Source organism: Callithrix jacchus, chromosome 2 (genome assembly GCF_049354715.1).
Source record: "Callithrix jacchus isolate 240 chromosome 2, calJac240_pri, whole genome shotgun sequence".
NCBI lineage: Eukaryota > Metazoa > Chordata > Mammalia > Primates > Cebidae > Callithrix > Callithrix jacchus.
In genome coordinates this window covers 34,910,273-35,892,476 of record NC_133503.1, presented here as the reverse complement: position 1 = coordinate 35,892,476, position 982,204 = coordinate 34,910,273, and the positions used below count along the sequence as shown (strand labels likewise).

The following is a 982,204-nucleotide window of genomic DNA, read 5'->3' as shown; positions in this document are numbered from 1 at the left end:
GAGCTGAGAGAACATTCAAAGTCTGAGTTAGAGGTTTCAAATGTGTGACACCTGGGGAAGGAGGCTGGTGGGACACTTGACTGCTCCAGGAAGAGGTGTGATTTGTAAATCTTGTTGAGGTCTGAGGTGACAGGGAAGACCAGAAACGTGAGAGAGAGGGAGAGAAGATAATTAAAACAACTACAGAGATAGGATTATTTATAATGGTACAACAGAGGGAGTGAATTCAGAGATGGATCTGAGTTCTGCGATTACAAATAAGTTACGTATACATATCTCCCAACTGAAGCTGACCTAAGCTTCAACTGGGAGATATGTATATATAAAAACAAACTAAATGGAATGTACTGACAAAGGTACCTGAGTGCTCACCTTCCCCTCAGCTCTGCTTTTCTCTGTTGGCCTTGTTCGGCATCTCCTCCAAGAATGACAGGATGGCCACTTTGACTGTCATCTTAGCATCGTCAGTGAAAAGACACCTCCTCTTTCCTACTAATTTCAGTGAAAGCCCTAGAACTGAGCCTCATTGGCCTGGCTTGGGTTATGTACCCATCCTGAAACAGTGTCTGTGGCCAGGAGAATCATATGCTTGTAGGGCAGGCTGGGGTTGTTTGTCCAGCTTGGGAAGCACCTGCCTTCCTGCATCATATGGGCTGAGGGAGGGCAGGAGGGGCTCCTCATAAGAAAATCAGGGCACGTTTAGCTGAAGAAAAAGTAAAGAAAACTGGGCAGGCAAAAGCCTCGGGTCTCTGCTCCATTTATTTATTATGTGCTGATATTTACTCATATGAACATTTTGCTTTGTGCAAGTGAAAGGGTGCCCCATGAATGGCTTGTATCAAGTGAATGTACCCAGTCTTCATAAGAATGAAATTATAATGTATCACCTTTTGTAATTTTTCTACAACCGTTGTACACACCACAAGTAGGGGGATTGCACATGACTATTGAATTTGAGTTCAATAAAAGATATGTACCTCCTGAATTACACTTCCACACACAAGATAGGATACATTAACTTAATTACTTTTGGATTCAGTAACATAGGCCATTGCCTTGGGAATTTATTTTGTGTTATACCCAGGGAGAGAAACTGGGCATCATTTCTAAAGGCAGTCAATTTCCAATTATCCATGCTAATGGAAGAACGCAGCACGTGGAGACTCTAAATACAGTTTCTGTTTGGTTTAGGGCGTGGACATGAGTTTTTATTTTTCTACCTGAGTTATTTGTCTCACTTGGGCTTAGAAAATATTAAAAAGAGTTTGCATTATCTGTATCTGTACTTTCTTTCTTCTTTTTCCCTTGGTTTACAAAATATGAAGTATATTTATTTGGATTAAAAATTTTTTTTCATTTTGAACTAATTTTAGGCTTGCAAAATAGTTGCACAAATATATAGTTCCTTATATCCCTCATCCAGCTTAGCTTAATGTTAACATCAGATACATCATAGTACAAAGCCAGAAACTAACGTTACACTGTAAACTACAGACTTCATTTTAATTTCACCTATTTTGACCCTTTTCTGTTCCATAAGCCCACATTTAGTTGTTATTTCACTTTCGTCTCCTCCAATTTTTGACAGTTTCTCAGTTCTTCTTATTTTTTATGATCTTGATGCTTTTGCAGAATACTGATCAGTTATTTTGTGGAATGCCTCCAGTCTGGGTTTGTCTGATGTTTTCTCTTGCTTGGAATGAGGCATCTTTGGCAGGAACATCAAGGAAGTGTCCTCTGCATCGTATCAATAGGTTCACGATGTCAGCATGTCTTATTATTGGTGATTTTGACCTTCGTCCCTTGGGTAAGGTGGTTTCTCCATAATAAATTTACTATCCTTCCTTTTATAATTAACAAATATCTTGGGGGAAATACTTCGAGACCATGCAAGTCCTGTGTTTCTTCAAACTGTCACCTGATAATTTTACCATTCGTTGATGGGTCTTGTCTGCAACAATTACTATAGTGTTTGCCTAATGATGATTTTCTATTTCCCTTTTTCCTTTTACATTTATTAATTAGAATTCTACTGGTAAGGAAGAACTGTCCTTTCTTCCCTATTTATATGTTTATTTATTATATTCCTGTGGGTTCAATCCACCACTATCATTATTTTTTTCCCCCAATTTTTCTAGCTCTGACCATTAGAAGCTCCTTTAGTTTTGTTCAATAGACTTTACTTATTTAGAGTAGTTTTAGGTTAACTGCAAAGTTGAGCAGAAGGCATTGATATTTCCCACCTACTCCCTGGTCCCCCAACATGTATAGACTCCCCTATTATCGAGATCCTCTACCAGAGTGGTACATTTGTTACAACTGATGAATCTACATTGACATACCATCATCATCTAAAATCCATAGACATTATGTTTCAGTCAGTGCAGTATATTCAATGGGTCTGGACAAAGTCTAATGACATGTATCCATCATTATAGTATCATACAAAGTAGTCTCTCTGCCCTAAAATGCTCTGTGCTCCGCTTATTCATACCTCCATACCCACTATTTTCTGACCCCATTGATCTTTTTACTGTCTCTGTGGATTTGCCATTTGTAGGGTATCGTGTAGTTGAAATATCATGCAGTCTGTAACCTTTTCAGCCTGGCTTCTCTAAGTTAGTAATAAGTGTTTAAGTTTCCTCCATGTCTCTTTGTGGCTTGATAGTTCATTACTTTTCCGCACTGAATAATATTCCATTGTTTGGACATACCACAGTTTATTTATCTAGACCTTATTCTTTTGACAGTCCACATCCTTTTTGAGCATTTTCGAACTTTCTAGCACCACAAAGTGTTCCAGCTTTATCTCACATTTTTGCTGCTCTGGCACTGAAATCAATTACATTTCAAGGAACCTTGGTTCGTTTTACTGAACAGTGCTTAGAATAGACTAGTACTGTGAAACCAAGACCTAGGCACTATGTATGCTCATTGATACTGGGTTGAATTTGTTCTAGACCCTCTCCATAGAGCTAGGAAATATATGTATTGTACTAATCCTTACATTAATACCATCTATATTTCTTGCACTGTGGTTTGATGAAAGGAGTGGCTATTGTTGTAGAGATAAAAACTACATATGGTCCCAATAACATGGGTTCCCTTACCCTAAGGCTAATTTAGCTACTGCCACAGCTGAATGTTCCACCCGCCAGAAACAGAGACCATTGCTGAGCCCTGTGTATCAGACCTCTTCCAACTTGGAATGGGCAGTGTTTCATTCTGACTGGGACTGACACATATTCAGGGGCCAGATTTGCCTTTCCTGCTCACAGTGTCTCAGCCAGTATCACAGTGTGAGAGACCAAATTGGTGTCTGACGTACTGGCATGGAATACCACATTACATTGCCTTTTATGGGAAAGAAGTTATGGCAGAGAGCACATATCATGAGATCCACTGATCCTTGTAAAAACTGTACCATCCGAGCGCTGGTAGCCTGATTAAGGATTGAAACAACCTCTTGAAGGTATAGCTGAGGTACCAGTTTACAGGTAATATTATGCAAGGATGGGGCAACATCCTTTAGGCTGAATATGCACCTTAAACCAATAGATATTAGATGGTTCTGTGTCCCAGTAGACAGAATACACGAGTCAGAGAATCAAGGGGTAGAAGAAAGAGCACCCCTCATCCTCATACCCTTGCACCCTGGCAGCCGGCAACCAATGCCATGGGGAAACAAAAGACCAGTCCCTCAAGGGGCACCAAGATGTGTACAAACTCTGTTTCTGAGTTCCTTGGGGACAGGACGGAAGTGGCCTCTAGCAGAGACCACTTTGCTTGGCTTTCTTCCCCTGAACTCGTTTGCTTCCCCTGCTCTCCTTAGAGCATCTTTTCAATCAATCACTTCGCTTGGCTTTCTTCCCCTGAACTCGTTTGCTTCCCTTGCTCTCCTTAGAGCATCTTTTCAATCAATCACTTCCTCAAGAATCCTTGTCTCAGGCTCTGCTTCTAGAGAGTCAACCTAAGATAGTGCTGATTGGTCATTTTTACTCAATTAATATCATACTTTCCCAGCTCTTAAATATTGTCAAATAAGATTTCTAATGGCCGTATGATGTTCTATTATATGAATATTATGTGGTTGTTCCTGAGTTTTCACTATTATAAATAATTCAGAGAAGAACATAATTGTTGCTGAGCTTTTGTAAATATTCTTAATTATCTTTTTAAGTTAAATTCCTATGGGTGAAGTTACAAAGTCATGGTTCACAAATATTTTCTGGCTCTTAACATAGATATCAAGAACTTTGGCCTCCAAGTGGACTGTACCAGTTTATGAGTCCACAAAGAGAGCAACTTTTTTTTTCATTTTTGCCAACCCAGAGAATAATGATTTTTTAAAGTATTTGCAAATTTGATCAGTGACTGATTATCTTAATGCATTTTACTTTAGTTACTTGGCAGTTTGGTTATTTGTATTTCTTTGGTGAATTGTCTGTTCAAGACTTTTGCCCATTTTCTTATTGATGTATTTTCCTCATGAATTTCTTTCTTTCTTTCTTTTTTTTGAGACAGAGTCTCAAAAAAACAAACAAACAAACAAAAAAAACAAAACAGAGTCACTCTGTTGCCCAGGCAGGAGTGCAGTGGTGTGATTTCAGCTCACTTCAACCCCCATCTCCTTGGTTTAAGCAGTTCTCCTGCCTTAGTCTCCTGAGTAGCTGGGACTACAGGCATTGGCTATTTTTTTGCATTTTTAGTAGAGATGAGATTTTACTGTGTTGGCCAGGCTAGTCTCAAACTCCTGAACTCATGTGGTCTGCCTGCCTCGGCCTCCCAAAGTGTTGGGATTACAGGCATGAGTCACTGCACCTGGCCCCTCATTAATTTATTTGATCCTTTTCTGTAACTGATTGAAAGTACAGGGAACTTTCAACTATAGATGTAAAGGGCACCACACAGCTTTTCACAGAGTACAATGATGGGGTAGAGGTACCATGACCTGTCCCTTCATTTTATAAGAGAAGAAACTGAGTCCTAGGGGTATCCAGGAAAATCTGACATTGATTGAGCACAGGCCTCATGACTCCAACAGAGTTCTTGCTCCACCACCTTTGTCAGAAGTGAGGGCTAAGCGTTGACAGAATAACAGCCTCTATTCCCAATCCAACATTAATTGTGCACTTAGTGTGTGTCATCTTTGGTGCAAAGCACTCTATGTATATAACCTAATCTTCTCAAAACCCTAATAGATATGTGCTATTATGACTAACACTTTACAAACAAGGAAACTGAGTCACATAGAGGGTGAAAAACTTGTAGAGATCATCCATTCTAGGAACACTTTGGAAGAAGGAAAAGAACATTCTCCACGATTGTGCCCTAACATAGTCATGGCTTGTGCCTGGTGCGGTTCTTTTCCTCTTCCCTCCCCTCCTGCTAAAGTCATTCTGTGCACCCAATTCTGTAACTTGCTTTTCTTTCACTCTATGTTTCATGTTGCTTCGTGGATTTAATAGACATCATTTTAATGCCCTGCATAATATTCCTTTGTTGAGCAGATGCTAAATTATTGAATTTACTGCTCTCCCACTGAAGATGTTGGGAGAATTTCTGGGGACCCCCGTGGTCTCCCCTGCAGTTCTCCCTGGCTTGATAATTCCCTCTTCACTTCATGCCTTGAGTGAAATGATAAAAATTTAACTTGCAAATTGCCTAAGGATGTCTTTAATAGTTGGAGGCATCTGTAAATTATATGCAAATATGTGTGCAGCCAGGCGAATTCTTCCCAATGCTTTGACCTTAAGAAAAATCTAGTGGAGATGAGTGTGTAAGTGGTTAAAAATTTCTTCTTGGAGCCTCAGTTTCTCAGTCTATAAACTGAGTGTACTAACCTGCTTGTGTGAGCTGCATGTGTGAGATTTTAAGAAGAAATTGCGTAGTATAGAATTATAAAATGCCAGTACCATTCCTTCTGAAGTTATTCCAACAAAAGAAAAATAAGGACTCCTCCCTAACTCATTTTATGAGGCCAGCATCATCCTTATACCAAAACCTGGCAAAGACACAACAACAACAAAAAAAGAAAATTTCAGGCCAATATCCCTGATGAACATCATGTGAAAATCCTGAAAAAAATACTGGCAAACTGAATCCAGAGGCACATCAAAAAGCTTATTTATCATGATCAAGTTGGCTTCATCCCTGGGATGCAAGGCTGGTTCAACATACACAAATCAATAAATGTAAACCATCACATAAACAGAACCAATGACAAAAACCACATAATTATCTCAATAGATGCAGAAGAGGCCTTTGATAAAACTCAACACCTATTCATGCTAAAAACTCTCAATAAACTGGTATTGATGGAGCATATCTCAAAATAAGAGCTATTTGTGACAAACCCCCAGCCAATATCATACTGAATGGGCAAAAGCTGGAAGCATTCCCTTTAAAAACCAGCACAAGACAAGGATGGCCTCCCTCAACACTCCTATTCAACATGGTATTGGAAGTTCTGACTAGGGCAATCAGGAGAGAGAAAGAAATAAACAATATTCAAATAGGAAGACAGGAAGTCAAATTATCTCTGCAGATGACATGATTGTGTAGTTAGAAAACCTGATTGTCTCAGCCCAAAATCTCCTTAAGCTGATAAGTACCTTCAGCAAAGTCTCAGCATACAAAATCGATGTGCAAAAACCACAAGCATTTCTATACACCAATAATAGAGAGACAGCCAAATCATGAGTGAGCTTCCATTCACAATTGCTATAAAGAGAATGGAATACCTAGGAATATAACTTGCAAGGAATGTGAAGGTCCTCTTCAAGGAGAACTACAAACCATTGCTCAAGGAAATAAGAGAGGACACAAACAAATGGAAAGACATTCCATGCTCATGGTAAAGAATTAATATCATGAAAATGGCCATACTGCCCAAAGTAATTTATAGATTAAATGCTATCCCCATCAAGCTACCATTGACTTTCTTCACAGAATTAGAAAAAACTACTTCGGATTTCATACAGAACCAAAAAAGAGCCCAGTTAGCCAAGACAATCCTAAGCAAAAAGAATAAAGCTGGAAGTTTCATGATACCTGACTTCAAACTATACTACAAGACTACAGTAACCAAAACAGCATGATACTGGTACTAAAACAGATATATAGAGAAATGGAATAGGACAAAGGCCTCAGAAATAATGCCACACATCTACAACAATCGGATCTTTGACAAACCTGACAAAAACATGCAAGGGGGAAAAGATTTCCTATTTAATAAATTGTGTTGGGAAAACTGGCTAGCCATATGCAGAAAACTAAAACTGGACCCCTTCCTTACACCTTATGCAAAAATTAACTCAAGATGGATTAAAGACTTAAATATAAGACCTAAAACCATAAAAACCCTGGAAGAAAACCTAAGCAATACCATTTAGGACATAGGCATGGGCAAAGACTTCATGACTAAAACACTAAAAGCAATGGCAACAAAAGCCAAAATTGACAAATGGGACCTAATTAAAGAGCTTCTTCACAGCAAAAGAAATAATCATCAGAGTGAACAGGCAACCTACAGAATGGTTGAAAATTTTTGCAATGTATTCTCACAAAGGGCTAATATCCAGAATCTACAAAGAACTTAAAAAAAATTTACAAGAAAAAAACAGCCCCATCAAAAAATGGGCAAAGGATCTAAACAGACACTTCTCAAAAGAAGACATTTATGTGGCCAATAAACATATAATAAAAAGCTAATCATCACTGGTCATTATAAAAATGAAACTCAAAACCATAATGAGACACCATCTCATGCCAGTTAGAGTGGTGATCATTAAAAAGTCAGGAAACAATAGATGCTGGTAAGGCTGTGGAGAAATAGGAATGATTTTACACTGCTGGTGGGAGTGTAAATTCAACCATTATGGAAGACAGTGTGGCGATTCCTCAAAGATCTAGAACCAGAAATGCCATTTGACACAGCAATCCCATTACTGGGTATATATCCAAAAGATTATAAATCATTCTACTATAATGACACATGTACAGCTATGTTTATTGCAGCACTGTTCACAATAACAAAGACTTAAAACCAACCCAAATGCCAATTAATGATAGACTGGATAAAGAAAATATGGCACATAAATACCATGGAATAATATGCAGCCATAAAAAAGGATGAGTTTATGTCCTTTGCAGGGACATGGTTGAAGCTGGAAACCATCATTCTCAGCAAACTCCCAAGAACAGAAAACCCAGCACCACATGTTTTCACTTATAAGTGGAAGTTGCACAATGAGAACACATGGACACAGAAAAGGGAACATCACACACCAGGACCTGTTGGGGGTTGGGGGGGCTAGAGGAGGGATAGTGTTAGGAGAAATACCTGATATAGATTATGGGGTGATGGGTGCAGCAAACCACCATGGCACGTGTATACCTATGTAACATACCTGCACATTCTACACATGTATCTCAGAACCTGAAGTATAATAATAATGAAAAAGGAAGGAAATTGGTATTTCAAAGAGATATCTGCTCTCCCATGTTTATTGCAGCGCTATGCACAATGGCCAAGGTTTGGAAGCAACCTAAGTGTTCATCAACCCAAATGATAGACTGGATAAAGAAAATGTGGCACATATTCACTGTGGAATACTATGTAGCCATAAAAAATGATGAGTTCATGTCCTTTGCAGGGACATAGATGAAGCTGGAAATCATCATTCTCAGCACACTAACACAAGAACAGAAAACCAAACACCACATGTTCTCACTCATAAGTGGGAGTTGAATAATGAGGACACATGGACACAAGGAGAGGAACATCACACACTGGGGCCTGTTGCGGGGGGTGGGGAGCTAGGGGAGGAATAGCATTAGGAGAAATACCTAATGTAGATGATGGGTTCATGGGTGCAGCAAACCACCATGGCATGTTTATACCTGTGTAATGAACCTACACCTTCTGCACATGTACCCCAGAACTTAAAGTATATTAAAAAAAAATGACAGAACAGATTAAGTTTTATAAACATAAAGCAGGCACAAATAATCAACATCAGCAAAGAAAAACAACACTACAAGGTAAAGATATTATAAACAAATGTGTGCAAAAATTTAAAAGGCTGGATGAACTAGCCAAATCCTTAGAAAAACAAAAATTTCAAAACTGACAAAAGAAGAAATAGAAATGAGTGCTTCTATGACTATTAATAAAACTTAATCCATAATTAAAAATTTGCACCCCTGCACTCTATCACTCCATTACCAAAATCCAGACTCAGGTAGCTTATCAGGTGAATTTTACAAAACATTTAAGGAAGAAATAACATGATTTTAGGAAAACTCTCCCAGATTACTTTAAAAAAATACTTTCTACCTCATTTAATGATGCTAGAACAACTCATAGCTGTAAAATTTTTAAACAAAATATCAGTCAATCAAATACAGCAGCAAGCAAGAAGGATAGTACATTCTGATCACATTTATTCCAGGAATCCAAGGTTGATTTAACGTTTGGAATAGATCAATTTATTTTACAACATTCACAGGATAAAAAAATAAAATAATATGATTAGATTTATGGATAGAGTAAAAAAATTATTAAAATCCAACATCTACACATAATAAAAAGTTTTAGCAAAATAGAAATAGAAAGGAGCTGATGTGGTTTGGCTGTGTCCCCATCCAAATCTCATCTTGAGTTGTAACTGCCACAGTTCTGACATGTGTGGTAGGAACCTGGTGGGAGGTGATTAAATTATGGGGGTGGGTCTTTGCTGCTCTGTTCTTGTGATAGTGAATGGATCTCACAAGATCTGGTGGTTTTAAAAATTGGAGTTTCTCTCTACAAGCTCTCTTTTTGCCTGCTGCCACCCATGTAAGATGAGACTTGCTCCTCCTTGCCTTCCACCATGATTGTGAGGCTTCCCCAGTCACGTGGAACTGAGTTCTTAATTAAAACTCTTTCCTTTGTAAATTGCCCAGTCTCAGGTATGTCTTTATCAGCAGCATGAGAACAGACTAAAACAGGAGCTTTATAAATAACACAAGGTATTTATATTCTCACTGGTAAAATGTTGAAAACTTCTTCTCCAAGAATGAGAATGAGACAATTGTGCTTGCTATTACCTACATCAATTTTGTATTATACTAAAAGGTGTAGTTTATGTAATAGGGCAGGAAGAAATATAAATATATATGGATTGGAAAAGAAGTAGTAAAAATTTTCATTCTTTTGCAGTAGATATAATTTTGTACATAGAAATCTCAGAAGAATCCACAAAAAGAATTAATAAATAAATTAGCAAGATTGTTCCCCAACCTAGCAAGGCAGGCCAATATTCAAGTCCAGGAAATACAGAGAACACCACAAAGATATTCTGCAAGAAGAGCAACCCCAAGGCACATAATTGTCGGATTCACCAGGGATGAAATGAAGGAGAAAATGCTAAGGGCAGCCAGAGAGAAAGGTCAGGTCACCCACAAAGGGAAGCCCAACAGACTCACAGCAGATCTCTCGGCAGAAACCCTACAAGCCAGAAGAGAGTGGGGGCCAATATTCAACATCCTTAAAGAAAAGAACCTTCAACCCAGAATTTCATATCCAGCCAAACTGAGCTTCATAAGTGAAGGAAAAATAAAATCCTTTGTGAACAAGCAAGTACTTAAGAGATTTTGTCACCACCAGGCCTGCATTACGAGAGCTCCTGAAAGAGGCACTACACATAGAAAGGAACAACTAGTACCAGCCATTCCAAAAACATACCAAATGAAGAATCTGCATCAACTAACGGGCAAAACAGCCAGCTAGCATCAAAATGGCAGCATCAAATTCACACATAACAATATTAACCCTAAATATAAATGGGCTAAATGCACCAATCAAAAGACCCAGACTGGCAAATTGGATAAAAAGCCAAAACCCAACAGTGTGCTGTATCCAGGAAACCCATTTCACATGCAAGGATACACAAAGGCTCAAAATAAAGGGATGGAGGAAGATTTACCAAGCAAATGGTGAGCAAAAAAAAGCAGGAGTTGCAATTCTTCTCTCTGATAAAATAGACTTTAAAGCAACAAGATCAAAAGAGACAAAGAAGGACATTACCTAATGGTAAAAGGATTGATACAACAAGAAGAGCTAACGATCTTAAATATATATGGATCCAATACAGGAGCACCCAGATATATAAGGCAAGTTCTTAATGACTTACAAAGAGACTTAGACTCCCACACAATAATAGTGGGAGACTTTAACACTCCACTGTCAATATTAGATCAACCAGACAGAAAATTAACAAGGAAATCCAGGGCTTGAACTCAGACCTGGAACAAGCAAATCTGATAGACATGTACAGAACTCTCCACCCCAAATCCACAGAATATACATTCTTCTCAGCACTACATCACACCTAAAATTGACCACATAATTGGAAGTAAATCACTCCTCAGCAAATGCAAAACAACTGAAATCATAACAAACAGTCTCTCAGACCATAGTGCAATCAAGTTAGAACTCAGAATTCAGAAACGAACTCAGAATCACACAGCTTCATGGAAACTGAACAACTGGCTCTTGAATGTTGACTGGATAAACAATGAAATGAAGGCAGAAATAAAGAAGTTCTTCGAAACCAACGAGAATGAAGACACAACATACCAGAATCTCTGGGACACATTTAAAGCAGTCTCTAGAGGAAAATATATAGCAATAAGTGCCCACATGAGAAGAGTGGAGAGTTCCAAAATTGACACCCTATCATCAAAATTGAAAGAGCTAGAGGAGCAAGATAAAAAAACTCCAAACCTAGCAGAAGACAAGAAATAACTAAGATCAGAGCAGAACTGAAGGAGATAGAGATACAAAAAACCCTTCAAAAAATCAATAAATCCAAGAGCTGTTTTTTTGAAAAGATCAACAAAATAGACAGATAACTAGCCAGATTGATAAAAAAGAAAAGAGAGAATAACCAAATAGATGCAAAAAAAAATGATAAAGGGGAAATCACCACAGATTCCATGGAAATTCAAACCATCATCAGAGAATATTACAAACAACTCTATGCACATAAACTAGAAGAAATGGATAAATTCCTGGACACTTGTGTCCTTCCAAGCCTAAACCAGGAGGAAGCCGAAACTATGAATAGACCAATAACAAGGTCTGAAGTTGAGGCAGCAATTAAGAACCTACCACAAAAAAAAGCCCAGGTCCAGATGGGTTCACAGCCAAATTCTACCAGACACACAAAGAGGAGCTGGTACCATTCCTACTGAAACTATTCCAAATAATCCAAAAAGAGGGAATCCTTCCCAAATCAGGATGATATGAGACCAACATCATCCTGATACCAAAACCCGGCAGAGATCCAACAAGAAAAGAAATCTTCAGGCCAATATCCATGATGAGCATAGACGCAAAAATCTTCAATAAAATACTGGCAAGCTGATTGCAACAGCACATCAAAAAGCTTATCCACCATGATCAAGTAGGATTCATCCCGGGGATGCAAGTCTGGTTCAACATATGGAAGTCTATAAACGTAATTCACCACATAAACAGAACCAAAAACAACAACCACATGATTATCTCAATTGACCTAGAGAAGGCCTTTGACAAATTCAACAGCCCTTTATGCTAAAAATTCTCAATAAACTCGGTATCGATGGAACATATCTCAAAATAATAAAAGGTATTTATGACAAACCAACAGCCAATATCATAGTGAATGGGCAAAAACTGGAAGCATTCCCTTTGAAATCTGGCACTAGACAAGGAAGCCCTCTCTCACCACTCCTATTCAATATAGTACTGGAAGTTCTAGCCCGAGCAATCAAGCAAGAAAAAGAAATAAAGGGTATTCAAATAGGAAAGGAGGAAGTCAAATTGTCTCTATTTGCAGACAACATGATTGTATATTAAGAAGACACTACTGTCTCAGCCCAAAATTTCCTTAAACTGATAAGCAATTTCAGCAAAGTCTCAGGATACAAAATCAATGTGCAAAAATCACAAGCATTCCTCTACACCAATAACAGACTTAAAGAGAGCCAAATCAAGAACAAACTGCCATTCACAATTGCTATAAAGAGAATAAAATACCTAGGAATACAACCAACAAGGAATGTAAAGGACCTCTTCAAGGAGAACTACAAACCACTGCTTAACAAAATAAGGGAGGACACAAACCGATGGAGAAACATTCCATGTTCATAGTTAGGAAGAATCAATGTTGTGAAAATGGCCATACTGCCCAAAGTAATTTACAGATTCAACACTATCCCCATCAAGCTACCAATGACTTTCTTCACAGAACTGAAAAAAACAACCTTAAACTTTATATGGAACCAAAAGAGAGCCCACATAGCCATGTCAATTCCAAGCAAAAAGAACAAAGTGGGAGGCATCACACTACCAGACTCAAACTGTACTAGAAGACTACAGTAATCAAAACAGCATAGTACTGGTACCAAAACAGAGATATAGACCAATGGAACAGAACAGAGGCATTGGAGGCAACACAACATATCTACTACCATACCATCTTTGATAAACCTGACAAAAACATCAATGGGGAAAGGATTCCCTGTTTAATAAATGCTGTTGGGAAATCTGGCTAGCTATGTGCCGAAAGCAAAAACTGGACCCCTTCCTGATACCTTACACTAAAATTAACTCCAGATGGATTAAAGACTTAAACATAAGACCTGGCACCATAAAAACCCTAGAAGGAAATCTAGGCAAAACCATCCAGGACATAGGAGTAGGCAAGGACTTCATGAACAAAACACCAAAAGCATTGGCAACAAAAGCCAAAATAGACAAATGGGACCTAATCAAACTCCACAGCTTCTGCACAGCAAAAGAAACAGTCACTAGAGTGAATCGGCAACCAACAGAATGGGACAAAATTTTTGCAGTTTACCCATCTGACAAAGGGCTGATATCCAGAATTTACAAAGAATTAAAACAGATTTACAAGAAAAAAACAAGCAAGCCCATTCAAAAATGGGCAAAGGATATGAACAGACACTTTACAAAAGAAGACATACATGAGGCCAACAAACATTTGAAAAAATGCTCATCATCACTGGTCATTAGAGAAATGCAAATCAAAACTACATTGAGATACCATCTCACGCCAGTTAGAATGGCGATCATTAAAAAATCTGGAGAAGACAGATGTTGGAGAGGGTGTGGAGAAATAGGAACACTTTTACACTGCTGGTGGGAGTGTAAATTAGTTCAACCATTGTGGAAGACAGTGTGGCGATTCCTCAAGGACTTAGAAATAGAAATTCCATTTGACCCAGCAATCCCATTACTGGGTATATATCCAAAGGACTATAAATCGTTCTACCATAAGGACAGATGCACACGAATGTTCATTGCAGCAGTGTTTACAATAGCAAAGACCTGGAACCAACTCAAATGCCCATCAATGATAGACTGGACTGGGAAAATGTGGCACATATACACCATGGAATATTATGCAGCAATCAAAATGTCCTTTGTAGGGACATGGATGAATCTGGAGAACATCATTCTCAGCAAACTGACACAAGAACAGAAAATGAAATACTGCATGTTCTCACACATAGGCAGGTGATGAGCAATGAGAACACATGGACACAGGGAGGGGAGCACTACATAGTGGGATCTATTGGGGGGAGTAGGGGAGGGACAGTGGTGGGGGGAGCTGGGGAGGGATAGCATGGGAGAAATGCCAGATGTGGGTGAAGGGGAGGAAGGCAGCAAATCACACTGCCGTGTGTGTACCTATGCAACTATCTTGCATGTTCTGTACATGTACCCCCAAACCTAAAATGCAATAAAAAAAAAGAAAAGATTGTCATGTACAAGGTCTATATGCAAAAATGAATTGTATTTTTAAAATCAAGAAGAAAACAATTCAAAAATACAATTTAGAACAGTATCATTAAGATCGAAGCTTAGTTTATGCCCTGCCTCCTGAGGGTAGGCCAAACTTAGTGACATATTTAAAGAATAGAGAGAAAGGTAAAAACTGTAACTTCACAGTGAAGAAGAAATCTGACAAGCACCACCTTAACCACATGATGAAGGGTAACATCATCACTGATACCGTATGGTTAGCTTGTGCCCCCTAATATAGTGTAACTTTACCCCTGTATCATCTTTTAAATAAACCCATAATACCAGTCCAATAACGATGAAAACATCAGACAAATCCAGATTGGAGGACTTCTACAGGACACCTGGCCAGTAATCTTCAAGGCTGTAAACATCACAAAAACAAAGAAAGTGTAAAGAAAGACACAGAGTTCAGACGAAGGAGACACAACAACGAAGTGCAATGTGGTTTCTTGGATGTGCTCCTGTAACAGAAAGAGGTCATGTACTGAAAAAAGTAGTGAAATCCAAGTAAAGCCTGGTGTTTAGTTAATACTGATGCAAGAAAACGTGGTACATACACACAGTGGATAGTGAATAATGAGATCCTGTCATTTGCAACAACATGGGTGGAACTGGAGGTCATTATGTTAAGTGAAATAAAGGCACAGAAAGATAAAGTTTGTATGTTCTCATTCATTTGTGGGAACCAAAAATTAAAACAATGGAGTTCATGGACACAAATAATAGAATAATGGTTACCAGAGGCTGGGAACAGTGGTGGGGTGTGGGAGGTAAGTGGTGATGGTTAATGTACTTAGGATGAATAATGTTAGTATTTACTAGCACAGCAGAGTGATTACAGTCAACACTATTTTATTGTGCATTTTAAAATAACTAAAAGAGTATATAGAATGTTTGTAACAAAAATAAATCATAAATACTTGACTGATAAAAAATTATGAAATCCTATAAATTTAAGGGGTACAAGTACAGTTTTATCATATAGTGTTGAAGTCTGAGCTGTTAGTGTAACCATCACCTGATTAGTGTACCTTGTACCTATTAAGTAATTTCTAATCCCTTACATTCCTCCTCCTACCCTTCTAAATCTCTAGTGACTATTGTTCCACACTCTATGTCCATGTGTACACATTGTTTCGATCCCAACCATAAGTGAGAATACGGAGTTCTTGACTTTCTGTTTCTGAGTTGTTTCACTTAATATCATGGCTTCCATTTCCATTCATGTTGCTTCAAAAGACATGATTTTATTCTTTTTTATGGCTGTATAGTATTCTATTTGTGTGTGTGTGTGCACTCCACATTTTCTTTAATCATCTGTTGATGAACACTTAGGTTGATTCCATATCTTTGCTTGAATAGACATTTCTCCAAAGAAGGCCTATAAATGGCCAACAGATATATAAAAAGATGCTCAATGTCAGTAGTTATCAAGGAAATGCAAATGAAAATCACAAGGAGATATCATGCCACACCTGTCAAAATGGCTATTATAAAAAAACTTATCTTTTATAAGTGTTGGTGAGGATGTGGAGAAACTGAAGCCCCTGTACACTGTTGGTGGGAATGCAAAATGGTGTAGCCGCTATGGAAGACAGTATGGAAATTTCTCAGAAAACTAGAAATAGAACTACCATATGATCCAGCAATTCCACTTCTGAGTATTTATCCAAAAGAACTGAAATCAAGGCCTCAAAGAGATATTAGCCTTCCTATGTTAACTGAAGCATTATTCACAAAATGTGGAAACAACTTAAATGTTCATGGATAAGTAAATGGATAAAGAGAAGGTGGTATATACATACAGTGGATTATCCAGCAATTAAAAAGAAGAAAATCCTGCAATATGTGACAATATGAATGAACCTGGGGGATACTAAGTGAAATAAGCCAGACACAGAAGTTCAAATAATGCATGATTCTTCTTCTATGAGATATCTAAAATAGTCAAACTAATTGAAGCAGAGAGTGGAATGGTAGTTGCAAAGGGGCGGGTGGAAGAGGGAGTTGGAAGTTGCTAATCAACAGGTATAACATTTCAATGATGCAAGATGAATAAATTGTAGAAATCTGTACAACATTGTGCCTATAAATGACAACGTTTTAGTATTTTAACACTTAAAAATCCATTAAGGAATTATATCTCATGCTGAGTTTTTTTTTTTTTAAATTTTTTATTTCATTTTAGGTTTCGGGGTACATGTGCAGAACATGCAAGACAGTTGCATAGGTACACACATGGCAGTGTGTTTTGCTTCCTTTCTCCCCTTCACCCACATCTGGCATTTCTCCCCAGGCTATCCCTCCCCAGCTCCCCCTCCCGCTGGCCCTCCCTTTCTTCCCCAATAGTCCCCAGTGTTTAGTACTCCCCTCCCTGTGTCCATGTGTTCTCATTTTTCATCACCCACCTATGAGTGAGAATATGTGGTGTTTCATTTTCTGTTCTTGTGTCAGTTTGCTGAGAATGATGTTCTCCAGATTCATCCATGTCCCTACAAACGACACAAACTCATCATTTCTGATTGCTGGATAATATTCCATGGTGTATATATGCCACATTTTCCCAATCCAGTCTATCATCAATGGGCATTTGGGTTGATTCCAGGTCTTTGCTATTGTAAACAGTGCTGCAATGAACATTCGTGTGCATGTGTCCTTATAGTAGAACGATTTATAGTCCTTTGGATATATACCCAGTAATGGGATTGCTGGGTCAAATGGAATTTCTATTTCTAAGGCCTTGAGGAATCGCCACACTGTCTCCCACAATGGTTGAACTAATTTACACTCCCACCAACAGTGTAAAAGTGTTCCTTTTTCTCCACATCCTCTCCAGCATCTGTTGTCTCCAGATTTTTTAATGATCGCCATTCTAACTGGTGTGAGATGGTATCTCAATGCGGTTTTGATTTGCATCTCTCTGATGACCAGTGATGATGAGCATTTTTTCATATGATTGTTGGCCTCATACATGTCTTCTTTCGTAAAGTGTCTGTTCATATCCTTTGTCCAATTTTGAATGGGCTTGTTTTTTTTTTCCTGTAAATCTGTTTGAGTTCTTTGTAAATTCTGGATATCAGCCCTTTGTCAGATGGGTAAACTGCAAAAATTTTGTCCCATTCTGTTGGTTGCCTATTCACTCTAGTGACTGTTTCTTTTGCCGTGCAGAAGCTGTGGAGTTTGATTAGGTCCCATTTGTCTATTTTGGCTTTTGTTGCCAATGCTTTTGGTGTTTTGTTCATGAAGTCCTTGCCTACTCCTATGTCCTGGATAGTTTTGCCTAGATTTTCTTCTAGGGTTTTTATGGTGCCAGGTCTTATGTTTAAGTCTTTAATCCATCTGGAGTTAATTTTAGTGTAAGGTATCAGGAAGGGGTTTCTGCTTTCTGCACATGGCTAACCAGTTTTCCCAACACCATTTGTTAAACAGGGAATCATTTCCCCATTGCTTGTTTTTGTCAGGTTTATCAAAGATTGTATGGTTGTAGATAATGTTGTGTTGCCTCTGATGCCTCTGTTTTGTTCCATTGGTCTATATCTCTGTTTTGGTACCAGTACCATGCTGTTTTGATTACTGTAGCCTTGTAGTATAGTTTGAAATCCGGTAGTGTGATGCCACCCGCTGTGTTCTTTTTGCTTAGAATCGACTTGGCTATGCGGGCTCTTTTTTGGTTCCATATGAAGTTCATGGTGGTTTTTTCCAGTTCTGTGAAGAAAGTCAATGGTAGCTTGATGGGGATAGCATTGATTCTGTAAATTACTTTGGGCAGTATAGCCATTTTCACGATATTAATTCTTCCTAACCATGAACATGGAATGTTTCTCCATCTGTTTGTGTCCTCTCTGATTTCGTTGAGCAGTGGTTTGTAGTTTTCCTTGAAGAGGTCCCTTACGTTCCTTGTGAGTTGTATTCCTAGGTATTTTATTCTTTTTGTAGCAATTGTGAATGGCAGTTCGTTCTTGATTTGGCTTTCTTTAAATCTGTTATTGGTGTAGAGGAATGCTTGTGATTTTTGCACATTGATTTTATATCCTGAGACTTTGCTGAAGTTGCTTATCAGTTTCAGGATTTTTTGGGCTGAGGCGATGGGGTCTTCTAGGTATACTATCATGTCGTCTGCAAATAGAGACAATTTGGCTTCCACCTTTCCTATTTGAATACCCTTTATTTCTTTTTCTTGCCTGATTGCTCTGGCTAGAACTTCCAGTACTATATTGAATAGGAGTGGTGAGAGAGGGCATCCTTGTCTAGTGCCGGATTTCAAAGGAAATGCTTCCAGTTTTTGCCCATTCAGTATGATATTGGCTGTTGGTTTGTCATAAATAGCTTTTATTACTTTGAGATACATTCCACCGATACCGAGTTTATTGAGGGTTTTTAGCATAAAGGGCTGTTGAATTTTGTCGAATGCCTTCTCTGCATCAATTGAAATAATCATGTGGTTTTTGTTTTTGGTTCTGTTTATGTGGTGAATTACATTTATAGACTTGTGTATGTTGAACCAGCCTTGCCTCCCCGGGATGAATCCTACTTGATCATGGTGGATAAGCTCTTTGATATGCTGTTGCGATCGGCTTGCCAATATTTTATTGAAGATTTTTGCATCTATGTTCATCATGGATATTGGCCTGAAGTTTTCTTTTCTTGTTGGGTCTCTACCAGGTTTTGGTATCAGGATAATGATAGTCTCATAAAATGATTTGGGAAGGATTCCCTCTTTTTTTAGCATAAATGATATAATAATACTGATGCCTTTCTAGTGTTGTTCATTCCTGGGCACTTAAGCCAGTTCAGTTTAGTGTGCAGAAGCTTCCTGACCCACCGAATTCCATTTTGGAAATTTTGGTAGGCAATACTGCATGGAAGTATGGTTTTGGTTCAGGCTAGTTCAGTGGGTGGTTTTGGAACTCTGCTTGTGTTAGTTAATGCTGCAGTAAGATGGGGCTTCTTGGGGGGCACAGCAAATGAGTTGGGTTCCTTTTATTGTGTTTCCTGGGCCCTTCTGGCTGTGTATGACTCCTTCAGCTCCAGTTCTGCTCTCTGGTCTCCATCCCAGCTTGGAAGCTGCTTGGGTGCTCATTCCTTAAGGAACTCCATTTTGCTCCTAGTCTTGGGATCCTCGCTGAGCTGGAGCCTCTTTCAGCATCCTCGTCCTGTGGGACACAGCCACACTGTTGACTCAGCAGTCAGCATCCTCTATTCCCCAAGGCGTGAGCCTGCAGCATACCCACACTGTGTGGCCCTTCTAAAGGCAGCCTTCTGGCCCTGACCCTGAAAGGAAAGGAGGGCCCTGCCAGCCTGTTCCAGAGATTTGTAGTGTGTGTGGAGCCTGATGCCAACATGGGGATGCATTTCTCTTTGTAAATGACTACAAAGCTAATGAGAAAAAGAAAAAGAACCTGGATTGCTTTTCTGAGAAAGGAAAAGAAAATTGTCTTCGAGTCTCAGAGGGCTTGTTATTCAGCTAACAGAGATCAGGTGTCTACATATTTTCCATCAGATTATAAAGTGCATAAGGCTTGGACATCAAGGGAAATGCTGTGGGTTCCATGGGAGGTGGCAGCAGTGTGCCTGAGTGCTGCAGTGTGTCATAGCGGGAGCTTTGACGTCAGGTAGTGCCTGGCTCTTCTTCCACTTACTCAGAGTCATCTGGGACTCAGGCTTTTCTTTTTAACAGGGGGCTTATCATGGTGCCTATTTCATGGGGGACTGTCAGGAGGATTACATCAGATAACACACAGGACCACGGCGTCTAACGTGCCGTGAGTGCTCACATGTGTCAGCCCATGTTGTTAGTATTGTGGCCCTCATGATTTTTTCCTCTGTAGTCAGAACTTGGGCATCCTGTGCTCTGTTTCTGAGTAGGTGCTTTGCCATTAGACTTTTCTGGTGTTTGTTTTTATTTCGTTGTGAGGTATTCATTTGCTTAAAATCAATTCTTCCTAAGGTGTGTCATCACTGCACCATGGCTCTGCATGGGGGAAGAAAGCAAGAAGGTGTGCATGTGTGTGTGCGTGGATGGCTGTGAGAGATGCAGGGAGAAGGAGTGAGCCTGGCTCTGCTGAATACATGTAATCAATAGGTGAAATCGACGTGTTTGCAAAAGCTACAGACCCTGCTGTGTGAGCTGCTTTCAGTGATGTCAAGAAATGCGTCTATTTCATTACTCCTCTTCTTGGGATGAGGAATTATTCCAATATCACCTTCAAACCGCAGCAGAATAGCCTGGGAGTGGGAAGGTCACGTCATTCCCTCACTGTCCCTACTTTCTATCCAAGGGGGTTAAAATATTCAACATAAACCTTGGAGCTTCTTTGCTTCAAAGAAGGGAAGGAAACAAATGCACTATTGAGCTATGAGCATTTGTTAATTCAGTCAATATTTATTGTGGACTTAAGTCCCTGTTTTCAGCACTATGGGTTGAGCAGCAAATGAGACAGACCCAGACCTGGACCCCGCCTTTGTGCCGCTGAATGTCAGGTGGGAGAATGACATCAAGCAATTGTGCCCTGTGATGAGTGTGAAGTTGTAAGGGTCAGGGGTGCCTTTTCTGAGGACTTAGAGAAGATGTGGCCAGAAGGGTGGGTGGGGCTGTCCAGGAGAAGAGGGGACAGGGAGGAGAGCATCTTGGCAGAGGGAAGCCCTGCAGGAAAGGCTCTGAGTGGAGGGGACAGGGTGCGGATGGCCAGAGCAGGAGGGGCAGGAACGTCCAGGACAGAGGGAGCTAAAGCTCCTGGGCTTAGCAGGATGCACCGGGAGTCATGGTGCAGTGCCTGGTCTTTGTCCTGAGGACCCAGGAAGGGAAGTAAGTAGAGCAAAGTGATCACATTTACCCTGAGAGAGGACCACTCTGGCTCCTGTGTGGATAATGAATAACCATTGGTGAGCTGAGAGAGGGAGACCCTTATAAGGCCTCTGTGATGTGCAGGTGATACGTGGTGGGAAGTAGACTCTAGAGGTACAGCAGTGAGGAGCGGGCGGAGCTGAGGGGAGTGACAGGGAGATTGACAGATAAGTGAGTCACTGAAAGTGGGGGCTGAGAAGGAGGGCAGAGTGACACCAGGGTCTAGGTGGGGTGGGGAGTGGTTTCCCCAAGGTGGGGACACAGGAAAGAAGGTAGGTTTAACAGGGGGATGCAGCTCAAATGTTCAATTTTGGACACACTGAATTCGGAGCATACCAATGAGACAGCGAAATGGAGATGCATGTAGCAGGTAGATACATGAGTTTGCACTAAAAATAAATCTGGGCTGATGATAAGGTATTATAGGCACCTCTTTTATTGGATGGAGCCCTATGGGTGATTTGATTCTTGCCAGCATAGCATCATGAACAGGGGATGGGGGTACACCTAGAACTTTCTGCAAGTAGTTACATCTTTCTCTCTCTGTGACCTTCAGCAATTCACCTAGCCTTTCTGTGCTCCTCTAGCCTCAGCATAAAATGGTGATAGTTACGTCTGCTTCCGACTACCAGTAGCACATGTTTGAGGATCCATTAAACTGAAAATAAAACATGTGGGGCTCGTAGAAATAAGAACTATGTTAAAACAAGGAGTTATTATAGTTGTGCATAAGCCAATGAAAAGCAGAAATACAGCCCCAAGGCTCAGTATTGATTTTGGTCCTGGGTGCTTCCCGCAGCTGAATAAATCTGCCATTTCTCCCCCCGAGTGCTGGCGGAGCTGATGGCAGGTCTCCAGCTCCCAGCCTCCTTGCCCCCGCTCCAAGGTTATATTCTTCCTTGGCTCAGGCCAGATCCAGCACGCCCACAACTGCCTGTGCCCCTCTGGTCACCCTTCCATGCAGGGGATGGCTATGGGGAAGATTCCAGCTGTGAAGTTGGAGCATGGCTAACAGCAGATGCCCTCTGATTAAACTGGGGCCAGGTCCCCGAGGAAAGTGGAACTTGGATCTGCAGAACAAGGGATTTAAGGACAGAGGCAATGGCCCTAGACAAGGCTTTCATACTTTAGGAGGCATTAAGGGTTTATGGAACTTGCTTCATGTGTTGAAGCACTGGATAATATTTATTGAGTGCCCACTGAATGCCAGGTTCTGAGATTAGCCCGGGGGTACAGGAGTAAAAAAAGACAGTGTTTGCACTCTCAGAATTAATATTCAAATTGAGGAAGAGAGAGGTAATAAAGGAATAAAACACTCTTAAAGGAAGGACTCAGCAACCAGATACAACAAGAGAGAATATGGATGTGGCTGGGAGGGAAGTGTCTGTTTTAGAGGGTGTGGTCAGGGAAGGCATCAGTGAGATGGTGACGTTTGAGTGAGACCTGACAGCTATGAAGGAAGAGAGAGGGAAGAGCAGGGAGAGAAGAATGTGGGCAGGAGGCCTGGCTGGAAGGGAGGACCTGCGGGGCCTATGCTCGCTAAGTTTGCAGAACCATGAGAAGGAATGTGGCTGGAATCTAGGGAATGAAGGACAGAGGTAAGGGGCTAGATGGTGCAAAGCTTTGTGAGTCCTGGGAGGAAATGTGAATTTTTGTTTTGCTGTCATGGCAAGCTATTGAAAGGTTTTATGCAAGGAAGTGATTTCTATTTTAAAAAGATTGTTACATAGGTACAATGGAGTACTATTCAGCCATAAAAAGAATGAGATCCTGTCATTTGCAACAACATGGATGGAACTGGAGATGATGATGTCAAGTGAAATAAGCCAGTGGTGGAAAGACAGATGTCACATATTCTCAGGTGTTTGTGGGATCTAAAAATCTAAATAATTGAACTTATGGACACCGAGAGTAGAAGAATGGTTACCAGACGCTGGGAAGGGTAGCGGGGGGTTGCAGGGAAGGTGAGGGTGGTTAATGGATCAAAAAAAAAATAAAAAGAATGAATAAGACAGAGTATTTGGTAGTACAACAGGGTGACTATGGTCAATAGGTTAATTGCACATTTAAAAATAACCAGGCCGGGCGCAGTGGCTACACCTGTAATCCCAGCACTTTGGGAGGCCGAGATGGGCGGATCACGAGGTCAAGAGGTTAAGACCATCCTGGCCAGCATGGTGAAACCCCGTCTCTACTAAAAATACAAAAAATTAGCCAAGCATGATGGCGCATGCCTGTAGTCCCAGCTACTTGGGAGGCTGAGGTGGAAGAATCGCTTGAACCCAGGAAGCGGAGGTTGCAGTGAGCCGAGATTGCACCACTGCACTCCAGCCTGGTGACAGAGCAAGACTCCATCTCAAAAAAAAAAAAAATAATAATAACCGAAGGAATGTAATTGGATAGTTTCTAATACAAAGGATAAATGCTTGAGGAAATGGATACCCAATTCTACATGATGTGATGATTATGCATCAAACATCTCATACACCCTGTAAACACAAGCACCTACTATGTACCCACAAAAATTTTAAGAAGAGAAGTTTCTCTTAAAAAAAAGATTGTTCTCACCTTAGGGGATAATGAGTTGCAAGGGAAAGGAGGGAATCAAGAAGCACCGCAGTTCTTTGCGTAAGTGATGGTCTTGTGAACTCGGGAGTGTCCGTGGAAGTGGGTGGCTTCAGGGGGTGTTTGAAAGTGGAATGGACTCCCCTTGCTGATGGGTGGGAGGTGAGGGGCGAGGAGATGGACGAACTAGAGATGACTTGTGGGATTCTGGCTTAAGCTGCCATATGGTTGAGCATACATTCACTGTAACAGAGATGAACGGAGAACACAGATGCATGGAGGAAATCCAGACTTCTGTTTTGGCCTGGTCACAGGTCTGACATGTCTGTGGGGCACTGAGGAGAGATAAAGTATGAAGCTGGAGGTAGAGTCAGAAGTCATCAGAATTTCCAGGCTGGAAGTGTGCCTGGAGGATCTCAGCATAGGACTGGACTTGGGCACCTAGGGAAAGGTTTTGGGGGAAAGAGCAGAGGGCTGGATCTGAGCCCTGAGAAGCCCTGGAATATCAGCAGGAATGATGGTGGTGGGTGGGTGGTTGGGGCAGAAAAGCCAGCAGGGCTGGAGCCACAGGAGCCAAAGGAAACTGGAAACTCCCATGCTGGGGAGGATCGAGGGTACCCACTTGGTCTGGTGACCTGGAGGAGGCTGCTGATGGTGACAAGTCATTTCAGTTACTGAGGACGAAAGGCAGATTGGAGTGGGTTGAAGATTGAGTTGGAGGTGAGGAGGCAAAAGTGACATTTAGGGACAACTCCTTGGAGAAATTTTGCTGTCACACTGGGAAGATAAATGGGGAAGTGCTGCTTACTTGGGTTTCTATGAACATAAGAAACAGTCTCTTCATCGTTTCTAAACCTCTCTCCCACTCTGATGCACCCACCCACAGCATTCCATGATAAAATAAACCATGGATGATGCGCAGTCCCCAACATAGTAGCTGTGACTCCACTCCTTTTTCTCCCTTTTGAGAAAGTTTCTAGGAATGCAAATCAGTCAGAGTAAAGCTGGGATAACCACAGATCTGCTGACTTCCACACATTCAACTATTCCATGTAACCAAATTATTTGTAGCAGAACATACTATCGACCACACCTTACATTGTTGTTGGCATGCTGGCTGAGATGTGTTGTTGTTCCAGACATGGTTGGGTGGCATTCATTCATTAAATCATTCATTCATTTATCAACTACTTTTTGAGCATTAACAGCATGTCAAGAGCTTGTACTATGGGCACTGGGAGAAGTGGTGAACAAGACAAACACAGCCTCTGCCCTCAGAAGCTCCAGCCAGGTGGGGAGGCAGACATGGAGTAAGCGATGTCAAGTGAGCTTACAGCCAGAGAAGCACTGTGTTCTCAAAGACAACATCACTGCTGGTGCTGGCCTGGTCCACAGGCGTAGCAAGAGTCTCTCTGAAGAAGTCAGGATGAATAAGAAGAGAGAAGAACTAATGAGACTTATGCTGGGGCTGGGTGTGGACAGTAGCCCAGGCAGAAGTGAATGCCCAGGGATGGAGGAGAGTGAGGGGTGAGAGGCAGGGGCCAGACGGGCAGGGCCTGGGGGCTCCAGCCAGGAGATTGATGTTTATGAGGAAAACATTGTGAAGAATTTTGTGTTGAAGGGAGAGGGGTGATGGGATGGTCAGACTTTTTCTGCAAGAGCGCTCAGGTATCTGGGGAATGGGGTGTAGTTGGACAGAGAAAGGTGACAGGCCAGTGTCACCTGTATACAGGCAGGGGAAGGCATTAAGTCCCTTCCAGCCCTATTTTATCAAACCTTGCTGGGTATTTGGAAAGGGGCTGGGGGCTGGGGCAGGACCAGCCTATTGCTTCTCAGTGTCCTGTCCCTGTAGCCTGATCTGCTTTTCCTCTCTCCCCTCCCTCCCATCTAGGGGAACCCAACAGGTTAGTTGGGGCCGGTTCTCAAGGGCCAGGACAGGAGCAGACACCATGGGATACCCACAGGGTCAACATAGGGACACAGAATGGAGAACTAACAGCCACGGAAGCTAGAGGGGCCGTCTGAAGGGACTGACAGTGGTAAGCATGGAGTGCAGAGATGCAGGTGCGCGCATGACTTGGGATGGGCAGTGCAGAAATTCACTTATCCAGGGAATGGCAGGGCAGTGATTCTCAAACTTTGCTGCGCATAAAAAACGCCTGGGGAGCTCATTGAAAGTGCAGGCTTGGAGGCCTTCCTAAGGAATGCTGACTCAGCAAATGGGGCTGGCAGGGCAGGAATCTTCATTTTTAAGCAGCTTTTTCCTCTCTCCACGCAGGTCATTTTGATCTAGGTAACCCAACAGCCTTCCTTTCGAGAATGCCTCCATGCTGGCCCGAGTCTTGGCCTTATATCCTCAGTCCCCTCTTCTGCCTCGCACCAGCGTGAGCCTGAAAGCTGATTTCAGCCCTGCCTGAAGATGCGAATGACCACGTTCCGGGCTGGGGCGGCCGGGCTGTCGGGCAGGCAGCGCGCGGCCGCTAGGGGGCGCCAGAGCCCTGGCTCGTGCTCTCGGGCTCCTCCGCCCGCGGACGCCGCGCCCGAGCCAGCTAGCGAGGTAGCGAGCGTAGCACAGCGCTGCGGGCTCACAAAGCGGCCGGACGCGCAGCGGCGGCGGGTGGCAGGAGCACAGGGGCGCGAGCCGGAGATCAGCCTTCCCGGCGACCGTGCCGCGGGAGCTCGAGCAACTCGGACGCGGGGACCCGGGCCGGCCCCCAAGGTACGTGCCCAGTGGAACCCCGCGCCCCAACTTGGAGTAGTTGGGACGTCCCCGAGGCCGCCTGGGGGGCCGGCAGGGTCAGGGCCCGGGGTTGCCTCCGCGCCCCCCTCTTGCCGCCGAGGCCGCAGGGCGCGCGAGGGAGCCTTTCCCTTAGCTGTGGCCGGGGACCCCCAGCTGCAGGCAGCTTCCACCCCGCTTGCCGGAGCTCGGGTGCTGCTGGAGCCCTGTTCTCCTCTCCCCTGCTCCAAAGCCGGGTGCACCGTCCGTGAGAGTGCTGCGTGCGGACCCGGGCTCCCCGCTTCTGGGGAGGGGTACCAAGCCCCTGACAGGAGGGCGGCATCTGTGGGGCACTCGGAGAATAGGAGAGAAGGGTCCCTGTAGTTGGACGGCAGCCTCCGATTCGTGACGCAGCCTCCAGGTTCGTAGCTGAGTCCCCCATTCGTGAGAGGGGTCCCTGGGTCTAGACGCGCGACAGGCGCCTCAGGTGCGCGAGCGCTGGCCATCCCCGCCGCGGGGTCCCTGCCTCCTCGCTGGGCTGGGCTGGGGCGCTGGGACGCCCCGGTACGCGGGGCTCGCGGCCGCCCGCCCTCCCAGCTCACAGCCCCTCGCTCCCTGCCCCGCAGATGCCAGCGATCGCGGTGTTGGCTGCGGCCGCCGCGGCGTGGTGCTTCCTCCAAGTCGAGAGCCGGCACCTGGACGCCGGCCCCAACCACGGCAATTTCCTAGACAATGACCAGTGGCTGAGCACCGTCTCCCAGTACGACCGGGACAAGTACTGGAACCGCTTTCGAGACGTGAGTACCAGCGCCACCCGGCCCTGGATGGGGGGGCGCAGAGCCTCTCGGAGAGGGGACCACTGAAGCGGGGTTGGGGTGGGGGCAGGTGCGCATCTCCCGCGGGGGCTGGTCGGTCCCTGCTTACTGGGCACTGTCTTGCCTGAAAGGAACTTTAAAGAACTTCGAAGGCTCCATGCGCTTGCCTGGTACCTGTGGTCCAGGTGTGTGTATTTGTAGGGCTGGGGGGAGGTGACTGCACTAAAATACGGCACAGATCACCAGCAGCTGTGAAGAAAGGTTCCCTGCGCTTCCGACTTCTAACCGTGGTGGTAGACTTTGCTTAGCTCCCGAGAAGACCTCCGGGGGCAGCGGTGATTTGGACCATCTCTAGGATGTGTCAGGAGAGTTCCTGCTGGAGAGGTTAGGTCTGGGAGTCCCAGCTATCTATGGGGGAGTCAGGTGTTGCCTGTGTGTGTGTGGGGGGGGGGGGCGGTTTATGGCAATGGGCCTGATAAAATACAGGGGAGGTGGGGTGGTTTGACCCTCGGAGTATTGAAAGGAAACAGGAACAGCTAGCCCTGCAGTTGATCCCCTGCCCTGAAAGGGACCCGGGGTGGCAGAGCATTGCTCCTCCTAGGAAGTCCTGAGGGTGGAGAAAGCTGCTCCCGGACACCCAGAAGCACACTTGCGGCCGGTTTCTGCCTCAAGGCTGGCTGCTATTCCCCAGGTGTGCCTCAGGGATGTGGGGCAAGAGGCATCTGGTGCAGTCTTTCCAGCAGATGGCATCTCCTCTGTTCTGTGGGAGCGGCTCCTTCAAGGACTGCCCCAGCTGGCCAGGGCCATGCCCTTCCAGGGGACTTGGAAGTACCACATTTTAGGGTAGGGTGTTAGGAATTCCTGTTTCTGAGAAGCCTTAAATGTTGTAAAAGTGCCCAGGGAATGAGTAAAAAGAGAAAAGCTTTAATGTTCAAATGCAGTTTCTTTGTTTGTTTCTGACCAGTTTTAGGTGTTAAACTAATATTTTTAGCAGCATATATATATTTTTTTAAGTGGTAATTTGACCCATGCCACAGACCTTCTTGTTAATGTCGCAGGGCATAGTTTACAGAGACTTTGAGGTGGGGTATGTGTGGAGGTCAGCTTCCTCCACTGGACTTCTCTGAGTCCTGCTCCCAGTATCTGCAGGCCGAGGGGATTTGAGAAATTGAATGAATCCCAGATGTTTCTATGCACCTTCTAAAGAGCACCCTCTCCAGATCCTGATCCAGAAGAGATGCACTCAGAGCCTTGTGTGGGGGCTCATCACTCTCCTCTCTGTTCCTCCTTTTCCTCTTTCTAATTGCGGTTGGGCTGCTTTTCTTGGAAAGGGGATTTCAAACACATTCAGTGAATAGCCACAGTTATTTGGGGCCTTTTATCAAAACTGTAATTTCATTAAAATTTTTTAATTGGTACCTAGTAACTGTTGGGGTCTTACTTTGGCAGTAGATAGGCCCCCCACTCTCCTCCCCTACCCCAGTGAGACTCCTGCCACTCATTGCCCTGTTCCTGACCTGCTCCCTTAACTGTTCAGATCTGAAAATCCTGCATTGATGACCTTTGCCTATGACTGAAAAAGATGCCCAAACCACGAAAGATTCACCTGGGGCAGAGATAATTTTGCTTTTTGTTTTGTTTTTACCTTTCTATGGTTCCATTTTAGATAGAGTTGAGGAGCAGGGCAGATGCTCAACTCTGCTAGAGGCAGAAGAATCGAGCCAGGATTAGAAATGAAGGGCCACCTCTGCAGATGCCTTGGTGCTCCTGGCAGCTGGACCGGGATGAAAACACTTGCGCTTGTTGGGTCTTTGGGTTGTGGAGAGGTTTACTGTGCCTCCATGCTGTTCAAGATTTTGTAGTCTCAGTGTATTATAAGCATGATATTCTGGATTCCTGCTTAGCTTTAAATTTTTAAAAATTGGGCTTCTCTTCCTTTCTCATAATTCTTATGGATGATGGTGACATTTTTAGATCTTTGGATCAGTGTATTTCCTTACCTGACTGAGGATGAAGCTCACCCGAAGTGCTTGTTAAATCACAGCATCTAGGATCCTCCCCTGGAGAAGTACTCTTTAGATTTCTGGGGCGAGTGCTGGGAATCCACATTTTAAACAAACATACTAGGTTATTCTTATAATGTTTAGGAAATACTGCCTTTAGATAGTGTAAAAATGTCTAAGACACAGCAAAAAGAAAAGCTTTGATGTCCAACTGCACTATTTTCTTGTTTTTGTTTTTGGTGCAGTTTTAGATGTTAAACTAATGCTTTTAGCAGCATATATTTAAAAAATGATAATTTAATGCAGCATACCACTAAAACATCTAAAATGTTCAAAAAAATCTCCAACAGTTTCAAGCACCTCCCATTTTATATGCTTTATGGAGTCACCTGTCACTAATAGCGGCTCAGACATAATTTAATGTCATTAACCTCTTTAAAGTGTTGTGGAACTCAGGCCAGACACTCTTTTAGGGCAAGTCCTTGGAATAATCACAAAGCCTGAGCCTGGAAACAGGTAGTTAGAAGTTGCTTTCTGTAGAAACCTACTATTCAGTGAACAATCAATAAAGCCTCAGCTAGTCTTGCAGTTGCTCAGCCAGCCTGATCATTTTCATTGAGCTAAGCCTTGCTTGAGATTGACAAAGCCCCATTTCTTTAGTTGTTTTGTTGAAGCTACTGATAACTTTGAAAGGCTGTGTCCCACAATTATCGTTTTGATGATTGTCAGTTTTTGAATCTCATTGTGAAAGAAAACTTCTTGCCTTCCTTCTGACTTGTCTCTTTGTTGGACTTGGGAGGGGGGATATTCAGATGGGATTTTTGAACCTGGGAAACTGAAAGCTAAGGGCTATTGTTAGAGAGTTGATTGTAGCCCTTGGGTGGTGTTGCAGGGTCAACTTTGAAATGAATATGACAGTGGGGTGTGTGCTCCATCTCCCTTGACTGTTGGGTGTGCTGTGACATTGGAAGAGGGGACTTAGCAACGTCTACTTATCATTTTGGAAAGTGCCCTATTGCTCTAGGTGTGTAAATAGTTACTATCCCCTTATTTTTAGAAGTAAAGCTTTCAGAATAACTCCATGGCTTATTCCCTGGAGTTACAGATCCAGGAAAAATAGAACAACATTCAGATAATTGCCCTTAAATGTATTTGTGGTCTATTAGTTTCATCATTATTCTTTTATAAACACTAGCAATTGGGAAGTTTGGTCAGATAGAGACCTGGAATTTTGTACACATACAATGTTAAGGAGGCGATGAAGAGGCAGATGTTTGTATTAAGTTTTACAATAATTCTCCATCTTTAGCTGACATGCATTTAACTCCTTCATGGTTTGAGGTTGAGGACTCAAGATGCCACAACCATTCTCCTAATTTGTCTGAATCTGATTTGGCGTTGGCTTTCCATAACCATTACTGTAGGAAGTTTTCCTTTTTTCATCAGTACATTCATTCATTCCAACAAATATTTGTCTACCATCAGCTAGGCATTGGGTTATGAGTGAACAAGATAAGTAAATATAATCTCTTCTTTCATGTAACCTCTTGTTTGCTAGAGGAAATTCTTTAACTTATGCTGTCATAGACTTCTTATTCTGTTGTAACAATTTTTTTTTCTATTAACATAATGCAGTCTGGTTATAACTGAAAGATTAAAACATTGCAGAAATAGGTAATAGCTAACATTTTATGGAGCACTGGGTGTGCCAGACAGTGTTTAAAGTACTTTCCATATATTATCTCACTTAATATTCATACAATTCTATGAGAGAAGTACTTTTACTATCATCTCCTATTTTCTGGGAGGTTAAGTCTCTTGATAAAAATTACAGAGCTGAGATGTTGAGGAGCTGGGGCTGGAACCACGCCATCTGACTCTAGACTCACACTGTACCACAGCCAATCAGGAGCTGAGTGGATTTGGGGTGCAAGCCTCCGCTGATAGCACATTGCAACTTTTTCGTGCTTTATGAATGAGGGCAATCCATGAATAACCTTAGGTCAAGACAAAGTGGGATGGGAAGTCAGGTGGACATAGTTTATTGTTGGGGTCATGTCAGGGCTTATCGTCTCCTCATAATGAGATTCTGTTTTGATTAAAATAATATTGTTGCTTACACCAAACATGACATTTTCTTTCTTTTGCACACATGAAACTATCCCTGACATTTAACTTTAGGATAATTACCTTTAGCAGGCCCGAAGAATCAGAAGTGTTGCTTTGGCTGGCATTTATCTTACTGTGGAGTGACCTGAGTGTGTAATTCTAATAACAGCACAAGGACCAGCTTCTGTTCTTTTTCATTCTGGCGCATGCTCTGTGGGATTTGGTGGTCTCTGTAGCAGAACTGGGGTGGCAGTGAGCATCTGATCTGCTCATTTGATCTTAACATATCAGCTATAATGAGTTTCAAGGGCAAGTGGAGCCTATTGATAAAACAGTGGCTGGCCCAGTCAGTGGGACTGGTGACAAAAGAGGTGGTATGGCTTAGTGGATCAGTCATTAATCTGTCACCACGGAAACTCAGCCTGTAATCGAGAGTAGCAGAAAATCATTTTGATTAAACAGGTTCGAGGAGGCTTAAATGAGTTTGTGATCCTGACTCTCTTTAATGAACCCACTATCTTAAATCCCCTGTACTAGCTGACCATTGATAGAAATAATTATTTCACAGGATCATTATAAAGGGACAGTTTAAAAGCTGACAGGCCTGAGAGCCTTCTTGTCTTCTCTGTCCTTACCCTCAGTGTGCCCTTCCCAGAGAAAAGCTAGGTCTTCTTAGATGGCAGAACTCCTTGTCCCGGTTGACCTTTCCAGGCCTCTCATGGTACTTCAGTAGAACCGTATTGCTGGGAGGATAAGTGCTCTCCTATATTCTGATGAGGCCAGTTTCAAAACCAAGAAGTGACTCCAAATGGATAATGGACCGATAATACTTGCCTAGAGGAGTGGAACCTCATCATTCACTCAACCACTTCACGTTGCTTGAGGAGGCAAAGTAATGTTAGTAATTAAATGTTATATCATCATTTCTTATTGATTTACTCAGTATAATGTGTTTCAAGCCAAACACAGTATCTAAACACAAATACATTCAAGATGACTAATTTTACTTTTCCTGTGGTGGGGTGACTGCCTGTATTCCTTGGAAAATTCATAACACCCAGACTTATACTCGGCCTTCTCTCTCCAGGTGAGATAATTACAAACAAAATAAATTTCCCATAAGAGATTAAATAATTCACTTAAGGTAACAAGTATTTGTCCATCACATTTCATTCAGCATAAGATGCCTCCAATGGTAAGATGCATCATTTTAATGAACTGTCAAGGAAGAAGAGAGTGCCCAGTTGAAGAGTTTAATAGACCTCGGGGTAAAGCTGGAATTCCAAAGGGCTACACCCTCTGTGTGGAGGTAAACAAGAAACAAACTCACCCCGAAGGGAAGGGGCCACAGCAAGGCAACTTGCTTGTCTGTACCTTGCATTGGTGGATGGAGAGAAAAGATACGCTCTAAGCAACTGAGCAGGCTGGCACTCTCGCAGCTTTCTGGTCTAAATGCACACTACCGTTGTGCCTTCCCCCCAGAAAAAAACTTAGACACAGTTCATTTAACTTCAAGCAATCTGAGATTATTGTCTCTGAGCCTCTGACTTTTCATTTGTCAGGAAGTAATAATAATATTCTCTTGGTGAAACTCTAGATTGCAAGTGACGGAAATGTGGTCCAGTCTGGCTTAAATGGAAGAGAAAACGTATTCTAACTAAAAGTTAGAATAACTTGTGTGTAACTAAAAGTTCTAATAAGCCATGGTTTAATGTAAGGCTGGATCCAGGGGCTCAGGTTACGTGGTAGGACTAGGAGGGGTTTGTGTGTGTCTCATTCTGCCTTCCTGCTCCCCATCTTTGGGCTTTGTTTCTCCTATGTTGGTTTTGTGCTCAGGCTGTTTAGTTCCATGTAGTGGCTCATAGCAACTGCAAATCTGCATCATCATGGAGTTTTCATGTTCTCAGCAGTGCCAACAGAAGTCCCAGAACTGAGACTTGCCAGATTTCCCAGCATTAGGCACCCATTCCTCCACCAGTTACTTTGGCTAAGTTGGTAGAATATGCTGATTGTCCAGGCCTGGGTTATGTGCCCAGGGCTGGGGCCTAGGACTAGAGGGGCGGAGGAGGTTTCATTGGATCCCACTGTTGATGGATGGGAGAAGGGTAGTTTTTCAAGGGGAAATGGTTGCCTGATGGGCACATGCCAACAGATGTCCACTGTATTGACCAAGCTTATGGATTTAGCAATTTATGAAGAGTAAATTTAACCAATTTATGAAGAGTAAATTGGTTAATGCAGGTGAATGCTTAGCACAGTGTCTGGCATCATAAACAGCAAGTAGAGGCTATTCTTTTTATTTATTGTAACAACTCCTGTAGCACTTTAATGCAACATTCTTTGATTTATCATTGTATATATCTATATTTTAACTTGTTTAATAGTTGGATGCCTGCTGAAGAACCTGTCTTACCTCACACACAACAGGTGGCCAATAAGCATTTTGTTGGCTTGAATTGCCTCCTGAGCAAACCTCTTGGATGAACTTGAGGAAGGAAAGCTTTTAGGAGCATACGAGGCACATGTGTTTATAGTCTTTGAGAGGCAGAAATTCTGGGGGTCACACATATTGAAAAACTTTTTTTAGTCTAACTCCTATCTCTAAGCTGGGACCTCACCACTTTGTAATTCTTTTTAAGCTACACCATCGTATATAGCTTGGTGTCCTCGAGACCTTTACCACAGAGTCCCACTCAGAAAGCTGCTCATTGAATGTTGGAATGAATGAATGGTTGAGTGCACTGTCCCAGACCAGAACTTTCCACATTTCTGGCAAGTGGAGAGGGCTGTCATTGCAGAGTGAGTCATACTAGCTTTGAATGTGTATGTCTCACTCTATTAGTAATTGACAATGACGATGGATACTAACAAATGCAGTGCTGTTGAGAAGCAGAGGGAACCCAGCAGGGAAATGCAACCCCCCTTGCAATTCCAGCACAATCTCTGATTCTGTGAAAAGCTCATTGAGGCTGAGTCATGTCATGGTGTAAATGCCCACTCTCAACCTGAGATCACATTCCAGTCTTGCCAAAGCTAAGCTTAGGTCTTTGGCTAGAGTGTCAGTTTCCTCTTCTGTAAAACAGGAATGGTGATACTTGCATTGTGGGGCTTGTGGGGAGGACTGAGTAAGCATGTGGCACAAAATAGGTGCTTGTGATCTTTGAGTGGCTGGTATATCTATTTTAATTTATATGATCTATAGTCATTTAATTTAAGGGAGCTTACTTCTCTTCTGCCTTGTGAGTGTGAGTTGTTGGCACTCAGCTATAGATGCTGCTTTCTGTCTCTTAGAAACATGTTGGGGGAGTTTGTTCCATGATCCTGAGCCTCTCTTCACTGCATTTCTTGCCAGTCTGGAAGGCTGTGTGAGGTTCCATATGGCCCGTTCTTTATTATTTTCCAGTTGTAGCTCTTGGCACAGAAGACTTTGCCATCATATTTCATGTTCTTGCTGGAATCCCCTCCCCCAAACTGGCAACTCTCATCATGAAGTATCTGGGATGGGGTTTGTGTGCAACTGTGCCTGAAATCCGACTTATGTGAAGGATGCCCCTGGGAGCCCCATGATGCAACTAAGCACTACTTGGTGTCACATTAATGTTAAGCTCTGATCCAGTTGCCTCCAGCCCATCTCAAGAGGTAGAAACCTCATCTTGTCCTGCAGAGTGGTCCCAGGCAGGCTTTAGGAGCAGCAGGGGATGGAGTCCATTTTGAGACAAATGATCCAGCCTCTGTATTACCATGGTGTTCTCAGCACCCTCTGTACACCTGGTGCCCATAATTTGGTCTTGATTTTGCATCATGTTGGCATCACTATGCTTGGGGAAGTTCTTGCAGCGGCTAGCACATACTTCTTGGCATTCAGGTGGTCCCCAAGTGCCAGATTTGGCTTTAGAACCAAAGGAGAATACTAGTAGGATTGGTCAGACCTTTGATCTTTTCTCTCCAAAGACCCAGTTCTTCAGTTCCAGATCATTTACAGGTCATCAGAGAGCCTATTATTCACTACAGCCCAAGCAGGTTGGCTGTGGCTTAGGAGACACCCAGCAATAACAAATAGTTAATGTAGGTAGGGTAACTTGTTTGCACACAAGATGTTCTTCAAATGCCAGCTATGTGCCAGGCCTCTGCTAGGCGCTGGGTGAAGAAGATAGACAAGTTTATACCTTCACGGGGTTTATGGTCTAGTGTGGTAGACAAATAATCACAAAATAATCATTTAGGTTCCTTTGAGAAAAGCACTACAAGGCAGAGGCACTGATGCTCTCAGAACATGTCATGGGAAGGGGGAGGAGGAACTCATTAACCATTTTGGCTGGGGACTGCTTCCCTGGGAAGGGCATTGAAGCTGAGCCCTGCAGGAGGACGGCAGTGAACCAGGTGAGGAGAGGCTGTGGGGAGAGTGGGTTTGAGGATCTTGAAGTGGGAAAGACCTTGATGTGTTTCCATCAGATGTGTTTGCCCTAGGGTTCCCTGAAGTAGCAAGCTCTCTCCTAGTGTATTTAAAAGCACACTTCCACATTTTCAACTTAGCACACATTTGGGGGCAGAGGAATGAGTCAACCACAAAAAGTGAGGCACGCAGATGGCCCAGGTACTTGGGAGGATGGCCTGTTCTTTCCCCCAATCTTTGTGGCTCTCTGTGTCATCTTCTGCAGCCATCTCTAGTGTGTAAACATCCCTCACCCTGGTCTCTGCTCAATCCTCACTCCTCTGGTGTCCGTGGTCTGGAGTTTTTCCTTCCCTCTGTGGTCAAGTGTCCTGGGCTTTAGCACTCTGACAGTTCCCACTGCTGTTTAGAAATAAGAACATCATAGTGTTTCTTGGGCAGAATGGTGATCTGTGAACTTTATATTTTAAAAATGAGACTGGTATACATGAGGCTGCTCCTTCCCCTTTTCCTCTTATTCCACTGTTGCTTTGAGGCTAAAGATGAAAAGCAAGACTTTCAAGCTCAGGGATCAGCTTAGCGGCAGAGACCGACATGTATACAGTTACTTCAGCGCCACATGGGGAGTGCTGGATAGCATGTGCACCTTCTAGCCCTTGGGTCTGAGTCCGCCCAGCGTTTCTACGACAGACATGAGGATAATAGTTTATTTTTGGGGGAGTTGAAAGATGCATTCACAGACTGGTGTTGTGAATTATCAGGGATTCCTTTAGGAGGGTAATGCTAAGATCCAAGTTAACTTGATTGGATAGCTTTTCTCATGGTTTTATGAAAATATACTCCCCACACCCTCTTACTTGATCCTTTGAAACTAACTTTTCTGTGGGGCAATGGAGGAAGGAAGGACATATTACACAAGGATTTGTAATGCTTCCCAAACCCTTCCTGTGTGATCTGGGACACATCACACTACAGAGGGTACCATCCACATTCCCCAGCAGAATTATGAGGTGGGTGAGCAGTCATGTGAAGTCCATCGGTGCCTGTGATTGGAGCAGGGAAGCGGAACTTACTGCAGGTGTTCCAGGCAAGCTTTGTGCAAATAAAACACGGAGAAAACAAACGTGCAGAGAGCAGAGGCCTCCACTTTCTATTTCAGCTGTACTCATTCTGTCCCACTGTGCAGATAGAGCCACACTCTGACTCAGTTCTGAGACGCTTGACCAAGGCAACAAGAAAAGATACCCGGAGTGGTCTGTTAGAGTGGCATTCTCAGATTAACATCTTTACAGTCTTGTGAAATCACCGTCATGGTTTATTTAAAATGCAAATTTCATCCTCCTAGTCCAGAGCATAGTCTTTAGAAGGTCAAAGGTGGCACCCAGGAACCTGCATTTTAAATGAGCAGTCCAGGTGTTTTTTTTTTTTTTTTTTTTAGGCAGAGTCTTGCTCTGTTGCCTAGAGTGGATTGCAGTGGTGCGATCTCAGCTCACTGCAACCTCCGCCACCTGGGTTCCAGTACTTCTCTTGCTTCAGCCTCCTGAGTAGTTGAGACTACAGGCATATGCCACCACACCCAGCTAATTTTTGTATTTTTAGCAGAAATGGGGTTTTACCACATTGACCAAGCTGGTCTCAAACTCCTGACCTCTAGTGATCAACATCCCTTGGCCTCCCAGCGTGCTGGGATTACAGGCTTGATCCACTGTGCCCAGCCTAGTCTAGGTGATTCTGATGTAGGTAGTTCTCAGACTATAATATTAGGAAAATCCTAGAGAATTGTTGCTTATCCCAAATAGCCAACACCATTTAGCTGCAATGAATAATAATATTTTAGACAAAATGAGCATTTTCTTTTGAAGACTTACAATAAATTGATATGAGTGCAGTATTTTCCCCTTATGCCAACAGGGCTACCATTCACATCAGAAAAAAATGATCTTGTTTTCCAATGTGTGACTTTACATAGGTCTCAGCAACAACTATTGTCATGAGGTGTTCCTGGAATGGAGTAACATTTGGGTCTTGATTGGCTGCTAGGGCCTAGGAATGCTTGCACACTTGAGCACAGTAGAATTGATGTGGGACCTTCTACATGACAAAATTCCAGGGGATCACCTCAGCAGATCTGTCTCCAAAAGGCCCGATTCTAGCCAACTCTGTCCTGACTTTGTATCTTCTCTAACAGAACTGCTATGTTTTCTGCACAGATGAAATGAGGGAAATTGACTCTGGCATTAGCTTTAGTTTATAGTGAAAAGAGAATTGAAACTGAAGTGGTGTTAAGGGTATGTAACCAACAAGGAATGGTGGATGTAATAAAGACTGTTTACTTTTGGGCACTGAGATGCAGATACTGATAGTCGGAACCCCAGAGGGAGTCTGAGACATAGGGGCTGGACGGTGACATTGCCTGATATTCTTTTTGGTATAGTCAATTCTTTTCTTGATTGACCAGGCTTTTTTTTTTTTTTTATAAAGATCAGAAGGCACCCACCCCCCTCTCCCCCTCCCACCAAAGGACACATAAAAGTTTAGAAAATTTATGAGCATCAACCAGACTTGGCAGTTTTCCTCATTCTGAAGTCATTCTGTTCCTACTGAACAAACTTTCAAATGTTCTTTACCCCAGCTGGTTGAATTTCCTTTAATTAATGGTAAATTAATGGTACCTAAACTTGATTAAAAAAAATGTTGCCAAGAGGGAGAAATAGTTAAGTTTATTGGACAGAATTATATGTCTATTTGGGGTCTTTCCATTGTTAGGGGAACATGGGGAATTTCTGGGTCTTTCCATTGTCATTGGACATGATGATTCCCTTGTGACTTCTGTGTGTGTGGTTGGCTGGTATCAGTACTTTCATATGGCCAAGACCTCACTTCCCATCCGGGTCAGCCAGCCTGGTCGTGGCTCTGGACCTGGTCTGGAGCCTTTGTCCAGCCACCTGGAATGAGGCCTGCATCACTTCCAGTGAATAAAACAGTCAAATGCTATCCACAGTAAAGATAAAAATAATGTTGTATTCACTGTTGTTAGAGAAATCGTGAGATTTTTGCATGCCAGAATTGTTGATTTAAAAATTCCTGCTTCAGAAAGACCTTTTCATGTGTGTTTTGGAATATTTTGCTTCTTTCCATGGCCATCTGGTCCTAGATCTTTGCCTTTTTAGACCCTGTTGTACTGATTCAGTAGGTTTTGTTTGTTCATGCATTCATACCAAAGATACTTACTGACGAGGCTACCATGTACCAGGCACTGTGCTATCCACTTAGGACGCAGCAGAGGGGAAATAAACATTCCTGTCCCCCAAACAGGTTGCAGGCTTTCTATTTGAGACAGAGTGAAGAGAAAGAGGTGCTTGGGGGTCAGGGAATCCTGTTGAATATTTTTCTGCAAAGAAAAGGGCCTACTCTGCAAATGGCCTGGAGCAGTTCTGCCCAGCTGGGCCTCCAGAGGCCTCCATTGTTCTTCTTGTGATCCAGGGCCATATCTCTGAATCTTTCTGGTTGTCAGGTCACTTCAGCTTGCGTCAAGTCTTCCTGGCAAACACCTCTGTTATTTTGCCCACTTTTGTGGGTGCAGACACTGCCAATAGGCAAACAGGAAGGTGCTGGCCTGTACAATCAAGGTGGAGAGTTCAGACATGACAGAACTTGTGTGTGCATAAATGCTGAAGCGTGGTGAGTTTAGTCTTTTCAGGGCTCTTGGTCAAGGGCTGTAGTGCATGGAGAGGTAATTATGAAAAACACGCCCCGTCTTTAGCAGCCCTGGATTGGTAGGGAGTGTATTTCATTGGAGCACAGCATGCAGAGCTCAAAAGATGCACATTATAAATGTCACACTTGATGCAGTTCTCAAAGTGAACACACCCAAACAACCAGGCCAGGAGACAGAATATTACCAGCATCTTTGACGACCATCTCATTCTCCTAGCAGTCACTGATTTCTAACATCATAGATGTGTTTTGCCCATTTTCTTACTTGTATAAACGGAATGAGTATGTACTTTTAAATGTCTGGCTCCTTTTTTTGACATTAAATTTTTTATACTTTTCTGTGTGTGTGTGTGTGTTTATTTTCATTATGGTATAAATATTCCACTATTTATTTAGTTGTTCTATTGTTGAGGCGCAGTTAGTTTCCAGTTTTTGGTTATTACATAATAGCACTCTCTGAGGCATGCCTTTTGGTGAACCTACATACACATTTTTCTCAGGTACACACCTAGGTATGGGAATCCACTGGTCACCATAAGAAAGGTGAGTGTTTAACTTAAAGAGAAGCAGTTAACTAGTTTTCCAAACTGGTTCTGCCAATTAATCTTTCATTCATATATGAAGGTTCACTGGGAGCAACATTTTTTGTTTTACCGATTGAGAAATAAAAAACAGAAATCCTGTAATCTAACTCATACATCCAGTTCAACAAAACTGTGTCAGTTATGTGTCAGACATTTGCCTACCCTTATGAAAATTATGTTCCAGTTGAGGGAGGAAAGCAACACAGTTAAAGATACAATGGTTGGTTTTAAGTGCTGGGACAAAGATACCTTAGTATAGCGGGAATATAGAAAGGATACATTTATGCTCTAATGGTGGGTCTTCCATTATTCTTTTGACTTGATGTTGTTCTTTTCCCAATTTAAAGAAAAAGATACTTTAAAAAAAGAAGTTAGATGATACAGAAAAGTGGAATAAGTTACTTCCCTCTGAAATACACTCACATTGAACACTTTTTGGAAAGGGTCTATTTGCCTCCAGTAGACTTTTGAATACTAAAGTTTTTATTTTCGTGGTTGATATCATGCTGTTTATATGATTTGGGGCTGTCTTTTCTCATATAACAAAGCATAAATATTTTAGTGTGGTGCTGTTCTTTGTAAATAACATTTTAATGGTGTATTTGAGTCCAGTGAGCGTATATGCCACAGTATACCAAACTAAGGTATCTATCTGATGGGAGGCAACTGGCTGTTTCTTTTTTTTCCTTATTCTAAATAATTGTGTGATGATTATTTTTGGTCATACGAGTCTTTCTACATTTACAGCTATTTCCTTTTGATATATTTCCAGAAGTAGCAATGCTTGGCGTGCTGTCACGTGTATTTTAAAGGCTGTTCATGTATGTTATCACATGGTACTGATTCTACCCCTGGAACTGTAGAATATGTGTTTTACTGCAACCTTGCCAGCTATGGGTATCAGTGAATGTTGGTAAAGAAGAAGAATTTGGTGGAAACATGGCATGCCAGGTTATGTGCAGGTACTAAATCAGCACAGGTAAAGTGAGGCATTATCATCAGAGTCCCGATGGGAGGAAAGTTTTTCGGCTCCCACTTCAGTTTTGTCAGGGAAACAGGTGTGAGAGCTCACAGCTCACCCAGAGCCGGGAAACAGAAGCTGCTGCCCTTCCTCATGCTTGTGCCTGGCCTTGGGAATGCTTTGCAGAGCCTGTTCTCAGAAGAGCCCTTTGAACTGGTTGTGGGGATATTAACGAATCCCAGCCTTGTTCCTAATTAGGAGCAGGAGCAGATGCTCCAAGCTGGATTTTAAGTGAGATTGCTGCTGACCGATGCCCTGCTGCTGGTGCAATGTATGGATGTTTTAATGCCCTTGTGGTGGAGGAGGGAGAGATCATTAAAACCCAAGTCCATTCCCACCACAGCGGTAAAGTGGTTTTTCCTGTCGAATACAGACAAGGCTTGGGCCTACATCTCAGCCTTCATTTGTGTTCAAGACATCTACTTGATTTTCATTACCCAATATTTCCTCCCACCCCAGGCTTGTCTGGTGCACTCATCTCAGAGAGCAGGCAGGGGAGAAGGGCTTCCCCAGATGCTGTCTCAGCATCATGAATGAGACAGAAAACACAACAGTTCTCACAGTCTGTGTTAGCTCTTTGGGAGCTCTCTGCCAGCCTAGAGAAGTGATTCCCAGCCACAAGATTTTGCCCCTAGAAGGCTTTTGGCCCTGTCTGGAGACATTTTTGGTGTTATACTGGGTGGAGAGTGTGCTACTGGTATCTAGTGAGTAAAAGCCATGGGTGCTAAACAGCCTACAGTGAACCTCCCTCCAACCCCAAAATAATTGTCACTAGGGTCAAGGTTGAGAAATACTGGATTAGAGATATGGTTGCTCCTTTTATTATAATTTTTTAATATGAGATATGGCTGAGGGGATGAAGGGTAAGAGTGCTGTTCATTTGAGAAATACATGTGCCAGGTACTCTCCTAGGTTTTGGGACACAGTTCTGAACAAAACAGACAATGTTCCCTGCCCTTGTGGAGCTCACATTGTAGGGCATAGGGCTCTTCTCGGTTGTGACCTTTGACTTTTCCAGAACCAAGGGAAGGGAGGGCTGACTGAACAAATACATTACTTTTTATTTTTTGTCTTATTTTTTTGAGATGCAGTCTCGCTCTTGTTGCCCAGGCTGAAGAGCAATGGCGCGATCTTGCCTCACTGCAACCTCTGCCTCCCAGATTCCAGTGATCCTCCTGCCCCAGCCTCCAAGTAGCTGGGATTACAGGTGCCCACCCCTATGCCCAACTAATTTTTGTATTTTTAGTGGAGACGGAGTTTCACTGTGTTAGTCAGGCTGGTCTTGAACTCCTAACCTCAGGCGATCTGCCCGTCTTGGCCTCCCAAAGTGCTGGGATTACAGGTGTAAGCCACCAAGCCTGGCCTAAGTACATTACTTTGTATATCTCAAGGAAGTTTGATAGATTATTACATTCAATCAGGCATAATAAACACTTTGATTTTTATTATTTTTGCCAAGATAAATGGCCACTGGGAGATGTTGTTTATTTACCTATGCATGACAGTAAATTGGCTGCACCGTGAATCAGAGAGCCTGTTTGATTGTGTTACCCTGAGGAGTGGGAAATGCAGCATAACAATATTTCTGTTCCCCAAGAGAACTGAGAGTCTCCAGATAGGCAGGCCGAGTATTCTCCCCTAATTCTTGTTTCTCCGCACATTGTGGGTAGTATCCGTTATTTCCAACAAGATGAACTTTGTTCACAGCTTGTCTCTTTCTCATCTGCTGCATGGCAAATTTCAATGATCCATGCCCCTGAATAGCAGTGACAGCCAGCGTCACACAGCTGGGTATTAGGGAACATGTTCCTTACCCTGGTTCCCATTTGGTCAGTTTGACACACACCTGGATTGTGAACCCCTGCATTCCAGGCCTTGGTTCCTGTATTGTGGCATCTTGAAGCCTCTTTAGATGGTCAATATACATTCGAGGCTGTGCTGGGGGAGAATCTTCTCTTTCCCTGTATAATTCTAGTATCTGTGCCTTGGGGTGGGAAAGGGGACACGATCCATGACAAATGGATCAAGCCCACCAGCCTCTGAGAGGCTGTCTTTACTTCTGATCAAGTCATCTGTGAGTCCACATCAAGTCCGTAGGATAGTGGAGATGGAGAGGTAACCCCTCTGCTCTTTCTGGGTTTTTCTGTAGCTGCTGCTCATGGATGTGAAGTTTTAGTCCAGAATTATGGGGTGTACCATGTGGCCCATTCCCATGATTGGCAGAGAGAGTTCCCCTTGGCATTTTCTGCAGTTTCCCCTTCCTTCCCCCATTCTTTATTCTGTATCCCTCCGTAAGTCCTCCCAATTTCCATCCCTGACATCCAGCATGGGTTGCTATCTCTGTCCTGGCTGGTCACTTGCCAGGTGAAGAACAGATGTCTTAGGGATGAGTAGGAGTGTGGGAGAAAAGGTCTTTTGGGTCCAGTCTGAAAGGCCCCCTTCCCTTTAAATATTAACTTCCTGCCAATGTAACTCCTGAGCAATTCTTTTTTTTCCTTTTTTAACCTTTTTTCTTTTTTTACCTATGTGTCAATTGACAACTCCTGAGCAATTCTATGCTAAAGTGTATCTTTCTCCTTTCCCGCCTTGAGTTAAAGTCCAAAGTCCCACTGAGCTCTTTGGCATACTTTAGGTGGCCTGGAAGACAGAGAAGAAAACCTGTAATGTCACAGCCTGCTCCTTTATCACAGCTTGGCAGGACCCCATCCTTTGAGGTGCTCACACAGACCTGTTGCTGATGTTGCTGCTGTGTGACTTGTCATCCAACAAGGGACCTCAACACTCCAGCGAATCTTCTGGAGTAAATTTTTAAGATACTTAAGTTATAGTTGTAAAATTTTACTCTCTCCTCCATTCCCCTCCCCATTGCAGAGTTAGTGTTTATGCGAAATCTACATAAGACTGACCAGCAGAGTGGTTGAGCTTCTGCAGAAAGAACATGGATGTTGATTCATAGGCAAGAAATGCAGTTTGTGTTATACTGGACAAGGGAAGCAGATAATCATTTTCTTCCCATGTTTTTGATCAAGTAAAATTTTAACTTTGAAAGATGCTAGTTTGTTTTAATTACTAAATGCTTGTGTGGTAGGCATGGTGCCAGACTCTGGGGTGTGAAATTGAAGACTAAATCTTGGCTCTGAGGAGCTGAGGCTGTACTTGGATAAACAGGTAAATAATTATAATGCAAGGTGACATGAGGGTAAGCATAGGACACCAGGTGAGCCTCAGGGAGGGTCATACAGTCCCAGTGGAGAGGTCAGAGAGGCTTGCAGAGAGAAGGCATCTGCTCTGAATTGTAAAGTGCCTTTTGGAGAAGTATCAGAGGAAGAGGGCAAGGGGGAGAATGATGCAGAAGAATCTATCACCCACATAAACCCCAGAGGTGTACACAGCTAGGACTTTGCTTTAAGTCCCATTCACAGATGCACATCCAGCAGCAAAAGGAATTCAAGAGGAGTTTCAGTTTTTACTTCGAGGAAAAAATATTAAAGAATACTCAAAATCATAACCCAAAATGAAGGTTCTCAAAAGCTCTGTTCTCCCCTTCCTCCTTTCTCTTCCTTCTCATCTTCCTTTTCCTCTTTCCCCTTCTCATTCTTTTGGTCCCTCTGTGTGCTCAGCAGTCTCTTTTATGACAGCAGCATAAAACTCTCCTTCTTAGCCAGGAGGCACTTGCCTCTCCTGGTTAAACGTTTCCCACTTTCCCCTGGCTTCTTAGGTGCTCTTCTACCCTCCTGACTTCCAGGCTAGAAATAGATAAAAGTGCCCTCTTTAGAGGGCATGGGGTGGGTGATGTGGAGTGGGGAGAAGTTGGGGAAGCTTGACATCTTAATAAATCTCCTCCCTGTCACACTCATGGGTCATTTGGCCATTCAGTGCCCACCCTCTCAGTAATGATAGGTGGGCTCTAATCCACTTACTTCTCTTGGACACATTATTTTCAGACATTCTAATCTCTCTTTCCCAGCGGGTGTACCCTCTCTGTGCAGAGCAAAACAACTCTATGTCCAAAAGAAGCAGGAAGGCCACATAATAGGATTAGTATATCACAGTTGGTAGAGCCGATTAGAACTGATTGTCTTGGGGCAATATTGATTGTCTTTTGGAAATTATTTCAGTAATACGAGTGAATGAGAGAGAGAGAGAGAGAGAGAGAGAGAGAGAGAGAGAGTGTGTGTGTGTGTGTGTGTGAAGGAGAGCAGTGTGAACAGCTGCAGCTTTCTAAGACCAGTTGTAACACATGTCCTTGTTTACCAAACATGTATGGGCAGCCAGCGTATTGAAGAATTTCAATTTGGGAAATAAACATGAGGCAGTTTTGTTTATTTTTAATTGCTGCTTTCCCTTAATAACATCTTGGCAGATTGCATAGCTCTCTATCATGTTTAGCCTTAAAACTAAGTCCGGCTGAGTTTGCAACTTGCATCTTCTATCAGATTTGGGGTTTTCTCTTCCTCTTCCCCTGCACAGTTTTGACTTGTGGCTTGAGGAGTCCGAGTGGGGATGAATGTCTGATTGATTATTTTACCTTCTTCCCCTCAGGCTTGGCATCAAGGCATGCCCTCTAGAGGGCCAGGCAGGGAACTTGCTTACTATATAATTTCTTGATGCAGTGGTTTGAATCCAGGTCAACCTCTTCCTTTCTATCTTGCTTTTATCAGTTAATATGGCTTAAATTATGCTGTGGTCACCAATAACCAACTCCATGTGAACTCCTTTTGCTTAAAACAACAAAGATTTATTTCTTCTCATGCCACACATCTCATGGATTGGGAGGGGCTCTGACCTGCGTTGTCCCAGGACACCAGGCTGATGAAGCCTCCATCTCCATGCATTCACTGTACAGGAGGAAGAGTGTGCTGCAGGGCCTTGCATCAGCAATTCAGTGCCTCTTCTTAGAGGAGACACCATTTTGGAGAGCAAAGTAGGTCACATGCCCAGACCCCACATCAGTGGGGCAGTTAAGGGTGATGCTGTCTTGTGCCGAGGAGAAGGAGAAGCCACATGCTTGGCCAGTGGCATTAATAATGTTTCAAGGACATCCCTTTCTGGGGATCTATCCTGCAGTTTATGCTACTAAAGCCCTCTCACCTATAGGTGGTCCCCATTGATGGATATGCATGCAGTGGCTCCAGCTGAGCTGTTGATGATGCTCCCTAAACTCTCATTCCTTGCTCTACTAACCAATAGGGACAGTGACTTCCCTAATGCTGCCCCTTCTCTCAATTTGGTTAGACCTCTTGAATTCCCTTTTTTCTTCCCTTTAATTAGTAACAGGACAGATAAGCAAGTTTGCTGCCTGAGAAAATGCCCAAGTGGGGAAACAAATCTCTTCTTGCAGGTGCTCCAGTTTTTGAGCGGTTCTCCTATCTAATAACCCCTTAACTGGCACTGGACTGGGGAACGCACCTCAGTGGGAAAACCTGATGAACCTTGCATGTCCCCAAAGTCTGGTGACCACTGCCTTCTCCCTTTGATTTTCTTCTCATACAAACGGGGGAGCAGAGAGGGCTGGTATGGAGTAATGGTAGGGGTTAGTTATTTCTACCCCTTTTATAAAGCTGTCTAGGTAAAAATCATTCTTTCACATCTGGAAGCTCATCACCTGCTCCCCATCCCTATCTCCCTTATTATTTTTAGAATAGTAAGGAATTTGGTGCTGAACTTTGATCTTGGTCAAATTTGTGGTGAATTCAAAGTCTCACTTAAACAACACAGTGTGGATATAAGGGACCTAACTCTCTGCCTGGAAACACAGTAGTTTATTGATAAATAGGAAAACAATAATATATACCAATTTTAAAATACGCTAGATTTGTGGCTTAGCTTATTTTGGTGGAACTTCTACTGAATGCAGATTTCTTTTTCTGTTCAAATTTACTAGGAACTAGGGAGAAAGCTTGTTTCATTTCTGAAAACAAACATTTTATTGGGTCATTTAGTTTATGTTGCATTTGAAGTAAAAGCAGTGATTATTTCAAATCTGAATGTCTGACATGTGGGACTTGGATGTGATTTTTACTTTAAATTCAGTATTTTCTCCCCTTTTTGGGATACCAAAGCCAGACTTGTCTCCTGGAGACTTTGAATTTTGCCACAAGGGGTTGTGTCTCAGGCCCTCATGCTTGGTTATCTGATCTGTTGGTGGATGACTCCAGCTCACCAATCTTTGCTCTAGTGGAACTTAGATGCGATTTTTACTTTAAATCCAATAATTTCTCCCCTTTTTGGGATAAGAATGCCAGGCTTTTCTCCGGGAGACTCTGAATCTTGCCACAAGGGATTGTGTCTCAGGTCCTCATTCTTGGTTAACCGATCTGTTGGTGGATGACTCCAGCTCACTAATCTTTGCTCTAGCAATAATAGCAGCTGGTATTTATTATGACGTAGTCTGCGCCAGGTGCTATTCTAAGATGGCCTTGTCACCATCTTCTGTGTTTTTCCGTCCTCCTGTGCATGCGTATGCCCACACATGCACTGGACTTCTACCCAAGCCTTAGAGATAGCCCGTTTAATCTTCCTGGTTCTGCCAGAAGATCCCGTTACTTCCATTTTATACCCGAGGAATCTGAGACATAGGGTGAGGAGGTGACTTGCCCAAGTAGAAGAGCTAAGGAAAAGCAGCGGAGCTTCAAATCTGTGTTTGACCCCAAACCTGCATTCTTCGGCATGCTGCGTTGCTGAATGGAATCTACTTCACTCTGTTCATCGGCTTGGCAGCCAGCAGGTTGACAGAAACCGGGTCTTTTTCAGCTTCCTTACTTGAAGCCAAGTGTCCCTCTTTCCAGAGTCACCAGGATACGCTGATGTGTGGGCACTACTTTTGTCAGCTTTTTACAGTGGTCCTTACCTTCAGGTGCTGTCTGAGCTGACATGTGGAGCTTAGCAAGGGGCGCTCTGTTGAAATGAGGCTCCGTTTTCCCCCTCAAATGTCATCATTCCCTGGAGAGTAAGTGGGGAAGCGTCACAGTCCAGTGGACGAGCAGTCTAGCTGCTCGTAGGGGTTGTCGGCAGGTTGACAGGTTTGCTTTGACATATAGCCAGCAGGCTGGCCCCATCTGCCTCCCTGCAAGTTATACTGAGAAATGCTTCAGAAGCTAGAGGTGCAAGTTGGCTATACCCGAACTCTGAGTGGTCTGCAAGTATCTTCCTAACCTTGAAGCTAATAAGAAAGGGATCTGGATTGTGCGTCTCTGGAATTCTTGCAAGGGCCTTAACAATCCCACTTACAACAATAAATTTACTTCTTTAAAAAAAACCCATAAAATAAACCTCACTTTTTGAGAAAATTAATCATAAGAAAAAAAACCCTGTAATCCTGTCACCCCAAGATAGCCACATTGCTTTATGCATTTATATACCCACACATATGCAATTTTAAAGGAAATCATGTTGTGTATATGCCTTCTTCGTTTTAAAAATGCTACATAAACATCTTTCTGGATGACCATGTCTGCCTAGTATTTCTGTGGGCGGGTAGTTCAATAATTTATTTAAATAAGGCTTCTTAAAACATTTGGACTTTGTTCAGTTTTCCCCTATTATAACAATGTTATGATAAACATTTTCAGTGATTAAATCTTTGTTCATCTTTATTATTTCCTTGGGATCCATTTTTAGTAAAAGAATTGCTGAATTGCTGGGAAATAAGAATATGTAAGACTTTTTTTTTTTTTTTTTTGAGATGGAGTCTCATTCTGTTGACCAGGCTGGAGTGCAGTGCCACGATCTTGGCTCACTGCGACCTCCACCTCCCAGGTTCAAGTGATCCCTCCACCTCAGCCTCCCAAGTAGTTGGGATTTCAGGCACATGCCCCCATGTCTGGCTGATTTTTGTATTTTTAGTAGAGATGGGGTTTTATCATGTTGGCCAGGCTGGTATTGAACTTCTGACCTCAAGTGATCCACTCCCTTCAGCCTGCCAAAGTGCTGGGATTACAGGTGTGAGCCACCATGTCCAGCTAAAAATGTAAGACTTCTGATGTGTTTTGCTGAGCTGCACACCTGCTCTAACCCACTCAGTCTGAGAAAGTCATGTTTCACAATACCAAGAACATCACTGACACCCCTAGAAAATGTTAAGGTCCCCGCCCTCAAGATCTCAAAGTTCTTAGTTTTTTCACTGACGTATTCCTTCCACCTTCTAGATCTTTACTTTTCTCTTCTAAAACACAATGCTGACTTTTTAAAGTAGATATCTATGCATTCAAAATGTTTCAAAAAGGATATAGCAAATGTACTTGCTTCCACCTGTTTTTTATCTGTTTTGTTCTCTGCTTCTCTTTGCTACCTGCCACAGGTGACCACCTTTATTAATTTCTTACACATTCTTCCAGAAATTGTGTTGCATGTAAGCAACTGTGTAATTTGGGACCTACTGGAGAGTGGAGGGTGGGAAGAAGGAGAGGATCAGGAAAAATAACTATTGGGTACTAGGCTTAATACCTGGATGATGAAATAATTTGTACAACAAACCCCCATGACATGAGTTTACCTATGTAACAAACCTGTGCATGTACCCTTGAACTTAAACCCCTATAATTTGCACCTTTCCCAACATTTTACCCCAAGGTAGGAGCCTATACACACTGTTCTCTAGCTTGCCTTTTTAAACATAAAATATGATAAAGAAACTTTATGTATCTGGGTGCTCCTGTATTGGGTGCATACATATTTAGGATCGTTAGCTCTTCTTGTTTCATTGATCCTTTTACCATTATGTAATGCCCTTCTTTGTCTCTTTTGATCTTTGTTGGTTTAAAGGCTATTTTATCAGAAACTAGGATTGCAACTCCTGCTTTTTTTTTTTTTTTTTTTTTTTTTTGGTCTCTGTTGGCTTGGTAAATCCTCCTCCATCTCTTTATTTTGAGCCTATGTGTATCCTTGCATGTGAGATGGGTTTCCTGGATACAGCACACTGATGGTTTTTGACCTTTATCCAATTTGCCAGTCTGTCTTTTGATTGGGGCATTTAGCCCATTTACATTTAAGGTTAATATTGTTATGGGTGAATTTGATCCTGCCATTTTGATGCAAGCTGGTTGTTTTGCCCATTAGTTGATGCAGTTTCTTCATTGTGTCGATGCTCTTTACCATTTGGTATGTTTTTGGAGTAGCTGGTAGTGGTTGTTCCTTTCTATGTTTAGTGTTTCTTTCAGGAGCTCTTGTAAGGCAGGCCTGGCGGTGATGAAATCTCTCAGCAATTCCTTGTTTGTAAAGGATTTTATTTCTCCTTCAATTATGAAGCTCAGTTTGGCTGGATATGAAATTCTAGGTTGAAAGTGCTTTTCTTTAAGGATGTTGAATATTGGCCCCCACTCTCTTCTGGCTTGTAGGGTTTCTGCTGAGCAATCCGCTGAGTCTGATGGGATTCCCTTTGTGGGTAACCCAACCTTTCTTTCTGGCTGCCCTTAGCACTTTTTCCTTCATTTCAACCCTGGTGAATCTGACGATTATGTGCCTTGGGGTTGCTCTTCTTGAGGAATATCTTTATGGTGTTCTCTGTATTTCCTGGACTTGAATGTTGGCCTGCCTTGCTAGGTTGGGGAAATTCTCCTGGATAATATCCTGAAGAGTGTTTTTTAGCTTGAATTCATTCTCTCCATCACATTCAGGTATACCTATTAAATGTCAATTAGGTCTTTTCACAGAATCTCATATTTCTTGGAGAGAAATTTCTTTTCACTATTGTTTCTCTAATTTTGCCTTCTCATTTTACTCCATTGGGTTGATCTTCAATCTCTGATATTCTTTCTTCTGCTTGGTCGATTCGGCTATTGAAACTTGTGTATGCTTCATGAAGTTCTCATGTTATGTTCTTCTTAAGCTGTTCTCATTAGCATTTTGTCAAGCCTTTTTTCAAGGTTTAGTGCTTGAAAAGTTTATTTGCATTGGGTTAGAACATGTTCTTTTAGCTCAGAGAAGTTTGTTATTACCCACCTTCTGAAGCCATTTTCTGTCAATTAATCAGACTTGTTCTCCATGTAGCTTTGTTCCCTTGCTGGTGAGGAGTAGTGATCCCTTGGAGGAGGAGAGGCATTCTGATTTTGGGCATTTTCATCCTTTTTGTGCTTTTTGGGCATTTTCATCCTTTTTGTGCATTTTCTTCCCATCTTTGTGGATTTATCTGCCTGTGTTCTTTGTAGTTGGTGACTTTCGGATGGTGTCTTTGAGTGGATGTAATTTTTGTTGATGTTGAAGTTAATTTCTTTCTGTTTTTTAGTTTTCCTTCTAATAGTCAGGTCCCTCAGGTGTAGGACTGCTGGAGATCCACTTCAGACCCTGCTTGCCTGGGGATCACCTGTGGTGGCTGCAGAACACTAAGGGTTGCTGCCAGTTTCTTCTTCTGTTATCTTAGTCCCAGAGGGCTACCTGCCAGATGTCAGCCTGAGCTCTCCTTTATGAGGTGACTCTTTGGATATACAGGCATCAGGGAGCTGCTTGAAGAGTCTGTCCCTTATAGGAGCTCAAGCGCTGAGCTGTGAGCACCATTGTTCTATTCAGAGCTGCTGGGCAGGTACGTTTAAGTCTGCTGCAGTGGAACTCATAACCACCTTTTTCCCCAGGTGCTCGGTCCTGGTAAGATGGGGCTTTATTGATAAGTTCCTGATGTGCTGCTGCCTTTTTTCAGAGCTGCTCTGCCCAGCAAGGAGGTAGCCTAGTCACAGTCTGCCAGCAGAGACATTGCTGAGCTGCCATGGGCTCTGCCCAGTTGCTGGGTGAACTTCCTTGTGGTTTTATTTATAGAGGTATAGTTAGAACTGCCTTGGTAATGGCAGACTGCCTTAGTGATGGCAGACAGACTTGGTAATGGCAGATGCCCTTTCTCCAACAGAGCAGGACCCTCCTGGGTCCAGCTGTGCTTGCTGTGAAACACTGAGTCCAGAGTGTTTCAGATTGCTGGTCTTTGTAGGAGTGGGGCTCGCTGAATCAGATCACCTGGCTCCCTGTTTCAGCCCCCTTTTTTTCAGTTGAACAGGCAGCTCTGTCTTCCAGGTGTTTGAGGTGCCAGTTGAAATGGCCATCCAGATTTCTGTGACTTTTTGTGCAGAGACCTGCTGCGCTGGGTGAAACAGCTGTGCTGGGAACTCACAGTGCTTTTCAGCCTGGGAATGTCTTTGTCTTTGGGCAGTAATAACTCATTTGGAAATGTGGTGTTTACTCACCCTCTGTGTTTTTCTTGCTGGGAACTGCAATTCAGAGCTGTTCCTATTTGGCTGTCTTGGATCTGCCACAACATCTTCATCTTTTTTGTGTTTTAAACCCTTTAGGCCAGGTTTGGTGGCTCATACTATAATCCCAGCACTTTGGAAGGTTAAGGCAGGAGGATTATTTGAGGCCAGGTGTTCAAGACCAGCCTGGGCCACATAATGAGACCTCCATCTTTACAAAAAATAAAATTAACCAACATGGTGTGCCTGTAGTCCCAATTACTCATGAGGCTAAGGTGGCAGGATGGCTTGATCCCAGGAATTCAAGGCTGCAGTGAGCCATGGTTGTGCCACAGAGTGAGACCCAGCCTGGACCACAGAGTGAGACCCTGACTCAAAGAAAAAAAGACACTTTAGGTGATGCATTAACTAAGTATCTCATGTTTTCAGTAACAAAATTATCAGACCCAAGAAGTTTAGCATTAATATAATGATGCTATCAAGTCTGCCTTAACATTTCTTACTTTAGCCAGAATCTTGTTGAAAAACATTTCTCTTACTTTACAAAAGCATTATATGTAACTGTTTCTTTCTTTCATTCCAGGATCTGTGAGATATTGAATTTGGTTGTTATGTCACCTTTTATCTAGAAAAGAGAAGAGTACTGCTACCATTTTGGGGAAGGGAGGTCTTTGAGGACATGGCTATTTTTCAAAAGTTGAGGTGGTTGTCCTGTTGAATGTTAACCCATCTGTATTTGCCTGGTTGCCTCTTCATTATTTGACTGATCAGATGCTTTACCAGGAAGATCACAGCAGTGATCTTCTGTATTTTACTTCCTGCTGTATCACATAAGATGCCTAATGCCACTTTGTCTCACTGTTGGGGATGCTTAGTTTGATCACTCGGTTAAGGGAGTGTGCTGCCAGCTAGCTCAGTGTAAAGGCACCCTGTTTCCTTTGTATCCAATAAATAATCTATAAGTTGGAATTTTGAGAGCATGTGAATATCCTGTTCTTCACGGCCTTTTACCCAATGACTATAGCATCCATTAATGGTCCTTTCCTGTAGTATTACTCTGCAAAGTGATGATTTTCCAGTTCTACCTACATGTTTTCACTAGTATTTTTTGGTAAAGAAGAGCTTCATTGCTGTCCCACTTTGTTAGTAACACTGTGGACTCCTGGACTCTTTTTTCAGTTCAGTGTATTACCATTCAGCATGTTGTCGTGGACATCACTGCAGCTATTGATGCACTAATTGTCCCAGATTTGACCCTGGGAGCCCTTTCAAGCTTGCTTTTCTGTTCTTTTGAGCATTTGCTTACTTTCTGGCATAATGACGCTTATCTTGCATTTTCTGAGTCTTGAAATCAGATTTAAAGAATCCTGGTTCCTTAAAGAGGACTGGTATTTACAAACCAAGATCGGGGGGCTGGGTATGCATGCCACTTTTGGGACTTGTCAATACTTTTAGGCACGTTAAGTGCACAGAGGTAGGAATGATAGAAATTATGAGCTTGTATCGATAGTTTCAGTGTAAACCTAACACCATCTCATTAGACTTCATAAAATAGGCTCTTTATTTTTCCCACAGTGAGAACCCTGATTCCAAATAATATCAATACATTTACTTATTTATTGTATTCTACAATGTATACAGGAGTTTAGGAATTACAGTACTGATCATACAACAAACCTACAAAAGTTTAAGATTTCTTTATTTTTCCATAAGTTATTGGGGTATAGGTGGTATTTTGTTATATTAGTAACTTCTTTAGTGGTTGTGAGTTCCTGGTGCACCCATCACCTGTACAGTATGCACTGCACCATATATGTAGTCTCTTATCCCTCACCCCGCTTCTACTCTTCTCCACAAGTCCCCAAAGTCACATAGTATCATTCTTAGGCCTTTGTGTCCTCATAGCTTCGCTCCCACATATCAGTGAGAACATGGACTGTTTGGATTTCCATTCCTGAGTTACTTCAGTCAGAATGATAATCTCCAGTATCATCCAGTTCAATGCAAATGCTGTTCATTCCTTATAATGGCTGCATAGTATTCCATCATGTATATACACCACAGGTTCCTTGTCCACTCTTTGATTGATGGGCATTTAGCTTTATTAAAGTTGTGAAGTGAAGTTGTCCTAACAGTGTGAAGAAAATAATTCAGGTGCTGTAGACAGCCAGCCCTTTTTGTTCTTATGGTATATCCCTTTAAAGAGTTAAAGGAGTGGTGTTTTGAAAATTACTTGGACAAATTATTATTTTTACAGTGATTTTGTTTCCATGTTAATATACAATTAGGTCTGCTTATTACTGTTGGTATTCAACTTTAGGGTGTGCTTTGTTCATCACTTTAAAATTTATTTCTTGAAAATGTAAAACATTTATGTTCAAAATCAAAACTATATAGAGAGGAATAGAAATCTTACTCCCTGTTTACTGTCCTTCCCCCGAACCCCCATTCCTTCTACCCACTGTGAGAACCATTTCCAGTAGCTACTACTTTATTATTTGTTTCTTTCTACAAAAGCAAGGATGTATATTCATGTTTTTATTTCCTCTCTTCTCATATGTATATATGTATACATGTTTACTTTTGCACCTTGCTTTTTTCCACTTACCAATACATGGAAACAGCTTATAGCAGTTTATCAAGATCTTTCTGTTTCATATGGTGCAGAAATTTTCCCATTGTGTGGATTTGTAGTTGTTTGTTCAGCCAGTCTCCTATGGATGGACATTTAGGTTGTTTGAAGATTTTCTGGCATATTCATGAGGGTGAGTGAATAACCTGTGCATCTGTTGTTTCATATTTGCAGAAGTATGTATCTTTGGGGTAAATTCCTAGAAGGGGAATTGCTGGGTCATAGCAGAAGCATATGCAGGTTTGTCAGCAATTGCCAAATCCCTCTCCACAGGGCTGAACCATTTTGCACTTTAACCAGCAACATAGAACAGTGCTTGGCTCCCTACAGCTTTGCCAACAGAATATGTGATGAAGCGTTTGGACTTTTGCAAGCAGGATAGGTAAGAAATGGTATCACAGTGTGGTTTGAATTGGTATTTCTTTTATTATAAGTGAAGTAGAGCATCTTTTCAAATACTCTGTGTGGATATTTTATGAATTTTGCTCATTTTTCTGTTGGGTCCTAATTCTTTTTTTTTGAAATTTGCATAGTATTCCATTCTCTGAATGTATTTTGATTTATTTACCTTGTCTCCTATTGGTGAAAACTGGGGTCGTTTCCTATGTAATGCTGTTAAAAACAATACTGTAATGAACAATCTCAGGGAAGCCTCATTTCATTCATGTGCAGCTGTATCTGTAGGTGGAATTTCAGAAATGAATTTGCTTGGTTCAAGGGTATATGCATTAGTTATGTTAATGAATATTGCCAAATTACACTCCCCTTCCATGGGTGCCCCAGTTAACGCCCCTACCAACAGCACGTTAATGCCTATTTTCTCCTGACTGACTGAGTGATTGCCTTTTGAATTTTTGTCCTGATAGGAAAAACATGAGATCTCAGTGAAATGTTAGTTTGCAATGAGCATTTTTTTGTGTGTACTTAAGACATTATTTTAAGGGTTAAGCCTCCTTTTCCCTGGCAGAATCCATTCTTCCTGGATGAGGTGGTGATGGGGGAGTCAAAGAGAAGACAGTATGATGCAGATTGCTCCTGTCTGACCAGAAACTGCCTCTGGAGAATTGCAGCCACAGACTAAAGCACTCATGAAGTGTCCTTATTCCTGAGGTCCACTCCAAGTGTGTGAAGTGTTTGTTGGCAGCACTGAGCCAGGGCCCCTGATGTGTCCTCCCATGAATTCATGGCAGTGAGTCTTTGGCAAGCCACCCTCCAGATGAATTCATTAGTGGAGAGAGAGAGTGAATCTGGCACCACAATTTGTGACTTGAGGGATGTTTTCATCCCTCTTATTTCTGCTCACCCTTGTCAGTTGCTCTATTCTCCTCTCCTGCCCAATCTACCTGGGTGAAGTCACTCTGCCCTATTATTTTCCATGCCATCAGATCCCATGGATGTGTGATTACCTCTTCACTGATTGCAAGGCTGTGGAGTTTCTTGATCACCTTGTTCTCAGCCTCTTAATTCCCTGCTGAGAAGTGGAGGGAGTGATGGGGCCCATCCTGCTCTTGGGAAACACTCCTTTTCTGGCTGCTGAGACCTTGCCCTCCTAGGCATGGTGTGCTTTGCCGTGGGTCTGATCTACTGAAGGCTGGCCTCCAGGAGCCATCATTGTCTATGCTGGGCTTTCACATTAATTTCTAATAGTCACCAGAGTCCTGCAGTTTCCAGCAATGTTTATTAGCCACGCTATGGTGGAAAAGGTAGTGGTGATGGATCTTTTTCTTGATTCTGGCAAATACAGATGCACAAATAAGAATAGCAGCTACTATTGACTGAGAAATTACTATGGGCTGAGCACATTACTTGTATTCCATTTAACCTTTGCAGCAAGTGAATGAAATAGGTGCCATATCATCTCCGTTTTTACAGATAAGGAAGCTGCCCAAATATTCATAGCTATTGAGTAGCAAAGAAATAAAAAAGTAAAAATATACAAGTAATTTGACTTCGGGGAGTATTATGATTTGGTGGGGAGGGCAGCAAAATCTGCAAATCTAATTATATAAAAAATAAGTGTCATTTATTAAGCCTCTGTCATCTGAATAGATCAGCCCAGGATCACCCCATGTGGCTCTGGAGACTTCAGCTTGGGTAGAGAGTTGAACAGAGCTTAGTCCTGCACAGAGCAGGTGGAGCTGTTGATCAGTAATGCCAACATTTAGTGAGCATTTACAGCATGCCAAGTGCTGGGCTGAGGACTTTGTGCAATTAACTCATATTACTCTCAGAACAACCCTATGATAAAACGGTTTTACCCCAATTTACATTTACACACGAGAAGACAGGCTCTGAACATTAACCGTGTTGCCCAAGGTTGGATGACTGACCACTAGAGAGCTGGCTGATCTGCCTCCAGTTACTCATGCTCCTAGCTATCATGCGTCCCGTGAGGCTGGGGAAAGTGTGCCAGACCACTGGGCAGCTTCCTGCAGGCAGATTCTCCCTTTTAGTATTGGACAGAGGGAAGCTAGAATTTTTTTCTGTTTACTGTTTGGTGAACCCGCGACCAATGATTTTAAGAAAGCAGATTTCCTCTCTGGCTTTGGTGGGCTTGGTACCAAGGCAGTCTCCATGGACTGCAGAGTGCATGACTCTTGGGTGAGCCACCATACTAGACTTGGAGATGGCTGACCACTTGTCAGGGCATGCTGCGGTCTCGAGGGCACTGTGCCCAGCAGCCACACCTTCAGAAACCTTCTGGATGTCCCTGGGGCCTCTTCTACCTCTTCCTGGGTTTGGACTTCTTGCTAATACTATCATCACAGTGTGGGATCAGCCTCACCTCCCACACTGTGCCCATGGATAAGACAAACAGCATAGCTCTTATCTCAGAAGGCCAGTGCCAGGCTGGCTGACCCAGCTTGACTGACCTCTTTTCATAACAATACCTTACATTTCTCTTTAAATTTTTTTTGATCAATCAGCAAAAATTTAAAAGTATGTTCTCAGTGCCACAGGAAGACACAAAGACACTGCTCTTGTGGAACACGTTGTTTAGCTGAGGATGCCCTCATAAATCCATCCACAACAAACGGTCAACTACATTTCATTGTGGATGGATTCGAAATTGATAAGGCAGAGCCCAGGTGAGTGCCACGAACATCATGCAGGCATCTGTGCTCTGAATTGAGCAGGAGATTAGTGTGGTCTAGAGTCTTTCTAAGGGAGGTGGAGCTTCAAGGGTATGAGATAACTTATAGTAGCATAATGGAGTGAAGAGTATTCTAGGTCCTGGGAGGTTTTCACAGCCAGCCTCTGGGTCCCAGATGGGAATGTCAAGATTGAGCTGCTCTGAAAGCCCACTGTATAGCAGCATAGTCAGTAATGCAGCATGCCTGAATAGTGTCCACAGCCACCGCCCATGGAATAGCCTCTTTGGTGGGGGTAGACAATGGAGGGAAGGCATCTCTGTGCAGCAGCTTATCCATGTCACCAACCCATCCCCATGACAGAGGCCCATGACAAGGTGCTTCTGAGCCATCAGGAACATTAACTCAAGGTGGTTGGGATATGTATAGCACAGTCTTTCCAAAGTATGTTGCACTGAACCTTAATCCCATGAGAATAAATGATTCCCTAGAGAAGAACATATTTCCTTTAGATATGCACAGTACACATTAGTTTTTAAAGGGCTCTAACATGTTCTATAGTTAAAGAACCTATTTAACTTTTCAACCCATTGTTTCCCAAACTTACTGACTATAGGATCTCCCTACTTTTTTTGCATAACTCCTATTAATATTGATAAGAACCAGGGTTCGTGCCTTTAAAAAAAACTTTGGGAATGATAAGATAGTATATTTCTGAAAGATTTCCATGGTAATCTTAACTGTTAACACTCAACTGTTAAAACTTTTGTATTTAAAGGTTCCAGCTCTTGGATGACTGAATAGCAAAGTTGTTCCCGGCTGGTTCTGAACAGCTGACTACACATTCGTTTTTCCTCCTGAGTTAAAATGTTAAGTTCCTTGAGGGCAAGCAGTGAACTCTTAACATCCTTTGTATCAAGCCCACAGCTTTCTCAGCACTGGCTATGTAATAGCCACTCAATAATAACTTGTTAATTGATTGATTGAAGCCATTTGTTAAAGGCCAAAGAGTTAATTAGTTGATGTGGAATCCAGTTCTTTGAACTTCCAGCCAGAGGCTTGTTTTATCCACCCACAGACTCTAAATTTAGCACCCTCCAGCTTCCTGCAGTTTACCAAAACTATTTTAAAAGGTTAACTAACTCTTTTATTAAGTGGTTTTCTGCAGGCCCATCATTCCTGACTCCCTTTCTCCTATTATCATGGGTCTTAGCTGTGATGAGTGGGTAAGGGGACAGTTGTCCGCAGGTGCGTGTGTGTTGGGGAAACAGCCTTTCTTCCTCAGTTTTCTCTCACTACAGCTTCTTGACCCAGGAAAGCATGTAACTGTGATCATGCCTGCTTCCTTCTCCCTGTGGGTTTCACTTTGGGAATTCCATTCTCATACTGGTTCTGTGGGAAGTAGGGCTGAAGACGGGCAGTTCCCATAGCTGACTTTCAGCTGACACTCAATTTTTGAGCATAACAAAAATGTGTTACTCTCCCCGCAAACTTCCATTGCATTATTATTATGTATGTATTGGCTACTGACAGTGTACTTGGGGGTTTTGCAGAATCAGTAGAAAAGATGGTCCTTTGTCAATAGGATGACAGTGTCAGCCATTTGTCATAAGTCTATCAGCCCAGGTTAATGTGGATATAATGAGTGTCTGTTAATTTCTTTTCCTGTACAAATGTATCAGATTTCAGATGTATTGAAATGTGTCCTTCTATGGCTGATGCTTGAACCTACAGCTTGCTGGTAAACAGGAAAAGGCATTGGAATAATTCAGTTGGCTTGCAGGAAAAGTTCTTTATTTAAACACCCACTGGGCTGTGTCTGTTTCTGAGTCTATTCTTTAACCATGAGAATCAAAAGAAAAACGTCTTTGAGTGTGTCAGTCCACCTCTGCCATGTGTTGGCATTCCTCTGTGCAGCATTACTATGTAAAAATTAATTGAATTTAAAGAAATGGAATGAGGAGACTTCACTGTTCCAAGTGATTGTTTTGGTTAGCAGCAGTCCATTGGAGTGAGATCTGATTTTGGTTACAGACAGTGTGTCCTACTGTATAAAGCTGTTTTAATAGAAAAATTATTAAAATAATTCTAAGCCCTGAAGGCACTGGAGGTTTTAAAAGTATGGAGGATTTGAAACCAAAGTGGGTTTTATTAAAACTGTTTATCTGGATTGTTTGTGGCACTAACCTAAACCATGGAGGGCCAATTTGCCTGAATTACATTGTTGGATTTAATTTAGTTCAAAACAAGGGCCAGTTAGAAACGTTTCTATCTGATGTTGCTTAGGCACGTATCTGCCTCCACCCTTCCATTTGCTGAGCCCCTGCCATGTACAAAATATTTCAACCTTGCAGCCTTCATAAACTCTATTTCCTTTGTGTCTAAAATGCTGTCTCTTGGCCGGCTATGCCCTTTACCTGGTTAACTCTTCCTCATCCTTTCAGTGTCAGCCTAGGTCTCCTCCTTAGGGAAGCCTTATTTGAATCCCAAGCAGATCACATTCTTCCCACAATATTATCAGATGTAGTTTTTCTTCATTGCCCTTGTCATGCTTTAGGTCAATGATAATTTGTTTTCTTTAATATCTGTTTCCTCTGCTAGATTATATGCTTCATGAGAACAGAAGTGTGTCTGTTTTCTTTAATACGTTTTCAGGGCCCTTGTACAGTGCTTGGCACCAAGTAGGTACTCAAATAGTTGTTGAAAGAAGGAAAGAAAGAGTTGGAAGCTCATTGTGAAGATTTTGGCTTTTTGGATTGCAATAGGTACACCTCTCAGGAGGCCCTCAAATATTCTCACCTGGCATTCATGCCCTTGTGTAGTCCTCTCTCCTTGAGTATGGGCTGGACCTAGTGACTCATTTCTAGCCAGTAGAATATTGCAAAAGTATAGGATGTCACTTCTGAAATGAGGTTACAGAGAGAATGTGGAGAGCTTGTGTGCCCTCTCTTACTGCCTTCTTTGCCCGCCCTGATGGAGGCCAGAGGCCATACTGTAGGCTACCCTGCCAGAGACCTAGGCCATGTGTCAAGGAACAGAGGGAGGCTTCTGGTTGCCAGCCAACCAGTGAGGAACTGAGGCTCTCAGTCCAGTAGTCCCTGAGGACCTGAATCCCGCCAGCAACCATGTGAGTGGACTTTGAGGTGGCGCCTGCCTCCCTCCCTCCAAGCTTCCCATGAAGCCTTGGCAGATCCCTTGATTGCAGCCTGTGAGGAATCTTGAGGCAGAGGCACTGAGCAAACTGTGCCCAGATTCCTGACACAGAGAAACTGAGCTCATTAATGCTCACTATTTTAAGCCACTAAGCTTTGGGGTAATTTGTTATGAAGCCATAGATAACTCATACACAGATTTTTCTCTATTAGGTTATTAGCTATTAATGATGCTCATGGAAGCTTAATACATGCAATGTCTTGTGCTAAACTCTTAAGGTGCGCACTCTTTTCTATTCCTCACATTAACTCCGTGCAAGTTCCGTTATCTCCATTTTACAGATGAGAAAGATGAGTCTCGGAAGACCAAGACTCTTTTGTTGTCTACTTTTCTATTCTTTAGTGTGATTCTATATCTCTTGTCTCAGAATTGATTTTTGGCAACTTCTTGAGTACTGTGTGGTTGCATGATAATCACTTACCCAAATAGATTCATTTTGAATGATTGCCAAATAACCATGCATGTATAGATACAGATTGCAAAGAGAGATTGAGTAACTTATCTAAGGCCTTAGCAGAGCACTAGGTGTGTAATCCTGGAATCTGCTTTTACCTACCAATCTAAAGGTAGACTATGATCTAGAATGGCTTTGGGCTCCTTCTTCATCTAAATACCAGGGCTGTTGACTTTATGAGCTTCCAGGACTCAATGCAAATAAGTTGTCCAACCGTTCAGTCTGAAGGTTTGGGCAGTGGCTTAGCTTGGACCCTGTCTCTTTAAGGAGCTGAAATAAGCCCCTTTAGGACAGAACAGATCCAGCTGTTGTTTTATTTAGGCATGACTCTCTTAATACCCTATGAATTAGCATGCTTAGTGTGGAAACCCAGAAAGAAATTCTGGTCAGCCATTCTGCTTGTGTCCAAGAATAAAATCCAATCAGGAACACAAAAGATGGTGGCTTTTGGAATAAAATGAGCAGCATCCACTGTGATTACAGCTTGTTTTCAACTTCTGCAAGATGAAATTAAATCGAGTAATTGTTTGCACATTTAACCACATGACTCTGATTTGTCTGAGGCAGATTGTGGCATTGTGAATATTTAAACCAGTAATAAAGTCTTTAAGCTTATGTTCCATTTTATCTCATTTATGCGTGTAGATCTTAAAATCTAATGAACAGAATGTAAGATGTTTGGGGGAAGAGACAAATGTGTACGATCACTGTGGGTTTTGGTTATTAAGTTCCAAGACCTTGTGCTGTAATTTTGTATGCATTGTGATTCTGAGCCCTGGATTCTGGTATATATGTTCTTCCTTAGAAATCTTGGAAGACCAAGACTCTTTTGTTATCTATTTTTGTATTCTTTAGTGTGATTCTATATCTCTTGTCTCAGAATTGATTTTTGGCAACTTCTTGAGTACTGTGTGGTTGCATGATAATCACTTACCCAAATAGATTCGTTTTGAGTGATTGCCAAATAACCAGGCATGTATAGATACGGACTGCAAATAAGTATTGGGTGTGTAATGTGTCTTGAGTGTGTAACTCAAGACATTTCATATTGAGTATGAAATGTGTCTTGAGTGTGTAACTGCTTGAAATATTGCTTCAGATTAGACCTTGTATTCCAGAGACATGCCTGTGTATCTAGTAGCATGTGTATCTCTGACAGTTCAACAGAACTTTCCCAGGTCAACAGGAATCAAGTTGGGGCTCTCAGGAAGAGATGAGTTTACAATTTTTAGAAATTATAAGCTTATACATTAGTCTTAATGTCGTTATGAGAAGGAATTTGGATGGAACTTGGATTTTATATTCCAAGGCTTGACTTTGCCCATGGTGTTCAGCTGTCATATATTTTAATTTTTGTTAAAGCTATCATGATGTTGGCAGCTTTCTGATGCTGGAGTTGTTTTCTAACCTCAGTGAGATCACAAGCAGATTAAGTGTGTCTGCTTTGGTAGTCTCTTCAACAATCTAAATTTGGAGAAGTGTGTTCATTTATTTTGGTATCTTATGTCTTTCTCATGGAAGTATTTTATGAATATAACCAAAATTGATGGGCTTGGGTGCTTGTTGGTTACTTCTCATTCTGTCGCGAGTCCTGGATTCTGGTGTTACCTGGCACTCCCTTCCTCTCCTCTGGCTTCTATAGCATTGTTCTCTCAAGGTTTTCTGCTTGGTCTCTCTGATACCTCTGGCTATTTTTGTCTGGGTCCTATTTTTTTTCTCCCAACTTTTAAATATTGGTGATTCTCCAGCATTCTGTCCTCAGACCTCTTTTCAACTTACTAATCTCTCCTGAATAATTTAATTCACTAGGAATGTTTTTGCTACCACATATATACTCACACTGTAATACATGTCTTCAGTCCAAGTTGTTCTCCTAGGTTCAAGACACCACTTGTTCATCTGCCCAGCAACCTCTCCACTTGAATGGCCCCTTCACCTTTCCACGGCACAGTCAGCATGTGCAGACCTAAGTTCCTCTTTCTTCTAGACCTGCTCTCCTTCTCCTTGCTTCTCATTGTGGTGAGTGGCATTGCCCTTCATCCTGTAACCTAGACTGGCAGGCTATTGGTATCTACCACCCCACCCTACCCAGGCTTGTCCATTTGAGTCCTCAGTTGCTCTCAAATTCATCTTCACTGGCTCCTTGTCAGTCTCTTAATTTAGGCCCATTCCGTTTCTTGCCATACTGTCTTTTCCATATTCTTAAAAATTTGGGGTGTTGAACAATGAGAATACATGGATGCAGGAAGGGGAACATCACGCACTGAGGCCTATTGGGTTGGGGGACTAGGTGAGGGATAGCAGGGGGTCAGGGGTTAGGGAAGGTGTAGTATTAGGAGAAATACCTAATGTAGATGACAGGGTGATGGATGCAGCAAAACCACTGTGGCACATGTATGCCTATTAACAAACCTGCACATTCTGCACATGTACCCCAGAACTTAAAGTATAATAAAAAATTATAAATTTTTAAATTATGATTTTTAATTCTTTGGATACATGGTATATATATTTGTGGGGTGCATGAAATATTTTGATACAGGAATGCAGTGTGTAATCATATCACAAAAAATTGTGTATCCATCCCTTTGAGCCTTTGTTTGTTTGTTTTTTTTTTTTTGAGACAAGGTCTAGCTCTGTTGCTAAGGCTGGAGTGCAGTGGCATGATCATTGCTCACTGCAGTCTCAACCTTGTGGGCTCAAGTGATTCTCCTGCCTCAGCACCCCCTGTTGCCCCCCAGTAACTGGGACTACAGGTGTACACCATCACACCTGGCTAATTTTTGCATTTATTTTTTAAGAGATGGAGTTTTGCCATGTTTTCCAGGCTGGTCTCAAACTCCTGGGATCAAGTGATCTGCCCTCCTCGACCTCCCAAAGCGCTAGGATTACAGGCATGAGCCACTGTGCCTGGCCACCTCAAGCACTTATCCTTTGTGTTACAAATGATTCAGTTATACTCTTTCAGTTATTTTTTGAGATGGAATCTTGCTCTGTTGCCCAGGTTGGAGTGCAGTTGTGCCATTTTGGCTCACTGCAACCTCGGTCTCCTGGGTTCAAGTGATTCTCCTGTCTCAGTCTCCCAAGTAGCTGGGACTATAGGCACTTGCCACTGTGCCTGGCTAATTTTTGTATTTTTAGTAGAGATGGGGTTTCGCCATGTTGGCCAAGCTGGTCTCAACTCATGACCTCGTGATCCAGCTGCCTCAGCCTTTCAAAGTGCTGGGATTACAGGCGTGAGCCACTGTGCCCAGCCTCTTTTAGTTATTTTTAAATGTACAATTATTATTGATTATAGTCCCCCCATTATACTATCAAATACTAGGTCTTATTTATTCTTTCTAATTTTTTTTTTGGTACCCATTAACCATCCCTACGTTCTTCCTCCCAGTCCAATCCTATTCCCCTTCCCGTCCTCTGGTAACCATCCTGCAACTCTCTATCTCCATGAGTTCAGTTGTTTTGATTTTCGGATCCCACAAATAAGTGAGAACATGTGAAGTTTGTCTTTCTGTGCCTGGCTTATTTCACTTAACATCATGATCCCCAGTTCCATCCGTATTGATGCAAATGACAGACTCTCATTCTTTTTTATGGCTAAATAGGACTCCATTGTGTATATGTACCACATTTTCTTTCTCCATTCATCTGTTTTTGGCACTTAGGTTGCTTTCAAATCTTGGCTCTTATGAACAGTGCTGCAACACACATGTGGCTGTAGAATCTCTTTAAAGTACTGATTTCCTTTCTTTTGGACATATACCCAGTAGTGGAGGACATTATCTTTAAGCCACCTTCTATGTGGACCTTGCTTTGAGCTCCATATTTCTGAAACCTAAATCTGATCTTGTCACATGCTGGCTTAACATGCTTCAGTGGTGACTCCTCATTGTGCTCAGGACTAAGTCCAAATTTTTACTGTGGTCCATGAGGCCCCTGAATGATTTGGCTCCTGCTCAGCCCTTTAGCCTCATCCTTTGCCACTCCCTGAATGGTACTGAAACTGTCAGCACTTGTTGAAGCTGGAATGAGCTTGCTGTTCTCAGTGAAGCTCTCCCTGTTTCTTCTGGTGAACTTTTGGCTTTGTATTTGGCTCCTAACCTCTTTGTTCATCTCTCTGAGATACTATTCAGCATGCTGCATTCTGACATATGGATATGTTCCTCCCCATTCCTTTCTTTGCAGACTCTCTTAACCCTTAAAGAGCATTATATCTGAAATAAGATCAATTAATGATAATAGCTTACATTTATTAAGCCCCTGTTTAACATGCTAAACACCGTTCTAAGTGCTTTTCAGGTATTTTCTCATTTAACACTCACAGTAGCCCCATGACATCAATATCACTATAATCTTCATTTTTTTCAGATAAGGAAACCAGCACACAGGCAAGGTAACTTGCCCTGGGGCATCCAGGTGGGAAGTGGTGGAGCTGGGGTTCAAAGCCTGGCAGTCTGACCACGAACCTGCCCCTTAGCTGGTGCATAATCCAGCTGCCCAGTGTCTGTGGTTTGCAAAAGTTAGTCTGACCTGAGGAAGCCTTTCTCATCTCAGAGTATGAGCCATGGCCTTGTCTGTGTCCAGCTGCAGTGAAACTTTGGGCTGAATGCCTGAGTGGATGGAAACTCCAGGCTCTGGCTGCTGCCGGAGGAACAACAGATGTGGTTCCTGCCTTTGGGGTCTTTCTGGATCCTGGCTGTCAAGGAGAAATGTGCATGCTAGAAATAGAAACAATGGAAAATTCTACCAGTGAAAAATTAGAGAAAATAAAGTGGTTATAAGGGTGTGAGGTTTGCCCAGATATGGCCTCCTGATGTCCCTGGCCCAGAAGGCTAAGCACAGGGGGCATCAGGACCGTCCCACTTCCTCTCGCTCAAGCCTTTTAGTGCCAGAAGGTACAGGCACAGGTTGGGCACTAACCTCTTCAGCAGAGTCAGAGGGTCACGGCTTGAGTCCTCATTAGGTGTTTTATCTGGGGCTCTGGATGAGTCTCCTTGTTGTCCAGAGCCTCAGTTTCTTCATCTGATGATGTTAACACTAGCTTCATGGGGAGTTTGAGGATCACAGGAGATGATGGGATGTGAAAGTGCTTTGTGAGTAATCAAATGCTACAGAAATGGTGGTGGTTTTTATTATTAGATCATAGAGAGGTTGGCTGGAAGATATTTCTGATTTATCTGAGTTTCAGTTATTGTCTCTCTATCTCATTAGTACCAGTAAGTGAGACTTGGCTGCATTTTGCTGTTTCTAGGTTAGGATAAAATTTTCTTAAAAGGCAGCTCTGCTTTTCATAAAGCCTCATTAGAGCCCAGAGACGGGGCAGAACAAAGACACAGGCCCCGGAGCACACTGTGACTTGCAGCCTAAGCTTTCCAGGAGACTCTCATTTCAATTACAGTGGAATGCCAGTGATCTTACCCCTGTCTCTCCTGCCCTAAAGTCCACAGTTGTGGGAGTTTTATTAGCAACACTGACAGCATTTCAAGGGGCTGCCCCCAAAAGCTGCTTCATTAATGAAGACATTTCTGGAAGTATCCTTTCTGGCTGACTGTGTGTTCAACTGGTTCCCCATGGCTTTTCCTCCATTTGATGCGAGCATACACGATACCCAGCTGCCAGTGTCTTGGATGCAGATGGTTTAAAAGAAAGTAGAAACTCTGAAGCTGCAGTCTCTTTCAGATCTGCCTTAGCATTGCATACCCTTAAACAGATTTTCTACCCAGGGAGGTAAAGTTTCATGGATCTCTTGAGACATGGCCTGATTAATTAATGATTCCATTTATTTAACGAAAATGTATTGAGTACCAATATGTGCAAGGCACATTTATAGATCCTGGAGAGACAGACTTGAGCAAGATGGAAGAGGTCGTTGCTCTCCTGAGTTTTACATTCTAATAGGGCCATGGACAACAAACCAGCCACGTTTGTGTATTAGAATTTCGGATGGAGCTCCGTGCAGAGAAGAAGACAGGACAGGGAGATGTGATATGTGTGATATGCCTCCTTGGGGGCACAAAAGTTAAATAAGAGCAGCCAGGAAGGCCTTGCAGAAAGTTGAGTAGAGGCAGCTGAGTTAAGACCTCAGGAGAGGCATTCTGGTTGAGGGAGCAGCAATGTAGAGGCCCGGAGGTGGAAATGAATGTGGTGTGTTTGAGGACTAAAAAGAAGGACGTCTGGAGTGCATTCAGTGGGCATAAGTGTGGGAGAACTGATAGGCAGAGCTCTGTTGATCATACAAGGCCTTGTAGATCAGTGTAAGGAATTGGATTGTATTTGATGTTAGAGATCACCTTCTCTTGTCATAAAATTCAAGTGCAACAAGCAGTAACTCAGAGTGGATTTGCTTGTAAAGTCTTTGCAACTCCATGTTACTTGCCTCTCTACTAGAGACAGTCACCATTGTCCTCTCTGTATGTCCAGTATTCACCCTGGAACCTGGCCTGCATCTGCTTGTTACTGGACCAACTTACTTCAACATCTGTAGAGTTGGGGTACAGGAAGAAGGCAGGGAGTGGCTGCTGAGCTCTACTCCTTGGCTCTTCTGTGTCCCCTCAGTGCATTAAACAGGCTGGTCCTTATCCTGTACCTTGACCTAGAAGACACTCTCTGGTGACCTCATATACTAAGGGCTTACTTACTGCCCTGCTGTGAGCATTGTTAAGCATACAGGGGTGGAGATTTTCAGAGGAGTCCTGGTCAGTAGTCCTTGCAGTTGGCAGGAGCAGATCTCCCAGACTTCTTGAGCCTCTCTCCATTTTCCAGCACAGGCCTTCCCCATGCTGACCATCTCACTGCCTGACTCATATTTGTCTTTCATATTGTCTTTATATGTACCTGTTTGGGTGCTTTAAAAACTAATTCAATTCAGTGAATTGAATCAATCCCCTTAGCTTGGATTTTAAGGCCCTTTACCATTTGGTACTACTTACTACCCCATCCTTCTTACTTGTACTTCTCCTACACAGATTCTCTCCTGTACCATACCATAGCCGCAATCTGTAAATACCACTGTCCTTTGTGCATCTGTGTATGCCAAGCGTCTTCTCCTAGCATACCTTTTCCATTATCCTAGCACTCCAGGAACACCTTCAATTTCCAGTTCCAAGCCTGCCTCTTTGGGCAGACTTCCTCAATTGCTTTAATTCATGAGGATATTTCATGTACCTTTGAATGGCTCTAGTGCTTACAGTCTTTGTCTGTAATGGCCTCACCATGTAGTTATTTTACCTTTTTATCTCCTCCAGTGTACTGTTGGCTCCTGGAGTGCAGGGCACTTGCTTTATTGATGGTGTCGATAAAAGCCTCAGGAATGGTGAGAATCTGTGAACAAGCTGGGAACCACATGCACCTCCTTCAGGTCAGGGTGGGAGTATATTCCCAATGAAATAGTCCAGAAAGATGGAGTAGCATTGCTTAAATTTCTCGGTGTTCTGGTCAGCTTTTCAGATAGTTTCCAAAAGAAGTCCCTTGCTGAAAGAATTCCCTGTGTCTCCAGCTGTGAGCAATGAATTAAAAAAAAAGAAAGCCTTACATTAGCCTCTCTCTCTGTGGAAACCAAGGACATCCTGCCCTTGTAACCACCTCTTTATTGATGGGAAAATTTCTCTAAGGCTTGGAGTTGGGAGTTGCCTATTTTTGTTGGAGGGGGAAGGTCAGCTCTGGAGATAGGTGAATGTGGCCACAGGGACTGTCTTGTTGCTTCTGGCATTGATTTGGTCAATGTTCTTTGTCTCAGACTTGAAGATGCTTCCCCTGCCCTTGAATTCAATAATAGGTCTTGTTTTTGGCTCTCAGGAGACTACACGACATGTATATCCACACTCATTCATTTTGATTAAGAGCGGACCCTATCTGGTTCAACATGTAGTCACCAACACACTCACTTGATATGGGATATTGGACTTGGGTTGCCTGCCTCACTGCCCCACCTGACCACATGGAATTGTGTGTAGAGCTTCATTGGGAAATGGCAAGATACAGCCAGACTCCAGACTTTCCTTCCCATGTGTATTCTCTGTTTCCTTGTTACATAACATTCCAGCTTAGCACAACCACATTGGTGGCCCATCTTTATGAGCTTAGAAGATGACAAAAACAGTTGCTTCTAGTATTTGTTTTGACATGAGTGTTCCTGCAGCATTTGATTTTAGCTGGGGGTCTAATCTGTATGTTATCATTTGATGCTCAAAATGCTTCCCTTGTGCCCACAGAGCACAGGTGTTTTCTTAAAGGGACAATGTGATACCCCCAAGAATGTTAGATGTTTTCTTGCCTTTATTTGCTAAAAAACAAAACAAAACAAAAAAATAAATGGAACTCTTACTCCAGGAGAAATTTAGTTGGAGCAAAATGAGATAATTAAAGAATAGTAATGTTTCTTAAATCTCATAGCACATGAGTTTTTAACCATATCTTACCATAAAAGCTTGACCGAAGGCCAAGATTCACTGACTTTCTCAGGAAGAGTGAATTATTTTGCAAAGTTAAGGCATCTAGGGTCTAAAGATGTTGCTCCAGGCAGTATTTAATACTTTCTATATTTTTAAAATTTGTTTCTCTTATTACAAAAGCAATAGTAACATATATTCATTGTAGAAAATTTAGAAAGTAGTGTCAACTCCTTTCTTTTTTCTAAGACTCTTCCAGGCTGGTCAAGAGAACCTGATTATGGAGCCAGTTACCTTGTGGTATCTTCAGGAGGGTTTGCTGGCCAGTCCACATGTCTTGATCATATGCCATGAGAAAGTGACACTGGTGTCTGTTTATGTGGATCCTTTGCCAGGTCCTGTCTCCCATAGCCTGTTCCCTCTGAAATGTGCTTCTCTGACTTAATCAAGAAGAGTTCAGCCTACATAGAAGGAGCACTCACTGGAATGATGATGCTGTGGTCCATAAAGAAACCATCTCTCTTTAAAAGACACCTCAAGATTCCTTTAAGTTCTTGCTTGTATTTCATAGCAGTGCACTGGCTGCCACTGTTTTCTTTATTTTTGATAACCACAGAACAGAATTGAGTCATTTCTGTGGGTTTTCTCATTTTGTGTCCTTTGGTTTATCCCCCATATGCAGCTCCCACTTTGTTTAAAACTGAAGGAGATTTATCTTGTTGGAGGAACAAATTCCTTTTTATTTCCCTCTGGGATAGTTAGACAAGCCAATATGTTCTTGTTGAAATAAAAGGAATGTAGTAATTCTGTGAGGGTAGGCTCAGTGCTTTTTAATCTGCATCCTGAATGCCTTTCACACTATTTGGCACATAGTAGGTACTCAAACAAGGTTAGTTGAATTACTGATTTAAAACACCAACACTGGCCGGGGCGGTGGCTCAAAGCTGGCTAATCCCAGCACTTTGGGAGGCCGAGGCGGGTGGATCACGAGGTCAACAGATCGAGACCATTCTGGTCAACATGGTGAAACCCCTCTACTAAAAATTACAAAAAATTAGCTGGGCATGGTGGCGCGTGCCTGTAATCCCAGCTACTCAGGAGGCCGAGGCAGGAGAATTGCCTGAACCCAGGGGGTGGAGGTTGCGGTGAGCCGAGATCGCGCCATTGCACTCCAGCCTGGGTAACAAGAGCGAAACTCCGTCTCAAAAAAAAAAAAAAAATAAAATAAAATAAAACACCGACACTGATTTAAAACTCCTAATTAGCTTATCTCATGGAAAGAGGGCTGTCACACTGCATATCTCTAGGGGAACCTGTCTGTGCAGCCTAATGGAGCAGCCTTGTCTATAAGTAATAGTCAATCCAGGGTATGAGATTTGAAAGGCTTCTTGATTCTTGGTATGGTTAAAACAAAATCTTGAAAAGTGACGTTGAGTCTGAAAGCTTCTCATGCTCTCCCACTGCCCCACACTGATAATATTCATCAGTCTCCTCAAACCTAGGAACATTGTATGCTGCTCAAACTCATTCTGCCTGGATAGACTTCATCTAAATTCTAATCCATGCCAGCACTGCTTCTACTTTATATCATTCTGGTCCAACCCATTCATGTCTATTTTCTCTTTGATCTTCCTCTGAAAAATTCATAAGGACCTCTGCAGGTATCTGCATATGTGTGGGTTTCTGCTCAAAACCTACTATATGTGAAACTCCTTCTTCTTGATAGTGAAGCCTCATCTAAGGTAGTGATTTTTCTATCTGATGAGTTGTTTTCCTATTTCAATTTATTCTCTACAGGATATCAAGCTAAACTGAGAGCCCCACACCGTTAAGTAGGATGACTATTGGAAAACATGAGTTGACCAAACAACTTGCAGACTTACTTCAGATTTACTGAATAGTTTCTTGAAACAAAGGTTAATATACCCACTAGCTGAGGTATAGTACTTGGTAGTGTGTGTTAACAATGAATTTCTTCTGTGAGTGTCAAGCTATCTTGTATTGAAGTAGCCTGTTTGGGATCATGATTATAGTCTCATAGATAAAATAAAATTTATACAAATTTCCCATTAATTCTAGGTGACTAGCTATTGTTTGGGTCCACCATGGTATCCATTACATTCTGGATATTCTCTACAGAGAATCATTTTTCTGATTGTGGGTTCTTTCCTTCATCATTCATTGTTGCCTCCTTGAGGACAAAGACTTTCTCCTTTCATATGCATTCCCAGTGGTGATAATTGTGACAGAATGTAATATCTTTCAGTAAGTGTTCATTTACTTAATAAATATATCAAAAATTCTAATTAAGCTGATGGGTCAAAAACACCCTTGGGTCATTGGATATAAAGATAAAATCTGGGATCAGGAGTTACCAAGATTCTTTAGCATTTAATATAGTTAGAGAATTCGAAGGTATAATGGGCACATTGCTTCTCAGTTTGCCAAAAGGAGAGGAGAAATCATTTGTAAGTATTAAAAGTATGTGCAAACAGCTCCATGAGTTATGATGCATGAGTTATTGGTTATGTTCATTTTGTAATAATATAGAATCCTATTTCTCCTCCTGTCAAAAGGAAAGCTGTGAGCACTGGATTGAGCAGGAATCTCCTGAGAAATAGGAGAAACAACTGGGGGCAGTGATAAGTAAACACCACGGACAGCTGCAGAAGTTTTTCAGATTCAGACTATGGCCCCTCATGTGAGCAGTCCAGCTTATTAAATTGGACTAGGAAAAGAAATTAGTCTCTGAATTCAGTTTCTCCTTCTCCTCCTCCTTTTTCTTCTTTCTACTTTCTCTTCCTCTGTTTTTCTTCTTCCTCCTCTTTTTAGAGATAGGGTATTACTCTGTTGCCCAAGCTGGAGCGCAGTGGCGTGATCATAGCTCACTGTAACCTTGGACCCTTGGGCTCAAGCAATCCTTACGCTTCAGCTCCTGTGTAGCTAGGTGAGTCCCACTATGCCCAGATAAAGTTTTCTATTTCTACTTTTTGCGGAGATGGGGTTTTCCTATGTTGCCCAGGCTGGCCTAGAACTTTTGGGCTCAAGCGATCCTCCCACCTTGACCTCTTAAAGTGCTGGGATTACAGATGTGAGCCACTGTGCCCAGGAAGTCTCTGCATCTTAAGCCATGAAGAAAACTGGTGGCTGGCAGGAAGGATTGATTCCATTTTAAGAGAAGATCCTCTGTCTCAGATCCCCAGGGATGCAAGTATTAGAGACAAGGAGCAACCTGTTGCTATAGGCCACATCAGCACAGATACCCATGGTAAATGGTCGCTGTTATTCCAGGCTATCTCAGGGCTATGACTTTGGCTGGGTGCTGTCTCTTTAGCATTGTCTTTATTTAGGCTCCAAGAAACAGCTATTCTTCTTGTACACCCTGTTAGGCCAGCCTGGGCCCTGTCTCCTAGGAGACATGCTTGATATTCTGAGAGCAACTATCTTAGTTTGATTCAGGCAGCCTGGTGTCTACAGTGTGCCCTGGAAACAAAACCATCTGTAAAGAAGGATCTTTTCTTCTTGATGAGTTACTGTGGGACTCTGGGCAAGTCTCTGCACCTCTTCTGGCCTCAAATAACTTTATTGTCCTTAAAATAAGGTGATATGTGTGAATAGACCCACATTCTTTGAGGAAACATGCTCCTGAAGATGGAAGTGAAGTAATATTATCACAGTGATAAATGGGTGCATTCTCTTATGTAAAGTACAAAGTCTTGTTATAGCCTCAAAACTTGGCCCCATTTCTCCACAATTCCTGGCTAAGCGAACTGATAACCCAAAGGTTTGAGAATTGAACACGTATCTGAAGAAGCTTAGCCTTTAAGACAATGGAGGTCTGGTTTGGTGATAAATTTAATTTGAAAAGAGAGACCATTTTCTCATGTATTATTTTCTCTTGGTAAGAAACAATGGAACAGATAGATAGATATGTGCTTCATATTCAAGTGTTCCAAATTATGCGTGACAGCTTTCCAAAAATTGGTATCTAAATACAACTCCCCTTTTGCATATATATGATTTGACAGCATTCTTGGTCTTGGATTGTATAAGGGCTGTCATTTATTGCTGTGATTCAGCAATTGTGATTAATTGTTCAAGGGCCTTCATTGTCCTTTGCCAAAACAAAATTAAGGGAAAACAACATTCTCATCATGCCAATCATGTAACTTTAATGTTTATTTATCCTTCCATAGAGGAATCAATATCTATTTTTGAATGAGAATACAAATGAATATGAGCCTCTCTCAAACATTGCTGGAATAAATCATTTTGAATTCTTCTAGGGGACTCACTTCATTACCTTAGCAAGTTATATCTTACTGTTCACCCCTCCCCTCCAGCCTCAGCAGATTTTGAGGGACTTGTATGGATTTATAGGGATGTGGCCTTTGCTTTAGGGTTTTTTGGTGATGTAAAAGAGATTTTAAATGCTCTTTCATATGGATGTTATTGAACCACCTTAAGCAGGAGCTCAGTGATCCTCTGAATGTGTTTCCCATTCTTCTAGATATTTTGGGGGGATCTTTGTGGTTGACTTATAACCCATCCTGTGATTGCCAGAGGTGATGTAGGGGTGGCTGTCCTTTTAAGTCTGGCTTCCTGTCTGTTGTTGAGCTCTCATTAACACTCATATAGGCCCACGTTTTGCTTGTTAGATGAGCCACCTTAAGTTGTATGAACTGGGCTACACTAACAGAGACAACAACAATTCTATTTTATACTGTGGAAATTTATCTTCACTTTTGTCACCAGTGCTATTCTTGAGTACAGTATATGGACTCTGAAATCTTGCTTTTCTTACTTTTTTTCCTGTTCCCAAGTAGTATCTGTCTTTTATTCTTGATAGTGACATCCTTGTACATCATAATGTTTGTCCTTAGGGAGCATGGCATTCATTTGCATTCACCCATGCACAAACAGCTAAATTTGGTTTGGAGAAGTGATACCCAGGGGATAAGGGGACTCCACTACAGTCATATTAGACCTCTAAGACCTTGATTTTCCATTTAATTTTCTGCACTCCCTGGACCCCCACAGAACAGGGCAATAAAAAACACACAATGACATCTTGATCCTGTCTCATTCTACCCGTTAAATTGCATCAATGTCGTGGTGTAGATACCTATGGAGCAGTGTGGTAGTATTTATCTCAGTAATGCTGCTTGGAACTGTCCGTGGTGCTGATTGTGTTAAGAAAACTATTCTTTTTTTTTTTTTTTTTTTTTTTTTTTTTTAATTTTTTATTGGATTATAGGTTTTGGGATACATGAGCAGAGCATGCAAGACAGTTGCGTAGGTACACACATGGCAGTGTGCTTTGCTTTTCTTCTCCCCTTCACCCACATTTGGCATTTCTCCCCAGGCTATCCCTCCCCACCTCCCCCTCCCACTGGCCCTCCCCTTTTCCCCCCAATAGACCCCAGTGTTTAGTACTCCCCTTTCTGTGTCCATGTGTTCTCATTTTTCATCACCCACCTATGAGTGAGAATATGCGGTGTTTCATTTTCTGTTCTTGTGTCAGTTTGCTGAGGATGATGTTTTCCAGATTCATCCATGTCCCTACAAACGACACGAACTCATCATTTCTGATTGCTGCATAATATTCCATGGTGTATATGTGCCACATTTTTCCAATCCAGTCTATTATCAATGGGCATTTGGGTTGATTCCAGGTCTTTGCTATTGTAAACAGTGCTGCAATGAACATTCGTGTACATGTGTCCTTATAGTAGAAGGATTTATAGTCTTTTGGATATATACCCAGTAATGGGATTGCTGGGTCAAATGGAATTTCTATTTCTAAGGCCTTGAGGAATCGCCACACTGTCTTCCACAATGGTTGAACTAATTTACACTCCCACCAACAGTGTAAAAGTGTTCCTTTTTCTCCACATCCTCTCCAGCATCTGTTGTCTCCAGATTTTTTAATGATCGCCATTCTAACTGGCGTGAGATGGTATCTCAATGTGGTTTTGATTTGCATCTCTCTGATGACCAGTGACGATGAGCATTTTTTCATATGATTGTTGGCCTCATATATGTCTTCTTTCGTAAAGTATCTGTTCATATCCTTTGCCCACTTTTGAATGGGCTTGTTTGTTTTTTTCCTGTACATCTGCTTGAGTTGTTTGTAAATTCTGGATATCAGCCCTTTGTCAGATGGGTAGACTGCGAAAATTTTTTCCCATTCTGTTGGTTGCCGATCCACTCTAGTGACTGTTTCTTTTGCCGTGCAGAAGCTGTGGAGTTTCATTAGGTCCCATTTGTCTATTTCGGCTTTTGTTGCCAATGCTCTTGGTGTTTTGTTCATGAAGTCCTTGCCTACTCCTATGTCCTGGATAGTTTTGCCTAGATTTCCTTCTAGGGTTTTTATGGTGCCAGGTCTTATGTTTAAGTCTTTAATCCATCTGGAGTTAATTTTAGTGTAAGGTGTCAGGAAGGGGTCCAGTTTCTGCTTTCTGCACATGGCTAGCCAGTTTTCCCAACACCATTTGTTAAACATGGAATCCTTGCCCCCTTGCTTGTTTTTGTCAGGTTTATCAAAGATTGTATAGTTGTATGTATGTTGTGTTGCCTCCGGTGCCTCTGTTTTGTTCCATTGGTCTATATCTCTGTTTTGGTACCAGTACCATGCTGTTTTGATTACTGTAGCCTTGTAGTATAGTTTGAAATTCGGTAGTGTGATGCCCCCCGCTGTGTTCTTTTTGCTTAGAATTGACTTGGCTATGCGGGCTCTCTTTTGGTTCCATATGAAGTTCATGGTGGTTTTTTCCAGTTCTGTGAAGAAAGTCAATGGTAGCTTGATGGGGATAGCGTTGATTCTGTAAATTACTTTGGGCAGTATAGCCATTTTCATGATATTAATTCTTCCTAACCATGAACATGGAATGTTTCTCCATCTGTTTGTGTCCTCTCTGATTTCGTTGAGCAGTGGTTTGTAGTTCTCCTTGAAGAGGTCCCTTACGTTCCTTGTGAGTTGTATTCCAAGGTATTTTATTCTTTTTGTAGCAATTGCGAATGGCAGTTCGCTCTTGATTTGGCTTTCTTTAAGTCTGTTATTGGTGTAGACGAATGCTTGTGATTTTTGCACATTGATTTTATATCCTGAGACTTTGCTGAAGTTGTTTATCAGTTTCAGGAGTTTTTGGGCTGAGGCAATGGGGTCTTCTAGGTATACTATCATGTCGTCTGCAAATAGAGACAATTTGGCTTCCACCTTTCCTATTTGAATACCCTTTATTTCTTTTTCTTGCCTGATTGCTCTGGCTAGAACTTCCAGTACTATATTGAATAGGAGTGGTGAGAGAGGGCATCCTTGTCTAGTGCCAGATTTCAAAGGGAATGCTTCCAGTTTTTGCCCATTCAGTATGATATTGGCTGTTGGTTTGTGATAAATAGCTTTTATTACTTTGAGATATGTTCCATCGATACCGAGTTTATTGAGGGTTTTTAGCATAAAGGGCTGTTGAATTTTGTCAAATGCCTTCTCTGCGTCAATTGAGATAATCATGTGGTTTTTATTTTTGGTTCTGTTTATGTGGTGAATTACGTTGATAGACTTGCGTATGTTGAACCAGCCTTGCATCCCTGGGATGAATCCTACTTGATCATGATGAATAAGTTTTTTGATTTGCTGTTGCAATCGGCTTGCCAATATTTTATTGAAGATTTTTGCATCTATGTTCATCATGGATATTGGCCTGAAGTTTTCTTTTCTCGTTGGGTCTCTGCCGGGTTTTGGTATCAGGATGATGTTGGTCTCATAAAATGATTTGGGAAGGATTCCCTCTTTTTGGATTGTTTGAAATAGTTTTAGAAGGAATGGTACCAGCTCCTCCTTGTGTGTCTGGTAGAATTCGGCTGTGAACCCATCTGGACCTGGGCTTTTTTTGTGAGGTAGGCTCTTAATTGCTGCCTCAACTTCAGACCTTGTTATTGGTCTATTCATAGTTTCAGCTTCCTCCTGGTTTAGGCTTGGGAGGACACAGGAGTCCAGGAATTTATCCATTTCTTCCAGGTTTACTAGTTTATGTGCATAGAGTTGTTTGTAATATTCTCTGATGATGGTTTGAATTTCTGTGGAATCTGTGGTGATTCCCCCTTTATCATTTTTTATTGCATCTATTTGGTTGTTCTCTCTTTTCTTTTTAATCAATCTGGCTAGTGGTCTGTCTATTTTGTTGATCTTTTCAAAAAACCAGCTCTTGGATTTATTGATTTTTTGAAGGGTTTTTCGTGTCTCAATCTCCTTCAGCTCAGCTCTGATCTTAGTAATTTCTTGTCTTCTGCTGGGTTTTGAGTTTTTTTGATCTTGCTCCTCTAGCTCTTTCAATTTTGACGATAGGGTGTCAATTTTGGATCTCTCCATTCTCCTCATATGGGCACTTATTGCTATATACTTTCCTCTAGAGACTGCTTTAAATGTGTCCCAGAGGTTCTGGCACGTTGTGTCTTCGTTCTCATTGGTTTCGAAGAACTTCTTTATTTCTGCCTTCATTTCGTTGTTTACCCAGTCAACATTCAAGAGCCAGTTGTTCAGTTTCCATGAAGCTGTGCGGTTCTGGGTCGGTTTCTGAATTCTGAGTTCTAACTTGATTGCACTATGGTCTGAGAGGCTGTTTGTTATGATTTCAGTTGTTTTGCATTTGTTGAGCAGTGCTTTACTTCCAATTATGTGGTCAATTTTAGAGTAGGTGTGATGTGGTGCTGAGAAGAATGTGTATTCTGTGGATTTGGGGTGGAGGGTTCTGTAAATGTCCACCAGGTTTGCTTGCTCCAGGTCTGAGTTCAAGCCCTGGGTATCCTTGTTGATTTTCTGTCTGGTTGATCTGTCTAGTATTGACAGTGGAGTGTTAAAGTCTCCCACTATTATTGTGTGGGAGTCTAAGTCCTTCTGTAAGTCATTAAGAACTTGCCTTATGTATCTGGGTGCTCCTGTGTTGGGTCCATATATGTTTAGGATCGTTAGCTCTTCTTGTTGTATCGATCCTTTTACCATTATGTAATGGCCTTCTTTGTCTCTTTTGATCTTTGTTGCTTTAAAGTCTATTTTATCAGAGATGAGAATTGCAACTCCTGCTGTTTTTTGCTTTCCATTAGCTTGGTACATCTTCCTCCATCCCTTTATTTTGAGCCTTTGTGTATCCTTGCATGTGAGATGGGTTTCCTGGATACAGCACACTGATGGGTTTTGGATTTTTATCCAATTTGCCAGTCTGTGTCTTTTGATTGGTGCATTTAGTCCATTTACATTTAGGGTTAATATTGTTATGTGTGAATTTGATACTGCCATTTTGATTCTAAGTGGCTGTTTTGCCTGTTAGTTGTTGTAGATTCTTCATTATGTTGAAGCTCTTTAGCATTCAGTGTGATTCTGGAATGGCTGGTACTGATTGATCCTTTCTATGTGTAGTGCCTCTTTTAGGAGCTCTTGTAAAGCAGGCCTGGTGGTGACAAAATCTCTGAGTACTTGCTTGTTCGCAAAGGATTTTATTCTTCCTTCACTTCTGAAGCTCAGTTTGGCTGGATATGAAATTCTGGGTTGAAAGTTCTTTTCTTTAAGAATGTTGAATATTGGCCCCCACTCTCTTCTGGCTTGTAGTGTTTCTGCCGAGAGATCTGCTGTGAGTCTGATGGGCTTCCCTTTGTGGGTGACCCGACCTTTCTCTCTGGCTGCCCTTAGTATTCTCTCCTTTATTTCAACCCTGTTGAATCTGACGATTATGTGCCTTGGGGTTGCTCTTCTTGCGGAATATCTTTGTGGTGTTCTCTGTATTTCCTGCAATTGAGTGTTGGCTTGTCTTGCTAGGTGGGGGAAATTTTCCTGGATGATGTCCTGAAGAGTATTTTCCAGCTGGGATTCATTCTCTTCGTCCCCTTCTGGTACACCTATCAAACGTAGGTTAGGTCTTTTCACATAGTCCCACATTTCTTGGAGACTTTGTTCATTCCTTTTTGCGCTTTTTTCTCTGATCTTGGTTTCTCGTTTTATTTCATTGAGTTGGTCTTCGACTTCAGATATTCTTTCTTCTGCTTGGTCAATTCGGCTATTGAAACTTGCGTTTGCTTCGCGAAGTTCCCGTATTGTGTTTTTCAGCTCCTTTAATTCATTCATATTCCTCTCTAAGGTATCCATTCTTGTTATCATTTCCTCGAATCTTTTTTCAAATCTTTTTTCAAGGTTCTTAGTTTCTTTGCATTGATTTATTACATGATCTTTTAGCTCACAAAAGTTTCTCATTATCCATCTTCTGAAGTCTAATTCCGTCATTTCATCACAGTCATTCTCCGTCCAGCTTTGTTCCCTTGCTGGTGAGGAGTTTTGGTCCTTTCTAGGAGGCGAGGTGTTCTGGTTTTGGGTGTTTTCCTCCTTTTTGCGCTGGTTTCTTCCCATCTTTGTGGATTTGTCCGCTGGTCGTCTGCGTAGTTGCTGACTTTTCGTTTGGGTCTCTGAGTGGACACCCAGAATGTTGATGATGAAGTATTTCTGTTACTTGGTTTTCCTTCTACCAGTCTAGCCCCTTCACTGTATGACTGTTGAGGTCCGCTCCAGACCCTGCTTGTCTGGGGTGCACCTCTAGTAGCCGTGGCACAGCGAGGGATGCTACCAGTTTCTTTTTCTGCTCTCTTTGTCCCAGGATGATGCCTGCCTAATGACAGTCTTTTGGATATAGAGGGGTCAGGGAGCTGCTTGAGGAGACAGTTTGTACTTTATAGGGGTTTAATTGCTGAGCTGTGCACTCTGTTGTTCATTCAGGGCTGTTAGGCTGCTATGTTTGATTCTGCTGCAACACAGCTCATTAAACAACCCTTTTTTTTTTCTCAAATGCTCTGTGTTGAGGGGTTTGGGCTTTATTTTTGGATGTCCGATCAGGTGTCCTGCCCAGCTCAAAGGCAGACTAGCCACTGTTTGGCTGCCGAGGCTCCGCCCTGCTGTTGTGTGATTCGCGCTGTTCCTACCGGCTCTGCTGTGGTCTCCGCCACGCCCTGCGGCGGAGTCTCTTCGTTGTAGCGTGTTGCCTCAGCAACGGCAGGCTGCGTCAGCAGTGGGCGTGTATCTCAGTAGGGACGGGTTGCCTCGGCAACGGCTGGCTGCGTCAGCAGTGGGCGTGTATCTCAGTTGGGGCGGGTTGCCTCGGCAACGGCTGGCTGCCTCAGCAGTGGGCGTGTATATCAGTTGGGGTAGGTTGCCTCCGTAGTGGTGGACGCCCCTCCCCCACAGAGCGTCTCGGACCGTCTGCCCGGGATAGTTTGAAATTGCGGTTTTGTTCGTCCCACTGGGTATCCCAAGCGATCTGTCCCTGCAATCCCCTGGGCTGGGCTACTGTGCAAGTCTCGTTCAGTCTCAAGTCCAGCCCTCTCAAGTCTCAGGTTGCCGGTTCAACAAGGCACCCGGACAAGCTCGCCCTGTGGGGATTGCTGGGTAGGGCCGGCCGGCCGCCGCCGCCCCGGCTGCCGGCTTCGCCAGGCAGACCTACTGCCTGGCGTCCCGTGTCTTTTTATACTTGGGAGTTTCCCCGTTCTGTGGGCAACAAAGATCAGTCTGGAAATGCAGCACTGACTCACCGTTTGCGAATTCAACGCGGGCTCCAATCCTGGGTTGTTCTCACAGTGCCATCTTGAGTCCCCTCTCGAAAACTATTCTTGAATAAGAGTGCAGCCTTGGATTGAATGAAACCTTTTGCTCCCTGAAATTAGAGCTGTAGATTCCCATGGCTGGGTTTTGCCATACTGAATGAAATAGAAAATTGGGGACAATTATTTCACTAGATTGAGCCAAAATAATGGTTTTAGCTTTTAGTGCCTTGATATTTTGGGCCCAAGTTTTCTTGGTTTTAGACACTGGAAGAATTTCTTACTACTGGGCTGTTTTTGGTAGATAAAACTCATGTTTTCATTTTTTTCTTTCCTGTAGCTACCCAGGAGTATCACAGAGAGCACACAGGGAATTGACAATTATTTTTAATGAGAGGTGTGTATGAAGCAGCTTCTTACTCTGAATTTCCTGTACTGCTTTTTAGTGGAATCAGGGAGTTTGAGATGTGCTTCTGGTAGTGTTTGCATTGACATTGAATTTCATAATCACTTTCTGGAAGGACCAAATGGGCTTTGGCTTTGAGTTTTATTTCAGAAGCATGCCTTATTTTTTTCTAAGCAAACCTGCTGGTTGTGACATTTGGGGAAAACACAGCTCTCTAATATTTGCCTTTGGTTTGAATGAGGTGAAGAACATGATAAAGTGGAAAAGGACTTAAAAGTCAAGTAACCATCATCTTCTCTTTTTCTAAAACTCAGATTCATGGACTTGAAGGTGTCCTGGATTCTTAGGGTGCTAGTGCCTTAGAAAATACTCAGGAAACAAGAGAGTGCTTTTTTTCTCCACCCAACTAGCTCTGCCACTTTGATTCTAGCACCAGGACCAAAAGCAATATTGAATTTAATGTATATTTCTTGAGAATTTACATCTGGGCTCTCATGGAGCTGATAGAGCAATGGAGAAAACAGACATAGGATAGCTAATTGCCCATATGCCAAGGGTGCCATGTAAGTAAACAGGGAAACTATACTTTTTGCATTTGAAATGCGAGTAATAAAAATACAAGTACCATTGTGAGTCAGAACTGTGTTTTGGGGATTTGTTGTTGTTGTTTATTTTCTCACTAAGAATTATTACATGAGGTATTAGATGAGACATGTCACCTATGCACATTATAATCTAAATTTTTAGAATGTCTGTTAGAGACATCCAAATTAAAAAGAAGAATTCTTTCAAAACTATTTTGTTATAAACCTTGAATCGGATTCACTTTTTTTCTTTTACTAAGTGTCAGTAGGTAATAGGCAATGCAAATGGGGAAAAAGATAACTGAATCATTTGGGATTCAGTAAGTCCCACTCTTTCAAAATAACGGCTTCATAATGACTTGGCAGAACACTCCATTTTCATATTTTCTTAGTCTGTGCAACAACAGGCCCTCAGAATTGGTATAAAATACATTTAATTGGCAAAAAGCTCATCCAATCATAATGCCATTTTGATAGAAAACACACGGCATGTGATGGCGAAGTTATACACCATGAATGTAAATAATTAAATTTTAGCTTGTTTCACAAAACATACTTTCAAGGTTTTCTATGTAGTTAGTGGTCTAAAATATGTAGTTGTTACACAGATTAAGAATCCCACATCCGAAATGTGAAACACTGTAAATACAAAACTTTTTGGCTATCCACTTGATGCTCAAAGGAAATGCTCATTGGGGCATTTTGGATTTTCAAATTTGAGACCTTCAACAAATGTCAGTATATAATGCATGTATTCCAAAATATAGAAAAGTCCACAATCTAAAAACTACTGGTCCCAAGCATTTTGGATAAGGGAAACTTAACCTCTAGGGTCCAAAATTACCCTAATTTGTGGAACTCATGAACATACATGCATACTTACTGAGCTAAAAAGTCATAGAACTGGCTGAAGGAAACAAATCTAAATGGGTGAAGCAAATCAATGGATTCTGCTGGCAGCATCTTATACAAGCCAGAATTAGTGTGCTGCAATAGGATTAAGATTTCAAGTGGAAGCATAAAATGTATGTGCAGGACCAAACATAGTCTGAATGGGCTAAATCCATTTTTTATTTCTACATAGATCAAGGGAATGAGATTTACTGCGATGATGCTTGTTAGATATTCAAATGAGAGCGGGATTTTTCTGCTGTTGCAGGGAAAGCACATTAGTTGGATTAGTGCAGATCTTTCATACTACTTGGAGGTAGATTTCAAGAGTCTGTTTATGCTTAATGTAATTCTTGTTTGTGTTTATTGTCACTAAAAAAAGGAAGTAAAAGAGGTGACAGATGTCCTGCAAAATTGAATACATTGTAAAACGCACTGTGATAGCATTGAGTTCATTCCTGCTAAGGCTGAAATGTGAGCTTGGGGCAACATTGAAACTGTATATTGTGACAAGTCACTTTGAAAAAAATTTTGTGTTGTGCAGGAGTGTTTGGTGATAAGCAGAGATGGAATGATCAAGCATATCTTCTGGCTTCAGGGAGCATGTGGTATAATAAGAATGATATATACCTCAGAAAGGGAAAACTCTTCTGTTTTAGACTAAGGATCAAGGAGGGAGAGGTGACCTAACCTGTGGCCTGTGGCTTACCTGAAAAGTTTAAGAGTCCTGGGTAGGGTGGGTCTGTTCCTAGACTGGGATTGGTATGGGGATTATTAGTGGCTTCAGAGCAACTGAGCTGCTACACTGGGTGAGACTGAGGGGTTTTGAGCAGGAGAATGCTATGATTGCTCTTGCCTTGGTGAAATTAACCTGACATGGGTGGGCAGGGAAGATGAGCTGTGGAGGAGGGGGCACTGGTTGGGAGGATATTTTAATAGTTTGGGTGAGAGAGAGAGGGGTGGAGCAGCCACAGTGAGAATGGATGGGATGACATGGATGCAGCATGGAAATAGAATTGGCAGCATCTAACAGCTTTCAGATGCAGAGGGCTGGTGAGGTGAGAGAGCCTATGACTTCAAGCCCAGGTAATAGGGAAGATAATGGTGCCATTGTCAGGAAAACAGGGAGAGCAGTTTTGAAAGAAGCTGAACGTTGTTGTGAAATTTGGAGCTGAGGGCTGTCTGCATAATTTTCAGAGCCCAGAAAAAAGTTAAATGTGAGGCTTCTTGTTTAAAAATTCCTAAGAATTTCAAGATGGCAATAGCAGAGTATGGCCCTTCTAAGCATGAACCCTGTGTGAATGCCCGGGATATACACCCATGGAATCAGCCCTGATTGAGCTGGAGGTGTTGAGATGCATGTGTACCCTACACCTTTCTTGGGGGAGACGCACTTGCCCCATTTTTGGAATGCTCAAGTAAAACCTCAGAGCAGATTTGCATGTACTGTTGCAGGATGCCACAGAGTGGTGACCAGGGCTGAAAAGGACAAGAATCACAGCAGTCTTTGAGTGGAACTGAACTGTCTCCCAGTGTTTTAGCACTTAGCATTATCAAAGGTGAGAAATTCCCTAGAACAGGTGTGGAGTCATGAGTCCTCTGATATTTGTCATCAATTGCAATTTGAGTGAAAACTATTAAAGTTGAGAAGCGTCCTTGGTCTTCTTGCCCTTCCCCACTCCATCATCTCACTCCTCCAAGGGTATAGCTTGAAGATTCCCTGAGCTTTTTTGCATCGAGGAAAGAAGATTATACACCTTTTGGGAGGTATCTACTGTGTTTTTTTGGACACATTCTTCTAGAGAGTTTTTATGAATGCCACATTGTTTAATTTAAAAGATAATTATTTTTTTCTTATTTACTTTTGTCTCTTTCTTTCTCTCTTTCCTTCCTTCCTTCCTTCTTCTTTCCTTCTCTCTCTCTCTCTCTCTCTCTCTCTCTCTCTCTCTCTCTCTCTTTCTCTCTTTCTTTCTCTCTCTCTCTTTCTTTTCTTTTCTTTCGACAGGGTCTCACTTTGTTGCCAAGGCCAGAGTGCAGTGGCTGTCATCATAGTTCACTGCAGCCTGGGCTCAAGTGATCCTTCTACCTCAGCCTCCTGAGTAGCTGGGACTACAGGCATCTGCCACTATACCAGGCTGTTTATTTTTATTTTTTCATGGAGATGGGGTTCCACTATGTTACCCAGGCTGGTCTGGAACTGCTGGGCTCAAGCCATCTTCCTGCCTTGGCATCCCTAAGTGCTGGGATTACAGGCATGAGATGCTGTGCCAGGGTCCTTGTTTAATCTTAGTCATGGGTTTTGCCCCCTTTTACAGATAAGGAAAGTGGGACTTAGAGAGGCAAGAGGCTCAAAATTTCACAGTTACCACTTGGCAGAGCCCATCTCTGTGATGCTGTCTCTCTTTGCTGGCCACGGAAACACAGACAATCAGAACGCTTAAGATTGAAAAAAACTGAGTCGTAGCTGAGCTAATGTTAAAACTACTTTCTGAGGAAACTAACTGGTTATTTTATTCAGTGCTGAGGGGAGAGAGGTGAGGTAGAGCAGAGAATGTTTTTGAGTCAAAATTGTGCAGGTGGTTCATGCTCCTGACACATGGCCCAGGAGTGCCTGTGTCTGTTCGAGGAGACTATCTGTCTTTTTGTCCCACTGGGCAGAAGGTATTGGGCCATTGGGTCAGTTGAGAAGAAATCATTTTCCGCTTTGTGACTGTGATCAGCCAGCAGGCTGGAAAGAGTGCCAGGGCAACTGGTCCTGCAACTGTCCCAGAGACTGAAGCCGAGCATGTCCTTCCTGGCTTCTTAGCGGTTCCAACGCCTTGAAGCAGGGCCTGAGGGTAAGGAGATCACTGGAAGGCTGTGGAAGAGAAGTGACACCTGAACGAAGAGTGCTGTCTCACTTTCCTGGCAGCCTGCTGACAACTCAGTGGAAATCAGGTGTCAGGCCACATCCTGCTGATGGGCAGATCTTCCTCCCTCAGGCAGAGCTTTTCTGATAGGGCCCTGCCTGACAGGAGGAGGGAAGTTGGGAGGGCACAAAGTAGAGCAGATGCCAAGTGCCAGATGTCTCTGTACAAAGTGTCTGCTAACTCTGAGAAAGATGCAACAACAGAGAATGTTTTGGAGTTTGAAATCGTCATTGAATTAATTAATTCTGAATTAATGATTCAAATTAATTGATGGGGAAAAATGTCCTTAATATGCTGCTGTTTGTATATGCAAGTTCAAGGAAATTTTACTGTAAAATTTAAAAAAATCTGATTGTCACTCATACATTCTTACCTAAATTTGAATTCCACTGCGTGGCTACACCTAATGAAAAGAAATCTCTGAGTCCTGGCCCCTGTATGTAGCCCAGGCACACAGGGGGTCAGGTGGCATCTGTAGGTGTTTGGGCATCTTTGGGGTTGCATTTCCTGGTGGAATTCTGTGTGATACTCCCTACCCTAAGAGACCCAAAGAAACTTCCAGGTTTCTAATCAAATGATATTTGGGAGAAGGATGGTGGACTGTAACCTGCTTTAAGATTATGTGCCCTGTGTAGTACAAATGTGAGGTGAGGCATGGTTCTTAATGACGTACCAATGAGTGCGTATGTATTTATTTTTCAATACCAATGCTCAATGCTTATTTCATGTTAGAGACTGAATGGTAGTATTATGGAAAGCCAGGCCTCAAGCCCCTGGGCTTTCGAATATAGCCGGATTATATCACCTACCTTGAGGTTGCTGGTGTTTTTGGCTGGCTTTATAGATGTGGTTTAAATTTATTTAGGAATTTTCTTGCAGGCATAGATTGAATCCTGGTAATTTCTCTTATAGGTACGATAATAGATTCACAGATGCCTGAACAGGTGAGTAGGGTGGTTTAGGAAGGTGTTCCCTACTTCTGGCTCTCAGACCCCTGCGTGGAGTGTTAGCTGTGGTGATGGTGGTGAGTCATTTATGGGGGGGTTTACTTCAAGTTGGTGAATCCATACAGTTGCCAAGCTTTGCCTATTATATGGGTGTGGTTGAGTGTAATATAATACCAATTTATTTCAAAACACCTCTGATTTGCCAGTAGCTTTTTGTCACAGTGTACTTATTTTAATTAAGATTTTTCTAGATATTTAGAGGAGTCTCCTCGGATAGAAACAGGACAATTTAGAGGAATCTCCTCGGATAGAAACAGGACAATTTAGAGGAATCTCCTCGGATAGAAACAGGACAAGTAAAGGATCCCTGCGGCTGGGTCATGGTCTCCTCTGTGTATTCAGTGGCATATATTATGTAGCACACAGGATGGTTCTTTAGTGTGGACACTCTTCTCTGCTGGTAAAGGCCTTTCTCAGCTGTTGCCTTCCTCCTCTCCACCTTATGCAAGAGGGGTAATAATTTATGTTAAGAAACAATGGAAAACATTAGGCTGACCTTTTGTTCAAAATAGATATTTATGCTTATGAGAATCATCACCACATCTGTATCCCATATTCATAGCAGCCTAACCACAACAGCCAAGAAGTGGAAGTAACCCAAAAGGGCACTGATGGATTCATGGGTAAAGAAAATGTGCTGTATACACACAAATGGAGTATTTTTCAGCTTTAAAAGCAAGGAAGTTCTCTCACGTGCTACAACATGGATGGATGTTGAAGACATAATGCTAAATAAAATAATCCAGCCACAGAAAAATAACTACAGTATGATTCCATTTTATGCAGTATCTAATGTAGTCAAACACATAGAAGCAGAAAGTAGGATGGTAGCTGCCAAGACCTGGGGGAAGAGGAAATCGGGTATTGTTTAATGAGTATAGGGTTTAAGTTTTGCAAGATGAAAAATTTCTGGAGATTGGTGGCACGACAATGTGAATATACTTAACAGTACTGAACTGTACAATGGTACATTTTATGTTATGTGTTTTTTTCTTTTTAAAAAATTTATATTTAAGTGTCAGATGTACATGTGCAGATTGTGCAGGTTTGTTACATAGGTATACACATGCCGTGGTGGTGGTTTGCTGCATCTATCGCCCCGTCACCTACATTAGGTATTTCTCTAATGCTATCGCTCCCCAATCCCCCCATCCCCTGCTATTCCTCCCCTAGTCCCCCGCCCCCCAGGCCCCGGTGTGTTCTGTTCCCCTCCCTGTGTCCGTGTGTTCTCATTGTTCAGCACCCACTTATGAGAAAGAACATGTGGTTGTTGGTTTTCTGTTCTTGTGTCAGTTTGCTGAGAATGACGGTTTCCAGTTTCATCCATGTCCCTGTTACGTGTTTTTAAAATCACAATAAAAAGAATCATCGTGTTTAAAGTTTCTAAGCCACGTTGACTTGTGCCCGCCTTGTCTTTTCCATGGCATTGGCACCTTCCCAATTTTTTCATACTGTGTATCTCACATACCTTCCTCCTGAGGGAATTCCTCAGAATCCAGGTTAGACTTGTTCTGGGATCTCTCACCTGTGGGATCCTGCTGAGACCAAAGGGAAGACTGCCTTTGCCTCTGGGCCCCTGCTGTGGTGAATGCCTACTCTTCACATCTCCTAGTATCTATGATCTGTTTCTTCCTGGCCCAACAGCTCTCTGGAGATCCAAATGCTGTGTCATTTTCTGCAGCTGCATTGATTAGTTGCATCATTAGTTTTGGCTTAATTGCAGTGACTCTGCTGCTAACGATTTATATAAGGTACAGCAGGAAAAAAGTCTTTGGGTGCTTCTATCTCCCCAAAAGATAAAATGTGATCATTTTTCCATATCATTCGAATTTTTATTGTTAACAAATGCCTGGCACTGTTTTTTGGTGTGATATTTAAGTCCAAAGGGATATTGTGGAAACTGCATATACATAATTTAATGTAGAGCATAGAATTTTAGTGCTGGAAGGGATTTCTGAGAGCTTTAATTTCAACTTCCTTTTTTTAAAGAGGAGGAATTTGGGGCCCTTATTAGGGAAGTGTTTAATGGCGAAGCTGGAATCAGGCTTAGGTCACAGTTTGTATTGTGTCCTCTATTTCTCAATGCATTCCCTTGGAATTTATAAAACTATATCCAGTGCCAGGGATTTGAACACCATTCATTTTAGAGCATAATATATTTATTAGCTTGAAGTCATTGTACATTCAGTCTGTCAGCAACGAGAAGTGGCTGGTACCTTGTATAAATTCTTCAGACCATATCTAAAGTCCTATATCAGTTACCTTTTCTTTACCCCAGAAATGTGCTTCTCATGCCATGTGCAAAAGTCAACTTTTGTACTTAATGCTTCCAAGGAGCTGGCTATTAGAGGATTGCTGGATTAAAACATTTTGAAAATGGGAGAATTCTTCTACAACATGACAAAAATCGTCCTTGAATTGACCTTCCTTGGGAAATAATGTTTCATTCACCTTTGACTCCCTCTTCACTTTCCTCATTTAAACTTGTGTGATACTCTTCAGGGACCTTGTACATTACTCCTTGTGAGATTATAAGCTTCCCAAGCCTCCCTGTCACCTCTGAGTGCTCAGAGGGACCACCCTTTTCCCCCTCAATCTGGCTGTATTGAATTTAAGTAGATCAATGATAGGGTTGAAGAAAAAGTATGATCACAAATAAAATGCAGCTTCCTAATGCAATGTGAATAGCATTTTGTAACCAGACAGAATGAATCCCACCTAGTTTCATGGGTAGGTGAAATTTGGTCTCAGTTCTGAAGGACAGAAAATTTGTGAAGCTAATTTTAGTATAGGGAAAATAGCATACCTAGGAAGAGGGGACTATAGAGAAGCGGGGTGGAGGAGGGCAGTGGACTTTCCTTTTGGAGTGTTTACTTGGCTCATGTGAGCCCTGCTGTTCTACGTCATTCTCCACCATTCTTAATAGTGGTTCCCTCCAGGCCATTCTGTCTGGAAGCATCCTGCTTCCATCCCAGATATCTACAGTTGACTGAACTAGTGACAGGCCCCTAACCCTAGATCAGAGCCTCTTTCTTGGGAATTTGGACTAGGAGCTGGGAGAGGCACTTGGTTAGCTGGGTTTGTGCCATGTGAGCTTGGGAGATGGGAGATGGACAACCTGGTACCTGCCAGGAGGCTGGAGAAGGGGACGAGAATAGTCAGCAGAGGGTGATTTTCCAGTCCTTAGGGCCTTGCCTGGTTGCAAGGCCTGGCTATAGCCCTGCCTGCACGCCCATGTCAATATTCCTATGGCTGCAGCATAGATTCTCTGGAGGTCCCCACTCTCCTCTGGGAAGAAGTGAGGATGACTCTATTACTTGCATCTATGAGTGTTAAGAATAAAGGAGCCTCAGGGAGCAGAACGAGTCCTGATTGTATCTCAGGAGTTTGTTGCCGAGGTTTGGTTTTGATCTCTTTGGAGGCCAGGTGGCTTGCTTGGTCCTAGTGTGCCTGGGTCAGTGTGTTCTCTCTGCTGTGACTCAGCACCTCCGGCCATTCTGAGCTTAGCACCTGAGAGAGGGGATCATTGGTTGGAAGCTTACATATATATTTGGTAAACCTGGGACACCTATACTGCACTCTGCACTTGACCCTGTTGTGACACCAGGCAGAGCCCATGTAATGCATGCTCAGGCCCTTGAGAGGGTGGGAGTGATGGACCCAAGGTGCTCCAGGGAGCAGGAAGACATCACAGGGAAGGTGATGTGGAGTTGGATGGAGGAATCTGCCTGGTGCACAGGGGGAGCATCTAGGCAGAGGTAGAGGGTGTGTCAGGTGGAGAAGAGCATGACACAGGGGATGCAGGGAGAGGTCCAGAGCAGATGGCATTTGAGACAGAAGGGGAAGTACAGTTGCACTCACAGGCAGAAACTAGGTCCGAAAGCATCTTGGGAGCCTGGCCGAGGCTCACGCTTCATAGGTAGGGTGATCGTACATCTCACTGTCAGGGACAGTCCCAGTTTATGCCTGTTATCCTGGTATAATGATGAACAGGGCCCCTCTTTTACTCTTAAAAGTACCTATGTTTGGTAAGAAATGATACTTTTAAATGATGGGACCCACTGAAGGATTTTAAACAACAGAGGGACAGGGTGAGATTTCAGGTTAGAGAGCTGATTCAGGAGGCTGGGGAGAGATGGAGGGGCAGGAACGTGACTGAAAGCCAGATTAGAGAGAAGGGCCTGAGCAAAGCAGTGGTAATACAATGGAAGAAGACAGTGGTCATGTGAAAGCTGGCAAGGAAGTACAGACCATGGCCCTTGGTGAACCCACAGCTGTATGGAGAGGGGGCTGGTGAAGGTAGCTGAATAAGAGCAGGCATTGGCAGGGGTGCACTTGAAGTTTGTTTTAGGTCTGTGGTTTAGGGTCATGGGGAAGCAGGACAAGGAGTCAAGTGTGGACCTGAAAGTAGTGGTCTGGGGCCCAGGAGAAAAGTGTGGCCTGGGACACCCATCTGGAAGTCATTTGGTTGTGAGTGAGAACTGGATCCATCAGTGTGGATGCTACTGTTCATGGGGAGTGGTGTCACGGAAGAAGAGAAGCATCGAACACTAAGCCTTTGTTTAGGGATACCAGTGTTTAAGAAAAAGGCAAGAAGAAATGAGTGCACAAAAAGGACACTGAGAAGGACTAAGGAGAGAGGGCATGGCAGGAATAGCTGTTATCATGGATTGGAGATCTGTGATTCACATACTATGCTGAGAACTCCAGGTCCTCACATTGTAAATCTGCAAGTCTTGCAGGTGCGTGGAATTAGCCATGACTTAGGGGCTCAGAGTTTAAATAACATGTCCAAGTTTAGCTGCTGAGCCAAAGTGGCAGACCTATTTTTTTTTTTTTTGTCAAAGCCCATGTTCTTTTCCACCCCATGGGGGATTGGTGGTGGTAGCAGAGATGGACGCTCCAGAGTCCAGAAAACCTCTTCCTTCAGGGGACCTCGGCAACTTGGGCAGATGTCAAATTGGAGGAACTTGACCATTACAGATACCAGTGAGAGGGAGGCCACTGGGCTTATTTCTCTGTTGGCCCCACTGAGCAGGTCACATTGACAGAGACCTGGACAAGAGGCTGTTTAAAATGGAACATGAAAAACAATGCCAGGGATTTAATTGCACCATGAATTGTGGCCAGAAAAGGAACCTAGCAACAAACTCATTTTCTGTTGGGCACAAGGCACAGAGGATCTACTATAATTATATCTGTTTTTTTTCCTTGTTGGCACATGCCTCCCTATTTATTATCTCCTTCCTTGAGTGCACATGATGGATCAGCTTTTGTCTAAGGTACTGATGTTTGCATTGCATAGCTGCATTGTGAAGAGTTTGCAGGGTCCTCAGTGTGAGTGTGGGCACACCCCTGAATCGACATTTATGGAGCACCTACTGTGTGTGCAAGGTAGTGTACCTGTGTGTTGTACATGCACCATCTTATTTCATTCTTGGCACAACCATATGAGTTAGGTAATATTATCTTCATTTTAGCAGTGCAGAAACAATACTAAGTTAGCAATTTGTACAAGATCTCGTGGCTAATAAATGGCAGATTGGAGATTTGAACCCAGTTCTCCCTGGACTTCCCAATTATTCTCTACATCTTCCTTCCTTTGCTCTGGACTAGTGTCTTATCCAAGTCAGAACCTTCTTGGCTTGCGTCTTTTTTTCCCCACTAAACTATGATTGCTCTTGAAGACTGTGCAGGGCTAGCATGACTGTTTAAAAAGTAACTGGTTGAATGACCCAAAACATTTCAAACAACCCATGAAGAAGCCTTAGTCTGCAGCTGGTCTAGCTGAGGTCTTGGGATTAGCTGAAGTCCCAGGAGGAGTGGATCAGGATCTGCAGAAATGAACACTCCAGGCCTGTCACTGACAGGCTTTGTTCTTTTTGCCTCTTTAGAAGTGGAAGGAAGCTATTTCGGAGACTAAGAAAATTGTGATGCTTTCAGACACCCTGTGACCTTTACGGGTGGCTCTGGGGCCCTTTCTTCTTGCAGGGACATGCTTTCCGGTTCTGTTGGGAGCTCTGCACCTGCCTATAGAGCTGGAGTGAGTGTTCTTTTAAAAGGCAATGTCTTAGTACATAGACAGAAACATCCCTTTTGTTTGAGACCTCTTGCTTATGGATTTTCTTTTGTTACCAGTGTGGGTCTGTGCTCTTTTGCTAATGAATTACCCAGGAGTCAATGGCCCATGCACAATGGATTGGTGTTGCCATCCATGCATCATAAGACACAGCTGACAGCCCTGTGTGGCTGGGACCCAAGGGTCAGAGCCTCTGGAGTGATTACAAAGCTCTGCCATTAGCCACTTTTCCTTTCCCTTTCTGTATGCCAGGCAGCCCTGCAAATACGCATTTGCTCGCTTGCCTGGTGTGAGCAGTGGTTTAAGCCTGGTGGGTGGCTAACATGGCTGATTTGATTTATCTTACTAAATAGTATGATTCGATAAAAGTTGGAATCATAGACTTAGAACCAAAAGCAACCTTGGTCCAGTGCCTTTATCCTGCAACTGAGAACACCGCAGCTGGAGAAAGGTGGTGATTTTCTTGGCTAGGTCTTGAGGAGATTCCAAGGTGACAGCTGAGGCAGTAGCCTCTGCCTTGAACCCTGGTGATTTTTCTCTGCTACCACTTCAGATGTCTCCATGGAAAATGCTTCCAAGGCTGTTCCCGTTGCCTAAGAGAATTGGAAAACAAGATTATAAAGAGATTGGAGAAACCTCATCAGTTTTCCAGTGGCTATTGGTGGGTTTCTTCTCGGCCACTCTGATGTTGAGTCTGATTGTGACTCATCTATTTCTATCCAGAATCACAGGAAGAGTTGTGATGAATCACCTGCAGACAAGTGAATGAGCATCAGTTGTCATATAAGAAAACTCCTTTACTCCTCAGGTTATTAGAGCTATTGCTGCCCTCCAACAGTCATGTAATAAGTGAAGCCTCCCAAGGCTGAATGGCAGCAATAAGTGCCTTATTTGCACCTAAGGATTTGCTTGTTCTCTCCGTAGGATCTGGGTCAATAGACATTATTTTCATAAGACCTTTATCTTTCTTTACTTACATTAGACAGGCTTTTTTTTTCTGGAACTTGCTTTTGAAGCAGTAGGCTTTGGGGAAAAAATAAAACTGGCAGATTATAAGAATAAAAGCTTAAATCAAATTTAGATATAAAAAATAAAATATAACTTCGAGGGAACCAAATCACGACACCATTTCCATTTATATCAACACTTCACCATAATGTGGTTAAGACTCAAAATTTGATTCTGAGTTCTGTGAGATGATTGCTCATAGCAAAGGTACAGTTATACCCACTGGATGGTGCTTACATTGGTGAGATCATTTAAAAAAGATCATGAACAGCAAGCAGCAGGGGTCAACCTTTGACATAATCAGATTTCATATGAGAGTCTGTTACATAATCATTCCTGTTGCTCTTGGCTTTGCTCTTTAATGAACACCCCTCCAAAGCTAGCTGTACATATTTTTTCCTACAGTTACATTCTTGGGTCATGCAAACTTATTTCTTCTCTCCCTTTCTCTCTTCTCCCTTTCTGTTTCTTTCTCTTTTCCTCTTTCCTTCATTTCTTCTCTATTTTCTAGGAGCTTTTCTCAAGTTTATCTTTCAACTCTTTGTTAAGATTTCCATCTGTAAATATGCACGAATATATGCATGTACCTTTCCAAGCCTTTTTTTCTTTTGTCTTTCCAGATGTTCTTTTGTCGTATTATTCCTATTTCAGGGGGACTATATCCTTTCTTATCTCCCTAAAAATATTCATGGTAATTACTTTAAAGATTTTTCCCCCTCCCTGCAGAGTCTTTTTTCCTCCAGGCTCCTTTCTCCTCTATTTTGATGTCCATTTTCCCCCTGAAAGGTTTTCCTCCAATGTCTGATAATACTCAGTTGGTTCATCTGTAAGAGGTACTACAAAGCTGTTTGGAGGCTTTGATGTGTGGGTGGGGCTAATCGACTGAGCTTCACAGTAGGGTGATCTGGCTGGGCTGTTTGAATAAGAATCAGTGTTGGTATCATTAGGTCTTTCCTTTTAGGCTTCTCAGACTCCTCAGAGAAGATGCTTATCGTTGCTCACCTGTAGAATGAAGGGCCAGCTGTTTTTACTGGGAGCCAGTGAGGATGAGAGAGTTGTGTTTGTGTGTGGTGGGGTGTGTGTCTTGGCATCCCCCTTTGTTTAATACTCCTACTTTAAATGAGGTACCCCAGCTTTAAACCTATGCCCTCAATTAACAGACCCTGTGATGTAACAGTTAATAAACTTCCTGTGTTTTGCCATGGTAGAGAAGGAGCAGGTAGCTCTGTTGTGCAGAGTGGCAGAGGAGGTCTAGGGGCCTGACAGCCTCTTGATCAGGATTGCATTCAATTTGTCTTACTTTAGCCCCCTCACCCCATACCTCTGGAGGAATCTATTAATAATAGCATGAGCTCCTCAGCCTTTTGAGACTCTCTGTTAAATGGATTGGTCCTTAGATCTCCCTTTGCTAGTTTACACTTTAGTGTCCTCAGGTCGGCGAGATTTTAATGAGTGAGAAAGCCCAGGTCAAGAGAAGAGAACTGGCTTGTCTGTCATCACAGAACTAGTTAGGGCAGAAGCTGGTGTAGAAACTGGGTTTTCGGACTCTTCATCCATCATTGAAACTATCCTGTGTACTTCACCACTATGTCACACACACAACCACACACAATCTCCTCATCCTCTATCTCTTCATTGCCCTTCCTCCCCCTCTCCATTTCATGTGACCGCCACACAAATCCTATGAGTTAGGCTTGATTATCTTGATTTTACAAATTAGGAAACTGAGACTCAGATGGTATAATTTGCTTGTGGCCAGAGTTATCTGGTGGTAGAGCCAGCGTTTGACTCCAAAGCACGTGCTCTTTTCTGCTGCATTGTAACCTCCTGTGTGTCATGTGTTGAGCTGCTGAGCCCTTCCTAAAGAAACCAAATGATCTGTAAACTTTACTTACTTTTATCACGGACTTTTACAGCTGACTTGACTTGAAAAACTTAAATAATGGCTATTTTCCTTGTGAATGGGGAGTCTGTCTAGTCTACCTCCTCCTGCTCTCTCTGCAATTCAGCAGTCTGCCTGTTAGTTCGTTTTGGCTGAGAAGAGATTCTACCTTCCTTTTTGAACCTATGGGTGGGAATTTGGACAGACAGGTCATCAGGTTCAGCTTGGTGGCTTTGTGGTGGGGGTGTGTGTCTATGTACACATGCAAATATCTCCAAATGAAATTTTAGAAATGAAGTTTTCTTACAAAGGTACACAGTGGTGGTAGATTGGTCAACACATTCTAAGAAGGAAACTAGCTGTGGACATTCCCTTCTGGGGCAGGACTGGGATCAAGGATTTGAGGATTTGCATTTCTCCTCTGGGTTATTTAGGAGGTATGACCAGGAGCTGCTAGCCTTGGGTTTTCTGTGTTCCCTGTAGTGTTCCCTCTGTTAGGCAAGGTGTCACCCTGGAGATTCCTCTCCCTCTCCCACATCCCATTCATCTTCAAGTCCTCTCATTTTATCTTTAATTATATTAAACCAAATATATCTTGAAGTCATCTACTGGCATCCATTTCCCCATCTCTGCTTGAGGGCAGACTGCCATCATCTCCTGCCTGGACCCGTGCAGGGGCCTCCAGTTGTTGATCCACCTCCCTGCTCCCTACTTTTTTCCTCACTGCCCCCTTACCTCTCTCTCTCTCCTTCTTGTCTCTTTAAAAAAGCTCACAATGTATTCAGCCTAAAAGAGAAAAATCTGACGTATGCTATAACATGGATGAACTTTGGGCCTTTATGCTGAGTGAAATCAGCCAGTCACAAACAGACAAATACTTAAGTTTTTGTCTTAACATAACATAAGTCATAACATAACATAAATCATAACATAAGTTATGATTCCACTTATATGAGATTAGTCAGAATCACAAAGACAGAGAGTAAGGTGGCAGTTGCCAGGGTCTGGCTTGGGAGACAGATTGGGGGTTCCTGTTTGTTGGATATAAATTTCAGTTTCTCAAGATGGAAAAGTTCTGGAGATTGGCTTCAGTGAATCAATTTATAACTACTGAATTGTAGACTTAGAAATGGTTACAATAGTTTACAGTAATCTGTACATTTCAAAATAGCAAGAAGAGAATAATTCAAATGTTTCTAGCATATGTAGACAAGTATGTAAGGTGATACCTATCTCAAGTGTGCTGATTTGATCTTTACAAATTATGTGAGTGTGTTTGAATGTGTTAAATTATCACCTGTATTTCATAACTTTGGACATCTATTCTGCATCAATTAAAAATTGTTTAAAAATGGCTAAGATAGGAAAGTTAATGTATATTTTACTACAGTTTTAAAAAAAAACTACAGGATTTTTTTTAGAGGTGATAAAAATGTTCTAAAATTCATTGTGTTGATAGTTGCACAACTTTACTAAAACCCATTGAACTGTGCACTTTAATTGGGTGAATTGTATGGTATACGGATGATAATCTCAATAAAATTATTAAAAAACTTAATCTCTTTTATTGCAAACCTGCTTTTTAATATCCATCAGGGCTGACCTCTGTTTCCCCTGTGCTCCTCTGCAGGGACTCAGAGATGGTTTTCACGAGGAGATATCTCTGTCTTGGCTCAGTTCCAAAGGCTAGTCAATTTGTCCCAAACTGAAGTTCCCTAGAAAGACTTTGGCTTGTTTGTATCCACCTCTTGGGCTGAGTTGGAGGACCAGGAATGGTGGGAGAGAGTGTACCATGGTGGCAGAACTGTCGGAGGTAGTTGTATTATTATTTTAAGATGATTTATTTATTCTTTGAAAATGCAAAATTGGCACTGAGCATGAAAGAACAATTGTGAGTCTGCGACATGGTCTAGCCCTCCAGTTCTGTACTGATACTAGGGCTTTTGGACCCATTTGTCATTCATTCAGGAAATGTTGACCCCTCTCTGTCACACCCTGAAGAGAGATAGGCATATCTTTCATGATGTGGTGTTGAAATTTAGGGGTACAATCTAAGACTTTCTTTGCCTGGTGTAGTTTACTTAGGAGTAAAAATGTATAAAACACACAGGAATAGCATAACAGGAAATGTTGCAGAATCCATATGAGGAAAATCACAAAAATTTACTGACTGCCATAAAAGAAGACTTCAATAAATGGAGATGTGTGCTGCCAGTTTCTCTCTGTGTGATAAAGATGTCAGTTCTTTCCAAAGTAATGTATCATTTCACCCGATTCCAATCAGCATCTCAGCTGGGGTTTTCTTTCTTTCTTTCTTTTTTTGGATTATGTCAAATTATTCTCAAATATGAATACGCTGGCTGGAATTGCTAAAAAATTTTTTGGAAATGATGCATAATATAGGAGATTTGCATTTCCAGATATAAAATGTACTCAAATGATGCTAATTAAGACCACGTGGTTATTGCAGGAACATGCCAGTGCGTGGAATGGAATAGTCTAGAAACAGAGCCTAATGTGAAAGAGGGTTTAGTGCATGATGGAGGAAAAGAATAAATTATTTAATATATCTAAATTAATTACTTAGAAAAAATAAGATTAGAGTCTTTCCTTACTCTATATACAAAATAAATTTTGGTTTGATGCAACAATTTTAATAATAAAAAGATGAAAAGTAGGAAAAATTGTGGGTAACTTCCATATTAGGGAAGTCAACAGAAACAAAATGTCACTGGAGGAAAATGACTCATCTCTCTATATGAAATTAATTTTTTTGAGATGGAGTCTCGCTTTGTCGGCCAGCCTGGAGTGCAGTGGCACAATTCCAATTCACTGCAACCTCTACCTCCCAGGTTCAAGCACTTCTCCCTGCCTCAGCCTCCCAAGTGGCTGGGATTACAGGTTTGTGCCACCACGCCTGGCTCATTTTTATATTTTTTATTGGAGGTGGGTTTTTTTCCATATTTCCCAGGCTGTCTTGAACTCCTGACCTCAGGTGATCTGCCTGCCTCGGCCTCCCAAAGTACTGAGATTACAGTCATGAGCCACCATGCTTGGCCAAAATTAATGTTTTAATAAGAAAAAAAAAAAAAAAAACCTCCCCCAAGAAATTAAAATTAAGATGCTGATAAAAAAAATCTTAGAAAAACACATGCAACAAAGCATTAATTATGTTAATATATAAAAACAACACTAGAAGCTTAGTGGGAAAATTGGCAAAGGAAGTAAGATGGCAATTAATAGAAGAAATACAAATAGGTAATAAATATGAAAAAACTCTTAAACCTTTCAATGCCTCCCACTTAAATAAATATATTTTATAGGATGGCTTATATGTGCTCCTTAAGAGAATCATGTTTTCAATGAACCCTTAATATCCTAAGGAAATGAGTTTAATATTAAGTGGAAACAACAGGAGACAAAATAGTATGTTAAAAATCTGTAAAACAAAGAGAAAGATACAGAAAAAAATTGGTAAGACATTCATTGAAAGTTTAGTAATACTTTTGGAAAGAAAAAAAAGAGTTTTAAATTTAAGCTATTCATTACACCATTGGTAGAAATGTAGATTGGCATAACTTTTAGATAAAGCAATTTGGCAGGTCTTATTAGGAACTTTAATGAGTCAATGAATGCTATCCGGGAGTTTATTTTTGAGAATTTCTCTTAAGGAATTAATTAGACATACAACCATAGGTTTGCCTATGTGAATGTAAGTCAGTTTATTGATGACAGTTTAAAAATTGGAAACAAGCTGTAAATCCAGTGAGAGGTTATTTAAAGAAATTACATTGAATGTACTTGATATAATGTTTAATGATAGTATAAAATGTAAGATTATAAATATAACATGTTCATATTGTGATAAAAATATGTAAGCTTAGAAAATACATCAGAAGGAGAGTAAAATGTTAATTGTGATCATACATGGTTAGAGGGGTTGTTGGAAATTTTAATTCTCTTTGTTTCTTTATATGTTTTCCATATTTTCTTCCTTGAGCATTTATTACTTTTATAATCAGAATCTTGTCTTCATGGAATACTTAGTATTTAAGCAAACAGTTCATTGATGTTTCAGGAATTATACAAATTCTCCAGGCTACTGATATTTAGCAGTTAACATTCTTAAGAAACGGAGAAGGGAAATCTTTTTCTCAACCACTTTTAAGGTTTATACCTACTTCCTTGAGATCTAATATAGTTTGAATGTGAGACCTGAAAGGTAATAGTAGGAGAGTTCTCATTTATCCTGCAGGTCTATCGAAGATCACTGGAATGGGGGATGCATTTTAGGAGTTGAAGTAAATTCTATTGTGAAGGACTGAAGATCAATATAGAAATGTCTTTTTTTTTCAAATGACAGCTGAGGAAGAAAGATAGATCATTACTCTCTGCCTATTTGGAGGCTCTTCACGAACTGCTTTTAAAAATCAGTGCTCAGTTCAGCAACTTTGCCATTTCTTCAGACGGCCAGTTTTGGTGGATCTATTTAATTAGATTTAAACATGGCATCTGTAGCCCCAGTAAATTCAAATAATTAAGCTTCATGATTTCTTGTGTGTTATAAATGTCACTAAAATTGCTGTTGTGGAACAGATTATTTCTTTGGTAATTGCAATTTTTGTCATGAATTGTTTCATCACTTATAGTGATTAGAACTTTGAAATAATTCCTTAAAATGGCACTCAGTTAAATACATGTTTTTTTTTTCCTTTGGATTGAGTCTCCTTGTCTGTTTTTTCCCCTCAAATATTTGTGCTAGTGTGCTTTCCTTCCATATAGGAAAGGATACAGATAAATGCTTTCAAAGTGTACAGTGCTCAGATTTAGAGTTGTCCTGGGAGGGTAGCCTCAGTGTTCCTTTGGAAGGGAAGCTCTATGCTAGTTGGTTGGATTCCATCTGGGAGTATGCATGATAAAGGTTTTTGGAAGGTTAGGACTGGCCTGTGGTGTCCATCAATAACCAAAGACCTTTTGAGATGTTTTCCTGTTTGCTATGGCTCCTCAGTCTCTTGGGAAGTAACCTAGACAATAGTGACATGGAAGAGGTGGTTTTGGAAGTCAGATGGGGCCTCTCTTTTCTGATTATCATTGCTAGACACTTGGAGGATTCTACAGGTCCTCCAAAATGCTGGTCAGTGATTGAATTGACAATTTTGAGAACTTGATGTGTGTTAAGAGTCCTAGATGCTGTGGATGCAAATACATCTTTATCTCCTGCCCTCCTCTGTGAAATAAAGATGCACCTTCACTGCCTGGTGACTGGCAATTGTCTTTTCTGTTCACCCTAATGCACAGTTCCCCCCAACCAAACAAGAAGCTCTGCTGTCTCTGCTCACTTTGCTGCTATTTCTACCTGGAATCATCTATAACACTCCTTCTGTTTCAGCAATAAAGGTTCCGATTTTTCAAGTCCAGCTCCATTTCCATCTCTTCTCTGGAACTTTTATCAGACCCCAAAGCCAGGTGCAGTGGCCCTGCTCTCAAGATTCTGCATTTGTCTCTAACTCCCTTCAAGGCAGGTGCTACATCTTACCTTGTAGTGTGGCTATTTGTTAACATCTTTTTGCCTTCCACAGGGCAGGAAACCATTTGACTTACCTTTGGTTTCCTAGAGAACAAAGTAAATATGCTTGTTGGCTGAATGGGTGAAGTGCCTTTTAGATATGTTGATCTAGGACAAATATGCAGTGGGGGCAAGCATTTCAGCACTTGACCCAGGGTTTTACTCAGCCAATGGTATTGTCTGACAACTTACTAACTTACTGAAAACTCAGTAAGATGATAATATCAGTATTAGGATCAGTAATGCCGGTCATTATTTTATTTCGTTTTCATTTTAAAAATTCAATACAATGTAACATAAAAATCACCATTTTAATCTGTGAACTTCTGTGGCTTTAAGTATATTCACACTGTAGTACAATCATCACCACTGTCTAGCTTCAGAATTTTTTTCATCTTGCATAATGGAAACACTGTTCTCCTTTCCTTCCAGCCCCAGGTAACCACCATTCTACTTGCTGTCTCTGTGAATAGTCTGACTACCCTAGGCGCCTCACAAAAGCCAGGCAGGAATATAACAGCATCTGTATTTGTGTGTCTGGCTTATTTTGCTTAGCATAATGTCTTCAGGGTTCATCCATGGTATGTCATATGTCAGAATTTCCTTTTTTAAGGCTGAATAATATTTCATTTTATTCTATGCTACACTTAAAATATCTTTTCACCGGTCAGTGGACACTTGGGTTGTTTCTACCTTTTGGTTATTGTGAATAATCCTTCCGTGAGCATGGATACAGATATGTTCCCTAGTCCCTGATTTCAGTTCTTTTGGGTATATATCCAGAAGTGGAATTGCTGAGTCATGTGGTAATTCTATATTTATCTTTTTGAGGAAACTCAGTGCCGTTTTTTCATAGCAGCTGCATCATTTTATGCTCCCACCAGTGGGGCACAATTTTTCCATATCCTCACTGACACTTGTTATTTTCTGGGTTTGTTTTTGTTTTATGTAATGACCATCCTAAGGGGTATGGAGTAGTATCTCATTGTGGTTTTGATTTGCATTTCCCTAATGATTATGGTTATTATCTTTTCATGTGCTTATTGGCTGTAGTTTATCATTTGAGTAGCTATTTAGCCAGACATTACACAAAAGCATTTTTTTTTTTTTTTTTTTTTTTTAAGATGGAGTTTCGCTCTTGTTACCCAGGCTGGAGTGCAAGGGTGCGATCTCGGCTCACCGCAACCTCCGCCTCCTGGGTTCAGGCAATTCTCCTGCCTTAGCCTCCTGAGAAGCTGGGATTACAGGCACGTGCCACCATGCCCAGCTAATTTTTGTATTTTCAGTAGAGACAGGGTTTCACCATGTTGACCAGGATGGTCTCGATCACTTGACCTCGTTATCCACCCGCCTCGGCCTCCCAAAGTGCTGGGATTACAGGCGTGAGCCACCGCGCCTGGCCCACAAAAACACTTTATGTGCACTGTCTTAGTTCATTTTTTGTTGCTGTAATAGAATACCCAAGACTGGGCAATTTATAAAGAAAAGAGGTTTATTTGGCTCATGGTTTTTCAGGTTGAGAAGTTTAATGGCATGGCCTTGGTTTCTGGTGAGAGCTTTTAACCTGCATCATAATATGGTGAGAAGGTCAAGGGGGAAATGGACACCTGCAAAGAAACAAAACCCAAGTGACATCCTGGCTTTATAACAATCTACTCTTGCAGGAACTAATTCATTTTCCTTGAGAAACAATCCAGTCTTGCCAGCGGAAGAACTTACTTAGTACATCAAGAATGGCACCAAGTAACCTGCCAGGGTGAGACCCTCAAGACCCAAACACTCCCACCAGATCCTGCCTCCCAACACCACTACATATGGGGATCAAATTCAACATGAGTTTTGGTGGAGACAAACCATATCCAAACCATAGCATGTGCCATCTCACTTATTTCTAACAGCAAACCTATGGAATAGGCAGCTATAATAGATTCATTTCATGGAAGATAGAAACAGAACTCTGAGCAGTTAAATAACTTGTCCAGACCCATGCAGCTAGTGAGTGACTGTGCTAGTACACAAATCCAAGTGTTTCCAGTTCAAAGACTAGGTTCTTAATCATCTCTTGAACCATGCATTTCAACACTGTTTGGCTGTAACAGAAAACCTCTCCTACACTGGTTTAAAGAATGAGGAGTTTGTTTTTCATACTGCTGCTGTCCTTGCCTCATCAGCTCAACAGCATCAGGGCTAACATCTGATTCTCTGGGTCTTTCGCTTATGGCTCCCTCATTGCTTCCTGTTTGTGGGATGGCTGGTATAGCTCGAAACATTATGTATATGGTGAAGATGGGGAGAAGAAATGAGGGCCAAATTAGCTGGGACTGTCTTTAGAAAAATTAAAGCAAAAGCTTTACTAGAAGCCTCTGAACAGATTCCTGCAGACATTGCTGTGGCTGGATCATCTGGTGACCCTTCAGTGTAAAGGAGGCAAGTGGGTGGCTGATGCTGCCATCTCTGTAGTGAAAGGGCAGCATGGGAAAAGGGGTTTGCAGTGGCTTTTGGGCAGCCACTCAGCAGTCAGTCATGGCATACATTTCTAAAGACATCCATGGTTTATTTTTTCCTAATTTGAATTCTAAAGCCAAAATGAGTGTGATTAAGTTCCTCTGCCACATTTTAACTGGAAACAAATTTTATGTCAAAATCTTCTCTGACCAAGGAAGGCATATACAAAGATAATGACAATACCAGGAGAGGTGGATAAAAGATTCAAGTCCAAATCACTTAGACTGTGAAGGACTATACAAATGTAGTTTTGCTAGACTGGGAGCTTCCTGGGGCAGAGACTGTGTCTCATCATTGCTGAATCTCCAGGGTCTAGCAAAGGGCCTGAAACATCAAGGGCAAAATAAATAGGTGATTACAGAATTGGCTGAAGCATCATTTTAATATACCAGTGGTAGAAAAGCTTCCAGGACACCCAGCTGTCCTGGATGAGGGAAGGAGAAGCTGTCTGTGAATTGCTGAGTATGAGTTGGGGTGATGGATAGTCTTTTTGCCCCCCCCACCCCCCCGTGAATAGAGCCTTTGGTATCTTCTATGATAATGCTATAGGTACGTTTAAATCAAAATTTAAATTCCAAGTAAATACACTGCTGGCAGAAATCAATTAGCCAGCAGTGCCATCTTTTAAAGATGTATCACCTGCCATGTGGCTCTGTGTGCTAGAGTGTTGAACACACCTCTGCGTAGTAAGATTAGTATCATGTGTTTATCATCCTCATCAAACACTGTTTACTAGCTGCCTGGGGGGAACTTCTCAATATGAAATGCTCTCCTACCTTCCTAAGTACTTGCTCTTCTGGCCTGGATTGAGGTGGACACACAGGAATTGAAGACACACTTCACAAGCTGTCCTAGAAACAACACATCTTTACAGAGACCACTAAGGCCAAGGTCCTACCCCAATCACAGTGTACACATTGCCTTGCTTAATTTATGCCACAGCTTTGAGTAGTTTAGTTTGAGTGGTCAGTCCATCCAGGACTTGAATAGAGATCTTTGGTCCCCACAGTTTAGGTTCTCTCCTCTCTGTTGGATTATAGATGAATTGATCTCTTGGGTCTAGAGTGATGTCAGTGTCAGTATGGATGGATTGATCTCTTGGGTATAGAGTGACTTCAGTGTCAGTATGGGCTAAGGATTGAACAATGGATTAAGAGTCCAGTGTTTGAGCCACAGCTCTGCCAAAGATGGCAAGGCTTTGGGAAATCCCCTTTCCTTTTCTAGGCCTCAGTTTATTCTTCTGTTATGTGGGCATGCTGAATGTGCTAAGCCAGATCATACTTACTGAGTGTCTACTACGATCTGGGGGATGCACTGGCACCAAGGCCGTTGTTTTCAGCAAGTTGAACTTGTTTCTGCCTTTTTGGAGCTTACATTCAGTAGATATAATGGCCATTAAATAAATACTTATCCAAGTAAGTATGAATTACAGTGGTGGTAAGTGCTGTAAAGGAAAGTATGATATAATGTATTATGTAATAAGAGACCTGATATGATGGGGGTGGGGGTGGGGGTGAGCTGGAAACACCTCACAGAAAAAGTTCTGCCTTAAACAGATGAAAGTACATAGGAGTTTTCTGTGGGATATGTGATCCCAAGGCGCAGAGTCATCAATGTATTCCCATAGACAGAGCAGGCTGAGAAAGTAAAATCCTGCTGCATTTCAGGAACTGAAAGGAGACCAATCTGTGGGAACAGAATGAGTGAATAGGAGAAAAGCAGAAAGACTGCGGAAGGGTAGGCAGGGCCCAGAACACCACAGAATCATGAAAACCACGTGGAGATTTTGGTATGTATCCAAAGAATAAAGGCAAGCCACTCAAGGTAGGACGAGAGTGCCATGATCAGATGTTAAGGCTGCAAAAGATCACTCTTCCTGTTGGATGAAAACAGGTTGGAGGAGAACAAGGGCACCTGGGTTGGAGGAAGTTCTATCAGTCTGTCCTCTATCAGAGCTGCTCCTGGTTTAGATGATGGCAACAATAGAGATGAAGAGAAACTGAAGGGCTTGAGAGAGATTCAGGAGGAAGAATGGATAGAATTTGGTGTTTTACCTTCAGGTGGAGGAATTAGGGAAAGGGAGGTGTTAAGATAACTCCCATAATTCTGGTTGTCTGTCTTTGGGGGATGGGTGGGCTAGGAGCCAGTGAGGAGAACCAGAAGGGGGCCCACAGTTTGGCAGCAGGACATTGAAGGAGGACTTGGGCCTAACTGGGATGAACTAGTACTTTAAAGCTTATCTGAGGGAGAACATAGTATTTCCATTCAGTGAGTAGACAGAGTCTACACATTTTCCAGGGAAAGATGCAGAATGAAAATGGTTGATAAGAACAGTGAAAGGAACTTAGATTCCATGAGGTCCAGCAAACCATGAGTAACCAGGAAGAGTCGAGGGAGTTGCCTTGAAGGACAGGTTGGGGACTGGCTCTCCCATGGCCATCTCTCCCGGTTGGTTGGTTGTCATTGCCTCTGAACTGGGCTCCCTGCCTTTCTGTATTCCCCACACACCTCTGCTAGTGATGTGACTGTGTCTCAGAAACCCCTTGCTTAAGAGGTTAAAAGCCTGAATAAAGGCTCTTTGTTGTATGAAGAACCGAACCTACTCTCTCAGCCTCTCTCCTACTACTGTCCTCTCCACTTTCTCCTTCCTTCACACATTCTAACTTGTTTTTTTTTTGAGACGGAGTTTCGCTCTTGTTACCCAGGCTGGAGTGCAATGGCGCGATCTCGGCTCACCGCAACCTCCGCCCCCTGGGTTCAGGCAATTCTCCTGTCTCAGCCTCCTGAGTAGCTGGGATTACAGGCACGCGCTACCATGCCCAGCTAATTTTTTGTAATTTTTAGTAGGGACGGGGTTTCACCATGTTGACCAGGATGGTCTCTATCTGTTGACCTCGTGATCCACCCGCCTCGGCCTCCCAAAGTGCTGGGATTACAGGCTTGAGCCACCGCACCCGGCCTCTAACTTGTTTTTAACCTGAGTGCAGCCAGGTTACAAAGAGATTGGTATGTCTACAGTGGCCCCAGGGAATGACTTGTGCTGGGTCATGGCTTGGCTTATCCATAGAAAGTCCGGAAGTGGACAGAAATGGAAAACTTCTGGGTTCTACAGTGCAGGTACAAGTAAAGAGAGGTTACTCCCGGCACAGCAGTACCTTTGAGCATGGAAACAGGACTTGGCCAGGATAACATGACTTGCTGAGTAGCCAAAGTATTGCCTTTTATGGTAGGACAAGTTGTTTTCGGGTTCTGACCTAGAGTGGAGTAGTAGGGAAATCAAGAGTTCTGAGGTCTTTAGCCTGGTAGGCATCTTACTCTATGGGGGATTCTGTGATCACTGAGCTCTGGATGCACCTTTGTGAGAAAACAAGGGAGACCGCAGAGAGCTCAGCCCTTGCCCATGTTTTTGGCTTTTTCCTAAACCTGCTTAGCTGCTTCTTACAGAGTAAATGAAGAAAACCGTGTTTTCATGGGGACCTTGGTGAGATATAAGAGCATAGCCCATGCTGCTTTTGGGCCCATGCATAAAAGTATCAACCACGCTTGGGGAGAAAGGCTTCTCTCCACTTCAGCAGTGAACACAGTGCTTTTAGTTAAGATAATACCAGCTGCTGTAGGAGAAATCCCAGCTGAGAGAAATCCCAGCACCTCAGCGGGTTAGTGGGAGGGCTTTGCTTCTTGGCATCATTCAGGGACCTAGGCTATTGGGGGCAGCTGCTCTCTCCAACATGAGTCCACTGGCAAATGGGGAAAGAGTATGGAGAAGGCACACCTACTTCTTAACTGTTGGACCTGGAAGTGACACACATTATTTCTAGTCACTCCATTAGCAACCATTAGTACCTAGATGCAGAGGGCTCTGGGAAATGAAGTTTTTGGCTTGGCACCTGCTTCCCAGCAATGCCTCTGCTCTGGAGGAGAATATGAATGGTTGGTGGGCCACTCACTCTCTGTGCCACACACAGCAATTGTGCACCTTATGGGAGTCCCTTGGAGTCTGTGACCCCTGGCAGAGATGTCAGCACTCTCAGGGTGTTGTGTGGGTAGGACTGAGCAATCGGGGTGCTGGACTGGGAAGCATTCTTTGTGAATTCTTGTTTTCACTTCTGGGGGCTCCCAGAAATAACTGGGTAGCACTCCGGTAGCAGGAGGTCTTACATCATGTTGAGACAGTCACCCATAGGTTAGGAAAAGGCCTACAGGTTGATGAGGTTTGAGGAAACTCAGGTCACATGTAATAAAAATTTTCCAGAGTTTTCCTAGGGGAGATGATCCACATTTCTTCCATAGAAATACCCTACAAATGTAGAAGAATAACTCACCAGGCTGCCATTGTTAGAAACGTCTTTTGAAAACATGCCGTTTGTCTTGACTTTTACCTAACACTCAAAGGCAAACTTCTCATCTGTGTTGGGCTCAGCATGAAGGGGCCTCCTTGTGTGGATGTCCGCCTCTTGATTGTAGATACTCCTGTCACAGATGAATATGTAAGCGGACATTCTGACTTATAAATCAGTCTTACCTTTGTTGCAGAAAGATATGAGTCAGTTCTTAAGCTCATCTACATCCGAAAATTGAGCATCAAGCTTGCTTTTCAGGTAACTTTTCAAAGCTCAGGCCTCAAGAGCCCTCATTTCTTTTGCTGATGTCAGTTGGTATCCAAAGAGCATACCATGTCTGAGTAGGAGTTCCTGAAAAGCTGTGCATTCATATTGGGTGTCCAGAATTCTCATTGCCTCTTTCTGCATTTGGGAGTAAGCAGTTGATAATCTTATTACAAAATGGACTGCAGTTGATATGTAAAAAAGTTATGTCATGGCATATATAGATTAAAAACAAACAACAGCAATGATGATAGGCAGCTAACAATTGATCACTTACTGTTGGCCAGGCATCTTAACTGGGCAGTACTTTATAAGCCAGGTGCTGTTGTCATGTCTATTTTATGGATGCAAAAACTATGGCAGTTCTTCAAAGATCATATTGTATACTTGAATTTTGGCCAAACCAGGGTTGGAGCCCAGCTCTTGGCTGTAGTACCTAATTTCTGGATAGACACTAACCTAGAATGAGTTGGTGTACTTCCGGCAACATTTTTTTCCCTGTAATGTACCCTTAACAACATAGAAGAGGTAATGTATACTCCAAAGAGGTTTGAGGGTTTTGGGAGTTTAACTGGAAGCATCTATAATAGTGGGAAATGTCTTTTTAAACATCTTAATAGATTTTGTAAATACGGCTTTCTATTTTATAATATAGTGTGACTCTTTTACCATGAAAAATGGTAACATTTTCATTTTAAATGAAAACATTTTCATTTTATCATTTCTAAATGTCCGTGTCAAACTGACACTTTAGAAAATATGCACCATGTTATTTTGTGGCTTGCTGCACTCTCTGGTGAAGTGCAGGACACCAATAGAGGTAAGCGGGTCCCAGCTTGAGAAGCTTTAATACATGGTTTGCTAAACTAGAGGTTATAGATGTGTGATCAGCATCCAGACACTGAGTGCAAACATGGATATTTGGAGAAGCTTTATTTCTCTGTAATGCTGTGTCATATTATGATTCAGCAACATTATTAGAGTTGTCATTTGCTTCAGAAAATACATGTGGTATTCTTCTTCTTCTTTTTTTTTTTGGAGATGAATTTGGCAGCAGGATTCCAGGTCACTCTCTTTTGGAGGGCAGTTGGGAGGATGTTTGCTGGGACACAGATGAAAAGCCACACATGGGAGCAGGAGGTAATGTTCAGTAGGATATATCTTTGTTGAATATTCTCCCCTGTCTCCAGCATCATAGTCTTTTTCCATACCAATGCTTTATGGGAATCTAGAAAATAAACAACTGGGGCAGATCAATAAGTACATTAGTAATAAATGTATCTCCACTAGGTAAGGCCATCCATTCTACTAAGCCCAATCTTAAGTGTTGGTTTAAAATATTAGCCTTGGGAAAGCATTTTAGAAATAGTCAGTAGAAACAAGGGACAGCCTTACATCTTTATAACTGTTGTTCATATTTATGAATATAGACAGACCCTTTGGTAGACTTTTAGAATGAAAACTTGTATTGGTAACAGGGAAGACTGCTTTTTAAAACAATTAGTTTATTGAGGAATAATTTATATGCAATAAACTGCATTTATTTAAAGTATACAGTTTGAGGTTTAACAAATGTATTCACACATGTAAATACCACCAACATCAAGACTTAGGACATTTTCGTTATCCAGAGTTTCCTCATGTCCCTTTAACACTCAGTCCCTCAGACCCAGGAGACCTCTAATCTACTTTGTCACTGTAGATAAATTTTATGTGTAAGTGGAATCATATAGTATGTAATCTTTAGTGTCTGGCTTCTTTCCCTTAGCACAGTCTTTTTTAGATTTGTCCATGTTCTTGTGTATATCAGTAATTCTATGTTGTTGCTGACTACTTTCCATTGTATAGATATAACTTGTTTACCCACTCACCTGTTGATGGATATCTGGATTCTTTCCAGCTTGATACTATTTTGAATAGGGTTGTCATGAGCATTCATGTACAAAGCTTTTGTTTGCCATGAGCATTCATGGCAATGAATGCTTTTAACTTCTCTTGGGTAAATAGGAGTGGAATTGCTGGGTCATATTTACAGATCAATGGAACAAAATAGAGTGTTCAGAAATAGACCCACACATATATAGGCAGCTGAATTTTTTGTTTGTTTTTAGAGATAAGGTCTTGCTCTGTCACCCAGGCTAGAGTGCAGTGGCATGATCATAGCTTGCTGCAGCCTCAAGCTCCTGGGATCAAGTGATCTTCCCACCTCAGCCTCCTGAGTATCAGGTGCTACAGGTGCATGCCACCATGCCTGGCTAATTAAACAAAAATTTTTAAGATGGGCCTTTGCTTCATTTCCTAGGCTGTTCCTTGGCTTAAAGCAATCCTCCTGCCTTGGCCTCCCAAAAGACTGGGATTATAGGCATGAGCCACTATGCCTGGCTTATTTTGTTTGTTTTTACAAAGATGTCAAGGTGTAAATCACTGGAGAAAAGAATAGATTTTTCAACAAATATTGCTGGAACAACCAGGTAACTGTATGAAAAAAAATGAATTTTCACGTATGCCTTACAAAATACACAAAAATAAACTTGAAATGGGTTATGCACATCTGAACATCAAAGTAAAATGTAAAACTATAAAACTTATAAAAGAAAAATCTTTATTACCTTGGAGTAGGCAAAGATTTGTTAGACAGGACTCCAAAAGCAGTACTCATATGAGGAAAAAACAACAACTGAACTTCATTAATATTAAGAACTTGTGCTCTTAGAAAGTCTTCATTAAGAAACTGAAAAGATGAGCACATGCTGGGAGAAAATATTTTATATACACACCTGTGCATATACACATGAATATGGATATGCATATTTATACAAAGAATTTATGCCCAAAATATATAAAGAAATATTACAACTTCATAATGAGAGGACAATCCAATAAGGAGATGGGCAAAATATTTGAGCAAAAACTTTACAAAAAGCGATCTATAACTGGTCAATGGGCACATAAAAAGATGTTCAAAATTGGTGCTTATCATGGAAATGCAAATTAAAATCACGAGAAGATACTATTTTACCTTCCTGATAGTGGCTCACATTTAAAAGTCTGGCAATACTTGGTGCTGGTGGGAATGTGGAACTCTCATTGATTGTTGCTGAGAGTGTAAAATGGTACACTTGCTTTGGAAAAGTTTATGGCAGTTTCTTATTAATACTATTTTTGATAGCCTTCTGATTTTTTTCTTAGTGAGTTACAGTTATATCCTCCACTGTATCTTTTATTTCTCCCAGTTTTATGGCTTTTTGGGGAGAGTGATAGGTTTTCTCAAGTCCTATTATTATCTTTGAGTAGGATTATATAAGGCTATCACTTTTGCTCCTCTGCTTAACTAAAGGTAATATCAAAGAAACTGATAGGTATATTTCAAAAGACAATTACTATAAGAAAAGCAGTTAATATATATAACTAATGTTGATTATGAGAACCCATGTAGTTACCATTTCTAGAGTTCTTTATATCGTTATATCTTTGTGTAGATCCATGTTTCCATCTGGTATAATATTTATTTGGCCTGAGGCATTTAATTTTTGTTTTGTCTTGTTTTTTCAGAGGGGCAGATCTGCTGGTGATGAATTCTCAAGGGTTTTGTATATGTCTGAAAAAGTCTTTATTGCAACTTTTGAAAGACCTTTTTGCTGGGTATAGCATTTTGTGTTGACAGATGTTTTTCCCCCCAGTACTTTAAAGATGTTGCTCTTCTGTCTTGCTGGTGTTGTTTTCAGCCAGATATTTGTTCCTTTTCTTTTCTCTTGTTCTCTGTATGTAACATGTGTATTTATCCTCTGGCTACTTTTAAGGTTTAATGACTTTTCCTCTTTGACTAATTTGGAGCAATTTGATATGAGCATTTGTATCCTTTTCTTCCTGTTTCCTATGCTTGAGATTCGTTGAGATTCTTGGAACAGTGGGTTTACAGTTTTTATCTGCTTAGGTTTCTGAAAACTAACAAGGCGACTTGAGCTTTTGGGATATCTAGGAAGATGTGATTCTCAGGATTGCCAAGGTTAATTAATTGAATTAATTTTCATTCAATTAAGTTAACAGGTAAGTAAGTGGATATAGATCAGGAAAAGTTTCTCTTTTTTCTCAGAAACCTTAAGTGGGCTTGCCACTAGACTCTGGGTTAAGAAAATAAGGACCTTAATTTTAATTTTTATTCACCTGGGCAATTGACCAGGTAGAGATTTCCCATTTGTGGCTTTTTGGCTTAGTGCTTATTGGAATCACGCTTCTGGAATATGGTGAAGAATTCCTCTGAACCAGGGAACTGCCTGGTTTTCCCATTGTGGGGAACTGAGCAGTTTTCATTATTCTTTACAATGGAGGGAGAGGTTCTTCCCTCTCCCTCCATTGTAAATAATAATGACAACTGGCTCCCATCTTGACCTCATCCTAGAGGACCCTTCCTACCATCTTTGGGTGCATATCCCTCAACCCTGGGCCTTTGTAGCTCATAGTATACTTCTTAGTATACTTCTTAGTCACTGGCCTTCATTAGTCAAACAGACATATGGCTTGTGTTCCTCCTCCTCCCTCACAAATCCTATTTAAACAGCCCAGAGAATTACCAGTAGCACTGACTCAGCTCACAAATATTTGTGTCCTCATAATAGGAAGGGATTGCCTTTTATGATTGGAATCTCAAACTATTTGGAGCCTTGTCTATTTGTCTCACCTTCCTCCCTAATTCAGGAACTATTTACAAATCTCTATTTACATATTTATCCTGAAATACGTTTTTCTCATCAGTTTTAAATTTAATCTTGCAAATGGCTGTATCCTTTAAGTAGGACTTAGAAATATTATCCTGTATCTCCTTTTCTGGCTTACTTACAACTGTGCTAATTCCTAAATTGGAATGCTTCCCTGGTCCTAATTGAATGTTCATTTGTGGATTCAGGCCAAATTCAGATTCAGGGAGGTCTTTGATGGAACATGCTTTGATCAGCAAAGATATAGCACCTGAGGGACAGGATGCAATATCCTCCAGTTAGTAAGGGGGGCGGGAACATACTTGGGATTATCTATGACTTTATTTAGCTTCAGAATATGCAGATGTTGAAGCTCTAGACCTTAGGTACTAAAATATAAAGTCTTGGAAAATATTTTTAATACCTTCCAGAAACACAGAGTGCTTATTTCAGGAATTACTGAAAATGTAAATCTCTGTTATTTTCTTTTCCCAGCGATGTAATTAATACGTGGAGACATGGTCACATCCCAATTTAGTAAAACTTCTCCAGCAATAAATCATGACCAGAAGGGTATTTTCAATGTTTTGCCACCAGCAAGTGAATGTCTTCCATTTAATATGGGGAAATGTAAACAGAGCAAGCATTCCTGTTTCTCCAGGCTTTAAAATCATTAATAAAGATGTCTTTCCTCCAGAAGAGAAGGGTAGTGAGCAGTCACATTTTTATTATTCTACTGAATAAGTGAATATACCCAGCACATAAATTAGCAAATACATTTTCTCCCTGCAGCACACGTTGACATTTTCCTGTAGATGGTTCAGTAGAAGGGGAAGCTCAAAAGGTGGTTAGTGACAAAGGACAAGCATGTCTGGTTGCTATCTTTTGCCCCTCAGAAACACTGGCCTGCTCACCGCTCTCACCCAGCCAGTGTACTTGTTGGGAGGGGAAGCTTTGTGACTATAGACACTGTAGTGAAGGATGGAGGAGGAATAGGAAGTAAGCAGAATCTGTCTGATCCCTAAGAATTATATTTTTGCTCATCTGCAATAAATTTGTTCATTTGGTTGTAAGCAGGACAAAGCATTTTTTTGTGTGTGTTTTCTTTCCATTTGGAATTCTTTACCAATTGCAGTTTGTCTATAGATGATATTTCCTTGAACCAATAGTTGGGAGACAGATTATTTGACCTGTAGATGCCCATATATTTGTTTCAGGAGAACAGGTGGGTGGAACGAGGGTAATCTCTGTTTAAAAAAAGTGGGTGCAGGGCTGAGTAAATTCAGATTCTTGTCATGCAATACCTTGTGATGGACAAACTAGTTGTTGATGGGAACAGTTTTGGGCTCAGTGTGACCAGTTTGGTATTTCTTGATTGTGAGTGAGAAATATTTAATCAGGTGTTTAGGACTGAAGTTTGTGTAGAGGCAGAAGCCTTCCAAATAGAGTTGTGACATCACATTATACCCTGATGTGACATAGGGCATGGTACTGCTTCCTCCAAAGGTTGTGGCTTCAGAGAAGCCAGGAGTGTAGCTCAGGTCTTGGTTTGAGGTTTGTGATTTATGCTCGGGTGGGATGGAGTTCATGCCAGGAGCTGTCAAGGAGTAGATGTGGCTGAGATCTTCCAGGAAGGCAGGACAAGATCAGCTGGAAACTACCCTAGTAAGTGAATAGAAATCCCATTCATGTATCCCCCTCAGCCATTAATTATCTGCTTATTATTGTTATTAAAACTGTTCAATATCAAAGTCAATTTTGAAATAAGAGAGGTTTGTAAAATCATAGATTATGGTGCATGTGTGTTTCTTTTGTTTTTGCTCACGGTTCAAAAAATTTTACTTGTCATCAGTGAAAGAGAATTAGTGTTTATGCATTTTTATATTTTCTTCCACTAGTTTATGTTTAGAATGCAGTATAATTCTGGGGGGAAAAAGTCTCAAAATAGACTAAGAGTCAATGAGAAGCAGATTATAGCTCTTCATTCAACAGAGTTGACTGAGGAGAAAAGAATTTTGAGCTACTGTCCTCATTTCTAAAATGAGGTAACAGTGGTATTTACATCATAGAGAACTAAACGAGGTTATGACTGTAAGTTTTTGATACAGCACCTCCAAAAATTACTTTTAAGATTTTATAAAAATAGCGTTAGATTCTACATGTTGTTTTTAAAGGTACCTTTTTTTTTTTTCCCTTAACACTAGATTTGGGACAGCCTTTTCTGTTAGAACATAGTGATATAGTCAGATAATCAGAGTACGCTTGGAGTCACATTTATCTTCCAAGTCTTCTGTTGAAGGAAATTTAGGTCCTCTGCACTTGTCTTCCCTCACAGTGCAGTAGAGAACATTCCTGCACATTTATTTTGCTTTATTTGTTTATTTTCTTTGAAGGATAACATCTCTGTCACTTGTGCCTGTGGCCTGTGAAGGGCAACATAGTCCCTGCCTTGGATCCCAGGCCCTGGTGAAGACTCCACTGAAGTTCCCAGGCTTCTCCTGAGGTGGGAATTGGAGTCGATACAGTTCTCTTTCTGTCTGAAGGACTGCTCCTCTTTCTGAGCTTCAGGGGCTCTGAGTGGGTCAACTTGATTCTTTCCATTTGGCCTAGGAATGATGTTTCCCAGACAGTGACCTTCACTTCCCTTGTGTCCCTCCCTAAACCAAAGTGGACAGCCATGTAGTTGTTTTCTCACTCACTGACATTTCAAGGTGACACATTTTACTTGGGAAACATCTGCCCATACTTAGCCATCTCCCATGAGTTGCCTTTTTTAGGCTTGTCAGCTGTAGAAGGGAAGTCCAGCTAATGTTTCACTGTGGCTCAACTGCTGTAGGGTTGCCAGATGTTCATTTTGGCATAAGGCACTCCAGCTGGCAGAAATTGGGTATCAACGAGAGGTCTATACCTGCCCCCTTGTCAGTGAGGTCCTGAGGTGGAATGGGCCTTCAGAGTGCAAACCTGTGCTCTGACAAACTAGAGATTTTGCCTGAGTGGAGTGGGGCTTGTGGGCCTGGAAAATGATTGTCTGGTGAGAGAAGTCATACATGAGGTCACTGTTGCACTGGGCTCATGTAGTTTATCTCCATGACAGGTAGTTCTTCCCTGCAACTCTGTGTATTGTGGGCAGATTGTTGATCTGGCATCAGAGGGCTCTAGATCAGAGTGCTGGAGTGTCTGTCTCCCCACATTCTTCTTTCTCCTTGGCTGCTATGATAGCCACACAGACCTTTTCTTCCCTGTAGAGGTGAGGGCTAGAAAGTGCAATGCAAAAGCATATTCAGCCTTTTCCTTTTCAAGGTCTAAATAGATTTTTAAAGTTTTTGGAGAGCATTGAAGCTGTGGAATGAGGTGGAATTTTGGTGTTTGGGAGAGCTATCATTACCCATTGCATTTATTTAACTTCCCAACTTTGCCATGCTCTCATTTGTAGGATGGGAGCCTCACAAGGCCCTGGTGAGATCAACAGACCCAGAAGTTGTCAGCCCCATTTTACAGAAGATAAAAGTGAGGCCCATGATGGGAGGTGGTGCATCTAAAAACATACAGCCAGGAAGCAGCGGAGTGGGAAGAAGCCTGGGGTCTCTTTGCTTCCGGTTCAGGATGTGTTCCAGAAAATCAATCACATTGATTACTCAGAGGGATTGTCTTCAAGTGCCAATAGTATTATGTCTTTACTGTTCTTGAAATCTTTTGGGACCCCTTGTTGACTTCAGAGTGACACCCAAACTCAACATGCCCGACAAGGTCCTTGGTGATTTGACTCTGCCTCTCTCTCCATCCTCATCACTTATGCTCTCCCCTTCTTCAAGTCTTTGCTGTAATCCTACAGAACACCCTCCATCGCGCCTCCTGTCTGTAACTGTGCTCGTCTCTCTGCCCATCCTCATTCTGTGGATTAATTAGGACCTATCCTATAGGCCTCAGCTCAGAGCTCCCTTTATATGGGAAGTCTTGGCTAGATCCCAGACTGGGTTAAATAGTCATCCATTCTAGCTGCTCACTGCACACCTTACTCCATTGTATTGTGATGGGATGGTGAGGGCAGGGAGTACACCTGTCCTTTTCTTCACTGTTTCTTCATTGGGGCCGAGTATAGTGCCCGGCCCATAGGAGGGTGTAAAGTAAAGACCTTCTGGCTGGAAGCCATCCTGCCACTGGTCCTGAGAAGCATGGGCATTTGTGACTTGATTCTGGAGTTTATCCAAAGCAGGACACTAGGAAATATACTTTCCTGAGGTCCTTAAACTTGATGTGCTTATCTGCAAGGCGTGGTGCTCTTCTCAAGGTGGCATTTCTGCCTTTTCTGTGGTTTGCATCCCCTTCTCCCTCCCACTGCATTGCTGCCCCTCTCTCCATTTGGGTCTCCTTACAGGGAAAGCAGGTTTCCTTTGTGTGTGGGATGTCTCTGACTCTGCGTTGGGTGGTGTCCATCAGAGAGTTGGCGTGGCACATTCCCCTCTGAACTAGAGCTCATGCTCACGTGTGAATCTTGCTTGTCTTCTCCTTGGGCTCGAGGCAGAGAGAGCTATCCAGTGGTGGGGAGCACAGTCTCTATTTAATACTTGTTGACTTCATTAAAATGCGGGGATGTCTTCTGGGCCAATTATCCAGTGGGCACAAAACGGAACTTGTTTGGAATAATGAAACCAATAACAGAACCGGACAGCCGTGATTCATATGGCCAATGAGATGGTTTTCAAAAAGCAGCCTTTCTCTGGCTTCCTGCAGTCAACCTACTCGTAACATCTTAAAAAGGCTGTTGTCACGATAGACCTACATCGTCTTCAGTTTTTGAAGGGCTGGTTCCCCTTAACATCTTGATCAGTTCTTCAAATTAATTTTCATCAGGAACAAGTTAAATGATACCTCGGATCCTTTTAAACACTAACAGGCACTGTGTTGGAGTGTCCAGATAAGGGAGAATAGATCAGCTGGAAGATGTTGTAATAAACCTGCACAGCATCTTGATTAAGTGCCTGTGAATCCCGAATATCAGGAGCATGAAAATAAGGGCATAAAATGGGAAGGCTTGCAAAGTTAATAAGGTCTGTGGTGTGATGATTTGGGAAGTGGTGAAGCTGAGGGAGAAAGAGAAGTTTTCAGGGCTTGAGACAGCTGGGGCCCAGGCCAGCTATGTGATAGCACTGGGAGGTGGCTCATGGTGGACTGTTCCCAGACCATTTCTGATATGCCTGGGCATCCCTTCCCGCCACCACAATGCTTATCCCTGGCCTGAAGCATAGGAGGTACCTGGTAAATGCTAAACCAAGCTAAACTTAATTTTCATTCAACTATAGGTTCCCCAAGGGCTAGACATCTATTTTTCTCAGCACCTTGTTGTGAGCCTAGCACTTAATAGCTGTCAGATGATGGAAGGAATGGAGTCCTGGTATCTATATCCTTCTAATCTAACAGAGAAACACAGGAACATCAAAACCAAAAAACAAAACGAAGTTTTTCAACCCAGACATTGTGGGCACAATAGCTAGTCTTCAATGGCAGCTGTCGTGTACCTCTTACCCATGTAATATTTGTCATGTGCCAAGTATTGCTAATTTATCATGTGTTAAAATGCTGCTAAGGCTAATTTTATTTAATCCTTATAGGTAACCATAGGCTGTAAGTACTATTATTATACCATTTTACAGAAAGTGATACACAGCTAGCACACAGCAGATTTGGGATGTGAGCCCAGGCTGTCTGACTCTAGGTCCTGTGCTCCGAGACGCTAGGCCAGACTTCCTCCTCCAGATTTCCTTTAGCCCAGTGCTCTTCAGCTCAATCCCATGGCAGCCTCCCTCGCCACCTGCATGCTGCCTGTGGATCTGCAATTCCACAAACATGGCTTTGGTTCAACTTACCTGCCTAAGGTTATAAAGCTATGTCTCCTATGAAGCATGTAACAAATGAGATTGGTACAGACATTTTCAGTGCTTCTAACAGTCTGCCTCCTTCCAGGCTTTTCCTCAAAGGGAAAATCCCTTTGAGGATGGAGAGGCAGGGACCCTGTCTGGGGCTTCCTGGATGGAGTTAAGAGTGGGTGGTCATGACACTTTGGAGATCATATGGGGGACTGGAGGTAGCCTGGATTCCTTCAGACTTGGAAGTTCTGTCCTTATTTCCCAGGAATCTGATAGGCTGTGCTCTAAAATGTGTGTTTGGGGAGGGGGTTTGGGAGGGAGATGGGATGACCTTTATGGAACATAAATTGAGCACTGGGTACAGTGCTGGGATCTGTCTTCCCACTCACCCAGTGAGGAAGGTGGAGTTATCCTCCCGTTTTATTTGGTTGAGGAAGTTGAGGCTCATGGAGGCTGAGAAGCATGGGCAAGGCCATGCAGCTAGTATGTGGTGGAGCTCGATGTTCCTGGTCTGTCTCATGATCTTCCGTTGACATCTTGTTTTGATTTTTAGGGGAATTGGCTTTTGATGGAGGCTGGTGACCTTTGCCGTGACATAAAATTAGAAAATGAGCTGCAGGTAACTTCAAGAGTTATGCAGTTAAAAAATAATAAAGTAAATGGGGTGCAGAGAGGATAAATGTGTCCCTTTCATGTTGGCCATAGCTAGGAGCTTAAGGTTGTTCCCTTTTCCCCTTAATTTGTCTCAAGATTGGGTTGGGATTAGAGGCAAAGATAAGCTCTTTATTCCTGAGAGGGAAGGTAAGGACTAGGTTTAAAGGGGACTTAGGAGGTATTGCGTGCTATCGGTGGCAGTGGCAAGGCAGGAATGATCACAGCAAAGGGCCAGGGTGTTTCTTCTTCAGCCTCAGTCTGCTGGGCATCATGGTTGAGCCTGTACAAGAGGAAATGTGTCCCTGTCTGTCTCTCTCCCCTCCACAGCCCCACCCGCTACTATCTGATAGTTAGACTGTACCACTTACCATTCATGGTGGGGTTGGGGGACACCTAGCCTCTTCCGCCTTCTGTAATGTATAGAGAGTGCCAGGGCCACAGCTCAGAATAACACAGCCAAGGTCTTTGTTCTCATGGGCCTTATGGTCTAGTAGAGCTGACGGACATTAAGCCAGAAGACAAATAAATCGTCTATTTTCAGGTAATGGTAAATGTTGTGAAGGAAATAAGTCAAGATGCAGTGAAAAAACATCTTCCAGGGAGATGAAATATCATCTACAAAGATCCCAGGTGGTGCAGAGCTTGGCCTGTTGCAGAGGCTGCAAGGAGCCCTTGTGCCTGGAGCCAAGTGAACAGTGGGGGTGGGGGTGGGAGTGGGAAGGAAGCCAGCAGGCATAGACCCTGCAGGGCCTTGTGGCTTGGAAGCAGGACTGGAATGTCATTCCAGGCACAGGGGAAAGCACTGATGGGTTTTAATCTAGGAAATGATGTGCCCTGACATAGGTTCCAGATGTTCTCCGTCTCTCTGGCTCTGTTTTCTCTGATGCTGATAGGTGCACAGTGGCTTTTGCTTTCTTACAGAGCAGAAAGACTTGAGGTTCTGTTTTGTGTTGTGGGGAGAATGAGATTCTTCTTTTTTTTTGAGTTGGAGTATCACTCTGTTGCCTAGGCTAGAGTGTAGTGGCACGATCTTAGCTCACTGCAACCTCCACCTCCCAGGTTAAAGCAGTTCTCTATCTCCTGAGTAGCTGGGATTACAGGCACCTGTCACCACACCTCGCTACTTTTTGTATTTTTAGTAGAGATGGGGTTTCACCATCTTGGCCAGGCTGGTCTTGAACTCCTGAGCTCATGATCCACCTGCCTTGGCCTCCCAAAGTGCTGGGAATACAGGCACGAATCACCGTGCCTGGCCAAGAATGAGATTCTTTATGTTAGCCTCGGTGATCAGAGTTCTCTCTGTGGTCTAGCCTGAATCACTGGCATTTTATGTTGGGGTTTGGACTCAAGAATGTAGTGCTTTGTACTGCTTTTCTCATATGTATGTACATGTACATGTATATACACACACACGTGTGTGTGTGTGTGTGTATCTTCCAGGGATATATATATATATATTTTTTTTTTTTTTTTTTTTTTACAGGGACCTTGAGGAAGGGAAAATGAGCTCAGGCAGGATTTATACATTCCTGGGTCACTACAGAATGCTACCATCGAATAGTTTCCTAACCTGATCACCACTCCCCCTTCTCAGGTACATCAGGCTAGCAAGTGACTGCAGGAATGCTGGGGTCCTGTGTCCCAGGAAGGTTTAATTTTTATCATAACATCTGCCCTCTGGGTTAAGCCTGTTAGTGCTCCTTTTTCTCTGCTTCTTGTCTCTTCCCAAGTTTCTCCCCAGTTGTGAAATGCAGCTTAAAGAGCATAGCGTTGTCACCTTTCCCTAGAGAAAAAAGATCAATTGCTCTAAAATTTCCCATTCTCCTTGGACAGCAGTGTTTTAAAGTGACAGCTATGGCGTTGAAGTAAAAATCTTATATCTATTTTTTCCAGACCATGAAATTATGTCCTGCTCCAGTACGTATTTCACTGATATAATTAAGCTCTTAATTTTCTCTGAGTTTATTTCAGTCATATTTTAGCAGCATCCCAGGATGCTGTTAATGCCTGACAGCGGTTAAGGGCAAGACCTTAGTTCAAGACCCAGCCTGGCCACTCACTCACTTTTTGGCCTAAGGCAGATTTCTTTTCCCCTCGAGCATCAGTGTCCTCAATGTAAAATTGTTATAATGGTAGAAGCTAATGGCAGTGAACATTCATATTAAAAGATTGAAGCACTTGCTTGAATAATTCATTGAGTCCTCTTATGGCAAATGCTATTATTATTTCCACTTTACAGGTGCAAACACTGGGGTGAGGTTCAGTCACTGACCAAATGCCACTCATCTAGAACATAGAAGAGCTGGGATCTAAAGCCGGAGTCTGTTCTTGGCCCCTCACTAAAGCTATCCGTAGAGCCTCCCTCTGAGGGTTGCTGTGAGACTTAAATGGAAAAATGTGTGCATTACACTTACTGTGGTGCCTGGCACATAGTCAGTGTTCTCTAGTTCTGAGGGGTTGCCCTCTTGGAAGACTTCTGAGTGGAAGGGCAGAAGCTTCAAATCCACATGGGCTTTCTGCTGATGGTGACAGTTCTTTGGCAGCCAGTGCTCAAGATGGACTGCATGTTAAGCCATTAGGTGTTGACAAGGTTAAGGCTCTCTGAAAATTGGTGTTCTGCCCAGTCGCCCAGGCCCACTGGCTGCCTTCAATATCGTGGGCACGTATCCACTCCTGCCTGGCTTTACTGCTCCTGTGGGAGTCCTCGCTCATTGATACATACCTCAGTCCCGGAATTAATCTCTTCCTTCTGATGACTTTGGCACCTACAGCGTTTGGCAGTGGCATCAAGCACTAGGGGCTGACACAACTTTTATGTGTCCCTAGGTGTGACCGTCCTGGTGAGAGGCTGCCCCTGTCTGCATGCCTGGCTCATGGGCTGCAAGTATGTATTAGTGGTGAGCCTCTGGAGGAGGCTGGGCTTCTTTAGCAGGGATCCTACAGCTTCTCATTTTGACTCCCTAGAAATTGGGGCATCCTCTCAGCTGGACTGTCACGGCAGCCTGGACAGCCACAGCTTGCCTGGGGACTCTGAATCAAGGAGTGACAGAGCCAGGCTGCTTTCTAGCCACAGTCTTCTGTTTTCTTTTTCCTCGTAGTTGGTGGGCCAAATAGGTAAACAGAGGAGAGTTGGAGACTCAGCCATTGGAGGAGGCCTGTGGGATGGTTCTGCTTGCCTGGTCTGAGTTCCCAGATGGTGTGGAGAAGATGTGATACTGATCCACAGCATGGCTCTGAGGGCCCTTGCTTCCTTTTCTGACCACAAAGAACCTCTCAAAGGAATGAAAGAATGTCCTCTCAAAGGAATGAAAATATTTGGCTAGACTGGGAAAGGAATTAGCCAACTTTTTAAATGGTTACCCTTGCCCTGTGCAATTTAGCAGTTGTCAGTGAGTTTGTTCTTGGTACTTCTCACTTATGTAGCTGGTGGCGATCTGGAGCTCATATAGATCTGGGAGAGAGAAACAGGAAGAGCCCTCTATGGCCCAATAGGGTCTGTCCGCTGGTCCTTGGCTCATTCATGGTGACAGAGCTGGGACGGCGAAGGGGCGTCTGGCATTCAGCCATGTGCTATGCACATGAGGACCCTTGTTTCTGTCTGGAAGAGAGGACACAGGAGGAATTGGCAGCCAGCTTTACCTCCTGCCTCGACACCTTTTCCCAGGAAGCGCACCCCAAGCTCTCTCCCTTCAGAGACTTAACAACTTGCAGTTCAGTTGATTTATGGGACTAAGATAAGCTCATTATGTGAGCTGTCAGTAATTATATGAATTGATGAGGGGATTCCCCTGTTCCTTCCCTTTGATGCTTGCAAAATCATTTCAGGTTGATTTCACTTTCTTGACCTAAACAGTGATGAATTTAGATGTTAGCTTCTTTTCGTTCAGAATAACTTCTGATATCTGCACCTATTGCATTGTAACAAACTTGTCTTAGGTGGGGTTTACAGGAAATTTCCTAGCACCATGAGTGACCAAAGGCTCCCTGCATATTTGATACGGTTGTATTGTCTTTATTTTCCTAATTGTTAAATGTTTATTGAGAGCATCACCTGGGAGGGCTTCAGTGTGCTGGCTCCTGGTATGAATGTTTGCTGTATTGGCAGCCAGATTCAAAGGAAATGATGGAGTGTTTTTTAAACATGAAAACTAATAAGCACCTGGAAACACAGCTCTGTGGTAGTGCTGATGCAGTATATCTCTTTATATACCAGTAGGCTAGTGTTTCAGTGATTCATAAAACTGATCAGCACACGAGAACCAGAGGTGACAAACCCATGGGTTAACTCTGGCTTGGATGTGTTTTGTTTGTCCTCCACAACCATATTTAAAATGTTATTTTGAATTAGTTGTTAACATTAAAAAAATTAGAAGATGACATCTAAAAGCATCTAAAAATCCATTCATCTGGATGGCCTGATTCTCTGGGAAAATCCTCAGACTTGAGCACACTGGCCCACGATCCCTTTTGGAGACAGTTGGCTGTCGTAGCAGCTGCCCCTTTCGGCAGTGCATGCATGCACTTGCCATCCAGCGTTTTTCTCTATTTCTACTTGACCTACTTTGTTTTTTAATTTATCAGTTTGGCCTCATAGACACATATGAATTAGTGACTCCCGGACCAACCAGTGAGTGTAGTTGTGCTCAATGAGTTATTGCCTGTCAACCCTGCCGCACCATCCTGGCCTGAGCTAATACCTCTGGTTGGGATTGGCACAGACATCTACCAGCGGGTTTGTCTGTCTCACCTTTGCGTCTTCCCTGCTCCTCCCAGCCCCAGTCTATGCTCAGCACATAAGTCAGACTGTGCCTTTGAAAATGTAAGTCAAAGCATATCACTCCTCTGCTCCAAAGCTTGCTGTGGGTCCCCATTTCTCTCAGAGGAAAAGCCAGAGTACCCATCCTGTTACCTTGGAACAGGTAACAAGGTAACAGGTGATGGGCCTCCTGTTGCCTCTCGAAGATGGTCTCCTCCTCTTCCTCCTCCTCCTCTCTGCCTCACTCACTCACTCTGTTCTGCTGTTCTTTGAATAAGCCAGACCTTAGGGCCTGTGCCTGTGCTACCTGGAATGCCCTCTAGATATCTGCAGGGCTGATTCTCTCACTTCGTTACCAATGGGGCGTCCCCTCACCATCCCATTGATTACTGCAACCTGCACATACCCTACCCCCTGCATTTCTCACACCCTCAGCCTGCAGTACAGTTTCATTTTTTTCATAGCATTTATTCCCTTATGACACATTAGATGCTTTCTCTATCATGCCTCTTATTTGCCACTTCTGTCTGCTAGAAGGTGAATTTGATGATGGCAGGAATTTTTGATTGTTTACCATTTTATCCCAAGCATCTTGAGGCACGCCTGGCCCAGAGTAGGCATTAATAAATGTCTGTTGTTGGATGTTTCTGTTTTCTGAGCACTTCCAGGTGCTTAACCCTTAGAATGATGGGAATTGGGGATTGTCTATTTGGGTACACACTCCCAGCAGGGGAGCTCAGCAGAGGTAGTGCAGCATGACTGCTCTCAGCTGGAGGTGTGAGGGCCAGAAATCATCTTCTCTAGTGGTCTCCTTGCTCTTCTATCTCTTTCTCTGTAAATGGGAGTTAAGGTGCCAGCGTATCTGTCAAACAAAGCAAGAAGGAAATGGAGAAGGAGGGAAAGAAGGTGAAGGGACAAGTGTAGGTGGTTCCAGTCCTGAAGTCATCAGCTCTGGACTGTAGGCCCATTTCTGAGCACCAGTTTTACCATCTCTGAGATGAGTCCTGTTGTTTCAGAGACTTCTCTGAGGTTTCTCACAACTCTGTAAGCTATTAGTAGTTTTACGAGGGTCCTGACCCACAGTGGCTGTATTTCACATTTAGCAGAAGAACTTTAAGTAGAATTACTTGTGCCTCTCATCTACACTGTGTTGGATCCATCATTTTTCCTAAATCAGTGCTATTAAAAACATACTTTTTCTTTTCAGATTTCATTAGAGACTCCATTCTGGGTTAAGGTGTTGCCCCCCGCCTCAATGAAGTATGACATGATTTCAAAGACCAGTTTTACTGGGCTGTGGTTTTAATATCCCCTCTGGGAAGACGGAGCAGGTTGAGATCTGATACCCTGGGGCTGCTTTTGCAACCCCAGCATTCACACTGACGTATGTTATTAATGGAGTTGTTTAGATTTTCACTGCCATTCCTAATTACTTATAGAGAATTAACTTCAGTTAAAGATGAAAAATATAGGCCAACTATTGCCTCGGCTAAGTGGCACAAAACACGCCTCATTCCCACTCCAGATGGTTGTCAATAAAAAATGACATTTAAAAATGCTGACTAACTTCAAGCCTGTGAAATGCTTTCTTCCATAATTCAAATTCATTTTTGGGAAGATGTGCAAGTCTATTTTCTTATAACTCCTATTTAACCTCTGATAAACTAGAGTATCTACAATGGTTGTACATTTTCCTAAAAGCTTTTCCAAGAGAAACTTAACAGCTTCTGCTGAAACAAATGAAAACTCCTCTGACTCAGGAGAACTGAAATAAATGGGCCTACTTTCTCTAAGACACAGCAGCTTTGCACTTGTAACCTGTCTTCCCTGGCTTTTCGGTGCTGGCCTGAAGGTGAAATCTTCATGAACAGTTGCGGCTCCTTGTTGCTCCTGGGGAGGGAGATAGAATGGCTCTGAGGTAACACTAATAAATGCATCATTTCCAAGTGCCCCTTTCTTCCCAGAGAAACGTGAGACTAAAATCTTGGTATCTTAGGCAAAATAGAAGCCTTTCTTGAGTAAAAACACCCTTAGCTTTCCCCTAAAAGAAAGAGGTGCAGGAGCTCAAGGAGAGGTGGGTGAGAGAGAGGGTGTGGGGAGTTAGTGCACATCACACATACAGGTACCATGAGCAGATTTTCCTTGGTGCAAACTCTGTGACCTTGAGAAAATTGTATAATTTCTTTGATCCTCCATTTCCCAATCTTTTTTTTTTTTTTTTTTTTTTGAGTCAGGATATTACTCTGTCATTTGGAGTGGAGTGCAGTGGTGAGATCATAGCTCAGTGTAAACTCAAACTCCTGGGCTCCAGTGATCCTCTTGCTCCATCCTCCCAAGTAGGTGCATGCCACCATGCCCAGTGAATTTTTTTAAACTTACTTTTTTTTTTTTTTTTTTTTTTTAAGAGATGAGGTCTTGCTATATTGCCTAGGCTGGTCTCTAACTCCTGGCCTTAACTGATATTCTTGCTTCAACCTCCCAAAGTGCTGGGATTACAGGCATAAGCCACCATGCCCAGCCATCATTTCCCAGCTTTAAGATGAGAATGTTAATAGTGCCTGCTGCCTAGGGTCAATCTGAGGACTAAATAGGATGATGCACATAAAAGTAGCACATGATAAGCACTTAGTCAATTTTAGCTTTTATTAGCAATCATTTTGCAAAGTATCCCCCTGCCCCTCACAAGACTCTTTCTTGTCCCTGTTGGAATGATGGAAAGACAAACTCCTTAAGCACTATTCCTTTTCCTCCAGCTGAAGTGTTTCCATGAGTGGGACCTGGTGTCCACCTCTCTTGATGACTAGTCCAGCATTATCCCACCTGCTGGAACCAGCAGGGATGACCCCTGGTTTCTAGCCTCTGGTTATGTTGGGTTTGGTACAAGGATGCTTGATAGCCCCTGCTGGAAGACAGGCCCTCTCTGTCCACTGACTTTGGCTCCAACAAAGGCGGAATATGGAGGAGTGGGCTGCAGTGGGGTTTCCAGTGTGTGCTCTGCTGGGTAAGTCTGAAAGTGGCTGCGGAAGAGCCACCCTCTGGGTAGTGACAACCATCCCTAATTTGTCTGTCTGTAGCTTGGCCTTTTCTTTTCTCTGATCCACACTTTTCCTCCTTGCCAGCTGTTCTTTGGACCATCTGTGTTTGGGTGTTCGCCTGTGCAGTACTGAGCTCCCTGGCTGGAAGAAGTGCTTAAGTCTTGTCAAGGGCCTTCTAAAGTTCTGAGTGCTGTGTGTGCTGAGGGCCATGCAAGGGCCATTTGATGGCCACTGTGCTGACCACACTGCCACTGTACTCCATAAAACCCTGAAGACTAGTTAGGCGGAGAGCTCTTCCACTTGGTCCCTCAAAGCAAAAGTAATACAGTATAATCCAAGGGTCCTGTTTTTTTTTCCTAGGAAATACAGTGTGTCTTGCAGATTTGCTGTGGTGACTGGGTGGGGTGAACAGGCAGAGACAAGACTTTCCTCAGGCCTAGGTGTGGGAAGGGACTCTACATAGCTTCCTGGAAGACTTCAATTGTGTCCTTATCTGCCTGTGTATGTTCCTGTACAGAGCTGGCCTGAGCCCTTTCTCTGTGAAGACTTCCTATAGTCTTTCTCTAAGTCATTTGCATTTGTCCTGGGGACCTGCAATGTCTGCATAGGCTGGCTTGGTACAGTCTCTGTTTGTGTTGACAGGCAACAAGAATCGGCCTGTATGAGGCTGTGCTTGGAACACTGTCCTCTTCCGCACCGTGGTCTGGTGATCACCCAAGCTGGCCAGAAGCTACAGTGACCACAGCCTTATGGTGCACAGGCTGCCTGCAGAGGGGCAAGAAGACGCCAGTCACCTTAAAGCCCATGATGAATCAGCTTATCTGCAGTTTGGTGGATGAGACCTGCTTTAGGGTGGAAAACGTTGAGATTAAAAAGCAATTCTGTGTATTTTCAGGAAATGTTGAGCTTAGAGATAGCAAGTCCAGAAAAGAAGTTAAATTCTCCCAGAGTTAACAAGCCTAGTGGTTTCTTTTTTCTCACAAACGTCTCCTCCTTTTCTCTTCCAGCACTGTGTCAAATTGTGGGGTTTGCCTGTGTGTGCAGGAGGGCTCTGAAGAGAGACTTTCTAAGTTCACTTACTAGTTCCTTAAAAAAAGAATTTTTGCAATTAAAAGCAATCTAAATTACATCAAGTTTTAAAAATATATAGTTTGAAAAGGTCAACTTTTAATCACTGCACAAAGCTTTCGTCTGCTGTTGGCGGGTCTTACTTTACAGTGCAAATGTCTGGCCTACGCTGGTCTTTGGGGTTGACCTGTACCACTCGGTTGGGAGCTGTGGTGGTGGTGGTGGTGGTGAACTCTGCAGGGAATGTTTTCAACGATTGAGACAAAGTCACAGTTTTTTTTTTTTTTTTTAATACTTAAAGAGGCAGTATGGTGATAATGATGATTGTTTCATGAGTATATGCTACCTGCAAGTTCACCAAGTCATATACGTTAAATACTGACAGCTTTTTAGATGGCAGTCATACCTGAATAACAATTATAACAACAACAACAAACAATAAAGGGGCAGTATGGCCCAGTAGTGAAGAAGCTATGCCCTGGGTATCTCCTGGGAGGTTTATTAGAATTAAATGAGCTCATGCCTGCAAAAGCTTGCCATGTGCCATGCCTAGTCCTCAGTGTTAGTTATTAAGGTTACAGGTTTCCTTGATGTTCCTGCTCCTGACATACTTCAGACCTTTTTCTGGCATTACTTTTGGCATCCTACATAGGTTACTGTGACTTGAAAAGTAGAGCTTTCAGGAAAAATAAAAGGCTTGTTAAAATATAACTGTGAAGTGCCTATCTTTGGGTGGCACGCATTGTCTCCTTGCCTTTCACTGCATGGGCTTTAGGATGGTTCATTTGTACACAGATGGTCCTCCCCCTTTCCTCTTTAGTTCTCCCTAGTCACTTGCAGTATCAGGTTTTTGGAAAATCCAGCTGGCATGGTGCATGCTGTACCTATTGGGTTGGTCTCTTTGCCCTGTTTGTGGGCTGCAGATTATGGTAGGTTGGTGCTTTCGGCATCCCCCATAAAGTATTTTTCATGCAGCTTGTTCATTTGCAGGAATAAACAAGTGCTGTAGTATTAGATTTTATCGATCGCTTAACTAGGAAGAAATTATGGAAATATTATCCATAAAATCACCATAAAACCCTGTTAATCTGCCAAATTTTCAAATTAGAGAATCAATTAGATTTGTGAGTATTTGTTTAGCTGTGGTCTCTGGGTGACTCCTGCTTTATTTACTCTTATAATTCCCCCAAAGATTTGTTTCTGTCTTCCTGAGAGAAGAATGTGTTCTGCATATCCTATCAGAAGCTGCTTGAAGGGATTGAGACAGAGAGATAAATTAAGCAAATATTTCAGATTTGTTACTATATTTTTGTGAGCCATATAAGTTAATGATCCAAGGCCAGATACATTGCTTAATGCCAGATACAATCACGTTACATTCTGCTTTTCCTGGGGAGGCTGAGGATGGATTGCAGTTCAGGTTTCTCTGGCCCATCTCCCAGGGTGTTGGGGATCTGCTGCATGCCACTTTATCTTGGAATGAACACTTAGTCTCAAGGCACCAATTATTTCAAAGGAACAAATTATTGTCATGGTGCCACCTCATTGCAACCCATCAGCTAACGAGCCTTCCTCACGAAGGTTTGCACATGCTCAGAAATGGCAGGCAGTCTGGCTGGCAGGCCTCATGGAAGTCGTATCAGCCAGTGGAATGGAATCAGGTGTTGGTGATATTGGCAGCCTCCTGTATAGTGTGGCTGGCTAGTTAGACAGTGTCCTGGGCAGTCTCTCCAGGGTACTGAGGATTGGCCCTACCATCACCATTCTAGTAGTTTATCTTCCTTCTTTAGGTTCTGATGATTCTCTTTTCTTTGGGAAATTTTCATTAAACATTCACTTGATAAATATTTACTGAGCATCAAGTATAAGTGGGGTGCAATGCTGGCCTCTGTGGACAGGAGGGTGGGTGTGTCCAAGAAGGCTTCCCGGGGGAATGATGTCTGAGCTGAGTCATCATGTCTGAATGTGTGAGAGCTAGCCGAAATGACTCAGGCCCCTTGCAGCCCTGATAGTCAGTATTAGTGTTATTCCCACTTGATGGAGAAGGACATGAATCTCAGAGAGGGTAAGTGACTTGCTCAAGGTCAAGAGCTAGTAAGTGAACTTAGGAAGTCTTTCTTCAGAGCCCACATGCTCAACCACTGTTCCTTAGTAGAGGGCAGACAGGCAAAATCCACAATTTGACCCAGTGTTGGCAAGGAAAAAGAGGAGCCATTTGTGAGGAGCAAGAGGAAAATGAATAAACCTGACCTCTAGGGCTGCCTCTATGAGAGGATGGGAGTTTGGGGTGAAGAGAAAGACAGACTTGTTCTCCATCCTTAAGGCTTTTAAGGAGTTTATGATCCAGTTAGAAAGATAAGGCTGGAATGCTCTGTTTGATAGAAATGGAAACTATGATCACATGTATAGCCCAAACATTGATCTCCAAGAGATGACAGCAAGTGATCTATAACCACTGTTATCCACACATAACCTGTGTAGGGGCCCAGTCCTCAAACATGAAGGAATAATGGGCGTGGCTCCACTCAATTCTTGGACCAGCCCTTGCTAGGTGGCATGCCACTGCTGTTCTAGACGGTCATCCTTGGAGCTCCCTGCCTCCCACTTCTGGAGGAGTTCTTTGGTAAAGCTCTGGCTTTGTGGCGGGATCATGGAGCAGGGTGTTGAGCTTTTGGACCAAGAATCTGGAAGCCTCAGTTCTCATCCTGCCTTGATTGCTCACTCACTGAGTGACCTTGGGCAACTTGCTCAACATCTATGGGCTCTGTTTTCTTCATCTGTCGAGTGAAAGTAATACCACAAGGTAAATAGGTATTGATGGTTGCAGAAGTCTTTTTAAGCATCCGAAGTATGAAATCAGAAGACTCTTTGGAGAGCAAGTTCTTAGTGTTACATTTTTTAGAAGGGGCAGTGAATTGGTTCAGCCACATGTCAAGGTCAGATAAGTCACTCGATCCACATGAGATTAATAAATGTACTACTTTGGACAACTACTTAATATCTCTGAGTTTCTTCCCCTGACTCTAAAATGAGGAGGCTGAGTTTTACCTTACAGGGTCATTAGGAAAATTAAATGAGATAGTGCATAAATGGCTCCGGAAGCAGAGAATGTTCATTACTTTCCCCTAATAACAACCTAGATGTGTGCTCATAGGTAGCTGCAGGTGTAGCAGGTGCACCGGGCAGGGGTCTCCAATCTCATATCTAATCCAGTGTCTCCCAGATTTGTGGGCACCAGAGTCTTGATTGCTGCCACATCATCAGACACCTGAATTTATGTTAAAATATTAAAAAAATCAATTCCCCTTTCCCCCTTAGTCTTAAAGAATAATCCATGTGAAGCCACAGGTTTAATTACCTTCACATAAATTGTTTAAATAAAAATATATGTGTATTTTCTAAATTCCTCAGTTGTGTCACACTTCGAAAAACACTGTGCTAGTCAAATGCCTTTGAGATACTTGTCATGCTTGCTGGTGGTGGTTTCTCTTACTTTTCATTAAATATTCAAGAAATTTGGGAGATAGGAAATTTGAGGAACAGAACTAGCTGACTTTCAGTGAGGATCCCCAATCCAGTTTGGTGTCTGGGTCCTGAGCCTTAAAAACTTCATCTCTCTCAAGATAGTGGAACACAAGGGTCTTAACTGAGGCAGTCCTTCAAAAAGCTGCAAAATATTGAGGAGTATTATTGGCTGCAAAGAAATGTAACTTATGTTGGAGAGATATTCAGAGTTATGAATGGGTGCCATTAGTATGCAGTTGTAGCCTTTCCTTTGGTATTGGGGCATTGGGATCTTTCTGGGAGGAAATTAAGTGAATGACCTCGGTTAGTTATTCCTATCTAGGCTTTTCTCAGAGGGTGAGTGCACATGCAGGATAGAATCCCACCCAGGATAAACAGCATGCTTTGGACTGGCCTGCTGGGCTTACCGCCTCACCTCTTATTCCTATAAGCTTCATGCCTTACAGGAACTGACTTGTATCTCTTCCAAGCTGCATTGCAGGAACATTATTTCTGCTCCATCAACCGCCTCACCTTACCATAGCCTTGCCTTCTCCTGTTTTTCAGTGCACACATAATGTAGCAGCTGCCTGCAGTTGGGCTGGTAGCTGGGTGATTATATTAGTTATTAAACACAGTCAGTTGGGAATGAGTCACCAGGCATCAAGTGGCAGATCTGGTGTGGATGAGATGTGGGGAGGATTCACAGGCCTGACAAAGTGTCCTTCCTCCTGTTGACCACTTTGTTCACTGCTGGAGACCAGCTCATCCCAGACCAGTGAAAATGTGTCCTGTTTGTCAAGACTGCACTTCTATTCTCTTCTGAAGAGAAATGTGGTTTTAATTCCAAAGACCAGGCGGAATGGCTTATGTTCATATGGCTGATAAATCATTTTAAAGAAAATTACTTTGGCACGCCTGACATTTGTATGAATTGCTGATGAATTAGAGGAATGTATCCAGATCACGTCAGAAATTTTTTACCCTTACAAAACATTGTGGTCTGCGGGAAACAAAATTCAATAAAGCTATAAAGCTGTCTGACCATCCTTCCAAGCTACAGAAATGCAGTGTTCTGGGAGCATGTCACTGGCATATACATGCCACATGCTGGGCAACCTACAAGGAAGAGAAAACCCCAGGGTAGAAATGAGGAGGTCTGGGTTTGGCCCCAGCTCTGCCCATTGGCCACCATGCACCACCAGGCAGAAGTCACTTAGTCTTGCTGGATCTCAGCTTTGCTGAGTTATTGACACCAATTCTGATCAAAGCTTTACCCATTCTCTGAGAAACATGTACATATCCAAAAAGCATTTTTTTCACACAGTGCCAGTGCTTGGTGGACTCTGTGAAGTATATCTATGAGTCTCAGGTTAAGGACCCCTAGACTTAATGAGCCTTACAAACTCTCTCTGCTCTAGAGACTATCTTAAAACCCTATTACACTTTGTGATACTTCTCTCATGTAAGAAACAAGAACTGGCTCTTGGAGCTGACTTTCTCATTCCTGTGGGTTCTGCCTCCTGGTTCAGCTCAGTGAACATTTATTGAGCACTTATTGCATGTAAGGCACTGATTCAGATGGGAGAGTTGCAAAGATGGATGAGATTGATACCCAGCCTTTGAAGGGTCTAGCCTGTGGGAGTCTGTTCGTGTGGTCGCCAGTGTTAATACTGATGAATGCTATAAGGCATGGTGGCAGCAACACTGGAGAGAAGGTCAAGGTTTGAGATCTGATTCCAGCCTTGTGATGAATTATAAAGCTGTCCTTTGTGATCCTAAACATCTCACTAAGTGCCTCAGTTCCTTCAAATGTACAATAATTTTAAGACTTTCTCTCTTTCAGAATTATAAAATTCAGAGATGCTAATGAATTAACTTTAAAAGTTGACATTAAATGCTATGGGACTGTGTAGTGTGTAGAGGGCTTAAATGATAACTCCTGTTATTAAGAGTTTTACAGTCAACTGGTGGAGACAAGATCCACCAGTAAACTGTACAACTCTTAGTATCAGGAATCTTTTTTTGTGGTTTTTTTTTTTGAGATGGAGTTTTGCTCTTGTTACCCAGGCTGGAGTGCAATGGCGCGATCTCGGCTCACTGCAACCTCCGCCTCCTGGGTTCAGGCAATTCTGCCTCAGCCTCCTGAGTAGCTGGGATTACAGGCACGTGCCACCATGCCCAGCTAATTTTTTGTATTTATAGTAGAGACGGGGTTTCACCATGTTTACCAGGATGGTCTCGATCTCTTGACCTCGTGGTCTACCCGCAGAAGATGTAAGAATGAATGACAGTGCACACCAAGGGTTCAGAGAAGGAAGCATTGCCTGGGGTTTGGCTGACTGAGGAAGCCTCTGCTTAGAATCCAGGGAATCTTCATTTTGAAATATTTATTACTTTACTCTTATTACTTTATTATATAAGTCATCCATGTTAACTGTAGATAAATAGAAAATACTTATTAAACCCTAAAACACAATTCATCATTTGAGCATGTGGAGATAATCACTTTTTACCATTTGGTGTAAACTCTCTAGATCTGTGGATGCATGTACTTGCATGGAAATTCATTCATTTAATAGTGTTTCTTATGAGTATAAAATGTTTCTGGCCTTGAGGTAGGCACTTGAGTTTATTATGGTAAACAAAGCAGATACAGTTTCTTAAGAACATTCTCTGCTAGGCTGGGAAACAACCTAGCATTAGATGAACAATTATTAGAAATATATAATTGCAGCTGTGTCACTGCCTATGAACATAAGCGCACACATATGGTTGGGACCATGTTATTGCTCTGCTGTCTATGATATTCCCTTTCTAACGCACTGTGAACTTTCCTTGATGTTACTTGATGCATATATCAGCTATCTGTTGCAAATCAACCAGCCACAGAAACACACAACAATAAGCACTTATGTCTGTAGTTAGCTGGAATTCACTCACCTTGGCTGGTCTCCTGGCATGGCTGTGCATCTACTGGCTGTCAGCTGATGCAGGATGGCCTCAGCTGGGGCAACTCCATGTGTCTCATCTCCTAGCAGCTAGCTCTGGCATGTTCTCATGGTGATGGCTGAGGAGCAGAAGCTGAAACACTATGTTTTTTCAAGCCTCTTCTTGTGTCCTCTTTTGACAAGTCACATGGATGGGCTCAATGGCAGAGTGTGAGACCACTGCAAGGTGACATGGCCAAGAATGTACATACAGTAAAGGGTTAAGAATTGGGGCCCTTAATGCAATTGATGTGTAATATACATCCTCATTGCCCTTCTTACTTGCTGCACAAAATTCTATCATGTACATAAAATGTGGGGAGTGGGGGAGGGGACTTTTAAGACACAGGGTATGTGTTGGCAAAGATGTGGAGAAAGCACTGGATATTGGGGCTGGGTCTGCCCATTTGCTATGAGTAGAGGAGGGTTGCTGGGCATCATGTGTTAGGAGAAAGAGGCTAGACTTTATCTTGTCAGTAATGGAGGATGACACAATAAGGGTGGGGCCTCAAAAAGTAAATTTAAGAATGATATTTGGCACACATTTGGGTGAACAGAGGCTGGATAAAGGGAACCAAGTCATTATGTATTGGAATAATTCAAGCATGGGCCTAGGGATGGAAGGAAATGGAAGTGAAGGGATAGACCAAAGCAGTCCGATTAATAATTGTAGCTTTCGTTAATTGAGTTCTTACTAAATGCTGGGCACTATGCCAAACTCATTGTGTTTACCTGTAATCCTCAGAACAGTACTTGTATTATCCCCTTTTACAGATAAGGAAACGGAGGCATAGTAGTTAAACAGCTTGTTTAAGGTCACACAGACACCTTGTCACAGCCTGGGTGTGAGCCCATGCCATCTGTCTCCAGAGTCCGAACCCTTCCCTGTAACTCCAGAGACCACCCCTGGGGGCAGCACATACCATCCAGGGAGATTTGCTAAGACTCGGTAATTCCTTATGGAAGAAAAGAGGAACAGAGATAAGTTATAGAAATAACTGAGCATTCTAGCCATAGGAGTTGTACTTTGGACAGAAGTAGGAAAGCTAGGTGAAAGTCAGGTTGTGGGCTGGTGTTGGGGATTGTAAAGTTGTTGAGGTTGGATATGCCTTGGGCAGTTGGATGTCTACAGACTGTGGGTGGAAGCAGTGGTAAAGCCATGGACTTGGGGGTTCTGGGAAACACAAAGAGAAGGGAGGGCTGGAAATGGAGCCTTGAGACCAGTGTACACATTGGAACAGAAAGTTGAGCCAGTGAAGGAGTGACCTGAAACGTAGGTGTAAATTGTAGATAGAGTTTAGTTTAGACTAAAGGAGAAGAGTTTCAAGATGGAGGAATGGTGTATGGTCAAGAGTGGGAAAAACCATGAGGAAGAAAACTGAGAAGAGTTCAAGGATTTGGCAGTGTGGAGGTCAGTGAAGGGGTTGGAGAGGGCAGTTTCGTGGAGCTGTGGCAGTAGAAGGCAGGTCGCATAGCTGCCTGGAGGGCAGTGTGTGGACGTCAGATTAGAGCCTATGCTCAGGGAGTTTGGCAGCTAAGCCCAGGACCTTTGTTGGGGATGGCAGGGCTAGGGGAGAAGGCTGTCCTGTGCCTTAGAGACTTGGAGCTCAAGAGGAGGCAGCTGGGGATGATTGAGGTTGCTTGAGAGAGGGGCCTGATTGCAGGAGCAGATCCCAGGAGGAATATATGAAAAATGCAGACAAGGAACCAGCTGAGGAGGAGGAGGAAGAGGAATTCACCCTGGAGGGAGGAGGGAGAGTTGTGAGGAAGGACCTGGGGAGACGCTCAGTGAATTGGAGGTTTGGTGGGGCTGGGAGAAAAGGATGAGCCCCATTCTGATGCGGGCAGTCGCCATTGCTGTACTGCAGTTACAGTTTCCTACACAGGAGCCAGAGGTTCTTCTGAAAATAAAACCACCTCTCTCTCGTGCCCTCAAGACAAAGTCTCTTCTTAAGGTGGCCTGTATTTCTGGGTTCCTGGCAGTTCTTTAGCCTCATCCAGCCATTCCCTCTCTCCGTACATTTGCCAGAGCACGTATGTTTATTGCAGCACTTTAACAATAGCAAAGACTTGGAACCAACCCAAATGCCCATCAGAGATAGACTGGATAAAGAAAATGTGGTACATATACATCATGGAATCCTATGGAGCCATAAAAAGAATGAGTTCATGTCCTTTGCATGGACATGGATGAAGCTGGAAACCATCATTCTCAGCCAACTAACATAGGAACAGAAAACCAAACACCACATGTTCTCACTTATAAGTGGGAGTTGGGCAATGAGAACACATGGACAGAGAGGGGAACATCACACATCAGGGCCTGTTGGGTAGTGCAATCAGGCCCCTCTCTCAAGCATCCTCAATCCTACAAGGGAAGGGAGGGCATTAGGACAAATACCTACTGCATGCAGGGCTTAAAACCTAGGTGATGGGTTGGTGGGTGCAGCAAACCACCGTGGCACATGTATACCTATGTAACAAACCTGCATGTTTTCCACATGTATCCCAGAACTTAAAGTATTAAAAAAAATACTTGCACCAGCTCTGTTCCATTTGCCACATCCCCTACCAGCTACTCCCTAACTGTAGGCCTTGGTTCAGACAGCTGACCTCTGGCTTCTTTCCTGAACTCTGCTGGAAAGTGCTGGCCCTGATGCCATGCCTTGCTGGCAGTAGGGGCTCAGAACAGATTTCCTGAAGGCAATTGAGGCGGGTCACGTTAAAACATAGAGGGAAACCTTTTTTGCCTCTGGTAGTTGAGAACATCTATGAAGGTAGGGATTTCTCTGGTGTTTCTCTCAACCTCTTTGTATGCTCACCAGGAGAACCACTGTGTAGTTTTCAAGCCTAAGCAGCTGTCCCCTGCCTTGCAGTCCCCTTTTCTCTTAGTCAAAGCAGAAATAGAATGGGCAAAGCAGACCTCACAAAGACCCTCTTCCTCAAGACAAATAGCTGGTGTTCCTATTAAAATGGTAATTTCCTTTATTTAAAAAGGCAGATGTGGTCAAATTAAGCTAATCTAATTTGCAATTTTTCATTAAAAATATATGAGTTAGGCTGGGAGGCTGTTCAGGTCCCAGGGGTCATTGCGTTAGCAGTCTCGGGAACAAATGTCCTTTATTTGCTTATAGATGCATACGGGCTTCCAGGCAAGCATGATTTCACCACATTGACTTCTCCATGACCTTCTTTCAGACCACAGGGGATTTCTGACTGCCAAATTGTCTTGTATTTTGCCCTTTTTATTAAATAGAAAATCCCCAAGTCCCACCAGGTTGCAGAGTCCCTTCTAGAGAGAAGAGGAGAAAGGGTCTCCTTTAGTAGGGAATATAGGACAAAGACATGGGAATTTTTATGTCACAGTAAGAAAGAACACGACGTTCTGCTTGAGCCCTGGTGGAGGTAGAGATCCTCTCCCACCCACATACGTTGATCAGAGTGAACAGGACACTGTGGGTAGAGGAGGATGGGGTGGTGGTATCCCTGCATGCTGAGTATGCCCTTGACATTCTCACATCACAGAATTAGTTGATACTGTTAGTAGCCTAGAATTTTTCCAATAAAATGCCATCAAGCATGTCTGACACCTGTATGTACCCATCCAAACCTTAAAGACACAACACAGCTAAGTTGCATGGAACCCAAGATGTTGTGGCCAACTGGTTTTTCTTCCACACTCTAGCCATGAGGGACTTGATTCAGATCTCTTCCTTAGCATCTTGGAGGCCTGGATGTGAGCACCAGCTCTGCCTCTTGCAGCTCTGTGGCTCTTGGTCTGTGAAATGGGGATGTCGCTATGCTGAAAACTGACCTGCAAGTGCTCCGTGGAAGCTCGGCACGTGGTGGTAGTCAGGAACAGTGGCTCTTGTCATCACCACCTGCTTTGGGATTGCTCATCACCTCATCAACTGTTGGGACCATGTGTTAAATCCACCAAGTCAGGGATCCCTCCTGCTTCTGGTTCACCTCAGCAATGACACCTTGAACCCCGATGAAGGATGTTTGGTGCAATGATGCTCTGTGCTGTCAAAAGCTTAGTACAAATCTTAGTCGTATTAGATAGCAGGGATTCAAACATTTGGGGTCCACAGAGACAGGCAGTGCCTAAGAGAGGGCAGGGCATGTAAGCTCCTGAGGGGACAGGACCAGGAAAAGGTGTTCTTGGAAGTCTAGAAAGCTCTTGACCCTTCTGGTAGTCTTGTGCAACACCAGAGCTTGTGAGGAATTGGAGATGTTTCTGTGCTATTTAAAGAGGGCTGTTATACTTGGAACTTATGTGTCTTATTTGGATTATCATTTGTAAGCCTGCGATAAAAACCATCTCCCAGGAAGTGTGTGGCAGTGTGCTTTATTTGTACCTCTTGCATCCTGCCTTGATTGGTCTTTGGAATGAGCCTTAGGTGTTTTGCTGTAGTTGGCTTATTTTCTTGCCTACCTAAATTATGCCAATTTGTGCAAAGTGCTGTATATGATGACAAGTGAATGGTCTGGCAAATTCTTTCTTCTGCAGCCCTTTTCTTGTCAGTGTCACAGCTGTGAGTGTTGGCAAGATCCTTCAGATAGATTTTCTTTTCCTCTTAAATGTTTGTCTAAAACTAATTTTGACTGTTTTGAAGAGGTTGCTGAGCAGTTTTGGTGTTCTGTAGAACAGAATCTGCAGCCCTGGCAGAGGCGCTGAAAGTTTCTCGTTCAGTGTGATGTGTGAATGCCACATCCAGAAACTGTGTCCACATCTTTGGAGAGCTGGAAGGTGACAGTGGCCATTCATGCCATTGAGCTGAACTGGAGGGCTGCCTCTGTGGCTGGGGCCCTCCATGCCATCATACCATGTGGACTTGAATGAGGGGTTGAAGTCCTTCAAGGGCAGGAAATGGTACAGGTCATCATAGACCCACCCACTCTAGACATCCGTCTGTATATCAAGAAAAATAGAGCATAGTCTTGTGACCTTGCTTTTGTTCTACAATGTCTTGTAAATTCAACATCAAAATTTCCCCCCACATACCCCTCACCCTAGAGATGCCATCAGAGAACACAAGAACTTGGCATAATATTTGAAAGAGTATCTGCATTCAGTGGGGTTTCTTGGTCTGCCATGTGCTTATATACTTTGTGTGGTTTCAGTTAGCATCTAGCACAATACTGTCACCCAGGAGATGAAACTCTCATTCACTCAGTAAATACTAGTTAAATGTGTGTGTGAACAGACTCTTCATATCTGTTGATTGGATTTCATATTATAAATATTTCCTCTGTGCCATCTGACAAATCATTTTGGTGTAACTGTTCCTATTTTTCCCTTTAAATGCACTTTTAATTGATCCTGGGTGGAACAGGTAGAACTTAGTTCAATAGCCTTTATGGGGATGGGAGACCTGGATTCTATTTTCAGCACTGTCTCTTCCTCTCTGTGTGACTTTTTCTCATTGTATGGAGACTGCATCTTACTCATTTGTGTATCCTTAAAAGCAGGGGTCACAAACTATATATAGCCCACCACCCTTTTTTTGTTAAGTAGACTTTGCTTTTTTTAAGCAGTTTTAAATTTACAGCAAAAATGAGAGGAAAGTACAGAGATTTCCTGTATAGCCCCTGCTGCAACACCTGCACTACCTCTGACCTATTATCAACATCCCTGCAAGTCACACATTTGTTGCAGTTGATAAACCTACATTGACACATCATTATCATCCAGAGACTATAGTTTACATTACTACAATTATTCTTGGTGTTGTGCATTTTATGGGTTTGGGCACATGGATACTGTCATGTATCTATCACTGTATTAATAGTATTCTACAGAATAGTTTCACTGCCCTAAAAATCCTCTGAGGTCATACAGTATTGTAAGCCTTTGCACACTGGCTTCTTTCATTTAGTAAAATGTATTTGAAGTTCCTCCATGTCTTTTCATGGCTTGATAGCTCATTTTGTTTTAGTGCTGGAAAATATCCCATTGTCTGAATATACCATAGTTTATTTATTCTGAAAGGTATCTTGGTTGCTTCCAAGTTTTGACAATTGTGAATAAAGCTGCTGTAAACATCCATGTGCTGGCTTTGTGTAGATATAAATTTTCAACTCCTTTGGAAAAATACCAAGGAAAGCACTTGTGCTAGATTGTATGGCAAGAGTGTGTTTGCTGTCACCAAACAAACCTTTGGTTTGGTTTCTTTGGTAGTATAAGAAACCACCAAATGGTCTTCCAAAGGGGCTGTACCCTTTTGCATTTCTACCAGCAATGAATGAGAGTTCTTATTGTCCTACATCCTTGTCAACATTTGGTGGTGTCAGTGTTCTGGATTTTGGCTGTTCTAATAGGTGTGTGGTCGGATTCATTGTTGTTTTAATTTGTATTGAGACAAATTTAATGTCATGATGTAAAGCATCTTTTCATAGGCTTATTTGCCACCTATATGTCTTCTTTTGTAAAGTGTCTGTTAAGGTCTTTGACCTTTCTTTGTTTTTTTAAAATCAAGTTGTTTGTTTTCTTATTGTTGAGTTTTAAGAGTTGTAAATTTTGGATTACAGTGCTTTGTCAGACATGTCTTTCACATATATTTTTTATGCAGTGTGTGGCTTTTCTTCTAATTTTCTTGACAATATCTTTTGCACAGCAGAAAATTTTAAGTTTAATGAGGTCCAGCTTATTGATTCTTTCTTTCATGGATTCTGTCTTTGGTGTCATATCTTAAAAGACATCATCAAGCTTTCTAGATTTTCTCCTGCATTATCTTCTAGGAGTTTTATAGTTTTGTATTTTACACTTGGGTTTGTGATCCATTCTTAGTTAATTTTTGTGAAGGTTATAAAATCTGTGATTTATTTTTTCTTTGCTCGTAGATCTCTAATTTTTCTAGCACTATTTGTTGAAAAGACTACCTTTTATCATTGCTTCCTTGTCAAAGGTCAGTTGACTATATCTGTGTGGGTCTTTTTCTGGGCTCTCTATTCTGCACTATCTTGATTATGGAAGCTTTATAGTAAGTCTCAAAGTTGCGTAATGTCAGTCCTGACTTTTTTCTTCAATATTGTGTTATCTATTCAGGGTCTTTGGCCTCTCCATATAAACTTTAGAGTCAGTATGTCAGGATCCACAAAATAACTTGTGGGAGTTTGATTAGGATTGCATTAAATCTCCAGTTGGGAAATACTGATATCTTAATAATATTGATTCTTCCTATCCATGAACATGGAATGTCTCTCAATTCTTTTTTTGTCATCAGAGTTTTGTAGTTTTCCTCACATAGATCTTGTACTTTTTTTAGATTTATACTTGAGTTTTTTATTTATTTGGGTGCTAATGTAAATGATATTGTGCTTTTAATTTCAAATTCCACTTGTTCACTGCTGGTAAATATGAAAGCAATTGACTTTTGTATATTAACCTTGTATCCTGCTACCTTGCTGTAATTCCCACCACCTGCTTTCGTAAATAAAATTGTTTTGGAGTACAGCCATTCTCATTTGTTTACATGTTGTCTGTGGCAGCTTTCGTGCAGAAGAGTTGAGTAGTTGCAACAGAGACCATATGGCCCAGAAGACTTAAAATGTTTACTATCTGGCCCTTGACAGAAAAAGTTTCTTATCCCTCCTCAAGAGCATTCAGAAGGTGTTTAGCAGATGGTAGGAACCTGGCAGAGTATGTGTTCATTGAATGCCTGAAGAATGGATGAATGAGTTGGTTTATTAATCTGCAGGTGGAGTGTTCACTCCTAGGAGATGTGGAGGAGGTAAGGTTGTGGGCTCAATCCCAGCACTACCTCTGAGGACCAGAGGTCTATACAGGAATGTGGATGGTGAAGCTGACACCGCTGTTGGACTGTGAGGAGTGGCTGTTGGTATTCAGTTATTTAGTTATTAGATGTTTATTAACAAAACAATTCCCAAGCACAATAATGAATCATTATTCTGGTTATGGAGCACATACTATTTGCTGGTTACTCTTTGGTGCTACATATGTGATATCTGAAGTGTTTTTAACATTCCTACATGGCTGGTCATTTTCCTGTTTTGCAGATGGTAATGGTAAGGCTTAAATATTGATTCACACATCTGACATCATATCATTAGAATGCAGCTGAGCCAGTTTCAAAGAATGGGTCTATCTGATGCAGAAGCATGTGCTCTTACCACTGAGACCACAGACCTTTATATGTACCACACACTCTTACTAGTACTGAGGAAGTGGATATCAACAAACAGGGTTCCTAATCTTAAGGTGATTGTGATCTAGAGTGGAAGCCTGAATTGTCTCAAAATTTTTTTGGAATGAGGTACTAGGAAGGCTTCCTGGAGAGGGAGATGAAGGTTATAACTGTGATAAAAGCAACATGTAAAGTTTATTATTTGCCATGTGCCTATACTGTGCAAAGTATGTTGCAGACATTATCTCTTGTAATCTAACTCGATGTAATTATGTGATAGATACTACAGGGGTGAATCATGCACACCCCGCCATCTGCAGTAGTTAGGTTCAAGTCATAATCCCTGGTACCTGTGAATGTGACTTTGTTTAGAAAGAGTCTTTGCAGATGTAGTTAAGTTGGAAATTTTGAGGTGATGTCATGCTAGGTTTAGGGTGGACATTAAATCCAATGATCAGTGTCCTTAAAAGGCATATTTGACACACAGAGGGGAAGGCCACATGCAGTTAGAGGGGGAGATATTGGAGTTTTACTGCCGCAAACAAGAAAGTCAGGCGCCACTAGAGACTGGAAGAGGCAAGAAAGCTCCCCTAGAAACTTCAGAGGGATTCTGCTGGGCACCTTGATTGTGAACCTCTGGCCTCCAGGAAACATACACACATGTATGTGTATATATGCTACCAAGGCTGTGTCAATTCATGGCGGCAGTCATAGAAAACAGTTATTACACTACCCAGGGAAGTTGCATTTGTTGTTCATGGTGGCATACCTGGTGAGTGGTAGAGCTTTGAATTGAAGCTAGAGCTTTGATAGGGTAGTCTATTTTAGACTGCTAGAGCAGGGTTTGGGTTCCAGGTATGGTGGAACCTGATTAACAAAATATCGTGGGCAGAGTCCCAGCGGGCAGCTCTGCCTGTCAATTCTAAGTGAGCATTTGTGCTTATTCCTCAGAGGCCTTGTTTCCCTGCCACAAGGGCAAGCACCCCTTTGCCTCCTGTATACAGAGGCCCAGGTGGAATCCCCATAGGGAGCTTGCTGGGCCATATGTCCATGCTTTGCTGACAGTCCTTGTGCCTGGAACAGAGCCCATGTGGTTTGTGCCAGCTGGGGACTCGGAGGGTAGCCTTGGAAAATGTGGCCTGGAGCTGGACTGGACATTTGAGGCACAGGGTGTGGACATAGCAGGAGGAAGAGGTGTTCATGCTTGGTCTAGCGGGTGGGGAAAACAGTGTGTGCCTTTTATGTTCCCTGAAAGAACAATGACCTTGGTTGGGCTGATGAGGAGGGAGCCAGTGCTGAGTTTTACCGGAAGCTTCATTTTAAATTGCAAATGATTCAGGACTCTTGGGGGTTGTGGGGTGGGGGTGGGTGGGAAAGAAGTGGAATAGACACCAATGCCTGAAAGAGTGAAAGCATGCCCTGAGAGCTGCAACTGTGGAAGGCCTGTCATAGATGCCTGTTGATGAGAGGGTGGTATGGGCCTACAGGGGCCTCACAGTTAACTGTTTGTTGGACTCCCTACTGTCAATCATTTCCATCTCAATCAGTAGATGCTTCTATTTGGCCAAAGCCTGTGGCACTGCCCTCTTTATTCTTAGACTGCCTTGGTTTCTCTCACTGCAGCTCCATCTTAACTAGCTGGAGGGAAGGAGAAAGTTATCCTGACTAGGTCACCTTGTAAGGCCAGCCTTTCACACAGGCTGGCTGCATTCTTGGGGGTGAGGATCATTATTAGAGAACTTCTAAAGTCTCCCACAAATCTGTTTCCATCTTGTCTTCTTAAGGAGTATAGGTAGTTGAAACTCAGCCAGCTGGTTAGCTTCGAGTGTAGTTGGAAAGACCAACTCATCAGGTCAGCAGTAGATACTAAGGGCCGGGTGGGTCAGGATGTGGGGAGGGGAAGGGCAAATGGAGCTGCCATTTGTTGAGCCCTGCCAAGTGCCAGGCAGTATGCTAAGATTTTAAGATATTTTCCCCCTGTTTTTCTTAAATATCACAGCAACTATTTGAAGTATATTTTCCTGTCTCATTTTCTATGTAGGAAAAAGCGTTTAAGGGCTTAACTCTTAAGCAATGAATTTAAGGACTCACAGTAAATAGCAGTGATGGGATTTGAACCTGGGGTCTTTCTGACTCCAAAGGCCATGCCCTTACCTACTGCTTCTGAGGCATGAGGGGCAGGTCAGGCAGGGTTCCCGGGAGGCTGCTTGGTGATGGCTGTTTTACATGGAGATTGTGGAAAGGGACTGGAAAAACAAAGAGGCCATCTTTTACTAATTTCATCATTTTAACCAGTCCTGGCCCAGCAACTAAGAAAACTTCTGAGACATTGTCACATCACATGCTTTCATTTTATGGTGAATATGTTTAAGCTATTCTCTCCCACTGGGTAATGCTAGCCACTCTCTCCTCCTGGGCATCTAATATGGTTTGGATTTGTGTCTCCTCTGAAATCTCATGTCAAATTGCAGGAGGAGCCTGGCTGGAGGTGATTGGCTTATAGGGGTAGATTTTCCCCATGCTGTTCTCATGATAGTGAAGGAGTTCTTATAAGATCTGATGGTTTAAAAGTGTGTGGTACTTCCTCCCTCACTCTCACTCCTCCTACCGTGTGAAAAAGGTCCTTGCTTCCCCTTTGTCTTCTGCCATGATTGTAAGTTTCCTGAGGCCTCCTAGTCATGCTTCCTGTTAAGCCTATAGAACTGTGAGTCAATTGGATCTCTTTTCTTCCTAAATTACCTAATCTCAGGGAGTTCTTTATATCAGTGTGAAAATGGACTAATACATAGAATTGGTACCAGGAGAGTGGGGCACTGCTATAAAGATACCTGAAAATGTGGAAATGACTTTGGAACTGGGCAGTGTGTAGAGGTTGGAAGAACTTGGTGGGCTCAGGAGATGTGGGAAAGTTTGGAACTTCCTGGAGACTTGTTGAATGGCTTTACCCAAAATGTGAACAATATGGACAATTATGTCCAGGCTGAGGTCGTCTCAGAAAAAGATGAGGAATCTATTGGGAACTGGAGCAAAGGTCACTCTTGCTATGGTTTAGTAAAGAGATTGGCAGCATTTTGCCCCTACCTTAGAGATCTATAGAACTTTTAACTTGAGAGAGATGATTTAGGGTATCTGGAGGAAGAAATTTCTAAGCAGCAACGCATTCAAGATATGACCTGGCTGTTTCTAAATGTATATGCTTGTATGTCTGAACAAAGAGATTATCTGAAACTGGAACTTATATTTAAAAGGGAAACAGAGCATGAAAGTTTGGAAAATTTGTGGCCCAGCCATGTGGTAGAAAAGAAAAACCCATTTTCTGGGGAGAAATTCAAGTCTGCTGCAGAAATTTGCATAAGTAAAGAAGAGCTGAATGTTAATAGTCAAGACAATGGGGAAAATGCCTCAAAGCCATTTCAGAGACCTTTGTGGCAGCCCCTCCCATTACAGGCCCAGAGGCCTAGGAGGAAAAAATGATTTTGTGGGCCCAGTCCAGGGCCCAGCTGCTCTGTGCAGCCTTGGGACATGGCTTCCTGTATCCCAGCCACTGCAGCTCTGGCCATGGCTAAAAGGGGCCATGGTACAGCTTGGACCATTGCTCCAGAGAGTGCAATTCCCAGGCATTGGTGACTTCCATGTGGTGTTGGGCCTGTGGGTGTGCAGAAGAGAAGAGTTGAGGTTTGAGAAGCTCTGTCTAGATTTCAGAGGATGTGTGGACATGACTGGATGTTTAGGCAGAAGTCTGCTGCAGGGGTGGAATCCTCATGGAGAATTTCTGCTATGGCAGTATAGAGGGTAAATGTAGGGTTGAAGCCCTCCCACAGAATCCCCACTGGAGTACTGCCTGATGGAGCTGTGAAAAGAGAGCCACTGTCTATCAGACCACAGAATAGTAGATTCGCCATAGTCCAGCTTGGTCCAGCTTGCACTGGACTCCTGGAAAAGCCATAGGCACTCAATGCCAGCTCATGAAAGCAGTTGTGGGGACTGTACCCTGTGGAGCTGCTTGAGGCCTTGGGAACCCACCCTTTGCATCAGTCTGGTCTGGATGTGAGACATGGAGTCAGAGGAGATTATTTTGGAGCTTTAAGATTTAATGACTTCCCTGCTGTGTTTTGGACTTGCATTGAGCCTGTAGCCCCTTTGTTTTGGCCAATTTCCCCCATTTGGAATGGGAGCATTTACCCAATGTCTGTACTCCCTTTGTATCTTGGAAGTACATAACTTGTATGTGATTTTACAGGCTCACAGTGGGAGGAACTTACTTTGTCTCAGATGAGACTTTGGACTTTTGAGTTAATCCTGGAATGAGTTAAGACTGGGGGACTATTGAGAGGGATAATTGTATTTTGTGTTGTGGCTTGGGTTGTATTTCAGGGCTCCCAGGGGAAATGAAGAGGCTCAAGAAAGGACATGAAAGTTTGAAGGGCCCAGGGATGGAATAATAAGGTTTGGATTTGTGTTTCTGCCCAGATCTTCTGTTGAATTGGAGGAGGGGTCAGGTGGGAGGTGACTGGATTGTGGGGGTGGGTTTCCTCCCTGCTGTTCTTGAAATAGTGAGTAAATACTCTGTCACTCTCTCTCCTGCCACCATGTGAAGAAGGCCCTTGTTTCCTTCACCTTCTGCTATGATTGTAAGTTTCCTGATGCTTCCTAGTCATGCTTCCTGTTAAGCCTATGGAACTGTGAGTCAATTAAACCTCTTTTCTTCATAAATCACCCAAAATCTCAGGTAATTCTTTATAGCAGTATGAAAATGGACTGATAGAGCATTCCTCTTCCTAAGCAAGAGCCTCTTTCAGATGCTCACATTCATACATTAGATACACACAGATCATTTTATTACCTCTGTCTCCTTATTGCATAGGAAAATGTACCCAGAAGCTATTGTGGTGACTATAGCAATAAAGCAATTACATTAATGAGTTTTCTGTTGAGTTATTCATTTTAGCTTTGGATGTTGTCTAACCTGTCACATTACCTTTCCCCCAGCCCCCACTATTTCTACTCCCACCTATGCGCTTAGTGACTCCTTTTGGTGGCAGGTGGATATATTATGCCAGAGATGGACTTCACACACACAGCATTTGCTTCACCAAGCTCTTGGTCTGGAGTTTATTTGGCGTGGGTCTTAGGGAGTTGCTATATGAATATCTTAGAGGGAAAAAAGGAGAATGATGAATGCTTGGAAAGCCCTTCCCTGACATTCTAATTCTTACCCACTAAGTGTTAAAGTGGTAATATTTAGTTTGATGATTCAGTCTGTGCAGGGGAATTGGTTTTAGTGCTATCACCACTGGGGCTCATGAATTGATCCACCGCTAAGGTCTGAATGACTTGAGAGATGAGTTTATTTGGACTTTGGAAAGAGAAGATAGTTTCAAGCCCCACTTACCCCACAGCTTCTGTTGTCACATCAGGCCCTGGCTGATGTGGTGGCACTGCCAAGCATGTCTTGGCTCATCAGAGCAAAATCTCACATTCAAGTCAGATGCTGATTTCATGTATGATTTATGGCTGTTAAGCCAAAGACATGAATAAAGTTTAAAATCATTGGCTTGTCTTGTGTGATTTTTAAGTAGCTCCCAAATCCCTCTGGTCAGCAATGGATGCTGCCTAGAAGCATTTGCAGTGTGCTTAGGTGTGGGGGAGTATTAAGAGACCTTGTCACTTGAGCAGTGTCTTTTTGAACATTAAACCTCCCTTTTTTGTTGGTTAAAGCCACAGGATGGCTCAGAAATGCATTCGCATATTACCAAGGATTTATTTTCCTTTCAGTAAAGATAAATCTGTTTATGTTTGATCTTTGTCATGTTTGAAGGAGATTAAAATAGAATCATTATGATGAAACTCTGTTCAAATGGTTAGTCTGTTGTTGCTGTGATGGAAAGCTAGAATAAGTTTTCATTCTGGTGGCTTCAAAACATGATCTTGACATTATCAGCCCTACTAGGGGCCAAGATGGGGGATGCTTTGGGGATTGTGGGGTGGGGGCAGGGAGGCAAGTGCTCTTTGGCCCACAGCCGTTTACGGCATCCCACTATCCCTGTAGACATGCCTTTGAGGTTAGATAGTGCTGGGAGAGTGTTTAGGTCTCTTTTAGGATCTTGGAGCAGAGGGTGGCTTGAGTTGCACTGCAGGGCTCCCAGGGGAGAGGAAGAAGCTCAAGATATTGTCTCGGTTGTATAAAAGGCAAGCCCCTCCACAGCCAACCCCATGGAACCCTGGAAAGTGGCTCAGGGTACAGCAGTGATTTCCTGGGTCTGGCTCCATGGACATCTCCAAGGCTAGCAGTTTGCCTTTCGGGTGCCTTTTTATTTGCCTCTGCTGCTGCTTTCTTCTCTCTGTCTAGCTACTGACGCATTCTTTAAGCCCCACTTCAAACTCCCCACAAGGGAATGGAGTTGGTACAAGTGATTCTGTTGCTGGCTAGTCTTAAACAGCCTTTGCCTCAGGTGGTCTGGCTGGTTTAGGCCAGGCATGTTTGCCTGGTACCAAACACGCTGACCTATGGCCATTGAACTCTGTCCAGCTGATTTGCTCAAAAAGAAAGCTGTCAGTGGGTAGCTGTTTGCACCATTGTAGGCTCCTCTCTGGCTCAGGTGGGGATTCCAACCTCGTTCCCATGGAGGGCCTTTGGGTTTGTTAGCATTTCTAGCTCAGAGACTGCAGCCATTTATGTGTGAGATAAGTTACTGCCATTTAACTTAAACTTCAAGGTGGTTTTTCACCATCAACAGGCCTTTTCACAGTTTACGGAGCTGGAGTGGCTATGCCTATCCTAGCTGTATCCCCAATGCCACTTCTTTCTTGACTCCTACTAGATCTGTTGTCTCCATTCTTCCTCTAGCTGTAGAGCTATGAGAACCCAAGCATCTAAGTCTCCCTCACATAGCAATTCACATGCAGAACAAAGTTAAGAAATGGAAGAGGAGAGGTGTGATCGTATTGCATTTTTGCCAGCTCTGTCTCCTGCTTCCCATTTAGGCTCACCTGATTTCTTTTAGAACCTGCCTGATTTTTCTTTAGAACAAGAAATTCCATTCAGGACTTATTTGATTAATTTGTTGATCTTGGAACTTGTCCATTGTAGAGAATGTCGAGGGGTTTCTTCTGAACACATTGTAAAAGAATCTGGAATCCTCCTACAGCTGGTGGTCACGCAGGAGCCTAAGAAGTGGTCCCCTCCCACGATTTATCTGTCAGCTTATTGAATTGCTTATGTCTTGCCTTCTTCCAAAAACTTAATTTTTTATTCCACAAGTAGTACATGTTCCTTGTAGATTAAAAAAAAATAACAGGAACAAATTGTTCCTTGATACTTGGGGTGGGGAGTAAGACATCACATGTTAAAATATTCTATTTTTCTTCTAATTTTTTTTTTTGAGAGATGGAGTCTCACTCTGTCACCAGGCTGGAGTGCAGAGGCGTGATCTGGGCTCACTGCAACCTCTACCAGTTTCAAGTGATTCTCCTGCCTCAGCCTCCTGAGTAGGTGGGACTACAGGTGCACAACACCATGCCCAGCTAATTTTTGTAATTTTAGTAGACAGGATTTTACCATGTTGGCCAGGATAGTCTCAATCTCTTGACCTCATGATCCTCCCATCTCAGCCTCCTAATGTGCTGGGATTACAGGCTAAAATATTTTTCTAAAGTTAAATCAACTTTAGGCATAACTCGCTGAGATAGATGAGAAGCCCAGTATCATGCATTCCTCAAGACTTCTTCCCTTGAGAGGGGTAATTTGTAAGACTCAGGAGGGAGAGGGGATGGTTAGGAGACTCTGCAGGCCCCAGCACTGAGTGTTCCTGTCTCAGAGGTACCTCCCTGTCCTTTCCCACACAGATTTCTACCCCATGCTGGCCCTGTATTACAGAGGCGTCAGGCTCTCCCAAGGGAGGCCCCATAAGCTCATCCCTGCCTTGTCCAGTAACCTTTGTGGGGCCATTTCCTGATTCAGTGCTTGAAGCACATACCTTCATCTCTCCTATTTGAAAATGCTGGTACAATTAATTTGCCTCATTAGACCAACAAACTGAAAACAAAAATTGGAGGAGGACTTATCCACTGCCTGTCAGTTCCTCCCCTCACATTTGGAAATCCGCAAATAATAATGTTTACTCCTTTGTAGAGCAAGGAGAGTCCAGACCTTAGGAAGTTCAAAGCTGGTCTTTCCTTCATGAGTTAGGAAGCAAGGTGCCATATTGCAGCAAAAACAGATGAGCAAGTGACACCAGTGAAATTCTTAATGTACTCTTTTAACATACTGGCACACAAAAAGAAGGCCCAAGTCACCCATTGTCCTTCTGTTCATACTTAACAGCTGTTAATACTGTGCTGTTGACCTTCTAATCTTTTTTTCTATGCATCTATATAGAGGTGTACCAGAAAGGTTGGAGACAGCTTGCAGACAGTCAGTATACAGCAGTATTTGAAGAAGAAACTGACATGAAGGGGGAAAAAAACCAAGGGCCTGAAACTAAGATAAGTTCAGGAGTTACTTTTCCCATAAGGCTTATTCTTTTCCCTCAGCTCCAGAAGGGATTTTTCATGTAAAAGAATCTTCCACAAGGAGCTAAAAAGTGAAACCTGTTTGTAGGGTGGATATAATTTCCCTTTTAAAAGCACCCCCTCTGCCCCCATCCCAGGGGAGCTCTGCAGCTGAGGACCTTGTAATTGCTGAACTGCATTTCGGATCGGAGTGCCATTGTGATCAAACCAAGTGACTCATTACTCCTTTGCCTCTTGCATCAAAACCACTCACACTGACAGCGAGCAAAGCCAATCACACTCAGCCTGTGATTCTTGGCAGGCCGACCTCCCTTTTAATAGGCAGGGTAGTGTGGGAGGGCGGGGCAGCTGGTGCTGGCTGCAGGAGGAGGGTGGTGGTAGGTAGCCAGAGGTGCCTGTGCTGCTCTCTTCTTGGAACCAGAAATACCCAGGGCTCTGGGTTGCTTTCTGGGAGTGTAACTGGGTGGGTCCATGGGCTTTTATTCTAGGCCTTGCCTGTCCCCAGACCTGGAAATAATTAGAGGCAAGTGTGCCTGGAGTTGTCTACTGTGTGGGGAAAGCCTGGTGGGCTGTTAGCTTCCTTTTATCATGTATGTCTATTTTATTTCATGTACTCGGTTGTTGAGATAGCCAGCGACAGTTTTATTGCATTCAGTGCTTTTGAGTTTCTCGTGGGGCCTTCTTAAAAGGCCCGATGCTCCTAGGCACAGAGGAAGGGAACATTCTTCTAAGCCCCTTTGAAGTGGCAGGCGTGGACTTTGTTCTCTGCAAACATTTTTCTGAGAATCAAGCTGTGGATCTCCCCAGCAGGGTGGACGGGGGTAGCTGGAGGTCACGCACAGCCTGTGCAGACTTGGAACACAGAGCTCCCGTTAGGCGGTTCCATGCTCAAGTATTCTATTGTTAATGTTGAATTTCTGTTTTAGAGTTAAAAAAGTTCTTATTTTTAGTTTTTTACAATGAGGAGATACAATTGCTTTCTTTCTTAAATGCATCTGGCCTCATTCTTACCTAAAAGTGGAATTCTGGATTAAATAATTTACTGAGATATTTTGGAGTTTTTATTATACATTTCTATTGAGGTATAAGACACATACAGAAAAAGTGCACAGATCTTAAGTGTACATCTCAGTACACATTTACCTCTACATACTCCTTTGTAACTTTATCCAGATGAAGAGAGAAAGCACTCCCAGCACTTTCAAAGGCCCCTTATGACCTTCCCAGGCAGTGCTCCCTTCCCAAGGGTAAACTATGCTTCTGACTTATCACCAAATACTCATTTTGCCTGTTTTTGAATTTGGTATAAAATGAATTCATGAATTCATCCAGTGTATGTTGTTCTGTATCTGCCGTCTTTCACTCATTATGTCTGTGAGGTTACCATGTTGATGTGTCTAGAAGTAATTGTTTGTCATTGCTGTGCTTTATCCCTTTGTTGATCAGACATTTTACTTCTTGATTTTTTTTTTAAAGCTTGTCTTATCAAAAGCCATCTTTTGATATTGGCCATCATTTATTTCAATGATTTTTTAAAAAATCAGCAGTGGGTCTTTCTTTTTTTCCAAAGGAAATGTCATATAGAGTCTGTTCATAGAAAACAGATAAAATGTGAACTGCTGAAACTGAAATGGGAGAGGATGGCTTGGAGCCCCTTCCTATGGGGATAAGAGAAAGGGGATTGCTATCCCTTGTCCCCATAGGATGGCCCTTAGGTGTTTAGCTTATTGGTTCAGACTTGGCTTCTGGAGTTGGACTGCCTGCCTAGTTTCTCCTTGCTGTACATTCTTAGACAAATTACTTAACCTCAATTCCCTTATCTGTGAAATGGAGATTTTAAAAAATAATACTGACATTGCGGGGTTATGGAAAGCATTAAGGAAAGTGGTGCAAGGAAAGCACTGCCCACTGTGTTCCACTCAGGAAGGGTGTCATAAACAGTGTGATGAGTGCTGCTGTCATCTTGGTAGTCAGTGTCATTCTCTGCAGAGCCCTAGCACTCCATGGGGCACCATCAGAAAGCCATGGATTCATGGCAGTAGCAGAATCACAGCCCTCACTGTCCCTCCAATCTGTGAAGATGTGACATGCCATGGCGTGTTGGCATGCCTCTGAGGCCCTCCTCCCTGCTAGTGTGGGAACCCATGGACAGCAGGTGCGTCACTCATCATGGGACTGGCAGAAAGCTGGCACTCTCCTGACTAGTGGAACTGGACCCCCCAAGCCCTACTTCTCAGACCCATTTTTCACTATGTACCTGGGCTTGGCGGGACTTCTGAGTCTGCTAAATAAAGACTGTCTGGGGCTTCATCTTTGTGGCAGGATATCCTTGTGGCATGAATCCAGAAAGAGGTTAGGATGTGAAGAATGGAGCCACTTTCAGGCTTTTATAATACCCTGGCTTCCAGCCAAATTGGACTTTTGGAGCCAGGCCCAGGCCCATGTGTTGCTGGAAGGATTAGATATTACTATTACTGTTGTAATAACAATAGGCGACAATTATTTAGTGCATGCAATCTCCATTGGATGTGTTATTTAATCTTTCTGACAGCCCTGTGAGATAGGTATACTTACATGTGTTGATCTGCCCACTGGGCATCTCCCCATTTTAACTAGAATTAAATTCCATGAATGAGAGATTTTATTTTATTTTCTTAACTGTTGTATCCCCAGAAGCTAAAACTGTGTGGGCTCAATAAATATTTGTAAAATGAATGAATAATTCTTTCTATTAAAGAAGAAGAATTTGGAGCTTGGACCAGTTAAATGACTCACCCAACATCACACTACTAGTAACAGGCCGAGCCAGGTCTCTTTGATCCTGAGCTCCTGCTGTGAACTGTCCTCCTGTACATGAGTTGGAGGAAAGGCCCTCCTGAAAGGATTGGTGAGAGAGAGGGATTTTACCTTGAGCTCAGTGTTTGTATGTCCTGTGATGATGAGCCCAGCGTGCTGCAGAATACACATGGGACGTGCCACCTGCCATTCAGGTGGGGTCATTCAGGACCCTCATCCACATGGGCCTAGGTCTTGGTTGCCCCCAGACAGCCTGGCAGGGCAGAGGACTTGGCGATGGGCTTCCATCTTGTTCCTTCACCAGGATTCTGCAGGTATTGGGCAGGTATTCCTGTCCTGGACCCTTCTACAGGGATGCTGCAGAGGAACTGATAAGGCAGGAGGTGAAACCCACCCTTGTCTGACAGAGGCCTTGGATCAGTCCTGTGCTTAGGGAAATGATCGTTCATGCTTGGGGATTTTCATCCCCCTTCTCTTTAAACTCTAGGTATTCCCAATGGGAAACTCCATGTTGATCTTGTTAATCTTATGGAGGCTTTTCAAGCCATTTTGATTTTTAAATGCACTTTTACTCACAGTACAGTTGGCAGCAGGTAATTACCATTAGGCCTGTCTTCGTTTGTTTTGTGCTGCTTTATCAGAATACTTGAGACTGGGTAATTTACAATGAATAGAAACTTAACGTGGTTCACAGTTCTGAGGAAGGGGAAGTCCAAGATCCAGGGGCCTAAATGTGGTGAGGGCCTTCCTGCTACATCATCACATGGTGGAAGGTGGAAGGGCAAGAGAGCATACACAGAGAGAACAAGAGATGGGATGCACAGCCTCAAGCCTTTTTAGAATTGGCATTAATCCATTCATAAGGGTGGACACATTCAAACCATAACAGTGTCCTCATACCACAAACTGTAGCTGCAAAGAGTTCCTGTATCCTATAAAACCTGCCTGGCTGACACAAAGGGACAGCCTAAGACAGGGGCTGTGCTGCTCTCACTGCTGGTCACAGTACCTGGCCACGCCTGTCAATGGCCACCATGTACTGCACTCTGGTTCCAGAACACAGTTCAGCCCTGGCCTGAGGACTCATGGCCATTTTCTGGTTATGCCTTCAGACTTTTGCCCTCTCCAGTGTCTCAATCATTCTGAAATACCCAGTGTGCTGCATAAGGTTTTCTGATTAAAAGAGACTCGCTTTTGAGTTTAAGGAGGCAAAATGAATAGTGCCACAAATTGAAAATCAGACTGACCGAGATTCAAGACCCAGCTCCCTCACATTCTGGCTGCAAGATGTTACTTACACTAAGTTCTGCTTCCCTCCGCTTAAACTGGTGAGGCCAGCACTTGCCTTGGAGGGCTACTGAGCATTAAATGAATACATGGGATATACTTAGCATAGTGCTAGGCATATGTAAGCAATCCAAAAGGTTAGCTATTTATAACTGGCTTCATGAAAACCTGATTTTTCACTCGATTGCAAGAGTCAAAGTAGCTTGGTAAGTAAGGAAGCCTCTGGGGATTCTACAAAGCAATTTGCAATGAGCATCCATCCTTCTAGGTAACAGGATTTACCAGGAACTGTATATACAACATTCCATTACCAATACAAATGAGGAGCCGAGGGGATGAGGATGACTTATAACACCAGAGAGCCCCAAATCATAAACAACCTCTTTGGAGGTTGATAAGTTTACCTCAAACTATAATCCAGATGTCTCCACACCCAAACTTTCTCCTCTTAGCTTAGGTTTCCACCCTGGATAAGGTGTTGATGACAGCAGCGGCAATGACGACCGTCCGAGACTTTGTTACTGCTTACTATACACCGAGTATCAAACTAAACACCATTCATCTATTCACCCATTTAACCCTCACAGAAACCCATGGAGGAGGAAGGGGCTGTTACTATCCTCAGGTGAGGTCAGCGCTATCCAACAAAAATATCACATCAACCCAAATATGAACCACGTATATAATTTGAATTTTCTAGCAGTCACACTAAAAAGCAAAAACAGGTAACATTAATGCTAATATTTTATTTAACCCAACATATCCAAAGTATCATTTCAACATGCCACCAATATTTTAAAATATTAATAATCTATCATCCTAAGATTTCAAAATCTTGGTGTTTTACACTCCCAGCACATCCCACTGTGGGCTAGCCCAATTTGAGATGCCGAGTACCCACATGAGCCTGGTGGTCACTGTACAGAACTGTGTAGGTCTAAAGAATGAGAAAACAGGAAGAAATTTGGTCGGTTCCCCACAGGGACGCAAGCAGTCTGTGTCCACAGCCAAGCTCTCAGCTACTATGCTCCTCAGCGTCTCACTTGCTGAATCCACTGAACCCCACACTCTGCCAACCAATACCCTCCCTGAGCAATAGAAGCTTGATCTTTCCATATGATTGACTACAAACCCCTTCCTGCATGCTGAGAGAAAGCGTAAGGAGACGCCTGCATTGTAACTTTTAAAGAAAAGATCTTGACGATACACCATGGCTAAAACTTGCTAAAAATTACCCCAGGGTGAGAAACAGCTAAGAGGAGACAAGCACTTTTTCAACAGCACCCAACTGATGTCAGAGGGTAATTCCAAAACTGTCACACACACAAAAGGGTCCAACACTGTTCCAGAAATTCCAAGAAAGGGTAAAGAGAGTGAGTGTTATAGAGATTAGATACAATTAGGTAAGGACTCCAATGTAAAATGCCAGAAAATGACAATGCTAAGCACAGAAAAATATGGAATAGAAGAGGAGACAATACATACTTAAGTGGGAATGGGTAAATACACACTTAACTGGAGACACAGCAAAGAAAGGATGAGCACCAAGAAAAAAAAAAAAGACCTGGAGGTGAGCAGCTACTCTCTTCCTGCATCTCATCTCATAAATCTTCAGTTCTTCATTCAAGAATGTAGAATGAATGGCCCATATACCAGATAGGCTTTCCCAAAACCCTGGGGAGGCAGAGATGCTTGACAAATGCATTAACTTTGCCAATGCTGCTTAAAGGAGGCAGGTGATAAAACGTTTCCAAAGCCACAGTGTTTTCCTGGAGAAATCTCAGTACAGCTAAAACTCTAATGACTGCATGTGTCAGAAAGGATCTTCTCTTTCATTTAGGCCTGATGTAAATTTGCTGGTGACTTTACTGTGTTAGCTAAATTCCAGGAAAGATACATGTCACTGGGTTGGGTGTTTCTGTTGCCTCGGGACACTGAATGGTGCATTCTTTAATGAGCAACTGTCACTCACTGGAGCAGTTGCCTTTCGGGGAGCCTTTCTCTTGAATAGAATAATTCTATTTAGTATCCCAGTTATTTCCTCTTTGACCCCCTTTCAGTCAAAATATGCAAGGTTTATTCCTCACCTCTTGACATCCAATGCCTGTTAGAGTCTTATTAGCATTTGTTCTCATTGATGTTCATTGCATTTTAAATGAGGCAGGGACGTGATTAAGAGGTGGAAAATCACCGGACTTGGTCGGCGTATGACTGTCTGATCGTGGCATGATGACCAGCTCAGCATTTAATCAGATCTCTTGTGTTTTCAGTTTGCTTTCATACCCCTGGAGGGAAAAAGTTCAATGCCAAGTCACGCTCTGGCTTGGCAGAGGTAGTCAGCAGGTGAGAAGGGTACAGAATCGGTTGGTCCTGAGTGTGCTGAGAGGCAGACTAGATCCTAGATAGAATTCATCTATCTACCAATCACCGTAGGCACTATCCTTGCATTGCTTGCTACAAGAAGAAGCAGGCTAGAAGGGCTTATTCTTATAAAGAGGTGTACCTGTGGGATCCCAGTAAATCATTGCACTAATCCTGTGGGGTTGGTGGTTGCTATGGATGAAATTGTGTCCCTCCAAAATTCCTATGTTGAAGCTCTAACCCCCAGAGTGATGGTATTTGGAGATGGGGCCTTCGGAAGGTGATTAGGTTTGGATGAGGTCATGAGGGTATGGCCTTCATGATGGGATTAGTGTCCTTATAAGCAGAGGCATCAGAGAGCTTGCCTCCTCTCTCTCTCTTGGCCATGTGAGGGTACAGCAAGGAGGCAGCCATCTGCAAGCCAGGAAGAGAGCCTTCACCAGGGAACTGAATTGGCCAGCACCTTGACCTCAGACTTTCAGCATCCAGAACTGTGAGAAGTAAATTCTGGTTGTTGAGGCCACCCACTCTAATGCATTTTGTTATGGAAATCTGAGCTAAGACAGTGGTCCTAATTCTATTTCACAACTTCGGGAAGCTTATATAAGTTCTCAGTCAGTTAGTGGCACACCCAGGTCAATCTGGGGGTAACAACTGGTTTCCCTGGCTCTTTTCGACCCCCATGTGGATATTGCCTGTTGGGGTTTTGCTTATATATGTTCTCCTCAGGAGACTCTCTTACAACTCTGTCATTGTCTCTGGGTTCCTCACAAAGTCATGTATAGAGCCAACATTGAATAGATACCAGCATAGTGAATGAATGAATATGACAGCCAGGGATGGAAACCAACCAAGGAAAGAGGTAGATAGATGGAGGAAGCCCCAAGTCACTCACCTTTTCCTTTCACTTATGTCTTGTATATGAGTTTGCATGAATAAGGTTCCCAGAGAAGCTTCCTCTGCTGTCAAGACACCCACCCTACCAACAAGGAGGGAGGGTCTCAAGCTGTTCTTTCTTACATGGGCCCAACTCAGCCTACTTGTCAGCTCTGACACCACCCTGGTGGGAGTCCGCACCTCTGCTTCCATCTGAGCACCAGGCCGGATGGGAAAGAAAGGGTTAAAGCCTGCAAGTATGAGTCTGTTGTACAGAGCAGCATCCAGGTCATTCCTTCAACACAAAAGGAATGAAATCCTGCTCACCTAGCTGCAGTTTGCAGCCCAAACCTCACTGCTCTGTGCAGAATAACACCGGGCGGGCATGAGGCCATTTTACTGAGATACAGCAAGATTGATAAGGGAGCAGAACACATGTTCCTCTGGAACACACAGTCCTGTGTGCAGTTGTGAAGGGAGACACAGGGGAGATGCAGAAGCAGTGAGGACAGGCCAGTGGGGAAGGGAGCGGGAGGCACAGGGCCAGCAGGGCTTCTAGCCCCAGGCAAAGGCCAACCCAAGACACTTCCTGGGAGGAAGAGTCGCATGGTGGTAAGGGTCCTAAACCTGGGCTGTGATGGGTTTCTAGCAGTCTGAAGATGTCCTGAAGCTGTGTGTGGAATGCTTCATGTATCCCCCTTGCACACCGTCCTCTAGCCTAGCTGGCTGTGTTTGGGACTGCATAGGGCCTTTGCCTGTGCTCTCCTTCCTGCCTGGATCAGCTTCTCCCATCGCTGCCTAGTTAGCTCCCACTCTGCCTCCAGGTCTCACTTCCTAGTGGAAACCTTTCCAGACCCCCAGAACAGGTCACAGGTGTCCATTGTTCCATCTCAGGACCCTGTGCTTCCTCTCTTTATGGCATGGTCCAGTTGTCATTGAACCTTAACTTGTAACCCTCCTCCCACATCTTTTGGCCACTTGGGTTATTGTGCTTCACTAAGTAAACTGGATTTCCCTGACTGTTTGTTAGGATGTTCATGCCTGGAAACAACTCTCCCAGCCCTGGCTCAACATCATCTGGTTCCAAAGCCATAATGAGCTGACCAGAGTCTTTGTGACTATTAGCTACAGACGTGTGAGTGGGAATGTGGTCGCATTAATTTGGGCTAGTGAGTGTGTCTTCTAGGATCAGGGTTTATCTCAACAGAAACTGCTTTGAAGAGAGGGTCATGTGATAATGAAACTGCCTTTTGCGGGTGGTTGGGTAGTGTAAGTGGGGAGAGAAAGCCTGGCGTGGAGAGCACATGGGGTGATATTTCCACTGCAGTTTCCTATCTAGAGGTGGACCCGTGCCCTCTTTGCCCCACCTTGGCTACAGCCCCTTTCCTGCATCCATAGCAATAGCTCCTCTGACTTTGGGGACAGTGATGAACTCTTTATGTTAGTTAGCATCTCAAGAACTTGGCACAGTTATTGGCAGGTAGTTGGTACCTAACTGGTGTTCGTTCCAACGTGAAAGAAGAGAAGAGGCATTGGGGGGGTGGTTTCCAAACTGTTTAGCCTGAGCTGCTTTGCTGGGATGTGTGGTTTTTATGGGTCAGCATGAAGGAGTGTGGGCAAAGAAAAATGGAACTAGAAGGAGCTTGACATGGGATAGCTGTGGGGAGTATAGATCACGAGTGTTGACACTTCTGTTCACTGCATGCCTGCTTTCGAATTTAATGTTCCTGAGGCATGTCTCAAATTGAGTTATTTATATACTTTTTAATTAAGTTGTAAACTTCTTAAAGGAAAGTGTCCCCCCAGGTGCCTTATCTGGGGTTTTGATCCCCTGGAGCTGCTCTAAAAATACTCAGTGACTTGGTTTCTGTAAACTTGAACTTCATAGTCTTCCGGCCACAGTACTCAACAGTGCTGCTGCTGCTTGCCGCAGGTTGACTGCAGGGGTGGGTGTGACTCTTCAGGGGTGTTGAAGGCTTACGGGGATTCCAGGCCAGGGATCCTCTTGTCAGTCATGCATTTTTTACCAGTTGTTGCCACCTGGCGATTGTCAGTGCTTCACTTCGAGTAGCAAAGGAAGGGCATCAGCTTAGGTGGGGAAGCCATTGATGGAGGCAAAGCAGAACTATAGGCGCTCTGTCCCCTGAATCCAGGGCTTATATGAAGCAAGTGTAATTCAGATACTTCACCTACTTTAGGATATGTGAACAGGTGAATTGACAAAACAAAAACACTGGAAGCACAGAATCACTGCCATTGACTCAGTTGTCACACTGCACCTTTCTCATCTCTGGCTCAGCAATTTAAGCAGTCTAAGGCCTTGTGTTAAAAAATTGCAGCCACAGTTATTTGTTATTCTCCTATTTTACTTGGTCTGTTGATACTTTTCTTGTTTTGCTGACAATGGCCACACTTAGCTGGAACATCCATCCCCCTTTCCCTCACCTTCTCTTGGAGCCATATTCTTTTCCCTCTGGTTCTGACTTTCACAAGGCTGGTGAGACTCCCTTGCCCCACCTGTTTTGACTAAACTCCTACTTCATCACTTATGTCTTGGCAAGACTTGAAGACCTTCCCATTCAAAGCAGTTAAGGTGTTCTGACAAGCAGTTGTTAGCGTCAAATGGCATTAACTTACTTCACCTGAATATAGTCCTACACCACAGGGGGTGGAGTAAGGCGGGACTCCAGCTTTGACCTCCTAGGTCAGTTTGGTGGAATTTAGCGCACAGGTGTTGGAGTCCAACAGGAGCCTGCTCTGTTACTTTTTGGTGGGGTGGTCGCAGGCAAGTTTGTTAACATCTGTGTCTTTTCTTGTCTGAAAAATAAAGATGATAACACCTGTCTCCTAGGGTTTTTGTGGAGATTAAACAAGATCTTCTATCTTTACATTAGTTTGCATGATGCTTGATACTGAGTGGTCAGTAAATGGTAGCAATTTGTGGTATTATCTAGTTTATAGATTTTGATAACACAGCTCCAAATTTTCTATTTAGAAAACATCAAAATTGTTTTGTTTCCTATGTGACATCCTGGATCTTAATAAAATTGAGGAGCGCTGTCTTATTGGAGCGCTGGGGGAGTATTCTTGGAGAAGATTCAGTGAAGTTCTTGACTAAAGTGCGGAAATCCCAGATTTTTGTCTGTTTGCTTGCTCACTGAACTTCAGGGTGAAGAGCTCTTCTGGGAGCCTATCCCCTGTCCCTGCCTCCCATGGCACTGGTTGGGAGCCCATGACATGCTCAGAGCCTTTGCTGCACCCTTTGGGGCAATTCGTGAGGATTTTCTTTTTTTTCCAGTGCTGCCAGAAGTTTTGGTGCTGTACTTTTGAGTGCCGTTGTGTGTAAGTGGTGCTACAGAATATTTAATAAGGTCAAACATAATACATGTTTGAAAACTGTGTAAGTTGAGTTAGGAAAACAGCTTTGATTGCATGAGTAATATTTAAAGTGCCGGTTAAAAATATAGTAACTTTTCTATCAATAAAAGAAAACCTTCTGAGCTCTGAAGAGATTTTTAAAACAAGATCCAGTGGCTCTTGCCTGTCTTGGTGAACGTTTTTCATTAAACAGATGATTCATATTATGAGAGCAGAATGATTAACATGAATTATGGGGAAATTATTCTAAGACTTGAGTGTCTGATTTATGAATGGATTAGGAGGCAGATTGCGTCACAATTTTTTTTAAAGAGATTTTTAGCTGACTAACCAAGACCCTCAACAAAAGAGGGTTCGCCTCAGTATTGGTGTTCCTTTGAGGGGCAATTTCTCAGGGTCCTTTATTTAAAGAGGGAAACCTACTTCTAGGGAAGAGTGGCTATCTGCTTCTGTTAGTTCTGGAGTAGACTCTAAAATTCGTCCCAAACCTGACTCAATTAGAAAGGCTCGAGAAAGCCAGAACTTCCTCTTGTGGGGCGAACCTTTGAATCCAGGCCATGTGCCAGAGAGCTGGGAAGAAACCAACTTAATTCACATTGGCTGGAGATTCCCGTGTGGGTGCACAGAATGGCTGGGGCTGTCCTCACTTGCTTACTGGCCATAGCACTGCTCTCAGGAAGGTCCGAGTGGAGACTCCTGGACTGAGAACTGCAGCCTGGGAGGAGAGGGGATGACTGAGCAGGGGGCAGCTGTGGAAAGCTGGGTGTTCTGCAGATGCATCCCACAAGCTTGGGTGAGTATCCTCACCAGAAGTATGACCTGAGGCCCTTTTGTGTGCCAGGGCACTTGGACATGAATTCTCCCTGTGATGAGCTCACGTTCCATCTGGGACAACAAACGATGAGCTGACTGTGTCCTACAGTGAGCACGAAGGAGCGGTTTGTATACAACTAAGTCACCTGATCCTAATAGCATCTCGTTGCGGAGGCACCATTATTAGCCCCATTTTACAAATGAGGAGCCTATAGTCCACACAGTAATAAGTGACAGAGCCTCAGCTAGGACACAGCTTTGCCTGATTCCAGGGCTTGGCTCTTAAATCCTGCTCTATCCTTGGTATAAATGGTAGCTAATGCTGTGGTGTCATAAGCACTGAGTATTGGGCACTGTCCCACAATATAGGCTCTGGGAGGGGCAGGTTCAGATTTTGCCCTTTTTATGCAGCACCACTGTAGGTGTTTGTCAGGGAAGTGGGTGTATTGCCTTTGTCTTAGGTAGGGCAGCTATAGATTGAGGCAAAGCAGAACTATAGGCCCTCCTATGTCCTAGATTCCGGTATCAACAGAGCTGTGGGACCCTCATGCAAAAAGATTCTGCAGCCTTGCGCTCATCTACCCCATCCAAAGGCTGTGTAAAAATGACTCCATTTTTCTTTGACTTTGTGCAGATTCTTCTATCAGGTCACTTAGGTTTCCACTGGCAGATAAATCACTCATAATTTGAATGTTAAGCCCCATGGTGCCTGGCACATGGCAGCTGCAAAAACCATCACCCAACATCTTTGTCTCTAGCTTTGAGGTTGATGAAACAGCCACAGTTGTGCAGGTGGTGATTAGGTATTAGGGAAAACTGCTTGCAAATCTTGGTATTTAACTTCTGTCCTTCTCCAGTGAGGCAGTCTCTGTCAGAAAGGCCAGCAAAGTGGAAGTGAACACCCCCATGTAATAGAGGTTAATAAGGTCAGAGTTTATTTAGAATTAGAAGCAGGAGATGAGTGGCTAGGGAAAATAAGCAGCAGAGCTAGGCTGGGGACAGGTGCAGGGCCCTGGGATCTCAGGCTGTCAGTGTAGAGATGGGTAAACAGAAGGTGCTCCTGTACCTCACTGCTCACTTTTACTGCCATCCAACCTACTTCCTGCAGAGAAGTGTCTCCCTGGATCATCTGAGCATGGATTTGTGCATCTCAAGCCTGTCCCCTGTGACTGGCTTGCTCAGGCAGGTTCTGCAGGACACCTGCACCTCGCTTCCAGTACTACACTTCTTTAATTGGGAGGTTCTTTGCAAAGTAAGTCCTATTTTCCTTTAACTGAGGTTATTTAAGAAAGTCTCCATTTCTCTTTATCTTCCTATATTTATTTTGCACCTGGTATGTGCCTGGTGCTGAGGATATGATGATGGATAAGACAAATGTAGTCCCTGCCCTCCAACCCCACATTGTCTCCTGACAGCTCTAGGACAGTAAGGATTCTTAACCTTTGCGTACAGGTGAGGTATCTGAGGCTTAGAGCAGGTTTGTCATTGACCCAAAGTGATGCATAGCTGTGAATGCAATCCAGGTCTGTCTGTCTTCAGGTTCTATGCTCTTAACCATGAAGCTGAACTGTGACTCAGTACAGTGAATTTCTGGTAGGGCTTCTCAGACTGCAGTTTGTGTCTTAGCTTCTGCACTCAGGATTTATGGATGTGTAAGCCAATATTTACAAGTTCTGAGTGGGATCACTTAGCAGTGTCCTTGCATAGAGCATAAAATCCTTTTGTAAAGAAATGAGATATATTTAATGCATGTCTGTGGTGTGGGTTTTTGGTATCCCTGGACCTATTTTATTCTGCTGGGAACATACTTGTACTGGGGAGGGAGAGCTCGGTAGCTGCTTGTGGGACAGATGCTCATCTCAAATTATAAACTTGGGAAGGCAAGGTCTTACTCATCCTTTATCTCCCATACTCAGCCTGATACTGGCACAAAGATGTGCTCAGTCTGTGTTCCCTGGTGAAGAAGGATTGATAACTGTCATTGTCATGAGGGCCTCTGAGGCAGAATAACCTCATGAAAAAGTGTGTCCCCTTTGTAGTCAAACTGACCTAGGGTTGAGTTGAGTCTTGCCACCTTTTGAGAGCATAGCCTGGTAAGGAATTTAATCTCCCTGAGTCTCAGTTTCCCCACTTGAAGGTTGTGGGAATTAAATTAGTGCTAAGTCAGGAACTTAGCACAGTGCCTGCCCATGTTAATCCAGGGGTTGCAAACTATAGCCCTCAGGCCAAATCTGCCTCAAACTTTTCATAGAGGTTTATTTAAATGCAACCATGCTCATTCTTTTACGTATTATCTGTAGTTGCTTTGGCACTGCAGTGGCAGAGCGGAGGAGAGGTCATATGGCTCACGAAGTGGAGAATATTTACTATATGGCCCTTTATGTTAAAAGTTTGCTGACCTCTGTGTTAAGTCCTTAATAAGTGGTAAGCTGCATTGGTTATTATAACTATTGTCTTTATAATTTCACCACTCCCCTTCTAACCCTTAATTAAGTCACTTTTAAAGCAGTGACCTTCTTCTGAGTTTTGGGAGGAACTTCTCAATGCTTGGTGAACACGTTTGTGCTTCCTTTGGTTTTGGTCTTGATGGCTCTAAAGATTTGGGTGGAATTCCTTCCCAGCCTTTTCCTTCTGGTCTTTTGATCCCTCATGTTTTTGGGTCTGTCCTCAAAGGTGGCGTTTCTTCCACCACTGTCTCTGAACAGCTCTCCTTACTGAATGGCTGGGGATGAGAGGAACACTTAAGGGGGAAGCTTGCTGTAAAATCATTGTGTTTGAAGGTCCTTCATGCTTCCAGGGAATCTGGAGAGACAGGAGTTCCTGAACTCTGGGAACATGAACTCACCCAGGGTCTTGACTTCTTTCCTGAGACTCTCTGCCCTGATTTTAGAGATGAAAATCTCCTAAAACATGAAGGCAAATTTTATTTCCTAGCAGTAGTTTCCTTTTTAAAAATGTAATCTTATTTTTGAATCATAAATGTAATATATGCAATTTGTGGAAACATGGGAAATGAAGGCAATGCCAACAATTCATCCAAATCTTACCACCCAGATAACCACTTTTCAGCATATTTCCTTCCAGATTCCTAATCATGTGTAAATGTTTACGTAATTGAAATCACATTGTTTAAGTAATTTTCTTTCCTGCATTTTTACTTATGTCATAAAGCATTTCCTCTAGTGTCTGGTGTTCTTTGAAACCATAATTTTTATCTGTGGGTATACACATGCATCCATCCACCCATGCATCCAGTCATTCAATAGGTATTTCCTTACTGCCTCTTATATCCCAGACCCTGTTAGGCGACTCTGACACAGTGATCAGTAAAATAGACCTTATCTCTCCCTTTACAGAGCTACAGTCTAGTAGGGCATATAGAGAGATGGTTAATCATTATAACATTGTTGTAGCTCAGACTGCTATAACAAAATACCATAGACTGGGTGGCATAAACAAAAGACACTTATTTCTCACAGTTCTGGAGGCTAGAAGGTTCAAGATCAAGGTGCTGGCAGATTCAGTGCTTGGTGAGGCCCTTTTCCTCACTTGCAGATGGCTAACTTCTCTCAGTATCCTCACATGGAGAAGAGAGGAGGCTCTGGGGTCTCTTCCTTTTATGAGGACACGAATCCCTTTGTGGGACACCACCCTCATGACCTCATCTAAACCTGATTACCTCCCAAAGACTTTACCTCCAAATATTATCATACTGGGGGCTAGGGTTTTTTTCAACATGTGAATTTAGGGGGAACCCATACATTCACAGACATCATATGATAATGCTTTAATGGAGGAAGACATCATATGATAATGCTTTAATGGAGGAAGCAGAGGATATGTAGAAGCAAATACAGAAGGGACCCATCACTGCACTTGAAGTGTTGAGGGAAGGCTTCCCAGAGGAAGCCGGTCCCAGTCTCTGAGTCATCTCTTTGGAAGAAGCTTGAGAAATCCTGACCTACCAGCTTTCTTTGGGATGGTAGACAGTCTTCTGAGAAATATGTACCTAAATGGGATGGAAGGAAAATAAATTAGTAGTTACTGTGATGGGTGGAACCCCAAATATTACTGTGCTGTATTATTATCAAGACTGTCTTCCTAACACAGGGCACTTTAGAAATAAAGTGGGGCACTGGAGAGATCAAAGTGGGCAGACTCATTTGGAAATGTTGGGCTTGTTCCTGAAATAGGAGGCAGTGTTGCAGAGAGAATCACCTCCATTGACGTAAGGGCACAACCTAGGAAGGGTAGTATTGGAAGTACTCTTACCTTTTGAAGGTCCAGCAGCACTGTTGTGAGATCCTGGACAGGTCTGCCTTCTGGGGACTTTAGGGATGCTCTTGGTCCCTGTGGGTCCAGATGACCGTTGGATTAATGTGGACAAGGCTGTATGCCTTTGTAAGATGTGAAGTGACACACCATTTTAACAAGGGCAAAACTCAAACCCAGTGCTCTTCCCAAGTTCTGAGCACACAATGCCTACCTTCTTCCTTTTGCCTTGTGACCTGTTTGTTTGTTTTTATGTGTTTCCCCTGAGGAATGACACGGGGGAGGGGAGATGGCTATTGTGGCAAACTGATTGCATATTGGATCTTGGATGTTGATGTTTGACAGCTGATCTGGGCTCAGACTTGTGCATCTGCACCAAGAGACTAATGGCACCAATTTCTCTTTGTCTTAAATCCTCTCTGAGTGATTGAAATAGAAGTTCTCCCCTCTTTTTTTTTTTTTTTTTTTGAGATGATGCCTCGCTCTGTTGCCTGGCTGGAGTGTAGTGGCGTGATCTTGGCTTACTGCCACCTCTGCCTCCCAGGTTCAAGCAATTCTCCTGCCTCAGCCTCCCAAGTAGTTGGGACTACAGATGTGTGCCACCATGCCCAGCTAAATTTTGTATTTTTAGTAGAGAAGGGGTTTCACCATGTTGGCCAGGATCGTCTTGATCTCCTGACCTCATGACCCATCTGCCTTGGCCTCCCAAAGTGCTGGGATTACAGGCATGAGCCACTGCGCTTGGATTGGCCCTCTTTATTACTTGCGTGATGAGGAGATGGAATGGGTCAGGGACACCCTTGTGGGGATTTAGTAGTACATTTGTCACCACAGGCATCTCTGAGTTGTTTCAGGATGAATCTGTGGACCACAGCCACCTCCCAGCAGTGGATAAGTAACCACGTAGATGTGCAAGTGATGTGGAGAAAGTTCCATGCTATATTATGTCCATCCTAGAGGGAAAAGAATCCAGTTCAGGAAATGTACCTGCCAGTGTATTTCTTCTTGACTTTTTATCTTTATCCAAGTTGGGCAAGCATATAAAGATGCTGACTGTATTTGCTCCTTAGTGTGGACTCCAGTGCTTCATAAAAAAAGTAAAAATGGCTTTTCATTAGCAAAAGCCTGCAAGCAAGGCAGAGACCAACACAATTTGCATTTCTTTACCTTCGTCTGTAAAATGTGAGAGTTAGCACTACCCTGTAGGGTTGGCTGTTAGGATTAAATTAAAGAGCACATGTGCTAACCTACTGCCTGCCTTGTAGTAGGTACTCAATAAATGGAAGGTGTTATTTTTATTGATATAATCGCTAATTTTGATTCAGGATTCAAAGTGCTTTACATGTGTTAACTCTTGTAATTGATTTTGTATGCTCTGGATCAAACATATTTTGGTGTTTAATCGGAGATGGAGGTGACGATAAGAATGCCTTGTGTCTTGCGCACATTCCTGCAGGCAGCTGCTTTCCTAGTGATGAACAACCGGGGGGTGGGGGGGTGGTGGTCTTAGAACCAAATGAAATTATCATGCAAATTTCAGGTTCAATCCCTAGATTGCTTTCTAAGATACAGTAATATTGCTGTGAAGCGATCCAAAGTTTTATTTTTAAGAAGGTCTTATGCCCCAGTTAGAGGGAGAATTCTTACCTCATATGGACATGATGCTCAAAAGATTGCTCCTAATATAGGTCTTATTTCACAGACTCCCCAGTGGGCTCGATTTATTTAGACTCCCTTTGAGGCTAACTGGCTGTGATAGACAATTTTTAGCCTTCATCCCAGAAATGATGCCTTAAGAAGCTGTGCTCTGTTCTATACTGCAGGCTTTGTGATGAGTTCATACTTTCAGTACCATCTAAAAGTGCCTATTAAATTGGAGTTCAGGGTATCTAGATTCTTGATTTGATCATGTAAGTCTTGAAATTTTGTACAGGAGGCATAGAAAAACCCTTCAAAGTTTTGAGTGTTTAATCGGTTTGAACTGAGTCTTAGAAAGGGGTTAGCCAAAGAATATCAAACTCTGATGTAAACAGTTCATCAAAAACCAACAGAATATGTCTCTTAGATGCACAGTCACCTGGAACACTCCAGGTTTGCAGAAAATGCTGAAGACCTGTTGGATAGATTCAATTTCTTATCATGGTTGGTGGAAAGATACGGCTGTCTGGGGAGGTATTACAGGGGAGAAAGCCTCCCTTCCTCACTTCCTGCATGAAAGGAACAAGACCTAAATGTATTGTACAAATCAGGGGCAAGAGATGCCCTGCCTGGGTCAAGCCTGTGTCCTCTTTCTTCTGTGAGTTGGGCAGTGGTGTTGGATGAAGCTCACCTGTTGGACACACTTGGCAGGTATGAAGGATGGTGGAGAGATTTTCTGGCCTTGGGAAAGTGACTGGCTTTGTCCAGTCACTGCTCAGTGATGTGTCTTATGGACACATAGCATGCAGCCACAAAACACCTTTACTCTGCTCCTCCTCCTTAAGCAGGCTGGTTGGGTCGCTTGGTGCTCTCTGACTTCTGCATAGAAAAACCTTCAGGATTTGCAGTGACTGGTACAGTCCTTGGGAAGGAAACAGGACTCCAGAATTCCTTGCTGGAAGGCAAAGTTCCTGGTCTTGGTTCTTCACATTTGTGTCTCAGGGTGAGGTAAGCCTGGCAATGATTTCTTGATTCCAAGGAAGATGATCTATAAGGTTTAAATGGAATGGTACCTTAGGGTAATATTTATTCTGATGAAAGGTGGATTATAAACAGAAGGTAAGAAGAGGGGATTATAAGGGTTCCAACTACTCTTGTGACAGAATGAGAGAAGTTCAATTTCCTCAACTTCACAAAGATTGTATGAGAATCATTAGTCACAAAAGGAAACACAACTGATCTCTTTAAAGGAAATATGTAGTTTATGTTCAGCCTATCCCAGCAGTACAAGCTGGGTTGCATCGTGACCCTTAAAGCATTTGTGTACACTCACCTGCTTGCCGTTCCTCATATGTGCATGCACGTGTTACATGTCCGTCTGGCAAACTCCTACTCATTCTTCAAGATCCAGTCAGGTATTTCTTTCTCTGCACAGCCTTCCTTGACCCTCTCCAACAGAGCGGATCATGAACTCCTTTATATTCCCACTGACCTTGAACGTGTGTTTATTACAGTTCTCATCCCCATATCCCCCAGTGCCTCATGCTGTGCCTAGAACAAAGTGGGCATCAGGGCTAATTTGTTTCACAGTGGTTTGTTTACATGAGCACCTACCCTTCTGGGCTGTGACCTTCCTAACAACATGGAACGTGTTCTGTTCACATCTTTGTCCTTAGTACCTGAATCATAATTATAGATGTTCAATTAGGATTAGCTGAATGGATGGATTTAGCTCAGTGGCCTAAGAAGAGGATGGGCTAGTGTAAGACAGCAAACTCCACGGGTTGTCCTCTCGTTGGATTCCATTGTAAGCTCTAATGCCCTGTTCAGGGGAGTTTCTGTAGGGAAGGTGGAGCCATGGGAGAGCAGAAAACAGTTCTTTGTATAGATATGAGAGAAAGGGAGGGGAGTCTCTGCTAATGGCCAGGTCAGCAGTAGGCCATGTTTCCCTTTATGTTCCTGGGAGACAGGATAAGCTCCTGTAAAGAAGGCACCCTGTAGCTATATTAAGGTGGATATTGGCTATAGGATCTGCAGCTGGAAGAGGAAACTTAGTGAGTAGCTGGCCCCCTGGTTGGTCTGCACACCTCTCTAATTTTTTTTTTTTTTTTTTTTTTTTGAGACAGTCTTGCTCTATTGCCCAGATGGAGTGCTGTGGCATGATCTCGGCTCACTGTAGTCTCTGCTTTGTGGATTCACGTGATTCTAATGCCTCATCCTCCTAAGTAGCTAGGGTTACAGGCATGTGCCACCGTGCTTGACTAATTTTTGCATTTTAGTAGAGATGGGGTTTTGCCATGTTGGCCAGGGTGGTCTCCAATTCCTGGCCCCCAAGTAATACATCTGTCTGGGACTCCCAAAGTGCTGAGATTACAGGCCTGAACCACCACACCCCACCTCTAAAATGGTTTTTGGTGGAGGTAAATGGAATTTATCTGCTCAGGTTCCTGGTAAATAAAATGACACAGCAACAAAAGAGCACTCTCTGCTTACTAACGTGATGCTGGGTAAGTGCCCACTTCCCTTTTAGATTTCCCACTAAGTTTCCTAAATGTCCAGATGGCAATTTGCGGGTGAATAATTTATACCAAGATCTCTTATGCATTATGCAGTGCAGATTTAAATTACAAATTGACCTCACTTGGCAGTGTAACTTAGTAATAAGTGGGCTTTGTGGTGGTGGGCTTGATAGGCTAGCCTGTGGCCAAGTTAGAATTAGGCAGATGGAAGTGGCATGGTCATCCTAATCCAACCTACACTGATGAGACACAGCAGGTGTAAGGAGGTCCCAGAGCTTGGTGTGTTTTCACTCAGTTGAGCCCACCCTCTGAGGGTGAGCTCAGGGCAGGGCTGTTCAGGCACTTCAGTTACTGTCTCAGGAGTACACAGGTTCCTTCCGACAGGAGGGTAGTGGAAGTGACAGGTAGAAGAACTGAGCCACTCCTGGAGTCTTTGGCTTCCCAGGAGGAGTGGGTTCTGCTCCTCCGGCAGAATCAGTCCAAGGCGGCTGAGCTACCAGGCTGGCATCTGCTCCACTGGCTCTGTTGTGTTCAGCAGCTGCTGCCTGAGCATTCTTGACTCTGTGAGGGAGGCATGCAGGACTCCACCCAGGGGCTGGCTATGATCTGAGCCAAAAAAGGAGAGAGGGAGGCATGAGGGCAAAAAAGACTATTGGAGGAAGAGTGGTGTGGGGGTGTTGTGGATAATGTCTGGAGTGGCTCAGGTCTTTGACGCAAACTGGGTAAAAGAGGTGTGCTGGGAATGCTGAGACGATCCAGCACCTCCAGGATTGTCATTGCAAACACACATGGTGCCCGGTCCCACACCAAGCCCTCATCCTGGGTTACTTCACTGATTCCTCATGACTGCTCTTTGAGATGATGCTATCCTGTTCTCCCATTTTGGTGGTGAGAACTAAAACTTAAGAGTCAGGACTGTGTGTGGTGGCTCATTCCTATAATCCCAGCACTTTGGGAGGCTGAGGAGGGAGGATCACTTGAGGCCAAGGGTTCAAGACCAGCTTGGGCAACATAGTGAGACCCTGTCTCTAGAAAAAATTAAATTAGCTGGGTGAGGTGGCACACACTTGTAGTCCCAGTTACTCTGGAGGCTGAGGCAGGAGGATCACTTTTTCCCAGGAGTTTGAGGTTGCAGTGAGCTATGATCGTGCCACTGCACTTCAGCCTGAATGACAGAGTGAGACCAAAATTCTTAAAACAGGCCGGATGCAGTGGCTCATACCTGTAATCCTTACACTTAGGGAGGCTGAGGTGGGAGGATTGCCTGAGCTTAGGCATTCAAGACCAGCCTGGGCAACATGGTGAAACTCCGTCTCTACTAAAATACAAAAACTTAGCCAGGCATGGTGGTACGTGCCTGTAGTCTCATCAACTCTGGAGGCTGAGGCATGAGAATTGCTTGAACCCAGGAGGTGGAGGTTGCAGTGAGCTGAGATTGTGCCACTACTCTCCAGTCTGGGAGACAGAGAGAGATGCCTTCTCAAAAAACCAAAAACCAAACTTAGAGTGAGTCACTTACCTAAGGTGATACAGTCTATAAGAGACTTGAAAGCATGTTTTTCAATTAATGAAATATTCACTGAGTACCTCCCAGGGGCTGATCATTTCCTGGGTGCTGGGATACAGCAGGAGGGAGGAACACAGCTGTGTCCTCAGGAAGGTTACATTTTGGTGGCTGAGACACAAAGCAGTCAGCAAACAAAGTACCTGACATCTGCAGCTGATGGCTGGGGCCTTGCTCTTAAACTTTATGGTCTATGGATTGATTAGACCCAGTGTGTTCCACAAATATTGATAGAAAGCCTGTGGCATGTAAAACTGTCTGTACCATGAGAGGTGAGCTCAGAGGCAGATACACTCAGTCCTGAGTTCAAGGAGCTCACAGTTGGTGGGGCAGAGAGAAGTCAAGTATACAGGTGACACAGGGCAGAGTGTGGCCCCAGGGAGGGACTGAGGAGGCTGCCTGGGGGGGGGTCAAGGGAGGGTGCAACGTCATCCTGGGGAATCTTGGAGAGGCCTCAGTGGGAGCCGGGTTTGAAGTATTCTTGAGGAGTAGGGAGAGGACCAATAAGGACAGGGCCTTGCAAGGGCAGAAATTCATAGGAAGTATTCTGGGAAGATTTGGGTGGAATAAAGGATATAAGTAGAGGAATGCAGGATACTAGGAAGGGAGAGGCTGGGAGCCAGGGATCAGTGCTTGGTGTGGCCAGGGCCAGGGAGCCACCTCTGGTTTCCTGCGGCAGTGGATTAAGAGACCCTTTGGGGTGAGTGTGAGGATGGCGTTAGTAAGTGGAATGAGTTGGAGAGATTGGATATCAGAGCTCCTGAGGGTTGGAACATGAGTGAAAATTGTGGGAGTGGAAAGGAAAGGGCAAATGCGAGAGTTTCCCACCTTCAGCAGGCATCAGGAAATTAAGCTGGTGATGCTGTTTGGGAGGGAAGACGTGGGGTTTAGCTTTGTCCTGTGGTGCTGGGGAGGCCAGCAGGTGTCCGTAGAGGGAGGATATAGGTAAGGAATGGAAACTCAGGTGTTACTCTTCTGAAAGTGGATGGGTCTGCCAGGGAGAGAGACTGGGGACAGGAAATTGAAGAGGGGACTCCTCGGCTTGCCCCTCCTGAACCTCCCATCTAGGAAGAGTTCTAGTTCATGAATTAGAGCTTTAGGTATTCTGAGATTCTTGATTTGTTTGTATATCACTGCAGTCCCTGTTGGTCAGAGTGTACAGTTAGTTTCCTGGAGGGACCTGGCAGCAGCTACAGACTTTGAATGGACTGAGTAATTAGTCTCTGTTGAGAGTAACCATTTAACTGATTGGGAGCTCTCTGTTATCTGAGCAGAGACATTTGTTTTTGATGTGTAAAGATAACTCATCCCGAGGTGTGTGGTGGCAGGTATGGTGCCAGCAGAGGCTTTGAGATTGGGCTGTGTGTCTGGTTCATCTGGAAGAAGGCATGGGCTCCTTTGGCTTATGTCGCTATTTATTTATTTCTATTTTTATTGATTGATTGAATCGGTGTTTTTCTCTGTCACCCAGCCTGGAGTGCATCGGTATGATCTCTGCCCACAGCAGCCTCGAATTCATGGGCTAAAGCCATTCTCCCACCTCAGCCTTCCAAGTAATTGGGACTATAGGCATGCACCACATACCCAGCTAATTTTTGTATTTGTTTGTAGAGGTGGGGTTTTGCTATGTTGGCTTCTTGGGCTCTGTTGATCTGCCCACCTCAGCCTTCCAAAGTTATGGGATTACAGGAGTGAGCCACCCTTCCTGGCCCGTGTCACTTTTTTTTAGGAAAGGGTTCTGAAAGGTGTTTCCTCTCTGTCCGCTGTCAGTTTTTCTTCTCTGACTTGGCCAGCACTGCAGTGGTACTTGGTGAATCCAGAACTACAAGGGTGGCAGCTGTTAGAAGGACTTTGCATGGTTTTTTGTAAATAGAGAAAATAAATTGTATGTGTGTGAGAGAGAAAAGAATATGGCGAAAGGGTCACTGCAACGTCCACCTTCTACAATCACACATGAAACGTCACCCACTCTTTCCTTATATTTGTTTTGAACTAGAGAAGTTATTTCACTAGCATTTATGAGAAATGACAAATTCTCCTTGACTATGGCCTATCAGGGTCTCTGAATGCCTGGTTCTGGCCGCCTTTTCAGGTAATTTCTGACTTAAATGACTTTTTCTCCTCCTCTACCCCCTCTACCCTTTCCTCTTCCTCCTTCTTTCTTCTCCCTCCTCTCCCCTTTCCCTTCTCCTGTGCCTTTCCACTGTGCCTTCTTGCTGAGCTCCTATGTGAGCTGTGCCAGGCTCTCTGTTAGCTCTGTAGCAGATGTGGTTTAATCCTTCCAGGGAGGGATAGTCGTATGCAAAAAAGATGAATAACAACTTAGTGAAAAAGATAGAAGATTCCTTCCCAATCATATGTCCAAGAATGCCGCATCCTCAGCAGTCACTGTGTCATCACCACCTTGAGGGGAGACACAGCGAGCCTTATTTGTTTTTCTGCCCTCACAATAGTTGACCGCATAAGGGGCCCTGTTAAATATGTAATGAGTGATTAACAGAGATGCCTTTGTGGATGGAATTTAGTTCTGTGCCTTGAGGAAGAACATCTAGTCTATTAAAATATTTACTGGCACGGTAGTAACAATGATAGTAACTGTCGCTGGTTTGTGGCATGCAGTGTATCAGCCCTCATTCTAGATATTTCTCCACAGTTTTTTCAAGCCTTCTGAACAGGCTGGCAAGTCCACACTTTACTCATGAAGGAGAAGAGAAGTTAAGAGACTTGCTCCAGGTCTCACAGCCAATACATTATAGAGAGGATTTCAACCTTATCCTGTCTGATTGCAGAGCTGGAGCCCTTTGAGTCTCTCCCCACATCCTTGCTTATGGATTGGCCTTAAGGTCTTTTAGAGCCTCCAGGAAAGTAGCTTCTCATGCAGGTTCTCCACTGTGTGGTGTAGAGGAAGTCTGATGAGAGGCTGAGCTGGGATTCATGTTCCTCCATGCCCGTTCTTTAATTTTGGTTTATATGGGCTCTACTTCCATCAGGATTATGTGGTGCTTCTGATGTACATGAAAACAATTATGTGTCCTTTTTGTGTTTTTAAAGGGTGCTATCTTAAAGGACGCATGAAAGGTGGTGACAGTCGAAATGTTTAGTTACCATATGATTGTGGCAATGTGCTGCCCTTGGATGTGGTCAAAACATAGAACTATCTTGGCTACAGGTTTACAGCACTGGATGTCAGGCCCTTTGCAAGGCGGCTGACTGGCTGTGAAACAGAACTGGGAGGGCCTGGAGAGCAAGATCCAGGAGTTTTCTCATGCTCTGGGAATGGAGAAGGCAATACTCCTTGGATTCTGTCTCACGTTATGTTCCTCTCCTTGTCTGGAGTAGGTGGACAACAAGGGGATTGTGGTTTTCAGGAGGGCCCTTGGAATCAGCAGAGTGATGAGAATATCTCCTGTAGAGGGTGATTCCCAATAATCAGCTGTCGTTATCACAGCCACCTAGCAAGAAGAGGGCATTGTGTTTTCATTTCATCAACGAGAAGCCTGAGTGGCCAAGCACTTTGGGCAGCTGCACACACCCCATGAGTGGCACCCTCAGCAGATGTGTCTGAATTCTTTCTGAAGGACCATCTGCTCTGGTGGGAGGGTGGGGATTCACTCCAGAAGGCCTACCTTTCCAACCCAGCATCTTGCTTCTCTGATGCTCTTGTCTTCTTCAGATTAGTCTGGTTATTGGGCTATCTCAAGTGCCTGTGGTCCTTGGTGGGTCAGGAATATTTTTATAACTGTTCTCTGAAATAAATGTGGCATTTGCTGAACCTGCAATTGAGCCCTAGTTGGACATTGTGACTGCCTACACTCAGCTGGATCATGGTAGACTCATGAATGAAATATGTCCTTCATGTGAAGCACATGGGAAGCAGGTATGTTGATAAAATAGAAACTCATGTCCCCTGAAAAGTGATCAGACTTGATCTTAGCATAGCAGTACTTCCGTGCCCACTTTGATGCTACATTACACACACACACACACACACACACACACACAATACCCTATATGTTTTCTGCTTTTTGAAGAAGGGGTCTCATTTACACTTTCATTTTGTATTAGACCCCAAAAATTCATTTTGTAGCTGAGGATTGCATCCACTGAAACCAGGGGGATGATAAAGCATGAACCAGACAGAGCCCTGCCCTCAACCCTTCCCCTGAGACCAACAAGTTGGAGAAGCCATGTGTGTGCACTCTTTTGGATGATTGCAGCTGAGTCCAGCCTTCTAGCTCTTTCCCCCGCATCCACTCCTACAGGTGCCAGACATGGGAGTGAAGAGGTGTTGTATCCTCCAGATGAGTTCAGCCCTTCTCCAGATGAACCTCCTCCAAGTCACCTTGGTTGATGCCACGTGGTGCAGAAGCCTTGCTCAGCCACGCCTTACCACAGAATTGTGAGAGACAATATGTGTCAGTTGTTGTTAAGTCACTAAATTTTGGGGTAGTTAGTTCCGCAGTAACAGATATTGGGACAGTGTAATTAGATCAGCAACATTTCCCTTCAGACCTTCTTTTTCCTTGGCTTCACTGAGGTTTCCCTCTTGGGTTTTCTCCCACCTCCTTGGCAGCTCCTCTTCTCAGCTCTCCTGTCCGTAGCACTGTAACATCTCTGGGGTCAGTCTCATTCCTGTCTGTGACTTCAGCCATGCCATCCACACCAGCACCTGACTCCTAAGCATGTGCCTCTGTTTGAACTGCTAAAGGAACACATTTCTCAGCTCTATATATCTTCTGCAAAGTTTTCTTCTGATCTCAGCACCCAAGCATTCACTCTCAGCATGCTGAGAACTGGGCTTAACATCTCCTTGTCCCTCCACATTATGGCTTGAATTGTATCCTCCCAAAAAGAGATGTTGAAGTCCTCATCCCTGGTACCTCAGATTTTGGAAATAGAGTCTTCAGGGAGGTAGTCAGGTTACTCTGAGATCATTAGGGTGGGTCTTTAATCCGGTTTGACTGGTGTCCTTATGAAAAGGGGAAATTTGGACACAGAGACAGATATGCACAGAGAGAAGAGTGTGAGGACGCAGAGGTAACACCATGTGAAGATGAAGGCAGAGATCTACAAGCCAAAGAATGCCAAAGATGAGCAAACCACTAGAAGCCAGGAGCCTGGCAGGGAACAGATTCTCCCTCCTGGCCTCCGAAGGAACCAGTTCTGCAAAGCTCTACCTTGGGCTACTAGCTTTCAAATCTGTGACAATAATTTCTGTGCTGAGCCACCCAGTTTTTGGTCATTTGCCTGACTACTCTAGGAAACGAAGATACTCCCCTATACCATCTATGCTGTAAGCTTGATCTTTCTCCTCTAGTTCTGGTCTCAGCAAATCGTTCTCCAGTTTCTCCCCTTGCTGACACTGGAAACCTGAATCTTCAGCCCCAAGAATTGGGCTGGCTTGAAGTTAGGCACTCAATAATATTGACTGTTTAATAGATGCCTTCAAATATTGCAGGCCTTTTGGCAATTATAGCTGCTACCCTGAGGATGTGCAGAATTTGAATTAAAAAGAGAGGCAAACCCCAAATATCTTTTTTATCCATCCCATCCCTCTGTACTTCAGGTTTCCTGAGAGAAACTATTGATTTCTTCTTGCAGCCATGGGCAAGGCATCTATTGAGAGCCACATATATGTAAATAAGGACTCAGCAGCTTGCCTGCCTTTCAATTCTTCAGAGAACTATTGATTTTGACTTGGGAGAGTTACCTGAAAGTTCTCTTTTGACCAGTTTCTCCGTCATTGTGTAAGAGCAGCACCAGTGTGTTGAGTTAGACAATGTGACCTTTGTAACCAATCTTGCAGGTTTGGCTGAGCTCTTTGGATGGCTTAGGGCGAGGAGGGCAGTGTTAGAGCTGTACGGATCTGCAGTGGGTTATTGGAGTTGTTGCAAATGCTTACCTCTATTTTTCCCCTTCAGTGATATTGAAATCACTGGTCTGCAGAATTAAGAGTCAGGTTTCCAAAGAGATGTTGTGCTATTTTTCTCTTGATGGTGATTTGAACAAGTCCGTGTGCTCCATCCTTTCAGAGCATCTGGACTAACCTTGGCAACAGGAGAGCAATATAATTGTGGCAATTTTATTTTATATTGTAACTACTTCAACATATTTCTGATACTTGGTCTATGCAAAACAATTTTTTTTTTTTTTGCAAAGAAATTATAGTTTTGTGTTGAAGCCCTGAGCAGGGTACAAAGACATCAAAGTCAGCCATAATCATAAAAAGCACATGCAAATCTTTCACATTAATAATTCACAGTTAAGTACAGACACTGTTCCCCCCACCCGACTCCCAACCCTCTGGGATTACAGCAAGTAGCAATTTGTTTAGCTTTGGTAAAGGGCACCAAATCACCAAGTTTAGATGTTCCAATTTGTTCATGCACTTGCTATATGGATTTGATTTAGGCCAATAATCAACTTTATAAATGGATAAATATTAGGAAGGTCTGATTTGTAAGGGACAGTGCTAATTTTATAGGCAATGTCAGTATCATTATCCTCTGAACCCCAAATTGTTCCATGTCTACCTCCAACCTGTTTACTTTCCTCACTTGTTCATTCTGTAAAAATTTACTGAGTGCCAACATGTGCCAGGCTTGGGCTTGGTGCTAGGGATACTTGGTGAACAAGACAAGCTTGGCCCGGTTGTCTCTGGGCAGCAGAGTCTAGTCTGTTTGCACCAGGTGTGGCCCACAGCCCAGCAGCAGCAGCATCACCTTAGAGCTGGATAGAAATGCCGCGTGCCAGGCCCCGCTGCTGATCTACAGAATCGGAATGTGCAGTTTAACAAGATGGCCAGGCGATTCCTATTCCTATAGAAGAGGACGTACATCTTCAACAAGTTATTCTAATACGGTGTGAAAATGCTCAGGAAGGCCATGTGTAGGGCATTCTGAGAGGAGCTGCAGGTAACACCTGTGCTAGAGTAGGAGGGGCTTTGGGGGCTCTAAAGATTTTGGCTTCAAAGCAAGAGACTGTTTTCTTGTTTGTTTTGAGATGGAGTCTTGCTCTGTTGCCCAGGCTAGAGTGCAGTGGTGCCATCTCGACTCACTGCAACTTTCACTTCCCAGGTTCAAGCCATCCTCCTACCTCAGCCTCCGAGTAGCGGAGATTACAGGTGTGTGCCTCCATGCCTGGCTAATTTTTGTATTTTTAGTGGAGATGGGGTTTCACCATGTTGGCCAGGCTGGTCTTAAACTCCTGACCTCAGGTGATCAGCCTCCCTCAGTCTCCCAAAGTGCTGGGATTACAGGCGCGAGCCACCATGTCCAACCCAAGAGACTGTTTTAGTTGATACTAGAAGGACAAAGAAGCATGAACCAGGCAGAGACTGGTGGTTGTGTGAGATCTCACGTTCCAGGCAGTGTGCCTAAACTCTGACACATGAGAAATTACACTGTTAGAAGAATCACAATCTTTAGAGCTCAGAGCACTAGGGGCAACATGGGAGGCAGAGAGGGGCTTCACATCCTAAACAAAAGAAGTTTGAACTTTCCCCAGATGGTCACAAGGAGCCATTGAGGGATTTAAACATTGTTTGATTTGAAAACGTGATTGGATTGAAGAAAAATCACTTCAGCTATGGTGTGGGAGATGGGTTGGTGCCAGGGAGGGTGGAGGGCTACCCAGGCTACAGAGGATAGGCCTAGACCAAGTAATGACACGGCAGGGGAGGTAAGTGGTACTTTTGAGACACATTCCGGAGGCAGAACTGGAAGGACCCTGGAGTGGGAAGGCAACAGTCAAGGGAGAGGCCCATTAGGAGGTGCTGTTGACTGGACCCTGCAGAAGGTTTGGGTAACTTTTTCTGAAACTCACGTTCTGGAATCCGCCCCACTAAACATATGCTATGTGGATTTTGGGATATTTCTCAGTTCCCCTCTTTATCAGATCATCAGTGTTTTGAAGACGGGGCTCATGTATTGCACAGTTTTGTTTGACTTACAGTGTCTAACACTAAGCTTGGCGCACAGGCTGTGAGGCATCTTTTTTCTGAGTTGCAAACCCCTTTTGAGGAGAAGGTTGGTGGAAGGAGGTAAACCTTGGAGGAGAATTGTCTGGAAAAGCCCCGTTTCCCTGTTTGTTTCTTTTAAATTTGAATGATGCCCCTGTTTGTATGGCGCTTTACAGTTCAGGCATCATTTTCATAACCATCACCTCATTTGCATTCCTTCCGTCCACCCTCTGTGCAGCTTTAGAAAAGGTTGTGCATTCACAGCTCAATGTTAATCAAGGGCTGATTATCTCGGTCTTTTTCTCCTCCCTGTTCTGACTTCCTGCCTTTTGACTTGGGAGTTATAGCTGGAAGCAGGTTGGGGTCAGACAATGCAGAGTTGAGTCAAATAAATCCTATCCATTTAAATGAGCCATTCAGGAGAAAGGACGGATGGAGGAAGGGTGCAAGGAAGGAGGGGGAGCAAACTCCTGGTCTGTGGCCCCAGCTTGCAGGTGCCTGGCTCTGGAGGCCAGGAGGAGCCCACAGGGAAATGCAAGTTCTCAGCCTTCCTGGACTTCTCATTCTTTGAGGTCTGTTCTGTTGTGTGCTGGGAGAGGAAGCCAAAGGGCATTTGGTACAGGAGAAAGGAGAGTTGAGGCCTTACCAACATTGCCTCTTGAGAGGGAGCCTGTGTAAAGGAAGACGGGGCTTTGGGAGGCACAGACCTGAGTTTGGATCGTTACTCAGCTACTCATTAGCCCCATGGCCTTGGGCAGCTGTTTAGGTTCTTGGAGTCTCTTTTTTTCTATAAGATGGCAGTGATGAGCCCTGTCACACAGGTGTGCGAGGCCCAGATGAAGCAGAGGTGAGTGCTCTTTGGTGCCCCCACTTTCTGGTGGAGTGTCTGCATTAATGCTGAGACCTTTGTGTCTATCTGGTAGCCTCCCCTTCCCCACCTCTTTAGAGATGAGGCTTCCTTAAGATCTGGGAGGGCATCATGCTGTAAGTAATCTCTATGTAGAGTGTTAGGGTCCTCAGCCTTAATGTGCAAAATGCTCATCCAGCAGTTTGTTACACATCCCTGGGCTCAGCCCCTAGAGAGAGTGATGGGTCCAGAGTGGCTCCCAGTTGATTTTTTTTTCATAGGGACCACATTTTGGGAAAGTTTGGAATAGAGCCAGAGCTAAAGAGCCACTTAGGCCAGGGTGTTTGGTAAAAATACATATTTTCAGCCCTGCTCCAGACTGACGCGTGGGACTCTCCAGAAAGCCTGTATTTTTACCAAGCCCCAGGTGATTCTTGGATAAAGCGAGTTTGTTTAACACTGAGCTGTGGAATCCAGGTAATGTCCGTCTCTGCAGGAGTATTTGCTGCACAAGGTACAAGCAACTGGGGATGTGTTTCAAAGGCAGACACAAGCTTACCCCATAAACAGGAAGAGCTCATCAGGGAAGGGATTCTGAAGTGCTCACAATTAGGACTGAGTGGGTACAGCATTGTAAGGTGTCAAATTCTAGAAACTGGTAGTTAACAGGCAGTCATATTCTTTACTAAAATGAGGCTTTGGGACTGGATGACTTTAGTCCTTCCAGTTCTGAACTCACTTGGCTCCAAACAATTCCATGTAAGTTACATTAGGCAGAAATTAATATTTCTTAGAAGGGTGCCCCCAATATCTGGTGTTTGCATTCTTTGAAAATATTAATCAATATTGTGTTGAGTTTATTCACTTTCTACATTTCGTCCATGTTTCTTCTTACCTGTGATTGTATTTTTGAGGGGAAGTAGAGCATGTGTGGTTCCATGAGACTGCCTAAGAACCTTCTATAAAGCTTTTGTTACGCAAGCTGACAGCACTGCTTCCTGGTGGTAGCTTTTGGAATTGCAAGCTCATCAATTTGGAGCTATAGGAAACACTTGCATTAGAATCCCTTGGGGTTTCTGGGGACGGGGGAACAGTCTTTGTTTTTTTTTTAAAAAGGCAAATTCCCATTTCAGACCAACTGAAACAATCTGTGTGGGTAGAACCCAGAAACCTGCATTTACACTAAATACTTTATGTGAGCCTTATGCCCAGTGTTGTTTAAAACCATTGCTTGACAGCAGGGTTTCTCAACTTGGCAGTATTGGCTTTTTGGGTTGGAAAATTCCCTGCTGCAGGTGGCTGCCCTAGGCGGTATAGGATAGCATCCCTGACCTCTATCCACTAAAAATATCAGTGGCACCATCCTTCCCCGTTTGTGAAAATCAGAATTCTCTCCAGATATTGGCAAGTATCCCCTATGGGGCAAAATCACTCCCACCTAAGAACTGCTGCCCTGAGGTGTGCTGTGAATGTCTAGCCTGTTTCAATGACAGCATGTGCCACAGGGTCACTCAAAATTAAGATGTGACACCTGTCTTCAAGGAAGGTTATTCATGCAAATGTGAAATGACTTTGGATTTGTAAGTAGAATAAAACATTCTGGCTATATGACCTTTGTTTTGATTTTTAAATAGTCATCAGGGAAAGTCATACATAATGGGCTGGAATTAAGGACTCCCCACACTTGAGCATGGGCTACCTGTGCCTCTCTCAGGTGGCTGTGTGAGCTCAGACTCCTGGTGCATGGGAGCCCCTCGGGAGAGATTGAGAGACAGAAGTGTGATTTCTTTTCTCCCAGAATTTCTTTGCAATAATTAAGTTCAATTAGGTTTTTCCATTGTGGGAATGGGCTGTTTATTGTGTGAATTGTATTTTTGTACAGAAAAAAACATTCCCAAAAGTTATAGACAGTATTCACTGTGGGGAAGAGTGTTCACTGGGCATTCCTGTGGACCCCAGCCTTGTTAAATAAAACTTGCTGAGCCTGTTCTATGAGGGGGAGCTGAAGTATCCTGTATGGCACCTGGTGTGGCTTTCCCACAAGTGACCTCTTGGACTTAACACTTCCACTGAAGGTCAGTTACTTGGTGGGAATGTCAAAACCCCCATAGCACCTTCCAGGCTGTCTGATCTTCTCATGCTGGGACAGAGGGCCCCACACTGGAATAGCCAAATGCCAGGGAACCTGTTGCAGGATGAATCCTTGGGTATTGTAGAAGGGATTTGACTTCTTGTTCCCTAAAAGTAGAGGGTTGGGATAGACCCTAAGGAGGAGCTGTGTGAATATGCTTCTTGTTGAATCTGGGATTTCATACAGCAGGGCTGAGAGGCTGAGTTTTACAGGTGGCTGTGATGGGTGCTGGAGTTGAGGCAGCTGAGTGGATTGGAAGCAGTCAGGTGCTTGCTTACTGCAAGGCTCTTCCATTGTGCCTCTGTGCAGCCCTAGAGAAGCCCCTGCCATATCTCGGGCCCTTCCTTCCACCGTTGAGTGGGAGTGTTGAGCTTGGACATCTCCAAGGCACTGAAATGTGGCATCACTATGTGGATGGAAGAAGTTCTATTAGGTTTTTCCATTGTGGGAAGGAGTTGTTTATTGTATGAATTATTTTTTTGTGCAGAAAACACATTCCCAAAGGTTATAGAGAATATTTACTATGGGGAAGAGAGTTCACTGGGCATTCTTGTGGACCCCAGCCTGGTTAAATGAAACTTGCTGAGCCTGTTCTATGAGGGGGATCTGTGACTTGTGGGGTGAAGAGCTGGCCTTTGTACCTCTTCTGCTCTGGGTAAGGCTAGACAAGAGGGTCTTGAGTAGGGAGGGGAAGGAAATACTATGTGGTTTTTGACCTCAGTCTAACTCATCATCCCCTCCTGAAGGTCTGCAGGTCTAGCTAGTCTCTGCGTCAATATGAACACTGGACAGAACAGCCAACCTTCCCGGCCCTCCCCTTTGTGACTGAGGCCCTTGCAGCTTCCTCTGACACCTGTGGGGGTGGACAAGTGTCAGGATGTACTTGCACTTGATTGAAGGCCTTCTGCTCAAAGACAGTCATCCAGCAGCCTTCTGATGCCTGAAAGCTTGCTTTGGGAGTACAGTTCTTTCGGTTTAACACTTGATCTGGCATCAGATCATTTAGCATTAGTTATTACATTTTGGTGTGAATGAGGTTCAGCTCATTTCCTATGATCAGATTTTGCTGGGAAAAAATATAGATACTGTACTTCTGAGGGGGTCAGGTCAGAACAAAGACTGGAACAAAAAGCCAAAAGGAAAAAAGGCACCGAACTTGAAGACCAGAACTGACAAAAGAAGTTTCTACTCTCCAGTGTTGCCAAAGGGCAAGGTTCTCTGACTCCTTCCTCAACCACAGGTAATTTTCTGAGAATAACTGAGCATCTTCCATTTCAGCCTGCTCTCCTCTTCTAGTCTGAAACTCTAGCCAGATTTCTTTAAATAACCTCTGAAGACCCTCATTTTCTTCCAGGAGCCTACTGTCTTTGTCATTCTACACCACTATTATTCATACTTCTGCCTGACTTTCTTCTAGTGCAAATCGACTTTATTTGCTCCTGAATGGGTAAGAAAGAGGTCACAGAAATCCCTCTTGAGATAACAAGTCTTACCACCCTCCATGGACACAGCAGAGATTGGCTGGGCTACCAGATGAATTTTTTATTTATATTTTCAATTATTCATAGTGATCAATTCCATGGGGTGAGCTGAAAGAAATGCCCCAGACAAGATTTTTATTTTAGTGACATAAAGAATAAAATGCCTTTCGGATTCTTTATTTTATTTTCTTCCATTGAAAAATGCCGCTTCTGAAGGAAACCTGGCAGTTCCGTATCGGTGCATTAGGGCAACAGTATACCTAGGAAGGAGGGCCACGGTGAGTCTGGGATTTCATGTCCACAGCAGGTCTAGGTCAGACATGGTCCTCCATGGAGGTGTGTTTCTGAAGCGCTTTCTGTGGAACACCATCCACCAAAATGGTCTTTGCTGAGAGTTTGTTCACATCCATGTTCGCAAGGCTTTGCTCATGTCCTGGAGCTGGACGGGCCTGTGTGCCCGCACACTGCACCCCACACACCGCAGCCCTGGCTCTCTCTGGCAAGTCACTGAGTACAGTCACATGGTAAAGGATCAGCGAAGTCTTGCAGTAAATAGTTTGCTAGGTTTTAAAACCACCCATTCTCAGCTAATTTGGCTACAGAAGCTTTTTGTTTTCTTCCCGTGACACATCATTAGAAGGAACAAGTTTTTAGAAATGCTGCTCTATGAAATGATTTTCTCCTGGGATTAGCTGCTACCCACATCATTGTAAACATGGAGTTTTTGCAAACCTATCTGAGTGATTGGCAGGGGATGCAGGGAAGTGTCCTCTCTGCTCTCAGCAGGAGGGCCAGGGCTGTGTCTGTTCTATTCAGGGGTATAGCCTGAGGGTCTACCACAGTACCTGGCACATAGAAGCTCAGTAAAAATTAATGGAACAAATGAGTGAATAAGAGAAGTTTTGTTTAAAAAAGGCAACAGGCCTGTAAAACTCTTAGTTCACACATGTCCTCTGTGCCAGTAAGCACAATCTCAAAAGCCAAGTGACGTATTTCATTTTACTTTTATTTTTTGCTATTATTTTTTCAAACCTGAAACACGACTGCATCCCTGAGGCCTAAGCCATCTTCCTTGGCAACATCCTGATTTCGTTTGTACCATGATGCACCTGTTCGATTTGCTGGATTTTCTTGACACTTATGAAGAGTAGTCTCTGGGAACAGGTTTTGTTTATTCTGAGCAGATCTTAAAATACAACTACGTTTATACTATGCCTGCAAGGCACTCTGAGCAAACACACACATTAGGAGAGGATATAACTTGTTTCTTGTCTCTGAGACCTTGCCTCGCATAAAGTTTCTGCCAAATGTGTGCAGAACATAATGCTTGAAGTTGTTCCTCCTCGAGGAGACTGTGGCCTGGATGGTACAGCGAGTACATGAATGGAGACAGTGAAGAGAACATCACAGATATGCATGTTGATTTCAGAGTTGTGGAGCGCCAGAGGGACGAGGCCCATGGTCCTGTGGAAGGGTGCAGAGTATGAGGGCTCTGGATGCGAGTCCCAAATGCTACATTTATTAGCTCTAGGACCTTGGGTGGGCAAGTCAGACAGCCACTGTGGGCCTCAAACTTCCTCTTCCTTTTTTTTTTTTGTGAGATGGAGTCTCACTCTGTCACTGAGGCTGGAGTGCACTGGTGTGATCTCAGCTCTCTGCAGCCTCTGCCTCCCAGATTCAAGTGATTTTCCTACTTCAGCCCTCTGAGTACCTCAGATTACAGACACACACCACCATGCCCAGCTAATTCTTGTATTTTTAGTAGAGACCAGTTTTCGCTCTGTTGGCCAGGCTGGTATCAAACTCCTGACCTCAAGTGATCTGCCCACCTTGGCCTCCCAAAGTGCTGAGATTATAAGCACGAGCCACCGTGCTTGGCCTCAATTTTCTTACTGCTGAAGGTCTGCTGCCTCCCTGACTTCCTCACTTAATTCTTACAACAACCTGGTGAGGGGTATTACAGTTATTGTTTCACAGATGCAGAACTGAAGGCTCAGATAGGTGAAATATCTTGCTTTAGGTCATAGCTAGGAAGTGGCAGGGTGGGTCAGGAATCCAGCCAGGGCTGGTTGCTCTGAAGCCTCAGAGTGTGGCACTAATCATCATCCAGCATTCTCTCAGTGAGAGCCTGTTTATTGGGGAGCTACAGGAAGGGGTCAGAAGGAAGGGATTAGCAGAAAGGTTCAGGCCAGGCAGCAAGTGTCAGGTAATGATACATTGCACCCATGCCGTGGAGGAAGGCGTGCCATCCAACTGTGCCAGTTCCCCTCTCTTGAATCCTGAGGATCAAGATCTCCTTCAGTCATGACAGCTGGAGATCGAAAGGCCCCTAGCTGTCTACATTCTCTGGTGTGTGTTTTAATCAAGTGTTTTTTTTTTTCCTTTGAAATAGTAAAGTAGAATTTATGAGGAGCTTCTACAACATGCTCTAGAGAACATGACCCTTGTAAATATCACGTTCCCGCCCATCTGGAAGGATGAAACAACTAGGAAGTCAGAAGCTGGCATGTGCAGGAGCACACATCACACCTGAGCTAGACCCTGTCCAGAGCAGACCTCAGGCTCTCAGGCTTGGAGGGTGCTGTCCCAGATTAGGAGCACTCATCCCAGGGGCTTCCAGTTTGCTGTGAGGCCCCCCGTGACTTCTTCAGAGCATCTTTTCTATAGTCTAGAGTTAATCAGAACCCACGGCTTAAAAGTAGAATCATGGTTCACCAAGCACAATCTGGGCATCTCTGCTCGCTTCCCCAAAACCTCTAACCAGCCACGAACACCCTTGCTATGTGTACCCATCTGGCCTCTTCCAGTGTCATGAGACAGAATACTTACTTCAAACTGATTGAAAAAAGGAGCTTTAAGACACAACCAAGAATTCAAGAGATAGTTCTGGTTTTAGGTTTAGCTTGATGCAGAAGCTCAAAAATGCCACTGGGAGCTCAGTTCTCCCTTCCCAGTGCTGAGATCTGTTCTCCTCTGTGTATTCAGTCTGTTCTTGGGCAGGCTTTCCTCATGGGGTGAGATGGCTGCCACAGTGCCAGTCTCATAGGGCCTTGCATTTACATTTAGTAAAAAATGTTTTTCAACCATTCTGGCAACCATCTCATTACATTTCCTTGTCCAAGGAAAATGTGCCCATTCATGGACCAATCACCTGGGCTAGGAAAATGCAGTACATTGGTGGGCTTAGGTTTGGGTCATGTGTGCTATCATGGAGCTGGGGTGGAGTCCCAAAGTCAAGGACTAAATATAGGGGTAGCTAGTTTGCCAAAGGAACCTAAAGAAAGGAAGGTGGATGCTAGTGGCTGTGATATAAAACTTGTTACTTCCCTTAGATCTCTTTGGTCCTCTGGTCACTGGCTATACGCTGGCGTTATGTGTGCTGGCTGGGAAGAGGCCAGTGTACGCTTCTGATTGTATTAGAAAGCAGACATGTATGTGTGTCCTGGATGTGCTAACACTGATGTGACAACTTATACTTAATGAAGTCAGTGACAATGTTACAGTTACCATTCATTGGGTCCCTCGCACATGTCAGGCATTGTCAGTCCCTTTGATGCACATTCTCTCACTTAATCTTTGAAGTAACAATACAGAGGAGTGTCACCCGCCTCAACCTACAGATAGAGAAACAGACTCAGGGAAGTAAAATACCTTCAAGATGATACAGTTAATTTGTGGAGAGGCCATGGTGAGAAGTCATTTGGGTCTTGTGGCCAGAGTGTATTCTTGCTACCAAATCACTCTCCCACTCCTGTGGACATACTTATGTGAAAGAGAATCAGATGTTTAGTAATACTTCTTCACTGACAAGGAGAAACTGAAAAAGGTCTTCGTTTAGAAAGGTCAGAGCTTGATGCAGTTGTAAACTGAATTCTTTTCTGTGTATATGTGAATAGATACATTTGCATATATGCTGTTATAAAAATGGAGAGAGTTGAATCCCTGGTCTTCGTGTGAATTGATTCTTGCTTTTGCCTTTAGTTGGATGGCTGTTGCAGCTGATGCTGCCTCGCTGATCCTGTAACTTTAGTTATTAGGTGGCTGTGGTCAGAATGTCCAGAGGTGGAGGATGCTGTGAAGTCTGAGGCCACAGCTTTAGTAGCCTTATCATTTTCATGGTACATGATACAGAATGGAAGATGCCATCAAGTCTCCTGGGTCAATAGGGATACCCAGGAGGTAGAATGAGAAGGCCACATAGAAAGGATAGGTTTAACAAACTCCAGTGGAACTGTGGTCATTAGAAATGTTACCTGCAGGATGTTCAGCCTTGCAGACAAAACTACTTCTATAGCCTGATACACAAAGCTTTCTTCCTCATAGTCCCATCCTATAGCTCTGTAAATAGGTTGTCATATCTGCCAAATGGGGTTGTTACCCCTGGACAGTGTACTTTTTTGCTTCCACCTTGGTGTATGTAACTTCTTGAGCCTGTGCCTTAGAACTTTTTGAAAAACGTAGATGCCCATCAAGTATGTATACACCCACGAGTTAATTTAGCAGGTACTAACTGAGATCCCATTGTGTGCCAGGTGCTGTTCTAGGTGCATGGGATATAGTGGTTAGCAAGGCAGACAGTGTCCCTGGTATTTGTCCTGGGGAAGCTCTCCTTCTGGCCTTCACTGAGTAGATCATTCACTCTGAAGGTTCTGCTGGGCCTCTAGCCTGGACACCTGCCCTAGGAGCCCTTTTCTTAGGAACTTGCACTTGAAGCTCTCTTGGCCTCCAGTCCTGAAAACATATTTCATTCCTTTGGCTGTCCTTTTGCTAATGCCTCTAGGCAGAGAGCCCAGGGAAGTAGTTCCTATTTTAAGGGAGAAATTTATTTTGTAGGCTCTTTATCCAACCCTCCTTTGATGTAAGTCACAAAGACTCATTCAGGGTAGGAGGAGGAATAATCAGGAGGCAAAGAGGGTAGTTTGTGCAGCCTGATTGCTGACCTCACGGAGACCGTTACCAGGAGCTAGAGAATGAAGGGGGCCAAGAAAGCAACTGTCGGTCTCTTCTCTCTGTGTTCTTTGCTTTTCTGCTCTGCACTGCTCTTTCCTGAGCCTGTGTTTACCTGCTTTGCTAGGCAAATTGGTAAATTTTATAAATTCCACAGCTCTGGAATTTATAGAGCCTTATTTCAGATTACCAGTGGAGAGCAATAATACTGTAAATTCCCATTCCTGAGGTCAGAGAAGAGAATAACTGGGTCAGCTGTGTTGCCCACAGCTCCACAGCTGTGATCTGAAAGGGGATGGTGGGTTCTGGGGTGCAAACTAGGCTGCAGGGCCTGTTCCTATGATAGACAGAGGTCAATCGTGGAAAAATGCTGATGAGCTAAGGATACCACCCTCAAGGTTTCCTCCCAAGTCAGTCAAGGGAACTTGCTGTCTGCTCAGTTTAGGATCCTTCTCCAAACCAGCAAACTGCAGGATTGGCCTCAGCTGACCCTTGTCCTCAATCTTAACACCAAGGATGGAGAAACTCCTGTGTTAGTGTGGTAGAGAGTATTCATTATTTTAGAAAATTCTGTAGGTACTGCAAAGTACCTAGAGATCCAGTGTGTGATATTAATATTGAAGGAGAGAAAATCATTAGTTCGGGTCAGTGAATCCTCTGTTACAGAAGACTGTGTATTCCAAGAAAATAAAGAGCCTTTCTCATGGGGAAAAAAAGAAGCATTTGTACAGATAGGCTGTGTTCTAGATTGGGGATGGGCACTGCAGGGCTCAAGCTTTATAATGTATTTCAGTTCCTCTCTCCTGTATTTGATTGACTTGAACACGTTGAAATTTGTTCCAGTGTGTTAACAGGACTGGTGTGTGCACGTGCAATATGCAAGTTAATTAATGTTTGCTTTCTCTGTGCAAGGTCTTCTGGGGACCCATACACTGGCCTGATGAGGGCAGGGGGTGTGCTTACTTGACAAAGGAGGCCTTAAATCTTTCAGGTCCCTGAGTTTCACAGTAGCCATTAAGTATCTGCTCAATTGCAGGGGCCATAAGCAGTGTCGTCTCAGACTTTGCTATTAACTCTTCAGTTATATACTCTTGGCCAATTATTTTACAGGTGCATTACTCAATTACAGCATGAATTTTCAATAATGAAAGCAAGTGCATGTTCATGATAAAAATTTGGAATATACAGGAAGCAAAAAGGAGAATGTGAAAAGCACCTGTCATTCGGCTACATAGAGAACAAACACTATAAACATTTTGGCATATTGCCTTCTCTTATTCCTCTTAACCCAATGTGTGCATGATACATTATTTTTTTAAAAAAAGCATATGATTTAATATCTGGTATTCTGTGTTTTTTTTAACCTGTATTTTCCCATATCGTTTGCTATTCAATGAATGCATCTCTTTTACAGTTTTATTGATGTGTAATTTAATACATAGAAGTTGCCCATTTTAAGTACACCATTAATGAATTTTAATAAACTGTCAAGTTTTGCAACTGTACCACAATCCAGTTTGTGAACATGTCCATTGTCTCCCCAAATTCCCTGAGATCTCACTTGTACTCTAACCCCAGGCAACTGCTGGTCTGCTTTCTGCCTCTGTAAATGTGACATCTGTGGACATGTCACAGGGGTGAAATCTCACCATGTGTGGTTTTTGGCATTTGGCTTCTTTTTCTGAGCATCACAAGTGGTATCCCCCTTGTTGAGGGGTTGCTCCCTTGGGTGCAACACCGAAGTGCAAATAAGCCAGTGGTCAATTTAAATGTTATCTTCTCAGTGCGCTGGGACCCACAGTCTGAAGGCTGTAAGCATCTCTCCTGCCAGAGGAAGGCAAGACAGCAAAGGTGTCTCTCCTCAAGCCAGAGGACAGCAATTACAAATGTTAGGACTGTGAGGAGAAAATGAGGCGTCTGTGTCAGCATCTCTCTGACCTCAACAGGGGACTTTGTCTTAGAACCTGGGTTATTGCTTCATTCTGAACCAAAGACTGTGTTACAGCTATTGATTTTTACCATGAAGGTTATCTTTGAAACCACAGGGCCAGAAAAACGTTACCTGCCTAGGAGAGAATATGGAGCACCAGAGTAAGAAGTGCAGGAAATGCTCTGCGACCAAAGCCTACCGCACTCCTGGAATTGAAACATTTTTGCTCTCAGTTTGCACTAGCTAATTAGAGAGACCTTTCTCAAACCATTTGCTTTCTTGCGCGGAGCTTAAAGGACTCCCAAGACATCTTGCTGGAATGTTTACAGCCTGTCCACCTTCAGACAGGTGGAAATGATATAGTTCCTTTTGGCTGGAACCCTGTTCATATATTTGAAAGAGGAAAGCTTTTGAAAAGTCACCTCTTCTATTCATCTCAGCAGAAAAGAAACATATTTGGACGCTCATACACTATGTCAGCTGGAGTTCAAGTTATGTATCTGCATTGTTTTGAGGCAAGTCTGTCTCATGGAATCTGTGCACTCTTGTGAAGATAGCGAATTTTGTACCACTCACAGTGCAAGAGCCAGGCAGAAGCAAGAGGAACAGTGGCTCTGTTGGCAGAGACCCCCCCAGAGAGTAGGACTCCACTGGGCCCTGGTGGGACACACCTTTGAAACTCCCCAGTCAAGATGGAAACTACCGAACCTGATTCACGTTCACGATGATGCACTGGACGTGATGGTTACAGAGCTTCCAACTTCTGACTGTTTTGTCTTTTGTTGTTGTTGTTGTTTAGTAATAGTAGAGGTCATTGAGATTCATATCCCAACAAACAGATGCATCTATCTGGAAAATCTCACACTTCTATTCAGTGCTTACAGAAATCTTTATGTATTTATAGATTTAACGTGGATATGCCAGTGTTCCTGAGAAATGTAAGTTCTCGGCTTTGACCAGATTACAGTTACTATTCATTTGTTTCCAGGAACTTGGGTGCCTGGCATACAGCACATCCTTGCCAAGTACCAGTGCCTGAGCACTGGAATTCTGAAGGATCTCTTACTCTCTTGGTCTGCAAATAGGATTTTCTCACTCTTGCCTTGAGATCCTGTGTGTTTCTTTTTTATCAGAAGATCCTCAGGCTTGGGCTTATCAGAAAGACCAGAGCAGATGTCCATGTAGGAGATCAGGGGGGCTTCTCCATGTCCCTGATTGGTCCCTAGTGGTGGCTAACATGGGGGTCTCAACCTGAGGAGGGACACATTGTCTGCTGGAGGTCTGTGGCTTCTGACTTGACTCCCTCCTCCTCAACTCTTTTCCCGGTCCCTCCTGAGCTGCTTCGCAAGCTGTCTAGCGCATCGTGTTCACAGTGTCACTCCTTTATCCAAAAGCCTGCAGCATCTCTCCTCTACCTATAGAATCCAGACCTAGCTCTTGAGCCTAACGTGCATTTCTAGCTGCTCCTTTGTAGTTCTCTCAAATTATTGTCCTACACAGCTTTGTACACTTAGGCCCTTTTGCCTGGTGGGCTCGGTGATGACTTTAATGTGCATCAGAATCACCTGAACATGTGATAAAAACTACAGACTCCCAGGCCCAACTCTGGGAGCACTGCTAGTAGGCAGTGAGTTGACCAACACCTAGGGGAGACTGATGCAAGTGGGTAGGGGCCATACCTGTGCTGCTCTGGCTCTTGACATCCATTGATATGTACCACTTTTTAGGGCCTGACTGAAATTCTTTTCTCCTGGGTAACCTCCCCTCTCCCTCTTAGACTCACCCTCATTTTTTGCAGCACTTACTATTTGTGATACTCACTTTGCACTTACCATATTTTGCCTTGGACCATGATTTAAATGTTTATTATATATGTATTTTTTCAGCAGACATCTGTTTGTTTGTCTGCCTCTCTATCTACACACAATGGCCTCTCGGCCTTTTGGCTAAGATCAAGTGTACTATCTACACACACACAGACATATATATGAAAGCGCTTTCTATTTGCATGGCACTGTATCATCTGAGAGCACTTTTGTATATATTCCTTAGCTCCTGCAGAGCAGAACATTTGCTCTCTGCACAAAACATGGCACATCCCCCTCCTCCAGCCCATAGAAGTGGAGAAGAATCTGTGGTGCTGGCCAGCCAGTCGCTATAGTAATCATACAGGGCCTGTTGAGATAAGCAATGCTCGTTCTTTCAAGCATTCGGCAAGTGTTACCGACTGCTGGTTTTGTGCTAGGTGCTGTGTTGGGTGGTGATCCAAGGAGGAAAAGATCATGAAGAGCTCAGTGCCTGGGGAGTTTGGAGTGGACAGCTGGGGCGTGGGAGCCGAGGCAGGGCCAGAGAGGGGAGCAGAAGCCAGAGTGGCCACCTGGGGCCTCGCAGGCCTTGCTCAGGAGTTTCTATCACTGGCTTTTGGGTGTGTGTGTTACTTTGGATGCAGGGCAGTGATGTGATCTGAGTAAGTAGAACTTTAATCTTGAAAAAAAAAATGGCTCTATTTCAACTATCGGATGAAATTCGGGTGGAACATGAAGGTCTGTGAGGGGGCTGGGGAGTGTTACGTCTGCCTGGATGTGCTGTGGCAGGTTGATATGGTTTGGATTTTTGTCCCCTCAACATCTCATGTTGAAATGTGATTCCCAGGGTTGGAGGTGGGGCCTGGTAGGAGGTGACTGGATCGTGGGGATGGGCCCCTCCCCAGTGGTTTAGCATCATCCCCTTGGTGATGCATGAGTTCTCGCTCAGTTCACTAGGATCTGGTTGTTTAAAAGTGTCTGGGACCTCCGCTTTCTCTCTGTCTTGCTCTTTCTCTCACCATGTGATGTGCCTATTCCTGCTTTGCCTTCCTCTATGAGTTAAAGCTCCCAGAGGGCTCACTGGGAGCTGAGTAGATGCACGCACCATGCTTATACAGCCTGCAGAACTATGAGCCAGTTAAACTTCTTTTCTTTATAAATTACCCAGCCTCAGGTGTTTCTTTATAGCAATACAGGAATGGCCTAACACACAGGTCTTTTGGAGTCTGCTTCTCTCTGGTGGGCCCTGGTTAGGGTCTGATTATGTGCTGCATGCCCTGGGAATGAGCTAGGTCTTCTTGGCCACACTTTGGCAGGTCTTCCGGTTGCAGGGATTCAGAAGACTCTGCAGTTGGAAGACATCTTATGGATCCCTTTGTTCACCTTCCTTATTTGAGAGATGACAAGGCAGACTCAGGGGAGGCAACTCACCTGGGACCTACAGGGGCAGCCTTGCCAGTCACTTCACTGCTCCTTTTTCTCAAACAGAGGAACAAACCATCCCTTGGCCTCAGTAGCGTGAATGCTGCTGTACAGCTGAGTGAAGAGCAGGCCTCCTTTGATTCTCTTGGGAATCACAGTGGATGCCCAGGAAGTACAGAGAGACTAGGAATTTGAATCCCAGCTCCTCCACCATTTGCTGATTATATGACTTTCAGAAAGTTATTTAACATCTCTCTGGACTTCTCCTGTAAAATGATAGTAGTGGCCGGGCGCGGTGGCTCAAGCCTGTAATCCCAGCACTTTGGGAGGCTGAGGCGGGTGGATCACAAGGTCAAGAGATCGAGACCATCCTGGTCAACATGGTGAAACCCCATCTCTACTAAAATATATACAAAAAACTAGCTGGGCATGGTGGTGCGTGCCTGTAATCCCAGCTACTCAGGAGGCTGAGGCAGGAGAATTGCCTGAACCCAGGAGGCGGAGGTTGCTGTGAGCTGAGATCGCGCCATTGCACTCCAGCCTGGGTAACAAGAGCGAAACTCCGTCTCAAAAAAAAACAAACAAACATGATAGTAGAAATACCTATCTTGCAGAGATGTCAGGTGAATTAAATGGTATAGTGTCCATAGTACTTATCACAGTACCTGATATAATAGGTGCTCAATAAAGGGAATGTTGAAAATACCTATGGCTGAATAATGCTTGGCATGTGTGACTTCCTTAGATGAAAGCTATCATTATCAAGGTGAATGTGGGGCTGGGAAGATCTTTGCAAAGATTCACACAACTCCTTCCTGGCAAACGGAGGGAGGTTTGGTGGAGTGCTTTAGAACATTGAGCTCATTTAGAACATTGGCCTCATCTCTTCATCTCCTCAGTCTATATCTGGCTCATAGTAGTTGGTCAATATATATTTGTTGAGTTGCTTGAGTTGGGTATTTTTACTATCAGGAACTTAAAGCAAGTTACATACCTAAGTATCAGCCTTGCATTCACATTCACTTTTAACTTTTGCTTCTAGCTTTCTGTGTGAATTTTTACAGTGCATCTGGTGATAGGTTTGGAGCAGGTTCGTGTCTTGTGATCTGAGAGATATGTGGCTTTAAAATAAATGCTGATGCATTTAAGGAGTGAATTAACCTGGCCTTATCCTAATCTAAGTAAAGAGGTAGTGTCAGTTTGCATTTTGGCTGAAGCTGGTGGAAGGAGCTGGGAAATGCAGGCGGATTGTAGGTATGTAGCCCTCACTGTAAGAGCCGCTCACCACTGACAATTGCAATTATAGTTTCCATCCCCACAGTGTCTGGCTGGGGGGTCTCTGATTGAGCCAGCCAAAGGTACTGAACAGAGATAGAAGGCAGGGAAGTGGCAGGAACATAAATATTATGAATTGGACCCATAGGTCATCTCTTGGCTCCTGTGCTTTGGGCGGCTCGTCATGATGAAAGAGCTAATTTTCAGGAGCAGTGGCCTGGTGGGAGGCCTGGCAGAGCAGAGTGAGGTCTCAGCTCTGCTTCCCATGGGACATACAATATGGCTGGTCTGGCTCCAGCTCATAACAGCTAATCCCCACTGAGCCTAGTTTGAGGGCCTGGGGAGTCTGTCTTGTAAATGGGAGAGAGACAGGAGCTGCAAAGAAGGTTCTGTTTCCAAAACAGCATTTCCTTCTACCATTTCTTCAGTCTCTTTCAGATCCTTACCTAGACTCATTCAGTTGAGGAGGCCTGTGGGTGATAGGCTGAGTGAGCCACGCAGATGGCTTCTTGAGCTTGCACTGTGGGATAGCATGTGTGCACAAATGAATGTGGTGTGTTAGAGGAGCCAACAAAACAATAATGCAGAAAGGTTCTGCAGGGGCCAGAGAGCACACCATCCCCCTGCGTTCCCTTCTCCCTCCCCACTGCAACCCTCACTTAGAATCAGTTCCCATTTTATTTTCATGGCAGCACTTCTTTAGGTTGGACATTCCTCTAAAGTTTAGTTTTAAACACTGGTTATTGCATGCTTAGTGTCTAAATAAACAATTGAAAAAAACTCTACTGTTAATGAAGGCTCTAGTTGGATTTGTGTGATGCATGGCATGTGTATTAGGGTTCTCCGGAGAAACAGAACCAAAAGGAGATACTAGGAGCTATAGATAGATGTGTATGTGTATGTGTGTATATATATATATATATATATATATATATATATATATATATATATATATATATAAATAGATTTAGTGTAAGGGTGTGGCTCAGTGACTATGGAGATTGAGCAAGCCAGAGACCCAGGAGAGCCACTGGTATAAATCTCAGTCCAAGATCTGCTAGTCTCAAGGCCCAAGAAGAGCCTATTTTTCAGTTCCATTTTGAAGGCAGGAAAAGACCAATGTCCCAGCTCACAGTTAGGCAAGAGGAGCTCCCTCTTACCTAGACTTTTTGTTCTATTCAGGTTTTCAACAGATTGGTTGAGGCCCACCCACACTGGAGAGGGCCAGTCCGCTTTACTCAGCCCACTGACTCAAATGTGAATCTCATCCAGACACCCCTTCACAGACACAGCCAGAATAATGTTTCACAAAAAGTCTGGGCACCCCACGACCCAGTCCAGCTGACACGTAAAATTAACCATCACAGGATCCAAAGGCTGGGGTGGGGTGGTGAAAAGTCAGAGAAGCGTGCCAGCTCTTTCTGACTTTATATACCATTTGCAATTCCGCAAAGAGTTGCAGGTAGCAAGAAGCGTTCTTAAAAGATCCCATGGAATACAGAGACGATGCCTTTAGAAGAAGTGATGCAGATGGTCCTGCCGTGTACTAAATGCGTGATCCTGGCATGTCTCCTAGCCTCTCTAAGCTTCAGCTATCTCAGCAGGAAAGTGCGAATGAGAATAGCACCTGCTCCTTAGGATTGTTTTGAGGAGAAAATGAAATAATTCATGTAAAACACTTAGCATTGTGCCTTGGCCTGTAGCACACTGGCTGCTGTTATAGCCGTGTTCTGTGTTGAAAAGGAGGGCAGCGACTAGCGCCAGTATGAAGTGAACACTGTGGGCCTGGCACAGTGTTAAATGCTTTGTCTGTGTGAAATTTCTTCTGGCCTGTGTGTTCAGGAGCTAGATTCAGGTCTTAGTATCTGATTTGTTCTCTCCCCCGAAGAACACACAGATATTTTCTCTTCTGGTTTTTTTCTTTTGTCATTTAAATGAGAGGAGTTTTATATCTTTGTGGAGGACATAGGTCATCCTTGTGAACTGTCACTCTTCCCAGTCCATCCTCTTCCTGTGATCCCTGTCCCCAGAGTGCAGATGAGGTTGGGGATATGGCCTAGGAAGCTGAGGCCCCTGACCAGGGACTTCAGTACATTTGCCATCTATCTTGGTGAGATTGGCAGATTCTGCAGAATCATATGGTTACCCTTCCAGTGGGTTACTGGCGCAGATTTATGGGTCAGTCCAATCATTTTGCACAATTTGTTCTCCAGTTACTAGCAAAGAGAAGTTCAGCTTTCAGTGGGAGGTCAGGGGGCACAAAAGGCTGTGATGAGCTGCTGCTGTTTCCACCTTCAGTGGCTTCACAGGTGGGCATGGACCATGGACAGTTAATTCTGCAGTGTGATCTTAAGAATCTGAGAGGTGTCTGTAGGAACAGTATATTCATTCTTTTTTCTTGCTGTGGCTTTTCTCCACTGTTGCTTTGGCTTGAGGATCGGGGCTATTTGCCATGTTAGGAAGATCCGCAACAGGCAAGTGGGCGTGCCTTTCCAGCAGCTCATGCATGTGTGTGGAGGACTTGTCTATGAATTTTGTTCATTTTCTTCACTGTGACCCTAGGAGCTATGTGTTTTTATTGTTGTGTACCTTACAGATGAGGTAGCAGAGGCACAGCCTGGTTATTTGCTTTGTCTGAGGTTACACAGCTTGTGTGTGAAAATTAAGCCTATATTTAAAGAATGTACTGGCCTGTTGGAATAGAAAGCACCAAGACACCATTTAAAGAGCTGTGAAAGGCTGGGCATCCTCCTCTGTGTTGCCTTCCTCTTTTCTGGGAGGTTGAAAGCAAATGTCTCAGCCACTGGTATCTCAGTTTCCCTGGTAGCAAAATAGATATAGTTGTACTGGCTTCTGCCAGTGCCACAGGGATATTTAATACTTCATTATGTTATACTTAAGAATCTATTTTCTTATTTGTTCATGTGAGTTGTTTATGAGATTATAAAAATAAACCTGTATTTTTTTATATTAGAAAGATGAAAAGTTACTAAAAACTGTTAGTTGTATGTTTTTGGTAACATCAGTTTTTATTACTGGGATATACCCAGTGATAATAATTACAGCTGGCACTTACTGTGCGGAAGGCAGCGCTTTAGGTGGTTGACTCATGAGATCTTTAAAACTACTCTGTGCAGGAGGCATTCCTGCCATTCCCATTTGACAAGAGGTAAGTGGCGGAGCCGGGACAGGAAATCAATCGGACTCGGAGCGTGTGCTCTTAACTACAGTGCTCTCTCCCTGCCCAGATCAAGCACATAGCTCCTGGACTTTCCACAAAGTTCTGTTTAGTCACTGATGAGTGAACATTTTTGTTTTTTAGAATTTAAGGGAAGTATATTTAGAGTGAGGCTCTTTTGGATCATGTTAGAAATAATGAGGTTTAATGCAATATGTATCAAAATACACCCCACTTGAGGGCATCCTGAGAGAAATTACTTGTTTGACTTTTCACAGTGAGCATAAACACAATGGAATGATAGATGAGACAAATTCAGGTAATCTCCGGATTTAAATTCTGAACTGTTAAATAGTATTTTTCTGTGAAGGGTTGAATCTCCTGATAAGCTCCAAATTATATTCCCACCTTATTTGAGAATATGTGTTGGCAGGTTTAACAAGATCTTGGCACATTCTAATTTGAGATTTATTACGAGATGTGTGCATGTTTAATAGCGCCTTAATTATTCATATCCACGTCTTCCTGACACTAACTTCCTTCAGCTGTAGATAAATTCTTGGCGCATTGGGGAATATTGGCTTTTGCTGTTAAAAAGATCCAGTAAAAGAAAAATCAAATGCATATGCAAGAAATTACCCGGGGCAACCAGCTGCACTCAGGCTGGAGCTTGTCCCTCATATAGGATTGACAAGCAAGCTCTTCTCTGCCCTTGGACTAGGGAGCAACCTGGTGGAATGGAAGGAGCTCAGGTTCTGAAGGTAGGCTCACCTGAAGTCCATTCCGGTTACAGCCTAAGAATCAAACACCTTGGGCCTGATTTCTTAAAGTCTCTAGGATCTAGATTTTTTTTGCATGCAAAAGTAGGTACCTAATGCCTCTCTTAAAGGTTTGATGTGAGGATAAATTGAAACATCTGTCAAGTGTGTGTGTGTGTGTGTGTGTGTGTGTGCACGCGTGCGCGGTGTATGGTACAGGGAGTACTGAATGGGAGCTGCATTTTTTTCATTTCCTCATCTCCTATCATCAGTCCTTTGAGTCCCTCCATGGATATGACACAAGATATGATGCAATAGTAATGATCTGTTATGGAAAATAAAGGGAATATGGTAGGTGAAGTCCTGGTAAAAATGTAGGGGAATAGGTGCTCACAGTCACTGCTGATGAGTGTGAATTGGTGCAGCCCTTTTAGAGGTTAACCTATTGATATCAATCAAAACCAAAGGCCTCAGGGCCTTGGCCCTTGCTGTTTCCTTTGCCTGGAATGCTTTCCTCCCACATGTCTCTGTGGCTTTCTCTTTATTTTAGCCCTTGGCTCAAATGTGACTTACTCAGGGAAGTCACAGCTGACTGCCCTGTGTAACTACACTGCCCTTCATTCTGGATTGTTTATGCCACTGTTTTCTCCATAGCGCTTAATATTTCCTGGTGCTATTACATATACATGTGTGAGTTTGTCTATCCATCTCCCCCAAAAATGAGAGTTCTGAGAGGGCAGGGACCTTTGATTTGTTCCTTCCTGTGTACCCAGCCCTGAGAGCAGTGCTATGTCCGGCATAGAGTGGGTGGTTCATAAATCATTGTTGAGTAATATAATTACAAGTTACTGCCTTGAAGTTCTGTTTTGGCAGACAACTTCAGAGAGCTGGGCTGTTAGCTTTCAGGAACTGTGTATGCAGAATTCTTCTTAGCAAAGGCATCAGTGACTTAAGAGAAGTGTTTGTATACAAGATCTGGCTCTCTTGTTGAGGAGTGTGCTGGAGTACTTTGTCCTGGCCCCAAGGCATAAAGTACAATGAACCCAGTGGCCAGAAATCATGTGGCTTCCTGATGAGAGAAAGATGAAATTTCCCTGATTGGAGAAGTGGTGTCATGCAAGGGAGGGCTGGTATGTTTTTTAAATACCAAGGACATATGTTGAGAGATAATGCCATAGCTGCTTGGTAAGTAGTTTATTTCCATCAAAAACTTTTTTCACTATTTTAAATTATATAATTAAGTCATTATGTTGACAACCTCTTATCTCAGTTGCCCCCGTCCCCAAAATCTTTACTGTTGGAAAGACAGAGCTGTTAGTTTGCCATATCTATTACCAGACATACTTTTCGTGTGTTTATGCACATATATATCAAACTCAAGGTCTGCAGGTGTATGACAATTTAGCTTACTTGGTAAGTGCAAACCCCATATATATATATTTTTTTCCAGGATTGACCCATCAAGCTTATCTACACAGCTTACTATTGGTGTTGCTCTGCTTTCTCTGTCCCTCTGGAAACTAAATTTTGGGAAGAGGAAACCTACTTGCGAAATGGGTTGTGTTCAGATTATTCTGAGATTTCCAGCTTGTACAGGAAGTATCGCTTTTTTTTTTTTTCAATTGTGGTTAAAAAACCAAATAACATGAAAGTACCTTCTTAAGAAATTTTAATTGTACCACACAGTGTTAATTATATGCACAGTGTTGTACGCTGATCTGTAGAAATTTTTCATCTGGCATGATGGAAACTTTGTGTCCATTGAATAGCCACTCCCATTTGTCTTCTGCTTCATTCTGCAGCCCCAGGCAACCACCATTCTACTTTTTGTTTTTAAAGTCTAACTACTTTAGATATCTCATGTAAGTAGAATGATGCAGTATCTCCTCTTTTGTGATTGGCTTGTATTATTTAACACCATGTCTTCCAGGTTCATTCATTTGTAAGAATTTCTCTCTTTTTTTTGAGATGGAGTCTCCTGTCACTCAGGATGGAGTGCAGTGGTGTGATCTTGGCTCACTGCAAACTCTACCTCCTAGTTTCAAGAGATTCTCCTGCCTCAGCCTCCTAGGTAGCTGAGACTACCAGTGCCCGGTCCCACGCCCGGCTAATTTTTGTATTTTTAGTAGAGATGGGGTTTCACCATGTTGGCCAAGCTGGTTTTAAACTCCTGACCTCAAGTGATCCACCCACTTCTGCCTCCCAAAGTGCTGGAATTACAGGCGTGAGCCACTGTGCCTGGCCAAGATTCTCTCTTTTTTTAAGGTTGAATAATATTCTTGTGCATTTGTACACCACATCTTATTTATGCATTCATTCACAGATGAACACTTGGGTTGTTTCCACCTCTTGGCTTTTATAGATAGTGCTGCAATGGACATGGGAGTGCAGGTATCCCTTTAGGATCTTGATTTTAAAAATTTTGGGTGGGTACCTGGAAGTGGGATGGCTGCATCATATGGTAGTTCTCTTTTTAAATTTTTTGAGGACCCTCTATTCTGTTTTCCATAATGGCTGTACTAATTTACACTCTCTGATAATATGTGAGCGATTCCTTTCTTCCACACCCTTGCCAACACTTACCTTTTGTGTTTTAGATGATAGTCATTCCAGCAGGTGTGAGGTAATATCTTATTGTGGTTTTAATTTGCATTTCTCTGATGATTAGTGATGTTGAACACTTTTTCCCATACATATTGGCCATTTGTATGTCTTCTTTGAGAAATGTCTATTTTAAAAATTGAGTTGTTTTCTTGCTGTTGAGGTATTTGAGTTCTTGATACATTTTGGATATGAATCCCTTCTAAAGTATGGCTTGCAAATACTTTCTCCCCTTTTGTTGAGCCCATGCCATGTCAATGTTTGTTTCATACATTTGGGTCCTCTAATATTAGGTGCAGATATATTTATAATTGGTATATCTTCCTGGTGAACTGACCCTTTTATCAACATATAATGTTCTTATTTGTCTCTTATGATAGTTTTTGACTTGATGTCTGTTTTGTATGAAATACATATGACCACTCTGCTCTCCTCTGGTTACTTTTTACATTGAATGTCTTTTTCAATCCTTTCACTTCCATCCTGTGTGTGTCCTAAAATCTAAAATAAGATCATCTTAAAAAAAAAATCCATTAAACTACCCTATGTTTTTTAATTTGGGATGTAATTTGGTTTCATTTAAAGTAATTACCGAAGGGGAAAGACTTACTATTGCTATTTTGCTGTGGCTTGACTGTGTTTCCCAAAAGGCACATGTTAAAAACTTAATCCCCATTGCAGCAGTGTTTGAAGGTGGGGCCTAATGAGAGATGATTAGGCCATGAGAATAGAGTGAATGAATTAACACTGTTATTGCAAGAGTGGGTTGTTATAAAAGGGAGAGTTCATCCTCCTTTTACTTGCTCTTGCCCTTCCACCATGTGATTCCTTTCACCGTGTTATGACACAGCAAGAAGGCCCTTACAAGATGCTGGTTCCTCAGTCGTGGACTTCCCAGCCTCCAGAACTGTGAAAGAATAAATTCCTGTTCATTATAAATTGTCCAGTCTCAGGTTTTCTGTGACACTAAAATGGACTAAAATGCACTTTAATTGTTTTCTGCTTATCTTTTTGTGTTTTTCTTCCTTTTTCCCCTCTCTCAATTATTTTCTCTTTTTTTGGTAGGGATATGCTTTGATTCCCTTCTCATTTTTATTTATGTATCTTATGTGATTTTTTTGTGGTTACATGGGGCTTATTTTACAGTAGTAATATCTATATATTTTAAGCTGATAACAACTTAGCTTCAGTCACATACAAAAATTCTACTCTTTCACTTCTTCCCTCTGTGTTTTCTGTTATTGTCACAAATTGCATCTTTTGTATTGTTTATCCATTAACATATCTTTATAGTTATTTTTGTACTTTTTACTTTAACTTTTATGCCAGCATTAAGTGATTTACCTACCATTGTTAGAGTATTACAATATTCTGTATTTGTAATATTTATATATTTGCCTTTACCAGTGAGCTTTTTTTTTTTTTGAGACATTATCTCACTCTGATGCCCAGGCTGGAGTTCAGTGGCACAATCATGGATGACTGCAGCCTTCACTTCCTGGGCTCAGGTTATTCTCATACCTCAGTCTACAGAGTAGCTGGGACTGCAGGTGTGTGCCACCATTCCTGGCTGATTTTTGTATGTTTTTGTAGGAATAAGGTTTTGCTATGTTGCCAAGGCTGATCTTGTACTCCTAGATTCAGGTGATCTGCCTGTCCCAGTCAGTGAGCTTTATACTTCTATATGCTTTTATGTTGCTGACCAGTGTCTTTTAGCATTCTTTCTATTCAACTTGAAGGACTCGGTTTAGCTTTTCTTGTAAGGCAGGTCTAGTGGTGATAAATTTTATCAGCTTTTGTTTATCTAGGAAAGCTTTTAATTTTTCTTAATTTTTGAAAAATGTAGATACAGGAATCTGGGTTGACAGTTTTTTTAAAATCACTTTGAATATATCATCCCACTTGGCCTGAATATGTCATTTTGGCCTGCCCACCTTTTGGCCTGCAAGGTTTCTGCTGATATATACACTGATAGTCTGATGGAGACTCCTTTGTATGTGATGAGTCACTTTTTTCTTGCTTTCAAAATTCTCTCTTTGTCTAACTTTTGACAAATTGATTATATGTAACTCTGTGGATGTTTTGGGTATGTTCTGGTTGAGATCTATTGGGTTTCTTGGATTTGGATATTCATTTCCTTTACCACAGTCATTATTTCAGACATGCTTTCTGCCCCTTTGTCTCTCTCTCCTCTCCTTATTCTGGAACACCAAAATATACCTATATATACCTATTCATCTTTATGGTGTCCCATAGTAGGTCCTTTAGGCTTTCTTCACTTTTTTTTTTTGGTTTGTGTTCCTGTGACTGCATAATTTCCAGTGGCCTGTCTCTGAGTTTGGTCATTCTATGTTGCTTAAACAGTTATGCTCTGCTCTTGAATTACTCTAGTGAAATTTCCAACTCAGTTATTGTGTTCTTCAGCTCACAAATTTGTTGGGTTATAAAATGTTCCTTTTCTCTTTGTTGATACTCTCATTTGTTTGTAAATAATTTTCCTGAGCTTTTTAAGCATCTTTATGATGGTTATTTCGAATTCTTTATCAGATAATTTATATAACTCTGTTTCTTTAGGACCAATTTCTGGATATTTATTTTGTGACTTTGATTGGGCTATGCTTCCCCATAATTTTGTGAGCCTGATAGTTTTGTGTTGGGATTTACACATTTGAAAACACAGCCACTTTTTCCAGTTTTTCTTACAGGGAAAGACCTCAGTAATCAGCCCAGCTAGAGATTCCAAGGGTCTCTTAAACCTTTTCAGGGGAGAAGTCTTCTCTAGGCTTGTGTTTATTTCCCATTTAAAGGGATTTGCTGATCCGGTCTCTCTTTCAGGAGCTTGTAGCCTCTTGCTCCCTCTGGTGTCTGTATGAGGTACTTCAGGTTTTCTGGTACTTTATCATTGAGCTCTTTTCTGTTCTCTGGCTCCCAGGTATCCGAAGTTTTCTGAGTCAGTCATAACTCTTAAGTCAGGCAAAACAGAAACCACTCCCTCAGGCAGCCCTTCAAAAGCAAGCACATAATGTATACATTCCTCCTTTCCCTTTCCCTCCCATTGGAGAAGCCATGAGTTGGGTGCTTTCTGCAAATTGTGGCAAGTTGTGCTGGTGTCTCTGTGTGATACTATAAGTTCTCTGGTGCTGCCACTAGCTTCTGTGCTCTCTTTTGTTCTCTGTGGATCCCAGGTATCCAAGGTATGTCAGTTTCCCATCAGCACTCTGAATCACGTGAGACAGAAATCAGTCCCTTGGGCAGGTCCCTGAAAAGCTGGAACATTGGATGTATGTTCTACTTTTTAATTTCCCTCTGAAGGGAGAATCCACAAGTTGGATTCTTCCTTTTGATCATGGGCTGTGCTGGCTTGGGAGAAGGATTGATGCAGTTGGAATAAAATAGTTTTTTGTTACCCATTTCAATGTAGCTGTTCTTGATTTTGAGTTTGCCTGGGTACTGTGACTTCCTAACTGATTTCTGGAGTTCTCATAAAGGCTTTTGGGACATGCGTTGTTGTTAAAGCTGGTGTTTCTGTTGGGAAATGAGCTCTCGGGTTTCCTATTCTACTGTCTTGCTGATGCGACTTCAATAAGAAGTATAGTTTTATGGCATTGCATAAAATTGTATCCTAGCATCCCTCTACTGAAAACATAACTAGTTTTATCATTGAGGGCTTCCAAGAAAACATTTACAAGTATTAAAAGGACTTGCTCTTGGAGAGATGTCAATCTATTACTTACAATTAACAATAAGCATATTGGAAAAATCTGTTGGATGACAGAAAAGGGTAATGAATGGCTTTAAATTAATGGATCTTTCACCTAAAGCTAGCCATGGAGTATTGGCTATAAATCAATTAAAGGCCAAAGGAAATCTTCATCATTGAATTCTGTGGGTTTTTACCTAGAAAGATTGCCCTCAAAATGCAGTTTCCCTGGAAACCTGTGAATCTTCATTTCTCTGATGAGAGACAGCTTAAAATTCAGCTCGGTAGTTTTTGTGATGTCTCAAACAGGCTCCATAATCTTTGTGATATATAGTCTTGGAATTTGTGTGCGCCTTCTCTTTTTTCTGAGGGCAGAGATTGGACAAACTTGAACTGCTGATATAGAGAAAGTGACTTATTATGGTTTTTAGCTTTCAACTGCATAGCTTGGCAAATTTTTAGGAGCTAAAGCATGAATTGTATGCCCTGGATAGAATGGCATCCATGAAACATCCTGTCACTGAGCAAGTCTGTGAATGAATGAACTTTGATTTCCTGCAGAGAAGCAGGTGAATCGGTCAGTAAATCAACATTATTTACTGACCTCAGGGCAGCGTGTCTTAGGATTAGGAAAAATTTTATCTTAACCAAGAGAAAAGTTAATGGAGGGCCTGCTCTGTGCTGTCTCATGTCTGCTCTGGTTTTTAGAGTCTTAGCATTGTCCCCAAACACCTACTTGCAAGGAAGGGAAAATTAAACAATAGGCAATTCTTGTTTCATCTTTGAATTCCCATTTAATCAAGGGGTAGTCTCCTAGTAACATCCTAGGTCTGCTTTTGTTTCCACTTCAGACCCACTTGGCCATCTAAACAATTATCTGGCTCACAGCCCACCAGAACCCTAGTTATAGGGAAAGGAATCTTGAGCACTCTTATCTCTTCTCAAGGTACTGAGAGGGGTTCCCAGGACACTGGGCTGAGAAGACAGACAAAGCCCCTCATTGTGATCAGGTGGTCCCTCAGTGCTGCTACCTGGAAATAGGTATTCTGCTTGACATTCTAGACAATAGAGCCATGCTTTTTTTTTTTATTATCTAAGGGACAGCCTTTTCTTTCTTCTCAGGTAGTTGGCAGCTAGCAATTTAAATGAGCTGGATTTATGGATGGCTGCAGAAATCCTCTTTACTCAAACCCAGTATCTATCCATCAGCCACTGTGCAGCACTTTTACAGTAGAGGCAGCGGGGGGACAGCTCATCAGAATTGCCCCAGTGGAATGTTATGATAGGAAAAAAGAGGAATAGATTACATATTTATGTGGTCTTTGAAAATGCAGTGGGACAGGAAGATTGCTTGTAATGTATGCAGTTACATTAAATGACTATTAACCTTCGTTGGTTGCAGATGTCTGGCGAATACATTTGTGCCTATGTATGTTGTGTGGCTTGAAAAATTAATGAGACTTTTTAAATAATCAAATTAAAAATATTTGTTACTTCAGGTTCTGGTGAGCTATCAAAGCAAAACTGGGTACAGCTTACAAAAATCAAGTGTCTACTGAGAATAAAAATTTGAATTGCAGGGGGAAATTGACAGCTATGTGGATCTTGGAAACTAGTTTCATCTGATGGAGTAAAATAAGAGAAAATATGCCTATTGTGACTTGTTTTATTTGTAGATTATGGTTGGTGAATTCTCTCCTTTGCTCTGAATGCATCACACTCTGGAGGAAGGAGGTGGCCTTGCAGTGATGTTTTATTTCTGTGGATGCCAGACTTTTCTTCAACCTGTTGACTTGTAGGGTTGACTTGTCAGATGTGGTAAAGAATGGTACCTGCTGAGCTGAGCCTTCATTTCCTCAAATGGTATGTCTGAGAGGCTTTTTTGACAAGGATGTTTTAGTTATGCTGTATACACCATTAGAATTTCAGTTGTTTTTTAAACATTCTCATCTGACTTTCACAAAGCTTCCCTCCATCCATTCCTGAAACTCACCCATTCCTGATCTGCTGAAGCCCATGTTCTCCCCAGTGTCCTGCATTGCATCTCAACAGCAGTAATATAGGTCAGGGACGAATCCCCTGGGGCCCCTGAAGGTTGCAGACCATGAGATCTCACTACCGTTTCTCCATGGCCAGGAGATAGGAGGAACAAGGAAGAAAAGGCTTCCAGCAATTTCACTGTAGAGCTAAATGCAGAGGCTCTTTCTGCTTCTTGATTGAACATTTCTTACAGAGCCCTTTGTGCTTATCTAGCTGTAGGGAAATGGGGAAGGGAGGCAAGGACTGTAGCTGGTGACCAGAGACTCTTGCCCAGGATACCTACACTCATCTCTGCCAAAAGACATCCCCCTCTGCCTCAGCTAAGCAGTAAAATCAGGGAGCAGCCATGTTTTTCCCAAAGCCCTTGAAAGATGGTAGGCTGCTTGATCTTCCTAGCTGAATGGCCATTCAGAGCTTTTGTCAGCTTGGGAAAAAAGTAATCCTCAGAAGGATTCACAGTGTCACCCGCCCTTGGATCACGAGGCACCATGGGGACTCTAGTTCTTAAGTGGATCTCCTCCAAAGACAGGTAGATTTTTTCTCCAGTGGGCACACAGTGGGCCCACGCTGAACGCAGAAACGGTGTAATTCTAATTGTTAAATAAGAAAAATGACATATTGTGAGTTAGGCTAATTGATCTGCAGAATTCTGGTTTCCTTCAATTTAATACTCTGTCCTGGGAATGAAGGAAATATTCAGAGAGCAGAAGAGTTAGAGATATAAACTGCAGGGGAAAAAGGAGTTAGAATAAGGTTTTGCTTGTACAGTTCTGAATTCCGGGGATTTAAAAGGAAAGGCATCCGAAAATGCTCCTGTTGCCAAGGCCAGGTTGTCAATAATAAACTGTGAGCCACAAGTCCTGGTGTGGGCCTGGAAGCCAGCAGAGAGGGAATTCAACCTGGCAGGTTCTCCAGCGCTCAGCCTTTAGCTCTTCAGGACTCAAATTTTGCTCTGAATTTCTTGAATCATATGATATCAAGGACTAGGAGGGAGGGCTCATGTCACAGCTGAAAGAAAGGACAACTCCAAGAGCTCAGGAATGACGAAGTTCTTTTTTGAAAATAAGAGGATTGCCTCTAGCTAGCTGCTGTGGTTTGAACGTGTCACCTCCAAAATTCAGGTGTTGCTCATTTGTTAGCATTCAGAGGTGGGCCCTTTGAGAGGTGATCTGTCTGTGAGGGCACCTCCTTCATGAATGGGATTATGACTCTTATAAAGGAGGCTTCACACAGCAGCACTTGGCTCTTGTCCTTCTACCATGTGAGAACACAGTGTTCCTTCCCTCGGACGGTACAGTCTTCCTTGGATGCCAAATGCTATCACTTTGATCTTGATTTCCCAGCCTCTAGAATTGTGAGAAATAAGTTTCTGTTCTTTATAAATGACCACAATCTCAGGTGTTTTGTCATAGCACAAGTGACTATCAGCCAAACCTTCAACAACTAGCTGCTCGCCTCTGCTTCCTGTGGCCTTGGCATAACCTGGGAGCTATTGGAAAGACTTACTCTCTGGTACCCTGCTTCTAGCCCCCACGACCTGCTCAGTCAACATCTGTATTTTAACAAGATCTCCTGGGTATTCACATGCACCATGAAGTCTGAGAAGCAGAGAGGGACAGATGAGTTATCTGTGTCCTTTCAGCAGATCTTCATAGGAACCTACAGCCTGGCCTCCGTGCTAGTGCTGGACACACGGTGAGAGGAGACAGACGCTGTGCCTAGTCTCAGGAAGCTAAGTATCCAGAGGAGAAGATGGCAAATAGTGATCATGAAATGATCTCAGGGGTGTTTGTGAGATCCTTGAGCCACATTGCAGCAGGAGGCCACTTGATGTGCTGTGGTGGCAGGTGTGCTGGCATGGAGGTCTCCTTTCTCTCCTGTGTAAAGCAGAGGCATTGAAGGTGAAGTGCTCAGCTGCTTCTAGCTACTATTTCTCATGTATCAAAGTGGAGATGTAGGGGTGGGATGCAGATTTGCTTCATAAGGCTGGTGAGTTATTCACCGAAAGTTGTTGAACCTGTATTCTATACCCATTGCCATACATGGTTCAGAGTTGAGGACAGATCCTTGGAACTCATAGCCTCATGGGAATGACGGATGAGATGGAGAAGGAATTACAGTTCCACAGAGTACAGCCCCATGGAATATGAAATGCAGAGAGGCACTGAGGATTACTGTTGAATTCTGCCTATGGTGAATCTTGGAAGGCTTCCTAGTGGAAGGAGATGGATTTTTAGCTAAGACAGTGCGACTGTTCATTGACATGGTTCTAGCTCTAGCTTTTGCTATTTTTTCCCCTCTCAGAGCTACATAGGGTCATTGATAAACTCAGGTAGAGGAGAGCCAGGGACCTGTAGAGATTGGCAGAGTAAGCAGACAGGTGAGGGTTCCTATTTTACTTAAGCTACAGGATTTGATGGATACTGAAGCTGGCTTTGGTGCATACAGCAACTGTTTCAAAATGTTCCTGAAGACAACTTATTTCTTCTGGGTATTGAGACTGAGCTGGTGCATGTAGGTGGACACAGAGCTTTAAATGCTGCTATCTCAGTAAAGCCAATTAAAGACATGGAACTGGCTTGGTTTGTCCTGTGAGCCTAATTTATGGAGCTCCTGCTTGGTGCTGAGCTCAGGACGAGAAGCAGTGGAGGAGTAAAGGGAACATGGAAAACATGGTCTATGCACTCTACAGCCTTTAAAAATGGCAGGATCCCACATGTCCTTTTAAACAGAGCCAGGCAGTAAACCAATAGCTAAGGATTCTAGCTGTGGATAAACAACAGACACATGACAAATACTGATACTGGCTACTTTTCATAGAGAACGGAGTGTGTTCCTGGCACTCTGCTGAATGCTTTATATATTGCATTTCTAATTAATTTTTTAAAAATCCCCAAAGCAGGTTTTATTATCTCTGTTGTACAGGTGAGGAAAACGATATTCAGAAAACTTGTCATTGGAAGAACTGGGGTTCCAGTATAGGTTTGCTAGGTGCTAAGTCCTGTCTTGTTTCTGTGGAACCATGTGTCACTTCTAAATTCAGCCCATGGAAGCTGGTGGAGGTACTAGAGGGTAGAGATGGTAGCGTTTGTGAGGCTGGAGTTTGGGGGCCTTTGAACTAGTGTTAGAAAGCAAGAATTGTCCCAGTATCATGTGGGAGAATGATGTTTTCTGGTCCTTATTCACTGATGAGCAGGGATGTGCCTGGTTGCCTTGTTAAGTAAAATGAGCCAAGGAAAGAAAATGAAGTGGGTGCTGCTTGTCCTCAGAGGCTGTCAGGCTGCGGAGGGGCTGGGAAAATGGAGGTTAACTTGGATAAAGCCCCTGGGCAGGAAAGCCTAAGGGGTAGAGCTCAGAGCTTGAGGCCAAAATGAATTGAGATGATCTAGAGACAGGGAGCTCTGAGAGGGCGATGGGAGGAGAGCCTGGATGTCTGCAGTTGGGTGTAGTGCAGGACCCATCTGGGAGGACAAAAAGCAGGCTCTAGCCAGAGTCTTCCTCTCTCCCTGTTATGAGCATCTGCCAGTTCTGCTGCCGCTCTCTTCTGTGGGAAGCATTTACAAGGGGTTTCTTCATTTCCCCCAAGATGTAGAGCCTTGCAGTATCTGGTCAGAAATAGCTGGGAAAACGGTTTTTCTTGTCGTGCATGAATGCAACCCCTCTGAAAGTGCCTTTGTTCCAAGGAGCTCTGGAAGAAGTATAGGCAGCAGCTGGGTAGGGCAGGGTGGCCTCCTGGCCAAGCAGTGGGTTGTAGCTTGGATAGGCTTGGATAATTGTTTTCCTCAGAGCATCTATATTTGTGCAAAGTAGCAATATGTTCTGGGAGCTTAGAAGAATGGGGTCAGGTTCATTTTAAGAGGAGGTAGGAGGGAGGCTGAAGCCTGTGACTCTCCTACGGGTCCCTTCTGAGGCTATTGGTGTCCTTCCTTTGGGGGGGTGTTCCAGGTGCCTGGCGCGTGCCCTGATGATTTCCTGAGACTACCCCTTGCAATAGGTAAGACACTTTCTGCAGCAAGATGCTGGGCTTTGCTTTTCCTCTCTTTAACCTTGTTGTCCTGACAAGGTCTGGCTCTTCTGTGTGTCCTTACCTCATCCCTACTTCCAACTAGATGATTGTAGTGTCCTACCAATAGGGCTAATAGGATTAATGAATGTAGCAGGGACTGGTTTCTGTGTTGCTCCAAAAGCACAATGCTTTATGTTTATTAAAACACACACACATCTCCACTGGGTGCGTAGGAGAGACTCGAACTGTGGAAATTTCAGGCACTGTTGGGAATGGATGGTAGGGACATGTTTTGGTCCAGGTAACTTAACCCCACCCTCTGTTACCCCTAGTAGATGGCACTGTGTTCTCCCCTGGGTCCAGCCTTCCTTTTACTCTGGGAGCTGCAAGGGAAGACAGTAACCCAGGATACTCCTGGTTGGGATTAATGTTTCCCTGACAGTAGGAAGATGGGCCTGTCCCTGGCTTACTGTGGTCTGGTGGTAGCTGTCATCCTTGAGATCCACAGAGAAGTGGGCATTCCTCCTTCAGGGGCATTTAGTCTTCAGAGAAATCCTCCTAACACCTAAATGTCTCTTGCTGGTAGACAGTTTACTAGATGGGGATGATGGGAGAGAGGTGGAGGTAGGATTTTGGGGCAAAGAGAGCATCTCTTCTCAGGACCTCTAGACAGAGCCCCTGTGGATGCTCTCCTGTCCGCTGTACCCTGCTCACTGTGTGCTGGACGGATGGGCCTGCTGCTCCTGAAAGGGCACAGATTCCAACCTAAACCACCCCAGAATTCCTGACAGCTGTGGGTTCCTGCTTTGGTACTGGAATACTCTAATTTATAACCCAGCATCTGAATTGAAATTAAGAAAAAAGAAAAAATTTTAAAAACGTCTGCTCCTTCCTCACTAGTGTGGTGACAAAGGATTTCGACTGTTGATTATGGCATGGTTTTCCTGAGGCCTCGGCAGTTTTCTGCTTTATTCTTCAGCCCTCCTGGAGGAGGTCTCTCTCATTTGAGTGCTGTGGGGATGAGTTCAAGCAGCCCCATGACCCTCTGAGGTCCCGAGCTGGGCCAGACCCTGGAGTCTGGAACCTGTGACATTCCTTCCCTCTCCACCTCACTTGGCAGGAGACTGCCTGGGACCAGGTGTGGTAAGCTCTTTCAGGCCAGCTCCGCTGCTAGGGATTTAAGGGAGCTGAGTTTGAATACTGAGCCATCCCCTAGAGGATTTCCAGGCATTTTTTGAAATGAGATGTGTCTAGGATCCCTTTGAAAAAGAAGTACCCGAAAGAATTGGCGTATTAATGGAGCTACGTGCCAAGCAATGAAAGTGTCTCCACATTTTCAAATACCTGGGTACCTGATTTTTCTAGTTTGGGCATAGAAATGGGAGACTAACTTTTGTCAGACAGTAAAGCCTAATTAATTCAAGCGAGCTAAGTAAATTAGGGCATAGGCATACACCACGGTGCTAGGCAGCCGCTAAAATGATGCTGTAGAATATTTAATGATGTGAAGCAAAGTTCATGCTTTATTAAGTGTAAAAAGCAGGTTACAAAAGAGTGGGTACAGACTTATCCTATTCTCTCATAATTAAAAAACAGTACACAAAAAGACTGACTAGGCGGACACCGAAATGTTAACAGTGATTCTTTCTGGGAGTTCTGCTTTCAGGTGATTATTTAAAAATTTTTACATATTTATATATTTTCCAGTGTATACATATTTGTCAAAAGGAGAAAAGTCAATAAAAGTGTCCACATGAGCTTCTGTTTGTGTAAAGATTAGACTGAAGGAAAAGGAGTGAAGAAGATGTTTTGAAATTATTTAAAATGGTGTTGCACACGTTACTTACGCTTGCAGATGAAGAAACTGAGGTTCAGCAGAGTGGGAATAACCTTATCTGTTATACATGCTTGTAATTATGGAAGGAGAACATTTGTAAGGAATCCAAGACAGCAATATGTTTTAATACTCTCCAAATGATTTAATATATAGTCCACATTGAAAACCAACCATCCCCATGATGGCTCCGGAACAGACACACATTTGCAGTCACCCTCCCTCCCTCCCCTCAATAAGAGAATGTAGGGAGATGCTTAGCGCATAGTAGGTGCCCAGAAGATTCATCTTTTTTTTTTTTTTCCCTGGAATCAGTGCTTTTGTTCTGGTTGAAATTAAACTATGACATTCTAAAGCAAATGGGGAAAAGAGATGACTTTGAATTTATCCCTTTTGGATTATACTGTTTGTTAAACTAACACTCAGAGGCTTGGTCTTGTGGCCTCAGATCTTAGTACCCATTTGGAAACATGTGCTTTTTAAGATGAAAACAGTATAGATTTTCAGACTGGCCTGTAGGAGATTTGTTCCAGAATGAGATAAGGGTTCCCCAAGGCCCGTTCCCTCACAGAGGGTGCCTGTATGAGGGAATTGAGCAATTCTTCTGTTCCTTTCTTGTGAGAGTCAAGTTGAGTTTAAAGCTGTATGTTACCTACATCTCGGAGAGATAGCTTTTTCTTTTGTTTAGCATCGTAGCTTCTCGTTTTCTGGGTGACTTTTGCAGTTTTACATGAATGTTATTCAGTAGCAAACAGCCAGTAAATGTTCTCTAAATCATTAATTCATTAATAAGCACATTAAATGCTTGCAGCTTTGCAGTGATTAATGATGAGGTCCATCCTCCACTGGAACTGCCATTCTCAGATGCAGATTCCTGTTCTGTTGAGTGGAACAGGGCAGATATAGGAAAAATGCCAATGAGTTGTTGGATGACTGGGCTGGAGATTTTTTGTGCAAATTCTCCTTTCGTCACAGAAAGCAAGCTCCGCAGAGGCCAGCTCATCAAATATATGTTGCTGTTTTGATGATTAATGATTCTGGCCTGTTGATCCACCCTACTTTCTTCAAAACAATTATTTCAACTGTAGTCTTCTCTGGGGAATTGCTTCTTATGGTTTATAAATCAGTAGACAATATAAAATTCTTAAATGAGGATGACACTAGCATGGTTCCACCTGGATGCCATTATGCTGTGCTGTGTATAATTACAGCGAGGTCTGCTTGCTTTTTTCCTGAGCTCAGAAAAGCTTGGTGCCACTCATTTAAATAGGAGAGACAGGAACTTATAGAGACTGCCCATGCCGGGAGCTGTGTTAAGCACTTTGTGCATACGTTTTCTTGTTTAATCCTTATGAGACTCCTTTTGAGGAAGGTAAATGTCTCTTCCATTTTACAGAACTGACTCAGAGAGGTTCAGTAACTTGGCTGAGATACACAGCTAGCGAGTGATGCAGCCTGAACTGGAAGAATGGCAGGACCCTGGCTTGAAAGCCTGTGCTGTCTTTAGGCTTTTGTGCCTCTGGGGTTGTTGTATACAGAGGCAAGCACTTTTGAGTGAGGGTTCCTTGGTGACTAGATTAATGATGTAAATGTGGAAAAAGAGACATTAAGTAACAACTATTTACAGAATGCCTATGATATGTGATATGTCAGACCCTCTTGGAAAAGTGGAACCTATAAATTGTATGGGGACTACTCACTGAGCACCTGTTACTTGGGAGGCATGATACTAGGTGCTTCACATACATTTTCTTTGTTTTTTTTTTTTTTTTTGAGACGGAGTTTCGCTCTTGTTACCCAGGCTGGAGTGCAATGGCGCGATCTCGGCTCACCGCAACCTCCGCCTCCTGGGTTCAGGCAATTCTCCTGCCTCAGCCTCCTGAGTAGCTGGGATTACAGGCACATGCCACCAGGCCCAGCTAATTTTTTGTAGTTTTAGTAGAGACGGGGTTTCACCATGTTGACCAGGGTGGTCTCGATCTCTTGACCTCATGATCCACCCACCTTGGCCTCCCAAAGTGCTGGGATTACAGGCGTGAGCCACCACTCCCGGCCACATTTTCGTATTTAATCCTTAGGATCATTCTATGTGTTAAGTCCCTGTAGCCTTAACTCATAGCTCAGTGAAGGTAGGAAATCTACACACATAGACACACCTATTTTAAGTGGCAGGACCAGGATTTGGGCTCATTTTTGAGTTTGTTATTAACAAATAATTATAGTGAGTGAGAATCAGGTTATAGCATACTCAGCCCATGACAGAGGATCACTGTATTCATCAGATGTATAGGCTGTGTTTAGTGCTTGTCCCAAGAGGAAAGGCGCAGGCACTAGGTGGAGAATAACAATGCCTGGCTGAGAAACGTGGGCAAGGCTTTGGGAGCAGGGGACGTTTGGTTTGGTTACTAGGAGTGGGCTCCTGAAGCAGGTGGTGAGGACAAAGCCCTGGAGACCAGGATGAGGGGCCAAAAGGAGCCCACAGAGAAGGTGTGTGGTGCCTGAGACCCTAAGCAGGAATTCCAGCAAGTCTCTGCCCTTCTCCTTTCTCCTTATCCATGCTCTTTTCCTCTGGGCTCTCTGCTGCCTCTCTCCTTGTGCCAGGAAGCAGTTGGAAAGCCTTTCCCATCAGGAGTGTCTGGGTGTTTTAGAGGAGAGAGAAAGACGGTGATGATGTTGGTGTCCTTCACTTCTCACTGGAGATCTGTCTCCTTTTGGATGACTTTTTCCCCAAAATGCAATGCGCATTTTTTTTTTTTTTGGTTCTGATATGAAAGCAATTCCTACTCATTACAGAAGAATCAGATTCTTCAGAAAAGCACAGAAAAAGGGGGGAAATCCACATTCTCACCACCTGGAGATAACCACAGTCAAAAGTTTATGTGTATTTCTACAGTCACGTCAGTATGATGTAAATGTGCATACTTCTCACCATCCAATCTCTGGTATAATACTGTCTTACTGTCTTCTGGGTTTCTTCACTACCACCCCCAGTCATCTTTACACGTCAGTATGTTTAATATGGATTATTGTTCCTAATGGCTGCTGAGTACTCCATAGGACGGTTGTATAAACATTCATCTTTAGACGATGTATCTGTCAGAATCCAGTCAGGAAAACAGAAACCACATTAGGTGTTTTAAATGGAGAATATTTTATATAGCGAATTGGTTACACAGGAGATGAAAGAGCTGACAGCAGTAAGGAATTACTACCACCCCTAGGCTAGGGGTCACATGGGAGGAGGCGGTGATGATACCAGAGGCCAGGAGCCAGGGCCTTCTGGTGGGGGCTGGAACCACAAAGGCACTATCCTCAGGAACTGGAGCCCTGGGAGAGATGCATGGCACTGTTCTTTCATGGCCGAGGTACCCCTCAAAGCAGGGGAAGCTGGGGAGAAATGCCTTGGCTTCTGGTTTCCTACCTTCTAACGTTCTGTCTGGGCCTCCAGCTGGACAAAGCTGCCTTGCTGCAGCCAGAGGTCAAAGGACTGTGAGAAATAGCTTTCTCTCTGATACAGAGCAGAGCAGAGCAGAGCAGAGGCATAGCCAGGAATTGTTCTGAGATCAAACAGGCAGATGACTGGTACGGATGAGAATCAGTCAACTTAGTCCAAAGGCTGTTTATGTGTCTGAAAAAACTTGGTAGAATTAATGAGATAATATCTTTTTAGTACTTTTGTATGCCCTGCACTGGCTGAAGTCCAGTTGGGAATACAAAGAACTATGGGACATGACTCCTGCTCTGTAGTAAAGTTCAGTAGGGGAGGTAATAGGAACGTTAACGCCTGCTGTTTGTTGAGCATTTACTAACTGCCGGGCACTGTGCTCAGCCCTTTGTGTATATCATCATTTTAATCTTCATGGCTCATAGCAACACCTTCATTTCTTTTGAACACCTACCTTGTTTTGTCATGATAGAAATGCATACCTGGTTTAGTGCAGGATGTGTTCCTGGAAACGAAAGTGCTCACTGAGTCAGCACTGTGCAAGGTCGTGATACTTGAGCCCCCGCAGCAAGTCTTCAGATGTCGGCAGTCACCCTTCCAGGCAAAGTCCCCAAGGCCATGTCAGGCATCCATCTTTGCCTGTCATACTCCCCATTTCTGACAGCTGCAGAGTAGTCCATCCAGGCTGCAGCAGTTTTTATGATGTCTTCTCTGAGTCACCAGTGTGGTCACCAATGGCTAAAAGCCTGCTGGTCTTTGCTCTGTGTTCTGTGGGTTTTAATCTGGGAAACTGGCATTTTAGCATCATGTGCCAGATTTTTCCTTTGCTAGACAACTTTTACAAACCATTATGGGTGTTACCCACAGTAGGTAAAAACCGTGGACAAGAACACAAAATAAACGGTGAGAAGAGAAGCTTCAGCATAGTAGGCACATGCTGCAGAACTGAATTGGCTCAGGACGGGGTGGCAGAGCGTGCTGGCTGGGAGCTTTAGCTGTATGATGGGTGGTGTTTTTTCTCCCTGGCTGAGAGCATAAATCATACTTGGAGAAAAATAGATAAATCTCATAACTGGGTTCTTGTGGCTTGTGTGTATGTATGTTTGGTTGTTAGAAATGGTTTTGGAGACAGCAGTTAAGTGGCTGGGCTCTTCCATTGGTAAAGGCCTGCCTCCAGCTTTGTCCTGTGAGGATAAGGAATGTGTCTTGCTTTGCTCATAATTGTATCTTTATCTCCTAGTATGTGGAAACTTAACAAATATTTATTAGCAGTTAATAAATATAAAACTTAATAAAACTTAACAAATATGTATCAGGATATATGCACTATTGTGTAAAGCTGTCCTCATTTTACAGGCAAGGACATTGAGGCTCAAATAGGTTAGATAAACAACTAGCAAGTACTAGAGTTGGTAATGGTGGATTCTATCTGATGCCAGGATGGGGCTTCCTGAGGGCTCTGTGTGTGCAGAGAGCCTTCTAAGACCACTGGATTTTCCAGAGAGAGAGAGCAGTAAACTCAGAGATTGCAGTGGTTCAAACATGGGTGCATCCAGATTTTGTGGGGCCTAAAGCTTGTATGACATAGTGGTCTTTTTATAAAAAAATGCCCATAGAATTATATGTGCACATTTAGGAGTAAAAGTATGTGTTGTTTAGGCTGAGAAAATAATCACAAAATTACAGACTCTTAAAAGCTTATGCACATCACAAACACGGTCCAGTCTGAAAAATAACAGATTGATGTTGTGGATTAACTGCTTGACACACCTTTATAATAAAATGTCCCCATATGTTATGTTTTTGCTGTATGCTTTTTGGTTGTCTCTTTATATGATATCAATTTTGTAATCTTTCTCTACTGAGAGACTGAAAAGATAATTCACTCTTTCCCTGAAAAAGTGAGGAAATTTGCTTTTTCTTTTTGATAATTGGATGAAGAATGCATACAACTTCCTACACAGATGTCCCCTGCTCACCTCTTGTAATGTTGCTCCCCTCAAGCACAGGGACTCTAATTAATTCCGTGTCATGTGACTCCCACCCAGAAATAGAGGAACAAAGCATGAACGTTTGTGACTGTACATGGTGCATTACCAGGGACACTCCTGCTGGGTGAGAACTTGCGTTTTGAACAGGCAGCAATGGGCACCAAACCCCTGTGGCGGTTTTATGTGTCTGATTACTGGAAGGTTGTGTCACAGATTAGATTCTGGCTCAGTAGGTTTCTGAGCTTGTTCTCCTCCACCTTTCCGGACTTCCAATGCTGTGCACTGTATGACATGTTCCTCTTGTCATATGACTTTCTCCCCCATTCTTAAATATTACTATGATTTCCTGAAAGCCATTTCTATGCCACGGTGACTAGCGGTAATTCTAACTGTACATAGATGTGACCACAAACTACATGGTCCACCCCCCTGAATCCTCTCTGAATACATCCCCGCCTCTTAGCTGGATTCCAGTGCTACCCGGAACAAGGTGAGATAGAGGTTTTAACCAATCGTTGTTAAAAGATCTTGGCTTTTGCACATTTTATGTAAACACATATCCATGTGAATGCATTGCTAGGGCCCACCCCAAAGTCTTGGAAGGAGCGTGCACAGGAGGAGCTCTGAGGCTCTCTTAACCTCACAGCCTGCCTGCCTCTAGCCCAGGGGAACTCTGGCTGCCTTGAGTGAAGAAGTTTGCACGGAAGAACTGGGGTGGAGCTGGGTGTGAAGGCAGTAGGACTGGGAGCAGCCTCAATGAGGAGACATGCTTTTACAGTAGAGATCATAATTAAATGGCCAGTGAGCTGTGAGGACAAGACGATGGTGTAGAGTAAATGATGAGAATGGTCATCCCGAAACCAGCCCATGTTGCTGATTACAGCGCAGCTGCTGACATCCATGAAGCACTTCTGGTGGCCAGGTGAGTTTCTCCAGGCGTATCTCAGTTAGTCTCCAGGCCATGTGCTGAACTGTGGCTTCCAAAAAGATACTAAGTCTTAACCTCTGGTATCTATGAATGTGACCACCTTTGGAAATGCAGTCTTTACAGATGCAGTCAAGTTAAGATAGAAGCAGGATGGGGCCGAATCCTATATGACAGACATCCTTATACAGGGAAAAGAGACATGGGGCACAGACACATGGGGTGAGAGTGCCATTCAAGGCAGAGGTTGAAGTGCTGCCTTCAGGCAAACACCCAGGATTGCCGACAACCAGTAGATGCCTATCATGTGATAAGCGTGAGTTTGCTGGGCCATTATGTAAGTAGAGACTTTACTAATAGTGTAAAGACATAAGCCTGAATAAGGGCTACAGCAAATTCAAGGGTGGTTAATAAAATTAGAATAATGAGTGTTACCGAAGTTGTGGATAAATTAATAGTTGAATCTTGGAAGGGTCAGGGGAAGGAACGTGGCCCTGCCAACTGTTGGTTTTGGACTTCCAGCCTCAAACTGAGAGAGTACGTTTCTGCTGTTTAAGCCCCCAGTTTATGGTGCTTTGTTATAGTGGTCCTAGGAAACTGATGCACTCCCCGCCCCGACCCTACAAGGTAGGTGCAATCATAGCCCCCACTGACAGAAGAGGAAGCTGAGACACAGATTAAGTGACTTGTTCATGTCATGCAGCCACTCATGGTAGAGCCTGGGCAGTGCCCCCAGCCTCCTCTCTGTAGAGAGGCCTTTCTGGTGGTATTCCCGTGGTACATGGATCACTGGCCCACAGCAGCAGGGGTCTTGCTGCTCAGTTGACAAAGACAATCTGCCTTGTTCACCTGTTGGGGGGAAGCTGTCTTCTTTTATCAAACCTGCTAGTTTCCCATGTCACGGACCTCACCAGGGCACCTTCTGTGGCACATTCTTAATTTCTTCTTCCCATAAAAATCTGATTCCTGACTGCCCCACATATTCTGCAGTTCCTGTCCCCCAGCTCTGCACAACAGCTAAGCTTACATTTTAGCTGACACATTTCAAACTGATAAACTTGGCAAAGCACATGCCCTTCATTTGTGGGCCTTCTGGAAGGCTGAGAGGAAAAGCAGCTGGGCCAGGGCTTGTGAGCTGCTGTTTACACAGGTTTATTGGCAAGCCTGTGTATTCCAGGGCCTGGGTCAGGTGCTGTGGGAATGCAAAGATAAACAGAACATCGCTCCTTTCCCTACCTTCAGGGTTACATGTGGGTTCAAGCCTTTGAACATCAAAACCTGGTTTATTATGGATGTAAAATTTTGACTGTGGTTATCTCCAGGTGATGAGATGGTGGGGTTTTTTACCTCTTCTTTCTGCTTTTCTGGAGAATTTGATTCTTTATAATGAGTAGGAATTGCTTTTATAACAGAACAAAAAAAAAAAAAAAAAAAAAAGAGAAGCCCATTGTATTTTGTGGAAAAAAAATCATCTAAAAGGAGGTAGATCTTCAGTGAGAAGTGAAGGATGCCTACATCATCATCATCTTTCTTTCTCCTCTGCAACACCTGGAGCCTCCTAATGGGGAGGCTTTCCAACCGGGTTCCTGGGACAAGGAAAGGGGCAGCAGGAAGCCCACAGGAAAATGGAGTAAGTACAAAGAAAGGAGAAAGGTAGACAGTTGATGGAATTCCTGCTCAGGGTCCCAGGCACCATGCACCTTCTCTGTGGGCCCCTCCTGGCCACCCCAGCCTGGTCTACAGGGCTTTGTCCTCACCACCCCTTCAGGAGCCCACTCCAGCTCCCTAGGAACCAAACCAAACCTCCCTCCTCCCGAAGGCTTGCCTGCCTTCTCAGCCAGGCACCGTTATTCCCCACCCAGTACCTGCTTCTTTCCTCTTGGGACAAGCACTAAATACAGCCTGTGCATCAGCTGAACATATTGATCCTCTGTGGTCGGTTGAGCATGCTATGACCTGATTCTCAATCACTGTAATTATTTGTTAATAACAACTCAAAAATGAGTCTAAATCCTGGTCCTGCCACTTAAAATATGTGTGTCTATGTGTGTGGATTACTTATATTCACTGAGCTATGAGTTAAGGCTACAGAGACTTATCACCTAGAATGATCATGGGCATTAAATAAGAAAATGTATGTGAAGCATCTAGTATCATGCCTCCCAATTAGCAGGAACTCAAACAGTGGGCACCCCTCCCCACAACTGATAGGTTCCACTTTCCCAAGAGGGTCTGACATATCACATATCATAGGCATTCTGTAAATAGTTGTGACTTAATGTCTCTTTTTCCATATATATATCATTAATCTATCACCAAGGAACCCTCACTCAAAAGTGCTTGTCTCTTTGTACAATAACCCCAGAAGCACAAAAAGCCTTAAAAATGTACAGACTTTCAAGTGGTGGTCCTATGATTCTTCCAATTCAGGTTGTACCACTCACTGGCTGTGTGTCTCAGCCAAGTACTAAACCTCTCTGAGCCAGTTCTGTAAGGTGAAAATGACATTACCTTCCTCATAAGCATTCTCATGAAGATTAAATAACAAAATAATATTGCTAGTATTTATTGAGCACCTACTTTGTGCCAGCCCTATGCCAGACCCAAAAATGCTCCTGTGAAAATGACTGGAACAACCGTGGCCTTGTAACTCCCCAAAGACTGAGACGGCGGTGGGAAGCAAAAGATGCACTATTTAGAGTTTCTTAACCTTCAGTCAGGAACTCCTAGTGGATGCAGAGTTCATGGACATTTTAAAAGGGCATACCTTACTGCTGAAATTATTTATAACATTTATGTAAGTGTACAAATGTTTAGTTCCTTGGGAGAAGAACTATAGTTGGGTTAGACTTTTAGTGGCATCTACAACTGATTTAAAGGAGGTTCAGTGCTAATTCCTCTTGTAAAGCAAAGGAATCTCCCACAATATGCATGTTTTCCTATAGTTTATCATTCAAAAGTATTTAATATCTAGTTTGATTTTCTCTTTCCTTTTATGTTCTTCTTCTAAAAAGTCTCATTTCTGTAGGGTGGACCAGCCTGAATTTCTAGACAACTGTTTATAGGTTCTGCAATATTATTTGGCAGTAAGTTCAGGCTGTTTATAAGATGCCTCTTCAAGAGCCAATTTCATTTTATAATGGTTGAAAGCACATTGTTTTAGAAGTGCCATGACCCTCAGCATTATGGGCCACCTGGAGTGGGCTTGTGGATGTCAGTCATCATACTCACAGCTCTTGCCCTCCTCCCAGTATTTAAATTCGTCATCTATGACTCTGAAGTAATACTGTTTAGAGAAAATTTGTGAATCTGGAGTTGTCAAAATTGAAAACCTGAAATCAGCTGGGTTTTTATTCTCTAAATTGTCTCTGCTTGTTTACAGGAAATTTCATGAGGCATAGAATTATCTTGCCAATAATAGTTGAGTAAACCATGTCATTGTTCTTCCTTCTGTGCCCTGAGTAGTCCTTGGCCAAAATGAGAACACATTAAAAACAGTAGTGACAACATGCTTAATGGGTATGTTTGCTGGTAGTTCTTGAAGATCACAACCAGAGTTCATTCCCAGGAAAAAGGAGACACGAAGATACTGCTGTAGTATTGACTGACTATTCTAGAGTAGACCAAGGGGAACTGATGGTAGAGGTGGAAGAAAGGTTTATTTGAAGCTGTTCATGCTTCTGAAGGAGTTCACAAATGGTGTTGGCAGAGAATGGTACTGCCTGCATCTTGCCAAAAATAGTTACCCTGTGGCTTCCCCAGGTGCGTGAAGTAGTATTGTCATGATATCTCTTAGTTGGTAAACTGCTTTGAGTAATGTCAATGACAAGTAGGTCCAGGACAGCCATGGGTGTCTGCTAAGATCTGCTCTTTATTCAGGTTGGAGGAGAAGATCCTGCAGGTATGAGTAGAGCAGAGGCATCCCCCTTGCCTGGGAAGGGGAGAAAGTCCCCTGTATAGACCCTGGGTATCTCTACTGGGGGCTCCAAGGCTGTAAGAGAATACTTAATTCCAACGGAGGCATGGACAAAGAGATCAAGGGGTCAATTAAGATACTAGAAGATTCCCAGGGATGTCTCTGTTTCTTCCCTGTTTGGCTAAGGATGAATGCCTTTTTTTAATTAAGACCTCATGATCTTAGACTAGACTCCTAAAGAAGCCTTTTCTCTTTGAGGAATAAACCCAGTGGCTACCAGAACCTGAAATGGAATGAACCCTTGTGAGAAGAGGGCTGTACTTTGTTCATGGGGCTTTTTGCATGAGGGTGCTCTCCACTCACTGTGGCATGGAGCCCCTGGAGGTCAAGCGAGAGCTGTGTTACAGCTGGTTTCAGGGTTGGAGTATGCAGTTAAAGTACTGCTAGAACAGGCCGGGCATGGTGGCTCATGCCTGGAATCTTAGCACTTTGGGAGGCTGAGGCAGGTGGATCATGAGGTCAGGAGATCAAGACCATCCTGGTTAACACAGTGAAACCCCATCTACTAAAAAATACAAAAAATTAGCCAGGTGTGGTAGCATGCGCCTGTAGTCCCAGCTACTTGGGAGGCTGAAGTAGGAGAATCGCTTGAACCCAGGAGGCAGAGGTTGCAGTGAGCCAAAAAAAAAAAAAAAAAAAAAGAACTGCTAGAACAATTGGAAAGGGAGGGAAGACATTTCAGAAAGGATGAAACCACAGAAGGGGAGCACTAAAATCATTGTAGACTCCACCCAAATCATTGGCGGACCTCTGAGCTCACATGAATGGGTGAGACTCCAAGGTTTCCAGCAAAAAACAACAGCAAAAGTCTGTAGGAACTGAGCAGTTTCAGCTGTGACTCATTGCAGGGGAGACAGTTTGGACTTGGAGTCTAGCCATATTAACTGCCTATTGGATACAAAAGTTATTTTAAAATAAAGATAAAAGAACCTGGAGACTCTGTGTGGCCAACAGTATGTTATGTACAATACAAATTACTAGGCATGTGAAGAAACAGGAGTGTCTAAGTCATGGTTAGGAGACAAGTAGGTGAAACTGACCCTGAGATGATCCAGATGTGAAAAATAGGAGAAAAGTACTTCAAAGTCATGTTATAAATATATTCAAAGGCTTAAAGGAAGCAGGAGACATAATACACAGATTGGGGCTTATAAGCAGAGAAATGAAAACTACTTTCTTTTATCGTACTTTAGGTTCTGTGGTACATGTGCAGATCATGCAGGATTGTTGCATAGGTACATACAAGGCAAGGTGGTTTGCTGCCTCCATCCCCCCGTCACCTATATCTGGCATTTCTCCACATGTTATCTCCTAAATTTTATTAGATGGAGTCAAGAGTAGATTGGAAATGGCAGAAGAAAAAGTCACTGAATCTAGACTTACATCAATAAAAACCTTATCCAATATGAAAAAGAGAAAAAAATTAGGAAAAAAAATCAACAGAGCATCAGGGGCCTGCAGGACAATATCAAGTGGTCTAATATATGTGTAATAGGAATCCCAGAAAAAGAAGAGGCAAGTGGGACAGAAAAAAATGTTTGAAGAAATAATGGCCTAACATATCCTAAAACCGGTAAAAATATTAATTTATAGATACAGCAAGCCCAGCAAACTCAAAGAAGGATATATACAAAGAAATCTGCACTTAGGTGTATCATAGCCAAAATGCTGAGAACCAAAGAAAGAGAAATTGTTAAAGCAGCCATAAAGGGCAGAAGGATATGTTATTTATAGTGAGAATAATGATTTTTAAAAAGCTGACTCTTTATTAGAAATAATGGAGACCAGGCCGGGCGCAGTGGCGCAAGCCTGTAATCCCAGCACTTTGGGAGGCCGAGGCGGATCACAAGGTCAAGAGATCAAGATAATCCTGGCCAACATAGTGAAACCCCGTCTCTACTAAAATATAAAAAATTAGCTGGGCGTGGTGATGCATGTCTATAGTCCCAGCTGCTTGGGATGCTGAGGCAGGAGAATTGCTTGAACCCGGGAGGCAGAGGTGGCAGTGAGCGGAGATCGCGCCACTGCACTCCAGCCTGGCGCCTGGTGACAGAAGGAATAAAAAAAAGAAATAACGGAAACCAAATAACAATAAAACAAAATATTTTAAATTTAAATTTGTTTAGAACATTAAAATCTGTCAACTGTTAAATCTGCATTAAATAAAAATATTAATCGAAAATGAAGGTAAAATATTTTTAGATAAAAGCAGAAAGTTTGGCACCAGCAAAACTACACTGGTAGGATATGCTAAAGGAAGTTTTTCAGTCTGAAAGACAGTGGCACCAGAGGGCAGCATGAATGTACAGGAATAAATGAGATGTGTTTATATTTCATATGTAAACAAATTTATGTATAAGTATAAATGTATATAGGTATAAATATATTTTTTTCTTCTCTTGATTTATTTAAAAGACAGCAATTTAAAACACTTAAAAACTTTATTGGATTTGTAATAGGTATAATGTATAACCCAATATATATTATATAATATGTGCATATATATTCATATATATAAACATCAGCAATAGCCTGCAGGAATAGGATGTGGGGAGGGGATAAATAGAATTATTTTGTTTCCTATGTTAAGTGGTACAACAGAAACTCTGCCTAGACTGTTATAATTAAGGATACATATTGTGATTATCATGTCAATTACTAAAAAAATGTAAAAGACAGTATAAGAATTAAAATGGTATGCTAGTAATGTTCAATTAAATGAAGAAAGGAAATGAGAATTGGAACAGATGGAACAAATAGAAAACAAATAGGAATATGTCAGACCTAAATCCAACCATCTCAATGATTATATTAGATGTAAATAAACATTCATGTAAAAATCAGAGATCGTCAGACTGAATTGAAAGGAAGACACCTAAATGTTATCTACAAGAGGCTTACTTGAAATACGGAGAAATAGGTAGGTTGAAAGTTAAATTGTAGAGAAATATATACCATGCAAAATGTAAGAATAAGAAAACTTGAGTGACAATAGTAATATCAGACAGTAGACCTTAAAACAACGCATATGAATCAACATAAAGAGAGGCATTTCATAAGAATAAAAAAGTCAATTCACCCGGAAAACCTGACAGTCATCAATATGCACGTACCTAGTAACAGAGCTCCAAATTATTTGAACACAACCAGACAAGTATAGGAAGAAATAAACAGATTCTCCCTTGTAGTTGGGGATTTCAACACTTCTCTCTCAGCAATTGATGGAACGATCAGATTAAAAATTAGTAAGAAACAGTAGATCTTAAAAACACCATCCACCATCATGAATTGATTTTTGTAGAACAGTCCACCCAAAAGAAAAACATACTTATTTTTTAAGTGCATGTGGAACATTTGCCAAGAGAAACCATTCTGTGTCATAAATAAGTCTCACATTTCAAAGCATTGAAATGTTAAGAAGTTTGTTCTCTGACCACACTGGAATTGAATTGGAAGTTAGTACCAATATATATCAACAAAATCCTAAATAAATGAAAATTAAACATGCTCTGGGGAGACCCCGTTCTGGTGTCCAAAGCAAGACAACCTGCCTTCAAGGTGGGTTATGGTCAGCCCATCACAATGAGAGACGGCAGCTACCATTCACTGGGTTCTCACCGCACACATAGCACTGTTAACAGTTATCTTAGATGGAATAACTCATGTAATCTTCATACCACTATTCCTGTTTTAGAGGTGAGAAGAGTGAGGCTCAGAAAGCCTAAGTGACTTGCCCACGGTTTCACAGCTAGTGGGTAGGTGAGCTGAGGCTGGGGCCATGTCTGTCTGATTTCAGAGACAGACTTCTCTGGGATGTAGTAAAATATGGCCTTTTAATCATGCTTGTATGGTCAAATTTTCTGTCTTGATGAGATTTTGACTATACCATGCTGTTTTCTGATGAAAATGTATCCATGCCTACCTGATTTGTACTTTCTCCCATCGTTTTCCTCTTTCTATTAAAATTAAGCATGCACAGAAGTCTGCCCTGTGTTCCTCAATCGAAGACATCCACTGACCTCCCAGATCTTGGTGAGACAGCTTCTGACAGTCCTTGGTCTGCTCATGTTTGTGCCCTATCAGGTCTCCCCAGGGTCTCACTGACTTTCTTCCTGCCTCTGAACCACCTCCCCACCCTGGATTTGAATGCTCGCTGCAGGCCAGGCCTTCTCCTAGTCCCTTTTAAGGGACTCTTCCTCTCACAAAATAGAGGCACACCTCATCGTCTCCTTAAAACATAGTCTGATAGTTTATCATTTTGAAAACAATTCATGCCTGCTATTGAAAAAGGAAGAAATATCCCATCACTAAGAGGTAGCTACCCTTAAGATTTTTTTTAAATATTTGCTTCCACCGTGTTTTGTTGTGCATGCTTAACAGAAACCTAATTTTTTAAAATTGTAATTTCTTAAAACTTTCTCACTTCAGATTCTTTGGAAGCATCCTTTTTAATGTATCGTGATATACCGTTGAGTGAATGATTCATAGTTTACTCAGTCATTCCAAAGGAAACACAGTCTGAGGGCAGTCTTAATTAAAGGGGGATAAGTAAACACATACACACACACACACCGCTTATTTGTGTAAAAACATACATGTATGTGTGTCTTCACAGATATACACACGTAAAGATATGTATACATACACGTATGTGTGTGTATGTACATCCCTCTTTAATTGAAGCTTCAAGAAAAGGCAAAAGAAAGAAAATATCCATACATACTATGTTTATTTACATATATACACATTTATCTATTGCATGTATATGTATGGTGTGTTTATACACATATACACACATAGATACTCTTGTCTGTCTCTTCTTGAGGTTCACTTAAGCTAAAATTCTTTAAGCAAAGTATATTGTGTTTCGTTGAGGTTAGCTGTGCCTCTCTTCCGCTTTTGCAGGAGAGCGTGGTAGTCTGGTCTCAGGGAGCCTGCTGCAAAGGTCTCTGCTGCTCCATACGTGGGCTTCGTCAAATCCCAAGTCCTTAATTCCCCACCTATGTGAGCCTGTGTCAAGATTCTGCATAGTGTTGAATGTACCTTTTAACCTGTCTCCCTGGGATGATAAATTGTGCTAGTCAGGACATCTCTACCAGTCCTTACAGAGGAGAGCCCTAAACTGCAATTTATCGGTGCTTGTCACAAATGAGTGCTATTTACTTATGAGGCCTGCATTAGTGCCGGGTCAGTGGGGAAGCCTTTCTAGCCTCCAATTCACTGGGCAGCATTGTCCAACAGTAGTGTTCATAGGCAGAGCTAGGAGTGCAATTTTGCAGCCTGGATGCTCCTTTAGTTCACATTCAGTCGGCCATACCATGCTTTGCAGTCACCCATCCCAGCTTCTCCATTACTTGGATGCCCATTCTTGCTGCTTTGCTCATCACTCGTGACTGGAAATGACGTCCTTTAATGCAACCTGAGTCCCAAGTTTGAATGCGGGCTCCCGCTGCGTGACTTGGTGATATTTGAGAACGGCACGCATATTGCTTTTCTGTGCTTCAGTTTCCTCAGCTTCTGACTTAGACTGTTCAGGCCACATTAACAATACCATATGTTGGATGGCTTGTAAACAAAAGATACTTATTTCTCATAGTCTGGAAGCTGGAAAGTCCAAGACACTGGCAGATTCATCATCTGGCAAGGGCCCATTTCTCATAGATGCTGTTTTCTCACTATGTCCTCATGTGGCAGAAGGGATGAGGGGTCTCTTCAGGGCCTCTTTTATAAGGACACTAATCCCATTCATGAGGGCTGTGCGCTCACAACCTAATAGCCTCCTGAAGGCTCTACCTCCTGACACCCTTATGTTGGGGATTAGGTTTCAACATAAAAATCTGGGGAGGGGGGTCATAAACATTCAGCCCATAGCAACTTCTTAACAGGAATAAGAGTAAAACCCCCTTACTGAGTTGTTCAGAAGATTCAGTGAGTAAATACATGAGGGAAAACACTGTAAAATGAAGTCATATCCATGTATTTTTATTGTTTTAATATATGATATACCTCCACTGATATTTGATTGATATAAATCAGAGACCACTCCCGATAACATGTATATTTTTTTCTGTAAAAAAGTATTAACTAGGCCGGGCGCGGTGGCTCAAGCCTGTAATCCCAGCACTTTGGGAGGCCGAGACGGGTGGATCACGAGGTCGAGAGATCGAGACCATCCTGGTCAACATGGTGAAACCCTGTCTCTACTAAAAATACAAAAAATTAGCTGGGCATGGTGGTGCATGCCTGTAATCCCAGGTACTCGGGAGGCTGAGGCAGGAGAATTGCCTGAACCCAGGAGGCAGAGGTTGCGGTGAGCCGAGATCGCGCCATTGCACTCCAGCCTGGGTAACAAGTGCGAAACTCCGTCTCAAAAAAAAAAAAGTATTAACTAAACTTGCTTGGTCAGTGAAGTGAGTGTTCTCTTAACTTCCTGATGCCAGCATTGTAAACAGTGTCTGTAGTTGGCCTTTACTGGGGAAAAAGATCATGTGGCTACTTTAGCGAATATTGGGTCCTTTAATTCTTAGCCTTCAATGCAATTTTTAAATTGTCAGAAATGATAAAGTTGTTTTTTCTTAAATAAGTGGAGAATTCTTCATTGGCTGGCTCGGTGGTGAGCTCCTGGATCCAACCATTTTGATGAAATGTAGACATGGCCATCTCTGTTTCCAGGAAGATTAGCTCTGTACTACTGGTAGTGGAGCTCTAAGGAGGAAGAGTGGCAAGTAGGGTAGATATAAGGTGACCTTTTGTGGTGGCAGTGACATTTAGTGCAACACAGTGACCACTGAGTAGCATTATGTGAAAGACATGTTGATTTGTGACTGCAGGGGACATAGTTTATTGTAGAATGTTGGGGAAGTACAGAAAAGCATAAAGAACAAAAAACAGCTGTATTGCAGCCATGCAGGTGAACTTTTGTAGTTTAGCTAGGTATTTATTCAGAGTATTTAAGCAGTGTCTCCCATGAGTCAAGTGCTGGGATGCATCAGTGACCAGGATGAAATTCCTGCCTTCATGTAGCTGATGTCCCAGTGGAAGTAGAAGACAGGGAGAAAATGAGTGATGAATCCTGCAGAGAAAAATAAAAGGAGAAAGGCAATACCAGATGTAGGTGATCACAGGGGTGGAAAGAGGAATTTGGTTTTCTCTTAATAGCTAGTGAAGGCAGGAAGGATTCATTTTTAAATGACAGTTGAGCAGAGATCTCAAGAAACAGTAAGTAAGCTGTGTGGATATCTGAAGGAGACGTATTTCAGAGTAAAAAAACAGGAAGTGCAAAGGCTCTGAGGCAGGAATGTGCCTGAAACATTTCTGCAGCAGCAGACTAGAGTGACTGGAGCAGAGTGAAGCAGCGGGGAGAGCTGGAAAGTAGGAGAAGCAATAGAGTCAAGCCCTGCTCCTGGAACATCTTCCCTTCTCTGTGGCATGCTGTCTTGATTTATGCACAGAACCTTGCATAGGAATGCCAGTCGATATGTGAAAAATAATGGAAAATGTCACTTTGGGATAAGGGAGGTGACAACTTCCACGACATTGGCCTTTGTTTTCAGTTGAGCTTATATACATGGAGGCAGTGTGTTATGATGGAGACAGCATGAGTGTTGAAGTCGTAGGACTTGTGTTCAACTCCTGACTGTGTCATGGCCAGCCCTGTGTCCTTGGGCAGATCATTTATCTTCTTGGAGCCTCAGTTTCTTCACTTATAAAACTTAATATAGAGTTTTTGAGAGACTTAGACTTACAATGCATAGTAGACACTCAAACCCAGCCATTTTGCCTGTATCTCTTGATAGGGAATTGCTATAGTTTTTCTCATGATGGAAAGAAATATGGTCTACTACAGCTAACTCTCAACTATGTTTTCTTAGATGCTACTGTTTCATCTGGAACCATATGGTTCAATAAAGAAGCCAAAAGACACATGTGGCCATTTAAATTTAGATTCATTGAAATTAAATTAAATGCTCAATTCTTCAGTCATGCTAGTTATATTTCAAGTGGCCAATAGCCCATGTGGCTGCTGTTTTGGGCAGTGCAGAATAGAGACCATTTCCAGCATCACTGAAAGTTTTCTTGGGTGGTGCTGCCCTATAGCAAGCTGCAAACTTCTACTTATTCCGAGCTCTTGCCTGTGTATAAGGAAAGTGGTAATACCTTTCTTTATAGTAGCATTCATAATTTTGTCTCTGGACCTCCAGGAGCACAGTCACATTGGGTGCCCACAGTGGGCAAGGTGGGATTTCAGAGCCCCATGACAGGTTTCCTGAATCAAATTTCTGTAGGCAAGGCCCAGGCATCTGCCTCTTTAACCACTTCCTCTGTAATTCTGATTCAGGCTAAAGATTGGTATTTGAAGCTCTAGAGGGCATTGTCAGAATTTATTAAGGCATGCAGCCCATCCTAAAATGCTCAGACGATGCAAGCTACAGAATTGCAGAATATTAGTACTAATTGCATATTGCTTTGGTGGATCACTTCCCTTCATCATGGTCCACTTGAGATTAAACTAATTTGCTGGGCTCTGTGAACTCCCCTGGAGATAGCATTTCATGTGCTCTAATAAAAGTTGCCAACATGTTATTTGTGCTTTCAAAATATTCCTGAAATAAATGGTGCTCTGTGTTGGTTTATTAGATTTATTTAAAGAAATAAGCCCAATACCCAATGGCTTACAATGTACATTGAAAAAAAATTCAACAAACCAACTGCAGAATTGAATTAAACAGCAGTGGCCACAATTTTCTCAAAAGAACGTGCCAGATGGGCACTGGGCACAGGGGATTACTAGACCAAGAAGATAAACAAGATTAAAATGGAATTATTTCTCATTCCAAATCAGGATCTTCTGCCGTGTTTGCAGCAACAACTCTGAGGGAAATGTGGCCTGCAAAGAGTTTACCGTCATGGTGCCAGTTGTGTGTTTGTCCAGTGATAAATCAGTGGATTTATGGATTTAATTTCCTCTTATTGCCAACTCCCTTCCTATCTGAAGATACGAGTTTAAAAGTAACGGTGTATATCTACAGGTAGTAAAATTCCATTTTGTTCTTTCTCGGTGGCTGAATCCTGTATGGAATGAAAATCACAGGAAAATCTTGTTAAAGATGTGTCAATGCATTGCACTGTAGAGATTCATGTGCAGAAGACTAGCTGGCTCTGCACTAGTTCTGTTCCGGGAAGGGCTTTGTTCTAACAGTTGTTTTCTCTGGAAGGTGATGGGCGACTCAGTCTTTTCAGATTACATCCACACCCATATGGTAGCTGCCCCGGCATTTTGGTCAAAAGTTTGGCTCCCCCAAACTTTTTTTTTAAACTACCCCAGCGAGTAGACAGCACGGGATTTTCTTATGAAACCAAGCTCCTTCTTTTCCTGGATGCCGAGCAACATTTTTGGGGGTTTAGCTTAGGGTAGTTCTCATTTGAAGCTCTCCTCAGGTGTAATTAAGACTTCAGCTTCACCCCTTTTAGTCTGCAGTTTCTTGCTTTAGAAAATGTTCCTATCTCATACCTCATACAGAGAGACCTCTGCTGAGTTAAGATGCTCATGGTTACACATGAATGAGATTTAGTTCAGGCTGGCTTACATACAAAGCAGAGTTATTGTTCCCTGTAATTGGAAAGCTCAGTGTTGGACTTCAGGCACAGCTGCATCCAGGCTTGCACTCGCTTCCTCCTCTCTATTGGCTGCAGCTCCATGGGCACATTGGATTTATTCTCAGAGATGCTTTTTTCATGTGACTGGGAAGATCTTCTCTGACAGTTCCAAGGCAGCCTCTTCCTAACAGGGCCATGTGGAGAGAGAATACTTTCTGGCATCCACATGCAAACAGGAAGGGTTTTTACCAAGCTATGAAGGTCACACATCCATTCCTGGATGAATTGCTGTGGCAAGGAGGGTGAGCTCACAGTGGCCAGCTTGGCTGGGGGTGTGGTCAGCTATGCCTGGACCTTAGGCAATTGCTTGGAAGAAGCGGGAAGCCTGTGGCACAGATAGAACAGAGGTTCTCTCCACCACTCTAGCCAGGGCATGCCCAGACCTCCCATCAGCTTTCGTTTGCATGGGGTTCTCATAGCTCAGCCCACCCCGTCTTTGCTCGAGGGAGCTCCATTCTTACTTGCTGCGTTTGGTTCTAGCCTGGGCCTATAAAGCAGTCTCATAGGTGTGAACCCCTCTGCTCACACCTGACCTCAGTGGTGGTAGCCTCCTGGAGTTGCCATGGAAACACCATGATGTCAGGGCCTGTTCTGATTCTGGTTTGTGGGACCTGGGAGACCATACTGACCTTTCAGGTGAAGGAGCTCCACACTTGCAACCTGCCTGTGCCCCCCCTGGCAATGTGAAGTTAACTTTTCTGAGCCTCACGTTTTTCGTCTTTCAAATAGGGACAGTAATCATAGCTATATTAGAAAGCTGTTGTGAAAATTAAATAATTTGGCACTGAGAGCTTGCCTAGCCCGTTGCCTGGCATGCGGTCGGTGCCCATTCCCTGTGGCTCTGCTCCTCCGGTGTCTGTCTTCTCTCTTCCCATCACTGGCATGCATGCTTCTACTGAGGCAGATGGATGGATTTCTTCTTGTTCTGTAGATCGCCAGGTAGTCCAGGGAGGTGGTAAGTTGTGCAGTTAAACTTGTGGGTTCTGGATCAAGACTACCCAGGTGAATCTAGGCTCTGGCTTCTGCCAGCTGTGTGTCCGTAGGCCAATTCCCAAACTCCTCTGTGCTTAGTTACTGCACTTGGAAAATAAAATGGGGAGTAATGAGGATTATATCAATTGAGATGCTTTATGCAGTTGGAATGATACCAGCACTTAGTAAGCAATCGATATATTAATTACTACTTGTGCCAGTACTAGTCTTCTCTTGTGCCTTTCTGGCTTTCCAGACCTGTCAGGGTTGAAGCTAGACAAGGGCCCCGCCTCTCCCTGACTGGGGGGTATGCAGCTTCAGCGGTTCTCCTGGTGTTAGGAAACCTGTCCATTCTGCCATGCGAAGGTTTTCCTGGAAATACCTTTTCCTGGCTCAGAGTATTTCTTTATTTCCAACTGAGCACTGGCCCAGCTCGATCATATTAAGACATCAGAATAGGCTGTTTCTGTTTGACTTATTTCTCAACCTTTATTGAAGTGTGATATTCCTGTGTGCAAAGTACATGAATAGAATGGACTTACTACAAAGTGAGTGCACACATGTAACCAGCCCTGAGATCAAGAATCAGAATATTGCTGGCACCCCAAAAGCCTTGCTAATGCTCCCCTAATCTTATTCTCCTCCTGACTCCTTTCACCTCCCTTCTTTCCAAAGGATACTGCTATTCTAACTTTTCATTGTATGTTAGTTTTGCCCTTTTTTAAACTTCGTATAGATGGATAGATGGACTGACACAGTTTATATTCTATGTCTGGCCTTTTGTCAATCACTGTTGTGTATTGACAAACATACATAACATATGCATTATCTCTGTGGTAATGCGTAGCAGTAGTTTTATTTTTCTGTGTAAAATTCCATTGTGTGAACATACCACAATGTTCATTTTATTAATACTCCTGGTGCATATTTGAGTTTTTTCAAGTGAGGGTTATTTTGAGTATTTCTGCTTATGAACATTCCTGTTGAGGTCTTTTGTATTCCTTACTCATTTTCATTGGGTTCAATCCTCGGGTTAGAGTTGCTGGGCTGTGAGGTACATGTGCTTATCTTCAGCGCCTGTGGCCAGTTTTCTGAGGCGGCTGTCCCGAGTTAGTGCTGCCTTCCTGCCAGCAGCGTGCGGGAGTTCAGTTGCTTACATCTTTTCCTATGCTCAGCATGGCCATTTTTCAGTTTTTAGCCATCCTGGTATATACTGGCCTGTGGGTATCCTATTTTTAAAGTGCCTATCCGTACCTCCTGCGTCTTATTTTTAATTGGATTATTGGTCTTCTCCTTATTGATTGGTTTAAGTTCTATATTCAGGCCATTTGTTGGTTTTAAATGATGCAAATATCTTCTCTCTCACTATGTGGCTTGGAATTTTACTCTCTTTATGGTGTTTTCTGGGGTGGGAGATGCTTTATGAATTTTATTTTTTGCATGCTCAATCCCTTACACATTTTAAAGCAAGGTCTGGGAAAATATGGTTTTCCTCCTCTTGTTGAGCAGGGTATACAGCTCTACAGGGCTTTGTTCTAGCTTCAACCAAAACATCTCTAGCTGGGAAACTTGTGGTCTTTCCCCACTGAATTGCTTCTGCTTTATGATTGAAAAAAACACCTCCTCTCACCTTTACCTCTGGCTTACATGTTAGACCTCTTTGTAAAAGATTCTGAATCACTGACTCTTTGGACCATATTTTAGACCATGTAGCCAGAATGTGCCATATTTTAAAGAAAAGCAACAAGCCAATGAAATATTTCCTTTAACTATATTCCCCTAAAATGGTTATATGATGGGCAGGCCTTGAAAGAAAAAGAGGAGTTAAGGGTTAAAATACATATAAATGATAATCATTTATTGAACAAACAGTATTACTTATAATGAGCATTCATCAGTCCTTTAAGCACATTACATGGATTAACTCATTTTGACTTGGTAAGCTCTATGAAGCTTGCCTCATTAATAAACTCATTTTATAGATTGGATAAATGAGGTACAGTTCATTTCTAAGGTTACATAGTCAATAATTTTTTTGAAGCCTAGACTCAAGCTGGGTTCTGTTGGACCCCATAGCTCAGTATTCTGCGCTGCTCTGCTGGTGAGGATGTACCCTTGGTTTTTGCAGTTTGCATCAAGCTAATCAAACCACATTTCAAGCTTTCTGCTATGAATAGTTTGGTGCTGAGGAAAAATTGGATAGCTTCTCCTTCCCCAGTTCTCCATCACAGAAATAAATCAGTGAAGTCAACTCTCGTCTTACTGGCTTTTAAAGCTGTTTACTAAAACATTATTCCAGATGGCACTGTGTCTCATTCTCCTGGTACAGTTAGGAGAGGCTGGAGGTTCTAGGTAGACCAGGAGGGACTTCAGTAACCTGGCTTAGAATTCTGTATGTAAAAATCCTTGTGAGTTAATTTTCCTTCTAAATATAGCCTGGTGTCCAGGCTTCACAGCAAATGACTGCCAGGTCTCAGGAACCTAGGAGAGGCTAGTGATTTGATTCTCTGGCTGCTTCTAGACCCTCTCTCTATTCGTTGGTTAAAGACAATGAGTTCGTGTCCTTTGTAGGGACATAGATGAATCTGGAGAACATCATTCTCAGCAAACTGACACAAGAACAGAAAATGAAATACCACATGTTCTCACTCATAGGCGGGTGATGAACAATGAGAACACATGGACACAGGGAGGGGAGCACTACACACTGGGGTCTATTGGGGGGAATAGGGGAGGGACAGCCGGGGGCAGCTGGGGAGGGATAGCATGGGGAGAAATGCCAGATGTGGGTGAAGGGGAGGAAGACAGCAAATCACACTGCCACGTGTGTACCTATGCAACTATCTTGCATGTTCTGCACGTGTATCCCAAAACTTAAAATGCAATAAAAAAAGACCCTTGCTTTATATCCCACTGGCTCACAAGTAGGAGGGGTTCAAAGTAGAGAGTGGGAATTGGCTGTGTCTGGGAAGATAGGGCCTTTAGAAGGGGAAGCATTGAGTAGGATTCAGGAGGCTGTGCTGGTCTTTCTATGCTGTGAGCAGCTTATTGTCGAGACCTGGGACAGAGTTAGGATTGGGTATGTCCAAGGGTTCCAGGTCTCTTAGGTTCTTGGCTTGGAAAGGAGTAATAGGTGTGCTGCCTTCACTTGTTCTTTCAAAAGTCAGTAGCAGTGTGCAGTGAGCCACAGACTTTACCAAAATTGAGATTGAAGCTGCCTCTACATGGTGGAGTTGTGTGCATTGAAGGAGAAAATCACACAGAAGCTGAGGACTGCACCTGGCTCCCTCTTGCTGAGTGAAGCACCATCAGTGCTCTTGGGACCATAACAGTGGTGAAGTTAAGTCTCTCTGGGACTGTTAAAACTCACTTATTTGTCATCTGGAGGGGACTCTTGCTGCTTCCCTTCTCTCCTTAACCAGAGGGTCTTTTCTTGTTGTGCTTCCTCTTGATTATTGATTACCTCTTGCAATGGGACTTCCCTTCACATTTAACTTGAAAATAGTATTTTCTCAATTTTATGGCCTGTGACTTCTACCCGCCCATTGCTTCTCTCTCCACGTAGGTACTGCCTAAAGCATAAACAGCTGTTTTCTGGGTAATTTTCCACATTGTATTTAGCAGTAGTGAAGGGCTCTGGGAATGATTGCCCTGGCCTGAACCAGCCGTCCATAGACACAACTACAATGGCAGCATACAGATTGGCTGTTTAGGGAGTTCCGAGCTTAGTAATTGCAGGGAGCAGTTTGCTTTCTCTCTTCACTAGTGTCTGTCTAGAGACAATTGCAGAAACTTTTAGTGGCATCTGAGAAAAATCTTGTCCTTGAAGTTGGAGATTAAAAAAGGAAAGCATAGTTTCTTCCGTTTGTTAACTAGTCCCTATCCATTTAACTAAATTTTTGCTCTCTGAAATCTCAGGGAGATGCCTCTGAGTCTGTTTTTTTTTCCAGTTGGATAGGATAGGGGAGAACAGAAGTCTCAAGGAGGCTTACAGACCGCTTCCCGGCACTGTCACTGCAAGGAAGTCTGGTCGAGCCCTGAGGCAGGAGCACGCCTCTGTGTGGAGGTGTGGCTGGTAGTGTTTGGCTTGGTTTGTCTCCTGCAAGTTATGACCAGAAGGTCTGAGTCCAGGAGGAGGGGCATGAGGAGCAGGACATATGGTCAGTCTTGAAACTGGACCCCGGCTATCTTTTGACAGGGAGCTTTGGGGCAGAAACAGTTTGCACCATGGCAGCCAAGTGGGGACTTGTATGTCCCCATAATGCTTGGGAGATGATCTTGGAGGTGTGGGTTGGGAGATCTGTGGGTTGGGAGACTGCAGGACCAACTGAAGAGCAGTGTGACCCTGGGTGCCACCTATTTTTCTTCTAGGTTAACCGTGTGTTTTTGTTAAGGATGGCACCCATAGAATAGAAATATCAAGGTATTAGGGAAATTCTCCAGCACCTCCTGTTGTCTTTTAATAAGCTCTTAAAAAGCGATCACTAAGAAAGCCAATAATGATTGAACTGAATAGAATTTGTGTGATTCTTCCTTTAAAGTACCCAGTTTCCACTGTTACCTTTTGAGATAATGATGCATGTTAATTCATACTGTGTGTGAAACAGTGGTCTGTTTGTCTTCTTACTGCAAAATTCTATCCTAAGATTGTTGGGGGGACTTGGTCCTCCTTGTGGCTGAGACTTGGTACCTGGGTCCCTGTCACTGGCTTCACCCACACCCTTCTGCTCTGTGATTCCATACACTCAGAAACTCTATTCTGTCTCCTGTCACTGTTCTAGGCTGCAGTCTCCCCTGGATTTTGGTGAGGCTTGTCCTCCCTCATTCTGCCTCCCTGGGAGACCTAGTAAGAGCTAGGAGGAGGGGCTCCTCTGGATGAGTACAGACCTGCTCCAGGGTGCTTGGTCACTATGTGCAGTGCAGATGGGATTTCAGCCTTCATTACTTTCCTGACCTGGCGTTCTTGTGCAGTGAGTGACCTGTACAACCATTGAAGCAGTCCTGTGGACTCTCGTGGTCAGGACAATGCATAGATGTTCAAGAAACATTAGTTCCCTACATCCCTTCTTACTCAGTATAAATTCACTCTTTTCTGAGAAGAGAGTCGCCAAATTTAGAATGTTTTTGAGGCCATGTGATATAGTAGGAAGTGTCTGACCTTTAAAAACGAATGGACCTAGATTTAGATCCTGCCTGGCTTTGTACTTTGACACTTAGCCAAGTGTGTGAACTCAAGCAGGTTCCCTAACATCTCAGCACCTTATTCCCTTTATCTTTAAAATCGGAAAAACAGCATCGACCACATAGGGTGGTGAAGAACATTAAGAGATCTAATCTTTTTAGAGCAGGATGGACAAACTCCGCCTGCAGGCCTGTTCCATCCAGCTAGTTTAGAATGATTTTTTTTTTTTTTTTTTGAGATGGAGTTTCACTCTTGTTGTACAGGCCGGAGTTCAGTGGCATGATCTTGGCTCACTTGAACCTCCGCCTCCCAGGTTCAAGTGATTCTCCTGCCTCAGCCTCCTGAGTAGCTGGAGTTACAGGCATGAGCCATCATGCCTGGCTAATTTTTGTGTTTTTAATAGAGAATGAGTTTCTCCCTGTTGGTGAGGCTGGTCTCAAACTCCCAACCTCAGGGGATCCACCCACCTCAGCCTCCCAAAGTGCTGGGATTTTAGGCATAAGCCACTGCATCCACCCCTACAATGATTTTTAAAGGAGGGGTTAAGAAGAAGATGAATGTGTGACAGAGTCTATGTGGCCCAAAAATCCTAAACTATTTATTTACTATTTGGCCCTTTATAGAAAAAAAATGTATCGACCCCCACTTCGGAGGATGAGCCCTGCCTGGCACAGAGCAATGGTTCTACATGTGATATTCTCCCCTCTTACAAATGTCTCCCTAGGGCTCTTCCATGCCTGAACATTTGTTGCAAAAGGCTTCCATTACCGAGATCAGACACAAAGGCCAAGGCGAGGCTGAAATGCAGATCTCTTCAAAATGGAGTAGGATGGCCTTGGCAGTCCCGAGTTTCATGAGTTTTTCCTATCTCTAAGTAGAAACCTCACCGAGGACCTTCTGTGCTAGTAGTCTCCACAGCGGTGAGTGGCTCGTGATAATTTCTAATAAATAACCATGTTTAAGCTGAATATGAGTTGGCCATTTTTCTGACGGTCTTTAAACTGGTTATTTATTTTCTTGGAAAAATAAAACCCAGAATGGTTTGGTAATGAACTGCTGCTGCTGTTAGGGGACTTGTTCACATTACGGTGAGGGAAATTTATGTTCCCAGGTAGATTTTAGTTGTGAAAGATTCAAGAATAATGTGGTCCTCTAAAGAGTGGAGAGACAGTGTTAATCAGCGCAAAAGGTCTGTGTTGCTGTGGTCGAGTATGCGTTCATAATTTATTTAATAATTTCTCCAGTTATGTCATCAGGCATAATCACTGTGTGGAAGAGAAGAATGCAAGGACCAGCAGGAAGGCAAGCAATGACCAAAATCAAATCTGCGTCTAATTTTAGTGAAGCGGGCCCCAGGTTTCCTAACGTGCATGTGTGCCAGTAACCTGCTTGGCCGTTGGGCCCGATCTGTGCTTGCGCTGCTGCTGGGGACCAGGCACGTTATTCCGGAGCGATTCACAGATCAGACTGCAGGCTGGTGTTCATTAGCCAGTTGGTCTCCATACATGGAGAACTGGTTCTCCCTGGAACCTGTGTAAACAAACACTGTATCAGTGAGACTCTGCCCACTGCCCCGTCTCTACCCAGGAGGCACGCAGAGGTCCAGTGTCATAGCGAGGTTGGTGTGGGGCCAATTGTTCCTTGTCCTGTAGCTCCCAGAGCTTCCCTCACAGTCACAGAACTTGCCATCTCTTTGGACCCACCCCTCCTTTCCCAGAGAGGAGTCATTTGCACACAGGTGTTAGTGAGCCCAGTGGAATTCACCACAGATTTTGTGTGGGAGACTGAGAATGGTTCTTACCTCACACGTTCCACAGCAGACAGTCCCAAATTTGTGATTAAACATGTATTTTCTCCCTTCATGAGGTCACTCTGCCACTCGAGGGCCCTTCCCATTGACTGGCTTTCTCCTGACCTTGCTTGAGTGCAGAGCCAGGCATAGCACCTTCCCTCTCCTTCGGTCCCCTTCCTTCCAGATGTCTGTTAGGGTTTCAGTTCTTCTTCCCTCTCTTTCTAAACTCTGGGTTCACTCATATTTTAGTGCAGAAAGCTCAGTTTCCTTGTGCTTTATCAAGTGTGGTCCATTTCCTTCAAAACATTTGTTAGTTGCCAAGAGGAGCGATAATTTCTCCATGTAGCAGCTTTGATTCCTGCTCGAGTCTCTGCTGGTTGCATGGGGCTTAGTTGAGTCCAGTTCACCCTTTGTAAGCTGATGGATTAGAACTTGGTGGAACCTGTAGCCAATTTGGGGCATTAGGCTATCGTGGTGCATGGAAGGAGCCATTGGACAGAGCTAGATTTGAATGCTGGCTCTTGTGCTCCCTGCCTCGTATCACCTGGAACAGGTTACTTAACCTCTCTGAGCCATAGTTTCCTCAGCTACAAAATGTAAAGGCCACCATCATCCTTGCAAAGTCATTGTAATGATATCGTGGAATAATCTATGTAAAGTGCAGGGTGCTGTGCTTGTCAGGCCAGGGCTGTTCAGTAAACATTCATCTGCTTCCTGTTGTAGGTGGAACACAGGCTCAAGTTGCAGTTTCTTGGTTTCCCCTTAGGAAATGGCAAGGGACCATTACTTCCCCTAGGACCTGGGTCCTTATTTCAGGTCTATAGTAGAAAATATTTTCACATTGACTATGCTCATTTTCTTGGTCACTTTCTCTTCCTTGAAGGCTATTTGCAGAATATTTTCATTCCCTTTTACCCCTCCACTAGTTCTTTGTTTTGTTTTGTCTTTGAGGCAGGGTTTTACTCTGTCACTCAGACTGGAATGCATTGGTGTGTTCTTGGCTCACCTCAACCTCTACCTCCCAGGTTCAAGCAATTTTCCTGCCTCAGCCTTCCAAGTAGATGGGACTACAGGTGCACACCACCACACCTGGCTAATTTTTGTATTTTTTTGGTAGAGACAGGGTTTCATTGTGTTGGCCAGGCTGGTCTTGAACTCCTGGCCTCAAGTGATCTGCCCACCTTGGCCTCCCAAAGTGCTGGGATTACAGGCCTGAGCTGCCGCGCCCAGTCTCTACTAATTCTTAAGCGTCCTTATCCTCCATCCTTTCCTGGCTAAGGCTGACAGGCATGCCATAAATTCAGGAGGCAGACACCCTGGTAGGAGTTTGTCACTTCAGGCTTGGATCCCTTATAACATGTGGGTGATCTGGGAACTGTTACAGTCTCTTTCTGGCTCCGAGGAAGGATCCAGGAGCAAGTGTTGAGGAGCAAAAGGGAAAAGATTATGAAGGCACAGAAGCTCCACTGGGAGGTGGAGGCATAAAGGGTAGAGTCTTTGAGGATAAGCCTTACCACAATCCAGATACCCACTTGGAGGGAGCCCTATCCCCAAGGCAAGATGGCAGGTGTCTCAGTGGACCAGATTTAACATGAGGAACTGAGCCTCACGTCCTTACCTGAGGGCATTCCCACCTGTGCTCCTGTAGCTGCCCACATCTGCAATGCACATTTGCAGTTGGATTCTGAAATGGCTTTTCCACAAGTTCTGTATCTATCCAGAGCATAAGAGGGCTAAGCACCTAACACATCTGCAGTCAGTTCTTGGCCCTTTTCTGGGCAGCTCTAGTCAAATGGGAACCCCTGGGGTTTCAGAGCCTCACTTCAGAGAGGAGCTAGAGTCTAGTGCAGTATTTCTCGGTTTTCTCTTTTGGTGCCTGCTCTGGCACTGGGCAATGCTGAGTGAAAAGTAGCTTTTGAGGAAGCCACGTCTCTCCATGGCAGGGACCAGGAGGAAGAAGCTAGAGATTTCCTCTGGCCCAGATGATGTTGGGGAGTCACACCATCATTTGGAGGCTAAGGAAGAGATCTTGAATGGCTGACTTCGAACCTGGTAGCTCTTCTCCAAACAAACATTTCTGTTTGCATTATCACCTTATTATGAAAGCATCACCTCCTTCCTGCTGGGTCTGTTCCCACTGATAGCAGGAGTGTGGGCCCGTCAGGAGCTGATGCAGATGTTCCCATGCAGGACGCCTGCAGACAGCTGGATGGACTGCAGTGGCAGTCAACAGATAATGAGAAATCCATCACACATGCTTGCTTGCTCGCAGCTCCGAGCCGCATGCGTTAAGCTGTGAGTAATGTGATTACTTAAGTGGCATTTTATTTACACCTTTACGCAGAGCAGTGGCTGCTGCTTTTCCAATGCAGCTATCACCCAGATTTGATTTTAAAAAATCTCCTCAGAGTCAGAATGGCAGCATCACAAATATACTGATCCGGAGGAAACTAGTGGTATATTTTTAAAACTCTGTTATCAGCTTAAGGCAGAGGATAAACTGGGGTCAACTACAAAATATAGTTACCATTTCTTGGTGCCTCCTATGTGCTGGGTGTTTGGCATGTAAGTCTCAAATGATCCTCCTGTTAACCTCGATAGAGTAGGCACCATTGCCCTCATTTTCAGATGAGGAAACTGAAGCCTAGGAAGGTTAAATGCTTGTCCAGAGTCACTTAGGCGATGGCAATAGAAACACCAGGAAAAGTTACCAGTTATAAAGCTGCCATAGCTGTTCATTTATTTCATGTTTTAGACCGGGAAGCAGAACCGTTGATTTCAGCTCCAAGCTGGGCTAAGAGCTGAGTTTTGTGAAGAGAGGCCTGAGAAACGGACATCTGAGGCTGTGATGGGCAGCTCTATAATAACCCACACAGTATTGTTCCCAAATAATTCCAGCAGGCAGCCCTGACAAGGTGCCTTCAATTCTAGCTGTGACTCGTGTGTCCCACTGGTGAGTTAGATGAGGTGTCTGAGCCCCGAATACCTTATTTAATAGAGCCACAATTTGGATTTTTTTTTGCAGGAGCTGTCACTGCCTTGTGGGTAAATGTGATTTCTGGGGCTTTCTCCTGCATGTTTCTGGCATGGGCCATGGGCTGTGTGTTGGTGGGTGAGCTGAGGGTCAGTCGCTGTTTATTTCAGATCTTTCATTTCTTAATAGGGTAGCAGAAATACCAGGACAAAAGAAACAAATGAATGGGTAACACTATTTGCCATCCCAGAAATTATAAGGGTTTGTGGGTCCATTCAGCTGCCTGGAAATATTTCTGGACTTTATCCATGATTGTGGCCCAAGAAGCTCTTCGTTTTTACTTCTCACTTCTGGGACGTAGATACTCTTCTCCGAGTCTATGCCGCTGGTGTACATGGACCTTAAACTGCAGATTTGAGTGCTGTGTGAATTCATGTAGAAATGATTTTACTTTTCTGGGCTATAGTTTCCCAGATTATAATGTTAGGGTGATGCTGTCTTCCTTATACCTACCCCAGAGGGATTTAAATGAATGAGTAAATGATTGAATGAATAAGTAAATGAATAAATATATAGACAGTATACACATTTAAGAAGTAATCCTTGTGGATTTTTTTAAAAATTGAAAAGTAGCAAAGCAGAGGCAGGAAGAAATCCTTTGTATTCCCATAATCATTGTTACCATTTTGATTTTTCTCTAGTCCTTTCCTGTGTTCTCTTCTCTTCTTCTTTCAGTGGGTCATGGGCACTGTGTAAGGATGGTTGAGGCTTCCAGCATGTTGGTGGAGGTGGCTGTCCTTCCTTTGCAGGCCTCTGAGCTGTGGGAGGAGGAGTTTGGTGCACAGGGGCTGTGTTTATGAGGTGGAGGAAGTTGTTACTGTGGCAACTTTAGTCTCCTTTCTTATTGTTCTTCTGTTTTCTTCTCATGTCTTCCTATGCAACTTTCCTCTGAGAGTCTTCAACTTGCAAGAGAACATAATTTTGCCAAAGGATTTGGTCTTGGTAATTTGTTCAAGAGATTCTGTTTTAGTAGTTCTGGGCATCATGAGAAAAATCCAACTGGAATCTTTCTTAATGTTCATAAGTTATTTAACAGGAAAGAAAATTTTAAAGATCTAGGATGTAATTACTGTTTGTGTTCATGTTAGATTCTTGAAATTTGGAAGCAAAAAGAAAAATAAATGCAAAAGCAGCTTATTGCTTTAGTCTGCCTTGGATTCTTTCAGTGCATTCCAGTCCTTGCTAGTCTGAAAATTGCTCCTACTTTATTTACACAGAGCTTTTAGGCATATTTGATTTATCATTTGACATGTCTAGAATCATAGAACTCTAGGACTGGAAGGGACTTGCAATGTTATATTAACATTCCTATTTCTCCAAATAATAAATGAAAAGAATGTGTAAAAATAAAAGTATTACATGGTTTCTGCCAGCTGAGTGTTCCCTACAAGAAATAAATATGTCCTTATTGATGTGTATTTTTTACCATGTAAATGATCTTACCTGGTAATTTTACCCTGGAGAGTTTTTATTTTTAAAGATGGGGCTGGTTGTGGTGGCTCACACCTGTAATACCAGCACTTTGGGAGGCCAAAGTGGGTGGATTACCTGAGGTCAGGAGTTCAAGACCAGCCTGGCCAACATGGTGAAACCCTGTCTCTACTGAAAATACAAAAAGTTAGTCGGGCGTGGTGGCAGGCACATGTAATCCCAGCTACTCGGAGGCTGAGGCAGAAGAATCACTTGAATCCAGGAGGTGGAGGTTGCAGTGAGCCAAGGTTGCACCATTGCGCTACACTCTGAGCAACAAGAGCAAAACTCCATTAAAAAAAACAAACAAACATGGGAATCAGGGAACCCTGGTTTTTCCTCTTCCCCTTCTCCAGTCCCCTGCAACCTAGAGTGGGACCTTTGAAAGACTGAGTGAGAGCCAGAGGCCGTGAATCATAATTACTGGCTGTGAGGGGGACCTTCAGGGTCCTGGTTCCATGGGCACATGGCATGGCTCCATGAGCTCACCTTCAGAGGGAAAGATGTTTAATTATTGAACAAAGGAAAGGTGCAGTAAGCTCTCAGTATGTCTTTTTAGGAGGGAAAGAGGGCAGGCAGAGGATTTGTTGGTTTTAATTATGCTTCATAATGACTCACACATGTCTATAACAGGTGGCATGGCAAAATTTGCTGATGGATTGGAAGGGCCAGGGCGTGGGCTTGCTTCTTGTCCTTTGGGTGGCATAGACACAGTGTCATGGCTCAGCATTCCAGCTAAAGTGATGGGATTGTAATTATCATATGCATTCTCCCCGTCAGCCAGCTGCAGTAGTTACAGAGTTTCCTAGTCATAGAGCAAAGGGCTGACTGAGAGGTGCAGGAGACACTGAGCATAGCCGCCAGCATCTCTCGTTGTCTCTCCCATTGTTGTCGCACCTGGGCTCATGCTTCATGGTCTTTTGCTGTAGCTTAGAGCTGCAGCAGCAAGGACTGAATGCTCGTGCACCTGCCAGATCCCCTGAATGCAATGTCCTCTCTCACCCCATTGTGTGTTCCTCCCCTGGAAAACAGTCCTTCAAGAGCCAGCTTCAGCACAACTTCCTCAGTAGAATCTTCCCTAATTCTCTAGAATAATTTGTGGCTTCTTCCTCTGTGTATCCATAGATCATTTTTCTAAGGGATATTTACCAGGTCATGTTATGCTTAATCTGTTTACATTTCTTGTTCCTTCTCATCTGCGAGACCGTGGGTTTCGTGAGGGTAAGGCTAGTTGTTAATCTTCACTTTGCGGCTAAAGAAAACTTCATGCAAAGTCTCCAGCCATAGTTTTCCAGAGAGATGATTGATGCTAAAGCCACTGCATCCTCTGCATGGTGCTCTGATGTCGGTGTTGGATGTTTCACTTTGCACAGGGCCACCAGGAGTGCTGGTGGTAAAGAGGTGTGAGTGCTCAGGTCAGGACACACAAAGGGAGGAGGCTCCTGTGTGCCTCATGCCGGCCTGCTCTTGAGGCTGCTGTCTTTGGGGCTGCAGGCCATGATTCTTCCCAGAAAACCATCTTAGTGAGGCTGGGCCAGAGAGTAGGGGTGGATCAGGAATTCAGGGTGTCTTGCCTGCTTTCTTGGGGCCAGACACACGACAGATAGACCTGCTGTTCACTTACTTAGAGACTTTGTGAGGCAGGTGTTTTCATCCCCTATGTCATAGATAGGAAGGTTGAGGCTTCACACATAATGAGAGTCCTGATAGTGGTGGTGAGAATCTTTTGAGAGGCCTGGGATCTGTTCTCTTACCTCCCATTTCTTGGTATCTCCTGTATCATGGTGCATCTCCACAGGGCAGGGAGCCCCACGCGCTCTCTCCAGGGTCTCTGGTGTTCACATGATGCCGTGGAAGCAGTAGTATGTAGTGGTTAGAGCATGATCTTTGAAATCAGGCAAAAATGGAGTTCAAATCCTGGTTCTGCTTCTCATTAGCTGTGTGAACTTGTATAGGGATTTTATTTCTCTAAGCTTCAGTTTCCACAACTGTAACATTGGGATGCTTGTCTCAGATGGTTATTGCGAGAGTGGCTCATGCCTTTAATCCCAGCACTTTGGGAGGCTGAGGCAGGAGGATTGCATGAGGCTAGGAGTTTGAGACCTGTCAGAGCAATGTAGGAAGACCCCATCTCTAAAAAAAATAAAATAAAAAATTGGCTGGGCATGGTGGTACACACCTGTGGTCTTAAGTACTTGGGATAATGAGGCAGTAGGATCACTTGAGCCCAGGAGTTCCAGGTTACAGTGACCTACAATTGTGCCACTGTACTTCAGCCTGGGTGACAGCAAGATCCTGCCTCTTAAAAAAGGAAAAAAAAGTGGTAGCTTCTGTTATTACAATTACTATTAATATTACTATTACTTTAATGTTTTGGTTTGTGCTTCGATTTGATGCAAGTCCTAAATTTGGCGTCAGATTTTGGCTCAGCTGTGGTATTCCAAATCATGAAGAATCATGAAGTCGTCTTAGTCCCTGAGGGACTCTCAGGGCATTAGGAAATGTGGGGTGGAGCCACTGGGAAGAAATCTACCTGTCTTCCTCCTGTGAAGCCTGGTTGACCCTGCTGAGACCTTCCAATGTCATCCCCACTGGTTTCTAGGTTCCTGTTACTGCCCCAGTTAGAGTCACTAAAAGGGAGTTATCTATTTCACCCTCCTCAGAAACCTCCAGGTCATAGAACCATCAGTTTTGAGACAAAGGGGAATAAGTTGCAGGGTTGCAGCACAATACTGGCATAAAAAACCAGCAGAGGTTGGTTTGTTGTCTTATTCATTCAGTAGATATTTGAGTACCCTGTGCCAAACGAATGCTGTACTGAGGTTCAGCAGTGAGGCCACCCAGCCCCACCTGGTGCCCTAGGGACTGCCATCTGTGTGGCTGAGTTGCAGGGGAGTAGCCAGCTTCTACAATGTGAGCAGTTCAGTGCTCTGTCCTGGGCTGCAGATCACACACACAGGCACCTGGAGTGCAGAGGGACTGCAGAGAGGGAAGGCTTCCCATGAGAAGAAGTGTCTAAACTGGGATTTGATAGAGGAGTAAATGTTAATCAAAGAAGGGTGAGGAGGAGTGTTTCAGGCACAGAAGGAATAGCCTGGACAGAGTTTTGGAGGTCGAAGAGAGCGTAGGTTGTTGTAAGGTTAAAATGTAGTTCATTGATAGCTCGAATGGAACATGTAGGGTGGAGTGTGGCCATAATGGGACTGCAAGGCTCAGCAGGTGCTGGGGCACAGAGGTCCTGTGAGCTGGGCTCTGTGAGGTGGACTTGGCCTTGACCTGGGAACACCTCCAGCATGTTAAGCAGGGGAGCGATGTGACCAGGACTTCCCTTAAGAAGGTAACTACTGAGGCAGTGTGAACAGCTTGGGCAGGGCTCAGGGGAGGAAGGGAGGCTGGTTAGGACACGTGACCATGTTGTAAGGAGAAATCGTTGAGTCTGAGAGGAGGCAGAGGAGTGGGGAGATGTGAGAGAGACCCAGGAGTGCAAGCAGAGAGGCCTTTGGTGTTGCCTGAATGGCAGAGGGAAGGAAGAGGGAGGAGTCCAGCCTCCAGCTTGAGTTCTTGCCTCCGCGGCAGGTGGACAGAGGTGCTATCTACTGACCTAGAGACATTTTGAGGAGCAGACCCTGAGAGTGGGAGGTGGATACAACTCTGGAAAGTTCCAGAAGCTTGGGGAGAAATCCCCTGATGTTCTGTACCTGGTTTGCTATCCATAGTGGGTCTGGCCTTCCCTTGGTCACCTCAGTCACTGTGATTTAGTGTGTGACTTCCTATGGGGGCTGCACATTAGAACCACCTGGAGAGCTTTTAAAATATCCCAGTGGGGAAGCCACACCCCAGCCACTGAATCAGCACCTCCTGTGCTGGGCCAGCCTTCAGTGTTGAAAAGCCTCACAGCATCCCCAGCCATCAGCCAAGGTGGAAAACCACTGCTTCTGCCAATCCCTGTGTTTGGCACCTCACAGAGAGGATAAGTGAGGAGGAAGGGTGAGGTGGGAGTTAATAGCTGGTGTTTTATTCTCTAGAAGGTGGCATCTGGATGTTCAGGGAGGCCTGCCAGCTATGGTGGGGGAAGGGGGCAGGCATTCTCAGAAAGATGGCTGTTTCTAATTAATTTGCAATTTGTGATACTCGGACAAGGTTGGGCCTCAGGCCAGTATGATTTGTACTTTCTCTGAAATGAAGGTTTACATGCTATAAGCTATAAGATGAGAATGACTTTTTTTGGTGTGCCAAGGAGACATACCCTTTCTGGGTTCCTCCATCTGTTTTCTACATGGAAATTAATGATTACACAGAAATTTTACTTGTTCAGGGCAAGTTCAGGTCCCTTATCACAATATAGTTAATCTTAATTGAAACTTTAATTAATTTGTTTACATTTACATGATAGGTAATACCTTTCAGTGGTTTAAAACATCACCTCAACACACAAATGGCTCAATGGTGTAAGTATTACCTTTTTAAATAAATGGGGTCTGTTTAATGGAGGGGGTCACTGATCTTAGATAGGAGGAGTCCGCTCTTTTCCAAAAACATACCTGCAACTCAACTTTTCAAATTACATTGATTTTTTAAAAATCACTCTTCATATGTGAGACTAATAAAATTACATACATTTAAATATTTCATAATTGTTTTTTCCAGTTGCAATTGGTCTCCCTTCACTTGGGCCTGATTGGGAAGATTCAAATACGCAAGAATTGCCTTAATGAAATTTAAAACATGTCCACAAAGACTAATGTTTCCCTCAGTGTTCCTGGGACATCCCACTACCATAAACCTCAGGAAATGGATGTGATGGAGTGTGTACCTTTTATTTGTTCTGTAGGCCAGATATCATACCAGGCACTTTGCATCATTGTTGCAAGTCATTATGACCATCCTTCAAGGTAGGTGCAAGTGGTCTTGTTTTATGGATAAGGAAGTGGGGAAGCTGAGTAGATTGTGCAAGGCCACATAGCTGGTGAATGCGGGAGCCAGAATTTGATCCCGCGTCTGCTTCAGAGCCTGCCCTGTTGACAGTATCTTCTCTGCCTTTAACTCCCTGGTGCTGACCTATTCTTTCTCTCCTAGACACTGAAAAGGCTTCTCTTGGCTAGCCCAATTTGATAATTTTGCTAATAAAGTCAAGGTTGTGGATGGTTTTGAGTCTCAGGAGACAGCACATGTCTTGGCCAGAATACAAATGGAGCATCATATGCCAGTTCATATCCCCAGAAGGAAAACCCAAACGCAGAGCATATTTTTGGGGAAGAAACCTCAGACTCAGTTTTTTTTTTTCCCCTTGGGAAAAGCACAAGCCAGTGGGTTACTTCCCTCCACGCCAGCTTGAGTGGACTGACCAACACAGACAGAAAGTCCCCAAGAAGAAGGAGACACCACCACTCTTTGTGGTGGTGATGATCCTTTAATCAGCCAGAGGGGCAATGACAGTGCTATTCATTTTACATATTTCCTGGGAATATAAATCCATCTTTCTCAGGTTTGAGGACCCCTCAAGCTATTTTGAAACTGCAAGGCAAAGGAATTTCTTTGTAGAAATGTAGAACGTGTGTTACTCCTGGCCTCGGATGTCATCCTGGGGTTTTTCTTGAATTTCTCCCTTTGGACCAACGTCAAAGGCGATTACTCATTTGAAATTCTTGTGGACGGCAATCAAGGCTGAGTGTTTGGATTTAATCACGAGTTTGCTAGCTGTTCTGCGGTAATGACATAGATCACTAGAGCACTGGCAGATTTCTTCCCACTTCAGTTATTCTACCCCATAACCTCATGTCCTTTCCCATGAACTTAGTGAATTGTTGGGACCTTTTCAAAGGAATGATGGTAGGTGACTTAAGAGAGAATATCTGGGTGACCTTTCTAATGTTATGATAATTTGAAAATTTGTTGCAATTATCAAAAATGTATACATTTCTTCCTATTGTTTGATGTGATTCTTTTATTTTTTCTCATTTGTAATGCTTTCGTACTCAGGAAGTTGAGGTAGGTTTTTGATTTTTCAACTGTATGTAGACATAGCATCAAAATAGTTGCCAAATAAAATGTAAATTTCATTCTAAATCTTAAATCTCAGTAGTAAATATTTGTTTTAGTTCAGTGAACCAGTACCACACACGTTTATTTTTCATTGGTATATCCAAGGGATGCAATTTATCAAATGCATATAAACAGTCCATTTGCTGCTTTATCTTTTCTCATTAGTTACAGTACAAGTATGATTGTCAGTTATTATCTGTGTTTTACTGGTGGGTTATTTATTGAAAGAGCAGAGCAAGTGACATTGTTATTTTCTGAATCATTTTGTCTAAGACCTGCAGGACTTTAAACCAAATGTCAGACCAATTTATCAAAGAATTGCTCTATTCAGGATGAAAGTGATTTAGAGTGTGTGTATAAACATACACCCACCTGTACTTACACACACCAGTAATAGTTATGGGAATTTCACAGAGATACAGAGATGTTAATAAAACTGGAACTGGTTACTTATATTTGATGTAATTTAGCAAGGATTTACTGCATGCTTTTAAGTGACATCTTAGGGGATGTGCAGGTCAGTAAGACCCCTCTCTGCTCAGAAGCAGCGTAGACCCATGTGTGTGTGCATGGGTGATTTGTGCACACAGAAATGTATTAATGCAGACAGCTCCCAGTCCCTGTTGTACGGGGTTCTCAGGTGGTAAATATGGATGGAAGGCTGAGGAGCCTCAAGTCACTGCCCAAGCTGGGCCACTTCATTCAGAAGGATTCTCACTGGGGCTCCTCACCAGAGATGGGGAGGAGATAGCAAATTATTTGCCCAGATATGTGAATGAAAACAGCTCAGAGGTAGTGTAGTTGTGAGTGAAGCTAGCTCTTTTCTCAATAAATGGAGTGTTTTGTACCTTATAATAGTTTGATTAGCAGAGATTTCAGTTGCACACAAAGTTACAGGCTAATGGATGCATTTACATAATGGTCTGGAAATTTCACTTTTCTGGTGACTTCTGTTATTATTTTGGGGACATTTCTCCCACCCACCAATTAGACCTTCTTCCTATTCCCCCAGTCAAGTGTCAAGATAAACAGAACCAGTTTGCACTGAATCCCCTTGAGAGCTGTTTGGCTGCAGTCCCTTCATTGATCTCTTTCTAAAGGTTGCAGTTTTGGTAAAGTGGGGTCTGCCTCCATCAGGGAGCTACAAACTCAATTCTGATCCACTTAGCCTTGCAGCGAAGTGCTTCTCTGTTTTGTGTGCATCTGCAATCGGCCCACAGACAACTCCAAAGTGACTGCCTGCCCTCCTTTTAATTTGCTTCCTTCTGTTTATGTCTCTGTTGCTCCCTCCTGGTCAAGACAAATGAGGCTCCCATTTATTTTCTAGGATAGTAATTTGTATTAATATTATTTCAGGTAATCATCAGATGAAACGCAGGGTTCAAACAGCTTAGCTAAAATATGTATGAAGGAGAAATGATCTGTTTCATGTGAACTAAACGTGTTTGATCTGTAGCATCTGAAGCTGTAGTATGTAATAAATTACCTCATCATCTTCATAATTGGGTGCCAAGGCAATTGGGTTTCCATTTGGTTCTTCCGCCCCATCTTTTCCTCAGAGTCAGCTTTGACATTCCTTGGAGATTAAATAGGCACCTCTTGAAAGGCAAATCCCTGGGGAATATTTGAGCTAAATTGCATCAGTCATTTTGGGGCTATGATGTAGTAAAAGAAAATTCAGGTTCTTATTTAAAATGAGCTGGAACCATAGACCTTGCAGTTTGTTATGATCATCCATGATGAAGAGACTTAATCACCCGAATTATAGCAGGAAGATTTTGGCATCATTTCATGTTAAGCAGACTTAAATATTTTATTGAAAGATGCATTTTAGAGTGGAATGCTCTTGGCATATTTATAGGTATGAAAAACATATAGTAATATAACAAATATACTCTTTACTTATATATATATAATGTGTATATATAAAACATTATTTTATTTTCCATCAATGCTTATCAGAACGGAATACCTCTAAAGTATTAATAGGTAAATTCCTCTGCACCAGCCATCAAGTGCCAGTAATTTAACAGGATTCAATACTATGTTTGTGGAATATTTAATAAGTGAGATAAATGGAAAAATACAGTTTTATCTATGTTGATCAGCTGTAGAAAATAAAACGATAACTGGAGGCTTAGTTGCTTCTAGTCTCTGATTCTTCCTCTCCCACTAACACCAGCCCTCCTCCCCCATCCCAGACATGGATGATTTGTCGCTTACTATGATCTTTATGTTGACTTTCTTTTTTCGGACAGTCTCACTCTGTCTCACCCAGGCTGGAGTGCAGTGGCTTGATCTTGGCTCACTGCAGCCTCTGCCTCCCAGGTTCAAGTGATTCTCCTGTCCCAGCCTATCTGGAAGTTGGGACTACATGCATGTGCCCCTACACCCAGCTAATTTTGTATTTTTAGTAGAGACAGGGTTTCACCATGTTGGCCAGGCTGGTCACGAACTCCTGACCTCAGGTGAGCCAACCACCTCAGCCTCCCAAAGTGCTGAGATTACAGGTGTGAGCCACTGTACCTGGCCTATCGACTTTACGTGAGAGTTTCTGCTGTCCTAGAATACTGCATGACTATAGACCTAAGTCAATATGGTTAAGTTTGAGCCTCTGTTTACATTTATAGGTTCTTTCAGATTTTAACAACCCCTTAAAAAAGGGTAGAATAATAGTCATTTATTAAATGCTACAGTGAAATGGAATCAGTCTTTCCTCATATGGGTCAGTTAGAATTTACAGCAAAACTGTTCTCTGCCCTGTCCAGAAGAGTCCTGACATAATTATACTCTTCAGTGTAGCCCAAAAAATACACATGTAGTAAACACTGCCATCCTTCATTCCTCAACCTGTAGCATGCATTAATGGGACTTGATAAATGACTGTATTTAGATACACATCTTTCTGTTTGGGTTTATGTTTTAAAAATTAACTGTTGCTGGGTCCTTGCAAGTCTTTAAAAAAGCTTTATCATTAGATGATAAAATTGCCACTCAAGAGTCTAATTCAGACAGATATGCCTTGCCTGATAAGTTTGATCTATCCAATATGTCTTTTACCACAGTTTGAATTTTAACAAGCCATGACTTTATTGGGGCAGAGGGAAGGTCAGGGGCAAGGGCTGTTAATGTCCCACACTCTGTTAGTTTCAGGGCTTAAGTCTGGGGCCCTGCAGCACTGGGATAGTGTGGGGGCAGACACACTACTTCCCAGGGTAGAAATGATAAAATTATTGACAGCATAGTGAGTCATGGGTCTGTTTGTTTTAGGACAATGTAAAATAGATAATATATGTTTTCATTTAGATAGAAAATAAGATTTTTTTTAAAAAAGCCTGGTTGTGCTACCTGAGTCTTAGGCCCTGGAGAAATGCCCAGGCCTGGCATTGGTAGGTGTTGGTTCAGGACCATTGACAGTTATCCTTTATGTCCTTTGAGCACCCCAGTCATTAAGTGGGACTCACAGAAGAACACATTTTCAGGAGGCGAAGTTCTAGAAGAGACATTGTTTTTCTAGACATTGTCTTTTCTCTTTGGCTTTCTCCACTTGAGTTTGGCCTGTGCCTCACCGGAATTGTCCCAGATGCAGAGTGACTTAATGGATGCAGCCCCGCCTGCTTGTACTCACCGTGTGTGGAAGCCCTTGAACCTAGCTAGGACAGTGTGCAAGCACGGTCATGTACGCTCCGTGCTTATTCCCTGACCTGGACTGCAGCAGTGGCTGCTCAGAGCCCCTTCCCCCATGCTCAGTGACCATCCCCGAGGTGGGCTGTGGTGCCTAGAATCCTTCACATACGTTCATGATCTTGGCCCCTGATGTGAGGTTTCCTCCCTCAGCTGCAGCCGAAGCAGTGACACCTAAGGTTTTATCAGCTCTGGCTCATTGGTTTTTGCTTTGGCAATCCACTTTCCTAAGGCAGGGCAAAAGCAATCAGATCCAGAGAATCATTTTTCTTCCCTGCTTGGCCTGGCTGGGCAAGTGGTTGAAGGACTTATTTTGCATAATGAGTTTTCACTCAAGGTGTACTTTCACATTTTGGCAGCAATTAGGCAGTATTGTTACATTTGCAATGAGTTTTAAATATTCTAATGCAGATAGCTACTTTTGGAGGCCTTATACTTAAAACTGTGATTTTCCCTAGGAAATATGTAAAAATGGCAATTACAGTTAACCTGAAAAAGTGACAAAAGTCCAGACAAATGTTTCAAATTCCATCCAAGTTATAAAGAGTTATAAAGTATGTTGAAATCATTAGGGAATATCCAGTTCTTGAGACTTGCTGAAACCTTTCTTTGACATCAAAGAGAATGTGGCCTGTGAAATTAAAATTAAAGGAACTTGTCTTTGGTTCCAGCCCTTCCCTGTTGGACATACAGCCTAAACTTCCAAGGGCTTTCTGTATTAGAACAGCATGTTCAAGTAGAAGATATTTCACAAGATTCCACATTGCCATTAGACGTGATGCCATCTTCTGTATGTGGAGAGAGCACTGATAAACCACAGTTGGAAGGATGAACGGTTTGATCCTTTTTTTCTCCGCTGGTGGGAATGAGTTCATCTTCAGTTATCTCTTCCTCTGCCCTTGAGAATAGCAGAATATGTTGGTAACATGGTTGTCTAAGGCTAAGAACATTTTGGTCATCAAACCTAGAAATTGGGTGCTAAATTTCCTATCTACTATTCAACCTTTACCTTAAAATCATTTAACAGTGGCTGCTGAGTTTCTGACAGCACAGTTGCAAAAGTTTGAGATTGTATTTAGAATTATAAATGGGGAGGGAGATTACAGATAATTTTCTCAGTGATATTTCGTAGTATAGCACTCAAAGACTTCCTACCCAGATAGGTGAGAAGACCTGTTATTCTATAAAATTAAAGCTAGAGCAAAGTGGGCAATTCTTTGAAACTAAAAGTAATTTAGTGCCGAATCCTCAGGTTCCAGAGGAAGCAGTTTATTTCCTAATGCGTTAGAAGATGGAATCACTGGCCAAGAAACAATGTGTTCTGATTTTACTCTAAATCTAGTTTCCTAAAATCTATTTAAGGGCTTAGGTGAACTCAGCAAAGATACAATAAAGCTACATAATTGAATGACACTGAGGCCGATAAAATTCACAGGAGATTGTGTCAGAGATAAACTGTGTCAGAAGACAGCATGGACAATAATTTAAACTAATTGTGCACTTTGATGTAAATTAGCTTTTCCAGAAGAGATGTTGAGGCTTCATTTTGGACAGCTTTCTGAAACTGCAGCATGCAGATTGCCTGCCGAAAACACATATAGCAAAGAAATTGAATATTAACTAAAAAGGGACAAATCCTTAAAGATGGTATGGGGATAATGTGCATGGGTGACCCCTGTTCAACTTGCAAACTGTTCAGTTTTGCTGACAGAGTGGGTGTGCCGGGAAACAACGGGGTCAAAGAGTGCTGACGGGGAGAATGAAGGGAGTAGACAGTGGCTGTTTGGAAGGAAAGGGTTATTAGGAGTGGGGAAGAAGTTAATATCGCTATGAAGAAGTAATTGAGATCCTTGCAATTTCAAAGCAATGAAGTTTCTAGCCTCAGAGTGTAAACTGATGCAACCCAAATGCAAGAAAGACATGGTTATGAAGAGACCAGATTGACCAGCCTTTGTTTTTTCATCTTTCCATACCCAGAACAAATGGTATTAAGCTAAATGTACGCCTTTGGTTAATTCTAACATTGAAAGGCCATCTCTTTTTACGTTTTGTGAGTATTGAAAAACTGGAAGTGGGCACCACAGGATGCATGTCTCTATGTAAAAGAAATGTTGACAGTTGAATTATCAGCTGTTACAAACACAGAGGCTTAATCATAACTGAGAGCAGCAAGGCATCACCTACAGTATAATTGATAACAAATACACCTTGCACTTAAAAGGCATCTGGCTTTATATGTCAAACCAAGAAGAGCAGTGCTGTTGCCTTACTGGGATGAAATGTTTTTACTGTTCTCAGGATTTAATACATACAGCTTGAAAGACAGGAATTTGAAAAGTAAATTGATATTTTTTTATTGCATATTAATGCCTGTTTTGGGAAAAATGTCTAAGCTTTCAGTGTTTTCCTTTGTGTTTTGGGAGGTGAAAAGAAAGGCAGGTTTTTACACAGTTAGGTGAGAAGCTTCTTGAACTCTGATCTTTGTTTTCTATTTTTTTTCCTTATATAGGATGATTATTTCAGAAACTGGAATCCCAACAAGCCCTTTGACCAAGGTAATGGATGCAATATTTCTTGCTGTATAGTCTGTGGTAAATGTGGTTTCATTGTTTTCCTTCCTTGCTGAGTTAATGTTCCCACAAAGGCCAGCCAGCTGTGTTATTTTATTGACTTTGGGGACTGAATCGACTGGGGTGGTAGAAATTATTTTATCCAATTGGTAATTTGTCTGAGGTTATGTCTAGAACTGATTTAAATAATTTCTCTTAATTGACTTGATCAGCATAATCGTTGATTGGTACATGGTGAAACCCCGTCTCTACTAAAAATACAAAAAATTAGCTGGGCATGGTGGCGCGTGCCTGTAATCCCAGCTACTCAGGAGGCTGAGGCAGGAGAATTGCCTGAACCCAGGAGGCGGAGGTTGTGGTGAGCCGAGATCACGCCATTGGACTCAAGCCTAGGTAACAAGAGCAAAACTCCATCTCAATTAAAAAAAAAAAGTGAAATTTGATTATCAAATTAACATGGTGAATTGTGGGGCTGAATGCAGTGCTTTCATTCATGGAGCTGACTTTGCCTGGAGATGCTTCCCTAATTCACATGAGCCATAAACATGAAACTTTCTTTCTAGAAAAAGGTTAATCTTGGGAGACTTTCAAGGGCACTGCTCTTTCATTTGTTAAGTAACTTCTTCATGGTTTCTAAATGGAAGCCTGTTTCAGAGTCAGTTCAGTGACTATGTGGGTTTAAGCATGACCCACAGAAGACTTTCTTCACCTCCATCCCCCAGCAAGCATCAAACCAGTCTCATGATAGCTGTTGTAAATCACTAGCAGCGTCCTCCTGTGAGTTATTTAAGACACAATGAGGACCTACCATGAATCATATCCCTTCCCCCATTGTTCCATGTGTGCTACTGTTGAAAATGATGGTAGATTGCACTTCGTGTGTGTATGCAATTAATGCCAAAACGCAGTGAAACAGTATTACCTACCACATCTCAAAGCATTCGTGCTTCTGATAATCAGCTTCATGAGTATTCTATGTGATCATATTGGTCAATTTGATATGAAGAAATTGAAGGAGGCCGTGACATGTAATGTGGAAGAAGGTGCTCCTTTCTGTCCTCTGCTCTGTCAGTTTAATGGGTCACTACCTCTGGACTCTGATTTTCTCATAAGCAAAAATAGTATTAAAGTTTCCATATATACATTTATCATATGCCTTGAAATAATGTAACATTTTGTTCATTCATGCATATATGCATTCATTCTCAAACATATATTGAACTTTCGCTGTATGTACAAGCACCAAGCCAGGTACTGGGGATAGAGCAAAAATGCCGTGGTGCCTACCTACAGGAGCTCAGAGTGGGGAGTAGGGAGATAAATCAGTCAGTAGCTGCAGTGGGATCTGTTAATGGCTGTGATGCAGGTGTGTTCATGGAAGCATGTGAATCTATAGATGGAGAACTGTATATGTATGTGTAAAGGGCAAAGTGTCCAGCAAAACTTTCCTTCAGAGGCTCTGTCTGGACTATACACATCTTAGTAGCCTTAGAGTGGTAAAGAAATTACTCCTTTACAGTTCTAACAATGACTGAATCATCACAGTGTTTCACTCAAAAGCATATGAAGACGTTTGTCATTTGGTTTAGAAATGTTCTATTAAAAGTGTTCAAAAATTTTAAAACTTTTTAAGAGTATAAAACTTTATCTATGACGAATACTGGTAGTTAAAGAGAAACCAATTCCCTGTCTGTGCCTGATGAACAAAACCTTCTGAAAACAACCTTACCAGGCTTTTGCTTGCAAAGGCAACTCAACTCACGGTCTCTGTGAACTGATTCTTTTTAGCCAAGAACTAGAAATAGGTTCTTGTGTAATAAGGATCAAATGTTGCCTAAATAAGTGTCAAAATTACTCTTTCCCAAAGCTTGCAAACCAATACACACACTCTCCCAAGGGAAGACATTTTTACTTTTACTAATGCACATTGGAGAAGGAATATATCAAGGTAGGTGTCATTTGCCACTTAGGATATAAATGATAGCTTCCCTTGGTTTGGGAGTTAACACCAAAATTTTGAGAACCACAAAAACACAGCCTTTAAATCTGTGTAGGTAAACAGTCCAAACTCTCTCCTAGGAATGATGGCAGCTATATCCAGCAGAGCCCCATCCTGTTCCCTCTTTTTCTAGCTCTGCAGGCTTGAAAACTGGGTCTGCTCAAATTAATCCTCCCAGAAAACTTTATGACTTTATGGGATATAATTAAGGACCTTAGCTGAGTAGCCCCACTTTGTACCTCAGGGGTAGCTGCTGTTGGCTATTTATATACAGAACCACGGGGAGCGCAGGCAGAGCTGAGAATAGCCTTCACTTAAAATATCAGCCCCAGCAGATGTCATCAATTACGTTGTGTGCGGCTCAATAAAAATGGGAGGTTACTCTATCAGCACTGACACCACTTCATGAAATATAAACCACAGGCATGGAAGACACAGAGCATTTCATCTTCCAGAAAATAGGAGGATTACTGAACTCCAGTGGAAGTTGTCAGCCAAAGAGAGGAGTCATTTCCTCTCCTGAGCTGAAAAAAGAATCAAACATAGTTAAAATAGTTTTGTGGTTGGGGGAAAGTTTTAGTTTGTAGAAATAGAACTTGTTGAAGAGTGTCTTCAGAGTTTCAGATGACAAATATGGTTTAGGATGAGGATGGAAAGGACTTCATGATGGAAGTGGGTGTGGAGTAGGCTTGGAATATAGAGGGAGAGGAGGAGAAGGAAGGCCCAGCATAGGGAATTCTGGTAATAGTGTAGTCAGAAAGGCAGATTTGAAAAGGGTTGAGGGAATATTCCATACCAATCTGCCGAGTTTGAATTTTGTTTTCTTGGCAGTGGGGTGCCATAGAAAGTCTTTGAGCAGGGGAGTGACATGATGAGGTCAGTATTTTAGAAGATTTGGTTGGTGACTCAACAGCTATAATTAGGAACTCAAAACATCCTTGCTAAATGATGTCACTCCCATAGGTAACTTCAAAGCATCATTCGTTGCCTTGGATACCTGGGCTCTGGCTGTCACCGGTGGTCCAGCTTATTAATTCAGCTCTCCAGCTAGCTTGACCTCTGAAATGTCCATGCACCCAAGCACCTTCTGGTTGTCATGTTGGTAGGGTGAATAGTTAGAAGGCTCAAAGTATTCAAGAAATAGTTACTTAGCTGTAATTTCTCTCTCTGCTTAAAGATACTTACTGAACCTTGAACAACAGGGCTTCATGGAGTGAGTGCTATCATCATGTAATTGACTCTAAGGCAGTCAGAAGAAAAGTATCCCACCTGGGGCTCTCCAATGATGAGACTCAGAATGTCTTTAACTTGTTGTCTTCAAGTGAATCGTTAATGCTTCTGTCAGTGGAGTAAAATGGCCATCAACATCAGACTTTTCTGAGATTAGGGTAAAGTCGTAAATAGTATACCCTTTTGTCTTATAATGATCTAATGCCAAATCTCACAGAAAGGATGGACAGGAATTCAGAATTGAAGGCAATGGTTTACTCAGGTGAGAAATTTCCCTTGTGCGGTCCACAAAGAAAGACGCCCTGCAGAGAGAGTTGGGCAGGCTGCACAGTTGGAGAGAGCCATGGGCCAGTGCAAATGGGTTTCTTACTTGCATAGTCAGGAGAAATGAGGGCCCCTGGATGGAACTTCAGAGGGCTGGCTGAGAGCACTCTGAGGTGATTCCAGAGTTTTTGGTTGCCTCTGCCACTTTTCCCTGCCAGCATCTTCCCTTAACTGGCCCCTGACAAACCCGGGAGCACATATGAGGTTAGTGCTTCTCAATGGGGACCTATGTCAGCAAGATGCTTCCCCAAGAAAACCATTCATCGTCTAATAAGGGACACACATATACCCTCATCTCTTGGAGATTCACAGTGCTCATTATCAACTTAAAAGCTCTGAGGAGTGTTGCAGTAAAGAAACATTTAACATACCATTTTCCATATCTGCTTGTGACCATGTTTTCAACTTTTTTCTGCTACACGCCTATCAGGTACTCAGAGGAGGTAATGTATTTGGCAGGATACACTTTGGTAAGTGCAGTCTGGGATCTTAGGGTTTGAAGTCAGATTCTCCAGGTTTAGAATTTGACTCTGTCAGTTACTAGCTGTGTGATCCTGGGCACATAGCTTAACTTCTCTGATTCTAAGCCATTGTATCTGGAAATAGCAATAATGATAAGTACTTTCAACAATAGCACTGAGAAGATGAAATGAGTTAATATGCCTGGCATGTAGGAAGTGCCTAAAAAGTGATCAGGAAGTCATTGATTGTTTTCATTCTCTTCCTATTTAGTAGCCTCTCCTAGTGGCTTTCTTCCCATTCCATTCTGGCTTTATTCCCTTCTTCTTTTCTGGTGGCCTTCCAAATTGTGATACTCTGAAGCTCTCGGAGCTACAATGACACTGGCTTGTCTTACCTAGTGCTGGGTCATCAGAGTGCCCACCAGATCCCCATTATTGGAGCTGAAGAGGTTCAGGCTCTTAATGTGTTCATTCTTTCTTTCATTTCATAAGGAGTTACCAAATACCTGATGTTTAAGTGCACTGAACTATATAATAGGGATGACGCTAAGGACGACCTCTCTTGGGGGGCACTCCCAGTTATCAGTCCTAAGAGACATCCATCCAAGGACCTGTTGGAGGAGGGAAGTGAGAAGAGTTGGTCTGGGTAGCAGGGAAATCCTTAATATGTCAAGTGTTTATACAGGTGACACAGGTCAGTTTAAGGTGACTTTTTTTGCTACACCTTGGCCTTATGTAGTCTGTGCCTTTCGTATGTGGACTAGGCTCCCTGATGCTGTACATCCAATACTTGCTGGTAGCAATTACCTTCAATGCAAAGAATAAGGATGTTGTCACAAAGATTGTATTTTATGCCTTCAAGTAAGATGTCTTGATGAGGGTCTGGAGGGGAATGAAATAATTTATTGAACCACAAAGCTGTTGTAAGAATAAAATAAAGGTAATGCTTTGGGGATTCATTGAACAGGGGATGAACATATAGCAAAGTGAATTCTAACAAGATGTTTCAAAGCTTCCTGACTAGACATTTTAGAAGAAGAAAATGTAAACTTCTTTTTGGTACTTTTGATGAACAAAAGGGTTTTTTTGTGCACTGGAGGACTGGGAAGGTAATTTATGTATATAACCACTATACTATTTTAGAATGCAATTCTGATTACATGAAGATGTCTCAAAGTGATGGAACTAACAGGTTCTCTGCTGGAGCCATGGTGCACTCAGGAAAAAACCCACCAATTTATTTGGCAATGAAGTTCCACTTGATGAGACAAATCACTCTAGGACAAATGGCAGAAGAGGTTTAGCATGGAACTTTACTGAGACAAGTGGGTTCCTTTAACGTGGAGTAAATGAATGTTTTAGATAAAGTGTATAGACATAGGCTTTAAAGATAATGCTTTTTATTCTGGAGTGGATACTAATCATTATTCCAGAGCAGACTGGCTACAGCTAAACCTCAGATGATACTGGAGATTTTCAAAGCAGCATATGAACTTGTAGAAATTGATCTCCAGATAAAAATAAAGCTCAGAGAGTCAGGAGCCCCTTTCACTCATGCTGTTCTCTTGAATAGAGAAAAGAAAGACCTCGCCCTTTGACTTCCAGTCTATTATACCAAGATTCTGACAAGCTCAAATTCTGACCAAAACCCTGAATGCTTTTAAGGCAAAAATTCTAAAATCTAAAAGGAGGGAGTTCTCGTGTTCCAGCTGTATTTCTGGAACCAGAGTCCAGTGGATTATTACAGCATTTGTGTTTTGCCAAGGTCTTAAAGGGTTCCTGGGGAGTCAAGATTGCTTATTTCTAAAAATCTATTGAAGGGGAGTTTTCTTTCTCTAGATTAATCTGAAAATTTACATAATAGGCTTAATAGAAATCTTAAGTCCCCATAGCTTTCTTCTTAATGTGGAGTTTAGCCTCGCCCCAAACGAGCCTCTGATTAGCATTTATAGGGCCTTGAAAATTTTTCAGTTTTTTAAGAACTTGTTCACCTTATCTGATCCCTGGAGCTGTTGATTTTCACAGGCAGCTGGCCTCATTTGTGGAAAGCATCTTAATACTTTTCTCCTGACTCTGTCATGTTTGGTCTGGTTGGTTTCTCCCTCTCACCTTTGCCTTTTCCACATAATTAGGAATATGCTTTCCCTAACAGCAACCACTCATCTTATTCACATTAACTTACTCTCTGCCCCAGACATGCATACTGGGCTCCAGCCTAATTAGTCTCTTCCCACTGCCATCTTTTCTTCTGTTTGATTGTAACAATAAAATAGTTCTATTAAAAAAATTTTTTTGGAGTACTTATTTTTAAACATTCTAATTCAGTACTCAAGGGAAGAAACATAAAGCTGTTGATTCAAGTATTAGTGTGCTCCAGCTTTAACTCAGCCTCTCTGCCTTCATGTTTGATCAAATTGAATGTTTTCCCTTTTGTCTTTGTCTGCCTTTGCCTGTTTATTTTGGAGAAATAAAACATCAGATATAAAATTTAAATCTCATGGGTGCCTCTTCTTCTTGCCCATTTTCTTTTCTCTAAAGGAGACCATATTATTAATTTGCTTTTCTGTTCATGCATGTCCTTATGTTTTTATGTTGTGTATATGTCTACAGGCAATATTACATTATATGTTTTGCAATAGAAATTAATGTTTCCCTCTGTTATCTGTTTATTCTACTTAACTTTGCTTTTGAGGTGCCTGTTTGATAGTTGTAGATCTAATGAACTCTTTTATATTGTGCTATTCTGTTGTATTAATATATCACAATTAATTCAATTATTCTTCCACTGATGGATGTTTCTCTTGACTCCATCTGTTTTGCTCTTGGTGCTGCTTTTTCTTAGTACTTTTAAATGTAAATTGCTTGGCCTGAAGAGTGTGGGATGCCAGGAGGAGGGCTGAGATGGGACATGGCTCTGCCATTGTTAAAATGTGCAACTTTGGGCAAATCACATGGACTTTCTGGACTTCACGTCACCTATCTCTGAAATAAAGAGGGTGGAGGTCCTTGGCAAGCTATGGTAGTTAAGTTCAGGCAGAATAGTTTTCTATATGTGTTTTCTCATAAAAGAACAATGAAAAATTTGAAGCACGATGCTGTTATTTCAAAGGTTACAGTTTAGCTAATGAGGTATGAATATACTGTAACTGAAATAAAACCAATGGAATTAAATGGGCCTTTTAACCATCAGGGGTGGAGAGGGCTCAGAATAAAAAAGCAAAAAAGTCCGAAGAAGTCTCTTCCCACAGAATCCCATGGGACACTGTGAGCTGTGGAGGAAAAAGCACGAGTTGAAAGGGCTCAAGTTCAAATCTTACCTCTCCCATAAACTTACTGTAAACATTTGAGTCATTTGACTTATCTAGCCTTTGTTTTCTTATCTGTAGAGTGGGGCTAATTACAGCTGTCTTGTAGGGGCATTTGTGGAGAGATCGTGTTTGCAAAGGGCCAAGGAGAGAGTATGTGGAATGTTCCCTACAAAGAGTGTGTTTTCCTGCTCGGTCAGTTCTGCCAGGAACTGTGTGAGCTCCATTTCCTCACTGAGTGCTGGGGTCAGCTATGAGTGTGCGTTCTGACTTCACTCTGACTTCTCAAAGAGCTCTCAGGACTCTGCGCCCCTAGAACCAACAAGCAAAAGCCATTCTGGGTTGTTGCCACTATTTGGAGGGAATCCTAGAGAATGATGAAGGGTGGTAAAATTCTCCCTGCAATTATGGGGCACTGCAGCTTTCTAATACTGTGTTTAAGAAGTTCTTTCAGCATGAACAAATCCATTTTAAAGACATGTTTATTACCTTTCCCCAAACTCATGAAATGTAGTGTTCGTTTTATAAAAAGGAAAAAAAAGCTCCCTGTTAATCCACCTGCTAGAACAACAGTCCCTGAATTAATTATATCGTATTTGTGGAGTCCTAATGAACCAGCCTTGGTTTGGGAAAATTCTCAATAGGGAAAAAAAATGTCAGCTGAATTTTAAAATCAATCAATAATGGTGTTAAATTTTTCTCATTTGAGAACGTAGAGTGGATTATTGTGTTTTCCCAATCAGGAGATGGCTGCTTGGAGAAAAACTGCAGGCATCACCTGCTTCCCCTATACCTTTCAGGTCCGAGATGGGGGTTTCCTTGTGTTAAGCTCCTCAATTGTACTATGTAGCAATTAACTGCTGGAGACCTATTAAATGTTTATTCTGCCCCAGAAACCATGCCTGATGAAAGGCAATGTGGTATAGTGGAAAGGCCCTGGGGCTTTGCAGTCTTAGAAACTGGTCCTAGCTCTTCCCTCTAATAGCTGTGTGTACCTAAGTGGGTGCCTCAGTTTTCCTATCTGTAAAATAGAAATTATGACATTTATTACAGCTGTGGCATGAGGGGTAAAACTCTGGATTCAATCTCATAATGAACATGAGAAGGGCGTGAAAGCTTTGGCAGGAGATAGAGTACTGCTATCTTCTTCTGGTGGTTCATATTTGGCATTATCTTAGTGATATAATGTCTCTACCTATTCCATCAGAGTGTGAGCTCATTGATCAGTTAATCATTGAATCAAGAACTCACAGATCCCCTAGTACATATGTGTTGGTTACAGGAAGGACTGCGGAGGTGATTGTGACAGTGCTCTCCTCAGGGAGCTTGTGGTCTACAGAGCCAAGAGACACACATGAAATAAAATCACTCAGAGGATGTGTTTGAGGTGCCCTAACAGAAGCTTGCAGAGCTGGGACTCAGGCCAGGGATTAGTCAGCCCTACCTGGCTGAAGGCCAGGAAAAGGATCCTAGAAGAGGTGACCTGGGGGCCCTTCTGAAGATAGGCAGGTGTTGGAGGTAGAGAAGAGGGGGGAGCATCTGGTGGGGAGAAGTGTTTTCTGATAGTTGATCCTTCAATGCTGCAGAAGTGAAATCTGATCATGCTTTTGTTCTTTGGCGCTGCTATTCTCATACCAATTAATGAGTGGCTAAAAAACAGTGGAAATTTATTTCTTATAGTTCTGGAGGCCAGAAGTTGGAGATGAGGATGCCAGCATGGTTGGGTGCTGGTGAGGGCCCTCTTCTAGGTGACAGATAGCCATCTACTTGCAGATGGTGTCCTCATGTTTGGGGAAAGAGAGCTCAAGAACTCTCTGGGGTTCCTTTGATAATGGCACTAATTGCATTCAAGAGCGTTCACCCTCATGATCTAATCACCACCCAAAGGCCATGCCTCCTAATGCCACCACATTGGAGATAGGATTTCAACATATAATTTTTGGGAGGATACAAATAGTCAGTTCATTGAAGATAGGATGCTTCTTTTAAAAATACTTTTGTTGAGAGCTAGGAAGGAAATGTCAATCATTACTTTAGTAGGCTGTTTCACTTTTCCCTTTGTCTTTCAAATCTCATTCTGCTCGGCACCTTGAAACACCCAGAGCAGGATTGTAGGTAGCAAGATGGGCTTGATGCAGTAACACTGGGAGTGGTGGGGACTGGGACAAAGTAACACCCAACACCCATGCCACCTGCAGAGAGCAGCCCTGACCCACCTCTAGCTGAGGATGTTATGAGGGCTTGGGTCAGCACTGTCTTCAGATTGCTTAAAAGCAGCTGGTAATGAAGATCTGTTTTTGTGTGTGAAACCTAGTTCTTCAGTGCTGGAAAATCAATTATTAAAAAAATACAATGAGAGGGTAAATGTGCCTTTGGGCTGTTTGTGGCTTCTCTTCTTGTCTTTTGCTTATGTTGTGCGTGTGCTGGAGGTTGATGTGTCCTTGGGGTCCCTCTGACTTGGTGCAGCTGCATAGCCCTCAGGGTGGAGGCAATGCCTCGCAGAGTTGGGGACAGGCTGCCTGAGTGGAAGTTGTCTTGGTTGGGACTGTGCTCAGAGACCACAGGAGGCTTGCTGTGGTTTGAATATGTCCCCAGTCCCACCCGCCCTCCACCTTCCTCCCGTAAGCATGTAAACATGCGTTGGAAACTTAATCCTTAATGCAACAGTGTTGAGCTGTTTAGGTCATGAGGCCTCCATCCTCAGGAATGGAGCCAGGCTTATCTATTGTAAAAGGGCTTGAGGGTAGGGATCTGACCTCTTGTTCTTTCTCACCATGTGATGCCTTCCTCCATGTCCCGAGGTAACAAGAAGCCCCTCATCAGATGCAGCCCCTTGATCTTGGACTTCTCAGACTCCAGTACCATGAGCCAAATAAATTTCTCTTCATTATAAATTACCCAGTCTGTGATACTCTATTATAGCAGCACAAAATAGACCAGTACAAGGCCTAAAGCTGATTGTAATAAGCACGAGAGCCTGAATTGCTATTTCTGTTTGGCCTCCTGCATCACCTGGAGATGGGCTGTTTTAGTCTTTAAAAGAGGGAAATACAACCCATGCCCTCATACATATACACATGTACAAGACTCATACTCAAAAATCCATACAGAATATGGTGCCCGCATGACTTAGAGAAGCATATGCCAGTTCCCAGAGACCAAAAGTGGAAAACCCATGTAATCTCAAGAGTGATGATGTGAGGTGCTGAGTTTCCTTGCTGTCAGGAGAGAGTGGACAGTTCCATGGATACTGGCAGCCTGGCCAGGAGGAGCTCCTCTGCAGAGGATGGGTGTTGTGTATAGTAGATGGCCCTGCACTGCTTTTCTTCCTCTTTGGCTCCAAAATTCATGATAGAAAGGATTAGAGAAGATGGAAAATGTCAGTTTGCAGTCATTGCCAAGACAATACAATCCCTAATTATGTGAAAAAAATGTCCTTCTTGCCCACTGGAGCCGCTGTGACATTCTAGTCCTAAATTTGCCCAGGGTTGTGCCACCCTCAGGCTCTTGCCCGGAACTCCACTCTACCTCCCCCTTTTCCTTCCTAACGTCAGTATATGGTAATCAGTGCACTGAGTTCTCCTCCTGCATTCACTTCACGTCCACTAGTGCTCAATCTCCCTGCAGGAACTTACTTGAACTGTCACTCAGTGGTCCTCGGATCTGCAGACAAATACGTGATAGCCCGACATGTCTTTTTTTGTTTTTTTCTTTGCCTCATTCACCAAAAAGCAACTTATAGGCCTATATAAGTGTCAAGTGATAACACAAATAATGAAAATACTTGAGTATAAGAAAAAAAATTTGAGCATGAGTAAATCAAATAAAGGCGTAGCAAAGATACTACTCTATCACATGCATAGTAAGTTTCTGTGCACTTCTGTAGCTGGGCTCAGAGCTTCCTAACAAAACAAAGAAGCACAGAGCACTATGTTCCCATGATGTGTAAACAAGGCAGATGTTCAGGAGAAATACAGGTATTCATAGTAGTGAGTCCAGAGATGCCTTCCTCCTGTGGGTTCTCCGAAGGGGGTTTATCAGGGTAGATTGTGTTTCTGTCAGTATCTGACAGTGAATACCCCAGTAAGCTTTTATGATTACTTCATCCAAAATTTTTCAGTATACAATGATGCTTAGTGCCAAAGTACAGTTCTGTAAATCAACTCAATAATTCAGACTGCACAGTCTTCTAAAGGGCTGGCTTGATACACAGATGAAATTGACAATATCAGGAAGAATGGTTGGCCTGCATCTCCATCAGGGAATACTCTGATTGTTTTGTTGCTGGTAACTGATTAGCACTGGGAACAGAGAGTTCTGGGCTTTCCTGGCAGGAACAAGGAGTTCAGATGATCTGTGCTGCCAATTAATAGAAGCATATGGTTCTTCTCTCTTCAGCCAAGTGGCAGGCAGAGCCAGTCTTGTTGGTGAGACATTCAGAATCCAAACCAGAGCTTTGATGCCTGACTGCATAGTTACCTTCCTCCACACTAACACTGTAGATTAGTTCAACCCCACAGGCAAATGAGGGATTAAGAATGTCAGCATTCTTCCTCATAGGCCACCAGGGCCAAGGGCAGTGTTAATGTGGTGCTTCACAGTGTAGCGTGGGCTTTACGTGGGTGGGAAATGATTTCCTTGAACACATGCATGCATATTTACATCTGTTCCTCAGATGTGTGCGGATGCTGACGTGTTCAATAAAATCCACATCTTATTTAAAGACATTAGCAAATCCATATTAGTTCTTGTCATTATAAAATTCTCAGCAACTAACAGAACAATCAGCATGATAGCTATCTTTGAAGGGGTCAAGGGCAGGGGGAATTTATACATTTTTTTGACAGTGGAAAGCGTTCCTCATGGTGGAAGAATTTGGGTACACTACCACAACACATACATGCAGGAGTTTGATTTTGTAATGTTTCAAGCAGGTATTATGAAGCAGTCATTAAAAAATACTGATAGATACCCACAGAATGCCTAATTTTAAGCCACATCTCTTTGCGGTGACCCCGCTAAGATAAAATTATTTGTAGGAGAAAAATATATCCTTGGGAAAAATACAATTTTTGGATATAAGCCATGCAAGTGTTGGCAGGCATCTGCTAATAATTATGATTTTTGCTTTTAGCGAGGTTGATCCTGAGTTGTTCTTTCTATCAGTGATTAGGCAGGAGGAGAAATTCCCAGCTTGTAATGATGAAATTATACTGTCAGATTAAGAGTGAGCATTCATCATTCTCTTCTCATAGCAAGGCACAGATTCCTTCACCCAGAAATGGTTTCGAGTGCTTTATGAATAGTTTTACAAGCAGGGGTAGCATGGTGAGACGCCGAGTGCTGGGGGCAGCCTCAACATAAGCTGGCACATTTGAACTCCTTCAGACATAATAGTCATACCTGGATATTTGTAGGTTGCTCAAAGAGACGCAGTTGAGGATTCCGTTTGGTTTCAGAGGGTGGCCCTGGAATTAGGGGGTGGGAGTTGTAAAGGTTTGGCTTTTGGCTCAATCCAGGTATGGCATTTTTACATCCCAAGCTGTAGGCTTGGGGTGGAGTAGGCTGCCATGGGGGAGACGAAGTCACCGTTCCTGGGATGTGTACATGTTAAGCACAGATAGCCACACGCCTGGTTTGCTGTAGGGGGAACTGAACATTGGATGAGGATAGAGATACTGTTGAGATTGTTTCTGACCTTGAGTTTAGGCAGTTCTGTGATAAGGCAGGTCTGTTGAGAGGTGATAATTTATTTTATACAATGACTCCCCATAGAATTTGCTCAAACAGTCTGCCTAATTGGTATGTCTGAGGTAGATTCAGTTTCCCAAAGTTACGTCTTTGCAGCTTTGCAAGAATATCTAATGAGTAAATTAGGTCAATCTTTTATAATCAAAGCCTCATCCATTGCAAATACAAGGAAGTAAAAAAGAAAAATGGCAGAATTTCTAGATGTTCCCAGTAAAGAAAAGTAACCTAGAGCTTCAGTTTCATGAATTTAGAGCCAACCTATTGCTCTGAATGGATTCTATTGTCTTTGGCAAGAAAAGCAGGGGAATAAATGACCTTGGTGCCCCATTTTGTCTATCCAGAGCTGTAGATACAGGCATAGGTTTCCAAAATGCAGTATGACTTCTCACTGTGAGACTCATGTAGAGGGAATGTTGTCCTCTAGAAAAGGAAGTACTTTTGCCTGACATTCAGGTGCTTGGGGGGAAGGCACGTGGGGGGTGAATCAAGAATGACATGGGAAGTCATTTTCTTTACCAAGTAACCACCGAGGGCCTGGAGGGGTAGGTTAGATCTCTGGGAGTCCCTACCAGTGTGCTGTTGTCCAGCTTCGAAGCATGGAGCCATATCCATAGATCCTATGCCACTGCCCCTAAGGGCATGCTCTTAGGAATTTCTGTCTTCTGACTTAGCTCACATTGTTTGAGAATTTAAGTGCATGCCAGATTAAATGTAGTTCTGTTAGTGTGTCAAGTAAAGACTCTTCACATGTTTAGAACATCATACTGTCTCAGACACCTACCACTCTCAGATGAAGAGGGATTATTATGTGTTTGGAAACTATGTGCCTGGTGTTTATATCTGGTCAACACTGAGTTGGCCCGCCCTGAAAGAGAAAGGGGAAGAACTGTTTCTGCCTCCAGGGACATTCAAGCAGAAGGATGACAGAGCAGGGATCAGTCAGAAAAGATACTGCCTGACATGAGGTAACTCATGCTGTAGGAACTATTCTATACAATATTCTCAGTGGCTGGTATATGGTCATAACTGTCATCCGCATTTTTCTACTTTGGTCTGTATTGCTCTAGATGTGTACCATTTTTCTTAGAACATGCTTTCCTCCATGAGTTTGATTATTCAAATGTACCAAATGGAAAATTATTCTGTTGGTATAACTTTCCAGATAGCATGGGGGAGATAAGCGAATTGTAATTAAGAAAGTGAATTAGAGCTCTCCTCTCTCATAGTTATTTAGCTGTTTCTTTAAGAGCTTATCATAATATTGTAATAACTAGCACATAGCTTGCCCCACGAGGATCTGCACACATTCTATTTTCCCGGCTTAGCATATTTCTGGCCCCTTCCTGTGGCCTGTCCAACTCAGTTTTGAGGTGTTGGTTTGCATGTTACTGACTCAGGAAGCTTTCTCTGATAAACTGTAGGCCACTTTAGGCCACCCTCTCCTAATAGGCTATGCTTTGCATTGTTACATGATTGTAATTTAATAATTTTAAAGAATTATTTGCTACTTGGCCTTAGCTAGACTGTGCTGTCCCTGGGAGCACTCTTACATCTCTCGTGTCCTGCTGTGTTGCCAGGGTCCAGCATGGGACTGGATGCAAAGTAAATGCTGAGTTAATAGCTGTTGAATTAATAATAATACCACTTATTGAACACCTTCTGCACTGTATTGCTACTCCTTTTGACAATGTTTGTGTGTGCACATGTGCTCAATGAGTGCTGACAACTCTATAAGAAAAGCATGGTGGTACCCATTTTACAACTGAGAAACTGGGTTCAAATCCTGAGAGTAACACACTCAGCAGCTTTCAAAAGGCATCAAAAATTCATAGGTGGTAATCTGGAAAAGTATCTTTGATATGATAATTATAAAAAAAGCAAATAATATGTCTAATACGATTCCAATTATGTCAAACAAAGTGTTTATATATGTATATATCTGACAAATGCTTCTATTTGCATATAAAATACCTGCATCAGTACCAAATTGTAATGGATCATCTCTGAGGAATGGGCTGAGAGGGGTATGAGGAATTTAGTTTTTGCTTCATAATTTTTTTATGCTGTCTATCTAAACATGTTACTTTGAGCTTGCTTACTCTTTAAATAATAAGCAAAGGAGGCTGGGTGTGGTGGCTCATGCCTGTAATCCCAGCACTTTGGGAGGCTGAGGCAGGCAGATCATGAGGTTAGGAGTTCAAGACCAGCCTGACCAATATGGTGAAACCCTGTCTCTTCTAAAAATACAAAAATCAGCCAGGTGTGCTGGTGTGTGGTGCAGGCTTGTAACAACTGGGATCCCAGCTGTTCGGGAGGCAGGCTGAGGCAGGAGAATCACTTGAACCTGGGAGGCACAGAGGTTGCAGTGACCCAGGATTGTGCCACTGCACTCCAGCCTGGGTGACAGAGAGAGATGCCATGTCATAAATAAATAAATTAAATAAATAAATAAGCAAAGGGAAAAAAAGGGTCTGGCCCGAAATTATCTAGTTGGTGTGGTGGCCAAGAGGGATTTGAACCCTGGCCCATCTGGCTCTGAAGGCTGTGTTCTGTTCTTGACACCCTTTATGCATCTAGGACAGTGGTTCTCAACTGTGGAGATTTTGCCCATCAGGGAATACTTGGCAACATCTATGAACATTTTTGGTTGTCATAATTTGGAGTATGGGAGCTGCTACTGGCTCCTAGAGGGCAGAGGCCAGGGATGCTGCTCAATACCCTCTGCTGCACAGGACAGCCTGACAGAAGTGACCTCATGTCAGCAGGGCAGAGGCTGAGAAGCCCTGCTCTAGGGAGGCTACTGGCCACCCTCGTGGAAGCTCTGATCTCAGACTAGACCCTAGAGAGCCCTGGCAGGACCATCAGCCACATTGCTGTGGAATGCCTGGTACTGGCCTGGGAGCCATGGACACAGAGCAGCTCTAAGGCCATTCATTTCCATGCTCAATGGAAACAGCAAACGCTGAATCATATGTTGGGCCTTATCCTTGACCAAAGATTTTAAAAAGACTGAGTGGCTGCCAAGATGGCCGAGGTGGCTGCAAGGTGGCCAAAGAGAAACTTCTACGGTCTGCAGTTCCCAGTGAGATCAACACAGAGGGTGGGGGATTTCTGCATTTCCAACTGAAGTAACTGGCTCATCTCACTGGGATTGATTAGACAGTGGGTATAGCCCATAGAGGGTGAGCCCATGGAGGTGTTGCCTCACCTGGGAAGCACAAGGGGTCAGGAAACTCTCTCCACAAGCCAAGGGAGGCCATGAGGGGCAGTGCCAGAATGAATGATGCACTCTGGCCCAGATACTATGCTTTTCCACAATTTTCACAACCTGTAGACTAGGAGATTCCTTCAGGTGCCTATACCACCAGGGTCCAGTGTTTCAAGCACAAATCTGGACAGCCATTTGGGCAGACACCAAGTTAGCTGCAGGAGTTTTTTTTCATACCCCAGTGGTACCTGGAATGCCAGCAAGACAGAACTGTTCACTCCCTTGGAAAGGTGCTCAAGCTAGGGAGCCAAGTGGTCTAGCTCAGAAGATCCCACCCCCATGCAGCCAGCAAGCTAAGATCCACTGGCTTGAAATTCTTGCTGCCACCACAGCAATCTGAAGTCTATTTGGGATGCTCAAGCTTGGGAGGGGAGGAGCATCCACCATTACTGAGGCTTGAGTAGGCAGTTTTCCCCTCACACTGTGAACAGAGCTGCCAGGAAGTTCGAACTGGGTGGAGCCCACAAGAGCTCAGCAAAGCCACTGTAGCCCGACTGCCTCTCTAGCTTCCTTCTCTATGGGCAGGACATCTCTGAAAGAAAGGCAGGAGCCCCAGTCAGGGGCTTATAAATAAAACTCCCATCTCCCTCACAAAGCACCTGGGGGAAGGGGCGGCTGTGGGCACAGCTTCAGCCGACTTAAACATTCCTGCCTGTTGGCTCTGAAGAGAGCAGTGAATCTCCCAGCCCAGTGCTCGAGCTCTGCTAAGGGACCAACTGCCTCCTTAAGTGGGTCCCTGACCCCTGCACCTTCTGATTGGGAGACCCATCCCAGCAGGGGTCAACAGACACTTCAAACAGGAGAGCTCCAGCTGGCATTTGGTGGGTGACCCTCTGGGAGGAAGCTTTCAGAGGAAGGAACAGGCAGCAGTCTTTGCTGTTCTGCAGCCTCCCCTGGTGATAGTCAAGTAAACAGTGTCTGAAATAAACCTCCAGCAAACTCCAGCAGACCTGCAGCAGAGGAGCCTGACTGTTAGAAGGAAAACTGGGAACAGCATCAACATCAACAAAAAAGGACGTCCGCACCAAAACCACATCCAAAGGTCACCAACATTAAAGAAAGACCAAAGGTAGATAAATCCATTAAGATGAGGAAAAACCAGCACAAAAAGGCTGACAGTTCCAAAAACCAGAGCACCTCTTCTCCTCCAAAGGATCACAACTATTTGCCAGCAAGGGAACAAAACTGGATGGAGAATGAGTTTGATCAATTGACAGAAGTAGGCTTCAGAAGGTGGATGTTAACAAATTCCTCTGAGCTAAAGGAACATGTTCTAACCCAGTGCAAGGAAGCTAAGAACCTTGACAAGAGGTTATAGGAATTGCTAACTAGAATGACCAGTTTAGAGAAAAACATAAATGACCTGATGGAGCTGAAAAACACAGCACAAGAACTTTGTGAAGCATACACAAGTATCAATAGCAGAATTGATCAAGCATAAGAAAGGATATCAGAGATCGAAGATCAACTTAATGAAATAAAGTGTGAAGACAAGATTAGAGAAAAAAAGAATGAAAAGGCATGAACAAAGCCTCCAAGAAATTTGGGACTCTGTGAAAAAAAAACCAAACTAAAGTTTGATTGATGTACTTGAAAGTGATGAGAAGAATGGAACCAAGTTGAAAAACACTCTTCAGGATATTATCCAGGAGAACTTCCCCAAACTAGCAAGACAGGCCAACATTCAAATTCAGGAAATATAGAGAACAGCACAGAGATACTCATCAAGGAGAGTAACTCCAAGACACATAATCTTCAGATTCAACAAGATTGAAATGAAGAAAAAAATTATTAAGGGCAGCCGGAGAGAATGGTCAAGTTACCCATAGAGGGAAGCCCATCAGACTAACAGCAGATCTTTCTGTGGAAACCATACAAGCCAGAGGAGAGTGGGGGCTAATATTCAACATTCTTAAAGAATTTTCAACTCAGAATTTTATATACAGCCAAACTGAGCTTCATAAGCAAAGGAGAAATAAAATCCTTTACAGACAAGCAAATGCTGAGAGATTTTGTTCTTACCAGGCCTGCCTTAAAAGAGCTCCTGAAGAAAGCATTATATATGGAAAGGAAAAACTGATACCAGCCACTGCAAAAACATACCAAATTGTAAAGACTGATGATAACTCTATGAAGAAACTGCGTCAACTAACAGGCAGTATAACCAGCTAGCATCATAAATTCACACATAACTATTAACCTTAAATATAAATGGGTTAAATGCTCCAATTAAAAGACACAGACTGGCAGATTGGATAAAGACTCAAGACCCACCAGTGTGCTGTATTCAGGAGACCCATCTCATGTGTGAAGACACACATAGGCTCAAAATGAAGGGATGAAGAACTATTTACCAAGCAAATGGAAAACAGAAAAAAAAAAAAAAAAAAGCAGAGGTTGCAAATCCTGGTCTCTAATAAAAACAGATTTTATTTTTTTATTTTTATTTTTTATTGTACTTCAGGTTCTGCGGTACATGTGCAGATCATGCAGGATTGTTGCATAGATACATACATGGCAAGGTGGTTTGCTGCCTTCATCCCCCCATTACCTGTATCTGTTATTTCTCCCCTCATTATCCTTCCTCACCTTCCCCAACCCCTGCTGTTCCTCCCCTAGCACCCCCCCAATTGACTGCAGTGTGTGATGCTCCCCTCCCTGTGTCCACATGTTCTAATTGTTCAACACTATTTGACCCAGCAATGCCATTATTAGGTATATACCCAAAGAATTATAAATTGATCTATTATAAAGACACATGCACATGTATGTTCATTGCAGCACTGTTTACAATAGTAAAGACCTGGAACCAACCCAAATGTCCATCAACAACAGACTGAATAAATAAAATTTGGCACAAATATACCATGGAATACTATGAAGCCATAAAAAACTATGAGTTCATGTTCCTCATAGGGACATGGATGAATCTGGAAACCATCATTCTCAGCAAACTGACACAAGAACAGAAAACCAAACACCACATGTTTTCACTCATAGGCAGGTGTTGAACAATGAGAACACATGGGCACAGGGAGGGGAACATCACATACTGGGATATGTTGGGAGGTGGTGGCTAGGGGAGGGACAGCAGGGGGAAAGAGGTTGGGGAGGGATAACGCTGGGAGAAATGCCTGATGTAGGTTACAGTGGGATGGAGACAGCAAACCACCATGGCATGTGTGTACCTATGCAACAAACCTGCAAGATCTGCATTTGTACCCCAGAATTTAAAGTATAATAAAAGAAAAAAAAGAAACTAAAAACTGTACAACTATGTGGAAACTGAACAACCTGCCCCTGAAAGACTACTGGGTAAATAACAAAATTAAGCAGAAATAAATAAGTTCTTTGAAACCAATGAGAAGAAGACAACATACCAGAATCTCTAAGACACAGCTGAAGCAGTGTTTATAGGGAAATTTATAGTACTAAATACTTACAGAAGAAAGGAGGCAAGATCTAAAATTGATACCCTAACATTGCAATTAAAGGAACTATAGAAGCAACAGCAAAAAATCCAAAAGCTAGCAGAAAACAAGGAATAACTAAGATCAGAGCAGAACTGAAGGATATACCGACATCAAAAACCCTTCAAAAAAGTCAATGAATCCAGGAGCTGGTGTATTGACAAGATAACAAAGTAGACCACTAGCCAGACTAATAAAGAAGAAAAGAGAAGAATCAAATAGACACCATAAAAAATGATAAAGGGGTTAGCACCACTGATCCCATAGAAATACAAACTACCATCAGAGATTACTATAAATATCTCTGCAAATAAACTAGAAAATCTAGAAGAAATAGATAAATTCCTGGACACATACCCTCCCAAGACTAAACCAGGAAGAAGTCAAGTCCCTGAATAGACCAAAAACAAGTTCTGAGATTGAGGTAATAATAGCCTACCAACTACAAAAACCCCAGGTCCAGATGGATTCACAGCCGAATTCTACAAAAGGTACAAGGAGAAGCTGGTACAATTTTTTCTGAAACTATTCCAAACAATAGAAAAAAAGGACCTTCTCCCAAACTCATTTTATGAAGCCAGCATCAACCTGATACCAAAACCTGGCAGAGATACAATAAAAAAAGAAAATTTCAGGCCAATTTCCCTGATGAACATCTGTGAAAATTCTCAATAAAATACGGGTAAACCAAATCCAGTAGCATATCAAAAAGCTTATCCACCATGATCAAGTCAGCTTCATCCCTGGGATGCAAGGCTGGTTCAACATATGCAAATCAATAAATGTAATCCATCGCATAAACAGAACCAATGACAAAAACCACATGATTATTTCAACAGATAACAGAAAAGGCCTTCAATAAAATTCAACACCCCTTCATGCTAAAAACTCAATAAACTAGGTATTGACAGAATGTATCTCAAATAATAAGAGCTGTTAATGACAAATCTACAGCCAATATCATACTGAATGGGCAAAAGCTGGAAGTGTTCCCTTTAAAAACTGGCACAAGACAAGGATGTCCTCTCTCATCACTCCTATTCAATATAGTATTGGAAGTTCTGGCCAGGGCAATCAGGCAAGAGAAAGTAATAAAAGGTATTCAAATAGGGAGAAAGGAAATCAAGTTGTCTCTGTTTGCAGATGACATGATTGTATATTTAGAAAACCCCATCATCTCAGCCCAAAATCTTCTGAAGCTGATAAGCAACTTCAGCAATGTCTCAGGATACAAAATCAGTGTGCAAAAAATACAAGCATTCCTATACACCAGTAATAGCTAAATCATGAGTGAATTCCCATTCACAATTGCTACAAAGAAGATAAAATACCTAGGAATATAACTTACCAGGGATGTGAAGGACCTCTTCAAAAAGAACTACAAACTACTGCTCAAGGAAGTAAGAGAGGACACAAGCAAATGGAAAAACTTCCATGCTCATGGATAGGAAGAATCAATATCTTGAAAATGGCCTTACTGCCCAAAGTAATTTATAGATCAATGCTATATCCTCATCAAGCTACCATTGACTTTCTTCACAAAATTAGAAAAAACTACTTCAAATTTCATATGGAACCAAAAAAGAGTCCATATAGCCAGGACAACCCTAAGCAAAAAGAGCAAAGCTGGAGGCATCACACTACCTGACTTCAAACTAAACTATAAGGCCACAGTAATCAAACAGTGTGGTACTGGTATCACAACAGATACATAGGCCAATGGAACAGAACAGAGGCCTCAGAAATAATGCCACACATCAATGACCATCTGATCTTTGACAAACCTGAAAAAAACAAGCAATGGGGAAAGGATTCCCTATTTAATAAATGGCGTTGGGAAAACTGGCTAGCCATATGCAGAAAATGGAAACTGGACCCCTTCTTTACACCTTATACAAAAATTAACTCAAGATGGATTATGGACCTAAACATAAGACCTAAAACCATAAAAACCCTAGAAGAAAACCTAGGCAATACCATTCAAGACATAGGCATGGGGAAAGACTTCATGACTAAAACACCAAAAGCAATGTCAAGAAAAGCCAAAACTGACAAATAGTATCTAATTAAACTAAAGAGCATCTGTACAGCAAAAGAAACTACCATCAGAGTGAAAAGGTAACCTACAGAATGGGAAAAAATGTTTGCAGTCAATCTATCCATCTGACAAAGGGCTAACAACCAGAATCTACAAGGAACTTAAACAAATTTACAAGAAAAACACAAAGAACCCTATCAAAAAACAGGTGAAGGATATGAGCAGACACTTCTCAAAAGGAGACATTTATCAAAAAATAGGTGAAGGATATGAACAGACACTTCTCAAAAGGAGACATGCGGTCAACAAAATTATGAAAAAAACTCATCATCACTGGTCATTAGAAATGCAAATCACAACCACAATGAGATACCATTGCATACCAGTTAGAATGGCGATCATTAAAACGTCAGGAAGTGACAGATGCAGGAGAGGACTGGAGAAATAGGAACACTTTAACACTGTTGGTGGGAATGTAAATTAGTTCAACCACTGTGGAAGACAGTGTGGTGATTCCTCAAGGATCTAGACCCAGAAATACCATTTGACTCAGCAATCCCATTACTGGGTATATACCCAAAGGATTTTAAATCATTCTGTTATAAAGACACATACACACATATGTTTAGTGCAGCACCATTAACAATAGCAAAGACTTGGAACCAACTCAAATGCCCATCAATGATAGACTGGATAAAGAAAATGTGGCACATATATGCCATGGAATACTATGCAATCATAAAAAGGATGAGTTTATGTCTTTTGCAGGGACATGGATGAAACTGGAAACTGTTATTCTCAGCAAACTAACAACAGGAACAGAAAACCAAACACCGCATGTTTTCACAAGTGGCAGTTGAACAGTGAGAACACATGGACATAGGGAGGGGAACATCACACATCAGGGCCTGTTGAGGGATGTGATGAGGCTAGGGGAGGGGATAGCATTAAGAGCAATACCTAATGTAGGATATAGGTTGATGGGTGCAGCAAACCACCATGGCATGTGTATACCTATGTAACCTGCATGTTCTGCACATGGATCCCAGAACTTAAAGTATTATAGTAATAATAAACCTCAAAAAAAAAAAAAAAAAAGAGGCTGATACAGAGAGCCAGACACCTATTGGGCTTTTAGGGAGGTGGTCACCAGGAGAGAGAGGAGGCCCTGGGACAGTACAGAGGAAACTAAGCTGCTTTTAGGATGGATGTTGTTGTCTGAATTTTTCCTCCTCATCTTGTCTTTTAATGCTTTAAAGCTTATTTATAACCTAAAATTGGGTGTCGTGCAGCCATCTCAAAGCCCATCTGTGGCACCATTTTGCTGGTGCCTACATAAATATGTCTCACCCAGTAGTTTTCTTTGGTTCGTTCATTACTGAGAAGAACCTCTCTAGGAGTTTAATGGATTGACGGTGACCACTCAGGTAGGGAGACTGCTCTGCCGAATCAGAGCATCAGCCTTGTGTTCTGTAGTGCAGCTCTTGGAAATAATATGATTGGCTTTCTCACTTCACAGAGGGGAAACCAAAGCTAGAGAGGTGAAGTCACTTGCCAAACACTCTCCAGCTAGTTACTGGCCCATCAGGACTAGTCTGCAGTCTCCTGGCTCCTGGTCTTGCAGTGAGTCCAGTCAAGACACCAATGAGAAGACAAGTGTGATTGTTTTCTTGAGAACAAACAGGCAAACAAACAAGAAAATAGTTTATTGTGTGGGTGAGGTTGGTTAAAATTCACTTTGGGGAATAGGAGGAGGGAAAGATGATGAGGGGTGAGTATTTCACATTTTCAGTGGCTTTTAGTATAATTCATTGGTTTTCAGAGCATGGCCCTCAGACAGCCACATGGTCTTTAGCTGCGGACTTATTAGAAACACAAATTCTCCATCCTCACCTGACCTGCTGCAACAGAGACTTGGGTGTGGGGACAGCAATCTGAGTTGAAACAAGCCCTCTGGTTGATTCCGATGCATGCTCAGGTGTAAGAACATGCTGGTAAGAGGGAAAGAAGCTGAGGCTCCACTTTCTGGTGTTGCCACATCATTAGCTGGTGTGTAGGGTATGTCACAGACTTCTCTGGGTCTGTAGAATAGGGATGGTGATACCTAACTTGTTGAATTGGTAGAAGCATCAGTCAGCTAAGACAGGCAAGTATGATTTGTACTTTTAGCCAAGTAATCCAACTTGGAACATGTGTTTGCTCTGATCCTCATGGACTGATAAATATCACTGGTACTCCCCCTTATGATGGCCCTTGAGGCTGCTTTCATTCACCTTTCTCTGTAGTGTAAAACAGCCTATTCCTGAATACTGAAGCCATTCTGTGTGTCCTCTTCAGGGAGGCCCTCTTGGAAAGACTCAGCTTCCCAAGTCTCTGCATACGAGGACAAGCAGCTTGTGTTGACAGGCAGTGGGGAGGATGTAGCTGAGGGAGCATTCAGGGAGGCTGTGCAGTGGAGCTTCTCCTGATTCTGTGAATGGACTCAGATACACCCTTGACTATTAAAAATCCTGATTTCAGTGTTAAAATATGAGAAATAATATTAAAAGCCAGCACGTACTTAGGGTTTCATACATTATTATGTTCAATCTTCACAACTGCTCTGTGGAGTTGAGGATATTACTGTACCAGTCTTACAGGTAAGGAAACTGAGGCTCAGTTAAGTCAGTTTACAGGGCAGGAATCAGCAAACTTATTTTTGTGAAACATCAGGTAATAAATATTCTTGGCCTTTGGGGTTCAACTCTGTTGGAACAACCCAATGTGGTCTTGTAGAGGGAAGCTGCCATTACAATAAGCAAATGAATGGGTATGGCTGTGTTTTCATAAAACTTTGTGGAAACTGAAATTTGGATTACATGAAATTTTCATGTGTTATGAAATACTGTTCTAAGTTTTTCATCTACTTTCAAATGTAAAAATCGTTTTAAACTCATGGGTTATATAAAACAGGTGGCAGGCCAGATTTGGCCAAGGGCCATAGATTGTTGACACCTGGTTTACGGTCGCCTGGAATCAAGGTTCCAATCCAAGCGTGTCTCTTCAACCAAGTTTTCATCTCCGGTATACTGTGCTGCACATAATAAGGAGAGGTTGCTGATTGTCAACTTGTTTATTTCTTAAAAAAAAAATCTGTGTTACAAATACTACTTGCCTTTATCATGAAGTTTGTCAGATTTTTTAAGGAATATCTAATTGTAATTTCCTCTAGACTGGTTTCTTTTTAGTTCATTGTTACTTCTAATTTGGGAAGGCATTTTGGCTTTTGAACTGACAGTTTGGAATTGTAGTTTTTTTTTCTAAAAAAAATGCACGTAGTATAAAAAATTCAAATACTTCAAAAGTACCCAAAATGAAAAGTAAAATTCTTTCTCTTGTTGCTTTTCTTCTGTAATAATTCTTCCCATACATAACTATTCTTAATAGCCATTTTGCATCCTTCCAGAAGTTGATTGTGTAAATACGTCAGTATATATGTATGAATATTCATTTTTAAGTGCATGCTTGCTTTTTTGTGTAATACATCTTAGAGAGTGCTCCATAAATTGTCCATCAAAACATAATTTTTATAACATAGTATTCTGTGTAGTGTACTTCTGAAATACTGTTACTTAACCATGATTCCGTTGTTGTCTTTATTTCTAATTTTTGGTTGTTACCAAAAATAGTTCATTCAGTATGCTGTAATTAAATCTGTCATGCATTCATAAATAATTCTGTGAGATAAGTTCCTAGAAGTGAAGCCACTGCATCAAAGGAAATGTGCATTTTTGATAATTAATGTTTTTCTTACATTAAATTTCAAGCAAGTTATTTGTCGGAGCCATGAGCATCCACGAAGAATAGCATTGCTGGCGGGAAAATGGAGTCCCTCCTGACACCTTTAATGCTTCCAGTTGTCTGTTGTTTTCTGTTTGGTGAGAAAATAGATTGTGTTTCATCTTCAAAAGAATTTATAGAGAATTAGTACATGGTGACACTAAGGTTTTGGGCTCCAGATCTCATCACGATCTTTGACATTTGTTTAAAGGAACAGTCACCTTTTCTTTGATAACATAGAAATGTTTTTTGGGCCTGCTTGGCCAAGATTCTCAGATGGGGAAGCAACAATGCTTTGTGAAAACCATGATTTCTGTAAATATTCCTTAACGTCTAAGGGAGGTTTGTTAATAGCTTATACAGCAATTAATGTCTACTGATTTTGGCCACTGGCTATATTCCAACTTCTGCACTAAGCCCTTTATATGAATCATCTCTTTGAATATGCATGACGAACATGTAAGACTGGGACTATTCTCATCCCTGTCTTTGTGGATGAAGAAACAGACAGGTTCAGCGAGGCCCAGGGTCAGAGAGCAAGTAAATAGTAGGGCTAGGCTTTGAACACAGGGCTGACTTCAGAACTGTTTTTGATCACTAGTCATCTCAAAATTTTCTAAGTATTAATTTACTGCATGGTAGAGATCAGTGAATGGTTCTGAGGGAGCCATGGAAGTAGCTGTTGCTTCTGCCTTCTGCTTCACAGCTACACATAGATACAGGTGTTTCTGCCAGACTGTGAGTTCCGAGGACAGGATGGTGGGTCACTTACAGCTATATGACCCAAGTGCAGAAATGTGCTCAACAAATGTTGACTAACTGAACAAATAAATGAATAAATTTATATACAAAAAAGAGTATATATTAAGGCTTTATAACATCAGGGGCTAAGTATTAGGGTATAAAGATGCTGTAGATTTTTAAGGAGAAGAGGGCTTAGAAAGTATATATTTTCCCGTATTTTCTCACTCAGTATGAGACCAAAAGGATAGTAAATTTTATTTTTAATATGTTAAAAATTTGCTTCATGGCTAATCCTTTGCCTCTAAGTTGTGTGTAGGGAAATAGGTAGGACGAGTTAATCCAAGGCTTTTTGCATCTAGTAAACAGCTATTTTTTTTTTTTAATTTTACTTTGGGCTCTGGGGTACATGTGCACATCCTGCATCCTGTAGGACTGTTGCATAGGTACATGCATGCCATGGTGGTTTGCTGTCTCCATTCCCCCCACCTTCGTCACCTACTTCAGGTGTTTCTCCCGGTGTTAGCCCTTTCCATCTTCCCTGCCCCCCTCGCTGTCCCTCCCCCCACTCCCCTCTACCCACCCCTACCTAGCTCAGTGAGTGTTGTTCTCTTCCCTGTGCCCAAGTGTTCTGATTGTTCATCACCTGCCTATGAGTGAAAACAAGCAGTGTTTGGTTTTCTGTTCTTGTGTCAGCTTGTTGAGAATGATGCTCTCTAGATTCACCCATGTCTCTACAAAGGACACAAACTTGTAGTTTTTTTATGGATGCATAGTATTTCATGGTGTATATGTGCCACATTTTCATTGTCCGGTCTATCATTAATGGGCATTTGGGTTGGTTCCAGGTCTTTGCTATCGTAAACAGCACGTAAACGGCTATGTTTTCGATATGATTTGTCTGTCCCGACCAAAGCTCATATTGAAATTTGATCCCCAGTGTTTCAATGTTGGGAGGTGGGGCCTAATGAGAGGTGTTTGGGTTTTGGGGGGCAGATCCTTCATGAATATCTTGTTGCTCTTACTCAGGTAGTGAGTTCTTGTGAGACTGATTAGTTCTCATGGAAATGGATTAGTTCCTGCAACAGTGGGTTGTTATGAAGCCAGGCCACCCTCTCAGGTTTTCCTCTCTTCCCCTTTGACCCTCTCTGCCGTGTCGTAATGCAGCAGGAAAGCCCTCACCAGACTTCAGGGCCATGCCCTTGAACTGAGCCTGTAGAACCGTGAGCTAAATACACTTCCTTGCTTTATAAATTACGGAGTCTCAGTATTCTTTTATAGCAACACATAATGGACTACAAGATAAGTAGGTTTTTTTTTTAAGTACTCTGCAAATGTATTTGGTGATAAGTGGTTGTGTAGCTGGGGTCCAGAAGAGCTATGTGTTATGTTTTCTGCACTTCGGTTGATTATGGACACATAAGCAGAAGAGAGATTGCAAAGAAAATACATAATTTGCATTAATTCCATAATCATAGGATGATGTGGGTACTCACCATAGCAAGGCCATAAATTCTGCATGGCTGGTGGCGCCTGAATCAAGGGGGAGTCTAAACCTGGTATGTTTGCCACTGACCTGCACCAGAACTGAGTGACCTGGAGGAGCTGCTCCAGCTCTTGGTGCAAGAACTGAGCTTGCTACTTGCCAGGCCCTGGGCCAGGTACCCACTTTCATCTCCAGCTTCCCTTCACAGTGCCGTCCTCTGCCCTTTCCTCACTCTGCCACATGGGCCTTTTATCTGTGCCTTGTTCATAGCCTCTGCCTGCCATGTTCTGCCTGCCGTCCGTGGTTTCTTCTTTATCCTGGTTGATGTCTCTTCATCCTTTAGATAGTCTTGCAGGTTGAGTGAACTTCAACTTCAGATGTCCTGCAATCTGCAGGGTGGTGGTACAGAAGTGTCCTGAAGACCTGTGGCATGTGCTGAAATGCTGATCCTGGGCTCCACTTATAGAGATTAGATGCAGCAGATCTAGCATAGGGCTTCTGATTTGGGTGATCCAGAGACTCCCCTGGAGAACCAGTGTAGCAGAAGCTCCATGTGTGTGATGCAGCTGCCAGAGACCCACTCTGATTTTCAGCTAGTTTTTTGGTTCTTGCTTCCACCCCTCATGTGTCATGGCCACATGTTGGGGAAAGTTGCTTGGACAATTTTAGGCTGAATATTGACAGAATGAGATCCAGAGTAATGGGTGGGAGTGGTCATTCATGGCAGATTGCAAGGGTGAAGACCCCCTCAGGTAACACTGTCCTTACCCATGTCAGGGCCATCAAATTTATAGTCCAGCAATACAAAGTGAATCGCAAAGTTGGAGATAAGAGACGCTGTGAAATGTGGAGACGGTAGTGGAAGCTCTGGAAGCCTTGAGGGAAAGTTGAACTGAGGATGTTTAATTTGTGAAAAAGCCAGTGTAGTAAGTGGGAGGAGGATAAAATACATTCTATTTGATTCCAGGAGTCTTAATGGATGTAAGTTATAGGGAGCTCAACTTTATCTTGGTAGAAGGAAATGTCATATCATAATGACAGTAGCAATAGACAGCAGACAGTTTACTCATCACTTGATAGATAGTGTCTCTAAGATTTACAGCATTACTCTAAATGGTTACTATTACCCCGGCTATACAGATGTTGGAACCGAGACTCAGAGGTAATTAAAAAGGTTGCTGCAGATATACAGTGATTAAGTGGGGAGTGAGAATTCAAATATTGGTCAGATTCACTTAAAAACCTGAAGTGTGTCCCCGCTGCTGTTTCCTCTCAGTAAGTAGAGTTGTCTGTAATGCTGGGCTACTTGAAGGGGGATTGAAGTCGTATCACTAACTGTTCAAGTAGGACATGGAGGACCACTAAGAAATCCAGACAGAAACTTCCCTAAAGATGCTCCTCGGCCTGGTAATGGGTGTGAATAGTTGTTACAGGCATGCGTGTTGGTCAGAGAAGCTGGGACAACATTAGTTTAAACATTAGACATCTTCTCACTGGACTTCTCAAAGCCTTTTATATGTTAATGTACATTGTGACTCTTGAAAGACAGGCAGCATACGCAGTGATTCCCAAACTAATGTAATCATGGATCCCATTCTTAAAGAATATCTCAAGGCAGTGAAAGCACTTTTCTTTTTTAAACAAATGCAGCTGTGAGAAAATTCATGCTGCAGAAAATTCGCGATTGAGCCATCTAACCATACATCTCTTGAGGCTTGAGGTTGCTGATGTCTCTGTGATTCCGTTCCAGAACCCTCTGTGCACCTTTGCAAAGCGGGAACCCTCCATGCCCGGTACTTCATCTGGAACTTATTTCTCACTCCTACAAGTTCTTGATGCTTACATTGCCCTCAATTTTGCTTTCATTTTTAAGGAGCAATAATGAATGTTTAATGAATTCCCTCCTCTGCTATGTCCTTAACTATTGATTAGAACCAACAATTGGCATAACTGTCATTTGAGGTATAATTATTTCTTATAAATGTTACATGAGTACTAGGAATGGCCTTGTAAAGCTCCAGAAAGTCATAGAAAGGTACACTTACATCTGTGTGTTTCTAAAACCAATTATTTTTCTATAATTACTTTTCAGATTGGCTATTAAGTTGCAAAGATCATTGATTTTTAAAAAATACTGGCATCAAGGAGAATCTTAATGAAATATGATGTGTTTACTATTTATTATTTTAGCTCTTACCTGGCAGCTTAATGCCAGTAATATTTATTGTCTACATTTAGTGGGACACGTGGTCATGTTCACTAATACCTTCTTAATTTTGTGGAGGATGGGGTAGGAAGGAGAGAGTTATTATCTTTTTTATTCAAATCCATAGAGGATTATTTTGCATTACTCAGAGTTTAAAATCAACCTTTAAAATTTTTATCTGTTTGTGTGAGCAATGTTCTCTTATTAGGTAGAGGTAAACTTTGTCCTGGACATTGGTAAGTAATACAATTAGTATTTAAAAAACAACAAAGATCTTTGAAAGAATCTTCCACTTGGTAGGGGATTTGATCTTTGGTTCTTACGTTGGAAGGGCCAAAATGACAGAAACTGGCAATGGTAGAGAGCATCAGTGGGAAAAAGGGCACTCAAGTGCCAGCAGTTGGCCAGCACCTCTCCCTGTGGAGTTGTTTGCAGTCATAAATAAGTTTGGTAGTCCCATTTTTTTTCTGGGTGTGAGCACTTTCTATTAAGGATGGAACAAAATCTCCATGGTTAGTGTTAAGTGGGACTCCGTTGTCTGGCAGGACATTGCTAAATTAAGGCTCACAAATTTCACATTCTCCTGACTTCAGAGTCAAAGCTGATTACTGTATTTTATAGTTCTTCTCTAAGAAATTAAGTTTTCCCCTTTGGTGTTATGGCTTTTTGGAAACTTCTAGGATTCAGCTTCAATATATGTAGTATCTTTTCAGATACCTCAAAAAAATATTTTTTCTCCTCCCTCAATTTCTGTTACGTGTTTTTCTTCAGAAATATCTTCATTTTGAAAATCGCATACTGGAAGCAACAGGCTTACAGTTACCTGAAAGACAGTATGTTTCCCAGAGTAGTGAGTGTCTCCAGGTCCCAGCATAAATCTGAATTTTCTACACATTGAATTTTGGAGGTTGGTTTTCTGTGGATCCCTGTACTACTAGCAGACTCCTTAAGTTCCTGGCTTTCTGTTTTTTGAGTACCTGTATCGAGCGTAATATAGTCTCTTTATAGGCAACATGTTATTTTTATGTGCCTTTCTTTATTACACATGATACGAAACCATCTCTGACATTTTTTATACTCACTGAATTTTTATTAGAGTTCTATCTTTCATCAATAGTTACCTAAGCTGCAGCACTCTTCTCTGGAATATTTACTGAGATTGCCAACACTGTTGGGAAAGAGGGCCATTGCCACCTTATTAGAAATAGTTTCATCCTCATTGCTTTTATCTAGTTAGTTAATCCTTTAATCCCTGTTCATTGCCCATAGATCCTGACTCTCCTTGCCACTGCTGTTGATGCAAGCCCACAGAACAGTGTGGTGGGAGAGGCTGGACTGCTAGTTTATCAGTTTCAAGTCATTACAGAATCATTAGTTCTGGTGGCTGCAGTGATTAGAACTGGAGGTCTCATACCTGAGGCTAGCCGTGTTCATTCATAATAAGGGATTTAGCAGATATTTATGCAAGCAGAAAATTGAATCAGCAGCACCATCAGTGTATTAAATTACGGCATTTTTCCTGAAGAATTCCTGTGAAATGTAATAGTAGATTTGGACAGAACCATTTCTTATGTGGATTAGTTTAGGGTCTTTTGGTAACAGAGAGGTAGGAAGTTTTCTACATGAGTAAGTCTTCCATTATCTTAGAGACTTTAAATCAGTTTGTTCTGGATGGTACCCATATGTGAATACAGCAGTCCACATTTAGATACTTACCTTTTTTTCCTGTCAATTTCAGAAAATCATCTTCTTAACGATGTCTTTGGTCTTAGGAAAGTGAGACTGAAAACACAAAATAGAAAGGCTCTGATACTGAATTTTAAATACAAAATACTAGCCTGCCTTTGACCTTTGGGTGAATTTCATTGTAATTTTAAGAGATTTAAAAATAGCCGCCATTTATGTGACATCTTAAGACCTCAGCGTGCTTTTCCCCAAGTATTAGCTGTTAAGAGAAAGGAAACATGGGGCTAAAGAGTGAGTCAAGGAAAAATCAGTGCCCAGTTGTACGTGGGACGGGCAATTCCCAGGACATGTTTGGACAACATTTTCTTAAAAATCATCCCATAAAAGATCACATTCCTTTCTGTTTATTTTTTTACTGAATATAGTTTTTAAATAAGGAATAAATAAATCCAGTTGGTTCAGAAATGAAAATAGAAGTACAGTAAAAAGTCTCTTTGTGCACAATTTTCTCACCCTATAACCACTGTTACTAGTTTCTTATGTATTCTTCCAGAGATACTTTAATGCACCCATTAGTTAGCACGTGCGTATATATTCTGTTTCTCCTTTTTAAAGACACATGAATATGTTATACACAATGTTCTCCACCCTGCTTTTGCAAATAATGTATCTTAGAGGTCTTTCTGTGTTTGTGCCTAGAGATCATTGTTAACTTTTTCATTCTTCTACAGCTGTATGGTTTTTGGAGATTTTGGGGGCAGGGTCTCACCCTGTCACCCAGGCTGAAGTGCAGTGGTGAAATCACAGCTCACTACAGTCTCGACCTCCTGGGCTCAGGTGATTCTTCCACCTTAGCCTCCTGTGTAGCTGGGACTACAGGCATGCATCACCACATCTGGGCTCAGGTGATTCTTCCACCTTAGCCTCCTGTGTAGCTGGGACTACAGGCATGAATCACCACATCTGGGCTCAGGTGATTCTTCCACCTTAGCCTCCTGTGTAGCTGGGACTACAGGCATGCATCACCACGTCTGGCTAATTTTTATATGTTTTTGGTAGAGACAAGTATAGTGGTCCATTTTCATACTGCTATGGAGAAATGCCTGACACTAGGTAATTTATAAAGAAAAAGAGATTTAATGGACTCGCAGTTCCACATGGCTGGGAGGTCTCACAATTGTGGTGGAAGGTGAAGAAAGAACAAAGGCAAGTCTTACATGGCGGCAGGCACCAGAGCGTGTGCTAGGGAACTGCCCTTTAAAAGACCATCAGATCTTGTGAGACTTACTATCTAAGAACAGCAAGGAAAGACCCCACCCTCATCATTGAGTTACCTCCTGCTGGGTCCCTCCCATGATGTAGGGATTATGGGAGCTATAATTCAAGGTAAAATTTGGGTGAGGACACAGACAAACCATATCACTGGGGTTTTGCCATGTCACCCAGACTGGCCTCGAACTCTGGGATCCAGAGGTCTGTCTACCTCATACTCTTGAAGTGCTGGGATTACAGGTGGGAGACACCGTGCTGGCTTGTATGGTTGTTTAGTGTTTAAATAGACTGTAGCTTATTCCACCTATCCTCTATTAATGAGGATTTTTGAATTGTTTCCAGGATTTTCTATCATAAGCAGTTCTGGAATGAATAACTTTGCATATATGTCATTTCATCATGTGCCTGTTCTTCAGTTTGCTAAATTCCCAGAAGAGGAGCTACTGGATCAGAAGATGTATGCATTTTTAATTTTGATGACTATTGGCAAATTGTCCCCCATTCCATTATGGTCACTGTCTTAGTCTGTTTGTGCTGTTATAACAGAATATAATAGACTGGGTAATATATAATGAACAGAAATTTCTTGGCTCATGGTTCTATAGTCAGGGATGTTCAAGATCAGGGGGTTAGCATCTAGTGAGGCCTTTTGCTGCATCATCCCATGGCTGAAGGACAGAAGAGGTGACAGAGAGCAAGAGATCAAACTTAAAGACTTGAACCATTTTATAATTGACATTAATCATTCATGAGGATGGAAATGTCTTCTATTGGGCCCCACCTCCCAATACTGTTGCATTGGGTAGTAAATTTCCAGTACATGATTTTTGGTAGACACATGAAACCATAGCAGTCAGTATTTGGGCATAAGTGTTTCCAACCGTCTTGGCAGTAAGTATGTCTATTCATATCCTTTGCCCATCCTTCATACGGGTTCTTAGTCTTTTACTTGTAAATTTCTAGAAGCTCTTTATAGAGCAATATTAGCCTTTTACCTGTAGTTTGAATCAATTTCCCATGGTAGTGTTTGTCTTTTGTCTTTGCTTATGTGTGCTACTAAGTAAAAGTTTCATTGTTATGTGTTCATATTTAACCTTGAATTTTATGGCTTCTGGATTTTTAGGTATGTCTTCAAGGCCTTTTCCACTTTAAGGTTAATAAGAGATTTTTCCAGTTTTTCTCCCATTATTTTGTAATTAAAGTTTTCTTCCCCACCCCACCACCTGTTTCATAGGATTTTCCTATTGATCTCATTATCCTTTTGGAATTTATTTTGGTATGTGTTGTAGGATATAAAACCAGCTTTATTCTTCAGATGCTATCCAGTTGTCCTTGTGTCACTAGTTGAATATACGTTTTGTTTTTTTTTTTGTCTACTGATTTGAGATGCCACCTTCGCCATACACTGAAGTATTTCCATTTGTATTTGGATTAGTTTCTGCACTTTGTATTTAGATCTGTTTGTTTTCCTCATAGTCACATTTTAGTACCAGTACCACACTATTTCAATCATTGCTTGATAATGTTACACTGTCTGATAGACTCGTTTTTCCTCATAACTTTTCTCTTTTAGAGTCACTTCTTTCTTTTTTTGATAGTCTTATATATTTATTTTTTTAAATGTACTTAAGGATAAACTTGTATAATTTCCAAACTAAAAACAGTGTTATCATTAGGAGAACATTACATTTACAGATTTCCTTAGAGAGTTCACAGCTCTGTGAGTTTGTCTTCCTAATATGGTTTGAATAGATGTCCCCACTCAGATCTCATGTTGACTTGTAATCCTCAGTGTTGGAGGTGGCACCTGGTGGGAGGGGTTGGGATCATTGGGGCATAGCCCTCATGGATGGCTTAGCTATCCCCTTGATGATAAGTGGGCTCTCACTCTGAGTTTTTGCAAGATCTGGTAATTTAAGAACATGTGGCATCTCCTCCCACCTTGTTCCCTTCTAGCCCTGTCATGTGCCTGCTCCCCTTTGCTTTCTGTCGTGATTGAGAGCCTCCCAGAAGCAGATGCCAATGTGCTTCCTATATAGACTGCAGAACCTTGAGCAAATCAAATCTCTTTTCTTACAAATTTCCTGAATGTCAGGTATTTCCTTATAGCAATGCAAAAATGTTTTAATACACTGTCCAAGAACATGGTATGTCTTCTTATTTGTTCAAGTTTTCTTTCGTGTCCTTCAGAAAGGTTTTAAAGTTTTATTCTTATAGCTCTGGTGTATTTCTTATTTAGTCAATTCGTTGGTATTTTATTTCATATGTACTGTATTACATGGAATTTTCTCTTCACATAAGTCTACTATGTGATGGAAGTTTGTGTGTAAGGAAGCTATGGATATTTGCAAGTTAGTGTTGTATTTTGATAGCTTTCTGAACTGTGTTGGGTTTATTATAGTTTTTCAGCTTATTCTTTTAGAATTTCTAAGTCTGTAATCAACTTGTATTTAAAGAGTTCTGGATTTAAGTACTCCTTAGCATTTTTTTACCTTTTTAGGCATTTTGTAGTTTCCCTTATTCAATGTAAAATAACAACGATGGTAGTGTACTCACTTGTCGTATTTGATCTTAATTTTTGTTGACTGTTAAAGGGAAAAACTTTTTCTCTACAGACCTATCACTTTGAACACAAAAGGTTTGAATGTGTTTTTTCTACACCAGGCGGTCCTCTGACTGTCTGTGGACAGTAACTGGGTGTCCTCCAGTTCAGTTCACTTCTGACACTATCCACTCACAGCCGGTGTCAGATCCTACAAGTTAAAGGACTCGGTCCTACAAGACTGCCTCCACTTCAGATGCCAGTCATAAATCTCATACTTCTGATGACTGACTATACATTCAAGAGTTCCCACAACCCCTACCTCATTTTCAGTGCTTTGCTATAATGGCTCACAGTGCCAGGTAAATACTTAAAACATAGGCAAATACTTTGCTTATTATTACTGGTTTGTTATAAAGGATATAAATGAAAGTCTGGATGAAGAGGTACACAAGGCAAGGGTCTGAAATGATCCTGAGTGCAGGAGTTTCTGTCCCTGTGGAGTTGGGGTGCATCACCTTCCTGGCATGTAGATAGATGAACCAACCCTATTGTTTAGGGTTTTTATAGAGGCTTTGCTATGTTGGCATGATTGATTAAATTAATGGCCATTGTAATTGTGGCATTCTCTATCCTTTCTCCTCTCCCTGGAAATTCGGGATGAGGGCTGCAAGTTCAAATCCTTTAATCACAATGTTGGTTCCTCTGGAAACCAGCCCCCCATCCTTCAGGAGTCACCTCATTAGCATAAACTCATATGGGGTTAAAAGGGTCTTCTTATGAATACCAAAACACGGTTCTCTCCCATGTATCACTCACATTTCAAGGGTTTTAGGAGCTCTGGGCCACCAACCAGGAATGAAGACAAAATGTGTATTTCTTATATCTCACTATCAATCACTTCTTTTGGCTAAGATCAAGTGTGCATTTCACTATCACACGTGTATTTTAGTGTTTCCCCATTAAGTGGGATCTTATCTTTGTAGGTGAGAATAATATATTTTATCATTTTAAGGAAGTATATATTTGTTCCTTTTTTTTTTTTCCTAGGCAGAGTCTTGCCATGTCGCCCAGGCTGGAGTGCAGTGGCGTGATTTCTGCTCACTGTAACCTCCGCCTCCTGGGTTCAAGTGATTCTCCTGCCTCAACCTCTTGAGTAGCTGGGACTACAGGTGCATGCCACCATGCCCAGCTAATTTCTGTAGTTTTAGTAAAGATGGGGTTTCACCATGTTAACCAGAATGGTCTTGATCTCCTGACCTAGTGATCTGCCTGCCTTGGTTTCCCAAAGTGCTTGGATTACTGGCGTGAGCCACCTTGCCTGGCCTGTTTGTTCTTATTTTATTGAGTATTTTTTGTTGTTGTTGTTATCAAGAGTGGTTGAATTGTACTCAGTGCTTCTTCAGCATCTTTGGAATGGTCACATGATTTTACTTGAGCTCTGTTGTGCACTGGTTTGATGGATTTACTGATATTGAGCAATCTTTGCCTTCCTTGTGTAAACTCTGGTCATGACGTATTATTCTTTTATTGTGCTTCTTGATTCTATGTGGTAATTTTTTTTTTGCTTTGCTATTCATAAATGAGATTCATTTTGAGTTGTCTTCTATGTATAGCACTTATTTTAAATCACTTTTTCTGTGAAAGAGTGTTCTAAATAATTTCACAGTGTGAGCAAGATTATGAGGAGCATGTTTAGCATAAAGGAACAAGTGGTTTCAAGGACTGCAGTGTGTTCATATATGTGAGTGTTAATTTCAACCAGTAGTGAAAATAGGGTTTGTCTCTTTGGGGAGGCATATTATGGAAAATAATTTATTAACACTTCATTAGTACTAATGAGACCTACTGAAAACAGTCATTAGTTAATTAAACTAATAGTTTAGTTTAATATAAGTAGCTTGGGTTTACATATATTAGTTTATTTTAATTCTCTATACAGCCCCATGAGGAATTGATTTCAACTTATAGAGAGAAAGCTGATTTGGAAGAGGTGAACAAGGCTTGCCCAGGATCACACAGCTAGTAAGGGACGAATCGCACATGAAATCTACATTTACTTGATCCCAGTGTCCATATTCCCAACCACCATGATGTATTGCTTTTAAAATAATTTGAGCTTTTGTAGGTAATTCGAGTTAAAAAAAAAAAAACTATTTCCTGAAGCAGTGCCTTCAAGTGTAGCCCCCAGACCAGCAGCATATGCATCAGCTGGAACCTTGTTGGATTCCCACACCCACCCAGATCTACTGCAGGAGGAACTCAGGGAATGAGGCCCAACAATCTGTGTTTTAATAAGCCCTGCAGGTGATCCTCACATACACTAAAGCTCAAGAACCCCTGCCTTAGAGAATGCATCCTCCTCTTCCCTTCTGCAGTCTGAATTGTAGGAGTTATAACATGTTGAGTCTTTGAATAAGGGCAGACTATTCTTTATTCTTTCCAGAAATAAAGGCTAATTATTTAACACCATACATCTTGTTCACAAAAGGGAATATTTGCTGAACCTAGATCTCTGTGAAACTTGAGAGAATTAAATGTTCTTGTGAAATGTCAGTAAAGCATCATTTACTCAGAGCCTCAGTCCAGGCAGAGGTCTTAAACAAACTGATTAGACTTCATTTTAGGAGTGAAAGCGGTTCACAGATGTGCATGTTTTCCGTGTATGGCCGATCTGTGGGATGTTCCTTCCTGGGACTAAGTAGATGGGAGGCTGTGAGGGGAGGGCCCAGCACCCTTAGTCCTCTGCCTCCCAGAGAGGCACGTGCTGCCACTGTTCCATTCACTGAATGAGCGAATGCTGGGAATGGGAGCTTATGGTTGGCCCGCTGGACCTCAGCTGCAGGTAGTGCCACTGAATGGAGGAGATGACAATAATTCACTTAACCTGAAAGGCAATTAATGATTTCCATGCAATTGCCAGTTGCTTGCCCTTCCCTTCTGGTGCAGAATTCATTCCATTGGCATCACTGATTTATAAAACGCAGACTGCTAGCAAGCTAATTGGGTGAAGTCATTATAGAGGGCAGTGTGGCTGTGAGCTGGAGCAGTTCTAAAGTGGGTTTCGATAACATGCCTCTCATCCCTGCCTTGGTCCTCACCCCAGAGCAATTAGATCTGAATGGTGTTGGTTGGGGGCTGTGAGGGGGATATGGGTTTACTAGTGACAAGTATAGTTTGCTGAAATGAGCTCTTCATTATATTCAGGTATTGTGTCCAGTTCAGGAAGCTCCCAGGCCTGACGTATTTCTGTGCTCAGTAGATGTTTTCCCGCTGTGCGTACTTGTGTGTGACCACTGGGGAATTGATATGGGAAAGGAACCAATTTTCAGGGTCTGCAGGGTATGTACTTGTATGAGCTGATTCTAAACCATTCCCTCCCCAATCCAGGTCAGATATGACCACGGACCCAGTCTACATCTCTGTGCCTCAGGACCTAAGTGCTGGAGACTGGGTTTGGTCAAGCTCAAAGAAGCTTGGGGAACCACACTCTTATGTACATCTATACACAGCCTGCCTCTAACATTTGTGGGGCCTGCAGGGAGAGTTTAAACAGAGGCTCATATACCTCCTGTCTAAATAACTTATAAATCAGGCTAACCCATTGTTAAACAATAACTTGTGTTCTGTCCTCCTTCCTTGGCAAGTTAACCTTGATAATTCTTTGGGAAGTGACAGCGTGAAAAGAGCTCCCGTTCTCTGACCACCCTTGGCTTCATCCACCTCCACGAAGGGCCTTGTGTGCATGCCGGCAGCCAGCCATCATGGCTCTGATCAGAACCCCCTCCTCACTACAAACCACTGCCCTGAGGCCTCTCCTTGGGCCTAGTGGGCCCTCATTTGTAGCTCAGGCCACTTCAAAAGGACAGACTTGGAGGACAGGCCAGATAGTCATGGAGGCTGGCTTGGGGCCAGTCGGGCAGAAAATTCTGGGATCTCCGGGACCAAGGACATGGGCTGGAAAGGCAAAGCATGAACTCTGGCTGGACATTTTTTCTAAGCCCTACAGAAGCCTCACTGCACTGGGAGGGACACAGTCAGGTGAAGCACAGAGTGGAGGCTCTTCCTGACGGTGTCTAAGCATGATGCTGGACTTGCAAAATGTTAGCAGAGTTTCATTTCTCTGGAGCTTCCATCAAAGGAGAGGCTTTAAACACAGACTTTCATGTTCATGTATACACCCCCACAGACATTTACATGTATTGATGATTGATCACAAGCCGAACCTGTTGTACTCACACATTCCACCCTTACACACTCACAGACTCCTACACTGCTAGTGGTCATATATGTACTACTCTTCGTATAAACACACACACTTTGTAGTTCTCACTTGTCTCCCATACTGTGGCGCCCATACCCAGACACCCAGACACAGAGCAGTGTCTTCATACAGACATGTGCATCTTCCTGCTTGCACATGTATGTATACCCACCAGCATTTCACTTATATACATACATACCTCCAAACGTGGGCATCTTTCTGCCCATACTCACTTCTCTAACATGTAGCTACACTTTATCTGGGCATGTTTTCTTGTTAGCACTTGTGATCGTTGATATTACCAGGAGTCAGGTTGAAACTAGTGGATGAAATAAGGTGTGAAGGTTTTGGGTGCAGTTATTTTTACAGAGGTTTCACTTATGACTTATGAGTGGATAGTGAAAACAGGCCACATTGCTATTCCTGATGACCATGAGGTAATCTGAACATAGACACCCACTTTACCATGTCTCTCTAGGTGACATACTCCCTCTAAAGGTTCACACTTGCCATGCAACAGGTCAGAGGACTTGGCCATGGCTCCCTTGCCTGGATATTTTAGGAGCAGTATTTAGACAACATCCTACATCAAAGAAACCGTGCAGCAAAGACAAAGTAACATTAGACCTTCCTGGGAGCCTCAGCTCCCAATTTGCCGATGATTCAGCCCCAAATGTCTGGTCTCCCGATCATTGCCCACTGGAAGGAGCAGACACAACGCACTTGGTTTTGTCCCTTCTGTCGCAGTGCTGTGTCTGAGATGGAGTAATATGTGGTCAGTGAGGCACTGCCAGGTCAGCAATATTTAGGCAAAAACCTTTTAATGTCAGTGTTGTGTCTACTTTAAAGTAAAAGATGTCCATCTCTTTGGTGAGCAGTTTTTGTTGGAAGAATGTGTGGTGTTTAGTAGTATATTTGTCAAACCTATGAAACACATTAGCACATCACTAATTAAGTAACTCCAGACTTCCATCAGTTGGTGAACATGGCGTTTTTCAGGCCGCCTCTCTAAATCCATGGTTTCCCCTTTCCCTGCTCTCATCTTTGGAGGCAAGTCACTAACGCTAGCCCACCCACAAGGGGAGGAGGGTAGGAATTAAGGTCTGTTATCTGTAGTGACCAGCATCTACATACATTATTTTGAATTATATTGAAAGAAAGATTTCACTCACCCTAACCTTTAAAAGGATATAATGAGATTTGATGTGATTTATGTTCTGGACAAGATGGTGTAGACTTGGTTATCCCTGCTCTTCTCTGTTAAATATGCTAATCAACACTGGAAATAGCAAGAAGGCAACCAAAAGAGAACAGTGGAAGTGGTAAGAAGAAGGTGAGCTGGTTTGGGAGCCCCGCACTGGAGAGGCAGTGCAGCAGCAGTGCATCTGCGTCCTCCCCTCATCCAGCAGGAGAAGGTGGCCGAGGCATGGTGTTTTGTATTTGACCGTGGTAGTGGATACAGGAAGGTACACATGTAGGTACACACAGAACTGTTTTGTATTTGACCATGGTAGTGGGTACCAGAAAGTACACGTTATGGTATTATGTGGAACTAGGCGTATATACATACGCATACACAAATAGCAGAAGAAAGCAGCACCAGCAGGCTAATCCCTGCTTTGGTACAGCAGGAGTTCGCTGACAGCGCAGGGTGAACCCAGCAGCTGGGCTCCACTAACAGTAGAGGCTAAGGGGGAAATACTGGCCTCCCCGCTGGGCCTGAGAATCTTGTCTTCTACTGAGAGAGGATAAAGTTTCTGGGGACCATCAGCAGAACAGGCCCCACAATAAGTGGCCTGGTATGGGAAGCCCCTTCATCCCTATAAGCCTGACTCCTTTTCCCCGTCCAGAGGCACCTGGGCAGCTGGGGACACTGGCAGGGCACTCAGGATGTCTTCTCATCCTCATGGGCCTCAGACTGTCCTTTCCAGCCAGGTGACACCAGATGGCCTGGTCTGAGAAGACCCTTTGCCTTGAAGAATGAGGGAGGCAAGAATGTCTGCTGTCACCACTCTTAGTCATTCTAGTACTGGAAATTGTGGTCCCTGCAGGGAGGCAAGAAAAAGAAATAAAAGGCACTGGAAGAAATAAAGCTGTGCCTATTAGCAGCTGACATGGTTGTATAGTAAATCCCAAGGAATGTTTTTAAAAGAAATAAAGCCTCCTAGTACTGATAAGTGAGATCAGCAAAGTCACAGGATACAAGAACACTAACAAAAATTTTTTGCATATCCTCATATTAACAATGAATATTGTTAATTGTGAAAATTAGAGTTAATATCATTTATAGTTACTCCAAAGAAAAAGAAATATTTAGATACACACGTGAGACATGTATAGCGGGGGTCCCGAATCCCCAGGCCACGGACTAGTAGTGGTCCATGGCCGGTTAGGAACTGGGTCGCACAGCAGGAGATGAATGGCAGGTGAGCAAGCAAAGCTTTGTATTTACAGTCATTGCCCGTTGCTTGTTTTGCTGCCTGAGCTCCTCCTCCTGAGCAGCATTAGATTTTCATAGGAGTTTGAACACTATTGTGAATTTCACATGTGAAGGGTCTAGGTTGTGTGCTCTTTATGAGACTCTAATGCCTGATGATCTGTCACGGTCTCCCATCACCCTCAGATGGAACCATCTAGATGCAGGAAAATAAACTCAGAGCTCCCACTGATTCTGTCATGTGAGTTGTATAATTATTTCATACATATGTAATAATAGAAATAAAGCACACAATAAATGTGATGAACTTGAATCATCCCAAAACCATCCCTGCCCGACCCTCCCCTGGTCCATGGAAAAACTGTCTTTCATGAAATCATTCCCTGGTGCCAAAAAGGTTGAGGGCTGCTGATGTTTAGGATCAATTTACTGAATATTATCAAGCACTGACGCAGGTCTAGGAAGGAGTCCAAGTAGGCAAATGTGATGAGCAGGACTGGGATCTACCACAGAATGTTCCATACAGCCTAAAACAAATATCTTCCCTCCATCCAGCATAGTGCAGAGTAGCACATCTATTTCAACTGACACATACAAATTGTATTATGTTTATGGTATAAAGAACACTGACGATAGATATCGAGGGAGACCTGAATGAATAGAAAGACATATCTTGTTTATGGATTTGGAGACTTAACATGGTAAAAATGCTCATTTTCTCCAAATTGATACACAGGTTCAATGAAATTCCTGTCAAAATCATAGCAAGGTTTTTTTTATAGACACAGATAAGGTTATTTTGAAAATGTATATGGAAAGGCACAGGCCCTAGAATGGCTAAAGTGATTTTGACAAAGAAGAATAAAGTAGGAGGAATCACTCTACCTGATTTTAAGACTTACTCTGTAGCTGCAGTAATCAAGACAGTGTGGTACTGGCAGGGGGACAGACACATGGATCAGTGGAACAGAACAGATAACCCAGAAATAGAGCCAGGTGAATATGCTCAACTTCTTTTTGACAAAGGTGCAATTCAGGGGAGGAAAGACGGCCTTTCCAATAAGTGGTGCTGGAGCGGCTGGACATTCGTAGGCAAAGAAACGAACCTGGACCGAAGCCTCATCCATAGACAGAAATTCACTCAACACGCATTGTGAATTTACGTGTAAAATTTAAAACTACACAACTTTTAGGGAAAATAACATTAAAAATCTTCAGGATTTAGGGCTAGACAGATAACTCAGACTTGAAACCAAAAACCTGATTCATTAAAAAAAAGTTTGTAAATTGGAATTATTAAAATTTTTTTAAAAAGCTCTTGCTGGATGAAAAACTCTGTTAAGAAGGTGAAAAGGGCCCGGTGCGGTGGCTCACGCCTGTAATCCCAGCACTTTGGGAGGCCAAGGCGGGTGGATCACGAGGTCAAGAGATCAAGACCATCCTGGTCAACATGGTGAAACCCCGTCTCTATGAAAAATACAAAAATTGGGCTAGGCATGGTGGCACGTGCCTGTAATCCCAGCTACTCAGGAGTCTGAGGCAGGAGAACTGCCTGAACCCAGGAGGCGGAGGTTGCGGTGAGCCGAGATCGCGCCATTGCACTCCAGCCTGGGTAACAAGAGCGAAACTCCGTCTCAATTAAAAAAAAAAAAAAAAGAAGGTGAAAAGATGAACCAGACTGGAAAATATTTGTAAATCACATATCTTATTCCAGAGGACAAGTGTTAAGAATATGTAAAACACTCTTAAAACTCAAGAGTGAAAAAACAAGCTAATTTGAAACAAGTAAAAGACACAAAGAGACATTCACCAAGGAGAATATACAGATGCTTATAAAAACATGAGATGATGTTCACCATCATCAGGGAAATGCAAGTTGAAGTGTAACAATAGAATATCACTAGACACCTATCAAAATGGCTGAAGTGAAAAATAGTGGCAACGCCCAATGCTGACAAGGTTGTGGAGAAACTGAATCACTCCTATTACCTGCTGGGAATGTAAAGTGACGTAGTCACTGTGGAATGCTAGTACCATACAGTGCAGCAATTGCACTCTTGGGCATTTATCCCAGAGAAATGAAAACTTATGTTCATGTAAGAACCCGCACATGAATGTTTATAGAAGCTTTATAATAGCTACAATCTGGAATCAGGCCAGAGGTCCTTCAGTGAGTGAGTAATTAAACCAATTGTAGCATATCCATACCATGGAATAGCACTTCGCCCTAATAAAGGAAGGCACTGCTGATACATGCAACATTCTGGGTGAATCTCCAGGGAATTTTGCTGAGTGAAAAAGTCAATTCCCAAAAGGTTTTAGGCTGTATAGTTACATAACATTTTTGAAATTCCCAAATTTTAGAAATGGAGGCAAGATTGGTGGTTGCCAGGGGTTAGGAATGGTAGGGGAGCAAGGGGGCAGGGTCAGCAGGAAGGTGGGTGTGTTATAAAAGGATGACACCTGCCAGGTGCAGGGTCTTATGCCTATAATTGCAGCACTTTGGGAGGCTGTGGCGGGTGGATTACTTGAGGTCAGGAGTTTGAGACCAGCCTGGCCAACATAGTGAAACCCTGTCAGTACTAAAAATACAAAAATTAGCTGATGTGGTGGTGCACACTTGTAACCCAGTTACTTGGGAGGCTGAGGCAGGAGAATCACTTGAATCCAGGAGGTGGAGGTCAGAGTGAGCTGAGATTGAGCCATTGTACTCCAGCTTGGGTGACAAGATTGAAACTTCATCTCAAAAAAAAAAAAAAAAATGGGTGACACCAGGGATCCTTGTGGTGAAGGAACTGTTTTGTATTTGACCATGGTAGTGGATACAGGAAGGTACACATGTGATGGAAATATGTGGGACTAGGCACACACACACACACACATACACAAATAGTGCAAGTACAGTCGAGGAAATCTGAATAAAATTGATGAATTGTATCCATCAGTATCCTAATTGTGATATTATACTTATTTTTGCAAGATGTTACCTTTTGGGGCAGTTGGGTAAAGGAAAATGAGGTATATCTCTGGATTATTTCTTATAACTACATATGAATCCACAGTGATTGCAATAAAAATTTCAATAAAAAGATGTGATCAGGTTTAATGTATTCTAAAAGTATTAAAAATGATCAAATGGGTTCTACTATAACATTTTCAGAAAAGGATATAGAAAAGAACTAAACAATGTGATGTCTGAAATTTCTATCCCCAAAGTTGGTAGATAAATAGGAAATAATTTAACACATATCAGTTTAATTCTGATGCTATATATTTTTTAAAATGGAGTTTTACTTTTCTTCTTACAGAAGTATAAAGATTCATTGTGTTTAAAATTTCCAAATAAGCCCAAAGAATAAAATAAATATTACCTATGAGCATTTGCTTTTTAATAGACAGCCCAGGCTGTTTTGTTTTGCTCTCACTGGTTCCTTCTGTCATTCATTTTGTAGGAAGCTGATGGGCAATTTTTCTTTCCAAGGAGTATTCTCAAGTCCTTGGGTATGAATGTCTTTATCTGACTGGCTGGGTCTGTCTTTCTGCAGGGTTGCTATTAGTTTGAGACAAGGCTCTTACACAAAGTTTAAGAAGTTAGCTACCCAAGAGGCTAGACCCAAATGTGTGTCTTTTATGTGCTCAGTGGCTCTGAGTTGATATTAGGTGGTTGCCAATAGCTGTTTGCATGTAAAGAAAGATGGGGAGAGCTTAGGTTCTAGAGTATCCAATTTTGTTTCTGACTAGCCCCTTTTATTAAGAGTGGAGCACAGGGGAGTCTTACATTGCCTTTCCTTCAGAGACCAGAGGCTTTCTTCATTGCCTACTACTCTACAGCAGGGGTCCACTACCCATGGGCTGCAGAGCAGAAGGTGAGCATTGGGGCGAGTGAGACTTACTGCCTGAGCTCTGCCTCCTTCAGATCAATTGCAGCATCAGATCTGACAGAAGTACAAACCCTACTGTGCATGTGAGGGACCTAGGTTGTGTGCTCCTTATGAGAATCTAATGCCTGATGATCTGAGGTGGAACAGTTTCATCCCAAAACCATCTCTGTGCACCTCCTTCTCCCCACCCACCTCCTGATCCGTGGAAAAATTTGCTCTAACAAAACCAGTCCTTGGTGCCAAAAAGGCTGGGGACTGCTGCTCTATAGCACAGTGACAAGGCTACTCTTAGCTTAATACATCTCTTGTCTGAGCCTGTTATGACATCTGTTCTTTGGTCTGCCCAGACAGTAGCCATCCACCTTTCTAGCAAATGTGTCTCTCCCCTTGCCTAATCTTGTGATTCAAGTGAGAGTGTCATCTTCCCATAGAGTCTGTCTCCTGATCAAAAGGAGTGACTGGGGGCCTGAGAGCTACCAGAGGTGTCTCCAGGACCCGGTAGTGGACTAGCCCCTGGTAGTACCAGTCATCCTCCAGACCAGCCCCCACTTCTGGCTGTGCTAGTTCACATTGTGTTTCCTTCACATGTCCCAATTCATACTTTCTCCAACATCAATATACATTATATTCTTTCTTTTTTTTCCTCCCCTTTATCTTACTGTTCTTAATTATAAGTGGAAAGGCAAAAATAAGTTCATCACTTTATTCTGTCTATAAGTTTCCTGCTGTATCCCAGACAAGGTTGGTTGAAGATTCCCATTGTGTGTCTAGTGGGGATCAGATGCTTTTCCAGGAGCAGCTCCAGTTTCACCACAAATTCCCCAATTGGAATTTAAGAAGGCCTGGAGTGGGGCTGCCCAGGTTGCTCCCAGTGCCTGTATTTGCAGTGCATGAGCTCATCTGGTTACTGAAAGCCACCCAGGGTAAGTCCTCACAAATTTGTGAATCAAGACCAATGCGGGATTACAGAAGTATATTTAGATTGTTCCTAAATTCTGACATTGCTCCTAGGTAAATACATCATCTGGGTAAGAGCATCTGTGAAGTAATTAAACTGAAAATATTATATTTGTACATGCTTTCTGCCCCTCAGCAAAACATTTAAAATACTCTTGGAGGTGATTTTTAAAATTTTGCACTTTTGTACTGCAATTCCACCTGAGTAACATTCAAGCAATATTTTGAGAAGATTAGTTTTTTTTTTTTTTTCTTTTTTTGTCTTTGTTTTGAGACAGATTCTTTGTGTGTCACCCAGGCTGGAGTGCAGTGGCATGATCTCTGCTCACTGACCAGAGAGTCAGTGAGCCTTCTGGGTTCAGGTGATTCTCATGCCTCAGCCTCCCGAGTAACTGGGACTATAGGTGCACGCCATCAGACCCAGCTAATTTTTTCGTATTTTTGGTAGAGACGGGGTTTCACCATGTTGGCTAGGCTGGTCTCAAACTCCTGGCCTCAAGTGATCCACCTGCCTTAGCCCCCCCAAAGTGCTGGCATTATAGGTATGAGCCACTGCGCCTGGCTAATGATTAGTTTTTAAGTCTCATATTGGGTGGGTTTAAGTCTCATACTGGGAAAGAAGTCCTTTTGTGATTCACTTTTGTGTTCAGTCTGAAGACTCACTTGGACACAAATAATTATCAGCAACAGGACTGCTATAACTTGTGAGGTATAAGATACTATAGGGTACACAGTAGTGATACTTAAACTGAATGAAGGACGAGTAGGAGTTAAACATCTAGAGAAAGCAGGAGAGGGCCATCTTCCAGGCAGAGGGAACAACCTATGCAAAGGCCCAGAGATAGGCAAGTCCTGAGCCTATGCGTAGGGGTTCCTAGGGTGTAGAGAGTGAGCCCAGAGGAGACTGACGCTGTGAAAATGAAAGTCTGATTATATGAGGCTCATCAGCCATGTTGAGGGGTTTGGACCTAACCTGGAAGGAGAAAGTGAGTAAAGCATGGTGGAGGTGGAGAATGAGGTGGTCTCTTTGGGGCTTCCATGGCGTTAAAGACCCAGCCTGTGTACATGGCACTTTGCAGTCCAGCATCACTTACTGAGAATAAATGTGGATGCCTTTGCAGCATGATGTTTCAGCCCTCAGGGCAAGGAGATCAAGCCACAACGTGTGTGGTAAACAGATTAATTTGGTCAATAGTTTAATTCTGGCAGCAGCTGAATGACATTATAAAGAATGCAGTGGCATTTCTACTGGAAATGTCTGCCATCATTTTCTTCATGACATGAGGAAAATAAAGGCTTCCCAACCCCAGAATGAATTAGCATGAAAGATGCCCATCAATCTCCCTGTGAAGAATCATTGTGCTGCAGAATTGCTTTAACACAGAGGAGGAAGAGATGATAATTGGGCAGGATGGTGTGCAGCCCACTGATAGTCTTGTTTCAAAAGCCCCACCTCTTTTCAGGATTTAGGTTGTGTCTGTATGTCACTGTTGGGCTGTGGCCTTGGATCAGCCCAATTGTCCAAGATTCAGGAACCTGGTGAGGTTGGCTCCAAGTGGGGAAAAAGGCTGCCTGCAGCATTCCTGATGCTTGCTGGGGGGCGGCCTCCTGGTGTCCTTGAGGGCTGGACCTCTCCTGCTTCTGAGCTTCTCCCAGGGGGCTTTTGTTTCCACATATTCCTTTCTCAGTTCTTGAAGTTGGCTTCTCTTTCCTCTTCCTGTAGCACAGTGGTCCTCAAAATGTGATCCCTGGACCAGCAGTATTAGACATGCACATTTTGCAGCTCTACCTCGGACATACTGAATTAGCACTTCTGATGACAGAGCCAGAAACCTGTGTTTTCACAAGCCTTCCAGGTGATTCTAAAGGATGCTGAAGCAGAGAACCACTGCTACATCAAATGTGTATGTTGAGGCATCATGTTGCATGCCTTAGCCTTTGAGAGTGTGGAAGGTCTGAGTTTGTGTTTGAGTATGGGTGAACATCCGTTTAGGGAAGGTTCTGTGCAGGGAAATAGTTGTAGGTAACACCTGATTAGGGGCTGAGTGAAACTTGAAAGTTCTTTGATACCCATTAGTACCTAAAGATGATGTTGATGATGATAGCTAACACTTTGAGTGTGTACTATGTGATAGTCACTTCCCCAAGCATTGTAGACATCATCCTATTTTATTTCTACAGTAACCTTTATGAGGTAGTTGCATTTACTGTCTCCATTTCTTAATGACTAAAAGTGAGGCTCAGAGCAGTTAACTAACTTGCTCAAGATCATCTGATCAGAAAATGGTACAGATGGAACCTGAGTCCAGGTCTGCAGTTGGCCACTGCAGTCTAACCCTTGTCATGCTCTGCTCATGTACTGGCTCTTCAGGGGATGGCTGATTTCAGGAGCACTTGGGTTTCCTGTGTGCAGCCCTCGGGCTGGCTTGGTGGATGTGTTTCAGTATACAGTCCTGCAAAGAGATCCAGTGTGAAGGGCTTTCGTGCTTTTGGGGAGAATGCTACTTAATCTTCTCTCCAAGAGTATCTTTAGAAGCATAAACAGGAACCGAGAAAATGAAGTGAGCTATTTTACACTTGAAATGTACCGCAAGTGAATGACTGCCTATTAAATTGGGCTGGGCCTGTGCTGCCAGCCCCCTGTGATTGAAGCCATTAAAACATACACCTGGAGTGCTAGCGGAAGCCTGACTAATTGTCTTCCCAGGTCATTGCAGCAGCCTGTGAGAAGGATGAGCCTCCCATGCTGCCTGTGGGTCTCCCTGGGGAGTTTCTTCTTGTTATTAAACAGTGAGAAGTAAAATTTTATTTTATTTACCGGGAGGAGGAATCTGGGCAGAGGCTTAGACACCTTCATGAAACCTTGCAGATAAGGTTTCTGTTTTATTAAGCTCAATAGAGACAGCTTCCGAATTTCAGCTTGCTACTTTCAGGTTGATCAGTGATGCTTTTTCAAGTTTCTCCCTGGTTCTGAAATCTGCACGTAGGTAGGTACTTTGGGAATCAGGTATGAACTGGCCTTTTGATTTTACACTAGTTTCCTTTCCCAGCTAACATACTTTAAGGATTTCTGTTTGGCTGTTTTCTCCTTATGGACCCCAACTTTGCAGTCTGTACCTTGAAAGCATGTCACTCACTCCAAGGAAGAATCTGGCTAAATGTAAATTAAGTCACAGTATATGTGTATACCCTGCCTACATAGCAAGCAATCCTCTGTCTGTTGAGTGTCTTACCATTTTCTGGATTTATATTGGAGACATCCAGTAGTGGACTGCCTTTCCCTATGATTTCTCCCTCCTAATTAGCTTGCAGTCAAGTTCCAGTAATATGTTAAGCCGAGAGCTTCTCTTGTTAATTTCCCCATAGAAAAGATGTGGCAAAGCTACAGGGAGGCTAAACTTGACCTACAAACAGTGCTGAGCTATGGTGTTCTTCTTTCCAAAGAATCAGCCTCTCCCTTGGATAGTAAGTTTGTTCAGCATCTGTTTATAATGTTAGAATGTTGCAGGAAGTTGGAAACTCTGTGGCATCATTAGATAGGGGAAAAACACCTCAGAATAGACTTCATGAAGTGACTCAACACTTCTCTTATTATTTAGTAGGTTCATGCACTAAGGTGATTCCAACTTTTGCAGACTTAACTTTTTCATGAACTTTATTTTAGTACGTTATGAACTGATGCCCATGAATGATCTTTTTATTTGCTAGCCTTATATATATTTTTTCAGATGTTCCTGAGTGGAAAGACATTCTGAAGTCTGGCAGCGCCTGTCAGCTAACAGTTCATGTTTTTGGCAAGATCATCACCTTTGCTTGTACAACCTTACATGTTGGAGCAATTTTTTGAACTTTTAGAACATGTTTTTGCTCATTATTTTATGAATATGTGATACAATGAGAATAATTTCATCTCAATGTTGAAAATAGGTGTTGAAACCTGGGTCTCATAAATGTGGAGATAACAATGGGAATCACAAGCATGCCCTAAATGGCACATCATTAGTCTCAGATGGATGGACACTGGAATTAAGACAGCCAACTAATGCATTCAATTGTGAGGACAGAGGAAAATAAAGGGCACCAATGAAATGCTTAAAAATGTGTCATCAAAGATGATATTTTGAAGGCTGAGTTATTAGGAATTTCATGCTGCTTTAATACTTAGGGAACAGTCCCCTTTAGAGAGACCTGTTGTTTCCTTGTCATGCTTTTTACGTTTTTTTTTTTTTTACATGTTATAGCACATTTTGTACAGGCTTGCCCTGGATTATAGGGGCCACCCCTTTAATTTGTCATCAAAGGTTCATTTTTCTCACATCATGATTGGGAGAAAAGTGACGGATTAATTGACAGAAATGGTGGTCCGGTCCTTTTTCCATCCTGTCTCTCTTCCTGCCCAGCTGTTACCTCCTTTCCTTGCTTTGTTTTTGCCATAGCATGGATACTTAACAAGCTCCATTTTACTTACTGTTTATCATCTGTATGTCCCACTTAGACTATAGCTCTGTAAGAGTAGGGAGTTTTGTCTGTTTTATTCTTCACTCCAGACCAGTGTGTCTCAATATCTTTTTTCATTATCGCTCCCCTAAAAAGACTTCAGATTTTTTTTCCTTAATTGCCTCTCCCTTTTCTGAAATTTAAAACCGCAAATATACTGTTTCCATGCTGTATGTTTATCTGTGCTTTATATGTTAAAAATAAAAGGTTTTCTTTTCATCCCTCAAAAACCAGTTTTTCCTCCCTTGAGGGACAGTGTGGCCCCCTTTGGGAAAGCACATTCTGGACCTAGTGTCAAAGGAGTACGTGGGGCACAGTAGGTGCTCAGTCAGTTTGTGTTTAATCAGTTTGACTTATCTAGGATGTCTGTCTTCATGAAAGTGGTTCAGCTCACACAGAAATGATGTGCTTGCAGTTTTCAAGTATCTATTTTTAGAATTTCCTTGTCTTTTTTTCCCAGTACAAGCCAAACAAATGTTGGCTAACCACTTGACAGATATGTGAAGGGGATCACCCTCTTACAGTTGTATTAAATCCGTGTTTTTAAGAGTCTGTGATTATCCAGGAGAGGAAATGCTTTAACTGAGGGTCTTATTTAAACCTATAGACAATTATTCCTGATGATCTATGTATACACAGAAAGCCAATGCACACATTTACTAAATGCTCTGATTAGCTACCGGTGTTAGCCTTTGTTCCCACTTAAGCTCTGATACTGAACCTGAACTGTTTGATGACAGAGCCCCTGACAGTATTTTGCTTGGCCCCAATAATGGCCCTACCCAAAGAGAGGTTTCCCCCACCTACTCTGAAGTGGGGGTGGGAATCAAATAGAGGCATAGAGGCACTTAAACAGATCTTCTTAGTATGCCGTGGATTTGCCCAGGCAGCCTGCATGTTTTCAGATCCCTTAAAACGCTAGCTGCTTTGTCCTCTCTCCTGACGGTGTGTGTATGTGACATGATAAAAGCCAGATTTTTTTTTTAGTGCATTAAATATAACAAGAAAACTCGAGGCTTCATGCTGTCCTGTGTGATGGGAACAGCAATAAAGCATCATAATTGGTGTGTTAAAGAAGCCAGATACCAGGAAGACGTTTTCAGATGGAGTCTGATCAAGGCTTTCTCATCAGACAGAAACAAACCCAATGCCCAGCCTCATGGAGGGTGGGCGTGGCTTCCCTGAGATGCCGTGGGAGGAATAACTGGTGTTTACATTCCCAGAAGGAAAAGTATTCATTCATCATTTTAGGTGCCTTGTTTCTCCATGGAAATATTTCAGATGTTAATTTTCTTGGAAGAGAAGATTGACATTCACACTTACTTTTATTTTTACAATTAAAGAAAAATATGAATATTCATGTCAAGGAAATGAATTTAGTTACAGTCTAAACAGATAGCATAATGAATGGTTCTGATAGTTCAGCTCTCATGGCTGTAATAATACAGTTCCTAAAACTGGAATCTATCGTCATCTCAGTCATTGACTGAAAATATCTCATTGAAGATATTGTGTAAAAGTCTGGGTGACAGGAATTTCATGCTGCTTTCGACACCCGGGGATGAGGCAACCTCCCTTATGACATATAGATCTGTTGAATTTTGTATTTGCTTTGTTGGGACAGATTCCTTGAAACAAGACCTATGTGTGTCATATATATTTCCTTGTAATAATTTTCATTTTAGTGGGGTTAGGCATGCTGCATCTTCTAGTGCTTTGTTCCAGCTGGAAGCATGTGCCAGTTTCTGATATGGCTCTGGACTTTTATAACCAGGAGCCATGTGCTTTCCGTAACTATAACCTGCTAGTCATTTACCTTAGGATGGACAGACATTTAAAAGATGGGATTTTTGGAAGGTGCTGAAATCAGACATTTAAAACTGAAATTTCCACGGCAACAGGCTATTTAGAAGAAACTCATGAATCCTTTAAAATTGGAATGCCTCCCCCATTTATGTTTCTATATTGATATTTGGATTTTTATATTCCAGTTTTTCTCAAAGTGAGATGCACCTGTTTAAACAGGTGTGTTTCTGCTGGCCACGTTTCTGTGGCTGTTGGCTTACTGTGGTGGAGTGTTAAATGAGTAATTCTAAGAGAATAATTGCAAAGATGCCTTGGAAACATGGATATAAAGTCAAACATCTTAATAGTAAAAGTTGGGGCACTTTTTCACTAGACTCTCTTTTGAATGTTAGTATTTTCTGTTCTGGAACTGTGAGTGTGCCCGAGAGAGACTTAGAACTCACTGTGGAGACTAGCAACCTTCACTCATTCATTCACCTGCCTATTCACGAACACATCTTAATGACCATTTGCTCAGTGCCTGCTGAGCACTGATCCCTCTCTAAGGTGTTGAATGTGACTCAATCCTTGCCTTTAGTGTCGGTTTAGAGAAGTCCAACGATGACACTAGAGGGCAGTGGAGTTCCTAGTGGTTAGGAGACTAGACTCAGGAGTCAGACCTGGGTGATGTTGGCCCAGTGACTACATCCTATGTAATGTGGCTTGTTCCTCTGTAAAGTGGGCTTAAAATACAAACAACGTCACAGGGCTCCTTGAGGATTAAGTAATCTAAATCCATGTAAAGTACAGTGCCTTGCATGTGATAATACTTAGAAAATGATGATCCAGGTTGTCCAGGCTGGTGGTGGTGGCTCACGCCTGTAATCCTAGCATTTTGGGAGGCCGAGGCAGGCGGATCACTTGAGGTCAGGAGTTCAAAAACTGTCTGGCCAACCTGGTGAAATCGTTATCTCTACTAAAACAAACAAACAAACAAAAAAAACTGGGCATGGTGGCGGGTGCCTGTAATCCCATCTACTCAGGAGGCTGAGGCAGGGGAATTGCTTGAACCTGGGAGGCAGAGATTGCAGTGAGCCAAGGTCACACCACTGCACTCCATCATGGGTGACAGAACAAGATTCCTCTCAAAAAAAAAAAAAAAAAAGGTGGTCCATTCAAGTGCTGTAGAGGGTGACTCCTCAAAATGGATCCTGGGTGGCACCGCCAGGCAGGGTGACTTGAGTGAAAGAATTAGTTATGTGCATGCCCCCCAAAATGAGAGAAGGATGTTTTCTTTTTCCACAAATTTAACCAAAACAGTGCTTTTGGAAATGAGGAGTTGCCAATATGGAATACGGAGGATGTGATTTTGAGGTCGTTTGATTTTGTTCTGCGCTGCTTTGTCTCTGCTCCTCTTCTTCCTTTCTCCCCAACATGGGTTCTTGTTGCTCTGTCTAGAAACACCACCCTCCTGGATCAGGAGATGCAGCTGACCCCACTAGATGAAGGGCATGGTGTCTAGACCCTCTGGACAATCCTTTCAGAATCTGTTGCTGGGGCAGATGGAGCACTGGGTGGGTTGCCCAGGGCTTAGACTCTAGATCAAGAGAATTCTGAAGCCCTTGGCCCTAGAAAGGTTCACATTTTCTAATGACTTCTTCAGGACCTGCTCACTCTTAGGAGGCAAAGCAGCTCTAAAAGACACCATGGAGACCCTATAAAATCATCATGTCTCTCCAGGAAAAACAGCCATGCTAGGTTATCTTCAGTGAAGTGGACTGGAGGCTCAGCCAGGACCAAGACCTCAGCTTCCTAGCACACAGCACAGCCTGGACAGACATGTTGAATGAATATTTTGATCATGATGAGCTCCGGAACACTGGGCAAAGGCACTGTGCCAGTTGTTGTTTCTGCACACATCTGTGTGTTTTCTGGCAATAAGGTATACTTTCTCATGAAATTTGACCTGGGGTTTTGTTTGGTGGTATTTTGAGCTTCTATTCATTTGGAGAAGAAAAGGCATGATTCTTCATTGCTGTAATTTTACCTTCATGAATTCAGAAATGCAACTCCTTGAATAATGAATCTCCTTTTACAAAGAAACATTTTTGCAGCAATGCCAATTTCTGGCTCATTAGGCCCATTCTAGCCGCAGAGAGGTCTGGCTTTCCCTGGGGCAGGCCCTGCTATGTGTTGGGATACTCTTCCATTTTCCAATCCCTCTGCCTCCAGAAAACTCTACCTCTTGTGAGGAAGAGTTAACATTTACCGAAAGGACATTTTGAAACCCATTGCCAGAATCCTGCTTACTTACTACTCTGTAAATAATTTTAGATGAGTGATTTTTGTCATCTTAGCATCATTAGTTCAGGTCCACACAAGGAACACAGTGTGTTTGTGTAAACAGGCCACCAGACAGATTAAGAGGGCGATACTAGCATTTCCTGGGTGCAGATGGCAGCTGACATCTAGTTGGAGAGAGTCCAGGTGAAGTCCTAGAGAAGAGAGCTTTGTATAAAACAGATTTCTTCTCATGAGCCTCTTTAAGGTTTCCCCTTGCAGGGCTTACAACAAAAGAGTGCCTTGGTGGGGACCCTGCATTTTGTCTGTCCCACTTCAGCCTGCTTGGAGCCAGCCTGGGCACTGTTTTATTCCTTGTTGTTGATTTTCCTTTTTTTTTTTTCTTGAGATGGAGTTTCACTCTTGTTACCCAGGCTGGAGTGCAATGGCGCCATCTCGGCTCACCACAACCTACGCCTTCTGGGTTCAGGCAATTCTCCTGCCTCGGCCTCCTGAGTAGCTGGGACTACAGGCACGTGCCACCATGCCCAGCTAATTTTTTGTATTTTTAGTAGAGACGGGGTTTCGCCCGTCTCGATCTCTTGACCTCGTGATCCACCCACCTCGGCCTCCCAAAGTGCTGGGATTACAGGCGTGAGCCACCACGCCCAGCCCCCTTGTTGATGATTTTCTTTCACATCACCATGCTGCCTCTTCACAGGCACCTGATGGCGGTATTGTCTGGCATGGTGGTCTGATGAGAAGGAGCTCCTCCATGGGCAGGTTCGAGACCACCTGTGCTTGTTGTACACCTTAAATGTAGGGAAGGAATCTGGCTGGCTACTATAGAACTCAGTTCTGGGTGCTTGCTTCTTCTGTGTCTCAGGAATAGGACCCATGGCTCATTTCTTTGATGTAGCTGAGTCACATACCTTGTCAATTTTCCCAGCAAAGCTTGAAGAAAATGTAGTCTTTCCAGAAGAGTTAAATAAGTGGCATCGAGGTTCTTTAGCTTAATTCACAAGTTTTCTGGGATTCCAAGTTCAAGTATTTGTTACTTTGAAAGAAAGTTAATTTCTCAGATTTATAAATTGTTCATTTCAAGCAGAACAAAGCGGGAATACTGTTTTACAGTGGCCGTAGTTGGATAACTTGCGATGTCCAAGAACCATGTGTTAGGACTGGATTTAGAGCAGTCTCCTCTGGCACCTGATGATGTGGTCATCTTTGGTATACCTTCCATTACTTTCTAGTCAGTTAGAAAAGGCACTGCTCTTTGCATAGGAAGATCTTACCATCAACCCACTAGACTGAAAGTCAGGAGTCCAAGATTCTAGTTCCAACCCTGTTAATAGCAAGCTGTGTTTCCTTAAACATATTATATCCCTCTGACAGGATTTAATTATTCCAGAAATGAAGAGAAAGGATCAGGCTTCATCTTGAACTCTGATTAGTTAGAAATGGATTTGTGGTCACAAGTCAATGGGGAAGAATTCTATAATTGATTAGCCATGTCTGCCATAGGGGAGGAAAGGGTGAGTGTTGGCAGTCCTGAGCTGGGTCATGCCAAATCTCCTGACCGTTTATACCTATGTAGTAATATAAATGCAGTGAGGATAGGTAAGTAAGATAGTGCAGTACGGTGGGTAGGAGTAGGGTTGGAGCAACACAGCCTGATTTCTATTCCAGCTTACCACTTATTAATCATGATATCTTGGATACATTACCTAGACTCTTGGAGCTGTAATTTCCACATCAGTAAAAGGAGAATGTTATAGTCCTTATCGCAAAAGACTGCTATGATTGAGTCACGTGTTTTAAGTATTTTGCATAGTAGATGATCAGTAAAAATGTTACCAAGCTGTTCTTACTAATATGAGAAGTACAGTGAGTACTTCTTTCAGTAACAGTGGGTGACTTTGCCAAGCAGTTTTTTATTTCAAACCACAGTGTGATACCGACATTTGGATGTAGATGACAACCTCTAAGCAGCACAGAGGCGTATTATATCCCATCCCTGAAGAGGAAATCCCATCTTTAGAATCAGAGCATCTGAGCTGGAAGGAATCACAGAGTCCATGTTTTAGAGATGGGAAACGGAGGCTGTGGTGGGGGAAGCCCTAGTCCCAGTGTCCCTGGGTAGAGTCAAGGCAAAGTGGGGACTGTTCTCAGACTCCAGTACATTCTTGAGCTCTCTTTCCCCCTGGCTTAGTGCTGCCCAGCACAGGGGCCTCTGCAAGGAGAGGAGATGCAGCTGGGTGCAATGGTGCTCTCAGCGCTCCTAGAACCCTGGGCTCTGGGAGCAATTTAGATCAAAGCAAAGTGCTACTTTGTCACTGGGAGCATGTTTATCTATTCATTATGTTTGAAAAGAGACTCCAGTTATAGGAAAGAAACTCTTCAGTCAGCTGAGTTTTTTTTATCTTTGTTGGTTTGTCTTGATTCCTTGTGGCTTCTCACGAACCTCCCTGTCTTGTTCTCTGTTCCCGGTGTCAAGTCTGAGCTCCATACTCCCTTCTCCTGACCTAAGCCTTCAGAAACTTGCCTCCTAATCCAGCTCCTGCCTCTGGGCTCCTCTCCCTGTCCTCAAGCCTCCTAATTCCTGCCTTATGCTTATTTTAAAACCATACCTTTTGCCCACTTCTTTCCATTGTGATTTCCTACTTATCCTGAAAGTTAGCCAAAAGATCGCCTCTTTTATTCCTTTCCCAGTGATGGCTTCACAACACACCCTCGACCCCGATTCCTCCGGGTAGAGTTGGGTGGTGTTTTAACCTCCTCTGCTCTCATTCAAACTTGCTATGTTACTCACATAGCATGAGCCTTTCTGTTTGTTTAGACAGAGTTTCTCTCTATGGCCCGGGCTGGATTACAGTGGTGTGATCTCGGCTCACTGCAGTCTCTGCCTCCCAGGTTCAAGGGATTCTCCCACCTCAGACTCCTGAGTATCTGGGACTATAGGTGTGCACCACCACACCTGGTTAATTTTTGTACTTTCAGTATTTTTTTGTATTTTCAACGGGGTTTCACCACTTTGGTTAGGCTGGTCTCGAACTCCTGACCTCAAGTGATCCACCTACCTCAGTCTCCCAAAGTGCTGGGATTACAGGCATGAGCCACTGTGCCTGGACTTATTGCATGATCCTTGAAAGAAACATTGCTATATTATACAGTTTTTCTTGGTTGTCCGCTAGCACATTGGCTACCCTGGGTGTGTATTTGATAAATGTCTGGATACTGAACTGAATGAGATATAACAGTTAATGCTTGTCGCATGCTTTCTATGTGCCCAGTGCTCTGCAGGGCCATATACAAGTGTCTCATTTGATTATCTTGAGACCCCTGCTCAAGATAGCCATCACCTGCTGAATGTGTTGCCCATTCTGTCTGAGTCCCCTCTGTCATTTAGGTTCTACCTCAGTGCCCCCTTTCCCTGCCATGCTAGGGATTGCCTTGTCATCTTTGCTCACTCCAGAATTCACGTCATAGGGAGCATTATGTGATGAGCCATGCTTTCATTGTACATTTGGTATGCCCCCTGGATCATTGCTTCTAGCAGAGGGGGCCAGGCTTTGAATCTGTATTGAACCCCAGTTATGCCACAGTTTGACCTTGGGCCAGCCACTGATCTCTTTAAACCCTAGTTTTCTTTGTCTCTAGAATAGGTACTTACGTGTTCCTAAGAACTTTAGCCTAGAATCTGAGGATTAACCTCTGAAGTGAACCCTCATGCATCAGATCAAAAATGTGCAGTTATCCTAAAGATACCTTGTGGTTCCTGGATCTACAAACATTGACAAACTCAGAGCTTTATGAAAACTTTCTACCACAAAATGCTCATGGTAGGGGAACATGAACCCTATTGCTGGGAGGTTTAGGGGTATGGCCGGAAGAAATCTTTGATAAACCTTAAATTTCTTTGAAGTCTTAGGTTGCATCTTAAGAATTCTTACACATTTTGAATTCTACTTCCTAACATATCTGTGTTTATTTTGGTATGAAAAATGTGTAAAATTATCATCCAGTAAAATTTACATTCCAGGAAGGTGCTGTCATCCCAACTGTTCTAATTTTCATGGAAGATGAGACATTTTGGTGCCGTGGCTTTTCCTCTTGTCCCTCAAAGCTTGGTTGATGTAAGTCTAATCTAGGTGAGGGCAAACTCTGACCACTGGGCTCCTGCAGAGCACAGTTCTTTCTTTCCTGGTCTGAAGACCTGATCTGTGTAAAGGGTGATTTCACCAAGTGGGTGGGGCTGCCTAGAAGACACTTTGCCTCATTGCCCAGGTGCAAACCAGATTCTTAACATTAATTTGAGAAGAATATATCTGTTTTCTATTGAGGTAAAAACATCCTTCTCGTATGTCTTAAATAGAAAGCTTGGTTCTCGGCACATAGTAAGTGTTCAGAAATGTTGCTGTCTCCCATTGAAATTGTAGACCCTGGCACCTACCCACCCACACTAGCCGATATTTATCCAGTACTTTTTGTGGGCAAGACTTTATCTTTCATTTATTGAGCCACAGTGTGTGTGCATAGGACATGGTACACCTTTGGTCTGCATTAAGGAGTAGATATTAATTTTTCCCTCATAATGGTTACATTGAACGTTTGCTTAAAAAAATTGGGGGTCGGACTTGTGAATTAAAAATTTGCATAGGAGTGGAATATTTCTACAGCAAACTGATCATGATTTAATATATGACATGACCATGTCATCTCTACTCATTCAGGTACTTTCTTTAAAATTCAGCTCAAATATAGTTTCCTGACCATGTCAGGCCCCACTATCTCTTGCTCATTCCCCATCATCTTTTCTCATTTGTATCCTGACACTGGCACTTGATATGTGAGGTATTGTTTCTGTTTATCTTTTCATGCCTGTGTCTTATTGTTGGTTTGAAGGTATAGACCACAGCTACTAATACATGCTTATTTGATCAACCATCTGACATTGTTGTTGTTGATTGCAATGTGCCACAGGTCTGCTTGGCTGTGGAGAAATACTGGTGAAGCAGATAAACATGATCCTTTCTTTCTAAATGAATGATGGAGCCACATGCTTCTGCAAGGGCACATTCAGTAGAAGTGACATCACTTTCTGGTGTCTGGATGTATTTTGATCGTGCCTGGGCAGTGGTACTTTAGGGAGATGTAAAATGGGGATAACAGTGGCACTTACTTGATAGAGGTTTGATGACATAAAATGAGAGAATATAATTGCTCTGCACAGAGCTTGGCTCATCAAGTCTAAAAATATGAGTTCTTGGTAGCGTTGTTGTCGGTATAGTCAGTGTGCAGAATCTCAAGGTGTGAGGTCTGTTTCTGCACTTACTTTTTATGTGACCTCAGGTTAGTTGCTTATCCTCTCTCAACCTCAAATACCTCTTGAGTAAATGGGGATAGCCGTAATGAACACGTGCACTCTGAATAGCAAGTGCTCAGTAAAGGGGCGTTATCACTATGATGGTGCTGGGGTGGATGATTTCACTTGATTTCTCTACTCTTTTCCCACTCACCAATAATGACTATGCCCAGATTAGCACCTTTTATGGTCTCCAGCTGCTGCAGTGGGCTTTCTCCTTCCTGAAAGGATCCACAGTGAGCTGCAGAGGCCTCTGCAGTACATTAAAACCAAGGCTCGTTGCCTTGACCTCCCCTAGGCCTGGCTGAGCACCTGCTCCCTGGTCAGCAGCAGTTTGAGTCTGGGAGGTCAGAGGCTGAGCTTGGGGTTGTGTTTACTTCACTCTCCCCACTTTTCTATTTCAACAGACTGTGCAGCGTCTTTGTCCAGCCAACCACTTGAGGCTGTTATTCACGTGCAAGAAGTGAGCTTCTGACCTTGTGTACTGCAAGGAAGCTCAGCTTCAGGGTGAGGCAGTCTGGCGACATACAAAATACAAATTCAGGAAATTCTGGAAATGCAGTTTGAAAGGACTAAGACTCCTTGCCTTTGGCCCAGGGCTTCTAGGTCAGTCATAGACTAAAAAGTAACCACATGGGCTTCTCACCTGACCAAGATGAGATTATTAATCAGGCACTGTGGAGGCGAATCAGGCCAAGGCTGTTGCACAGTTCCTGCTTCTGTCCAGCAGAATCCACAGTGCCTGACGCATAGTATATGTTCAGCTTGTGTTTGTTGAGTGAATAAAATGAATCCTGACAGAATTATGGTTTAAAGGGATTCTAAAGAATTGCACCATCATTAATGTATTAGTTGCAATATATTGTATACTTAGTATGTGCCAGGCACTGGGATAAACACTTTCTGATTGTCCCTGATTTTTAGTCTGAAGCATAATCTCCTGTTATTTTCTTTCTACTCTGACACACTCAACATACTCAATACAGAATACTTCACCTCTAGTCACCACAATATTTAAAGATTTCTCCACCAATACCTGATTCTCCAGCAGACACTAAGTGGATGTCCTACAGTTTAACTTAATTCTGACACTATCTACCAGGAGTTGCCATCGGATCCCACAGGTTAAGGGCTCACTCCACAAGAAGGACCCCCCACTTTGGATGCCAGTCATAAGCCCCAGGTTGTGACCTGTGCTTCTGACTGATTGGCTATAAATTGGGGTTCCCATAACCTCTTCTCAGCTTTGATTAATTTGCTAGCCCTGCTCATGGAACTCAGGGAACCACTTTACCCATTTATTATACAGGATATTACAAAGGGTTAGGGTTAGAGTTAGATGAACAGCCAGGTCAGGAGATGCATAGCACAAGGTGTGTTGAAGAAGGCAGAACTGCCATGTCCTTTTGAGGTACACTACCCTTTTGTGTTCAACAGTCCAAAAGTTCTCTGAACCCTGCTTTTGTGGGTTTTATGGATGCTTCATTACATAGGTGTGATTGATTACATCATTGGCTATTGGTCATCAACTCAACCTGCAGCCCTTCTCCCCAGCCCAGAAGTTGGGGTGGGACTGAATGTTCCAATACTCTGTTCATACCTTGAACATTTTGGTGACCTCAAAATATGAGGTCTTGAAGCTGTCTAGGGGCCCCCAACTGCCAGTCAACTCATTAGCATACAAAAGGCACTTATCACTCCAGAGATTCCAAGGGTTTTAGGAACGATGTACTAGGAGCCAGGGCCAAAGACCAAGTATTAGAACAAAAGATTTTATATCTATAAAATCTTTCTATACCCTTATCTATAAGAGTTTTAGGAACTTTGTCTCAGAAACCAGGGACAGACATCAAATATGAACAACTTCTTATATCACAATATCACACTTAGCAACATCCCTATTGAGGCAGGTGCCCTGTATTTTGTAGTTGTAGGACCTAAGCCTCACAGGTGCTTAAAGACTTGCTCAAGGTCACACAGTGAGTAGCTGCAATAGAAATCTGACATCTATTTGACTCTGAAGATCCTTCTCTTAACTCCTGTGCTCCAGTGGGATCCAGGATAATAGGGGCTAAAGGGTGGGACTGTATTCCTTTACATCCCTGGACCTCTGTTTCTTCACCTTCAAAGAAACAGCATTAGATGGAGGCTTTGGAGGTTTCTCCTAGGACTATCATTCTCAGTCGTTTTTCTCTGTGGGCATCAGGTATATGAAGGGCTGAGTTTTGACCCCAGCTCATCTTCCTGCAGCTGTTGTGTTGGCTGCTGAGAGTGACAACTGTGTTTCCATATTGTTTTGACTCATTACAAATAAAGAATTATAGCTGATTGGCTTTTGGACAGAGTACTATGGGAATGAACAACCTTAGAATTAAGCCCACTCCAGTGATGTCATGCGACCAAGTTTATTGACAATTTTGGGTCTAGATATCTTTCTTCCCTAACTGGCATAAAGCTGTACTATGGAGAATACAAGTAACAGAATTAGAAGATGAGACTGTGCAGTGGAGCACTGGGCAAACCTTCCCCTCCATCCCAGCTGCACCTGCGTGCCTTGTCTGGTGACCGGGTTATCTAGAGAATGGCAGCTCTGGGATTCACAATGATGACATATTGGTAAAGGCTCACCTTCACCTCTCCAGATGCCTCCTAGTCCCAGACCATGTATCTGACCTATACTAAAAATGTGCCTGTTATTATGTCTCTCGTGAACCTTCTTGAGTTAATAAAAAGGATGGGTAGGAGGCTTTTAAGTAATGGAATGAAATGACTCTTAAAACTGACTATTCTAAAGCATTTCAAAAACAAGTGTACATGTTTTTGTGTATTCATTCTTAGTTCTCCAAAGACTAAGGTACGATATTGCCTTGAGGGTTCCCTAGTTAAGTAATGTATCCAGTTCTAGCCTGGAAAGTATTAAGAAAGCAAGGAAGTTCCCTGCTTCTCTAGATGGCATTTTCAGTGTTTCTTTGAGATAAACTCATATAAAACTTGGTCCCGTTTCTTTTGCCTGTTCTGTGGAAGAGGGAGGGTGTGCAAGAAGAAGGGAAGCTGACAGAGCATGGAATGAAACTGAAACTCATTTAGCTGATATTATACAACTGACGTTTCCTCATCACTCTGCTCAATTGTACTGTGTATAACAGGGTGAAGTGTTACCCTCAAATTTTATAGAATTGGAAAGGCAAGGAGAAGAAGGTACTACTCTGGATCTTATGTTTGGTCCCAAGATCTGGCAGTTCCTGACTTTATAACAAAAAATCAATATCAAATCTAGTTGTTCTGGCAAATACATACGTTTGGAAAGTCTATAGTGGACCATTGAGAGCACTGAAAGTACTTGAGTCTTAATGCCCAAGAGCATAAATATGGATTTATTACCTTTGGTATTTGAGAAAGTTTATATTTCTCAGCATTTCCTGTGGTTTTATATTTGTATACCAAGTGTGTCGTGTGCCACTTTTAAAACTTGATCCCAGGAACCACATGCTAATTAACTGTATGAATCCATTTTTTACCGTCTAATATGACATAACTTTCCGGGCCAATCTTAGGCTAAAGGGTTGGGTTCTTGTTTTGTTTTCATTTGACTGACACTGAGACTGAATTCTCAGGGGGCTCATAATGGAGGCAGAATACAGTCAAGCAATATGTGGTTAGTCTGATTCAATCAAGCCCAGTGACTTCTCATCTGTCATGGAAGCCACTCTCGAGGTTCTTGGCTCAACAAATTATTATGGAAATGGTTTCACATTTACTGCCAATGGTAATGTTGCCTGCTTCCAACTTAGGGAAGGATATTTACAGTGTTTCCATTAGTTTGAGTCATATCAGAGCAAAATCAAACTACCTCCACATCTACTTGTGCTTAGAAGCAATTCATTTATAGCATGCAGGTCATGCAATGCTGGCTCTGACGTGGCCTGGTTATTTAGGGTTTTGGCAGCCTTAATAGCTTTGAATTACCCAACAGAAAATATATTTTGGAGATAGGAAATAGTAAAAACACTCTGTGTGAATAATTCCTACCATGGTGTGGGATTTGATACTGAAAAGGAAAAAGATTATTGCTGCCACATTCAAGAAGCTACATATAGAACTTTTTTTTTAAAAGATGTCTCATTAGGTTGAAGGGTGGAAATAACATTTATTGAGTGTGTTCTTTGAATTCGTACAACATTCCTATAAAAAAACTCACTTCTTATCCCAGTTCTACAAATGAGGAAATGGAGGTCAAAAGGGACTAGGAGACTTGCTGATTGATGATTGTTTCATCAGGAAGGAATGAAACTGGGTTTTACAGTCAGACAGCACTCACTCCACATCCTGTGCTCCTTATTTTGCTCCATAAAACTGGAATACTGCTTAGTTTTATTATTATGTTTTAAATAATTTCAACTTTTAGATTCAGGGACTACATGTGCAGGTTTGTTACCTGGGTGTAAGGTGTAATGCTGAGGTCTGGGGTACACCTGATCCCATCACCCAGGTACTGAGCATAGTATCCAATGGTTTGTTTATGAGTCCTTGTCCCATATCCTCCCTTTCACTGTAGCAGTCTCCACTGTCTATTGTGCCATCTTTGTATCCATGAGTGCCCACTGTTCAGCATCCATTTATAAGTGAGAACATACAGTATTTGGTTTTCTCTTCCTGCATTGATTTACTTAGGATAATGGCTTCCAGCTGCATCCTTGTTGCTGCAAAATATGTGATTTCATTCTTTTTTAAGGGCTGTGTAGTATTTCATGGTGTATATGTACCACATTTTCATTATCCAATTCACTGAATTTCAGATATGAAACGGTGTTTTGGATGGCATGGTCTCCTTAGGGAAGCAGAATTCAGTCTTTCTCCTCTCTATGAGTCATATGGCCTTTCTTAATGCCTCCTAATCTCTAAAAATGAGGACAACACCCTCAAGTTCACACAGTCATCCATATTATAATAATTCTGGGGCAGGTCAAAAGTTACTGATACGGGCATATCCACAGAGCTTCCTGTTCTGCCAGCCAACAAAGAGAATCCTGTAATTGTCAGCCTCTTTTTGATTTTTTTCTCTTTTTCCATGCAAATAGAAAAGAGATGTTTTTCTGGTTGGGAGAGAGGTTAAGCCAGTCAAAACAATTAGGGACATAGAAAAAAGGATATTTAAACTGGGATTATTTTGGAAGTGCACATGGTTAGGCTGGCTCTTTTGTGGGTGTGAGAGAGATGAATGGGAGAGGGAGGGATTTTGATTAATGTTGCTGGGGATTGTATGTTTAGAACATTTTAAAATGCCTTCCAGGGATAGTAGAGGATGAAATTTCTTATTTTTAAGTTGATAAATGAATGAGTCGTGCTCTGATTATAAACCATGTAGGATTGTGGACTCATAGGGTATGATAATAATTAAAAATAATACTCAATGGCAATAGTAAATCACAGGAACTACAGTTAGTATTGACGGAACATGAGCAGAGCAGGCCTCAGGCTGAGGCTTTACATGGATCCTCTTATTTAACCCCATAGCACCCCGGAAGCATCTAGTACAGGACCCAGCGCATCACATGTGCTCAGTAAATATTGGTCCATGACCCCTGTCTTTTGTCTGTGAGTCCCATCGCCACCTCCTCCACTGTCTCTGTTCCTGCTACAGGGCCCTATTAAGTCCGTCCACAGTGGTGCCTCCATTTACCATCTCACACTGGCAGAGGAGGCAACCCAGGGGACCTATTGTTACCTGCAGGTGAAGCATATGCAAACCCAGAGCAGTGTTGCAACCGAAGCCTCTCCTCTTCCTGTAGTTAGAAAAAGTTTGATTGAAAAAATTCATGGAGGAAATACATGTGCACCTGTAAATCATTTATTCACCATCTCTTCTACTACATAATACTACATCAAGAGAATGCAAGTGTTGGTGTGTTGGTTCCCACTTAGAACAGCACCCCACTGGAAAGACTCCCTGCTGGTGGGCCTGCTCCAGGCCTGCAGGTGCTCATTTTGGGCAGCTGGGGTTGTCAGTGACCCTGGCAGAGTGCTAGCGCTGCTGGCCAGTGACAGGCATGGAAGGAACTCATGAGACAGGTCACTCGGGGTTCCCTACCTGGATACCAGGGGACCTGGGCAAGAAGAACTTCTGGAGACCTGAGACTGGAACTTGTGGAATCTATGTTCCTCAGGACTGAGCTGCACTTTTCTTGTATGGGTGTATTTATATACATGTTCAGGGGCAACCATCCTACACTCATATTCTTCACAGGCTGGTGCCTCTGTGGTTCAGTATGTGGCCTCTGGAATCACCTGGCTGATAAATCATCGTCACATCCCTTTGACGAGACTTTAAATCTCTCTGGTTCTCAGTTTCCTTGACTGTAAAACGGGCCTGATATTTGTCTTATCTTTGTGGAGCATTTGAGGATTAAATCAAGCAACCCAAATACATTGCATGAGATGTTGCCTGGAATGTAGATAATGCTTAATAAATGTCAGCTGTGATGATATTTATGTGAAGTTTCTCCATTTAAATTAAATATGCCAGTTGTAACATATGAAAAGTAACTTTAATCTGTAGGACTATAATTAGCATTTTCTAAACACACCTACTGATGCCTCCCAGAAGCCCCAAAGAGCAGCTGGTTTTTACAAGTGAAGAAACAGACACACAGTGGGGCAAGTCTCTTGCTTCTTGGGCCCCTAGTGGCAAATGGCAGGGCCAAGAATTCCACTGAGTCATGGCCCAGGCTTCTCCCACTCAGTCATGAACCCTTCTAAAATAATTTCACCTTGTTGGCCTTTTCATATGCTAAGGACTCTTTCATTTCTCTTTCTGTGTTTGGTAGGCTGTGTAGAGACGGGCAGGTGAACCCAGGGTGGGTGGCCTAGGAGGCCAGCATGGCCTTGGGGCAGGAAGCTCCAGAGGCTTGGAGGGAATTCTTGGGCCACTTTGTGGCTTTGTGTTTGGGCACTCTCAGAAGCCCTTTTCTTTAACCTAACCTTACGTGTGCTTCCACTTAGGGGTTACTATTGACTTCTTGGACTCCAGCCCAGTGTGGCAGCCTGAACAAGGATGTTAAGTAGGTTTTTGAGTACAACTAATGGTTCTTGCAGAGGAATTGAAAAGAATGATACACATTGAATCTGGCTTTTGAGTTCTTGTGCTGCAGGGTAGCAGGAGTGTTACGAGTGTGTTTTCTGGTCTGCCTGCCTGGCTTCTCACCCTGGCTTTGCCACTTGTAGGATGCTTGACCTTGGGCATTGTATGTTGACCTCTCTTTGTGTCTAAATATTCTCATTCATTTGGCAATGATAGTGTCTTTCTGGTAATGATAGTGTCAAATCCAGGGCTTTGCTGAGGCCTGGATGAATTAATTTATACAGAGTGCTTGGAACTGTGCTGAGCCATGTAAGTGCTATGCAAAACTCAGTTGTTCCTTTTTTCTTTTATTTTACTCTCCCCAGTGACCAGCTCAGGCTCTTTAGGCTCAGAGATGCTCCTCGGTCCGTTTGTGACAAGTAAGAAATGTTGTTTGGCCTTCAGTGGTGGCTGTGACTTGATCATGTATCTTCTCTAAAACTAAGTCCAAGAGGCGTGTTTCAGGATCTGAGGACACAGGGACACTTGGAATCACAATAGCAGCAGCAGGGAGAGCCACTGCATCCCAAGTGCATAGTTCTACTGTCTCCTTTCCTGCCACCCCACCTAGGCATTCCATCACTACCAAGAGCAGAGCCTTTTTCACCTCATGGAGTCATAGGGTAAAAGCAACCTACCAGGTTGTGTAGTCCAGTCATTCATTTCCTGTAAACTGTTGACTTGTCCCTGCTTGAACACTCTCAGGCCTGGGAATCTCATGACCCACAGGGCAGGCAGCTCTTTAGAGAGCATAACAGCTTCCTTTCACTAACATGCAATTGGCTGCCTCATACTTCCCATTCATGGCTTTTCTTTTTATTCTGAAACCATGTAGAGAAACATCCACATCTCACTTTACTCCTTGACCGCACTTGAATAATTCATTCTTACCAAGTATCGTGCCAAATTCTGTGCTATGTAGTGACAACATGGCAGTGAATGAACTTGCTCTTGTGAAGCCTATAGTCTAGTGGGGAGATCAACTGGTAAACAAGCAAAAGGAGCATGAACGTCAGTAAACTTGTAAAGAAGCAAATGGGGTATGGTGATAGGAAATAAACCATCTTCTCTGGAGTCATTGGGATTGTCACTTCTTAGGAGAAAATCTTTTAGCTCTATCTTGATGACAGAGAGGGAGCCAGCCAAGCAAAGGGTGGTGATGTTGGCCTTTCATGCAGATGAAACAACTTGCACATGGCCTTGAGGTGGGAACAAGCTGAGCACGCTCGAGGAACAGAGGTGGGTGCTTCTAGGGTGTATTGAGTGAAGGAAAAGGAGTGGGATATGAGATCGCAGGGATCAGCAGAGGTCAAGTAGGATATGGGCTTTATTCCAAAGGCAGGAGGAAGATACTGAAGGATTTGAAGCAGACATGTCTGGCTGTTGGATAGAGACTGCATTTGGTGGGGTTGGAAGTGGAGAAGTTGGTTATAAGGTGCTTGTAATATTGCAGGTGAGTGGATTATGGCCTAGGGGCACGTGCTAGAAGTTCAAGGGAGGAGGGGAGGCTTGGGGGTATGTTTTAGAGGTAGAATCTATGGTAGAGGGTGATGGGCTGAACAAAGGGAAGAAGGGAAGGTGAAATTAAGGATGGTTCTTAGATTTGTACTTTGACCATTAGGTGGGGGATGGTGCCATTTATTGAAGGGTTCCGGAAACCAACTGATATGTTTCCCTCAAGCCAATCTGCTGCCTGAGTTTCCCATAGGAGCTGAGTCATTTCCGCCGAGACAATGCACTCTCCCAGACACAGAGTGGGGACACATGAAGCACTTTAGGTGTTGTTCCATCAGGTTTACAAGACTCTCTGCCATTTTGCAAGCTGTTGTGCTACTGGCTGAATATCACTGCAAATATCCTGAATAAAATAAAAAATATTAGCATCTAACACTGATCAAGCCAGTGCTAAAGACTTTGTAGGCATGATAGTAAAATTGATGCCCCTCGTAACAAGCCAAGAGTTAGGGGTAGTTATTTCCACTTTACAGAGGAGTAAAACAGGGGTAGAGTTGGTTGAGTAACCAGCCCAAAGCCACCAAGCAAATGCAGAATACAGGACAAATCCAGATCTGCCAGAGTCTAGAGCCCAAGTGCTTATTCACTAGCCAGAGTTACTCTGTGTGTTGCCAGCATTTTGTGTTTTAGGAGAATTTAACTTTTCCCCTCCCTTTGGAAGTGGCAGCACATCTACATTGCTAATCCACATTACTTAAGAGGGATTTTCCATAATGTCCTCCAATCAGCCTGATTAATATATGAAGGAGAGACAGTTATGCAAGAGTGACATTGCTCCCCATCTAAGCAGTTTCTTATTTACATGTGCAACATTAGAAAGCATCCTGTAAATCAAAAAGTTGTAAGCCGGGTAAAGTAAATAACTTCTGTTGATGACTTGGTGAGATACTTTAAATTCATTTACGCAGCCCTGTGTGCCAAGTTCTTAAGGATTATAGAGAGAAAATGATTTTCTCATTTAGCTAAAGCACACATTACCCTTCAGGTAAACATGGTAATGCCATTCTAAGGAAAAAAGTGTAAATAGCAGTAATGATAAGGAAATCATATAGTGAACATCAGTAATTAGAAGCAGCTCCCTGGGACTTCCCCAGGGAGTCAATGATAAGATGCTCAGGCTTGGAGCCATTCATTGCCTTTTCCTCTGCATGAGATGAGTGACATGCCTTTAGCCTTGCCACCCTGATTTGGGGAAATGTTCTCACACATGGGTGGTGAGGCTGAAGTTCTCCTGAACTTTATCAGTGAAGATCTCACATCAGGTGCCACTTTTCTCTTGATGATGAGGCTGAGCTCCTCACCTAGGGGCTGGGACACACTAGATCATCTGTTGACTGCCAATGGGCAAGCCCAGAAAAGTGTTTGAAATTTATCACCCATGTCTATGGTGTCACTTACCACATTTAGGGCATTCAAAGACAGACTGTCATCAGTTAGTTACTTGGTAAACCAAGGTAATCATTAGCCTAAATGAAGTTTCATTAAGGGTAATGTACTCATTAAGCATAAAATGGCTTGAAAAAACTGAACTATCATCATTTCTTAGAATAACTCAAACCTTGGCTAGGAAGGTTGACTTTCACCTTTGTGCAACAAGCAATCAACGTTTAATTAGTTGAGTGCTTTGATTTGTTGATTAGAATGCATCAAGGACGTGAATATGTATGATGTTCTTAAAGCTACATATTCAGATCAGCCGTAGCTTTTCTGAAGCTACTTGTCCAGCAAGTTGCAAAGGCTCACGATGAATATGGATGCTAGTGATTATTTGTAGAAGAACTCTTCTATTCCCATCCTTAGCCTTTACAAAGTTATTTTTGAGTTTACTGTGACCTGATTTTTAATTCCAGGAAAAGAATACTTTGCTGTTATTTTCCTTTTCAAATCAGAGTTCCTCAAATGAAGGAGACATTTCAGCTTGTGAACACCTAACTAATTCATTTATAAACTGAGGAAATGACTTTTAAACTCAAATAAAGCCTGTTCAACACAATTTTGACTCACTGGTTCTCCTGGAGGCATTTATACATGCTGGGAACACCAAGAAACTGATGTCATGTGTGTTTGTGTATATACATTCTTGCATACAGCTATATCAGGGTGGATAGAACCAGGCCTCAAATGGAGCAAAATACCAGTTTGTCCTGATCATTAGTCTAGCTTCTCTGGTTTGTTACGTTGCATGAAACCTTCTGGGTTTCTATTTCTAACACAAGGAAAACATTTAAAAACTTAATTATATATTAGCAGTATATTCACAAGCAAGTGTTCTGTCCAGATTTTGAACAAGTAGACAAATCTTTCTTAAAGAAACCTAAGAACCTTAAAGATTTATTTCTTTAAGGTTCTCCTTTTTTTTTAAAAAATCTTTCTATTCCTGCATTGGGATTAGAAGTGGTGAGGATTTGCTATAGCTCTGAGAGTCTGGGTTGTCCCTAGAGGCTGAGTCATAAAGATGGGATCAGTATGATTGGGAAATGATTGCCTCCAGTGAGGCAGAGCCCATACTCTGCCTCAGATGGATGGCCGCGTATTGTTCCTTAGCAGCCTTGAGTGTCCCTGTAGGTTGGAGTGTTCAGGCATAGACCGCAAAGTGAGTGGGCCAGGAGTCTTCGTAGCAATGCCACATCTGGGCTTCAGTTGGATTGAGAGTTGCGTGGCTTGCCGGGATGCAATTTCAGTGTGTGTTTAAGATTGCATGTGTTTTCTCCTTTTTTTCCCCCATGGAATAGAGCTGGGTGTATTTTTAGTATAGGTTCTTCAAAGCTGACAGAGTGTTGGTATGAAAATGATGAAGAAGAGACAGTGTGTACCATTTACTGCAGCCTTTATCCAAACTGGGATTAAGCAGCCTTTCTCAATGTGGTGCAAAATTATCTTTGTTTTTTCTTTCAATTTTTCTAGGGGAAAGCTTATATTGCCTTAATTGTTCAAATGAAGTATACACATGAGGTATTTTCAAATGTTAACACTGGCATTGGTACCAGGGCTTGGATTACATCCCAAATGGGGCATCTCTGGGAATTAGCTAATAAGGTTCTGTTTATATTAGCAGTGAGAATATTAAAATTCTCCCCCAAACAGCTGGAAATGTTACAGTGGCTTTGTTTCTGAAGCATAACAGGAATGAAGCACATTATTAATTTGGAAACAGGTAGGTAGGGTAGTCCTTCTTCCCCACTAGAATTAAATGATGAGAATGGGTATTTGTGAAATTGACTGAATGGTCTTTGGGGGATGCTTATTAAAATCCTAACATCGTTCCAGAGTTTTGTAGTGGATTCATTGTCAGCTGTAATCTTATTAGGACTGTTTTGTTTTGTAATCAACATTCTATCCATGGAGCCCCTAGATATGCAAGATGCTTCTCTGCTGGTCCAGCCCTTCTGGTCTCTTTTGTTCTGATGAATTAATTCCTCTCCTTTTCTGTCAATCAGATCTTTCACTCAGTGTGAGACATTGTCTTGCTGATTCCTTTCCCTTCCTGGGGCAACTCAGCAGAACAGTTGCCTTGATGTCAGGATTGTTTCTTTTTGTTGTTGTTTTCTTTACCCAAGAACACTACATTCTTTTTTTTTGAGACGGAGTTTTGCTCTTGTTACCCAGGCTGGAGTGCAATGGCGCCATCTCGGCTCACTGCAACCTCTGCCTCCTGGGTTCAAGCAATTCTCCTGCCTCAGCCTCCTGAGTAGCTGGGATTACAGGCACGCGCCACCATGCCCAGCTAGTTTTTTGTAATTTTAGTAGAGACGGGGTTTCACTATATTGACCAGGATGGTCTCGATCTCTTGACCTCGTGATCCACCCGCCTCGGAGTGGGGCTTTGCTAAATAGATCCAGGTAATGTCTATTCACAGTGTCACTGGCCCAACTTTTCAATTCATACAGTGTCATAAACAGAAGTCTCATTCTAGAATCAGCTCTGGGTTCTAATTCCAACCTCAGGAGGTTTTTAAACTACTCAAAGCCTCAGTTTCCATGGCACATGTATACCTATGTAACAAACCTGTGAGTTCAGCATATGTATCTTAGAACTTAAAGTAAGATTTAAAAAAAGAATAAAAATAAATGTAAAAAGAGGGATTTGAATTTGTAAATTCATCCATTTACTCCCATTCACTGCATGGTCAGTACCTATTATGTGCCAAACACTGTTCCAGCACTGCAGATACAACAGTAAATAGACAGGAATACCTGCCTTTCTGGAGTGTAGATGCTGGTGAGGGAGACGGCCAGCAATCAGGCTAAATCAGTAAAACACAGAGGCTGGTAGTGTAAGTGCCAAGGAGAAAAGTAAGGCAAGGAAGTGGGGGTATAACGTGAGGAGTTGACATTTTATTTTTTATTCATTTTAGGAGTTTTGATATTTCAGATGGGGCCAGGGAAAGGCCTTACTGAGAAGCTGCCAGTGAGCTAAGACCAGATGAAGTGAAGGAGGCAGGGACAGTGGGGAGAGGGAAGCAGCTGGTCCGGAGAGCCAAAGGGTGCATGTGGTGTGTCTGAGGAACCACGGGGACATCTGGTGGAGGGGGACAAGAATATTCTGCAATGAGAACAGGGAAGACATGGGGATATAACTAAGACAGAAGGACTCTTGACGTTGAGTGATATGATGGGATCACAGACTAAATGGAAGAAGCAGGGAGATCACTTAGAGGCTGCTGCTCTAGTGCAGGCTTGGGTTGCTAGGGGCTTGGGATGCGGTGGTGGTGCCAGATGCGAGAAGATACTGCTGAGTTCTGGATATGTTTTGGTGAGTTTGCTGCTGGAGTTTTTAGGGTGTTGGCAGCAGGAGGTGCTGGTTTTCAGGGAAGGATGGATGTTTACTTCAGGACTTGTAGAAGTTCCTGTGTTGGTCCGAATGTCAGGGTAGGGACCCAGGTTGGGAATGTAAGAGCTTTGGGAGTCATCAGCCTGTAGTTGGTATTTAGCACCATGACAGTGGGATGTCAGAGAAGCAGGGGACTGTTGACTAAGAACTGGCTTCTCGGACATTCAGAAGTTGGGAAAATGAGGAGACAGTAGTAGAAGAAGCTGAGAGGAAATTGCTGGAAAGGTGGAGGAAACGCATGAGAATGTGGTGTCCGAGAAGCAAAATACATGTTGAAGGAAGAGGAAGAGATCATTGGGGTTTAATGCAGCTGAGCGTCAGGGAAAGCAAGGACTTAGAGCTCATGAGGTTTCAGTAGTGGTCACAGAGAGCTGAGCACCATCCTGGTCAACTTTGTGCTCAACGAACTAGGTCTGTCATGACTCATGCAACCAGGAGGCTCTTTTCTGACCAGCCTAAACTGAAGAGAACCTATGCAGAGAAAAGAAACCACAGCTGAGAAGGGAATCCATGAGGTAAGGGAGGGTCATTGCTGGCCTGAATGGTATTGATGATATTGGAGGCATGTGTCAGACTGATGCCTTGTTCTTCTGAACACTGGGGTCATTGTATCAATGTGCGGGCTGGTTCTATGACAGGGGGCTGTCATCTGCAATAAGGTGGCAGCACCCTGTGTTCTCCTGGGTCACAATGTGACAGGATCCACTGACTCGGGCGCTGAGGAAGATGACTTTTTCCTCTTTAAAAGCTCAGTAAATGGTGAAAAAGTTAATGGACAGAACCGTGAACTAGATAGAATCTGCAAGTCAGAAGTAAATCCTAATAGTCTTTGGTAGGTCTTTGACAAATGGTAATGGAAGCATCACATAAAGGATTATTCTACACATGGTGCTGGGAGATTTTGCAGGTACTTTAAGGTAGATTTTGCAAATGCCTTAAGGCAGCATTCCATGCTACCCACCAAAATACATTTATTCAGTGGTTTAGTATTTATTCAGAAGAGTTATATATAAAAAATTAGAACATGTAACAGAAGACATGGTTGAGTTTTTATCTAACCATAAAAACAACAGTTCTTAAAACAAGAAGTTTTGGATACACTAAAATTAAAATATGTCAAGAATAAAATGACACACAAAATAAGAAAAATATTGCCACAAATATGTCAAGGAGATGCTAGCCATAATATATAAAAATTAATAAAAGTATTGAAATCTTACTAGATAAATAGACAAAGAGATGAGCAAAAAATTTCATAGACTATAAATAAACAATTAACATGAAAAAAGTATAACTTCATTAGCATTCAGAGAAGTGAAAAATGAAACAACATGCAATGTTTCTATTATTGGCCAGCATTTTTTTAAGAGATAGTATTTTCCTTTCTCTTTTTGACAGCTGTTTATCCAGCCACTCAATATGGCAAGCACTATGCTAGAAAGCATAGAAGTATAAATTCTGGAAAGCATTTAGCCATATATTGAGAATTTTTAAAAAAATGCATGTGCCCCTTTCAGAGTCTTCTAAGGAAATGAAGTTAGGACAAGAACATATGCAGAAATGCATTCATTGCCACATTATTTATAAAACCAACTTTTAATGAAACATTTGTTGATGAACCATTATGATGGATTAATTTTGGCACTATTATAGAATGGAATGTATGAAACTTTTTTACATTTGTTTTTAAACAACAGCTATGACATAAAAAAAGTGAAAAGGTCAGACTATGACATAGTTTGTATTGTATGACCCCAATTTCATAACAGAAAAATATTGATATAAATATAAGAAAAAAATAACTCATATGTTTATGAGGGGGTAATATTACAAATTATTTGCCCTTCTTATTTTTGTATCATTCTGACTTTAAAAAGTTTTACCAGTATCAGTGGGGATGATAATTGTAATAATATTTACTTAGTCTTTGCAGTGTGTCAGGCACTGTACCAGGAATTTTATATAGATTGTCTTGTTTAATTTCCGCAACTAGGATATAAATTGGGAAATACTATCATAGTCATTTAGTAGATGTAGAGACTGACCTCTGGTAGTTCAGTAACTTGTCCATGGTCAGACAGCTGTTAGGAAGTGGAACTGGATTTGAACCTGTTTAATGCTTCTTATCTCCTATTCCACATTACCTCTCAATGAAAATATGTTACTATGATAAATCAGGAAAAAAAAAACTTAAAAAAATTTAAAGGAATATATGTTCCCAAATTTGATTTTTAAGCTTGTTAATTTTTTTAGAGAAGTAGTATGAAGACTTTTCTCTTACAATGGGAGCTAGAATCTGAATATCCTGTGGCAGGCACGTCACAACCATTATCTTATTTAATCCTCACGCAGCCTTGGCAGGTAGATATTATGATTCTTATCCTGACCTTGTTGTGCCTGGGAAAACTGACCCCGAGTGGCACAGTGACTTGTCCGTGGTCACATAGCCAGTGCACTGCAGAGCTGGAATTCATAGTTCTGCTTTGTTTCAATGCAGAATTCATAGTTTGGCTCCCTCATCTCTCATCTCCTTCCAGAGTATCTCAGTCTTCCTCGGAGTGCTTTCTAAGCCACATCTTTTTAGTGGAGCAAAATAAGGAGGTGCCAGCAGCTTGCTCAGAACAGTCATTTGTTCTGATGTGACAGAGCCCTAACGTTCCTGCACATATGAGTTCCAGAGCAGGCTCTAGTTGTATGAATGGAGAGGTTCATGTCTACATGAAGTCTGGAGACTTACAGAATCAGTGAGCCTCTCACAGTCATCTAAAGAGTGTAAGATCCTGATTGTGTTGTCAAGGTTAAGGTGACCCTCCTTGGATGGGTATCCTGCCTCATTTGTTCTCTTTAGGCCACAGGGGACTTTGGTCAACCTCATTGCCTGGATTTCTTCAACTTCTCTGGAGTGGCTAAGTTATTTTCATTGCTGGATATCAATTTTCTTGAAGCTAGATGTGGATTCTCTCATGAAACCAGACCAGCCATTACAAGTCCCTTGTTGCCAGGATTTGCTGATTCAACAAAATATTTACTAAGCTCATATTGTGCAGGGGGCACTCTGAGGAGTACTGGTCACATGATGATAAAGACAAGCACAGCTCTTGCCCTCCAGGAGCTTATAGTTCAGTAGGGAAACATTAACCAAATGATCACATAAGTCAATTTAAGTTTTAAACAGTAATATGTGCCAAGTAGAGGTACACAGTGCTCCAGAAGTTTGTAAAAGGAGGATCTGACATAGTTGGAGGCAGTCGGGGAATGCTTCTTTGAGGAAGTGGCATGGAAGCTGAGACTTGAAAGAGCTAAATAGGTTAAAGCAGAGAAGGAAGAGCATTGCTGACAGGGGTATTGCATGTTTAAATACTCTGTGATGGAAGGCAGCGGGTGAGAGGGGGTGAGAGAAGATCAGTTGCAGAGAGTTGGGGAGGCCTGGTGAGAGATGCCACCGAGGGACCAACTGAGGCCAGACAGCCCAGGGCCATGCACCTTGTGGAGTACTGCCCTCATCCTAGCAGCAATGGGAACCCACCGAAAGGTTTTCAGGCAGATACAGAGGACTAGGAGACAGATTTATGTTTTGAAAAGTGCTCTCTGGCTGCCATGTGGGGAATGGGTTAGGCAGGGAGAGCTGGGATTTGGGGTCTGCAGTTGGGAGATTGTTGCTGTACTCATGTACTGTGCTCCCACAACATTTAACATTGCCCTGGGAGCATGGTAGATGCTAATTTGATTGACTTGTGCTTTTGGATGGCCTGAGAGAGTTGTTCTCTTCTCTCTCCCTCTTCCACATGCCCAGGGTGAAGTATCATAATGACTCTGGGGGCCACGCTTTGTAGCTCTAGGAGATGTGAGGGATACACACAATTCTACATACTTACTGCCATCCAGAGTGCTGGCATCTGCATCTCTGGCTTGGGCCAGCCTATTCCAGCCACCCCTGGAGAGATGTTGCCCTGCTGCTGCCAACCAGTCCTATATTCATACCTGTCTTTGCATTTCCTGCTGTAATAGCCTGCCTGGGCTGGGTCACCTGCCTTGGAGTAGGTAGTCTGGATGATGACTGACATAAAGTTTCCAAATCTGGAGCTGTGAGCCTCCCTCACATCATGGTATGCCCACTGGCCGCAGTGCAAGCTCAAGGCTGGACTGTTGTAGCCTGTGGCCAAATAGGGTGGCTATCATGCCTGAGTGCCATTCTTCATCCACTGCTCCAGCTCCTACATCTTCCTCTGCGTAGTGAGGCAGTAGTGACAGTAGAGCTGGATCTCAGAGCTCATTTTATGGCTGCTTGCATGCTTTGTTAAGATATGTTCAAAAAACAATTAATGCTAAACAAAACCACAGCCCTGAAATCATCTTAAGTGTCTGTGAGATTCGGGTGAACTGCCCACTGCCCATCAAGGCAAAGTGGCAGGTGAGTATCTGAGAGAGAACCTTCCCTGGAACCCAAACCACTAAATGGGCAGAGGCTCCTAAAAGTCCAAAAGAGAAATAGTTGAAGTGGAAGCAAGTGGAGGGAGTTGGAAACCTGTCCGCATATGTTGGCTATACTTTCAGTGAAGGGGCATTAAAAGGATAGGCCAATGAGATTATTTAGTTTGGTCTAAGAGGGTCATTTTACATTGTTCAAGTGAGAAGAAAACAAAAGAAGTGATGGATGACCCCTTTGCCTGGTGGTGAATTTAATTAGGGAGTGGAGCCTCGCTGTTCTTTCTCCCTCACTCACGTGTTGGATGTGGAGGGAATCAGAACCACATTGAAGAGAGAGAGTGGCTGCTGTCAGCATTTTGTTTTCAACACGATTAAACCTGTGGAGCCTGACAGGACCAGGGTCCTTCATGGTGCTTTGCATGGTGCTGGCATCCTTTATCCAAAGGCTTTGACTGGAAGTGGGTATGTAGCTACTGGCTTAGGGCTGGTGCTTATGGGAGGCTCAGATGGGAGCTTTCGCTGAGTCCTTGTGGACCTGGAGAGGAGAGTGCTCAGTGAGGGCTCTAGGGTAGAGGGTAGATCCATGGTGATCTCTGATCTCCTAGAAGGGCCTGGTATGGGGTGCAAGAGTCTGGTCCCTGGGAAAGAGGAGAATGTGGGATGAGGGGAGGAAGACTTGGCTGTGCTCTGTCAGCTCCTAGGGGGCAGGGCTTTCCATGTCATCCTTCCATCTGACCAGCATAGGGTGACACAGGGCTGAGTCCTGAGAAAGAAAAGACCAGTGCTCTTGCCTGGCCTCCACCCTCAGCTCTTGGCACTTTCCACCTGCCACTCTGCTTCGAGGAAACTGAATTGCTACCATTCTGCTAGCAGGCCACATGTTCTCTCACTCCTGTGCCCTTGTACAAGCTGTTCCCTTTTTCTGAAACGCTCTTTCACTTCTTTGTTTGACTAATGTCCTGGCCCCGGCATAGTCAATATCTCATTAGCACAGGTGATCAAGGCCACCATGCTGCTCTTTCCCCTCATGATGAGCTATTGCATCTGCAAAGCACGAAGGAAGAAAAGTTGCTATCATAGCCGCCTCTTTTTCCATCTGTGGGTGATACTGTTTGGAGTGGCTGGCCCAGCCTCTACTTGCCTTCTGCAAGCAGCCCAGGAATTAAATAAGCAATTAACCCTTTCCCATTCTGCCCAACAGAGTGAGGTGTGCATTATTTTTTCATAGGGGGAAGGGGAGAAGCTGTGGCAGGGGGCTTCAGAGCTGCCTCTGGCGAAGGAGAGAAGACCCGGGGCCATACTGGGGCTAGGGTTATATATATGATTGCCATGTTGTGTCTCACCCATTCTAATTTCCACACTATTAAATCTGTCTTTCCTAACATATCCTTAAAGGCGAAATAAATTACTGGCACCCTGTACCTATGGCCCTCCATGTTATTACCGCTAATGTAACTTCTTGGGGGCAGTCAGGCGCTGTTCATATTTCTTAGTCATTTGCACCCCCAAAGCTATACTGAGCTATCAAGTATTCATGGACACCATCCAGACCTCCCATTTTTCTCTGCTCGTTGTACCTAAAGGTTTGAGGGCAGAATGAAGCAAGGGCTGGCTGCATTACTTGGGGCTTCAGTTCTACCCTTTCCATCCCTTCTTTAATTGGGTTATTTCATTAGAGGTGGGTACCAGTCATGACTTATAAAATAATTCTCATGGTATCCTATGGTGACTGCCCATAATGGGTCTGGGGAGATGTCTGTGTCTCACTTAATTTACTAGAGAATGGTGCTGGGGTGGTTGGTTCTCATCTGTCCCCAGAATGGCTGGATGTTTCTTCTTCACTGCTTTCTGCCTGCTTCAGGGCCTCCATCACCCAGTTACTGTAGCCAGAGAACTGGACGTCAGAATGCCTTCTCCCCTCCCATCACTTTCTACCTCCTCTTAACATCCCGATCAATACCCAAGGCTTTGGATCACCTCCCAGGCACATTCCAAGTCTCTCTACTTCCCACTGTCTCTGGTGTCACTGTTTCTTGCCTGGACCTCTTGATTGTAGCAAACTCCTGACTGATCTGCTTCTTCCAGCCCTTACCCCTTCTTCCCCTCTATTCTCTTTGCCACACAAACATCAGAGTGATACTTTCTTCTCCATAGCTCATCTGTTTAAAAATGCAATGTTGTATCTACCTACCAGCATTAATACGGCCCTATCAGCTTCAGAGCTTTTACTTATAGAAAAGGAACATGAGATTTGTGAAGACAGGTAGCATACCTCTCCCAGATCTCATTCTCTCCTTGCCTCCATAGAGGTAATTACAATTCTGAATTGGTATTTCTCATGCCCATGTGTATGTTTTCACTATGTTGTTATCTGTAAGGAAACATTACATACTGTTATTGTACATGTATTAAGCCCCATGTAAATGATATCATACTATTTTTTTCCTAGACATATTCTTGAGGTTTCTCCATGTTGGTTCATGCAGTTCTAGTTCATTCACTTTAGCTGCTGGGCCATAGTCTATCGTGTACACAGTGATTTCTTTGTCCATCTTTCTGTTGATGGATATTGAGTCATCTTTGCAAAGTATGAATCACATCATGTGTCTCCTTTATTTACAACCCTTCAGTGCCCTGGGTGGGAGGCTGTGCAGGATGCATGCCCTTGTTTGTGCCTGGCCATGCAAGGGACTGCACAGCCCACACAGGCAAATGCTGGGGAGGCAGCCTCAAGAGTGGGAAAAATCCTTTTAACTTAGGCTAACTCTGTGCCTTTCCTTATTCCCACCTATCAGTGGCTGTTCTTGGTGAGTGACTAACAAATATCACTGGACTCTGCTGTGTTGGACTTCAGGTCTTGGGAGCTGGGTTTATGCTGATGTGCCAGGCTTTCATGTGGGTGAGGCTCTCCTGTGAAACTCATTCCTCCCTCTGTCTCCCCATGCAGCACACAGCCCTGGGTAGGAGGCTCTCCGAGCTTGTTTTTCTCTCTCTCTCTTTCTTTCTTTCTTTCTTTCTTTCTTTCTTTCTTTCTTTCTTTCTTTCTTTCTTTCTTTCTTTCTTTCTTTCTTTCTTTCTTTCTTTCTTTTTCTTTTTCTTTTTCTTTTCTTTTTTTTAGACAGAGTTTCACTCTTGTTACCCAGGCTGGAGTGCCATGGCGCGATCTCGGCTCACCGCAACCTCCGCCTCCTGGGTTCAGGCAATTCTCCTGTCTCAGCCTCCTGAGTAGCTGGGATTACAGGCACGCGCCACTATGCCCAGCTAATTTTTTGTATCTTTAGTAGAGACGGGGTTTCACTGTGTTGACCAGGATGGTCTCGATCTCTTGACCTCGTGATCCACCCGCCTCGGCCTCCCAAAGTGCTGGGATTACATTGTTTTTCATACTACTTACTTTTCCATCATCTCTTTCCTGTATCTTTTACATAAAGACAGACGGTGAGTTTGTTGGAATGCAGCATGCTGACATGGGGAATTTTCTGGAGCTGACAACCCTAGTTTTAAGACTCATAGGCTTTAGATACTGTTTCCTCTCAAATTATTCCCCTCACATTAATGTCTCCAATGACCTTGGCCGAAGTCAGTGAAGGCCATCAGTGGTGCACATGGCACATAGACTGTGCCATTTTCTATAATGAAAAGTAGCTCCAAACCTGTTTTACCTGATAGGCCATTATTATCTGTATTTTGGAAGGGTATGATTGATCTATTGATACTACAGGTCACATGTTGCAGTTTTGAAAAAGAAATTTATGATTCATGTGAAAGTTTTGAGGCACTGGATGAAACGTATCTTTTTTCAAACAAAAGTTTATATGTTCAAAGTCCAAGTATATTAGACTTCTCAGCTAAGCCCCAGGGTATGGGCTGTGTCTTAGAGTCTACTGTTACAGAATTTCCATCATACAGTAGGCCTTCTCAAAAATCAGTGGGTATGATATCCTGTGGTTTGCTTAGCAAAGATTATGAAAAAGGAGAATGAAGAAGAAAATATGTATTAATAACTAAGGACTTACTCTGGGCTTTGAAAGCTATGTGTTAACTTGTTTATTCTTCATAAAACTCATGTGTGGGGATGTTTTATGTTTCTCATTTTACAGAAGAAGAAACACTCAAGAGGTTAAGTAACTTGCTCAAGATTCCAGCCAAGAAGAGTTAGAATCTTCTTCCTCTCATATCCTGTAGTTTCTGGCCCTCTCTGTAGCTTCTAGCTGGAAAAATAAGACAAGAATTAATGAAGAAGAGAATAGAAGACAGCCAGGAACATTCTGTATCCTCAGATGCAAAGGGTAGACACAGACAGGAAGGTCTTTCTAAGCTTTCTTCTCCTTGTCGGGGACAGGCTTATTTCCAAAGGCTCTGAAACAGGTTTGCTCAGAAAATATACATAGACCTGTATTCATTGCCAGTGTCTGGATTATACACCAGCCCTGCTCAATCTTGACCTCAAGCTCATGGAAGACCGCGAAGGAAGGCTGCAGATGAAAAGGGCCTCTGAGGAGGCGAGTGGTTGTCAAACTTTCCTGAACTGTAACATGTGACCTGAAGGACCTGAAGGCTGGTAGACAGGGTGGGAAAAGCATTTCAGGAAAGGGAGAACAGTATTGACAAGGGTTCCAAAGTGTAGGGAGCACAGAGTATAGGCATACCTTAGAGATACTGTGGGTTTGGTTCCAAACCATTCCACTGAAGTGCACATTGCAATTAAGCAAGTCACATACCTTTTTAATTTCCCAGTGCATATGAAAGTTATATTTATGCTATCCCAAGCAGTAGGATTATGTCTTAAGAAATCAATGTACATACCTTAATTTAAAAATAAGCAATAAATACTCTATTGCTAAAAAATGCTAACCATCATCTGAGTCTTCAGATAGTCATTGTTTTTTTGCTGGTGGAGGGTCTTGCTTCAAAATTGATGGCTGCTGACTGATCACAGATTGGTGGTTGCTACATGTTGGGTTGGCTGTGGCAGATTTTGAAAATAAGACAAAAATGAAGTTTGCCACGTTGATTGACTCTCTCACAAAAGCATCTCTGTAGCTTGCTGTGCTGTTTCATAGCATTTTACCCACAGTAGAACTTCTTGCAAAATTAGAATCAATTCTCTGAAGCTATGCTATTGTTTTATCAACTAAGTTTATGGAATATTCTAAATTCTCTGTTGTCATTTCAACAGTGTTCACAGCCTCTTCACTAGGAGTAGATTCCATCTCAATAAAACGCTTTCTTTTCTCATCCATAGGAAGCAACTCCTCATCTGTTCAAGTTCTATTAAGAAATTATAGTAATTTAGCCACATCTTCAAGCCACTTCTAATTCTGGTTATCTTGCTATTTCCCCCACATCTGCAGTTACTTCCTGTGATGAAGTCTTGTACCCCTCACAAGTCATCCATGAGCATTAGAGTTGACTTCTTCCAAAGTTCTGTTAATGTCGATATTTTTATTTTCTCCCACAAATCACTAATGTACTCAAATGGCATCTAGAATTATGAATCCTTTTCAGAAGGTTTTCAGTTTACTTTGCCAAGATCCATCAGAAGAATTAGTATCTATGGTAGCTATAGCCTTATGAAGTATTTAATAAATAATAAGACTTGAAAGTCAAAATTACCTCTTGATCCATGGGCTACAGAAAGGATGTTGTGTTAGCAGGCCTGAAAACAACATTAATCTCCTATGTATTTTCATCAGAGCTCTTGAATGACCAGGTACATTGTGAAGGAGCAGTAATATTTCAAAAAAGATCTTTTTTTTTCCTGAGCGGTAGGTGTCTTCACCGTGAGCTTAATATATATAGTAAACCGTACTATAAACAGATTTGCCGTCACCTGGGCTTTGTTGTTCCATTTCTAGAGCACAGGCAGAGTGGATTTAGCATCATTCTTAAAGGCCCTATGATTTTTGGAATAGTAAATGAGCACTGGCTTCAACTTAAAGTCACCAGCTGCATTAGCTCCTAACAAGAGGGTCAGCCTGTCCTTTGAAGCTTTGAAGCCGGGCATTGACTTCTCTTCTCTAGCTATGAAAGTCCAAGATGGCTTCTTCCAATAGGAAGCCGTTCTGTCTACATTGAAAATCTGTTGTTGAGTGTAGCCACCTTAGTCAATTCTCTTAGCTAGATCTTTGGGATAACTTGCAGCTTCTCCATCACCCCTTGTTGCTTCACCTTGCACTTTTATGTTTGGAGATGGCTTCTTTCTTTAAACCTTGTGAACAAACCCTGCTAGCTTCAAACTTTTCTTCTTAGATGTCCTCACTTCTCTCAGCCTTCAAAGAATTGAAGGGATCTATAGCCTTGCTCTGGATTTGGTTTTGGCTTAAGGGAAGGTTTTGCCTGGTTTGATTTTCTGTCTAGACCACTGAAACTTTCTTCATACCAGTGATATGGATGTTTCGCTTTTCTATAATTTGTGTGTTCACTGGAGTAGCACGTTTAATTTCCTTCAATCACATTTCCTTTGTATTCACATTGGCTAAGTGTTTGGCACAAGATGCCTAGCTTTTAGCCTATCTCGGCTTTTGACATGCTTTCTTCACCAAGATTAATCATTTCTAGCTTTTGATTTAAAGTGAGAGATGTTGGACTCCTCCTTTCACTTGAACACTTACAGCCCATTGTAGAGTTATTAATTGGCCTAATTTCAATATTGTTTTGTCTCAGAGAATAGGGAGGCCTGAGGAGAGGGAAAGAGATGGAGGAGGGGCCACCTCAGTGGACCAGTCAGAACATGTAAAACGTTTGTTGATTAAGTTCACCATCTCATATAGGTGTGGTTCGTGGTACCCCAAAACAATTGTAATAGTAACATCAAAGATCACTGATCACAGAGCACTCTTAACACATAATAATAATAATGACAAGGTTTTAAATATTTCAAGAATAACCAAGATGTGACACAGAGATACAAAGTGAGCACACGCTGTTTGAAAAATCACACCAATAGACTTGCTCAACTCAGGGTTGCCACAAATCTTCAATTTGTAAAAAATGCAAGATCTGAGAAGTTCAATAAGCAAAGCACCAAAAGAGATGCCGTATAGGCAGAAAGTGGTGGCCAGGTGTGACTGGAGCAAACAGCAAGTTGGGGGCAGGTGTAAGATAGGGGAGAATGGGGCCACATGCATGGGGTTCTGGATAGCATAAAAAGAGCTCCCACCCTTTCTTCTGCCATGATTCATCTGACCCAGAGGGTCCTGTGGACTTGCCTGGGCTGATGCTCACCTAATAGGATTTGTAACTCTTCTTCTCTACACCACTGCTAAGTAAGAGATATGATTTTAACCAGGCAACCTTATATTTGCTCCAAGGGTTAGAAGATAACCTTCTAAAAATGCCTGTTCTTGGGCCATTGTTACTTCCACTAATTTATGCTAACTATGTGGTTATTTCATAATGGATCATAACCTTCCCATGTGTTGGGGCACCACTGCTGGTAGCTTTTGGAGGGCATCTGCAGGGAAATTACTGAGCGTTGTTGAGGGGAAGTGACACCAATAGCTTTGTCATTTTCTTTTTAGGCTCCCACACAGCTATATACAGATTTCTACTATTAACAGATTGAATTTTAATGGTTCATGTCTTGTTTAGCAGTTACAGCACCAGTAATGTGCCCAGAGTCAGTGTAGCATTTTGTCCATAGTGCCCAGCACAGTGCCTGGTACACACATGGGTGCTTCATGCCTGTGTGAGTTACAGTTGCATTTGAGGTAGGTAACAGTGGCAGATGGGGGAGAGATTAAGCTTGAACCCAGTAACATCTCAATAAGGAGGTATTTGCTATAGATGAAAAACTATGATAAGTTGCTGGAGAACGGGTCTGATTGGAGTTGGAACTAGAGGGCAGAAGAAGGAACTTAGACGTGAGGAGAGAAAGGACGACACTCTAGATGACTAAGTTTCTGGCTTGGATAACTAGATAAGGAATGCAGAAAGAAGAGATGAATGCAGAAAAACCACGAGGTAAACACTGGACTCAGCTGGCTGCCCTGTTTCCAATCAACCACCCTGGGGAGGAGGAGAAGCAGGCTGTTGACAGATGGGCCTGGGGCTTGGGGTTGGGATTGGGCCTAGAAAAATGTCTGGGAGTTGTCAACATGAGGCGGGTGTTAGCCATGGAGATGAGCAGCATGCTGCACTATCCTTTCAGGGAGAGTGAGGAGAGAACCTAGGACAGAACCCCAAGGAGCAGCAAAGCATAAGGAGCAACAAGAAGGATGAGACCAAGGAGCTGCTGGAGAGGCAGGAAGTGGACTGAACGGGGCAGTGTCACAATATCACAGAAACTACAGGGAGCAACATGTTCAGGAGGGAGGGAGACATGACCAGGGGCCAAGGGGCTCTAAGAGCCAGGCCAGATGAAGACTCTGACGTGGCCTTTGGAGTTAGTGGCCCGGAGGTTATTGGTCCCTTGGTGAGAACAGTTTTGTGGAGTGGAGTGACAGGGAGGGAAGCCAAGGGGAGGAGGCAAGGCAGTGAAGACAGTAGCTGTACACTGGATGGAGACCAGCACCTAGCTCACTGCCTTGTCCCTCCCTGAGCTGGATGCTTGGGAATCCTGAGATAACTGAAAGGAGTGCAGAGAACACCTGGCTCACAGACTGGAGGTGTTGGCTCCACCTGGGTCATATGGCCCTTATATAAGTCCAACCCCGCAAATGAGATTTCATAAAGACACAGTAACTGCTGCATCCTCCCAAGCCCCATGTCTTCTGTCCCCTTCCTGGTTTCTTGTGAGGCTGGAGGAAAGTTACTGATGATGTCTTGTCCAGTTTGGTCCAGAGCTTTGAAGATGTTTTCTTTGAGTGAAATTGAGTCCTTCTGAGACAATGCCGGTGACAGTGGATGAAATCCAAAACAGATGGCTGAGCAGGAGCATTTCTAGCCCTCGTGTCACTGTCTGGCCATTGATGCAATCCCCCTAGACCCCAATAGGGACCTATGCAAAGGGAAGGGTGGCTGATAAAAGTGTTCTGCTCAATGTAGCATGTCTCTCTGATCATGTACTGATCCTGTCCTTGATCTCAGTGGTGGTCAGTACTACTACACCAACTCCTTCAAGAAGGTTGGTCATGAAAGGACAGCGAGAGGAAAATGTCTGAAGGGGGCATATGGGGCCGAGAGTTTTTAAAGGTGGAGCAAGTCAAGGCTATTTGCTGTCCCACCTCCAGATCTGGATTTTCAGGAGGCTTTGTGCTTACGAGGACAGGATTATTATTATTATTTTTTGATTTGAAATAATCATCTCTGTTCTGTGGCACAGATAAATTTGGTCTCAAAGGGAATTTGTTTCCATACGCTGCTTTTCCCACTTCTGCCCCTTTAGAAGACTTCGTTCCTCATGGCTTATCAGGATGGAGCACTGTATTTTGTTACTGCCTGTCTTGTAGCAATACCACATTCATTTTGTTTTCAATTACCAAGATGTAGTTTGAAAAGCCTTATCTAGCAGAGACACAGCTTGCATCTTCCCTGTGCAGTATTTCTCTGCAGTCCTGCAGGGGCTTCCTTAGGTGCCAGCCTGGCTCACATCTGTTTTCTGCCCCTCAACGAGATGGCCTCCTCTTGGCAACCTGGCACCATGGTAGTCCATCACCTAATCTCATGCCTGTCCCACGATGTTTTCTGAATTCTTTCTGAAGATTTTATTTATTTCTTTATTTTATTAAGACTTAGGAGCCTTGGAGGGCCCTAGATGGAAAAGTGATTGCTACAAAGCTGTCAGGTATTAAAGTCATACAAGTGTAGCTAATTTGTCTGTTTCCATTTCCTGAATTAAAAAGAGAAATGCAACAAATTAAACTAATTGCTGAGACTCCCTTGGTGCTAGAGCCAAGCCATCTGTGCAAGGAATTTCAGGGTCCTGCCTCAGCTCATGACCTGCAGCTCTACTCTGGTGAGTCAGGTGGTGGTAGGCAGCTGGTGGGTATCTTCCGGTGGCAGGGGCTTCAGGGATGATGGCCTCAGCCTTGGAGCAAGTAAATTCGAAATGGATGGAGTAGAACCTGTGTAATCACTTCATAGGCTTCCAAAGGAAAGAGAATAAGAAATAAAAATATTCCTGGCCACCCAGCATATAAGAAAGATGGTTTCTCTTCTGTTTCACCTTCTCCTTCTCTTCTTCCCTCCCCATCTCCCAACTGACCCTTTCCATTTTCTCGTCTCTCTGCCCTGACTTCACCCTGTCCCTCCGTTTGTTTGTCATTTCATTCGCTCAGTCTGCCCCATTTGCTGTTCTGGGTCCTGGAGATATAGTGGTCAACAAAACAGGCAAGATAGTCCCAATCATGGTTAAGTTCTGTGAAGGGAATCAGCAGGTGTCAGTGATGGAAAATGACAGGGAGAGGGTGCTGAGGAGTGACATCTCTGATACAGGGACATGGGGATGAGAAGGAGCCAAGCTTGAGAACATTCAAGGGGCAGGGCTCAGAGAGAGCTGCAGTTCCAAGATCTCCCAGAGAAGCATTGAGAGCAGGGGTCAGGAGGGAGAGGAGGCATGGAGGGAGAGGAGGCATGGAGGGTAGGGGACTGAATGGGGGTGATGGAGGAGTTGGAGAGAGGTTGGGATGTGTGCACCTGTTTATGATCCTCATGAAGAAGTCTGTTGTCTTGTGTTCTGTGCCTTCTATCCTGATCCCCTGAGCTGGGTTGTGATGTGGCTGTCCCAGGACTCTCAGTATTGGGCTGTCAAAGGCAAGATGCCCCTTATGATTTCATCAACTCATGGACATGAGTGTTGATTTTACTTGAAACTGCAGAGCTCTGGCCAGAACCTCTGCTACTTGCCCAGCAACTTAGGTAGGGTGGCCTTTACCTTCTCCCAAATGGAGGAGCTTGACCTCTGCTGGACAGCAGATGCCAGGAGCTGATGGGACATTCGGGGGCAAGGAAAGACCCAGCAATCTGTGTAAGGAGTAACTTGTGTGAGGCCAGTGGAGGGAAGGCTTTCTGTGGCTGGATGCTAGGACCTGTTCATGAGAGGAGCTGAGATGTCCCTGGGCCAGGCTTGTGCCTCATTGGTTTCTTCTGACTCTGGTTATTTGAATCATGTCTGCTGTGAGCTTATTTGGCTAGTCTCCTAAACACAGCTGTGTGTCCTTGGGAGAAAGCTAAAGCCGAGATGGAAAGCAAAGCTATACTTAAAAATCGGTAACATTTGTTCTTGTGCTGGAGAATCCTCTTGCTTGTAGTCACTGGACTAACTTCTAAGGCCACACCTTAGCAGTTGCTGGTGGCGATCATAATAGCACAGAAGCAGTCAACAAAGTTGGGTGTCAGCCCCTGTGGTAAGTGTGTTGGCCAGATTGTCTCCTGCACGATAGATAACAGTCACCGTTCTGTATCATGAATAAAGAGCTAAAGCATAGAGTGGGCTAGGTGACTTGCTCAAAGTCACACTCCTGGGAAAGAATGGAGCCGGAATTTTAATCCAGGCAGTCTGACTCTCCACCTCTGTGCCTGCCTGCCTGCTGATGAGAAGTTCCTGAGAGGCAAAGCAACATACCAACGTCTACACAACCAGCGAGGGCTGGAAACTGGACTCACTGTTAGTCTTTTGGGAGACTGAGGCTCTCTCAGCCTTCCCTGAGCTCCCTCTGGCATTCTCCAGGTCCCTGATGACTCACAGCAGTGGCTTCCAGGTCCCACCCCTAGACCAGTGCCAAACAGGCTGCAGAAGTCCCCTGGAGAACTTAAAAGTACAGAATCTTGGTCGCTACCACCAAGATTCTGATTTCAGGAGGTGAGATCTAGGAATCCGTATTTTGTTGTGAAGTCGGGTTTGAGAACCACTGATCGAGACATTTATACTGTTATTTACTCGAATAAACTTCTACCCTGATCCCTCTTCATCCTCTTTAAGGCCAATAACTTTCTACACACTGAACCATGGTTTGCAGGCCAGGATGTTTTCCATGCCCCTTCTATAGACTTTTTTCCTGACTTTCATCTCTGTTGAATTAGCTATTCCTCTTTCTGTGACCCCAAGCAGGTTGCTTCACACCATGTGCGGGCCTTAGTGCCTGCTCACTCTTTTTCCCAAACTACTGGGATGAGTACTTTTTAATCATTTTATTCAGTGTCTGCCACATAGTGAGTACACCGTAAAGATGAATAGGATTGATGGATGCTTGGAAGGATATATTTACATGTAATGAAATGGCCTGCATTTGCATATGGAGTTGCATATGGGAGTTCTCCCCTGGTAGAGCCTATAGGGGATGTCCATAAGGTTCTTGTGCTTCAATTATGCCATTCACATGGATAACACCCGTGCGGGTGCCTTGTACCTAATAAACACACTAGTTGTTTTTCAAGTCTTGAGTGTGGGTCTGTACTGACTCATCCATTTTCCTTTACCAGGCCTCCTTGGAAATTGGTGACCTGGGCCTGAAAGTCAGGTGGCCAGAGCTGAGGTCATGTGGGTCTAGAGGGGAGGAGAGCTTCAGCTTAGGAGCTCAGCCTGATGGCACTGTAGCCACTTCTGTTGAGCAAGTGAAGACCTTTAGCTCAGTCACTCTTGACTGAGCACCTGCAGCAGGCCAGCACCCCATGCTGGCCAGAGGGTTGGATCAGACCATCTCTGTCCTCAAGGAGTCCACAGTCTGACAGGCAAACCCAGAAGCAGAACTATTGACCCAAAGGTTTAGTGTGAGGAGGGAGGTCACTCAGACAAGGACTCTGAAATCCAGTCAGGAATGTGGGGTGAATCCAGGCCATCTCTATGTGACCTCCAGCCAGGTAAGCTCTTTGGTCTCACTCATTGTAAGGAAGGGATTATAATAGTATGTTCTCGGTGTATGACGATAGGAAACACTGGCAAATATTTGTTGAATAACCAAGAGCTGAGACACTGTTTAGGGAAAGCCTCCCAGAAAAGAAGATGTCTGCATTTTATTTTGAAGAACGAGTAAGATTTAGCCAGGAGAAAGGCGTCTCAAGGATGGAGGGAACTGCGGGAGCAAAGGCCCGGTGGTGTGTGAGGTAGATGAGGGAAGCTACTGGCAGCTCATTTGTTATCTAGGCATTAAGTTTTAGGTGAGGAAAATCACAGCTGATGAGGGTCAGAGAGGTGGGTCCTACTAAGCAATTTAAACTTTATTCCAGAATTGATGGTATCCATTGAAGAATGCAGGGCAAAAAAGTGGCACGATTGAGCCTGCACACTCTACACAGTCTCGATAAGAAAGAGACCCTGATCTCTTTAGCTGTGCATTGATCAAGCTGGGATCTGTTCCTGTGGGCCCACGGCTGCAAAACTATTTGGAGAGTATTGTCCTCATGTCCCTTTTAGCTACTGGTGGAGGTTTGGCAGAAGAGTGCCTTGGGGCTCGGACCACTGGGAGCATGTCAGCCTCATGGCCAGGTCCTGCCTACCATGCCCTGCAGTCTCCTGGGGGATGAAAGGGAATCATCAAGCAAATCCTAATCAGATTTCGCAGGCAGGCATCTGCCCAGCCCGATTTAGATTATCATATATTATCCTCAGCTCAGAGAATTTGTGATGGTGGCAAGATTAGCTCACACTTTGCATTTGCCCTGGGAGTTTACACAGCAGCAAGCCTGTTTGTCAGCTAATGCTCCAAAGTTTCTAGCCCCTTTGGGGACCCTGTTTCCAGCTCTGTTTAATGTTTAATTCAAATGCAGCAAATGAGAGGTGCAAAGCTGATGGCAAGCTATAGACTTCTAGGCTTGGGAAACTGGCCATGGGGCCCCTCCAAGTCTAGCCCTCTGACTGTTTCTCCCATTCCCTGAATCCAGCCTAGAATTTTCATTTCTCAGGCAGAAAATTGAGAGAGCCTCATTTTATGAGGAGAACCACAGCCCCTGTTGTTTGGTGCTTCTTGTCCATCCTAGTCCTCATTGCTGATAGAATGAAGGACCCTAAAGCAGATACCCTTGTGTCACTGCCTGCCTCAGAAACTGACAGTACCTCTCAGTGATTATGAAATAAAGTCCAAACTTAACAGCCCAGTGCTTCGTGTTCTATCTGCAGACTAGACCCTTCTACCCCACACCTCCACCTTCCTCTTCTCCCTGTGTTTGTTCATGCTGCTGCTTCTCCTTTCTACCTGCTGGAAATCTTGTATGTTCTCAGAATGACTCATTTCTACCTGTTGGAAATCTTGTATGTTCTCAGAATGCCTCATTTCTACCTGCCAGAAATCTTGTATGTTCTCAGAATGCCTCATTTCTACCTGTTGGAAATCTTGTATGCTCTTCGGTGCCCAACATGATACTATTCCTTCTATCGAGACTTTTCACACCTGTTAGTCTGCTTCCTTGTTTTCCACTCGGTGTTTTAGGACTAGTATTAGAGTCATCTGTGAGGTTGGCACTCCAGATGAGGGTCCTTGAACTGATGATCTTGGTGTCACTTTTATTCCCCATCTTTCTGCCCAGTGCTCAGCTCAAGACCTCACAGTCAGCTCATGATATGTATATAAAATTGGATTCGATTCTAAGACAAAGCTGGGCAACCCATTCATTTATCATCCATTATTTCAATGTTTCATTGTGAGGATCAGGAGAATGAACAGCTTCTTCATGGCCTTTCTGTGTTGTTCCATTATCCCAATGCCTAAAGCCTGGGAGTTTCTATTTTGAGACTGTTTGTCGGAGACTGAGAAGGAGAAAGCTGAAGAGGGGAAATGAGGCCTCCTCACAGCTCCAACCTGAATATTCTAGAATTGGCTCATCCGGTTTTCTTTCAACCAAACAGTGGGGGTTCTTGGCCATAGCTGGAGGTGTCCTTGGGGTGGTAAAGGGAACTGTGCCAAGGAATCAAACAATCCCCTGGTTCAGGTGATTGTCAGTCCTGGGTGTCTTAGTAACAGGGTCTTTGAGGACTAGAACTCACTGGTTTCAAGTTTAGGAAGCTGGAAATGTCTTTGAATTTTGTGTTTTCTCCTGTGAAATGGGGATGCTAATGTATAGCTCATTGAGGAATAAGAGAATTCAGGTGATGTGTCTGATGCTTCAGAGAGTCAAGTATCTCTTCTTCCTCACCTATCTGCCCCACCCCAGTCATCACCCCCTTATCTAAGGCCACTCAGGGTAGAGTTACAAATATTATTTTACAAAACATAATGTTAATACTAGCATCTTACACACGCATCTTTTTGCTTTACAAAGTGTGTTACACTCGGCTTAGCAAATGCTTGCATGTGTTGTGTGCCTGTTGCTCCTGGCCATGCCACACTGTGCAGGTAGGTACAGATGATTAGGAAGCAGGTGCCAGAGGGGTGGAGAGCCAGATGCTTGCCTCTCCAGATCCAGGCGGATCCCCATTCAGCTACTCAGTGGCTGTGTGACCTTGGACAAGTGGCTTAACCTTTTTGAGTCTCTTCACTATAAGGCTGAGGTGCTAGCAGTCACGTTGCAGTGTTATTCTGAGAATGAAAGGAGATACCTCCTATGGTGCTCTGCTGCCTGGTGCTCTGTCACATCAGTGTGATGTGAGCAGTGGCAAGGTGGGAGGGGTTGGGGCCTGGTCTTCACGGAGCACATGCCACAAGTGGGTAGAAGGCCTCATCTACGTTTAATCTTCAGAAAAGCCTCAGGAAATAGGCAGGGACAGTCTAATTAATCCCCACATCTTTTGTTTTAAGGGAAGTCAGGGGCTTTCCCCAAGTCTCATGGCTGGCAGGTCATTAAGTGGGGCTTGGAGCAGGTCTTCTGCCTCATACTTTTGGCTACCCGACCTCAGGAATGAGCTCCCCTCAATCTCTATCTCCACAGAGCAAGGCAAACAATCTGTCATCATGCTAGGCAAGATTGAGGCTGCTACCGGAAGAATTTTTGATAGAAAAATTGGTTAAACAAAAAGGTGTCATGAGAGGGTGATGGGACCCCCACCCCTAAGAAAAGAGTGGTTCTCAGGTGTCTAGGGTGTTCGGATAAAGCACAGGTGAAATCAGATGACCCCTGAAGGTCTGCCAGCCCTGGCAGCCTGTAATTCACCCTGTGTGACAACTTAAATGTGTAAGTTAACTAATTGGTAGCATTATGTCCTATTAAGGGAGAGCAAATGGCTGTGCCTTTTCTGAGAGAAAATCAGAGCTGAAATCAAATGCTCTCAGAGGAATTCAGAGGTGGTGCCTTTATTTTTAGATCAAATTGGGAAAAGGGGACAGATATTTTGTTTTTTTTCACTGGCTATGGGTAGAAACAAGTCCTTTTATTTTTATTAACCCAGTATGGATGCGGTTCTTAGAAGACTGGGGATGGACTCTGCCTTTTGCACAGTCCTTTTTTTGTAATAAAAACTTAGTTTAATATTGGGGGAAAAATAACCTCAGAGTTGAAATAACCTGAATGGCCTTAGAAATACTCTGTAGTCAGTCATGTATTAGCCAGGTTGGAAACAGAGGAAGTCACCAATTCCCTACCCAAACAGAGGAAGTCACCAATTCCCTATCATTGTTTTCTGAGCACCTGCTCTTCTGGGCTGGGCACTGTTAGTCCCTGAGGTTGCAGAGGGACTCTTAGCCATGTATTAAAGTTATTCTGAGCTACTGTCTTAAGACGGGTTCAGGGGATATAGTGGTTTACACGGCAGAAAAGATCTCTGCTCTTGTCGATGTGCCTTCTACTGGGAGAGATAAACAAGTGTCTCTGGTGGGCCAGCCCAGATGCAGGTCACTGGCAGTCTTAGCCTCAACAAATCTGCATTTCTTATTTCTGCCCTCTTCCCACCTGAGGGTGCAGGGCTGGTGTGAGGGTGGCCCCAGAGGGAGAGGAGTTGGTTGGGCTGGTACGAGACTCCGTCACTTGCTTTCCCTTCTTCCCCGACAGACTCTGTAGAGAAAAAACTTCAGCATTTGGGTTCAATTCTTGCTCTGGTATTCAGTCATGTGAAATGTCAAGTCACTTGGCTCTCTGAGCCTCAGTTTCCTTAAATGCAAGGTGTGGATAAAGATGCTTCCTCATGGGAAGTCACAAGAATGGATTGCAATCAAGTGTCCAGTGCCCACCAGACATTACAGATGACAGGCTTTTTCTCTTTGCCCTCTAAGAAGGTGCTGCCCCAACAGTGGTACTCATGTACCTGAGAACTGGACTTGTTGGGAAATTCTATCTCTTGTTCCACAAAGTGTATATTTACCACGTGCCAAGCACAGGGGATTGGGAGCTAAACAGAAAAATTTCCCTTACTCATGGAATTCACATTCTAGTGGGGAAATCAATGTGAACTAATCAAACAAATGTGTTGGCCAATTTTAGGGCAGTGTCTTGGTGAAGCAGCAGGATGATCTGGGAGGCCTCTTGGAGGATGTGTCACTCATATTGATCTGGACAGTGAAATGGGCTGGGGGTTGAAATGGCCTCAGAGATTCATCTTTTCTCTGCTCACCTGCAGGGCTTTGGAGGTGATTTCCTGAAGGAAGCCGGTGTCAGGCACATTTCCTCTCAACTTGTGGTCCTTCTGTTTCCCTTGTCCGCACCTTTTCCTAGCTATACCGGCTCTATTTAGGACAGGAGGGCATGGGGACTTCCCTGGCTTTCATCTCTCAGTCCCTACTTGGAAAGCTTTTTGGTGGATTCGTCTTTCCCCACCCCCGGTCCCCCTAGAGATCTCCTTTCCCTCCCACTCCTCATTTCTCTTGACTGACTCACACCAAAGACATTTCTTCTTAAAAAGACTCTTCAAAGTGAATGCTTGGGGCTCCCCTTCCTCTTATCTTTGAGTCCAACAGCATTTTTGCAGAGGATTTTTTTTAATATGTGTTAATGCTAAAGGGAGTTTTAAACTTTGTTGTCTTATAAACTCCATTTTCTTTTTCTTCCTTTCCAAACCTCCCCAACCTCCTGAAGCCTCTTTTCCCTGTGTATGTATTCTGATCTTATCTCCTCTGCCATTCCTGTGCGATTCTCACCTCTTCGTTTCTGTGCTTTCCTCCCTGGTTTTCCCTTGCCCTCACTTTCTCTCTCCCCAAGCTGGACTCCCTGAGCTCCTTAACCCAGCTGTCGCCAAGGGCTGTTTTCTAAGTGAAGGGGCCTCTGGTCTCCTCCAAACCCAGACTTCTTTGAAGATGCCTTTGATAACCTGGGGATGGCCCCCAGCAGACCTGTACCACAGGACACCTATTTGCCCACTGGCTGAAGTTGCTCTGATTTCAAAGAAAGCAAATGTTGTCTTTAACTTCACATAGTAGATTTTCGCTGGGAGGAATTTCTGCAGCTACTAAGAAAAATGTACACCCAGCATTCATTATTGTGGGGCAGATGCTGCTCTATGAGGCCATTCATTCATCTCTTTTCCCTGAGCTTAATGTATCACACCTTCTGTTAATTAATTCCTTTAGTGCCTAGGGATTTCCTCCTGTCTGTAAGTTACAGTCCCAGTTTTTGGGTGCTACTGAAATTTTTCTGGCAGAGGAAGACATGATCTGAACTTTCAAAAAGAGAAAGCAAATGAATTAGTAGATTGCGGTTGTACTCTTAAGTACTCAGACCTGGTCACCACCCCTTTGCCTGCCCCGACCGGATCACCACCCCACAAATGCCATTTAGGAGAATATTGTAAAAAGAGAAGCCAGGGCTTTAGGATTTTTTTTTTTTGGCATCAATTTTGCTGCGTTTCATGAGCTAGATACCACTTATTAGCTCCATATGCAGTTTATTAGCTTCATTTTTCTTTTCTGTCTATGCCAGCCTTCAGCCTGCACAACCCCTACAGTTGATTTGTATTGATGAGAACATCGATTTGAATTGTTGCCTTTTCTGATGAAGGGTCCATCTTTCTGAGGACTTAACAGGTATAGCGGGTTCTTAGAGTCATTTTAAATTAAATTACTGATGAGTAAAATGTAACTTTCTAGTAAGTTAAATATACATATATATTAAATGTAAATATACATACATATTATATATAAATATACATATATATGTATTTTTACCTTATGTGTACACACACACATACACACACACATTGTGGTGGGGGAGATTTTTGTAAGCATTAGAAGCCAGTCGGGATCCTGAGTCTCTCCATTAAAACATCTTGAGTTCTTCAGCAGCGTCTAAATCTCCTCCAGGACATCCAAGGGTCTTCCCTGCTTCTAGGGGATCTGCCAACTCATGGCATCACCCCTTGCTATTGTGTTCACTGTCAGGAGAATGGCTGCCTGTGAGCCTGTTCAAGATGACCCTGATGCCAAATGCTGAAGAGGGTTGAAGACATACTGGCCATTTGTGTGATTAAGGAACAAGGTCTTTCTTACTTGAAGACAAATAAAACATTATTGAGGGATTTGCTTGATGTTTTTCATCTTAGGAGTTTTTATAAGCAAGAGGATTGGTAGTTTTAATGGTTGTTGCTTTAGATTAATTCAGTCATTAGGAAGATAAAGTAAAAGTTTATATTGTTGGCATTCCTATGGGTTTGATGTCCAGGTCGAGAAGTTTCGTTCTGTAGCATTACAGTTGGTGTATGTATAGTCAAAAATAGATGTGGGCAGTGCAAACCTCCTGTCTCTACTATTATTGCAGATAAATTTTTTTGTGAAATTTGAATAAACTATGCATTTCCTCTAAGAAGTCACTGCCCACTGCTTGCCATAAACGTGTGTTTGCATGTGCTGAGATGTATCCACATGAACATGTCTAAATGGGTGGTGGTGGAGGAGATTGGTGGGGCCAGATGGGATGGTTTAGAAGCTTTTCTGAGCACATTCTATATACCAGGTGCTCTGCAAAACACTTTACATGGATTGGTTGCTTTGTTATTTGACAACCTAGTGAGAAGTGAGATAGCTATAATTATTTTTCTACTTCAAAGATAAACTGAGGTCAAGTAAAGCCAAGTAACTTATCCAAGGTCACAAAGCTAGTAAATGGTGAAGCTGGGATTAGAACCTGAAGCCTGCACTTTTAACTACTAAGCTATGTTGACTGAGAATAACACTTAATAGAAAAATCCAGCAATCTCCAGGACTGGCAGATCAAATCATAACCATTTATTAGTCTCCTAATAAGATGTACCATTCCCTGGCACAACTGTGTGCCCTGCCCCTAAGCAGCTTACCTGCTCATTATAGACATACAGCTCTTCTGCTTATCAAGGGGTTGGATCAGCTCTAATCATATCACAATTTTGCTCAAAAATTTCACAGACCTCTTACCTATCCAAGCCACCAGTGCTTCAGTCGTGGCCTCTAGTCCTTTGATCATCACATGGTTTTACTACCCACAGTTTCTACCTGACTCGTGCTACCCATTTTCCAGGGCTCACTCCTAACACCCTCTTTTCCATACACCTTCATGCCTGATGCAGGTAGTAATTTCTCCCTCTTCATAATTCATTTCTATAGTAATTTGTCATTTTTCTCTCTTGCGATATTGGACACCTTTCTTTTTATAGTTGCATAAACTCCTTGAGGGCAGGACTGGACTTCAGATTTCTACAGAAGGAGTGAGAGTGGTTCTGCAAAGGTGTGTGGTGGTCGGGTACACAGGGTGGGCCATTTCCTGCTGCACAGAACGTGTAAGAAGGTGGTGGTGACCTCAGCCTCTGGCAAGGTTTTATTCCTTGAGTGAGGGGTGCTCCATGGGGCACATGGTACCTTTATCCCATTACTCCTTGCCATGGGCTATGGACCCCTCTTTTCTCGGTCATTCATTAGAGAACACTGGGGCTGCTGAAGGGCCAGGACTTCCCTGACACCAAACCAGAATGGTGTTTCTTCCCTGACCAATACCAACTTGTGTGTTCTTGGGCCTGGCAGTGAACTGGCTTTGGGACAAAATCTCTGATCCAGACCAATGCTCCCTTTTGGAATAGGGACTGTCCTGCACATTCTGGGATGATCTATTTTATTTCTGCCCCACTGATGCAGACACCTGAGTTCAGAATGAGACGATGAACAAGCCCAGGCACTGAGTGTGCTGCTCATTTGTCAGGACCATTGACTGCAAAGGACAGTTCGGACACGGTATGAAGGAGAGCAGCAGATTTGGTTGTGGAGTTGGAAATTAGGGCATGTATGAAAAATAATTAGAAATTGTAGCCTCAGGAAAAGAAGCCTGCAGGGAGATCTAGTAATTGTCTTGAAGTATATGATAGCCAATTTTACCACTGAGTTAGGTCAGCTTGTCTCTTCCCCATGGAGAGGAGAGAAGTATGTTTAAGCTTGGAGAGGAAGGGTTTCAGCTAAATGTGCAATTATTACCTGCTAGCATGAGCTGTCACCAAAGTGCTTGCATCGAAGTTGCAGAAAGGGCTCCTCTGTCCTGAAGGAAGGCTTAGACAGAAACAGGGAGCTGTCTTAGATATGCCTCAAGCTTCCTTTTGTTCCCTGAACTTGCTCATTTGATTTAAATGTGAAAAGTACCATGATGTATGTGTGAGTTAGCATGATGTGACATTACTTCGTTAGGTTAGACACAGATGCTTTTGAATTTCTTAAAGTAGGTTCGGATCTCAGCTCTGCCTTTCATCAGTTGGATAAGTTGGGGCTAGTTTTCCTTTCTGGACCTCTATTTCTTTTATTTTAAAATGGCAATTGCGCATCCTTACTGGCATTGTGGCAAGGATTAAATTATAACAAGTATACACAGATTTTAGAACTATTTGACACATAGATGGTACTAGTTATATAGTAGATAGATATTTACAAGGGTAAGTGTTGCTCAGACTTTTCCCTGGAGGAGTCATTATCCTGGTTAAGGAGATTTGATAAATACAAAGATACCTGTACACTGAGAAGATCCAGGCTGAAATTCTTAGGATCCCTAAGTTCTGACCTAATACGCAATTCAAAATAAAAACAATACTGAACTACAAAATAAATTCAAGAAAGATCGATTTGTATTGTATCTGATGTTTATTATAATTCTAGTCCACAGCTTGGTGGTGTTTAGTTTTTGTTTCTGAAATATCACAGTCTTAGAAAAATACTTTTGGTACCCTAAGCACATGTTCAGGCTGCTGGTGATGAAATGGAATAGCAATTGGATCACAGCTTCAATCTCTCTTTCTACAAACAATTCTTGAGCGCTTGATCAGTCAACATCTTGGTTGCAAGAAACAGAAGCCAACTCTGGTTAAGAAAAAGGTGATTTATTAGGACAGGCTCACAGAACTACCAGGGGGCTAGGACAATGGGCAGAACCTGAGGGCCCTGCTGAAGGCCATACATTGGAAGTGGTCAAGTCTAAGTGCTACCATCTTGGCTATAGTGAAAATTTGATCTTGATATTTTCTTTGAGTCACTCCATGAAAGACTTGGAAGTCCCAGAAAGAGGTCTCATGTTGAGTTCAGACCATGTAACTTTCCACAGCAATACCAGGATTCAGGTAAGAGAAATATCTGGTACCTTCACTTATGAGATGAGAGGCAAGTATCATGGAAGCTACATTCCCACTAACACTATACACAGTGGGAGGCTGGGGACAAGGAGAAAGGGAGTTAGATATTGGGTAGGGAATAAGAGAGACAGGTGTCTTCTGTGCCCTTGACGTGCCAGGCCCTGTGTATCACTTGCATCATGGTCAACCATGTGCTTAGCTGGTTTGTAATCTTTTGCCTGTCTATGAATTTTTGTCTTGTCTTTGCAGATAGCCTTTAGGTTCCAGGGGGCAGGGACCCTGGGTTATAAGCTTTGTAACCCCAAGTATGGCACTCAGTAAATGCCTGGTGATCAGTTGCATCCCACTTACTGGATTCTGTAGTGAGCTCACCTCCGTTAGCACAAACACAGATTGGGTGTCCCTAGAGTAAGGAGTGTGTAGTAGACACTGGGAGTGTGTAGTTAAGACTAGAAACAGCCCCTTGGCCTCTAAAAAATCAGCCAATATGTCTCGAGGATTGCCACCTACTACTAGAACAGTGTGCACTGTAGGCCTATGGTCTCTGGTGGGAAGGTTGAAAAATAAAATAAACTCATCCCCTCAATTGCTTTATTAAAGAATGCACAGATGACAGCGCATGAAATATTGGTGTACAGAGAGCTCGTCCTTCTGCACGGGAGAGGGGCCTCTGGTTAATTGGTTTTTCTACATGGCAACTGAGACAGCTTGGAAATGTTGTGACTATTGTGCTCACCTTATCAAGCCCTGTCTATTAATGGAGAGATAGACCCAAGTGATTCTTGTTTTCCAGATCCTCATTATTCTGCCATCACTGAGGTATCAAAATGAATGGAGGGGCACAGGGAAGTACTGGTGTTTTCATGTAAGCCAACTTTCAGGATCAGGCACTTTCTATGGGTTGAGCTTGAGTGCCATTCTGACCATCTTTTAAAAAATTGGTAGAATCTTATTTTGTTATTTGTCTCTCTGGAAGATTTAGAAAAGTTATGAGTTGGGTGTTGAAGGCCAGGCTGCATTGTTTGCTGTAAGAGGTTTAAGTGAAATAATTGTTGAGTTTCTTGAGAATGCAATTTCACTCAAGTGAAGTATGAAAACCTGCATTCAAAGGCCAGGTGCTCAGGCCATTCTCTGGCCACAGAGACAAATTGTTCATGGTGGTTTCATATGTAAGACGAACAAGACAGGAGCAGCTGCTCTGGTACTCTCAATGGCATTTTAAGTCACAGTAACCTTTATAATTGGAGGCACACAGATAGCATGTTTATCAGAAAGGTACAAGGATACCGATGTTGCCCTCTCAGATGTGAATGGCAATTCACACTCTAGCACCAGTTTCTTCTTTGTAGGAATTGTTAGTTGTGGGAACTGTTAGTAGGAAATGAGTTCTGCAGGACAAAAAACAGTCACTGAAAAAATAAATAAAAATAAAAAATAAATAAAAAACAGTCACTGAATGCCTACTCTGTACCAGCGGGAGGTTTTCCTCTCTTGTCTTTATTATTATTATTTTTACTTTTGGTCATTTGTAATCTTTTTTTCCGACAACCACTTGAGTCCAAGAATAAATTAAAGATATCTGCATATAAATATGTTTCAGTTGCTTAAAACTGGTAGATGGAGTTTCCTTGATCCAGCAGACATTTACAGAGCCCATAATACCAGCTGGTTCCTGACCCTCCAGGTTGGTAGTGTGACATCAATAAGATCGTTTCCCAATTAAACTCAGCAAAGATTGATTGAGTGCCAACTCTGTATCAGACACCATGGAAGTTAATGGGGGCACAGGGATGAGCGAGATCCACTCTCTGTCCCCAAGGAGCTCACCATCAGGGAGAAAGATATGCAGGAATGGCAAAGAGAGGACCCTGTGACTTCTTGCATGTGTAGAATTGAATTGAATATTGGGTCATAGGAAGCTGTTGAGACATGAGCGTGAATTCAGAGGGGGGAATGATGGGAGAAAAGCAGACTGTCAGGACACAACCTGGTGATGAGCAGGTGGTCTTGGGTGCATCAAGGATGCTTGCTGTCTCCAAAGGCTTGCTCATGTTTGAGTTCCATTGGAGGCTCTTCCTGTTCACTTCACAGGACACTCTCCACACTGGGAACCCCTAGTATATGTATATTTATATCCCTGTTATGGGGACAGTCTCTCACCTGGTTCACTGTGGACTCAGAGCACAGTGATTAAGGATAAGGGTTTTGCAGTCACCCACAGGAGGCCCCAAGTCACAGCCTATGATTCTGTGCACTCAGGTGAGTTTCATAGCCTCTGTGAGCTTTAGTTTCCTTATCTTTAAAGCGGTAATAGTAGTAGCACCTGCATAAGTCATCTTGGGCTGTCACAACAAAATGCCATATAATGAGTGGCTTGAACAACAGCAATTTATTTTCTCATAGTTCTGGAGTCTGAAAGTCTTGAGATCAGGGAGGCAGCAAAATTAGCTTCTGGTAAGTGTCCTCCTCTTGGCTTGCAGGATACTTGCCTTCTTACAGTGCTTACACATGGCCTTCTGTTGGTGTGTGCACACACACACACACACAGAGAGAGAGAGAGAGAGAGAGAGAGAGAGAGAGAGAGAGATAACAAGCTCATCGGTGTCTCTGCTATTCTTAGGAGAGTGCTGATGTAATCATGGGAGTTCTACTTCAAGACCTCATCTAACCCTGAGAGCCCAAAGGCCCTGTCTCTAAATACCATCACATTAGGGGCAGGGACTTCAGCAAATACATTTTGGGAGGGACAGAATTCAGTCCATAGCAGCACCTGCTTCATTTGGTTGCTTTTAGATAACGCTTGTGGAGTGCTTGGTCCAGTGCCTGTTACATGACAGGTACAATCAGGCATGTGTGTCCAAGGGTTCTGCACTCCCAAATTCAACCAACCATGAATCAAAAATATTGAAAGAGAAAGCAAAAAAAAAAAAAAAAACAATGTTTAAAATAATACAAATAAAAACAATATAACAACTATTTATATAACCTTTACATTGAATCATAAGCAATTTAGATATGATTTAAAGCATACAGGTGGATTGTCGAGGTTACATGCAAATACTACATCATTTTATTGTATCAGAGACTTGAGCATCTGGAGATTTTGGTATCTGCATGGGTACTGGAATCAACCCTCATGAATACTGAGGGATAATATTACTCTGTGAATATTTACTTTTGTAGTTGCATGGGTATATCTCTTTCCCTTGTAAAATTATGAGATATTTAAGTGAGGCCTGTATTTTATTTGTGGCTTTCTACCTGAAATGATTGCTAAAATGAAGATGTGAATGAAAGGAGAAGGATCAGACATTTTGGATTCAGAATAGTAGCTTTGAATCTTGTCCTGGCTGTGTCCTTGCCACATGCTCTGGACCAGTGATCCAAACTCTGAACCTCAGCATTTCAGATTGGTAAAATGAGAATAACACATCTTACTTCTCAGACTTCTGATGAGGACTAAATGAGAGAATGCATGTGAAAGCACCTGTATTTTCTGATACAGAGTGGATGTTCTCTAAACGTTGGTGGGATGAGGTTTGTCTGAAAAGCATTCATTGATTTGGTACAGTTAATCAACTTGTGGTCCTAACTCCCAGGTTGCTGTGACTCTTCTGCCTTTGATGTGGGCATTCTAGATCCAATGGGTGTGTACCTGGGCAAAGAGGCATTTGGGGAAATTTTTAAAAATTAATTTTTAATTTTTGTGGATGCATAGTTGGTATATATATTTGTTGGGTACATGAAATATTTTGATACAGACATGCAATGTGTAATAATCACTTGGGGATAAATGGGGTGTCCGTCATCTTAAGCATTTATCCTTTGTGTTACTGACAATCCAATTATACTCTTTTCGTTATTTTTAAATGTACAATTTTTTGACATTAGTCACTCTTTCATACTAGTAAATATTAGGTCTTACTCATTCTTTCTAACAATCTTTTTGTGTCCATTAACCATCCCTACTTCCCTATAACTCCTCACAACCCTTTTCAGCCTTTGGTAACCATTCTTCCATACTCTATCCCCATAAATTCAATTGTTTTAATTTTTAGCCCCCACAAATAAGAACATGCAAAGTGTCTCTCTCCATGCCCAGCCTATTTCACTTAACATAATGACCTTCAATTCCATCCTTCTTATTGCAAATGAAGAGATCTCATTCCTTTTTATGGCTGAATAGTACTCCATTGTGTATATGTACCATGTTTTCTTTATCCATTCATCTGTTGACAGACACTCAGGTTGCTTTCAAATCTTGACTATTGTGACTAATACTGCAATAAACATGGGGGTGCAGATATCTCTTCAGTATACTGATTTCCCCCTCTAAATACCTGGAAGTGGAATTGCTGGATAATATTGTAGCTCTATTTTTAGTTTCTTGAGGAACCTCCAAACTGTTATCCATAATGACTGTACTAACTCACATTCCTACCAACAGTGCACTAGGGTTTTCTTTTCTCCATATCCTTGCCAGCATTTATTGCCTGTCTTATGGGAAAAAAAGCCATCTTAACTAGAGTGAGATGGTATCTTATTGTAGTTTTGATTTGCATTTCTCTGATGTTGAGTATGTTTTTCTATACCTGCTTGCCATTTGTACAGTCTTCTTTTGAGAAATATCTATTCAGATCTTTTGCCTATTTTTCAGTCAGATTATTAGATTTTTTTCCTTTGGAGTTGTTTGACCTTTTTATTTATCTTGGTTATTAATCCCTTTATCACATGGGTAGTTTGCACATATTTTCTCCTATCCTGTGAGTTGTCTTTTCACTTTGTTGATTGTTTTCTTTGCTATTCAGAAGCTTTCTAACTTCATGTGATCCCATTTGTCCATTTTTGCTTTGGTTGCCTGTGCTCGTGCAGTATTAAGAAAGTTTTGCTCAGTCCAGTGTCCTAGAGACTTTCCCCCAATGTTTTCTCTGAATAGTTCCATATTTTGTGGTATTAAATTTAAGGCTTTCATCAATTTTGATTTGATTTCTCTTATGTGGTGAGAGTTAGGTGTCTAGTTTGATTCTTCTGCATGTGGATATCCAGTTCTCTCAGCACCTTGTATTGAAGGGTCTATCGTTTCCCCAATGTATGTCTTCTCTCTGTTTTCTTAGTCAGTCTGGCTAAAGGTTTGTCAATTTTGTTTATCTTTTCAGAAAAATCAACATTTCGTGTCATTGATCTTATGTTTCCTTTTTTTCGACTTCATTTATTTCTGCTCTGATCTTTATTTATTTTCTTTTAGTAAATTTGGGTTTGGTTTGCTCTTGCTTTTCTAATTCTTTAAGATGCATTGTTAGGTTGTTTATTTGAAGTCTTTCTTCTTTTTGATCTAGGCACCTAGGGCTGTAAAATTCCCTCTTAGTACTGCATTTACTTTATTCCATAGACTTTGGTATGTTGCATTTCCATTATCATTTGTTTCAAGAAATTTTTCAGTTTTCTTTTAAATTTCTTCATTGATCCACTGGTCATTCAGGAGCATATTGTTTAATTTCCATGTGTTTGTATAGTTTCCAAAATTCTTTTTGTTATTAATTTTTAGTTTTATCCCATTGTGGTCAGAGAAGATGCTTGATATTATTCCAGTTTTTTTTTTAATGTTTCAAGATTTGCTTTGTGACCTAACAAAAAAGGTCCATTCTTGAGAATTATCTAGGTGTTGAAGAAAATAATATGTATTCTGCAACCATTGGATGAAATGTTCTGTAAATATCTATTAGATTCATTTGGTGTACAGTGCAGATTAAGTCCTGTGTTTCTTGGTTAATTTTCTGTCTAGAAGATCTGTCCAGTGCTGAAAGTGGGGTGCTGAAGTCCCCAGGTACTATTGTATTGAGCAAGATGTACTCTTGCTTTAGCTCAAATATTTACTTTATATATCTGGGTGCTACAGTTTTGGGTGCAAATACATTTACAATTGTTATATCCTCTTATTGAATTGATGCTTTTATCATTATGTAATGACCTTCTTGGTCTCTTCAGTATGTCTAATATAAGAATTGCTACTCCTGCTCTTTTTTGGTTTCCAAGGTGTGAAATATCTTTTTCTATCCCTTTATTTCAGTCTATGTGTGTCTTTGTAGAAGTGTGTTTCCGGTAGACAACGGATCTTTCAGGAATTTTTTTTAAAGTCCATTCCTCCACTCTATGACCTTTTATTGGAGAGTTTAGTCCACTTACTTTCAATGTTACTATTGATAAATAAAAACTTCTTGCCATTTTGCTGTTTGTTTCCTGGGTGTTTTGTGGCCCGCCTTCTCTTCCTTCTTTCCTTCCTTTTTGTATTCCTTTTAGTGAAGGTGATTTTTCTCTGGTGATATGATTTAATTTCTTGTTTATTGTGTGTGAGTATTCATCATATGTTTTTTATTTGAGGTTACAATGAGGCATGCAAATACTATCTTTATAACCCATCATTTTAAGCTGATGACAACTTAACACTGCTTGTGTAAGTAAACAAATACACAAAAAGAAAACTAAGACTCTACACTATAACTCTGTCCCCCAGCTTTTTTTGTTTCTCTTTATATATTATTGTCTGTGTCTTGAAAAGTTGTAGTTACTATTTTTGATTCATTAACCTTTTAGTCTTTCTATTTAAGATAAGTAGTTTACATACCACAGTTCCAGCATTATAATATTCTGTGTTTTTCTTACGTTTACTATTGCTGCTGAATTTTGTACTGTCAGATGGTGTCTTATTGCTTATCAATGTCTTTTTCTTTCTGATTGAATTATTCCTTTTAGCATTTCTTGTAGGAAAGGTCTGGCATTGAAATCCCTCTGCTTTTTTTTGTTGTTGTTGTCTGGGAAAGTCTTTATTTCATTTTTGTGTTTGAAGGATATTTTCACCAGATATACTTTTCTAGAGTAAAATTTTTTTCCTTCAGCTCTTTAAATATGTCATGCCATTCTCTCCTGGCCTGTAAGGTTTCCACTGAAAAGTTTGCTGCCAGACACAGTGGAGCTTCGTTGTACGTTATTTCTTTCTTTTCTCATGCTGCTTTTAGGGTCATCTCTTTATCCTTGGCCTTTGGGAGTTTTATTATTAGATGCCTTGAGGTAGTCATTTTTGTGTTTTATCTGCTTGGTGTCCTATAACCTTCTTGTACTTAGATATTGATATTTTTCTCCAGGTTTGGGAAGTTCTCTGTTATTACCACTTGGAATAAACTTTATATCCCTATCTCTTTCTCTACTTCCTCTTTAAGGCCAATAACTCTTAGATTTGCCCTTTTGAAGCTATTTTCTAGATCTTTCACGTGTGCTTTATTGTTTTTAATTTTTCTTTTGTATCCTCTGTGTGTTTTCAAATAGCCTGTCTTCAGGCTCACTAATTCCTCTGTTTGATCAATTCTGCTATTAAAAGACTCTGATGCATTCTTTAGTATGCCGATTGTATTTTTTCAACTCCAGCATTTCTGCTTGATTCTTTTAAATTATTTCAATCTCTTTGCTAAATTTATCTGATAGAATTCTGAATTCCTTCTCTGCATTATCCTGAATTTCTTTGAGTTTCCTTAACATTTTAAATTCTCTGTCTGAACGATCACATATTTTTGTTTGTCCAGAATTGGACCCTGGTGCCTTATTTAGTTCATTAGGCAAGGTCATGTTTTCCTGGGTCATCATGATAATTGTAGATGTCCATCTGTGTCTGGGCATTGAAGAATTAAGTATTAATTGTAGTCTTTGCAGTCTGGGCTTGTTTATGCCCATCCTTCTTGGGAAGGCTTTTCAGATATTTGGAGAGACTTGGCTATTGTGATAAACTGTCTCTCCCTTAGGGGGACATCTCAAGCTCGATCATGCTGTGGTTCTTGTAGACTGATAGAGGTACCCCCTTGGTGGTCTTGGACAAGATCCAGAATTCTCTGTATTAGAAGGTGGAGGCTTTTGTTCTCTGCCTTTACTTTCTCCTAAAAAAAGTCTCTTTCTATTCTGAGCCATGTGGAGCTTGGGGTGGAGTGACACAAACATCCTTGTGGCCACCACCCCAGGACCACACTGGGTCAGATGTGAAGCCAGCACAACACTAGATCTTGCCCAAGACCTACTATAACCACTCCCTGGCTATGGATTATGTTTGCTCAAAGTCCTGCAGCTCCACAAGCAGCAGATGGCAAAGCCTGCCAGGCCTGTGTCCTTCCTTTCAGGGTAGTGAGTTCCCCCAGGTCCTGGGCAGGTCCAGAGGTACCATCTGGGAGCCAGGAACTAGAGTCAAAAGCCTTAGAAATTTACCTAGTGTTCTATTTTACTGCATCTGAGTTGGTAGCAGACCACAAGACACAGTCCTTCTTACTCTTTCCTCCTCTTTCCAAAGGTAGAGCAGCCTCACCCCACTGCCGCCACCACCACCACCACAGGCCCACAGGGAGTACTGCCAGGCTACTGCTGATGTTCCCTTAAGGCCCAAGGGCTCTTTAGTCAGTCTGTGGTGAAGGCTGCCATGCCTGGGACTCAGGGCAGTGGGCTCCCCTTTGGCCCAGGGCAGGTCTAGAAGCAGACAGCTTCTAGATGGTCCAAGAGCCACAGCCTAGAAGCAGGGATTGCAAGAGGCTGCTTGGTACTCTATCCCCCTGTGGCCAAGCTGGTACCTAAGGTACAAGAGCAAGCCTCCTGAGTATCTCACTGTAGCCACCACAGCTGGGAATGTGTTGGGTCTCACCTGAAGCCAGCACATCTTAGAGCCTCACCCCCACAAGGCCCACAGCATGCTACCCGGATATCACTGCTGGTGGTTCAGGGCCCAAGAGCTCTATATTCAGCAGGTGATGGATCCTGCCAGGACTGGCTCCTTCCCTTCAAGATGGTGGGTTTCCTTCTGGACCAGGGTGTATCTAGAAATGTCATCTCAGAGCTACAGCCTGGAATGGGGGCCTCTTGACTGAAAGGTGCCCTTTTCTGCTATGGCTGAGCTTGATGAGGTTCTTGAAGGGGATGATAATTTAAAAAAGAAAAGTCAAACTTAATCTGGTAGAGAAGTAATGACTTAGATCAAATATTCACATAGAAAAATGGCTTGTTTTGAATGTTCTTGGTCCTATTAACAAAATTGAATCTAGTGGTGAGAATTTATGGGGCAGCAAGCAATCTGTCTTGCCTGATGGTACTCAAAAGTGCAAATAAACTCTTCATATAACCTTTCTGCTTTCAAAGTTTAACAGCATACAAGCATTTACATTTCCAACAAGGTGGTCCTTACTCTGGTGTGTAAAATATATAGTCTGCTAACAATTTAAATTTTCTGAGAAGGTACTTTAAACAGAAAGAAATATGAGCAATGATGAAGACAGGTGTTTGATATGAGACCTTATAGAGAAGGTACTTTAAACAGAAAGAAATATGAGCAATGATGAAGACAGGTGTTTGATATGAGACCTTATAGAGAAACTGTATCTGTGCCTTGGTAAAGGAACAGGAAAATTGAGAGTCACGTGTTGGCCTGGAGTAGCTGCCATACCGAGTGATTGATCTTAGCTCTGAAAGCTTAGAAAATCTTCATGCCATCTAGCCTGGTCACTAAGAGAATAGGCCTTGAAGGCTGACAGACCTGAGGGTAAGTCCTTCTAACTTGGACTAATTATTATTATTATTATTTTTTTTTTTTATGAGATGGAGTTTCGCTCTTGTTACCCAGGCTGGAGTGCAATGGTGCGATCTTGGCTCACCGCAACCTCTGCCTCCTGGGTTCAGGGAATTCTCCTGCCTCAGCCTCCTGAATAGCTGGGATTACAGGCACGCGCCACCATGCCCAGCTAATTTTTTGTATTTTTAGGAGAGACGGGGTTTCACCATGTTGACCAGGATGGTCTCGATCTCTCGACCTCGTGATCCACCCGCCTCGGCCTCCCAAAGTGCTGGGATTACAGGCGTGAGCCACCGCGCCTGGCCCTGGACTAATTATTTTATGTCACCAAACCCAAGCTTTTGCATCTATAAACTGGGATAATAATGTCTATTTTAGAAGATTGTTATGATTAGTGAGATGGTAAGACAGCATCCTGCACATACATTTGAGTCTAGGAAGTGTTGGCTGATGTTATTATTACTATTCTGTCATTCACTAGTGATGAAATACATAGTGACCTATAGAAGTTTTAGAGGTTGAAGTAAAATGTCACGTCACCCTAAAATATCTTGTATAGAGATACTTAGGGAATTTGCCCACTGAGGTCCTCGAGCCCTGGAGGGTACCAGATATGTCTTAGACTTCTGTTTATCTTTGCTGCCTTTCCCTGGTGGCCATGTCTGCCTCTCTTGCATATATCACTGGAAAGTAAGTCCTGTGGCAGTGGGGGCTTTTTCTTTCCCATTTACTGCTGTTTCCAGCACTGAAACCAGTGCTTGGTATATAGTAGGTGCTAAATACATATTTATGTTGAATAAATTTACTGGCTTCTCACTTCCTGTCTCTGTTAATTAATTTAAAGGCCAATAGGGGTTTTTGGAGCAAAATTTCCCTTTCTCTTTTCATCAGAATCAGCATGATAGAGTAGGCAGAACACTGGGCTAGGAGTATGAGGTCGGGGTTCTAGTTTCAGCTCTGCAGCTAACTTGCTTGAGAACCTCAGAAAAGTCAGTCTTCCCTGTCCGCCTCTCCATTCCCAAACAGCATCACAAGGAACTGGTTTATATCATTTCTGAATGACCTTTCTAGTGCTGATGTGGAGCAAATAGGCTTTCAGAATATTCTTTAGGGACACATCTCAGTTTCTTGTCCTCTTTTCTTACGCCTCCAATAACTGCCAGGTTCACTTATTTTCTTCTTGTCTCCCATACAGAAATCACTCCAGCGCAAGAGAAGTTTTTAAACAATAGCTTTCCCCAACACATCTTGTGTATCTAAGCTAGGGTTTGTCAGCCTGGGAACTATAGACATTTGGGCCACATAATTCTTTGTTGTAGGGGAGGAGGCTGTCTTGTACATTGTAGAATGTTTAGCACCCCTCCTGGCCTCAACCCACTAAATGCCAGTAGCATCACCCCCACCTCTGCACACAGTTGTGACAAGCAAAAATGTCTTTAAATGTTGCTAAATGTCTATCGAGGCAGGGAGAGGGAAAATCATCCCTTATTTAGGCACACATTCTTTCATAGTCTTATTTTAGAAAGCATTATAAGTCCAGGTGCAGTGGTTCATGCCTGTAATTCCAGCACCTTGGGAGGCTGAGGTGGGAGGATCACCTGAGGTCAGGAGTTCAAGACCAGCCTGGCCGACATGGTGAAAGTGTGTCTCTACTAAAAATACAAAAGAATTAACTGGGTGTGGTGGTGCATGCCTATAGTCCCAGCTAGTTGGGAGGCTGAGGCAGGAGAATTGCTTGAACCCCAGAGGCAGAGGTTGCAGTGAGCTGAGATCACCCCACTGCACTCCAGCCTGGGCAACAGAGCCAAGACTCTGTCTCAAGGGGGAAAAAAAAAGCATTATAGGAAGAGGGAAGGTTTTATCAGGAGACTAGAACGCATGGGAATGGTATATTGATAAGGGGCTTCTTTTTTACCTGGGGAGGAAGGAAAAGTAAATAAAAAACCTTTCTTACCAGCTTGAAAATAAAGATATAAAGCTAGCCCGTATATTTTGCTGGGGACCTGAATTCACACTGAGATAATTCTATGTATAATATATCATCAAAGATGAGAATAGGGAGTGACAACTCTTAGATCTTACCCAGAATGTGACAGCTATTGGATCTTATTCTTACATCATGGAAATTGGATAGCTGTGGCATTGAATACTTGATGAAAAAGGTAGGATTTTAAAATCTTCCATCTTGCTCACATCTTAGATGCAGGCAAATCCCAGATTTTTGAATACAAAACCGGTTTGGAGATGGTCACGTCTTCAGTGCAGCCAGGATGTTATCAACCATGAGTTTATTATGAACTTGTTAATAGCATTTCATCAGCAAAAGTATGGTACGGCTTTGTGAGTGAAGTAAAAATATGTAAGATAGGAACTCACAATTTTGTTACAAGGAAGACAAAAACCAGGGGAAGCATAAATCAATGTATAAATCATAAAAAATTGCAGATGAAAGCAATGATGATTTTATAACATAAACAATTACTGCCATGGGAGTCCAAAGAAACCCAAGTGTGGCAGTCAGCCTTGCCTAGAGAGAGAGTTTAGAGGCTCCTGGATAAATAACATGGGGTGCCCTGAGTATAGTTTGTGTAAAGCCTTACATTTATATATATTTTTAGTCTACTTTTTTTATTTTTTAATTATACTTTATGTTCTGGGGCACATGTGCAGATCATGCAGGATTGTTGCATAGGTACATACATGGCAAGGTGGTTTGCTGCCTTCATTCCCCCCATCACCTATATCTGGCATTTCTCCCCACTTTATTCCTTCCCACCCCAGCTGTCCCTCCCCTAGCCCCCCACAACTAGTCCCAGTGTATGATGCTCCCCTCCCTGTGTCCATGTGTTCTCATTGTTCAACAGCTGCCTATGAGTGATAACATGCAGTGTTTGATTTTCTGTTCTTCTGTCAGTTTGTTGAGAATGATGGTTTCCAGATTCATCCATGTTCCTACAAAGGACACACACTCATTGTTTTTTATGGCTGCATAGTATTCCATGGTGTATATGTGCCACATTTTCCCTGTCTAGTCTATCATTGATGGGCATTTGGGTTGGTTCCAGGTCTTTGCTATTGTGTACAGTGCCACAATCAACTTATGTTTGCATGTGTCTTTATAATAGAACGATTTATAATCCTTTGGATATATACCCAGTAATGGGATTGCTGGGTCAAATGGAATTTCCATTTCTAGATCCTTGAGGAATCACCACACTGTCTTCCACAATGGTTGAACTAATTTACACTCCCACCAACAGTGTAAAAGTGTTCCTATTTCTCTACATCCTCTCCAGCATCTATTGTCTCCAGATTTTTTAATGATTGCCATTCTAACTGGCATGAGATGATATCTCAGTGTGGTTTTGATTTGCATTTCTCTTCTGACCAGTGATGATGAGCATTTTTTTATGTTTGTTGGCCTCATATATGTCTTTTTTCGTAAAGTGTCTGTTCATATCCTTTATCCACTTTTGTATGAGTTTGTTTATTTCTTTCTTGTAAATCTGTTTTAGTTCTTTGTAGATTCTGGATATTAGCCCTTTGTCAGATGGGTAGATTGCAAAAAATGTTTTCCCATTCTGTTGGTTGCCAGTTCACTCTGATGATTGTTTCTTTTGCTGTGCAGAAGCTATGGAGTTTAATTAGATCCCATTTGTCTATTTTGGCTTTTGTTGTCATTGCTTTTGGTGTTTTAGTCATGAAATCCTTGCCTATCCCTATGTCCTGAATGGTTTTGCCTAGGTTTTCTTCTAGGGTTTTTATGGTGTTAGGTCTTATGTTTAAATCTTTAAACCATCTGGAGTTAATTTTAGTATAAGGTGTCAGGAAGGGGTCCAGTTTGTGTTTTCTGCACATGGCTAGCCAGTTTTCCCAACACCATTTATTAAAAAGGGAATCCTTTCCCCATTGCTTGTTTTTATCAGATTTGTCAAAGATCAAATAGTTGTAGATGTGTGGCATTGCCTCCAAGGCCTCTGTTCCGTTCCATTGGTCTGTATCTCTGTTTTGGTACCAGTACCATGCTGCTGTTTTGATTACTGTAGTCTTGTAGTATAATTTGAAGTCCACTTTAAAAAAAATTATTATTTCAATAGCTTTTGGCATACAGGAGGTTTTTGGCTGAATCAATGAATGAATGGATTGTGTAATATAGGGTAATAAAACAATTCAAGGATGCCTACTCTTACCACTCCTCTTCAACACAGTACTGGAAGTCCTAGCAAGAGCAGTCAGACAAGAAAAGGAAATAAAGGGCATCCAAATCCATACAGAGGAAGTCAGACTCAGACTCACTGTTTACCAATGATATGGTTGTATACCTAGAAAACTCTAAAGACTGATCCAAAAAGCTCCTAGAACTGGTAAATGAATTCAGCAAGGTTTCTGGATGCAAGATTATCACATAAAAATCAGTAGCTCTTCTATATGCCAACAGTGAACAAGAGGAGAATCAAATCAAGAACTCAACCCCTTTTATGGATAACTGCAAAAGAAAAAAACTAGGAATATACCTAACCAAGGGGTCAAAAGACCTCTCTCCAAGGAAAACTACACAACACTGCTGAAAGAAATCATGGATGACACAAACAAATGGAAACATGTTCCATGCTCATGGATGTGTTAGTATACTTCTTTTCTTTCTTTTTCTTTTTTTTTTTTAGATGGGATCTCAATCTACAGCCCAGGCTGGAGTGTAGTGGCACAATCTCAGTTCACTGCAACCTCTGCTTCTCAGGTCGCAGTTCAAGCAGTTCTACTTCAGCCTTCCAAGTTGCTGGGATTACAGGCATGAGCCACCATGCCCAGCTAATTTTTGTACTTTTTATTAGAGATGGGGTTTCACCATGTTGGCCAGTCTGGTCTTGAACTCCTGACCTCATGATCTGCCTGGCTAGGCCTCCCAAAGTGCTGAGATTACAGGTATGAGTCACTGCACCCTGCCAGTACACTTCTATTTTATTAAAAATATTATTTCAATAGCTTTTGGGATATAGGAGGTTTTTGGCTGAATCAATGAGTGAATGGATAAATTATATAGTAATGTGGTGATAAAACAATTCAAGGATGTCCACTCTTACCACTAGAATCAATATTGTAAAAATATTCAATATTCAAAATTTCAATATTGTGAAAATAGCCATACTGCCAAAAGCAATCTACAAATTCAACGCAGTCTCCATCAAGATACCACCATCATTCTTCACAGAACTGGAAAAAACAATTCTAAAGTTCATATGGAACAAAAAGAGCCTGCATAGCCAAACCAAGACTAAGCAAAAAGAACAAACCTGGAGGCATCACACTACCTGATTTCAAACTATACTATAAGGCCATAATCACCAAAAGAGCATGGTACTGGTAGGCACATCGACTGATGAAACAGAATGGAGAACCCAGAAATAAACCCAAATACTAAGAGCCAAGTGATTCTCAACAAAGCAAACAAAATCATAAAGTGGGGAAAGTAGACCCCTTTTAACAAATGGTACTGGAGTAATTGTCTAGCCACATGTAGGAGAATGAAACTGGATCCTTATCTCTCACCTTATAAAAAAATCAAATCATGATGGATTAAGGATTTAGACCTAAGACCTGAAACTAAAAATTCTAGAAGATAACATTGGAAAAATTATTCTGGACATTGGCTTAGGCAGGGATTTCATGACCAAGAACCCAAAAGCAAATGCAACAAAAACAAAGATAAATAGCTGGGATCTAATTAAACTAAAGAGCTTCTGCACAGCAAAAGGAACAGTCAGCAGAGTACACAGACAACCCACAGGGGGAGAAAATCTTCACAATCTATGCTTCTGACAAAGAACTAATATCCACAATCTACAGTGAACTCAAATCATTTGTAAGAAAAAAATAATCCCATGAAAAAGTGGGCTAAGCACATGAATAGATAGTTTTCAAAAGAAGATAAACAGATGGCCAACAAACATGAAAAAATGCTCAACATCACGAATGGTAAGGGAAATGGAAATTAAAACCACAGTGGGATACCACCTTACTCCTGCAAGAATGGCCATAATCAAAAAATAAAAAAGCAGTAGATGTTGGCGTGGATGCGCTGAAGAGGGAACACTTCTGCACTGCTGGTGGGAATGTAAACTAGTACAACCACTATGGAAAACAGTGTGGAGATTCCTTAAAAAACTAAGAATAGAATTACCATTTGATCCAGCAGTCCCACTACTGGGTATGTAACCAGAGGAAAAGAAGTCATTATTTGAAAAAGATACTTGCACCTGTTTGTTTACAGCAGCACAATAGCAAAATCATGGAACCAATCCAAATACCCATCAATCAATAAATGGATAAACAGACATATATATATACATATATATGTATATATATATATGTATGTATATACATACATATATATGATGGAATACTATGCAGCCATAAAAAGGAATGAATTAACAGCATTTGCAGTGACCTGAATGAGACTGGAGACTGTTAATCTAAGTGAAGTAACTCAGGAATGGAAAACCAAACATTGTGTGTTCTCACTGACACACAATGGCACAATCACTGACGTGTGGGAGTTAAGCTAAGAGGATGCAAAGGCATAAGAATGAAACAGTGGACTTCAGGGACTTGAGGGGAAGAGTGGGAGGGGAAGGAGGGAGGGATAAAAGACTACAAATATAGTGCAGTGTATAGTGCTCAGGTGAAGGGTACACCAAAATCTCACTAATTACCACTAAAGAACTTACTCATGTAACTAAATACTACCTGTACCCCAATAACTTAAGGAAAAATTTTTAAAAAGTAAAAGAAAAGGACTGGGGACTATGAAGGCTACAAAGAAGGCCCATGCTTTCACCATTTGTTACAGGTTAAGTTCCTGGGGGTGTGGGGAACTCTGCCATCAAGATTTGTTTTTATTAAAGAGTGCTATTGGGAACACCTGTGAAGGAGTGACGGCAGAGGACTGGGCAGGAGATGTTGAACTGAGATGTACCCTCAAAGAGGATCAGCTGATCCCAGGGGAGCTCCAAAGCTGAAAGGGCTTTTCAGAGTCATCACACATGGAGGCAGAGGGGCGCCTTTGGGTCACATAACTCGGTCACTGGGTGTGATGTAGCATCCATCCCTGAGGAGGACTGGACAAGGAGACTCCTTCTTCCCAGGACAATGCCTAAGGAGAGACTCAGCTGTGAGCCACCTAGCAGTTGATGCAGCTGGGAAATAAGTGCCTTGGCCCTGCAAAGGCCACACCCAACATCCCTGACACCTGAGAAGGTCCTGGATCAGCATCAGCTGGGAACTTGTTAGAAACGAGTGTGTTTAGGCCTTACACAGGCCTCCTCCATCAGAAACTCTGGAGATGGGGCCCAGCAATCTGTTTTCACAGGCTGGCATATCTGGTTTTTTTTTTCCCACAAAAATGCCCATAACTTGTTTTTTGTGCAAGTTTTTTTGTTTGTTTCTTTTTCTTTTCTTTTTTTTTTTTTTGAGATGGAGTCTCACTCTTGCTGCCTAGGTGGGAGTGCAATGGCACAATCTTTGCTCACTGCAACCTCCGCCTCCCAGGTTCAAGCGATTTTTCTGCCTCAGTCTCCCAAATAACTGGGATTACAGGTGAGTGCCACCACACCCAGCTAATTTTTTGGTATTTTTATTAGAGAGAGGATTTCATTTTAGCCAGGCTGATCTTGAACTCCTGACCTCAGGTAATCCACCTGCCTCGGTCTCCCAAAGTGTTGGGATTACAGGCATGAGCCACCAGGCCCAGCCCGGAGTGCAAGTTTTAAACCATTCTAGTCCCAGAATCATAGTGACTAACCTTTCATCCATAGGAATTTCTGTTCATTCATGTCATTTCAGAGGTTAGTTAGTGCCTGGTGAATGGGATTGGGACCAAGTGATTAACAGAAAACTCTGTGGAGAGAGAAACCATGTAGAAGACTTCCTCACTTGCCAGCTTTAGGATACATGGTGGTCAAGACCCAGACCAGCAGAAACACTGGGAAGAAGAGGTCCCTTCCTTGCTCTGGGAGTCACCTCTGGAATCCAACAGCATTTAGACAGCACACTTAAGACTGAAAGAAAAAAGCAGAGTTGAGCCTATTAGAGGAGGGAAAATTCTCCAGGGCAGAGGATTGCTAAATTAATTACTCAGATGCAAAAATTTCAAAGGAAGAGTAATTAGCCTGTTAAACTAAAAAAGAAGTTATCATGTTGTTTGCCAAACAATGAAGTACCGAGGACTGGGAACTGCTTTTAAACTAAAGAAAACTAATCCTTCTGGAGCATTCCCATCCAAATTGTCTTGGGAGTCTTTGGAATTTGAGCAGTGTGGTTGTTTATTTTAGGAAGAAAAGATGTGTTCTTACAGAGCTCTAGGTAGTGCAAACACCAGTACTGGTGGGACCAAACAGGCAATTCATGTAGCAGTGCAGGAGGGAGGAAGGGACCCGGGCAGCAGAGTGTAAAGGAGGAGGAGGAAATGATACCAGGATGGAGGCAGCCATGTGTGAGTGCAAGTCCAAGAGTGGCCAGATCTTTCTACTAAAAATAACCCAGAAATTCATGCTAGATTTTTGTATGATATTCCTTAATTGCGTACTGCTAGCAACTTATTTTAAAAGCACTGTATGGGCTGGTCACCACACACCTGTGGGCTCATTGGATCCACTGTTCGTGGCCTCTGTTGCAGGAGGGCACTGGATCCACTTGCCTTTGAATTCTTGTTCATCCCTTCTAGCTCTAGGTGCTTGAGCAAACTCTGGGTCTTCTCTCCACAAGTCTCTCTGTTACGTTGGCTGTAGAATGAGGATGAAGGGAACACCTGGCTCATGGTTTTGCTGCGTGGATTCCTTGAAGTCATATATAGCAGGTACCTACCAGGTAGCTCTCACAGGCCTGCAATAACCTGAGCACAGGTATAGGCCCTCCCTTTTCAACATGTAGATTTAGCACCTCAAATGATGTAGTAGTGGGTGCTCAGTGAAACTCTCTGCATGTAGTAGGTGCTCAGTGAAGGTCTCTGCTTCACACACATGTGAATTATTGGATGTCAAACTACTTCAGAGTAAACTCTATTCTCCTACTAATTTCCCTTTTCAGATCAAAAGGTGAGGGGTTTCCATGGCAATGTGTTCCCATGGAATTATGCCCCACAATATGAATGTGCAGACTCTGCTAAGAGAGGGATCGTTTGAGGTGTCTTTGGAATTTGAGCAGTGTGGTTGTTTGTTTTATTCATGACCCATGGAAGCCAGGATGGCAGAAGCCAGTTTCATAGGGCAGACCACATCTACATGTCACCTCATTTTTGCAGCAATACTTGGTGCAAAAGTATTATACTGCTACAGGCCCTTCCCACTCTCAGGATGCAAAGGCACTTACCCTACTCCCCAGGACTGAAGAGAAAGGAGTGCACCCTGACGGTCCCTTACTTTGTGGTGCTACCATATCTGATGGTGCTGGGAGGTTTTGTCTTACTCTGTCCCTTAATGCTGCTGCCTGAAACAGGAGTAACAGTCTGAAAAGTTGTCAACTTGCCTTTTAGAAGTTGGTTAAAATCAGTGGCCTGCTTCATCAGTCTGAATGAAAATTCTAGATGTTGTCTTGGCTTCCAATGAGAGAAACTTTTCAGGCGGGAGCAAGGCAACCCAGCGGGTCTGCCCTGTAACAGGGCTTTGAAAGGGCATCAAGGGCCTCTTGCCCTTGTTGATTGGACAAGGCCCACAAAGAGACCAGATGGAGCCTTTGTTTGTCAGAGAAAGGAATACACCAGGGAGATTTGCTGCCCATTTAAAAAACGATTGGGCATGAAATGGATACTGTTTGAATTACACAGAGACACATCTTCTCATTAGCTTTTACAGGATCACAAAAAGCCTGTTTAGTCTCAGCCAGTGGGATCTGGTGCCAGAAATCTCTGTTACACATTTGCATAGGGAAGGAGTATTTGGAGAAGAGGGTATCCCTGTATTTCATCTCCTGTCACCCTGTTCTTGCTGTCTATGGAGTGCCTCATATCAGTTTCCAGCATGGCCTCACTGAGTGGAGGGTGTTAAACCATCCTTTCACCTTTCCCCATGTTGGCTAACTGGGCAACAATAGAGGCCAAGTGAGGTGATCAGGCTTCTGATTCGGGGAGTTGTGAGGGTGGAATGCAGTCCCATTGAGAAGGGGACTCACCAGCAGGGGAGGGGGGACTGCTGTGGATAGCAGGGCCATTTTGGCACCAGGGGCAGCTCACATGAGGTCTCCTGGAAAATAGAGATTAGAGGCAGTATAATTTCAGGACTGTAATTTGGCTTAAAGATGACCTGGCGGAAAAACTTGGAGAGGTGCAAAAGTATTATACTGCTACAGGTTTGGGTTGCTGCACTGAAAGGAATGCTTAAAAGGAATCATGTGGGAAAGGGTTGAAACTGACACTGAGGACTTGCTAAGATCAATGTTAAGCATTTGACACATTGTCTCACACAGTCCTCCTGACTACCATATCAGGGAGATGTTACCACTCCACTTTAAAGCTCAGAGAAGCTGTGTAACTTGCCCAAGGTCACACAGCATGCGAAAAACCGAGCCCAGATTTGGAACTGGCTGTGTTTGGAGCCCACAGTTCATGCTCCTTTGGCCCTTCCATATAATTTGTATCACACATGTTGGTGATTTGCTTATAGGAGCAAAGACAGTGACCAGGAAGTTGGCGATCTGGGTTCTCTGCAGACTGTTCACCTTTAGCTTTGGCATTCTGAGCAGTGGTCACTCCAGAACCCTGTGCTGAAGCAGCCCCATGGGTCTGTGAGGGCATTATGTGATCATAAAGCCAAGTCCAGATCTGGAGCAAGGCCGGCGCATTGCTGCTGATGAACCTCAGTTAGACTTAATCATGTTCATCAGACATCTGGAGACTCATTGCACCAAGGATGCACATGTTGATGTGAGAGGCTATCGTTCTAAAGATACTTCCTGGTCCTGGTCTAATAGTGTGTCCTTGGTAAATTCATGAGATCTATTGCTACCTGTTTCTTTATCCAACACTCCAAAGCCATTTTCCATCTTGGGGCCCTTGCAGTCCCTCTCCTGGGATTCCAGTGTTCCTCATCAGATCTTCAAAACACTGGCTCCTTGTTGTCAGATCATGGCTTAAATGTCACCTCCTCAGAGAGGTCTTCCCTGGCCACTTAATCCAGAGTGACCATTTAGGAGCTCTCTGTTGCATCACTCTTAAAATGTGCTGCCTGGGTCGTATCATTATCTCATGTTTTCTCCTTAAAGCTCTCCCTTATTTCTTCTTTCCCCTCCCTCCCTCCCTCCCTTCTTTCTTTTCTTTTTTCTGTTTTTTTAGGCAGGGTCTTGCTCTGTCACCCAGGCTGCAGGCTGGAGTGCAGTGGCATGATCATGGCTCACTGCAGCCTTGACCTCCTGGGCTCAATGGATTCTCCCACCTCAGCCTCCTGAATAGCTGAGACTACAGGCACATGCCACCATGCCTGGCTGATGGAAAAAGAAAGAAATTTATAGAGACATGTTTTTGCTATGTTGCCTAGGCTGTTCTTGAACTCCTGGGCTCAAGCAGTCCTCCCTTTTTAGTCTCACAAAGTGCTAGGATTACAGGCATGAACCACCATGCATGGCCTCCTTCTCTTCCCTTCTTTTCTTTCTTATCACCTCTCCGCTAGATCATACATTCATTAAGAGCTAGGACTTTGTCTTAGGCATCTCTGAATGCTCAATGCTTATAATAGTACTTGACATATCAAATGAGTTTCTTAAATGTTTGTTGAATTGATAAAGTCTTCCCTACATTAAAAATGAGTGTTTTTATTCTCTGAAACAAAAGAAAACAATGAGAGAAAAATGAGTGTGTGGATCTGGAAATACTCCAGGGATTCTCACAGCTCTGAATTTTTGTGACCTGGAAATCTTAAGTTATTAGATCCATCCGGAGATGCTCCTTGCACAGAGTTTATTCAGCATTAACCGAACATGCCTTTACAGCAGACACATGTCAGGGGTCTTAGGATCCAGAAATAGCAAAACTTGGCCCCTGGCCTCACAGAGCAGGCCTGAGAAGTGGTTAAGCCCATGGACCTGGGCTCGGCAATTGTTATTGAAGCCCCATGATATTCCAGACGCTGTGGTAGGTGAGAGGCATGTGCCAGTGAATAGGATAGACTGTCTTTGGTCCTTTGGAGCTTCGGCCAGATTTAACAGACTTACAGTTACATTTCCGATTGTCCACTTCCTAGTTGCATGATCCTTGGCAAATTCAAATGCTTGTCTCATCTCTCAGGTGGAGATAATTTTGGCCTAACAGGGTGGCATAAGAATGTAATGGTATTTTGCATTGGGCAGTGCAGTAGAGACTCAAGAGGCATAAAAGCACCTCACGTGTTTGAGGGTTTGTGGCTTGTCCATATAAATTAAGGCAGGGTAAATATTGGATGATAAGCAGAATATTGGCAGGAAATGGCAACTACGTTCTGGAAGGGAATTTCAAGCCAGACTGTAGAAGACAGAGTCATGATGGTCCTTTAAAGAAAAAATGAGAATCCTAAACTTTAACAAAAAAAATTAGAATGTCAACAAAACCCTGCTGGTGGAAAGAATTTTGGAGCCATGATAGTAACCAAAGATGGTTTTCTTTCTGCTCTGTCTTACCTGTTAGGTGATCAGTATTTATTGCTATAGAACAAAAAAAAGAAAGATCTTGCCCCTTGTGTTGGTTTTATGCTTGTCTTAGGAAACCCCATAGGTCCTTTCCCATTATTTATTGTTGCAACTGTCTTCCGTATGCAGTTAAGCCCTGATTTATGTTTTATATTAGCATGATAGGCCTTATCTTAGCTAATGTAAAGGAAGTAATTAGCCATTGAGTGGTGCATTGGTGGAGAGGTAGGTGGGAAAGAGCTGATTGTGAGTAAGGCAGGAACTGAGAATTGTTTAGCTTATTTAGATGCATTGATGAAGTATTTTAGCAATGACTGAACGGCACAGGACTCAAAAAAGAGGAACAACAAGAATACACAAGATTTAAATTATACAGCACTTACCAATTCCTATAATGGGGGATGCAATCATTTTTCTCTTAGCTTGCAGTCGTTTCTAATAGCAGATGCCCCAAGAAACGTCAGCTCCAATCAACACTAACTTTGTCATGATTGCTTCAACATTACGAGTTGGGGAATGAAATTGAATAACCTTGGGAACCAACCTAAGAAAGCAGAAATGAACCTGCTCTAATTGGAGAAAGAAAGGGCTTGGAAATGAATAGTTTTCACATATCTATTTGTAACCCCACAGCCAAGTGTTTCTGAAAAATTAACAGTGAGAGGGATGAAAGTAGTAACAGCTTTGATTTTAGTAAGTCTGGGGAACTGCAAATACTTTGTAGCTCATTTAAATACCTCACCCAGTGCTTGGCACTTAGAAGGCTCATCATAAAACTTTGAATTATACAGGGTCAGATCAGTTCTTTGAAAAACTTTAGGATCTTTCACCTGTGGGATTGAGATTCCAGGGAAGAGATGGTATGGAAGTCTGTTTTCAGGGGGCATGACATACATTTTTGATTAGCCATATTTAAAGGGAGCTGCTTTCTGGTCCTGCAAGAATGAAGAATTTGCTTATGAGAGTTCTTTGTATGTACTTTTACCGATATTGATTTTCCATCTTAGATAACAGTACCCTGGAGAGCTGACCACTTCATTCTAGGACCCTTTAAACTTGTTCAATACTTTCAACACTGCTTCAAACTTTTCTACCAAAGGGCTCCTAAGGACAAGTTAGAGCACACACCTATTTTGAAGTTCAGGGAGCAGAATCCACTGTGAGACATATGTTCTTGAAGTCTCTTCTATACAAGTTTATATATTTTGCATTCTATTAGATCATTGATTGCCTTAATGTAAATAAGTTCTAGCCAGGCTCAGTGGCTCATGCCTGTACTTCCAGCAGTTTGGGAGACTTAGGTGGGCAGACTGCTTGAGGCCAGGAGTTTGACACCAGCCTGGACAACACAGCCAGATCCTGCCTCTAAAAAATATCCTACAAAGTTTTAGATTACCTACTACCATCTAGTAAAATAGATGCTGCAGGGAGATTCAATAGAGATTTGCATTCTCCTTGGCCTACCATATAGTCTGAGAAGCAAGGATTAGATTGGATTATGGGAACACGAGAGAAAGAAGCAGTAGCCAGGCTGTGCTAGATGCATTTGGTGTAGTGCTACCTATTCCCTTCCTTTCGTTGGTTTTTAGACTTGTTAAGAGATGATCTCACCAGATTGCTCCACTGAAGCTCTGTTCCACTGGCTGCCATGCTGCAGAAGTGACCTCTTCATCTGAGACTCTGAGAGGTGATTAGAGATCCCTGTTTCCAACCTGGAATAGGCTTTTCCTACAGACTTCCCTGTTCTGGTTTCAGTTAACACCTGTCTCTGTCAGGATCTGTAGGAGAGGGCAGAAGACATTCACAGGCTGAGGATCAGAGAGCACCAACCTTACACGCCACACCTGCCTTGTTAAACTTTGCCCTCATTTGTCTCCAACATACCCCTTACCACCAGCTTCCCTGGACTCAACTCCTGTCTGCTTGGATCAACACTGTTTGCCAGGTTCTGTTTCCCTAACCAGGCTCTTCTTTTTTTCTAGCCTCTTACCAGTGGTGCTTGAATGTAGGCCCTTAGGATACCTTAACAATTAAACTCCATGACTCTTCAACAGAGGCTTTTCAAAGCCCAGAGAGCGTCTCTTAAAAAGAGCATGATCGTAGGTTTGTGTACAAGGCTCTGTAGTGTGAGCTTAGTGCCCAGAACTTAGGCAAGGAAGAGGATTTTCATCCTTTATTCCCAGCCCTTACGATCTGTGGGTAGAGACGAGGCAGTAGGCTCTACTAGAGAGGCACGAGCTACTTGGTTGTTGTAGGGTGGTTTCATCGGTGCTGTGGATGTGGTTAAGTCAGCAGAAGTTTTCAGGACATTTGAAAAGTTTCAATGTTTATTCTTATAGAGTTTACCTTTTTGAGGCTGGAAAGACTCAACAGACCTTGCATTTCTGAAGTGTTCTGAGTCCCCTTGCCCTTGGTGGACATACATTTTCTGTATTTTAGGAGTAAGCTAAAAAGATCTGGCAAGGGCCACGAGGATAATAAATGAGCCATGAGGATAAGAAATGAGCACGAACTATGTGCCAGGCCTTGTGCTAGACAACCTTCATGTGTTCTCCCGTCAGAGCCTCACAACATCTCAGTGAAGTGGATCTGTTTGCCTTGCAACTGAATCCTAGAGAGTTGAGTAACCCATCAAGATATCTCATAGAAAGAGGTGGTACAGCATGCCTGTAATCCCAGCTACTTAAGAAGCTTGAGGCAAGAGAATCGCTTGAACCTGGGAGGCAGAGGCTGCAGTGAGCTGAGAGAGCACCACTGCACTCCAGCCTGGGTGACAAAGTGAGACTCTGTCTCAAAAAGAAAAAAAAAGAAAGAGGTGGCACAGCTGGCTCTTTCCTCTCAAACCTACACCTCTCTGATCCAAATGCTTGGGTTCTTATCTTCTAGGTACACTAAAAATTTGGTGGTAATTCTTAGAGTTGCTGAGTTTCCCAATCCTTCCATGATCAACAACCATGGCTGCTGAATAATGTCAGAATAATCAGCACCAAAAAAGTTAACTCTCTGGACGTCTTTGGCCTGGGAAAAGCTCCATGATTTTATAGAAATTTTAATTGCATTAAAGTGAAGCACAGGTACAAAAGATAGAGTTTATGAGCCACAGTGATTTTTAAGTATACTTTTTTTTTCCAGGAAGTATTTGATTTTTACTATGCTTTTTATGCCCTCTTATTCTCTTAGGTTATAGAATTGGTTCTTTTGTATTTTGAGTAAATCTTTCTCCTCTGTTCATAAATGTCTTATGAATAATTTATGTCAATTATAATGAAATAGAAGCCAAGTACCTTTACTATTATAGCATTTTAATAAATTCTGGCCATTGTGATGGATGAGAAGGTGAAGACTTCTCTGGATGGCATCTTTTTCTCTACTTATAGGCAAGGCCATTCTCAGTTCCTGTTGCCTGCACTGTCCCATCCCGTGCTGTGCCAGTGGGCTTCATGCATCTCCCCATTCGCAGTGTGGAACATATGCATGCGTCACAGAAATCCCTCATGGGAGGAACCACAGCTAGTTCACCTGGTCCCTGTTGCTTCTTAACTCAGAGGGAGTTAAGTTCACGGCGCAGCAGTATTGCCTTGAAAAGCTCCTTGCACTTTCTTATTCATTATAAAAGTAATACAAACTTACTAAGATAGCCAACAATTTGACTTTGATTTCTGATAGCTCAATTTTTTTTTTCCACAGGAAGGCATTTTTTATGAGATCTTCTGGGTAACATGAGTCTTGGGGAAGGTGGACAGAGGGGTGTGATTCATTGCTGCTTGGCATTTTAATTGTCACCTTTATCCCCATCATGTTATTTTCATTAGTGGCTTAGTGGCTTCAAGTATCAGCTATGGTGTGTGACTCACCAGAATTAAAATCCAGTCTCACTGACTGTGTGACCACAAGCAGGCCTACCATTTCTCTCTCAGTTACCAGTTGGTAAATTAAGAATGATCTGATCGGCCGGGCGTGGTGGCTCAAGCCTGTAATCCCAGCACTTTGGGAGGCCGAGGTGGGTGGATCATGAGGTCAAGATATCGAGACCATCCTGGTCAACATGGTGAAACCCTGTCTCTACTAAAGATACAAAAAATTAGCTGGGCATGGTGGCGCGTGCCTGTAATCCCAGCTACTCGGGAGTCTGAGGCAGGAGAATTGCCTGAACCCAGGAGGCGGAGGTTGCGGTGAGCCGAGATCGCGCCATTGCACTCCAGCCTGGGTAACAAGAGCAAAACTCCGTCTCAAAAAAAAAGAATGATCTGATCTCTGTATCCGTTTCTTTATTGTTGAATTAGGATAATAGTACATTATTCTATAGTTGGTGGTTGTCATTGTCTCCATGTCAGTCCCCTAATTAAGTGACAGTATGTAATGTTCTCCTCCCCTTCCTTTTTATTTAATCCCCCTCTCCTTCCTCCTCTCCCCACTTTCAAAGGGAAATCATTTTCTTGCTGGAAATGCTGAGTGAGGGTCCTTGTCAGAGAGACTGGGGAACAAGGAAAATGTCTGATGATAGCTTGGAGAAGGGAGGCTTAGCTGCCCAGGCTAATAAAATTTTGTGGTTGTTGATTTTATGGTGCACGTTTCCACAGCTGCTCTGGCAGACCCCTCTTAACGCCTTCTTTTCTAATAATCAAGACGTGTAAATTACCATGTTGGGCTTATCAGTGGTTGCTCATAATGTCTTTGGATGTGAGCAGAGGGGCCAGGCTCTTCCCAGCCACTCTCAGTAGTGAGTAGTCCTTAACTCCTTCATCTCAGAGACAAATGCCAAGATCACCCAGGGCTGGGCACCTGCTCTGGAGCCTGGCCATGGTTATGGCTTGTCATTGTCTCCTTGCTGCAGGCAGGATTTGAGATAGAGAGCATTCAGGAGAAACTGAGGGCTCTGACCTGTAAGTGGGGCAGAGGCTGTGGCTGTGGGGAGAGGAAGGGTAGGGAAGGGAAGGGAAGGGCACTTCCTTTGGAAGAAGGCAGGTCTGGTTCTGAGTACTGGCTTTGGCATTAAGGCTTTATGGTGCGGGGAGGTTACTTTACCATTTCAAATTAGTTTTCTCATCTTCACCTTGCTTTTTCACTTAATTTATCATAAATCCTTCCTCTGTTACCATATATAGATCTACTAGTTTCTGTAAAATAGCTGCATGATGTTTAAAAAATGGATTATGTAATTAAACCATTTTCCTACAGTTGGTGTTCTGGATTGAATGTTTTTGTCCTCCTCAAATTCCCATGTTGAAGCTCCAATTCCTAGGGTGTCTGTATTTGGAGTGGGGGGCGGGGCTCTAAGAAAGTAAGTAAAGTTAAAAGAGGTCCAAAGCGTGGGGCCCTGAGCTGAGAGAGTAAGTGTCCTTATAAGAAGAGACACCAGAGAGAGCTGCTCTGTCTCTCCAGTGGCTTGCACTGAGGAAAGACCATGTGATGACGTAGCAAAAACCTGGCTGTCTGCTAGCCAGGAAGAGGGCTCTCATAGAACCTGACCTTACTGGCACTCTGCTCTCAGACTTCCGCCTCCAAAACTGTGAGAAAGTCAATTTCTGTTGTTTAAGCCACCAATCTGTGGTACTTTTGTTATGGCTGCCCGAGCAGACTAACACAGATGGACATTCAAATTGTTATAATTTTCCCTTATCATAGATTATGAAGATAAACATTTTTGCCTAATATGTTGACTTGCTGAGTTATGTTTCTTTTTTCCCTTTTTTTCTTGTTATAATTTTCATATATACCAAAATGTTGAGAAGATAATATAAACTTCTAAATAACCATCTATCTACATTTAACAATTGTTACTTAAGGGCATAACTCAAAAATTGACCCACAAAAAAAGGCTGTTAGCAGTTTATAACCCACTAACCCACCTCACTCACATACACAAATAATGTTACAGAGAAGATGCTTTTAGCTTTGACACAGGAAGAAGTCCCCAGGCCCTCAGTTTAAAGGGGAAAGAAAAGGCCTCTTCCCAGGAGGGCTATCTTTGGTCAGACTCATCTTTCTGTCCTCTGCCTCTTTATCTGTGTCTGTCCCATGCCCCTCCCTTCCAGTTTGCCAATCCTTGGATGCAGGAGTTCAACCTTTATGTCACTCTGCTCTCTGCCCTATGTAGACACATGAGCAATAGACCCTTTCTTTGGCCTCAGAGAACTTGGCCAGCCTCTTGAATATGAAAGGAAAGAATGGTGAGGTTTTCCAAGTTGCCATTCTTCTCTGGTTACCGAAAAACCCTATGGGCAGAATCTTCTATTTTATATTCTGCAAGGCTCTGTTGTCAGCTGGTGAACAAGCCTCTCTGGAGACGCGGGAGGCAAGATGCCTGCATGGGTTACCATGGGGACAGACAAGCTGCAATAAATGTTCCTGGTCTTAGCTTGACGAGGTTTTCACAGTTTGGAGTAATTTCTTTGTCAGTTGTCCATTAAGTCACTCCTAATGAATCACTGGGAGTGTCTGCTCTTCACATGAACCTTGGGTTAGCATGACTCAGGCAGAGGGCAGTCTTAAAAGCAGCAGTGAGACAACAGGCCATCTTTAACTTGTGGACTTTTTGCAAATTGAGTGGCCTTTTGCCTGAGGAAGATTCTGGAAGTCACCAAAGTGGGCCAGGAGTTCACGCTGCTGTTTTACACTTTTTTTTTTTTGAGATGGAGTGTCACTCTTGTTGCCCAGGCTAGAGTGCAATGGTGCAATCTCAACTCACTACAACCTCTGCCTCCTGGGTTCAAGTGATTCTCCTGCCTCTCAGCCTCCCAAGTAGTTGGGATTCAAGCAAGCGCTACCACACCTGGCTAATTTTGTATTTTTAGTAGAGATGGGGGTTTACCATGTTGGTCAGGCTGGTCTCGAACTCCTGACCTCAGGTGATCCGCCTGCCTCAGCCTCCCAAAGTGCTGGGATTAAAGCCATGAGCCATCGCCTCCGGCCACGCCACCGTTTCAGATCAATATTTTGCTTACTGGTCTCAGCAGGTAGGCTTGTGCCTCCCAGAGTCCTGTGTGGCTTGAAGTTCCCAGGGAGAGGGAGGAAGGAGGTTCCTGGCAGGAGAAAAGGGAATCTAAGAGTTGATCACTGGGCCCTCCAGCCCTGACTTCCCCTCTCATTTTCAGGATGAGAATCTGAAGTGTGTCACTGTGTCTGTTCTTACTAAGTGCCATTTTCTACATAAAATGCATATTTGGGGTTCCCTCTTCCTGCCCCTCTTCCCTGACTAGTCTGGCCACAGGTTCTTGCATGCTGGGTTGAAGGCACTGTGGAACTCAGAGGCCCAGCCTGGTCCCTGTGGCTCCGAGGCCCTCCAGGACCAGACTCTGCCTCCTCTCCAGCCTTCTTTACCCACCAACCTGCTCCAGCCACTGCCGACCCTACAAAACACTTGGATCCCTTAAGCCTGCCACAAATCTTCTTACCCCTGGAAAGACTCAGCTGACTCTTGAATAGTTTCTGCATATGGGGGGAAAGATAAAATTAACCCTTGGGGGGCACCTGCTCTGTGCTAGGGATGTTATGCTGTTTGAGTCCACAGGAGATCTGCAGGTTTGGTGATAGAAGGGGCAGAGGGGACACAGGGCTTTGCCAACCTCTGGGGATGGTTTCCTGTTACCTGCAGTGTTCTTCCTTATCCTACTATCTGGTTTAGACCTGCTTTTCCATAGATGTCAGTCTGTCTAGGAAGTCTCATCTGATCCCCTGAAAGGCTGAATTAGGTACCTTACCTGTTCCCCATAGAACTGTCCTCTCTCCTGTCTCCTGTGTTCAACTGTGAACCCCCAGAGAGCTGGAAGGAAGTCTTTTTGCTAACCTTTTGTGTTCACCTTTAGCTTACAGAAAGATGCTTTACACTGATTGATGCTCTGTAAATGTTAATTGAATAAACACAAACGCGTGTGATTTCTCCCAGGTGAGGGACCCTTTGGGCCAACCCACAAAACGGAACTTTCTCATCTCAGCATCTCTGAGGTGGTATCAAGCTCTGCTGTGCCAGGTGTCATGACACTTTGCCAATTAGCCTATAGGATGTGCTCAAGGAGAGTGCAAAGGCTTGATTCAGGATTTTAAAATCAATGCAACTAATTAAAAAATAACTCATCGAACTGAAAACCAAGTTCAGAAACAACTAAGATAATTAAAATATCACCGCCTTAATTGAGACCAAGTAGTGAGCTTAAAAATAAAATTAATTAATAAAAAACTTACATGGAACCAGTAATTAACTGGCTTTTGAATTCAATGCTTTATAGCTTAACAAATCTCTTTAAATTAATTCATTCTTGGTTTGTTCCTTGAGAAAAGTTTTTGTAAAAAGTCATTTTGAAAAAAATAATTGGATCTATGCTGTGTGCCCGTTGACTCTTGAATCGTTTCTGCATATAGGTGGGAAAGATAAAATTAACCTTTGATGGGCACCTGCTCTGCGCTAGGATGTGATCCTGTTTGGGTCCACAGGAAGGAGTTCTGCAGGTTTGGTGATAGAAGAGGCAGAGAGGACACAGAGCTTGGCCATCCCCTGGGGATGGCTGCATCCTGCCACTCCTCATATGCAGAGAGAGACTGAAACTTGGAGCAAGGTCCCCAAGAAATCAGTAGCACCATGCCAAGGAAACTTTGAACCCTGCTTAGGGTTATTAGACTCAGCTCTCTCCCCTACCTTCTCACCTGCAGTTACCCCTACTTACTAAAAGGTCTTTCAAATGCCACTTCTTATTCAGATCTCTTATCCTTCCCTTTACAAAGTGGAGCCACAGTCCTTTCCAGTACTGGTGCTGGGTGCCTTTCCAGAGCATCCATCACCCTGAGCCTTGAGGCTGCTGGGAAAAACGTATTTGGGAGGCCTGTGTTTAAATGGAAATGACAAACTCCTCATCCCCTTTCAATCCCAGGGTTGCTGTTTTCCAAAAACAAAATGCATCGAGGTGATTAAACAAACGCTGACAGCTTGATTTGTTACTGTTTTGTTGCTCTGTGAAGTTCATTTACTCTAAATAATTCGCATACATGTTTGAAGTATTCAGACCCTAGTAATTGATTTTTAGCAGACTTGATTTCTATATGCAAATTGTTAAGTATGTCTAGGGAGTTTAATAACAGTTTTTATTTATTAGTGTTTTGTGTTGGAGGCTTTTTGTTTTTAAAGAAATGCTAACTTCCAGAAGTGGAGGGTGGTCTATAGGAGTTAGCCTAAGGTAGGGTGACAGATGACAAGACGACAGGAACAAAATTGACCAGACCTTGGTTCTTTTGACTCAGCTGGGGGTTGGCTGTCTTCAGAGGGGTAGGCTGAGGGCTCAGGTGTCCAGAGCTGGGCACTCCACCCTCTGAGGGAAGATCCGGGCTGGTGACCCCATCCTGTTGGTGTACTGAGAGAGAATGGTGGCCCAGCCTGGTCCTCTGGCTGCTCCCTCATTTTACCTGGTAAGTCTCATTCTGCCCCAAAGTCCTCTCAAGAATGTGGTGCACCTGGGCTCTTGGTGTGAGGTAAACCCCCAGTCAACTTTTTAAAGAAGATTCTAGGAGATTCTCATGCTTGAGGCATACACTTGCAGAGAATTTGGGTTCCGGAGTCACAGACCAGGTTTGCAAATACCCTCTGCAGCTCTCATTAGCAATTTATCTTTAAGACCTGCACATTAATAGCAGCTACCTCCTTTGGTGGCTGTGAAAATTAAATGTGGTAATCCAATCAGAGGGCTTAGCTCACTGCCTGTATGTCAGAAGCACTCAGTGAGTGTTAACTATGGTTCTTTGTTATTATGAAAACTTATTATTTACTTTGGGTACACAAGACAAACACAAAAAACTTAACAAACACATACGAGGTGCTTAGCACGTTCCAGGTCTGTTCTAAGTACTTACAGATATTAACTCATTCAATATTTATGATAACCACCAAGCAATAGCAGGTACTGTTGCTATCCGCGTTTTTACAGGAGAGGAAAGAGAGGTATAGCAAGGTTAACAGGCAGCAGAGGCAGAGTTCAGTCCCAGAAGCTCCTGCCCTGGAATCTGTGCTGTTCCCGGCCCTGCTCAGCTGATTCATGGTCCTTGTGATTGCACTGTCCGCTGAGGCCATGGGGTGGGGAGGGGCAACGTGGCATGTTAACAAAATTGGCTACAGAGGCAAAAATAAGCTCAAATTCTGCCACAAAGCTTGTTGTGTGGTAAGTACTACAGATTTTGATACCCATCACCCTAGGCCAGCCTGTTATTCTCCATCTCCGACATCTACTTTAGTGAAAATCTCAAGTTGTCTGCTGCAGCACTTGGCATCTGCTGGGGAAAATGCTAGTAACTATGGTGGGGGCTGCCAGGGGTCTAGTCCCCAAGTCTTGAGATCTATAGATGTCTTCATCCTGTGGTGTGTGGAAGTGCAAGAAGGGACAATGAAGTACTGGCATGTCCTGCTAAGCTGTTTAAGCAGCAGAAACACCTTTGGATTTGTCTGTTCAGGACCCTAAAGAAATTTTCATTACTAGTGGTCATCTGGTAATCATTCTTAATTGTTGACTCAATTTTGGATGATTCTTGGAGAACGAGTCAAAGTTGGCAGAGCTGCGGCCCCGGGGTTGGGGTAGGGGGCAACGTACTGGCCTGAGACTGCCCAGCCTCCTGGCTCCTCATGTAGACATCCCAGGACAGGAGGCTTCCACTCAGGACCAGGAAGCTCTTGCTGCAAGTTTCTGGAAGGCCCAGCCTCCGAAGGCTCTGCAGGCAGACACAGGGCCCTGCCGCCTGCCTTGCAGAGGCTGCCTTCAGCTTCAGAGCTCTGAGCGAATGAACACCCTGTCCCTGGGGCTTGAATCAGCCTTTTATCTCATAGCCTGTTTCTCTCTGCTAAGCTCCAAGTATCAGAGCCACATCCCTTGGGGAGTAGACGCTACCAGGTGACTCCCCTAGGACCAGGCCCTGGGTCTTGTTACTTCCCAGATGGGCCTGAGCATGCAGCATGGCTTCTGTTTACAGCTGCTGAAGCTGCTGCAGTGGAGGAAGCCAGCTAAGCTGTTGAAGTTGCAGAAATGCCTTTGCATGTTGTGTGTTCAGGACTCTTGAGAAATTCTCACAAGCATCTGAAGAAAGTAGTGCACAGATTCTGGGCCTGGGCAGGAGGAGAGGAACGGTGATATCTCTACATGCTGAGGAGTCAGGAAGGCCGAGAGTCCAGTGGTTAAGGGCACTGTGACATTTCTTTGTGTTTGTTTTGGTTTGGTTTTTTCACTATGCCATTTCTTATAGAAGTTTTGCTGTACCTGCTCAGGATACCAATTTGTTGAACCAAATGTTTGCATGGGGAAGACGTGGGGAGACATCCCCTGACTGTGGAGAGCAGTTATGAAAGATTTACTGCTTAATAGGCTTTAGGCCCCAGAGCTGGAAGATGGCACAATTGCTTTTGTTTTGCAGAGAATTCCCCGAGGCCTCTTCTGTGCCAATGATGAGCATGTGCACCTCAGCATGCAGAGTGCTGATTAGCCAAGGGCCCGCTGCTCAGCCTATTCCCGGAAATGTTGCAATATATGAACTGCTGTCTTTGGAGACCCTTTCCGGAGTTACTTGTTTGAATCAACATCCCCCTGTCTCATTACTGCCTCCCCACAAACCACACTTAATAGTCAGATTGAGTATCTTATGATTGCCAGAACATGCCTTCTGCACTTGTGTGCTGGTTCACCCCGCCTGCATTGCCTTTTCTATCTTTGCTTTTCAAAATCCTGCCCATCCTTCAAGATCCAATTCACATATTAATGCTTCACCAATTCTTGCCCTAGAAATTGATCTCCATTTTTCTCTTGAGCTCTGTTATCATTTTATATGCCCGTCATGGTCCTTATCTAATTTTGCCTTGCACACTAAATATTTATGTGTAAGCTCTTCCCCCTCCCTGTTACATTGTAACTTTGTGTGGCACAAAACTGTCTTATAAATCCTGAAGTTCTTCAGAAACTTAAAATAGGTTGTTTATGCACATAGTGAGTGTTTATTGAATGGAAGCAACAAACTCTGTCCTCAAGGACTTTTTATAGGAAATAAGTAAAATTAGGCGTGAATGAAGTCATAAAAAGAAACACCAGATTCATAACCAAAGAGGGAAAAGTGGCTCTTGTTCCTTGGATCACATAAGATTTTAAAGGATTTTTTAAAAGTAATTCCTGCCTGAGCTGAAAATGCTGAATCTCCCAAAGCACAAAGGAATTGCTCCCCTGATGCTGAGGAAGAATGTGTGTGATAGACACAGAATTTCCCCTGGCCTGAGCTTTGACTCCGTTCCCCTCCAGCCTCAGAGGGGAAACATGTGCATGCAAACACATGGTTGGTTTATTTTCTACTTGTTTATTTAAGTATAAATAGAAATTAAGGCTGGGTATAGTGACTCACACCTGTAATCCGAGCACTTTGGGAGGCCAAGGCGGGCGGATTACCTGAGTTCGGGAGTTCGAGACCAGCCTGGCCAACATGGTGAAACCTCGTCTCTACTAAAAATACAAAAATTAGCTGGGTGTGATGGCGTGCGCCTCCTGCCACTGCACTCCAGCCTGGGCAATAGAGCATCTCAACAACAACAACAAAATTAAATTTCCCTGGAGGTCCTAACCCCGCCCTCCTTCTTGTTGTTTTTGCCTCAGCCCTGGACCCATCCAAGGACCCCTGCCTGAAGGTGAAATGCAGCCCTCACAAAGTGTGTGTGACCCAGGACTACCAGACCGCCCTGTGTGTCAGCCGCAAGCACCTGCTCCCCAGGTAAGGCAGGAAGGTTGGGGCGGCGGGGGTGCTGTAGGCCGAGAGGCATTCTGCAGCTGGCAAATGTGAGGATTTGCAGTCTTTGGCTGGAGAATATGGGGAGGGGAGAGCATAGTGTTAGGGTCGCCATTTGTATGGTGTTTGGTGCCTGTTCTCCGACTATGGTAGGAATCTCAGTTCTCAATCACAGATTTACAAAAAACGTCCATCTTTATTTCATTTTGACTATAGCCCTGATTTGAACAGATGAACAGAAAATTTCTTCTTGGTCATTATTGAGACCTTTCTCCTCCCAGAGTGATGCCATGATTCAGGAAACTTACAACTAAGGAAGCAGGGGCCAAGTGTTTGGTCTCCTGGTTGCAGTGGCAGCCTCACTGTGATGGTTCTTCGAGGTCCCTTGAGGTCCAAGGGCTCTCTGCTTCCATGTCCCCATAGGATATAGCATCTTTGCCAGTCTTTTTTCCTGACTTCTCAGAACCACCACACCACCATTCCTTCTGGGAACATGCTTTTTCCTCGGGGTACAGCCCCTGATATCCTCTTTTGCCCAGCCCAGGGGGGAGTGCCCCCCATCTTCTTCAGGCTCCTTAAAGCCATGGCTCTTACCCTTAACTCCACTCCCAGCATCATCTATCCATTGGGTTTAGGCTTTCACAAATGATGGATGTGGTCTTTGATTTCAGACTGCTTCTGCTTTCGGTCCTAGAGAAATACCCAAAGCATGAAAGCAAACAAATATACACATGCAAACAGGCTTTCTTTAAGAAGGGAGTCAGATGGGGCAGGGATGAGAGGATGGCAACTTCAGTGCATATTCTTCACCTCCCTCTTTGCTGCCTGTACAATTGAGAGGTGTCGCATTGGGCTTTGGACTTACCATGTCCAGTTCCCAATTGGGCAACATGCTTTGCTGCTCACCTGCACTGTGCCATGACCTTAGGCAAATAAAGCAACCTTTCTGAATTTAGATAAATAAAGATTCCCACTGAAATCTGCCTCCCAGAACTTTTGCTTTATAACTCCAGTTTGATCTGGGACCATGCAGCATGGGTCCTATCCCTTCCCTCTCTTCCTGAAGTCCAAGCTATGCTGGCCCCCTTGGCTTCTCCTCTTGGGGTATGTTTTAATTTCCCTCAATCCTGTAAGCGGTTTCCTCTGAATGTTCCTGGAGAGTTCCTGCCCTCTGAAATTATGGTCTGGCAGAAAAATGGCACCCCTGGCATGGGGTAAGGGTCTAGAGCAGCCCCCACCCCATACCCCTCTGGCCTCTCTAAGCCTGGCACCTGCAGCATCAGACGTAGCCTCTAGGGTCATCTTGCTCTGGGTCACTGTCAAGGTTCTTTTAAAAATAATCAGACTTTTTCTCTACAACACCAACATGCAAGGTATCATAATGTGCTTTGCTCTGTCCCCAGGCTGAACTGTGTTTCCTGGTGATGAAGCTAGATTACATCCTGGAATTCTTGAGCCTGTGCTAGCATTGCACTTGGCACCTGTTTCCTTGAATGTTTCCAGCCATTTTGTGAATTTGATCTTTTGTCTCTGCTTTACAAATGAGAGGCCTGAAGTGGAGCAATGCATTAGTAATTTGTTTGGAAGCAACAGCGTGATTCAAACCCAGGACTGTCTGCCTCTAAAGCTTATGGTTTTCACTACTACAAATGTTGATTATCTTCATTCTAGCTGTTATTGTCTGCTCAGTCATTCATTGATATTTAATGAAAAGGTATTGAGGCCTTAGGCACTAAGGCTACAGAGGTAAACAAGAGACCCTATTCCTACTCTCAAGGAACTTCAAGTTCATTGGGGAGTGGTATGTAAAAAATGTGTTTTGGAGGGGTTTATTATCTGAAGTTCCTTTTAAGGTATTTATTATCTGAGGAAACTAGCCTAGACTCTCCTGCTGCATGCAGTGTCTTCCTTCTCTGATGGAGGGAATATGTGGCCATATTAGTTAGAAATATCCAAATACCCTTTGGGATGGTGCTCTAGGTTGTTCAGCTGTGTTTGTGTGTGTGTGTGTGTGTGTGTGTGTGTGTATGTGTGTGTGTGGTGTGTGTATGTGGGTGTATGTGTGGGTATGCATGTGTGGGTGGTATGTGGGTGTGATGTGTGTGAATGGGGTATGTGGATGTGTGTGGTGTGTGGGTGTGTGGGTGTATGTGTGGGTGGTATGTGGGTGTGTGAATGGGGTGTGTGCGTGGTGTGTGGTGTGTGTGTGGTGTGGGTATGTGTGTGGGTGGTATTGGGTATGATGTGTGTGAATGGTGTGTGTATGTGGGTGTATGTGTGGGTATGCATGTGTGGGTGGTATGTGGGTGTGATGTGTGTGAATGGGGTATGTGGTGTGTGTGGGGGTGTATATGTGGGTGTGTGGGTGTATGTGTGGGTGGTATGTGGGTGTGTGAATGGGGTATGTGCGTGGTGTGTGGTGTGTGTGTGGTGTGGGTATGTGTGTGGGTGGTATTGGGTATGATGTGTGTGAATGGGGTGTGAGTGTATATGTGGTGTGGGGTGTGTGTGTGTGTGTGTGTGTGTGCGTGTGTGTGTAAGATGGAGAGTCTGTTGCATGTTTCTTCCTGGAATGCAGAAGATAGCCCTTTCTGGAAGTGTTAGAGAAAACCTTTTTAGTTTTAAACTCAAATCTGTTTGAGACCTATTTAATAGCCTCTTTGATATTCAGGCATATCCAGGTGTGAATTGCGTTTTTCTGGGCCCACCATGTTTCAGTGTTGGAAGCACCAACACTTTTTTGCTTCTATTGAACATTGTAATCCTCATCTCCTACATCTTCTGGTGACCACAAAATTATAGTGGTTGAGAGCATGGCTTCGGGAAGGAGACCCATCTGGGCTCAATTCCCAGATTGGCTATTTCCCAAGTGACCCCAGCATGTTACTTTATCTTTCTGAGTTTGTGCTTCCTTATCTGTTAAACAGGTTTAATGACAGTGCTTCGACCATTCTTGTTTTTCATTTGCTGGAACACATCCTCTAGTAATTCTTACAGGGAGGGTTTATGGGTGGTAAGTTTTATGAAACCCTGCATAGAGTATTTTGTGTGTATGTGTTTGAGAGTTCAATAAAATGATGGTGTGTAAAGTCCACAGCCTAATGTCAGACAGCTGTTGGTACAATTACTAAAACAATTATGATAATAGGTATTATTGTCTACTTCGTTTTGGAAAGTCAGCCAGAAATCTCCAAAGTTGCATGTTACAGAGTAAGAGGTAACTCGTTGCAGGTGCCTTGGCCCCTACCCAGTTTGATTGTGCCTGTGTTTGCATTTTCTGCAAGAGGAAGCCTTTGAGGTTTAATGTGAGGATGACAGTGTTATTTCTGCTGCCCTCTTTGCAATTCATAGCAGGTATAGACTGAGAAGATGATGGGATTTCTGATCATTGGGCTTATGAATTCATTGGAAAAACAGCCCAAAGAGGAGGCACTGGCTGAGATGGCATGCCCACTCCTTTATCAAGATCTGGGAGGTGGCTTGGCCCAGGAAGCCCCTGCAGTGTGTTTGCTGTGGTTTTGTGTCCAGCCTTCCTTCTCTCCCTCTTAGAGGCTGAATTAGCCCACAATATCAGTTGAATGCATGCCTCTTCGAAGGGTCTTGGACACCTTCCCAGAAGAAACATCTGTCCTTCCACATTATACTCCAGGGGTCCCCTCTGACCAGGGAGACCATGTTGACAACTCTATTTATTCATCAATCAGGGAAGTAATCTTTCTCTCTGTGAAACATCTGTAGGCAATCTTGCCAGCCAAGCCGGCCTCCGCAGCAGCTCAAGAGGCAAATCTCACCCGCCAGACAGTCAGGAGTACGCACAGACGGAGAGGCAGCCAGGCCAGCCTTAGCTGATTGTGAGGCTCCAGACTTAGGCTGTCTTTGCAAGCAGATCAAGACAGAAGGACAGCGAGCACATCAGCAGGAGAATTTCATTAGCTTTCCTTGCCTGCGGAGATTGAGTGAGCAGAGAAGCTGTTTGACACACACATCTGTGACTGCAGTGTGTCAGGGCCGGCAGGCAAGCAATTTCAGTGGGGGGGCCAAGCCAGGCAGCCAGCCCTGCCCTGCTGGAATTCTTCTCCTTGATTAGGGTGGCATTTGTATTTGGTTTCAGGTAAACTCACATTCTCTTTGGAGAATTCTCTTTAGAAAGTCTTTGTTTCACACCTTCCTGCTGTTTTGAGCAATATTGAGTGGGGTTGGGAGAGACAGATTTTTGTAGTATGTTGATCTTTCAGATTCTCCAAAGAGGCCAGTTATGCACAAAAGAGCAGTGTGAAGACAGCTGGGAGTCAGGAAGCCTTCTCTTAAGCCACTTACAAATTTTTTAAAATTTAGTTTTGTGTAATGATAGTTGACCCTTATGATAGAAAACATTAAGAGTGGAGAAAAGTAAAAGGAAACAAGAAATAGGCATGGGTCACACTATCTAAAAACAGTAATGTAAATATTGCAGAATATTCTTTTCCATTCTTTTTTCCAATCATGGGTTTTGTCTATTGGTGTGTTTTTGTCAAAACTGATCAAGTGGTTTCTATATTGCAAATAAAAATTTCTATTACACACTGTTTAGTTATTAGTTATAGTGAATATTTTAATGATATTCCAAGTTATTTACAGATATAATTTATTTTGAGACAGTCTCACTCTGTCATTTGGGTGGAGGGCAATGGTGTGATCATAGCTCGCTGTAACCTTGAACTCCTGAGCTCAAGTGATATGGATACATATTTTAATCATTATATAACATACTATATAAAAAATAACTTGGAATGAGTCATAGACCTAAATATAAGAGCTTAGGCTTTTTTAGAAGTCTTGGAAGAAGGCTTAGAAGAAAACACAAGAGTTATGACCTTGAGTTTTACTAAGATTTCTTAAGTAGGACACGAAAAACCTGAACTATAAATGAAAAAGAAAAGCAACAAATTAGACTTCATCAGTGGTCTTCTAAAGACACGTTTACAAAAATGAAAAAGACTAGTCACTCTGAGAGAAAATATTTGCAAAACAGGTACAACAAAAGATTTGATTCTAAAATATAATGAAAACATATGTGCATTTAAAGACTCCCTCATGGATGTTCATATCAGCTTTATGTGCAGTAGATAAAAACTCTGAAACAACCCAAATGTCAACAAGAGGTGAATGAGTAGACAGATTGTGGCCTATCTCATAATGGGTTACTATCAGCAATAAAAAGAAATAGGCTATTGATACATCCAACAATGGGGCTGAATCTGGTAATAATGAGGCAGAGTGAAGGAAGAGAAACCTCCCTCCCACAAAAAGGAGGAGATACTGTACAATTTCCATTGACATGAAGTTTTAGAGAATACAGACCATCAGTGATGACGGAAAGCAGGTCATTTGTCCTCAGAGTAGTGGTCATTGAGTGCCTAAGCATTCTGTAAGGCTTGATCATAAAGCAGACCCTTCAAGAGACAGTGGAGTCACACCCTGGTTTTAGATGCCCAGGATTCCATTGGTAAATGGGTTTGTTTGTGGAAGAAGTGTTTTTATTACAACATTGTGTTATTGTTCCTGACTTAGGTTTTAACAACATTCTCACAGGCATTCTTACGAAAAATGTTTTCCTAGGGAGCAGGGGGCTAAACAGAAGGTCCTCAGGCCTGCAGAGGGCTCTGCCCTCAGGGATTCTCTGCTAGTCTGCATGGCTGGTTCTGATTTATTGTTCTGTGGGGGCCTGAGATCGTGGGGCAAGGGGTGGAGGTTTCCCTGCAGAGTGTGAAACATTGATTTTACCTCTCTGTTGCCATTGATTTTCATTTGGAGAATGGAAAATTGAAGCATTTGTTTTAAGCCTTCCAGACAAGCCACATTCTCAAATTCTGCAAGCGTATTGTGAATGGGAGGGAAGGATGTCTGGATGGAACTTACAATATCTAAGTGTACCCTTCGAAGCCTTTGTGGAGCAGTGGGAACTAATCTGTTTTTAAATAAGACATGGCCCGACTTCCCAATGGGCTGGGCCTCTCTAATGTAATGGCCCTTTATCTCCGCTTCTTAACTATCTGGAATAACAACTAATTCTCTACACCAGCAGAGAATTCAGATCCAGTCAAGGCTCTCGATACAGTAGACCGATCTGAGAGCTTTCTGTCTTTTATGTGAACTTGAAAAAAAGAATCAAAGTATTTGAGGTCAGAGAGAAGTACATCACAGGATGTGCCTCAAATACCAAACTCTCAGAGGATATTTGAAAGGATGATGGTTATTTCATCTCAGTTTTGTTTTACAACAAAGCACTGCCTCCTGCTACATGGGCTTTGAACTGGTTGATTATACATACACATATCTGTTGAGGTTTGGAAGACACATGGTCATGCAGGAGGTGGGTGATTCCTGGGTGTCTGGATGGCTTTCTGGCACTTCACAAGTCAAGGCATTGCCAGCAACCAAAATGTGATTGTGCTCACATCCATTTATATGATTCCGTATTTAAGTAGCTCATACCCTTCTCCAAGTGGCCCATGCATTGCTTTAGTGGGGGTCTCCTTTAAGCTCAGAGGATCTTCATTTACTGCTTTCTGCATCTGGATAGGGTGCCAATGAGAGCTTGGTGCTATATTCCTATGCTGATTGTGGAATTAATGCATGGAGTTTTGGGTTTCCCTCTTCCGAATCAGGCATCTTTGCCAACAGAAACATCATCACTGTGGTCTGTTTTTTTGCAAATAAATGCCACTGGACAGTGAAGAAGATGAGAAGGAGAGTGGCTGGTTCAAGGATGCTACTTACTGACAACCTACCTTGTCTTAGGAACACTTTGCAGGAGAAATCTTACTGACTTCTCACTACCATCTGCTAGGACCATATTATAATACCCATTTTACAGATGGAGTTGTTGGGGTTCTATAAATAACTATCCTAACTGGACACCACCAGTAAGGGGAAGATTTGGAACCATAGTGGAGGTCACTGCACTTGTAGATTCCATGCCCATTCCCTATGCTGCACAACCTCCTCTGCTGTGGAGTCGTGGGGCAAGCTCTCAGGAGCCTGATGTGCTTTTCCCTTAGTGGTAAAACTACCAGCCCATCTGCTCCTGGCCCTAGACGTGCTGCTATACAGAGGTTGGGGTCCTTTTCTCCCGATCCTTGACCCTTGCAAAGCAACTAGTCCACGCCCTGGTATTTCATCCGTTTCTTCCTTTCTGTGCTCTAAGCAATAATTCTGAGTTCCTATTTCCCCTTGGTGGCTTTACCGAAAGTAACCATTCAAACCACATGTCACTTAAACATAGAGATATTTAATTACTTTAAACCCACAAGCCCGTGTCTCTATTTTTTAAAAAAAACAGCAGAAGCACTTTACGGCTGTGCTGAGGGTAAGGACCCAACTCATTGTGGAGCCTTCACTGAACAAGATTTTATAACTCAAGCCATTTAATTCCTCTGTTCCTTTGTTTTTCTCTCGGAAACAAAGACTATTGATTAGATGATCTTGATGATGAGCAGCAGAGAGTAAAAAGCAGTTCATAATGGAGATGTGAATAATGCGTGGAATTTTTAGTCCCTTGGATTAAGGAACAGAATGAGAGGCAGATATTGCACATGATCAGGCAAATTCACTGTGCTGATTTTACAAATACATTTTTAAAAATAAAAGAAGACTGTCAGTAAAACGTGTACACTTATCTTGTTCTGCCCTGTTTTGTCGGTTTTCATTTAAAAAAATAGTTCATCTGAAGATGGGAGTGGGTGGGGCAGGTTTACCTAGCAAGGTTGACTGGTGGGTCTCTGAGTCTCCTACCTCCTTACTGGCCTGGAAGTTTCTATGTGTGGCCTTCAAGAACCAGAGCCTCTGCCCTGCTAGCTTGTCATCTCCCATCCAGGCTACACTTGCTGGAAAGAAAAAACCAAAACAAAACCCCACTTCCAGAGGGGCAGTTCGTATGTTCCATTGACCCCAAAGCACTGGATCACTCTCTGTTTTTGATCCATGTTCTATCTGTAGGAGATGGAGAATGTTTTTTGGTTGAATTCCCAGGATATGCATGTGCTCAGATGTTAATAAGTCAAGTGTCTGCAAAGCTGGGAATGGCTGTTTGCAGGGCCAAAGATTGATTAACAATGCCCTCTCATTTCCCACCTCCATTTCTAGTAAAATGGCCTTAAGTGCACTGCCCTCCTCTGTGGTTCTGCCCACAATGACGGGGCTGCAGTTGCTATATTTATTGGTGTCCTTGCTTATTAAGAAATGTTCATACTGATTTATTTCCTGCATCAGATTTCAGTGAATTAGAAAGAGGAGGTTGAGGTAGCTGTGCCTATTTTGAATGGATAATTACTAGGTGTGATTTCCATTAGGGGTCAGGTCTTGCTGGGCAGCACACAGGTGTGAATTGCTATATGAGTACATCTCTCCTTAAACATTGAGAAAATAACAAACTTGAGCCCCCCAGCAATTCACTGAAGATGTTAAATTGCCCATCTTTAGTTCTAAATTCCTTGCAAGTTCTGGAGATATTTTCTAGTATTCAGGTAGACAAGAGCCTGTGTGGCCTCCTCACAAAAGATATCATCTTCTTTCATAAAAGTTATCAGATTGAGGCTAGGCACAGTGGCTGATGCCTATAATCCCAGCACTTTGGGAGGCCAAGGCAGGCGGATTACCTGAGGTCAGAACTTCCAGACCAGCCTGGCCAACGTAGAGAAATCCATGATCTCTACTGAAGATACAAAATTAGCTGGGCTTGGTCGTGCATGCCTGTAATTCCAGCTACTCGGAAGTCTGAGGCAGGAGAATCACTTGAACCCAGGAGATGGAGGTTGCAGTGAGCCAAGATCATGCCATTGCATTCCAGCCTGGGCAATAAGAGTGAAACTTCGTCTCAAAAATTAATAATCAGTTATCGGATTGAATTTTACCATGTCTACTTCATTTTAATTTTTCTTTAATCACTTTCCTTCTCCTTTGTTATTAATAAATCTGTCACTTACTTGCTGTTCTGCTGAAACTCATCAAGATCTGAACCCAGAGGTTTCAGTTTAGACATTTTATGTCAGATTAATCCAGTCAATGAACTGTGAAAGACATTCTTTATGGATATGAGCCACCAAAGTAGGGTCTACCTGGGGCACTGACCAAGTGGGTTCTGGGCCAGAAAATGGACTTAAGATGATTTAGGTGGACATCCAAGGCTATCTTTAGAAGGAATTTTGTTTTAAATAGAATGCTCTCAAGCTAATGTTCTGTCTTTAATGTTCCTCGTGGAGAAAGGGTGGAGAGGGCAGGCCCTTTGTACACAGAAGGACAGGAGAGATGAAAGTTAATTAGTTTGGGGACCTTGGCACCTTTCCTAGACAGTCTCTTAAATGAAGCTTTTCATGGGCATACATTGAACCCAATATTACTGTGTTAGTGAGTAATGAGAAGTCCTTCTCTCAGCCTGCCTTATCCATGATGCATCCACAGCTGGAGGTGCTATGGTGTCATGCTTCCCAGTAAACTACAGGTCCAGCTTCAGAACGGTGACACTGACTTGAAGGAAAGGAGGAGACCTGGCTCAAATTTTCCATGGTTGTGAGGAATTCCCAAGTAGACAGCAAAGTGACAGGGGGCTCTCTGGCCTGGAGCTAGGTTCCTTCTCTTGGTAGGCACCAGGGGAGGCCGTTGCTGAATATGGTGACAGCGATGAAGTGCTTTAGAGCTTGAGTCCTTCCTGTAGTTACTTAAGCAGGACTAGCTCACATGCATGCTCTGGTGATGGTGGGTTATGGGTCATTAATTCAGATCCCACTAAGTTGGAGTTGGTGATAATTTCTTTATTCAACAAATATTTATGGGTGCCTTCCATTTGCCAGACACTGTGTTACATGTTTGGAGTTTTGTGATGAGTGGGCATCGTCTACCCATGTGGAGATTGAAGTCTATTGAAAAAGATGGATGAAAAAATATTAAGTATCTAATAAACTGTGATAAGATTAAGGAGAATAAGAGTGGAGTAGCTTAAGTGTCACTTTAGATTGGCTGAACAGTGAAGTCCTCTGCAGAGGGCAAAGGTAAAACCACCTTTGTAAAGATTATGAGAGAAGTCTAGCATGGCTGACTCTGTCTTGCCTCTGGCTTCACAGGCTGGCTGTCTTTGTTCATTCCTAGACACAGGCCAAACCAACCATGGGAAGAATTTAGTTTATAGGTAAACTTTGAAGGAAGTATAATAATGGTCCCTTTCTAAAATGATCCCTCCCCTCGCACGGGGACCAAAACCACCTTTGTGGGACTAATAAAAAGCCGTAAGATTAGGATTATGGGAGGGTCCTGAATTCCGCTAAAATGTAGGTGTAGGTAAACAATAACCAACCATTGTCTACCAGCTTGCCTTTCTCTAATTCCTTGCTGCTCAGGAGTCATGTGAACAGAGGTCACAAGATTTGTGACTTTCTGTATTCTATTGCTCCTATAGATGACATCACTATTATAGAACCTAAGATTGATCTTTTGAGACATTTTCAGACCTGCACATTCAAGCATCTGACTGACTCCACCTGGACCTGGGACTCACGACTCAACTGGTCCTGTGGCCCCTACCCAGAGGAGGACTCGGTGCATGAGGACCCTTTTTCACAGCCCTATGATTTCATCCCCCACCAATCAGCAGCACCCATTCCCTAGACCCCTGCCCACCCAATTATCCATAAAATCCCTAGCCTCTGAGTTCCCAGGGAGGCTGATTTGAGTAAGAAAACTCCTGTCCAACCACTTGGCTAGCTCTGCATTAAACTCTTTCTCTACTATAATGTCACAGTCTCGGTGGATTGGTTTTCTCTGTGTAGCAGGCAAGAACCTATCAGGAAATTGCAAAGTGGTAGTTACTAGCAAGGCAGAGAGGAGGGGAAGTGTTCTCAGTGGGGGGACTAGCTTCCGCAAAGGCCTTAAGTCAGGGAAGAAGGGAAAGAGCTTGGTGTCCAAAAGAAAGTGAGAAAAGGGGAGGCCCGTGCTACAGGAAAGAGGTGAGTGAGGGAGTATGGATACATGAGGCTGGAAAGAAAGGCAGGGCTAGATTCTGCAGCACTTTGAAGGCCATGAGGACATGTGCAGCTCTCAGACCAGGTGTGATGGGATGTTTTTCTTTTTGTGGCTTTCAGTTGGAGAGTGATAGAATTGTGTGGTTTAGTGTGGACTGTATTTCCTTAAATTCCTGTTCATTAAAGCAGATTTTTGAATCACATGAGAGAAGCTAGAGGGTTCTGTGTCATTAAAAATCCTAAAGATCTCCTCATTGAGCCTGTAGACTGGTAGAGGAGGTTAAGAATGTGAATGTGTATAATCTAATCTAGAAGCTAAAAATCCCATGAAATAAAGTAGAAATTCTAAGAAGGAAGCAAGCACTTCCAGCTGTAGTTGGGGTTGGGGGAGGAGTGGACTCAGATAAGGAGCATTACTTAGTAGTGGTTATTAGCTTCTTTTTTTTTTTTTTTTTTTTTTTTTTTTTGAGACAGAGTCTCGCTCTTGTTACCCAGACTGGAGTGCAATGGCAAAATCTCGGCTCACCGCAACCTCCACCTCCTGGGTTCAAGCAATTCTCCTGCCTCAGCCTCCCAAGTAGCTGGGACTACAGGCATGTACCACCATGCCCAGCTAATTTTTGTATTTTTAGTAAAGATGGGGTTTCACCTTGTTGACCAGGATGGTCTCCATCTCTTGACCTCATGATCTACCTGCCTCGGCCTCCCAAAGTGCTGGGATTATAGGCATGAGCCACCGCGCCTGGCCTTATTAGCATTTAAGAGCATATGAGGACACTGGCTCAGACCCACTGGGACATGCTTAATGTTGACACCTGATAAGTCATGGAGCTGTGGGACCAGGGCTATGCTGCCGCAAACCCATCTTCTGTGTAAGAGCCACTCTGCCCTCAAGCTACTTCCTGTACCAAATCTCCGTTTCCTTCTAAAATGATTACTTTAAACCCCACATTGTGACATTGCTATAAGGAAAGCAGTGAGCTTGGTACTAGTACACCGTAGGCGCTCAATCAGTTTAGTCTTTGATCTGAGCCTCTAGTTCCTCAGGGAACAATCGGATGGGGGAACAATCCTTGCCAACCTCACAGAGGTTTTCAGCCTCTTATCTGCAAAGGGTCCTGCTATTTGTAATGTTCTGGATGGTGTCGGTTGTTATCTTAGTTCATTTGGGTTGCTGTCACAGGATACTATAGAGTGGGTGGCTTATAAGCAAATTAAGTTTATTTCTTACAGTTCTGGAGGGTGGAAAATCCAAGATCAAGTTTTGGCAGATTCTGTGTCTGGTGAGGGCCTACTTCCTGGTTCATAGACCGGTATCTTTTTGCTGTTTTCACATGGCAGAAGAAGCCAGGAATATCTATGGGGACTCTTTTATGAGGTTACTAATTCCATTCATGAGGGCTACATTTTTATGACCTAGTCACCTTCTAAAGACTCCACCTCCAAATACTCCCACATTGGGGATTAGGTTTCAACATAATTCTGGGGAGGCACAAATATTGTCTATAGCATTCCTCCCCTGATCCCCACTAAGTTTATACTCTTCACATGCAAAATACATTCCTTCTATCTTAATAGCCCTAAAAGTCTTAATTCATTCCAAGATCAACTTTAAAGTCTTAAGTCCATAGTCATCTAAATGTCATTTCAGTCAGATAGGACTGAGGTTCAAGATTCTGTTCATCCTGAGGCAAATTGCTCTCCAGCTGTGAACCTGTGAAACCAACATGTTATGTGGTTCCAAAATATAGTGGTGGGTTAGGCACAGGATTTCCATCCCAAAAGGGAAAAATATGAAAGAAGAAAAGGATAGTAAGCCCCAAGTAAGTAAAAACTTCAAAAGGGCACCCAGTAGTAAACCTTAACGTTCAAGAATAATCTTTTGTGACTTGATATTCTGCCCTTCAGGCTCACTGAGCAGAGCTCCTCCCAGACTCACTGGGGTAGGGGTACTGCCTGCCAGATCCACTGGAGTGAAAGTCTCACTTTCTGGACCCATTGAGATGGCTGTGTTGCCCCCAAAGCTTTGCCAGGCAGGGGTTGGGCCCTTGGTGGCTCCAGGCAGCCCTGCACTCTGCAGTGTATCTGGGCCTGGTTCTTGCTGCCATAGCTCCCTTGGGCTGGAATCATACGCTGGTAGCTCTGCTCATGTGGAGCTGCTTGAGGAGGCGGTATTGCCCTAGTGGGGTCTTTCTGTGGTGGCCTCATAGTACTCACTGCGGCTCTTGCACTCTGGGTCTGAGATGGGTAGAGCAGCCCTGATGATTTCTGAATTCCTCTTTCCTTGTCTTTGATGGTAGCTCTTGGCTTTTGTTTAGGTCACTGACTAATGTCCCGAGTCTCGAGGAATGTGCCTGGCTTCTGTTGAGATGGCTGATCTGTACCAGTCTCCTTTACATGGTGTCACTTTGCCATACCCTTAGCATGCTCTCTAGAACATGCTTTTTTCATTCCTTACAATATGAATAGGCTGAGAATTTTCTAAATCCTTAAGTTCTGCCTCCTTGTTGATGAACAATCTCATCTTTGAGTCATTTTACTATAAACAGTGAGGAGGAGCCAGGACACTTCTTGAGCACTGTGCTTAGATATTTTCTCAGCCAAATATCCAGTTTAATTGCTGTGGAAGGTAGAAGGAAGTTCTACCTTCCATAGACACGAGGACATGAACACAATTCAGCCGAGCTTCTTACCACTCTATAACAAAGGTGGCCTTTCTTCTGGTTTCTAATACTATATTCTTCATTTACGTCTGAGCCCTCATCAGAATAGCCTTTGCTATCTGTCTTAGTCTGTTTGTGTTGCTGTAAAGGAATGCCTGAGGCTGGGTGATTTATAAAGAAAAGAGATATATTTGGCTCATGGTTCTGCAGGCTGTACAAGAAGCAGGTGCAGCATCTGCTTCTGATGAGGACTTTAGGAAGCGTCCACTCATGGTGGAAGGCAAAGGGGAGGAGCATCACATGGCAAGAGAGACAGAGGAGGGGGGTCCTCGGATCTTTTTACCCATCATTTCTCATGGACATGAAAATAACGAACATTACATTGAGAACTCATTACAGTGAGAATGGCACCCAGCCAGTCATTCATGAGGATTTCCTCCGTGACCCAAACACCTTTCATTAGGCTCCCCCTGCAACACTGGGGATCACATTTCAACATGAGATTTGGAGGGGACAGATATTTAAACTATGTTACTATCCAGTTTCCACCAGTATTCTCTTCAGGATTCCTTAGGTATTCTCTAAGGTGATCAAAGCTTTCTCTACAGCTCTCCTCTTTTCTTTCTGGGCCCTCACCAGAATAGCCATAAAGATCCTTTCACAACAGTCGACTCTTGCCAGCATGCACTTCCAGACTCTTCCAGCCTCTGTCCATTGCCCTCTTTCAAAGCTGCTTTTACATTTTTAGGTACTTGTTACAGCAGCACCCCACTTCTCAGTACCAATTTTCCATCTTACTGTGTTTGGGGCTGCTATGCAAAAATACCATCAACTGCCTGATAAGCAGCAGAAATTTATTTCTCATAGTTCCAAAGGCTAGGAAGTTCCAGGTCAAGGCACTGACAGACTCTGTGTCTGGTAAGAGCCCTTTTTCATTAGGACGTTTCTTCACTGTGTTCTCACGTGGTGGGAACAGCTAGCCAGCTCTCTGTGGTCTCTTTTATAAGGGCACAAATCCCATTTATGAGAGGTGAGTTAATGATCTAATCACCTCGCAAAGGCCCCACCTCCCAATACCATCACCTCGGTGTTTAGGATTTTTGATACACAGACACAAATATCCGATCTACAGCAATTGTTGTTTTCTCTACTGGCTGAATCCACACTCCACTGCTTGTTATGCTCTTACCACTCACTTGCAATGCTCAGATTCCCTCTGGAGTGTCAGCCCTAGGAGGGCGTGACTAGTTCACTCTTGTATCCCCTGTGTCTAGCTCAGGCCTCGGCACACTGCAGGTGTTCATGGCATGTTTAGTGGATGAATGAATCAGTTAAGTCAAGAGAGGAACTTGGGGTGCAGGGCCAGGCTGGTGCACTTAATGGAAGCTGAGTTAGGTCAGCCGAGTTGCAAAGTGATGCTTGGAGTAACAGTTAGGGCTGTTAATAGGAGGGAAGTGAGTATATCCTGTTTCCCTTTGTTTGCTGCATAGAACCTACCACATTCCTGGGTACACAGAAAATATTCAGAATGTGTCTGTGAGACTCCCCAGGGAAACTGGAGGCAATGTGTCACTCTGCTATAAAAGTGGTCCTGTTCTTGAGAAAGAGTAACATACCTAGACTCTGCACCTTGCCGGACCTGGCAACCTGCTTATTTAGAACCTTGTCTCTTTGCCTTCCTCTCTCTGTCCTAAGTGACTACACACATCTAAAAGTCAGCTTTCCTCTGCAGCTATAGGCTGGGCCTTGGTGGCGATGTAGCAGGAGTGGCCGCAAGAAACAGAGCTCCTGACCACCGAATGGGGAAGGAAAGGGTTTATTATTACAGCCGGGAGCTGAGGAATAATTTGTCCAAATTCAGCTCATCTAACAAAGGAAGGTTCTGCCTTTATATAGGCTTATGCTTTAAATATTACACATGGTTTTACAGCCTTAGAAATCACATATGAAAAGGGTTTCAGTTTACAGCTTCAGGAATCACATATGAAAGGTTTCGGGTTTGATCTTGTTTTAGGTAAAAACAGTCTTCCGGAGAATTTCCCCAAGACCAAGCCTGCCACCTACAGGAGGGTGAAACAGGAGGCGCCAGTTGGTCAGCCTGTTCTATTGAAATGCACTGTGATAGTCAAAGGGGAAGTTGATCCCAGGTGCCTGGGTCTCCTTCCTCAGTGAGAGGATGTCATCCATCCCGTTAGATTATCTGAGAGTTGTAGTTCTGTGTTCTTCAGAGTGCTGCAGAATGGCCTTGGATCTGCCTTAAGGAAATAAAAAAGGAGAGAGACAGGTATTGAGCATCCACACTGCTGACCATCTCAATGGGGGCCTCTCACAGCTCCTGAGTCCTGAGGCTCTTCCATGCCTGCCCAGGTTTATCCTCAAGGATTGCCTCAACCATGAGGCTTGTAGGCTCCAGAATCTCTTCTCTCTAAGGTCTGACTCATCTCCCTGTGGTCCATAAGATTCACCCTTGTTGCTCTTCAGAATAGGAGGCAACAGGGCTGCCTGAGGCTCATGTTGCCCACTCCGACAGAAAGAAGCCTGGGGAGGAAGCAGACAGCATCCTCATGGGTTCATTTCTGTCCTGGGGAGAAGGAGAGGGGCTGGGTGGTGAGCTGCTCAACCCTAAGCAGGGCTGAGGCCCACAGCTGCTGCTCTCTGGCATGTGGGAACCCAGGATACACCTGCAAACTAATCAAAATATGTTGCAAACGAATATGAAATATGTAATTTCCTGCCAGTCTACATGCTCTCCAACTTGAGCAGTTTCTCCTTGCACCATTTTCTTCATCTCGTGTTACATGGGAAGGTTGGCTTGTTGCTCTTTATGGCTCTGTGATTACCTACAGTTCTTTGGTGGTGGTTCCATATTCTTTGTATCAGAGCGGTTCTCAGAGAATTACCTGGGAGAAATAGGCAGAGCAGAGGCTTGGACTCATGAAGTAGTGCTCTTTCAGGGTGCTGGCATTGGGGGTGCAAATTGGCACAACATTTCTGGTGGGTATTTTGACCTCCTTGATTCTATGATTCCACTTTGATGGATCTATCTCATGGAATTAAATAGACATTCACATAAAGGTTTATACACAGGGTTGTTCAGTGTGATTCAGGATGTTGAATGATTACAAGGTTACATAAGTGGAAACATCCTCTTCCTCTAGATGGCTTCGGCTTGAACTCTTGCAGTATTGGGAGCCTCCCTACCAACTTTGAGAGGTAGCTTCCCTGTGCGGACAGCTCTTTTGTGTTGTTTGAGCTATCTTCTTAGGATGAGTCAAAAGGCTTTTTCCTGGTAACGTGGTCCAGGCAGAACAGGTTCTATCTGGTTCTGCTGTGGAATACCATTGGGACATACTGGCTTTTGCTAACACAATTTTGAGCATGTTGTCTCTACCTGAGAGGGGTGGTTGAGTACCCAACTATGTATCGCCCAAAGTGGCCAGTGATAAACAGCTATGTCTGAGTGAGTGGGAACACAGAGCAAGTGTGTGTGGAGGTGGGGACTGTCTGAGACCTTCTCAGAGAGGGCTGCCATTTGAGCTCACCCTTGGGAAGGCATGGGGCATACTGGCAGAAGACAAGTGTTGGAGAAAACGCAAGTCCAGGGGAGCTAGCCGGAGTACTTTACTACCGATCCAGAAACAGAGAGAAGGAGCTTCTCTGGGGCTCTCACTTCTCTCCTCCAACCCTGACTGTGAAGTAAGCTTCTGGAGTGAGGAATAAGTAATGATGGAGATCTGGCTGCACCAGCCTTCTTAGCACTTTGCTGAGTGACCCACTGTTAATGTCTTATGGGGAACGGTATTCAGCCTAAGCTCCTCAAATGCCATATCTCATCAGTCAGGATCCAGCCTCTCTCTATGTCTGTCCTGGCATCCTGTCCCCGAAGCCACTTCTGCTTCATTTGACTGACTTGCTCCTTCCTAAGGCAAATCACACCCAGCCCTCACAGAACAGGAGGCTTTGCTGCTGGTGACCAGAAAACAATTATGGGTGTTTTCTCTCCTTTGGTCACAGCCCATGATAATTAATTGCCTCCAAGGAAAGTCAGCAAGTATATTCCAAGATTAGAGCAGTGAAGGCCGATGGTGGAATTCCAAGTGCTTGCCCAGGCCTGTGTATGCACACCTGAGCCTACAAACAATTAGCTGGAATCTGTGCTTCCCCAGCTGCTCTGGTTCCTCCTGTGAAAAAGCAGGATTAGGAATGCTCAGGAAGGAGATACCATATGAAGTTCTCAGCCCTGGGTTTGTTTGATGAGTATTTGCTTTTTTCCAATTAGTGTGTCCATTGCTAAAGATTTCCTCTAAGGTGTCAGGGCTAGAGGTGCACCTCTCTTTACTGGGCCAATGAACAGAGAAGAGCGGCAAAACAAGAAATCAAACCAAAATGCCGAAGGTCAGTGGGCAAAAGGAACAATTTCTTTTCTGACCCTTGTTAGTAAGAAATGGATTTTTAAAACAGAGTATATCACTAACTATTATCCTAAGGGAGTAAAGAAAGCTCAACTGTTCGTTTACATTTCCCTAATAGCTTGCAATTACAGTGCTGCTTGGCACTTTTCCTTAACAAAGCAGAATTTTAGTCAGAGCAGTGAGTGGCTCTGTGTGTGTGTGAACTGCTTTTGCATGCAGGCCCCAGGGACCTTGCTTGTTCAACAACTGAACTTTGAGGTAAAACCCCACTGATGCCTGCATTATAGAAACCCTTAGTGTTACTGGCTGTGCTCTGTCACTCTCTGAATGGAAAGTGCAGACTGCAGTCTCAGACCAGTTAGTGGACTTTACATAGTCACACCGTCCTGTTAGTCTTCATGATCTGGTCAGGAAGTATGGAGGATATTGTGAGTTTAATGCAAGAAGTAGGTTCGACTAGTATCCTTGGACATCATATATATAAAACCACATATATTATTATACATTATAGAATAACATATATTACACATAACATTATATATATTTGAAACCAAATATTTTCAAAATATAGGGATAATAAAGATACTATTAATAGAGATAATAAGGATATTAGTATCCCTATTTTATATATACTTACACACACACACACACACACACACACACACACAGAGGAGGTCCAGGATGCTAGTATCCCTATTTTATAAATTAAAAAAATGTAAAACCAAATATGCAATATATAATTATTATATATAATTAACATATATATAATATAGAATATATTATATGTACATACATAGTAATACATATATATTTATAAAACATATTCTATATTTATGTACATGAGATATACATTTGGTTTCACTTCTAAGGAAACATTGATTCAAGTAATGTCCAAAATGTGTGACCCACCAGAGATGTGGATTGTGATCTGGCAGGTTCATTTTCTTCTTACTGTTTTCCCATCGGCCACATAATTTGCTTCTGGCATATTTAAATATAGCCTGGCTCATGGGATTCCTGAAATTAATAGCAAATGTCTTGCCACATAAATATTTTGTTGGAAAAGTTAGCAATCTGTGGATCTTTAAACATCTCAAAATAAGAATGAGAACAAAAATAGTTACCTTTTCTGAGTACACTTAGCTGTTCAGAGAAATTAAATATGATCATTATGCTTAATCATCATTCCATTTAATGTATGTTATGGGAAGTACATTTAATGCAATGCTAGCAGTATCTTTGAATTTGTTGCTTAATTTCTGGCACATTATAGGTAATTAATAAATGTTTGTTGAAAAAGTAAAGACTCTCTAGAATCCTAACACATTTGGAATGTTTATACCCTCAGCTTTGATAGCTTTGCTTAAACAGGCCCTCAAAATATTAAGCTGGAAGTTTAATTCAGATAGGATTGATCTCACCTCTTCATCTCCACTGAACTTTTGAGGACTGGTCAGGAAGCTTTTATCTAAGTGAGCTCCTTTCTTCTGCCTCTTTCCTGCACTTAGGAGATCTTTCTTTGATTCTGACAACTTTGGCTTCTTTAAGCATTACTGTCGAAATGAGACTGGCAGGTGTGAGTTCAGCAGCAAATATTTCCTCAGAAATTCTGAAAATGCATTTCTTTTTTAGATTTTGAACCAGTTAGACCGGCGATACATGGTCATAAGAGAAGTGGGCAATAGAAAGTCATGTAGAGTAAAAAAGCAGCAGTTTGGTTTCATATCCTCAATCCTTCTTTGAGGATATGGTACACATTTGGTGTGTGCCTCTTTACTCATTATCAGTTTATTTACACCTACACATGAAATGCTTTTGAAAATTCTCATCTGAGGCTGTTGAATTCTCCCATCTATGAAGAATAGATTCTCCCATCTATGAAGAATAGATTCTCCTCAGCTGCCTTGGCCATTATGCAGCCCAGGTGAGAGGTATATCATGGAGTCCCAGGTTGAAATGAACCACAGTCTAGAGTTCGACATTAGGGTACATCAGAGAGATGTTTATGCTTTGGGAATTGCATGCATACCAGACACATATCCTTCTGCTGGCCCCGATTCTGCTCTAAGACTTTTAAAATATGCACTTTTCCTAGGAGTTTTGAAGGTGCTTGAGAAACCTGGCATGGGGCTGGCTTGGAAAGCAATCCCTGGGATGATGACTCTCTACTTCTGAGGCCTGCTTTTCTCTCCTGGTATGAGCAAGTCTTGACCTGGTTGCATTGTGACCCTCACCCTCCTTACCTGGGCCAAGCAAGATAGGGTGAAGCACATAAAGGTGCTGGCATTCCTGTGGTTGACCTCCCAGCTTAAATCAATGGATGCCCTCCACTCTGATGCTGGGGGCTCATCTTGTAAGTATGGGTCCTCCTCATCACCCCAGGTCTGTTTTCCCATGAAGTCTCCCCAACTCACCCTCTCCCTAACATATTCTTGTGTTCTTCCTTGACTTTTCTCCCTCTTGGGAATGTTGAGAGGAGACAAATAGTTCACATAAAGGGCCTAAAACAATGCCCGGAACATTATAGGAGAAGGACACATGTTATGTGAGCTATTCTGGGTGGTAGTAATAGCAGCAGTAGCAGCAGTGGCATAATGCCTCAATAAATGTTTAGCTGCTATAATTGTTATTATTATATATTTGTCCTTTTAAATTTCAAGCTTGTGTAAACAGCATGTCTTTTGCACTGTGGAGTGCCCAGTAGCACTTGGGATGCCCTGAGGCGCATAGGAGTCACTCTCTTCAGTTCTCTTTGCCTCGTTAGAAAAATTGGACTCTTTGGACCTGATCTCGTATCTGGGATCTTCTTCATTGGAACAGGAAGGAGACGTGTGAGATCACCTACACCAGGATGGAGAATATCTCTCATGGGAGTCTGTCTCTTTCATCAGAGCTGCTTTTGTAAATGACACAGGCTATTATGATCTTCCTGTATAATTTTATGACTTAGTATAATGACTCAAATAACCCTTACAACAGAGGAATTATAGCATCATTTTACATGACAGATTATTTCAATGGTTAACATGTTTTTTATTTCAATTAACATTCATTATTTTGTCTCTGGTTCAAAATAGCCACTATGTCAACTATCTGAGTATCTTCCATCCCTGCTTTAGAAGCAATTAGTTTTGATTTGGCAAACAAATTCAATATTATTTTTGAATGAACAATTTGATAGTAACATGAAAATAAAATCCTTCTGTGCCAGGAAACAAACACTCTTATTACTGGAGAAGGGATTGTTCTCTGGTGGTGTTCTTCATCCCTTTGAGCTGACAGGTCTCTGTCTTTGAAATGTAATGAGAGAGAACAAAGACAGGACAGAAAAGAAGGTCCAGTACCTAGGACTGGTTATGTAAGCCTCATTTTTCCATCTGTATAATGGGGATATGAATAGCATTTACCCTCAGAGTAGTTGCTGTGTGTGAGGAATCAGGGGGATGCATTTAGGGCATTTAGACCTGCATGGAATAGCCACATGAAACAAGTGGAGTGCTGCTGCTGCTGGTCTTCATTATCTGGAATTGCTTTACTCCTTCACCAGCGGTTCATATGCAGAGCAAAACAGTTCTATCTAAAGTTATGCAAACATGGTAGATGGCACAGTGTACTGAGTAAAATGAATGGCCCTTCTTCAGTGACTGAAAGAAAAAGTCAGCAATTCTACACATATTTTTAGTGGCTACTTTCCCCATTATTAAAATATTTTTGACACAGATTGTTGAATTTCATTCAGCAGGATTATGTCAGGAAATTTATACCTGTACATGTATTTATTACTAAAAAAAAAAAAATTACTCTGTCTTGCCACCTGCTTGCTGTGGGCCCTGGCTGGGGCCCCACTCTGTTATCATGGTCAAGTGAAATGCTGGGTCACGCTGATGTCATCAAGGACTCCCTTGGTGTCACCTGTGGGGTGGCAGCAGGGCGTGGGGTGGCGAGGGCAGGGATATCTTAGTGGGGAGCAGCAGGTCCAGTTTAAAGCAAGAGTGGGAAACACATATGGAATTGAAGGTTAAGGTTGACATTTCCAGGAACCAGGAGAAGAGCACCTTGAAGAGGGTTATGACCTGAGCAGTCCGTCTTGCTTGTAGCTGTTGCCGTGTTTTAAGAGTGTGCTTGTAGTTTTGTCGGCCACTCATGGAGGGTTGTTCTTATAATGAATATCAATAATTTGTTTCAGTAGTTTATTTTGAGTGGTGTCACAAAGAATTGTTTTATAGAAAAGTAAGTCTTTAATTTGATAATGTCAACATGTGATTCTGGGCAGTACTGTTAACTTGTTAGAAGATCCAAATGATCTGTTAACTGAGTACTATTCAATGTTAGCTGACAGGTCCTAGTGTCTGAATTTTCACTCTAGACTACATTTCTTTTTAAATACTATTAAACTTAATATTTCTTGCTTATTTAAAAAATACATATTTAATAAAATATTGAGAAATATAGAAAAACACTATTTCAGCATTCTGACTTATTATTCCTGAATCCTGAAGACTGATATCTGCTGACAGTTTGGAACCACATCATCAGAGGTCCTCATTACAGCTTTGGAAACTGTCAGACTTCTAGAGTGTGGGAATCCTTCGGCCCGCTGGTGCACAGGGGAGCTCCCTCCACCCACTGCTCACTTGTTTCCAGAGTTTTGTGGGGTTTTTACTAAATGTTTTTTTTTTTTCTGAGTCTGAATTAGGATTTCTAGAAACAAGAGCCTGTTGAATTCTTGTTGTTTAAAATAACACGCCATTTTTGTCTTCATGATAGTGCAAATAATTTCCACAAAAAAAGAAAACTCTAAATCTCCAAATTAATATGTTCACTTATTCGCTGAGTAGGACCATGTGCCAAGTGTTACCTATATTTCTAAGTACCAGGAGCACAAACATGATTAAGGCCAGTCACCTCCCTTAAGGAGCACATAGTACATTGAGGAAGATAGACACAAAAAGAACTTTCACATTGTAGTGAATGCCAGAGTTGGGTCTGAACAGGGTATAATGTGAAATAAACAATGTCATGGTTAACTACTTGGGATGAAGTTTACAGGGTCAGCAAGACTTCACAGAAAGCAATGGATTTGAAGTTTGAACCAGGAATAGACATTGCTATGCAGACAGAAAATAATTGTCCAGTCCTATAGACTTGAATTTGCATAACATGTGGAAGAGACACTTAAGTGGTAGATATGGCTGGCTGGAGATAGAACTTAATAGGACTGCATGGAGGGAAAACTGGTGGGAGCAGGAAAAAGGAAGTGTCCTGGATGGGCTTCCCAGGCTTTTAACCTGGGTGTGCCCCATGTCCTGTTAGAATAATAATAATAACGTTTTGTCAATTAAATCAAGGTGCTTGCTTGGAAATTAGTCAGAGAGCCCAACCAGAACTGGTCACACGGCTATGGTGGAGTGGGAGTGCAGCCTGACTGCTTGTGGAGGAGACTTGCAGGCTTCCTGGGGAACTGATATTATAGCCAGGCCTTGGAGAAAGGTGGAGGGAGGGGAGAAATGTGAGTGGGAATGAAGGTGTATCAGGTCAAGAAAAACCCATATGATGGCACATGGGAAACAACTGAGAGTGGCTGGAGCAAAAATTGGTGTTGGTTGTGGTCAGTGTGCATGAGGGTGTCAGGGATGGGAGCAGGCAGACAGGGAGCCTGTGAAGGAAGGCTGGGACAGTTTAGAACCCAAGCTTGGAGTAGAGACTATGCCCTAGGAGGTAAAGAGAAGATAGAGGGCTCTTTTGTTTTGTTTGAGACAGCGTTTCACTCTTGTTGTCCAGGCTGGAGTGCAATGGCATGATCTCAGCTCAGTGCAACCTCCAGCTCCCAGGTTCAAGCTATTCTCCTGCCTCAGCCTCCTGAGTAGCTGGGATTACAGGCACCTGCCACCACGCCCAGCTAATGTTTTATATTTTTAGTAGATGTGGGTTTCACTGTGTTGGTCAGGCTGGTGTTGAACTCCTGACCTCAGGTGATCCTTGGCTTCCCAAACTACTGGGATTACAGGCGTGAGCCATCATGCCCAGCTGAAGATAGAGGTTTTAAGCATTATAGATTAAATGATGCTTAGACTTGTACCTAAGAATCATTCCTCTGCTTCAAAAACATAATGCTTGAAATTGCAGTATGCTTTTTTAAATAGATTGAGAATACACTGTTGAACAAAAAGGATTAAGAAATGCCAGTGACCTGTTGATTATCTGTCTTCTTGCCATTGTGGAGGGCCGGAGGGTTGGCATTTTGTGTATGGTGCCATCAGCCTGCAGGAGATATGGCTGCCTCTTGGCACCAGCTGGTCTGGGGTGGATTTAGGGCTCACTGGCCAATGAGAAGGCTAACAGGACCTGGATTTCACTCTTCATTGACTCAAGAAGGAAATATCTCGAGTTAAAAATCTTAGTCTCTTGCCTTGACTGCGTTAGTTATTTTTTATGATTTGCACTGAATTGTAGGATTAAAATATACAATAGCCAGGGAAGTTCTGCCTCCTTGGGCTCGCATATATTTGTATATAACTTTACATAATTTGCCTCTGGAAAGAGACTTCAGAATCATGTGCCATCTCCACTAGAGTCCTACCTTGTAGAGGTAAGCAACAGTTGAGTTTGCCCCCATCTAACAGGTATTCTTGTTTCATTAGAATTAAGAGCATTCAGGTCAAGCATGGTGGTTTACGCCTGTAACTCCAGCACTTTGGGAGGCCGAATTGGGCAGATCACAAGGTCAAGAGATAGGGACCATCCTGGTCAGCATGGTGAAACCTCGTCTCTACTAAAAATACAAAAATTAGCTGGGTATAGTGGTGCGTGCCTGCAGGCCCAGCTACCCGGGAGGCTGAGGCAGGAGAATTGCTTGAACCCAGGAGGCAGAGGCTGCAGTGAGCCAAGATCACACCACTGCACTCCACCCTGGTAACAGAGCAAGGCTCCGTCTCAAAAAAAAAAAAAAAAAAAAAAAAAATTGAGAGCATTCAGAATGGCTTGGCCTTTGTACCCAAAGCCCCCAAGGTATCCTAGAAGTGGTTTTACCCAGGCATGAATTATAACCACCTTATACCAAGTATGTCCAGCTTGCTCCTCTGCAGATATAGAGCCAGGAGCAATGTTTCAAAGGAATATTATTTTCAAAACTAAAGCCTAGTAATGAAAGTGCAGATGCTAAAACGGGATGAAAATCGTCCCAGATTGATGTGGTGGTTTCCTGAACAATTTCCATTCAGCAAATATAGAAGATGTAACTTTGCCATATTTCTTGGTGACACTGGGAAAGTCACTTCTTTGTCTCTGGTTCCTCAGTTAGAAAATAAAGTTGTTGCAGTAGAGTAGTTTGAAGGTATTTTCTGGTTCTGACATTCTGTGACTTTGTGATTGACTGCTGAGTTACCACTGTAGTGGACACCACATAGGGACCCCCGCTGCCACCACACAGGGATCCTTTAGCATCCAGGATGCACTGGCCCTCTGATAGGCACCAATAAGCCTCACCTCTTTGCCTCCCCTTAATGAACTTACTTTAATGGTGAAGTTCAGGTCCAGTGATAGAGATGATTAGTTATTAACTGGTGATTGATAGCTGGTTTCATCTTTTCTTCAAAGCTATTGGTTCAGTGTTTACATCTCCGTCCCCTGCCTTTGGCTAAGCTCCCTCAGACATTTTTCCTCTTGGGCATCATTGTACATGGTTATGTCTGCTCCAGCGAAGCTGCCCACTCTTCGGACTTTATAGCCCCTTTCTGGGAACTCATAACAAGAATTGCTTCAGCTGTAGACATGCACTCTGGGGACTGACCCAGGATCAGGGCTGCCAGATGCCAGAATTTCTCCCTGCATTTGCTGATTCATTATCAGTGTCAGACAATCTGCTGTGTGAATGATGATAAATGTGTGGTGTTCTGCTGAAGGAATCATATACCCTAAGATTAACCCCATGCTGACAGCCCACTCATTCACCACAAGGAGTCCTGCCCACCATCCCTCTACCAATAGTCTAGAACAAATTCTGAAAGAGTGTTTGGTGAAGGATAATAGGAGACCTCATGTCCATGTAAAATATAAATGCAAATAATAGACTTTAAACAATTCCAGAGGGGAAAGCCAAGGTGAGCAGCAGCTGTGAAAGCAGTGAGGTGGTGGAGAGAAGACCCCAAATGATACAAGTATGGATGCCCTCACACAGTTTTCAAGCAGGTAAAATAGGTTGGGCTGAGATGGGCTAAAGAAGAGAGACACATCCCTCGACACTCCCTACAGCTGCATGCATGCCTTCCCAAGTCTAGCTATTCATCAGCTCCACGACTTTGGGCAAGACTCTGGCTCTCATTGAGTTTCAGTTTCCCCTACTGGTAAGACAAACAAGTTGAACAAGCAAGGTGATTTCAAGGGACACTCATAGGACTTTCTTCTCTGGTTGTTTAGTCACAGGCTCAGCCCTGTGGCCCATCCAGTCTAGGACCCTAAGTGCTATGCTATGGGCACCTGCTGATCCTCTCTGATGTCACCATCAAAGGTTGTTCCCTGAACAAACCTTTTTCCTCCTACCACCTCCCCCAAATTGCTAGAGTAGGTTTGAGGTAGAATAAGAGCCAAATTAATGGAGCTCTTTGCTTTATGCATCTTTCTTTTTTGCTCACTTTCCTTCATTTGGAAGAGGGTGGTTTACCTTAGACACCAAACCTGAATTCCTGCGGATTGGAGATTCATTCCATACCTGGTAGAAAAGCTTCCATGAATTATTTTGAAATGTAAATGCCATTCCGATCCTGGGGACTGAGAATTAGTCACATTTCTATAGCAATGGTAATTTCATCCTCCATACCCCCACCTGTAGGGGCAAGTAATAATTGTAATAATGGCTACCATTTCTACTGCTTCCTATTTTGCAGGCACTCTGCTGAATACTTTAGATCCATCAGCTCATTTAATCTTCATAATATCCACTTGAACTCAATTCTATTTTCCTCCATTTTACTAATGAGAAAACTGAGATTTGTTCCATTAAGTACCTTGCCAAGGTCGTACTGTGAGTGAATGACAGAGCTGAGATTTGAACTTGTACTTTCTGACTCCAGAGCCCAAATACTAACCATCAGCAGGAAGTCCAGTGCCAAACATTTCAAAGGCACAGTAATTGCCTGATTGATGGGCCGTCTAGAGACATGTATCCTTCAACCAGAACTCAGCCCCAGGGCCCTGGGAATTGCTCCAAGCTGTTTGCAGGGAGAGCAGCTTCAGCTAAGAGAGGAAGGGTGGCTGTAACTGCAGGCCTTTATTTCAGTGGTTTATGATACAGTGATGGGGTTCCTTCCGTGGACATAAGCCATCCTAATAGCGCCATTTATCATTATGACAAAAGGTTAGAATGGGGGAAACTCGAGCTGGAATGAAAGAGGAGAATTCTGATTATTTTAACAGTTGAAAGTGACATCACCTCAGAGCCTCTATCAAATGGCAAATTGGAAGCTGGACTGAAATTGCTTTAAAATATATCCAGAGATAGTTTTCTACAGCTGTGATAAAGTCTTTCAGATGTGTTCAGACATGTGCTTTTGTCTAAAGCACTTACTGAGTTACTTGTGTGTTGTCTACACAAAAGGCTGCCTGTGAGCTCCAGGAGAGTCTCGGACTTTGGGGTGCTGTCCTCTGGGCACCTGTAATATGCCACATACAGTATTTGGGTTGATTAAGCCATATTCCCTCACTGTTTTTTTTCCCCCTGTGTTGTAAAAATCTTTCCATGTCAGTAGTCATGCTTTCAATGGCTACATCCTTTTCCTTAGTCCGTCTGGTTTGTTGAACCTATGCTTCTGGGACAACATCCTCTGCCTCCTATCAGTGTTTTGGAGCAAATGGGAGTGCTGGCTAACTCCTGCAGGATCCTTCAGCCTGGCTGGATAGTCTTTTATTTATTTGGCCTTTTATTCTGGGAACTTAGAGGAAAGACCCATAGGGTCTGGAGTTTCAACTAATTTATCCCCTTTTTTCTCCTCTTTAGGCAAAAGAAGGGGAACATGGCCCATAAACACTGGGTTGGACCTTCGAATCTGGTCAAATGCAAGCCCTGTCCCTTGGCACAGTCAGCCATGGTCTGCGGCTCAGATGGCCACTCCTACACATCCAAGGTTGGTTTTCTTGTCTTTTGTTATCAAAAATACTTCATGTTGGCTTGTTCTAACATGACTCTGTGCTAGAACTGGGGCTTGGGAGGCTTGGTGGGCTCCAGGCCTTGACCTTGAGAAGCTGCTGTATGAACAGACTCAGAGATGTTCTCTGGCCATGCAGACAAGCAAAATAAAAATGTTCTATCCCGTGTAACTGGGCTGGTTGAGGGGTAAGAAGAAAGGATGGTCTCAGAGTGGCATGTGATCCTGAAATTAATCCAGACAAGCTTCCTAGAGAAGGTGAGATAGCCAGCTGTTCAAAAGATTCAAGTCACATAGCTTGGCTGATGGGGAGCAAACCAGTAAGGGAGGCTCAGGATGCTGCCTTGTGCCAGTGCAGCAAAAGGAAGGGATTTGATGTCAGTGCACACCTAATCCACACTTACTGCACATCTAGAATGCATCTGGCCCTGCACAGGCCCCAAATAAGGCATTGTTCTTTTCGGGAGGAGGTACCTCAGCAACTTACAGACTAATAGGGGTAGGGACAAGTGTATAACAGGTCATTTCAACTCAAACCAACAAAAAGAAAATTGTTTCATAGAAAAAGGGGATGGGATAAAATATGTCTATTTATATTTATTGGAGAGATGAGGAAAGGCTTTGTTTTTATTGGAAGGATGAGGAAAAGCCTCTACTAGAGGAGTATTTCACCTAAGCTCTAATAATAAGATTTACAGGCAGGGAGGCAGAGGTTATGGAAGTAGAGAGAAAGGAGGTGATAATTCATTCTTGGAATGCTTCTTGGGTGAGGGGTGGCCATTTGTGTTTGAGAATGGGTACATCTCACCGGGATGTTGAACTAAAGGGACACCATCGAATTGATGGGAGTTTGCTTCTTTATTTTCATATCCGACAACCACCCCCTGAGGGTCTAACACTGCTAGGCACAAAGGAGCCAGCGTATGGGCATGTGTGTCAGGGTTTTCTGTAAGACACAGGGGTGGAGTAGAGCTCTGGCCCTCCCCATCTCCACCAGCCAGAGTTGCACCATGTTCATCTGTCTTCCTGTTTTTCTGTATAAGGTTAACTTGCAGAGTAGCATTCGTGACAAAAGAGAGTTGCTATAGGGGACATTGTGGTCACTCCTGGCCACACCGCCACATGGTTCTCGGGCCTTTCTGCAGGGACCTCCTCCTTGTTATGCTCCCACTGCACAGACAATCGGCGACTTCTGTTCTCCATGATCCCCTCACCACCTTGACTCTCACACTGTGAAGATGTCACAGACCCACAATGACCCTCACTGCTTGCTGTCCTCAGAGACTTCCCGGGGTTATTTAGAGGCCGTGACCACTTTTCCATACTGATTTTGAGATGCATGGGTTGTACATTCTTATGTTTTTGTCCACTAATAGTTTTATGCTCCCAGATGCTCACAGTTTTCTAACAAAGGAGAAGAAAAATGTGTTTCTCACAGACAGGAAGGTACTTATGTCTGGCTTGTACTCAGACCCATGGAATCTGCTTTAGGATTCTGTAGCATATTCATTGCTTGACTGGTTTCTGGGTTCATTCAACAGGCATCATTTGAGCCATTTCTAGTGCCAGGCCCTGTGCTAGGTGGTGAGGAAATTTATGATATAGTGGGAATCGAAGAGTTGACTCTTCTTCATGGCCAGACTCAGGAATCCTTAACTCTCTAACTCCAGGCCTGTCCTGTGAGTTAGAAATTCTTTGTCCAAGATTGTAGCCGGTGTGTCTTTCTCAATGCCGTAGCCCATCTCACCTCAACCAAACCCACACTTCCCTGTTCCTTTACTCTTTTTAGCCCCTAATAGATTAAACATTTGTGATAGTTTGTAGTAACAGGACTTGATTTTGACACCCTAGCCATGTCTGGAATGGTAGATTTAAGGCGGACACTGATGAGTCATTTCTATCTCCCATTCCCAAAGGCAGATCAGGCCATCATTGTCTTTCAATTAGATCCTAGGTGTGTGAATAATCACCTGGAAAAGCTGTTAAAATGCAGATTCTGAGATGGCAGGGGCTGACATTCTGCGCTTCTAGCAGTTTCCCAGGCTATGGCCAAGCTTCTGGTCCACAGACCACACTTTTAGTAGCGAGGGTATCAGTGTTTATAGGAAGCTTCTAATAGGTCTCCCTGCCTCCAGTCTGCCCCTTTGGCTACCCCAAAGTCCACTTCCACATATCAGAAGAGGGGGAAATTCTATAATAATAGTCTGTGTCTTCTCTGCTAAAAATGCTCGGCTAGCTCTCCCTTGCCACTAGAACTGAGCTCAGCCTCAGGCTCTGTCATTACTAACAGGACCCTCCAGAGCCTGCACGCTCCTGCTCCAGGTCACTTACCATAGAAAGAACCTTTCATTCATTTGTTCAGCAACTTTACTTAACACAGTACTGAACACAAATGCAGTTGTTCTATGAACCATGCAAAACATGGGGTGGGGGCAGTGGGGAATAAGACAGTCACCATTCCTTCTCATCTGGAGGTTACCATTTGGTAGGGGGCACAGAAATAAATAGGCAACTGAGCAAATCAATATGTAATTTCAAATTTTAGTAATTGCTACGAAGCATAGTTCTGAGAGAGAGGGTTGGAGAGAGGCCTGCTTTATAGGACATGGTGATCCAGGAAGGTGTCTCTGAGGGGGTATCCTTTAAACTGAGAGTGGAGGAGTAGAATGTTCCAGATAGAGAAAATAGCATGGGCCAGTGCAGTAAGGCAGTGTGATGTGTTTGAAGAACTGTGAGGATGCCCCTGTGGAGAGACATAAGATGAGGAAGAGAGGGAGAATATCGAAACCATCTAAGCAGGGACACTTAGCCCAAAAGGTGAGATGATCTGGCAATGCCAGGCTTGAGGGACACTCAGTATTGCAGTTGCCTTAAGAATATGAGACCCCAGAGGCAGAGACCGTTTATAGTGGCTGCTCAGGCATGGGGTGCAGTGCATAGTGGCTGCTCAGAAAATATCATTACAGAGAGAGGAGCCAGCAAAGAGTCTAGCTGAGAAAGAATGCGGAGATTCCAGTCTGCATGACCCCCCTCGGATTTGAGTCAGTAGGGTGGAGAGAGCTTTGCAATAGGAAAAAAAAAGTCATCCCCATCCTGGGCCAAGCTGCTTAGCTGAACACCCAACCTGGGGCTCTGACAGAGACTTAGCCGCTCCTTGCAGTATTTTTATCTTTGTGAAGATCCTGTTTGTGCTGTTCAGATTATTCCTTCTAGCTCTGGAGCAGACTATCTGATCCTCAGCCTGAGACTGGACATGAGCCATGAGATGTCAGTGAGGACTGTTTGGGCAAGTGGCATACTGTACATGAAACCCCAGCAAAAACCTGCTCACTCACCTTTGTCTCTCATTTGCAGAAGGATCTTAAAATGCCAACTCCCTGTGAACCTTGAGGTGCAAAGAGCAGTGGTAACCTGTCAGACATTGTTGAAATGCTATCTGCCCAGGGAATATCTCTGGAAATGTTCGCTGGTCAAAGCCTCTTAGTAGTCTGGGCAGGAAAGTTGACTTTTTGGATACATTAAGGGTGCTTTACTATTAACTGGTAAATAGCTGGTTTGAGAGTCAGGATTAGGATTGGGAAGACCCCTTTCCAGTGACGCGTAATTCGTCACAAGAGGAGTGGCATGTGCATACTGATGGGCCTGGCCCTCAGAATTTCCCAAGCAGCATCCTGATGTTCCTTTAGTGTCTTTGAATTCCTGCACCAGCCTGACCAAGTTCTCAGTTTCCCAGACCTGCTGAACCCTTCTTCCTGAGGCAGAAGAAGATGTCTAAAGCCCTCTTACCAACAGTCGTGGTATTCTTCTCCCATATTCCTTATAGGATATACCGAAGCCCCAGAAGACAAGAGCAGTGGTAATTTTGCACCATGGTCTCCTGCCTGGGTATCTGTGACCTACTCACTTCTATTTGAAGTTAAAGGAAAAAGACTGGTGGGAGGGGCACCACTGCAGTGGAATGGCATGGGGGTTGATTCTTGATACTAGTGTGCTAGTTTTCTGTCTTACGTGCACGTCTAGAAGTTTGTGCTCTCTCTCTTAACATAGTGGGCCAAATATTACTTAATCGGAAACTGTGCTTTGATTGCTCAAGACTTCTGAAGCAGAGGACAATTCTAGACCCCTGTGGCATTCAATGAGGCTTCCTTCCAAGGGGCCTATTTCAGTCTGGTTGGATTTACTAATGGAGTGTTTTAGTCATTGCTCCTAAATACATGGCCGCTTACTTATAAAGGTTCAAAAAGATGATTTCGTCTCACAGACAAAGCTGTTGGAGACCACCAGTAGATGATCAGTTAATAAGACTGAATTCGTTACCTGTAAAGGAGCAAATGACTTCCCATCCCATGGAGTTAGAGCCTTTTTTGGATCATCGCTGTCAGGATACAAAGGACAGATGAGACCATGATGCCTATGTAGCCGGAGGTGATTCAGTGTCATTAAGTCAAGCTCATAAAAATTAGTTTTGGCAAAAATTTATTATTGTCCCCATCCCATCATCACCAGGGAAACCCATACTCCATAATAAATAATCACAGTTCCCTAGGAGAATTGTTTACCCCTTCAAGATGGGTTCCATAGGGCAGGTGGAGGAAGAAGCCTGAGCATCCTCTGTCCTTGATGCTGGTGTCTGTCCTCAGGTTGCATCAAACAAGCTTTCCTTCTGCTTCTGGGCCCCCAACAGTCAGAGGCTTCTAGAAGTAGGGGATGCATTGAGGAATCTTTGTCTACAACAGGCCTCTTCTAATGCCCCGATAGCAGGGACACCACTGAGAGCTGTGTGACTCCCCCAGGATCAAAGATAAAGTGCACAGGAAGGCATAGAGCCTTGAGATGATGGGATATAAGATGTTACATGGCAATAAATGTTTATTCAGACACTATACGGCACAATCTATAAAAGATAAGGAACAGAAGGGCACTACAGGGAATTGACAAATGGAAGGCCAAACAGTGCAGCTGGTTTGAGAGTGTGATAGAGACTCTGACCCTTCACTTGGCTTCCAGGCAGTACAGATCACCCTAATAACTTCTAATATAATACTCTTGATATTATATTTTTAATGGCAAGGAAGACTGAAGTCAATTTCTGACTTTAATGAATTCAGAAATTCAATACGTATTGAGTTCTTTCTTCCTCTGTGCCGTACATTGTGTTAAATATTAGGGATGTGGCAAAAGACAAAATAGACAAACCGCAGTGTTCGTGGAACTTACAAGGAAGGTAGACAAACGGAAAAGCAGTCTCCTTTCATGACTATGTGTTCAGATAAGGGACATGTGGGAAGCTGCAGGAACACAGAGCAGGGCCACCTCAACCAGTCTGAAGGTGTAAGTAGTCGTCTTTGGGGGAATCCATGGTTCAGGTGAGATTTGAGAGCCAGCTCTGTTCTCTGGCATCAGCCTGACTTGGTAATCAGCGACCAAGCAGGCAAACACCCGTCTGCTCTCACTCCCCTCCCCTCCCCTCCCCTCCCCTCCCCCTGACATTCTCTTCCTTAATTACTGTTAAACAATTAGCAAATAGCTCATTTATGTCTAGACACAGAAGAGAGAGGCAGAGTTAAGAACTGCTGTGGAGGAAAATGTTTCTCTTCCCTTCTGCCTGTGCACGTGTGAGGGAGGGGGAGAGAGCGCTTGCTTTACAGGGTTGGCATTTCTTTCAGCATATTGTCGCTGCAGATTATATTATTTTTTCAGAGGCGTCTTAATAGTTTCCAACAATTGCTACCTTGTAAAGGTCATGTTTGAAGTTCTTGGCAAGTAGAGTCTGTATTGGCCGACATTTCCTAAGAACAGGCTATTCTCAGGGTTAGAGCAAATCAGGGGTGTGGATGCGGAAGACTTCTCAAGCTGGCTTTAAGCTCAGCATGACTTCTCAATCTCCCACAGGCTTTAATGACCCTGTGACCATGTCAGGCATAGGAGGTTTTTATGTGTGACTACTTTGCTTTTAAGCAGAGTTGAGACTGTTGGTGTTTTCAGGGGTATTTTTTGGATCACTCTGCTCTCTCCACACCTATGGGTTGAAAATTGGCTTTACTTGAAAATGGCTTATTGGTGAGGGCCTTGCTTCTGACTAAGCAGAAAATAAAATTATTGGAAACTGAAGGCAGAAGATTGCACTTGCACATTTTGTGCATCGACAGGCTGGAACACAATAATAGCAATGGCACCAAGGATGAGAGCAGCAGCAGCAGCAGTTAGGCAAGCCACTGGATGTTCCCATCTGTGCAGCAGTGAAGGGAGGTGAGACGTTGAAATCCTGATTTTATCCATGTGTGCTCTTGGGAGGTAGGGGGAAAAGAGTCTTGTGCAGATAGACCGCAGTGGATACCAACAGTCTGATAAGGCAGTGGTCCGCGACCTTTTTGGCACAGGGACCGGTTTTGTGCAAGACAGTTTTTCCATGGACCATGGCAGGGGACAGTTTGGGGATGATTCAAACACATTACATTTATTGCACACTTTATTTCTATTATTATTACATTGTAATACACAATATTGTGTAATTATTTTGTTGTAATGAAATAACGATGCAACTTACCATAATGTAGCATCAATGGGAGCCCTGAACTTGTTTTCCTGCAACTAGATGGTCCCATCTGGGGGTGATGGGAGACAGTGACAGATCATCAGACATTAGATTCTTATAAAGAGCATGCAACCTAGATCCCCCATATGTGCAGTTCACAGTAGGGTTCGCACTCCTGTGAGAATCTAATGTCACCGCTGATGTGACAGGAGGTGGAGCTCAGGCAGTAATGCTGGCTTGCCCACTGTTTATTTCTTGCTGTGCAGCTGGTTCCTAACAGGCCACAGATCAGTAGATATCCATGGCCTTGGGGTCGAGGATCCTGCGATAAGGGATTTGGTAGTAGATTTTTATTATTTTGATTTTGTTTGTATGAGCCCGTTATCTCACTGCTATAAAGAAATACCTGAGACTGGGTAATTTATAAAAGGAAAAAAAGAGGTTTAATTGACTTATGGTTCTGCACGCTGTACAGGATTCTGCTTCTGGGGAGGCCTCAGGAAATTTACAATCATGGTGGAAGGTCAAGTGGAAGCAGGCCCATCTTACATGGCAGGAGCAGGGGGAGAGAGAGAGGAGGAAGATGCCACACACTTTTAAACAACTAAGTCTCGTGGAACTCCTATCACAAAACAGGACCAAAGTGGGGATCTGCCCCCATAGTCCAGTCACTCTTTACCCCAGCCCCACCTCCAAAACTGGGAATTACAATTCAACATGAGATTTGGGCGGGGACACAGATTCAAACCATATGACTATTGCTTGGAAAAAACCAACAGGTGAAGTTGTATGTGTTTGGATAAGTACTCAGTGATGTCTAGCCAACTCCACACAATTTTGCTCTATACATTCAACAGTTTGAGGGTTAGAGATACACACTCAGTGTCAGATGCCCCAGTTTTGCTTCTTCCCCCTCAGTCCTTGTTCATTTCCAACTTTTTTTCCTTAGCCAGATATCATTTAATAAAAAGAGCTAGTTTACGTCATGTAAAAACCCTCAATCACTAGTTTAAACAGAGTACATGCCCTCATTTTATTAGAATCATCCTCTTTTCTGATTCACAGGGCTTTTAGAAAGAGCCAGTGGGAGTAATATTTAAAGTAATATTAGAGTATTAGATGCACAGTTAGAGTAATATTAGATGCACAGTTAGAGTAATATCCTAACTGTGCATCAGTTAGGATATAGGTTGTAGCTGCTGTAACAAAAACCCAAATGAAACAGAGGCTTATATGGGATTACATTTTAGCTCTGTCTCCTGTAAACATTTACCAAGGTAAGCAGCCCAAGGCTGATGTGCAGCCTCCAGACTGGCGATGATGAGGATCCTTTTAGCCTGCTATCATTCTCAGTAATTGGAGTTGTTGAGCTTCTGCCTCTGGGTCCAGGATGGCTGTGACACCCAGCCAGTAGGATGGAGGAAAAGAAAGGGGGCACAATTGTGAAGTGACCAGTGTTACTTCTGTTTATATCCCACTTGCTAGAACTTAATCATAAGGCCACTGCAAGCTTCAAGGGAGGCTGGGGGATGTAATTTTTATTATAGGCAGCAATGTATCCAGGCAAAATTGGAAAGTTACGTTATTAAAAGAAGGACAAGGCCGGGCATGATGGCTCATACCTGTAATCCCAGCAGTTTGGGAGGTCGAGGCAGATGGATCACCTGAGGTCAGAAATTGGAGACCAGCCTGCCCAACAGGGTGAAACCCTGTCTTTACTAAAAATACAAAAATCAGCCAGCTGTTATGGCACACGCCTGTAATCCCAGCTACTCAGGAGGCTGAGTTAGGAGAATAGCTTGAATCTAGGAGGTGGAGGTTGAGTAAGCTGAGATCTCACCATTGCACTCCAGTGCAGGTGACAGAGAAAGAGTCTGTGTCAAAAAATAAAAAGAAGGACAGAGTAGATATTGGGGTTATCCAGCAGCCACTACCACAGTATTATTTAAATAATAACAACAACAACAGAAAAACCATAATTATCGAGCATATTAAGTACTATGACATTGTGCTAAATGCTGTAGTTTTATTTTCTGTATTATTTCATTTAGCTCTCACAATAAATCTGTAAGGTAGGTACTATTGTTAGTCCTGAATTGAAAATGAGAAAACTAAAGCTATACAGCTTTTTTGACGTCAAGACCACTAGTAAGTAGCAGAGTAGATATTTGACCCTGGTCTGACTCAAGAGCCGCAATTTTTACTTCCAGGAGTCAAAAACCATCTGAAAAGTAATGTAAAATACTAGCTGTGATATCAGGATGCTTTTGATTTTAATGACAGAAATATGACTCAACCCACAAAAGGAGATTTACTGGCATAAAAGCCTAGAAATTATATTGAGGTAGCCAGGCTTCAGAGAAAGAAGGAAAAATTCCGTGTCACCACCACTCCAATTCTTTCCATCTCTCATGTTTGTTTGCTTCCACTTGGCTTTATTCTGCAAAGAGGCTTTCTGCCCTCAGTGGAGAATAGGGATTTTAATAGCCCCAGATTCACTTACTTTTAGCCTAGTAATACCAAAGAAATTTACCCGTGTCTTAACCTTTATAAAAGATTCCAACTGGCTCATTTTGAATCACGTGCCCTTCCCTTAATTAAATACTCTATCCAGGCTGATATGGCCCTATGATTGGCCTACTCTGGTCACATGATCTGCTTCATCCCAACCTTCACTATGAATAAGAGTAAGATTTTTTCAGTAGAAGAAGCAGAAGGAAGACAGGTGGTACTGGATGAATAAAATTTAATTAGTAGTGTACCACCCAACCACCTTTTTAAATATTGAATATGTTAGCCTCTTTAAATACTTTGGCCTCATGACCCTGGTTTGAGCTGGTAAGAAGGTATTAAGGCATATTGTGTTTCTAGGAATGACAGGCATAGAGGGGCATGCAAGGCAAGTTTTTATACTAGACATGTTGTTTAGTTGAAGAGGAAGTTCATCTATGGGAAGATGATCTTGTGTCATTTTAATTCAGGATACTTTCAAACCATTTGGAATAGTGCTTTAATACTTTCTTCTGATCATGCGACACATCTGTCCTCAGTTCTCCCAGCATTTATTTCTTCTTAGAACATGCCAAGATAACACAGTTTTTTGGCTCCTGAAGATAAACTTTCAGGGAAAATGGTTATTGTGACATTTTCAGAAAGCACAGATGTTCAGACATTGTCCATTGTGAAAACACATTCATACAATTTACACAGACTGCTTAGGCATGCAGATTAGTCATGAAATTAGAGCAGAAGGAAGCAATTCAACTAATTATTTTACCACTTATTTCTATGTTCTATATGCAAACATGCATTTAACCAAGATTTGAAGAATAGGATTTCATTTCTTCTCAAATGCCCTGAGTAGAATGCCATGTAATTAGTTAGTGCTTTTGTTAAAAACACATTAGGAAGAATAACCTTCCTGTTGTCAGTTCTGTTGAGTGCACAATTAAGCCATTTGGTAAAGCAATTACCTGAACACGAAGATGTGTGGCCTCACTTCGTCAGGAGATGAAATTAAGGATTAGGTAAAATTGCAGAGCACATGATATCTCTGCCTACTGATCCTTTACAAGACAGAAAGGTCCCTGGCCAGAATGAATAGGCACAGTGCTCTAAGCCTAATTAAATCATTACAAACAACTTTAATTAAGTTCATGATCATGTCACTTTTGTTTTTCTTTAAAAGAGACAAACAAAATATTCCCTTGTTGACATTCTGCTCAAATGAGTATGGTCAGACTTCTTCATATTTTCCAAGAGAACATTTCAGCCCCAGTATATCAGTAGTGCTCAGAGAAGCCGATACTTTATAAGCCCTAGGCTGGGACTTGCGTGTTATATAAGGAAATTAAGGAATATTAATTTGGTTAGAACTTAACATGAGTTGTTGCCCTAATTGCATATTGAAGGAAATGGCTATAATGATGCTTTTATTTTTACCAAAGCAGGTTTTTCTTTCCCTTTCTGAAACCAGTGAAACATTTGGGAATTTTGTATACCATGCACGGAATGGAAATGCGTCCTCCTTTAGACAAGGGTATCTTTCTTGAGCTGCTTGGTTCTGTCCAGGAAGGTTCTCAGAACAGCAAAACTCCAGTAGCAGGAAAGGCTCTGTGTTCAAAAGAGTGATTTTTTCCAAGTGCTCATCCAAAGGCACTAAGGACAGCTTTTGAATCCAAACCTCCCCAAAGTCAGGCTGTACAATGGCAGGCAGGTAAGAAACTTGAGTACTTTAGGAACCTGGTGACCCCAGTTTGGTCAGATTGAGGTCATTAGAAGTGTTTCTTTGCTTTCTCTTCTCCAGTAGAGATACCAAGAGATGAAACGTATCAGTGAGGGTGGGATGCCCCAAAGGTGGCTCTAATCAAGATCCACTACATCACCCAGATGTTGTCATCTGCCATTTTCTGCTGGAAGCTGTCCAGGCCCATCATTCTTTATAGCAAACCAGTGCACAACCCAACTCCCTGGCACCAAACAAGGAACAAGGAGAGGAAAATAGAGAGAACACATCAATTATTTCGGCATTTTAATGCACTGTGATGATCCACTGTGATGATACCTTACCCACGTCTGTCCCTGCAAAAAAGGAGTAACCATTTTCCTGGGATTTCAACTGTTAGGCTCAGCCTAAGCACCGGCTCCTCAGTGAACCCTCCTGAGCTCTTCATGCCATATTAGACCATTTCTTTCCTGTAAACTCTACCACCACCACATATATACTTCAGTTAGAGCATTGATTTAATCAGATTGGAAATGCTGTTGTACATGTGTGGAAATCCAGCCATATGATAGACTAGAGATTCTGAAAACTCTCAGATTCCAAACTCCTAGTTATCATGCAGACATTATTTTAATAGTTGAGCCTGCAAGATATAAGGAAAATCCCTGGTTGTAGGGAGAGAGGAGCATTGAAACCCAGACAGAATCCTGACCACTACTCTGGGGGGTGGGGAGGTAGGAACGCTACTCAAGAGGTTTAGGAGTAACAGCTGCATGTCCCAGTGCAACAGTATGCAGCTGTTGCCCCCAAACCTCTTGATTAGCTTGATTGGCTCCTCTCCATTGATTGGAGACAATGCCTTAAGTCCTAACAAAGTGGGAAGTTGGAGCTGAAACCACAAACATATCCAGGACCTTCAGTGGGCTCACCCTGAGTTAAAGGGTGGGACACACACACACACACACACACACACGTACATATATATACCTATATGTATAACAGACATATATGTACATGCATATACCTATATGCATGTTGTCTTTTGCCATTTTCTGCTAGAAGCTGTTCAGTCCAGCCATCTGGCTTCTCTTTATAGCAAACCAATACACAACCCAACTCCCTGGCACCAAACAAGGAACAAGGAGAGGTGGAATAGAGGAAATGCATAAATGTTTTGGCATTTTAATGCACTATGATGATCCCTCACCCACATCTATCCCTGCAGAAAAGGAGTAACCATTTTCCTGGGATTTTAATTGTAAGTCTCAGCCTAAGCACCGTCTCCTCAGTGAACCTTCCTGAGCCCTTCGGGAGGGTTCACACATATATGTATATATACATATATAGGACATGCGTCAAGTACAGACTTTGTTCAGGAGAGTCCGGAGTGACTGAGTGCTCAGGGTGCCCACACCTTTTTTATCTTTTAGTGTTTCACTGGAAAAACATCTGAAAAGTGTCAACTCCATTTTCTGACATCACTCAGCCTAGATGAGAGTAAAAAGCAGGATCTTTCTAAATGATGGAGGATACCACCATCAAAAATTATATGTGTGTGTGTGTGTGTGTGTGTGTGTACACACACACACACACATACATATAAATGTATACACACACATATATGTGTGTGTAGCTCCACCCTTTAACTCAGGGTGAACCCACTGAAGGTCTTGAACACACACACACACGCACACATACACACTTATATACACATACGTACATATATATATATATATATATATTTTAAATCTGTCTGTTAGTAAAACAGGGCAAAAGAACACTTGCCAGCCTCAGCTTGTACTCTGGTTAGAGAGGGAAAAGATCACAGGTGAAACTATTATAACCAAGAACTTGGATCCAGTCAGACAGGACAAAAGTGTTACACAAAACATTTAAAGACGTATATAGGACTAGGACACAGACATAAACCAACCAGAAAAAATAGTGTCAGAAACCGCAATTCCTTTTGCTCCAACCTAATATATCCATTATACCTCAACAGGGCTGTTTAAAACGTATATATATTAAAAATGAGACCTGGGGAGTGTGTCCAGAGGTCAGCATATTCTTCCAGTCGCCCACGTTTCTTTGTGTGTTTTTCCTTTTTGATGCTGGTATCCTCCATCATTTAGAAAGATCCTGCTTTGTTCTCTCATCTAGGTTGAGTGATGTCAGAAAATGGAGTTGACACTTTTCAAATGATTTTCCAGTGAAAAATTGAAAGATAAAAAAGGTGTGGGCACCCTGAGCACTCAATCACTCCGGACTCTCCTTTCCTGAAGAAAGTCTGTACTTGAAGCATGTCCTGGATTTTAACATCCCTTGGGAACACAGCCTGGCTTTCATTTGTTGGTGTCACCCATCTTCCCCCTCTTTGAGAGGAGGTCTGGGGGACTGAGCAGCTGCCGGAGAAGCTAACCAGGAGGTGGTTGTGGTTGCAGAGCAGGTCTCCCGAGGTGGCCTGTGGAGCCTGTGGACCCAGTGGCATTTCAGAGAAAGTTTGCTTTGGTGGGAGGGGCAGTTCTGGCTCATGGTTTGGCAAGAATAAACTATTCAAAGTCTTTAAGTATCTGGGAGACGTGAATCGGTGTCAGTGCAGGTGAGGGAAGAGCAACTTGTTCGACATGACCTCTGAGACTGATGTGACAAAGCTTTGAGCCATGTAGGTGACGAGAACAAGGGAGATTGTATCTGTGAAGGTTACGGGTTGGGAGGGGCCGCTTTGTCTTCTGACTGTAGGCATTCAGGCTCCATACACCGATTCCATGTCAGAGCTTTAGTCCACAGAGTTGCATGAGGCCACAGACTTTTCTGGCACCTGCTTTGGGATCCTCTTCGGGGTGGTCGCTTTAAAGTCATGTAACATACCCACCCTGTGCCAGGTCCCTGCTGGGCCACTGGTCCTATGCCCAGGTTGCTGCTGCCTGGTTCTGGGAAGACACATATGTCAATGTAGATAGTGTCACAGGTCAGCCAGGTGAGGGGAGTGGTGGAAGTAGAGTCAGGGTGAGGTACTGTGGCAGGGACAGAGGAGGGCTAGGTACAGCAGTGTCAGGGTTAAGGGCTTGTCCTTGGCTTGTTAGATATGTGACCTTGAGCAAATTACCTAATCTTCCTATGCTGTAGTTTCCTTGTCCATGAAATGGACATAATAATACTTGCCAGGAAGGGTTTTTGTGAGAATTGAGTTAGTTTTTACATATTAAATTCACAGAACAGTATCTGCCACACTTATAAGCCATCTATAAGCACTCATTTATTACTAATTACCCCCTCTCCAAGGAAGTCTGAGGGACCTTTTGTAGCACACCAGTTCTCCCCCTGGCTCCATTGGCTCAGCTTTTACATTACACCTTCCATTTGCTTTAGAAAGCCTTCTCTGCCTTCTGCTCTCAAGTAGGTAGGATTGCACCAGAGGTCATAATGGCAGCAGGCACCTCTGGTTGAGGGCAGACTCTTTAGCAGGCACTGGCTGAGGCCAGACTTTTCTTACTCATTACTGATCCCGTGGCAGCACCCAACGTGGCAGATGCAGTGGCGGTCAGGTCTGTTTTCATTCATTTTTCCAGCATGTAGTGAGCATTAGGCCACAGCAGGTTCAGGTTAGGTCTCATTAGTGAAATCAGAACAATCTTACATAGACTATGAGGCTCCAATAGGAAGTGAATAAAAGCGTGCCCAGCATTGCAAGGGGGAATGTTTTTGCACACTCAGTTGTTCTCCTGACTCCCTTTGACATCCTCTTTCCCCATTCCACCATATATCCGTGTATCCAATGCTTTCTGAGCTCCTCTGACATGCCCAGGCTGTATACAGGATGCTGAGGCAGTTGAACTGGGCTGGCTGCATTTGCTAGAGCTTGGGAATAGGTATTTGGGCTTTGCTGGAATTTCCAAGCCACGGCTCACATATCTCTGAGACAGGGTTGTTTTGGAAGACTAAGTGACTAGCAACTTTGTTTGCTGGAATGACCATTCCTGTACTGGAACTTTCTCAGGTCTGCCAAATGTGCAAGGGAGTCAGGAAACTGGGCTTAGAACTGCTCCTTCTGAGGAAGTCCCCCTCCCTAATAAATTAAGCAAAAGCAGCCCCTCTATTCACAAGGCCAGAGACCAGGGTCTACTCCCTAGTGGCCAGCTTCACCTCCCTTGATCTGGGTTTCATACTTTAGCTCCTCCCTGTGTGTAAGTAGGTGTGATTTGCATGAACACTAGTGCTGACACTACATTACTGTCTGCTGTATGCCACCTGCCATGCTACGCACATAACATGACATTGCATAATTCTCATGCCAGTCTCCAAAGATGGGTGCTACTGAAAAACTTCTTCAGATAATGGAGAGAGAGAGAGAGAGAGAGACAGACAGACAGACAGACACACACACACACACACACACACACGCACACACTAAGTTATTAATGCTTCTGTGCTCCCTTGGCCCCGAGGTACAGGAGCCAGACTTCAACACATCACCCTGACTCGCAGAGTCCAGACAGCCAAGCGTCGTCCACCTTGCAAAGGCCAGTATGGCAGAATTATACCAATTTACACAAACTTGAGAGGGGTAGGATTCAGTTAGCAATGGCAAAAAAATTGGATTTTAAACATTAAAAAAAATTTTTTTAAATACCATAACTACAGACTGAAGGCCTATTAATACCGCCTTGGTAAATGAGTGCAAATGATGGCTTGGGTTAGCTCATCGATCTCTTGGACACAACTATGCACTGCGATGATTTATTTTCAAGCATCACAAGCAGCCTCTTTTCCTGAGTAGTTGAGATGTTCCTGTTGCAGTTGTATCTGCATTAATTTCTCCCTTTGAGTGGACCCCTTCTTTCCCAAACTCCTGATTTTATGATCCCAAGCCCAGCCCAGGATGGCATTTCACAGAGTCCTGAGCGGGGGGTCTGAGTGTTGGTGGGATGAGGTGGGGAGGGCTTGGCCCCATAGACCATAACTGACCCCATTGGTGCTGCCTCTCTGCATGGTGCCATCTCCCAAGTACCTCACTCAGAAGTGGTTGTCATGGAAACCTGTTTGGGTTTTTTTTTCTTTTTTCCTTGAGGAGGGTCACTGTTTTATTATAGCTACCTGGAAAGGGTAGAGTGTTCAGCTATGGCAGATGAGTATAGCATACTGCTGAGCAATTTCAGGGGTGGCTGTAGCAGTATGCTATACTTAGGGGGCTGAGCATGGGGTGGACTACATGGTACCTCTCAGGGAGGCCATTGTATATAGCACCCCGTTATTGTATCCTGTAAACAAAGTGCTTCTGTCACTCACCTTCAGTGCTGCCAGTCTCCCCAAATCTATTCTCCTTGATGACCCCACCCCAGCAATGAGGGAGGCTCCCTCTTTCCCCCTGCCCACCCACCCATCTACCCAGATTCTGCTGTGCTATTAGAAGCTGGTGCTGTGGGGAGGGAATGAGGGTTCCTGAGGTTACTTGGTTTTCACAGCTCACAGGTTTTCCTGATTGCATGTTTTGTAGATCCACATTTTTATCCCTGTAGCTGTCATTTTTTTTGACCTGCTATTTCAGCCACTCAAAACAGTATTACTTTATTGCTTTGGAATTTCTAGGACTTTTTTCCTTCGTAAGGTTTCCATCAACCTAGGGATAATACTAGCTAATGATAAGAATGGAGAAGCACCGCTAGCTTTACTGAGCTGCTTGCCAGCCTGGCGGTCATAGGGTTAGTGCCGGTGGGCCCATGTGCAGTGTGTATTCTGTGCCAGGTGCTACTCTGGGAGTTTGCTGCTCACCATCATATCTGGCCCCCACAACTACCTTGGGATGCACAATTCTGTTTTCATTTTTACAGAGGAGGTAACTAACACTCACAAAAAGGTTGTTCCTTGCCTAGGATAACACAGCCATAAATGACAGAAGTGGAATCTGAACCTAGACGTAGCTGAACCCAAACAGTCTTGGTCTTTGGTTAATACAGGCATATGTCTTTTTATTCCACGTTCCTTTATTGTGCTTTGCAGATACTGAGTTTTTTAAAAACTGGAGGTTTGTGGCAGGCAGCCTCACATTAAACAAGTCTGTTGGCATCAATTATTCAACCATGTGTGCTCACTTCATGTCCTGGTGTCACACTGTGGGAATTCTCACAATATTTCAAACTTTACAAATTGTTATTATATCTGTTATGGTGATCTGAGACCACGGAATTTTTATGTTAGTGAAATTGTTTGGGGGCCTCATGAACCACTCCAATCTAAGATATGAAATTAATTGGTGTGTGTTTTGACTGCTCCACCAACCAGCCTTTCCCTGTCTCTCCCCATCTCTATCAGCATCCCTGTTCTTTAAGATACAATATTTAAATTAATTAATAATCCTGTAGTGGCCTCTAAGTGTTCAAGTGAAAGGAAGTGATTTAAAGTGATTTGATTAAAAGTGACCTGTCTCTCACTTTAAATCAAAAGTTAGAAATGGTTGTGGCTAGTGACAAAGGCATACTGAAAGCTGGGATAGGCAAAAGCTAGGCCTCTTGTGCCAAGCCAAGTTGTAAATACAAATGAAAATTTCTTGTAGGAAATTAAAAGCTTTACTCCCATAAAAACCCCAATGGTACGTAACAAAGGGAGACAGCCTTATTGCTGGTATGGATAAAGTTTGAATGGTGTGGTTACAAGGCCAACCAGCCACAACATTCTCTTAAACCACAACCCTATCCAAAATTATCTCACCAAGTCTGTGAAGGCTAAGAGAAGTAAGGAAGTTGTAGAAAAAAAACGTCTGATGCTAGCAACGGTTGGTTTATGAAGTTTAACAGAAAAGTGCAAGATGAAGCCGCAGGTGCTGACGTAGAAGCTACAGCAAGTTACCAGAAGCTGTAGCCAAGAGAATGTATGAAGGCCACACTAAACAACACATGTTCAATATATATGAAGAAAACCTCCTGTTGGAAGAAGATGCCATCTAGGACTTGCATAGCCAAAGAGGAGGACTCAATGCCTGGCTTCAAAGCATAGGCTGACTTTCTTATTCGTGACTAATGCAGCTGTGGACTTTAAGTTGAAGCCATTGCTCATTTACCATTCCCCAGATCCTACGGCCCTTAAGACATAAGCTAAATCCACTCTGCCTGTACTCTAGAAATGGATCAACAAAGTCTAGAGGACAGCACGTCTGTTTACTGCATGGAATATTGTAAGCCCATTGTTGAGATATCTCTTGTGCAGCAAAAAAATATTCCTTTCAAAATATTATCGCTTATTAACAATGCACCTAGTCACCCGAGAGTTTTGATGGAGATGTACAAGGAGATTAATGTTGTTTTTAATGCCTGCTAACATAGTATCTACTCTGCAGCCGACATTGTTAAGGGATAATTTTTTACTTTCAATTCTTATTATTTAAGAAATACATTTCATAAGGCAGTAGTGACCATAGGCAGTGGTTCCTCTGATGGATCTGGGCAAAGTAAATTGAAAACTTTCCGGAAAGGGTTCACAGTCTAGACACCATTAAGAACATTCGTGATTCATGGGAGGATGTCAAAATATCAATGGTAACAGAAGTTTGAAAGATGCTGATTCCAACCCTCACGGATGTTTGAGGGGTTCAAGACTTCACTGGAGGAAGTAATTGGAGATGTAAGTAGACATAACAAGAGAACTGGAATTAGAAGTAGAGCCTGGGCCGGGCGCGGTGGCTCAATCCTGTAATCCCAGCACTTTGGAAGGCTGAGGCGGGTGGATCATGAGGTCAAGAGATTGAGACCATTCTGGTCAACATGGTGAAGCCCCGTCTCTACTAAAAATACAAAAAATTAGCTGGGCATGGTGGCGCGTGCCTGTAATCCCAGCTACTCAGGAGGCTGAGGCAGGAGAATTGCCTGAACCCAGGAGGCGGAGATTGCGGTGAGCCGAGATCGCGCCATTGCACTCCAGCCTGGGTGAAAAGAGCGAAACTCCGTCTCAAAAAAAAAAGTAGAGCCTGATGATGTGACTGAATTGCTACAATCTCAGAATAAAACTTGAGCAGATAAGGAGTTGCTTCTTGTGGTTGAGCAAGGAAAGTCATTTCTCGAAATGGAATCTACTCATGGTGAAGATGCTGAGAGCGTTGTTGAAATGACAACAAATGATTTAGAATATTCTGTGAGCTTAGATGATAAAGCAGTGGCAGAGTTTGAGACGATTGACTCCAGTTTTTAAGGAAGCTTTACTTTGGGTAAAATGCTATCAAGTAGCATCCCATGCTGCAGAGGAAGTTTTGCGAAAGGAAGAGTCCATCGGTGCAGCAAACTTTATTGTTGTCTGATTTCCAGGACCTTTCTCTTCAGCAGCTCCTCTCTTACCAGTCAGCAGTCATCAATATCAGGGCAAGGCCCTCCACCAGCAGGAAGATCACGACTTGTTGAAGGCTTAGGGGATAGTTAGCATTTTTTAGTAGTATTTTTAAATTAAGGCATGTACATTATTTTTAGACCTAGTGCCATTGCATACTTAATACTCTATACTATAGTATAAACATAACTTTTATATGTACCAGGAAGCCAAAAAATTTGAGTCACTCACTTTATTGTGATATTTGCTTCATTGTGGTTGTCTGCAACTGAACCCACAATACTTCTGAGGTTTGTCTGTACTTGAATTTTATAAAGTGCTAAACTCTCCTGGTTTAATAGTGGCGAATAGGAATAGCATGGTGCATATGTAGAGTAGCTTTTGAGTGGCCTACCTGAACCATCCACCCTGATGGCTGGTTGGCATCTCACCTTCAGTGTGTCCGAAACAGAGCTCCTGATTCTCCTCGGTCCCCAGTGTTTCTTCCAGTCTGCTAATGACTCTACTCTGTATCCAGTGACTCAGGCCAAAAACTCTGGAGTCACCTTTGACTGCTCATTTCCTCTCATTTTCTTCAACTAATCCTTAGCAAGGCTTATCGTCTTCACCTGTAAACTGTGTCCTCATTTTGACGACTTATCACCGTTGCTACTCCGTAAACACTGGTGACAGCCACCATCTTGTACCAGGGTCATTGCATGGTCTCATTACTGGTCTCTGTTTCCATCCATGTTTGCTTATAGTCTGTTCTTCACAGAGCAGCCGAGTGATCATTAAAACAGCTTATTCTGCTCTAGTCACTTGGGTGGCTTTTCTGCCTCCAAAGTGCTGAGCTCGTTCCATATCAGCACTTTGAACATGCCATTTCCTCTGCCTGCATGGTGTTTCCCTAGACCATCATGGGACTGGCTCCTTCTTATCATTCCCATCTTAGCTGGAGGGTTATCTCCTCGGAGAGACCCTCTCTGACCATCACGCAACAGAGCTCTCTTCCCCTCAGTTACTTTCTGGTCTATTGCTCTGCTTTCTTCATACCAGTTACCTGCATCTGAAAACTGTCATTTCACTTGCTTCTCAAGACTGTCTGCTCCATAAACGCAGGGTTCATGTCTATCCTATTTCCTCCTGAGTTTCTAGAATGGGGCCTAGCATATGGTAGATGCTCAGTAAACACTGTGAATAAAAAATTTAAGTGATTGGAGTGCTGTAGTTCTCATAATGTGCCACAAAAGCTGCTGGATGGACCACTGGATTTATTTTAGTCCAGAATCTCTCCAGGGCTGAGAGGGACTCTGCCCTTCCTCTGCCCCAAATGAGGATGCTAGCCTCTTCCCATTGCTCTTTCAGGATCCCAGTGAGACAAAGAGAGCACAGGATCATGATGCCTAATACATAAATGCTGCTGACTGCTGCTATGATTTGAATGTCCCTTCTAAAACACATATAGAAACTTAATCTCCAATGTGGCAGATATTGAAAGGTGGGGCCTTTAAAAGGTGATTGGCTCATCAAGGCTCTGCCCTAGTGAATGTTTTAATGGATTAATGGATTAATGGGTTATCATAGGAGGGGAACTAGTGGCTTTATAAGAAGAGGAAGAGAGACCTGAGCTGGCACATTAATGTGCTCAGCCACCTGGCCATGTGATACCCTAGACAGAGTCCCCACCAGCAAAAATGCTCTCAGCAGATAAGCCCCCTCAACCCAGGACTTCTCAGCCTCCATGACTGTGAGAAGTAAATTCCTTTCCTTTATGAATTACCCAGTTTCAGCAACAGAAAATGGACTAGTACAATTGCCCAAACACTGATGTGTGCAAGCGTGAGTGCAGGAAAGAGGCACTTTGCTCATCATCCATCCATTCATCAATCAATCTTTTTCTCCTGTTTGTCAGGCAAGGACTGGGTGTTTGTTCCTTTCTAGGCACAGGATATATAAAAATGTGCTAGGCAACATCTCTATCCCAATGGAATTCCCAGGTCAGAAGGGGAGATGTATTGAATGGCTTGAAAACAGGTGGTGTGTATCATGTGGGCACACAGTAGGAGAACGTCTGACCTCACCTGGGTATCAAAAGGGCCCCTTGAGGAGGTAATGACTGAGCTGTATAAGAGAAGTGTGAAGAAGGGCCTCTGGCAGAACCACCAAGTGGGGCCAGCCCTGGACGCCCTCCCCTCCCTTCCCCACACCTGTGGCATCCTCCTCCTCCTATAGATCTCAGCCCCTTGGTCGCTTCCTCAGGAATGCCTTCCCTCATGCCCACCTAGCTCAGGGCCTGTCGTTACACATCTCAACAGCACCACGTACCTTTTTTCTTAGCACTTGCCATAGTTATAGATTAATTTTGTATTTGTAAGATTATTTTATTTAATGTATCTCTCTACTCCAGTAAACTATGATCATGGAATAAGAACCATGTTTATTTGTGGCTTACCATTTTATCCTCAGAATCTTGTACAACGCGTGGCACAGAAAAATACTTAATGGACACACTTGGGTATTGGAAGGTGGGTGAAGTGGCAGGGATTATGGGGGAGATAGGGCTGGAGAGGGGAGCAGGGGCCAGATCAGGAAGGTCTCTGTGGCCCACTGAGGGACTTGACAGGAAAATAATGGAAATGTGAATTTATTGTGTTTATAAGGAACTGACATGATTGAGCACTTTGGGGATTCTTTCTAGTCTGGGTGGATGAAATAGTTTCGTGAGTAAATATTATAAAGAATCTGTAAGAACAGATGAGCTCCCATATGCAGAGTTTTCAGTCCTCAAAAGAGGGGCTAATAAACTTCAGTTCACCATCCAGTGTCCTCTGTGTACCTTGGTTCCAGGCTTTGAGCCCAGTTCTGGGAATGTCTGAGATGAATAATTCAAGTTTCCCTGCCTGGAGGCACTCTCCATTTGAAGGGGAGGGCCAGTCTGTGATCTCGGACAGACTGACAGTGAGGAAATTTGAACTGCTGAAGCGGTGGGAATCTCCAAGGGCCTGAGAGCCTGAGAGCCAAGGGGAGTGGCAATTAAATTAAATGTGGCTGTCCAGGGAACTGTTGCTTTTATTTGTTCTTACCTAGAAACCAAGGCATAAATGTCAAGGCTGCCAGTGGGCACCGCTCTCACTAGACATGAACACAGGCCTTGTCCAAATACATCCCAGGGAGTGCCGCCTGGCACTGATGTCATTATGAAGGACAGTGTCCCAGCTTCAGCTACAGTGAGGGTTTTATTTGGCTAGCATCACCCTTGGGGTTGTCTTCTCATCCTGGCTCAGCTGTGTGTTTTATTTGTTCTTACCTAGAAACCAAGGTTTCCTCAGTTAGTGCCTTAACTTTATAGTCACAGAACCTACTACTGTGCCTAGTAGCTGGTAGGTGCTCAATAAATGTTGGTGGAAGGGTACGATGGAGCAGGGAAGAGATCGTCCATGGGAGGACAGGAGAAATGACCTACTGGCTGCCTGTATTGAAAGTAGAGTCCCCATGCTTGCGCAGAAGCTGACTGATTTGCAACACACATCTTTGCACCCCCTTTAGCCAACTCTCCTGTGCTCACCTCTTCATCATCCTCAGCTCTCCCTTTGCCTCTTGGCCACTGAACACCGAAGATCCTGCGGCCCCATTTCATTTCTCTTTGTGTTACCTTTTTTCCTGGTTTATGGCTCAGTTCCATGGCTGGATTAGTATGTAGAGAGATGGGGTGGGGAGGAGAGGGCTTTAGACTGGACTTTGAAACTGAGCCAGAGAATATTGAAAGAAAGAGAAAGCACTTCATGGCTGCAGGTGCCTCAGAGTCCCAGGAGACGCAAATTGCATCTTGTCAAAGCCCCTTGCTTAAAACCCCAAGGGAACAAAGAGATTTTTCCTTTTACGGAATCTGCCCATTCTGTTTGTTTCCTGACCATTTTTCCTCTCAAAGCTTGGGGACTGTGGGATATTTGAGAGGTATTTCATACTTTTGGGCTAAAACTTTACATCACAATCAAACTTGGCTGGATTTTGCTCTTTCATTTCTTCAGCCAGCGAAGGGTTGTGCCGAGTTTGTGTCTCCATGTCTGGATGTGAGGTGAGGGATGTGGAGATGGCTGGACACAGGTCCTGTCCTTGAGGAGCTGACAGTCCTAGCTATTACTTTACTCTGGCTAGACAGTGAGCACCCCTCCAGTGGAAGGTAGGGTGTTCCCAGAGCAGTCTATGCTTGTGTGCCAGATGCCTGTGATCTGCAGAGGGAAGAAGGCCTGGATACGGCCAGAGGCAGAGCCCAAGGTAAAATTCCCTCTTACAGACCAAGAAAAGAGAGGTATTCTGATAGTCATAGATGTGTCTGTTGGCTAATCGCTTCTTTGTGAGAAGTTTAGAAATTACTTAGCAGTTTTGTTGACAAAAGGATGAACTTCAAGTTGCTGTTTTGCAAAAAAATCACTTGTTTGTTCTTGAGGCAGGCTTAACCCTTTTCCATTGAAATCGAACCTTGAACTAGCAGCTTGTCTTGTGTGGGATTTGCTTTATGTTAGAGAAAGTATTGCTTTCATTTCTGTTGTTCTAAATGATGGGCCATCTCCACGTTCATTCCATGTCTCCATGTAGTCCCAACCAAATCAGTGAGCAAGAATGCCAAGTATCTGGTGTTAGATCCTAATGCTTGCGCCCAACCTGGGTATTTGGGGAGAGAAATGCTGTAGCCTGCCAGTGGCCTCTGTGGCCTTCCTGGCTCATCTCCTGGTATATTTCAGAAGGGGCCCTTTTTCTTTATTCCAAGTCAAACTGTGCAGCTATCTTTGATAGTTATAAAGGCCTCTAACCCATGGCTTCACAAAATGTGTTCAGAAATGTGAATTTCTAAAAATGTATTCTCAATTGAGAACACATTTCTAATTTTGTTACTCAAAATCAGTATAGATTTGGTGTTTCTGTTTCAGTATGAGATGATGCATCTGATGGGACTTTGGAGTTGAGGGGACTATGATTTTAGTAGAGATGTGAAAGCTTTTTAAAGCTTCATCTGCTTTATGTGGCTTCTGAACATCAGTCTCTTGGTGACTCCAGGCACTGGCAGGTGTGGCTGGACAAGATCACTGAGGAGCTGCTGAGGGGCAGCAGCACAGTTCAGTTCCCCAGGTCCTAGGTAAAGAGAAGAGCTTGCTGCTGTCCCACTGCCCTCAGGTCACTGGCTCCAGACCCTCTGCCATCATGTTGTGGTAGGTGTGGGAGGGGGAGGAGAGTGGCCACATTCTGCAAGTTAGTATGTTGGCCATAACAACTACTATATTTAATATGAGATGGGAGCTGTCACCACAATTTTGAGCCTGGGAGCACCTTCCCTAGAAGGAATAACCAGAAAATTAGAAAATTGAGACACAGAATCTTTTGAAGTTTTGTTGTTGTTTTGTTTTGTTTCGTTTCAGTTTAATTCAGAGACAGTATCAAAGACTTTGACACTCATGAACAGGGACAAGAAGGGGATGGAAAGCCAGGAGAGCGGCACTGTGTAGGCCCCACCAGGCACAAGCCCCCTCCTCCTCCCCTCACACCTGCATTTCTGTGCTGGCTCTCCGTTCTAGTCCTTCCTCCCTTCTCCTGCTCAGCCTCCTTGCCACAGTCTCAGTGCTTTCCTGGCCTCCTCTCTCAGCATATCGACTGTGCTTCTCCTTTGCTTGAGAACCCATGGTAGAAGTTTCTTCCTTCTCACAAGACGAGGATCCAAATTCAATTCTAAACCTCTTTCTTAATCTCTTTGCTCCTGATCTCCTCATACTTCATTCTTCCCAAATGTTTCAGAACCTTGCACCAAGTTTCAAAGCCACCTGGAAGATTTCTCCCCACAATGGCTTTCCACCTTTCAACTCCCATGGTAATTAAGGTCCCATGCCATGGTTCACCAGAGCATTGTGACCAGTGTGGCATAATATGCTAATTGATTCATTTGTTGATCTACTTGAAATCTCTTTAAGGGCAGGGACTCGGACCTTGCTACCTTTTTTTGTGTATTTCTCAAAATACCTGCTTTAGTGAAACAAAGATGATTGGCATGACAAGCTAATGTTATCTGGAAGACTGGGGGTGATGGTGGGTGAGACAAGGGGCAGGAGGATTAGCAAACTTTCTCTCAAAGGGTCATAGATTTGACATCCTGAGAGTGTTCTTTTTATCTTTCTTTACAAATGCCTGGGAGCAAGCCGATCAGGTGATTTGTATCCAAAAGCAGAAACAAGCCCATATGGGAGATAGACATCGTTCATCTTTCAAACATGTGAGAGATTGCTGAGCAAAGGAAAGCATACAACCAGCTCACATTGATAAAAGCAGTGCGGTTAGGAAGTTAAGGTTTACCTGAAAACTATGCAGGAGAAGGATGTGCCCTCAAGTCCATGACACTACTCTGAGACTTCAGTCACATTCTGGGAAAGGCTTTGTAGGAATAGAAGCTCTAACCTCTCCTCCCTGGAGAGGGACCCAAATTCGTTTTTTTTTTTTTTTTTTTTTTTTGAGACAGAGCTTCACTTTTGTTACCCAGGCTGGAGTGCAATGGCGTGATCTTGGCTCACCGCAACCTCTGCCTCCTGGGTTCAGGCAATTCTCCTGCCTCACCCTCCTGAGTAACTGGGATTACAGGCATGTGCCACCATGCCCAGCTAATTTTTTGTATTTTTAGTAGAGACGGGGTTTCACCATGTTGACCAGGATAGTCTCAATCTGTTGACCTCGTGATCCACCCGCCTCGGCCTCCCAAAGTTTTTTTTTTTTTTTTTTAGATGGATTCTTACTCTGTCACCCAGGCTGGAGTGCAGCGGCACGGTCTCAGCTCACTGCAACCTCTGCCTCCCAGAATCAAGCGATTCTCCTGCCTCAGCCTCCTGAATAGCTGGGATTATAGGCACCTGCCACCATGTCCAGCTAATTTTTGTATTTTTAGTAGAGATGGGGTTTCACCATGTTTGCCAGGCTGGTCTCAAACTCCTGACCTCATGATCTTCCTGCCTTGGCCTCCCAAAGTGCTGGGATTACAGGCATGAGCCACCACGCCTGGCATATTAGTCTTGAGGCAGGAAGTTCTGGTGGCTGATGAAGGCATGGAGGGAAGCCTAGAACCCATCCAGTCCAGCCTCCTGTGGTCCCTACTTCCTGACCCCCAGCAATCTTCACGCGCCTGGAAACTATACCTGAAAAGCTGGGTTATTGTCTAAGCACAGACTGGAACCCAAGTCTTCCTACTTCCACCTAAGTGCTTTACACGAGAGAGTGGCAGAGGCTGCTGGGCACCAGCAGGCTTAGAGAAAGCATGTAGTGTCGGCAGTCCTTTGTTGCAGAAATCCTGGGTGAGAAGTTCCTAGATAGAGCCACCCTTGTGTTTCCCTTGGTTTACACACTTTTTTTCCTCCCTGCTTCCTGACCTCCTTTCTGGGCCTTCTCAGTGTTCTCCCTCTTACAGGGCTTGGAAAACCTTCCCTAAAACCCCTGAAAGATCCAGCACAGGCTGGGCTCCTTACTTCAGTGTCTCCTGCACACCAAAGTCCTAGTGCTCCCCAGGGAGCACTGCAGTATTCACTGGAAGAGATGCTGCAGGCCGTCTCTAGTACTCCCTGCCCTGCAGAGGTCCCAAGTTGCAGGATTTTTGAGGCTGAGAGGCCTCGGAGAGGTAGCTCTTTTAGTGAACTTGATGACATGAATAACAGTATTAATGATGACGATAATGGTGATAAAGTGGCTACTGTATACTGAGTGCCACCCAGTGCTAAGAGCTTTACTTCTATGATCTCACTTAGTACATAGCCCAAAGATGTCAGTGGTACTGGTTCTCTTTTTAGATGAAGATGTTGAAGCAGAGAGAGATACTGACTTGTTTGAGTTCATGCAGCTGAGCTCATTCCCAAACCTCTTCCTGCAGCAGTTAGCCCTTCCAGATGCAGCTGCACACGTGGACTTCACCTGGGGCGAGGAAAGGAACCCACCTAGTAACACCTCCCTCCCTGCTGCAGTTAATCAGATGGAAGGGAAAGAAAAAAGGCTGTGCCCGGCTCCCTTCACCATTCCCTGTAGGAAGCTTTTCTGATGGCTTTTTATTGTATCCATTCATCTCAGCAAATATCTACAAGGATTTCTGTAGTTGCTGGGAAAATGACAGCTTGTTACGTAACAAGATCGGTTGATTGGAACTCAGCAAACACTTAGTCAAGTCTCAGCTGTACTTCGTATCATCCTGGTGACCTTGGGCAAATGCTGTGACTTCTGTGAGTCTCAGTTTCTCCATCCATCAAACGCAGCTGGCTTCCTAAGTCACATAAAAGCTTGATTCACAGAAAAAGAAAAAACTTAGAAGGGAGAGCACTTTACTAAGAATAAGGTGTAGTAGAAAGCTAAGTGTTTCTTTTCCTCATTAGTCACTTGAAACATGCCCATTAAAATTTAAACTTTCTGGGAGCAGGAACTGAGTCTGCCATCATCTTGCTCGGTTGGTAGCTTCAGTGACTAGTGGCATCAGGCATGTTCCAGGGGCTGCGGAGGCACTGCTTGCATGACCTACTCAATGGATGCAGGAATGGTGAGGGAGTGAATGCCTTGTCTGCTCATTCCACCTGGGCATACAGAGCCCCAGCAAGCCACCTCCCGAGAAGGCCTTTATTCAATTCTGGTTCTGTAGACTGTGCTCTGCCTTTTAGAGGATCGTTTTGCCTACCTTCAGAATAAACAGAGAGCCCAGGCCCTCCTGTTTGAGACTTTCTTTCATGACCTCCTCCCTGAGGGCTGCTGAGTGCTGCTCCTCCCTGGGCTGCCTTTGTGGCCTGGGTGCAGTGTCTTCCCAGCAGAGATGCTACTACTGTCCTTGCCCAGTTACTAGCCCCACCTAGGTGAGGGCTGGGAGGTGGAAGGTAAGCCCTTGACATCTTGTAGCCTTGGGGGTGGCTTACTTTGTCCCTAAGTGAAACTTTGTGACTAGGGAGTGTGGGATGCAGTGAGAGATGGAAGGACGGGCAAAAGGAAGGAGCCTGGGAGCTCAGGCCAAAGGTCTGGAGGGTCAGGTGTGCTCTGCCTTCAAGCATCAAATTAACCCAGTGAGAAAAGGGGAGATGGGTCAGATGGGGAGTTCCTGTGCTAATTGCTCTATGAGCATGTTTTATTTCATTTGCCTTAAAACAGCATTTGAAGTAGGTACTATCACCTCTAATAGATGGGAGAAACAGGACTCAAGCATGAAGTTGCAAAAAACATTGAAAGTCTGTCAGTCTGCGCTGCAGAGCCTATGACTCCAGCCTGGAATTACACTGTAGGGGCAGGGAGGAAGGGCTTTTGCCTTCGGTGAGGAGGAAAACAGAAACAATGGTGAGATATCGTTTTCTACCCATCAGACTGGCAAGTAGTTTAAGAACCAAGCATGCTTACCTTACAGGTTTATCAAGAGGATCGGATGAGCTAATGGATGTAAAGCTCATAACTCAGTTTCTGTCATCATTATCACCATTAGGCATTCAGGAATGACTGAACGGGATTGGGGCTGGCCTTTTCTTCTTTCATGGGTGTAGATCTGGCTTGATCTTCCTTCATTCCCTTGCAAAAGATGAATGTTCTTCCTCCCCAGTGTGGAGACCCAAACTGTTCTGTGTTTTCCAGGACACTGGTCTCTTTCTCTAAAGGCATCTCCCCACAGGCCTCCCTGTCAGTCCCGGCTTCCTTCTGGAAGAGGCATGGCCAGCAGCTCTGTGCGCAGATGGTGAGTGGGATCATCTCACTGGGGCTGAGCTGCTGCTTGGGGAAATGTCACTTTCTGCTCTTGCCTCACAAATGCCGCAGAGCTGTGGTTGGTGATGGCTCTAAATTTAAATCATGGTTTTTCCTTTCTAGTAACGCAGAGGTCCTTTCTGACAGCTACCCTCAGGCCTGCTTCATGCTGTGCTGTCCTTGCTGCTAGCTCTGTGAGTGTTGTGTGGGCTGGGTGGAACATCTCCGGACAGCCCCAGTGCTGCCATTTAGGGGACCCTCCGCCCCTGAGGTGCCTTGCCACCTCCTCACATGGCTTGTTACTCTCAGAGCTGAAGGTTCTTTCCTTTAGAATCACATATTTAGTTATCTTCTATATACATGGGACATTTTTATTTTCAATTTTAACACATTTTATTGCTTTGTTCTGGTTATAAATGCAAACAGTGTGTGTGTGATGGTGCTTTTTTTATTTTTTTTTTCTTTGTATAAGTCTCTTTTTTTTTTTTTGAGATGGAGTTTCGCTCTTGTTACCCAGGCTGGAGTGCAATGGCGCGATCTCAGCTCACCGCAACCTCCGCCTCTTGGGTTCAGGCAATTCTTCTGCCTCAGCCTCCTGAGTACCTGGGATTACAGGCATGCGCCACCATGCCCAGCTAATTTTTTGTATCTTTAGTAGAGATGGGGTTTTACCATGTTGACCAGGATGGTCTCGATCTGTTGACCTTGTGATCCACCTGCCTCGGCATCCCAAAGTGCTGGGATTACAGGCATGAGCCACCGCGCCCGGCCCTGTATAAGTCTCTTGTCTTCTGATGCCGATGGATCCCAAAGCAAGTACTTTGCTTCCTTAGAGGGATATGGCTGTAAGGACTCCGAGGAGAAGCATTGGGAGTGGTGTAGTGAGGTTGGCATGGAAAGGTGAAGGCAGGCCTGGGTCAGTGGCAGCTGAGAGGATTTTCAGTGGTGGTAAAAGGATCTAATAGTTTCTTTTCTTTTCTCTTCTTTTTTTTTTTTTTTTTTTTTTAAGGTTTGGTAAGGCACTGTGCTATAACCTTTACCTCTGTGGCACTATGGGATCTTTACCAGAGCATTCATTTTTCACAAATGTGTCTTAGGACTTTTGGTGAGGGCATCAAAGACTATCAGATGCATCCCTCTCTAATAGTGGTTTCCCAATGCCCCTGCCACACTGATCCTACTTGGCCCATTTCCATCCCTTGTGTGTTTCCCGTGCCCTAGAAATGCCCCTGGCTGGTCCTGGTGCTCAAGTCTCTGCCCTCCTGGAGCTTCGTCTGGCAGGGAGGAAGAAAGGCGTTATTCATGGCATGGCCCCAGGTCGAACAGGAAGTTATGGGCAGTGCACTGCCCTGGACTTGCAATCCCCACACCACTCTGCAGCTCTGAGTGTGTCCTGCTGCTCAGGGCTACCCTTAGCAAGCAGAAGGAGGCAGGGCCAGCTTGTGGGGATGGAATTTACTGAATCGCTGTGGGCAACAAGTGAAATGACTTAGGTACTCTGGGCACAGTTTCAGAAGTGGGGTAGAGGCCCCATAATAGCTGTAGCTTCCTGAGTCTGCATTGGGTGGAGGTGGGGCTGGCAGAGGGGGATGAACACTTACCCTGTGCCAGGCACTGAGCTGAACTCTCCTCATGATCCTGGCTAATCCTTGTAACACAAAGAGGCTGGTGCTATTATTATTCCCATTTTACAGATATAAAAACTAAGCCTCAAAGCCGTAAGTGACAGGCTCAAGGTCACTTAGAGGCAAGCAAGAGCTGGGATTTGAGACCAGGTTTGTCTGCCTCCAAATTCTTTCCTCTGTTGATATTGCCTTGCTCCAGAGCCCAGTAGGATTCTTACTGCATTGTAGCTGACTCCTGCCACACTGGAGGGATAGAAGCCTGGCAAAATTCCCCAAGGTCAAGGCTTTAAGAATGCCCATTCCCTCCATAGGCTGGGTAGTGGGGAGATGTGTGTTCCAAATATAACCTGTGGTCTCCAGCTCTCACAGAGAAAGTACTCTGTGTCTGGCATTGTGCCCAATACTTCATATATATTATTTTACATTTTTTTTCTAATACCTCTCTTTATTCTCTAGAATGTAAGTACCAAGCTGACAACAGCCTTGCCTGTTTTATTCACCATTGTATCCCTAGCAACCAGAGCACTGCCTGGCCCATAATAGGTGCTCAACAAATATCAGTTGAATAAATGCAGTGTCACTGCCCATTGAGGGAGGCACCATGGTTTCCCCCATTTCACAGATCAGAAAGCTAAGGCACAGGAGGGTTTTTTAAGTTTCTCAGAGCATGTAAGGCTGGAGCCAGGGAGGATTTGAACCCAGGTTAGTTTGTTTAGAGCCTCTGTTTTCACTACTCTGATGCTCTGGGAAGTCAGCAATATGGCTCCTGAGGATTTGAGTAGCTGATGTATTGGCTTCCCTGTGAGCTCACAGTGACATCGTCTTAAAGCAGCGAAGGAAAGGAGATAATTGATGAGCTTAATTATCTGTGGCAATGACATGGTGAGGGCGCCACAACGTGAGTGCTCATTATTATTTTGCAGTGCAGAATTCCCTGAAATGGAAGTGCACGTATTGCAACAGGCACCAAGAGACAGGAGCTGTTCTGTTTTTTTCACGAAGTTCCCCCCTCCCCGACCCCCAGAGCTTGGTATTAGAGTGTTTGAGAAACCACTCAGCTGTATGAAACACAGATGATGTTAGATGGAGAGCGGCTAGCTTCCTGGAGATCATAGTTGGCCTTCATTAATGAATTTTGGCCTGATTAACACAGGATTCAGACTGACATCAAAATATGCAAGTGGAAACTTGGTAGGAGTGGGAGGAGACTAGTTTGAACTTTCTAACTTTGAAATTGGGAAGAGAAGGCTAGTGCAAAGCTTGGAGCTGAGGACTGAATATGTTATGAGCTCCTGGGTCTTTGAAGCTGCCCCACTTTGCTTAGGCCTCTGTAGACTGAGGCCCCAGCTCAGACTCTGGGGTCTTCCTGGCTCTGTTCCATGCCTAAGCATGCAGCCAGGATGGAAATCTAAGGCTGATTGACCCTGAAAAGCTGTGCCAGCTGCTTCTCTTTCATCTCATTTCCTAAAATCCTGGATGCTTGTCATGCATCCTCATCCAGTGTCACCATTCCCTGAAATCTTCACAAGGACGTCCATGGGTGTCTTGTCTCTGTCTGCCCATTTCACAGGGTTTTTATTCTCGACCCTCCTGTCTGCACCCATGCCAGTTGCTCCTCCATGGCTCTTTCTCCATAAGCATCCCTACCCACCTGGTTAGGCTCATGGCATCTTATCCCAGTAGCTTGTTGCAAGTAGCTGGCATGTCTCTCCTCCCTTTGTCCCCATGGGCTCACCTCCTGGCTCTGAATCTGCTTCTTTCTGTGTACCCTAAGAAGTTACCCAGATATTTGCCTTCCCACATATCTGCATCTCAACCAGCCTTGTGAGTTTGCTTGCTCAAATCATGGCCATCTCAGGATCACTGGGGCTATAGTTCTGGCCTCAACAGTGAATGCAGAAGGAGAGTGGGTTCTGCGGTGAACCACGTGACTTGGCCATTACTGCCCATGGAGCAAATGGTGAGAGTCATCAGCACACAACTTGCCTCGCAGTCATCAGGGCTGATGACTGGTGGGGCACCTGACCTATTCAGCTCTCTTTTTATCAGGATCCGGGAGAAATGAGATCAGACATGTTCCAGAAAAACTGTGTAATCAAAAGAAAGGAAAAATGACAGTCTCTGTCCAGCCCTCAACCATTTTCACTCCTTACCTCCATCATCAGAGAATCAACTCTTGCAAGGGCATTTTATCACTTAAACGTATTTTTCACAGAGGTGATGCCAAGCAAAGAAAATCCTCTTTGAGTTATGTGGCTTTTTCATTCAGCACTACGGCGTCTTTCATCTCTAAGCAGTAAAATCGGGCAGTTTAAGTTTAAGTTACTGTTTCATTTAAAAAAAATCACTTTAATCTTGTTGCATTTGGTCAGAAGTCTGCTTTGGCGTTTTTGGTGGTTTCGTTTTGAAACCTTTATGTGTGGTTTCGTTTCTGTTGGCTCTTGTGGACATATGCAGGCTTTATTCAGAAAGGTATTTGGGGTTTATTTTCTAGAGCAAGTGAGAGGGGGGAGAGGAAGAAATTGGGCTGAAGTGCAGAAGTAAAGCAGGCCGAATGGCTGGTGATAGGTATCTCATGTCAGCCCAAGGTGAGATTTGAATGGCTTTTGTTTACCTTGGGAAGTGTCAGCTTTGGACAGAAATTGGTGCATGTGCTTAGCTAGTATCTGTTTTTCCATTTTCATAGTGCACTGGGGGCAACTAGGGTTGGAATAGTGCCTCTCTGTCACTTTAAAAATCTGCTTTTACTGTGTCTCCAACTGCATTTCTTCTCCCTTATCTGTGAAGTCTGTAGGTAAGCAAGGAGAGGTGTTTTTATGCAGACACTCTAAGAGAGGTCATTGCTTCAGAAACTAAGGCTCAGGAGCCTGCTCTCTACAATGTGTTAGTTATGACAAAGAAATGCAGATAGCAGACCCCAGGCCGGGAACGCCCCTCAGAAGGCTGATCTGCAGAGATGCCCATGGACAGGAGATGCAGCCCGTCCCCCCACGCCGCTGTGTGATCAGAACAGAGTAGCTGGCTTCACCGTTGTCTGAGCTCTGAATGATAAAGTACCTATGAAGCCTGCATCCTTGGGAGTTCAGAACCAGTAAAATAGGTTTGAAGTTACAAAAGAGACCATTACTGAGCTGCTTTGTAGCAGTTATAGATCTGATGTAGACCTCTGTCCACTTTGACCTACCTTTTCATGAGTGACATGGTCATCTCACCTGTGCCTTCCGGTGGCTGTGAAGTGCTCTCTCTGATACAGCTACTTACATTATGTGTGGTTTTCTTCCCTTATTTCATCAGGAAAGTTGTTCCTTCTTTGGTCAGAGGTCTGGCAGGGCTTTGTGGGGCTTGCTTTCTATCTCATTCATTCATTCATTTATTCAAGAAATAATTAAAGGACACCTACTGTGTGCTGGCTGTGTTCTGGGTGCTGGAGTGCATCTGGGAATGAAAAGACCAAGTTCTCCACCCTGGCGAAGCCCTTGTTTCAGTGAAATCATGGCGGGGGTCCTGTAGAGACATCTGGGAGGGACACTGTAACTCTGAGTGTGCACTACCTTGGTACAGTTCTCAGAGAATTCCCTACCATTTATGTGACTTGGCTTTGTTTGTTTGGAAGATAACAGTTCCTGCTGGCACCTTCAGCTGACAGGAAAGATCATCGTCAGCACAGCCCCAAACACTGTGAAAACATGTTGACCTGAGTAAACTTCAGAAAACATTTTGACTTGAAACTTAAGATTTAATTAAGAGCACAGACTTTAGACTCAGATAGCCTGGATTTGGATTCAGGCTTTGCAACTTAGAGCTGGCTTTCACTGGTCAAACCACATCTGTGAGCCTCAGATGTGTAAGTTGGATGTTATTATCATTTTTACACATGCTCTTCATGTGTAAGATGGTTATTATTTTTATTGTATAGGGGCCAGGGTGAAAATTAAAGGAGAAAATATATGTAAAAATTTTAGCACTATGCCAGGTTCATGGTTAGTTAAATTACATTTTATATACATTATGAAGACTTAGAAGCCATTTCTACCAGCACTGTGAAGGACAGAAATATAATTAGTGTTCGTATCTGTACTATGAAGAATACATAGACAGATGACACAAACATCCTGAGGTCTAGCAGCTAGATTATAATTGGGAAGAAAATATTGGAGGGCAAGAGGAAACTGGAGGAGCAGGCATGGGGCTGTGTGTGGTTGAGTGGGGTGGGCTGGAAATGTGATTGGAGCCAAGGGGGTGAGCCTACAGGAGGAGGAGTGGTCAGGGAAGTGTCCGGAGGAGGACGCGCCTGGGTGGGGAAGGTTTGGGATGGGAAAAGAAGGAGGTATTCAGATGAGGACAACATCAGAGTGAAGCAGGGACCGGGAGGAGGGAGAGGACAGCTATTGAAGAATTGCTGCATGTTAAAGAGTCAGGGCGGTGTGGTTGAAGAAGCAGGATCAGTACCAGATGGTGATCGGCCTCAAAAGGGAGGACTTGAGTTTTGATCAGGGCTTGAGAGGAAAATGTTAGTTTGGAATATTGTAGAACATTCCAGTAAGTGGGGAGAATCAGAAGGGATGGTAGGAGAGACAGTCAAAGCTTTGCATCTGTGAGACTGTGACCGTCTGGATGCTATTCATGGAGCCAAGGAGTATCAAAGCCTGGAGTTGGATAGTGAGTGATGATCTCATTTGGGCAAGTGCATTGGAGATGACAACAGAGCTGTGTCGATTGCTCAGCAGGTGGTTAGATGGGTGGGGCTGTTCCTCCATCCTCCTGCCCATGCATCTGTGTAGCTGTCTAACATTTATTTAGTACATACTCTTTTTCAGATTATTTTCTAGGCACTGGGGCTAACTGAGTTAAAATCTAGTCTTCATGGAGCTCATAAGAGAGACAGACAAGAAAACTGTCATTGAAGTACAGGGCAAGAGATCAGAGTGTTAGAGGTGGGCAGGTGCTGGAAGCACCTAGGGATGCCTACTGCACGTTTCTAGGGGAGCTGTAGACAAAGCAAAGCATCCAACAGGAAGCCTTGAGGAACATGGTAGAGGAGATCAAGGTGGGGGAGTGAACGTGGTCTGCAAGCTGGGTCAGAGTAAGCATATGTTTGGAGAGACATAAGGGCTGTGGGTGGAGAGAGATGTGGGGTACAGATCTCTGAGGACCTTTTCTGCTGGGCTAAAAATCTTTACTTCTTGTCTGAGGATAGCAGGATACAAGGAATGGTTGTAAGCTGGGGTAGGGTGTCACAAACACATTTGCATTTTACAAAGATCACTCCAGTGTGGAGAAGCTATTGGAGGAAGAGAAGAATGAATGTGGGGTTTGGGGGATGGAGGAAGTAGCCAAGATTCATTGTCTACCATGTGCCAGGAATGCTGCAAGGCACTGGAGATCTAGAGATCACTAGTTATCCTTTCTTCTCCCTGGATGGTTGCAGGAAGTAGGGCTTATATTTAGTGAAAAGGAAATGAAGATTTGGACAGGTGATGTAAAGTTGCCTGCCTTTAACCCCAGTAAGCAGCGGCACCCTGTGTGTCAAATTCCCTACTAGGTTTGCAATGAGAGGTCCTGGGAAGAGAGCTTCTCTCTACCCACCATCACAGCTGGAGAGGTATGAGTCAAGATAGAATCCGGTGCCACCTCCACTTGCCCCCACCTCTGGTGAATTCTGTCTGTGGAGTCAACTGCCCCAGCCCGTGGGGAACAGGCAGCATGGAGGGTAGGCTTACTGTGTGCTGGGTCCCTTCCAAGGAACCAGAACAGTGGGAGAGACAGGCATCTCATGGGCATTTATAGCAGCAGAGACAGTTTTAAGCAGGTGCTAGCACCTCAGAACATCCTCTTCCTCTCTCCTAGCGCTGCCTGAGCCCAGGACGGCGAGAGACATGTGAACGAGGCCTCTGCTCCCACACTGCCTCTTGCACCTCCGTCTCTCTGGGATGTTTTATGCTTTTTCTATACTTGAAATATCTCCTTTGCTCTCTTCCTTGTATTTCTTCTCACTTTTCTTCCCTCCTCTCCTCTGCCGTGCCTCCTCGACAGCTTTTTTCTCTTGCTCTCTCCTTTCATTCTTATTTGTGTCTCTTCCTTTCTTAGTCTTTTCCTTCTCATCTGTAAAATGGAAGTGATAGTACCTAACTTCCTAGAGTTTCTAGGAAGATGATGAATTAATTTCAGCAACTCTTCCTGTCCACTTTTGAGGCACAGCTTATATATGGCCCTGGGGTGTATGAGCATGAACAGCTCTTTGAAGGAGCTTGCATCAGGTAGGAGTCAGGTTCACAGGCCTGATCCTGTGAACAGAACTGTCTTCTGAGGCCCTGGCTGGGCCACTCTGGACTGCTCAGGAGAGCTCTGATGATCACACTTGACAGTTAATCTGTTAGCGAGGAATAGCTGCAGGCTCTTCCGCCTCCAGGAGAGGCTGAGTCTGGGTGCTGCCAGCTTCTGGAACACAGAAGGTAGCCACACATTACCTGATTCAGGTCTGTGAGCTGATCAGCTTCACTTCTGTAAGTTGGCTCAGCTAATTGCAACATGTTACAGTGGCTTTGAATAAAATCACTATCACTAGTGACAAGTCACAGTTGACAAGCAAGGCTTCCATTTGGCTGGCTCTATTTCTTCCCTGCAGGTCAGCACCACACAGGCTCCAACAGGGCACCTCCCATCCTCTCTTCCTTTCCCTAGCTCTGGCATAATTTCCCTCTCCTCTCTGTCCCCTTAGGATGCCTGTAAAGGCTTTGCCAAACCCCTCATTGTTGTAGAAGTCTGTGAGTCATTACACATAGCACTGGACTAGGCAGAAGAGAAGGCGCTGGATTACAAATTAAATCTGCCACTTACAGGCATTGTGTCCCTGAGACAGTCATTCGCTTTCTCTAGTTTCAGTTTCTTAATCTACAGAACAAATATATTAACACCTGCTCTCGCATAGGTATATCCCATAAATAAACAAAAAGTGTATTAAACACAGATGGTCCCTGACTTAACAATGGCTCAGCTGAAGACCTTATGACTTTAGGGTGGTGCAATGGAGATATGAATTCAGTAGAAACTCTACTTTGGCTACCTGTCAACCATTCTGTTTTTTACTTTCAGTGCAGTATTCAATAAATTACATGAGACACTCTCCCTTTCATTATTAAGTAGGCTCTACATTAGATAATTTTGCCCCAGTGTAGGCTAATGTGAGTGTTCTGAGAACATTGAAGGTAGGCTAGGCTAAGCTATGATGTTTGATAAGTTAGACGTATTAAATGCAATGCACTTCCGATTTCTGATATTTTCACCTTAAGATGGGTTTATTGAGGTGTAATCCCATAGTAACTTAAGAGCATCTGTACTTGTGATATGCTAGGATCTAGTCAAAGACACCTATTTCCTTCAAGAAGTAGATATGTAAACAGATAAGCACTGTCCAGTGTGGTGAGTGCAATGGGAGAATTATCCTGGGGCATGGAGGCAGGAGCCTCAGAGAAGCTTTCCTGGAGGAAAGACACTGGAGGCTGGCATGGAAGAGGGGAGGGCCACAGCTGGCCCTCGACCGTGTGCCTTCACTGAGAGCCCCTTGGATCTGGGCTCTCTGCTGCATCCAGGCCTTGCCTGGCGAGGCCGTGCATGGTCCCACCTCTCTGATGTACACCAGGCTGTCCTCCCTCGAGGGGATCGGCCATCTCCTCGAGAGGATAACAGGCCCTCCAAGTCTTTCCTTGTCTGCAGTATTCTCCAAAATCCCAGATGAGTAAAAAATCCTACAGAAATTGAAAATGTCAGAATAGTGTCCAGTCTTAAGAAAATCCCAGGCAGAGGAGATAACAGGGAAAAGGCCCAGAAGTGAGAACAGTGAAGGTGAGCCAAGGCAGCTCCCCTGTGGACAGCTGGGGAGCTTAAAGCAGGGGCCAGGAGCCTGTGCGGGCTGGCCTGCGCATGCAGTGCAGGGCTGTGCTCCTCGCCAAGGTGCAGGTCACTCTGGGATGCATTGCCTAGAAGATGGCAAGACTCTCCACTGGTTTTGTTACACAGTTTAGAGAACCTTTATTCAGCCTTGCCTCTAAAACCAAGCCTGCGACAATCTGTACATGAACTGGACAGAAGCCTCCTCCCTCACTGGAAAGGGTTTGCTAAATCACTGACAGGATAAACAAGGTGAGAAAATGAGCAAAGCTAATTGCTGATATCAGTTAAGAGCATTTTGTGCTCTGGGAAAACCTCAATCACTTGTCCCCTTAACAGATCCTTACTGAAGGTCCGCTCTTCACCAGGTGTAAGCCAGTCCCTTCCCTGAGAGCCACCTTCTAGGTGGTAGCTGCAGGAGGGACAGTAATTGCAACAGCTGAGAGCGGCAAGCCGCTGGGGAGGAAGGAGTTTAGGGAGGGAAAAGAGGAGTGGTTTCTGGGAAGGGTTTTCTTAGCACCACAGGGCAAAGCAAGTTAAATTTTATTCCCCTGGCTATTAGTTTAATAATTATTCAATGTACAGAGCATTTAAAGAATAATGCAATGAATACTGTATGCCCATCATTAAGATTTGACAGTTGTTGCAGTGGCTCACGCCTGTAATCCCAGCACTTTGGGAGGCCGAGGCAGGCAGATCCATTGAGGTCAGGAGTTCAAGACCAGCCTGGTCAACATGGTGAAACCCCATCTCTACTAAAAATACAAAAATTAGCCGGGTGTGGTGGCAGGCGGCTGTAATCCCAGCTACTTGGGAGGCTGAGACAGGAGAATCGCTTGAACCCAAGAGGTGGAGGTTGCAGTGAGCTGAAATCACATCACTGTACTCCACCCTGGGCAGAAAGAGTGAAACTCAGTCTCATTAAAAAAAAAAAAAGAAAAAGGATTTGACAGTTGTTAGCATTTTGCCACATTGTGTACTCTTGCTTTCTCTATATACATACACATGTTGCCCTCATCTAGTTAGAGGTAATTTACAGCATTGTGACACCTCATCCCTAAGAAAAGGAGTGTTCTCTTTTTTTTTTTTTTTTTTTTTTTTGAGATGGAGTTTTGCTGTTGTTACCCAGGCTGGAGTGCAATGGCAGAATCTCGGCTCACCGCAACCTCCGTGTCCTGGGTTCAGGCAATTCTCCTGCCTCAGCCTCCTGAGTAGCTGGGATTACAGGCATGTGTCACCATGCCCAGCTAATTTTTTTGTGTTTTTAGTAGAGACGGGGTTTCATCAGGTTGACCAAGATGGTCTCGATCTTTTGACCTTGTGATCCACCCGCCTCGGCCTCCCAAAGTGCTGGGATTACAGGCTTGAGCCACCGCGCCTGGCCAGGAGTGTTCTTTTATATAACCACCTTAGTAAATATTACTACACCTATAAGAACATTCCACGATATCACTTAGCATATAGTTCACGTTAACATCACAGAAATTCTTCCCCAAATGTTTGTATAATAATGTGTTTTTTGTAATAATTCTTAGTCAAGGTTCAGTAAACTTTCACTCATTTCATTTGTTTCATATTTTTAATTTGTTTTAATTAGGAATGATTAGTATGATAATCCACCCAGTCCAGGTCTATTTTGTTTGTTTTTAGAGTTCAGGCTGTTATCTTATAAAATGCCCTCAATTTTGGATTTGTTTGTTTCCTAATGCATAGACTTGGGTTCGAGATTTTTAATGCCAGTGCCTCACAGGTGCTACTGTGTACTTCCTTTTATTGCAAACCAGGAGGCACCTGTCAGCCTGTCGCACTGGCAGTGGTACTAGCTTGGACCCCTTTGTTAAGGGGGTGACTGCCATTTATTTTGTTGAAAGTGTACCTTTTCTTCTTTGCATAATAACAACACAAGATTCTGTAAGGAGACACTTTGAGACTGTGAATGTTTTGTTCTGAAATAACTTGCACAGGAAACTTGTAGCAAATATCAAATGGTCCTTTCCTGACACAATTATTACATGAGGAGTTTCAAAATGGTGGTTTCCTAACTCCAGCCTTTTAAAAAAGATTATATAAAATTCCTCTTTTATATTTTTAGCAGCTTGGTTTTAAAGAAGTTTAAGGCTCTGACTTATTTGGAAATCTTAACTCATAGAAGTGTGTGTGTGTGTGTGTGTGTGTGTGTGTGTGTGTGTGTACCACGGGGTGGGGAGAGAGAGAGAGAGAGAGAGAATGAATGTGAGACTGTGCCCTAGGTCACACATGGTCCAACCGTCGGTTCTGCTGAGATGGTCCTTCCTTCCTCTCCTCATCCCTGTTCGCCTTCCTCACTGTTTCTCAAGTGTAGTCAGAATCTTCTACCCCGGACCTTTGTGCTTCCCTTTTCCCAGACCGTCCTTCCCCAGAGAGCTGCAGAGCTCACTTTATTCTGTTCTCTGCTCAGATGTCATCTTTCCAGAAGATTTACAGATCACACCATACGATACATCATTCCCTGTCTCTCTCCCTTGTTTAATTCCCTGACTCCCATCAATGCCTGCCATGTGAACTTCATGGAAACAGGCCTTTGTCCCATTGGTTCTACACCTAAACCAGGGCCTGGCCCATAGTAGATGCTCAGTGAATATGTTGAATGCGGAAGGAACACATAGACTTATGGATGTTCAGTAAGGTTCTAAATGAGACCTTCCCTTGTTTCTCTGCATAGCTTCCTCTGGATGACCTCTGAGCCGCTCAAGCCCAGTGCAGAAATGGGTGGTTATTCTCCCATCAGCCGGGACAGCACATGTGGCATCCGACTGGTGCAGTCGGCAGCCGCTCACTTCATGCCCAATTATTAAAGCCGGCAAAGCCTCAGGATTGCTTCCCCCCCTCTACTGTGACATGATTTTGGGCGAATAAAAACAAATCAGAATTCATCAACTGTGAACAAAATTGTCAGCTGTGAACTGTCAACAGTCTGGCTTAAAAATGGATGATAGGTTGATGAAATACAGTGGAGAAAGCAATTTGAATAAAATGTTAAAAATAATACCCAAAGCATGCGAGGCAAAGCAGAGTGTGGCGTGGTGGAGAAATGTACTCAGTTGAGGCCTGTGTGAGCAATGAACCAGAAAGAGGTTGTTAGCTGTGCTTTACACATCATAGAAGGGAAAGACTTACTGGCCATTTGCAGGAAAACATTCACTCATTCCCACGAACATATTAGCGTGTTATGCAAAATGGAAGGAAAGATTGGTTGGGAAATCTGCTAGCACACTTATTTCTAAGTAGGTCAACATTGTGAATGTATCTGCCCGTTCATGTCGTCATTGGCTCTCGCTTCTTTTTCTGTCTGCAGTGATTAGGGCAGGCATTTTGTTTTAGCAGGTCAAGGGTTTAGAATCCCCAGGGGTTTTTATTTATATTAATATTTTGTGTTCATAGGAGTATAGATTCTAGTACAATGTTTAAAAGTCCTTATTTCCTAGTTTCTCAACTTTTCTCCTTTAGAGAGTTAGAGTTCATTATTTATTTGACTGCTTCATCATAAAATCAATATAAAGGCTTGAATTTTTAATATTTCCTCTTTCCTGGGCATGCGTCATGACTGATACAACTTGGTCAAGTCCTTTAGGTCCAACTGCTCATATCCCGAGGCTGCAGTTTTAGAGTTTTTGTTTTGTTTCTTTCCAGCAGAGCTGAGCCATCTTGGCACAAAGATCTGTGCTTTATAAACCTAACACAAAGTGTCTTCATTCCTTAGAGTCTATCTCTTTTTTAAAAAATCTGGATGGAAAGTATATTAATTTGTTAGTGCTACCGTAACAAAGTGCCACAAACTGGGTGGCGTAAACAGCAGAGATTTATAGTCTTTACGTAGACTCCTCAGTGTAAAGCTGAAATGATGATCAGGTTTTGGCTTCTGTATCTGTTCTTCCCTAGAAAGAACCTGGGAGAGGGAGGAGGGAGGATGAGGGAAAGTGATGGGAGGGTGACTTAAGGGTGAGAATTAGAGAAGTGTTGTGGGAGGAGAACATTTGTGGGAGGCAGTGGGTTCAGGAGCGGAGCTTCACACTCTGCAGGCTTCCTGGAGGGCTTTCCCCACACTTGCTGGTTTTGCTCATGGAGCTTTCTGGGAGGTGCGGTTCTAGCTTGCTTGTCGCATCCGTAGAAGCCTATACACATTGTTTTATATTTTATCGTAAAATCTTTGATGCATAAAAATGTATATATTGTTTATAGAAGTTGTCAAGCCTAGTAACAGAACAAAACCCTCAGAATCTGATGCTTACTTTATAAAATAAAACATTATTGATGTTTGTGACACTTCCTTTGGGCTCCTGTCTGGCCAATCCTGCTGCCTCCCCTGAGAAGGTGACCCTGTCTTTGTGGTCCTCTCCCCCGCCAGTTTTTAAAGGAGCTTTTACCACATGTATACGTATCTCTAAATAGTTGTTTTGAGCTCTATACAAAATGGAATTATGGCTAGACATGGTGGCTCTTGCCTGTAATCCTAGCATTTGGGAAGGTGGGGATGGGAGGATGGCTTGAGCCCAGGAGTTTGAGACCAGCCTGGGAAATACAGTGAGACCCCCATCTCTACAAAATATTTTTAAAAAAATAAGCATGCTGGCACATGCCAGTAGTCCCGGCTACTCATGAGGTTGAGGCAGAAGAATCGCTTGAGCCCAGGAGTTCAAGACTGCAGTGAGCTATGATTATGCCACTGCAGTCTAGTGGGGTGACAGAGCGAGACCCTGTCTCTTAAAAAAGAAAAAAAAAGAAATTATATAGCCTTTTAAGCATCATTGAAATGCCACACATTGTCCTGAAAGGTAAAAAACAGATCTATGCCCTTGAACTTGATTTCCACTGATGCAGATAAGAGGTAAGTAGTGTTTTCTCGGGTGGTGCCTTATTGTAGCTACAGAAGAGACTGGGCTGCTTGCAGAGATGGCCACCAGGGCTGAGCAGGAGAGGGGATGCTGCAGGCCAGCTGAGGAAGTGGAGTTCCAGGAACTACAGTCCACAGGGCTCCCAGTCATGGCAAGTCCACCTGGAGAGGTCCATACTCCAGTGACAGGCTGGTGTGAGCAGGGAGGCTGAGAGGCAGAGTACTGAATGTGGAGCTCACAGAGGGGTCTCGGGGAGTAGACGCAGGTGAAGGATGGTTCCGGATAAGGGTGTTGAGTGCTGAGCTCCAACACTTCCTTCCTTGTGCCGGCAGATTGATAAGCACCCAGGCACTGGACAGAGGTCCAGAGCAGCAGAGTGAATGGTTCCTCCCTTCCTTCTGTCTTTGTCATTCAGCAGCTGTTTACTGAGCACCTACTATATGCCAGGGCTCTGTGTATGTCATGTCATCTCAGGGATACATCAGTGACTAAAACCTTTTCTTGTTGGTAAGACCTTCATGATCTAGTAGGAAGTAAGCCATCTGTTGGTCAGCTTTTGCTAAGTTATACTGTAATAACAATCCCCAAACATCATTGGCTTATTACAAATACACCTTATTTCTGTGTTCACGTTGTGTGTTAGCTGTGGCTCTGTCCAGAACACTTCAGCTCTGTTCCATGTTCTCTGCCTTCTGGGTCCTGGGCAGAAGGGAGCAGCCCTTATCTGGTACATCATTTTCATGGTAGAGAACAGCGAGAGAGGTGATGAAACCAGTGATTCTTGACATGTCTGCTCAAACCTGGCTTGCATCCCTCTTGCTAACCACCACTGGTTGGACTGAGCATGTGTTTAGAGCTGGTGGGCAAGTTGACCCTCCTACAGGGAGGTGCTGCTGCAAGACACGGGGCCTGGAGGAGTGTGGATTCCTCTCCCAGAGAGAGAAGAGAATGGAGTGGAGAGCAAGGAGTCTCACAGTCTATCACAGATATAATCAGGCAATAATAGCAATAGCATGATAAGGCTTTGTGATAAATAAAGGTAATAATTTGGACTTTATAAAATAAGTAGACACATAAAAATATATTTTTCCCCTAAATTAGCTTTAAGGATTCTGTTAATAAGCTAGAGAACCACTAGTCTGAAACTGAGGATTGTTCCAGAGAGCTAGCCCACAAGAGGCAGAGAAGGCAGCAGGCCGGTAACGGCAGCTGTGTCCAGCCATGGGCACATGCACACACGCTGTGCTGAGTGAAAGGAAACTCCTCATGCTAGTGACCTGCCTGCTGTCTTCAGGCATTCCACTTGGCTCACCTTCGGTCCACGTGCTCTCTCTAGGCACATCCCATACCTGTGGGTCTCGTTTGTGCTCCGTCCCTACCTAGACTTATTTCCTGCCTCACCTCATAGTCACATCACATGGCTTTACAAGGACACACTCTTTTTTGCTTCATCAGTCAGTTGATGTTTCAGGCGTGGGCTGTGGCTTCTTTCTATATAGCTCCCACAATGACTACTGCCATGCTGGGCATGTACTAGGCACTTAACAAATATGCACAAGCGGGAGTTTTGTATCAGGAGGAAGCCAGCACTCTGTAGGTTTGCTCTGTTGCTCTCTCCCTGTAAGGACAGCCAGCAACTGTATGGGTGATCATTGGAGTGACACAGGAGTGACTCCAGTACATTCAGACTGGGTTTAAAGCACTCTTTCCCTCTGTTTCTAATCGGTGTAGGGACTGAATAGCTTGTCCTCTCACAATAAGCCAGTATTTATCTGCACTCATGTGTGTGGCTTTCCAAATGCTGGTGGACTTTTTTCAAAGGTATGCATTTGTGTTTTCCATGGGCAAGGACTGTATCTCCTCTTTTCTTTCATTTAAAAGATTCCCCATGGCACCTGATAAGAGCTGCATGCACAGTGGGTGCTCGTTAAATTTCACCTATCTCTTCTTCCTTTGAACCTCCACCAGATACGCACGTGGTCCTGGGCCTGTGGGTCTTTGCAGAAGACCGATTACACACCGGCCTTGATCTTGAGAAATTTACAGACAAAAAAGGAGTAAACTCGCAGACAACGCAGATCCAGGCCAATAGCAAAGTTGCATAATTAGCCACACACAGTTTGGTATGGCATGTCTATATTCTGAAGCACCATCTACATGAGAGACACAGTATTCTGGAATGCATTAAGTGCTTAGCCCTGAGCTTTGTGAGCTTTTGCAGGTTATTTAGCCTGAGTCTCAAATTCTTCTTCCATATGTGGGGATAATAAAAATGCTGATAATTGTTGTGGTCTTTTGTACCTGTTAATAACATTCCTCTCTCCTGCCTGTGTTCTGAGAATTCACTGAGAAAAGAGCTGACAGGAAGTGACTGAAATAGCCAGGTGCGGTGGCTCATGCCTGTAATCCCAGCACTTTGGGAGGCTGAGTGGGTGGATCACCTGAGGTCAGGATTTCAAGACCAGCCTGACCAACATGGAGAAACCCCATCTCTACTAAAAATACAAAATTAATTGGAGGTGGTGGTGCATGCCTATAATCCCAGCTAATTGGGAGGTTGAGGCAGGAGAATCGCTTGAACCTGGGAGGCAGAGGTTGCAGTGAGCTAAGATCACACCATTGCACTCCAGCCTGGGCAACAAGAGTGAAACTCTGTCTCGAAAAAAAAATGACTAAAATATTACCATTGCGACTGATAAAGGGTTGACAAGAGGATGTGTATTATGAGCTCCTAATATTGAATCTTAGAATCAGGTAAACATTTCCATGGAGTCACAAGCTAGTTAGACCATAGGCATCCTCTGATGGGGAAGACCCATGTAAACTTAGGTTTTAGACAATGGAAACAAGAGCATTCATTCCTTGTTGCTCCCAAGGGGAAGGGGCTGAGCCTCAGATTACTGTACAGACTTACTAAAGGGATTGTTACTCTTCTTTCTGAGGAAGAGCATGTGATATGATAGGTCTGAGAGGGACCAGGAGTGGTTTTCCAGTGGTGCTGCCTCCACATGGGATGAGTGTGGAGAAGATGCCTCAAAGTAAATGGAGGGGGCTTTCTGGACCAGATAGGACTCCACAGATGTTAAGTTTCATATGAATAATTTTGTTTTAGAAATAGTGACAGTAGAATTTACCATCATTAAAGGAAGTCTTCCAGGGCTTCTGCAGTGTTTTTAGAAGTTACCCTCTTCATTTGAAAAATATAAAAGACCATTTCTTATTCAGTATTCTGTAATTCAGACCACTAACTGAGGTGGACTTCTCCCTGCTTTGTCTTTGCTTTTGTGGTGCCAAGGGCACTGGCTGTTTCTCAGGACGTGAAGTAGGGGGTCTGTTGTTGCTGCCTTCTTAAGGCCTGTTGTGTCTCTCTTTTGCAGTGCAAATTGGAGTTCCATGCTTGTTCTACTGGCAAAAGCCTCGCCACCCTCTGTGATGGACCCTGTCCCTGTCTCCCGGAGCCTGAGCCACCAAAGCACAAGGCAGAAAAGAATGGTGAGTCGGGGTCTCCGGAGAATACCTGAGCGGGGATAGGGGGTCACGGAGGGTTGATGTGGCCGAGCTCTGTCCCAGACACCAGGAACAAACTAGAGAAGTGAGCAGACATGACAAGTAAGTACTCCAGCTTATTTAGGGGCCCTAAACTGAATTGCCTTCAACTACCATTAAAAGGAAGAAGAGCCTTTGAAAATAATCCTGTTAGACCAAGATATCCACTAGGTTCTTTTAGAGGTCATATTGGCTATGGTGTGGGAGTGGCATGTTTTTCAGCATCTAAGACCAGGACCTGCCCTAGGGTACATCTTGGTCTTTCTTGAACTCTAAAATTTTGCATCCTTTGAACTTCTCAAGGCCAAATATCAAAACAGAGACTGCAGAGATGTCACAACAGTGGAGGGAGTTCTCCCCCAAAGTATTTCTTTATTAATATATTCTACTTGTAAGGCAGCACAGAGCCAGGGGACAGATGAAAGAGAATACCTCCCTAGGGGTAGCTGTTTCTCTTCCACGGCTGAGACGGGAAGGGAAGGTTGGGCTCATTTGGATGTTTTCATGATGGAGAACGTAATGTTGTCCCACTGGTCTCAGCCTCTTTTTGAGCCTTCCTTGGTGAGACCCAAGATAGATGTTTGAATTTGCCTTCTGTGGAATTGGGCTTTCTTAGCTGCAGTTGGCTTCTCTGTGTGTGTGTGTGTGTGTGTGTGTGTGTGTGTGTGTGTGTGTGTTTGTGCATTAGCACACTCATGCATGTGCTTGTGTTTTCTAAATCTAGGAGTGATTTGTAATGGAGTAGAATGAATAGGGTATGAGTGTTTATCTATTTGCCCCTTCAAAAGCTATGTCGTCTTTTCCAGGGCAGATAGATAAAGATTTCAAATCTAAATGTGATCATGGTTACTTCAGGAATATTTTGTTTAAAGGCTCTTTGGGAGGTTTAAGTCAGGATGTGGAAGGACGTTGTAAACCATGAAACATTGTGATTACAAATAATCTCCAAAGATTATTCTTGATTTCCAGAAAGCTAATCTCATTGCATTTAGGCCTGATTCATTTAGATATACATACAGTAAGAAAAGTTAACTAATATAGGTAAGCCTCTTTGTAGTCTGGTCAGAAAATCTAAAGCCATGTGGTGTCAAGCAACTACAAAGCCCAGAAAATTAACTTCTGTCTAGAGATTTCTTTAAAATCCTTGGAAATTTCAGAAGCCTCTCTTATTCCAGGTATATTGTTTATTGTTATTTTTGATCCTTTATTCTGAGGCTAGGAAACTAAACTAAGAAAGTCATTGACAGCCAGGAATGGTGGCTCATGCCTATAATCCCAGGACTTTGGGAGACTGAGGCAGATGGATAACTGGAGGTCAAAAGTTTGAGACTAGCCTGGCAAATGTGGAGAAACCCTGTGTCTACCAAAAATACAAAAATTAGCTGGGCATGGTGTCAAGTGCCTGTAATCCCAGCTACTCAGGAGGCTGAGGCAAGAGAATAGCTTGAACTCAGGAGATGGAGGTTGCAGTAAGCTGAGACTGCACCACAGTACTCCAGCCTGGGCGACAGAGCAAGACTCTATCTCAAAAAAAAAAAAAGTCATTGCCACTGTTTTGCCTTAGCATCTATAAATGGAAGTGAATCCATCTCTCCTTCAGAGAGATGGTCTCCAAGTCTGCTGTTATAAGGTAACAATCCAGATTTCTGGGAGGGCCTCATGATTTTCCAAATAAAGATCAACCCTTGTTTCTTAATGATGGACTTCATATGTAAGCAGATGAGATTGACACTCCAAGTGTGGCCTTGACTGTGCCATCTATTTGTTCAATTAATTACAGGTAAAAATGAGAACAAATTCTTATTGAATCTATACAAGTAACTCCATTGCCATTAAAAGTTAAGAGACTCAGTAAAAGTGTTGTTCCTGAATTCTGGAAGGTCAGTGAGAACAAGATTACCATTTAAAAATGTTTCATTTCACAACGTTTACAAAAGCACAGACTACTAAGTTAATGGTGAGGGAGAGATCAGGGAAAAACAGAACTCCGTCATATCAGAAAATAGAACATTAAAAATAATACTGACAGTATTACAAAACAACTAAAATTCTATTTCCTCATCAGTTCCTTCAGTCCAATATAATTATTTTTGCTCCACCAGATCTTGGTCAACAGTTTGCTTTTATGAACACCATTTGGAAATTAAGAAATACCACCTTGGAAGCCTGCATCAATGAGTCTTATTTGAAGTGTCAATAGTTGAAACTTGGTCCAATTCTTTCTATGAGGTTCTAAGACTGTCCTTCATTGTTAAAGACCTCACTTCTAGGCTCTGACTTACAGTAGAGTTTTCATATAAGCATGAGTGGAAGCAGAAGCTACCTGTTGGTGGTAGTAATTATGACAGTACCAACAGTATCCTAATGCAGGAGAAAATAATCAACTTTTAGGGTACAGCATTTAACTGTCTAATATAGATTTTTTTTTTTGAGACAAAGTTTTGCTCTGTCACCTATGCGGGAGTTCAGTGTTGCTATCTTGGCTCACTGCAACCTCCACCTCCTGGGTTCAAGCGATTCTCCTGCCTCAGCCTTTCTAGTAGCTGGGAGTACAGGCACATGCCACCACACCCAGCTAATTTTTATATTTTTAGTAGAGATGGGTTTTTGCCATGTGGCCCAGGCTGGTCTCAAACTCCTGGCCTCAAGCAGTCCTCCCGCTTTGGTCTCCCAAAGTGCTGGGATTACAGGCATGAGCCACTGTGCCTGGCCGAACTATCTAATAGGGATTTGATCAGTGTTTTCCTACAGGATAAGAACACATTTGGGGCAGTGAGGGCATTGATAAATCCCCAGAGTCATTCTGTGAAATGAAACACTTAAGTTAATAATGCTTTACCTGGACAAAATTGAGCAAGGTAAGGCTAACCTTTTCCTTTTATTTGACACCTCTTTCCGTGAAGCTTTCACAATAATTTGTGACAGGCAACAAGGGCTGACCTGAGGTCGTGGCAGTTCAAATGAAGAGGAGGGCATGGGTACAAGGGGGAGAGCAGAGGTGAAACAAAAGGCAACTTTCAGTTGGCAACTTAGCTGTGGGTGTGGAGAAAGGGAGGAGGAAGAAGATCTGAGCATGCAGTCCACCTCCCCTTACCTGTCAGCAGCCCCTTCCAGAAGCTGCAGGCAGTGGGCATGGTGTCCACAGGCAGTCCCTGCCTCTGAGACACATTATGCCTCTGGACCGTGGGAGGAGCAGTCTTACTTCTGTGCCTATTGCAGAAATGAGAGTTTACATTCTTATAAATGCAGGCCTATGAAAACTGTCGCAATACACACACACATGCACACACACGCATACACACACACACAAACTTTTTTATTGCTATTTTATTTTCAACCTTACCTCTGTTTTGAACCTCATTTCATCTGAGGTGAAACATTTATAAAGTCACTTCTGGGTCAATTCTGTTAATGCAGGGCTGCACCTGAATTCTGGAAAGCGGAGGTGGGCTAAGAGCCTATGAGCTGCAGTATTAGTGGGAGGCATTTCCTAGTGTTTTCTCTTTCTTTGGGATCCATCCACCTGGATGGAGTTCTTAACATCTTCAGTTAGGCGAGTGGTATTCATTCTCACTGCCTCTACCGAGAGACCTGTACTCACCTTGCCCACTTAGGCCACGGTGAATCCTCTTTCTTCTCTGTGAGACTCTTCTGGGTTTACTAGTCCTCTCAGTTTCTCCTTGGCCCTGTTGAGGGACACAGAAAACTTGAGAAGACCCTTCTGTAGTTTTCTGGCATTAAGAAAGACTGTGGTGAGGTTGCTCTCTCAAGCCTTCTCTTCATGGATCAGTTCTTTTAGACCAAGATATGCACTAGTTCCTTTTAGAGGTTCCTGGCAACCATTTCTACTCAATGCAGAGCACAGTTTCATGAGACTTGCTTCAAATCGGCATTCAAACTGGTAGGCAAACACAGGTCCTTTTTACTGCTGGGGCTCTCCACCTGTCTTGGGTTTCAGAATCACCTCTTTCCAGCCTAGGGTCCGTAACTGGGTGACAGATGGGGAGAATTGTGGAGAGCAGAATCCGCCCCTCACCTGCATGATCTTCTCCCCAGAGCTTTATTTCTTGTTGCCCCACCTTGGTCAATGCTGGATGTCAGCATGGAGGATGTGTGAGGCAGGTCTACCTTGCTCTCTTCCCATCTCCTAGTGTGCTCTGCTTCGCTGCCTCTTCCAGCCTTTGCCCTTTTGAGTTATAACATACCAAGCTCTGGCAAATCAGAAGTTTCACAAGCTTTTTTTTTTTCAGAAGGCAAAACCAACTGGCTGATTTCTTTGTTCTCTTTGTTTATCTGGCATTTCTCCCTGGGCATGTCCCCTGAAGAGATGGTGGAAGGTGGGACCATCCTTTAAAATTTCTGAGTATTTCCTACTACACCTCTAAATTACTTCTTGACATTGGGCAGGTGACTGCATTGCCTTATTTCTCTCATTTCCATAAAGCCAGTCCAACCTCAGAGTATGAGCAATGGTTATCAACACAAACAGAAAATAAATAAAAGAAAACATAGTTAAAAAGGGGGAGATGAAATTGAAATCTATAAGTTGAGCCTGGGATTCTGTGCATTTTTTCTGAGTCTTTTCAGGAAGGTTCTCTCCTAATTTATCTTGGTATTTTCTAGGACCCAACAGTCAGCACAGTCAGCAAAGTCATTTTTTAGCTCTGACCTGAATTCTTCAGCTCCAGGGCATTGCTGATGCTTTTTCTTCAGTCCTCAGTGAAGACCATGAGGAAAGTCTGAGGTGCTGTTTCTTTTTTAGTCTTTAGAATGCTTGTAAATCTAAAGAGGGAATAGAGGTCTCAAAAGCGGAGGCTTTAAGGTAGATTTTTCAGCTAGCCCATACTCCACCCCTTCTGAACCTGAGCATCTGCCCACCTTGACCCACCTCTACTGTTTCAGGAACACAAACCACTCCCTTCCAGCCTGAATGTAGCAGTCCCATTCCCTGCACCTCATCTGAGGAGGGATTTGGAGCTTCCTCTTCCCTGAGGAGAAGACTTGGCAGAGTTGTAGGATTTTGGATCAAGAAAGGTCTCACTTATCCCCTATCACACCATGTTGAGGGGTCCTCTCTGTTCCTCCAGGGTGCCCCAGCTTTCCCCATAGGGACTAGGGGAAGACCAAATGGACGGGGCCTCAGACCTCCCTCAGAATGACGCCATTCTTACACTTCACCACCTTAGATTACGTTTGTGGGAAGAGTCTGACCACCATTGGTCTTTATTACTTTCATGTTCACCAGAAGAGAACCCGGGCCCCACTGAGAAAAGACCCTTGCATGCTGTCAGCTGACAGCTCACCCGACCCCAGGTCTACTGAGTTTCTTCCTATCGTGTGTGTACATCCTCATTCACAGTCAGCAGCATCTTTAGCCTAAAGATGGTGGCAGATCTGTATGGTGGGAGTTAAATTTAATGTCTCCTGGGTCTGAAGTCACTTGCCCACATCTTACAGTATTAACCATCAGGCAGAGAATATCAGCACACTCCCTAACCAGCAAGGTTTAGAATGGCATCCTACAGATGCTCTCCCACCCGCCCCCTCCACTCTGTCTCTAGAAGAGGAAACGGAACAGAACACTCTCCAAGGACAGCTCCTTCTTTTCTTCTTTTGGCACAGATTAGATTAGAAGGGATGTGGCTCCAGCCTAAGAAATTATGGAGAAGGTTGTGGAACTGTTACCCCCATACTGGCCTGATATGAGCTGGGAGGTAGGAGCAGGATGGGGGCAGGTTGGTGCAGAAGGGGAGGAAAGAGAACTGCAAGCTTTTCCAACAGGGCATGCTAAAGAGGAAATAACTTCCCTCTGGCTGAGCTATTTAGAACAGTAGGAAAATAGTCTACAGTGATTTTCTTTTCTCAAACAGTGCTTTCAACCCAAGGGCTAGGTTCTGGGGGAAACCATCTTGGGTTGACAGACGGTTGTCCAATTCCATTACTTACCACAAGTGGAGTTGGAAAAATGTGTATATAAGGGAAGAGGAGGTGGTGCAAAAGAGAATGGGATAAGGAGTTCCACTAGCTGTAATGTCTCAGTGGAAAATTCCTGAAAGAATCCTGCCGCAGAGGCTCCTAGAAAAATGGAGATTTATCTTTGCATCCAGGAAAGAACATTTTTCTTTAATGCCCATTGTGTAAGAGAGTGAAAGCCCTGGGCTTGCAAACTTGCAATTTAAAATCGGTTTATGCTAACCTTTCTGTACCTATTCAACTTCATTTGCTCGTCATTCAGTACTACATTCAGGTCAGAAATTAAGCACATAAAGGAATATTTAATTTTTAGGGCCTTGTTATTCTAAATGTCATGACCTTAAAAAAATGCTCGAGAATTAAATTGGCAACTGCATCAAAGAAGAAAACTCATTTGTCAGGACTCCGAGGTAACTGCTGACTCTGGCTTTGATCTCAGATTCTTCCTCTTCTGTGAGTTCAACTCTGGGAAAGTGCACCACAGGTTTTCCTGGTCCTCTGAAGTCTATTTGGTAGCAAGTAAGTGGGGAAAGCTAAAGGTGAACAGAGAAAGAAGGATAAGCTGAGGCAAAGGGTTGCTGAGGTTGGAACCAGAGTTCAGCAAATGGGATAGAGGTTTGCACTAGAAATTAATGGTTTCGATTGTTTGCCTGGACAGCACTCTTCTCTTGTTCTTACTAATTTTTGTTTAATTTACAAAATTAACATACATTCTTTTTTTTAACTTTTAGTTTTAAGGGTATAAGTGCAGGTTGGTTCTGTAGACAAATTGCACGTCGTGAGGGTTTGGTGTACAGATTATTTCACCTCCCAGATAATAAGCATAGTACCCAAAGGTAAATTTTTGATCCGTACCTTCCTGCCACACTCAACCCTCACGTAGGCCCTAGTGTCTGGTGTTCCCTTCTTTGTGTACTCAGTGTTTAGCTCCCACTTATAAGTAAGATGATGCAATGTTTAGTTTTCTGTTCTTGCATTAGTTTGCTTAGGATAATGGCCTCCAGCTCCATCCATGTTGCTGCAAAGGACACGATCTTGCTCTTTTTATGGCTATGTAGTATTTCATGGTGTATGTGTACCACATTTTATTTACCCGGTTTACCACTGATGTGCTTTTAGGTTGATTCCATGTCTTTGCTATTGTGATTGTGCTGCGATGAACATGCATTTCTTTATGGTAGAACAATTTATATTCCTTTGGGTATATTCCTGGTGATAGGATTGTTGGGTCAAATGGTAGTTCTGTTTTAAATTCTTTGAGAAATTGCCAAACAGTTTTCCACAGTGGCTGAACTAATTTACATTTCCACCAGCAGTACATAAGTGCTCCCTTTTCTCTGCAGTCTTCCCAGCATCTGTTATTTTTTGACTTTTTAATAATAACCATTTTGACTCACATGAGATGATATCTCATTGTGGTTTTGATATAAGTTTCTCTAATGATTAGTGATTTGAGCATATTTTCATATGCTTCTTGGCTATGTATATGTTTTCTTTTGAAAAATGTTCATGTCCCCTGCTTACTTCTTAAGGGGATTGTTTATTTTTTACTTGTTAATTTAAGATCCTTATAGATTCTGACTGTCAGACCTTTGTTAGATGCATAATTTGCAAATATTTCTCCTGTTCTGTGGATTGTCTATTTACTCTGTTGATGTCTATTTACTCTCTTTTACTGTGCAGAAGCTATTTAGTTTAATGAGGTCCCATTAGTCAACTTTTGTTTTTGTTGCAATTGCTTTTGGCATCTTTGTCATACGATCTTTTCCAAGGACTGTGTCTAGAATGGCATTTCCTAGGTTTTCTCGAAGAGTTTTATAGTTTTAGGTTTTATATTTAAGTCTTTAATCCATCTTCCCAATTTGGTTAGCTTTTTTTTTTGTTTGCATATGCCTTCAATTATTTTTATATACATATAATAACTTTTTAAACTTTACTAATACATAATCAGGATTATATTATACATAATTTTTTGTTACCTGCCTTTTATATATCATACATATATTTTCATGTATGTACATAAACCTATCTGTGTATGTGTGTATTTGCCTATCACCAGCTAACCTGCCTACCTGCTTCCTTGAACTCTAGACTTAAATACGTAACGACTACTTAGCATTTCCACTTGCATGCCCCTAGGCATATCAAGCTTAATGTCCAAAATCAAACTCCTAATCTTCCCCCCAAATGTGCTCCTTCATCCTGCAGTTTGCTATTTTAACTAAGTACAACTCCATCTTTCCGTTTACTGAATAAAAAGCCAAAAAAAACAAAAAAATACCACCCTTTTCTTTCTCTTTGCCACATATAACTCATCAGCAAATCATATTGGCTCCACTTTCAAATATAGTTTCAAACATAACCACTTCTTACCACCTCCACAGAGGAACCACACCAGAGGCTTAAGACATCCTTGTCTTGTCTTGTAATCGCTTCTTAATTGATCTCCCTGGTCCTTGCATTCTTTTCTTGAACATGGTAGTCCAACTGATTCTGTAAAATGTAAATCAGATATGTAATCCCCTGTTCAAGATACCCCATCTTATTAAGATTAAGAGGAAAAGTTACTTTCAGTGATCTGCAAGGCTGACATGATCTGGTCCTCTGTTATGTGTCTGTCCCCATCTTTTGCTGCTCTGATCCTTGTGTGCTCCGCTCCAGGCACTCAGGTCTTCCTGGGGCCCCTCAAACATGCCCTTCACACCACTGCCTCAGGGCTGAGCACTGACCGTCCCCCTGGCCAGGACTCTCTTCCCCAGACATCCACAGGTCACTCCATCAACCACCTCTTTAAATCTTTGCACAAATGTCACCCTCTGAGGAACCCTTCCCTGAGGACTTCCTACCTACCTTCTCCTGTTTATTTTTCTCCATATCATTTATCACCTTCTAATATGTTAGTTTGCTTACCTTTTTTGTTCATTGTCTATTTTATCCAAGTAGGATGGAAGTTACAAGAAGTCTTTTTGTCTAGATTCTCAATGACTGCCACATGTCGAATGAATCTGCTTCGTTCTTTTTAAAGTGTTTTCCACTGTACGTATGTACCATAATATACATTGTTTAAAATAGTAAACAGTTGATTTATAGCACAAGATAGTCTGTATAAGGTGCTGAATTTGAGAACTGTGCTAAGCACTTTATGCCTATGTGTAATCCCTCTGACAGCCAAATCATGTTATCTCCTTTGCTGGTGAGAAAATTTGAGATTTGAATCTGTTCAGTACCTTGCCTAAGGCCACACAGATAATGGATGGCAGAACGGGTTTGAAGCCTTTCCTGGAACTGGTGCTCTTACCCTTACATTATACTGTGTTCTTAACCTAAATTCAATGTCCACTGAAAGGTCAGGCTTCCTTTGAAAAAAGAAGAAAATGCACACCCCACTCTTCCACACATGTGTCCATCCACACACTTTAAGCTAAATTTTCCCATGCTTTCAGTACTCAGAGAATATAGCCCTTTTCTGAGATCACAGCTCTCACTGATGGGATTTTTCCAAAGTGAAAGAATTAATGTCCTCATACATTTTCTCCTCTTTTTTTCTCAAGTAGGCTTAGCTCTCTGAAGTTTATCAAAACACGAGCACTGACTCATTGTTCACCACTATATTATGCTTCTCTGATAGCCACAAGTTTCCAACCTAGCTCTTAAAGATAAAAATTCATTTGTAATCTGCCCTGAAGTCGACTGTTCTTCCATTGCGCTACTATAGATTATTGTGAAAGGAAAAGACAGCATTACAATAAAAAATAAATTGAAATTATCATCAGAAGAAAGTAAGTGGCTTCCACCCCACAAAGCAGGCTACTTAGTGAAATGTCGGTAGGCCCCTTTTCTATATCCAAGCAGTGTATTGGGAACTAGGCCTTTGACAGGGCGGAGAACAAAGAAAGGTGTGGCCCCAGTCCGACAGGTGTAATGAGAATCAAATGAGCTCATTTTTAGCTATAAAAATCGAGTTAGATTTCATAAAATATAACTTATCATCATCGTCATATTGATGACGATGATGATTCTCTGTTTGAAAACCCAAATTGGCAATTAGACATAAAAAAGGCAGGAATGTCACTTTCATGATTTGACTTGTGGAATGCATAATGATGCCAGGTAACGCTCAGAAGCAATAGTTGGTTGAGTGTATAGTGATAGATGTTCAGATTGGTTAGAACAGCAACCAGAACACACCCAACTACCCAGATCTCTCCTTATTCCAAAGAGACCAAGGGAAAAGAGGGAGCTGAGAGATGTGTTCAAATCACAAAGAAGTAATTAGGGAAGAACTTTGTGTGTCTCTCCTAGTCCCAGAAGGGTTACCTCCAAGGCCCTCCTGTGTGAAAAGAGGGAGCAGATCTTTATGGCAAGAGAAGGCAGACCTGCTGACACAGTAGGAGATCTGCTTATTTCGAGGCTTAGAATGAGCTGAAAGCAGCAATAACTTCAGAACAATTTAGGGAAGGTACTGGGAGGTTGAGGAACAGTAATATTGGGACAGAAGAGACCATAGGGTCTGCAGAATGTATGAATCCCTGCTTTCAAGTTTCCCAGTTGATGTAGTAGCAGGTTTTCCTGGAAGCAGTTCCTTTATACTTGAGTAAATTTTACCACATAGCAGAATCTTGTGTGAACAAACCCAGCCCACCTGTTGCATACAGTGGGTGGGCAGGGGTGGGGAAGGTCTCAAGAAGGTAGTTACATGTGCTTGTCTCCTCTCACCCTAGCCAAGAGAGCACCAATTTATTTTGGACTCCTTGGCCTGACTATGCTTAGTCCAAGCTTGAGTCTCCTAAATGGCTCTTGCCACCAAGTCCTATGTGGAAGTGGAGTGAGGCTGCCAACCAAGTAGATCCCCTGGGCTTCACCCAAATGCAGATGTGATCATAGCCCCAGCTTCAGAAATTATATGGATAAGGGATACTGATGTTGTGAAGCCAGATTTAGAAGTTGAATGTTGAAGACCAGAAAATTAGTGTTGGCAAGGGATTTGATTAGAATTCTGATCAGGTACCAGTGCACCGGGCCAAGAAATTCTCCTGAAAATGACTTGCAAAAAACTACTTTAAGTTAAAAAATAAAAGCCCTTGTTTTTATGAGGGCTACTAACTAATCCTATGGAACTACCCCTGAGAAGTATTACAGAGGCTGAAGAGGCATAAATCTCTCTCCCGGTATCTCCCCAAATCTTTGAATGTAGACTATTATGTCCTAAGCCAGGCTAGTCACCAGGGAGTTTTTATGCTCCAGGACAGTAGCTTAGAGTGGACAACATCAGGACCCCTTACTCCCTTGATCTGATCTGAACCCAGATCGCAGTCTATGGCCTGGTTCCTTTAGGTGGGATACTGCTGATTCTCCCCAGCCTCCAGGATCTGGCATCTGTACATCCCATAGACCCCCTGTCCCCCAGGGTTGGGAGACTGCAACAGTGTCCCCTCACCTACCAGGCTCCTGTCTGTGATTCATACCTGACAGGCTTTCTTCTCCACCAGAGTCTTCAGCTCCAGCTTTTCCCACAGCTTGTTGGCTCCTGTGTGCACCAAGCCCAGGACAGTGCATGGCACAGATTAGGCTGACTTCAGTCATTTGTGGAATGAAGTAACTGAGGAAATGTATAGGGTCTTACTGTTACCCAGGCACATTTATATACTTGAGATTTTGGTGGCCCCAGCCCTTGGATAAGTTGGGTTTTGTAGGTGACTTAGGTCCCAAAGTTGAAGAGGCAGGCTTCTCAACTTGACAGTACTTGTCTATGGACTCCCCTACGTGGATCATTCTAGGGTGCAACCTCAGGCTAACAGGTAAGCTGCTGTACATTTCTGTCTTCTCTGCACTGGGAAGATACCATCATCTAAACTGAGCTCAGGCAGGTCTGTTCTTTTCCTACAGCCTACGTCCCTGACTTGAGAAAAGGGCTCAAGGTATCTCAAGAAGCAAATATTTTTGCCTTGATGACAGAAGTGTAGCATCCTGTGTGGTATAGAACATTCTGTTTAGTGTTTCCTTGGGCTCTCTGTGAGAACACAGAGAACATTTATAGCCAGAGGAAGGAGTATCTGGAGATTATGAGCATTTGTTCTTATTTGAGTGAAAAGCTTCTGTTACAAGAATTATACATAGTTCTGTGTTGTGAAATAGTTGGATTAAAATCTGATTACCACTGTGCCCAAGAAGAAACTTGCCTATTTGGGGAAAGTATAGTGAGTTAAAATAACACAGATTGTTACTTTGTGTACCTTGCTTCTCAAGACTTCTGAGCTATATTTAAAATTTAAAGCTTAAAGCAATACCCCCAGAGTTTTTTCCCCCCTAAAACTGAGGGCAGCGATTGGGTCTGTTGGTAGCGAGTAATGTATCTTCATCCAGCTGGCCAGCGTTTATTAAATACCTGTTCTGTGCCCAGGTCGTATGCTCTTTCTCCCCTAAGGGGAATAACAAGAACTCTTAGGACCAGATATATCTACAGTGTGTTGCTCATGGGTCTGCATATGGAGCTCACTTACGTCTCAAGGTAATAAGTGTGTCAAGCTGAGCTGTTTTCCATGTCTTTATAGAGCAGGGTTTATAAGTCCAGGACTCCAAACGTTTTTTTTATCATTTTCTGAGTGCGTTTCTATAATTTTGACATATACCATTGTAGTCTCTGTGGTCAGAAGAGCGAGGCTTCATTTCATGTGGTTGAGACAAGGAAGCCTACTTAAAACTCCAGGTGATTCTATTACATTTTGGACCTTATGTACCGGCATTTTATACTCATTAGACTGTGACATCCTTGGAAGCAGGGATTATGTCTAATTTATCTTTATGTCCCCAGCTTAGGGTCTGCCAAATGTATGGTCACCACTGAGTGTAAATATTAATTTGTAATATATCTGTTATGCATTTAATTAGAGCAATACTTAATAAGTAGCTAGAATAAATTTAGTGTGTTTCTACTTCCTGTCTGTTATGAGTTGTTTAATATACACATGGTGGAGACTGATCTTCTTGGTTTACTCCAAGACTTTGGATTCAAGTTGGCATCTAAACTCTCTGGGTGGCTTTCCTTGTTGGCTTTCTGTGATAACCACCCTGACCTTTGCCCTCTGGGGCCCTGTGCACCTGGTTTGTTGCCTCCTTGTCCATGAGCAGCAGCTAAGGGACATCACAGTGTGGCCTCTGGCACATGCGCTGCCTTTGCTTTCTATCTTCTGCAGAAAGGCTCCTGTTCCCCTGACCTTCCATGAGCCTAACTGTATTCAAGATTTACGCAAACTTGTTTGCACTTCTCTATTATTTGCCTTCAATTATATATGATGAGGCTTGTTGAGAGGAGTGTTGTACACTAGAAAATGCATACCTGTGGAACCAGGCAGTTGTGAAGTTTAATTCTAGCCCCAGAACTTGCTAGCTCTGTGACTTTGAACAAGCTACTTCTCTGAGTCTCAGTTTTCTCATCTGTAAAAACAAAGAGGCCTATCTTGAGAGGTTATTACCAGAATGAAACAAATTAATTGAGATAATTATGAAAGTTGCTGGTTCTAAAAGGTGCTCAATGAATATCATTTTGCTTCTTTTTTTACCGTGTGCACACCCACCCACACATACACCTCATTAACATGGATCTGCTCTTTGTACAGTTTGACAATACTGGCCTTCCAAAAGACCTTGGAATTCTAGAATTAGTCTTGCAAGCATGTAGCAGACCCTGTTAGTTGTCTAGCCCGTAGCCATTTGATTCTGGTTTTATTTGAGGAAGAATAAGCTCACCTGCATTCTTTCTTTCCCAGTCTCTTCCAGCTGAGGGTGTGGCCCTGTGATTCAGTTCTGGCCCATGAAATGCAAGTGAAGTCTTCTAGAGATTTCTAAGAAAGCTTTTGCTTTTATAACAGGGACAGGCAGAGCTTGTGCTGTGTTTTTTTTTGGAACGCTTCACGAATTTGCGTGTCATCCTTGCGCAGGGGCCATGCTAATCTTCTCTGTATCGTTCCAATTTTAGTATATGTGCTGCTGAAGCAAGCACTTGTGCTGTGTTTTATCCTTGCAAAAGTGTGAGTGGAGTTGCAGCAGCCCTTTTGTAGCCATAGGCTTCAAACCCACCCCCCACCCATTAAGGATGACAGAGCAGAAGCCCAGAAAGAACCTGGGACCTCAGTGGCACTGTGGAGTAGCTGAAGCAACATTGTGACTGCCTTTCTTCTGATTGCTTGTGTCACAAAGTAAATCCCATGAATTTATGCCACTGTTAACTAAGCTTTCTTATTTGCAGCTAAACACATTTTCTAATGGACATAGAGCACATCTCTTTTAAAGGAAATATTGGTGTGAGGTCAGAAGTTGCCAAGGTGTCAGGAACAATGGCAACTTGGTATCTAGGGAAGGAGACCAGAGATGGCCTCAGGAGCCATCTCTGGTTTACTCCAAGACTTCTGATTCAAGTTGGCCTCTAAACTCTCTGGGTGGCTTTCCTTGTTGGCTTTCTGCGATAACCACCCTGACTGCTTTGCCCACTGGGGCCCTGTGCACCTTGGTTTGTTGCCTCCTTGTCCATGAGCAGCAGCTAAGGGACATCACAGTGTGGCTCAGAGGTTATGGGATACTCTGTCTCAAGAGCATTCAGTTCCTAGAACTAGCTAAAGGGTTTAGAATGGCCTGGAGTGAGAATATTTGAGCTACGGTTATAAATCATGTGTTCCTCATCCCTTGTAAAGACTGACAAGGGAGCGGAAAAATTGTTCCATGGTACCAACCTGCAAGGCTTGCTGGACCAGAACACCCTGTGCCTGAGGGAACCACCCAACTAGAGAAGACAGGTATGTGATGGAAGACAGGAGACAAGGTTTATTTTAAATGAGCATTAAAATAACATCAGAATTATGCATATTTGTTACAGAACACGTAAAAATACTACGAAATACAATGAATAAAATGTTTAAAATTACCCAGTCTCCCAAACTGAATATAATAAAATACTATTTAAAAATCTTTACCATTAGCTTAGTAATACTTAATAATATTCCCATATCATCAATTATTCTTTTAAAACTTGATTTTTAATGGCTGCATGGTGTTCAGTTCTGTAAAACATCTATAATTATTGTAGCTAGTCCTTTATTATTGAACATTTAGCTTCTCTAATTTTTAGTTATTATAAATACTGCTTTTATAAACAACAATGTATACTAATTTTGTGCACATCTTATTTATTTTCATAGGATGGATTTTTAGCAGTAGAATTTCTGGGTAAAATGGTTTGTATACTTTAAGTCTTTTGTTACACACTGGCAGAAATTCTTTTAGAACAGATGTGTCACAAGTGATGTGTAGGAATGCCTATTCAGAGGACCCCTATCATCTTTGGATACTATAATTTTAAAGGAATTTTTCCACTTTGTGGGTTAAAAGAAAGGTAGCTTTCTTAGCTGGGATTTGGTTTAACAGTATGTGATTGACACTCCAGCACCCAAATAACAGTAGTTTAAACAAAAGAGGGTCTATTTCATCTTCACATAAAATAAGTCAAGTGGTAGGAAGTCTAGAACTGGTGTGAAGCAACCTCAGTCATGAGGGAACCAGGCTTCACTCTTGTTGCTTAAACAAGTCTGCCTCATGGTCCAAGATGTCTGCTAGAGCTCCAGCCATTCCAACTTTAATGCAGTCAGTGGGAAAGATCGAAGTGTGAAGAACGGCAGTCCTTTCTTTCAAGCAGACCTCTGTGAATTTGAATAAAGTTCTGCTTTCATCCCAATGGCCAGCTCAGTCTGAATTTAGTCTGAGTACAGTCACATGGTCCTTCCTAGACACTGGGGAATATAGAGTTTTCAGGTTGAAAGCAGTAAGCCAGCTGAAAACCAGGGTTCTTATGACTAGGCAGAAGAGTGGATCTTGGGAGACAATTACTGACTCTGATGCATTTTGATTTCTTCCTTCTTTGATTATCCTGCAGGTTTAAGGTGTGTGTATGTGTGTGTGCATGCCATTTGTAATTATTTTTTTAGATGAACCACATCCTCTATGATTTCCCTTTTAGAATGCTGATTTTTTAAAATCAGGTGATTCTTTTATATCCTTAATTTGATATGAATTCCTCATATATAGTTCACTTTTCTCCCAATATGTCATTTGTCTTTAACAGTGCTTTCTGATTTTGAGGTTTTTATCCAGTCAGGTCCATCATTCTCTTCTTTAAGAATTTCTGGCATTGATGTATGTTTAAAAATCTCTCTCTCACTCTGAGACCAGATAAAATTTCACCTATGTTTTCATTTTGTTCCGTCATGGCTTGAATTTTTCATGTTTGATGCATTAGGCCAGTGGCGTTCAAACAGAAAGAAATCATTTCTATGGTAAGCTAGCACTCAAAGCTTTCACCAGGTCTTTACTCTATAAGACATGCCCTATTTTCTTTTCTCTGCCATCATACCTCATGTTTTAGAAAGATTTTTTGAGGTACCCATTCACAGATTGCAACTTGTAGTTAGAAAAGCATTACTAATAATCTAATACTTTCTGGGGTATAATATGAGAACTGAAACTATAGTTTTTGTGTGTGTGTTTCAAATAGCCACTTTAAAAATGATTTTTACTCAATAATTCATTTTTCATCTAACAAGTTACTCTCTTTTTCATGAGTATTCTTATCTATTCTCTCCTATATTCAAAATCATTTTGAAAACTTTATAGAAGTGATATTTAGATTGGATTTACAAAGTAATTTGAGAAGAATTGATAACTTTAGAGTTAAGTTGTTCCATCTGGAAATGTGGCACATCTCTCTCCAAGCCTTCTTGGAAAACGTCTGCAGTTTTCTTTCAGAATACGGGAGTATTTCTCATTACATTTCTGACTAGAGAGTCAATGTTTATGATTGCTTTTTGTGAATGAAATCTGTTTTCCATTTTTGTTAAAATGACTCTTTCAAATAGGAAATCTTGATTCTGATAGTTTTTTGTTTATCATTTTGGATTTTCTTTAGAAAATGATATCATCTGCAGATAATGGGCATTTTTATCTTCCTCTCCAAAGTAAATTTTAAGAAACAGTCATTTATTTATGTCTCACTATTGCTAGACACTCTGTACCTTATGTCTGTTTCTATTTAATAGTCCTGAAAGCCCAGTGATGGGAGGCACTATGATCCCCATTTTTAACACAAGGAAACACACCTTTTAATATTCAGATTCCCCCAAGTCACCAATCTGGAAAATGGCTGAGCAAAGATTTGAACTCAGATTATTCTTAGTCTTATACCTGGGCTTTTAAGTACTTAATTCTATTATCTATATGTATGTCACATTTCCTTTGTGTGTGTGTCTCAATGCTTTGGTCAAAACTTTCAGAATAAAGTGAATCATACTTTGCTAAGAAGCCCCTGGTAAGGTAATTTTCAATGTTGCTGGGGCATAAATGGGAATCAGGGCTGTGAAGGCCTTTGCACAGATTGTCCTTCTGTGATTGGTCCAGTGAACTCCTGGTGCATCACTTAGAACTCTCCTTTCTTTCCTGGCTTGGTCAATTCTTGGTCATTCTTCATGCTTAGACTACTGTGTTGCCCTTCTGTTCAGCAACTGTGTCCAATAAAGCTCAACTATGTCCCAAAGTCATTACTTTAATGTTTATTTTTTCACATAAAGTCTTTATTTTAGAAAATTTTTAGATTTATAGAATATTACAAAGATGGTAGAGAGAATCCTAGATACCCTGCACTGATTTTTCTCTGTTATTAACATCTTACATTGGCACGGTATATTTGTTACAATTAACAAACAAATATCAATACATTATAATCCACTAAAGTCCTTATTTTGATCCCTACTTTCTTAGTTTTTACCTAATTTCCTTTCTTTGTTTCAGGATCTCATCCAGGATACCACATTGCATTTAGTCATTATGTTTTCTTAGGCTTTTCTAATATTTTCCTTGTTTCTGATGACCTTGAAGGTTTTGAGTACTGGTCAGCTATTTTCTAAAATGTCCCTCAATTAGGGTTTGTTTCATGTTGGTCTAATGATGGAAGTGAGGTTATTGGTTTGGAGAAGAACCCCCAAGATCCACAGAGGAATCAGCACAAGTGTCATTGTCATCCTATGAAGTCAAGGGTACATGCTTATCTATATGCCTTATAGGCAAGCTTGATGCAAACCTTGATCACCTGGCTGAGGTAGTGTTTGTCAGGCTTCTTTACCACAAGGGTTCTCATTTTACTCCATTTCTATACCATATTCTTTGGAAGAAGTTACTATGCACAGCCCACACTTAAGGAGTAGTATTTAATGTTCCATCTTCTTATGTAGATGCTTCAGGGTGGAGTGTCTACATAAATTATTTGAAATGTTTTTGCATGAGAGATTTATCTCTTTTACCACATTTATTTATTTCTTAAGGCATGTATTAATATTTATATAAATGTGGACTCATGGATATATATTTTGTACTTGAGGTTATAATCCATTACTAACTATTGAATTAATCCAATACTAAGATTTTACATTTCAAATTGTTCCAGCTTTGGCCATTTGGCATTCTGTCTGTTGGTCTTGTGTCCTTTTGACATACTCTCACTGTGGTTTATTTTATTTACCTACTCTTGAACACTTCTTTAATTTCTGGCACTATAAAATAAATATTCCAGGCTCATCTTGTATATTTTGTATCCCAGCCATAGAATCAGCCACTTCCACAATCAGACCTAGTTCTTTTTATTGCAGAATGGAATTAGAAACCAAGATCCCAGCACTCAGTGTGCTCACTACTTCTGGAATGTTGTTGCTGCTCTGCACTCTCATCTGCCAAAGCATGGGACTATATATGTGTATACTAATCGGGGTGTGTATGTGTGTGTGTGTGTGTGTGTGTGTGCGTGCATGTGAATGTGTGTATATGTATATATATGTATGTACATACATTTATAAATTATTCTATATGTATCCATTATGTATTAAGCTAAATACAAGTTTATGCTAATGTATCCAACTCATTATCATATGGATCGTTACAGCTTCCTCCCCTTGTTTATCTGTAATTTTCCACTCTAACAATGGGAAACTTGGCTACCACCACCCACCATCCATTCACTTAATTCTTCAATTTTGGTATCAAAATTATTAACCCCTATTTCCATGGGAAACAACTTTATCAGCTGTAGTGCTTAGGTATAATCTGTTTGCTTATAATCTTCACTCATTTCCAAAGCTATAAGGTGAGCACCTTTATAATACATTTAGATTATTGTGTCACATTCTACATTGCATCCTAGGATCCCCTAGCCTCCTAAATGATTTTTTAAAAATTTGCCTACATTAAGGTTCACTTTGTGCTGTAAAGTTCTGTAGGTACTTGCTAATTCATAATGTCATGTATCTGCCCTTATTGTATCATAACAAATAGTTCTATCACTGTAAAATTATTCTTTGTGCTTCATCTTTTCAACTGCTTGTTTTTCCCTGCCTCAAAACCCTGGGAACCACTAGTCTGTTTACCTTCTGTACATTTTTGCTTTTTCCAGAATGTCATATAAATGGAACTGTGCTTTACATAACCTTTTTATACTGGCTTCTTTCACTTTGCAATATTCGTTTAAGATTTTTCTAGGTCTTTTTGTAGTTCGGTAGCGAATTTATTTTTATCACTGAATAGTATTCCATTGTATGGATGTTTCAGTTTGTTTATCTATTCAGATATTGAAGGGCATCTTGGTTGCTTCCAGTTTTGGTGATTATGAATAAAACTGATATAAACATTTGAGTTCAACTTTTTGTGTTGCCATAATTTTTCAGATCAGTTGGGTAAATACTTAGGAGTGCTATTGCTAACTTGTATATAAGATATTTGTTTTATAAGAAATGGAAAAACTGTCTTGCAAAGTGGCTGTACCATTTTGCATTTCCAGCTGCAATAAATGAAAGTTTCTGTTGCTTTGCATCATTGTCAGCAATTGGTATTGTCAGTTGTTTTGGATTTTAGACACTATAATAGGCGTGTGGTAGTATGGTATTACTGTTTTAATTTGCATTTCCCTATGAAAAATGATGTTCATAAGCTTTTTATATGGTTATTTTCTATCCTATATGGTGAAATGTTTGTTCCCATGTTTTGTATATTTTTAAAATTAGGTTGTTTATCCTCTCATTGAATTTTAAGAGCATTTGTATTTTGGATACAAGTGTTTTATCGGCTATGTGTTTTGCAGATATTTTTGTTGAGGCTGTGGCTTGTTTTTTTGGTACTCTTAACAGTGTCATTCACCAAGTATAAGTTTTTAATTTTAATAAAGTCCAACTTACCTTTTTTTTCTTTTATAGGTTGTGATTTTGGTTCACCACCAAACTCAAGATCTCTAGATTTTTCCTCATGTTTTCCTCTAGGTGTTTTATAGTTTAGTAATTTACAGTTAGACCTATCATCCATTTTGAGTTAATTTTTATGTAAGTTAGAAGGTCTCTGACTAGGCCCATTCTTTTGCATTGAGTATCCAATTATTCCAACATCATTTATTGAAAAGATGATCCTTTCCTTGTCTTTGTGCCTTTAAAAAAAAATCAGTTGGCTGTATCTCAGTCCTTTGTTCTGTTCCATTTATCTTGTGTGGATTTTTTTTCCACAAGCATGCTGTCTTTATTAATTACAGCCTTTATAGTAGTCATGAAATCTGGTAATATGAGACCTCTTACTTTGTTTTTCTTCTTCCTTATTATAATGCTCTTTCTATAAAATGTAATTTAAAAAATTTTTTTAAGAAATATGTCTGGTTCCCAGCCTTTTTGCCTGATACACATACATTGTCTGGGCAGTCCAGTGGTTGGCCAAGCACACAGTAGGCCCTCCTTTATCACTTGCTGACTGCTTAGAAGGACAATAGGAACAATTCCCTTAGCCAGTGAGTCCAGCAGATGGTTGGGCATGGCCATCTTGATGTGCCATTGTGCCTCAGCATTTCTTATGGGGTGACAGACACTTGTGGTTCCCAAAAGAAAACTGATTCTTAGTGCTGATAATTAATACACAGAGATGCAAAACTGATTGTTCTTAATGGAAAAAAAAGAGAGGGATTTAGGATGAACTGGTGCTCATAGTTGAATGGGAATTAGGGCATTAAACATACTATACAGAAACAAAAGAAGCAGTTTATGCAATAGATTTAGCTAAGGCATCAGCTGATGCAGAAACTTCCTCTGGTCACTTTTATAGTCTGGTGTCATATGGCAGACTGGATATTGCTAAATGTCTCAGGCAGTATTTGTCCCTTCCGTATTTTGTGAGTCTATATTTGCAGAACGTTTTTTTCCATCTGTCTTCCCTTACTCCCAAATATGCTTGGAGATTGTCTCCAGCATTTTTCTCCTCTCTGTAAGGTCTTTGCATGCTTTGTGATGAATTTCTAGCCACAGTGCAATGCTGGGGCAAAGAGACATATGCCCAGTGTGGATTGGCAGCAGATGGTACTTATCAGAATGCATTGAACAGTAATCCAAGCTCTCATGAAGCGCCAGCTTGCTGTTAACACCATTCTTCCCACTTCTTTGGATTGCTGGGTGGGCCCACTTCAGCTGGAAGCCAATCCATACTGATGGTCCTTTTTGCTTCAGGCACACAGCCTGGTCTCTGCTGGCATCACCACCTAGTGGGCACTGGGAAGCTCCTGGACATAGCCAGAGCAGGGAAACAAGTACAGGAGGAACAACAAAAGCCTAAGTGAAAATCTGGCTGTGTATGACAGCTCCACACTAACCTTCAGAGAAGCTCTCCTGGGAGGTAGCCTTGGCAGACTCCAGCCAGCAGCTGGTTTTATTATTCTTCAAAGTTCAGGAGCAATAAATGGGTTGCCTCCAGGGATGTTTGGTCCTAACCTAACCGCAGGAAGCTGCCATGGAGGGGAGCTGTTGTTCAGGTGGAGAGCCAGGCACCTGTATACCTGTGAATACCCAGCATTGCCCTGGGTGCATAGAAGGTTCCCTTTGATGAGGCTGCTCTGTTCTTCTCTTTCAGGACCTGCTCAATGTGGTGGCTTAATAGAAGCTACCAACAGCCATATGTTTATAGGCTAAATCATACATAGGACTCTGATGCCAGAGCTGCTCCTCCCTTTAGGCCATCATTAGCAAAGCCTTTCCTGCTGATGGTGTGGGCCCTGCCGTGTGGGACGTGTTGCATGGATGAGCTGGTTTGTAGGAGAGCCAGAGAGGTGGCAGGTAGCAGGTTATGGCTTGTAATCTGAATTTGCATCTTCCAACTTGAGTTTTTTGCAAAGGCCAGCATACAGGGTGAGATAATATTGAGGAAAAGTAGTAACTGAAATTTAAGTATGCCGTGGATCATTAGCACGAACATGGTCATTGAGGTCCTCAAGGATCAAGATCCATAATTTATTTTGTTTGCACATGCCTCAAGTTTACCTCTGTTCTCCTAGGGCTTCGGGTATAGGCAGAATGTCCTTGTTGCAAAAAAGTAATGTGTGGCAGTCAGAAAGGCAGAATGATAAAACGTCTTCTTTCTAGATTCAGAATCTACTAGTTAAATCTCTTATAGCAAATCCTTTACCTGTTAAATTGATGCCTTCGTTGGAGGAATGGAGATAAGAATATTAGCTGGGCATGGTGGTGCGTGCCTGTAATCCCAGCTACTCAGGAGGCTGAGGCAGGAGAATTGCCTGAACCCAGGAGGCGGAGGTTGCGGTGAGCCGAGATCGCGCCGCTGCACTCCAGCCTGGGTAACAAGAGCGAAACTCTGTCTCAAAAAAAAAAAAAAAGAATAACATTACCGCCCAGTGGAGTTGTTCTAAGGTTTTAATAAAATGATCAAAGTAAAGCACTTGGAATGGGACCCAGCTTATAATTAGTGACATTATTACTACCACCACCACCACCTGTTCGGATTTACTCAGAGTGGTTGACAAAATATTCAGGGAAATATTAGGAAAGTTATAAGATACAGTCTCAAACTTTTGGGAAGGCAGAAAGGTTTTTAATAATAGGACAGGCTGAAGGCATCCAGTTCTTACCTTAGAGCTTTAGGTCTTAGGGTGAAGATTAGGGATAATAAAAGCTTCCCCAGTTAAGTCTGTTTACCTCACATTCCTTTGTCTCTGCTCTAACTACTTGTTTACTCATGTAAACTTTGTGCTCCATGGTCCTCTTTAGGGGAAGTTGAAGGGAGATTACTCGTTAATAGCGTTTGTTCTAGGCCCCAGAACCAAAGCTTTTATGATTTGTAAAACCTCTCTTTTAACTATGTTAATTATCCACAAGCGTATTGACTTAGAACTTCTGTTATTAAATCTATACTGAATAAAAGTAAGGAAGAACTGCTAGGAAGAAGTCAGGTAGCTGCAGTCACCCTCTGAGAGCAGCTGACGACCTCCCTAGCCCACTCGTTCACTGTTCTCAGTGTGTGAATGTATCTTATTCATCTATCGCAGAGTCAGCGTTTGCAGGACAGACCCCTGCAAGTAGTGCTTGACGTCTCAGGTGGTGACCCCGACGTGATCAGCCTCTCACAACCACCATCATCATCCACACTGTTACTAGCAATAGGAAGGTCCACGTAACAACCTTCTTTCCACCCTCTGTCATCAGCTCTTGGCGTTAAGTAAAAATCGGAAAACATTTTTGGTTCCTCCTATATGCTGGACATACAGTAGGACATACTGAAGGACACAGAGATGCAGACACAGTTTCTGCTCTCATAGAGCTTAGACTTTCTAGGGGTGAAACTTGATTAATTAATTATATTTCATTAATATTAAAATAAGCAATGCAGTTTGTGATTATTAATTGCTTGGAAAACCAAAGTAATGGTATCCATCTGACCGCAAATAGCCCTGACCCATAAGGTCTTTCTTTGGCTCATGTCATTGTCAATCTGTGACACAAAAGTATATTTCTATAAAAAGCGATGAAAGTCAGAGAGGACAGGAAAGTAAATTAAAGCCACTGCAAAGCTCCTCACCAGTTTGTTGTTGTTCTGGCATTAAGTAGTTACTCCCACTGCCCTGCCCTCTCTTCTTCCTTTCCTGTCTCTGAAATCCCTCCATTTCATCCTGCTCTTCTTCACTTTCAAACCACCCAGTCAGTGGAAGCCTTGGCACTTAAAATATTTCTGCAGGAGGAATAGGTAAGAGGCCGAAGATGTCTCTTGGGATCTTCAGCCCTTCCCAGACCTGGTTCTGGGCATTGTCAGGTACCTGCTCCTTTCCTGCCAGATACCACCATCCTGTATCCAGGGAAGCTTCACTGGGGTGAAGGCATAGAGGGAGTACTCAGAGGTCTGGTTTCCTCAAAGACAGAATCGTTTGACATCCAGTAAGGTCTTTCATGAGTCCCAGAGTTTGGTGACAAAAGTGTGAATCTACATAGCTTCTTAAACTGTCTTGCCCTCTATGTCAGTATGGGAGAGGAATCATTCAGTGGCATTTCCTACTGCAACCCATGAGGATTTTGCCTCCTGTTCCCCCACCAGGCCCACGGGAGAGATAGCTCCACCCTCAGGCAAGAGCATAGGTCTTAACCCCTCTCACAGTTAGGTGAAAAGGTTTGCTGTTCCCTGATACCTAGTTTCCCAAAGGCATTTTTCTATTGTGTGACAAATCTGATATGGCCTCTGCCACCAACTCCCATTTATGTGATCATTAAAATATGTAAATACAGCTACTGGCTGCATTCCACCCATGTGAATGAGACCAGCACCCCTGGGTCGCCTCTCCCTGCTCCACTGTGCCATAGCCTCAAACATCAGGGGCTGGCAAGTGGAGTTTCTGAAACTTCATGTCTAAGTCTGTTACTCTCAATGCATATTTACATATCAGGAAACTTTTTTTTAGGTTAGGGACTCCAGGAGTGCAAGGAGTATAGCCCACCCACCCCAGATAAATCTGCAAGTTAGGCTAAGGGACTATATATATATGCTGATGTTGCTCCTCCCTGATCTTAGTTGGAGAGGACAGTGGGTGATTATACACTTTCTTATCCTAAACCACTTAGATGTTGGGTATTTATTATAGCAGCTGCTGTTACCTTAACAAAATACAAAATGAATTCAAAGAGTGTTGAGCACTTGCTATGAGACAATTGTACTAAAAGCTGGGAGCCTAACAAGGACTACAGAGGAAGGTTTGCTCTCATGGAGCTAGAATTCCAGGGCAGCACTTAATTCATCTATCTAGTATGTGTGGTACTCATGTGTTCCATCCATCATAGGCTATTCACAAGGGAATGAGGGCTACATTGTTATGCGCCTCCATTTCCCAGTACCTATTCCCATCTAGTAAGATCTCTGTTTAGCATCTAGTAAGTGCTTGAAAATATTGTTGATGATGCCTTGACTTGGATCAGAGGCTTCTCCTCCTGGTTCTTGGGGAGGCATGGGCTCCTGTCTTTCTTCCTAAGTAGGGGAGAAGGAAGCCTTGGATTCGAGTATACAGAATATAGTGTCTGAAATTAGCTTTATTTTTCATTGTCTCATAGAAAAAGGAGCTTAAGCTCAATTGTCACTATCGGAGTCAGAGCACCTGCTGGTTTGAGTGCTGCCTCCAGTAGCTGCAGTCTCCCTCTCTCCCAGGGCTGCCAGGCTGGTAATCTGAGAGGGAAATGACTTCTGGTTGGAGGGTGGATCGACTCATTGTTGCTAACTGCTCACCGTGTCTATCACTGTCTCACCTCTCCTTCTGAGGAGAGAAATCAATAGCATTTTAAATGTCTTGCTAAGTAAGTGTTTATGAAGCAGGTTCCCAAGGGCTTAGCCTGGGGGCAGTGCTAGGGCAGCAGGAACTGCCTGGAGCAGGAAAAGCCTCAGAGGTAGAGGGGCCTCCCTCCCACCACATTCTGGCGTACTATCCTGTAAAGTGACAACCTTAGTGCCTGAGCTCTTTGAGCTGCGAAATGAGTCGGCATGCATCTGAGGGTGTGAGAGAATGGCAGTCACTCATTCATTCATTTACCCATTTGTTCCATGACACAAATTCTGAGCACTGTGTTCAGTGCTGGGCATGCCATTCCTCCTCAGAGAGCTTCCTGTCTGCAGGATAGATAAACACATGGGTTTATAGTTTTGTATTGTAGAACACGAAAGAAGGAAAGGAGAGAGAGCTTAGGGAGGAGGACACGGGGCAGATGGGATAGTCAAAGAGGGCTTCCTGGATGGAAGAGAAGGAAGTTCATATGTCTTCCATTGACTATTCCTTACCTGCAAACTTTCTCCAAGAGCTACTGATTGTGGGGGGAAAAAATGGTCAGGGGATGGGCAAGGCAGAGAAATCCAGAACTATGTGATCCACCCTCCTGCTCAGAGTTACTGGATGGATAGGGATTAATTAGAAAAAGAATTGATGTTTGCCAGAGCTGGTACCTAGTAGGTATTAGCTTCTTTCCTCTTCAAGAAAACAGATGCATTACCCTTTAACCCCCGACCCTTGAGTGTTGCTCAGCCCTTTTTTGCTGTCAGGGACACATGATTTCCTATGCAAGCCCAGCTCTCTCCGACCTCCCCTGCGGTTGTTCTCAGGACACCTCCCCCTTTCTGCCAGTCTCCTCACTCTCATCCTCCACGAGGGCAGCTCCATCTCTGCTTGATTCCCTGGTTAATCCCCAGTATGGAGCACCGGGCTGACACATAGAAGGAGTCTGAGCAGAGAGACAGTGCAGCCTTCTCCCATCCTGGCATTGGTCTCTCTTTTCGCTACTGCCTTGTTCAGCTTAGCCAAAAGAAAAGGTGAGTTGAGTAGTCTCCTGGGCATTGTGGGGTGAGGATTTCCTAGCAGACACATGCTCCCCACCACAGCCCCAGCTTGGGTTAGGCACAGTCCCAGCAAAGCCTGGCTATGATTCATTCTTGTGACAAGGGAGTGCATAAGCACACGGTAACCTCAGGATCATGCTTCCTTTCCATGGAGTCTCAGATACTGGAAGCCCCACCGTAAGGGATAGTTTGGTAGACAAGCCATTCTTGAAGGGCAGCAGCCAGCAGTCCCAGGTGAGCATTATCCCAGGTTATGGCTTGCACTTCCTCCTCTCCCTTCCTAGTTCACCGTCTTCCAGGTTCGTCCTTTCCATCTACCCTTCCTTTGGAAAAACAGCCACCTTGTAGAGAGGTACTGTGTCTGTGCCTTTGCCTTACAAACAGGAGTCTCCGCCTGGAAATGGCTTCCTAAAAGCAGTGAAGACCCTGTATCTTCCCCAGGGGTTCTGTGATTCAGACTGACAGCTGCCGTCAGCTGGGGGAGCCGCAGGGGCTGACAGCCACCACTCCGGTCCTGATATGGCTGGCTGTGCCCCTCGGCTGCCTGCTTTCTCTCTCTCCTTCAGGCAGAGGGAGAGAAAAAAGCAGTTGCAGCAGAGACACCTGCGGAAATAGCACTAATTTGGCCTAATTTAAATTCAGATGCTAACTTGTGGCAGTCCTGTGACCGCCCGGCTCAGGGCCTGAGGAGTTGCTTGTGGTCTCACCCCTACGGGAGGCGTGCATCTGAGGGAAGGACTCAGCCACAGCAAACCCCCAGCAGTAGAACCCACTCTGGAGTTCTACTCCAGTGCCCACTCCCGCCCCCACCAAGGCGGGGCAGGCCTATACCTGGACCCCTCTGGACCACCTGCATGTGCCCTTTTGTGATCTCCAGTTTTCCTCTTGGACACGCTGTGTCAGTTGGAAAAGGCAGCTGCTGTCATCCGTGCCACTGTCCACACCGGTCTGGCCCCGATGCCACATCCACAGGCTCATTCTCAACTGTGGAGCTATCATCACCACATGGCTCATCTTTGGACTGAATATTCCCCTAACCACAGCCTCAGAGCTCACTCTGGAGCCCCACAGACCTAGGTTTAATTCCTAGTTCTGCTACCTCCTAGCTGCGTGATGGACAAATCATTTGACCTCTCTGAGACAACGCAAGTTCTCTCTGCCATAAAACAGGAGTATCGATAGTGCTGAGCCAGTGGCATGTGACCAAGCCAGGAGATGATGTCCTTGAAATATTTTATATAGGGCTTGGAATACAGTGAGTGCACCGTCATGCCATTTGCTGTCACCACAGCTATGGGTGCGAGGGATTCTCACCACCCCAATAGCTGCCTGTGGGGATTTACAGCTCTGCCTTGGAGAATGTCACCTCTTGGCTCACTGTATGGGTATTGTGAGCTGCATGAGGTCACCTTGGTGAAGTGTCTCCAACAAGTGTAGTACCTGGTAAGACCCCACCAATAATCTCTGTAAGTGGCGGAGATTGCCCCATCAGCACTGTACACAGTACTCACACAGCATTCTTCATGCTCTGTTGAAAGGTTTGGTTTCATTTATCTCTCTACGTAGGTCAAGAGCTTCTTGAGGGCAGGAACTTACTGAATGGTAAACCCTGAGGAGCCTATCCTCCAGTGCAGCTCTAGACCTGCCCCTCTCTCCATCCCCAGCCTTGACTTGGCTGCACTGAGGCTGTGAGGGTTGAGTTTTTTGCTTCTCTTCTTCTCAGTAACAGGAAGAATCCCAAAAGCCTGGTGAACCGGTTTCCTCTTTCCTATTGCCCCTTCTTCTCTGCCTGTTCCATCCTTAGCCTTCAAACCCATTAGGGTCTCGCCTATCTTGAATACCTCAAGTGCAGCACTTGACAATTGGAGTCCAAGTCATTGACCTGCTGGTTATTTGACAGGGACTTCTGAGTGCCTAGTTGTGGTACAAGGTAGAGTGACATGGTGAAAAAGAAAAGGTTTATGCTCTCATGGAGCTTACAGTCTAGTGAGAGAGATGGACTGTGATGATACAATTCTAAAACACAGTGTGTGATTAGGAATATGCTAAATGTGTCAAGAGAAGCCCCGGTGGGGGGCAGCGGCTCATGCCTGTAATCTCAGCACTTTGGGAGGCCAAAGTGAGAGGATCCCTTGAAGCCAGGAGTTCAAGACCAGTCTGGGCAACAAAGCAAGACCCTCAGCTCTGCAAAAAATAAAAAATAAATGAAAATTAAAATTAAAAAAAGAGAAGCCCTGAAGAACAAGTACAAGGGGCCATGAAAGAGAAGAGCAGTTGAACTTGACCTACTTGGGGTGGGGGACACGTAGAAGGGCTCCCATTAGGAAATGATACCTGATCTGAGGCTGGAAGGATTCATAGGTATGAATGAGGCGAGGGAGAGGCGTAGACAGAGCTACCAGTGGGGAGACCCCTTCATGCATTTGAGTGGCTTTCAGATAGCTTGCAAGGTGAGTCCTGGGGACAAGGGAAGGATGGATTCAACATACAGGAAAAGCAGTGAGGAAACAGCCCTGCATTTCTCCGGGGCTGGGCTTCACAGAGGAAGGGCATTTCGATAGAAAGGAAGGAAGGAATAGGGGTTTGCTAGGCAGGCAGGCATGTCAGCAAATGCAAAGGCATGCAAACTGGAAGTCACACAACATGTTCAGAGACCAGTGTCCTCTCCTGTGGAGTTCAGCCCTGACTGACATTGTGGCTCCATAGCGTCCTGACTTCTGTGGCTTCCCAGGACTTCAGGCTCCTCTGCAGATCGCCAGCTACTCCACCCTCCTGTCTCACCCAGGCTTTCAGCCGCCTCGAGGGAGTTCATCTCCCTTGACCCTCCCTGGGCCCACATTCAGCCACATCATAGCTGAGCTGAGCTCACTTCTTGTCCCGGCAGCAGCCCTGCCTAGCGGGGCCCTACACCTGCCTCTCTGCCCATCCCCAGCCTTTTAGTGGGTCCACTTTCTCCTGACTTGGCTGCACTGAGGCTGTGAGGGCCGAGTTCTTTGCATCTCTTCAGGAAGAAGGAGAATCCCAAAAGCCTGGTGAACCAGCTTCCTCTTTCCTGTTGCCCCTCCTTCTCTGCCTGTTCCATCCTCAGCCTTCAGACCCAACAGGGTCTCCCCTATCTTGAACACTTCGTCACCACCATGCTTCTGAGTTCATTGTGCAGAACATACCAAGCGCCTCCCTTTTCTCCACACCTGCCCCCACCACAGCAACCCTGATAGCTAAATCCTCAGCTACTTTCTCTCTGTAGATTTTGGGGAAGTTGACCACCTCCTTCCTTCTGCGCTCTTCTCCTTTCACCTCAGCTGATTGCTGGGCTTCCTCACCCTTGGGTTTCTCATGAGTTTCCATCTTCCACATTGCAGGAGCCCACACTTCTATGCACTTACGCTCCCTCATGCCTTTTGCTGGCACCATCATCTCTCAGCTTCCCCGCTGCAGTGCCTGCTCTGGGCCTTCTTGCCTGTTCTTTTCTCCTTTCCACTTCCTTGTTCCTCAACCCCAAATTCATCCTTTAAAATCATGACTTACGGAACAGCCATACTTTTCTTTTGCTATAACCAGGCTCATTCACTCATTGTCCCCTGAACACGATTAGACCTTTGCTTATGCTGTCCCCAAGCCTGAGAATCCTCTGTTCTTTGTCAACCCATGAACCCATGCCAACCTACTGGGATTTCCCCTCTGGGATGAGACACGTTTGTTTGTTTGTTTGTGAGAAGGATCTTTCTCATTGGTACTCACAGTGAGTCAGCAAACATGTACTGAGCTCCTAACATGTATCTTGCTGTTCAGAAGTTTCTAGTGGGTTTGACGAGATGGACAGATGTAAAGAATCACAAAAAAGAAATGGCATTCCTGGCTGGAGAATACATATATATTTCTTTTTATTAACTATTATATGTTGTGTATACATATACGCACATATGTACACACACGTATATATATATGTGCGTGTGTATATCGTAAACTCCTCTTTGATGGTTTCCCCACAAGCTAGGCCTGTGTGTACATCATATGTTTGTTAATCATTCTTGCCACTGTCATTTTCACTACCCACTTAATTCTTGATTATGATAAAAAGAGTTTTGCTGAGATAAAGCTTAGGCTTTGAGAACTTGCTGTTAATTCCCTGGATAGTGCCTACCCTTAAAAAATAGGGTCTTCTAATTTCTGAGAGTTGCTCAGTGCAGGCTATCAGTGTTTTGTATTTGTTAGAAAGAATGTGTTAAGATTGAATCTCTTTGAAATGAGACCCAAAACATGGCCCATCTTGCTGTAGTGATGCCATGTATAATTTACAAGGAAGAATGTGCTTTCATAATTCTGGGGGAACACACTTACAAAACAAAACTCTATTACTGTACATATTATGATTTTTAAAACTCTTTGGAAAGAATTAGAATTATAAACATATAGTAGCTGCTTAGGTTTTCCCATTGGGGGATATTTACATCTAGAGAAATGGCATAATTACATTTTCTGTTTTTGAAGTCAGCTGGGTTATGTTAACTCTGAGAAATTCAACATGAGAGCTAGTGAATTTTAGAAACTGACACTGGTTGAGGGCAGACCTAGTTTTAGTTTAATGGAAAGAATTCTGCTTTTGAAATGAGGGACCTGGGTGTGAGGTGGTATTTAATAAGGACAAAGCATTGGGCATATTGTTTCTTCTCTTTCCAAGTCAGGGATACTGTGGGGAATAAAAAGAGGTAGGAGATGGTACACAGTCCCACGTAAATGTGAGGAGGTTATTGTCAGTTTTATTTGTGAGACTTAAAGGCTATTTTTAAAAATTATAAAATATGTATTACTGAACATGTGGGAAATATTATTTTAATGTAGAGAAAAGAAAAATATAGAAAATATGGATTTTTTTGTGGCACATATACACCATGGAATATTATGCAGCAATCAAAAATGACGAGTTCGTGTCCTTTGTAGGGACATGGATGAATCTGGAGAACATCATTCTCAGCAAACTGACACAAGAACAGAAAATGAAATACTGCATATTCTCACTCATAGGCGGCTGATGAAAAATGAGAACACATGGACACAGGAAAGGGAGTACTACACAGTGGAGTCTATTGGGGGGAATAGGGGAGGGACAGTGGTGGGGGGAGCTGAGGAGGGATAGCCTGAAGAGAAATGCCAAATGTGGGTGAAGGGGAGGAAGGCAGCAAAACACACTGCCATGTGTGTACCTATGCAACTGTCTTGCATGTTCTGCACATGTACCCCACAACCTAAAATGCAAAAAAAAAAAAAAGAAAATATGGATTTTTAAAACAAAACAGGAATGATTTTATAGGTAGTGCCTTGGAACCTACTATTCCAACTTTAAGGTAAGTCACAAACTCCCCTCAAATGATTTGAGCAGTGGATTTTAAAGGGCTGCGTAGCATTCTGTAGTAGGATGTGTTTAACTAGTTTCTATGCTTAAGTTTGACTTTTTTTTTCTGCTATTCGAAATAATTTGTTAGCATTATTACAGGTAGGATAAATGGCTAAATGAAATTACACATCAAAGGTATAGATACTAGCTGTTCTGATCCATCCACAGTACTAACTTATCTGCCCAGAAATGCCATACCAACTTACACCCCCACATTCTGGTCATTTGCCACCATCTTTTCTAATCCTGAGTCGTTAGTTTAAAAGACACAGAAGTTTTTAAGTGTTTCTTAGTTGCTGGACCTCCCCCCAAAATCGATTCCTATTTTCATTTGTATTGCTTTGATTGCTTGTGAGGCTGAACGTTTTTTCTTTGTTGTTGGCAAGCTGTAGTCCTTCCTCTGTAAATTGCCATTTGTGTCCTTTGTACTTAGAGGCCTTGTTCAACACCTCTGCTCTTGCATCGAATTGCCACGGCATTGTCACTAATGGTTCATTAAGCTGTGTTATGTCCTCTTGGATCAGACCTTTAAACTGTTCATTTGTCCAAAAAAAATGTTTGTTGGATAAATGCTAAATGAATCATAATGCAGTAACTTGGCTGGCCGTAGGGCCAAGAGCTAATGGCTGTTATCCCCAGAACGGCAGGACATGGCTTCATCCATCACTCTACCCAATATATTTTTCAAGTATGCTAGGCTGTGTATTAGGCCTTAGTTCCTGCTCTCAAGAATGTTTATGTAAAGAGTTTATTTATTTACTTTTTTAGATGAAGTCTCACTCTGTCACCCAGGCTGCAGTGTAGAGGCACAATTTCGGCTCACTGCAACCTCCGCCTCCCCAGTTCAAGCAATTCTTCTGCCTCAGCCTCCCAAGTAGCTGGGACTAGAGGCACATGCCACCACGCCCGGCTAATTCTTGTATTTTCTAGAGACAGGGTTTCACTGTATTGGCCAGGCTGGTCTCAAACTCCTGAGCTTGTAATCCGCCCACCTTGGCCTCCCAGAGTGCTGGGATTGCAGGCAAGAGCCACCACACCCAGCCACTCAATGTATATTTTAAGTGTGCCAGGCTATATATTAGGCTTTAGTTCCTGCTCTCAAGAATGTTGGCCTAAAGAAGAGTTTTTTTTAATATATCTTTTTTTTTTTTTTTTTTTTGAGATGGAGTGATCTTACTCTGTCACCAGGCTCGAGTGCAGTGGTGCAATCTGCTCACTGCAACCTTTGTCTCCTGGGTTCAAGCGATTCTCCTGCCTCAGCCTCCCAAATAGCTGGGACTACAGGTGTGCACCACCAGGCCCAGCTAATTTTTGTATTTTTAGTAGAGACGGGGTTTCACCATGTTGGCCAGGATGGTCTCGATCTCTTGACCTTGCGTTTTGTCTGCCTCGGCCTCCCAAAGTGCTGGGATTACAGGCCTGAGCCACCACGCCCGGCCTAAAGAAGAGTTTATAATACAGAGGTGTGAACTCAGTAAAGGAAATCCTTTTGAACAGAAGGCCATCTTTGAGAGGGGCGAATTTTTGACCCATAGAAAGTGCTTATGATTTCATGAAAGTAGCAGAAGCCTTCCAGACCACATGATTTCTAAGGCATTTATCCCTTTTCTCCTTGCATGGAGAAATTTCAGCAACCAAATGAATGGTAAATTTCAGCAACCAACAGATCAAATTCAGTTTGTACTAAACAAAATGGAACCTCCTCTAGTACTCTTTCTTCTTCATATTATTATTATTTTAAATCTCGAAGGGTTCTCATATGTTGTCCAGGCTGGTCATGAACTCTTGGCCTCAAACTATCCTTCTGCCTCAGCCTCCCAAAGTGCTGGGATTACAGGCATGAACCACCATGCCTAGCATGATCTCTGGCTTCTCTGCCAAACCAAGTTTGAAAATCAGGGCTGGAGTTAAATATGTGAGGACTTTAAGGCCAACCTGACCCAGGGCCTAATCCCAGCTCTTTCACTAAACAGTCTTGGGTTCCTTACTTACCTTCTCTAGTTCTTAGTTCCCTATGATTTAAAATAGATAAATAAATTGCCACACAAGGGTTTTAGTAAGGATCAGTCAAGATGATTATTTAAATTGTTATTAAAGTCATATAAGTTTATCATTAAGAAAGTCTAGCTGGTTGGTTATGACAAAAGATTGTACAAGGTGGCCTTTTCTTTGACAAATTTACTACATCCTGGCTCTGTCTGGATCTTAGTTTTACAGACCCGAAACTTGATTTTATTTTTACATTGAGAGTGGTCAGTCTCTCAGGGATGCAGTCAGCTGAACCAAGTTCTCAGGAGACTGTTGTATAAACCAAAACCAAGATAGCTTATCGAGTCTGGATAGTTGTTAGATAGACGGAGACCAGAATACTCACATCACAGGTCAGCTTTTCTCTCCAAGAGTGGCTCTCTGAGAGCCAGATTGTAATTTGTGCTTGTTAGATGAGCTGGGAATTACAGCAGAGTGACTCAGTTGATCATAAGCAGCCAAACCCCATCCCTGCGCCACCCTAGCTAAGATAGCTTGATGACCTTGGCAGATTCTAGGTTTAGTCTTGCTTACATGACCAGCCAGGGACCGAGGTCCCAGCCCCTCAGGAGAGGGCTTCAATGGGCACTTCCAGTGCTTGCCTTTAAAGCTGTCATTTTCTTCTTGGTTCTATAATAACCACTTTTTTCTTTCTTCCTATTTGACACATTGTCTGGATGTGGTAATGTCTTTAAACTGGCTAACTTTGTTCCCACTAAGTCTTGCTCTCATTCTGGAGTGGAGTCTCTGAGAGATTTTGCATGTGTTCACTTGCACGTTGGTTTTCTCATTCATTTCTCTGAGATCAGTCTCATTCCCATAGTGTCCTAGAGTAGGTGGGTAGGTAGGAGGTTTGGACCTCACTGATCTCTCTACCCTATGACCCATCTGCAAACTTCTTACCTTAAGCATTGGTCTGGGATATGAAGCTTGCCCATGGGGATAACATCCCCAGTAACACACACATTCTCTCTCAGTGTTTCCGGGGAGCTGGCAGCAAGCTCAAGGAACTCCTGCTGCCCCAAGGGGCCACTGAACATGTTTGTAAACATGCTCAAAGCCACTGGCCCTGTGTTGCTGTGCTAGACAGTACCTTTTTCCAGTGAACCTTCTCTGCCAGATCCTGTGTTCTGTCATTTAGAGTCTGCAAGTGGTAGTCCTATGAATTACATTTCCTCTGGGACATAGCATTTTTCCCAGTGAGAGTCTGGCTGAGATGACTTTTTTACGCTGTTTCACATGGCTGGAAATCATGTGTCCTCATACTGTAATTGCCACTCCTTCAGCCCTTTACCTGTGTCCCTTGGAAACAGCTTGTGTCCCACAGGGGAGACTCACCACTCTGACACCTGGATGCTTTGATGTGTCAGAGTCACCCTGACTTACAGAGGGGAGCACAGGAGGTGTGGGAGCCCCAAGATGGAAAATGCCCTCCCTCTTAGCCATAGCATTTGGGAGGGGGCATGGGAGCAGCTGGCTTCCTGAAATCTGAAGGATACAGCAGTTTGAGGATGGTAAGTTTATTCTGACCACAGAGCTTCATAGACACGCACTCTCCCCGCTGCCCACCTTATGGTTCACCCGTGGTCCTCATCAGTTCCTTGCCCAGCAGGCTTTTCAGCAGCACAGCTACAAGGTCTCTGCTGAGGTTTGGCTTCCTGCCTTCTCTTGTGCAAGAGAGAATCAGGGGTACAAAAGGGGCGGTGGGTATGGGGGCAAGAGAGAGGGGCTGCAGCCAGACTGACTGCTGATGAGCGCTGCAAGGGGATTGATGAAAGAAGCCTCCCCATGCCTGGAGAGACCTACTCTACTACAACATTCTTTTACCACACCATTCAGTTAGTCTGTGTCTGCTACTCCTCACATATGGATTATTGAATGTTTGTGACTATTACAATGAATTAACATTAAATAAACTAAAGGCTCAATTCCTTGGTCACACTAGCCACATTTCAAGTACTGAATAGTCCACACATGGCTAATGGCTACCATATCAGATACTGATGATATAGGACATTTCTATCGTCACCTAAGTTATATTGGTTAACAGTGCTCTGGGACAGGGCAGGGGATTATTGGCTCTACAGAAGAAGCCATTTTGGGATTCCATTAACACTAGAAGAGTTTTATAAGCATTGAATTTTCTAAAACTGGCCTAGTAGCTTCTGATGGCTATATTATTTGTATAAATTGGAGCCCGTTTTTCTCTGAAGGCACTGTCTCTGTGATATCTCTCCTTCCCCCTAATAAAAGAATCAAGTTCAAAACATGGAAAGAGCTTGAGAAAATCTCAGGCATGTGAAGCAAGGTCCCAGAACCCTCAGTCTCTCATAGGACTTCTTGCCACTGTCACCCAGTCCTTTAGGTGATGTTTGTCCTCTAGGTATTTTAACCCAAGTTCCTGATTTAGTCATCAGAGTTGGGAGTTTTTCCAAAAATAGGACAATCATAAAAATACATGAGATTAGTTATTTTAGAATGAAGATTTTATTCATTCATTTACTGGATGCCTACTATGTGTCAGGCAGAGCCCGGATTCACCAGCACCTGACACAGGGCCTGGAGCATAATAGATATTCAATAAATATTAATTAAATGAATGAATAAATTACTCACCCTAAAGCAAGTCCACTAAGCCATTCAGCCTGCTGTTCCTTTTTGTTTCCTGTGACTGCTGTGGAGGTCCTTGGCCCAGCAACTCAGACCAGCACCTGGGAGGCAGCTTTGGTTTGACTGTGTCAACTGGATTCTTCTGGCTATTGAAGCTGGTTCTGTATTTTAATGTGGTTGTCTTAACGGTTCTCCAGAGGAACAGAACCAACAGGGGCTGTGTGTAGACAGAAAAAGGGAGAGGAAGAGGGAAACTGAATTTAAGGCATTAGCTCATGCAGTTACAGTGTCTGGAAAGTCTAAAATCTGTAGGGTGGGCTGGCAGGCTGGAGACCCAGGGAAGAGTTGATGTTGCAGTTCAAGACTATCTGCTGGCAGAATTCTCCCTTTTGTAGGAGAGATTAGTCTTTTTCTCTTAAAGCCTTAAAATAATTGGATGAGGCCCACCAACATTAATTATGGAGGGTCCTCTGCTTTACATAGTCTAGTGACTTAAATGTTAATCTCATCTCCAAAAATACCTTCAGAGAAACATCTAGCATAATGTTTGACCTACCATCTGGATACAATGGACTCAGCCACATTGACACATAAAATTAACTGCTCTGGTAGTCTTGTCTTACCTACCCTTGGTGGCGATGAGTTGTAATTGAAGGAGACCTGTTTCCTGACCACACTGAGCATGCATGCTTTTTCTTGTCTGGCTCTTTCTCCAGGATGGTCCTGCTCCCTCCCTTTGGAGAGCTAGATGACCTCAGATATATAGAATTTCACCTCTTGCAGACACGTTTATCTGCATGCCTGCCTTCTGTTTAATGACAGTGATCAGCATTCCTCAAAGCCCACCTCCTCACTTGTTTGTATAAGCCCTTGAGCCCAGTTTTCCTTGGCAATGTATTTCTGAATGGGGATAACACCTCCCCAGCTGCCTTGACTAGTTTCTTCTCCTTCCTGCAGCTAGAAGGAGGCTCATAACGGACTGGAAATATCATAGGTTTGGACTCAGATTTAGATTTCAACCTCGGTTCTATTGCTGGCTGACTCTAACCTCTCAGAATCTCAGCTATCTCATCTGTAAAATGGTATGCTAGTTTATTTCATGGTACCCTTGGTAGCACTTCTCATTCAGTTTTAGAATTTCTTCCTTATCTCCTTGTTCTTCCTTGTTTGTTTTGTTTTGCTTTGCTTTTAAAAATAGGTTCTGCTATGTTAGCTGAGATCAAGTGATTCTCCCACCTCAGCTCCCCAGTAGCTAGGACTGTGGGTGTGAACTACCACACCCAGCTGACTCTTTGCTTTTGAGGACAGAATTATGTTTTATTTACCACTGTGTAAATAGAACAGCCAGAAGACAGTTGATACTCATGAAATATCAATTCAATTTTAAGTGAATTTATTCTAAGGGAGTGATGTGGGCAGAGGTAATGTACGTCGCAGGTGCTTTACGCATGGGATTCTCTCCCACTGTTGATGGCTTGTTAATGTCCCTTTTCCAGGCCTTATCTCACTTGTGGTGCTGCCAGTCTTTTTTTGAAAAATTTCATTGTGCTCTGGCAGCGTCACAGGTGAGATAAGGCCTGGAAAAGGGGTCTACCTTAACATGAGATCTACCTTCTTTTTAAGCATACAATACATTATCATTGACTATAGTTACAGTGTTGTACGGCAGATTTCTAGTGCTTATTCATCTTAATTGAAACTTTATGCCCTTTTATTAGTAATGGCCCATTTTCCCCTCCCACCGGCAACTTCTGTTCCAGTCATATGCATTTGACTGTTTTAGATACCTCATATAAGTGGAATCTCGCAGTATGTATCCTTCTGTGACTGGTTTACATCATTTAGCATAATGTCCTCAAGATTCATCCAAGTTTTCACATTATGAGATTTCCTTCTTTTTTAAGGCTGAATAATATTCCATTATATGTACATATCACATCTTATTTTTCCATTTATCTGTCCATGGGCATTTACATGATTTCTACATCTTGGCTCTTGTGAACAGTGCTATAGTGAACTTGGGAGTGTTGTCTCTTTTAGATTCTGATTTCTGTTCTTTTGGATAATTACCCAGAAGTAGGATTGCTGGAGCATATGGTAAAGGCCTCCAGTCTTATCTCAACTGCATGGTAGGGATGACTGACATACTATGAGATCAGTGGATATTCAATTTTTAAATTTTCTCTGTCTAGCTTTGTGGTTCTCCTACTTTTTTTTTTTTTACATGTCAGATGGCTCTCTTCCTGGTAATGGCTCTGTATAACAGGAAATTTGTTTCATGATTGAGGTGTTCAAATGTTAGAGCTACAGAGGGAGTAGATAGAGGTAAGCAGGGCATTTTCTCCATGTTCTGTGTTAATACTTTAAATATTTCCATAGGTCAAAGGTTGGTGTTCCTTTTATTCTAAAAACCTGGTGATATGTTATTAACCACAGCAAAGTTTAAGGATCCCAGCTTTACCTCAGTGTTGTATTTAACAAAAACTGAGCAGTCAGTTGTAACTCCCCCTCTCCCCCCTCCAAACTGGTGCAATTTAGTGCTTATGGAAATTTATCTGTCTGGCAGATCAGCAGCCGAACATAATTTTAATTACACCTGTCACCCTCGGCCGCACTCTCTCATTCTGTGCTAACCTTATCAGGGTAGTGGTACCTGTGCTGCTGGGTTTTGCTGTTCAAAAGCCAAAGTTTTCTTGCTTGTCATTTAAGGAACTGCCTGGTACTAGAATTTCAGAGAGAAGGCACCGTATTAATATAAAGTGACTTAATAGGAAGTACAAGCTATTAGGTTGCATGTCTGACTAAGAAGATCTTCTGCAGACTTCCTCAAATAGCAAAGGATGCAAGTGTTAAAGTTAGCCAAAAATTCTATATTGACACTTGCTAATTAGATCCAATTTCACCATGTAATCTGCTATGGTTATGTGAATTTTACTACCTTTATTTGCATTGTGCTATAGAAGCAGTTCTTGCTAATGATACTCAATGTCTTTTGAGGAGAGCAGTCTTTTAAAAGAGACAAATCAGCTCGGTTCTCCTTCATTTCAGAGAGCAGAAAGGATGAAGGGACAGGGGAAGAAAAAAATCACTTAGACTGACAAAGAATTGGCATTTCTTCTGTTGTGATAATTAGGGTATTGAACATGTCTGAGCATCGCATTGCAGATGAAAGGATGCCTTCCTCACGGCAGCTTCTGTCCATCGGTGGCACAATTTGATTCTCATTTCCTCATCTATTATTCGAGTCCCAGTCTGGTACAGAAGTCACACTTTTCATGTCACTTCTCTCATAGCATGTTTTATGTGTTGCAGACTTCAGACGTAGAGTAATAGTTAGCCTATCACACCCTGCCTTCAAATCTGTCCCTAGTGCCTGCCAAGCAATGACTACCAGAATGTGTTTTCAAGATGTCACTGTAGGGGTACCCAGTCCTCTGGCCAAAACCCAGTCCCTACTCTCTGCTGGGGGAGCTGGTTGGAAGTGAAGCCAGTCCTTCTGTTTCTATTGAGATCTATTTTTTACATTACCAAAATAAGTCACTTTATTCAACTTAGTGACCAAGTGCTCTCAATGCTTACTAAGAAATTACTATATACCAGTCAAGATTCTACTCTATATGTTAATTCATTCAATTGAATCCTCGTAAAAAGCCCTGTGAGATAGATACTACTCTTAGTTCCATTGTTAGGATGAAGACATTGAGGCATAGAAAGCATACAAGTTGTCCCAGGTGACAAAGAAAGCAAGAAGCAGAGCCAGGATCCAGACTCAAGCAGTGGAGCTCCAGCATTTATGCTCATATCCACTATACTGTGCTGCCTCTCTTATTTATCAGGCTTTGCTGTCTGGGAATCAGAACCAAGGTTAAGGAATGGGAAAGAAAGAATAAACTCAGAGAAAAGTGAAGCCAAGTGGTTCCTCATGTGAGTTGCAGACACAATTGATGTGTTCCCAGCCAATGAGCAGTGGAAAATTCTATTCATGGCTCATATGGGAATGGAGGAGGTCTGGAAGAGAACGGTGGCCACCCAAATGTTAGCCCTAACAACTGTAATACCAGTGTCAGTAGCTGCCCTTTTTTGTTTCCTGTCTGTGATCTGACTTTCATGCAGTATATCCTATGCTTGAAAAACCTGCAGACATATTCATTGATATAAATCTACACTTTTTTTCACTTAGGGAAATTGAAGTTCACAGAGCTTAACCAGGCACACAGCTACTTAGTAGCAGGACGTCATTGTACATCCTGGGATTCTGGATATATTCTGTATCCCCTTTCCTCTACTTGCCTTAAGGGGGCTTAAAATCATAGTTTGTTTCAGTTACCTCTTGCTGTATAACAAACTGCCCCATCTTGGTGACAAGATAACAAATTACTTATTGTCAGTATCTATGATGGTTCTTCAGGTGAATTGGGGTGGTTTGCACTTGGGGTTTCTTGTGTGGTTGCAGTCAGATAGTTCCTGGGGCTGGAGTGATATTGAAAGCATTCTTCTGTGTTTGGCATTGAAACTGGCTGTCAGCTAGTACGTCAGGTGGGGCTGTTGGCTGGAACACCCACCTGTGGTCTCTTGGGCTTCCTCAGAGTTTGGCAGCCAGTTCCCAGAGTAAGTGCCCAGAGATGGGCAGAGCTAGCAATGTGATGTGGAAGGGAGAAGCTAGAGCAGAGGGGAGGCTCTATCACCTTTAATGACCTAGACTGGCAAGTCATAGTGCACCAGTCCTTCCATACTCTGTAGGTAGGTAGGTCACAAAGCTCTGTCCAAGTGAAAGAAGGGAAAAGAGAGACTCCATCTCTCTAAGCAAGTTGTGTCAAGGTCACATTATAAAGAAAGGCATATTTTGAAAATATAATCTGCCAGTTCTTTCCAAAAATTTGTTTTCTTTTAGAGCTAAAACTTCTGCATCAAGCAAACATTTCTGTCAGCATATATATTTCTCGTTAAACTTGTTATTGATATCAACTCTTTTCTCAGTGAAACGTATGGGTACTAAAACATCAACTGCATCTTGAGCAGTGCCAGTCAATGGAAAATATCGTTGTCTTCATCCAAAGCAAAGCATAATTGAGAATAATTCCACGGACGTTGAACCACCTCACTAATTTGTAGAATAGCTGCATTTCATTTTGGTGTTTTCTAGTTAACAGAAAGATGTTTCCTCGTGGCTGCCAGGTTATTGTGAATACAGTTTGGCTCTGAACTACCTGAATGAAACACTAAAGCATAATTGAGAATAATTCCACGGATGTTGAACCACCACACTAATTTGTAGAATAGCTGCATTTCATTTTGGTGTTTTCTAGTTAACAGAAAGATGTTTCCTCATGGCTGCCAGGTTATTGTGAATACAGTTAGGCTCTGAACTACCTGAATGAAACACTTATAGCTAGCATATTTAGTTCTGATTTGTTAGAATTTTTATTTAATGTAAAATAGGTAATTCTTTTTTATCTGTGAAATGTGTATAAGGAATAAACAATAACAATACAAGGAAAGAACACCAGCAACTTTGGTTATTGCCATTAACTTTCAACTTACCTTGTGTCACCTCCTGACCCATCCTCTCTCCTCCCTGCTTTGTGGCAGCTATCATATTGACTTCTGTGTTTATTGCTGCATGAATTTTCTTCATAGTTTGGCACATATTTGCAACCCTTGATTATATTTTGTTCAGTTTTGCTTGCTTTAGAACATTTTTGTAATTGGAATCATATCGTATTCTTTCACTCAACGCTGCATTCCCAAAATTTATCTATGCTGCTGCCTGTAGCTAAATTTCAATCACTGTTCTATAGTATTTGCTGTTCCATAGTTTTCAACATTGTAAACAAGAAGATATGCTTTTGTTGGGCATTTCGTTTTTCCAATTTTCCCCATCATAAGCAATGCTGATATTAACATTCTTACTCTTCTCCGGGTATACATGTGCAAACGTTTTTATGCAGGGCGTATACCTAGGAATGAAATTACTGAGGAATAACAAATGCTTGTTTTCAACTTTATAAGAAATGACAAATCATATTCCACAGTGATTGTTCCATTTATGCTTGTACCACGAGGATATGAAAGTTCTGATTATTTCACATCCTCACCAAAACGTTTCTGTGTTTTAGGTTGTTTTTAACTTTTGCCTACTTGGTGTGTGTGAAATGGGATCTTTCTGGTTTCCTTTGGCATTTATGGGCCTCCTTGCTTACATTTATTGGTCATCTGGCTTTCTTATTTATTCAGTCCCTGTTCATGTCTCTTGTTGATTTTTGTATTAGGTTGTCTTTTCAAAAATTTATTCAGAGAATCATTCTTCTATTCTGGATACTAACCTCTTTTCAGTTGTGTGTTCCAAATATCCTCTCCCAGTTTGTGGGCTGCTGCTTTTTACTCTTTGTAATGCCTTTTAATACAAAGAAATCATTAATTTTATGCCATCCAATTTTTCAGTCTTTTGTGTCCTCCTTTAAAAATCCTTTCCTATCTTGCTTGAAAAATCCTTCCCTACCTCGAAGTTACAAACATATTCTATTATATTTTCTTCTGAATGACTTTTGTATTATTAAGTGCATATGTGAACTTCTTATCATTGTGTTTTGATTCTGTTTTTGGTAGTCTTTTTTGAATTTTGATAATTAAGAATTCCAATATTAAAAGTCTGATAATATAGCCACTGCCACTGTCTTAGTATGTGCCTAGAATATCTTTAAAAACTTTTATTCTTTTGTATTAAATGTTTCATTATCATTTCATCTTGGTTGCATGATAACAGCAATCAGCTAGGTTTTCTTTTTTTCATTCTGGTGTAATTTAACCCACATAGATTTATGGAAATTCCACTCTCATTAATATTTTCTGCTTTTTATCTCTCTTTTTTTCTAATTTTGAATTTTTTTTCCTTGTTTTATACTCATCAGCCTTGACGATAGCCACCCTATTCCTATTCTCCTAGTTAGTAATCCAGAGATTTCGGCATGCATACTTTACTTATCAGAGCCTAAATTTAATCAGTATCTCTGCCTTCCGCCCAGACAATACAGGGAAGAACCTCGGGATACTTTAGCTCTAAGTTATATGGCATTGTTGGTATGGGCTTGTGTTTTACATTTTCTAACTTCCAAGATACTATCATTATTTTATATGGTTCATGTTTTGCTTGATTTTACCTACATGTTTTCCTTTTTGTCTGTCGTTCCTTTTTGCACTTCAGAAGTCTTGTCTGCAGGCACTTTTCTTCTGTCTGACGTACAGTATATTTTTACAGAGATTCCTATAATGAGGGTCTGTTGGTTGCATAATATCTGTTTTTGTTTGTATCACAATGCCTTTATTTTCCTGTCATTCTAAGTACAACCTAGACAAATAGCAATCATTGAAAGAAAAGACTGAGGCACAATGATAATCTTTACCACATTGTTTATGGAAGGGAAAAACAAAATCTGAGTGAAAAACCTACATGTTCAATAATAGGGGAGTGGTTAGCTATACAAATATGACATCATAGTTTACAACCATAAATTATGTTTTAAAAGGTAACGTGATAGTGTAGGAATACACTCGCAATACAATACTAAGTGAAAAAGAGCAAGGCACTGTATTAAACATGATACATGTGCATAAACACTCTGAGAAAACTCTAGGAAAGGTATAGCAAAAAGTTAAAATATTTCTCAGGTGTTGAAGTGATAGGTGATTTTATTTTCATTTTTATACTTTTTGATATTTTATAAATTCTGCACAAGCAACTATAGCATTTATAACTACAAACCAGTAATTTATTTTACAAATTACCCATAATCAAAATGATTTTAAGGAAGACTGGATTGTTTACATTCACATCTGACCCCGGCAGTGTATGAGTAGCAGTTATATTTTTAATGTCTGCCAATTTCATAAGTGCGCTACAGTATTTTATTATTCCCATTTACTTTTTTATTACTATCGAGGTGAAATGCTTTTGTGTGTGTGTGTATTTATTGGCTATTTGTATTTCTTCTCACTCAAGAGCATTTGCTCATTCCCTTTGTCGATTTTTCAATTACATTCTTAATGGTCTTGCTATTGATTTGAAAGAACTCTTTATATATTAAGAATATTGACTCTGCCTTTTTTCAAACTGTTTTCCAACTTGTCCTTTAACATCATTTATAGTAACTTAGTTGTTTCTTTTTTAAAATTTTAAAAATGATTCAGGTATACATTTTGAAAAAAGGGAGAGGACTAATTACAAGCAAGGTAAAATATATATTCAAAAAAGATTCTAATATGCATTTGTATAATAAGGAGAGAAAATGCAAATAAAATACACCTCTAAAACAAATTTCAGAGAAAGAAGAAGAAGATGGGCAAAACATTCTTCTAGAGTTTTTAACTAATGGGGGGTCAGGGGTGATTTGTCATTCCTCTGTGGATGTACATATCCATACTTTCGTATCAGTATCTTCAGTGGTTATCGTGTACCTTCCTGTGGGTTATAATAATTCATTGTCACTAGATGAGATACCTGAGGGAGGGGACAAGGTGAAAGGAAAGGAAGGCATCAGCCAATCACAACTATTAATATATGCAGGGTAATGATTTGTATGTATTACAGTAGGAATTAGCCCAGAGCTTGTTCCACATTGATCAGAGTCCTGAGGGTTAGACCGGTGTCCACCTCTTCCTCCATATCATCGGAGTGGCCCCATTTAGTTAGTCATATCTTCCACACAGTAAACCCCCCTTTTCTATGCCAGGGTTTTTCAACCTGGGCACTCTTGCCATTTGGGGTGGGATGATTTTTCTGTGGTGGGGGCTGTCCTGTGCATTGCAAGATGTTAACAGCATCCCTGGCCTCTACCCACAAGATGCTGGTAGTACTCTTACAGTTATGATGAACAAACGTGTCTCCACATATTACCAAATGTCCCCTCGGGGGTAAAATTGACCCTGGTTGAGAACCAGATTTACCCTGTTGCCAGCAATTTGGAGAAGTTTCTGGCTTGATTTGCTTGGATGGAATTGTGGCTGGTTGCCCATAGGCCTCTCTTCTTCCACTGTGGGGGCTATTGTGCGTCTTTTAATGAACATAAACCCTTCGTTTTTATACTCAATTTTATAAATTTTTTCTATTTTTCTTTTGTGGCTTTGATATATACACAGCCCCTCTTTATTCATCTTTTAATAATTAGTACTGTTAATTATTTTTACCCTAATCCTTTAATCCCTGTGAAACTTACATTGATGTGTTTTGCGAGGTGAAGTTTTAACTTTTTGCAACTTTTTTCTTTTAAAATAACAAATATAACAATGCCATTGGTTGAATAATTCTGTTATGATGTCCTTTAAGACATTCATTATGTTATTACCTTTTCAGAGTCATATATTCTGTTTTGTGGTTCTGTCTAAGGAGTCTCAAAATATTATAGTTTTTAATGATTAGCACAAAGATGCTACTTACATATTGTTTGTTTACACGTATGCATAGCTAGGTGTTGGGAATAATGTAATTCAGAAATTTTGTCCTTGTTTTCTTTTATGACTTTTTAAGTCATTTAAACTTTCCGCCTAGAATTTGGCTCAGAAAAGAACATCAGCCTCAGCTTCTTTAAATTGGTCGCCAGAAGCAACTGTGTATGAAGCTCCTACCACGTCAAGGTACTGCCATAAGAGAGACAGAAATATAAGGCTGTCTCTAGTTGCTAAAGCCTTGTGGTCTGGTAGGGAGGCATACTGAAATCTGGAAGCCACGTGTGCTGCCTCCTATGGCCGAGTTGACTGTTTAATTCCCCACTCTGTGGGAGCTGAGGTCCCCCTTCCGCATAAGCAGCAGGCAGCCTTGAGAGCTCCTGCCACTGCGGGGCATGCAAAGCCCGGGAGGACAACCTTGGGGGCCACAGGGTGCTGCAGGGCCTCCAGGACTTCCCAGTCAGCAGGAGGAGCTGCAGCGCTCAGACCTCCACATGTACTTAAGCACACAGGAGTGGCCCAATGCCTGTACCCAAAACAAAGCCCCATTGTTCCTGGTTTCTCCTTCTTTGCTCTCTACTAGGTTCTACTCCTTGGATCTCCCACAGGACCATCTCTCAGCATTGTGAATGTGAGGCCATAGTAGGCTGCTGGGTTTTTTTTTTTTTTTTTTTTTTTTAATTATTATTTTGCTTTCTTAAAATATAGCAGATAGTTTTGGTCCTACGCAGCCTCATTTTGATGCCTGGGCAACCTTTCTCTGCCCTAACTAAAACTCTAAGGTGGGTTGGTTTGTTTCCTTCCAGAAATCTAGAAAAATATACCACCTCCCCGTGGTGAAAGCTGTGCAAGAGCTAGATGGCTTCTTCATGTTTTCACTGCTAGACACCGGTTGGTGTTAAGATGACCCATTTGATTTTTTCCAACTTCTTATAATCTGGGTTCTTTTGGTACACAAGCCTGTTTCCCACAGAAAACTTACTGTTTGGTATAGAATTTATTTTCTAGGGCTTCCTATTTGGGAAATATTAGTTGAATTTGAACTTATGAATGTATTGTCTCTTCGGCTCCTCACTTGCAAAGAGTTCTATGTATATAAGTCAGAGACCGAGTGTTCTAGGGATGTCCAGCTTGTTAAATACCCACTTCATGCTGTGCTCATGCCTGCGGTTATTGCATGACCTTCATTTATTCCGCATGACAATGTGTGAGGTGGGACTATTATTTTTACCAGTATTCACATAAGCAAAATCTCAGTGCTCACAAGGAGAGCACAGCAGCTTGGAAGGGATGTTCATGTCTGTAAAGGTCCAGAGAGGAATGTGTAGGAATTTGTAAGTGGTCTGATTTTGTGATGAAATGTGGCTTTTTTCCAGTGGGGCATTGACGCACTGATTCCATCACCCTTATCTGCCCGAGGCCTTCTCCAGTGAAGTTGACCTGCCTAACTCTAGCCATTTCAGTAGAAGTGTCCTTCAGACTCCAAATCTTGAAACCCCAATATGGAATGATTTCTCTTCTCGTTTCCTCCACACTTCTCTGCACTGGCTGGGTTCCCTTCAAAGCCATCTGTCACTGGGCTCACTGTCATGTGCTTAGGTGCCAGAACCTTCTTAAATGGCATCCTGACCTGGGGGATGTTAAAAGCAGTCCCATTCTGTAGCTGCTTCCCCTGATCTGCCCCATGCCACCAGAGGGGTAGACCACAGACATGTCTCAAAATAAATCTGTCACCTTCGGAGGCGTTGCATACAGAAGGGCAGGACCAGATGTCCCCCTTTGTAATCTATTGCATGTATATGTGTGCACACAAACAGACCCCATTTTCTCCCATGCTGAGAACTGTCAAAGGGTGATAACATCAGCAGCAGGACGTTTTAGGGCTCTGACTGTACTTCCCTACATCCTTCAGATTCCTTCAGGTTCCTGTTTGTGGAAGGAGAATCTTATGGGAAACTGTGCCCTGAATGTGAGTGTGAATGTGAATGTTAGCGGCACTAGCGTCTGAATCTCCGCTCTGCTCTTTAAAAAGCAGATCAATTTTACTTTCCCAAGACTAATGTGATAACCATGCTACAAATTCTTTTCCATACCTACTTAAGCCACCTCTTAAAGGTAGAAAAAGAGGTTTCAGAATTTTCTTTTACCCAAAGACACTTTTTGAATTAGCTCCAGCCTAATTTAACAGGAGAGAATCTGTCTATCCTGGAAAAGTCACCTCTAAACAGGCTTGACCTTTGTCTGTTCACCCTGTTGAGTTTTCTTGGTTAGACCCCCACGGTGTACAGAATAACTGTCAGATAAACGGGTGGTTTCTGCTGGATTCATTGGGGATTTTCACATGATTACACAGATTAAAAAAGCAAAACAAACTAAATAAAAGATGATGTATTCTGACCCTCTCAGGGATTTGTTCTTGTCAGGATTCTAATATCCCTTGAGATAGAAAATTGGATTAATGAGTCTTAGCTATGTACATATTCCATTATGGATGATAAGCTCAGGTATATTGACACAGAAAGTCCCTCTTCCAGATAGATCTGAGACCCCCCAAGAGGATCTGTCTCTTCTTCCTCTATCCTGGACATTTTGAATCTGGGCATAGCAGTCTTAACTAGCTGGTAAATTATGTATGAAGGCAGTTTCTCAATAAAACCCCAAATCTTGATGCCACAAGATTTCCACTCTTGGACTATCAAGGATATATGTGTGAACCTGAATGTCTTTAGGCCCCACCCGCTCTTGGGACCACATGGCCAAGGAAAATGGGCTCAGTGAATGTCTTAGGCTGTTTTGCATTGCTATAAAGAAATATCTGAGACTGGGTAATTTATAAGGAGAGAGGTTTAACTGGTTCACGGTTCTGCAGGCTGCACTGGAAGCATAGGGCTGGCATATGCTTCTGGGGAGGCCTCCGGAAGCATTTCACTCATGAAGGAGGTGGAATCAGGTATATCCCATGGCAAAAACAGAACAAAGCAAGATAAATGGGGTCCAGGAGGAGGGAGAAGAGAGGGGCTACACACTCTTAAATGATCAGATCTTGCAAGAAGTTGCTGTCATGAAGTCAGCACCAACCCATGAGGGATCCACCTCCGTGATCCAAACACCTCCCACCAGGTGCCATTGTGTCCCCCACACTGGGGATTACAATTCAGCATAGATTTGGGCAAGGACAAATTTCCAAACTAGATCAACAAGGAAGGAGATAATCAGAGCCATCTCCACTACCCTAATTGACCCCCACTTTCTTGGCTACCTGCAGGTCTCTGCTGACCCAGCTCCCAAGGCAAAGTCTCAAAATCACTAACTCCTAGTAATAACAGTACTAGCAGTAGGCACACCGAAAAAGAGAAGTGTTTCATACTTCACAAAGTATTTTGACTGGAATCGATGTCTACAGATCCAGCTATTCCCTGTCTAGAGGGAGTATGAATATTTCTGCTTCATTTAGTTACATTCCGAAAGTACTTATGGGGGATGCAGAGAGGAAAAATTCATTAGTTTCACAGGTGTTCGAGAATGAGAATTTCTGGAGGGAGAGGTTGGCATTTGGACTACACATAGATCGTAGAGATGAATAAATAACGTTCTCTAGGCAAACGATTCCCAGACTGGGTTCCTCAGAGCAGCAAGATACCAATCATGTCCTGCACACAGAAAAATGTGTGGTCATGTAAATTGGGGGACCTCTGGGTTAAGCAAATTTAAATAAACTCTCTTTAACAGGAGGCTGCAGTGCAAGTCAACAAAGAAAGTTTGCCAAGTGAATGTTACCATGAAAGACCTTGCTAGAAATACCCGGACACTCAAGACTCTGAGATATGCTGCTCTGATCTCTAGCAGTCTTTTCTGAGTCTCATCAGACTTTTTTTGTTTTATACTACATACGTTCATACATTCAAGTTCTTAGGCCAAAAATTAAAAAAAAAACACAAAATGATGGATACAGTGTTAATTGTCGAAAATTAGAAAACATCAATAGGCAAAAGAAGAAAAAAATAAAGTAACTATGTTCTTCCCATGCAACAGACCCATCGATAACCTTTTATTATATGCCTTCCCCTGCCCTCTCTCCCACTCATTCCACACATCCACATTACTCATTTCATGTTACAAGAGTGGGACCAAACCATCAATGCCTTTGTAAGCTGCTTTTTATCACTTGATGTTTCATAAGTATTTTCCATGTCATAATATTCTTCTTTAGCATACTTTTAAATGTCTTTACTTAGTCTTCCAACATATTTGTGAACCATAATTTAACCCATAATATTAGCCACTATTTCTAGGTTATTTTTTCTGTGATAAGCATTATAGTTATAAGAGTACAACAACATATTTGGATCCACCTGTGCTTATTCGACTTAAATCTTGCAGAAAATCTACTAATGGGTCATAATTTTCAGTGTCTGTTCCTCATCTTGAGGCACAACCCTAATTTGAACTAGCTCTTGGACCATCAGAAACATGCCTCTAATTATTAGATTAACTATTATAGAACCTTCTGACTGAGAGGTTGGGACCTGGAGTCAGACAGCCTTGGTGCAAACTTCGACCCTACTATATAATATTTCGCTGAACTTGAATTGGGTATGTCACTTCCCCAAGCCTCAGTCTCCACAGCTATAAAATGGGAATGATAATAGTGCCTGCCTCAAAGAGTTGTGAAAATTAGTGAGTCTATCACTTGGAATTGTGTGTAGGAGGATGGCAGGGAGAAGAAAGGGAAGGATTAAGTACCAGAGGCCAACATAACCTCTGCATGTCCAAGGTGCTTCTTTCTCGAGCTTGTCCTCATTTTCTGACAACGAGAACCTCTTTTTAAATGGTAAGAATGCCATATATCAGGACAGACATGACTATGGCCATGACCTGACTGTGACCCCCAGTCCCACCACTTTGTAGCTCCTTGACTTAGACACGTTTTATAACTTCTTCAGGTTCACAGTCTGGAAAATGGATATGAGTTAAAATCCCTGCCTCACGGAGAGTTGGTGTACTGATTCAGGGAGATCACATTTGTGTGTATAGTGCCTGTCCTATAACAAGCAGTCAGTGGCAGCTGGATAAAAGTCACTTGAAATAATAATGATTTCAGTGAATTTTCTCCAGGATTAAGTGAAGAAAGAAATCAATGAAGGCAAGGTGCTAACGTGGTTATTGGCAATGGTAGGTGTTTAATATATGGTGGCTCTTGGGACTCCTGGTGTTGGTGTTGATGACTATGACAAGCTGAGCTGCACTGGTGCCACTTGGACCCTTGCAGTCAACCATTGGCAGTTTGAGCAAAGTAGTGGACCCCTTAGCTACAGCACCTGCAGACAAGTGAACCATCTTTACTTTGGTCTACAAATTGGAAACTACTTACACCCGAGTACTCTATCTTGACCTTTCCAGGAGTTTTAAAGTCATTAACAGTGGCTCATAAGGTTGTTCTTCTGGGGTGATATTTTTAAGTACATTATCAGTGCAATTTATTGCTGATGCAGTAGATGGGACTGAGGCAAGAGGACCTGGTGGAGAATGGAACAGATATGTAATAAATTTCAAGGATGCTTTAACCATTGCAATGCTTTGTGAACACACGGCATGTCTAGAATTCTGTCTCTGGGTTTAAGGAGAAAAACATGCTAGGAAATTGTGTAAAGCATGAGGAGTCACAGTGGAATTGAGTCTGAAATGTACAACCTCGTAACACCATGAATTTGGTCTCAAGGCACGTTATGGGCTATAATTCCTGGGAGTCCTTAGAGATGCTGTAATACCACCTAAAATTAGCCCTTTTCAAATTCTTCTTTATGCCTGTGCTCCACATTATAAACCATTATTTTCCATTCATATCAGAGCTGAACTATTCTCACAAACCAGCAATTCTGAATTCCTTTCAGAATGACTCGATTGCACTAAAGTTTTTTTGGAAGGTACCTTTGTTTTCTTCAATGCCCTGAAGTGTGAAGTCTGTATAATTTGCTAAATGTATCATGTTTACATATGCATAAGCCAGTTACCTCCAAATAACCATCTCTTGCCTGCGATATTGGCTGGATGCTTAAAGAAAATGAAGCTTAATTCTCTGTAAGCAGCGTTCCATCGTTTTCGAATAAGCTTGCGGAGACACAGATAAACTAAATTACTTAGTGGTTACTATCCAGACACTATCCAGACAGGAATGAGAAGCCAATGTGAAACAAGCCAGGTGTGCAATCATTCTAGCATCCCTCAGTCACAGTATGCAAGGAAACATGAAAATGACATTCCAGGGATCCCAGGCTGCTGCCAGGTTAAGCTGAGGTCTGAGGTGTTATCAGGGTAGGATAGCAACAATCTATAAACCCAGAGACCTGATTTTGGCGTATGGAACCTGGTAATTCCTGTTCTCAGGCAAGGGATGTTGATGTGGTATCTGTGGTAAAAGAATTAGGTCATCTTTTCATAAATTAGTCAGCATGGGTGAAGCTAAGAGCACGGATCTGAGTTATTTTGTGCTGGTTTCAAATGCTCACTTTGGCCTTCATGTGTGTGCTGGCGAGGGAGCTGGAGGCTGGAGTGAGGAAGCCCCCTACCCTGTTTAGGGACCTTGGTTTTCTCATGTGTTTAGCAGAGATCATGATGTCACCCTCCCAGGGGGGCATCCTGAGGCTTCACTGAGACAATGTGTGTCTTTTTCTCTATGCTAAATCAAAGTGTCTCACACACATGCATTTCTCTCTTCCCCGCAAGTCCATTCTCTGTTTGGCTGGAAGTTATCCCTCTCTATGGTGGCTCTATCTCTCCACAACATCCTCAAAGTGACATGCTGGCCATGACCTGTCTGACATGTTTGTATGGTAATTGGAGCAGTGTTTTCACTTCAGTACTCACATCCTTCCCTTTGCACCTCCTGTAAACACATATCAATGCCGACTTTGGGCCAGGCACTCTGCTGGAAACTGGGGTATGTATAGATGCATTACTGCAGAATTCTTACTGCATCTGATCTCAGAGTCCAAAAGAGACAGCAGGTTGTGATATGGCATGGAAAAGTAGAACTGCATGAATAGGGCCCTGGGGAAACTGCAAGGAGGGGGAGGTATACTCTCCTTAGGTGGGTGTTGGAAGAAGATTCCCCAGGTGAACACTTATTTGAATCAAACCTTGTTTTTCCAGGAAGGAGGATTCTGAGAATGAGAGAGAGGGCCAGTGTCTTCCTTGTTAAAATTCCACCAACTCAGTAGAGGGAAAGCATTCTCCTTTTACAAATTAGGAGAGGGGAGAATGAGCACCAGGCAAGGGCTGTGCCTTAATCATCTTTGTATCCCCCAGAGTGTTTGGCTTAGGGAGTGCTGGAATTGAATTTAGACCTGCCCAAGGTCACAGGGCAGAATGGAGAACAGCACACAGATTGTGTTGATTAAAAAATCCTGCATTTAGGAATTATTTTCTCCCTTTTGGTTTAAAGGAAAAATGTTAGCATGTAGCATGAGGACAGATGGATTGGTGCAAACTGTCTTGGGTTACAGCTAAAAGTCTCTTATGTTCATCTCACTCAAGCTTTCTCCCACCTCAGGGCTACTACCCTGCACCGCCTTTGCTCCCTCATTTATATGTATATGCTTGAAGAGGCTCTTGATGCACATAGAAACAAATGCAAATACAGATTATCTCTCTCCCTTTTAACAGATGTGTAGCATAGAAAATACACTGTTCTGCACTTTCAGTTGATGTCTCCTGGAGGTCTTTGCATCTCATACCAGTAGCTTTGTAGTTTTCCCTTGGTGGATATACTGTCATTGATTTAACCATGGACGTTTGAATGTTTCCAGCCTTTTGCTATTTCAAACAATGCTGTCATGGATAGCCTTATACATGCTACTTCAAATGTGGATATGCATATCTGTAGGTGTTAGTTCAAAGTGAAATTTTGGGGTCAAAGTATCTAGCAACCTTTCTTAATCACTTTGCCATTGTTATATTTCTTTTAAAAGTCAGTAGGGAGTAAGGCTTCTCTTTGTGACCTGGCTTGAAAATAAAATCTCATTCTTTTGAGAGGTGAATTTTAACTCATTTAAATTTATTGAAGTAAAAAGTTATGTTTAGTACTATCATCTCTGGTTTTTTTTTCATGTTTTCCTTTAAGTTTTTAACATTGTGCGGTAGGCATGTGTGTGGATCATTCTTCCGATATTCAGAAATGTTATCACCTGAAACAGTGATAAAATTAATATGATTCTTCTATCTCTTCCCTTCTCCCCCAGTTTAACATCCCCTACCTTTCTCTTGACACTTTGATCATAGCTGATATAATTATCCTCTTAGGGTTTAACCTTGCTTGGTTCAGTGAAATACGTTCAATCTTTTATTACTCAGCTTTTAATTCTGTCATCTGACTCCAACTATTATACTGACAGCAATTAGTAAACTTGTACTTGGCATCATCTTCTTTCCTTCCCCTTTTTGTTGTTTGTATCATTTCTTCATTGTCAGGGCATGTAGCATTTGCCTTCTGATCTGACACTCCAGTCTCCACGGTTGTCTACAGTTCTCTGGTATTTCCTTAGGAAGGGCTCATGAGAACAATAGTCCCTGGTTACTGTCCAGGACTGGTTTTCTGTAGCATTTATTATTGACAGACAGCAAAATTAGATGTGAAATCCTTGGTTCAACTTTCTGACTGTTTTAAAGATACTGTTCTATTGACTTCCTCCTTTGAAAGTTGCTGTACTGAAATCTGAGGGCAGCCTTACTCCTCTTTGCTGTCCTAAGTTACTTAGGTATGTTTTCTGCTACTGTATTGATTTTTTAAAATTATTATTATACTTTAAGTTCTGGGATACATGTGTAGAATGTGGAGGTTTGTTACATAGGTGTACGTGTGCCATGGTGGTTTGCTGTACCCATCAGTCTGTCATCTACATTAGATATTTCTCCTAACGCTATACCTCCCCTAGGCCCCCACTCCATGACAGGCCCTGGTATGTGATGTTCCCTCCCTGTGCCTGTATGTTCTCATTGTTCAACTCCCACTTATGAATAAGAACATGTGGTGTTTGGTTTTCTGTTCCTGTGTTAGTTTGCTGAGAATGATGGTTTCCAGCTTTATCCATGTCCCGGCAAAGGACATGATCTCATCCTTTTTTATGGCTGCATAGTATTCCATAGTATATATGTGAACATACTCTTTATCTAGTCTAACATTGATGGGTATTTGGGTTGGTTCCAAGTCTTTGCTATTGTGAATAGTGTCGCAATAAAAATATGTATGCATGTGTCTTTATAGCAGAATGATTTATAATCCTTTGGGTATATACCCAGTAATGGGATTGCTGGGTCAAATGGTATTTCTAGTTCTCAATCCTTGAGGAATCGCCACACTGTCTTCCACATGGTTGAACTAATTTACACTCCCACCAACAGTGTAAAAGTGTTTCTATTTCTCCACAACCTCACCAGCATCTGTTGTTCCCTGACTTTTTAATGATCGCCATTCTAACTGGTGTGAGATGGTAACGCATTGTGATTTTGATTTACATTTCTCTAGTGACCAGTAGTCATGAGCTTATTTTCATGTTTGTTGGCCACATAAATGCCTTCTTTTGAGAAGTTTCTGTTCATATCCTTTGCCCACTTTTTGATGGGTTGTTATTTTTCTTATAAATTTGTTTAAGTTCCTTGTATATTCTAGATATTAGTCCTTTGTCAGCTGGATAGATTGCAAAAATTTTCTCCCATTCTGTAGTTTGCCTATTTACTGTGATCATAGTTTCTTTTGCTGTGCAGAAGCTCTGTAGTTTAATTAGATCCCATTTGTCAATTATGGCTTTTTTTGCAATTGTTTTTGGTGTTTTAGTCAGGAAATCTTTGCCCATGCCTATGTCCTGAATGGTATTGCCTAAGTTTTCTTCTAGGTTTTTTATGGTTTTAGGTCTTATGTTTAAATCTTTAGTCCATCTTGAGGTAATTTTTGTATAAGGTGTGAGGAAGAGGTCCAGTTTCAGTTTTCTACATATGGCTGGCCAGTTTTCCCAACAGCATTATTAAAGAGGGAATCCTTTCCCCATTGCTTGTGTTTGCTGGTTTAACATATGCAAATCAACAAACATAATCCATCGCATAAACAGAACCAGTGACAAAAGCCACATGATTATCTCAGTAGATGCAGAAAAGGCCCTTGATAAAATTGAACACCCTTCATGCTAAAAACACTCAATAAGCTAGGTATTAATGGAACATATCTCAAAATAATAGAGCTATTTATGACAAACCCACAGTCAGTATCATACTGAATGGGCAAAAGCTGGTGAAGCATTCCCTTTGAAAACTAGCACAAGACAAGGATACCCTCTCTCACCACTCCTATTCAGCATAGTCCTGGAAGCTCTGGCCAGGGCAATCAGGCAAAAGAAATAAAGGGTATTCAGATAGAAAAAGAGGAAGTCAGATTATCTCTGTTTGCAGATGACATGCTTGTATTATGTAGAAAACCCCATTGTCTCTGCCCCCAAACTCCTTAAGCTGATAAGCAACTTCAGCAAAGTCTCAGGATACAAAAATCAATGTGCAAAAATCACAAGCATTCCTATACAGCAAAAAAAGACAAACCCAGAGCCATTCCCATTCACGATTGCTACAAAGAGAATAAAGTACATAGGAATACGACTTACAAGGGATGTAAAGGACTCTTCAAGGAGAACTACAAACCATTACTCAAGGAAATAAGAAAGGACACAAACAAATGGAAAAACATTCCATGCTTATGGTTAGGAAGAGTCAGTATTGTGAAAATGGCCATACTGCCCAAAGTAATTTATAGATTCAATGCTATTCCCATCAACTACCCATGACTTTCTTCACAGAATTAGAAAAAGCTACTTTAAATTTCATATGGAACCAAAAAAGAGCCCATATAGCCAAGACAATCCTAAGCAAAAAGAACAAAGCTGGAGGCATCACACTACCTGACTTCAAACTATACTACAAGACTACAATAACCAAAACAGCATGGTATGGTACCAAAATAGATATATAGTCTAATGGAACAGAACAGAGGCTCAGAAATAATGCCATGTATCTACAAACATCTGATCTTTGACAAACCTGACATTTTTAAAACCCAGTAACTCTATTTAGGTAGATCTTAGTATTGATCATTCTCAGTCCATCTTCCTGGGTTATGCTGTGCCTTTGAAACATGTAAATTCAACTCTAATTTCATGAGTGGTTTAATAAATTGTATTTTTAATAATGTCCTATTCCATTTTTGTCTTTTTTTTCTTCAGAGGCTTCAGTTATCCACATGTAGGGTTTCCTTTGCCTCTTCTCTATTGCTGTAAGTTATTCTGTAACCCTCTGTAATTCCTTCTTTATTTCCTCTTCATGTTGTTCAGTCTTCTCATTTCTGGCATCCTTCTCTTGTATTTTTCCACAGTGTCTGTTCTCCCTGGTGCTTCTCCACTTCAACTTCATTTTCCCCTAGGTTCTAAATGCTTCCATGCCCATTCCTCCTTGACTTCTTATCTCCCCCTCCCTGAGTTACTGTATACTGCTTTGTTGTCTGTCTTTACAAAGGTGATTGTTTCATTTTAATTCATGGTTTTATATTTGGTCTACATGTTCATCTTTTCCATCTTTCTGCTAAGCGTTCTGTGGTAAGCTTTGCTCTTTTTTTTCTTTCAAAACTTAGAACATAGATGCAGTGCTGCTCTTTTAGCCATCTTTCATAACTCATTTTAAAAATCAATGTGCCAGCCATTAAAGGAACAAAGTTAGATACTACTGGCCTACCTAGTCAAAGCCATTATTGGAATAAGTTAGATAATACTCACCCACCATTCAAAAGGAAGCCCTGGGGATGGAAGGGGAGGAACAAGTCTATATAGATTCAGAGTCCCAAGGCACTTGCTTCAGGAATTTACCAGTAACAGATGGTCCCCTATAAAAATGCCTCCTCTCTGTGGTCCTATCTTTTCTATTTTATGAAAGAGATTAGGTCCAAGAGGGTTTCTCTCGGCTGTGCTCACTCTGTCTCTAATTTTCTTGCCAGACCCAAGTTGTACTTTATGGTAGGCACTTTCTAAGATCTACTGCCTCTACGCCATTTTGCCCTTTTCTTCATTCCCTTGTTTTACCTTCCTGTGCAGCTTGTTTAATCTGTGTACTTTCCCTTCTTTCAGATCCCTTAGTTTTTGCCGAACAAGGAGTCTATCACTTCAGAAGGAGCTCTTGGACTATAGGAAAGTTATTTTTGCTGAGTCATTGTGTAGTGATTGGTCCAGACGGACCTTTTACTTTTAACTTTCACCTGGGTGGCTTCTGCTGTACTCTTCAAGGCTAGGGATAGATTTCCTAGTTTTACTGAAAATAAAATTTAGGGTTTTTTTTTCCTGTTTCTGTTGTTGCTTATGTATGACATTCAGAAGGGGAAGAGAGAAATTACTAGCTATGTCATCCTGCCTTGTTAGATACTGGATCTCTAAATAGGCAATTTAGATCAAATATAGCAGTTTTACTAGAAATAGAAATAATAATAATAGCAAACATGTCATCACTGTGCCAGTCACAAGATCCTCTCTGAGCCCAGAGGAGGTTGTTTGAGGCTTGAACACCAGCTACTTTTCATGCCAAGTCACTATACCTCATCATGCCCTCAGGAGAAAGGGAGACAATTGAGAGAGTTGCATGACCTGAAGAGTGAGAAGAGTAGTATGAACAGCCAAGCAGGAAGGATTTGGAATAGCCTAAGACACCTTTGTGGTTTCAGGAGGCAGTTTCTCCCTACATCCTCATTTATCTATCTTCCTCCTTCATCAGCTTGCTCACTGAAAGCATGATCATGCAGGTGTCCTGCGGCATCTGGTCCCAGGCATCTCCAGGATCATTCTGCTCTGGCCTCAATTCCAAGTGGGAGTTTTCTGCTCCAGCTCAATGTCCACCATCTTACCTTAGATTCCAGCACCCTTGGAGATGCTGCTGGACCTTTGTTGCAAGAAAGAGTGTGTGCTACCACCCTTCCATCAGCTCATAGCATCATCCACTGTAGACCAGGGCAATGGTGGAGTAGTTGGGGGAATTAAGAGGAACTCATGGTTCTCTGTATTCATTTTAAGTCTATGCCTAGTCCTCCCCATGTAATCTATGAATGAAAGTGTACCAATGTTCTCCCACCCCCAAATAAAAAAGCCATTCCCAGGTTCCAGACCCCTCCTAAGCTTCCCATCACCTTCAGGATCTGATCTCAAATCCCTAGCTTGGTCCTCTACCAATTCTTTGTGGCTTTCTGCTCCATTAAATAACAATGTAAATTTATCCCATGTTTAAGTGTAAAAACATACATGCATATTTTGATGCTTTTGGGATTGAAAAAATATCGAAACTGAAATTGTTCAATAATACCTAGATTTGGATGTTGAATTTGAGCAGGTCAAACTGGATACAAATTGCTCATTAGGAATAGAGGCTTATATATATCATAAAAAGACATCTTCTGTCAACAACTTCTTACAGATATAAGTTCATAATAACAGCCCTGGAACAAGCAGTGCTGCCTTTGTTGGAAGTCATCCCTTGAGATGTACATATGCATGTATATTATGTAATATAGTGAAATAGCTTAGACATACAGAACATATATACATATTTATACAACTTATCATTTATTTATTTTTGAGACAGAGTCTCATTCTGTTGCCCAGGCTGGAGTGCAATGGCGCCATCTCGGCTCACTGCAACCTCCGCTTCCTGGGTTCAAGTGATTCTCCTGTCTTAGCTTCCCGAGTATCTGGGATTACAGGTGTGTGCCACCAGCCTGGTTACTTTTTTGTATTTTGAGCAGAGACATGGTTTCACCATGTTGGCCAGGCTGGTCTTAAACTCCTGGCCTCAAGTGATCTGCCCTCCTCGGCCTTCTAAAGTGCTGAGACTACAGGCATGAGTCACCGTGCCTGTAAAATTACAATTTTATATACATTTATGTATATAAAAAAATTACATAAGGAATTAGGAATTTTTTGTGTAAAATTACATTAAAAAATTATGATTTTATATACATTTATGATTTAGAAATGGTGTATTTAATTTGAGCAGAGCATTAAAAATAAATCACTTTATTCAAAGTGGGCTCATCTTTATTTCTAATGCCTGTCTAGAATGTCTTCTTCCTCTGTGAGTCCTCCCTGCATATGAGCCTCAGCTCAATTCTTGCCTCCTCCAGGAAGCCTTCATTGACTGCTGTTGGCCACTTAAGCACATACACTAACAAAAGGCAAAGTGACTCTCAGACAGCCTCTCCGCAGTAGGATGGCCCATGAAGGAATTAGGCATCACCACCTAGCCCCTTTCCCAGGACTGTCATCCCCGTACCCCCATTGGCTCTCTCAGTAGTCCAGGTTGAGCCTGTTTTACACCCGTCTCAGAGCACTTGCCATTGCTGATTTTAGCTGATGACAACAGCTAAATGACAACAGCAGTTGTCATTTCTCCAACTTAGTCTTTATTAGCTGAGGGCCTAAGCAGTCTGGTTGGCCATGAAATCCTTCAGTAAAATTGCTGGCTATGAGGCTGCTAATCTATTTCAGGTCTCCCATGTAGGGAAATGCTGACCCACTGGCTAGGGAACACAATTAAAGCCAGACTTGGCATTTTAAACCAATATTTTGCATATTCTATAATTTTTTTTGGTCCCAGAGTGTGAAAATGGCTGTGAATTTTATCAGAAGCTTTAAAAGCTTATTTCATCTAGCTAACTTCCCTGATCTGGATTATTCAGGGAGAAAAAAAATAAGCGTTACTTCACTAATGCACATTTACAGATGTTATACAGGTTCTAAATGTGTTTCTTTTTCCAGATGAAAGATTATCATTAGAATCAAGGGAAACATTAAAGTCTTCTCAAATCAGCTTACCTAGAATAGTCTTAATGGGCTTAATAGGGAAATTTATCCATCTTTGCTTGTAGATTAATTAGTATAACTCATCTTTTTCCAAGTTTAATGTCAGTATTTTAAACTCTTTCAAATATTGCATTTTAAAGACTTTATTAGCAAGCACCTGAATAATGGAAACTAATTCCTTCGCTCATGCCTGTTTTTACATAAAATGATGCATTCTCTAAGGATAAGAGAACATGCATATATATTGATGTTTTAGGCAGTGAAAAGTAAAAGCTGGAATTACATATAATGCAATTTAATTTGAGCAGGCATAACCTGGCTCAAATCTCTGTTAGATGATCTCCAGTTAGAAAGGCAATTCACCTTGTATATGTTTTTTAAATCCCTTCAGTAAGCTCCTATTGTGTTTTCTATTATAAAACTGCTTGTGGCAAGGAGCCTGTTATTAGCCTCTCAAGGGTAAGTGCTCCCAGCCCCTGAAGCTCCTTGGAAGAGAAGAAATAGTGGCTGCCTGTCAGTATTTGAAAGCAAAATCTTTACCACATCATTATTCCCATTTTACAGATGAAAAAGCAGGGGATCAGAGAGGAGTAGGGACTTGTGTGAAAAGCAATGACTTGTATGCTGAGGGTTGTGAGAGCTGGAAGTCTGAGGGAGTTTCGGTCCCAACCCTGTACTCAAGTGCATGATCTGTATCTTGTGGAGGAGGCGCTGGGCATGCCTGGTGGAAGAGCAGACACGGGTACCTTTGGGAAGCTGGGGTTGTCATTGGTGAGCAGATGAGTGAACCTCTAGTTGAGAGAGTGGGATTTGAATTCCAGTTTTGCCATTTACCATCTGTAGGACCCGGGAGATACCATCTGCCTTCTCTGAAAAACGATAGAAGAGATTCCTATCTTGCTGGATGGCTTCATGTGGTCGTTTCTTGTGAAAACATCACATGCATGATTTTGATTCCCATACTTTTCTATTTGATGGATCCCCACGCTGCTCTGTGTACACAAACACAAATCAAATCATAGCCAACAGCTACTGAGTATGGCCTGGTGCCATATGGCAAGCCTGGTATATATGGCCTGAGCACTTATGTACATTTTATTATGGTTTCATTTTCCCCACAATCCTAATACTAGTTCTACAATCACCTTCTTTCTAGAGATGAGGAAACTGAAGATTAAAAAGTAACCTGTCCGTAGTGTCAGCGAGGATGGCAGCACTGGGATCTGTGTTCAGCCCTGTCTGACTCTAGAGCCCACTTTTTGTTTTATATATATCTTTTTAGGAGAAAGTCTCATTCTGTCTCCTAGGCTGGAGTGTATTCTCGACTCACTGCATCCTCATCCTCCACAGTAGCTGGGATTACAGGCACCCGCCACCACACCCAGCTAATTTTTGTATTTTTAGTAGAGACATGGTTTTACCATGTTGGCAAGGCTGGTTTCAAACTCCTGACCTCCAGTGATTGGCTACCTCCTCGGCCTCCCAAAGTGCTGGGATTACAGGCATGAGCCACCACACCCAGCCCAGAGCCTACTTTCTCTCTCCTGCCTTTAAGGCAGAATGACTGTGCAGAGCAGAATCAACCCTCACCTGTTTGCATTCCAGTTTACTGGAGCCCACATTCTTAAGGGAATTGCAGACTCACTCTTTCTCCATATTCATGCTTCCATGGCATGCAGCATCCTCTTCTCGGGGTTTCTACATGTTTTTCCAGTACTGGGGCACCTCTGTTTGCTTAGATATTCAGCGACAGGAGGGACTTGGTCCCTGTTGGTGAGGAAGAGCCTACAGTCCTGCACTGGAAGACAGACACGTGCTGCTGAAGGCTTCCAGCAGCCTGAGAACGCCATGATGGAGCAAAGAGACCTGAGCCAGGCCAGGCAGTTCAGGAAGGCGCCCTTCTTTTTGCTAGAACCCAGACTCCGGAAAGTGTTATCTCATTTCTGCCCTAAGAAAGGCTCAGTTAGACCTTCTATAGGAGCTACTAATTGCAGACACTCTAAGCACATTGATCCAGGGCTGCTCTGATTAAGTCATTATTCACAACAGCACCTAGGAGGGCTAAAGGAGATTAGTTTGAAAGAATCGGCACCAGGTCTCCATTTCTGAGAGGCCTCCCAGCCTGCTCCCAAAGAGAACTTGAGTCAGGCCCTACTCCTTAATCACCTTTGGAGGCACTGAAGTTTAAATTAAATTCTGATTGTTTTCATATTCGCTTCTGCTAGAGCCCTGAGATCGCATTGGTGAGGTTCGGCGGAGAGAAGGGGCTGGTCCTGTGACAGAGGGGGAGGAGTTGGGTAGGGTTATTTTTATTCTTTGGTTCTTTAACTGAAAGATTTCATGCATTACAAGAATATACCAGTAATTGGTTCCCCAGCAGAGGTTTACAGATATCTTATGATGCCTGTGTCAGATTTGCCATTTTTGGACATCCCCAATTGGGTGTTCAAATGTGGCTTCAGTTAGGATTTCTAAGAGAGAGACACTCGCTCACACTTGGTCGCTATTTCTCACTCTATTAGATAGTAACACTGCAGCTTTGAATAAAGGATTTCTATCCTCTGTCCCCCTTTCCAGTTTTTATCTCATCTCCCAAATGTTTTTTATTCCACTGATTATTTGTCTTCCCCTTTTTAGTCAAATCCTCAGAAAGGGCTTTTTAGACTGTCATTCGGCCCCGAAGTCATCAATGAGCTGAGACCAGCATGGAATGCCAGTTACAGACTTTGGGAGCATTTTTCAAAGACGCTTGTATTTCCTAGCTCCAATCTCTCCATTTTCAAAAGCATGACCTATTTTGAAACTTCCTCACCAGCTCTTCACTAGCCCCTGGCTTTGTCTGAGGAAGGACACAGGAGCCAGGGAGAAGGGGACAGTGGGAGCCCAGGGTACAGGCAGAGCCAGACTACTGGCACTCATCCAGGTAAGAAGCAACACCTCTCTCCCGCAAAGACTACCACCTAGGCAGTCTAACTGCCACATAGGCAAATACTAATAACTTAGAGCTCCCCTTCCCCTTTACAACCCCATCAAGGCTGCGGTAACCCTGGAACAGCTTCTCTGTCCTATAGTATTGGCAACAGTGGCTTCTCCTCCCTCCCATCAGCTGGGTTCCTCATGCTGCACTCCAGGCTTTGTTTGAACACTGTCTGCATTTAGATTCAGTCTAGCTTAAAGCCCTTTAAAGCTCCATGCCCTGGGTGGAGGGGGGCAAAGGTGGCCAGGTGGAGGAGCGATCTCATTTTCTTCCCAGGGCTAGATCCTTCCATGGAGACTGACTGTGCCTTATTTACACTTGCTCATTGCATTTTGTTCATATTTTCCAAACAGACAGGAAAAGTCCACTGGGAGAGCACCACATTACCTGGGCCCTTCTCTGCCTGACTGCCATGCTTTCCTGGGAGAGGGAGCTATCTTTTTCCACATTTTGGAGTAATGTGCAGTGGCACTATCCTTTTCTCTAATGAAGCCCCAGTGGCCACACATGTGACACAGGCAGCGGGCTGTTCGCAGTTCTTCCAAAAGACCATTGTTCTCACAGCAAAGCTAACAAAGGCAGGAGCCTACTTGCTCTCCCTTTATCCTTTATTGCTCAGCTGGCTACCCCACCTGCGTCATTGGCAGAGCTTTCCTCACAGGGGAGGGCCTGACATTTTGATTTTTTTAAACCCGGAGTATGGACTAAGTATATTAATTGATAAGTTAGTATTGGCTGCCCACAAGACCAACACATCCAGGAAGTAAGCCCTGCACACGGGGATGGCCCAGCAGGATAACAGCCTGATTCAAATCCTGTCTCTTCCACTTAATAGCTGTTTGACTCCAGGACTCTGTGATCTACTGTTCATTCATTTAAAATATATTTATAGGGATGAATATATTTTTGAACAACTACATACCACCTTAGGGCAAATGCTAAGAATACAGGTGTGGGTAAGTCAGACCAATCTCCCCATCCTGGAACTTATCCACAGCAGACAGAAATTGTAACCTGTATTTCTTGGATGTCCACTGACCCACCTATAAAATAAGGAATGATGTTATTCTTTAAATCACAAGCATCTCCTCAGGCTTAAAAAAAAAAGCATAACAATAAAATTCTAACGTATTATGCAGACAGTTGGGATATGAGAAGGGGAACATAAATTTACTGAGTTCTGCTATATGCCAGTAGCTGTGAGCTATGTTTTATGAATATTGTCTCATCTTATTCCACAAAGTGATGCTATGAGCTAAACTTTATGGCACCATTTTGCAGATGGAAAAATTGAAGTTTACAAAAGGCAGTACGAGGGTGATTCTAATCAGTCAATAGGTGTGTATTGAGAGCCTTCTTCATGCCAGGGACTGACTGTGTTAGATGCTGGGCCCCCAGTGTTGGGCAGTGTCAGGCCATGTTTTATGTTGTTATAATCTTGGGGAGAGATGGGCACTGAATGAGATGGGTGTGATGAGTGCCATTTGAGAAGGCATTAGGAGTGCAGGAAAGGGAAAACTCAAGTTTGAGGATTAGGGAAGTCCTCTAAGAAAATGTCACTTTAAAGCTGAGATCTGATGGAGAAATTGTCATTAGCAAGGCAATGAGAAGAGATGTTTGTTTCCCAGCGGAAGAGTACGTGGGAGGGGCAGTAAGGTCAGAGCGAGAGGGCTGAGGAGGATCAGATACAGAAGAGAGATTTGATTCTTCAATGTGTGTGTCCTGCAGGCCGTTTAGCTCACATTATAGAGTTGTTTAGACTTAACCTACAGAATAACTGGGAGCCTCTGAAGTGTCTCAAACAGGAGGGTGACTTGATCAAATGTCCATTTTAGAAAGATCACTTTGCCTACCGGATGGAGAAGGGAACATGGCAAGATGGGAGACTGATGAGGAGTCTGCTCCCAGTTGTCGTGGTGGGAGGTAGTAGTGGCTTCGGAGACTAGAATAGTGGCAGTGGAGGTAAAAAGCAATGAAATTTTTCACTGTAAACTGGGACAATTGCCAAGTGTTTGCCCTGAGAATATGAGTATCTGCTGGTACCATTGTCTAACTAACTATGGGAACAAGCAGATATGAAGCCAGGGAGCAGATCCCAGAGACACGGCTCAAACACCAGCCCTGTTGAAGCAGATGGAGATTGTGTAAAAATGATGCGCTGTAACCTGTAGCAACAGGAGGGCAAATGGGGAAACATCACTGAGAAGTAGGATGCTGAGGAGAGAACTGGGAGCACGAGATCAGTGAAAATCAAGCTGAAACCAGGACGAAAGGTGGGGAGGAATGTAACTGAAAATGGGAGAATTAGAGGGCTAGCTAGCATGTGTCCACCCAGGAGGGTAAGGAGAGCACAAGAAAGCTGGTCTTAGTCTTCATGATTAATCCAAATCCTTTCCCAAGAAAGCACTGTCTTTTCCTCTGAAGAGTCTGACGCTGGTGGCCTGAGTGCCCTGCTCCTCTTACCAGGACCCCTCTCCAGAAATCGCCAGGATTGCCGCAGGGTAGAATGCCACAATGGCCCCAGAGTAGCAGGGGAATATGTGACTATATTTTTCACCCCACCAACATTACTTTTCCCTAGGAATGTAGTAAGTGTGTGGGATGTATCCTTCGGGTCCCCACTTCTGAAAGCTCCAGTCCCCAGTTCACACCTTTCTCGGGGCAGTGATGCAGACCTTAAAAGGCAGACACTTTTCTCCCATCACCAGCCTGCATATCGTGGCTGGAATACCAAATCTGAAAAAATAGCCCTCTGCAGGCTGTTGCCTTTGATTATTTCCTTCTCTGGGTTGTATCAAGCTCCAGGTAGTCTGCCCCTGACTTTCTCCTCATAAGGACCATTCAGTTGAAGATGCTGTGAGTGAATGGGGCCCAGTAATTCAGAGCCTCCTGTTTCCATTTCAGTTTTCTGATCTCTCTCGACCCACAGTGGCTCCCTGCCTTGTGGACTTGTCCCTGAGTGACAGATACATTCTTTCAGGATTCCAGTGCCTGATCCCATCAGCCATCCAATGCCTGTGTACTTTGGGAAGCCAATGGAAAATCTAGCAGTCTTGTAAAGATACAGAATACCTGCATATCTGTCAGGGTTCAGTTAAATACGACTGACTAATTTATCTTGTAGAGTGAGATTTCGTCTGCACGTTGACTTGGCAATTTTCTCTGTTCAGAGAACGTTTAAAATAGGTGGTGTGCATGGCAATAGAGAAAAAAGAGGCTATTAATTTCCCATTTTCAAATGCGAAATTGACTGTGGAGTACATAACCTATTTCCCTCAGGGGAAAAAAAAAAAAGGCCACATTCTCTCTGCTTAGAGCAAGGCAGTGTCAGAAAAGTGAACACCCAGTGCCCCCGAGGCTCTGAGTTGGGGCGCCTAAGCGGGACGGGTGGGCCTGCTCCTGAGGATCTGCCTCTGCACCTGGGCTAAGCCAGGATTCTCCACCTTCATAACAACTAAACAACTACCTTCCCTACTATTTGGGAACAAAAACCAGAGATGCTGGTTCCTGGCTGGTGGGGGCTTATCTTTTTTCTCAGCCCATCTTAAAAAGCTGAGGGGAAGAAGTACAGGAACAGACTAGGATGTCAGAATATCATGATGATGCTCCGGAATGTTAGAGAGCCCAGAATGATCACTAGCTTGATTCAGTGCCACCCAGCACAACAGCCTGCTGCGGTGGGAAGATTCTGCATCTGTGCTGTCCAGTGTGGAGGTTACTAGCTGTGTGGGGCTGTTAAATGCAGTGGTGCAACTGAGGAACTATCTATTTTTTTTTTTAATTTGATTTTTAGAGACAGTTTCAACTCCTGTTGCCCATGCTGGAATGCAGTGATGTAATCTTGGCTCACTGCAACCTCCACCTCCCAGCTTCAAGTGATTCTCCTGCCTCAGCCTCCTAAGTAGCTGGGTCACAGGCATGCACCACCACACCCAGCTAATTTTGTATTTTGAGTCGAGACAGGGTTTCACTATGTTGGCCAGGCTGGTCTCGAGTTCCTAACCTCAGGTGATCCATCGCCTCAGCCTCCCAAAGTGCTGGGATTACAGGCGTGAGCCACTACAACTGGCCTTAATTTTAATTAATGTAAATAGCCATATATATGGCTAATGGCAGCTTACTAGATAACACAAGCATCTATTCTTACTTATTCCTTATGTGGCTAAAGCCACTTGTGTGTAGGTGGATTTGTTGTTGGTTTTCTGAATGCTGTGATGCTAGCCCTAAGGTTACCTATAAATCTTCAATTTAAAAATAGGAATAGCAATCACAATCTTAGGTGCCACATACTCAGTAATTACCATATATCATGTACTTTGCTAAGAAATTTATATACATTGTCTGATGTATAGTTATATAACAGTATTATCCTAAGTTTTACAGATAAGGAGCCCCAGGTGCTGGAGGTCGACTTGTCTGAGGTCAACCAGCCAGTGAGTGGCAAAGCTGGGATTCATTCCGGCCAGCGCAACTCCCGAGAAGTTACACTTTGCTGCCTTTAGAGACATTTCTCAGTGCTGTTTCCTAGCTGGTCTTTTAAAATACAGCCATACTCTGGTTGTTAAAGCAAGGCAGTGTCTTCAGGTCATTAAAAACTGGGGTATAAACACTGGACACACATTTATTCCATGCTTTGCAGAGTATAGAGTCTGGCTCCTACCTGGACAGAAGGCAGTGTCGTAAATGAAGAGTCCTTAGGTTGCAAAGACCCAGTCAGGGCCCGGCTGCCTCTCCCCTAATGTGGAGAGTGGAGAAAGACCTTTTCTGCCTGAGCTCTGGAAAGTTGGGTTCTCCATCAAAGCCCTAGGGTGAGAAATGGGCTTGCCCGATAAGCACATGTAGATGATAGAAATGAGGAGAGGATCTGCATGGTATTATTTTCTTCTGGAGAAGTTTGACATTGTTTTTTACAAGGCAGGCAGATGGGGGCTGATCACCTTAAAGCAATCAGGCCTGTGTTGATTGAAGGCTAGCTTGGAGTTTTCCTGAGGCTGTGTCTACTCCTTTTTTGTCACTGTCCCTATGGCTTCCAGTGAAGACCCAGGGATTCCCCCTGGGCTCCCTCAGCACTGGTAGGTTCTGAGCCCTAATCTGTGTCTCTTCAGCACTATGAGACATTCAGAACTTGGTTGTGCCTTGTAACAGCATTTCTGTTTAACTCCTTAGCAGTCTGCTCCTGGAGCTTTAGAATTTGGGAAAAGTTACAAAAGTGGGGTTCTGTTCTTTGTCCCTTTTTACTCATTGGAGTTTTGGCTCCTCAGATCTTTAATTTCTCTCTCCAGATGCTAAAGGCCCCAAACGCATTGCTGGGTTCTCCTGGTCATGGTAGCAGCCCACTGCCAGGACCTGTGCTTGTTTTATCAGTATTAAGAATTAGCATGTGCCCTGAGAGGCTAGGGAAAGTCAACTTCCTTCTCTGCACCATTTTTTTTTTCCTTTGGGATTTCTTTCCTCAAGTCTTAGCACTCTACAAGATCTTCGCTAGCTTACACCCACATACTCACCTTCCCACCCATCCATCCATCTGGATTTTCTTGTTCTCAGGAGTGTCTGTCTGCCCCAGTGACTCTGTCTGACTCTAAGAAATGAGCTAAATAGCTATAGATGGGCTGAAAAGACTCTTTGATGGAGAAGGCATCCATCTGTTTATAGTGGAAAGTCAAGAATGAGGCTGTAGGGAGGCTAGCAAAACAGGCCCAATCCACAAATCCAAACCTTGGGCTAAAGCAAAATTGAGCATCTGCTATTACTAGGATCTTTTGGTGTCCTAGGCAGCCTGTCTCTAAGAGCATTAGCTATGCCTGGGTGTTAATCTCTTGGCATGAGTTTAGTGGTAAATGTAATCTTCCCTGGCAGAACTGCAAGAGCAAGCTTTACGCGGTTAGCAAAGGTGATGTGTGATGGTCTTCAGAGGATGAGACGGAACTGTGAGACCACCGCAGCTTGCTTTCATAGCACAGAGGCCATCCAAATTCAAGTTCAGAACAATGGCTGCTCGCCCTGGGAGTCTAGGCTCTCTTTTTGTCCCACTCTTTGCTTGTGCTAACAGCATCGTTGGGGTGTTGTCCAAGTGAGGTAGGAGTTATGTTGTGGTTGGATAGAAGGATTTGCTTGGAACATGGCTTTGCCAGTAGCCCTGCACACCGAGGGCAGAAAGCCCCCAGACTCATGTCTGTTCTGCTTGCTTTTCTCTAGCCTGCACAGACAAGGAGTTGCGGAACCTTGCTTCCCGGCTGAAGGATTGGTTTGGAGCTCTTCACGAGGATGCGAACAGAGTCATCAAGCCTACCAGCTCCAACACAGCCCAAGGCAGTAAGACCATTTGACTTTTGCTCATTTATTTGAAATATCACGTTTCAATTTATTAGACATTGTTTTAGGGTTAGCAATATCATTTGGGGGCAAAAAAATGCCTACTACATCGAATACATACTTTGACTTTAAATATGTCCCAATCTCAAGAAAAAAAAGTTGGATTAAAAAATGTTTAGTAGGCTGGGTGTGGTGGCTCACACCTGTAATCCCAGCACTTTGGGAGGCCAAGGTGGGTGGATTGCCTGAGCTCAGGAGTTCGCAACCAACCTGGGCAACATGGTGAAATCCCGTCTGCACTAAAACAAAACAAAACAACAACAACAACAACAACAAATATATATATATACACACACAAATAAAATTAACTGGGCATGGTGGCACCTATAGTCCCAGCTACTGGGGAGGCTGAGGCTGGAGAATCACATGAACCCGGGAGGCGGAGGTTGTAGTGAGCTGAGATTACGCCATTGCACTCCAACCTGGGTGACAGAGCAACACTCCATCTAAAAACAAAAACAAAAATGTTTAGTATAGGCATTTTGGAAAAAATACATGCTCTTACCATTTTAATGACCATAAGCATGCTGTGGTACATACTTTGAGGTTTTCTTCAGTGTCATATATGAAAGTGTGTGTGTATAATTACAAAGGTTGAATCATACTTTCCAGACCGTTTTATGAATTTTTACCGTGTAGAAATGTGACTGTGTTTTCATGTTGTGAATAGTATTCTGCTTTCTAATAGCTACACAGAATGCAGTTTATGGCCATAACAACTTACTTAATTTGGTCTTTATTTAGGGACATTTATGTTGTTATCAATTTATCTATTAGGTGTTAGGCTAATAGAAGCGACACTGTAGCAAACATCTTTGGTGCTATGACTTTGTGTACAATAGACCGCATATTGTCTTCCACAGAAACTCCCAGACAGGTGTCTCCTTTCCCCATCCGTAACCAGCAGATTGCTCAAGGAGCCTCCCATTGGCATCAGCTGCTGAGCTGGCAGAGACCATACTCAGCTTTGTCATAAGCTGCAGCGAATACTCAGAGTGGGCCCTCACATTTGCACAGCGATGGAGTCTCTTTGCTGCTTTTAATTCAAAGGCAGATAGGGAATAGGCTTCTCCACGCTGTGGCCAATCAGCACAGAATAGATTACTAAACACCACAATTGTTTGGTACATGTAGTTTGGCCACAGCCTTTTCTATGTAGCTATTTTGATATTATTTGGTCAAAATATAAAAACACGCCATTTAAAATAGAGCATTTCACCTGATCCCACGCTTGTTTGGGATTTCTGAAAGTAATGCTCGTGGATTAAATGCAGTAGATAAGAAGTTAGAGTAGCAACGGTTGAGATCCAGAGGTTGACTAGCATCTGGTCTTCAGCCAAAACAAAAAAGATCTCCCTAACTTTTAGTTGTTCTTGGCTGCTCATAACCTTCCAGAGATACCAGTGGAGAACATCAATCCGGGGGACAATTATTGAAATAGTTGGGATCTTTTATCTTAACAAAAAAAATTGCATTTAAGTCCCAAAAGTGGTTCTTGGTGATTGTATCTGTGGGAAAAGCAAAATAAGATTTTTCCCTGGATCCTCTAGGAGCAGCCGGACTCTTGAGTTTTCTGAACAACCTTTCAACAAAAAGCAGATTGATGTGAGGAGGACTGCTGCTTGCAGCCTCCAGTCTCTGGAGATTTCTCCAAAAGACCTGCCTTTGCCCAGAAGCAAATTGAGTCCCTGAAGAGGCTTTTAGGTTTGATATCCTGAAGCAACTGGAGTGAAGGGAATGTAAAAGAATGATGCTTGGTTAGTCCACAAGGCCAGAGGAATGAGTGGCGTTTGGGTCCAGGAGTTCTGAAGGGGAACCTGGGACCCTTACTTGGTCCTGTACTCTTGGGGCCAAGTAGAGGGGCTGCTGTCCTTTCCCCTCTATGCCAGGCAACCACAGATGAGGTACCACTTTTCTAGTAGTGCTGCGCTGGGCTTGACTTTTTGACTACTGCCCAACCAGATGGGCACTTTCTTGGTGACCAGTCAGCAGTAAACTCCTCTTCGTGTATTAGAATGGCAGTATTCTATACAAAAGTGTAGAGCCGTGTAGCAAATTATCTCCTCTTATTCAGCAGTCCCTGAGGACAGCATTATGAAAGACTGTTGATAATCATGACGTTAGGGGGGCCACATTATGTCCCATAGCCTCTCTGGAAAATAAAGAGGGTATTTTAAAACGTGTTCTAAGATAATGAATCAATTTAAAAATGGAAAGATGTTATGTTTAAAGCAATAGAGTTTGCAGCAGCTAGAAAACTTCTCCCAACATTTTTTTTTTAATTGAACGCTACATGCCTGTCATGCCTGAAGCTGCTGAAGGGGACGAGACAGTCTTTTCCCTCAGGGAGCGTGTAGTCTGATTAACAAGCACGGACAATGAGGGGAAGCACAGCGTCTAAGAAAGCTCAGAGGAGGAGACACTGCACTTATTTTATTGGCTTCTGGACAATGAAGACTTTTCTGCAAAGATGCTGCTCTAAAAAGAGTGGGTACACTTTGCTATATCCTACATTTCACTTAGCAGGGGTTCCTAGTGATACACACAGAAACTTAATGACCAGGCTGTAGGCAACAGACCCCAGCAGGACCCCTTGCACTGCCCATCCCTGAACATGACACTGTAGCCCAACTGGGTGGCCTTAGGACAAGAAGATCAAGTCAGGCAGAAGGCTAGAAGAGGAGTCATTGAGAATATGTAGGTTCTGGATTAAGCTTGCTGGGTCTGAATCTCCATTCTACAATTGTATGACCTTGAGCCTTCTTTTTTTTTTTTTTTTGAGACAGAGTTTCGCTCTTGTTACCCAGGCTGGAGTGCAATGGCACGATCTCGGATCACCGCAACCTCCACCTCCTGGGTTCAGGCAATTCTCCTGCCTCAGCCTCCCGAGTAGCTGGGATTACACGCATGTGCCACCGTGCCCAGCTAATTTTTTGTATTTTTAGTAGAGACGGGATTTCACCGTGTTGACCAGGATGGTCTGGATCTCTTGACCTCGTGATTCACCCGCCTCGGCCTCCCAAAGTGCTGGGATTACAGGCGTGAGCCACCGCGCCCGGCCTGAGCCTTATTTTTTCATCTGTACAGTGGAGATGATGTGGCACCATTTCACAGGACTGTTACAAGGATTCAGTGAGATAATTAAGTACAAAGTGCTTAGAAGCATGCTTTCTACATAGCAACACAGACGTTTGCTTTTATCGGTATTCTAGAAAAATAAAACTAGTCCTGGAAATCCAGTTTATGGAACAGCCTGAGATTGCGTGGCACCTTTGATTCTGAAGGAAGATGAGTTTTAAATCTGGGGCATGTCTACAGTAGACTCAATATCCCTAGTGTTGAGCTAAGTGTTATGATTTTAGTGCATACAGTTTCCATTGTGGAAACAAATAATGCCTTAAGAAAGCAATGACTTCTCCCCCAGGGAAATAAGAAAGAAATTATTGTCTGAGTTGATTTGGATTCCATGTCATGGATCTCTTTAGGGGATTGAAGAAGAGAAGAGTGGGGAACAGAGGCAGGCACCTGGCTTGTTTTGCCATTAATGTTCAGACTGCTTGGATTTAAAGGTCCTCTGGGATGTAATCAGTGCTTCTGGATTATGCTATATTGTTTCATTTCACTGCTATCCTTTTAAAAATATTTTGTTTTGGTTTTTCAATTTTTTTTTGAAATATAAAAGCATGGTTTTTGGTATCATAAACTATACCTCTTACTCATCATGTTTCTCTTATTTCTTTTGGGCATACCCCATTTCAAGCAAATGAAAATGCTTATTTATATCACAGATACATTATCATTTGGGGTTTTGTTCCCTTTAGAATATATTTTCCTTAAATGCTGACTTTTAAACTGCTTCACTTAAAAAAAAAAAAACCACAACATATTCTAGAGAATCACTCAATCTGTATCCTAGGAAGGAAACAGCCTTAGGAGGGGAGTGGGGTTGGGTCTTGGCATCTTCTTGGGTCAGTGAGCAGGGAGGGAAGCACCAGGCTTGGTGGCAGCTGAGATGTGCCTTTTGCTTGGCAGGGTTTGACACCAGCATCCTGCCTATCTGCAAGGACTCCCTGGGCTGGATGTTCAACAAGTTGGACATGAACTATGACCTTCTGCTTGACCATTCAGAGATCAATGCCATCTACCTGGATAAGTACGAACCCTGTATCAAGCCTCTGTTCAACTCTTGTGACTCCTTCAAGGATGGCAAGCTCTCTAATAATGAGTGGTGCTACTGCTTCCAGAAGCCTGGAGGTAAGGTGGGAGGGATTCATGGGGTCCCTAGCCCAGGGCAGACTTGATGGAATAGAGGAGGACCACATATGACTATGGAGAGGGCAGAGAGCCACAGCCAGATGATAAATAATTCATTCCATTCAATGCCAAGCCCAAAGTCTCATTTCTCCCAGTTTATTTCTGCTTTTAGTGTGGTAAACTAGAAAACCCAAGAGAATAAGTCAAGGAGTCAGTTACTTCTGCCTGTTCCTCCCTTTGGGAAAGTCTCTTCACTGTTTTTTCATCTATAAAATGGATATAGAAACCTTCACTACATAATCCAAAGGTCATTGTGAGCTCTCAATGTAAAAAATACCTTACAAATGTAAGAGACAATGAAAATTATTCTCATTGACAAAGCCACTTGTCAGTTTCTCTAGGATAAATTCAGATTTATACTAAGTGTCCTACACAAGGTTATTTCAGTTATGAATAATCTCCAGCTAATGAATAAAAGAGGCAAAACTTGGGGAATAGAAGAAAAGATACTGGGGTATTTCAAAGTCAGGCAGGTTGGCTTGCAGGGGGATTCGGCATAGGGACAGGACGACTCTCAGGAAGCCAGTGGCAGGTGCTCTCACTTTGCCTCCCTCTGGCTGAGGAGTGCACCTGAGTGTGGCAGTCACAGTTAATGGGACCAGCGGAGACTGGCCCACATCTGAATTCCAATCCCCAAATCCAGTGTGTGTCAGGTATTCAGGAGAACGTATTACCACAGGCAAAGCTGGCATACCCGACATATTCCGCCGCCGGGAAAGGAGGATGGCTGCTAATGTGAAAGTATGTAAGTTGTGTACATAAAACAACTGTGATTTCTGTTCTCTGCACGTCTGTATAGACAGTACACACACAACAAAAAATGTAGGCAATATAAAAGGTCATTCAGGGAAAATAAGTACGTGTATATGGGATTTCAAGATACGTTCTTAGAAGTAGAATTACTAGTCAAAAGCCCTTTTAAAAATGAGCACTATTTCCCACTTGACTTCACCTCCTAAGAGGTTGTAACAATTTTTACCTTCACCAAAAATATTTGAGAATAGCTATTATCTATGGTGTTACCAAGCTTTTTGAGTTAGGTTGAACTTCTGTACATATGAAACATTCATGAAATGTCTATATGTTCTTTGTATATTTTTCTATCAGGTTCTTGCTTTTTAAGGAAATTGGAACTTTTCGGGACATAGATATTGCAAATATTTTTCCCAAATTTCAGTTCATGCATTTTTGCTAGGGAGAAATTTTCAGATAGTCAAACTTCTCCCTATTTTTTGGCTTCTAAGATGCCATAAAGCTTAGAAAGGTATTCCTCACTTTATCTCTTATGTTTTCTCCATAAGAGGAAACCTTCTGTTTTTGTTGTTCACTTTGCATATGTTTACATAGTCAAGTAGGCTCCCAGCCTACCCCACAGCCCTGGAGATGATCATCCAGTTGCCCTTCTCTCATTTATTAACGAATCTATCTTTTGCCCTTCAATTTGAAATGTGGCTTCTAATTATATATATATATATATAAACCTTTTATGTATTCTAACTATTAATAAGTCAGTTTTAGACTTTTAAATCACAGTTGTTTTATAATATGTTTTAATATCTGGTAGGACCATCCTTTGCTGCCATTAATTTTGTTTTTTAGAATTTGCCTGGATATTAATATGTTTCTTTCCCTCTGTGAACTTTTGCATCAGTTTGCCCAATTAAAAACGGTTTCTGTTGGTATTGTTTTTAGTATCAGGCAAAATTAGATTAATAAGTAAAAATCAATAGCTGTATAATATGGAATCATTTTGTCTTAGAACAGGATCTATCAACCAGTGGTGTTACATTTTAAAATTTTGTTCTAACAATTTTTGTACTTCCCTTGAATTTATTATTGTTACCGTTGTAAATGAAAAAGGTTTTTTTTTTTTTTTTTTTTTTAACATTATACTCCCTCCCTGGTGGTTGTTTCAACATTGATTTTATTCCAACTACCTTACAAAGGTCTTGTTTTATTTATAAGTTATTGCGGTTGGTTTGCTGGATTTTTCAGGTATGCAATCATACCATCTGCAGATAGTGATAATTTTTCTCTTCGTTTTTAATTTTTACACCTCATTTATTTCTCTTTTCTAATTATATCTGTTAGTACCTAAAATCAATGTTAAAATAATAGCCATTTAAAACTTTTAGTAAACACTTGTAGTGATTCTCAGCATTAAGCCTAGTGATAGCTTTAGGTTTGAGTTCATATGGTATCATGTGATTTTTAGCATAGTTTCCTTACAACACAGAGCCTGCATGTTAATGCTTTACCTGGAGGTAACAGTGCCAGGCCCTGAGAGTAAAGCTACTTACTGTCTTAACTGAGAGTCAGAGCTGGTCACCTGGCCTCATGGTACATCTCTGCCCTTACTCTCACCGTTGCTGAAAGCCAGAACCCCTACCTGTGGCACAGCATCCAGGACTGTCATAATAAATGCTACCTTTTATAATACAGATGAAATTTGTTTCTCCTTTCCTTTGCTGTTTTCTGTTTATATATTTCTCCTTTACTCTAAAAGCATCTTAAAACAAGAAGTCAACAAAATATATTTTACTAGCAGTTTCTCTGATGGAATAAGCACCAAGACCAGGTAGCATTGTGCAGGGTAAGGGTTGTAAATAGTTGCTTACATACTTTATATGCAAGTGTGGGGCCTGCAGAAAGAGGCAGTATCAGTCAAATATAAGAGCTTAGAGAACCGGAACCCCTCTGCCAAGGACAGGAGAACCATGAACCACAAGGTCTGCCAAGGCAAGTCATGGTAAACTCTGAAGAATGAATGAGGTCACTTTTCATTTTGTTTAGAATGGAACTAACTTCTTTTCCATGACATGCATTTTGCAGCTGAGGACCCAGAGGCTGGAACAGGTGAAGAGACACTCAAAGTATTCAGCTAGGAGGTGGCAGAGCCTAGATATAAAGCCTCATCACTGCCTCTCCGGATCTCTTCTGTATCTTCGTAATGGTCCCTCGGCTTCGAGGGATTAATATGTGTTTTACTTTCCTGGGGGTAGTGAACCGTGGGGTCTGAAGTAACCATTCCTATCCATCCTCTCCTACAGCAAAACCTAGGCTACGTAAGTAGTTGTCGTCTCTGATTAGTTTGTCTGTGGATTTAAAACACTTCCCCACTAATAAGCCTTGGCTGATTACTTCCTTACTGATAGAAAGGAAAAAAGTCTATTACGCTACCTATTAGATACTTGGTATTTGCTTGAGTTGGCACTAGAAAGAAACATTTCTATACAATGCAAGTAGCCCCCAAATGCTATTTTAAGTGCATTGTGGTATGAGGTTTGTTTTGTAATTAGTCACACTAATGGCCTGAATTTGTTTGTTGTATAGTAACAGCATATGGAACAATTCCCCTCCCAGGTGTGTCATTGTCTACATTTCACGTCAAGAGTGAAGTCAATCATTAGAGATTATATTCCATGCCATCTGGAAATTGACTTCCAGAAATTATTTTTTAGGTCTCCCTTGCCAGAATGAAATGAACAGAATTCAGAAGCTGAGCAAGGGGAAAAGCCTGCTGGGTAAGTACAATTTCTTCACTCGTTTAAACAACTAATTAAACCAGCCATCTCCCTTGTAATGATCAGCATGACAATGGTTATTCAATTAGGGCTAGTATTTCATGAAAGAAATGCCTTGCTTTACCCCCAGGCAGAGCACTTCCAGGCAGCTGGACATAAACAGAGGAGTGGCTGGCTGGTTAAGAATTGCTGTGTGTTCCTTCAGCAAGAAGAGAGTTCTGCCAGGGCTGGAGTCTAGCATCATCCCCACTGCTAACTCCTCCCTCATTTTAGGCTAAAACAAATCTTGGTTTTTTTCTTTCCAAGTAAGATCATTGAATGGTGCTCTCAAGTGCTCTTTCCAGTGCTAAAACCATAAGGTCTAAAAATGATAGCATTTCCTCTATTCCCTAGATAGGATTGTCTGTCAAAGGAAGGAGATGAGCTGTCCTCTCTTCAGAATTTATCAGACAGGGTGGAAAAACATGCATGTGCTTAAGCCTATTTCTACCTTCACCTAATCCATCCAGGAGAGTATGCAGGTAGGCAGGCTGTTTAAACACCATCGAAGCAAGTGGGTTGTATGAATGTATGTTCTCCTAACATGCAAATCTTGTGGGCCTCTCAAGGGGTCCCCTTTAGCTCCCAGCCTGCCTTTCTCCAGCATGTGGAGGAAGTCCTGGCATTTGTCATAGAAACACTGGAAATTCTCATTGGTTTGCTGAAGAAAGGAAGAGTCTGCTTTGCTTTCCTTTCTTTTAAAAAAAGAGGTGTCGGCTGTAACACAGTAATTCAGAATTGTTCCTGTGAAGCATTCAGAGGCAGGTGCATTCCCCAAGCAGCCTGCCATTTCCGAAGTTTCTCTGCTTATTTGAAGGAAATGGGCAAGTTTTCTTGCAGACTGTCTAATGTAGGCAGTCTATAAATTCCAGTGATTTCTCCTCTTATGACTTTTTCGCGCTACCTCAAAATGCATGTATTCTCTTCCTTTGACTTTTGGCTTCTGCTGACTTCCCCAAAGTCATGATTTTGAACACCTTGGGTCTACATTCTTCTCCTGAGTAAAAGGTCAAAAAGATATATTTCTGGTCTGAAGACAGAGTGGCTGGATCCCTCCTCCATAGGTTTTTCCAGTGCAAGGACTTGTGTTTATTTATCTAATTTCTCCCTGTGGGATATTATTTTGAGTGAAATACCTATGATCTTACAGGTGGTTGTAGAAATAGTACACTGATGTTTATTAAAACATTGTTTTTATGCAGTGTAGATATCTTAAACATTGCCTCATTGTTAAGGGTCACCTGTGATTAGATGTCTCATATTCCATTTACCTCAGTGCATGTGAATGAAATGCCTACCTGTCTCCTAAAATAAACCTAATTTTGTTTTAAAGCTTGCTTTATCACATTTCCCACATAGGGGGATTACTCCAGCTGACTCAGAAAAAAATGCCATTTATTTGCTTACAAATTCTTTATGTATTCAGGGGCATACAGATTCAAATAAATAAAACACTCAATAACAAATTATTATCAGCTATCATTATTGCATTGTAGATTTAGAGCACCTGCTTCTTACCAACCTAGGAGCTCAACCCAACTTTTTTTTTTTCGGTCCAAGGAGGAGCCAGCTATCTACATGTTCTCTTTGTAAGCAGTCCTTGATTGAAAATCTGTTCACAAATCTCTCTTTGGGCTATTGACAACATCTACTGCTCTTTGAAAACTAAAGTGCAATGGCTTACACTCCTTAATAAGAGGGTGGCCATCACTAAGCATCTAACTGGCATCAGCAGCCTTTCCTAAGTGATAGCTATAGTGCTCCAAGGTCTCATTTCATCTCAGTATAGCCTGGTGAGTAGCATGTTCTAGACTAGACCCTAGAAGAGTCAGCTGGGTCTAGGTTTATGTCTTGATTCAAAACAGGAGAAATCTGTCCCCCCCCAATATTTTTTTTCTGGGATTGTTCTACTAAATAAAAGGTAAATTTGAAAATGTAATCATGCTTACAAAAGTCAGAAACAAAATTAGGATATAGAAAGCCACAGTGGTAGGCAGGAGCCTCTGTTTTCAGGAGGCTGATACAGATGGTGTTACCACCCAGGTTACACAAAGAGGAAGAATTCTTCCATACAAGATGCAATCTCACTATCATGAAACACACACCCCCTGTAAGGAAAACCAAAACTAAAAACTGTTATTTACCCACAGCACAATGAGAATCAGATTGACATCAGACTTACTGTTGACAATGCTGACTTACGAAAAGAAAATAGTATCTTCAAAGTGCTGAGGGGAAATAACTATGAACCTACAATTTTAAATTTATCCCAATGATCATTCAAGTGTGATGGCAGAGATACTCTGAAACCATCTAAGATTCAGTCAGATTACTAACCACAGACTCACTTATGTATCTCTAAAGGATTTATTCTACCAAACGAATGATCCCAGAAGCAATTATTCAGATGCAATAATGAAAAAGAAATGACATGCTTCTAACTAAATTTATTTATTTGACCAAAAAATAGTTTTATAGCAACCTAGAATTAAAATTCCAGACAATCGGGGGAAGTGAGAAAAAGGTGGTAAGAATGTGTTAAGCTTCTAGTTTGTTCATGAAAAAAATAAATATATAGATTAACTGTAGATCTTACTGGGGAAAACTGTGTTCCTCTGTGGAAAATATGAATAACCATAAGAATATTAGAATACATAGTGTTTAAACTTATGTAAATAAGACAAGATATAAAGAAAACTTGATTTCCATAGAAGGCAGGAAAAATGGTAAGTAGAAAACAGATATGGTGGCAGAAATAGGAGTAAGAATTTCTGTTATTATCGATAAGCATTTTAAAGGAGAGCTATACAAAAATAATTCCACAAAAAGTTGAAATTAAATGAGGGTAATTACTCTTTTTTAAACAACATTAATGTCTGACAAAGCATATCTGTTTTTTACAATGCAGTCATCTTGCTGAAGTATCCCTCTTACTATATGCCAGCAGTTGCTATGTAGACATGCCTTGCTTAATGACAGGGATAGGTTCTGAGAAATGTGTCATTAGGTCACTTGGTCATTGTGTAAACATCATAGAGTACACTTACACAAACCTAGCTGGTATAGCCTATTGCTTCTAGGTTACAACCCTGTACATCATTTTATTGTACTGAATACTACAGGCAATTGTAACATAATGGGAATTATTTTTATATCTAAGCATAGAAAAGGCATAGTGAAAATATAGTGTTGTACTCTTATGGAACCATCGTCACATATACTATCCATTGTTGACTAAAGAATGGAATAGAACTGTAAGGGGGATGTATATCCACAGTGGGCTTCAGAAACTTTGACATACCTCTTCTTGAAACTAACAGTTAAGTAAACAAAGGTTTGTTAGCATTCACACTTACATATGTATTCCTGAACCTAGCCATTGAATATAGTCTTTCAAACACACACAGATATTTGCCACAGACCATATCACAAAAGAAAACTCAATAAATTTCAAGTAAATGATCACACATCAAACCTACTGACCACAACAACAGAAGTAAAATAGAGATTACAAAACCCCCATACATTTGGTTTCATAAATATTGATCAAAGACGAAAGAATGTAAAAACTACAAAATATTTAGAAATGAATGAAAATGAAAGCATGGTGTACCAAATACATAGGAAGCAACTTAAGGAAACTTCATCATTTAAATGCATTTTTTAAAAAAAAAGACAAAAATGAAATATTAACTGAATTTTCAACTCAAAAAGCTTTAAGAACACCACAAAGTGAATAGGATTATAGCAGACAACAGTGAAGTAGAACTGTTAAAATACGGTATCAGAGATGATAGTTTTTTGAACGAACTAATGAAATAGACAAACCTGTGACAATTTGAAGAAGTGAAAAGGCTCAAATAGTGACATGAATTTAAATGTGGGATCTAAGCTCAGTTATAGAATACTGTAAATTGTGGTTCTCAAACTTACAAAAACATAGATGAAATGGATACTATCAATCAGTTACCAAATTTTGGTAACAGAAGACCCAAGTAAATCAAAACCAGGAAATTAATCAAAATGCTACTCTTCCCCCCCCCCAAAATGGGCACCAAGCCCAAGATATTTTTATGGACACATTCTTATTTTATAAAAAATGTCTAGAGTATACCTCAATCATTTTATGAATTAAGAACATCAATAGAAACAATGCAGAAAACACAGAAACAAAATTATATGCCTCAATCACTGTATTAGTCCATTTTCACACTGCTGTGAAGAAATACTCAAGCCTAGGTAATTTCTAAAGAAAAAGAGGTTTAATGGACTCACAGTTCCACATGGCTGGGGAGGCCTCACAATCATGGTGGAAGGCAAGAGCACAGGTGCAGGGGAACTGCCATTTACAAAACTATCAGATCTCATGAGACTTATTCACCATCACAAAAACAGCATGGGCAAAACCCGCCCCCATTATTCAGTTACCTCCCACAGGGTCCCTCACATGACACGTGGGGATTATGGGAGCTACAATTCAAGACGAGATTTGGGTGGGGACGCAGCCAAAACATATCAATCACTTAGTAACATATTTGTAAATTTGTGCTACCAGTAATCCATCTTGTTAAAAGTATGTAAACCATAAAAACCATATGATTTTCTCACATTAAACATGTAATTAATAATGGTAGTGCCCATTCAAGATTTAAAGGGAAAAATTCGTACTGATCAAAGAAAAAATAGAAGGAATTTTGCTTAACTTTGGGCATATTGTTTAACTCCAGTTTATCACTTCTTTTATCTGTAAACAGGGAGATAGTAATAGCAACACCTTATGGTGATATTGGCATGGCTTGATGAAATAATGCAAATAAAGCACTTAGCTATTATTACCTCTTTCTTAGAGGCTAGAAGACAGTGACAAGGAATGGCTTGGAACTGTGTGATCCATGGACTGGTGTAGTTCTTAGAACATTTGTTACTAGTCATAGTTAATGCATATAGAAAGTTTTATAGCAGTGTCACTTTATGTAGTCACACAAAGTATTGGTAATGCTGGACTTGATATTTACTAGCAGATGCCTTGGGAAGATTACTTAATTTTCCTAGACCTCAGTTTCCTATTTGTTAAAAGGTAACAATGGTAAGTATCTCTTAGAGTTGTGGGGATAAGAGATGGCACAAATATATGTATATGTACACATGGATTAGATCAGTGCCCAGAACAGAAGTGTTGAGTACATGATAACTATTATCATTCCTGTTTAAAAACTGAGCTCCTTAGAGCTCAGTGCATTTGGGCTCCCAAAGGTTAAGGGCCCTGTAATCTTGACTAAGTAATAGCCAACCATCCCTATCCTCTGCTGCTGGCCCTGCAGCAGATATTTTGACATGTGAGCCCTCTTTCCTGTGTTGAGGGGCATTAACCCTGAGTATCTCTGCACATCTCTGATTAAAGTTGTACTTTTTGTTCCCCCAGGGGCCTTCATACCTCGGTGTAATGAGGAGGGCTATTACAAAGCCACACAGTGCCATGGCAGCACAGGGCAGTGCTGGTGTGTGGACAAGTATGGGAATGAGTTGGCTGGCTCCAGGAAACAGGGTGCTGTAAGCTGTGGTGAGTAGGCCCTCCTTCTGCAGCCCCACAATGACCTGGCTGAACTGTGGGTTCTCACTGTGTAAGGATCTCCACAGAAGGATGACGAGAGATAACTCCAGTCTATATTGAGTTTACAATGGAGATATAGTAACCCTGAAATCACATCAACTCACATGTAGCTAGCTTGGCAAGTGGCAGGAACTCACTATGACCAGAGAAGGGAGTTAGACCGAACTGCTGCAGGCAAAGAGCGACTTCAGCTGCTTTCACTTCTCATTTAGGGTTGTAAACTCCTGGGAAGGTAGGAGCATCTCAAGAATTCTATGGCTCTTATGAGAACATAGTTTGTAATCTGTGCCCTGTAGATTGACCTCAGTGGGGCAGGGATGTTTCCGTGATCAGAAAGTAAACTGCTTGGTTTTACCCTACAGTTAAGTCACATGCAAAGGGAAAACTGCTGACATGGGACATGTGGTATAAGTGGAAACTAACCTCAATGCTTGAATCTTTCAGAAGAGGAGCAGGAAACCTCAGGAGATTTTGGCAGTGGCGGCTCCGTGGTCCTGCTGGATGACCTAGAAGATGAGCGGGAGCTGGGACCAAAGGACAAAGATGGGAAGCTGAGGATGCACACCCGAGCCGTGACAGAGGATGATGAGGACGAGGACGACGACAAAGAGGATGAGGTCGGGTACATATGGTAGTGCCCACAAGAAAGAGGACACAAGTTTTGCACAAAATTGCAAGTCACATCCTATTCCTGCATTTGTATCTGAGACTCCAAGGCACCAAGGTCTCTTCTCCATTGTTGCTCTCTATACCCGACCTAAGGTTTGGAAGACAACTGCTTGTTCCCAGAGGATTCTGATTTTGCATATGTTTGTATGGGAGAAAGAGTGTTGTGTTTTGTTGCTGTTTATTTTTTGGATAGGGAAATGGCTGATTAACTAGAGCCTCCTTCCCTCCTGTGATATTTTTCCAACAAGCATGTGATTTATGTGGAATTCTGACAGTGCAGGGAGCCCCCACCCTCTTAAACGTCAAAGACCCTTTTGGTTACCCACACTGGTGGGTTGCTACAGCATGGTTCCCAGCCTTACAGTGTCTAAGTGCTTTTCTTGTGTCCTGTAGATGTTGTGAAAAAGAAAAGAAAATAAACACACACATACCACACTGTACCTTTCCCCCCGTCCCTTATTATTACTCCTGGTGTTTATTATTAAAAATTCATTTTTTCACATAGTTATATCTGGCTTCCTATAAACAACAGCCTTAATTCAGTTAAGACTCCCTTTGGGGAATTCATTTTATTAAAAATTGGTGTCTGGATACTTCTCTGTACATGCATAAATACGCATGCATGTATAGAAAGACTGTGTGTGTTCTTTGCACACACACACATACCTCTCGGAAAAAGTGTTTGACTATCTTAAAAATTCACTTGAGAAACAATCATAAATTTGTCAGCTTGTCCAGACCTGGAACGAAATTTCTGGAATAAGAAATTTGTATCAAAGTCCTTTTTTGCACTAACAGTTGGCACTTGTAGCCTGCAGGCTGCGGAGGTCTCTTCTCTGTGCATCGGCAGTTACCGAAAGCCTCTGATTGAGAAAAAACCTCCGTCTGCCTAAATCACTTTTCTCACAGAAGCCATGTGACTCCCACATGACATGGGCCGCTGCACAAGCCATCTCTTTCATTTCTGCTCCAAGCACCCTTGGCTGTAGCCATCCTGTCTGCCATAGGTTCCTTCCTTCCTTACCTACTCAAGGGCTTTTTCTAAGGCATGCACACATATCCCCTGTTCTCTGAGAGGAGAGTACCATGGTGTTCCTTAAAAGAAGAAAATTTCTAATTCTGAACTCAATGTTTTGCTTTTACTCCCTTTATACTGACAAATCATAAGGGCACAAAAGCTGTACAGATTTTTTTTTAACCACTCAAAGAATCCCAAATGGAGGCCTACAAAGAATATCATAATAGCACATGGAAGCAAACCCTGGGTTTTTAAGAGCAAATTCTGTCCCCCTCTCACTCCCCGTAAGTTACAAGATACTGATGAAGAAAGTTCTTCACCATAGTGTTTGTTTTAACTAAACTCACTGGAGTCTAGTTCCAAATTTGGTAGAGTCATCATCTCTACATTCCTTAGAATTTCTCTCCCTATCCAGCTGACCCAAGACAAGTACCAAAGACTAGTCTCTAAAGTTCCCCATTTCACTCTGTACCAGTCCATAAGCTCCTGCCTTACCTGGCTTTCATCTACCAGGATGCCCTAATCAGAATCAGCCACCCAAGCAAGGCTCTCTGGCCCATATGTCTGTCTCTTGCCTTCCCACATGAACTTCAGTCTGTCCGCACAAAAGCCACATGAACTCAAGCAAGAAATATGTTCAGCCAAAACATCATAGTGGCAGCTGACCAGTCCCCCACCCCAAACTAACCATTTGGATGTACCAACCCACCTTAAATCAGCATGTTCCAATCCTTACATTGGCTGCATAAAGTGGCATTAGTTGGTCCTAGATAGGCAATGAACATACTTGATATAGCAAAGTCCTTTGGCTTCGTAAATAACCCTGAGGTTTTATACTTACTTTCCCCAGAGAGAGACAGACCATAGGCAAGCTCTGTATTGGGATCTCAACTCCATCACCTTTGTTTCAGTATTTTTTTCTTTCTTGAACAAAACTGAGGTAATTTAGAAAACAGGTGCTTAATTGCAATAAAATTAAAGTATATTAAAAATCAAGACATTTTAAAATCTCAGTTTAGATCATCAAAGAAAACCATTGTTACTATCTCCTCTGAGCTTAGGCAAATGTACAAGAAAACAAATTGAAATTGAAAAATTGATTTCACTTAGAAAAACTTCTAGGAGCAGGGTGAACCAATAATTTTAATTTGCCTGATTATCTTATGACAAGTATCAAATTAAGATGTATTGAATTAAGATGACACTTAAAGATCCTTAGCATTAACTTAATGATGGAGAAGAGTGCTCAATAGATCATTCCCAGTATGGTAATGAGATGACATTTTCAGAGACATCCTAAGAAGATATTTCAATTCATTAAAATATTAAATACAAAGCCCTCCTCAAACCAGAACCCCCAAATTGATGGAGCCACTTTAATAATACTTTTCATGCCTCACTTTGACATGACAGCATTAGATTTTTAAAAGACCTTTAATACTTTCCATGAGTACTAAGAATGAGTTACCTTATCCTTAGAAGTAGAATGTTTGCTTTCTTCTTTTTGGAAAGAGACCCCCCAAAAGCCCACTGGTACCAGTGACAAGGAGTCACTTGTACGGTGACCAAGTACACATAAAATACTGATTAAAAAATAGTATCATGATAATCCAGTCCCTTGTCTGATACAAGTATTAAGCTGAACCTTTGCTAACTCCCTTTTGAAAAGTTCTTAGTGAATCGCTTCATTCTTATTTCATTAACAGCTCTTTTAATACAATTTCCTTGGCATCCAAATTAAAACCCAGAATTTTGTTCCACCATGGTTGGTAGTTTGCCATCTGAATGTATTATTGTTTCTACCAATATTCTAGGCATGAGAATACCTTAACACTGAGTTGGAGGTTTTGTATCTTGTTTCTTCTACTTTATGCCCATTTTCTTACCTGCAGTAGCAAATGACAACGTGTCTGTCCAGGTCTGCCCCCTCCACTCGCATTTTTTCTTCTTGTTACCTTGACCACACTGTACAGTAACATCCAAGAGCCCGTTCTGCAGTGGGTGGTTTTGGTCTTTTTATATACCTTTTTCTCAAAGTCACTGATGTTTGTCCCTGTTAAATGTGTAGCATTGTAATGAGAGCCCATCTAATCCTGAGTGTCAGTTTGTTGTCCCTATTGTAGATGAAATAGTGACGTAGCAAAAACCTAGAAAATTCTGAATGCTTTTCCACGTAGACTTATCTGGAATGTGAACACAACTCTTTGGTTAATAGTAAATGCTTAACTGTAGTCCTGAGTAGGTGCATTTCTGTCTGTCTCAATAAATTTTACTTTGTCTGCAACATCTGAGTGTTTGTAATTCACTGGGCAGGATGTGCATTCAGCACGCACATCCCACATGAATCACTACAGAACGATATGAGCAGACAAAAGAGGATAACCAACAAGGCTCTGTCAGGACTTCTGATTGTGGTAGAGAGGTCTGCCTTCAGGTAGTCTGGCCTGGTACCTGCAGCACCCCTGGCACATGCATGCCCTATGCCTGCTCAGTCTAGAACAGGGGTCCCCAAACCCTGGGCCACAGACCAGTACTGGTCCATGGCCTGTTAGGAACCTGGCTGCAGAGCAGGAGGTGAGCAGCAGGTGAGCAAGTGAAGCTTCCTCTGTATTTATAGCCACTCCCCGTCACATACATGACTGCCTGAGCCCCACCTCCTGTCAGATCAGCGGTGGCATTAGATTCTCAAACAAGTGCAAACCCTCTTGTGAACTGTGCGCACCAGATACATAGGCTGCATACTCCTTATGAGAATCTAATGCCTGATGATGTGTCACTATCTCCCATCACCCCCAGATGGGACTATCTAGTTGCAGGAAAACAAGCTTAGGGCTTCCACTGATTCTATATTATGGTGAGTTGTAGAATTATGTCATTTTATATTAAACTGTAATAATAAAGTACACAATAAATGTAATGTGCTTGAATCATCCTGAAACGATCTCCCTCACCCTGAGGTTCATGGAAAAATTGTCTTCCATGAAACCCATCCCTGGTGCCAAAAAAGTTGGAGACGGCTGGTCTAGAACCACTCACCTGAGTCCTCCTTTTGGCGGCCTTTGCCTCTCTAAGGCTCCAACTTCACTCCTTACCTATCAGATTTCACTCTTGTCATCCTGTTTACAGCCTTAAAGTTTTTAAACTCTGTTCTTATCCCTTCCCTCCCCAGCCAGTTATTCTCTAATTCTCTGAAAAATAAAACACAACCCACCTCTCTTCCCTTTATGGGGACCCTAGGGTCCCCTCTGTTCAGGAATACACCAGACCCTTGTCAAACATCAGAAAGTCAGAAAGCATCCAAATTGGTATGGGAATTATTTCCCTTTTCCCTCTAGCCACATTTGGGCCAGTGTGTCTATGACTTAATTATACCCTGAGTGAGTAATTTTGCCATGAGCTGAGGTAGAAACTGTCTTATGAATAATTCCACTCCTTTACCCTCTGGACTAGATTTTACAGACAGTTTACAGATTGACAGTTCAAGAAAAGGTATTTCATAAATCCACAAAATAACCAATGTCAGGAGAACAAGGGCCAATGTGATGTCTCCGAGGTAGTTAAGGGCACATTAAAGAATTGTTGGCATTTGTGAACACACTTCAAATTCCTCTCAAATCAGCAGGTAAACCCCCATCCACTGTCATGGATGCCATATTAGTTTGTTGAAGGCCAAGACTAACGCAAGAACAATTGGAAGCCAGTTCTCCAGCTTTGGTTACAGAGCTGACCATAAAGTTCACACTACTTTCTCAAATTTCTTAATGGTAAGATTTGCTTTGATATATTGACTTAAAAGAGAGATTTAAAAAAATTTATTCATTCAACGAACGTTTATAGATTAATTGGTAGATGTAGATTTCACTCTGTTGGATGGATGGATGCTACCATGGGCAGGAAACATACTCAGTTCTAGGAATATAAAAGTGAGTGAGATCTGGTACCTGCTTGAAAAAGTTGTTACCACCTTGAACAAGACAAACAAATAATTGTTGAAAAAACTAGGTGGAGGCTGGACGTGGTGGCTCACACCCGTATCCCCAGGACTTTGGGAGGCTGGGAGGACAGATCTTTTAAGCCCAGGAGTTTGAGACCAGCCTTGGCAACATAGTGCAACTGTGTCTCCACTAAAAACACAAAAATTAACTGGGTGTGGTGTCAGGCACCTGTAACTTCAGCTACTCAGGAGGCCGAGGCAGAACAATTGCTTACATCCAGCGGGTGGGGGGTTGCATTGAGCCAGGATCATACCACTGAACTCCAGCCTGGGCAACAGGGTGAATGAAATTCCATCTCAAAAAAAAATACACCCCACCCCTTCTAAAAACATTAGCTGGGCACAGTGACATGTGCCTGTAGTCCAAGCTCCTTCAGAAGCTGAAGTGGAAGGATCACTTGAGCCTGGGAGGTCAAAGCTGCAGTAAGCCATGATGGTACCACTGCACTCCAGCCTGGATGACGAAGTGACTTCCTGTCTCAAAAAAAAGCGGAGGACGGTTGATGTTGAGGGCAGTAGCTACTGAATCTTTGTTAAAACTTGCCTTTCTTGGTTCTTTTTATCCATCATTGCCTGGCTTTCCTCCTGCCTTTCTGGACATTTCTTTTAGGTCTCCTGTATATTCTTTTCTTCAGCCAGTTCTGTTATTATGGGTACACCTCAGATCTGCATCCCCATCCCACTTTTAATTTTACATGCTGTCATCTTTGGACAGGCTTATCTTTGTCTATGGTTTTAAAAATCTCCTCCATTCTGAGATGCCCTCAATATGTATCTCAAGTATAGGTTTTGATTTCTCTTCCATTCTGAAACAATCACCTGCTATTTGGATAATTCTACTTGAATTTTTCACTGACACCTCAATTTCAAATTTTAAAAATCCAAATGACAGAATGAAATATATAAGGAATATACTTATGACAATAGGAGTTGGCAAGGTTTTTCTTAAGTCCTAGCACACATGAGCCAAATGGAGATGAATAAATTTGCCGCCATCAAAAATAATGATACTAAAAAAGACATAGGTGACAAAAAACATATGGAGGATGAGATATATATATAAACACGCACACACACATATGTATATATTACAACATACATATATATAAAAATTTAATAAGAAAAATACAGCCCAAGAGATTGATGGGCAAAAGATAAAACAAGCAATTTATAGAAGACACAAATGGCAGTGAAACTATACCTGATCTCACCCGTGATCAGAGAAATGCAAATTAAAGCAGTGATATATTATCATTCAGAAAAGAATCTTGATCACAGCAAGTATTGATGAGTGTACAGGGTAAGGAGCACTCTTGTATGCTGTATAATCAGAAGAGCTTTGTGGAGGGTGATTTGGCAACAGCTACCAAAAATAAGAGTGTACACCCTAGGACTTAGTAATTCCAGTTTTCAATAACTACTTCTGGAGAAACAAACATTACACTAATTTATAAAGTTATATGTAAAATATATCCACTTGTTAGAACAGGAAACTTGGAAAAAAGCTAAATACTAATCAGTGGGGACACTGGGTGAGGCTATTCCGTGGAATACTTTGTAGCAATTAAAAAGGATGAAGTAGCTTATATGCACTGACTTGGAAAAACCTATAAAATATTGGTTGTATGGGGAAAAATCAGATGACATATGAAGTATAAAATATGTAAGTTAGATATCTGAAAACTGATACTCTCCATTTTCTTAGTGTAGGTATGGAAATGCACAGAACAAGTCCTGAAAAGATACACATCAACCTGGTAGGAGTGGTAACCTCTGAGGGAAGAACTGGGATGGGGCACATGGCCAATGAGGTCATCAGCCTCATCTCTAAGTTTCACTTTTTAAAAAAAATGATGAAGCAATACACCCTAACATCTTGTGGATTCAAAAATCAATGATATAAAAAGTCATCAGGTTCCTCTTTAAACTGCCTCCTCCAACAGCTCTTAGCTTCAGAAATGGAACCACTATCTATGCCATTCTCTCCCACTCCCAACCTGTAATAAGTCACTAAATTCTGTTAATTCCTCTAAATACCTATTTCTCTCTGTCCCAGCACGATTGCCATGGTTCTGACCATTGCCATCTGTCTCAACCATCCAAAGAGTTTCTTAAGTAGTGACCCTGCTTCATCCTTGCCTAACTCAAATCTGTCCTACATGCCACTGCTGCTGGAGTCATTTATTCTCAAAGACAAATCTGATCATATCATTGTCTAGTTAATTTCAAGGTTTCCCGTCACCTTCAGGCCCAAATCTGAACTAAATGCCTTGGAAAACAGCCTCTTTTGTAATTGGTTCTTTGCACTTCTTTGTTCTCTTATATTCTTCACTTCTCAAATGCTTTTCCCCAAGTATCTCCACTCTTCTCAAGCTTTCTATCAGTGCTCCTGCTGGTCTATTTACTAGTATTATTTCTCCTCTATAAATCCTTCTAGATTACTCCTAGAACCAGGGATTCCTTTGGTTCTATGCACCCTATGCATATCCCTCAGCATAGCAGTTGGCCAGTTCACATGTTCAATTGACTCATCAAACATGAGCCCTTTGAAAGCAAGATATGATGCAAAATGGTGGACTAGAGAAGTTCTAAGCCTTCATTCTCCCTATAGAAACACCAAACAAACAAACAGATGAAAAACAAAACTAACTACAAACTGATTAAAATAACCCTAAAGGAGCTCTGTAAATATGTTAAAGGTCTACAGCAATAAAGTTAACACTTAATCAAGAGAAGGTCACATTCATAATAGTAGGTCTTCTCTGTTCCCTCTGGTTCAAGGAAGGTTCTTGGTCTGGAGGAGGTAGCAGTTCAGTTACTGAATCAGAGGTAACAGAGAACACCTTATTTGCAAAGTTATAACTTCTCTGGATACTTCCTATAGGGCTAGTCTCTGTTCCACCTAACTTGAATCTCAGGTTGAAAAAAGCAATAGGCACTACCCATCAAAGCTCCAGGAGGACTACAGGCCTACAGATGCCTGGAGCAAGAGGTTTTGGTAGAGGCATACAATAAGTCATCTAAGGTTCTGAAGAGAAGCTGGGTTAAGATTCTTTGGGAAGTTAAAACACCGTAATGCAGCCATGCACATAGAAATAAAAAAGGCGCACATAGGCCCAGGCAAGATACATACTCAGGCCCAATGCATGAGAACACTTTAAGATCTCACCTTGGGCTGATTCTGAGACTCATACTTGACTAGTTAATTAGCAAAGGACTGCCCTGAAATAGTGACAGTCTGCAAAGACTGAAAGAGATGGATGTTTTTTCAAATGCTCAATTTGTAACAAAAAGTCACAAAGTATACAATGCAACAGAAAAACAGAAAAAGCAAAGTGGCAAGTTTTCCCTGAAGAAGCAGAGGACATACTAGACAAAGAGTTTAAAACAACTATTATATATATGTTCAAAGAGCTAAAGGAGCCAAGCATTAAGGCACATGCCTATAGTCCCAGCTACTTGGGAGGCTAAAGTGGGAGGATTGGTTAAGCTCAGGGGTTTAATACCACAGTGAACCCTGATCGCCACTGCTCTACAGCCTGGATGACAGTGAGACCTTTTCTTGATAGAACAGCTAAAGAAAACATGAACCAAAAACTCAAGGAAATAAGGAAAATGATATATGAACAAAATAGAAATATGAACAAAGAAATGTAAATTATAGAAAGCAAGGGAATAGACATTCTGGAGCTGAAAAATACAATAATTATGAATTCACTAGAAGAGTTTAACAGTATATTTGAGCAGGTAGAGGAAAATCAGAGAACTTGTAAATAGGACATTTGAAATTAACAAGTTTGAGGAACAGAAAGATAAAAGAAGAAAAACAAGTAGAAGTTAAGGAACTTCTGAGACACCATAAGATGGACCAATATACACATTAAGAAGATTCCAGAAGAAGAAGAGAGAAAGGTATACAGGGATTCCTTGTGAAAAATTAAAGTTGAAAATGTCTCAAGTTTGAGGAGAGTCCTAACATTACAAATCCAAACAGCTCAGTGAACTTTAAGTGACATAAACCCAAGGAGATCCACACCAAAACACATAATTAAACTGTTGAAAGTCAAAGCCAAAGAGAGAATCTTGAAAGCAGCAAGGGAAAAGTGACCCATCAAATAAAAAGGAGCCCCAATAAATTATAAGCCAGTTTCTCAGTAGAAACCTTGGAGACCAGGAAGGAATGAAATGATATTTGAAGTGTGGAAAGAAAAAAAATATGTCAAGAATTCTCTATCCAGTACAAATGTACTTAGAAAATGAGGGAAAAATCAATACATTCCTAGGTAAATAAAACTAATGAATTTCTGTACCACCAGACCTGCTGTATAAAAAATGCTAAATTGATTCCTTCAAGTTGAAATGAAAGGATGCTGAACAGTAACTCAGAGATATACAAAGATATAAGTTCCTTAAAGGTAAAGGTAAATATGTAGCCAAACATAAAAACCACTACTATTATAATTTTGGTTCATAATAGTTTGCAACTTCTATGGGATTTAAAAGACAAATGAACAAATTATAATTATAAATTGTTGTAATCTGTACACAATTTATAAAGATGTAATTTATAACAAAAACAAAGTTGAGGGGGGTGGAGCTGTAAGGAAGTAGAATTTCTGTATGCAATTGATTACCAATTAAAAATAGATTGTTATAACTTTAAGATATAATTTTCATAGCAACCACAAAATAAATCTATAGAATATATGCAAATGGAAATGAGAAGGGAATCAAGACATGTGACTACAAAAAAATCAACTAAATATGGCCAGGCATTGTGGCTCATGCCTGTAATCCCATCACTGTGGGAAGCTGAGGCAGGTGGATCCCTTGAGGTCAGGAGTTCAAGATCAGCCTGGCCAATATAGCAAAACCCCTCTCTACAAAAATTAGCTGGGCATGATGCATGCCTGTAATCCCAGCTTCTCAGGAGACTGAGGCAGGAGAATCACTTGAACCCATGGGGCAGATGTTGCAGTGAGCTGGGATCTTGCCACTGCACTCCAGCCTGGGCAACAGTGAGACTGTGACCAAAACACACACACACACACACACACACACACACACACACACACACACACTCCAAATGAGGACAGTAATGGAGGAAATGAGGAACAACAACAACAAAAAAAAAACCCACAAAAATTTCTAATACACACAGAAAACAACAAGATGGCAAGAGTAAGTTTTTCCTATTAATAATTAAATAGACTAAACTTTTTAGTCAAAAGTTATAGATTGGTAGAATGGACAAATAAAAATATGATCTAACTCTATGCCCTGTACAAGAGGCTCTGCTTTATATCTAAGGACACAAATGGTTGAAAATGAAAGAACAGAAAAAGATATTCCATGTAAATATTATTATGAACCACAAGAGAACAGGGATGGATATATTGATGTTAGACAAAATGAAGTTTACATAAAAAACGATTGCAAGAGACCCAGAAGGACATTGTATAATGTTAAAAGGGTCAATTCACCAAGATGACAGAACAATTATACACATGTATGCACCAAAAATCACATCTCCAAAATACACGAAGCAAATTGACTTGAATGGAGAAACGGACAGCTCTGCAATAATAGTTGGAGACTTCAACCCCAAATTCCAGACAGAAGATCAATGAGGAAACAGAGAACTTGAACAACACTATAAACCAATTGGACCTAATATACATATACAGAACACTTCTCTCAGTAAGATTAGAATATACATTTTTCTCAAGTATATATGAAATATTTTCTAGGACAGACCATATATTATGCCATGAAACAAGCCTTATTGTTTTTGATGTTAAATTGTATGTATTTTAAAAGGCAGAAATCACACAAAGTATTTTTTTAACACAGTAAATGAAACTAGAAATCAATAACAGAAAGAAAACTAGATTTGTGAACATGTGAACCTACAGCCATAGCACCCTGAACACAGCCAATCTCATGTGATCTCAGAAGCTAAACAGGGTTGGGCCTAGTTCGTACTTGGATGAGAAAACTTACAAATGTGGGAAAATTAAACAATACACTCCCAAACAACCAGTAGGTTAAAAAAGTAATCACAAAGGAAACTAGGAAGTATCTTGAGACAAATACAATGAAAGCAACCCAAAACCTGTGGGATACAGCAATACCAGTACTAGGAGAGAGAAACTGACTGCTCTAAATGTTTACATTTAAAAAGAAAAACTGTCTCAGCAGGTGGGGGGTGAAAGGGGTGGGAAAAAAAAAAAGAACAATCTCAAATCAACAACCTAACTTTAAAACTTTAACCATAAGGAATTAGAAAAAGAAGGGCAAAATAAAGCCAAAGCTAACAAAAGGATGAAAATTATATAGATTAAGGTAGGGACAAATAAAACAGAGGAATAATTCATAAAAATAAACAAAACCAAAAATTTATTTGTTGAGAAAATGAACAAAATTGACAAAGCTTTAATTAAGAAAAAGACATGACCTACATTATTCAAATCAGAAAGTGGGAGGTATTGCTACAGATTATATATAAATAAGAAGGATTACAAGAGAACACTATGAACAATTATATGCCAACAAGTTGGATAGTCTAGGTAAACAGATGAAATGAAAAAACTTTGAGAAACAACTTACCAAGACTGAATCATGAAGAAACAGAAAATCAGAATAGACTCCTAACTAATAAAAAGACATAATCAGTAGTCAAAAATTTTTCAACAAACAAAACCTATGGACCAGAAAGCTTTACTAGTGTATTTAAACAAACAATTAGAGAAGAAACAACACCAGTCTTACTCAAATTCCTCACAGAATACTTCCTATATAATTTTATAAGACCAATATTGCCTTGAAACCAAAGCCAAAGACGCTACAAGAACACTACAGACCAATATCAATAATATTCATGAAAAATCTTCAATACTAGCAAGCTAAATTCAGCAGTATATTAAAAAATTTATAAACCATGCCAAAGCAGAATTTATTCCCAGAATTCCAGGTTGTTCAACATACAGTGCTTGAGAGTATAACATACCTGGCATTTACAGTGAAGAATAAGCAACAATAACACATGATTATTTCAACTGACTTGGCAAAATTTGACCCTTTTCATGAAAAAAAGAAACACTAGAAATAAAAGAAGAAAACTATAAAGGCTATATATGAAAAGCATTTAGCTAATGTCATACTCAATAGTAAAAGACTGAAAGCTTCTCTCTTGTGATTATAAAAACAAGGATGTCTGCTTTTACTACTCTTATTCAATATAGTACTTGAAGTTCTAGCCAGATCAATCAGACAAGAGAAATAAAAGCACCCAAATTCGAAAGGAAAAGCAAAATTAACTCTGTTTGCAAATGGCATAATCTCACATGTATAAAACCCTAAATATTTCAAACACAAAAAACTTAGAATAAATGAATTCAGCAAAGATTCAGAATACAAAATCAACATACAAAAATCAGCTATATTTCTAAAGAACAATGAAACTCCAAAAATTGAATTAAGAAAACAATTCCATTTATAAAGCATCAAAAAGAGTAAAATATTTAGGAAGAAACTTAACAAAGGCAGCAAAAGAGGCCCAATCCAAGATGGCGGTTTAGGAGCAGCTCATGATTGCAGCTCCCAGTGAAATCACAGAGGGTGAGTGGACGCCACATTTCCAGACAGATCTTTATTGCTCGCAGGAGATTCCCAGGTGGAGGAGCCCCATGGGTTGCCAGTGGGGCTGTTTTGGCCGGCGCAGCTATTTTGCTGGTGCCCCAGCATGGCGGTTTTCCATACAAAATACACTGGTCTGGTTGCCCTATTAAGCTGGCGATTGAAGCTCTAGGAAGGCAAAGTCACCCATTCATCTGATTAAACGGGACAGAAACAGGGAGCCAGGTGAGGAGATTCCTGGGCAGCGCTGTTGTTTCAGCTGGCACAGTGGGTCACTGCACAGGAAATCACACAGATCCCGGTGCCTTTTCAGCAGGCGACTGGAACACCTGGGAGAGAGTCAACCATTCAACTTAAAAAAAAAAAAGACTCTGAGGCAGGGAGCCAGGAGGTGATCAGGCTCAGCGGGTCCCACTCCCCACCCTGACAAAAAACAAAACAAAAAAACCCCCAGCAATGGAAATGCCCTGGGTTGAAAGTTTCACGGCAAGCACAGCTGAACCTGGGATGGTCCAGCTCTGTGGGGAAGTGCCGCCATTACCGAGGCACTCCATCCCTACAGAGGTAGTCCACCATTGCTGAGGCAGCCTGCCATTGTGGAGGCAACCCGCCACTACAGAGAGAGTCCATTACAGAGGTGGGCCAGCTTTGCCGAGGCAATTCTAACCACACCCATATAAACAGGACTGCAGGGAAGTTCATGCAGCAGCAGGGCAGAGCCCACAGCAGCTCAGCAAAGCCTCTGCAGGCAGGCAGTGACTAGGCTGCCTCCTTGCTGGGCAGGGCAGCCCTGAAAAAAAAGGCAGCAGCACAAGGGAAACTCATAAATAAAGTCCTAACTCCCCAGGACAGAGCACCTGGTAAAAAAAACAAAGGTGGGGGGGGTTTATGAGTTCTGCTGCAGCAGACTTAAATGTACCTGCCTAGCAGCTCTGAATGAAGAATGGAGCTCACAGCTCAGCACTTGAGCTCCTATAAAGGACAGACTGTCTCCCCAAGCAGCGGCCTGATCCTCGTATATCCAGAGTCACCTCGCAAGGGACTGATCAGATTGACATTTGGCAGGCATCATTCTGGCACAAAAATAGCAGAAGAAGCAACTGGTAGCAACCCTTACTGTTCTGCAGCTGCTGCAGGTGATCCCCAGGCAAGCAGAACCTGGAGTAGACCTCAGCAGTCCTACAGCAGAGGGGCCAGACTGTTAGAAGGACAACTAAAAAACAGAAATAACTTCATCATCAACAATCTGGATGTCCACACAGAGAACCAATCTGAAAATCAGCAACTACAAAGATGACAGGTGGATAAATCCACAAAGATGGGAAGAAACCAGAGCAAAAAGGAGGAAAACACCCGAAACCAGAACACCTCTCCTCCTACAAGGGATCACAACTCCTCACCAGCAAGGGAACAAAGCTGGATGGAGAATGAGTGTGATGAAATGACAGAATCAGACTTCAGAAGCTGGGTAATGAGAAACTTCCGTGAGCTAAAAGAACATGTTGTAACTCAATGCAAAGAAACTAAGAACCTTGAAAAAAAGATTTGACGAAATGATAACAAGAATGGACAACTTAGAGAGGAATATGAGTGAATTGATGGAGCTGAAAAACACAACATGAAAACTTCACGAAGCACGCACAAGCTTCAACAGCCAAACTGACCAAGCAGAAGAAAGGATATCAGAGGTCAAAGATCAACTCAATGAAATAACATGAAAAGGCAAGATTAGAGAAAAAAGCACAAAAAGGAACGAACAAAGTCTCCAAGAAATATGGGACTATGTGAAAAGACCTAATCTATGTTTGATAGGTGTACCTGAATGTGACAAAGAGAATGAATCCAAGCTGGAAAATACTCTTCAGGGTATTATCCAGGAAAACTTCCCCAACCTAGCAAGTCAGGCCAATATTCAAGTCCTGGAAATACAGAGAACACCACAAAGATATTCCTCAAGAAGAGCAACCCCAAGGCACATAATCGTCAGATTCACCAGGGTCGAAATGAACGAGAAAATGCTAAAGGCAGCCAGAGAGAAAGGTCGGGTTACCCACAAAGGGAAGGCCATCAGCCTTACAGCAGATCTCTCAGCAGAAACCCTATAAGCCAGAAGAGAGTGGGGGCCAATATTCAACATCCTTAAAGAAAAGAACTTTCAACCCAGAATTTTATATCCAGCCAAACTGAGCTTCATAAGTGAAGGAAAAATAAAATCCTTTGTGAACAAGCAAGTACTCAGAGATTTTGTCACCACCAGGCCTGCTTTACAAGAGCTCCTGAAAGAGGCACTACACATAGAAAGAAACAAACAGTACCAGCCATTCCAGAAACATACCAAATGCTAAAAAGCATCAAAAAAAAGAATAATCTGCACCAACTAATGGGTAAAACAGCCAGCTAGCATCAAAATGGCAGTATCAAATTCACACATAACAATATTAACCCTAAATGTAAATGGACTAAATGCCCCAATCAAAAGACACAGACTGGCAAATTGAATAAAATCCAAACCCCATTGGTGTGCTGTATCCAGGAAACCTATCTCACATGCAAGTATACACAAAGGCTCAAAATAAAGGGATGGAGAAAGATTACCAAGCAAATGAAGAGCAAAAAAAAAAAAAAAAAAAAAAGCAGGAGTTGCAATTCTCGTCTCTGATAACATAGACTTTAAAGCAACAAAGAGACAAAGAAGGACATTACATAATGGTAAAAGGATCAATGCAACAAGAAGAGCTAAAGATCCCAAATATATATGCACCCAATACAAGAGCACCCAGATACATAAGGCAAGTTCTCAATGACTTACAAAGAGACTTAGACTCCCACATAATAATAGTAGGAGACTTCAACACCCCATTGTCAATATTAGACTGATTAACCAGACAGAAAATTAACAAGGATATTCAGGACTTAAACTCAGACCTAGAACAAGCAAACCTAATAGACATTTATAGAACTCTCCATCCCAAATCCACAGAATATACATTTTTCTCAGCACCACATCACACCCACTCTAAAATTGACCACATAATTGGAAGTAAATCACTCAGCAAATGCAAACTAATGGAAATCATAACAAACAGTCTCTCAGACCACAGTGCAATCAAGTTAGAACTCAGAACTCAGGAATTAACTCAGAACCACACAGATTCATGGAAACTGAACAACTGGCTCTTGAATGTTGACTGGATAAACAATGAAATGAAGGCAGAAATAAAGATGTTGTTCCAAACCAATGAGAAGGAAGACACAACATACCAGAATCTCTGGGACACATTTAAAGCAGTCTCTAGAGGAAAATATGTAGCAATAAGTGCCCACATGAGATGCAGGGAGAGATCCAAAATTGACACCCTATCATCAAAATTGAAAGAGCTAGAGGAGCAAGATCAAAAAAACTCAAAATCTAGCAGAAGGCAAGAAGTAACTAAGATCAGAGCAGAACTGAAGGAGATAGACACAAAAAAAAACCTTAAAAAAAAAGAACAATAAATCCAGGAGCTGTTTTTTTGAAAAGATCAACAAAATAGACAAGCCACTAGCCAGATTAATTAAAAAAGAAAAGAGAGAATAACCAAATAGATGCAATAAAAAATGATAAAGGGGATATCACCACAGATTCCGCAGAAATTCAAATCATCATCAGAGAATATTACAAACAACTCTATGCACATGAACTAGTAAACCTGGAAGAAATGGATAAATTCCTGGACAAGTGCATCCTCCCAAGCCTAAACCAGGAAGAAGTCGAAACCATGAATAGACCAATAACAAGATTTGAAGTTGAGGCAGCAATTAAGAGCCTACCACATAAAAAAAGCCAGGTCCAGATGGGTTCACAGCTGAATTCTACCAGACACACAAAGAGGAGCTGGTACCATTCCTTCTGAAACTATTCCAAACAATCCAAAAAGAGGGAATCCTTCCCAAATCATTTTATGAGACCAACATCATCCTGATACCAAAACCTGGCATACACTCAACAAGAAAAGAAAACTTCAGGCCAATATCCATGATGGACGTAGACACAAAAATTTTCAGTAAAATACTGGCAAGTCAATTGCAACAGCACATCAAAAAGTTTATCCACCATGATCAAGTAAAATTCATCCCGGGGATGCAAGGCTGGTTCAACATACGCAAGTCTATAAATGTAATTCACCACATAAACAAAAACAAAAAACAATGATGCAATTGATGCAGAGAAGGCCTTTGACAAAATTCAACTGCCCTTTATGTAAAAAATCCTCAATAAACTAGGTATTGATGGAACGTATCTCAAAATAATATAAGCTATTTTGACCAACAGCCAATATCATACTGAATGGGCAAAAACTGGAAGCATTCCCTTTGGACTCTGGCACTAGACAAGGATGCCCTCTTTCACCACTCCTATTCAATATAGTACTGGAAGTCCTAGCCAGAGCAATCAGGCAAGAAAAAGAAATAAAGGGTATTCAAATAGGAAAGGAGGAAGCCAAATTGTCTCTATTTGTAGATGACATAATTGTATATCTAGAAGATCCCATTGCCTCAGCCCAAAATCTCCTGAAACTGATAAGCAACTTCGGTAAAGTCTCAGGATACAAAATCAATGTGCGAAAACCATAAGCATTCCTATACACCAATAACAGACTTAAAGAGAGCCAAATCAAGAACGAACTGTCATTCACAATTGCTACAAAAAGAATAAAATACCTAGGAATACAACTAACAAGAAACGTAAAGGACCTCTTCAAGGAGAACTACAAACCACTGCTCAATGAAATAAGAGAGGACACAAACAGATGGAGAAACATTCATGTTCATGGTTAGGAAGAATCAATATCATGAAAATGGCCATACTGCCCAAAGTAATTTATAGATTCAATGCTATCCCCATCAAGCTACCAATGACCTTCTTCACAGAACTGGAAAGAAAACACCTTAAACTTCATATGGAACCAAGAGAGCCTGCATAGCCAAGTCAATTCTAAGCAAAAAGAACACAGCAGGAGGCATCACACTATCAGACTTCAAACTACACTATAAGGCTATAGTAATCAAAACAGCATGGAACTGGTACCAAAACAGAAATACAGACCAATAGAACAGAACAGAGGCCTCAGAGGCAACACAACATATCTACAACCATCTGATCTTTGACAAACCTGACAAAAACAAGCAATGGGGAAAGGATTCCCTGTTTAATAAATGGTGTTGGGAAAACTGGCTAGCTATGTGCAGAAAGCAGAAACTGGACCCCTTACTGACAACTTACACTAAAATTAACTCCAGATGGATTAAAGACTTAACATAAGACCTAACACCATAAAAATCCTAGAAGAAAATCTAGGCAAAACCATTCAGGACATAGGAGTAGGAAAGGACTTCATGACCAAAACACCAAAGCATTGGCAACAAAAGCCAAAATAGACAAATGGGACCTAATCAAACTCCATAGCTTCTGCACAGCAAAAGAAACAGTCATTAGAGTGAATTGGCAACCAACAGAATGGGAAAAATTTTTTGCAGTTTACCCAACTGACAAAGGGCTGATATCCAGAATTTACAAAGAATTAAAACAGATTTACAAAAACAAACAAGCCCATTCAAAAGTGGGCAAAGGATATGAACAGACACTTTACAAAAGAAGACATACATGAGGCCAAGAAACATATGAAAAAATGTTCATCATCACTGGTCATTAGAGAAATGCAAATCAAAACTACATTGAGATACCATCTTACGCCAGTTAGAATGGCGATCATTAAAAAATCTGGAGACAACAGATGCTGGAGAGGATGTGGAGAAATAGTAACACTTTTACACTGCTGGTGGGAGTGTAAATTAGATCAACCATTGTGGAAGACAGTGTGGCGATTCCTCAAGGACCTAGAAATAGAAATTCCATTTGACCCAGCAATCCCATTACTGGGTATATATCCAAAGGATTGTAAATCATTCTACTATAAGGATATATGCACAGGAATGTTCACTGAAGCACTGTTTACAATAGCAAAGACCTGGAACCAACCCAAATGCCCATCGATGATAGACTGGACTGGGAAAATGTGGCACATATACACCATGGAATATTATACAGCAATCAAAAACGATGAGTTCATGTCCTTTGTAGGGACATGGATGAACCTGGAGACCATAATTCTCAGCAAACTGACACAAGAACAGAAAATGAAATACCGCATGTTCTCGCTCATAGGCGGGTGTTGAACAATGAGAACACATGGACACAGGGAGGGGAGCACTACACACTGGGGTCTTTTGGGGGAAAGAGGGGAGGGACAGCGGGGTGTGGGGAATTGCAGTGAGATAGCATGGGGAGAAATGCCAGATATAGGTGAAGGGGAGGAAGGCAGCAACTCACACTGCCATGTGTGTACCTATGGAACTATCTTGCATGTTCTTCACATGTACCCCAAAACCTAAAATGCAATAAAAAAATAAAGGCACCAAAGAAAGCTATATATAAAAACAGAAAGCTCTACACTGCAAGCTATAAAATACTGCTAAAAGATATTAAAGACATACATAAATGGAAAACATCCTGTGTTCATAGAAGACTTAATATTATTAAGATAATGTTTCTGAAAGTGATTTACAGGTTTCAAAACAAATCCCTATAAATTGTACAATGATTTTTTTTTTTTGCAGAAAGAGAAATACCCATCCCAAAATTCATATGGAATCTCAAGAGGCCCTGAATAGCCAAAACTATCTTGGAAAAGAAGAACAAAGTTGAAGACCTTACACTTCCTGATTTCAAAACCTACTACAAAACTATGGTAATCAAAAGTGTGATACTGGCATAAAGACAGACATACAAATAAATAGAATAAAGAGCCAAGAAATAAACATTCCAAGACCATGCAATGAGGAAAGAATAGTCTTTTAAACAAATTGTATTGCGAAATAATGAAATTGGACCCTTGCCTTATACCATATACACAAATTAAATTATATCCAAAAAGGATCAAAGACCTAAATGTAAGAGCTAAAACTATAAAACTCTTAGGAGAAAAAAAACTTCAAGATATGGGATTTGACAGTTACTTCTTTTTGACACCAAAAGCACAGGCAACAAAAGAAAAAATTGATAAATGGAACTTAATGAAAATTAAAAACTTTTGTGCAAAAGAAACTATGAACAGAATTAAAAAAATGCAAACCATAGAAGAGGAAAAATATATGCAAACACTCTATCTCGTAAGGGATTAATATCAGTAATATATTTTAAAAACTCTTATCACTCTATGAAAAAGCAATCTGATTTTTAAAATGGGCAAAAGACTTGTTTGAATAGAAATTTTTCCCAAAGAATATATATGAATGATCATTAAGCACACATAAAAAATGCTCAACATCACTGATCATTAGGTAAATAAAAGTCCAAACAACAGTGTGATACAACTTTACTCCATTTAGGATGGCTATTTACCCATAAATAACAAGGATGTGAAGAAATTGGAAACCTTGGGCACTGCTGGTAGGAACGTAAAGTGGGACAGCCATTGCAGAAGGCTGAATAGCAGTTCCTCTAAAAAGTAAATGTAGAATCCCCATATGATTGAGTAATTTCACTCATACATATTTACCCAGAGAAATTGGAAACAGGCTTGAACAGCTACTTGTATACCAATGTTTAGAGCAACATTATGCACAGTAGCCAAGAAATGATAACCCAAATGTCCATTGATGAATGAATGGATAGAGAAAATGTGGTCTATATATACGATGAAATATTCTTCAGCCTTCAAAAGGAAATTCTATTATAGGCTACAACATAGATGAAGCTTGAAAACATTATGCAAAATGAAATAAGCCAACATCAAAGGACAAATACTGTATAATTCCACTTACATTAGATAACTAGAGTAATAAAATTCACAGAGATAGAAAGCAGAATAGTGGTTTCCAGGGATTGGGGAAAACAGAAGATACAGAGTTAGTGTTTAATGGACACAGAGTTTCAGTCTGGAATAATAAAGGCGTTTTGGGGAAAGATAGCAGTGATGGTCACACAAAAATGTGAATGTACTTAATCCCATTGAAACATACATTTAAAATGATGAAAATCAAAAATTTTGTTCCATATATTTTACCACAGTAAAAAAATTCTGCTCTTATTCCTCAGTGTTCAACACATGGCAGATGAGCACTTACTGTCTGTTGAATGAGTAATGAGCATAACAAACAGCAACGGGAGCAAAGAACACTGACCAATTATATTTTTTAAAAAAAGAAACATCATAGCAACAATGACATTTGAACAATACTTTCACACAGACAGAATTTTTTATCAGTTCACACAAGTCGAATTTTTAAAATAGCTTTATTGAGGTATAATTTATTTAGTAAGTCCACCCATTTGAGGTGTGACCTTTTTAAAATTTACTGAGTTGTTAACCACAACACATATAATGTTAGAATATTTCTATTACTCCAAAAAGAAACCTCATGGCCAGCTATACCGTTATTTCCCTTTCCCAGGCTGAGCCCCAGATAACTGTCCAACTATATTCTGTCTCTATGGATTTGCCTTTTTTGAACATTTCATATAAATAGAATCATACTACATGTGAGCTTCATGGAGATCCACTGATGACAAATCTGTAAGGTCAAGGTTCTACTGCGTACAAGTTCAAATATTACAAATTCAAATGGTGATCCTGGAGCCATACAATGATTTGCAAAGGGTTTCAACCATGGATCTTGAGACTCTCAACAGCTCACACACATGCTCTCCAAATCAGAGGGCAGGTTCTCTTTTCCTGACATTCCTGCTGTTTCTGCTATTTTAGTCAACCATTCTCAGTTTTACTGTTCACTGTTTCCTTTTTTTTTTTAATAAAAGACTTAGAGACCATTTGATTGTATATAACAAAAATATTTTCTTCCTACTTATTTTTCACAAATTTGACCTCTATTCCTATAAATTCAAGCTTAATTTTAAAAAGCGAATCACATTCTGACAAAACAATGAAACTCATTAAAACCAATTCTAAGTTCTTATGAAAATTTTGGCCAGTTCTTAAAATAAGGACCTTGGTAATGCTGTTTCCATGGCTTGCAGATTGGAGGCTCAAGGCAGCTTTCACTCACCTCCTGATTATGTGTGACCATGTTCAAAAACAAAGGAAGGCCTCAGCATTAACGGTCTTAGTGGTTCACAGTCTTCTCCCATGGAGAAGAACACTGACTGGAGTCAGCTGTGCAAGCTAGAAAGAGCAACAACACCTTAATGTAGCGCTACTCTATAAGAATATTGTGTCACAAGTGGATGTAGTTCAGCTTCTGCACAGTAGTTTGTCATGGGGGAATTGGTGCAGAAGTGGGTTGGGATGAAAGAGAAATAACACTAACAGCCATCGTTAGATGCCAAGACTGCTTACCTACAACGACATTATCTTGTAGAAGTCTCACCACAGTTTTGTAGGTAGATACAGTGTCTCATTCTACTTTACAGAGAAGTTACGCAACTTGTCTAAAGTCACACAGCTAATAAATGGCAGTGTGAGGATTTGAATCCTGCCTAGGCAATCACTAAAGTTGACTTTTTTTTTTTTGAGATGGAATCTCACTCTCCCAGGTTGGAGAGCAGTGGGGATCTCGGCTCACTGCAACCTCTGCCTCCAGGGTTCATTGAACTGATTCTTCTGCCTCAGCTTCCTGAGTAGCTGGGACTACAGGCACGCACTACCATGCTGGCTAATTTTTGCATTTTTAGTAGAGACAGGGTTTCACCACATTGGCCAGGCTGGTCTTGAACTCCTAAACTTGTGATCCACCTCCAAAGCTGACATTCTTAACTGCTATGCTGTGGGGCTATGTGCTCTGACTTAAAAAAATAAAAGCAAACCACCATGGCACATGTGTACCTATGTAACAAACCTGTACATTCTGCATATGTATCACAGAATTTAAAGTATAATAAAAATTAAAAAAAAATAGAGATAAATAAAATAGAAGTTAACTACATATACACATCCCTCCAACCATCTGTACACAAAGCATATCACTCTGGACCTTGAAGAAAAATCCAGTAAGACATCAATTCACAACATTTATCATTTACCACGTACTCAGTATTATCTGAGGAAGAAATCAGACCTTGCCCTCAAAGAATTACTGATTTCTGTAATGGAGAGAGCAGAGGACAGAGAGCTAGGAGTTCTTTACACAGTATTGAGTGAATAAGCTAGTCTGAATATAGATAGTGTTGGGTAAGAATTTCCCTGGTTCCATGATTCCTTAGACAAGTTTCTTCCCTTTCTGGGCCTCAGGTTTCTCACCTGTGAGATGGATGGGCTGGGCCCGCCAGTCTTGGAGGTCCTCTGATTCTGTGCTTACTGACAGTCTGTGCTCTTTGCTTCCTGTATGACCATTTCTGCACATCAAACCCTCACCCCTGGGCTTTTCCCTAATTTCCATGGCTTTGAGGACAACAAAGCCCCACATATTTCTTTAACACCCAGTTGTACTATGTGGAGTAGCTTTCTCTTATCAATGAGGATGAATTAAGATGAATTTCATTGGGAAAATTGCTTTACACTTTAATCACACACTGTCCTCCCCTCTCTTGCTGATTTTAGCCCCCCTATGGTTTCTCAAAGATCGAGTCTCAACTTCCTGCAGCGTTCGGTGCCTCATTCACCACAAACTGCCATATTTCACCTGTGGCTGAGTGGAGAATTCATTTCATTTCACTGTTCAGTCTCAATAGCACAAGCATATATTCACTGCTGACATATTTTCATTATGGAAAAGCAAAGCTCTCTAACAGACGCTGCCCATAGGGATTAATGAGGGGAATGGTTATTTATTCTGCCGCTTGACATTTCATGCAGAATAATTCCCAAGTCATTTTATACTTTAACAAATAGTCCACGAACAAAGGAACTTAGCACTTTGGACGAGCATTAAACTAGGATTTAGGAGCTGGCTAACATTAACCAATAGAAATGAATCCACTTTCCAAAATCACATTCAATGTTAAGGTTACTATGTAATGCCACAGCCAGTTGGCCACAGGAGACAGTCATTCTTGACACCAGACAGTACTACTTGTCCTAGAAAGCAACCACAACAATCACTCCTAGAGAGCTCTAAGGATGCCCTGAAGTCTCCTACCCTAACATAAAATCTCTGGCCTGTCTATAGATTCAGTCAACACCTTTGTTGGACTGGCTCATTTTTGGTCAGAAGCCCATGGCTTCTTTTTGCCACATAAATATAATGCAAACTCTCTCTACAATTTCTCTGTGTATGCAAAGCCTACTTCCATCACCCTTTATCTCCTTTTCCATGTTAATCTTTTTTCTCAATCTGCTTCACTTTTATCCTATAGTAGTTTCTCAGATTTGGGAATATTTCCTCTATTTCCTCATCTCAAGCCATGTGCTTGGTGAAGTATCTGTGTTAGCACTGTTGTCTTCCAGGTGATGTGTTAACCATCCCATATGCCCTGCCTCAATCATCGAAAAAGGCCACTTCTCTACATCCCATAAATGCATAGCCTGGGCCTTTTGGCTGGTTTAGATGCTCAATAAAATTCTTTTTGAAATGAAAAGAACGGAAATCATCCCAGGATCAGTCATGGACTAGAACCTCCAGTAATATTCCAAGGCTTAAAAAAAATTCCTGTGAAGTCATTCACTCAACACATATTTATTATGCCCCTATCTTTATTATTGATGGAGTCTCCCCCCATCCTACAACCCATGACATTCAGAGTAGAGTTTCCTAACTCTGGGGCCACATCTAAGGATACTGAAGTTGCTAGATCCAGGATAGCCGGCATTGTTGCTTCTACTTCATTGTTCTGATCTGCAGCCTGTCTCCTTTGTGCTTCCTGGATGGTATTTGGGCCTGCCTCTTCTGAGCTAAGACTGAAGGACAAGAGAGACATGACTCCCAGGACCCCACCCTCTCCAAGTTGCTTTCAGGTTATCTCTGGCCAAGAAACCCCTGGCAAGCCAGAATAAGGTCTAAACTTTTATGGACAAAACTCCCATGGGTTCCCCAGGGAATTTGAACCTGCCTCCCCGCTTTCCGTCACCCAAGCATATGACCAAGTGAATTCTCCAGAGCAGCTACTGGGTGCTAGGGCCAGCAAAATCCCTAGGTCTAGGATACTCAATGAGGAGTATAAGGAGTGATAAGAACCTCAAGTCACAGGGGTTAGATAATTCAAGTGACCTCAATGTTTGGTAACGGAATCAACAAGAAGCTCATTATGTTTCAAAATACTGAATAAAATTAATGTAATTCACTGATAGCTCAACCACCAAGATGTAGATATAAATGTTCCAATTAGCAGAGGATAAAACAACAAGCAAGCAAAAATCCACAAGGTTAAGCTAATTCTAGAACTAGCTTTTGCCTCAGAGTATCTGCTAATCTTTTGGTGGTTTCTGTGTTTTAACAGTCTGTGGGTTCAGAAGATAGGAGACAAAGCCTGGGCCACAGAAGTAAGTATACAGGTAAGCTCAAAAACTTCAGGAAAGCCAAGACTTTCAAAAGGCAATGATCTTAGTGAATGAATATTTTTTAAAAAAAAACAGGAAAATTCAGTAGAAGAGTAGATATGCTGATCTTAGCTTTGGTGCCATATAAAATAGAATAAATATAAAAAACATTTCCCATGAGAATTTTTAACCCCATCTGCATTCATATAGGTTTGAGGGAAGAATTTATATCACCAATGTGGTCCAAAACCGAAGAATAAAATTGAATTTGATGTGTCCTTAGCAGAAGCAAACACAATTCTTCTCTTGAGAATAGCTTAAAAACGAATCACAAATATAGTAAACGTAAGATATAGAAAACATGGGGAAATAATTTTAACATATGAAATGTTAAAGTGAGAAGGTCCAGTATAGGTATAATTGAAGTTTCAGAAGAACCTAGGAAGTAGGGTAAAATAAATATTTAAAAAGGTAATGGGTTAACATTTTCCAGAATTAATGAAAGCCACTAATCCTTAGGCCCAGGAAGCCCAAGAAACTCCAATTAAAATAAATACATTTATTTCTAGACCTATCAGAATCTGTAGAATGTTAAAGACAAAAATCCTTAAAAGCAGTCTGAAATAGAAGATGAATAACCTTTACCCTTCACAGAAATAACAATTAGATAGCTGGCTCTCAAACTTAAGTGTGCAGTAGAATCACCTGGAGGACTTTCTAAAATGCATTTCTCAACTCCAACTACAAAGTTTGGGTTCAGTAAATCTGCAAAAAGGTTTTTTAAAGTTGCATTTCAAAAAAGCTCCAAAGTGATACTGATGCTGCTGGTCTAATAATCACTTTTGAAAACCATTGAATTAGAGTGATATTTGCATTATAAAGAGCAATATTGGAAAACAAGAGACATTAGAATGGTATCTGTAAAGCATCAAGCAAAAAAAATCACTGTTAATCTAGAATTGATACTTGAAAAAACAAACTATCATTCAAAAACATGTGAATGATAAAGATATTATTGGATAAAATATTGTTGGCAAAATAAAGATACTGTTGGACAAAAACTGAAAGTTTAAAACAGACTTTCACTGAAATAACTTCAAGAATACGTGCTTCAGAAGGAAGAAAATTATTTCAGAAAGAAGATCTGAGATGAAAGGAGGACTAGGAAGCAAACAAAATGGTAAACTCAAACCAATATCGATTATGTAAAAGAAAAACATTACTTTCTAATCTGAAGGGCTGTAAAAATTAACTTAGAATTAACACTGTAACATACAAAAGCATACAGATCAAAATTGGAATGATCAGATTTAAAACAGCTTATTTTGTGTGAGGAAAAGCAATAATTACAGTTAGACTCATAAAGTAAATTATAAACATTAAAATTTCCAGCTTCTTCACTATAAGAATGGGAATAGTATATAACACCAAATTAGTTGAGGAGAATGTCTGGTATGAGAGGAAAAGAATAGTCTAAAGGAGTTTGTGAATATAAAAAAAACAAGATAATAGAAACTCTTATTTTAGTAAATATGAACCTTTGTTTTTCTTTTAATATTTAATCTTAATATCTAATTCATTAAATAAGCCTATTACATATTAAAATCAATAACACTTTATAAAAATAAGTATATATTTCAAAATAAACTGAGATGAGTGGCAATATTCTATACTTGTGCAAATCTCTTTAATGTCTAACCTAATAAAAGAGAGCTGGATTGTCATATCTGTTTCTGCATTCAATCTGTTGCAATATGTTGTGTTGGTTGAAGTATATGAAGAGAATCCAGCTTTACATAGATATGAGGTTGAAGAAGGAAGAATCTTGCAGACTCTCTAAAAGAGTCTTTGTGAGCCCCAGGGGTCCTTGGAGCACATTTTAACAACTGCTACACTCAAAAGTTTTCAGTTGCAAGATTGCAAACTAAACATGTGCACCAATCTTCTGCATCCCACACAAAACTGAAACAAATTGCAGAAAATAGATTAAAATAAAAATGTATGGCTGTACCAAAAAAAAAAAAAAATTCAGTATAGGCTGAGTGCAGTAGCTTATACCTATAATCCCAGCACTTTGGGAAGATGAACCAGGAGGATGACTTGAGGCCAGGAGGTTGAGGCTGCAGTCAGCTATGATTATGCCACTGCACTCCAACTTGGGCAACAGAGTGTGACCCTGCCTCCCCCCCACCACACACCCCCACACACCCCACACACACAAAAGAAAAGGAAACTAGGTATGTGTGCATCAGGGGACAGAAAAGTTCCTTGAAGTAGAATTCTATCATAAACAATTAAAAATGTCATTTTTAAAAGTCCCATGCTTTGAGGTGGTGGATGTCAGAACCTCTTGAAGAAGATCCAGAAGCAACAAAAAGAGTACTAAGTTGAGGTACTCTAGGCAGATAAAATCTTGTGCATCACTCTCCAAGGCCCATAGGGGTGGGCAGTAGCCATAGGGCTGGGAGTAGGAGTGGAGGGTTGGTATCTGCCGGTGGGAGCTGAAATCAAAGGAGGAGGAAATCGCTTCCAGTGCCAGAAGAAACCGGGTGCTCAAGCACCAAATGCCAGCTACTACTCCACTCATCCATTCAATCCACGCTTGCCCATTCTCACCAGACACATTTCATTCAAAATAGTGACACCTGCTAAGGTCCCATAGTGTAGAAATACTGGATACTGGAAAATTTAATGGGAAATTTCAAGCACCAAAATTAACACATACAAAAAAATCATCAAATATAGGAGGAAATTTGGCACCATGGAAGAAGCAAACTCAACCAATGGCAGAATTTATATCCAAAGACAAAGAATTAGTAATAGAAATAAGAATATGACTTTTAAAAAGAGAACTTACATACTCAGAAAATCTTTAAAACACATTATTATCCTCTTAAAATGAAAAATGTAACTTACGGGGGAAAATTCTCAATAGATGGATTGAAACATCAAATAGACACTTAAAAGGAAAAAAATTAATAAGCTGGAAAATTGAACAAGGAATTCTTCCAAAATGCAGCCAAAGGACTAATTAGGTGAAAAGAAGGAAAATAAGCTAATAAATGTAAAGGAGAGATCCAGAAACACATTTGTAATGGAAGTTCTGGAGAGAGAGAATTGATAATGAAGGTACAGCAATGAAAGAAGAAAGAAAAGCCAAGAACTAAGGACTGGCACAGATCTTCCATTTAGGAGACCATTAAGTGCCAAGCAAGATAATGTCAAAGGTACATGTAAAACTCTAAAATCTGCTGGAAATTCAGAATACCTACACATGAATAAATCAGAGTGTTGCAAGAGATTGGGTATACCAATAGACAATGGCCAGGTTATATATAAAATGGAACTCTGGGCCGGGTGCAGTGGCTCACACTTTAATCCCAGCACTTTGGGAGGCTGAGGCAAGCAGATCGCTTGAAGTCAGGAGTTCAAGACCAGCCTGGCCAACATGGTAAAACCCCATCTCTACTAAAATACAAAAAAAAAATAATAATAATTGGCTGGGCATAGTGGCATGCACCTGTAATCCCAACTACTAGGGAGGCTGAGGCATGAGAATTGCTTGAATTCAGGAGGCAGAGGTTGCAGTGAGCTGAGATAGCACTACTATGCTCCAGCCTGGACAACAGAGCAAGACTCAATCTCAAAAAAAAAAAAAAAATAGAACTCTGACCCACAATCCACAGCAACTATCTCAGGTGGCCAAGCCATCATCTATGGTAAACAGCACAGGAAACCAGTCTGCTATTTCTAAGTCAGATTTGTAAGGAGTCAAATCTCTACTTCTAACAAATATCCAGGAAGTTAAGCAATAATTCCTACGATAATTGTCCCCAAGCGTGACTTTATTAATAACTGAAAACATTCATAATTGTGTACCTGTGTACCTACTTCCAACACAGGATCAATCAGGTAAAGTCAAATATTTACCCCTAACCAATGACATAGAATGCTGTCTCTTGTTAGCCTGCCTACAGCTTCCGCATGCCATAGCCTCCAATAGGGCATGCCTGAAGCTTTCCGTTTTTTCACTGTAAAGCTTTACCACTCCTCTGCCTGCTGTAGAGCCTTTGCCAAGCACAAATAATGGTGGCTGACTCCCTTGCTATGGCAGGCTCTGAATAAACCATGCCTGGTTATTCTCATTTGGGTGGTCTTCGTTCATTTCCATAGTTATGGTGGAGGAGCCACAGAGCCCCTGTCTGTACTATGCACGGCCTAGACCCCAGCCTTCATCCAGGCATGGTAGTCATGAAGGCCCCTTGTGCTTTGCTGGCTCATGGCTTGTGAAGCCTATGATGACCCACCATGAGCATGAACACTGCTCTCTTTGTGTTAAGTTTCTTGGCTGTTTATTCTCAGTTTAGTCACTGGCTTTGTTATTGGTTCCTATTTGTTGGCATCCTTGTTTGAATCGGGCCACCTCTTTTTATTGCCCCCACCCTCTTCTTGGCATATTTTGTGTTACTGTTTTGTGTTGTGCTGTCTAAAGGCGCTATTTGTCAAAAGATGGAGAATCCTAGGGCAGAACATGGGCAAAGGCCCTGTTGGAGTGTTGTTCAAGCTGGCCTCACAGGTGGGGAAGTTTTCAGGTCCTGTTGAACTGGTGTCCATCGGACAAACTTTGCTGTGGATCACCAAGTAAGAACCAAGATGAGGTTCTTCTTCCAAGTTGAATTTGTGTGATGAGAGCTTGGCTTTGATCCAGAGGGAATGTTATTTGTGGCCTTCCACCTGCCAGGGCACAGACTATTGGGCCTGTATTAAGAGGCAGCCAACTGTCAGGTTATGGATCTGAGACACGAACGGCACAGCATTACATTCCTACTGACTATCACCAGCTTGCGAGGGGTCCTCTAAGTTTAAATTCTTTCCTCTATCTGGAAAAGTCCCTGCTTCTTGTATGTACTCTGATTACGGTCCTAATTCTTCTGCCTCTCTCTCTAAATGGCATAACTTCAGAAGATGATTTAGGTCTTCAGAGCCACTCTGGGGAACACCGAATTTGAATAAAATGGTTTGAGAGGCACCTAAGTAAAGAAACAGAGTAGGATTCCACAAGCTCCAGGGGTGGCACTTCTTGATTGGTATTCAGAGACTGCCAGACAAAACAGAATTAAAAACTGCATCACTAAAAGAGCCTCCAGCCAAAACCAAAGGGCAACTTGACAAAGTTAAGCAAGAACAAACTAGACTTATTTCCCTAGTCAATCCTTTCTCTAGTGCTTGCCCTCTAGTTGCTGCTCTACATCTAGCTCTTCTAGCACCTGCCTCCCTTCCCATCATTTGAGCTCACATCCAAGTGAATTGTACAAACACCTACTGGGTGCTAGAGCCAGCACAATCACTAGGTCCAGGATACTCAGTGAAGAGTATGAGTAGTGATAAGAACCTCAGGTCACAGGGGTTGAACAGTTCAAGTGACCTCAATGTCTTCCTCTTGTGCTGCTGATCTCTCTTTCTGCACCTCCTACCTCTTCTCTCCTTTGTCCAGTCCCCCTACCTTTCCCAACAACTTTCCTAAAACCCCCAAATGCCAGTTGCCTGTAAGGACCCATTCCTCTCATGAACCGGTCATGCAGGCAACTGTAGAACTTAAGCCTTGGACCTGAACTGATTGAAGAGCTATAACTAAAGATTTCCCTAAACCCAAACAAGACCAGCAAATATTCATACAAGACTTTAGAATTCTTCTGTGTACATATGACCTAGGGTTACCTGACATACATCAACTTGTAAACCCGTTGATCCCAACCTCAGATACTAAATCCTAAACGGCAAAAGCTAGTTGGGCTGACCCAGAAAGCAACCTACAGGATTCTTCTTTCTGTAACAAACCTGAGGGTCAAAAACAGGCCAGAAAATTATATCAAAGTTTCATAAAAAGCCATACCTGAAACATTCATAGTAAAAGATCCATAGGACCAAAATTCAATCATGCAAATAAGCACAAAAGACGAAACTATGGATTTTTCAAGATAGAGTGGGAAATACTTTCTGACGTATCTTGGGAGATTAAAAAAAAAGGTGCTGTTGTGATAGCAACACTTTCCTCTCATTTTGTCAAATGGAGTTAAACCTGACGCTAGAGACCTAATGTGAAAGTAGACATTAGAATGGGAAACAGCCCATAAGCTAAACTCTAACACCTACGAACTTTTTGCCAGGGCTTTAGAAAAAAAGTGAGACAAGCTCTGAAGTAAATTTATGGAGCTACAGATTAAAAAGCTAGGTAGTCCCTTCCCCAACCAACCACCTGCTGACAAGGACACTTGTAGATATTGTGAACCGAAAGAACACGGGGAAAAAGATGAACCCATCTTACAAAAGAAAAACCAAGACAAAGAAAAATCCCTCAATTTGGATCGATGAAGCTGTTCCAAGGAATGAAAAAGCATTCGATGTCTTGCCATCCCCTCCAACACTCAAGGTAAATCAACTGTGAATACGGTCATGCTAATCAATTCCTAGTGCTACTCATCCTAAAAATGATACGTGTGCCGCTTTTTCTGCATAATACCTTGCTACCTTTCTTTTTTTTGTCTCTTGTTTAAAATTATATTTTAAGTTCTGGGACATGTATATGGATCGTGCAGGATTGTAACATAGGTATACACGTGCCATGGTTTCCAGCTTCATTCATGTCCCTGCAAAGGACGTGAACTCATCTGTTTTAATGACGGCATATCATCCTGATACCAAAACCTGGCAGAGACGCAACTAAAAAAGAAAATTTGAAGCCAATATCCATAATGAACATTGATGCGAAAAACTTTGCCACCTTTCTTAACTTCTTCCTGGAGTAAACTTACAACACAGGTGCAAGGTATTTCATATAACCCTCAGCTTTTCCCCATCTCCCAGCTCTTAACCTAACCCTTGTGTGTTTGACTGAAAACATTCCTTGAGGTTGCAGAGAACTCCTCTGTTCATGGTCAAGTTGTGTCTGCTCTTGATATGCTATTGCTTCTCCCATTACATTTAATGCATGCGACAGAAAAGGATCTTGACATTCTAAGGGCAAAACTTTTACTGATATAGGCAAAATAATCAGAGCAGAACCGATAAAAATACAGATAGAGTCTACCGATCTATTACATAAACTTCCCTACTATTCCATGAACTCAGACACAGGTAAGGGATCAAACCTATAGTTGCAAGCCTTGTATCCCAAGGTCTTCTCATTAGCCCTTGTAACACTCCTGTCCTGTGAGCAAAGAATCCAAACAGATGAGGATGTCAATTTGCTCAAGACTTTATGGCCATCGGCAAAATTTTATTCGTCACTTTCCAGAATTACCCCAACCCAACCAGCTCCTCCAGAAGCCACCTCCTTCACTACCGTGAACACTTGTTCTGCCTTTTTCAGTGTGCCTCTACACTCAGAGAGTCTATATCTTTTTGCCGTCTCCTGGGAAGGACAACAGTTTATCTAGACAGTCATGCCTCAGGGTGTTATTGAAGCCCTTTTCTACTTTTCCTAGGTTCTCAAACAAGACTTCAAAGATCTAAATTTCTATTGTGATTCAGTTCTAACATGCTATGTAAATGATCTCCTACTCTTTTCTGAGAACAAGGAAGACTATAAAAAGGTTTCCATTTACTTGCTCTCAGTCTTAGTAGCAAAGGGACTTAAAATTTCAGAAGATAAATTACAATTTTTCCTCAATAGTTTACTGAATAGGGCATGAGAGGGGGAAAAACTGCTAGACTGAAGGCTATTCAAACGTGCCCTACATCTCTTACAAACTGCAATAGAAAGGATTTGTAGGCTTAAGTGGATATTGCAGACAATGGGTGCCAAATTTTTCTGAGATTGCAAAACCTGCTTATGAATAAGTCCTCAGGAACAGGCTGCTGCTCCAAAAGCCCAACAGGAACAGGACTTCTGGAACCTGAGGAAGGCTTTTCAATAGCTTTCTTTGCTAGGCACCTCTAACTACAAAAATTAAACAAACAGACAAAAATCATTTCATCTCTTTGCACATGAGTGATTGGGACAAGTCCTGTGGGTTTTAACTGCATCCTCAGTAGACCCAGGGGCAAAGATTCATCCCCCTTGTCTGAAGACCAAGCAGCTGCTGCTGTAAACTTGGTGATGTTTCTGGTGCACTGGTTCTAGGCACCCTGCTTGACCTCAGGGTTCCTCACACAGAACAGACATTTCTGAAGACACACAGCACTTTTCAGCCATCTGATTAACCTCTTACGAGATGCTATCACTCCCTGCCTCTCACATGGGTTATTCATGGTAGCAAAACTTAAACTCTGTCACTCTCCTGCTCCTACAAGAAGATAGGGAGCAGAACCTCAGGATTATCTTTTCTTAATTAGAGAACCTCTGTACCTCACTCAGGTTTATCAGAGACTCATATTGAGAACCATGATGTCATAATCTTTGTTGATGGATCATATCTCAAAATGTCAGCAGTGGAAGGTACCCGAGTCATAAGGAACCAAAATATGTTCATAGTGGCGAATTGCTACCGGTCTGCAGCAACCTCAGTTCTTGCCTCCTCAGAAGAAAGAATTTGAATTAGGGGCTTAAGGTAGAAGGAGAGACTGAAGAAAGTTTTTGGAGCAGGAGAGAATGTTTGTTAAAAGGCTTTAGAACAGGAATAAAACGAAGGAAAGTATACCTGGAAGAGGGCCAAGGGGGCAACTTGAAAGGCAAGGGCATGCTTTGACCTTTCGACTTGGGGTTTTATATGTTGGTATGCCTCCAGGTCCTGTGTCACTTCTCTCAACTCCTAAGATCTTACTGAGAAGCTGCTAATCACCAGTTTCAGGTATTTTCTATCTATTAGGAGACTGCCTTTCCCTAGTGCCAGCTGGGACCAATTTATCTATTTAGAGGGACAAGTTAACAGTGCCTGATTATGACTGGTCACCTGACACTCCTGGAGTGTGTGCTGGGTGGTGAGGAGCCTCCTTGTGCTCTGCTCCTACCAGACTAGCTACTTACTGTAATAAAAACTGAATCTGAAGGTTATCGGGCAAGATACTCCATCACTAATCCATGCTCTCCTTCAGAATACAGTCCTCTGTCTGAGGCAAAGGCATCCCAGGTGGCAGAACTAACTGCACCTGCTAGAGTTTGTCAACTAGCCAAAGACCAGAGAATAGACTTATATACAGATGGCAGGGGTACTCTAGAATAGTACATGACTTTCGGGTGCTTTGGAAACAAAGAGGGTTTCTCACCTCCCTGGAATCTCCATCAAAAGTGAACTTTTGATTCCAGAAAGTTAAGAGGCATTTAGATGCACTCCTACTTCCTAGAGAGGTGGCTACTATAAAGGTTGAAGCCCAGGTAAAAAGATAAAATGGAAGTTAAAGGCAAAGTAGCAGCAGGTCACCATGCCACGCAAGTGGCTTTAGCCAAGGTTACGGAGGTTTCTAAACTCTCCAACAATACATCTCTGATCAAGGGATTCAAAACAGCCATTATAAAGTTGCAACTTGACAAATACGAACAGCAAAACAGCAAAACCGGTGATGTACTTTTACCAGAACCACATCTGAAGTGACATAGGAAGGTTGAAAGTAAAGGGATGGGAATGCACATGAGGCAAGTAATAACAAGAAAGCTAACTGCTGCTATATAATGAAGCAGAGTAGAAGGCAAAACAACAAAGAAAATAGATTTTATAAGGATTAAAGAAAAACCGACTTTACTCATAAAGAGTCCTACCTTGTTTCAGGATGTGGGATAATCCGCTGAAGTGTTTTCCTCAGTGTCTGCTCTCCTGTTGGCTTTGGATTTACTGTCTTGGCACTGGGTCTTCCCTTTGCCCTTCTCCCCAGAGAAAATCTGCTTCTTGTGCTTCTTCTATCTGTATTCCACTGTTATTTTTTCCTGTTGGCGCGAAGCAGGGCGATGTCCTCTGATCCTCTTGTTGAGCCTCGGTTGTGGGCAATCCTGGAGCACCTGTCTCAAGGGTGTGGTCTTAACCTCCTGCAGACTTGTGCTGGGCTTGTTACTCTTCCCACCTTTCTCTCAGGGGTAGAAAATGTTTTTCCCTTTCTCTATGCCCAGCTGCAATGAATTGCTTCCAGATTCTTAAGGCTACAGTTTTTATTGTGTTTCCTTCTGAAGACTAACGCTTTTATTTGAAAGGGGTGATGGATTTCCATGGAGTTTCAGCAGGGGCTAAAGCTAAAGTAAGCTAAACACCTGAGGGAAATACATCTATAAGACCTTGCAAACCTCCTCTGTTTCTGTGGCTCCCAAGAAATTCACTCTTTTAGGCCATATCCAGCCTTTAGAAATTCCTGAAAAGTTTCTATATGAACTTTCTTATGCACTTACATGGTGTTTGGTATTCTGCATCAGATAAGTAGCTCTCCTGGTCCTGTTTCTCTCTGTAGACACCTGTCTCTCTCCATGCTGAAATTTACCTGAGTCTTATGCTCCCAGTAGACAGCAATAGTTAAGAAGTTCTCCAGTTATTTGGTGTTTCAGGAAAGGACATCACAAAGAACCACCCTTTCCAATATGACTTAACTGAGTCATATTGGAAAGGGTGGTTCTCCACTCTTTGCCATGACTGACATAAGACTTTTGTGTTTACCTGAGACAAGATCAAACACAGATCTTTTCCTCTTTTTACTTGAACCCATTGATAAGCCAGATATAGGCCCTGTACCTTTCACCCCTAGCCTTAGGAATGAGTAACTAAACTTAGAACTGTTTGTTTCCCTGAAACGAGGTAGACGCAGAAATAAACATCTTTAGTTCAGCAACATGACTGAGACTTCCCCGACTGCAAAATAATCCCATCTATAAATCACCCCACCTGTAACTTTTCTCTTTCTCCCTACTAAGTCCAGGAGGAAACCACATTGCTGAGATGTTCTGATCTTTGAATCCAAGGTGTTCTTCTGTTACAATAGTTTGAATATAACCATCTAAATTGTCTGGTGCATTTTGTCTTCGAAACTGGATTTCAGATTAGTTATTGGCCCTGTGATCTCAGTTCTCTGAAAGTTCAAGAAAAGTTGCTTATTAACATTTTTTAAGCTTTTTTCATGCTATAAGTGTGGGAACAATACTGCTTTCTATGTATCTCTGAGCTGAAACTGAGTCTTGATTCTTTTATTTACCACTTCCAGAATGAAGAGGGTGTTCTCTAGCATCTTGCAAAGGTGACTCATCAGGTGGCTTTGTTCGTCTGTTTTGCAGTACTATTATGAACTAATGGATTTTAACAATTTAAGGGCTTTAATTTGTCACATTTATTCTTTTTAAAATCATTATTGCCCCAGCTTTGGTCAGTGGGAGCCCCTTTAAATTGGTCTTTTAAATCTTTGTAGTGTTGATAGCTTCTTTCCTTTCTGCCTAACAGGATGTTCTAGTCTCATTCTGTGTATTTCCCACCCTAGATCTAGAATCAGCCATTCCTCTAGGAAGCCTTCACTCACTTTAGTAGGAAATGGTATTTAAAGACTATAATCTGGCCTCTAGTGGTATTTTAATTCTTTTGTTTTTTTGAGACAAGAGTCTAGCTCTGTCACCAAGGCTGGAGTGCAGTGGCATGATCTTGGCTCACTACAACCTCTGCCTCCCAGGTTCAAGCGATTTTCCTGCCTCAGCCTCCCAAGTAGCTGGGATTACAGGCATGCGCCACCTAGCTAATTTTTGTATTTTCAGTAGAGACGGGTTTCACCATGTTGGTCAGGCTAGTCTTGAATTCCTGACTTCAAGTAATCCACCCACCTCAGCCTCCCAAAACGCTCAAAATGCTGGGATTACAGGCGTGAGCCACCACGCTCAGCCCCATTTTAACTCTTTATATTAAAAAAATCATTTATTTTCTTAAAAATATAGAAATAATAATAATACTCATAGGATTGTATTAATTAAATGAGATAAAGGATATAATCATGACTTACTAAGGGCTAGCTTTTTCATTTGTTCAGAAAATATTTTTTGAGCACATGCTTTGAGCTAGACATGTTCTGGGCTCTGGGAATAGATGTAGGGGGTGGGGGAGAAGAAATAAGTCAAAACCTTTGCCCACATGGCATTTACATTCTAGTGGAGGGAGGAAAATAATAAAATAAATAGCACATCGGGCAATAAGTGCTATGAAGAAAACTAAAGCAATGAAGGGGCTAAGAGGGTGTTATTTTGACTAATAAGGAATGAATCAAATTTCCACATATATATACATATATGTATATATACATATGTATACATGTATACATATGTATATATACATATGTATACATGTATACATATGTATATATACATATATGTACATATGTGTGTATATATATATATATATATATACACACACACACATACATATATATCCTTTAGGCAATACCTTTGGGAAGGTAAATCTATGGAAGCAAAAATCTATTTTCAATGTTCTATGAGGCCTCCTTATTTAAATAGATTATAAATAAGTCATTGTGCATGGCTTGCATCTTATTTTCCTCCTGAACCATATACAGGTGTCCATTTCTCCAATGAACTCAGTTTGTGGTGATATCCAAAGATATCATTTTTAATATCCAAAGATATTACCACGAACTGAGTTCATTGGAGAAATGGACAACTGCATTTTGTTGGTGTCTGGAGAAAAGGCCCATGTGTGCCCCGCTCCTATGCTGGCAGATACATAAGGCACAGAGCATATCAGCGATCCTCCTCTGGATGTGTGATAGTACATATAAAATTCTATTATGCTCCCTTCTTCCCAATAAAGGAGAAGTGGCCAATAGAAAGATCCATCCTTTTAAGAGGTAATAATCCCTCAGCTCTACCTCCTCATTCTCACTGATGGGTCCTTAGAGACCTTCCAGCTCCTCTTGAAAACATTTCGAAGGGGACTATAGCGCCTAAGTACAGGAAGTTTTATTTTAATGTCTATTGACATATCACCAAAGAACCAAATAAAAACATTTTATTTGGTGATACTTTCTTAAGGCGGCAACTATTTATGAAAAACATTTAGGTGCCAGAGATGAATGACAGCCCCAACCACATTTCCAATGTATCCGCATAAGAAATAGGAACATTGCTGCCTGAATGCTATAAAGTATTTTTATGGAGCTCTAAATTCTATTGGTGTATAGTAAACCAGGCACTAGAGACAAATTTCCAAGATTGCGTGTATATCAATATAATAGACAGCCCAATCTATTTCTAGGGTAATCGTTGTATATATCTTAAAGATACATTTTTATTAAAAATAAGATTTATTCTATACGAACAGCATTACAAAGTGGCTGCCCAATGGTATGGCATTAACTTTTTTAGCGTATTATTCATAGTTGGTACTGTAGATTAGTGTCTTCAGCATCCTGCTGCTTTGGGCACCGGATCAGCCTAAAATCCCCAAAGTCTCAACTATTAGATTGTTAAATATCTTTTAAAAATCTCCTTACGTGCTTTTTAAAATGGTAGAGACACATAAAGCCTGCACTAATAGTGTTCCACGATTAATCCTCTGCCTTACCTATTTGCCATGGTAAAACTTGGCTCATATACCAAGAAACCAGAATCTTTGGGTGATATTTCAATCTCTGAAATGTGTGAAGCATGTGCCTATTGTTTCCAACACATATTCTTCTTCCCACCAGACCATGGACTTCTCAGAGTTAGTGCTATATATTATTTATCTCTTCATTCCTAATACCTGACTGCCACACCATAGTAGGGGCATATCCAGAGCCTGGCATATAACATGGTAGGGGTCAAGAAGCAAATCAAATAAATAAATATTGGTTTCATTCGTTTGAGCTCTTATTAAACTTCCTTCTTAGAAATTCCACCCTTTCAAAGCATTTCCAGCTTCATTTAGACTGATCATCTGAATCTCTCCTGTACAAACCATGGTCTTTCTGACCACTAAGGCTTTGCCTGTGCCATTATTTCCACTACAATGCCCTTTACCTCTATCCTCCAGGAAGTTTTCTCAGGTAGCATTTATCTTACAGATAAATTATTGAGAGGCTGAAGTCAGGTAAGAGCACGCTATCAGATGCTTGGCACAGTAAACTCGAATTTCCTTCTCACTGCCACAGACCCTACTCCTTCTTCAACTTGACGCACTGTATCTTGGCCTCACAGTTCAGCTCATGGGTAAATACTGTTTTATATTAACCAGGAATTGTCTTTTCCAGGTCTCGCTGGTCTCCCCAACTAGGTCCTTAGAGGGTCATGCTTTATTCATCCCTTATGTATTATTCAGCATTCTCCAGAACGAATAAAATATATGTACATATAAAAGGGAGTTTGTTAAGGAGAATTGGCTCACATGGTTACTAGATGAAGCCCCATGCTAGGCCATCTGCAAGCCGGGAAAAGCAAGAAGCCAGTAGTGTGGCTCAAGTCCAAAAGCCTCAAAACCCCAGAAGCTGGCAGTGCAGCCATCGGTCTGAGGCCTAAGGCACAAGAGCCCCCAGGAGGCTACTGGTGTAAGACCCAGAGTCCAAAGACCAAATAACCTGGAATCTGATGTCCAAGGGCAGGAGGAGAGGAAGCCAGGAGCCTCTGCAAGTAAGCCTGTCCCCCTTTGTCTGCCTGCTTTGCCTTGTACTGGCAGTTGATTGGATGGTGCCCACCCAAAATGAGGGTGAGTCTTCCTCCAGTCCACTGACTCAAATGTCCATCTCCTCTAGCCACACTCTTTCTTGGTATATACCTAGACACATCCAGAAACAATGCTTTACTAGCCATCTAGGCATTTCTCAATTTAGTCAAGTTGCTACCTAATATTAACCATCACAGCTTGCATTCATTCTAACATGTAGAACCTAGTAAGTTACCTAGGAGAAACCCAGCAAAAGTTGGCCAGCCAGCTTTCTTGTCTCTTGGGCTCTCTTCTCTCCTTATTCTGTGGTGCACACTTTTGTGAGGGAGGTATTTTTGTCCTTACCTCATTGCCTTGCTTACTCCGTGACCCTTCTCTTGGCCACAGCAAACTGGACCAAGGGTAAAACATTCACCTATGTTCATTACACATCTCCTAGGGATGTGTAAATAAGAGATAACCCAGAAGTCTCTGAATAGCTGAGACAAGAACATGAAAGCTTGCCCAGGTGGGGCACCCACATTTCACCCTGCAAACTGGAGAGTCGAAGCTATTGTTACAAGAACTGAGAGGAGGATGAAGCAGTTAAGCAGAATGGAAAGAGAAGAAGAGTTTCAGGGCATCCTGTCCAGTTTCCAGTTCCTAACTCTAGTAACTCTTCCCAGGTCCTGGCACTTTTCTGCTCTTGGGTTCTGTGAGATGACCCTCATCATTCATTAAATCTCTCCTCATCCCTACCCAAGCTAGCTTGCCACTCAAAGATTCTTATTTGACATATTCTCTTTATTTCGCTATTTTCTGCTCTCCCCAATTACTTCAAAGAGCAACCTTTGGGAACTTTGAGGGCATGGAGCACCTGGAACTTGTCTATCTTCTTGGCCTAATGGATCTAATTCTGGGGTAAAGGGGGATGGGAGAGAGTGGGAGAGCAGAAGCTGAGACTCCTATTGAGAATGCTCACTAGTTTGGAAATCCACCCAGTATCTGCATTACACTTGTTCTTGGACAGCAGTGGCTCCTGGGATAATTAGCTCTTGGAAGCATCAAGATCTGGGCAGAAAACTGTGCCAAGAGGACTAGCCTCAAAGCCAGATATGCCTAAGTTCTATGACTTACTGCTTAAGGCTCCTTTGTTGTATTTCTGATGCAGCCGATATGAAGATTAAAATGACGGGTCTCAGGCTGCAGTGCTCAGCCCAGTGTCTGACACATAGTGGTGCCCGCTGTCCCTGCCATGCCTCTTCACTGTGTTCTGACTCACACACAGGAAGGGATGTTGCAAAGAGAGGTTGATTCTGAGACAACAACGATGCCTGTGGTCCCTGTGCAGGGAAATGTATAACAATTCTTAGTCTCTTAGAAGCCATTTCAGAGGATACAGGTAACCCAGCAGTCTTCCCTGAGCAGGCCAAGTGTTGAAAGCAGGAAAGAATGTTTAGACAGAATAAGGAAGAAAAAGCTGGATCTCTTCATTTTCCTTATACTCACAGCTATTGCTTTCTCTCTCTTCTGGGTTTCACAATCTGTTTGGGCTGCCATAACAAAATACCATACACTGGGTGGCTTAAGCAACAGAAATTCATTTTCTCACAGTTGTGGAGCCTGAAGTCCAGGATCAGGGAGCCAGTGTGGTCAGGTTCTAGTGAGAACTCTTGGCTTGCAGGTGGCCACCTTCTTGCTGTGTGCTCACATGGTGCCTTTCTGCTGTGTGTGCAGGGAAAGAAGAGAGAGAGTGGGAGAGAAAGAGATTTTATAAGGCCACCAATCCTATCAGATTAGGACCCTGCCCTTGATCCTATTTAACCTTAATTATTTTCTAATGATCATATTTAACCTTAATTATTTTCTAAGTGCCCTATCTCCAAATACAGTCATATTGGGGGTTAGGGCTTCAACATATGAATTTTGGCAGGACACCATTCTGTATACAGCACTGCAGTTTGAGAGCTTGGGCAGGAGTTGGTAGGAAAAGAACAAAGTGAGTGCATCTCTTCTCTTTACCACAGTCATAAATAAACATCAGACGGGAGTTAGATGCAAATTCAGGAAAGAGCAAGATATCATCACTATCCCAGGAGGGAAGAGACTGTTACATTTCAAATTATTAAAGTTTCAACCACATGCACGGAATAAATGTATCTCATTTAGGTCTTGAAGTTTTCTGCCTTTATTCTTATTTAATTAGAGCATTTGCTATGTAAAGACCTCATATTTTTGTGGGAAGTTTCATCAGCAAATTTAACTCCAGAAGAAAAGTAATTAATTTTAGCAATAGAGGCTGTCAGTCAGTTATACCTTAGCATAAACCATCCCACTTGTGAGCACCCACAGCCTTTGGGGGTTTTTTCCTGTTACTTCTGTTGCAGTTCCTGGGCTAAGTATAAGGCGTAACTGTGCGGAAATGGTGCTTATATTGAAGTCTTATGAATATTGATGTAATCTAAACGAACCTAGTAGAAATGGCCAGTTTACACCCCCTCCACACACACACAGGGATGCGCACCATGTTTTTGGTACTAACCTTGATGTTTGCTTACATTAGTCATCATGCTTGGTAAACAAAAACCTTAGAACTTCACTGTATCGAATACAGTGAAAGACTTTTTCCATTTGTAGGAGATGAGGATACAGTTGTGCTTCTTTGAGGGACTGACAGGATAAATTCTATTAGCAGATTAACTTACATCAATCTACCTGTGTAGTCTGGGAATAAATCCGGTTGGTTGTGGTGAATTACTCTTTCCCAATGCTGCTGGATTGTGTTTGCTAATGTTTTATTTATAATCTACCAGCCTGTGGGTTGGGTGTGTGTTGCACAATCACCGGTTTTTTGGGTCAGATTAGAGAGACCATCAGAGTAAGGGTAGCCTTGTAAAATGTCAGGAAATTTGAAGGATACCACGATGAATAAACACAGTGTTTGACAGTCTCTGTCTCTGATGGTCCTGTGTTGTGGGGGTGGGAACAGGGGCCAGCCAAGGGCCTGCTTTCCTCAGTTGCACTCGTGGTTTGAGCATCTCTGATGACCTCATCTGTGCAGCTTCTCCCTGTCATCTCCTCTCACAGCACCCAGCTCATTCCCCTGCAGCACACATCACATTTGTATTAATAGCTATATGCTGATTGGTTTATTTCCCTGTTTTTCTTTCCCTCATTGGACTTCATACTTCATAAGGGCAAACCCATGTTGATTTCATTCACCAAAATATTACCCCGTACGTAGCACACTGCCTGAACCATAGTAGGAGCTCAAGAAATAATTATGGAATGAATAGTAATGTTAAGCAAGATTCAACTTGACTCAACATAAGCTCTATTGCTATGCTATTAATAGAATACAAGGAATTTATAATACTCATAATTTTAATACTTATAATAGCGAATACAATGCCTACACATCACTTCATTCACTTGGATTTAACATAGTATTTGATGTGCTAAGAATTCAAGTTTTTGCTTTTTGGGACTTTATGATTTTTTTCCCCCAAGTATTTTCGATCTGTGGTTAGTTGAATCCACAGATGCAGAACCTATGGGTATGGAGGGCCAACTCTATACTATATACAAAAGCATTGTATACTAATTAGTTGATATATATTCTTTCATGTGATTCCTTCAAAAAGCCCTATAAAGAAGGCTCACTACCCTCAAATAATTTACTTGAAGTCACCAGGTTAGTAAGCTAGGATTTGAACCCAGGACTTTCAGAGGCTTCAAAGCCCATGTTCTTTACAACCATGATAAATTGTTTTCTTCCCAAAACAAATTGCAGCAGAGAACTAAGCTCAGTACATTCTCACTAATGTGAGACCACGTCTTGGTTTATTCATTCCAAGTGTGAGGTTCCTTGGGCCAATGTTACATTAACATTTAGAAGGATTTTCTCTATATATAATGAAACTACTGTTGCATGTAGAATAAATATGATTGTTTAAATGCCTAAGGAACTTATTTAAAATGCGGCATTCATCACAAGAAAATAATCCTCCTTCTCCTGCCTTTGTTGATGACAATGTGCCCTGAAAGGCAAAGAGAAAGGTGTGGGGCTTCCCTCCCTCCCACCCACCAGTCTCACATCCAGAGCCTTTCAGGTAGGGGCCAGAGGCTGCAAAACTGTGATTCCACGCATGTGGGAGCTCAGCGGAGAAGGGGTGGAGGACTCGGGTTTTTAGCATGATTGTGACCAGAAGCCCACTTCCGCATTTCCCCCTCCTAAGACAGCCCTTCGCATCTTATATATCTGTGAGTAGCTTGGGCCAACTCAAGAAAAAAGCAATTCTGTGGCAGATATATTAATGATTTTTTTTCTACTCTGGGGTTGAAAAGGATAGGGGCTTGGAAGATGAGGATGGTCCGTGCAGGCAGGTTGGATGGAGTTGATTCATGCAGCAATTATTTATTGAGCAATTACTATATGCTTGAAGGTGGGGATGCAATCAGGGATGAAACTCAGTAGAGTGACAGTATCCAAGAAATTATTATTTTTAATAAGCACACTTATAATAGGGGCTAAGATGAAAAAATCAAGGGTGCTCTGCAGAGATAATCCAGCTGCCTATTACACTTGGGCTGAGGACAGATCTCACTTTAGAATAGTGACATTTACCCTAAAGCCTAAAAGAAGAGTAGTGGGTAGTTGTTATTCATAGGGTAGATAGTACCAGAACTCTATGCAGAGAGATCATTATGGTCAAATTAAATGGAGAAGGAAAGAAATGAGGGCAAAATAAAGCACGTTGGTGGAGATGGTGTTGCTGGAGCAGGAGTAAAACTGGGCTGTGAGGCAGGAGGCACTGGCAGGGGCTGGATCACAGAGCCTCATTCTTTGCAGTGAGGAGAACCGGCTGGAAGGGGCAAGGTGGGTGTTTGAGACCAGGTCACATTTCACTGTAAAGAGAGATCAGTACCAGGTGGTGACAAAGATGGAGAGAAAAGGGAGAGCTTGTAATTCATTCTGGGAATGAAATTGCCAGTTCCTGGTGTCTGATTGGATATGGGAGGAGAGAAACATGGAGAGGTAAAAGGTGATGTGTAGCATTCTGACCTAACCAAGTAATTAGGTAGATAGAGATGCCATTGTTGAGACAGGGACACTAGAAAGGGGAGAACTGCAAGGCAATATCAAGACCTCATTTTAATTGTGTTTTGGTTGGAAAACTTGAGACATCATATAGACCTTTGGATATATTTATCTGGACCTTAGAAGTAAGGAAGGTCTGAGCTAGAAAGTTAAATTCATTTCAATACAACAAATACTGAATATTTACTCTCAGTCAAGCATCATACTGGAATCAGGGAAGTTCCTCATCTTGACCAGAGAGAATTAGAACCAAGCATGAGACCATATCCTGAAAACATCATGTGAGATATGCACACACTACAATAAAAAGGGCCCAACAGCTCACAATGAATTCTGACCAGCGGTGGGAAGAGGAGAGAGAAGAAATGAGTATGGGAAAGGAATCCAGGGAAGTTCCATGGAAGAGGCAGAAGCTGGTCCAAGCTTCAAAGATTGAGGAGAAGGGCAATGTGCAAAGGAGTAGAAGGCACTCTAGGCAGAAAGAAATTCTGAGCCAGGCATGGTGTAAGTGCAGAGGAGGCAGAGGACACAATGCCCTGTCTAAGGGGCACAGGGAAGACAGGAAGTAAGGCTGGAAATGTGTGCTAGAGACAGAGTGCCCAAGACCTCAGGTGAGATCAGAGAGTTTGGATTTTAGGACATCCAGTGACTTCCAGCACTTGCAGCTCATCAGAATGACTTGGGGGGATGATTAAACTTTCTATCCCCAGGCTCTAACCATAGAAATTCAGATTCTATAATTGCAGGATGAAAATCAGACAAACCCATTCAAAAGTGGGTGAAGGACATGAACAGACACTTTCAAAAGAAGACATATATGAGACCAACAAACATGAAAAAATGCTTATTATCACTGGTCATTAGAGAAACGCAAATCAAAACCACATTGAGACACCATCTCATGCCAGTTAGAATGGCGATCATTAAAAAATCTGGAGACAACAGATGCTGGAGAGGATGTGGAGAAATAGGAACACTTTTACACTGTTGGTGGGAGTGTAAATTAGTTCAGTCATTGTGGAAGACAGTGTGGCGGAATCCTCAAGGATCTAGAAATAGAAATTTCATTTGACCCAGCAATCCCATTAGTGGGTATATATCCAAAGGATTATAAATAATTCTATTATAAAGACACATGCACACATATGTTCATTGCAGCACTGTTTACAGCAAAGACCTGGAACCAACCCAAAGCCAACTGATGATAGACTGGACAGGAAAAATCTGGCACATATACACCATGGAATACTATGCAGCCATAGAAAACGATGAGTTTGTGTCCTTTGTAGGGACATGAATCAATCTGGAAACCATCATTCTCAGCAAACTGACACAATAGCAGTAAATCAAACACTGCATGTTCTCACTCATAGGTGGGTGTTGAACAATGAGAACACATGGACACAAGGAGGGGAGTATCACACACTGGGGTCTGTTGGGGGGAATAGGGAGGGACAGTGGAGGGTAGGGAGGTTGGGGAGGGATAACATGGGGAGAAATGCCAGATATAGGAGATGGGGGGATGAAGGCAGCAAACCACATTGCCACGTATGTACTTATGCAACAATCCTGTATGTTCTGCACATGTACCCCAGAACCTAAAGTACAATAATATATATATATACACATATATTATATTATATATATTATTTAATATATATACACACACATAGTGTGTGTGTGTGTGTGTGTGTGTGTGTGTGTGTGTATACATACATACATTTTAAAAAAAGAAAATCAGAGACCCCAGGAGGTTCTTGCAGAGAGAATCTGGGAATTGCCACATGAGAACTGCTCATATCTATGAAGGGATAGGAGCCAAAAGTCAAAGACTGCTCTAGGTGCCAAGTGGAATCATGAAGTATTTGTCTTTTAGTTCCCTTATCAGACTCAAGTATGAGATATTCCCCAGGTTCATCAATCCTTAGTACAGATCAGAATTCCTTTTTAAGAATGAGTAGTAGTCTATTACATGTATATGCCACATTTTGTTTGTCTACTCATCCATCAATGGACACTTAGGTTGCTTCCATCTTTTAGCTATTGTTAATAATGCTGATATAAACATGTGTATATGTTGGAGTCTTTAAACAACTCAGTGTTCAGGTTACAGCCTAGACTATCCAAATCCAATGAGACCCAGGCATCAGAATTTTAAAAACTCTCCAGGTAGTTCCAATGTGCAGCCAAGGGGGCAGGGAACCACCATGTAAAAGGAAGTTGTTCACAGTGGAAGCAGAGAGTCGAAAAATACATACACCTGCATCTTGGTTCCCCTTCCCTCTTTTCCTGCCAAGGCCTTCTTCCAGACCTACCTCTACCCAGGACGGAAATAATACCTTTGAGGTGAGCCCTTGGGATGCGGTAAAAGGCAGTGCATGGGGTGGCAATTTCTTAAATTCCTTCATTGTTCAACTGAATTGTTTGGCAGGGACTTGAGGTACATGTTAAGGGCAATTTTCTTGTCTTTTTTTTCCGTTTGTCTTCTAATTTCAACTTTTATTGTAGGTTTGGGGAACACATGTGTAGGTTTGTTACGTAGGTGTATTGTGTGACACTGAGGTTTGGCATGCAAGTGATTCTATCACCCAGGTAGTAAACCAGGCACCCAATAGGTAGTTTGTTTCAGCTCTCCTTTCCCTCTCTCCCTCTTGTAGTAGTCCTCAGCCTCTATTGTTCCCATTTTTACATGCATGTGTTTCCCAGTGCTTAGTTCTCACCTATAAGTGAGGATGTGTAGTATTTGGTTTTCTGTTTCTGTCTTAATTTTCTTAGGATAATGGCCTCCAGCTGCATCCATCTTGCTGCAAAGGATACGATTTCCTCTTTTTTATGGCTGCGTAATATTGCACGGTGTATATGAATCACATTTTCTTTATCCAGTCCACTGTTGATGACCACCTACGTTGATTCCATGTCTTTGCTATTGTGTACAGCATGGCAGTGAATATATAAATGCATGCATCAATTTGCTTTCCTTTGGGTATGTACCCAGTAATGGTATTGCTGGGAAAGATGGTAGATCTGTTTTAACTTATTTGAGAAATCTCCAAACTGCTTTCCACAATGGCTGAACTAATTTACAGTGTATAAACATTCTCTTCTCTTTGCGGCCCTGCCAGCATCTGTTATTTTTTGACTTTTTAATAATAGTAATGACGATTTTCAAGTGATTTGATTTGCCTAGGTGACTTTTATTATAAACAGCCTTAACCTGGTCCTTGGTTTCCAGGACATCTGTGACCCAAGATTGTGATACCAGACGTTGCTGGTGCAGATTTCATGGAAAGGGGATCCAGCTTTCACAAACCTTGTCTTCCTACAGCCATGCTGAGGCCTCAGGCTAGAAGAAGGAAAGATGGCTAGACAGGGAAGGCAGAAGCAGCTGCAGAAGTGCTGGCCTGGGTTACCACAGGTAAGGTTCTGAATGTGGCTGCTGGGAATGAGGATACCTAGATGCAACCATGAGATCAAAGGAACCTGGAAGGGCTTGCAAGCAGTTCTGGAGTAGACAGAGGTGAATACAAGTCAGTTATTGTTTAATCTACTGAGGGCTTCCTAGGTAGACAGCTGTTGCTGATAGGGGCCCCAATCCATTCTAAAGAAGTACAGACCACTTTGGTGGAAGACTAATAATTTACTCTGACTATGGTCATATAGACACAACTGGTATATGGCTAGAGAACTAACTTTTAAATTCTCCATTCTTTTCAACATAATAGTTCTACTTGGGAGAAATTTGTCTTTCCTAAGTAATTTTGGAAAAGTTCAGTTGTGTTTAATAAGGAAATTATAAATCAACTAGTCTTACATTATGTTGAGTTAACCCCTCATACATAATCAAAAACATAATAAATTTTCCCCAATTCCTTTTTTAAAAATTATCACTACACAGCCCAATGCTCCAACTCCCATATTTATATGAAGGTGAGAGAGAAAACAGATCAATATTTATAATTTGCTACAAACACTGTGGTTTCTATCAAGACACAGGCAGAAAAGGGTGAAGTACAGAGAGGTAGAGACTGCCTGAGAATGAACTTGCCACATCTCAAAACTGTACAAGGAAAAGCAATGAACCAGAGCTACATTGAAGAAAAAATATATCCTTCCAAACTAGGCACAGAGTTGGAAGATGGCTAGGCCAGGGAGAAGAGCATAAATCCGATGGGAAAAGAACAGCATACAAATGGCCTAATTCAAACTCGATGCATAAATACAGCATCCTAAACAGCACAGGCTAGTGGTTGAGATCCAGGGTCCTGAAGTCCTCCAGACCTAGGATTAAGCCCCTGCACTGTCACTTAACAGATCTTGGGAAGGTTATGCTCTCTCAACCTCAGTTTTCTCATCTATAAAATGTTATAATAGAAATTCCATTTGACCCAGCAATCCCATTACTGGGTATATATCCAAAAGACTATAAATCGTTCTACTATAAGGACACATGTACACGAATGTTCATTGCAGCACTGTTTACAATAGCAAAGACCTGGAATCAACCCAAATGCCCATTGATAATAGACTGGATTGGAAAAATGTGGCACATATACACCATGGAATATTATGCAGCAATCAGAAATGATGAGTTCGTGTCGTTTGTAGGGACATGGATGAATCTGGAAAACATCATCCTCAGCAAACTGACACAAGAACAGAAAATGAAACACCGCATATTCTCACTCATAGGTGGGTGATGAAAAATGAGAACACATGGACACAGAAAGGGGAGTACTAAACACTGGGGTCTATTGGGGGGAAAAGGGGAGGGCCAGTGGGAGGGGGAGGTGGGGAGGGATAGCCTGGGGAGAAATGCCAAATGTGGGTGAAGGGGAGAAGAAAAGCAAAGCACACTGCCATGTGTGTACCTACGCAACTGTCTTGCATGCTCTGCTCATGTACCCCAAAACCTATAATCCAATAAAAAATTAAAAAAAAAAAAAAAAGTGCCTATCACTTAAGGACATGTGAATTTGAACGGGCTAATTCACGTGAAGTACTTGTACCAAGGGGTGTTCTGTTATCAAGTGCCTCTCAGGGGAGTCTGTTCCTGGGGTCAGCTGTGTGCAAGTTTTTGCCTTGATAAAAGAAAATGCTGTTTTAGTTTCATTCTATACTTTCATTTCCTAGTATTTTTAAAGATGCTCAACCTCATTCCTAAGATAAATGCAAATTAAACTACTATGAAATACCATTTTTCACCCATCATATTGGCTAACATGCTAAAGTTTGATACGCAGAGGCTGTGAAGAATCAGGTCTTCTCAGACTGCTGACTTGAATGTAAATTGGTATAAACACTAGAAGGGTAATTGGCAATATGTCAAAATTACAAATGCACAGACCCTTGGACTATGGACGATGTTAGTCATTAAAGAAAATTTTTCTAAACTCAAAAGACTAGAAACAACTCCAATGTCTATCAATAAGAGGCCATTTAATTAAATTATGTTTCGTCTCTAATGGAATACTTTATAGCTGAATAAAGGTAGTTCTTTTTGTGTTCATATGAGAATTCTCCAATTTATATTTTAAATTATAAAATAAAGGTGCAGATCAATATGTGTAATATGCTACATTTTGTGTAATAAAAAGAGAGTAAACATGAATATTTATTCATATTTGTCTTGAATAACCATAAGGAATTTTAAGACTCGGCGTAATGGTTCACACCTGTAATCCCAACACTTTAGGAGGCCCAGGTGGGATTGCTTCAGACCAGCCTGGGCAACATAGTGAGACCTTATGTCTATAAAACTAAAAAAATAAAAATTAACTGGACAAGGTGGTGTGCACCTGTAGTTCTAGTTACTCAGGAGGCTAAGATGAGCAGATTGCTTGAATCAGGAGACTGTAGTGAGCCATGATTGTACCATTGCGCTCCAGCCTTGGTGATAGAGCAAGACATGGTATCCAAAATAAAATATTTATACCTTTTTCTTCTTTTAAAGTTTCAAATCATGCAATTGAATTCTTATCAAAAAGTAGTCAAGTAATAATTTAAAATTGAATTTTCTAAAGTCAATCAGTTTATTCTGTGGTCATTCTTGTGGGATTGAACCTAGTCTTGTTAGAGTCATCACGGCCCACTCTATGTTTATTAAAAGATTTTTTTCATATATTTTTTATGATTCCTCATGTTCCAAACCTTGTTTACTTTGAGAGAAGTAAAACAAGTACTGCTCCCCCTGGAAGGGGGGCATAGAACAGCGTACAGAATAAACCTACTTTCTGACCCTGTCTCTGCCTGTAGCTATTTGATCTTGACCTTGGTTAGACAAGTTGCCTTCTTTGTCTGGGTGCCTCAGTTTACCATTCCATAAACTAAAGATGTTACTCTAGAATTTTTCTTTCCATTATTCAATTTTAACATGAATATCAAAGACACATGCCTGTGTCCTTTTCCACTTAACCTCTTACTTCCTTCAATTTCCTGATCACATTCCTCCTTTTTCAAACATTTAATAAGTGTCTATTATGTTCCTCGCATAGTGCTAGGTGATTTTGGAATTCAAATATGAAAGACCACATCCCTGCTATCAAAGGGCTCGTGGTCTAGAGAAGGAGAAAGGCAAAAGGCAATTATAATACAAAGGGAAAGTTCCATATCAGCCACATCCTACCCATAAACACTTGGAAATGAAGAGTGCTGATGTGACCCAGAAAAGCGTGGAGTCCCTTGGATGTTACAGTCTCTACAAGTAACATATTGACTTATTTCTTCCACAACCCTAGTGTTCCTGCTGCCTCAGTCATCCTTGGCTCCTTTCCCTTACTGTTTGGCTCTTTCTTGGGGAAATGTATCCTTTCCTTTCACTTCCTCTCTGGATTTATCCTGGAACCCCATAACTGGTCTTTACATCTATCATTTCTTCTTAATCCAGTCTATCATATATGCATTTGCTAGGCAAATACACTAACATACTTCATTCCATTTAGTTTCCTGAATGATCGATCTCTGAATATGAAGTTGGCAAATGAACAAAATGCATGGTAACCTGTGCTATCCGACATCTGGCTCATCAAAGCCCTCCTCTATGTGACATTTCCACAGATCTCCTATACAATGAGACATGATGAATGGTGGCCCCACTCCCAGGCATTCTAAGATCCTGAGACACTTCCTTTAAAAAAAAAAAAGGAGACAGGATCTCACTTACTTAATTGACCAGGCTGGAGTGCAGTGGCACAATATTGGCTCACTGCAACCTTCACCTACTTGGCTCAAGCAATTCTCGTGCCTCAGCCTCCCAAGTAGCTGAGATTATAGGTGCCCACCACCATGCTTGGCTAACTTTTATATTTTTAGTAGAGATGGAGTTTTTCCCTCTTGGCCAGGCTGGTCTCAAACTCCTGGCCTCAAGTAATCTGCTTACCTCAGCCTCCCAAAATGTTGGGATTGCAAACTTGAGCCACCATGCCCAGTCAGGAGACACCTTCTTAACATCCAAAAAAGATATTTGTTTCATCTTAATTTAGTAATACACATTTTATTGTATTCTAGGTGTCTCACATGTGTGGCAGCTCTATATTGACTAGTATATTTGATTAACCTGGAAACCCCTTTCCATGACTTTAAAAGCTCAGTTTATCCTACTTAATATTTCTTGTTCCATAAGCAGAGTTCAAGATGGTAGATTTGTATATTTTGTCAATGGAAAAACAAAATTGATTTTGATTTTAAAATCAGAGATTTATTATAATACTTTATATAAAATTTCTATTAAGTTGTTACCTCCCTTCAAAGAAAAATTCAACAACAGATAAATAAAACTGCAAATAATCACAAAAACAAATCCATGCAGACTAGAATAAATATCAGTGTAATCACCTGTTCAGGAAAAAATGCAAAACAGTTGGGCAAATTGCTTAGCAGATTATGCAATGGGTATTTGGGAATTTTAAATGTGTCTCAATAGAAGTACAAATATTTATCTTTTCTATTTCTCAGTATAATATATGGTTAATAAACATCTTCCTCTAATGTACCAGCCACCTGTAGTATCACCCACTGGAATTTAATTCGTTTGTGAATCCTTTTCCACTGTCTTGTAATTATTTGCTTCTAACCTGACTATTGGGGTCCAAATGCAATAAAAATTATTTTCAATTTTTATACTTTGGGCAGTGCCCAACACACCTCAGTGTCCTGCCAGGCACTCAAAACACTTATTCAACATAGATAAAAAAACAAATAGTTTCACCAGAAAGCTAGGAGAACCACAGAATTTAGAAAGCAAGCAGGATTATGGCTCTATTTTCATTTTCCAGAATTTCCCTTAGTAGAGAATATAAACATGTCCATTCAAAAAAACCACTCTTAGGAAACAAGGCTACTTTTTCTTTTTTTTTTTTTAGACAGAGTTTTGCTCTTATTGCCCAGGCTGGGTGCAGTGGTACAATCTGGACCTCTGCAACCTCTGCTTCTTAGGTTCAAGTGATTCTCATGCCTCAGCCTCCTGAGTAGCTGGGATTATAGGTGCCTGCAACCATGCCTCGCTAATTTTTGTACTTTTAGTAGAGATAGGGTTACACCATGTTGGCTAGGCTGGTCTTGAACTCCTGACCTCAAATGATCCATCTGCCTTGGCCTCCCAAAGTGCTGGGATTACAGGCTTGAGCCACTGTGCCCAGCCAAGGCTACTTCTAAATGTCAAAATTGTAAGTTACTGTTTAGTTTTCAGTTTCCTGTATTAGCTGTTGCATCCCCATCTTTGAGATCAGAACCTTGTTAATTACCCGTTGGCCAGTGCTTCTATTGCATGCTTAGGGGCTCCTTACTCCCCAGGAGGGTTGCTCTGTTCCTGTGCAGACCTGGGCTGGTGGGAGCCTCCTGGCACTCTGCCCAGGCAGAGCACTGGAGGTGCAGGGTCAGCGCCTTCTCTGTGGCTTCTTTCCCTCTCTCAGCTGAACGTGATTTGATAGGAAAGGAGTCCTGTGCTGTAGCAGAAATCAGTGTTCTTGCTTCTGATGTCCCAGTCTTCCGTGTTGGCCACTTACCTTACTCACTGAATTCCTGACTTGAGCATATGCTCCTGAAGCACATGGGACACACGTCTCGGTTACAACTGTCTTGTGGGTCTCATTCTGCTTGTCAGCAGGGCCTGGCTGCCTACTTTTGTTCACCCCGTGGGGCCCCAGAATGATAAAAGTCTGTTCTGTGTTCCAGTGTTTCTATTATTACTGTAATATTCTTCATGGGATTTGTCTTACTACCCACCCACCCCTCATAAAATCAGCCAGACCTGGACAATAGCAAAACAGGAATTTGGGCAATTATTCCTGCACCCATTCAATTTCTTATTTCTATGTCCCACTCAATAATATTACATACCAGCAAAAGAGCCAATCCATGGTCTCTCACTGCCTAAGTTTTCTGCCTCCTTTTAAATGTCTTTATGAAAGTCTCTGGTCATATTTATAAGTTTTTACAATATATCCAAATAGATGAAACTAACTTGTTTTTCCTTTTTATTTGAGTCATGCCCAGGTCTGAATTTAACTAGGTGACTTAGGGATGTAGTATGTTCATGCTTGGAAAATAACTGCTGATTTAGTTTAGAGGGTCACTTAACAAGGCTAATGTGATTGCCTAATCTCCAGCTTCATCTGTTTCCATGCACCCAAAAACAGTGTACTCCAGCTAGATACAATATATTCAGCGGAATGGTGACAATCTCTCTCACTTCCAGGTCTTTGCAAGAGCTATTCCCCCTGACTTAAACACCTCCTCTGCCCCTTCCCTGTTGCCTAGCAAACTCCCCCCCTCATCATCTGTGACTTCTGAGCATATGATCAAGTCATTTGTTCTTCCATGAAGCCTCTCCTAATCATACCGCTGAGCTGAGTACAGTAAGGTTTACCACACATTGTTATTGCTTACCTGCTTCCTCTACTAGACCTATAGTCTATGGGCCTCATGCTGTGCCTGTCTTGCTCCCCATTGTGTGCCCAGTGCTCAGTACACTGCCTGACACGTAGCAAGCCACAAAAGGAAGACTGGAGGACAAATGGATGAATGGATAGATGAATAAGTGAATGAACAAATGTACCATACCACAATGTGCCTCATTATGATGTAGTCAGTATCCAGGATAAATCACATCTATTAGCATTGGTAAGGAAATATAGGTAGAACACATGTTGAGTGAAAAAAGAAGCTAGTTCTTTAAAAAAAAAAAAGCTAGTTATAGCCATTTACAGAAATTTTAATTTTTAGAGAGAGAACAAGCATGAACTATCTGAAAGATGTTTACCAGAATGTTAATTCACATCAGGATAGGGAAACTGAGGGAGATTTTATTTTTACTTTCTTTATACATTTTCATAATGTTTGAATATCTAGTATGATTATAAATCATGTTTATAATAACTCACTCACTAAACAAAGCTACTAATTTGGAAAAGATAAAGAAATGCAAACATTTGTGTTTTGCTCTTCTAAGGCTGCAGGATAGAAGTGCAGCTAGCTGAGATCCAGAACCATGAGGGGGCTGCAGCACTGATCAGATCAGAGCTTTAGCCACAAGACGGGATGTGCATGCCTATGGGATGTGCAGGAAGTAGCATTTACATGGAATGCCTGCAAAGAAAGAGGTCTTCACATGACTTATACATTCTTCTTAATTAGGAGTTTGTTTTTCTCATCTCTGTAGGAGATTTCTGCTAGTTTCCAATTAAAAACACCAAGAAATCAAGATGAAAACAATGACTTTCCTATTGTTTGGTTGTCCTTCTTATTGTCTGAAAAATATATAACTGATCCCAGAGGTGATATCTCCATAGCTATTATTTACGTTTTTAGCTTTTTTATATCTCCTCATCACCATTCTCAAAATAACATGCAGATAATCCTGTCTGTGATGGGATGCTAGAATTGAGGCTCTGGGATCTTGTCTGTGTAACCCTACACAGTAGGCCATGGCCAGCTTTGCATTTGTGGCACCCTCTCACTGGCAATAAGAAAGCTAACAGTCACCAAATATGATCGAGACTGTGGAAATTCACCCTGCATGTAACAGCAAAAGGAAAAAGAAAAGCAAAAAGAAAATATAATGGTACTTTAAAAGGGCATTAGCTAAATAAAGTTTAGTACTACCCTGTTATTGGAAATGAAATAGGAATTTAAAAGAATGAGCCAGAACTCTCTTACCAACATGGGGAAATACCCAGGGCATATTGTTGAGTGTGAAAAGCAAATTGCAACATAAAACACATTGATGGTTTTATTTATAAAACACACACACACACACACACACACACACACACACACACATTGTACTATATCTCTTTTACAGAAATGTATGTATGTAAGTGCCTAGCAAATTCTGGAAGGACACACTAAACTGAAAATTTGCTACTTTTGGGTGGAATAGCAGAGACTTGAGTGAGAACAAGATTGAGATCAAATTGAGTTTAGCATTACTTAAATTATTTGATATTTTTAAGGAGAAGGTATTAATATATATTAACATATTAATATTAAATATATATTAATATATATATATTTAAATGCCTTAATATTATCTAGCACAAAGTACAGATCAAACAAATGGTAGTTGCTTTTATTATTTAAAAAAAAATAAACAAGCAGTGCTGATTTAATTAGCCTTAAAGTTGCTAAATGCATTGCCAAAATTAGCTGATGTGTGTTACAGTTATGTACTAAGAGAGACATTTTTTTTGCCCATTTATGTACTTTCAAAACCAGGTAAAAGAGAAGAAAGAGAAACAGATAATATAAGATTAGGCAGTGATGTTATCAGTAAAACAAACTGCCTCCAAGCTTCTTAAAGAACATACTTCCTACTGCAGTCTGAGCAAAGTCACATTCCATCTCTGCATCTCTCTTAATGGGCCATAGAGACTGAAAGAGTATTTTAAATATTCCATTCACTTCCCAAAGGAGCCGATATGACATTTCCACAGAAAAGAAACTTACACCGTATTACCTCTCAGAAGTATATAAGCTCACAACTTTACAATTTGATAATTGAGAAATCCAATTGGCTCTCTCTGAGGCAGGGAAAATGGATTTGAGAGGAGATGGAATTTGGGCAATGACTTTCAGGCAGCCAGGTCAATAGCTCTAAGAGGCCAGATTGATTGCAGGCAAGGAGTTGGCAAGGCGGTGGAGAGGGGATGGGAGTAGATAAGGAGAAGCTGGGCTTCTGGTTGGTTGCCTCCTGCTGCTCTGCTGCAAAGTCCCTAAGGAAACTGATTCAACTTCTTTCCTGCTGAGTCCCTGCATCCAAATGTTTCCTTTTCTCCAGGATAACATTCCCCAGGCCTTGGGTGCTTTCACCCTGATAGATCAGGATAAATTATGACATGGTGGCTCATGTAATTTGTTGTGTATAATGATGAAGACACTGAACTGTGTGAATAATTTTTTTCTTAAATAAATTGAGATTTATGGTTAATTTTTAACCATGTCTTGCTCATCTATCTTTTAATTTGCTTTCTTGAGTGAGGGTGATAAAATTCCACTATCTGTCTTATCTATACTGCATCCTTCAGGCCTGGAAAAGGCTGAGAACCTCCAATACAGAGAATAATGTGAGTTCTCTCCTATCTTAGTCCATTTTGTGTGCTATAATGAAATACCTGTGACTGGGTCATTTATAAAGAAAAAAGGTTTATTTGGCTCATGATTTTGATGGCTTGAAAAGTTAAAAATTGGGCATCTGTATCTGGGGAGGGCCTCAGGCTGCTGCCACATGATGGAAGGTGAAGGAGAGCTGGTGTGTGCAGAGATCACATGGCCAGAGAGGAGGCAAGAGAGAGTAGGGGAGGGGCCAGGATCTTTTTAACAAGCAGCTCTCCCAGGAACTAACAGGGAGGGCATTAAGTGATTCATGGGTGATCTGCCCCCGTGACCCATACACCTTCCATTAGGTCCCACCTCCAACACCGGGGACCAAATTTTAACATGAGATTCGGAGAAGACAAATGTCCAAACCAGAGCACCTAGTAATTTGATTACCTTCACATTCTGAGGCCAAGCAGACCGTGATTCGCATCCTGACTAGCTGTGAAATCTTGAGCAAGTGGTAAAAGCTGTTTCAGGTTTAGCGCCTTCTCTGTCCAGCAGGGGCCCTGAGGCAGCCCTGTCAGAACATGGTGGGCACTCAATATTTAGTTGTTCTCACCCTGTAGGATGCATACCCAATTGGAGCCACTGAGCAGCTCCTTGTCTACCCACATTTTGCTCCTGTTTCCCAGAAGTCTCAGTAAGTCATTGCTTAATACACTCCAGTACTTTTTATGTTTTTATTTCTCAGTGTAAGTTTCACAGTGGGTTCTTCCTGTCTTCCTCTAACTTCCATATCTTCCTGATTAATTCTCCTGTGTCTGATTTCTATAAGACCATATATACTGTTCTTGCTGGGGAACACTGGTGTCAATGGTCTGGAAGAGTTTCCCCTTATGGAACATGAGGTTTTAATTACTAGGCTTGACTCATGCCCTAATGAATGTACCTAAAACTCGTAACATTCCAAATAAAGTCAGTGTAGGAATTTGTCTTGGGTCCATTTTGAGGCCCCAGCACAGAGGGCCAATGTATCTATCTGGCAACTCTGACTAGAAGGAGAGGCAGTTTGATCATGTTGCCTGTATCATGTCAGAAATTTTGTATCAAGTGAAACAGTAGGGCAGTCTGGATCCTGACCCACTGCCATTGCATTCCACCTCTCCCTGTCTCCCTGATGGAATCCTAAAAGAGAACTTCCACTTCTAGGCATGATGGAATAAAACAACCTTCCTTTCCTAGAGAAAACCAGTATTAATCCTGGATGTGATAAAAAACCCAAGTGCCTAAAGGTCCTGGGAAGTAAACAAGGCAGGCAGACTGGTGGGGAGTGCATGTTAGTCTAGACGAGGGAGCCAGGTAGCGGTATAAATAAGTTTCCACCTCTGGGGCTTTAGCCTAAGGTTAAACTGAATGCACAGAGGCAGATGGGGTTGCATGAAAAAAAACCTGTAATCTTTCCCACCTGAGGAACCAGTAAAGTGAAGCTAGACAATTGAGCTGGGTGCTGAAGAGAAGAGTGAGAGACCCTCAAAAGAGAAAAGAAGCCAGATGGTAGATCCCCAAACTCTGTCTACCCACATCTCTGTGTAACCCTTAAACTACGCAGGCATGGAACAGATTTAGAGCAGTTAAGAAGACAAAAAGTCTTCTTTAATACCAAAGCTACTGCCTGAGAAATAGAATTTACAAATTCAAACTGAGCCATGAAAATAACATGCTAAAAAAGGACAAAGGAAGCAATACTCATTGGGTTAAAAACAAACAAACCCCCAAAACCCAAGATTTCCCAATCCTCCTAACATTCACAATGTTCTGGATAAAATCTAAAATTACTTGACATTCAAAGAATAAAAAAGATAGGCTGGATTTGGTGGTTCATGCCTGTAATTCCAGCACTTAGGAAGGTAGAGGCCGGAGGATCACTTGAGGCCAGGAATTTGAGACCAGACTGGGTAACATATTGAGAGACATTGTCTCTACTTACCAAAAAAATAAAAAATAAAAAGGTCAAAGTAAAGGGGCAGGGGAGGAAGAGGAGGAGGAGGAGAAGAAGAAGAAGAGGAGGAGGGGAGGAGAAGAGGAAGAGGAGGAGGAATAGGAAGAAGAAGAAAAAGCGGAGGTGAAGGAGGGGAGGAGGAGGAAGAGGGGAGGAGAAGAAGGAGGGGGAGGAAGAAGAAGAAGGAGGAAGAGAAGGAGAAGATGAGAAGAGGAATAGGAAGAAGAAGAGAAAAAGGGGAGGTGGAGAAGGGGGAGAAGAAGGAAGACAGAGAGGAAAAGGAAGAAGAAGGAGGAGGAGGAGGAAATGAAGAAAGAAAAGGAAAGAAAAAAAGAAAAATAGGAAGAGGAATAAGAAAATAAAATCAGTCAGATGTGATGGTACCCACTTACAGTTCCAGCTCCTCAGAATGCTGAAGCAGGAGGATTGCTTGAGCCCAGGAGTTGGAGCCTACAGTGAGCTATGATTGCACCACTGCACTCCAGTTTGGTAGACAGAGTGAGATCCCGTTCTAAAAAACAAAAATGAAAACCAAAACAAAATAAAGAATGGAGCACAATCTCAAGAGAAAATTGAGGCCTAGCCTGAAATGAACCAAATGTTGAAAGTAACATACAAGGGTTTTAAAGTAACTGTCATAACTATTCTTAATAAAGTAAACCCAAACAAACATATTTTCAATAAAGGAAAATCTCAGCAGAGAAACAGAGATCATAATAAAGCAATGAAAATTACTGAACTGTAGATGTCTACTAGGTTTGCTTGGTCCAGATCTTTCAAGTCCTGCATATTCTTGTTTATTTTCTGTCTCGTTGATCTGTCTAATATTGACATTGGAGTGTTAAAGTCTTCCACTATTATTGTGTGGGAGTCAAAGTCTCTTTGTAGGTTAAGAACTTGTTTTATGTATCTGGGTGCTCCTGTATTGGGTGCAAATATATTTAGGATCCTTAGCTCTTCTTGTTGCATTGATCCTTTTACCATTATGTAATGCCCTTCTTTGACTCTTGATCTTTGTTGGTTTAAAGTCTATTTTATCAGAGACTAGGATTGCAGCTCCTGCTTTTTATTGCTCTCCATTTGCTTGGGAAATCTTCATCCATCCCTTTATGTTAACCTTATGTGTGTTCTTGCACGTGGGATGAGTTTGCTGAATACAGCATACCAATGAGTTCTGACTTTTTATCTAATTTGCCAGTCTGTGTCTTTTGATTGGGGCATTTAGCCCATTTACATTTAAGGTTAATATTGTTATGTGTGAATTTGATCCTGCCATTCTGATGCTAGCTGGTTGTTTTTCCCATTAGTTGACACAGTTTCTTCATTGAGTCGATGGTCTTTACCATTCAGTACATTTTTAGAGTGGCTGGTACTCGTTGTTCCTTTCCTTGTTTAGTGCTTCTTTCAGGAGCTTTTGTAAGGTAGGCGTGGTGATAACTAAATTTCTCAGCAATTGCTTGTTCATAAAGGATTTTAGTTTTCTGTTGCCACTGAAGCTTAGTTTGGCTGGATATGAAATTCTAGATTGAAAGTTCTTTTCTTTAAGGATGTTGAATGTTTGCTCCCACTCTCTTCTGGCTTGTAGGATTTCTGCTGAGAGATCTGCTCTGTCTGATGGGCTTCCCTTTGTGGTTGACCCAATCTTTCTCTCCAGCTGCCCTTAGCACTTTTGCCTTCATTTCAACCCTGGTGAATCTGATAATTATGTGCCTTGGGGTTGCTCTTCTTGAGGAATATCTTTGTGATGTTCTCTGTATTTCCTGGACTTGAATATTGGCCTGCCTTGCTAGGTTGGGTAAGTTCTCCTGGATAATATCCTGAAGAGTGTTTTCCAGCTTGGATTCATTCTCTTCATCACATTCAGGTACACCTATCAAATGTAGATTAGGTATTTTCACATAATCCTGTATTTCTTGGAAGATTTGTTCATTTCTTTTCACTCTTTTTTCTCTAGTCTTGCCTTCTTGTTTTATTTAATCGGGTTGATCTTCAGTCTCTGATATCCTTTCTCCTGCTTGGTTGATTCGGCTATTGAAACTTGTGTATGTTTTACAAAGTCCCTTGTTGTTTTTCAGCTCCATCAAGTCATTTACATTCTTCTTTAGGCTGTTTATTCTTGTTAGCATTTTGTCTATCCTTTTCTCAAAGTTCTTAGTTTCTTTGCATTGGGTTAGAACATGTTGTTTTAGCTCAGAGAAGTTTGTTATTACCCACCTCCTGAAGCCTGTCTCTGTCAATTCGTCAGACTCATTCTCCATCCAGCTTTGTTCCCTTGCCAGTGAGGAGTTGTGATCCCTTGGAGGAGGAGAGGTGTTCTGGTTTTTGGTGTTTTCATTCTTTTTCTGCTAATTGCTTCCCATCTTCATGGATTTATCTACCTGTGGTTTTTGTAGTTGGTGACTTTCGGATGGGGTCTCTGAGTGGACATCTTTTTCACTGATGTTGAAGTTATTTCTTTCTACTTTTTAGTTTTCCTTATAACAGTCAGGCCCCTCTGCTGTAAGGCCTTCTGGAGGTCCACTCCAGACCCATCTTGCCTGGGGATCACCTGCAGCAGCTACAGAATAGTAAGGGTTGCTGCCAGTTTCTTCTTCTGTTATCTTTGTCCCAGAAGGGTACCTGGCAGATGTCAGCCTGGGCTCTCCTTTATGAGGTGTCTCTTTGGATATACAGGGGTCAGGGAGCTGCTTGAGGAGACAGTATGTCCCTTATAGGAGCTCAAGTGCTGAGCTGTGAGCTCCATTGTTCCATTCAGAGCTGCTGGGCAGGTATGTTTAAGTCTGCTGCAGCGGAAGTCATAACTGTCTTTTTTCCCAGGTGCTCTGTCCTGGGCACATGGGGCTTTATTTATAAGTTCCTGACATGCTGCTACCTTTTTTCAGAGATGCCGTGCCCAACAAGGAGGTAGTCTAGTCACAGTCTGCCAGCAGTGGCATTGCTGAGCTACTGTGAGCTCTGTGCAGCTGCTGCATGAAATTCCTTGTGGTTTTGTTTACAGAGGTACAGTTGGAACTGCCTTGGTAATGGTGGTCTGCCTCTGTAATGGCAGACTGCCTTGGTAATGGCGGACTGCTTTAGTAAAGGTGATTGCCTTGGTAATGGTGAACTGCCTCAGTAATGGTGGACTGCTTCAGTAATGGTGGACTACCTCAGTAATGGCAGACTGCCTCAGTAGTGGTGGACTGCCTCGGTAGTGGTGGACTGCCTCGGTAGTGATGGACGCCCTTCCATCGGTAGTGATGGACACACTGAGCTGGGCTGCCCCAGGTCCAGCTGCACTTGCTGCAAAACTCTCAATCCAGAGCATTTCAGATTGCTGGTCTTTGTGGGGGTGGGACCTGCTGAGCCAGATCACCTGGCTCCCTGTGTCAGCCCACTTTTTTTGTTCAGTTGAATGGGCAACTGTGACTCCCAGGCATTCCAGGTGCCGGTTGAAATGGCCATCCAGATTTGTGTGAGTTTTTGTGCAGAGCCCCATGGTGCCAGCTGAAACAGCCATGCTGGAAACTCATGGTGCTTTTCAAGCCTGGGAATCTCCTGGTGTGTGAGAGTAAAAACCCATTTTGAAATGTGGTGATCACTCACCCTCTGCATTGTTCTCACTGGGAATTACACTCCAGAGCTGTTCCTATTTGGCCATCTTGGATCCTCTCCACCCCAAATCCACAGAATATACATTCTTCTCAGCACCACATCGCACCTACTCTAAAACTGACCACATAATTGGAAGTAAATAACTCTTCAGCAAATGCAAAAGAATGGAAATAATAATAAACAGTCTCTCAGACCACAGTGCAATCCAATTAGAACTCACGATTAGGAACTGACTCAGAAACACAAAACTTCATGAAAACTGAACAACTGGATCTTGAATGTTGACTGGATAAACAATGAAATGAAGGCAGAAATAAAAATGTTATTTGAAACCAATAAGAATGAAGACACAATGTACCAGAACCTCTGGGACACATTTAAAGCAGTGTCTAGAGGGAAATTTATAGCAGTAAATGCCCAAATAAAAAGCAAGAAGAGATCTAAAATCGACACCCTATCATCAAAATGGAAAGAGCTAGAGGAGCAACATCAAGAAAACTCAAAAGCTAGCAGAAGACAAGAAATAACTAAGATCACAGCAGAACTGAAGGAGATGGAGACACAAAAAGCCCTTCACAAAAATCAATAAATCCAGGAGTTGGTTTCTTGAAAAGATCAACAAAATAGACAGACTGCTAGCCAGCTAATAAAAAAGAAAAGAGAGAAGAATCAAATAGATTCAATAAAAAATGATAAAGGGGATATCACCACCAATTCCACAGATATGCAAATTACCATCAGAGATTAGTACAAATATCTCTATGCACATAAACCAGTAAACCTGGAAGAAATGGATAAATTCCTGAATACTTGCACCCTACCAAACCAGGAAGAAGTTGAAACCCTGAATAGACCAATAACAGGGGCTGAAGTTGAACCAGCAATTAATAGCCTACCAACCAAAAAAAAAAAAAAAAAAAAAAGCCCAGGCCCAGATGGGTTCACAGCTGAATTCTACCAGATGTAAAAAGAGGAGATGGTACTCCTCCTTCTGAAACTATACCAAACAATTCAAAAAGAGGGAATCTTTCCCAAATCATTTTATGAGACCAACATCATCCTGATAACAAAACCTAGCAGAGAGTAAACAAAAAAAGAAAACTTCAGGCCAATACCCATGATGAACAAAGATGCAAAAATCTTCAATAAAATATTGGCAAACTGATTGCAGCAGCATATCAAAAAGCTTATCCATCACAGTCAAGTAGGCTTTATTCTGGGGATGCAAGGCTGTTCAACATACACAAGTCTATAAACATAATCCACCACATAAACAGAACCAAAGACAAAAACCACATGATTATCTCAATAGATGCACAGAAGGCCTTTGACAAAAATCAGCAGCCTTTATGCTAAAAACTCCCAATAAACCAGGTATTGATGGAATGTATTTCAAAATGACAAAAGCTATTTATGACAAACCCATAGCCAATATCATACTGAATGGGCAAAAACTGGAAGCATTCCCTTTGAAATCTGGCACTAGACAAGGAATACCTCTCTCACCACTCCTATTCAATATAGGACTAGAAGTTCTAGCCAGAGCACTCAGGCAAGGAAAAGAAATAAAGGGTATTCAATTAGAAAAGGAGGAAGTCAAATTGTCTGTATTTGCAGATGACATGATTGTATATTTAGAAGATCCCATTGTCTCAGCACAAAATCTCCTTAAACTGATAAGCAACTTCAGCAAAGTCTCAGAATACAAAATCAATGTGTAGAAATCACAAGCATTCCTATACACCGATAAACAAACTGAAAGAGAGCCAAATCAAGAGCAAACTCCCATTCACAATTGCTGTAAAGAGAATAAAATACAGCTAAAAGAGAAGGAATACAACTAACAAAGGATGTAAAGGGCCTCTTCAAGGAGAACTACAAACCACTGCTCAAGGAAATAAGAGAGGATACAAATGGAAGTTAAAACATTCCATGCTCATGGTTAGGAAGAAACAATATTGTGAAAATGGCCATACTGCCCAACGTAATATATAGATTCAATGCTATCCCCATCAAGCTACCTACGACCCTCTTCACAAAACTGGAAAAAACACCTTAAACTTCATACAGAACCAAAAGAGAGCCCAGTTAGCCAAGATAATCCTAAGCAAAAGGAACAAAGCTGCAGGCATCAAACTACTGACTTCAAACTGTGCTACAAGGCTATAGTCATCAAAACAGCATGGTACTGGTACCAAAACAGAGATATAGACCAATGGAACAGAACAGAGGCCTCAGAGACAATGCCACAAATCTATAGCTATCTGATCTTTGACGAACCTGACAAAAACAAGCAATGAGGAAAGGATTCCCTGTTTAATAGACGGCATTGGTATAACTGGCTAGCCATGTGCAGAAAACAGAAACTGGACCCCTTCCTGACACCTTACACTAAAATTAACTCCAGATAGATTAAATACTTAAATATAAGATCCAACACCATAAAAATCCTAGAATAAAACCTAGGCAAAACCATTCAGGACATAGACATAGGCAAGAACTTCATGATTAAAACACCAAAAGCATTGGCAACAAAAGCCAAAATAGACAGATGGGATCTAATTAGACTCCAGAGCTTCTGTACAGCAAAAGAAACATCGTTAGAGTGAATCAGCAACCAACAGAATAGGAAAACATTTTTCAAATCTACCTGTCTGACAAAGGGCTAATATCAAGAATCTGCAAAGAACTAAAACAGATTTACAAGAAAAAAACAAACAAACCCATTCAAAAGTGGACGAAGGACATGAACAGACACTTTTCAAAAGAAGACATATATAAGGTCAACAAACATATGAAAAAATGCTTATCATCACTGGTCATTAGAGAAATGCAAATAAAACCACATTGAGATACCATCTCACACCAGTTAGAATGGCAATCATCAAAAAATATGGAGAGAACAGATGCTGGAGAGGATGTGGAGAAATAGGAACACTTTTACACTGCTGGTGGGAGTGTAAATTAGTTCAACCATTGTGGAAGACAGTGTGGCGATTCCTCAAGGACCTAGAAATAGAAATTCAATTTGACCCAGCAATTCCATTACTGGGTGTCTTTCCAAAGGATTATAAAAAACACATGCACATGTATGTTCATTGTGGCACTGTTTACAATAGCAAAGACCTGGAGCCCACCCAAATGCTGATTGAAGATAGACTGGACAAGGAAAATGTGGCACATATCCACCATGGAATACTATGTATCCATAAAAATAATGAGTTTGTGTCCTTTGTAGGGACATGGATGAATCTGAAACCATCATTCTCAGCAAACTGACACAGGAAGGAAAAAATCAAACACTGGAGAACATACATAGGTGGTGTTGAACTATGAGAACACATGGACACAATGAGGAGAACATCACACACTGGGGTCTATTGGGGGGACTAGGGGTAGGACAGCAGGGCATAGGGAGGTTGGGGAGGGATAATATGGGGAGAAATGCCAGATATAGGTGATGGGGGGATGGGGGCAGCAAACCACATTGCTATGTACCTATGCAACAATCCTGCATGATCTGCACATGTGCCCCAGAACCTAAAGTATAATTAAAAATATATATATATATAAAAGAAAATTATAGAACTGAAATATATAATCTCAAAAATTAAAATAAAAATTCAAGGGATGGGCTTAATAGCCAAATGGACATAATGGAGAAAAAAGTTAGTATACTCAAAGATAAAGGAACAGAAATTATAGAAGGTCAAAGAGAAAGAAGAAATATTAAAATTAAAATAATAAAACATGTGGATCTGTTAGATAACATTATATCAAACAGTAAACATGCATGTATTTGAAATGCCATAGGAGAAGAGAGTGTAAAGATGCAGAGAAAATATTTAAAGTAAATAGCAATAATAATAAAATAACAAATAAAATCCCTGGTATATAGATATTATTCAGAAGATATCTAAATAATCTTCTGAAAAAAGAAATCACATGAGAAATTGGAAACTATTTGAACTGAATGATAATAGAAATATGATATCAAAAATTTTGAGTTGAAGAAAATGCTTAGAGGGAATGTCACAAATTCATGTGGCTATATTAAAAAAGAACTTAAATTGATGATATAAACTTCTATCTTAAAAATCTAGAAAAAGAAAAACAATAAACATAAAGCAATCAGACAAAATGAGATAAAGACAAGAACAGTTAATAAAATAGAAAATAAAATAATAAAGAAAAAAAAACCAAAGCTTGTTCTTTGAAATCAATAAAATTGATAAAATTTCTAGCCAGAATTATCATGAAATAAAGGAGAAAAGTAAAAAGGAAAATATCACTACAGATCCTTCAAATATTAAGCACATAATAAGATGATATTATGAGCAACTTCATGAAAATGAGTTTTACAATCTAGAAAAAATGGAAAAATTTCCTGAAAGACAGAAATTTCTAAAACTGACCCAAGAAGAAATAGAAAACCTTAACAGACTTAGCTCACCTAAGAAAATTGAATTTTATAATTTAAAGTTTTTCTGAAATCTAAAAACTCCTGGCCCCAATTGTTTGGTTGATAAATTCTATCAAATATTTAAGAAAAAAAGACTATTAATCTCTCTTGAAAATTAGGAAAGGAGGAATACCAATCAAGTTCATTGATTAAAAAATCAATCTGCAATTTATTATATTAGTAAAAAGAGAAAAAAAAACCACAAAATTATTTCAACAGATGCAGATACCCCCTACCTCCAATTTAATATTCTTTTTTGGGAAAAGCTTTCCACAAGCAAGGAGCAAAAGAGAATTGTCTAAATCTAATCAAGGGCATCTATGTAAAACCTATAGAGAATAGTGCAGTGCTTAATGATACCTTCTTAAAATAATAAATAAGGCAAAGATATTTTGTCACCAATTCTATTTAATACTGTACTCAAGGTACTAGCCAGTGTGATACAGCAAGATAATTAAGTAAATGGCAGATTGAAGAGGAAGAAGTAAAACTCTTATTTGCAGACATGATTAGGTATGAAGAAAACTTTACAGATAGCTAAGAGGCTGAACCATACTTTTGATAGCCTCAATGAAACTGGGAGACAAAAGTTTTGTCCAAGGTCTGTCAAGGATGTGGATCCTCCCTGGGAAATCTTCTGTGCTTAAGGTTAGACGTCTAAAGGGTTCTATCCTAGAAATAAGATGAATGAGAGGTACACAAACTGTCACAGAACTTCAGCTCAGCTTCAAATATTTCATTCCCCCAAATTTAAAAGGCTCTGTATCACTAGCATCACTGGAAAGCTGGCAGAGACAAAATCAATTTTTTTCTGAAGGAAGATATCATCTTCTTAGCTTTCACATTATCTCTATACTTTTTGTGTATGCAATTACTGACATCCAGTTAAAAAAAATACAGAATCATGAGAAAATGACTAAGAACAAATAGAAATAACAGATAATACAGAGACACTCAGTAGCACATGACACTTATTCTAATATCGACCACATAATTTGGAAGTACAACACTCCTCAGTAAATGCAAAATAACTGAAATCACAACAGTCTTTTGGAATACAGTGCAGTCAAATTAGAACTCAGGATTAAAAAACTCACTCAAAACCACACAATTACATGGAAATTGAACAACCTGCTCCTGAATGTCTCCTGAGTAAATAATGAAACTAAGGCAGAAATCAAGAAGTTCTTTGAAAACAGTGAGAACAAAGAGACAATGTACCAGAATCTCTGGGACACAGTTAAAGCAGTGTTAAGAGGTAAATTTATAGCACTAAGTGCCCACATCAGAAAACTAGAAAGATCTGAAATCTACACTCTAATATCAAAATTAAAAGAGCTAAAGAAGCAAGAGCAAACAAATCCAAAAGCGAGCAGAACACAAGAAATAACTAAGATCAGAGCAGAACTGAAAGAGACAGAAAAAAGAAAAACCCTCCAAAAAAATCAATGAATCCAGGAGCTGTTTTTTTTTTTTTTTTTTGAGAAGATTAACAAAATAGACTGCAACCTGGACTAATAAAGAAGAAAAAAGAGAAGAATCAAATAGACACAATAACAAATGAAAAAGGGGCTATCACCACTGACCCAACAGAAATACAAACTACCGTCCGAGAATACTATAAACACCTCAACGTGGATAAACTAATAAATAAGTTTCTAGATTCACACACCCTCCCAAGGCTAATCCAGGAAAGAGTCAAATTCCTGAATAGACCAATAGCAAGTTCTGAAATTGAGGCAGTAATCAATACCTACTAACCAAAGAAAAGCACAGGACCAGATGGATTCACAGATGAATTCTACCAGAGATACAAAGAGGATCTGGTACCATTCCTTCTGCAACTATTCAAAACAATTGAAAAGAAAGGACTCCTCCCAAATTCATTTTATGAAGCTAGCATCATTCTTGTAGAGACACAACAGAAAAAGAAAACTTCGGGCCAATCCTCAACACTGATTTGAAAATCCTCAATAAAATGCTGACAAACCGAATCCAGCAGCACGTTAAAAACCTTATCCACCACAGTCCATTCGGTTTCATCCCTGGGATGCAAAGCTGGTTCAACATATGCAAATCAATAAACATGATTCATCCCAGAAATAGAACCAAAGACAAAAACCACACGGTTATTTCAATAGAGGCAAGAAAAGGCCTTTGATAAAATTCAACATTCCTTTATGTTAAAAAGTCTCAATAAACTAGGTATTAATGGAACATATCTCAAAATAATAATAGCTATTTATGACATACCCACAGGCAATATAATACTGAATGGGCAAAAACAGGAACCATTCCCTTTGAAAACCAGTACAAGACAAGGATGCTCTATTTCACCACTCCTATTCAATATAATATTGGAAGTTCTGGCCAGAGCAATTAGGCAAGAGAAAGAAATAAAGGGTATTCAAATAGGAAGAGAGGAAGCCAAATTGTCTCTGTTTGCAGATAATATGATTATATATTTAGAAAACCCTGTCACCTCAGCCCCAAAACTCCTTAAGCTGATAAGCAACTTCAGCAAAATCTCACGATACAAAATTAATATGCAAAAATCACAAGCATTCCTTTATACCAAAAATAGACAAGCAAAGAGCCAAATCATGAATAAACTCCCATTCACAATTGCAACAAAGAGAATAAAATATCTAGGAATACAGCTAACAAGAGATGTGAAAGACTTCTTCAAAAAAGAACTACAAACCACTGCTCAAAGAAATAAGAGGATACAAACAAATGGAAAAACATTCCATGCTTACGTATAGGAAGATTCAATATCATAAAAATGGCCAAACTGTCCAAGTAATTTGTAGATTCAATGCTATTCCCATCAAAATTCTTTACAGAATTAGAAAAAAACTACTTTAAATTTTATATGGAATCAAAGAAGACCCTGTATAGCTAAGGCAATCCTAAGCAAGAAGAACAAAGCTGGAGGCATCATGCTACCTGACTTTAAATTTATACTACAAGGCTACAGTAACCAAAAGAGCATGGTACTGGTACCAAAACAGAAATATAGACCAATGGAACAGAATAGAGACATCAGAAAGAAGACCACACATCTACAACCACCTGATCTTTGACAAACCTGACAAAAACAAGCAGTGGGGAAAGGATCTCCTATTCAATAAATGCTGGGAAAATTGGCTAGCCATATACAGAAAACTGAAACTGGACCCCTTCCTTATACCTTATACAAAAATTAACTCAAGATGGATTAAAGACTTAAATGTAAAACCCAAAACCATAAAAACCCTAGAAGAAAACCTAGGCAGTACCATTCAGGACACAGGCATGGGCAAAGACTTTGTGATGAAATTCCAAAAGCAATTGTAACAAAAGCCAAAATTGACAAATGGAATCTAATTAAACTAAAGAGCTTCTTCATAGCAAATGAAACTAGCATCAGAGTGAACAGGCAACCTACAGAATGGGAGAAAAGTTTTGCAATCTACCCATCTGACAAACGGCTAATATCTAGAATTTTCTAGGAAGTGAAACAAATTTACAAGAAAAAAACACCTCCATCAAAAAGTGGGCAAAGGATATGAACAGACACTTTTCAAAAGAAGAAACTTAATGAGGCCAACAAACATCTGTAAAAAAGCTCATCATCACTGATTATTAGAGAAATGTAAATCAAAACCACAATGAGATACCATTTCACATCAGTCAGAATGGTGATTATTAAAAAGTCAAGCAACAATAGAAGCTGGCGAGGCTGTGAAGAAACACTTACACTGTTGGTGGGAATGTAAATTAGTTCAACCGTTGTGGAATACAGTATGGCAATTCCTCAAGGATTTCCTCCAGAAATACAATTTGAACCAAAAATCCTGTTACTGGGTATATACACAAAGGAATAGAAAACATTTTACTATAAAGACACATGCACACATATTTTTATTGTAACACTATTTGCAATGGCAAAGACATGGAACCAACCCAAATGCCCATCAATGATAGACTGGATAAGAAAATGTGGTATATACACATCATGGAATACTATGCAGCCATAAAAAGGAATGGGATCACATCCTTTGCAGGGACATGAATGAAGCTGGAATCTTGGCAAACTAATACAGGAAGAAAAAACCAAACACCACATGTTCTCACTCCTAAGTGGGAGTTGAACAATGAGAACACATGGACACAGGGAGGGGAACAAAACATACCAGGCCTGTTGGGGGATGGGGGGTGAGGTGAAGGAACTTAGAGAATATGTCAACAGGTTCAGCAAGCCACTATAGCACACATATACCTATGTAGCATATACCTATGAAGCAAACCCGTACGTGCTGCACATGTATCCTAGAACTTAAAGTAAAACTTTAAAAAAAATAGAATTTATCTGTTAAAATATATATGAATGAAAATGCAAGACAAGAGAATTAGAGTTTATATGGCCCTTGAATTGCTAAAGAAGTTGTAATGTTAGACCTGGATGCATGTTATAATCTTTAGGTGAATAACAAAAACATGAATAAATAATAAAAGATAGCTTAACTGAAAAATTGTAAAAATTAGGAAATAACAAAAATAGGTAACCTAAAATAAATCAAGAAAGAGAGAAAAAAAAATGTGGAACTGTCAGGACAAACAGAAAATATTAAAACTCAAATGTAATAGGAATTTTATTAATTATAAATGGATTTAAATATTCAATTAACAGAGAAAGATTGTCATAGTGGATTAGGAAGAAAAAAATCAAACTATATCCTATTTACAAAAAAATCCACATAAAATATAAAGACATAGACAGATTGAAAAATAAAGTGATGGGATATGATATCTTATGAAAACACTAACCAAGACAGTTAATGTAATCACATTAACATCAAAGTAGGCAAAAAGTCTTATTGGAGATAAAGAAGTCATTTTAATAAAATAAGTAGTTCAATTTACTAAGAATATGTGGCAGTTTCAAAATATGACTATATCTAGTATTGTAGTTTCATTTTTTTTTAAAAAAAGCAAAAATAATCTGGAGAAATAGTCAAATTCACAATTATAGAAATTCATAATTTTAATATGTTATTAACAAAGATTTGAATAACAGATTATTCAACCTGACTTATTGGACATATAAAAACATCACACATGTGGACTATTTAACAGAAGTTGACCATATCCTGGGCCAAGACATAATCTCAACAAATTCCAAAGATTGGCCTGGCACAGTGGCTCATACCTGTAATCCCAGCATTTAGGGAGACTGAGGCAGGAGAGTGGTTTGAGGCCAGGAATTTGAGACCAGCTCATGCAACATGGTGAGACTTCATCTCAACAACAACAACAACAACAGTAGCAAATTAGCCAGGCATGGTGGCATCAGCATGGAACCCTGGCTATTTGGGAGGTTGAGGTAGGAGGATTGCTTAGGCTCAGGAGTTCAAGTTTGCAGTGAGCTATGATTGGGCCACAGCACACCAGCCTGGATGACAGAGTGAGATTCTGTCTCTAAATAAAAACAACAATAAATCCAAAAATTCCAAAGATCAAAATCATATAAAATATATTCTCTGTCCATAATGTAATTAAGTTAGAAATTGATAACAAAATGAAAACTCCAAAGTCCCTAATTATTTTGAAATTAATAAATACATCTATAAAAATCTCCACAAGTCAACCTGCAATTGATATTAGAAAATACTTTTTTCTTTATTGCATTTTAGGTTTTGGGGTACATGTGCAGAACATGCAAGATAGTTGCATAGGTACACATGTGGCAGTGTGGTTTGCTGCTTTCCTCCCCTTCACCCACATCTGGCATTTCTCCCCAAGCTATCCCTCCCCAGCTCCCCCCCGCACTGTCCCTCCCCTATTCCCTCCAATAGACCCCAGTGTGTAGTGCTCCCCTCCCTGTGTCCATGTGTTCTCATTGTTCATCACACACCTATGAGTGAGAACATGCAGTATTTCATTTTCTGTTCTTGTGTCAGTTTGCTGAGAATGATGTTCTCCAGATTCATCCAAGTCCCTACAAAGCACACCAACTCATCATTTTTGATTGCTGCATAATATCCCATGGTGTATATGTGCCACATTTTCCCAGTCCAGTCTATCATCGATGGGCATTTGGGTTGGTTCCAGGTCTTTGCTATTGTAAAGAGTGTTGCAATGAACATTCGTGTGCATGTGTCCTTATGGTAGAACGATTTATAGTCCTTTGGATATATACCAAGTAATGGGATTGCTGGGTCAAGTGGAATTTCTATTTCTAGGTCCTTGAGGAATCACCACACTGTCTTCCACAATGGTTGAACTAATTTACACTCCCACCAGCAGTGTAAAAGTGTTACTATTTCTCCACATCCTCTCCAGCATTTTTTAATGATCACCATTCTAACTGGCGTGAGATGGTATCTCAATGTAGTTTTGATTTGCATTTCTCTAATGACCAGTGATGATGAGCATTTTTTCATATGTTTGTTGGCCTCATGTATGTCTTCTTTTGTAAAGTGTCTGTTCATATCCTTTGCCCACTTTTGAATGGGCTTGTTTGTTTTGTTCTTGTAAATCTGTTTGAGTTCTTTGTAAATTCTGGATATCAGCCCTTTGTCAGATGGGTAGACTGTAAAAATTTTTTCCCATTCTGTTGGTTGCAAATTCACTCTAATGACTGTTTCTTTTGCTGTACAGAAGCTGTGGAATTTGATTAGGTCCCATTTGTCTATTTTAGCTTTTGTTGCCAATGCTTTTGGTGTTTTGGTCGTGAAGTCCTTGCCTAATCCTATGTGCTGAATGGTTTTGCCTAGATTTTCTTCTAGGGTTTTTATGGTACCAGGTCTTATTTTTAAGTCTTTAATCCATCTGGAGTTAATTTTAGTGTAAGGTGTCAGGAGGGGGTCCAGTTTCTGCTTTCTGCACATGGCTAGCCAGTTTAAATTTAAAAAATATTACATATAAAAATATTATATATAAAAATCCATGGAATGAAAGTCATGCTGAAAAAAAATTAGAGCTTTGTTATTTTACTGGAAAATAAAAAAGTATGGGAAAAAAATCAATGAGTTAAAACCCATCTAAAAAAGGAAAAAACTAAGGTATTAAAACCCAAAACCTTTTTTAAAAGTCCCGCCTTAAAAAAAAGATAAAGAAGTACATAAAAAGAATAGAAAAGGTGAAATGTTACATGACAAAATAGGTTCTAAGTTGAATGTTGGCTTTTTAACAAAATTAATAAAATTGACAAGTTTCTTGTGAGAACAAGTTTTAAAAGTGCCTAATAAAGGACAGGACTAAAGAGCTTACACATCAGTACACATCCTGCAGATGTTTAAAAGATATGTTATATTATTATGAATTATTTTATTTTAATTTTTAGTAAGCTAAAATTCAGATGAAATGATAATTTCTTAGAAAAATACATCCTAAAACTAATATGAGAAGTGGGAAATTTGAATAGCTTATATTCATTAAAGCTTACTGAATCTATATGACCTTACTACAAAGAAGTCTCTTTGAGAATTCTACCAAATATTTAAGGAAAAAATATCACTAATCTTACACAAATTGCTTTAGCCATTGGAAAAAAAGATAACTTTCCAAATCTTTTTATGAGCTCAGGACAATTATACAATCCAAACATAAAAAAACCTTAAGAATAGAATATTCTTCAATTGAAGCCAATATAATTCATGAACATAGACACGAAAGTTCTAAATGAAATATTAGCAAACCAACATCAATAATATGTAAAAAGGCTCTTTCTCTTTTACATTTTAAAAAAGTGATACAAAATAGATGTACACAGCCTGTAATCCCAGCCCTTCTGGGGAAGCTGAGGCGGGTGGATAACTTGAGGTCAGGAGTTTGAGACCAGCCTGGCCAACACAGTGAAACTCCATCTCTACTAAAAACAGAAAAAAAATTAGCAGGGCATGGTGGCAAGCACCTGTAATCCTAGCTATTTGGGAGGCTGAGACAGGAGAATTGCTTGAACCCAGGATGCAGAGGTTGCAGTGAGCCCAGATTGCACCACTGTACTCACTTTGTCCAGCCTGGGTGACAGAGTGAGACTCTGTCTCAAAAACAAACAAACAAACAAACAAACAAAAATATGTACATATTTTCAGGATACATGTGAAAACTTAATACATTTATATAATTTGAAAAAACTCAAATCAATAAAATTGGAATATCCATCACTTTAAATTGTATCTTTTCTTTATGCTAGAAAAATTCAAATTACTATCTTGTAGCTGTTTTGAAATATAAAACAGATTATTGTAAATTATTGTCATCCTACTGATCTATCAAACAGTAGGTCTTATTTCTTCTATCAAACTGTACATTTATACCCATTTATATACCTCTTTTCATTTTCCCTCCCCTATATCTTCCCAGCTTCTTGTAACTACCAATCTACTTTCTATATTTCATGAAGCAGTTGGGTTGATTCCCAGAATGTAAGCTTGGTTTTACATTAGAAAAAAAAATCAATGTAATTTCCTACATTAACAACAACAAAAAAGATCATTATATGATTATCTCAGTAGATACAGTGAATGCAGTTAATTAAAGTCGACATCCATTTATGATTTTAAAAATATCTTAGGAAATTAAGAATATAAGAAATCTATTAATCTGAAATGTGATATTTACATATAACTTATAGCAAACAATCAACTTAGTGGTGAAATATTAAAAAATTTCCTTGTGAGATCACAACCTAGAATGTATGCTCACTATTGTCATTGCTAATCAACCTTGCAGCAGAAGTCTTTGCAAATGCAGTGAAAGAAATTTAAAATAAACACAAAGGTAGAAGGATTGAAGAGGTTGAAAACTGCCATTAATAAAACTGCCATTAATCACAGAGATAATTATATTTGTAAAAGACTCAAAGTAATCTATAGAAGAATGATTATAACTAACTAAGTTTTGAAAAATTGTTGAGTACAAGATCAGAATATGAGCATTTATACATTTCTGTATGCCCATCAGAAAATGAAATTTTAAGGTGTGACTACAATAACCTTAAAATAATCAAATACCTAGGAATAACCTACGTGAAAGAACTTCACACACAAAACTGTAAAATATTATTTAGAGAAATTAAAGATCTAATTAAAAAGAGGAATGTGCCACATTTTTGGGTTTGAAAAGTCAGGACTGTATAGACATCACCTCTCCCCAGATTTGATCTATACATTTAAAGAAATTTCAATCAAGAGCCCACCAGGTTTATGTCGTATGTGTGTGCATGGGTAATTTGACAAAATTATACTGAAACAGAAATACAAGGGGCCGAGAAAAGTCAAGATATCTTTGGAGAAGAAAATGAAAAAACAGACTCTGCTGAATATTAAGATCTACTATACAGCTACATTGTAATTTTTACAATTCAGGATTGAAACCTAGGAGAGACAAATAAATCAATGAACTAGAATAGAAAGCTCAGAGACAGAACCATACATATATGAACATGTGATTAATGGAAATGGTGTCACTGCAGAGGAGTGGGAAGTGATTGGCTTTTTAACAAATGCTACTAGAGCTACCAGATATCTAGTTGGGGGAATACTTGACCTTGTCTCAGACATACATAAAAGTCAATCTTGGGAGGATGGTAGACCTAAAATATGAAAGGCAAAATAGTAAAGCTTGTAGAATATAACATAAGAAAATTTTCTTATGACCTTAGGGCACAGAAAGATTTCTTAACCAGAAACCAAAACACTAACCACAAAAAAAAATTGGTAATTTTGATTACATTAAAAGTAAGGACTTTTACCATCAGTGTACACTCTAATTGGAATGAAAAGGCAAAAGCACAAAGTGTGAGAAGATATTTATACCCCAATAACTGACAAACTGTATCCAAAATATATAAAGAGTTATTATAAATCAATAAAACAGAAAATGCTAATTAAAAAATAGATGAGAGATTTAAGCAGGTAACTCACAAAAGAAGTTATCCAAATGACTAAAAGTCACAGAAAAGTGATTAACTACATTGGTAATCAGGAAAGCACAAATTAAAAACACAGTGAGATACTACTGTTCATTTATTAGAATTGCACGCAACAATGAAAAGAAACTGTTTCTACACACAACAGTATAGATGAATCTCATGAACATCATATTCAGCAAAAGAAATCAGACTAATAATTGTACATATTGTATGATTCCATTTATAAAAATCTTAAATACAGGCAATTCTAAACTGTAGCCTATGGGGATAAAAGTTAACTGAAAAAATTATAATGAAAAGTAAGGACAGACAACTATTAAAGTCAGCATAGTAATTTTCTTTTTGGGAGTGATGATGGTAGGGGGAAAGATCAGGCAGAAACCTAGAGGGGAACTTCTGGGCTGCTGCCAATGTTCTGTTTTCTGACCTGGGTATTTGTTATATGTTTGTTTTATGACCACGTGTTTTAATATTTTTGCATATTTTTCTATATGTCTATGCATTTCACAATGAATAACTTAAAAAGAGTGAAGGGCACATCCTTCTTTCTTACTTCCTTAGTGGAGAATCAGGGTTACTCAGTATGAATGGCAGAGAGAAAACTGAGTTCTAGACCATCATGGTGACGCCACGTCAGCCCTGGACCGTCTACCACTGAACTACTTCTACACTACAGAGAAACCAACATCAATCTCATATAAGTCACTCTTGAGAATTTCTGTTTCTTGCAGCCAATCCAAGTCTAACTTCTACAAGGTAAGAGTTGGAATTAATGCAACTTACACCTAGAAAATACCTATTATATATTTGGCCCAATGCTTGGTTCTAGGTACAGCAAGAGGAATCATAAACTTGTAGACAATGAAGGATGGATAAAAGGTGATCCCTTGATGGGCTAAATGCTTCTCTCTGATCCCTTAAATCCCATGATTAGAATTGGACAAAAGTCATTTTTTTATTTCTTGGAATAACTTAGATCAGCTACCAGTTTCCAGAGTAGTTGCTACCAACAACCCCACCTCCACCCAGGCTTCTCTTGTCCTGTGGAAGGCTGATCTATGGTCATTGCCAAAAAGTAAAAATGTTTTTATTCAAATTGGCTATGGACCAACTCTGTTTAAAAGGAGCTTTGGTGGCCTTTTTAATTGTCCTTGGATCCCACGCACAGTCAGACTGGGAAGGTGAAAGATTTCTTTTTCAGAACTGAGCTTCACTTAGCTTTCTGTGTAGGGCACAGGGTCTTGAACTGAGCACTAAGCAGAAGTGGGGATAGGTCACACTCATTCCCAGAATCAGATTGAGCCCAGGTTATTTTAAAGTGAGCTATGAAGCAAATCAAAGTTGTTTTTAAATACATAAATCCAATAAGCCAGCTGGACTCAGGACTAAACCTGTATCTTTTCTAGAATTATTCAACCAGAAAATAAAAATATTCCCTAAATGGAACCTGAATTGAATTGTACTGTTTTCGCATTCAAGTCCCTGGATTTTGGCAGGAGGGGACAGCTGTGAGTTTGTGCAGTGGGAATTGAGGTCTGGAGTCTATGCTGGAGGGCAAAAGCTTCTATGAGCTTGCTTGTGTTTGCAATGTAAAACAAAACCTTGTTAGGGGTCTGACATGCAGGAGCTCTGGCTGCAGATAGCAATTCAGCCGTTCAAGGGGAAGATGACCTGTATTTGTCTGTAGAGACTCTGCATTTGCTGTTTAATCAGTCCTTGAGAAATCAGCTATAGTCCGGGGAAAATTGCAGAGTTTGGGTTTATGCCTAATTCTCTGCAAGACGGACAGCCTACCTGACAGGTATGATTTGTTACACAGAGAATGCAATGTTTTCTCCTCGAAACATACTCCTCAGGCAAAGCAAAGAAAGCATTGTGCCTCTCCAAACACTCTACAGAAGTCTTGGAGTTTGATCAAGGGAAGGTTTCACCAGCACAGACACTCTGGCTCAGAACACAATGTATTGTAATGCAAATGAATCCACTCCTTCATGGGGAATCGGGAGCTTTTCAAAGAGGTACAAGAAGAGGGAACAAATGGCTGCTCAAAGAAAACTATAGAAATAAAGCAAAGCAGTGTCACAGCATCTTGTCCCTTTGAACCTCAGAGCTGCCTAAGATCAGAATAACTGACTCATGCTGCACTGGGGCTTCAAAGCAGGAAGCCGATGTTCAGGCCCCTGTCCCACCCACCAAAATCATAAAGACCAGAGTGAAAAGCCATCTGGAGTTGGCGTCTTGAGCTCCTAATGATGTCAGTATTGGTGATGGTTCTGAACAGCCACCATTTACACCCAGATCAATTTATATCACAACTTATCATATGGTAAGCACTGAGGGTGTAACTGGAAAATAAAAATATGTGTTATCATTTTCCTCTAGAAGTGCATCCTCTAGTGGGGAATGTCAGACTGCAGTGGTGGAAGAATCAAATTGTTCAGGCCCTAGAGTTTTCCCAGAGTTGTCCCTAGCTTTTTTACTGCTGAGATGAGTTACCTAATGAGGCTGTGAACAAAGAAAGCATTAGGATGCCTCAGTGGCCAAAGGGTCAAGTCCTAATCTCATCTTGTAGCTCCAAAGATAGAACTAGATAGTGAGAAAGCTGCCATATTACTTCCCTGCTTAAAACTCCTTGATGGTTTCTGATACTCTTTGAATCAAGTCTGAAATCTTCACTTTGCTTCTGAAGGCCTGCACCATCTGGTGCCTGTCTGCACCTCCAGCCTGGTCACCCTTCGTTTCCCCACCCAAAACACCAGGCTGGTCTCAGTTTTTCTAACTTGCCATGGTTCTGTCCACCCCAGGAACTTTGTACCTGCCGTTTCCTCTTCCTTTTGCCTGACCAAATCTCTCCAATCCTTAGAGCACGGCTTTACTGTCACTTTACTGGGCGGTCTCTTTCTACACATTCCAGATCAAGTTTCTGGTCCTTCTGCCTGTTGACCTTTTTACGTTGCTTTCCTAGCACTTAGCATAATTATAATTATAAGAAAATTGTATAATTATTTGTAAGCCCCCCTTTCTGCGGGGTTTTAAGCTTGGTTACATCAGAGTTTGCATTTGTTTTTGCTTAATACCCTATCCCACCCCAACACAGTGCCTGGCTATAATCATAAAAGTGGCTAACATTTGTTTGGGTACTTGCTACCTTCTTCATGCATCAACTTAATTAATCCTCATAATCGCCTATGAAAGAAATACTATTGGTATACTTGCTTTGCAGATGGGGGTTTGGAGAAATAGAGAGGTTAAATAACTTGCCCAAGGTTAAATAATTTACCCAGCCAGTAAATAGTAAGAATTTGAATCCAGATAGTGGAGCTCCAGAGTCTGTGGTCCTAGCAACGGTATTGTGGTGGCTCAAGAAGGGTTTTTCAAATGAGTGAGTTTATAAAGAAATGAATGCAATTGGGTTGACATGGAATTCATGAGACTAATTGACCAAGGAGTGGCAAGACTGTGAGGTGTGTTTTCTCTCTGCCTGTTACATGGGTTAACATTTATTGAATATTTATTACAAGCCCATTCCCTTGTTTTGCTGATAAGGAAACTGAGACTTAGAAAGCATAGTAACAGTCCACACAACGAACAAGTAGCAGAAGTTGGAATTCAACCTTTTATGCTATATTATACTGCCTCCCACATACAATCGGGAATAACAAATGTCTGTATAAAAATGAAGAGAGAGCTCCGCACTTGTGGATTTTAATCACGTGCACCCAGGCACACACACAAAGCCCTTTTAAATAAAAGAGCAAAGTGGATGGGATTTAGATTCTTTTCTCTCTTTCCTTTGGAATGTAACCCAAGTAAGGTATAGAAAATGACAGCAGATGACAGCTGGGATCTTGCACTGGCAGACAAAGGAGTCTTGTTCTTCATATGCAGACATAAACGCTTGGCATTTCAGACCAGGAGACTTGCAGTTAGCAGACAGCCATCTCCTGCTTTTACTACGTCCTACCTTGTTCTCCAAATCCTTACCTCTCTTCTACCAATTGCTCAATCTGACCCCAAGTATCCTGGCCCCAAGTATTAACTGTGGTCCTTGGATGAGGAATTGGGCACCAGTCAGCCTTCATGAAGTTGACAGAACTCACCTTTGTAGGCAGTCAGATTCTGACCTTGGGCACTGGCTTGATGGCTTTTTCATCCATTCAGAAACATTAAGTGAGGAGCTAATACATAACAGGTCACATGCAGAGTGCTGGAGATATAACAGTGAACAACAACATGGCTGCTGTCACCATGACACAGGCTGCCTCCTCCAGCAGATGAGAAGCTGACATAAAGCAACTGGTTGCAAAATTAATTATAGAATTATGGCACAAGGTGATGTAAAATGTCACCAAAAGATGCCTTCTTTGCTCCAACTGCTTGTTCACTGGTCCCTACTCCCATTACTGCCCAATTATAGAAGGCAAGGCAAGCTCATAGCTGACAGCCAGAGAGGTTGTGTCCTTCATCTAAATGATAAGAAATATATTTCCTGGGACCAGATTCTCCCAGTCGATACCAAGTAGAAAATAAAGCATAACTGGTTTATTGTTTTTTTTTTTTTTTTTTTTTTTTTTTGCCACCAAGACAGAAAGTCATAAAAGGACTGGGAAAGAGAGGAGAGGAAATTTGGTGACAGTCAAGAAGGAGAGAGAACAACATTTCTCCCCACTGGGTTGCTCCCCACTGGGTGATCTTCAGAGAATGTTCCTAACGGTTTTGGGGTGGCTACTAATACAAGGCCTAGTACGCACTTTTTGATGGGAGTTTCTGAAGCAGAAGCCCTGTGAGGAGCTGGACAGAGCAGTTGAGGTGATAGGGTGGCAGAGGGAGAAAGCAGATGGCAAAGCTTATTCAATCCCTACTAGCTTGAGCTGGCATGGCGGACTCCTGTGGGCCTGGACCGGGGGAATGTGATAGGTAGAAGCTCACTGTTCTACTACAAGATTTACTCTGGGTACACCTTGCAAAACAAAGGCCAAGGCAGAGAGGTTGAGGGAGGAGGAATCTTCTACGCCTCGAGTCCCAAAGAATGGAGAAGGGGTATTCGGAGAAACACCATAGAAAGACAGTCTCTCTCCACCTGTTTACCCTTCCTGCTTGGTGTGAAGCCTCAAGATGCCTGAAATCAGTAAGTGTGTGTGCGTCTGTGGGAACACTGGAGGGAGAACTCTGAATGCTGGGTAGTTCCCAAATACTGTCAGGATGTATATTTGACTCAATACCTGGGAGACTTAAACTAAAAATGACCAAAATAAGTTGAACTGAATATAGTATGTTAGACTAAATTTAATTTTCCCTTTGCCAGGCAGAAGGATGAGGGCTTGTCTGAGCCAGATCTTCCCTGACCTGGAAGCCAGCACTTACCCCACTGAGCCCAGCCCCATCCTCCTCCTCCAGTCCTTGCCTGTGTGCCACCATGTGTGCAGCACTGGCCAGCTGTGGGAACCACCACTAGAGAATAAGACTTTGGGTCTCTGTCCTTACAATCAACTTAATCCTGGCATGTGACGGAAGCAGAAGTTATAGGAAGAAGAGTGCAAACGAAACTCTAGGCAACAGTTTATGCATCTGAGCCTGCAGACTCAAAGACACAGTTAACAACAGAAATTGTAAAAAAAAAAATTCCAATGTTTCTTCTCCAGAGTGAAATAAGAGCTCTCCTCTGCTTAAGTGAATGCTTATATTTCTGATTCTCCTGAGGAGTCTAATGGAATAGAAAGAGCCCATCAGGGATGGGACAGCATGTCCATTGAGCAGGGAAAGTACAACCTGGTAATTCATTTCTTTAAGATCTTTTGCTTAGGGATTGGAAAGTCTTCTTACAACAAATACTTTGTCATAAAAATGGCTATAGGATCCCCAATGGCCAGGTCCAATAAAATATAGCAATGAAAACAAACCTTCAATGTCCCCTTGTTTCCAGGTTTCTCTGCAGAGGAAAGAGAGATGAAGGGAAGGGGGGAAGAGCGAGAGGAAGAAATAGAGGGAAGGTGATGGAGGGGAAGACAGGGATATGTGAGAGAGAAAGGGGAGCTGAGGAAGGAAAAATAATGCAGAATATGGGATTTAATTAGAAGTTCTGGTTTTCCCTCCAAAACTGTGATACTTCTGGAGGCCCAGTTTAATAAATAATGGAACATTACTATTACTACTAATGATAATATTTCTGCTAGATAAACAAAGCTATAAGTAGCCTAACTTTCCATCAATAGGAGGCTGGTTGAGTCAATTACGGTAGCATTATACCAAGTACTTACTATACTAAAAGATTGTTTTGAATAACATGTGGCTCTTCAAAAGAATAAGTTGATTTATAATATTGATGCAAGAGAGATGTTTGTGAAAGTAGGAAGAGTAAGTTTAAGGACACGATGATTTCATTTTTGTAAAACAACAAAAACAATACACGTGAACTTAGGGAGAATACTCTGATGTTTACATATTCATGTGAGTAAAGAGAAAGGTTGTGAGGGATCCCCATTAAACTTAACATGGGATACCTCAGGGAGAGTGGAGGAGGTACTGGAAGGAAGGAAGAGAAACTTAAGGTTTTCTTTGCACCCCTCTATATCATTCGAGTTTACACAATGGACACAGATTACTGGAATCTCACTTCAAAGAATAAAAACACTAGAAACATTAAATTGCTTAGCATATAAAATAGCCAATAGTACTAAGGAGTAACAGAAAGCACAATCTTTGCAGCCTGTTACGTATCACATCCGCTGCTAAGTCTTTCATACACACTCTTGCTTGCATCTCACAGAAGCCTTATGGTCCCATTTTACAGGCTCAGAAACACTAAGTTGCCTGGATTTGTACCACACTTTCCTGACATAGTTGAGGTCTGAACCCAGGTCAGGCCAACTACATAATCCTTGGGGGAGGGATGCAGCTGGAGGGCTTCCAGGGACCAAGAGGTCCAGCACGAGGCCATGGTACAGGAGTAACACATGGTGCAGCAATTTCCATGGTACCCAGTGACAGGGCAGGGACTGTGACAGCTGTGAGTTGGACCCAGGGTTAGCATAGCTTTCCTAGCACATCAAATTTTTAATATCTCAATTCTCATGGCTGGACTCAGCTGAGCAAACTGCTATTACCCATCAGCTTCTACACAGTATTTCCCAGAAACAGGCTGTTTGGAACATCCTATGTCTGGAAACATTTTACACCAAGGAGACTTAACCAAGACACATTAAAATTTCCTAGCCCACTTTCCCATGCCCATGGGCAGGGAAATTAAGTGTATTCGGGTATAGCTGAAGCGTTGAGTTAGGCAGTCAGGTCTTATTAATTTGGAGTTCGGTGACAATTTAGCATAAGTGTGGCTGAAATTTGCTTCTGCAACATCTGTAGATGAAAAATTTGCCAGATTTCTTAATAAGGAAAACAGACAAGTGAGGATGAAAAACATTTAACCTACTTGAGAGATTTAAGTGGTTTTTGTTTGTTTGTTTTATTTGTAAAGAACTTAAGCATTGTGTCTGCCTGAGAATGCCAGCTCCTAAATCATTATTAATGGCAAAAGAAGATTCAGCAAGATTTGCAGGTCATAACTGTTTAGAAGTAGCCAAGTAACTATACCTGCTTTAAAACTGTAGTCTATTTCTTCAACGATGTTATTTCCTTAAATGACTAGACATTCTCCCATCAGCACTGAGGATGTCCTGATGTATTATCTCTGAGACTGAAAACATCAAGTGTCAAAATCTTTCTTGCAATTTATTCATTTTCAGATGACTGTGTTTATCAGTTCAGAACTTTGCTTGAGAACTTTGGATTTCTCTATTTGTGCAGGCCAGCAGATATGTTTCACTCTGTCTCAAAAAGAAGAATTGCCTTCTGTCTCCCATGTTTTGAAACCACATCTTCTCTGGTCTTTCCACTTTTTATGGTCTCTGTTCTATAGTCTCCAAGATTGTTCCACTCTCCTTTTAAGGTGATCCTTCCATTTCATCCTTCTGGAATTTGCAGATGGGGAGGAGCAGTCTACCTCTGCAGGCTCCACTGCCTAGTCACTATTTCTCTGTCTTCAGTCCCTACCATCGACAGAAACTGCTCTCCCAAAGGTCACTAATGACATTCTATCAGCAAATGTGGTGACCTTTTCTCAGTCTTCATGGTGCTTGCCCTTTCTGAGTGTCTCACACTATGGACCATGTCTTCTGCCTTTATAGAAAATTCATTTTCGCTTCCATTATCCTGTAATTTCTTTCCTCTTTTCTTGTTTCTGGATGTGGTTTTTGTTCCCTTTCTTTGCTTTCCTTTGCTCTCCCACTCTCTTAAATATGCATATTTTCAAGTTCTCCTTTCTGCTGGTGGTGGTGATAGGGATTGTGGCTCATCCTCTCCTTTGACTATCAATGCTTCTCTGTGGATGAGTTTCACATCTATAGCTAAAACCAAGTCCTGCCTTTCTAATTAAACTCCACCATGCCAGGTGCGTACATTTGATTCTCAGTCTGTTCTTTTTTCTAGTGGCACTACTACCTTCCTGAGCAACAGGGCTTGCTACCTTGGGATTACTTTAAACCACTCCCTTCTTCCCTTTCCTTCCATCCTAACAGTAAGTGAGGCTGTAAAATATCTATCACAAACTAGTGCTTGGCAGTTCCTTCAGAAGTGACTTAGGATAAACTCAACCATCCTGAGCCCCCGTTTCCTAATTCTTACCATGTAGATCATGGCAGACACATTGCAGGTGTTGTTAAGGGTTGATGGCCCTGCCATTATAGCACAGAGAGGATAATACTATACTACTTTGAGGAGACAGCTTGAATTGTTCATTTTGTTTTGTTTTGTAGAGGTGGGATCTGCCTATGTTGCCCATGCTGGTCTCTGACTCCTAGGCTCCAGCAGTCCTCTTTCCTCAGCCTCCCAGGGTGCTGGGATTACAGGTGTGAGCCATCACACACTGCTACTTTTAGTTGTTTTTGCTATAATAATTACAGTCGATTCTTTTTATTCTCAGTGGTTATGTTCTCTGAAGTTGCCACAGACACTAAATTAGTGAATATTGAACCATTGGTCCTAGGGAAATACAGGGCTAAGTTCCTATAAACCTCTGATCACAAAGTTATCATTGAGCATCAATATGTAACTTTGTTTTATGTGTGTTTCTATTTAAAGATACTTACTATACTTTGCTGATTTATGAACATTGGGCTTATAGCCAAGAATATTATAACTTGTGCTTGAATGAAGCTATCTAACACACATATTTTCTCCATAAGGCACATCAGAGCCTGTTGCACTTAAAAAAAACTAGACAGCACTTGAGTATTACACTTGAGGTCATTTTAAATGGTTAAATCACCAATAAAGTGCACAAAAATGCCAAAAAAAACCCCAAACAAACCAACAACAACATAAAACAATGTGGCACTGTTAAATAGACCATGAATAAAGACATTCGTTTACTTCATGAGAGCTGAAACATTAAGGCAGAGTGTATTAGTCCATTTTTACACTGATATAAAGAACTACCTAAGACTGGGTAATTTAGAAAGAAAAGAGTTTTAATTGACTCACAGTTTCACATCGCTGGGGAGGCCTCAGGAGACTTACAATCATGATGGAAGGTGAAGGTGAAGCAGGTATCATCTATACAAGGTGGCAGGAGGAAGAATGAATGCAGGGGAAACTACCAAACAAGTGTAAAATCATCAGATTCATGGGAATTTACTCACTGTCATGAGAACAGCTTTAGGGAACTGCCCCCGTGATTGAATTACCTCTACCTGGTCTCTCCCTTGACATGTGAGGATTATAGGAATTAAGAGGATTATAATTCAACATGAGATTTTTGGGAAGGGGCACAGCCAAACTATATCACAGAGTGTCACTTTGCTCCAGCTCAGCTGGGAATGTGAGTATTGGGCAACTCAAAATTTCTGATCCTCTGCACATGCCTGTAAATAGCAGTGAAAGCACCCTGAATGTTGATTTTGAGATTATAAGTAAATTGTAATTAGTAGGTGAACTGGCAAATATGGAGTCTGTGAATAATGAGACTCAACTTTGCCTTTTCCTTCTCTTATCTGATACACTTGACCTCACTGAAGACTTGGCTTCCCTTTGCCTAGATTTACTGCAGTAACTTTCCTGAACTATCATCCTACCCCAGCCACCCACTTTCCATGTCCATCTTATACTCCCCATCATCTGTGAATTCAAGATTCTGGCTGACAGGAATTCTCTTCACATTTTTCCCTCTCTGCCTAGCTCTATCTCTATGAATAATACTCTTATTAGCTGCCATATTGTAAACATATCATTTTAAGCACAACCACTTATGTTCATTTTCCTAATTTCTAGAATGAACTGATGGCTTTCAGCCTACCTAATCTACAGGATTTTTGTGAAAATCATGTAAAATAGTCATTCTCAAGTTTTCATGTTAACAAAAATCACTGGTGAAATGGGCCAGAAAGGGATGAGAAATAACCTAGAAATTCAGATTTCTGAGCCCTCACTTCAGAGATTCTGACTCAGTAGATTAAAATCAGTCCTAGTCCCACTTTTAACAACAATGTGAGGTGTTGCTTGGATCACGCTAAGAAGCACTGGTAAGTCAAGAGATGTGAAGGTGTATTGTAAGCTAGCTACCTTCATCCACCAGAAAAATAGCAATTGAGCACCTACTCTATTGCTCAGTGTGTATGTAACAGTGAAAGGGACAGTGTGTATGGAATAGCAAGGTAAGTAACAGTGTGTATGTAATAGCAAGGTATGTAACAGCAAAAGGGACAGAAAAACAAACTCAAAAAAGATGAGAAAGGATGATTAGTATGTTTTTGTTAATGCTGTTTTTTTCACAAGAACATAAAAAAGAAAAAAAGGAACTTCTACAAAGAAAACAAATAGGCAAGTGCTGAGATCCCAGAAACAAGTGTGCAACAAAACCCTGAAATCAAGCTCAAATGTTCCTTCCACCATTCACATCTGTGAAAATGGTTTGCATGCACTTCCTCTATGTCCCATGGGCTGGAACTCTCCTTGAGGACAAGGAGCTAACAGTTTGTGTGCCTTCAGAGATTACACTGTGGGCCTTGTACCTGATGTGTACTCAGCAGAGGGTTTGAATGGTTATTTTGTTTACACATATGTCAGTTGGAAAATAGCCCCCATTCAATACAGTTAGACATATGGGCATTTATAAAATAGCTAGTTAATACCTTCTTATTGTTCAGTAGGCTTGTAGTCAGGGATAGTTACTAACCACTCAAAGGGGTAGGTAAGGAAAGGAAAAGAGAAGATAGATGTATATAAAAATGCTCAGTGTGGCAGCTACTGTGCTCACACTTCTGCCACCAGCACCATGACACTAGTTAATGCAACAAAATCATTAATGAAATACTTTATAATTTTTCTGCTAAATATTAAAAGGCCAAAGTGTATTTTATTCTTATAGGATGTCACTATTCACACTAGCCACATTTCAGGGGATCAATAGCCATGTATAGCATGTGGCTACTGTGTTGGACAGCACAGCTCTAGAAGAGGGAACCAATGGACTTGAGTGAATTGAGCCAGAAAAACACATGGGCCTGGGTTTAATTGATAAAAATATTTTGGGGTAAAGAAACCAAAACTTGTTATTCAGTATTCAGATGCAGCAATGTTAAGTCTGTGTTCTTCAAGGATTGAGGCTGAAGATAATTTATCCCAAATTCAGGTTTTTGGTTTTTGTTTTTTTTTTTTTAGTTATTATAGTTATTTATTTAATTTCTGGGGTACATGTGTAGATTATGCAGGTTTGTTACATAGGTATACACATGCCCTTGTGGTTTGCTGCATCCAACCCCTCCCCTGTCATCTACATTAGGTATTTCTTCTAACGTTTTCCCTCCCCAATCCCTCTACTCCCTGCTATCCCTTCCCAATCCCCCCAACCCCTGATATCCCATCCCTAGGTGTCCTGCCCCACAACAGGCCCTGGTGTGTGATATTTCTCTCCCTATGTCTATTGTTCTCATTGCATGAGTGAGAACACGTGGTGTTTGGGTTTCTGTTTTTGTATCATTTTGCTGAGAATGATGGTTTCCAGCTTCAACCACGTCCCTGTAAAGGACATGAACTCATCCTTTTTATGGCTTCATAGTATTCCATGGTGTATATGTATCACATTTTCTTTATCCAGTCGATCGTTGATGGACATTTAGGATGGTTCTAGGTCTTTGCTATTGTAAACAGTGCCACAGTGAACATATGTGTGCATGTGTCTTTATAATAGAACAATTTATAATTCTTTGGGTATACACTCAGTAATGAAATTGCTGGATCAAATGATACTTCTATTTCTAGATTCTTTTTTTTTTTTTTTGAGGTGGAGTTTCGCTCTTGTTCCCCAGGCTGGAGTGCAATAGCGTGATCTCGGCTCACCGCAACCTCCACCTCCTGGGTTCAAGCAATTCTCCTGCCTCAGCCTCCTGAGTAGCTGGGATTACAGGCCCGTGCCACCATGCCCAGCTAATTTTTTGTATTTTTAGTAGAGACGGAGTTTCACCATGTTGACCAGGATGGTCTCAGTCTCTTGACCTCGTGATCCACCTGCCTCAGCCTCCCAAAGTGCTGGGATTACAGGCTTGAGCCACCGCGCCTGGCCTCTAGATTCTTAATGAATTGCCACACTGTCTTCCACAATGGTTGAACTAATTTATACCCCACTAACAGTGTAAAAGCATTCCTATTTTTCCACATCCTCTCCAGCATGTGTTGTCTCCTGATTTTTTAATAATTGCAATTCTAACTGGTGTGAGATGGTATCTCAGTGTGGTTTTTATTTGCATTTCTCTAATGACCAGTGATGATGAGCTTTTTTTCGTGTTTGTTGGCTACATAAATGTCTTCTTTTGAAAAGTGTCTGTTGTTTTTTTTCTTGTAAATTTGTTTAAGCTCTTTTAAACCATAAAATTAAGATACATACAAGTCCAAAGAAAACCAATGATATTGAGATATTTTTTGCGAAATATTTAAAAAAAGAAACTTGATAATGTGACAGTATAGGTGCTTCTTTATCATTACATTAAATGATTAGGACAAAACATATTTGCAGAGCTAATAACTACCATAATTTTAAAGAGATAATAAACATAAATAATAATATAAAAGCTTATAATATGAAACTGTATGCTATTTCTATTCATGGCAAAGTCACAGGTGCTGCAAATGATGGTTTACTAACTACATTTATAACTGAAGGAAAATTTATTTTCACTAGACCTTAGTGAAAATAAAGATGTAGTTTCCCTCCACCCAAGATCATGGGCTGTCTTAATTCTGTCCATGGATCGTCTGGTTCCCAAGTTTAGAATCAGTTCTAGATAGAGGTACTTAGATAAATGACCCAGCAATCCAACTTAAAAGAGACTCCTTTTTGTTCTTTATAAAGACACATAACCTTCCAGTCTATCTCTGCTGTGTACTTTAATTTTTACTCACTGGTATTCAAGAAAATCTTTATAAAGTTCCATTGAAACCAGTTTCTTTAGAACTTGCTTTGTTTAATTGTCTACTAAGTAAAATTAAACAAATGCCTTCTATTTTCTACTTGAGATAAAAAAATTAACAACAATTAACCAACTTTGTTTTTTATTTTTAAATTTAATTGGTATTTTTATTTTTATAAATTTATAGGGTACAAGTGCAATTTTGTTACATGCCTGGATTGCGAAGTGATGAAGTCAGGGTTTTTAGGGTAACCATCACCTGAATAATGTATGTTATAGGCATTAAATAATTTTTTCTTATCCACTCTCTTCTCACCTCCTCACCCTTCCAAGTCTCTATTGTTTATTATTCCACACTCTATGTTCATGTGCACACATTTAGCTCCCACATATAGGCAAGAACATTCAATCTTTGTCTTCTGGTGTCTGATTCATTTAACTTAAAATAATGACCTCCAGTTCCATTCATTTTGCTGCAAAAGACATTATATCATTATTTTTTATGGCTAAAAAGTATTCCATTGTGTGTGTGTGTATATGTGTGTGCGTGTGTGTGTGTGTGTATATACACACACCATTTTTCTTTATTCAATCATATGTTGATGAGTACTTAACATCAATATAAATACTTATTTATTTTCCTTTTGGTAGATACACAGTAGTGAGGTTACTGGTTCCAATGGTAGTTCTATTTTAGCTTTTTGAGATATCTCCATACTGGTTTCCACTGAGGTTTTACAAATTTACACTTCTACCAACAGTGTATGAGTTTCCCCTTATCTGCATCTTCACCAACATCTAGTAATTTTTGTCTTTTTAATAATAGTCATTATGACTGGTGTAAGATGATGTCTCATTGTAGTTTTAATTTGTATTTCTCTGATGATTAGTGATGTTGAACATTTTTATATGCATATTGGCCATTTATATGTCTTCTTTTGAAAATGTTTATTCATGTCTTTTGCCCACTTTTAAAACATGGGATTATTTGTGGTTTTTCATTGAGTTGAGCTCCTTATGAATTCTGAATATTAGACCCCTGTTGGATTCATAGTTTGCAAATATATTCTCTCATTCTATAGGTTGTCTGTTCACTCTGTTGATTATTTCTTTTGCTGTGCAGAAGCATTTTAGTATAATTAAGTCCCATTTGTCTATTTTTGTTTTTGTTGCCTGTGTTTTTAAGATCTTAGTCATAATTTCTTTGCCTAGACCAATGTACAGTTTTTCTCCATTTTTTTCCTTTTATTTTTATAGTTTCAAGTCTTACATTGAAGTCTTTTATCCATTTTGAGTTGATTTTTGCATATAGTGAGAGACAGGGACCCAGTTTCACTCTTCTGCATATGGCAATCCATTTTTCTCAGCACCATTTATAGAAAAGGGTCCCTTCCCCCGTGTATGTTCTTGTCAACTTTATCAAAGATTAGCTGGCTGTAAATATGTGGCTCTATCCCTGGATTCTCTCTTTTGTTTCATTGATATATTTGTCTATTTTTATACCAGCACCATGCTGTTTGGATTATTATAGCCTCATAGTATATAATTTGAAGCCAGATAATATGATGCTTCCAGCTTTGTTCCTTTCACTTAAGATTGCTTTGGCAATTCAGGCTTTTTTTTTTTTTTTTTTTTTTTTTTTGGTTCCCTACTTATTTTAGGATTTTTTTTCTAATTCTGTGGAAAATGACTTTGGTATTTTGATAGGAGTTGCTTTGAATCTGTAGATTGCTTTGGGCAGTATGTGCATGTTAATGATGTTGAGTCTTCTAATTCATATTCGTGGCATGTCTTTCTATTTGCTTGTGTCATTTATTATTTCTTTCATCAGTATTTTGTAGATTTATTTGTAGAGATCTTTCACTTCCTTGGTTAAATATATTCCTAAGTATTTTATTTTATTTTTTGTAGCTATTGTAAATGGGATTGGCTTCTAGATTTAATTCTCAGCTAGATCATTATATAGAAATGCTACTGATTCTTGGACACTGTTTTTTGTATCTTAAAACTTTACCAAATTCATTTATCAAGTCTAAGAGTTTTTGTTGGGGGCGGGGTGGAGTCTTTAGCTTTTACTATATATAAGATGATATCGTCAGTGAACAGGGATAATTCGACTTCTTTATTTCCCCAATTTTGAGGGCTTTTATTTCTTTCTCTTGCTTGATTTCTCTGGCTAGAACTTTTAGCTCTATGTTGAATAGGAGTGATGAAAGTGGGCATTCTTGTCCTCTTCCAATTCCTAGAGGGTATACTTTCAACTTTTCCCCCTTCAGCATGACGCTGGCAGTGGTTTTGTCATATACAGCCTTTATCATTTTGAGGCACATTCCTTCTATGCCTAGTTTTTCAAGTGCTTTTATTATGAAGGGATGCTGAATTTTATCAAATGCTTTTTTTTGGCATCTACTGAGATGATCATATGATTTTCATCCTTAAATCTGTTATGTGATATATCACATTTTTTGATTTGCATATGTTGAACCATCCTTGCATCCCTGGTATAAAACACCCTTGATCACAGTGTATTATCATTTCGATGTGCTGTTGGATTTGATTTGCTAGTCGTTGTTTCCTCCTCCTCTTCCTCCTCCTCCATCACCACCACCACCGCTGCTGCGACTACTTCTTCTTCTCCTTCTTCTTCTTCTTTCTCCCTTCTTCTTTCTTCTGCCTCTGCCTCTGCCTCTGCCTCTGCCTCTTTTTTTTCTTCACTTTTGTTAGATGTTCCTCAGGGATATTTGTCTGTGGTTTTCTTTTCATGTTTTGTCCTTGCTGGCTTTGGTATCAAGTTGATACTGACCTCATAGAATGAATTAAGGAGAATTCCTTTCTCCTGAAGTTTTTGGAGCAGTTTCAGGAGGACTGGTATTAGTTTTTAGTATGTTTGATGAAATTTGGCTGTGAAGCCATCTGGTCCTGGGCTTTTCTTTTTTGAGAGATTTTTTTCTATTATTACTGATTCAATATTGCTACTCATTATTGGTTCAGGTTTTCTATTTCTTTCTGGTTCAATCTTGGAAGGCTGTATATTTCCAGAAATTTACTTATTTCCTCTAGGTTTTCTAGTTTGTAAGTATATAGTTGTTCATAATAGTCTATAATGATCTTACGTGTTTCTGTGGTAATGTCTCCTTTTCATTTCTTGTTTTGTTTATTTAGATCTTCACTCCTCCTTGGTTAGCCTAGCTAGCAGTTAATACATTTAAAACATCTTTTGAAGAAGCATCTTTTTGCTTTGTCAACCCTTTGTATTGTGTTTTTGCTCTCTATTTCATTAGTTCTGCTTTGATTTTTGTTATTTCTTCCTTCTGTTAATTTTGGATTTGGCTTATTCTTGCTTTTCTACTTTATTGCAGTGTGATGTTAGGTTGTTAATTTGTATTCTTTCCACTTTTTAATTTATTGTTATAGATGTCTCTCTTCACACTGCTTTTGCTGTATCCCACAGGTTTTGGTGTGTTGTCTTTGCATTTTCATATAAAATTCCCATCTTAATTTCTTGATTGAATCAATGATTATTCATGATCAGGAGCATGTTGTTCAATTTTATGTATTTGTAACGTTTCTGCCATTGCTTGTGGCATTGATATCTGGTTTTATTCTACTGTGGTCTGAACATATATCACATATTATTTCTATTTTTTAAGAGTTTGTTGAGTCTTGTTTTTTGGCCTGGCATATAATTTGTCTTGGAGAATGTACTTTGTGCTGATGCAAAGAATGTATATCCTGAAGTTGTTAGGTAAAATGTTCTGTAAATTATTTAAGATCCATTTGGCCTGAAGTCTAATTTAAGTCCAGTGTTTCTTTGTTGATTCTTTTACATTGATAATCTAATGCTGTGACTGGGGTTTTGAAACCCCCATTATTACTGTATTACTGTTGTTCTCTTTCTTTAGATATAGTAATATTTGTTTTTATGTATCTGAGTGCTCCAGTGATAGATGCATATACATTTAAAATTGTTATATCTCCTTGCTGAATTTCTCTCTTTATTTTTATTTGATGATTGTCTCCATTTTTTGACTATTTTTTATTTAAAGTTTAAAGCATAAAGATATAAGCACAGATATTCTTGATCACTTATGCTTTCCATTTGCATGGAATATCTTTTTTCACCCCTTTACTTTCAGTCTACATGTCTCTATATGTATAAGATTCATTTCTTATAAGAATCGTATAGTTGGATTGCATTTTGTTATTGATTCCACCAGCCTATATCTTTTGTGTGTGTGTGTGTGATGGAGTTTCGCTTCTGTTACCCAGGCTGAAGTGCAATGGCACGATCTCGGCTCACCGCAACCTCCGCCTCCTGAGTTCAAGCAATTCTCCTATCTCAGCCTCCTGAGTAGCTGGGATTACAGGCATGTGCCACCATGCCAAGCTAATTTTTTGTATTTTTAGTAGAGACGGGGTTTCACCATGTTGACCAGGATGGTCTCGATCTCTTGACCTCATGATCCACCCGCCTCAGCCTCCCAAATTGCTGGGATTACAGGCATGAGCCACTGTGCCCAGCCTGCCTATATCTTTTAAGTGGAGCACACATAGACCATTAATGTTCAAGGTTAATATTAATATGGGAGGTTTTGTTTCTGTCATATTGTTGTTTTCTAGTTGACTTATAAATTCTTTGCTTCTTTCTTTATCTTTGTCACCTTATATATTAAACAAATAAAATACATTCAATGTAGAGAAATAAAAGAAGAAATCAACAAAATAGAAGAAAATTAATGCCCCATAGACATAAATATCATTAATGTTTTGATGCGTACACTTTGAGGCATATAAAAATGTATCTGGTATGTACAGAGGAAAAAATATGTAGACATTTGTTTTTTAAATAAAATGAGATGATATTGTATATACTCTCTCATAACCTACTTTCATTCACTTAATGCATCAAAGACATCTCTGTATGTCAAAAAATATTTGATACCATTTTTTAATGTCAGGATGGCTGAATTCCATTGTAGAACTGTGACATAATTTAACAAATTCCTTTCTTAGACTTTCAAGTTGTTTCATAATTAAAATAATACTTACAGTAAGCAATTATTTCATTTCCAAACTTTCTGTTAAATTTAGGTGACCCTTTCTCTTTCAAGATAAAAATAGAATAGGAGAACTGGCAAGACGGCTGAATAGGAACAGCTCCCATCTGCAGCTCCCAGCAAGATCAATGCAGGTGGTGGGTGATTTCTGCATTTCCAACTGAGGTACCCAGTTCATCTCAATGGTACTGGTTGGACAGTGGGTGAAGGAGGGTGGGATGTCACCTCACCCAGGAAGCACAAGGGGTTGGGGGATCTGCCTTTCCTAGCCAAGGGAAGCCATGAGAGATTCTACTGGGAGAAATGGTGCATTCCAGCCTGGATTCTGTGCTTTTCCCATGGGCTGCAACTGGCAGACCAGGAGATTCTTTCCAGCACTTGTCTCGGCAGGTTCTACCCCCATGAAGCCCAGGAAGCTAAAATCCACTGGCTTGACATTCTCCCTGCTAGCACAGCAGTCTGAGGTCGACCTAGGATGTGAGCTTGGTAGGGAGAGGGGCATCTGCCATTGCTGAGACTTGAGTAGGTGGTTCCACCCTCACTGTGTAAACAAGGCCTGCAAGAAGTTTGAACTGGGCAGAGCCCACTGAGCTCCCTGGTTCAGAGCACCTGGGGGAAGGGGCAGCTTTGGGTGCAGCTTCAGCAGACTTAAATGTCCCTGGCCAACAGCTCTGCAGAGAGCAGTGGTTCTCCCAGCACAGTGTTTGGAGTTCTGATAAGGGACAGAGTGCTTCCTCAAATAGGTCCCTGACATCTGTGTGTCCAGACTGGGAGACATCTCCCAGTAAGGGCCAATAGACATCTCATACAGGATATCTCTGGCTGGCATCTGGCAGGTGCCCCTCTGGGACAAGCTTCCAGAAGCAGGAACAGGCAGTAATCTTTATTGTTCTGTAGCCTCTGCTGGTGATAGCCTGGCAAACAGGGAGCATGTTTTAACCCACTGCAAGGAAGCTAAGAATCTTGAAAAAAGGTTAGAACAATTGCTAACTAGAATAACCATCCTAGAGAAAAATATGAATGATGCGATGGAGCTGAAAAACATAGCACAAGAACTTTGTGAAGTGCACATAAGTATCAATAGCCAAACTGATCAAGCAGAAGAAAGGATATCAGAGATTGAAGATCAACTCAATGAAATAGAGTGAGAAAACAAGATTAGAGAAAAATGAGTGAAAAGAACAGCCTTCAAGAAATATTTGACTATGTGAAAATCTACGTTTGATTGGTATACCTGAAAGTGACAGGGAGAATGGAACCAAGTTGGAAACACTCTTCAGTATATTATTCAGAAGAACTTCCCCAACCTAGCAAGACAGACCAACATTCAAAGTCAGGAAATACAGAGAACACCACAAAGATATTCCTCGAGAAGAGTAACCCCAAGACACATAATTGTCAGATTCACCAAGGTTGAAATGAAGAAAAAAATGTTAAGGGCAGCCAGAGAGAAATGTCGGGTTACCCACAAAGGGAAGCCTATCAGACTAATGGCATATCTCTATGCAGAAACCCTACAAGCCAGAAGAGAGTGGGGGCCAATATTCAACATTCTGTAAGAAAAGAATTTTCAACCCAGAATTTTATAAACAACCAAACTAAGCTTCATAAGCAAAGGAGAAATATAAAATCCTTTAAGGACAAGCAAATGCTGAGAGATTTTGTTACCACCAGGCCTGCCTTATAAGAGCTCCTGAAGGAAGCACTAAACATGGAAAGGAACAACTGGTACCAGCCACTGCAAAAACATACCAAATTGTAAAGACCATTGATGGTGTGAAGAAACCGCATCAACTAATGGACAAAATAGCCAGCTAGAATCATAATTACAGGATCAAATTTATGCATACCAATATTAACCTTAAATGTAAATGGGCTAAATGCCCCAATTAAAAGACACAGACTGGTAAATTTGGATAATGAGTCAAGACTCATCAGTGTGCCGTATTCAGGAAACCCATTTTATGTGCACACATAGACTCAAAATAAAGGGATGGAGGAAGATTTAGGAAGCAAATGGAAAGCAAAAAATGCAGGGGTTGCAATCCTAGTCTCTGATAAAACAGACTTTAAACCAAGAAAGATCAAAAGAGACAAAGAAGGGCATTATATAATGGTAAAGGGATCAATGCAACAAGGGGAGCTAACTATCCTAATTATGTATGCACCCAATAGACGAGCACCCAGATTCATAAAGCAAGTTCTTAAAGACCTACAAAGAGACTTAGACTCCTACACAGTAAAGTGGGAGACTTTAACACCACATTATCAATATTAGATAAATTGATGATATAGAAAATTAACAAGGATATCCAGGACTTGAACTCAGCTCTGGAACAAGCAGACCTGATAAACATCTACAGAACTCTCCACCTCAAACCAATAGAATATTCATTCTTCTCAGCACCACATCACACTTATTCTAAAGTTGACCATATCATTGGAAGTAAAAACATTCCTCAGCAAATGCAAAAGAATAGAAATCATAACAAACAGTCTCTTAGACCACAGTGGGATCAAATTAGAACTCAGGATTAAGAAACTCACTCAAAACTGCACAGCTACATAGACCTGAACAACCTTCTCCTGAATGACTACTGGGTAAATAACTAAATGAAGGCAGAAATAAAGATGTTCTCTGAAAGCAATGAGAACAAAAACACAACATACCAGAATCTCTGGGACACATTTAAAGCAGTGTGTAGAGGGAAATTTTTAGTATCAAATGCCCACAAAAGAAAGGAGAAAAGATCTAAAATCAACAGCCTAACATTACAATGGAAAGAACTAAAGAAGCAAGCGCAATCAAATTCAACAGCTAGCAGAAGACAAGAAATAACTAAGGTCAGAGCAGAACTGAAGGAGACAGATGAAAAGCCCTTCAAAAAATTAATGAATCCAGGAGCTGGTTTTTGAAAAGATCAACAAAATACACAGACCAGTAGCCAGATTAATAAAGAAGAAAAGAGAGAAGAATCAAATAGATACAATAAAAAGTGATAAAGGAGATATCATCATTGATCCCACAGAAATACAAACTACCATCAGAGAGTACTATAAACACCTCTATGCAAATAAATGAGAAAATCTAGAAGAAATGGATAAGTTCCTGAACACATACACCCTCCCAACGCTAAACCAGGAAGAAGTCGAACACCTGAATAGACCAATAACAAGAACTGAAATTGAGGCAGCAATTAATAGTCTATCAACCAAAAATGTCCAGGACTGGATGGATTCACAGCCAAATTCTACCAGAGGTACAAAGAGGAGCTGGTACCATTCCTTCTGAAACGATTCCACACAACAGAAAAAGAGGAAATCCTTCCTAACTCATTTTATGAGGCCAGCATCATCCTGATACCAAAACCTGGCAGAGACACAACAACAACAACAATAACAAGGACAATAAAAAATTTTAGGCCAATATCCCTAAGGAATATCGATATAAAAATCCTCAGTAAAATACTGGCAAACCAAATCCAGCAGCTCATCTAGAGGCTTGTCCACCACAATCAAGTCGGCTTCATCCCTGGGATGCAAGGCTGATTCAACACATACAAATCAATAAATGTAATCCATCACTTAAACAGAACCAGTGACAAAACCATGAGATTATTTCAATAGATGCAGAAAGGCCTTTGATAAAATTCAACAGCCCTTTATAATAAGAACTCTCAATAAACTGGGAATTGACAGGATGTATCTCAAAATTATAAGAGCTATTTTCGACAAACTCACAGCCAATATCACACCAAATGGGCAAAAACTAGAACATTCCCTTTGAAAACCAGCATTAGACAAGGATGCCCTCTATCACCACTCCTCTTCAACATAGTATTGGAAGTTCTGGCCATGGCAATCAGGCAAGAGAAAGAAATAAAGGGTATTCAAATAGGAAAACAGGAAGTTGAACAGTCTCTGTTTGCAGATGACATGATTGTATATTTAGAAAACCCCATTGTCTCAGCCCAAAATCTCCTTAAGCTGATAAGCAACTTCAGCAAAGTCTCAGGATACAAAATCAATGTGCAAAAAACACAAACATTCCTGTATACCAATAACATACAAACAGAGAGCCAAATCATGAGTAAGCTCCCATTCACAATTGCTACAAAGAGAAGAAAATATCTAGGAATACAACTTAAAAGGGATGCAAAGGACCTCTTCAAGGAGAACTACAAATCACTGTTCAAGGAAATAAGAGAGGACACAAACAAATGGAAAAATGTTCCATGCTCATAGTTAGGAAGAATCAATATTGTGCAAATGGCCATACTGCCCAAAGTAATTTATAGATTCAATGCTATCCCCATCAAATTACCATTGCCTTTCTTCTCAGAATTAGAAAAAACTACTTCAACTTTCATAGGGAACCAAAAAAGAGCCTGCATAGCTAAGACAATCGTAAGCAAAAAGAACAAGGCTGGAGGCATCATGCTACCTGACTTCAGACTATACTACAAGGCAATAGTAACAAAAGCATCATAGTATGGTACCAAAGCAGAGATATAGACCAATGGAACAGAACAGAGGCCTCAGAAATAATACTGCATATCTATAACCATCTGATCTTTGACCAACCTGACAAAAACAAGCCATGGGGAAAGGATTTCTTATTTATTAAATGGTGTTGGGATAACTGGCTAGCCATATGCAGAAAACTGAAACTGGACCCCTTCCTTACACCTTATACAAAAATTAACTGAAGATGGATTTAAGACATAACTGTAAGACCTAAAACCATAAAAACCCTAGAATAAAACCAAGGCAATACCATTTAGGACTCAGGCTTGAGCAAAGACTTCATGACTAAAACACCAAAAGCAATGGCATCAAAAGCCAAAATTGACAAACAGGATCTAACTAAACAAAAGAGCTTCTGTACAGTAAAGAAAATATCAGAGTGAACAGGTAACCTACAGAATTGGAGAAAATTTTTGCAATCTACCCATCTGACAAAGGACTAATACCCAGAATCTACAAAGCACTTAAACAAATTTATAAGGAAAGAAACAAGCAACCCCATCAAAAAGTAGGAGAAGGATATGAACAGACATTTCCCAAAAGAAGACATATATGCAGCAAATGGACATATGAAAAAATGGTCATTATTACTCGTCATTACAGAAATGCAAATCAAAACCGCAATGAGATACCATCTCACACCAGTTAGAATGGCAATCATTAAAAATTCAGGAAACAATAGGTGCTAGAGAGCATGTGAAAATATGGGAACACTTTTACATTGTTGGTGGGAGTGTAAATTAGTTAAACCATGTGGAAGACAGTGTGGTGATTCCTCAAGGATCTAGAACTAGAAATACCATTTGACCAAGTAATCCCTTTACTGGGTATATACCTAAAGGATTATAAATCATTGTACTATAAAGACACATGCATACATATATTTATTGTGGCACTGTTCACAATAGCCAAGACTTGGAACCAACACAAATGCCCATCAGTGACAGACTGGATAGAGTAAATGTGGCACACATCCACCATGGAATACTATGCAGCCATAAAAAGGATGAGTTCATGTGCTTTACAAGGACATGGATAAAGCTGGAAACCATCATTCTTAGCAAAATAACACAAGAACAGAAGACCAAACACTACATGTTCTCACTAATAGGTGGGAGTTGAACAATGAGAACTCATGGACACAGGGAAGGGAACATCACACACCAGGACCTGTTGAGGGGTGGGAGACAGGGGGAGGGATAGCATTAGGAGAAACACCTAGTGTATATGACAGGTTGATGGGTGCAGTAAACCACCATGACACGTATATACCTGTGTAACAAACATGCATGTTCTGCACATGTACCCCAGAACTTAAAGTATAATTTAAAAAAGGAAAAATCGAACATAACAACCATCATCTCATAAGATTATTGGAAATATTAGATGAGATGAAGTGCATAAATTACTTGGCACAGATCCTTTTATTTAATCAATATGCAGTGGAAATTACCTATTTTCTAATTTAATTTCTGTTATGATAGTACCTCTTATCTGAAATGCTTTGGACCAGAGAAATATTTGATTTGAGTGTTTTTTTGATTTTGGAATATTTAAAGAGTATATGCCAGCTAAATATTCCTTATTTTAAAAATCCAAAATCTGAAATAATGTATCGAGCATTTCTCTTGAGTGTCATGTCAGTACTCAAAAAGTTACAAATTTTGGAACATTTTGAATTTCAGATTTTTGTGTGAAGCATGTTCAACGTGTATTTCATAGGGTAGATTCCTAAGTATGAAATTTCTAGATAAAAAGATATGGTCAAATTTGAAATGTGATGTCAAATTTTGATCTAGCAATAGTGTTTCTAAACACCCATGAATGAATGTAAATATGTATTTCCCTTAGCATTGTTGCTTTTAATATCTTTGCCATTTTGCTACATCTTTGACATCATTACTAGGAGAGTTGAAAATTTTGTGTACACTTGTTGGCTATTTAATTTCTTTTAAAAATTATGTTTCCTCCAATTTGTCCTTTGTCATATATCGTAGTTTTTTTCAGTTTTGAATACTACAGTTTTAGCTTTATCTACAGCATCTTTTTATGGAGAAACCTTAGAAATAATTTAATGCTGATAGTTTCACCTATTCCTTCCCCACCTCTTTGGTGGGTTCATTTTTTGGAATCACACTTAGAAATACCAGCTTTGTTTCAATTTTATAATATATTATAATTTCTCCAACTACTTTTACCATATAAATGTTTACATATAAACTTTTAGCTCATCTAAACATTAGGCATAAAATTAGCTTAAAAAATTTAATAGCCATGTGAACCAACGTGATTACCACATAGGTAGATTCTTTGTAATAAAGAAATGTTTAACAATTTATAAAAATTCTATTTAAAATACATTTCAAGTAAGTAGATTTGATTATGCTTTATTCATTTACATTTTATTTGACTTCCTAGTTCACAGTGGTGGGGAGGAGGGGTTACGTTAGACAAAATAATGTTAATTAATTAATAATGTTAATGAATCCTTCCCTCTCCCTAAGTAGTAATCACCACTCAACCTTTACGGGTACTTTATTTTCTTTTCCTTCATTTCTCTCCTAATCACCTTTATGTTTCTAGCTTTGTCCTAAGCCTCCACTGATTTCATCAAGGGGAATCAAACAGGAATAGCATAATAGCTAAAACAGCAAGACGAACTTGGCCACTTTTGCTAATCATGTTGATTTTTTTCCTAACACATCAAAATATAGCCCTATGTAGAAACTCTGACTTTGTAGAAATGATTGCTTCTTCAAAAACAGAATGGTGCCATTGATTTATTTTGCATGATGTCTTAGTTATAGATAAATATTTTATGATGTTGGAATAGGGAAAGCCTGAGTCCACAGAAGTGTTTAACATGAGAGACTTCATTTTTACTTTTTTTTGTCGCCATTTCCTGTGGCAATATTCTGTTTAATTCAATCAGAACTTGTATCCTTATATTATGTGGATTACCAGCTTCACTGAGACAGTGCTTGAAGAATTTTGGCCCAGATAGCAGCTCCTCTCATCACAAATGGAATCAGACCACTCTTACATAGGGGATATAAAATTGGCATTGGGGGTTGAATGACAGCAAGGCTGAAGGTAAGCTATTTAGAGAGAAAAGGTATCTCAAAAAGGCACTGTATTGACCAAGAAGACGTCTAAAATGTCAAAACGTGATAGTGAAAGGAAGTATGAGTTCCTACCTTCCCTATAGAAACTCACTCAAAATTAAGCTAGTCTCCTCACCAACCCAGAACTGAAATGAACAACCAGAGAAATTTCTTGCTTCTCCAAGGTCTTTGGGAAGGCACATTTAAAGTTATGCATATGTGCCTATTGACTAAATTTTACATCTCTAAACTGTATGTCACTGGGTCTTCTACTTCAACAGGTAACTTCATCTGTGAAAACTGGTGCCATTTCAACTGAGCCACCCCATTACAGATAGAGCTAAGCCTGTTCGAAGTCATTGTATTCATCAGTCATCTGCCAACACATCCAAGCCATGTATCATCCAGTCAAACTTCAGGTGGAAGAGTAGAGAGCTATTTAGAAAATCTAACTCTGTCCTCCTAGTCACACTTCTCTGATTTGTTTAGACATTCCCTTGCAACCCTGCCTCCAACCTGCTTTCCTTTAAATAAGGTGAAGAATAAGAGGAATTGCTTACTACCCCAGTTCTCATAAAAACAAATTAGTTTTATATCACAGCTATGACTGAACCCAATGCCCAGAATGTATCCAAGATTCCTGAATCCTGTGATCCATCTTCAACCCTTCATCCCACTACTGTAACCTTCACTGGAGAATGGCATGCACATACAGGCTTGAGTTCTCTGCCATTGAAAGTATTTGTTGGGATGTTCAACCAGTGATGGGAGAAAAATTACAAACCAGGTATATAAATTTAAAATGTAGGAGGAGACCATGACAGCCAGAGAATAAATGATATACTTTAGTATCTTCAACCCTCTTCCTTTTTTTAAATTTTTAAATTTTTTTTGAGTTTCGTTCTGTCACCAGCCACCAGGCTGGAGTGCAGTGGTGCGATCTCGGCTCACTGCAACCTCTGCCTCCCAGGTTCAAGCATGCCCCTGCCTCAACCTCCCAAGTAGCTGGGACTCCAGGCGTGTGCCACCACACCCAGCTAATTTTTGTATTTTTAGAACTCTCTTCCTTTTAATTTACCCTTTTCTGAGGTGATGGCTCCTGGAGGGGGACATATCTATATATTCTGATTGGAAGGTGGGAAGAGGTGAGAGGGATGTCTAAAGCTACATTTGTCAAAACTAGGAAAATGTCCCCTGGGCACATCCAAGGATGGAGAGGGGCAAGTGGAGACTAAAGGAGAAGCTCAGCCTTTCCTTTTCTACCATTGGCTGCTTCTTAAATCACAATCTCCCAACCCACACAGTACAGAACACTCTGGTGTGCAATTGTCAGAATACTACTTCTTGGTCAGACACTGGTCAGACACCTTAACTGGAATCAAATTACCCTGCAGTGAATGCAGAATTGGTTTCATTTTCTTGGGTCCACTTCCCTCCCTAGGGTTTCCTTGTTCTTCTTTTTCTCATGTCCTACTTTCAAAGGCCCAACTTATGCCCCACTTCTTCCAGGCACCCATTCTTGGCAGGTTAAGACCTCAATTCTAAAATTGCAGTGTTATCATCCGAATTGCTCATTTTGGTACCACAGTAGAAGAGACTCTGTACCTCCATGCTTCCTGCCCTCTGTCTTACTGTTTGAAGAATATATATGAAATTCTCAAAAACATATGTGATCCATGGCTCCTTGACCCCGTAATGTCTGCAAAATCCTGAACAAAACTCACAATCTCTTCTTCCCTCTGAGACCTCAGCTCCAGAGTAGACTAGAAATAAATCGATGTGCTTGCTTTGAAGTCCAACACCAGGCACAATGGTGACCCTCAGTGCTACCCATATCCAAGAACCAGAAAACTGTTCAATCTTTCTAAGTCTTAGTTCCCTGATGTTAAAATATGAGTAAGTATAGTCCCTATCACATGAAATCTAAGATGAGATATAAATACAAAAATACAGTGCTTGGTCCAGCAAAATGTCTGTTACTTTCCTCCTCCCTCTACTTTTTACTCCCTACCATTCGCCAACATTTTCCTGATCTACGTCACTGAAACACAGTCTCTATTGATTCTTACTACTTTCCACTTTCCTTTCATTCTGTCACTTAACATCATTATATGATGTGACATTCCTGCCAGACTATATAAGTCTACTATGGGCATGACCCTAATCCAGTTTGAGCACTTATCCCTCTCCCCTCTCTCCTGCTTTGCATGGTGTATACTAGCATGAATAAATGAATGAATGAATGATGACCTATGACTTTCTTTTAAAAACTGGTACCTGCTTTAATATGTGTTTGTATCAAAGCTGGCTCTTTTCTGTCCACCCATATTAGTGATCTTGGTGTTTTGAGGACAGGGGCTGTCAGGGTAATTGGTTTTGCACCACAGAGCATGCAAAAAGGCCTAATTGATGATGACATTTTAGTAGCCAACAACAATTAAAGTCAGAAGGGATTTTTTTTTTTTGCATCATCTTTATGTTTAATGAAACATTCAATCCTCCTCTTTAGGAGTTTCATTTTCTAATTTCCCCAAACTGCATTTCTAGTTCCCACATGTTGCTTGTCTCATGGTGACAGTTGCAGGCATTTTCCCAAATGCTAATGATACAAAGGGTGAATGATAGTGTGGGTAAATTGCTGTGGAATCATGCTTTTGAAAAGATAAAAAGAGCAAGAAATGGGACTTCTCTAGCTTCTGTTCAATTTCAATGACACATTTCTTATTAGCTGCCTTTGTTTTTACTCTGTGGGTATTTAAATTTTAGCAAACTGTGTAGTTTCTCCCAGAGAACTACCAATTGAGTATTTTTTCAACTATGGCAAACAGCATTTTTCTCATATGAAGTAGATTATGTTATTGCAAAGAATAATTGAAAATACCCTTGAGTTGTTGAGTTGGATCCCAAAGTGGATTTTACTTGCAGAGAACATGGAAAAATGAGACTGATAGAAGTTGGCCCCATTCTTAGTTCTGCACTCTATTTCCAGCATATTTATGGGTCTCCCCTACCCTCCTTCAATCCATAGTCCATGTTGCTGTCAGAGGGTTTTCTAAAATGCACATCTGATAACATGGTTCCCCTCCTAAGACCCTATTATGACTCTTCCTTACTTTCTGTATAAAATGCAAACCTTTTTCCTCCCCAGGATTAGCTACTACTCTTCTCAAAATGTACTGTAGTCTTCCTGGCCTTTGGAAGTTTATGTATGTATACCTGTTGTCTAGAACCTAGAAGAAACTCTGCCTTCTCAGACCTCACCCAGCTTACCTTGCATTCTCTTGACTACTATTCACCTCTCAGAATTCTATCTGGATGTTTCTCCTACCAGGCAGTCTTCCGTAATCCCCAGCTGGTTTGTGGGCACCTCTCTGATTATACAGGCCCATACACCTCCAACACCATAACCACACCATAGCCTTGTCTAGTCATTCTCTACTTGATATCCCTCAGTAGACTGCTCAGGTAAAATGAGTTGTCTCATTCACAACCTTCCTGTGGGGTCCAGCATAATGAATGCCTCACATATTTTTGAACATTGTGGTATATTAGGGATAAAAAAAGAAGACCTGATAAGTACTAGGATCCTAAGCTCATTTTGCTGAGGCTAGATTCAGACATTCAGCTTATATTTCATTTGGACTTGAATACTTCATGAAGTGTTTCCCCAATTACAACAAAAGGACTACTGAGCTGACCCTTCAGAAGCCTCCTGAGGGCCTGCCTGCAGTAGGTAATCCATTTCTACTGTTAGCTATAAGAATCTCACTACTCTATAAATAGTTTCTCTCTCAATGGTGTGTCTAGCAATGATTAATAGAACTTGAGAACCTAATTACTAGTTATTTCTTCAACTAGGATAAAACATGATACAAAATAAGTTTAAATTATAAAGAAACTCCTACTCAATATAGTACTGGAAGTTCTAGCCACAGCAATCAGGCAAGAAAAAGAAATAAAGGGTATTCAAATAGGAAAGGTGGAAGCCAAATTGTCTCTATTTGCAGATGACATGATAGTATACCTAGAAGACCCCATCGCCTCAGCCCAAAAACTCCTGAAACTGATAAGCAACTTCAGCAAAGTCTCAGGATATAAAATCAATGTGCAAAAATCACAAGCCTTCCTCTACACCAATAACAGTCTTAAAGAGAGGCAAATCAAGAACGAACTGCCATTCACAATTGCTACAAAAATAATAAAATACCTAGGAATACAACTCACAAGGAACGTAAGGGACCTCTTCAAGGAAAACTACAAACCACTGCTCAACGAAATCAGAGAGGACACAAACAGATGGAGAAACATTCCATGTTCATGGTTAGGAAGAATTAATATCGTAAAAATGGCTATATTGCCCAAAGTAATTTACAGAATCAATGCTATACCCATCAAGCTACCATTGACTTTCTTCACAGAACTGGAAAAAACCACCATGAACTTCATATGGAACCAAAAGAGAGCCCGCATAGCCAAGTCAATTCTAAGCAAAAAGAACACAGCGGGGGGCATCACACTACCGAATTTCAAACTATACTACAAGGCTACAGTAATCAAAACAGCATGGTACTGGTACCAAAACAGAGATATAGACCAATGAAACAGAACAGAGGCATCAGAGGCAACACAACATATCTACAACCATACAATCTTTGATAAACCCGACAAAAACAAGCAATGGGGAAAGGAATCAACAAATGGTGCTGGGAAAACTGGCTAGCCATGTGCAGAAAGCAGAAACTGGACCCCTTCCTGACACCTTACACCAAAATTAACTCCAGATGGATTAAAGACTTAAACATAAGACCTGGCACCATAAAAACCCTGAAGGAAATCTAGGCAAAACCATCCAGGACATAGAAATAGGCAAGGACTTCATGAACAAAACACCAAAAGCATTGGCAACAAAAGCCAAAATAGACAAATGGGACCTAATGAAACTCCACAGCTTCTGCACAGCAAAAGAAACAGTCTCTAGTGTGAATCGGCAACCAACAGAATGGGAAAAAATTTTTGCAGTTTACCCATCTGACAAAGGGCTGATATCCAGAATTTACAAAGAACTCAAACAGATTTACAGGAAAAAAACAAACAAGCCCATTCAAAAGTGGGCAAAGGATATGAACAGACACTTTACGAAAGAAGACATATATGAGGCCAACAATCATATGAAAAAATGCTCATCGTCACTGGTCATCAGAGAGATGCAAATCAAAACCACATTGAGATACCATCTCACGCCAGTTAGAATGGCGATCATTAAAAAATCTGGAGACAACAGATGCTGGAGAGGATGTGGAGAAAAAGGAACACTTTTACACTGTTGGTGGGAATGTAAATTAGTCCAAACATTGTGGAAGACAGTGTGGCGATTCCTCAAGGCCTTAGAAATAGAAATTCCATTTGACCCAGCAATCCCATTACTTGGTATATATCCAAAGGACTATAAATCATTCTATTATAAGGACACATGCACACAAATGTTCATTGCAGCACTGTTTACAATAGCAAAGACCTGGAATCAACCCAAATGCCCATTGATGATAGACTGGATTGGGAAAATGTGGCACATACATACCATGGAATATTATGCAGCAATCAGAAATGATGAGTTCGTGTCATTTGTAGGGACATGGATGAATCTGGAGAACATCATTCTCAGCAAACTGACACAAGAACAGAAAATGAAACACCGCATATTCTCACTCATAGGCGGGTGATGAAAAATGAGAACACATGGACACAGAGAGGGGAGTACTAAACATTGGGGTCTATTGGGGGGAAAAGGGGAGGGCCAGTGGGAGGGGGAGGTGGGGAGGGATAGCCTGGGGAGAAATGCCAAATGGGGGTGAAGGGGAGAAAGCAAACAAAACACACTGCCATGTGTGTACCTATGCAACTGTATTGCATGCTCTGCACATGTACACCAAAACCTAAAATGCAATAAAAAATAAAAATAATTAAAAAAAGAAAGATTTTCTTGACCAAGAAGCTTGTGAACTCTAGGAGAATTTTCACAGGAAGATGACCAAATATTTTTTCTAGCTAGGAATCTAACAGGCAAATAAAGTTGGCTTCCGTGGTGGATCACCACCTTGAACTAGGTAAAAGCTATCAATGTGGTCACACTTAGCCACCTAAGTCAATGTTGTTAAAATGCCCAGGACAATATTCCACACAAATGTAAGGACTTATCCAATCAGTAGGTTCCAGTAGAGTCTTCATACTGGTAGGATTCAGTATATTGCTCAAGATTTCTAACGGAACAGCTGGACCAGAAGAAGCTGTTAGCAGAGTGAGAATCAGATCACAATAATTATCCACTTAATGTGGCATTTATCTGAAACAATAACTCTGTGCAAGGTCATTTAGACTAACCACCATTAATTTCATGAACATTTTTCTAAACCTAGAAATAGTCATAAAGATAATAATTTACTGCAAGCATAATCAATTTAAGAAAAATAATTAGCGTGAGCCATTAGCTGTCCATAAAGCATATGTCCAAATCTGTTTCTTGTTTCTCTTGGAAGAGATTAGTTACATATGGTTTATGTGGTATGCCTCTTACAGATGTGGATTCTTTAAAAAATTATGAACTAGCCTTATTAATCTTTTTGTGAATAACAAAAGAATTGAGAGCTTCATTATCATAGATGATTGTGGTTTTAGATGATAACGGCGTTTTATTTCAACAGTTCATCAAAGAGAGGATTTTAATTGTGAAGCTTAACTAATCATGACCACTTTGACTCTTGATAATTATGTATCAAGATGGAAGTCTGGAGATTAGGGGTACATTCTGCCATTGTGCATTTGATACAGAAAAAAACTGTTACAGATTGTAATATTTGAAAATGTCAAAAACCTACTTCTAAACGTACTTGTTCTAAAAATTCATTCTGAGTTTAGATTAGAAGCATATGAGCTGAGAAACAGTATTGTTGGGATGGTTTTCAATGGTTGAGAAGGAACAGTCATGGGGACAACTTCAATAATTAGCTAAGAAAGATTTCAGCAAATCCTTTGTTCAAGGAGTTGCTTATAACTCAAAGCAAAGAGGTTAAGGTGCATGTGAGAGGATTCCAAATGCCCATCCATTAAGGAGACCCACTAGGAAAATGTTTTCCTATGAGGTTTTCTATTCCTCAAACACTCCATGACACATGAGTTATAAGAAAAAGTTCATTCTTGTTTCAGCATAATTAAATAGGCGGCATTAATGGCTCCATGGCTGATATCTAACAATGGTGGTGCTATACAAGCGTCCATCTATGAGCCAGCTGATTCTGGGGCTGGTACAGCCTTTTGAGCTGAAGCCAGATGAGGAAGACACTGACTTCCTTGCAAACTGATGATCACTTTCTCCCCTTACCTTCACTTTGATTCTGTTGTAAACAGAATTAATTGGGAAACTGATCTGCTATTAGGAAAGCTTTCTTTTATAGGTAGAATTTCTAAAATGGGACTCAAGAAGGAAAGTTACTTCATTTTCATAGAAGAAAACAAAAGCTCAAAAAGAGTGTGAAGAATTAGAGAGTTCGAGGCCTTCTCTCAACCTTTTCCAAGGAACCCACCAGTTCCCTGAGTGCCATCAGAATTTCAGTAATGAAATATAATTTCTGGTCAACAACATTTTCAACTAAGTATAACCAAGTCACTCATCAGAAGAAACATCATTGGACACATCATTGGAGTATACTTTTCTTTTCTCATAGAACTTTTATTGGGACCATCCTCAACTGACAGCCCTTCCCAAACCTTATTTTCCAGAACTGAAGACAGCAATTTGGGATCATACAACACTCCACTTCCTTTAAATAGCAGACATCCCTCTGGGCAAGACTAAGAACCTGAGGTGTAAAGATCTAGGTAGGTAAAATAAACTCTGTTAGCTAATGAGTGAAGCATATCTACCCCAGGACTGAAACAGGAAAATATCAACTGATTACACAAAAGGAGAAAAAAATGCATTGCAGATTCAAACTCCTTGCCTGAGCTATGGTTGCATGAGGGTGGAGAGGGGTGATTACAGCTCATTTAAAACCACCCAGGAAAGATGCAGAGTCTTCTGCCCTGTATTAAGCAGGGTTTTCCAGAGAAACAGAACCAATAATAGGATTTATATATATTATAAAGTCCCATGATCTGCTATCTGCAAGCTGAAGGCCCAGGAAAGCCAAAGGCCCAAGCCCAAGCCAAAGGCTGGAGAACCAGGAACCAAAGATGTAAGGCTTCATCTGAGTCTGGAGGCCTGAGAACCAGGAGTGCTAATGTCCAAGGGCAGGAGGAGAAGGACGGCTCAGCTCAAGAAGAAACAGCAGATTTGCCCTTCTTCTGCCTTTTTGTTCTATGTTGGCCCTCAGTGGATTGGAAATGCTCACCCCATAGTGAAGGCAGATCTTCTTTACTCAGTCTATTGATTCAAATGCTCATCTCTTCTGGAAACACCTGTATAGACTTACCCAGAATGTTTGCTAGCCATCTGGGCACCCCTTAGCCCAGTCAAGTTGACACATAAAATTAACCATCACATGCCCCATCTCTATTTTTAGCCACAGTTGCCAGAGGGAACAGAGGTGTCATGTTTTGGGAGAAGACTGATAAATACTTTTATTAGGAAAACAATAATAAGCCCAATTTGAATTGGACAATAAAGTGGACATTGAGTTTTTGTGCAAGTTGGAAAAGAAACAGGGCCAATGTCAGGAAATCCAGTTTCAGGAAGCAAAACAAGTATGTGAGATGGCTCTGCTCAGAAAATAGGGTGTGCAGTAAATTTAGACAACATGGGCGTAGTGCTGAGACCAGAGTTAAAACAAAACAAAAAAAATAGGCACATATTTGCTTGTCTGTGCAGTTTCCTGCTTTCTGCAGGAAGAACAGATAGGCTCAGAGCGGTAAAGTCAATGGTCATATTTGGCTCAAGAATGTAGCATTTTGTGGTGATTCCAACAAATCTACATCTATTTGGCCCTCGTAAATCATGTTAGTTCACCCAGACATACATGATTGCTGGCAGCCTATAAAAGAAGCCCTCATGTTCACTCTTCTCCCTTCTGATTCCTGCCTTTCCGCCCTACCATGCACAGGTGCTGGTCTCAGACTGATCACTCTTAGATCTCTGTTTCTCCCTTCCTGCTCTGTCCTCACTTCTGTTAGCTGTTTGTGATCATCTTGACTCCAGGTGTGTCTGGAGTGCCCCTTTCAGTTCTGACCCAGCAGCCATCAGCCTCCTCCCCACATGGCTTTATCCATACTGATATCATCCCTCTGAGACCAACACTGAGTTTCTTGCAACAATATTTGCAATATTGGCTTCTTGGCCTTGGCTTTTGGTTCCTCTTTCAGCGTGGCTCTATCACTGGCCTTATACTTTCTGCTCTAACTCTGACCCGATAGTGATCATCTTTTTTAGTTACATTCTACTCAGACTTACTATAGCTGAGTTAATATTCTCTTAATGTCCAGCTGACACAGGGTATAGTCTTATCCCTGGCATGCACAGAGCAGATACATGATAAGTATTTGTTGAAATATTGCTAAATAAAGTAGGTAACTGAATATTGCTGCTGGTAGTTTCTGGACTGCTGGTTGAACTTATAGACTTATAGATTTATCTCATTTATTTAGCCTCAATTAGGGCTCTACTAATAAATCAATCACAAAACCATATTAGTTGCATGGTTAAGCCCATGATGAGCACAATTTATCCACTGGTGAATGAGAACTGATTGAATTAGCTAAAGATGGTTGGACTAAATTAGCTGCAAAATTGAAGAGCTTTTGTCTTTGGGGTTACTTGTCATCCCTTGAACTTACTGGATGTTCTAGGCCAAGATCTTACCTGAGCCACCAATTAGATTGAGCGCCAAATCACTGCCATTCATCAGCAGGTAATATGTTACATGTGCCTCAAGAGAGAAATCTCACAGCTGAAAGATAAGCCTCATTTTAGCTATTTTACAGATAAGAAACTAAAGCAAAGAAGTGAAGTGACTTGTCTCATATAACTAGACAAGGAGATAGATGCTGGAGCCTGAATTCAAACTGAGGTCTGGATAATTCCAAAGATTATATTCTCTTTATATTTCCACTTACAGTTTCCTCACTATGATCCAGGCACAGAGTAGACATCCAGAATTCAAAACCTAAAAAGAAAAAATCAGAGCTTTAAGTCCCAAGTAACTCACAGCCAAGTAGGAAAAAAGGCTGCATTTAAAACAGGCAGATGACTAGAAATGGGCAGCCAGTTGCAAGGTGGGAGGAGGTCCACTGCAGGGAAGAAGCTCAAGGATGGTCACTGCACAGAAACAGCCCAGCTAGCTTCTTCAAAGATGCCAGCCGGGGTGAGTTTTAATGCTCCCTGTCTTTTTCTGTCCCCATCCTGGTTTTCCCTTCTTTCTCTTCTGCCAGCCAAAGCCTCAGGATCTCATTCAGGACAGCTGTTAGAGGCCAAGACATTCCCTGCTGGTTGATTTCCATTTACTCACTTCTTTATTCAGCTCTCTGCTTCCCCCTGCCCAGTCATAGGTGTGGGTGAAATTCATTTTACTTCCTCCAAATCTCTTGACTTCCTGTGAGCCTCTCTGACCGCAAGTAACATAAACAGCTGCAGAATGGCACAAATCACTTCTCACACCTGGGCTTCTCCCATCACCAGAGTCGGCATGGATCTTAAAGTTCTAGAACTCAAATTTGAATGATTATTTTTCTTTCAGCTTAAGTACTACACCACTGGAGTCATTTTATAATCCTCCAATTCCACCATGAGCAAGGGTGCTCAGATCCTGTACCCAGGTCTGCTAGTCAACAAGGAGATTTGATTAGTATGCAGGGAACTAGGTGGGGGAGCAGTGGGAGAGTATTCAAAGACGTCATCCAAATCGTTGTTCTCAGGGGCTAAAGGGAGGACATGAAGGAATAATTTAAGATGAACACAGGCAGAACCGAAGTAAATGTTAGAATGGTTGAAAGTGATTAGAAGATAATAAAATTCTCCTTGAATACTTCTATGTGCCAGACACTGGGTATCCTCACAGTAACACTGTTAGGCATTTTTTCCCAATTTTACAGATGAAAACCCTGAGTCTGAGAATTAATGAGCCTGAAGTGTATAGCTTATATGTGGCAAAGCCAGTTTTCAAACCTAGGTCCACCAGAATCCTGCTGTTAGTTTCACTGCACCATGCTGCAAAGAAGAAAGATGAACAGCTGGGCCTGCTGGGTGGGAGTTTAGAAGGGAGATAAGAGGGGACAGCACGAAACCGGAGTGTGCAGCTGTACTCAGGAGACTGTCCTGAGGGACAAGCAGGGCATCTGGGCTTCAGATGAAGAGGGGTAAGCTGCAGAAGGAGGGAAGCAGGGGTTGCAGTTGAGGATCAGACAAACCTTCCTCCTTGAAGGGCCCAGCTCCCTTTTCCTTTTCCACAGAGGATGATAGGACATGCAGGCCTGAATTCTCTGGTGGGTGTAATGCCTCGCTACACAGCACTCATGCCAAGGCCCAGAAAAGATGAACTGCCTTGAACGGATTGTGAGAGCAATGAGTACAATCCAGCTCTCATTTCCATCCACTGGAACCCAGACCTCATCAAACACCCACAACAGTTTCAAAGAGAATGTTAGTTACAATCCAGAGCTAATTAAAACTTTCCATAAAATGGCTTTTTAAAATTTAAGTGGCCTTGGATGCTAACAGCCCAGGCTTGTCTCTAACTGCAGAATTATTATTAACACATCAGCACAGCAATACCAGCCATTGAATTTGCTCGGCAATTTCAAAGTAATGATGTTTTGCATGTTTCCAGCTGAAATGGCATGTCCCTTTCAATTCTGACCCAGTAGCCATCAGTCTCCTCCCTCCACTGCTTCCCCCATACTGATGTCATCCCTCTGAAACCAACATCCAGCTTCTTGCAGCAATATTTGCAACTGCCCAGGGCTACTGGGTTTATTTCTACCCTGATGCCTACCTGCCTAGTTTGGATTTTTATATTTTCACCTCCACTTGAAAACCAAGACTGTGCTCACGTAGATTACACTGTATGTATGGTGAAGGTATAAAATGCACAGAGCTCATCCCTGTCCCTTAGAGGCTGTGGGACTTTAGAACAAGTTATTAGGACATCATGGCTACTAATGACAATAATTGTTAACATTTGTTGAGCACTTACTATATGCCAAGCACAATTTACATACATTACCCAAATTCCCCAAACAAACCTCATTTTTATTTATTCTTTTTAACAAACAGCTATAAAGTACTCACTGCAACACTAGGTATGTGCCAGGCACTGTTGTATTTTATGTTCATTCACAACTTAATCTTTATAACAATCTCAACAAAGCAGATATAGTTATTCTTTCCATTTTACAGATGAGTGAACTCAGATGCAGATGGATTAAATAACTAGAGATTTAGTAAACAAAGTAACACGACCAAAAAGTATAACAGGGAATCAATGGCAGGGTTCAAAACCATGAATTCAGACTCCAGAATCAGCATCCTTACTCTACACCACTGGTCTTCCAAATCGAACATGCTTTGGAACCCCCTGAAATGCTCATGGAAACATAAATTGCTGGGTTCTAACCACCCCCTCTTCCACCCTGCCCAGTTTCGATTCTGTAGTTGGGCCTGAGAATATGCATTTCTAAAAAGTTCCTAGGTAATGTCGATGCTGCTGTTTGAGACTGATCTAGACTGTGTTGCTGATGTTCCAATCATCTCCTTTATTACAACTGAGGAAACTGAGTCACAGGTTAACTAAATGACCGAGGCTATATAGCTCAGAAGTAGCTGAACTGAACTTTGAAAATAGGTTGTTCTGACATAAATGAAAGCACCCTGAATCTCAGTTTCCCCATCTTAATAATGGGGATATGAATATCACCTAACTTAACAAACTTGTTAGTACTAACTGAAGTAATTAACATTATAGACTATGGCATGTGGCAAGTACTCATTGAGTGCTTGCTTTCCCTGTATCCTGAAAATCCCTGTATACAGTATGTGCCAAATAAATGAATGTTAAACTGTGTTGATTCGATCCAATTGCTCAGAAACAAACTTTTGCTGTTGTTGTTGTCCAGATGCTCCTGACATCTCCAGGTTTGCCTTCCCGTTAGTGCCCAAATAGCAAAGGTCTAAACAGGCCTTTCCCTTCTAGAGTCCAAGTTCCAGGAGTTGTCACGTTTTATGACTCCTGGAGGACACTATTAAAATTTTATGACATATGAGTAGCATCTTATGGAGTTGGCGATGTGGCATACCTGCTGGGATTTATATCTTTGTTTTTGTTTGTGTTTTTCCTTATGCCCAGAATGAGAATAAATCAAATTTCTTCTTATTTCCAGTTTGGAGCCTGCCTCTCGATGCTGTTATACACACAGGTAAGTTAATACACGTAAGAGTTTAATTCTCCATTGCCTCAGCCTTGACAATTTTGCTTAAACAAAATATTCTTAAATTCTTCACCACCCCTCCACAATACAAAGGCAAAGCAAAACAAACAAAGAATGCAAAAAAAAAAAAAAAAACCCTGCTATTAAAATTGAGTCTAAGCATTCATGTCAAGGGAAGAAAAAGGCTGAGAAATGCTTTGATTTAGCAATCTCACTTCTAAGAATTTACCCTGAAGATTGATTTTCAATAATATCACAACCAAACACTCATACAAGCAATATTATTCATTGAAAAGTTATGTACTATAGCAAAATATTAGAATGAAGTAAACGCCTAGTCATAAAATACTGGTGGTATTTTCATACAGTGAAATGATATGCATCTATAGAAATAAATAAGGATAATATTTGTAAAATGATCTGGCATAATTTTCAGGATATGTATCTTTAAGTGAAAATAGCATAATGCAAAAAATTATATATAGCATATTACCTTTTATGTTAAAAGAAATCTCCTTGGTATTTGCCCAAAGGAGTTGAAAACTTATGTCTACATAAGAACTTGCAAATGGATGTTTAAAGGAGGTTTATTTATAACTGCCAAAATTTAGAAAGAACCTAGATGTCCTTAAGTAGGCAGATGGGTAAGTCAACTATGGTACATCCAGAAAATGGAATATTATTCAGTATTAAAAAACCAACAAACAAACAAGTATCAAGCCATGAAAACACACAGAGGAAACTTAACTGCATAATATTATCTAAAGAAGCCAATCTGAAAATGTTATGTATTTTATGATTCCAACTATATGGCATGCTGGAAAAGACAAACTATGAAGACAGAAGAAAGATTACTGCTTGCCAGGAGTTGGAGGTGGAGGAGATGAATAGGCAGAGCATGGAAAAGTGTTAGAGCAGCAAAAATACTCCATAAGATACTATAAGGGTGGATATACATCATTATATACTTGTCCAGAACCATAGAAGGTAAAACATCAAGAGTCGACTCAAATATAAACTATAGACTTTGAGTGATTATAATGTGTTCACCAATTTTAACAAATAGACCACTCTGATGAGAATGCTGATACTGAGGGTTGTTGCATGTGTAGGGGCAGTGGATATATGGGAAATCATTCTTGGAATTTTGCTGTGAGCCCAAAGCTGCTCTAAAAAATTAAAGACTTTTAAAGAATCCAAACAGAATTTTAAAAATATCATCTCATGCTAGTTATAATGGTGATCATTAAAAAATCTGGAAACAACAGACGCTGGAGAGGATGTGGAGAAATAGGAACACTCTTACACAGTTGGTGGGAGTGTAAATTAGTTCAACCATTGTGGAAGACAGTGTGGCCATTTCTCAAGGATCTAGAAACAGAAATTCCATTTGACCCAGCAATCCCACTATAGGGTATATACCCAAAGAACTATACATCATTCTATTATAAAGACACATGCACACGTATGTTCATTTTAGCCCTGTATACAATAGGAAAGACCTGGAACCAACCCAAATGCCCATCAATGATAGACTGGACAAAGAAAATGTGGTACATATACATCATAGAATACTACGCAGCCATAAAAAACGATGAGTTTGTGTCCTTTGTAGGGACTTGGATGAATCTAGAAAGCATCATTCTCAGCAAACTGACCCAAGAACAGAAAGTCAAGCACCGTATGTTCTCACTTGTAGGTGGGTGTTGAACAACAAGAACGACGGACTCAGGGAGAGGAGCATCACACACAGGGGACAGTTGTGGTGGGGTAGGGGAGAGACAACGGGGGGTAGGGAGGGAGGGAGGGGTGGGGAGGGATAACAGATATAGTATGCACCTAAAGTAAAATAAATAAATTTAAAAAATAAAAATAAAATAATAATCTCTCTCTCTCTCTCTCTCTCTCTCTCTCTCTCTCTCTCTCTTTCTCTCTCTGTGTGTGTATGTGTGTGTGTGTGCTATTTTGCAAAAAGAAACACAGGAAGGATAAACCAGAAACCAATAAAATTAGTTACCTAATGTCTTAGTCCATTTGAGCTGCTATAAAGGAATACCTAGGGTGGGAATTTTATAAAGAAAAGACGTTTGCTTGGCTCATGGTTCTGCAGGCTGTACAAGAAACACAGTACCAGCATCTGTTTCTACTGAGATCCTCAGACTACTTCTACTCATGGTGGAAGGTGAACGGGACCCAGAGTGTATAGGGGTTACATGATAAAAGAGGAAGCAAGAAGGATCTGGGAGGGATACCAGTCTCTTTTTAACAATCAGCTCTTGAGGGAACTAATAGGGTGAGAACTCACTCACCCCCTCCACTCTGGGAGAACATTAATCTATTTACAAGTGATGTATCCCTATGACCCAAAAACTTTCCATTAAGCCCACTTCCAACACTGAGAATCAAATTTCAACATGAGATTTGGAGGGGTCAAATAAACCTAACTATGACAAGTCATTAGTAACGTAGAAGAATGAGTAGGAATATAGTATAGGAGTGAGGAAAGAAATTGGAGTCTTTCTGAGTATATCCTTTTTACAGTTTTCCTTTGATTCCATATTATTGTTTTACATATGCCAAATCATCAAAATAAATTAACTCTCCACCCCAAATCCACAAAATATACACTCTTCTCAGCAGCACATCACACTTACTCTAAAATCGACCACATAATTGGAAGTAAATCACTCCTCAGCAAATGCAAAAGAACAGAAATCATAACAAACATTCTCTCAGACCACAGTGGAATCAAATTAGAACCCAGGATTAAGAAACTCACTCAAAGCACAGCTACATGGAAACTGAACAACATGCTCCTGAGTGACTACTGGCTAAATAATGAAATGAAGGCAGAAATAAAGATGTTTTTTTACACCAATGAGAATGAAGAGGCAGCATACCAGAATCTCTGGGACACATTTAAATCAGTGTTTAGAGGGAAATTTATAGCACTAAAAGCTGACATGAGAAGTGAGGAAAGATCTAAAATCCACACCCGAACATCACGATTAAAAGAACTAGAGGAGCAACATCAAACAAATTCAAAAGCTAGCAGAAGACAAGAAATAACTAAGATCAGAGCAGAATTGAAGGAGATACAGACCCAAAAAGCCTTCAAAGAATCAGTAAATCCAGGAGTAGCTTTTTTGAAAAGATCCACAAAATATAGACCACTAGCCAGAGTAATAAAAAGAAGAGAGAGAAGAATCGAATAGATGCAATAAAAAAATGATAAAGGGGATATCACCACCAATTCCACAGAAGTACAAACTAGCATCAGAGATTACTACAAACACCTCTGTGCACATAAACCAGTAAATCTAGAAGAAATGGATAAATTCCTGGATAGTTATACCCTCCCAAGACTAAACCAGGAAGAAGTGGTATCCCTGAATAGACCAATAACAAGGGCTGAAGTTGAGGCAGAAATTAACAGCCTACCAACCAAAAAAACATCCAGGACCAGCTGAGTTCAAAGCTGAATTCTACCAAATGTACAAAGAGGAGCTGGCACCATTCATTCTGAAATTATTCCAAACAATACAAAAAGAGGGACTCCTCCCTAACTCATTTTATGAGACCAACATCATACTGATACAAAACCTGGCAGAGATGCAACTAAAAAAGAAAATTTCAGGCCAATATCCATGATGAACACAGATACAAAAATCTTCAATAAAATCCTGGCAAACTGAATCCAACAGCACATTAAAAAGCTTATCTATCATCATCAAGTCAGCTTCATCCCAGGGATGCAAGGCTGGTTCAACATCCACAAATCTATAAATGTAATCCAGCACATAAACAGAACCAAAGACAAAAACCACATGATTATCTCAATATATGCAGAGAGGGCCTTCGACAAAATTCAACAGTCCTTTATGCTAAAAACTCTCAATAAACTAGGTATCAATGGAACATATCTCAAAATAATAAAAGCTATTTATGACAAACCCACAGCCAATATCATACTGAATGGGCAAAAACTGGAAGCATTCCCTTTGAAAACTGGCACAAGACAAGGATGCCCTCTATCAACACTCCTATTCAACACAGTATTGGAAGTTCTGGCCAGGGCAATCAGGCAAGAAAAAGATACAAAGTGTATTCAATTAGGAAAAGAGGAAGTCAAATTGTCGCTATTTGCAGATGACCTGATTGTATATTTAGAAAACCCCATAGTCTCAGCCCCAAATCTCCTTAAGCTGATAAGCAACCTCAGCAAAGTCTCAGGATACAAAATCAATGTGCAAAAATCACAAGCATTCCTATACACCAGTATCAGACAAAGAGCCAAATCACAAGTCAACTCCCATTCACAATTGCTACAAAGAGAATAAAATGCCTCTGAATACAATTAACAAGGGATGTGAAGGACCTCTTCAAGGAGAACTACAAACCACTGTTCAACGAAGTAAGAGAGGATGCAAACAGATGGAAAAACATTCCATGATCATGATTAGGAAGAATCAATAACATGAAAATGGCCATACTGCCTAAAGAAATTTACAGATTCAATGCTATCCCCATCAAGCTACCACTGACTTTCTTCACGGAATTGGAAAAAAACCACCTTAAACTTCATAGGGAATTAAAAGGGAGCCCACATAGCCAAGACAATCCTAACAAAGTGGGAAGCATCATGCTCTCTGACTTCAAACTATACTACAAGTCTACAGCAATCAAAACAGCATGGTACCAGTACTGAAACAGAGATATAGACCAATGGAACAGGACAGAGGCCTCAGAAGTAATGCCACACATCTACAACCATCCAATCTTTGACAAACCTGACAAAAACAAACAATGAGGAAGGGATTCCCTATTTCATAAATGGTGTTGGGAAAACTGGCTAGCCTTATGCAGAAAGCTTAAATGGGATCTCTTCCTTACACCTTATACAAAAATTAATTCCAAGTGGATTAAAGATTTAAACATAAGACCTAACACCATAAAAACCCTAGAAGATAACCTAGGCAGTACCATTCAGGACATAGGCATAGGGAAGCACTTCATGACTAAAACCCCGAAAGCAATGGCAACAAAAGCCAAAATAGATAAATGGGATCTAATTAAACTTAAGAGCTTCTGCAAAGCAAAAGAAACAATCATTAGAGTGAACCAGGAACTAACAGAATGGGAAAACTTTTTTTGCAATATACTCATCTGACATAGGGCTAGTAACCAAAATCTACAAAGAATTTAAACAAATTTGTAAGAAAAAAACAAACCCATCAAAAAGTGGGCAAAGGATATAAACAGAGAGTTTACAAAAGAAGACATTTATGCAGCCAACAAACATATGAAAAAAAGCACATCATCACTGATCATTAGAGAAATGCAAATCAAAACCACATTGAGATACCATCTCACACCAGTTAGAAGGGCAATCATTAAAAACTCAGGAGACAACAGATGCTGGAGAGGATATGGAGAAATGGGAATGTTTTTACACTGTTGGTGGGAGTGTAAATTAGTTCAACCATTGTGGAAGACAATGTGACAACTCCTCAAGGATCTAGAAACAGAAATACCATTTGACCCAGCAATCCCATTAGTGGGTATATACCCAAATGATTATAAAACATTCTATTATAAAGACACATGCACATGTATGTTTACTGTAGTGCTGTTTACAATAGCAAAGACTTGGAAACAACCTAAATGCCCATCAAAGATAGACTGGGTAAGGAAAATGTGGCACATATACAGCATGAAATTCCATGCAGTCAAAAAAAAAGGATGAGTTCATATCCTTTACAGGGACACGAATGAAGCTGGAAACCATCATTCTCAGCAAACTGATACAAGAACAGAAAACCAAACACCACGTGTTCTCACTCATAAGTGAGTGTTGAACAATGAGAACACATGGACACAGGGAGAGGAATATCACACACTGGGCCTGTTGTGTGGTGGGGCTAGGGGAGCGATAGCAGGGGTTGGGAGGATTGAGGAGGGATAGCATTAGGAGAAATACCTAATGAAGATGGGGATGGATGCAGTAAATTACCATGGCATGTGTATACCTATGTAACAAACCTGCATGAGCTGCACATGTACCCCAGAACTTAAAGTATAACAAGTAAATAAATAAATAAAGATGGAGGAAAGCAAAAATGAAATTTAAACACAGACTATTGATCCTATGTTAATATCAAATAGCTATCAAAAGCATGTAAGAGAAAAGCAGAATTTGTTCAAGTACCTCTTGAATATATCACTAGATACTATTGTTGAGATTTATTTTAAAGACAAAAAGAACAACAAAGAAACCTTGAACTCTATGTAGGAGATTTGTTTTGGTACTGGCATTGGTGTAGTAACTTTGACCACTAATTACTGCATTGTAGATTTGAGCAATGAGTAACTATATTGATACTGAGAACCAGAGTTCTCATTATGCCTATTTGTAGAATATTCATTCTCATTGTACAAGAAGGAACATACAAATATACAAATATAAAATTCAAAAATTCAATGGAGAAAAAATAGTCTTTTCAACAAATAGTACCAGAACAATTGAATGTAAATGCAAAAAACATCTAGAAATGACAATACACCACTTAACTAAATGGACTGTAGACCTAAATATAAACTGAAAAATTATACAGCTTCTAGAGGAAAATAGAGTAGAAACCTAGGTGACCTTGGGTTTGGTGATTAGAGGTAATAAAAAAGCATGATCCATGAAAGAAAAAAAATGATAAGTTGTATTTTATTAAGGTCAAAATCTTTTACTTCGTGACAGATACTATTAAAAGAATGAAGACTGGGTGTGGTGGCTCATGCCTGTAATCCCAGCACTTTGGCAGGCTGAGGGGGGTAGATCACGAGGTCAGGAGATGAAGACCATCCTGGCCAACATGATGAAACCCTGTCTCCATTTTTAAAAGCCAAAATTAGGTGGCATGTGCCTGTAATCCCAGCTACTTGGGAGGCTGAGGCAGGAGAATCGCTTGAATCCAGGAGGCAGAGGTTGCAGTGAGCTGAAATGATATGAGTGCACTGCAGCCAGGGCAACAGAGGGAGACTCCATCTAAAAAAAAAGACAAAAAAGAATGAAAAGATAGCATCAGACTGGGAGAAAACATTTACAAAACATATATGTGATAAAGGGCTTGTATTCAAGATGCAAATACACTTAAAGCTCCACATTAGGAAAACAAACAACACAATTTAAAAATGGGCAAAAGATCCAAATAGACACATCATCAAAGATGATATACAGTTAAACTCCATCTCAAAAAAAAAAAAAAATCACCACGTGAACGAAATTTCAAAATTATTTATCATCAAGGAACTTTACATTAAAACAATGAGATACTACCACATACCTATTTAAATGGAAAACAAACAAGCAGACCCAAAAAGAAGATCCTAGCAAAGCAGCAAGAGTTCTCACTCATTGCTGATGGGGATGAAATATGACCTGTTTGAAAACAGTCTGTCAGTGTTTTACAAAGCTAAGCATAGTCTTACTATATAATTCAGCCATCATCTTATTTATTTAAAAAGTAATGTCCACAGAAAATCTTGCAAGCAAGTGTTACTGCAGCTTTATTCATAATTGACAAAAACTGGAAGCCACAAAGAGATCATTCAATAGGTGAATAGATAGACATTTATTCACTGATTAAAAAGTGATGAGCTATGCCACAAAAGGTGATGGATAGACTTTAAATACACATTGCTAAGTGAAGGAAGTCAGTCTGAAAAGACTGCACACATACATTTAATTGGAAAAGATTCCAATTATATCACATTCTGAAAAAGACAAACTATAGAGGTCGTAAACATGAGATCTGTGGTTCAGGGGAGGAGTAGGAGGCTAAACAGGTGAAGCACAATAGATGTTTAGAACAATACAACTATTCTGTGTGATACTATGTTAGATACGCAACAATACATGACATTATTTTCAAAGTTTGTAGAATTTTATAGCCCAAAAAGAGAACCTCAATGTACAGAAATAAAAAATAATAACAATTAGGAGGTCCAGAGATCCCAGGAAGGAATTTAGACTGTGATAAGAGTCTCTGATTGTATTGCAAATACACAAAACTATCTCAGTGATGGGGATAGAATAGGTGCTGACCTATTTAACTTTAGTCTAGAAGTACAGTCTATAAGACTGAAGTCAAAAGAAACTTAAATAAGCACTGTATGCTATTTGATAAAGTTGTTTCTTGTGGGGAACAGATTAATAATCCAGATACTGCTACACATGTATACTGCAACTGAACAATTAAGTAAGTGCACAGAAGTGTGGGAGCCAGGTTCCTCACTGTTAAAGTGGGAGGTTCCAGATAAGCAAGGGGAAGACGCTGGTCATTCATTAGAGTTGGAGACATCAGTATGAATTTATATTTAGCTTAATACAGATCAGAAATATTTATGGATAAATGTATATGCATAGTTTAGTCTATACATATATAATTCTTTGTTCTGTCAGCTGAGAGGGGCTAGAAATAACAGCATCCCAGCAGCAATGAACATACCTAGAATCCAGATGTTGGTCTGTAATACCATTATAGGAACCATTAAAAAGAACCAGGATTCCTTGGAGAAATGGCTGATTCTAATATTGAGGCAGGAAACAAACAAGATGAGCCTGAAGCATCTTGTGATATCAGAAAGTAAGGAAGTGCTTAAAAATTAAAATGAAAGCTACAATGATGGGATTATGTCAGAGGAACAGAGGGACACAGAACCCAACTGAAAAAATTTCCAATGGCCAATGCTGGAACAATTTGAGCAATAAAATAGTGCAGTATTGGATTGTCACCCAAGTGTAACACAAATATTCATGAGTCCATACTGAAAACGACTAAATAAATAAATAATTGGTGGAGAAGAAACAAATGTCCCTTTCAAAAGAATTCTAAATTTTTAAAAATACTTTAAGTTCTGGGGTACATGTGCAGATCTTGCAGGATTGTTACATAGGTACACCATGTCATGGTGGTTTGCTGCTTCCATCTCCCCCATCACCTGCATTAGGTACTTCTCCTAATGTTATCCCTCCCAACCTCCCCACCCCTGTTATCACTCCCCTATCCCACCAACCCCCCAACAGACCCCAGTGTGTGATGTTCCCCTCCCTGTGTCCATGTGTTCTCATTGTTCAATACCTACTTATGAGTGAGACCATGCAGTGTTTGGTTTTCTGTTCTTGTGTCAGTTTACTGAGAATGATGGTTTCCAGCTTCATTCATGGCCCTGCAAAGGACATGAACTCATTCTTTTTTTTTTTTTGGCTGAATAGTATTCCATGGTGTACATGTGCCATATTTTCTTTATCTAGTCAAAAAAAAAAAAGAATTATAAATAAATCATGTAAATACTCCATTCTTAAGAAAGGCAGCATAAACCTCTACTCTTAATTGTATACTTCTCATAGTGACTTCCTTTCAAGGAGTACAATATGGAAAGGAAGAAGGGAAGGAGTAACTTTACAGTGAAGAAACCCAACAAAACACCCATGGCCAACATCAGCAGTGAGAAACCATGCTGATACAATGTGATGAAAATGTCACTTCACCTCTGTGGTTTTTCCCCCAAAGCCCACAATCTCAGTCTAATTATGAGGAAAAAATAACAGACAAACCCTATTTGAGGCACATCCTACAAAATATCTGGCCAGTACTCCTTAAAACTGTCAAGGTCATCAAAAATGAGAAAAACAACAGAAGCATTCACAGCTAAGAGGATCCTAAAGGGACATGATGTGAGTCTAAGGATCCTGGGACAGCAAAAGGGCATCAGGAAAAACTAAGCAAATCTGAGTAGCTACGAATTTTCAGTTATTAAAATTATGATAGCAATGTTGGTTTGTTAATTATAACAAATGTAGGTGGTTAATAATAAGGGAAACTGGGTGTGGGGTATACCAGAACTCCAATCTTAAGTTTTCTGGACATCTATAACTGTTCTGAAAAAATTAACTCTATTGGGAAAAAAAAAAAGTTCCCCTGGTTTTGATTCCTTTTATCTAGAGATTTGGGTCTGGTCTGTAATGCAATTCCTCATTCAGTTCCTTACTCTTTGAGCTATTTCCCTTTTCTGTCCCATCTTGTTCTGCTTCTGCCACACTGATTCCATCACTCTGCAGTTCTGGCAGCTTGAAAACCCAATCATCGTGCTCACTTCTTCACGGCTTCTGCCCTCATAGAACAACACAGAATGAGTTTGCAGCCACAAAGCAGTTCTTCAGTTATCCAAGGATACTGCTTTCCTGAAGCCATCCTCCCAGGATTAAAATTAGGTAAATTTCCTCCCCATTCCTCATGTGGTGCAGTTTCTGAATACTTCACTACCATGGACACTTTTCTATGAATATTTGTGTTTGTTAAAATGAGGAACCTATATGGAAATATGTCTTTCCTGTTGTACTCTGATCAAAATTAAGCATAATATAATTTTAAAAATTGTATTTAATTTTACCTAAGGCTTAAAATATATATCATGTCATTCTGGTTTTAGATCTCCATTTCAAGAAGTTGAGCTAAACATAATTAAGCCTCCTTTATGCATGCTCCCACTCTCATTAAATGAGTCCCATTGATGAAATTTCAAACAATTCATTTAAATTCCATACCTCATCCAGTTGCTCTCGTGGTTTGAAATCAACAGCTGCTTTTGACTGACTTTCTGAATGAACTAACACTTTCCTTAGTCCTTATTGTATAGAAAGCCTTACAGGTATGCCAAGAATGCATAATATACACACTCAAATACACGTTTTTTGTTCAGCAATGGGCTTTGTGTTGATTAGCAAAATCATAGCTCTCTTAAACAGAAATATATCTCAATAGTACTTTTCCCAGTGGGGTTAGCTGAGGTATAAAATAGTGAATCAGCACTATGGAATTTGGTGGCATGAAGTCTTAGGTTTTCATGTGGAGCATAAAACCAAACATAGCAATAAAATAAAACTGTCATAGAATAACTCCCAGGGGTATATAGAAATTATAGTACTCAGATATGAAAGTTGGAATTAGTTGCTACCATTTTGTGCTCCAGAGTAAATCTTTCTGAACGTCGCAGAGAAATGATTTGAGACTTCTGATGTTGGAAAGATGTCTTTACTCATTTGAATGGTATTTCTTTCAGGATTTGCCAATCTATCCTATCCTTAACTCTCTCCTTGGGAAGAGCATGGTAGGCGTAAATGTAAGGCATACAGCATCAACTAAGACTTTCTGAATGTGCTCAGTGAAGGCACACATATATCTGTTGGGCAACTTGTTCAACGGCCCAACTTCCTGTTTTTTCCCCTTTCAACTCAGCCTGCATCCCAAGTTTCTTCTTTCCTCTGAGCCTATAGTTCTCATTGATATTTTTGGCTTTTCCTCACAACCCAAAACCTTCTGTTTGATTGTTTGATGTTATTCAGTACGTCTGTTTATTACAGTCTGCCATATATTTGCTTCTGCTGATAGTATACGGATAAATAAAATGTTAAAATGTCACGTAATTATGTGGCAATGGTTTTGAGGATGGAGCCATGTTCTGTATTTCTTGCATTTTCCTCTTATATTAGGACTCCAAGGACACTGAAATATGGATGTACTCAGTAGTCCTTTAAAATCTACCAGTGGATACAACCTAAATGTTGACCTAGGCCAAGTACATTTAACCCCCCAAAATAAAGTTGATTCATTCAGAAGCAAAATCTATTTCATTTGATTATACTCCCAAAGCTGAGTGTTCAGAAAAATCCTTGTACTTGAAAGAACTGACCAAATGTTGAATTTGGCACAGTTGGTGGCAAATCCAGTTTTATCTTTCTCCTCTGTGTGAGTAGGGGGAGAGAAAGATTTGTCTGTCCTTTTATAAACAGTTTGAAAGCAAAATGAGGCTGGCTATTTATGCTTCTGGAAATCTTGCTTGGTTCAGGGATTTAGAATTAGTTTTGTGGTGTTTGACAGCTTATACATCTCTGTCTAAGCTTGTGGTAACTGAAGTTGCCCAGTAGGAGGAAGGTTAAGTTGTCTTTCTGAACAGCTTCCAGTCATCTCTCTTACCAGACCCACAGGCAGCTCTGGTGGTTCAAAAAGAACAAATAATTTTGTCCCCCAGGAGGAAGCACTGCTTGAGAGCATTAACTGCATTTTCTACCCCATCAGAGCTTCTCCGTATACTTGGGATAGTGCTGACTGTATTTAACATGTGCCATAACCATTGCATGGACCAATGATGTCTCTGCTGTTCCTTCCTCAACCATTGGTATTTCTGCAAGAAGCAAGCTGTCAGAATTAGTATCCATTACTCCCCTTCTGTCTGGAAAGCCTGCAGTGTAACCAGCACTGTCTCCCCTGGCCAACCTCCAATAAGGTGTGATTTTGCTTCCCTCCTGGAAGGTATTCCCAGAATTTCGGCTTGAAAGCCAGAAAGCCCCTGAGCAAATACATTGGAAGGTTCAGAAGTTTTGATTGTTGCTGAGATTTGTTTCCATGCCTTGTTCAGAGAAATTGGGGGTGGCAAATTGATTTCATCTTGTGTGTCAATTCATATCAATTGTTATGCACAGGAGAACTGTGTGGAGAGACTCGCAGGTCATGTATAAATTCTGGTGTTGAGTAAAATTAGAGCCTGACTGTTTCCAGAGTTGGAGCCAGCCCCACTGAGGCACTGGGTTTGAGTGCCTCAGAGTTGTCAGCAAGGGGCATGCAACAATCATGGAGCATTCTAGACATACCTAGTACTGTTTCAAGTGCATGGAGGAGCTCTGAACAGTAGAAAATGCGGTTATTGCTCTCAAAACGAGTGTACATGGAACAGGATGATATGTGGTATTATTGAGCATGGTTCTATGATGAAATTTATCACTGTTTCTTCTTAACATATTCACACAGATACTTAAAAACACAAAAGGATGGATGTCCACCATTACTGAGACTTGAGTAGGTGGTTTTCCCCTCACAGTGTAAACAAAGCTGCCAGAAAATTTGGAATGGACCCTTGGACTGGGCAGACCCTACCACAGTGCTGCAAAGCCACTGTAGCCAGACTGCCTCTCTAGATTCCTTCTCTCTGGGCAGGGTATCTCTGAAAGAAAAGCAGCAGCCCCAGTCAAATGCTTATAGATAAAACTCCCACCTCCTTGGGACAGATCACCTGGGGGAAGGGGCGGCTGTGGGCACAGCTTCAGCAGACTTAAACATTCCTGCCTGCTGACTCTGAAGAGAGCAGCAGATCTTTCAGCATAGCACTCAAGCTCTGCTAAGAGGAAGACTGCCTCCTCAAGTGGGTCCCTGACCCCCATGCCTCCTGATGGAGAAATACCTCCCAGCAGCAACAGACACCTCATACAGGACAGTTCAAAAAATTGGGGGTGGCAAATTGCTGGCATCTGGTGGGTGCCCCTCTGGAAGAAAGCTTCCAGAGGAAGAAGCAGGCAGTAATCTTTGCTGTTCTGCAGCCTCTGCTGGTGATACCCAGGCAAACAGGGTCTGAAGTGGACCTCCAGTAAACTCCAGCAGACCTGCAGAAGAGGGGCTTGGATATTAGAAAGAAAACAAACAAACAGAAAGAAATAGAATCAATATCAACAAAAAGGAGGACCACATAAAAGCCTCATTCGAAGGTCACCAACATCAAAGAACAAAGGCAGATAAATCCATGAAGATGAGGAAAAACTAGTGTAAAAAGGCTGAAAATTCCAAAAACCAGAATGCTTCTTTTTCTCCAAAGGATCATACCTCCTCACTAGCAAGAGACAAAACTGGATGGAAAATGAGTTTGATAAATTGACAGAAGTAGGTTTCAGAAGGTGGGTAACAACAAACTCCACCAAGCTAAAGGAGCATAATCTAGCCCAATGCAAGGAAGCTAAGAATCTTGATAAAAGGTTTCAGGAATTGATAACTAGAATAACTAGTTTAGAGAAGAATGTAAATGACCCAGTGGAGCTGAAAAACATAGTACAAGAACTTTGTGAAGCATACACAAGTCAATAGCTCAATTGATCAGGCAGAAGAAAGGATATCAGAGATTGAAGATCAACTTAATGAAATAAAGTGTGAAGGCAAGATCAGATAAAAAAAGAATAAAAAGGAACGAACAAAGCCTCCAAGAAACATGGGATTATGTTTAAAGACGAAACCCATATTTGATTGGTATACCTGAAGGTGATGGGGAGAATGGAACCAAGTTGGAAAACACACTTCAGGATGTTATCCAGGAGAACTTCCCCAATCAACTGGCCAATATTCACATTGAGTAAATACAGGTAACACCACAAAGATACTCCTCAAGAAGAGCAAACTCAAGACACATAATCATCAGATTCACCAAAGTTGAAATGAAAGAAAAAAAAGGGCAGCCAGAGATAAAGGTTGGGTTACCCACAAAGGGAAGCCCATTAGTGGATCTCTTTGTAGAAACCCTATATGCCAGAATAGAGTGGGGGCCAATATTCAACATTCTTAAAGAAAAGAATTTTCAACCCAGAATTTCATATGCAGCCAAACTAAGCTTCACAAGTGAAGGAGAAATAAAATCCTTTATGGACAATCAAATGCTGAGGCATTTGGTCACCACCAGGTCTGCCTTACAAGAGCCCCTAAAGGAAGTGCTCAATATAGAAAGGAAAAACTGATACCAGCCACTGCAAAAACATACCAAATTGTAAAGACTATCAACACTATGAAGAAACTGCATCAACTAGTGGGCAAAATATGTAGCGAGCATCAGAATGACAGGATTAAATTCACACATAATAATATTAATCTTAAATGCAGATGGGCTAAATGCCCCAATTAACAGACACAGGTAGGCACATAGGGTAAAGGGTCAAGACTCATCAGTGTGCTGTATTCAGGAGACCCATCTCATGTGCAAAGACATGCATAGGCTCAAAATAAAGGGATAGAGGAATATTTACCAAGCAAATGAAAAGTGAAAAAAAATAAGCAGGGATCTCAATCCTAGTCTCTGATAAAACAGACTTTAAACAAACAGAGCTCAAAAAAGGCCAAAAAAAAAAAAAAGGCATTACATAATGGTAAAGGGATCAATGCAACAAGAAGAGCTGACTATCCTAAATATACATGCACCCAATACAGGAGCACCCAGATTCATAAAGCAAGTTCTTAGAGACCTACGAAGAGGCTTAAGACTCCCACACAATAATGGTTGGAGACTTTAACACCCCACTGTCAATATTAAACAGATCAATGAGACAGAAAATTAACAATGACATTCAGGACTTCAAATCTACTCTGAACCAAGCGAAATTAACAGACATCTACAGAATTCTCTACCCCAACTCAACAGAATATATATTCTTCTCAGCACTACATCATACATATTTCAAAATTCACCACATAATTGGAAATAAAACACTTCACCAAATGTAAAGAAGGGAAATTATAACAAATAGTCTCTAGGACCACCGTGCAATCAAATTAGAACTCAGGATTAAGAAACTCACTCAAAACCACAATGGAAACCAAGCCACATGCTCCTGAATAACTGCCAGGTAAATAATGAAATTAAGGCAGGAATAAGTAAGTTCTTTAAAACCAATGAGAACAAAGACACAATGTACCAGAATCTCTGGGACACAGCTAAGGCAGTATTTAGAGGGAAATTTATAGCACTAAATACCCATAGCAGAAAGTAGGAAAGATCTAAAATCGACACCCTAACATCACAATTAAAGGAACTAGAGAAGTAAGAGCAAACAAATTCAAAAGCTAGAAGAAGATAAGAAATAACTAGGATCAGAGCTGAACTGAAGGAGATAAAGACACACATACACACAAAACCCATCAAAAGAATTAATGAATCCAGGAGCTGGTTTTTTGAAAAAACTAACAAAATAGATAGACCACTAGCCAGACTAATAAAGAAGAAAAACAAAGAATCAAATAGACACAATAAAAAATGATAAAGGGAATATTACCACTGATCTCACAGAAATACAAACTATCATCAGAGAATACTATAAACACCTCTACACAAATAAACTAGAAAATCTAGAAGAAATGGATAAATTTCTGGGCACATACACCCTCCCAAGACTAAACCAGGAAGAATTTGAATCCATGAAAAGACCATTAATAAGTTCTGAAATTGAGGTAGTAATTACTAGCCTACCAACCAAAAAAAAAAAAAAAAAAGAAAGCCCAGGACCAGACAGATTCAAAGCCGAATTCTACCAGAGGTACAAAGAGGAGCCGGTACCATTCCTTCTGAAACTATTCCAAACAATCAAAAAACAGAAACTCCACCATAACTCATTTTATGAGGTTAGCATCACCCTGATGCCAAAACCTGGCAGAGACACAGCGAAAAAGGAAATTTCAGGCCAATATCCCTGATGAACATCAATGTGAAAAATCTCAATAAAATACTGTCAAGCTGAATCCAGCAGCACATTTAAAAGCTTATCCACCACAATCAAGTAGGTTTCATCCCTGGAATGCAAGGCTGGTTCAACGTATGCAAATCAATAAATGTAATCCATTACATAAACAGAACCAATGATAAAAACCACAGCATTATCTCAATAGATGCATAAAAGGCCTTTGATAAAATTCAACACCCTTCATGCCAAAAACACTCAATGAAATAGGTATTGAAAGAAGGTGTCTCAAAATAATAAGTGCTGTTTATGAAAAACCCACAGCCAATATCATCCTGAATGGGCAAAAGCTGGAAGCATTTCCTTTGAAAACACAAGTCAAGGATGCCCTCTCTACCCATTCCTATTCAACATAGTATTGGAATTGGATTGGCCAGGGCAATCAGGCAAGAGAAAGAAACAAAGGGCATGAAAATAAGAAGAGAGGAGTCAAATTATCTCTGTTTGCAGATAACATGATTGTATATTTAGAAAACCCATAATCTCAGCCCAAAACCTCCTTAAGCTGATAAGCAATTATAGCAAAATCTCAGGATAAAAAAATCAAAGTGCAAAAATCACAAGCATTCCTATACATCAATAATAGACAAATCATAAGTGAACTCCCATTCACAATTGCTACAAAGAGAATAAAATACCTAGGAATGTAACTTACAAGGGATGTGAAGGACCTCTTTAAAGAGAACCACAAAGCACTGCTCAAGGAAATAAGAGGATACAAACAACCAGGTAAACATTCCATGATCATGATTAGGAAGAATCAATGCTGTGAAGATGGCCATACTGTCCAAAGTAATTTATAGATTCAATGCTATCCCCATGAAGCTACCATTGACATTCTTTACAGAATTAGAAAAAACAACTTCAAATTTCATATGAAACCAAAAAGAGCCCACATAGCCAAGACAATCCTAAGCAAAAAGAACAAAGCTGGAGGCATTATGCTACCTGACTTCAAACTATATTACAAGGCTACAATAATTAAAACAGCATGGTACTGGTACCAAAACAGATATATAGACCAATGAAATAGAACAGAGGCCTCTGAAATAACACCACACATCTACAGCCAAATGATCTTTGACAAACCTGACAAAAACAAGCCATGGGGAAAGGATTTCCTATTTATTAAATGGTGTTGGGATAACCGGCTAGGCATAGGCAGAAAACTGAAACTGGTCCCCTTCCTTACACCTTATACAAAAATCAACTCAAGATGAATTAAAGACTTAATGTAAGACCTAAAACCATAAAAACTCTAGAAGAAAACCTAGGCAATATTATCCAGGACACAAGCATGGGCAACCATTTCATGACTAAAACACCAAAAGCAATGTCAATAAAAGCCAAAATAGACAAATGGGATCTAATTAAACTAAACAGCTTCTGCTCATCAAAAGAAACTACATCAGAGTGAACAGGCAGCCTACAGAATGGGAGAAAATTTTTGCAATCTATCCATCTGTCAAAGGGCTAATATCCAGAATCTACAAGGAACTTAAACAAATTTACAAGAGTAAACCAAACAACCCTATCAAAAAGTGGGCAAAGGAAATGAACAGATACTTCTCGAAAGAAGACATTTATGTGGCCAACAAACATATGAAAAAATTCTGATCATCACTGGTCATCAGAGAAATGAAAATCAAAATCACAATGAGATACCAACTCACACCAGTTAGAATGGTGCTCATTAAAAAGCAAGGAAACAACAGATGCTGGAGAGGGTATGGAGAAATAGGAAAGCTTTTATACTGTTGGTGAGAGTGTAAATTAGTTCAACCATTGTGGTGATTCCTCAAGGATCTAGAACTAGAAATACTGTTTGACCCAACAATCTCATTACTGGGCATATACCCAAAGGATTGTAATCATTCTACTATAAAAACACAGGCATGCATATGCTTTTTGCAACACCATTCACAATAGCAAAGACTTGGAACAAACCCAAATGCCTATCAATGTCAGACTGGATAAAGAAAATGTGGCACATATATGCCATGCTATACTATGTAGCTATAAAAACATGAGTTCATGTCCTTTGCAGGGACATGGATGAAGCTGGAAACCATCATTCTTAGCAAACTAACACAAGAACAGAAAAGCAAACACTGCATGTTCTCACTCATAAGTGGGAGTTGAACAATGAGAACACATGGACACATGGAGGGCCCATGCCTGTCGGGGGGCTGGGGGATAGAGGAGGGATAGCATTAGGAGAAATACCTATTGTAGATGACGGGTTGATGGGTGCAGCCAACCACCATGGCGCATGTGTATCTATGTGACAAACCTGCACATTTTGCACATGAATCCCAGAACTTAAAGTATATATATATAAAAAGAAAAACAAACATTATATTGAGGTATATGAAAGATACAGAAAAATAAAGATACATTCTTTATTAGTGTAGAACTTCCTATTTTTTTACTGTGGTAAGAACACCACTCTAACAGGACAACTCCCTGACTGCTCTAACTAGAATACTCACCTTTATTATTATAGCAGAGAACATTTTTATCTTCAAATTGGTTATGATTGGTATAAGTTCTATCAGGACAGGGATCTTCTCTGTTTTTATTCATCATTTTATTTCTAGAACTTAACATACCATTTCTTGCTTCAACTCCTAGACTTTGCTTTTCTTGGGAATGCCAATCCTCAGAGTAAGTTTTTCAGAAAAGAAGAAACCCCTGGCCTTCTAAACTGCCCTCTTTGGGCACTGGGCTGGGGGCAGGTGAGGTAAAGTTTGGGGTGGCCATTGCTTTGTGAGAAACTGGCTGTGTGATAGAACTTGGGTCTGTGTTATTTCAGAATCCTACTGCCTTTCTTTATCCATCCTTTCAAGCTTCAAAGGACTGAGGATATGATCCTATTCTGCTTTACATCAGTTTCCTGTAGGCTTATATAACTTCCCTACCTAACTACTGGACAGGAAGTTCTTTCTGAACAGGAATTAGGTCTTTCCTTATTTTTGCTATGGTAAGCCTTGTTCACAGAGAAATTTAATAACATATGAGGTTAAATCAAATCTGGAAACATTTATAGGAGAATGGGTTCATGGGAAAGCAGAGTTTGGCCCATTAGTATCTTCCCTAGGATTGCCAGGATAACATAGTGATGATTTACCCTGTGGATATGTGAGTCACATAAAATGTCATGTTTCCCTTTTTGCACTGGATGTTAGAAAGTCTAGCATCAAGTTCTGTCCAAGTGTATAATGCTTTATGATAAAAATTTGTTAAGCCATCTCAACTTCTTTTCAGATCAAGTCAGGGTAGAGAAATATATTGCAAATATTTAATAAGATGTCTATTAATACTTATAATGTATCAGGAGCTCAACACATGTTAATTCCAATTCTCTCTATTTAAAAAGCTAAGTAATATTACCCTCCCTTTTAAGATAAGCAAATAGAGTGCCTACATACTTTACCCAAAGTTATAGGCCTAAACTCTTGCCTAGACAAAGAAACTGAGGCTCAGAGAGGTTAGTTCAAGTTTACTCAGCTGATTAGTGACCATCTTGGTCTTCTAGAGCTGCCATAACAAATTACGACCACAAACTTCGTGGCTCAAACTACAGAAACTTATTTTTCCACAGTTTTGGAGGCTGGAAGTCCAAAAACAACATGTTGGTGGGGCCATGCTTCCTCTGAAGTCTCTGAGGAAGACTTCTTCCTTGCCTTTCCCTAACTTCGGTGACACCAGGTAATCCTTTGCATTTCTTGGCTCATGGCTGCATCTTTCTAATCTCTTCCTTTGTCTTCACATGGTCTTCTACCCTGTATGTGTCTGAGTAGCCTTTCTTCTTCCTATAAAAATATCAGTCATTGGTACAACTCACCCTAATTCAGTATGACCTCATCTCAACTAATTACACCTGTAGAAATCCTATTTCCAAATAAGTTCACAGTTTGAGGTTTTGAGTGGACATGAATTTTTGAGGTACACTATTCAACCCACCACAGTGACTGAACTAGGATTATAAGTTAGAACTAACACAAGGCCATGTTCTTTATACTACACCAAACTAACTACCTCTGCCTACGTTATCGTTGCCGTGATACTTCATAACTGACTGATCCCCATGGGAAGCACAGCACTGGCTGATTCTAAAGTTAATTTGGCAGTTTCTCTTAAGAGTGAACTGGTGTTTTGTATAGAAGAATTGCTGAATGGCCAACTTAGAGAAGATGTAATTAGTGGATTAGGTTTAAAGTAGAATTATATTTTGAGAAGCTAAATATTCAGAAAATTGGGTTGACTAGATAGGATGGGTTTAGTTGACATGGAATTTCTATTCTCACAGCAACAGCCTCTTCATCCATATTATTTTCCCTTTTTCCAGCTTCCAAACCCCATTGTTGAGAAAGTGCTCACCTTGCAAAATGCCTCCTCACTTGCAGGACTAGGAAAAGCTGTTTCCCAATCACTTTTTTTTTTTTTTTTTTTTGAGATGGAGTTTCACTCTTGTTATACAGGCTGGAGTGCAATGGCGTGATCTTGGCTCACCGCAACCTCCGCCTCCTGGGTTCAGGCACTTCTCCTGCCTCAGCCTCCTGAGTAGCTGGAATTACAGGCCAGCGCCACCATGCCCAGCTAATTTTTTGTATTTTTAGTAGAGACGGGGTTTCACCTTGTTGACCAGGATGGTCTCGATCTCTTGACCTCGTGATCCACGCGCCTCAGCCTCCCAAAGTGCTGGGATTACAGGCTTGAGCCACCGCGCCTGGCCCCCAATCACTGTTTAAATATTAACATTATTCTGAAAATTACATCTCATTCAGCATGATATTTTAATGAGCCTTTGTCTGTTCTAGTTAAGTCAATTGGAGCTGAGCTAATGAAATATATGAATGGGGTGAGATGGTCCTCAGAGATATTGTCTATCTTCATAACTCTATGGCTTAGAACAGCAGTTCTGTTAGCTCCCTGTTCAGCCCAGCCATGAGAAATTGCAATTCTTGTTCTTTTCTAGATGTGATTTTCCCATATACTTCATTGTGGTGGCAAAGTGGGTAGAGAGAAGGTATGTTGTTCCTAAGATTCTTTACCCAGGGCCTTGATAAATTAGCCATATTAGAGGACAAGAGGAACCAGGCTTCCTCTAGAAGCAGGCTGGATGGAACATATGACAGGAACCTGGATCCAGTTAAGAAAGAAGGCAAGGGGGAAGGAGAGAAGACCACCTGGCCATTTCCTGGGCTAGACTGCAGGGACGCAGCCTTAGGAGAAGGAAGAGCATTGTTTGCTGACAGTTTGAAGGTTAACTAAGGATGCTAACCTGCTCAGTCTACTAACCATCTCTCCTCTTGAGCCCCATCCCCAATGGAAAAGGCTTCCTCTCCTTGGCACTGCTGATGACCTCAATTATTCATGGTGACTGATTCCTCTCCTTGGTGACTTAATCTCCACTGTGTCTGATTTCTTCTGTGACTCTTCGCCTTTGAGGATATTTTATTGTTGCTAAGGCTTGGCACCTCTTCCATGAGGCTTATCAACCATTTATACTTTCCTGTAAATGTGAAATCCTTGAAAGAAATTTCTGATAAGAAAAGGGTCCAAATCTTTTCTTATCATAAATTTCTTCCAAGGATCTCACACTTATAGCAAAGTGGAAAGAGTGTGACCTTTGCGGCTAAATAGGAAGCCTTTTGACACAGGAAGCCAAATACTAGTTTCAACAAAATTGTTAGGAGTTAGAGGGAGTTTCTCAAGAAGTGCAGTGGGGAGGAGAAAAAGAATAAAAACAAGAAAGAGAAGAAGGGAGAGAGAAAGAGGAAAAAGAGGGGGAGGAGGGAGGAATTAAAAAGCCTGGGTCCTCTGAATAACTTTGGCAGCATCTAAGCATGATTACCAAGAGGGTTGGCAATTTCTTTAGAACAAATACATTGCAAGAGATAATTAGAGATAAGGCTTTAGATTCCAAGGTTAGAGAAAACTTGGTTTAAATCTAGGCCTTTCTCCTTTATAAATGTGTAAATTTGGAAAGTCGTTTGACTTTGCAGAGTTCTGCTTCTTCACTTGGAAAGTTAAGTATACTGAAAACCTACATAACAGGCTTTTGGAGAAGATTAAGTGAATGCCTAATGAATGTAAAGATAAATGCCACTTCCAAGCTGCCTTTTACTATTTGTACAAAGCAGTGTACAAATAGAAGCAGTTGGGGATGACCCCCACAGGCAGCGCTTGCTTCCCTTAGAAGGGCCCAGCCCAGGTTCAAAGCACAGGCTTAAAGGCTGGTCCTGTGTTCCTCGCATGGCTGGTTGGCTCCTATTTCTGAAGCCTTGCTTCTATTGTCCCAAGGATTTACAAGTTTCCTTCGCTGCCTTCAGTCCCTTCCTCCACATACATTCACAGTAGGGAATGCCTGACAGGGCTGCCTGTGCAATGGGCAGGAACCTGGCTGGGAAGTTAGATTCTCTAACACTCTTGAACTTCTCCGGTAGCTCCAGTGCTCCAAGCATTGCAGCTTCACCTCCCTGCAACTTGCTGGCTTCTCCTGGGCTTGTTTATTCTAGGCCTTTTGTAGTCTTGCCTGCTGCCTCCACACAGCCTTGCTTCTTGAATATGAAGCACTGCTGGTTTGGGATTTGAGATGACAAGCCAGGTGAAACTGAGTGCACCGTGTTGTTTGAGCCAATGTTGTGCATGCAGGTCAGAGACTCATAGGGTGGACCGAGTATTGGTTTGAAAAGTGGCTGCCTTTCTCTTTTTCTAAAACTACTTGCATTTCTTAAGCCAGGCCTCAGAGGGACTGGAAACACTCTTCTTTACAGACCCCATCAGTGATTCGTGAGAGCATTTGTCCTAGATTTACTCAGCTCTGCAGCTGAAAAACGTAGCAGGCAGAAAGCTAACTTTGGAACAGTTGGAGGGCTTACCCCCTGACACCAGCATACATTTTCTTTCCTAGCTGAGGACCAATTATATAAAGGACCATATGGAAAAACTTCACTGGAAAAGAAATAAAGTATGTCTAAGCTTATACTCAGCTGGCCAAGAGGGGACTATTGTAGCCAGGGGATAAATTAAACATTGACAAGACAAGAAGATCTCTCAATGAAAGGGGAGTGCCACGGGACTTGGTGCTCAGGACCGCTGAGTTCATCCAGCCTAGCTTTGTCCCAGATTACTTTTCGAACTTGGGTAACTGAGTTGCTTGACCTCCTTGGGGCTCAGTTTCTTCATATTCAAAGGAGAAGAATGTACCTGACAATCTAAGCCCCTTATTGTATAGATACAGTGCAAGGCAGAAGCCATGATGCAGCCGGCCAGAGAAACACAGATGAGAATGAGATTTGTGTACAGAGTAACCTTGTTTTAGATATAACATTCCTAAAAATTTGTATATTCATAAACCATATTCAACATATGCTTAGGAAACTCAGTTTTTAAAGAACTAGTCCTTGGCTGGACACGATGGCTCATGCCTGTAATTCCTGCATTTTGGGAGGCTAAGGTGGGAGAATCACTTGAGGCCAGGAGTTCAAAACCAGCCTGGGCAACCTAAAATGACTCTGTCTCTACAAATAATCATAATAATAATTTAAAAATTAGCCAGATGTGGTGGCATGTGCCTATAATTCCAACTACTCAGGAGGCTGATGTGGGAATATTGCTTAAGCCCAGAAATTCAAAGTTACCGTTAGCTCTGATCACACTGCACTCCAGCCTGGGTGACAGAGTGAGACCCCATCTCAAAAAAAAAAAAAAACAACAACTAGTTCTTAAATTCAAAATTGTTTTCTTTTCTGGTGGAGAAATACACAGAAGCCTGAATAGACTTAGTAACAGAACTCTGAGGTTCACAGTGCTCATGCGCAAACCAAGAGTATACATGAAAAGATGGATTACTTTCATCAAACAAAAGTGTCTTAGTCAGAGATGTATAGCAAGAGATAGATATCTACCTACATCAGTGCCCATTTGAGGGCACTTATTGAAAGGATGCAAATCTCAAAGACACTCATCAGTGAAGCACTATATACAGCCATGGAGTCCCTGTCTTTGAATGTCTGGACCTTTTGTCCTTGTCTTCATCCCCGACATGGAGCTCCCCAGTTCCTCTCTGATATGAGCTCCACTCTCCCCACCATTTGGCCACCTCTGCCCACCCGGACTCCTCCTCTTACTTTGGTTGATATGTGGCTTTGGCTTTAGGGGCACTGGGCCACACTCTGACTCTCCACATGGTCTTTCAACTCCGGAGCTCTAAAAAGACTGATTTGGCCTCTGTGGCCTTGAAATTCTCAGGAGAGAGAATTTGATTTCTTCCTGGTGGAGCAGTGCATTGAACTGCAAGCTAGTTGATAGGATGCCACCATCCCATGGCTGTAGATGAATGGAGAGAAGTCCCAGAGAACAAGGATATGGGCAGAACAGTCAGCACAAAACTCAGTAATGTTTATCAAGAAAAATACTGCATACACCACAGAAACACTTGGACTGACTTTTTTTGCTTTCCAACTTTCTGATCTCCCCATCTCCTTTCAAGAGACACAGAGTGAAAACCCTGTTCTAGAATAATCTAAGAGTGGAGTACTAATGAGCCTAGGACTTTCTATTGCACTTCTAGGTCTCCAATTTCATTTATGAAATAGGGCAAAACCCACAAGCCCAATATCTAGGAACAATTCAGAGACCAAAGAGATATACAAACTGCTTGTCCTTCTTTCCATCTTCTGAAGCCATACATCATTTTCAGACAAGGAACCGTCTCCTTATTTCCATGTTAAGAAAAAGGCACAAGATGCTCCCAATTCAAGAAACTGCTATGATTTGCCTACTACTTACTAGTAATGGAGAACTAGACAATTAACAGATTTCCATGGACTGGTGAAGCAAACAGGCACACAGGGAATGCCAACTCAGGCATAACATTATACATTTGTGTGGTGATATCACATTGCTCCTCTCACAGAGCTTCCACAAATCCCGTGGATGCAGTATCTGCTCAAAATACAGCCAAACACGACCAGAGGTAGGCTTGGAGATAAAGACAAAGACAAGATAGTTCATTTAACCAGTTTTCCCCACAAGCTCTATCTGTCCTCACCACATGGTATTCTTCCTCCCAACACCCACATACAGCCTTATCCCTCCCTGAAAACTCACCCATAGTGATAACATATCTTCTGCTGACATAAATGTTGTAAAAAAATAATGTCACTGCAATGGATAACCTCTCAGATCCATTCCACCTCTGAGATACTGGGTTTCTCTGGCTATTATCTGTGTTTACAGGAGAGCTGCATTTCCTCCATTGTTTATCTATTTTTAAGGAATCCAACTTCTAAGTTACCTTTTCTGGCTTTTTTTTTTTTCTTAAAAAAAAAATTAAAGTGCCAGTGTTCACCTTGATAAACTGAAAAAGAAAGCTTCTCTCACTCCCTTCCCTTTCTTTTCTTTATTGAGATTTCCCATATCAGTGGCATAGAAAGAGCACCTGCTGAAGTCTGTGCTCATATCCATGAAGAATAAGAGCAAGCAGCTGATCTCTTCTTATTGCAATTTAGAGAAAACAGAATGAGGCATTTAATACCTTTGGGGGAAGGGACGTATGTGAAACAGTCCCACGCTTTGTCATATGTAAACCTCTTATTCTCCAATTAGCTATTTGATATAGAAAATGCTAATTAATTTGTATTTTAATTTGTTAATTAATAATGTGTTAATTTCTTTCAGTGTTGCCTTTGAAAAAGGAGTTATTTATTTATCCAACAAATACTTGTTGAGTGCCCTCTGTGGGCCTAGTGTAGTGTTAGGCCTTGGGGGTACACTGGTATGTAATGCACAGTCACTCCCTTCCAGAAGCTAGTAGAGAAAAGAGAGTTTGAATGAATAATTATGATAAAGGTAAGAGAAGAGAAGTGGAAGTGTGAGGTATTAAGAAAACACACAGTAGGGAAAGGAGCTTATAAACGAATTAGGACCTAATTCTCTAAGTGTGTGGTTAGGGAGAACTGGAGGAAGGTGCTTCCTTGGACATAAAAGTATTTTTTTCAATTTGTTCAGGGGTGTCTACTCAGTTCAGTCATCTAAATAGCAAATGCTCAGTGGGTTTAATCAACTTGGGATTGTCTGAAAACTACAATAGGGTTGCTTGAAAATGACACAGAATAACAATTTATTGAGAATGACCGCACTGTGGATGGGTTAGATTTGGTTCACCTGCATTATGGTTAAATAATAATAATTTTTTAAAAAGCAGGGTGGGGAACTAATACTGGAAGCTTGAATAAGATGGATAAAAGTCCAGCGTGGGTTGGATGAGCAGTCCAGAGCCGGTGGTATGGCACTTCATGGCATCAGACAGTCAGGCTTCTACTGTCTCCTCTTGTCATCCTTAGCATGTGGACTTCTGCTCATGGCCCCAGATGCTTGAGCTCAAGACATCCTGGCCACACACTCCAGGTAGAAGAAGAAAAGGATGGACTGAAGCCCCATCCCTTTAGGAACACCTTGCTTTACACTTCTGCTCTCATCCCATTGGCTGAAACTTAGTGACATGCCACATGGCTGCAAAAGAAGCAGGGGAATCCAGTCTTTATCCGACAGGACCATGTGTACAGTTAAAAATGTGGGATTTTATTGCTAAAGAAGAAGAGGAGAACAGAGATTGAAAACGAACAGCACTCTGCCACATTCTCTGCTGAAGAGGTTACAGAAGGTTTGCTGCATAGAGCCAAATACAACAAATTATAATGACCCTTTGTATCTCTATTATGTTACTCCTCATTAAGGGACTCAATACCCTTCACCTGGTTAGCTGAGGGATTAATTCCTGTAGACTCTGAATTTGCCTCTGCTTGATCAACATTGTTCTTGTTTGCCCACAGTGGGATGTCTAATTTTCACCTTAGCATCCCTGCTCTTGAACTCAGAGTGTTTTAAAAATGTTCCTTTTTAAAATATTGTAAGGAAATGTACATTTATTGTAGAAATTTTAGAAAATTCAGAAAAATATGGAGAAAAGAATCCAACCATAATCTCACTATCAAAGATAATTTCTATTAATATAATTATATAAGATAAACATTTGGAAATATATTTTTTGTTTTTTTAACTTTTTACTAAACATTTAAAAAATAATCTTTTAGGTAAACAATTATTTTATCTAAAATCTTTTAGGTAAACATTTAAAAAATAATCTTTTAGGTAAAAGATTCAAGTGATAAATATGTCTAAAGAGCAAAACATGAAAGTGACCTCATAGCTCCTTCACTTTGACTCATTCATTTATCTAATAATTCAAAAATACTGAGTTTTAACTACAGAGTTATAGCAGTAATTATGACAGAGGCATACCTGTCCTTATGGAGCTTACCTCCAAGAGTGTATGAAGACCACTTATGAGAGAGAAAAAAGATGAGATAGAGAGAATTCCTGCAGGAATGGGTGGTGGTGATGCTTTCTCAAATCACAGAAAGCCCAGGGAATCTAACCAAACCAGAGGCACAGTTTGACCCAGACATACGAATGACATTATCAAAGAACTGGATGGTTGCTCCAAGTATTGGCTTAGCTACCGCAGCATTGATACTGTTCTCAGGTGGGCTTCATTTTTTCTGACATGAGGTATCCTCCAGCAGCAGCTGGGACTGCAACTTTTCTCATTCCTAACCATTACCTCGTCAACACTACAAACCAAAGAATGAAATTTCACTGGCCTACTTGAACTGACTTAGTCCATTCCTAAATCAATCATTACAGCCAGGAAGATGGAATACATTGATTGGCTTAAGCCAGTTATGACCCACTCCAGTAACTGGACATGGGATTAATACTCCCAAAGTCACTTGACAAGGAAAATTGTGGTCCATTTAGGAAAAGGAGCAGGAAAATCATTGCTCTGTGGTGGAGGCGGATGGGTAACTAGTGATCACTACATGAATAACTTGACGCTTCATGGATCAGAAGGAGGCAGCCTCCTGAAGAGTCAAAGGAAAAGTGTTTTTTAAAATGGTAAAGAGGTTCTGTGAGTTGAGAGAGAGGCTGGTACGTTTAAAAAGATTAGAAAGACAGAACTTCTGGGTGAGAGAGAGAGATGAGACATTGTAATGGTCATCCTCCCAGTCATGTTTCTATGTAAAACAAATATTTTTGCTTTTTCTATGTATAATGAGAATCATGTTCTATGAATTGTTTTCTGACTGGCCTTTCTCACTGACAAAGATAAATGCTTAACAATCTTGCACACGTATCCCTAAACCTAAAATAAAGTTAAACAGAAGAAAGATGTCATGCAAATGTTTTTGCGTCAGTACATAAAGATTCATCATTCTTTCTGAAGGCAATAGTTTATGTGTATCAACAGTTTTTTGAACTATTCTTCTAGTGATGGACATTTTCCCCAATGTTTTGTCATGAATCTTAAAGAAAATTCATCTTCCTTGAGAATGAATTCTGAGACATAGATTTTCTGGATTAAGGAATGTACATATTTAAAACACTGATAATACTTCTGAGTTACCCTCACAATGATTTTGCAATGAATATACCAAACAAGAGTTTATGAGAGTGTCTGTTTCCTTAACAACAACACTGAATATGATCAATATGTTTAATTACTTCCAATCTAGTGGATAAAAAATGTGAGCTAATTGTTGATTTAATTTTCATTTCCCTGATTACTAGTCAAGTCAAACAACTTTTCATATGTTTATAGTCTGTTGGCATTTCTTTTTATGTTAATTGCCTATCTCTATTCTCTCTCAATTTTTCATTTTTTGGCATTTATAGGAGATTTTATATATTCTGATTATTAATCCTGCCTATAATTTGTGTCATAAACATTTCCTCTCAGACTGTTGCTTTATTTTCTCCCCAAATTTTATTAAGAACAATTTCAAATACTCAGCAATTTTAAAAAATGTTGCGTATTTTTTCTAACTTGTCTTAGAATACCTTTTGTATACAGAGTTTAAATGTATTTTACACATCTGTGAACAGTTTTTTTTTTCAAACTTCTGACATTTTGTCTTCTACCTAGAAAGACCAAACTCATTCCAAAGCCATCAAAATATTCTTGTTTATTTTCATCTAATATTATCATTGTATTCAGTACATCATTCTTTAGCCCATCTCAGTTATATTTTGGTGCTGGGAACGGAGAGTTGGGGCACATCTAGCTTTACTAAATCAATGACACTGGAACAACTAGTTATCCATTTGAAGGGAAAATAGACCATTCTTTTTCTATCCGTGTGAAATTCAATCTGTTCCCTAAGCTAAATTTCTGTATCTGCCTGGAACCATTTCTGTATCCACTGTTTTATTCTAATGGTCTATTTATTAATTTCTCTATCAGTAATACATTGTTTTAATTACTCTACTTTTATTATAGGTTTCTGTTAGATCAAGTACATTAGTCACTTCTCTGTCAATGGTTCTTTCTTTCTTTAAGTTTCCCTGCCTTATAAACTTTATAACCAGCTTGACAAATGCTATGAAATATTCTGTTGGGATTTTGATTTAGAATTCACTGAAACTTTTGGATAAACTCAGAGAGTATTGGCATCTTAATACTATCTCTTTCCAATCAGAAACATGGTACCTCTTAGTGTGGGTTCTTTATCCTTGGGAAGGGGGTAGCCCTGGCTCTTTAAAGAGAACATGTTGAATCTGGACTCTCAGTGATTGTATCATCCCTGAGGGCTCAGTATCCTTCTGCTCTCTAAAGCAAAGAAAGAGTAATGTCTTTCAGTCTGATAGAAATAATCACTTCCCTTCTGGTGGAGACTAAAGAGAGCTACACTATTAGTCTGAGCCTTGGCACAATGACATCTTCTGCACAGCCTCTGAAACTTGTCCAATTAAAAAAGAGCTTCTGGAATCTTGCAGTTTAATTTCTCCACGCCTAATACTGTGAGGATCTCTGTTGCTTCACAGGGTCACAAAGGAGGCTTACAAATACAAACACTTAATTGGTAATAAAAATCTTGTTCTCCTATCTCCATTTACTAACTTGCTCTGGGTCTGGTTCCTTTGGACATTTAGTTTTGAATAAGTGGCATGGAGGAATTTGTAAGAACTTGCCCTCTCCCATGATGTGCTCTCTGGCTCCTTCTAAGTTGCTGATATGGTTTAGCTATGTCCCTGCCCAAACCTCATCTTGAATTGTAGCTCCCATAATTCCCATGTGCTGTGGGAGGATCTCAGTGGAAGATAATTGAATCATGGGGACGGTTTCCCCCACACTGTTATTATGGAAGTATATAAGTCTCATGAGATCTGATGGGTTTATAAGGGGAAACCCCATTTGCTTGAATCTCATTCTTTCTTGTCTGTCACCATGTAAGACCTCCTTTGCTCTTCTGGCATGATTGTGAGAACTGTGAGTCCATTAAACCTCTTTTACCATATAAATTACCCAGTTTGCCTTTATCAGCGGCATGAAAATGGACTAATACAGTTGCCCCTGATATTGTTTTCATCATCTATTCCCTGCCCAGATCTTTTTTTTTTTTTTTTTTTTTTTTTTTGAGACAGAGTTTCGCTCTTGTTACCCAGCCTTGAGTGCAATGGCGCGATCTCGGCTTACCGCAATCTCCGCCTCCTGGGTTCAGGCAATTCTCCTGCCTCAGCTTCCTGAGTAGCTGGGATTACAGGCACGCACCACCATGCCCAGCTAATTTTTTGTATTTTTAGTAGAGATGGGGTTTCACCATGTTAACCAGGATGGTCTCGATATGTTGACCTCGTGATCCACCTGCTTGGCCTCCCAAAGTGCTGGGATTACAGGCCTGAGCTGCCCAGATATTATACACTGTTCAGCTTTGAGATGTATATATAATACTGTCCCCTGGCTTGTCTATATGTAAATGTTTAACCATCAGACAACATGGATAATATTATAACTAAGGAATAGGGCTTTATAATTTTTTTGTAATAGGACAGTGCCGCCTACTTGAATAATTTCCACAATACAAGCCATGACTGTCACCTAGTGAACAATAGAGAAGACAAAGTCATCAGAGTCAGAGGGATATACATGGCCTTGTGGACTGTATTCCTACCCAGATTCTTCAAGTGATTGTATTGACTCAATCTAATTCGACAAAAGATGAATCCAGGAGACTCCACAGACCCTTTGAGGGAACTGTATTGCCACTGTCAGCTACCCAACATACTAAAAAAATTGTAAATCTGATTGCTTTCTCAGCAGGAAGCTTTGTAGTCTGGACAAGTTCTAAGTTCTGGTCACTGGCTGCCTGGAAATAGACTTGATGATGTTGGGAGTGGGTATGGTGGGAGTGAGACAGGCCTTTATGACTGTAGAATGCATGGAAGTGAGTTGAGGTCTGTGAATTCCAGCTTTCCCTCACTTCCCTGGTGACCTGTGTGACTCAGCAGAGGCAGTCATAATCTCCCAGAAAACATAACTTCATTGGCCTGGGGACCACACCCTCACCCCCCACAGCATCTGCAGCAAGCACTGCCCAGAGACAGGTTAGGCTCAGACACACCTATCCCTGCCTCAACCTAGTGGTCTTTCTCTACCTGCCCTAGTTGCCAAAGACAAAGGACATAATCTCTTGGGAGCTCTATGGCCCTGCCCACTGCCTGATAAACCTGAATACATAACCAGGCAATCCCAGGGCAAGTTTGCTTCCTCTCTATAGTACCACAGCTGTTGTGCTCTTGAAAGCATCACCTTCTGGCTGGAGGCCAATCAACAAAAAACCAGTGCACTCAACAAAATTACAATCAAGGACCCTCACAGAGTCCACTTTACTCCCTTGCTACCTCCACTGGAGCAGGTGCTGGTATCCACAGCTGAAAGACCTGAAGACAAATCACAGCACAACTCTTTGCAGACACTCCTCAATACCAGTCCAGACACCTGTAGATTCACTGGGTTGCTAGACCCAGAAGAGCAAAAACAATCACCTCGGTTTAGCTCTTGGGAAATTCCATCCCTAAGGGAAAAGGAAGACTACCACATCAAGGAAGCATCCCATGGGATGAAAGAATCTGAACAACCACCCTTGAGTCCCAGATTTTCCCTCTAACATAGTCTTCCTAAATGAGAAGTAACCAGAAAAATAATTCTGGTAGTATGACAAAACAAAGTTTTTTTTTAACACAAAAATGAGGTGTTTTTTTTTTAACACCCTTAAAAGATTATACCAGCTCGCCAGCAATGGATCCAAAACCAAACAAAACCTCTGAATTGACAGAAATTCAGAAGGTCAATTATTAAGGTAATCAAGGGAGCACCAGAGAAATGTGAACCTCACCTTAAAGAAATTAAAAACATGATACAAGTCATGAAAGAAAAAGTCTTTAGTGAAATAGATAGCACAAATAAAAAACAATCACAACTTCTGGAAATCAAGGACACATTTAGAGAAATGAAAATTGCACTGGAAAATCTCAGAAATAGCATCAAACTAGCAGAAGAAAGAACTTTGGAACTCAAAGACAAGGCTTTCAGATGAACCCAGCCCATCACAGACAAATAATGAAGAATTTAAAAAAATGAACAAAGCATTCAAGAAGTTTAGGTCTATGTTAAGTATCCAAACCTAAAAGTAATTGGTGTTCCTGAGGAAGAAGAGACATTTTAAAGCTTGGAAAACATCTTTGAGGAAAACTCCCCCTACCTTGCTAGAGATCTAGACATCCAAATACAAGAAGCTCAAAGAACACCTGGGAAATTCATAGCAAAAAGATAACCACCTAGGCACATAGTCATAAGGTTATCTAAAAGTCAAGATGAAGGAAAGAATCTTAGGAGCTGTGAGGCAAAAGTACCATGTAACCTATAAATGAAAACCTACAAGAGTAACAGATTTCTCAGCAGAAACCCTACATGCTAGAAAGGATTGGGGTCCCATTTTTAGCCTCCTTAAACAAAACAATTATCAGCCAAGAATTTTGTTTCCAGAAAAACTAAGCTCTATACGTAAGGAAGGATAGTCTTTTCCAGACAAACAAATGCTGAGAGAATTTGCCACTACCAAACTAGCACTACAAGAACTGCTAAAAGGATCTGTAAATGTTGAAACAAATCCTTGAAATACACTAAAATATAACCTCCTTAAAGCATGAATCCCACATGACCTATAATGCAATAAAACAATGAAAAATAAACAAATAGCACAATGAATAGAATAGTACCTCACATCTCAATAAAAACACTGAATGTAAATAATGGAAGAGCAGATGAGAACTTACAACCAAGTTTCTGCTGTCTTCAAGAGACTCATCTAAGACATAAGGACTCAAATAAACTTAAGGTAAAGGGGTAGGAAAAGATAATCCATGCAAATGGACACTAAAAGTGAGCAGGAATAGCTATGCTTACATCAGAAGAAACAAACGTTAAACCAATAGTAGTTTAAAAAGACAAAGAGGAACATTATATAATGATAAAAGGTCTAGTCCAACAGGAAAATATCACAATCCTAAATATAAATGCACCGAACACTGAAGGTCCTAAATTTATAAATCAATTACTTCTAGACATAAGAAATGAAATCGATAGCAACACAATAATAGTTGAGGACTTTAATACTCCATGGACAGCACTAGACAGGTCATCAAGACAGAAAGTCAAGGAAGAAACAATGGACTTAAACTGTACCCTAGGTCAGGCACAGTGGCTCACGCCTGTAATCCCAGCACTTTGGGAGGCTGAGGTGGGTGGATCATGAGATTAGGAGTTCAAGACCAGCCTGGCCAAGATGGTAAAACTTTATCTATACTAAAAATATGAAAATTAACCAGGCATGGTGACAGGTGCCTATAATCCCAGCTACTTGGGAGACTGAGGCAGAGAATTGCTTGAACCCGGGAGGTGAAGGTTGCAGTGAGCCAAAATTGCACCACTGCACTCCGGTCTGGGTGACAGAGTGAGACGCTGTCTCAAAACAAACAAACAAACAAACAAACAAACAAACAAACAAACATCTATACCCTAGAACAAATGGACTTAACAGATTTTTACAGAACATTCTACTCAGCTACAGAATATACATTCTATTCATTAGCACATGGAACATTCTCCATGACAGACCATATGATAAGGCACAAAAAAATCTCAGTAAATTTAAGAAAATCAAAATTATATCAAGTACTGTCTCAGAGCACAGTGGAATAAAATAGAAAATTAACTCCCAAAGAAACCCTCAAACCCCTGCAAATATATGAAAATTAATAATGTGCTCCTGAATGATCTTTGGGTCAACAATGAAATCAAGATAGAAATTTAAAAATTATTTGAACTGAACTATATTAGTGACACAATCTATCAAAACATCTGGGATACAGCAAAAGTGGTGCTATGGGGAAAGTTCCTAGCATTAAATGCCTACATCAGAAAATGTGAAAGAGCACAAATAGACAATCTAAGAACTTGGAACTCGAGAAACAAGACCAATCCAAACCCAAATCCAGCAGAAGAAAAAAAATAACAAAGATCAGAGCAGAATTAAGTGAAACTGAAACAATAAAATACAAAAGATAAATGAAACAAAATCTGGTTCTTTGAAAAGATAAATAAAATTGATAGACCATTAGCGAGATTAACCAAGAAAAGAAAAGAGAAGATCCAAACAAATTCAATTAAAAAATAAACAAAAGATATTGCTACTCATATCACAGAAATATAAAAGATTATTTAAAGCTACTATGAACACCTTTATACACATAAACCAGAAAAGCTACAGGATATAGATACCTGGATATATACAACCCTCCTATATTAAACCAGGAAAATACATAAACTCTAAACAGACCAATAATAAGCAGTGAGATTGAAATGGTAATTTTAAAAATGCAAACCAAAAGAAGATCAGGACCAGATGAAATCAGCTGAGTTCTATTAGAAATTCAAAGAAGAATTGGTACCAATCCTATTGACATTATTCCACAGGATAGACAGAGAGGAAATCCTCCCTCAAAACCAAAGAAAGATATAACAAAAAACAATACAGAAAAAAAACCCTGCAGACCAATATCCTTGATAAATATAGATGCAAAAATCCTCAATAAAATACTAGCTAACTGAATCCAACAGCATATCAAAAAGATAATCCATCATGATCAAGTGGGTTTCATTCCAAGGATGCAGTGATGGTTTAATATCTGTAAGTCAATCAATGTGATACATGACATCAACAGAATTAAAAACAAAAATCATATGATCATCTCAATAGATGCAAAAAAGCACTTGACAAAATCCAGCATCGCTTTATGATTAAAACCCTCAGCAAAATTGGCATAGAAGGGACATACTTTATGGTAATAAAAGCCATCTATGACAGACAAGCCCACAGCCAACATTTTACTGAACAGGGAAAAGTTGAAAGAATTCCTCCTGAGAACTGGAACAAGACAAGGATGCCCATTTTCATCACTTCTATTCAACACAGTACCTGAAGTTCTAGTGGACGCAATCAAACAAGAGAAAGAAATCAAGGCCATCCAAACTGGTAAAGTGGAACTGTTACTGTTTGCTAATGATATGACCATTTACCTAGAAAACCCTAAAGACTTGGCTGGGCGTGGTGGTTCATGCCTGTAATCCCAGCACTTTGGGAGGCCAAGGCAGGTAGATTACGAGGTCAGGTGTTCAAGACCACTCTGACCAACCTGGTGAAACCCCATCTCTACTAAAAATACAAAAATTAGCTGGGTGTGGTGGCACGTGCCCAAAATCCCAGCAACTCAGGAGGCTGAGGCAGGTGAATTGCTTGAACCTGGGAGGCAGAGGTGCAGTGAGTGAATCATGCTACTGCACTCTAGCCCTGGGTAACAGAGAAAGACTCCATCTCAAAAACAACAAATAAACAGACAAACAAAAAACCCCCCAAAGACTCATCCAAAAAGCTCCTAGAACTGATAAATGAATTCAGCAAAGTTTCCAGATACAAAATTAATGTACACAAATAAGTAGCTCTGCTATATACTAACAGTGACCAGGCTGAGAATAAAATCAAGAACTCAACTCCTTTTACATATCTGTAAAAAATAAAAATACTTATAAATATACCCAACCAAGGAGGTTAAAGACCTCTACAAGAAAAACTGTAAAACACCACTGAAAGAAACCATATATGACACAAACAAATGGTAACACATCTGATGCTCATGAATGGGTAGAACCAACATCATGAAAATGACCATACTGCCAAAAGCAATATATAAATTCAATGCAATTCCCATCAAAATACCATCATTTTTTACAGAAGGAAGAATGATTCTTCATATAGAACCAAAAAAGAGCCCACACAGCCAAAGCATGAGTAAGCAAAAAGAACAAATTTGGAGGCATCACATTAACTGACTTCAAACTACACTATAAGGCCATAGTCACCAAAACAGCATGGTACGGGTATAAAAATGGGTACACAGACCAATGGAACAGAATAGAGAACCCAGAAATAAAGTCAAATACTTAACAGCCAACTGATCTTTGACAAAGCAAACAAAAACATAAAGGGGGAAAAGGACACCCTTTTCAACAAATGGTACTGGAATAATTGGCAAACCATGTGTAAAAGAATGAAACTGGATTATCAAAAATCAACTCAAGATGGATTAAAAACTTAAATCTAAGACCTGAAAGACTGTAAGATAATATCGGAAAAACCCTTCTAGACATTGACTTAGGCAAAGTCTTCATGACCAAGAACTCAAAAGCAAATGCAGCAAAAATAAAGATAAATAGCTGAAACTTAATTAAACTAAAAAACTTCTGCACAGCAAAACAAAATAAATAATCACCAAAGTAAACAGAAAATCCACAGAGTGGGTGAAAATCTTCACAATCTATACATCTGACAAAGGACTAATATTCAGAATCTACAAAGAACTCAAACAAATCAGCAAGATAAAAAAAATCCCATCAGAAAACAGGCTAAGGATATTTAATAGACAATTCTCAAAAGAAGATACAAATGGCCAAGAAGCATATCGAAAAATCATTAATATCATTAATTACCAGGGAAATGCAAATCAAAATCACAATGTAATACAACCTCACTCCTCCAAGAATGGCCATAATCAAAAAATCAAAAACTAAAATATGTTGGCAGGAATGCAATGAAAATGAAACACTTTCACACCATTGGGGGGAATGTAAACTAGTACAACCCCTATGGGAAACAATGTGGAGATTCCTTAAAGAACTATAAGTAGATCTACCATTTGATCCAGCAATCCCACTACTAGGTATCTACCAGGGGAAAAGAAGTCATTATAGAAAAAAGATACTTACACATGCATGTTTATAGCAGCACAATTTGCAATTGCAAAAATAAAAAGCCAGCCAAATGTCCATCAATCAACAAGTGGATAAAGAAAATGTGACATATATCTCACACTTATATATATGTAAATATATTACATATATAAGTGAGATATATATATTATTTATATATATATGTAAATATATTACATATATAAGTGAGATATATATATTATTTATATATATTCCATGTACCATGGAATACTACTCAGCTATAAAAAGGAATGAAACAGGAATGGAAAACCAAACATTGTATGTTCTCACTCTTATGTGAAAGTTAAACTGTAAAGATACAAAGGCATAAGAATGATACATTGGACTTTGAAGACACAGGGGAAAGGGTGGGAGGGATGTAAGGGAAAAGAATACACATTGGAGCTAATGCCAATGGGCATTCTGTCTCCCTAGTGGCTGAATTCCAGGAAACTCCCTCAGATGGGGACTAATGGCAGCTGTATTTTCTGGGGGCCCTGCTTTTGTCAGAATTGAACCAATCTGAGCAAGATAGTCAAACAGGAACAGCCCTGGTACATAGCTTCCAGAGAGATTGATGCAGAAGGTGAATGATTTCCACATTTGCAACTGAGGTACCTGGTTCACCTCATTGGGATGGATTGGACAGTGGGTGCAGCCTAAGGAGGGCAAGCTAAAGCAGAGTGGGGTGTCACCTCATCTGGGAAGTGCAAGGGGCCAGGGAACTCCTCTCCTAGCCAAAGGAAGCCATTAGGGACTGTTTCAAGCACTCTGGCCTGGATGCTGTACTTTTCCCATGGTCTTAAGAACCCACAGATCAGGAGATTCCCTTTGGTACCTACACAACCACCAGGGCCATGGGTTTCCAGCACAAAACTGGGCGGCCCTTTGGGCAGAAACTGAACTAGACACACAATTTTTTTTTCATACTCCAGTGGCACCTGGAACGCCAGCAAGACAGAACCATTCACTCCCCTGGAAATGGGGCTGAAGCCAGGGAGCTAGTGGTCTGGATTAGCAGGTCCCACCCCCATGGAGAACAGAAAGCTAAGATCCACTGGCTTGAAATTCTTGTAGCCAGCACAGCAGACTGAGCTTGACCTGGGTTGCTTAAGCTTGGTTGGGAGAGGGGCATCCACCATTGCTGAGACTCAAATAGGCAGTTTCAACCCCACATTTTAAGGAAAGCTGCTGGAAAGTTCAAACTGGGCAGAGCCCAGCATAGCTCAGCATCTGCAAGCACTGTCTCACTAGATGTCCTCACTGGGCAGGGCATCTCTGAAAAAAAGGCAGCAGCCCATCAGTCACTTATAAATAAAACCCCCACATTCCTGGGACAGAACACTCGGGGAAAGGGGCAGTAGTGGGTATAGCTTCAGCAGACCTAAATGTCCCTGCCTGGCAGCTCTGAAGAGTACAGATTTTCCAACACAGTGTTTGAGCTCTGATAAGGGACAGACTGCCTCCTCAAGGAACTCCCTGACTCCCATGTATCCTGACTGGGAGACACCTCCCAGTAAGGGCTGACAGACACCTCATACAGGAGAGCTCTGGCTGGCATCTGGCAGGTGTCCCTCTGGGACAAAGCTACCAGAGGAAGGAACAGGCAGCAATTTTCCTGTTCTGCAGCCTCCGTTGGTGATTCCCAAGTAAGCAGGGTCTGGAGTGGACCTCCAGCAAACTCCAGCAGACCTGCAACAGAAGGGCCTGACTGTTAGAAGGAAAACTAACAAACAGAAAGAAATCATTTCAACATCAACAAAAAGTACATCCACTCAGAGACCCCCTCCAAAGGTCACCAACCTCAAAGACCAAAGGAAGATAAATCCATGAAGATGGGAAGAAACCAGCACAAAAAGGCTGAAACTCCAAAAACCAGAATGCCTCTTCTCCTTTAAGGGATCACAGCTCCTCGCCAGCAAGGTAACAAAACTGGACAGAGAATGAGTGTGATGAATTGACAGAAGCAAGCTTCAGAAGGTGGGTAATGACAAACTTCTCTGAGCTAAAGGAGCATGTTATAACCCAGTGCAAGGAAGCTAAGAACCTTGAAAAAAGGTTAGACAAAATGCTTACTAGAATAATCAGTCTAGAGAAGAACATAAATGACCTGATGGAGCCGACAAACACAGAATGAGAACTTTGTGAAGCATACACAAGTTTCAATAGCCGAATTGATCAAGCAGAAGAAAAAATATCAGAGATTGAAGATCAACTCAGTGAAATAAAGCGAGAAGACAAGATTAGAGAAAATAAATAGTGAAAAGAAATGAACCAATCCTCCAAGAAACATAGGATTATATGAAAAGACCCAATCTACGTTTGATCGGTGTACCTGAAAGTGAAGGAGAGAATGAAAACAAGTTAGAAAACACTCTTTAGGATATTATCCAGGAAAACTTCACCAACCTAGCAAGGAAGGCCAAATTCAAATTCAGAAAATAAAGAGAACACCACAAAGATACTGCTCGAGAATAGCAACCCCGAGACACATAATCATCAGATTCACCAGGGTTGAAATGAAGAAAAAAATGCTAAGGGCAGCCAGAGAGAAAGGTTGTGTTACCCACAAAGGGAAGCCCATAAAACTCACAGAGGATCTTTGGCAGAAACCCCACAAGATAGAAGAGAGTGGGGGCCAATATTCAACATTCTTAAAGAAAATAATTTTCAACCCAGAATTTCATATCCAGCCAAACTAAGCTTCATAAGTGAAGGAGAAATAAAATCATTTAAAACAAGCAAATGCTGAGAGATTTTGTCACCACTAGGCTTTCCCTACAAGAGCTCCTGAAGGAAGCACTAAAATGGAAAGAAACAACAGGTATGAGCCACTGAAAAAACATACCAAATTATAAAGACCATCCACACTAGGAAGAAACTGCATCAACTAACTGGCAAAATAACCAGCTAGCATCATAATGGCAGGATCAAATTCACACATAACAATATTAACCTTAAATATAAATGAGCTAAATGCCCCAATTAAAAGACACAGACTGGCAAATTGGATAAAGAGTCAACACCCATCAGTGTGCTGTATTCAGGAAACCGATCTCATGTGCAAAGACACACATAGATGCAAAATAAAGAGAAGAAGGAATATTTACCAAGCAAATGGGAAAAAAAAGCAGGAGTCTCAATCCTAGTCTCTGATAAAACAGACTTTAAACCAACAAAGATCAGAAAAAAACAAAGAAAGGCATTATATAATGATAAGGGGATCAATGCAACAAGAAGAGCTAACTATCCTAAATATATAAGCACCCAATGCAGGAGCACCCAGATTTATAAAACAAGTTCTTAGAGACCTACAAAGATACTTAGATGGCCACACAATAATAGTAGGAGATTTTAAAACACCACTGTAAATGTTAGATCAACAAAACAGAAAATTAACAAGGATATCCAGCTCTGGACTAAGTGGACCTAATAAACATCTACAGAACCCTCTACCCCAAGTAAACAGAATATACATTCTTCTCAGCACCAGATCACACTTATTCTAAAATGGACCACATAATTGGAAGTAAAATACACCTCAGCAAATGCAAAAGAACAAAAATCATAACAGTCTCTCAAGCCACAGTGCAATCGAATTGGAACTCAAGATTAAGAAACTCACTCAAATCGCGCAACTACATGGACACTGAACAATTTACTCCTGAACAACTACTGGATAATAACAAAATAAAGGCAGAAATAAATAAGTTCTTTGAAACCAATGAAATGCTAACTAGAATAACGAAGACACAACGTACCAGAAACACTGGGACACATTTTGTTAAGTGTGCTCTGAATGAAGATACCACTGAAACAGGCTTTGCGTGAGCAACAAGCCTGTTTATTCACTCAGATGTAAGTGGACTGAGTGCAAAAAGAGAGTCAGCAGAGGGTGGTGGGATGGGAGCTGGTTTTTTAGGTTGGGGGTAGGTAATGAAAAGTTACAGTTTAGGGTGGTTTTTCCCAAGCCGAAGAGGGGGTGTCACAGGCTCCAATATCAAAAGGTTGACCTATCAGTTGAGGCAGAAACAGTGGTTGAATGTCGCAAGTTGGTTAATCAGGCCACATGGTTCAGTGTCACAAGGTTGACTTATCAGTTGAGGCAGGAATAATGGTAGACTGTTGCTAGGTCAGTGAATCAGGTACCACAGGAGCTAGCTATTCATCTCCTTATGCAGTATTCTTACTATCTCAGACTTCCTGACTCTGGGAGGACATATGGAGGTATACATGTGGGCCACAGGGGTCACCATGGCTTGACTATGCTGTAGTCCATGGTGCAGTCAGTTCAAAGAAACTTGCACACTTAAAGCAGTGTGTAGAGGGAAATTTATAGCACTAAATGCCCAAAAGCAAAAGCAGGAAAGATCTAAAATTGACATCCTAATGTCAAAATTAAAAGAACTAGAGAGGCAAGAACAAACAAATTCAAAAGCCAGCAGAAGACAAGAAATAACTAAGATCAGAGCAGAACTGAAGGAGATAGAGACACAAAAGCCCTTCAAAAAAACAATGAATCCAGGAGCTGGTGTTTTGAAAGATCAACAAAATAGACCACTAGCCAGACTAACAAAGAAGAAAAAAGAGAAGAATCAAATAGATGCAACAAAAAAAATCGTAAAGGTGATATCACCACCAAGCACATAGAAATACAAACTATCATCAGAGAATATTATAAACACTTTTATGCAAATAAAACAAAATCTAGAAGAAATGGATAAATTCCTGGAGCCATATACTCTTCTAAGACTAAACCAGGAAGAAGCTGAATCCTGAATAGACCAATAACAGAGTCTGAAAATGTGGCAGCAATTAATAGCCTACCAACCAAAAAAAGTCCAGGACTGGATGGATTCACAGCCAAATTCTACCAGAGATAAAAGAGGAGCTGGTACCATTCCCTTTGAAACTATTTATAACAATAATAAGAAAGAGGAAATCCTCACTAACTCCTTTTATGAGGCCAACATCATTCTGATACCAAAACCTGGCAGAGACACAACTAAAAAAGAAAATTTCAGGCCAATATCCCTGATGAACACTGATGCAAAAAAACTGAATAAAATACTGGCAAACCAAATCCAACAGCACATCAAGAAGCTTATCTATCACAATCAAGTTGGCTTCATCCCTGGGATGCAAGGCTGGTTCAACATATGGAAATCAATAAACATAATCCATCACATAAACAGAACCAAAGACAAAAACCACATGATTATCTCAATAGAGGCAGAGAAGGCCTTTGACAAAATTCAACAACCTTCATGCTAAAAACTCTCAATAAACTAAGTACTGATGGAATGTATCTCAAAATAGTGTAAGAGGTATTTACAACAAACCCACAGTCAATATGATACTGAATGGGCAAAAACTGGAAGCATTCCCTTTGAAAACTGCAAGAAGACAAGGATGCCCTCTATCATCACTCCTATTCAACATAATATTAGAAGTTCTGGCCAGGGCAATCAGGCAAGGGAAAGAAATGTATTGAAACGGGTAAAGAGGAAGTCAAATTGTCTCTATTTGCAGATGACATGATTAAAGACCCCATCTTCTCAGCTCAAAATCTCTCTAAGCTGATAAGCAACTTCAGTAAAGTACTAGGATACAAAATCAATGTGCAAACATCACAAGCATTCCTATACACCAATAACAGATAACCAGATAGCCAAATCATGCATGAACTTCCATTCACAATTGCAACAAAGAGAATTAAATACCAAGAAATACAACTGACAAGGGATGTGAAGGACTCGTTCAAGGAGAACTACAAACCTCTGCTCAAGGAAACAAGAGAGGACACACAAAAAAAATGGAAAAAACATTCCATGCTCATGAGTAGGAATGCTATCCCCATCAAGCTACCACTGACTTTCTTCACAGAATTTAAAAAAAGACCACCTTAAAATTCGTATGGAACCACAAAAGAGCCCACATAGCCAAGACAATTCTAAGCAAAGCAAAACAAAACAAAACAAAAACAATGCTAGAGGCATCATGCTACCTAACTTCAAACTATACCACAAGGCTATAGTAACCAGAACAGCATGGTACTAGTACCAAAACAGAGATATAGACCATTGGAACAGAACAGAGGCCTCAGAAGTAATGCCACACACCTACAACCACCTAAACTTTGACAAACCTGACAAAAACAAGCAATAGGGAAAGTATTCCCTATTTAATAAATGGTCTTGGGAAAACTGGCTAGCCATATGCAGAAATCTGAAATTGGATCCCTTCCTTACACCTTATACAAAAATTAACTCAAGATGAATTAAAGATTTAAACGTAAGACCTAAAACCATAAAAACCTTAGAAGAAAACCTAGGCAATACCATTCAGGACACAGGCATGGGCAAAGACTTCATGATTAAAACACCAAAAGCCATGGCAACAAAAGTCAAAATAGACAAATGGGATCTAATTAAACTAAAGAACTTCTGCACAGCAAGAGAAACTATTATCAGAGTGAATAGGCAACCTACAGAATTTGAGAAAATTTTTGCAGTCTACCCATCTGACAAAGGGCTAACATCCAGAATCTATAAAGAACTTAAACAAATTTACAAGAAAAAAACAACCCCATCAAAAATTGGGTGAAGGATATGAACAGAAACTTCTCAAAAGGAGACATTTATGCAGCCAACAAGCATCTGAAAAAAGCTCATCATCGCTGGTCATTAGAGAAATGCAAATTAAAATCACATTGAGATACCATCTCATGCCAGTTAGAATCGTGATCATTTAAAAGTGAGGAGGCAGCAGATGCTGGAGAGGATGTGAAGAAATAGGAATGCTTTTATGCTATTGGTAGGAGTGTAAATTAGTTCAACCATTGTGGAAGACAGTATGGTGATTTCTCAAGGATCTAGAACTAGAAATACCATTTGACCCAGCTCCCATTACTGGGTATATACCCAAATAATTATAAATTGTTCTATTATAAAGACACATGCACACCTATGTTTATTGCAGCACTGTTCACAATAGCAAAGACTTGGAACCAACCTAAATGTCCATCAATGATAGACTGGATAAAGAAAATGTGGCACATAGAATACTATGCAGCCATAAAACAAATGAATACATATCCTTTGCAGGGACATGGATGAAGCTAGAAACCATCATTCTCAGCAAACTAACACAAGAACAAAAAAACAAACACTGCATGTTCTCACTCAAAAGTGGGAGTTGAACAATGAGAACACATGGACACAGGGAGGGGACCATCACACACCGGGGCCTTTTGGGGGGTTGGAGGATAGAGGAGGGATAGCATTAGGAGAAATACCTAATGTAGATGATGGGTTGATGGATGCAGCCAACCACATGGCACATGTACACCTATGTAACAAACCTGCATGTCTGCACATGTATCTCAGAACTTGAGGTACAGAACAACAACAAAAAAGAATACACATTGGGCACAGTGTACACTGCTTGGGTGATGGGTGCACCAAAATATCAGAAATAATCACCAAAAAATTTATTCATGTAACCAAACACCAATTATTCTCCAAAAACCTATTGAAATAAAAAATTAATTTTAAAAAAGGTCAATTGAGTTTAAATAGTTGAACTCTGAATTTGAGTGATTTTCAGATCACCTGAATTGTATTTCAGGTAGTAAGTAATAAATCCCATAAACCAGGGCAAGGCATCAGACCTCACAGATGGGGACATGACTTTAGATTGAAGCTTCCTAAAATTGGGTGAGAGTCTGATTCTGCACAGACCTTGGCGTGCAGTAGGCTGCAATCCTAGATGCCTAATCCTTCAGACCACCATGATGAGAGACTTTAGATGAAGTGCGGGAACAAGGACCTCAGTGTCAGACTGCCTGGATTCAATCCCTGACTTCACCCTTTATCAACTGAGTGACTTTGGGCAAGGTAGTTAAACTCTCAGAGTCTCAGTTTCCTCATCTGCAAAAGAGAATTAATAATTGCACCTACCTTACAGAGGTTTTGTGAAGACTAAGTTAACTTGCTATGTGTAGAATGCTTAGGACAGTACCTTATTCACAGTAAGAATTTAGGTTAATGGTAAATTAATGTTAGCTATCCTTCCATAATTATCACTCTGGACAGGACATATGACTCACCCTGTGAATTTCGCTGTGTAATATACAGTGCCAGTGTTTGGCTCCCAGAATGCATTGATGCAATGCTGACATCCTGTCACCTGTCTTTTTTATCAGGGATGCACAGTGATACAGGCAGGTGTTAGGATCCCATTAAATGTTCCTGCACAGTAAACACTGCAAATGGCTCACTCACAGACAACAGGTGGTGATTCATTTAGGACACAAGGAGAACTGATTAAGGCAGAAACAAATAGAGATTCTCTGCAGATGAGCCCTGCAAATACCACATCCACACCAGTCACTCAGATGGCAGAGGGCTCTGAGATGAGAGGGAAAGAATGCCACACATTTTCCAAGGCAGTGGGAGCCTTTAGTTCAGCTGAATTACAGTGATACCAGAATCTTCTACAGATTCGCTATCTAAGTATGGATATCACCACTCTCAAAATCTCCTGGTCACGTTTCCATTACAATAATGCAGTTGCTAATTTCTATGCTCTCTCAGGCTGAAATCCTGCGTAATTTTCTCATTCTCTAACTGCTTTTCCTATTTGACCCTGTAAAATAACAGGAAGGTTTCTATTGTGCTACCAGAATTAGAAATGTAAGGGAGAATTGCTCAGTTGTAGAATGCACTCCAGTTTAAGCCTGATTTAGCCACGTTTCTTTTACCCTGGGGGCCATGTGAGCATACACTCAGACCCATAGCAGCATTCCCTGGGCTCCAACATAGAACTTCTGAGCTACAAAGTTAGCCCAATACTGTGCACCTCCAGGGGTTGGCATGGCTTGACGGGTCATAGTGAGGCATGGAGAGTCTGCCAAATGGCCTCTTGAATCCCAATTTGTGTGTGCTTCATGTCATCATCCAAGTTTACTTATGCAAGGCCCTGCTTTGAAAGCCTTTCTCTCACCTTCTTTCTGCATTATTATTTCCTCATTCACTCTTGGAATCCTTTCCCAAATGCCACCTGAGGGATAATAAGCCTTATTAACTTTTTTGAGGGCTTGCAGTAAACACCTGGTGGATATAAATTTGGTATTGGTGATGGAATGCGGTAATGGGGTAGGAAGCAGGGTTTTTGTCTGCTTTTACTGACTGATGTATCCTGGTGCTTAGAACAGGACCTGGTGCAATGCACCCAATCAATACATACTGCTGAATTATGATTGAATTAATTAATGAGTTATGTTAAGGACTTTACACAGATTATCACACTGACTCCTATAAAAATCTTACAAATTATTACAATCATCTCCATTTTATAAATGAGGAAACTGAGGCTCAGCAAAACTAAGCTACCCACAATCATCCCATCAGTAAGTGGTGTTGACAGCCCTCAAATCAAAGCTATCTGTTTCCAGAACCCTGTTCTGAGCCGCTGACTACCCAGTCACATGCCCACACCCCTGCCCCTCAGCTATGCTGCATTTGTGTTCTACACTGCACCTGTGCTGACCTGGTACACAGGCTTGATCAGGCTGAATCCCAACTGGCTGTTTATTTGCATAACTTGAATCACAGGGACAAGCGTTTCACCTGCTCTTCTGTCAGGACATGGCCCTTTATATCAGTTCCCCAGTTGATGCCACCATGTGGTCACAAAGGACACTGTTCCAGATTTGTCCACTTCCCCTGAGAAAGAGACCCACCCTTCCCATCACCACCTGCAATAGGGCATGGATCAGGCTCTAACTTTGAAAGGTCACCAAAGTTTCAAGACTTAGGACAAAGAAGTATAATATGGTGTAATACAGAGGAATTCAAGTCAGGCAAGCTTCATCCCACTATTTTGTTTATTCATTACTGAGTGATTTCCTTGTGACTGGGTCCTCTTATATTAGGACACCTCCTTGCCTCAGAATAATGGACAGCATATGTTTTTAATGCCTCCAGGAGGGAATCTCATTACCAGTCTGACCCTCAACAGTCTGAAAATCATACAAAGAATCAGCATCAATAGATCCCAGAGTTGGGGTTACTGAGTTTCAAGAAGAATCTGTGATATCCATCCTCCAGGTCAGACAAAAACAGTCCAGTCCAGCAGGACCACATGAGCCCAGGCCAACTCTTTTCCAGACTCACCTCAGCCTTAATGGCTCATTGTCCATAAGTGTCTCACAGTGGCTGCAAGTCCCTTGAGAGCTGTGACTTATTCACCCATCTTCCCTGTGCCTAGCCCAGCACCTAGCACACTGTTCTCTTCAAAGGCTGGTTGTGGCAAGCCAAATGCCCATTGTCCCTATCCTGCCCCTGATATGGTTTTATCTCTGAGCCCTGGAAAAACATTGGGTTTCTGCAGCAGAACATCTGTAGCCTCAGCAACCTGGAGCCAGTGGAATCAATCTGAACATTTCAAGCCCTGGAGAAAAAAGCCTTTTTTATGTTGCCCCGAGGGTAGGTGCCAGGCATGCCCTGGGATTCTGGACATAAAGCATAGGATAAGATGCACAAAAGTCAGGATTAGTAAAGCTCAGTTTTAGTCTTCTTTTCATACTCTGTGTTGACATGACAAATAGTGGCTCTCAAACAGAATTATCCAAGGATGTGACAGAGGCAGAAGCACACACAATAAACAGACAGGCTCAGTGTGAAACTCCGAGTTCTCTGCCAGTTAGTTCATTCAGGGCTATCTGGGGACTCACCCTGATTTGTGCAAAGGGAAGAGGCCAGTGTGGTCAAAGCCCAGTACTATGTGTGAATTCTTTAATCCATATGACATACCCAGGTACTATCCAAAAAATTACAAGAGAGAATGGAAAAAAAAGTTTGCTTTGGCAGAAAAATGGTTAGAAAATTAATTACAGGAATATAGCTGACTTGAGACTCTTCTAGATATATTTAATTATATGACCCTTTATTGACATAAGAGCCCTCAGAAGGTGTTATGGGTTGAATTTTATCCTTCCAAGGTTCAATGTTGAAATCTTCAACTCTTGCATCTGAAGATGCGACCTTACTTGAAGATGGGATCTTTACAGATGTAATCAAGTTAAATGAGGTCAACTAGGCTAGGCTTTGAGCCAATAGGACTGCTGTCATCATAAGAAAGGGAAACTTGGACACAGAGACATGCATAGAGGGAAGATGATGTGAAGAGACACAGGGAGAAGATGGCTGTGTATAAGCCAAGGAGACAGCACGGGAACAGATTCTCCCTCACAGCCCCACAGGGAGACGAAGCCTGCTGATGTGTCGATTTTGGATTCCTAACTCCAGAACTAGGAGATAACAAGTTTCTGTGTTTAAGCATCCCAGCCTGTGGTCCTCTTACAGTAGCCCTAGCGAACTGATACACAGGGCATCTGGGTATTTGTAGTTTCTGTTACAGACCTGCTGCCAATCCTGATGGTAATCTAACCTGTGCTTAAGGGTTGTGACTTTCTTACAACGTCACCAACAAGGGGCCTGTCCTGGCTTCTAGGGCCTGAGGATTGTTCACACTCAAGACACAATTGGAAACAGCTGATAAACCCTGAGCATGCAATTGCACACAAACATAGGCAGTCTTCTCCATGTTTATATTTTGCCTGCTCTCTCACAGAACACTCAACACAACCAGACCTGGGTGGACTGACTGCCCAGTTTTGGCACTGCCTTTGATAATATACTCCCCTGAGTTTCTGTAGGCTGAGCTGTAAAGGCTGACTTAGTGGCTGGTCATAGTCCTGGGTTGAACACACATGACGGGTTTGCTGCCAGTCCAAGGCTACATTCATACCAGGGGCCCGGCCCTCCACAAGTGCCCAGTGCTCTAAAAATGCCAATCACTGCATTTATTTTTGTGAACTAAATTAAAGTTGAATTAGGGAAAGGGATGTCCAGACATGTTTCCTGACAGTAGGGAAGAATTCCTTGGAGGGAATGAAACTGCAAGAGAGAGGGATTACTGATATGATTAAGGGCATATGAGAGAAGATTGGCCTGGCAAGGATATTTGCCATTTATTGGAGCCTCCGGGGTGCCAGACCACATCCGACTGCTTTGTATCTACCACAACAGTTTCATAAAATCCCTGTAAAATATGTATTATTGCCATCGTTTTTCAGAGGTGAAAACTGAGATGCATACAGATTAAATAGTTTGCTCAAGATCACGCAGCAGGTAAGGATGAATAAATGAAAAATATCAGTTCATTATATTGGGCTACTTTCTCTGGACTAAAACATCATTCTATCCCTTTTCCCTGAGTTAGTAGGAATGGAAGTAGGGCTAGGTGATTTTGGCCTTTATCACTTTCTCTCTGCTGCTGTAGATTGTTCCCTGCCTACCTCCCACCCTGCTCTGTGCCCAGGAGCTTGATCTCTGTGTGTTGTTTCAATGGGCTCCCTTGCCTGCTGGCTTCTGTTTGAGGTCAGCCAATGGAAGTCATCTGTAGGAGACCAGATGACGGAAGGAGAGTTATGTTGGTGTTTACCTCCTTGCTTCCCTCTCTGCTGAGTTCCCCAGAGTTGGCCGTGTGCCTTGAACCAGGGTTAGTTTTTATCAGATGGCCATCTCCACAGAGCTCTTTCTCTGGGTTCCACTAACATCACGTTCGTCTGTAGTACTGGTGTCAGTTCTACACCATCCCTAGTTTTTTTCTTTAAGCCCAGTCCTCACCTTTGTTTTAAAAAAAGTATGTGGTATTCATGCTGAATGATGTTGTGGACCCCTTTGGGTTACATGGCCAAAGATTTAAAGTAGAACCAATTGATCTGGCTTCTGGACGTGTTAACCTGAGAACAGGAATAGAACAATGTGTACCAAGAGCCTGCAAGGGTAGAAGGAAGCAGAGATGAGCTCAGAGATGCATAAGGGTCTCTAGCCTAGCAGAGGAGGAAGATGTGGAAAGGGTTAACCACACCATAGTATGTCAGGCATTAGAACAGAGCTCTGCCTCCAACCTGGCAGATAAACTGGAAGGCATGCAGCTGGGGTGGGCTTCAGGTTCTGGGTGCTTTCTCTTTAATATGTAGGTCTCCCATGTCTAGGTTTCTCTAGAGTGTGTGGGAAAAAACTCTGGAGTCTGTGCCTCAGTCATTCAAATAGATCCTGTGGTTCTGGGGTCTGGCCTGAAAGAAAGCATGTGCCTGGCCGGGCGCGGTGGCTCAAGCCTGTAATCCCAGCACTTTGGGAGGCCAAGGCGGGTGGATCACGAGGTCAAGAGATCGAGACCATCCTGGTCAACATGGTGAAACCCCAACTCTACTAAAAATACAAAAAATTAGCTGGGCGTTGTGGTGCACGCCCGTAATCCCAGCTACTCGGGAGGCTGAGGCAGGAGAATTGCCTGAACCCAGGAGGTGGAGGTTGCGGTGAGCCGAGATGGCGCCATTGCACTCCAGCCTGGGTAACGAGAGCAAAACTCCATCTCAAAAAAAAAAAAAAAGAAAGCATGTGCCTGACAAGTTTTAATGGTGTCCTCAGCTGGAACTAATGCTGTACTCTTAGATACTGTTTTTGCTAAGCACTTGGAAAGACTTTAATCCTGCTCTGCCAATCACCATCCCTTTCTTTGAGGCCCCAGAGGGAGTGAGAAATATGGGGAAATGCCCAGAAAAAATAAAATGTAACAAATAAAAGAATATATTATCAGCTGTGGTGTTTCCCTCCAGCCCCAAAGCAGAGAACTCTAGTAAGATTGTAAACACGTTTTTCTTAAGCTAGTTAGGCCTAAAGAACTTCAGACCGAAGACTGACCTGATGCAAGAGCATCTGCTCCAGGAGGAATGTAACCAGAGACACGTGGTGGCAGAAGGGCTTAGTGGCAGGGTCCCAGGCCCCAGGGACTTAGCTCAGAGCTGTCCTGGAGCTCAGGGGAGGCCGATGTCCTGGGCTAGTCCATCTAGCAGGAGAAAGAGGGGACACCCAGAGAGAAAAAGACGTTGTTTGAATAGGTCTGCTTCCCTCTCTACCACCAAAAGGGAAGACCTAAAATCAGTGCAGGAATGGAAAACCGAATTCCACATGTTCTCATGTATATGTGGGAGCTAAGCATTGGGAACACACAGACACAAAGAGGAGAACAATAGACACTGGGGACTACTAGATCCCGGACGGGGAAAGGGCTGAAAGCAGAAAAGCTGACTATCAGGTACTATGGTCACTGCCTGGGTGACGGGATCATTTGCATTCCAAACCCCAGCCACACTGTTTACCCGTGCAACAAACCTGTATATGTGCCCCTGGACCTAAAATAAAAGCTGAAATTAAAAAAATAAGAAAGAAAGAAATGTAGTATGTGCCAACCCTTTAACTCACAGGGATTCTACTCACGGAGGCCTAGAATCCACGTTAGCATTCTTTCTTCTTAGGAGGAGTGAGCAGGAGAGAAACAAGGGGCTTCCTAAGGACCTGCATCCCTTCCTTTGCACTGTGACCGAGTAGCTCATGTCCGTCTGACCCTCCTGCAGACAACAACTAGACTGGACAAAGCCTCTAAACCCAATGATCTGCAGGCATGGGAGACTGGAGAGTGAACACCATCAGGCAGATTCTGGAGCAGGAATGACAGATCAAAGGAATGGCATGGTTTGAGACTGTGATATGAATGGAGTTTTTGATGCTAGAGCAAACTAAATCTGCATGCTGTAGGGAAGCTAAAAGTCGGCTACAAACCCCATAGTCTCTCTGATCTGAAAAACTAGATGTCTGACTTTAAGGTCACCGCAGGTACCAGAAAGTGAGGGAGCAATCCCTGAATGGAGACAACAAAAGAAAGAGGGCCCCAAACTTTTTGCACTAAATAATAAACTCCACTAAGTCTCTGTAAGAGCCTTGCATCATGCACTCCCAGAAGAGACCCCAGGAAAGCTTAGGGCTGCGGCCAAAGAGACAAAGCTTGAAGTTTCAGTTCAATCAGTTACATTATCTTCTGGGGTTAGGGAGGAAGTACTCTTAAGGATACAACCAAGATAAAACATAATCAGTCCCCGAAATGTAGAATTCACAAGTTCCAAGACACAATCCCAAACCACAAATGAGTAACAAGCAATATCTGACCTGAAAGCCTGGGCCTCTTGCTTCATTAGAGATGGTAGGGGCAGCTCTTCTCAAACTGGGGAGGGGTGTTTCTGGGACAGGGTCCATGAGGTCAAACTATTTTTATTAGAATGCTAAGTTATTATTTGCCTTTTTCTTTTTCATTTTCTTGCAAGTATACAGCAGAGTTTTCCACGAGCTATATATACGACATGTGATATTAAAACAGATTGAATATAAAAGTAGATATGAGAGTCCAGCTCTCTTCTATTACTAGATATTGAAGAGGTCTGAAATTGTGAAACAACGCTATTTTTCTTACTAACTTTTTTGCTAATTTGGAAGATCTAGTTGTTTTTCATTAAAAAATGGTGAGCTTATTTTCTTAGATAAATTAATAAAATATTTTTTTAATTTCTAAGCTTTTATTTTTAACATGGTAAATATAGCGATTACTCACATAAACAAAAATTCTTAGCGATCCCAGGGAAGTTCGAAGAGGATAAGTGGTTCTGGAAGCACAGAATCTGAGCTTTGCAGGTACGAGGCGGTTATTCTCAAACATCAGCATACATCAGGGTCACCTGGGCAGCCTGTCCAAACAGATTGCTGGGCCCCATCTCCAGAGTTTCTGATGGAGGAAGCCTGTGTAAGGCCTAAATATGCTCATTTCTAACAAGTTCCCAGCTGATGCTGATCCAGGACCTTCTCAGGTGTAAGGGATGTTGTATGTGGCCAGACACTCCCAGCCCCTTTGCAGGGCCAAGGCGTTTATTTCCCAGCTGAATCAACTGCTAGGTGGCTCACAGCTGAGTCTCTCCTTAGGCATTGCCCTGGGAAGAAGGAGTCTCCTTGTCCAGTCCTCCTCAGGGATGGACGCTACATCACACCCAGTGACCGAGTGATGTGGGCACCCAAAGGTGCAGCCTCTGCCTCCATGTGTGATGACTCTGAAAAGCCCTTTCAGCTTTGGAGCTCCCCTTGGATCAGCTGAGTTCCTCTTTGAGGGTACATCTCAGTTCAACCTCTCCTCCTGCCCAGGCCTGCTGCCATCACTCCCTCACAGGTGTTCCCAATAGCACTCTTTAATAAAAACAAATCTTGATGGCAGAGTTCCCCACACCTCTGGGAACTTAACCTGTAACAAGTGGTGAAAGCATGGGCCTGCTTTGTCGCCTTCATAGTCCCCAATCTTTTTCTTTCACTTTTTAAAAATTTTTCCTTAAGTTATTGGGGTACAGGTGGTATTTGGTTACATGAGTAAGTTCTTTGGTGGTAATTAGTGAGATTTTGGTGTACCCTTCACCCGAGCAGTATACACTGCACTGTATTTGTAATCTTTTATCTCTCCCTCCCCTCCCACTCTTGCCCCAAAGTCCCCAAAGTACATTGCATCATTCTTATGCCTTTGGTTCCTCTTAGCTTAGCTCCCTCGTATCAGAACATACCATGTTTGGTTTTCCATACCTGAATTGCTTTACTTAGAATAATAGTCTTCTATGTTATCCAGTTCAGTGCAAATGCTATTAATTCATTCCTTTTTATGGCCGTGTAGTATTCCATCATAAATATATACTACAGTTATTTTATTCACTTGTTGACTGATGGACATTTGGGTTGGTTCCACAATTTTGTTATTGTGAATTGTGCCACTATAAACATGCATGTGGAAGTATATTTTTTGAATAATGACTTCTTTTCCTCTGGGTAGATACTCAGTAGTGGGATTGCCACATCAAATGGTAGTTCTACTTTTAGTTCTTTAAGGAATCTCCACACAGTTTTCCATAGCAGCTGTACTAGTTTATATTCCCACCAGCAGTACAGAAGTGTTCCCTGATCACTGCATCCACGCCAACATCTACTGTTTTTTGATTTTTAAAATTATGGCCTTTCTTGTAGGAGTAAGGTGGTGTTGCATTGTGGTTTTGATTTGCAGTTCCCCTATCATTCGTGATGTTGAGCATTTTTTCTTATGTTTGTTGGCCATTTGCATATCTTCTTTTGAGAATTGTCTATTCATGTCCTTAGCCCGCTTTTTCATGGAATTGTTTATTTTTTTCTTACTGATTTGAGTTCACTGTAGATTGTGAATATTAGTCATTTGTCAGATGTATAGGTTGTGAAGATTTTTTTCTCACTCATTGGGTTGTCTGTTTACTCTGCTGACTGTTCTTTTGCCATAAAAAACCTCTTTAGTTTAATTATGTCCCAGCTATTTATCTTTGTTTTTATTTCATTTTCTTTTGGGTTTTTGGTCATAAAATCCTTGCCTAAGCCAATGTCTAGAAGGATTTTTCCAATGTTATCTTCTAGAATTTTCATAGTTTTAGGTTTTAGATTTAAGTCTTTAATCCATCTTGAGTTTATTTTTGTATAAGGTGACAGATGAGGGTCTGTGACACACTTTCGATGGTGTCACTGGGCATCACATCTGATGAGGGTCAGTTTCATTCTCCTACATGTGGCTTGCCAATTATCCCAGCACCATTTGTTGAAAAGAGTGTCCTTTCCTCACTTTATGTTTTTGTTTGCTTTGTCAAAGATCAGTTGGTTTTAAGCACTTGAGTTTATTTCTGTGTTCTCTATTCTGTTCCATTGGTCTATGAACCTATTTTTATATCAGTATCATGCTGTTTTGGTGACGATGGCCTTATAGCATAGTTTGACATCAAGTAGTGTGATGCCTCCAGATTTGTTCTTTTTGCCTAGTCTCGCTTTGGCTATGTGGGCTCTGGTTTGTTTGCATTTGAATTTTAGAATTGTTTTATCTAATTCTGTAAAGAATGGTGGTGGTAGTTCCTACTCTTTCTGATTGGCAGAGTGGCAGTTTTTCTGCTGACCAGACTGCTTTGCTTTTGCTTTTGCATGTCTGGACAAGTTTGAAGTTCAAGTCTCTAGTGCTGAGCATGTGGCTTCTCCTGTAAAGTATTTGCAGTGGTGTGCAGAGTCCTGGAAAGGTGGTTAGGGGCAATGATCTGGGTTAGTCATCCTGACAATGGGCTGCTAGAGCTGACTCATGCCTGCTCACGGTGCTGACTGTTCTATTTTTAGGAATTCACCAAGCTGAGTGTTAAACACAGCAATATTACCAATTAAATTATATAAAGTTACAATTAACTAGATCATATAAGTATATAATTAAATAAGAAACAAGTTGTATTTTTAAAAGGTAATGTGTACTCAAAGCTTATCGCTTCCTAATGATTTGACTGCATTTTAGCTGTGCTGTTAGGATTATTGACAGCTATTGTATCTGTATAATGAAAATGGTATGTGATTGCGCACCACAGAGACACAAAAGATCTTAACAACCTTAAGAAAACAGATAATAGAAAAGGTAGTCAAATAATTAGAAAAAAAGCAAGGCCAAGCGTTTAGAAGATAAAAGAGTTGCTGAATTCTGGGAAAACAGCCAACAAGGAGCTGAGTTGATATGTTTCCTATCCCAGCTCAGAAGCTTCCCATTGTATCTGCTGAGCCAAGAGACCCTCAGAGATTATGCCATTTCTTTGAGCTCTTTGCTAATGGCAACGCTATGCCTTCTTCACTGGTGTGAACGGAATTCTGACTTTCTTATTATTTATCTTGTCCTATCTATGCTTATCTTCTAATGTCAACTGTGTGCTGAGCATTGGAATAGAGAAGACATGCTCTGTTCTTTGGTAGTTCAAGTCTAACAGAAAATACAGACATACGTAAAAGTAATGAGATATAGTGACATGTACACATCTAAGTAAAAAGAGAACCACATAAATATCTATCGAATAGAACCCTTGGAAGCATCAGATTACTCATTGTGTATTAGGAGAATTTCACAGAACCAAGAGCACAAAAGCAATGTCTGTGTTGAACAGCTGAGATCTGCCAGGTAGGCAAATGATGCCAATTGGAAAGAACATTATATGCAAAGGCACAGCAGCAATGCAGGGTATGGCTTTTGGTCATGGGGACTGCGTAGAGCTGCCTACACTCTCCCCTGGTTGTTGAAGACCACATGTTATACTATCAGCATTAAGTCTGCTGGCATCAGAGAAAGGCCAGCTGGCTAACATGGGAATCACAGCCCTGACTAAGGCTGTGCTCACAGGCTATTATAATCCCCTGAGCTAATTGGACACTATTTCTGTATTTGCGCGCTTCTGCAGCTTTGTAGGATGATTCAGAGATCTTATGATTAATCTCATATTGGAAAGGGAACCTGTGGAACAACTTCTCTGAAAATCTTCCAATGACAAGACTTTCTCATTGTTGATGATGGTTTAGACTGACTTGCTGGGTGGGAGGTGTTGACAAGGCATCGGATGACCTGCAATGTTTGCCATCTGATTCTCGAGTCACATCCAGAGCTGGTCCACTGACCTTGATCTTACAATAATTGATTTGGATGAACCAAAATCCTGGCAAGAGTCCTAGAAGCTTTAGCAGCTTGTGCTAAAATGTTGTTTTCCTTTTCCTATACAGCAAAAATTAGCTTGCTGTGGTACTGAAATCAGGACATAGCACAAGTCCCTCTAGACCCCTGGGTAGCCATAGCATCTATCTTTTTCTTTGGAACCAAAAGGCTTCATTAAGCATCCAAGAGAAATGAGGATGTTGGACACTGCAGGCAAATGAGAGTGGTCTGTCTCAGCTGGTCCCATTACTGGGGAAGATTGACAGGTTCCAATTGGCAGGCCTTAGCCTTTCAAATATATCATGTCATAATAAACCTGTTTGCATTTCTGTCTCTCTGGCAAGACCGCCAGCTCTTTGAGGGCAAAGACTGGGTTTGATTTATCTATGGGATTCCAGGTGTTAAATGCTTGCCTGGGTGCATGGATAAAAGAATGGATGGATAGACAGATGATTAATCTTGCCCTATCAGACAGAGTAGAAAAATCTATGTAACTTAGAAAATGTTCATTAAACAGTTAAAAGAAACTTTTAACTTTTAGGAAACATTAAAATAAACTTTTCTAAGTCTTCTTTATGGATTATTTTATTTGATCTTCATATCATTCCCATGAAAAACATATTATTAGCATCTCTATTTACAAATGAGAAGTCATTTTAAAAAGATTCGTCACTTTCTCAAGATTACTTTCTCACAAGATCACTTTTCACTTTCTCAATTCACTTTCTCAAGATTAATGAGAGGAGGAGGCTAGGTTCAGGATCATTTTTTTCTGACTCCAGAGTCCTAATTTTAAGACACAGTTGAGTAAGTGGGATAACCTAGTGCTACAGGCATTGAAGGGAGGTAGGCAATGGAGTAGGCTGGCAGTGAAGGCATACTTCCTGGGGAAAATGGGATTGAAATTGAAGTTTACAGGGTAGTTATAATGTAAAGAACTGCAAAGGGGATGGGAACATATTCCAGAAGGGAAGGCACAGTGGGCTAAAGCTTGTTGTGATTGTGATGGTCTGTGCCAGGCTGTGAGAAGATGAGAAAAGGAGGGGACTGGAGGGGGAGTTGGCAGCCAAATGTGTCTTTGAACCAGCCTTCCTCCTTTGCCTTTTTCCTGGGATTTGTCCATTAAGATGAGAGATAATGTCAATCTTGAAACTAACTTCTTTCATCAGCAGGTCTGGGTCTTTTGCATGACTTAGTCTGAGGGATTAAGTAAAACAGAAATGCCCACGTCCATGCCAGGCTGACATGGGAGTTACTTCCATGTGAGAAAGCTGTCTGCTGCCTGCTACCTGTGGCTTAGCCAGCCTTGCTTGAGGTCTCCATAGAGGCTACCACTGGCATTGTGAGAAGCAAAGAAAATAGGCTGAGTCAGAGGCAGATTTGCAAATATGCAGGAAGTCCCTTAGAACCGTTGCCAAGAGGAACTGCAGTACTTAGCATGCAATTAGAGAGCATAATAGAAGAAGGCACTTGGAGCAAGTTATAGGGCAATTGAAAGCTTCTCCATTCTGGGACACAGGGTGCTCCCGATTTCAGATTACAAGGTCAGGGTATCAAATGGGATCATCAGAGCAGATATTGAAGACTGTGAAAGGGTGGTGATAATCAATAGTTATAGTCGAGGCATGCCTGCTAGGCAGTGTGCCAGGCACTCCATATGTGTCATCTAATTAAATTCTTACAACACTTCTGTGAGGATACAGAGATTCAGAAAGGTTAATTGACTTGCCTAAAACCATCCAACTTTCAAGTTGTTGAGTCATATTTGAAAGCAAATTCCGTCAGGCTCCAAGTGCTTTGCATTGTAACTGCTTCTGCAAAAATATTCCGAATATTCTCCTCCTGGGAGTAAAGTATGATCTACTCTAGTGAAAAACCAAATGTCCCAACAATCAGCACTATGAGAATACTCTAGGTCATGTGAATTGTGGTGGGGCGTTAGAAAGTCTATTAGACCAGTTATTAGAAGACTTGAAATATGGTTTCTAGACCTCTTGATGAGTATATAAACGACTCTTCTTAAACTTGGAGGGAGTATATATAAAGGAGTTATCACAGTGACTAGCTCGCAGTGAATGTGTAACAAATGTAACTCCTTGCTATTATTTGAAACACTAAATATTGCATAAAGATGCCCAGAAATGGCTTCATGATTGGAAGCCATAATACTAGACAATCTCTAAAGTCCTTTCCAATTCTAAAAGTTGGATTCTTTCTGCTTTCTCCATCCCTATCTTCAAGGTTTTCCTAGAAACTTTTGAACTTGCATTAAAGTATAACGCTCAGTCCTCATCCTCCTACTTAGAGGCACCATAGTTGACATCAGTTATATATTCTTCTGATCTATTTTCTTCTGTGTTTTTACATAATAAATGTTATTGTACATGAACGAACGAACTTCTATCATGTTTTCTTCATTTAACTTGGTATTGTATTTTTTCACATCCTTAAATTTTTTCCTCAATATTACTTTCAATGACTGAAAAATAATTTGTCATTTGGATGTTTCTAAGATATTAGTCAGTTAGCTTGTTTACAACATTTAGCTAAAAGAAATAATGCTTTAATTACTATCTTTGTATAATAAATGATAGAATACAAATTTATTTCCTAAAGGCAGAGACTTTGAATTGAAGAAGAAATTGCCATGCTTTTATTTATTTATTTTTATTTTTATTTATTTATTTATTTGTTTATTTATTTATTTATTTATTTATTTATTCTTGAGACAGAGTTTCGCTCTTGTTACCCAGGCTGGAGTGCAATGGCACGATCTCGGCTCACCACAACCTCCGCCTCCTGGGTTCAGGCACTTCTCCTGCCTCAGCCTCCTGAGTAGCTGGGATTACAGGCATGCGCCACCATGCCCAGCTAATTTTTTGTATTTTTAGTAGAGATGGGGTTTCATTATGTTGACCAGGATGGTCTCGATTTCTTGACCTCGTGATCCACCCGCCTCTGCCTCCCAAAGTGCTGGGATTACAGGCTTGAGCCACCGCGCCGGGCCAGCCATGCTTTTATACAAGTTATCCTGATTCTTGACTTATGAGTCATATTGCCAGTTGAAGCTATTTCTTCAAGGTTTTCTTTAAAGATAGATATGTGGATGGTACATTTATTTAACATATGTGTACCTGAGAGTATTTTCCTGTTGCTTTCACATATGAATATTCTATTGTTATCTCCTCAAAACTATTTCTCTCTTTTTCTCTATATTTTAGGATCACAGAGGAAAAGTGTGTAACCAAACAGATACATATTCCTTTGCAGGTCATTTGTAGATCATCTGAAAAGATGCTTATGGAATTTTACTTTTATTTATAATTAAGAAATTCCATCTTAGATTTACATCTGTTTGGGCCATTTTCATTGATTCTATCTGAGAATGTAGTTAAGATTTCTCACCCTAATACATTCCTATTAAAGTTCCTCCTTACAAAAAACTATGCAGAACTTCCTTCAATTATGTTCTTCATTATTGATTCAATATTAATGGTTTGCATTTTTCCTTAGAAATTCATGTAATTATTAGGTGGAATGTTTACTCTCTGTTTTCTATCTCCATAGCATCGCTCCCATTTTACTATTTATCTTTCTCTAACTATTAAATGTATTTTAAAGGTTATTGTTTGTATTACTAAACTGAATTTTTCTGTTACTTCTGATCTTTAATGCCTCCAATGTGGATTTGGTTCTATACTTTTAGTTTACAGAAAATCTGTATTTTATCTATCTTTTCTTCTGTCTTATTATGTTATCTTTTCAGTTTAAGTTTTCCTAGAAACTTTTGGAACTGCATTAAAGTATTTCAACTGTATTTTAACCTTGTGGAATTCTGTTTCTATTCCAGAGAGGTCATCCCTCATAGCATCTCCTTAAGTATACAATTTTCTAAACTCTTTTTCTGATTCCTGAATTAAATTGTCTTCAGTGATTTGCTGTTCCTCTGCATCTTCAGAATAAAAGAGCCTTTCACCAATCCTGTAGAATATTCGAATGGATCCCATAATGTTTTTTCTCTCATGTGCTTGCATAAATGTGCTTAAGCACACTTATTTGTGCCAGATGTGCTTTGGCACATTTATTTGGCAGAGCCAAAGTTTGATGTGTCTTACTAATTACTGAGGCCCTTGTATTCTGGTAAACCCTTTTCTTGTATTTTATAGCCAAAGAGCAAAATGTTACACACAGTTCTTAGCTCAATTTTTTGTTTCCACTCAACCTGTGTGGGAAAAAACGCTGAGTGCTATGTGCACGTAGCCCCCAACTCATCCCCACAGACATACTCACTGTACATGCCCCCCTCCCCTATATGTCCTGTTTAGTTGTTTTCTCAGGGTTTAGTCTATGGATGATGTAAAATTTACTGGGAAAAAAAGTGTGTATTGGGAGTGCACTTAAGAAGTAAGAAGCAATATTTTATCTGCCAAGAAGAGTGACATCCACGTAGTTGAGAGCCATTGCTCCATTTTCTTGGTTGTGTTTCTGAACCAGATAGACAGTGATGAACAAAGGTTCTAACTATTTACTTTAGGACAAGAGTGTTTCATGGGTGAATTAGTGAAAATATAAGAAAAGTCATGTCTAAGGCTACAACAAGCTATAATCGTAAGCCAGAAGCAATATTCTAGGAACCAAATGTCTGCTTCACTTTCTGGGGTCACAGAGCTAAATTAATTTACTCTAGGCTATATTTAAGGTTAGAAGCTAGTTTTGCTGGTATTATTTTTTTTTCTTCTTGTCTTCATCAGCATCTTTCACCATCATCTGTCTTCTCCATTTTTCAAAGTAGCTCTCTCTTTCATTTAATGTTTTCACTTCTTTCCTTTGAACCAAGTTCTCAAACATTGCTTTTAGTAGAATGAATTCTGTGCAATAATAAAGAGATCTTTCTGTGGCAATAAGTTGTGAAAATAATCATTTCTTTTACATGTCTTTAATTTACAAAACATAGATACCATCAATTTCTAATGCACTGGATAGTTACGCTTAATTATTTTTTACATCATTTCCCACTAATGTGTTTAGGGGAAGTGATTACTGGAGATGTGATTGAAGTACTAGAAATCCATTTGGGAGACAGATGGTTCATCTCAACCCAAGAGCTGAATCCATCAGTAGGAAAATAGAGTCATGCCCCAGGTGTGATAGTGGATGTGTGAGATGCCATGTTTGTGTTTGTGCAGGCACGTGCAAGCATGCAGTTTTATAGGCTATTGGTTATGATTCTCTGTGTGGATATAGGACCTGTGCAAAGAGTTTAAGACTCATTAAAATAGTATACACTCTGAAGTGACAAGCACCATAGATCTCTGAGTGTATAATGTTCCCTTTACTGACTTTCTACATTTTGAGATGTAATGAGCATTCAGAGCTCATTACCATCTAAACGAATATGGGGAGTTGGTAGAACTTTGCAATTGTCTTTCGCCGGTGCTAGTATCTGCCCTTGGGGGAGAAATAGAAGTTGTAAGAAGAGAAACAAATGCCTAAACCCACTTCTCTCTCTCCTTCCTAGGTCACTCCTATTCTCTCCCATCTCTCTTCACAAACCTGTTCTCAAGGATCCTTGCTTCCTTCTCCACTTTACTCTTTCTGTTTTTTCTCTGTTAAATACTCAGAGTAGGTTTTCCTTCTTACCCATTGGGTAATCTTTCTTCCTCTACTTAAATTCCATCTCTTTTAAAAACAAAACAAAAACAAAAACCTGTGCTGGCATCAGACCAAATTCTAACCTCAGATATCTTCTCCCTTTCTGTCCAAACCAAATAATCCAGAAGAAGACAGGAGTAAAAGTGAGCACAAACATTTTCATAAGTATGAATTATAAAGTTATGAATAATGATATCTCGGAACCTCCAAAATGTTTTAGAATGGTATATATGGCATGCTGCCAGATTATTGACATTCATGAAAAACCTCTTCCTCTACCCAAATGTGAATAATAATAGCTTGTTGAGGGTTTGTTGTGTGCCAAGCATAAGCTTAGCTTTGGAATTAAATAGTGAATTAGATATGGTTCCTTTACTGTAGGAGCTCTCTGCACAGAGGTACTGATAGGCACTCAGAATAAGAAATAGCAGCATAATGTAGTCCAAAGATCACCAATAGAGGAGTAATGTAATAGTTAATTTTTGGTGTCAACTTGTCTGAATTAAGGGGATCAGATAGCTGGTAAAGCATTATTTCTGTGTATGTCTGTGAGGGTGTTTCAGAAAAAGATTGACATTTGAATCAATAGACTGAGTAAGAAAGATCTGCCCTCATCCAGTGTGAGCAGGCACCATCCAATCCATTAAGGGACCAGATAGAAGAAAAAGGCAGAGGAAAACTGAATTTGTTCTCTCTTCTTGAGCTAGAACACTCATCTTCTCCTGCCCTTGGATATCAGAACTCAAGACTCTCTCACCTTTGGACTCTAGAATGTGCATAAATCTCCCCCTCCAGCCAAGGTCTTTGGCCTTGAACTGAGAGTTACGCATTCAGCTCTCCCAGTTCTTCTGCTTTCAGACTTGGACTGAGCCAGGCTACTGCCTTCCCTGATTTTCCAGCTTGCAGATGGCATATTGTGGGACTGCTCAACCTCCAAAATTATGTGAGCCAATTCCCATAATAAATACCCACTCATATGTATATTTATGAGTTGGAATATATATATATTTTTTTTCCAAGATGGTATTAGGTTGCTGCAAAAGTGATTACAGTTTTGCCATTAGAAGTAATGACAAAAACCACAATTACTTTTGCACCAAACTCATACCTTGTTGCTGTGTTTTTAATATATATATTTATATATATATAATATAAAATTGTATCTATATTATATATATATATATATTTTTGAGACATGGTCTCACTCTGTTGCCCAGGCTGGAGTGCAGTGGTGCCATCTTGGCTTCCTGTAACCTCTACAGGATCAGGTTCAAGTGGTCCTCACACCTCAGCCTCCCAAGTAGCTTGGACTATAGTCACCATGCCTGGCTAATTTTTGTATTTTTTTGTAGATAGGGGGTTTTGCCATGTTGCCCAGGCTGGTCTCAAACACCTGAGTTCAAGTGATCCACCCACCTCCGCCTCCTAAAGTGCTGGGATTATAGGGTAAGCATCTGGCCCCCATTCACATATTGATATCTATTATCTATATCTATATCTGTGTGTATGTGTGTGTTTCCTATTGGTTCTGTTTCTTTGGAGACCCTTGACTGATACAAGTGATTATATCTGGATATTTGGAAAAAATATTCTGAAATGTGACCTGCCAGTTGGATTTTAAAGAGTGAGCGGGGTTGGTAGCATGAGTAAAATAATTAATAACCTCTTAGGCGAGGAAAGAGTAGGTATAAAACTCTGGACATATTAAAGAGCAGAGCACATTTTGGGGAAGGTGTCTTGGTCCATTCTGTGCTGTTATAGCAGAATATTTGAGACCGGGTATTTTATAAACAACAGAAATGTATTTCTTACAATTCTAGAGACTGGGAAGTCCAAGATCATGACATTGGCAGGTGAAGTCTCTGGTTCCAAGATGGTATTAAGTTGCTGCAAAAGTGATGTCAGTTTTTGCCATTGGAAGTAATGACAAAAACCACAGTTACTTTTGCACCAAATTCATACCTTGTTGCTGTGTCTGCTGGAGAGGAGGAACATTGTGTCCTCACATAGCAGAAGATCAGAAGAAAGTGAACTTACTTCTGTAAGAGCTTCTTATAGCACATTAATTATTCATGAGGGTTCTGCCCTCAAAACCTAAACACCACCAATTAGGTCCCACCTCCCAACTGTTGCATTGGGGATTAAGTTTCCAACATGTGAATTTGTGGGGACACATTTAGACCATAGCAGAAGGCAAGAAGTTCAGTGAGGCTGGAGCATAGTATTAGGAGGGGGTGCAGGAAGTGTGGCATAACATCAAGCTGGGAAAGGGGGTAGAAGCTTCATTTTGAAGGTAGTATAAGGTATGCGAAGGCTTTTATCTTCTAGATGGTGGCAAACCATTGGTGGACTTTGAGGAGGGATGTGAAGGGATCCAACTTTTATCTTAGAAGGTTCATACAGGATGTAGAATGCAGAGTAAAGGTGAGGTGGGTATGGAGGTGTGACAATGGGGGAAGGAACCCTGATCAGAACACTATGGCCACAGTCCAGGCAAGAAAGAAGCTCAGATCACAGCTAGGGATGGATGACCTCAGAGAAAACAAACATTCTCCTTTCACTAAAACTATTATATAGCAACATCGTCCAAGGAACAAAATGTACAATGTTGAAGTTGTTGCTAATCTTTTCTGATATTCTCAACTCTACTGAACTCTAAAAGGAAATTTTGCATTCAGCTCTATTTCCCCATTTGCATTGTATTGTTGTCTGCAGTAGTGAGAACTATACTAGAAAATATCTGCAGTGGTTTCCACTTAAAACAGCTTAACATCTTACTTTATTATGGCTCCATTTTCATTTTGAAACAAGTTGGTCTGTGTGACTGAATCTGCCAAAGAGAGAATCCCAGTGAGTCCCACTGGAAAACAGTTCTCTCTGCCAGACACCAGTTTAATATTTCTTTAGTGGAAGGTCTCCCTCTGAGGGAAACAATCTAAAAAAATTGTCAGCCCCTCTTATTGCTGTTTTGTTTCTGAAACAAATTATGAGCCAGCAGTGCCCTCACCTGGTATCTTGAACTTGTAGAGTGACATTCCTATTTCAGCACAGAGGAGGATTTTTACAGAAATAATCCATTAGTAATATTAGTTCTCTCTCCTTGAAGACCCAAACTAACATGTTACTTGGGGCCACAAGTTGTGGCTGAAATGGGAATCAAGGAGAAGGCTATTTTTCCATGGTCAGTGTACAGGAGGCACTGGAAGTATTCAACAAAATGAACAAACAAAAAGCCTGAATTTGTTGTCTGAAGCTGAGTTCAGATGTCAGCATTGCTTCTCACCTACTCTGTGACCCTGGCTGATCATTTTCCTTTTGCTCACCTTATGGAACCCTTGTAAGCATTAGGTGGAAGAATGTATCTAAAAGCATCTGTACATGGATAATATTCAATTTATGTCATATAAAAACCTGAAAATTCCCTAAAGGACTGTAACTGATACAAATTTTCTGGAAAAAAAATCTGCTAGTAAATACCAAGAACTATAAATGTGTATGGGCCTTTCAAGCCAATAACTACACTTTTAGAACTTATCTTAGGAAAATTAACTAAAATGTGTAAAATGTTGTATGCACAAAAGATGTTCATTATGGTGATACGTATAATAAAGTTTGGAAGTAGTCCCAATGTGAATCTCCAAGAAACTAGGGAAATGGTTAAACTGCCTTGCTGTATCTATGCCACATTTTGATGCTGCCATTTAAAAAGAAAGTTTCAAGAAAATTTTAATTATATAAAAATATTATGTTAGAAGAACAGGCTGTATATTATATGAACTATAATATAAGAGATGTAAATAAAAACAAATAGAAAAAATCTTTAAATTGAAAAAATTAGATGATATCAGTTAGTGGTAAGGATTTAGGGAAAATGCGTACTTTTGCATACTTCTAATAGAAGTGAAAATTTGAAACACTCTGGACAGCCTTTTAGATAAATTTTTTAAAGTAAAAAATATGTAAATGCATATGATAGAAAAAGTTCTATCTGAGCACAAAAATGAGCAGAAAGATATTCACCAATATCTTGCTATAACAGTAAAAATTTGGAAACCACTTGCTTGTCAAACCCATACTGAAATGATTCAACAAATTATAATATGTGTGTTTAGGTAGAACAGGTGATTCTGTGGGAGCCATCAACATCCAAATCATGATGCCTTAACAAAACAATAAAAGATTTCTCACATTGTAGTGTAAGTTCTAGTAGCTTATCACACTTCAGCTGGGGCTCAGCTCTGTCATCTTTAAGATTCAGATGGAACTGCACTGTCCCACATGGTAGCCACTAGCCACATGAAGCTACTGAGCCCTTGAAATGTGTCTAGTCCGAACTGATAAAAACTGTAAGTGTCAGATATATACCGGTTTTCGATGGCTGAGTATAAAAGTGTAAAATATCTCCTTAATAGTTTTCATGTTGAGTGCATGTTGAAATGATAATAATTTGGGTATATTGGATAAACAAAATACATTATTAAAATTAATTTTGCCTGTGTTTAACATTTTTTTAAATGTGACTTATGGAACATTTAAAATTACGTAACAGCTTGGATTATATTTTTTACTAGGCAGTGCTGGTTGGGAACAGCACTAGTCTCAACAGGAAGTGAAAAGAGAAAGACAAAGTATGTGTCAGCTCTTAAAGCTTTTGCCTGGGAGGGACATATGATACATTGGTTTATATTTCCTTGAAGAAAGGCAATTACACTGGCAACCTGAGTTTAGTAGACTGGGACGCTCCCATCCTATTGTGTGCCCAGAAAGAGAGAGAGAGCAAGGACATCGGAGAACAGCCCTCCTATCAACCACACTGTGGAACACCACACAGGGGATTAAAATGTTAGGTCTCTACATGCTGATGTGAAAAGAGTCCAAAACATTATGGCCAGTTAGAATGGTGATCATTAAAAAATCAGGAGACAACAAATGCTGGAAAGGATGTGAAGAAATAGGAACACTTTACACTGTTGGTGGGAGTGTAAATTAGTTCAACCACTGTGGAAGACAGTGTGGTGATTCCTCAAGGACCTAGAAATAGAAATTCAATTTGACCCAGCAATCCCATTACTGGGTATATATCCAAAAGATTATAAATCATTCTATTATAAAGACACAGGCACACATATGTTCATTGCGGCACTGTTTCCAATAACAAAGACTTGGAACCAATCCAAATGTCCATCAATGATAAGTTGGATAAAGAAAATGTGGCACATATACACCATGGAATACTATGCAGCCATAAAAAACGAGGAGTTCTTATTCTTTGTAGGGACATGGATGAATCTGGAAACCATCATTCTCAGCAAACTGACACAATAACAGAAAACCAAACACTGCATGTTCTCACTCATAGGCAGATGTTGAACAATGAGAATACATGGGCACAGGGAGGGGAGCATCACACACTGTGGTCAATTGTAGGGGGCTAGAGGAGGGACAGCAGGGAATGGGGAGGATGGGGAGGGATACTGTAGGGAGAAATACCAGATATAGGTGATGGAGGGTTGAAGGCAGCAAACCACCTTGCCATGTATGTACCTATGCAACAATCCTGCATGATCTGCACATGTACCCCCAGAACCTAAAGTACAATTAAGAAAAAAAACATACTGTATCACACTGTTTACAAAACACACAGCCACACAGGCAGAACAAAATTGTACCAATTATGAGGGCATATATTATATAGGTAATAACTTAGGAAAATGTATGGAAGATGTACAGTAAACTCAAAACAATGGTTACCTCTTTGAAGGCAAGAGGTTGCTTTATGTTTAATGTTTGAATATCAGACTATGAAAGTGAAGTGTGTTTGGGCTGTTTGAGCTGAACGTCTTCTGTTTGCCTCCCTAGTTGGACTCTTTAATATTCCCTACCCTGTCCTATGCTGGGGTGTCAGCAGCATAAATGGGCTGCAGCCTTGCTTGCTGCTTTCCGACGTGTTTGGCCAGAGGAGGCCACTGGTAGGGAAGGGGAAGAGTGAGGATGAGGCACGTTTTCTCCTCCCAGTGATGCTGACCGCCTCCTCTTGCTGTCAGGAGGTGGTTCCCACATAGTTCTCTCTGTCTTGGATTCCGACCATTGTCTTCTCCCACTCAGGCTCCAGGTGGCAATGTCACCCCACTAGTACCAAACCCCAGGTGCTGTAGTATCTCTTGTGGTTTCCTTACATTATATGCATTCTCTTAGAAATAGTAAGTTTACTAAACTCTCTTTTACTCAATTTCAATATATCCTGTATTTTTTGCTGGGACTATGAGTAATACATTATTTCCACAATTCAAAATGAAGAAAAAATCACCGAAGAAAAAAAACCTTGCCCAGATTATGACCAAAAGTGACAAAATTTTCCTTACCTTTTTTGACATTAGCATTATCTGTATTTTCTGTGCTGTTGTACTTCTTCGTGGTTAAGTATCTCTATAATAAATATTACCTTTACAGTTTATTCAAAAAGTAAAAGTCTAAAATGAACAAAACAAGTAAACAATGTTACTCCTAAAATTGAACTTGAGGTCCGAATAATAAATTATTTGCTTAAGTCAGTGTCCAGAAGAGTTTTTCCTGGGTTTTCTTCTAGGAATTTATAGTTTGGGCTTTTACGTTTAAGTTGTCAGTGCATCCGCATATGCCAGATGGATTAGTCATCTGCCTATGGCTAGCCGGTTTTCCCAACATCATTCATTGAATAGGGTGTCTTTACAGTGCTTCTTTTGGTAGACTTTGTCAAAGATCAGTTAGTTGTAGGTGTCTGGCTTTATCTATGGTTCTCTATTCTGTTCCATTAATCTCTGTGTCTATTTTTGTACCAGCACCATGCTATTTTGATTACTGCAGCCTTGCAGTATAGTTTGAAGTTGGGTAATGTGATGCCTCTGCCTTTGTTCTTTTTGCTGAGGATTTCTTTGGCTATCCATAATTCCATATGAATTTTAGAATTTATTTTTTATAATTCTGTGAAATATTACCTTGGTTATTTGGTAGAAATTGCATTGAATCTGTACATTGCTTTGGGGAATATAGACATCTTAATGATATTAATTCTTTTCATCTGTGAGCATGGAATATTTTTTCCATTTTGTATCATTTCTGATTTCTTTAAGCAGTGTTTTGTAGTTCTCCTTGTAGAGATCTGTCACCTCCTTGGTAGATATATTCCTAGGTTTGTGTGTGTGTGTGTGTGTGTGTGTGTGTGGCTTTTGTAAATGGAATTGAGTTCTTGATTTGTTTCTCAGGTTGAACATTATTGGTGCATAGAAATGCTACTAATTTTATACATTGATTTTATATCTTGAAACTTTGTTGAAGTCATTTATCTGGTCTAGGAGTCTTTTGGAGGAATCTTTAGGGTTTTCTGGGTAAAGTGTCATGTCATCAGCAAACAGAGATTATTTGACTTCCTTTTTTCCTATTTGGATGTCTTTTATTTGTTTCTTTTGCCTGGTTGCTCTGGTTAGGGCTCCAGTACTATGTTGAATAGAAGTGGTGAGAGTGGACATCGTTTTCTTCTTGTTCTTTGGGAGAATGCTTTCAGTTTTTGCCCATTTGGTATGATGTTGGCTGTGTATTTGTCATAGATGGCTCTCATTATTGTGAGGCCTCAAAAGCAAACATATCAAAAACAAAAATTGGCAATCGAGACCTAATTAAACTAAAGGGCTTCTGCACAGCAAAATAAACTATCAACAGAGTGAACAGACAATCTACAGAATGGAAGAAAATATTGGCAAATTATGCATCCAACAAAGGACGACTTTACATAATCTATATGAAACTTAAACAAATCAACAAGAAAAAAACAACCCCATTAGAAAGTGGACAAAACATATGAGCAGACACTTGAAGACATACATGTAGCTAAAAAACATGTAAAAACACTTGGCATCACTAAATTACCAGAGAGATACAAATTAAAACATGGTGAGATACCATTTTACATCAGCCAGAAGTAAAAAACAAAAACAGACATTGGCAAGGATGTGGAGAAAAGGGAATGCTCATGCACTGTTTATAGTACAGCCCCTGTGGAAAGCAGGATGGAGATTTATCAAAGAACTAAAAATGAAAATGCCATTCAACTCAGAAATCCCATCTCTGGGTATGTGCCCAAACGAAAAGAAACCGTTCTACCAAAAAGACATCTGTACTCTAATGTTTATCACAGTAGTATTCACAATAGTATAGTCATAGAATCAACGTAGGTGACTACAATGGTTGATTGGATAAAGAAAATGTGGTGCATATACACCATGGAATACTATTCAGACATAAAAAAGAATGAGATCATGTCCTTTGCAGCAACACAGATGCAGCTGGAAGCCATTATCCTAAGTGAAATAACTCAGAAGCAGAAAAGAAAATACTGCATGTTTTAACTTGTAAGTGGGAGCTAAACAATGGGCACACATGGACATAAATATGAAAATAATTGACACTGAGAACTATGGGGAGAGACGGGGACGGCGGGGGAAGGGTTGAAGAGCACACATGGTGATTTCCACATGCAATAAGACGAAGAGGTAAGGCAAGCCAGGGATAGGTATTGCTCCATTCTTTAATTCTGTGCATTTCATTCCTTAATTATAGCATCTGTAGTACATGAGGCTGGCAGGGGCAGAAGAGAGCAGCACACCAAGGAGGGCAAAGTGACCGAACTCATTGTGATGGAACAGAAGGAGTTAATTATGTTTACAAGACATGGACAGACTCTATATCTTCATTTCCTTATCATTGGGAGTATTCCGAGCTCAGAATTTTCCCAATGCAAAAAAAGGCTCTGAAGAGCCGGACCTGGGAACCTGGCCAGTTCCCTGATCCAATTTTTGGTAAACACCTCAAGGATGTTAGTTACATGATGAAGACGTGGACAGTGTCCTGACTTGACCCTTCTTTGTTTTAAAAAAGTATAAAAGATTGTTTAGCAGAAGCCGAGCTGAGCTTCGGTGGTGACTTGGTCTGGACTTGCGAAAACCCGTGCTGCTTTATTGCCGGTGTTGAAGTTTGTGAGCGTCTCTAGGTATCCTTGTAAATAAACTCTTTTTCTTTCCTTGTAAATAAACTCTCTTTCTTTTCTCTATATATCTCGGCTGGTGTTTTTCTTCCCACGAATCTGCCTGAAAAGATTAGAAAATCCAAGCTTGGTACTGAGCAGTGCTCACACACTCATTAACCTATCCCCAAAGAAATGTTCTCTTATAGTAGTGGTTCTCTACCAGGAACAGTTTTTTCCCTCAGGTGGGTATATGGCAATGTCTGAAGACATTTTTTGTTGTCTCAACTGGGGGAGGGGCTTCAGCTGACATCTACTGAGTAGAGGTCAGAGATGTTGCTAACCGTGTCCATCTCTTTCTTTTCTTTCTTTCCTTTTTATTATTTATTTATTTATTTATTTATTTATTTATTTATTTATTTATTTATTTGTGTGTGTGTGTGTGTGTGTGTGTGTGTGTGTGAGACAGAGTCTCTCTCTGTTGCCCAGGCTGGAGTGCAATGGCACAATCTCAGCTGACTGTAACCTCCACCTCTCAGGTCCAAGTGATTCTCCTGCCTCAGCCCCTCTAGTAGCTGGGATTACAGGCACGTGCTACCACGCCCAGCTAATTTTTATATTTTTAGTAGAGATGGGGTTTCGCCACGTTGGCCAGGCTGGTTTCGAATTCCTGACCTCAGGTGATCCACCCGCCTCAGCCTCCCAAAGTGCTGGGATTACAGGTGTGAGCCACCGCACCTGGTCTGCCGCTAACCATCTTGCAATGCACAAGGCAGCCCCTCAAGAGACTGTCTAGCCCAAATGTCAATAGTGCCCAGGTTGAGCAACCCTGTCTTAGGGCAATGGACAGACATCACTGGTTAGTCTCCTGGGAGTGCTTGAGGTTTCAGAAAAAATTGGAGCTTCCCAGGACAATGCACTCACCTGCTTCAGAAGAAATTGGAGCTTCCCAGCCTCATGCACTCACCTGCTTTTCTGGGATGAGTGTTGGTTCTCATCCCAGAAAAGCAAACTATCTAGGGCTAGATAGTTTGATAAAAGCAAATCTTCCTCCTTAGCTCAAGAAAGCCAATTTTGTGTGCATTATTATTCAAATGGAAATAAGCAGAAGATCTGTTTGGCCCAAATAATGTTTGATTTGATTAGAGCTTTTCTGTTATCTTAAGATAACTGCTTCCAAACTAAACACAGACTTTAGGTCCGGGGAACCTTTGAATCTCACCAAAGCTCATCTTCAAATAATAGCTTTTAGTCCACCCAGATGAGGATATGGCCTGGACTGAGGATGATTCCTGAGGAGGAGTCTCTGGAAGCAGGGCTGCTGGGATAGTTGCATTAGGGACGTGGGTTCAAATCTAGACTCTCTTCAAGTCTTGCTATGTAGTCAAGAGCAATACACTCTCTGAGCTGAGGTTTTCTTTTTTGTAAAGTAGAAATAACAGCTTCTATATTGGGTTGTAGTACAGTACACAGAGTAGTGTCTCCAGACATGGGAGTATGCTATTAAGATTAGCAGTGAGAGTGATATCAGTTACTTGGCCACTTGACTCCTGTAGGTGTGTCCCCCTCAGACTATTTCTTAGTTTTTGTAACAAAGCTTGGTTTGCCAGGATGTTCTAAGTCAAGTCAGTGTGGATGAAGGAGTGAGCCTGCCTGACTTCGCCCTGCTACATGGAGTGTGTTCTCCCTTGATGTGACTTCACACTGTGCTTCCTCATTACAGTCAGAGGCAGCAGATGCAGGGTTCAACCCCATCCCCTCTCCTACTGACTCCAAATCCAGATGCGTTTCCCTCAACCACGTCGTGTACTAAATGCCATACGTTTGACTTGGTATTTTCTATACATTCTCTTTTCACCTGTTTGAACTTTAGAGTGAGACCGATATGGGTGTGGCATGAATCTCTAGCTCTGCCACCCACTGGTTTATCTTCAAATAATGCCAGAAACCTGTTAAACACGGTGCCTGGCACATGGCAATAACTCATAAATATGAGCCATGCTTCTATTCCCTCATCAAGTGCCCATCGTCCAGATGTGACCCTGCAGGTGCCGTGAAGGCAGGGACCATGCTTGTTTCGTTACTCTGATAGTCCCCAGTCGCAGCATGGTGCCTGGTGGTCAGTGTTTATTGAATGAGTGCAAAGCCAAGGCCCCTGAGCGGGGCTGTGACTGGGGTCTGAGGTTTCTGTGATTCCACACTGTCTCTCTGGGAGACCCCAAGTGACCCCATGGGAAAACAGATGATCCAACAAACTATAGCAACAAAATGTGTCACTACCCCCTCTCTTTCAGTCCATGGGCTTCTAAGATACAATCTCAAGGTTTAGGTGGGGGAGTTCACAGTGCTTGAATATTGCCTCTGCTCTGTTGATGAAGGGGCTTTTATATTATTGATCCTGTGCTGCCATTAACTTCAGCACTGGTTTAAGAGAAGGGAAACTTCTGGAATAGTGAGATCAGAAAGAATAGAAAGAAACTGAACCAGCCAGAGAGACAGGAAAGGAGTCCAAGTGGAAGGACACAGAGTAGGATGCTGTTTGATGATTTCTGACCTATCTTTGCCTTTGCCGTGGTTTTCCTGCATAGCTCTTGGCTGTAGCATCAAAGTGCCTCAGGCTACTCACCTGGAGGATGTATAATACAATTTCTACTTTATCATTCCAAATAATTTTTACAAGCTTGAAGGCCACTCCACAGATGTGAAGGTGGAAGATTCAAAAGTGCTTGAAAAAGGAATGATGAAGGCATATTAATTTATGTGATAAGCATTAATCATCACCTAATCATCAGGTGCCATGGCAGGCACACAGAAGCTAGTAAGATATCGGCCCTGTCCTCAAAGGACTTCCTGCTTAGCGGTTTGCATTTAAAATGCAGACATGAATAGCAGACATTACTGTGTACAGCCTTACATCCTCCCTGCAAACTGCCACCAGGAAAGATAATGAACATCACACTGAAGTCGCAGCTGAAAATTTCCAGAACCAACCACTCCAATAGAGAAGTCTGGGATGTGCTGCCAGGCAGCTGAACTTTCCTTGCCTTTTCATAAAAAAAATTTCATTCTACAGAAAAAGTAAGGATATAATGGGTGACAACTAAGAGTATTAGCATCTGCTCAGTTTGACTTCTTTGGGCTTTCCTACTTCAGTCACTTGGAGAATGAGAGTGCCCTGGGAGCATCAGCCTTGCACTTTGCAGGGAGGGCTGAGAGGCAGGCAGGGAGTCAGGCAGTGGACGTGTGGGCTGCTGTGGAAGGGCAGGGCCCTGTCCTACTGCACTCCAAGAGAGAACAGTTCTTTGAGGCTACCAGGTTATGAAAATCAAGTCCATCCACTCTGTCTACAGAACCTCTCTTTTGAAGGAAAGTTAGTCCAGTCTAAATTAACAAGATTATTGAAAGGAGGAGATGGGCCAATGGAAAAAGAAACATTAGTGTAGTGTGGAAAGATGTAGATTCTGATCTGTCCCTAGTAATTAGCAGATGTGTGCTTCAGCAAATTATGTAACCATTTAGAAATTCGGGGTGCCTGTAAATGAGATTATTAGCAACAACAGATCTCGAAGGATTGTAAAAGGATAACCCAGTGCCTGATCAAGGTACATGCTCAATCAGAAGTACTTTTTTCCTTTTTCCCTCTCTTTTAATTCACAAATAAAAATTGTATATATTCATTATGTACCATGCGATGTTTTGAACTATGCATGCATTGTGGAAAGATTAAATCAAGCTAATTAACATATGTATTACCTCACATACTTATCACTCTTTCGGGGTGAGAACATTTAACACCTACTCTCTTGCAATTTTCAAGAACACAGTATGTTGTTATTAACGATAGTCACCATGTTGTACAATGTATCTCTTGAACTTATTCCTCCCATCTAACAGAAATTTTGTCCTTAAATCAATATATCCCCAACTCCAGAGAAGTTATTTCTTAAAGATGTTCAGCTTTATTATGTCCAAATTCCTACCTATGAAAATTTAGGTTGATGACTAGATATCAACAGCATAAAGCTTTATTGAACAAACAGATAAGCATATGTTTAGTGAGAGAATTGTCTGCAGCAGAGAAAGGGCCCCAAGTTACTTTGTAACAGAGTCCTATCTTCCAAGCTCCAGTCCTACCCATACAAGCACAGTCCCCTTCAGTCCATTTGGTACGCACATACTTCTGAAAATGGAAAACAAATAGAAACGCTGACCAAGCCGTAGTTATCATATTTTGCACGTTATGCAAATCCAGATTTCACGTGATTAAAAATAGTCAGTGGCTACTTTTATGTGATCCACAGAAGGGTCATTGGATTCACACCTGGTTACCTCTGAGATACCCCAAATACTCCCACTCATTGCTGCTTCTCATGGAAATCTTTTCCAGAAAATCATTTTTCTTAGAAAAGCTGTCTTTCCATACCTATATACCAGCGACCTGTCCCCAGACACAAGAGATCTCTTGAATCATAAGATTGGAGTGGTCAGAGAGGCAGAATAAAATAACCTACCAGATTATCCAAGCCACCTAAATGTGAAACAGAGGAGATACTCTATAGTAACACCTCTCCCTGCTCCTCTTTCCCCATATCTGTGCCAATCATAAGGACCCTCAGTCTCCTGCTCTTAAAAGAGCACCAGCCTAGGAGTCAGCAAATATGCTTAGTGTGTTATTACTAGAGAAAAGTTACAAATTAAGATAATAATAAACTTAAAATTAAAATCACTTGTTTTTTGTCCACTCAGAAAAAAAATTGCTGAATATAATCCAACAATTTATTTAATATAATTCGAATCTGAAAAGAAATGCTGTTGATAACTTGACCTTTTTTTTTTTTGAAACAAAGTCTCGCTCTGTTACCCAGGCTGGAGTGCAGTGGTGTTATCTCAGCTCACTGGTTCAGGTGATTCTCCTTCCTTAACCTCCCAAGTAGCTGGGATTACAGGTGCACATCACCACGCCAGCTAATTTTTGTATTTTTAATAGAGAGGGGGTTTCACCATGTTGGCCAGGCTGGTCTTGAACTCCTGACCTCAGGTGACCCACCCACCTCAGCCTCCTAAAGTGCTGGAATTACAGGCATGAGCCACCGGGCCCAGCCAATCACTTGAAATTTCTGACTAATAAATTGTTTACAGCTTTTCAGGTCTTAACATTTACTTTTTAATTTTATATTTATAATACTGTGTTGTGACACATCACAGTTCAGCAAGCCATTTTTGTTTGACAGTAAAGCAGTTTCCACGTTTTCACTATCGTAGACAATGCTATCTTGAACATTTTTTTGTAGCTAAATCTGTTTACTTTTTTACACATTCTTAAGCATTTTGTTAGAATAAATTACTGGAGGTAGAATTCCTGGGCCAAAATATACAGAAATGTTTATGAGTTTTAATGCCGATTAGCACTTTTTCCTTCAGAAATTGAGTGCATGAGTTCATGCCCAATTTTCTCCAATCTCATTGTTTAAATACAAGTTTGTTGTAGTACAACATACATGAAAAAAGTGAGCAAATCTTAAATGTACATTTTGTCAAAAAGTGAACACAATTGTGTAACAGGTACACAGATTAGGAGACAGCACATCACCATCAACTCGGAAGCCCCTCACGTTCCTCTGTCACTACCCTCTTCCTCTACCAGCATAAAACCACCATTCTGACTTCTAAGATTATAGGTAAGTTTTCCTGTTTTTCCCCTTTGTACACTTGGAATCGCATAGTATACATTTTTTGGCCTGGCTTCTTTTATTCCAATTTTGTTTTGAAATTCATCCTTGAGTTGCATAAAATTGTTGATCTAAATTTTCATAGTTGTCTAGACTCCACTGTGTGAAAATGCTAACCTGCCATACATTACTCTTTGTATTATTGGTGGGCATTGTTGGTGGGTTATTGTTGGTTTTCTGAGGAAACTCCATACAGTTTTCCATAATGGTTATATTAATTTTCATCCCCACAGTGTGTGATTTCCACTTTCTCTGGATCTTCACAGACATCTGTGTGTGTGGGGGGGTGTGTGTGTGTGTGTGTCTTTTTGATAATAGCTTTTTTCTCTCTCTCTCCTGATGGATATAAAGGAGGCTAGGCACAAAGTTTGAATTAAGAACTCTGGCTCTGAAGTCAGAGGTACAATTTTCAGCCCTCAGGGACTGCAGAGAAAATGATCTAATTTAGGGAACAAATAATGTAAATTATTTTCTCCAATATTTTACAATGAAATGAATGAGGTGATTAATCATTGCTGTGCTGTTTCTAATTTTGGCTGACTGAGCAATTCCTTTCCTCTCTCATCTTCAATTTGACATCTATACAAAAGTTTATGATGTTTACTAGATTATCTCTCTCTTTTTTTTTCATTAAGTGATAATATTTTGGGATCTGTGACTCTATAATTAGTGGTAATAAGACATTTCCTGGTTGAACACATTCTTAACACTCTGTGACACTGGAGGGCAGTAAAACCACACGCATAAAACAATGCAGGCTTCTGGGCGTATCACAGTGAAAAGGCTTTTGCTAAGTTGCATGCTTTCTCACTGTGAAAGCATGATTCCGCTATGAATACCAGGCATGGATTTTCTTCCTCACTTATATCTCTGATATAGGTCGATTTTGCAAACATCTTCCTGCTCTTAATCCTCATTGCAGTGAGTGTTTTCACAATTAAAATTGAGAACTCTTGATTTGAAAATAAAATGTACAGTCAGTCAGTCCTCTATGTACATGGTTCTGCCTCTGCAGATTCTACCGATGGAGGATCTAAAATATTTGGAAAAAATAAAAAAACAATAAAAAATTACCATATAGCGATAAAAGTAATACAAATAAAAACAACAGAGTATAACAAATATTTATATCATTTACATTGTATTAGGTATTGTAGGTAATCTACGACTGATTTAAATGATATGGGAGAATGTGCATAGGTTGTATGTAGCATCCCCAGATTTTGATATCTGCTTGTGGAGGTTCCAGGAACCAATACCCGATACCAAAAGAGGCCTATAATATTTGAAATTGTGACTATCCTGGAAAATTCTTGCTCTGAGATTGTTATGACTAAGAACTTTTTGTGTTTGATCAAAGTCCCTTCTGATTCAACTCATGTACCAACTGAGTCAGACTGGAAATAAGCAAACTTTCGTATTGTGCACCAGATACTTGTTTGTGTCGAGGTAATGGGGAGAGGGCACAGAACAAAAACATCCTTTGCTGATATCAGGATGACCTGACGTGCTGCACAGTCCTGTCAGCTAGCACCCTGGTGGTCACAGAGCTGAGGCTGGGACCTCAGTGGGAGTGCGAAGCAAGAAATCAGAAACCAGAGGAAGTCCTAGGAATTTGTAACAGTGAGAAGCTCTTTTTTCTCTGTTGAAAGAACAGGGAGTGCAGGAGCAGACTTCAAATACAAGTGACATGATTTTGATTTCAATAAGGGAAACGGTCCTTGATCCTGAGGCATGAGTTGCCATGGGCAGAGGCTTGTATCATTGATCGACAGGATGCAACTTTGCAGAGGGCCCTCAGATGTTCCAAGCCCAGCCTACTCAGTTTATAGATTGGTTCATATGGAGCCCAGAGAGAGGTGGTCTCACATAAAGTCTCACAGCAAACCTATGACAGGCCCTTTCCTATTGCAAGCCTTGGTCTAAGATGATAATTCCTTAGACTGAAAGTTTAGGTGTAAGGAATAAGCACTTTGGGACCCACAGTTGATATCCAGATTGTTGTTGGCATTGTTCCCAGACAGGTTGAAGTGGTGCAGTCAAACCTAGGATAGCACAATTTCTGGCTGGCTATGATTTTGAGACCTGAAGAATCGTCATGCTCCTAGAACATATTTTCAGATGAGGGTCTTTGCTCAGTAGGTCAGCTTCTTTCTTGTGTATTCCAATTCTTCCAACACCTCAGAAAACTTGTTGGCCATCGAGAGAAGCTGTTAGGCTTCTATGTGACCAAGTCCTACCCCTTTGCTTTGTTCAGGGACTAAATGCTATCTTACTCTGCCTGATATTCCCACCTTTTTGTCTTACTAAAGAGAACCTACTTTTTGCTCCCTCCTATTAGTAAAAATGAGCTTTTCAGTTAATTGAGATTACTCATGGAAATAGAAGGGAATTGACAGCACTTATATTCATTATGAATCAGACAATAAAGAAGCTATGTTGAGCATATGGCTTTATTCAATCTTCCGAAACACCCTCATTAGGGAGAGATGATCATTCCCATTTTACAGGTGCATAAAATGAGTCTCAGAAATGAAAGAAACCAGTTAAGTGTTCAAAGAAGCGGTAAGCCACAAAGTCAAAATCCAAACCCAGGTGTGCTTGAGTCTAAAATGCATTTTTCTCCAGATAGAATGAAAATCTTGATTGTGGAAGTCAGGTATTGAATTATAATACACCCAAAGCAGGGCAAGAGAATCAGAAAAGACAGTGCTCCAGATAAAGACAGGATCTCTCCAGGTTGGCTTAAGGCTAAGTCCAGTCTCTGTGATATAAATGTAGGTAGATGGAGTTTTGCTTGTAAAGTGGAGCCGTGCTGATTTACTAATGTTGAATTCTAACGTCGCATGACGCTTTGTGCTTTACAAAGCACTTTTATGCACATTATCTCATTTGTTTTCTCACTGCAATTCCGCAAAACAGGAGGAAATAACATTGGGCTATGTTTGACAGATTTCTATACAATTTAATATAGTTTGGTAATTTTTTCAGAAGGAAGGAAACACCAAGTCTATTGTACAGTCTCTCTGTGTTCACGATGGGAAAATTTGGGTTCATAAGAATCGATTTCACCACTGTGATGGAAAAAAGGAATTTGACAAATCGAGGGGTCTCTGGATATCAGCCTAAGAGAAAAAAAAATAAGGTTGAAAAATGCTTAAGGGACTCTATTTTTCCATGTGTGGAGTGATACTGTGCAGTATTATAAAATGGGAGCCCTTGCATGTATCAATCTCATTCATTTACCCATTCATTCATCTACAAAGGGGCATTAAGCATCTACTAGTTATCTGGCATTGTGTTAAGTATACACATAAAATGGTGAGCAAAATAGATATTGTCCCTACCCTCATGAAGCCAGGACTTCACATTTTTGCCAGTATGATAGGTATGTACTAATCCTTAATTGTGGTTTTAGTTTTCATTTCCAAGCTTATTAATGAAGTTGAGCACCTTTTCAGCCATTAAGATGTCTCATGTGAAGGGATGAAACAAACAGATTTGTGTTTCCATAAGGTCTGTCTGGCTCTGGCATAGAGAGTGGACTGAGAGGAAGGAGCCTGTTAGGAGGCTGGTTCAGCAGTCCGGTCCAAGGCAGATGACAGCTCGGGTTGGAGGTGGCCATAGGGCACCAAACTAAGAAATTTGAGAGTGGTAGTTGGGAGCAGCGTTTCCAAATTCCTGAGGTCTTTATAATTTGGAAACCAGAAATTGGAATCCTAGGAATTTTCAGAAATTTCCAAAACTGTAAGTTTTTAAAAAAATGCTTTGAACATTTTTCCTATTTCTTAATTATTGTTATGGATAGCAGAAAAAGTCGTTTCAATACATAAGAAGTAAGCAAAAGGTTTAGAGACTTTACAAAGAATTGTAGCCTATAGTGATATTTAAACACGGGAAAATGCTGGAAAATTTTTGGATGGTACTCTAGTAATGTAGTGTTCAGATCTCCTAGGAAGGTTAATGATCGAATGTCAAAATTGCTCATTTTAGGATGTAATTTGTTAGCAAAACTTGCTATTTCTTGAAAAACCACTCATAAGATTTATATAAAGCATACTATATGTATAAGCTTATTAATATTCATTTTACTTGAAAGAATGACTCACCATTAGCAGCAGAGAGGGCCAGGGACACACACTCATGAACATGTCCACAGCAACAAAGGAACATTAATTAGATTCTGACTGTCTTTTGGCTAATGTCTGGTTCCTAGAAATGTCTGCCTTAACCTTAGATTTTTCTTGCCAAATTTTCTGGCTCTCACTTTGTACTTCAAGCCACAAGTGTCTTGGTGTTACTTGTTAACTTTTAACTCTCAAAGGAGATTTATATTATTTGTTTTTCCTTTTCCTGATTTCTTGACTGGTGTTTCTCAAAATTGAGTAATTCAGAAAGGTGTAAATTTCCTAAGAAATACTGAGATGGAATTCCAGCATGGAACACAGGGGTCCTGGTAGATTGGCATGGTGAAACAGTCTAGCAGAAAGGGGGCTGATGAATCTTATGCCTGTTTTTATGTGTTCTTTCCAAATTGATTAGTCTCTCTAAGTTTGGTCATCATGGGAAAACTGAGGCAAGTCAACAACTAACGCACCAAGTAGATAACTGACCCCACTCCATCATCCACAATGAGAATGAAATTTCCAAACAGGGCTTTCTTACTCCTCTTTAAAAAAGTAAGACACTTGTTCAGACCAGACAATGTTATTACTTTGCTTGAGAACCAAGAGATCCAGCAACAAGAGGCCCAGCAAAGGAAGATCTGAGAAGAAAAGGAGACAGCGGCAAGCACACAAAAGGCACTGCTTTCTCTCCTAAATTACTTCTTTTTAATGTACAAATAAATGGTGAGATTATTCTCATTACTGGGGGGAAAATGTTAATTTATAAAAATTGGGGAATTTTTTTCACAATAAAGCAAGAAAAAGAAGTTGGAATCATCTACAATCCCAACTGTCAAAGATAACCACTGTTTATATAGAAAAAAATTCTCTGTATGAGTACACACAGACATATAAAACTGATCCTATTTTGTCTCCTGTTTTTTCTACTAAGTATGTTGAAAAACTGTTTCGGTGCTGAATTAAAGACTGCTATTTGTGCTCATTTGCTCTTTAGTAACAGAATCCATCAAAATGTTTTATGATTGTCCACAATTCTTTCAAAACCCCTATTTCCCAGCCTCCTTTCCATCTAGATGTATCTCTGCAACCAAGTTCTAGCCAGTGGAAGGAATGGGATCATTGCACTGAAAAAAAGGGATATGTCCTCCATTGCTCACTCTTGCTACTTCCAGCTAAAGGGATTGAAGAAAAAAACCGGATCTTGGATCATGCTCTACATAATAGTATAGAAGAAGACTAATAATAAGATTGATGGGTTGATAGCAAGACAGAAGGCTGATGTGACAAAATAGACTGTTAACAAGATAGAAGGCAGAGGAACAAAATATAAAGAGACTAAGGCCCTGAGTGACCTCATGGAGCAGAGCTACTGCAAGCCGTGGACTGATCATCTCCAAACTGTGAGTGAGGAAGAAACTCCAATTTTCTTTGCTTCATCATAAATTGAGTCTTCTTAATAGTAGCTGAATCTATATCCTAATACATGTCTCGAGGTCTCCCTCTACAATACAGTTTGAATGACTCTGTATTTTTCACCATAGGGATGTTCAATATCAAAATTTACTGAATTCAACTAAGTATGAATTGTTGGCTATTTCTGTTGCTTTTAAACTTTTCTTCATAATAAATACCACTACAATGAATATCCTCGTATATTAAAAAAAAAAGTAATACACCCATTCTAAGAGCAGAGACCAGGCTGAAACACAGGTCTTTCTAAAATCTAGGGCCCTTCCCATGGAATCAGATACTCTGGACTTGGTCTGAGGACAAGATGGGTCGACTAGAGATTTGAACATGATTCCTGGAGGTCGATTCTCTTTTAGACCTCTTACCAAATTATTCCTTGACTCACATCCTGGAGAAAAAAAAACAAAAAAATGTCTTTTACAGAGTCATTATCTACTCCTGAAGATTAGGTGACTGATAACTTGTAAACCATGGCTGTGTCATAACAAAATATGCATAGTTTAAAAGATAGAATACAGATTTAAAACATTAATGTAGAAATAAGATCAAGTCATTAAGATTAAAAAATAAAAAAATAATCTGATTATCTCAAGTATCGATAAAGTGCAAGTCATCAAATAATCTCAATCCTTTTTCTTTATTTTTGAATCCAAGCAGTGTTCACCAAGATGCATGAGAGAGTCTGAGCAGAGATGACAGTAGAATTTGGATTCTTCTTTCTACTGGTTTATGATAATGATCCCTGGCAGAGTTTCTAATTGCACAGTCTTCTCCAGGTGCTCTCTCAGAATTGTGACATGTATACTCATCTAGGAATGTGTAGCTATTGGTAGTGCTGAAGTTTATATATGAACTTCACATAGAAACTTTTCAAAGTGGAAAGAAACTTTGTTATTTTTATATTCATCTTCTAAATAATTACTAAGCCCCCCCCCCCACCCCCCGCCGGGCACTTGGCACAGTGCTTCTTTTTTGGGGGCATTTGTTACAGCTTACTCCACAGGGAATAGTTTTCAGGCTGTGTAGGAATAAGAAAATTGGGAGGAAAATGGAACACTACAGAGAGTCAGGAATACAATGTTTTAGAAGAATCTTAAAAATCCACAGCTATTTGTATATCTTGAAATAAATGGCCTTCATTTGATTGGAAGAGACACTTTTAAAAGAACTTAAAAAAACTGAACAAGAGCATGATGATAAAGTGGGAGGAAAAATGATCTAAGACCTGTCTACTTAGCATAAGTTTTTCTTAGGAAAAAAATTAGAATGACCATATTATCATATATCCTAAAGGAAAAAAAAGTTATTTGAAGAGGTAGATGGCAGATCTTCCAAAAATGTTTTTTGAGGCAAAGGATACCATCAAGGAACTGACAACAATGGGAGAAGAAACCTTTGGCTTGTTAGTGTTTTTTAAGAATCTAGTTTATTTTGCAAAGGCATTTGTGGCTAAAGAAATTGGATAGGATGTTATTGTATTCTTAGAAGACATTTTATGCTGGGAGGACTGGGAAATACTTTCACAAATTTATTCAGTTGTTTTGTAAAGTATCAATTGCTCGACTTTAGTTCATGCCCATTGTGAGGTAATTAATGCAAAATAAGGATATAAGGATGCAGAGTGTCAGGAATGGGCAGTGAGGAGGATTTGCAGCCAGATTTTAACCGACCACATGGATGATGGCATAAAGCAGATTATCAAAATCTGCCAAAAAATCCAGGAAATATAACATTAAATTCAAAGAGTATTCTAGAGCAGTGTCTCTCAGCCTGACCATTGACCCACTGAAAGAGTTTTTTAAAATGTTGATGCCTGGTTCTTACCGATTCTTATTTAATTAGTCTGGAGAGTGGCCTGACATTAAGATGTTAAATGCTCCCCAGATAACTCTGATGTTTATCTAAAAGGCTGGCCAGGGCAGGGAATGAGTGGTATCTTTTTGTCTCTTCACTATCTCTTGCAACCCTAGGGAACCTAGAATGCAGACTTTTTTTGGACACAAGTTAAGCCAGACAAGGAAGACTACTGAGCAAGGTGATGCCTCTCTCCTCTGTGCCCCAACCCTTTGTGCTGGGTTTAAAACTGTCCTTGTTCTTGTTCACATTGGTGTTACAAGTAAAACACTCAGTGCTGCAAAGTGCAACCAATACTCAGGCAAAAGTTTTCTTGGCAAGGCAATTTACTTCTAGAGAGGGGCACTTCCTGCATGCAAAGCAGAGGCAAGGGAGAGCACCCAGAACAAAGGAGAGCAGCAGTTTCTTTTCTTTTCTTTTTTTTTTTTTTTGAGATGGAGTCTTGCTCTGACACCAGGTTGGAGTGCAGTGGCAATCTTGCCTCACTTCAACCTCCCCCTCCCAGTTCAAGCGATTCTTCTGCGTCAGCCTCCCTTGTAGCTGGGACTACAAATGCCCACCACCACACCCAGCTAATTTTTAAATATTTTTTTAGTAGAGAGGGGGTTTTACCATGTTGGTCAGGATGGTCTTTATCTCTTGACCTCGTGATCAGCCCACCTCTGCCTGCCAAAGTGCTGGGATTACAGGCGTGAGCCACTGCACCTGGCAGAGAGCAGCAGTTTTTATCCTTAGTGCAGACCTTGTTCCTGTGTCCTCCCACTGTGGGCTGGAATGGACCACACGATCCAGGCTAATTCCAATTGGTTAGTGTTGATATCATCAAGGGGTCAAGGGTGGACTTTCGACAGGAAGAGCGGTTACATAGGTGACGGGAAATGCCTGGGTGTGTTTGAGCACAGCAGAGATTGGGGGCGGGGGCTGATAGATAAATGGGTAACATTGCTTTTTTAGAATAGAGCAAAGAACCAGAAACTGAAACCCTTTGAAGAGGAACTATTTGTTCTTACCAATACCAATGTTTCCCCTTCATCTGGACAATCAAAACCTACGCTTAGCATCAGAGTAGTTGGTGATGCAACTCCGGATTTATACACTCAGTTCTTTCTTTTCCTTTTCATTCTTTGTTTTGTTTTGTTTTTGCTTTATATTTACCTTGATTTTACATTTTTGTGAATTTTACACCAAAATAAAACATATGAAACTGTCACTTTTGCTTCCCAATCTACATAGCTGGTTTAATGTAAGGGCATGCTTCACTTGTTAAATTTTTACATTCATCAAACATTAAAACATGTTTTAAAAAATTATTTATGATTTCCTTTTGGATATTTCCCTGGGCCTCACCAATGGCTCATAATTGCTGTGCTCATATTTGACTCTCATAGTCAAAGGACCTGGGCAGCCCTAGAATTGTAATATCTGAGTGCTGCAGAGCAATGAATTTTTAACATAGGCTTTTGGATAGAGACTCTGCAAATTACCCGCTTCTTTTTTAATGCTCTACTAATGAAGATCTAAAGCATGGGATCATTAGTGCCTTTTCCAGCTGGACAACTCATCGTACATACAGTGTATCTGCATTTGGACTGTCTGTCCATGTTAGGAGTCTAGGGTCAGCCTGACCTGAAGCAGAGCAGGGAAGTAGCCACACAGGCAAACACGAGAACCATGCTTTTACTATGCATTTAAATTTCTTGCCACCACCTGCAACTCAACCTTGGCTAGGACTCAGCTGTCGGGGCAACACGTCCTGGAACACAAAGGGGTGGGGTCTCCTGAGCTCCTCCATTCACCACCCCCTGGCTACTGTGTTTCCCTCCTCCCTTTTCTCCTTTAATTGTCATCTTCTACCATTGGGCTGTGTGTGGAGTTGAAGTGGGAGTTCAACTCCTACTTCACAGTCCCTACAAGGAACTGTGTACCCTTGGAGCAGAAGACAAGGCAAATGTGTCTGCTTCTTGATCTTGAATTGCTAAAATCAAACCCCAGGGATGCACACTTCAGATGTTTGTGGTTTGGACAAAATAGAGAATAGTATTGGGCTGACCAGCTGGGCTCATGGCTGGCGGCTCAGGCTCCAGCACTTGCGGGCTGTCAGAGTCCCTGGAGCCTCCCACAGTGGTGCTGTCCTTGTGTGATGGATTAGCCCCATGGGGCTTGCTGTTTGGTTCAAGGCTCAACAGTGCATTGCCCACCTCTGTGTCAGACTCCACAGGAGCCAGCCATGAGAGAGAGGATCTGACTCAGAGCTGGTTACAGCTACAGCTAAGAAGTGCATCGGCATCACCAGCCCAGGTCACCCCCAAATGCAAAATGATACACATCCCTTTTGCCATTGAACTTGGGTTGATTTTGAATAAATTATTCATTAGCCATCCAACTTCTAGGACAATCATTTTCAAAGCTTCAGAATCATCCAGTCACTTGTTACAAATGCAGATTTTTCAGGCCATACCCCAGACCTTTTAAATCAGAAATTCTTGAAGGTGAGGCATTCAAGGTAATTTGATACAATACTTGAGGGGAGTATTCTATCAAACAGTGATTACGGGCAGAGGGGAGGAACTCAGTCTCACCAGCTTCCAAACTCTTGAGCAAGTTACTAAGCTTCCTGAGCCTCCATTTTTCTCATCTGTCAAGGGGAAGCATGAGAATTCTGGCCTCACTGGGTGGTTTTGGTGCTCGCTTGGAACGGAGCAGTCCAGTCCTTAGCACGTAAATCCCAATTGACACGAGCCCGTGTTCTGATCCTGTGTGGAACCTGACTTTGTGCTTCTCTTACATTTCTGCCACTTGTCATCCTATGATCCACACTCAGGTAGTGGGAGTCATTGCCACCCCACCTTGGGATGTGTGTCTTGACTTCCCACACCATTCCTATTGCTGGGAGCTGTTTCTTCCACTCAGGCAATCCCTCTAGTTGGAGAGAAGTTGTCTTCCATGCATTTTCAGCTCTAAGGGAAAGGGTTCTCAGGAGAAATGGCAGGGAAGTCTTTTGACAAAATATGTCTGCATCACCCCTTCACCCCTTCAGGCTCCCCAGACCATGACTTTTATTTAGGGGTACTCATGCAATCTCAGGAATATTTATTCCTAGCTGTGCCCCATCCCAGAACCTGGGCATGGAGATATTCAAGGGCAGCGGTAACAAAAGTAACAGATCGACCACATCTGCTAATGAGGGGTAGGCACTGTGCCTGGTGGTCAGGGTCCTTGGAATGTGTGTACCTCTGACTTCCTGTGACAAGGGTTAAGGAGGGGGCTTAGGTGAGGCTGAGCTTGGGCCGGGAGACAGCAGGACAGTTTTTGCAGGAAAGCTCTCAGTCTCCAGACTTTAATGGAAGGTGGTGACACATAACAGTATCACTGTGCAGTCATGAAAGGGTCTAGGTTACTAAACACACTCATGTTTGAAGTTTAAATCTTAGCTTAGCCACCTACCAGGTAATGAGTCATGGGGTATATTATTTCTTGGATATTTTATTTTCTCTCCAGTAAAACAGAAATAATACCTCCAGATTCCTGGGGTTGATATGATGATTAAATTAAAGCATATGAAAGCACTTCTACAGATTATACCCCCACACTAACATAAACTGTGATTTTTAGGAAGAACACAGGTGTGCAATCACAGATGGGCTTGAAGTTCTGCTTGGCTATATCCTACCTGTGTGACCTCAGGCTTAACCTCTACGAGCCCTGGCTTTTCCAGCTGTAAAAAAGGGAACAGGCCTCCCACAGGAGCCTGCTGCGGGGCTTAAATAAGACAGCAGGTAATCCACCGCCTGCATGAATCAGGAATATGGCACGGCTTAGTGAGTGCCAGAGCCTCCTCTTCTCCACAGGCACGAGACCCTTCTAGGGGCTGAGCCGGGCCCACTGGCTCCCTAGGTGCCTCTGTCATGCTTGTTACTCCTGGAGCCTGTTGCGACCACTCAACCCCATGCCTGGGTGTCAGCTTCATCTTCCTGTATCACTATTTTGAGAGCCTTGGTATTTGAATGAAAAAGGCCCCTGCAAGGTGCTCCATAACTTGGGAGGACTTGTGAGACGCTGATCACAACCTGCAGAGGTCTGTCCTGCAGACCCTTACTCAATGACGGATGAATGAATGCACTCTCTAACCCAGTACAGTGATTTTGAGTGGGCTAGGGATGGCAGTCAACTACTTTCAGAGGGCGATAGCAGCTAACTGACCACAGCTCCCTGTACCTCCTCACATGTATTCAGTGTGGATTTCATAACAGAGGTTCCAAGTCAACATGCTTGTGGATAATTAATGTGATTAAAAGACTGTTTTTATGAATGATATATGCTTTGGTTCTGGGTTCCAGAGTAAATACCATTAATGGCTAATTCCCCTTTGATCTCTCCCTGAGAGGGCCAACCAGCACAAAGTTTACGTGAGTAAACAGTTAGAGTAGAGACAAAGGGATGTGGGGTAAACAGATTTAACTGGGGAAGCTTTTATTGTCCCTGATACTGTACCCTATGACTTAAATTTCTAATGTAATGAACTGGCTGCCTTCAGCCCGTTCCATTAAAACCTTTCAGTCTTCCAAAAGGTTTGAGATTACATCTTCTAACTTGTTCTAATATTTCCCTAATATTTTGCCAGTCACCCTGAGTGAATACCAACAGACTTGGGTGGGGTCTCTCTTGCTCTTCCCACTGGAAGAGAAGCTACTTCTCTTCTGGGACCTTGGCTCCAGCCATGCACATTGCTTCACTTCCTTCCTCTCTGCCTCCTTGCAGATCTTTCCCCACCCAGTCTTTACTCAGGTCGTCCCTCCCTCCTGGCGTCCTTCCCCAACCTCTCCACACACCCCAATGCACCCCATGCCTAGAGGCATGCTGTGGCTTCAGTCTTTTTGAGCCTTTCCTTCTCTGCTGTGACCTTATCTCTCCTTGCAAGCATATGTTATCTTATTTGCTTTCATTGTTCCCTAGAGTGTGTGCTTTCATCTCCTGGGGAGATTATACTCTTTTTAGGACAGGCACTGTGTCCCTTGCAGGTCTAGTGAGGGTACCAGATGAATAGTAGGAAAGCAGTGTCTGTCTACCATGTTCAAGGGAAACAGGAAGTACAAGAAATAGCTTAGTAGGCAGTGAGCCTAGACAGCCACTGGGGGGCGATGAAGGACCAGACTGTGAGTGGGCTGGAGCATCTGAAGGAGAAGCCCAGGCCGGGGACTTAGGGAGCAGGGGCTGTCACATCACAGTCATAGAGGATGACCCAGAGACAGGTTCTCCAAGGAGGGCCAGAGGGCTGAAAACTCAGTAGAGGAAATGCCCAGAGCCAGGCCCCTCCAAACATCCCATGCCTGTTAATATGCATCCAGTCACCCCAGCAGGGCCTGGGGCTGCCTCTGGGATACCCAGAAATCTGAGAGCAGGGGAGTTCTTCCAAGGGAGCATGTCCCCTCTGTACCAGATACAGTGCTGATGCAGGAGGCCCCTGTCCTTTAGGGCAATCAAATTAACCCTGGCACAGACCCAGGGTCACGGTTGGAGGATGGGTGGAGATCATACTTTCTGTGGTCTCAGGAAGCCAAGAAAAATACCCCAGAGCAGAGAAATCCACAGGTCCCACCACACTGTGCTCTGAAAGCTGCGGCTAACGCAGCCTTAGCTTCTTAGCAGCCAGTGCCAATCGATTTGGGGAAATTTGCCAGATGGGCTTTATCTGGTTGGTGCTCGCAGCCTAGCTCTGCTGCCCCAGCATGGGCCTCTGCCCCCTGCTCTGAGCTGACAAGAACTACCTCCTTCCCTTGGTGATGTGTAATTGTCACCCTCCTTGGCCTCACCCACACAGCCTCAGAGACACCTCCCAGGTTCAGGCAGGAGTAGCCCTAGGATGCATAGGGGTTCATGTACAGAGAGCATTTCATTATTTTTCAGCAACCATATTTCCTAGGCTTGGCCTTGGTGGGACTTGTGGGGAGGGCTTACCTCTGTCCTGTGCTCAAGGTGAAGGTTGTTGAGGTCATGGCTTGTTGGAGGGAAGCTTTGGCTGCAGTTGAAGAGGTAAAGCAGGGGTTGGTGGGGTAAGAACACACTGTGCACTGGCCTGGGTGACCCAGTGGGACTTCCTTCTGATGGTGTCTGGATGGATGTGCTGGGGAATTGCCCTTGAGTAACAGCTGCAGTTAATTCTGATTTATGGCCTCTGAGCCTCCCTCCACCACCTGGAGAAGGAGCTGTTATAATGGCTTCATGGCAGACATTGCTGGTATTTTTATTCTTGATGTTCCTTGCCCTGGTCTTTGTGTAGCCTGTGCACCCTCTGTCTGCTGGCTGTGTAGAGAGAAGACCAGCTCAGCCTGCCCTGATCAGCTTGTCCCACTTGACCCAGGTCTGACTCATCATGCCCTCTCCCTTCTGCCCAGCTCATCTTCCCTTGACTGGCCTTGCTGACACCCTCCCTGCTTGATCCTATCCCTGCCTCTGCCCTGTCCCTTGGCTGCTAGGTGATCCTTTGTCTACATTTGCTCTTTCTCACCTGTGACTAATCTTTAGTGACATATCCTTCTCATTCTGGCCGTGAGTCCCTGGAGTACAGAACCATGGTTGCTAGTCTCTGTTAAATCAATTTAGTAAATGTTAACTGAGCGTCCGCCATGTGCCAGGCACTAGGTAGGTGTCAGCGATGCTCATGGAGCTAGACTAGCAGATAAACATGCAACGCGAAAGCCATGGGTAGTGACAAATGCTACAAAAAAAAGACAAACAAAAAACAAAAAACAGTGCATGTGACTGGGATCTGCTTTCAACACATGAGAGGAAAGTGACAGTCATGTTGAAATCTGAAAAAAGAAGGTGCCCAAGGGCGACAGTTCTGTCTCTCAGACAGCTGCACCACACAGCCCATGAAGACAGGAAGAACATCTGGCTGAGGTTACAGCAAGTGCAAAGGCCCGGAGGTAAAACTAGCTTACATTTCTAGAAACTGATGAATGAGCTGTGTGAATTCAGCAGTCGGTAGGAGATGAAATATTGTCAAATTTCACATGTCCAAGCTGTATTGATTTCCCCACAAAACCTGCCCCTCCTCTTATCCTTCCCATCTCCATTGTTCCACTGCTTAGGGGCCAAACTTTGTAGCTATCCTTGACCCTCTCTCACACTCTGTAACCACTCTCTCAGCAAGTCCAGTCAGCTCCATTGTGCATCCAGGATGTGACGCTTTTCCTGCCACCTCCACGATGGCCATCCTAGTTCAACTACACCTGGAGCTGGCAGCAGCCTAATAGCTGATTTCCACCCTCAACCAGCCAAAAGGAAGCATTGAAAATGTAAGTTAGATGAGAGCCCTGTGCTGCTCAAATTCTCCTGTAGCTCCCACCTCATTCAGAGCATAACCCGTAAGTGTACAGTGATAGAGTGGACAGGAGAGGTGGAGTGCCTGCCCGGCGTCGTGGGTGTGCACTCCGCCTCTCCTATCCACTCTGCTCCAGCAGCAGCCTTGATTTCTTTATACATGCCAAGCACACACCCCACCCCAGGACCTTAGCACCTGCTCTTCTTTCAGCTGGAGAACTGCTGCTGCCTCCCCTCATACACACATACCCACATGGCTCTTTGCTTAAAGTTCTTTATGTGCCTGCCAGTATGTCAACTTATTATGGAAGCTTCTCACCAACCCATCCACTCCTCCTCAATGTCACCCACCCTGAGCACTTTCTTTTTTTTTTCTTTTATTTGTTTATTTTTATTTGAGACAGAGTCTCACTCTGTCACCAGGCTGGAATTCAGTAACACGATCTTGGCTCACTGCAACCTTCACCTTCCGGGTTCAAGTGATTCTCCTCCCTCAGCTTCCTGAGTAGCTGGGACTACAGGCATAAACCACCTCATCCAGCTAATTTTTGTATTTTTAGTAAAGACGAGGTTTCACCACATTGGCCAGGGTGGTCTCGAACTCCTGACCTCATGATCTGCCCACCTCAGTCTCCCAAAGTGCTGGGATTACAGGGGTGAGCCACCAGACTTGGCCAGCACTCTCTATTTTTCTCCCTGATACACATTTGATTCATTTGACACTATTTGATGCATTCATTGTTTCTTTATTGTCTGTTCCTCTTAGGATGGAAGCTCATTGGAGGCAGGGACTTTATTCTGTTCATTGCTGTATCTCCAGCATCTGCCTGGCATGTGGTAGATCCCCCAAAATATTTTGGAGGTCAGAAATACAGGAAGGGCTGGACCATGGAGAATATAGTAGACAGTGTTAAGCACTGTAGGTTTTATTCTAAAACAGTAAGAAGCCATTGGGAAGTTTTTTGTTGTTGTTGTTGTTTTGAGACAGAGTCTTGCTCTGTCACCAAGGCTGAGTACAATGGTGCAATCTCAGCTCACTGCAACCTCCACCTCCTGGGCTCAAGCGGTCCTCCCACCTTAGCCTCCTGAGTAACTGGGACTACAGGCATGCACCATCACGCCTGGCTAATTTTTGTATTTTTTGTAGAGACAGGTTTTGCCATGTTGCCTAGGCTAGTCTTGAACACCTAAGCTCAAACAATACAACTGCCTTGGCCTCCCAAAGTGCTGGGATTCCAGGTGTGAGCCATCACGCCTGGCCCCACTGGGAAGTTTAAAGCAGAGAGAATGTGATCTGCTTTGCACTTTGAATTCACTGTAGATAGAGTGTGGAGAATGACTAGAAGCGGGGCCAGAGATGGAACTCAGGGAATATGCTGGTGGCTTGCATCAGGATGGTCCATGGATGTTAAGAGAAGGATGTGAGCAAAGTCACTGGCAGATGAGCTAGGAAGAAGCTGGTGCCCCAGGCCACACAGACTCCTCATATGGCCCCAGAGCTGTGTGACTTACCCTCAGCCAGTCCGGGCATCAGGGAGACCCACTATGCTGGCACTCAGGCAGGTGCAGGGAGTTTAGACTCTGAACTTTTCTGCAGATGGGAGTCTGAACTTAGCCATCCACACTTCTCCCTTCATACTCAATGGGAAACATCTTAAGAGCAAGGCTGTGTCTGTTTGCAACACTCTTCACTCCTCACACATATACAATCCTGAAGATGTTCAACAGTGCTAGAGGTTGGAGTCGCTGATAGTAAATGCTGAGACAGACTAGAGTGAGAGATGTCCATGAGGAATGAACACCTGTGAAAGGAAGGGGAGGAAGCAGGATGGAGCAGAGGGAAAAGTCGAAATACAACATAGACCTGACAAAGCCTTGGCCCACCTGATAAGGAGCATGGGATCAAAGATCACCGTCAGTGTTGGGCTGAAATGGCTAGCCCTATACCACTGAATACAGGCTGCCCAGAAAAGTGTGAGCCAGGCTCTCTGCAGCTGAGGCAGATCTTAGAGGAGCTGCCAGCTGGAGGTGCCTGCTGTATTCTCCAGCATCTGCACAGCAAGTCTTTCCTTGGAGGGTATTTGGGTGACATGTCTTGGAGTCTACTGCAGAGGATATGCAGTTGCTGAGGGCAACTTGAGTGAAGCCTACTCTTCCTCCCCCTATCATGTAAACTGGTCCCCAAGAAGACTTAGCAACAGCTTGGGCTCTTTCTAGGCCTCTGAGCCAACTGGCCTGAATGGAGCAGATGAACTAGACACTTGTCTTGTGCTAAAGCATCTCTTCAGACTCCAAAGAACATTTAGAGATGAGATTCATTGAGAGGGCAATTTCAGAGTTATTTCAGCCTCTATTATGCTGTGGAAAGATGTAGGCCTTGTGATCCCAGACAGTCTATTGTTCCAATCTGATTCTGCCAAACACCAGCTTACGATCCCAGGCAAGTTGATAAGCTCTCTGGAGGTATTTTCCTTCTTCTGTAGAATGAGTATAATGATACTTAAGAGATAGGGCTGTCTCACTAATCTTGTCTTCTCACTGGCCCGCAGTTTTTGTTGAATGAATGAGTACCATTTGTTGTCAGATATTTGCACCCTTATTTCATGCAGGTCACAGCAGTCATAAGCTCCTGGAGGACAAGGGCTTCTATTCACACTCACAGATGTGTGAACAAGAGCCACGCCTATTTTACCACTTCTCAGTTGCATGAGATTTGTCCAATTGACGCTTCTCCAGCCCGAGTGCTGCCATTTTCATGGCTGAAAATGTAGGGCCTGGTGCAGAGTCTGGCCCAGAGTTGGCCTCCAAAACACATTAGTTGCAATGATTGACACTGGCCAGAACACCCTGAGGTTTCACCATCACCCCAACAGTCAGCTCATGACATCCTCTGAGAACAAGTCTGAATTTTACCCTGACCTCAGCCCACCTTTCTGGAATCTCATTTGCATGGCAGGCTACATGCTGCCCCAGCTGGATTATAAAGTTGATCAGGAGTGGAGCATTTGCCATAGTTCACTGGTTCAGTGGCAATTTAATGTCACCTGGCAAGCCTGTCTAAACTCCTTCCTGTCAGCTCTCTTGCCTAGAAAGATTTTCTTTTCTCTAGGTTGTGAGAGAAAAGATTGCATATCCACAGAGGAAAACATAGCCTTTGGTAGGACTGAAAAGAATTTATGTTTGGCCATTTCAGCAAATTGCCCCCTGGTTGTTCAAAGCACAGTCCTTTACTTTGCTCCATAAAGCCTGGTGGAGTAGGATAAGCACCTGCTATGGACCTAGCAAGACCTGAGTTCAAATCCTATGAGGCCTTGAACAAGTCTGCCTCACTTCTGAGAGCTTCGATTCCTGTATCTGTGATGCTTATCTTGCCGATTGGTTGAGAATTTAGAAAAGAAATTGCCTGATACACTACACCTGCTCAATAGCATGCACTTATCATTTCCTTTTGCCAAGGGAAGGGGACAGAGGGTAGGCAGTGCTGATGTCTGTTTTGTTTAATGCTTTGTGATTTGCACTCTATGTGGGGATATGGAAAGTTCTGGCATCTGCTGCACTGACTCAGGACTGAGGAGGTCAGCAAAAGTGCAGGCACCTGAAAGAGTGAAGTACCATAGTAGGCCCTGAGAGGAACTCCCACAGGCAGTAGCAGCCTCTGAACGGTGATCCAAGGACAGAAGGTTGAACTTTTCTCCCATCACTATCATCTGCACTTACATTACTTTTGTGGCAGATAGGACTGAGAATATGGCTGAGACCCCTGCTCTGTCCTCAAGACAGACTGGCTATATCCTAAACACCGAGAAGCAGGCTGTTAGGTAGACTCTTCCGGGAAGGGAGAAGGAAGAGTTGGGGCTTGCAAACTTATAAACCAGACTGGAGGCTCCTTAAACGAAGATCCTATGTCTGTCTGGTCACCACTGAATTCTTAACACCAAGCATAATGCCTGGCACGTAAGAGACATTCAACATCTGTTGAATCCAAGCCACATTGTACATAGACATTTTTCATCCATCCATCCATCCATCCATCCATCCATCCATCCATCCGTCTGACATCCATTTGCTGAAGGCATACTCTGTCCTTAGTACTGGGTTGAGTTGGGTTTATGGAGACAAAGCTAGTTTCTTACCGCTCACAGCCTAAGCATGGGAGACAGACATGGGTAACTGGTAGTACCAGTGGGGACCAAATTTTCTAATAGGGAAGAACCCTAGGAGCATGAGGTGGGCATTCAGCTTATAAGAGGTAGAGTAGGACAAAAAAAAATTCTGAAGGAAGGGTAGGCAAATCAAATATAGACATGGGTCATCTAGCTCAAAGCTGTGATTTTCCATTGTCTCTTTATAAAGTTTCTTTGGATGATAACATAAGGCTATCTGTAAAATGGCTGGCACATGCTATTTGCTCTCCAAAACTCTGCAGTGATCATGATCGTGATCATCATCATCATCATCCTCACTGTTGTCAACACTGTTTGCTTTGCAGGGAAGGTAGGGGAGAGTACCTGTGTCTTCCTGGGTTTTGCTGCACATTTACACCATCCTGTCCTGTCTATGCTTAGGGCCAGGCCTCTTAGTTCCCTCAAAGTTTAGAAGGTCTGGGAGGGAGTGACCTGGGTAAGGTGGGGGAAAACTTCCAGGGTCCACCAGGGGATTCTGAGGATCTACAGGAGCTGAGAGGATAGTGAGGCAATTTGCTTGACTTTTGACCTTTCTTCCTGGGTCTTCCCCTCTTCAGTGACAGTTGGGCCTTGTGCCATCCACCAGGTAAGAACACAGCATTTCCCTCCTCTGGAGGATACAGCATCAAAGTGCCATCTTGTAAAGAGAGGCCAGCCATCACCAGACAATAAAACCTCCTGAATCCTTAATCTTGGACTTCTCAGCCTCCCGAACTGTTAGAAAATAAATTTTTGTTCTTTATAAATTACCCACTCTCGGATATTTTGTTATACCTGAACAAAATGAATTAAGAAATTAGTCTTAGCATACTTGAGAGAAGTGAAGAGGAAATTCAGCTTTGGTGTGGACCTATGATTTCATGGAGGGGAGCTAGGGGACGCCAGTACCGGCTTTGGGAAGCACACTTTGTTCAGGGCACTGGACACATGCCCATCAATCCAGGCTCTCCTGAAGGCTCCTGATTTTGAGTCCTGTCCTCAGAGTAGATAGAAGACACTGAAAGCATTCACATGTGGGAAGACTGAACGGGAGCTCCAACATTCAGACTTCCATCATACCACACATCCTCAGCCTCAACATGGTATGAACCATGGCCAACACGCCACTGCTTCTTTTTGTTGCAAGGTACCCAGTTTAGATTGGCATTCAGAAAGGGAGGTTTCTAACTGAACCAAATGCCAACAAACAACACTCAACCTTCTAATCAGGAGACAATTCAGTGGTGAGTGAGTATTCCCAGGGCTGGCTGTATGCTAGTTACATGCAAAATAGAATCTAATAGATCTAATCAAATGATCCAAATACATTTATTTGTGCTTAATTAGGAACAGAGGGGCTACAGTGTTCAACTTCTCTATTCTCTTGGCATTTGGCTTCTAAAAATCAGTGCTATGGCCTATGTGACTCCAAAACATGATTTTTTTCTACAAACTTGATCTGTCTCTCTCTCTCTCTCTCTCTCTGTGTGTGTGTGTGTGTGTGTGTGTGTGTGTGTTACAAATTATTTGAGGGTTTATAACCACATTTGATATAAATTAACACATTGCTAGAATTAATACTTTTGGTCCAAAAAGCATAAAGGGAAGTGATCCAACACCTAACTTCTCTGCAGTGTAGGAAATTATTGAGTGAAAAGGGTCTGGCTGATGGGAAACAATATTCCCCTGATAAAAATCCGCTATGTTTCTCTCTTTCATATGCATGTGAATCCATGTTCTCTCATATTCTCTTGCTGTCTCTCATATGCGTGGTAGGAGGTAAAAGAAGAGGGTTTTCTGGAATGTTCTGGAGCTTAAGGAACTTGTTTCCATTATTCAGGCTTTTAGAGGTGTTAACAAAGCAAAATACTACTTGATTTTGAGTGTGGCTCTGATAAAGATACATTGATTGTATCTTGTAAATGAATCTTGTCCAGAACTATGCAGTCTGGTGAGTGTTATTCATTTCTAAGTAGTCATGCTGGAAGGCTGTGCACCTGTTCCAGAGGTGTTTTAGTTGCTCCAAACAAGCCATTGAGTAACTCTCACTCTTAAGATGATCTTCATATACAAGAAATTTGTCCTCATTGCCCTCTTATCATTGTGCAGCAGAGCAAGCAGAGTGGTGAGACAGTATAGTTCAAGGTACTCATCCATCAGGTAAACTCCTGATGATCTTGGGCTATTTGCCAACATTTAAATCCCTCCTTCCAAGACAACAATTTGACCTCATGAAGGAGATATAAAAACTATATGTTATAAACTTGGGAAGTAACTTTTGTTTGTTTAGTTGGTTGGTTTTCTTTCCAACTCTTATTTTAGGTTCAAGGTGTAAATGTGCAGCTTTGTTTCATGGGTAAATTGCATGTAGTGGGGGTTTGGTATACAGATAGTTTTGTCACTCAGGTAATCAGTATAATACCTAATCGGCAGTTTTTCAATCCTCATCCTCTTCCTACCCTCCACCCTCAAGTAGGCCTCAGTGTCTAATTATTCCCTTTTTTGTGTCCATGTACACTAAATGTTTAGCTCCTACTTGTAAGTGAGAACATGTAATATTTGATTTTATATTCCTGTGTTAATTCACTTAGGATAATGACCTCCAGCTTCATCTATGTTGCTTCTAAGAACAAGATTTCATTCATTTTTATGGCTGCATAGTATTCTGTGGCATATATGCACCACGTTTTCTTTATCTAATCCATTATTGATGGACAGTTAGATTGATTCCATGTCTTTGCTATTGTGACTAGTGCTGTGATGAACATATATGTGCCCGTCTCTTCATGACAGAATAATTTATATTCCTTTGGTTATGTACCCAGTAATGGGATGCTGGGTCAAATTGTAATTCTAGGTTCTCTGAGAAATCTCTAGACTGCTTTCCACTGAATTAATTTACTAATGACTGAAATTAATGACTAAACTAATTCACATTCCCACTAGTAGTGTATAAGCATTCCCTTTTCTCCACAACTTCGCCAGCATGTGCTATTTATTGATTTATTTAATAGTAGCTATTCTGACTGGTGTGAGATCGTATCTCACTGTGGTTTTGGAGTTTGCATTTCCCTAATGATTAGTGATATTGAACATTTTTTTCATATTCTTGTTGGCCATGTGAATGTCTTCTTTTGAGAAGGGTTTGCTCATGTCTTTTACCCATTTTTAAATGGAGTTCTTTGTTTTTTGCTTGTTGATTTATTTAAGTTCCTTATAGATTCTGGATATTAGACATTTGTCAGGGTCTTTTGTGGTTCTAGATGAATTTAAGGATTGTTTTGGCCATTTCCTTAAAAATGACATTGGAGAAAGAGTACTCAGGGAGGAGGATCCAAGATGGCTGAATAGTAACAGCTCCGGAGTGCAGTTCCCAGCAAGAACAATGCAGAGGATGAGTGCTCACTGCATTTCCAAACAAGTTTTTACTGCCCACAGACCAGGAGATTCCCAGGCCAAAAAGCACCACGAGTTTTCAGCAAGGCTGGTTCTGTGGGTTGGCACACAGAAACTCAAACAAATCAGGGCAGCCATTTCAACTGCCACTGGAACACCTGGGAGAGAGAGCCACCCATTCAACTGAAAGGGAGGGGGCTGAGAGAGGGAGCCAGGTGATCTGGCTTGGCAGGTACCACCCCCACAAAACAAGCAATCTGAAGTGCTTTGGATTGAGAGTTTTGTAACAAGTGCAGCTGGACCCAGGATGGTCCAGCTCAGTGGGGGAAAGGGCATCCACTGCTACTGAGGCAGTCTGCAGATACTGGGACAGTTCACACAGCAGTTGGGCAGAGCCTGCAGCAGCTCAGCAACACCTCTGCTGTCAGACTGTGACTAGACTATTCTGTGCAGGGCAGGGCAGGGCATGTCTGAAAAGGGGCAGCAGCATGTCAGGTGACCTTCCTAGGTCAGAGTACCTGGGAAAAGAGGAGGTTATGAGTTCCACTGCAGTAGGCCAATATCCATGATGAACATAGATGTAAAAATCTTCAATAAAATACTGGCAAACCAATTGCAACAGCACATCAAAAAGCTTACCATCATGATCAAGTCAGCTTAATTTCAGGGATGCAAGGCTGGTTCAATATATGCAAGTCTATAAATGTAATCCACCACATAAACAGAACCAAAGACAAAAACCACATGATCATCTCAGTAGATGCAGAGAAGGCCTTCAACAAAATTCAACAGCCCTTTATGCTAAAAACTGTCAAGAAACTAGGTATCAAAGAAACATATCTCAAAATAATAAAAGCTATTTACAACAAACCTGCAGCCAATATCATACTGAATGGGCAAAAACTGGAAGCATTCCCTTTGAAATCCGGCACTAGACAAGGATGCCCTCTCTCACCACTCCTATTCAATATAGTATTGGAAGTTCTAGCCAGAGCAATTAGGTAAGAAAAATAAATAAATGGTGTTCAATTAGGAAAGGAGGAAGTCAAATTGTCCCTATTTGCAGATGACATGATTGTATATTTAGAAGACCCTATCATCTCAGCCCAAAATCTCCTTAAACTGATAAGCAACTTCAGCAAAGTTTCTTTATAGAAAATCAATGTGCAGAAATCACAGGCATTTCTATACACTGATAACAGATTAACAGAGAGCCAAATCATGAGGAAACTCCCATTCACAATTGCTACAAAGAGAATAAAATACCTAGGAATACAACTAACAAAGGATGTAAAGGAACTCTTCAAGGAGAACTACAAACCACGGCTCAACAAAATAAGAGAGGACACAAACAAATGGAGAAACATTACATGCTCATGGTCAGGAAGAATCAGTATCATGAAAATGGCCATACTGCCCAAAGTAATTTGTAGATTCAGTGCTATCCCCATCAAGCTACCAATGACCTTCTTCACAGAACTGGAAAAAAACCACCTTTAACTTCATATGGAACCAAAAGGGAGCCCACATAGCCAAGTCAATTCTAATAAAAAAAAAAAAGAAAAACAAAGCAGGAAACATCACACTACCAACTTCAAACTATACTACAAGGCTACAGTAATTAAAACAGCATGGTACTGGTATCAAAACAGAGATATAGACCAATGGAACAGAACAGAGGCCTCGGAGGCAATGCCATACATCTAAAACCATCTGATTTTTGACAAACCTGACAAAAACAAGCAATGGGGAAAAGATTCTCTGTTTAATAAATAGTGTTGAGAACACTGGCTAGCAGTGTACAGAAAGCAGAAGCTGGACCCCTTCCTGACAACTTACACTAAAATTAACTCCAGATGGATTAAAGACTTAAACATAAGACCTGACACCATAAAAACCCTAGAAGAAAACCTAGGCAAAACCATTCAGGACATAGGCATAGGCAAGGACTTCATGACTAAAACAGTGGGTTCTCACAAGATCTGGTTGATGTAAAGTGTGGCACCTCCCCTGTCTCTCTTGCTCCTGCTTTCAGCATGGTTTGTACTTTCTCTTGAGTAGCCCTCTGCCATGAGTAAAAGTTCCCTGAGGCCACTCCAGAAGCTGAGAAGATGCCTGGACTATGCTTTCATATAGCCTTCAGAACTGTGAGCCAATTATACCTCTTTTCTTTATAACTTACCCAGTCTCAGGTATTAATTTCTGATGACACAAAAATGGTCTAATATATGGCAAAGGACTATAATGGCAAAGGACTTGAAGAGACATTTCTCAAAGGAAGACACACAATTGGCCAACAGGTACATTAAAGAATACTCAGCTTCACCAATCATTAGGGAAATCCAAGTTAAAACCACATTGAGATATCACTCACATCTGTTAACATGGCTTTTATCAAGAAGAAGAAAGATAACAAATGTCGGAGTGGATGCAGAAAAAGAAAACTCATACTCTGTTGGTGAGAACGTAAATTTGTATAGCAATTATGGAAACTAGCATGAAAGTTTCTCAAAAAATAAAAAATAGAACAACCATATGACCTAGTAATTCCATTTCTGGGTATATAAAGAAACTAAAATAAATATGTCAACAGAATATCTGTACTCACCATGTTTATTGCAGCATTATTCACAATAGCTAAAACACAAACAACTTAAGCATCCATCAATGGATGAATGTACTAAGGAAATGTGAGATATACACATAATACAATACTATTCAGCCTTAAAAAGGGAGAAATCCTGTCACTTGCAAAAACATGGATGAATCTGAAGGACATTATGCTGAGTAAAAAAAGCTAGCCACAGAAAGACAAATACTGCATAATCCCACTTACATGTAAAAATCTAACAAAGTTGAACATATAGAAATAGAGAGTAGAAGAGGCTGAGAGTGGATGGGGAGGGAGGAAATCAGGAGTTGCTGATCAAAGGGTACAATGTTTCAGATTAAGAGGGGAATGGGACTTGTTAATCAAAAAGCACTAAGTTTCAGAGAGACAGTAGGAATAGATTTTGAGAAATATTGCACACCAGGGTGACTATAATCAATAATACTCTATTATATATTTCAAAATAACTAAGAGAGTAAATCTCAAATGTCTCACCATAAAAAAGATAGGTAAGCAAGGTGATGGATGTGTTAATTAGCTTGATTTAATCATACTGCATTGTATATATACATTAAAACATCCTTTGTACCCCATAAATGTGTACAGCTATGATTTGTCAATAAAACAATTTAACAGCCCACAGAACCATGACCTAAATAAATAGTTGTTATAAACTAAAATGAATAAAAACAAAAAATACATATGTGTGAGTGTGAATATGCTTGGTCTATATCTGCCAGTGATGCTCTGGAATAACAGGCTGAGAGAGTTGAGGTTTCTAAGAAAATCTGTGGGGCTTCCCTACCTTCTTTGGCAGGGTCAGGCTTTGCTGGTGAGCCAGGCTTTGATATACATGTCCCTTTGAGACCTATTGTCTCTTCCTGGCCCCTTTCAAGAGGACTAAGTCAAGCAGTGAGGTGAAAAAAATCACAATTTAACAAATTCCACAGAAAGTTATTGTTGGCAGTTCCCTATGTAGAGCTAGTTCAAGAATCCTCCCAAAATCTTCCTGCTGGTTACCATGCCACCTTCAGATGTGTCTCAGGAAGCCTTCTGTTGGAACAAGAATACATTACCTGGTAGGGAGATTACATTAATCAATAGCAGTTACTGATAGTTTTGCAGAAAGGAGCTTACCTCCTCACCAGAAAGCTGCTTCAAGCTTCTATGGACGCAGAAGCCAAGGTGAGTCTTTCTCAAGAGTGAAGATTAGGAGGAAGGTAGAAAAGATGGGAAGATGGCAGAGGTCTAGCATACAAGACTCTCCCAGCAAGGCATTTATGGGAGCAATGTAGGAATAATGAGAGACTTTAGGCTTGAGCTTGGGTAAGGAGACCTCTGGAAAATGATATTTTCTTGTTTTATTGGGGTGCAGTCTTGTCCCATTTCCTGCAGTGCTATTTCCCTCTCTTACCCATCTGCCTTGGAGAGATGCAGAGGAGACAAATACAAAGAGGGGATTAAGTTTGAAAAAATTCTACTTTATATATTTTTTCTGAGATGAACCCAAAGGGATTTAGGTTGAAAAAAATTCTACTTCCTATTTTTTTCCTGAGATGAACCCAAGGTGATATTTCTTAAAGGGGCGATAAAAAACCTATTATTTGAAATTGCAGTATAGTGTCACTAAGAGGCTATTTCCTATTCAAGCCAAGGGGCAGCTGGAACCAAAGGAAACTTCTTTGTGCTTTTACAGCATGGACTTGTGATTTCAGGCAGTGCTATGGGCCCAGGCAAGCTGCCTTCTGGGACAGTGACCCTTTAAATGTCAATCAAATGCTGACCTAGAGAGAAGAGAGAAAGACAATTAGTCTGGGTATGGCATTTGGGACTCCCTTTGGCAATACTGTTATGTATTTTGAATGGCCTTATTTATAGTTAAAATTTTCTAAGTCACTCAAGTGTGCAAGGTTTGAACTATATTTTTTCATCAAATGTCTACCTGCATAATCCAGTCTTATTTCTTTCAGGAGAGAGCTTCCTTGATAGTATAATGGTGGGTTCACGGCACCCAGCTGGTAGATTGTTGTAGGAATTATATGCTGTAATTGTTCCTAGAAATCTGGAACTCGAGAGTCTGGTCTCTGGGCCTATTGTACTATACAGCTTTTCACATTTTGTGTAACCTCTTCTGGCTCACTTTTCTCAACAGCAAGATAATAATTCAGGTATGCTGTTTAGTTTTTTTTAATATGTTTATTTGGTGTTTTCAGCTCTTTAGTGATAGGGAAAATAAAAGCATACATTGTCAAACAATATAAAACTTTATTCAATAACATATGGAAACCAGCAGGATGTGGACAATCATCAGTGAGGCTTCTGCACAGCTCTTTTGAATGCAGCCCACACTGGTCCGGTGTGTGATAAGACTGGGCCTTTAAAAATTCATACCAAGTCTCAGTTTCTATCCATATACAAATTCCATGCTGGCTCAGGGTAATTTCTGCAAAGTGACTGTGCCTTTCACATAATTTATGTTCTCTTTTCACTCTGTGGGGGCTGCAGGCAGATGCCTGCAGGAGTGTGAGTTTGATGAAGTCATCAGCCAGCTCTATGCTGTTCCTGGCTGGGCTGGTGCTTCCAGACACCACTGGGAAGAGAGGCTGAGGAAAACTCTCAATCTGTGTACCAAAAGGGGTGTAATGGCCCAGCTAGGAACCCCCATAATCAAAGAGAGAAAGCATGGCACTGAATTCCCTTAGCCAGAGGCAACTCTTATTTTCCTTCAAGAGTCATCCCGGGCCTGAACATGCTCTTGGAATTATGAAGGTTGATTTCTAGGGTCAGCATAATGGGTCTAAAGACCACAGGAGAATTTCCTGATCCAGGAAGCTGGGGGTGGCACAAAGGGAGGGGTGTGTATGTGTGTTCACATGCATTTATGTGTATTAGGGAGGTAGGATGGAAAGGGTCTGCTATGACTGAAAATCCATAGTCTTTTTGGGAATAGGCTTCTAGCATCTGTGATGTCATTAGGTATATGGCCCAGAAGGCTTGAGTCAACAGAGAGCACCAGGACCAGTACGTTGGTTTTTAGATGTTTTGGGTGGGGATGAGTTGGAGGACCCCTCTTGCCTTTGAAGGTGAGCCTTTCTGGGTAGCTTATCTCACTATAAAGACATTGCTGTTTTATCTTCAATTATGGGCCCACAGAAGGATTTTCTTTATTGGATCACAATCCTCTGAGTCACTAAAAGATACAGAACACTCACTCTGTATCAGGCCTTCTGTATCAGAAACTAAGGAAAAGAGTGAACAAGATGGTGGTTCTGAGTTCAAGGAGCTTACAAAACAGCAAAAGCTTCCTGTGTGCTAGCTGTATACCAGGCTCTGTCCTAAGTCCTTAACATTTAGTCTTCACAATGGCCCTATGCAGTAGTTGCGTTAATATTATTGTTACTTTAGAGATGAAAAATTGAGCCATGGATTAAATGACCTAAATTAATATAGCTAGTCAATTATAGAGCCAGGCAGTCTGACTCTAGGGTTGATGATTAAAGTATTATGGTTACCCAGCAGTTTGAAGATCAGCCTGGGCAAAATGGTGAAATGCTTCTCTATTAAAAATACAAACAATGTGTTCTCATTGTTCAACACCCACCTATGAGTGAGAACACGTGGTGTTTGATTTTCTGCTCTTGTGTCAGTTAGCTGAGAATGATGGTTTCCAGGTTCATCCATGTCCCTACAAAGGACACGAACTCATCATTTTCGATGGCTGCATAATATTCCATGGTGTAATATGTGCCACATTTTCCCTGCCCAGTCTATCATAGATGGGCATTTGGGTTGGTTCCAGGTCTTTGCTATTGTAAACAGTGCTGCAATGAACATTCGTGTGCATGTGTCCTTATAGTAGAATGATTTATAATGCTTTGGATACATATGTGCCACATTTTCCCTGTCCAGTCTATTATCAGTGGGCATTTGGGTTGATTCCAGGTCTTTGCTATTTTAAACAATGCTGCAATGAACATACGTGTGCATGTGTCTTTGTGATAGAATGATTTATAATCCTTTGGATATATACCTAGTAATGGGATTGCTGGGTCAAATGGAATTTCTATTTCTAGGTCCTTGAGGAATGACCACACTGTCTTCCACAATGGTTGAATTAATTTACGCTCCCACCAACAGTGTAAAAGTGTTCCTATTTCTCCACATCCTCTCCAGCATCTGTTGTCTCCAGATTTTTTAATGATTGCCGTTCTAACTAGCCTGAGATAGTATCTCAATGTAAGTTTGATTTGCATTTCTCTAATGACCAGTGATGATGAGCATTTTTTCATATGTTTGTTGGCCTCATGTATGTCTTCTTTTATAAAGTGTCTGTTCATATCCGTTGCCCACTTTTGAAAGGGCTTGTTTGTTTTTTTCTTGTAAATCTGTTTTAGTTCTTTGTAAATTCTGGATATCAGCCCTTTGTCAGATGGGTAGACTGCAAAATTTTTTTCCCATTCTGTTGGTTGCTGATTCACCCTAATGACTGTTTCTTTTGCCATGCAGAAGCTGTGGAGCTTGATTAGGTCCCATTTGTCTATTTTGGCTTTTGTTGCCAATGCTTTTGGTGTTCTGGTCATGAAGTCCTTGCCTATCTATGTCCCAAATGGTTTTGCCTAGATTTTCTTCTAGGGTTTTTATGTTTAAGTCTTTAATCCATCTGGAGTTAATTTTAGTGTAAGGTGTCAGGAAGAGGTCCAGTTTCTTCTTTCTGCACATGGCTAGCCAGTTTTCCCAACACCATTTATTAAACAGGGAATCCTTTCCCCATTGCTTGTTTTTGTTAGGTTTGTCCAAGATTGGATGGTTGTAGATATGTTGTGTTGCCTCCAAGGCCTCTGTTCTGTTCCATTGGTCTATATCTCTGTTTTGGTACCAGTACCATGCTGTTTTGATTACTGTAGCCTGGTAGTATAGTTTGAAGTCCAGTAGTGTGATGTCTCCTGCTTTGTTCTTTTTGCTTAGAATTGACTTGGCTACGTGGGCTCTCTTTTGGTTCCATATGAAGTTTAAGGTGCTTTTTTTTTTCCAGTTCTTTGAAGAAGGTCATTGGTAGGTTGATGGAGATAGTGTTGAATCTGTAAATTACTTTGGGCAGTATGGCCATTTTCATGATATCGATTCTTCCTAACCATGAACATGGAATGTTTCTCCATCTGTTTGTGTCCTCTCTTATTTCATTGAGAAGTGGCTTGTAGTTCTCCTTGAAGAGGTCCTTTACATTCCTTTTTAGTTGTATTCCTAGGTATTTTATTCTCTTTGTAGCAATTGTGAATGGCAGTTTGTTCTTGATTTGGCTTTCTTTAAGTCTGTTATTGGTGTATAGGAATGCTTGTTATTTTTGCACATTGATTTTGTATCCTGAGCCTTGGCTGAAGTTGCTTATCAGTTTTAGGAGATTTTTGGCTGAGACAATGGGGTCTTCCATATATACAATCATGTCGTCTGCAAATGGAGACAATTTGACTTCTCCTTTCCTATTTGAATACCGGGAGGGGAGCATCACACACTGGGGTCTGTTGCGGGGAAATAGGGTAGGGACAGTAGGGGGTGGGGAGTTGGGGAGAGATAGCATGGGGAGAAATGCCAGGTATAGGTGAAGGGGAGGAAGGCAGCAAATCACACGGCCATGTGTGTACCTATGCAACAATCTTGCATGCTCTTCACATGTACCCCAAAATCTAAAATGCAATTTAAAAAAAGATAAAAACTATTGTTTCAATCCAACAAGTTCTTTTTGCAAGCCAGTAAATTTGTATTTATCTCATGGCTAGTAGTTCTGAAGTAAGAGCTATAGGGTCTTTAAAAAAATACAAACAAACAAACAAAAAAGCCAGGTGTGGTGGTGCAGGCCTGTGATCCCAGCTACTTGGGAAGCTGAGATTGGAGGATCACCTGAGCCTGGGGAGTTTGAGGCTGTGGTGAACCATGATGGACCACTGCACTCCAGCCTGGACAACAGAGTGAGACCCTGTCCTAAAAATATTATTGTTTGCTGCATTAGTCTATCAAGAAGAGAACATGCAGAAAAATCTAATGTGTTAAGTGCTATGGAGGGGTAAGTACACAGACTGTGAGGGCAAAGAGAATGATGTATGGGAAGGGGAGGGCTACCAGACACTGCTTCCCAGAGGAAGTGACATCTGAGCTGAGCTCTAACATTAATTGCTCATCAGCCAGGGAAAATGGGGACGTGGGTTTCAGGCACAGAAAAAAGCAAGTACAAAAGTCTCACAATGAGAGAGAGCATGGTTTATTAATATTTAAGGAGTGGAAGGAATTTAGTAAGGTTGAATCATAGATTTTACAGCAGAAAATATTCAGATATGAGATTGCAGAGGTTTGTTTGTCCATTCAACAGACATCTTTTTAGCACCCACAATATGTCAGGTAATGTGTTAGGCTTAAGTAAGACATCAGTTGAAAAAAATAGGATGTTTGCCCTCATGGAACTTATAGTGTATAAAATGAAATGACATCTCCTGGTCTCACCTGCTAGAAAAAAATTAAACTTGGAAAGAAGGCATAAAGATGAATAGCATGTTCATTCAATTTCATACTGAAACATTGTTTAATGGATTCACTCAGCAATAATTTGAATATCTAGCATAATTTACCTGTTTTTTATTTTGATGTTCACTATTAACTATGAAATCATATTCTGAAGTCAAATGCTGTGTTAGTCCATTCTTACTCTGTTGTAAAGGTACTACCCAAAACTTGGTAATTTCAAAGGAAAAGAGGTTTAATTGACTCACAGTTCCACATAGCTTAAGCCTCAGGAAACTTACAATCATGGTGGAAGAGGAAGCAGGCATGTCTTACACAGCAGTAGGTGAAAGATCATGTGAGAGTGCAGGAAAAACTACCATTTATAAAACCATCAGATCTTGTGAGAATTCACTCGCTATTATGAGAACAGGGAAACTGCCCCCATGATCCAATCACCTCCCATCAGGTCTCTATTTCAGCACCTGTGGATTACAATTCAAGATGAGATTTGGGAGGGGACACAAAGCCTAACCATGTCAAATGCATAGCATAGGTATCTGTGTGGTAGAAAAGATAAACCTCAAGGTCACAGTTTTATTGTCCTATAGGATGTTAATAAATTGAATCTCCATCCTAGTATGTTACTTTTCTATTGTTGGTATAGCAAATTCCCACAAATGTCATGGCTTAGGGTACAAGTCTCACCAGACTAAAATCAATGTCTCTGCTGGATTTGCTCCTTTCTGGAGTCTCTCAGGAGAGAATCTGATTCCTGTTCATTTGCATTATTGGAAGAATTCAGTTCCTTACAAGTGTATGACTGAGATCCCTATCCATATTCTTGCTAAGCTTAAGTTGAGGGGTATTCCCAGCTTGTGGAAGCCACCATGTTTCTCGGCTCTTGGTTCTCTTTATCTAACTTCAAAGCCAGCAACAGCAGGTCCTTCTCACATAGCATCATTCTGACCTACTGTCTGCTTTCTTCTCTTTTTAAGGTCTATGTGATTAAACTGACCCCATTCAGATAATCGAGGATTATCTCCCTATATCAAGATCCTTAGACTAAATTAATTTTTAAAATCCTTTTTGCCATGTAAAGTATTATATTCACAGGTTCTGGGGATAACAGTGCTGACATCTTTCTGGGGAGGGTCATTTTTTTCAGCCTACCACAATATAGTAAACATAGTCCATGTTCCTCAAAATGCTTTTAAAGACATATTTCTTGGTTTCATGGTAAGTCTTTTAAAAAAACCTATTTTTATTTTTTACTTTTGTGGATACATAGTAAGTATATATATTTATGGGTTACATAAAATGTTTTGAACAAGCGTGCAATGTGAAATAACCACATGCTGGAGAATGAGGTATCCATCCACTCAAGCATTTATTCATTGAGTTGCAAACAATCTAATTACTCTCTACATTATTTAAAAACGTGCAGTTATTATTGATGATAGTCACTATTTGTACTCTCAAATAGTAGGTCTTTTTTATTTTTTCTAATTATTTTGTACCCGTTAACTTTACTCACCCTCTCCTCCTATGCTTTCCAGCCTCTGGTGACCATCCTCCAACTCTCTATGTCCAAGAGTTCAATTGTTTTGATTTTTAGATGCCACAAATAAGTGAGACCATGCAATGTTGGTCTTTCTGTGCCTGGCTTATTTCACTTAACCTATTGATCTCCAGTTCCACCTATGTTGTTTATATTGTTTCAAATGACTGAATCTCATTCTTTTTAAGGGATGAATAGTACTCCATTGTACATGTGTACCACATTTTCTTTATCCACTCATCTGTTGATGGACACTCAGGTTGCTTCCATATCTTAGCTATTGAAAACAGTGCTACAGCAAACATAGAAGAATATATATCCCTTCAATACACGAATTTCTTTTCTTTTGGATATATACCCAGCAGTGAGGTTGCTGGATTATATAGTAGCTCAATTTTTAGTTTGTTGAGGCATATTCAAATTGTTCCCATGGTAGTTGTACTAATTTACCTTCCTACCAACAGTGTATAAGAGTTCCCTTATCCCCACATCCTTTCCAACATTTGTTATTGCCTGTCTTTTGGATATAAGCCATTTTAACTGGGGTGTACTAATATCTCATTAGAGTTTTGATTTGCATTTCTCTGATGATTAGTAATGTTGAGCACCTTTTCATATGACTGTTTGCCATTTGTATGTCTTCTTTTGAGAAATGTCTATTCAAATCTTTTGCCTGACTTTTGATCAGATTATTTGATTTTTTTCCTATAGTTCCTTATATTTTCTGGTTATTAATTACTTGTCAGATGAGTAGTTAGCAAATGTTTTCTGCCATTCTGGGGTTGTCTATTTTTTTTTGTTGATTGCATCCTTTTCTGTGCAGAAACTTTTTAACTTGATTTGTCCAGTTTTGCTTTGGTTGCCTTCGTTTACCCTATAGGATAATACTAAAGAAATTTTTGCCTAGACCAATGTTCTGGAGATTTTCCCCAATGTTTTCTCATAGTAGCTTCATAACTGGAGGTCTTAGATTTAAGTATTTAATCCATTTTGATTCTATTTGTTTATATGGTGCGATATAGGGGTCTAGTTTCATTCTTTTGCATGTCTCTTGTCTGATTACTCTAGCTAAGACTTCTAGCACTACGTGAAATAACAGCAGGAATCCTTGCATTCCTGATCTTAGAGGAAAAGCTTTCAGATTTTCCTCATTTTGTGTATTAGCGGTGGGTCTGTTGTTTTTATTATGTTGGGGTATGTTCCTTCTATCCCCAGGTTTTGAGAGTTTTTATCATGAAGGGATGTTGAATTTTATCAAATGCTTTTTCAGTGTCAATTGAAGTGGTCATATGATTTTTCTCCTTCATTCTGTTTACATGATATATCACATTAATTGATCTGTGTATGTTGAACCAGTCCTGCATCCCAGGGATAAATCCTACTTGGTCATGATAAACAATCTTTCTAATGTGTTGTTGAATCCAGCTTGCTAGTATTTTGTTGAGGATTTGTACATCAATATTCATCAGAGATATTGGCCTCTAGTTGTTTTTTTTTTTTTAATGTGTCTTTGACTGGTAATACTGTCATTGACAGGGTAATACTCACCTTCTAGAATGAGTTTGGAGGTATTTCCTCCTTTTCTATTTTTTGGAATAGTTTAAGTAGGATTTATACTAGTTCTTTAAATGTTTAGTAGAATTAGAAGAACTAAATGGTATTGGTTCTTTTTTAACTGTTTAGTAGGATTCAGCTTAGTAGAATTGAGTCAAAGCCATCAGGTCCCAGACTTTTCTTTACTAGGAGATTTTTATTATTGTTATTATTATGGCTTCAATCTTGTTACTTGTTATTGGTCTGTTCAGGTTTTGAATTTCTTCCTGGTTCTATCTTGGGAGGTTGTATGAATCTAGAAATTTCTCCATTTCTTCTAAATTTTCCAATTTATTGGTATATAGTTGCTCATAGTAATCACTAATACTCTTTTGAATTTCTGCAGTATCAGTTGTAATATCTCCCTTTTTTATTTCTGCTTTTATTTAGTTAAACTTTTCTCTTTTTCTCTTAGCCTGGCTAAAGGATTTTGTTAAACTCTAAAAAACCTTTTTGTTTCATTGGTGTCTTGTATTGTTTTTCCATTTCCATTTCATTTATTTCTGCTCTGAACTTTATTTCTTTTCTTTTACTAGTTTTTGGCTTGGTTTGATCTTGCTTTTCTAGTTCTTTAAGACACATGGGATTGCTTATTTGATCAAAATGCTCTTTTAAATAACTTTACCATCTTACTGGTTTCCTTATTGATGATTCAATAAGTTTTGGGTACATGTTCTTTCTATATTCTCATGTTTTTAAATTTTGAGGAATTGCAATAATTGTTGTTTTTGAAGCTTCACTGAGATTGTCAAGTGGACTAACCTGCCGGTTTTTGTTAAACTGTACTGCATGGGCAATACACCTGGGCTGTTGCAGCTCCAACAAGCAATTTTGGCTCCTATAATGTATCTCAAGTGGTAACAAAACTTTGTCTTTCTTCTCTCTCTTTCACTCTCACTTGCTCACTCTTCTAATCCTTTTTCTCTTTTTTTATTTCTGGTCCTTGGTCAATTTTAGCCCTGGTTCTGATTTAAGCATGACCAATAGTCATTTGCCATTGGTGACTGCAGTGATGGAACTCTGGCTGCATGGTGTGATCATTTGGTGATTTTTACTAGAATGATGGGATATACTCAGGTAAGAAATGAGACATAATACTGTTAATCTTTTCAGTTTGTCTGTTTGACCATTTGTGAGCTCAAGTAACTAAGAAAATATTTTGTGCTTCCTGGAATTAAGCACATTTCTCTGAGATCTGGATAAGGGAATGCTTGTTTTTCTATCTGTTCTTCACCTGTGACTTAGTTTAGAGAACCAAAACTGCAAGCTCTTTGTAGTTTGCGTGTAATGAAGAAAAGCTTTACTTCTCATTGTAAGTGTGAAATATTTTCCTTCTCCTGAAGGATATTAATAAATTAGATTACAAAGCCTCTTAAATTACATGCATCATAGAATTTTAAGGAATTACTTAGATATAATATTCTCAGAAATCCCCTGTATTAGATTATTCTCACATTGCTATTAAAAACTACCTGAGACTGGGTCGTTTATAAAGGAAAGAGGTTTAATTGATTCACACTTCCACAGAGTGTACAGTGGGCATGGATGGAGAGCCTTAAGAAAACTTACAATCAAAAAAAAAAAAAGAAAAAGAAAACTTACAATGAAAGGGGAAGCACTATACACTATCAAACAGCTAGATCTTGTGACAACTCACTCACTATCATGAGAACAGCAAGGGAAAAATCCACCTTCATGATCCAATCAACTCCCACCAGATTCCTCCCTCAACATTGGGAATTACAATTTGACATGAGATTTGGGTGGAGACACAGAGTCAAACCATATTATTCTGACCCTGGATCCCCCAATTCTCATGTCCTTATCACATTTCAAAATGCAATTCATCTGTAACACATTTTATGAGGCCAACATCATTCTGATACCAGAACTTGGCAGAGACACAACTAAAAGAAAAAATTTCAGGCCAATGTCCATGATGAACATTGATGCAAAAATCTTAAGTGAAATACTGGCATGCTGAATAAAACAGCACATCAAAAAGCTAATCCATCATGATCAAGTTGGCTTCATCCCTGAGATGCAAGCCTGGTTGAACATATGCAAATCTATAAGTGTAATGCATCACATAAACAGAACAAAAGACAAAAACCACATGGTTATCTCAATAAATGCAGAGAAGGCCTTCAACAAAATTCAGCAGCCTTTTATGCCAAAAACTCTCAACAAACTAGGTATTAATGGATTGTATTTCAAAATAAGAACTATGACAAACCCACAGCCAACATCAAACTGAATGGGCAAACACTGGAAGCATTCCCTTTGAAAACTGGCACGAGTCAAGGATGTCCTCTCTCACCACTCCTATTCAACATAGTATTGGAAGCTCTGGCTAGGGCCATCAGGCAAGAGAGAAATAAAGCGTATTTGAATATGAAGAGAGAACATCAAATTGTGCCTGTTTGCAGATAACATGATTGTATATTTAGAAAACCCCATCATCTCAGCCCAAAATCTCAAACTGATAAGCAACTTCAGCAGTCTCAGGATACAAAATCAATGTGCAAAAATCGCATGCATTTTTATACACCAATAACAGACAAATAGAGAACCAAATCATGAGTTAACTGCCATTCACAATTGCTATGAAGAAAAGAAAATACCTAAGAATACAACTAACAAGGGATGTGAAGGGCCTCTTCACAGAGAACAACAAACCACAGCCCAAGGAAATAAGAGAGGACACAAACAGATGGAAAAACATTCCATGCTTATGGTTAGGAAGAATCAATGTCATGAAAATGGCCATACTGCCCAAAGTAATTTATAGATTCAATGCTATCCCCTCCAAGCTACCAATGACTTTTTTCACAGAATTGGAACAAAACCACCTTAAACTGTATATGGAACCAAAAGAGAGCCCACATATCCAAGACAATTCTAAGCAAAAAAAAAAAAAAAAAAAGCAAAGCTGGAGAGACATCATGCTGCCTGACTTCAAACTATATTAGAAGGCTACTGTAATCAAAACAGTATGATACTGGTGCTAAAACAGAGACACAGACCAATGGAACAGAACAGAGGCCTCAGAAAAAAATACCACACAACTACAACCATCTAATCTTTGACAAACCTGTAAAAAACAAGCAATGGGAAAAGGATTCCTATTTAATAAATGGTGTTGGAAAAACTGGGTAGCCATACACAGAAAGCTGAAACTGGATTCCTTCCTTACACTTTATACAAAAATTAACTCCAGATGGATTAAAGATTTAAACATGAGGCCTAACACCATAAAACTCTAGAAGAGAACCTAGGCAATACTATTCAGGACATGGGCATGGGTAAAAACTTCATGACTAAAACATCAAAAGCAATGGCAAAAAAAGACAAAATAGACAAATGGGATCTAATTAAACTTAAGAGCTTCTGCACAGCAAAAGAAACAATCAGAGTGAACCAGCAACCAACAAAATGGGAAAAAACGTTTGCAATCTATCCATCTGACAAAGGGCAAATATCCAGAATCTATGGAGAACTTAAACAAATTTACAAGGAGAAAAACCAAATAACCCCATCAAAAAGTGGGCAAAGGATATGAACAGACAGTTTTCAAAAGAAGACACTTATTCAGACAACAAACATATGAAAAAAAGCTAATTTTAACTGGTCATTAGAGAAATGCAAATCAAAACCACATTGAGATACCACCTCATTTCAGTTAGATAGCATTAGGAGAAATACCTAAGGTAGATGATGGGGTGATGGATGCAGCAAACCACCACCATGGCATGTATTTATCTATGTTACAAACCTGCACAATCTGCAAATGTATGCCAGAACTTAAATTATAATAAATAAATTTAAAACAAAACACAATCATGCTTTCCCAACAGTCTGCCAGTCTTAACTCATTCCAGCATTAACTCAAAAGTTCCAGTCCAAAGTGTCATCTGAGACAAGGCAAGTTGATTCCCCCTATGAGTCTGTAAAATAAAAAACAAGTCAGTTTCTTCTAAGATATGATGGGGTTATAGGCATCTAGTAAATGCTCTCATTTCAAAAGGGGAAATTGGCCAAAACAAAGGGAGCTACAGGCCTCATGCAAGTCCCAAACCCAGTGGGGCAGCTCTTAAATCTTAAAGCCCCAAAATAATCTCCTTTGACTCCATGTCTTACATCCAGGCCACACTGATACAAGGGATAGGCTCCCAAGACCTTGGGCAGCTCTGCCCCTGTGACTCTGCAGGGTACAGATGGCTGCTCTCACAGGTTAGCATTGAGTGCCTTTGGAATGGATCTACAAAGCGGGGAGGTGGAAGATAGTAGCCTTCTTCTCACAGCTCCACTAGGCAGTGCTCCAATGGAGGGTCTGTGGGGGCTCCAGCCCCATATTTTTCCTCCACGCTGCCCTAGTAGAGGGTGTCCATGAGGGCTCTATCCCTGCAGCAGACTTCTGCCTGGACATTCAGGCATTTTCATACATCCTCTGAAATGTAGGCAGAGGCTACCAAACTTCAACTCTTGCCTTCTGTGCACCCACAGGCCCAACATCAATTGGAAGTAACCAAGACTTGGGGCTTGCACCCTCTGAAGCAATGACATGAGCTATACTTTACCCCATTTTAGCCATGGCTGGAGCTGGGGCAATTAGGATGCAGGGTGCCATGTAACAAGCCTGCACAGAGCAGCAGGGTCCTGGGCCTGGCCCACAAAACCATTTTTTCGTTTGAGGCCTCCAGGCCTATGATGGGAATAGGCTCCTGCTAAGATCTCTGAAATGTGCTGGAGTCATTTTCTCCATTGTCTTGAATATTAACATTCAGCTCTTCTTATGCAAATTTCTACAGCCTTGATATTTTTTTTCCCCAGAAAATGGGTTTTTCTTTTCTACTGCATGGTCTGACTGTATATTTTCCAAACTTTTATGCTCTGCTTCCTTTTTAAACATGAGGTCTAATTTTAGGTCATTTCTTTCTTTTTTTTTTTTTTTGCAAATTGGCATAGGCTATTAGAAGCAGCCAGGCCATACCTTGAACAGTTTTCTGCTTAGAAATTTCTTCCACCCAATATTCTAAATCATTTCTCTCAAGTTCAAAGTTTCATAGATCTCTAGAGCAGGGGCACAATGCTGCCAGTCTCTTTACTAAATCATAGCAAGAGGGATCTTTTATTCCAGTTCCCAATAAGTTTCTGATCTCCACGTGAAACTACTTCAGCTTGGACTTCCCTGTCAATATCACTATCAGCATTTTGGTTACAATCATTCAACAAGTCTCTAGAAAGTTCCAATTTTTCCCTTATCTTCCTGTCTTCTGAGCCCTCCAAATTGTTTCAACTTCTGCCCATTACACAGTTCCAAAGTTGCCTCTACATTTTCAGGTATTTTTATAGCAATGCCCCACTTCTCTGGTACCAATTTTCTAGATTAGTTTGCTCTCACATTGCTATGAAGAACTACCCAGGACTGGATAGTTTATAAAGAAAAGAGGTTTAATTGACTCATAGTTCCATAGGTTGTGCAGGAGGCATGGCTGTGGAGGCCTCAGGAAACTTACAATCATGGTAGAAGGAACGGGAAAGCAAGCACATCTTCACATGATGACAGGAGAGACAGAGAGCTAAGGGGGAAGCGCTACCCACTTTTAAACAACCACCTCTTGTGAGAATTCACTCACTATTATGAGAACAGTAAGGGAAAACTCCACTCACATAATCCAATCATCTCCCACTAAGTTCCATCCCAACATAGGGAATTACAATTCAACAAAGGATTTGGGTGGGGACACAGAGCCAAACCATGTCATCTCCCAAAATAAATAAGCTACACTAACATTTTAAATGAGCTAACCTACAAAAATTCTTTCTTAAAGAAAATGCTACCTACGAGAGATTTTTATGAAGAGTCAAAATTCAAGTAATCAAGATGAATCCATGTCCGAATCAGGCTTATTTAATAATTAGGCTTAGCTTACCTAAAATTTCCTGTGGTTTTATCAGTGTTGGGTGTAAGTACAAGATTTTTTTGAAAGTAAGGTTTGGTATATTTTCTTTTCCATGAAGAGACTAGTTAATCTAAACTTTCTTTATTTAAAATTATACTTTAAGTTCTGGGGTACATGTGGAGAATGTGCAGGTTTGTTACATAGGTATACAAGTACCATGATGGTTTGCTGCATCCATTCCCCCATCATCTTTGTTAGGTATTTCTCCTAATGTCAGCACCCCCCAATCTCCTTACCCCCTGCTATCCCTCCCCTAGACTCCCCACCCCCCAACAGGCCCCAGTATGTGATGTTCCCCTCCCTGTGTCCATGTGTTCTTATTGTTCAACACCCACTTATGAAGGAGAACGTGTGATGTTTGGTTTTTTGTTCTTGCATCAGTTTGCTGAGAATGATGGTTTCCAGCTTCTTCCATGTCCCTGCAAAGGATGTGAATTCATCCTTGTTTATGGTTACATAGTATTCCATGGTGTATATGTGCCACATTTTCTTCATTCATTCTATTGTTGATGGGTATTTGGATTGGTTCTGAGTCTTTGCTATTGTTAACAGTGCCACAATAAACATATGTTTGCATGTGTTTTTATAGTTGAATGTTTTATAATCCTTTGAGTATATACCCAGCAATGAGACTGCTGGGTCAAATGGTATTTCTATTTATAGAACCTTGAGGAATCTCCACACTGTCTTCCACAATGGTTGAACTAACTTACACCAACAGTGTAAGAGTGTTCCTATTTATCCACATCCTCTCCAGCATCTCTTGTCTCCTATTTTTTTTAATGATTGCCATTCTAAGTGGTGTGAGATGGTATCTCAATGTGGTTTTGATTTGCATTTCTCTAATGATCAGTACAATGAGCTTTTTTTCATATGTTTGTTGGCTGCATAAATGTCTTCTTTTGAGAAGTGTCTGTTTATATCCTTCATCCACTTTTTATGTGGTTGTTCATTTTTTCTTGTAAATTTGTTTAAGTTCTTTGTGGATTCTGATTACTAGCCCTTTGTTAGGTGGGTAGACTGCAAAATTTTTTCCCATCTGTTGGTTGCTGGTTCACTCTAATGATTGTTTCTTTTGCTGTGCAGAAGCTCTGGAGCTTAATTAGATCCCATTTCTCTATTTTGGCTGTTATTCCTATTGCTTTTGGTGTTTTAGTCATGAAGTCCTTGCCCATGTCTATGTCCTGAATGGTATTGCCTAGGTTTTCTTCTATGGTTTTAGTGGTGTTAGGTCTTATGTTTAAATCTTTAATCCATCTGGAGTTAATTTTTGTATAAGGTGTAAAGAAGAGATACAGTTTCAGCTTTCTGTATATGGCTAGCCAGTTTTACCAACACCATTTATTAAATAGGGAATCCTTTCCCCATCGCTTGTTTTTGTCAGATTTGTCAAAGATCAGATGGTGTAGATGTGTGACATTACTTCTGAGGCCTCTGTTCGGTTTCATTGGTTTATATCTCTGTTTTGGTACCAGTACCATGCTGTTTTGATTACTGTTCCTTTGTAGTATAGTTTGAAGTTAGGTAGTGTGATGCCTCCAGCTTTTTTTTTTTTTCCTTAGAATTATCTTGGCTGTGTGAGCTCTCTTTTGGTTTCATATAAAGATTAAGGTGGCTTTGTTCCAATTCTGTGAAAAAAGTCATTGGTGGCTTGGTGGGGATAGCATTGAATCTGTAAATTACTTTGAGCAGTATGGCCATTTTCATGATATTGATTCTTCCTAACTATGAGCATGGAATGTTTTTCCATCTGTTTGTGTCCTCTCTTATTTCCCTGAACAGTGGTTTGTAGTTCTCCTTGAAGAGGTCTTTTACATCCCTTGTTAGTTGTATTCTTAGGTATTTTCTTTTCTTTGTAGCAATTGTGAATGGGATTTTACTCATGATTTGTCTGTCTGCTATTGGTGTATAGGAATGCTGTGCTTTTTGCACATTGACTTTGTATCCTGAGACTTTGCTGAAGTTGCTTATCAGCTTAGAGAGTTTGGGCTGTGATGATGGGATCTTCTAAATATACAATAATGTCCTCTGCAATTAGAGACAATGTGAGTTCCTCTTTTCCTATTTGAATACTCTTTATTTCTTTCTTTTGCCTGATTTCCCTGGCCAGGACTTCCAATACTATGTTGAATATGATTGCTGAGAGAGAGCATCCTTTTCTTGTGCCAGTTTTCAAAGGGAATGCTTCCAGTTTATTCCCATTCAGTATGATTTTGGCTGTGTGTTTGTATAAATAGCTTTTATTATTTTGAGATACTTTCCATTGATACCTAGTTTATTGAGAAGTTTTTTTTTTTAGCATAAAGGGCTGTTGAATATTGTTGCAGACCTTCTCTTCATCTATTGAGGTAATCATGTGGTTTTTGTCTTTGGTTCTGTTTATGTGATGGATTACATTTATAGATTTGCATATGTTGAACCAGACTTGCATCCCAGGAATGAAGACAACTTGATCATGATGGATAAGCTTTTTTATGTGCTGTTTTGTTTGGTTTGTCAATATTTTATTGACAATTTTCACATTAATTTTCATCATGGATATTTGTCTGAAATTGTCTTTTTTAATTGTGTCTCTGCCGGCTTTGTTATCAGGATGATGTTGGTCTCATAAAATGTATTAGGGAGGATTCCCTCACTTTGTATTGTTTGGAATAGTTTCAAAAGGAATGGTACCAGCTCCTCTTTGTACCTATGGTAGAATTCAGCTGTGAACACATCTGGTCCTGGACTTGTTTTTGGTTGGTAGGCTATTAATTGCTTCCTTAACTTCAGACCTTCTTATTGGTCTATTCAGGGTTTCGACTTCCTTATGGTTTAGTTTTGGGAGGGTGCAAGTGTCCAGGAATTTATCTATTTCCTCTTGATTTACTGGTTTATGTGCATAGAGTTGGTTGTAGTAATCTCTGATGGTAGTTTGTATTTGTGTGGAATCAGTGGTGTTATCGCCTTTATCATTTTTTATTGCATGTATTCAATTCTTCTCTCTTTTCTTTTGTATTAGTATAGCTAGTGGTCTGTCTATTTTGTTGATCTTTTCAAAATACCAGCTCCTGGATGTATTGATTTTTTAAAAGAGGGTATTGTATTTCTATCTCATTCAGTTCTACTCTGATCTTAGTTATTTCTTGTCTTCTGCTAGCTTTTGAGTTTGTTTGATCTTGCTCCTCTAGTTCTTTTAAGCATGATGTTAGGGTGTCAATTTTACATGTTTCCTTGCTTCTCATGTGGGCATTTATTGCTATAAATTTCCCTATAGACACTGCTTTAAATGTATCCTAGAGATTCTGGTACATTGTCTCTTCATTTGCATTGGTTTAGAAGAACATCTGTATTTCTGCCTTCATTTCATTATTTAGCCAGTAGTCATTCAGGAGCAGATTGTTCAGTTTCCTTGTAGTTGTGTGGTTTTGAGTGAGTTTCTTAATTCTGAGCTCTAATTTGATTGCACTGTGTTCTGACAGAGTGCTTGTTCTGATTTCTGTTCTTTTGCATTTGCTGAGGAGTGATTGACTTCCAATTATGTGGTCAATTTTAGACTAAGTGCAATGCGGTGCTGAGAAGAATATACATTCTGTGGATTTGGGGTGGAGAGTTCTGTAGATTTCTATTAGGTCCGCTTGGTCCAGATCTGTGCTGAAGTCCTGGATTTCCTTGTTAATTTTCTGTCTCATTGATCTATCTAATATTAACATTGGAGTGTTAAAGTCTCCAACTATTATTGTTTGGGAATCTAAGTCTCTTTGTAAGTCATGAAGAACTTGCTTTGTATTTCTGGGTACTCCTGTAATGGGTACATATATATTTAGGATGGTTAGCTCTTCTTGTATTGATCCCTTTACCATTATGTAATGCCCTTCTTTGTCTGTTTTGAGCTTTGTTGGTTTAAAGTCTGTTTTATCAGAAACAAGGATTGCAACCCCTGCTTTTTTTGCTCTCCATTTGCTTCATAAATCTTCCTTCATCTCTTTATTTTAGCCTATGTGTGTCTTTTCATGTGAGATGGGTCTCCTGAATACAGCAGCACAGATGGATCTTGACTCTATATCCAATTTGACAGTCTGTGTTTTATTTGGGGCATTTGGTTCATTTGTATTTGATGTTAATATTATGTGTGAATTTGATACTGCCATTTTGATACTAGCTGCTTGTTTTGCCTGTTAGTTGATGCAATTTCTTCATTGTATCAATGGGCTTTACCATCTGGTATGTTTTTGCAGTGGCTGGTGCTGGTTGTTCCTTTCCATGTTTAGTGCTTCCTTTGGGAGCTCTTGTAAAGCAGGCCTGGTGGTGATGAAATCTCTCAGCTGTTGCTTGTCTGTAAATGATTTTATTTCTCCTTCACTTATGAAACTTAATTTGGCTGAATATGAAATTCTGGGTTGAAAGTTCTTTTCTTTAAGGATATTGACTATTGGCCCCTACTCTCTTCTGGCTTGTAGGGTTTCTGCTGAGAGATCTGCTGTGAGTCTAATGGGCTTCCCATTGTGGGTAATCTGACCTTTCTCTCTGGTTGCCCTTATCATTTTTTCCTTTATTCAACCCTGGTGAAGTTGACGATTATGTGCCTTGGAGTTGCTATTCTCAAGGAATATCTTTGTGGTATTCTCTGTATTTCCTGAATTTGAATGTTGGCCTTCCTTGCTAGGTTGGGGAAGTTCTCCTGAATAATATCCTGAAGAGTGTTTTCCAACTTGGTGTCACTCCTCCCATGAAAATTTCTAAACTTTTTACACTAATTCATGTATTAGATTAGCTAATATTGGCCCTACATAATACTTAGGATTGTGAAAAAACAAAACTTTCAACTAAATTGAATTAGAGTTTTGACAAAGTTTTTTGTTAACAGCAATTATATTTGTAGTATGTCTGTTTTAACATAATTTTAACACCCTCAGTAAACTTTGAAAAGATAGACTAATATTAAATTGTTGATGGATAATGATTAATGAATAATCTTTGGCTACCTGCAAAATTTCTAAGTAAAATAGAATACAGAAATCTTAGTTACTGAGTGTCATCTTAACATCTAAATGGGTATCCTTTGCTTCCTATTTGCATATGTTATAGAGTGGGTATATCTTTGGATGCTGCTAGTGGAGGTGTTTCTTTTTCCCACTTGGAGAAGGTGTAAAAGACATGTGGATGGCTGTAAGAGGTTATATTATATGTTCCTGTATGCTTTTGGTTCTACTTAAATGCTTGTGTATGATAGATAATTCTTAATTAGATACTTACTTATCAGGTCTCTCTTTAAAATAGAATTTGTTTATATATTTTAACAAATATAAATAGTTAAGACTATACCAGGATCCAGGAGTGGTGGCTCATGCCTGTAGTCCCAGCACTTTGGGAGGCCAAGGTAAGTGTGAATTACTTGAGGACAGGTGTTTAAGATCATCCTGGACAACATGGTGAAACACTGTCTCTACTAAAAATAGAAAAATTAGCCGGGTGTAGTAGTGCAAGCCTGCAATTCCAGTTATTCGGGAGGCTGAGGCAGAAGCATCATTTGAACCTGGGAGGCAGAGATTGCAGTGAATTAAGATCACACCACTGCACTTCAGCCTGGGCAACAAAATGAGACTCCATCTTTAAAAAAAAATAGACTAAACGGGCATTATAGCAAAGAAATTCAACCATTTGCAAGATCGTGGGAAGGGACAATGGCAAAAATAAATGAGGTAGTTTGACCTAAGTAAAGTGTCTGGTTGTTCCACATGTGAAAAAGAATAATGGAAGACAAAACTTTAATATAGAAAGTTGTTTAAGGTTTTTATAAATTGAATTTTATTCACCTTTATACTACTTGCAAATGATGAGTCTGAAAGAAGCCAGGGAATGTCCTCAAATTTTGGAAAAGTTTGCTCAGTGTTGGTGGGCTCATCCGTAATTTTAAAAAGGGGGGTATGAGAGGAACTTGAGAATCTTCACTGCTGGGTCTGATATTAATGAAAACCTAGAATATTATTTCTCTCTGTTAAAATGATAGATTTGTCTTAGAGTATTTATTCTGCTCTTATGAGGGAGAGAAAAACTTATTTTTTACATCCTGGCTAATCTGTCTGGATAGCAAGAATTCAAAATCTCCCCAGAATAATTTTCAGGTGTTTGTGTGACTTTATCATACCTTTGATCCTAAGGCATGAAAATTCTAATTCCATGAAATTGTGCCACCCTTTTTTAATGTTTATTTAAAATATTGTATGGTCTCTCTGATTAATAGGTAACCAAGCTATTGTTTCTATTTTAATCAAGTGCTGATATCTCTTTTTGATTTGGTCATTCCAAAATCAAAGCATAATTATGAAAAAAATCAAGATGTCTTTTGACACCTAATATATATATATTTAACTTTTAGTTTAGGTTTGGTGGTACATGTGAGAGTTTATTATATAGGTAAACTCATGTCCTGGGGGTTTCTTGTACAGATTATTTCATCACCCAGGCATTAAGCACAATACTCTATAACTGTCTTTTCTGCTCCTCTCCCTCCTCCAACCATTCACTCCTAAGTAGTTCTCAGTGTCTGTTGGTTTCTCCTTTGTGTTCATAAACTGTCATCATTTAGCTCCCACTTATAAGTGAGAACATGTGGTATTTGGTTTTCTGATCCTGCATTAGTTTGCTAAGGATAATAGCCTCCAGCTCCAGCCATGTTCCCACAAAAGACATGATGTCATTCTTTTACGGCTGCATAGTATTCCATGGTATATATGTATTACATTTTCTTTATCCAATCTGTCATTGATGGATTTAGGATAATTCCATGTCTTTACTATTGTGAATAGTGTTGCAATGAACATCGCACACATGTGTCTTTATGGTAGAATGCGTTATATTCCTCTGGGTATATACCCAGTAATGGGATTGCTGGGTTGAATGGTAGTTCTGCTTTTAACTCTTTGAGAAATCACCATGCTGCTTTCCACAATGCATAAACAAATTTACACTCTCACCAACAGTATGTAAGTGTTCTCTTTTCTCTGCAGCCTCACCAGCATCATTATCTTTGACGTTTTAATAATGCCCATTGTGGCTGGTGTGAGATATCTCACTGTGGTTTTAAGTTTCATTTTTCTAATGATGAGTAATATTAAGCTTTTTGTCATATGCTGCATGTATGTCTTCTTTTGAGAAGCATCTGTTCATGTCCCTTGCTCACTTTTTAAGGGGGTTATTTGTTTTTCTCTTATATATTTTGCACCTAACATTCTTTGAGATGTTCTAAGATATAATGGGATGTTAGAAATAACTAGTTCTTTTATGCATATTTCTTAATTAGCTCAACACAATTTTAAAAGCTGAATGACAGCTGCATGTGAAATGTGGTGAAGTTCCTGAACCTGGTTTTTAGCCACAGGCTAGAAGATAGAACAATTGAGTCTTATGAAAAGCCCAACCTGAGGTTCCTTAATAAAATTTCCAGACAGAAGTTAAATGATCTGGACTTAGTAGTTGCTAAGTACTGTGTGCTCATGGAGGCTTATATGCTTAATTGATACCTCTTGCTTCGCTTTTGTAAAGTGAAGATAATCAGGCTAAAACATCAGGAGACCATCAGCTTTTTTGTGATTTAGAATAATCTTTGCAGATTATTTATGACAAAAACAGGGAAACTATTAGAAAAAGTCTTTTAAAACTTAGAAATAGGCAGAAAAGTGAACACCATGTCCTTTCACCGTCATACAGACTTATTCAAAGATTAATTATATATGGGGCTATTTTTGCTATTAAGGGATTAGATACAATAAAGTTACATGTAACATAGGTTTCTCTCTGGTAAAATAGGTAATCTTAAAAGTTATATTTTATGGCTCTGTATGATATTCCAATTTTCTGCCTAACATAGCAAATTTATTTCGGAATGTCTTTTCTCCTGGATTATGTAAGAGTCCCTCATTCCTTAAAATGCTCTTTGAACTAGCTTTACCATTGTACTGATCCCCTCATTATTTAATTAATAATCTTTAAAACATAGTCATGCTCTTAATTGTTCAAAAATTATAACTGGACATAATACGATGCAGGACGGAGAACCTGGTGGAAACAGCTCCTCTTTCCTTTGCAGCTTTAAGATGAGCCAGTCCCCTGCTTCTTACTTAGATGGCACTTTTTTTTTCTCCCTCTGTTGGCCTCCCCACTACCCAATCTCAGGCCAGTAACTGTGGGTCAGTCAATCTCTTTCTGAGCCTCTTGTTAACCGTCTCAGAGTCTTAGGCCTGCATTACAATTTATGTCCCACTTTTCAAGGAATAAATCAGTGACTGTGCTAAGCTCTTCCAGACATAGAAAGATCCAGGGAAGAAGATGTTTCTGCCATCTTTCCCTGCTCTGCCCTCTGGAGCACCTATGCCTGACAGGCCTGTTTATTTATTTATTCAATGATTTATTTAATGATCTACTCTTTCTTTATCCAGTAATTTATTCAGTATTCATTCATTCATTAAGACCCCAGAAACTGGTATCAGAACCATAGTGGATGGTTTATTGACTTAATTAGGTAAAAGCTTAAAGGCTCCCATTGAAGAAATCAATAGTGCAAATATCTTTTTTAAACGTATAGGCAGACACTTCTATATGCAGCTAATTTATTTGCTGTGACAAAAAAAACACCAGATTTTCTGCAGTTGAATACAAAATAAATTGATTCTTTACTCTTGCAGAGTGCAGTCTGTGATAGAAGACAGTCATTCAGGAACCCAGGCTGCCATCTTCAAGGTGTGGCTTCTTCCACAGTTCCTCTGGATATTGGTATTCAGTTGGCAGATGGGTGGAAACAGAGAATTGAGAATTAGGTGAGAGGTTTTCATGGGGCAGGCCTGGAAAATGTATCATCCACCCATATTCTGTAGGACAGAATGCCGTGACAAAGTAACACCTACAAGGGAGGCCAGGAAACTTAGTCAAGGTGCGTTTCTACAAAGAGAGGGCAATGTACTTGGTAAAGAGCTCCTGAGTAACCACAGCCTCTAATACCAGGAATCCCAGAGTCCATGCCACCCTCACTGACCTCGAATCTGGAGGTTGCTAGAAAGGGGCCGTCGTGTCTATTTAAAACCTCACATCACTCTGTCGAGCTGCTTGCTTAGCAACAATTGCTCTCCTAGAAAGTACAGTGATGAAAATGACTTCATTTCTCACCTGGGGGCAGAGACAATTCCCTTTTTTTATTTTCCTTTATCCTTATTGGTAGGAAGATTTCAGTGGTATCCATTGAATTTTTTTTCAGTAGGTGTTGGGAAATGATTGACAGTTTTTAGGAAGAGATTGAGATGATCACAGTTGACCCTCTTGAAGATAACTCATGGCTAATGTCTCTGGCTTCACCTCTAGTACCAGTAAATGACTTGGAAGCACAAGGAAGGCACTTAGAACTACAGTTTTTTTGTTTTTTTTTTTTTTGAGACGGAGTTTCGCTCCTTACCCAGGCTGGAGTGCAATGGCGCGATCTCGGCTCACCGCAACCTCCGCCTCCTGGGTTCAGGCAATTCTCCTGCCTCAGCCTCCCGAGTAGCTGGGATTACAGGCATGCGCCACCATGCCCAGCTAATTTTTTGTATTTTTAGTTGAGACCGGGTTTCACCACGTTGACCAGGATGGTCTCCATCTCTCGACCTCGTGATCCACCCGTCTCGGCCTCCCAAAGTGCTGGGATTACAGGCTTGAGCCACCGCGCCCGGCCCAGAATTACAGAGTTTTATAAAGTCTCCAATTTGATATCTTAATCCACTTAAGCATTCTGAGCCTCCAAGAGGTTAAGTAGTTTCCCTGAGCCATGAGGCTACTTTATAGCAAAACACAAACACAGCCAAGTGGCTTTTTACCTAGCCTGCACTGTTATGCCAGGCAGCATCTCCTCAAGTAGTGAATGACTTAACGTTTCATTCCGATGCAAAATAAAACAAAATGTTGAGTAACCAAAAATATCAGTGAATATAATGTTTGTCCAAACTGAATGTTCGGTTTCACTTTGTTTTAGCCATAGAGCCTTTTTCATTTTAACCTGTGGGGTTGAAAATATTTCTAAGACATACCAACTGGTTTCCTTGCCTTAGTAACCAGTGTTCCAAATTGAGCAGGCAATGTTGCCCAATGTTCATAGGGACAATTATGTTTCCAAAATGCGGAAGAAAATTGTTTTTAATAACCTGAAACTCAATTTTGATGACCTGAATGAACTGTGAGAAACTGTTTCCGGGTATTTTCTCTGCTCAACAACCTTCAAATTTCAGAACTTGAATCAGAGTAAAAGATCCAGCTTCAATTCAAAATAAATCCTGTGATGTATATGTCCACATGGGTGAGATTCACCAAAAAACAAAGTCACCTTTAGGCTAGAAACCATGTGAAGTTTCTCCAAGTAGGGTCTACAGATTTTCCTGAAGTTCACATTGCTGACAGTCAAACAGGAATAATTCTGAGGTGTTTTTTTTGTATTTGTTTGGTGGCGAGGAGGGGCTTGGTGGAAGTATGTGAGCTGAGAGATATAAGAGATTCCTATTACCAGGAAAGGTCATGAGACCAACTTTCACTCTTAGAGACACCTACCTTTTTATTTTAGAAACACAACTCATTTTATTCTACCCACTTGATCAGCATTTTCTTGAACTAGTTGGGAAATGATTTGAGAAGTCCCTGGTTTTTTCTTTGTTGTTGTTTGTTTGTTTTTTTCTGGCCCATTCTCTTGGAAAGGAGGTTCCTCTATTTTAATACATAAAGTTGTGTTTGAGCATTGCGGCCAAGGAACTGAGGGTTTGCCAGGAGCAGCGTCTGTGGTTTCTGGATGCTTTGTCCCCACAATTGAATTAATTCACTGAAGGAGCTTATTTCTACCTGCTGTTATCACCTACGTTATCCCATGCATATAACAAATACATTTTGTGGGCGTCTTTCCTTTTTTCCTTACACACTCTCATAGAGTTGTTTCTCATAGTAGTAAAATGGGAAAAGTACACATAAAATCTTAGTGAGATCTGGCAAAGCTATACTTCTCTTAGCATATGCATTCCCCTCTGCTCACTCACCACTGGGATGGCCTGCTTACATGAGATTGCTGTTTGATTCCACCCTGCCTTACCCAGCTGGCTGCGGACGGGCAGGGATCATTGTTCGTTTTCTTGTTCTGTCTCTACCCAGAGCTTAAAGTGTAAGAGGTGATTTCCACATGCCGCTCTTGACACTGTGTGCTGTTCTGAAAAATCTCTCCTGGAAGTTGAATTTTGCTAACAGTGGTTAGTTATATAACGAACATTTTATTGAACTCTTACTGGGAACATTGGATTAATGACAGAAAAGAAAAACTGTTCTTGCTCTCTGCTTAGCTGTAGGATACCCAGCCAAGGTTAGAGAAGCGTAGCAAAAACAGTGAATCTCCACAAAACTACAAGAACACATGTCCTCTGGATGTAGAATAATACAGTGCACAATAACCACCTGTTTCTGAGGGCTTACCAAGTGCTAGGGCAGAGTATTTTCTGAGATGCTTGTCTCCCAGTGTGTGCTCTTTGAGATAAAAGACAAGTTGTTCTTGTTGAGTGCTCTACCCTTTGCATTGAAAGCAGCTTCTGGCACATTGCAGTGCTCAGTAAGTCCTTGTAGAGGAAAGAGGGCCAGAGATTGCACCTGACACTGGCCCCATCTATTTTATCCTTGAAGCTATCCTTAAGTGCATTTATGATTTTCAAATTAATTTTTACAACTGGGGCATTCTTTCTGTTAGTCATTTCATCTTTCTAACAAATTAACAGATCCAGCGACACAGATGTTGTATTAAAGGCACACATCTTTCACATGTGAGGGGTGGATTTGATTCTAAGTCATTCTGTTACCAAAGACTGCTCACTGTGGTATAACTATCGCCTCCCAGCAATGAATGACTGGTGTGGGGTTGCACGTGGCTGTTCAGAGGAGATGAATGCTGTCCTGAATAGAGGTTACGCTCAACAAGCATTTGAGGGACCTTCCAGAGAACCAGAAGCAAAGCAAGGCAGGGTGGCACCTGGGCCTCACTTCATGATGTCCCTTGCAGGTGATGATTAGCACATGGCTAAGAAAGGATATTTCAAAGCAACAAAGATATAGTGGTAAAAGGATCAATGCAACAATAAGAGCTAACGATCCTAACACCCAGATACATAAGACCCACAAAGAGATTTAGACTCAACGAGACAGAAAATTGATGAGGACAACCAGGACTTGAACTCAGATCCGGAACAAGTAAACTTAATAAATGTTTATAGAGCTCTCAATTTTAAATACACAAAATATACATTCACCACGTTAAATACACAAAATATTGATCGGCCATTATTAATACCCATTTTTAGAATAAAGCAATATTCCCGTTCTCTCTCCCTCTTTTTCTTCCTTTCTTCCTCTCCTTCACTCCTTTTTTTCCTCTTTCTTTTCTTCTTTCCTTTCTAAAGAAAAAAAAAGAAGAAAAGAAAGGATATTTCAGAGAGGCAAAATGTTTGTATGAAACAAAGAGAGGGTATTCCTGTATGAATACCCTCACCAGACTCATCATCAGAGACTGGGGGATTTCCAATATGATCCTCTGATGTTTCCAAATAGGCTGAAAACACTGACTGATAAGAGAATCCCTTTCACAGATATGCAAGTTCAGGCACAGGGCATTACATATTAAGGCGATTAAAGTTATGAAGGTGAGTCAGATCTCTCAGTGGGAAGCCAGACTGCCTACCTCTTTTTCCTGTTAATCACATAACATTTTAAAACTGGAGAATTGAATGAAAGGAAGAGGCAAAGCGGCCTCAAGGAGGAGAAATAATCATAAAGTAAACAATAGGCTTAACTATCTAGCATCCTTGAGTCATGCAAATGATGAATATCTTGCCTTTTTGATGACTGTTTTGATCCTAAACAAGCCCATTTTGTGGCTTTTTAAAATTCTTTTTGAGACAGAATCTCGCTCTGTCACCCAGGCTGGAGTGCAGTGGCATAATCTCAGCTCACTGCAACCTCTGCCTCCTGGGTTCCAGCAATCCTCCTGCCTCAGCCTCCCAAGTAGGTGGGATTACAAGTGCCTGCCACCACACCTGGCTAATGTTTTGTATTTTTAGTAAAGATGGAGTTTTGCCATGTTGGCCAGGCTGGTCTTGAACTCCTGGCCTCAAGTGATCCTCCTGCCTCAGCCTCCCAAAGTGCTGGGAATACAGGTGAGGAGAGGCTCATCTCTAAGTGTATGCTCTATGGGGGAAGGCCATCCTGGTCCCAAAAAGGAGCTCATAAGGATACTGGTCATGCTGGTGATTTTTAAATTTGGTTTTCTGATGCCTCAGGATGAACAATTATTTCAAAATCCATCACAGAAAATGTAGAATGTTCTTGAAATAAGACACTTGCTAATGCATATACCTTACACCCAAAGACGGTTTGAAGCGGCAAGCTTATGCAACTCAGCACTGCTCCACAAGGGAATAAATGCAGGGGCTCTTCAGCTGAGATGTGGGCTTCTCCTGGGCCTCCCACACATTGCTGATGTCTTTTGATTGTTGAATGCTGAACAGCACCTCTGCCTACAGCAGATTGTAGTTTTGGATGACTGTACTTTTAAGACCAGAGAAGATAAAAGTCTTAGAAGAACAGGGAGAACCAAGATAAGCTTGGCCTCTCTGCTGATGCTCTGGCCTTCTAACTCCTAGAAATGATTGTTTTTCTTCCCCCAACCAAGGCTCTGTCCTGAAACCTGGCCCCATCTTCCAAACAAGCTCTGCTTGCCCTTGGATCTGACTCCAAACTCCAATTTTCACACACCACTCAGATTAAATGTTTCCCGCAGAGCTGACCTAGCCTCAGACTCCAGGCCCCTCTATCCTCTGGGCCTCTGTTCAGCCTCATTTCACATTCCTGCATCTGACCTTCGATATCACTCCCCCAACTCCTGCCATGGCCTCCCCCTGCTTTTGGCTTCTCTCGCCTCCGTGCTGACAGCTGGCTGTGATTGCTTCCAAATTGAACTTCTAAGGAACAGAGACTCCTTCCCACCGGGTTACATCTGAGTTGCTTCTTAATCAGGCCCAGGATCCTGGAAGGAGATATGGGGCAGGATGAACCCTCAAGCTGTGCTTTTGGCCTCGCCTAAAAATGGGAACAGACCAGTATGCCACCCTGGGGCTCATACCCCTGCCATCCTGTCCAGAAATAGACCCAGAATCCACAGCTTGGGAGGAGACCACAGAGACACTTACTGATGGTTCAGAAGACCGCATCTTATAAGGCTTTACCTATTTGACCAAACTCTTAGATTTTCAATGTATTATTTAATTGTTTTATAGTCATTTTTCCTTTTTCCGCTCACCATCATAGCTCCCACTGGACAGGCTGAGGTGCATGTGGCTCTAACAGATGCTGGAGAGGATGTGGAGAAACAGGAACACTTTTACACTGTTGGTGGGAGTGCAAATTAGTGCAACTGTGGAAGACAGTGTTGTGATTCCTGAAGGATCTAGAAATAGAAATACCATTTGACCCAGCAATCCCATTACTGGGTATATACCCAAAGAATCATAAATTGTTCTATTATAAAGACACATGCACACGTATGTTAATTGTGGCACTGTTTACAATAGCAAAGACCTGGAACCAACCCAAATGTCCATCAACAATAGAGTGGGTAAATAAAATCTGGCACGTATACATCATGGAATACTATGCAGCCATAAAAAACGCTGAGTTCGTTTTCTTCATAGGGACATGGATGAATCCGGAAACCATCATTCTCAGCAAACTGACACAAGAACAGAAAATCAAACACCACATGGTATCACTCATAGGCAGATGTTGAACAATTAGAACATGTGGACACAGGGAGGGGAGCATCACACACTGTGTCCAGTTGTTGGGGACTAGAGGAGGGATAGCGGAGAGTGGGGAAGATGGGGAGGGATAATGTGGGGAGAAATACCAGATATAGGTGATGGGGGGAGGAAGGCAGCAAACCGCCTTGCCATGTGTGTACCTATGCAACAAGCCTGCATGATCTGCACATGTACCCCAGAACCTAAAGTACAATTAAAAAAAAAAAAAACGTGAATTCTCTAGTAAGTCATGGCTTATGGAGATGCAGGGGCCTGTCTTTCCTAAGCAAGATCATTTCCCTCTTATCCTTGTCCTAGAGCTCTGAATGTGTTTTGCCTTTCCAAGAGTAGAGATATCATCAGATTTTCACATTTCATAAAGTCACCATGGCTCAGGATACAGGACAGATCAGAGGCAAAACTAGAGAATTAGAGCTTTGTTTTAAGAGTCATTTTAAGAGCCCTGATAAGGGGCATTGAGGACACCTATTGTCCATGACCATTTGTGATGACTTAGTTGAGCCAAAGTGGCTTTAGACAAAAGAGCCTATCAGAACAGTCTGCCTGTTCCCCACCTCCCACTTTCCCAGCACCCAGTGTAAGTTTTGAACCTTATCATTATGTAAGAAAGACATCCGCCAGCTGCAGGAGGGATGGAATCAAAATCATAGTCTGCCTATCTACAGGGCTCATTTATGCCCCAAAGGCTTCCCAGTCACTGAAAAATGAGGCCCTGAAATCTGACCCATCAGATAAATACCTCCCTCAGAGTGAAAGCAACAGAGTTAGAAGGAAATCCTGATTTGAATTCCTTCCTCTAAGCAAACTTGCCCAATTCATGGCCCACAGATAAGGCACGGAACAGCTTTGAATGTGGCCCAACACAAACTTTATTTTTTTAAGCTCAGCTTAGTGTACGTTATGCGTGGCCAAAAACAATTCTTCTTCCACTTGGCCCAGGAAAGCCAAAATATTAGACACTCCTGGTGAAGCAGAGGTTATTAGTCAATTCCTAAGAGCCTTTGGGCTTGAGTAATTGGCCATTTTTGCCTCTTCAAAGCCATCTTCTTTGGCTTCTGTCAAGGATAGAAGAGGATTATCTGGGCATGGTGGTGCACACCTGTAGTCCCAGCTATTCAGGAAACAGAGGCAGAAAGATTGATTGAGCCCAGGAGTTCAAGGTTACAGTGTGCTATAATTGTGCCACTGCACTCCAGGCTGAGCAACAGAGTAAGATTCTTTCTTCCTCTAAAAATAGTAATAACAAAGGAAAGTAGAGGGATATCTGGGCCCAACCTGGGAAGCCAAGGGGCAATATGGGTGAAGAAGAGAGGAGTAGTTTTCTGAAAGAGCTAGAAAGGTTTGAGGCTTCAGTGAAAGAAATATCATTTAACAAGCACTCAGAAACATCATCAGATGGTGGTGCCAAGACTAGCTGGGTCGTGGAGACCCCCACCCAGCAGCACTGAAGGAATTAAGAAGCAGACACAGAGATAGAGTACAAGGTGGGACATCGGTGGGGAAGGGCTAAACAGCCTCCTGAGCTGAGAGCCTCAAGCAGACCCTGACCCACGTATTTATTCTCTCTGAACAGGTGATTATTATTAACAAGCAGGTGTTCCGTATTTTCTCATAAAACCAAGATAAACTAGGTGGGCGGCTGGTGCCTGCTTACCACTGATCAAGGGCAAACTAGAAAGCGTTCTCCAGGAGGGAGCCGTGGGGCAGGATCACATCCCACGCTTAAAGAACTAGTTTAACCGGTTTATGGTATACATATGCTGTTTACTGCTTTAGGACATCCCAAGCAGTTTTCTGCTTGGGGGGCCGACTCAGTTTTCCTCGCCATCCTTCTCAGCAAACAACATAATCCATCACACACATTAGGACTTGTACCAGTATGGTGGAACATAAAATATCCATAAGACAGTAAGTGCATTTTCAGTTATGAACTAAGAGACATTGAAGTCAGAGGTGCCAGCATACTTGACACATTAGATTCTCTGTTAACAATGAAAGAGAAGGTTTCAATTAGTCTTTGTTTAAACTTTTAAAATTTTGATTTTTTTTGAAACTCGTTAGAGAGCGTGAACTGGTAGGGAGAAGTCCAACAGATGATAACCCAGGTAGAGGGGGTTGACTCTAATCAGAGTTAGAAAAAAGCAAATGGACAAAGATCAAGTAAATGCAAATGCCCACCCCCATCACTTGGCTGATAAGGATTAAGAAAAGAGGAAGGAAGGAGAGGAACTATATGGCAGAGCTTTAGTGACCTAAAGCCAAGGATGTGACATCTTTCTTAATAGCTTGAAATCTATGGGTATGCAGCCAAGCCTAGAACAGCAGGAGAATCCTGTGGGAAGCAGCAAGACAAGGACAGAACCAAGCAAGCATGCACTCTTTCTGAGGGCCAAAAAATAGTCTATAGGCTTTATATTTGTACAGTACTAATCCTATTAATAAGGAGTAGCTTCTTAAAACTCTGTATTGAAAAAGGGTCTTAGTAGAGTACTGCAATTGATTAGTGGTGTCTGCCCTGGGCCCAGGTTGAGTACTGCAATTGATTAGTGGTGTCTGCCCTGGGCCCAGGTTGGAGAGTGGACTCAACTAATGTGGGAAAAAGGAGTGCTATTAGTGGCACAGTCTATCCCACTGACACTCTTTATATTGGGATTTAGGGTCAAAGGCCCAACTAACACTGAAGTGTGTCTTTTATATTTGTCCTGCATATTATTTCTCTTGGGGAGTCATAGGGAAAGTGGATGGATCATGAGTAGAATGTGTTTCTGGATTCCTTGGACATAAAACAAATCCAAAAGGACCTGTTATAAATGCTCCAAATTTTACACATAGCCTACTTTTGGAATTTGGGACCTAAAATTCCAGGTAGGGATTCTAGAAGTCGCACTGGGTACTTGGGGAGTGGAGTAGGAATGTAGGAATGGAAGCTCTCGGTGGGCTTCAAGAGTCATTCCCAATTTCCTGCCTTCCTTCCTGCCCAAAAGAAGTGTTTCTTATGTCTCTGGTCCCATAGTCCAGGACATCATTGAATACCACTGACTTAGGCCAGGACGGCGTAAGGGGATGTCAGGGTTTGAGTTGAGATGACATAGTTCACCTTTGTTCCACACAGAAGTATTATGATGGGGAAGCTGACATTATCTATCTGGATCTCATCACTGCTTTTCCCTCTAATAGCCAGAGGTAGATGTTCAGGCACCCATATGAAAAGATTCTTGGCATAAAAGTAGATTGAGTGTGGATTCTCATTTATGGGTTTTGGATCCCCCTCAAGGAATTAGCACAAGAAACCCATATGGCAGCCCCAACAGCTTAACTGCAAAGATTGGCTTTTCTCAGGATAACAATTCATGTTACACAGTCTGAGTACACATGAAATAGCCCCCAATTGCCTTTGGGCCAGAGCTCGCTTAATTTTGTTCCTAAGAATATATAAATCGAAACATCGGTCAAGCGCTAAGTACCAGGTCAATAAGACTTCGGTTTTGTTGCCATGTTTGCTCTTTGTCATCAGGAAAATAAAATGAAGAAAACAAAATAAAATGGTGATTATTTCTAGGCTAACATTAGAAAATTGAAAGGACCACAGAATTATTTGGGAATATGGCAGGAAACAAATGTAAATTTAACTACAAGGATATTACTGCATTACATGTATCTTTTGAGGACAGCTTTGTGTAACTCATTTCTGTGGTCCCCAGAATGATTGAGCAAAGTGGGTATGCTCTGCAGCATTATTAAACTGAAAAGAGGGGGTTGTAGTGTTAAGTAATAAAAATTCCCTGTGCTTAAATTTGAATTCTTTTCCTGCTGTATTCCCAAACCCTAGAACAACACCTGGCACACAGAAGTTCTTACTAGCAACATGAGTAATATGGTCATAGGCAAGCTTTTAACCTGGTGGAGCCTCAGACTTCTTATGAGTAAAATTGGGATAAACATGTCCACACTGTTTCATGCCTTTATTCAGCATAGCTCCCTCTCCCAGGAGTGTCTTGACCCTTTCATTTCAATACCTTGCTCGGGGGTCACTTTTTCTTTGAAGCTTTTCTTGACATTGTAATGGCCAAAGGCTTTGACCCTTTGGATATTTGCTGAAAATCATGGACATGAGGCAGACTGATTAATAGGAGAAAAAGCATACAAACTTATTTAATGTGTATCCATAGAAGCCTTCAGAATGAGGACCCAAGACACAGAGAAATTATCCATTTTTATGCTTAGGTTCAACAAAGTATGGGCAGCCATATAGAAACACAGACAAGAAGGTATGATCTGACCTAATGGACTGGGTAAACCCAGCAAGGCCTGCCTGTCTAGATTCTTGCTGGCCTTGCTACGCATACATTCCTTCCTTTTATATGTTGAGTAGACCTGTCTCTGGAATGGGATTCTAATGAACTGCAGCCAAACAAGGTGATAGGTCATATAATTTCTTTATGGCCAGTTTTTACATAGAATATTTTAAGTTTTATGGATGGCTTTTTGAAAAAGCCAATCTTGTTTCTATGATCTGCTTTGGGGAAGAGTGATTCTAATTTATAGGACTAGTTTTGAGTCCTGTATCTTCTAGTTATAGGACTCAAAACTAGTCCAGTAAAGGCTAGTCCTCCTAAGACACAGGAGGGCAGGAGAAGATCAGAGAAAAACAGGCTCCTGAGGCTGCTTCTGCAGCTTTCATTTTGGGGTATTGTTTTTTTGGGCCTAAACAATGTCTTATTCCCTCCTAGGAAGAAATGACATCACTCTCCTTTAGGGTCTCCTAAATTCCATCATTCCCATCAAGGTACCTACAGCTCTTTGTGACTTTTGTCTACTTACATAAAATGCAGGTCTAGCTGCCTCTGCTAGACAGTGTTTTCCTACAGGGTAAGAACTCTGTCTTATTCATTTCTCTATGCCCAGAGCCAAGAACAGCAGAAACTTGATATATAATTTTGAATACATAAATGAATGAATAAGAAGAACTGTAATCAGCCAAGTGACGTGAGCCATTTGGAGCTTGGCATAGTAGTCCAGACAAACTTAGAGTTCAGCAGGGGTTAGACTGAAAGCATCAAGATTCCCTAGAATTCAGACACTGTCTCCAGAATGCTTCTGTTAAATTTAAAGGCAACCCTGGGTTGCAAGTCATTACTTGTCACCAGTATGTTATCTGAAAACAGAGTCTGTAGAGCCTAAGACATAGGCACATTTCATGAGGGCATCATGAAAGGGGTAGGGGTAGGAAATGTTGGAGCATGAATCCCCCTGGGAAGAGATCAGATTTGGTAGGTGTCCTGGTACAGCAGGGGACATTTTGCAGGGGCACTAATTGAGCAGGTGGGAACCTGAGATCTTTCATCCACAGCACAGTGCTCCCAGGGCCCTGTGGAAAACAGGTGGTAAAATGGACCTAACTTCTTAAAAGCAGGGGCAGGCCAGTCATTTATTTGGGTACTGAGAGCACCTAAAGCCAAGTGGAGTACCAGTGTCCAAAGCTGCCTGGGGAAGAGGATGAACCCACTTGGCCTCAGGAGGTACAGAGGCAGCGTCCAGTTGCATCCTCTTGGACCTGGTCACAGAGGGACAAGAGTAAACCCACTGGGGTAAAAGTTTTCAGGAAGGGAGTGGTTTCTTTTGCAATTTTCCTATGAGTAGCAAGTGACACAGTCATTCAATTCTGGAGTAATGACTAACCTGACTTTTTAAAAAGAGTGTATTAAATCTATTGGGCCAAGGTCTGGCTGTTTCTGTTCTATTCTATTTTTAAAAACAACTTTATGGAGGTCTATTTTATCTATAATAAACTGTACTCATTTAAAGCATGAGTTTTGAAAGATTTATATACTCATTGCTATAGACTGAATTGTGTCCACCCAAAATCCATGTGCTGAAGCTCTAATCCCTAGCATGACTATGTAATCCCTAGGGCTACAAGGAAGAAATTAAGGTTAAATGAGGTCCTAAGAGTGTGCCCTGATATGATATGATTAGTGCCCTTATAGGAAGACACACCACAGAGAGAGAGAGAGAGAGCATGCAAAAGAGCTGTGAGGACCCAGTGAGAAGTCAGCTGACTGCAACCTGAAAGGGAGCCCTCACCAGAACTTGGCTCTGCTGGTACCCTGATCTTGGGCTTCCAACCTCCAGAACTGTTGAGAAATAAATTTCTGTCATTTAAACCCCCTGGTCTATGGTATTTTGCTATGGTAGTCCAAGATGACAAATACACCCATGAAATGACCACTGTAGTCAGCGTACAAAACAATCCCACTACCCCCAATTTTCTCTTCTCTTCTACAATAGGCTGAAGAGTCCTAACCTTGAGAGTGGGGAGATATCTACTGTAGGAAAAAACACAATTATTTTCAAAATGCTCCTGAAAGGTTTTGTTGCTTACGCCGTCATTTAAAGCATGAGTTTGAGCAAAGAAGCCATTATGCAATTGAGGCAAAGAATGCATGGCAGTTCAGCCCTGAGCATGCAACCAGGCTGGGCATCCTTGCTGCACATGAACTGGTTGTGGTAACCTGCATACATTTCCAGCTGAAGCCTGATGAGAAGCAACAGGTTGTCTGGGCATAGAGAATTCCAGAATGTTTTGGAAAAGGAAAACTTTTGATGTTTTCTGCCTCTTCATTCTCACTTCCCAGGAACCAAATTCCCTTCTCCTCCTTCTGGAAATGTTGTCTCCGTCTTTCCCACTCTTCCCACTCTTCGTCTCCTCGCCTATCTCCAACCCCAGGCAGGTCCCTATACAACTTCCCAAACCTGTCAACCACTTGGGGAACAGGGCCTCCTTTGCTTCTCTGCTATACCCCGTGGGCCTGACATAGTGCCCAGCAAGAGAAGCTGTACAATGAATGTTTGTTGAATGAATCACTGATTAAAAGAAATAAAAAAAAGGCAACTGAAAAAAACCCAAATGGCAGCCATTTGAGATCTTACCTATTAAGACATCCTAGAGTGTTGTCTAGTAAGTTGCCTTAAGGTTTTTCCAGGGCTTTTGGGCAGGCAGGACTTGCAGAACAGAGAAGTTATTCTCACTACCTAGAAGAAATGGCTCAACTGCCATAGCATGGCATCAGAGGCCTCCCTCCATCTGGTCTCATCCACGTTTCCAGCTCCATTTCCCACCTGCCCCATGTGTGCCTAGCAGTCCTGACACCATAACTTAAATTCATTGTGTGGGTTCTGTCTCTGATTTTGCCTGTGCAGTTATGCTTTCTCATATGCACTTCCCAGCTTGCCTACCACATGCTCCTCCGTCATCTTCACATCTAGACTTAAAGTCTCGTCTCCTTCAGAGCCTTTTTTCATCTCGGCTCTGGCAGCACGCTACTGCTTGTCGGCTCCCACACACTGCTCTCACCATCGCTTCTTATTTATCTTTCACGCCATCCCTTGAAGGGATGCTGTCCAGCCTTAATCATCTGGTAAACACCCTGCCTACTCCAGGGCTACACACAGAATGGTTCTCAAGAAACACTTATAGAATTGAATTGTCCAGTAAACTCTTTTTCTCTCTCTTCCCAGATGGAAGAAGTGGAAGGCAGAGGCAACTACTCCAGTGGGAGGAGCATGGCCTTGGGTCCAGGTAGAGTTTATGTTCTAGCTCATCACCATCTGCATTCATGTTAAATTGCTTTGTAATCAATTAACACAAACTAAGCAATTTCAAACAATACCCCCTTCTTTCCTCCTGGTTTCCATAGGTCAGAAATCTAGCACAGCTGTGCCGAGTCCTTTGCTCAGTTAAACAAGGGGTCAGCTGGGCTTAATTCATGTGGTTGTTGGCGGAATTCAGTTCCTTCTTGTTTTAGGACAGAGGCCTAATTCTATTGCTGGCTGTTAGCTGAGAATGCTCTAAACTCCTGAGGCCACCTGCATTCCTTCTCATGTGGCTCCTTCAACTTTGAAGCCAACCATGGAGAATCTCTCTCAGGTCTCCAACCATGGAGAATCTCTCTCAGAAGAACGCTGTTGGCTTTTAGAATTCAGCTGATATGGAATAAGGCAGAGTTGGTCCACACATCAGCTCTCCTTCTCACTCTGTCCTTACTGCAGGGATCTCCTGCTTTTTCTGACTCCCTCTCCCAGCTGCCTGGGACCTTCCCAGCAGTGTGCCACTTGGGTAAGTTCTACTCTTGGAATTGTCTGACTCTTACCCAGAAAACTTATGACTCCTGAGTTTCCACACCTCAGCGCCCAGCTGGGTGCCACCTAATTAGGTACAGGAAGAAGGGACATGTCAGTTAATGGGAATGGCTAAATATGATACCCTCTTCCTAGTTACCTCTGTAGTTTAAAGATGCCTTCAGTGTTATTCAACCAAAATGGACTTTCTTCTCTTTTGGGCTCAGATGGACCCCTCAGTTTCCCCAAGTGCATGGAGCCATAGTTCTCTCTTGATGGAACAGACACCTATTGCTCACTGTGATGGTTGATTTTATGGTCAGTGGCCCAGGAGACACCGTTCCTACAGAGAGACAATGTTCCATCCCTGCACCCCCTCACCTCAGATGCAGACTTACCATTTTCTAAAGGACCCTTGTCCTTCATCTCACACCTGTGAAGCAAGACATCACCTCTGTGTTGGGGAAAAAAGAATAAATAACAGTAAAATGCAGTTGTTAAGTATAAGTTTGCATCAAAGCTTTTCTGTACCAGTGGGTTTTTCAGGTGAACAAAAAACTGGCTGTATCTTTGAGAACTGCATTATACAAACATCTGTTTTATTTAGATAATGAGGAGAAATAAAAGACCAGTGTTCCTCCTTTTTTGGTCGTTAATAATACATTTAAAGATGCAAAAATTCAATTAACCCTCTTCAAAGATGTGCAGTGGTGAGGGACCTGCATGCTCTGAGGCTGAACTGATCACCTGCAGGGTTCCACTCAGTGGGAAGCACTGATGTCTGTGTTATTAAAGCCAGCTTCGTTGTTTCCGGGAACCAATGACCCTGAGTGGCTGGAGAAGGTTGAGGCTTAGCAGTTTGAGCTGTGTAGCCTTACTGTCTGCTTTGGAGATTCTCTTGCGGGTATCCTGGAAAGTACTATGTGGGCATCCCCTTAGAACTCTGCAGCCCTAATGCAGGGGGTATTCCATCAGAGATATTCTCTGCCTCCTTGCCATCCCACAGCTCATCTGTGGATTAGGCCACCACCCTTTCTCATGCAGATTTCAGGCTCTCCATTCTAGTCTTTGCTCTGCAGCCACAGACACATTTTAGGTGCACCCCAATTGTGCCCCTTCCCACATCCCTCAGGATAAAGTTGTAATCACCAGGTATGAGAAAGGCCACTTAGGATTTGTAGCCTTTCTGCTTGGTCTACTTATTGTTTTACCGTGCTCCTCACCCCTTCCTCCAAACACACTTCCCTGTTCCTTCTCAGGCCTTAAATATGGAATGCCTTGCAGTCCCTCACATGCGTCATGAGCTTTTTCACTCAGGCTTTTGCACATGCTGTTCCCATTCCCAGGAGGAAAGGGTCCTCTCCCCTCCTCACGCTTTACGTTACTCACACCTTGGTCCTCAGGATTCAATCCAGGTGTTCCCTTCTCTGTGAAGCCCTTTTCCTTTCCCCTGCAAGTCTGGAGTTGGTGCTCTGCCCTTTGCTCTCACGACCACATTCTGGTTCTTATGTTGGTAGCAAAGCTGCCTGTGAGCTGACGGATGATTTGAATCTCCACTAGAGTGACTGCCTGACATTTGCCTAATATTCAAAAACTTTGTGAAAGAGGAAAGGAAGAGAGAAAAGGAGAGAGGAAAGAATGGAGGGAGAAAAAAGAAGGAAAAGGAAGGATGAACATATGGATATTAGAGAGACATGGGTTTTGAGGTAAAGTGGGTGGCTGGGGAATGTGGAGAAGTACCGATGTCATGTTCCATCCCGAATGAAGCAAGAGTAGTCACAAACACACTTGTATTAGCATTTCAGGCTGTGTAGGAAACAGGCCAGGATGAGGCAGCCAGGCCAGCCAGCAGGCTCTGGCTCTTACTACCCACAACACCAGAGACAAGTTCCTTAGTGTCTCTGAATCTCAGCCCCCTCCTTGGAAAATGGGTGGTTTTGCTGGATTCTCTGCCAACTATGAGGAGAAGTTTAGTGGAAGCCATGATTCCTCATCTCTTCCCAAAGCCTAGCTCTGAGTTTTCTGCCTGTTACTTAGGGGCTCGTGACTGGGTTGATGAATGAGCTTCCCTGACCTGAGATTTCACTAGTTAATATCGAAGCTCACTACAGCTCCTAAAACGACCAAACACACCATAGCAAGTGAAAGCTGACAGGGAAGGATCAGGAGATGTTTTCTAGGCCAGATCCATCAGTTTCTCCATCAGTCTGTGCCATCAGCAGTACTAATGCAGGGTTCTTGGACGAAGGAGTCAAACAGCGAGGGAGAAAGATCTGTGCTGGCTTTCCATAGTGGTGCCTGATTCAGTGCATTGGTTTTCCTCTGGCACAAATGCCATGAAGTACAGTTTGTGGGCAGGTGTGAATTGCCAGGGTTCCACAAAGGCCAGAGAAGGAGAGTGGATGGTCCATCTTTTGGTCTCTCGTCCCTGTGCTGACAGGCCCTGTGATAAGGTGAGTGGTCCAATTCATTGCACAGAAAATGCCCAACGAAAGGGAGTGACAGTATACTGCAGTCCTCACTCTCAACTTATATTATTTACTTTAAAAAATGTTAGTTATGAAAATACATGAAATGGGCAAATACTTACATTTTTTGAATCAATTAATGTCAAGTGATGTTAATCAAAACAAGATATGAATGCATATTTGTAATGTGGTTATAATTATGCAAACAAACAAAAGCAAAAATCCCGGAAACCAACGCATAAGGACAAATGATAGCATAGAGATCTTTGGCTAGTAGAATTATTGTCCTTTAAAAATTCTATCTGTACTTTTCTGATTTTTCTGAAAGGTGCCTATATTTCAGGCTGTTAAAATATAATTAAATATTTTCAAAACAATCATATGAGAGAAAAGGCCTTTGAAGCTTATTTTGTTCAGTGGCTCCCAGGTATGGTTTTGCTGAGGACGCAGCTGCTGCCTCAGCACCACTAAGGAAGCTCACCAGGTACACAAGGTCCAGGGCCACAGCCCAAAGGATCCTGACTTAGCAAGCCTGGCATTGGGCCCAGGAATCTATATTTTTCCATTAAATTAAAAAAACAAAAGAAACAAAATGCTTGCCAGGTAATGCCAAGGTGGAGCTGGTGTTGAGGGTGTTTGATCTGGTGTAGTCCATTCTTTCAAGTTGCAGACTGAGGAAATTGAGACCCCAGAGAAAAGAATCACCTGCTACATATGTGTTAGAAACAGTTCCAGAGCTCCGTGCCCATTTGGTGGAACATGGTGGACTTTGAGTAATCAGACAAGGCATCTGAGCAGTAAAACCTCTTCACCCCCCTGTGTTCCTTGTCACTGTATGGTGCAGCTTTCCAAAGGCTGATGCTTCTGGGATGGTCTGCCTGAGGGACTGCTTAAGAATGCTGATGGGAGTCAAAGTGCTCTTCTTGTGACCTTTTAGGAACAAAGGCATCCAACCCTCCAGATTTGAAATGTTAATCTCTAGGAATTGGATAAAAGGGCTCCAATTCTGCCTGCCTTTCCTAAGGGCTGGCATTCTTATGTCTCTTTGTTTTGGCATTCAAGGCAGAAAATGAAATTGCTCACCCTCCTTTGAGGTGTGAGGTTGGTGTTTATAAATGGGAAGCTGGAAGGACAGACTGTGCCCACTCTGCTCAGTCAGGGGAGCTAACCTTCAGTCTGTGAATGAAGGGGAAAGGGCAGGAGCAGGGGGAGGCAGCAGAGATGTGGGTGCAGCCCGAGCTGCTGAGTCAGTTCTGAAGCACACTTTCACCAATCATACTACATGTCATTCAGCCAGCTCCTTTCCATTAGAGACCCCTGAGAGCTGCCTTCCTCCTCAAGTGTTTCTCATTAAAATATAAGTCACTGGAGACGATGGGGTCAAACTCTCCATTTTTCTGGCTCCTGTGTAAACAGTTGCACCTGGAATGGTGCTTCCTTCTCACTTCCTGAAGCATAAGCAGCCCGCTCATTTGTACGAAGAAAGTTGGGAGGATTTGGAAATCACCTTGTGTCCTGGCTAGAAGCTCACTGGAGTTACTTCAAAGGAAAAAGGGCTTTATTATCAGATGCCCAGGGCCTGGCACAGAGACAGAAAAGCAATCAAGAAACAGGCTGTTTAGGTGCCTGCAGTAACAATCATGATGAAGATAATGATGCTAGCTTGTGTGGCAAAATAGGGTTTCCTTCCACTGATCTTCATGCCTCCTCCTCCCTAGTGAAGACAGTGTCTGTAATAAGACAGAATAAACAGATGGAGGCAAGCAGGGGGAGGATCAAAGTGAGCCCAGAGTACTTTCCGCACACCACCTGGATGGCAATGAGGGTCTTGAGGAGAGGACCAAAGGCTTGGTTTCACAGGATAAAAGGACTGCAGGGCAGGGTGAATAGAGAACACAGGGAGAGAAGGGTCTCCTGTATAGACCTCAAAGGCAGACATTTATGCTACAAATGAATTAAGAAAAAGTTAAGAAATATTTTATGCTATCATCAGAATTCAGTGTGTTTTATGCACCTGTATATTCATTGCAACACTATTCACAATAGCTAAGACATGGAATCAACTAAAATGCCCATCAGTGGTAGACTGGATAAAGAAAACATGGTATGTGTACATCATAGAATACTATGCAGCCATGAGAAAGAATGAGATCATGTCCTTTGCAGGAAATGGATGGAGCTGGAGGCCATTATCCTTAGCAAAGTAATGTAGGAATATAAAACCAGATACTACATCTTCTTACTTATAAGTGGGAGCTAAATGATGAGAGTGCATGGACACAAAGAGGGAAACAACGGACACTGGGACCTACCTGAGGATGGAGGTTGGTGGGAGGGAGAAAAGCAGAAAAAATAACTATTGGGTTTGAGGCTCAGTACCTGGGTCACAAAAAAATCTGTACAACAAACTCCCATGACTCAAGTCTACCTTCATAACAAACCTGTACATGTTCCTCTGAACCTAAAATAAAAATTTAAAAAGAAAACAAAAAGAATTCAGCGTATTAAATCTACTTTTCCTTTTGGTGATGAGATATCTACCTCTCAGTTCAGACCATGCAGGTGAAATTGAAGACATGCATAATGCTGTTCCAAGCCACTTAATCCTTTAAAATTTACTTAAAATTGGTTCAGATTTTGAATCCAAGTGTAATAGGACACAAAGCTTCTGTTACCATCTCCATGCTTACCACCAATTTGTCTGGAGTTTCTTGGGAAGTATTGCATTGCACCTGGCCACTTAAGTTACAAGCTCTTACTTTCTTAAATTAACTGTCAGCTTGTTTCTGGCATCTCATAGCAGCAATCATCAGCCCACTGCACCTTCACTTGGTTTCCTCCAAACACCAGCAACACACCATATTCTGCATACTCTACATTTTTCAAATTAGTAGACTTTACTTTTAGATTCACAGAAGAATTGAGCAGATAGTACACAAAATTCCTACAACCCCCTTCTTCTCTTTCACAGCTTTCTCTATTGACATCTTGGATTCATATGGTACATTTGTTACTATTAATGAACAAATATTGAGATGTCATTATTAACTAAAGTTCGTATTCTTTATGCTGGTTCACTCTTTGTCTTGTGTAGTTCTTTGGGTTTTAACAAACACATGATGTTATGGGTCTACCATTCAGTATCAGTGAGGGTTTCACAGAGAAACAGAATTGATAGAATACACACACACACACACACACACACACAGAGAGAGAGAGAGAGAGAGTAGGGAGAGAGAGAGAGAGAGACAGAGAGAGAGGAGAGAGAGAGAGAGAGAGAGAGAGAGAGAGAGAGAGAGAGAGAGATTTATTATAAGAAATTGGTTCACATAATCATGGAGCCTGACAAGAACCAAGATCTGCAGTCAACAAACTAAAGACCCAGGAGAGCTGATGCTGTAACTTCCTGTCCAGGTCTGGTGACCGACAGCCTCAAGAGCCAGGAAGAGCCAATGTTTCATTTGGAGTCCCATGGCAGGAAAATGATGCCCCAGCTCAAGGTGGTCAGGCGGGATGAAATTCTCTATTGTTCATGGGAGATTTTGCCTTCTTGTTTTATTTAGGCTTTCAGTTGATTGGATAAGGCCCACTCACATTAGGAATGAAAATCTGCTCTTCTCAGTCTACTGGTTCCAGTTCAAATGTTCATCTAACCCCAAACAGTCTGACACACACACCCAGAAAAATGTCTGACCAAATATCTGGGAACCCTATTGCCCCTCCCCCCAGGTCAAGTAGACACACAAAATTCATCTTCACAAGTATAATACAGAATAGTTCCATCCCCTAAGAATCTCCTGTGCATTAACTTTTCAGCTTTTTTCTCCCCCACCCAGCCCCTAGTAACCACTGAAATATTTACCATCTCCGTAGCTTTGACTTTTCTAGGGTGTCATAGAGTTGGAAAAATATAGTAGCCATACAGAGAAGGCAGACTGGGAGAAAATATTTGCAAAGCATATCTGATAAATGACTTGTATCCAAAATAAACAAAGAGTTATGTACCACATCCTTGAGGGCAGAGTGTCATCATACATCTAGAGATGTACGATGTTGAGCATTGTTTCCAGTGCCACTTGTATGGCTTCTTTGGTGTCTGTTCAGATCTTTTGCCCATTTTTTAAATTGCCAAGGCCAGTCTCAGAGTATCTTTCCCACTGTCCTGAAGTTCAAGGTCATACAATGAATTTTTAGAACCCTACATGTGGGCTGCATTGAGATAAATCAAAGGCCTCCCTTGAAATTCAACTTTGTTATTAGGTGGAGGTAAGAAATTGGTAAGCACTGAGAAGAACCAAGAAGAATCATGGTTTAGAGAAGAAAGAAGGGAAACATTGGCAATGGGCAGTGAAAAGGTCTAGAGCACAAAAGTGGCATCCTCAGAGCTGAAGCTGGATACCCTTTGGATCTAGAGACAGCATATGGGCTTTACATAAAGGAGGGATCTCCGAAGACAAATCTGATTGGCTCTGTTTGCTAGGGTGTTCTTTGGGCTCTGGAGACTCTAAGGGACAACTTTTCTTGATACTTTTAAGGGAAAAGCAAAGGGACTCACTCAGATTTACTAAAGGAGTTTGTTTGTTGTAGGTCTAGGTCAGGACCCAAGTGTCTACTTTCCATCCAGCGGTCTTTATCAAGACTGTGTAGCCACTAACTTCGTTTTGGGGGATCTGAGTTATCTCTCAGCTGAACCTTTTTGGATGTGATGGAGGAATGGATGGAGGAGTTGAAACTGCCTTGGATGGAAAGAAGAAGAAGTAGGAGAACTGTAAAATATAAACTTGGTGATGAATAAAAGATAACTTGCTTGAGCCTGGAAAAGGAAAGACTAGAACCTTGGGAGAAGCAGGAGGACTAATTGGGATGGTCTGCCAGGAAGGTCTTGGGAGTCACTCAGAGAACTGGGAGGGACACCAGGCTTAGTGGCATAGAAGCACCCACAGGCTGCCACCAGGGTGTGAGTTTCTAGCTGCCACTTGTTTATTTCTAGTGACAACTTGTGGCTTCAGTGAAGCATTTCTTACACATCAGTACAGGTTAAGTGTTTTTCATTCCAGTCTAGCTCAAATTTATTGTGTATTTTTGTAATATATATCAGATTAGAATATTCTGAGAAGCAAATTCTGTCTTTCAAGTTCAGTTTTTAAAATTCACAATATATCAGTTTTTGCCATTGATAGATCTAATGTGGCTAGCTAGCAATGAATTACCATAAAATTGGTAAAATTTATTATTTTTCTTGAAAGAGAAAAGAGCAAAGAGTAGCCACATTACAATTCACTAAGTTGGTAGGTTTATACAGTTGTCATGAAAAAAAGTGAAGTATCACTGCACACCTGTATGTATTAGCAATATATTTAGATGAATTATAGGATAAAAAATTACTGGAAGAATAACTCTTTACAGAAATACTTCGTTTCTCAATCAGCTAGGAGAGGTTGTCTAACTCACTGGGAGTATCTTCTAATGAGTCTTAAATCTCAAGAGAAAGAATAAGCTGCCAGAAGCAAGGTTATCAGTCACACAGTGTAGAACAAAGACTACTGGATGGATTGTGGAGATTTGGGTTCTTAACCTAAATGAGTAACAAATTTCTTTTGTAAACCTCAGCAAGTGGCTTTTCTCTCAACCAAGGTGATGTAATGGGTGCACGAAGGAAAACAGATTTTAGCTCTGTTCTTCCTCCAGTGGTTTGGGAATAGCTACTTGGAATTGAATGTAGAGTTTACTTCTAAAATAGGTGACAAAAGTGTCCTAATCTACTGGTGATATTATCTATGACCCTAGAAGAGGAGAGTAGACTTGACTTTCTTGGCTGTATAATCTTTACAGGATCAACCTCAGTAATCTCAGTATAGAAGGTAAATATGTTATTTATGAGCCTAGGGAATTATGCAGACCTAGACTAGAATCCTGGCTCTGCTTCTTACCAGCTGTGTGACTACTTCGACTATCTGAGCTATATAAAGTAAGTGATCATTGTACCAACTTCGTAGGACTATTGTGAGGATTAGATGAGACAGTGACTATAAAGTGGCTTATCACCTTGTAAATGCTCAAACCATATATGTATTATTATTGATACTATTAATGATGATGATATTTATGTTAACATTACTGCACACTCTCTCAAGATATCCTTTTTCATCACGTTAAAAATGTTATTTTATTGATACATAATATTTTACATATTTGTGAGTTACATGTAAATATTGTATATGTACAGAATGTGTAATGTTCAAGTTAGGGGTATTTGGAGTATCCATCATCTTGAGAATTTATCATGTCTATATGTTGGGAACATTTCATGTCCTCTCTTCTAGCTACGTTGAAATACATAAAACATTGTTGCTATGTATAGTTATTTTACTCTGATATCAAGCATTAGAACTTCTTCCATTTAACTCTGTGTTTTCACCCATTAACCAACCTTTCTTCATATCCTCCTTTCACATGCACATTCCTCCCAGCCTCTTGTATCTATCATTTTATTCATTGATGACCATGAGATCAACTTTTTTAGGTCCCATGTATGAGTGAGAACATGCAGTATTTGTCTTTCTGTGTCTGGATTATTTCATTTAACATAATGATCTCTAGTTCTATCCATGTTGCTGCAAATGACATAATTTCACTCTTTTTACGGCTGAATAGTATTCCATTGTGTGTATATACACCACATTTAATTGATTCATTAGTCCACTGATGAACATTTCAGTTGATTTTCGTATCTTTGCTATTATGAATAATGCTGTGATAAATTTGCAAGTGCAGATATCCCTTTGATATACTGATTTCTTTTCTTTAGATAGATATGCTGTTGTGGAATTACAGGATTGCATGGTAAGTCTGTTTTTAGTTTTTTGAGAAATGCACATATTGTGGTTGTACTAATTTATATTCCCACTACCACTGTATAAGAGTTCCCTCCTCTGCATTCTATCCAGCAGCCATTATTATTTTTTGTCTTTTCAGTAATAGTTTTTCTAACTAGAGTAAGATAATATCTCATGGTAGTTCTGATTTGCATTTCACTGATGATTAGTGATGTTGGGCATTTATTCATATACTCATCTATTTGTAGGTCTTCTTTTGAGAAATGTCTATTCATGCTTTTGCTCACTTTTTAGTGGTATTTTTTTTAATTGTGGGGTTGAGTTTATTATATATTTGAGATATTAGTACCTTGTCAGATAAACAGTTTGCAAACACTTTCTCCTATTACACAGATTGTCTCTTCACTCTGTTGCAGCTTTTTAATTTAATATAGTTTCATTTGTCTCCTTTTCTTTTGTTTCCTATGCTTTTGAAGTCTTAACCATAAAATCTTTTCCTAGACCAATGTCCTAAAGTGGTTCCCCCATGGTTTCTTCTAGTAGTTTTATAGTTTAGGGTCTTACGTTTAAGTCTTTAATCTATCTTTAGTTGATTTTTGTGTATGATGAAAGATAAGATAAGGGTCCAGTTTCAACCCTTTGCACATAGATGTTGAATATTCCCAGAACCACTTATTAAAGAGGATGTTCTTTCCACAGTGTGTGTATGTGGTAGCATTATTGAAAATGATTTGGCTGTAAATATGTGGATTCATTTCTGAGTTTTCTGTTATATTCCATTGGTCCATGTGTCTGTTTTCATACCGTATCGAGCTGTTTTTGTTACTATAGCCTTGTAATATTTCTGAAGTTAGCTAGTGTGATGCCTCCAGGTTTCTGTTTTTGCTAAGGATTGCTTTGGCTATCTGGGCTCTTCTGGGGTTTCATATTAATTTAGGATTGTTTTTGTCTGTTTCTATGAAGAACGTCATTGGTATTTTGATAAAGGTTACATGAAATATATAAGTTGCTTTGGGTAATTTGGTCATTTTAACAATGTTAATTCTCATCCATGACCATGGAATGCCTTTCTGTTTGTATGAGTCTCCTCTTTAATTTCTTTCATCATTGCTTTATTATTTTCTTGTACAGATCCTTTACCTCCTTGGTTAAATTTATACCTAGGTTGCTTTTTTTTAGCTATTGTAAATTGGACTGTTTCTTGATTTACTTCTCAACTAGTTCATTATTGGTGTATAAAAACACTATTGATTTTTGTATATTGATTTTGTATATTGCAACTTTATTGAATTTATTTACCAAATCTAATAGGTTGGTGGTGGAGTGTTTAGGCTTACTAAATATAACATTATATCATGGGGGAAGAAAGACAATTTGACTTCCTCTTTTCGAGTTTGGATGCTTTCTATTTCTCTTTCTTGCCTGATTCCTCTGGTAAGAACTTCCAGTACTGTATTGAATAGGGGTGATGAAAGTGGGCATCTTGGTCCTGTTCCAATGTTTAAAGAAAACATTTTCAGCTTTTCCTAATTCAGTATGATGTTACTTGTGGGTTTATCATATTTCATCTTTATTAGGTTTAGGTGCCTTCCTTCTATGTCTAGTTTATTTAGAGTTTTTAAATTTTTAATCATGAAGGGATGGTAAATTTTATCAAATGCTTTTTCTGCATTCATTGAGATGATCATATGGTTTTTGTCCTTCATTCTGTTGATGTGATATATCACAATTACTGATTCTCATATGTTGAATCATCCTCATTTCCCTGGCATAAACTCCATTTGACCATGGCGTTCGGTTGCTTTTTTTTTTTTTCAGTGTGCTGTTGGATTGGCTAGGATTTTGTTGAGGATTTTTTTAATACTATGTTCATCGTGGTTATCCATCTTAGTTTTTTCTTTGTATTTGTCTGGTTTGGAATCAGGGTAATGCTGCCATTGTAGAAAATGTTAGCAAGAATTTCCTCCTCTTCAATCTTTTGGAATAGTTAGGGGAGAATTAGTATTAGTTCTTTGGATGTTTGGTAGAATTTGACAGTAAAGTCATCTGGTTCTGGGCTTTTCTTTGTTGGGAAATTTTTATTACTGCTGTGATATTGATATGGTTTGGCTCTATGTCCCCACCCAAATTTCATCTTGAATTGTAATCCCCATGCATCGATGGAGGGACCTGGTGGGTCATGGGGCAGTTTCCCCCATGCTGTTCTTGTGATATTGACAGAGTTCTCAAGAGATTTGAGGATTTTAAAAGTGGCAGTTTTTCCTGCATACCCTCTCTCTCCTGCCACTGTGTAAGACATCCTTGCTTCCCCTTCACTTTCCACCACGATTGTAAGTTTCCTGAGGCCTTCCCAGCCATGTGGAACTGAGTCAATTAAATCTCTTTTGTTTATAAGTTACTCACTTTCAGGTAGTATCTTTATAGCAGTAAGAGAAGAGACTAATACAGATATTATGTATTAGTACTTGTTATTTGTCTCTTCAGCTTTTCTATTTCTTCCTGTTTAATCTTGGTAGATTGTGTGTCCAGGAATTTATCGGTTTCTTCTAGCTTTTTAGTTTGTTGGTGCATAGTTACTCATAACTGTTTCTGATAATCTTTTGCATTTCTGTGGTATCAGTTGTAATGTCTGCTTTTTGCTTTTTTATTTTCTTAGATTTTTTTTCCTCTGGGTTGGTCTAGCAAATGATTTATCGATTTTGCTTATCTTTTTAAAACAACAGTTTTTCATTTATTGGTCTTTCATACTGTGTTTTATTCTCTATTTTGTTTAACTTTGCTCTGATTATTATTTCTTTTTTTCTACTAATTTGGGGTTTGGTTTCTTCTTGCTTTTCTAGATTGCACATTATTATATTGTTTATTTTCAAATGTTTACTTTTTTGATGTAGCCACTTATAACTTAAACTTCCCTCTTAGCACTCCTTTTGCTTTATTCAATGGGGTTTTCTATGCTGTGTTTTGATTTTCATTTGTGTTAAGAATTTTTAAATTTCTTCCTTGATCCAGTGGTTATTTAGGAGCATGTTGTGTAATTTCCATGTATTTGAACAGTTTCCAAAGTTTCTTTTGTTCTTGTGTCTAGTTTCATTCCATTGTGATCTGAGAAGATATTTGAAAATATTTCGATTTTTAATAATTTGTTGAGACTTGTTTTGTGGCCTAACATATGGTTTTTCCTGGAGAATGTTTCATGTGCATTTGAGAAAAATGTGTGTTTTCTATTCATTGGATGGAGTGTTCTGTAAACGTCTGCCAATGTGTCTTTACTAATTTTCTGTCTAGATGATTTTTCTAAAGCTGAGTGGAGTGTTGAAGTTCCCCACAATTATTGTATTGCAGTATAGTTCTCTCTTTAGATTTAGTAATATTTGCAATGGGAATGCAGATCATAGAGGTTCTCTTGCCTTTTTATCATGCGGGGGAGTCTCTCTTGGCTCCTGGCTGATTTTGGCCAAGCAGGTTGCCTTGCTTCTCTCTTCTTCCTTGATTTAGATATCTCTTGTCTCTTTTCTGTTGAATTCCAGTGTTCTCTCTTGAATAATCTATTTGTAGTTTGACTATCTACTCACTGTTTTAGTTCTTCCTAGAGGCATACAAGATGCCTCTAATCAGCCATCTTGAGTCTCTCATTCTGACGTTTTTCCCAGACTTATTTACAAAACATATTCCCAGAGTCTCCTCTTCTGTGCAGAGTACCAGGCTGAGCACTGGGAATCTAGTGGTGCTATCAAATACCTCATGAGAGAAAAGAGCCCACAGTCAAAGTGAGTCATTTCCAGAGTCCTTTTAGGAGAGGGTAGAAGGGGTGCAGTGATGAATCAGATGAAAGAAGGAGAAGTCACTTTTGCTCTGGAGATCAGAAAACATGTCATGGAGAAGGAATTGTAGACTCTTGAAGGATGAATTTACCTAATGTGTCAGGAAGAACTATGTTTTAACTGTGTTAACAGCAAAAGTCTGCAGACTGGTATCTTACCTTGGTCCTATGGTGGCACTTAAGTCAGAGAGCTGGTAGTAGGATTGGTCCGTGGAATAACCATGATGATGAAATTATTTATTCGTACTTCCCATAGCCCTATCCATATCCTTTGTTCTCTCTAGATGGAAGCATTTTTATTTAAACAAAGAAAGCTTATGATTTTGGGTCCTGGAATGGGCCTACCAATGTCTTCACATGGTCATATGTTTTTGTGAATTTGGCAAAAATAGTATGTTTTAACCACAATTGGTTAAGACTGCTGTTTTTCCTATGCCAGCTTCTCTTTTGTCACTTTTTCTCTTGTTTTGGGTGGGATTGGAGCAGCTGAGAGGCATTTTTGGGGATCTGGCTAAGGAAGAGTTGACTTATAAACACATTTTGTTTGGGTCTAGTGGGATATGTTCATGGAGTTTGCCATCATCTCTGTGTAAAGTTGATAGCCATCTGGTGTGAGAATGGCATCCAGGGGCACTGCCGTTGCACTCTGCCAACTCACCAGGCCTCATGACAACAAAGATGCCGGGCACTAGGATAAGTATGTGCTTCAGGGGCCTGGCATTGGAAGTATGTGTATAGCGGAGGATAAACAAGGTTTAAAAACATCAAATCAGAAACTGATCCAGAAAAAATTTGTCATCGGGCATGCAAAATTCTAGCAAAGAATTTGGGTCTCACTGACAACTTATCCAAATGGAGATTATGCCCTGTCTAGGGTATACCCAAGACATAATGATAATTGTACCATGCCTGTTTTCTCCTTTCCTAAACTGAATTGCATGAAATAGGATTTATCTGAATGGCTGCATTTGTAGGGCACAAGTCCTATAAACAGTGCTAGAAGTAGTGAAGACCTCTATGTGGAAAGTCATAGGTTTTATGCATTCCAACTATAATAAAAATACCTTCTTTTTACTATTTTTGAAGACTGATTTTTTCCTTCTATGCTTTCCATAAAAAGTACAGCAAAATTATTATTAATTTGAAGAGATATTAATGAGTGTAGAGGCAAAAACTGAAGGAAAATTTATTGAAGTGTGCCAATCAGTTAATAAAAATAACGTCTCTTTAAAATATTTGTCATATTTTAAAAATTTGTATAATTTTTTCCCTCATCCTAGGTAAATAATCACTTGCATATCTAATCATATATTTACAATTTTTTTTTTTCTTTAAGAAGGCCCTTCAAATTCCATAAGGTTCAGGTCCCGTAAGACCTGGCTTGACCCCTGCCAACAGGCTAAATCTCTCTCCATGTTTCCTTGCCTCTACTGCTCTCCTTTTCCTAGAAGAAAAACTGCTGAAAACCTTTATAGCCTTTTCACTATAAAAATCTCAAAAACAGACTCACGTCTGCCTCTCTATATTCTCCAATTTTCCCTTTCTTCTACTCATTTTCATTTCTTAATTTTCTATTCCTTTGCTTTACCCTTTCCCTTTCTGCCACTTGCTTTTTTTCCCCTACTGTCTCTGTCTCCTTCTAAGGCCTCCCAGTGAGTAGATCAGAAACTTCTGAGTCTTAAAGCCTTACTTAGTGTATCTTCACAAAGGATTCCACAAATATATGACATTTGCTGGGCACTGCCTTCTCCACTTTGTAGGTATCTCTCTTTCTAGAGTTCTCTGGGAGATGCATTGCTCTCTGCCACTCCGCTATCTTTTGCAAACAGAGCTATGCTTTGTAGGCAGCAGGTGGGTGGCAGTAGGCTCAGGGAATACAGGTACTTTCACATCCTTAGGGGTGAATCGTTTCAGCTAGTCCAGATAATCCCAGTCCTCTTGACTGGTGATTGTTCTGGATGTGGGCATGTGACCCAGTTCTGGCCGGTGAGGCTAAGGGAGGGAATTTCTAGGAAAGATTTTCTTTCTTGATAAGAGAAAGAACATTATAGGAGTAAGAGCCCCTTTACTTACCCCTATCCTTATAGCTGCATGTGATGCTGATACTTAAGGGTATGTTGCTTGAAGCCTCAGCAAACATCTTGTCATTCTTAGTGAGAGACCAAGAGTATTTCAGCCTGTAGCCCCAGAGTCCTGACATTTCTAATCTTCAGAATCAACCCTGCAATCACTTGCTTCCAGACGTTTTATGTTTGTTGTAAACAACTATCTTTGCAGATTTAAGTCACTTTCAGTTTGATTTTGTGTTACTTGCAGCCAAAATTAATACTAATATCTGCAAATATTCAGCACAAATTCTTTAATTAGACCAGCTACTCCCAGCATAGCCTAGCCCTTGATGTGTCTGAGTTGGGAGAACCTGTTATTCCAGTTAGGAAATGGGATACCCTACTGATGCAGCTGGGAAACTCTGCTACCTATTATACCTGACAGCAGAGACCATGTGCCAAAGGCTTTACTTTTAGGGGAGGTGGTAAGAAAACTCAGGCTGTAGGTATGTTTTTAGCCCTTCTTTCAGCTTCAGCAAGGCCTTACAAGAGATAAATTTAGGCTACACTGGATTCTAAGAGCAGAGAGGGAAGATTATGCAGTTTTACTGAAGAAGGTCCTTTGCCTATATCCTGAAACCTAAGTTGAATGTAAGTCCAATAATTTGTAGATGTTCAAGGTCAGAAAGGCTGAATTCTTTACCCCAAGCTAAACTTAGACATTGAAGAGGCAGAAGACTTAGAAAGAGATAAAAAAGATAAGCTCCTTTCTAAAAACCTGTCCCCACCACTTTCTCTCAAGTATTTTCTGTCTGACAGAGGGTGTTATCATGCCCAGCGGAAAGAAGTATCTGGCATGAAGCTTGGGTCAAGGAGAGGTTTGCTGTGGCTAATTTTTCAAATGAGGACATTGGTTTAACTTCGGGCCATGTGGATGAGCCAGACACAGTGGCAGAGAAGATATCTAACTTTGGGTACTTGAGTGCCTAATGAAATGCCTAGAAGCAAATAGACTGAAACCACTAAATTTACAAAGGAACTGTATTGCCAATGACAGCTCTCAGCGGGCTGACAACAGCAAACATTTTTAATTCCTAAAGCAATTCTTTGACCTTGAAATTTTTAATGTCAGGAAGAAGACTGTTGAAGCCATGCATCCTGATCAAATGCACTTATTATCCGCTAGTATACATATCATCTTCCAGTACAGCCCCTTAATTTTGGTTCAAGTGGCCAAAGGAAGCCATGGAGGAAATAGAAAAAGGAACTTTGTCCCAGAGAGGATAATCAAAGAATGTCAAGTTGGCTGGCCAAGAGTCATGTGATTGCCTGGGCAGAAGGTTCTTCTTGTTTTTTTTCCAGCAGCAGGATATGCTAGTAGTGGGGACCCTGTGCATTGTTACATTTCTCTCCTTTTTAAATAGAATTATTAACCCATTTCATTTGCACAATTGGATACCGACTGGTTTGAGAATTTTTACAATGATCTTTTAGTCATAGTAAGAGGTAGACTTACTATGAAGTTAATGGCATTTTGGTATTAAAACCAAAACTTGCATGGACTTTTTCCATAGCTCAGTGTGTTCTCCCTTGGGGCATGAAGGAACAGGATACAGAAGCTGGAGCCCTGAAGTGCTGTCCAGTATGGAATTTTACTCTTTACACCCAGGTAGGGTCTTGGTGCTTCAGGTAGCCAGGGGGCTATCAGCTCTACCTCCACATCTGCCTGGCTCCCAGGGACAGCATCTCTCTGATGGATCACATTTCAGCACCTGGAGTGTATTTTTAACCCAGTGGAGAAGTTTCTGAATGAGCGACTGCTCTACTTCCTGCTTGGAGACCAGGACAACCCAGGATTCATCACCTCCTGGCCATCCTTGGCCTCAGGTCAAGAGTTGCGAGGTGGGGAAGGACTGGAAGTGCCACGGGTTAGACTTAATTAGTTGTTGTGGAAGTTGCAGTCTGCACTACTGTACTGTGAGATTTCTAGAGTTTATCTCAAAGCAGATCTGTCTGAATAAGACTCTGCAGAGGGTGTTAAGAACTTTGGCACTAAAAATAAGGAAGGAAGTTGCAAAGTTGAAAGAAATTTTCTTAACTTTCAGCAGTAAAAATATAAAAACTATATTATTTGTTCTTTCCATAGAAATTTGAATTATAAAACCATTGTCATATGAAGAGATGATCAGTGTATGCAGACAAAAATGTAGGAAAAGAGATCAGTTAGGCAGTTAATTAATATAATACTTACGCAATCAAATATTTTTTCTGAATTTTTTGATGTTTGTGGTATTTGTCAACTTTTTGAAATATGTACTTTTTTGTGATTTGTTTTCTCATTCTATGTAAATATTCTTTTTGTGTACCAAATTTTGTGTTTACAATTTAGCATTGTTTTTCTTCATTAAGTCCTCCCAAATTGTATGCGCTTCAAGTGCTAAAAAACCCAGTTTCTCCCTGGCACTCTCTCAGCAGACAGTTTATATCTGGAAGGAAGGACTGCCCATCACCCAGAAATACTGGAGCTGGGACTGGTTGAGACTAAGGAGTGTGAGTATTTTATGCACATATCAGGATTGTTGAAATGTATGTATGAGAAGATGGCTGTGTATATGTGTTGGGAAACAAAAAAGATGATTGTGATGAATGCTATCACTTGCTAACTCAGCATCCATTGCCCCTCTTTTTCTTCCAGTATTGTTCAAATATATGGTTACCCCTTTGCTCCCCACCACAACAAGCTGTAAACTGGTTTCATTCCACAAGCCCTGGGGTGGATTCTGATTCATTAACGAAGAAGCATGTGGCATTTCCTTGGCAACTGCTATGGTTCAAAAGGGGGCACATAAATTGACGTTGTCTATCTCAGAGAAGGGAAAGATTTTCATTCCATGCTTTAGGTAGAGTTCCCGCTCCTCCTTGATAAGAATAGAAACATTTCTCCACTTGTAGCTGGCAGTCACCAAGGCACCATGAAAGGGAACTGCGTTAGGATGAATTTGATACTGTGAATGGTAGTACAGACATGAAAACGCCATACTCCATTAGGATATGGCTGGACTGCTGGCTTCAGCTGCCCTGAAGCCTGCCTTACCCCCCTGACTTTGTGTTATACAAGATCAGGAATTTATTTTTAAAATTACTTGAAATTGAGTTAATATTTCTTGCATTTAAAAGCATCTTAGCCAGTACAATGTGTGGCTTCAATTCAATATATCAACATTCTTGTCAGCTTGTTTTCTTCAAAATATAGGATTTAGAAATTGTATAATATTTACTCAAAGCACATTTAGCTAAATTAGACTTTATTTCACTGCTGTGCCATGCATAATGACATTGTTATAATCAAAAAAGCAAGATTGTTAAGTTAAATAGCATGATGGTGCTTTTATAACTTGTAGCTTTGAAAGCATACGCATTTTACTCCACCCTGATAATACTGGGTATAGTGTGTCTCTTTTACTTCTTACGTCACTCATTTGGTCTTTGAATAAGTAATACACACCAATTGTCATTTTCATAACAAGTCAAATTGCTACATACTTTAAAACTTATTTGAATGAAAAATATTTGTTTTCAAAAAAAATACTGGTATCTCTGTTTTTAACTGTTTACTAGTATTTATAGCACTTGTCAGAATCTAAATGGAATGAGCAATGTTAGGAAAGCCCCAAAGGGAAAATGTGGCACATATACACTGTGGAATACTATGCAGCCATAAAAAATGATGAGTTTGTTTCCTTTCTAGGGACACGGATGAACCTGGAAACCATCATTCTCAGCAAACTGACACAAGAACAGAAAATCAAACACCACATGTTCTCACTCATAGGTGGGTGTTGAACAATGAGAACACATGGACACAGAGAGGGAAGCATCACACACTGGGGTCTGTGGGGGGCATCTAGGGAAGGGACAGTGGGGATGGGGAGTTGGGGAGGGATAACACAAGGAGAAATGCCAGATATAGGTGATGGGGAGGAAGGCAGCAAACCACATTGCCATGTATGTACCGAAGCAGCAATCTTGCCTGTTTTTCACATGTACCCCAAAACCTAAAATGCAATAAAAAAAAAAAATATATATATATAAAAGAAAACCCCAACAAAAGAGCTGAGGAAAGCCATGAAGGGAGGGTTCTTATGCTTATATGCCTGATAACAAAAAAGACTCTGCAAGAACCACAACTTTGCACAAAAACCATCACAATCTTAGATACAAAAAAATACTTCAGCAAGGATATCTGCCCAAAAACTGCTTGTCCAACCTCAGACCGGTATTACCATTGTTATCAGTCTTTGTAGCCAAGGATAATTATGTCCAAAACAATTCTATGTCCTCCTTATTTTTCACATTAAAAATCTTTGTCTTCCTTTACCTCCCTGAATATACACATAGTTTACTATGGCACACATATTCCCATTGCAGTGCTCTCTTCCCAAATAAATACGTTTTCTTTTGGTGTGCCTCTGTTTGTTTTTCATGTGTCAGAAACAGGACTTGAGAAAGATCACCATCGAGATGCATTGGCAATTCTTGGACCTGCAGTGCAGTATTGACTTGAGCCCTCTGAGGGCTCTGCTTCCATGGCTCGCCTTTTCTACCTGATGAGTCTTCTCTCAGGCTGAGCCTCCCTCCTTTTCATAGATGCTTTTTAATATGATTTGGGGTCTGGTTTGGATAAGGCTGACTTAATAACGGACAAGACATCCCTCCTGGGATGTTAAAAGACTTTCTGTCTTTTCTGGTTAGTCCTTTCTGGTATAAAAACAAGCGTCTTTCTGGATTGCATACTCTTGATTTCTACAGAATTTGCATTCTGTTTGTGAGGCATGCCTCCTGGTGAATTTATTTCTACTCCAGTCTATACCCAGTTAAATTTTTTTCATGCCTAGGTAAAAGTTTCTGTGAACATGCTTGTCGTTTCTTTTTTCTTTTAAATTTTACTTTAAGTTCTGGGGTACATGTGCAGAATGTGCAGGTTTGTTACATAGGTATACACGTGCCATGGTGGTTTGATGCATCCATCACTCTGCCATCTACATTAGGTATTTCTCCTAAATTTGGTTTGACAATTTGTTCTTAAAAATTTTGGGGAGGCAAAAATAAACATTCTAAACAGTGGGCACAGGATGGCTAATTAAAAGCCATTAGAGTGGGTTCCTCCATCTAAAACACCAACCTAAACTCGTGACATTCTCTAACAGGATTTATAAGATTTTCTTTGCTTTTGGGAAACTAATAAGAAACAGAATGGGATTCTCAAACATTAAATCATGCCACATTTTGGGGGGATTCCATCAGGGTACATATTTTTGGCCCTTCTTGCACACATTTTTAAACTAACTGGAAAATTACATCAAAAAAATTCAAAACTCAAATGGTAATTATTTGAAAGACGTGCAGCTGTAGAATTCATATGTAGAGTTTTCTAAGCTGTCTACCCATTTTTTTTCTGCCTACTTTGAATCTGCTCACTTTTCTACTGGTGTTGAGATAGTTACTACTTAAAGCATTCCAGCCAGGATTTTAAAAAGAAGTTTTAAAAGGCTATCAAATTAATGATTTTACAAATTGCAATAGCTCCATGATAACCAACAACCTAGACACCTTTTACAAATATAAACTTAGGTTTGCCTGTGTATGATGTATGATCATCAATTGTGTGTCATTTTTCACTTAATTGAAAAATTAATCTAAAATAAAAAGGACTAAATAAATACTTATAAAAATTAGGCTCTCAAATCAAACAGGTCAAAATCTTGAGCTCAGGGAAATATTATAAGGTATCTCTGTCCAGATTAAGATTTTGGCTTTTATTTTTATTTTATTTTATTGCTATGCAAAAGTCAAAAGAAAAAGGCAAAAAATAATAATAATAAAGAAGAAGAAGAAAGAAAAGGAAACATTTAAAATTCTTCCCTGCTAGTGAAGCAAACTAGACCAGCAAACAAAAGGTAGATTTGTTACTAATTCAAAGCTACTTGGAGATTTTGTTTTTCTTGTATAAATCAGCCAGTCTACCTGAAATCTAAACATTGAAAATTTAACCCTAAACTCATTAAAAACTAAGAAAAGAAAGAAAAGGGGTTGGGTGGGGTTGAAAGAGGTTTTTAAGAATCAAACTGCCGTTGAAACTGTAATACGCCAAATTTTGGCCCACAGCCTTCTTTAGATTATCTACTGGGGCAAATAAAGTTTAACCATGTGTATAGGTCCCAGTTGAGTCAGAGATATAATTTGGATCCAACTGTCTCTTATAAATTGGTAAGTTTGTATTATTAACTCATGATAAACTCTAAAATGAATGCTATATAATCTTTATATGTGTATGTACATGTACTGAATGTATCTATGCATATGTACATGGATCATGTTACACATCATGTCTACATGGTATCATCTGGCATAATCAGCCAGAAGTTTTTTAAAGAACGTGTGACTGTTTTGCCAATAACTCAGAAGATGTGGCTGTTTTCATTAAACTAATAATATTAAATTAGTCTTACTTATCAAAAAAATTATACAAAGATCATTCTGCTTTAGGCTGGCTATACAGTTTTACAAACTGTGTATCAAACCTTGACATTTAAAAATATCTAGCAAAGACAATATACATACTAAATCTTTTTTCAGTTACCTTTTTTGGAGCATTATTGATATAAATATTCCAAAAATTATATAAATTTATAAAAAATTAATTTGTCAGTCATAATTTTGATTATTTTCTAAAGTTATATTTGTATGAATGGGTTATATAATGTGAGTATTCTAAAGATTATATAAAATTGGCTGGGCACAGTGGTTCACACCTGTAATCCTAGCACTTTGGGAGGCCAAGGCAGGCAGATCACCTGAGAACAGGAGTTCAAGACCAGCCTGGCCAACATGATGAAAACCTGTCTCTACTAAAAATACAAAAATTAGCTGGGCGTGATGACAGGTGCCTGTAGTCCCAGCTACGTGGGAGGCTGAGGCAGGAGAATCACAGGAACCTGGGAGGTACAGGTTGCAATGAGCTGAGGGCACATCACTGTACTGCAGCGTAGGTGACAAAGTGAGACTCCATCTCAAAAAATAATAATAACAGAATTATATGAATTTTATAAAAGTTTGGGAGTCTTGATGTGACACTGTCAGTCATGATTCTGGTTATCTTAAAATGCTGCAAGTAATAGAAATAACTGAATTTCCTTGTCAGTTGGGAAATTGCATGAGATTTTAACCATGGTTATTCTAAGTTTTTATCATCTGCAGTTATTATTTTGAATTCTGCTCTACAATCATTTGCAGTCAACTATAAACCAAAATTCTTTTTCATGGGAAAAGACTCTTAACATGTACTCTTGAACACAGATTTCTGATAACTTTAAGATCAATGGACTAAATAAAAATTGTTAGAATTCTAATAATGAAACTGATGGGTTCATAAAACTGCTAATCAAATTAAATGAAACAAAAAATGTGAAATTAAATAATTGATGAAAATAATGTTTTTATAACTTATTTAAACCATTATTAGTTCTTAAGTGTTTTGTTTTCCTCATTTAAGAAAATTTTCTCTCATAGCTAGCTAGAGTTTACAAGAATTTGGTGAAGTATACTCTGTGAACCAAAGGTGGAAGCATTTGCTTTTTCTCCCTAGTTGATTCCTCCAACAATCCGAAACTCTTTGTTGAGTATTATCATTTTTATTTATATAAGTTCAATGAAAGTCTGCTCTCACTTTATAAGCAGGATACAATTGGAAACATTAGTTATATTACCAAATGCTTTCAGTAAAATGTCATATTTAAGGATTTGCATAAAATGCCTGGCTTCGAGAGTTCCCTGCCTTACAGTAAGTGAGCAAAAATTATTACTTTCTGGCAGGTCCAATAACCTCACGACTGCAGGTAAAATCTGAAGTCTGTGTTGGTTTGGCTTCCTAGCTTCAAGAGATTTTTAAATCTGTGATTCCTATATGATCAATATGCAGAGAAAAGTTATGTTTCTAAAGAAAATCTATTATACACCTATTATTAGATTGTAGCCTTGTTCATTGCTTTCAAGTTCATGTTAGCTACATGTAGACTGGATAAGTGAATTGTCCCAATATCCTCCAATATTTGGCTACAGTTTTCCAACTAAAAACAAACCTTCTCTATTCTAAAGCTCTATACCCTGAAACTAGACACATTTTAAGAAGCAAGCCTAATGCCTGATGTATGGACCAACAGCGAATTCACAAAACTGCTGCATGTCATGACTAGAGACATTCAAACAAGAAAACAGGGGAAAAATTTAATATTTTCATGCTATAGACAGCTTTTCCTAAGTTGTTGGAACAAGATTTCATATGATAAGGAGATGTTTACCGCCCCCCCCCTTTAATGCTTACCTTTTCACTTGACAGGATAATGGTATAATTGAAATTTTATAATCAATAGCTTCTGCTGGTAACTTAACAGAACTTAATCAAAAATTATTTAATGTATATTGGTTAAATAAGAAAATGTCTGTGCTATTGTTGATATTATGTGCTGTACCTGGACATATTCCTCTTGGAAAGTTGAGACTCATATACACAAAATAAGCAAGCAGGACTTACGGTCATAGCAGGTGTCACCTAATTCCCTGTGGTCATTTGATTTATTCAGTTGGTTGTATTTAAACATAGGTTCATGACTTAAACCGTTATGTACACTGAAATCATCATATTATTATTAATTTCCTTTTGTATTTTCTCTTTTTAAACTTGTGTTGCTTGCTAATTTTTTGCAGAAGTGTAACTTCTAACAAAATAATGCTGGCCCAGCACTTTGAGATGGCAACAAAAGACTACGGTACAGACAAAATTGAACTTAATAACGAATTTCAGGTAGACCTAGCCTGAAACCCACTTCCTTAAAACCTCCTCTGTTGCTCACATGTTAACAGGGTTTTGACACTGACTTCTATAACCAATCACCCTCCTCAAAATAAGACAAGATCAACAATCGGTACAGGCGTATTCCAGCATGGAGGGACAGCAAAACCTCCATGATCAGTGATGCGTTAGGCAAAAGATCATGGTCAAAAGGGTGAAAAGTGAAAGTTTTCAGAATCAAAGTGGAGTCACTAAAGATAAGAAACCCCCAACAAATAGAGCTCAGAAAGACAATGAAGAGAGGATTCTCACGCTTGTATACCTGATAACAAAAAAGACTTAAAAACCCCGCAACTTTGCACAAAGACTATCACAGCCTTACACAAAAACGTACTTCTGCAAGGACACGTACTCAGAAACTGCCTGTCCAGCCTTGAATTGTTGTCACACATGTTATTGATCCTTGTAGCCAAGAATAATTATTTCAGAACGATTATGTAATTCTCATTTTTTTTTCTCTTTAAAAACCTTTGACTTCTCTACCTCCCTGACTGTTCACATAGTTTACTGTGGCATACATATTCCCATTGCAATGCTGTATTTTCAAATAAATATCTTTTTCTTTTAGAGAGCTTCTCTCTGTTATTTAGGGTTAACATATTCAAGAGAAAGAAAGCAGGCTCCATCACTGTTTCCGTAAACACATTAGAGGTAAGATTACATGTAGCGAGAGAGTTAAGCAATTCACCATGTATCTAATGATCAATTTATCTTAAATTGTTTCTGCAAAATGAAAGCAGTGAGGTTCTGCAAAAGTATTCTTTTCCCAGATAATCTGAGATGAAAGGAGAGAGCTGAAGACCAGAATGGCCAATGAAGTGATATGAAGGAGACGTGAGAGCAAGTTGCTTTCCCTCTAATTATGGCTGAACCTTTAAGACTTAGATCAGACTCCACAGGGATAACAAAATTCAGGCCCATGTCTGGCCAAGCTGGCCAGAAAAGGCGATTTATCAGTTTTATTCTCGAAAATTACTCGGAATAGAAACCCTTTGTCTCAACAGCATCTGCTTCCAGAGTTGTTTCCTCTGACAGCAGAAAGATTCTATCCCATATCTCCTTGAAGTTTCTTCCTTTTTCACTATCATCTATTATTGTATTCCTTTCTTCTAACCCAACTCCTGTCTCAGTAGTGAACAAGAAATTCTTACAAAAGTCTTTGTATAGAGCAGTAGGTAAGTAACCTTTTTTCCTTCTAGAATAAGCAAAGCTGGAATATTAAGATAAGGCTGTTTCCTTTCCAGTGTCTCATGTGTATCATATACAGCCACAAAGTTTTTTTCTACTCTATATACACTTTTATGTTTTGTTTTTTTATGTTTAATATAAACATAAAAAATATAAACACTTTCATGTTTTGCTTTTTAATGTTTAATACTAACATTAAAAAGCAGGTTTTGGAGTTCACATGGGGACCAAATCTCAGCTTAGCCATTTTTTTAATGAGTGACTTTGGGCAAGTACATACTTTCTCCAAGTCTCGCTTTTCTTATCTGAAAACAAATATAAAAGCAGTCTCTATATTACAGGACTGTTGTAATATTTAATGGAAATGATGCATTTGTTAGTAGATCCCCTTGACACATAAGTAGCACTCAACAAATGATGTAATAATTGTTATGACAGAATATAGCAGTAGCAGAATATATACATTGATACATGTTATTATAAATAAATATAATAAAATGAAGTTATCTATTTTATATATTACATATAATATAAATATATTTATTCATTTATCTTGAGAATTAGAAAAATGTAGAACAGTAGAAAGAAAAAGTGTCGATCAACCCTTATCATGCCAACTTTTCCCATGTTGGCATTTCCTTAAAATTTTTTATTGAAGATTTTTTAATTACTCAAGTAAGATATAACTACATTGTTCTCTACAAAAATTATAACATTGCAGATAAATATAAGGTCAGGGTGTAACTTTCCCAATCTTAGCACCATCACAAGTTCAGTTAGATTTGTTTTTCTAAAATCACCTTTGTTCCAATGGATGATCTTAGGACTCTTAAGTCACTTTTCTTATCACCTAAGGTTACTCAACCTAGGCCTCAAACCCACCAATTATTTAAAAATGCACATAGAGTCTACTCCTGCCCTAACCTTTTGCTCATACTTGAATTACATCAGCATCTTAGTTTCTTTTCAAATAAACTCAATTCTTCATAGACTCTGAATCTTAGATCTTTGTTGAATACATAGTTTGCAAATATTTCTTCCCATTCTGTAGGTTGCCTGTTTACTCTGATGGTCGTTTCTTTTGCTGTGCAGAAGCTCTTTAGTTTAATTAAATCCCACTTGTCAATTTTTGCTTCTGTTTCAACTGCTTTTGAGGAGTTGGTCATAAATTCTTTGCCAAGGCTGATGTCCAAAACAGTGTTTCATAGATTTTATTCTAAGATTCTTATAGTTTGAGGTCCTATATTTAAATCTGTAATCCATCTTGACTTAATTCTTTTTATATGGTGAAAGGTAGTGGTCCAGTTTTATTATTCTGCATATGGTTAGCCAGTTATCACAACCTCATTTATTGAATAGAAAGTCCTTTCTCTATTGCCTTTGTGGTGACCTTATCAAAGATCAGATGGCTGTAGATGTGCAGCTTTATTTCTGGATTCTCTACTGTTCCATTGTTCTATGTGCCTGTTTTGGTTACTGTAGCCTTACGGTATGGTTTGAAGTTGGGTAATGTGATGCCTGTGACTTTATTCTTTTTGCTTAGAACTGCTTTGGCTATTTGGGCTCTTTGTTGGTTCCATGAGAATTTTAGAATATTTCTTCTAACTCTGTAAAAAATGATGGTAGTAGTATAAGTATAGCATTGAATCTACAAATTGCTTTGGGCAGTATGGTCATTTCAATGACATTGATTCTTCTATGTATGAGCACTGATATTTTACCATTTGTTTGTGTTATCTGTGACTTCTTTCAGCAGTGTTTTGTAGCTCTTGTTGTAGAGATCTTTCACTTCCTTGGAGATATATGTGCCTATGTATTTGATTTTTTTGTGTAGCTATTATAAATAAAACTTCTAAAGCAATACAATCCCTAGTGGAAAGGTGGGTCACAGAGGGAGGCTGTCTGCCTCTCTCACCTACTGGAGCTTCACTCATTTTTATCAGCTGGATGCTGTCACAAGGGCTGTTTGGACACATTCGTTTCCCCAGGACCTAGAGTGTCCTTTACAATTTCACTGGATTCCCATTTTCCTTCTGGAACTCAGGCTCACAGAGTTGATTTTTATACAGTCTCTTGCTATTTCCAAATGGCTGAGGCACACCAAAAGCCTCTATTCTGCCATCTTGGAAAAATAAACAAAGTTGATATTCTTTTAATTGAATTGGATTGGATGTGTTTTACGTTGACAAATGTGAAAGTTTTATAGGGGCATTCGTAGAGTTTTCTATGACCTTGGTTCTCTTGACTCTATTTTTCCTATGTTCTTAAGATGCTCAATAATGCATTTTTCTTCAACCAGGAGAATTATTACAGAGGAATCTCTATACACTGAGTGATACTGGATTTACCCAGGTTGTTTTCCTTCTGAAGTGGTTTCACTTCCACGGTATCATGCTGTTAGAATCCAATCAACAAAACACAGAGATAGTCTTTCATTTTTCTCTTAGTAGTCTTTGGAAGCCTTTGGATCAACAGCTGCCTACAGAAGAGATCTCTCGGGTGCATTGTTGGGAACTACATCTTGCCTTCTAATCGTTTGACTTGCTCTATTTCCTCATTTCATTACTCTCTTTTGGCTTCACGTCAGTTTCCTGACATTTCTTTCCTCCCCTCTCTCCCAGCACATGCACGCCACTCTTGTCTGTTTTCATTTCACAACAACCATCTCAGCCGAGCACTCTGCCACCATTAGCCTTTCCTCTCCCACCTTTCTGCCTCATCTATTCTTGTCCTCAGCTAGCCTCCCCTGTCTGGATTCTCTTGGCTCTAGCGCCAAGCCACCGAGCATCACTGAAGAAAGCTCTGAAACAAGGGGGCATGTCAGTATGTTAAAGTGATTAAGTTCATGAGCTTGGGCATCAAACTGATATGATTTCAGTTCAAAAGTGAACATTTATTAGTTTTGTGACATGACCTTTGGCAAGTCATTTAACCTGTTTGAGTTTTAGTTTCTTCATCTCTTAGAGACAATAACAGCACCTACTTAAAGTGTCAGGCTTACAGACGGTGATCATTAAACATGAACTTTTATTACTGCTTCATGATGATGGTGATGTACCAGTGACTAGTTGGTACCACTTTATCTCATTTACTGTTTTTACAGCAATTCTTTGAAGATGATGATTTCTCCATCTTGTAGATGAAGAAGATGATGTTCCAGAGGTAACTGAACAAGAGGCAATTACTTATTAAGCGAGGTGATTGGACCATAATCATAGGATGCTAACCCCCATTTTCTTTCTCCTATACCACCCTTTGCCTTTAGTGTAATTTTTTTAAACATTATTTAAAAAAATCATCTACTGAGCTAAATACCAGTAAAATCATTTACTGAGCTATAAGTGTGTGTGTGTGTATATATATATATATATATAATATTAAACACCCCATTCACAAGCAATGTGAACTTTGGGCACAAAAGAAAATCACCTTTTCTTTTTAACCAACGAACAGTTCTGGGGCTGTTGGTGCCACTTAATCCTTCTGCATGCTTAGTACGTCCCGGCAACCAGATGCTACAATTCCTAGTTTTAAATTTTTCCTGGTTTAATTGCCAGCTTATTTAGTGATTTTCCCCATCCCCCTCAAGCTGAGGCACTTTGAATTATTGCCACACAGATGCCAACATTTCAGGGGTAAGATTGTGTGATTAAAATGAAATTAACAGTGTCAACAGTGATGCACTATGGAAAGATTACTGCCATTTTTCTGGTTAGAGATTGTATTTTGCTTTACTGCAGGATTCAAATTAACTCATAAATATTGAATGGTACATAATAAATATCCCTTTCAAATAAAAAAAAAACAAGGATTCTTTATTAGTGCCAAACAAATGAGATTTATGTAAGCGCTTGGGAACATCCTACACTGAAGCTCTGTTCAGTGCTGTGACTAACTCCCAGTAGATCATTAGCATAGCTGTGAGGCTGCTTCCTGAACTCTCAATCATTCTAAAATAATTCAGATGGAATCTGAGTAGAACACCAAGCTGGGGTATGAAAAGCACAGGTGGACAAAAGTCTATTTGCACAAGAGAGTAAGGATCAATGGGAAATCATTCATCCAAAGGGAAAGAGGAGCCAGGTTCTTTTAGCTTCACCCAGTTGCAAAGCTTTGTTATTGGAGTGGAGTGCTGGGTCTTACCAAGACATGGTGGCTGCCCTGCCACTGGATGCATCTCAAACTCAACCTCAAGCCCATGATCTTGTGTCTGGAACTTGTTACAGAAGGAGAAGGATGCTGTCATACTACAGGTGCTGTATTAAGAAAATAAAAATAAGCCCCAAAACATATAGCTTCTTTAAGAAAATGTACCACAATAAAGAGATAGAGATGTGCTCCCTTATTTTAACCTATACTACCACCGCAGCCCTGGCACTCAGAGAGTCCCAGGGTGATGGTAGTGGTACTTACGTATCTTGGCAGCAGTGGATTATGGGAAACTGCAATGTTCAATGGAAAAGTAGAGGCAACCCTGGCAGGAGATGGTAGACAGGTCAAGATAAGGCAGTGGTGTTCACTGGACTTCATGGCACCCAATCAATTGAAATGGATGATGGGATATGACACTGAACATGTGACTAAACTTGCCTGTGAGCACATGTGAGGGCCCCTTGGTACTCCCAGGAATAATGTCAAGGACTTTTAAAAAGTTTGCAGCAAGAGAAGAAAGAGTCTGAAAATTTAGCTTTTCACTGTAACCCTGACTCCATCCACGAGTGAGCAGTTGAGATCTGGCTACCTCAGAACTCAGAAAAATATATCACATAATAGTATTAATTTAAAAAGCATGTGCCACAAAATGGATCAAGAATCTAAATGTAAATCTGAAACTATAAAACTCTCAGAAAAAATGGGAAAATCCTGGGTTGAATTTGACAATGATTTCTTGAACATGACGCCAAAAGTACAGCCAACAAAAGTAAAATCAGGTAAATTGGACTACCTCAAAATTAAAATCTGTGTGTCAAAGGATACAATTAACAAAGTGAAGTACACCTAAAGTATGATCGATATTATCTGCATAATATATGTCGATAAGAGGTTAATATCCAGAATATATCAAGAACTTCTACAACTCAACAACAATAACAACAAAGAAAATGCTTAACAAATGAACAAAGGACTTCAATAGACATTTTTCCAAAGAAAGTATACGGGTCAACCAGCATATGCAAATATTTCAACATCACGAATCATTAGGGAAATGCAAATGTGGTGATGGAGAAAGGGGAATTTGTTCAATAGATGGCATGTGTTAGTCCATTTTGTGTTGCTATCACAAAATATCTGAGTCTGGATAGTTTATAAAGAAAAGACGTTTATTTAGCTCACAGCTCTCTAGGCTGGGAACTATGAAAATCATGGCTTCAGTATCTGCTTAGTTTCTGGCGAAAGATATGTGCTAGGTCAAAACAATGCAAAGAAGGTCAAAGTGGAAGCAGACATTTGTGAAAAGACAAAACCCGAGGGGTATTCTGGCTTTATAACAACTCACTGTCATGGGAACTAATGCATTCCCATAAGAACTAATCCAATCTCACAAGAACACACTTACTACTGTGAGAATGGCCCTCAGCCCGAGAGATCTCCCCCCATAACCCAAACACTTCCCAGTAGGCTCCACCTCCCAACACTGCCAAACTGGGGATCACATTTCAATATGAGTTTTGGTGGTGACCAACAAATGATATTCAAACCATGGTAATGGGTAAAAAGTTATAGTTATGCAAGATTAACAAGTTCTAGAGATCTGCTGTATAACGTAGTGCCTATAGTTAACAATTCGGTATTGTGCTCTGAGAAATTCATTAAGAAGATCTATCTTATGTTGAGTGTTATTACTACCAAAAATAAAAAGTAAAGGGACACAAGAAAACGTTTGGAAGTATGTATACATTTATTCCTTTGTTTGTGTCACCACTGGTACATATGTGTATATCAAAATTCATCACATTGTATACATTAAATATATACAGTTATTTGAATATCAATTATACCTTAATAAAGTTGTGAAAAAGCACAATGCGATATCACCCAACACCTATCAAGTGGGCTACTATGAAAAACATAAAATAGCAAGTGTTAGTGAGACTGTGGATATATTGGAATCCTTGTGCATTGCTGGTGGGAATGTAAAATGGTCCAGGTCCCATGCAAAACAGTATGGCAGTTCCTCAAAATATTAAAAATAGAATGGTTATATGATCCGGCAATTCCACTTCTGGATTTTTGTCAAAAACAATTCAAGGCAAGGTCTCAAGGATGTCTGCGCACCCATGTTCATAGCAGCATTAATCACAATAGCCAAAAGGTGAAAGCAACCCGTGTGCCCATGGGCAGATGAATGGATAAACAAAATATGGCATATATATTCACGGCATATTACTCTACCCCAAAAAGGAAGAAAAGTCTGGCATGCAGCAATATGTGCGAACTTGGAGGACATTATACTAAGTCAAATAAGCTGGTCACAGAAAGACAAATTCTGTTTGAATCCACTTATATGAATGGGAGACCTAGTGTGGTCCAATTCATAGAGACAGAAAATAGAATGCCGGTTGCCTAGTCCAGGGGGAAGTGGGGAGTTTAATGAGCACAGAGACTCAGTTTTGCATGACGGAAAAGTTCTGGAGAGTGTACAACAATGTAAATATATTTAACAATACTGAACTGCACACTTAAAAGTGGTTAAGATAGCAAATGTTGTGTTATGTGTATTTTCCTACATGCACACCTAGCTTGTTCTCCAGTGCATCTGGTTAAGGGAGTGTGGATAGTTTAGAACAGCATTTCTCAACTGGGCAAGATGACAATATCTGGAGACACATCAGTTTTCACAGTTTTTTTTTCTACACAATTTATTAGACTAGAATTTGAAAGGTTACTGGTTACAAAAGTCAAATCAATTTCATTTCTATATATCATGAAAAAATATTGTTTTAGGAGATAATTGTATATAATTACATCAAAAACAAAGCTACCAGAAATAAAGCAAAATATTAAATATGTAAAGAGAGAACTAATTAAGATGTCAAAGATCTAAGTTAGCCAGGCACAGTGGCTCATGCCTGCAATCCCAGCACTTTGGGAGGCAGAGCAGGAAGATCACTTGACCCCAGCAGGTCAAGGCTACAGTGAGCCATGTTCACGTCGCTGCGCTACAGCCTGGGTGACAGAGCAAGACCCTTATATATTCCAAAGCCAGTATCAATAAGATGGGCATGAGCTGATGTAGATGGCAGACTGGAAGGTCCCACCCTCGGAGCTTCCTTTACTTTAGAAACAGGACAGTCCCGCCCACCTCCCAACAAATAATTATCTGGTTCAAAATGCCAATAGTGAGGTTAAGAAATCCTGGCTTAGAGCAAACCCATTCCTTTTGCTGGGAAAAAAAAAAATCCAATTGGTAATGGGTAACTAACTATATTGTTGCAGGCAGAGAAACGTGGTTATCTACAGATAATTGGTACTTTCTGTTTTGTCTCCCACAAGATTTTAATGTACCGCCGGAAAGATGTCTACAAAGCATAATCTGTCTCGTTTTGTCCTCGGTAAATATGTCCTCCATCAGCCATCGTCTTTCACCAATCTTTAGCAAGCTGAAGCCTGAGAAGAATACAAGGAAAAACTGTTATCTCTGCAGGCCTGCAGTGAATCTGTCCCAGCCGCGTGTGACATTTTTATCCACACATCCAGATTACTTAGTCACACACTCAGCTTCATTGTATGGATGTGCCTTGCCTCTGTATGAAATCCTCATGCCAACCTTTCTGTGAGTGAGAAGAAACTATGACTCCCCTCTGGGTGATTGTCCAGAAGAAAGCTGAGTTGGATTATTTGACTATTATTAGTATTAATGTGACAAAAAAAAAGCTAGCTATTGTGCAAATTCTCAAAATCAGGTGATTGAATTAGGCAGGCAATTAAATTCCTGCTCTTTAGGGCTTTGCATTTGGGTGGAAACAAGGGGGTTGTTTGCAGTGGAATAAACTGTTTCCCAAGCAAGTGACTACTCAGGAATCAAGGGTCCAATAATAAATGCCCCTTTCCTTTTCCTGTCATATGGGAATTATAAGTGCTGTAATTTATGCCAATTTAAAATTACATATATATAGACTGTTTGAGCTGGATAGGTAAATGTGGCAGACCCTCATTTTTATGGGTGAATAATGGAGACCCAGAGAGGGAAAGTAATTTGCCTATAGGACACAGAGTTAAGAAGTGGTGGAGGGCTTTCTTCTCTGAGCTGTATCACATTGCTACATTCCCATGTGTTGGTTCTCATACTGTTCCAATCACTTCAAGGCCCCGAGCAAGTCAGAATTAACTGACAGAGAGTGGGTAGAGTATATGCTATATTTACATAATCAGTGTGTGATTTAATATTATTTAGTATTTGCTTGAGTAAGTTATAAGCTCAATAAAGATAGAAGCAATGCTTTTTCTTTTGTAACATTACTCACTGCCAGGCACATGGCAGGGTTTTTCCCATTATTCTACTATAAAAATTTCAAACATGCAGCATGTTTGATTGTCTCCTACTCACCCAAAGGAAGGATTCTCACCATTAGTTTATGGGGAGGGCCAAACACATGCCTCCCTACACTAGACAGATGAGATTTATCAGCCACACATAATCACAATTGAGGGAGGAGGACACCAGGGCCACATGGGGGTTCCACTCAGGAACAAAGTGAACTACCAGGAGCTGAGGGTGGCAGGCTTTGTAGTACCAAGAGGTTGAAGTGCCCCAGTTCCCATGGGAGGATATGATTGACTTCACTGAATAATTCTGTGGGCTGGCAAGGAGCTGAAACCCACGACTCAGGGATAAATAGGAACCTGTATATGATCCCCCGGATAAAGAGGGCTGTTTGGCTTGGGTTCTTATCCATGAGAGCAGGCTGGGGAGGGAAACTCACAGTAAGCTCATTTGAGGCCCTCCTGGTTTCACCAGCTGTCAGGGCAGCTCACAATATGGGGCTTTACTTTCAGGCCTTACACTATTCAGAAAGTTGAAATAAATTTTTGGTGAATATTTATATGTCTACCTCCTAAATTCTAGCACTGATGCTCTACTATACTCTCTATAATGCATATCATTCCTCTTTCCCTCTATGCATCCATTGATCATCTCATATTTTGGGTTTCAAAGTAAATTGAAGACTACAGGACACTTCCCCCTAAATATGTAATAAAATCATTAAGTAGAATTTCATATTTGTGTGCAGTTTTTATTTTTGATGAAAATCCACATGCAATGAAATGCACAATCTTAAGAAGTGTACATTCTGAATTTTGATAGATGCATACACTAACTAACCCGAACTTCCATCAAGATGTAGAACATTACCATCATTTCAAAAAGCTCCCTCAGGTGCCCTTTCAGTCCATCCCTGACCTCACCTTCTGCAAAAGCTGATCTGATTTCTTCAAGTATATACTAGTTTTGCCTATTCTAGAATTTCATATCACATAGTATGTCCTCTTTTGTGTAAGGCTTTTCTCACTCAGCAGATTTTCCAGGTTTTGTTGCATGCATCAGCAGCATGTTGCTTTTTGTTGCTACATAGTATTTCATGGCATGACTATACCACAGTTTGTTAATGTTTTCTTGTACTGATGGACACGGGCAGCTATGTACATTTTTAGCACAAGTCCCTCTGTGGACGTGTCTTCATTTCTCTTTGGTAAATTCCTAAGGGTGATCCTAGCCTGGATGTATATTTGGTCTCATAAGAAGCTGCCAGCCTTTTTTCAAAGTGATGGTTTATTATTTTACACCTCTACCAACAATGTACACAAATTCCTGTTGCTCCAAATCCTCACCAGTGTTTGGGGTTGTCAGCCTCTGCATAATTTGCTTTTGAATTGAGTTTGAAAGTGAAAAGTGTGGGTGTGGAGGAAGGCAGGACTACAAGGACTAGAAACAGGTTTTGTAGAACACTCCCCAAGACTGCCAGGCTATTGTCATTCTCCAGGTCAAGACCAGGGTGGCATTGATTCCCTTTGCTTTGACATTTAAGAACTGTGATGTTTCTGGTCCCCAGGAAGGAACTTGAGAACTTAGCAATCAGAAGCTGCAGTACTAGAAGTCCTGACATCCAGAGGCCACAGTTATGCTTCATGACACTTTGTAAAGGGTACTTTCTGCATCGGCTAAGGACCTGCTAATGCCTTGTGGCATAATCACTTAAAGCTGGTCTACAGTCTGTAGACTCGGATGCCTGCAAATCCTTCCGGGATCTGCAGAAGATGGTACACAAACAGAGCCTCTTGACTCCCTTCAGTGGGACTGAGTCAACCAAATGCCAGCTTACACTATCACTTTGTAGCCATTTGCAAGTAGAGCAGGTGAAAATAGAAAGTGTCCCCTTCCACCCACCCATCACTGCCATGGGGACTTTTGAAACTAAACTGCTGGCCCTATGGAAGGGGTATTGCAAATGCTGTTATATTGGCCGAGAAAACTAGTCTCTGTGGTCTTCGCTTCTATTAAAAGGAAACTCTGGCTGGCACCATCAGTGCTGAAAGAAACAAAGCAGGATGAGAAAGAAAGTAGGCACCTGGACTTAAAGAATGGAGGTGTTTCTCAGCTCTGACCTACTGCTAAACTTCCAGTGTTATCTGAGGATCAGGAATAGAGGGAATGACAAGAATGACCTGGAGAATGAAGAGAATTCCAGGTGTGCATGTCCAGGTGTGTCGATGTTTCCTGATCCTAGGACTAAGACTGGGAACAACAGTGAGAAACTAGCTAGTGCTTGCCCTCCCAGGACATGTAGGATAGAAGGTTGGCAAAGATAGCCATTGAAACTGGGGAGTAAATAGCATGAGGAATATGCTCTCATCTTTCGTAGAAGGGAATTTCACTCAGTTCTGTTAGGGAGGGCCAGTTCCAAAGACAGAAGACAGGAAGCCAGATGACATGGTCCTAGAATAGAGCGTGGTCTTGTTGGGTCAGTAATTCAAAGAACAGTAGGCAATGAAAAGGCAGAGGTACTTTGGGGACTTGAATGCAAATGAAAGAACTTCAGTTTAATTCATTCTGCAATGGTGAGCCAAGAGAAAATCAGGGGTGTGGTGTCCTGAAAACTGTGATTTGAGAAGATGAGTCAGATTTCAAGGCAGGCCTGATTAGCAGAAAATATTGGAGGTTCTAAAACCCGTTGGGAGGCCAGTTAGAAACCTATTGCAGCAAGCCAGGTGAAAGGAGGTCAGAGCCCAAACTGAGATATCAGGAGGGAGGCTGGGGAAAAAAAAATGAGATTGTCAGGAGAGATACTGAGGGCAAAAATATGCAGGGTCCGTTCATTACCAAAAAGCAGAGGGAGGCAGCATCTTTCCATGGGCAAGAATCTTCTGCAGTCATCCCCAAAAACAAAGGTCTGCAGCTCTGCTGTGTTCTGGAGGCCATCATGGATGAGTGGGTCATCAACGGCAATATCAGCCTCCATCCCATCTGCCTCATTCTTCCAGACACAGAAAACACAAGCAGCAAACACACTGGCTGCTTCTTCACCTGAGGACAAGGGCTAAAGAAAGGGAAGGTGGTCATCTGGGTGAGGATGCTGTGAGCCATTGACTGGCCCCTTCTCTTTGGTGTGCTCCCATCCACTCTTCTTCAGTTCTTTCTCTTCCCTGAATGCAAATGTGGTCATGTAACCTCAACCCCTCTGTCTCTAAGGCTTCTCATGGCACTCAGGAAAGCAACTCAAATCCCCCTACTGACCTCCATGGCCCTGAGTGATCTGACCTCAATCTCCCTCTCCCACCTCTTCTAGGGTCCTTGTCCTGGCTCACTGCCTCCCTCTCATCATATTAATTCCTTGAGGAATGGGCTAGCATTACCCATGACACCTCCTTCCTGGAATACTCTTCTCCTTCCCCCAAGCCACATCTCACTCATTCCTTAAACTTGGGGTGTGTGCCCCTCATTCTACCATTTAGTCTCAAGAAAGATTCCCCCTTTTATGTTCTCTCATAGCCCTTTTTTTCTTTTCTGGTTTTTATTACTGTGTCTAGCTACTTATTTGACTTTAATCATTTAACATCCATTCTCCTCATTAGACCATGAGCTCCATGAGGACAGGGACCACATCTGCTTTGTTGGCTGCTGGTCCCAGGGCCTGCAAGGCTGTGGCAGGTGCTCAGCGGCCTGAGTGTATTGATGAGAGGTCCGAGAGAGTAATGCTGAGCTCTGGCTCCACATGGCTGCTGCCTCGCCTCCCTCATTGGTGTATCCAACACTGCTCATTGGAAACAATCTGCACTTTAGACTCTTTTCTGAAAAGGGGACTGGCTTTCCTGAAGATAGGAACCAGCTGGTCCCTTTACTGGGAGTGCTAAGTTTCCTCACAAGCCCTAGTTTGTGCTTCTTCACTGTGGTTTTACCTGTGAATGTAAAAACTCAAACTGCTAAATATTTTCCTGGCCCTGATAGGTGGGACAGGCTTCCCAAAAGCACGGGCAGGTGTAAAATGGAGATAAATAAGAGGGTTTTTATCTTTCCGTAGTTGCGCAGGAGCTGTGTGTATTCCATGGTCCTGGTTAGCACAGACTTTGGAAGATAAAAAACACTCTATTTTTAGAAGAGCCCTTCATATTACAATAACATTTACAAAGTGATAGTTTCAACAGCTGTAGGGATTAGTATAAAGAGTCTGAGAGATGGCACTATGCTATTATACCTAAACACGTGCCAGCACATAAGGACATGCAGAAATAGGAATCTAGCAGCTAAAAGAATGATGTGTGTCTGTGTGTGTGTGTGTCTGATCATATCACATTGATGCTATGTTGTAGAACTGTGATGTACCTCAATTTCCACTTTGGGTGTGTCTAAACTGATACATTTTGTGTTTGCTCGTGTCACCAATACCTAGAAATAAAATCAGATGCACTGGAGTGAGCCCTTCCTTGCCAGGTGAACCGCTGATGCCTAGCTTTGTTAGTGCAGTGCTTCTCAGCCTTGCCGCACAATTGTGTCACCTGAGGAGCTTTCAAAATTCCCAATGCACAAAACAGTGCCCAGATCAATTCCTTCAGAATCTTCAGGTTGAGACCCAGATGTTACTACTTTTTAAATTTCCCCAGGTAATTACAACGAGCAGCGAAGTGTGAGAATTTCTGTTTAAGGGTTTTTGAGCATGAATCAAGGCAACATTGCCGGTACAGGCAGAGGTCATTTTATAAAGGAGAGAAAGGGAAACTGATACTGGTAGAACATTTGTTATAAAGGCCATGAAAGAGAAGCAGCTAAGAGCATTGACTCTGACATTAGACCTCTTAAAATCAAATCCTGATTTTACCCCTCCTCAGATATGTGATCTTTGGCGACTTGCTTAAGCCCTCTGTGCTATAATTCTGCCTGCAAAGCAGAAGTGAATTACTATGTCTTCCCCAACTTGACCAATAGAGGAAAGCCAGGAGCTGATAAGAGGCCCAGAAATGTAATGGGCTCAATATGTAGAGAACAAAAATCAGTGCACATAGATGAGAAGTTCAAGTATTCTTATGGAAAATCAGAGACATGGAGTCTTGTACCCTTAACGCTCTGACTGGATTAGAATTCATTGCTTGCTCTGAAAGCCTGAACCACATGAGGGCCCAGAGTCAAGGAAAGTATGAAATTATTTCATTGAGGAGGGGGACAAAGATGGCTGAAAGGGAGCTTCTCCGGAGTGCACAAAACCAGAGCAATTATCTGCGCCTCCAAAAGAGGTACTGGTTCGTTCCAATAAGACTGGTTGAACAGCGGGATTAACCCAAAAGAAGGCGGTGAAAGCAGCCCAAAGGGGGGAGCCAAGGCAAGACAGGGCACTGCCCCACCTTGGGAGTGCATCTGGCATGGAGGATGGGGGAGGGCTTCACCTCCTTGGTACTCCAATTCAGATACAGCGCTTCACTATATGACTTCGGTGCACACAGCCTAGGAAAATGCCGCCTGGCTGAGAACTGCCCGAATTGCAGACCTGGGCAATAGCCCAGGCTGGCAGCTCGGGCCAGACCAGTACCCCTGTCAGTTCAGACCAAAGCGGAGACTTGGACTAACACCGAGAAGCCTTGCAAAAAGGAACTGCCTATTCCACAGAAGAAGGGAGAGTTGACAGCAGGGAGGGGGATATGGCCAGACAGGTCCCACCCCCACAAGATCCACCAGGTGGAATCCCTCTCCCAGAAGAGTTTCACAGTTATCAAATCAGATGGAGCTCCATCCAGGAGAAACGGACTGGGTGGAGGGAAAGAAGTTCACCATTGGGAAGGTGGGGCTAATCCCACTGGCAAAGAATAAACAGCAGCCTGGCTGAGACTGAGGCAGCCCAGCAGCACCTTCACAGGCAGACAACAGACAGACTGTCTCAAGTGTCACACTGACATCTGCATTTAAAAAAAAAAAAAACCTAATACAGGAGAATAACCCCAACTTTAACTGAAAGGACATCCACTCAGAAATCCTACCCAAAATCACCAACTGCAAAGATCAAAGATAGATAAATACATGAAGACTGGAAGAAACCAGCACAAAAAGGATGAAAACATCAAAGTCCAGAACGCCTCTCCTCCCCAGAGAGATCACAACACCTCACCAGCAATGGAACAAAACAAGTCAGAGAATGATTTTGATGAGCTGACAGAAGCGGGCTTCAGAAGATGGATAATAACAAACTTCTCTGAGCTAAAAGAATATGTTCTAACCCAATGCAAAGAAACTGAGAACCTCAATTAAAGATTAGATGAAATGCTAACTAGAATAACCAGCCTAGAGAAGAACATAAACAACTTGATGGAGCTGAAAAACACAGGATGAGAACTTCACAAAGCATACGCAAGTTTCAATAGCCAAATCTATCAAGCAGAAGAAAGGATATCAGAGATTGAAGATCAACTTAATGAAATAAAAAGAGAAGGCAAGAAAAGAGAAAAAAGAGTGAAAAGAAATGAACAAAGCCTCTAAGAAATATGGGATTATGTGAAAAGACCAAATCTACGCTTGATTGGTGTACGTGAAGAGGACAGGGAAAATGAATCCAAGCTGGAAAACACTCTTCAGGATATGATCCAGGAGAACTTCTCCAACCTAGCAAGGCAGGCCAACATTCATATACAGGAAATACAAAGAACACCACAAAGATATTCCTCAAGAAGAGCAACCCCAAGGCACATAATCATCAGATTCACCAGAGTTGAAATGAAGGAGAAAATACTAAGGGCAGCCAGAGAGAAAGGTCGGGTTACCCACAAAGGGAAGCCCATCAGACTCACAGCGGATCTCTCAGCAGAAACCCTACAATCTAGAAGAGAGTGGGTGCCAATATTCAACATCCTTAAAGAAAAGAACTTTCAACTTAGAATTCCATATCCAGCCAAACTAAGCTTCATAAGTGAAGGAGAAATAAAATCCTTTACAGACAAGCAATTACTGAGAGATTTCACTGTCACCAGACCTGCCTTACAATATATCCTGAAGGAAACACTAAACACAGAAAAAAACATCCAGTACTAGCCACTGCAAAAATGAACTAAATGGCAAAGACCAGTGACGCAATGAGGAAACTGCGTCGACCAATGGGCAAAACAAACGAGTAACAAAATGGCAGGATCAGATTCACATGTAACAATATTCATGTTAAATGTAAATGGCCTAAATGCCCCAATCAAAAGACACAGACTGGTAAACTGAGTAAAAAGTCAAGACCCATTGCTGTGCTGTATTCTGGAGACCCGTCTCACACACATAGATTCAAAATAAAAGGATGGAAGAAGATCTACCAAACAAATGGAGAGCAAAAAAAGGCAGGATTTGCAATAGTAGTCTCTGATAAAATGGACTTTCAACCAACAACGATCAAAAGAGACAAAGAAGGGCATTACATAATGGTAAAAGGATCAATACAACAAGAAGAGCTAACTATCCTAAATATATATGCACCCAATACAGGAGCATCCAGATACAATAGCAAGTTCTTAATGACCTACAAAGAGTCTTAGACTCCTGGACAACAATAATGGGAAACTTTAACACCCCACTGTCAATATTAGACAGATCAATAAGACAGCAAATCAACAAGGATATCCAGAACTTGAACACAGAACTGGAACAAGTGGACCTAATAGACATTTACAGAACTCTCCACCCCAAAGCCACAGAATATACATTCTTCTCAGCACCACATTGCACTTACTCTAAAATTGACCACATAATTGGAAGTAAATCACTCCTCAGCAAATGCAAAAGAATGGAAATCATAACAAATAGTCTCTCAGACCATAGTGCAATCAAATTAGATCTCAGGATTAAGAAACTAACTAAAAACGACACAACTTTATGGAAACTGAACAACTGGCTCCTGAATGTTGACTGGATAAACAATGAAATGAAGGCAGAAATAAACATATTCCTTAAAACCAATGAGAGTGAGGACACAATGTACCAGAATCTCTGGAACACATTCAAAGTAGTGTCTAGAGGGAAATTTATAGCAATAAATGCCCACATGAGAAGTGAGGAAAGATCTGAAATTGACACCGTAGCATCAAAATTGAAAGAGCTAGAGGAGCAAAATCAAAAAACTCAAAACCTAGCCGAAGACAAGAAATAAGTAAGATCACAGCAGAAATGAAAAAGACACAAAAAACCCTTCAAAAAATCAATAAATTTAGGAGTTACTTTTTGAAAAGATCAACAAAATAGACCACTAGCCAGATTAATAAAAAAGAAAAGAGAAAAGAATCAAATAGTATTTGCTAGTACAACAGGGGGACTATGATTAGAATGAATGAGATCTAGTAATTGTTAGTACAACAGGTTGACTATAGTAAAAAATAATTTGATTGTACATTTTTAAATAACTAGAGGAGTATAATTGGATTGTTTGCAACACGAAGAATAAATGCTTGGAGTAATGGATGCCCCATTTTTACCCTGTGATTATTACGCATTGCATGCCTTTTAAAAAGAGTTACGTATTAAACCCTAGAGTAGCTACCACACATCTAAACCGAACAGTATAATGAAAAGAACATTAAAGAAATTAGAATTTTATTTTTAATTTATAATATGGAAGGGATAAGACCTTAAAATTTCAAAATAGGTAAAGAGTAATATTGACTTTAAGTTTTAGGGAGTTGGCTTTACACAGGAAGAGAAGGAAAAGAACTCTTTACATAGTTGAGTTTCTCCCACAAACACAGATTTCTAGTCCATTGTATTTTCAAGTCCCTCTGAATAGTATCATTCATTCATTCATTCATTCATTTTTTTTCCAATACAGAGTCTTGCTCTGTTGCCCAAGCTGGAGTGCAGTGGTGCGATCTTGGCTCATGGAAACCTCTGCCTGCACACACCATCATGCCCGGCTAGTTTTTGTATTTTTAGTATAGACAGGGTTTCACCATCTTGATCAGGCAGGTCTTGAATTCCCAACCTTGTGATCTTCCTGCCTTGGCCTCCCAAAGTGCTGAGATTACAGACATGAGCCACCACGCATTTTGTGTTAGATTATAAAATAGTCTTAGTTTTTATGTAAATATTGTCAATCGGGAGACTGATTTGCAAATACTTTAATTGTGTAGTAAACATAATTGTATTTATGTTGTGTTCGTTTGAGGTTAAGTGTGTAAAAAGGAAATGTTGCATTTATCTTAGTAATTGGTGTGATCATGTTCACCTGAATTTTGAAAGACTTTAGGTTTATTAGATGATAATAGCTTTTCTTCTTTCTAAAATAAGATTGTTCAATACCTTGGCTCTGGCAGAAAGTTCACAACACTGAGGACACTAATGAAAGTGAAGTGTCTACTTTGATACTGCTCCTGTCTAATATGCATTAATATTTTTGAAAGATTAAAAACTGTATAATTAACTGATTATCTTTAGTACTGAAGAGTTACTATAACACCACTATCACACAATCTGTAAAAAGTAGTAATTATTTCTCCTGCAACTATAGAGGAAAATGCACCAGTATTTTAAAGATCTGATCATTTAGGAAAAAACATTAATATATAGGAACTATATGCAGAAAATTAAAACAAAGTGCTGGGAAAAATAAAATAAGACTTAAAAATGTGGCAGATGAAATGTGGTCCTAAATAAGAAGAATGAGGATATGAAGATGCTAATTCTCTTTACATTATTTTGTAATTTTAATGTAATTTCAAAAACACTAATAAAATTTGGAGGCATGTTTAAAAATAATTTTGAAATCCTATATACGAAAGAGATCTTAGAGAGTAAATGCAGAAGTATACAAAAGAATAGTGAGGTTGGGCTTGTATTGACAGATAATAAATGTATTAAGGAGTCACAATGACAAATGTCGTATCACATAGTAGTATGGTATGAGTGGAAGACAGAAAGTCATGTAAATGAATAGTAAAGTCTAAAGTAGGGCCAGGTATTTATTATGATAGATCAATCACCTTAAAAATGTATCATGTATATGAGTTTTGATTTGCATTTCCCTGATGATTAGTAATGTTAAACATTTTTTTTCATATATCTGTTGGCCATTTGTATGTCTTTTGAGAAATGTCTACTCATGTCCTTTGCCCATTTGTTAAAAAACCTTTTTAATGGGATTATTTGTATTTTATTATTAAGTTGTTTGAGCTCCTTGTGTATTCTGGATATTTGTCCCTTGTCAGATGAATAGTTTGCAGATATCTTCTCCAATTCAACAGGTTGTCTCTTCACTCTGTTGATTGTGCCTTTGGCTGTACAGAAGCTTTTTAATTCAATATAGTCCAATTTGTCTATTTTTGTTTTTGTTGTCAGTGCTTTTGAGGTCTTAGCCATAACATTATTGCCTAGACCAATGTCCTGAAGTATTTCTCCCCTGTTTTCTTCTAGCATTCTTATAGTTTTGAGCCTTACATTTAAGTCTTTAATCCATCTTGAGCTGGTTTTCATACATGGGGAGAGATATGGGTCCAGTTTTATTCTTCTGCATATGATTCAATTTTCCAGCAAAATTTATTGAAGAGAGTGTCTTCAATAAATTTTGATACTGGTGTCTTTATCAAAAATCACTTGGCTGGAAATATGTAGATTAATTTCCAGGTTTTCTCTTCTGTTCCATTGTTCCACATGTCTATTTTTATACCAATACCATTTTTTTTTTTTTTTACTTGTAACAAAAACCTTGTAACATATTTTGAAATCAGGTGATACTTCCAGCTTTGTTCTTTTTGCTCAGGATTGTTTGGCAATTTGGGCTCTTTTTTTTGTTCTATACAAATTTTAATATTATCTATTCTAATTTTATAAAAAATGACATTGGTATTTTGATAGAGATTGAACTGCATCTGCATATTGCTTTGAACAGTATGATCATTTTAACAATATTATTTTTCTAATCCATGAGCATGAGATGTCTTTCCTTTTTTGTGTGTGTCCTGTTCAATTTCTTTCATCAGTGTTTTATAGTTTTCCTTGTAGAGATATTTCTTCTCCTTGATTAAATTTATTTCAAAGCATTTTCTTTTTTGTAGCTCTTATAAATGGGATTCCCTTCTTGATTTTTTTTCAGTTATTTCATTATAAGGATATAGAAATGCTACTAATTTTTGTATGTTTACTTTGTTGTTGTTGTTTTGTTTTGTTTTTGTTTTGAGACAGTCTTGCTCGGTTACCCAGGATAGAGTGCAGTGGCACCACCTTGGCTCATTGCAACCTCCACCTCCCAGATTCAAGCAATTCTCAATGTCTTAATCTCTTGAGTAGCTCGGATTACAGGTGCCTATCACCTCGCCTGGCAAATTTTTGTGTTTTTAGTACAGACAGCGTTTCACCATGTTAGCGAAATGGGGATAACATTTAAAAGGAAAAATACTAAATTTTGTTAGATATTATCTTTCCTTTTACAGCTGAGGTGAGGAAACTGACTACTATGCCAGCTGGGGACGTTCGCCTCAGTGAAGAAATTGGCTCAGCTCTGAGCTGCCTCAAAATTGGCAGCAGACACCCATGATGGGCGTAGAGCTCCAATTGAGTACACCCTATGTGTGGGGAAGCCTCAGCTCCCTTCTCCTAGGAGCTGGAGGAGCATCCTACTTTCCTCGACAGATTGTCTTTCCCTCATTCGGTTCTTAAAATGAAGTCGAAATGACTTTGGGTTATTTGTAATTAGAATTTTAAATAGGTACACATGCTTTTTCTGAGAACTAGCTAGTAACAACAGAAAGGAGCTGAGAAAAAAAAATCTAGAGAGGTGTCTAGCAATTTTGTTGTCTCATTAAATAGTTCAAATCTCTGCTGTTCTTTTGCCTCCATTTCCGAGGGAAGTACAAAACCAGTGTTGCTCGTAACTGCAGGATCTATTTGAAAGAGTTTCAGTAATGACTATAATAATAAATACTTACAGCTACTGCACACTTACAATGTGCCACTTTGCTAAATGCTTTGCACACTTTTCATTTAATCCACAAAGCTACCTTAGTAAGGTGAAACATTTAATCCACAAAGCTACCTTAGTAAGGTGAAACATTTTTATGCTCCTTTCACTGAGAAGGAAACGGTAACTTTTTATTTTTTTAAAGTAATCTTTTCAAGGTCTCAGGGCTGGAGAAGTAGCAGAGGCCAAGTGAAACCTTATCAGTCTCTGAAGCAAACACTGCACTTTTCTGTGTTACTCTTTAAACTAGGAGAAAGGGCTTGGGATTGTGATATATGTCTGAGCGACAGAGTCAGAAAATGTATAGTATGTGTGTCTTATAGACCTCCTTGGAAATCGTGCATAAGATGAGAACTGACTATGAAAGCTGGTGCCGTGGAAGTTAGGGAGCAGTGTGTGCATATTTGTATCTGCATGAGAGGGTTAGCAAGAGCAGTGGGTCTATTTCACTTAAGCAAAGCACATAAACACTTAACTTGGCCTTGGATAACAGAAAGTGAGACAAAGAAAATTACAACTACATCTCTCAAACTCTGCGGGACAATCTTTCTATTTTAAGCATCCAGGTTTATAATCCTTGACTCTTGATCCATAAAGTTTTCACGAAGTTGTGGGACTGTCACCCTATGATCATGGATTTTCCGATATGCTCCTGTAAGCCCACACACACTCGCCCATGCCCATTCACACACCAAGACTTAACGCTTTACATTGTTTTGTACTAGGAAGAATGAACACATCTGCTTTAATGAGGTCTGGACCTAGGTGAGCACTATTTGACATCCTAGGCACATTACTTTATAGGAGGAGTTTCCTTCTGGGATTTTTATTTTGAATGTTAAGTCTATGAACAGTTTAAGCATGGGGATTACCATGGCTGCCATTCACGCAACAGATTTTGTTGACTACCTTACTATCAAGCAGAAACAGAAGTGAAAGAAGATTGGCCTTTTGTAGACCCTGTTCTTCTAAGTTTCTTTGTTGTAAATGCTACTTTGATATTCTATGACACAGAGAAATGTCTTTACAAATGCCCTGAAAAATTCTAAAAATTGGTCCAAGTAGCATTATGCGAGGGCTATACTAACCTTTTTAAGGTAGAAGGGCTTGTTCTTTTTTTATCCCATGATAGCTATGTAGGGCCTAAGATCCCTCATTATTATTATATTTACTATTGGGAAACCTTGTTCTAATCATGAGATGTCCACAACATATCTGGCGTCTCTCAGGTTCAGAGTGTTCAGTTGGATGAGTTTCTGCTGTGGAGAAGCAGTGGTGTGACATTGCTATTGAATCTAGTTTACCTTCAGTCTCAAAAGCCAACAAAATCTTTTAAAGGAAATTATATTCCCATCTGCATTCCACAGCTCATCAATGTTTTCATAAAGAAAAAGTTTAGGAAAGGCAATTTACTAAAGAGAAAAGTAAATAAATGTGTGAAAATGTTCAAAGATATGTAAATCAGATAACTATCTTCATTTTTTAAATTGGTCAGTGTTTTAATTTAAAATACCCATTTGGCAATAGTGAGGGGTAATTGGCATCCTTCTGGCAGAAGTGTAAACTGGTCTAGCATTTTGCCATGGAAAAATCTGACAAGATGTAACAAAAGTCCTAAAACAATGCACATCCTTTGACCCAAAACTTCAAAAATAAGATCATAATAGTAATATATACACAGATATATGTTTCAAGAACTTTATCAAAATGTCATTTAGAATACTTTAAAAGTAGAAATAAATTTGAAACAATTTATGATGTCAAAAGTCGATTAGGTAGAATAATCTTTACTGATAACGAAAAATATTCACAATATTTCACTTAGTGCTTATAAATGAGCCACAAAATGTTATGGATGTTATAACCGTTATAATCTCATTTGATTTTATATAATACTGTGTGTGTGTGTGTGTGTGTGTGTGTGTGTGTGTGTGTGTGTGTGAATAGAGGGCGAGGTGGCGGAGAAACACGCTGGAACAGATATCAGAATATTACATATGGCATGCTCCATGTACTGGTACTAGAAGCAATTTAAGGATTGGCTGATGAAAGATATAAAGACAAAAATGTTATTTTGTGATGTTATTTTTCTGTGTGAAAATAACCAATTGTGCTGGGACTTCCGTGAGCCAGTCAATGCCTTGTGGAAAGCTGATATTTAATTTCCTGGATTGTAAATCCACATACAGATTCACACAAGTTCTGATGTCAGGGTCCCAGTCAATTATAGTCTACGTGTCTGTCCAGCCCCCTCTCTGAAGTCCTTTGTATTCATAAAAGCTACCTTGTAAACAATTATTTAATATGTCTTGAGCTCAGTGCTAAGCACTTTTCGGTATTAATTCATGTAATCCTTTCACTAATTCTATGACCTAGGCACAATCAATCCTCTTATTGTTGAAAACTCCAAGCTTGAGAGAGATCAGGAATCTGCCTGGGTCACAGAGGCAGTCGGTGCCCAAGCAGGGTTGAAATCCAGCTCAGTGTGGCTCTACACCTTTGGATACAACTTCCGTTAACATGGCTCCCACTCCCAATTCTTCTGTCAGAACACAAGAAATCTTTAAGGAAATCTTATTGAATTTTCAGCTCATTATTCTCCCAAAGCACGCCTGTTTCCTCCTCCTTATGTGCAATTGAAAGCCAATTGAATACTTTATTATTATATACTTTGATAAATACCTGATAAGCACAGAAGGAAAGGAGTATGTTTGCCAAATACCTAATGTATGCAGGGCTCAAAACCTAGATGATGGGTTGACAGATGCAGCAAACCACCATGACACACGTATACCTGTGTAACAAACCTGTACATTCTGCACATGTAAAATAAAAATAATAATCACAAAAACTATTTAGGTATGTGTTCATAGGAACATACATCTTGGAAATAGGAAAGAGGTTCAATGAAGTTAATACATTGCATAAATAACATTATTCTTGTACCCTGGAGTTAATAAAATACTGGCTTACGTATTGTCTAAGGAGCCTTGCGGGGAAAATAGCATGAAAACCATTTGCTTCCTAAATGCAAAACTTAACTCACAAAATCTGCCTAAACTATGGATGGCACAGTGAAACAAATCTGATAGCAAATGTCTCTGAGATGACTTAGTGAAATAGAGGAAAGCTTGCAGATTGAGATGAATTGTCCAGTAATCTGACAGGTGGTTCCCAAGGCTTGACATTGTGCTCTTCACCTTGCTCGATTTTCCTGCAATGAAATGTTGTCAATCTAGACAGAGGAAAACAGTGATCTGGTGGGCTTCCCAAAATACCAGCGCATGACGCCAGGAGAAAGTGCACCAGACCTAATATATATTGGCAAACCCAGGAAGAAAAACCTGAATGTAATCATTCTCAGGATTGGGCCCTTTGGCATTCCTCAAACTTATCCCTGCCCCTAGAACCTGGTTTGAAATGATACAGCAAAAGCAGCTTTCCTGTTTCCCAGCATGTACCTCCAGCTTATCTATAATTGCTCAGTTTCCTGAAGTGTAGTTTTGTTGTGTTTGTACTAGAACAACCAGTCCAGAGCGGAAAAGGCCAGAGTCCTTTTACTTTTCTGAATAGCTCAGAGGTCTGGGTATTCAGAAAATAAAGATAAAGGGGTGGGAGTGAGGAGGACCCTCCCCTGAAAATGCCACATTAACATCACATCACCACACCATGCACACCTTCTCTGTGCTTCGCCTTGGAACAGCACATCCTACCACTCAGGATTGTCTTCGTTGTCCCCATCCTATTATCAGCCAAGGAGGAAAGGCCATGTAGGGTGGGCTGACAGAATTTCCCAGCTCCTGCTCAAATCTATTGTCTACTGGATGATCACAGAATTGGCAAAGACATGCAGACTAGATGGTCTGCATCCATCTCTAACAACGCTGGGAAGAATTCCCAAACAACATAATTCAGGAAAGAATCAGAAAATAAGTCTTTCCTGACATAGCCTACAGCTTGTCACAAAACCCATGTGTCATTCCAAAAATCACTGTATGTTTTGTTTTCCTTTTTGATGCTGTTTAGATAATTTAGATTCTAGAAATATGATGCATGCTTAAAATATTCTAAGATAGCTTTATATGTATGCTTCTGTGGCTGCTGCCATAAATGATGCTGTGCTAATGTTTGTGGCTTTAAAAATATTTTTACTCCACTCTGCTATTGGTCACCAAGCTCAAGGAAGTAATTTGAATTTTACTGAGGAAAATCAAAATGGAATTTAACAAACTGCAATTCATTTTTCTATGACTCATGAGGGAAATAGAAAATAAGCATTTTGTAAGACTTTGGTAGAAAGAATTGATATTCAATTATTAGTTAGAACAATAGGAGAGAACAGAGGTTCCTCATAATTCAAAGGACCAACCAAGTGAGTAGATTAAGCCCTATTTAACCTTTGTAAGGCATTTAATCTCTAAGATCCCGCCTTTTCATCTGTAAAATGAGAATAACAGCTATTACAACATGGAGATTACATTTTAAAGGGGGTGCTGGCATGTAGTAAGCCCTTCTTAAATGCTATCACCACTGGTATTATTGCCAGTTTTCCTCTCCACCTTATGTTACTTGTAGAAAACACTTAAGTCAATGAAGATGGAAACGGGGTGTTAGGGAAACTTGCTTGGTTAGAAGATTGAAATGATGAAGCAAAACCCATATTATGCAGGTGGACTGGTGGATTTTGTGGCCATACATTGCACATAAAATCTCCGGGAGGTATTTTGTAAATATGCACCTCTGGCAATGCAAGGGTCTGGATAAAGTCATGGTGCTGCCTATCAGATGCACATCTATCTATCTGAACATGTGCCTGTCTTTCAGGTAGCACAATAATTGCGATTGGAAGAATCACTTCAAGACTCCACTTTAAGACCCTACTTGATCCTCTTGTATGTGGATTCTCATAAAATTTTTCATTTGCCATTCTTCATCTATGAGTATTTTCTTTGTGGGAGGTAGAAGACTAGTTGTTAAGCCCATGGACTTACAGTGAATCGGGTGATTCATTTGAGGGAGCAGGGGACACTTCATTACACTGTTCCCCAAGAAGCAGTCTGGTTGCCGGGTTCCCACTTTCAGAATCTTTGGTCTCTTGTATGCTTACCACATGTAGCCTCTTATGGATGTCACAGGGCTGGACACCACACCCATTTGTTTATGAGATGAGATGAGAGTTAGGTATTTTTTCTGGTGGCTCTTCAGGTTCTCAAGTGGGATGTATAGACGTGTACAGCAATTGGAAAATGGCAGGGTGTTTTTTCTATGCAAGGCTTTGAAGGTCTGTTGGCTCACAGTGTAACACATTTTAGTGGCTAAATAAAAAGGGTTGCATATGGGCTCCTGGACTCTAGCAATGTGGGGATACACGATCCCACACATGGAGACTGCCAGCTTCTTGAGGTATGGGAGCAGGGTGTGGTATGCCAAGGACACAGCCTGGTATGGCCATTAAGTCAATCACAAATAATTGATAACAATGGCATCAATAACTTTATTATCCTTGAATGAAACATTTGTGGATATTCTCATGAAATGATGACAATGCTTTCCCTTTGCAAGCCTAACATTTCACATAAAATTATTTATCACACACTTGTGGAACTGGAGAGTGACAGTTAAAGGGGAAAAGAGATTTTTAAAGATGGGAAGTGAGCTTTGAAGCTTACCCCCCATTTTGACATGGGGGCTGTGTGAAACATCAAATCCTTGTTTGGCAAGAATATTCCTGGTGACTTATCTTGTAAGGGTTTTGATTAATGCCTTTCAATTGTAGCAAATAAGAATACTCATCACCATATGAGTTAAGGCTCTATTGGCTCATAAAAATAACCCTTGACAGAGACTAGAGCACTGAGGAGCACAATTAAACAGGCAGGTCCTTATGCACTAAAGTTCTGTGTTAGATAAAGCCATCTCACTGGTATTTTTAGTCACAAATTACTTTTTTTTACAAAACTAATTATTTTCTTTCCTAAAATAATGACCATCATAACTCAGAAATGCCCCCACACAAGAGTGAATCTGGAGGACCACTAGGTAATGCCCATAGAGCCCTTAGCATGAGCCTGGAATGTAATAAGCACTCCACACATTGAAGTGAGTGATGGTGTTATGCTTGTTATTTATTTTTTACTATCATTTCTACTTATGTACAGAGTCACTCTAAGTATTATAAGAATAAAGGATTTTATTGATAAATTGCTATTTATACAAATGATGGATGTGGGAAAGTGAGTATCTTGATACAGGTGTCGGAGAATAGGAGAGTCTCTGGCCCCATCCACCTGCTGCATCGGTGAGGGTGTCCACGTCAGAGCTCACAGGAAAATACGAGTCGTGTGCAACTAACTGCATCACAGGACCACAAAGGTGGAGTTGTTGGAGTCATCTGGTAAACTCCTGTCCCTATGGAATCACATGCCTCTTTGAACTTTGCTACTGTGCAGCCTGTGGCCATGAACCTGGGAGTGGGCCTAAAGCTGCTATGGGGCCAGCAGAGCCAGATGAACTTCATGAACAATATGAAGAGAGCAAGGGCCGGTTGAAGCTCCCCAGGCACTGCTGTACTGGCTCATCCTTGTGCCTGACTCCAACCAATGGGAGTATGATCCTGCTTCAATTCTGCTTCCAAAATCTCAGACAAGTCCTCTCATGTGGGGAAAGGAATCCTGGTAAATGTAGTTTCCTGCCTGTAGGACAGGCAGTGCCAAGTTAAGAGACTGCAATGTGTGGCTATGTGTCAGAAAATCTTATCAGTTTTCCTAATTTGGTAGTTTGGGATCCAAGTAAGCAACATATGAAATAGTAGCTTAAATTGCAAAGTCTAAAGAGGTAGCTTATTAGATTAGAAAGTGCACTGAGCTGGGGTAGATAACCTTCTTCATTCTAACATTTATACCTATGAGAATAGGAAATGTCACTTCCTTGGTCATTCACTTGGGGAAATGACCCTACACCATAGTCAAGATTCATTAAGTTACAAATAACCCTCTTATAGTTCCCCCAAACAAACACTGGAGCAAGGGTATTTATTAGACAATATGGTATCTCACAAAGGAAGGAAAAGACAAAGTAGCTTCGCAGGGACCATTTCCAGTTCACCAGCATCTTCTAAAGGGCAGCAACTCTCTCAATTTACCTGAAACCTTGGACTTTTGTCTCTATTTCTTTGTGTGTCTCTCTTTTTCTTTTCTTTCTTTTTTTTTTTTTCAAACATACTTTAAGTTCTGGGATACATGTGCCAAGCATGCAGATTTGTTACATACTCATCAACCCGTCATCTAGGTTTTAAGCCCTGCATGCATTAGGTATTTCTCCTAATGCTATCCTCCTTGCCCCCTAACCCCCAACAGGCCCTGGTGTGTGATGTTCTCCTCCCTGTGTCCATGTGTTCTCATTATTCAGCTCCCACTTATGAGTGAGAACATATAGTGTTTGTTGGTTTTTCTGTTCCTGTGTTGGTTTGCTGAGAATGATGATTTCCAATCTCATCCATGTTCCTGAAAAAGACATGAACTCATTCTCTTTTATGGCTGCCTAGTATTCCATGGTGTATATGTGCCACGTTTTCTTTATCCAGTTCATCATTGATGGGCATTTGGGTTGGTTCCAAGTCTTTGCTACTGTGAATAGTGCTGCAATAAACATACACACACATGTGTCTTTATAGGAGAATGATTTATACTCCTTTGGGTATATACCCAGTAATGGGATTGCTGGGTCAAATGGTGTTTCTGATTCTAGATCCTTGAGGATCTTTTTGTGTTTCTTTATTCTTGTCTCCATACACGGGCCTTCTCTGTCCATCCATGAACATAGCAGAAAACAGTCACTTAGATCTTGAACCTCTATCTCTTCATGGGCTTGGTGCCATCAGTCAATAGAATAGCATCTTAATTGCCAGTTCCAAACTCCCAGGAAAGAGATTTCAATTGGCTAAGCTTCAGATAAATGCTCACTCATGGGCCCATCAGTGAGAATTGGCAGAAGGAGGGAATCCATATGGAATAAGCATGGTTTCTGGGCCTCAAAACTGTGAGTCAGGGGCAATTCCTTTAGAAACAAGTGTGATGTGGGAAGATGCCCCAGAAGCTGCCACTCCACCCTGCCCTTTGAGCTTTATAGTGTTTTGATGAGTTTCAAGTGTGATCCTAGATGTGAAAGTGCTAAAGCATTGGGCAGACAGTTATGTGGGCTCCTGGCCTAGACAAGAGCTGCCCTGAATTGTGTATAAATTTGAGGCAAAGTTGTCTGTCTTAGAATAGTGATGTCAGACTTGGGCTCTGAAGTCAGACTGCACATTTCAAACGTGGCTGTACCACTTGCCGGCTCTGGAGCCCTGACAAGTTTCTAAACTTTATGAAGCCTCCCATCTTCCTATATAAAATGAAGAAAATAAATCTATCTCATAAGGCTGTTGATAGGATTAAGTGAATTAAAACATGCCAAGGCCTTTGTTCAGGCACATAATAATGGTAATGATAATGATAATAATAATAGAATGATATCATTCACCTTGTACTGACAAAGTTTTTAAGTCCAGCATGGTCTTCTACACCCACTATTCCAGAAATTGGTCAAAACTGCATGATTGACAGCTAGATCAGTTCACCTTCCTCCATATGGTCTTTGACAAGATGCTGTAGTCTGCAGGAAAACATATGTTATCCTATTCTTCTAAGCATGAGCTGTAACCAGAAAATTACCTGAGGTATGTGCTTGGATGCCAAGTAAACCCTTTGGGTTAGCTGTGTGCTCAGAGTGAGGTATGGATGAAGTGGAGGTGACTGGCTATGCTGTTTGACTTAAAAGATGCCACAGAAAGATCACCTCACTGTCAAGCTGGACGTGAGGAAACTGTTTTTTAACATTGCAATTTCCTCCTGATGATGTATTTAGTCAATTCAGTTCTCTCCTAGCCAGCAGTCATATCTGAACACTTTAGGTATGAGTGTCTTCAGTAAGCTAAGAGTTTCCATTTGTTGGGCAACTATGAAGGGTCAGACATCATGTTAGGCATTAACCATTTAATGAAATATCATAATTAAAATTGAAACTTTAAGTTTCCATGAAGAGATAAATGAAACAGTTTTTCCCTTAAAGAGATTGGCTAGGAGGTAGAGACAAAATAAATACCATATAGGTTTTGAGAAGTATCTTATAAGTAGTACAAACACATTGCTGGGGGGCCCAGATGAAAGACAGAGCACACATTCAAGTGTTCAGGTGTCAGGCGACATGTCACCTTCTCAAAAAGGCCTTTGCCCAAACTAAAGTATCCGACCTCTCTTTATTACATTACCAGTTTATTTTCCTCAATAGCTGTTATAATAATTGGCACACAAAAACTTGTTCTTTACTACTGTCTCCTTCAACTAGAAGGTATACTCTGCAATATCAGAGAATTTGTCTGTTATTTGCTGCTGTAAATGTCTGTTAAGTGAATGAACATTGAGTCAATAGGATCAGAAAAGTCTTCTTAAGTGTACCCATCCTAAGTGTGTCTTAAGAAAGTAAGGCTTTCATCAAGTATTGGTTGCAGTTAGAATAGGGGGGTCATTATAGGCAAACAAAACCCAGAGGTGGATGTCTCAATTCCCACGGAATGACTCCCAAAGAGTGACAGGGTACACACATTTCCTGGAGTAATGTGTGAACGCACATGAGAGATTAAAGAAAATATGACCAAAGTGGACTATGGGTGAAGGGATAAGGGGGTTTGATGTTGGAAATTCTCTGGACCTCTAGACAGATTGTATCTCCTTGGGGGACTCACACGTGAGCCCACCAGGCACTGGGCTACCACACAAGATGGAAGAGCTTTCTGATGGAAACAAACTCTCCCAGCTAGAATACAATATTTCACTTACTGCCTGTGGCAGAGGCTAATTCTCACCAAATATCTAGTACCTATGCATCTTTTGGGGGGGTCATGGGCCTAATTATCCAGACTAATGGATCTGTTGCTTCTGGTCCTAGACAATTAAGAATGGAGCACATTTTGTTTGCTCCTTTTCTGTGTGATCTGTCTACCCAGTCAGAATCAAAGGATTTCAAGGTGATGAACTAGCAGAGTGGCCTGAGCTCCTGAGTCTCCACCTGGAAGAAAGCAAATCAGGAAAGATCCCAGTCCACATCAGACTGACTTAAATGAAAGATAAATCTTTGTTATTATAAATCTGAGACCATGGAGTGTTTATTTTACTGCAGCGTAGACTAGACTACTCATTCTGACTAATGTACTCCATCTTTTTAAAAAAATGACATTAATCCTTTGGTTTTTTTTGGTGGGGGGAGCTGTTGGCTTTGATTAAATTGTTGCATATACCATAATTATGATGACCAGCCACTTAATTTAACCAATCAGACTAATGATCCTGCTTGAAATCTATTGCTCCCATTCCAACTGAGCAAATTACAATATAATACTAATGATATGTAGTATTGATTTGATCACCAGTTTCCATAATGGCACAGTCAATAGACTTCTATTAAGGGAGTAAGTTGTAAAATACTTACTATTTTAAGGATTACAGAATCGGATTTGGCAAGGTCTGTCAAATTTCCCTAAATTTTTTACCACCTCATTTTCCTCGTACATTGATCCTTATTCCAATTCATGGCTAGCTTAAATAATTCAACTCAACAAAATTATAAAGTTTGAGGGAAGGAGAGAGGTGAAGGAATCAGGTAGAGTAGAGCAAGAATTTGTGTAAAATTCAGGACCTTGCTACTCCAGGGCATAGTGCCCATCAGAATGCCATATGAAGAATGCTCTCTGGAAAACAATCAACCCCCTGAGATGCCCTGCACACAGCACTCCAGGGCATGCTGCATGCACAAAATGGTGCTTCTCATTGATGTGAAGTTTGGTGGCTCTGTGAAAAAATGTAGCAATAATCCAAACCCATAGTGAATTATAAATGCCAACCCTCTCAAATATAAGTGAATCAAATTGGACCACAGTCTCTGAGTAGAATAAGCAAGTGTGAAATCTTTCTCCCACACCAATCCAGGGGAATGGGATTTAGAGAAAGACAGAGGCTGATTAATGCTCATAGTGGAGTATCATCTTCCGAAAATGGAATGACATCTGGCCTCAGACACTTTGGCTCATTTCTGTTGTGTGCCTCTGCATTCACATTTAACATGACTTCCAAATAATTGGTAAAATTGCTCTTGATATTGGTTCAATAATTGCATAAGCATTTAAGCTTGAATTTAGATGGAAAATTAAATGAATATAAAAATTATATTCACTTAGGCCTCATTTAGTGTCTGAAGAGTTTAAGTAAGCAAAGCTCTAATGCTCAGGGTCCAAAGTTCCTTCTAACATGGATTTTTCAATGCATGTGTGTATATGTGTATGTATTTCTGTTCACTAAGGAAAACTGAGACAATGTAGAATAGTAAAAATTGAGAAAGAAAAGTCACCTAGGATCCCCAGGGCTAACTATTGAGAATATTTTTATGTGTATTTTATGGAGTTAAATTAGGGTACAAAATTGTTGTATTATGAATAAAATTAGCAACTTGGCACTTTTTTTTCACAACAGTTACTGTGCTTCCCCTAAATCATTAAAACCTGTTTGCAAACATTTTTAAAAGCTATGTAATAGACAATACTATAACTGCATCAACCTCTATTTCATTCTATCAATCATTATTACTGAATACTTAAATTATTTCTAAAGTATAGCTCATTCATTACTTCTCGGCCTTTTGGCTAACATCTAGTGTAAAGTATAGCTCATTCACTTTAGGGGATATCCCTTGAAGTAGGAATATTGGGTGAGAACATATAATCCTTTCTTGAAATATATTTTCAGCTATACCAAAGAATTTCTGAGTATAAAAATTATTGTGGAAAACTGTAATAAACCATGCTCTATCTACCGAAAGATGGTTGTGCTAATATGTTAGCCCTTTTTATTGATACATACGTTTCTTTTCATGTGCAAATAAAAACTCATGTATAAATGGTATTAAGACTAAGCAATTGCCATTTATTTATCGTCATTTACTTATTTATTGTTCTGGTGCCCCTTTTATCCTAGACTCCAGAATCTCCAGGATTGGAGCAGGAAGGGAGAAAACTGACTGTCCAGTTCTAAAGGTAAGACCAAATTTGCACATGAAGAAAAAAAGGAGCACAAATGGACCACGCTGGCTGTGTTTAAAGCAGTCTGCCTCAAGCCATTCCCCTTGCTCATTCCTTCATATTCAACATCTTCCCCCCAAGAGCCTCATTCAAAAGGGTCCGTGACTTTGCTTCCAAATGTATTCTGCCCAGCAGGATTGGCTCCTCCCCAGATACTGTCGACTTTGCAGAAATCAATGTGGTGGTGGTTGCCCATTCCAAGAATAATCACTTTAAAGACTCCTTGAATATATAAAATCAATAGCAGAGCAAGTCATTGCAGTCCATATAATCAAATCACTCCCAAGTGCCCTCATTTTTTTTCTCTAAGCAATTGTGATGAGAGCCGGAGCTGACAGAATCTCCTCAGGGTGCCTCATCTGAGCTCCAGAAAGGCCAGGGCTTGATGCACTCATGTTGCTCCTGTGGTTGTCAAGGCTTCTGACCTCATAAAACAAAGCCATCGTGCCTTACACATAAGGAGAGAGGCAAGGTGGGAACACTGGCACTGCTCCTCTGTGAGACTGCCCAGCCACGCATCTGGTGGAGCAAGTATTTGCATCAAAGTCAGTCACTGACCTATGGGGCAAGACATGCAGCATCTCTGCCAGTGATAGTGACAGGGGGCAGACAAATGCCTAGGCAGACAGGTGTGGGTTCCTGGTGCAACCTCACCTTCAAGCCCAAAAACAGTCTGAAGCTGAAAGACCAGACTGCTAGTCCCAGATGAAACCTGTGACCCAGAGTGAGAATGTCTGTTCTTGTTTGCCCACCCTTTCCCAATGGAATCTTTCTGAATAATGCCTTTTAACCAATTGAATGCTGCCTTTTCCAATACTACCTGTGGCCTGCCCCTGCCCCATTTTGAGCCTGTAAAGGCCCCAGATGCAGTCATATTGGGCAGACTTTACTGCCTTCACACAGGGGGACCATCCTCACATCCCCTCTCCACTGAAAGCCTTTTTCATCACTCAATAACACTCTCCGCCTTGCTCCCTCTTCGATTGCCAGTGTATCCGCATTCTTTCTGGGTGCGGGACAAGAACTCAGGAACTGGTGCACAAGGCAGACTTGGCTGGGGCAGGCTGAGAGAATGGGCCGTCTACTGCAACAGGTAGCATTGCTGAGGGAGGTCTGAGTGGAGCATCACCAGCCAGAGGTCCCCGGCTTGCAAAACGACTGAGAAAAATATCCTGTGTGGCCAGCCAGACAACAGTTGCTGTACGCTTAAGGGGTGTGGCTGGCAGCTGACTCACCTGGCAGCCAGGTGTTAGAATACACCCTTGAAGAGTCCTCCTATATGTGAGGTGAGACTCGGATGAACTTAAATATAATGTTCTTGGTGTATGGAGATGTGAGAAGGAGTCCAATTACAATCAGGAAAGAAGGAAGAGCACAACCCTCACTGACAGAAATACAGGAGCTGAATTTCCTATACAGGAAATACTGTATGGAACTGGATAGGATATACCAAGGGAAGAGAATGGAGTTGGGATAATTAGGGAAATCTTTATGAAGAAGTAAACCTTATGAAACGTTCAGAAATAAAGTGGAGTTGGAGTTCTGCTTCTGAAATGGGAAACTAATTATCGCAGACCAATTTTCCCACTGAGAACAACCAGAAGATAGAGACAAAGTATGTAACGTGGGTGTGTGTGCACATAGGTGTGTGTTTGTCCTAGACAATCCCCATATGTTTTAAAATTAAGAGACACAATTCTATATAAACTATGAATCAATAAAGAAATTATAATGAAAACTTGAAAATATTGCAGTCAAATAGCAAGGAAGATGCACATCGAAATTTAAGATGAAGCTAAAGCTGTGCTTAGAGAGACAATTACGGCCTGAAATACTCATAAGTTTAAAAAACAGAAAAGCTAATATTGTTATTTGTGAATTTGATCCTGTCATTATGATGCTAGCTGGTTATTTTGCCTGTTAGTTAATGCAGTTTCTTCATAGCATCGATGGTCTTTACAATTTGGCATGTTTTTGTAGTGGCTGGTACTGGTTGTTCCTTTCCATGTTTAGTGCTTCCTTCAGGAGCTCTTGTAAGGCAGGCCTGGTGGTGACAGAATCTCTCAGCATTTACTAATCTGTAAAGGATTTTATTTCTCCTTTGCTTATGAAGCTTAGATTGACTAAATACGAAATTCTGGGTTGAAAATTCTTTTGTTTAAGCATATTGAATATTGGCCCCCACTTTCTTCTGGCTTGTAGGGTTTCTGCAGAGAGATCTGCTATGAGTCTGATGGGCTTCCCTTTGTGGGTAACCAGACCTTTCTCTCTGGCTGCCCTTAACATTTTTTTTTCTTCATTTCAATCTTGGAGAATCTGACGATTATGTGTCTTGGGGTTGCTCTTCTTGAGGAGTATCTTTATGGTGTTCTCTGTATTTCCTAAATTTGAATGTTGGCTTGCTTTACTAGGTTGGGGAAGTTCTCCTGGATAATAACCTGAAGTGTGTTTTCCAACTTGGTTCCATTCTCCCCATCACTTTCAGGTACACCAATCAAATGTAGATTTGGTCTTTTCACATAGTCTCATATTTCTTGGAGGATTTGTTCATTTCTTTTCATTCTTTTTCCTCTAATCTTGAATTCATGCTCTATTTTATTAAGTTGATCTTGACACAGACTGGCCAAATGATGAAGGGTAACATCATCACTGATATCATATGGTTAGCTTGTACCCCCTAATATAATGTAACTTTACATCTCTATAATCTTTTAAATAAACCCATATTACCAGTCCAATAATGAAGAAAACATCAGACAAATCCAGACTGGAGGATACACCTGGCCAGTAATCTTCAAGATTGTCAATGTCACAAAAACAAAGAAAGTGTAAAGAAAGACACAGATTCCAGACGAAGGAGACACAACAACAAAGTGCAATGTGGTTTCTGGGATGTGTTCCTGTAACAGAAAGAGGTCATGTACTGAAAAAAGTAGTGAAATCCAAGTAAAGCCTGGTGTTTAGTTAATACTGATGCAAGAAAAAAAAAGCTAGCATTTCTAGTTAAGAGCATCAGTGGAAAGGAAGGTGAGGTTCATTAAGGCCAAACCCGTCACCTAAAGTTTTATCTCCTGGCCTTACCATTAAGAGGTTACCTAACATTAACTTGCCTTCTTACAGTGACAAGGAGGTCACTGCCTGTAAGTGGCTGGTCATTAGGAAGTTCTTCCTTTACGTTTTCCTAAATATGTTTGATCATGGGTTCTTGTTTTGCCCTCTGGGTGCTGATGGGCATGTAGTGCTAGATGCTGAGAAGATAACACTAATTCCCTGCAATCTGCTGGGTAGCTATCTTCCCCAAGACTGTCTTTGAATTGCTGTCACAGATATTTCCATTGCTGACAGCTTGGAAGCCTTGGGATCTTGGAATGTATGATGGGCCAGAGAAGTACAGGATGCAGACTTTATTAGTACAGCTAGAATCACTCAAGGGACTTCATGACATGTCTAAGAACACATAAGTAATTTGGGCTGCTTTCTCTTCATTCTGAAAGCTTGTAACACCTCCTATTGCTGTCAGACAGGAAATATCAACTCATTTTTAATAGCAACCTAAACAAAACATAATGTGGAAAGAAAGTCAGATTTGAAAATTATTTATATTTTGATTTTATTTGTACATCTTGCACCTTAATTCCAATGTCCTTAAAAAAAAGTTTTAAAGAATTAACTTTAGTGTATATCTTAAGAGAAAATGATTGATGATAAGACACTAAAATTAACACACGTCATTAGTAGTGGTCTCTAAATTAACAGATGCCTTGAAAATGAATATGTAGTGTGTCAAAATAACTAAATATAAAGACTTCATTAAAAGAAGTACTCTGTGGGGGGTATGCCCATTCTGCATGGGCTTGAAATCGTCAGAAAAGCAACTGTAGATGACCCATAGAAGAAACACAATCCAAACATCTACTTTTTAGAAAACCATTGTTAGTGGTTTTATTGTTAGTATTTTTGTTCATCCACATGGTTTTGCCTTTCCATACTATAAGTGATTTCAAACATTAAGTATCAGCTTCAAGTATTTGGAAAATGCTTTCATGCAAAATGTATTCTATCTACCTCTGCCTATCTTTTCCCTCCCCTCTTTTTTCCTCTCAATTTTAATATTAAATGTGTTCTGTCTCTCTTTTTATTATTTTTAATTGACACATAATAATTGCACATATTTACAGGTTACAGTGTAATATGTTTTGCTACATGTGTACAATGTATAACGAAGCCACTTCCTTTAATGGAGGAGAGAACTGAGATTCAGAAAATGAGTGGCGTTTGCCTAGGGTCACATAGTGAACTACTAATACATATAGTACTAGAGCACATTTCCTGCTTTTCCAAGTGCAGGACCCATTTTAAGTGGCCTCCAGTTACAATAGAAGATATCAGTTTCTAATTCTTTTCTATAAATATGTGGCCACTTCAAGGAACGGCAAAGGAAAACATTCCCTTTCATCCTAGTTTTTTCTTGACCTTTTGGGATTGCCCCTTTTCTTTCACAAATGTTTGCAGCGTCTGACAAATCAAACAAACAAAACCAACAAATAAAATAAAAACTAAGAAACATAACTTTATCTAGTAACTATTTATAATTATTTTAATAGAATTGCCTAATGCTTTGTAATTATATAAATTCTACAACTGTTATTTCTCATTATTTAAGAAGTATTATACTATTAGCATTTAATGAGTGCTTTTTTTTTGTACTTTAGGTTCTGGGGTACATGTGCCCCAGGTACATACATGGCAATGTGATTTCTTGCCTCTATCCCCCCGTCACCTATATCTGGCATTTCTCCCCATGTTATCCCTCCCCACCCTCCCCATCCCACCACTGTGCCTCCCCAGCCCCCACCAACAGACCCCAGTGTGTGATGCTCCCTTCTCTGTGTCCATGTGTTCTTGTTGTTCAACACCCACCTATGAATGAGAACATGCAATAGTTGATTTTCTGTTCTTGTGTCAGTTTGCTGAGAATGATCGTTTCCAGATTCATCCATTTCCCTACAAAGGACATGAATTCATTATTTTTTATGGCTGCATAGTATTCCATAGTGTATATGTGCCACATTTTCCTTGTCCAGTCTATCATCAATGGGCATTTGGGTTGGTTCCAGGTCTTTGCTATTGTAAACAGTGCCACAATGAACATACATGTGCATGTGTCTTTATAATAGAATGATTTATAATCCTTTGGGTATATACCCAGTAATGGGATTGCTGGGCCAAATGGAATTTCTATTTCTAGATCCTTGAGGAATTGCCACACTGTCTTCCACAATGGTTGAACTAATTTACACTCCCACCAACAGTGTAAAAGTGTTCCTGTTTCTCCACATCTTCTCCAGTATCTGTTGTCTCCAGATTTTTAATGATCGCCATTCTAACTGGTGTGAGGTGGTATCTCAATGTGGTTTTGATTTGTACTTCTCTAATAAGCAGTGATGATGAGCATTTTTTCATATGTTTGTTGGCCTCATATATGTCTTCTTTTGAAAAGTGTCTGTTCATATCCTTTGCCCACTATTGGATGGGTTCGTTTGTTTTTTTCTTGTAAATCTGTTTTAGTTCTTTGTAGATTCTGGATGTTAGCCCTTTGTCAGATGGGCAGATTGCAAAAATGTTTTCCCATTCTGTTGGTGCTGGTTCACTCTAATGATTGTTTCTTTGGCTGTACAGAGCTCTGGAGTTTAATTAGGTCCCATTTGTCCATTTTGGCTTTTGTCACCAATGCTTTTGGTGTTTTAGTCATGAACATAAGACCTAACACCATAAAAATCCTGTAAGAAAATCTAGGCAAAACCATTCAGGACATAGGCACAGGCAATGACTTAATGAGTGCTTTCTATGTGCCATTTGGTACACAGCCCACCCAGCAAATCTATGAGGTAGATACTGTTTATCCATTTCCCGTGGAGAGGTGTATGGCATCCAGTATCTGATAATCCTGGGTCTGAATTCCTGCTCACCCAAGTTACTTGCCTTTATCAGCCTCAATTTCCTCATCTGTACAATGGAGGTGGCACCTACTCTATGATGCATGGAAAGTGGATAGCACAGCTCCTGGCACAGAGTATCTAATTTATGTCTATTATTATTTATTTGCTTATCAGGAAATGGAAGCTCCAGAGAAAAAAATTAGTTGTTTAAAGTCTTGCAGAGTTAGAATTTGAAGCTGACATCAGTTTATGCAGTACACATCTGACATCGGTCTACACTGCACACACACAAACACACACACACAGAATAAATTAGAGACTTTTTTTCTCATGTAAAATAAACCTAGAGTTGACAGTCCAGACTATTATGGTGGCTCTGTGATGCCTTCAACTGCCCAGCCTCCTCCTCTTTTCTGCTCTGCCTCCTTGGTGCTGGGCTCCATCTTCAAGGTATCCTCATGGTCACAAGATGGTGTCTGTACCATCACCATGTTCCAAAAAGGCAAAAGGAAGAAGGAGTAATGAGGAAGAATAAAAGATGTCTCTAAAATGACTTCTAAATGCTTGGGTTTAAACATGCAGGCCGTCAGTGTGCATTGCGCCAGGTACTAAGACATTCAGGACTATTTTTCCTGGTGTGTAGTATTAGGTCAAGTGGAAAGAAACAACTGGGAATTAAGCAAACAGGTTTCTTAGATCATACTGTCCCACTGTATTAGGCCATTCTTGCATTGCTATAAAGAAATACCTGAGACTGGGTAACTTGTAAAGAAAGAGAGATTAATTGAATAACTATTCTGCAGGCTGTACAGGAAGCATAACAGTGGCATCTGCTTCTGGGAGGCTTCAGGAAGCTTCCACTCATGGTGGAATATGAAGGGCACCAGGCGTCACTCATAGTGGGAGCAGGAGGAAGAGAGAGAAGGGGGAGGTGCCACACACTTTCAAACAACCAGATCTCACAAGAGATCACTCACTATGACGAGGATAGTACCAAGAGGACGGCACTAAACCATTCATGAGAAATCTACCCCCATGCTCCAATTACCTTTCACCAGGCCCCACCCGCAACATTGGGGATTACATTTCAATGTGAGATTTGGTTGGGGGACAACTTCCAAACTATATCACGCACTGAGTAAGACAGTCTTTCTCCCGTAACTCAGTTTCCCTACCTGTGAATTGAGAAAATTGAGTAAGGTGGATCATTTAAAATTCTGTGCTGTGCACTTCTCTGTGGCAAATGTTCATGGCATCCTCATAAGGGAGCGTTCCATTGATTAGGTGCCCACTTAGAGCACAGAGCAGAAAATCACTGCCATCACACAGCTGGCTCTTGGCTGTCACTGTATGTTGCAGGCCCATGTCTTGCTCTGAGTCATGATGCCAGGGACCCCCTCTATACTCTTCTCTGTACTAATTTCCTTGTCTGTGTGCCAACAAGCTTCCCACACTTTAGAGTCTGTAGCCAATGGTTTACAAGCTTGGAGCGCCCATCCTACTGATATTTCTGAGCACTCCCACACTTTTTCAATTCTTTTTCCTATTCCTCACAACTGCATGCCCCCCCCCACAAGCCCCAGCTTTCTGATAGGATTGATCTCATGAATAACTCGTCCTATGATGTGAACAGCTGAGTGTGACTCACAGGGAGCAGGGGAGGCAAAATGACGTTTTAAAATTCCCTTCTAAGTGCTTGACATTATACTACTGCCATCTTCCCATGTCATCCTCTTAATGAGATTTGTGGCAATATCCCCACTTGATGGATGAGGAAACTGAGGCAGAGAGCAGGTAAGTAAGGTTATACAGCTAGGAGGGTGCCAGGCAGGTTTCAAATGCAGCCCTGTATGGCTCCCAAGTTCATAAAATACTTGCAATTTAATTTCAGGAAATGCCTCTATTTTGAGCCTTCTCAGTGGTAGGCACAATGGTAGACTTTCTAACTCTCTCTCTCTCTCAAGGTTGAAATATGAACTATTTTGTGCATAAGGCCATCTCTTTGTGTTCAAGGTCACCTTTTGCCTTCTCTGTGCTCTATCCTGACATTTATTGCCAGTGGATTAGCCTCATTTATTTGGGAGAGTCGCATTCAGGTTTACAGCTCTTTTTACTTGCTGGTGTTGGCCAGGGATGCCCAGGACATCTCTGCCAGCTGGCATGGCAACCCCACTGTCACTCCTGAATTCTAAAGAGGACATTTGCTCTCACCACACAGGTACGGCTGCCTCAAGCTAGCTCCAGGAAAATGTTTCCAAGGCTCCATGCTGTGCTGTCTGCTGCATATCTTACCTGAATTCATTGCTCCTTGAAGAGGATTTTTTTTCATCCCTCTGCAAAAAGTCAGCGTGAAAACCAGTTTGTTAACAGAGAGATATGAAGAAATGTACCAAGAACATTTCAAAGAGACAGAAGGACTCAATAACACCGAAGAAAAAGGATGAATGCGCCACCTGGAAACACATTTTTCACCAGCAGTATTGTCATTCTAGTCTAAAACATAACCAAATAAAAGACTCCTACCTGAGGCTGCCAAAAACAGCTAATTACAGAGAAATATTAACTGATTTCAAGTCCCCAAAATGTGTTGGTAGAAAGCTAATTTTTAGAAGATGATTAAAAGACTTTCTGTTGGGAGAAATAGTCTATAGTCAAAACAACTGGGAAATATCTAGGTTACACAGAATTAACTGGCTTCGTCATTTCTTTCTGAAGATTTTTCGTGTCTTTAATATGTTAATGAATATTATGAATTTCTTTTTTTTTTTTTTTTTTTTTAGATGATGTCTCACTCTGTCGCCCAGGCTGGAGTGCAATGGCTCGATCTCAGCTCACTGCAACTTCTGCCTCCCAGGTTCAGGTGATTCTCCTGACTCAGCCTCTCTAGTAGCTGGAATTACAGGCGCCCACCATTACGCTTGGCTAATTTTTGTATTTTTAGTACAGACGATGTTTCACCATGTTGGTCAGACTGATCTGGAACTCCTGACCTCAGGTAATCTGCCCGCCTAAGCCTCCCAAAGTGCTGGGACTACAGGCATGAGCCACCATGCCTGTCCCATTATGATTTTTCTATAGGAACTGTAGTATGCAGGATTTTCCAGAATTAATAAACTTCCTGACCTTCACAAAGTAGTTCCTACCTGTTCTCTATCACCAAATCCTGTTCATTTTCTCCTTGGATCTTCCCCAGTGAACACTATGACCTCCAGGAGGCTGGGTCCAGGTCAGTCTCACTCCCTAGAGTGTCCCCAGCATCTAGTGCTGAGTCTAACACCCAGAAGCTACTGCAGAAACATCTGTTTTATTGTTGTGTTTTTTCTTTTTATGTGTATTCCTTGTAAAGCAATTGGCAAAGTGTCTGGAACAAAATAAGCACTCCATAAATATTAAACATATGTACCATTACTGTCCCCTTTTACAGATAAGGAGACCAAGGCTCAGAGAATTCAAGTAACTTGCTCAGGATCACACAGGCAGTAAGTGATGATGACTGGATTTGAATCCAGACATTCTAGTCCTAGAGCCTCCATTATTATATTAAATAAATGTATCAGATGTCTGCTCAATCCCAAGAGGGAGGCAGAAATAAATACTTACAGTAAGTCCTGACTCAGAGGGCAGCTGGGGTCTTCTGGATTAGGAGGGATGGTCTGGTGCATTCTCAGGGAGCTGAGAAAGCTCATGTTTATTGAGAGCTTACTGTGTGGCAGACACTCTTATACATGTGTCAACCATTTAATTCTTAGGATCTTCAGGAATCAGGTAATACTATCTCCTCCTGTAGAGAACCAAATTGAGGCACAGAGAAGCTAAGGGACCTGTCTAGGGTCACTGGGCCAGGAAGCAACCGAACAGAGATTGTCTGATTCCAGAGCACCTGGCCTGGGTGGAACCACTCAGAGCAGATGGCTGAGCTGGGGCCTGGAAGAGCACAGAGGCCCAGAGGGAGTTCTTGGAGCAAGGGCTGTCACTCTAGATTCCTTCCTCTTCTGTTGCCTGCCAGGCTCCTGTTCTAAAAAGTTGTGTGGCATCAACCCTTCAGCCCTGATGCTATCCAGATGCCAGTCAAGGGACAGGGAGGCCCCGCTCCTTGCCCTCATCTTGTTGCCTAGCTCACCTAGCCTTCTGATCTGGTTAATCAAGTGGACTCTGGGGCCTGAGTGCACTCCCATTTTCACCACCTACTAACTCTATGGCCATAAGCTATTTAACCCCTTTAAGCCTCACATATAATAATAAGGCCAACTTCACTAGGTTGTTGTAAGGATTCATCCAAATGATGCCTAAGAAGTACTTTAGCTCATCGCTTGGCACGTTTCAGATGCCTATGAAGTAGTTGTCATTCATGAAGTAATGAGCCAGGCTGGTGGTGCTGAGAGGGCTGTGGATGTTTTCTAGTTCTTACCCTTGGTGGGGCACAAGGGTATGGGTAAACACAGCACTCAGCATATAGAAGGTGCTCCATAAATGTTGAGTTGACTTGGCTTCTTCTCCAGAATCAGCAAAAACAAAAACCTAGGAAGAGGTGGATGTGCTGCGGCAGGCCCAGAGCAGCTGGGGGCAGTGGCACAATGAGATGGCCACGTGTACCTCCCTCTCTGGATAGATCTCAAGGGCTCTGCTGGGCCTGCAGGGAAGCTTTCAGGGCCTTTCTCAGGAAAGCTCCTTTGTCTCCAGGACATGCATGTTTACCTGGCTCTTTCAAGGGGATGCACAGGCCGAAGTCTTCTCAAGTGGATCAGCATTACTTTTGCCGCCTTTGTGGACCAATTCCAGTTATACTATGCAGCAACCTTCTGCCAAATAATAAATTCATGATCCCATTTTTCATGCAAATGCCACACCTGGGGCTGGAGGGATCTTTTCTGTTTGTTACGAGATGGATTAGTAAGTGGTCCATGGATCCAGCTCTTTCTGTGAGGCAGATGACAGCATCTCCAATTTCAGGTGAGGAAGATGGAGCCAGGAGAGATTAGGTAATTTGTGCAGTCATATCATTCCTAAGCAGTAGAGCTCTCTGGCACCAAATTTTGCCTCTTATCAATATGCACCTCTACTGCTCACCACAAATTCTATTTCTGCCTTGAGGTGGAATGTCTAGCTGGATCTTAGGAGGCCCAGGTTGTAGGCCTGACACAGCCTCTAATTTGGGTAACCCTGACAAACTATTTAATTTCCTTCAGCCTGAGTTTCACTGTCAGGAAATTAATAGCGATAAGAACAACAATCATCACTTACTGTGTCATTACTGGGTATACCATGGAGTACTTTACCTGTGGCATCCTATTGAGTCTTCACACCCATGCCTTGAGGCAGTCAATAATTTCTCTTGTTTTTCAGCAAGAGAAAGAGGTCCACAGTGAGAAAGTGATTGGTCAGTTTCACAGCCCATCAGTGGCTGGGCCAGAATCCAGCATGGGTTGGGATCCTAAGCACTGCATATCCAGCCTCCTGTCCCAGAGAAGGAGGGGGTTGCACTATAATCTCTGAGGTTCCTTATATATCAATCTCTGGGATTCTAAGAAGGTACTAAGTCAGTGGTCAGGTGGTGGAGACTAAGGTCCACAGGACAGCTCAGTCACTCCAGTGCCATCCCTTGTATCACTCTGTCCTATCGATTCTCAGGCCCTGAGCTTTTGCTCCCTCTTGGTCTCTGCCTGCCTTACTCTGTTCTTTCTGTACATTCTATGCACTCCCTTCCATCAAGCCCCAGTCGAGTCTCACTTCCCCTGACCACTTCAGAGACACTTGGGCCTGTCTCTGCTCTTTGCATTTATCTGACACACAGTTTGGATAACTTTGATTGCTCCTTGACTCTAAGCTTCTGGTCTTGGATGTGACAGGTTTATAGTGAGCTGTAGGACGATGACTTCACATGCATATTTCATATATGCTCATGCAGCCTGTGTGCTCCTACAGGTCCCCAGCACATATGTGGGGTGGAAACATACATCTTAACATTATGATTTCAAAGCAATTTTAATGCATTATTTCCAAACTCTGTTTCTTTCATTTTTTACATTAAAAAGATTATATTCAGGAGGTACATGTGCAGGTTTGTTACATAAACATATTGCATGATGCTATAAACTGTTTATTTTTGGAATTTTTTACCATCTTCTATTCCCTCGTCTACTACCTTTGAGGCAATTGAGGTCGAGGGTGGTTCTACAAAACCAGTGTAGCAAATGCTATTAGCAGAAGCAGAATAACAAAGCAGCGACAACTAAGCTTCTCCATCTCAGGTTTCCAACCCAGCACAAGGGTCCTCAGAAAGGCTTTAGTTGGGCACAGCTAGTAAGTATGCCCCTCTCATTCCCTCTTTATTAGTAAGTCCTTTCACCCTCTTCCAAAGAAGCCACACAGAGGCAGAGATGCGGAGAGGATCATCAAGGCCTGAATGAAGGCGCATGAAGTCTGATACTATGTTAGCTCTGTCCCCAAGAGAGATCTAGGGGCATTTGCTCATCTGGACAATTGTTGCTGAGAAATATTATGAGGCTTCCGGGCTGCCGTGAGTCCACTAAGGAGCCAAGTCATTCGCCTAGCATAGATTCACATCCATTTGCCTAATGTTAACCAGAAATACCCACTTCTCACCCAGCTGCCTGCCCTGTGATGAGACAGTGGTAGAGCATTGCAGACATTTAACAGGTGGTGGAATCCAAGTATAGGGACCTTGTCAAAGGATCTTTAGAAAAGGTGGAAATGGTCAGAAGTGTCTGTCACCCATTGGAAGCCAAGGCTGTGCAGGGAAGATACAGTGTAGGATTTCCCCCATACAAACCTTCTGATAAACCAATTATGGACACACCAGGAGTACTGAAGAGGATTCTCAATGTTAATAATTTATTAGGTCTGCAAATCTGGGACAGGCAGGGAGTCTCATAACATGAAGGAGTCCAATGGGCTTAATCAATTCAATTCAATTCTACAACCCACATATTGAGTCCCCAGTGTGTGACAGGCCTACGCTAGAAATCAGGGACACAGGGCTGCAGGAAGGTGTTGTCAAGCTGAGGATCTACAGTCTACTTCCAGGATTTAGCACTGAGGCATGGAAAGTGCAAACTTTACAAATGAGATAAGGGTATTCTAACCTGCCCCCAGACATTGCACATTAGACTGTGTGAGGTTTACTTCAGAGGCATGGCTAAATCCCATAATACCAGCAGTGGCTCTTTGAACACTGTAACATGTGTTCTCAAATGGAATAGAATGGTAACCTTTGTGTTTTTTTTAATTATTATTCAGTGCTTTCTGCTAGAAGTCTTGCTAATCTATCATCCCTGAAGTCCAAAGTTGTCATTACCAGGTATAATTTTGAGGAGACTTGACCAACCTGCTCAACAGATGCCGACAACTTCTTCGTCAGTCTTGACCCACACACTAAAGTGGTGGCCAAATCTTGTTCCTGCCACTGTCACTCAGCCTGTGTCCCAACAGCCCATGCTCTCAGAAGCACTGCTCTTTCCTGGATAAATCCATCCTTCTGTTTTGTAGATGGAAAATTTCATGTTAATGGCTCCATAATGGCCAGAAATGTAGTTACTTCCTCAAAAGGAAATCCGTGACTGGTGGGGGCCCCTCCTCCATCGTATTTGATTTCACTCCCCTTCTTAGTGTCAGGAGGGACAGCCCACCACTCTGTTTTCACCTTCATCCAAATGAAAAGACTCTGAACATCACAGTATTTCCGTTTCTCACAATGTCCTCTGGACACCTCACCCAAGCAAGAAGTTATAAAATGTTTCACATTGTTCCACACAGTATACATTATCGTCCAGAATGAGGGTGGCACAGCAGGACATTGCCCATTGTTCAGGTCACCAAGTCAACACCCTGCATCAAAACCTATCTCTGAAATGTCAGGCCAGGAAGGACCTTACAGAGAAACTGAGAGTCACTTGCAGGTAGAATTACTACGTGTTCATGTCTCTGCATACCCTCTTTAAGCCTGACTGTTTATTTATTTAAAGGAAGAAAAGAGGCACACACTGGTGGGTAAACCCTGACTGAGTATTGGCTGTATGTCCCTAGGAAGATAACCTGGCCTCTCTAAGCCTGCGTTTTCATCTGTAGAATGGAGATGATAATAATAAATGTTTTGTAGGGTTGTTACCAAGGTCCAATGTGATCTTACATATGGTGCTGGAAGCCTCATCTGGTGTCCAACAGGTCTCAGCTGTTACCTGTGGATGTACCAAGATTACTGACTCTCAGAGAGGGCTGTTCATTTCTATCACCTCTCTCCAACTCTCCAAAGGAAGACATCACCGCAAGCCCCAAATCTCTTTTTGGCTTCCTGCAGAGAAAGGAGGAAAGCCTTTGCTGGAAAAATGCTCTGTGGAGGAGAATGAAGTCACTCTGTTGGTGGTGAAAAGACCATTTGAGAAACCCTGATCATGGGCTGAGTCTCCAAGCTGTTCCTAAGGGAGCGAGCTGTGGCTGCTGCAAGTGGGCAGAGGAACCAGAATGCAGGCAGAGAGCTTCCCAGGATGTGGAAGCCTGGTCTGGCTCACCTGGCCATCCTCATGATGCCCCTGGAGCACATGCTGGTTCTGTGTCTGGCTGCGAGGGGCAAGGGAGGCGACCCTGCTCTCTGAATGAAGGTGCTTTTTTTTTTTCTTTTGAAAGAATCTTCAAGGATGACTTTTTTTTTTCTTTTTTTGAGACGGAGTTTCGCTCTTGTTACCCAGGCTGGAGTGCAATGGCACGATCTCAGCTCACTGCAACCGCCGCCTCCTGGGTTCAGGCAATTCTCCTGCCTCAGCCTCCTGAGTAGCTGGGATTACAGGCACGCGCCACCACGCCCAGCTAATTTTTGTATTTTTAGTAGAGACGGAGTTTCATCATATTAACCAGGATAGTCTCCATCTCTTAACCTCGTGATCCACCCGCCTTGGCCTCCCAAAGTGCTGGGATTACAAGCGTGAGCCACAGGCCAAGGATGATTTTAGGGTCTCTAAAATAGGCGAGTTTTCTTCTATTTTTGAGTGATGGACACTATCTACCTGGTGTTGTTTTTGGCTGCGGCCTCCTTAGTCTATTTGCATTGCTGACTAAAATTTTAGAAGAGGAAATATTTGGATAAATATTCTCTACCTTAAAAATGGCAGAAAGGATTTAGATGACAGCATTTTTTACTAACATTATCAAAAGGTGAATGAAATAATTACTCTTACACTAATGATAGTGAAACCACATACTGTTCCTGAAGGTTGATGCTGGCCCATAGGTCCAATCTATGTGTACTGCAGTAATGAGCAGAGTGTATCTACCTGCCATGTTAGCAGACATGAGGTAAGAAGTAGTTGCAAACAAGACCAGAAGGAAAGCAGAAAGGGAAAAAAAAATTTGGTGAATGCCAATTATGTGCTGACAATAGGCCAAAGGTTTTCATGTTAATATCCACCTCCAACAATCCCATAAAATAGATGTCATTATTATCCCCCACTATATGAATGAAGAGAATGAGGCATTCTTAAAATCGTGTAGTTTGCAGTAGAATCTGAACTTTTCTCACCTGAGAGTCCATGGTTTTGACCACTATTCTGTCTCTAGACCCCAAAAGAATTTGGTGGAAGAAATTTGACATTTCTAATTAAACACTAGCATCTGAGAATGCAAAGCCTTACTATGTTGATTTTTCCCAACTTTTCCCAACTGTTTCCCAACTTTAACATTTTGGAAGTTGTTTATACATATTATGTTTGGTTGATGTAGGGGGAAAAATGAATTGAAAAAAAGTGGTGATAAAACGATACAGTTTATTAACATTTATAGCTCGTTTGTCTGCCCAGTTGCATGGAAACTGAGCAAAGAGGCCAGACACAGTGGCTCACACCTGCAATTCCAGCACTTTGGGTTGCCAAGGCAGGCGGATCACTTGAGGTCAAGAGTTCTAGACCAGCCTGGCCAACATGGTAAAATCACATCTCTACTAAAAATACAAAAATTAGCTGGGTGTGGTGGTGCACACCTATAATTCCAGGTACTTGGGAGGCTCAGGCAGAATCATTTGAACCTGGGAGGTGGAGTTTGCAATGGGCAGAGATGTGCCACTGCACTCCAGCCTGGGTGACACAGTGAGACAAGAAAGAAAGAAAGAAGAAAGAAAGAAAGAAAGAAAGAAAGAAAGAAAGAAAGAAAGAAAGAAAGAAAGAAAGAAAGAAAGAAAGAAAGAAAGAGATAGAAAGGAGGGAAGGAGGGAGGGAGAGAAGGAAGGAAGGAAGGAGAGAAAGAAAGAGAAAGAAAGAAAGAAGAAAGAAAGAAAGAGAAAGAAAGAAAGAAGAAAGAAAGAAACTGAGCAAAGGAAGAAATGTGTGGTGAAGACTTCAAAGCTTGGAGGATATGAGTTCCAATCCCTACTAGCTTACTAATCAACTGTCATCTTAGTGCAAATTACTTAATTCTTCTGCTCCTCAATTTACCTGTTAATTGAGGAAAACGGGAACTTCCTCCTTTGAGGAAGAACACTTTTGTTCTTGTGAGAAATAAATCCTTTAAAGAATGTGAAACACTTAGGATCAAGTAGATGTAGCACAGAACAGACTCTAAGAATGAAACTGTGTTCAACATTTTGATCATTATTCAGAAATACTTATTTCGTCTTGTGAACTGAGCTTCCAAAGAATGTTAGGTTTATTTTTAAACAGATCAGCTGTTCAAAGACAGCTGCGGTAACCCTCACCAGTCAACTGGCAAACAGTAAAAAGTAGGAGCATTTCCACTAAAGGAAAAATTTCTCAGAAGTGTCCTACTGGGAGATAATAACAACTACTACCTTCATTTGCAAAAGTCAATACCTTTCCTCCATGGATGATTACATTTAGTATTTTCACATACTTATGTAAGCACAGGTATTTCAAATTTTCCATTCCTTTATATTCATTGGGTTTTGAAGAGAAAAATAATCCATGTGAGATGTTACAAAACAAGACTTTGGAAAGAGATCTGTAGCTACATGGAAGAATTCCTTACCTCTCCTCTTTTGATCCAAAAGTCATGATGAGCCCTGTGACTCTCAATAAAGTATTGCCAGGCTGGTTTCCGATCATATGCCCTTATTCCTCCTAAACTGTAAGCTCCTGTTCAGAGTTGCTTAATTAACTTGGGCCCAAGTTACTGTTTTTTTTTTTTAAGTTGCCAGTTCAACTTGACAGAATGTTCAAGTAAAATTTCAGAAAGTAGACAAGGGAAACTGCTGTTTTCCCCAGTGTCCGGGATTTTTATTTACCTTTTATCCTTTGTGGGGAAAAACTCAAGAACTTCTCCTTCCTGAATCTCTATAACCAACTCCCAATCCCACTGTGAAGGGACATTTCATTTTGCCAACTAATTAATAATACTTCTTTTGAAGGAGAACAATCCCCAAAAGTCTCTGCCCAAAGCCCTTAGATCACTTGTTCTTAATGAAATAAAGCAAGTCAATAACTAGAAGGCAGAAATGTCAGCATTTAAGACCTTAACTGAGGTTCTTTCATGGGAGAATAAGCATCTAATGAGTTTTCATGTTTTCCTTCCCTAGGCTTCTAACACTTCTTGTATTTGCTGTTTGTCTGGGGAGGAAGTATTTGGGAGGCTAGGGAGTGGGAGTTAGCCACAAGGAAATATGTCTGGCTGGTTTAATTATTTTTCTTTGTGTAGAATGATATCCTTTAGAATGAAGAACTACAGTGCATTGCCCTGTTTAAATCACTTTATATTAGCTTACTACTCAGTGGAAAAGGAAGAGGAGAGAGCAGTAGTTTACCTAACTCTGCCTAGGGGAACAGCATCATAGGTGTGTGGTTAATGAGAGATTGTGCCACTGCACTTCAGCCGGGGTGACAGAGCGAGACTCCATCAAAAAAAAGAAGAAAGAAAGAAAGAATGGAAGGAAGGAAGGAAGAAAGGAAGGAAGGAAAAGAAACTAACTGAGCAAAGGAAGAAATGTGTGGTGAAGACTCCGAAGCTTGGAGGATATGAGTTCCAATCCCTACTAGCTTACTAATCAACTTCACCTTAGTGCAAATTACTTAATTTTTCTGCTCTTCAATTTGCCTATCTGTTAATTGAGGAAAATGGTAACTTCCTTCTTTGAGGAAGAACAATTTATTAAATGCATTTTTAGTTTCTTGGCAAAGAAAATCAACTCTTGAATAAAAGACATAATTGTTTTCACACTCCTAATATGAACCTTTTTGTGTATCTTTATTATGTGGTAGCTCAGGGCATGCAAAGGTTCTATTCCTTTTGGGAGATTAACTCTTCATTCTTGCTTTGAAATCTTAAAACATATCATGTTCTGGATCTAACATTCATTGATGACTTTATACCTATTCTCAGCTGTAGCTGAGAGTAACCTGTGGAAATGTAGAAATAAACATGTTTAGCTTGCTCACCTCCATCCTGAATATCCACACTGAGTTTCTGAGTCAGAGGGTCTGGAGGGTTCAGTTTAAGAAGTGCCCCAGGCTATTCTGATGATTCTTCATGTTTGCGAACTAAGAATCCGGAAGAATGGTTCTTACATCACACATTAGTGTGCATCAGAATCTTCTGGGCTCATATAGCAGAGCCCCATCCACAGCAGTTCTGATTCAGTAGGTTTGGGATCAAGTTTGAGAGTTTCCTTTTCTACAAAGTTCCCAGATTATGTTCCCAGAGGATACTGCTGATCCTGAAACCACACTTTAAGGATCGGTGATCTAAAATAGAAGTCAGCAAACTATGGGCTATGAACCAAATCCAGCTTGCTTCCTATTTTTGTAAAGAAGATGTTATTAGATCACAGCCACATTCATTCATTTACATATTTTTTGTGGCTGCCATTGCACTATTATGGCAGAGGTGAGTAATTGCAAAAGAGACTGTATAACCCATAAAGCCTAAAAACATTTACTATTTACAGAAAAGATTTACCAGCCACTGGAGTAGGAGATGATAGTCTAATATTGGGCTTTTAACTAGGGATAGTGTTGTCAGATAAAATATAGAGCATACAGTTAAATTTAGATATCAGCTAAACAAAGAATATTTTTAAAATTAAAACTATGTCCCAAATATTGCATGGAACATATGTATACTAAATAAGTTATTCAATAAATCTCATCTCATTGGTCTGAACTTAGTCACTGTCCATAACCAGATGTAGAATAACATTCAGTGGGGATGTTTCCAGGTGAGGTTGCAATGTGACTCTATAGAATTTTGTGAAGAAAGTTGAGAATTGTATTGAGGGAGAAGTATAAGCTTCATTCACACACCCTTGGGAATAGGACCAATTCTGGAGGCAGGTAGCCATCTCTCCTGCAAGACAAGATGGGACGGAGTCTTCAAGCAGCTGTTGCCTGGACAGCAGAGTGAGGCAGGGAATAGCAGGTGCCCCAAAAGGTTCTGGTTATTACAAGTAAGATTAATCCTTCTGCTCTCAACATGTGCTTCTTTTTCCTCAGAAAGATAACAGTAGGTGATCACCAGAGATTTGACTAGTTCCTGCTTCAGATATTCCTAGGCCATCCCAGCGTGGAGTCACTAGAGCTGGGTGATCTATTGCAGCTACTGGGCATGAGGCTTGCCCATGTAGTATTTTGAGTTGCTGTTTAGAGGTTCTATCTGACACATAAAATTTGCCTTTCTGCTGAAAGATCTCTTGCCATACTAATGTTTTCTCCCTCATACATATTCAACATTTCAATAAATAAACAGACACTGCTTTTAATATTATTTCATGATATACTGACATGATGTCTGAGAAAGATATAAAAACTGTGCTGTATGCAAATGTTGATCTAAGGGATCATATAGTTTAATGATCATATGGTTAAGGGATCATATGGCACATGCTTTGGAGTGACACAGAATCTAGATTCGAATTTGCAAATTGAAATCCTGGCTAAATTACTGTTATACTGCTCTTTTTGGCTTCTTATTTACATATGACCTTAGGCAAATGCAAGTTATTTTACCTTCCTGAGACAATGTATTCCATTGAACAGTGAGGGCAACAATAGACCCTTATCACATAGGGTTGTGGTGAGATCAGGGAGACGAAGCACATAAAGTGTTTGACACACAGCCTGCTCATGGTCACTGCTCAATCACACGGGACTCTGTTGTTATTATTTGTTAACATTAGCTATGACAAATATAAACCATCAACTACATGGCCAACCACCTACTCGATCTCAAGCACATTTTATTTTTCTACCTCCAGAACTGCAGCATTTGGGAAAACATATAAAAGTTCAACCCTTCATATATGGGTAACTGATTTTCAACAAACATGCAAAGGCAACGTAATGGAGAAAAATGATCTGACAATAAATGGTGCTGGAACAATTGAATATACAACATCTTACACCAAGAAAATAAAATAATTCACTCCAAATGGATGGTAGACCTGATCACAAAGCCTGAAACCATAAAACTTCCAGAATTACACATAGGATAAAACCCTGTGACCATGAGTTAGGTAAAGGTTTTTTTTTTTGTTTTTGTTTTTTTTTTTAAATAGGGCACCAAAAGTAGAATAAAACAACAAAATTATAAATTCAATTTTATCAAAAATTTAAAACTTCAACTCTTGGGCAGACCCTGATAAGGAAATGAATAAAATCGTCAAAGACAGGAGGGAAATATCTGCAAATCATGTATCTGATAAATGACTTATATCCAGATTATAGAAAGAACTCAAAACTAACTGAGAAAACAGCAACCCAATTTTTAAAATGGACAATCTATTTCAACAGCCACTTTACCAAAGAAGATATTTGGATAGAAAATATGTGCATGAAACTATATCCAACATCCTCAGTCATTAAAGAGATGCAAATTCTCACTAAAATGAAATATCACTACGTATCTATTAGAATGGCTTAAATTTTAATAAGTTGGTCATATCAATACCATGCATTAGTGATTACTTTCTTCATTGCTTATGGGGATAACAATGATACAACCTCTTGGAAAAGAGTCTGGCAGTTTCTTACAAAGTTAAATATACATGTACCATATTATGCAGCCATTTCACTCCTATTTACCCCAAGATAAATATAAGATGAATAGATATGTTCATACAAAGACTTGTACTTGAAGGTTCACAGCAGCTCTATTTTAATTGCCAAAAACTGAAAACAGTTCAAATGTCCATTATCCAGTAAATAAATAAATTGTGGTATGCAGCGGAACACGACTCAGCAATAAGAAGGAATTAACTGTTGATTTATGCAACAACCTGGGTGAAAATAAAAATAGTCATGCCGAAAGAAAGAAGCCTGACAAAAGAGGGTATATACTGTGTGAGTTCATTTATGTGAAATTCCGGAAAATGCAAACTATTCTATAGGGACAGAAAGCTGACTGGTGATTACCTGATTGGTGATATTGGGAATAGGGAGGGATGAAAGGAAGAATTTCCAAAAGGCACAAGGAAACTTTTTGGGGTGACAGATGTGTTTATCATCTTGTTCATGGTGTTGATTTAACAGGTGTAAAACGTATGACAAAACGTAAAATATTCATTTTAAATATGTGCACTTTATTGTATGTATTGAATACCTTCAATAATGCTATTTAAAAATTTCAACACTTCACTTTCTGATTTTGTTGTCTCTCCACTATCCCCACTTGCTGAACTGAGAATTAAGGCTAGAGCTGATGCTGACTCACTGTGGCAACAACCACACTTATCAGGACCCTTTGTTGCTGTGAGTCTAATCTCTCCTATTGGATTATAAGGTCCTGGAAGGCAAATCCTGTACTTAGATGCCCCTGAGGCTGAGCCTGCTCTAAGAACAGTGCCCTGCTGTGGCTTCCTGCGCCCTGGTCTGCCCACCTTACTAGCAACTCCAATCTCTAAGTATGTCCTGAGTTGAGACTGCATACAGAAGCCACCCTGGCTACTAGCCCCACCTTGGCAACTGGCCCCTAGCCCTGCCAGAAATGCTTGTGTGCTGCCCAGGATCCTTGATTCTCAATCCTAGCCTTAGCCAATCTCAGGCCATGTCACTGAAGGACTCACATGCCTTTTGCCAGCGTGTGTGTGTGTCTCCCTGGGCAAGGCTTTTCCATCGTGTGCCAAAGTGGCTTTAGGAGCAATCCTAATCTAATTTGTCTGGGAGCAAGGCCTGAAGGTTAGAAATTGAAGCTGGTATCATTGAATCAACATCATTCCACTTGGTTATGCGCCCTTATGGGCTGGCATGATCTGATGAGAGCAGACTCGGATAAACAGAAAGATGCCTCCATCCCATCCCTGCCCCCAAGGGAGCAGCCTGCAGTCCAGGCAGACATGTAGGCCCTCTCTTTCCAGCAGCAGCTGAGTCTGGGAATTCTGAGACAAAAAGACATCACTATATGGGAGCTATCTTGTGAAATGCTGATAATTCACCCCCTACCTCCAAATGGATCTCAGTGTACAGTTTCATCACAATTCTTAAATACTAAATAAGTCAGTATAAAATGAAATGGTACATGCAAAGTAAGTTCTCACAAATGTGATATGTTCTGTGTGTTAGATGGAGTTATTAGTCAGCACTAATGTTTAATTCACACAAAAATGCCCAATCCAAACAGCCCCGTCTATCCCGTTCCACAGCTTGATCATGTATAAATTGCCTGAAGCTCTCTGAATTCCACTTAATTCATATAATGAACTTCATCATGTGAGGAAGATCCAGGTGGGCTTGATGACACTGTCCTCCACTGATGGGCTGTCTCAGAAAGCCCTAGCATTGCAGGTCAGCACATACTTGTTCTTCTCAGTGATCAAGCCCCTTAAAAAAAATGGAGCAGAGACCATAGGACCTACTAAAAGCCAAGCCATGCTGAGATTCTGTTTTTCCTCCCTTCCTCTTCCCTCTGTGGGTTGCTAAGCCTGCTCCACTACAGTGCCCCAGGGCTTACTGGAGCAGACCCCAGAACTCTAAATGCGGGTCACTGCAGACTCCTGCCTCCTCCAAAGTCAACATTCATTAAGCAGAAACAATAAAAATATCCCCTATTTGCTCTGTACTGTGGTAGATACTTTGAGTATGTTGCCTTTTTAAACCTCACAGCAACCCTGTGAGTTAGCAGTTATGATTCCCATTTCACAGCCAAGCACGTTGAGGATTAAAGACTACTGAAGTTCCTCAAATGTTAATGTGCATCTGAATCACTTGGAGGTCTTACTAAATGCAGGTCCTGGTCTGATCCCAGATTCTGCCTTTCTAACCTGTTTCCAGGTGTGTAGCAAGAAGCGGCATGATTTCCGATTTCATCAGCCATAAAGGGCAGAGCTGGGGTTGAATCTTAGTTGAATTTCAAGGCCTGAGCTCATCCACTTGCCAGATATCCTGTGAGGTGAGCGTTGGGGGTGGAGGGCAACTGTGTGTGATGAATCAAGACATGGTGCTGCCTTAGAGGATACCCAGACTGGCCAGGGAGGCAGACACTTTTACTGAGTAATAAAATGTGCTAAGTGCTGCATAAACCGTGTGACAAATTCCTGTGGGTGCCAAGAGATGAGGAAGGGGAAAGGAATTCATCCAGCTCGGGAGGGAGGTATTCAAGGGAGACCTCTGAGAGCTTAACCTTCAAGGAAGGGTAGGATTCAGTGCTCAGGGAAGAAGAGAGTTGGATTCACAGGACATTTCAGTCTGAAAGGGCAGCCAGGGCAAAGGCCCAAAGCTGAGACAGTGAGTGCTGCACTTTGGCACAGTGAGAAGTCCAGTGGGACCCAAGTGTGTCCTCTGCTTCCACCTGCACAGTGCTCTGCTTTTGTTAACAATATCTGCTGTCCTCCATCCCTGAGTCCCTCACACTGCATGCCCTGAGTAAGTAGGTCAGGAGGGAGGGTTTGGGGAGCCAGGCGCTGCAGGGCTGGGGATTTGGTTGTCTTCTTTCTGCCTGGCTCTGGCACCTGCTCTAGCCCATCCCTCCTCCTCCTCCCTGGCCAACCCAGACCCAGTGAGGCAGAGCAAAAGACGGTGGGCTGAGGAAGTCCTGAGCTACCCTCTGCCCTGGCTACTCCCCAGGAAACGTGTCAGGGGCTCTGAGAAACAGAAGGAGGGAGCCCATTGTGTGGGGAGTCTCAATCTCTGCTGCACACCAATCAGCTGGGGGACTTTAGAATATACAGAGGAGGACTAGCCCTACCCCAGAGCTTCCTCGGGGAATTGAAATATGCAACCAGGGTTGAGAATCCCAGATAAGCATGAACTCAGAAAAGCTTGGGGCAGAGAGAGCCCACCAGGTTCCTGAGGAGGAACAAATATTTCAGACATTGCTACAGCTGAGAAACAAGCAAACTATGATACTTTTCTAATATGAAGAACTGAATTGAAAGGGGCTAAGAGGAGATCACCTAAACCATAGGCAGTTTGTCTAAGATTAAAGTGTGTTTTTAAATAATATTTATGGGTTGCATCTGATTACATCACAAATATATAGCTACTGAAGAATATTTGAAAGTTTTTAAAAAAAGTGTAAAGAAGAAAATTAAAATCTGACCACCCAGAAATATTCCCCCTTATGGTACATTTTTTCTAGTCTTTTTTCTGGGCATGTTTCTAATATAAATGTATACATGCATCTGTCAATAGGCGATCACGTGGCCCATACAACTCACTCCCTGGGTGTGTTTCATGTTTATTTTATTGTCAGTTGTTCCCTTCACATCCCCAAAGAAACTCCTGCAGGCAGGAAGTTTGTGTATTTTGATCCCCTCTATAGCCTCAGAGTTTACAGTGTCTAGCACACAGTAGGCTCTCCATAATTATATGAGTGTTGAGCATATTCATTATTTAAAGTCAGGGACATTGAGGTCAGACTTAGATCCAATACCAGTTCTGCCTCTTACTTGGACAAGCTACCAAATCCTGCTAACCCTGTTTTCTTCAACTATAAAATGGGCATAAGAAGATAACTGGCCTGAAGTAGCAATGCTTAGTATACAGCCTGGTATGTAGTAAATCCTCAGTAAAACGTTAGCTGTGACATTATATATCCTGTATTAGGCAAGCCCTCTTGGAAATTTGAGAAGAGATGGGTCACAAAGTCCACTGGTGCAGAGGGAAGATGTTATGTATCTTAAAGACACACAGACTTGAGAAAAAGAAGCACTGAACTTCAATTGACCTCATCTACAAAGTTTTGTTTTAGAAGAGTGTATTAGTCAGGGTTGTCCAGAAAACAAACACAATAGGAGATCACACACACACACACACACACACACACACACGGATTTACTATGGGAATTGATTATAAAGGTTGACTTCCAGTGTGAGACAAAAGGTTTGAGAAATGGAAGACAATGCTTTGGTGTCAATTGGAATCTGAAGTCTGGCCCAGAACCAGAAGAACCAATGTCCAAGCACAGGAAAAGAAGGAAGTCCCAGTTCAAACAGGAAACAAATTTAACCTTCTTTTTGTTTTTAGGAGTTTTGTTTCATTCAGGCTCATAACCAATTGGATGATGTCTACCCATATTGGTGAGGGCCATCTGCTTTATGTAAACTACAGATTCAGCTGCTAATCTTTCCTAGAAACAACTGAGAGACAGACACACCCAGAAATAGTGTTTTATCAGGTATCTGGACATTCCTTAGCCTAGTCAAGTTGACACATAAAATTAACCAACACAAAGAAAAAAAAAAAAGCAAAGCAAATCAAGACTGTCCTACATCCTGAAATATCCTTGATATAATTTTGCTGTGTCCCTACCCAAATCTCATCTTGGATTATACTTCTCTATGTGTTATGGAAAGAACCAGATGGAGATAATTGAATTATGGGGGTGATTTCCCCCATCTCGTTCCTGTGATAGTGAGTTCGTTCTCAGGAGATCTGATGGTTTTATTAGGGGCTTCCCTCTTCGCTAGGCATTCATTATCTCTCCTGCCACCATGTGAAGAGGGATGTGTTTCCTTCCCCTTCTACCATGATTGTAAGTTTCCTGAGGCCTCCCCAGCCATGCTGTGCTGTGAGTCAATTAAACCTCTTTCCTTCATAAATTACCCAGGCTCAGATACGTCCTTATTAGCAGTGTGAGAACTGAACTAATACAATACTACAGTGCTTTCTTCAAAACATATGAAAAACATCTTGCTATAATGCTCAGTGAATGTTGAATGTTATTCAGCAACCATTTTCTTCCTTCTCCAGAATCCTCACTGAAGGGGCAGAAGTGTGTCCTAGATTTGGCAATGCCTTCTTCTCTGATACAGAAGGGACTCCTCTGCAGATGTCTATTCTGTAACACAGAACATTGCCAGGTGAAAGTATAGCAAGCCTCCTGTAGAACTCCCTGTCTCTGCAAGGAAAACTTTGTACCTGGCTTTAGGGGATGCTCAGATCATGTGTCACCTTTTAATCATCACCGTTTGCCTTGATTACATTATAATATGAGACCCATAAAAGAAGATTAAAAGAAAAAAATTGGCCGGGCACGGTGGCTCAAGCCTGTAATCCCAGCACTTTGGGAGGCTGAGGCGGGTGGATCACGAGGTCAAAAGATCGAGACCTGGTTAACATGGTGAAACCCCATCTCTACTAAAAATACAAAAAATTAGCTGGGCATGGTGGCGCTTGCCTGTAATCCCAGCTACTCAGGAGGCTGAGGCAGGAGAATTGCCTGAACCCAGGAGGCGGAAGTTGCGGTGAGCCGAGATCGCACCATTGCACTCCAGCCTGGGTAACAAGAGTGAAACTCCATCTCAAAAAAAGAAAAAAATTATCTAGTATCTAAGACAGAGCCTTCCATGATGTAAACTAAACACTGGATAAATATTTGTTGAATAAAAAAAATTGTATCTTTTTTATTGAATAAAATACTTGTTAAACAAAATCATGCAGGCTGCTTTTATGTGACTGGGTTTCTTTTTCCCAAATGCTATTATATTTCCATGAAACACAAATTATTGTCCTTATATGAGTATTAACTACTCTCTCTATTTCACCCTCAACATGACAGGTGCTCTCACACATGTGTCTTTCTTTTTTAAAAGTGCTCAAAACCCTTACCCTGGAAAGCAGAAAAGACTGCATTTTTCTCTTGGTTAATTTGGAGTGGTTCTCTTCTCTAGCTTACCTGGGAAAATTTTTATATAACTCTTATATTTGGCATGGCTGTCCTTTAATAATGATAACTGATGTATTATCACTGCCAGTGCTTGCCACTTAGTGTCACCTGCTTTTGTGGAGCCAGAACACCACAGTGGTAAAGGTGATGGACTTATGAGTCAGACAGATGTGGATATAAATCTTAGCACTGCCTACTCATTTGCTATGACTTTGGGCGATCATTTAACTTCTAGAAGCCTTAGAAGGCAAGGGCATGAGTGTTGAACTTGTAGGGTCATTGAAAATATCAAAAGAGATAAATGCACAGCAGAAGTTTAGATAGGGTCTGACATGCAACAACTATGGCTATTGCAAAGATGAAATAACCATGGTAATTATTCTTACTACTTGAAGTGACTACAATCAGGGTCCATTCTTAAAGAAAGAAAAAAGTTTCTCAAATGGCCTCTGAAAGCTTGAAACTTTTTTTATTTCTTCTTTATTCGCAGCTAATCAGCAGGAATGCTAAGCTCAGAATTAAGTGATCAAGAAACAAGGGCTCAACCCCAAATGGAAAACACCCTCTTTTTTGGGCACCACCCTCTCAAGACAGCAGTGAGAGCCCCTTCCATATTTTTCTTACATCTACTCTAGGTAAGTCTTCTGGAAAAAGAGGAAAATAAAGCCCTGAATAATATTGCAGGCAAGGTGAAAATAGTTTCCTGGGATGAAACCAGTAAAAAAAAAAAAGCTGTTTTTTCATTATAGGCTTTCATCATAGGAACTTTTTACAGGTTCAATGTAGAATAAATTTAGACCCTAATATTCAAGAGCTAAGTAGCTACACAGTTCCTAAATTGAATAAAAATCTAGCATCAGGGCACCTCCAATGAATGTGGTCTTTGTGTAAGCTGCTGTTTATCATATGCTTGCTCATTTCTTCTAGGATAAAATTGCCTTCAGGTTGAGTCTTGAAGCATTTTTCCTCCCATGTATTAATGTTTCAAAAGCAAAGCTTAGGGCAAGAAAGAGATGCAGACAGCAAGGCTGTTTGCTTGAAGGCGGATGCTGCTGACAGGGCTGAGGACATTTATTATCAGGTAGGACCTGGCAAACATGACTTCTCTCTCAGGAATGGACATGTGTTTACTAAGTGCCCAAAGACTGATGAACACCAGTTTATAACTCAGGGTTTATAAGTTATAAACACCAATTTATAACTTACCACTGAAACTTCAAACTCCTAAGGGGACCACACCTATTCTTCTTTTGACCTGCACCCCTCCCTCTGTGTACACTCACTTCATGTGAAGGGCCAGTGATAATCATCAAGTGGCTGGCTGGGCAGGGTGGCTCACACCTGTAATCTCAGCACTTTGGGAGGCAGAGGTGAGTGGATCACCTGAGGTCAGGATTCAAGACCAGCCTAGCCTGGCCAGCATGGTAAAGCTCTATCTCTACTAAAAATATAAAAATTAGCCTGGCGTGGTGGCACATGCCTGTAGCTCCAGCTATTAGAGAGGCTGACGCAGGAGAATTGCTTTAATCCAGGAGGCAGAGGTTGCAGTGAGCGGAGATCCCGCCATTGCACTCCAGCCTGGGTGACAGAGAAAGACTCCGTCTCAGAACAACAACAACAATGAAACCAACAAGTGGTCATCTAAACAGGAGATCAGGACAACTTATTCATTCAATAACTATTAATGGAATGGCTGCTCTGAGTCTGGTTCTATATGAGGCACTGTGAATGATGAACAAATCATAATAACTCTTGCCATGAAGTAACTCACAATCTACTGAAGGAGGTAAACAGGCTACAAGTGAGTATGAAATGATATGGAACTCATAATGTGATGTGGAAAGTGTATGATGTGTGGGAGCCCAGAACAGAGGCATCTCTGCCAGCACAGGGAGCAGGGCATATGGGAGGGGAGTTGGGGAAAACTTGGAGGCAGTCATCCTGGAGCTGAGACCTGAAGGATGACTGAAAGTTAGAGGAAGAAAGGAAAGAGCTGGATGTGGTGGCAGTGGGCAGTGGGGGACTAGAAAGCAGGAAAGTTGGCTCATAAGCCATATGCCTTTTTGTCTGCAGAGGTGTTTGAAGTTGGATGCTATTTCCGTGACACAGACACAGTTTTCTTGAGGCCAGACCAGGCATCCTTGGGCACCTTTTTTTCTGGAGTTTGCTAAGATTGGTAATGTCAGTGTCTCCCTTGCTAAGTACCTAATTGTGTAGTAGGCTTTTGTTGATAAATCAATCTTGTGGGGAACCTAGAATATATTCTGGCTTTGTACATATCTATCCTGAACCATTATGTTTCGGTGTTTTGCTCATTTTTCAGAGGGTAGTCAGATGTTTGTTATGGTCAAATTTTTGTTGAAAAGACATATAACCCCTTGATGTAATATTTGCATGTTTTCTATATGACTTCTATTTTAGTGGATACCACACCTTCCCCGGGAAATGATTCATTCTTCATTTGCTCACTGGTAAATTTATCACATAGCTATCCTGTACTGCATGGTCGGCATAAAATGGTGAGCAAAAGGCAGACACAATCTTGGCCCAAATGCAATTCACAGTCTAGTGAAGAAGATAGATTAATAATCACATAATCAAGGACTTAAATGTAAAATTAAAACTGTGCTAGCACTATATATAAATAAAGAACGGTAGAATAATAATAGCTTGCACACGGGAGAGAAGATACTAAAACCAAGGAAGTGAAAGAATTTTCAAGGTGCCAGGAAAGAGGTTAGTTACCATCTAGGTAGGGTGAGTAGAGCCAATTCACAATCAGGCAATACAACTGTGAGAGAGATTACAGTTTTTTTAAGAACCGAGAAAGACTGCACAGCCTGAATATAAAATAAGGCTCAGCTTTTAAATCTGAGGCTCAGGTGGAATTATTCTGTACATGTAACCAAATCCATCAGTATCCTGTGTCATCCACTGGTGACCTCAGGTGGCCAGAAATGGCAAATCTGCTCCTTATATGGGGAAGTATCTTTGTACCCTGGGAAATTTGGAAAAAAGCCCTGAGCTGGTAAAATACATAAACCATGGCGTTAACATATTTTGCTTTGGAAAGTTTTGCAATCCTAACAATTTTTGTGTTTGTCATTTATGGTAGTGCTTACCAACACTCACCATGTCATAGAATAAATAATATTTCAAAGAAATATTGGGGCTACTCTCTGGAGAGATTTGGAGCCCTACAGGAGGCTGTTCTTGGCAGGATGCCAAGAGCCCATATGGACTCTGGCCACCTCAAGACTCACGTGCCTGCCCCAGAGGCTGAACGTATCAAGTCTTGAAGCATACTGATAGATAACAATCTATTTAAGGTGTATGAAATGGTTAAGTCCATCTGACCCATTGGAGTTGTTATTTTGATTTTAACTGTTTAATTGGTAACACAGTTGTGATTTCAATTTGAAATGTCTAGATAATTTGATTGATTGTATTTATAAACAGTGTTTATTTGATATTCTGATCTATTACATCCCAAAGTTGAGATTAATTAGTTTTGAAAGTAGTGTTTAAGTGCCTAAGAAAATCATGTTAGACTTGTAGGTCTGCCTACCACTATGCCTTGGGAGAATCAAATTCATTACATTTGTGATTGTGATTTGAAGCATCCAAGGACATATTAATTCGCAAATTATGTTAAATGTTATGGATAATTTAATCAATCAAATGTATTATTAACTATTAATCAAATTATATTAATCAAATAACAATGTAAACATTTCTTATTTTATGTAGAAAATAGCTAGATTGTCAATAAAAGAACATAATTCCTCAACTGAGATTAATGCTTAAGAAAAGCAAGTTTTTTTTGTTTTTTTGGTTTTTTTGAGACGGAGTTTCGCTCTTGTTACCCAGGCTGGAGCGCAATGGCGTGATCTCGGCTCACCGCAACCTCCGCCTCCTGGGTTCAGGCAATTCTCCTGCCTCAGCCTCCTGAGTAGCTGGGATTACAGGCACACGCCACCATGCCCAGCTAATTTTTTGTATTTTTAGTAGAGACGGGGTTTCACCATGTTGACCACGATGGTCTCGATCCTCTTGATCCACCCGCCTTGGCCTCCCAAAGTGGCAAGTTTTTAATTTTAATAATTTTAGTATTAATTAAAATATAAGTAATAGTAAATACCCCATTGAACGTGTAAAATCCATTCACATACAACATAAAACTCAGTTGACAACCTGAAGACAAGAACGTGATCAGGAGGAATAAATAATAACAAAATTCATTTGATCTAGAGAGTGATGAAGGATTTTCCCAGGGGAAGTCAATTTGACCTGGATTTGAAGATTAGGAGGAAACCAGATCCAATGAGAGGAAGAATGTACCAAGAAATGAAAAAGGAAGAGGAAGAGGAAAAGAGGGAGAAGAAGGGAAGAAGGAAGAGGAGAAGGACGAAGAGCCAAAGGCATGTGTAAAGGTCCTAGGGTAGCCTTAGGCATTGGGGAATATAAAAAAAAGTCAAATAGCCTAGAGCACAGAGAATAAAGGAGGGCAGAGAGCTTGGGCCCCCAGTGTGTTCTCACCTCCTTTAGTTTTCTGCATGGGAGTCTTTTCTTTAGAGAGGCTTCCTCCACCTCCTTCCTAAATTAACTCTGCTGGTTACTTCTTAACTCCTTATGCTGCGTAATATTTATTCATCATATTTATCACCCCCAAAATAAATTTCTATTTTTTATATGTTTGAGTTGTTGATCTTTCCCACTAGAATAGATATTCTATGTCTCCGCAAGACCAGGAATATTTTTTGTTCTGTTTACCACTATATCCATGGTACTTTGAACAGTGTTTGCAGTGAATGTATATTTCTTTAAGGAATGAATCAATCAATCAATCCGTGGATTAACACAAGAAGAACCTCGAGGGCCATGTTAAAGATTTTGGTCTTCAAACTAAAAGCAGACAGGAGGCATGGCCAATTTGCATTTTGAAAATGTTTGACTAACTGCATGGTGGAGACAAATAAAAACTGATCGTTACTTAGACTATAATTGTGGCAGTGGAAAGAGACGTGCACAGATTTGGAAGGTGAAAAAGCTTGTCGACCGATTAAATATGCAGATGTAAAGGAGAAGGAGGTTATTTGGTTTCTAGGTTTTGGGCTTATGAAACTGGATGCATGGGGATCCTAATCCCTGAGACAGAGGACATTAAAAAGGTGCTAAATTCAAATTTTGCATAGGATGAGATCAAGGTACCTAGAAGCATCGATGTGGAGATGCCAGATCTGTGTGCTGGAAGCTAGGCTAATGATTTACACTGATGAGCCATCATGTACAGATAACAGTTGAATCCATGAGTATCAATAAGACAACCTAACTAGAACACATAAAGTTAAAAGGGTCCATAATGAAAAGTAGAGGGGCCTATGATTAAATCTTAATATAAATTTAATATTTAATGACCTAAAGAGGCAGTGGACAGAGATGTTGGAGGAACATAAGGAAGATGTCATGTCACAGAAGCCAACATAGAGGGTAGTGAACAGTCAACACCAAGGAATGTGACCCAGAGGTCAAACAATGGGGAGCTGAAAGGTGGATTTAGAAACGTGGTGCTTGTTGGTCATTATGCGATGCAGACCTAAGCAGACTCATAATGCATATAGAGTTGTTGAGTATTTTGTATCTTTTTTTAAATCAAATCCTGTGTATTAGGAATTTAAAGGGAATGAGGTACAGTTAAGCTTGCTACATCAAAAGCTATTTTGTATATAAGGAGTATTTATTTATCTATCATATAACTCACAATATACTCTAAAACACTGCTCTCCTGTCAATGGGCATCAGGTTCAAATAATATAATCAGTGTCACAGTGAAGATCATGAATGTCTGTATCAGGCCCAGGTGATACAGACATCCATGATCTTCACTGTGACACTCATTATGTTATACAAAATCAGTAGGTGGTGATACAAAATCCTGGCTCTTCCCCTGACCTTAAGGTGCATTTGAGCAAATTCTCTGAACACTCAAAGCTCCTTTTCTCATCTATGGGAGAATGTAGCTGTGACAGTCACCTCAGAGGGCTGTTGGGAGATAGGTGCTGTGGAGTGTCTGACAAATATAATGCAGAGAAGGTCTTCCATTACAGTTAATGATAGTTAATATAATATTATTGTTAATTATAGACAATTAAGGCTAATTACTAGCTCTGCTTCTTTCAAGGTTCTACTAATGTTTCACTATGTCTTTGGAAATCCATACCTGACCAAATGTCCCATAATCTTTCTTCCAGTTTCTCAATTCCTGAAATACATTTGAACTACATGACTCAGTTTTTGATCTGGTGCTATCATGGATTATTATCCAGGAAATGTTGTATATGCAATTATTGTCCCTTCTATGATACCCCTCATGCCTTCTTCAGGCTTAACCAAATGATCTCTGTGCTTCTCTTGTTATTCTGGACATTTCTCTTGATTGTAGCAAGTAATGCTGAAATACAGATTTTAATTTATACTGTGTTTTCTTGGGAACAAAAACTGTGCATTCAACAAAAACAACTATCAACAGAGTAAACCAACAACCTATAGAATGGGAGAATATGTTCAAACTATGCCTCCAACAAAAGGCTGATATCTGGAATCTATAAGGAACTTAAACACATTTACAAGCAAAAAACAACTCCATTAAAAAGTAGGCAAAGAACATGAATAGACATTTTCAAAAGAAGGCATATGTGCAGCTAATAACTGTATGAAAAGATGCTCAACATCACTAATCATCAGAGAAGTGCAAATGAAAACCGCAATGAGATATTATCTCACACTAGTCAAAACGGCTATTAAAAAGTCAATAGGCCGGGCGCGGTGGCTCACGCTGTAATCCCAGCACTTTGGGAGGCTGAGGCGGGTGGATCACGAGGTCAAGAGATCGAGACCATCCTGGTCAAGATGGTGAAACCCCGTCTCTACTAAAAATACAAAAAATTAGCTGGGCATGGTGGTGCGTGCCTGTAATCCCAGCTACTCAGGAGGCTGAGGCAGGAGAATTGCCTGAACCCACGAGGCGGAGGTTGCGGTGAGCCGAGATCGTGCCACTGCACTCCAACCTGGGTAACAAGAGCGAAACTCCGTCTCAAAAAAAAAAAGTCAATAAATACCAGAGAGGTTGTGGAGAAAACAGAATGCTTATGCACTGCTGGAAGGAATGTAAATTAGTTCAGTCATTGGGGAAAGCCCTTTGGCAACTTCTCAAAGAACTTAAAACAGAATTACTATTCAACCCATCAATCTCATTATTGAGTATATACTTATAGGAATATAAGTTGTTGTCCCATAAAGACACATGCACACATATGTTCATCACAGCACTATTCACAATAGCAAAGTCATGGAATCAACCTAAATGTCTATCAATGGCAGACTGGATAAAGAAAATATGGTACATATATACCATGGAATACTATGCAGCCATGAAAAGAATGAGATCATGTCCTTTGTAGGAACATGGATGGAGCCGGAGGCCATTATCCTAAGCAAACTAGTACAGAAACAGAAAACCAAATACCATGTGTATGTACATTGAGTACATATGAACACAAAGAAGAAAACAACAAACACCAGGGACTATTTGATGGTGGAGGATAGGAGGAGGGTGAGGATCAAAAACTACCCATTGGGTACTATGCTTATTTCCTCGGTGATGAAATAATTTGTATACAAAACCCCTATGACACATAATTTAACAAATAAAACATATATAAACAAACTTGCACATGTATCCCTGAATCTAAAATAAAAATTAAAAATAACAACTATGTCTCACTCATCTCTCTATCCCCAGGGCTGACACAGATTGGTTGCTCATAAACTGAGCTGTCACATTCTGAGATTATAAATTCCTAGAGAATATGTGCTGCTCTTGAACTGTTGTTTGGCTTCTCTCCAATAGGGTTGAGTGCCCAGGTGCATAAAGCTTTCTTTTTAAAGATGCCCCTTCCATTAGTCTTCCTACCCATGTGATAACTGTTAGAACACAAGGTGGAAGGTTAATAAGTGGGACAGGAAAATAATTTCCATATTAAAGTAATAAATGAAACAGGAATTACAAGCCTTTCCAGAGTCTTTCAGATAATATCAGTTATGACTCTTCAAGAGGGGGCAAGTATAATTGGAACTCAGTACTCCTTCTATTGTGGGGCTAGGGAGTGGGGTCTTGTTTCCATGTTACATTCTTTTAGGAAAAATGCAAAAACCAACAAGGCCATCCACCATCAGTGAAATAACTCAAACCTGCTGTGTTAGCAAAAGCCCCTGACTTGTAAAATCAAGTGGCTCGATATGTATGTTCCTCTGTGCTACAGTTGTGATACATGTAAATGCTGTGGTTTACATACATATATTCTATCCTTTGCTGCTTTTGTAGTTCTTATTCCTGTCTCTCTTCCTGTCTTTCTCTGTCTCTTTTTTTCTCGCCTTTTTAATGTGTTAATTTACTTTTTGTGGCTCTCCCCCCATTTACATATATGAGGGAAGGAAATCTGTCTGTGTCATTTACCAACAGAACTCCAAGGCCTAGAATTTTGCCTGGCATAAACTCAGTTCTTCATACATATTTAGAAATGAAAGAACTAGCCTCTCTGATGGGGCAAAATTTAAATAAAGGCTGATTAGATATCAGGCCCAACTAATCTGTTTACTAAACTGACCCATTATTTGACTTATTAATGAAAATAATCTAGGAGTTTAGGTATATAGCACATTCGTGATGTAATTCTCCTATTGAAGCAGCTAATCAATTCCTAGACAAATTATATTTTCGAAGAAAGGGAAACCCCTGAGGCCGTTTGTGGGAATGAAACACGAGCTCAGTGGCCTCGCTCCCTGGGCCATGGTCATGTGCTAGCTGCTCACTTTGTATGGAGACAGGGCTATTTTTTAATGGAGACATACAGCTGTGACTGATGGGCCCACAAACACCACGGGAAATTTCCTTTTCAGTCGCATTTCCTTTTCTTGTTTGAAGTTGCATTTTAAGCTTTTTTTAAGATGACAGACGTTAAATTCCTATTTCTGTTGTTGATAAGTCATTGAGTGTTCGTATTTGTCATTACAACTCAAGACTAAAGACCAAATCAGTCAGGGATGAAAATACAATACATGATGGTGATCATATTCCATCATGTTGCAATAAAACAGATAAGGCTCCTCAGACAGATTTCCTGCTTTTTAAAGAGATTTCTCCTAACCTATGGCTGTAACTGGCAGCCTCTATCCCAACATCTCAGGATGCCAGCCAAAGTAATTTCTTTTTGTGCCTCTTGTTACAATGGCTTGAATGGTCAGATATTGAAACGTATACAACTCAGATTAAAGGAAACGGCAGCATTATATCACAATGCCAAGGCAGCAATTATTGCAAACAAGGACATTTACTAGAAAATGCCTGTATTGGAATTCTCCTTGGCAAGAAAAAAAATGATACATAAGACTTTCTGCCAGAGTTCTTTCCTTTTTTAATATTACAAAGAGAGAGAAAGCTTCCAGAGCTCACCAAGAAAATATATTTTCTAAACAACACATTTACAAAAGCTGCTTCTTCACACAATAATACCTATATTTTAACTTTGGGCCTCTTAAGGTTTGCTTAATTTTTCTACGTTCCTTCATTGGCTCCACATGGCAAAGTTTCTTTGTCAAGACTTGGTTAATGGCAATGGCAGGGGCATGACCTGGATAGAAGGACAGCTGTGGCCACCAATGCCAGTGTCAATGGACCAGAGAACGGAGTTCTTCATTACTTTGATTTAAAGGTTAGCATGCAGAGGGAAACCTTGTTTTCTTACTTCTCAGTTATTTGGTGATGAGAAGGAGTCCCATATAGCAAAAATTTAAAATTTAGTACATTCAAAATTCATGTGTTTGAAATTATGTTGAAGTTTATATTTAGCATACTGCAAAAAAGAAGAAAAAAACATGATTTAACTATTTTAAATTGAGAACTATGAGGGCTGGGAAAACTTTGAAATCCAGGCAATGCATGACATGGATCAGAACCATCATGTCTATCACATGATAATTTTCATTAGAAAGTTACCTGACCAAGTGTTCTACCCCTTATCCCCTTCAATGCCTGGCAAACTATAATGAATATTGTAGGTGGTCCAAATAATTGTTGAATTTTTGTTGAATGAATAAGTGAGTTGGTGAATGAATGATTGAATGAATGAAGCAGCAAGAGAGAAAATGAAATGTTTACAGGCTCAAAGGTAAGCTATTTCTATAGCCAGCATCTATGTACAACAAGCCATCATAGAATTGGGGGCAAATGCCCTTAAGTTACATAATTGCCAAGATTTTTCTCCATGTTAAGAGGATAACGTCATGAAATTAAAACCTTGCCCGTTTTTTTTTCTCCATAGTTTTCTGAAGACTCTACTATGACATATTTTGAATCAATGAGTGGCTTTGTTATGGAATATTCCATGATAAAACATTGTTTATTCCTGAATTTTTCCTCCCAGTGCAGTTCTAAAAATGAACTGGACCCCATTCGTTAAAAAAAAAAAGAATTTATTTGTTTATGTAAAATTGGCAGATAACATTGTATGTTTTCATGGTGTACAACATGATGCTTTGAAGTATATATACATTGTGGATGGTCAAATATAGTTAATTAACAAATACATTAACTCACAGGTGTATCATTTCTGTGATGAAAACACCTAATATCCACATTTTTTAAGAATACAGTATATCAACTATAATCTTTTGCTGTATAATAAATCTCTTGAAATTCATTCTCATATTTATTTATTCTCCTGTAATAATAATATATTCCTTGACCAACATCTCAACTTCTTTTCTCTACTAACCACCTCAGCCTCGTAACCACCATTCTAATCTCTACTTTTATAAGTTCAACTTTTCTAGCTTCCACATGTGAGTGAAATAATGAGAATGAGGTATTTGTCTGTGCCTGGCTTCTCTCATTTAACATAATGTACTCCAGTTTCATCCACATTGTCACCAATGGAAAGATTTCATTCTTTTTTTATCCTTTTATTCTTTTTACTGAATGGTATTCCATTATATACATATACAAAACACCTGCTTTATGCATTCATCCTTGGGGGACAGTTAGGTTGGTTTCCTATCTTTGCTATTATAAATAGTGCACCTATAAACATGGAATGCAGATATCTCTTCAACGTAATGATTTTATTTCCTTTGGCTAGAACCCAGTAGTGAGGTTACTAGATCATATGCTAGTTCTATTTTTAATTTTTTCAGGAAATTCCATACTGTTTTCCATAATTCTGTACTGATTTATATTCCTACCAACAGAGAATAAGGATTCCCTTTTCTCCACGTACTCGCTAACACTTGTTATCTTTTATCATTTTTTATAACAGTGATTCACAGTGGAGTAAGGTGATATCTCATTGTGGTTTTGATTTCCCTTTCCTTGATGGCCTGGAGTCAGGGGCCGTGACATTTATCCCAGTGGTAGGCCTTAATTTGGTGAGTCATTACTGAATTCCAAGGTGAAGTCCTATGCTTACTTCCCTCTCTTTTCTCCAAGCTTATGGTGTCTTTTTCCATACTGCACTGCATGAGGTGGAGGAAGTGGTGACAAGGACAATAAATCCTTTCTACTCTCTTCAATGTGTCTTTTAAAAATATTATCCTAAAACCAGGTACTCTGATCTCTCCGCTAGTTCCCTTAGCTCTTGTGAAAGTGAATTTGTGCATGAACAATTGTTCACATTGATGTTTCCATGAGAGAACATTGATCACTGGATAGTCCTACTCCAACATCTTGCTCCACCCCTTGACTTGGAACCATTCTAAAGGCATTCTGCTCCTGGGTATCTTGTTTGAATCATCAGCCTGTTCCCATGTTTGGAGTCAATGGGAGGCATTGCACCTATTGTGCAGGAGTTTAGTTCCACTTGGGAGATAATATTATCATGCAGACACACAGGAAATAAGGTAAAGATCATCACAGGACAATTTATACACAAGCATATAGTGTTTTCTTAAAATTATTTTGTTTTGATTAAATGAATGCATAAGCACTATAAATATGTTGAAGAGAATAAAGAAGAGAATGAACCAGAAACAGTAATGCTATAATTAAAAAGCTTAAAACTATTAATATGTTGATATACTGTCCCAATATTTTTTTCTATATGTAAATATTTAAGGATAAGTGCTGAGATTCGATTTAAACTTAATTTTGTTACCTAGTTCTTTCTTGGCTAAATATGGTAATATGAACATTTGTCTATATCACTCACACACAGTGACCTCTTACAATTTCCTTACAATGACACATTATTCCAGTAATGCAAACAACCATGGAAAAAGACTCAGAGAAAGCTTGTTGTGATCCTCAGGAGAATAGAAGAGAAATGAATTGTACTGTGGGCCCCAGCATTCCGTTTCTATTGAGGGTCTTCTTCATGTGTTATTCGGATATCTGACATTAGCTACTTTCCATATATATCAGACGGGAGACCAAGTATTGAATACAAACAGTGAGTAACATGAACATCCATGATCTAGAAGGTTACAAGCAATTGTGAATCAATTAAACCTCTTTCCTTTATTAAAAAAATAATTCCATTAAAAAGTGGACAAAGGACATAAATAGACAATTTTCTTGTATACAAACAAACCTCTTGATATAAAGATATACAAACTGTCAACAAACATGAAAAAATGCTCAACATGACTAATTACCAGGGAAACGCAAATGAAAATCACAACGAGATTCCACTTTACTCCAGCAAGAATGGCCATAATTTAAAAATCAAAAAATATTAGATGTTGGTGCGGATGTTGTGAAAAGGGAACACTTTTATGCTCCTGATGGGAATATAAACTAGTACAGTCACTACAAAAACAATATGAATATCCCTTAATGAACTAAAATGAGATCTACCATTTGAGCCAGCAATTCCACTACTTGGTATCTGCCCCATATTATTCCATTTTCATGCTACTATAAAGAAGTACCCAAGACTGGGTAATTTACAAAGGAAAGAGGTTTAATTGATTCACAGTTCCACAAGGCTGGGGAGGCTTCAGGAAACTTACAATCATAGTGGAAGGGGAAACAAACACATATTTCTTCACATGGTGGCAGGAAGAAGTGCCGAGCAAAAGGGGGAAAAGCCCCTTATAAAACCATCAGATTTCATGAGAACTCACTGTCTATCACAAGAAGTGCATGAGCGTAACCACTCCCATGATTAAATTACCTCCTACCAGGTCCCTTCTATGACATGTGGGGATTATGGGAACTACAATTTAAGGTGAGATTTGGGAGGGTACACGGTGCCAAACCATATTATTTTACCCTTGACTCCTCCCAGATCTCATGTCCTCACATTTCAAAACACAATCATGCCCTTCCAACAGTCCCCCAAAATCTAATCTCATTCCAGCATAACCCAAAAGTTCAAGTCCAAAGTCTTACCTTAGACAAGACAAGTTCCTGCCACCTATGAGCCTGTAAAATAAAAAGCAAGTTCGTTAACTTCCTGAATTCAATGGAAGTTCAGGCATTCGGTGAATGTATCCATTCGAAATGGGAGAAACCAGCCCAAAGGACAGGGCTACAGGCCCCATGCAAGTCCAAAATCCAGCAGGGCAGCTAAATCTTAAAGCTCCAAAATGATCTCATTTGATTCCATATCTCACATTCAGGACATGCTGATGCAAGAAGACATGCTTGGGCAGCTCTGCTCCTGTGGCTTTGAAGGCACAGCACCCCTCCTGGCTGTTTTCATGGGCTAGTGTTGCATATCTCCATCTTTTCAAGGTGCATGATGAAAGCTGTTGGTGGGTCTCCCATTCTGGTGTCTAGAAGTTGGTGGCCCTCTTCTCACAGCTTCATTAGGCAGTGCCAGAGTGGGGACTCTGTGTGTGAGCTCCAATCCCATATTTCCCTTCCACACTGGCCTAGCAGACGTTCTTCATGAGGGTGCTGCTACTGCAGCAAACTTCTGCCTGGAAGTGGTGACAAGGACAATAAATCCTTTCTACTCTCTTCAATGTGTCTTTTAAAAATATTATCCTAAAATCAGGTACTCTGATCTCTCCGCTAGTTCCCTTAGCTCTTGTGAAAGTGAATTTGTGCATGAACAATTGTTCACATTGATGTTTCCATGAGAGAACAATCACTGGATAGTCCTACTCCAACATCTTGCTCCACCCCTTGACTTGGAACCATTCTAAAGGCGTTCTGCTCCTGGGTATCTTGTTTGAATCATCAGCCTGGATATCCATGTATTTCTATACATCCTCTGAAGTCTAGGCAGAGGTTCCCAAACTTCAATTCTTGACTTCTATGCACCCAAAGGTCTAACATCACGTGTTGATGTTGGACACAGAACCAAAACACATCATACCCAAAGGAAAAGAAATCATTATATGAAACAGACATGTGCATGCATGTTTATAGCAGCACAATTTGCAATTGCAAAAGTACTTAGGTCTGACGTAAGTGCCCATCAATCAACAAGTGGAAAAAATGTATTATATCTACACTGTGAAATACTACTCAGCCATAAAAAAAGTGAAACATGGCTTTTGCAGCAACTTAGATAGAGCTGGTGATCATTACTGTAAGTGAAGTAACTCAGGAATGAAAAATAAAATATTGTGTGTTATTGCTTATAAGTGGGAGATAGGCTATGAGGATGCAAAGGCATAAGAATGATAGAATGTACTTAGGGGACCTGGGGAGAAGGATGGAGGGGGATGAAGGATAAAATACTATATATTGAGTATAGTGGACACTGCTCAGTGGACAGGTGCACCATAATCTCAGAAATCACCAGTAAAGAACTCGTCTATGTAACTAAAAATTATCTGTTCCCTCCAAACTATTGAAATTAAAAGACTTAGTTTTTAAACTTAGCACTTTATTCTGTGTCCATTTGTTCTCAAGAAAAAAAGTGTGTTTTTATTCATTATCTCATAATCTTCCTGTAGTATAATAAAGTGTTTGTCTAGTCTTTGTCCTGGGTTCCCAGCATGGAACTTGTAAAATTCTTGACATCCTGAGTGATAGAGTCTTTGTTATGCTAACTAGGTTACTCATGGTGGACCCTTAGCTTCTTTTGGGCTAGTTGGGCTGATCACCAGAAAGACCTACCACGTGATTAGGGAGTTGAAACTTTAGACAATCTTAATTTGAAGGGTAAGGATCCAGGAAACTAGAGATTAAGTCACATGGTTTGTTAGTCTGTTTGCATTGCTATAAAGGAATGCTCAAGGGTGGGTAATTTAAAAAGAGAAGAGGAGTTTGCAGCGGCTTATGCCTGTAATCTTAGCACTTTGGGAGGCTGGGGCAGGCAGATCATGAGGTCAAGAGATCAAGATCATCCTGGTCAACACGGTGAAATCCTGTCACTACTAAAAATACAAAAATTAGCTGGGCATGCTGTCACATGCCTGTAGCCCCAGCTACTTGGAAGGCTGAGGCAGAAGAATCACTTGAACCCAGGAGGCGGGGGTTGCAGTGAGCCGGGATTGTGCCATTGCACTCCAACCTGGTGACAGAGCAAGATTCCATCTCAAGAAAAAAAAAAAAGGATGAGTCCACGTCCTTTGCAGGGTCATAGATAAAGCTGGAAACCATCATACTCAGCAAACTAACACAATAACAGAAAACCAAACACCACATGGTCTCACTCATAAGTGGGAGTTGAACAATGAGAATACACAGACGCAAGGAGGGAAGCATCACACACTGGGGCCTGTCGGGGGTGGGTGGGAGCTAGGGGAGGGATAGCATTGAGATAAATATCTAATGCAGACGATGATTTGATGGGTGCAGCAAACCACCATTGTACATATATACCTATGTAACAAACCTGTACATGTATCCCAGAACTTAAAGTATAATAGAAAAATAAATAAAATAAAATAAAATAAAACCTCAAGACAACAAGGCTCAGTGGAGTTTACTGATTTATTAAAACACTGATGTGCCAAGGGAGTGATTCACCCTCAGTCTGCAGAGAGAGGCATGGAAGCTCCATGTTTCCTCCCAGACCTCACCCTGTGGCTATACCTTATAATAAAACTATTATCATATGTATTACTTTTCTGAGTTCAGTAAGTCATTCTAGTAAATTATCAAATACAAGAGCCAGAGTAGAAAACTCTTGGATTAGTCGTTTGTTGGTCAAAATGCAGTGGCTTGTGGATCCATATAACTTATAATTGATGTCTAATATATAGTCTTGTTATGAACCATGTCCTAAAACCTTTGTAATCTGATGCTAGCTCCAGGTGGTTAGCATGAAACCAAATTGTGTTACAGTATATTTAGTTGTGGTAAAGTCAGGAATACTTCCCATTATTTGAATGTAGAAATCATATTTTCAAAAAACATATTACAAGGAATATGTTAATGTTTAAATGCACTAAGTAATTCCCTTCAGATAATACAGTTAGTGAGTGGCTGACTTAGAATTTAAACTGAGTCTTGTGTGATTCCAAGGTCTGTGATCTTTTTGCTTTTTGCCAGCCTGCTCTAACTCTCACAACAATCAGATATTACAAATGCTTATCCCATTCCTATTCCAGGAATGAAGCTGAGGGGAAAACTGCTAAGGGAAACATTTCTGGCCCTAGATCTTCAGTCTCCTTACTGTGAGAAGTGTTTAGAGCAATGTAATTTTCCAGAATAAGCCTGAAACTGCTCAGCCAAAGACGACTGTCCTGAAATGTGAACTGTACAAACTGTTTTCTCTTGTGGTACACAGTTTTCTGATTTCCTTTAAGTAATGAGAGCTCCACAATCTTTTTTTTTTTTTTGAGATGGAGTTTCAGTCTTGTTACCCAGGCTGGAGTGCAATGGTGCGATCTCGGCTCACCACTACCTCTGCCCTCTGGGGTCAGGCAATTCTCCTGCCTCAGCCTCCTGAGTAGCTGGGATTACAAGCCTGCGCCACCATGCCCAGCTAATTTTTTGTATTTTTAGTAGAGTCGGGGTTTCACCATGTTGACCAGGATGGTCTCGATTTCTTGACCTCGTGATCCACCCGCCTCGGCCTCCCAAAGTGCTGGGATTACAGGCGTGAGCCACCGCACCCGGCCTAGCTCCACGATCTTGAATGATGTTCAAGGCCACTGTGTTAGGCTTTGAGAATACACAAAGATAGAAGCTGTGTATTTTGAAATGAAACTTGCACTGTTTAATTTCGTTCTTAGAGGCCTTTGAATTAGAAGCACTCATCCCTAGAAGGAAAACTTGCCCAGTAAGACAGAAATGCCCGTTAAGGGTAGGATATACCTGTGGGTCCCCTGAGTGGGAGTATTCGTTTTGATAGAGAAAATCCCAAAGCCTGGGGTTTACACAAGGAAAGGATTGAATATGATGAAACATTGAGCTCCCTATGTCACCATCCCCAGACAGTAAAATTCTAGGCCAGGGTAGGCAGAGAGTGGTGGGAACCAACCCATCCTCCCTCCCTCTGACACTGTGGTTCTGGTGCAACTGACCCATTCTCTGTTTCAAGACCAGGCCTTGATTGATTTAAGCTGATTATGGTCACCTCTCCTTATGTCAGCCATACAATTATAGACATATCAGCAAATCTGAGGATGAACATATCAGAAATCTGAACCAATAAGAGAAAGAGTATTTAAGGATTTGTTCAGGAATAACTAGAAGTGGTCCTCCTCCTCCCTTGGACAATGGTTAAAGGCTGTGAGTTTGCAACTAGCAGTAGCTGTTCATAAGAAAGAAAAGAGGGCTTGGAATGGGGAAAGCTGCAATATGTGAAGCCTGAGGATGAAGCCAGCACTATGAAAAATAGAGCAAAAAGAAAAATCAGGTTCTGGTTATAACATATGTGTTATTGAATCAGGCATCACCTAAACACAGAACTGTCCTAAATCTTTCAGGTTTGTGAGCCAAGAACTGCCTTCCTCACCCCCAGTTTTTGCTTAATTTGGCATTTTTTTCTCATGACAAAAAGTCCCTAACTGATGATAATCAAAAAGCAGTGTCTGGCATTATATAATTTGCCTCAATTTACTACCTGTGAATGTTCACTCCGAGTGTTAACCATTTTTGTAAAACAAATATCTATAACAATATTATCTAAGCATAATGTACTATATATATTCGTAATATCAGCCCATACTTGGAAATATAATATGTGAATATTTGTCACATCTATCAGATAGTAATGACTACTGCATAATGGCATATTCTAATGAGATTTGATATTCAAAAATTGAAGATCACCAGTCAAGATAATTACATTCAGAATATCACTGATAGATGATATTTTTGCACATGACAAATCTTAAAGCTCCGTAATTTAAATAAAGCACTTACCCCAACTTAGTCTCATTTTGAATTTAGTAATCCACTTTGTATTCAAGCATTTGGATCCTGTGGAATAGTTTAGCCCTTAGGGTCTCCTCAAAAGAAATCTCAGATCAGAATGCAAGCAGCCATATCAGGATAATACCAGGGAGTAGGTGAAGCGAAGACAGATAAAGTGCTTGCAAAGCACTGACTTTGCTAATTCTCAGGTGCCTACACATTGCACATTGCATCTTCATTCTCATTTCTACCTTCAAGGCCCTAAGGCTGTGTCACGGACAGAATGAGTGTGCTTTGTGAGACAAAGAGGATCTTCAAAATCACTCCATCCTCACATGTATGCTCCAAAACTACACACCAAAACATGTCTCTAACATTCACCAGAGTCACTCCTGTAAACCAGAATATTCTTATCTTTTAAAAGACCTTGTTTTCTCTTTGTCTTGTCCTTTTCCATTTTCTTTTGTTCTTTGCAAAGAGTAAATGGCAAGGGTGAGTACAGAGTCAGTCAGTGATTTCTTGTACAGACTCACTTGATGTTAAAAATTTGTACATATATCTCTCATCCAGGATGAAGAAGTTCCTCTGAGCCTTGTCAAAGAGCTTACTATGGCCATGGTAAAAAGAGGAATGCAGCATTCCCATGTCTGGATGAGAAGTGATATTTCAAAGTGATATTTCAAATATTACGTGGAAGACAAAGTCCTTTCCTTCATGGGAACTTTTTCTTTGCCCATTCATCTCTATGACCACAGAAGCTAAAGTTAGAAATTGCTGTTTCACTAAATGTTCTCACTCATAATGGAGTGTTGAATAATGAGAACACATGGACACAGAGAGGGGAGCATCACACACTGGGGCCTGTTGTGGGTTGGGAGGCTGGGGGAGGGATAGCATTAGGAGAAATACCTAATGTAGATGACGGGGTGATGGATGCAGCAAACCACCTTGGCACATGAATACCTATGTACCAAAACTGCACTTTCTGCACGTGTACCCCAGAATTTAAAATAAAATAATAATAAAAAAAAGAAATTGCTGTTTCAGTGGAGGCCAGAAACAAAAGGACAGCATCTTTAACCTGATGAATAGAAATAAAATGTTGTATACATTGTTATTAACACAACAATATATGTAGGAATAAATATACGTGTGTATTTTATATTTATTTAAAATACTATTTAATATTTACCAGTTAATATCGTATAGATACATAGTTTTACATAGTTTAATTTCTTAAAGACTTTACTTTTTCTCCCTTTAAAAATTTCAATAAAAGTTGATTGACTTTTAAAGCAAAACTAATAAAAATATATTCTGGGCTTTATAACAGATGTAGAAGTAAACTATGCACAAAGGTCAGGGTAGGATGCATAGAATTACAATGTGGAAACACCCTTCGTGTGCTTACAAATAGTATAATATTATTTGAAGGTAGCTATGAAGAGTTAAAATTTCAAGTGATGATCTCTAGAGCAACCATTAAAAATTAACACAAATAAATATAACTAAGATGTCAATAAATAATATAAAATGGAAAGGTAATATCTTAACATTAATTAATATTAATTAATATTTTAATGCCTGGTTTGTCCAAAAGAAGGCAGGAAAGGAGGAAAAGGGAACAAAGAAACAAAGAATTTATGGGATATTGTGGGCTGAATTTAGCACCCTCCCCAAATTTATATGTTGGAGTCCTAAATTTCTGTTGTTTAAGTCATCCAGTCAGTAATACTTGGTTATAGAAGTCCTAGCAAGCTAATACAAATATATGAAAAACAAATACCAAGATGCTAAATGTAAAATCCAACCATACTAATACTTAAGATGCAAATTGATTAGCTCTACATGTAAAACGCCGACACGGTCAGACTGGCCAAAAAAAGCAAAACCCAACTATATGCTCTTTACAAGAAACATCCTTTCAAGAAATATCTTTTAAACCTAAAAGACATAGTTGGATTGAAAATAAAAAGGCTGAAAAAATTGTACCAGGCATACACAAGATATGAGAAAGCTGGTATGTTCATATTATATCAGAAAAAGTAGACTTTAGAGCAAGGAGAATTAGCGGAGAAAAACAAAGACATTTCATAATGATCAGAAGGGCAATTTATTGATAACATAGCCATAATGTATATGAAACATACATAGATCAATTGTATTTGTATTATTCTGATAATAAAGAATTGGAAAATTACATTTATAATAGCAACCAAAATATGAAACAACTTAGAATAAACCTAATAAAAGATATACAATATTTCTACACTGAAAATTACAGAACAGAAATCAAGTAAGATTCAAATAAATGGGGAAATATAAAATTTTTATGGATCATGTGCTTCAAAATTGTTAAGGTGCTTATTCTCTCCAAATATTAAAATCCCAGCAGGGTATGTTGAAGAAAATGAAAAACTAATAGGTATTTAAAATCTGAAATTTAACTATTTTTCCAAGTCCTCTAGGTATGATGTTACATGATTAATTTGAGATTTTTCTAACTTTTATGGTAGGTCTTTAGTGCTATAAACTTTAATCTTAATACTGCTTTTGCTGCATTCCAGAGATTTTAGTATGTTGTGTCTCTGTTTACATTTATTTCCAAATTGTTTTTTGTTTCTGCCTTAATTTTGCTATTTACCCCAAAGCAATTCAGGAACAAGTTGTTTAGTTTCTATGTAATTGTGTGGTTTTGAAATATCTTTTTGGTAGTGATTTCTATATTTCACTGTGGGACAGGAGTATGGTTGGTATGACTTCACTTTTAAAAAAAAAAATTTTAAGAGTTGCTTTATGGCCGAGCGTGTGATCAGTCTTGCAGTATGTTCCATATGCTGATAAGAAGAATGTATATTCTGTGGTTGATGGGTGGAATACTCTGTAAATGTCTGTTAGGTCCAATAGGCCAAGTGTCAAATTTATGTCCAGAATTTATCTGTTAGTTTTCTGCCTCTATGATCTGTCTAACAATGTAGGTAGAATGCTGAAGTCCCCAGCTATTGTTGTGTGGCTAAGTCTTTTCCTAGGTCTAGAAGTACTTGTTATATGAATTTGTATGCTCCAATGGATGGGGCATGTATATTTATGAGAGTTAAGTCTTCTTGTTGAACTGAACCCTTTTGTCACTATCTAGTGCCCTTGTCTTTTTTTTTCACTGCTGTTGTTGGTTTAAACTCTGCTTTATCTTGCATAAGAATAGTGACCCCTGATCTTTTTTGTTTTCCATTTGCATAATGTTTCTTTCTGCAATCCTTTACCTTGATCCTATGAGTGTCTTTGCATGTTTTGAAGACAGAAAATGGATGATTCTATTTTTTAACCTAAATTTCCACTCTGTGCCTTTTAAGTAGGGCATTAGACCATTTACATTCCAGACTAAAATTGATATGTAGGTTTTAATCCTATCATGAAGTTGTTAGCTGGTTGCTTTGTAGTTTCTATTGTGTGGTTGGTTTATAGGATCTGTGGGCTATGTACTTTAGTGTATTTTTGTGGTAGTTGCTAGCTCTTTAATTACCATGTTTAGGACTCACTTAAGGATCTCTTGTAAGGCTAGTCTAGTTGTAATACATTTCTCTGTCTGGAAAAGATCTTACTTCTCCTGTGCTTATGAAGCTTAATTTGGCAGGATATAAAATTCTTGGTTAGCTTCTGGTCTCTCTTGGCTTGTAAGATTTCTGCTGAGACGTCCACTGTAAGCCTCAAGGGGTGCCCTTTATACATGGCCTGACCTTTTCTGTAGCTGCTTTTAAGACTTTTTTTCTTTAGGATTGACATTGAACAGTCTGGTGATTATTTGTCAGGGTAATGTTAGTTTTATGTAATATCTTACAAGTTCTCTGAATTTCTTGTATCTGAATGTCTACCTCACTTGCAAAATTAGGGAAATTTTCTTGAATTATTAGGGAAAAACAAGAACAAACTCACCCCAAGCTAGCAAAAGAAAATAAATAACTAAAACCAAAGCAGAATGAAATTAAGACCAAAAATTCGTTAAAAGCAACAATGAAAACAAAAATTGGTTTTGTGAAAGAATAAAGAAGAGTGACAGCTAACTAGTGGGGTTGACAAAGAATAAAAGAGAGAAGGATCAAATAAGCACAATTAGATATGACAAAGGTGACATTACAATCAATCCCACAGAAATACAAAAGACCTCGGAGACTATTATGAACACCTCTATGCACACAAACTACAAAATCTAGAGGAAATGGATAAATTCTTGAAATATACAATCTCTCAAGATTGATCTGAGAAGCAAATGAAACAGAATAGAGAACCCAGAAATAAAGCCACTCACCTACAGCCATCTGATCTTTGATAAAAGTTGACAAAAATAGGAAATGGGAAAATGACACCTTATTCAACATATGATGCTGGGATTGCTTGCTGGCTATATGCAGAAGAATGAAATTGGATTCCTCATACAAAATTTAACTCAAGATGGACTTGAGATTTTAAATGTAAGATCTCAAACTATCATAATCCTAGAAGTAAACCATAGGAAAACCTTTCTAGATATCAGTTTTGCAAAGAATTTATGACTAAGTCCTCAAAAGCAATTGCAACAAAATGAAAAATTAACAATTGGCACTTAATCTAAAGAACTTCTGTATAACGAAACTATCAACAGAGTAGACAACCTACAGAATGGGAGAAAATGTTCACAAACTATGCATCTAACAAAGGCCTGACATTCAGAATCTATAAAGAATTGAACAATTGAACAAGCACAAAACAAATAACACCATTGAAAAATGAGCAAAAGACATGAACAGGCAGTTCTCAAAAGATGACATGCAAGTGGCTAATGATAGGAAAAAAATGCTCCACATCACTAATCAGAGTAATGCAAATCAAAACCACAATAAGATACCATCTCACATCAGTCAGAATAGCTATTATTAAAAAGTCAAAAAAGAACAGATGCTGGCAATGCTTCAGAGAAAAGGTAATGCTTATACACTATTGATGGGGATGTGAATTCATTCAGTTACTGTATAAAGCAGTTTGGAGATTTCTCACAGAACTTAGAACAGAGCTACTATTTGATCCAACAATCCCATTACTGGATACGTATCCAAAAGAAAATAAATATTTCTACCAGAAAGATACCTGCACTCATATGTTCATTGCAGTACTATTCACAATAGCTGACAATCAAGCTAGGTTCTCACTAATGGTGGATTGGATAAAGAAAATGTGGTACATATATACTATGGACTCCTATGCAGCAATAAAAAGGAATGAGATTATGTCCTTTGAAGCAATATGGATGGAGCTGGAGGCCATTATTCTAAGCAAAGTATTTCAGGAACAGAAAACCAATACCACATGTTCTCACTTATAAGTGAAGGCTAAACACTAGGGGAAGGGAAGGGGAAAGTATTGAAAAACTAACTGTTGGGTACTATTCTCAGTACTATGTGATGGAATCAATCATACTCCAAACACCTCAGCATCATGCAATATACCCAAGTAACAAACCTGCACTTGTACTTCCTGAATCTAGAATAAAATTTGAACTTATAAAAATAAATATATAACAAAGTAAATGTTTTATGAAATTTAAAGGGTCTATTATAAGAAAATAGTCTTGAAAAGAGCAATGAGGTTGGAAGATTTATATTCTATTATTTCAAAATAAAGCTACAGTAATAAAGACAGTGTAAGATCAATTGATTGATGGGAAAGATTGTGAATCTAAATACATATATGACAAATATGGGCAACTGAACTTCAATGCACAAAGTCAGTGGAAAAAGCTGTTTTAACAAATGGTACTAGAATAACTGGACATTTGTATGAGTAAATAGAAGACTCAGTCCCCATTTCATGCCATACACAAAAATTAGTTCACTTAATATCATATATCTAAATATAAAAGCTTAAAAATATAGAGCTTTCTAGAAGAAAAAGAGGAAATAAGGAAAGTCGATTAAAAAGAAAATGGATAAACAAATAGTACAAAATAAAGCACTACTTAGCAATGAAAAGGAATAAAAGAACATTAAGGCTGTGTACTATATTATTTCATTTATATTCAGCATAAGAACAGAAAGTCATTGCCTCTGGCATGGAGTGAGGCAGTTAAAAAATGGCTGGAAACGTTAATGAAGAAATTTTCCAGAGTGGTCAACAAACAAAAAGAAAGATAAATATTACTTCTAGCTGAAGAAGATTAAAAACTGGGGTGGAGCAATAAGAAATGGTTTTATGTAAGAATGGGCACTTGACCTGCGTCTTGTGGAGGATGAGAAGAGAGTGGACCTTAGACATGATATGAAAGGAATGACAGTCAAATTTCTGCACCTTAAATACCAAAAACTACCACAGCATCTTTCTTTCCATGCCACAAATGTCAATGGATTCTTCCCCACACAATCTCAAGGTTAATAAACAAATGTATGCTTCAGCCCTTCAAACAGGCTGTCCTTCTAAGAAACCATTTGCATTCTGAATGAATTGCATATTCTGATTGAAATATTTGCTGTAGGTAACCTTTTGTTATTTCTTGGCATCATAGATGGAGGGAAAAATCCACGTAGTCTCTCTTAAACTGCCTCTCAATATGCAGTCTTCTTCCCCAAGGCTTTCTCTTTGACAGACCACTGCCTGCTGTGCTAATTCTGTTGACTAATTTGCAGCGTAGAAGAGTACTCAGAGGCAGACCCCTCTGTTCCAGCAGCCTGCCCCACCCTGTTCCAATAGGAATCCAAATTAGGAAATATCCAATTTCTGCAGATTCACTTCTGCTTAGTTACCTCAAAGCTAGTCCACTTTCTCATGCAATTTCTGTACCATATCAGAAATTCATGGAAGTTTTGAACATGAGTATGATGCAGTTGCCATACTGATGTAGTTTTTTTTCCTATTCCTTTTCTATTTGTGAAAAATTATGGAGTGCATGAAAAATTTCGTTAGAAAATAATGTGCAGTGTATACGATGTGGTTCCATCAAGACAGAGTATTCAGTGTCCATCACCCAAGTACAATATATGTACAATGTTAAGTATTATTTTAAGTACAATGTTAAGTATGTACTTAACTGTCAAAACTTGAATTTATTCATTTTATCTTACCATATGTTTGTACCATTTAGCCCACTTCTCTCCATCCTTTCCCCTCCCACCCACTCACCCTCCCCAGACTCGTTATCTATTTTCCACTCCTAAATACAAGTAAGAACATGCGATATTTGTCTTTTTGTGCCTGGCTTATTTCCCTAAAGATAATGATTTCCAGTTCCATCCATGTGGCTGCAGATGACATGATTTTATTGTAGTATTCTATTTTGTATATACATAGCATTTCCTTTATTCATACACTTGATAGACAATCAGGTTGATTCTATGTGTTAGCTATTGTGAATAGGGTTGCAATAAACATGTAACTGCAGGTATACTTTTCATACATTGATTTCTTTTCCTTTGGGTAGATACCCAGTAGTGGGATTGCTGGATCGAAGGGAAATTCTATTTTTAGTTTTTTGAGAAATCACCATACTGTTTTCCATAGTGGCTGTACTAGCTAAAATTCCCACAAACAGAATGTGAAGAAAAGAGTTATCACATTCTCTCCAACTTGTTTTTTTTGTGTGTGTCTTTTTAATAATAGCAATTCTAACTGAGATAAGATGATACATCACTGTGGTTTTGATGTGTATTTCTCTGATGATTAGTGACATTGAGCATTTTTTATACTCCTATTGGCCATTTGTATGTCTTATTTTGATAAATGCTTATTCATGTCCTTTGCCTACATTTTGATGGGATTGACTGTTTTTTATTGAGTATTTTAGTTTCTTATATATTCTGGATTTTCATCCCTTTTCAGAAAAATAGTTTGCAAATGTTTTCCCATTCAATAGGATGTCTCTTCACCCTACTGATCATTTCTTTTGTTGTGAAGAAGCTTTTTAGCTTAATAAAGTCCCATTTATCTATTTTTTGGTTTTGTTGCCTATGCTTTTGAGCTCTTAGTCATAAATTCATTGCCTAAATCAAGGATTAGGAGATTTTTCCCTAGATTTCATTCTAGTAATTTTATAGTTTTGTGTCTTGCATTTAAGTCTTTCATCCATTTTAAGTTGATCTTTGTATATGATGAGAGATGGGGGTCCAGTTTCATTCCTCTGCATGTGATTCTCCAATTTTCCTGGCATCATTTACTGAAAAGGCTACCTTTTCTCCAATCTAAGTTCTTTCTTGTTCTGTCAAAGATCAGTTGGCTGCAAATGCGTGGCTTTGTTGCTAAGTTCTCTATTCTGTTCTATTGGTCTCTGTGTCAATTTTTTTACCAACATCCTGCTTTTTTGGTTACTATAGCCTTGTAATATATTTTGAAGTCATAAAATGTGATGCCTCTAGCTTTTCTTCTTTTTGCTTAGGATTGCTTTGGCTATTCAAGCTCTTTTTTGATTCCATATAAATTTTAGGATTGGTTTTTCTAATTCTGTAAAAAGTGACATGGTTATTTTGATAGGAATTGCATTCAATCTGTAGATTGCTTTGGGCAATGTAATCATTTTAATGATATTGACTTTTCTGATTCATGAGCATTGGATGTTTTTCCATTTATTGGGATAATATTCAATTTCTTTCAACAGTGTTTTGTAGTTTTTCTCGTAGAGATCTTCTACCTCCTTGGTTAAATTTATTCCTAGGTATTTTATTTTTCTATTGAGACTGCCTTTTTTATTTATTTCCTGGCTTGATCGCTATTTGTGTATAGAAATGCTGCTAATTTTTGTACCTTGATTTTGTAAGCTTCAATTTTACTCCTGCATTTATTTTCCAAATCTAGGACTTTTTATTATAAAAACTTTCAACCATATGCAAAAGTAAAGAGAATACCATAAAGAATGCACCTGTTACTCAATTTTAAAATACCCATATTTTGCCATTCTGATTGATTTCTCTCTTTTTTTTTTATTGTTCTCTCTTACTGCTTAAGTGGAAAGGATAATTTTTTCTCACTATAAAAATGCTTTAATGGTGGTGTCTGTATGGCATGTGGTGTCAAGAAAGAACAGTAAGTGTCCTCCCTGCTGCCTTCCCCTGGCCTCTAGCAACTACTGCCCTACTCTCTACTTCTATGTGATCAACTTTTTCAGCTTTCACATGTGAGTGAGAAGATGCAGTGTTTTTCTTTCTTTCCCTGGCTTATTTTACTTAACGTAATATCCTTCAAGCTCATCCATACATCCATGTTGCCACTAACGACAGAATTTTCTTCCTTGTTTTTGGATTCTTTTGGAGTTTTTGATCACTTTTTTGGAGAGGAAGGGTAGGGCTCTATTTTTGAGCTCAAGTCATGGTCTTTCATAGACGCTAGCCTGAGTTAACAACTTTACAATATTGGACAGTGCTAGGAACCTGCAAATAAAAAAAAAACAAAAAGGGTCTTGTATGTATACATGATAGATAATTAATCTAATTGTGTTAGGTATTATGTTGGAATTAAAAAGGAATTGTTTGAGTTGTATAAACAGGGTTCAGATCCCAGCCGTACCACATTCTCAAGCAGCAAATTAACTTTTCCGAGCTTCATTTTTCTCATCTGTGAAATGAAAATGTTAATAGTATCTATGTATCCTGGCATAGTTATGAGGGTAAATGTGATAATGCATCTAAAGCTTCCACATGTGCCTAGCACACGGTAACTGCTAATAAATATTTAAAAGAATTATTGTTGTCTTCCATCATTGCTGGATCTGGTACCAAACTTAAATACTTTCATATAGGTTCAGATTTCTCACACCTAGACTTTTCAAGATTAGGTTTTCTACAAAAATCATGGTTTATAGAATAATTTAATTTTATCTAACCCTAAAAGCGGTACTTAAAAGAACTGTTAGATGTATATACATCATATTTGTCTAAATAGAGCTTTTTCGAAAGCCAGGAATCCCAAGGCCGCTGGCTCTTGTTTTCCTCATCTGAAAAGTGAAATTCCATTTTCATAAAATTTCACAAAGATATGCACACTTCTACATAGATGGAATTACATCCTCAGGTTATGGTGCTGTGGCTTTTTCTTATTGAATGAAGGGATCTATGTCTTCTCAAGCTCGATATGTAAGGAAGGTGCAAAAGTTGTCAAGGGAGACACAATGAGGATTTAAACAGATTTATTGAAAATCATGTTTGGAATGCATGAGTTGCAGGCTCAAGATTAAGGCAAGTCTCTCTTCAGTACATTTTCTTCAGTAGTAATAGGAAAAGCCTTTTCCTTTTTAAATTATTCTGTAATAAGAGATGGTGTAGACTGGAGGACTTCTTTATTCAGTAATTTGGACAGATCAAGGGATACAATGAAAAGATCATTCAGTAATAGAACTAAAGCTGTTCTAACAGAACTCTGTCAGTCAGAATTAGAAAGAGATGGGCATGACAATTGATAGCCATCATGCTGGTACACTCACCACAGGACAGACCTGAGCCAGATACACTCATTCATTCCTGTCTCTGACCTTCCTCAACACTACCCCTCTGAATTCTGTTCAAAACCCTTGAATGGCTTCTCTTTTGTCTCAGAATAAAGTTTCCAAAACTCACAACTTAGCATACCCTGAAAGTCCCTGGATGGTCCAGTCCCTACTGACTTCATTAGTAATTCTGCCCTCATTCATGTGTTCTAGCCACACCATCCTCAAATGAAACCTACTCCCACTACCATGAGGCCTTTGCAAAGACTGTCCTCTCTGCTTGAAATGCCCCAGTGGGCTCCTCTTCATGCTTTAGACCATAGCTCAAGCGTTTATGGTACCATTGAACAATTCCTTCATAACTCTTATAATTATAATCAATAACTAATTATGCAATTAATTTGTTAATACTATAGGTGTTTACATTTCCCATTACAATAGAAATGTCATTAGCATAAGGACTGTGCCTAATATACTGACCATTCTATTCCTAATGTTTGTATAGGACAAATGTTCAATAAATATTTATTGACTATGTAAATGAATGGATTTTCATTCTCTACCAATATCAGAGCTTGGGCTATAAACCTGTAAGTGCGACATATCTTTGAATAGAAAGTTATGAGTCACTCAGCTCCATGTTCTGGTGACTCGCATATCTGTGATATCTTGTGCGTGTATGTAGATAAATATCTATTGATCTATGTTCTCATCTGTTTTCTCTTTCCCTGGTTGCTTTTACTCCTAGATACCCTGCCAGGTAACCTATGATTTCCTCATTTTTGCCATCATTTTCCTATTACTAGTCTTTTTTGCTTTTCCCAATCCCCCCAGAGGCCAAGACCATCCTGAAATCTGGTGGTCTCATTGGCATTCACCAATCATGGCTCCCAGGCTTTTGATTTAATGACTCTTTTACTTTCAAGGCCTGCCATCTTCCCTTCCAAGATATTTAGTTATTGTTATTTATAGAAAATTATTCAAAAATAGATTATTCTCTCTCTCTCTCTCTCCATCTCTCAGCTAATGGGGGTACTATTTTTAGTTTTAGGGCTATGAACTTAAGGGCAAAGATAATTTTTTTAATCCTTGGTTGAGTTTCAGGAGCTTCATGATATTTTTCACTGAATACCATGCATCCTCTTATAAAATAATGATGATACACCTGGCTCTTTAAGAGGATGCAAATTGTAAAACTAAGACTTGGGAATTAAAAGCTTTTGAAAAATAATCCAAACTTTCATACTGTTTACACAACTATAGTTGTGATTTATTTATTGTGTTCATCAATCTAACGAGCATGTGCTCAGTTTCTAATATGAGTTAGGCACCATATTTACACCTAGTTGGTGATAGAATGATGTAGAGGGCAGATGAAAGTCCTGCCCTCAATGAGGCATTCATTCATGTTGCAAGAAATAAAGAGTAAACAAAAAAATTTCTATTTATAGTGAGTACAACGCCAAGATATGAGTTAGCTATAATCACTGAAAATCCGTTTTCTCCTCCATGGTAAGAAATGCACTGACGCTCTATCTTGGCCATGCTATGTGCACTGTTCAATTATAGCAGTGTTTTTCTTTTTCTTTTTAAACTTTTATTTTAGGTTCAGGATACATGTGCAGGTTTATTATCTAGGTAAACTGCATGTCATGGGGGTTTGGTGTATAGATTGTTTCATCATCCAGGTAGTAAGCATAGTACCTGATAGGGAATTATGGTGACCCTTCTCCCACCAGTCACTCTCAAGTAGGCCTCAGTGTCTGTTGTTCCCTTCTTTGTGTCCATGTGTACTCAATATTTAGCTCCCACTTATAAGTGAGAATCTATGGTATTTGTTTTCTGTTCCTGCATTAGTTTGCTTGGAATAATGGCCTCTAGCTCCATCCATGTGGGTGCAAAGGATGCGATCTTGTTCTTTTTTCTGGGCTCCATACTATTCTATGGTGTAATGTATCACATTTTATTTATCCAGTCTACCACTGATGGACATTTAGGTTGATTCCATGACTTTGCTATTGTGAATAGTGCTGTGATATACATATATGTGCATAAGTCTTTATGGTAGAGCAATTTGCATTTCTCTGGGTATTTACTCAATAGTGGGATTACTAGGTCAAATGGTAGTTCTGTTTTAAATTCTTTGAGAAATCACCACACTGCTTTCAATAATTATTGAACTAATTTATATAACCACCATTAGTATATAAGTATTGGCTTTTCTCCACAACCTCACTGGCATCCTTTCTTTTTTGACTGTTTCATAGTAGCCAATCTGACTGGTATGAGATGGTATCTTGTGTGGTTTTGATTTGCATTTATCTAACAACTAGTGATGCTGAGCATTTTTTCATATGGTTGTTGGTTACACATACGTCTTCTTTTGAAAAGTGTCTTTTCATGTCCTTTGCCCACTTTTTAGTAGAGTTCGTTGTTTTTTTCTTGTGAATTTGTTTAGGTTCCTTGTAGACACTGGATATTAGACTTTTGCTGGATACAGTTTGTGAATATTTTCTCCCATTCTGTAGACTGTCCTTTCACTCTGTTTCTTTTGCTATGCAGAAGCTCTTTCGTTTAATTAGGTCCCATTTGTCAATCTTTGTTTTTGTGGCAACTGGTTTTTGTTTGCAGATGATATGAGTCTACAGACAGAAAACCCCATAATCTCTGCCCAAAAGCTCCTACATCTGATAAACAGCTTGAGCAAAGTTTCAGAATACAAAATCAATGTACAAAAATCAGTAGTATACATCAGCAGTATTTTTCAAAGTTTTTTAAAGATTCCCTAGTGATCATGAAATTGAGAGTTTACTAATATTTATAATGAATTATATAGAATATATCAGAGATTATTTCACATATTAAAGGTTAGTATTGACATTTGTTTCAGATTTAAATATATGGATATCCTGGTTCTAAGGTAAAATACATGTGACAGCAGGTCACCATCAAAAATGTATGAAGGCGTGAATCCTCAGGCCAAAACCACAGCACTGCATCATCACATATGAGGTGCTTAGGGGCACCATCTATGAGGTGCTCGTTATAATGCTAACGAGACAGGCAGCTGGTTCCGTTAGGACAAGATGTAGGCACACTCAAATTCAGCTTCATTTCAAAGGATATTTCATCTCTTTAGATTTTGGATTTGAAAATACTATTGAATGTATAGTCAAGAAGAACTAAAAATAAGTTATCACTCAGCATGAGCAACTTTAAAAATGATATGATGGGGATAGGAAGCATTGGTAGGCTTTCCTAATTATAGATATGCCACATAATTATTAAGTTACTCCATTTACTCTACCTTTATTGAGCACTTATTGTGCCCCAGGCACTGTGTTGAATAAATCACACGTAGTTCTGACTCTCATTATGTTTACAATTTTCTCTTCACTTAATGGTCCTGAACCCTGACAGCACAACAGAATCATCTGGGGGACTTTTGAAAAAAACTGATGCCCAACCCTATTCCCAGAGATTCTAATTCAGTCAGTCTGGAATAAGAGGCAGAATTAACATTTTTAAAGTTGTCCAGATGATTCTAATGTGCAACCATGATTGAGAATCAATGGCCTTCAGCATTCAATAGAAATCTTGCAAATTTGAATATTATTTTGCTTAAAATACCCAGGACATTTTTTTTTGTTTCAGGGTGATAAAATAAACTCTTCTTACAAAAGTGAGAATTTAAAAATTTCTCTAAAAAACGTCATCATCTATAAAATCCTTGAATTGTTTTTTATCATTTTTAAATACTAATCTTTATCATTTTAAAATCGCTGTTCTCCGACTAAATGTTTATTAATAATCAATTTTTAAATTATTTTTATTTTGAGTTTTCACCTTAGTTACTACTTTTGAGTTATTTGTGAATTTGTGAAACAACCTAAATTTCCATTCCCTCTTAATGGTTAAAATTAAGGACAAAAATCACCCCTTCAATTTCATTTTTTAGTGACTGTTATCAAATTAAAGTTCTATATCTATACAGTTGTAGATAAAATATTTAAATTGATAACCGTTTGGATATTTGTTTCATTTTTGCTATGAATTATGTTAAAATATTATTAAAAGTATGAGTCATACTTTTACTCCCATTAATACATTTACTAATAGCTCACTTTTCTTTGCTTTCCAATAATAAATCTCCTTATGGTGAAAGTTTATCAAGAATCTGAAAAAATATAAAACAACTCTGCCTGATTCCAGGCCCCATTTCTCTCATCAGCTTTTGTGTTTTCTGTTTTAAGAGTTTTTAACTGGTTAAAAAAGGCAACTCTCATCTCTAACACAACGATTTTTGCCTTCCCTGAAGATAGGATTAAATCATCTGATTGAAGGACTCCGTCCGTTCTTATTTCCTTTTCAAATGAAGCTGAGCAAATCAGCTGAAATATAGCTGTTAACACTCTGTGTTTCCCCCCAAGTTGGGCTCATTGCTTGTTGATGATATTCCCATTTATTCCATTCTTTGGAGATATCGATGACAACTAGAGGTATCTTTCATCTTTTCTCATCTCATGATTAGACACTTAAATGTGTCTGTGGCCTATGAATACAGTCACCTTGACTTGGCAGCCCACAACTATGTGGACTCAACCTCATCCCTTAAGTTCTCTGACAGAGAACTTTTCAGAGTGACAAAATAGAGAGGAAGCAAGAGAGAGAAAGAGAGCGAGGTTATACTATAAGTATTAGATATAATGCATGGAAACTACTCAGCACATTGTCTACACTTTCTAGGGTACAATAAATGGCACATAGTATTAATATTGAGCTGATAGCCCTTCTGTATGTTAATAATAATCCATCATGTGGTGTAAGGCAAAAGCATAACTTGGAGCTATTGAAGACAACAGCAGTAAACCAAATGTCATAATAAAGTGAGTCACATATTTTGTTTTGTTTTCCAGTGCATATAAAACAGATGTGCTTTCATCAAGCTTTGTTGTTACACTTTTAAAGCACATAAAAGTTATGTTGACCCTATGTTATAGTCTATTAAGTGAGCAATAGCATTATGTCTAAAAAATGTATATAACTTAAAAATACTTTACTGGCCCCAAATGCTACTGATCGTCTGAGCCTTGAGTGCGTTGCAATCTTTTAGCTTGTAGAGGGCTTTGCCTCAACGTTGTTGGCTATTGGCTGATCAAGGTGGTGGTTGCTGAAGGGTGGGGTGGCTGCAGCAATTTCTGAATGTAAGACAACAATTACATTTGCCACATTGATTGACTCTTTCACAAACGATTTTTTTGTAACATGTGATGCTGTTTGATAGCATTGTACCCACAGAACTTCTTTCAAACTTGAAAGAAGTCAGTCATCTCAAACTCTGCCACTGCTTTGTCAATTAAGTCTATGAAATATGCTAAATCCTTTGTCATCACTTCAATAATGTTCACGGCGTCTTCAACAGGAGTAGTTTCCATCTCAAGAAACCACTTTTTTTTTGTCTCATTGATAAGAAGCAATTCCTCATTCTTTAAAGTTTTGTTATGAGATTACAACAGTTTGGGTACATCTTTAGGTGCTGTTACTAATTCTAGTTCTCTTGTTATTTCCATTACATCAACAGTGACTTCTGCCACTGAAATCTTAAACCCCTCAAAATCATCCATTTGGGTTGGGATCAACTTCTTCCAAATTCCTATTAATGTTGACCTCCTCCCACGAATCACAGATGTTCTTAATGGTGTCTAGAATGGTGAATTATTTCCAGAAGGATTTCAATTTAATTTATCCAGAGCTGTCAGGGGAATCACTATCTATGGTAGCTATAGCCATATGAATTGTATTTCTTAAATAATAAGACTTGAAATTCAAAATTACTTCTCGATTCATGAGCTCCAGAATGGATGTTGTGTTAGCCGGTATGAAAACAACATTCATCTCCTTGTACATCTCCACCAGAACTCTTGGATGACCAAGTGTGTTATCTATTAGCAGTATTATTTTTAAAGATACCTTATTTTCTGAGCAGTAGGTCTTAACAGTGAGCTTAAAATGTTCATTAAACCATGCTGTAAGCTGTCATCTGGCCTTGTTGTTTCATCTGTAGAGCACAGGCAGAGTCGATTCAGCATAATTTTCAGGGCTCTAGGATTTTCAGAATGGTAACTGAGCATTGGCTTCAACTTGAAGTTACCAACTTCATTAGTCCCTCGCAAAAGAATCAGCCTATCCATTAAAGCTTTGAAGCCAGGCAATGATGTTTACTGTGTCACTGTGAAAGTTCTAAATGGCATCTTTTTCCAACATAAGGTTGTTTCATTTGCATTGAAAATCTGTTGCAATATAACCACCTTTATCAATTATCTTAGCCAAGTTTTCAAATAACCTGCTGCAGACATACAATGCCTAGTTTTTCTTTTGCTTTATGATGTTGGCGGACTTTGATACTGAATGAATAGATCCATTTTTTAATTGGGGGTTACAAAATGGAAATCAAATTCTAAGTCTATCCTTTTATTTTCATCTATGTTATGATCATTCTACAGAGCAGAATGGATCCCCACCCAAAATTGGTTGGTCATCAGAGCCAATGATGTCATGCACACCAAGGGGGATGAGAAGGTTCATTGCATGAGGCGTTCGGAGGTGAGCAAGGCTGGCTTTGCAAGCTGGCCCACAAATGGCTGGAGAGAGCAGTAAAAGTAGACTGGTGAGGGGTTTATACTGGGATTACAGTGTGGCACTGAAGTGAGGGTTTCTGTGTGCAGGCAAGCTTGTGTGCTTTCTACCTTCTACAGGAGCCAAAGGAGAGAGACCAAGCTTTGCTAGTAGCCTAGATGTGGGGCAGAAAGAAAGGAGAGAGATATGAGGTTATAAGATGTCAGCAGTCAACATAAAAGAGTCAGACACTTTACTGCAGGTTATTTGTTGAAACATTTTATAAGGAGACACTTGTCCTCGTCCACTATTTGCTAACTAACTGGCAGTATAGTTTATAAAGGAAAGGTAGGAAAATGCTTGATCCTTTCATCTATGTACTGATTTACTGGTTTTCAAGATAATGAATTGATTTGCTGTCATCCTTGAAGGCAATTGATTTTGTTAATGTTATAAACACATGAATTGAAACATATTTGATGAGTTTCAATTCATTGTGTTTTTTATCATTACTGAACAACAATTTGTATTAATTTTAGCAAGTGAAAGGGTCGTTAAATTGGCCTTTGAAGTTTTTTTGTCATGACTCAGGTAGGTTTTGGTCACTTCCTAGCAACTCACTCTGGGTATGTGACAAGGTTTTTCATGCTCATGTTGGGCCAGACCCAGAATCAGCTATTTCATTATGGAGCCCAGGTTTTTTTTAGAGACAAAGTTTACTTCAATACCACAATCTAGGTACTAGCTCATTGCTACTGGGAGGATCACTGTCTCTAGGCTTCTCCCTTCATTATTATCCAGAGCTGGGAAATACACACATGCATTCATACATATATAAAGATAAAAGACCACATACATTTATTTTGCTACTTCTAATTCAAATTTAAGCCTATTTAACTTTTTCTCTATTATATGTGGACCTCCTTCCTTTCACACAGAGAATCTTGGTTCTCAAGAACAGCAGGGATGATAGAATGAAAATATTCCATAATTACTCATTTGGTTATTTATATATTATACCTACAACAGTATCCAGATAATAATATTGATATTAATACTAATATTAGTGAATATGATTCCTAAAAATATGACAATTACTTTTGCAGATGATTTACACATTCTCCTCCCATATTTCTTGGAGTTCTATGATATCTGCATTGTCATAATACATAGTACCTATGAATTCTCTCCTCCCCTTCTTAGCTCTCACTCAATTTTAATTCTACAGATTCCTTTAAACTTACAACTGATGCTCATATCTATGTTTCTCTTATTACTGAGTAAAACCATTATAAGGCGATCACCATTGTTTTATTATTTTTAGTTCTTTCTCAAGTTTTGTCACCACTTTTTCATGTTTTTCCAATTTTGATCTGTATTGCTCTTTAGTGTCATATCATTTTCTTAGTCTCTTTTAGTTTTAAAATTATAGATATAGTTTTATTGTTTGGGAGCATATCTTTCTAGCATGCTTCCATTGTCTGCAGAGTTGTTATTCTGCCCCTTATTCTCTTTTTACTTATAATAACTGACTATGTGTTTGGCCTTCCTGCTTTTCTTTTCCATTTTTATGTGTAATTGGTTCTCTGCACTTTTAGAATGGGGCGTGGTTCAGGAAAGCGTTTATAACTTCACAGAGCTCCCTCATCTGTTGTTTCATAATGGTCCAAAATAGGCAGCCTGCTTCCTGAGGTCTCCCAGCTCTGTTCTCCAACGCATTATTGTCTTTCCTTGTCCCTGGTGTCCATCTCCTGCTAGATTTTGATCCTACTCCCAGCAGTTATTCCTGGGGGCGGGCCCATCCTAGCAGGAGCTCTGGCTATTTTGAGAATTTATCTCCAGCTTTGACTGAGGGCTGCAGCTCCCTCATACCTCTCTAGCCCTAGATTTCTTATACTCATCCGATGTGGGAGAGAGTAAACCCCACCCTCATTTCAGCTACTGTTCTCTAGTTAGCCTGTGGCACTTTCCGGTGAATACTTATTAACTGGAAATACTTTTAGGGTTCTCTGTTCTCAGCTCTATAAAATGCTAACCTGTACCTTCACTCTTGTTCTCCACAAAAATGCCAATACCGCAGAGATTTTGTGGCTGTTGGTGGCTTATATTTTAGGGTTTGTGGGGACACCTTCTCACCTAGTTTTGTAGTCAGTGTTACTCATGTTTTGCCGTATAATTGCTTGAGTTTTATGGAGGGATTCAGAATTTAAAAACTTTGCAGTCATGCCACCATCTGCCCAGAATTCTCCTGCATGTGTATATATTTCATTTGCTACTATAATAGGCAAAAAAGTTTTAAATTTTAATCTTGTTATCATTCTATTATAAAAATAGTATATGCCCATTGAGGATATTCAGAAAACTCAAAAAGTACACAGAAAACAATAAAAATTGCCTATAGTTTTGTCATTCAAGATACATGAACTACTAAGAATTAGTTGTGTTTTTTAGCCTTTTTTAATGTACAAATAAAACATATTATATATATATATATGTATGTAGAGTGTATAACATTATATATGAATCAAATTGATTTACAGTTTTAATCTGCTGTTTTACAGTTAATGTAGCATAATAAGCCTTTTCCCCTCATCCTCAATTATTTGAAAGTTTGGTTTTTATGTGATGAAGAAGGTTCATGTATTCACAAACTTGAGAAATTCTAAAATGAATAATATTAGGTGAACTGCTTTACTAACCAAAGAAAAATCAATTTGGATGTTCTCCTTAGAATATGTACAGGAAGAAATTCTAGAAGAATAAAAGAAGCATATTTTAAATGAGAAATCGAAAAGAGAAATAATATAGGTAAACAGGAAAAATCTTTCTAATTATACAAGCAAATAGTGACAAAGAAAAGCATGAATACAGCTGACCATGTGAAAAGTAGAATCCTTCTTAGGCATTCAGCTATCATGTCACCATAGCCTTCAGCAATGACTAAGGATCCTAATCCTCTGTTTCCAGGTTAATAGAGATCATCTTCATTGGCAAGGTACTAAATCAGAATCCCAGAATGAAAGAATCCACTTTTCTAGGTGGTTAACAGTACCTTCCCAATTAATTCATCCCTGAGAACCCAGCAGCCAGCAGTTTAAAACATTGCATTATAGCATATAGTGTTGAAGGAGATCTTGCAGTATATCATATAGTGAAGGAGATCTTGCATTACAGCATATAATGACGTCATTTCATTATAGCATATAGTGTTGAAGGAGATCTTGCAGTATATCATATAGTGAAGGAGATCTTGCATTATAGCATACGATGACATCATTGCATTATAGCATATAGTGTTGAAGGAGATCTGAGGCTGGATCGGTTGACAATAAAGAGAGCGATGCCTCCTCTTGTTTAGCCTCCTGGTTGGTCTGTGGGACAGTGAATTTCAGGAATCCAAATTTATAGAAAGTTTCAAACTTGTAGAAAATTAAAACAAGAAAATATACCTATAAAAGAGATAAATTTCAGAAGGGGTCATTAACACCTCAAGATTATTTTACTTTCTCAAATTCTTAACGTTAGCTTCTTGCAGTGCCTCTAAGATTCTCTGCAGGATGCAATAAGGAGAATACAAAGTTAACATGCTTGGGGCCATTGCCAGTGAAAGATTATAAGAAACAGATGAAACAACTTCTGAATATTCTGAATATGCAGATATATATCTCCTGAATTAATGGTGAACTGACTGCATAAAACATTAAGGAGACCTGGGTGTTCATGAATAGAACTGGGGCTCTGGGAAGAGACTAGGGTGAGGCAAGTGAGACACCCAGGGATTAGAATGGAAGGAGGCCCCCACTCCAGGCCCAACCCTGCACTGTGTGACCCGGAGCTGGAGTGACTTCTTAAATTGTGTGCCTTACTTACCTTATTCACCTCACCCGAGCGCTGTCCCTGCTTTTTCAATGCCTAGTTTTGTTTCCAGATCTTTCCCCAAGCAAATTTACATTTCATCCCCTAACAAGGACTAAAGCGGAGTAAGCTAGTTATGTGTTAGCCTAAGGGGAAGTTCTGCTCAGCCAGACAGAGGAATAGAATGGGCTCGAGTGAGGAGCATCTTCTCTGTATTCATCCTCATCTCCTACAGAAAGAGCTATTAATAGGAACTTGAAAATGAAAAATGAGAGAGAGAGAGAGAATAATCCTGTTAAGCAATGTGCCTCGATTTGTAAGACCTGAAACTAAGCACATCCTGTGTCAGGAAGCAGGGAACATTTTGCATCAGGTTGCATCAAAAGGTAACTTCCACCTTTTAAGCCTCTCTTAGTCTGTAAAACAAATAACTTTATCCGGTTTGAGACTGAAATTAGTGTGATGCATGCTCACCAGCTTCCATCTCTGTTCTGGAAGAATGAAACTGACTCTGAAAGAAGAAAATTTTGTTTGATTTTTTTTTTATATTTCCCCCCTCAAAACATTTGTAGGCAAACAGCGCTCACTTAGGAAATGCTTTCATTTGCTCTATTTTCCATTAGCTTGGACTCCCATCCTTGCTGGTGCTCCTCAGCACCTGTTGGGAGTTCCCACTCTGGCTGGCTGGCAGCGTTAAGATCTGGAAGGAAGAATATATTCCACCCTTCCCAACAATGCCTCAGTAGGAAGTGCTTCAGAGAAAATAATACGAATTTACTGACTTGAGAATGTGGAACAAAAGTCCAGGTTGGCTCTGACTTTGAGACCAGAATGGATACACAATTGTCAGGAAATCGATTTCTGTCGCTTGCATGCTTTATTTCATCTTGGGCCACTTTTTATCATTACCCATCTCAGCATTTCTTTTCCTCTTACATTTGAGAAGAGAAAACAGTTATTTTCTCTGCCTCTACATTTCTTTCTTAAAGTAGTAATTATCTTTCTATTCTTCCCACTCACTACCTCTCTTCTTCTTCTTCTCAGCAGGTTCATCATCAAAACCTGGCTGAATCTGTCCCGGGAACTCATTCTTTTGCTGAAGAGCCTGTTTCCTCATATACTGTTCAGCTTTTGCAGAAAGCTTTGGGGCATATTTCTCACTAAAAATAGGAACCCAGTTTAGCTACAGGGCCAACCAGGACTTAAAAATGTAATAATATAATAATTATGATTCCCCATGTGCGTATATCATTTCAAAGACTTTTGCATTACTTACATTAGGCCTCCCACAACCTGGCCCCACCCTCTCCAGACTATGTGTCCTAGTTTTTCTTTCCTAAAGCTAGCTGCTCCCTATTTTTTCCAAATATACTTTCCCACCTTGTGGCCTTTCCAATGGTAGACTTTCCCATTCCTATACGTCCACCTGGAACGTCTAAATCCCTGAGTCCACCTTTCCTATGGTATCACTGTTTACTGAAGCCTTAATCATTCTCGTGAGCTTGGCCAAGATGTGCCATCCTCCCCATGAAGGCTCCCCTAACCCCTAACTACTCCCTGTATATACAAACGTCTGCTTTTGACCCAAGACCCTTTTCAAATTTATTTTGAAAGATGACTCTTTATGTTCTTTAAAGAACAGGGGAAAGTACCCCATTGTTTCCCGGGGCCAGCCTGATGAAATGCACTTCAGTGCTAGACACTTAGAAATTGGAATTTATCACACAGGATATGGTAATGTGGCCCTTAGCTTTGCAGGGGGAATATAAAAATACATACAGAACTCAACAGACCATGTTCACCTCAGTCTGTTATAAAGGACAAATGAAGACTGATTTAAATTCAACAAATATTTATTGTTTACCCTCCATGCAGGCCCTGTATTAATCACTGAGGATACAAGATAGATGTCTGCACTGGAAGATTGGTAAATGGGCTAATCAATTTGGATTTATTATTTTTCTGTTGTGATGAGTCAATGCAGTGATTCTCAAACCTGGCTGTGCAGCAGAATCACCAAGGGAACATGCTTTTATGTATTTGTTTATTTATGCATTCATTGTGAATTCTGTTTATTTTATAGAAATAAGTAATACATTCACCGGATACAAATCTAAAATACTGAAAATACCCTGCACTGCTACACCACTGTCCCAGGCACCAAGATTTCCTCCTGGGAGACCTGGCCAACTTATTTAATATTGTGGGGCAATATTCTTAAATATTATTTAGCTCCACCACAGAGTTATTGAATAAGAATCTCTTTGATTCCCAGGTGAGGGCCTGGGATCAGTAAACCTACAAAGCTACTCAGTTGACTGTGATGAGCTGGTCTATAAAATGGCCTTTTTGGAAACTAGGGTGATGGATAGACAAAGTTAGAGGAAGGAGTATTTCAAAGATAACGGTGAGAATTTTGAGTGTAGGCAAGGAAGACAGTGGTTGTGAATGGAGAACAGTGAATTACAACAGTTTTAGATCTTTGTAGAATTGAAAAATTTAAAAATTAACAAAAAAGCAGTGTGGCCAAAGAAGCACCATTTTCTAGCCTGAGCTGAGCTTCTGCAGTCCATGTAAGGTGATCCAAAGCCAGTTTCCGCTCTTATTTTTCCTGAGAAGACCCTAGGAAGCATCCCTGTTATGAGATGGGCAGGGAGGCCTTCTTTTACATTTGACTCTTCCCAGCACTGAAGCTGTGAATCTCTGGAGTCCACAGAAGCCGTACTTTGATGCCTGGTTGTCAATTTTCTGACCTCCTGTATGGAAACAACCTCGAGTTATTTTTTTCTTTCTTCCAAAAGCTGGCTGTGAACATATAATGATAGTGGGGCTTCTACAAAACCAACTTTAATTGAAGCATAGTCTTTTATCAGAGAGTTGATGGGGGATCACATGGATAGAATATCCTCATATTCATATGCACATCATTATGTATGAGGTCAATAATAAGGAAAATTTTGGTTTAGTTCCAGCAGGTCCACTGAGAAGCAGCCAGTACTTCCTTAAAGGTCACCTGCAGTGTTGTAACAATATTTGATGGAATCAAATGAATTGGCACAGTTATACTAACAGGCTCCAAGTCTAGTACAGAGCGGTTGGTTAATTCAGTACTTGTAGTCCAAGTCCACTGAGAAGCAGCCAATACTTCCTTGAAGGTCACCTGAATTTACAACATCAAAAACCCAGAAGGAACCTCAGAGATGAGTGATCATTCCAAGGCATTCGTCTTACAGGAGACAACTCCCAGTCCCAGGAATAGGAGACAGACTTACCCAGGCCACAGAGTGAAGGAGTGTCATAAGCCACATTGGCCTCCTTCTCCATCTTCAAACAGAATCCATAACAAAACAGGGCAGCCAGAACAAAACACCACCAGCTGGGTAGCTTAAACAACAGAAATTTGTTTCTCACAGTTCTAGAGGCCGGCAAGTCCAAGATCAAGGTGTCAGCAGGTTTGCATCTTCTCCAGCCTGTCTCCTTGGCTTCCAGATGGCTCCCTTCTTGCTGTGTCTTCACATGGCCTTTCTTCTGTGTGCATGCATCCCTGGTCTCTCTTTGTGCATCCAAATTTTCTCTTGTAGGGACACCAATTAGATGGGATTAGGCCCACCCTAATGGTCTTATTTTAACCCAACGACCACATTTAAGAGTCTATCTCCAAATGCAGTCACATTCTGATGTGCTGGGCTTAGGGCTTCAACATACATATTTTGAGGGGACGAAATTCAGAGCATAACACCTCTCTGTGTCAGAATGTGCTTCCCCTTCCATTTAACTAATTCCTAATCAACTTCTGGATCACAACACAGTGTCATTTCCTTGAGTAAATGCATCCTGACTGCCTTCCCATCCCCCAAAGACAAGATCAGGCCCCTTTCTAGGTACCTTTGTGGCACAATTTTACTTCTATTTATGACTGTTAACAAAGAAATAACTGTGTAAGTGGCTGATTCTCTTCTGTTTCCCTCCATCAGACTTTCACCTCCACGGACATGAAGCTGGCCAGTCTTGCTCAATGCTGTGTCCTTAGTCACTAGCTAGTGCTTGGCACAAGTTATTCAGCAAATAATTTTCTGAATAAAGAAACAAATGTATCATGCTTTAAGTAATTAAAATTACAGAACCCTCTTTGACATTATTATTTTCTCAGACTATTCCTGTTTTCTCACCTTTGTCTATAATGCTCCTGCTGTAGAATTCTACTCATACCACTCCAAGCCCAACACAGACAGCCTCCCCCAGTTCTTCTCCTTACCCAATGCATAATCAACTCTTTTTTCTTCAGCAGTGCTGTAGCATATTATTGACATGGTTGATTTTGCACTTAATCATAGCACATCAAGGGCATATTTTTACCATGCTTATCCCCACACACACTTCATCTGAACTATGTTTCATTTAACTCCAAATCCCTGGCACACAGCCTAACTCCTGGAAGAGTAGGCACACAATAAGGAGTCAGTGCTTTTTAGGGGTCAGGATAGGACCAGAGCCCAACTTGAGTGGATAGAGCCAGCTGTGGACATACAGCAATTCTTAAAGATTCCAGACAATCTGAGGGTTTTTGCTGCTCTGCCCATGCCAGAGTCTTCAACTTAGCTGGATGAGCCACTCTCTCTCTGTTTCTCAGAAACAGTTCACAGATCTGGCTCTAGAAGGACCAAATGCATTGAATCTTTCAGATCATTTTCCTTAAAAAGAAAAAAAAAACAATAAAAAAAGAAGAAGGAGGGAAAGAGAGGAAAACAAAGAGGAAAGCAAGCTTGTGAACCTTCTGTAATCTAATTTAAATTCTGATGAAAATTTACACTGATTCTTTGGTCTATGCTTACATAGACAGAAGCACAAATAACTGTGCCAGCCTGAGGAAGCAGGCAGGGGTAGGGACTCGTCTAGTTCCGATTCCATGTAGGTTCCTGTGGCTCAGTCTCCACTGTGAAAAGGGAATAATAACATGTGCTTCATGCTCCCCAGCTGCATGACAAGATGCAGATGAGGTGTTGAGAGTTAGAGAGCCCTCTGGAAGTTTAACATGTTGCTCCAGTTGGAGAGGCTCTTGCTTAACTTCAAAGTGGTTGAGGAACAGAGATGAGAAAACCAGCATTCATTAGAAGAACATATCCAAGTTTTGATTAGCAGCAATATCCACAAGTCGAGCTGCCCAACATACTAGGTATTCTGAGGTTTTTCAGAGAACATTGGTTTTTACAAAACCAAAGACTCATCCTTCCTCCATCTCCAGACGTGCAGGTACCTCTGCCCCTGACCACTTTCAATTTCCAGTGAAAATCACCCAGTCCTGTATATTGTCCCTTATCTCAACACAGAGAGAACATGGAGATAGCATGGCACATGGCTAAAACTGTGGATTCTGGGGTTGCTCAGGCCTGAGTTCGAGTTACAGCTCTGCTATTTACCAGCTCTATGATCTACAGAAACCATCTGACCTTCAGTCTCTTCATCCTTGATATGACAAAAATAATGGCAACTGCCCCCATAGGATTGTTGGGGAGCTTCTACTACATGCTCTAATGACACAGGGTTTGACACATCAGTGCTCAACAAATGGGGCACACATTGTAACACTGTAACTTCAACTCTAGTCTGATGCTTCATCTCCTTTTTCAAGATTGATTCTCTTGGTGCATTCTGTTTTCTCCATTCCTCCTCCTAGAACCTTCTCAAGCCAGAATGAATGCAATTGACCTCCAGAATGACATCTCTTCTTGAATTTTTTGTCCTGAGCACTGTGCAATTTTATAGTAGGCAAAGTTTCTCAAACCATCTACAACTAATTAATGAAGAAAACTGTTCTTCTCTAATTATAGGGGTCTCTACAAGTCCATAGGCTTAATTACAAGGACCCCAAATTTTAGACAGATGCATCCTTTTCCCTCTTCCCACACCCAAGCAATTCCCTAAAGCTTCTCCTTTGCAAAACATGCTCAAAAAATGCAGAGTCCAGAAATAAGAGCTGTTGGCTCATAATTCTCAAAGCATTCCAACTTGAGACTCTCAACTTCTTAAGCAGCATAGTTATTAGCTGCAGGGTATGTAAAGGACATGGAAAATTACTGAAGCATTGAGTTGAGAAGTGCAAATGTCAAAGGCAAGAAGAAAACTGTAAATATAGTTACAGATTTGAAAGTGCAGGAGCAAAAACAGCTATGGGGAAAAAATTTCCTTGGAAAATAAAGATGCAGATTCGGGGTAGCCGACTTTGACAAAAAGCGTTGCTCCCTACAAGGCTCTTTCCCTATCCTGGTATATGGAAGCTGCTCGATAAAACTAGCTGAATGAACAAATTAGTAAATCATAGATACAATTAAGCATTTATTTTATTAATAAAATTAAAATGGTGGAGTTCAAGTAGTTTAAAAATTCTGCTCTCTCCTCAAGCTCATCCTTTCACAATGTATGAATCTTGTTACATCCTTCCTTTCTTTTTCTCTTTCATCAAATGTTTCTCTGCTTCTAGTTATCATAACTATTTGGATGATTGGCTCTCACTATGACAATGCACTGGTAAAGTCTGGACTTACATGCACTTTATGGCAGGCTGAAACCAAAATGTTTCAACCTCCTACAAGATCGTAAAAATCAGCCTTAAGTGTTAAGAGATATGATATTCTAGGCTCCGATTTCTCTATTGATCTTCACTCTGTGTTTCTATATGTGTCCAGATACACAGCACTATTGTATTTCCATGCAAAATCTACCTTAGAAAAGATTTCATTCCTTAAAACTCCTTACCCGTCTTAGTTTGTTCTGCTCCTTTATGTTTGTGGTGAGCACTGTCTGTGGAGCCTCTTTCTTTATGGTCTTCATACATTCTACCTGGGTCTCTGCACTGAGCATCAGTGTGACTCAGGCCTGAGTACCATCAATGCTTGACTTAAGCGAACTGCTCCTAGCAACTATCTCCTCTTCAAACTGCTGGTGATATTTATATGATTAAATATGATTTACTGATTGTGAATCAAACAGGCAATATTTTCTTCCACGCTTGTCAATTAACAATACTACCTTCTTATCAGGGATCCCTGGATATTGCAAAGCATCATACAGGCAGTTGTTTGACAAGTATAATTGCCCTGACCCAATAAAGGACTGACTTGTCTGCCTATGTGAGATGAAATTTTTCTGGGTAGATGATGGTGGTTCTTTCCTCTCTGAAGAAGGAGATAAGATGCTAGCATTTTTTTAAATTTAATTTATCCTTCGCTGGCAGTGATGGAGAGGTTTGCTCCATATTGAATGAGTCTGTGATTAGCCTGGCTATGATTTTTTTGTTTATTTATTTATTTAGAGTGCAATGGCACGGTCTTGGCTCTTTCGACCAGACTGGAGTGCAATGGCGCGGTCTTGGCTCACTTCAAGCTCCGCCTCCAAAAGTAAAGGTATTCTCATGCCTCAGCCTCCCTGAGTAGCTGAGATTACAGGCACCCACCACCAGCCTGGCTAATTTTTGTATTTTCAGTAGAGACGGGATTTTGCCATGTGGCCAGGCTGGTTTGAACTCCTGACCTCAGATGATACACCCGCCTCAGCCTCCCAAAGTGCTGGGATTACAGACGTGAGCCACTGTGCCCAGCCGGCTATGATTCTTAAAAGGAAATGTGGTATGATGTAATACTACACAGAACAAAGAAGAATGAACTACTGCCACATGCACCATGAATGAATCTCACAGGAACAGTATTATTCAAAAGAAACCAGAAGCAAAAAGGGTATGAAGCTCAAGAGCAAGCAAAACAGATATATAATGACAGAAGAAAAAATATGGTGACCTCTGAAGAGGTTGTTGACTGAAAAGGGGCACATGTGACCTTTCGGAGGTCCTGAAAATATTCTATATCTTGATTTGGGTGCTAGCTACACAGATGTATACATGTGCAAATGCTTATTAAGTTGTTCACTGAAGATTTATACACCTGACTGTGCATGTTGTACCTCAATTTTAAGTTTAAAACAAAACAAAACTTTGCAACACAGACACTTGGTATTAGATAACAGAGAATCACAAAATGAGACATCAACCAAGATAAAATCCAGAATCCAGATAAAATTTCAAATTTGCTATTATGTGGAAGTGTTGATTGCAATCTGAGAATGCTTAGCTTCAGATGACTATTGTGCACTGTCGTCATTAGCTAGAAAGGCTAGATTCACCTTTACTTATGGAAGTAACGCAAGGAACATTGCTAAACCTTAAAACGTAACTCCTTTTTCTGTTTAACAGAATCACAGTATGTTGCTGACAACATTCTTGGGAAAAATTTAATTAGGGACAAGTGACATTAGAGACATTTTTATTCACAGAACATTATTTCTAATATTGGTTCATTTCAAACTCAAAATTATATAAATTTTTAATAACAAGAATATTTTGCTAATGTCAACCATTTTGAAAAATAGCCCCTCTGGAAAAACTGCATAACTGTAAAAATGACATTTCGATATTTAGAGTGTAGTTGGCTTACAAGGAAGATTCCCTCTGTGGCCACATGTAGGTTGTACATTTCTCAAACAGCTCAGCATTTCAGAACTTCTGAAATCCATGTAGTCTGGAAACTTCTAGGGTCTAGTTCAATGAAAAAATAAGCCTGGGTTGCTGAAGGGTATAAAAGCCAATTATGCAGGGAAAAATCAATTTTGGGAGGCCTTACATGGGTGTCAGTATTGAGATTTGGAAACTAGCCGTCCACGACAGGCAGCAGCCACTGTTAGAGAGCTTGCCACAGGAATTGCTTGTGGATAGCTGCTCTCAGAGGTCGCTTATTTGAGCAACACTGGGACAGGGATTCTTTTAGGGCCTTGTTTGTGCCCAATAATCTGCCCAATTGCAAGCAAGGCTCTACTTTAATACTTAGCATGGTATGGTGGGAATAGTACTACAGGTTTTGGGTTAAAACTCATCTTTAACACACTTATTACTGTATGTCCTTGACCTACAACTCAAACTTCAGTCCCTTCATTTATATATATTTTTAAAAAGCCAATAAACAAGAGACGATGTCAGAAAGATGGCTGGCTAGAAGCCTCTGGTGTTCTTCCCCCACAACCAAGATGGCCAAAACAATGCATAAACCACATTTTGATGAAAATAACTAAAGAAGATCACCAGAGTACATTAAAAGAGTCTAAAAAACTTTGTAAAGCACAGAAATCCGGGATGGCCACATTGAGAACCAAAGGGAACACCTTGCCCCTGCCACCCCAACTGCCAGCAAGGATTAGCTCAGAACCAGGAGGGACTTCTCCCTGTGGGTGAAAGATAAACAGATCCCAGCAGTCCCCATTAATACCTGGGATGCCTACAGTCCTTACCACTAGGGACCTGTAGTTCTCACAGTCACTGACTCCAGCTGAGGGAGCTGCCTGTATCCACAAAACTGTGTTTCCCCAAGGAAAGGAGCTGACACTGTGACCCAACCCTGTGGCCCATGTGGCTACTGCATGATGCCATCTTGGAAGTAGAGATACTGATGGATTGTGTTCTCCTCCAGGAGCGAAGGGCCACAACGCCATTCCATTCCTGAGTTTCAGACACCACTAAACCCAACCTGTCCAGTGGTCCACCATCTCTCAGCCAAACAGCTGCTACATCCTACCCCACAGAGGCACATGGCCTTAAAGCTGGCTTATCTACCTTTCCTAGTCACTGCTGTGCCTTGCCCCTCAGGGCCTGAGCTGAAGCTGTGCACTCTCTCCTGGGAAAGCATGCCTTGGCTGAGTTGCTCCATTTACCTGACTCCCTCCACCCGGTAACTTCTCCACTTTATTTTTTGGGACTAGAGCTGAAGCTGTTCACTGCCTCCCAAGAAAACAGCTCCTTGGCAGAACTTCTCCATCCACACTTCCTAGTTGCTGTATGTCTTGCAATGCATTTACATCAAAGAAGAAGAAAAATCTCAACTATAAAATCTAATATTGCACCTCAAGGAACAAGAAAAACAAGGACAAACCAAACCCTTACTTAGTAGAAGTTTATAAGTCATGAAGATAAAAGAAGAAATAAATGAAACTAAGAATTAAAATTACGAAAGTTAATGAAGAGTTTCTTTTTTGAAAAATAAACAAAACACATAAACTTTTAGACAGGCTGAGAAAAAAAGGAGAAGACTCAGATAAATAAAATCAGAGACATAAAAGAGACATTATAATTAATTCCACTGAAATACAAAGGATCATGTATTTTAGAGAACCTATCAGATATGGAAAATTTCCTGAACAAAAACAACCTACCAAGATTGAATCAGGAAGAAATAGAAAATCTGAACAGACCAATAATGAGTTGCAAGATTGAATTATTAATAAATATTTTTCTATCAAAGAAAAGCCCAGGACCTGATGGCTTCAATGCAGAGTTCTAACAAACACTAGAAGAACTAATACCAGTTCTTCTCAATATACTCCAGAAGATTAAAGAGGACAGAATTCTTCCAAAATCATTCTATACGGCTGGTATTATCCTTATACCAACCATACAAGGGCACAACAACCACCACAACAAAGAAATCTACAGGCCAACATCTCCGATAAACGCAAAGGCAAAAGTCCTCAACAAAATACTAGTAAACTGAATTCTATACCACATTAAAAATACATTTCACCACAATTAAGTAGAATTTATCCTAGGGAAGCAAAGATGGTTCAACATTTGCAAATCAATAAATATTATTTATCACATTAACAAAATGAAGAGCAAAAATATCAAAGTATTTTAATAAATTCAGACAAAACATTTGACAAAATTCAACATCACTTGATGATAAAAAGTTTGAACAAATTAGGTATAGAAGGTATGTAACGGAAAATGATTAAAGCCATATATGACAAATTCATAGCTAATATCACAGAGAATAAAGAAAAGTTGAAAAATTTTTTTCTAAGATCTAGGACAAAACAAAGATGCCCACATTTACCATTTCTATTCAACGTAGTACCACAGTCCTAGCCAAAGCAACTATGCAAGAGAGAAATAAAAGGCATCCAAATTGAAGAGAAAAAAAAGGCCAACGTTCTTGTTTGCAGACATCATGATCTTAGAGATGGAAAACCCTAAAGACTCCACCAAACTCTGTTATAATTAATAAACAAATTTTGTAAAGAAGCAGGACACAAAATCAATTTACATTAATGGGTAGTATTTTTATATGCTGTTAATAAACTATCTTTAAAAATCAAGAAAAAATTGTGTTTACAATACAATAGCACAAAAAATAAGATTTCTAAGAACAAACCTAACCAAGAAGGTGAAATATATCTACGATGAAAACTATTAAACATGAAAAATGGAAGAGGACACAAATAAAAAGATACAGAAAGATACCCCCACATTCATTGATTTAAAGAACTGGAATTGTTGAAGTGTCCACACTACCCCGAACAATCTATCACAGTATTCATGATATTCTTCATAGAACTAGAAAAAAAATCAAAATGTGTATGGAACCACGAAGAAACTCAAATAGCCGAAGCAATCTTAAGCAAAAAGAACCAAGCTGGAGGGATCACACACCTGGTTTCAAAATGTGCTGCAAAGCTGTAATAGCCAAAATAGCATCGTAGTAACATAAAAACAGGCATATACACCAAGGGACTAGAATACAGTTAGAAATAAATCCATGGACATTCAACCAACTGATTTGCAAGATAGATGCCAAAAATACATGTTGGGGAAAGGGCAATGTCTTCAATAAATAGTGTGGGGAGAACTGAGTATCTGCATTCAGACATGGAACTAGACCCGTATCTCTCACCATATGCAAAAGTTAACTCAAAATTGTAACTTAAATTTAAGACCCAAAACTACTAGAAAGAAAAAAGCTACTAGAAGAAAACATTGGGGAAATACTTCAGGATATTTATCTTGACAAAGATATTTTGTATAAAACCTCAAAGGCACAGGAAACCAAAGCAAAAAAAAAAAAAAACCAACAAGTGGATTAAATCAATCTAAAAGGCATTTGAACGGCAACGAAAACAGTCAACACAGTGAAGAAGTATCTCACAGAATGGAAGAAAGTATCTGCAAACTATCCATCTGATGATAATTTAGTAATCGGAATGCATAAGAACTCAAATAATTCAATAGCAAAACACAAAAACAAAACAAACAATCAAATGTCAAAGATGGGAAAATGACTACATAGACAGTTCTTAAGTTATAATTAGACAAGAGGAATAAGGTCTGGTGTTCTATCACATAGCAGAGGGGCTATAGTTAAAAACAATATATTGTATATTTCAAAACAACTAGAAGAGGATTTTTAAGGTTTTCACCACAAAAAAATATAAATGTTTGAGGTGATAGATTTGCAAATTACCTTAGTTTGATCTTTCAAAATATGCACATGCATCAAAACATCACATGGTACCCCATAAATATGTACAATTATTGTGTGTGAATTAAAAGTAAAGTAAAACAAAAAATAGAATTGATTTTTATATGTTGAAAAAAAGCACTGATAACTCACATCTTTTTCCAAATTTCTGTGTACATCAAGGTAGAGTTTGCTACTTAGAAAGTACTCAATTATTTCTAGCTATTGATATCATTACCAAGAGTCATAACTGATTGTAGGTGCATCTGAGTGTTGTTGATAAAAGTATGCCATTCTGTGAATACTAATTATTCAATCGAATGGGCCACATTATACAAATACAAATGTCATTGAATATTAGGTACAAAGCACTACAGAAGACACAAAAACAATTCACTCAAACTTTTTCTTGACAAGAAGCCCATAGTCATGTGTTTAAGACATAGTGATAACTACACCTACCTCAATGCCTGACACATAAAGATGTTAAACTATATTTATTGAATGATTTTTCTCTCTCATTTTTCTATTTATTTCTGCTCTATTCTTTATTTCCTTATTTCTTATTTGAGGTTAATTTGCTTTTCATTTTCTAGTTTCTTAAGATGAAAGACTAGGTTACTCATCTGAGAGCCCTTTTTTTAACTTTTATTTTAGGTTCTGAGTACATGTGCAGGTTTGTTATATAGGTAAATTGCATGTTGTGGAGGTTTCATGTACAGATTATTTCATCACTAAGGTAATGGGCATAGTACCCCAATAGGTAGTTTTTCAATCCTCATCCTCTTCCTAGCCTTCTCCCCCTTCAAGTAGGTTCTAATTTGTTGTTCTCTTCTTTGTGTCCATGTGTGTTCAATGTTTAGCTCCCACTTATAAGTGAGAACATGTGGCATTTGGTTTTCTATTCCTGCTAATCACTTAGAATAATGGCTTCTAGCTCCATCCATGTTGCTGCAAAAGATATGATTTTGTTCTCTTTTATGGCTGCACAGTATTCCATGATGTATATGTATCATATTTTCCTTTATCTAGTCTACTTTTGATAGGCATTTAGGTTAATTCCATGTCTTTGCTATTGTGAATAGTGCTTGCATGTGTCTTTATGGTAGAATGTTTTATATTCCTTTGGACATATACCCAATAATAAGATCATTGTGTCACATTGTAATCACATTTTAAATCTGTCAGAAATTGTCAAACTGCTTTCCACAATGGTTGAACGAATTTACATTCCCACCAGGAGTGTATAAACATTCCCTTTTCTCCACAATCTTGCCAGCATCTGTGGCTTTTTTTGTTGTTGTTGCTGTTTGTTTGTTTGTTTTACTTTTTAATAATAGCTGTTCTGACTGGTGTGAGATGGTATCTCACTGCAGCTTTGATTTGCATTTTTCAAATGGTTAGCAATGTTGACCATTTTTTATATGCTTGTTAGCCATGTGTATGTCTTCTTTTGAAAAGTGTCTTCATGTTCTGTGCCCACTTTTTAATGGGTTGCTTGTTTTCTTGCTTATAATGCTTACAGATGCTGAATAGTAGACCTTTGTCAGATGCATAGTTTGCAGAAATTTTCTCCCATTCTGTAGGTTGTCTGCTCACATAAGCAAGTTGAAAAACATCCCATACTCATGAACAGGAAGAATCGATGTTGTTAAAATGACCATACTGAGCAAAGCAACTTATAGATTTAATGCTATTCCTAACAACCTACCAAGGACATTCTTCACAGAATTAGAAAAAAAAAGACTATTTTAAAATTCACATGGAACCAAAAAAGAGCCTGAATACCCAAGGTAATCCTAAGTGAAAAATAACGGAGCTTGAGGCATCACATTACTTGACTTCAATCTATGCTCTAAGACTACAGTAACCAAACAGCGTGGTACTAGTAAAACAGACGCATAGACCAATAGAACAGAATAGGTAGCCCAGAAATGATGACACATACCTACAACCATCTTATCTTTGACAAAATTGACAAAAACAAGCAATGGGGAAAAGATGCCCTATTCAAAATGGTGCTGGGATAACTGGCTAGCCATATGCAAATGATTGAAACAGGACTCAATTCTTAAACCATATACAAAAAATAAACTCAAGATGGATTAAAGACTTAAATGTAAAACTTAAACGTGTAAAAATCCTGGATGATAACCTAGGAAATATCACCCTGGACATAGGACCAGGCAAAGATTTCATCAAAGAGACATAAAAACCAGTTGCAACAAAAACAAAATTTGACAATGGGATCTAATTAAACAAAAAGCTTCTGCACAGCAAAGAAACTATCAACAGCAATCTTTCTTCTTTTTAAAAAAATATAAGCACTGATAGCAATCAATTTTTTTCTCAGCACAGCTTTAACTGTGTTCAGTAAAGTTTGGTATGTTGCGTTTTGATTTTTAATCTCAAAGTATTTTCTAATTTTGTATCTTTGACCCATTGATTAGGAATGTATTGTTTAATTTCACATATTTATAACTTCTCCAAATCTCATCATGTTACTGACTTCAAAATTAATGTATTTATGATTGTAGCACCAAAGCTATATGATTTCTATTGTTTCAAATTTAGTGAGGATTGTTTTATGGCCTAATATATGGCCAGTGCAGACAATGTAGCAGGAGAAGAGTGAGATTCTGCTGTTGTTGGGTAGAGTGTTCTATAGATATCTGTTAGTTCTAGTTGCTTAATATACTTAAAAGTCTTCTATTTCCTTGTTTATCTCTGTCTAGTTGTTCTATCCATCAATGAAAATGGGTCATTAAAGTATCCAACTATTACTATTGAATTGTCTATTTCTCCCTTTAATTTGGCCAATTTTTGCTTCATGTAGCTCTTTTGTTAGATGCATGCAGATTTATAAATGTCTTTGTCTCTAGTATATATTTTTGTATTAGAGTTTGTTTCTTTTTTTCTGATTTTAGTACAGCCATTCAGCTCTGTTTTGGTTATTGTTTTCATGATATATCTTTTTCTGTTATTTTTACTCTCAACTTGTTTGTGTCTTTGAATCAAAAGTGTGTCTCCAGTAGACAGTTCATGGTTCCAGGGTTTTCTTTTCTTGACTCTGCCACCAGTCTCTGACACTCTGTTCTCTTTACTTTGTCACTTTTTCTTACTTTTCCTAAGACCATATAACTCAAATACCCCATAGTTATTCTAAATATGTGATATTGTTACCTTGATCATAATCTCTGCTTAATTTTAGAGATTTTTAAGAAACCCATAAATAACTTACCTCTGAAATCTTCAGCTTAAGTTTTTAAAGTTCTTTTCCTAGCAATGTTTTACTTTGGGGTCTATTTTCTAAGGCACTTTGTTGTATAAGGAAAACAAAAATTACCTAGAGCTCTGCTTTATAAAGACTAATATAGTATCCATTAGTTGCAAAGAATAGAGCTTTTGAAGGTTTGCAAGAAAGTATTTGCCAACGCTCATCCCCATTTTTCTTGTTATTTCTCCCTCCAGAAAATCTATGTCTATCTCTGCACATCTTAGTCGTTTCATTACTGCGTCTGCAACTGTGCTCAGAGTGGCTGATAGGTTTTCACAAGCCCTTTAATCTAATAGGCTGTTTACTTCCTCTCATTTCTTAGTAATCAGATTTTCAAACAAGGCTTGATTCTACCCAGTGATCTTCAGCGTCCTTCTCACAAACCTTCTTTCATTTCAGCATCAATCAAATGCTGTTTCCATGGGTTCTGTTATTTTGTTATTCTCATTTGCTGGTGGGGGTTTGCGGACCATGGAATTTTGGCCACTCTGATCCAACATCCTTTGAATTATTTTTTTTCATAAACCATTTTTTTCAGATGACTCTATTCACATCTGTATGATGATAAATCTCTCCAGCAGAGGTGACCTGAAGGGGTCCTATCTTTGTACCAACTTATTGCGTGAAGCACTCAAACACTGTGCTTGCAATTATCGAGCAGTTACAACATATAACTGCAGGGTTATTTTGTCTTCCAAATTCTATGGGACAATAATAATCAAAGAAAACAGTAGAAAGGTGGAGATAGGGTGTGAATTAGGGGAAAAATGAAAAGAAGTACTCAACTATATAAAAAAAGTACACAAAGCAATTTTTTGAAAAGGTAGTTTATAAGAATTTATAATAAAATTTTCCTTAGGCTTTAGGGGGAAAAAATGCACATTTATACTAACCAGGCACTGACCAAGTCTAAAAGGAATCCTTCCACAACTACCACAACATGCCTAAAGAGAAAGAAAATCCTAGTATAAGATTATATATATTTATATGTAGTCATATCCAGAGATTATATAAAAAATATGCATATGTTTATGTGCGTGCTTATATATAGAGAGAAAGTAATACTCAGAGATTATCTATATAGATTTCTGACTATAACTCATTTATAGGGCCTCTCTTCTGTTTTATGTATCCCCAAATAACATCTCACTAAGACATTTTTGCAATATTTTTTTTCTCCTCATTGGGATAGAGCCCAGCCACCAACGATATATTCAAGGTTCTCTTTTCTCAGCTTTATAAACCAATGGCAAATACTCTGGTTTCTGCAGGTCCCAGACAACTTTCTGACGAGGGTCTAGTTGTAGTTACTTCCATAATAAATGTAGGTATTTCTGCTGAGTACAGCCTGAAGAGAAGATATATTTCTCCGGGACACTGAAAGATAGATCTGAATCCTGTGCTCATCTCTTATAATACCAGTAATGCCAGACCCATGACCACAGAGGGTATAGCATCCTCAAAAGGGCAGCCCTCTACTCCTCCCAAACTGCAGCAAAATTTACGGAGCATTTAATTCAAATTTGATACCATCTATATGTCCCCAGAATTGCATGTCTGGGTGTTTTCTTCCAGCCGAGCATTTACAGGAGGAGCATGTAGATGTGCACATCGACTCCACTATTGTGACAGTTGTCACGTAATGGAGAAATATATCAGCAGCCATATTAAATTGTCTGGGGGCTTTCTTCACCTTTTAACTCAATGGAGAGAGAAGAGTTTTAGGCCAACTTCCACTGGTTGAACATTACTTCAACTTTTTAAAAACTTTATTTTGAGTTAATTGTAGATTCAGAGAGATCCCATGTACCTTGTATTCTTGTCCCCCCAGTGGTAATATTTTGCTACACCAGGATATGGACATTGATATAGTCAATATAAGGGAGCCTTTTTATCACTATAAGGATCCCTCATATGGCCTCCCCCTCCTTTCCCTAACTTCTATTCTGATGCTTATGTAGAATTATATTTATGTATCTATCCCCTTATTCACTTATACATCTAACAAATATCAGCTGGGTGCGGTGGCTCACACCTTTAATCCCAGCCCTTTGGGAGGCCAAGGCAGGCAGATCACGAGGTCAGGAGTTCGAGACCAGCCTGGCCAACATGATGAAACCTAATCTCTACTAAAGATACAAAAATTAGCCAGGCATGGTGGCACATGTCTGTAATCCCAGCTATTCAGGAGGCTAAGGCAGGAGAATCACTTGAACCCAGGAGGTGTAGGTTGCAGTGAACCAAGATTGATCCACTGCACTCCAGCCTGGGAGACAGGATGAGACTCTGTCTAAAAAAAAAACAAACAAAGAAAAAAACATCTATTGAGCCCCTATATTCAAGCACTGAAGATACAGTAACTGTGAAAAAATCAGCCCTGATTAATCTTCAGAATTTAGTAGATGAGGCCACACTAACCATGTAAGCATTCAACTCAATGTAAAGCTTCAAATATGATGATTTTCACACTCACGCTGTAGACGTTATGAAACCCACAATGAAGTTCAGTGGAGAGAAGGAAAGAGAAAGCTTCCTGGAGGAAGGAAAGACTGAGCTGATATTTGAAGGGCAAGTTAGAGTAGCTAGGCAGAAAGAGTATATTATATACTGAGTATCCAGGCAGAGAGAAGAGAGGCAACATCCTGTAGGAAGGAGGGCCGTGGATAACTGTAACAGCCTCTGACTGTTCCCTATCTTCTATCTTCAGTTATTCCTCTCACTCTCTCTCTTTTTTTTTTTAGATAGAGGGTCTTACTCTGTCATCCAGGCTGGAGTACAGTGGTACAATCGTGGCTCACTACAACTTTGAACTCCTTGGCTCAAGAGATCCTCCCACCTCGGGCTTCCAAGTAGCTGAGACTGCAGGCACAGACCACTATGCCCAGCTAATTTTTTGTAGTGATGGGGTCTCACTATGTTTTCAAGGTTAGATTCAAACTCCTGGCCTCGAGAGACCTTTCTGCCTCAGCCTCCCAAAGTGCTGGTATTATACGTATGAGCCACCACACCTAGCTCACCCTCTTTTTCACTCTCATAATAATGTATTTGTGGAATTGAACTTTTAGTTTGAATAAAATCAGCTTACCTATCTCTTGCATCTCATTTAAGATTTTTTGTTCGTAGAGGTCAAAAGAGATATTTCCATAGAGATATTTTCCCATGTTTTCATTTAGAATATCTCTAGGTCATAGAGATATTTTTCCATGTTTTCATTTAGAAGGTTTAATCTAGGTTTGCTACCGTTTTGATCAGGACTTTGCCTCAATGTATGTTAGTGAGATTGGCTTATAAAATCTCCTTTCTCCTAATGTCTTTGTCTGGTTTGGTTATCAAGGTTATTCTACATCAATGAGTTAAAGCCACTCCTTCTTGGCCAGGTACAGTGGTTCATGCCTGTAATCCCAGCACCTTGGGAGGCTGAGGTGGGCAAATCGCTACAGGCTAGGAGTTCAAGGCCAGCCTAAACAACATAGTGAGACCCTGTCTCAATAAAAAATTGTTTAAAAATTTTGAAAGCTACTCCCTCTTTTTCTGATCTCTGATTTTGTAAACATATAGCATTGATTTTTTTAAAGTATTTTATAGAAATCACAAATAAAGTAATCTCTGGAGTTTTCTTTCTTGAAAAGTTTTAAGTTATACATTCATTGTCTTTAGTAGTGATAAGAATATTCAATTTTCCATTTTTGTGCTTTTTATAGATTGTTTTTAGAAATTGTCCAATTCATCCAAATTGTTAATGTTATTGGCATAACTCTTTCATAATTTCCTTTATTTTTAGATATCTGCATAATATGAACTCATATCTCCTTTTTAATGCTGACAGCTTGGTTCCTTTTGCCAGAGGTTTGTCAGTTTTATTCATCTTTAAACAAACTTTTGACCTTGCGTATCCTAGCTATTACATATTTCTTTTCTCTTTCACTAATTTCTGATCCTTCGTCTATGATTTCCTTTCCTTTACTTCCTTTGGATTTAATTTGTTTTGTATTCCTCTTTTATATGAGAAGGATATTTGCCCATTGTTACTCCATCTTCTTCATACATATGCATTTAAAACTATAAACTGATCTTAACTTCACTTGAGTTGCCTCTTATAGGTTTTTATAACTTCATGTGAAGTGTAACATATAAATGTGTTCAACTTATATAGTTCAAATAATTATCACAAAGTCAACACACCCACAAAATAGGATAGTCTATTACCAGTATCCCAGAAGCCACCTACATGTCTCCTTCTAGTCACAGCTGCATGCCTTCTAAATGGCGTCTACCATCCAGACATTTAACTTAATAGACTATTTTTTCCTATGTTTGAATTGGAATTACACAATATGCATTATTTTGTGCCTGTATTCTTTCACTCAGTATTATGTTTCTCTGATTCATTCCCACTGCTGCAAGTAGGTTTAGTTCACTCATTTTTATTGCTGAATGCTATTTTGTTGTATCACTGTCAATTTATTGAAGCACTCTAGAAATCAAGGATGTTTAGATTATTTCTAATTCAAAGCTTTTATAGGCATTGGAGGTGAGAGGATATATACTTAGGAATGGAATTATTGATCATACAGAATGAATATGCTCAACTTTAATGGAGAGATAGTATTGAAAGCGATTCCACCAATGGCAGTTGATTCCAGCTCCTTCACATCCTTGCTAAATATTTGGTGTATTAGTCAGGATTCTCCAGAAAGACAGAACCAATATGATGTATAGAAAGAGGGATATATGAGAGGAGATTTGTTAGAATTCGCTTACATGATTATGGAGACAACAGGCTAGCCCATCTACAAGCTGGAGACCCTATGACACCAGCAGTGTGGCTCAGTCCAAGTCCAAAGGCCTCAGAATAAGGGAAGCCAATGATATAATTCTACATCCAAGGCAGAAGTCCTGAGAACTCGAGAGGATGGGGCAAGGTCACTAGTATAAGTCCTGGAGTCTAAAAACCAACGAGCCTGGAGTTCTGACATACATGAAGATGAGCAGACGAATGTATCCCAGCTCCAGAAGAGAGAAAAATTGTCTTTTTGTTCTATCCAGGCTCCTAGCTGATTGGATGGTGCCCACACACATTGAGGGCAGATCTTCACCACTAGTTCCACTTAACTTGTATGCCAGTCTCCTCTAGCAACATCCTCATAGACACACCCAGAAATAATCCTTTACCAGGTCTATAGGCAATCCTTGATTCAGTAAAGCTGACATCTAAAATTCACCATCACATTTGGCATTGCCAGTCTTTGCAGTTTTATCACTGTAGTGGACAGACAGTGTTAGCTCATTATGGTTTTTATTGGTAGAATCAGCTTGTGATCTTCCACAGAGTATTGAAATATAAGATCAATTAAGGGAGATTACTTCTGTATAATATTAAGTTTTGCAGTCCATGAAAATACTATATCCACTTATTTATTCAGATATTTTTAAATTTCTCTTGATGACATTTTATACTTTTCAAGGTAGGAAACCATTAAAATTTTACTATTAAGTATGCTTGCAGTAGGTTTTTTTGTAGCTATCCTTTCCCAGTTTAAGAAAGTGTCCTTATATTTTAAATTTCCTAAGAATTTTTTTAAATCATAAATGAAAATTTAAATTCCTTCTGGCTTGAAATTCTTCTTCCTAAATGGCCATTTCACTTCCCTTTATCCACTTTGGTCTGAGTAGCTTATTCTTAACTTTCAAGTTTCAACATAAATGCCATTTCTACATGGAGGCCTTTGCGGACCAAGTGACTAATTTCTAATCCTCTACTATATCCAGTTATTCATCAAACTTTATTCTAATTAATTATCTATCACCTTCACTACTTTGTAATCTTCCAGAGTATAGGCTCTATGTCTGTTATTCACCTCTCTGTCCTTAGAGTCCAGAACACAACTTGACACTCACACAATATTGACTTAATAAATAAATAATGACCTATTTGAAAAGAGAAATGATGACAGGGAAGAAGGGAAAGAGGAGTCATCTAAAGTTACAAACTATAGAGAAAACTTTATTATAAAGTGGTGTCTGTCTCTTCCTACCTTCACCGATCTGTTGCCTTTCTCCAATCTAAATAAAGAATTTTCCCTCTTTTGAAAACTAAGAACAGATGACTGAAATCCCAGAGTGAACTATCATTAATAGCTATGTAGTTTTACAGTAGAAAATGTATAGACAATGTTATTCTAAAAAAAAAACCAAAATTTTTTAGTAGTTGTCTAACAGAGTAGTGAGCAGAGAAATGAATTATTATGGAATTACAGAGAGAGTGTGTTTGGTATAGCAATTATCTGCCTCATGAAGTCCCATCAAATCAACCAGGTAACAGCAAGATCCTAGAACAAGGACACTGGGAGCAGAAGTAAGAGAGTTATTTGGTTTGAATATTTTTCCCCTCCAAATCTCATGTTGAAATGTGATCTCCAGTGTTGGAGACAGGGCCTGGCGGGAGGTGTTTGGATCATGCGGACAGATCGCTCATGAATAGCTTGGTGCCCTTCCCATGGTAATGAGTGAGTCCTCGCTCTATTAATTCACGTCAGAGCTGGTTGTTTAAAAGAACCTGGCAACTGTCTTGCTCTTTCTTTCTCCGTGTGACAAACCTGCTTCCCCTTTGCCTTATGTTATAAGCTTCCTGAGGCCTCAACAGAAGCAGATGCCAGCATGCTTCTTGTATAGCCTGCAGAACCGTGAGCCAAATAAACGTATTTTCTGTATAAATTACCCACTCTCAGTATTCCTTTATAGCAATGCAAAGTGGACTAACACAGAGACCAAAGTCGATTAAAGAAGTTATTACCAATCTTGATGGAGAGCCTATATGTGAGATCCTAGATTGCCACATTTTTTGTCTGGTTCTCTTACAAAAGAATTTCCAGTGGAAAGAACCCTGTTGTTGGTTGAGATATTGTCTTGCACAGCCTGCATTTCACTTGAACTTAATACGGAGATTTAATATATCAGCAATGTTAAGTGCCTTCACAATCATATGGCTTTTGACCCTGTAATCCAATAAGTCTATGTCCTAAGGAAAAACCTAAAAATATAAAAGATTTACATGTAAATGTTTCCATTTCATTGTTATTTACTGGGGCAAAAAGTAAGATATTACCTAAATGCTACACAATAGGTCATTGATTAAATAAATTATGGAAAATGCATATGGCATAATGTCATTGAAACATTTTATATTTTTGTTTTCAAAGATTCTTTAATAACATGAAAAAAATACTCTTGATCTAAAGTTAATCAAAGCAACCAACTAACAAACAAAACATTGGATAAAAATCTGTATACACATATAATTCCACTAAAATCGATGACAAAGGCAATGGAGCCAATTGTTAACAGACATCGTTTTGTGGGGGGTGGAATTTCAGAAATTTTTTACTTGCTTATTTAGAAACTTTTTACTTATTTACTTTTCTTTATATATACAGTATTTGTTTTATTTCCCCTTTGCCTTATGCCATGATTGTAAGATGCCAGCCCTATGCTTCCTGCATAGCCTGCAGAACCATGAGCCAAAATAAACCCCTTGACTTTATAAATTACTCAGGTATTCCTTTAGAGCAATGCAAAATAGACTTATAGATTCTATGTATTATATATGTGTTAACATATGCCAGCAATACGATCAGTAGAATGAGTCATAATATAGGTTTAAGCCTCATTTTTGGCCTGACTAAATTTGTTATTTTAGAGTAGCCTATTAGCTTCTCAGAGTCTCTTTGGAGAAATTACCCTCGCCCTCTCTGGGAGTTGAGAATAAAAAGAGAAACTGTAAGTAAGAAAGCATCTTCACTTGATAAAAATGCAAAGCCTCAAAAGCCACCTCAATGACAGTATTATGCTAAGCACCAAATGCTGCCCTCTGGTTCTTTGACATCTAAGATAAAAAAAAATGAGGAAAAACAGAAATAATAGTAAGTAAATAAATAATGTACCAGCATAGTCATTTTGAGACTGACTCACATTCCTTTTTAGTTGGTGATAATGATCTCTAATTTCTCTGTATATTCTTGAACTTCTATTCCGGTATAGATGCTCAGCTCCATGATTTAATTTATGTATATTTCATTTTAAAGCATCTTCTCAGTAAATTCTCAAGATTCTCAAAGAGTTTGGGGAGAGCTGTTCTTTCTTTCTTTTTAGATGAGTAGTTGACAGCTTAAATATGTTACCAGCGGAATACAGAACCTTAAGTTGTGCTAGATAAAACATGGCATGCATACTTCATTTAATGAAAGAGTTAGATATTGTAGATTCCTGAAGGGAAGGGGTTTAGGGAATTTCACCCTATATGCTCAGAAGCCATAAAATTTCTTTTGCAAGGAATAACAGATGCATATGCTTTTACTCTCAATAAAGCCACTCTAGCCGCTGGTATAAACAAGCCTTTTGGGAAGCATGTCTGGAATTTGTAAACATAGCTATGGGTTAGAGGCAAGAGCATCCCAGACAAATAGTGTACTCCTTTTCAATAGGTATCTCTGAGCTAGCAGGCTTAAGCTTTGGGGGGAAATGGCTTCAATTCTGATCTCAAACATGATGATAATTAAGCAGATTAGCCTCTCTTGAAATAAATGAAGCTCTTTTTTTTTTTCCTTTTTTTTTTTTGAGACGGAGTTTCGCTCTTGTTACCCAGGCTGGAGTGTGATGGCATGATCTCGGCTCACCGCAACCTCCACCTCCTGGGTTTAGGCAATTCTCCTGCCTCAGCCTCCTGAGTAGCTGGGATTACAGGCACGCACCACCACGCCCAGATAATTTTTTAAATTTTTAGTAGAGACGAGGTTTCACCATGTTAACCAGGATGGTCTCGATCTCTTGACCTCGTGATCCACCCGCCTCAGCCTCCCAAAGTGCTGGGATTACAGGCGTGAGCCACTGCGCCCAGCAATAAATGAAGCTCTTTATAAGAAGAGTGTAGAGGACATGGATAAGATTTAAGGTCCTTTTGTAGCTGGGACTCTGGGTAAGTCACTAAACTCTCTGGGCATCCAATCCCTTATCTTAAAACAGGGGGTGACATACTTCAAAAGTTTATCACATGGATAAATAAAATAACTAATGTGAAAGCGTTTTTTAAATTCACAACTACTAATCAAATAACAAAAGTCTGGTTAAAGTCAGGAGAAGATGATTCTTTTAGGATCAGAAGACTTTATGCTTAATTAGTCTTTTATAAAATAATTAATTTAGGGGTTTTTGGTGTGGTAGATTGAAAATAGCCAAATTCTTTGAAGCTTGTCCCATCAAGAGGTGGCATCTATTTCTCCACTCCTTGAGTCTGGACTGATCTTATGACTTGCTTTGACCAATAGAATATGGCAGGGATGACAATATGGGACATCTGAGCCTAGGTATCAAGTGGCCTTATAACATCCATTCTCTTGGAGCCTTGTATCCATAAGGAGAAGGCTAAGCTGGCCTCCTGTGGAAAGAGAAACCATGAGGTGAGAGAGGGCCACCCTTCTTTGCCATCCCAGGTGTCCCAGGTGAAATCCCCAAGTGACCCAAGTGGAGCACAAATAAGCTACCCTTGCTGAATCTGGCCCTAATTACTGACCCAGAAAATCCTAAACAGATAAACACATATTATCCCTTTAAACATCTAGATTTTAGGATGGCTTGTTACATAACCAAAGCTAACTGATACATATTTCTCACTTCCTTTCTGACAAGAATAGACTCTGATGTGCACGGCTAAGCAGAAACAGCCTATTTACAACTTGGTGGTTTCTTTTCAGTGGTGTTGAGATGGTTAGCAGTTCACAGGAAGGGAGGAAAGCAGCTGAGGAAGTTAAGCAAGATATGAGAGCAGTAAAATCCATTAGCATAGTAAGATCTCTGTGTCGAGAGTCCAGTTCTAACAACCTCATCATTTCAGAATACAACAGAAAATTCACTTTTTAGAAGGGAAGGATGCCACAAAGCCCACGCAGTGAGATTTATGTATTTTACCCACCAGAAAAGCCCACTTCACCTTTGCTTTACACTCAGTTTCACCAACCTAATATTCTGGTTTCTAAGCCAATAGAAAATTAGGAGAGGGGTATAATGTGCAAACATGAATTTGGTGATGAGAAATAAAGGATGGCTATTGAAAAGAAGGAAAAGGGGAGTCTCTATAATGCACAGAGGCAATTAAGTAGCAGAGGAATTAGTGTAGAATTAAACATCTTTTTGTGTCCCAAGAAATGGGTGTTGAGGGGACCATCATATTACAGTTGGATGCAAAAATTTAAAACATATCCTTAAATCCTGAAAAAGTTTTCAACCCAGAAGCCTAAATGCAGTTTGGATGCTTGGGTATCTCACGAGGTTCCAGCCAGCTCGAGCTGCTCGAGAGACCTCCAGTGAGTGCAGACTGCTCCTTAAACTGCTCACAGCTGGTACCCTGGCTGATTCGCTTATGGGAGTCTTTTGTCACTTTCTACTTATCTGGGCAATGCTCCTACGCCTGGAAGCTTTCTGGGGAAGGGAAATAGAAGGAACGCAAGTGGTATATGTACAAATGCCAAAGTCAAATGGCTCTTTTCGGATACCCATCAGGTTGGATAGAGTCTGAGTTTGGGTTCTTCAGTTGAAAGCCATAGCAACCTACTCTGGCAAACTTCTGCAGTAAGGGGATTTTCTGGAAGACTATGGGATGCTTACAGGATCAAAATAAAGTGCAAAAGCTTGGCTTGGGATAGTCAACGGTAAAACGGGAGAACACATATCCTGGATTTGCCACCACATCTTGACTGCACATTGTGGGATGGATAATTCCCCTAGAAGAAATCAAGATACTTTTAGGAATGAATTATGAATTGGGGGAAACCACCAAAAGTCCCACACATTCAGGACTATATCTGGGCCTCACTTCTCCAGTGTGGAGTCTTGAGGGGTGCTGGCAGTGCCCACCTATCTCCAGGACTGGAAATAAATGAAGCCAGACTCTCTCTACTCCATATGTCATGCTGTTAGGTTCATATCACGGCATAACTGTATGCCTGAAAAACCTGTAATTGTAAAAGGCTTTAAATCTGATAACTTGGATTAGATGCAGTGTTTCTACGTTTTTGTCTCTGTTATGCCTCAGCCCTCATCTCCCCAGCTGAACCTCCCACAGCAACTGTAGGAGGTGGTCTGATCATATACTGCAGGATGGTGGCAGAGGGATTGGTGGCAAAGGCATCCAATTCCAGTGAAATGAGAGTCCTTAATCTCCTCTGCTTTGCTATGACAGGAATCCAGACACCTGGACAGGATGGGATCCCCATCAGGTGTGCCTCCAGCCTGGTTGCTCAGAACTGCCAGGGATGCTGATACTCCCCTGTGAATTTTCAGTCTTAGCAGCAGGTAAGAGAATCACACACCACGCACATGAGTTTCCCTGGGGTGGTCTACACAAGGGGCCCTATTCACAAAAAACCTGTCCCAGTATTGCTTCCAGTAAGAAGGCCCTAACCACACCAGCACAGCTGTCAGGATGCCCTCCGCTACTGTGGCTCACTTTAACTCAGGGGAAAAGCTTTGAGATGAAGGGAAGCATCTGCAACAGTGGCAGGATTAGCAGCAGAGGACCTCGCAAGGGGCAAAGGTTTGCTGGATTACACAGTGCAATTATGCATACTTGCAGTTTTAGAGAGCTCAAAACAAATCCCTCTGTTATTGACCTAGTATTTGGGGCTTAGCAGACTTTAATGAAGCTTCCCGTTGCCTCTGCCAGATGGCCCTTCTCTCATACCCCAGACCGATTTATTTCTCATTTATTACTCATACGACTATTCCTCAGTAGCACTGATGGATACATACTTCTCCAAATTTTATTTAGGTTGAGCTATTCAAATAAATGGATATATTGCCTTGTGACTTTTATGTATTTGAATAAAAATACTAAGGTTATATCTGTGAACCTAATCTTCTTACTTTGAATGCACTTTTTCATTATCTTTGGTTTCTAAAACCTTTGCTCCAAAATAAAAGACCTGAGGCTACTTAAATATTAAGGTGGAGTATAACAGCATAAGAATTCAAAAAAAACAAAACAAACAAACAAACAAAAAAAGTATAAGAATTACATTAGACAAATATTTATTATACCCATCGAGTGTGAGAGCTTATGAAAAAACACTATAGAAGATTTGAACAATGAACTCGAGCTGTTTCTTCTATTGGGAAGCTCATGGTATAATGTACAGAATAATAAGAATGATGAAAATGATCTCAGACATCTGTCACAGCTCACTGCAGCCCAGACATTCTGCTAAACGCAGCAAATTGGTGAGGTCTTTAAAAACAACCTGACGAGGGAGGTAATTTTTGGTTCCCCCACTTTACAAATGAGGAAACTGAGGCGTATAAAACAGCTGCCCATTAACAAATGTGAAAGGCAGAATTGGGATCCAGGCAGTGTGCCTGCACTCTTGACCCTAATGCTACACAGCCTCCCTACAAATAGCCATGAGGAGGAGAAGAACGGAAATATAAGGAAAACAATAACTAAAGACCTCAGGAGAGGAGAGGAACACATCTTGCTGGAACAATCAAAGCAGTCTTCAAGAAAGAAAGGAATTTGGCTTCATCCTTGGAGGAAGAGTAAGAATCCAAAAGGTGGACAGGGGAAAGGGTACTTGAGGCACAGTGCAAGGTGCACAGACACCCACAGAGACAGATGCAGGGGTCTGTGATAGATAGTAAGTCTTCAGGTGTGGTGAAGTGAGGGCAGACGAGACTGGAAGGAGAAGTTGCAGGGAGGTTTTAAAGATGTTCAAGTGCTGGCTGGCAAGGTAGAAGTCTCCTAAATGCAACATGGATTACTGAAGTTTAGAGAGCCATGATCTGGACAGCATAGTGCGGAGATGGACATAGCAGCTTGTGTAAGCCAGGTAGGCTGGGACCGCCAATTAGGAGGACAGTAATGAGGGTCCCATCAATGAATACAGGCAATGTAGGAGAGACTTAGAGAATAGAAAGCACCAGCAATATGTCTGAGCACCCCTCAGGATTCCACACTGGACACAGTAAGGCCCAGGTATATAGTCCTTAGTGTGTGGTGCTTTTGATGGCTGGAGAGGTGGGATCCCAAGGTAACTGCAACCTGGGATGCCATTCATCAAGAGGTGCAGGAGGCCTGCTGGGGAAGAAGGGATGAGTCAGGTCAGAGGTGCCAGTAGGAAGTGTCAGAGAGTTGTCTTTCCTGCAGCTGGTCATGTAGGGATGTAGGAGTCCTGGAAGTGCTGATAAGGCATTCATTCCAGTGAGGAGATATCTGAAGCTGGGAGTGGGATTGGATGCCCAATGAGAGGGTTTGGTTCTGTGTCCCCAACCAAATCTCATCTCAAATTGTAATCCCCACATGTTGAGGGAGGGTCTTTGCGGGAGGTGATTGGATCATGGAGGCAGTTCCCCCATGCTGTTATCATGATAGTGAGGGAGTTCTCATGAGATCTGATAGTTTTAAAAGTAGCAGTTTCCCCTGAATGCTGTCTCTCTCCTGCTGCCTTGTGAAGAAGGTGCTTGCTTCTCTTTTGCCTTCTGCTATTATTGTAAGTTTCCTGAGGCTTCCCCAGCCATGAGGAACTGCGAGTCCATTAAATCTCTTCTGTTTATAAATTACCCAATCTCAGGTAATATCTTTATAGCAGTGCGAAAATGGACTAATACACCCGGGGAAGCTTTTGTCCTGTAGCTAGGATCTACAGTCTCTTGCTCACAATTCTGAAGTAAAAAGAGTTCTGGAAAGGAGCCTAGTTATATATGAATTTACTTATCTATTTATCCACTTAACTTGTTTGGAATGTCAGGAAAACTCACTGGACCACAAAAACTGACATGAGGCTTCTTAGTGTCGCTACTTAATTTCACTTAGAGTAAAAAATCATACACTTTGGTGCAGAAATAATCCTGTATGCTGACCTAGACCTCACCAAGGAAGTTTCATCACAGAGTGTATATAGTATAGATTCCCTTTACCTTCTAAAATCCCCTAGCTTTCCCATTCCAAAGCACACCTGGCAACAAGAATTTTAGGTAAGGGACTTTGGAACTATACTTACCTTCTGAAAACAGCTAGCTGAAAAATAATCCTAACAGCTAATGATGGCTGAAGGCTTAGTCCCTGCCCAGCATACTTCTAAGGGCTTTATTTTCATTTTCACAACAGTCATATAAATTGAGAACTATAATTACCTTTACTTTACAAATGAAGGACCTGAAATTCAGGCAGATTCGTTGTAGGAGGTGGGGTTACTACCTGTTCCAAGGAGGCTGACTCCAGGTCGTGTTCTTTACCACTAAGGCACATTGCCTCCAAATTAATCTGTGAAACCATTTAGAAATGAATCAAATCAATCCTTGTATTAGATTAGTGAATAGCAGGGAACACATAGCTTTCACCACATTTCCACAGTTGGTACAAGTGCATGGTTCACCCAGGGTATTCTCTCATTTACATATGGCAAAGCAGAGGGAGCAATTTTAAGCACAATCCAGGAAAGGTGTTTCTGTGTGAGCTCTACAGTCTATGTAGAGAGTTTTCTGTAGTACTTGCCAGCTAGAGAAGCCAGGGGATTTTTCCAGGGTGTATGACCATATAAAGGCAGCTAAGGAGAGCTCATAAGAGGATAGACTTTGGGGCCAACCTGCTTGGGATCTACCACCTCACAGCTGTGTAACCCTGCTTAAGCTAATTAACCTCTCTAAGCCTCAGTTTTCCCTTTATAAAATGGGATTCATTATGAACTGTATCTCAAAGTGGTTGGATGGTTTAAGTTATATCATTCTTATAAAGTTTTCAGCAGAGTGGCAGGCTGATAGTGACTCCTCAACAAACATTGAATATTAATATTTGGCAAGAGTCCCATAGGTCTGGAGCTCCTTCTGGGAATTTCTGATGATGGAGGATGAGGAAGAATCCAAAAGCTGCAGATGAGGAAGGGAACTTGAGGCACAGTTTTGTGCACGTCTCTGAAAGTAGGGTTATTGTTTGCCAAGTGTCATCTTGTTCTTTTCCAGCTGTTTTTGAGTTTCAGGGGTGTGTGTCCAATTTCAGTTTCCTTCCCAGTTCCAAGTCAAAAGACAGATTGGCTGATGGGTCTATCTGTGAGTATTATGTCCCTGACGTGGAAGGATACTTTAGCTTGGTTTTTCTCCAGCATTTTCTCTGGTTGTGTAGCTGATTGAACAAGTGTCTGTTGCTGTTCATGTGTCCATGCCAACATTTTGATCGCATTCCTGTGGAGCGGGACAACATGAACCTACCCGAAGCATCAGACTGAGTTTAATGTATGTTGGCTCCCCTTCCAAATGGATCCAAATATAAATAGTTTCTGGGCAGAGAAATCGAATTACCTTTCTTCCCAATCTTATCCCTAAGGTACATTTTGAATTGAAAGGGGTGGTAGAGTTTTATCTAAATTTCGTTTAGTAATGGTAAGGTTCACCACAGACTTTGCACATAATAGGCATTCAGTGAGTGTCAGATGGCACATGATGTGACCAATGACCGTAAAATGGGACTGATTCAAATGCTTTGTACTTTGCAGCCCTGGACTACCATGGTAATGCATTCTAGGGACAGTGGTTTGTGAAATGTTAAGTGATGCTCATCTTCTCTGACAAGAATAGATTGTTCTAGTTCAGGGAAAATTGGTAGTCTCCGAGCCTGTTTGCCTCATCTGGCTCTTCTTTTATCTTCCAGTCAGCAGGATGGCTACCGGGCTTGTGATGCTTGCCTTGATTCTGACATAGAGAAGGAAAATAGAAAAATCCAGAAATACTTAATGGTATGCTTGCAAAGTAAAACTAGGGCTTATTCATGCAATAGGGTAACTGATTATTGCTTTTATTATTCTAGGCTAGATTGAGGTCATTCTCTGGTGAAATTGGACAATTTAGAAAATGGAAAAGAATGAACGCAACATTTAAGTCTGTTTACACACAAATTCTGTCTTTAATTCCACTTTCTTATCAACTTTTGGCTTTTAATAAGAAGGAAGAGGAAAGAAAGAGAGAAGATGAGGGAGAGTGGGAAATAGAAAGTTGTGTATTGAGGAAAATAATCTTTGACAAGCTAATTGTTCATTTTAAATGGCAAATGGTGGAGAAGCAGATAAATATAAAGAATTTGAATCAGTACAAATACACACTACAGTAGATCCTGGAACGACAGGGGTTAGGAGTGACAACTTACTCATGCAATCAAAAAACCACACAGAACTTTTAAATTTTTAATTGTCAAAAAATGTTTTATAACTTTTTGTTTTCCAAATTTTAAATAAAAGTAATAATTTTACATATTTATGGGACACTTAGATGTGGTGATACATGTAATGTATAGTGATTAGATCCATGTAATTAGCCTTTGATTTCCCAAAAACTTAGCTACGGTTAGCCTACTTTTGACTGGAAGCCTTACCAATAACATAAATAGTTGGTCAACATGTATTTTGTGTGCCATATGAATTATATACTGTATTTTTATAATAAAGTAAGGTAGAGAAAAGAAAATGCCATTAATACAATCATAAGGAAGAGAAAATATATTTACTATTAAGTAAGTGGGGTCGGACTGTTATAAAGGTCTTCATCCTCGTGGTATTCATGTTGAGTAGGCTGAGGAGGAGAAGAAAGAGGCAGCGGTGGTCTGGCTGTGTCAGGGGTGGCAGAAGTGGACACAAATCTGCATGTAAGTGGACCCAGGCACTTCAAACCTGTGTTGTTCAAGGATCAACTATATTTTATTTCTAGAACCTAGCACAATGACAGTTTATGGCATTGCCATTCTGTTGGCACATACTGCATTCCAAATCCTAGCCTCTCAAGCTTCATGAATATCCACTTTTGATATTTAAAAGCAAAAAACAAACAAACAAAAAAACAATAAAAAACAGTGCATGGCTCACAGCTTTTCCCACTATGAGTAAGCCTCGGTCAACTAGAATTCAGTCAATCCCCTTCTCTCCTCCCCTGAATTAATTATTTTGGCTAAAGTCATTGTTAGTTTCATCATCCCTTTTATCTTAATACATTAATACTAAAATCTTGTCAATTCTACCTCAAATATATCAAGATTTAAAAAAAAGCTTGACAGTAACTTCTCAAGAGTAGAGCTCATGAAAGATTCATCTTTGTATCCCTCATTACACATAGTGAAGTCTATGTCACCCAACCATTATCAATACTTAGGTTATCAAATAAATATTTTTGAGAAGGTCAGTGTATATTTAACCCCTTTCTCTTTATTTGGAGAGTCTGCCAGGAGGTATGTGTTATTACTGAATTTTTTCAACACCTGTGCAATCCTTGGAACGTCCTGTCTCCTCTCTGGTCCTCAGGACAGCCTTCTGTAGTTCTCATGGTTGTTAGACCCTCACACCTGCTGCTGGTGGCCAAGAAGACCTGTTTTCTGATCTCTGAGCTCTTTAGCCATCTCTGTTGTCATCAGAACTATCTCAAAAGCAAAGGCCATAACCCAATTCAAACAGCTTAAGAGGGAGAAAAAAGGAAGTTATTTGCTCAGGTAATTGAAAAACCTGAGGAATGCTTTTCTAAATTCAAGTTCTGAAGCCATGTCACCAAACTCAGTGTCTCTCTTTGCCTCTTTGCCTGTGCCTCTTAGTTTTTGTCTCTCCCTGTGTCTCTTTCCCTCCAGTTTCTCCAAGTGTGTTCTCTCCAAGTGAAGGCGAGGACAGCCACCAGCCTCTCAAGGCCGTATTCAGCATCTCTGGGAGAAAGAGAATCTTTCCCAAAACTCCCAGGTCTGACTCTCAGTTGGAGAAGTCATGTCTGTCCTTTAACCAATCACTATGGCCAGTGGCATTTGGTCCTGTGCCCTGTCTGAGGGTTTGGGGAAGGGTCAGCTCCATCAGAACCCCATGGACTAAAAGTGGGGATGGGGAGACTTCTGATGTGAAAGACGGTTATTGGCACGACACAACAGAAGTCATCCCTAGAGGGACCTTTGTGTTGTTACCCACTAATGAACAGTGTCCTCCTTGGTTTCCTTTGGCCACAGCCTTAATACTTTTCCCCCCAGTCCCACCATCCATGTTCCAAAGCTGAATATGCCTCAGACCTCAGACAACGACTTTTGCCAGCTAGTCCTTAGAAAGCCAAAACTCATCAGAAAGGTGGAATTATCCTAAAAGGACTAAAAACAGGCAAGAATTTGGACCTGTGATGGATTCGTGTCAGTTCCCGGAACAGCTGTTGTGGAGTTTTCTGTTGCCATTGTGCTGTGCTGCCCACTCCTCCTTTGGGGGAGTGCCTGTATGACAGCTCACAGCTGAGTCTGTGGGAATTCTGTTTGTTTTAATGGAGCTGCCTCACCCAAAGTTAAGCTATGATCTGGCACAGCTCACATTTAATGGGTTGCAAAGGTCCAGCCTTCTCACACCAACACAGGACACTCCAAATGCCACTGTAAGATTCACTATTGAATTGACTGCAGGCTTTGCCACAGTGGCTTTTCTATTCAACTTCTCTCTCTGCCCATCTGCCTTTTCTGCCCCTGCCCCTGCCCCCACCTATAGGGCTATTTCCAAGATAGATCACTACCCAGTAATCCTCCTGCATGTCAATCTCAAAATCTCAGCGTCCCTTTCTGGGAAATCAATCTAGGGTAGAAGTTATGTAGCATCTGCAAACTTAAAGTGTTCAGATGTAGCCACTGTTGAAGCAGACGATCTTTTCAGTAAAAACTCGAGTGTTGAAATTAACACTCCTGGTTTCACTTTATACTTACTAGCTGTGAGAGTTTGGGTAAGTTACTTAATCATCCTTGTTTTTATATTCTCATCTGAAAAGAAATGATAATATAAATAACATTACCTCTTACAATTATTGGGAGTTTTAAGACAGAGGGTTATGTGTAAAGTGCTTACCATAGGATCTGGCCTTAGGAAGGGCTCCATGTATAGCTGTTATTATTTTATAACTCATGAGTTTAACTTAGTCAATATTACATCAATATGAACGTGAAAATATACTAATGATCAATATTAGGGTTAGCAAAGACTCAGTGGAAGGCATTGTTTACACTGCTTTTGAGTCTGAAACTGACATTTAGTTTTCTCTGGAGAGTAATTAGACAATACACATCAGAATCCCCAAAAATGCTCATACCCTTTGACTCAGAAAGTGAGTTTATAGACATTTTCTCTAAGGAAATCATCACAGCTGTAGCCTCAAGTTGATCGATTGGGATATTTATATCAGGATTTTTAAAACAAAAATCTGAGAATTAGCAGATATCAAATAACAGAGAATTGTTTCAATTAATTGTATCTTTAGGATAAAATTAAATGCATCTATTAGATAATATACTATAGAAGACAAAGTTAATTATATGGAAACGAATTCATCACAATGTTACATGAAAAATAAAAACAGCTCACAAAACAGTAGTATGTAGGACATGATCCCAATTTTTATAGCCATGGTAGAAGTACACCCACACACACTCAGACGCATCATGCATCTATACACACGCTCAGTTCCCTGCACTGTGGAAGAAAAGGGAGGTCACAAATAGAACTCCAAAATGTTATTAATCATTATTCTTGAGTAGATTACTGGCAATATCTATTTTCTCCTTTGTCCTCTATGTTGAAAATTTTCTACAATAATTATTTATTCACTCTGTAAAAGTTTTTTTAATGTCACTCTTTAAATGTTGGATTAAAATTAAAACCAAGACCACCCAATAGATAAAAGCCAGTAATTCCCAATCTAACTAGATACCTGACTTCTACAATAGTGCCAGCACTGTACAAATGCCAGCTAAATATAGCATGCACAGTGTCCCCCTAAAAAGTGAATAAAACAGAAGTTTCAAGAAATCCCTGCTGGCCATGATTAATTCAGGGAAGCAATCACTAAAGCTTATATTGTTTATTATAACGTACAAAACTCATTGCTCTCAGTAATGGGCTACATTCAGTATGCTTACCGGGATCAGAAGTTGATTGTTAAATATGTCTGCAAAGCTCATGCAATTTGGAGGGCATTTATTTTTATGTACTTTCCTTCTGATGACTACTTTTCTGAATCTAAATTGAAGAACCACAGTCTGATGATAAGGAATATGCTTTGAAATTAAATTTTTCCTGGAAAATCAAAGGCAGAGATCCCTGTGTCCATTTAATTTAGGAGTCCAGAGAAGCTAAGGCTACAACCATTGACTGTAGCCTTCCCTAAACACACATCTTTTTCTCCTCTGCTTTTCCTCCCTTCTCTCTCCTCCTATTCTTATTTTTCTGTTTTCTTTGCATTTCTTTTCCTCTCCTAGCATGCAGCTGCTCCTGGACATGGATTTTTTCAGCTAGGAGCTTCTGAGGTTGTGGAAAGCCCTTCATAAGCCCATTTGATTGCTCAGAGAAGCTATGATAAGCCTTGGATATCGTTAGTAATCAGATCAAGTGACACACTCCTCACAGCAACCACAGAGTGCCATCACGCACAGCTTCTTCCTTCCTCATTAGCACTGGAAAAGGAAATTATTGAATAACACCAGTGCATGGTTATCTCTGAGCCATTCTGAAGCATTATGTGGATGGACCCTAGAAACACTCTTCATATAACATTCTGTGCCAACCTTTATGTCTGTTACACCATCCATTAGCGTGCAGGGCCAATGAGTCCATGGGCTCCTTGGTTATTCTCTCAGCTGAGGAGCATCTGTGGTTGCAAGAAGAAGGTGATGTTTGAGCTTTAGCCTAGGATAGGTAGGAAAGAATACTGACATTCAATTTTAGCCACAAAAAACAGAGTTTTCTGAAGTAGTTAAACTAACTTAGAACTGGACCGAGCCAAAATACACTGGAAACCAGAGAAGTCATGGATACCTGAATATTTTACTCTCTCCACCAGACCAGAACCAGGGTGACAGGAAACTGACCAGTGCTGATGGCCTGTGTTCCTTGGCTGCAACGAATCTTGAGATGCGGGGTGCTTATTCACAAAGATGTTTAGATGCAGCTATGAGACCTTAATCCTGCTATCATTGTTTGCTGTGATTAAAACCCCAATGGGCTATATCACACACATTATTTATTTTCCAGAAGAAACCAAAATATCTTAATAGACAGAGAGCTGTGCATGTTGAGTCTGGGGTGATGAAACCAATGGAGGAAGAGGGGCATAAAGATCCAGAGGTATATAACTTCATGTGAAAATGACATCAAAAGTTGCATCTGTGTATGTAGGTCCAAAACCCAGACTACCTTGGATGCTCGTTGGAAGCAACAGACAAGGGGAAGATGGAAATATAGGTAAAGATCAAACAGCTTAGAAAGTAGATGGGTCATTTTACAATTAGAGTGGAATGCACATTACAGGCCAAATGTTCTCTCTGGGTTTGTTGTGATTTATTTAAAATGTAAATAATTGTAAATGTTTGAGAAATAAATTTTTTCGTAGGACCCCACACTGTCACTTGCATTTAATTTCCTCACCTATCTTATTTGAAAGTGTAGCCATAGCTATGGCATTTTATACAATTGTGCAAACAATTGGTATTGCAACAGGCAAACCCTCTGCTTGGCCTTCTGCAAGTTTCCATAATAGCATTCTTGATTGCTTGAAGGGAGAAAATGCAATCTTCTCTTTTATGCTGTTGATCCTATTTGTGGGACCCTAGGGGAGAAAGAATGCAGCCTCATTCCTGACAAGAAAAGTCCAGGTGAACCCTTTTACCTAACCGTTCTCAGGTATTTACGTGTGTAAACACCCATCTCCAACTGCCGCTTTCTACTTCTCAGTCAATTTTTTTCTGCCTCAAGTTGGAACACCAGCCAGCTGCCTTGCACAGCTCCTTTTTCCTAGGCTTGCAAAAGCATACTGGCTGACTCCCCACAATCTTGCAAAGTGCTTTCCTCTCTCTGGCCAACTGGTCTCCCTATATACATCTCTGCGGCTGCTGCTTCTCTTAGCCAGAGTCCCCCACCCGCTCACCTATCCTGGAAATTGGCCAGCATTCACAGCCAACCTGCCATCTCTCAGGAATGCTGGGCACTTTCTATGTTTTTTCTTATTTAATCTTCATGAGGACTTGCCCTGTAAGATTATTACATAAGAAAATCAAGGAACCTGCCAAACCTTACAAGATTTGGACTCTTCTTTAAAGCTCATGCTTGTCAGTCTAGCTCACACTGATTTCATCCATCCTATTGTTCAGAACTACAGAGCCAAGCACTGAAATGTTATCTGATTTCTCTGTATGTTCGTCTCATTTGCCAATTAAATTTCAACTCTTTAACAGAAGTGATTGCCTCCTGTAAGAGCCGTTCACACACACCAAGCTCCTAAGTGATTAATGTGCATTTTAGTAAGGATCTAGGTATGCTTTCCAAGGAGAGTAAATATTATCTTCCTTCACTCAATCCTCTCTTCCTTTTGAGTCCCCTAAGATGAGGGAATAATAATCGGATTGCCTTGGTTTCCAAGACTGTGATTAGGTCGTGCTCTCTAAAATGGTGGGGTCAGTGTGAACATCCTGGTAGATGACCTCTTTTCTTCTTCCTTGTGACTGAAGTGGTCAATCAAGTAAGCCAGAGTCCATTCCCACACAGGAAGAGACCCATCTCTTAATCTCTCTTCTCTTCAAACACACAGGCTTAGGTATTCTTTCACCTTTGACCTCTGTCCCATGCGTCTGTCTGAGGTTAGGTAGATTTCTAAAATTTAGGTTTGCGCTAAAGATTTTGAAGAGCCTACTAGGCCTTTGTGCTAGGCTGGGTACTCAAGCCTAGCCTAACCCAGCTCAGCCCAGCCAGGCTTACTAGAAAACCCTTCATTAGGTTTGAGCCAGCCAATAATAAATACAATAAATAATCAAGTGGTACATTGTTATTCACTTGCTGCTATGTCCTGTATAGATTCTTCTCTTAAAGGCCTCTAGAAATAGAATTAAGATTCCCCTGATAACCCTAGAGAAACAACATTTAAAAGGGCCCCAAGCCCCATGGTTTCTCCAGCATCTCAGATCTCAGCTTCTCAGTTGCTCATTCCCCTTTCTTATTTCATAGAAATTTTAAAGGAAGACTTATTAGAGCTGAACTTTCCGGAAATTTGTGATGTGTTAATGTTGTGTTTCATTGCAAGTGATAGTTCACAGGATAACATCAAGCCTGAGCTTTTGTTAGTCTGGATCTTCTCAGAAGAAGCAGCAAAGAAGGATGTGCAGAGATTTTATTAGGAAAATGCCCACATATAAGGAAATAGGGAAGAATCCATGATAAGCTGAGAGAGCCATTGGATGATGACTTGTAATGCAAGTTGGATTCCAGGTGAGAGAGAGGGAGAGCAGGTTGGGTAGAAGTCTTCGATTGCCATAAAGTCAAAGGAAAGTTGAGCAAACCCAGTGAGTGGTGTTTCAGTTGAAGGGGGCTGTCAAAAGCAGAGAGCTCCTTATGTGAAGTGTGGCTTCAGCACAAACAAATGTGATTTTCATGTTATGCTCAGTCAGTTATGCTTTGTAGAATAAGGAAAGGGTAAAATGCATTCTCGTGCCATTGCAGTTTTCATCCTTCATCAATATTTACTGTCTGCCTTGATCTTTCATTACCAAACCATTCTCGTTTCTTCCTTAGGCTTCTATTTTTAAGCAGCACACACGCACAAAAAAAACACATGTCTGAGACCAGAAGTACTTTGAAAGAAGACCCACTGTTTCTTCAGGAAAACTTCACTTGAGCAGGTGCGTACTGCCTAGAGGCTATTATCTCGGGAAGTCTTAGGAAAATTCCAGAGACATCATACCTTCTTCTAATGTTTTATACTCTGCAGACAGCAGACAGATTGGGTTCTCACATCCCTCCTGCCAAACACCTAACAACTTTAATTGTTGTTGGAAAGGTGAAACTCAGTGCTCAAAGGCTGTGCCATACCAGAGGCCTAGATTTTCCAGAGAGGAACCAGCTTGTGCTCCTGTTGAATCCAGGTCCTGCCATATTGTATTGGAAGCCTGGAGCAGGATGCCATGGTCTCCAGAAAATGATCATAATGATATATGCCATGGGCTCTGACTTCTCCAGCACAGGGCCCTGTGGAGTTGGTAAAGTTTTGCCATGCAGATGCCTTTCAGTGGAGCCTGCATAGAGAAAGCTCGTGCTCACCAACATCCATGAATGCCTCACTTTTTGGCATAAAGCTGGATATCAACCTAGCTGGCCATGAGGCTAAGTGTTAGCTATTAGGAAGTGAGTGGAAGTGATGTGTCCACTCTTGGCTAGCTCTTACTTTCAACAGTGTGCCTCTCCGTTCTCCATTGGCTGGTAGACTAGAGAGAACTCCTAGGACCCAGAGGAGAGAAGAACATGGGTCCCTTAATAATCAACTCTCCTTACCCCCCATCTAATTATGATACAAGAGGAAAATAAACTGTCTCGTGTAAAGTTACTGAGAATTTAGAGTTATCCATTGCAGCAGCTAATGTCACTTACCTTTAATAATATAGCCCCAGTAGCATTTTCCCTGAAAAGCCATGGCCCATTCAAGTGAGATTTTTCTGACTATGTGATGGTAGCATATGAAATGAGCTAAACATAAACACTCTAAAATTTATGAAAAGCAATGTTACATATTCCAAAAAATATTTATGTTTACAAAAGGATTCTAAATAAGGTTTCTTTACATATTCTATTCCCCAGAAATCCTGAACTCATTCACAGCTATTTGAGACCATAACTATTTTCTGGAGTGAATTTTCTCTTAATGAAAGAGATAATAAGTTTCTCCCAGGCATGCCTTACATGCTTTCAAGCCTATATAAATTATGATTTTTCTAAATAAATGCACCTCATGGCTTGATCCAAACATAAATATTGCATTATTTTGTGGAGGTAGGGGAAGGAGACATGATTTGCAGTCTTAGTTGTGTCACTGATAAGCTGTGTGCTTCAAGCAACCTCATTCCCTCTCTGGGCCTCATTGTTCTCACTGGGTTAATCAAAACTGTTAGACATTCTCCAAGGGCTCTCCTACTCTAAAATGTTGTGAAAACACACGACATGGCCCCAGGTGTCTGACCTTGGCCTTCCAGCCTAGCCTGCTTTCATGCTACCTCTCAGGATAGGGAATTTGAGGTGAAGCATTCTGCTAACCCTAAGCAGTGATCTATATGTAGATACAGCCCCTGCAATGATTGGGATTGGTTCTACTTGCCTGGGGGGGGGGGGCATTTACAGTTTAATTAACAAGGTATTTAGATTTCCAAATCAGTAAAAACAAACTAGAGTCAATGAAGAGGTAGTGAACAGGTGTCCAATTTAATGAAATGTTTTGTGTAATAAAGCCCACATGGAAACAGCTGATGGAAATCAAGAGCAGGAAACAATATTCAGTGATAAGAAACAAGGAATCTTTCCCAGAGGGCTTCGATTATTCTGTGGCCTCTTCCATGGGCATCATCCTTGTACCCCACAATTGCACAAGGTTCCCAGTGGGCTTCTAATAGTTCATAGGATGCTAGATGACAAGTCTGGGGGTTAAGAGAAGGTTGGCTGGGAGGTAAAGAAAAAAAGGACTGTGAATATTCCCACTCCAAGTAGAAGCAGATTGCAAAACTGCTGGTCTTGTGAGCAATTCACATTCTCTTCCAATATATGTCTCCCTACGAGCCAGCTGAGAACAGACACTAGTTCTTGTGTGGTGCAGCCTGTCCTGACCACTATCAACACCTTCCTCTCTCCACACTTCCCAGTAGCATCAATTGTTCATAAGCCATTCACTCATTTTATTTTAGTGAAGTACTTAGCATATTTGACACCCAGAGCAGAACTTTTCATTCTGTTTTTAAACAGTTATAATTTATATACAGTAAAATTTACCCCTTTTTTGGTGTACAATTTTGAGTTTTAACAAATGCATTGGATCATTTTAGATACATTCCTTTTTTATCTGATGAAATCATTTTAATAGTACTCATGTATAATCAGAAATAACCATTATTTTCTTGGCATGTGATTTAGTTTTAAGACAATTTTAAATACATTTCAATATTTAAATTACTATTCAAATTCAGTTAAATTCTGAGTAAAAACTAAAATGTTAAGTAGTTAAACAAAAATACTGCACCCCTCAGTTTACACTGTTTCACCAATTTAAATTTTTAAACATAAAAACTCTAAGTGACCACATGGAATGGCAGAATTGAAGAAATTTACAGTCGCTGGGACAGTATTGTTTATTTCAAATCCACTGTTTAAATGCATAAATATGTAGACCACAGGGCTGGAGACATAAACCAGACCCCAAACAAGCCCCAGCCAATGATTTCAAACCATCATGAACTTCTAACTATGAATTTGAACTATGCTGTTCTTGAAATAAATAAGTACAATTGAATCCACAAATGTTGAGGCTAACTGTATAAGCAGGGGTTCTTCAAATTATTTTGTGTTAAATACAATATTTATTAAAGGAAAAGTAATAACAATACCCTCATTTGAAGTATACATACGTATTTTTTAAATTTAACTGTAGCTGCAGTAATTGTTTAAAACTTGGACTAACCACAGATTTTTTTGGAATGGAGTATTTTATCAGTAATGTTCAGAATTGCTGACACCTGGTGATAATCAAAAGCATACTGGATTTCAATTGGTTTTATTGATTTTTTTTTTTTTTTGGAGATGGAGTCTCTCTCTGTTGCCCAGCCTGGAGTGTAGTGGTGCAATCTAACTGCAACCTCTGCCTCCCAGGTTCAAGAAATTCTCTTGCCTCAGCCTCCCAAGTAGCTGAGGTTATAGGCTACTGGTCTGCCACCATTCCCAGCTAACTTTTTATTTTTAGTAGGGATGGGGTTTCTCCATGTTGTTCAGGCTGGTCTCAAACTCCTAACCTCAGGTGATCCATCTGCTTTGGCCTCCAAATGTGCTGGGATTACAGGCATGATTACTTCACCCAGATGGTTTTACTGATGTTTTTATATTCAGTAAAGTCAATGAACCTCTTATTGTGTGCACCTATAGCAGACCACTTCCATCATCCTGCTACTGGCATGCAGGTCTACCCTGTAAGTGAAGTGTCTGCCAATTAATCAAAAGAGTAAAATCAAGAGCTTTTTAAGACTAATAAACAAAAAAAGATAAGTGCAATTAAGAGTCCTAAAAAGGAGAACTTGATGTGGGTGTGACTTGTCAGGGAAAGCTTCCTAAAGAAAGAAAAATGTGTCTTGGCCTTAAATGACGTAAGCACTACAGCAGTGCTTCCAAAGCCTCAGTTATCCACATGACCAACTGGGGCCATGCGTGCACATCACACATACTATTAAATACTTACGTTTTTCTTTAAACAAACTCACTTTTTTTTGTTGAAAGGCATTCATGAAAAAATTCTTACATTACTACTGTCATTAGACAAACTATAATACAAATCTATAGTACAAATTGAGCAAAATAACATTATTTAATTTAAAATTTAATTCCAAAATAAAAGAGAAGTAGTAAAATGAGCAGTATTCAGTGTAATCAATTTGTAGAAGTGCATACCTAAATATAAATTTCTAAAAGAAAAGAATAGAGTCAATCAAGAATAAAGCTTATAGTAGGTTCAGTCACTTAATTTCAGATGAAAAGAAATTTTTCATAAAATAGTTTCAGTGTTTAGTTACTATTTAACCAAATTCCAACTGACATGAGTATAAAATGAGAATAGCAAAAAGTTACTATATTCTCTGAAATAACTGAATCCTGAGAATTAATTTTGAATCAAAATAAAATAGCAAGCTTTTTCCAATAAATATTTATTTCAAAAACTAACTGAAGCAAGCTCCAAACTCTTTCTGAATATATTAATAGTATCTGCTAATGTCCTTAACTTAAGGGAAAACATTTTTGGTTTTTCTTTATTTTATTTAATTCTATTTACTCCATTTGCAAAAGTAATTAATTTCAAAGCATATATATCAAGTTTTTCCAAGTGTTTTTCATAATATTTTAGTGGATATTCAGTAGAGTTAATAATCAGGTTGTTTGCACAATGAAAAAAAATTACACTTCTCATTATTTGAGGCATAAGCCCTATAGATCTGGTTTGGAGTCACTGCGTTCACTTTGTTGTACTTTTGATGTATTGGTCTAAATCTCTGTAAGGATACATTTAAGTTGATCAAATGAACAAAAATATGCCAGTTTGCAAAGCCATTTCCAATCAAGCATATGATCTTACAGATAGTCAATTCC

The 982,204-nt window shown here is 41.2% G+C and overlaps 1 protein-coding gene, 1 long non-coding RNA gene and 1 other non-coding gene across 3 annotated transcripts; 1 reads left to right on the top strand and 2 right to left on the bottom strand.

The window, feature by feature from the left end:
* Positions 1-26,837: 26,837 nt before the first annotated feature.
* Positions 26,838-559,940, top strand: SPOCK1 (SPARC (osteonectin), cwcv and kazal like domains proteoglycan 1). The gene is made up of 11 exons (XM_035292114.3): positions 26,838-26,988; positions 27,612-27,782; positions 260,916-260,961; positions 397,080-397,194; positions 425,267-425,393; positions 471,950-472,064; positions 542,305-542,421; positions 546,514-546,735; positions 550,257-550,319; positions 555,781-555,918; positions 556,414-559,940. The coding sequence occupies exons 2-11, from the start codon at positions 27,612-27,614 to the stop codon at positions 556,602-556,604; spliced, it is 1,305 nt and encodes a 434-aa protein (XP_035148005.3). The 5' UTR covers positions 26,838-26,988; the 3' UTR covers positions 556,605-559,940.
* On the bottom strand, positions 149,870-161,453 carry LOC144580781 (uncharacterized). The gene is made up of 2 exons (XR_013530918.1): positions 160,157-161,453; positions 149,870-159,185 (listed from the first exon to the last, which is right to left on the bottom strand). It is a non-coding gene; the product is annotated as an uncharacterized LOC144580781 (long non-coding RNA).
* LOC118151814 (U6 spliceosomal RNA) lies at positions 485,984-486,090 on the bottom strand. Its single transcript, XR_004740221.2, has one exon. It is a non-coding gene; the product is annotated as a U6 spliceosomal RNA (small nuclear RNA).
* Positions 559,941-982,204: the final 422,264 nt, after the last annotated feature.

What these genes read in the sequence shown, in the direction of transcription:
- SPOCK1 (XM_035292114.3), top strand. Translation starts at nt 27,612, where the DNA reads ATGCCAGCGATCGCGGTGTTGGCTGCGGCCGCCGCGGCGTGGTGCTTC. An exon ending in CAACAAGCCCTTTGACCAAG is followed by an intron (nt 260,962 to 397,079) that starts GTAATGGATGCA and finishes TTTTTGCCTCAG; the next exon opens with CCCTGGACCCATCCAAGGAC. An exon ending in GCACAAGGCAGAAAAGAATG is followed by an intron (nt 472,065 to 542,304) that starts GTGAGTCGGGGT and finishes GCTTTTCTCTAG; the next exon opens with CCTGCACAGACAAGGAGTTG.